This window comes from Microcaecilia unicolor, chromosome 5 (genome assembly GCF_901765095.1).
Source record: "Microcaecilia unicolor chromosome 5, aMicUni1.1, whole genome shotgun sequence".
Taxonomy (NCBI): Eukaryota; Metazoa; Chordata; class Amphibia; order Gymnophiona; family Siphonopidae; genus Microcaecilia; species Microcaecilia unicolor.
The window spans coordinates 260,152,097-261,208,839 of record NC_044035.1 but is presented as its reverse complement, the minus strand read 5'-3'; the positions used below and the strand labels follow the sequence as shown (position 1 = coordinate 261,208,839).

General features: G+C 43.4%; 8 protein-coding genes across 19 annotated transcripts; 4 read left to right on the top strand and 4 right to left on the bottom strand.

The window, feature by feature from the left end:
- Positions 1-46,593: 46,593 nt before the first annotated feature.
- NIT2 (nitrilase family member 2) lies at positions 46,594-117,896 on the bottom strand. Its single transcript, XM_030204071.1, has 10 exons — positions 117,850-117,896; positions 101,332-101,450; positions 89,707-89,827; positions 81,614-81,702; positions 81,058-81,151; positions 80,665-80,739; positions 71,041-71,119; positions 70,448-70,546; positions 48,100-48,155; positions 46,594-47,047 (listed from the first exon to the last, which is right to left on the bottom strand). Exons 1-10 carry the CDS (start codon positions 117,854-117,856, stop codon positions 46,935-46,937), a joined length of 852 nt encoding a protein of 283 aa, XP_030059931.1. The 5' UTR covers positions 117,857-117,896; the 3' UTR covers positions 46,594-46,934.
- An 11,568-nt stretch (positions 117,897-129,464) lies between these two features.
- LOC115471337 (histone H4) lies at positions 129,465-129,776 on the top strand. The gene has a single exon (XM_030205037.1). It carries the CDS (start codon positions 129,465-129,467, stop codon positions 129,774-129,776), a length of 312 nt encoding a protein of 103 aa, XP_030060897.1.
- Positions 129,777-142,415: 12,639 nt separating this feature from the next.
- Positions 142,416-253,416, bottom strand: TBC1D23 (TBC1 domain family member 23). 2 transcript variants are annotated; one of them, XM_030204069.1, is made up of 19 exons: positions 253,329-253,416; positions 247,319-247,430; positions 247,043-247,148; positions 245,005-245,209; positions 238,004-238,127; positions 217,336-217,460; positions 217,209-217,255; positions 201,768-201,871; positions 201,392-201,514; positions 200,487-200,579; positions 200,069-200,239; positions 198,708-198,750; positions 184,037-184,146; positions 173,983-174,125; positions 170,113-170,157; positions 166,777-166,865; positions 152,216-152,351; positions 151,340-151,534; positions 142,416-144,244 (listed from the first exon to the last, which is right to left on the bottom strand). In XM_030204069.1, exons 1-19 carry the CDS (start codon positions 253,367-253,369, stop codon positions 144,163-144,165), a joined length of 2,094 nt encoding a protein of 697 aa, XP_030059929.1. In that variant the 5' UTR covers positions 253,370-253,416; the 3' UTR covers positions 142,416-144,162. The 2 variants fall into 2 exon arrangements, with proteins under 2 accessions (XP_030059929.1, XP_030059930.1); XM_030204070.1 differs by lacking the exon at positions 170,113-170,157.
- A 7,503-nt stretch (positions 253,417-260,919) lies between these two features.
- CMSS1 (cms1 ribosomal small subunit homolog) lies at positions 260,920-749,555 on the top strand. 5 transcript variants are annotated; one of them, XM_030204065.1, is made up of 11 exons: positions 261,065-261,111; positions 405,900-406,013; positions 709,063-709,202; positions 731,216-731,287; positions 734,769-734,898; positions 740,529-740,588; positions 741,148-741,250; positions 742,244-742,304; positions 743,108-743,195; positions 745,265-745,353; positions 749,236-749,555. In XM_030204065.1, the coding sequence occupies exons 3-11, from the start codon at positions 709,083-709,085 to the stop codon at positions 749,317-749,319; spliced, it is 807 nt and encodes a 268-aa protein (XP_030059925.1). In that variant the 5' UTR covers positions 261,065-261,111; positions 405,900-406,013; positions 709,063-709,082; the 3' UTR covers positions 749,320-749,555. The 5 variants fall into 5 exon arrangements, with proteins under 5 accessions (XP_030059924.1, XP_030059923.1, XP_030059925.1 ...); XM_030204067.1 differs by lacking the exons at positions 261,065-261,111; positions 405,900-406,013 and adding exons at positions 689,958-689,968; positions 694,522-694,525; XM_030204064.1 differs by lacking the exon at positions 405,900-406,013 and having other exon boundaries at positions 260,920-261,115.
- FILIP1L (filamin A interacting protein 1 like) lies at positions 307,726-655,676 on the bottom strand. 4 transcript variants are annotated; one of them, XM_030204059.1, is made up of 7 exons: positions 655,418-655,676; positions 650,170-650,312; positions 513,110-513,382; positions 506,421-506,594; positions 474,289-474,467; positions 326,124-328,860; positions 307,727-307,862 (listed from the first exon to the last, which is right to left on the bottom strand). In XM_030204059.1, exons 3-7 carry the CDS (start codon positions 513,371-513,373, stop codon positions 307,764-307,766), a joined length of 3,453 nt encoding a protein of 1,150 aa, XP_030059919.1. In that variant the 5' UTR covers positions 513,374-513,382; positions 650,170-650,312; positions 655,418-655,676; the 3' UTR covers positions 307,727-307,763. The 4 variants fall into 4 exon arrangements, with proteins under 4 accessions (XP_030059921.1, XP_030059919.1, XP_030059920.1 ...); XM_030204061.1 differs by lacking the exon at positions 655,418-655,676 and having other exon boundaries at positions 307,726-307,862; positions 650,170-650,292; XM_030204060.1 differs by lacking the exon at positions 650,170-650,312.
- A 14,799-nt stretch (positions 749,556-764,354) lies between the features above and the next one.
- Positions 764,355-793,197, top strand: LOC115470677 (cell cycle control protein 50C-like). 2 transcript variants are annotated; one of them, XM_030204056.1, is made up of 7 exons: positions 764,355-764,702; positions 775,936-776,046; positions 776,872-776,976; positions 781,941-782,040; positions 783,509-783,652; positions 786,481-786,690; positions 792,851-793,197. In XM_030204056.1, the coding sequence occupies exons 1-7, from the start codon at positions 764,496-764,498 to the stop codon at positions 793,036-793,038; spliced, it is 1,065 nt and encodes a 354-aa protein (XP_030059916.1). In that variant the 5' UTR covers positions 764,355-764,495; the 3' UTR covers positions 793,039-793,197. The 2 variants fall into 2 exon arrangements, with proteins under 2 accessions (XP_030059916.1, XP_030059917.1); XM_030204057.1 differs by lacking the exon at positions 776,872-776,976.
- Positions 793,198-829,605: 36,408 nt separating this feature from the next.
- Positions 829,606-876,712, top strand: LOC115471403 (kinesin-like protein KIF20A). Of its 2 annotated transcripts, XM_030205106.1 has the most exons (9): positions 829,606-829,685; positions 832,377-832,443; positions 838,268-838,379; positions 838,643-838,761; positions 846,142-846,243; positions 861,604-861,833; positions 871,258-871,321; positions 874,912-874,974; positions 876,207-876,712. In XM_030205106.1, the coding sequence occupies exons 3-9, from the start codon at positions 838,310-838,312 to the stop codon at positions 876,393-876,395; spliced, it is 837 nt and encodes a 278-aa protein (XP_030060966.1). In that variant the 5' UTR covers positions 829,606-829,685; positions 832,377-832,443; positions 838,268-838,309; the 3' UTR covers positions 876,396-876,712. The 2 variants fall into 2 exon arrangements, with proteins under 2 accessions (XP_030060966.1, XP_030060965.1); XM_030205105.1 differs by lacking the exon at positions 832,377-832,443.
- An 11,350-nt stretch (positions 876,713-888,062) lies between these two features.
- On the bottom strand, positions 888,063-1,043,746 carry DCBLD2 (discoidin, CUB and LCCL domain containing 2). Of its 2 annotated transcripts, XM_030204054.1 has the most exons (16): positions 1,043,562-1,043,746; positions 975,431-975,658; positions 954,491-954,625; positions 942,767-942,818; positions 939,831-939,903; positions 929,633-929,689; positions 924,495-924,628; positions 920,913-920,953; positions 919,632-919,847; positions 914,725-914,849; positions 914,148-914,295; positions 911,372-911,515; positions 906,070-906,163; positions 893,766-893,815; positions 893,198-893,335; positions 888,063-889,728 (listed from the first exon to the last, which is right to left on the bottom strand). In XM_030204054.1, exons 1-16 carry the CDS (start codon positions 1,043,656-1,043,658, stop codon positions 889,286-889,288), a joined length of 2,175 nt encoding a protein of 724 aa, XP_030059914.1. In that variant the 5' UTR covers positions 1,043,659-1,043,746; the 3' UTR covers positions 888,063-889,285. The 2 variants fall into 2 exon arrangements, with proteins under 2 accessions (XP_030059914.1, XP_030059915.1); XM_030204055.1 differs by lacking the exon at positions 929,633-929,689.
- Between the last annotated feature and the right edge of the window lie 12,997 nt (positions 1,043,747-1,056,743).

Sequence of the window (1,056,743 nt, the reverse complement as noted above, 5' to 3'; positions counted from 1 at the left end):
CTATGGATGACCATTGTGCAAGATGTGGTATGGAAAGCAAAGCCAGTCATTGCCCTCAAAATCATTTAAAGGGCAGAAAAGTATGCAGCTTATACAAAGTTCCAAGATTTGAATTTGACCAGGTCATGCTGGGAGATAGTTAATTGCATGGCCTCATCCAGTTACACTAATAATTAAAAACAAATTACAACTACTTTCTTATCTCCTTAACCAAATGATTTAAAAATAAGCATGGACCCCCACCCCACCCATAATTCCATCCAGCATTCCGTATCATGGACTTTTACCTCTGTTCTTTAGATATTTGAAATTGCACTAAAAAGATAAGTTGTGTGTATTCTTCCTTTTTGTAAATGACCCATGTAAATTCACCAAATAAACATTACATTCAAATCTCCTTTTTCAATTCAGATCAATTCTTGTATACCGTTAATATCCCCTTTCCAGCATTCAGTGCGGTTTACATTCTAGGTTAGACACAAAAGCAAATAGTGTTAGCGTGAGGTATGAGAAACATTAGAGACCATTAGTGTAATGCATGAGACTAAAAACATTAAGGAAAGGATAGTGGATGATACTAGGAGGTAGAAGTCATGATGGATTGTTACGAAGCAGTCTTTGGGAAGAGAAAGGTTTTTAGCCTCTTCCTGAAGTTGAAGTAGCTGTTTTCTATTCTGATGGGAATAGGTAGAGTTCCATATTTTGACTCCAAGAACAGGGAATAGAGAGCTGAAAATCTTCTGATTTCGAATTGTCATTTGGAACGGTGATGCTAGCGTCAGTTGTTGTTTCAGTCTGTTAGACTGGAACAGCCATAGCAAAGCGGTCTTAGCAGTTCAGAGATGAAGCCCAATAGGATTTGAAAAACTAAACAAGCAGCTTTAAACCTGAGTCTTTCTGCTATGGGAAGCCAGTGCAGTTTGTTTAGATGAGTTGAAACACTAGTATATTCAATCTGTATATAAGTCTAGCAGCTGTATTCTGTATGATTTGCAATTTTTTCTGATATTGACACTTAATACCAAGAAATAGAACGTTATAGTAATCCAAGTGAAGTAGAACTAATATTTAGACTAGTAGTGCAAAGGCTTTTTGGTCAAAGAATGATTTGACTAGATGTAGCTATCTCATTTTGAATAGTGTTTTCGGCCGTAGTTTGGTTAATGTGGGAAGAGAAGGTGAATGAAGAATCAGGCAAGACCCCTAGTACTCTGGTTTCAGATTCGACTGTAAAGATTTGACCACTGGTCAAAGATATTGATGGGACCTCAACTCCCTGATTTCGGAACCACAGGAGCTTGTTTTTTTTGCACACTCAATTTCAGTTTATTGGTCGGGGCCTAGGTGCTAACAGCAGTCATACCATTCGCTACAGACCGAGTTGGATCTATGTTTGATGCTGTCACTGGTAAGAGAAGCAGGAAGTCATCCACATAGGATAATAGTAGTTCATTAAGTCCTAGGTGTATTGAGGCAAGGGATGACATAAAGAGATTGAATAGGATAGGTGAGAGGGGAGATCCCATGAGACCAGAAGTTGGAAAGTTGGTTGTTTTGCTTGACAGAATAGCTTTGATTTGAAAGGAATTCGCTGAACCGTTTGAACACAGTCCCTGTTATTCCTATCTGATCTAGGTGTTGGAGTAGCAATTTGTGATCAACCGCATCAAATGCTGCTGATATATCAAATTAGAATTAGCAGCATGCTTTCCGTCCTATGTAATGATCTGAAGCCAAATTGTGACCAGTGTAAAATAGAAATTTTTTCCAGATATAAAGAGAGATGTTTACTAATGTAGGTTTCTAATACGTCAGTAGAAAGGGGTATGCTTGCCTCTGGAGGGTGGTTTGCAGGCAATGTTAAACGTCTAGCCCAGATCCCTTCATAGTGGAGTGAGAACAATTTTGCCCATATCAGGAAGAAGAGACAGTTTTTAATAGCTCATTGAGATTATCGAATAACCAGTTTACTGCTTCCATAGGGATGGATTTGAGTAGGTAACGTGGATGGGCGTCCATCTTTCATTTCGATAATAAGGTCGGGGACGCCCAAATCAGAAAATTTAGGTCGACCTTAGAGATGGCCGCCCTTACAGATGGCCGACTTTGGTTTTCGCTGATAATGGAAACCAAAGACGTCCATCTCAAAACCAGCCAAATCCAAGCCATTTGGTCATGGGAGGAGCCAGCATTTGTAGTGCACTGGTCCCCCTCATATGCCAGGGCACCCTAGGGGGCACTGCAGTGGACTTCACAAATTGCTCCCAGGTGCATAGCTCCCTTACCTTGGGTGCTGAGCCCCCCCAACCCCCCCCCCCCAAGGTCCGCCTGCCTGAAGTACACTGCACCCACTACAACTTCTCCATGGACCTGTATACTGCTGCGATGGACCTGAGTATGACATTTGAGGCTGGCAAAAAAGTGTTTTTAACCTGTTTTTTTATGGTGGGAGGGGTTAGTGACCACTGGGGGAGTAAGGGGAGGTCATCCCCGATTCCCTCTGGTGGTCATCTGGTCAGTTCAGGCATCTTTTCACGGCTCGGTTGCAAGAAAAAAATGGACCAAGTAAAGTCGGCCAAGTGCTCGTCAGGGATGCCCTTCTTTTTTCCATTATCGGCCGAGGACGCCCATCTCCTAATCACGCCCCAGTCCCGCCTTCGCTACTCTGCTGACATGCCCCCATGAACTTTGCGAGGAGGACGCCCATCTCCCGATTTGTGTCGGAAGATGGGCACCCTTCTCTTTCGAAAATAAGCTGGATAGTAGCATAGTAGATGACGGCAGAGAAAGACCTGCACGGTCCATCCAGTCTGCCCAACAAGATAAATTCATATGTGCTACATTATGTGTAGAATGGAAGGACAAAAAAAGCAGATCAAAAAAATATAGGAAACAGGAAATGAGGGCGGGACCAGAGCTGAGAGAGAGAGAAGGGAAAACTGAAGTAAGCACCGAGCCTGCACGCTTTTTACCGCTGTTGCCAGCCGCCGTAACCCCCGACGAGGTAAGTCAAGATGACTTTTAAAATTCGGAGGGAGGGGGCCTGGAACTCGAAGGGAGGAAGGGGAGGGATGACAACCCTGGAACTCGGAGGGAGGGAGGGAACGAACTTCCGGTGGGTGAAATATTGGGGGTGCTCGAGCACCCACAGCACCCACGGAGTCGGCACCTATGTATTGAACAGAATCGGCCCCAGTACCGATCCCTGAGGCACTCCATTACTCACCTTTCCCTCATCCGAGCGAATTCCATTAACCACCACCCTCTGGCATCTGTCCATCAGTTCCTAATCCAGTTCAACACGTCAGGTCCTATCTTCAGCCTGTCAAGTTTATTCAAGAGCCTCCTGTAGGGAACTGTGTCAAAGGCTTTGCTGAAATCTGAGTAGATTACGTCTATAGCACATCCCTGATTCAATTCTCCGGTCACCCAGTCAAAGAATTCAATGAGATTCGTTTGGCACAATTTACCTTTGGTAAAACCATGTTGTCTCGTATCTTGCAACTTATTGGCTTCCAGGAAATTCACTATCTTTTCCTTCAGCATCGCTTCCATTACTTTTCCAATAACTGAAGTGAGGCTTACCTGCCTGTAGTTTCCAGCTTCTTCCCTATCACCACTTTTGTGAAGAGGGACCATGTCCGCTCTTCTCCAATCCCACGGAACCTCTCCCGTCTGCAAGGATTTATTAAACAAATCTTTAAGAGGACCCGCCAGAACCTCTCTGAGCTCCCTCAATATCCTGGGGTGGATCCCATCTGGGCCCACGGCTTTGTCCACCTTTAGATTTTCAAGTTGTTCATATACATTCTCTTCCTTGAACGATGCTATATCCACTTCATTCTCATATGTACTTTTGCCAGTCAATCGTGATCCTTCTCCAGGATTTTCTTCTGTGAAAACAGAACAAAAGTGTTTAGCAAATTTGCTTTTTCTTCATCATTATCTAAATAGCGGTTCGCAGCATCTTTCAGTCTCACAATTCCCTTTTTAGTCCTCCTCCTCCTTTCACTAATATACCTGAAGAAATTTTTGTCACCCCTCTTTACATTTCTAGCCATTTGTTCTTGCGCTTTTGCCAGACGTATCGCTCTCTTGGCTTCTTTCAGTTTCATCCGGTATTCGTTTTTGGCATTGATCCAGGGAGCAGTTAGCTCGGGAGCATTTCAACAGCATTGATCTTACCTTCTCAACTGTTAGTGGTTGAAAAGATTCCCAGTTTTGGTCATTTTTGAGTCCTTTGGTTGTAGGATTTCCAGCGATTAAGGATGAGCTACGGGTTGGACTGTTTTCCTCTGTTGGTGTAGCTTTAGATAGTTCAGACCTAATTTGGAGGATCTTGTTGGCGAAGTGATAGCTAGGTCTTGGGCCGAGAGACATATTTTGTGTGAATGTTCATCCTTGTTAGTGGAAGCTAGTGTTTTGGCAAAGGAGAAAAGTTTTTTGTTGTCAAGATCATCTTGACCTATTTAGCTACTATAGTATTGGCATTTTGAGTCACCTACCTTCTTTTTTTATCAGAAGGCTTGCTTCCATTTGGATTTATCAGTAGTATCTTTGTTCTTTCTCCATTGCTTTTCAAGGCATTGACATTCCTTTTTTAGGATGGATAGTTCCTCTGTAAACCATGGCGGGTTTCTGGATGTCTTGATCTTTTTAGTGGTAAATGGAGCAATTATGTCTAGTATGGCTTTCACCTTGGTGTCCCAGCAGGATTTGATCGAACCATGTGTAGGAGATGCAGTAGTGAGGGAATCTGTTAGCTCAGACCAGAATGTGTCCTCATTGATTTTACCTCTGATGGAGATGAGTTTGGATGACTTGTGTCTGGTTAAGCTTGATATAGAGATATCAATGGTGAAATCCAGTTGGAAGTGGTTCCATTTGAATGAACTAATCAAGCTATTAGGATAGGAAGTCATGAAATCTAACATACTAGCTGTTGAGCCCGTTAAAACGGGCTGGTATTGGGGTTTTCGGAGGTTGACGCTGGCCCCCCCCGCCCGCGTGGTCGCTACCACTCCCCCCCCCCCCACAAGGTCGCCGCTACCGTTCCCCCACCCCCCACCCGGTGTCGCCGCTGCCAGCCCTCCACCCAGCCCAGGCCCTCTCTCCGCTACTGAACTTACATCCATTCGCCGGAACGCAGCAGGGCAGATCAGCTGAGCTGCCGTCGGCCTTCCTTCTCTGCCTGTGTCCTGCCCTCGTGTGACATAACGTCAGCGAGGGTGGGGCACAGGCAGGGAAGGAAAGCGGACGGCAGCTCAGCTGATGTGTGTGCTGCATTCCGGCGAATGGATGCAAGTTCAGTAGCGGAGAGAGGGCCTGGGCTGGGTGGAGGGCTGGCGGCGGCGACACCGGGTGGGGGGAGCGGTAGCGGCAACCTCGGGCGGGAGGAGCGGTAGCGACCTCGGCGGCTTTGCGCAGTTTCCCTCTCTGTCCCGCCCCCGTCATCACGTATTGACGCGGGGGTGGGACAGAGAGGGAAGTCTACTGCGCATTTGCGAGTGAGTCGGTCACTCACCGTTTATATGTTTGATGTCCTTTTTCATGAGTTGCATCCTCAGAGAATGTAGTTAGTTTGCAGTCCTTCAGGAGTGATTTGATATTGTGGACATCGGTGTCTGCATCGTTTTCCTAGTGTAGGTTTAACTTTCCCAGGAAAATAATCCTTGAATATTGTGACATGGCAGATGACGTAATCTCTTCAAGTAGAGGTTCTGCCTTGGACCAGGCTTCTGGAGGATGGTAAATGAGGAGTAGGGCGATTTGATTTGCCTCTCTTGAATCATCACAGAATTTGCACAGCATGTATTCTAGTTCAGAGAAAACCCCAGAACTAACTAAAGACACATGGAAAATAACTTAAAGATAAGAACAAGTCCACCTCCTTTTTTTTTTTTTTTACCTTGTCATGAAGAATACCATAGCCAGGTGGATAGATGTGGGGCAGTATCAGACTATCAACTTCTGTGAGCCATGTTTCTGAGATAAACAGAAAACCCAGATCTGAAGATTCCAGCAGATCCCTGAGTAAGAGAGTCTTGTTCCCCACAGACCTGGCGTTGATATAAATGGCGGGGACAGGAGTAAATTGAGACTTGTGTTCCAAAGGGGATAATTGTTTGGATAAGTTTTCCAAAAAGCACTGTGGTCTCGATATATGTCCTAGTTATCTGCTGAAATCAGCCCCTGCTTGCTTCATTGCTGACCTCACATCCTATTTGAATTTCGTGCTTCAGAAAGGTCTCTTCCCATCCGTTCACGGCAGCATTCTCCTCACACCTATTCCTAAGGACCTGAAAGTAAAAGTTGATGTCATTTCAAACTATCACCCAGTGGCATCTATCCCATTGCTCATCAAAACAATGGAAAGTATGGTCAACAGTCAATTAACCGATTACCTGAATAACTTCTGCATCATGCTTAGCTCGCATTCGGGCTTCCGCCCACAGTATAGTACCAAAACTGTTTTAGTTACCCTCCTGACAAACTTTAAACAATATCTACTGGGAATGAAGTGTTACTATTTCAATTTGACATGTCCAGTGCGTTTGACATGGTGGATCATAATCTCCTCATTCACCTGTTGGATACTTTTGGAGTAGGCGGTAACGTACTTTTCTCCGAGGACAAGCAGGCTGCTTGTTCTCACGACGGGTGACGTCCGCGGCAGCCCCCACCAACCGGAAAGAAGCTTCGCGGGACGGTCGGCACGCAGGGCACGCCCACCGCGCATGCGCGGCCGTCTTCCCGCCCGTGCGTGACCGCTCCCGCCAGTTCCTTTTTTTCCGCGCCTGGAGAGAGTCGTGTTTTGCGCTCTCTCTGTTCAGCCGCCGGATCGTCGATCGCGTTTACGCGGATCGTGCTTGTTTATAACTTTGGGTTTTTTTTCGGTTCTCGTTACCGCCTGGTTTCTTTAAAAAAAAAAAAAAAAAAAAAAAAAGAGAAACCCTGCGCGTGTGGGACACGCGCTCCCTTTTTTCCCTCGCTTCCAGCGGGGACGCCACATTGCGGCCTAGTGGCCGCTCGGTCGTTTGTTTTTCGTGGTGTGATTTTAGCCACCATTGACGACTTTGACTTCGCCGACGCGATTTTTCCGTCGATGTCCTCGAAGGTCCCGAGTGGATTTAAAAAGTGTGGTCGCTGCGGCCGGCCGATCTCGCAGACCGACACCCACGCTTGGTGCCTCCAGTGCCTCGGGCCGGAGCACAATCTCAAGTCGTGTTCTTTGTGTCTCGGTCTCCGGAAACGGACTCAGGTTGCGAGGCAAGTTCTGCGGGACCGTCTTTTTGGAACTTGCGCCGGCCCCTCGACGTCGACCTCGACGGCATCGGTATCGACGCCCGGCCCTTCGGTACCGGTATCGATGCCCGAGACATCGGCACCGATGGCAGCGACCCCAGGAGAACAGGTCCCGTCGGCCCGCCGGTCCGCCGGTGAGAGTGGGGGTGAGAGGCCGCGTGGGCAGTCGGCCCCGGTCACGCCCTCAGCTCGTGGCCCACGGGACCGAACCCTGTCTGACCTGGTACCTCGAGACCGAGGGGGATCGACCTCTTCCTCCTCCATGCCCTCCGGCGCCGGTGACGTGCATCGGAAGAAAGATAAGAAGCGTCGTCACCGGTCGCCTTCGGTGCATCCCGAAGAGGAGGCGACGCCGAAGCGTCATCATCGTGAGGAGAGGTCTCCGTCGGTGGTGGAGGTACCGACGCGTCGGGGTTCCGGCACCTCGGTGCCGTCTCCTGGCCCCCAGCAGCTTCCGGCACCGACACCCTTACCGGCCCCACCGCCTTTCCCGGCAGCGGGCCTGGACGAGTGCCTCAGAGCCATCCTTCCGGGGATCCTGGAAGGGCTGATGCGCCAGGCTGTGCCGGCGCCGGGGGTGCTTGCGCCCTCGGCGCCGATGACTGTGGCGCCGGCGAGCTCTAGCCCGGCGCCGGGGCTATCGACACCGCCGCCGCTTGCGGTGCCGGTCTCGACCGCCACGCAGGTGGAGTCCCCGTCGACGTCGATAGAGGGAGCTCCGTCCCCGCCGGCGCGGGAGTCCACCGCTCGACGACACCGAGACCTTGGTGCCTCGACGTCGAGCCGGGCCCGGTTCAGGACTCAGCTACATGAGCTAATGTCCGATACCGAGGATGAGGACTCGTGGGGGGAAGAGGAGGACCCTAGATATTTCTCCTCAGAGGAGTCTACGGGCCTTCCCTCGGACCCCACGCCTTCACCGGAGAGGAAGCTCTCACCTCCTGAGAGTCTCTCCTTTGCCTCCTTTGTGCGGGATATGTCTATTAGCATTCCCTTTCCCGTGGTCTCTGTGGAAGAGCCGAGGGCCGAGATGCTCGAGGTCCTCGACTATCCATCACCACCTAGAGAGTCCTCCACGGTGCCGCTGCACAATGTCCTGAAGGAGACGCTGCTCCGGAACTGGGTGAGACCATTAACTAACCCCACCATTCCCAAGAAAGCAGAGTCCCAGTACAGGATCCACTCTGACCCAGAGCTCATGCGGCCCCAATTGCCCCATGACTCAGCGGTCGTGGATTCTGCTCTCAAGAGGGCACGGAGTTCGAGGGATACCGCCTCGGCGCCCCCGGGGCGGGAGTCTCGCACTCTGGACTCGTTTGGGAGGAAGGCCTACCAATCCTCCATGCTCGTGACCCGCATCCAGTCGTACCTGCTCTATATGAGCATCCACATGCAGACCAATGTGCAACAGCTGGCGGACCTGGTCGATAAGCTCCCGCCGGAGCAGTCCAGGCCTTATCAGGAGGTGGTCAGGCAGCTGAAGGCGTGCAGAAAGTTCCTGTCCAGGGGTATTTTTGACACCTGTGACGTGGCATCTCGTGCTGCGGCCCAAGGTATAGTGATGCGCAGGCTCTCATGGCTGTGTGCCTCTGACCTGGACAACCGCACCCAGCAGAGACTGGCTGACGTCCCTTGCCGGGGGGATAACATTTTCGGTGAGAAGGTCGAGCAGATGGTGGACCAACTGCATCAGCGGGAAACCGCTCTCGACAAGCTCTCCCACCGGGCGCCTTCAGCATCCACCTCCACAGGTGGACGTTTTTCCCGGGCCCGGCAGGCTGCACCCTATTCTTTTGCGAAGCGTAGGTACAACCAGCCGGCCCGAAGGCCTCGCCAGGCACAGGGACAGCCCCAGCGCGCTCGTTCTCGTCAACAGCGTGCGCCTAAGCAGCCCCCTGCGCCTCCACAGCAAAAGCCGGGGACGGGCTTTTGACTGGATCCACGGGAACATAGCCGCCCTACAAGTGTCCGTACCGGACGATCTGCCGGTCGGAGGGAGGTTAAAATTTTTTCACCAAAGGTGGCCTCTCATAACCTCCGACCAGTGGGTTCTCCAAATTGTGCGGTGCGGATACGCCCTGAATTTGGCCTCCCTGCCTCCAAATTGTCCTCCGGGAGCTCAATCCTTCAGCTCCCCCCACAAGCAGGTACTTGCAGAGGAACTCTCCGCCCTTCTCAGCGCCAATGCGGTCGAGCCCGTACCACCCGGGCAGGAAGGGCAGGGATTCTATTCCAGGTACTTCCTTGTGGAAAAGAAAACAGGGGGGATGCGTCCCATCCTAGACCTGAGAGGCCTGAACAAATTCCTGGTCAAAGAAAAGTTCAGGATGCTTTCCTTGGGCACCCTTCTGCCAATGATTCAGAAAAACGATTGGCTATGTTCCCTGGATTTAAAGGACGCATATACTCACATACCGATACTGCCAGCTCACAGACAGTATCTCAGATTCCGCCTGGGCGCACGGCACTTTCAGTATTGTGTGCTGCCCTTTGGGCTCGCCTCTGCCCCACGAGTGTTTACCAAGTGCCTCGTGGTGGTAGCGGCCTACCTACGCAAGCTGGGAGTGCACGTGTTCCCATATCTCGACGATTGGCAGGTCAAGAACACCTCGGAGGCAGGAGCCCTCCGGTCCATGCAGTGCACTATTCAACTTCTGGAGCTGCTGGGGTTTGTGATAAATTACCCAAAGTCCCATCTCCAGCCATCCCAGTCTCTGGAATTCATAGGAGCGCTGCTGAATACCCAGACGGCTCAGGCCTACCTTCCCGAAGCGAGGGCCAACAATCTCCTGGCCCTGGCTTCGCAGACCAGAGCGTCTCAGCAGTTCACAGCTCGGCAGATGTTGAGACTTCTGGGTCATATGGCCTCCACAGTTCATGTGACTCCCATGGCTCGTCTTCACATGAGATCTGCTCAATGGACCCTAGCTTCCCAGTGGTTCCAAGCCACCGGGAATCTAGAAGATGTCATCCGCCTCTCCACCAGTTGCCGCACTTCACTGCTCTGGTGGACCATCCGGACCAATTTGACCCTGGGACGTCCGTTCCAAATTCCACAGCCCACGAAAGTGCTGACGACGGATGCATCTCGCCTGGAGTGGGGAGCTCATGTCGATGGGCTCCACACCCAGGGTCTGTGGTCCCTCCAGGAAAAGGATCTGCAGATCAACCTCCTGGAGCTCCGAGCGATCTGGAACGCACTGAAGGCTTTCAGAGATCGGCTGTCCTGCCAAATTATCCAAATTCGGACAGACAATCAGGTTGCAATGTATTACGTCAACAAGCAGGGGGGCACCGGATCTCGCCCCCTGTGTCAGGAAGCCGTCGGGATGTGGCGCTGGGCATGCCAGCACAGCATGCTTCTCCAAGCCACATACCTGGCAGGCGTAAACAACAGTCTGGCCGACAGACTGAGCAGAGTCATGCAACCGCACGAGTGGTCGCTCCATTCCAGAGTGGTACGCAAGATCTTCCGAGAGTGGGGCACCCCCTCGGTGGATCTTTTCGCCTCTCAGACCAACCACAAGCTGCCTCTGTTCTGTTCCAGTCTTCAGACACACGGCAGGCTAGCGTCAGATGCCTTTCTCCTTCATTGGGGGACCGGCCTCCTGTATGCTTATCCTCCCATACCTTTGGTGGGGAAGACCTTACTGAAGCTCAAGCAAGACCGCGGCACCATGATTCTGATAGCGCCCTTTTGGCCCCGTCAGATCTGGTTCCCTCTTCTTCTGGAGTTGTCCTCCGAAGAACCGTGGAGATTGGAGTGTTTTCCGACTCTCATTTCGCAGAACGACGGAGCGTTGCTGCACCCCAACCTTCAATCCCTGGCTCTCACGGCCTGGATGTTGAGGGCGTAGACTTCGCTGCGTTGGGTCTGTCTGAGGGTGTCTCCCGGGTCTTGCTTGCCTCTAGGAAGGATTCCACTAAAAGAGTTACTTTTTCAAGTGGAGGAGGTTTGTCGTTTGGTGTGAGAGCAAGGCCCTAGAACCTCGTTCTTGCCCTGCACAGAACCTGCTTGAATACCTTCTGCACTTATCGGAGTCTGGCCTCAAGACCAACTCAGTAAGGAATCACCTTAGTGCGATTAGTGCTTACCATTATCGTGTGGAAGGTAAAGCCATCTCTGGAGAGCCTTTAGTCGTTCGATTCATGAGAGGTTTGCTTTTGTCAAAGCCCCCTATCAAGCCTCCTACTGTATCATGGGATCTCAACGTCGTCCTCACCCAGCTGATGAAACCTCCTTTTGAGCCACTGAATACCTGCCATCTGAAGTACTTGACCTGGAAGGTCATTTTCTTGGTGGCAGTTACTTCCGCTCGTAGGGTCAGTGAGCTTCAAGCCCTAGTAGCTCATGCTCCATATACTAAATTTCATCACAACAGAGTAGTGCTCCGCACCCACCCAAAGTTCCTGCCGAAGGTGGTGTCGGAGTTCCATCTTAACCAGTCAATTGTCTTGCCAACATTCTTCCCCAGGCCGCATACCCGCCCTGCTGAACGTCAGTTGCACACATTGGACTGCAAGAGAGCATTGGCCTTCTACTTGGAGCGGACACAGCCCAAGAGACAGTCCGCCCAATTGTTTATTTCTTTCGACCCTAACAGGCTAGGGGTCGCTGTCGGGAAACGCACCATCTCCAATTGGCTAGCAGATTGCATTTCCTTCACTTACGCCCAGGCTGGGCTGACTCTTGAGGGTCATGTCACGGCTCATAGTGTCAGAGCCATGGCAGTGTCGGTGGCCCACTTGAAGTCAGCCACTATTGAAGAGATCTGCAAGGCTGCGACGTGGTCATCTGTCCACACATTCACATCTCATTACTGCCTCCAGCAGGATACCCGACGCGACAGTCGGTGCGGGCAGTCGGTGCTGCAGAATCTGTTTGGGGTGTAAATCCAACTCCACCCTCCAGGACCCGAATTTATTCTGGTCAGGCTGCACTCTCAGTTAGTTGTTCTTCGTAGGTCAATTTCTGTTGTACCCTCGCCGTTGCGAGGTTCAATTGACCTGGGTTATTGTTTTGAGTGAGCCTGAGAGCTAGGGATACCCCAGTCGTGAGAACAAGCAGCCTGCTTGTCCTCGGAGAAAGGGTATGATACATACCTGTAGCAGGTGTTCTCCGAGGACAGCAGGCTGATTGTTCTCACCTACCCTCCCTCCTCCCCTTTGGAGTTGTGTGTTTCATCTTTTGCTAGTCATTCAACTGGTGGGAGCGGTCGCGCACGGGCGGGAAGACGGCCGCGCATGCGCGGTGGGCGTGCCCTGCGTGCCGACCGTCCCATGAAGCTTCTTTCCGGTTGGTGGGGGCTGCCACGGACGTCACCCAGTCGTGAGAACAATCAGCCTGCTGTCCTCGGAGAACACCTGCTACAGGTATGTATCATACCCTAACTGGATTAAGGGCTTTCTGTCTCTGAGATCGTACCACGTCAAAGCCAAATCTATTATTTCAACACCGTGGAAAGCTTATTGTGGAGTACCTCAGGGCTAACCCCTTTCCCCTACTCTTTTCAACATCATGCTGATTCCACTTGCGAAAAGCTTATCAAAACTGGGTCTAAATCCATTCATCTATGCGGATGATGTGACCATCTATATCCCTTTCAAATCCTCACTAGTTGAAATCTCCGACACACTAGCTACTAGTTTTTCCATCTTGGATTCTTGGGCTGCTGCATTTCACTTCAAACTCAATAAAGACAAAACGCAGTGTCTAATCCTTTCATTCCAGCATAATAAGGTCATCCTGACTTCACTCATCACAAAGGATTATACTCTCCCGATCTCAAAAAGTCTAAAAATCCTTGGAGTCTTGTTGGATAACCACTTGCTACTAGACAGCCAAGCTAAACTCATCACTAAAAGAATGTTCCATTCCATGTGGAGATTGAGGCGTCTCAGGCAATTCCTCATAATGGAGCTCTTCCGCACCCTTACTCACTGGTTGGTCCTATCGCATATTGACTACTGCAGTGGAATTTATGCTGAATGCCGCAATTCCATTCTGAAAAAAATCCAGACTGCACAAAACATGGCTGCAAGGCTAATACTAGGTAAATCACGCTTTGATCATGCTCAACCTCTTCGTTTTAACCTACTCTGGCTCCCCATTACAGACCGTATTACCTTCAAAATCTGCTCTTTGACTCACAAGATACTACATGGGGAGGCCCCTGCCTACATGTCAGATTTGATAGATCTACCTTCAAGAAATGCATCGGTGACCGCTCGATCCTACCTTAATCTACATTATCCAAGCTGCAAGTCTGTAAAATGTAAACTGCTCTTTTCATCTTCTTTCCCCTACGTCAGCCCAAAATCTTGGAACGCTCTAGCTAGGCATCTAAAAATGATTGATGACCACCAGCTATTCAAGAAATCCTTGAAAACATTTTTATTCAAGAATGCTCATCCCCCACTTAATGCTAAGCCTTCCCCTTCCTCATATTGACTATACCTGTTTAGCCACCGACTACTTCCACCTAGTAAAGCATCCTTGTATTATCCTCTTGTTTTTTTCCAGACCTTCTAACTTTTGTGTCACTACCCTCCATGCATTGTAATCCTTTGTAATTTTGTAAGCCACATTGTGCTCGCTATAGTGGAAAAATGTGGGGTATGATGTACCATAAATAAATAAATAATTGCAAAAGGTAGCAAGGGGGTTTTTTTTTTAGGCCGTCGAATGTTAACTATTTGGTTCTGGTCTTTAACCATAGCAGTGTTTTGAAGGTATATATTGGCATTGTCTAGCAGATATCTGGCATTACAATTAGGGTGTTTCTTAGTACAAAGGTTTTCTAGACTGGTTATAGATTACAGGGATAGGATTAGGCACTAAGTTATCTGGTAGGTTGCCACCCTACTTGCTCAAAAGGGTTAAGCAGATGTATGAGAGCCACTTCATGGTGATAGCTTTTGGAGCTAGTTTGTCAATCGGGTTTGGTGCTCTTTATCAGTCGTAAATGTACACTGTTAAAGACTTCAGAACGGAGACCTCCTTGAAGGTAGATGCCACCGATGGTGAGGACAGGTCATGGTGTTTCAGGTAGTCATAAGATGGGGAGGTGTGGATGTGCTGATGTGGCAGGCTTCAAAATGACACTAATACTTGCTATAATTAGGGTTCCTCATTTAAGCTGCTGTTCTGCCATAGTTTGTCATGCAGCAATAGGGGAGTTTACATAGGGTGAGAGGCCACAGTATAGCTCTCTTGTTATAGAGTTGTTAATTTTCTTTGTTTTTTGTTTGAGGTATGGTTATAAGTATGGAGAGGGGGGGGGGTGATCTGAGCTGTTTAGGTATTTGTAAGACAAAGGGGCGTCATTGACCTTAAGCACACCTTGGAATGTAGCCAGGGAAAATGCTAATACAGTACTGTTTTTAAATCTCTTGGTTATCTTTATTCAGTACAAAATGTTGAGTCAGTTTACTGTTTAACTCTTTTTCTAAATTCACTTAAACAGGGCAAGATGCATCAACAAAACGTAAAACAACTGAAAACGTAAAAGTCATTACCATTTTAGAAAAACCAAAGGATGCACTAAAAAAAAGACGCACATGTTCAGCGCGGTATTCAAATGGATGTATGAAAGTATGATTAATCTGGTGTAATCTCCGCCAGCGGTATAGGAAACGCATGCTCACAATCGCCAAACCTATATCACCTTGCCGGAAGACGCCCCCGCTCACCCCTGTTTCAATCAGCTAATATTAGCGAGTGCAGTTGAAAGCGTGCATCACAAAAATAGCCTTCCATTTTGGCTATTATTCACACCCAAATAATAAAAATGTCTTTTTTGGCCGTGCTTCACAGTCAGCTAAGAGATCTGGAAGTCTCTGAGCCAATCACAGCGTGTTTAGCTCAGCTGAGTGAAGCACAGCCAAAAAGGAAGTTTTTATTATTTGGCCAAAATGGAAGGCTTTCAACTGCAATCTCCGATATCAGCTGATTGAACCCCCCCCCCCCCCCCCCCCCGGCCAAACTGGAAGGCTATTTTTGTGCTGCAGCTTTCAACTGCACTCTCCGATATCAGCTGATTGAAAACTCAACCAAAATGGAAGGCTATTTTTCTGATGGACACTTTCAACTGCACTCTCCGATATCAACTGATTGAAAAACGGGGAGGTGAGCGGCACGGCGTCTTCAGGCGGTGTATATGACATACGTTTTTGACAATTTTTCGATCTAGCGCAGCCCAAACGAGAGGTACAAACTCTCGTTAAATTTCCAGCGATTTCCACCGTTAAGGCAATCGGAAAAGGTTAGTACATCTCATTACAATAGGGTTTCTGCACAATTTGCTTATCTGCATTCTGTTTTCGTTAGCTGCTACCACCGTCGGAAAAATGCCTTTAGTGTTTAAAACTTGTTCGTTAAAGGCTCGTTTAGTTTAGTGCATCTTGCCCTAAAAGTCAGAAATACTGGTTTTCTTGGTTAGGAATTCACTGCATGTAGACTTGTAGTATTTCAGAATATAGCAGATGGTTTGTCTTTGGGAGTAGTTAACAATAGAGTTAATTATGTAGACAGTGCTTGCTGAGGGTCTGAGACCATTTGAAGTATCAGCTTACTAGGAAGATGAGCTCTGTTGTTACTTCAATAAAGATTTCTTATTTGGAATGAGATATGAAGTCAGTCAGCTAATTCTATCTATATTTTGTACTTTTAAAACTTCAAGCAAGGTAATTTGGTTTTTAAAATCCAGTATCTAATATTTAACAGGCACTTCTGATCATTAGAAACATGCATCAATCAGATGGCTGTGTTTCTTCATAATGCTCTGGTAGACTGGAGGAGCAGCACTTGAACTTAGCTTGAAACTTAGATTCCCTCCGCTTCTCCCTATGAAATGTGTTGAGATTGTATGTGTAGGTTCCACTAATCAAGCAAGTTGTAAATAACTATAATGGAGATGTGCAGTGAAAGGCTTTAGCAACTGCTGGCCAGTTGGTGAAATGGTCAGTGGTATTAGCTGTTGACCATTTTCTTCCAATTCTAGATTTGGTCTCTTGCAGAGGAAATATATTTTGTATCTACACATTTTTATTAAAAAAAAAAAAAGCAAAAATCCATTTATTGGTAGTTTATATAAAAGCTTCCCATCATGGGTCTTTAACAATCTTTAATAACATTGCATTGCAATTACCATATGAACACTCCCCCCCCCCCCCCCCCCCATGTAATCCCTCCTTCCCCTTCAATATCCCTCTTCAACAAGTTGTAAAATATTCAATATATCCAAAATTCTCCCACATGCAGTGTACACTGCTATTTCTTCACTGTACCCTCTATTCAGTCTCTTCTAGAATTACCCCCTCCATCACCTCCCCTTAGTATGATTGTTAATCAGTCTCCTTATGTACTTCATTATTATCCCCCCCCCCCCAAACACCTAGTTTAACTTGTAACCATTCTTCACTGCCTTATCTCCCCTTTTATCTGTACGTTTTTCTAATTCACTGAGTATCCTCAAACTCTTCTAGTCATGTTCAGCGGGTCCAGCTACTTGTTTCTGTTTTGCTACTACATCGCACTTGGCAACAGCCACCTCCATTCTTCGCAGTCTTCTCTGCCAGTTAGCTCCCTGTCTGTTTCACAGTACCAACAAGCACATTTTTGGCCCTGTGGGGCATAAACAGATTACACCCCTTTTGGGTGTGATTGGGGAATGTGACTCTTATATGACTAATGAAAAAATATGAAACAGGAACAACTTTGGTATTAGTACTGTTTAGAAAGTAACTATGTTCCCTTTATCTAGATCCAAATCCTCATGCCCAACTATACTAACAAATACTGACATGGCACCCCAAGCAGCAAGAACAAATGAAAAGGTAAGAATAAAGACAAAAATATCATGAAAATAGCTCGGAGCAAACACACAAATCCCTAAGTTTGGCTTATAGTACAGCCAGCTGTCAGCCCCATAGCAATGACACAGCAATTACATGGCTATACAACCTGGACAGATGTCCAGCAGGTGTCAGTGTTCCTTAGCATAAAACTTTATAGGAATAGATATTCTTTTAGATTTTAAATCTTATCAAATTACTCTTTATTAACACAATTATTCCATCATTATTTAAAAGAATAATGATGTACAAAGAATAATATTGTACAAAGAATTTATGGACAATAAACTGAAACAGTAATAAAGTATGTTATGAACTTTGGAAGATCTTGAACACAACTGAAATGGACTATAAAAGTGTGGATTTTAAATAATGATGGAATAATTGTATTAATAAAGAGTAATTTGATAAGATTTAAAATCTAAAAGAATATCTATTCCTATAAAGTTTTATGCTATATAATTGGTGGGATAGTTATAGAATTGTTCCCTTGAGGTAGTTTATATCTGTCAGTGTTCCTTAGAAAGATAAGCCAGGCAGAGCAGGGGTGGAACTTCATATCAGCTGTAAAGCAAACAGCCATTTGCTTCAGATATGAGCCTCTTTATGCAGAAATTGCAGGCTGCAACAGGGTTTGTGATGGGCATTCTGGCTTTGTTGTTGATGCACAACCTCTGATGTTTATCATAACAACTTTGTCTCAGATGTTGTGACTTGGAAAGCTACAGTAGTGTCCTATTTGTGTCACACTGAAGGAGCACCTCGAGCATGAAGTCGTTGTTCCAGTAAACAATGTGCATTCCTTGGGTGATGGAACAACAGGTTGGTTGATTCCCAATGTTGTAATGTGGGGAACCTAACATTGTTGCACATGCATGATGAAGCAGGGTCATTCTGACCATGAAGTCCTAGTTTTACAAACAATGTGCAGTTGTTAATGCTACTTGTCTACCTGCAATGTCTGGCAGTGTGTTTCCTGACTGCACGCAAGTCTGAGGCCTAAAAATCAACAGGCCTTTATATGAAAGTTGAAGTGAGCCAGAGTCTGTATGGAAGGCTTTATCCTACATGTATCAGGATGTTTGAATTAGCCTAATTCTGACTTGTGGTACCACATAATGAAATAGTACAGTGTTTCCCAAGTTGGTCCTGGAGTACCCCCTTGCCAATCAGGTTTTCAGGATATCCACAATGCATATGCATGAGATTGATTTGTATATATGCCTCCATTGTATGCAAATCTTTCATGCATATGCATTGTGGATATCCTGAAAACCTGGCAAGGGGGTACTCCAGGACCAACTTGGGAAACACTGAAATTGTATATAGCTATGCCATGTAGTGCCACATATCTAGTACCTTTCGCTCCCACAGCTCTCAACCTACGTATCCCCATCCTCTTTCCTTTAATATATCCAACCAGAACTTTTGTGTCCTAGGATAGGACCACCAAATGTGCAAGAATGTGCCTTGGTCTCCACCACATTTCCAGTATACATTGAAAACCCCAGTGTGAAGAAACAGTATGTTTTAAGCTTGTAAAATGTATTGGATATTTTGCTGTCTTAAATATGTCTGGTGTATTTCTCCTGTTTGGCCAGCAGATGGTGCATGTTTATGCTTAAAGCTGTTAAAGAGAACTAACCTCTTTCTTTTAGTTGGCACACAGATAACAGGAAGTGCCTTGTAGTGCTGTATTTATTTTATTTATTAGGATTTATTTACCACCTTTTTGAAGGAATTCACTCAAGGTAGTGTACAGTAAGAATAGATCAAACATGAGCTACAGGCAATTATAGCAGTAAAAATATTCAAATAATACAAAGTATGGCATAGTATACTAACAATGCCAACACAATATGTAACAGAACATTTTAATTGATAGTGAAGGATAAAGAAAAAAATGTAACATATAGATAGGTAAGAAGAGTTAGAAAGTAAGGTGACTGATTTAAAAGAAAGTTGTATGTGAGGTCAGAGAGATGGTCAAATATTATCTTAGCTAGGGTAGGAGTGGATAAACACGTCCTGCTGCAGTATGTGCAGCCCGAGTCACTCCTTGTGTGTGTGAATGAGACTAACAAGTTAGTTCTTCTATTAAAGGCCTGGTTGAAGAGCCAAGCTTTCACCTGCTTCCTGAAGTAGAGATAACCTTGTGCTAAGCAGAGCCTTTGAGGCAGTGCATGTAACCAGTTTTTACTTGAAATTTGACTGTTCTGGGCTCTGATAGGCCTGGAATTTGAAATTACCGAGAAGATGTTGGCTGTTGCTTCAGTTTCAGCCTGGGAGAAGAGAGAGAGAGAGAGAGCTCCTTGCTGAAGCCCTGTTAAAAAAAAAAAACTGTTATATTTGATTACTGGTGAACAGCTCTATATGTCCTGATCAGTTAGTTTTCTAATTGATCCATTTTTCAGTTTGCACAATTTTTTTTGTCCACTGTTCCAACTTCTGAGAATAAACACATTTGTTTGTTCGTTCTGCCTGTCTGGACTGATAAAGAATCCTGGTGGTTTGTGCGTTGGGTCTGTGAGTGCTTTCTGGGAATTGTGGGACCATTAGGAGTGTGGCCCCAGTAACCTAGAAATCACTAGGGATAATTTGAGAATGGGAGACTCGCCCAGAGGCGGTTGTGACCCAGTCGGTGGAAGAAGTGTGCTAGTGTAGAGCACAAACAGCAGGTGCAGGCGGACCTGAGCTATGCTGGGGATAAACCCTCTAAGTGGCTGTGGAGTAACCCCAGGCAGGTGGCTAGGCATTTCGTGACAGACCATTGTCCTTTTTTGGTGGCAGCATGATGGGATTGTCTGACTCAATGTGTTGCGTGAGGGTCACTATCCACTGACTGGTTCAGAGTCTGTTTATCTGTAACCTACAGACACAGAGCACAGTGACAAGTGCAGCAGTAACAGGGTCCCTTCCTGTTCAGAGTTTTTTTTTTTGGGGGGGGGGGGTTTGTAGTATTAGGAGTTAGCAGTGTGCTTATGGTAACTGGCAGCGGCCAGCAGACACTGGAGATGTTTCTAACACAAGAACTGGATGGCTCAGTGAAGAGGAGTCACAGGACCAGCCTGTGCCCATCCTCTTCAACCTAAATGAAGGTTCCACTCACCAAGTCCCTTTCCAAATTAGAACTCAACCCATTTTTATATGCCGATGATGTTACAATCTTCATCCCTTTCAAACACAGCCTGTCAGAAATTGAATCTGAAATCACAACTAGTATGAACATCATGGAAGCTTGGGTGGCAGCCTTCAAACTAAAACAACAGGGGGAAAAAACTACACTGCCCCGCACTCTCATCCCCATACAACACTGATCAATTCACATCAATGCATTGGGCTCATCCCTCCCAATCTCGGATAACCTAAAAATCCTAGGCATCATCATAGACCATGAATTATCATTTGAATGACAAGCCAAGGTCACCACAAAGAAAATGTTCAACTCAATGTGGAAACTGAAACGCATAAAACATTACTTCCCAAGAGATGTATTTTGCAACCTGGTTCAGACCTTGATCTTGGCTCATGTGGACTACTGCAATGAAATTTACACAGGGTGCAAAGAACATATCAAAAAACTTCAAACAGCACAAAATACAGCAGTGAGACTCATATACGGAAAAAGAAGATTCAAGAGTGCCAAACCCCTTCTCCTAACGCTACATTGGCTACCGATTAAGGACTGCATAGCTTTTTTTTTTTTTTATATTTGTTTATTGGTTTTTCAAAGATAAACAACCTCTACTGATACAAGCTTCTGGTAAAATTATTACATCAACTACACACAAACAATGCAGATTGTACAGCTCATATGCTCATTTCTTTTCCCCTTCAATTCTTCCCCCCTCCCTCCCCTCCCCCCCCCCTCGGGTGTACATCATCCTGCCTCATCCCATCCCTTTCCATTGTTCATATGCATCCCATACTTTTTGAAACTTTTGAAGCTGACCTTTTCGCAATGCCGTCAACTTTGACATTTGATACAGGTGATGTAACCTGCCCATCACCACCTGCATGGCTGGGGTCTCCTGCTGCTTCCAAGCCCGAGCGAGCGCCAATTTTGCTGCTCCTAAGACATGGATAACCAGCTTGTGACTATGTATGGGGCTCTTACTAGGTCTTACATGCAGAAGACAATTCTCTGCCGTTTTCGGATAGCTAATCTCAGTCATTTCCTTCACCCTGTCCATGATCTCCGTCCAGTACTTTTGAACCTTTGGGCATTCCCACCATATATGCCAAAATGTGCCTTTCCCTCCACAGTCCCTCCAACAATTTGTCGACATTTGTGGGCAGAACTTCTGTAGTCTAACTGGGGTATAGTACCACCAGTATAAGATCTTATACCCATTCTCTGCCAGAGGCTGGGCAATGGAGGGCTTCAATAGGTGTCTATAGCTATGTGTCCACCACTCTTCCGTATAGTTACCCTGGAGTTCCTCCTCCCATTTTCTAGTATAGAAACCCAGTGGGGACGAGAGCAGAAGCAGAGCTCTATATATCCTCGTTATGCCACCCCTACCCCCTCCTTGTCTCATTGCCTTTTCCACCTCCGTCTCTGCCAACTCCAATTCATCCCTAGCTCTTTTGAGTATATAATTTCTGATGCAATTATAATAAACTAAGTCCCTCTCCTCCAATCCATACTCATCTTGCAACTCCTCAAATGACCGCATCTCCCCGTTGACCAAAATTTGCCCCAGTTGGTAAAGACCCCTCTTGGCCCAGATCTGAAATACCCTCTCCTCCCTCCCCAAGGGGAACCCTGGTGCATCCTGTATTGCCATCTGTTGGAAATATTCTCTTTCTGGGAAAGCCCGCTTTCTTAATTGAAGCCAAGTATGTAAGATGTGGCTCAAGCCCAACGGAACCCTCTCAATTATCTTTAAGAGTTCCTTTCTCGGTTTCCAGAGTGCGTCCCCTGTGTATCTAGTCCCCATCCATGCTCGCTCCCAGTGAAGCCACTTTTTAGTATTGGTCGGGTACCACTCAGTGCACACCCGCAGTTGCGCTGCCTGGTAGTAGAGAAAAAAATTTGGGACCATGCCGCCTTTGTTCGGCCTTTGGTACATTACACTTCTACGCACCCTGGGTGGCCGCTTCCTCCAAATATATGCAAAAAAACCTTTTTAGTCAACTGTTGGAAAAAGGTACGCGGTATGGGAACTGGAAGCGCCATAAATAGATAAAGCAGCTTCGGCAGGAGCATCATTTTTACCGCATGTATTCTACCCAACCACGAAATCGTGAGGCCCTCCCACCTATCCAGTTCTTCAAAAAGCTCCCTGACCTTCTTAGGGAAGTTTTCTTGATATAAAAGCTCTATTCTTGGGGTAATCATAGCCCCAAGATACCTTATTGCCCTCGCTGCCCATTTAAATGGGTATAATTTTCTGCAATTCCTGGGCCTCCCTCTGCCCGGTACCGTAAGATTAAGTATTTCGGACTTAGTGGTATTATTTTAAAGCCCGAGAAGCTCCCATACTGCAAGATCACTTCTGTAACCTGCTGTAGCGATTGTTTAGGCTGTGCCAAGGTCAGCAATACATCATCCCGCAAACAGCATAATCTTGTGCTCCTCTTACCTCTAACCACCCCCCATATACTCTTGTGTTCTCTAATCCTCTGAGCTAATGGCTCAATGGATAGTGCGAACAACAAGGGCGATTACCGCACACCCCTGCCTCGTCCCCCTACCCAGCCCTATCGGCTCCGAATAGGCCCCATTTATCTTTATGATTGCCAGGGGATTAGTATAGAGCAAGCTGAACCATTTTAAGATTCTTCCCTCCAGTCCCATCTGCTTTAGGACCCCAAACAGAAAAGGCCATTCCACCCGGTCGAACACTTTTTCAGCATCCACCGAGAGGAGTAGAACCGTTCTGGTTCTTCATTAGCTTGCTGAATCACATGAAGCAGGCACCTAATATTATCGAACGTCTGCCGGCCCTCTATGAAGCCCGCCTGATCCTCATGAACCACTCTCGGGAGTACCCTTTGCAGCCTCGCAGCCAGAATTTTAGTGAAAATTTTATAGTCCACATTTAATAGGGAAATGGGTCTATATGATCCACAACTTAGGGGATCCTTGTCCGGCTTCTGTATCAAGACTACCTCTGCCACCCTCCACGAGTAAGGCATTTCCCCCATATTGTCAAATGCTGTGATTGCTTTTAACAGCAATGGTGCTAACCACTTGGAGAACTGCTTATAGAAGCTCGCTGGGAATCCGTCAGGTCCAGGCGCCTTATTGTTAGGCAAACTCGCGATTGCCCTTTCTATCTCCTCAAGCGTTATGGGGGAGGACAACTCCTCCACCTCCTTCTCCGAAAGGCCTGGCATTTGTATCCCCTGTAGATATTGTGCAATCTCTTCCCTCGTGCCCCTCAGGTCCGACTTATATAGTTGGCCATAATAATCCCGAAACACTTCCTGTATCTCTTCTGTGCGGTTTACTAACTGACCTGATGCATTATATACCCCTGCAATATAATTTCTTTGAGTTTGCTTTTTCAATTTATTTGCTAGTAACCGGCCAGCCCTATTTCCAAATTCAAAATGCTCCTGCCGAACCCGCTGAAGCTGCCCTGCTATCTCCGTCATCTGGAGATCATTAAGCTGTGCTCGGAGTTGCTGCACCTCCTGCAATTTTTGCGTGTCGGTCGGATCCTCTTTATGTTTTCTTTCACTGGCCTCCATATTATTTCTAACTGTGTCCTCCTTCCCCCTATGATCCCTGACGATGTGTGCCTGCCATGCTATAATCTGACCCCTTAATACCGCTTTCATTCCCTCCCAAATACTGGTCGGATGTGCTTCTTCATTATCATTAAGCTCTATATATTCCTCTATGTACTTTTCCAATTCAGCTATATTCTGTGGCTCTAGTAGTAAAGCTTCGTTTAGCCTCCAATGGGGACGGCCTATAGGCCTTCTTCCCATCCTCAGCGTTAGCACTACCAGAGAGTGATCCGACCAACTACAGGGCTCAATAGTCACCCTTTCAACCTGCCTCCTCACCATCGCATCGCCCAGCCAATAGTCAATTCTCGAGTAGGTTTTGTGGAGGGGGGCATAATGGGTAAAATCCTTTTCAGTCCCATGCGTGTCTCTCCATAAGTCAGTCAGCCCCCACCTTGCCAGCCAGGACTGGAAGGCTACTCTATCTCCCTGTGCGTATTTTGCCACCCCCCCCCCTGAGTTATCTAGCTTCGGGTCCAGTGTCAAGTTCATGTCGCCCCCTATCACCAAATGACCTTTAGCATGCTTTTGTAAAATCCTCTCCAGTTCCTGCATAAATATCCTCTGATTCTCATTGGGTGCATATGCACATATCAGTGTGTAATATTCCTTATCAAGGGAGACCACCATCAATATATATCTGCCCGCTGTATCCCTGACCGTTGTATGCACCTGCCAGGGTAGGGACCGGGATAGAGCTATCAAAACTCCCCTCTTTTTCTGAACCTCTGTGGCTGATGCACACCTTATATATGGGTACTGCTTATTATTCATTAAGTATTCATGGACTTTTCTAAGGTGGGTCTCCTGGAGAAACATTACATCGGCTTGCTGGCGTTGCATTTCCCTAAATACCTGCTTCCGTTTTTGCGGAGTATTCAAGCCCCGCACATTTATAGTCACACATTTAAGCATTGTATAGGTAGTCAACTTCTTCAGTTATAAGCATCATTATAGCATATCTCAATATTAGCCACCCATCTCTCCCACCCTTCTTCCCTCCCCCACCCCTTCCCTCCTCCGCTCCTTTCCTTCTCCCTCCCCCCCTAGTCTCCCCTTCCCTTCCCCAAAACCTTAGCACCTTTACCATATTCTGGATGGTGCAAAACGGAGGTGTTGTAACTCACTAGTACCCCTTCACATTTTTAGCTATTAATATCTTTAACTTAACTCTTATCCTGCTCCCTGTTTAAACCAATGTTCTAAATTACCCTACTGCACCTTATAACCAACAATAACTTTCGACCAGGCCAGCTTGCTGCTCTCCAGGTCCACGACACCTGGTAAACTCGCCACAAGGGCGCATCCTGTTAAACAAGTGGGATCTTAGCTCCCATTGTTGCCATGCAAAGTCAGGTGAGACGTCCCGCTGACTTCTGGCGCTGGAGTCGACTCTGACCCACTCTTTGCCATCTGGGGTGGGTCCTGGGACCCGCTGTCATCGATGGGCGCTCCGCTGCAGAGGGTATATCCATCTGACAGTCTCCCTGCAGTATTCTCTGCGCCTCTGCCAAGGTTTTGACCATGTGCTGTTTCCCATCCTTGTAGAATGCTAGTCCAAACGGATATCTCCAGCGATAGCGAATATCCAGTTCTCGCAACTTCGCCGTTACTGGCTTCAACTCAGCCCGTCTCTTCAGGGTGGCAGCCGCCAAGTCCTGATATATTTCCACCCTATTGGTGTCCCATTTATAATCCTTTATTTGTCTTGCCGCTGCCATGACACGCTCTTTCACTTTGAAGTCCTGGAAGCATGCTATGATATCTTTTGGTAAGTTCTTTCTATTAGCCCCCAGGGCCGATGTGCTCTGTCCAAGTTTATTTTTCTGGTGGGATCGGATCCTCCGTGTTCGCTAGAATATCGCTGGCAATTTGCTGGACCACTTGCTCGCTATTTTGATACTTTGAAACCTCCGGCAGGCCCTGAATGCGGATGTTATGGCGCCTGCTCCTATTTTCCAGGTCCTCCAGTTTTTCAGAAAGAAGCTGCTGACCTATTCGCTCATCCGCGATCTGCCTCTCAAGGGAGCCCAGGGACTCCGAATGGTCATCTATTCGGCCTTCCGCCTCCTCCATCCGGTGTCCGAGCTCCGCTATCTCCCCTCTCAAGTCAGCCCCCAGCATCGCCAGCTCTGACCTCATGGCCTTTAGATCCGATCGGATTTCCTGGATCCAAGCGCATAGCTCCGGCAGTCCGGCCCCCTCAGGCTCTCCCTGGGTCTGCGATGCGAACATGTCTCCCGATGGTTGCAATTCCGCATCCGTTCGCTCCGCCATTTCTTCGTTCGCTCTGGCCGCCATGTTGGATTTCGTCGCGCCTTTCTTATACGCGAATTTTGACAGGTTTAGCGGCGTAGATCGCCTTTGCATGGACGTCTCTGGCTTCCTCCGCTCCTCGTTCTTAAGTGGCGCCGTTTTCTTTGCCCTCCTTGCTTATTGTGAGTGCCGGGTAACGCTCTTTTCACCTCGGGTACTCGGGAGCACAGAAGTTAGACAGCCATGCTCTCCGGTGACGTCACTTCCCCCAAGGACTGCATAGCTTTAAAGATTTGTTCACTAGTGTACAGAATAATCTATGGCCTCTCACCAAGCTATATGACTAACCTAATAGACTTAGCAACCCGGAACACCAATAAAGCAGCATGATCCTAGCTTACCCTCTACTTCCCAACATGCAAAGACATCAAATATAAATCTCGCATCCAGTTTCTCCTATATCTGCACCAAAACCTGGAATACACTTCCCAAAGTCATAAAACTGAGAGAAAACTGTCTAACCTTCCAAAAACACTTGAAGGCTCACCTCTTCAGAACACACACACACACACAAAACTGACCAACCATTTCCACCCATAAACTTGACAGCGGAACGGAAAAGGAACAAGATCTCAGCAACCAATACGAATCCAAACACCTAATACTCCTCCCGATTCCCACAACTATACCCATCCTAACCCTTCCTAAACATGCTCTAGCAGGACTCACCCCAAGCCCACCGACTCGCATACTCATCCCTTATCTTCTGTACAGTCTCAACAACTTACCCACTTCTCCCCGAGTTGTAACCCTGTTTGACCTATGTTTCTAACCTTATCTGATTATTGTAATCTTTACTCCCGCACTCTGAACTACCTCCTAAAGAATCATGCAAACCCCTCTGAACTTCCTAAGGCCTTACCTGGCCCAACACGTCCACCACATTGAACCTACCGCTAGGTGGGAAAATGCGGGATACAAATGCAATAAATAAAATTCAGGAAACTGTATACATGCACTGAATGTAGAAAAAAATGTATTCATACGTCACAGGTAACAAAGCACCAGAGAATACACATAGGAGTAAAACCATTCACATGTGCTGAGTGTGGTAAAAGCTTCCGTCAGAAGATACTTCAGAAATTGAAGTATACAAGGTTAAAACTGTTAGCATCTACTGAGTGTGGTAAAAACTTGTTATAAGCACCAGAAAGGCATTGAACATGGCAAGGCTCTTCTTCTCCAGGAAGTAAGAGCCAGAACCACCCTGACATTCAACTATTGAGACCTGATCAGCACTCTCTGGAGGCCGCAGTCCAGGGGCTCTCTCCTAAGGGGGGGGGGGGGGGGAGGTGTGAAGAAAACAGTTTTTATTTGAAACTTGACTGTTCTGGGCTCTGATTGGCCTGGAATTTGAAATTACCCAGCAGTTGCTGGCTGTTGCTTTAGTCTTAGCCTGGAAGGAAACAGAAACAGATCTCTTTGCTGAGGCTCTGTGAACAGTTCTATATCCTGACCTTCCCAGGTACTGTTTAGACAGTAATTGTTTAGTTAATTTTCTAATTGAAAAATAAAAAAGGTGGGTCTGTGAGTTCTTTCTGGGAACTGTGGGACCACTGGGAGTGTGGCCCCAGTAACCTAGAAATCACTGGGGATAATTTGAGAGTGGGAGACTCGCCCAGAGGAGGTTGTGACCCAGTCAGTGGGAGGATGGTGCTAGTGTAGAGCATGAGCGGTAAGTGCAGGCCCTGCCTGCCTGCCTGCCTGCCCTCTAAGTGGCTGCGGGGTAACCCAAGGTGGGTGGCTAGGCATTTCATGACACCCAGGATACATTGCCTTCAGTTTAACATTAGATACCACTGTGTTGCTACTTAATATGTATTCTCTTGTATCAACACATATTGAAGATTTACCTATTTCTTCAAAGATTATCTTCTACTGCTGGAGTTAAAAATGCCATGGTCTGTGTGACTACCCACTTTTGCATGTTTATCTCCACAGGTGTTTTATCATTTTAAGTTGTTTTTCACTTCTAATTCATATTTTTGGATCCACTGATATTAGTGCCTGTGAAATTTTAGCAAAAAGAAAATTAAGATAAGGGTTTTTTATGCCGATGAAGAAAATTGACCCACGGTTTTTCCTCCTTACCCTATAAATTTATATATTGGGTGGAGGTGTGGGCGCAGAGGCTTTTTCCTTTTCTCATTATCATATTTCTTTGCACTGTACAGGAATTTAGTACTGTTAAGTACCTTGCAGTTTCTATAACAAGAGGTTGTTCTGGTTTGTTTGTGACTTTATGTTGCTTCTCCACATTTTCCAATTATTCTCTTAACAGTTATCACCCTTAAGCCCTCCTTTTCTTTCTCATTCCCCATTTTACTAGAAACCTGCCCTCCCCCCCACACACATACACACTTAAGGTATCCCAAAATATCCCAACCTGCACTTCTCAATTATCATTCTTTGTTAATTTTGAATAGTAGCTTTCACCTTCTTACATACCTCTTTGTCCCCCAATAAACTTTAATCTAGTCTTCAAAAGCCCCTTAATCTTCCCCCTTCCAATCCCTCAAAGTGTCATCCAGACTGATGCTTGATCTGAGACTTGAAATGTACCAATTCCTGAATTTTGCAGTATTCCCTACGTATCTCTATGGACTAGATCATATTAGTTCTAGTGTAAATCTCTTTAGCTTTGGAATGAAATATATGAAGGTTAAATAAAAAGTAATGCCTCCACCTTCATTATTCATCAACAGATGCCAGCACCGACATGCTACATATGTAATCTCTTGATTTACCTTAGTTGGCGAGAAGTGGCAGTGTGAGGAGGCTGTTTTGCTATTGCTTGTGAAATGGAAGCATGCAGTGAGCACTTGGTGCAATCTAAGCAATGATATAATTTTTGACTATTGAAGGAGTCCCTCCAATTGAACTTCAGAACCACATACAGGTTGTTGAAGTGAGTAGTATGTGTCACTGGGCCAAAAAATGTAAAGATTATGTCATCAAAAAATGAAGTGGACAACCCATGACAGCAGTGGATGAGTCTCACACAAGAAAGGTGAAATTCTCTAAGGTCAACCAGAGAATCAGTGTTACATTACAACCCTGACAACTCTGAAAGAACAATTGAGAAGAGTTTGGAAGCATAAGGACATTGTGTTGCAACATGACAAAGCTAGACCTCACACAACACAAAACACCATAGAGGCAATTGCAAAGATGGGTCTGGTCTGTCTTACCCCATCTGCCCTACAGTGCAGGCTTAATGCTGTGCAATGTCCTTATTTTTCCAAAATCGAAGGAATAACTTTGAGGGCATCTGTTTGACCCAGAGGTGGAAAGGAATATGAGCAACTGCTTAAAGAGACAAGATGTGCAGTTGTTTTGGGACAGATTTCAAAAACTTGTCCATTGTTGCCAGAAATGTGTGGCAACTATGCAGAGAAGTAAATATATGTAATAAAATATAAAGTTTCAAGCATTTAAAAAAATTATTCACAACAGTATCTGGGCTTTGGCAAATAAACTACAACTGAATGTGCAAAAGACTAAGATCCTATGGTTCTGTAATCAAGGAGTTGAGGTCCCAACTTAAATAACACAATCCAATGATTACAGTTGAATCAAAAGCTAGAGTGATTGGAGTCTTTCTTGATTCCTCCCATATTAACCAATTATGGAAGAAAACACTGTTTAAAATGAGACAATTATAGGTCATTCTTTAATCAAAAAGCCGTTGTGCTGCTGGTCCAAATGCCGATCCTACCGCATCTAGACTACTGTAATGTCTTATTATTTTATATAAATACCCAGTATCAGAAAAAAATGCAGATCATACAAAACACAGCGGCAAGACTAATTTTCAAACTGAATAGATGTACTAGTGTTTCATCATATTTTGTTAAACTACATTGGCTACCCATAACTGAATTAGGTTTAAAGCTGCCTGTCTAGTTTTTCAAATTCTACAAGGTGTCACATCTGAATTGTTGAGTAATATCTCATCTGTATCATTCATTCCAGCAGACTGGTCTCATTATAGAATTCGCTCCCTCTCGCCATTAGATCAGAGATTAACTACCTCAGCTTCTGGAAGAGGTTAAAAGCTTTTCTGTTCCCAAAGGCTTCTACATAACAACCACTATTTCTTTATGTTCCTTAACTGTCTATAGGACATATGAAACACCTTTACTACTCTCGTACTGTCTAGTGTTATAAAAGATTTTATTCAACCAATGTTTTACCTATAATATTGTATCCAACCTATGTCCCGCTTATGTTGTAAACCACACTGAACCCTGAACAGGGGATATTAGTGATTTATAAGATCTGAATTGAATTATTTAAACAAAAGTTATGGAGATGGAGGCATTACTTTTCATTTTACCCTCGTATCATTCCTCTGCTTGCAGTATTGGAGTTTCCCCGAGTGTGGGGGTACCACAGCATGCTCCAATATCACCAACACTGTTTAATGTAATGATGGCACCACTTGGGAAAAAACGGGAGTTAATGGGCTTTAACCCGTTCATTTACACAGATGATGTCACCATCTACACACCTTACAAATCTATCTACATAGCTGGATTAAATTACCTGGGTTCAAAATGGTGGAACACAATACCAAAGGTCACAAGAATAATCACGACATATCTCCATTTCAGAAAAGAACTGAAAACACACCTCTTTAGAAAATGATACTGTAAGAGGCAAGATGGCGTCTGAATAGGACGTGTGTGAAACAGCTCCTCACTCAACTCCCTCTTGCTGTTTTTTTTTTTCCTTAAAAAATACATTTCCATGCCCAAGAGACGGGGCAAACAGAGGGCTTACCCTGCTCCCTCTGCAAGACAGGAATTGGGACCGATGGACCGTTTCACTGTTCCCAGAGTAGAATTGACTGGGCAACAACCCTTGCTGCAGGAGGGATCGATGAGAGGAGAACCAACCTACCTGCCTGAGGGAGAGACCACTCTGAGCCCAGAGGAACGGAGTCCTCCTTCGATGCCGGCAATGCTGGCAGACCAGAGCCCTGGATTGACTAGACCCGATGAGGAGATGTGTGATCTGGGAGCAGGGGCAGACTCTGCTAGCAGAACGCCGAGTGCAGCAGTGCTGGTGGTTACTGCTGAGAATACCAAAGGAGCAGGAGTTGAATCACAAGAGAGCAAGACTGGCTCTAAGAAAGGAGCTCAGGAAGAGGTAACATTGAAATTATTTCCTAAAAAACCGGAGAAAATAACCCTAGAAAAAATTTGGGATGCTTTGGAATGTTTAGAAGATTCTTTAACCCAGAAACTATCTCCAATAGTTAAAGTTACTCAATCAAATCAAGCTAAAATAGCAGACTTGGAAAAACAGTTGGAACAATCTAAAACTTTTGAACAAACAATTATACTTGAAACAAATCAAATTAAAGAGAGTCAAATAACTTTAATAAAAGAAAATGTATACTTACAGAGGAAAATAGAAACTTTAGAAAATTTACAAAGGATGAAAACATTGAGATTTATAAATTTTCCTAAAGTTCCAGCAGTGGCTCCTTTAATAACATTCAAAAGATATCTTTCTGAAGTATTAAAAATTACTGAACAATTGTTTCCACCTGTAGCAAGGATTTATTATTTGGCTCCCTATGTTAAGAAACCAAGTGAGCACATAATACCATCTATGGAAACCCCATTTGAGGAGCTAAATTTGAATTTATCACAAACAATTGAAGATGAACTATGTGGAGTACAACCTGCTACATTAATTATAGACTTTGTTCTACAGCCGGATCGGGACTGGATCTTGAAAACTTTCTTTAAACATAGACATGAAGTCTTTCTGAATTGCAAAGTCAAAGTATTTCCTGATATTGCTAGACAAACTCAGAAAAGACGTCAGTCTTTTTTGAAACTTCGTGATCATGTATTGTCACGGGGGAATTTTCTGGCTTAATTTTCCTTGCAAATGTGTTGTTAAATTCCAATCAATTAAATATGTTTTCTTTGCGAGTGATCAGTTAGCAAAATTCCTGGACTCCAGACAAGAACCAGCCGTAAACTCTCTTGTGCTTCCTCCATTAGTATCTACTACTACTACTACTACTTATCACTTCTATAGCGCTACAAGGCACTCCGTGATAGGATAAGTGGGAACATGTTCTACTCATTTTTTCCTATGTTAACCAATTTTTGAATTGTGCCTTGCCTACAATTGTGGACTTTAGCAGTAATTATCATTTAATAGATTTTCTTTATAAAATATTTTCTTGTATGGTATGGTAATACTCCTTTTCTGTACAAGTGTATCTTGTAAAATTCATTAAAATTACAAATAAATAAAAAAAAAGAAAATGATACCGTAAATAATATAACCCTACCTTCATTATAAGTCCCTAACCAAAATGTAAACTAATTTGTAAACCAGCACCATAAGGCTCAACTGTAAAATGCAAACCAATACTGTAACTGTTAACCAGAATGCAATTTGTAAGCTACTTTGAACCGAAACTTGTTTGTGGATAAGTGGGATACAAGAATGCATAAATAAAATAAATAAACCAATCCCAGATTTCTTCATAATGCATGCGGTGCTTTTCTGTGCTTCCCACTATAGTCTCTCCTTCCCTTCCTCCCCTAAAATAATCCAATTAGATTGTGAGCCCTCCAGGGATAGAGAAATACCCAGTGTACCTGAATGTAACTCACCTTGAGCTACTACTGAAAAAGGTGTGAGCAAAATCCAAATAAATAAATATGTGCATTGGAAATCAAGGTTGAAATGTCCCCACCCCCTTCCCCAAATAACTGCTTCTCCAGCCTGCAGAAAAAAAAATCTTCACATACTATTCAATGGATATATATTTGTTAATTAATTCCCTCTCCTGTGCTTCTCCTTTTACTGCTACACATCTCCCTTCAGAGTCTGGGAATCCATTTGTGGGCATAAATTGAAATCTTTCATGTACAGATTGTCCCTCTCCCCCCCTCACATACACACCCCTTTATGTCCCTTCCAACTAGTACAATGTTTCCTCAAATGTGTCTCCTGAAGTCCTATTGTAATTGCTTCAATTCATTGAACACAATGCTTCTTTTTGCTGGATTATTTAAACTATTAACATTCCAGGATCCCATCACAATATCCTCTCCCCCACCCCCCCTAAAAATATATATTTATTTCAGGTCATTCCTTTCTGATTGGCTCACCCACTGAGAAAGTTACTCATCATCTGCATTCCCTTCCCCTTTCCTCCCCTCAGTGCACCCCATTTCCTCTCTCCTGCCCATAACTACATTATGTGCTCATGCACTCGTTTTGTTTTCTACCTTAATGTTCCCTTCTTTCCAGTCTATTTCTCAGTCTCTGAAACTCTCTAACCACTTCCTTCCCCCATATGCTGTCTTCCCTTTCTCAATGGAAGTTATTGCAGCCCAGTTCTTCCAGCACTTTCCAAGCCTCTGGTGCTGTTTACACCTTCTTGGATTTACCCCCTAGTTTTAGCCAAAGTGCAAAGGGGTAAAGCCATTTTATGTCTCAAACTCTCTTTTTGCAGGAAATTAGTCACTTCCATCTGGAGCACTGACCAAGCCTGGTCTTTGTATGTTGTCATGTTAGTCTCTCCATAGTATTTTTCTGCTGCCTGCACCACTTCCTCTTTAACATTAAAATCATGGATATCTTGGGTCTATTTTTTTTCACATCACAGCCTCAGACTCCTATAGGCTCTGTCGGTTTTTAATTGCAGATGAGCGCACTTCTCATTCATTGTCCTCTGGAGCAGAGTGGCACAACTGTCTTTAATCACCTCCTCACAGTCTTTAGTTTAATAATTTTTTATTGATGAAGATAAAGGCAACCCCATTCCATAATAAACATAATAACTCAGACATTCAACATTGCCATTTTATACTAATACAGCAAAACTACTATCATCAATTTTTCCAGTTTTCCCCCCCCCCCCTTCCCCCCCCCCCCCCCTTTCCCTCTCAATATTACTATATGGATTAACCATGGCATGTTCATGCGTTAGAGCTCCCTCTAGCTGTGGTCAAGAACTCTTCCTGTAATTTTGAATTGTATCGAACAATGACCTAAACCTTATGTAACAATATTTCAAAAATAAATGTAAATCTTTGATGTCTTTCTGCGTACTTTGTTTTATTTATCTCCTATACAAACCACAGTTCTTTAGCTTAACTCTGTTGTTATCTGCTACATGAAAAACACTACTCATATCCACCTCTATCCCTCCCTCCTCCCCCTCCCTCCCATCTCCTTACCCACCCTCCTCCCTCCCATTAGATCCTTCCTACCAACTCTTCTTTTAACACAAGCTATATTGTGAGTGAGTTCACTAGTAAGCTGCGGGCTCTACCTGACAGGGCCTGTACATAGGGCTCCCATATCTCCCAGAATCGTTGTTTACTTCTAGGGCTGTGGTGCACCTCACGCGCCTCACAAAGCACCAGGGCATGAAGCGAATTCCTCCATTGCCAGAAAGAGGGTCCAATATCCTGAGTCCAAAATTGCATAATGCACTGCTTCCCTATAATTATTGCTTTATATATGAATATACCTTCTGTATGCTTCAGATTGGACCCGCTCCCCCCTGGCCCCAATATTAAATTTTTAGGTTTCCAACTGATTGTCTTATGCAGTAGTGTCTCACAGAATTTCCTAACATTATCCCAGAATCTCTTAATGTCCGGACACTCCCACAGCATATGATATAGTGATGCTCTCTGAAAATTACACTTGCTGCAATGTGGTGCTTGTAGTCTACCAGCATAATATGCCTGCACAGGGGAGAAGTATGCTCTCATAATGATTCTAAATTGGATCTCTCTATGTCGTGCACTAGTCACTTTATGTACTATCTCCTTCAGGGCCTGGGCTATATCTCCACTTCTAATCCCCACTCTCATATCCGCGGACCACCTTCGAGCAATATCCTCATATTCACGGGGCGGGGAAATCATTCGCAGTTGTTTATAAAGTGTCGAAATCGAGGTCTGTTCTCTACCCTGAGGTAGAAATATATTCACCAGTAAGTCATATATCCCTCTCTCGCATCCATCATAATTTAACTGCTTAATATAACTATGTAATTGATAATAATCAAACCATGTCACATTCTCAGCTCCCACTATAACCTCTAAGGCCTCTCTCGATATAATCTTTCCCGAATCCTGTAAAACATCGGCCACCAATACTACCCCTTCCCTTGCCCAGTTTCTGATCCTCGGTTGTGAATTCCCAGGATCAAAGTCGCTGTTCCCCACCAGAGGAAGCAGATCCGTACAGTATGGATTCTTATTTAATCCCTTTAATATATATTGCCAAACTCGCCTCATTGGATGTAATAAGATATGCTGGCTCCATCCCTTAGGTAGCCACTTCCCCTGTACATGCAGCATATAGTATGGGTGGTAAGGCTCAAACATTACACATTCCGTACTCCACGCCGTATGTTCCTCTGTGTCTAGTATCCAATCAGCTAAATGTCTGGCCAAACATGCCCAATTATATTGTTTGATATCAGGCATCCCTAGGCCTCCCTCTTTCCTACTCCCAAACATATATTCCATTTTAACTTTGGCCTTCTTTCCACCCCAGCAAAATCTGGTCACCATTCTCCTAAGTTTCTTTAAATCCTTAATCTGTAACACAATCGGCAGTTGTCTTATAACATACAGCCACCTCGGAAACAGTATCATGGCATACATACCAATTCGGCCACTCAATGTTAACGGCAGACCTTCCCATAGATCCAATTGATTCCTTGTATGGTTTAATAACTCATCCACATTTCTTCTATATAATCTTCTCAAATCCCCCGTCAATTTTATACCCAGGTACTTGAATTCCTGATCCGCCCATTTCAAAGGAAATGGTCCCTTCCACTTCTCTCTAACCCTGCTGCTAGTGGGTAATCCTTCTGATTTTTCAAAATTTAACCTAAAGCCCGAGAAGGCCCCATATTCTGCAAATACTTCCATTAACACCGGCAGCGTTTCCTCCGGTCTCGCCAGATGGACTAAAATGTCATCCGCAAATGCCGATACTTTGAATTCTTGATGGCCCAATTTTATCCCCTCTATCTCCACATTTCCCAGGATTTCCCTAATCAGGGGATCCAAGGTGATGGCAAATAATAAGGGGGACAGAGGGCATCCCTGTCTGGTTCCCCGGTTTATTGGGAAACCTCGAGAGTACGTGCCATTTACTAATACTCTCGCTGCCGGATTCTTATACAAAATAGATATCGCTTGTGTAAAGTATCCTTCCAGGCCATAAGCTTTTAGTGATGCAAAAAGAAACTCCCACTCAACCCGATCAAACGCCTTCTCGGCGTCGAAGCTTATCAAGAGGGAGCTCTCACCCTCTCCATCGTGGCCAAGATTAACCTGATATTCTTCCCACTCTGTCTTCCCTGTATAAAACCCACCTGCTGAGGCGCCACTATATGTGTCAGCACTTTTGCCAGCCTAGAGGCCAATATTTGAGCCAATAATTTAGCCTCATAACTAATGAGTGATATAGGCCTGTATGAATCTGGCAAAGTCGAGTTCCTCCCTGGTTTCAAGAAAACCATAATATCTGCCATGCACAGCGATTGCTGTAACTCCCCTAATTCGACTGACTTGTTAAAGGCTTCTGTCAAAGGCTCTCCTATATCCTGCATTAAAATTTTATACAATTCTGCCCTAAATCCATCTGGCCCCGCTGCTTTATGTAATGCACTACCTCTAATTTCCTTCAGGACCTCATCTAATTCTATCGGCTTGTTTAACTCTTCCTGCTGCTGCGCTGTTATCTTCGGCAACTTTGCATTCTCTAGATAGATATCTGGATCTAAGTCATCCATCTCATTTTTAGTATACAACTTAGCATAATAGTCATGAAAAACTTCTTGTATCTCTGTATCAGTATGTACCAATCTCCCAGTCTGTGTCCGAATCGCAAGCACTCTCCGCTGTCCCTTCGCCCTTCTCACTAAACCCGCCATCATCCTCCCTGGCTTATTACCATACTTATACAATTGATATTTATAGTATTCTGCTGATTTATTAGCACGCTGATGTAATAACTCGTTCAGAGCTGTCTGCGTAGCTAATAGTTGCTCGCGAATGTGGTCCGCGGACTGTTGCCCATAAGCTCTTCTCAACCTTATCAGGTTATCCCCTAATCGTATAATCTCCTTATCTCTGCGTCTCTTCTTCCTAATGCTACAGTGGGGGAAATAAGTATTTGATCCCTTGCTGATTTTGTAAGTTTGCCCACTGACAAAGACATGAGCAGCCCATAATTGAAGGGTAGGTTATTGGTAACAGTGAGAGATAGCACATCACAAATTAAATCCGGAAAATCACATTGTGGAAAGTATATGAATTTATTTGCATTCTGCAGAGGGAAATAAGTATTTGATCCCCCACCAACCAGTAAGAGATCTGGCCCCTACAGACCAGGTAGATGCTCCAAATCAACTCGTTACCTGCATGACAGACAGCTGTCGGCAATGGTCACCTGTATGAAAGACACCTGTCCACAGACTCAGTGAATCAGTCAGACTCTAACCTCTACAAAATGGCCAAGAGCAAGGAGCTGTCTAAGGATGTCAGGGACAAGATCATACACCTGCACAAGGCTGGAATGGGCTACAAAACCATCAGTAAGACGCTGGGCGAGAAGGAGACAACTGTTGGTGCCATAGTAAGAAAATGGAAGAAGTACAAAATGACTGTCAATCGACAAAGATCTGGGGCTCCACGCAAAATCTCACCTCGTGGGGTATCCTTGATCATGAGGAAGGTTAGAAATCAGCCTACAACTACAAGGGGGAACTTGTCAATGATCTCAAGGCAGCTGGGACCACTGTCACCACGAAAACCATTGGTAACACATTACGACATAACGGATTGCAATCCTGCAGTGCCCGCAAGGTCCCCCTGCTCCGGAAGGCACATGTGACGGCCCGTCTGAAGTTTGCCAGTGAACACCTGGATGATGCCGAGAGTGATTGGGAGAAGGTGCTGTGGTCAGATGAGACAAAAATTGAGCTCTTTGGCATGAACTCAACTCGCCGTGTTTGGAGGAAGAGAAATGCTGCCTATGACCCAAAGAACACCGTCCCCACTGTCAAGCATGGAGGTGGAAATGTTATGTTTTGGGGGTGTTTCTCTGCTAAGGGCACAGGACTACTTCACCGCATCAATGGGAGAATGGATGGGGCCATGTACCGTACAATTCTGAGTGACAACCTCCTTCCCTCCGCCAGGGCCTTAAAAATGGGTCGTGGCTGGGTCTTCCAGCACGACAATGACCCAAAACATACAGCCAAGGCAACAAAGGAGTGGCTCAGGAAGAAGCACATTAGGGTCATGGAGTGGCCTAGCCAGTCACCAGACCTTAATCCCATTGAAAACTTATGGAGGGAGCTGAAGCTGCGAGTTGCCAAGCGACAGCCCAGAACTCTTAATGATTTAGAGATGATCTGCAAAGAGGAGTGGACCAAAATTCCTCCTGACATGTGTGCAAACCTCATCATCAACTACAGAAGACGTCTGACCGCTGTGCTTGCCAACAAGGGTTTTGCCACCAAGTATTAGGTCTTGTTTGCCAGAGGGATTAAATACTTATTTCCCTCTGCAGAATGCAAATAAATTCATATACTTTCCACAATGTGATTTTCCGGATTTAATTTGTGATGTGCTATCTCTCACTGTTACCAATAACCTACCCTTCAATTATGGGCTGCTCATGTCTTTGTCAGTGGGCAAACTTACAAAATCAGCAAGGGATCAAATACTTATTTCCCCCACTGTATATGCTATGATCTCTCCCCTTAATACAGCCTTTCCAGCCTCCCAAAACAATATCGGGTTATGCCTGTGAGATGCATTGTGTTCTGAATATTCTTTCCATTTTTCTCTAATGTATGTCCAAAACTCTGTGTCCTTATACAGATCCATAGGGAATGTCCACCTATACTGTCTATTATGTGAGGTTTGATCTCGAAATTTGATATATATCGCCGCATGATCCGATATAATCGTTGGATCAATATCCGCCTCGGCTATATGTGTGAAGCTCTCTTCATCTATCAATAAGTAATCAATCCTTGATTGGGTGTGATGGGCTCTTGAGTAGTGTGTAAAATCTTTAGTATTTGGATGTAACACCCTCCATACATCAACCACTCCCAGTGCTCCACATAACAGTCTTATGCCCTTCCCTGCCCCAACCACAGAGTTTGCTGTCCCGTGGGATTTATCCAGCATTGAGTCAGCCACCACATTAAAATCCCCTCCTATTATCTTCTGTTGGATGTTAAATTGCTGTATCTTACTTATTATTGTATGAAAAAATTGCTTACAATACACATTGGGGGCATAAATATTACTGATGAGGCATGTATTGCCATTCACCTTTACCTGTGCCAGTATATACCTCCCTTCCGAATCCGCACACACCTGACCCACCTCCACCTGCAAGGACTTATGAAATAAAATAGCAACGCCCGCTTTTTTCCCCACTGCCGGGGCCTCCACCACAGTCCCCACCCACCAAGTTCTCAACTTCTCATGTTCCTGCTTTGATAAATGTGTCTCCTGAAGGAGCGCTACATCTGCCCTTTTCTTTTTAAGATTTTGCAGTATTTTCTTTCTTTTTATGGGGGAGGAAATTCCCCCCACATTCCAGGAGTATACTTTAAGGCCCTTCAGGCTCCATCATCTTTTGCATACGCCAGCACACAATTCTTATCTAATGGTAAGTAGGTGTGGTGTCCCAGCAGCACCACCCCCACCATTCTATCTCGCAGCCATTCAACATTCCCCTTACTCACGTAACTTCTTCTGCCCTCTTTTGGTAGTCGTTCCTCTGCTTCCCATCCCCTGATTACTCCCCCCTCCCCCCCCTGTATGTCCCGCCTCTTCCCTATTCCCTTATCCTCCCTCCCCGTCCCTTCTGTTCCCAGAACTGGTCACGCTATAACACCAGCACTCCCCCTACAACATATCACGCATCCCCCCTTTCCCCAAGCTTCTTTCCCCACTTCCCCAACATACATAACTTAACATGTCTTATCTCTAATGTCAGTTCTTAATTGTCTCACACTTCCATTCCTGTGGAAATCCTCCGGTGTTCAAACTTGCATTGTTCTTATACTTCCGCTCCTGCAGACTTCTGACTTCCACTCCATATCTTATAATTACATACTAATCATTTGGGCTTTGCCACGTCATCAGCAACTGAAGCCACAAGTCACCAGAACAATCCAGGTGGGCCCTGAATACTGTCTTGGTCACATTCCCAAAATATATCATCACAATCTGTCATGTGTCACCCTCCATGTGCTCAGTCCAGAGGTTCACGTTATCACACCCCAGATCTGCACTCCACTTTAGAGCTATATTATAATGTTCAATGTCCTCTTTTGAGCCTCTGTATCATCCTTCACACTTTCTCCACTTCATCCAGACTCTGATGTCCCTCCGTGTTGTTGCAAATATTCTTTAGCTGCCTCCACCCTTTCAAAGAACTGAGTTGTACCATTTACAGTAAGTCTAAGTTTAGCAGGGTAGAGGAGTGCAAATTTTATCTTCTTGTTATATAACTCCGTGCATAATGACGCGAAGGATTTCCTCTTCAATTGTACCTGATGTGAGTAATCTTGAAAACAAAGGATTCTGTTCCCTTGATAGGTAAGTGATTGTCCCGCTCGGATGGCATCCAATATATATTGCTTATGTCTGAAATTAAGAGTCTTAAAGATCACCACTCTTGTTCTGTTCCCTGGCTGCCGCATGGGTCCCACCCGATGGGCTCGCTCCACGCAGAATTGTTGTAATTTATCCTCTATTTGCAAGGTCTTTGGCAGCCATTCCTCCAAGAAGTTGGTCAATTCTCTATCCGATAGTGACTCTGGCAGTCCTATCAAACGCAGATTATTGCGTCTACTCCGATTCTCCAAATCATCCAATTTGGTCTCCAGATCCTGCACTCTCTTTTCCAGTTTCATATTTAGCTCTCTCTGCGCCTCCACACTCCCCTCCACCTCCGAGACGCGCTGCAGGCCTTCATCCAGCTCTATACTCATACTATCGATGCGTTCATGAGCTTCCTCCGTGCGGTCGTATAGTTGTTGGAGCTTCTTATCTAGCGCTGTCTCCACCGCTGCAGTTACCTCGGCGGTAATTTCTGCTAACCACGCGGAGCCCACAGCGAGCTCCCCGTGCTCACGCTGGTCGGCCATCTTGGCATCAGCCGCCTTAGTCTTGTCTTTCTCTCGGCGAACTGTTTTCGCAGCCATATCGTATCTCTGCACAGTTTCGGCGAGCGCTAACGATTTCCACTTCTTTAGCTCACCAGCCAGCGTCGTTTCCCTCCTCGGGGCCGTTAAATTTGCTGATTTTTGGGCGAATGAGCGCGGAGCCTAGCTATCCAGCGTCAGCCCTGCAACATGGCGTCACGTGACCTCTCCTCACAGTCTTTATATACTGCTATCCTTTGGGGATCCCCCTGAAGCAGAGGGTGCAGCACCTACATATGTTCTCAAGATCTTCCACTATGCCTCTAATCTCTTGCTGTAGCTGTGTGTACAGCTTTCATGGCCTTCAATTCACCTGTCTGTTCTCCTAGAGCTCAGCTCTGCCAACATGAAGTTCACATCGGTTCTCACCGCCTGCATCTGCTCTTTCAGTTAATTTAGCCACTGCTTTATGTTGTTCTTTGTCACACCTTCCTTGTCTTCATTTCTGACCATGTTCTTCTCTGAATCTAACTGGAAGGAAAACCTGGCTGGCTCAATCTGTCCTCCTTTTTCTGGAGCCATATGGTAACCCTAGCTTAGGGCCCACTTGCTCTCCTACACCACTGCCAGGGCCGGTCTTAGCAAGTGCGGGGCCCTATGCAGACCAATTTGGTGGGGCCCCATCCTAGCCCCGCCCCAGCCTGGCTCCGCCCCACCCCATTGATAAGATTATTCCATTTTTAGAACATTTTTTTATTTATGAAATTTCAAATAAAGACAAATGACGCTAAACTTGTACAAAAAAACTGATTGAAATAATAAGCAAAATGCTATCATCTACTATAATAAAACTCACCCTCAACGTTCTGAAGTCACTCAGTCACTCCCTGAAGGGTTCATGGATTCATGGTGGTGAAGCCACAACACTGACCATGTCTCTCTGCCCCGCCCTCGCATGACGAACCAATCAGAAAAAACACCCTCAACATTCTGAAACACAAAGGACCATCACAACACCGTTCCCAGGCAACACTAGGCAACGTAAGACGGACCAATCAGAGGAAACTACGTGACAATAAGGGAGGAGCATTCCCCAGCAGAATGGCTCATTATCTGTGCAGCACGGAGAGCACAGAACCACCGCTGGAACGAGAGATGAATATTCCTGCTGTGGGTATGTGCAAAAATAGACCGGGGGGGGGGGGGATTTTTATATGCATAATGCCAGTACTTAAGAGTGCTAGAGGGCCTATAACACAGACTATATTTGGGATTGCTTGACATGGAGTCAGAGGAGCCGGAAAACAATGTGCCCGTCACCATCTGGGACATGGGCGAACAGGACAAGCTGCGGCCCAGCTGGAAGGATTACCCACGACCCAGCCAGCAGCAAACAGCGACCAAGGACAGCACAGCACATCCCCCAACCCCCAAGCAAAAAACAAAACAAACCACACATCAACAACCTGCACACACACCGCACCCTCACACACACACAAAATAACTGTGACGCATACACACACACAAAAAAAAAGCCACATGCTAGCGCCCGTTTCATTGGTTTCGGAAACGGGCCTTTTCTACTAGTGAAACCATAAACAGCATTAATTCCAAGGACAAGACGAGCTACAACCTTATGCGTGGCATGGAAAGCCAACTGTAATTACACCGGGCTCTAAAACACCAGTGCACAACCTAGTGAAAAAAAAAACCAAAAATGGCTGCAAACTATACACTAGCAGAATACTGCACCTTCCTTGATCACACCTGAAAAACACATGAAGGCAAAATACTGAACTGGAAAGTTACCTCAAGAAGTCAGAATCAGCATGCAGCAATACTACAAAAATTGAAACGTACATGAAAAATATCACAGATGCACATTTCCAAAAACTGACATATTCCAATTAATAAATCCTGAATAAAATAGTTTTTTCTACCTTTGTTGTCTGGTGATTTTGTTTTTCTGATCATGCTGGCTCAGTATCCAATTGTGCTGCTATCTGTCCTCTTAACTCCGTTTCCAGGGCTTCCTTTCCATTTATTTCTTTACTTTCTGCCTTTCTTCTTCATTTCTTGCCCTACATCCGTAAGTAAAAGCTGGGTCCTCCGCAGACTTGACTGTCCAGTGGATCCAGCTTCTGCCTATTTTCTATATCCATGTGCACTTTTTCTCCTCTCTTCCTTTTCCCTCATCTCATCTCCTTCCTCACTCTTCCCTCGCCTCCATCCATGTCCACCATTTCTTCTCTCTCCTCCATCCACCCATGTCCAGCGACCCCCCTGCCATCCATCTATGTCCAGCAACCCCCCGTCCCCTCTGCCCTCCCCTGCCATCCACCTATGTCCAGAAAACCCTCTCCCCTGCCATCCACCCATGTCCAGCAACCCTCCTGTCCCCCCTGCCATCCACCTATGTGCAGAAACCCCCCCGTCCCGTTTGCCCTCCCCTGCCATCCACCTATGTCCAGAAACCCCCCTCCCCTGCCATCCACCCATGTCTAGCGACCCTCCTGTCCCCTCTGCCCTCCCCTGCCATCCACCTATGTCCAGAAACCCTCCTGTCCTCCCTGCCTGCCCCTGCCATCCTGTCCAGAAACCCCCCTCCCCTGCCACCATGTCCAGCGACCCTCCTGTCCTCCCTGCCATCCACCTATGTCCAGAAACCCCCCTCCCCTGCCATCCACCCATGTCCAGCGACCCTCCTATCCCCCCTGCCATCCACCTATGTGCAGAAACCCCCCCCCCGTCCCCTTTGCCCTCCCCTGCCATCCACCTATGTCCAGAAACCCCCTCCCCTGCCATCCACCCATGTCCAGCGACCCTCCTGTCCCCTCTGCCCTCCCCTGCCATCCACCTATGTCCAGAAACCCTCCTGTCCTCCCTGCCTGCCCCTGCCATCCTGTCCAGAAAACCCCCTCCACTGCCATCCACCCATGTTTAGCGACCCTCCTGTCCCCCCTGCCCTCCACCTATGTGCAGAAACCCCCCATCCCCTCTGCCCTCCCCCTATGTCCAGAAACCCTCCTGTCCTCCCTGCCTGCCCCTGCCATCCTGTCCAGAAACCCCCCTCCCCTGCTACCATGTCCCGCGACCCTCCTGTTCCCCCTGCCCTCTCCTGCCATCCTCTTCTCCCCCCCCCCAACCAAGGAAGGTTAACTTTTCTTTTAAATTTACCCTCCATCGCCGGAATCCAGCACAGCAGCGTCAGTGAAAGCGCTCCTCCCCTCCCGAGTTCCCCCGACGTCTGTAGCAGAACAGAAGCTCTTCCTGATTCGTTTATTCTCATTGTCCCGCCCAATGGACCTGACAAATGCATTTGACCCCCCCCCCCCCCCACACACACACACACACACACAAACACACTTTTTAAAATTTTTCCCCAGTGGTCCAGTGGCCCCTGACGCCTCTCCTGAATCTTTTTGTTTTTTTTGGTGGTCCAGTGGCCCCTGACCCCCCCCCCCCAATCTTTTTTTCTTAAATTTTCTCTGATGGTCCAATGTATTGGACCCCTCCCTTCCACGCACACACATACCTTCCCCTCCCGGTCCCACCCGCACCCCTCCCTGTACCTTTATATGATAGAAGGAGGAGGGCAGGAGCAACAGCTCCTCCCCCCCGGGATCGACTGGAACAAAATGCCCAGGCCCTGCCCAGTGCATCCCAGAATGAACAGGGCAGGGCCTGAGTGCTGCCATTTTGTTCCAGTTGATCCCGAGGGGAGGAGCTGTTGCTCCTGCCTTCCTGCCTCCACCTTGTAAAGGTACGAGTGATGGGGTCAGGACCGGCGGGAGGGGGGGTGGGGGGGGAGTGTATGTGCATGCACAGGGGAAGGGGGTCCAGTTCACTGGACCACCAGCGAAAACTTTTTTAAAAACATTTGAGGGAGGGGGAGTAGGGTCTCCTACACTACCATGGAAAACATTTTTTTTTTTAATTCAAGGGGTGGAGAGGTAGGAAGCAGAAGCAGGCAGCCTTTGCAGCTTGCCTGCTTGTGCTTCTCTCCTCTCCAACAGCTCCAGAGTAGACATAAAATTTGCTTGTTAAATTATGGCTGTGCTGAAGCTGGGCATCCCCCGGAATACACATTAGAATACATTTGCATGGGGTTCTCAATGGCTGCTAATGGCACACATAAGAGCCAGGGAAAACCCCTTTGTGCATTACTAGCTACATAATTGCTTGCTTTAGACTGACTAGAACCAGTATAAAGCAAATGTTAATAGATGGGTAAGCATTGTGTATCTGGTCCTTAATCAGCTTTTGTTCTGTTTTCTGCAATGTATTTGTAGTTATTGAGCCTTTTCTGAGCTATCATCTCCTTGACCTTTCACTACTAACACCTGTGCACTTAATTTTGAAAAGGAAGATTGGGGGTGGGGAGAGGAGATTCTGTTCAGCCCTGATGGAACTTTGCTGTCAATCTTCCACCTTGAGGAAGGTCACTTCCTCTGCAGAAGAAATATTTTGTCTCTGGTATCTACAAGTCACAGTGAGTCCGGTTTTGCTACATTGTTTTTAAAGGTGGGGGACTTTTAAGAATAATATTCAAATAATAAACACTAAGACTGAATATCCATCCTCAAGTTTTCAAAAGACAAAAGAGGGAGCCTGTCACAGCTCTGCTGTAATGTTAATAACTGACTAACTTTTCTTTGCATGCTTCTTGTCTGTCTTTACAACTTTCCCTATGAGGTGGGGTTTCTAATAATAATAATAATAATGTAAAAGATTTAATGGCAGTGAATTTTATATAGATGTTGAGGGCCATAGCAGAAATGTATTTTACGCTAGCATATTTACATAGTACCCTATATCTATGCACTGAATTTCCACATCAGCTGAAGCGATCCTTAAAGTGAGGGATGACCAAAATTACTCATCTAAGGGACCCCAATAAATGCAGGACTTGAATTTCCATGGATTTTTTTCTTTTCTAACTACAGCACTAGTTTCAACATAGGAGCAGAATCACATACCTTATGAATGTCTGTCAATTCTGATCTTAAGTATTATTTATATACAGCTTTGAGATTTTCCTAACATGCAATGAACTACCACCGAATCAGGTCAGTTCTGCTAATTTGCACCCTTGAAAGTCAATGGATAGAGGTAGGGGGGTGTCTTCATATCAACCAATGATCTTGGTATTGCTCAAAATCACATATAACAGCAGATTAGGTAAAAGAAAATCTCTTTACTAAAACTCTCAAGTGGGCCAAATACTGAGATTCAGGAGGCAGCATTTGGTTCATGGCCTCCATGCTGGATGCACCTGGGATAGACACACAACAAGAAGCAGTGTTAGTTTTGCTTTAAAAATGATATGGGAGACAACAGTTTTATACTGATTATTTTTAGAAAATTGATTTTTTTTTTTTTGCTGACAGGATATAGAAAAACATTGTTGTAATATAATTACATCCACTTTGGAGAAAATATAATTTGGTAGAATGAATTGATTTTAATTATAGTTTTCTTTTTCTGAAATGTGGATGCTGAAGATTGAAGAAATTCCTCAGTGGAGTGGTTGCTCTGTATCTTGATCCTTTGCTTCAATGCTGTACAGGTCAGAGCGCCTCTGACTATGGATAGGGATTTGCTGTCGAATTTCTGCAAGATACTGGAGGTCTAAAAACAAAAGAAAAAGCCACAGAAGAGCCCTGGGTGAAGATACTGAGCAATTGACAGAGAAAAGCAAGAAACAGCTACAATGAACTATGAGAGGCCTAAAGCTGGCTGAAAAGGAGAACTCCTGCATTCCGACTGTCTCTTTATACTAATCTGTACAGGATCTAGGAAGGGACAAAGGACAAAACCTATAGCAATGAACCACAAGCTTAAAAAAACGCCATCACTGAGTGACAAAAGACATGGAAAGAAAAATGTAATGACTGCTCCATTACTTTAACTAATGTGGTCTTGCTTGCTAACAATTACAGATATATGGTAAAAATTAGGGGTGTGTAACAAAAACATTTGTTTTGCGGGTAGGGAATATCACATTAGCAGTGTGCACAGCTGGCAAATAATATGCACTATGTATGAAACAAGGAAAAAAAACATTTCATTTTTTTTCTTGTTTCAGGCAAAAAGGGACAGCACCGGAAATGTCTTTTCAAACAAATCCCTATTCCTAGTGTAATCTCTCTTGGCAACACCTAACATCCTCCCCCTTCACCTTTTTGCTCACAGATGGCAACAGCTTGCAGAGCTCAGACCTACCATTGCCTCTCTCACTGCAAATGACAGCACCATCCTAGAGTCATATTTCCTAATGAAATGAGCAATGTATCCCTATTCTCATAATTCACACATTTGATTTAGCAGCAGACACTTTAGCATGTTTCTTCTCCCACCCTAACCTAAGAAGGTAATGCAAAATTCCGTCCCAACTTCCTTTAGTCTGGTTACTGCAGTAAAAGTCAACCATCCAGCCATACACCAAATTCCTGCTGGAATCATTTAGTGCTCCACCAGCCAATATGGGAGCACTAAATCCAGCCAGTAGGTGTCACCACTGTACAATAACTGATCATTTACTTCTTCTCTTCCCCAACAGGGACTGTGGACTCTGCCTCCAGTGCAGCAGCAGTCCAGTGAAAGTTCTTAGCACGGAGTTAAACTCTGGTCCATAGAACTGCCATGGAGACAGTAGACTAGTCTATAATTTACTTTCTTACCTATATCTGAATAAGTGACAGTCTCCTCAGAGCCAGCTTTGGCAATGACTTCCCCCCTGCAAAATCACACATGAAACATCAGTTAATGGATAGAGGCCTGGAAAACAGACATTTGCTGCACACACAAATGTGAAAATTGGTCTTACCTGTTAATTTCATTTCCTTAAGTCCTGCCAGCCTAATCCAGATAAGTGGGTTATGTCCCCCTTCCAACAGATGAAGCCAAAGATTTAAAAAAGGAAAAAGTTCAGATCTAAATTCTCCCTTATAGGGGGTTGGTGCTTGCTTCACCACTTCAGTATCCTATATCTAAGGTAAGGCAACTGTTACATTTTGGGTTTCTTATTCACCAACAAAGCCAAACACTTCATGGTCACTAAACCAGGAAAATGATACCATACACCATGGGTATGACTACCTTCACAGTGGACTACAACATACTCACCATTAGCTTTCTAAATTTGGCAGGCCCCTGATCACCATTACTTCCATGGGTGAATTCTGGACTGGTCTGGCAGAACTCAAGGAAAGGAAATTAACAGACACGTCCAAATGTTGTCTTCCTTATTATCCATGCTAGACCATATCAGAGCAGAATAGGATGAACCCAAGCTCTAGCCAGAGCAAGTGGGATGATAGCTCTCAGGATTCCTCCATCCCAGGTGCAGTCCCTCCAGACCTACAAATGATGCTGAGGCGCTTAAAAAAAGGGGGGTAGAGGCATGGAAAAACAGATCTTAACTTCAAGGGCTCCAGTGCTCTAGCAGAGTACTGGCTAACGAACTGGGACTTGATCACCTTGGACCACACCAGCAAGAGTTAGCATCTCCTTGACTCCTTCTGAAATGGATACCTTAAGAACACTGTGCCTTATTAGATACATCCACAGACCAAGAAATTACAAACATCTCAAAAGGGATAGAACTGATTTGAGAATGGCCACCACTGCTCTGGACTACATCACCTGATTTCTTTACTATTAGAAGAGAAAAGGTCTGATTCTACCAGATGTAATACATTACCCTCAAGGGCAGAATATTGAGCACAGAGATACTTTTTTGTTTATAATTACTCATGACGGCCAACCTTTGCTCCAAGACCTAAAGAAAAGCTTGGGAGGAGGGAACCCTTAGAATTAAACTCAGGATCCAAACAGGGGTCTTGTATGCTCAACTCCCCAGAAGAGATTATTTCATTCCTGGGAGTAATGAGGAAGCTTCCATAACTGTGCCCTAGACCCAGACTCTTGACCTTTTGTGATAGTGGTGAGTATGTTTTACCCAATCTTTTGTGGAGGAAGAATATTGAGGAAATAGATACATCAGAGAAAATAGTATTGTCCCAAAAACTGAACTTAGATGCTTCAAAGTCCCCAAGTCCTCTTTAAAACTACCAAAAGTTGTATCACCTAATACTAAGTATCCTTGCTATATTGCCTGATTCTCTCAACAGCCAAGAACAGCCAAGAATATAAAAGAGAATGGAAGTGATCTTCCAGGAAAGAATCATCTAACTGGGGAAAAAGTGAAACTGCCCAAGTAATACTTCTCATAGCTTCTGAAATTGGATTGACCAGGACCACTATGTGTGGATGGGGGGCTGAAGTGAGCAAGAGCTTTCTAAAAATGCTTCCAGTCAGTGGCTGAATTTTGGTTCCTAAAGTTGAAGACTTCTCCAAAACGGAGATGGTGAAACTGCACCAGAAGTTTGAAATTGCTGTGTCTGCCATTCTATATGCGAGCAACCAAGAAGCATGGTTGAAACATTGTGGCCCTGTATTGAATTAGCCCTAACCAGCCAATATGGAATATCCAGCCAAAGGAGCTCCTAGCATCACTTATCTCTATCATACAAGACTCACTTGCCATTAATCCATTTAGGAGCCATTAGCTCTTGCGTAGGCATGTTTAAGACCTCCCACCTATTGTTAATTGCAGGAAGGTCACCATGGCCCCCGCAAGAGGATGTTGAACTATGCTCAGAAGGACTCAGATCATGAAGCCACTGCATATAATCGCCTGACAAGAGACAGAGAAATAGCAAAATCAGACTTTCTAATTTTGGGGGTCCCTGTGTGCTGCACTTCCATCTGATTGTGCTTTTAGAAGATAAGGGGCCAACACTGTATAATTTTCACTGGGCAGGGAATTGAAATCCCTTAGTCTTGGCCACTCTAGTCTAGAATCAAGTGTATCTTCCTGAGGTGATCCCATCTCCCACTATCAGATATAGCAGGAAGCACTTGGGGAGGGGAAGACTACCACCACCCAGAAACATAGGATCCCCCTTCCAATGTTTTTTTTAATTTCTTTCTTTAGAGCAGGGATATTTGGCTATTGTTTATTGAATGTTTCTTTTAATATAGCTCTCTATGGAGCTTTACACACAGCTGACAGTTTTAAATCATTCCCTGGGAGCAAGGATAGCAGTTTAGCCTTTGCTTATCGAGCTTTTCTTCTGAAAGTGCTCTGCGTTGGAGAACAAGATTTTCCTTCCTCCCTGTGTATTCAGACGTGCCTTTTTGCTTTGCATATAAGTCTGCAAATTTATGTTCAATATTTTTTATTGATGACATTCAAGAATAAATTACATCCTGTGTTCAGCAAAAACAGCCATGCCAGCTCCAAAACATTCAATACAAAACTACAATGTTAACTTTCAAATTTAAAAGACTTTGGGAGGAGGGGGGCTCAAGCAGCAGGGTTGCAGTTGTTTGGCATAACAACCTGAAACAATGTTTAAAAACAGATTATTGATTCCAACAGAGATCTGTGGATCAGGGGATCTCGGTGCTAATCCCAGCATGCCTCATTGTATTCATGAACATAGGTCTTCTGTCTACTGATTTTGATTCAAACTCAGTTTGTGGACCTCCTGGAAGGAGCACTTTCCTTATCAGAACTGGAAAGGAAAAATTGCTGGCTAAGGCATCCTTTCAGTCAGTGGCGTACCGACGGGGGTGTTGGGGGCGGACCGCCCCGGGTGCTAACCAATGGGAGGGTGTTCTAAACTTCTACCTTCTCTCCTCCGGCGCTCCGCTACTCCGGCCGTCAGTTTGGACTTCTCCTGGGCCCTAACGCTGCACCGGCGCGTGCCTTACACCTCTGCGGCTCGGGCTCAGGCTGACTTGTCTCCTCCCAGCGGCTCCTCTCTCTCCCTCCCTCTCTCAGTTTCGTCCAAGTCCGAGTCCCGCCCATCTGACGTCATGATGCCAGATGCCTTCCTCGTTCGCGTACCTCCCCCTGCGGCACCCTGCGCGTCAGTGCGCCTTGGCCTTCCGCCTTCCCTCTCGGTCTCCTCGTGTTTGGCTCCCGAGTGACTCCTCTCGCTCCGAGTCCGTCGCAGAGAGTTGCACAGCTGCACTGAGTTTTATTTTCGTTTTCTCACACCAGGTATCCATTTTTCTCTTATTTTGGCTACTGTTCTCATTTTAAATCTCTCTCTCTTTTTTTGTTGGTGAACTACTACACAGAGATTCTGAGACTCAAATCTCAGATCATCACCACTTCTGCTGCTGCTAGCCATAGGTCTCTTTGAAGGATAAGCTACCTTTCCTCTTGCCTTTCCTATGTCTATGCCTTCCCTTTGGAACCATTAGAATGACTTAATAAGAGATAAGCAGTTCATTCTCTCATGTAATTCATGAAAATGTCTGTAAAATTTAAATATGAGATGCAAATGAGCTAGAGTTCATGTGAGATTTCTCATGTATTACCACAGCTTTTCCCTTATTTGGCCTGTTTGTCCTGATTAGATTGTAAGCTCTGTCGAGCAGGGACTGTCTCTTCATGTTCAAGTGTACAGCACTACGTATATCTAGTAGCGCTAAAAATAATTTTTTCATCGGGGGGGGGGGGGGGGGGGGGGGGTTAAAAAAAGGTCAGCCCTGGGTGTCAAGTATGCTAGGTACGCCACTGCTTTCAGTAAAGGGTTAGATTCTCCAGTCATGTCTAAAACACTGAGATGGAGTTTCAGAAGCACAAGAGAAGGATTCTTGCTACTGGGAGCTAGAAAGTCTCTAATACGTTTTCAGTCCATTAATCTCCTGTTTGACATCTGGTTGCCTAACAGTGACAGAAACTGAACCTCGTGGCATGCCTGCTTGAAGAAAAGGAAGAACTACTGCTATTCAGGGTAGATGCTGTTCTATTGGTAGTTACCAAGAAAGCTAAGGTTCCAGAGCTAGAGGTACAGTAGGGAGCGGCAGCACCGTATTACAATTTAACAGTACAACTTATACAGAGGTTTCAGTCTTGTATGAACCTTCAACAGCAGTTGACAGTATCTATATGCAAGAATTTTTACTCACTGTATACAGCAAAATAACAGCAGGCTTGAGAAGACGTAAGGGCAATCCCTCCTCTGTTTCCCAGATGCACAGCATTTGGTATTTCAATTATAACCTGGACAGCTTGAAGTCTAAGCAACTGGTTCAGGACTCCACTCAAAAGTCCTATTGCTAGAATCAGCCTTTTAGAGGAAGGGAGTTTGGTGGGAACCAAATAAAACTGGTTAATAAATTCAGAGTTTTAAACTCCTAACATTATTTGTGCTTATCCAAAGACTTTTCAGCCATCAAGCCATCGCCTACAGGCCTGGAGGGTCACTATGGTAGATGCTGACATGTCAAACTTTCTTGCTTAAAGGTGCTAATGGCAGTCTCTTGGCTTCTCAAGCTTCTAGATTCTCCCACACAGCAGCTACTAGGCAGATGATAGTCTGTTTAGTGTGCTCCTGAGTGTCACAAGTGCACTGGCAAGTGGGAATTTGTCCATGTTTTCTTACCTCCTCACTAGTGTTCCCTGTAGCATTCGAACCAACTAGGTATCAGCCCAAGATCTTTGACCCTCCTAATTCGAGACTATTAGTCCCAGTTCTGCAGGTAAAAACTTCCAAAGGGAAGAGTGTCTCAAAAGTTTCTAAACTCTGGAAAAAAAACTTCCTAGAAGGAAGACTCCACCAGCCAAAGGCAGTAAGCCTACTTTCATTGGACTGCAGTAGCAATCTTCCACTTTGAACAATATCCTGGGCTTCATATCGGTATCCAGGCAGTATTCCAGGAGGAAGGTGGCTGGGTCACCTTTTTACTGATGGGAAAAGATCCCTCTCTGCCCCTACCTTCAGCAACCACCTTAATTTTGACAGTTCTCAACAAGCAGAAGTGAGGAGATAATGGCCGATCTTGGAGGAAGCATTCTTCTTTCTCCCAGTACATAGTGTGTGGAAACTGCAGTTTTATTTTCAAGTTGCTTCCAGGGCACGTGCCTTGGCATGGACAGCGACATTCCCAGTCTGTTCCAAACACTTGACCTTTCATTGGGCTGAACATTTTTTCTGTTCACTCACTGGTCTCCCCACTTCGGATGGCTGTAGAAGGAATCTGCTTTGTGGTGTTTCTAACCTAGATCTATGCCTTAGGAGTCTACTTGTCATTGGTCACTATAGGAACTGCTATCTCGGTCTACATTTAAGTATATACGGTAAGTCTCTCATCTACTAAGGGTTCACCTTCATCAGTGCAGTTGTTCAGTGATGCAAGTTGTTTGAGCTTCTCTTGCTCCTAGTAGGTGGTATAACAAGACAAGCAACTTTCTCAGGTTTTTTTAGGACCATAGAGTTCATGAATATCAATCTTTAGCCTCCATCCAGACTATCAAATAAGGGAAAAATTCTATTTTGACAGACCAACCCAACTCGGTGCATCTTAAGATGAACCGCGTGGGGTCAGGCATTGCATATTTAAAGAAGTCAGTGCCAGAGGCAGAAGCAATAGACATTGCTCCTGCCTCTCTTAAGGTACACTTTGGGAGGGTGAGTGGGGTGCCGCTAGATACTGAGGATTAGATTTAAACATCATGGGATGGGGATGCCACTATACTACCAGGGATTATTATTGAAAGTCAGAGTGGGGGACCACAAGACTACCAGGCATTTTCAAGTTGGGGGAGGGAACTAGACCCAGAGAGAGAGAGAGTGGGGTCCGTGCAGAAAGCTACTGGGGGTTCAGATCAGGCACTTGGCACTAGACTTCTCGCATTGGGACATCAGTGCATAGGTTTGCATTGCTGTAGATTAGCTAATAGCTTCTTTATCTCTCTCTGCATCAGCTCCAAGATGCTTCTAGTTTGCAGTACCTTTTATTTATTTATTGCAATATATTTTGATCCTTGAATTGCTAGCAACAAAAGCAAAATTACAATTTAAATGTAACAGCTCCAAGCAAAATAAATCAAATGATAAACCAAAAAAAAAGTCTCTCAAGTATTAGCATTCAATAGACATTTTAAACCACCACCACCTCCCTCTCCCCAAAGTTACATATATTAAGCATTCACTATACAACTATGAACTAAAGGTGTTAAAGAGTTCCCAAATTGTACAAAGATGTTGTCCAGGAGTGCAGTCCATATCCGTAACTTCACAACGTTCCAGAGAAGCTTGTGTGATCATCAAAGATCTCAACTGGGAAAATGTGTGTGACTCTGGTTGAAGCCAGCATTGTAATATACACTTTTTCCCAGCAAGGCACTGAATGAATTGCAAAAAACAGCCAAATAATGCTGTAGGTCTGAGTCCAACAAGCTTTCCATATCAACAAAACACGGTCACCAATTGCTTGCCAAAAACACTGAATACTCCAATAATGCCAAAATAAATGACCAAGGGATGCTGCTGGGCGTACGCATTTGATGCAGCAATCGGTGTTACTAAAATGGGCTTTATGTGCCTGGACTGGCAAAATGTATAGCCGCAAAATCAACTAATATTGCTGTTCCCAGTATATTTTTAATAAAGACAGCATATGATTGGAGACTATGCTGCAAGAATAATGCAGTACTTTCCATCTGTAGGTCTTCCATCCACCTCTGTGCAAAGGCATCTAAAGAGAACTCCAGTAATAATTCCTTTAAGGCCACATGATAAAAACATAATGGTACACAATCTTGGGCCTCTAGTGTAAAGCAGAGAATCGCACAGGGCCAAAAATCTAACCCATCCCTACTGGAATCTAATTTGTCCCCATCCGTCTCTGCTAGAATCTTACCTGTCCCCACCCATCCCTGTAAGAATTTAATTGTACCTAAAGAAAAATTGTGGTTGGCTCTCTGTCTCTGTCTGGGTTCGAGTCGCAGCACTGCAGGAAAGGAAGGAATGGAATTGGAGATTGGAACACTCTGGTGTGCCCATGTAAGACTTGCCTCTGATTTGCTGGCACTGTGTGCTGAGAGGTCGCCACATGCATGCGCCAGTAGGTCAGGTGACCTATGATGCTTGTGCCTGTGTCAGAGCTGAGGCCTGCACATAGCCTGGGAGCAGAAAGGATTAATGGAAGACTTTCCACATCTGTGTTGTTAAAGCAAGGAGGAGGAGGTAGCACTCAAAGAACTTGGTATTTAGTAGGTGAGAGGCTGGCTCAGGTGCAGCTTACACTTCCACGGGAACTCCACAAGAACTGCTTCCGTCCCCACGGGAACCTCATAGAACTGCTTCCGTCCCTGCAGAAACCCCGCAGATTCCAGGGGGATTCCTGTGAACCCCATTCCCACGCAGATCTCTTGTGTAAAGGTCTCCGTTCATTTTTCATGAAGTTCTGCCATCAGGGAAGACTGGCAGAGAGTGGACATAATGTTGTAATTGTAAATAGGAAAACACATCTTGGTCCAGCATTTGAAATACTGTTTTAAAGGTATCAAAAAATTTCAAAGTCCCATCTTCTGCAATCACCTGAAAAAGAAAATTTAAACCACACTGCTCACAGATTTTAAAGTGACTAGAGGAGAGGCCTGGGAGAAGGTCTCCATTACCTTGCAGAGACAAAAGTGGAGCTATCAAAGGGGCGATTCCCAACGCCTTATACACCTACTACCAAGTGAGACGAGCAGAATGGAAAATCGGAAAAATCTGCCATGACTGTCCCAAACTTTTAGCAGGAGCATGAAGGACATAACTAAAATGAAATGGCCATGATAAAAGTGTCTCAAGTGGGGAGTATGAAAAATGAGACAAATATCGAAACCCAATCGTTGACGTGTCTCATATTGCACGCCAAAGAAAAAAGTCAAATATACAACAATCCCAATCCACCTCTATCTCAAGTCAGGTAGGCCTGCACGATCGGCAACCATGCACATTTTCCATTCCATAAATAAATATTAAGGAGTTTAGCTAGGTGCCAATCATGTTCGACCTTCAGAACTAAAGGGAGCATCTGAAATACATAAAGCCGTTGAGGCAACAACATTATGTTAAATAAAGCTACTTTGCCCATCAACGACAATAGATAAGTCTGCCATGTTTGCAGTTTGCCTTTGGTGGAAAGCAACAAAGGTTCTATGTTACAAACATATAATTGGGATAAATCCTGCGGAATCAGAATCCCCAAATATTTAATAAGTCCATCTGCCCAGATAGGAAAATTGGCCCACCCAGTCACGTTTCACCATAATTTGTAAAGGTAGTGCATAGATTTTTGCAAATTTAAGGTGAAACCTGAAAAGTATTGAAATTCCTCTACTATATACTAAGCAGCCATTGTAACGATTTCTGGGGTTGGATCAAAGTCAAAAGAAGATCATCTGCGAAAGCTAGAATTCTAATTTCAAGACTCCGTATCTGAATACCTGTGATCTCCATTTCTTTAAGAATGGTGTGCAAAGAATGTGACATGGTATGAATATAGTGAATGATACATACCTGTAGCAGGTGTTCTCCGAGGACAGCAGGCTGATTGTTCTCACGACTGGGTGACGTCCGCCCCCATCAACCGGAAGAAGCTTCGCGGGCGGTCCGCACGCAGGGCACGCCCACCGCGCATGCGCGGCCGTCTTCCCGCCCGTGCGCGACCGTTCCCGCCAGTTGAATGACAAGCAAAAAAATGAAAAACGCAACTCCAAAGGGGAGGAGGGAGGGTAGGTGAGAACAATCAGCCTGCTGTCCTCGGAGAACACCTGCTACAGGTATGTATCATTCACTTTCTCCGAGGACAAGCAGGCTGCTTGTTCTCACGACTGGGGTATCCCTAGCTCTCAGGCTCACTCAAAACAAGAACCCAGGTCAATTGAACCTCGCAACAGCGAGGGTATAACAGAAAATTGACCTACGAAGAACAACTAACTGAGAGTGCAGCCTGACCAGAATAAATTCGGGTCCTGGAGGGTGGAGTTGGATTTACACCCCAAACAGATTCTGCAGCACCGACTGCCCGAACCGACTGTCGCGTCGGGTATCCTGCTGGAGGCAGTAATGTGATGTGAATGTGTGGACAGATGACCACGTCGCAGCCTTGCAAATCTCTTCAATAGTGGCTGACTTCAAGTGGGCCACTGACGCTGCCATGGCTCTAACACTATGAGCCGTGACATGACCCTCAAGAGCCAGCCCAGCCTGGGCGTAAGTGAAGGAAATGCAATCTGCTAGCCAATTGGAGATGGTGCGTTTCCCGACAGCGACCCCTAGCCTGTTAGGGTCGAAAGAAATAAACAATTGGGCGGACTGTCTGTGGGGCTGTGTCCGCTCCAAGTAGAAGGCCAATGCTCTCTTGCAGTCCAATGTGTGCAACTGACGTTCCGCAGAGCGGGTATGCGGCCTTGGGAAGAATGTTGGCAAGACAATTGACTGGTTAAGATGGAACTCCGACACCACCTTCGGCAGGAACTTTGGGTGGGTGCGGAGCACTACTCTGTTGTGATGAAATTTGGTATATGGAGCATGAGCTACCAGGGCCTGAAGCTCACTGACCCTACGAGCTGAAGTAACTGCCACCAAGAAAATGACCTTCCAGGTCAAGTACTTCAGATGGCAGGTATTCAGTGGCTCAAAAGGAGGTTTCATCAGCTGGGTGAGGACGACGTTGAGATCCCATGACACTGTGGGAGGCTTGATAGGGGGCTTTGACAAAAGCAAGCCTCTCATGAATCGAACGACTAAAAGCTCTCCAGAGATGGCTTTACCTTCCACACGATAATGGTAAGCACTAATCGCACTAAGGTGATTCCTTACTGAGTTGGTCTTGAGGCCAGACTCTGATAAGTGCAGAAGGTATTCAAGCAGGTTCTGTGCAGGGTAAGAACGAGGTTCTAGGGCCTTGCTCTCACACCAAACGACAAACCTCCTCCACTTGAAAAAGTAACTCTTTTTAGTGGAATCCTTCCTAGAGGCAAGCAAGACACGGGAGACACCCTCAGACAGACCCAACGAAGCGAAGTCTACGCCCTCAACATCCAGGCCGTGAGAGCCAGGGACTGAAGGTTGGGGTGCAGCAACGCTCCGTCGTTCTGCGAAATGAGAGTCGGAAAACACTCCAATCTCCATGGTTCTTCTGAGGACAACTCCAGAAGAAGAGGGAACCAGATCTGACGGGGCCAGAAGGGCGCTATCAGAATCATGGTGCCGTGGTCTTGCTTGAGCTTCAGTAAGGTCTTCCCCACCAAAGGTATGGGAGGATAAGCATACAGGAGGCCGGTTCCCCAATGAAGGAGAAAGGCATCCGACGCTAGCCTGCCGTGTGTCTGAAGTCTGGAACAGAACAGAGGCAGCTTGTGGTTGGTCTGAGAGGCGAAAAGGTCCACCGAGGGGGTGCCCCACTCTCGGAAGATCTTGCGTACCACTCTGGAATGGAGTGACCACTCGTGCGGTTGCATGACTCTGCTCAGTCTGTCGGCCAGACTGTTGTTTACGCCTGCCAGGTATGTGGCTTGGAGGAGCATGCCGAACTGGCAAGCCCAACGCCACATCCCGACGGCTTCCTGACACAGGGGGCGAGATCCGGTGCCCCCCTGCTTGTTGACGTAATACATTGCAACCTGATTGTCTGTCCGAATTTGGATAATTTGGCAGGACAGCCGATCTCTGAAAGCCTTCAGTGCGTTCCAGATCGCTCGGAGCTCCAGGAGGTTGATCTGCAGATCCTTTTCCTGGAGGGACCACAGACCCTGGGTGTGGAGTCCGACGACATGAGCTCCCCACCCCAGGCGAGATGCATCCGTCGTCAGCACTTTCATGGGCTGCGGAATTTGGAATGGGCGTCCCAGGGTCAAATTGGTCCGAATGGTCCACCAGAGCAGTGAAGTGCGGCAACTGGTGGAGAGGCGGATGGCATCTTCTAGATTCCCGGTGGCTTGGAACCACTGGGAAGCTAGGGTCCATTGAGCAGATCTCATGTGAAGACGAGCCATGGGAATCACATGAACTGTGGAGGCCATATGACCCAGAAGTCTCAACATCTGCCGAGCTGTGACCTGCTGAGACGCTCTGGTCCGCGAAGCCAGGGACAGGAGGTTGTTGGCCCTCGCTTCGGGAAGGAAGGCCTGAGCCGTCTGGGTATTCAGCAGAGCTCCTTTGAATTCCAGAGACTGGGTTGGCTGGAGATGGGACTTTGGGTAATTTATCACAAACCCCAGCAGCTCCAGGAGTTGAATAGTGCACTGCATGGACCGGAGGGCTCCTACCTCCGAGGTGTTCTTGACCAGCCAATCGTCGAGATATGGGAACACGTGCACTCCCAGCTTGCGTAGATACGCCGCCACCACCACGAGGCACTTTGTAAACACTCGTGGGGCAGAGGCGAGCCCAAAGGGCAGCACACAATACTGAAAGTGCCGTGCGCCCAGGCGGAATCTGAGATACTGTCTGTGAGCTGGCAGTATCGGGATGTGAGTGTATGCGTCCTTTAAATCCAGGGAACATAGCCAATCGTTTTTCTGAATCATTGGCAGAAGGGTGCCCAAGGAAAGCATCCTGAACTTTTCTTTGACCAGGAATTTGTTCAGGCCTCTCAGGTCTAGGATGGGACGCATCCCCCCCTGTTTTCTTTTCCACAAGGAAGTACCTGGAATAGAATCCCTGCCCTTCCTGCCCGGGTGGTACGGGCTCGACCGCATTGGCGCTGAGAAGGGCGGAGAGTTCCTCTGCAAGTACCTGCTTGTGATGGGAGCTGAAGGATTGAGCTCCCGGAGGACAATTTGGTGGCAGGGAGGCCAAATTCAGGGCGTATCTGCACCGCACTATTTGGAGAACCCACTGGTCGGAGGTTATGAGAGGCCACCTTTGGTGAAAAAATTTTAACCTCCCCCCGACCGGCAGATCGTCCAGTACGGACACTTTGAGGGCGGCTATGTTCCCGTGGATCCAGTCAAAAGCCCGTCCCCGGCTTTTGCTGTGGAGGCGCAGGGGGCTGCTTGGGCGCACGCTGTTGACGAGAACGAGTGCGCTGGGGCTGTCCCTGTGCCTGACGAGGCCTTCAGGCTGGCTGGGTGTACCTACGCTTTGCAAAAGAATAGGGTGCAGCCTGCCGGGCCCGGGAAAAACGTCCACCTGCTGAGGTGGATGCTGAAGGCGCCCGGTGGGAGAGCTTGTCGAGGGCGGTTTCCCGCTGATGCAGTTGGTCCACCAGCTGCTCGACCTTCTCACCAAAAATATTATCCCCCCGGCAAGGGACGTCGGCCAGTCTCTGCTGGGTGCGGTTGTCCAGGTCAGAGGCACGCAGCCATGAGAGCCTGCGCATCACTATACCTTGGGCCGCAGCACGAGATGCCACGTCACAGGTGTCATAGATACCCCTGGACAGGAACTTTCTGCACGCCTTCAGCTGCCTGACCACCTCCTGATAAGGCCTGGACTGCTCCGGCGGGAGCTTATCGACCAGGTCCGCCAGTTGCTTCACATTGTTCCGCATGTGGATGCTCGTATAGAGCTGGTATGACTGGATGCGGGTCACGAGCATGGAGGATTGGTAGGCCTTCCTCCCAAACGAGTCCAGAGTGCGAGACTCCCGCCCCGGGGGCGCCGAGGCGGTATCCCTCGAACTCCGTGCCCTCTTGAGAGCAGAATCCACGACCGCCGAGTCATGGGGCAATTGGGGCCGCATTAACTCTGGGTCAGAGTGGATTCTGTACTGGGATTCCGCTTTCTTGGGGATGATGGGATTAGATAGCGGTCTCATCCAGTTCCGCAGCAGTGTCTCTTTGAGGACATTGTGCAACGGCACCGTGGAGGACTCTCTAGGTGGTGATGGATGGTCGAGGACCTCGAGCATCTCAGCCCTCGGCTCATCCACAGAGACCACGGGGAAGGGAATGCAGATAGACATATCCCTGACAAAAGAGGCAAAAGAGAGGCTCTCCGGGGGTGAGAGTTTCCTCTCCGGTGAAGGCGTGGGGTCAGAGGGGAGGCCCGCAGACTCCTCTGAGGAGAAATATCTGGGGTCCTCCTCTTCCCCCCACGAGGCCTCTTCCTCGGTATCGGACATAAGCTCATGTAGCTGAGTCCTTAACCGGGCCCGGCTCGACGTCGAGGCACCGAGGCCTCGGTGTCGTCGAGTGGTGGACTCCCGCGCCGGCGGGGACGAAGCTCCCTCCATCGACGTCGACGGGGACTCCACCTGCGTGGCGGTCGAGACCGGCGCCGCAAGCGGCGGCGGTGGTGACGGCCTCGGCACCGGGCTAGAGCTCGCGAGGGCGCAAGCACCCCCGGCGCCAGCACAGCCTGGCGCATCAGCCCTTCCAGGATCCCCGGAAGGATGGCTCGGAGGCACTCGTCCAGGCCCGCTGCCGGGAAAGACGGTGGGGCCGGTAGAGGTGTCGGTGCCAGAAGCTGCTCGGGTCCAGGAGACGGCACCGAAGTGCTGGGACCCTGACGCGGTGGTACCTCCACAACCGAAGGGGATCTCTCCTCTCGACGAGGACGCTTCGGCGTCAACTCCTTGCCGGCACCGGAACCCTGGTGCATCGAGGGCGACCGATGACGGTGCTTTTTTGATTTTTTCCGATGCCCGTCATCGGCGCCAGGTGGAGCAGAGGAGGAGGAGGTCGATCCCCCTCGGTCACGAGGAACCGGGTCCGACAGGGTTCGGTCCCGAGGGCCATGGGCCGAGGGAGTGACCGGGGCCGTTTGCCCACGCGGCCTCTCACCCCTACCTTCACCGGAAGACCGGCGGGCCGACGGGACCTGTGCTCCTGGGGTCGATGCCATCGGTGCCGATTTCTCGGGCATCGATACCGGTACCGAAGAACCGGCCGTCGATACCGATGCTGTCGAGGTCGACGTCGAGGGGCCGGCGCAAGTTGCAAAAAGACAGTCCCGAAGAACTTGCCTCGCAACCTGAGTCCGTTTCCGGAGACCGAGACACAGAGAACACGACTTGATATTGTGCTCCGGCCCGAGGCACTGGAGGCACCAAGTGTGGGTGTCGGTCTGCGAGATCGGCCGGCCGCACCGACCACACTTTTTAAATCCACTCGGGACCTTCGAGGACATCGACGGAAAAATCGCGTCGGCGAAGTTAAAGTCGTCGATGGTGGCGGTAATCACACCTCGAAAAAGGAAATCGACCATGCGGCCACTAGGCCGCAACGCGACGCCCCCGCTAGAAACGAGGGAAAATGGGAGCGCGTGCTCCTTTTTTTTTTTTTTTGAAAAGAAAGAAAAGTGGAGCGCGCGGCAACTAAATAAACTAAAATAAAGAAGTTCGCGTAAACACGACGGTTTTTCCGGGGCTGAAACAGAGAGAGCGGCGAAGGCACGACTCTCTCCAGTCGCGGAAAAAAAGGAACTGGCGGGAACGGTCGCGCACGGGCGGGAAGACGGCCGCGCATGCGCGGTGGGCGTGCCCTGCGTGCGGACCGCCCGCGAAGCTTCTTCCGGTTGATGGGGGCTGACGCGGACGTCACCCAGTCGTGAGAACAAGCAGCCTGCTTGTCCTCGGAGAACATCAGCTACATAGCTACATTATGCAATTATTTAGAAGCAAGTGTGATAGAGGGATTTATGACTTATTGGTGAACTTATTTTTACCACAAGGTAGGGAACAGACTTCGGTATCTATACTTTATAAACAGTTAAGAATGATTGCTCCACCCCGAAGTTATGAGGTAGTGGCTCAGAAATGGTCTACTGACATGCGAGTGGAGATAAGAAGTGGGGACATAGTTAAATACCTGAAGGAGATAACACATAAAGTAACCAGTGCTCGACATCGGGAGATACAATTTAGAATCATATTGAGAGCATATTTTTCCCCAGTGCAGGCCTATTATGCTGGAAGAATTCAGGAGCCAAACTGTAGTAAATGCAACTTTCAGAGAGCGTCTGTATTTCACATGCTATGGGAATGCTCAGTGATTAGGCAGTTTTGGGGTAAAATCATGGAATATTGTGAAATATTACTAAAAAAGAAGATACGTCTGCCACCCAAGAGTATGGTGCTGGGACTGGATGGGAGTGGGCTAGTTATTCGGCAAGGGGAGCGACTATTAATATATAAGGCTTTAATCATTGGGAAACAATGTATATTGCAATTTTGGACTCAGGAAACAGGGCCATCCTACTGGCTGTGGAGGAATATGCTTCACTCACTGGTGATGATGGAGGCATATAGAGCGAGTCGTGGCCCTAAAAGTAAACAACGATTCTGGGAGGTCTGGGAACCATATGTGCAGGCCCTGTCTAGCAGAGCTCGTAGTTTATTGATGAATACTCTCACATTGTAGTCTGGGGATTTGGGGAGGGGGTGAAGGGATATAAGATCATTCTGTGGGGGAGGATTATATGGAATGGGAGGGGGGGGGAGGGGGAAGAGTGCTCCAAGTTGGAACGATTTGTGTTAGGTGGCTTAATTTGTATGGGTGAGGCTAGCCTCATATTGAAGTGCTGATGTATACGTGCTAACTATACATGAGTGTCATTTTCAGTGGACAAAGGAAGGGAATTGTTAATAATCGGAGGGGGGGGAGGGAATTAAAAGGTATTGACGTTATGGAACTATTAAAAGATTGTTATGGTTTTATGATGACAATGTAATGTGCCTTCTTATTGGCTGTATTATTATTATCATCAATAAAATAGATTTAAAATAAGAATGGTGTGCAAAAAAGGCTCCAGATATATTAAAAATAACAATGGGGAAAGGGGGCATCCCTGTCTAGTTCCTTGTAAACTGGAAAATGCCTCTATCTTAGTACCACTGCTGCTCCCTGTGATCTTGGGCAAGTCACTTAAGCCTCCATTGCCTCAGGTACAAACTTAGATTGTGAACCCGCCTGGGACAGAGAAATATCCAGAGTACCTGAATGTAACTCACCTTGAGCTACTACTGAAAAAGGTGTAAACAAAATCTAAATAAATAAAAATAAATAAATAATATAGCTGCCTCCGGCATGTTATAAAGAGTTCATATAGCCTGGAAAAACCAGCCTGATGGGCCAACATATTGTAAAGTCTTAAAAAGGTAATCCCAGCAAACTTTATCAAAGGCTTTTTAAACGTCTAAACTGACTGGCATACTGGGAAGTCCAGACATCTACTATAATAAAACTCACCCTCAACGTTCTGAGGACACTGACGTCACTGAAGCCAAGCCCTGACTTCCTTCAAAAAGGTTTGAAGGTTCGTGGTGGTGAAGCCACCAAAATCGCTCTGGGCCCCGCCCTCGAGGACGGAGCAATGGCAGAAAAATGAAGGGGTTGGCAGGCAGGGAGGGAGGCGGGGGGGGGGGGGGAATCGCTCCGGGCCCCGCCCTCGCGTCAAACGTCATGATGTTGGGGGCGGAGCAATGGCAGAACAACGAAGGGGTTGGCCAGGGAGGGAGTGGGGGGGCGGTTGGCGACGAAAACCTTGCTAGCGCCCGTTTCATTTGCTCTGAAACGGGCCTCTTTTACTAGTAAGTACATAAGTAATGCCATACTGGGAAAAGACCAAGGGTCCATCAAGCCCAGCATCCTGTCCCCGACAGCGGCCAATCCAGGCCAAGGGCACCTGGCAAGCTTCCCAAACGTACAAACATTCTATACATGTTATTCCTGGAATTGTGGATTTTTCCCAAGTCCATTTAGTAGCGGTTTATGGACTTGTCCTTTAGGAAACCGTCCAACCCCTTTTTAAACTCTGCTAAGCTAACCGCCTTCACCACTTTCTCCGGCAACGAATTCCAGAGTTTAATTACACGTTGGGTGAAGAAAAATTTTCTCCGATTTGTTTTAAATTTACTACACTGTAGTTTCATCGCATGCCCCCTAGTCCTAGTATTTTTGGAAAGCGTGAACAGACGCTTCACATCCACCTGTTCCACTCCACTCATTATTTTATATACCTCTATCATGTCTCCCCTCAGCCGTCTCTTCTCCAAGCTGAATAGCCCTAGCCTCCTTAATCTTTCTTCATAGGGAAGTCGTCCCATCCCCGCTATCATTTTAGTCGCCCTTCTCTGCAGCTTTTCCAATTCTACTATATCTTTCTTGAGATGCGGCGACCAGAATTGAACACAATACTCAAGGTGCGGTCGCACCATGGAGCGATACAACGGCATTATAACATCCTCACACCTGTTTTCCATACCTTTCCTAATAATACCCAACATTCTATTCGCTTTCCTAGCCGCAGCAGCACACTGAGCAGAAGGTTTCAGTGTGTTATCGACGACGACACCCAGATCCCTTTCTTGGTCCGTAACTCCTAACGTGGAACCTTGCATGACGTAGCTATAATTCGGGTTCTTTTTTCCCACATGCATCACCTTGCACTTGCTCACATTAAACGTCATCTGCCATTTAGCTGCCCAGTCTCCCAGTCTCGTAAGGTCCTCTTGTAATTTTTCACAATCCTGTCGCGAGTTAACAACTTTGGAATAACTTTGTGTCATCAGCAAATTTAATTACCTTGCTAGTTACTCCCATCTCTAAATCATTTATAAATATATTAAAAAGCAGCGGTCCTAGCACAGACCCCTGAGGAACCCCACTAACTACCCTTCTCCATTGTGAATACTGCCCATTTAACCCCACTCTCTGTTTCCTATCCTTCAACCAGTTTTTAATCCACAATAGGACATTTCCTCCTATCCCATGGCCCACCAATTTCCTCTGTAGCCTTTCATGAGGTACCTTGTCAAACGCCTTTTGGAAATCCAAATAGACAATATCAACTGGTTCCCCTTTGTCCACATGTTTGTTTACTCCTTCAAAGAATTGAAGTAAATTGGTCAGGCAAGATTTCCCCACACAAAAGCCGTGCTGACTCGGTCTCAGTAATCCATGTCCTCGGATGTACTCTGTAATTTTGTTTTTAATAATAGTCTCTACCATTTTCCCCGGCACTGACGTCAGACTCACCGGTCTATAATTTCCCGGATCTCCCCTGGAGCCTTTTTTAAAAATCGGTGTTACATTGGCCACCCTCCAATCTTCCGGTACCACGCTTGATTTTAAGGATAAGTTGCATATCACTAGCAGTAGTTCCGCAAGCTCATTTTTCAGTTCTATCAGTACTCTAGGATGAATACCATCCGGTCCAGGAGATTTGCTACTCTTCAGTTTGCTGAACTGCCCCATTATGTCCTCCAGGTTTACCGTGAAGTCAGTAAGTTTCTCCGACTCGTCCGCTTGAAATACCATTTCTGACACCGGTATCCCACCCAAATCTTCCTCGGTGAAGACAATTGTGCATGCGCCATAGCCAAAAGCACAAGACGTACATTAAGAACCAACTGTCAGCCCTTGACAAAACCCACTTCAGCTTCCCCAATTAATTCTGGTAAATATACCGCCAGTCTAGCCACCAAAATGCGCGCTAAGAGCTTAATATCAACATTTAACAATGATATCGGACGGTAAGAGGAATGGACATAGGCCCGATTTGCCGGGTTTAAGCAAAACAGTTATAAGTGCCCTATTTGCCCTAGGTGGAAAAGCACCCACATCAACTGCCTACACATAATAGGCCAGTAAGGGACCACAAAGTTCCACCACTAGCAGTTTATAAAACTCCAGGGTATATCCATCCGGACCTGGTGCTGTACAAGTTTTTAACTTCTTAATGGCAGATTGAAGTTCTTTTGCCAAAATGGGTTCATCTGAGCGCTCACAAGCCTCTGGAGAAAGGCGTGGTAAACCTGCATCTTCAAGGTAATCAACTAAGTCTGGGCCCTCCACTGGCGGACGACCTTGATAAAATATCTTGTAATAATTATAAAATATTTGGGCTATGGCCTGTGTGGTAGTGTGACATTGGCCAGTATTGTCACGTAGACAGGGAATATATCTGGAACCTCCCCCAACATTTAGTGACATGTGCCAATAATTTTCCTGCCTTATTTTCGTATCTATAATAGTGGAATTTAGTTTGCAGTATCTTTAATCTATCTGATTTGCTCCTGAGGCAGCTCCTATCTCAGTTGAAGAACTATGTGTCACAGCAGAAAAGTGCCCTGTTTCTTAAAAGTAATGGATGGATACAACAGTTGAACACAAGTAAGAACATGAACGCCATTGCTTTGTCAATTGAAATACTGAACACCTGAGGCTGCACAGTGCACTTAGAGGGGAGAGCCCAGAATTCTAGAATCTCTCTCGCCACAGCTGCTGGCTGACAGGCACAGACCACATGTTTTGGACTGGTCTGGTAGGACTAAAAGGAAATAAAATTATCAGGTAAGACATAATTTTTTCCAAGGTCAAGGGGAGAGTATGCTGTTGGACCCACCAAGGGTGAAAGGTCAACAGGCACCAACTAAATCAATTTTCATGAGGAAAGAAAAATCAGCTCAAAAGGGTTGTTGTCCTGAATGGCTTAAAGCCTTCCTGGGAGTGGCTTACTCAGCTTCTGTACCACACCACATCTGCATCATCTGAAGAAAGCAGAGAAATATTGAGGAGCTGAAAGCAGCACCTGCCCCCTATAAGGAGTGTGAAGTTAACTCAGCTTTTTTTTTGCTCTGGCTCCATCTGCTGGGGGGGGGGACACATAACCCACTCAAGGCATAGATAATAAGGAAATGGTATTTAGATGGCAGTGTTTATGCTTTAAAGTAAAGGCTACCAAACCTGTCCTGGGCCTCCCGAGCAAGTCAGGTTTTCAGGATATCCATAAGGAATATTCATGAGAGAGATCTATTCTGCATGCAGTGGAGGCATTAGCAGTGACCAAGAAAAAGACAAGGATATTACCTTATGGATACTACAGATGTGGGGGCTGTTCAGACTGTGGGGTAAACATGCAATACAAATCATTTGTGGACTCACAATTTGGATATGAGTTTATATTGAGACAGTTTTCAAATTGTAAAAGTGCTGGGGTAATTTATGCAGGCATCTGTCCATGTGGACTTGTGCGTATTGGGAAAACTATAAGACAATTCAACAAAAGATGAATTGAACACAAAAATGTAATCAAATGCAAAGCAGTAGAAAAACCTCTAGTGCAACACTTGTTATCCAAGAACCACTCTTCTGAGGACTTCAAGTTTCTGATTCTAGCTAAACCTCCTACACTGGAGAGGTGGCAATTTAAATTATGTCCTACAAAAGATTGAACAGAGGTTGATTTTCAGATTCCGTACTGTCCACCCATGGGGTCTCTATCAGGAATTAGACTTGTCAGTGTTTGTATAACGACCACTTGATTTTAAGGATATCCTGCATCTATATGTAATAATGGTAATAATTTTTGATATCTTTGTTTTAGGAACTGCTCTCACATATACTGATTTATGCAGTACCTCCCTCCCCTTATTGCTTTCAATTCACTTTTATTCCACTGCAATTTTAATAAGTGCCAAATCTGATCCATTTTATCATGCACTAGAAGGCCTCACTGCACTTTTAATTTCAATTTTTTTATCAATTTTTTTTACAAGTTTAACTATCAGATTTTTCATAAAATGAAAATTTTTAGCAAAGTTATTTATGTTTTTAATGGCAGCAGCCATCTTCCTTTTAGCAATTTTAATTGCAATTTTTTAATTGTTTAAAAAAGTTGTTCCACTTATATAGTTCACACAAACAACATGTGCCCTTCAGGTTAATACTTTTATTTTCCAAAAATGAAGGTTTTTTAAGGGTTCATTTGCTTTGAAGTTGCGGCGGTCATGTTCCCTATGATGTTATTGGAACGCATAGGTGGAACACATGGAGGTCTTTTTTAGCATTTTAAAGTGGTTTACATTTTTAAGTGTTTTTTTTAAAGTAATTAATTTATTTTACCCGCTTTTGGTTAGTTTTGGGATATCCTCTTACAACAATGGCTTTTTCAAAGGATAATGGAATATTGAGCTACTCTTTAGCTATTGCAAAGCTGTGTGTATATACTGTAACATAGCACTGTTTTAAGGAGAGACTCCAGTCACACACCAGATGCTGCCTGAACAATGACCCCCCTCTGAAGGTTCTGATAAGTGGGTTCTCTTAGCTCATTTTTAAAGAAAGTTTAATGCATATTTTTTAGGACGTTTCTTATATATATATTTTAGGAAGTTTCTTAAGTTTGTTCACTTTATTAATGGATGAGACTGAACAATTGTTTTAATACATATACATGAAAGGCTCACACCCTAAAGGTATGTAATAAGCTTTGGTTCTCACACATACTTTTGAGTTTATCAGTGTAGTATGTGAATTTGCATGTCTAAGACATGTTGCTTTTTGACACCATTACTTAATGGCTTATTCAGTTATTTATTACTCATGATTTATTATGATGTCTATATATGTGTTAAGTTGTAGTATTACTTAATGCATAATGACATTTTTATATTATGTATTCATATTATGATTTTATGTCTGGATATGTACTCATGTACTATGTTTTATTTAACAGTATATTTTTGCCTCTGAATCACCCTTGCTGTGTGAAACACCACCGTGTCAGGCACACTTTTTATTTACTACTAAGTCTCCTGTTTCTTTTAACAAACTATCTCATGTAGGATGGATTGTATTATTTTGTGGGGTTAGGGGTGGGAGGTTACATATGTAATGTCATAACCAATATACACCAATCAGATTCAGTTAATATTAAAATATGGGATTATCTTGCTAATATGGCTGTTTTGGGTGTATGCAGGAGAACAACTGAAATTGTTGGGTGTATGCAGGAGAACAACTGAAATTGAAGTAGCCTAGTGGTTAGTGCAGTGGACTTTGATCCTGGGGAACTAAATTCAATTCCCAGTGCAGCTCCTTGTGACTCTGGGCAAGTCACTTAACCCTCCATTGCCCCTGGTACAAAATAAGTACCTGAATATATGTAAACCGCTTTGAATGTAGTTGCAAAAACCTCAGAAAGGTGGTATATCAAGTCCCATTTTCCTTCCCTTTCCCTTAAATTAACAAACGTATTTCCACACACTATATTTACTTTTCAAAAACTGCATTAGCCAGTGGAGAAGGTTAAGGTTTTCTTTTCAGAAATAAGTTATATGAATAGCATGAAAAACAAACAGTGTAGCATAAAGATTACAGTGAGGCATATTTTCAAAGCACTTAGCCTTCCATAGGTTTCTATGGAACTTTGGAAGGCTAAGTGCTTTGAAAATATGCCTTAGTGTGAACAATGAGCAACTGATATAAAATTGAGCACCTACCATGGATTCACTACACTACTGTGTCCCCATGCAATGTAAGATGTTTTATCATCTCTGGCAGGTGATGCAGTCGCCACATATACCTGGTTATCCACAGCCCTGTATCAGAAGCACAGCCAAGAGAAATGTTAGCATTTTGATAGACCAAAATACGGCCACAGTAAAATCTGGTCCACCTAAACATGAGTGCACAAAACACCCTAGCCAGGAACCTTTTCAACCCAGTCTCATTAACATACGCCAGTTCTTTTTACTAAGAAAATGATATTGATTATAATAAAGGCAGGAAATTATCCAAAGCCGATTTCACACAAGGCTTTGTGATATGAGCTGAGAAAAAGCCTTCAGAGGTTGCAAGCTTTCATACTCGACATCTCCTGCTGATTCAATGAAAGGTTATCCGCCTGCCAGGTATCCAGTCTTCTCAAGTTTTTCACTCTAAATGTAGAGTTTGCCAATGAAACAGCTTGAAAATGTTGTTAATAATAATACGAAGCTTAACCGAGTTTGAGTACTTGCACCCTTACAAAGTATTGCTCATATAAGATTAAGCAGACATTTATTTTGATATGCTTGTTGCCTTCACTTCTTACCGACTCCTCTGCAGCAGCTCCCAGTGGGCAGGTCCAGTTGTCATATTGAAAGCCCCAGGATACACCAACAGCTGGCAGCCTATTTTGAAAAAAAAAATGGTTTTATTGAATAACAACACATTTTGTGGCCCTTTTCCTAAGCCACGTAGGCGCCAACGCACATCAATTTGGAGCTACCGTGTGGCTCGAGTGATAATTCCATTTTTTTACATGAATCCAAAAATATTTTTTTATTTTCGAACGCGCGGTGCTAACCAGGCGGTAATCAGTGGTGTATGCATTGATTACCGCCCAGTTAACACACGAGACCTTACTGCTAAGTGAATGGGTGGCGATAAGGTCTCAGACCTAAAATGAATGTGCGCCAATTTTTATTTTGCCGCACATCCATTTTGGGCCGCCCCCCCCCCCCCCCCCCCAAAAGGCATTTTTTTACAAGCGTGCTGAAAAATGTATCTGCGTGCCGTTCAAAACACATGCCTACACTAGCGCAGGCCATTTTTCAGCACACCTTACTAAAAGGACCCCTTTGTTGTTTTCCAAAGCCTTTATTCTCAATACAGACACAGCTACACATTTTCCAAAATACCAATCATATTACCTTTCTAATTAGTTTACAAAATCAGGTACTTGTTACATAGGGCCCCGTTTACTAAGCCACTCTGTAGGCTTGCTTATGTTTTTAGCGCGTGCTAATTACACTAGAGAGACAGCCATAGGAATATATGGGTGTCTCTAGCATTAGCGCATGCTAATTACGCCAGTGCGCCTTAGTAAACAGGGCCCATAGACTTGCCACTGTTGGAAACAGAATAATGGGCAAGATGGACTCAGCAGATCTTTCAGCTGTCTCCTCCTTATGACCACCTCTCCTTCTACATCTTTTTATGGCTCAGTCATGACTGCTTCTCCAATATCTGAAGAACACTGAAGCTCTATGAACCAGCTTGTTCTCCGAGGTTAACAAGAACTCCGCTATTGGTACAGCTTTCTTTAGTGAAGGTTCAATACATAGATACTTGTGATGGTGTTTTCTCCTTGGCTGGTCCAGGCCTATGGAATAAACTCCCTAGAATTATTCAGATGTTAACATCTGTTTCTGAATTTAAGAGAAGGCTTTAAACCCTTTTGTTTGTTCGTTAAGCTTTTATGAAAGAAGAAGGCCCGAGACTGGTTCTATGGTGTTATATCAAAATCTTGAAAAAAGATATGTTATTTTGGTTTTAAATTTAATATATGATTTGTAACATGTTTATTTATTATGTTTTATGTGTTTTCTTGTTCCTCGCCTAGTTAATAGATGGGTTATAAATGACAAAGTAAAATAAATATCCTTACCCCCTTCTATAACCAACTGTGCCTCTTCAGCCCCCTGGTTGCCCGATAGATCCTGGTCTATTCAATCTTGTTACAATTGTTTCTGTCACCAAGCTTGTCTTCTCTACAGGCAAATAATTTGCCCTTTATACCCTGTTCCCTCTGCGTGGTTCAAGACAACTACTCATTGGCTGATTCCCCTCACAATGTCCATTATTACCAGTTCTGGTTTAGTCCCTTCTAAATGGAAAAAGACTCTTACTCACCCTATTTTGAAAAAGCCCACTCTTTACCCTTCTGTTCCTTTCAGTTATAGACCAGTATCTAATCCAATTTACACCTCTCAAAGCTTGCTGAGAAACTGGTATTTTCCCAACTTCAACTACACATTGAGCATTCTCACATCTTCCACCCTCACCAGTCTGATTTTAGACAAGGTCACAGTACAGCAATGTTACTGGCAGCCTTAATAAGTGATATTTACAGTGCATCTGACAATGGAAGTTAGAGCTAGTAGTATCTCTTGACCTGTCATCAGCTTTCGAGTTGGTTGATCGTGATCTACTTTTAACCAGATTGTCTAGAACAGGGATGTCTGGAACTGTCCTTTCTTTTGTCCAAATGTACCTACACTGGCACCATGCCTACCTCCGATTAATCTGCACATTCTCTACCATGAGGAGCGCCTCAGGGTTTGGTTCTGGTTCCTCTCCTCTTTAATATCTACCTTGTCCCTTGGCTGTTATCCAAGATCTAGCAGTTTCTGCCTATTATTATACTGACTATATTTTGTTTTTTACTTTTTATTTGTAAATGTTTAAACATTATTTCACACTGCAAAAGCCAGGATATAAGAAACCTATTTCAGATACATTTTCACAAAATTGCCATAAAGCATATTTGGAAAAAAATGTATAAAATATTTTATTTAGAGCACCCTCAGATAATCCCACTATATGAAGCACACAGAAGTTCTCTGATGCTTAGTGGTGTAGCACTTCTTTCATCGGGTTGCTCGTTTTTTTTTAAGTGATAAACCACCAAATAAGTGCTAACAGGCTGGTATGCTTTTTTTTTTTTTTTTAAACACTGTGTGCCTAACCAGCCTTATATATACCAATTGTGAAGGTGCAACATGCCCTAATCCTCATAAATGGCAATCTGTGTCCATCGATATCAAAAAATCAATAATTGAACACTTATCTTTGTTGTTCTTTCATACTATCTTCTCAACAGCTTTAAATGTCTTAAGAATGTCCGGCCTTTCGTCTTCCCCTGAATATGCCCGACTCTGTGGGTTTCAGAATACTTTCCCAGGGACTAGGGTTAAGGTGGCCTCCTGCTCATAATGTTGTCAAGAAGCAAACTGCAAGGCTCTTAAAAAGTCTTACATCCAGGTGAGCGTGATTACACACACCACACACGGGCCCATGCATCCCAGGCTAGAATCGACTATATACTCACCTCAGAAGTTCTGTTTGGGACAGTAAAGATAGTGAACATAGGGCTGTACATGATTTCAGATCATGCATGGGTGTACCTTGAATGGGAATCCGGGAGACAGAGGTGCAAGGGCGGATCCTGGAAGTTTCCACTAGAATTATCAGGAGATGAGGTTTTTAAAGAGAAACTGAAAGACTGCTGGAAAGATTACGAGGTATTAAACAAGCAACATGCAGGAGACCCACTTTTATTTTGGGAGGCAGCAAAAGCAGTGCTTCAGGGTGAGATAATTAGCTACTATCATCATATGAAGAAGACTAGGAACAGGGAAGTTCTGAGACTTAGTGAATTGGTATGCAAAGCCAGAAGAGCATATGGACAGACACATACAGACGCCCATCGTACTAGGTTATTAGAGACGCAGGCGGCACTAAATATGCTACTACATCAGCGAGCCTCAAAGTCACAAATGTATTATAAATACCAACTCCATAGGTTCGGAAATAAGGATTGGCCAATCCTCAAGGACATAAAAGGCAGGTGCTACAAATTCGGGGGGAAAAGGGGTTGGTAGAGCGGAGGGAGGAAAAGATCTGCGAGGAGTTTGCTAGATTCTATAGCAAATTATAAGCGAAATCAGGAGAAGAGGGCTTACCGGAGTCCTTGTATCTTGACAATATAGACCTGCCGTCGCTATGTCAAAGAGACAAAAATAAACTGAATCAACCCATCCAGGTAGATGAGGTGCGACTGGGAATAGCACAGGGGAAGCTGCTTAAGGCACCAGGCCCAGACGGCATGCGAAAAGAATTTTACAAAATATTAGAAGACATAGCGCTGACCTTAACTAAATATTTTAATAGAATAGTGGATACAGAACAGCTGCCAGACGGTTTTCTTTCGCACAGATAGTGGTGCTACACAAATCAGGGAGGGACCCCCTGATGCCGGAGTCGTACCGCCCAATTTTGCTCTTAAATATGGATGTCAAACTCCTAGCAAAAATAATGGCTAATCGGATGAAGAAAGTATTGCCACAGTTAATACATGAGGCGCAAGTAGGATTTGTAGAGGGTAGAGTAATAGCCAAAAACCTAAGGAAAATCATAGGGGCCCTACAGACGAGGAGGCACAGAAATATGTCCTCATTACTTATCAGTTTCGATGCAGAAAAAGCATTTGATAAGGTACATTGGGCATTTCTGTTTGCAATGCTAGAAAAATATGGGTTTGATGGGCGATTTCTGTCAGCTGTCCGGGCCCTCTACTATAATCCCAAAGCGAGAGTATGGGTAAATGGGGTGGAGTCAGAAGAGTTTCTGATACAACGGGGAACCGGTCAAGGGTGTCCATTGTCCCCGTTGTTGTTTGTACTATCACTTGATCCGCTGATCCGAGATATAATAGATAGCCCGACGATAAGGGGGATGCAGATGGGATAATGGGAATTCAAAATAGCAGCTTTTGCAGACGATCTCTTAGTGCTAGTGACAGAACCATGGGACTCATTTAGGGTGCTAATGGAAACCCTGAAGGAGTATGGAGATTATGCGGGATTTGGACTGAACTTGACTAAATCAGAGGCATTAGCTTCCTCCGAGGAGGTAAAACGGCTGTGGGACTGAGATTTCCCTTTGAGCTGGGTGGATGGATCTTTTAGATATTTAGGGATCAAACTAACCCTGGAATTAGATAAACTATATGCCCTGAATGTACCCTACTTACTTGTAGGGACAAAGAATCAGTTAAGACAATGGGAAGGCCTTCCAATATCTCTGATAGGTAGGGTGAATCTAGTAAAAATGGTAATATTTCCCATATGGCTCTATCTGCTGCAGACGCTTCCTAAACGTTTCTTGCAAAGAGACCTGGCGCAGATTCGAAGGGCCTTCAGTAGATTTTGCTGGGCAAATAAGAAACCTAAAATACTACTACTACTACTTAGCATTTCTATAGCGCTGCCAGGGTTACGCAGCGCTGTACAAGTTTAAACATGGGGAAGGACAGTCCCTGCTCAAGAGAGCTTACAATCTAAAGGCTAAGATGATGATGGGGGGTTGGAGCCAGGGAGGGCTGGGACTTCCAGATCTAGCCCTATACAATCAGGCCTGCTTATTGAGGCACGTAGGAGATTAGGTAGGTCAAACCAGTACATTTACACCTTTGGAGACAGAACATGCCTATTTTGCCCCCTATGATGCTCTCACTCTGATGCACCTAGAAAGAGGTCAGGTCCCCGCTCAATTTAGACACTGTAGGTTGTTGCAGCCAATGCGTATGGCATGGAGGGGATAGCCAACGGTGTCAGAACTGCTGGCCATCAGAGGTAATCCGAACTTTGAACCCGGACAGAATAATATTGCAGGAATTACCAGAGTGGAACATTTAATGTGAAGGGCAGGGGGTCTAATAAACTTTGAAGAGCTACAAGATAAGATAGGGAGCACATGGGGAAATTGTTTCACGTATGCCCAGATCAAACATTACATTTTACAGTTGGACCAGCCTAGTCTGCAAAAGAAATTGGGACATAAAATAATTACCTTTTTCCAAAGTCTAGAAACTATAGGAATGACAATATCCACCATATATAAAGCACTGGTGAAGCATCACCCTCCTAAAAATTTCAGAGGTATTAAACAAAAGTGGGAAAAAGAATCGGGGAGGACATTAGAGGGTTGGGACGTAGGGGCAACACTGAAGTGTATTCTGACTCTCTCCATAGACGAGAGACTGCGAGAATGTGGTTATCGGGTGATTCTGTGGGTGTACATGTCAAGATAACAATGGGGGCACATAAACGCAACACGGGAGATGAAATGTGTTAAATGCGATCACACACCCCACACTCTATACCATGCCTTCTGGGGATGCCCGAGGGTGCGAGCTTTTTGGGGTCCGATTCAGAAGTTTATGTCCAAAACAATACAGGCACCGGTAGGGGGGAGTAGGGACCACTTTGTATTAGATACGCAGACAACATTCAGGGCAGGGGATGCTGGACCTAGGATATGGTGCCGCAAGGTATGCCTAGTGGCCCGCAAAAACATTTTACAATGGTGGATATCTCCAGAACCACCCACATATTGGCAATGGAGGAATCAAGTACATGAATTGGCTACTTGGGAAGCAAGGGAGGCGAAAGGGATCCCAAAAAGGAAAAAGTATTTTCTGTCAGTCTGGAACCAATTCATACAAGAGTTAAGCTCACGAGGACGTAGTTTGCTTCTGAACCTGCTGTAGACCTGAATTAAGGGCTAAAGGAACATTATGTCTTTTCTCTGCGGCGAAGGTTGGCATTAGGGGAGGGGTGTACCTGAACTATAAGAGACCAAGTTCAGGAAGACAGGGCGGCAGTGGACAATAGTAAGGGGTGGGAAGGGGACAGGGATGGAGGATGGGGGGAGGGGGGAAATGGTTAAAAGCTTGATGACTGCTTTTCTTATTCTATGGTCATTGTGTGTATCGTGATATTTGAATTCTGTACATTTACATTGTTGGAAGTGTTTATTTAAGACTGTCATCAATAAAAACGTTGAAACATAAAAAAAACGTAGTCCCCCAACTGAATAATAGCAGGACACATCAGTAAGAACAGACGTCTCCTTTTTTGTCTCTCCTGCAAATGATATTTTTAGTATCATACCATGACCTTAACTTGACTTCATTTCAACACTATCTGGACTCCACTGCAACCAATTAGCCAACCATCATCTTGCCCTTAAGCCCTCTAAAGATATCATTAGATGACCTTCATGTCCCTCTTTTGCCCCCACACTTCTTGGTACACCAATTATGCTGATTGATTCATTCAAATATCTGTGCATACACATTTTCTGTCATTTGATTTACAGGTGGTAAATGCTAGGGTTATGAATCATCCTTCATAACCCTACCATACTTCTGCGCAGTCCGCAGATAAATCGACTCAGTTGACTTCTCTATGTATTCATAACATTGCGACTTGAGTATTTATAACATTGCGACTTGACTACTGTAATGTCATCTATGCTTGTATCAGTTCTTTTCTGCTCAAAAAGAAATTACACAATGTGATACCAGGGGCGTAGCTACGGGTGGGCCTGGATGGGCCCAGGCCCACCCAATTTAGCCTCAGGCCCACCCACCCAGAGTCCGAGTCCATCCCCGTCCGTATCTTCGAATCCTCGCCCGCAGCGGTGAACTGGCGGGCAGGCGCTATGCTCCAGTAGTAAAGCAGCAAGCCGGCAGGTTTGAGTTCGTCCTTCGCTTCCCTGCCTTCTCTGCGTCCCGCCTTCCTGTGATGTCATTTCCTTTCAGGCGGGCGGGACGCAGAGAAGGCAGGGAAGCGAAGGACGAACTCAAACCTGCCGGCTTGCTGCTTTTACTACTGGAGCATAGCGCCTGCCCGCCAGTTCACCGCTGCAATCTCAGGAGTGGAGTGCAAGTGAGCCAGCCCACGGAAGCCATTTGGTAAATTTCTGTTTCCACTCCCCCGCGCAGCCGTCGCATCGCCGTTCATTCAAAACACAGCAAGCAAACCTGTGAGCTGCTGCATCCACATTGTTGTTCTTTGCCAAGAGATGAGAGATGCTGCGAAGGGGGAAAGAGGGGGGTGGAAAGAAACAGGATGGATGGGGGAAATTCTGGCCACAGGAGAGGGGGGCAAGACAAAAGAGAGAAGTGACAGGAAGATGTTGGGAGAGGGTGAAGGGTTGGGAGAAGAGAGGGAGCAGATGCTGAGCTAGAAGGGTGGAGGGAGAGAGACATTGGGAAATGTGGAACCATGTGGGAGAGGCCAAGGGGGTGGCAAGGAAATGAACGCGTGGAAGATGGTGATTAAAGGGGAAAGAAATATGGTAAGGGGGAATAGATTGAAGATGGAAGGGAATGCTGGAGAAGTAGAGAGATGGGGAATAGGAGAACTAGTGGGTGAAAAGGAATCTGAGAGGTAACTGAAAAGTAAAACAAAAGAAAAGGGGTTAGACAGGATAAAATTTGGGTGGACAGAGCAGAAAAGAAAAAAAAGAGAGGAAAGAGCTAAAATGGAAAGGTCAATATGTCAGAGGCAAGTGAAGTGAGGGAATGGAACAAGAAAGGAGAAAAAGACAAATGGACAGCAGCTGCTTGAAGGAGAAATAGCAGAAAGATTGGAAAGTTCAAAAGGGAAACTGGATCAACATGATGGAAAAAGAAAATGACCAGACAACAAAGGTAGAAAAGGCATTTTATTTTGAATCTTAAATGAAATATGATAGCTTGAGAAATGTGAATAGTGGATGTCACTTTCCTCATGAGCTAAAGTGTTTCTGTTTCTATTTTGAGTTGGGAGGTGCTGGGGGAGAGGTGGAGAATAGGGGGTGGAAGGGGGCGGGGCAGAGAAAATTTTGTGCCCACCCACTTCAGGCTCTGGCCCACCCAAAATTGGCTGTCTGGCTACGCCACTGTGTGATACCCACCAGTGAGTTTTCTCAAGAGTAGCCCCCACACTCTGGAATTCCTTACCAGAGGGGGTACACTGAACTTAAGACCACCTCTATTTTAGGAAGCAGATGAAAGCCTGGCTCTTCTCCCAAGCCTTTATTTATGTGGTAATCAACTATCCATTCACTACACATCTGGACTAACATGCTGCACACCCTCTAAGACCAGTTCCTCACACCTTATTCAACTGTACGTATAATTTGTCTTCAATTTAAGTTTCAAGTTTATTCATGCTTGACAAACCGCCAAACTGCAGAAACTTTTAAGCGATTTACAACAAAAATCAATATAATAATAGTGAAGTTATAGATAAAAGGTGAACGGGGAGAGTTTGAGACTACATTCTGTTTGACATACGTTTGCTACATGCTTTCAGTATCGGGCAGCCCTAGCACTGGGTATTCTTAATAGTTAGCAATGAGATTGCGGAATATATGACCTTTGGTGGTGAGCAGTGGATTCATATGCATCTGTTTCTCCCTATGACTTTATCCTACCCAGCTTGTTCATCTATATGTTTCAACTGCACTTGCTCTTTTGACTGCCTATTTGACATTGTGAGTATCATATTATTCCATGCTGCCTATTACGATGTATCATTTGTACTTTTCTGATATTTATTATATTTCTATTATATAATTGTTTTACTGTGCTGTTTAATGTATATATTTCTGATGTGCGGTCATAAGAGTCCAGACCTCAAACCAAAGTTTGTCTTTCCTTGATCTGTCTTTGCTATTTCAGGGGTTAGGGGGTGTGAGGGGTATTTTTGTGAGAACAGTTAATGTATTTCCTTTGTTATGTGATATTTGATGGTTATGTTGTTCATAATTTTATTAATAAACAGATGCTTTAATAATAAAGTATATATTTCTGATACTCATGTTGCAAGTGCTGGGCAGACTTATACGGTCTGTGCCCTGAGGAGCACAGGTACAAATCAAAGTAGGGTATACACAAAAAGTAGCACATATGAGTTATCTTGTTGGGCAGACTGGATGGACCGTGCAGGTCTTTTTCTGCCGTCATCTACTATGTTACTATGTTGCAAATCTCTTCATAAAGGTGATTAATACATTCCAATACAAATAAAAAAATATTACTTCCCTATCTAGGATTCAGTTTGCTATTTCCAAGTTTCTCATTGATTGTATTTATCCTTATGGCTGATCATTTCACTACTGTTATGCTGTTAACAAAATTGTAAGTTTTATTCCAAGCTGTACACTTCTTTGAGTGAATCTCTTTATAAAGACAGTTAATAAATTCCAGTTAATAGACAAACATGTTGAAGCTCTTAGAATAAAGTTAAACTATCCAGAATGTGTCTGCACAGGCCAGAGATATAAGGTTAGACAACTGTACAATGGTGGTTCAAGCTCTGTAGCTTTGCGGTCTCACCTCTCCTGGTGTAGATCTGAGCAAGTTCAGCAAATCGAATGTCATAACAGATCCCCACACCCACTCTGCAGTATGCTAAAAATTAAAAAATCAAAATTAAAGATCACAGATATGGATCACAGAATGAAGAATGGTGTCTCTTACTGTGAAAGAGACAGCAGTTATACAGCCTGGTGACTTACATATGATACAAATACGTTTTCTATAAGCGAAATGAAAGTGTTCTGACTCTTTCTATAAGATTGGGTAAATTAGTATTGTACAAAAGCTAGTCAAGTGAGATGAGGTGAGGTGGGCTGGTTTATACAAAGCACTTTATATGAAACATATTTACATTCAGAACACACAACACTGAAGAAGGTTCCCCCTCTCAACACACAACAACACACTTACGAGTATCAAAGACAGAGAAACTGTTCCCAGGGCTGAGGGTCTCAGATTCCTGGAAGCGAATCTTTCCAGGCACATCAATGTCAAATAAATGAATCTGGTAAGAAACAAACAAGGAACATTACAAACACTGACAACATATGACCCTACAAGCACTTACAAACACAGTCTACTCTTTATCATGCCTAATATGCCATCCTCTATAAATTTTAACATTAGCAGCTTTACATAATACCAGCATCTGAACAAAAATTTCACAATGCAATTACGGCCAGTGCCACTCAAATGCCCTTTCAATATATATACTGTTTTTATGTGAAGTTTTCCACGTTCAAATGTTTCCCCTGTATCAGCTCATTTATTACAGTTGTATGCAAAGGATTTTGGACATATGCCCAAAATCTGCTGAACACCAGATTACAACATGCCCCCACAATATTGCACTCTACTACCAAAAGCTGTACACAATGTTCTTGTGGCATCAGTTTAAAAGCTGGCTGCATCCTCAGAAGGCCCGCCCTACCCTGTCCCAAGTAAAAATGAAATCTTCTTTAATTACCTTTCTGTGCTTTACCAAGAGTGATCCGTCTGGCCCAAAGACAGCACAGGTATTATACAGCCTCTCACCATCCTTTTCTGGAATGGAACCTTTGAACAAAACACAGATTCCGCTGTTGTCTCCAGTTATATCAACAGCATTTTTGTTGGGCAGACTGGATGGACCGTTCAGGTCTTTATCTGCCATCATTTACTATGTTACTATATGTTACTATATAGAGCCCCTAGAAGTCCCAATCATCATGCAATGGTGACACCTAGTAGCCAGATTTAGGGTCATGGATGCAAGGTTCCAGAAGTAGATCTGGTGCATGAACCCTGTCCAAGGGCTAACAGAGTTAAAAGGATAAAAGAGAGGTAAGAAATCACCACGTAATTGTGACTGAAGGCTTAAAGGCAGTGATTCCCAAACTCGTCCTGGGGGAACCCCAGTCAGTCAGGTTTTCAGGATATCCCCAATGAATATTAATTGTTCTTTATTAAATTGTTTATTTATTTATTTGTTACATTTGTATCCCACATTTTCCCACCTATTTGTAGGCTCAATGTGGCTTACATGGTACCGTAAAGGCGATCGCCAAGTCCGGTAGGGGAAACAAATATAATTTGATAATAGGGTGGGTAAGGTTGGTATCTCCAACTTCATTATCCGTCTTGCCGGGGTGTCAAATACAAGCTTCTTTTTGCCTCTACTTTTCACTACTCCAGCCCGAAGACTTGGAATGCTTTACCTCTGAACCTAAAATCTCAATCTGATCATCACCTTTTCAAGAAGATGTTGAAAACGTTCCTTTTTGAAAAAACTTACTCCATTAGTAATTCTGCTTATTAGTCACCCTAATTGTTGTTAGTGTTCTCTCTCCTTATTCTGCTGTAAAATTCATGTGTTGTACTTCTCTACTTTTGTAATTCATGTAAGCCACATTGTGCCTGCAATTGTGGGAAACTGTGGGGTATAAATGAACCATAAATAAATAAATATTCAGGTACATTAGGGTCAAACATAGGAAGGAATATATAGTGTCCAATACAGTGACGATCCTAGGTTGGCTGCCACCTGGGGCGCAGCGCCGATGCGCACCCCCCCCCCCCCCCCCCGGGTGCAGCATGACCCCCCTCCCTGGTGCATTTTTAGCTGCTGGGAGCAGCCGTGCGGCTCTCGGCTCCGCTGGCCCCCTGCTCCCTCTGCCCCTGCCCCGGAACAGGAAGTAACTTGTTCCGGGGCAGAGGGAGCAGGGAACCAGCAAAGCCAACAATATCAAATAAGCTTCTAGCAATCTAAGTGCAAAGATGACTTTTTCCTGTGTGGTCATTATCTAAGGACTTATCCTGCTTGTCCTCAAATGACCTTTCCGCCCCATATATAAAGCTGTAAAAGGCATGCAATGACAGTCACTCCATTCAAATTGATTCATTTCTCCATGTGCTTACTTTTACCATGGTCTCAATAAACTCCATTTCCTAGACTTCTCTTTACGATCGAAGCCAACCCATGTCCTAATGCTTTAATGACACCCAAGTGACCTTGCTCAAGATACATGCTCTTTTATACTGTCGAACACAATAGCCACAAAAATAGAATGCTGCCTCCTCTACATCCCCTCTTTGTATGCCATCCTTAGCCCTTGGATGTGATGAATGGGTATCCAGTTTCACAACTGAACTTATCATAAAGAACCGTCATACTGTGTCAGACCAACAGTCTATCGTGCTCAGTATCCTGTTTCCAACAGCAGCAAAAGCATCCCAAAAAAGATTGCAGATTTCATGCTGCTTGTTCCCAGGGATATGCAGTGGTTTTTCTCAAGTTTATCTAGTTAATAATGGTTTACGAACTTTTCTTCCAGGAACTTATTCAAATGTTTGTTTAAATCCAGCTATGCTATCATGTTTACTACATCATATGGAAATTAATTTCAGAGCTTAATTATGCATTGAATAAAACAAATATTTTCTAATATTTTTTAAAATGTGCTACTTAACTTCATGGTTTTGTACTTTTTTTTAACATGTAAAGAACTGATTCACAATTATCTATTCCACTATACACATGACTCTATTGTATCTCCCACTCAGCCATCCGTTCACCAAGCTTAAGAGCCCTACCCTCTTTAGTCTTCTCTCAGGGAACCCATTCCATCATCCTTATCATTTTAGCCATCCTTCTCTGTACCTGTTCTAATTCCACTACATCTATGCAACCGGAGTTGCATTTCTTTTCTGCAGTGGCGTACCAAGGGGGGGGCGGTCCTCCCCGGGTGCACGCCGCGCACGCCTGCTCTGAGTTCGCTGACTTCACGCGTTCGCTGCAGCTCCCTCTGCCCTGGAACAGGTTACTTCCTGTTCCGGGTCAGAGGGAGCTGCAGCGAACGCGCAAAGTCAGGGAACTCTGAGCAGGCACGCGCTGCGGCACCCCCCTCCAGCAGCGTGCACCCAGGGGAGGGGGTCCACGCTGCATCGGGGGGGGGGGGGGGGTGCTGCACCCCAGGGGGGCGAGGCGCCGCCCCGGGTGTCCGCCCCCCTAGGAACGCCACTGCTTTTCTGTGCATTCCCCTAAACCTGACAGAGAACCTGGTGAGCAGCCTAGCCTACCCTCCTGCCAAATCTTCTTTCATGCCTAACTTTCAAATCTCAGTCACCATTAGCAGAATATTTTAACTTCTTGTCTCCTGCTATGTTCACAAATGTTAGACAGCCTTAGGGGCCCTTTTACAGCGCGGCGGTAAGATCAACACGGGCTTACCACTCGCTCTTCCGGGATTACAGCCGGCCCAACGTGGTCGCCAATGGTAGTCCCGCCCCGAGCAGGCACCATTTCCAAGGGAAAAGAAAACCCATGGAAATGGCTTGCGCGGCAATAACCCGTAAGGGCTCCCTGCCGCATGTCCATGTGAATCTCAAACTTTAAAAAAACATTAAGTCAACCATAATTCAGATACACACACCTCTCTCTCACACTTCACATTCATCTAAGCCTTGTGCCAGATCTTGCTAGTACATCATGTATCTGACTACCACAGTGACCCCACTCAGCACTTTTTCAGTTGATTCTTATAGACCAGTATTTTGGTCAGATCATTATTTAGCAGAGTTTAAAATTAGATGGTGGGAGATTAAGAAAAAGAGAGAAAAAATAGAACAATCAGTTGAAAAACACCAGAGGTAGGATTGGTCAAGTTAGTTTCTGGCAAAGGCAGTAGCTTAGCGGAGTTTAAAAAAGGTTTGGACAGCTTCCTGAAGAAAAAGTCCATAGACCATTATTAAATGGACTTGGGGAAAATCCACTATTTCTGGGATAAGCAGTATTAAATGGTTTGTACTTTTTTGGGATCTTGCCAGGTATTTGTGACCTGGATTGGCCACTGTTGGAAACAGGATGCTGGGCTTGATGGACCTTTGGTCTTTCCCAGTATGGCAATACTTATGCACTTATTCTTTAGGGAGTTTGAATGAGACAACTTCTTATCTGATTGGAACGATAATAGTGAATTTGTGTTGGATGAAATTGCCCCATTGAAAATTAGGAGAATTAGAATGAGGTAATCAGCTAAATGGTTTGATGAGGAATTAACTTTCTGGAAGCCTGAACAGATTTCAAGAAAAAAGCCTACAGATAAGAACAAGAAAATCTGGAGACAGGCAATTTATAAATATAAGTACACTATTTCATCTAAAAGAAAATAATATTTTTCAAAGCTTATAGCAGAAGAAAGATTAGATACTAAACAAAATTTTAATTTGGTTAGTAAACTATTTGCTGATACCAGATCTGATAGTTTTTCTTTATCCATCGTCCAATACATTAGCTGCCTTTTTTTAGGGAAAAGATATTATCTTTAAGAACACAGGTCTCTGTTTCACATATTCCTGAACCAGCTAGAAGCTCTGAAGTTGCTGTTGATAGAAGCTGGAGTATCTTTGTTAATATAGGTTATAATACAGCTAAATATTTGTTGAAACACTACTAAATCTTTCTGCTCCCTTGACGTCTATCCATTTAATTTAATGAGGAGTGCTTCTACCGCATTTTTGTGTTCTTTTATTAGATTGGTTAAATCATTGCTTAAGTAAAGGTCTGTTTCTAGAATTAGGCGGTAGTATAGTACTAATACCCATTCCCCAAAATCCTAAGGATAACTTGCAGGAAGTTGGGAATTACAGATCTGTTGCATCTATTTCTTTACTGATAAAGATCATGAAAGGTTGGGTGGCAATGTAGCTGAAGGATTACTTGTTTAAATCTGATCTTTTGCATTACTCACAATCCGAGTTTCAAGAAGGTCAGAGACCATTTTGGGTGCCCTGATTACCCAAGGGAAACATTTAAGTAAAGGCCAAAATTCAGTGGCTATTCAGTTTGATCTGTCAAGTGCCTTGACCTTGTAGATCATTCTATTTCGATAGCTTTGTTAGACAGTTTTGGGATATCCAGTGCAGTAAAGACTGAGCAGGAATTATATAGTTAAAATGCAGGGTGTCCTTATGGATAGTTGGTTACCTGTCTGTTGGGTGCCACAGGGCTCACCCCTCTCGCCCATGTTATTTAATGTCTTGTTACAACCAATAGGGAGTCGGAGCAACTTGTCCAGGAATCGACAAGAGGGGGTAACATTTTTGATCTGGTCCTTGGTGGTGTGCAGGGCACAGTGCAAGAGGTGGCTGTGTTGGGTCCCCTGGGAAACAGTGATCATAACATGATCAAGTTTGAGCTACTATCTGGGATGAACCCACAAAGGAAATCTATTGTAGCTGAATTTAGTTTTCAAAAGGATGACTATAATACAATGTGGAAAATGGTTAAAAAGATGCTAAAAGGATCAGTTAAGACACTAAATCATGCATGGACATTATTCAAAAATATCATCTTGGAAGCCCAGACCAGATGCATTCCACATATTTGCAAAGGTAGAAAGAAGAGAAAACGACAGCCAGAATGGTTAAAAGGTGAAGTGAAAGAGCTATTACAGTAAAAAGAATGTCCTTCAAAGAATGGAAAAAGGATCCAAATGAAGAAAAGGAGGAGTGGCCTAGTGGTTAGAGCACCGGTCTTGAAATCCAGAGGTGGCCGGTTCAAATCCCACTGCTGCTCCTTGTGATCTTGGGCAAGTTACTTAACCCTCCATTGCCTCAGGTACAAACTTAGATTGTGAGCCCTTCTGGGACAGAGAAATATCCAGTGTACCTGAATGTAACTCACCTTGAGCTACTACTGAAAAAAGGTGTGAGCAAAATCCAAATAAATAAACAAACATAAGCACTGGCAAGTCAGATGCAAAGCATTAATAAAGAAGGCTACAAGAGAATATGAAGAGAAACTTGCCAAACAGGCTAAAACTTATAGTACATCAGAAGCAGAAAACCTGCAAGGCAATCCATGGGACCGTTAGATCACGAAGGAGTAAAAGGGGCACTCAGGACGGACAAGGCCATAGCGTAGAAACTGAATGAGTTCTTTGCTTCGGTCTTTATGTAAGATGTAAGTGATCTGCCTGTACCAGAAATGGTTTTCAAGGGTGATGATATGGAGGAACTGAAAGAAATCTTGGTGAACCTGGAAAATGTACTGAGCCAAATCAACAAATTAAAGAGTAGTAAATCACCTGGACCCGATAGCATACATCCAAGGGTACTCAAAGAACTCAAGCATGAAATTGCTGATCTGCTGTTAGTAATATGTCGTTAAAATCATCCATAGTACCTGAAGATTGTAGGGTGGCCAATGTGACGCTGATTTTTAAAAAGGGTTCCAGGGGTGATTTGGGAAATTATAGACCAGTAAGCCAGTCAGTGCCAGGCAAAATAGTAGAAACTATTATAAAGAATAAAATTACAGAACACACAGACAAACATGATTTAATGGGACAGAGTCAGCACGGGTTCAGAAAAGGGAAGTCTTGCCTCACCAATTTAATTCATTTCTTGAAGGTGTAAATAAATATGTGGATAAAGGTGAGCCAGTTGATGTAGTGTATCTAGATTTTCAGAAAGCTTTTGATAAAGTTCCTCATGAGAGACTCCTGAGAAAATTAGAGTCATGGGATAGGAGGCAATGTTCTGGTGTGGATTAGGAATTGGTTACTGGACAGAAAATAGAGGGTAGGGTTAAACGGTCATTTCTCTCAATGGAGGAAGGTGAACAGTGGGGTGCGCAGTGATCAGTACTGGGACCGGTGCTATTTAACACATTTATAAATGATATGGAAATCGGAACAATGAGTGAGGTGATTAAATTTGCAGATGACACAAAATTATTCAAGGTTGTTAAAACATGTGTGGACTGAGAAATATTGCAGGAAGACCTTAGGAAAATGGAAGGCTGGGCAACCAAATGGCAGATGAAATTTAATGTGGACAAATGCAAGGTGATGCACATTGGAAAGAATAATCCAAATCATAGTTACCTGATGCTAGGGTCCATCTTGGGGGGTCAGCAACCAAGAAAAAGATCCAGCTGTCATCGTAAATAATATGCTGAAAATCTTCTGCTCAATATTTGGCGGCAGCAAAAAAAGCAAACAGGATGCTAGGAATTACTAGGAAAGGGATGGTGAATAAAACCAAAAATACTATAATGCCTCTATATCGTTCCATGGTGCAACTTCACCTTGAGTACTGCGTTCAGTTCTAGTCACCGTATCTCAAAAAAGATATAGCGGAATTTGAAAAGGTTCACAGAAGAGCGACCAAAATGATAAAGGTTATAGAACTCCTCTCATATGAGGAAAGGCTAAAGAGGTAGGGCTTTTCAGCTTGGAAAAGAGACGGATGAGAGGAGATATGATTGAGGTCTACAAAATCCTGAGTGGTGTAGAATAAGTAGAAGCAAATCGATTTTTTACTCGTTCCAAAAGTACAAAGACTAGGGGACACTCAAGGAAGTTACACGGAAATACTTTTAAAACAAATAGGAGGAAATATTTTTTCACTCAACGAAAAGTTAAGCTCTGGAACTCTTTGCCGGAGGATGTAGTAACAGCGGTTAGTGTATCTGGGTTTTAAATGGTTTGGACAAGTTCCTGGAGGAAACGTCCAGAGTCTGCTATTGGGGAAGCAACTGCTTGCCCTGGGATTGGCAGCATGGAGTGTTGCCATGATTTGGATTTCTGCCAGGTACTTGTGACCTGGCTTGGCCACTGTTGGAAACAGGATACTGGGCTAGACGGACCATTGGTCTGACCCAGTATGGCTACTCTTATGCTCTTATGTATATGCTGATATCATTATTCTTCTGCCAGCTCCCAAAGCATATACAGGCATCCTAAGTGAAATTCAAAAATGTGTTAACATCATTGAAAACTGGACAATGGAATTCTGCCTAAAACTTAATCAAGAAAAGAAAAAACGTATTTGGCTTGGTCCCGCAAAAGAGATTGAGGGCAGAGAAAATTCTAGTATTGGCAAGACTCAATTTAAATTTTCTTCCCAGATCTTAGGAGTAGAAGTTGATAGCCATTTGACCATGCAAATCAGGTTAATAAGATAATAAAATTATTTTTGCTATTAAAAAAGTTAAGATTGGTTGAACTGTTTCCTTTTACTTTCAAAAATGGATTGTACATATGGTGTGCACTAACATTTTACTGAAAAGGTTGCAGATGATGCAGAATCTGGTGATGAGTGACTTTTTCCTTACGATTGGATATTTCTAGCACTCATTATTATACATTACATTGGTTTCCAGTCACAGCGCAATCTTATTTTAACTTGTGCACAATGGTCTATCAGTCTTTCAAAGGAAATATCCCTTTTTATTAGGTAGCATTTTTTTTTCTGTATTAAGGAGACAGCTTTCCAGAGGGCAAATATCTCTTTTATTCCCCTCAGTGAAGTAAGTTAAATATTTTAAACAGTTTTCAGCATTAATTCCTTATCAAGCTGCGACAATATGGAATTCCCTTCCCTTTATTTCATAAACAAGACCATTCTGTTCAAAAAATGTGTGAAATAATTATTAATTTAGGTTTTGTTTCATATTATGTAAATTCCCAGATGTTTTTTTTCTGGTTTTCTTTCTGTGATTCACATGGATCTGAGAAGGGTATTGTGGAACATAAGCCCTTAATGTAATGTAGAACATGTGCTGAATAAATCTACCTCCAATGAGGTATATCCCGCACTCCTTCGCTACTTCTGCCAGCGCTTGTGTGGATTCTCCTGGAATCGGCTCTGCGTATTCCGAAAAATATTTGGTACCATAGGGAGAATTGAAGCATTCCTGCAACCAAGCAACAAAAACACTTTTTAAGGAAATGTAAAAAACAAGCTTTTATAGCACAGTTTCCCAAACTGTGAGTAGACACCTCACATGAGGTTACGAAAGAGAAATTAAGGCTTACCTGCTAAATTTTCTTTCCTTTATTCCCTCCGCACCAGTCCAGATGCTTGGGTTTATGTACTCCTACCAGAAGATATAGACTGAGAACTACTGACTTCAGAGGGAGCCTTTAAGCATCCCGTGCAGTCCATTGCCAGCCAGTATTTATGTACCAAATCAGATGAAACCCAATAATTTACAAAGGCATTAAACAGTCTACTAATCCCCTCAAGGATTAAGGAACAAGCAGCAGCAGACAAACAACATTTAGATTTCAGATGCTGCATCTCTAAAATCTCTGTCAACTCTCTTCACTGTATCTCCATCATTCTTCACCTCTCCTTCAACTTACTAAAGTTAAACATACACTAAGACGGTCTGGAGAGACTAAAGGAAAAAAATAATTAGTAGGTAAACCTTAATTTTTCCTTCCTTTGCACCCCTCTAGACCAAACAGACTCTTAGGAAATTCCACAGTAGTATTCCTTATGAATGGGATCCTGTTAAGTCCATTGTTGAAACACTCACCCCAAAGGCTGCATCTTGACACACCTGAACATCTATTCAATAATGCTTCACCAATGAATGCAAAGATGACCAGATTGCCACCTTGCAAATGTCCTGTGGAGGAATAAGATTAATCTCTACCCAAAAGGCCGCTTACCCCCTGGTTGAATGAGCCTTGAGAATCTCTGGCACCAGTCGTCCCTTGAGGTTTTATGCTGAAACAATAGCCTCCTTAAGACACCAGGATATTGATACCTTTGAGGTCACTTCTTTCTTCTGTCCCCCAAACAGGGACATACAACCGATCAGAACAGTGAAATTCCTCTATTCTCCTTACTCTCGCCATGCTCTACAAGCATCCAGGCGATGCAACTGTCTTTGTTCCTCATTCCCACCTATCTCCCCCAATACCAGTAGCAAGATACTCTGGTTAACATGAAATGAGGAAACTACCTTCAGAAAAAAAGGAGGGAACAGGCCACAAAAGCATTTTCTCCTTTTTAAATACCAGAAAAGGTTTTCTGCATGATAGAGCTTGAAACTCCAAGATCCTCGTTCCAGAGCAGACAGCCACGGAAAAAACTGTCTTCAAGGTGATGTCTTTCAAATGTACTTTTTTCAGCAGCTCAAAGGCCATCAACATTAGATTCAAATCCCAGAGCACAGGATGATGAGTTGGCTGGATCAACTTAATCCTTCTCAAAAAATGCACAATGTCCGGATGAAAAGCCAACAGCTTACCACAAACCAATCCTTGATAGCATGCTAACACCATCACTTATGGTGAGGCTAATGCCATTTCCCTACCTAAACCTTTCTGTAACAACTCCAAAATCTCTGCCAACAAAGCTTTCAGTGGCATGCCACCCCTCAAAAATGTGCCATACTCTGACATATACCGTGTCAGTAGACCTCTTCCTCAACCACAACATGGTGGAGACTATGCTCCCAGAATCTTTTCTTCTGCAAGTGTGCCCTCTCAAGAGCCAGGCTATGAGACAATACAGAGACAGGTCTGGCATCCACATCACTAGGTCCCTGAAAACCAAAAACTTTAACGGTTGCTCTACTGACAGCCAAATCAAATCCCTGTACCAGGGTCTCCAACAGCCACCAACACTACCAGTCAACCACACTTTTCTATCCTTTGGATGACCTGACCCAGCAAGGGCCACAGCAGACCAATGGGAGGCCAGAGATGCACTAACATGTGAATTCCCTCTAAATACACATTCTCTGCGACTAGAGAATCTGGCTATTTCTGTGTTGGCTGTCATCATCATTAGGTCTATGACTGGCTGTCCCCAGAGCTGTACATTCCCATCAAAGGCTGCCTGCCCCTGATTCCATTCTCCTGGGTCCAAGACATTTCTGCTCAAAAAATCTACCTGAATGTTCTCCATTCCAGCCACAGGCAGACACAATAGATGACTTTCTGCCCATACCAAGGGGTTTGCCACCTCTGCCCCCCCCCCCGCCGTGTTTTTATGCCCCCCTTGATGATTCACATAAGCCACTGAAAAAATGTATACCACTTTGTTCTGAAAAGGCCTGGCGAGCCAATCACACTGGCCTAGTCGCCAGTCTTTTGACCATGGTCCCCGTGTCACCTGACCCAGGCAGTGAGCTTCTTTTTAAAAACATTTTATTTGCATTTAGTTTACATTTACAAGTACCAACTTGAAAAGAAAATCACAAATAAGCAATAATACAATTAACAATACTTTCAGGAAATGTCCATCAATCAGGAAAATAACAGTGTTCTACATAGTCCATAAATAGGGGGGGAGAAACCAAATAGAAAAGACTCCTGAAGCCACCGAATTCCAGGCATCTCAGCCCTTGAGGCTGGTATCTGTCATTACAATTATGCATTCCAGGGGCTCTAGGCTCATGCCCTTTTCCAGACTGGTACTCTGAAGCCATCACGTCATGCTGTTTCTTGCCTTCAACTCCTGCGTCTGAGGAGACCATCAAGAAAGAAGAGCATTTTAGAGCAGCTGAATGTGAGCTCTGGCCCACTGAACAACTTCCAGCATCACTGTCAAGGATCCCGATACCTGCAGGTAATCTTGAGCTTGCAAGTTCCTACAGTTGAGAAGGTGACACATCTGTGCCTGTAATTTATGGGATCTGGCATTTGGCAAGAACTCACCAATTATGAGTGTTGAAGCAATGTCCTGTTCAGCTGTGATTAGCTTGATGCATGGGGAATGACATGGCCAACTTCCTTATACCTTCCAAGGATTTTCCTCATGCTCCTCAAACAAATTAATGTCCGAAGAGACCTGAGCAATGAGCTCCTGAAGCTCATCCCTACTGAATATGAAGGAATCCTCTCCTGGAAGTAGCTCCTCAGTCCAACCTTACTCTGGTTGTTCTTCCAACCTATCCTGATGATCCTCGGCAGGATCCAGATCCTCCCCTGACTACAAGGACATACCCCTTCTCTGCCTCCTGGTCCCAAATCCAATCTCTGTCTCCTTGGTGCCCCTGTGCCACCTAACAGTTCTGCCTGTGAGGGACTCACTTGTCCACCTTACTTACACCACAAAAAAGCCTTGTACATAGACAAAATTAATTCAGGGGAGAAACTCTACCCCTCCAGAGGACTCCCTTTCTGTATACTCTCCTAGAAATGGTTCTGCCAGGTCCAGGCACATTTCCTGCCACTTTCATAGCCATTTCCACCTCCATGGGCCAACATGCCCATGCTCTCTCCTGTACAATGGGCTCCTTTACCGCCGCAGTGTTGGAAGATGTGGCTCTACCCCCATGCTGCGCACCTCTATTGGGCTCTTCAACTCCCCACTGGTGACATAACTATTAGCGAAGAAGCCTCTCTGTGACTGCCTCTAGCAGTACTATTCATAAGTACATAAGTATTGCCATACTGGGACAGACTGAAGGTCCATCAAGCCCAGTACTCTGTTTCCAACAGTGGCCAATCCAGGTCACAAGTATCTGGCAAGATTTCCCTCCCTCAACTCCAGCAATGCAGGATCAGAAGTGAAAAGCAAGTTAAAGACAACTGGAGGATACAGAGAGCCTAATCAGCATGCAGCCCCTAAATCCTTGGTTTTTTTTTTAAATTTAAGGTCATTTGCCACTGTTTGTCTCAAATTAGGGACTCTTAAGTCCCCCACCCTGGATACTGGGGAGGGGAAGCCAACACATAAGACCACTCCTCAGGCTGGACCCCACTCAAGGGGGAAACAATGAGGGATGAGATGAAAGAGGAAGGGACCCTTGGATATCCCGAAATATAGTAACATAGTAAATGATGGCAGATAAAGACCTGTACGGTCCATCCAGTCTGCCCAACAAGATAAACTCATTTTACATGGTATGTGTTACTTTATATGTATACCTGAGTTTGATTTGTCCTTGCCTTTTTCAGGGCACAGACCGTAGAAGTCTGCTCAGTACTGTTCTTGTACTAAGTTCTAAAGATAATGTCGAAGCCCCTTAAAATTTACACTCCAGCCCATCCCTATCTATTCAATCATGATCAGGGTGTAGACCGAAACAACTTTACTTTCTCTCTTTTTTTTTTTTAAAGATGAATCGAGCTGGAACCCCACCCACTAAACAGCCCACCTTTTCAAGCTCTAGACTACATAAGGCTTACTAATGTCTACAATCTGGCTGGCTATGGACTGCACAGGACACATATAAGCTCACTCTGAAGTCAGTAGTTCTCAATCTCCATCTGCTGGTAGGAGTGTGTAAACCCAAGTGTCTGGACTGGTCTGGAGGGATGCTAAGAAAACCTATGTTTGGGGTCACAACTTGGATGGGTCCTCCATAGGACTTCACTGGCCTGTGCAATGGGGGGGGGGGGGGTCACAAGCTTTCTGTGGCTACATGAATGGGGTCACAACCACTGAAAGATTGATAAGAATTGATTTATGATCTGACAGAGTTTAACATAATCAAGGCATCACCCCATCATGATTCTATATTTGGGGGATTAGCTCAGAAATGTAGATGTTTTTACAATGTGCTCTGAAAACCCTCAACCAGCTCTGGATTCTCTCCTGTTCATGCTCAGTTAAAGCCTAGAACTGGCAAAGCTAGGGGGAGAATGCTTGCAAAATAGCTGGTGCCCAGGCTCAATTTTTCAGGAACACCAGATCTCCCAAGTTGGAAGAACAAATGTGCAAGCACTGGCATTTCCTCTCTACAGAACTTTGCACTGATGAGTTACTTATTACACAGTTTGGGGTGAATGCCTAGGGATTGCAGCTGAACACAGTAATATTGTCCTCTAGACACTACAGAAAACCATTTCAGACTGAAAGCAAAAGAAGATGAGTACTAAAACCAAATAAGTAAAAGGAATATGTGTACTATCAAAGGGACACTCAATGGAAGAGATTTAACCAAAAGTTAATTCACTTCAAGGTAATGGAAAATGGACCTTTTTGGGATCTTGCCAGGTATTTGTGATCTAGATTGGCCACTGTTGGAAACAGGATGCTGGGTTTGATGGACCTTTGGTCTTTCCCAGTATGGCAATACTTATGTATTTATTCTTCCTCAGCTGTCATGGGATTCCTAAAATATCCTGAAAAAGTTAATAATATAGAAAGATTTCACTGAGGTGATGATTAGCTTTCAAGTGCTCTGCAACTGAAAACACAAACATTTACAATGGTGAACTTGGTGAAAGATCAACTGCTTGGTGAAGTGGATCAGACTGCAGAGAGATCAACCTCACTGTCAGCTGCTGCAAACTGAAACTTGAGAGAGATTTCACTGCAAAACTTTACAAAGCAGCACTGGTGCGCTGGCCCGGTAGTCCACTTGCAGTACTGTCACACAGGAAACCTGGGTTCCATTCCCCGTACCACCATCTGCTCTTTTGGTCCTGCAAAATCAGCTGTGATGCTAACACATGAAGACAGGCAACTACAGCTGTAACTTAGCAGCAAAATGAAGCATCCTTAAGTGGGTTCAGGACTGGAAAAGGGACCTAAAAGGGTGAAAATCCTAGCAGAGTGGAAAATCACAACCAGGGGAAATAAACCCAAGTTCCAAATGCCCTCCTGACCCCATCCCTCTTCATCACAAACAGAGGCACAGAATAATGACTGGGGGCCGCCCCACACTTCTCCAAGGGCCACCATTTGCCCCAGACCTTGCATTGAAGAACACTGTCTTATAAGATCCACGAACACCTACCAGCCACCTGATCTGCCTCTGTTGCCTAATGTCACTGCCTTCCTCTACAGTAAGACAATATTATCAGTCTCAGCCTGAATATCATTTTTAAAAACACCTGAATACCAGCTCATCATAAAAGATGGACAATCAGGCTCACACTAATGATGCTGGCTAGCAGTAAGGAAAATGGATGTGGTAACAGAAACAGCAGATCAAGAAGGATTTTTTTCTGAATTGTGTTGACTCTGTTGGAATGTATTGTATTTTACATGCATTGCCTGTCACAAATGTTTGTCTCTGTGATTACTCTGTGACCTCTGATGTGAATTACTTAGAGAGGTCACACCCATGCAACTTCCTGTGGGGGTCAGACACAGTACATGGAGCTCATGATCTCTCCTAAGCTGTGAGAATCTATGGTGGTGTGAGCATCCATTACCATCTAAGCACATGGAAAGAGCTGATAATCCAAATGTATAGTATTATGTATATATAAGCCTGTCTGAATATAATCTAACTACAAACTGTGAGTAAACAGATGTTTTGTTACTTCAACTTTAAAGTGACTCAGCAGTGAATTATTCTGGGGTGTATGAGAGAGATGAAGAAAAGAAATTAACATTTCTAAAGCTGAAGCTGTGTGTATAAAATCTGCTAATTATTTACTACAAATAATCCAACAAAAGGGTTATGGGCCCAGGGCCCAGGAATTGAAAAAGGGAGAAATATTACCAGGCAGTAAAAAAGCCACATTTTTCTCTTAAGTTTTAAAAGAAAGATTCAGTCTGTCTCTCTCTCCCCCCACACACCAGACAGAAGGCTAAGAAAATGGCTGAGGGAGGAAATTCACCATTTTTCCACTCTCTCAAGGTGCCTAAATTAACTGAATTTAATTATCAGCAGTGGGAACTAAGATTCATATGTCTCCTTCAAGCAAAGAAATTAAATATATGCTTAGACCAAAACAGAACAGCTGAAAATATGGCTGAATGGGACAATGCAAACTATTATGTGAAGTGCATGTTTTTGGAAGCTCTCTCAGAGAAACAAGCCATATTAGTGGAGGGAAAAGATACACCAAAGGACATCTTATATAAACTGAGAACTATGTATGCAACTACATATGCAAAACAGCAACCAATTTGGTTGGCAGAGTTGAATGAAACCAAATTAAGGGATAAAAGTAAATGTAATGATCACATTATGCATCTTATGTCTTCATTTCAAAAGTTAGAACTTTCTGGAATTCCCATGTGTGATGCATTGAAAAGAGCATTTCTTTTTACCTCACTATCAAAGAAGTTTGATGTTTTTAGGTCTGTAAATGAAGCCATTGAAGGGCAATCTTTTGAACAGGCAGCATCAAAACTGAGGCAGGAATGCATAATTAATGATTCTGAGGAGAAGTGTTCTCAAAGTCAGTCAGAGAGAAATGAAACAAATTTCTTGGCAAAGAACAGAGGAAGGCGGAGCTATGGGAAAACTCCACCCAAGGGCAAGCTGATTTGCTACTCATGTGGAAAGGAGGGACATGTATCTAAATGGTGTAAGGAAACACAAAACACTCCCTCTAGCTCACCTAAGCCAATGGAACAAAAGAATTCTCTAACCAGGAAATGTATGAAAGACAATGATAAACATAAGGGCTTTCTAATGGCAGAAAAATCTTTGACTATGGTAAATAATAATTCAAATGAAAGTACTTGGATTTTGGATTCGGGGAGCACATGCCATTTAACCAATTGTAAGGATTTCTTTCAGGAAATGTGTCCAGAAGAAGGTATTCTTAAAACTGCAAACGCAGGGACTGCTAAGATCCAAGCAAAAGGCATTGGATTCTTAAAATGCAAAGTGTCTAATGAAGTTAAAGAAATTCCTGTAAGTGATGTCTTGTATATTCCCCAAGCAGTTTGCAATATGCTTAGTGTATCTACATTAGATAAGAAGGGATTTGTGATTCATTTTGAAAACAGTAAGTGCACAATCTCTAAAAATGATGAAGTGTATGCTGAAGCTTTTATGCATAATGATATTTATAAACTGAGCATTTCAGGTGAAGCCTCACATCTGGCGCAAGTAAGGAAGAATGATGGTAAATGTAGTCTGGAAATCTGGCATCGCCGCCTGGGACATCGTGATTTTAAGGTGATCCAGGATCTTCACAATGGGCAACTAGCCACAGGCATTCAGATAAGTGCAGATGCTGGTAAAATGGAGAAATGCATAGACTGTGTTACTCAAAAAGGTGTGAGACCCTCATTTCCTGCATACACAGGAAATAAGAGTAATAAAGTACTGGACTTAATACACAGTGACTTATGTGGACCGTTTAATATCCCATCATTGGGAAATAACAGATTTGTGCTAATATTCTTGGATGATTTCTCTAGATACTGTGTGGCCTATTTGCTGAAAGAAAAAAGTCAAGTCACAGACATGCTGAAGAAATACGTAGCCATGGTGAGCAATAAATTTGAAAGAAAACCAAAGGTTCTTCAGACCGACAATGGTGGTGAGTTCACTTCACAAAGCATGCGCACATTTCTAGAACAAGAAGGCATTCAGCATATCACAACAGTAGCTTATACACCAGAGCAAAATTCTGTTGCAGAGAGAAAATTTAGGTCACTTGTGGAAATGACCAGATGTATGCTGTCAGATAGCAATCTCCCTAAAAGACTATGGGGGGAAGCCATTCTCACAGCAGTGTACCTACAAAACAGAATGCCAACTAAAGGCGCTGAGCGCACACCACATGAGACATGGCATGGTAGGAAGCCAAACCTGTCACACATAAGAACATTTGGAAGTACAGCATATGCTCATGTACCAAAGCAAAGAAGGCATAAGCTGGATTCCACAACAGAAAGGGGCATTCTAGTTGGCTATGCTCCAGGACACAAAGGATATAGAATTTTGAATCTGAAAACTGGCATTGTTGGCATAAGACATGTTACATATTTTGATGAAAACAAAAGGGTTGATAAAGGCTGGATTATCCCAGATGAGCCTTATCATCCAGAATATGAAACTAGAACCATAATAGACATGCCAGTGTATATAAATGCCATACCAAGGCAGATGTCTGAAAGCAACTCATCTGTATCTAACGAGGAACAGGCAGAGGAAGCAGACACAGAAAGGATCATTGAAGAAGACAGTACAGTTGGAGAAGGGGAATCAATTGGAGAAGGACTCTCAGATTTAGAGGATGCGGAAAGGTCAGATCAACCTGTTGTCAGACGCTCATCCAGGGAAAACAAAGGTGTTCCACCCCCAAGACTGTCTTACCTAACAAAGTCAGCAGAAGCTCAAGAGCCCTTAACATGGGATGAGATTGAGAAAATGCCAGCAGAAGAAGCTGCTGAATGGCATAAAGCAGCACAAGAAGAAATTGATGCATTGGATAAAAATAATACTTGGATTCTTACAAAATTACCTCCTGGCAAGAAAGCTATAGGATGCAAATGGGTATTCAAGTTAAAAAGGAATGCACAAGGAAAAGTGGAAAGGTATAAAGCCAGATTAGTCGCAAAGGGATATCTTCAAAAATATGGAGAAGATTTTGATGAAGTGTTTGCACCTGTAGTGAAACACACGACAATTAGAACACTTCTGAGCATTGCAGTCTCAAAAGGCATGCAAGTCAACCACATTGATGTGAAAACAGCATTTCTTCATGGAGATATAACTGAAGACTTGTACATGGAACAGCCAACAGGTTTCATAAATACAAAACAAAGACAGCTAGTGTGTAAATTAAACAAAGGTCTTTATGGATTAAAGCAAAGTGCAAAATGTTGGAATGACAAATTGCATGAAATATTGACAAATTTAGGATTTAAGCAAGGTGAAGCAGATAAATGCTTGTACACTAGGTGCAGAAATGGACAATATGCATACATTTTAGCTTATGTTGATGATCTGCTCATTGCAAGCGAAAGTGAGCAAGAGTACAAGGACATTGTAAAATATTTAAACCTGAATGTTGAGATAAAAGAACTTGGTAATGTGTCATACTATCTTGGTATAGAAATTGAGAAACAAAATGATGGTTCTTATCTTCTAAGCCAGAAGCAGAAAATAAATGAGCTTATTGAAAGTTTAGGTATGCAAGATGCCCAAGTTGTAAGCACTCCCATGATCACTGATTTTCTGAAGGATGAAACAGTAAGAGAACCTTTACCAGATAACATCCAATATAGATCAGCCATAGGTAAGCTTTTATATCTGACTACCACATACAGGGCTGATATAGCAAATGCAGTAGGAATTTTGAGCAGAAGGGTCAGCTCACCTACCAAATCAGATTGGACTGCAGTTAAAAGGATGGTAAGGTATTTAAAAGGTACCATTGATTGTAAATTAAAGATTTCAGCCAATAGTAATCCAAAACTAATATGTTACTGTGATTCAGATTGGGCAGGGGATCATTCTGATTATAAATCCACAAGTGGATATGTGTTTATGTATGGAAATGTACAAATTTCATGGGCCAGTCATAAACAAAGTATTGTGAGTCTGTCTTCTACAGAAGCTGAATATGTGGCTGTATCAGAAGCATGCAGAGAACTGATGTGGATTGAAAAACTTTTGCTGGATTTTGGAATAGCTGAACAGAGACCAATCCAGTTAATGGAAGATAATCAGAGCTGCATCCGACTGTCACAGAATGACAAGGTTCAGTCACGCACCAAGCACATCGCAACGAAATACCACAACGTGCGAGAGCTGGCGAAAGAAGGGGTCATCAGTCTACACTATTGTCACACCAGTGAGATGACAGCTGACATCATGACCAAACCGTTACCCAGAGAACGTTTTGAGAATCTGCGTATAAAGCTTGGACTTTGTATGAATTAATAATTGCATGACAGTTATGCATGAGAAGGGGTTTGTTGGAATGTATTGTATTTTACATGCATTGCCTGTCACAAATGTTTGTCTCTGTGATTACTCTGTGACCTCTGATGTGAATTACTTAGAGAGGTCACACCCATGCAACTTCCTGTGGGGGTCAGACACAGTACATGGAGCTCATGATCTCTCCTAAGCTGTGAGAATCTATGGTGGTGTGAGCATCCATTACCATCTAAGCACATGGAAAGAGCTGATAATCCAAATGTATAGTATTATGTATATATAAGCCTGTCTGAATATAATCTAACTACAAACTGTGAGTAAACAGATGTTTTGTTACTTCAACTTTAAAGTGACTCAGCAGTGAATTATTCTGGGGTGTATGAGAGAGATGAAGAAAAGAAATTAACATTTCTAAAGCTGAAGCTGTGTGTATAAAATCTGCTAATTATTTACTACAAATAATCCAACAGACTCGAGGGGGCCCCTAACTCAATGTAGCCCCTGGGTTAGAGCACCATATTGTGATTCAGAAGATATGCTTGGACATAAGTTCAGGCTTCCCTCTCCCACTAACTCTCCTATAACCCTGGGCAAGTCATGTAGGCCTTCTTTCCACAGACACATAATGGGATAAACTCTTTAGTACACCAAGTCCTCAATCGTCCAGTGCATCTCGGAAACAGCTGAGAAGATCACATCTGTCTTAATCAGGTTTTTTTTTTGTCAGTTCCTAAGAACAAATTAGAGAGAAAATCTAAAACAGTTCAAAGACTATTTGATGGGCCCACAAAACACAACATGGATAAGTAACATGATGTGACACTCTGAGAATGGTGCTTTTTCTTTGTGCATGTTTTCATACTCACTGGCAGGGCCACAATCTTTGCACCTTGCTGTGCTGCTTCCTTTATAAATCCGCAGGCACGCCTAAGGTTATCCAACTTAACAGGGGACACCAAAAGCTGGATGAGGGCCAGACGGAATGCTAAGCATAAAAAAAAAATTTCATCTGTATAATTAGTCAAAACTAAAAATATAGAGAAAGCACATTACTATGAGCATTAAAAGAAGTCTCTACAATTCAATCTATCTAGGTATTTTTAGTGCTTGTGGCTTCTTTATAATTACTAAGCCAGGGGATCACTGAATCTTGCACTGCCAACAAGTTAACATATTGCCTTTTACTGCTTCTTTAAAAATAATTGAATCCAGGTCCTCTATTCCCCAGAATTCAAAGCCCTAGGCTGGAGGGATGAAGCCTCAGCCATTTTTCATCAGCACCACCTAGTGGCCACACATGTAGTCTAAATTACCCTTGTTAAGAATGGTCAAAGGCCACAAGCCTCTGCTCTAACGACTCACTTCAACAACCAGACTCAAATGGGAAGATGCTATAAAACAGGTGAACCCCCTGTCTAATTGCGAATAAAGGCTCATTGCAGCATAGCTCAGCAAAAGCTAGTTCCAAATAAGCTGCAAGCCAATAAGGAGTAGAATACAAAAAACCAAATCTATCAAAATCAATTTTCAGCTTTAATTATATAACAGTTAATACACCAGAGTTTTTTTTTCTTATTCTGTATCCATGGCCTTAATCTTCACTCTCAATCCTTGAGGGCCACCAATGGGTTTGGTTTCTAGGATATCCCTAATGAATATGCATATATTTTTCCAAAATTGAAATAGTCAAATCTCAATTAACATTCTATTTTATTTTATTTGTTAGGATTTATTTACCACCTTTTTGAAGGAATTCACTCAAGGCGGTGTACAGTAAGAATAGATCAAACATGAGCGATAAATTACAGAAGTAAAAATATTGAAATAACAATATAAAGTATGGCATAGAGGCATATTTTCAAAGCACTTTGGGAGGCTAAGTTCCATAGGTTTCTATGGAACTTTGGGAGGCTAAGTGCTTTGAAAATGAGCCTCATAGTATACTACTTACAATGTCAACACAATATGTAATAGAACATTATAATTAATAGTGAAGGGTAAAGCAAAGATGTAACATACAGATAGGTAAGAGTTAGAAAGTAAGGTTACTGATTTAAAGAAAGTTGCACATGAGGTCAGAGAGATGGTTAAATATTATCTCAGTTAGGGTACGACTGGGTAAACATGTCTTGCTAAAGTATTTGCAGCCCGAGTCACTCCTTGTGTCTGTGAGTAAGACTAACACGTTAGTTACTTCTTCCAATAAAGGCCTGGTTTAACAGCCAAGCTTTCACCTGCTTCCTGAAGTAGAGATAGTCTTGTGTTAAGTGGAGCCTTTCAGGCAGTGTATTCCAGAGTGTGGGGGCTACTCCAGAGAAGGCTCACTTGTGTGGTATTGCATCGTGTTATGTCTTTTGGAGTGGGTGTGGTTAGTGATAGTCCTTGAGAGGGCCTTAGTGTCCTTGGTGGTGTGTGGAGAATCATCCTAGTCTTCAGGTACTCAGGGTCATTTCCTTTGAGGGCCTTGAAGATCAGGCTCCAAGGTGTCCTTTTACTAAGCTGTGGTAAAAATGTTTTCAGGGACTGTTTTTGCCGTGCACGGAGAACCTTTTTACCGCAGCAGGTAAAAAGGCTGAAAAAAGAAATGGCCATGCAGTAAGACTGCATTTACCGTGTGGCCATGTGGTGAGGAGCACATCGCCACCCATTGAGATGGAAGTAAGGGCTCCAACACAAACCCAGTGGTAACCAGCCAGCATGCAAGCGCTACCCGAATACCACCGTGTAACCACCTGCTGAAAAAGTTTTCAAATATTTCCACTAGCACCAGAAATGCCATGCGCTGGGAGTGGACCGCCGGCACCTGCGTTGGGCCAGCAGTTGTTCTGGCTTACTGCTGCCTTATAAAAGGGCCCCTAAACCTTTTGACTATTGTAATAGTTAATTACTTCAAACAAAAAATAAAATATATCAACTTAATATAAACTGTGATAAAGGTGCTCAGTACATCCCCACTATTTCCCTCTGGGACATTATGACCGCTCGATGAAAATCACTGCACCGTGAGTTCATGTGTCAATAGTAAAAGCTCTATGTATATGATGATAATACTTAAATTAAAATACCTTTGTTGATATCACTCACGGCTGCTGAATCCTTTGCATTCCAACATGTATTAAAGGAGGATCATGGATGGAGAAAAAGTGGATATGGACTGTTTATAAAATTAGGAGGAGCTGAAATCGTCAGTACCATTGTTTGTAGAGAGTGTGGATTATTTTTGGACTTTGATTGAAAAGACTGAGTGGATTTATCATCACCGAGTCTCCTTTTGATATACAGAAGCCTTATTATCCGTGGACTGTCTTCATTTTAAATATCACACAAAGGAATCTACACATCGGTGAAGTAGTTTGTACCTCTGGGATCAATATATCTTAGAAAGCAAAGGAAAGCATTATCTGCACTGATGACAGCAAATTGTGGAGGTCTTTTACTAAAGCTTAGCTCGAGTTATCTGCAGCAAGGCCCATTTTATTCCTATGAGAACTGCTGCAGATAAATCAAGCTTAGTAACAGATCCCCTGTATGTTTCTGTGCGCTAACCACAAGATGTAATCCATAGTCATTTCATCCACTTTGGACATGTGCGCTAACGGTACACACTAATTCATTGAGTAGCTGCTTATACAATTAAGAACTCTACTATAATCTAACTAGGAGAGGATTATAGGAAAGAAATGGTTTCTCTGCCTGCCACGGGCCCTTTAAGTGGGGTCCTTTTACTAAGACGCTGTAGCATTTTTAGTTTGCAGTAGAAATCATCATGTGGTAAACGCTGAGATGCCCATAGGAATATAATGGGTGTCTCAGCGTTTTGAGTTATCTATCACGGCCACGGCAAGCGTCATCACAATGAAGAACTCTACTATAATCTAAGTACAAAACCTGTTCAAACAAATCGGCACACGAGCGGTGAACTCGAACGCCCCACGGGAGAATACAGGCATAGGAGAAAGTGGGATGTTTGACCAAGGTAAACCAAATCCTGGATACATAGATGTTAAAAACACTTGTTTATTGATGAAAAAACCGAAGCTTCATGCTGGCATTTATACTTATTAGATGGTTTCCTAAAGGACAAGTTCATAAACCACTACTAAATGGACTTGGGAAAAATCCACAATTCCAGGAATAACATGTATAGAATGTTTGTATGTTTGGGAAGCTCGCCAGGTGCCCTTGGCCTGGATTGGCCGCTGTCGTGGAAAGGATGCTGGGCTCGATGGACCTTTGGTCTTTTCCCAGTGTGACATTACTTATGTACTTACTTATTTGTCAACGAGCAAGTTTATTTGAAAAAGGTCTTCTTAAAGACCCACCTCATAGATCAACACATTACGTGTTTTTCAACGTCTGCATCAGCTGTTCTCCGGTGACTGAGCTACAGACCCACTATACGGATCACCTCACCGCGCACTTTTAAACGTGTTTATCAGATGTTCGCCTATCAACCGAGACTCCTGATGCAGGCCTAACGGCCGAAACACAACTGTTGGGTCGAGTCTTTTTTTCATCAATAAACAAGTGTTTTTAACATCTATTTATCCAGGATTTGGTTTACCTTGGTCAAACATACTAATAAGTACAAAACCTAAAATTTACATTAATATTTGTTTATACTGAGATTCCATGATTCTTACTTAATCTAATAGTTAACATTTAGAGAAACAGTTTTCAACTTTTTATGTTTCAAAGTTTTTATTGATGATGCCACAGATTAATACAGTTCTTTGATTAAATACATAACAGTTTTAACTTTGTCAGTCATATGTACATTAATCCGCGGTCATTATCATCAAATTGATTTACAGTTTTCTTCCCAATTCCCCCCCTCCTCCCCTTAATACTGTCTTTAACCTATTCCTTATATCAAAATAGAGTAATAAACATCAATAAACATTGTCCACTATCTGCACTTTCCAAGAATAATAACTTGTATTTGCGTTGCGGTTAACCCCTTATCTAATATCTCCCTCCCTTCCATCCCCTTCCCCCCTCCCCCCTTTATCATGAAATATTCCACCTTCACTTCATGAGACAGTTTTCAACTTTTTAATAGGAAAATTAATGAACAAAGTTTGGTTTGTATTCTTAATACAGTCAACTCTTTTGGAAAAACCAAAAATATTAGCATCAGTTAGTACATAAGTACATAAGTAGTGCCATACTGGGAAAGACCAAAGGTCCATCTAGCCCAGCATCCTGTCACCGACAGTGGCCAATCCAGGTCAAGGGCACCTGGCACGCTCCCCAAACGTAAAAACATTCCAGACAAGTTATACCTAAAAATGCGGAATTTTTCCAAGTCCATTTAATAGCGGTCTATGGACTTGTCCTTTAGGAATCTATCTAACCCCTTTTTAAACTCCGTCAAGCTAACCGCCCGTACCACGTTCTCCGGCAACGAATTCCAGAGTCTAATTACACGTTGGGTGAAGAAAAATTTTCTCCGATTCGTTTTAAATTTACCACACTGTAGCTTCAACTCATGCCCTCTAGTCCTAGTATTTTTGGATAGCGTGAACAGTCGCTTCACATCCACCCGATCCATTCCACTCATTATTTTATACACTTCTATCATATCTCCCCTCAGCCGTCTCTTCTCCAAGCTGAAAAGCCCTAGCCTTCTCAGCCTCTCTTCATAGGAAAGTCGTCCCATCCCCACTATCATTTTCGTCGCCCTTCGCTGTACCTTTTCCAATTCTACTATATCTTTTTTGAGATACGGAGACCAGTACTGAACACAATACTCCAGGTGCGGTCGCACCATGGAGCGATACAACGGCATTATAACATCCGCACACCTGGACTCCATACCCTTCCTAATAACACCCAACATTCTATTCGCTTTCCTAGCCGCAGCAGCACACTGAGCAGAAGGTTTCAGCGTATCATCGACGACGACACCCAGATCCCTTTCTTGATCCGTAACTCCTAACGCGGAACCTTGCAAGACGTAGCTATAATTCGGGTTCCTCTTACCCACATGCATCACTTTGCACTTGTCAACATCTACAGAATAAACATCAACACACCAATTACTAACTGTGAAGAAAAGTGTGTTTGTGTATATGTTTTGTATAGTCTATATGATTATTGAGGGGGTAGTTATTAAGGTGCATTACAAGCATTAAAGGGCAATATCAAGTATTATATTACTGTAATGCAGGTTAATTTAAGTTACCACGGGAGATATATTAATGAGACGCAAAGCAAGCAAATGCATGCAAAACACCTCTTTAATAAGTAAAATTAATAAGGCAGCTTGCAGTGAACACCATAAACTGTTACTCCTAGAAAAATAATACCTGCTATTTTTCCTGGCTGGGAACATCTGGCCATTAAGCTGCAGCCTGATACTCCAAGGCCACTTCTTAAAGGAGCTGGTGTTTGAAAACAGGAGCTGCCCCCTCCCCCTATGCCCCCATATCACATTCCCCCTCCCAAAGCCATCCTGCACATAACCCCCGCAAAGCCCCTGCTTAGTTCTAAAGCCCCCCACCCTCCTATAGCTTCCCCCCAAGGCTACCTTGTGACATTTCCTGGGGTCTAATGGGGTCAGGGCAGGAGCAATCTCCAGTCATCCCTGCCCCTGCCAACACCAGGTTCATGCTGTAGAAATTTTGCCGTTATACTGCAGCTTTTCCCGTACACAGTCACTTGACTCCTAGCAGTAAGTACTATGAGACTACCACTAGGAGTCGCTGGTGCCACTTTGAGCCCAGTGCCAGGAGGGGCAGGAGTGACTGGGTATTGCTCCTGCCCCAATACCAATAGACCCCAGGGAATTTCACAAACTAGGCCTGGGGGAGGACCAATGGAGTTATTAGTAGGGGCTATGTGGAAGGGGGGCACATCAGGAAGGGGGTTATGTGCTGGAAAGGCATGGGGGTGGCCATCAGAGGTGGAAGGCAAACTAATGCATAGTCTCTCTTTTTTTTTAATGTTATATTTATTCATGAGAGGTCACGTGGTGCCATGATCGGAGCTAGACGCGGGTAAGAGCTGCTCCGTTCCTCGAGGTTCCCCGCTCCCTGCATATCGCACCTCCGCGGATATTTTTCAAACTCAGAAGCAGCGCTGAAGCAGGAGAGTGTTAAAAAGTTGTTAATATTTCCCGGAGGGGGAAGATGGCAACGAAATCCGCCCAAAAAGAAAAGACACGAGGGAAAGACAAAATGGCGGCGCCGTCCAGCCCGGCAGAATCCTCGATATCATCTGCTTGGGTAGCAGAAATAACAGCTGAAATGTCGGCAGTATTTGAAACATCGTTGGAACGACGATTAGCGCTTATAGACATGAAACTGGAGACCCTAAGTGGCCAATTTGGTGAGTTTACCAAGGACTTAGTGAGCTGTCAGGAACGAGTGAATGCGGTGGAAGATCGCGCTACAAAATTGGAAGGCGGCCACGAACAGCTGAGGAAAACAGTAGCAGCCTTGGAAGCGAAGGTGGACGACCTCGAGAATCGCTCGAGGAGGAACAACTTGCGGTTGATTGGGCTGCCTGAAGAGCTGGAAGATAAAGATTTAATATCATTTCTAGAAAGGTGGATTCCTAAAGAACTGGCCCTGGATGGGAACTTCAAGTCTCTGCAGATTGAGAGGGCTCATAGAGTGGGTCCACGTGGTACGAGGATAGAGGCACGGCCCAGAGTGGTTATTCTCCGGCTGTTGTATTTTCGCCAGAAACAGGAGATTTTACAAGCGCTGAGGTCGGGGAAAACACTGATGTATCAGTCAAAAAAAATCCTTTGTTTTCAAGATTACTCGGCCGGGGTGGCGGCACAACGTAAGATGTTTGCACCGATATGTTCACAACTATTCCAGCGGAAAGTGAGGTTTGCTTTAGTATACCCGGCTGTGCTGAGAGTGACCTGGAATGGGACAACACGTATTATGCATTCGGTGGAAGAAGCAAAACTTTTTTTGGAGCAACTGAACAGCAGTGGACAAGCTACATGAATAGAGCATGAGGATTGGTATGACCGGGGACTATCGGGTGCAAAGTCAAAAGTCAGCGGTAGAGGCCGGGGAGAACATGTTTGTGATGGGGATATTGAGGGTGGTGTGGGAGAGTTTGATGACACCCTGTAGTGGTTAATAATGGGTGCGGGGAATTGGTTTATTGTTTGGGGTTCATTTGAGGGGAGAGGGAACCTGGAGAGGCACTAGATGTGACGTTCCAGATGTGTGTTCTGGAACAAGGGAAAGGGAGGATTAAGAGGGGGGGGAGGGAGATGGGGGGGAGGGACGGGGGGGGATTATTTGATATGTTTGCAAATGGAGTGTGTCGAGTGGAGAATCCGGAGGGGAGTTGGAAAGAGTTGGAGTCTGTATGGGGGGGGGTGGAGGCTGGGCTATCTCCTCCCAAATTCACAGAAAAGATTTTTTGATATGTTACTTTGGGGTTATAGGCTCATAAAGTGAAGGTGGTAACATGGAATGTGGGTGGCATAAATTCACCCATTAAGCGGACAAAAATATTACAACACTTACACAGGAACCACATAGATATTGCATTTTTACAGGAGACCCATTTGGACGCTGGAGAACATGGTAAGCTTAAAACCTGGTGGGTAGGCGATTGCTGGGCCGCAGATGCCATCCATAAAAAAGGAGGAGTAGCCATTTTATGTAAGAAGGGTACTATTGATAGTCATCGGGTGTTATATGTAGACTCAGGGGGGAGATATATAATGGTAGAAGTAACAATAAAAGGTCGCCCCTATCTGTTATGCAACATTTATGCCCCGAATCAGTATGACAAGCAGTTCTACAATCGTATAATACAGTTATTATTACAACAAAGGAATTTGGATAAGGTGGTGGGGGGAGATTTCAACGCAGTGTGGGACCCAGAGATGGATAGTACGGGGCGGAGGGCTTCAGAGGCATATAGAGGGAATAGAGGTCTTAGGCAGCTGGTTCATTTGTTTGATTTGGTGGATAGCTGGAGAGCGTTGCACCCCACTGAGAGAGACTATACTCACCTTTCGAGAGCACACTCCTCTCAGGCAAGGATAGATTATCTTCTAATTTCTAGGGGGGTATTTGGGAAGGTGGAGAAAGGGGAGTTGGGACCATATGTGATATCAGATCACGCTTGGGTGCTAATGGAGTGGTCGGTGGGATTGGCAGATAGTAGACCCAAGAGCTGGCAATTCCCAATTGAATTATACAAAGATGAAAAATTTAGAGCACATATCATTGACTGCTGGCATCGGTATGCAAGGCATAATGAGGAACATACAAATGACCCGATTCTGTATTGGGAGGCCGCAAAGGCAGTTCTTAGGGGGGAAATAATTAGCTACACGTGTAGGAGTAGGAAGATTCGAGATAGGGAGATACTGAGATTGGGGGAGCAGTTGCGTAGGGCTAGGAAGAGATTTGGGAAGGAACAATCGGGGAAGACCAGGCAATTAGTACTAGAGACACAGGTGGCGTTGAACTCATTGCTCCATCAACGAGCAGTAAAGTCACAAACATATTATAAATACCAGCTATATAAGCATGGTAATAAAACGGGGAGAATGTTGGCCAACTTGTTGAGACCTAGAGTCCGCCCTCAGGGGATACTGCAAATCCAGGAGTCAAGGGGCCATTTAGTCCGTACCGATCGGGAGATTTCCCAGGTATTTCACCGGTATTATACAGAACTATATAAAAGCCCACCGGACTTAGGTTTGAGGGGGGACGTATATTTGGAGTCCAAGCTACTGCCCTTGATAGATGAGGGAACTAGAGGACAGTTGAATGAACAAATAAGTGTGGAAGAAGTGGAGGGGGCGATAGGGAAAAGTGCGTTGAACAAGACACCTGGAGCTGACGGGTATAGAGCCGAGTTTTACAAACTAATGGGTACGGAGATCACAACCCCGTTGGCTGCTATGTTTAATAAAATTATAGAATTAGAATCTATGCCGCAGTCCTTAACGGTAGCACAAATAATTGTACTGCCAAAACCTGGTAGGGACCCGTTGTTGCCAGAATCTTATAGGCCGATCTCTTTGCTTAATTTTGAAGCGAAGTTGATGGCAAAAGTTTTAGCTAATAGAATGGCTAAGGTACTTCCAGAAATTATACATGAAGCACAGGTAGGATTCGTGAAGGGAAGATCAATCACCAAGAATGTAAGGAGAATTTTGACTTCTTTGGAGCAGAGATCAAAGAGAGGGATACCATCTATTCTAGTAAGTTTTGATGCGGAGAAAGCATTTGATAAAGTGAGATGGGACTTTATGTTTGAAGTATTGAGGGCATATGGCTTTGAGGGTCTCTTTGTTTCAGGAATAAGAGCATTGTATGCGGAACCACAGGCCACAGTGTTGGTGAATGGAATGTCGTCAGCGATGTTTCCAGTCCTACGGGGTACCCGGCAGGGATGCCCTCTATCGCCGCTTCTTTTTGTGTTGACTTTAGATCCCTTAATTAGAGAGATACTGACAACAGATGATATTCAGGGGGTTCGAGTTGGGGAGGGATGTTTCAAAGTAGCGGCATTTGCTGATGACATACTGGTACATCTGGAGAGTCCTCGAAGTTCCTTGGTGGCTCTTTTGGAAATTTTTGGTGAGTATGGAGACTTTGCAGGTCTCCAATTGAATTTGGGGAAATCGGAGGCTTTACCTTCCTCAGTCCAAGTGAAGGATGAATGGAGAGAGGGTTTCCCTTTGAGGTGGGCATCAGATTCATTTCGTTATTTGGGGATTAATTTAAGCATGGATGTGACAAACTTATATCAGCTTAATGTGGGGAAACTGATTGAAGATACTAAGGAAAAGTTGGAGCGGTGGCGTTTATTGCCAATTTCTTTAATGGGTAGAATTAATCTGATAAAGATGGTTCAGTTTCCAAAGTGGTTATATGTTCTTCAAATATTGCCTATACGCCTTCTTCAGAAAGATTTGAGATTATTTTATAAATGGGTGAGTGCTTTTTGTTGGGGAGGGAAAAAGCCGAGGCTGAGAATGGCACTATTGACAGGTCATTGGAGGCAGGGGGGTCTGGGACTGCCAGACTTGAAGTTATATAACCAAGCTTGTATGCTTCGGCATGTGGGAGATTGGATTGAGGGGACAACTGTTTACACACCATTATATCTAGAACAGGAACATTTTGCGCCTTATCATCTTTATTTTCTGTTGCACTGCAAAAAAAGTCAGTTGCCTGAGGGTATAAAGGGGAGTGTGCTCTTGGATTCACTGAGGGAGGGGTGGAAGGTTTTAGTGAGGCGGTTAGGTGGGGACCCTGAGGTGTCGGATCAGTTGCCTATTAGAGGAAATGGAAGGTTTAGATCAGGATGGGACAATGTTTGGTTTAAGAAATGGGAGCAAAAAGGGATATATCTTCTGGAGCACGTAATGGGAGCCACAGGGGAGGTGGAACCGTTAGGAACTTGGGAGGAAGAGTCTTCTGAGGGGTGGGGTGCACAGTTCGCCTACGCACAGCTAATACATTACGTAAGGACCTTGGACAGGAATAAGTTGCAATTCAAGCTAGGAGTGGAGCTCAGGTCATTTTTTTCAAAGATTTCTGATAGGGGGTTGTCTATCTCTGGGTTAGTGCAGGCCCTTGTTCAGCTATGCCCAGCTAGAAGGTTTGAGGGGATCAAGGCAAAATGGGAGGAGGAATCGGGGGTGGGGCTAGGTACTTGGGAAGTTTTGCAATCCTTAAAAGGAGTTTATACTTTAACATCTGATATGCGGTTGAGGGAATGTGGGGCTCGGGTGATCCTACGGGCATATATGACTAAGGCGATGTTAGCACATGTGGAAGGGGGCCAAGATTCGCAGTGTTCCAAATGTGGTCATCCTAGACATACATACTATCATGCATTTTGGGCTTGCCAGAAAGTGAGAGGATTTTGGAACCAGGTGGTGCGTTTTTTGGAACGCCTGGTGGATAGATCTCTTCACGGTTCAATGGAACAATTACTTTTGGATGTGCCTGGAGCATTTCGAAGTTTAAAGGGGCCTGGGCGACTGCTTTGTAGGAAATTATGCTTGGTGGCTCGGAAAACAATTTTACAATACTGGGTGGGGTCGGAGACTCCAGCTTTGGGGCATTGGAGGAATCAGATACACCAATTGATGGCATGGGAAGCTCGAGATGCGAAAGGCACTTTAAGACGCAAGAAACAGTTTTTGACAATTTGGGACCCTTATTTACAAATAATGAGCCCAAGAGGTAGGAGTTTCATTATTAACAATTTGTAAAACTCCTGGGGTAAAGTCCATAAGAGGTGAAGGAGGTTAAGATGCTCACACTCGAGACAATTGTAAGATGGCTGGGGAAGGGAGGGTGGGGAGGGGGCGTGGGGAATTGCTGTTCAGTATCTCAAGATAAGGGTTGGTTAAGGAGTGGGGGGAACAGGGGGAGGGAGCAAAAGTTTTGTGGAAACACTGTATTCTGATTCACTGATGGAGTTCTATGTCCTTTCTGGGGTAGATGGAGGGTATGTAGCATGTTCAATAACAGTGGAAGATACTGGAGTTTTCAGAGGGAAGGGGCAGTTACGTGTGTATTGGAACGGATTGATAGATATAATGTTAAAAGTGAGTTTTGGGGATTCCGATAACAAAAGGTTTACAAGTAAAAGGAGGAGAGGGTGGGGGGAGGGGGGGTTGTTTGGGGAGAAAAAGAAGAAAATGTTTTGATATATGTGGACGGATGGATAGTTGTCTGTTGTATTAGGAAGGTTAAACGTTGAACATTGTGTATCGATGTTTTATATAATACTTCAATAAAAAGATTTAAACATAATGTTATATTTATTCATTTTTCAAAATTTAAATACAAGATTACCCTTGATCCAGAAACACAGATATCAATTACATAAAGAAACATAATTTTTCAAATTCAAGAAACTAAAAAAATCTTCGTTAGACTACTAGAGCTTGTCTACTGTGCACCAAAATGAAGTTCGACGATCGCCATGCACCAACCCTGCACTAAAAAACATGCCCCCACACTAAAAAATAGGTTTTATTTTTTAGTGTGGGGGCATGTTTTTTGGGTGAAGAGTAGGTGTTCCCTGCGCTAACTGGTTAGCACGGGGGGGGGCATTGCTGAATGCCAACTGATTAGTGCAGGAGCCCCTACCACCTACAAAGTAGATGGCTGTAAGGGATCCTGCATTAATGGCCACGAACTAATTGAGAAATTAACGCATGGCCATCAAGGAAAAAAAGAAAAATGCAGCCATTTTACTACTATCATGCTAAAAGTGGCCTCGGCACGCGGGAAAGCTACAAGCTAAATCTACCGCAGGCCAAGGGCCCCTAAATCTGAAAACTAAGAAAGGCTTAACCAGATCACAAAACGTCCATCATATAATCAATCCTATTTCCAAGTTCACCAATGCTACAAGTTATTCTTCATTTCTAGAAAAGCAAGAAATTTGCTTTGGGGCAAAAAATACATACTTAGACCCCACAATCTAATCATACATTTGAACGAATATGCCAAAAGAAACAAGGCTCCAAGATTTCTCATCTCCTGTCTCAGTAGTACTAGAAAAGCTTTCCTTCTGTCTTGACTAACTTTTGTTACAAAAGAATAGAGCCAAACCTTTTGCCCAAAGGTTTCTTGAGAGTGACTAAAATAAAGTCTCAGAGTTGCATTTAGATCTTGCTTGAATACATAGACCAACAAAGTAGCCCTCTGAGTAGATTCTGTAATAGATTTCTCCAAAATAAATAAATCCTAATAAATAAACAAACAAACAAACATGCAGTTGGGCCTCTTGACCCACATCTCCTTCCAGCTCCCCCTGAGATTTTCTCGCGAAAATAGGCAAATAGTATACCTAATTAAGCGGAGGAATATTGTCAGAGGAAAACTTTAAAATTTCAGTATCTCGTAAAGTGGTCTATTGGAGGTATTCCAGGAGGTTTCGGGAAGTTCAATACACAGAGCTTAAGTCTTCTGTTGAAATTCTCTATCTGCTCAATTCCTCTATGCAAAGCCAGTTTATCATGTACTACGGTACTTTTAAATTCCTGAAGATCTTTCACATAGTAACATAGTAGATGACGGCAGAAAAAGACCTGCACGGTCCATCCAGTCTGCCCAACAAGATAACTCATATGTGCTACTTTTTGTGTATACCCTACTTTGATTTGTACCTGTGCTCCTCAGGGTACAGACCGTATAAGTCTGCCCAGCACTATCCACGCCTCCCAACCACCAGCCCCACCCTCCCACCACCGGCTCTGGCACAGATCATATAAGTCTGCCCAGCACTATCCCTGCCGCCCAACCACCAGCCCCGCCTCCCGATCTTGACTAAGCTCCTGAGGATCCATTTCTTCTGCACAGGATTCCTTTATGCTTATCCCACGCATGTTTGAATTCCGTTACCGTTTTCATTTCCACCACCTCCCGCGGGAGGGCATTCCAAGCATCCACTACTCTCTCTGTGAAAAAATACTTCCTAACATTATTCTTGAGTCTGCCCCCTTCAATTTCATTTCATGTCCTCTCGTTCTACCACCTTCCCATCTCCGGAAAAGGTTCGTTTGCGGATTAATATCTTTCAAATATTTGAACGTCTGTATCATATCACCCCTGTTTCTCCTTTCCTCCAGAGTATACATGTTTAGTTCAGCAAGTCTCTCCTCATACGTCTTGTAACGCAAATCCCATACCATTCTCGTAGCTTTTCTTTGCACCGCTTCAATTCTTTTTACATTCTTAACAAGATACGGCCTCCAAAACTGAACACAATACTCCAGGTGGGGCCTCACCAACAACTTATACAGGGGCATCAACACCCCCTTTCTTCTACTGGTCACACCTCTCTCTATACAGCCTAACAACCTCCTAGCTACGGCCACCACTTTGTCACACTGTTTCGTCGCCTTCAAATCCTCAGATACTATCACCCCAAGATCCCTCTCTCCATCCGTACCTATCAGACTCTCCCCGCCTAACACATACATCTCCTGTGGATTTCTATTCCCTAAGTGTAATATCACAAATCTGATCCTTGTGAATAGACAAGTCCATTTTTACCAAATCCATCACTTTAGCTATCTGATCAACTTTAGTTACAAGAGTTATCTCATTTGAGATCAGCAGACTGTTGCTTAAAGCTGCTGCAAAATTCTCTGATAACATCAAGGCTGTATCGTCCTGCACACGCCAACCTTCACTTGGGCTGACATCCTCCACGGAGCCCACCAACGTCGGCAGCATATGACTTTCGGTTAAGCTCCAACAAAGTTGCCACTCTCCCCAACTACATTCAATGGAAGTCCAGCAGTGAAGCGGTCAATTCACTGCTGACCTCGGAGTACACCATGAGCCACGGAGGGAAAGCCTTGATGGTCCCCTTTCTCTTAGTATGAGGCATAGTCTGAGAGAAACGTAGCAAGAACAATACAAAAGCAGAGATCCATCTTACAACCGGAATCCTGCCACCATCTAGGCTACTCCCATGCCTAGTCCCTTTAAAGATGCAGCCCAGGAGCATTGGGTCATGGCTTAGTGCCTGAAGCTCCTGGGTACTATGAATAGTGCAACTTGCGATGTTGATCGCAAGTTGCGTTATTCATATACTGTGGGAGTGAATAACCTGCAATACTAACACCACTAGTTACGCACTCCTGTGGAAAATGAAGGTGCAGTACATGCCTGACTTTCACTATGCCTTAATAACTACCCCTCCTCCTAAATATTTTAAATAATGCTGCAGCTTTCAGCGATCCCCCCTCCACTTTCTCCAGGAAAAGAACAGAAACATGTAGAAAGGTTTATAGTAACATACAGAAAGGTTATAAAACTGCTGCGAAGACACATAAGGTGAAAAAAGGAGCCCTAAACAAACTGAAATAACTGATTTGACAGAAAATGACAGAAGCGTAAGGAATCAAAATACAAGGCGAAACAAGTGTGCGGCGGCAGCCAAAAAAGCAAACAGGGTGCTAGGAATTATTAGGAAAGGGATGGTGAATAAGACCGAAAATACTATAATGCCTTTGTATTGCTCCATGGTGCGCCTACACCTTGAGTATTGCGTTCAGTTCTGGTCGCCGTATCTCAAAAAAGATATAGCAGAATTAGAAAAGATTCAAAGAAGAGCAACCAAAATGATAAAGGGGATGGAAGTCCTATCGTATGAGGAAAAGCTAAAGTGGTTAGGGATCTTCAGCTTGGAAAACAGATGGATGAGGGGAGATATGATTGAGGAGTACAAAATTCTGAGTGGTGTAGAACAAGCAGAAGTAAATCGATTTTTACTCGTTCCAAAAGTACAAAGGCTAGGGGTATACTTAAGGAAGTTACATGGAAATACTTTTAAAACAAATAGGAGGAAATATTTTTCACTCAACGAATAGTTAAGCTCTGGAACTCTTTGCTGGAGGATGTGGTAACAGCAGTTAGTTTATCTGGGTTTTAAAAAGGTTTGGACAAATTCCTGGAGGAAAAGTCCATAGTCTGCTATTGAGAAAGACATTGGAAGCAACTGCTTGCCCTGGGATTTGTAGTATAGAGTGTTGCCACAATTTGGGTTTCTACCAGGTACTTGTGACCTGGCTTGGCCACTGTTTTGAAAATAGGATACTGGGCTAGAGGGACCATTGGTCTGACCCTGTATGACTTACTCTTATGTTCTTATGACTCTCTTTCCAGAACTGATTCTACTTTCCAGGATTATAGGAATTGTGCACATGTATGCATTCATGCATACAATATATATGGCTTTCCCCTCTCCTCTTCCCCCCCCCCCCCAAAAAAAAATCCCCAGTCTACTACTACTACTAGTCTCCTTAATATGTTCTGAAAATCTGATGTGGCATGGACAGACCACCAAATAAAGAACTTATTGTGAGGGGCACATGGACAAATATTTAAATAACCTTACTTTTGTTCCTTCACTAATCGGAAAAAAAATATTTAAAAAAAAACCCTGCACGTGTTAAAGATAGGGAACATCTTCTTTGGAAACCATGTTCACATGTATAACTCGACATACAATCGCAATGAATTTTGAGATTAAATTAAGATCGCCAATAAAACCAGCCCTCAACAATATGGTGAAAACTTTTTGCTCCCTAACTTCTTTGCACCCCACCCCTCCCCCCTTTTTCACGAAACTAAAGAGTGGATACTTAGCTATTAATCAAGGGTAATAAACGGTTACATAAAACCTGCAAAAAGCAGAAACGAAGCAAAAAGAACTAAGAAAAGTATTTCAGTACTGGAGACTGCAGTTATTTCCTGCCAAGTAAAGCTAAAAAATTCATAAGTATGACAAACACAAAAAAAAAAGGTGCATATGCAAAAGATACTCTGAAATGTACTGATGATTTATTCCACAAACAGAAGCATAACAAACTTACACGTTCACGAGCTATATTCTGCAACACTTACTTGTCATGGCTGCACCAGCAAGAATGAGCGACCAGCACGCGCTGTCACGTCAGATGCAGATAGTATCCCGTCACGCCTCTCAGCTGAAGCATGCTGGGAAGTATAGTGCTATGCTGAACTTATGCGCTATCATGGAAACTGGTGGGAAGACTGGGGTTTAGGGAGGTAGTAGGGCGAATGAAGAAAGCGCCTGTTTTGAATATGACTCTAAGCAGAGAGAGCATTATAAATGCGTCCAATATTCTGTTGGTTGCGTTACATAGTACTTGTGGCCAGATTGCCACTGGACCAAATGCATGCAGACAGCTGAAGAATTAATAATATAATTTTTCCAGCAACGGTCCTCTGGAAAAGCGAAGGAAGTGATTACCAGTTTTCTCATGGACCTCATAAAGGCAGTATTCTTCAGTAGTGGCCCTTGGAGCACTCTGGGGCAGCACCCAGTCTTTATTGTGTGTGTGTGTGTGGGGGGGGGGGGGGGGGGGGGGGATATGGTTACCCTTCTTCTCTACCCAGGATGCTCAATCAGGTCAGTCGACCAGAAATAGAAGTTGCTTACATGTAACGGTAGTTCTCCGTGGACAGACTCTACAAGCTTTTAACAAGCCTGTTGTGCATGTCCCTAAAATCCCGCTCAACTATGAACAGTAGAAATAGAAAGAAACCACGCCCCACTGTCAATTTCATGAATAGCAATCGACAAATTTGGGAGGGTAGGGGGTGTGGCTAGAAGATCTTCTGTCCACGGAGAACTACCGTTACAGGTAAGCAACTTCTATTTGTCCATGGACAGAGATCTTGTAGTCACACAGATGAAGACTCCCAAGATGAACACAGATAAAAGACAGTAAAACACATCATGTACAGAGGCAATACAAAGAAAGATATAAAGTACCTGTGTCTGGAGGAGGAGGCAAGTAGTCAATTCACAGACTGCTATCATTTTAGTCGCCCTTCGCTGCACCTTTTCCAATTCTACTATATCTTTCTTGAGATGTGGTGACCAGAATTTAACACAATACTCAAGGTGTGGTCGCACCATGGAGCGATACAACGGCATTATAACATCCTCACACCTGTTTTCCATACCTTTCCTAATAATACTGTTGGTGGAGGTGTACATTGTACTTATGAAGGCCTGAACCAAGCAGTTTCAGTGCTGCTAAGTATCTAATATCTTACCCAAAATCACTTTGTATTTGTTCACACCGGAGTCGGCAAACGCCCTCTCCAGTACTATGTAAACCACATTGAGCCTACAAATAGGTGGGAAAATGTGGGATACAAATGTAACAAATAAATAAATAAATAACCTGAAGAAGGAAATGTTGGCATGGGAAGACATAGGTGAAGTGGAAAATCAGTGGTCAAAGCTAAAGGCCGCTATAAATATGGCAACTGATCTTTCTCCGAGGACAGCAGGCTGATTGTTCTCACATGTGGGTCAGCATCCACGGTGGCCCAAGAAACAGCAAACTTTTTCAGAGCAAAAATAAAAGTTTTGCCAGAGCCTTCTGGCGCACGAACTGCGTGCACCGCGCATGCGCGGACGACTTCTCGCCCATCGCGTGAGCGTTCATGCTCAGTTTAATCAAAAAGCAAATAATAAACAAACAACAAGTCCAAAGGGGAGGTGGGCGGGTTTGTGAGAACAATCAGCCTGCTGTCCTCGGAGAATACCTGCTACAAGTATGTATCTTCACTTTATGCGAGGAAAGTAAAAAAAAAAACCAAGAGAAGCAGGAAGCCTATATGGTTCTCCAAACAAGTAGCTGAAAAAAATAAGAGCAAAAGAGGCTTTGTTCAAGGAATACAAAAGAACGCAAGGAGAGGATCACAGAAAACATTATCAGATTAAACTCAAACAAGCAAAGAGGGAAATATGGCTAGCAAAAGCATAAGTGGAAGAAAAAATGGCTAAAGATGTAAAGAGAGGTGACAAGACCTTTTTCAGATATATTAGAGAAAGGATAGGAATGGAATTGCAAGACTGAAAGATAATGAGAATGGCTATGTGGAGAGTGATGAAGACAAAAGAGAACATGCTAAACAATTACTTCTGTTCAGTGTTCACGGAGGAAAATCCTGGAGGACCGCGGTTGGCTGCCGAGGGAACATCTGGGAATGGAGTGGATACTGCGCCATTTACAGAAGAAAGAGTTTATAAACAGCTTGAGAATCTGAAGGTGGACAAAGCTATGGGCCCGGATGGAATACATCCTAGGATACTGAAGGAGCTCAGAAAGGTCCTGGCGGGACCTCAAAGATCTATTTAATAGATCTTTAGAGATGGGAGAGGTTCCGTGGGATTGGAGACAAGGGGATGTAGTCCCTCTTCGTAAAAGTGGAGACAGGGAAGAAGTGGGAAACTACAGACTGGTAAGCAGTGGTGTGCTGGTAAATTTTTAACAACAGGCTCTCTCCCCAGTCCACCTCAGCGCCCCCCCCCCCCATCCACCTTGGTGCCGCCCCATCCACCTCTGCGCCCCCCCCCCGTCCACCACTGCACCCCCCACCCACCTCTGCGCCCCCCCCCCAAAAAAATTGCGGAGCTGGCTATACCCGGGGGGGGGGGGGGGTGGCGGCCAACACATTACTCTCTCCAGGAAAACAAAATTAAATGATCCCAGGTTCCAATCTAATTCATGTTGAATATGGGATAAAATGCCATAAATAAGTAAATAAACATAAACTTTTAACATTCAGCACCTGATTCTCAAAGTGGACATATTCCAAACACTATAATGAAAATAAAATTATTTTTTTTCTACTTTTGTTGTCTGGTGACTTTGTTTCTCTGATCATACTGGTCCAGTATCTGATCCTGCTGCTCTCTATCTGTTCCCTTGACTCCGTTTCCAGGGCTTCCTTTCCATTTATTTATTTTCTTTCCTCCTTTCTTCTTCATTTCTGGTCCTCCGCATACTTGACTGTACAGTAGATCCAGCTTCTGCCTATTTTCTCCATCCATGTGCAGTTTCTCTCCTCACTTCCTTTTCCCTCATCTAATCTCCTTCCTCTATCTTCCCTCCATGTCCAGCATTTCTTCTCTCTCCCTTCCCTCCATCCATGTCCAGAATTTCTCTTGCTCTCCCCTCCATTCATGTCCTGAAACTCTCCTCTCTCCCCATCCATACCCAGCAATTCTCTTCTCTCCCCTGCCCCCCTCTACCCATCCATGCCCAGCAATTCTCTCCCCTGCCTCCCTCTGCCCATCCATGCCCAGCAGTTCTCTCTCCTGCCTCCCTCTGCCCATCCATGCCCAGTAATTTTCTCCCCTGCCCCCCTCTGCCCATCCATGCCCAGCAATTCTCTCCCCTGCCCATCCATGCCCAGCAGTTCTCTCCCCTGCCCATCCATGCCCAGCAATTCTCTCCTCTGCCCATCCATGCCCAGCAGTTCTCCCTCCGCTGCCCTCCCACTCCCATCCAGGTCTAGCGATGTCCTTCGCCTCCCCACCCTCCCCAGCAATTCTCCTCCCTCCCCTGCCCTCCCGCTCCCATCCAGGTCTAGCGATGTCCTTCGCCCCCCCACCCTCCCCAGCAATTCTCCTCCCTCCCGCTCCCATCCATGTGTAGCGATGTCCTTCGCCCCCCCATCCTCCCCTGCCGCTCCCATCTGTCAGTTTCAATTACCTGCCTTGAAGCGCCGCATTATTTAAGGCCTGCCTGCTGCCCATCTCCAGCTGCCTTCCCTGCTTGCTTCTCAGGAGTTCAGTTCGCGCCCTTAGTCCCGCCGCGGGAAAAGGAAATTACATCAGAATGACGTCAGAAGGCGGGACTAAGGGCGCGAACCAAACTCCTGAGAAGCAAGCAGGGAAGGCAGCTGGAGACGGGCAGCAGGGCTTTAAATAAGGCGGCGCTTCGAGGCAGGTAATTGAAACTGACGGATGGGAGCGGCAGGGGAGGATGGGGGGGCGAAGGACATCTCTACACATGGATGGGAGCGGGAGGGAGGAGAATTGCTGGGGAGGGTGGGGGGGCGAAGGACATCGCTAGACCTGGATGGGAGCGGGAGGGCAGGGGAGGGAAGAGAATTGCTGGGGAGGGTGGGGAGGCGAAACTGACGGATGGGAGCGGCAGGGGAGGATGGGGGGGCGAAGGACATCATTAGACATGGATGGGAGTGGGAGGGGAGGTAAGCATGGCGCCCTCCTGCCATTCTTACCTTGTGCAATGGAGCCAGCTCGCCCCGTACAACAACCGGCTTGCAAGAGCTGTCAAAATTTAACAAGCAGCTCTTGCGAGCCGGTGCGAGCCGGCTCCAGCACACCACTGCTGGTAAGTCTTACATCGGTGGTAGGAAAAATAATGGAGTTGCTGCTGAAAGAAAGGATAGTTAACGTTCTAGAGACCAACGGGTTACAGGACCAACATGGCTTTACAAAAGGAAAATCCTGCCAAACGATGAAGGACATGCGCTAGATGTAATCTACTTGGATTTCAGCAAATCCTTTGATACGGTCCCCCACAGAAGACTCGTGAATAAGCTGAAAGGGTTGAACTTAGGACTGAAAGTGGTGAACTGGATAGGAAACTGGTTGACCGACAGGTGGCAGAGTGTGGTGGTAAATGGAATCCGTACGGAGGAAAGGAAGGTAAGCAGTGGAGTTCCTCAGGGGTCAGTGCTGGGGCTTGTTCTGTTTAACATATTTGTGGGAGATATTTCTGAAGGGTTGAAAGGAAATGTTTGCCTTTTTGTGGATGACACGAAAATAGCCAATCGAGTGGATACCCTGGAGGGAGTAGAAACAATGAGAAGGGATCTCCAAACGTTAGAAGAATGGTCGAGGGTCTGGCAGTTAAAATTTAATCTGTATATATCTGGAAACCCAATACACAATGGTGTGCTAATTTATATGGTACACTAACAAGGCACACTAACCTAATAACTATAAATCTAAGTATATATTGAACATTAGTAACAAACTTTTGGTTAAAAAGAACCAACTTAATTTGAAGCTATGAACCTAGTTGATTATTTATTGCCATAACTGTGATGACTAGCACATGCAATATCTATTCACATACATGCAAATCCTAGGTAAGTTCATATACTTAATTTGGTCTTCAACACTATCTGTGGTTAGCAATTGTCAACCATACAAAATCATGTGTGCAAATATAAGCACAAAAGACCTTTTTCCTAGGTATAATACACAGTCACTGCTGCACTCCCCAAAGTCCATATGGGATTCACAACTTATCTCAAATCACGTCTTCAACAGTGTGTGTTCAAAAAAGAGAAAACAGTCCTCGATGTATCATAGTCTCACGATTTGACAGCCTTCCGGAAGTCACTGAAAACTAACTTATTCAACGAGACTTATAAAAATAATCCTTCATAAAAGACTTACCATCAAATCTGTATTAGAACTAATCAACATTGAACTCCTTAATTTGGTTACTTTAATCACACTGTTATTATTCAATGCTATACTTTATCCTACATCTTATATATCTGATATGAATTACTTACTTATTTATTTACTTCTAATTTTCTTGATATCTTATGTACCTTAATTGTAATAATACTCTGATTGCCATTGCGGCATAATGTAAGCCACATTGAGCCTGTAAATAGGTGGGAAAATGTGGGATACAAATGTAGCAAATAAATAAATATGTGTGTGTGGGGGGGGGGGGGGGGACATCAGATGTTGAGGGTAAATTAATGCCTGGTCCCTTTAAAATGCAGCTTAGTTCTCGATGCTCTCAGGCACTATGAATAGAACAACTTTTAAGATTGCTAGGCTAATCGTAAGCTGGGTTTATTCAAATATTATAGTACTTTTTATTTATTTACTAGTAAAAAAGGCCCGTTTCCAAAACCAATGAAACGGGCGCTAGCATGTGTTTTTGTGTGTGTATGTGTGTGTGTATGTGTCACAGAGTTATTTTGTGTGTGTGTGTGTGTGTGAGTGTGTGAGGGTGCGGTGTGTGTGCAGGTTGTTGATGTGTTTCTTTTTTTGTTTTTTGCTTGGGGGTTGGGGGATGTGCTGTGCTGTGCTGTGCTAGCAAAGTGGGTTGGATTGGTGTGTGGCTTTGAGGGTGTGTTTCTGTTGTATTGTGTGTGTGTGGTTTTGTCTGTAAAGGAGGTTTGTGGAGGGGGGTCTTTCTGTTGGTGAAATGTAAATGTAAATTTTTGCACATACCCACAGCAGGAATATTCTTCTCTCGTTCCAGCGGTGGTTCTGTGCTCTCCGTGCTGCACAGATAATGAGCCATTCTGCTGGGGAATGCTCCTCCCTTATTGTCACGTAGTTTCCTCTGATTGGTCCGTCTTACGTTGCCTAGTGTTGCTCTGGGAACGGTGTTGTGATGGTCCTTTGTGTTTCAGAATGTTGAGGGTGTTTTTTCTGATTGGTCCGTCATGTGAGGGCAGGGCAGTGAGACATGGTCAGTGTTGAGGCTTCACCACCATGAATCCATGAACACTTCAGTGACTGACTGAGTGACTTCAGAATGTTGTCTTCAGAACGTTGAGGGTGAGTTTTATTATAGTAGATTGTATTTGTACCCCACATTTTCCCACCTTTTTGCAGGCTCAATGTGGCTTACAGCGTATGGAAATGAGACCGTCATTACATGATTTAAGAAAACAGTCGATCATAAGCTGGGTTGAGAGAGGAATTTAGGTAGAAGGTGTTAGGTAAGGTCATGTGAGAGGTGTTTTGGTGTACTTGGGTGGTTTAAGGAATGATTTGTTTCATTGAGGGTGACTTTTGTAGGCTCTGTTGAAGAGATGTGTTTTCAAAGCTTTGTGAAAGCTGGTTAGATTGGTCATGGTTTTTAGGGACATGGGTAGTGCGTTCCAAAACTGTGTACTTTTGTACGCAAAGGTAGTAACATAAGCCTGTTTGTATTTCATTCCTTTACAGCTGGGGAAATTCAGGTTGAGGAATTTGCGGGCTGATCTTCTGGCATTCCTGGGCGGTAAGTCACAGGTTAGTGACTTCAACAGAAAATTAAGGTGCAACAAAAGCCCAACTTTTGCCCCATCTTAATAACTAGCTAAATACTTTAAGCAATGCTGCGGCTTTCAGAGATCCCACACTCTTATCCCCACTCAGTAAAGAAACAGAAACATGTAGAAAGGTTCATAGTAACATACAGAGAGGTTATGAGTCTGCTGAGATGAAATAAGTGGACCTACAAAAACTGAAACCATTTATCTGACAGAAGGTATCAGGAATCAAAATATAAGGAGAAATAAGAAGGTCCTTGCAGAACTGAGTCTACTTTCCAGAATTGTATTTATTTGGATTTTGCTCACATCTTTTCAATAGTAGTGGAGTAGCCTAGTGGTTAGTGCAGTGGACTTTGATCCTGGTGAACTGAGTTTGATTCCCACTGCAGCTCCTTGTGACTCTGGGCAAGTCACTTAACTCTCCATTGCCCCTGGTACAAAATAAGTACCAGAATATACAGTATGTAACCTACTTTGAATGCAGATGCAAAAACCTCAGAAAGGCGGTATATCAAGTCCCATTTCCCCTTTCCCTAACTTAAAGTGAGTTACATGCAGGTACAGTAGGTATTTCCCTGTCCTTGGAGGACTCACAGTCTAATTTTCTACCTGAGGCAATAACTTGCCCAAGATCACAAAAAAACAGCAGTGGAATTTGAACCAAGCACTCCTGGAGGTCAAGCTCAGTGCACTAACCACTAAGCTACTCCTCTACTCAGGATAAATTTGTGCATAAAGTATATATGAATCCCCCTCCCCATAAAAAAAAATGCCCAACGAATCCTCTTGATCTCCCTAACATGTTCTGAAAAGCTGATGTGCTCACATACTCGACTTGACACAAAATTGAATTCTTAGATTAATAAACAACAAATTAAGGGATCATTTTACTAAGCTGTGTTAAGCACTAACTTGCATTTACCGCAGCTTAAAATGGCTTGCCACAGGATGTGCTCAGGCATCCTGTAGTAATTTAAAGATCTGCACATGCAAAACGCATGCTAAAAATATATATTTTATTTCATTGTGGAGGGGCATATATTACCGGGCACTGATTAGTGCAAGATTAACATGTGAGACCTTACCACCTACAAAATAAGTGTCAGTAAGTGCTCACGCACTAATATTTTTTAATGGCTGCATGCTAATGGCAACATTAACGCATGGCCACTAGTAGGAAAATTAGAAAACTGGCCATTTTACTGGTGCGGTAAAAATGGCCTTAGCATGCAGGAAAACCCTCATAAGGGTGTGCTAAGACTACTTTGTACTGCATTTTAGTAAAGGACCCCTATGACTGGCATCAAATCCAACCCTCAAAAATATAGTGGAAACTTTTGTTCCCTAACTTCCCTAAAGAGACTGGGTGCAATAAGAAAACTGCAACAAGCAGAAACCAAGCAAAAAGAAGAAAGTATTTCAGTACTGGAGACTGTAGTTACTTTCTGCCATGTAAAGCTAAGATATTCATAAAGTATGAAGGGCATAAAGAAAGATGCATATGTGAAAAAAACTCTGAAATGTACTGTCATTCCACAAAGAGAAGCATAACATCAATGAGCAGCAGTCTCCAACTCTTACTTGCCATGGCTGCACCATGATAATCAGACTGCAGGAGTTAGCCAAGCTGTCTCCCGCCTCAGTCCATGCTGAACCCGGATATTCAATGTGGGGCCGTTTCCAGTGACCAGCATTGAATATCTGGGTTTTTTTCGGCTGGTTTGAAGATAACTGGCTTTGTCGATATTCAGACCACAGATATACCAGGGTTTGACGCTGCCAAATATGACTGCTAAAAATCAACGGATAGCCAGTTATATCATGTGATATAACCAGTTATCCTCCAGCCACTAACCACGGATATTCAGCGAAGGATAGCCGGTTATACCCCCCTCCCCCCGCTGAATATCGGCGGCTAGCCAGTTAAGCACTATTTAACTGGTCAACATCTGTTCTGACCGGTTAAATAGCGCTAGAGATTGGGCGGTATAGAACTACCGGCATATGTAGTACTCTTTAGTCTTAGCGCCTCACCACGCCTCTCAGCTGAGGCATGCTAGGAAATAAAATTCTATCCTGAATTCATGCACCATGAAAACTGGCAGAAGAGAGAGTTTAAGGAGGGAGCAAATGAAGAATATGCCTGCTTTGAATGTCAAACATATTTCTGTATAGGCTTTGATCAGTTACATGCATAAATTCCAAAGCAGTGACTGTAAGCCAAGACAGCATAATAAATGTGCCCAACATTCTGTTGTTCACACTGCAAAGTGCAACCCAGGTCATCTGCTGTCTGCTGAGTTTCCTTCAGTTCTAGTTCCAAATACAGTTTACAGATCCTGGGAACTGTTCTTGATATAATTTTTTTCCATTCATTATTATGAATAATTTGTAAAAAAAAATTTTAAAGAAAAGAAAAAAAAAAAAAAAAAAACACCAACAACAAAAGAACCCCCCTTTTTAAGCACTTTATGTAAACATTTGTTATGACAATGAGCTGCCAAGTTACCCATTCCAGGAGGGAGACTTTTTGGCCAGTCCTGGATTTCTGCCAACTTCATCCTGGTGCATTATGGGACTTGCAGCACTGATTTCAAGGGAAATGGGACTTGATATACTGCCTTTCTGAGGTTTTTGCAACGACATTCAAAGTGGTTTACATATATTCAGGTACTTATTTTGTACCAGGGGCAATGGAGGGTTAATTGACTTGCCCAGAGTCACAAGGAGCTGCAGTGGGAATTAAACTCAGCTCCCCAGGATCAAAGTTCACTGCACTAACCACTAGGCTACTCCTCCACTCCATGGATAGAATCATGGACTTCAAATACTACAATGCTTTAGGATGCAAGTTTAAAATCAGGACTGGCCAAAAAGTCTTCCTCCTGGAATGGGTAACTTGGCAGCTCTAAATTAAAATTGTTGTAGTAAGTCAGACATTTCTGCAGCATTGCATCCCTATGGACCAAATGCACATAGAAAGCAGAAAATGTCATAATTTCTCCAACAACTCTCCTTTGTTCAAACAAAGGAGGTTTGATAATAGGAGATGGAATGAGCCTATCTTACCCATTACCTGAGCTGAAGACAGTAGGCGGAGCCTATCAATTTTATTGTTTTGGATAGAGAGGTATGGTAGCTGTGTTAGTCCACTTTTAAAGGTAATCAATAGAAATAAAACAAAATAAAACATGGAAAAGAAAATAAGATGATACCTTTTTTATTGGACATAACTTAATACATTTCTTGATTAGCTTTCGAAGGTTGCCCTTCTTCGTCAGATCGGAAATAAGCAAATGTTAGTAGATGACAGTATATATAAGTGAAACAGAGACCTACACCTTGAAATCCTGACTGCATCCTTCGAACAGAAAGGCTACAACCCCAATATAATCTCCAAAAATATTGCCTCCTCCCTCAAAACACCCAGGGAAAATCTGCTACAGAACAAAGAAAAAAAAAAACCACAGACAGAATCCCCCTTATAGTGACATACAACCCAGAGCTGGAAAAATTAAGAAAAATCATTAAAGATCTACAGCCTCTACTCCAGGAGGATGAATTACTGAAAGAGATACTCCCATCCCCACCAGTGCTGGCCTTCCGACAGCCACCCAACTTAAAACACAAGCTAATTAGAAGTAAGCTCCCAACACAGACTTAAAAAAAAAAAGAAGAGAATGGCACACATCCTTGCAATATATCCAGCTGCAAACTATGCGAAAACATTTCACAGGAGCCCACGGTCATTCACAAAGGAAAAATATTCAACATTAAGGAATCTTTCACGTGCTCATCTTCCAATGTGGTATATATCATTCAGTGTAAAAAATGCAATGAAGGCTGCTACATTGGAGAAACAAGTCAGATGCTAGTACCAGTCAGGATGTCACCTCTGTGGGGCAGCACTTTACAAAACCAGAACACTGTACCAGTGATTTCATGGTAAGAAATGAATCCTGAAAGGGAACTTTAAAACAATACAGGAACCTACGACCATTGAAGTCAGAATGATTAAATATTTTGATACCCACCAGACAGGACTTAACAAAGATCTGGGTTTTCTAACCCATTATAAACCTGTACTGCTTTGTCACCCTCCTATCTCCATGTATATCTCCCTGTCCCTCGCCTATCCACCCCCATCCTGTTAGACTGTCACTAAAATGCTTTGATGTTTCACATATATATACTGTCAACTACCAACATTTGCTTATTTCCGATCTGACGAAGAAGGGCAACCTTTGACAGCTAATCAAGAATTGTTTTGGATGTAAGATGGCAGCAGCTGCATTGGGGAGAATTAAACCTCCTTGGGTAGAGTGGGTGGAGACCGGCTTCAGCTTTGTAAAAACATCAGGCCCTCCAGTGTTATCAAACCTGCTTGGTTCAAACCAAGCCTAGGTTACATGGACGCACGAGCAGCACAACCTTCCCAAGACCCAGGCCAGAAGGCGGAGAAAGTGAGGCCAATCATCACGTGGTGCGGAGATGTTCAATCAGGACGGCGTTGGCAGTACGTACGTACGCACGCATGCACGCACGCCAGAAGCCTTAATCGGTGGTGACGCGAGAAGACGGAGTATATAGTCGGAAAGAAGTCTATCTTCCTTTGGTAGCTGATTTCTGCTTTTATCTGCAGCATCATGTCTGGACGTGGTAAAGGAGGCAAAGGGTTGGGCAAAGGGGGTGCCAAGCGCCACCGGAAGGTGCTGCGAGATAATATCCAGGGCATTACTAAACCAGCCATTCGCCGCCTGGCTCGCCGCGGTGGCGTGAAGCGCATCTCCGGCCTCATCTACGAGGAGACTCGTGGGGTGCTGAAGGTCTTCCTGGAGAATGTGATCCGCGATGCTGTTACCTACACCGAGCACGCCAAGAGGAAGACGGTCACCGCCATGGACGTGGTCTACGCCTTAAAACGCCAGGGCCGCACCCTTTATGGCTTTGGTGGTTAAAAAAAAAAAACAGAGTTCCCGGATAAACAGAGGGAAACGGAGGAAAAACGTACATCTAAAAACATTCGCTTGGTTTATAACTTGCTGCTCTCGCCTTGCTTTGCGGCCTTGGTGGCGGCCATATTGGGAAGACCTTGTTCAGCTTCCACGCCACACAAGCCAGGGGGAAGCGCTTTAGTTCATTTTCACGTATTGTCCAGTGAGGAGCTTCGCTTTTCTTCATCATTTGCAAACGGAAACTTTTTGTTCGAGCTAAATAATTGCGTTTCGCATTCGAAGTGTTAAGCCCGGAAAAAGGGGCCATCGAGGGAGAACCGCCAGAATGGAACGGAGATAACCATGGATTCCTATTCCTGGGTTGCGCCAGGACCCTTCGAATCGCCAAGTGCGTGTGCATCACGGAAGTTTTTTGGTCTTATGCAGTGACACACTTGGCACAGTGGAGAGCAGCCCAAGTAATGTGTGGGAAACAAGATACAACGCCCGCTGTATCCATCTTTTACCTTTTGCCCATCTCCTGCAAAGTTACGGCTTACGGTATCTGCACCGTCTGTTTAGAATCTGGACTGGATGAATACATGTTTCGAGTTAGATACCTAAGTCTGTGCTCTGCTTCAAATCTTGCATTATTTTAATCGAACACAATCGTTTCTGTTTGGAAATTAACATTTTATTATAGCATTTTGCTCGCAGTATAAACAGCTGATTGCATTCCCTTTTCTGTTTATTTTCAGCATAGATGCATGACCCCCACCCCCCCCCAAAAAAAGTCTCCTAAACATTTATGTAATCATGATTTTCGAATATGAATGGATGCTTTTTTTTAGTATGGCATAAGTACTTGATTGGTGTTACATTTGATAATAAAATTTCTTAAACGAAAATATCTTGTCTGGTGATGCAACTGTAAAACATAACATTCTCCAAGCGGTAATTAGTAGTCGTAGGCTCAGTTTAAAATAAGTAAATGACCATACAAATGCGAGGGTCCCCCCCCCTTTTTTTTTTTATTTTACTATTGGTATGGCAGGGTGGTGGGAGTTGTGTCCAATTTGAATCAAAATAAGGTAATTCGAAGACAGAGGCTTGAAAATTGCACCAGGGCCTTGAAACAAATTATGGAATTTAAAATATGTGCTAACATTACAATGTACTAAAGAAGGGTGGGATTTACAGGTGGGGTTCCTTTAGCTGCGTGATTTGGTTACGAATAACCAAATTGCACGCTTTGCATCTGCTGTTGGGTGTAATAGGTGATTTTATAGAGGGGAACTTGGTGTCTGCTCTAGCTTCTGCAGTCTGAAAGCAAAGCAACACATGGGGAAAATTCACAGGCATGTGTTTGCAGCAGGTAGTGTAGTACCTTGAGGAGCTGTGAGGACCCTGTAGGGGAAGGGAGATGGGCATGAAGAAACCTTTGTGCTTACATCTTGCTATAGGGTGTAAATGGGCTGAATTAGTTTTTTCTCCTTTTAATCATGGGCTGATGCAGAACGCCAGGACCAGGCCTCTAGATTTGCTCACACCTTTTTTTTCAGTAGTAGCTCAAGGTGAGTTATGTTCAGGTACACTGGGGTATTTCTCTGTCCCAAGGGGGTTCACAATTTAAATTTGTACCTGAGGTGAGGGTTAAGTGACTTGCCCAAGATCACATGGAGCAGCAGTGGGATTTGAACTGGCCACCTCTAGATGTCAAGACCTGTGCTCTAACCACTAGGCCACTACCTGAAATTGATGGATCAAAAATACTATGCTATGCTTTTAGCAATGCAAAAGGGAAAGATCCCTACAAGGTAATTCAAATCTATAAAAATTATAAATGGAGGGATACTCGATGGAGATCAGACTCACAAGTGATAAAGAGGGTTATGATTTTTACTGGCGGAAAAAGGCTCAAGAAGCACCCAGCTGTATTTAGCAACAGGAGCAAGACTGCTTCATCATAAGCACAAAAAAACCTCCTGGTATTTTTTTTAAACACTCCTTAGAAATATAAGCATGTTTTTCTTTTGTTGTTTTCACACTTTGATAAAACTGCTGTTTGTTCTTATTCACATTTTGATAGAGCTACTGTTTATTCTTAGATTTCATACAATGTCATCAAATGCAGGAGAAATTAATTTGTCTTGCGCTTAGTTTTGAGGTGCCTCCTTTTCAAAGTCCAAACTGTGACCAGCGGTGGCCAGCGTTTTGTACCACCTGCTTCAGGGTCAGTCGGTTGGAAAATCTGTGTGAAAAAGGATAAGCACAACAGTAAAGCAAAACCTGCGCTCAAAAAATTCTCAAACTTCTCACGCACAGCATGAAACCTCTGTCCACAACTTCGCAGAGTAGGAGGACAGTGAGTCTAAAAATGGCTGCCTCTTAAGAGGTTGACGTCAGATGCTCACGGAACCTGACAACCAATTGCTGTGATTTTCTTAAAACTGACACTGCAGACCCTCTGACAATGGACAGTCATGCTTCAAAAAGATTCTCATAATTTTATAATTTTACAATCTTCTAAAAGAAATGGCACCACTCAACCTTTGCATTTAAACCATTGGGAATCAAGGTGTTTAGTCTGAAGATCCACTGCTGCTCCTTCTGAAGTAGTAAGCGTCTCCTGTCACTTTCTAATTAGATGGTGGTGTTATCTGTTGTAACACAAAACATTTCAGAGTGAAAATGAATGCTGGAGGGTATTACAGTGGTGTGCTAATGGTGAAGTGAGTTTCAAAGTTCTAATGACACTTCTGTGTTCAACTAAACGTGTGTAGAGTGAACGTGAAGTCTGACCGACATAAAGCATATTACATGGGCACATGATGCAGTAGACAAGTCTGATTTGCGTGTGGTGTTTACTCTCAAATAGTATTCATGTGATGTGGTAGGGTGCACAAATCTGTCTCAACCATCATAGGGCACATAGTGTAATCATTGCATTTTCTATGTCCTTCAAAAACCGGCATTACCTGATTCTGAACTGGTAGTAAGGATGAGCTCAGAAGTTCTTTTAAAACTTTTGAGCAACTGTAAGCAAATCTTAGTCTCATCTGAAAAAAATGGGGAGAGTCCTCAAAATGTTCGTGGTTCTTAATAATCCTGGAGACTGTATTGGTTTCAGTAGTAAATCTTAACACAGGTCATCACATCCTCTTCAGCTTATGGTGGTGATCTACGGGATTGTAATAATAGGTCCCTGTAGTTATATTTAGCGTGTCGATAGGCACCAGAAACTACCCTTTTAGGGTAACCATGAGATAACAGCCTTTTGCACAAGTTCTTTGCTTGACAGTGGAAATCCTCCTCCTCTGAACATAGCTGTCCAATACCTTAGCATTTGGGAAAAGGGGAGGGTGGCTACTTCAAAGTGTGAAAACAACAAAAGAAAAACTTAAAGGAGTGGTTAAAAATTACGAGGAGGTTTGCTAAATACAGTTTCTTGAGACTTTTTCCTCTGGTAAAAATCCTAACCCTCTTTATCACTTGTGAGTCTGATCTCTATCGCGTATCCCTACCGTTTATCATTTTTATGCTTTTAGCAATGAACATGCAAATTACTGCTGTGTTGAAATTCTGGCAGTAATCTACAGCTCATTAAAAAAAAAAAAGGTTGCCCTTCTGTTACGTGAATAGTTTGGTTCATGGGTGACATCCTAACCTTTGTGACCAATTTCCTTATTTTGTTGCTGGCTCCTGGCATGTCTCTTGGACTAGTAGAGCTTGGTGCCAAGTCCTTCCTTCCCCACCACCCCACACTGTTTGGCTGGCTGGCCTTGTTTGTGGAATAAGGTGATGATTTCCTGTCTCTTTATTAAAAAAAGCAAAAAGGAGAACAAGCAGTGCTACTTGTGCTGTGCCTCTTGCCTGAGAGCTCCAGATCTGTGCTTATTTCCTCTCTGACTGGCAACTGAAACGGTTACATGCTGCTCCCAGTGTGAGTGCTGGGAGTAGTGTTGGTCTGTGCAATTGCATGCATTCTCTCAAGTTCCTATGTGAGAGGGAGCGCTGGGAACATCAGAGGTGTGAATAGCCTGAAAACACAACTGGCAAAGTGGTCCCTGGGGATTGGTTTGAAAACCACTGCCCTAAGATGCCCACTTGTTGCTGCCTCTGGCGCTGCCATTATAAAAATGGCAGCGCTTAACCTTGTGTGGCATGTTCTGTGTAGGGCTGGTCTACCAAATAATGGATTTTATTTCCCTTTATTTGGTTGTCTCTACTCAGTATGTCCTAGGATGCACTTTGGAGGTCAGGTGCCACCACCATGATAGTGGTGCTTGGGGGTAGGAAGAGACCTTTATCAACATACGCCATGGGGGGGGGGGGGGGGGGGGGGATACACGAGCTTTTCTTTACTTTGGGAGAGGAGGGTGCCAGATGCAGAAAGCTTTCAGGGCATGGGGTCCAATCAGGCTACACTCCCCTGGATGTTGTGGAACTTCATTTTGTGCCTGTCAAAAGACCCTATTTGTTTCTGTGCAGTGCAGCAGCATGCTTAATGACCTTAGCATCTTTTTAATTGTTGCGTGTGGCCACATTGTCCTTGCAATTTAACACCCATCTCTGCATTGCTTGACAGGTAGTGTCCTGTAGTAGCTTTCTCCATCAGCGCCTCAGTTTTTTTTTTTTTTTAAGTTTGGGCTGGATCTTATCAGTGTTTTTCATGGATGTGCCATTGCACTCAGTGCCATCACTTGACCTGGGCCTATACTGTGAACTATGCCCAGTTGTGGCACTCAGCATGGGGTCAGAGTCAAATTTTCACAAGCCCTGCTCTTCCTCCTGTGTAGGTTTCCTGTTAATTATAAACACACAAGTAACAAGTAGGGAAAGCATGCACACTCTTCTTATTTGTAATGCATTGCCTATGTGGGTCTTGTATCTTTTTTTCCGGGAGGTAGTGTTGTGGGGTGAAAGTAGAAAATGTGGAAAGGTGGATTTCCTTGAATGTTTCACTTTTACTAAGCTGCATTAGGCGCTAATATGTATGTAATGGTGTACTATGGTGTCAAATGTGTGTGCTAACTGCATGCTAAAAAATAATTACCTTTTTAGGGGGTGTGTCTCAGGGGATGGAGTGGGCATTCCTTCACTAATCAGCGCAGCTATATTGCTGTATGCTAACCAGTTAAATATATTTAATATAATAACCTGTTACTGCAGGAATAGAGCATGAGCCCTTACCCTCTACAAAACTAGTGCACATCCACTTTTTTTTTTTATGGCCATTGTTAATGGTAGCATTGATGCATAGCCATAGATATAGCTATGTATATGGATTTATTTACTGCCTTTTTGAAGGAATTCACTCAAGGTGGTGTACAGTAAGAATAGATCAAACATGAGCAATTAGGCAGTTACAGCAGTAAAAATATTAAACAATACAAAGTATGGCATGGTATACTACTTACAATGACAACACAATACGTAATAGAACATTTTAATTGATAGTGAAGGGTAAAGCAATGATGGAATATATAGATAGGTAAGAGTAAGAAGAGTTAGAAAGTAAGGTGATTAATTTAAAGAAAGTTGCACATGAGATCAGAGATGGTTTAATATTAGCTATGGTAGAAGTGCATAAACAGGTTCTGCTGGGGGGGGGGGGGGGGGGGGGGGTATTAAAGGCCTGGTTGAAGACCCAAGCTTTCATCTGCTTCCAGAAGTAGAGATAGTCTTGTGTTAAACAGAGCCTTGCAGGCAGTGCATTCCAGAGTATGGGGGCTACTCCAACGAAGGCTCACTTGCAGTATCACATTACGTAATGTATTTTGGAGAAGGTGTGGTTAGTGGTAGTCCTTGAGAAGACCTTAGTTTCCTTGGCGGTGTGTAGAGGATCATCCTATTGTTCAGGTACTCGGGGCCATTTCCTTTGAAGGCCTTGAAGATCAGACAGTGTATAAAGTTTAGCCCTATATTGTACTGGTAGCCAATGACGTTTTTGCAAAAATGGTGTGATGTAGTCACGTCGTTTGCGACCTGAGTCTTGCTGCTGCATTGTGGATCAACTGGAGCTGGTGCAGGCCCTTTGTAGGCAGACCATTGTATAGCGCATTGCAGTAATCCAATCTTGATGATATCATGGCATGCACAACTGGGATAAGATTTACCTTCTCGATGTAAGGAGAGAGGCAACATAGCTGTCGCAAATAGTAGAAGCAGTTCTTGAAGGTTGCTTGGATTTGGGGAATCAGAGCAAGTGTTCAATCTAACTGAATACTAAGGTTTCTGACTTGTGATTTGAGGGGATGATTGTACTTCCCCAAAAGGGATTTTGATGTCTGGTGTGTATCCATTTGTGTTAGGGACCAAGAGAAGCTCGGTTTTACTTGGGTTCAGGCAAAGTTTGTTGTGTTTAACCCATTCTTGAATTGATGTTAGACAGGTAATCAGTTTATTCAAGACCGTAGGTAAGTCAGGCTGAATGGGTATGAGTAGCTGCACATCATCCGTATAGATGTAGAACTGAGTGTCCATTGAATAAGCACAGCTAGTGGCTGAGGTAGATACTGAACAGACTAGGTGACAGTATTGATCTTTGTGGTACCCCTGAGGTCAGGGTCCATGGTTCTGATGAGTTGCTGCCAAATAGTATGGATTGTTGCCTGTCAGATAAGATCTGATCCAGGTAAGTACTGTTCCATTGATACCTAGTCGTGCTAGCATGATATGATCCACGGTGTCAAGCTACTGAGAAATTTAGCAGTACTAACACTGAGGCGAATCCCATGTCGGTTTCTGTTAAGATCATCTAGTAGGGATACGAGGACTTTTTGTTCCATAACGGAGTCTGAATCCAGATTGACATGGATCTAGCCAGTTTCTCTCTTCTAACCAATCGTTAAGTTGAATACAGACAGTTTTTCTCTATGAGTTTCCCTAGAAATTGTATGTTGGATACTGGCCGGTAACTGTCAAGGTTGTTTTTCTTTAGCAAAGGGCAAACCACTGCCCTTTTAATGCTGTTAGTAGTTGCCAATTAGAAAGATAGGTGTTCACAATTTTTGTGGCACTTTCTATGAGGCCTACACTATCTTTGGTCAGGGATTGAGGTAGCAGGTAGTTGGTCGAAAGTCTCCTAGGACCTTGTCAAGGCTCTCCTCTGTCATTGGGTTAAGTGTCCCATCTGTCTGTGGCAGGAGGGGGTGCATTTGTGCACACCTGGTTAACTGGTTGGGGTCTAGGTGGGATTGCCTATAAATCCCGGTGGAGACTTTTAATTTTGTTGGCAAAGAATGCAGCAAAATCATTGCAGTTCAGTTTAGACTGGGTGGCTGGTTCTGTTATGGGGGTTGCAGTAGGCTGTTGACTATATTGAACAACTGCTTGGTTGAATTGGCAGTCTGCGTAATGCACTTAGAAATACTGTTTTTTGGTTGCAGTTAAGGCTTGGCGGTACTTTGTCATGTGTTTCCTACAGTTTAGGCTGTTTTCATCCAGGCGAGATTTACACCATCTCCTTTCCAGTTTCCGTCCTTCACGTTTAAGGATCCGAAGTTCTGGAGAAAACCAAGGTGAGCGTTTTTGAGTGGGACATAAGACCTTTTTTAGTGGTGGCATTTTCTCTAAGGTCTTGGCTAAGTGTGTATGCCAGATGTCATCCTGTTCTGACACTGTAGTTGTCTTTTCATCCAAATGTAGCTAGTCGAAGGCCTCTAGCAAATTCTCCGCGGTCAGCTTTATTTTGTCTCTGATCTCCTTCCAAACTCTGGGAGGTGCCATTTGTTTCACGTTGTCACTTCTGGAAATTTTAATTAGAAAATGGTCTGACCATGATAGGTGTTATTTCAATAGAATTCTGGGATATCCACCCCTTTGTAGAATACCAGGTCTAGTGTGTGACCCTTTTCGTGGGTTGGAGAATTGATCACCTGTGTAAATCCTAGTGCTGTTGTTGTGTCCAGAAAGGCAGCTGTGGTTGTATTTGGGTTTTGATGTGTAAATTAATCTCCCATGATCACCAGCCTAGGGTAATTCAGGTCACTTGAGTAGTCAGGTCTAGGAGTTCTTGCACAGATAATGTGGTGGTAAGATGTGCTTGTTATACCATGAACAGCCAGATTGGTTTCTTCTTCAAGTTGGATTAAAAGAAATTCTGATCATGTAGCTGGGGAATGGATACTCTACACAGTTTGATTGTATCCTGAATTAAGACTGCTACCCCTCCAGCATGTTTTCCTGGTCTTGGTTGATGTTGAAACCTGTTGGGCAAAGTTCAGCCAGTGGTAAACCCCCACTTTCATCTAACCAGCTTTCACTTGTTCCTAGGATCTCAAGTTGCTGTTCTTGTATGGCATCGTGGATCACAGAAGATTTCTTTGCAACTGATCTGGCATTCACCAGTCCTGTAGGTCCCAAAGGTGATCTGGGGGTAGCGTTGGTGTGGCAAAGAGGTGATCTTTTAAGTGCTGTTATGTAGGTGTTTGACCTCTTGCACTTTTGCCTTGTCTTTGGTTGGTGGGGATTATGGTTTCCTCTCACGCACACCACTGGGAGGCTTGAAGTCTCATGCTGGATTGCAGTTATGAACTTTATAGTTTCTGGTTCTGATATCCTTGGATGGTCCAATTGATGCAGGTTGCTGTAGGTTCTTTCTTTGTCCAGGAGGAGGGTTAGATGTGAATATAGAGCCAGCTCCGATCAAAGGCCATGAGTAGAGTTATTTGTAATGTGAAGGGAAGATAAATTTCCTTTCTCCAGGCAAAATAAAGATGTTCAAAGTAAAATTGAGGACTGGTGCCTCAACACAGACTGAGCATAAGTCAGTAGAAGTTTGGGTTGTAAATAAGTAGAAAGTGTATGATTTAATCTCAGATGCAGAGCCAGAGGTATGTGTGTGTGTGTGTATATGTGTATATATAATTTTGATCCCCACCAGGAAATATTGACCCTCAGTTTGGAGTGTTGACCCCTGGCCTGGAATTTTGACTTGTCTAGAAGTTTTGACCCCTTCACAGAAGTTTTGATATATAAATACATAAGTATTGCCATACTGGGATAGACCAAAGGTCCATCAAGCCCAGCATCCTGTTTCTAACAGTGGCCAATCCAGGTCATATATACCTAGCAAGATCCCAAAAACGTACAATACATTTTATGCTTCTTATCCTAGAAATTAGCAGTGGATTTTCCCCAATTTAAATTTAATAATGGTCTATGGACTTTTTCTTTTTCCAAACCATTTTTATATCCCACTAAGTTAATCACTTTTACTACATTTTCTGGCAACTAATTCCAGAGTTTAATTACACATTGAGTGAAGAAATATTTTCTCAGATTCATTTTAAATTTACTACTTTGTAGCTTCATTGCGTGCTCCCCCCCCCGTCCTACTATTTTTGGAAAGAGTAAACAAGCTTGATGGACCTTCAGTCTATCCCAGTATGGCAATAATTATGTACTTGTGCAATATTTTGAAGATTTCATGAGCTAACCTCCAGTCTTTCCAATGCACCGTTTTCCAGCACACCACAACTTAGTATGTTTTTCAACATCCTGAGTTCTCAAGGTCATTTTATACCACCTTTTTTGCCAGTTTATTTCTTTGTGCTCATCTAGTTTAGCTTCTGACTCCTCTACTCTCTTACTTCTCTTCTTTACTGTTTCTCAAACTCGTTAATTTTGTACCAATATTTGCCCTCTCAGCTCTTACTCCCCCTTTTGAGTTTGTACAGGCTTCTTCTTTCCCTAATAGTCAGCCCCTGCCCCTTACATATTTCTTATCACTCAAGAGTCCATATGCTTATGGTTTGACTTTGACCTATACACCACTTAGACAACAAAATAAACTTAAACTCCCCTTTCAATACCCTTCTTTGGTTCTCTCTCATATACACTTTCCCCTAGCAACTCCTCAGGCTCTCACACACCTGCTGTCTCTCAAACTTTCCCACTCCCAATCACTCTCTCCCATGATCAGCTCTGTCTGTCATCCTTTCTCCATCCTTATACCTCTAGATCTCTCAGCAGCATTCTTTATTGCCACCTCTGCCCGACATTTCTCTGGTTTTCTTTCATGTATACTCTGTCTCTAGTTCCCACCACATATTGATCCATCTTACCACTATAAATTCCTCTTTTCCCATCTCTCCACATTTCTTACCTATTACCTGCACCAAATCTTACTTTCTCCCTCCTGCATCTACTTTTCTCTCTCCTCACCTGCCCCTTATTGACCTCCTCTTTACAGTATGAGTTGGCCTATCACTAAGCAGACTAGGCATCTGCATTTGGTTGGGGGGGGGGGGGGGGAGAGATGGGACGCAGTGTGGCTCAAATGGGTTTGTGTGGCATAGGACCTTTAAGAAAAAAAAAATGTGTGTGTGTCCTGTTCTTCTCCAGCAGGCACTCTGCAGCTGAGGGAGGTGGTTTGAGTATGGGCCTGTAGTTTAGGTCATATGCTGCACAGAGTTTCTTCTCTACTCTTGGCCTGGGTACTGACATGAGCTGGGGCATAGAAGACGAGGGAGATTCTGCATACAGCAGGGCCTGAAGAAAAGGAGATGGACTTTTGGGAGAAGCCTTGACCTGCCCGGGAGGATGTTTGTCCAGGGTATCAGATACCCTTAGGCTGGCCTCTTCACAAGTGTATATTTAAATAAAGATGAGTCGAGTGTATATTTAAATAAAGAGATTGTTCCTACCTACGTCGCCTACTGCTGTTGTTCAAGAGCCTACTCCCCCTTTCCTCACATTTTACTTTTCGTAGGAATTTGTGTACCTCCACCCTTGTGGTGGTTTGGCTTGCTGCTCTTCACAAGTGTGCCAGCAGGTCTATCTCCACCTTTGCATTTCCACCCTACCTCCCTTCTCCATTTGCCACTCCCCCTTTTTATAGCATACTAGCTGTTAAGCCCGTTAAAACGGGTATTAGTCTGTTCTATTTTCACGTCTAATTCCCCCCCTCCCTCCGTCTTTGTTGGGTTACAGCGGCAGGTAGCAGCAGTGAAAAGTGTGTGAGCTGTGCGCTGCAGGAGCCTTCATTTCTCTCAGCTGTGGTCCCGCCCTCATTTCCTGTTTCCGCAAGGGCGGGAGGACGGGACCATAGCTGAGAGAGGGAAGGGAAGGCGAACATCGCTTCTCTCCCAGCTCCGCCCAGGAACATTGGGCATGATGTGCTGCGCACTCCTGTTTCTGTGAGCCACTGCTGAGGACTGCTTGGCCTCCCCCTCTCCTCTTCATGCAGTTATTTTATTCCCGCCACGCAACAGCTGTTAAGTGACTGCAACGCATGCGCAGAACGTTGATGGCAGCTACTCTCTACTGCGCATTTGCAGGTGAGTCAGTCATTTATATAGTTAGAGATATTTCTCCCCCTCATTTACCTTGCACTTCTTCCTTTTCCTTAACATCTGCCCCTGCCTTATCCCATTCCCAAGATCAACTGATACAGCAACTCCCACAGTATGGCAGCAGAGACCAGAAGGCTCAAATCTCAGGGGTGGGCTGCTCTCTTGCATATTGAACTGGACACCAGGATGTGGCTACAGCAGTCTGCACTTGGTAGTTGCTTTACCAAGATAGAGCACACAACTGCAGTGGCACCTGGGCTCCTGTAATTTCTATTACTGTCTTGTGTACAGTGCCACAGCCATGCATGTGGGTATCAGTCTCAGCATTTTGGCTGCATCTAAGTTGGTTTATAGTGCAGCAGTTAGCCTTTCACATCCTGCCACGCCACAATGAATGAAGCTTGGCTGTAGACATATTAGGGTATTCCCCTCCACCTTTCTGGTGATCTAATCTGCCACTGGAGTCAGTTGAGAGGAGAATGACAGCAGTGGGACACATGTGGTAAGGAAGTGTGTAAAATAGTACCCACCTAATTTTTCAACCCCTTTGCATGCATACATTTGTATGTGTTCATCTGGAACAGGAGATGACTGGGAAGGGGCAATATGAAAGTAGCAAATTCTTAACTGCTGTACCTCTATGTATCAGTGTTTCTATGCTGGAATTGTCTCACATGGCAATGCACTTTTTTTTTTTTTTTTGGGGGGGGGGGGGGGGAGGAAGACACTTGCTCTGGAACCCTGGGCCCATCTGCCCCATTATTAAGCTCAGTCCTCTGGATTAATATGTCATCCAATGTTGGGCAGGCAAATTTGCGCACGGATCACAGATCTGCACACTAATTAATTGTTAATAACTGGTGTTAACTGGCACTCATTTGGAGTTACACACAGATCTGCCTTGCACCCTATTCTAGAACATGCACCTAAATCTTATGCCATGCAAATTATAAAGGGGGGAGGTGGCCATATGACGGGGATGGTTGTCTTGGGGCATTCCCAGTATAATGCATGATGTTATAGAATAGTATCATTTACACACTAACTGCCATTAATTAGGCTCCAGCATAAATGCTTGTGTTCAAAGTTAGGCACGAGATCGGTGCTAAGCTAGTATTCTGTAAAGAGGACTTTTCAGAGTGCCTTTTGTAGAATACTAGATTAGCGCAGATCTTCATAGGCCTAACTTTGGACACCATCTACTGAATTCCCCCCCCCCCCCCCCCCATATTTTTTTTCTCTGTTTTAACTCTATGCCAAATACTGTCCCATTCCACTCCATTTTCAAGACTTATTTTGTCCCTATGCAGGCTACCGAACATTCCTGACCCCTTTAAGTATAATTAAAAAAAAAAAAGAATAGTTATGATCAAACTTGTATTGGTTTATTTACATAGTTGTAATTTATAAACAGTAAAGCAAACATTTTTACATTAGTATTCTGCAAAATACAATTACTGAAGGAGGCATCCGATCAAGACTCATCAGAAACTGTGCTAGGTCATGACCATATACAACCATTGCAAACCACAGTGATAGAGGTTTACCTCAAATGCCATTTCATGCAATATCTTAAAATGTTAAGAATGAGAGGTAATTATTTTCATATTAAAAAGGGAAATATGTGCAGCAGTAAAGTGACTTAGCTCGTGACCTACACCAACCTGATTATTATACATATACAACCAATGAGCCAGAGTTGTTTACTACTGCCAAAAAAACTATTAAATGGTCAAAAACGCAATGTGGAGGTTTTCTGCAGCCAGTACTCAAAATGACTACATTGGATATTTTTTACACACACACAGGTATGTAAGAGGAGTAGAAGTCTCCTTTGTAATGTTTGTTGACAAAACTGACCCGCAGCACACAAAAGTTGGACCATTAATGGGATGGTAGAATGATTTTTAAAGAAACTAATGAACATACAGAGGAGGATTTCTCTCTCTCTACCACTTACTTGCATAAAAGACTATCCCTATATAATAGGAGAGCCTCACAAGTTGACGATTCCTTACTGGTTTTTCACTGTCTCATTGTGCTCTTTCCTCTGGGTCCTAGACACCAAACAGGAGACCCTCAGGATAACCCTGTGAAAGTAATTCTTGCTCTGTGAGGATAGTCTATCTTCTGAATTTAAGAGGAAGCCACAGTGCTAACACCAAAGTGGAAGCACAAATTTTAGAATCCCATGTCATTTAAAGAAAAGAAAAAAGCTACAGCAGAAACCGGTAACCTGAATAAAGTCAGCTGATAGGGCATGAAGAACTTAATTTTCAGCTCTCAAGGTCTTGACTTTAAATTTACAGCTGCTCTGCAAATAGACCAATACAATATTAATCTAAACAAAGTGATGAGGCAGAGGCTTTGGAAAGCTACTTCACAGTGCATCAAGTTGTGAAGCCTTTTATATTCTCTAAACTTTTTGTTTTCATGGCACATTCTGCCACATCCTAGAGCAGCAGTAAATAGAACTAATCCATAGACTATGTATTCTGTTTGTACAGTTGTATCCCTGCAGTCACTCAGAAAGTGCCATCATGGTTCTTGCACATGCTGTGCAAAAATGTAAAGGATAATTCACCTTTTCCTTATTAGAACAAGTTTTGCTTTTGTAAATTACAGCACACTATACACTGGAATAATTTAAATAGGCTGGGTCTCATTCAACAATCAGTTTTCAGTCCTTGAGACTGCCAGCATGTAAATCCAGTTGTACACAAATTGGGACCCTTAAACCATTTCTACATAATATTTCCAAAGGTAATTTTAAGTAATGCTTTAGTCTTTTTCCTTTTCAAAAGGTTACATTTCCCTAGTACACAAGCAAACTGCATTGTATCTTTTTAATAAAAGTCAAAGTACAACAATGCTGCTTAAAACTGACTTTTATAATATACACCTTTTGTAAAAAAAAAAAAAAAAGTTTCTTCCAGGAATTTACATATTTAATAAATCTATTTACTCTATTTCAGGCCCTGCTACTCGGACACTCTCAGCCAAGTGGAAAGGCCTTTTGGGTTACTGTCACAAGAAGGAGGTTATCGCAGATCTCTGCCATTTGCGTTTCTTTCAGCTTTTAAGTAAACGCTTTCATATGTTTCTTCTCGTTAGCTCTCCAAGGCATCAAGAACTTTCATGATTTGTTGTTTTATGGCTTTGGTAGCATCACCTGCATTTGGAATCAAATATCTAGGAGAAAAAAATAAATTTTTGAAAGCCAACAGTAATGCATAGTATTGTTATTATTCTACATATAGAAAATGTGATATTTTACTTTGGCTGATCTAGTCAGCAGCTAATTTAAAATACTTTAATATCCCACAAAAACCATATGCCACAATCCACAACAAAAATATCCTACAGGAAGGCTTATACAGATAGCAAGATCAACTACACTGTAGACTGTCTCCATCTCAAACAAAACCACATCAGCTAAAAGCTTGAGTACATTGTCTTAGGTACAAACCTAGCTTGTAAGCTGGGAATAGGAAAAAATACCTACTATGCCAGAACTGAATTTACCTTGAACTTCTGAGAAAGGTGTGAGCTAAATACACATCCAGTCAATCAAGCCACCTTTCTGTCTAAGGCATGCAGACAGAATTTTCTAATAGCTAAATAATAGAACACAAGCTGTCTCTTGTAAGTTAGGGTGCCATATTTCCACCATGTGTGGAGTAAAAAAATCTACTTACATACCAAATTTCATATTTGAACAGAAACATGGAATGATCATATATCCTTTATCCAAGATGAAAGATATCATATACAGCCACATAATAAAACAAATGAGCAAACTGACCTACAAGGAAACAAAACTGAACAGCTTCTTTTACTTTCCTTTTTTTATATACAGCAAGAACACCATCATCCCCAGACAACTTCATATGAAATATCTTTTGGCTACTACATACAATTCTGGCTATGCAGAAAAACTCTGCAAACTACTAGTCACAAACTGCAAAATGAACTTATCCATCAGCCCTAAAAGAAGAAAAATGATAAAATTGTGAGGACCATGCAGGAGCAGAACCTCTACTTTACGAACAAGCTGAAAAAGAGAACTGCATTAAATAAAATAAAATTAAATAAAACACATTGCTATGGGAAAGAAGCAAGAAAGCTGGATTCTCTTCTCCACAGAGTCAGAGTAACATCTTATCCTGGATCACCAGAGCAACACCTGACAGAGCAGACCTAAATAACTTGGACACACGTTTTGATCCATCTAAGAAATGTGAAAATCAAAATTGAAACATACCAGAGCATCAGTCAGCAGATCTGCAAATTCCAACTGACCACTCTGATGGAAGTGTAAATCAAATGGGAACAATAAATCTCTCTAACTAGTCTAGGCTTGCTTTTTTGAAGTAGGATGTGAAAACTAAAGCAGTTTACAGCTATTCTGCATGCTGTTTTAAGATTTGTTTATTTTATAAGTTTTCAATTTGTATTTTTTTTTTATTTTTATTTACATAAGTAATGCCACACTGGGAAAAGACCAAGGGTCCATCGAGCCCAGCATCCTGTCCACAACAGCGGCCAATCCAGGCCAAGGGCACCTGGCAAGCTTCCCAAACGTACAAACATTCTGTACATGTTATTCCTGGAAATGTGGATTTTTCCCAAGTCCATTTAGTAGCGGTTTATGGACTTGTCCTTTAGGAAACCATCTAACCCCTTTTTAAACTCTGCTAAGCTAACTGCCTTCACCACGTTCTCTGGCAACGAATTCCAGAGTTTAATTATGCGTTGGGTGAAGAAAACCTTTCTACAATTTGTTTTAAATTTACTACACTGTAGTTTCATCGCATGCCCCCTAGTCCTAGTACTTTTGGAAAGCGTGAACAGACGCTTCACATCCACCTGTTCTACACCACTCATTATTTTATATACCTCTATCATGTCTCCCCTCAGCTGTCTCTTCTCCAAGTTGAAAAGCCCTAGCCTCCTTAGTCTTTCTTCATAGGGAAGTTGTCCCATCCCCGCTATCATTTTAGTCGCCCTTCGCTGCACCTTTTCCAATTCTACTATATGTTTCTCGAAATGCGGCGACCAGAATTGAACACAGTACTCAAGGTGCAATCGCACCATGGAGTGATACAACAGCATTATAACATCCTCACACCTGTTTTCCATACCTTTCCTAATAATACCCAACATTCTATTCGCTTTCCTAGCCGCAGCAGCAGCACACTAAGCAGAAGGTTTGTGTATTATCGAAGACGACACCCAGATCCCTTTCTTGGTCTGTAACTCCTAACGTGGAACCTTGCATGACGTAGCTATAATTCGGGTTCTTTTTTCCCACATGCATCACCTTGCACTTGCTCACATTAAACGTCATCTGCCATTTAGCCGCCCAGTCTCCTCAGGTCCTTCTGTAATTTTTCACAATCCTGTCACGAGTTAACGACTTTTAATAACTTTGTGTCATCAGCAAATTTAATTACCTCGCTAGTTACTCCCATCTCTAAATCATTGATAAATATATTAAAAAGCAACGGTCCTAGCACAGACCCCTGAGGAACCCTACTAACTACTGTTCTCCATTGTGAATACTGCCCATTTAACCCCACTCTCTGTTTCCTATCCTTCAACCAGTTTTTAATCCACAATAGGACATTTCCTCCTATCCCATGATCCTCCAATTTCCTCTGTAGCCTTTCATGAGGTACCTTGTCAAATGCGTTTTGAAAATCCAGGTACACAATATCAACCGGCTCCCCTTTGTCCACGTTTGTTTACTCCTTCAAAGAATTGAAGTAAATTGGTCAGGCAAGATTTCCCCCCACAAAAGCCGTGCTGACTTGGTCTCAGTAATCCATGTCCTTGGATGTGCTCTGCAATTTTGTTTTTGATAATAGCCTCTACCATTTTCCCCGGCACCAACGTCAGACTCACTGCTCTATAATTTTCCGGATCTCCCCTGGAATCTTTAAAAAAAAAAAAAAAAAATCGGCGTTACACTGGCCACCCTCCAATCAAGGATAAATTGCATATCACTAACAGTAGCTCCGCAAGCTCATTTTTCATTTCTATCAGTACTCTAGGATGAATACCATCCGGTCCAGGAGATTTGCTACTCTTCAGTTTGCTGAACTGCCCCGGTACGTCCTCCAGGTTTACCGTGAAGTCGGTAAGTTTCTCCGACTTGTCCGCTTGAAATACCATTTCCGACACCGGTATCCCACCCAAATCTTCCTCGGTGAAGACCGAAGCAAAGAATTTATTAAATCTCTCCGCTACATCTTTATCTTCCTTGATCACCCCTTTTACCCCTCGGTCATCCAGCAGCCCAACCGATTTTTTTTTTTGCCGGCTTCCTGCTTTTAATATACTGAAAAAAAATTTGCTATGTTTTTTTGCCTCTAATGCTATCTTTTTTTTCGTAATCCCTCTTGGCCTTCTTTATCTGCGCCTTGCATTTGCTTTGACACTCCTTATGCTGCTTCTTGTTATTTTCAGACGGTTCCTTCTTCCATTTTCTGAAGGCATTTCTTTTAGCCCTAATAGCTTCCTTCACCTCACTTTTCAACCATGCCAGTTGTCTTTTGGACTTCCGTCTTTCTTTTCTAATTCACGGAATATGTTTGGCCTGGGCCTCCAGGATGGTATTTTTGAACAGCATCCATGCCTGTTGTACAGTTTTTACCCTCTCAGTTGGCCCCCTAAGTTTTTTTTTTTTTTTAAACTGTTCTTCTCATTTTATCATAGTCTCCTTTTTCAAAGCACTTTCCTGATCACAATAGATGTAGAATCATCAACAATTCCCCATGCAGATGGCATAACTGCATGACAAATTTCTAAAGTCATCTACCCTCGACCACCAGTACACATTGAAAACTGTTACCAAACTAAATCAAATTCAACCTATCCCACAACTACTTCCACTTACATTTTTAATTGGGATTAATTGCACAATCAAAGGCGGGGCACAGCCAGCAGTCCATGTGTGTGTGTGTGTGGCACAGGGATGGACTGAGGGAGGGGGGGGGCATGCATTTCCTCTCCCTTCCTTCCCCCACATTGGATATCATACCTTTGCTGGTGGGGATACAGAAGCCCCACTAGTCGAAAAAATCCACTGCCAAAGTGGCCCTCTTCCTCCTTGTGCTACCTCAGGTGCGAGCAAGTAAGTAGGGTGCCTCCAGCCGCCGATGCCAGCACGTCCTGAGCATGCTCAGTTCATGCACAAACTGAGCATACTTGGGGAGTACAAGTGTTCCTGGCTGGAGGTACCCTGCTGTCTTCCTCGCTCCTGAGGCACTACGAGGAGGAAGGGGGGTAACCTCAGGCAGCGGATTTCTTCAGCTGGGGGGGGGGGGGCTTCAGCTACCCCACCAGCCACTAAACAGATACTGCAGCTTTGGAGTTTACCATTTTTGTTTTTCAGAAAGTCTTCAGCCCTGCAGTGCCAGCAGCAGCACTGAAAGACTGCCTGCACCATGCACTAGGCCTTTTCCTCTGACCCACCACAAACAGGAAGTTGTATCAGAAGGGGGTGGGGCAGGTCAGAGGGAACGGCCCAATGCATGGCACAGGCAGCCTTTCAGTGCTGACACTTACACTGCAGGGCCAAAAACTTTCTGAAAACCGAAGGTGGTAAACCAGGTTGGAAGGAGAGAGGAGAGAGAGAGCCACTAATGGTGGTCCAGGAAGGGAGGGAGAGCCGCCGGACCACATTCCGCGGGGAGAGGTGCAGGAGGGAATCAGAAGGTTAATTATGAATTCAATTACATATTTTTTTAATCGCAATTAACGTGCAGCCCTAATAATATCATCTATCTACAAATCATGGGAACTAGGATGGCACTACAATATGCCAACCTTTTAAGGCAGAACTGGAAGAGACATTTTTGAATAAATGTCAGACCAGACCCTTTAAATATTATCACTACATTGATGACACTTATGATTTGGACTGAGGGAGAAGAGACTCTCAAACAATATTACAATTCTTAATCCATCCCATCCTTCAATCAGATTCCAAATTGAGTACTCCACAGAAAAAGTTAACTTTATAGACACCACAATGTCCATCAACAATGGCTATATACAAATATCTACATACAGGAAACAACCTGACAGATGCAGTTACCTCCACAATTCCAGCTTCCACCCTTCACATATAAAAAAATAAAGTCGATTATACACAGCTAAGTCACATGATACCACTGCATATGCTCTGATACAACTGATAGAATTAAGAATTAAGAATTAAGCATCTCACAATACACACCGAATCCTTCAAACAAAAAGGCTGCAACATCAAAATAATCTCCAGGAAGACTGCCTCTTCATTTAAAACACCCAAGGAAAAACTACTGCAGTACACAGAAAAGAAAAGCTCAGAGAGCCCCACTTGTAATAACATGCAATCCAGAGATAGAAAAAGCATGAAAAATATATAGCCACCATTCCAGTAGGATGATTTACTGAAAGAAATATCCCCAGCTCCACCAATGCTGGTCTTTTACAACCACTGAATCTGAAGCAAAATTTAGTGAAAAGCAAACTCTCAACAGACACTCAAATAGAACAGAATGGCACATGTCCCTACAATATACCAAGTTGCAAACTGTGCCAGAACGTATCCTAAGCATGTTCTTCCTCAAATGTACAACATACTATACAATGCTAAAAATGAGAACAAGGATGCAATATTGGGAAGACAGGCCAAATGCTAAAAACAAGATCAACTCAAACAAGAACCACATCAAAGGAAACCAAACTGACAACTCTGTGGGTGAGTATTTTTCTAGACCAGAGCATTGCATCAATGACTTTATGGTCGGAATACTAAGAGGAAACTTTACAACAATTCAATAATGTATAACCTTTGAAGTTAAGATGATAAAATGTCTTGTCTTAACACTAACATGACATGCTACGGGTTTCCTATCACATTATAAACCATAAAATTATACTACTTTGTCACCTGATTACCCATCCAACTCTCCCTATTTTCATCCCCCACCACCGCCTTTCCCCATGAGACTGTCATTGGAATGCTTTTGTGTTTTACATTTATTACCATATTTTAACTCAATTTCCTGACCTCAGAAAGAAGGTTCTGGCTTTGAAAGCTAGTCAAAAAAATGTATTTAATCCAATAAAAAAGTATCATCTTATTTTCTTCTTTTGTTTTATTTTTATATATCGTCTTTCAAAATAGTAATAAGACTAGGACAGACTCCATGAAACTACTAGTTAGCACACTTAAAACAAATTGAAGAATTAAGCTGTGGAACTTGTTGACAGTGGATACGGTCAAGGCGGTAAGCCTAAATGGATTTAAAAGGGTTCAGAAAAGTTCCTGGAGGAAAAATCTATTAGTCTTGGGTGAATCTCTTCATAAAGGTGGTTAATAGGTCCCAATAAATAAATTAAATAAATAAATAAATATGCTGGGGAAAGCTATAAGTTTTTGACCAAAATCAAACTGAAACCTAAACCTCAAGTTTGTGTAAATGTGAACCAGTGAGAGATGCTGAGGACTGTCTGAGCTTGCAGTCTGCATCCCTCTGCTAAACAGTGGCATCGATATGGGTAGGCACAGGCTCACCCAGCGGCGACACCCCACATCAACATCTCTCCTCCTCCACTGTGTCCTGGCAGCTACCCTCCCGTTGCTGAACCCCGTCCCTTCCTGATGTACCTTAAAGGTGTCCCTGGCGTCTGAACTGATTCAATTATTGCTGCCTGCGCTGACCCTGCAGGCTTCCATCAGCCGGGTCCCACCCTCGCTTTCATCATTTCCTCTCTGTAGGGACCTAGCCGATAAGTCTGCAGGGCCGGCACAGGCAGCAATAATTGAATCACTACAGGCGCCAGGGATGCCTGTAACATACACCAGCGAGGGACGAGGTTCAGCGACGGGCGTCCAGATGCCAGGACACCGCAGATGAGGAGATAGGGTGCAGTACAGGCTTACAGGGGGGGCCTGAGCCCAATGGTTAGACCACTGAGATCCACTATCCATCAGGGCCATGGAGATGGTATGCAGGGAAGAAGACAGCTGCCACTACTGTGGTGACCCCTGTAAATAGTGAGCCTCATTGAGGGTGCATTTCTCTGGCCCTTAGACTGGCAAGGGTGCCCTAAGCTACTTGGGCATGCTATTTGGGAACAGGGCGGCAGAGCTGCTGGGGGAAAAAAATTCTATGTCCAATCACAGAAAGATTATTTGACAATGAAATACAGGACCCACTGGTAAGACAACTTTAGTCTGATGTGGAAAACATTTAACTATAGTAATTGTGAGATCAAAGATTAGCTTACCTTTCTACTGCTAGAATCTCCATGCCTGAGGAACTACTATTTCCATACTTGAAGGTAATCAGTTCAGGATGTTTTTTCTTTGAAGTGATCTTTATTACCGAGTTAAGTGCTTGACGGGACTGTATATAAGCAAATCCCTTTCTTGATCCGATCTCCCTCAAGCAGTACATATGGGTGGCCGTTACTAAGAGGTGACTTTCAAAAAAAAATTGAACACACACTTGTAATTTTTCTTTTTAAATAAGATATGCATGCCTATTCAGAATATTTCTAACACTTCTGTTGTGCTGATATACAAAACAGGCATAAAGACTAGATCCACCTTATCCTTCACTAAGCCAGCACAGTACCCACTACTTAAACCAAAACACATCCCATGAAGAAATGGGGGATATCATGAGGACTGGACACAATTTACAGAAAAATATAGTTTGGTTGATATCATTATAAAGAATAAAACAGAAAATCATTTTTTTAAATAATGATATTCAATGAAAAAAAGATTTAAAATACATAAATAAGCATGCATGGCCAGCAGGATGTGTCACTTTTTTCAGTGGTGCAGTAGCGAACCAAGGGCAGGGCAGACAGCTGCATGACTGCTCCGTGCACCCCCATGTGGTGAGGATGATGCACTTTAGGGGAGGGGGGGCCAACCTAGCTACACCACTGAAGTGGTGCATCCTGAAGAGCCTGCAACATGGAAAGGGTCAGCTTTTCTATGGTAGTATAAAACCATCCAAATACTGAGGAAGTACCACATAATAAGAGATGGTTCTTAAAGACCATATAAGCTTAAAAAACAATAGCTCAAACTCGCTCACCATGATATAATTTATAGGAAAATGCTTAAAAACTATTGCACAGCGAGACTACCTGGGTAGCATGTGACCATTCTCTTTCACTTCATTACAGGGGAAATGGTGTTTGACATCTGGTTTATTTATCCACGTTTGGATGTTGACTATTTCTTTTCGGTCATCATCTGACATGGAGGAGTTATCAATTTCATCTGCAAGAAGGCACAACAGCAATTGGATGAAATGGTTTGAAGGCATCAAGAACAGCAAGTAAACCAGCAGCAAGGATTTTTTTTAATCTGTTTTATTTATTAAGTTTTTAGAGAAGTAATAACAGCAATAGCCAAACAATGAAGACAGTTTAAACTTCTTGTTTCAATTAGTCTATCTAATACATAACCCATTCCTGTTCTGAACAGGAAAGAAGGTCATTTTCGAAAAAGATAGACGTTTAATCTTGTGTGTTCGAAAATACTATGGACGTTTTGCGATTTGGACGGGTTTTGTTTGAAAATGGACCAAAAAAACAAAAAACGTCCAAATGCAAAACGTCCAAAACAGAGGAGGAGTGGCTTAATGGTTAGTGCAGAGGGCTTTGATCCTGGCAGCATGGGTTTAATTCCCACTGCTGCTCCTTGTGACTTTGGGCAAGTCAAATGCACAAGGGGCATTTTTGGATATGACATCTAAGTCTGAATTTGGACATGTTTTGTAAAACGTCCAAAATCAGAACAGGAAAGGTCATTTTCTACAAAAAGTCTAAAAAGTCTATCTTTTCCTTTTGAAAATGCTGTTTGGAAAAACATTTTGTGATGTGGATGTTTTATTGTTTGGTCCATTTTCAAACAAAAAAAAAATGTCCAAAATACACAAGAAAATCTACAATACAGTGAAACCATTCACATGTTCTAAGTGTGGTAAAAGCTTTGGTTGTAATGTAACTCTCAAAGTGCATCAGAAAGTCCACACGGGAAAGAAACCATTTGCATGTATAGAGTCTGGTAAAAACTTTGGTCAGAAGGTAAACCTCACAATGCACCAGAGAATACACACAGGAGTGAAACCATTTACATAAGTACATAAGCACTGCCACGCTGGGAAAAGACCAAAGGTCCATCAAGTCCAGCACTCTGTCTCCGACAGCGGCCAATCCAGGCCCCAAGAACCTGGCAAAAACCCAAAATGTAATAATGATCAATGGACTTTTCCTTCAGGAATCTGTCCAGACCCCCTTTAAACTCAGCAAGTCCAGTTGCCGTCACTACCTTCTCCAGCAATGAGTTCCAGAGTCTAACTAAGCGCTGAGTAAAGAAAAACTCTCCGATTTGTTTTAAACCTACCACATTCTAATTTCACCTTGTGTCCCCTGGTTCTATTATTGTTAGAACGTGTAAACAAACGCTTCACATCTGTCCACTCTACCCCACTCATTATTTTGTAGACCTCTATCATATCGCCCCTCAGCTGCCTTTTCTCCAGGCTAAAGAGTCCTAGCCGTCTTAACCTCTCCTCATAGGGTAGTTGTCCCATCCCTTCTATCATTTTTGTCGCCCTTCTCTGCACCTTCTCCAATTCCTTTATATCTTTTTTGAGATAAGGCGACCAGAACTGAACACAATACTCCAGGTGCGGTCGCACCATGGAGCGATATAACGGCATTATAACATCCTCATGCTTGTTTTCCATCCCTTTTCTAATACTCAATATTCTGTTCGCCTTCTTAGCTGCCGCAGCACATTGAGCTGAAGATTTCAACGTCCTATCTACGATGACTCCCAGATCCCTTTCTTGGTCCGTAACTCCTAAAGCGGAACCTTGCATGACATAGCTGTAATTTGGATTCCTCTTTCCCACATTCATCACTTTGCACTTGTCAATGTTGAACTTCATCTGCCATTTGGACGCCCAATCCCCCAGTCTCATGAGGTCTTCTTGTAATCTTTCACACTCCTCCTGCAACGAGACGACCCTGGATAACTTTGTGTCATCTGCTAATTTAATTGCCTCACTAGTTACTCCCATCGCAAGGTCATTTATAAATATGTTAAAAAGCAGCGGTCCCAGCACAGACCCCTGAGGGACCCCACTAATTACCCTTCCCCATCGAGAATAATGACCATTCAACCCTACTCTCTGCTTCCTATCTTTTAACCAGCTCTTAATCCATAATAATACACTACCTCCAATCCAATGACTCTCCAGTTTCCTTTGGAGTCTTTCATGAGGCACTTTCTCAAACGCCTTCTGAAAATCTAGATATACAATATCCACCGGCTCTCCTTTGTCCACATGTTTGTTCACCCCCTCGAAAAAATGCAGTAGATTTGTGAGGCAAGACTTCCCTTCACTAAATCCGTGCTTTGTCTCAGTAGCCCATGCTTTTGTATGTGCTCTGTAATTTTATTCTTAATAGCCTCCACCATTTTTCCTGGCACCGACGTCAGACTCACCGGTCTATAATTTCCCGGATCTCCTCTGGAACCCTTTAAAAAATCGGCATTACATTGGCCACCCTCCAATCTTCCGGTACCACACCTGTTTTTAGGGATAAATTGTATATTACTATCAGTAGCTCCACAAGTTCATTTTTCAGCTCTATTAATACTCTGGGATGAATACCATCCGGTCCTGGTGATTTACTACTTTTCAGTTTGCAGAACTGCCCCATTACATCCTCCAAGTTTACAGAGAAATCATTTAGTCTTTCTGACTCGTCTGCTGCAAATACCTTTTCTGGCACTGGTATCCCTCCCAAATCCTCCTCGGTGAAGAATTCATTTAATTTCTCCACTATGGCTTTGTCTTCCCTGATCGCCCCTTTAACACCAGTGTCGTCCAGTGGTCCTACCAACTCTTTAGCCGGCTTCCTGCTTTTAATATACCTAAAAAAAATTTTGATATGTGTTTTTGCTTCTAATGCTAACTTTTTTTCAAAGTCCTTCTTAGCTCTCCTTATCTCCTTTTTGCATTTGGCTTGACATTCCTTATGTTTTATCTTATTGTCTTCAGTCGGTTCCCTTCTCCATTTTCTGAAGGATTGTTTTTTTGGCTCTAATAGTTTCCTTTACCTTACTGTTTAGCCACGCCGACAGACGTTTGGTCTTTTTGCCACTTTTTCTAATACACAGAATATATTTATCCTGAGTGTGGTAAAAGTTTTGGTTGGCAAGAAAGCCTCACACAGCATCAGAGAATCCACAAAGGGATGAAACCATTTACATACACTGAGGAGGTAAAAGCTTCAGTTGTATTGGGACAGGTAATTAGGGAATGTACACTCTTGCTATGAAGTATGGAAAAATAGCACTCTGGTATTTAGATATCTATAATGAGACCTTCTTTTTATCTACAGATCTGAATTCAAAGCCCAAATCTACTGATAAACAATAGACACAAGGCTCAGATGTTCTAAAAAAAAAATAGAAAGCTTGGCATAGGTAGAATAGTGGAAAGTTGACATCCCAGGAAAGCAATAGGGCATCCTTGGGGGCACTGCAGTGGACTTTATAAAATGCCCCCAGGCACACTTCTCACCATTGCTCCCTTACCTTATCTGCTGAGCCACCTAAAACCCACTACCCCCAACTGTACACCACTACCATAGCCCTTACAGGTGAAGGGAGCACCAATATGTGTGTACAGTAGGTTTCTGGTGGGTTTTGGAGGACTCACAGTTTCCTCCACAAGTGTAACAGGTAGGGGAAGGTAGAAGCCTGGGTCCACCTGTCTGCAGTGCACTGCACCACTACTAGACTACTCCAGGGACCTGCATGTTATTCTAATGGACCTGAGTATAATATCAGAGTCTGGCAAGTAATATTCTTAATCATATTTTTTGGGGGTGGGAGGGGGTTAGTGACCACTGGGGGCGTAAGGGCATCTTTTTGTGTGGAGTGATGAGTAGCCTAGTGGTTAGTGCAGTGGACTTTGATCCTGGGGTACTGGGTCTAGCTCAAAATGTCTGTTTTAGTCCTGGACGTTTTTGTTTTGTTCCATTATGGCTGAAAGATATCCAAGTCTTAGGAACGTCCAAGCCCTGCCTTGAACACGCCCCTGGCATGCCCCCTTGAGATTTAAATGTCCTTCTGACAGACGTCAGAGAAAAATGTCTAAAAAGGTTTCAAAAATATTGATTTGGACATTTTTGTGAGATAAATGTCCAAATTCAGACTTATGTCACTTTTTGGACGTTTTTCTCTTTTGAAAATGAGCCCCGTGGAGGTGCATAATCGAAAGGGGCACCCATGTTTTCCTGAGGACGTTCTCGCAAGACGCCCCAGCGAAGGGGTGGGGATACCCATATTACTGAAACAAGATGGGTGTCCACCTTTCGTTTCGATAATACGGTTGGGGACGGCCAAATCTTGAAATTTAGGTCGTCCTTAGACTTGGTCATTTCTGATTTTCTGCTATAATGGAAACTAAGGACACCCATCTCAGAAACGACCAAATGCAAGCCCTTTGGTCGTGAGAGGAGTCAGCATTCGTACTGCACTGATCCCCCTCACATGCCAGGTCACCAACAGGGCACCCTAGGGGGCACTGCAGTAGAATTCAGAAAAAGCTCCCAGGTACATACTACTACTACTACTTATTTCTATAGCGCTACTAGATGTACGCAGCGCTGTACACTTAGCTCCCTTATCTTGTGTGCTGAGCCACCCAAAACCCACTCCCCACTCCAACTGTACACCACTACCATAGCCCTTACAGGTGAAGGGGGGCACCTAGATGTGGGTACAGTGGACTGGTGGTGGGGTTTGAAGGGCTCACATTTACCACCACAAGTGTAACAGGTGGGGGGGGCCTGGGTCCACCTGCCTGAAGTGCACTGCACCCACTAAAACTGCTCCAGGGTGGGGAAAATAGGGGGGGATAGAAGGGTTATAAGCATAATGTTAAAATAAAAATTAAATTGTTGCATTGTCATGTGCTGGAGCCAATGGCTCATTGTTATGTTTGAGATGTTATTTCAATAAAAATTCAAAGTTAAAAACAAAAACTGCTCCAGGGACCTGCATACTGTTGTCATGGAGCTGGGTATGATATTTGAGGCTGCCATAGAGGCTGGCACAAAATATTTAAAAAAAAAAATTTTGAGGGTAGAAGGGGGTTAGTGACTGGGGGAGTAAGGGGAGGTCATCCCCGATTCCCTCTGGTGGTCATCTGGTCAGTTCGGGCACCTTTTTGTGGCTTGGTCGTAAGAAAAAAAAAAAAGGACCAAGTAGAGTCATCCAAGTGTTCGTCAGGGACGCCCTTTTTTTTCCATTATGGGTCGAGGATGCCATGTGTTAGGCACGTCCAAGTCCCACCTTCGCTACGCCTCCGATACGCCCCCGGGAACTTTGGTCTTCCCCACGATGGAAAGCAGCTGTGGACGCCCAAAATCGGCTTTCGATTATGCCGATTTGGGCGACACTTGGAGAAGGGTGCCCATCTTCCGATTTGTGTCGAAAGATGGGCGTCCTTCTCTTTCGAAAATAAGCCTGATAGTGTCTCCCACCGATGGTCTGGTCTCTTAAGATTATTAGAGCGAAATGGTGGATCATTCCGGAAATGTAACAGCAAAAAAACAATGAGCTTCCCTTACATCAGAAAAAGTGATTTGTTTTCCCTTCCACCAGATCTTAAGAATGGCTGGATACAGCATTGCCATTTGTATTTTGTGTGAATGTAAACAGCGTTTTACTTCTCTATACGCTTCTTCTCCAACTCCGCACTATAATCCTGAAACATCCAAATAGGAGTGTCCTTAAATTTTAAAGGGCCTTCCCTTTGAGCCTGCTGCAGTATTAGCTCCTTGTGTCTGAAATTGAGCAGCTTAGGTCTCGGCCTTGCCCCTGGCGAAAGCAGCTGCCTAGGTACTCTATATGCATGTTCCACAACGATGTCTTCCTGGAGGACCAGGGAGGCAAATAGGTCCTTCAACAGTTTCTGAACAAATTCCACTGTATTATTTCCCTCCTACCCTTCAGGGATTCTCATTACTCTCAGATCTGACTGTCTGGACCGGTTTTTGAGATCATCAATTTTAGTGAGCAACTTTTGAATAATAAGATCATGTGTACCCGGTTCCTGTTTTACGACCTGTAGGTCCCTCCTTAGTCGAGGAAATGCACTGCTCGGAGTGCTCCACGTTTCACCAGACCTCTAAGCTCCAAACACACGCTGCCCAAGTCTGTCTGAATCTGGGTTAGTATGAATAGGCGCACTGCCTTCTTTAATTGTGGCTAAAATCACCTCCATATCAGTTGAGGGTTGCGGCACCTCATTGCTGTCTGGGGTTCTCAGAGAAACACAAACCGAATCCACCAACCCACTCAAACAGGATGGGGAACGAAAGCCCGCACATGCCATGCGCCATCTTGCGACTGTATGCAATCCGTCAAGTCTGTTGCTGGGTCGGTTTCTGAGATTTAGGCAAATGCTGAGTCACTCTTGTGAATCTCCTGATATCTCTACGCATCTGGAACCCCCTCGTATTTCTAGAGACACTTATGGAGCTTTGGGTAAGCAGTTTATTAGCAGTAATAACAAGCTTTGTGGGAGTGCAGGAGAAGCACCTCTGCTTTCAACCGGCCATCATATGACCTCAGCAGCAAGGATTTAACCACGTGCTAGAATTACCATGAATGGCTGATAGCAAAAAAAACCCAGATAGCAGCATTTTAGACAGGACGTTCATTATTTTAGAACAGCCTGTTCTAAAATACATGTGAGATGGCCATTAGAGGCTGACCGAATTTCACATTCAGATTCAGCACCAAAACCGGCCTGAAATCTAGGTTCGGGTTTCATCTGAAATAGAAATGTTCTCCCTCCCCCTGCCCCCCACAATCACTCTGCCCCCTCCCCCTTGGGCATCCCCAAGCCTACCTTTCAATGCCCTGCTCGTCTAGTGGCCTGTTCCGGGCAAGAGTGAACCCCAGTCGCTCTTGCCCCTGCTGGTTCTTCAGCCAAAATGGCTGCCAGGACTTCCCACTGTAGTCTACAGCAGGACGTCAACAGCCATTCTGGCTGAGGAACCAGCAGGGGCAAGAGTGACTGGAGTTCACTCTTGCCTGGAAGAGGCCCACTAGACCACCAGGGCATTTAAAGGAAGGCCTTCAGGTGGTGGGAGAGCGGAGGGGTTGTGGTCTGGGGTGCAGATGGCCAGTCAGTCCTGGATCTGCCCTCTACTGGGGGGTGGGGCCAGCTGGTGGCTGGCCCTGGAGGACCTGCTGTCTGCAAAAGTGGGAAGCACTATTGGCGATTTTGTTTTCGGCCAAAATTTCAGCTGCCGATTCGGTTTTGGTCGACACCAAAAACCATTTAATGGACAAAATCCAGCACGATCATCCATTTTACAAACTGAAATGCCCAAAATTATGAACGGGTAAAACATAGGACATGAACGTCTATTTAGCAACATAGGAACATCCATCTTATAAAACGGCCACATACAGCAGAGGGGTAGTCTAAGCAGTGGTTGAGACTCAAGGAACCCAGGTTCAAATCCTACATCAGCTGTTTACGATTCCTTTGTTAAATTGTGAGCCCTCTAGGAATAGAAAGATACCTTCTGTACCTGAATGTACACCACTTCAACAGCCTTCAGGCTTGCAGGTATCTTCTATATTCAGGTACAGGGCTACCCCTCAGATCTGCATGCTGCTCTGTTAAGAATATCCTTAGTGTCTGAAGCTGTCATAGAGCTTGGTATCTCTTGTTGGTTTCACTTTTAGGGGAGAGGAATGGGATTAGCAACCTCTGGGGAATTAAGGAAGTGTCATGCCTTAATTTCTCCAGTGCACAGCTGCTCAAATTGGAGCACTTTTCTGTAACCTGAACATGCTAAGTATCAGGTCTAACAATATCATCCACCTTTTTTAGACATGGACGTCCCTTACCCTTCTGTGATTGGAGCTGGACATCCATATTTTGGCCCCTCCTTAGTCCTGCCCAAAACATACCCAAACCACAGCCCCTTGCCATATGGACGTACTGTAGTGTTATACATCTATATCCTGGCTTTATATAATTAGAATTTGGATGTCCATGCAATATGGCCATCTAAATGCAAGTTTTCAGACATTCAAACCAAGAATAGAGCTTTTATGTTTCAACTTTTTTATTGATGGTATAGCAAAATAACTCGTCAACACGTTCCAAATACAAGTGCCAAATCACAATATCTGAGTAAGAACAGCATAATAGTCATATCTTCAACCTTTTAACATTGTGCTCCTAACCTGTCTCTTCCCAGAACCCACCCTCTCCCAAGATTGTAATCAGCAAATCTATTTATTTAAAATAACGGTGCATAAAGCATATGCAATCATCTTTCAAGGAAATCTTATAAACAAGGGACACGTAAATCGCAGGTCAGTGTCACCCTCCTTGTCATACAGTATTTGGCAGTCCAGATAAGAGACCAGGCCGGAGGCTTTGTTCCTTATAGTCACCCATCTCCTGGCTAGACTGTTTTTATATATTTCAACATTTTATTGAAGGTTCAGCGTATCAATCGTAATCGTCTATTGAACTAATTGAGTTGCTGCCTGTACCCAATAAAATAAAATCAACCCCCTACTTCCACTATGCAAACCCAAAAAAATTCAACCCAAATCCCACAATCCCCTACACCCCCTCCTACTCCACCCCCCAAATGCTACGTCCCCCCCTCCCTGCTAAAACCCATCCCCCCCCCCCTTTCAGAAGCTATCAAGATGCAGCACACCACCTTCCTGGTGCAAGAGTGACATACCATCAACTTATCTCATGCTATTAAGCAGGAGACTACGCCCCCGGGGACTCAAAATTTGTAGGTAAGGGTTCCAAATCGCCAAGTAGGACTTGCACCTTTTGGGTGACCCTCTTGCATCTTTCGCTTCCCAAGATGCCAATAAGTGAATCTGATTTCTCCAATGCCAATAAGCCGTATCTGCTACTGTGCAATATAACTTTTTTTGCTACAAGAGCAAATTTATGACATAGGAGCACAGCAAATCTATTCATATTAACAAATGCCTTAGGAACATCTAGAAGCAGCTGTTCCACCAAGCCACCTACGTCTCGAGCCAAAAGCCGACTCAAAAATCTTTTAATTTGTTCCCAAAAGAATTTGACTTGCGGGCATCCCCAAAAAGCATGTGCAAGAGTCTGAGTAGATTGTATACATTTAGAATATTTATATGCTCCCCGTGCCCCCACATCAGTGGCGTAGCCAGACAGCCAGTTTTGGGTGGGCCTGAGCCCAAAGTGGATGGGCACAAAAGTTTCTCTGCTCCGCCCTACCTCCACCTCAAAATATAAATACTTTAGCTAATGAGGATCCTCAAGCTCAGTCAGCTGAAGACTTTCTCTGAAGGTGGCCAGAACTCTCTTTTATCAAGCTTGGCAGGCAGCAGCAATGACCCTAAGCCACTGATGCCAGCACCCCACACATGCTTAGCTGTCGACAGCTCAAGGATGCTGTTGCCAGAGCTTGGCAGAAGGGAGTTCTGGCTGCCTTTGGAGGAGGTCCTTAGCTGGGGATGTCTGGGAATCCTCACCAGCTATACAGCAAGGGTTAGGACTGCAGTTAGACCTGCTTGGGCCCAGGTCAGAAAATAAAGGAGGGCTCCCCTCTCCTCTTTGCCTCCCCTCCAATTTCCCACCTGCCATTACTATCACACCCTCACCAAATACAGAACAAGGGATCACAAAATATTTAGACAAAAATTGAAAAGGAACCCCAAGAAGTTAAACATAGCATTACTGCAACACTGAAGACATAAAACAGAGATGCATTTCCTTTTCTACAGAACACAATACAAAGACATTTGCTATGCACATTTCCAAAAGCTAACATATTCCATTCAAAATAAAATGCTTTGTTTCTACCTTTGTCTGGACATTTTATTTTTCCACCTTGCTGGTTCCAATTTCTCTTTCCTCTCTGTTGTCTGCTAATTCTTCTTCAAGCGGCTGCAGTCCATTTGTCTTTTCTCCTCTCTCCTGTCTGTTCCCTCACTATTCCTGCCTCTGACATATTGATCATTCCTTTGTAGCTCTTTTCTGTCTCTCTCTCCCTTCTTCGTCTCCTTTTTACTTTTCAACTACCTATCAAACTTCCATCTTCTTCTTTCACCCACTAGCTCTCCCATTCCCCATCTTACTCCTCCCCATCTCTTTCTTTTTTATCTTTAATCTACTTCCCATTACCATATTTCTACCCTCTGTAATCACTATCTCTCATTCATTTCCTTGCCACCCCCTCCTCCTCCTTTTGGCCTCTCCCACAGGGTTCCACCATTCCCATTATCTTTTCTTTTTGTTACATTTGTACCCCGCACTTTCCCACTCATGGCAGGCTCAATGCGGCTTACATGGGGCAATGGAGGGTTAAGTGACTTGCCCAGAGTCACAAGGAGCTGCCTGTGCCTGAAGTGGGAATCGAACTCAGTTCCTCAGTTCCCCAGGACCAAAGTCCACCACCCTAACCACTAGGCCACTCCTCCACTCCACCCTTCTAACCAGCATCTGATCCCCTCCCCACCCCGGTAGCCTTATATTTTCCTGCCCCTTCTCTCTTCATTCCTGTCCTCTCCCCCATGGCCCAGCATTCCCCCCCCCTCACCACCTACTGTGTACCTCTCCCTCCCTCTCATCCACCCCCATGTCTGTCTATCTCCCCCTCTCATTCCCACTGTCCACCATCTCTCTCTCTCCCTCTCCTTTGTGTTCTGGGTCCAACATCTCTCTCTCCTTCCCATACAGCATCTCTATCTTCCTCCCCTCTACCATCATTTCTAACATTTCTCCCTTCCCTCCACCCCTATGCCCACCATTTCTCCTGCACAGCGATTCCGGTCGCAGGCTTGGCTCGCAGCGATTCCCACACGCCGGCTGGCGCTCAACAATCTCAACAGAGGAGAGGCTTCCGGGTTAGCACTTAGTAGCTGCAAGGAGATTGTTGAGCGGCAGCCGGCGTGTGGGAATCGCTGTGAGCCGAGTCTGCGACCGGAATCGCTGTGCAGGAAGGAACACTGCTGCTGGGCAGGCCTGACCCCAAATTGGGTGGGCCCAGGCCCACCCGTGGCTACACCCCTGCCCCACAAGCGCCAGTTGTGCCCCAGCCATATATGCCCTAAGCACTCCTCGATACCCACACTCCCTTAGTCTTGCATCTTTAGTCAACAAAAGAATACTCCTGATGGTGGCAGCCACATCCTAGGTCCCTAAAGCCACACCTAATTCCTCTGCCCAATTAGTTTTCAAGGAAGAGAAGTCCCTCTCCGGTCCCCCCCTTTAGCAAGGCCGTACGTAAATTTGATACTGAAAATCCTAAATCTGAAACTCCTTAAAAAAAATCCCAAATTCAAGAACCCAAGGGAACCCGTACTCCCGACTGGTCTAGGGCGGCCATATAATGTCTAATTTGTGCAAATGCAAATCAATTACTCCACGCAGCCCCCACTCTTTCCTGGAGCTGCAGGAAGCTTATCACTTGTCCCTCTTTCAACAAGAGGTGTTCCAGCCTAACTATGCCCTTCTGTTCCCATAATTGGAAGGTAGGGTTATCCATCCCCGGTTGAAAAGCTACATTGCCCCTCAATGACAGCTGGTCCGAGACCCCTGAGCTGCCTCCTAATTTATTTACCAACACTCTCCAAACATCTTGCATAGAGTACAACAATACATTGTCCTTCAGAAGCTTCGGTGTTTGGGCTCTCCCTAGATGCAGCAATTTGAGTGCTCTTTCCATTTCTATCGGTGTGTACACTTGCATATGTCCAAACCAATCACCCAAGTGTCTCAATAAACAGGCCCAGTTGTATTGTCATAGCTCCGGAAGCCCCCCCATGCCTTGGTTCCCAGGCCCGCATAACCTATCCACTCTAAGTTTCGACTTTTTACCAGCCCAGCAGAATGTGTTAAATAACCTGTACATTTTTCTCAGATCTTTCAGCAATAATCTCAATGGTAGACTATGGAGGACATATAACCATCTTCCAATAGTACCATTATATTTAATCTATATAGGACTCTGACCTCCATGGACAAATAGATTCCTATGTACTTCAGAGGCCAACCGTAATGGAAACTCTGAGACCCATAAGGCTTTTATTTGTGGCGACGACGGCAAGGCCTCTGATTTGTCCAAATTAAGCCGGAATCCCGCAAAATCCCCATACCCCTTAAAAGAGTCCAGCAAGGCCTATAAAGAGGTCTGCGGACTTCTTAAATGGACCAGCAGATCGTTGGCAAAAGCTACCACTTTAAAACAGTGAGGGCCTATCTGAACACCCTGAATATCAGGATTCTCCATTATATCTCTTATCAAAGGATCCAAGGATAATACAAAGAGGAGCGGAGTGAGAGAGGGCAGCCCTGTCACATTCCCCGAAGCACTCTAAAAGGCTCAGATTCCTGCCCATTAATCAAGACTCTCGCCTGAGGATTAGCATATAAAACCTTAATAACAGAGACAAATCGGCCTGTGAATCCATAAGTCCTCAAAGAGGCAAACAAACTCCCAGTGTACTCAATCGAAGGCTTTCTCAGCGTCAAAGCTGATAAGCAATGACTGGAAGTCTTCTTGACCCCTTTACTCCAAAGTTGACAAAATGGTGCGCAAGTTCTTAGCTACCGTTCAACCTCCCACAAAGCCCACTTGTGCCTCATGTATCAGATTAGGCAGAACCTGAGCCAGGCAGTTCACCATTATTTTAGCAAAGAGCTTAGCTTCATAGTTCAGAAGCGATATAGGACGATAAGATTCTGGCTTAGTAGGGTCTTTACCCGGCTTAGATAATGCAACGATCTGAGCCATGGCCAAAGAGGGGGGTAACAATTCCTCATCCACACATTTATTAAAGAGATTAGTAAGTGGGGGAACAATCTCCATGCCCAACAGTTTATAAAATTCTGCCTGAAAACCATCCACTCCAGGTGCCTTCAGTAAAGGGCTTGGTTTATCGTCACTGCCACTTCATCCTCTGAAATTAGAGTGTTCAAACCTTCCCCCTCATTCTGACTGAGGGTAAACTGATGTTACTTAAGTACAAGTCTCCTGTGAGGCCTTCATCTACAGGTTTCCTATAAAGGTTACCATAGTACTTATAAAAGGCCTCACAAGTATCCTTATCTGTATGTACTACTTGCCCTTTACTATTCCGAATGGAAGTAATGTTCTGCATTCCTTTTCGCGGGCCTACCAGCCGTGCCAGCAACCAGCCTGCCTTATTACCATGTCTATATACCTGATATCAGTAATATGTTTGTGATTTAACTGCTCTCTGGTGTAAAAGCGAATTCAGTGCTGTTTGTATTTCTATCAGTCTTTGTTGGTCCGCTCCTGCATGAAATTGCCCGTACCGCACCAAGAATAGAGCTTTTAAAATAACCTCCACTGCTTACCTCTTGCTGGAATGGATGTTCTTGTTAATGCTATTTTTTTAAAGGTACAACTCTGTATTCCCCTTCATACATAAGCAATGTACCAACCTTTGAAATCTAACCCTGAATTTTTCTTTATTGCAATACTAATGGTTAAAGGGATTTTATTTATTTTAGAATATATCTAGAATAATTTAAAATTCTATATGGTTTTCCTCCCCAGTACATGTTTTCACTGTTATCTTGTCCCACCACGGAGATGATGAAAAGTTGAGAGATCCCATGATATTACATTTTCTGTTGTCCAAAGGTGTTAAGTATCTGAAAATTTTCAAATGTTCCTTCATTTATTTAACAGCAAGGATCTGGAACAACTTATCTAGAGACCTCAGACATTTGAATGCCTACTTATTTTTTTAGGTTACAATTGAAAACTTGGCTATTTAAACAACAACATCTTGGCTAAGAAACCTGTATTTTGTTGTTATTATGGAGAAAGTCTATATTTTAAGGTAATTCCCTGGGCTATTCCCAGCACTTTTTACTTTGTAATCCGCGTTGAACTTAATAGGTATATGCAGAATATAAGTAAGCAATGTAATGTAATATCTGAAGTTTATTGATAGCATTATTGGATTATGTGAGGAATCTCATACAGGATATGGTGCTCTTGTTATGCAACTGGATTTGTCCAGTGCATTCGACTTGGTGGATCATAAAATACTGCTAGATATCCTGGATTAATATGGTGCTTTAGTGGGATAATTTTATAATATCTGTAATTCCTTCTCATTAGGTTATCCAAATTTTCAAGGCATTAGCTCTAGGAAACCCTTTTATGTGTTTATTTGCGTCCCAGACTGTTTAATTTTGGGAATACACACCATCTAACAAGATTTATACCTAGTTAAAATATGTTTAAAAAGGGTCACAAGTATGTGATTAAGAAATAACTATTTGTAGTTTAAATGATAGCTAGCATCTTCATTTAGGATTATTTTTGTTAAATTGTTACATCCTAGATGTTTTGTGTTCTAGAGTCTTGCTGTAACCTGCTCTGAACTATGCAAATGGTATTAGCGGGCTATAAGTGAACTAACTGTAACTGTTTATCTCTTACCTCTTAGATACAAAACATACAATCCATCTAAAGCATTCTTCTAGCCCTAGTCACCTGCATGGTTTGCAACAGCTTACATACAATTAGGAGAATAGAATACTGGAATACATTTTGCCCAGTAAATGGAAAAACCTCTTTTTAACTGCATACTATACCAGTGTCATATTCTTCTTCATCAGCAATGCTGAATACTGGCTTTACACCACGGTAGGGCTTTCCTAGTCTGTCACTGCTGCTCACATGCCTAGAAGTGTAATATTGCCCCATCAAAAAAATAATGAAAAAGAAAAACATAAAAGTATTTTGTTACATAGTGACAATGCCCTTAAAATGATCAGTAGCAACATGCAAAATAGGAAAGATACCTGTAGAGTTAATGAGCATATTAGTGGCAGCAGATGAGGTTACTGGTCAGGTTGAACGCATTCACAAGTGTTAAGAGTTGTTCATAAAGCAGATAGGTTTTTACTATTTCACAACCTAGAATATCCCAGCAAAAAGTCAAAATGAGCAACTCATTTTTTGGTCTAAATTGCATAACAGCACACCTGTTCCTGTTTGGCTGAGTGGCTTTGGCAGCCTGGGAGAAAAGGAGAGTAGGAGAAGGGCAAGACAGGGTATTCCTCCCTGCAGGATTCTAGCTGGGTGTCTGGATCAAGCAGCAACCTTTGGTGCAAAGTGGTTTTTGGAAGACTTAAAAACTCACCTGAATAATGAAGAAAAACATGTTGTTTTTACTTGCTAAGAGGGTAAAATACTAAAATAACATCGCCCAGGCAACTAAGCATTTCAACAAAGCAGAATTTTTGTGAACTATGCTGAAATGCATATTTAAAAATAAAAAGTTATCTTTGGATTAATTCCATTTAAACTGATTTAAATTGTCATAAGGTTAAGTGGCAAAGTAGGACATTAGAAAAAGTGTTTCCCATTCAAATCCTACTTGTTCCTATATCTATATATACACACATATAGTAAGCACAGGACAGCTTGGAAACAGGTGGCAGAAAAGAAAAAAATAGTGAGAAGATGCTCAAAAAAAGGGAAGATGCTCAAAATAAATAGCACCCTGTACAGCAAAGCAGTGTCACAGAAATTGCTCTCCACTTCTCACCGTATCCCTCCACTAGCTTTTATAGCAAAAGGAGGAAAACAGACAAACTATATTAGATAGCATCACATACTAGAAAGTTAGCTCATTCCAAGTCAGGAAGACACTGTCAAAAAAGTTGCAAAGATGTGAGAATGAGTGCATCTGGGTAGCAGTGATTTTGCTAAGGCAGTAACAGTAACACTGACAGGCCAAGGGAAAGCGATTCCATTACACTAGTTCCATCTTTGAATGTATTCTCTTTTCTTTGAACAGTAATTCACACTAAAATGCTGCTTGTGCAGGGCAGACACATTGAACACACATTGAGGTGGAAAGCAAAATTAGAGATTTCATGGACAATTCACGGCAAGAAGCTAAAGTGGACTTCTTTCTCTCCATAACACAAGATGCCATACCATTTTTGGACAACTCCCTAGTCCTTGCCTAGGGAGATGGTGTCTAGGCTCAGGTCATGCTTGTTATTGAGTGACCCACACCAGACTGAGTGGGCATACGATGAAGTTAAAAGGGAATAGGCTTAGGAGTAATCTAAGAAAGTATTATTTCAAGGAAAGGGTGGCGGAGGAATGGAATGGCCTCCTGGTGGAGGTTGTGGAGTCGAGGACTGTGTCAGAATTTAAAAAGGCATGGAATAAGCATGTGGGATTGCTTAGGAAAAGAAAGAGTTAGGGGTTACAGAGGATGAGCCATATGACCTTTATCTGACATCATGTTTCTATGACACTGCATTAACAAGTTAATTAACACAAGGATTTTACTCTCATTGACCCTATAGCTGACTTGCTGTGATCAGATTCCTTTCTAATTTAATGCATTTCAACCCTCTCCTGGAGACACACCTAGACAGTTGGGATTTCAGGATTACTACATTGAATATGCATGAGATAAGAGTTTGGGTATACTAGATTTACAAACCATGGGTCTCCAATATATGGAAAATTTTTCTCACACATATTGTGGTAATCCTGAAAATCCAATCGACTAGGTATGCCTTCTGGAAAGGGTTAAGAGGCAGAGTCCTAATTTATGGGACGTCACACCATGCAGAGGGCCTGTGTTGGGTTCCCAGTCAGATTATACCTTGCGCTTGCTGGCTAGTGCTGGGAATGATGTAAATTAGTGTTCACAAATCCAGTGTGTGGGAGAGAGTTATGATCATTACTCAAATATGGCACATAAGTGGCCAGATTTAAAGCCCAAGATTGCATAGTTATGGCAGGAGCACTGGTACACAGTCCCTAGTCGAGAGCTGTCATTGCAATGACTGCAAAGTCAGAAGGGAGGGTACACAAACCAGAGGATAAAAGTCTACTCCTAGGGGAAAATCTATGCCACTATGCATTGCACAATTTGCAAGAATTTCTCTCCTGTGCACAATTCACACTTACCAAGCAGAATACTACACAGAGTCCAAGGAGGCAGCTGTGTAGCCCCACCACTTTGATATCCTCCAAGCTTAAACCCTCTTTCTCTATGCCTCTCTCCACCCCCACCCCCCTCCCACCAGCCAATTGTAATATTTTCTCTCACTCCTGGAGTATAATTGACAGAGGAGGAGGAAAGCAGCTGCATGTCAGGCTGCTGCATCCTTCTCCTTCTCCTCCACCACTCAGGGCCCGACTACAATATTGAACTACATGGCTCACCTACAATCTTTCTAAAGTGGTGGAAGACATGGCCTGATATGCAGACACTTTCATCATCATCCATTTGTTCAGATTATACTGCAGGGGTGAGGGTGAGGGGGGGGGGGGGAAGAAGCCAGGCTTGGGGATTGTGCAAAGGGATGGGGGTAAGAGCTGGGGAATGCAACAGTAGAATTCAGGAGCAGCAATGGGATGGGTTTGAGAGAGAGCGCTATGGTGGGGAACATGCATGGATAGTGAAAGACAGCAATGGGGGTGGTTGTGCAGGAGGAGAGTGGTGTAGGGCTTGAAAAAGAGATGAGGAATGTGTCTGAGAAACTGATTATGCTGGGGTGAGTGCCTTGGGAGTTGAGAGACTGCTATAGGTGTGATGGGTGTGTGCTAGATAGGGTCTGAAGAGTGCAATGGGTGTGTGTGTTGGGGTGGGGTGGGGGGGGGGGGAGAATCTAAGAGACTGGCTTAAAGTTCAGAGCTCCACTTCTGTCTCCTCCCTCTTAACTCTGTGCAGCTGGAGTTTATTGTTTTTGAGCAGGATTAACATACAACAGAATCAAAAGAATACTGATTTTATTTGGTGTAAGCTTTTTACATAAAATCAGGTGTCAGTTTGTCAAAGGAAGCAGGATGGAAATCGCAGACATTCTGCCAGTGTGACTAATACTTAATGGATGGCAACCTGGTTCTGAAATATGTGAGATGGTGAGTTTCAGATGCTCCACACATTGGCTTACCGCTCCATACTGGATCTGTCTGGCCATGGAAGATTGAAAGACATTCTACGGCAAATTAAGGCAGAGGACAGAATATGAAAATCAATTTCAAATAAAATGGAAAAGAGAAAAAAGGTTAAGGGGGCCATGGGAAGAAATAAGCATGTTGATTCCAGAATGTTCCAAGTACTTAAAAAGAAAAGGTACTTCAAAACATCAAGGTGTGCATAAAAGTTTATAACTAAACATCTACCGAACTAAGAAATTAACAATACCCCTTCCACATAATCCTATTACTTCAAACTGTATGAATTTTACCACTCCAGTTATATTTAAGTGTACTTCTACCCTTATCCTACTCTCTGTATTGCTCATTAGAAGCTGTAGCCCCATCCCCGGAGACTTATCAGCCTCATTGGGATTATGTCTCTCTATGTGCTACTATATATTCATCCCAGAGTTGTATTCTTTTTTCCGGAACCTTATCAGCTTCCTTGCACCTACTGTTACTCTATTTTCCACTCTGTAAATATTCCCGGAGTTGGTACTCTCCTCTCCGGAACCTGTAAGCCACATTGAGCCTGCTGCTATGCGGGAAAATGTGGGATACAAATGTAATAAATAAATAAAATGAAATGAAATTTTAATTGCTTGTAAAACACATACATTATACAGATCCTTTTATTATTATTTATTATGTGCAGCAGACCTTCGAGGAAGTGTGACTTACTACTGCTACTACTCATTTCCATATCTATAGACAGTGGGGTTTTTTCTTTACTCCCCATTATTAGCTAGAGATGTGTTCTTATCCAGAGTCTGCTAAAGTTCTAGTCCCAAGGCAGTGTGTCTAGGAGAGTGACATCCAGCAAACAATGGGCAAAAAATGTGGCTTTGAGGACACTTATGTTGACTTTAAATAGCCTATCACACTTTTTAAAATAAATGTAGTACTAAAAGGTGTCATGACCACAGAGGCAGCTTTCAGGACTGGTCTTAGGCAAGGATGGCTGGGGTGGTTGCACAGGGCCTCACGCTGGCCTCAGCACGTCCCTCTCTCTCCTTCGCACCACCTGAAATTCAGCATCTCTCACTCCCTCCCGGATCTGCTAAAGTTGCTTCATCTCCTTTCCCCGATGCTGGCTGCGATTTAGAACAGAATGCTGTGGCTGGTGTTGGGGCCTTCCCTCTGCTGGTCCTGCCCCTGTGGAAACAGGAAGTACCTCAACCGGAAAGTGCCAAGGTGGAACCAGCAGAGGGAAGGCCCCGACGCTAGCCATAGCAGCATGTCTTACACCGCAGCCGGTGTAGGGGAAGGGGATGAAGCAACCTTAGCAGATCTTGGAGAGAGGAAGAGACGCTGGATTTTAAGTGAGAAGCAAGGGAGAAAAATGATGGACCCGTGGTGGGGAGGCAACTATATTATGGACTATGTGGGGGGGGGGGGGGGGGGGGGGGGAGGACTGCTAGAAGGAAATGTGCTAAACCGGAGGGGGGCAGGAAGGGGGAGCCGTTGGAGGGAGATAGAGATGTGCTGGACCAGGAGGGGGGGCACTGGAGGAAGATGGAGATGTGCTGGACTAGGAGGGAGTTGGAGGGACATAGAGATGTGCTAGACCAGAGGGAGGGAGGGAGGGAGGGAGGGAAGAGATGTGCTAGACCAGAAGGGAGTTGGAGGGACAAGAAGTGCTGGGCAGATGGTGTTGGGGAGGGGGGGGAGGGGGGTTGGTTGGACCTGAAAGAAAGGGATGCACAAGAGGGGAAGAGAGAGACCTGACTGGGGGAGGGAAGAGACAGAGACCACATCAGGGGACAGATGAGGAGAGGTGCTGGACCCACAGAGAGAAGGAGTTATGCCAGACCATGAGGGGGGGGGGGCAGGGGATAGAAAGAGAGAAATGCTACATCTGTGGGGTATGGGAGGAAGGGAAGAGAGAGGAGATGAACAGAGCAAACACAAGAAATGCTGGGCATGGAATAAAAATAAGGGACACAGAGCAATGCTGGAAAAGGGGTGGATAGGGACGCTAAGAAGGCAGATGCTGAACAGGAACACAGAGGAGAGATACTAGATAAGACAAATCAGATGCAGACAGAAGATGGATGGCAAACATGGAGAGAAAAGAAATTTGAAATGGACAGGAGATCCAGGAAAAACAGAAGAGACACAGACCGAATCAAATGTAAAAATAAAAATGCTCAGACTACAAAGGTAAAAATATATATTATATATATATATACTTATTTTTTAATTTATTGGTTGGAACATGTCAACTTTGGAAACTATGCATCTCTGATATTTTGTATTTCCATTTCTTTCTCTCTAATATTGCTGTATATGCAGAGTCTGACTCCTTTTGTTTTCCAGTTCAAATGTTTGCCTTTGTATCTCTATTACTGGTCTATGATTCCTTGTTTCATATTTGTTGATAGTCTATCTGTGTTTCACATGTGTGAGCATGGTGCGTTATTCTGCTAGGCTAGCATGTAATTTTTGTGTAGAGACCTATAGCAGTCCCATTTGTTCTTTTTTTTCTCACTATATAGTGTATTGGGGTTTTAGGGTATCAAACATATAAATGGCAAGTGACCGTACTCACTTGCAAATGCGCAGTACAGACTTCCCTCTCTGTCCCACCCTCGCGTCAAGACGTCATGACGTCAGAGGGCGGAACAGAGAGGGAAACGGAGACGAATTGTCGGACGCCGCCACTGCCGCCTGGAAAGGAACATCGCACGAAACAACCTCCACCCTCCCCCCATCCCCGCCACCGCTCCCGCCCCCCTCCGCATCGGGCCCCCTGCACTGACCTGACAGCGCCTCTCACCTCCGTGTGGAAGCGCTGCAGGCAGCAGCTGTAGCGCTTTCACACAGAGGTGAGAGGCGCTGTCAGGTCAGTGCAGGGGGCCCGGCACAGAGGGGGGAGGGAGCAGTGGCGATGAGGGTAGCTGGACTTGGGGTGAGAGCAGGGCACAGAGGAGGGTTGCTGGACATGGGGGGAAAAAGGATCGGTGGACGGGGTGAGGCCAGGGGAGAGAGGAGGGCTGCAATACTCGCCCGTTTTTACAGGCTTAACGGCTAGTTATGTAATATTTACAGTGCTGCCTTTTCACACATAAGGCTGTTTCTCTTTGCATCTTGGGAGTTAGTGCTGTTATGGTACAGTAAGGTTCTGAGTGTGTTTCTGCACGAATCTGTGCTTAGTGTTTTGCAGTGGAGGGACTGTGAGTTGGCCTTACTGAAGTGACTTCAAAACTTTAATTTAATTTTAGTTTGTCATATCATCAGACAGGGTTTGTGAAACTATCATCAAATGTATATACACATCAATTTTTACAGTAATGGGACAATTTTGAAGTACTTTGCCCACATACCTGGATCTTTTCTTAATTAATATTTTTCTTCAAATTCTCTTCTATGTTATGAGAATTTGAACTCCTAATTGTAGTGGACTTGAACTATTTGAATTAGTTTTTCTCTACAAGTTTTGCTCGATTTGTCTTTATTTTAAAACACACCTTGTCAACAAGGGGCGTCCCACCAAACTTGTCTCCACAGGGTCCCACAGTTGCTAAGACCAGCCCTGGCAGCTTTACACTACAGTACATGGCACCATTCACAGACTCCTACAAAAATTTGCACCACATTGTCAGTCCTAGAACAAAGGGAACACAGATCTTCTCTGTACCTAGAAACTAACAGGCTCAGAAAATAATCTCTCTGCCTCATCAGCATGTAGGTTCCTAACTGGTCAATCACCACAGGGTTTATGAAAGTATATTTCTGTATGATGCCAGCCCTGGGGGTTTCTTGTTCTTTTATGTAGAAAGGTTTACAAACTAAAAACTTATATAAAGAATATGCTGACATCAAAGAAGAACATCTCTCACCTATCGACAGGGGCTGATGTATTCTCAATAAAGCTGATCACTTTGTCTTTCACATTCACAGATTTGGTCTTTAGGGCGACAGTCATTTTATTTACAAGGGACTTAACTCCTTTTCCATCACCTGAGCCGTTAGAAGAATCACCCTTAAAAAAAACAAAAAAAAAACACCTTACTAGTTAAGATGCACACAAACACACAGAACAATTTTCAACACTGTTTCTGTAGGCAAAAAGTGATTTACCCCTGTAAATCAGCTGCCTGAAAACTGCCCAGCCTGTATACAGGTAAAAGTATGTATGTAGTTCCACAACATGAATACTTTTAGCTGCACTGCAATGGAAACATTCCTAAGATACAGATCAGGGGAGGGGAGTAAACAACAAGTGTAGTTTTGCATTATCAAAATGACAGATTGGGTTGAAAAAGCACCCGCAGAGAAAGCGAAGATACTTACCTGTAGAAAGTATTCTCCGAGGACAGCAGGCTGATCATTCTCACAAGTGGATTGACGATCTGCGTTGGCCTGGGAACCGGCATATTGCATAGCAAAAAGGAAAAAAAATTTACTAGAGCTTTCTGGCATGTGTGCTGTGCTGCACCGCGCTTGCACAGAGTGCCTTCCTGCCCACCGCATGACCGCGCTTCTCAGTTCAATCCAAAAAAGCAGAAATAATAGAATAAGAGAAAAGAAACAACTCCAAGGGGAGGTGGGTGGGATTGTGCGAATGATCTGCCTGCTGTCCTTGGAGAATACCTGCTACAGGTAAGTTCACTTTCTCCGATCGTTCTCACAAGTGGGGTATCCCTAGCATCCAGGCTCACCCAAAACAAAAGACATTGGTCAATTGGGCCTGCAACGGTGAGGACGTAACTCAGAATAACCTGAAAACTATATACAAACTAGCTGAGTGCAGCCTGGAACAGAAGAAAATGGGCCTAGGAAGATGGAGTCAGATTCTAAACACCAAACAAATTCTGCAACACTCACTGCCCAAACCAACCATTGCTTTGGGTATCCTGCTCAAGGCAGTAGTAAGATGTTAATGTGTGGACTGAAGACCACGTCACAGCTTTGCAAATCTCTTCGATGGAGGCTAAGTGAGCCACTGACCAGCCATGGCTCTGAAATTATGAGCCGTGACATGACCCACCAGAATCACCCAGCTTGGCATAAGTGAAGGAAATACAATCTGCTAGCCTGGAAATGGTGCATTTACCAATGGACACTCCCCTCCTGTTGGGGTCAAAAGAAACAAACAACTAGGCGGACTGTCTGAAGAGCTTTGTCCGCTCTATGTAAAAGGCCAACGCTCTCTTGCAGTCCAAGGTGTGCAAGCTCCTTTCGCCAGGGTGGGCATGAGGACGGGGAAAAAATTGTTGGCAAGACAATTGATTGGTTCAGATGGAACTCAGACACCACCTTCGGCAGGAACTTAAGGTGCGTGCGGAGGACTACTCTGTTGTGATGAAACTTAGTATAAGGTACATCCACTACTAAGGCCTGAAGCTCACCGACCCTACGAGCTGAAGTAACAGCCACCAAGAAAACGTCCTTCCCGGTCAAATACTTCAGATGGCAGAAAATCAGTGGCTTAAAAGGAGCTTTCATCAGCTGGGTGAAAATGACATGGAGATCCCATGACACAGGTGGAGATTTGACAGGGGACTTTGACAAAAGCAAACCTCTCATAAAGCGAACAACTAAAGGCTGTCCAAAGATAGGCTTACCCTCTACACACTGGTGATAAGCACTAACTGCACTAAGGTGAACCTTTACAGAGTTGATCTTGAGACCAGACTCTAATAGGTGTAGAAGGTATTCAAGCAGGTAGGTCAGGAAAAGGGATCTATGGCCTTGCTGTCACACCAGACAGCAAACCTCCTCCATTTAAAGGAATAACACCTCTTAGTGGAATCTTTCTTGGAAGCCAGCAAAACTAGGGAGACACCCTCCGAAAGACCCAAGGAAGCGAATTCTAGGCCCTCAACTTCCAGGCCGTGAGTGCCAGAGACTGGGATGTAGAAGTGAACCCTCGTTCTGTGTGATGAGGGTCGGAAAACACTCCACGGTTCTTCGGAGGACAATTCCAGAAGAAGAGGGAACCAAATCTGGTGTAGCCAGTAGGGCGCAATCAGAATCATGGTTCCGCGGTCTTGCTTAAGCGTCAACAAAGTCTTTCCCATTAGAGGTATGGGAAGAAACACATACAGAAGGCCCGTTCCCCACTGAAGGAGAAAGGTATCTGATGCTAGCCTGTTATGGGCCTGAAGCCTGGAACAGAACTAAGGGACCTTGTGATTCAGTTGAGTGGCAAAAAGATAAACCGAGGGGGTGTCCCATGCTTGGAAGATCTTGCGGGCTATGCCCATGTTCAGAGATCACCCATGAGGTTGCATTATCTTGCTCAGTCTGTCGGCCAGGCTGTTGTTTAGGCCTGCCAGATAAGTGGCTTGGAGAAACATGTTGTGACGGCGAGCCCAGAGCCACATCTGGACGGCTTCCTGACACAGTGGGCGAGATTCAGCGACCTCCTGCTTGTTGGTGTAATACATCGCAACCTGATTGTCTGTTTGAATTAAGATACAGCAGGTCTCTGAAATTCTTTAGAGCGTTCCAGATTGCTCGGAGTTTCAGGAGGTTGATCTGTTTTCGGGGGGGGGGGGGGGGGGGGGGGGGAGAACCAGGCTCCTTGAGTGTGAAGCCCATCTACATGAATCCCCCACCCCAGGAGTGATGCATTGATCGTCAGAACTTTTTGCAGCTGAGGAATTTGGAACAGTAGTCCCAAGGTCAGATTGGACCAAATTGTCCATCACTGAAGAGAGTGTACAAGTTCGGGGGGGACACAGAAGACATCTTCTAGACTCCCCATGGCTTGATACCACTGAGAAGCCAGGGACCATTGAGCAGATCTCATGTGGAGATGTGCCTATGGATCCGATATTGAGAATCAATCTTAGGGATCATAGGGACAGACAGAAGGGACGTCCAGTTCCACATGAGGACTTCCTTGAGTACCTCATGCAGAGAAGCCATCACAGCCTCCCTAGGTGTAGTACAGGACCTCAAGCTTCTTGGCCCTGGGCTCATCCTCCACTTCTACGTGGAATGAAATTGCATTAGCCATTTCCAGTGGAGAGGCTCTCAGGTGAAGACAGTCTCTTCAGAGGTGGAGGGGAAGGCTCAGAGGGGATCCCATAGGACTCATCGGAGAAGTACCTGGGATCCATTCCCATGAGCGTTCCTCATCAGTGTTGGACAGCACTTCCCTCAGTGACTCCCGAGACCTAACCCGCCTGAACAACAGAGACCTATGGTCTCAATGTGGGTGTCGAGGAGCCAACTCCCTCATCAACTGCGGTGAAGCTTCCTCCACCGATGTCGAAACAGAACTGGCCTGGGTGGCGGTCGACATCAGAGCCACAAGTGGCGTCAGTGTTGGATGCCTCACCGCAGGTTAGGGGCCAGGTGGAGCTGCAGCAGAATGCATGGTAGGTGCAAGCACCTCCGATGCACTTCGACACAGCAAGCCTTCTAGCAGCTCTGGAAGAAAGGCCCGGATCCGCTCATCAAGAGTCGCCATCGGTAAAAGGCTGTGGGGCTGGTTGGTCATCAGGCTGTGGAAGTGGCTGGGGTGCATGAGCAGGTACTTGGTTGCTAGGAGACTCACGCATCAGCGCCTCTTGAATGGAGGGGGAGCGATCCTCCCGGCACCAATGATTCTCGGGTGCTGAATCCCTCAGCGCCCCGGAGCTCCCGGCAGCGTGTGTCGAAGAAGAATGGTGTCAGTGCTTCTTGGCCTTCACCCAATGCACCTTGCTGAGACTCCTTGGTGCTGAAGAGGACGATGTTGAATCCTCCTGTCATTGTGGGGTCGGGTCTGACAAAGGGTGGTCCCAGGGGTAGAGATCCACTCGATGCCTCACTATTCCCAGTGTGTCAGGGTCTCTGAGCAGCCATCCCTACTGCCACTCCCGATGTTGAGGCATTCCTCGATGCCAACGCCAATGACCTCGATGTCGATGGACCAGACCGGGCTCCAAAAAGTTTCTCTCTCTGTGCCTCTCGGGCAAGTTGCGTCCTTTTCTTCATATGAAGACAAAGGGCACCAAGTTGCCGGGCTAAGGTCAGGCCCAAGGCACTGAATACACCAAGAATGAGTATCTGTGCCTGAGACAGTGCGGTTGTACCGAGTACAACATTTGAAGCCACTGGGAGTCTTTGATGACATGGAAGGGAAGACAGCTCTGGTTAAATCAAAAAACATGATTGTGCCAAAATAAAATAGGCACAAAAGGAAGGGAAGGACCCCGGCCAAGCAGGCCTAAAAGCGTCCATGACGAAAAATAAAGAAAACTTGATGTGGGGAAAAAATAAATAAAGAAAACATAAGTTAAAAAAAATAATAAAATGAAAGAAGAAGCTGAAAGGCACTGAAAAGAAGGCACATCAGGCTCTTTCCCAGGCACACAGAGGAGTCACAGAAAACACTGCTGCTCCTCACGCGGAAGAAAAAGAACTGAGGAGCGCGGTCGCACGGCAGACAGGAAGGCACTCCACGCATGTGCGGTGCAGCACGCACTCCAGAAGGCTCTACCAAAATTTTTTCCTTTTTGCTATGCATTATACCAGTTCCCGGGCCAACACGGAGTGTCGACTCACTTGTGTGAACGATTCAGCCTGCTTGTCCTCGGTCATCTCTACAGGTACTTTTTCCTTTCCAATTTTCTAGGTGAAAGGAAACGCATACTCTCGCTTTAAAAATCTGTGGAAGAAATTGTGGGTTAAAACTGCTGACAGACTCTGTAACAATGTAGACAATTTGTAGCCAATGGTTAAAACAGGAAATAAATCTTGGGTCTCTCTTGGGGGGGGGGGGGGGGGGGGGCAATGTCTCCACTCCTAAGCTAGGGTATGTGGAGTATGATCGTAGTTTCTCAAATTTACTCATAAGGTTTACTGTCCAGTGAGAATAACCCAAGTTCTGATTTGTTGAGCCCGTTTTTATTTTAGAATTCTGAATACATTGAGTAAATGGATTAATAAATTAGTAACAATAGGAAATTCACAGTATCTAGATTTAACAGACCTGTCTGCTTTCAATGATTAAAAAAAAAAAAAAAGTTGTCTTACCTGCAAATTTCCTTTCCTTCAGTCCAATCAGACCAGTCCAGAATGCATTAGTAACATTTCCAAACATTTTAGGTTGAATAAGGAAGGAGTGGAAAAAAGACCAAGTGATGGTCTTACAGATGTCAGCAGGACAAACTGACTGCCACTCTACTCAAGATACTGCCATATAGGGCTGGTTTTAGAGTGTGAGTGTGTGTGTGAGTGTGTGTGTGTGTGTGTAAGCCATAAAACTGCAGGCTTTGGGACCTCCCTCTCAAATTTCTGCCCTGGGCCCCAGCATTTCTAACACTGTCTTGTTGCCATGACCCTGGTTAAATTACCTCTAAGGCCCTTGACCTTTAAGAATATAAGCTGAAATGACTACCTCCTTCAGCCATAGGCGCCGACTCCATGGGTGCTCGAGCACCCCCAATATTTTGCGACCCGTCACCTGACCCAACCAGAACGTGCCGTCGGAAGTTCCGGTTCCAAGCCCAGCCCGAACTGCCAGCCCTCTTCTCCCACAACAGCCTTCCTCGTCTTCCTGCCGCCCAGCGTTTTAAACTCATTTTACCTGAAGTCACGGCAGCAGTGAAAAGAGCAAACAGGCACGCCTTCAGCATTCCCTTCCCTCTCAGCGTCCCGCCCTCATTTCCTGTTTCAAGGACCGCGAGGGCGGGACGCTGAGAAGGGAAGGCTGAAGGCGAGCCTGCCTGCTCCTTTCACTGCCGCTGCGACTTCAGGTAAAAAACGCTGGGCGGCAGGAAGGCTGCTGTGGGAGAAGAGGTCGGGCTGGGGTTGGAATTGGGGGGGGGGGCTGAAAAGAGGGGGCAGGTGGGGTTTGGGGCGAGTCACTGGACATGGATGAGAGGGGATGGCAGAGGAGCATCACTAGACATGGAGTGGAGGGGAGGGCAGGGGAAAATCACTAGACATGGAGGGGAGGGGAGGGCAGGGGAGAGAGGAGAAATTGCTGGACATGGATGGAAGGGTAGGGGAGAGAGGAGAGTTGCTGGACATGGATGGATGGATGGATGGATGGATGGATGGAGGAGAGGGCAGGAGAAATGCTGGACATGGATGGAGGAAAGGGAAGAGAGAGAAAGGAGATGCATACTGACGGAGATGAGGGAATGGGAAAAGAGGAGAAAAACTACACATGGATGGAGAAAATAGATGCTGGATGGAAAGGGGGGGAGAGAGAGGGGGCAGATGCTGGATGGAAAAGGGGAAAGAGAGGGGGCAGACACTAGATGGAAAAGGGGGGGGGGGGGGAGTTAAGATCGAGGAAAGAAGAAACAAGAGACTGAGACCAATACAATTAGAAACCGTAAACAGCCAGACAACAAAGGTAGGAAAAAATTAATTTTATTTTTAGTTTAAGATAAGGTAGTGTGGTAGCTGTGTTAATAAATACAGAAAATGGAAATAAGGTAATACCTTTATTGGACTAATTTTAATACATTTTTGACTAATGTTTGGAGGCCAAACCCTTCTTTCTCAAGTCAGAACAGAATACCATAACAGCAGTATACTGTCCTGACTTGAGGAAAGATGTTTTTGGCCTCTGAAAGCTAATTGAAAAATGTATTTAGTCTAATAAAATTATATCATATTTTCCATTTTTTGTTTTATTTGTATTTGTTAACCTATACTATAGTATAGTGATTAAAATATGTCAGTTTTTGAAATTTGCATCTCTTTATATTTGCACAATGCAGGGGGACTGAGGGGTGGGACTGTTCAGGGAAGAAGTCCTGGTGCAGGTTGCAGGCAGTCTATGAGTGGCGCTCCCACTGCAGCAGACAGAATTTTATGGTACTGGAGGGGGGGGGGGGGGGGGGGGAACACCTCCTGTTTAAACAAAAAACAAAAAAAAACTTTTCAGCACCCCCAATCACTTTGAAAACTTAGATCCTATGTCTTCAGCCAATGTGAAATATTCAATTTGTCTCTGATTTACCTTCTTAGCACTTCTAAACACCACAAACAAGCGGTCTTATCTGCAAAAATCAGTTGTTACAATAGTGCTCTATGGACATCAAGAGCTGTAGAAATCTAAACTCATTCCTTCAAGCCTCCCAATAGGAGGGCAGCACCATCACTTAATTCATGTGGACCATTTCCTAGACTAAAAGAGAGTTGTAATCGCCCTGTCTGTGTCACCCTTATGCCTCAGTTGCACCATCTCAAGGGCCAAGCTGTAAGACAAAAGTGAGATGGGCTGTCCTTGAACACTATGCCTTGTATGAGAAGCCTCTTCTCCTAAGAGAATTTCATGCTGTCTTCTATTTGTAACCAAACCAGATCTATGTGCCACAGGCATTTGGGCTAAGCTGACACCATCAGAATCCCCAATCCCAGATGAGATATCGCCTTCTGCAATACTCGGCCCAGCAGAGGTCATGGGAGAAAAGCATACAACATGTCTGATCAAGGCCACTTCTGCAGGAGGGCGTTCATGTACCTTCTGCATTCTGAGTCAGCATTGCAAACAGCTGACCAGCTATCTACACTGTAAAAGGTGTAGATATCAAACATATTGCGCTCTCCTGGTGGTTCCCATGGGCTTCCAAACCTGGAAACAGTGCTTTGCTTGGACAGTAACAACCTGTCTCTGCATCTAGCTCTTTCAGGCAGAGAACAAGAATTCTGCAGCTTATTATTTGGAAGTCTCTGGGGCCTCACCTCTCCCAAATCTTTTACTATATTGTCTGAGTCTTCTCCAAATAGCAGCTTTCCCCAAAAGGGAAGCCTGCTAAGATGTACCTTCAAGGTTGTATCTGTGGACCTATTCCATAGCCAAAAAAGCCTCCTAGCCAAGACAGACATTGTCATAGACCTGGCTGAAGTCCTAATGAGCTAGTACAAGCCATCTGCTACATAAACCTTGCCCAATTCCAGTCGAGCAGCCTCCTCCAGATTCCAGTCATCCTCTGAGCCTCCTCTGTGTACTGGATCAAGCAGAAACAAGCCCTAGACATATAGGCACTATACACAGATATCGAAAGGCCCAAGGCTGCCACCTCAAAGGCCTGCAAAAGTGAATGAGCAAGGGGTGTTTGTGTAGCTCTAGTCCAGTGCCACCTTCTGATAGGAACGTCTGGGAACATTTTATGTCTTAGCTGAGAACCTTCAGCTTACCTCTGGGAAAAATTCTGCTCCTAACTGCATTTTAAAAGCCAGAAGTAAGTTTAGGTCCTGGCTTGCAACTTTTGCCCTGTTGGACAGACTGGATGGACCATACAGGTTTTTAATCTGCTGTCATCTACTATGTTACTTGGGCAGTGGAGGAGTAGCCTAGTAGTTAGTGCAGTGGACTTTGATCCTGGGGAACTGAGTTTGATTCCCACTGCAGCTCCTTATGACTCTGGGCAAGTCAATTAACCCTCCATTGCCCCTGGTACAAAATAAGTACCTGAATATATATACACTTTGAATGTAGTTGAAAAACCTCAGAAAGGCGGTATATCAAGTCCCATTTCCCTTATGATCCTGCATGTCCTTCAGCACAGTACTTTCTTCAGCTAGAATGGCTGTCTTCTTTGTGACTACCACCACCACAGCTTCAACCTTCTCCTTCTCTTCAGGAATTAGAGTACAGCCTACCTATGGCTCTTCCAATCTGAACACTGGCCTCCAGAGCATCCCATGTCACCAAGATAAGGGCTTGTATAGTCTGATGCATCAGCAAGGCCTTAGTGGGCTTACAGATACCTTCTAGAATGGGATCCCCTGCAGCCCTTGCTTCTTGCACTGTAGGCTCTCACATACTTAACGTTTCCAGTGCTTGCAATATCACACCTGCAAGCTCTTCCCTTTGGAAGAAGCAGACTACCCTAGTGTCATCTCCATCTGTCAGAACCCACTTCAGTGGACATGGCCAAATATGATTCCAGTCCTCAATCCCCCCCACTCATGGTCTTCTTGCTTAGAAAGGGGTCTCAAACTGTGGGCCACTCACAGCTCTTTAACCTGCAACAGGACTCCATGCCTTATGTAAAAGTATAACAAATTCAATTCAAGAAAGTTTTGAAAACTCAATTGTTCTTACAGGCTAAGGAATTCCCCATTCAGACTTTTCATATGTTGGTATTTTGTTTGTGGCTTTGAATTTTATATATGTTTTTATTGTAAGCTGCTTAATGTTAAGTGGGGTATAAGTTTTTATAATAAATAAATTCAGATGAAAAACCACTCTCCCACAATCGCAAGACAAACTTACTTTCCATCCCCTACAGAGGCTGAACCTGGGCTAAAAAGGCCAGCTTTGAGGCCAGAAAGGCAAAGAGGAAGTTATTTGCACTGCTGCACTGGCAGGAGACAAAATGGCTGCCTCTCCCTTGTTTTTCTCTGAAACTCCCCCCCCCCCCCCCCCCCCAGCTCTCTTTAGTAGTGGCATAACAAGCAGTGATCCATAGTAACACTGTGCTTCCAAATGCTTTGCCAATGCTGGGCTGGATCATGGAAGTCTATCCTGGCATTACCCTTCCTCCCTGCCCTCCTGAGGTAATGCCCTTGGCAAGGGAGTTTCCGGAGCCCACACTACTTGCGCTCTTTCAAGCATGAGTTGAACTCTATGTGAGGCAGGAAATGCTTGTTACCATTTGCTGGAGACAGATAATACTGGTGAGCTGGTATCTTTTGTGGGGCACTGATCACAGCTTTTAGTCTCTGTCTCCATCTGCTGGTTAAGGGACATAATCCATGCATTTTGGATTGGTTGACAAAAAAAAAAAAAAAAAACAAGTTTGTGACATATGCTTCTTTCAAACTCTGAAGGTCAAACATTACAGCTCTTGCTACTTTTTGTTGTTATATACTTGTCTTACAAAGTTGGTATATTGACATTGCATTTAAAAATAAAAATAACCCCAAAGCAATTGCTGAATGTTTCAAACAGCTTTACAATCAAACAAAAAATGGTCTTTATATACATACATCAACCAAAGAATTGATGCTGCTTCTTGATCCTGAGGTACTAACGATCCAGTGACAGTATCCAGTGTCAGGCCCATCCACATTAATATCTGCTAAATGCTGTTGGAGGGCTAGTGGAAAAAAGCAGTTAGAGAAAGTAAACCAACTTTAGCCACATACAATATAAGCTACATGAGGGAAGGGAATCCAAGTTGCAAAGGGTGACAATTTTTTGTAGACTGCCTAAGTGAATGACAGCTACATGAAAGTAAGCACTTCCCAGTTACTCAGATTTCACTAAGTAGACTAATACATGCTAGACAACTTTAAAAATTAGAAGTGTACAAATAACAGTCACATCACGTGCAACAGGACCAAAAGCTGATTTCTAACATCCCAATTTACTTACAAGTTTTTCAGTTTCTTAACTGTCAAATTTCTGGGTTCTCAGGGTTGATGCCTTGGCAATTGATGCTACTTATGAGACTCTTATGACTGTCACCATGTGCCCAATATGTGTGCACATATTTCTCTGTGGCTTCCCAAACAGATATCTATAACTCAACTACTTAAAATAATGTAAGCACACAGAAATTTCTGACACCCATTATTTATCACATGCCATCCATTTAAATCTAAACAAATGCACAGGCAAGTAAAACATTCAGAAATCAAGTAATGAAAATCAAACATGTACAACAACAGGTGGTCATTTAGTGCCCGATATTCAGACTGCAGCAGTTAGCACGGCTAACTCCCATAGTCAGTGATCAGCCCGGATATTCAATGCCAGGCCGTTTCCAGTGACCGGCACTGGATATCCAGTTTATTTTTGGCCAGTTTGAACTTAATTGGCCAAACCAATATTCAGTGCTGGCCAGTTAAGTTGGAACCAGCCAAAGATATGGCTGCGTCAACAGGTGAAATATTTGGCTGCCAAACAGAGCTGGCTAGACCGGCTATGTCACACGACATAGCCAGTCATCCAGCTAGCTGCTAAGCGCTAATATTCAGTAAGAGATAGCTGGCTATCTCACGCTGAATATTAGTGCTTAGCCAGCTAAGTACAATTTAACCAGCCAGGTGCCATTCCTAGCAGGTTAAATGGTTTTGAATATCTGGGGGAGGGGTTTACCGTATATGCTGTTTAGGGAGGAGACTTATACAGAAAAACTATTGCTGTAAAATAAAGCTGTCCTGAACATCATTTGGAAATGCAGCCTAAAATTCCAAGAGTAAACCACTTTGTCCTATAAAATACAATGTAATCTTTTCCTAATGGGACCTCTGCTGTCTTAATGTTAAAACTGAATCCTTACGAAAGAGGAACTCTTGGAAAAACCCTCTCTCTATTCTTTAAAATAAGCTCACATATGTACATTTTTAACTACAATAGCCAAGCAATATAATAAAAGCTATTTGCCTGAGGAAATTTGCAGGGGGGGGGGGGGAATGAAAGCCATAAAAGTACTCCTGTGGCTGCCAGCCAGCCTGCCTGTGATGTCATCATTTGCTACCTACAGCTGTCCTCCATTCTCAGATCCCTCCTAACAAAGCTGCAGAAGGCCATTACCGTAAAAGATGTTGGGACAGATATGGAGCGAAGTGGCAGGAAAACAGTTGAGAGGTTAGGTAGAAGACATAGGAGAGGGAGCTGATGTTAGGTCACATAAGGGAATTTAAAAGCTTTTTTCTAATATAAAGTCTGTTTCATACATATAAAAAGGCTTTTATAAATTTGTGACTACATATGTGTAAACAGTACATGCATGGAAAAGTGTTTGCCCCTTTTTATGTGATCTGTCTGTGTGGGTGTTCCTGGAGGTGTAGTTTGGGCAGAACAAAAGTGGCATTAATATACATATGGGCTCCACAACTATTTTTTTTTCTCTGTTCTCTGGCTCTTCCTAACTTCCCTTTATTTATTTACTATAAGTTTTTATTACAAATATGAGAAAACGTACCAAATGTATCTGTATAAACCAGTATATTAGATAAATTTGGTATCGGTGGCAAAGTTCTCAATTGGTTCCAGGGATTCCTATCTTACAGGTCTTATCAAGTCAAAGTGAACTCCACTCTTTCACCACCTTGGAAACCTGTCTGTGGAGTACCGCAAGGTTCTCCTTTAAGTCCGACACTCTTCAACATTATGATGATTCCTCTCGCTACTGCATTATCCAAACATGGCCTCAATCCTTTTATTTATGCTGATGATATAACCATATCCATCCCTTTTAAGACCTCATTGACTGAAATTTCTGGCATAATCCAAACCAGTTTTTCAATTATGGAATCCTGGGCTAATGCGTTTCAATTTAAACTCAACAAGGATAAAACACAATGTATTGTTTTTTCTTCACAACATAACAAATCAATTCCCAAGGCATTGGTTACTCCTGCTTATACCCTCCCAATCTTGAGCAGTTTGAAAATTCTTGGGGTCACGTTGGACAGCCATCTGTCGCTTGATAGTCATGTTAAGCTGATTTAAAAAAAATGTTTTTATCATTGTGGAAGCTTAAACGCATCAAACAACTCCTGCCGAGAGATATTTTTCGAACCCTGATACATTCATTGGTCCTAAGCCACATCGATTACTGCAGTGGATTATTCGCTGGCTGTACACACTGTATCCTGAGGAAGCTCCAGACGGTTCAAAACACCGCGGCCAGGCTAAACTTTGGAAAAACTCACTTCGACAGTGCGCCTCTCCGTGACAGTCTTCACTGGCTGCCCATTAAAGACTGTACTGAATTCAAAATCTGCGCCTTACCACATAAAATCATTTACGGAGAAGCACCAGTTTACATGTGTGATTTGATAGATTTACCTCCCAGAAATTCATCGGTGTCATCTCGTACTTATCTTATTCTGCACTATCCTTCCTGCAGGAATCTAAAGTACAAGTCAATCTATGCTTCATCCTTTTCATACATCAGCCCACAATCCTGGAATGCCTTTCCGAGACAACAGAGAGACATCGGATCACCTAACATTTAAAAAATTACTAAAAACTTATTTGTTTAGTAAAGCCTATCCCAAAGCCCCCAGTGCTCTTTAAACCCCTATTTCCATTTGTCAGATTTCCCGCTTTTTTGCCGTTGTCTGCTTCCTTTTTGTTGCTCCCAATTTCCCATCTGTATTCTCTTATTTAGCTGCTTATATTCTGTATTTGTTACTTTTTATTTTACTATTATATCCTGTTGTATTATGTAATTTTATTGTAACTTTGTTAGCCACATTGAGCCTGCACATGCTGGGAAAATGTGGGATACAAGTGAACCAAATAAATAAATAAAACCAAGTACAACAGAAAAAACCATGAAAATCAGAGGAATCTTTTTAGTTTACGTTTCTTTTTCTATTATTTTGTGCTTTTTATAATTTTATTATGAACAGTTTTGATTGTATGAAAGGCAGAATATTAAGAAATAATAAACTAAACTTACTTTATAAAATATGAATGTACATACACACACACACACACACTTTTTCACCTGTTTCAGAACAAGTGTAAAGTGTATGTGCTGGCATTTGTGTGTTATTGAAGCTGGATCTGGGAGCATGTTTTATGTTTCAACGGTTTTTATTGATGACAAGTCAAAAAGTACAAATCCACCTTAACATGGCGGCATCAATGCAGTTTTACAGAACTCAACGAAGTAACATTTCAAGAATACAGCATTGCGTACAGTCATCAAATTTTTTATATATAACTTTTATCCCCTCCCCCTTTTTACTGTACTCTATATTTAACTTTTAATATTTTAACAATTATTATTGATGAGATCACATGGTAGACAATTCTGTATCCATCAGCATAAATCTAATAACAAATAATTCCGTCATATATTAATGAACCTAAAACTTCTATCATCCAATTCCCCCCCAAGCTTCCCCCCCTTCCTTTCTTTCTTAAGTATTCATGAATGTGGTCCTGTACTATTACCAGACAATTGCATAACCAATAAACTTTTTATATTAATCTCCAATAATTATGTCTCTTGTTTTACTCTGTGTATTATTGATTTGTTTATATATAAACGGTTTTTATTGATGGACATACTCCAGTTCAAGCATATGAAATGTTTACATTTTATATCTTTTCCAATATTTCTATATTAACAACATAACTTACAACATGCCTATCCCATCATTTTTTTAAAAACATTTACTGCCTCCCCCCTCCCCCCCCCTCCCTCCCCCCCTTCCAAGAAATGAGAAGCAACAACCTCTGAGTTTGAGCTTCATGATTCCTACTAACATTCTCGTCAAACCTTGCCTAGTCCTTAATTGCTTACACGTGGGCTTCTGGCTTCATTATATCGACCCCAGCCTGTTAAGTACAGCACTTCTGGCTTTGTGGGATATATTTTGTAAATAATGATTCCAAACGTTAAGAAATTTCTTTCTTCTCCTCAAGTTGTCATATGCTTCTCTTGCCTCCCACAACATTAGCTCATGTAGCTTATTCCTCCATAACCATACAGATGGTGGTTCTTCCTGCATCCAATGTCTCAATATACATTTTTTGCCCACTGCAAATGCTTTACATAAAAATACCTCCAAATTTTTATCCGATATCCCATATGCATTAGTTTTGTTCAAAAGTACTCCTCTCCAAGAGGGGTGTAACCTTTGTCCCAATAGTTGTTCTAAGTACTCCTGTATCGCTCTCCAGAATGTTTTTATTTTATCACACCACCAAAATGCATGCAAAAATGTGTTCTTCTCTCTGTGGCATTTAAGGCATTGAGAATCAGAGCTCCATCCCGCCCTTACAGCCTGAGATTGTGTTATATAGCCTCGGTGAATAACCCTGAATTGACTCTCTTGTAATTCTGCCCCCCCCATCTGCCCAGGTATGCTTCCAATTAGTTTTGCAAAATTTATTCCCTTCAGCTCATATCCCAAGTCTTTGCTCCATTTGTCTTTGAGCTTCTCATATGTTCTGGGTGGTCCAAGTGGGACCAGGGCTTTATGTAGGCTCGATATTGATACCTGTCCATGTGCGTCCCCTTCCAGGAATTCCCGCACCCTCTGACCCAGTTTTGTGTGGGAGCATGTTTTATAAAAAGGCACATATGCACCTATAAAACAGGTGCCTTTTTGGACTTCTCACACAGAAAGCGAATGCTACATACCTGTAGAAGGTATTCTCCGAGGACAGCAGGCTGATTGTTCTCACTGATGGGTGACGTCCACGGCAGCCCCTCCAATCGGAATCTTCACTAGCAAAGGCCTTTGCTAGTCCTCACGCGCCCATGCGCACCGCGCATGCGCGGCCGTCTTCCCGCCTGAAACCGGCTTGTGCCGGCCAGTCTCATATGTAGCAAGACAAAGACTAGGGAAGACACAACTCCAAAGGGGAGGCGGGCGGGTTTGTGAGAACAATCAGCCTGCTGTCCTCGGAGAATACCTTCTACAGGTATGTAGCATTCGCTTTCTCCGAGGACAAGCAGGCTGCTTGTTCTCACTGATGGGGTATCCCTAGCCCCCAGGCTCACTCAAAACAACAACCATGGTCAATTGGGCCTCGCAACGGCGAGGACATAACTGAGATTGACCTAAAAAATTTACCAACTAACTGAGAGTGCAGCCTGGAACAGAACAAACAGGGCCCTCGGGGGGTGGAGTTGGATCCTAAAGCCCAAACAGGTTCTGAAGAACTGACTGCCCGAACCGACTGTCGCGTCGGGTATCCTGCTGTAGGCAGTAATGAGATGTGAATGTGTGGACAGATGACCATGTCGCAGCTTTGCAGATCTCTTCAATGGTGGCTGACTTCAAGTGGGCTACCGACACAGCCATGGCTCTAACATTATGAGCCATGACATGACCCTCAAGAGCCAGCCCAGCCTGGGCGTAAGTGAAGGAAATGCAATCTGCTAGCCAATTGGATATGGTGCGTTTCCCCACAGCCACTCCCCTCCTATTGGGATCAAAAGAAACAAACAATTGGGCGGACTGTCTGTTGGGCTGTGTCCGCTCCAGGTAGAAGGCCAATGCTCTCTTGCAGTCCAATGTGTGCAGCTGACGTTCAGCAGGGCAGGAATGAGGACGGGGAAAGAATGTTGGCAAGACAATTGACTGGTTCAGATGGAACTCCGACACAACCTTTGGCAAGAACTTAGGGTGAGTGCGGAGGACTACTCTGTTATGATGAAATTTGGTGTAAGGGGCCTGGGCTACCAGGGCCTGAAGCTCACTGACTCTACGAGCTGAAGTAACTGCCACCAAGAAAATGACCTTCCAGGTCAAGTACTTCAGATGGCAGGAATTCAGTGGCTCAAAAGGAGGTTTCATCAGCTGAGTGAGAACGACATTGAGATCCCATGACACTGTAGGAGGCTTGACAGGGGGCTTTGACAAAAGCAAACCTCTCATGAAGCAAACAACTAAAGGCTGTCCTGAGATCGGCTTACCTTCCACACGGTAATGGTATGCACTGATTGCACTAAGGTGAACCCTTACAGAGTTGGTCTTAAGACCAGACTCAGACAGGTGCAGAAGGTATTCAAGCAGGGACTGTGTAGGACAAGAGCGAGGATCTAGGGCCTTGCTGTCACACCAGACGGCAAACCTCCTCCATAGAAAGAAGTAACTCCTCTTAGTGGAATCTTTCCTGGAAGCAAGCAAGATACGGGAGACACCCTCTGACAGACCCAAAGAGGCAAAGTCTACGCTCTCAACATCCAGGCCGTGAGAGCCAGGGACCGGAGGCTGGGATGCAGAAGCGCCCCTTCGTCCTGCGTGATGAGGGTCGGAAAACACTCCAATCTCCACGGTTCTTCGGAGGACAACTCCAGAAGAAGAGGGAACCAGATCTGACGCGGCCAAAAAGGAGCAATCAGAATCATGGTGCCTCGGTCTTGCTTGAGTTTCAACAAAGTCTTCCCCACCAGAGGTATGGGAGGATAAGCATACAGCAGACCCTCCCCCCAATCCAGGAGGAAGGCATCCGATGCCAGTCTGCCGTGGGCCTGAAGCCTGGAACAGAACTGAGGGACTTTGTGGTTGGCTCGAGATGCGAAGAGGTCTACCAAGGGGGTGCCCCACGCCTGGAAGATCTGTCGCACTACACGGGAATTGAGCGACCACTCGTGAGGTTGCATAATCCTGCTCAACCTGTCGGCCAGACTGTTGTTTACGCCTGCCAGATATGTGGCTTGGAGCACCATGCCATGACGGCGAGCCCAGAGCCACATGCTGACGGCTTCCTGACACAGGGGGCGAGATCCGGTGCCCCCCTGCTTGTTGACGTAGTACATGGCAACCTGGTTGTCTGTTTGAATTTGGATAATTTGGTGGGACAGCCGATCTCTGAAAGCCTTCAGAGCGTTCCAGATCGCTCGCAACTCCAGAATATTGATCTGCAGATCGCGTTCCTGGAGGGACCAGCTTCCTTGGGTGTGAAGCCCATCGACATGAGCTCCCCACCCCAGGAGAGACGCATCCGTGGTCCGCACTTTTTGTGGCTGAGGAATTTGGAAAGGACGTCCCAGAGTCAAATTGGACCAAATCGTCCACCAATACAGGGATTCGAGAAAACTCGTGGACAGGTGGACTACGTCTTCTAGATCCCCAGCAGCCTGGAACCACTGGGAAGCTAGGGTCCATTGAGCAGATCTCATGTGAAGGCGGGCCATGGGAGTCACATGGACTGTGGAGGCCATGTGGCCTAGCAATCTCAACATCTGCCGAGCTGTGATCTGTTGGGACGCTCGCACCCGCGAGACGAGGGACAACAAGTTGTTGGCTCTCGTCTCTGGGAGATAGGCGCGAGCCGTCCGAGAATCCAGCAGAGCTCCTATGAATTCGAGTCTCTGTACTGGGAGAAGATGGGACTTTGGATAATTTATCACAAACCCCAGTAGCTCCAGGAGGCGAATAGTCATCTGCATGGACTGCAGGGCTCCTGCCTCGGATGTGTTCTTCACCAGCCAATCGTCGAGATATGGGAACACGTGCACCCCCAGCCTGCGAAGTGCCGCTGCTACTACAGCCAAGCACTTTGTGAACACTCTGGGCGCAGAGGCGAGCCCAAAGGGTAGCACACAGTACTGGAAGTGACGTGTGCCCAGCTGAAATCGCAGATACTGTCTGTGAGCTGGCAGTATCGGGATGTGTGTGTAGGCATCCTTCAAGTCCAGAGAGCATAGCCAATCGTTTTCCTGAATCATGGGAAGGAGGGTGCCCAGGGAAAGCATCCTGAACTTTTCTTTGACCAGATAATTGTTCAGGGCCCTTAGGTCTAGGATGGGACTCATCCCCCCTGTTTTCTTTTCCACAAGGAAGTACCTGGAATAGAATCCCAGCCCTTCTTGCCCGGATGGCACGGGCTCGACCGCATTGGCGCTGAGAAGGGCGGAGAGTTCCTCTGCAAGTACCTGCTTGTGCTGGAAGCTGTAAGACTGAGCTCCTGGTGGACAATTTGGAGGTTTTGAGGCCAAATTGAGGGTGTATCCTTGCCGGACTATTTGGAGAACCCACTGATCGGAGGTTATGAGAGGCCACCTTTGGTGAAAAGCTTTCAACCTCCCTCCGACTGGCAGGTCGCCCGGCACTGACACTTGGATGTGGGCTATGCTCTGCTGGAGCCAGTCAAAAGCCCGTCCCTTGCTTTTGCTGGGGAGCCGAGGGGCCTTGCTGAGGCGCACGCTGCTGACGAGAGCGAGCGCGCTGGGGCTTAGCCTGGGCCGCAGGCTGTCGAGAAGGAGGATTGTACCTACGCTTGCCAGAAGAGTAGGGAACAGTCTTCCTTCCCCCCAAAAATCTTCTACCTGTAGAGGTAGAGGCTGAAGGCTGCCGGCGGGAGAACTTGTCGAATGCGGTATCCCGCTGGTGGAGCTGCTCTACCACCTGTTCGACTTTCTCTCCAAAAATGTTATCCGCACGGCAAGGCGAGTCCGCAATCCGCTGCTGGATTCTATTCTCCAGGTCGGAGGCACGCAGCCATGAGAGCCTGCGCATCACCACACCTTGAGCAGCGGCCCTGGACGCAACATCAAAGGTGTCATACACCCCTCTGGCCAGGAATTTTCTGCACGCCTTCAGCTGCCTGACCACCTCCTGAAATGGCTTGGCTTGCTCAGGGGGAAGCGCATCAACCAAGCCCGCCAACTGCCGCACATTGTTCCGCATGTGTATGCTCGTGTAGAGCTGGTAAGACTGGATTTTGGCCACGAGCATAGAAGAATGGTAGGCCTTCCTCCCAAAGGAGTCTAAGGTTCTAGAGTCCTTGCCCGGGGGCGCCAAAGCATGCTCCCTAGAACTCTTAGCCTTCTTTAGGGCCAGATCCACAACTCCAGAATCATGAGGCAACTGAATGCGCATCAGATCTGGGTCCCCATGGATCCGGTACTGGGACTCGATCTTCTTGGGGATGTGGGGATTAGTTAAAGGCTTGGTCCAGTTCGCAAGCAATGTCTTTTTTAGGACATGGTGCAAGGGAACAGTGGACGCTTCCTTAGGTGGAGAAGGATAGTCCAGGAGCTCAAACATTTCAGCCCTGGGCTCGTCCTCCACAACCACCGGGAAGGGGATGGCCGTAGACATCTCCCGGACAAAGGAAGCGAAAGACAGACTCTCAGGAGGGGAAAGCTGTCTTTCAGGAGAGGGAGTGGGATCGGAAGGAAGACCCTCAGACTCCTCGTCAGAGAAATATCTGGGGTCTTCTTCCTCTTCCCACGAGGCCTCACCCTCGGTGTCAGACACAAGTTCACGGACCTGTGTCTGCAACCGTGCCCGACTCGACTCCGTGGAGCCACGTCCACGATGGGGGCGTCGAGAGGTAGACTCCCTCGCCCGCATCGGCGAAGCTCCCTCCGCCGACGTAGTCGGGGAGCCTTCCTGGGAGGCGACGGCAGCCGGTACCGCACGCGGCACCGACGCCGGAGACCTCACCTCGGGCGATGGGCCAGCCGGCGCCACGCTCAACGGTACCGGTGGCGCAAGCACCGCCGGTACCGGAGGGGTAGGGCGCAGCAGCTCTCCCAGAATCTCTGGGAGAACGGCCCGGAGGCTCTCGTTCAGAGCGGCTGCAGAGAAAGGCATGGAGGTCGATGCAGGCGTCGACGCCAGAACCTGTTCCGGGCGTGGAGGCTGTTCCGGGCTGTCCAGAGTGGAGCGCATCGACACCTCCTTAACAGAGGGTGAGCGGTCCTCTCGGTGCCGATGCCTGCTGGGTGCCGACTCCTTCGGCGACCCAGAGCTCTCGGTACCGACATGGGAAGGGGACCGGTGACGATGCTTCTTCGACTTCTTGGGGCGAAGCATGTCACCGGAGCTTCCCGGTACCGACGAGGAGGACGTAGAATCCAGCCGTCGCTTCCTCGGGGCCGAGATCGAAGAAGGTCGGTCTCGGGGGGGCTGTACCGCAGGAGCCCTCAGGGTAGGGGGAGACCCACCCGAAGGCTCACCGCCACCAGCAGGGGAATGGACAGCCCTCACCTGCACTCCAGACGAAGCACCACCGTCCGATGACATCAGCAGACGAGGTCCCGGTACCACCGACGTCGATGCAGCTGTCCGATGTCTCGGCGCCGATGCAGAGGGCCGATGCCTCGATGCACTCGATGTACTGGCCGCCGAGGTTGAAGGTCTGGACGCTGAAGACGTCGATGCACTCGATACCCCCGGTGCCGATGCCGACGAAGAGCCCGAGAACAAAATGTTCCACTGGGCTAACCTCGCTACCTGAGTCCGCCTTTGCAAAAGGGAACACAGACTACAGGCCTGAGGGCGGTGCCCAGCCCCCAGACACTGAAGACACGACGCGTGCCTGTCAGTGAGCGAGATTACCCGGGCGCACTGGGTGCACTTCTTGAAGCCGCTGGAAGGCTTCGATGTCATGGGCGGAAAAATCACGCCGGCGAAATCGAAAGACGAAATGGCGAAATTTGGCACAGAAAAAAGGGAAATTTCGACCGGGGCCTAAGTAAGGCCTACCCCGACGATGAAAGAAAACTTAACGGGGCGAAAAAACTCGAAGTAGAGGAAGGGAAAAACCAAAAATGGTTAATCCAAACACTTTCTGGATTTCTCACAGAAAATAGTCGAAAAACGACGCGCGAGGCCAACTTTTCGGGGCACGAACGGTAAAGCACAACCGTACCGAGCGCGGAGAAAAGAAGACTGGCCGGCACAAGCCGGTTTCGGGCGGGAAGACGGCCGCGCATGCGCGGTGCGCATTGGCGCGCGAGGACTAGCAAAGGCCTTTGCTAGTGAAGATTCCGATTGGAGGGGCTGCCATGGACGTCACCCATCAGTGAGAACAAGCAGCCTGCTTGTCCTCGGAGAAGTCCTGTTATAGAGTTACCCAATAAGGGGTCCTAGGATTAGAAGGTAAGAAGGTGCCAGCTTAGGTACTACTTTAAAAAGAAAGAAAGGTAGGTACTTTTCTTTATAAAATGCCAGTATAAGTGGCAGGTGGCAGGCAAGGATATTTGCATCAGCCCTAGGGTGAGCATAAATGTCCACACCAATATTTGTCATGTTCACGCATAAATTTATAGTATTTTATAATCTGCAAGCATACTTGTGTGCTCTACCCAAGGTCCACTCCTGTGCACACCTACCAAAAAGCTATGCACCATCATGTCATGGCTTGGGGGTGATAGTGTCTGATGACCTTAAGGTGGCCAAACTGGTAGAAAAAGCAACACTCAAAGCCAGAAGGGTGCTCGGGTGCATAAGGAAAGGGATAAACAGCAAGAAAAAAAAAAAAAAAAAAAAGAGGCAATAGTGCTCTTGTACAAGTCTCTGATGAGGCCCCATTTAGAATACTGTGTGCAATTCTGGAGACCGCACCGATATAAACAGGATGGAGTCGGTCCAGAGGGTGGCTACAAAACTGGTCAGCGGTCTTGGTCATAAAACATATAGGGACAGGCTCATGAACCTCAACCTGTACATGCTGGAAGACAGGCGGGAGAGAAGGGATATGATAGAGACATTTAAATACCTCAGTGGCAATGTACAGAAGGTGAGCCTTTTTCAAATGAAGGAAACCTCTGGAACGAGAGGGCATAAGATGAAGTTAAGAGAAAATAGGCTTAGGACAAATCTGAGGAAATACTCTTTTACGGAAAGGGTGGTGGATGCATGGCATGGCCTCCCGGTGGAGGTCACAGAGATGAAGACTGTCAGAGTTTAAAAAGGCGTGGGACAGACACATGGGATCTCTTAGTAAAAGGAGGAGTTAGTGGTTACTGAGGACGGGCAGACTAGATGGGCTATACATGATCTGCCATCATGTTTCTTTATATTTTTCAAGTACTTGGTACTGTGTAAGGAGTCATTTAACATGGAGGTTGCCCAAGCCACACATAAAATTATTAAAATATCCCAAAATGGGTGCAAACCACTTAAATCATGTGTCCCCTTGTAGAATCACTCTCTAATGTGTATAGATGATTGGATCTCAAACAGGCAGATTTGACTTTGTCTACTGTCACTGAGTAAAATGGGACCCTGTGCTAAAATAGCACAACTTGTGGTCAAAATAAAATCTTAACAGTAGCCCACATTGATAACTTCCCCCCTTACTGTGCTCCTTAAAAATCTGTCTATAACTTTCTGGCTATCACTGATACAGCCTGTCCCCATCAACTTTCTTAAAGAGACAAGTTTATTAAAAAAAGAAAAAAAAAACTACAAAAAGTAAAATAAATGAAAAGTATAACAACTGGTTACTGTGTTTGTCTTTCGTAGACAAAAAGGAAGTGGAACAGTGGAGTCGGTGGAAGGGGCAGGAGCGCCAGGAGTAGAGAGGCTGAATTAGGAAAAGACTGTTCTCTGCTTCATTCCAGGCTCAGCCCCTCCTCCCCTGTTCCTTGTAGGCTGCCCAGAAAGGAAAGGCTGAAGCAGAATCTCCCTGATGCTCTCGAGCCTGAAAAGAATGTAGAATTGAATTCCAGGCCATTCCCCCGGAAATTAAACCCTGTACTAAGTACCTGTGGACTTTACAGCTGCTTTTTCTGTGGGCAGAGCAAAATGGTGAAAAATGTAGTATGCAGATCTGAAAACATCAATCCTCTAATGCCTCCAGGAAACACCTCATATGAACCCTACATGCAATTTTTAGCAGTTCTGAAGGCAATTTTCTGTCAGGCCAATGTGTCCAGATAATGGTTTTGAAAATTATTTTCTGATTAAGCAATTAGTAGAACTAGTAAAGAAACCTTTCCCTGTATACTGTATGACCTCCTGCCACACCCACTCCCCTCCAGAAGTACTTGAACCAAAGGATGTTTATATTCCTAACAGCCAATTTCTCAGATATTATTACGTTTTGTTAGAACTGACTTGTTTAAAGCTCATTTAGATCTTAAAACATTGTATAGCAGTAATTCCTAAACCTGTCTCAGAGGAACCCCAACCAGTCAGGTTTACAGGATATCCACAATGAATTTTAATGGGATCGATTTGCATACACTGTCTCTTTGTTATGCAAATCTCTCATGCATATTCATTGTAGACATTCTGAAAACCTGACTGGCTAGGATTTCCCCAGTTCAGGTTTTGGAACCTCTGCTATAAAGAAAGGAAAGAAATCAGATATATTTTTCTTTTCAACAGAACTAATTTGAAGTGGTAGTGTTAAACTAGCAAAATGCCATTAACCTATAAAAAGCAGATCAAGAAAGAGGCTGGAGATGGATTTAATTGCTGTAGTTAATTTTGGGTTAGAACTACTGTCAGATGTGTAGGACTCAATCCACAGTTATATGTCTACAAATGCTATTAAAATGAATTTACCCACACTGAAGGGAGGCAGCTTGTTTTGGTTTTGCAATTTCTTCAGCACATCAGAATGGTCTCTCCTTTGAGCAGCCCTCTGCCCTTTATTCAGCTTGGTCCCTGCTGGTTAGTATTTGATCACAAGAACAACCCAAGTAGGGAGCTGAGAAATTAAAAAAGGGATGAGGCCCCACAAATTCAATTTGCACTGTGAACCTCACCTCATGTCATGGATTCCATCAACCAAGTATAAAGACATCAAGGGCCAGATTCAGTAAATGGTGCTAAAAAATTGGTGCTTAGCGCTACTCTATAAAAGATGCTCCTGGCTGAGTGCCCTTTACAGAACAGCGTGCAGCACTGATCCCTGCGCCCAATTTTGGGTGCGAGGACTTTTCCTGCCAAAACTAGGTGTAAATCCTGGAGTGCAAGTTTGCATCTCCAGAATTTTTGCATCCCGAGAATTCTATAAACACTGAGCTCAAATTTTCAAAATGCCCTAGACACACCCATGCCCCTCTTCTAGGTTGCATGCTATGGATTTGGGCATCCAGTGTTAGAGAATAGCACCCAGGTAGATATGCGCACAACTCCTAATTAGTGCAAATTAATGTTAATTGATTGTTAGCATCCAATTATTGCTTGTTAATGGTTTAAGTTACATGCACATCTCTGGATCATGCCCATATTTCAGCTACCTTTCTAGAATCTGGGGGCAAATCATTATATTCATTGTTTAAACTGTATCCGCCACCTACCACACAAAGGGTTAAAAATAGTTCTCCGAAAGGCAGAGAACAATTTTTTGGAAAGAGGCTTAGAAGGGTATTTCCAAAGCACTTAGACTTACAAAAAGTTACATGGAACTTTGTGTAAGTGCTTTGAAAATGAGCCCTTTATTATCCAAAGGACAACAGGGAAGCAGATGATTAAGTTTAAAGCTTACCCATAAATCCTCCGTTGGCAATGCTGATATATTCTTTGTTTTTCTGTAACAAGAATACATTTGAAAACATAACTGAGTGCTCAAAGGTATGTTTTAAAGAAATATTAAAATAAAAATCTAAGAAATGCATCTGCTGCTTTGAGATTCTTGCTGCTGCCATCCCTTGTTTTAAGATATAAGTATCTTAAGACTTGAGATGAAAGTCCATTCCTCGGGTCAGTAGCGCAGCCAGGAACATTTTACAGGTGGTGTGTCTCCTCCCGCCTTCCTGCGCTGCCGCTCTCCCCCACCACTGCCACCCCCACCTTAAAATCCTCTCTGTGTCTTAACCCGGCAGTGGCACTCATAGGCTGCCTGTGTCCTGCTCCGGGATTTCCTCCCTGAAGAGTCCTGCCCCTGAGGGGAAGGATGGCTCAAGGAGGAGTCCCAGAGCAGGCCGCAGGCAACCTATGAATGCCACTGCCAGGTGAAGACACTGAGAGGATTTTAAGGCGGGTGGACCGGGTCTGACAGGAGGTGCGTACATCTTGACTCACCAACCCTAAATATGCCACTGCCTCAGGCAGCACAGAAGCGTGACTGCTGGAGTAGTTCCCATAGAGTTGTTCTAAAGCACGTTAACACATCAATTTGACTTGACCTCAAAGTTCATCTTGAAACTCATACATTAACTATGTAGAAAGTATTGTTTCCTAAGCTTTTCTGTGAAGTACTGTGCCATGAACAAATCTTTAAAATTACTATATCATATTTAAAAGTGGATATGCCTAACAGCCAGAATCATTATTCTTGATTCACAGGACAATGGTGCCTGTGTTATCTGTTTCTCCCTCAGCATTACTGTAGGTGATAACAGTGACACAATCTTCTCTCTAATGAGAGGTAGGGCCCCTGGTTTTGTTATTCCACATGCTGCTGCCACGGCTGAAGAACTGACCCATTCCTGCAAAATCCCAGAAAATATGGGCCACCACTTAATGGGCACTCAATGCCCTAATTACCCTGCCACTCCCCACTGAACCCTCTCCCCCTGTGCTTTCTCTTCCACTACCTCTTGCTGTCTCCACAGCCATCCTGACACTTCTGCTTGCTGTTTGTTTGGGTTTCTTTTTAGCTGCTGCTACTGTCTAAAGTTAATAGAGTTTTATTCATTCTAATCTATATGCTTAGCACTGGCAAAGTCAAAGAGGGAAGGGAGATCTGAGGAAGGCTTTTACCTACAGACAGGCTGATTATTGGAAGGAAGGAAGGGTTGGAGACTGGCATGAGGAGGGAGTGGAGACTTGAAAATCATTGTAACTCCTGCTGCAGAATCCATGTGGGAGCAGCCACAGAAAACTGGAGACCACAATCTTAGTTACCTGTAAAAAGTGTGCCAGGACCATATTCATGTACATGTCTTCCTCCTCTCGACCACTCCCCATAAAGCACAGGTGCTCCCCACCTGCTATGGAACCAGACTCTATGGATTGCTTCTGTGCTTCCAACAGGGATTTCACAGAGAGAGCAAACTCCCCAGGATTCTGGAGCATCTATGCCAAAAACAAGACAAAACACACACTGATGGGTAGGGTGGCAGGAGAGAGGGACAGGACTAGCGAAGCTTCTCTATAAAGTTGTACATTAGGAAGCAAATTCAAAATAACTATTTCATACCTAAAAGTGTATATGCCCCTAACAGCTAGCATCATTATTTTTGATTGACAGGACAATAGTACCTGTGTTGTCTATTTCTCGTTCAGTTCTCTTGTCATTAGGTACTTGTTGGCTTATACTAACCAGATCTGAATCCAAATGAAATGCTGTTGACAGGTGTCCAGAATTGTATTGTTCAGCAGGGCGACAATCCACTACAAAAAAGCGCACTCCTTCCTGAAAAGAAAAACAGAATACTTGATATTTTACATAGGTGCTGAACCTGTCAGCTTGCACCAATGCAAGCTGCAGTTAGCTGTTTTCAAAAAGTGGTTTTTTTTTAACTGAAAAAAAAGTGGAACAGATGGAATTTTGAAATGCAGAACTTAGCTGCTACTTAAAAAAAAAAAAAAAAACAGTACATATATGGAGACTTAATTTCCTTGTACTATCAAAGAAGCGAGTACCATACCGGCCTATTGGGAGTTACACTATATCTGACGTACACATGTTCAGCTATTTCCCATTGAAGGAGTAGGGACTAGATTCAGTAAATTGCACTCAAAAATTGGCGCTCAATGCCATCCTATAATGGGCACTCAAAGTAAGTGTCCTTATAGAACAGCATTAAGTGCCGATTTTAGCACCCAAATTTGGGTGAAAACCATGTGTAATTCCCGGTGCCCAATTTGGGTATACCTCCCCGGTATTCTGTAGCACTATGTGCAAATCTAAGAAAAATCCCTGATCCACCCATGCACCTCCTACGGCCACACCCTCTTTTGAGTTGCGCACTATGGGATTTGAGTGCACATTGCTAAAGAATAGTGCATAGCAAGATGTGCGTTCAAGTTCAAATTGGTGCCAGTTAGCACCCAATTATTGGCACTAATTGGCTCATTAGCCAATTTAGTTGGGTGCATATCTTGGATCAGCGCCCAAATATGGGCACCACATATAGGATCTAGGGGTAGCCATGTAATATAATATTTAATCTACTAAAGACTATTAAGTGTTTCGGAGGTTCCCACTTCTATTACTTTACTTACCCCTTGTTGCTGATTTGCTTGAAGAATCTCGGATACCGAAATTGGCATACAAAGGGCCTGGCTCAGATCTGTGTCATCGTCTTTGAGTCCTAGCAAGCTACTGCCAAACAAACTGTGATTGCCCTGTTGGTAGAGTAGAAGAGCAACCCATCATTTACTCTCAGTTGTCAGATCATTTTTGGAAAGTAAAGAAAAACAGAGAAGCATGCCACATCTCAAAAGGAGACTCTTGACTAAAGAAAAACAAGCATATCTGAGAATGTTCTAGTGGAGTTGAAGTAAGGTGAAAATACACCTGCCTCTATCGTTTGGCACAAACAATCACCAACATGAGAAGGCAGAAGTTCCTGGAGTGAAAAGCTCCTTCTTTCAATACCTTCCTGAAAGATGCTGGAGTTCTACTGCAATAATACTGAGTCAGAGAAAAAAGGTCTTCCATATCCTCAACTTGTAAACTGGATGGAGAACTTTCCAGGGACTCTGAAACCGAAAAAAGGATCATAATGAAATCCTAGGAAGTTAAAAGCAATATTAATACAGTAAACACTCTTTGCTGAAAACCATAAAAACCATCACCAACCATCTAACTTTCAGGAAATCACTAAAGACCATGTTATTCGGAAATGCTTATCCCACAGCCTCTGCATGTGTCTCCACTGTTGGATGCGCATTGATCTAGAGACATTTTGTACACATTCCAACTTCCCTCTTGGTTTCCCTACTCCTTCTGTCAATTACTACTCTTCCCTATTATCTCTTGTAGATTTTCCTGCTGTATTAGCTTCATTTTACTGCACTGGCGTTTGCCTCCATGGTGCGCTGTAAGCCACATTGGGCCTGACACTATTGGGAAACTGTGGGGTACAAATGAGATAATAAATAAATAAATCACAATAAATCATGATCAAAATGGCCCATCCAGGCAGACCTGTTGAGATTCATCCAATTTGGGGAGGCAATACAATCCAACAACCAACCCAAAACCAAAAGACAGCCAGCATGGTTAAAAAGTGAGGTAACGGAAGCTATTAGAGCTAAAAGAAAAGCCTTCAGAACATGGAAGGAACCAACTGAAAATAATAAGCAGCAGCATAAGGAATGTCAAGTCAAATGCAAAATCCTGATAAGGAAGGCAAAGAGGGACTTTGAAAAAAAAGATTGCGTTGAGGCAAAAATACATAATAAAAACTTTTTTAGGTATATTAAAGATGACCGAGGGGTAAAAGGGGAACTCAGGGTAGACAAGGCCACAGCGGAGAGATTAAACATTTTTTGCTTCAGTCTTCACCAAAGAAGATGTGGGAGAGATACTGGTGCCAGAAATGGTATTAAATGCTGACAAGTCAGAGAAACTGAATCAAATCTCTGTAAACCTGGAAGATGTAATGGTGCAATTTGACAAACTGAAGAGTAGCAAATCGCCAGGACTGGAAGGTATACATTCCAGAGTATTGATAGAAATTAAAAATTAACTTGCAGAACTATTGTTAGTAATATGTAATTTATCTTTAAAATCAAGCATGGTACCGGAAGATTGAAAGGTGGTCAATGTAACGCCGATTTTTTTAAAGGGTTCCAGAGGTGATCCGGAAAATTACAGACCAGTGAGCCTGACGTCAGTGCCAGGCAAAATGGTAGAGACTTTTGTAAAGAACAAAATTATAAAGCATATTCAAAAGCATGGATTAATGAGACAAAGCAAACATGGATTTAGTGAAGGGAAATCTTGCCTTGCTGATCTACTACATTTCTTTGAAGGGATGAACGAACATGTGCATGAAGGTGAGCTGGTTGATATTGTGTATCTGGATTTTCAAAAGGCATTTGACAAAGTATTTCATGAAAGTCTCCAGAGGAAACTGGAAAGTCATGGGATAAGAGGTAGTGTTCTACTGTGGATTAAAAACTTGTTAAAGGATAGAAAACCAAGTGTAGGGTTAGATGGTCAGTATTCTCAATAGAGAAGGGTAGATAGTGGAGTTCCACAGGGATCTCTGTTGGGACCACTGCTTTTTAACATATTTATAAATGATCTAGATATGGGAATAACTAGTGAGGTAATTAAATTTGCCGATGACACAAAGTTATTCAAAGTAGTTAAATCGCAAGAGAATTGTGAAAAATTGCAAGATGACCTTACAAGACTGGGAGAATGGACATTCAAATGGCAGATGTTTAATGTCTGCAAGTGCAAAGTGATGCAAGTGGGAAAGAGGATCCCGAACTATAGCTACATGATGCAAAGTTCCACATTAGGAATCACCGACCAGGAAAAGGATCTAGGAGTCATCGTTGACGATACTTTGAAATCCTCTGCTCAGTGTGCTGCGGCGGCAAACAAAGCAAATAGAATGTTAGGTATTATTAGGAAAAGAATGGAAAATAAGAACTAGGATGTTATAATGCCTTTGTATTGCTCCATGGTGCGACCACACCTTGAATACCATGTGCAATTCTGGTCACCACATCTCAAAAAAGATATCGTGGAATTAGAAAGGTACACAGAAAGGCGACGAAAATGATAAAGGGAATGGTACGACTTCCCTATGAGGAAAGGCTGAAATGGCTTGGGCTCTTCAGCTTGGAGAAAAGATGGCTAAGGGGAGATATGATAAGAGGTATATAAAATACTAAGTGGAGTGGAACGGGTAGACGTGAATCGCTTGTTTACTCTTTCCAAAAAATACTAGAACTAGGGGGGAACGCAATGAAGCTACAAAGTAGTAAATTTAAAATGAATCAGAGAAAGTCTTCCTTCACTCAGCGTGTAAACAAACTCTGGAATCTGTTGCCAGAGAATGTAGTAAAAGCGGTTAGCTTAGTGGGATTTAAAAAAAAGGTTTGGATAGCTTCCTAAAATAAAAGTCCATAAGCCATTATTAAAATGGACTTGGGAAAATCCACTGCTTATTTCTTGGATAAGCAGCTTAAAATGTATTGTACTGTTTTGGGATCTTGCCAGGTATTTGTGACCTGGACTAGCCACTGTTGGAAACAGGATACTGGGCTTGATGGACCTTCGGTCTGTCCCAGTATGGCAACACTTATGTACTTATTCCTACCCATGTCTTTTACCAGACTTCTCAAACCCTCATTCTGCTCTGTCCTCTGTATCTACCAAAATTCTATTACAGCGCTAACTCCTCTAACAGACCATTTCAGGCCTGATCATCTTCAACATTGCTTCGTTATGCTATATACACCCAGACCCCCTTCTATATCTCCTAAGTTAGGTGTTATAAAGCAGCACAGAGAAACTGAACTATTTGCATTTGCCCGATCTTGGTAGCTGATGTTTTCTTTTTTTTTTCTTCCATATTTTATTTAGAATACCAACAAGAAGCATGTTATACAACTTAAGCAATGATACAATTGTTTGTTTTTTCATAGTTCCAATCCCCCAAATAAAATCCCCTCCCCCTCCACAACCCAACTTGAACTGCAATGCAAGGATTTCAACAGTGGTGACTAACCAAAAAAAGTAAACTATTATAATAACAAAGTCTTTCATATCGAAATATCTCGCCATTGCATATAGGGTGTCCATATTTTTGAGAACTGCAATAGATATCCATGTTTTTTTAGTTATGAACTTAGACATAAGACAACAATAATCCACTTTGTTGAAAACCTGAGCTACTGAGGGTACTATAGTTTGTTTCCAATGCTTTGCCACTAATATCCAAGCAGCTGTGTAAACATGAGATTAAAAACTGGTGAAGCTGCCTCTTGATTCCCAACTGCCGTACATTCAATAGGTAGGTATCTGGTTTAATAGAGGGAAGCCCTGGAGAGCACTGAAGTTGAGAATGAAGAGCAGTCCAAAAGTTTTGGATTTTAGGACATGCCCACCATATGTGCCAAAAAATACCTAGACTCCCGCACATTGACGCCAGCAAGCTGTTGATCCCGTCTTAAATATTTGTGACAGTCTATGAGATGATACCACTGATACAACATATTATATCCATTTTCCACTAAAAGTGTGGCAACTGAGATTCTCAACAAGTATTTAAATATTTTTGCCCATTGTGATGGTTCATATATACATGATAACATTGATTCCCACTTTTTTTGATAGGGAAGTAGTGGTTGAGAACTATGTAACAAAGCTTGATAAATTCTGGAGATCCCTCCTCTGGCAATACTTGATTGCAGTGCACATTCAAGTTCTGTTTCTACCAACATTAACTCAGATTTAGTTCTGTGATGAATAAAGTCTTATTTGCTAATAATAATGAAAATCTCTAATAAACCATATTCCTCTTTCAGTACTTCAAAAGGTAATGCATTCCCCATCCTCCCAGAACTGAAGGATAGATGATGTTTTCTAATTAATTAAAAACAAATGGTTTACGGTTACACTATAACTACTTTCATTAAAACAATTACTTATATAAAACTTTTGAAATCCCAATATTATTTGCATTATGATTGCGGAGGCACACTGCTCACAATGCACAAATTTTAATTCAGTGTATAAGAAGTTGCACAAAAGAAATTATTTGTGCACACAGTCTATCAAAAATTAAAGGAACAGACTTATTGGAAGACTGAACCTGTTGTATAGCTGTCATCAATGACTAACTGCCATTCCATGCAAATTAACCCAATGCCTTCTTGGAAGTACACTGCAATTGCACCACTGCTGATATGAGCTGAACTGCTATTCTGTGCAGCTTACCCAGTACATCAGTACCATTTTCTTGCCACCCAGCATCCTCTACATTTATGTTTCAACGTTTTTATTGATGATGAATCAACATAGTTAATCAACATGTCCATTATACTTAGGCTTAATAACAGCACACACCAAGTAAACATCTTAAGAGCATAATAATTAATTTAGCATCATATTTTGTTTCCCCCCACATTTCCCTCCCCATCCTAGCGTCTCTCTTACACCCTCCCCACCCTCCAGATTCTGAATGAAACAATCACTAGTAATGCTTCAAACTGGTGTAATCACTATCACAAAAGAATTAGTACATCAAATACAGTAGATCTTTACCCTGACCTAAGTACCCAATCCCCCTCCTTTCCCCTACCCTATCACTAACCCCCCTTCCCTCCCCTACTCAATCCAATAACATACACAGTGTGCAACTACAATTATCCTTTTTATTGTTATAAAGTATTGAGAATAAGACTTCTCCCTCTCTGGGTCATTCCATCCAAAATACACCCCCAAATTTTGAGAAAGCGCACTTTTCGTTTGCAAGAGCCCTTCACTTCTCTCGCCTCCCAGGCCAATAATTGATGCACTTGATTACGCCAGTGCCAAAATGTCGGTGGATTGGCAGAGGTCCAGTGCTGCATTATACATTTTCTCGCAACCAAACACACTTTATGACATAACATTATCCTGTCTGCTTTAAGTCTTGAGTATGTTCCTTGTATGTCTAATATTAACTGCAACGGATTAAATTCAATTCTGCTATTCATTATGCAAGACAGGAATTAGATTTGCCTCCAGTATCTCTGTATTAATGCACAGTCCCAAAGCGCGTGATATAATGTATTATCAAACCTGTTGCATTTCAAACAGGTAGCTGACCGGATTCCCCCCGACCTATACAATTGAACCTGGGTGAAGTAGGCTCTATGTATCACTCTATACGCACATTCTCTAAGGCCTGCTCCTCCTATGACACGGGGGATACCTTTTATATGCGCTGCTATATCCCATGATTCCAATTCCCTTCCCACATCTCTCTCCCATCGTTGTCGAAGCTGAGCCAGCTCCTTCCCAGGCACCAATCCCCACAGTTTCAAGTGTTTAAGAAGGAGATAGAGCAGCTTTTAAACTAGAAATGGGGGGAAGGCCGACAGTCGCTCAAAAGAGCATGGTTCGGGATAAGGTATCTTTCAAAGATATCACCATAACAGGGAAGATAGAGTATCCTGATAGTGAGGTTGCAAAAGAGATTGTAGTAGATCGGGTATCTTTAAATAACAATAAAAATCAGACAAAAGATTGCCAATTAATACTGTCAAGTACTAAGCATGATGTACTTAGGAACAACAAACATAGTTTGAAATGTCTATATGCGAATGCCAGGAGCCTAAGAAATAAGATGGGGGAGTTGGAATATATTGCACTAAATGAAAAATTAGATATAATAGGCATCTCTGAGACCTGGTGAAAGGAGGATAACCAGTGGGACACTGTCATACCGGGGTACAAATTATATCGTAGTGATAGGGTGAATCGGATTGGTGGAGGGGTAGCATTGTATATTAACGAGAGCCTTGAATCAAATAGATTGAAAATTCTGCAGGAAACAAAACAATCCTTGGAATCACTGTGGATTGAAATTCCATGTGCAAAGGGGAAAAGGATAGTGATAGGAGTGTACTACCGTCCGCCTGGCCAGGACGAACAGACGGGTGCGGAAATGTTAAAGGAAATCAGGGACGCAAACAAACTGGGCAACACAATAATAATGGGGGATTTCAATTACCCGCATATAGACTGGGTTAATGTAACATCTGTACACGCAAGGGACATAGGATTTCTTGATGAAATCAAGGACAGCTTCATGGAACAGCTAGTTCAGGAGCCGACAAGAGAAGGAAAAATACTAGACTTAGTCCTTAGTGGTGCTCATGATCTAGTGCAGGGGGTAACGATACGAGGGCCGCTTGATAACAGTGATCATATGATCGGTTTTGATATTGGCATTGAAGGAAGTGAAACTAGGAAATCAAGTACGCTAGCGTTTAACTATAGAAAAGGTGATTACGACAAAATGAGAAAAATGGTGAAAAAAAGACTGAAAGGAGCAGCTCGCAGAGTAAAAAACTTGCATCAGGCGTGGATGCTGTTTAAAAACACCATCCTGGAGGTTCAGGACAAATATATTCCACGTATTAGAAAAAAGGGAAAAAAGACTAAACGTCAGCCGGCGTGGCTAAACAGTAAGATAAAGGAAATCATTAGAGCCAAAAAACAATCCTTCAGAAAGTGGAGAAGAGAACCAACTGAAAGTAACAGGATAGATCATAAGGAATGCCAAGCCAAATGCAAAGCGGAGATAAGGAGGGCAAAAAAGGACTTTGAGAAGAAATTAGCGTTGGAAGCAAAAATACATAGTAAAAATTTTTTTAGATACATTAAAAGCAGGAAACCGGCCAAAGAGTCGGTTGGGCCGCTGGACGAAAATGGTGTTAAAGGGGCGATCAAGGAGGACAAAGCCGTAGCGGAGAAATTAAATGAATTCTTTGCTTCGGTCTTCACCGAGGAGGATTTGGGGGGGACACCGGTGCCAGAAAGAATATTTGAAGCGGGGGAGTCGGAGAAACTAAACAAATTCTCTGTAACCTTGGAGGATGTAATGGGTCAGTTCAGCAAGCTGAAGAGTAGTAAATCACCGGGACCTGATGGTATTCATCCCAGAGTATTAATAGAACTAAAAAATGAACTTGCGGAGCTACTGTTAGAAATATGCAATCTGTCCCTAAAATCGAGTGTAGTACCGGAAGACTGGAGGGTAGCCAATGTTACTCCGATTTTTAAGAAGGGTTCCAGAGGAGATCCGGGAAATTATAGACCGGTGAGTCTGACGTCGGTGCCGGGCAAGATGGTGGAGGCTATTATTAAGAATAAAATTGCAGAGCATATACAAAAACATGGACTGATGAGACAAAGTCAGCACGGATTTAGTGAAGGGAAGTCTTGCCTCACCAATCTAATGCATTTTTTTGAGGGGGTAAGCAAACATGTGGACAATGGGGAGCCGGTTGATATTGTATATCTGGATTTTCAGAAGGCGTTTGACAAAGTGCCGCACGAAAGACTCCTGAAGAAATTGCAGAGTCATGGAATCGGAGGTAGGGTATTATTATGGATTAAGAACTGGTTGAAAGATAGGAAGCAGAGAGTAGGATTGCGTGGCCAGTATTCTCAGTGGAGGAGGGTAGTTAGTGGGGTCCCGCAGGGGTCTGTGCTGGGTCCGTTGCTTTTTAATGTATTTATAAATGACCTAGAGATTGGAATAACTAGTGAGGTAATTAAATTCGCCGATGACACAAAATTATTCAGGGTCGTCAAGTCGCAGGAGGAATGTGAACGATTACAGGAGGACCTTGCGAGACTGGGAGAATGGGCGTGCAAGTGGCAGATGAAGTTCAATGTTGACAAGTGCAAAGTGATGCATGTGGGTAAGAGGAACCCGAATTATAGCTACGTCTTGCAAGGTTCCGCGTTAGGAGTTACGGATCAAGAAAGGGATCTGGGTGTCGTCGTCGATGATACGCTGAAACCTTCTGCTCAGTGTGCTGCTGCGGCTAGGAAAGCGAATAGAATGTTGGGTGTTATTAGGAAGGGTATGGAGTCCAGGTGTGCGGATGTTATAATGCCGTTGTATCGCTCCATGGTGCGACCGCACCTGGAGTATTGTGTTCAGTACTGGTCTCCGTATCTCAAAAAAGATATAGTAGAATTGGAAAAGGTACAGCGAAGGGCGACGAAAATGATAGTGGGGATGGGACGACTTTCCTATGAAGAGAGGCTGAGAAGGCTAGGGCTTTTCAGCTTGGAGAAGAGACGGCTGAGGGGAGATATGATAGAAGTGTATAAAATAATGAGTGGAATGGATCGAGTGGATGTGAAGCGACTGTTCACGCTATCCAAAAATACTAGGACTAGAGGGCATGAGTTGAAGCTACAGTGTGGTAAATTTAAAACGAATCGGAGAAAATTTTTCTTCACCCAACGTGTAATTAGACTCTGGAATTCGTTGCCGGAGAACGTGGTACGGGCAGTTAGCTTGACGGAGTTTAAAAAGGGGTTAGATAGATTCCTAAATGGACTTGGAAAAATTCCGCATTTTTAGGTATAACTTGTCTGGAATGTTTTTACGTTTGGGGAGCGTGCCAGGTGCCCTTGACCTGGATTGGCCACTGTCGGTGACAGGATGCTGGGCTAGATGGACCTTTGGTCTTTCCCAGTATGGCACTACTTATGTACTTATGTACTTATGGATGGGGCATTTTTGGAGATCTCCTCAAAAAACCTTTTGAACTGTTCTCCCAACTTCATTTTTAAGGCTTTTTTATCTAAAGTGTTAAGCTGGCAGTACACAAATTTATCGCCTCAGCTCTCAGTCCCCAATGTCAGTAATTGTGACAACGCTTTTATATCCCTCGTCTTCTCCCAAAACATCCTCCAATCGAGCTACTCCCATTCATCCCCAATTAACAAAGGTTTTATTCTCTGACCCTGGCAGGAACATCGGATTGCCATTAATTGCAAGGAGCTCAGTTACCAATGGGTTCCCTCCCAATAGCCTTCCTAAAAATCTCCACGATTCTCTGATGGGCATTAACAAAACACTGTGTCGAAATCTATTTGGGATCATGTTTTTCTGGGTGTGTAATAGTGTTATAAGGTTATATGGAGTGAAAAACGCTTCCTCCAATTCAAGAGGTGTGTGTACATGGGTGGAAAATATCCAATCTCTCACTTGTCGCAATAGACAAGCCATATTATCATATTTGATATTAGGGATCCCCATTCTCCCTTGTCTCCATCCTCCCAGCAGAAAATTCTGCTGGACTTTGGCTCGTTTCTTAGCCCAACAAAACCTCATCACAAGGCGATAAAAATGCTTTATGTCTTTTTGCAGAATCTTTATTGGTAATGTCTGCAAAGCATATACCCATTTTGGCAAGATCACCATTCTAATAAGACAGATCTTCCCCGCTAGCAATAACATCAGAGTATTCCAGGAATCCAATTGTTGAGCCGTATGTTCCAGTAGTTTTTTAACATTTAAACTATATAGTTCCCTCGTGCTAGCCAGAAGCAGCATCCTCTACATTTATCGCATGCCTTTTGTTTTCCCCGTTACTGCTTTTGTATCCACCAACTCCCTTGGGAGACCGTTCCAAGCATCGAATACTCTTTTTGAAAAAATACGACTCAATATTGTTTCCGAGTCCTTGGAACTTTATATAACGACTCTAGTTATACAACTTCATTTCCACTTAAATAATCTGTATCATATCCCTCCCGTTTCTCCTCTCCTCTAGGGTATACATACTTAAAGCATTAAAAATGTAACCTAAATGAGAGGAAGTGACGTCACCAGATAGAATGGACGTCTGAGAGCGGAGCTCCCGCTACCCCGCAAGAAATCTGCTAATAAACTCGAGCGAACAGCGGCAAACGAAGCCCAGCGGGTCTGAATACCCCCTCCTTCAGTCAGCAATCGAGTTAAGATGACTCAGAAAGCGGCGGGGTTGGACCTAGCGCGATTTGCCTACCCGAACGGAGACGGTGCGCCAAGCTCCAAGATGGCGGCGGCCCGCGAAGAGCAAGAAAAACAAGAGGAGAGGAGTCAACGCCGAGGCGAAGGATCGCCTGAGCGCCCCGCTCTGGAAGCGGCAGATGGAGAGATCGCTCCAGCGCTAAAAAACTGGCTACAGGAAATCAGCTCAAACCTGAAAGCGCTACGTACAGAAGTAGCCACGCTTGGAGCTGACCTTAGAGGTGAAATTCGGGAGCTTGGGACGCGCTTGGAGGAAACAGAAAACCAGGTGGAAGGCCACAGTGAAGCTCTGGGGCAGATGGAACAACATATGACAGGATTGCATAAAGAGCAACAGCAACTATGGGCCAAGGTTGAAGACCTAGAAAATAGAGGCCGACGGAACAACCTGCGCTTTCGTGGGCTACCGGAGACGCCCACATATCAAGATATCACAACGGTGGTTCAAAAAATGGTGGTCGAATTGATGGCAGCAAACAATACGGCTATTGAGGCAGAAGCAGTTCAGATTGAAAGGGCCCATAGAGTGCTGGGCCCGAGCCGCAACAACATATCAAAGGATATAATAGCCTGCTTTACGAGTTTTAAGCTCAAAGAACAAATCTTAACAGCAGCACGCCAAGCCTCAGAATTTAAATGGGACTCATATAGAATTGAAATCTACCAAGATGTGGCAGCAGCGACGTTGAAAAGAAGAAGTGAATTGAAGCCTTTTACAAAAAGACTGCGTGACCTCAACATACAGTACAGATGGCGATATCCCTTTGCCTTGGCATTTTATAAAGACGGCAAGTTGCACCAAATAAGATCACTTGAAGAGGCCAGAACAATTTGCCCAGAACTAGAAGTGGAAACGGACTTGGTTGCTCCTAACGGGGATAAGAGAAGTACCACACAGTCAGCACCAACAAAATGGAAAAGAGCGGGAAAAGGTCCACGGAGACTTCAGCGACAACAATCTGCTGCTAAAGTTACATGAAGCCACGGGACGAGAAGATCCAGAATTAATAGAAGGTGAAAAGCTGCTAGACACCAAAGTAGCGATTCGGGACCAAGACGAAGGACATGTTTAAGTAATGTTAGTTTGCTTATGTTACGTTAACTGATATTCAAGGGGTATGCGGTAAATGTTTGGTGAGTCACTTTCTCTTTGCTTGGGTGCCTGTCAATATTGAGAGACACCCAAATTACAAAGATGGGGGGAAGGGTGGGAATTGGGAGGGGGAGGGGAGTAGGGAGGGGAACAAAGATGACACAGTACATGAGGCATATCAGGCTTATCAGGGTAGAGATACACTGCAGAGGCGAAGAATGACATCTCGAGATAATTATGGCTGATATAATAGGGCTATCATTAAACGTAAAGGGGCTAAACATACCCAGAAAGCGACAATTATTATTTAGGGAACTTTGCCGCCTACAAGTGGATGTGGCTTTGATCCAGGAAACCCACCTTAAACCCAGATACGAGAGACTCTGTTCGCATAGACAATACCCTCATATATATTTCGCCTCTTCCCATGCAAACACAAAAAGTAAGGGAGTTCTGATAGCACTAAGCAATTCCAAGCCCTGGGTGGTACGGAAGGTAATACGGGACAAAGATGGGCGATATTTGATTGTGAATCTGCAACTAGCGGGAAAAGCTTACACGATACTAAACATTTATGGTCCCAATGCCAATCAGGAGCAATTTTTCCTAGAACTAGACCGACAAATCACACAACACATTGAGGGATCCCTATTAGTAGGAGGAGACTTTAACATTACTCTACATCCACATTTAGACAACTCCGCAGTAGGAGTCACTTATGGCCAACAGGGTAGACGCCAGCTTAAAGAACTACTCACAAGGTGGCAATTAATAGACTTGTGGCGCAGGGATAACCCCTCCACACGTAGCTATACATTTTACTCTTCAGTGCATCATAGCTTTTCCCGGATAGACATGTGGCTGGGAGACGTAATGATATCGAGTATGGGGGCCACATCCCAAATACTACCACGTACATGGTCAGATCACTCCCCAGTGCTGCTACGACTCGCAAACATGGGGATGCCAAGAAAAGAGCGCATATGGAATCTAGATGACACACTATTAGTGAGCCCAGATAACCTAATCTCCATTGAACAATATATTAAAGAATATCTCACTTATAATGACAATGGGGAGGTATCCCCGGCCACACTCTGGGAGGGACTTAAGGCAGTGCTGCAGGGCCAATTGATTGCGCTGCGCTCACACTGTTGGAAAAAGAGAATTGCAGAGGAACAGAAATTGCGGGAGGAGTTGTTGCGAGTGGAGGGGGAGTTGCAACAAGGGGATGCGCAGCCCAGTCCAACATTGCTGAGACGGGCACAGGAGATAAGACACCAGATTCTGGACTTGGAATTGGCAGACTTGACTGTACAATTGCAAAGAGTAGGTCAAACACATTTTGAATTTGGCAATAAGCCCAGTCGATTATTAGCGTATAAATTAAAACAAAGAGCTGCTAGGAATGGAGTAGGAAGCTTAAAAGATGAACAAGGTGAGCTCCATACAGATCAGGAGTCAATAAAGTCCATATTTAGATCCTTTTATCAACAACTATATACTCCAGAAACGGCCCCAAATCTAGAAAATATAGAGGAGTTTCTGGCGGGAATTGAGCTCCCTCAATTATCTGAGGAGGCCCAGCAAATATTATCGAAGCCCATCACGTTAGAGGAGGTCAAGTCCACCATTAAAAATCTGGCTCCCCACAAGGCGCCGGGCCCCGATGGATATACAAACCGATTTTACAAAATCTTTGGAGAGTTGCTGGCCCCCATTTTGGTGAGAGTCTTCAACTCCATAGATATGGCCACGGGGTTGCCGCCAACTTGGGATCTTGCTACTATAACTGTGATCCCCAAAGCAGGCAAGGACCCGCAGAAATGTGGGTCATACAGGCCCATCTCCCTACTGGGGGTGGACTACAAAATATTTACTAAAATTCTGGCAACTAGATTACAAAGATATCTCCCGAATTTAGTCCATGAAGATCAGGCAGGGTTTGTGGAAGGTCGGCAAACTTTTGACAATGTCAGGAGAGCCATTTTTATGGTCCAGAATGCACAAATTCATAATACCACCTTGTGTATCTTATCTCTGGATGCCGAAAAAGCGTTTGACAGGGTGAGCTGGGCTTTTTTATTTGAGGTGTTAAGACAAATAGGCATTGGAGGGCGATTTGGGGCCTGGTTACACACAATATACAAATCCCCAAAAGCGGCTGTGCGGGTTAATGGCCATCTCTCTCAAGCGTTCCAGCTGAACAGGGGCACCAGACAGGGCTGTGCGCTATCCCCGCTTTTATTTGCCCTAGTAATGGAACCGCTGGCTATTCAAATTAGAACCCAGAGAGAGATCAGGGGCCCAAGATGGGGAGGAATAGAGACTAAAGTTCTTATGTTCGCGGACGATATATTGCTCACGTTGGTGGAGCCCCTGGTCTCCTTCCCAAAAATAAATGAAGTTATACAAAAATATGGGGAAGTGTCAGGGTTTAAAATTAACTTTGACAAGTCTGAAGCATTAGACGTGGGGATACCTGATATACAGATGACACAGCTCCAACAGCAATTTCAATACAGGTGGGCGACCAAATACATTCGATACTTAGGGGTCAATATTCCACGTAAAATAGAAGACATTTTCAAATACAACTTCCCAGACAAAGTGCGAGAACTCTTTTTGGAAATGGAGCGATGGGAGGGCTTGACTTTGTCATGGATGGGAAGAATCAGTGCATTAAAAATGATAGTTCTCCCCAAACTTTTATATCTTTTTATGGCATTACCAATCAATCTCCCAAAGGGCTTTCTGAGGAATTTGCAGAGAAAGGCATTTGCGTTCATTTGGAAGAAAAAACCCCCGAGAGTGCGGAGAGAGGTGCTATATCAATCGCGTAAGCGGGGCGGGATGGGGGTCCCATCTTTTAAGACCTATTATCAGGCGGCGCATTTAAAAATAATAGCTGCGTGGCAGCAGAACCCGGTAAAGATAGGCATTAAAATGGAGCAAAGATGGGTAGATCCCATTCCCTTGAGAGCGGTGCCATGGCTACCGACACAACAATTAGATGAAGTAATTAAGAGAAGCCCTCCCGTGCTGCGGTGGCCTCTTATGACCTGGAGACAAATAAGGAAGCAGCATTTCCCAGAAAGGACATACTTTACGCACATGTTTCTCAGATTTGCTCCGCAGTTTGGGCCGGGTCAATTAGACGGGGCGTACCTAGAATGGGAAGAGCGAGGCTTGTGTGAACTGGGACAAATGTGGGAACAAGGGGTAAGGACCTCATACACAGAATTATGCCGAGAACATGGACTTTCCCCCCTGCAAGCTTTTCAATTTTACCAGGTTCGTGACTTTATAAAGAGGAGAGTGGTAGAAGAGCTTAGTCTGACAGAGACAATACTGGAGAAAAGTCTGACGAAAGGGGGTAGTAAAGGGGGGATAACTAAACTTTATGGGGCCCTCTTATCTAGGGAGAACCCAATAGAACACTACACTACAAAATGGGAGACAGTAATGGGTTCCACCTATGACCCCTCTCAATGGGCACAAGCCTTTCGGTCACTACTAAGGGTATCAGTCTCTAGTACCCTGATAGAAAACGGGCACAAGATGCTGTATTGGTGGTACTACACTCCCCACCGATTAGCCACAATGTATAAAAAGGGCATGGGCAACTGTTGGAGGCAATGTGAGATAAAAGGGGATATGTTTCACATGTGGTGGACCTGTAGCCATGCCCAGAAGTTTTGGATGGAGGTGATAGGCTTCCTATGTAAGGTGACGAGCCAGACGTATCCCATGAAGGCAGAGAGCTGTCTGCTTCACTTTAAACCCACAGGGATTAAAAAAATCACACACAGCTTTGCCACCCAGTTATTTGTGGCAGGCAAACTCATCATTGCTTCAGCCTGGAAGAAGCCTATGATTCCGGGAATACACGTAGTCCGGGAAAAATTGGATAGAATACAATTGATGTCAAAACTTACAGCTATGAGAAATGGTCGGATTATACATTACCATAAAATCTGGGACCCGTATATTAAATGGAAAGCAACCTCTGCACCATAAAACTTGTGGCGCACATACTTATATAGGGGGTGGGAAGGCTTAAGAGGAGGGGAATATAGGTAACCTACATAGAGGTGTATAACTGTTTAGCTGAAATTATTAGATAATGTTTGAAACTCTTATGCTACTATGTGAAGACATGTATCTACAGAATCAATATATGGATATGTACTGTGTTTTAAAATGTTAAAATTATAAATAAATGCTTAAAAAAAAAAAAAAAAATGTAACCTAAATAATAGATGTTTATATATGTGAAAAGACATCCTTGTGATGACAAATATTGAAAATAAAAGATAAGAAGATGCCACAACTATGTATCACCACAACCTGTCACATGTATTCATTTACCTACTGATCTTATATCATAGTTTAATGTCAGATCTGTGTAAATGTAGATCTGCCAGCTTATCTATACCATGTTACCTACTTATAATTTCTTCTTTGTTGTCCGATTCTTGTGTCAAAATAATATCTCTGGAAAAGAAGACCAAGACAATGAGTAGAACTAAAACTACAGCACATAAAAGGTAAAAATCAATTTGAAAAGAACTCACTTGGCATTAACGAGGATGATCAGCATTAGGAAATAAATAAAGAAGGGGTCTGCTTGCTGTAAGTAATTGTCCCACATCGCCAGGGTGACGTCAACAGAGCAGTAATAAGCAAAGAGACTTGTGAGCTAAGGAGAAGTCAGAGAAAGAAAAAAAAAAAAAACAACTTAGGAAACTTTTATAATCACGCAAAACTAATGAAACCTACTTTATAGGGCATGCACATACATGAACTCCCCTCTCCCCTCCCCCCCCCCAACCACATCAAATTACCAGCCAAGTTCTTCTTGGAAAACCCTGACATGTCTAAAATGTTTGGTGTGATAAGGACACCATACTTGAGAGTTATTTTTAGGGAGAGGGGGAAGATACACAGAATGATTTTTTTATTCCTTTAGAACCCCCCACCCCACACACACACAAAAACTTAAACAACTCAAAGGGCCATATTTGGCACACTGTAAAAATATGACAAGTCACCAGAAACAAAAAAAAAATAGGTTTTAAGAGCAAATAACTGTAATACAACAGTGCAAACACCATCCTTTTATGTGAAAAATTAAATTACAGAAGTTCAGATGGTAAAATTATGTATCATACCTGATAATTTTCTTTCCATTAATCATAGCTGATCAATCCATAGACTGGTGGGTTGTGTCCATCTACCAGCAGGTGGAGATAGAGAGCAAACTTTTGCCTCCCTATATGTGGTCATGTGCTGCCGGAAACTCCTCAGTATGTCGATATCAAAGCTCCATCCGCAGGACTCAGCACTTAGAGAATTACACCCACAAAGGGACACTCTGCCCAGCTCACCACCGCCGAAACAGGGGAGGGGAATTAACCCAGCTCATCCCCACACAAGTGGGGGAGGGGAATCCGTCCAGCTCATCCCCGCGGAGCGGGGGAGGGACACCACACCCGCCGATGCGGAGGGATCTGGCTTATCCTGCAACCGCAACCGCGGGAGAAGCTGACTGACCCTAACACTGCCGAAGCGGGAAGGGTACAAAGCTGCCCTACAGCCGCACGAAGCGGGAGGGAGTGCCGGCAGAATTTAAGTCTCAATCCAGCCCCGTAAAACGGAGGGGAGAGGAATGCAGCAGCTCACTGTAACACAAATTCGTCTCAACTCTTGAAGAATCCATTGAAAAACTTGAACACGAAGTCCTCCTGAACAGGAACTGAAGACTAAACTTGAACCTGAAATGCAACCAGAATATAAACAGTACAGATATCTGGGAGGGACTATGGATTGATCAGCTATGATTAATGGAAAGAAAATTATCAGGTATGATACATAATTTTACCTTCCATATCATCATGCTGATCAATCCATAGACTGGTGGGATGTACCGAAGCAGTACTCACCCAGGGCGGGACATTGAAATCCCTGACCTCAACACTGAAGCTCCAAACCGGGCCTCCGCCCGTGCCGCCACAGTCAAGCGGTAATGCTTGGAGAATGTATGGGCCGATGCCCAAGTTGCCGCCTTGCATATCTCTTCCAAGGAGACGGAGCCGGCCTCTGCCATCGAGGCCGCCTGAGCTCTAGTGGAGTGAACCTTCAGCTGGATAGGCGGCACCTTCCCCGCGGCCACATAAGCCGCTGCAATGGCTTCCTTGACCCATCTTGCCACTGTAGGCTTAGCAGCCTGCAGACCCTTACGAGGACCTGCAAACAGGACAAACAGATGATCCGACTTCCGGAAATCATTGGTCACTTCCAAATATCTGATGATGACTCGTCTCACATCCAGATATTTAAGAGCAGAGTATTCCTCTGGGTAGTCCTCCCTACGAAAGGAAGGGAGACAGAGCTGCTGATTCACATGGAAGCGAGAAACAATCTTGGGCAGGAAGGAAGGCACTGTGCGAATAGTCACTCCTGCCTCAGTGAACTGCAGAAAAGGCTCTCGACATGAGAGTGCCTGGAGCTCGGAAACTCTTCTGGCTGAAGTGATAGCCACCAAAAAGACTGCTTTCAACATCAGGTCTTTCAGAGATGCCCTCGACAAGGCCTGCTGAGATAGAGAACATACTGAGGAGTTTCCGGCAGCACATGACCACATATAGGGAGGCAAAAGTTTGCTCTCTATCTCCACCTGCTGGTAGATGGACACAACCCACCAGTCTATGGATTGATCAGCATGATGATATGGAAGGGTTAGGACTGCAGTTAGACCTGCTTGGGCCCAGGTCAGAAAATAAAGGAGGGCTCCCCTCTCCTCTTTGCCTCCCATCCAATTTCCCACCTGCCATTACTATCACACCAACAGACCCTCACCAACTACAGAACAAGGGATCACAAATTAGAAAAAAAATATTTAGACAAAAATTGAAAAGGAACCCCAAGAAGTTAAACATAGCATTACTGCAACACTGAAGACATAAAACAGAGATGCATTTCCTTTTCTACAGAACACAATACAAAGACATTTGCTATGCACATTTCCAAAAGCTAACATATTCCATTCAAAATAAAATGCTTTGTTTCTACCTTTGTCTGGACATTTTATTTTTCCACCTTGCTGGTTCCAATTTCTCTTTCCTCTCTGTTGTCTGCTAATTCTTCTTCAAGCGGCTGCAGTCCATTTGTCTTTTCTCCTCTCTCCTGTCTGTTCCCTCACTATTCCTGCCTCTGACATATTGATCATTCCTTTGTAGCTCTTTTCTGTCTCTCTCTCCCTTCTTCGTCTCCTTTTTACTTTTCAACTACCTATCAAACTTCCATCTTCTTCTTTCACCCACTAGCTCTCCCATTCCCCATCTTACTCCTCCCCATCTCTTTCTTTTTTATCTTTAATCTACTTCCCATTACCATATTTCTACCCTCTGTAATCACTATCTCTCATTCATTTCCTTGCCACCCCCTCCTCCTCCTTTTGGCCTCTCCCACAGGGTTCCACTATTCCCATTATCTTTTCTTTTTGTTACATTTGTACCCCGCACTTTCCCACTCATGGCAGGCTCAATGCGGCTTACATGGGGCAATGGAGGGTTAAGTGACTTGCCCAGAGTCACAAGGAGCTGCCTGTGCCTGAAGTGGGAATCGAACTCAGTTCCTCAGTTCCCCAGGACCAAAGTCCACCACCCTAACCACTAGGCCACTCCTCCACTCCTCCCCTCCACCCTTCTAACCAGCATCTGATCCCCTCCCCACCCCGGTAGCCTTATATTTTCCTGCCCCTTCTCTCTTCATTCCTGTCCTCTCCCCCATGGCCCAGCATTCCCCCCCCTCACCACCTACTGTGTACCTCTCCCTCCCTCTCATCCACCCCCATGTCTGTCTATCTCCCCCTCTCATTCCCACTGTCCACCATCTCTCTCTCTCCCTCTCCTTTGTGTTCTGGGTCCAACATCTCTCTCCCCTTCCCATACAGCATCTCTATCTTCCTCCCCTCTACCATCATTTCTAACATTTCTCCCTTCCCTCCACCCCTATGCCCACCATTTCTCCTGCACAGCGATTCCGGTCGCAGGCTTGGCTCGCAGCGATTCCCACACGCCGGCTGGCGCTCAACAATCTCAACAGAGGAGAGGCTTCCGGGTTAGCACTTAGTAGCTGCAAGGAGATTGTTGAGCGGCAGCCGGCATGTGGGAATCGCTGTGAGCCGAGTCTGCAAACAGGACAAACAGATGATCCGACTTCCGGAAATCATTGGTCACTTCCAAATATCTGATGATGACTCGTCTCACATCCAGATATTTAAGAGCAGAGTATTCCTCTGGGTAGTCCTCCCTACGAAAGGAAGGGAGACAGAGCTGCTGATTCACATGGAAGCGAGAAACAATCTTGGGCAGAAAGGAAGGCACTGTGCGAATAGGCACTCCTGCCTCAGTGAACTGCAGAAAAGGCTCTCGACATGAGAGTGCCTGGAGCTCGGAAACTCTTCTGGCTGAAGTGATAGCCACCAAAAAGACTGCTTTCAACATCAGGTCTTTCAGAGATGCCCTCGACAAGGGTTCAAAAGGCGGCTTCTGTAATGCTCTTAGCACCAGGTTGAGATTCCACGCAGGCACCACCGAGTGCAGAGGAGAGCGCAGGTGATTAACTCCCTTGAGAAAACGCACCACATCTGGCTGCGAAGCCAGGGAAGCACCCTTCAGGCGGCCCCTGAAGCAAGCCAGGGCCGCTACCTGGACTTTAAGGGAACTGAGCGACAGGCCTTTCTCCAGACCTTCTTGCAGGAATGCCAACACTGAAGAAATTGGAGCAGTGAATGGAGAACATGAGCCTGCTTCACACCACGCTGCAAAGGTACGCCAAACCCTGGCGTAAGCAGTAGAAGTAGAGCGCTTCCTCGCTCTCAGCATAGTGGCGATGACCTTGTCTGAGAAGCCCTTCTTCCTCAGACGCTGCCGCTCAATAGCCAGGCCGTAAGACCAAAGGGGGAGGGATCCTCCATCACCATGGGACCCTGATGTAACAGACCCTGCTCCACTGGCAGCCGCAGAGGATCGTCGACTGAGAGCCTGATCAAGTCCGCATACCAGGGACGTCTGGGCCAATCCGGACCCACCAGGATTACCCGGCCCGGATGCTTTGCCACCCGGTCTAGCACCCTGCCCAACATGGGCCAGGGCGGGAACACATAGAGGAGCTCTTGTGTCGGCCACTGTTGGAGAAGAGCATCTACTCCCAGGGATCGAGGGTCCCGTCCTCTGCTGAAAAAGCGCGGCACTTGGCAATTGGCCGATGACGCCATCAGATCTAGGCTCGGCTGGCCCCAGCGCTTCGTGATGCCCAAGAACGCCTGAGCCGATAGCTGCCACTCTCCGGGCTCCAAGGTATGGCGACTGAGAAAGTCCGCCTTGACATTCATGACTCCGGCAATGTGGGCCGCTGACAGCTGTTCCAGGTTCGCTTCCGCCCACTGGCATAGATTCATGGCCTCCTTGGCTAGAGGGGCGCTCTTGGTACCTCCCTGGCGGTTGACATAGGCCACAGCCGTGGCATTGTCCGACAGGACCCGTACTGGCTTCAACGCCAGTACTGGGATGAACTCCAAAAGCGCCAACCGAATGGCTCTGAGTTCCAGGAGGTTGATAGACCACTTTACCTCTGCAGGAGACCAGAGCCCCTGCGCTGTCCTTCCCAAGCAGTGGGCTCCCCAGCCCGACAAAGAGGCGTCTGTCGTGACGACAATCCACTCCGGGGTCACCAGAGGCATTCCTGCAGACAACTTGTCTGTCTGCGTCCACCAGCTCAGCGCCTTGCGCCCTGCTGGGTCCAAGGGAAGGCGCACAGCATAATCCTCCGACATCGGAGTCCAGCGCTGCAGCAGAGAGTGTTGTAGTGGTCTCATATGAGCCCTGGCCCAGGGCACTACTTCCATCGTGGCCGTCATAGAGCCCAACAGCTGCACATAGTCCCAAGCCCGAAGAGGAGAGGCTACTAGGAACTGGTCCACCTGAGCCTGAAGCTTGACAATCCGATTGTCTGGCAGGAACACTCTGCCCACTTGGGTGTCGAATCGAACTCCCAGATACTCCAGGGACTGAGTTGGGCGCAGCTGGCTTTTCTCCCAGTTGATGATCCACCCCAGGGAGCTCAAAAGAGCAACCACCCGGTTCACAGCTTTGCCGCACTCTGCATAAGAGGGGGCTCGGATCAACCAGTCGTCCAGATAAGGATGGACTTGTACTCCTTCCTTCCTCAGGAAGGCCGCGATGACCACCATTACTTTGGAGAAGGTCCGCGGAGCAGTAGCCAACCCGAACGGGAGGGCTCTGAACTGGAAGTGTCGGCCCAGGACTGCAAAACGCAGAAAGCGTTGATGAGGAGGCCAGATGGGAATATGCAAGTACGCTTCCTTGATGTCCAAGGATGCCAGGTACTCCCCTGCCTTCACTGCCGCTATAACAGAGCGGAGACCCTCCATGCGAAAGTGCCGAACTTTCAAGGCCCGATTGACCCCTTTGAGGTCGAGGATAGGCCGTACAGAACCTCCTTTCTTTGGTACCACAAAGTAAATGGAGTAAGGTCCCTTGCCAAGCTGATTTTCTGGCACCGGAACGACCGCACCCAGGCGGATCAGATTGTCCAAGGTCTGCTGCACTGCCACAGCTTTGACCGGAGACTTGCAGGGAGAGAGTACAAACCCGTCTCTTAAGGGTCGGCAGAACTCTAGCTTGTAGCCGTCTCTGATGACTTCCAGCACCCAAGCGTCTGAAGTTATTGTGGTCCACTCGCCCAGAAACGAGGACAGCCGTCCTCCAATCTGCACTGGGGGGTGGACCAAGGCCCCGTCATTGGGTACGAGACCCTGGGGGAGGACCGGAGGGAGCACCTCCGGGACGGCGGTCTCTGCGAAAGGAATGCTGCTTGGGGGAGAAGTTCCTCTTGAAGGAAGAGGAGGCAGAAGAGCCCGACCTGCCCGGGCGGTACCGACGGGCTTCCTGAAACCGTCCTCTGGAGGTACCGGGGCGAGTACTAGCCCGAGCCCTGACCTCTGGTAACTTCTTGCCCTTAGACGTGCCGAGATCGGTCACGATTTTGTCCAGCTCGACCCCAAAGAGCAGCTTGCCTTTAAAAGGCAATTTAGCCAGGCGGGATTTAGAGGCGTGGTCAGCAGACCAATGCTTCAGCCAAAGCCACCGCCGCGCAGAGATTGCCTGAGCCATGTCTTTAGCTGAGGCCCTCAAGACATCATACAGCAAGTCTGCCAAATAGGCCAAGCCCGATTCCAGGGCCGGCCAATCAGCCCTCAAGGAATGATCCGAGGGGGAAGCCCGCTGCACCATAGTCAGGCACGCCCTGGCCACATAGGAGCCGCAAACTGAGGCCTGCAAACTTAAAGCAGCCGCCTCAAAGGACGACCTTAAGGCCGCCTCCAATCTTCTGTCTTGGGCGTCCTTTAGGGCCGTGCCACCTTCCACCGGCAACGCCGTTTTCTTAGTCACCGCAGTGATTAAAGAATCCACGGTAGGCCACAGATAGGCCTCACGTTCACTTTCAGGCAAAGGATAGAGGCGGGACATAGCCCTAGCCACTTTAAGGCTCGCTTCCGGGACATCCCACTGAGCCGAAATTAAGGTGTGCATAGCATCATGCACGTGGAAGGTTCTAGGCGGGCGCTTCGTCCCCAGCATAATGGCAGAACCAACAGGGGCTGAGGGAGAGACGTCCTCCGGAGAGGAAATCTTCAAAATGCCCATGGCCTGCACTAACAGGTTGGGCAAATCCTCTGAGCTAAAGAGCCGCGCTGCAGAGGGGTCATCCGCTCCATCCGAGCGGGGATCCGTCTCCTCCAAGGAATCCGCAAAGGACCGTTGGGAGAACTCAGAAACGCTGTCCTCATCTACATCGGAGGAGACAAAGTCCTCCAAGGCCTGGGAAGCAACCCGAGGGCGTTTACCTCCGGGGGCCTCAACCTCTTTACCAGACGAGGGAGCAGGGGTAGCGTTTTGCATAAGGAAGGCCTGATGCAGCAGCAAAACAAACTCGGGGGAGAAACCCCCCAGACTGTGCATTTCCGCAGCCTGGGCTACAGCCCTAGACGCACTCTCAACCGGCGCTCGCAAGAGCGGGGGAGAGACATGCTGTGCATCCAAAATGGCGTCCGGCGCGATACTCCGCGAAGGAGCCGCGCGGGAAGAACGGCGCTTAAGTTTAGCCGCTTTTGTGCCGTAGCCCAAATTAAGGGCGTTCATGGCATTAACGTCTCCCACCTCAAGGGCGGCCCAAGAAGAAGCCGTCCGAGCCGCGTGGCCGGCCAAGATGGCGGAGGCGAGCAGCGGGGGATGGGCATTTATGGCGGGAAAAACCGCCACACCGGAGGAAGGACCGGGACACTCATCGGTCACGAAACTGTCACCCAACAAGGGCGAATCAGACTTTAAGACCCCCGCATCCCCTCTAGAAGCGCACAAGCGATCCGGGGAGCGACTCTTTGCGCCCTCGCCCTCCGACGCCATAGGCCACGTGGAGATCAATCGGGGAACCCCCTGCCCGCTATAAAAAGGTAAAAATTACCTGCTTTCCGCTCCGAGCTGTAACGACCTGGTGTCCCAGTGAGTAGCTGCAATAAACGTTTAAATAAACGTCGAAATAAACGCCTTTAAGGACGTTCAAAATTTTTTTTTTAACGGAGCCAGCGGGAGGGGGGAGAAAAGGAGGGACCTGGCGCCACCAGGTTTGCACTTGCTCAAGAAGAGCCCTCAACCCCAGGCACTCAACAAAACCTAAAAATTAGGCTTGGAGGCCTAGCCAGAGCTGCTGCTGTGTGTGACCACCACCTGCTGAGATAGAGAACATACTGAGGAGTTTCCGGCAGCACATGACCACATATAGGGAGGCAAAAGTTTGCTCTCTATCTCCACCTGCTGGTAGATGGACACAACCCACCAGTCTATGGATTGATCAGCATGATGATATGGAAATGTAATTTTTTCAGACTGCATACAGACCCATGACATGAAAAATCAGCTATTCTCAACACTGTGGATCTGCGACTTTAGTCATGATTTCCCAGAGATAGTCACATATTAGGTCACACTGCTATTCAGATACAATACCTGTAGATATAAACCATGTGAAATTTGCCCTACCCTCATGGATCATTTATTTTTCCAAGATAGAAAAGTACAAAAGATCACGAGACTGCTTGTTCAATAAAGATCAGACCAGGATGCTGTGAAATGGCAGGTGTGGCCAAATACTTATACTGTAGACATATAAGCAATCAATGGAAAAATGTCAGATAAAACCTTTGCCAATCAAAATTAGCAATTTCCTAGATATAATGCTACTATGTTGGTCTCTAAAGTGTGTGTGGGGGGGGAGGGGATAGAGTTACTATGCTGCAGTAAACATTGCAAACTATTATTCCTGGAAAATAATGCCAACTTGAAGCTGGTATTATTTTTCCTGACTGGGAGTATCATCAGGACACTAATATGTAGCCTGATGCTACTAGACACCATCTTAAAGAGGTCATGACATTTCTAACTAAGTGCAAACCCCTAACCCCAGTCCCCCTCCCCCTATCAGCAACACCACCTTTCCCCCCAATGGGCCCCTATGGGCCTACCTGAAGAGCTCCAGGAAAAAAACAGAGCTTGCAAAGTTTGATACAAACTACGCTATTCGATTTATGTAATAACTAGCCGTTAAGCCCGTTAAAACGAGCGCGTATTGGAATGTTTTTTTTCCCAAGGCCCCCCTCCCGTTGCAGCTGCAAGGCCCCCTGCCATCCTCCTTCCCTGCCAGCTCCAAGGACCCCTCTGTCCCTCCATCCCAGCTCCAAGGCTCCAGTCCTCCCCCCTTCCCAGCTGCAAGGCCCCCTGCCCGCCCTCCCTCCCTCCCAGTTCCAAGGCCCCAGGCCCTCCCCCCCAGCTCCCAAGGCCCCCTTCCCTCCCTCCCAGTTCCAAGGCCCCCTGCTCTCCCTCACAACTGTAAGGGGCCCCATTCCCTCACAACTGTAAGGGGCCCCCTGCCCGCCCGCCCTCCCTCCCAGTTCCAAGGCCCCCCCCCGTGCCTTCTTCCCAGCCAGCTGGAAGGCCCCCTTCAGTCCAGCCCTCCCAGCTCCAAGGCCCTCCCTCCTTCTGAGACCTCCCATGTCCCCCCCCCCCCAAGGTAGCCGCTACCGCCCCCCACCCCGGAGTCGCCCCCGCCCCCCCTTCACCCGGCCCGGGCCCTCTCTTCGTTATTCAAACTTACAGCAGCGCCAAAACAGCAGCAAGCTGCAGCTCCCGTTGGCCTTCCTTCACTGCCTGTGCCTCGCCCTCGTGTGACGTCACGTCGGCGAGGGCGGGGCACAGGCAGGGAAGGAAGGCCGACGGGAGCTGAAGCTGAGCTGCTTGCTGCTGTTTTCGGCGCTGCTGTAAGTTGAATAACGAAGAGAGGGCCCGGGCCGGGTGAAGGGGGGGTGGTGGCGACTCCGGGGGGGGGGGGGGTGGGGGCGGTAGCGGCTACCTTGGGGGGGGGGGGGAGCGGTAGCGACGTCAGCGGTTCCCTCTCTCCACTTCCGCGCAGTTTCCCTCTCTGTCCCGCCCCCCTCCCCTCGTCATCACGTCTTGACGCGGGGGCGGGACAGAGAGGGAAGTCTCTACTGCGCATTTGCAAGTGAGTACGGTCACTTGCCTTTTATATGTTTGATGTGAGGTGCTTTGCATCTCATTATTTCCTGATGTATGTCGGCAATAACATTTTTTTTTTAATTTCCAAAAGATAATGGAACAGCACAGACTGGCACTGAATACAGATGCTGTGCACTGCACAGCTCATCCCAGGCCCTGGCATATGCAGCTCCCGCACCATCTTTGGCATCTATACGACTGAGGCTTGGGTTTTCAGTGTTGTTTTCTACAATGTAAGATGGACTGTAAGCGCCCTTCCTGAGGCAGCCACAAGGTTGGCGAAACAAGGCACTCTTGTTGGAGGGCTGGCGTTTGTCGTCGGCCGAAGATTTAGAGGGCTGGCGTTTTCTTCAGTTGAAGATTTTTTGAAAGGGTCCAGAGACCTCTGAGGGGTATTTTTTCAATGAAATAGCCCTGTTTGGACTAAGCTAAGTAACTTTCAGACATATCATTGGCTGGCATGTTTCTAGCAAGTTAGGTCTTTAGGGGGATTACATTTAAGGTTTAAGGGGGTAGTTAGATTGCTGCCCCTTAGTTTTTCCTCCTATTTTATTAGGGCTTAGGTATTTCTCCCAGGAGTGTTCTTTGGGTAGTTCTTTGAGACAGGGAACAGCCTAGGTTGGGTTGGTTTGGGATAGGTGTTCATTTAATTGGTAGACACAAGAAGGAAAGAGAGTTTTTCATCCCATTTGTTTTTTTTCTCATGTAGTTTGAGTTTTTACGTCTGGGGTTTTTTTTCTCCTTTTCCTTCTTGGGAGGAACCTATGATAGTAATGGACTCCGTATTATACAAGACTAGTAAAAAAGGCCCGTTTCTGTTTGAAAGGAAACGGGCGCTAGCAATGTTTTTTTTTTGTTTTTGTTTTTGGTAACTACAGAGTTGTTAGAAAAGTATTATAATGAGAAGGAATATTTGTTAAATTTGTAAATCATCTGTTGCTGTGTTGTTCCATCATGTGAAGCAACTGTCTTCCCAGGTGCAGTATATGTTTGAGAGAGTGTTTGAGAGTGTCTGTGTGAGAGAGAGGAGTGAATGTGAGAGTGTGTGTGTGTTACAGTGAGATATTTTGTAAGGTCTGTGTTTGTAAGACATGAAACTTGTGTAAGTAAGATTAGATGACAAATTGTTTTTTGTTAATCAAACAGGTTTAATGTTTTTTTTTACATTTTTAAAATGTCTTTATATACAATGTTTTTTGTGTAAACTTTTGTACAGTTTTTGAAAAGGTGTCCTTGTTCTGGTCCATTAATGACTTTCACAATTGCATCTGCAGATGTTTTAACTCTTCAGAATGCTACATATAGTTGCCCATGGGTAAACACAGGTTCTGGTAGATAAATTCCGACTTTGTCAAAAAGTTTGTCCTTGTGCTTTGTTTATAGTCATGGCAAAAGCTAGTTTAACTGGAAACTGTTTTCTTAGTAATGTGAAAGGCAGGTCAGTGTTGGATGGTGCTAGTTGTATGCGTGGTATAAAGACAATTGTTCCTGCTGTTGATCCTGTGATTATTTGGCTAATTATTAGATTTTTTTTCAAGTCTTTTACTATCAAGCGAGTCCCATTGCATAAACCTTGTTTTGTGTTTAAGTTTCGTAGCAGGATAATGATTGCTCCAATTTTTAACTGCAGTTTATGGGTAGGCATGCCACTTGGTGTTTGCTGATGTAGGAACTCTATAGGATATAATTGATGTTCTTCATTATTGGAATCTTGAATAGAGTCTGAACTTAAGTAAGTGATTGTTTTTCCGTCTAAAATATTTAGTACAGACTCATTTATGGTGTCTACTTGTGAATTCTTTGGGCATAGAATTGCCTTTTTTGCAAAGTTTGCAACAGAATCTGGTGTAAGTTTATGTCCATAAATGGCGTTAACTATACTGTCCTCACAAAGATGTTTTTGTGGTATTTTAATAACATCTTTGTAACCGTTTGGACATGGTAGCTTTCCTTGTGCTAACGTAATAAGCCATCTGTTATATTCGGGGTCTACTGAGCGTACATTTTTTTCTAGTTTAAGTATTTTAAAATTTTTCCAAAGTTTGTTAAATTTAATGCTTGCTTCAATAATGCTTGCAGGGTGCCCATGAGGTACTACTGGTAAAGTTTGTTGGAAGTCTCCACCAAGTAGTACTACTTTTCCCCCAAATGGTCTTTGGTTCTTCATTATTTCTTTCAGTAGTCTATCTACAGCATCGAGAGCCATACTGGGTGCCATTGTTGATTCATCCCAGATAATTATTTTTGCATCTCTAATGACGGAGGCATCATGGGATGTTAACCGCATAGTTGATGTTTCCAGGAGAGGTACTGGTAATTTGAATTGTGAATGATACGTTCGTCCTCCTGGAAGTAAATTTGCTGCAATTCCTGTGGATGCAACAGGTAGTGCAATTCCTCCTTCCCCTCTTATCATGCTGATGATTGATTTGTATGTAAATGTTTTCCCACTTCCACCTGGACCATCAAGGAAGAAGCACGTGTGTGAATTATTGTTTGTGTTGCATGCCAAAAGTATTGTTTTAAATGCTTCTCTTTGTTCATTATTTAGTTTTTTTTGCATTTCTTCTGCTTTTCTTTTTTCATGTGCAGCATTGTAGGCAACGTGTTGATCTTCCAATTTGTGCGTGATGTTTGGTAACCCAAATTGTTGTAGGTGTTTTGCATGTGTAATGAGTACTGCTTGTATTTTATGAAGGCACACTTCTTCACATAGCAGGCAATCACCTTGACAGCCATGCTGTTGTTTAAGATCTTCTTCCATATAATTTTTGTATTTTGAATAAAGTTGAAAAGCATTTGTTATTTCTGCAAAAACACAAATGTATGCAAATAGCTCTCTAATTTGCTGAGGCATGTTGCTCGTGATTGCATCTTCTAATGTGTTGTCCCATAGTGCCTCATCTTGAATGAGCCCTAGTTTTTTAGCTGTTTCTTGAAAGGTTGGATAAATTACATTATCCACAGTTTTTAGGTCTTGAAAGGACTGTGCACCTGGTTTGTGTAGAAGTATCATTCGTAAACAGTAACGTTCTGGCTCGTTTGCAAAATGTACTGTATACATTCTTCCAATGGTTTTGTTATGTCCAGCTTTTCTAGTTTTCCATTTCCTTTCTGTTTTATCAAAAGTATAGTATACAGGTATATCTGTATACAAAATGTGTTTTGCATTATTATCTTCTGCATTTAGTTTGAACCAGGCTGTTAAAGTTGTGTCCCTTGTTTTGGCTGTTTCTACTGCTGTTACAACTTTGTGTGGTTGGAAAACAATGTTCTGTTCATTTTCTAAGTGTACTTCTAATCTTTGTATGCTATGTGATTGATGATGCATTTCGAAGCTGTTTAATCGCCATGCAGCCTCTGGTGCACTAATATATCTTGAGTCTGTGAATGTTTTTATTTCATCATGTTGTACATTGTTGTGCTCTGTAATAAGTACATTTGCACAATCATGTCCTTTGTAGACATATTTAAAAAGGTATTTTACACTTTTTATAGATGCACATATTTCTACATTTATATGGCAGTTGTATTTTAAAAGTAAATAAGGGTTGTAAGGGACTACCCAACTGTTATTAATCAATTGTCCATGTAACACTGTACCAATCCCATTGTCCCGTCGTCGTTATTTGGGATATCCATCACAGTTTTCTATGGTTTCATCTTGGAATGCTTTTGGGAATTGTTTAGAACACTTACCATTTAGCATGCATGGTAAATGTACATTTTTTTGATTGCATGGGCCATGTATCATATGTTTGATAACTGTTGCATGCAGTCTTGGGCAGTTTTGTTCAGAAGGTATTTCTGCACATACTATTTTGTCAATTATTTCCTTTGTTTTTGGTTTGTTTTCCTCCTTGAGGATAAGTAATATGTGGGCATGGGGTAAACCTCTTTTCTGAAATTCAATGACATAAATGATAGCAAGAGGAACACCAAATATATGCTGTTTGCATATATCATGTACTAATTCTTTTAATTTTAAATGAAACACCCTTGCCACTAAGTCAGGTCTAAATTGTGGTGCCTCTCCTTTTTGTAGATTGTTATTAATTTCTTCCCATCTTGGGTTGCAGGTCATAGTGATAAACAGGTCTGGCTTGCCATATTTTCTAACTATAGCCATTGCATCTTGATAGTTTTGATGCATATTTCTAGGACTTCCAGCAAATGATGATGGCAAAATAAATGCCTGTCCTGGTGTATTTCCTCTGTTTGTAGCTTCACTTGCTAGGTGGTCCAGTAAGCCTGAGTATTTTTCAATTCTTAATTGTTTTTGATTGTTTCGAATATAATTTAGGTTGTTTGCCTCTGTTTTAATGTATGCATCTACAAAATATTGTTGTGTTAATTTACCTGCACTTAGGAAAGGGTTAAATTCGTCTCTAATTGCAAAACGGTACCCATAGTACTGCATTTGTGTTACTCGTATTCTAGGTGTTGTTCAGGTTGCGTATAGATGTTGGTTGTTTGCATAAAGGAATATCTATCCCCCAACTCTGATCTCCATATGGGAATAATATTGGATATACCATAGGTTCCAGATTTGGATCTAAGACACTGATAATCTCATGTTTTTGTTCCTCGTTTTCCTTGTTTCTGCAATGTATGATTAGTTCTCTGTGTAATGGAGGTTCTCCATCTGTATTTTGGAAGATGAATGCGACTTCATTTGCTCTAGGAGCATTGTATCGTCTTTGATCATTTTTACGGTCTTTAACAATGACCATTGATACTGTTGTTGGTTCTATTTTTTGTTGTTTAGCTTCATATATGCACTCATTTTCCACTTCAAACAACATTTTACATGCATGTGCAAATGGATTTTCTTGTGCCATAATTTTACTTAATTGTTTCATTAATATATCATTTATTTTTTCATTTGTTGAGTTTTGTAGTCTTTGACTCGCTGCTTCTTCAGGATCTAGAATATATAACTGTGCAAATTGTCTTTTTTTGTCTTTTGAAGGATGTAGTGTTCCTGTTCTATGATAAATGTTTCCATGAATTCTGAAACAGTAAGGGCCATATCCTGGTGGTGCTGCAATGTTTGCTCCCATGGATGCGAAAGCTAAAGAACTGTTAATGGACCTAATGTTTTGTTTGAAATTGTTTGCATATTCATGTTCTCCACAAAGAAGCTTTTCTATGATTTCATGTGTTCTAATTTTTGGTAGTTGAACTTTTCCTTTACTACAGCATTGTTTGAAAAGGTTGTCAGATGGTGTTTCATGTTTGAAAAATTTTGCTTTGCAAAATATACAGACTGTGTTTAGCTGTCCACAACTGTAGTACTGAATGTCATTCTCATTGACACAGTCTATTATGGCAATTCCTGTGGTCTGAGTTGTGCACTGTACTGTCATTGTGTTATTCCTTGTGTCATTGTTGTCTGCAGTTTGTGTTGTTGTCCTTTGTTTTTGTCTTTGTTGTAGTAAATGTGCTCTTCTCTTTTGATCTCTTATTGGTTGTAATCTATTTCTTTGTGTAGCAGCATGCCTAGTTTTGTGTGTTTCTCTTTCTTGGTCCGTCATTTCTGCAATTCGCTTTTTTTCTGTTTTTCTTTTCCTGTTACTCATTCTTTCCTCAGGAGTCATATGTTGTATCTTAGCTCTTTTCCTCGCAGTTGCTTTTTCACGTTCTTCTGCTTTTTCATGTTCAGTGCGTGCATTACGTCTTTTTTTTTCGGCTTCTGCTTTACGCCTCTTTTTTTCCATTTGTGCTATTTGTCGTTGACTATGTATCTGTTCATCATCAAGTAGTGTAGTTGTTTGTTTTTGTTGTTTGTCTGCTTTTTTTTCTTTGTTTCTCTCTATTATTTCTGTGTTGTTTCTTTTGAGTGTTTGTATATGTTCATCTGCCATATCATTGTTGAGTTTTTGTGTCTTTTCTTCTTCCATCATAGGTGTTTTTCTTTTGTGTTTTTTTTCTGTTTTTTTTCTCTTATTTGGTACATTGTCCTCATCAGAGTTGGTATTCTGTTTTCTTTTGTTTGGTTTAATTTGTATAGTCATTTGCAGTTCTGTGTCTTGCATATTTTTCCCTGTGTTTTCTTTGTTTTTTTCTGCTCGTAAATATGATCTTCTTTTGTTTTTCTTTTCCCGTTCTTCATCTGTCATGTGTTGTAATTTTTCCCTTTGTCTTAAAGTGGTTTTTTTTCTGTGGAGTTGTCTTTGTTCATTTGTCATTTCATTGATTCTTTTCCTTTGTAATTCAGTTTTTCTTTGTCTTCTATTTGCTTTTTGCTCTTCTGTCATGTGTTTGGTGTGGTTCCTTTTCCTTGCAGTATTTCTTTGTCTTTCTTGTGCCCTTTCATCTTCATTCATTGCATGGTGCCATTTTATTTTTGCCTCTTTTTTTTAAATTTTATTTTCTGTTTTTTCTTCCTCATTTTGTGTATTACCGTGTTTCCCCGAAAATAGGGCATCCCCATAAAATAAGACCTACCGAGGTTTTTGGTGCCCTTAGAAAATATAAGGCCTCCCCCGAAAGTAAGGCCTAGCAAAGTTTTGTTTTTCCCGGTAAGTAGGGTCCCCCCCCCCTGAGATCGCCGGGCCCCCCTCCGTCGTTCTGAAACTAACCCCCCACCCGAGGTCGTCCCCCCCCACCCACCCGAGATGGCGCCCCCACCCGAAGTCGCCGGACCCCAACCCCCTCTGTCGCTCCGAAACTAACCTGCACTTAAGCCTCCTTTCACTTTCCTTCCAGTTCGCAGCAAGCAGCAGCAGTAGGAGGGCAGGCCACTCCTTCCTTCCGTGTCCCGCCCTCGCCTGACGTAACGTAACGTCAGGCGAGGGTGGGGCTCGGAAGGAAGGAGAGGCCTGCCCTGCCCTGCTGCTCCTGCGAACTGGAAGGAAAGTGAAAGGAGGCTTAAGTTCAGGTTAGTTTCTGAGCGACGGAGGGGGGTGGGGTCCGGCGACTTCGGGTGGGAGCGCCATCTCGGGTGGGGGGGGGGGCGACCTCGGGTGGGGGGTTACCGGTAGTTGCAGGAGCGACGGAGGGAAGGTGGGCGGGCCAACCGTGTTTCCCCGAAATATTAAGACATCCCCTGAAAATAAGACCTAGCGCCTTTTTGGGCGCAAAAATTAATATAAGGCAGTGTCTTATATTCGGGGAAACACGGTAGTTGCTTGTTGGTTGTCTGTCATTATGACTGTGTGTGAGAGAGAGCCACAGGCTGTGAAAGATAAAGAGAGAGACTGTGTTTGGAATACAGTAATAAAATGATTAATCAACAGTATCTGTGAGAGACAGAGATAGTGTGTATGCTAGAGAGAGTGTGTGAGACGCCCCTCCCCATTTCACCCCTTCCGTCTGAAGTGCTGGCTGTTGTCCCTTCTTTCCGAGGTGCATGCCCCCTCCCCCAGTTTTTGGAATTTCAGCGTCCGTTTTTTGTTCCTTGGAGTGTGCATGTTTGAGAGAGAGAGAGAGAGAGAGAGAGAGAGAGAGAGAGAGAGGGTGTTTGTGTGTGTGTATGAGAGGCAGTGTGTCAGAGTTGTGAGAGTGGCAATGTACAGGTGCTGTGCATTGCTCCTTTCTTCTAGTAATATCCACATTCATTGCCCTTGCAGGACCACAGGGGCGGGCAGTGAGACAGAGTGTATGTGTATGTGTGAGGGTCGGTGTGACAGAGAAACAGTGTGCATGTGTGTGTGAGAGAGCGTGTGTGTGTCAGTGAGTCACAGAGATTGGAAGACTGGTTGTGTGTGTGAGAGAGCATGTGTGTGTCAGTGAGTCACAGAGATTGGAAGACTGGTTGTGTGTGAGAGAGAGCGTGTGTGTGTGTGAGACACAGAGATAGTGTGTGACAGAGTATATGTGTGTGTGTCTCCATATTCTTCTCCTTCCAGCAAGCCCTTGCAGGAGTACGGGGGTGGGCAGTGAATCAAAGTGTATATGTGTGTGAGAGTGTGGGTGTGACAGAGAGACTGATTGTGTGTGTGTGTTTGAGTGTGTGTCACAGTGACACACAGAGAGTGGAAAAGTGTGAGTTTGTGTGTGAGAGAGAGAGAGAGAGTCTGTGTGTGACACTGAGCTACAGTGTGCCATAGTATGTGTGTGCATGACCCCCTAATACTGTCAGAAGTGCAGGTACCCCCACCCTTTGTGTTTTAAGTTCTGGGACCATAGCAGCGAGCAGTGAGTCTGAGTGTATGAGTGAGAGAGTGTGTGTGACAGTGAGACACAGAGAGTGAAAGACTGGTTGCAAGTGAGAGAGAGCGGTTATGTGTGTGTGAGACTGTGTGTGTGTGTGTGTGTGTGCATGACCCCATTCTTCTGTCCGAGGTGCAGGGTCGTTTTCCCCCCCCACCCCGTGTTTGGTTTTTCAGTTCCTTTTCCTTTTTTTAATCCAGCAATTGTGTGTGTGTTTGAAAGAGTGTGTGTCACAGTCAGACACAGAGAGTGAAAGAGTGCATGTGAGACAGAGATTGTGTCTGTGTGTGACACTGTGCTACAGTGTGCCAGAGTATATGTGTCTGTGTGTGTTCATGACTCCCTCATTCCTTCGAAAGTGCAGGTACCCGCACCCTTTGTGTCTGAAGTTCTGTGACCAGAAGGGCGAGAGTGAGACAGAGCGTATGTGTATGTGTGAGACATGGTGTGTGTGACAGTGAGAAACAGAGATTTGTAGACTGGTTGTGTGTGAGAGAGAGCGTGAGTGTGTGTCTCCATATCCTTCCTTTAAGCTGTTGCAGGACCACAGGGGTGGGCATTGAAACAGTGTATGCCTGTGTGAGAATGTGGGTGTGACAGTGAGACAGTGTGTGTGTGTATGTGTGTGTGTGTCACAGTGACACAGAGAGTGAAAGACTGTGTGTATGTGTGCATGGCCTCCTCCTTCTGTGTGAAGTGCAGTCCCCCCCCCTTTCTGTTAGTTTCCCCCCTTCCCTCCTGTGAGTGACAATGTAAGGGTGCCCCCCCCCTCCAGTGTTTCTGTTTTGAATTCTTTCTTTTATCCAGGGATTGTGCTCTCTTTACCATGCCCTCCATCTGCATAATTTTTCCTCTCCCCTTCCCTCCCATTCTGTTCTCTCACCCCCTCTCCATGTGTTTGTCTGTCTCCCCTTCAAGTTCCATGCCCCCTCCCTTAAAGTTTCTGCCCCCTTAATTGTACCTGTTCGTTTACACGTTGCACTGCTGTCTGCAGGATCGGTTCAGGGCGGCTGTGAACCTCGTCCAGAGAAGACTGCAGTTGGTTTTATCTTCTTGCTTTGCTTTTTGTGAAGTCCCCTGTTGAGGCGGCTGGAGGCTGTTTCTTCACCTTTTTTTTTTGTTTGTTTTGTTAATGTGGGTCCGGAGGGCTGCTGGAGGCTTTCTTCACAGTTTTGTTTTTTTTTTGGTTAGTGTGTGTCCCGAAGGCTGCTGGAGGCTGTTTCTTCACCTTTTTTTTTTTTTTGTTTTGTTAATGTGGGTCCGGGGGGGGGGGGGGGGGGGGGGGGGGGGGCTGCTGGAGGCTTTCTTCACGGTTTTTTTTTTTTTTTTGGTTAGTGTGTGTCCCGAAGGCTGCTGGAGGCTGTTTCTTCACCTTTTTTTTTGTTTTGTTTTGTTAATGTGGGTCCCGAGGGCTGCTGGAGGCTGTTTCTTCACGGTTTTTTTTTTTTTTTTTGGTTAGTGTGTGTCCGGAAGGCTGCTGGAGGCTGTCTCTTCACTTTTTTTGTTTGTTGGTGCGGGTTTGGATGGCAGTTTGGAGCGGCAGGTTCTGCAGGATAGCACTGTCAGGGCAGCAGTATTCTCCTCAGCTGGGCGGCAGTCTCGTGCTGTGCGCGCGTTCTGATGGCAGTTGTGGATTTCATTAGAGCAGGGCAGGTTCGGGAGTGCTCCTCGAGCCTTTTTTTGTTTCACTTCTTTTTTTTTTTTTTTTTTTTGCGCGTGCCAGCAGCCAGTTCCTGCGATCAGCTGGGTCTGGTGACGTCATTGAGTTCGATGCTGCCTAACAGACCACCTCCGTGCTGAGGGAGCCACGGTCCGAAGCACTTTAGAACTTTGGAGGTGAGTTTTATTATATAGGATGTGTTAAATTCCGTTGGAATGGTCCCTTGTATGGAGGTTTGAGGTTCCATTTGATATATATGTTATACACAAGGTGGAAGTTTTTTTCCCTTGTAATTGATTGGGACACCTTCAAACCAACTTTATAACACAATGTCCTCTTATTAGGTTGGAATTATTTCTATAGAGTTTGTGTTCTCCTTTAGTTGTTAAGAGTTTTACTATATGCAGCTGTATTAAATGTTAGCCTGTGGTTCTTCTCCCAGTGCTCTAAGGGGACAATTCTCAAAGGAATTCTTTGTGGATGAGTGTTTACCCATGGAGAAAGCCCCTTGGAAATGCGGTCCCCTCAAATACAGGGAAAAGAGGCAGGGTTGGGGTCAGTCCCAATAAAGATCAAATGAGTTTACGTATTTATTTTTCACCATGTACATACTTTTCCAGCAGAGAGAGAGTTTGTATTTGCAAAACCTAGATGAGGAATTTTCAACGAGGAGGATTTCCATTGAAAACTAGCTTGCAGACCCATGGGTACAAACAACATAGGGAATTTCAGATAGTAACAGGAAAACAAGGGGAGGCCAGTTTCACTTACCCACTTGAGTGCATAGCAGTCTGGTGTCACCTTCTTAGTGTCCAGGAATGAACAAAGTTCAGGTTCATGGTATTGAAGTAGAAGCCTGAACAGGTGAAATGGCCTTCCCTTCAGGACACACTCTCTTAAATAAATACATACATATAATTTGTACTTAAAAGAGAAGGAAATGTACTTTCATATTGCATGTACTCAAAGTTCATCTATAAACATTTGCCTCTTCCCATCCCCACTGATGGCATGTACTGTTTATACCTGAATTATATATACAGCATTAAAAGACACAGGGGATCCCAAACCTGGTCCTGGAGGCACCCCAGCAAGTCAGGTTTTCCGGATATCCACAATGTGGAGGCAGTGCATACAAATCTCTCACATGAATATTCATTGTAGATATCCTGGAAATCTGATTGGCTGGGTGCCTCCAGGACCAGGTTGGGAATTACTGAAATTAAATATACAATGCTATTATGAAAACTATGTATAACAATCTCTTTTAGTGGTCAGAGAATTCAACTGAAGAATAAAACAATGTATGCTTCCTCCTTTGCCTATGTCGGCGCCCACTTGTGGAATGCCCTACCAAAATCAGTGAAAGAGATTCAGGATCATCTGGCTTTTAGGAAGTCACTTAAGACTTGCTTATTTGAGCAAGCATACCCCAAAGATCCGGGCCAACCTCACTAACCTCAGGATGCTGCCATTGCGCTCTGGCACCGTTATTATGGACCCATTTCTTTATCCTTACCTCTCTGCCCTACTTACTCCTTTCCATTTACTGTACCCTGTCAATTTTTTATTCAAATGTTGTAAGCCACATTGAGCCTACCAGAGGTGGGAAATTGTGGGATATAAGCACTGTAAAATAAAATAAATAAACTTTTCCCAGATGTCCCTACACCTCAACTGTGTTGAATGAGCAACATTTGGGTTCTGAAACCTCAAGTGGCGACGACAGAAGCTTCTTTTTACTTTAGGTTTTCATGTAAATATTTAATTTTGTATTCTGGGAATCAGTGTCTTCTTTGAACCTTCACAACTGGAAGGATTTATAGCTAATAAGGGGGTGCTGGAACCTAGTACCTGATTTGGGGGAGGTGTGCTAAATGCTGCACATCTTATTTTATACCTATGGGCCACATAGCACTTAGCACATACTAATGTTTGTTAGTGTGTAATAAGCTTTAATAAAAGGGCCCCTTGGTTTGCTGTTTTATTTGTCCTACGATTTCATGGGTTATAGCTGGGTTTAAAGTAGTTTAGGTGGGGTTATTTACCCTGGTAATTATACTTTATACTGTTTTTTTCTGTACTTTTTTTTTCTCTTCATCAAATTATGTAGGCTGTTACCTAGATGGCTGTTTTTCTGTATAAGAGAGCTTTTGTTTTAACTTTTCCTTTTTTTGTATGATAAAATCCTTAATAAAAAAATAAGTTAAATGAAAATGACAAATATAAATCACAAACTGACACAGATATATTGTATCTAGGGGTTTCCCATTAATTTAGGGGAATTTTATGGAGAAATTAAGTCTTACCTGAATCTTCTTTCCATTAGTCCTTTACACTATTCTAAAACCTGCAGGTTAGTCATGTCCATCAACCAGCAGATGGAGATATAGAATATAGCAGTGAGCTAAAGAATATAACCCTAGCCATTCAGTATTTATCTAGACAAGCAGTGTGAACAACAGATAAGACTCAAGCAACAAGTAAAATCCCATATCCTAAAAATATGTTTTTTCCACACTTTTTTGTAAACGAACATCCTGCAAAGAACGCTGAGCCTGGTGTCTCAGCAGGACAAAAGAGAAGCTCTTTGAGCAGGGACTGTCTTTCTTCTATGTTTGTGCAGCGCTGCGTACGCCTTGTAGCGCTATAGAAATGCTAAATAGTAGTAGTAGTAGTAGTAGAAAGCACAGCAGAAGAAGGCCTAGACCTTCACATAGAAACAGAGTCATATGTACCAGGCAGGCTTCTAGAATTGTGTAAAGGACTAATGGAAAAAAAATTATTAGGTAAGACCTAATTTCTCCTTCTATATCATCCTTACACTATTCCAGAACTTGCGGGATGCTCAAAACAGTCCCTAATGAGGGTGGGTTCCTGATGCTGCTGCCTGCAGAACTGAAGCCCCAAATGTGACTTCTGACCTGGCCCGCCACATCTACCCTATAATGTTTCACAAACAAATGCAGAGACGAACAAGTCACAGCCTTGCAAATCTCAAATTGGCGAGAGTAAGGATGCCTCCGTTCAGGAAGTAGCCACTCTCCTTGTAGAGTGCATCTTCAGATCAGCCAGTGGCTGAATTCCTGCAAGAATGTAAGCCAAAGAAATGGCTTCCTGTACCCACTGTGCAATTGTGGGCCTAGATGCTGCCAACCCTGTTTCTGCTTGCTGAAGAGCACAAAGAGGCAATCAGACCCCCTAAACTCATTTGTTTCATCCAAAATAGATAATGGAAGAGAGAATGTTACAGATCTAAAAGTCTGAAGGACAAATACTGCAGCCCACACACCTCCGTCTGAAAAGAAGGGAGGTCCATCAAACTGATTAGCATGGAATGCCGGGACTACTTTAGGCAGGAATGATGGAATGGCCCACAGTGAAACCCCTTCCTCCGTAAAACAGAGAAAGAGATCCTGGCAAGAGAGGTCTTGAAGTTCCAAAACAAAGCACGCTGATGTAGTAGCCACTAGGAAAATAATCTGTCAGGTCCTTCAGCAAAGCTTTCTTTACAGGTACAAAGGGACACTTCTGTAAGGCTTGAAGAACCAGGCTGAGATTTCAATCCTGACAGATTGGACAGAAGGAAGGACAAAACCAACATACCCTTTTCAAAAACCTAATATCAGGGAGAGATGCCCTGGAAGAATGCTCTAATCTGCCCCCCCCAAACAAACCAATGCTGTCAACCAAGTGCCAAACCTTTCTCCAATCCTGACTGAAGAAAGGACAAAATGTGAGACAGGGAGGAAGAGAAAGAGGAAATAACCCTCTCCGCACACTAACTCTCAAAAGTTCCCCACACCCTCACGTAGGCTGAAGTAGAGCACTTCCTAGCCTGCAGAAGTGCAGTGATCACAAGGTCCGCATAACCCATGCGCCCCAACTTTGACCTCTCAATGGCCAAGCTGTAAGACCAAAGGGAGACAGATCCACCATTAGGAGCAGACCCTGCTGCAGCAATCCTTGAACGTGAGGGAAGCGGCTGCCCATCCTCCAGAAGAACCAGGTCCACATATCACTAGAATGAAACAGCTGGGATGGGAGATGATTCTCATGAGCACTCTGTCTACCACTGGCCATGAAGGAAAGACAAAGCAGGTCACCAACTGGCCATGGGAGGAGAATAGCATCGAGGCGCAGAGAACCCAACTCCCTCCTGCGGCTGAACACCTTGGCACTGTTCCTGGAGGCCATCAAATCAACTCACTACGAGTAGGAAGGCTTCCTCCGACAACTCCCATTCCCCTGGATCCAAGGAGTTTCTGCTGAGGAAATCCGCTTGCACATTCATTGACAAATGTGCCAAAAGACACAGCAAGTACTTCTCTGCCCAGTACATCAGTAGAGCTGCCTCCATCGCCAGTTGCTTGTTGCAACTACCCCCTTGCTTACTGACATCAGCCACTGCCATAGCGTTTTTCAGAGAACATCTAATGGGGGAAGACTTCAGAAATAGAGCAAACACTTCCAGGGCCAAGTGACTCACCTGAGGTAATGAGCTCTCCATCCAGAAAGGCTGGAATCCATTGTCACAATTTCCAAATGAATTAGTGGAAAGAGACCCCCTCCCCCCAAGTTCCACTCTAACAGCCATCAGCATATGCTCTGCCAGGTTGACAGTGTTCACAGGAGTTGCACACTGTAGTCCTCAGAGACTAGAAACCAGCAGCCGAGGAAGGACTATAGAAGAGGCCACATGTCATCTTGTGCTCACGGCACCATCTCTCCATCACTGCAGTCATGGATGAAAGGCACAGCGATGGGCTCCTCTATGGTGCCTGACATTTCTAGTTTGTATATTAATTAGTCTGTTTAAGCATGAGTAGCTGCACCATGCCCCATTTGCAGCTAACACTGTCTTCTGACAAAAACAGTATACTGATAATATGCTGTTATGGTTGAGTACTCGGGCACACCTTGAGGATTTTTTTGAGTGGTTGAATGGTTGCAATCATATCCTAAGAGGGTTTTCTTTTTTTTTTTTTAAAGGCAAGATCCTGGTCTACTGCGTTTTGGAATATCAGGGTCTATCAAAGAAACAGTGTACCAGTATGGCAAAACAAAAAGCTTTATTGATGACTGAAAGGAGCAATAACCAGTCTTCAATAAACCTTTTTGTTTTGCCATACTCGTAACACTACTTCTTTGATTGGATCTGAGTTTCCTATCCTGGATTTTGTTCTAGTCACCTCCAGTGTTTTTCTGCTTCTCTGGGTTGCCACTCTTATTTTGGACACTGATTACATGGAATGGGGCAGATGAGTAGCCTAATGGTTTTTGCAGCTGGCTGGGAATCAGAGAGTCCAGACACAAAGCCCAAGGCTGTTCCTTGTAGCTTTAGGTAAGCCATTTAACACTTCATTGCCCTTGGATAGCCAGGGGTGGCACTGGTAACCTCACCCCACTTAGGGCCTGCAATTGAAACCATCACACTTGTAGGCAGCAGAGACGAGAGAGAGAGACACATTACATGAAATAGGGATCATTTTGATTTCTCTATTCATTGCAAGGTAAATGATTACAATACATTGCTACATTTTTAAAGTACTCATCCTGTCCATTTGAAACAAAGCCTGCTAATTAGTCAATATTTTGGCTAAGATGTTTGTGTTCTTTAGTTCATGAATTTAAACGGCAGTCTTGTGTGACGGCCAAGATTTTTTTTTTTTTTTTTAGATTATCCCTTCAGATGTGTGAAACTGGCCTTTTTAAGAGCTTGTATGATAATCTTTTGAAAGCTATTTTTGTGGGGTGGAGATCTTCCTGCCTTATGTACTTTCTTTTGGTGAGCATGTATACATAGTACAATATATTCAGAAATACTGGCATGTGTTATGTTTTCATTCTTTCTTTCAGGAACTACTGACAACTTGTGCAGTTTTTATTTGGTTGACCAGAAATACCTATGGGCAGTCATACATCTCCTGGGGTTATATTCTTTGCTCACAATGTTCTGCATGTCCCCAGGTGATCAATGTTATTCTATGCGATTACCTGGACATTAGCCTATTTTTATATGCCATTTTGTGCCCTTGTGGCCTTTATATGGGAAGACCAGGTGGAAGTTCCAAACATGCTCTGCTTATGGCCCACTGTGTGCAGAAATCCCATTGATTTTCAAGAGATAAAGTTTACTAAATTGATTAGATGCTCATTTTGTTATAGAGGGATGATGTTCATAATAACTATTGAAACATAAAATATATATATATTTCTTTTATATATCTCTGAAGCATGGCTCCCTTTGGTTAGAACTTAGACAATGAGGAGTAAATTCAACATAGGTTGCTATAAAGTTCAGTGCCAAAAAACTTGATGCCAAGCTACTATTCTATAACGGTAGAGTTGCTTGCCAAATCCGTTATAGAATACTAGTGTAAGCCAACAGTTATGCATCAGACTTTAGGCATAACCACTTATAACATGTCTATGGCTGGCATAAATACCACCAACAGAAAGCGAATTTACAATATCAATGTCTCTGGTAACATTCAACAACTTGTGTACACAAACCAGGACTCTTAGCCACCAACTTCAAGAAAGTGCTAGAAACAGTTCACACCAGTATAATATAACAAACATATAATTTATGTGTATAGAGTACCCTCAGATATGAACCACTGTAACTGCAGTCAATGAATGCTGCTAAAAAGTGGCATAGCACTTCTTTCATTAGGTAACTCTAACAATTTTTTGGGAGAGCAAATTATGCTCATTTTTTTATGCATCCCAATCACCACAGTGCTATAAAATCACTTATTACTTTTAAAATAGTATATACTAGGTGAAAACTGTGCACTTATCTTATAGGTTCTTGCCTCCCAGGCAGAACTGTCTTGCCTTGCTGAAACATTTATCAGTTGCCTTCCCCTGGAACTGCCCGGGGTTTCAATTGCTTTCCTCAGGGACAAGGGTTAAGGCTGCATAGATCTTATCTTCCTCCTTCTTTATTGCTTCTTTTCTTTGTTCAAGCAATCCACAAAACAAGGCAAAGCCTGCTTGTCTCTTGTGGCTTATAAGGCATCCGCATTCATGTAAATACGGCAGTTAAGTACGTAAATACAACTATGCTATAAAGTGCACACAAGACTAGCGAAAATGCCCTTGAAATGCACATGCCTCTTCCATGTGAACACCCCCTTTCAATTAACATGTGAAAGAAGTTAGGCAAGCTGGTTACAGAATAGAGGCATAAGTCTGTTACAAGCAATTAGTGCTTATTAACGCCTATTAGTATTTAGCACCAATTGTACAGAGTGGCGGCCTAATGGTTAGTGTAGCAGGTTGAAGACCTGGGGAACTGAGTTTGATTCCCGCTGCTGCCTGATTGTCAGCAGTGGGGTGAAATCCTGGGGAACCAGATTCAATTCCCACTGCAGCTCTGTATAACCCTAGGCAAGTCACTTAACCCTCCGTTGCCCCAGGTGCAACAGTAGTACAATGTACTACTTAGTGAGCCGATTAGGGACAGAATCAGTACCTGTAAAATGAAACTGTGAACTACTTAGGTCTAGGCAGTATATAAATACTTAAATGAATGAATGATTTGCCAATTTCGTGCCAATTAGTTAATTATGTTATGCATGTAACTGGCCATATTCTATAACTGCGCAGCCTGCAGTTCAACCTCTTAGCACTGCAAAACAGGTTCACAGACACTTATGATACTAAAATATACACATGCTACTCCACATCTATGCCATCTGCATCAATTATTTATTTTTTAATCTACTCCTCCATGCCTCCAACCCCCCCAAAAAAATTCTTACCTGGGGATGTATTTATTCATTATCGCGTAGAAGCAGTTGTACAAGTCACTGCGTGGTATCTGAAGCTCTGCCAGGGGTTTGAGCAGATATAGCCAGCCCAAGTCTAGCTGGTATTTAACATTGCGGGACTTACAATAAAAGGTAACAACAGATTCAATATCCAAAAGCAGTCCTGGTTTCTCCTCTTCTGATACTGAGAGTTGGTCTGCAAACAGCACAGATAATTGCATACTGTATATAGGTCTAATGACTATGTTAGCCTTTTTTGGAGAACTAAGTTCTGTTTCACACATGCCAATTAAGCTAGTACATCTGAAATTAAAACATTTTTTTCTTGTAGTAAAGACAAGAAAGCAGTATCATGCTTACTTCTGCTCCATTTCTGTCCTACAAATGTGAAGGCCAAGTGTTACCAGCCTCCATTCTTTTACAGAGTGTAAAAAATTCCTTTCTAGAGCTAGTTAACTCTGCCACTGACCAAGTGTCATTACCTGAATACTAGTCCACTGACAGTTCAAAGTAGATGTGCCATTAACTCACAGTTAAGGTGAGTAATGAAAGGGAACACAGGAAACAAAAATGACAGTGTGTAGTTCTTGCTACTTATTCTGGACAGTTTTTCAGCAGTCAGTGAACAGGAATCAGGCATTAGCACAATCATTTGCTGAAGTGCTATGTGGCTGGGGTAAAAAAAAAAAAAAAACTTGACTGTAGCCTTAGACAAATTTGTCTGCCTGACAGAGATCAAAGATTTGTTTTACACATTGTTTTATGTGTGAACACCATTCCTCACCCAGCAGAGGTCTCCTTGCCCACAGTAAATTATAAAGCATCAATAGCCTCCTATTGTTTCCGTCTGTAGGTTCTTGTGTACAGACACAGAGAAGTTGCTCTGTGACTGTGGGAAAGAAGGGAAGCTGGTTTAACCAAACCTCTTTTAAAAAGTAATAAAACACTGTTACCCAATTAAGAACATTCAATTCATAGGTGCAACAAAAATTAGATTTATAACCCGCCCTCCCAGCCCCATAAAGGGCAACCCAGAGTGGTGTACATGATAAAACAGCACAGTACAGCAACAGTACTAAAATAAAAAACAAAACAATGATCCATCTTATGTTTTAAGCCATCTCAGGTCTACAGGATAGGGTATGCCTCAGATGGCCTATCACACATATGGAGCAGATGTACTATGAATTTTTTTTCTATAGACATAATGGGCCGAATTCAGTAAATGGCACTCAAAAATTGACATTCTGGGTTGAGTGCCCTTTATAGAATAGTGAATAATTCCTGGTATCCAATTTTGGTGCACATTCCTGGTATTCCTTCTCCACCACCGCCAACTCCAGGCTCCGCCCTTTCTGCCTCACCTCACCCTATGCTTGGAATAAACTCCCTGAGCCCATACGTCAAGCCCCCTCCCTGCCCATCTTCAAATCCTTACTCAAAGCCCACCTCTTCGATGTCGCCTTCGGCACATAACCATTACACCTCCATTGAGGAAATCTAGACTACCCCAACTTGACATTTCGTCCTTTAGATTGTAAGCTCCTTTGAGCAGGGACTGTCCTTCTTAGTTAAACTGTACAGCGCTGCGTAACCCTAGTAGCGCTATAGAAATGTTAAGTAATAGTAGTAGTAGTATTTTATAACACTGTGCATAAACCTTTGGAATGCCCCAACCTGCCCATGCCCCTCCTATTGGCCATATACCTTTTTGGGTTGTGCACTATAGATTTGGGTGCCCAGTGTTACAGAATAGCGTACAGCCAGATGTGTATGCAAGTCCTAATTGATGCTAATTAGCATTCATGATTGGTAGCACCAATTAAGTTGCACACACATCTCAGGACTGCGCCTACATTTTGGTGCAAAATGTGGGCAACCTTTATAGAATCCTGGAGAAAATGGGAACTAATATGTTTCTGACCTTTTTCTAACAACTGCTACCTTCTCATAGAAGCCAATTTCTTGAGTAGGACTCTGAAGTGATCAAACGTTATATAGGTATCATTAAACAGGTTATTCAACCTACCAATTAGTGTTTGGCAGTCCTTGTGAATTGCAGTCTGTTCTGGCAGGTCTAAACAACCATCCCAAGATGCTAAGCTGTCCCCTTTCCCAGCAACATTCAGTGCAATCTTTAAAAAAAAATACAAAATTAAATTTGTAAAAGCCTGGGCCCAAGTAGAAATTTAAGAGTGCCAAGTTTGATGTTAAAAAAAAAAAAAAAAAGATCTTAAACTTCCAAGCTACTGACATAAGCCCTTGTTATATGCTCAGGTTTTATAAATGCCTTGATAAGGTTTACCTTCCAGACTTTAGCCCTGAGATTGGCAGGCAGTTCTCGTCCTTGAATTATGTTTCTTACTGTTTCAAGATCACAACCTCCTGCCTCCAGAGCTTCTGTGAGGTCTTTTTCCCTGTAGAAAAAGACAGAACCCCATAAATATTCATTCTGTTTCAGCACTGATCTATCCAAGTTATTGATCTGTTCATTTACAAACTATTACTCGGAAACTAAGATTGCTCTGCTTTAGTTAAAAACTTCCTGTACACTGGTTCTACAGTTCATGCTGGGGTTCAGATCTCTCAGGCCTGGGCATGTCAGAGATAATGTGTCCATGCCCAGAGAGGGAAAGAGGATTGTTGGTTCTACTGTGTTAGCCCTTGATGGTCAACATGTGCTGCTGAGGTTTCACCTCACAGGAGGCCCCATCTTCAGTCCTCTGGTTGATCAGGGTCCAAAAAGCTACCTGTGCATGCTGTCAAATTAGTTTCAAAAAGAACGTCAAAACAAAGTGGAAAAAAATGTACATTCATATACCATGCTACAGATTATTCAGGCAAAGCATACTGCATAATCATGACACACATTTCAAGAAACACTAAAAGCATAACAACAAAATCAGAATATAAATGTTCATATTAAATTAAAACTAAAAGTTTGACAAAATAAAAACAAATATACATAGTGGTATTCAAACTATCAACAAACCAAATTATTATAAAAATTAAAAGTGTCAATTTAACATGAAGATAGGAATGAAGAATGTTGCCTGAGGACCCCTTGTCCTTCATTTATTTATTTTTAATGGAAACTACGTTCTACTTTATTGAAGTCTAAAGAATATTTGGGAGTTATTTCTTCCCCCTTTCCTTTTTGCAACCACACTCAGTTTCTGTAGTACTTGTATTACAAGCCCTGTACCTTTCTAGTAACTCTTCTCTGAATTACTTCCATCCTCTCAATATCCTTCAGAATGGAATACAATACATGAGATAGATCACTACTGATATCCCTCTGTCACCTGTCGGTCAACCAACTTCCATTCCATTTCACCACTTTGAATCCTAAGTTCAGTCCTCTCAGCTTATTCATGAGTCTTCTGTGAGGATCCATATCAAGGAGTCTGTGTTGGAGCCGATTTTAACATTTGTGAGGGACATCTGTGTATCGGAAGCCAGTTGAGAGGAATACTTTTTTGCAATTTGGGAGCTTCCATCCCTATGCCTTTAAATTTAATTTACCGGTCAGTCAATTCTTAAGCCTGAGGAGGTTGTGCACTGACCTTTCAGAATTTTAAGTCAAAGGCTAAGGATTTGACTACCAGATTTCAATTATGGGGTTATCCCCGTAGGGCATTACGTCAGGCTTACCTCAGAGCGTGTTTTGCAAATAGAAAACTTTTGCTTCAAGATAAGTACTCGATTTCTGAGGATACTTTGACTTATGTTATGCCATTTACTCCTTTATCTTCAAAATTTGTTCAAATTTTACAATCTCACTGGCATGTATTACAGGTTCTCCCGGTGTTTGACAGTTTTCCATTAATTGCATATAGCCGAGGAAAAAATATAGGGGAGATGTTATCCAAAGCCAGATATGTTCAAGGGAGGGCTAATGTAGACATGCGTACTCATAGTATATGCGGTAGATGTCAATGGTGCCCACTTAGTATGACGGGACCAGTTTGGAGGGATGACTAGATGGGGTTAGAACTTCAGGCCAGAGGTGACACTTCTTGTATACATTCTAATGTAGTTTATATAATACAGTGTCCTTGTAAATTGGTCTACGTGGGCCATAGTAGTAGGTCCATAAAAAATTGTCTCAATGAACATAAATCATTAATAAGTACTAGGACTGAACAGGCTCCTTTAGTTACACATTGGATATTAACAAATCATTTACTGTCAGACCTCCATTGGAGAATTATTGATCAGGTTAATATGGGGTGGGAGGGTGGCAATCTGGATAATTTACTGAATTTTAAGGAACAGCAATGGATTTTCACGTTAAGCACTGTTGCCCCTGGGAGTTTAAATGCTGAAATCGAGTGGATGACTAATATAGATGTCCCTTTAAATTCAAGCTGTCCTGTGATTGGTGGGATCCTATATTTGTCAGTATATAAGTTCCATTGTTAAAACGCCGCCGCCATCTTGTCTAAGGCATGAAGTTGGCAGGCTATCACATGTTGATCGTTAGGTAAGATTTAGACTGGTTTTCAAAACTATAGCTACTTTAACGCAGTAAGGGTTGGTTTAATACTTTTACCCTTAATTTTCAGGGGACCTCCTTGAAAAAGCTTTTGCGAAACACATGCCGTGTCTGAGCACTGTGTCCCTAATGCCAACAAACTTTTAATTTTCCATCTCAAGATGAGTGTACTGATTATTAAAAACTAGTAAAAAAGGCCTGTTTCTGTGAGAAATGAAACGGGCGCTAGCAAAGGTTTGCTGTCCAGTGACCCTCCTCTCCCCCGGCCCCCCCTGCAGCCACCCATGGCCAGTGACCCTGCTGTCCCCCTACCCCCTCCAGCTACCCTGCTTTCCTCCTGCCCCCTTGCAGCCACCCATGTCCTGCAACCCTCCTATCCCCCTGCCCCCTTGCAGGCACCTATGTGTAGTGTGGAGGCTCCTGTCCCCCTGCCCCGTTGCAGCCACCTATGTGCAGCAGCGACCCTCCTGTCCCCCTGCCCCCCCCTGCAGCCACCCATGCCAGCGACCCTGGTTTCACCCTGCCCCCCCTGCAGACACCCATGTCTGGTGACCCTGCAGTCTCACATGCCCCTCCTTCATGCAGTGCGGTTGTTTTTGACAAAATGTTCGTGGCAGGCAGGAAAGATCCACATTCCTGTCTGGGCGCTGCTGTCGCTGGCGCTCTGTGATGCTAATTGCCTGTTGAAAATGGCCGCCAAGGGGCAGGGGGAGATTGCGTTTCGTCGAGTGTCAATGCTCCGCCCTCAACGTCATCATGTTGTGACGCGAGGGTGGGGCAGACACTCATGCACAATCCGGATATCTAGACCGCTTCAAACTTCCGGCTTGAGGCTTCATTAGAACATTGGAGGTGCCTTTTACATATAGAGACAGTAAAAATTTAAGGTATTTACAAACATAGATTGAAGTTAAGGGTGGTGAATGCTGATGAGCCGATGACGATGTGAGCGCACTTAAGACTCTGCTTAAAGTATGAAAGCAGTGTGGCGCAGCTGTGGTTCATTGCCTATCACTTTAAATTTATAAAGGTTATGCTGAAGCTGATTGTGCTTGATATTCAGTAAAGGAGCATTGGATTCTAGTGGACATGATTATACAATATGCTTTGCCTGAAAATCTGTACCAAATGGTATATGAATGTACATTTTTCCCACTTTGTTTTGGTTTATAAAAAGTCTTTTCGAAACTAGACAGCATGCACAGGTAGCTTATTGGACCTATAAACAGGCCCATTAATAGGGAATGTTTTTATAATGGTGATTTCCAAAGTACACTATTCACAGATCATTTACTTTGTTAGGAACAAGCAGATATATTAGCTAGAGCACCGAGAAGGCAGCTACATGCAAAAAAAACAAAAACATCTTTATTCAGTCTAAATGAGCAATACTCAAAACATTAAATGTCACTAGACTTTAAATATGTGCAAAATGGAAAAAAAGTAACACAGCTGACTTTATATACCAATCATGTTGTACATAAAAACAATACTGTTAACCTTAATCTGTTAATGAAACTGGTTGAAGTTTCTCCTTGTATCAAGTTGGTCCTTGTACATTTTTTTTTTAATCCTGGAGCATATTTACTGGGCTCAATATGTTTCTGTTCAGTACACTCCTATTTGTCAGGAATTAGTGTTTAGTAATTTTCCTATTTGTCTGTAATTTGCATGGTCATTAGCACCAGTTTCTGTTGCTTAGTTCCTGTAATAATCTGTCCTACTATTATGGAAACAACTCAACAGGATGATTGATTCAAGTCTCATTTTCAAAAACTACACACATTTTAATTAAATTAAAAATGTTAATAAAACTACATGTTAAAATAGCCAAAACTTTGTTCAGAGAATGCAAAATAAGCAAGCACTTAGAAATAACAGTACCTGGAGATATGTTATCCTATATGCTAACATAAGACTTGTGGGCAAAACAAATATTTCCTCACCTAAACTGTGGAGCAAAGTCATGTGGTTTTACTTCTGAAGGTCCCAGATTAACAATTATCTGATAGTAACATAATAGATTATGGCAGGTAAAGACCTGTATGGTCCACCAAGTCTGCCCAACAAGAAAAACTCATAGCATAAGGTAGGATATGCATACTTGATTTTGATTTGTTCTTGCCATTTTCAGACCACAGACCATAGAAGTCTGCCCAGCACTAGCATTATTCTCCAACTACTGAAGCTGTCATTGAAGCCCACGCCAGCCAATCCAAATCTCTCCAGCCAAGATCAGGGCAGACCACAGAAGTCTGCCCAGCATTGGCCTTGTTCTCCAACTACTGAAGTGAAACTGTCCAGCCATGATCAGGACACAGACTAAAGAAGCCAACCCAGAACTGCCTTTGCTCCTCAAATACTGGTGCTGGAACCACACAAGCTTAGAGGTGATTAGATGGCATGTCTTCCATACATAATTCCTTTGTTTTTATCCCAACCAAAATCCCAAAGATGGACACGTCAACCTCTCAAAAATCACCAATACAATCAAATATAACTGCACATGTGGGTTGTTCAATGTGTATCTATATGGAAAGTACGTAAGTACCGCCATACTGGGAAAAGACCAAGGGTCCATCAAGCCCAGCATCCCGTCTCCGACAGCGGACAATCCAGGCTTCAAGAACCCGGCAACTCCCCCCCCCCAAAAAAAAAAAATAATGTTCAATGGACTTTTCCCTCAGGAATCTGTCCAAACCCCCTTTAAATTCCGTAAGGCCAGCTGCTGTCACTACATTCTCCGGCAACGAGTTCCAGAGTCTAACTACACACTGAGTAAAGAAAAACTTTCTCCTGTTTGTTTTACATCTACCATACTCTAGCTTCATCTTGTGTCCCCTGGTTTTGTTGTTGTTTGAAAGTGTAAACAAACTTCAAGTACAGAGGGGTGCATTTGTTAATATTGTCCCTACCTTACTTTCACCTTTAGACATGATCCAGACAGGCAAATATCAGATTTTCTAGACAAGTCACATTACCCTACTTGGATGGCTGTAAATTTATAAACGACTTGTTAATGATGCAAGGGACACCGATTCAATCTTAATGAAACACATTACAAAAATCCTATATTGTATTTATGTTTATTGGACGCTTAATATACCACCACTTTAAAACAAGGTCACAGCGGTTTACAAGATAAAAATAAAACTAGGAAAACAGAAAGGAACTCCAATACGAATAGGAAAATAAACTATCAATCAGTAGTCACAACCATACTATAATGCTAAGCACATCCTCGCTGGAAATGTTTTTATCTGTCAAGCTGTATGATCAGTGGCGCTCCAGCTTATGACAGCACCAGTTTTACGTCCACTTTAGGAAAAAGACCCGCGATGGATATACTGAAATTAAATATTAGGCTCAATCTGAGAATTCATGTGAAAAGGAGTCCAAATAACCCAAGAAGGAGAGGATAAAATTCATAATAAGTATGCATGATGTTTTAAATAAATCATTTCCAACGCCTTCCATTGATAAAACGAATTAAAGTGAACAAGAAGAATTCACCAGGTCTCGCCTGTGTGTCTGGACCAGACTAGGTCATAAGACACCCAGAGCAGGGCCTGTTTCGCGCATATCTTGTGGTGTTATTATAAAGATATGTAACCAGTATGAAGAGAACGAGGAAGCAGGGAGTGATTAACACTACGCGAGAACTGGAAAAGACTTCTTAGCCAGGGCCTTGAGGCTCTGGAACCCCGGCCCAGTCGGTGTGGGCAAACTGTACGGCACCCGCTCGATCTCTGAAACCGCCGGGGGCGCCTCCTCGTCCTCCGTTTTCCCCGCTCATCGGCTCCCTCAGCTCACTCACCAGCATCCCTCCACTGGCAGAACCTCAGCCGCCTCGGCCATCACTCTGTGTTGACGTCCACGTCATTCGGCCGTAAAAGCAAGCTATGATTGAGGGCGGCTCGCGGGCTAGTGTCGCAAAAGATAAGTAGAGGGGGTGGGGCCTCTGTAAAGGATAAGGTAGGTTGCTGCTGTTCACGGTCGGTCTCGCTGTTTGGACACGGGTGTGTGGTTTCGATTGTGAGTACCATGGGACCTTGGTACCCCAGCTTCACCCTCCCCCCCAAAGTATAAGCGCCTAGAGCTGACGTGACATAACGAGAGGGCTGAGCTTTGCTCTTGGACGACCAGATTTTGTTGTTTACCCTTCTTTCTCTGTTCATCAGCACAGGTGTACGCATAGTGCAAGTCTAGAAACGCCCTTTGTGAGCTTCTGTACTTGGTCTTATTTCTCAATCTACTTATAATATGCTGATTTCAATAAAAAATTTCCTCCTTTTGGCTGATGTCTTGTTATATGATTCAGCAACGATATGTAACAGGGACTTTGACCATTGCTTAGCAAGCTGGAGACAAGAGGCAAATTCCATTCTTACCTGGTTAACGCCTATTGAGAACTAAACGTTTCCTGCCTAGGCATTCTTAGTGGGCTGTATTTATTATAGGCACAAAATAGGAGAAATTCTTTAGTGAATCTGTTTAAGCTGAATTTTAATGTTTTATGTTTATTTCTTGATATACCTCTATTGTTGAACACAGGTCACCGTGGTTAACATCAATCCAATAAAATATAATAAAAGTCATAAATATTGAAGGAGTGGCCTAGTGTTTAGAGCAGTGGTTCCCAAACCTGGTCATGGAGGCTGTCAGCCCAGCCAGTCAGGTTTCAGGATATCCATCATGAATATTCATGAGAGAGATTTGCATTAACTGCCTCCACCTCATGCATATCTTTCTCATTAGTATTGATTATGGATATTCTGAAAATATGACTGGCTGGGGTGCTTCCAGGATCAGGTTTGGGACCCACTGGTTTAGAGCAATGGTCTGAAAATCAGGGAAACTAGTATTTGGATCCCACTCGTTATCTGCAGCAGGGCCTATTTTATTCCTATGTGCCCTACTGCTAATAACTCGTGCTAACCTTTAGTAAAAGACCCCCTTATAGTGGTTTACAGTGAAAGCGGATCTCAGCAATAGAGGGATGTTAACATTTTTGAACAATAAGCATTATGATGAGCAGAGGATGGATTACCATGAGTAAGTAGAGTAATTAATACAGACCTAACTATTGGTTAGTGTGTTTCAGTTGTAAAAATGCTGGAAACTAACATTGCAAATGACAGCAGAAAAAAAACCCAAAACAATACAGCTTGTCCAGCTGCCAGTTAAAACATCAGCTGTCCAGTCTCTATAAGCCCCTTCTCTTAGAAATCTGCTGTGCTTTCTTACATTCAGATACTGTCCTTATCTCCACCACCACCTTCAAGTGTCATTTGGAAAGATGGGCTTAAAATCCAAATAAATAAAGAAAAAAAAATAACCTTTCAAGTAGTGTTGAGGAAACAGTTGATTTGGTTCTAAATCAGCATGTTGTCTCCTCTCTTTGGAGACAGACTCAGCCATGGAATTAAAATGGAAATGGGACTTGATATATTGCCTGTCTGAGATTTTTGCAACTACATTCAAAGCAGTTTACTTATATTCAGGTACTTATTTTGTATTAGGGGCAATGGAGGGTTAAGTGACTTGCCCAGAGTCACAAGGAGCTGCAGTAAGAATTGAACTCAGTTCCCCAGGATCAAAGTCCACTGCACTAACCACTAGACTACTCCTCCACTCATTACCAGGGGTGGATTGACCATTTGGGCAAGCTAGCAGTGCCCGAGGGCCCAGAGGCTCAGCACAGATGCCTGCGGCTTTCCCCACTCCCACACAATACCCTCCTGCCGCGACCACTGCTGCCACTGTTACAGCGGTGGCGGCAAAAATAGAAAAAAAATGCAAAGCTACACTGTGCCTGCTCGTGGCTGCCAGTCCCGCCTTCCTCTGACAATTTCCTGTTCCAGGGCAGAGGCAGTCAGCCACGAACGGGAACAGTGCAGCCCTGCAATCTTTTTTTTTTTCTTTTTTTGCTGCCACTGCTGAAACATCAGCAGCAGGGCAGTAGCAGTGGTGGCTGCAGCAGTGGGATATTGGGGGGGATAGAGGATTTGGGTGTTGGGGGCTGAAAAAAAGGCTGAAACACTGGATGAGGGGGGAGGGGGCAGACGCTGGATGGAAGAATGGAATGGGGAGGGGGAACAGATGCCAGATGGAAGGGAGAAGAGATGGTTACAGATGCGATGTTGGATGAGGAGAGAGGGGACATGTCAGATGGAAAGAGGGAGACGAGGGACAGATACTGGATGAGAGGGAGAGAAGGGACATGCCAGATGGAAATAGGGAGAAGAGGGACAGACACTGGATGAAGGGGAGAGAGGGGCAGGGCCGCCGAGAGGGGGGGACAAAAGTCCCCGGGCCCGGCCCTCCGGGGGGGGGGGGCCCGATGCCGCTGCAGTGTGGCCTGCCCGCCCTCCTCGCTCCGGAACTAACCTTAAGTCTCTTCCTTTCACTTCGCGCAAGAAGCAGCAGCAGGGCAGGCCACTCCTTTCGTGTCCCGCCTTCGCCTGACGTAATGTCCGCGAGGGCGGGGCATGGAAGGAAGGAGGAGAGGTCTGCCCTGCTGCTGCTTCTTGCACGAAGTGAAAGGAGGAGACTTAAGGTTAGTTACGGGTGGGTGGAGGGGGGGCCTGGCGACTTCAGGTGGGCGGCGACCTCGGGTGGGGTGGGGGGCCCGGGGGTGACCTTGTCCCTGGCCCGGCCCCTGCTCTCGGCGGCCCTGGAGAGGGGATAGAAGCCAGAGGGAGAGAGGATGCAGATGTTGAATGGAACTGGGGAGAGAGGAGAGGCCTGAGTGGATGGAAGTGAGGAGAGAGAGGGGACAGATTCTGGATGGAAAGGGGGAGAGAGGGGGCAGGTACTGGATGGAAAGGAGAGAGAGAGAGGGGCAGACACTGGAAGGAAAGGGGAGAGAGAGAAAGAGCAGATGCTGGATGGAAAGGGGGGAGAGAGAGGGGTAGATGCAAGAGTTAAGAAGAGCTCGAGGAAAGCAGAAACACAATCAGAAAAAGTAAACGGACAGACAACAAAGGTATTAAACATTTAATTTAATTTTTAGTTTAGGATAAAGTAGTGTGGTAGCTGTGTTAATACAGAAAATGGAAATAAGGTGATAATTTTTATTGGACTAATTTTAATACATGTTTAGAGACCCAACCCTCCTTTCTCATGTCAGAACAAAATACCTTAACAGCAGTATACTGTCCTGACCTGAGTAAATAGGGTTTTGGCCTCTGAAAGACACTTGGAAAATATATTTAGTCCAATAAAATTGTATCATATTTTCCATGTTTTATTTTATTTGTATTTGCTAACCTATAGTATAGTGATTGAAATATGTCAGTTTTTGACATTTTCATCTGCGGGCGGGGGAATAGCAACGCAGTGGGCAGATGGCAGGGGTGTCGGATGTGGCAGTCGGGTGGGGGGCATTGGATCAGGCAGCGGCCAGGCAGGGGGCCCAGACCACCCTCAGTGCCCAGGGGCCCTGACCACTCTCAGTCCACCCCTGGACATTACTAGTGTGCAGGAGAGTTGCTGGGAAACCTGAGAAAGGGTGTAGAATTTGCAGCTAAGATGTGATGATAGAAAAAAAAACAGGATTATAAATTTGAGTTGTAAACAAACCCAAAGGAGCTGTACAGTACAGGGGTGAAGTTGAAGTCTTGCAAACAGAAGAGTACGACCTGGGGTGATTGTATCAGATGATAAGGTGGTTAAACAGGTAACTAAGGTAATAGGAAAGGCCAGAAGAATGCTGGGGTGCATTAAGAGAAAAAATGGACATCAGGAAAATGGAGGTGATGGGGATGGATTACCACTATATTGGACCCTAGGCAAACATACATTTGTGGGCCCCTCTCTATGGCATCCCATTCACTTTTTTCACTCCCCTCCCCCCCCCCCCCCCCCCCCCCCCCCGTCCTCACATTGAATTTCTTCAGAAAAAGCAAAAAAAGGGCAGAGACTGTTACGGAATTTGTCATGCAACTATGCTTCTTTGTGCTTTGTGCGTGTTTGTTCTGGGACCTGTTACTGCACACTTCAGCACATCCTGTTCACTGCAGCCAGAGGCCTTATAACGGTTTTATTTGCAAACTAGTACAAACCAGTTTTGTTGCAGGAATTACCACTATTGTTAGCAGAATCTGTGGTACTTCAGGAGTCAAACAGCACACACCAGAATGAGGGAGAAATCTTCTTTATTTGCCAGCAAACAAAGTAGAACATCAGCACTAAGTCTCTTCTTCTCTTTCTCAGCTCTCTGGATCTTATGGCTTCTGTCTCAGCTCCTTCTCTTCTTCTTAGCTCTCTCCTTCTAACGTAAGCTGCTTCTGCTCCCAGTTATATACAGTTTTAAACCCCTCTAGCCCCCCTTACTTTCCAGATGGTAAAGAATAGATTGATTACCCTGCCTGAACCAATCATCTCTACACATATGTTCAAAATATCAGTTACATAGGTTCCAGACATTTCCTAACTGACCTATGACCTGGGGCCTCTCACACTAGACATTGTGGCACCTATCTCTTGGCATTTTATTATGATTAAATTCCCAGCTAACTTCATAACTTAGGTTCATTGAGGGGCTAAGGGGCCAATCTTACTTAATAGCACACAGATATAGTTTGTCATTACTTTCAGGACCAGTCCTTCACTTAGCTATTCATCAAGGAACAAAGTTGACTTTTCCTGACCTCTTTCACCTAGCTAGGACTGTGGATAATTCAAACCAGATGATCTATTTAAACTTGCAGAAATATCACTTGAAAGGTCAGACAAAGTTGAATTGAAAAGATATTCTACATAGAAATAGAACTTATTAATTACACAGAATAAAACATATTCTAAAATAAGCAGAAATCAGAATTCCTTATAAGACAAAATCTAGCTCATCTAGAATTATTTAAATCTACTCTTTTTTCTTCTAACCAACATTAGCCTAATCTTTTTAAAACTATCTTCTAACACTGTTTGCTTGTTGATCCCTCGAGATTATCCACTATGCCCAATGGCCTCCAGATGTGGTAAATAATTACTTCTCCCTGACCTTTCTAACCTCTTAGTCTAGCAAAAGCTAGACTTCTTGAGCAATTAAAATCAGATGGCTTAACAAATATAATTTCTCTGCCCAAGCTGCCTCAGTTTTAGCTGGACATATAAGAATAACGGTTGGTAAAACATAAGGTAATGACCAGACACATGGGCAGAGCCCTGTGTATGTGCAGGATTCCTCACTGCAGTGGTGTGCTGGAGCCGGCTCACACCGGCTCGCAAGAGCCGCTTGTTAAATTTTGACAGCTCTTGCGAGCCAGTTGTTGTAAGGGGTGAGCCGGCTCCATTGCACAAGGTAAGCATGGCAGGAGGGCGCCATGCTTACCTCCCCTCCCATCCATTTGTAGCGATGTCCTTCGCTCCCCTATCCTCCCCTCCGCTCCCATCTGTCAGTTTCAAATACCTGCCTTGAAGCGCCGCCTTATTTAAAGCCCTGCTGCCTGTCTCCAGCTGCCTTTCCTGATTGCTTCTCAAGAGTTCGGTTCGCGCCCTTAGTCCCGCCTTCTGACGTCATTCTGACGTCATTTCCTTTTCCCGCGGCGGGACTAACGGCGCGAAGAACCGAACTCCTGAGAAGCAAGCAGGAAAGGCAGCTGGAGACGGGTAGCAGGGCTTTAAATAAGGCGGCGCTTCGAGGCAGGTATTTGAAACTAACGGATGGGAGCGGCAGGGGAGGATGGGGGGGCGAAGGACATCGCTACACATGGATGGGAGCGGGAGGGCAGGGGAGGGAGGAGAACTGCTGGGCATGGATGGGCAGAGGGGGGCAGGGCAGAGAATTGCTGGGCATGGATGGGCAGAGGGAGGCAGGGGAGAGAATTGCTGGGCATGGATGGGCAGGGGAGAGAATTGCTGGGCATGGACGGGCAGAGGGGGGCAGGGTAGAGAATTACCCTGTAGAAATTCTTGTAGAAATTCTTGTAGAAATTCTTTAGTATATCAATGTTAGCATGCTACTAATGATACACCTAATAAGTATGCATAGAACATTGAACTAACATAGATATACTAAAGAATTTCTACAAGACGGCTTACTATATAGCTGAGGGACCAAGAGCAGATACATAATGGGAACAAGATGCGTGGTACAGAGTCATTTGGGATAATTTGATGGTTAGCAACTCAAGGCAAGTTTATTGTATAGTTAAGCAAGAGTGCGGAGACCTCAAGGAATCCTTTGTACATGACAACAGTCTACAAGGGTGGCTGAATGTAGCTTCAATTGTATTAATGCCTTCTTAAGTTTTTGAATCTCAGACCAAAGGGTTATCAATAGGGGATCTGTCTAGCAATCTAGAAGATGACAATTCAGCAATATGTGCCACCATTCCTAAATACACACTTATATTGCAAAAAATAAATAGGAAATTTTTGACTATTAACCCTATACCTCTTATTACAAACACATTAATATAAGGTATAAAAGCAACTAGGAAAACTGCTGTTAAAATTATATGAATATGTTTTGATCTGCCATTTATTATTGGAACATCATTTAGGGCTCCTTTTACAAAGAGATGCTACTGATTAGTGTGCGTGGAATGTGACGAAGCCCATTAAGGGGGTCTTTTACTAAAGCTTAGCTTGAGTTATTGGCAGCAGGGCCCACAGGAATAACATCCCTGCTGCCAATAACTCAAGCTAAGCTTTAGTAAAATACCCCCTCAATTCCCACAGGTTTTGTTGAATTTAGCCTATTCTAATCAGCTGCTTGGTAAAAAGAACTCTTAATGAGGAGGTCACGTCTTTGATCAGAAATCTGTGTGATAATTATATGGATCTAGAATGAAATGCACAGTTCATACAGTGAGGTTTAATCTTTGAAAATGTTGACATTTGTTATCCATAGTTGTAACATTAGTTTTATTATAGAGCAATTGTCACACTTTGTGGTCAACCAAATTAATTATTTATCCCAAGCATAGAAAAACACTATTTCATAAATCAGACTTGAGACATATATTTTTTCTTTTAAAATAAAACCTCTGGTTGAACATCACACTCCTCCCCTTGATAAACTATGTACGTGTAATTAAACTTTTCAAAAATGTTTTTAAACCATGATGGTATTGCATAAAGGATGACCAGCAAAGGTTATATTCGGGTTTATTTTAAAGTGTTACCATCACAGGTTAAAATTGAGTGTCTTAATTATAGTTTTTAATCTCACAGTGTCAAAGGTCTAATGGGGGTCTCTTACTAAAGCTGATCTCGAGTTATTTGCAGCAGGGGCCATTTTATTCCTATGGATTCTGCTGCAGCTAAGTCGAGCTAAGCTAAGCTTTAGTAAAAGATCCCCTAGGTATTCATCTTGCAGCTTGGTTTCTGAAGATTGCGTTTAAAGCCTCTTTTTGGTTTGTCCACAGTATCCCGGGTGACAGTTCAGAGCGAGGTTTGGAACACACATTTCTCTCCTCCCCCTGTAGTTTCGCTTAGTGTGAGGTTGGTCTGTTGTCGCTGGTTGTGACGTATGAAGTCCTCCCGCGGCCCCGCGCAGTTTGGAATTCGGAGTATTGTGTAGGACATGGGCGACGATTTAGGAGAGGAATGGTGGCATGAGCCCGAGCAGCAAGGAGGAAACAGCGGAGGTAGGTAATTTTCTCCTTCCCGTTCCTGCTTATCTTCATATCTTGTAGGGAATGTTTTAAGGCTCCCGTTGTATTGCTGTGTGCATCAGTCTAGCTAATCCCTGAAGTTTACTTAGCCGTACCTGAGGGATTTTGTGTTGGAGTAGTAATAAACTGAGGTTTTCCTCATCTGTGTAGTGAGGCACGTGATCACGGTGGTCTTGTGGTACAGTATTGCATACTGATATATGTTAGTTGTGGTCCTGGGGTCTTTTCCATCTTCAGCATGTGAACAGCACCCACAGGTGTAAGTAACAATGTTTGTGAGTTTCTAGCCAAATTTGCAGCTCTGGTATAATGTGTGAAATGTCTAGCAAAGTGCTGTGAATATTTGGGGAGTTTGACGTTTATTTGGGGGAAATATAAAATGAGGGTTTTATTTACTTGTAACACTGCTTTTGTTAATGCGCAGGGGCATAGCCAGACCTCAAGGTTTGGGGAGGTCCGGAGCCCAAAGAGTATGTATGTATGTATGTATGTATGTGTGTGTGGGGGGGAGCACAGTTTGGTTCGCCTCCCTGCTGTAACCCACATACCTTGGCTGGTGGGGGTCCCCAATCCCCTGCCAGCTGAAGCACTATTCTCTGCACATTACCTGCCGTGCTTCCCCTCATGTTGCGTGCATGCGCAGTTTTAGGTCCCCAACCACCGCCAGCCAAACCAGAGGCCCTGGATCCAATTTGGGGGGCCCAGGCCTCCAAAGCTCCCCCTGTAGCTAAGTCACTGTGCAGTGGGCGCTGTTTACAAAGCGACTTGCTGAATGCGAAGAAGCCCTAATCGGTTGCGCTGCTTTGTAAAAGGAGCCCAATGTGTTTTCTTTAGATTAGTGGTCTGTACTTTATTATTATGATTACAAACCATTGTTATTTATAGGACGTGTTTTAATTCAAACAGTTTTGCAATGTACTGTTTGTTTATTGGGATTAATTAACCACATTTATGAAGAGATTTACCCAAGGCGGTATACAGAAGGTACAATTTAACACAAAATGTAAAATTTTGTTAACAGCATAAAAATAGTAAAATGACCAAATGTAAGCACAAATACAATCGATGAGGTAAATGTGGAGATGCAAATTTAAAATCTAGTTATGGGACTAATATGATATAGTATCAGAAATACATATATCTAACAGGATTGCCTAATCTTGTAACAAATATAGTAAATGTCAGTACAATACAAATGATACCATAATAGACAGCATGGAAGAACATTGAAATAAAATATGATACAATATCAGCACAATACCAATGAAAAACCTAATAGGCACACACGAACATACAAATAACATAGATATATGATGCTAATGCTATTTGTACAATACAATGAAACACCTTACTATGTAGTCAAGGAAGCAAGTGCAATTGAAATGTATAGACGGGGACAAGATGGGCAGTACAAAGTCAGTTGGATAAACAGATGGGTAACTAAACTGAAAGCAAATTATATGCAGATACAGTTGAAAAAGTATGTGGAACCGGTCTAAGTTACAGAGTTTGAAGAAAGTTAGTTTAGGTGTGTAGTGAGTGGATAGTCACCACATGTATTAAAGACTTGGAGAAAAGCCAGGCTTTCACCCATTTCCTGAAGTTAAGGTACTCTTAAGTTAGATGTAACCCTCTGTGAGTAAGTTCCAGAGTGGGCTAATCATGAGAAGGCTCACCGGTAGATGTTGCACTTGTGCAGTTTCTTTTGATGAGGATACAGATAGTGATGCTCCTTGAGAGGGTTTTTGGTTTTGGTCAATACTGAATCTGTGGTCAAAATGTGCTGCACAGGTTTGGACGAAACTGGGTAGTACACTCCTGATCAAAAGCAGGTTGCACAGGTGCCCAGCCCACTGACAGAAAGCCAGCCCCCCCACCCCCCCCAAAGCCACAGCTACCCATCAACAGAAAGCTGCTCCCCATGAAAGCCATTGCTGCCCCCCCAACCGAAAGCTACCACCCTTCCACCACCCATAGCCCCCCCCCCCCAGACTACCTTAGAAGTGCTAGTGGCTTTGTCAGAGCAGCAGTGATCCCCAGACGCTTCTGTCCATGCAGGCTCCATATTCAAAATGGCTGCGTCTCGTGAGACTGCTGCAGGAGGTCACATCAGCCATTTTGAGATTGCTCCTGGCCATGCCAGTTCCAATCTCCAACTATGTTGACTGCAGAGCCAGCGTGGGCTGGAGCGAATAAGGATTGGTCCTGCCCTGTCGAGGCCAGTAGACTGCTAGGGCTTCTAAGGTAGTCCTGGGGAGGGCCTATGGGTGGTGACCTTCGGTTGTGGTGGGGAAGACAATAGTCACTTTTTGTCAGGGGGGTGGGTTTTGTTTTCTGCTGAAAATGAAAAATGGCAAACCAGATTTGGGCCAGTTTCAGTGCCGAAGCTTAAACCAAACAGGACCTTACAAGTCTCTACGGTGTGTCGAGGGCTAACTTATTCTTTAAGTACTCTAGCCCATTTTGCCTGAAGATTTTGAAAATCAAACATAAGAGTTTTAAATTTAGCCCTTTAAGGTACTGATAGCCAGTGAAGATGTGATGTGGTCATACTATTTGAAGTTTGAGACGAGCTGTCTCAGATATGGGGGACTACTTCTTCCAGATACACTAGCTGGTCTTGATCCAGGTAGGAAATATACTTTATAGAGGGAATAGTCTGTGCTGAGATATTAAGAATCTCCAACAGATATCTCTTAAACAATTTGTTTGCTTTCAAAAATATATATATTTTTAGAAAATCCTTTATATAATTATTTCCAATACAGTTTCCCCCTACTGCTTTTATCAAATACACTCATACACACTCTCACAACCATTCACCCTCTACCCAAACTAAAATCCTGTCCCACTCTTTCCCTTAAAGTGATGATATGGGCACACTTGTATACTGCATTCACTATACATCAAAATAAATTTTTGTAGCTACATGCCATAACATCCAGCTCTCATAAATGTCTCACAATAATAATCCGTCCATAGACTACTTGAACAAAACTTGCTGGCAGTAACCGCAAATCAAATAAACTTCACAGACGACTAGCTTATTCCAGTATCAGATTTCTTGCACTGTGTCAGTCCAACTCAAAGTCCAAAGTCTTTGCTTGGTCATTGTATCAGTGGGGCCCGGAGAATATTTGATGGCCCTAGACCGTGAGGTCTGGAGAATATTTGACGGCCCTAGACCTTACCGAAGCCTATCTTCGTGTCCTGATTCGTCAGCTGCACCAGACCTTAATCTGACTCTCTAGGCCCTTTCTCAGTCGCCTTTTGAAGCTCTGACGTCCTGTACTTTGAAAGATTTGACTCTCAAAGTGATTTTTCTAGTGGCCATTGCGTCAGCTAGGAGGATCTCTGAGTTACAGGCTCTATCGTGTTGGTTGCCATTTGTGGAATTTGCAAAGGACCTCATAGTGTTGCGGCCAGTTCCTTCCTTTCTTCCCAAGGTCTTGTTGCGTTTTCATGTGTCTCATTTTGTGATTTTGCCTGTCCTTAGGTCTTCTTCAGGGTCGGAGGAGCAATTTCGCCTCAAGTGTCTTGATGTCAGAAGGGTGCTCAAATATTATTTGAAGGTTACAGAAGAATTTCAGCAGACGGATCGCTTGTTTGTGCTCATCGGGGGAGCTTGGAAGGGGCTGGCATCTTCAAAGCCCACTCTTTCTCGGTGGCTTAGAGATGATTACTTCCGCTTACCTTCTGGAGGGCAAACCAGTTCCCAAGGGAGTGAAAGCTCACTCTACCAGAGGGCAGGCAGCTTCTTGGGCTGAGTGTTGTCTGGTCCCGCCTTTGGAAATCTGCAGGGCAGCGACTTGGTCCTCTTTGCATTCCTTTTCGAAGCATTACAGATTGGATGTGCAGAGTCAACATCTAACAACTAAACAGTCTAGACAAAAGCATCAATTGATTACATAACTTCAATCAAATATAACAGAATATTAAGCAAAAACATCATAAAGCAAAAAGCTGAATAACACATGATCCCAATTTTGTTTTGTAAGAAAACTCCCGCACCCCCCCTCATTACCCTAGTTTCCTTTCAAATTTAATGGTTGTATGTAAGATCACCCCCTCCCTTCAACCCTTCTTTAACTCACTGAGATGACCCGGTGTCTGGACTCTTAAGACCCCAGGCCATCTATGAAGAGAGTCGGGATGCAGTTTTTGGGCGCATGGTCTCACAGCGGGGTTGCTGGGGTCCCGCCCATGAATTTACTGCTCTGTTACTTCCTATCAGTCACTCACTGGGCCGGTTTGGAGGGACACTAAGGAAGGAGAAATTAGACTTTACCTTCTAATTTGCTTTCCTTTAGTCCCTCCGGACTGGCCCAGACCCCTCCCGTGTATTTTCTGTCTGTTTGAATCATGGAGAGCTGTGTTGTCCGTTTACTGTTCCTTGATGGTTGTTTAAAAAAACAACAACCAACCAACCCCCCCCCTCCCCAAATACTTTATAGCATTCTCATGCTATTTCTTAGTGCCTAATAGGTGGAAGACACATTAAGCATGATGCACAGGCTTGGTATTAGTCTGGTGTCAGTGGCTTCTCAGGTTCCCAGGTGCACAGAACACTGTTTCTTTCTTCTCCTGCTTTGTTATGATATACTGGATCTTTCTCAACCTAGCAAGGGCTCTTATTGTCTCTCTCTGGAGAGTCAGAATTCTCAGTTTCCACCTGCTGGAAGAAGGCGTGCACAACCCATCAGCCACTCGCTGGGCCAGTCCAGAGGGAGTAAAGAAAAGCAAATTAGAAGGTAAAATCTAATTTCTCCATAGATTTGCAAATAAAAAAAAGATGTCAAGACTGATAGAAAAGCTGGGCCATCAGTGGGGAAATAATATTTCAGCTGAACATATCAGCTGAGAAGACTTAAGGGGGTCTTTTACTAAGGCACCCTAGTGTTTTTAGCGCATGCTAATTAGGGTGTTTTAAAAACGCTAGCGCGCCTTAGTAAAAGAGGCCCTTAGTGAATTATCATTTCTATGGAGAGGGTTCTTGTTCTCAAGTGATAAAGGAAAACGTGTTTAAAATTTTTAACAAAGGACGGCAAGATGGCCGCTCAGAGCAGACGCAGGTGACTGAGCTCCTGACTTACCAGATTGTTATTCGATAGGAGGTTCTGTTCTCCGTGCAAGACATGGGGAAACTGTTTAAATTAGTTTTTCCTTGTCGATGTATAATAACTTTGAATTCAGTTATATATATGTTTATGGAACCCAAGAAATTGAAGGAATTTTTGATTTCTAAAGAAAGCATTGGACATTCAACCCAGGTAGTCGAATAGAGAGAGAAAACGCTGAGATGTCTGGCTACGGGTTTTCTTCATGATCCTGCTCTTTAATTTCTTTATATTACCTATTAGGTTATTATTATCCTTGTATCTTGCCATTAAGTTGTGGTCTAAATGAAATGTAATTTTTTTCCATAGAACCTAGGCAGTATGCCGTTCTTAATTTTTATTTTCCTTTTTATTTTATTTCTGTATTCAACATTTATTGCAAATAGATGGATGTTAAATTAAAATGCATAAATTAAAAAAAATACAATTTTTAACAAAGGAATATTTTCACAGCTCAAATTATGAAGATATATCACTTAAAACCAACTGCATGTTTGTAATGCAGCCGTAGGTCAGCCAGTTTTGTGCACTGATTTTGGTGTCAAGGATAGGGGCTTAGATGCATGTGAGTGAACGATTACTGGGAACCTTCATGTGGGGCAGAAGTCACATTTGGTCCTTCAGAGTGAATTATATTAAGACAAAAGGAAGAAGGTGTCATTTTTCTAGTACAAAGAGAAGATTGTTTTATATTTCTTGTCTGAGCCTGACATTTTTTTCTTTGTTTTGAACTGGGTGAGTCTTCCCCATGGTTTGACTAGATCATGAAAATGCGTGGTGTCAGGGGACAGAATTTTTGCAAGAATGAGGGACTACAAATCTTTTCACACACCTTTTTTATTTTTTCCAACCCAATACATTATACAAAGGGGATCTAAAATTTCTGTCTTTGGGCAAAATAACTCTCTAAAATCTAATAGAATAGGATGAAATTTGCCATAAGGGAAAAGCCAGTAAAAAAAAACACCATGAGTTAGGAAATGGGCCAAATTGGGCTGGGGGTTCCAGAGAAGTAAGCCCTCCAATAAAATGCATTTCCCAATGCATTTCTATGGAAGAAGGAGTTCCAGCTTCTGTAGCATAATCAGTTACATGCAATGAAATATAGTAATTAGGGAATACCTCATTTGAGACTGCCTTTCCCTATTCTCTACTTCTCCATCCCCTGAAACTACCTTTCACAACTGACCCACCACCCTGCAAACAGTCCCACCCTCAAAATCTACTCTCCACAGCTGCCTCTCCACTTTACAGTCTATGTCCGTTCTACTGCCCCTACACACCTTAAACTGCACTACTTCCCAAAAATTGTCCTTCCTCATACTGCACTACTAGTGCTCAAAACTGCTACACCCATAAAATTACCCCCAGAAGATTCAGAATGGGAAAGACCCTTCTAAAATTAAGTCCCAGTGGTAAATGTACTGTTACTACCATTTATCATTTTTATAGCATTACTACTTGTATGCAGCACTGAACACAAACACATAAGAGACGGTCCCAGCTTAACAGAAGTTACGATTGATTCAGGGCAGACAAATGGTGCAAGTATAAGAAGTGGAACCTGTGCAGAGTGCCAGATTTAACTCTGGCCACCTTGTTGGGCAGACTGGATGGACCATACAGGTCTTTATCTTCCAACATTTACTATGGTTCTAAGTTAAACAGACAAATAAGGGTTAAGATTTAAAAACAGTCTCAAATAGGTGGGGTTTTAGCCTGGATTTGAATAGAACTAGAGACAGAGCATTATAGTAACATAGTAAATGACAGCAGATAAAGACCTGTACGGTCCATCCAGTCTGCCCAACAAGATAAACTCATTTACATGGTATGTGTTACTTTATGTTTCAACATTTTTATTGACAAACCAATACAGAAATAAAGTTTTCACAAATGAATCTACAAAAGCAATTGTCATCTGTGTGTTCATTATCATAATCTAACATTGCTTTCTTTTCACCCCCTCCCCTCTTGTTTCCAGTGATGATATCCGATAGTTTGACTCTTCATCCCTCCTTCCCCTCCCCCTGTCCCTCCCTCCCCTATCCCCCTCCAGGCTTGTGTTCAGATAGCCCGGGGAGATCCCTCCTCCCCCCCCCCCCCCCCGCTGTCTGTTAACTACAAAATTTATATATGTTCAGGGCTATCCTTAACCTTTAAGTTAGGGTGTCGCATTATGCCAGTTGAGAAGTAAACTGCGTCCTCTAGGGCTTAATGCCTCCAAATAAGGGTCCCATATCTGTTTAAAATGCACATATCTCTTTGGGGAGCCCCTTGCCTCCCGTGCTTCCCATGTTGCTAAAAGATGTACCTGATTTCTCCAGTGCCAGTAAACCGGCGGCTCTGGAGCCATCCAATACTGCAGAACAGTCTTCCGAGCCACCAAGCTCAGCTTACGGCATAAAGTGCGTGCCCCCGCTGAATGTGTCCTGAAGGCCCTTTTCGTGTCCAATACAAAGTGATCCCAAGTTCCTGTTACTGATGATCCTAGTATCCGGGACAAGAATCTGTCGACCCGTGTCCAGAAGGCCTTTACACCTGGACATGCTCAAAATGCATGGAACAATGTATGTGGGGTTTGACTGCATTTAACGCAACTCGCTCCTTGTGGGAGGCCTATATGTGACAACTGTTGCCCTGACATATAGGCACGCATGATTGTCCGATAGCCACATCATCTGACGTAAGGGTTGCTATTCCCCTCAGCATAGTTCCCCCTTCCCAACCAACCAGGGGTCTCCTTGCTTCTTGTTCCAGTATGTGTTACTTTATATGTATACCCGAGTTTGATTTGTCCTTGTCTTTCTCAGGGCACAGACTGTAGAAGTCTGCCCAGTACTGTTCTTGTACTAAGTTCTGAAGCTAACGTCGAAGCCCCTTAAAATTTACACTCCAGCCCATCCCTATCTCTTCAGTCACGATCAGGGCGTAGACCGTAGAAGTCTGCCTAGCTCCCGTTTTGTTTCCCAATTGCTGGCGTCACCACCCAATCTCTGCTAAGATTTTGCGGAACTATTCCTTCTAAACAGGAGTATGTATGTAACGACTCAGGAAGTTTGTTCCACATGTATGGTGCAGCAAGATGGAAGGAGCGGAGTCTGGTGTTAGCAGTAGAAGAGAAGGGCACAGATAAGTGACTTATCCACTGAATTGAGTTCCCAAGGAGGGTTTTAGGGAGAGAGATAACAAAATATTTCTTACTATGGTCATGCCTGAAGAAGGGACCAATGTGGCCTCTGAAATTCATATCCTTGGATAATTCCTCTGTTAGTCCAATCAAATAATCCGTTAAGAAGTGGAGAAGGAAACATTAAAGGGATTCTCAATTCAGTCCTCAGGGCACACCTAAGCAGTAAAGTTTTCAAGATACCCACAATGAATATGCAGGAGATAAAATTGCATGTACTATTTCCATTGCATGCAGATCTATCTCATGCATATTCCTTGTGGGTATCCTGAAAACCTGACTGGTTAGGTGTGTCATGAGGACTGGTTTGAGAACCCCTGCATTAATAAAATGGCAAAAAGATGAAAGGGAAGATCAGTGTTCAATGTAGAGAAGGAAGGGAGGAAAGAAGACAGGAGGAGAAAGAAGAAATGGCAAGGAGATGCTGAAAAAAAAAAAAGAATTAAGACTGACACAAGGAAAATGGAAAAGAGACTGGGACCAGCCCAAGAAAATTAAAATGCCCAGACAAAAATATAAGTAGAAAAGAGAGATTTAATACTTGTTTAAAGACTGAAATGTGTTCACTTTGGGAAATGTACAAAATACAAAAATAGAAAAAATGTGCATTTTCCAAGGTGGACATATTTCAGTCCTTAAAAGAGTCTGTCTATCTGTGTTATGCATGGGTGACTGAGATGAAGAATTCTTCTAGTATATAAAGGCAATTATTTACTTAGGCACTAACATTTACGTATGTGCATGTAAATGTTTAAAATACTAGTATTACACTCATGTGTGCAAATGCTAGTATGGCATCTAAATGTTATTCTGCAAATACCTGCTTAAGTTACGTGGCATGTACTTGCAAGGGTGGAGCATGAGGGGGAAGTAGGCGGGGCTCCCACATACTGTTATGGAAGGCAATAGCAGAAATGGAAAAAAAAAACAAACAATATAAGAAGAACCAGAGCCTAAAGGATACAAGAGGCAGAAGAATTTTGTTTACTTGACCTGAGGGCTGTAGATTATTGTGGGTCTGGGGAAATTTGCCATTTGCACAAACTGTTCCAGTTCACCTTTTTGCTTGACCATTTCTTGTAAATCACCTGATCTTTGCTAATGGGTGGGGTCTCAGAGAATGGGACCTTCTAGTCCGGGTCAGAGAAGATTTAGCAAGGGGCAGTCACGTACACACAGGATATATATGTGTGTGTGTGTATATATACATATATATATATATAATATGTGTGTGTGTATGCATATGTATCTGATGCAGTTGCCAACTTGAAGTTTAGAGAAGGTGCATCTGGCTAAGAAATCAACCCGTTTCTTCCTCTCCAGCTCCTAACCTCGCCCTTTTGTAATTACAGTAGCTGTTTTCTGTTTCTCTGCTAGCTAAATAAACCTGAGAATTGTGAGGAAATCTCCAGAGTGTTAATGTATTATTGCAAGGTTATCCCCCCACATAGGTGAGTGTGGGGGAGGGTTATCCTCCACCAGATTTAGTATGGGTGAGGTTAGGGACAACCCCTGCTGGATGAAATCTTTCACAATACACATCAATTTTATGCCCTTTCCTGCCACACCTGGGTGTGCGCTTGTAAATGATCTCTATCTGGTTTAAATGCGAACATGTAAATTTTAGCTGCACTGTCCTGAGAAGAACCCAAGCTTTAGTCAGGGACCCTCCACTACAAGGACCAACCCAGGGTATATTTGGCCCTTAATCATGTGTAAGCCATAAGTGAAGGTATTCTTGTAGTAGATCTTTAAGCCATCCAATTAAGGACCCCTTTTACTAAATCACAAAAGTGATTCCAGTGGCATACCAAGGGGGGGCGGGGGGGGGGGGTGCGGTCCGCCCCGGGTGCACGCTTCTGGGGGGGGGGGGGGGTGCTGCGCGCCTGTCATCTCCGTGGTTCCCTGCTCTCTCTCTGCCCTGGAACAGGTTACTTCCTGTTCCGGGGCAGAGGGAGCAGGGCCAATGGAGATGACAGACGCGCAGCACCCCCCCCAGCAGCCAAGAAGGCACCCGGGGGGGGGTGTTTGTGTGCCGAGGGGGTGAGTTGATGCGCTGGAGGGGGGGGGGTTGATTCACTAGGGGGGGTGTTGATGCTCCGAGGGGGGGAGTTCATGCGCCGGAAGGGGGAGGGTTGATTCGCCAGGGGGGGGTGTTGATGCGCTGAGGGGGGGGAATTCATGCGCTGGAAGGGGGGGTTGATTCACCGGGGGGGGGGGGTGTTGTGCTACACCCGGGGGGGGGGGGGGTGCACAGCGGCGATCCGCCCCAGGTGTCAGCCGACCTAGGATCGCCACTGAGTGATTAACAGCTTGGCAAATGTGATGCAGCCCATTCATGGGCTTCATTGCATTTGTTGCATGGAAATCACTACTGCGGTTTAGTAAAAGGGTCCCTTAATTGGATGACAAGTCAAGATGTATCGGTGTGCACATGTATGAACTTCAGTGTGCAAAAGAATGTTGCAAAGCCACTATAGTTTTTTTTTGTTTTTGTACTAAAAAAAAAGGGAAAAGTTCCAATACTATAAATGAATTAATTCTAAAACAGAAGAGAGTTTATTTTAAAATGTTATTTTTTTTGAAAATTGACGTCCATTCAATTAATATTCAAAACATTAAAACAATATTTTGCTATTCTGTGCTTTGCTAACATGCATAATTTTTGTAATCCTTTGCAGCTAGCTATTGACATATGTAATTTCTCACTTTTTTTGATGTTAAGATCAAGGGCTCTGTTTACTAAGGTTTGCTAGTGTTTGTAGCACATGCTAAAAATGATTGCACGCTAACCGTGTAGCCGCCCATAGGAGTATTAATGGCATCTATATGGTTGGCACCTGCAAAAAATGCTAACGTGCCTCTAGAGTGGCTTAGTAAACAGGTCTTTAAACTCCAGTTTATCGCTTTAGACAGTTTTGAACAGTTGTTCTTACTGGTTCTACTGGCTAGGCTTTTTGTCATTTGTTGAGTTGGTTGGCTTGGTGGGTACTTTGATAATTTTTGTTGCACATGCCTTTTTTGGCTTGGGGATCTTAGATGGAGCTGTACGATGACCAGTCATCTGTAAAAGGAAAAAAAAGGCAGTTTTTACAATGCACATTAACTCTTTGTTGCCCAGTATTCCATGACCCTTATTTCCACATTTGGCTTTGCGTAATTTTCATAGCTCATTAATCATCACCTAATGTGAGGTTTACCCACTGATATCTCTGAAGTAATTTAGCACTTCTGCATTAATAGCTCACTCTTTCACATATAAAGTTTTTTTCCCCACTTTTTAGAATATTTTTAAAGCTTTTACAGTTGTTTTTAGTAGGCTTTAGTGATAGACTGAGAGATCACATTTATTTATTTACAGAGATTTGATATACCACAAGGGGCCAAAATGGCATCCATCTGGTTTACAATAAAAGCAAATTACAATTAACTGCCATAGCTAAGGGAGAGAGAAAAAAAACTCACCCAACTAAAACATACAATACTGTTAGTTTGAACCATAAGCTGTCTCCCTCTGGATTTGCTATTTATTTATTTGAAATTCTTATGTACTGCCTTCTTGGGATGGGTTCTGAAGTGTGATTAATTATTTAGTTTTTTTTCCCACCATTTCTAATCTGTTTTATTTTAGGGTTCATGGAAGGAGCCAGATTGGAATCACTATGTTGATACATGAATTTGTAAATTGCTACAAAATGATGGTAGTAGAAATCATCAATAAATGTAAATATCCCCTGGAAAAGCTTTAATTCATTAATGGAACTGTGTGGAAGTAGCAATCGAAGGCTCAGCATATTGTTCTGATAATATGACCCAGTCCATTTCTGGTTGAGTCAGGTTTTGGGGTTATAGGACTTTAAGGGATTGCCAAAGACAACATCAACTCTTTTGGAGTTATAGAATAACTTAGGACCCAATGCACAAAGCTTACCATTCTGTTAATGTTTGCTTTAGACTAGTTGTAGCCAGTCTAAAGCAAAAGTTATTTAGCGAGTAATACACAATACGGTTTTCTGTGGCTCTAATGTGTGCCATTAGCAGCCACTGAGAACCCCATGCAAACATATTACAATCAGCTCATTAGTATTCTAATGAGCATTCCGGGCGAGTGGGCTGGCTGCTGAATTACCTGAAGAGTCACCTGCTCCCAAATCAGGCATTGGAGTATCTGGGAGTTTGCTTCGACACGGCTTGGAGGATGGTTTTCCTTTCAGAGAATTGGGCGGTGAAGCTACAAGTCCTGAAATGCAGACTCTGCGAGCTGCTGACTCCCAAGGTTTGGGACTACCAGCAACTCTTGGGCTTCATGGTGACGACCTTGGAGGTGGTGCCTTGGGTGCACACACATATGTGGCTTCTTCAGTCAGCCCTATTGTCCATGTGGGCTCCAGTTTTACAGGATTTTGAGTGCCTTTTGCCTTTCTTTGCCAGGGCACAAGTCAGTCTGGACTGGTGGAACAGTCCATACTACCTTGCTGGATTTTCAGTGGTGGTGGTTTCCAGTGATGCAGATCTCTTTGGCTTGGGGAGCACAATGCTTGGACCAAATGACCCTGGTGACCTGGTCCTGACTGAAGTTGTCATGGTCAGTCAATCGCCTGGAGACTCTGGTGGTTCACCTGGCCTTAATAGAATTTCTTCCTCTGCTTTGGAGAAAGACATTTCTGGTGATGATGGACAGTGCTACGGTGGTGGCTTACATAAACAAGCAAGGTGGCACCCGGAGCCAGGCGTGGTGTTGGAAGCTATGAGTCTTTGCCATTGGGAGGAGAGGCATCTGCAGGCCTTGTCAGTGGTGCATATAGCGGGCTTGGACAGTGGCCAAGTGGACTTCCTCAGCCACTCCTAGTTGGATCCTGGGGAGTGAGAACTGGGGCCAGTCCTTTCAGCTCATTCAGAATGGATGGGGACTGCCGGTGTTTGACCTGATTGCCATGCACTCCAATGGCAAGTTGGAATGCTTCTTCAGCTGTCATAGGGAGGCAGCTTCACAAGGGATAGATGCCTTGTTTCAGCAGTAGCTGGCAGAGGAGCCACCTGCATGTCTTCCCTCTGTGGCCTCTGATAGGCTAACTTTTGCACAGGATAGCATGCCATCCTTATCTTGTCCTCCTGGTGGCTCCAGATTGGCCTCATCAGCCATGGTGTGTGGACCTGGTGCAGCTGTTAGTGGATAAGTCGCTTCCTCTAACCAGAGGATGAGGTCGTCTTCATTGAGCTCCGGTGGAGACGGAGGGTCTTGATCCCTTCTGGCTTACGGTTTGACCCTTGAAAGGAGGCGTTTAGTGAGGTATGGTTTTTCACCTGTGGTTGTCCCTATCTTGCTGAAATCTCGGAAGTCTTCCATGTCACTAGCTTTTGTGCTGGTCTGGAAGGTTTTCAAAAGTGGTGTGCTGAACGGGTGCTTTCTCCCTGTCAGCCACAGGTTCTCAATATTTTGAGTTTTTTGCAGCAGGGTCTGGATCAGAGCCTGGCGCTGAGTTCCTTTAAAGGTCCAGGATGCTGCCTTTTCCAATTTTTGAGGCAGGGTTAGAAGTCTTTCTCTGGCAGTGCATGGGGAAGTGACTGATTTTCTGAAGGAGGTTGCTCATTTTTGATTCCTGGTGTGCCCTTCTTTTTCTTCCTAGGGCCTGAATTTTGTCCTCTATAAGCTCTCGGGGTGCCCTTTGAACCCTTATGGTGTGCCTCAATCAAGGACCTTATGCTCAAGGCAGTTTTCCTTGTAGCAATCATTTAGACTCGGAATTGCAGATGTTGTCGTGTCAAGATTCATACTTCTCTTTTTCAGAGGACTCGGTGTCCATTTGCACAGCACCATCCTTTCTTCCCAAGGTGGTTTCTCTGTTCCATGTAAACCAGGAATCTGCTCGCCCTCCTTGCAGGAGAAGGTTCTGATCCTTCAGATTGGAAGCTAAATAAGCTGGACATCCTGAGGACATTGCTCCACTTCTTACAGCAGACAAATTATTTTCATTTGTCCGATCATCTCTTCATGCTGTTCCATAACCCCTGTAAGGGCCAGGCAGACTTCAAGGCCATTATTATGAGGTGGATCTAGACAGCTATAGAGTCAGCCCATGTTTGTAGGAATTGGCTGATGCCCCCGGATTTCATAGCCCACTCAATGAGGGCTAACATGACCTCATGGGCAGAGGTCCAGAAGGTTGCCTTGGAAGAGATCTGTAGGGTGGTGACATGTTCGTCGCTTCATTCTTTTGTGAAGCATTACAGGTTGGACATGCTTGCTAGGGCTCACTTGGACTTTGGCAGGGCCATCCTCAGGAGTGCCTTGTCTTGCCCCATTCAGTAGTTCTGCTTGAGTATATCCGCTTGTTTAGAACAGTGCAGCCAGATGACAAGGAATGTGAACTTATATCTTATCTGATAATTTCCTTTCCTTTAGTCATCTGCACCATTCTGAAACCTGCTCTCAATGTGCTGTGCTCTTTCCCTTACAGTAAAATAAATAAATAAAAATGATATGAACCATTGAGGCAATCCTTGGATATGCAAGGTAGTTATTGCCACTCTGTGGTGTTATGCTAACTTGAGGGATCTTCTGCTGCTTTGGCAGATGCATACTGGAAACTTCTATGAGCACCAGTAGGTTATACCGGTGAGTTAACTGGAAGAGACCAATTTTTTTTCTGCACCTCCATCTGCTGGTAAGAGGGGAGAACATCTGCTTGTTCAGAACAGTGCAGCAGACTAAGTAACATTGAGGCATATTTTCAAAGCACTTAGCCTTCCAAAGTTCCATAGAAACCTATGGAACTTTGGAAGGCTAAGTGCTTTGAAAATACGCCTCATAGTAATGTAGTACATCACAGCAGATAAAGACTTGTATGGTCATCCAGTATGATATGATACTACATATGCATACTTGATCTTAATTTGTCCTTGCAATTTTGAGGGCACAGACCATAGAAGTCTGTCTTGCACTGGCCTATGTGTCCAACCATATTAGGGCACAGACTGTAGAAGTCTGCTGAGTACTGGCCTTATTCTCCAACTACTGAAGCTGAATCTGTCCAGCCATGATCAGGGCATAGACTGTAAAAATCTGCTCAGCACTGGCTTTTGCTTACCAATTACTGATGTTTGACATCTAATCACCGCTACGCTTCTCAGTTAATGGTGGTGCCATCTAATCATCTCTAAGCTTGTTTGGTTCCATGCCTTCCATACAGGATTTCTTTGTGTTTATCCCACACATTTTTGAATTCTGTTAGTTCTCATCTCCACCACCTTCCATGGGAGGGCATTCCAGGCATCTACCATCCTCGAGTGTTAGGTGTGGTGTGTTTACATTTTAGCAAAGCCTTTGACACTGTTTCACATAGATGAATAATAAATAAACTGAGTGCCCTCGATAAGGATGTTACCAGTGGTGTTCGGTTATTGGGCTGGTTCTTTATAAAATTTTTGTAAACTATATTGCTGAAGGGTTGTCTTTTAAGGGTTGCCTCTTTGGGGATAATACCAAAATCTGCAATAGGGTAGACACCCCTGATGGTGTGGATAGCATGAGGAAGGACTTAGCAAAACTAGAGGAATGGTCTTGAATTCGGCAGCTTAGATTTAATGCTAAAAAATGCAGGGTCATGCATTTGGTCTGCCAAAACCCGAGGAAACGGTATAGTTTAAGGGGTGAAGAATGTTTGTGCATGAAAGAGGAACGGGACTTGGGTGTGATCATATGTGACGATGTTAAGGTGGCCAAACAGGTAGAAAAGGTGATGGCAAAAGCTAGAAGGATGCTTGGGTGCATAGGGAGAGGAATAGCCAGTATGAAAAAGGAGGTGATGCCCCTGTATAAGACTGTGGTGAAACCTTATATAGAATATTGTGTACAATTCTGGAGATCACACCTTCAAAAAGATATAAAGAGGATGGAGTCGGTCCAGAGGGCAGCTACTAAAATGGTTAGTGGTCTTGGTCATAAAGCATATGGGGGCAGACTTAAAAATCTCAATATGTGTGCTTTGGAAGAAAGGCAGGAGAGGGGAGATATAGAAACATTTAAATACTTATGTGGCATAAATGCACAGGAAGCAAGTCTCAGTTGAAAGGAAGCTCGGAAATGAGGGGGCATAGGATGGAAGTGAAAGGGGATAGACTTGGACGTAACTTGAGGAAATACTTCTTCACGGAAAGAATGGTGAATTCATGGAACAGCTTCCTGGTGGAAGTGGTGGAGACAAAAACCGTATCTGAATTCGAGAGCTATGAACAAGTGCATAGAATCTCTAAGAGAATGATAGGGAGAATAGATAGCAGGATGGCAGACTGGATAGGTCATATGGCCTTTATCTGTCTACATTTTTCTATCTTTCTATGTTATTTCTGAGTCATTCTCCCTTCAATCTACGTTCTACCATCTTACCTCCTCTAGAAAAGGTTTGTTTGTATATTAATACCTTTCAAATATTTGAATGTATCATATCACCCCGTGTCTACTTTCCTCCAGGGTGTACATCTTCAGGTCGTCAAGTTTCTCATAATACGTCGTGTGGCGCAAATCCCCTACAATTTTCGTCGCTTTTCTTTGAACCTCTTTGTCTTTTTATGTCCTTAGCAAAATGTGGCCACCAAAACTGAACACAATACTCCAAGTGGGGCCTCACCAAAGACTTGTGCAGGGGCATCAACATCTCTCTGTTTTTTTTTTTTCTGCTGGTTATACCCATCTCTATGCAGTCTATCATCCTTCTGGCCTTAGCCATTGCCTTGTCGCCTTGTTTTGTTACCTTGAGATCCTCAGACACCTTCACCCCAAGATCCCTCTTCTAAGCTGTGCTTATTGATCTCTCGCCTCCTATCTGGTACATCTCCTTTGGATTTCTGTGCCCCAAGTGCATCACTCTGCACATCTTGCATTAAATTTTAACTGGCAGACCTTTGACCATTCTTCTAATTTTTGGAGATCTCTTCTCATGGTTTGTGCTCCCTCCAGGCTGTCTACTCTATTGGTTATATATAGAAGTAGAGAGATCGTGGATGCTTTCCAAAGTGCTCTGCTCAGACAGATGGTGACGGAGCCCACGAGGGAGGGAGCGATGCTGGATCTGGTGTTCACAAATGGGGATAGTGTGTCAAATGTGCGAGTGTGTGCACACCTGGGAAGCAGTGACCATCAAACGGTTTGGTTTGATATAATGGCTGAAGTGGAGGGCGGCCACTCTAAACTCAAAGTCCTGGATTTCAAGCATGCTGACTTTAGTAAAATGGGGGAATACCTGAGGAAGGAGATGATGGGCTGGGAGGACGAACATGAAGTGGAAGGGCAGTGGTCCAGGCTGAAAGAAGTAATAAATAGGGCCACAGACCTTTATGTAAGGAGAGTAAATAAAAGCAAGAGGAAAAGGAAACCGATATGGTTCTCCAAGCAAGCGGCTGAGAAAATAAAGGCTAAAGAGTTGGCGTTTCAGAAATATAGAAAATCTCAAGAAGAGGAACACGGGGAGGAATACCGGATGAAACTGAAAGAAGTCAAGAGAGGGTACGTCTGGCGAAGGCGCAAGCGGAAGAACAAATGGCTAGAAATGTAAGGAGGGGCGACAAAACTTTCTTCAGGTATATTAGTGAAAGAAGAATGACTAAAAAGGGAATTGTGAGACTAAAAGATACAGCGAACCGCTATGTAGATAATGATGAAGAAAAAGTCAATTTGCTAAATAGATACTTTTGTTCTGTTTTCACTGAAGAAAATCCTGGTGAAGGACCGCGATGGACTGGCAAAAGTACACCTGAGAATGGAATGGATATAGCATCGTTCACGGAAGAGAGTGTGTATCAACAACTTGGAAAGCTAAAGGTGGACAAAGCCATGGGACCGGACGGGATCCACCCCAGAATATTGAGGGAGCTCAGAGAGGTCTTGGCGGGTCCTCTTAAAGATTTGTTTAATAAATCCTTGGAGACGGGAGAGGTTCCGAGGGACTGGAGAACGGCAGAGGTGGTACCTCTTCACAAAAGTGGTGATAGGGAAGAAGCTGGAAACTACAGGCCGGTAAGCCTCACTTCGGTTATTGGAAAAGTAATGGAAGCCATGCTGAAGGAAAGGATAGTGAATTTTCTAGAAGCCAACAAGCTGCAAGATCCGAGACAACATGGTTTTACCAAAGGGAAATCGTGCCAAACGAATCTCATTGAATTCTTTGATTGGGTAACTGGAGAATTGAATCATCGACGTGCTATAGACGTAATCTACTTAGATTTTAGCAAAGCTTTTGACACGGTTCCTCACAGGAGGCTCTTAAATAAACTAGATGGGCTGAAGATAGGTCCCGAAGTGGTGAACTGGATTAGGAACTGGTTGACGGAGAGACGACAGAGGGTGGAGTTCGCTCGGAGGAAGGAAAGGTGAGTAGTGGAGTGCCTCAGGGATCAGTGCTGGGGCCGATTCTGTTCAATATATTTGTGAGTGACATTGCCGAAGGGTTAGAAGGTAAAGTTTGCCTATTTGCGGATGATACTAAGATTTGCAACAGAGTGGACACCCGGGAGGGAGTGGAAAGCATGAAAAGGGATCTGAGGAAGCTAGAAGAATGGTCTAAGGTTTGGCAATTAAAATTCAATGTGAAGAAATGCAAAGTGATGCATTTAGGAAGTAGAAACCCACGAGAGACTTATGTGTTAGGCGGTGAGAGTCTGATAGGTACTGAGGGGGAGAGGGATCTTGGGGTGATAGTATCCGAGGATCTGAAGGCGACGAAACAGTGTGACAAGGCGGTGGCAGTAGCGAGAAGGTTGCTAGGCTGTATAGAGAGAGGTGTGATCAGCAGAAGAAAGGAAGTGTTGATGCCCCTGTACAAGTCGTTGGTGAGGCCCCACCTGGAGTATTGTGTTCAGTTTTGGAGGCTGTACCTTGCGAAGGATGTTAAAAAAATGGAAGCGGTGCAAAGAAAAGCTACGAGAATGGTATGGGATTTGCGTTCCAAGACGTATGAACAAAGACTTGCTGACCTGAACATGTATACCCTGGAGGAAAGGAGGAACAGTCCTTCTGTGACTGTTCTCTTGTGCTTGACTGCTTAAATATTAAATGCTTTACTTTTTGTCTATTTAGATTGTAAGCTCTTTGAGCAGGGACTGTCTTTCTTCTGTGTTTGTACAGCGCTACGTACACTTTGTAGCGCTCTAGAAATGTTAAATAGTAGTAGTAGTAGTAGGGTGATATGATACAGACGTTCAAATACTTGAAAGGTATTAATCCGCAAAAAAATCTTTTCCGGAGATGGGAAGGCGGTAGAACGAGAGGACATGAAATGAGATTGAAGGGGGGCAGACTCAAAAAAGATGTCAGGAAGTATTTTTTAACGGAGAGGGTGGTGGATGCTTGGAATGCCCTCCCGTGGGAGGTGGTGGAGATGAAAACGGTAACGGAATTCAAACATGCGTGGGATATGCATAAAAGAATCCTGTGCAGTAGGAATGGATCCTCAGAAGCTTAGCCGAAATTGGGTGGCGGAGCAGGTGGGGGAAGAGAGGTTGGTGGTTGGGAGGCGAGGATAGTGGAGGGCAGACTTATACGGTCCGTGCCAGAGCTGGTGATGGGAGGCGGGAAATACTGCTGGGCAGACTTGTACGGTCTGTGCCCTGAAAAAGGCAGGTACAAATCAAGGTAAGGTATACACATATGAGTTTATTTTGTTGGGCAGACTGGATGGACCATGCAGGTCTTTTTCTGCCGTCATCTACTATGTTACTGTGTGTCCTTTCAATCCTTCAACAATGTCTCTCACACTAATATATTAAACAGAATGAGCCCCAGTACCTCTCAGCTTATTCAAGTCTTCTGTGAGGATCTGTATCAAAAGCTTTGCTGAAATCCAAGTAGATTATATCTATTGCATGTCCTTTATCCAGTTCTTTGGTCACCCAGTCGAAGAAATCAGATTTGTTTAGCAGGGTTTTCCTCTGCCAAAGCCATGTTGCCTCAGATCCTGCAACCCATTGGAGTCTAGAAAAGTAACTATTTTCCTTCAGTGGAAACTCCATTATTTTTCCTACCACCAACTTGAGACTTACTGGCCTGTAGTTTCCCACTTCTTCCCTGTCCCTGCTTTTGTGAAGAGGGACCACATCTGCTTGTCTCTGATCCTGCAGGATCTCTTCCATCTCAGAAGATCTATTAAATAAATCCTTTAGAGGTCTTGCCAGGATTTCTCTTATCTCTCTCAGTATCCCAGGATGAATCCCATTCGGCCCTATAGCTTTGTTCACTTTCATATGTTTTTTTCCGGAGGGCTGTCTGACTGGTTTGGTATGACTAGTGAGTTGTGCTCTTTTGGTTAGAGCAACTGTTTGGGCACTCCTGCAAATTGTCCCTCTTTTTGGCCCTTACTGGGAACCCCGGTTCTGAGCCGGGTCTTGATCTGTGGGGTTTTAAGATTTGGAAGTCACGTGGGTATGCTCAGTTAGGCGACCTTCTCCAGTTAGATTCCCCTCTTTTGCTCAAATTAGTTAGAAATGGCATCTTCCAAAGATACATTTTTTTTTTCTTATATTTGCAGGTGTATCACTTCTTTTTTTTTTTACCTTGCAGGGTAAGCAGGAGAAGGTGGACAACCTCTGAGTCATGGAGGAGGACGAGACATTTTAACACACTTTTTCGGTGGTATGGGGAGGGGCAATTGTATAAGTTGGACACTCTTCTGGATAGGGTGGTTTGGGAGTGGTCTGAGGACCTGGCTTTGAACATTACATGGATTGAATTGGTTAAAGTGTGGGTGATGGGCTCTAAACTGCTTGCTAATGCTTACTTTCAGGATACATTCTTTAAAATTATTCATAGAGCTTATATTACCAGAGTTCGTGGATGTCGACTTGAATTGTGTAGTCTGTAGTGTAAGGTGGGGAGGGGAACTTGGATCCATACCTTCTTGGAGTACCCTAATCTTTATGAACTTTGGCAGAAGGTTCTTATTCTTTTGGGGCAATTGGTAGGTGCCTGTATGGACTGGACTTATAATTTGTTGATGCTGGGTAGTTGGGAGGCTCATTCTTGGGTGCCCACCAACAAAAAAAAATGCATTATGTGTGCCATTTTTATATTGCATAAACCTATTCTGCAACATTGGATCGATGAACTGCCCCCAACTTATGAACACTGGCAGCGTCAATTACATCGGGTGGCCCAATTTGAACTCTGGTATCTTTTTCATCATAGCAGGCTGTCTATGGTGTCCAAGAGGTGGTTGTGGGAATAAACTGTTGTCCCTTACATCATCTGGTGTACTGAATCATGTTGACAATCCTGAGGTGTTTTTTAGCCATGGTATATATGGCCGTATGTGGCATATTGCTCTTACTTTGTGTATCCTTTATTTATTTTCTTCCCTTGGGTTTTGCTCACCTGGGAGGGGGAGGTGCATCTGTTTGTTTCTTGGGGATGAAAATGGGGGTAAAATTGGATGGCAAGAGGCCTAGGCCTGGTCTCTCTCTCTCGGATAAGAACCAACTGAATAGGAGTGGAGTTGAGGTTTTATGTTAATTTGTGCCCTGGAGTATTGTTGTTTTGCTTGTGCCTGTTACTGATAACTTTTTTCTCTCTACTGTTTGGCCTTTTGCTGTTGGTATAAATAAAGAAAAAAAAAAAGAAAGAAAACAGTGTGACTTATATACAATAACAGAGAATATTGTGTGGGTGGGGGGGGGGGGGGGTAAAAACCTTTTCACGCTACTGTATAAGCATTTTTCTAAATTCCATCCATCCTAAAAGTTCTGCCATATGATTGTCTTAGTTCAGACCTACTGATAGATCTCATTGTGTTTGGTTTTAAAAATGCAGATGGCCTGAAAACTAAATCAGGACTAGCTGCTCATTACTCGTATTTTCTTCTAGACTTTATCTCCTTTGTCCTCAAATGATCTAATCCAGATTTCATCCAGTTACCTAAATGTGGAAAATCATGCTTCTCCTTACTTGAGTTTCCTGCAATGTATTTTTATATATGTTTCAAGACTCTAGGTGGCAGTGTTGTTTGTGTTTGACTGACCTGTAACTTAAAAAGTACATAAATGTGTGTTTAAACTTAAATTGTGTTCACATAATTTGATAGTCATTTAAATATACATTTCTTATTTTTTCTATGCAAACTGGAAAACAATATTGTTATAACTAGGGAATCGCAGTCAGTTTTTACAAACTAGGCACATATATGGTCTGTAAGACATCTCTCTATATAAAACGCACCTCCAGCGTTCTAATGAAGCCTCAAGTCTCCAAACGTTCTAAATTTGTAGTTGTGTAGATCGCTGTTCCTCCATGATTGTCTGCCCCGCCCTCGCGTCACAACGTGATGACGTGGAGGGCAGAGCACTGACACTCAACGAATCGCATCACCCACCCGTTGTTACACGACGAAACGTGACGTCACACGCATTGCGAACCTATGCAAATGACCTGCAAGAAAGGAGGACTACCATTGCCCCGCCCTTGCGTCACAACGCGATGACGTCAAGGGTGGAGCACTGACACTCAACAATTTACATCGCTCATCCAAACAGTGGCGTTCCTAGCCTGGATGACACCCGGGGCGGATCGCCGATGCACCCCCCTCCTGCGAAATGACACCCCCGGGTGCACACCGCTGGGGGGGGTGCCGCGGCGCGCACCTGTCAGCTCTGAGTTCGCTAACTTCGCTCGTTCGCTGCAGCTGCCTGTGCCCCGGAACAGGAAATAATCTGTTCCGGGGCAGAGGGAGCTCTAGCGAACGAGCTAAGTTAGCGAACTCGGAGCCCACAAGCGTGCGCCGCGGCACCCCCCAGCGGCGTGCACCCAGGGTGGACCGCCCCCACCGCCCCTCCTTGGTACGCCACTGCATCCAAAACACGCTTCTCGGCTACTGTAAAAGCAAGAAGGGCTCCTTCTCCCTCCCTGCCTGAGTCTTTCTCTTCTCATCCTCATGGACAGACCAGTGTGAGCTTTTGCAAAAAGCAGCAGACCACAAACAAAGGCAGGCAGGCAGCCTGAACGTTGTCGGAGGGTGGGAGGGAGGGAGGGAGGGAGGGAGCCAGCCAGCCAGCCTGAACATGGGAGGGAGGGAGGGAGCCAGCCTGAACGTGTGAGTGGGAGGCAGGGACCCTGAACATGGGAGGGAGGGAGGGAGGGGGGCCACGACCCTGAAAGGTGGAGGGAGGGGGGCCACGACCCTGAAGCTGGGGGGGGGGGGGAGGAAGAGGGGGAGGGAGGACAGGGGGGAGGGGGAAGGAGAGCGGGAGACGGAGGGGGGCCCCTGCCGCACACTCTCATTCTTTCTCACACACACACACTCTCACACAGACAGACTCATTCTATGTCACACACACTCGCACATTCACTCTGTCTCTCTCTCTCACACACACACTCTCTCAAACATACACACTCCGAGGAAAACCTTGCTAGCGCCCGGTTCATTTGTCTCAGAAACAGGCCTTTTTTACTAGTATGTTAATAAATCCCATTATTTCGAGACATTCACCAGGAGGTGTCTTTATGCTATAAGTGCCTTTGATAAAATTAGTTTTTGAGCACTGTGATAATAGCTTATATTTTTTCACTATTTGGGAAGGTTTTAGCCTATGATGGATCAAGGATCTGTTTAGATCGCCCTCGCTCTATAAACCTTGTTGGGTCCGAGCGACTTTGAGGCTTTTCCTTCCTTTTACGTTATTAATGTATGAGTGTTTCATAGTGTTACCTGTGGATTAATTCTGAGTTATAGCAATAAATCCCATTAAATCCAATAAACAAATGAATGTGTGTGTGAGGGAGAGAAAGAGAGAAACTCATTTGTATTGAGGTAAAGCCACTTTTAATCATTTAGTATTTGCAATTGTCTGTTAAAGCACCCTGAGTTGGGGATGCTATATACAAACTGATATTGAATAGACAAGCCGCATGTTAGCTAAGCAAGTTGTGATTACAGGATTGACTCAAGAACAGGAGAAGCCTCATTCCTTCCTCGGTCCCTGCAGACCCCATCACTCCAAGTCAGCCCTGTGGAAAAGCAGAGAGTTGCCATCTGCATACCACCTAGAAGCAACCCTGCAATCACAAAGAAAATAAAACTTTTCTTCATTTAAAAGTTCGTAGCAATATGCAGCTTAAGGGAACATTTCAGCCTATCCTTTTTTTTTTCAAAGCCCTTTCAATATATTAACAGTAACAATTTTCTACTTGTTTATTGATGTGCTTCACATCAAGACTAGCTGTCACCTGTTGAACATTCAACAGATATTTGCTCTGAACACAGCACTTACATCCCTCTCTGACCTAAGTGCTCTTAGTCCTTCTTCCAGCCTGATTTGAGCATGGTTTTCTTTTTCTTCTTTCCTCTCTTTCGGGTTCCAGCATCCTCTATCGCTGGCAAGCCCTGCATCTTTGCAAGATTGGGTGTCTGCTACTTGTAGGTCCAGCCTACCACTTCTTCTGCATCCCTATGACAATGTAGAAGTAGATATGGTTGATGGCAAACAGCATGTTGTTGTGGCCATAGCTTTTTTTTTTGTAATTTTTATAATTTTATTATTTTGCAGTTAGAATAAAAGTTACAACAGACCAATTTTACAAAGGTGTAAATAACATGCTATAATAAATGTCCTCTTTTTATACCAGTAAGGTTTACTTTGAAGAAAAGAGAAGGTTCTCCTACCTTGTCCTTTTCATCTCCAGATCATTTAACATTCAAAACCAGTCTCACCAAAGCTACATAAACCTCCACCATAGCATGCAATTAAGAATCAGACCTCCATCTGGTATACATGTCCCATGTTTTGTGCAAGCTAATTATGATGCCATTTTTTGTGCTGTTAATTTTGACATAAGACAAATAAAATCCAGTTTCCGCAAACCTGAGTCTACTGTTGGTGCATTGTTCTGTTTCCAGAACTGAGCTAATAAAAGCTTGCTAACTGTAAATAGTGGGTAGCCAGTCGGATGGATTGCATTGCTGTAGGTGCCTTGAATTGCAGCAAGGAACTTTCTGTTGTAAGGGGATATATCTGTAATCTGGTATAAAGTGTCCAGTACAGTCTTCAAAAAACCCAGTGTTTTGAGACATGTCCAAAAAATATGAAATAGAGTAGTTGCCTCAAAACAGCGCTGTTCCTATTTTATATATTTTATGTAGTCTTGCTAGGGTGTAATACCAATGGTATAATATTTTATATCCATTTTCTATCATAGCACTTGATATCAACACCTTAAGAAGGTATTTGAAGATCTTCTGCCAGCGAGTGTATTCATAATTATTGTCCAGATCTCTTTCCCATATACTCATACAGTGTGATATAGGTGTATGTTGACCTAGTAAGGCTCTATAGAGTCTGGTAATTCTACCTCTTCCACATCCAATTTTTAGTACACTTTCTATCATGGTTTCTGCTAGACAGAGTTCTCTGCTGGCTTTGTGTTTGATATAGTCCTTTATTTGCAGATAATAAAAATCACTGCTAGTGAGTCCATATTTCTTCATAAGTTCTGCAGAGGGAAGTATTGCCCCTTCTTCCCACACTTGACCCAAAGTATGCTGTGATAGAGATGCCTGTCTTTTATAGGTACTTGTCCGTCTTTCCAGATACGAAGCAAGGTGCATACATTATTGTGGTAGAAATGGAGAGCCATCCGTACCTGAAATGGAGCTTGCATGTAGAAGTTCATCTGCTGAATATATTTCAGCATTTCTTGTTTTGGCAATCAGGGTTAAGCTCAGAGTGGCATGTCTCTCACGATTGATTGTTCAATTTTTAGCTAAGATTTTATAGAGGGTTGGAGCCATTCAATGGTAATTTATATTGAGCTGTTCTATGATAATCCTCAAAGTGAGGAACTCTCATGGCCATAGTTCAAAGCTTTTAGTATATTATATATTTACATAGGTTGCATAATTTTATTTTTGTTATCCTTATAGATAATACAGGCGAGTGGGTTATACTTCCCAGACAGCTGATGCAGGCAGAGAACACTGACATTTCAGTGATGTCATCCTCAGTATAAGTGGTGCATCTCTGTAATTTGTCAATATTTATGCGCCTCCATCAGATGGTGCAGATTGGATTAGTGCAGCAGGATTTCGAGGAAGGCCTGTCAGTTCATGCTCTATAGCCTTGTAGTTGAGTGCATTGGCTGGTGTTGGCTCCCAGAGATTGGTCCACAGACCTTTCCCTGGTGGAGGATCCTGGGCTCTCCATAGCACCAAACTTCAGCCTATAGGCTTTTGTTTGGCATGGCTGGCTGGCAGGGGTCTCTTGAATCCTCTGCTAGCAGGTGTGAGTGCTTTTTACCCTCCTCCACCCTCTCGCATTGGGGATACCTCTGCAAGTTGGCTTGTATCTTGGCTCCAGGGCTGGGGGTTCTTGGTAGGGCTCTCAAGTGATCTTTGCCAAAAGAGGGGTAGGTTGCCCAGATGTTCCCTTTTCTTCAACTTCAGAAAGGAGTTTAGCTCAGCTGGTATCAATGCACTTGTGCAGCCTTTACTGCAAAAGTAGCCTGTCTACATATTTCCTGCTTGGCCCCTCATTGGCAGAGTCCTTTGGAGAGTGGCCAAGCAACAAGATTCTCATGATCATCATAGCTCTGGAATGGCTCTGTCCCTGGAATGTGGACCTGGTTTGTTTCTGGTAGGCTCCCCCCCCAACCTCCCTGCTTCCTCTTCTTCAGGGACAGAGAATCCTGAGGTAGGGTCCAGTGGTTATGGAGGACCCAGATCCATTTTAGCTTATGGCTTGGCCTTTGAGAGGTATCTCCTGAGAAACAAGAGTCACCTTGAATGCGGTCTGCGTTTCTGGCATACATCCAGGTGTGGTGAGTCTTCGAAAGTTGGTGCACTGAGTGCAATCTTTCCCTGTGATGAACATAATTGGATTCCATCCTGAAGTTTCTGCAAAGGGGATTATAGCAGGGACCAGCTCTCAATTCTCTCTCTGAAGATTCATGTGACAACCATTTCTTGTTTCAGGAGCAAGGTGTGAAGCTTATCTCTTGCATTGTGCACTGATGTGCAGTTTTTGCATGGTATAAAGCACATTTGGGTGGTTTTGGCACTATGGGACCTCAATTTGATACTCACTCCTTGGCAGGACCATCCTTTAAACTCTTGAAAAAAAGCCTCTCTGAAGGACTTTACCCTTAAAGCAGTATTTCTAGTTGCCATTTGCTCTTTTTGGTGGGTTTTTCAAGTTGAAGGCTTTGTCCTGCAGGGATCCATACTTGTGTTCTGTACAGTCCTTTCTTTCTTGCTGAAAATGGTTTCTCCCTTTCATTTTTCCATCAGTCAGGTTACAGATCAATATTGAAACAAACTAAGGGAACTACAACCAAAACTCTGACACAGTAGAACAAAGTATCTCCTATTTAAAGCAATACAAACAGCTTCCTCCTTTATTTACAGACACTTGCAGTCCCATCCCCCCCCCCCCAGTGGACCCTTGTTCATAAGGCTTTCCCAATGTGATCTGTATCCCCCACTGTTTCTCCCCCCCCCCCATTTATCCACCAAATACAGCAGTACTGCTTCTCCCCATCCCTCTATCTGACACATACAATGACCTCCTGCCCCTATAGTTCCTCTATTTCCCCCTCCCCAACAGGACCTTCATCTTCAGGGGATGGCACATAATTGCGCCTAAAGTTATGTCTTAACCTTGTATACTCCATGTATTTTCCTTTATTACCAGTTCTGTTGTTGACTTTTCAAGGAAGGCGGTTCTCTCCATCCTGTGTAGCTGCACCCAGTACACTGGTGCTTCTTTGGCCTACCATTTCAAAATTACTTTTTTTTTTTTTTTTTTTAAAGACAAGATCAGGGCATGAAATATGAATTTCCTCATCACTTTAAAATTGATCCCCCTCTTTTCCACAGTTGAAAGTATAATTCAGCTGCTCTCCAACCACATCCTCAATGTCTCCCATAGTCTTCACCCATAGTTCTCACAATGTAGGGCATTCCAAAAAAAGAAAGAAGCCATGTTTCCTATCCCCTTTCACACATGACACAAGTAGGATCTTCCCACAACTTTGACACCCCTGTTACCTTGTAATAAACTGTATTGGAAATTCTAAATAATGATTCCTGGAGATCTGCATTGGAAGTTAACTTTTAACCTTCTACCCATAGCCCTTTCTTCTTGCATTTTGTGAGGTTGATACTCAACTCCACTGACCATCCTTACCAAATGTTTAACCATTAAACCTAAGTGGAAGAGTATCAAAATCCTCGTCTTTTTCCTGCGACCATATATTGGTTATACCCTCCTTTTTAAGCAGCTCATGACACCTCATTTGTAAGTAATGATTTAAGTGTTCAATAGACAACTCCCGCTTCCTGTTCAGCTGCTCAAATGTCAGAAAAACCTTCTTTGCCTCCAGTGTACCCCTTAGCGTTCTATAACTTTTATTAACCCATGATTTTAATCTAGTATCCCCCAAACCTGGCATAAACTCTGGGTTGCCCTTCTGTGCTAAGAAAGGGGATCTCTCAGGGGACACCTTCCTTGCCCTTCTCCACCAGTGCTGGGCTTTAAGTGGGATTCCCAAGCTCTGCATCCCCCTGCTCCAAAACAATCCGTTTGTCCCCTCATATGAAATAACGTGAGACAATTGTGGGCCTTTACCAGCAATTCACCGGTGGTGCGTAATTCCCGTCTTTTCTATGTATTTCACAAATTCACCTCATCAGTATTGCCACATTATAGAGCTCAGATCTGTGGCCCCCACCCCTCCCCCAAAGTCAACTTCTGATACGCAATTCTAGGTTTTTTCTGCCTCCATAGGAACTGCTATAACAATTTTATACAGTCCCGCCTCTCTTAGTGCTTTTCAAATTGGAACCCTCTGAAGTAGGTAGAGAAGTTTTGGGAGGGCCACCATTTTTGAAAAGTGTTTCTCCCAAACAAAGAGTGGGATAGATCTTTCCATCGCCTATATAACTTCCTAATACTTTCTAGCTTATCCTTGATATTAAGCCTGTACATTGTACCAGTTTCTGTGCTGAGGTGGATCCCCAGATATTTCAGATTCCCTTTGGCCCTCTTTAAGGGAAAATATATAGCTCCCACAGTACTAACCTCCCATGAGTTCAAACCTTCTGATTTATCAAAGTTATTTCCCAACTTGTTTTATGTTATTAATAAGTCTGCCAACATCCCTCTCTGGTTTACCTAGAAACAGAAGCGGATCATCTGCTCCTTGGTAGAGCTGTGAGACACAGGGGTCCTTGTGTTTTCCCACCCCATGAGGTATTGCTTTTGTATGTCCCATTTGTTTGGACTGGTCTATCAAGATGAAAAAGGTGAAACGTATTCATATCTCTTGGTTTCCTTTCCTTGAATCATGCTAGACCACTCCAGGAACCGACCTGGAAAACTTTGGCGCTGGGGAATCTCTCTGGGTTTTGTTTGCTCTCTCCCTCTTTGCCCTGCATTGTAAATAGTGTCTTACTGTGGGGTTTTGTTAGTTTACAGTTTATTTAGAATTTGATATACCGTTAATACAACAAAGGTTGGTTGAATTGGTTAACAAAATTAAAATCAAACATTTAAAGAAAGGAGCACCATGGTCAATAGGTCAGAAAACAGTCAAACAAGAAAATTACACAAAATTTTAGGGAGGGGTACATAGTGAACCAAACTTTGTGGTAGCGGAACCCAGAACTACAAATTTGCAAAACATTAGACTAACTAAGATGCCAGGATTGCTAGATCAAAAGCTAGTTGGAAAAAAAGAGTCCTAAGTAGGGTTTTGAATTTGGAAAAGGGAGTCTCAGTTCTAATTGAAGGAGGAAGGTCATTCCAGGATTTGGGAGCAAGGAAAAAGAAGGCAGAGGATCATGTAGATTCATAATGGGCTGCGTGGATGAAGGTAGAACAAGACGATAAGCATGCAGGGACATGAGAGAACGACTGGGAGTATATGGAATAACCAGAGATGAAAGATATGAAGGTGTTCCAAGGTTTAGAGCTTTAGGTGCCAGGCAGAGTGATTTGAATAGGTTGATAATAAATTGGAATCCAGTGAAGCTTGATCATAAGATGGGTGACATGATCGTACCGGCAAACTCCACAGAGCAGTCATGCTCCTGAGTTCTGAAGAGTCTTTAATCTTCATAGTAAAGATTTGGATATGCCATAATAGATCACATTACAGTAGTCTATGTGTGAGACCAGAAAAGCATGAGTTAATATATGTAAAGAATTAACATCAATGTAGCTTTTAGTAGATCTAAGCCGTCGGAGAGTATAGAAGCCAAATTTCATCAACTGAGCAATTTGAGGAGCAAAAGTTAGAGTCTAATATAATACTGAGATAATGAAAACAGATGGAATGGACCTATTGAATAGAATAGGTATAACAGAAGGAGTAGGATGAAAACCAGTATTCCAAGATGCTATAGCCTTGGCTTGGTTTATCACAAGTTTGTGTCCCACCAGCCTGTCTGCAAGTAAATCTACTCAGACTTGTAACTGAGTAAGATCTGGGGAGATGTGTGACGACGGAAAAATTAGCGAAATATCATCCTCATAGAAGAAAACCTTGATATTGTGATCCTGTATGAGAGTGGCCAGTGGGCTGAGATAGATATAAAGAGTAAAGGAGACAGTATGGAGTCCTGAGGAACTTCACAATTTAATGAATGTGGAGAAGTTGAGAAAGGAGTACGAACCATAAAGGAACAATCAGTGAAATAAGAAGTAAACCAACTTAATACATTACCCGAAAGAGCAGTAGCACGGAGACGGGAAAAGTAGAATGGAATGACAGATCAATTCGAAGGCTGTGGATAAATCTAAGGACATACTAAGGGTGGTTCTACCTTGATCGAGGATAGAATGAAGCTTTCTCAAGAGAGCTGTAACTGTAGTTTCTGTACTGTGGAGGGAATGAAAACCTGTTTGACCGAGGGTGAAGTATGGAAAGCTGATCACAGTGGGAAAGTAACTGTTCAAAACCAACTTTTTTGCAAAGTTTAGACATAAATGAAATATTGGAAACCGGACAATAGTTTGTAGGATTAGAGGTGTGAGAAGCTGGCTTTCTTCAGAAAAGGAGTGTCAACAGTCTGTTTCCAAGGAAGAGGGACAGAGCCCAAGGATAAGCTTTCCTCCGGAGCGGAGGAGTAGCCTAGTGGTTAGTGCAGTGGACTGATCCTGGGGAACTGAGTTTGATTCCCACTGTAGCTCCTTGTGACTCTGGGCAAGTCACTTAGCCCTCCATTGCCCCTGGTACAAAATAAGTACACGAATATATGTAAACCGCTTTGAATGTAGTTGCAAAAACCTCAGAAAGGCAGTATATCAAGTCCCATTGCCCTTTCCCTTAATCAGTGAATGTGAAAGCGCTAATAAACCATGAACAGGAGAAGTAAACCACTTAGATGGAACAGAGTCTAGGAAACAAGTTGTAATATGTATTGAATGAAGTATCTTGGTAAACCGAGATACTGACGGAAGATTAAAAGAATCCTAAACAGCAGAACCAGAGTGGGTGTCTAAAGAAGGTGCCTTGAATCTAGTGACTGAAGGAACAGAGGGATCTAAAATGGTCAAAGAGCTAACTAATGTAGACACTTTTGAGGTGAAAAAATCTGCAAGATCTGTTGCAGATGGAAGTGAGGAATCCAACTTGGGGGGGGGGGGGGGGGTGCTGCATTAAACAAGAAACAATTGCATATAGTGATTTAATTGAGTTAGAAGATGTGGAAATAAGCGATGAATAATAAGTCTTTTTAGCTTGTTTAACTTTAGAATTATAAAATCTCTGGCAAGATCTGAGCTTAAGAGTGGTGCTTGTTGGATGTTTACGCCAGTTGTGTTCTGCTTTCCGCAGTTGGCGGTGAAGTAGCAAGAGTGGACCGGGGATTTCTACTGTAAGAAGATATTTTGGCCAAATCAGTGGTGTTGGTAAAGAAAGCTGAAAGAGTAGCGTTCCAGCAAGTTGCTTTATCTTCCAGTGGGAGTGCAGTAAAATTGGGGGGGGGGGGGGGGGGGGAGAGTAAATGTAAAGGAGAGGTAGTCTCGGGATCATGATAACAGAAACAAGAAGATTTGCAGGGGGGTGGGGGTAAAGGATTGGTAGGCGGAGTAAACTGGACAAAGGTAGATGTGAGACTACATGAAAACAAAAAGTGGTCAGACCAGAGAGGGAGTTGGGTAGCAAGGAGGTCAACGGTAAATTGAGAGGATGAAAAATGAAGAATTATCTAGAGTATGACCCTTGAGTGGTGGGTTTCTTTGTCGCCTTGTGCTGCTTTGGCATTGCCATACTGAAGAGTTCAAATTGCACAAGCCCTTATACTGATGATGTCAATGAAAGATTTCAGTTTAATTGGTCTGGACTAGTCTAGCAGGACTCAGGAGGAGGTATGAATAAATTTCACTATTCTTGTTGGTGAAATACTGGTCAATTTTCTAGGATTATTTAGTGTTCATCCTTTTAATAATGCATGATGTGCTGAGATGTGAAACTAATGTTCATTTTCTAAAACAATCCAGCTGTTCTGACTTCATCTTTGGCTTCTGCTTTAGTTCAAATTGTCAGGGTTCCCACTACAGCAAAGATTTATTTGGTTCCTAAATGTGATGTAATTTGCCTCAGTGGTTACTCATTGCTTAGTGCTAATGATTCAGGTACAGTAAAATTAAACTCACAAAAAGAATGTTGCAATACAATTTCAGTCTCCAAGTATACAATATGGCATATTTCATAACATGGTTACTTAGAAATGTTAATTGTGGCAGATAAGGACCGTAAAGCCAGCCTGCTCTATCTATTTTCTCTTCGAATTACAGATTTTGCTTGATCTCTTGCTTTACCCTCATTTCCCATCTGCTAAGAATCTTCTTTGCTTATCCTGGGCTCTTTTCCTTCTTTATGTTTGTCTCTGCCGGGAGCTTTTTCTGTGCATCCCATTCTCTTTCTGTGTAGAATAATTTCCTGATGCAACATCTCAGTCTACCACCCCTCCAAACTCATGTCATGAAGCCTTGTTCTAGAACTTTCTGCTGTTTTATTTTCAGTTCAAATAATACAGTATTATACATGCGACTACTATTGGAATCTTCTGGCTCTGCTCATTTCTGACACTTCAACTTATGCAGCAGTAGTCAAAAGGGTAAATAGAATTGACTTTGAGTACTGTGTGACATTTTGCTTGCCCCGTATCAGAAAAGATATAATGGAACCAGAACAGGTTCAGAAAAGTCAATCACAATGATAAAGGGGTTGGAACAACTTCCCCAAAGAGGTTAGAGTTCTTCATGCTTGGAAAAGAGACAGCTGAGAGGAGATACAGTGTGGTAGAAGTCTTTAAAATTATGAATGGGGTGGAATGGGTGAATGAGACACTTGTTTATCCTTTCGAATAATAATTATGTATTCTTTCGAATAGTAAGGAATGCAGTATATAATCATACTATAACTTAAAGCAGGTGCCAAACTTCAATCCTGGGGGTCCACAAATCAGTCAGATGTTCAGGATATTCCTAATGATAGTTTCTAAATTTGGTTACATTGAGCAAGTGGTGTATTATTATAGGAATAATGAATATTCATGAGATATATTTGTATACAGGCTTGGATTTTGCCTCTGTTTAACTCTGGGTATGACTCTTAAGGAATGAATTTCGGAGATGCTAAGTCACATATATTAGGTGTACAACCCATTCATTTGCTGTCCTAAAAGACCAAGAACCTCATCACATGTGTTCTGGGCTCTCTCCTGCCACCTCCCTCACAGCACTGGCAATCTGGCATCTCTTTCTGCACTCCTCCCTCTCCCCCTCCCAAGTATATCTTAACAGAAATTAAGTAGGAAAGCTGGTGCTGGCCAGACTTCTATAGTCCGTGCCTTGATCGAGGCTGAATAGATTTGGATGGGCTGGAGTAGAGCTATTTAGGGACTTTGACAAAAAGTTCAGAAATTTTAGAACAAGGCCAGTGCCAGGCAGACTTTTATGATCTATGTCCTAAAAAATAGCAAGGATAAATCAAGATCAGGTATACATATGGTGTATCCCTTCATACCTTATGCAATGAGTTTATCTTATTGGGCAGACTGGATGGACCATACAGGTCTTTATCTGCCATCATCTACTATGTTACTATGTTAAGCTTGTCTTTTACCAGCAGTGATGCACATTGACCACTTGTGGCTAGCCTTGGAGCATTTCCTCTGATTGTCCCATCCACACAAAAACAGGGAGTTGTAGGAGGAGGGCAGGAGGTGTCAGAAAGAAGGTCCTGAGGCCAGACACAGGCAGCCTATGCTTATTGCTGCTGGTGAAAGATGAGTTTAAGTTAACTGCCTCCCCCCAGTATGATAGAGAGAGGGCGATGCCAGACCATTGATGGGGGGAAGGGGAGTGGAGGGAGAGATGCTGGATCCATTGGCAGAGGGGAGGGAGGGAAGAGAAGAGAAGAGGGATAGATGGACCCAAGGGTGGAGGAGAGGAAAGGCAGAAAGGAAGGGAGACATGTAGGACAAAGAGAGGGAGAGATGCTGGTCAATGGTAGGAAAGGAGGGAAGAGAGGGTTGAATTATTGGGGTAGAGAGTTGGACATGGTGGACCATGAGGGGGGTGGAAGGAAAGAGAGATGGATGCTAGACCATGGGGGGACCGGACAGAGAAAAGGAGCGCAATGCTGGACCAAGTGTAGGATTTGAAAGGGAGAGATGGGGTGGAGGCAAAAAGACAGGGGCTATAAGGGTGGACAGGGAGGGGAGATGCTGGGAATTGTGGAACCATTTTGGAGAGGGCGGGGGGGGGGTAATCAAGGAGATGAGTGAGTGAGCACGGAGGGTAGAAATGTCATAATGGGGAGTAGATAAGAGAAAGAAGGGAATAGGAGACTGAGGAAGGAGTGAGATAGGAAATAGGAGAGATGAGGTTGAGGGAAGAAGTTGGAAAGTTGCTAGGTGAAAATTTAAAAAAAAAAAAAAGAAGGGAGAGAGAGTGAAATTTGAGTGGACAGAGGCAGAAAAGGGGAGGAAAGAGCTAACAGGGAAAGATAAATGTGTTTGAGAAAGGTGTTGTGACCGAACAGAACAAGACAGGAGGAGAGAAGAGAAAAGACAAATGGACAGCAGCCACTGGAAAGAAAGTTAGTAGAAGACAGGAAAGCAGAATAGAAAAACTGGGACCAATATGATGTAAAAATAAAATGTCCAGACAACAAAGTAGAAAAAAAGGTTTCATTTGAATTTATTAACTGGAATATGTTAATTTTGGGGAAAGCATGCATCATGGTTGCCTTTGTAATGTGTTCAGTACAAGGGAATGCATTTCTGTTTTTACTTTTCCAGTGTTGCAGTGCATGCTTTAACTTATTGGGTTCCCAATTCAATTTTTGTCTTCATACTTCTATTTCTAAATTGTGATCCCTTGTTCTGTATTTGGTGAGAGCCAGTGTGTGACTGAGGTGTGGTATTCTGTTTGCATGTAATTTCTGTGTAGAGATCTGTAGCAATCCCATTTATGCTGCTTTACATGTAATTGGTTTATTGGTGTTCTAGAGCCCAGTGTAATATTTGTAGTGCTGCCTATTCATAGGTAGAGTTCTTGCTGTTTGAATCATAGGATTAGTGTCACTGTTGTATGACATGTTTGATACATGTATGTTGAGTTAAGATCTTGTTTAGGCTTTGTATTTTCACAATGTGCATTGTAGTGGAGAGATTTATGTTGCTAATACTTGGATTTAATTCTCTCAAAAGAGGAAGAAAGAGATAAAATATATGTAACTTCACTCAACTCTTTCTATAAAAAAAACTAGCAAGACTTAACAGACCTCTTAAATACATTAGAGTACAAAAAACTTGTAGCGGAAAAAGCTTCAGAACCCTTCCTCCACTTATTATTTATAGAAGAAGATGTGGTAGGAATATCTCTGGTGCATTTACTTCATCGGCATAAAAAAACCCCATGAGAATGTAATTGTTAAAACTCAAATATAATCAGTTTTCCTGGATCCAAATACAAATGACGTTATAAATAAAGTTCAAATGTGATTTGAACATTCATGCAATTCAGCTCCCAATGCAGCACACACCGACTGTGGCCACAGTTTCACCAATCAGGCTGTTTCAATGTGTATATAATGTGTCTGTAAAAAAATTAAAAAAATGTTTATTCATAAGCAAACTAAACAAAAAAAATATGACTTAACATAGTAACATAGTAGATGACGGCAGAAAAAGACCTGCATGGTCCATCCAGTTTGCCCAACAAGATAAACTCATATGTACTACTTTTTGTGTATACCTTACCTTCAAGTATGTCTCCTTGAGTTGAGGGTGGTGAAAAATGATCCCGCTTGAACCAAGGCTGTGACTAGTATTTGTTTCCATGAGAAAGTGGGACACTCTGAGGCAGCAGTTTAGATCTCTGACATCTAAGATTGGACAAAAGATGCTTTCCTTATTTGTGACAATGAAGTGGATGGAGTATCTTAGTAAGTTAACTGCACAGATGAGAGGCCAGTTGGTTTCTTTTCAGCGATGCTGGATGCCCTTTCTCGAGTGGTACCAGACTCTGCCCTCCAGAGGCTATCTTCTTGGGAGCTCATATCTGATGCCTTTTTTAATGCCATGCTCATTCGTTGTCTTTGTTTCTGCTTTCTATAGGAAACGTATAAAACTTTCTTAATACAAAAGAGTACTTGCCAGCTTAAGACTGCGTTGCTTGCTCACAGTGTCATCGGATCCCAAAAACATAGCCATAGAATGCCTTCTTTTAAACTCTCCAGAAATTACATCATACCCAGAAGTTACGTAGCTTACAGCTGTCATTAGAAGACAGTTTGAGAAAATTTAAAAAGATATGCACTAGAATTTGAGTTTTAACAATTAAATTCTCATGGGGTTTTTTATGCCGATGAAGTAAATGCACCCAAGATATTCCTACCTATGTTCCTCTATAAATAAGAAGTGGAGGAATGGTTCTGAGGCTTTTTCCCCTATTAGCTTTTGTACTCTAATGTATTTAAGAGGTCTGTAAGTCTTGCTAGTTTCCTCCAACTCAATTGTTCGCACTACTCATCGGTTGTTGTCATCCTTTGACAAGTCCTTAGGTATCCCATGGTCTGCAACTTTATCTATGACCATTTGGAATAATCCCAGGTTTAAAATTGCTGCTAAGCAAGTCTCTTGGGCTCAGTGGCAGCGCATAGGGATATGGGCCCTTAAAGATTTTGTTAACCTTCAGCGCTGCGCGTGGAAATCCTTTTCGGACATGAGATTGGACTTTCCATTAGCAGATTCCCAGTTTTATTGGTGGTTGCAGCTTAGTTCTATGCTTAGAAAGAGTGCACTTCACATTCGGCAGATGCCACAAACACCTGACATCGTCACCATCAGCCATCGGTTTCACCACGCAGGGCATGTTGCCTCCTACATATACCAGCTGCTGTTGGCAAGCTCCCTCCACTAGATGCGCCGGCCTGCGCAAGTGTTGGGAGGAAGATATTCAGGAGTCTGTCTCCGACAGTTTATGGGAATGGGCCTGGGAGTCCTTGTTTAAATGCTCCAAATCCTCATCTGTGTTGCAATCTATGCACTTTTTCATGCATAGGGCATTGTGGACGCCTCTTAGATTGCATATGATTGATTCCTCAAATTCCACCCTTTGCTGGTCTTGCCAGTCTCAGCAAGGCACTCTTAAGAACCTTATGTTTGACTGTATATGTGTTCAGACTTACTGGAAAGATATTTGGTCGTTGCTAATAGATGTTTTCCATCTTCCGGGTTCAATATCTTACAAATACATGATACTTAAGGGCCAATGTTTTCAGAACCGCTTGCCACCTAATGAATGCGTACTCCTTAATACTCTGCTTTCATTGGCCTTGAAGGTAATTCTTTCGCATTGGAAGTCCTTGGGTCAGGTCACATATCAAGAATGGTGGAATCTGTTGTACCAAACTTATAAATATGAAACATACCTAGCAAAAAAATCATTTGTTTGCCATGCACGAGGAGAAATGGTCTTCATTGGTATCTTATTTTAAAAGTCAACAGGCAACATGTTGTGCTTAATATCACTAGCTGTTGCTTCTCTTTGACTGTGTATGGCATTTGCATGTAAGTAGTTTTTTTTCCCCTTCCTTTCTCTCTCTTCTCCTCTTTTTATTATTGGCTTGGTCCACCAGTTCATGATTCATGTTGCACAGTTGTTGCTCATTGTTTGTACTGTATTGAAAACTAATAAAAAATATGAACCCCCCCCCCCCCCCAAAAAAAAAAAAAAAAAAGTTAGGACATGTGATAGATTGGGAACTTGTTGACTGACAGACGGCAGAGGGTGGTAGTAAATGAAGTATATTCAGAGGGTAGAAGTGTAAGTAGTGGAGTGTCTCGGGGATTGGTAGTGGGGCTGATTCTATTCAACATATTTGTGAGCGACATTGCTGAAGGGATAGAAGGAAAAGTTTGCATTTTTGTGGATGACACCAAGATTTGCAACAGAGTGGACTCCCTGGAGGGAACGGACAACATGAGAAAGGATCTACAAAAATTAGAAGAATGGTTGAATGGCAGTTAAAATTTAGTGCAAGGAAGTGCAAATGATGCACTTGAGGTGTACAAATCCAAAAGAGTAGTATGTGCTAGGTGGTGAGAGACTAATATGTACGGATGAGAAGAGAGACCTTGAGGTGATAGTGTCTGAGGATCTCAAGGTGGCAAAATTTGTGTAAACAACTCCAATCCACTAATACTAGGCAACATAAACCTTCACTTAGAAGACCCCAACTCAGCCAATGCACGCGAATGCAAAGACTTCTTAGAGTCTTGGGATCTCACATGGCCTCACATTCAAGCTACCCACATCAAGGGACACACACTGGACCTCTTATCATACAAACTGTCCACAAATCATAACCTATCAATAACAGATATCAAATGGTCAGAAGCACATTGGACCGATCATTACAAACTGAACCTATCCCTAAATTGGCGAAAGAAGGGCTCAAATCATACACCAGAACAAACAACTTACACTACAAGAGGGCAAATAGATCCACAAATATTCTGGCAACAGATATATGACAACGAATGGACAACACAAACTGACTCCATACACTATCTCAACCACTGGGAGGCTAGATGCAGAAACGTACTAAAAGAAATAGCACCCTTAAAGACAAGAATATCAAAAAGACAAAACTCGATACCATGGTTCAATGATGAATTAAAAAAACTCAAAACACAATCCAGAAAACTTGAATGAGCATGGAAAAAAAACAAAAAAACGAACATACACTCAATGCATGGAAACAAATACACAGAAAATACAAATATGCAATTAGACAAACAAAAGGTTCCCTTTACAAGACTAAACTAGGACCGGTTATCAAAGATCTTAAGAAACTATTTCAACTCGTAAATAAGTTACTAGACACCACCCCTGTCACTACATCCAACACAGACATCCCATCCGCAGACAAACTGGCTACCTACTTCAAGGACAAAATAACAAAATTACGCAGCACTCTTCCTCATCACAACACCGACATTGAAAACTTCTTTGACGACTTAGACCTAATCCCGGGCAGATACCCAGCTGATCATATCTGGTCTACATTCAATCTACTCACCATTGAATCAGTTACACAAGTGACTCATAGTTTCGCCAACACCCACTGCAAACTGGACATATGTCCCAGTCATCTACTTAAATCCGCCCCCAGCCGGTTCATAGAAGACCTCACATCCCACCTAAACTTCACGCTACAACAAGGTTTCTTCCCCGAAGAATATGGTAACATCCTACTTACCCCAATACCAAAAGACACTAAGAAAAAAAAAACAAACGATCTCACCAACTACCGCTCAGTTGCGTCCATCCCTCTAGTAGTAAAATTGATGGAGAGCTTGGTGACCAAACAGCTTACGGAATATCTGGACAAGTACTCAATACTACATGACTCACATTCAGGATTCCGCTCCCACCATAGTAGCGAAACTGTCCTAGTCACTCTCCTGGCCAAATTCAAACAGGAAATAGCCATAGGTAAAAGCATACTTCTCCAATTCGACATGTCGAGCGCATTCGACATGGTACACCATAATATACTACTAGGACTCCTTGGCCACTTCGAGATTGTTGGAAACGTACTCAAGTGGATCAAGGGCTTTCTAACCACCAGAATATACCAAGTAAAATTAAATTCAAATATATCACCACCGTGGAAAGCAGCCTGTGGAGTACCTCAAGGATCACCATTATTACCAGTACTCTTCAACATGATGACGATCCCACTGGCAAAGTCCTTATCCAATCGAGGCCTTAACCCATTCATCTATACAGATGATGTTACAATCTACATTCCCTTCAGACATACCTTGACTGAAATAACCAATGAAATCAATGATGGCCTGAACATCATGGACTCTTGGGCAAACTCATTCCAACTGAAACTGAACATTGAAAAAACACACTGCCTTATCCTCTCATCTGAACACAACAACTACAAACCCGCAACCATAAATACCCCAGGACACACACTCCCTATTTCAGACAACCTAAAAATACTCTGAGTCACAATCGACCGCAACCTCACTCTCGAGAGCCAAGTAAAATCCGCAATAAAGAAAATGTTCTACTCAATGTGGAAACTCAAACGAATAAAACCTTTCTTCCCGAGGGATACCTTTCGCAAACTAATACAATTAATGGTCCTAAGCCATGCAGATTACTGCAACGGAATGTATGCGGGATGTAAAGAACAACTCACAAAAAAACCCCAGACCGCCCAAAACACAGCAGCCAGACTGATATATGGCAAAACACGATTCAAAAGCGCTAAACCCCTACGAGAAAAGTTGCACTGGCTCCCAATCAAAGAACGAATCATCTTCACAATCTGCACTTTGGTCCACAAAATCATCTACGGTGTAGTCCCAGGAAATATGACAGACCTGATAGATCTACCAACTAGAAACAGACTCGGATCAGCACGATCATACCTAAACCTACATTACCCAAACTGCAAAGGGCTAAAATACAAAACAACTTATGCATCCAGCTTCTCCTACATAAGCACACAATTATGGAATGGACTCCCATATGCAGTGAAAACAATACATGACCACCTAAACTTCAGGAAATCATTAAAAACCCACCTGTTCAAAAAAATCTTATCCCACCGATCCAACATAGATCCTCACACCCAGCAACACACCAAAATCAATGATTGTACTGGACAATTTACTTTCCCTTTCCCCTCGACCTCATGACGCTTGATTCACTTCTATCTAATTTGACCACAACACAAACGCCTTTATGGTACTTTGTAAGCCACATTGAGCCTGCAAATAGGTGGGAAAATGTGGGGTATAAATGTAACAAACAAATAAATAAAACAATGTGACAAGGTGGTGGCTGTTGCCAGAAGAATGGTAGGCTTCATAGAGAGAAGCATAGCCAGCAGAAGAAAGGAGGTATTGATGGCTCTGTACAAGTCGTTGGTGAGGCCCCACTTGCAGTACTGTGTCCAGTTTTGCAGGCCATGTCTCTTCAAGAACACAAAAGGACAAGGTGGTTCAGAGGAAGGCAACAAAAATGGTGCAGAATTTGTGCTATGAAATGTATAAGAAGAGACTGGAAGACTTGAATATGGATGTACTAGAGAAGTGGAAAGAGAGAGGTGTTATGATACAGACATTTAAGTACTTGAAAGGTATTAATATTCAAACAAACCTCTTTCAGAGATGTAGGGGAGGTAGAACTAGAGTACATGAATGGAGGTTGCAGGGAGGTAGATTAACATTGGGGAATACTTTTTCAAAGAGCAGGGTAGTAGATGTCTGGAATGCCCTTCCAAGAGAGGTGGTCGAGTCAAAAACGATGAGCAAATTAAAAAAATGCGTGGGATAAACATAGGGAATTCCTAAATAGGAGGATGGAAACACAATATGACTATTAAGGTGTTATCTTGGGCAAGAGTAGTGGAAACTGAGGCTGATGCTGTACAGACATCTATGGTTTGTGTCCTGCAAATAGCAAAAGACTGAAAGAAGATTAACCGAATCCAGCATGGGGGAACTGGGGCTGATGCTGGACAGACTTCTATGGTCTGTGTCTTTCAAATGGCAAGAGACGGGTGAAGCTTCAGCAACTCCAGGGTTGTAGATCACTTTATCACATGCGGCAAGTGAGAATAATGTGCAGCTGGGGGGGGGGGGGGGGGGGGGGGGGGGAGGAGACATCTAGACTGTAAGTTGAATACTGTCAGCAATACTTTACAATACTTGGAGTTTTAGTTACATAGTAACATAGTAGATGATGGCAGAAAAAGACCTGCACGGTCCATCCAGTCTGCCCAACAAGATAAACTCACATGTGCTACTTTTTGTGTATACCTTACCTTGATTTGTACCTGTCCTTTTCAGGGCACAGACCGTATAAGTCTGCCCAGCACCATCCCCGCCTCCCGCCACCAGCTCTGCCACCCAATCTCGGCTAAGCTCCTTAGGATCCATTCCTTCTGAACATGATTCCTTTATGTTTATCCCACGCATGTTTGAATTCCGTTACTGTTTTCGTTTCCACCACCTCCCGCGGGAGGGCATTCCAAGCATCCACTACTCTCTCCGTAAAAATATACTTCCTGACATTTTTCTTGAGTTTGCCCCCTTCAATCTCATTTTATGTCCTCTCGTTCTACCGCCTTCGCATCTCCAGAAAAGGTTTGTTTGCAGATTAATACCTTTCAAATATTTGAACGTCTGTATCACCCCTGTTTCTCCTTTCCTCCAGAGTATACATGTTCAGGTCCGCAAGTCTCTCCTCATACGTCTTGTAACGCAAATCCCATACCATTCTCGTAGCTTTTCTTTGCACCGCTTCAATTCTTTTTACATCCTTAACAAGATACGGCCTCCAAAATTGAACACAATACTCCAGGTGGGGCCTCACCAATGACTTATACAGGGGCATCAACACCCCCTTTCTTCTGCTGGTCACACCTCTCTCTATACAGCCTAACAACCTTCTAGCTAGGGCCACCGCCTGGTCACACTGTTTCGTCGCCTTCAAATCCTCAGATACTATCACCTCAAGATCCCTCTCCCCCTCAGTACCTATCAGACTCTCCCCGCCTAACACATATGTCTCCAGTGGATTTCTACTCCCTAAGTGCATCACTTTGCATTTCTTCGCATTGAATTTTAATTGCCAAACCTTAGACCATTCTTCTAGCTTCCGTAGGTCCTTTTTCATGTTTTCCACTCCCTCCGGGGTGTCCACTCTGTTACAGATCTTAGTATCATCTGCAAATAGGCAAACTTTACCTTCTAACCCTTCGGCAATGTCACTCACAAATATATTGAACAGAATTGGCCCCAGCACTGATCCTTGAGGCACTCCACTACTCACCTTTCCCTCCTCCGAGCGAATTCCATTCACCACCACCCTCTGGCGTCTGTCCGTCAACCAGTTCCTAATCCAGTTCACCACTTCGGGTCCTATCTTCAGCCCATCCAGTTTATTTAAGAGCCTCCTGTGGGGAACCGTGTCAAAAGCTTTGCTGAAATCTAAGTAGATTACGTCCATAGCTTGTCCCTGATTCAATTCTCCTGTCACCCAATCAAAGAACTCAATGAGATTCGTTTGGCACGATTTCCCTTTGGTAAAACCATGTTGTCTCGGATCTTGCAACTTATTGGCTTCCAGGAAATTCACTATCCTTTCCTTCAGCATGGCTTCCATTACTTTTCCAATAACCGAAGTGAGGCTTACCGGCCTGTAGTTTCCAGCTTCTTCCCTATCACCACTTTTATGAAGAGGGACCACATCCGCCGTTCTCCAATCCCTCGGAACCTCTCCCGTCTGCAAGGATATATTAAACAAATCTTTAAGAGGACCCGCCAGAACCTCTCTGAGCTCCCTCAATATCCTAGGGTGGATCCCATCCGGTCCCATGGCTTTGTCCACCTTTAGCTTTTCAAGTTGTTGATACACACTCTCTTCCGTGAACGGTGCTCTATCCACTTCAATCTCATTTGTACTTTTTCCAGTCCATTGCGGTCCTTCTCCAGGATTTTCTTCTGTGAAAACAGAACAGAAGTATCTATTTAGCAAATTGACTTTTTCTTCATCATTATCTACATAGCGGTTTGCAGTATCTTTTAGTCTCACAATTCCCTTTTTAGTCATTCTCCTTTCACTAATATACCTGAAGAAAATTTTGCCACCCCTCCTTACATTTCTAGCCATTTGTTCTTCCATTTGCGCTTTCGCCAGACGTATCTATCTCTCTCTTGGCTTCTTTCAGTTTCATCCAGTATTCCTCCTCGTGTTCTTTTTCTTGAGTTTTTTTGTATTTCTGGAATGCCAACTCTTTAGCCTTTATTTTCTCAGCCACTTGCTTGGAGAACCATATCAGTTTCCTTTTTCTCTTGCTTTTATTTACTTTCCTTACATAAAGGTTCGTGGCCCTATTTATAGCTTCTTTCAACCTGGACCACTGTCCTTCCACTTCTTGTATCTCCTTCCATCCCATCAGCTCCTTCCTCAGGTATTCCCCCATTTTACTAAAGTCAGCATGCTTGAAATCCAGGACTTTGCTGTAACCTATCTCTAGAACAGCATTGAAATGCCCAGAGCCACAACTGTAAGGTAGGGGTAATCAGAAAATAATCCCAAATCCATCCAGCTTCTGTGCAGAGACAAAAACCACGTGGAGAGAAGCTCCACCTGTGCTATGCAAATACCTTACAACAAAAGCAGATGGGGGAGGGGAGGGGCTCCACACACTATGGAAGCAGAAGAAAAAAAAAACACAAGAGAAACTACTACCGATTTTAAAGCACTTGTTAAATCCAGTTCTCAGATTATCAACTATCAAATACAAATAGCCAATAAGCAGTTTTAAAATCTGTTACATAGAATAGTTATAAGCAGATATCATCCCCATCATGTTTGGCTGCCTATATGGTTGGCATGATGGAGACCTGACAACCAACATTTAAACATGGGTGACTGGGGCCCGTACACTGGCAGGCATGGCACTGGCCAACTTGTTGGGCAGACTGGATGGAACGTGCGAGTCTTCATCTGCTGTCATTTATTTTGTTATTGTGTTACCTTGCCTCTTAAATATGTGTCCCACTATTGAATGTGTGAACTGCTAGAATGAGCTGCCTTTGAGGATTGCATGTTAAGTCTTACAAATAATCATTTATATTCAGCATCCCTGCAGATCGTGTTAACACATGAACATCAGTATTACACCACTGAGGCTACTGAAAGATTTCTCACTTGTTTTGCATTATTATGGATGCTTAGGGAAGGGAAAGGGAAATGGGACTTGATATACCGCCTTTCTGAGGTTTTTTGCAACTACATTCAAAGCGGTTTACATATATTCAGGTACTTATTTTGTACCAGGGGCAATGGAGGGTTAAGTGACTTGCCCAGAGTCACAAGGAGCTGCAGTGGGAATCGAACTCAGTTCCCCAGGATCAAAGTCCACTGCACTAACCACTAGGCTACTCCTCCACCTAATCTTACATTTTGGTATTTTACCAAAATTAACTTTTTTCACTCCATCAAAGACTCTTTAGATTTGGTAGCTCTGAGACTATTTAAGGAGGAACATTTTATAGCCTATTCAGTTTTTATGGTTGCCCCCTAGCCACTGGATTGCTGACAGAAACCTAGTAATGCATTGTATATTTCTAATGCCTATACATTGAAATTATCTTGTTCTTTTCTTATATATGCTTATTATAAATGAGATGGGGACATTAGATATTTTTAAAAATAGTCAATTTTAAAATATCTTTTCTTACTTTGAGGTAAGAACTACAAAACTGAGTAATTGTACTTGCCTCAGATTGGCCAAGAAACACTTTCTGTTGCCATTATAGATACACAGGACCCTTGAGTTCAGATGCCTTATGATTGAAAGAGGGTAGGAGTGTGTACAGGGAGCGTGTCCTTTATTTTTCACCATAGTTTCTCGTATTTTCAATAGTTTAGCCAGATCCCTGTGCTGTTAGATAGGAAACTTGAAGAAGATGATAAAGCGTACAGAGTTAGAAACTGTGTATCTCCTTACCCACTGTGGCCTAGAGTGTTTTCCCGGTAGATATGCCTAAGGAGTGGCGTTAGCTGCTTATTGTGCACCTATCTATATTACCATTTCTTGTGTTTTATATTAAACTCACAGTAGTGAAAGGCTAGACCATCTTTTTTGTAAATTGTAAACAGAGCAGGATATAAATCTTTTTTTTAAATAAATGTTTATTGCCATATCAAAATGGTCTTTGCTTGTCTATAAAGTGTACATGCAGAATAAGAGATGTTTAAACCACTTGAGATGTTCAGCCACTTGACTAGTCTGGTTGACCTGGCATCCAGATGTATGATTTCAAGGTTACTTTTGATGTACTGTGGGACCCATCTCCTGCGCTCATCTGGTTTAATGCATTTTCCTGTTTGTGAAAAATAAAATTGATTCTGGACATCAAATGGTTAATAGTTTGCTGAAAAACAGAAGTGATTGATTGGTTAACATGATTTAAAACCATCTTGCAGGGTTTCCACCTAACTGAAAAGCTGGTATTAGAGAAGATATTAAATGAAGACACTGGAAATAAATTGTCTGTCCTTGAGGGAGTAGTGTGAGGGCTGCCCCCTGCTCAACATCCAGACAACCTGAGCAGTGCATAGTGCTGTGCCAGTGCAGTCTGCTTATTGCAGAAGAAAAATGATAACCAAAACAGAAATAAGAGAACAGTGATAATAATGTAAAAATGTATATGAGGATAGAAGCCAGCAAATGTTTTCATAAAGCCAAAGAAAGATGCTTTGCACCTTTCCCCCTTGATTTATAAAGAATGGTACCAGCTTCCAGGAGAAACACTTAGTTGCAGAAAAGTTGCATCCTGTTCCCAGAAAGAGCTATGCCACAGACAACAGAGTACATTCAGTGGGCAATCTTCTAATTGTCTCCATGCATAAAAAAGTATGTGCCTGGTTTTCTCTGTGTGGACTTAACTGGATTTTTTGAACAAAAGTATGCGTGTCCCTCTACTTTGAAAATTCAGTAAATGGCATTCAAATATAGGTGCCGGGAAATATCCGCGCAAAGTGCAATTCTATAAAGGGCTCTCTGGGCTGAGTGGATTCCTGCACCTAACTTTGGGCATGAGGACTTACACCAGTTGAACCCTGGTGTAAATCCTGGTGCTCAAGTTGGGCACGTAACCCTGGCATTCTATAACAATGCACCTAAATATATGGAATGCCCTGACCTGCCCATGCCCCTCTCATGGCTATGCTCCTTTTGGGTTTTGCACGAGACAGTTGGGGCACATAGTTTTATAGAACCAAGCATAGGCAGATATGCGGGCAAGTCCAAATTAGTGCCAGTTAGCGCCAATTAACCTCAATAATTGGTTGTTAGCACCCAATTGACTAGTTTACACACACACATTTTGGTACCCTATGTAGAATCTGGAGGTATGTGCGTATGTGTACATCTGCTGTTTGGCATACCCAACGTTTCAGTTAATGTGCACGCATCAATTTGCATTTTAAAAATATGCACATAAATGCAAAAGTATCTCCACCCACGGGAATACCTCTGCTTTAATCCAAGTAAGGTTATGCATATATGGACACTACACTCCTAAATTTACATGCATAGTCGGTGAACAATTTTTAAAAATCCCATTTCCATGGATAAAAAAACACTGTTGGATGTTTTAATTTTTCTTAGTAGATAGAAGCACAGTATGTCAGTACACTATAAATTCCTGGTCATATATGTAAAAAGATGATCTTATAAATCCTCCTATAGGATTAATTGTGTGGTATATAAGCTTCATTGGTAAAATGTGGTGGTTGGAGGAACTGATAGCACAGCAGTCCAGTTGTGGGGTTACTTTTAACCAGCTGGACAATGAACTGTGTCAAATATTTAGCATCAAAGTTTTTCTTGAATGTGCTGGAGCTAGGGGGTTTCCACCATCAACTTTGTTCTTGCCTAGGAATTTGTCCAAAAGAGCGTGCTAAGCAGAATCCGGAATTCATTTGCTTTCTATCATCTGCAGCTGGTGGTATGGAATCTGCAACCTCTTGTATTTTAATTAAAAGCTTTAACTAACGTTTGGTGAGTGTACAAGAAAAAAGGGACTACAGAACTCCTTGTCGATGCCCTAGGCCATGGCTAGCACCCTTCATGGAACAGCTAGTTCAGGAGCCGACAAGAGAAGGAAAAATACTAGACTTAGTCCTTAGTGGTGCTCATGATCTAGTGCAGGGGGTAACGATACGAGGGCCGCTTGATAACAGTGATCATAATATGATCGGTTTTGATATTGGCATTGAAGGAAGTGAAACTAGGAAATCAAGTACGCTAGCGTTTAACTATAGAAAAGGTGATTACGACAAAATGAGAAAAATGGTGAAAAAAAGACTGAAAGGAGCAGCTCGCAGAGTAAAAAACTTGCATCAGGCGTGGATGCTGTTTAAAAACACCATCCTGGAGGTTCAGGACAAATATATTCCACGTATTAGAAAAAAGGGAAAAAAGACTAAACGTCAGCCGGCGTGGCTAAACAGTAAGATAAAGGAAATCATTAGAGCCAAAAAACAATCCTTCAGAAAGTGGAGAAGAGAACCAACTGAAAGTAACAGGATAGATCATAAGGAATGCCAAGCCAAATGCAAAGCGGAGATAAGGAGGGCAAAAAAGGACTTTGAGAAGAAATTAGCGTTGGAAGCAAAAATACATAGTAAAAACTTTTTTAGATACATTAAAAGCAGGAAACCGGCCAAAGAGTCGGTTGGGCCGCTGGACGAAAATGGTGTTAAAGGGGCGATCAAGGAGGACAAAGCCGTAGCGGAGAAATTAAATGAATTCTTTGCTTCGGTCTTCACCGAGGAGGATTTGGGGGGGACACCGGTGCCGGAAAGAATATTTGAAGCGGGGGAGTCGGAGAAACTAAACAAATTCTCTGTAACCTTGGAGGATGTAATGGGTCAGTTCAGCAAGCTGAAGAGTAGTAAATCACCGGGACCTGATGGTATTCATCCCAGAGTATTAATAGAACTAAAAAATGAACTTGCGGAGCTACTGTTAGAAATATGCAATCTGTCCCTAAAATCGAGTGTAATACCGGAAGACTGGAGGGTAGCCAATGTTACTCCGATTTTTAAGAAAGGTTCCAGAGGAGATCCGGGAAATTATAGACCGGTGAGTCTGACGTCGGTGCCGGGCAAGATGGTGGAGGCTATTATTAAGAATAAAATTGCAGAGCATATACAAAAACATGGACTGATGAGACAAAGTCAGCACGGATTTAGTGAAGGGAAGTCTTGCCTCACCAATCTAATGCATTTTTTTGAGGGGGTAAGCAAACATGTGGACAATGGGGAGCCGGTTGATATTGTATATCTGGATTTTCAGAAGGCGTTTGACAAAGTGCCGCACGAAAGACTCCTGAAGAAATTGCAGAGTCATGGAATCGGAGGTAGGGTATTATTATGGATTAAGAACTGGTTGAAAGATAGGAAGCAGAGAGTAGGATTGCGTGGCCAGTATTCTCAGTGGAGGAGGGTAGTTAGTGGGGTCCCGCAGGGGTCTGTGCTGGGTCCGTTGCTTTTTAATGTATTTATAAATGACCTAGAGATGGGAATAACTAGTGAGGTAATTAAATTCGCCGATGACACAAAATTATTCAGGGTCGTCAAGTCGCAGGAGGAATGTGAACGATTACAGGAGGACCTTGCGAGACTGGGAGAATGGGCGTGCAAGTGGCAGATGAAGTTCAATGTTGACAAGTGCAAAGTGATGCATGTGGGTAAGAGGAACCCGAATTATAGCTACGTCTTGCAAGGTTCCGCGTTAGGAGTTACGGATCAAGAAAGGGATCTGGGTGTCGTCGTCGATGATACGCTGAAACCTTCTGCTCAGTGTGCTGCTGCAGCTAGGAAAGCGAATAGAATGTTGGGTGTTATTAAGAAGGGTATGGAGTCCAGGTGTGCGGATGTTATAATGCCGTTGTATCGCTCCATGGTGCGACCGCACCTGGAGTATTGTGTTCAGTACTGGTCTCCGTATCTCAAAAAAGATATAGTAGAATTGGAAAAGATACAGCGAAGGGCGACGAAAATGATAGTGGGGATGGGACGACTTTCCTATGAAGAGAGGCTGAGAAGGCTAGGGCTTTTCAGCTTGGAGAAGAGACGGCTGAGGGGAGATATGATAGAAGTGTATAAAATAATGAGTGGAATGGATCGGGTGGATGTGAAGCGACTGTTCACGCTATCCAAAAATACTAGGACTAGAGGGCATGAGTTGAAGCTACAGTGTGGTAAATTTAAAACGAATCGGAGAAAATTTTTCTTCACCCAACGTGTAATTAGACTCTGGAATTCATTGCCGGAGAACGTGGTACGGGCGGTTAGCTTGACGGAGTTTAAAAAGGGGTTAGATAGATTCCTAAAGGACAAGTCCATAGACCGCTATTAAATGGACTGGAAAAATTCCTCATTTTTAGGTATAACTTGTCTGGAATGTTTTTACGTTTGGGGAGCGTGCCAGGTGCCCTTGACCTGGATTGGCCACTGTCGGTGACAGGATGCTGGGCTAGATGGACCTTTGGTCTTTCCCAGTATGGCACTACTTATGTACTTATGTACTTATGATATATTTCCCCATGACTTTCTGAAATAAGTAAGTCTCTTGATAGAAGTAGAGTAGGAGGCAAGCAGCATTTTTGTACTAATTATATTTTAATAATGATATATCTGCTTTATATGTGCTTTTTGCCCTAACATTGACCTGAATTCCCTTACTGTAAGAACTGGGCAGCTGTCCAAAGGCTGAAACCCTGTGTATTGTAAGTGACTGAACCTGATGTCTGGCATTAATTGAGCATTTGAAACCTAGAAGACTTCTAAGCTGGTTATGTCACAATAAGGACCCCGTTTACTAAGCCGCACTAAAGGCATGTTAGTGCTTTTAGCACGCGCTGTGTAGGCGCCCACAATATTCCTATGGGCGCCTACACAGCGCATACTAATTTTATGCATGCGCTAAAAACACTAGCGCATCTTAGTAAACAGAGCCCTCAGTTTTACTTATTGAACATAAAATGTTTGATTGAAATAACTAGTATTTCTGCATAAATATAAAGTACCAAAACCAAAATCTTTTGAGAAATGGTATGCTATCTTAAAGGGAGAGTACTCCACAAGCCCCAGCATACCTGCTTAGGTTGCTGTAAAACGTTTATCTGTTAATCATAACATAGTAAATGATGGCAGATAAAGACCGATGCAAACACAGCAAAGGGGACTAAAGTAATCACCAGGCAGTGTTTTAAAAATCAAATGTTTATTAACATCCAAGACTTGACATGAGTTGTGTTTCGGCCACTAGGCCTGCATCAAGAGTCTAAAAACAATAAAAAAAAACATACATAGCTATCAATCAACTAATATGATAAAATACAAAATGGAAAATACATTAAAAATACAATAAAATGTATAAAATAAACCATAGGGCAAAAGAGAAAAAGATACAATAACTAAAAACCCACATTGTGTCTTTTTCTTGTTTTCCTTATGGTTTACTTTATGCATCATTCATCTTAATTGATTGTTTTTAGATTCCTGATTCAGGCCTAGTGGCCGAAACATAACTCATGTCTTGGATGTTAATAAACATTTCATTTTTAGAGCATCATCTGGTGATTACTTTAGTCCGCTTTTCTGTGTTTGCGTTTGTCTTTGAACTGCAGAGGTTTGTTCTTCCATATTTTTGTCAGCAAATAAAGACCTGCATGGTTCATCCAGTTTACCCAGAAAGGTGCCCAGGGTTAAGTCTGCTGCTCTGTGCAGGCTAACCTCCCCTGCTCAGCTTTTCTGCTGCAGAAGCAAAAAAAAAAAATGTTTTAATGGTGCTCTGTGCTACTTTTGTGTAGGTTCCAGTATGCCCTGGATGCAGTGTCATTTTTATGACATTTAAGTGCCAACCAGTAGCAATTTCAATTTTGGGTGGTAAAAATGAAGACCTCAGCAATAGCAGAGGTAGAAAGAGGAATGCTGTCTTTGGTCAGTGCCTCTCTGTCCTTTGTCCTGGAGGTGTTCCTCTCCCCCCACCCCATGTGACTCTGTTGGCTTCCTAGGTTTGTCTCCCTGATGCCAATGTGAGTCTTCCTGTTCTCCTTCCCTGCCCTCTATTCTTCTTTCTCATATGATCTCCACCTAAGTAGCATTTCTTTTCACATCCTGGCTATTATAGTGGGCTGCAGCTTCAAATCTGGAATGAACACTATTGCTTTACCACCTAGTGTATCATGAAAATGATGTGATGCCTGGTGTCTGCTGGGATCTCTAAGAAAGTAGTGCAGAGCGCCATTGAAAAAAATCTGCATTTTTGAAATTATATAACCAATGACTGGAGTGGAGAAGTGGCCTAGTGGTTAGGGTGGTGGACTTTGGTCCTGGGGAACTGAGGAACTGAGTTCGATTCCCGGCACAGGCAGCTCCTTGTGACTCTGGGCAAGTCACTTAACCCTCCATTGCCTGCCGCATTGAGCCTGCCATGAGTGGGAAAGCGCGGGGTACAAATGTAACAAAAATAAAATAAATAAAAATAATACCAAAACCTTTAAAAGTATAATTGAGCAGAGATGACCTGGTGGCTTAGTGGCAAGTGGTGCCATATAGGTGCCTTGTATTTTATTCCAAGCCTAGGCTTCTGCTCCTTGTCCTGGAGGTACTGTGGGGGCAGTGTTCACAGCCCCTGGGAGGGGGGAGGAGTCTGAGTCATCACTCAATGGTGACACCCCAGGCTCATGTTAGCTGTGGTTCGGAAAGGGGTGTAGTTTAAGACCTCTAGCTGAGGACAGTCACTGTGATGGCTAAACTGAGTTGGGAGGGGGATATTAAAATTGTAAAAATAATACAAAAACATTCTGGATACTTACAAATGCAGGTTCCAATTGAACCTGAAATCCAAAGGAGCGCTCCCTCCCTCCCAACAGTCAGTTTTATTGGGGCTTGGGGGCTATGTTAGGAAATAATGTACTGTATTTTGGCCTGTAATAAAATTCCAACCATCATGAAAAGTATATGTTGATTGTGAAGTGGAGTTGGGGCGGGGGGGGGGAGGGGGGTTTGAGGAATTTATCCTGTTGATCAATGTTGTTCATTTTATGTTTGTACCCTGCACTATCTGGCCTTTTGGCTGAAAGTTGTGGGTTATAAGATTTGTATTAAATTAAATGATGGATGTGTACTTTGCCGGTAGGTGTGTTCATGGTGGAGTTTGCAAGTACACGTGGTTTTATGAAATCCACAAACTTACTGGAGTACTTAATCAAGGTGTAAAATGTCTGTGCTGCCTTGAAGGCACGATTTCTGCCACTTACCTATGCATCTTTATAAATTCGAACCTAAATAGGTTTACTTACCCTCTTAGAGTAGATGCCTTCTTATAAAATTACCCTCTTAAAGGGTGCTTCCCCATCTACACATAAGCCTCTTAAAGTAAGCCCTTAGCAATAGTCATTTTATGAAATTGTGATTTTTGTATGTCTTCATGAGGCTGTCCTATATTTGGGTCTGCTGAGTTCAGGTGCTTAAAGATCACCTTTTCTGTGTTCAGTTGCTGTATGGTAAAAATGCTGCAGGAAGCCGAATGATCTCTCAGGAGCACACATTATAGGCAGTGCTTTTCTGTGATGAGCTCTGGAAAATACCCTCAGCTTAGCTTTCTATAGCAGTTGCCCTTTATATATATAAAAAAAATTCATGAGTGATCTGCATTTAAAGAGAGAGTTGTGGCTTACTTTTATACTTTTGCCCTATTGTCTCTAAAAAAAATAAAAAAGGATGCTAATGCAAGCCTCAGACATCAGGGGTGCAGCTAGCAATTTTGGCTTTGAACAGTGAAGCCAAAAGAGAGAGATTTGGTGTGCTGCAGAAAACCTATCAAAATTGTGAGTGGTATGTACTCAAATGTCATCATGGAACTAGGAATGCAGGCTGGTCAATATTTAGTTTCTGTGTTCAGTGGGTTTTTATAAGCATTGGCTTCTGTGCTATATGTATAGACAGTGGTGCTGAATGTGTAGGTTCATCATTGACTATCAAACTCTATGGATAGTGATGATATTCAGCCCAGTCCTTGGGACACACTTGTGGGCTGGAGCTAGAGGCAATTAGCACCAAACTAGCGCTGGCATTGGTGTGCCCCAAATGCTCAAAAGGTTTCAGCACCGGCGGTGAAACCATTGGTTAAATGTATTTAAATTTAAATGCGGTCATTATAATGCTCGCATTAATGTAAAAAAAAAAAAAGGCTGTCCAGCATGTCTCAACGGCACCCCTTCTCTCCCACCAACCCAACCACCCTGCCCCAGATGGGCTTCCTCAAAAATGCACACCTGAGCTTCCTTCCCCTCAACCTAAAAAAAAATTCCCAGAGGTCCAGTGGACCCCTCCCAGACCCCTCATAAAAGAATAGCCTGGCAGTCCAGTGGATCCCCGGCCTGGCCATGCTTGGCCATGCTGGGTTGAGCCCGACCCCCTGGTCACCACTATCCCTAATGGTCTAGTAGAATCTCACCCCAAGACCCTTCCACATGCCTCATTTTAGGAGGCAGGAGGGATTCCATTACGTTCATTCCCACTATTCCAGGATGTGTGGGTAGTTATGTCCATCGACCAGCAGGTGGAGATAGAAAATACAGAACCTGAGCACCCACTACATAGTTCCCTAATAGCAGCTCAGCTCCTCAGTATCTTCTATCTCCAGCAGGTGGATGGACAGAATTCCTCTGTCTCTGGTTATGAGGCCTTGCTCCTGGTCCAGTTGGTCAACTGGTTCCCAGTTGAGCAGACATACCTGGTGGTGCTGGTTCCCTGTCATGCCTTCCCCCTGGGATGTTCTGCGCCTTTTCCCTGTTTTTCCTCTGTGTGAGAGCCTGCTCAGCAACCAGTCTGCTCAGAAGATGAGGAGTCGCAGGCAACACAGTAAGTCTGGCAGGCCGTTGCTGCTGCTGTGCCCTGCTGTGGCGGGTGACTGTGTCCCCTGGTAGCTGTGCTTCAAGCCTTGGGACATCGATGGGAGCACTGCGTGTTGGTGCTACAAAAAAAAAAACCATGGAGGAAGTGGAGGAGCAGTTTTAGTGATTGGATTAGTGGAGTGAGAACCAGGGGAGCTTGGTGCAAATCTCACTACTGCTCCTTGAGGTCTTTGGCCGATACAATCAGACTGTGATTCTTCCTAAAACAGAAACTGCCTAATCTCCTGATTCTATAAAATAAAATAAAGCGGGTGGGTAGCGCGGTGCGCCATATGTTTTCCCGCGCAGCAGCAGTCCCTGGCCATGGCAGCCCCCGCTTAGAATGCAACTTGCTGCCCGTCATCCAGGATATAGGAGCAGTGGCCAGTGTTCTCGAACCACAGCATGATGTGCAGTCTGGTTTCCGAGTGGAGGAGCTGATTCAGGGCTTGCACGTACAGGGCGCGCTCGGTCACAGCAGTGCTTTTCTTTCGACTCCGGTCTCTGATGCAGGGCCTCGGCAATTTGCCTCAGAAGGAGGCGGGAATGGCGATCATTTTGTTTTTCAGCAGAAGTGAAGCCCCCACGCAGCCAGCTGTGTCGGTTGGGGTCCCTTCGGGGGGGGGGGGGCCCTGGGTCAGGGCCATCCCTTTGTCTGCTCCACCAAGCCTTGGGCTGGGGCTAGGAGCCTCTTCTCCAGTGGGCCTGCCAGCTCCAGCGAGAGAGAGAGGAGATGGGGATCTCCCTGCCTGTTCCCAGGGGATTGCGACTGCTGCCCCGTGGAGGCTTAATCTCGGGTTTTGCTGCTAGGAGGCGGCCCCCCTGATTTCAGAGGCAATTGCCGCGCTCCCTTGGGGAGTTTCTGGAAGGTAGTCAGGCGGCTAGCCTTATGAAGGGCCTCAGGGGCCTGTTCAGGGTGTTCCCCCATTCACCTGGGCATTCGAGTTTTGCATGCCACAGGGTGGAGTGCGTCTGACACAGGCCTACATTTTGGGAAGACCGTGGCTCATTCTTTTTTTCTCTGGTGCCAGAAGGAGGAGATGTTCCCTTACCTAAGTTGGGCTCTGTGTCTACAGTCACCTACAGTACTTCCCTCCCAGTGTTTTGCGGCCTTGCCTTGAGGGATCTGCTAGATAAGAAGCTGAAACGGGCTTTGCAGTGCACCTTGAGGAGACTTTTGGAGCTGCAGGCTTTTATTTGTGGCTCTTTGGTGGCACAGGCCTGTTTACAGTGGCACCAGCAGCCCCTTTTCCCAGGGCAGTCCACGGGCTACCTGGATGGAGGCAGCCTTAGCCTGTCTGATGACCACTGTGTATGTCATTCTTAGTGGTTCAGCCACAGGCATGTCATTGATGCTCTCTGCTAGGCGTCAGTTCTGGCTGCGGGCGTGGGTGGTGGTTGCCACTTCCAAGGCCTGTGTGTTCGGGTTACCCCTTTGAGGCACATTTCTCTTTGGTAATGGCCTCAGCAGTTTGGTTCAGGAGCTGGGTGAACAGGCCCCAGCATCTTCCAGAAGACACTCCTTGGCCCTCTGCTCACCTTACAGACTCTGCAGGTGCCCTGTTTTTTGTGACGGCTGCATGTGTAGATCTGGTCGTCAGACCTTTGACCACAGGGCTCAGTCTCGGGCCCGGCAATCTTTCTGCCGGGGGATGGAGAGTTGGCAGGGCACTCAGAGTATGTGGCTGCTGTTTCCCGGCAATCCCAATGTAGCCAGGCCGGCTGGTCCATCTGGGCCTATAGGGGGCCGCTTCAGGCCTTTTGGGACTTGTGGTCTATCTTTTCCACAGCTCTGGCGCTGGTTATTCTGGGTGATGGCTTCCAGTTGGAGTTCTCCCAGCCGGTAACTCCTGTCTTCTTACAGTCTCCTTGTCGGGGGGGGGGGGGGGGGCCTCTGGCAGCTCAGGGCAGAAGTTCAGTTGAGGTGCTTCTGGCCCTTCGGGCCATTGTTCCCGTCCCTCCCGCCTAGTGCAATCTGGTCGGTTCCCCTCCTATTTTGGAGTTTCCAGGAAGACGGGAGCAGTGCAATCCAATCTGGATCTCAAGGGGGTCCACCGGTGTCTGTTTTTGGATGGTGACCCTAAGGTCTGTGCTCCTGTCCGTTCGGAGCGAGAGTTCTCTCTGCTCGAGACCAAGGAGGCGTAATTACCTTCCCCTATGTGGGCTGCTTCTGCAGTTCTTTTTCAGTTCCGGTCCTGGCCATTTGGCCTCCCCTCGGGCCCGGGGACATTTTTCCTAGGTCGTGCGCATACCAGTCTTGCTGCGGAGACGGAGGTTTCGTTTCCTCTTGCATTTGGACAGCTGGCTAATCTGGTCCTCCTCTTGTCAAGCCTGTGTGGAGGCCCCTTCAACAATGGTTCGCCTTCTGTTTTGTTTTCCTTTCTGGTTTAGGTGTTCTTTTGGTTTCCCTGTTAGCTTGAGTGTTTCTCACAGAGGGCAGCACTTTAAGTTACCGCATTGGATTCTTTGCTCCTGCTTCGTTCCCAGCTTCCAGCCTGGGATTTCGTGCAGCTCTGATGCAGCCAATTCATAGGGCCATGTTCAGCCACTCGTCTCTGGTTTCAGAGGGTTACAGCTTCCGGCTTCCTTGCCCCTGACGGTCAGACAGAGCTGAGGTGGTTGCGGCTTCTCCAGTCGTTGACCTTAGGGAGGCCCTCCCCACTCCTGCCTTGGGAAGTGGGGTCTACGGAGGACAGTTTCTTGGGCTTGGGGCCCTTTGCTGGGGTCCCCTGGCACAAGACTCTTGGTCTCCAGTAGCGGCACATTGGCCCTTTCCTCTGGAACTGTGAGTGGTGCGCTAAGCTCTGGAGGCTTTTGCCCCATTGTTGGGAATGCTTTGATGTGGGCCTTTTCAGACATTGCTATGGCACGGGCCTCTTCTACTAGCTAAGGGGGGGACTCCTAGCAGTCGGCTGGCTCGGGAGCCCAGTTGGTTTTTAGCTGTTTTTCAGCTGTTTGAGGGTTCCACACTTGGGGACCGACCTTCTTAGCAGGCACGTTCCGACTTCCAGTGAGTGGGAGCTGTCGGTCAAGCCGTTACAGCTGGTGATTTGTTGATGGGGCTTAGTTCTCTTGGCCTATTCCTATGTCACGCTTCCTCGGTTCTTCAGCCGTCACAGGGAAGAGGACTCTCGGGGGCTAGACGCCCTGCTGCGTTTCTGTCTGAGCGAGGGACTCCTGTACGCCTTCCCCTGTGCCGAAGTTAGGCCGGGAGTGGGGGAGAGTGGCAGTCCCTCGGGATACAGTGCTCCTGTTTTCCAGCCTGGACATGGCTCCAGTGCTATGCAGATCTCGTGAAGCTCCTAGTTGGGGAGCTACTTCGATTCCCTCAGTTTCGAGGTTTCTTCTGTCAGGGCCTGGTGGTCATGGAGGATTCTTCTCCCTTTGGTCTTTCGGCCTGGCCCTTGAGAGGGCACGGCTGAGGAAGAAGGATTAGTGGATTCAGTCGTGGCTTCTCTGCTGCAGGCTCTTCTTCCTTGGTGCCGGCCAGTTATTTGCTTCCTCCTTGGGCCATTTCCTGGCATTTTTGGGGGAGGGAGTATCGAGGGCTAGCGCTGGGATCCTTGTGGGTTCCAATGGCAGCCCTGGCTTGCTTTCAGGGTCGTTGGTAGACCTCTTCTTTAGCGGCTCGTCCAGTTGTGATTCGTTTTCAGAGAGGTGTGGGTCACTTACGCTGCCCTTCGAGTGCCTTTTCCGAATGGGATTTTATGTTGGTCCTTCGGGTGCTGTAGCACTCTCCGTTTGTGTCCTGTCGCTAGGTTATCCTGACAGTTCTCGCGTAGAAATCGATGCTATTGGGACGCTTGAGGCGGGGGTCTTGTTTTGGGCTGTTTTGTCCTTCCTGCCCGAGTGCTTGTTGGTTTTTATGTAGTCGGCTATATTTTTTATTTTTTTTATTTTTGTTACATTTGTACCCCGCGCTTTCCCACTCATGGCAAGCTCAATGCGGCTTACATATTATATACAGGTACTTATTTGTACCTGGGGCAATGGAGGGTTAAGTGACTTGCCCAGAGTCACAAGGAGCTGCCTGTGCCTGAAGTGGGAATCGAACTCAGTTCCTCAGTTCCCCAGGACCAGAGTCCACCACCCTAACCACTAGGCCACTCCTCTACTCCCTCTCGTAGGGCTCTCTTGCATTTTGTTTTCGAGGTTCTTGATGTCTTCCGCCTTTTGTATAGACCTTTTGGGCAGTTAGGTAAACAGCAGTTGGGTCTCTTGGCATCCAAGACTTCCTTTGCCCAGTGGGTGAAGGTGGCCGTGGTCTCGGCCTGTATTCTGGGAGGCTGTTCTCCTTGGGTTGGAAGGCACATTGTCCTGGGCGTGTGTCTACATCTTGGGCAGAGGCTTCGTTGTCTTCCCTGATGGATTTTTGTAGGGCAGAGGCGTGGGCTTCTCTGCTTGCCTTCAGTAAGCATGATGGTATAGCGGGGGCCACGCAGGCAGCGGCTACATTTGGGGCGTCGGTCCTGCGTGTGGCAGGTTTGGCTTCCCACCCTCGTAGGGATAGCTTTTGAACATCCCATTGGTCCTGGAATAGTGGGAATGAACGTAATGGAAGGAGAAATGAGGACTTAACTGATAATTTTCTTTCCATTAGTTCTTCACACTATTCTAGGAGCCCTTCTGTGGTTCAACGCCCTCATTGGTGGCTCTATGCACTGTCTTGTATCCTGTTTTCCAGGGGCCTTGTCTTCGAATTCTTCTTGGGGCTGGATGTGTTGGTTGCTGACCATGCTCCTGATTGGGCGTTCTTCTTCCTTGCTTTTGAGGACTGATACTGAGGAGCTGAGCTGCTAGCAGGGAGCTATGTAGTGGTGCTCAGTTCTGTATTTCTCTCTCCACCTGCTGCTCGATGGACATAGCTACCCACTTGTCCTGGAATAGTGTGAAGAACTAATGGAATGAAAATTATCAGTTAAGTCCTAATTTCTCCTTCCTGGGCCCACCCTCTTCAAAATGGCAGTGCCCTGTCCCTACCTGGTTTATTCTGGGATGCACTGGGCGGGGCCTAAGTACCATATAAAGGAAAAACTCCTTATCTGGTACTTTGGCCTGCCCAGTGTAACCCAGGATGCACTGGGCAGGGCAGGGCACCACCATTTTGAAGAGGGCAGGCCCAGAGGCAGGAGGGAGTAGTCATCCTTCCTGCCTCCTACCACAAGGCATATGAAAGGGTCTGTGGGTGGGATTGTACTAGACCACCAGGGCCAGTAGTGACCTGTCAGTGCCTCAGCCAATCAGTGCGCAGGCACTAACAGGAAAATTAGCTTAGAGTATTGAGCAGTAAATTACTGCCGTGATTGTAACATTGAGCATGCCATGCTGATTTTTCTGTGCTGGATTTGCAGTAGAGGTCCTTCTACCGCAAATCTTTTGAGCATCCAGGCCTTAGCCAGTGAGGTTTTCAGGATATCCACAATGAATATGTATGTGAGAGATTTGCATACAATGGAAGTAGTACATGTAGATTATCTCGGGCATGTACATTGTGCATATCGTGAAAACCTAATGGCTGGGTGTGTTCCGAAGACTGGGCTGAGAACCCCTGGGTAAAGTAAACCACATAGCTATCACATAGCTATATATGTATTGGCTGAACATCAAAGCTATTCACACAGCTTGTCTTTCTGCCCTGGCACTGTGGCAGAGGGATTTTCAGCAGAAAGTTTATTAAAAATGCTAGGCTAACACTTATACGTTTACCAGCTGCCAGTACAAGTCATTTTGAATATTGACCCACGAGTGTTTGTTTAATAAAGGATTAAAAAAAAAAAATTCTTATATAGCTCCTGTGGTGAAAGTGTCTTGGAATAAAGCCAGCTCTGCTTGCACCATGATGTAGAGACAGCAGATGAAACCAAGCTGGAAGGTAGATTTCTGAATAATGATGTAATGCATCCCAGGATGGTAAACTTCATCTTCTGAGGCATATAACATGACTACCAATCATAGGTGGATCAAAGTAATTTGGATTTAGCTCATGCTAAAATATGATCACACCAAACAAAGGTGAATAGATTTAAAAAAGAAAATAAAACAAACATTGTATTATAGTGGCACTTTACATTGAATATAAATTTGGTTTGGTTTGATTTTTGAGGTGATTTTTGGTCACTATTTTGTTTCAGCTTTTTTAAAATACATACATAAGCATATAAAAATAAAGCCACAAGCTGTTCATGCCAAAAGATAGGTATAAATGTGTGACTAACTGTTAAAGGTGAAAATATACTCTCTGTTTTAATATTGATGTAGCTTTTGTTCATTTTTGTCGCACACGTTAAATGGCCTGTTATCTTTGTACATTTTGCCGGTTAGCAAACAAGGTGTCTTTTTAAAGCCTGACTTTTGGAACCAGTCCCAATAGCGCACAAATGCTGACGCACATATTTATACCTTCTCCAAAATTGGTATGTGTACTGAATGAATTCACATATTTTATAAAATACTAGTAAAAAAGCCCCGTTTCTGATGCAAATGAAACGGGGGCTAGCAATGTTTTCTTCTGTGTGCATGTGGGAGTGTGTGTGTCCCTGCCCTCTGGCCTCTCTCCCCTCCCCCCTCTGAGTCCTTCACTGTTACAGAGCCAGCGATTTGATTTCGTGCTCTGCTGTTTTCCTTCGCTGACTGTGTTACAGAGAGGGCGGGGCAGACACTCGTAGGGAAACCGGATATCTCGCCCCCTTCACACTTCCGGCTGGAGGCTTCATAGAACGTTGGTGTTGCCTTTTATATAGAGAGATGTATGTTCATCACAACTCCGCCTTCACCCAAAGTATGCTGCTGAGAACACTGACGCGTGGCACACATATCAGTTTGTTCATGTTCATATACATACATAACTGGCCATGCAGTTTTATAAAAGGCCTTTTCCATGTGTAAAACTGGCTTTACTGAAGAAAAGAGTGGAAAGAGAGTTCCAAGAACTACCAGAAGTCCAATATAGTCAAATAAAAGTTTATTCTCTAATAAAAGTAACATACACTGCCCAGACCCTACATGGGCCGTGTTTCGGTTGTTTGCCTTCTTCAGGAGTCACAACTTGACGGATTAATGAAAGCAATAAGGAGAATAACTGCAATATCAGCAATAAACATAATAGCTACTGCAGTGTAGCGTGTCTGTCCCAACAGACCCGTGTAGGGTCTGGGCGGTGTATGTTACTTTTATTTGAAGATATTGGCCTTCTGGTAGTTCTTGGAACTATCTCTTCCACTCTTTTTTTCAGCTTTGATTATTATTGAAGCACTTTCCTGCTTTGTTTTGGTAAAACTGGCTTTGTACATGGAAAATCCTTTATAAAACTACCTCCTACATTTGTAGCAGAAAGTGAAGTGACTTATGCAAAGGTCACAAGGTGCGTCAGCAGAATTTGATCTTCCATCTTCCCTGTTCTCAGCCTGTTGCACTAACCACTAGGTGACTTCGCTGCTCTTCCAGTGGGTATGTGAAGTGTTTTTGTTTTTTGTCAAAAAGGCATTCCATATATGCTCTGACATTTAGCTAACAGGGTATTTCTTACCATGTGAAGCATATCTATTTCATCTTTGTCATTAGTGGGCAATAGTGTTATTGCCAATGTAGAACAAGTTAGTGTGTCCCAAGTGCTCTAATGGTTTCAGCACCGGCTGCATTTTAGAGAATCTAGGGGCCTATTTATCAAAAAAATGGGCCCCCATATCCATTAAAAGCTTCTATTCATTCCCTGCCCAAAGGTGCAGTATATGAGCAAATAAGCTATTGTATACAGTAAGAGTTGTGTACTGCTGAAGAGCTTGCTGCCTATCATATCAGTTACCTCAGTGGATTATTTTGACCTGTTTCATATAAAATGTAATATAATGCTGTTTGAAAGGTTTTATAAAAATTTTGCTTCAATAAATGTTTCTGTATGGCAGTTTACTGAGAGCTTGTGTATGTTGTGTATGTACATGAATATTTATAGAAACACACGTGTATATTTTTCTTCTCTTCAATCTCATTTGGTGGTCATGTTTGTCTAACCAAAGGCTGGATGGGCGACTTTGCTCATGCTTGAGATCTTTACTGTTTATCTTGCCAGAAGATGTTATAGCAGAAAATGGATATCTTTCCTGTCTCTGGACCAGTGCACAGTACACCCCTCCACAGTGTGCTTGAATTGCACCAGCTCTGGAGATCTGAAGACTCAGACAGACCACCCAGTAATGGACCCAAGACCACATGTTTTTATCTGACGTATCTCATGTTTGCAGAAGCCTTCAGGGATTCAGCATTTATTATTAAATTCTGTTAGTATATATCTAGTTAAAACTGAACTAGGAGCTCTTTACTTGATGATGTCTGAGGTGCATTCTAAGGCTTTGAGAAGAGCTGGCAGAAGAAGATACTTGTTTTGTATGATGGAGCTTCATGAGGCCTTTGTCCCCCTGGGAATGCTCATATCAACATGAAATAGTATAGAAATAGTGCAGAGGAGTGGCCTAGTGTAAGGCCAAATGAAGGCAAGGTTCGCCTGATTCTTTCACTCACGTTCCATGTGATTTGGGGCAAGTTGCATCACTCCTCTCCCCTCAGAAAATAACTTAAACTGTAAGCCCTTTTGAGCAGGGACCTACCTGTAATACCTAAAATGTAACTTGCCTTGAAGAGGAGTTTGGAAAGACAAATACTTAAATCCAAATAGCAAAATCTAGCAAGCATGTAGAAAATCAATCATTTTATCCTCTGACATAATCTTACCAATTTATGAATGGGTCACCTTAATAAAATAAGAGGGGTTTGTATGTCTGGGGATTAGGTTGTGATTACTGATACCTTCATTATCTGTAATAACCAGAAAAGCACTCCAAGTAGAAATGTAGGACCTCTTTTATAGAGTAACACTAGCAGCTCCCGGTGCGGTAATGCCAAGAAAGCCCATTCGCTTTGAATGGGCTCTGTCGGCATTGCCGCTCAGGAACCACTAGCACGGCTTGGTAAGAGACCCTTAGTGCTGTATTTTTGAATATGGAGCATAAAGTGAACCAATTTGGGTGAAAGATCATAATCTGCGAATAATTTGTGGTAAACACAAATTAAGGATACAGGTCTTTTTGACCAATTGAATATTTAAGCGAACATCTTGTTCCTTTTTAGCTTCAAGTCAATTACAAAGAACAAAAAAAGCTAAACTGGGACCTAAGATGGTATCATTTGCTGAATTTGAGCAGATGTAACATTTTTAGATTGATCTTACAGCAGTATTCTAAATCAAAAACAACTAACCCTTTACCTGAATGATGCACGTTCAATGCCAGGTATAAAGAAATAAAAGAAAATTCTGCAGGTACCAGTCACTAATCAAGTTTACTGCTTTGCAATGTTAAAATATTTCACCAGGTCAAGTTGCAGTCAAAAATAATGTCGGCTATGGGAAATGAAATTAACATAAAAATAAATTTAATAGAGGTGCTCACTAAAGGGTTTCATAGATAAACGCAAAAAAAAAAAGGAATTCCGTAAGTGCACGCTTTATGACTAAACAGGCAAAAAGTAAGTGTTCTGTGTACTGTTGCCCAGATCATGCACAGATTTGTTTCAGAATAAAAGGAGTACTCCAGTAAATCTTGCAGGGATGGAAAAAGGGATGGGTCGTTGGTGAAAAGATGCCAACCATGATGTGGATCACTTATAAGCATTACTTACTGTAATTTGTGATTGTCGTGAGGGTGCTGTACCTGATGGGGTAATTCTGATACTGCTTGTGATTTTATTTGCAGGTCTACTTGGTGTTCCGTTTGTTAGTGCTGCAGTTCTGTTCTCTTGCCCTGAAGTGTAAGGGCTGATAGATCTTCCTAAGTGAATATGGATTTTATTATCCTCAGTAGTTATGATGCTAGAAGTTGAACCAGTACTGTTTGATCTTTGAATCTGCCACCCAGTTTGTCTGTCAGGGGACACTCTGAAAACTGCATGTGTGCTGCTGATTTCTGAGGCTTCGGGGGAAAGCATGTGATCTGGAGAGTTTGATGAACCTGTAACAGCCAGTACCTGAATAGGGGACATTGTCCTTTCAGGTGTTAGTGAGCCATGTGAATCTGAAGTTTTAGCTCTTACAAAGGATGTCATGGTAAGGGGAGACATGGCTTGCTCTGGATTGATGTACCCATCCACTATTTTTGATTTTACAGGTGTTAAAGAGGCATTTTGAAAAATGGTTATTCTTTGCTTTGGGGTACCACAGTTTGGTATTACTGCTGTACTTGTATAAGAGTGTGGATTTTCTGAAGTTGGACTTGTAATTTCAAGAGTGGCTGTATTTTGACCATGGTCCGGAGTGACTTTTATGTGCAGTGGTTGGCCAGGTGTGTGAGTTAGAACCAGATCACCTGGCTCTACACAATTTCCATTCTGTTTTCTGTGAACATTTCCATTTTGAGGAAGGTTTTCTTTAGACTTCATCCATGGAATCCACAATTTTCTATTTTTAGAATTTCCAATGGATGAATTAGAGTTGAAAGCCATGGTTTGTTCCTCATCGTTTGATTCCTCATCACTATCCTCATATATCTGTCCATTTATAACTGCTCGTTCTAAAGGAAGAAGACTTTTGTAATCAGGCGGTTCATTGTCTGTTGAATCTGTTTGAACTTCCTTAGAAAATACCTGAAGGTCTGAAATTCTTCTTCCATTGAGACTTGGTCTAAGGCTTTTACTGAAATGTCTGTACCTTTCCAGTTCTCTTGAAATATTTTCAATTTCTTTGTTTAGCTCTCTGTTTTTGTTTTCTTGTTGAGTAAGCCTCCTTTGAAGAACCGAATGGTCTCCCTTTAACCGACAGATTGTATCTTCTGTTTCCATGTACTCGTGAATTTTTTCTTTTAATGCATCTACCTCTCTTGTAAGATGTCCTGATTTTGCTTCCTCCTCCTTCAGTTTTTTGTAGAGCAAATGTTCCTGGCTAGAGTCCATCTTTTCTGCCAGTTTATACTTCGCCAGTTCCTGTTTCACAACCTCAAGTTCTTCAGAAAGAAATGTAGCTTTATGTTGTTCATTAAGATATCTTTGTTCTAGGGATTCAAATTCATCTTCAGTTTTCATGAGATCATCTTCCACAGCTTTCATTTCTTTCAGGGTGTGTTTGAGCCTCTCAACTTCTTGAGTGAGTTCTTTAATTTTGATGTTTTCCATGTGAAATGCAGCAGTGGTCTTGGGATTCTCCTGTTTATGTTTGTTTTTGAGAAACTCCTTTTCAATTGCTTCCAAGGATTGTAGTCTTTTCTTCAGGATGTTAACTTTAGACAAGAGATCGTTTCCCTTCTCCTCTTCTGCATTTAGTTTGCTTTTCAAGTCGTCCTTCTCTTTTGTTGCACAGTATATTTTTTCTTGCAGTTCTGCCTTTGATTTCAGTGCTTTTTTACTTTCCTCAATCAGTTTTTCTGTGATTGATGTAACTTTGTTTTGTTCTGCTTGAAGTTGTACAGTAGTAGCTTGTAATTTTTCTTCTGTTTGGTTTATCTTTTCACTCATGCTTTTTCTTTCATCGACAAGCATCACTGTTAGTGTTTTCAGCTTGGCTAAATCCTCTTTAAGTGTGAGTTCGGTTTTTTCTAATTTGATTTCAATGACCTCTAACTCTCGGATTCTAACTTTTAAGCTGTCGAGCTCATTAGATAGTTGCTTTGTGTTGGTTCTCTCTTTTTCTAAGTTGCATTTCAAAGCATAACATTCTTGTTTGCTTCTACTAAAAGCATCCTCCAATTTTTCCAGTTCCATAATTCTTTTATTCAGCTTATCGACCTCTGCTTTCAGGGTCTTTGTCTGTGCTGCTTCCTTTTCTAATTTTTTATTCAGATCTCTGCATTGGTCCTCCATCTTTATAAGCTCTTCATCTTTGCCTTCCATTTCTAATACTCGCTTTCGTAGCTCTTCCATTTCAGCTATGAGGTTAGAGTTTCCACATTCCCCTTTATTCATTTTCTCTCTTAAGTCCTGCAGTTCCTCCTCAGTTTTTCGTAAAGATTTGTTTGTCTCTTCAAGCTCATCGATTTGCCGACTGACTGCTGCCAATTTTAAGCGGAGCTGGCGGTTCTGGCTGTCTTCATTGGTTAGTTTTGCCATCATAGCTTCCTGGTCTTCGTGTAGTTTGTCTGTTTGTGCTTGAAGTTCTGTCTCTAGGCCGATCACTTTCTGTTCCTCTTCTTGAACCCTTGCTTCTGCTATGGCAAGCTTCTCATGAGTCTGTTCTGCAGTGTGTGTTAAATCTTGGATTTTCTGACCTTGCTGATATAGCTGTTCTGTAAGCCTTTGTTGTTCATCTACCAGCATTAATGCAAATGACTTCAATTTAATCAGCTCTTCCTTTAGTTTTGTTGTTTTCTTATTGTTTTCTTTTTCCTTTTTTGCCTGATATGTTGTTTCCTGATCAATCAGATTTTTTAGCCTGAAAAAGAAAATAAATCCTTAGTTGATAATTATTACAGTTATTTTGTTTCTGTTACAATTTCAGTCCTAGTGTTTTTGACTAGAATATTCAGATAATATATTTTAGTAGCGTTCTTTCCAAAGAAAATGTTTTTATGTTTCTTAATGCAGTTACAGGGATACCTAATTGGAGGATATCATTACAAAATAATGTTCTGTACTTAGCCCTACATAACAGACTAATGGTTCTGAAAATGTAAACTTTTGCCTATGTTAATGCTAGTCAAAGCAAAGTACTTTCAGTTCTCAAGCAGGGACCGCTGGTTTTAAAAGCTAATGTAGAAATATCCTTTTTTCTTGTTCTAAGAGGCATTGCTGCCTATAAGAAGTCCAGTTCACTCTACAATGAACAACTTCTGCAACTCTATGTAGAGTGGAGGAATAGCCTAATGGTTAGTGCAAAAGCCTGAGAACCAGGGGAACTGGGTTCAATTCCCACTACAGCTCCTTGTGACTCTGGGCTCTAGGTACAAAATAAGTACCTATATATAATATGTAAACCGCTTTGATTGTAACTACAGAAGGTGATATATCAAATCCCATCAAAGGCCCTTTCTCTTTTGCATTGAGAATGGCTGAGAAAGTAGTTTGATGTGTGTGTGGTTTTTTTTAAAAACAACAAAGTCCTATAAAAGATAAATGCAATAATATCACAGCCCCTTGAAGGGGGGGGGGGGGAGGGACTTGGCCATTGTCTTCCAATGGCGATACCTAGGAGCCAGATGTAGGTCTCATGATTGCAGGGTTTTGGAAGGAGTGGTTCTCAGTTGAGGACTGTCTTGCAGTAGAAAGAGAGAAAGAATGCCCAGGTAGCTGTGATGGATGGCTGATGGTGCCAGATCCCAGCCCAGGTCCCCACTGGGCTGAAAGCCCAAAGAATCAGGAGAAAGCACAAATAAACGTGCATGTGTACAGCAGAAAGTAGCTCAAGACACGATCCTTATTTTAACAATTGGAAAATGTTCTGTACGGTAGTGCTACATTATCTTCCCATTTCAGAGAAGCTGTGCTATGCATTCATGTGCTATGAATATGATGAGCTTTACTAGGAACCATTGGAAACTTTTTATCTAAACACTTTTCCTGGTTTTTGCACTGAATAAAAATATTGTCCATCTGATTTATATGCTAGACACTCATTTGTTCTGTCCTTCCAACCAACCAACCAACCACCTGAATGCCTCCCAGTTCCAAGTGCCATGGGTAATAATTGATGGCTGGGAGATTGCTGAATGGGGAGAAAAAGACCCTAAGAGTTTTTTTTTATTCTTCCTGAAAAATGTCACTTTTTGTAAAGTGACCCTGGTACTCCCTACCTCCTTCACCCCTCTTTTACATTTTTTTTTTTACCAAGATTTGTCTTCTGAATGGCAGGTTTAAAATTTTTAAATAATTCATTAAAAGAGGTTTGCTAAATGTTTGCTACTGCACCTCTGCTTGAAAAAGTCTGCTCATCCCAGTAGGCCCTAATACATTAATAAGTTGGCATGAGCTGTTTTATACGATGACTTGACTTTGTTGCAGGTCAATCAAGAAAAATCTAGCAGTTGTTTACGTATAATTACCATTACCACCACTGTCACAATGTATGGATGTAACCAATAAAAATGTTATTTGTGGTGCCTTAACCAGTGCTATTGTTTTATGAAAATGACACCTGCTGGGGTGCAGTTGCTTTTCATGTGACTGCGTTTTGCCTTGCCTCTGTTCAGGTGACGTGAGTCTAGAATGTTGCTCTGTTCCAGTATCTTGAAGGCAGTCTGTACCAATAACACTGATATTTCTAACCCAGGAGAAATTCAATGATACTGATAAACCAAGCTGTATTTTACAATAAAGACCATTAGCTGAGCCCCATATGCTGTCTACATATGGGGTTCAGTTAATGGCTCTTTATAAAATACAGCTTGGTTTAGCAGTATCATTGAAGTTCTCCTGGGTTCAATCTATTAACAAAAAAGCCAACATTACAATCATTTTTTAAACTTGTTCTTCTACTACTACTACTATAAATCACTTCTATAGCGCTACCAGTCGTACGCAGCGCTTTACAATTGAACATGAAGAAGACAGTCCCTGCTCAAAGGTCTTAATATGTCACTTAACACTTTTCTGGTTTTGCCTGCTTGTACTCAAAAATGCTGCAGGTCTGTCTAAAGAGGAAGAACATGCCCATTGATGGAAATTTGTATTCCCATTAATTTTGGGTTTAATTCACCCATAATCTTTTTGACCTCTGGAAAGGGGACAGGGGTGGCAGTCAAATAGCTATTGTAATCTTACAAGTAATTTGGGTGGTAAAGAAGCAGCATGTGATAAATTATGGGAAACTTATTGGAACTGGAGACGAATTCTGGTGTAGTCTGCTGTACACTAAATGGTGGACTGTAGACTGATTGGGAATCTATTTTCAGTATGATGGCTGGGATACTGAGTTCTGTTTGGGTTGTGTGTTTCAGATGGATCTCTTTGTAAAAGCTGTTTCAGTGGTTTTGACTTGTATGTATGCCACATGGATGTTTTTGTTTTGCTCATTTCTGTCTGCCATGTTTAAACAGAGTCAAATAGGTATTGTAAAAGCAGATATTCAACTGATATCTAGCAAAAGAAATTACAAAATTACAAAAAATATAAAATCATAGTATGAAAAAAATCTATTGGGAACATGCAGAAGTAGGAAACCCCATAAAAGCTCCATCAATGCTCTCCATCAGGGGCAGCAGGATATATTTGGAGGGGCCACATCAGGCAATCTTCAGTCCTTCACTCAGGCTCGCTAGTTACTGATGCTATGCTGTTTAAAATATTGGTGGAGCCATGGCCTCTGTGGCCTACCACATTCTGCTGCCTAGGCTCTTAATGATGCCCACTGACACCTGTTACCTCAAATACTCCTGCGCCTTTTAATTGCCTTTGGCCGTGCTTGTGCCAGATACATTTAGTAATGCTGGAGACTGGTGTAAATCATCTGTGCCAGAATACAGTTGCAACCACACAGCTCTCATTCATTCCTGTGGTGTAATCTTGATGCCTTTAAATATATAATTTTAATGCTTGAGGGAAAATTAATAAGAAATCTAACTTCTCCAACAAATCTTCTTTTCCTCTATTGTAGGCCGTCTGCAAAATGAAATTAATCTCTTGTTAAAAACTGGTTTATGTTTCTCATGTTGAAGAAAGGATTATGCTTCCTGGATCTATTAAGTTAGTCCTAGGGCTTTGGAGTCAGTACACCAAACCTTCAACTTGGACAGTAGAAAAATAGAGGAGTCAAACTCAGACTCCTACTGAAATTAGGCTTTACATTTTTGTGTTGGATCTTTTTTGAACTTATAGTTACTAGTAGATCCAAGACAAATATATACAAAATGATTAATTTACCATATATTATAATGCTATTAGTTTTTATTTGGAAGCTGGAGTCAGTCAATACATTTTTACTGATTCCGACTCCATCCAAAATTGCTTCCATCAACTCCACAGCTTGTTCTGTTAACCCTTATTTTCTCCTCTCCAAGTGGCTAACACAACTGCATTGATTTCCTCATGAAAAATATTTTTTTTCAAAGCTTATCTCTTTTTTCTGCCACGGATTGCACCTCTAGTCTTCAAAAAATGCTTTGGCCTACTGTAATGTCTGGCATTAGCCTATATGGCACGCATTCTGTCTATTTTACTTACATTCACAATTTTACTTTCACTCTTTTATCACATACTCATTAGGGGACCCCTTTCATTCAAGTGTGTTGAGTAGTTAAAATGGGAATTAATGTGTGTTCTTAGGGGCCATTTTATAAAGCGGCATGTACCAAATTGACCCTACCGCCCAGTTAACACTCGAAGTTGGTGTACGCTGTTTCCCACAGTAAGAAATGTTTTTCTATTTTCTATGGTGGGGTTTCCCGGCAGTAATTGGCAGCGTGGCCACATTGGTGCTTGCTGCATGAGCCTGTGAGCCCTTACTGCTAGGCCAGTGGGTTGTGGTAAGGGCTCAGACATTAAATAGCCGCATGCTACTTTGAATTCTAGTGTACAGTCATTTACTGCCCCCATTAAAAAAAAAAAGTCTTTTTCCCCAGCTGTGGTAAAAATAAAACGGCTCAGTGGACGCGAAAAACATGCACCCACACTATAGTAGGCCACTTTTTACTGCGGCTTAGTAAAAGGACCCCTTAGTGATGGCCATACTAACAGTTTGACACTTAACGTCCTAATTCCCACATTTATATAGTGTGAAATGGGGCATGGAATGGTTGCAAACTGTGCCGTGGATTTTACGCATAGTATCTTACCCACATGTTAAGGGTTAATGCAGCTGATTCCGCAGAGCAGCTAATGCTATCTCAATAGGTGGTACTAAGTTCCTCAATGTTATATGTGCTGCAGGTAACATATGGTAAGTGTTAACTATGAGAAGATGCTGGGCACATCCTCAACAGTTCATACAGAGTCTTTGCAGTTACCACGCAATAATTTGTCCTACTAATGCAAGGTAACTGCAAAATTTTAACACACTTCAGAAAAGCCCCTTAATCATAAGTACATAAGTACATAAGTAGTGCCATACTGGGAAAGACCAAAGGTCCATCTAGCCCAGCATCCTGTCACCGACAGTGGCCAATCCAGGTCAAGGGCACCTGGCACGCTCCCCAAACGTAAAAACATTCCAGACAAGTTATACCTAAAAATGCGGAATTTTTCCAAGTCCATTTAATAGCGGTCTATGGACTTGTCCTTTAGGAATCTATCTAACCCCTTTTTAAACTCCGTCAAGCTAACCGCCCGTACCACGTTCTCCGGCAACGAATTCCAGAGTCTAATTACACGTTGGGTGAAGAAAAATTTTCTCCGATTCGTTTTAAATTTACCACACTGTAGCTTCAACTCATGCCCTCTAGTCCTAGTATTTTTGGATAGCGTGAACAGTCGCTTCACATCCACCCGATCCATTCCACTCATTATTTTATACACTTCTATCATATCTCCCCTCAGCCGTCTCTTCTCCAAGCTAAAAAGCCCTAGCCTTCTCAGCCTCTCTTCATAGGAAAGTCGTCCCATCCCCACTATCATTTTCGTCGCCCTTCGCTGTACCTTTTCCAATTCTACTATATCTTTTTTGAGATACGGAGACCAGTACTGAACACAATACTCCAGGTGCGGTCGCACCATGGAGCGATACAACGGCATTATAACATCCGCACACCTGGACTCCATACCCTTCCTAATAACACCCAACATTCTATTCGCTTTCCTAGCCGCAGCAGCACACTGAGCAGAAGGTTTCAGCGTATCATCGACGACACCCAGATCCCTTTCTTGATCCGTAACTCCTAACGCGGAACCTTGCAAGACGTAGCTATAATTCGGGTTCCTCTTACCCACATGCATCACTTTGCACTTGTCAACATTGAACTTCATCTGCCACTTGCACGCCCATTCTCCCAGTCTCGCAAGGTCCTCCTGTAATCGTTCACATTCCTCCTGCGACTTGACGACCCTGAATAATTTTGTGTCATCGGCGAATTTAATTACCTCACTAGTTATTCCCATCTCTAGGTCATTTATAAATACATTAAAAAGCAACGGACCCAGCACAGACCCCTGCGGGACCCCACTAACTACCCTCCTCCACTGAGAATACTGGCCAAGCAAACCTACTCTCTGCTTCCTATCTTTCAACCAGTTCTTAATCCATAATACTACTACTACTACTACTATTTAGCATTTCTATAGCGCTACAAGGCGTACGCAGCGCTGCACAAACATAGAAGAAAGACAGTCCCTGCTCAAAGAGCTTACAATCTAATAGACAAAAAATAAAGTAAGCAAATCAAATCAATTAATGTGTACAGGAAGGAGGAGAGGAGGGTAGGTGGAGGCGAGTGGTTACAAGTGGTTACGAGTCAAAAGCAATGTTAAAGAGGTGGGCTTTCAGTCTAGATTTAAAGGTGGCCAAGGATGGGGCAAGACGTAGGGGCTCAACAGCCTTCAGTAAGGCAGCTCATTGCATAATGAACAGCATGGCAAAAATCCATCTACACAAAAGGACCTTACAGAGACCTTGAGAATCTTTGGAGATGAAGTGCCTGGACTAAACATGCAAGCTGTAGAACAATAATAATACCCTACCTCCGATTCCATGACTCTGCAATTTCTTCAGGAGTCTTTCGTGCGGCACTTTGTCAAACGCCTTCTGAAAATCCAGATATACAATATCAACCGGCTCCCCATTGTCCACATGTTTGCTTACCCCCTCAAAAAAATGCATTAGATTGGTGAGGCAAGACTTCCCTTCACTAAATCCGTGCTGACTTTGTCTCATCAGTCCATGTTTTTGTATATGCTCTGCAATTTTATTCTTAATAATAGCCTCCACCATCTTGCCCGGCACCGACGTCAGACTCACCGGTCTATAATTTCCCGGATCTCCTCTGGAACCCTTCTTAAAAATCGGAGTAACATTGGCTACCCTCCAGTCTTCCGGTACTACACTCGATTTTAGGGACAGATTGCATATTTCTAACAGTAGCTCCGCAAGTTCATTTTTTAGTTCTATTAATACTCTGGGATGAATACCATCAGGTCCCGGTGATTTACTACTCTTCAGCTTGCTGAACTGACCCATTACATCCTCCAAGGTTACAGAGAATTCGTTTAGTTTCTCCGACTCCCCCGCTTCAAATATTCTTTCCGGCAGACTCCTCTCAGACTTCGACTCTTTTCACTTTCAACAAACCCTTTTCCACCTATCAACCTCTCATCTACTCAAGACACACAGTGCATATACAGGGGGTAGTGAAGTCTGTAGGATATTAAGATGTACAGTATATTGATAAGCAGAAGCATTCGTGGAACTATCTGGCACTACTAGATGTAGTTATTTCTCAACCATGGAAGCCGATTTACAAATATACATGGTAATTTTATAGTCTTTTTCCTGCATGTAAACAGTATTTTATAAAACTACCCTACAAGATGTAAGCATAAAGTAGGCTTGGTGAATGTTCATGCAACCCACACTTAGCTGTAAATGTACACAAATGCATTTAGCCATATAGGCATTTATGTGTCTTTAAAAATAGCCCCAAAATAAGCACCGCTTGCTTGGATTTCCAAACTAGGCAGCCTGTTACAAAATTACTCTTATAGGAGTAATTTTATAAAAGAATACCTATGTGAGAAGTCTAAAAAGGTAATATAGGCACATATGTACCTTTTATAAAAAAGGCTTCTAGAACCAACTCCAATAACATGCCGATGTCTTCACACAAATTTACATGTGCTCTAAAAAAGGTCTAAATGAGTACAAGTAGTTGTGTATTTTATAAAATACACACAATACAACTCTCTCTGGTCTGTCCAAACTATACCCCTAGGAACACCCTATGTTCAGAATGCAGTGTGCCTAATTTAGATGCATATATGCTCATGCAGTTTTATAAAAGCCCTTTTCTGCATGTAAAACGGGCTTTTCACGTGGAAAAAACTTTGTAAAATTACCCCCATTTTGCTTGTATCCTTTTTTCACACCACACACACACACAATAATTGGTAATGGATACGGTGGCCAAGTTTTTGGGTCCTGTTATGACACTCATATTAAAAACTCTTATCTAAATAGGTGTTTTATCATTGTCCTCAGGAGTTCTGCTAGGTAGTTATTGTAAAACCATGCTGTGTCCTCCTCAGGTTTTGTAATAACTAGTAGCTCTTTTGTCCAGGCTATTAACTTAATTCTTACTTCCATAGCATCCCACAGATCAATCCAGAGACAAATGGGTTATGTTCCTCTACCAGCAGGTGGAGATAGAGAGAACGCTAGAGCTCTGCCATAAGGGATACTGTGCAGCAGCCTCACTTCCAGTATTCTATCTCAGCAGGTGGATGGACATATCCTGTGCAGCTCTGTGGATTGAGACTTGCTCCTTACCTGTTCCCTCAGATGTAGTTCAGTGTGGAGGTCGTGGCTGTGCTTAGCCAGTGTGGGGTACACCTGGTGGTGCCAGGTCCCCCCCTCCCTTTACCTGCCTTCCGCACTTTGTGGCATTTAGGCACTCTAATCCTGCTACCTGGAACTCCTGCCTCTCAAAAAAAAACCCACCTAAAAATGGGTCCAAACACTTCTGGATACTCCCAGGAGCTGGGTGGAGATTTGTACCTCTGTGCACTCTGCATTTCTGGCACGGTGAGTATTTGGCCTTCTCTAGTGCAAATGGTTTGTGCGGCTACATGCCAGCTGTGTGGCTCCTTCGACTACAGCCAGGGAACCTAACGCTATGGTAGGTCTGTTCTCTGAGGACAAGCAGGCTGCTTATTCTCGCATGTGGGTTGATGTCCACGTGCGCCAGAAGACTCTGGAAAAACTTTTTTGTTTTGCTTTTGCAAAATGCTGATTCCCGGGCTTGCTTGGACGCCTGGGTGTATGCTGTTGTCTCTTCTCCGGTAACAGTTTCTGGCCAACGCTATTGGATCCTGGTGCCACCTGTTCATTGGTCTCTAACAAATTTCTTGCCTTTCCGGAGTGCCTTGCCAACCCAACTGTGGGGGGACTTCGATGCTGCTTTTGGCGGGCTCTGGGTCATTCTTTGCCCTCATCTGCCATCTTGGCTTGCTTTGTTAGCCCGAGATATCAAACGCCGATATACAGGCAGCGATTACTTTACCAGCTCAGCTGGGCTCTGCATAGTTGGTTGGCTCTCCAGACCGATTTCCTGTGGTACTTTTTATAGCCGTAATGCCTGGGTTTCAAGGCACTATGCCCCTCACTCTCGGGGTTCAGTTTTGTTGCACTTTGGGTTGCGCTTTCAAAAAGAAAAAAGGCTGCAAACTATTATTTATTCACGGAATTTTGCCACACTCAATGGCATTCTTTACACTTCTGGAAGGACTGTGCTTAAAATTAAAAAAAAAAAAAAAAAAAAAGCTTAATTACAGAAAGAAGCTGGGATGTTATGCCACATGCAACAATGTTCTAGGCACTTCGCAGAGTCCGGTTTTGCAATACCTACCTTTTTTGATTTTTTTGTTTCTGTCCCTAGCTGCACGCTATGTATCAGCAGAGCTAAGTATTTGTCTTCAAATTGCTTTTTTTCACATAGATATGGCAGGTTTCACAATGCAGTCTGGGTGACTTCATGTCTCTGTTACTTTACTAGAACTGCGTACAAACAGAGTTTCATACAATAAAACAGAGACCCTAGGAGGCTCCACCTAATTGTGGCACTGAACAGTTTATTGCTGCACTGGTAAATTCTCTGGTCTTTTGGACTCTGTTTGGTCCACAAACACTGGCAGCTGCCTTATATTCTAAACAGCAGCACATGTGGGAGGAAATCTTTTCCCATCCTTTCTTTGTACATGGCATTGGATAGTCAACACCACTGCACAAGGTGCAGAAAATATCTAGACACTAGGGAAAATAGTATTTCCAGCAGAACACAGATTGGGTTGGAATAGACTGAACCAGTTCTGCCCTTGGCTTCATGGCTGTTTTTTGCTTCTCTGGGTGGACAGCCCAGGGCCGAGGTGTTTCCAAGGCTCCCTGAATGGGAGGTGGTATTTCTCTCTGTCTCTGAGGCTTTTGGACTGGTTCTGTTCCTTAGACTGGTTCTTCAGTTGTGTTGCTCCTGGGGCGGGGGGAGGGCACTGGAATTTGCCTTGCTGCTCCTCTGGTGGTTGCCTTGGTCTGCATTCAGCTCTGTATTCTATGGGGGTTTCTGCCGTCTACGAAGACAGTTTACCTGCATCCCGGGAATTGCTATCTCCTTAAACCCCTGGCGCTGTCATTGGAGATCAAGCCTGGCTTCCTTCCTGAGGTTGGACCATGGTCCGTCTCTGGTTGTTGAGCATGACTGCTTTTCTGGAGACCGGATCTATCAGCCCTGGACTCCGGCTTGGTCTGTGTCCCCTTGCACCGTTTATGGAATTTGGAGCAAGCTGGGATCCAACTCTGCTGGTTGGTCCTGGTCCCATGTCTGCCAGTTGAACTGAGCTTGGCCTCCTTGCTGGAGTTCATGCTACGAGCCATCTTGGCTATCGAGCCTGGCTCAGTCTCTGATTTCCGAGCTTTGGCCTCCTTGATTTGGTCAGAGAGCTGGTTTTAGCTTTCAGTCTTATTCAGTCTCTGACTGTCAGATCTTGCACTGTCTCTGGTGGATGAGCCGGATCTTCTCGCTCATCTTCTCAGCTCTGGCTGCTGTGCCTTGCCTGGTCACAGGCTGATGTGGTACGTACCAGCTCAGGCTATCAGGGTTTGCTCAGTCGCTGACTCTTAAGCCTTATTGAGCATTGTCAGTTTGTTATCTAGGGCGGTTTGTCCCACTGCTGGATGTGTGACTTGCCTTTGTTTCGCCCTGGGTCACAGCATTCCTCATACGGAGATTCGCTCCCTTTGTGATTGAGCTGTCATCTTCCTTCCAGGGGTTGAGACTTGTTGCTTGCCTGATTGGGCCTTGTTTTCTTTTGTCTCAGAACTGTGCTGTTTTCCTGGTCTCGGGGGCTTTCTGGCACTGTCTCGGGTTGGCCCGTGCTCTTGAGGTCTTGGCCCTAGTCCTGCATCTGCATCTGGACTCTGGAGTCAGCACTGCCTTTTGAGGCTTGTTCTGTCTTTGTGGACCCACCTTACTTGAGGACTGCTTTGGTACATCCCACTCATCTCTGGATTGATCTGTGGGACGCTATGGAAGGTAAAATTAGTCCCAACAGACCAATCCAGAGGTCCGCCCTTGTTTGTCTTTGTCTGAGACTTAGTATGAGGGGTGTCTGTTGTTCTCTTAATGCTATTCTTTTCAGATCTGGGTTTGGATTGCCTGCGGATGTTTCGTGGGTGGAAGTCGCTCCCGTAGTTGGATGATACAGGAGGACGACCACAGTCACTTGACCACAGGACCGCTAATTATCTACTGCTTTCTGTCAGGGGCAGGAGTTTGATGCCGGGACTTATGGCTGTTTGCTGCTTTGGTATCAATCATGCTGGAAGTGAGGCTACTGCACAGTGTCCCTTATGGCAGAGCTTTGACGTTCTCGCTATCTCAACCTGCTGTTAGAGGGACATAACCCACTCATCTCTGGATTGATTTGTTAGGACTAGTGGAAAGAAAATTATCAGGTAAGGACTAATTGTACATTTCTGCATCAAGCTGTTGACTTGAAAGAGTGCTACAGTGATACCCATTAGTGTGGCAGGGCAGTTATTGAGCACACATTTAGCCTTCCTAAAATCCCTTTTATGGTGTCACCTCCACTGATGACCTTTCTGATGCTGAGAACTGCCAAAGTGTGCGATATTTGACAGCTTGTTTTATTCTTGTTCTGACTTAAACATGAAAGATTTTCGTAGCTGCTGTACATTTATGCTGTTTCTGTTTTGTTACTTTTATAAGAACGTAGTTGACAGACCATTCCATTCAGTCTACCCAGTTATTCCTGTCCAGAGAGGAGGAATGTATCCTAGTTGTCCTCTGTGTAAGTTATCTCCCCTTATCCAGCATAATTTTTATGAAAGTGTTGTTTATCCATTTCCCCCATTGAATCTAAGTGAGACTGGTTGCTGGCTGAAGCATGAATAGGCGTTTGCAAGCTTCTGCTCTTGTGCTGGAACTGATTTCACAGGCAGATTCTGCTCAGACTACATCTTCCACCCGTTGCCTGATGTTACAGTTGCTCATCTGGAGTCACTATCAGGAAAGGGACTATACCACTAATGCCTTGAGTCAGGCCTTTTTGGCCAAAACACGAGTCGTGTAAGGTCTTGGTCTTTGTGAGTGAAGATTTAATAAAGTTCTTTTTGGACACCATCTGTGAGAGGCATTTTTTGTCTTCTCTGCTGTTGGGTGCCTGATTTACTTTGTCTGTAGAGACTGTTTCTTCAGTTTGTGACTGAGAAAAAGAGATCACACTATGAGGCTCAGGAGATAGGAGCAGCATCAGAATATTTCTTCATGGTAGTGGTTGCATGGATTGGCCTCCCAAGAGAGGTGGTGGAGAAAGATTGTAACAGCGTTCAAGAAAACTTGGGATAAGCACACAGGATCTCTAAATATAAAGAAGTGAAAGGAAAGCTACAGGTAATTGGTGTCTATGACCAGGAATGAAATTGAACAGGCTAGGCTAGATGGACCTTGAAGTCCAAATCTACCGTCATTTTCTCTGTTTCTATGTCAACACTAAGCTCCAGTAGGAAAACCATAGGTATAAAATAGCCCAGCTTAAAACTTAAGAATACTTTATCATCCTAGTTGACCATTCACTGCCCACCATGCTTGTCTTTGGCAACAAGGCCTTTGTCTTTTCTAGTTTTTCTTCCTTTTAGCTGTGGATTGTTGTGAGCCTGCAGCTTATAACAGATTTTAAGTTCCTCTGATTGTCTTTGTTAATGCTTTTTTCCCCTTTCATAATCAAACTGAGATATTTTAGAAATTATAGGGGCATACCAGAGCTCAACTGTAATATGTTGGCCTAATCTGACTTTAACCTAACAGAATTGTGTCTAATCTATTTACTTTTTTCATTGGTTTCATTATTGAGTTAATAGCATAGGAACAGAAAACTGATTGCTGTTTTGTTTTAAAAATGGAATATAGTTTTAGGCAATGTCCAGTGCACATGTGACAGATTATAAATGAAATGGGGATGGTGGAGGGAAGATTAAGGTGCATTTTGCAAAATAGCTGGTTCTCCAGGCTGAATTTGTATGTAGTTCTGTATATGTCACCCATTACTTCCCTCACCCGTAACTGTCTTGTTTGTCTGTATTACTTAGATTGTAAGCTCTTTTGAGCAGGGGACTGTCTCTTTGTATCAGGTGTTCAGCGCTGCGTGCGTCTGGTAGCGCTATACAAATGCTAATAATAATAATAAATACAGAGACATAGCTAGAAAAGATTGTCAGGAATGTTTGGTGATGAAGAGCCCAGTTTCCACCACTCAAATAATGGGAGGAATAGCAGCGATGGTGATGAGCCCAGTCCATACCACCCTTAGAATGCAAAGACGGTGGATGAAGCTACAGGGTAGTGGGGACCAAAGGGTACATCTTGAAGAATGGAATGATTGGTGACATCAGGGCACCAGGTTTGGATGGGGAGCAAATAGAAGAGGGAAAGGGAGGGAGGAAGTGGAGAGTTCAGGGGATGGAAAAGGTGGGTATTGAAGGGGAGATCACTTGAGGTGCATAAGAGAAGACAAAAATTGTGCACTCTACCCCTACACAAATTTATACACAAACACCACATACAAATCTGTGTGCCTCACAGACACCAGTACATTCTCAAACACAGCCCACCTACTTTTCACATACATATACTGCCCGTCTACCACAAAGACATACACATCTATCCAACTTGCTGAGGCACACTTCACTATGCACCTCCCCACCAAATCCTCCATACAGACATGCCCAAGTCTGCCTGGAAGGGGAAATGTGCCATTGTGTCACACTGTGTATAGTTGCCACTCTTTTTTGTGGTGGTAGTAAGGGGGACAAAAAGATGATACATAGAGAAGGCTTGAAGCAAATATTTGAAAAGCTGTGGTGCTAAATATATCTTGTTCGTGTTTTAAAATGTGGCTTTGATATCATAGAGGAAAGGATTTTTCAGATCAATTAGTAGTATGGATAGGGAGACTGGAAAGGCTATATGGTCATTTATTTTCTGTCTTCATCTGTGTGTTTCTGTCAAGATTTGGAAGTAAAGACCTTCAGCCAGGTTACTGGTAAAACTTCCTGCATTCCTTCTTGCACATGGATCTAATATTCTCATGTTTGCTGTTACAGGTGTGGACTTAACAGGAAAAAGTAGTAAATTGCCAAAGGGCATCTGTTCTGCCATGTCATTCACTTATTTTACATTATCAACTATGGCACCACACCATCTTGTAGAATGAGGGGCAGCCAGGGGCATAAATCTACTGCTGGTTATCTAAGGGGCAATTATGTCACAGGTTGGATACATTTACCAGCTGTTTAGTGCTTAGCTTACATTATTTTCAAAGGAAATGTAAGCAAGTAAATTTGCTTTGAATATGACCTCAGCAAAGTTAGCTGTACAAATTTACACCCGTTACTTTATGTAGGGGCTATTGCCAAGAAAATATATGGACATAGTTTTCAAAATCATAAAGTGTGCTTGTAAACCCTAACCTTTCTCAGGTTTCTTTCCCCAGAATGCCTCTCTGTTACTCACATAAAAATGTGCACATACAAAATGTATTCACATAACTTTATGCCTTATAGGAGGCATCAATATTTAGGATCCATTCAAAAATTAACTGAATACAAATATATAGACAGTATGCATGTACACATGTAAACACCAATATTTCATCTACGTACCAGTGTCTAAATGTGATGGTGTGCACTTTGAGGGTAGGTAGGTGTACACATGGGCGGAGTCTTATAGAATAATATAATTTATGTGTGTGTTTAGCAGTCTAACTATGAGCATTTGTGCTGGCTCCATGGCTTATATAAGTGGTTACATCTAAAATATAGGTATGTATTTGCCCTGCTACACTAGTATTCTATAAAGGAAAGTAGGCAACTGTTTCCCTTTAGAGAATAGGTTCCAAAGCACCGTATTAGGTGCAGAAGTTCCTTTGAAAATCTTCTTTGTATATTAAAGGTAGAGAGGAAGGAGCACCAGACCTGACCTGTGCAAAGGTGTTCCCAGGAGCAGGGTTTGCACCTATACATGTCTTTTGCAAATACATGCATAAGCAATGGAAATTTGTGTGTGCCTCAGAGTAAATGTAAATGCATGCATGCAAAGTACTTCCCATGTGATAATTTTAAAAAGTATGTACATACTTTCCTTTTTGACAGTTGATATAATTTATGTGCATACCTGCTGTACATGGAAATCAAGGTAGTGTGTTGTACTTAATAATCATGTAACAAAACAAAATTCCTTGAAGAACAGATGCATGGGGTTATCAGTCCTATGCTATCCCCTTTATTCTATAAACTTGCATGCACGATTTTGCACTTAGTGTGCAAAGTTGCATGTGCAAGTTATAGAATAGTGTCAGTTGTGTACATAGCTTGTTAATAGTTGGCGGCTAATTGACATTAACCAGTAATTGGCATTAGTGCTAATTGGCATTAATCTGCAGTTATGCACGTAACTGCCCTTAGTATGCTAAAAATTGTGCGTTCAAAATCCAAAGCACACAACTGCAAGGGTGCATGGACCTGGGCAGGTCAGTGGTGTGCCTAGTACTGACACGGGTGGGTTCTAGAATACTAGCAGTTATACACTACCAACAGTTAAGCACAAGCATCTACACCAGCCATTGAGTTGGTGTAAGTACTCGCATCTAAAGTTAGACGCGTAAATGCGGACTTATTTTAGTATGTTATAATCAATATCAATGTATTGTTTATGTACCATTATATCCCCAGAAGTGTTCACCACAGTTTACAACATTTAATACAGAACATCCATATATTATTATTATTAGCATTTGTATAGCGCTACCAGACGCACGCAGCGCTGAACACCTGACACAGAGAGACAGTCCCTTCTCAATAGAGCTTACAATCTAAAAATACAGACAAGACAATTAAGGGCGAGGTAAGTACTGGGTGAGAAGGAACAAGGGGAGGGCAATTGAGTAGTGGCTAGGAGCCAAAAGCAGTGGTGAAAAGGTGGGTTGTCAGCATAGATTTGAAAACAGGTAGAGATGGAGCTTAGACGTACAGGCTCAGGAAGTCTATTCCAGGCATAAGGTGCCGTGAGGGAAAAGGAACAAAGTCTGGAGTTAGCAGTGGAGGAGAAGGGGAACGACAAGAGAGATTTGTCCAGTGAGCGGAGTTCACGGGGAGGAATGTAGGGAGAGATGAGAGTGGAGAGGTAATGGGGGGCTGCAGAATGGATGCATTTAAAGGTCAGTAAGAGAAGTTTGAACTGTATGCGGAAGCGGACAGGGAGCCAGTGAAGTGATATACTAGAATAAGGCAACATTTAATAACACAAATTTACAATCTCATCTTAAAAAATATCCCAAATATAATGTAGGAAGAAAGACATTCCAAATCATTAATTATCAAATAAAAAAAAGTTTTTAATCTCTTCCTAAAAATAATATAAAATGTCTCTAAACATAATATCGAAGGTAAAGAATTCTAAACTGGAACAACCAAAAACAAAAGTTTAAAATATTTTAAAAAATGGACACCCTTAGCACTTGGAGACTCAAAGATCAAATGTTGCTGTAATCGGATTGAATGACAAAATAGAAAATCTTTAAAAAATTAGTTGTCATTTCTAAACTGAACCCATATATTACTTGAAATAACATACAAGCTGCTTTGAATAATACCCTTTTATTTATAGGAAGCCAATGTAATACCTGTAAACAGGGAGTAACCCTATCAAATTTCTTTACCCTAAAGATCAGATGGGGCAGCTGTGTTTGTATAAGCTGAAACTTGATCATTAACTTACCCTGTAATGGCAATTACACGTGTAATTGCCAATATAGAATTCACGTATAGTGCAGATCATCCTGGTGCCTGACTTTAGGCAACCTGTAGAGAATTATCCCCCCCCCCCAATATGTTCACACATCAGACAAAACATGTTAACCAGACCCAATTTCACTGGAATGTATTAACAGGAAAACTGCCCACATTGTTGCAAATTCTATGGATACTTCTTACCCGCAGTTCCCCCCCACCCCACCAAACTGGTTTTCAAAGGCAAACTATTCACATACTTTTACTTTCAAATTGCTGAAGGAAAAAAGTACCAGAAAGGCCTCCACTTGCTTTTTTTTCTGTGCAACTCAGAACTACATTTGGGGCAAGATGCATCAACAAAACATAAAACAACCGAAAACGTAAAAGTCATTATCGTTTTAGAAAAAAACGAAGGATGCACTAAAAATAAAAGACACACATGTTCGGCGCGGTATTCAAACGTCGGATGCATGAAAGTATCGTTAATCTGGTGTAATCTCCGCCAGCGGTATAGGAAACGCATGCACACAATCGCCAAGCCTATGATATCACCTTGCTCGAAGATGCCGCGCCGCTCACCCCCGTTTCAATCAGCTGATATTGGAGAGTGCAGTTGAAAGCGTGCATCACAAAAATAGCCTTCCATTTTGGCCATTATTCACTCCCAAATAATAAAAACGTCTTTTTTGGCTGTGCTTCACAGCTAAGAGATCTGGAAGTCTTTGAGCCAATCACAGTGCGTTTAGCTCAGCTAAACGTGCTGTGATTGGCTCAGAGACTTTCAGGTCTCTCAGCTGAGTGAAGCACGGCCAAAAAGGAAGTTTTTATTATTTGGCCAAAATGAAAGGCTATTTTTGTGATGCACGCTTTCTCAACTGCACTCTCCGATATCAGCTGATTGAAAAATGGGGAGGTGAGCGGCATGGCGTCTTCGGGCGGCGTATATGACATGCATTTTTGACAATTTTTCGATCTAGCGCAGCCCCAACGAGAGGTACAACCTCTCGTTAAATTTTCTGGCGATTTCCACCGTTAAGGCAATTGGAAAAGGTTAGTGCATCTCATCACAATAGGGTTTCTGCACAATTTGCTCATCTGCATTCCGTTTTTGTTAGCTGCTACCGCCGTCGGAAAATGGCCTTTAGTGCATGACACGGTTTAAAACTTGCTCGTTAAAGGCTCGTTTAGTGCATCTTGCCCTTGGTGTTTTCTCCTGTGACCTAACCCCACTCTAGGAACACTTCTGTTGTACGCTGGTGAAAGTATTCACCTTGTAGATTTAGGCATGTGCTTTTATCTGTGTTAGAGTTGCATGGGGACAGAAATTTCATCCATCCCTGCCCATCTCCATTAGAATCTAACCCATACCCGCTAAGATCCATTCCATCCCCACCTGTACCCATACCCGCAGATGTCAACACTATTACTTACTCTTGCACAGCCTCCCATTTCCTCGTGATCTCAACAGCTTCCTCTGTTTTTCTGGGTGATATTCACTAGTCAACCAATGAGTATTCCAAGCCTTAGTCTGGTGTTCTGGCTGCCTCTCTGGGCATTCCGGTCTCATTCGGGTGCTCCAGTTACCTCGCTCAGTGCATTCCAAGCCTCATTCTAGCTTTGCCAGAAATGTTGACTACACTCCCGGGGGAATCCTGTGACAGTTTCTTCCACCCCTGTGGGAATCTTGTGCCAATCCCATGATCTCCATTCCCATGCAGTTCTCTATTCCACATATGGGTTGAAAAGTTGTCAGCCAGCTGATTTACACAGATAAAATGCCTTTTACCCACAGAAATTACTATAGATATTGAATTAAAAGAAGTTTCTGTGGGAAAAGCAGTGTTTACCGTACTAAAATAGCCCATTATAAAGTTGCCCACTCAATATGCAGTTACAGTGGGGGAAATAAGTATTTGATCCCTTGCTGATTTTGTAAGTTTGCCCACTGACAAAGACATGAGCAGCCCATAATTGAAGGGTAGGTTATTGGTAACAGTGAGAGATAGCACATCACAAATTAAATCCGGAAAATCACATTGTGGAAAGTATATGAATTTATTTGCATTCTGCAGAGGGAAATAAGTATTTGATCCCCCACCAACCAGTAAGAGATCTGGCCCCTACAGACCAGGTAGATGCTCCAAATCAACTCGTTACCTGCATGACAGACAGCTGTCGGCAATGGTCACCTGTATGAAAGACACCTGTCCACAGACTCAGTGAATCAGTCAGACTCTAACCTCTACAAAATGGCCAAGAGCAAGGAGCTGTCTAAGGATGTCAGGGACAAGATCATACACCTGCACAAGGCTGGAATGGGCTACAAAACCATCAGTAAGATGCTGGGCGAGAAGGAGACAACTGTTGGTGCCATAGTAAGAAAATGGAAGAAGTACAAAATGACTGTCAATCGACAAAGATCTGGGGCTCCACGCAAAATCTCACCTCGTGGGGTATCCTTGATCATGAGGAAGGTTAGAAATCAGCCTACAACTACAAGGGGGGAACTTGTCAATGATCTCAAGGCAGCTGGGACCACTGTCACCACGAAAACCATTGGTAACACATTACGACATAACGGATTGCAATCCTGCAGTGCCCGCAAGGTCCCCCTGCTCCGGAAGGCACATGTGACGGCCCGTCTGAAGTTTGCCAGTGAACACCTGGATGATGCCGAGAGTGATTGGGAGAAGGTGCTGTGGTCAGATGAGACAAAAATTGAGCTCTTTGGCATGAACTCAACTCGCCGTGTTTGGAGGAAGAGAAATGCTGCCTATGACCCAAAGAACACCGTCCCCACTGTCAAGCATGGAGGTGGAAATGTTATGTTTTGGGGGTGTTTCTCTGCTAAGGGCACAGGACTACTTCACCGCATCAATGGGAGAATGGATGGGGCCATGTACCGTACAATTCTGAGTGACAACCTCCTTCCCTCCGCCAGGGCCTTAAAAATGGGTCGTGGCTGGGTCTTCCAGCACGACAATGACCCAAAACATACAGCCAAGGCAACAAAGGAGTGGCTCAGGAAGAAGCACATTAGGGTCATGGAGTGGCCTAGCCAGTCACCAGACCTTAATCCCATTGAAAACTTATGGAGGGAGCTGAAGCTGCGAGTTGCCAAGCGACAGCCCAGAACTCTTAATGATTTAGAGATGATCTGCAAAGAGGAGTGGACCAAAATTCCTCCTGACATGTGTGCAAACCTCATCATCAACTACAGAAGACGTCTGACCGCTGTGCTTGCCAACAAGGGTTTTGCCACCAAGTATTAGGTCTTGTTTGCCAGAGGGATTAAATACTTATTTCCCTCTGCAGAATGCAAATAAATTCATATACTTTCCACAATGTGATTTTCCGGATTTAATTTGTGATGTGCTATCTCTCACTGTTACCAATAACCTACCCTTCAATTATGGGCTGCTCATGTCTTTGTCAGTGGGCAAACTTACAAAATCAGCAAGGGATCAAATACTTATTTCCCCCACTGTATATTTATGGATGTACAGCCTGTATCGCGTATGTTTGGACAAACATGACAAAAGTGTAAGCCACCAAAAAACAAATGTTCAAGACTGTGAATAAGCATAAACAGTCCAATAATAATAATGTCCAGCGAGTTTTATTCATCCATATTCAGTAAAACTTGAGTTACAGAAATAACACCCAACATGGGCCTTGTTTCGGCATGCATGTGTTCATCAGGGGCCCTTTTGTAATTGTTGGACTTATGGGTAGAATGAGGTTTAAACCAAAATTGAGGACAAACTATATCACCTATTTCTACGCTGAGAGCAAGTGCACCGTGCTCGTTCAGCACTACTTGAATGCAAACACTATGCATATGTTTGTCCACTGTTTAAGGAGATTTTCTAAGGGGAGGGGCTTTAGAAACCTGAAATTTGTGTGCTTCGAACATCAGGTGTAAATGTAAGTTCATAATTTTCACGAGGAAATTTTCAGAGGGAAAGTACATACCTACTTTCAATTTGAAAATCCAGCGCAGTGTGCAGGGTCAAAAGTTTACTAATGCACACAGTTATAAAATTACCTTCTTTCCCCCTAAATTTATTCAAGGGATGTTTTACAGGCATTGTTACACAAAAAAAATGTAGAAACAATTTGTTAACCTGTCAAAATAGAAAGTGGAGGATTATCTTCTGTTATAGCTCTCTTACGATATAATTTACAACTTGGTAAGATGAATCCTATGGTTATAACTACACAGTAACACAGTAAGTAACGGCAGATAAAGACCTGCATGGTCCATCCAGTTTGCCCAACATGGCGGCAGCCAGAGCCGCATCCACCACTCTGTGCAGGTTACAGTATTATAATATATCTTGAAATAAGTACTGGCCAATAGATTTGATTTAAAGTTTGTAAAAAATCTATTAACTGTATAATGCATGTCAGACATCAAATTAGTCCCATAGCCTGCTGCTCTTTTATAGTTTAAGTGACAGGATTTGTATTCTTATTTTCAGTTTATGTTTATTAAAAAGCATGAGAGAAGATGGCCCCTAACTCAGATCCCCCAGTCTGTGCAGGAGAGGGGGAGAGAGGACTTTTATATGCCACCTGTTTGGGTGACCAAAAGTCCTGCACCAATACAACAGCACCCAAAGGTCATGGTGCCCAAACTGTGATGGTGCCCAAAAGTCATGCTTCTGGCAATTCTATAAGTGGTTGCCCCATTTTAGGTGACGCGATGCCATGGGATGAGAGACCCTGTTTTATAATGGCATCTGAGCACTATAGTAACCCAGCATTGGCATAACTGTGATCACATAAATGCAGCAGTGGTGTGCCTGACGTCCATGTCCCTCCCAAGGATGCCCCTTTGCATTTATACGCCAGCTATGCCACTTACATGCGCTTTTTCAGAATAGCACTTAGTAGCCCTACTGTGTAAGTTACCTTCAAAAGTGTTAGTATTCTGTACATTTACACATTCAAGTGGTGCATAAATGCAGGTGCTCTGTTATAGAATTGCCCTTCATATGACTAAACAAATTAATTTGAATGAAGCAAACAGATATATAGCGCAAGGCACGATTAGCGACTTTGCCATTTATGTATATTCCTCACTTGATATACCACCTTTCTGTAAATCAGGCAGTCTATAGAAGTAGTTCTCTCAAGACCTTCTAGAAATATCTAGAATAGCACTTAAAGAAGAATTGGACTTAGGATGTTTAGTTTTGCCATTTCATTCTCTAGAACTTTCCATTTTCTAACATTGCATATACTGAAAACCTAATGGTATGCAGACATCTCCTGCATGCTTATTGTGGACATCCAGAAAATTTCATGGGCTATGGTTATCCAGTGCTTTTTTTTTTTGTAGGAAAAAAGGTACCAGTACTCATTATGGGCGGGGTCACCATCTATGGCTCTGCCCCTATGGTAGACACACCCACAGTAGCCACACCCCTTATACCAGCCATGGCGCATATAAACAGGTGTCATTGAAAATACTATACCAGTATAGGAGAAAAAAAAAACTTGTGATTTTTTTTTTCATTATAAATAATTTCTGTAAGCTGTTACAGCTCCAGTATACCCAATGCAAAATAAGACAGCAGATGTAAGTTCTCAAATTGGACATATTCCAAACACTAAAATGAAAATAAAATGATTTTTCTACCTTTGTTGTCTGGTGACTTAGTTTTTCTGATCATGTTGGTCCCAGTCTCTGATTCTGCTGCTCTCTATCTGTTCCCTTAACTTCGTTTCCAGGGCTTTCCTTTCCATTTATTTCTTTACTTTCCTCCTTTCTTCTTCATTTCTTGCCCTACATCCATAGGTAAAAGCTGGGTCCTCCGCAGACATGACTGGAGGAGGTATAGAGTGGATGCAGTTTTTCTCCTCTTTTCCCTTTCTCTCATCTCTGTCAGTATGCATCTCCTTCCTATTCTTCCCTTCCCTCCATCCATATGCATCTCATTCCTCTCATCCATCCATGTCCAGCATTTTCCTCTCCCTCTCCATCTATGTCCAGCATTTCTCCTCACTCCTCCTCCCCTCCATCCATGTTCATCTCACTTCCTCTCTTCCGTCTCCCCTCCATCCATGTCCAGCATTTCAACTCTCTCTCCTCCCCTCCATCCGTGTCCAGAATTTCTCATCTCCCCTAAATCCATGTGCATCTCCTCCTCTGTCTTCTCTCTCCCCTCCATCAATGTCCAGCATTTCTCCTCTCCTCTCCTCCCTCCCCTCCCTTCCATCCATGTTCATCTCACTTCCTTTCTTTCCTTCTCTCTATCCATGTCTAGAATTTCTCCTCTCTCCCTTTCCCTCCATCCGTGTGCATCACCTTCCTCTGACTTTCCTTCCCTCCAACATTTCTCTTCCCTGCCTTTCCCTCCATCCATGTCCAGCATTTCTCCTTTCTCCCTTCCCCTCCATCCATTCGCATCTCTATCCTGTCTTCCCTCTTCTCCAGCCATGTCCAGCATTTCTTCTTCCCTCCCATCCATCCATCCATCCATGTCCAGCAGTTCTCCTCTCTCCCCTGCCCTCCCCTCCCATCTATGTCCATCGATTCTCCTTTGCCCCTATCCTTCCCTCCCATCCATGTCCAGCGATTCTCCTCTCTCCCCTTGCCTCCCCTCCCATCCATGTCCAGTGATTCTCCTCTCTCCCTTGCCCTCCCCTCCCATCCATGTCCACTGACTCGCCCCAGCGTCCACCTGCCCCCGTGTTCGTTCCAACCCCAGCCCCACCTGCCTGACCTCAGCTCCCCGACTTTCCATTCGTGCCCCCTGCATTGAAAACTTTTATTTTACCTGAAGTCGCAGCGGCGAATCGGCAGTGAAAGCATCAGGCAGGCTCGCCTCCTCGCTTCCCTTCTCTCTGTGTCCCGCCCTCGTGGAAAGGAAATTACATCAGAGGAAGGCGGGGTGCTGAGAGGGAAGGGAATCGAAGAGGCGAGCCTGCATGCTGCTTTCACTGCTGGTTCACCGCTGCGACTTCAGGTAAAATAAAAGATTTCAATGCAGGGGGCATGAATGGAAAGTTGGGGAGATGAAAGCGGGCAGGTGAACCGGCCTGAGAAAAAAGGTGCCAGTACGCCGTACTGGTGCGTACCAACACAAAAAAAAGCACTGATATCATTAGTACAGTTTTAGGACATGCTGTTGTAAGCTGTGGAGGTGATTTTGGAAGAACTGTGCACTGTTTACATGTGTGAATAGGCAGGCATATATATACGATTTCAGAACAACACTACTCCAGTGTTGGATTCGTCTTTTGGTCAGCCTCTACTCCTTGTTTGGACTTCTTGACAAGAGATTCTTCCCTGCCTTTGTGTTTTTGTTCAAAGCAAGAGTCACCTGATTCCTTCCTAGGCCCTGGAGTACCTGGGAGTTCACTTTAATAGTGCCCAGGGGAGGATGATCCACCCAGAGGACTGGCCAGTGAAGATTCAAGTGCAGGTGCAGACTGTGCAAGCTTCCAATTGCCATGGTGCCCAGGAGTTGCGATGCTGGAGGTGGTGCCTTATGCCAGGGCTCACATGTGGCCCCTGTATAAGGCCCTGTTTTCTCTCAGGATTTCCACCATCCTCTGCCTCTTTTGCCCAAGGTAAGAATAATTCTGTCCTAGTCGGATAGCACAATTCACCTCCTGAGGGGGGTGCCTATGACCAAAGATGCGAGTCTTCTCGGCTGGGAAGCTCATTGCCTGGGCCGTATGGCTCAGGGTACCTGGACCCCATAGGAAGCAGCCTAGTCCATCAAACATCTGGCGACCCAGGCGTTTCGCCTGGTCTTGTTGGAATTCCTGCTGCTTCTTCGAGGGAAGACAATCAGGGTGATGTTGGACAGTGCCATTAGAGTGGTTTATATAAACAAACAGGGAGGTAACTGGAGTCAGGCGGTAGCATGACTTTGTTGGTGGGTGGACAGACACCTGCAGGCCCTCACTGGTCCCTATTGCGGGCAAGGACAATGTACAAGCGGACTTTCTCAGTCACACTCTTCTGGATCTGGGGGATTGGGAGGTGGGGCAACAGCCCTTTCAGCTCATCCTGAACCACTGGGGCCCTCCACAGTTTGATCTAATGGCTTCTGCAGCCAATACAAAATTGGAGCGTTTCTTCAGTCATCAGAGAGAACCAGCCTCTCTGGAAGAGATGCCCTAGTTCAACCTTTGCCAGTGGAGGAACCCCTCTGTCTTCCCTCCTTGGCTTCTGATAGGCCATTTGTCACGCAGGATTGCACATCATCCTTGTCTGGTCTTGCTCGTAGCTCTAGATTGGCCTTGCCAGCTGTGGTATGCAGACCTTGTGCACCTCTTGAAGGGCGACCCTCTCCCCTTGCCCAGAGGCCAGGGCCTTCTCAGGCAAGGGCTGGTAGAAATGGAAGATTTGGATCCGTTCTGGTTTACAAACTGACCATTGAGAGGAGGCACTTAAAGAAGTTTGTTTTTTGCCCTGCTCCATTCTTGGAAGTCCTTCATGTCTGTGGCTTAAGTAAGGATATGGAAGGTTTTTGGAACCTGGTGTGCTGGACTGTCTCTATCCCCTTTGAAGACTGAAGTCCCTGATATTCTAGGATTCTTGCAGGAGGGATATTTAATATTTATTTAAATATTTTAAAGGCTGTAACAATAGTTTCTGACTTGTGTGCTTTCTGTATCAGTGCCTGCCTGATTTTGGCCAATAAAACTCTGGTTGTTTTGGAGCTGCATTTTACAAGTGATGTGGATGAAGATGGCGAAGATGGTTTGTATCCTTCCAGAGGACATTACAATTAAATTATTAGTTACTGATTTGTCTGCTACTCTTAGTTACATTTGTCTGTGTGCCTGATTCATTCAGGCATTTCTTCCATTCTGCTTTGAATAGCTTTGCACACTGCTCTAGTTAAGGGAACCATATAAATGCCAAAATTAATGGTGACAGCATAAGAAAAAACAGTTCCACTTATAAATGTCCTTGTATTTATTTATTTAAGTCCTTTAAGCAGTGTCCTGACTCCTAAAATGCTTTGACTGTTTTTTTTTCTTTGTCTAAGTAGATCGGCTTACACTTACTTTTCTCTACTTTAAACATTTCATTCTCTTTTCACACTCTATCATTCATTCTGTCAGGAACCACTCACTGCTTTTTTGCTTCTTATGTAGGAAGACCAAGAGGAAAGCTAAAACAGCACAGTATATGCTTATCAACTGATGTATAGAGAGAAACATCCCAAAATGAGAGACATACAGAGCTGGGTTTGCAGACAAAAGCTAAGTTGCCCTTCAAAGGTCCAAAACAGGAGGGTGTTTCAAATGAGAACTCTTTTTCCTATTGCCTTTAAGCATATAATTTAATCTCATGTTGTTCAGCACTATCTGATTGTACATTCCCTATTTTTCCACTGCAATATGGCACTAGGAATGAACCATGTGACTTTTAGAACACTTTGCGATATAATAATGTGTATTTATTAATGAATTCCTGTTAACTGTTAAGAGGAGGCCATGCATGGGGCTGTGAGAGGGGAGTGTCACAAAAACTAAATTCTGATTTTCATAAAACACAAGTGAAATAGTTGGGGCTTCATTGCTTCAGTGAGATTTACATTACTGGACTGGGTGTAGCTACTTGTGAAATGGATGCTTTTGGAATAAGCCTTGATTGGTTATTCAGAAATTAGTGAGGTTTAAGCCTCTAGAGAGGTTGCTGTGATGTTAGTTCCAGTACTGTATTACAAGCTCTGTTGAAAATCTGGAGTTTGGTATACCTATCATAGTGGGGTTAAAAAAAGCACTGATTATCAAATAGTTGGCAGTTGAAAGAAATGTAAGTTTTGTCTTAACGGAGATTTAGTATTTAAGGAGAGCTTTCAGAAACTGTAGCCTCTCCCCCTTTAAGCAGGAAAATAACTTGGAGTGCCAATGCATTTAGGTCTCAATTTTATAACAGGATGCCTATATGAGAAGTCCAGAAAGGTGCCTATTTTATAATAGACAACTAGAAAATAGGCTTCCAAATCCAGCTCCTATGGCACATAAATGTATACCTGCTTCATAAAAGGTGTAAACCCTGTGCATCTGTGTATTTTATAAAACACATGCATATATTGCAACTCTGCTTCCGTTTCACCCAAACTGTGCCCCCAGTAACGCCTACATATAGATTATGTAGGCACACATTTCTGTGCATGTACTTAATTTGCACATATGCAGTCATGCAATTTTATGATAGCCCTTTTCTGTAAGTAAAACTGGCTTTACATATGGAGAAAGCTTTATAAAACCTAGCCCTTCATGAGTGTAGATACAGCATGAAAAGTGGATGCAGAGAAGGACTTAACCCCCCCCCCCCCCACACACAAAAGACTCATTGTAATATACAGTATACACCTTATTCAAAAAGTGTAAAACCTAAAACATTAAAATATTAAGGAAAGGACAAGCTCTATCTAGGTATATGGCCAACAGGAGAAGCAGTTAAGCCAAGAAAGAGGCAGGAAGTCTGGTAGGTATTGTAACTCTCATGTCATCTGTAGCTGGCAAAGAGCTGGGATGTTAACAGGGCGGTGCCATTCATCTGATATATCTTTTTTTGGCAGCTGTGTACAATTTAAAAGAAATGTAAAACTCATGGACCTAGATTGAGAGCTATTTAAATGATTAAATGGAAAACAGTTTATGAACTGCAAGCTAACAGTTTTGAATTGAATTTAAATTGTTTGGCCTTTAGAAAAATAAATAGTTTCCAGACTATGGGAAGTATAGCTGTTAGGGCTTAATTGATGTCAGGATCTGAAACAGACTGGCTGTAGTTTGAACTGAAACAATAATTAACAGTTTGTTCCTCTCTTCCCTCATTTGATTCAAAATGCAGAATATCCTGTTGTGTAAAAAAAGCACAAAATGTTTTTGCTCAGTGAACAGCTTTGGCCTGACTTTGTGTTCAGCAGTTTGCATATCATTAAACGTTTTATTCAAACTCTTGACAAATTCGTGTTTGTTTTGTATATTTATCGCGAGTTTTCATGGGTAACTCAGATAGGTAGGCATTAATTTTGTTCAATTCCTAGCTAAGCATTTGGTGTTTCACTCTGCATTAAAGTGAGGTGATCCCTGGTAAATCTTTGCTTCAATTACCCCAAAGCAAAGATCAAGTTAACAGACAGAGTAACACAAGCCACAAGCATAAAAATCTCTGCGGACTGAAGACATCCTGTGTACTTCGATTTATACCATAGTCTGAGCCTTTCCTTGTTAAAATTGTGCCTCAATGAGCCTTCACTAAATGAATCAGTGCAATGTGAGCTCGTTGGGTTGCAGTTAGGCTCACTGAAACAGCTGCAACGGAAAGACATGTGAATGTACACAATTCATTATAATGGAATGTTCTCTTAAACACGTAAGTGTGATCTTTTAAGTACTAGTGGAAGTTACAGATTGCGAACACTCAAAAGTCAGGAGAATACTCCCGTACTGTGCTCATGGATTTCCATACAAAATGAACTTTGGAAATAGGAGGTTTGCTAGTCAAGCAACATGAATACTCGGCAGCCAGTTCTGAGAGAGGCTCAGAAATGTTTAATTTTATATATTTATTCATCAAACTTCCTGTCTTTACTCAAGGCCAGTTGCAAAAAAAGGGTGTAACGTAATGAAAACATTAACACAACATTTCTATATCCCCATCGTTTACCAAGTAAGCTTAAGAACCGAAGCTCTCTAGATATTATTATTCCTTTCCTGAGCATTGCAGGTATTACCTCTGTTGCTACTATAAAATGATGTAACTATGTAATTGGTTTTTATATAAGCCTTGTGTTTTGAACAAATCATTCTTCCGCATCTTATCAGTTAAAGCAGCTTAGCTATGTAATAACAACGCGTTCTTGCTTGGCTAGACAGCACGGATATGTGAACTTAAACATCGATCATGTAGAATTCTCCATGCTGGGAAACCCCGGCATGCCAGAGCGACGGGTAAACTTTCTGAATGGCAATCTGTGACTTGAAACGGCATCTGATGCTATAGCGCAGAAATACAAATCACAGATGATGATTCTTACAAATCTTGGGACACATCCAGTTCTTTGCATATGCAGAATATTCCTGAATCAGGAATTTTACTTCCAGAGGAAGGAACTCCAGTGAAACTTTGACAGATGCTTATTGTATAGGAGGAGTACTCCTACAGTGAGAGTCTGTTATTGCATCGTCAAATGATAAAGCAGTAGCTTAAATAGGTAATAATTAACCACTTAAGTGGAAGTATCCTTTATCTTGTGTATTTCAGTTTGCCTGTTGACATTAGAAGAACGAAAAGTAACAGTGAAATGCGCGTTAATTCACGCCTGCTTTTAGTTTCATTTGTCAGCCCTCGTTATACATTCCAAATTCTTGTACAGGGGTGATCTAAAGATGTTTTACAAAGCTTACGTGCCAAGGATGTTTGGTTTCAATTAAAGATTTTGCAAAATGTGCCTGATTCCAAATCTGTATCAAAGTGCATTGCAAGTTGATTGATGACTTCGCATGCGAACGGTGTGCCTCTGTGTATATCCTCTTCATTTCCACTTTTTTTTTTTGTTCCTACAGTACACTGTAGTCTCTCTCCACCCCTCCTCGCCAGAATGTCAAATAACCAGGATACCATTCAGTCTAGTTGGAAAGAGCGCACCTGTGTGTGCAATGCACGACCTACCAATGTGTCATACTGTCCACTATTGTTTTAAGCTTCCTTTCTACTTACTGAACAGTATTAGATTCTCGTAGTTATGCAAGTTTGTAAATACTTCTGAAATGAAGCTGACGTCTGGGAAACGAAACAAACCCTCTTTTTTTTTTTTTTTTCTTTGCTTTGACAGAGTTTATAGCTTGTCCACTTACCTTAACAACAGGGATATTAGAAGAGTTCTGGTGTTCTGGCTGTTGCTCCATTAAAGAGATTTTGATGTGAGCATTCCAGCAGTAGCACCAAACAATGAAAGACAGGCAGGGAGCATGCAAAGAGCCTGTGGAACATTACGTCATGGAATTGCCTTATAAGGAACCCAGCGTTGTGCAGACTCGTCCGGGTCTGACTAGTGCACTTCAGCCATAGCCATAACTTATTAACGGGTTCTGGCTCCGGCTGGCGTTCAGCGCTCTGTGAAATCTTTAATTTGCCTGCCCCGGTTCGTGGCCGAAAAGAAGGTCTAGGCTACAGCAGTTCCTTCTTGCTATTGATGATAAAGTAGTTTAGAATTATTAGCTGTCCAACTTGCAAACATTTTTTCCCGTGCGAATTCTTAGCATGGCAATACAGCATTTGATGGATGTATTTTTCTTAAAGTAAAATGGCTATTTTGTGGCAAACTTGGTTTTTAAAAATTGCTAATATTTGGGAAGGTGGTATAGCAGAGCACTAAGAATGAGCTTTTTTGTTTGTTTTTAACGTCAAACTCTTATCCCATTTACTTTTGTATATGTGAAGGGGGGGGGGGGGGGGGAGAGCCTCAGGGGATAGTGTTTTATTTCCTAGTGATGTAACTGTAAAACAATTCTTCAAGTGATGATGGGAAGGCCAGATGAAACCAGATTTTTTTTCTGCCTTTTTTTTTTTTAAATTTTCTTCAACGGAATTCTTTTCTTTCTGCTAGTTGTGTTGTTTGAACTAAGGATTGAAGAAATTGTGCAATTATTTTACTGGAAATCCAAGCAATTGTTATCCCGTGTTTGTTAAACCGGGAAAATGAACAACAAAAATCCAAACCAGAACCAAAAATACTTTGTTTTTACCTAAATAAAATCATCTTTTAACCATAATTGCCACTCTGGTTATGGTTTTGCTTGGTTTACAGTATTTTCATCCGTTAGATTTTTTATGGCTTTAAAATAGCTTTGTGGGTACTCTAAAAGGTCTTACAAAATGCCTGTGTAGCACAAGACAAAGCTGAGGTTTAGCATTTTTATAAGTATATAGCTGCCTTGAATACTCCTATTAATGGCTGAATCAAGAATATAGCTCATGTCCTGGCAGTGAGGGATTTTGACTTTGTGAGCCCCTGCCCCAACATCTGACTCAATTTCCACCTCTCACCAGGTCTCCAGATCCAATTTATTTTATTTGTGCAGATTACCAAGGACTGCTTAGAGCATCTTACAAAATGTATTTTCCTCCTTTCCCTGGACTTTTTTTTACCTGAATTCTAATAATATTTTAAAATACCTTGAGACAGGGTAAAAATCCAAGGGGTTGATATCCAAAAAGATTTATGCAGTTGGCATCAGATGCTAATTGATAAATTATTAAAAAAAAACCAAAACCCCTCCGAAGGGACACCACCTTGTAGAGGTGGAGGGGCTTGTGTGTTTCAATGACTTAGAGGGCTATGCTGAAGGGTTACCCATATCAGACAGGCCTCTGAGGAGAAACCAGACAAAGAGTGTCCCAAACTGGGAGAGTGGTAAGATGGTGACCTGAAGTTCGTATGCCCAACGGCCCAGCTGCCCTCTGAAGTTTCGTCGTCTTTATGTAAATTTCCTCTCTGCAATTGCAGTTATCTTAACTGAGAGGAAGGGGACAACCAGTGGTCAGCTGCCGATGGCCAGCGTTTTATCCCCTGAGCAGTAAGTGCGGGACCGCTTGATGAAAGGGTTGGCGAGTCCTTTGATTAGCGCCAGTGAAGGAGCGTCGATGCTCTTGGACCTGGAAAAAACAACTCCATCGCTCCCGAATTATTCAACTACCGTGTCCAAAGGAGTGGAGGAGTGAGTTAGAGGTATATGCTGAGACAGAGGACGTTTACAGCAGAACCCGAATCAGCGGAACCACTCCTAAACACCTATGAGCAATCAACTTGGAGTTTTTGGCTCCCGTGGAGGTTACATTGAATACCATCTGGAAGGCGCTTCGGGACCTAACGGTGGCAGTAAATAATTTTGTTTCAGATATAATGTTATTAGAGAGTTACATGGACAATTCAACTGAACCCATTGAGAGTAAAAAATTGATATAACAAATGATTCTACATGAGCAAGAAGTGGTTATAATAATAGACCAGAAAGTTTGAATAATAAAATGAATATTATTATAGATGATTAATATCGAGATTATTGTTTTTCCCAGAGTTCCGGGTATGACTCCTAAAGTTTTCCTCAGAAATATTTCCTCAATTATTACTTTAAAAGGAGTGAAGCCTGTGAAAACTGGGATTACTTTAATCAGTGGGATTTGAATTAGAGACTTAAGTATATGTATTGTTAAATAATTTCTGGTTTTTAAAAGAGAATGTAATCAGATGTATTATTTCTAACTAATATTGGACAATAAGTATGTTTTTCAATGAAATGATTTGACTATACACCATATTGGCCTTGAAGAAGGCCAACCAGATGATCAATGTGGATTAATGAATTAGACAAGTAATATCTGGGGATAATCAGGTTAACACCATGTTTTTTTTTCTGTTTACTGTTTAATCAATCTCCTTATCTTGTTTCACTCTCCCTATTTAGTGGTCTAAGGAAGAGAATAGAATTACCTGACTGAAATAATTCCTACATATTATTTTCTCTGTATTTCCAGCAAGTTGTTTTATCGCTTGTAAAAATTTAAATGGTTATAAATAAAAAATTTTAAAAAACAAAACAAACCTGCTGGCTAATATATAACTTTGGCTGGACAACACAATGTCTGGCCGAAAATTCTCCGTATAAGTATAGAAGGGGTGGTCTGGAAACTTGCCAGAAACTTACCTTGGTAGTGGCAATATTTAGGCACTATCCAGGTAACTTTATGCAGATATCTCAGCCACAGATGTTTATGTTTCATAACATTTGCTAAAATCACTTTTTTAAAAAGCATAAATCAAAGCAATATACAATTCACGGTGGTAAAAGGGGCCTCAGCACAAAGCAAATCCACGCACTGATGCCACCGCAGGGCCCCTTTTTACTGCAGCTTGGAAAAAGGAGCCCTTAATTTGAGAACGAGCCAATGAGCACCGATAATTGAATGCTAATAAGCAATTATCAGCACTAATTGGCAATAATTAGAATTTACATGCATTACTCGCTAAGCATAATCTGCGTAAATTTTACCATGTTGATCCCAAAATAGGGTATGGGCTATGGGAGGAGCATGGGCAGGTTGTGGGCATTCCAAAAATTTATGCACAGTGTTATAGAATAACCCGCTCCGCACCTAAAGTTAGGTGTGGGAATTTAGACAAGGTTTTCATTGATGTAAGTGGCTGCACCTAAATTCTAATTGCATGAATGGGGGCGTGTCAGAGGCGTAGCGAAGGCGGGACTTGGTAGTGCCTAACACATGGGCCATAATGGAAAAAAGAGGACGTCCCTGACGAGCACTTGGACGACTTTACTTGGTCCTTTTTTTGTTACAACCAAGCCACAAAAAGGTGCCCGAACTGACCAGATGACCACTGGAGGGAATCGGGCATGACCTCCCCTTACTCCCCCAGTGGTCACTAACCCCCTCCCACCCTCAAAAAAATAGTTTAAAAATCTTTTGTGCCAGCCTCTATGCCAGCCTCAAATGTCATACTCAGGTCCATCGCAACAGTATGCAGGTCCCTGGAGCAGTTTTAGTGGGTGCAGTGCACTTCAGGCAGGAAGACCCAGGCCTTTCTCCCCCCTGTTACATTTGTGGTGGTAAATGTAAGCCCTCCAAAACCCACCACAAACCTACTGTACCCACATCTGGGTGCCCCCCTTCATCCGTAAGGGCTATGGTAGTGGTGTACAGTTGTGGGTAGTGGGTTTTGGGGGGCTCAACACACAAGGTAAGGGAACTATGTACCTGGGAGCTTTTTCTGAAGTACACTGCAGTGCCCCCTAGGGTGCCCGGTTGGTGTCCTGGCATGTCAGGGGGACCAGTGCACTATGAATACTGGCTCCTCCCATGACCAAAGGGCTTGCAGTTGGTCGTTTCTGAGATGGGGGCGTCCTTAGTTTCCATTATCTCCAAAAATCAGAAACAACCAAGTCTAAGGACGACCATCTCTAGGGTTGACCCAAATGTCAAGATTTGGGCTTCCCTGATTGTATTATCGAAACAAAAGATGGACGCCTATCTTGTTTCGATAATACGGGTTTCCCCGCCCCTTTGCTTGGGACATCCTGCGAGGATGTCCTCAGGAAACTTGGGTGCCCCTTTCGATTTGCCCCTCTACGTCACCAGAGACCCTTTTCTCCTCACTATGTGGTACAATGGCTGGGGAAGCTAGAACCAAATCAAGGATTTCAAACTTGGCTTGGTATTTTTATTAGCACAGTTTCCTTCCTACCGCTGTCACTCTAGTAGAAGAGCCAACTGCATGTTCCAGAAGCTGTGGTGTTATTCTAAAGTCAAGAAGCAATTATCAGGTAGAACCACTAGAGGTCTCTGCAAGCCCTTAAGGAAACAGAACCTTAATGTCTTTACACTAGTTTGATTTCCTTCGTTATGTCTCTCTTTGGTTGCCTTTCACCTTTTAGTTCATTTCACTGCCTGAGACAGAGTTCCCAAAGTGGCAACAATTCTCATTTATTGCATTTTCAGTTCCAAAATATTAGAATTAATCCTAAGGTTCTGAAAGTGCTAATAGGACTTCAGATCTACAAGTTATATTCATAGATTCTGATAAAGCAGCAATAACACATCTCCTGTTTGATTTCCTTGAAGTGACTGACATCTTTAGGTAGCAATCTTGGTTTTAGCATCAGTAGCAATTCATTAATTGGCATCTGTAATATCAGGTAGTGTTGAACCATAACTACCTATCAGGAATGAAATGCACTAAATAGCAACAGGGCAAACTCATTCTTTAAGGTTTTGAAATCCTGCTGTAACAGGACAGGAAAGCGAGAAGCATGTTATTAAAGTATGTTTATTTTACTAACCAAAACTGTTTCCTTAGCAACTGATGATGGTTTTGAGGAACTGATGTCCTTATGAGACTTAGCAGCAGGATAAAGCAACGGGATTAACTTGAATTAGAAATTGAAAACCTAGATACACAGACTAAAGGTACATGAGCCTGGTGAAGTGGAGCTTGGATTTTTGTGAGTCTGGCTTTGGTGGTATTGGCATTATATATGGGAGCTGAGCAAAATAGTGAGGTTGCCATGTTAAATCATGCAGATGCATAGAAATAAAGGTCACATGATCTGATGAAGAGAGCACAGTGCATAAAAACTAGACATAGATGTATTGAGATCAGTGAAAAGACATTCCTCATAACTGATTTTAGACCTTAATTTCTATGTATGTCACATAATGATTTTCCATTAAATAAAATTATAACGTTAAAAAAGAGCAAATTATAAAACAAAACAAAAGGTGAAAGTGACTAGCTAATTCAGCATCTGGTAAGTTTGTCCCACAAGAACTAAGGATCTAATTTCTTGAGTCTTAAGATGAGAGGAGTTCAGAGAAATCACTGCCTGCCTGGGAATCCCTTTCTTCTCGCCTAGAGAAGAGGGGAAAAAGAAGCAGCTGTAGTGGTTTGAGATGACCTTTTCTGGGTCTGAAGCAGGGGCATAGGCAGAAGACCATTTTTGGGGGCCTGGAGGTGGACAGAAGAGGACCATTCATTTCTCAGAGAACAAGCAGTCTTCCTGTTCTCAGAAGCGGGTAGACGATCCATGTCGCCCAGGACCCATGAAGAAAAAAACAAAGAAATCTTAAACGTGGGAACAAAAAGTAAGAAGATAAGAGGAAAGGATTTTATTTCTTTTTTAAATATTAAAAGAAAATAATGAGAAGAAAAAAGCGTGGTAAGGGCTTTTCCCGGACGTGTGAGGAGCAACAGAGAGTGCAGCTGCTTCCTCTCGCAGAAAAGAACAAAGTGAAGTGGATGTGCTGTGGGTGGGAAGGTGCTCTGCGCATGCACGGTGGGATGTGGCTCGTACCCCAGAAGGCTCTTGAAGTTTTTTCTATGCTGGCTAACGTGCTGAATCCTGGGCGACGCGGATCGTCTACCCACTTGTGAGAATGTGAAGCCTGCTGTCCTCGGAGAATACCTGCTACAGGTAAGAATCTTCGTTTTACTCTCATCTCTTTCCCCCTGCCTCCCTTCCCTCAGCATCATTAAATTCTACCTTTGCTGGCAGGGACGCCAAAGTCCTGCCAGCCAAAGCAGTTTGCTGCTTGTGCTGCCTGAGCAGGAAAGAAGTTGGTAGTGTGCTTCAGCTCTGATGACGGCACTCCCATGCATGCTCAGTTCATAATACTGAATTGAGTATGCATGGAGTGATGGCGTCACAGGCTGAGGCACACTGCTTACTTTGCTGCTCAGGCAGCACAGGAGGGAACTTAACCAGTAGACTACTTTGGGCATCTCCACCAGCCATTCCATGGGTGTCACAATTTTGGAGGGGTCCTGAGCCCAAAGTGATGGGACCCAGGCCCCATAGGTCCCCCCTGGCTACACCAATGGTTTGGAGGAAAGAGTAGTTGTCATTGACTCAGACATTCCTGGCCCTCTGGGACTAGAGGACAGATTTGGAGGAGAGAGAGTATCAGAAATCTGTCACTAGTAACTAGGGATCCATTCTTTCTTATGTGTTTTTTCAAGTTTATCAAGTACATATGCTCTGCTCAGACAAATTGTGACGGAACCCACGAGGGAGGGAGCGATGCTCTATCTGGTGCTCACAAATGGGGATAGTGTGTCAAATGTCCGAGTGGGTGTAGTATCTCTGTCCATATACTTATGAAAGAGGTCCAAGGGAGTAGAGAGGCTGATAAGGGATTTTAGAAAATTCTGACTGTTCTCCAGCTGAGGACTTACTTCTAATTTATATTGTAAGAGCACAAACTGTACAGACTGAAGCTTGGGCTGAAGACTGCTCTGGTTTCCTAATTTTCTCTCCCTAATGGCTATCCACAAGATATCCTGACGTAAATATCCATTGTTAAAGCAGCTACTGAAAAAAAACAACTGCTTCACAGAGGCCATACAGTTCCACTGTGTTAGCTACTAGTTTGACTAAGGCTGACTGTTCTTTAAACTAGTTATAATAGTTGTTACTTCCAAGGAGAGGATAATTCTTCATTCTCCCACCACAGCACATGCAAAACTCCTCAAAGCTGAAATCCCTACAGCAGCAGTCTCAATTCCTCCATTCTCAGGCTCAGTATTATTGGTCAGTCCTTCCTACAGTTTCTGCATTTGGGACATCTCACCAGTCATGAGGCTCGTGGCAAGAGTGCCTTTACCTCTCCCTTACACATATCTTTGTTTGAATCACCTGATTTTGGGGGAGGGGGGCTGTTCTGATACCAATGATTTTTGAAATGGAGGCAACATCAGGATGGAGCCTTCTGTAGAAAGAGAAACCTCCAGCTCAAACCTGACAGCTGTTCCTATGCTGCTGGGCATGAGCAATTTTCCAGAATCAGCTTACTACAAGGTATGGGGAGGGGGGTGGGGGGTCGCTAGACCACTAGGGCAGGTGGGGGTATGTAGCCCATTGGGTCATGAGGGAATTACTTTTTGTGTTGGGGGAGTTAAGGGGCCTAGAGGTCCACTGGATCTCCAGCCTCCTGTACCCTCATGTCGGGGGAGGGTCAGGGGCTTGGGGGGGGGGCACTAGGCTACCATGGCCTTGCCTTTGGGTGGGGTCCGGGGGGACCTCCAGCTCCTGTATTTGACAGGTCTGGGCTTTTGACAGCCTGAACCTGTCAAAAAAAAGTGTGGGAGGATTGTGCCTGAGTGCGTACCCAGGCACAATCCTCCCGCACTTTCCCCCGATGATCAACGCTAATAACGCACCTAAATTTGCATGTTATTAGCATTGATCATTGGGGAGTTAATTCATTGTGCTGTTCTGGTGCTATTTTTAGGGCGCTGTTTCAGAACTCTGGGGGGGGAATTGATCATCGGGGCCTGAATTTGCAAAACAGGAGAAAAAAACTCTTTGAGGAATTGGATCAGTAAATAAGGAAAAACAAGTGGCAAATACATACGTACAGTGAGAACTTCAAAGTGTTAATCCAGGAACCACTCATTGATCAAAAGCAGACAATGAATTTAAGGAGAGGTGAATTGAAACCTAAAGGTGTGAAACTAATAGTTGTAGCCCAAAGCAGCAGATTATGGATCACAGAAAGCATAGAAAAAACTGGTAGAATAGATATTTGTAGATTCTATATGAAAGACTCGTAAACAATTCCTCATCTCATAGATGGCCGAACAGTTCTGATAGCAGAAATTTCTGTACAGAAATGAGGTAATTCTATAACTGGAGGCCTCCATTTTGGCATACTAAGGGATGTGGTAGGAGCCTATTCCATTACAGTCCATAGCAGCCACCGGTTCTGGCCACCAGAGGATGAGGTGAGCCTTGAAAACCTGACAAATGGTTAAATCGACTAGGTTTAACCTCTTCAGATTGGAGAAGAGATGGCTAAGGGGAGATATGATAAAATATTGACTGGAGTTGGATGTGTAGACATGAATCACTTGTTTACTCTTTCCAACAATACTAGGACTAGGGGGCACGCAATGAAGCTACTGAATAGTAAATTTAAAACAAATCACAGAAAGTATTTCTGCACTCAATGTGTAATTAAACTCTGAAATTACTCGCCAGAGAATGTGGTAAAAGCAGTTAGCTTAGTAGGGTTTAAAAAGGTTTGGATAATTTCCTAAAAGAAAAGTCCATAAGCCATTATTAAGATGGGCTTGGGAAAATCCACTGCTTATTCCTATGATAAGCAGCACAAAATCTGTTTTACTGTTCTGGGATCTTGCCAGGTACTTGTGACCTGGATTGGCCACTGTTGGAAACAGGATACTGTGCATGATAGACCTTCGGTCTGTCCTAGTATGGCAACGCTTATGTTTTTCTTATGTAACTCTACAACATCAGCTAAGAGCATAAATCCAACAGTAACAAAATCACAGACCATCACATTTAATAAAAATCAATAAAACATAACAAACCTTAAAAATTATTGCTATACACAGTTCCAAATTGACTTTCTGCTGTCATATCTAAAAGATTTCTTTTTTACAAGTTCCTAGTACCATTAGTACCATTCCACATTGTGCTAATTGGCAAGAGACTGTGTTCAGAGCTTTATTTTTTTCCTATAATAATAACAAAAATAACTTCCGCTGTGTATTTTTTTTTTTTTTACATGCTTGGTCCTGTTCTCTCATACAGATTCCTTTCACATCTGCCCAGCAGCCTTCAACATTACAGACGATTCTGGTTTTACTTTTCTGATAGCTTGATATTTTTAGAGCATTCTTTGGACATCCTATTCATGTCGTGCTCCTGATTTACTGGGCACTGTAAATTTGAATTTGTTGATGCAAAACCAGCCATAACCACGCTCTGACAAGAAAACGGATTATATGTCCTCCAGCAGAAACTAACATCTGTATTTGACCAAAAATTCAGAGTGATGTTTGACTCAGCTATTCAGCAATGCATAGGAAAACAGTGGCCATGCTTTATAGCTGCGCTTGTGCCAGATGTGAAAAAAACAGTTTTATCCTGCTGTAATCCTATTGTCATAACTTATTGTACAGACCTTGATGAAAGAAACAAGAATGGTTAACAATGAACTCAAACAACTGTATTCATCTGTCCTGTTCCATTACAAGCTGTGGTGGTAAAGATTCTGTTTGTTATGCTCTAGTTGGTATTTCCTGCGTTTTCTTAGAGTCCAGTCCCATCTTTTTCATTACTTGACAGTAAGAAAACTTAATTGAAAAGTCAGCTGTATTGAAACTCTCCCTTAGGGTGCACAGTCTAACAGCACAGCACTACTCACCTTGTAAAAAGAAAACAGTACCTCTAAGATAAAAGGAAGTGATTTTACTTTGCAACCAAAAGCTTGTTTCCAGCTCCCTCTCACACCCATTCCCACATGGCCTTAATCCTCTTGCAGTGTCTGGCCTGCAACCACTGACTGAGCCTATAGTTCACCAGTGGGCTCTTCAGAGACTTGGAGAGATGGCCGGCTTCGGCTAATAATGGAAAAAAAGAGGCCGGCTCGAACGAGCATTTCGCCGGCTGGACTTGGTCCATTTATTTTTAGGACCAAGTCTGGAAAAAGTGCCCCAACTGACCAGATGACCACCGGAGGGAAGCGGGGATCACCTCCCCTTACTCCCCCAGTGGTCACCAACCTCCTCCCACCAAAAAAAAACCCAAACATTAAAACTTTTTTTTGCCAGCCTGTATGCCAGCCTGAAATGTCAAACACAGCTCCTTGACAGCAGTATGCAGGTCCCTGAAGCAGTTTTTAGTGGGTGCAGTGCACTTTAGGCAGGTGGACCCAGGCCCATCCCCCCCCCACCTGTTACACTTGTGGTGGTTAATGTAGAGCCCTCCAAAACCCACTGTACCCACATGTAGGTGCCCCCTTCACCCCTTAGGGCTATGGTAATGGTGTAGAGCTGTAGCGAGTGGGTTTTGGGGGGATTTTTTTTGGGAGGGCTAAGCACACAAGATAAGGGTGCTATGCACCTGGAAGCTATTTTTGTTTTTTTGTTTTTTAATTTTTGTAAGTGCCCTCTAGGGTGCCCGGTTGGTGTCCTGGCATGCCAGGGGGGCCAGTGAACTACAAATGCTGGCTCCTCCCACACCCAAATGCCTTGCATTTCACCGGGTTTGAGATGGCCGGGCTCGGTTTTCATTATGGCTGAAAACCGAAGCCGGCCATCTCATATAAATTCGGTGATCCGCCGGCGATCCTGTTGTAAACCTGGCAAGCGATTTGGCCAGCACCAAGCATATTTCGAAAATACGCTTGGCTCTGCCTGCTTACGGCGCTGGCCCCGAACATGGCCGGCCATTGATTTGGTAGGTGCCGTTCGATTATGCCCCTCCAGATGACCACCGGAGGGAATCGGGGATGACCTCCCCTTACTCCCCCAGTGGTCACTAACCCCCTCCCACCCTAAAAAAATATTTTGTTCAGCCTCTATGCCAGCCTCAAATATCATACCCAGCCCCATGACAGCAGTATGCAGGTCCTTTCAGCAGTTTTAGTAGGTACTGCAGTGCACTTCAAGCAGGCGGAACCAGGTCCATCCCCCCCTACCTGTTATACTTGTTGTAAATGTGAGCCCTCCAAAACCCACCAGAAACCCACTGTACCCACATCTAGGTGCCCCCCTTCACCCCTAAGGGCTATGGTAGTGGTGTACAGTTGTGGGTAGTGGATTTGGGGGGGGGGGCTTGGGGGGGCTCAGCACACAAGGTAAGGGAGCTATGTACCTGAGAGCAATTTATGAAGACCACTGCTGTGCTGTTCACCGCCGCTGCCTTGATTTTCTCTCCTCACATGCTATTCTTGACCCACTACAATCTGGTTTTCGCCCTCTCCACTCAACCGAAACTACTCTTACTAAAGTCTCCAATGACCTATTACTGGCTAAATCCAGAGGTCTCTATTCCATCCTCATTCTTCTTGATATTTCCGCTGCTTTTGACACTGTAGATCACAGCATACTCCTTGATATCCTGTCCTCACTTGGATTCCAGGGCTCTGTCCTTTCCTGGTTCTCTTCCTACCTCTCCCTCCGCACCTTTAGTGTTCACTCTGGTGGATCCTCTTCTACTTCTATCCCTCTGCCTGTCGGCGTACCTCAGGGTTCTGTTTTTGGTCCCCTCCTCTTTTCTATCTACACTTCTTCCCTTGGTTCATTAATCTCATCCCATGGCTTTTCCTACCATCTCTATGCTGATGACTCCCAAATCTACCTTTCTACCCCTGATATCTCACCTTGCATCCAAACCAAAGTTTCAGTGTGCTTGTCTGACATTGCTATCTGGATGTCTCAACGCCACCTGAAATTAAACATGACCAAAACCGAACTTCTCATTTTTCCCCCCAAACCCACCTCCCCACTCCCCCCATTTTCTATTTCTGTTGATGGCTCTCTCATTCTCCCTGTCTCCTCGGCTCGAAACCTTGGGGTCATCTTTTACTCTTCTCTTTCCTTCTCTGCTCACATCCAGCAGACCGCCAAGACCTGTCGTTTCTTTCTTTACAACATCCGTAAAATCCGCCCCTTTCTTTCCGAGCACTCTACCAAAACCCTCATCCACACCCTTGTCACCTCTCGTTTAGACTACTGCAATCTGCTTCTTGCTGGCCTCCCACTTAGTAACCTCTCCCCTCTCCAATCAGTTCAGAACTCTGCTGCCCGTCTCGTCTTCCGCCAGGGTCGCTTTACTCATACTACCCCTCTCCTCAAGTCGCTTCACTGGCTCCCTATCCGTTTTCGCATCCTGTTCAAACTTCTTGTACTAACCTATAAATGTACTCACTCTGCTGCTCCCCAGTATCTCTCCACACTCGTCCTTCCCTACACCTCTTCCCGTGCACTCCGCTCCATGGATAAATCCTTCTTATCTGTTCCCTTCTCCACTACTACCAACTCCAGACTTCGCGCCTTCTGTCTCGCTGCACCCTACGCCTGGAATAAACTTCCTGAGCCCCTACTTCTTGCCCCTTCCTTGGCCACCTTTAAATCTAGACTGAAAGCCCACCTCTTTATCATTGCTTTTGACTCGTAACCACTTGTAACCACCTGCCTCCACCTACCCTCCTCCTTCCTGTACACATTAATTGATTTGATTTGCTTACTTTATTTTTTGTCTATTAGATTGTAAGCTCTTTGAGCAGGGACTGTCTTTCTTCTATGTTTGTGCAGCGCTGCGTATGCCTTGTAGTGCTATAGAAATGCTAAATAGTAGTAGTACTGTCTACCCTCCTCCTTCCTGTACACATTAATTGATTTGATTTGCTTACTTTATTTTTTGTCTATTAGATTGTAAGCTCTTTGAGCAGGGACTGTCTTTCTTCTATGTTTGTGCAGCGCTGCGTATGCCTTGTAGTGCTATAGAAATGCTAAATAGTAGTAGCGCTGCGTATGCCTTGTAGTGCTATAGAAATGCTAAATAGTAGTAGTACTGTCTTTCTTCTATGTTTGTGCAGCGCTGCGTACGCTTTGTAGCGCTATAGAAATGCTAAATAGTAGTAGTAGTAGTAGTAGTAGAGTGTAACCAGGGTAAGGTAAGGGTTCTTAGTCCACACCAGTCTCTGACTAGAGAGAAAAATAACAAGTGTAAGCACTGTTATCTCCTTTTATTTGTAAAACTTTCAAATACTGTATACAGATAGTACTCTTGTGGATGGAATTTTCTTGCATGAGTTTGCTATGAATGTAAGAGAAATCCATGGTAAATTTGTGAACATAACTGTGATGTGAGGCCCAGTTACATGTAATGGCCCAGTTACATGTAATGAAATGTAATCGATAGTTACATTTCATTGAGATGTAGGTATCTTTTTTTGCAAAAAAAGAAAAAAAGGTCAGCTATGTGTTTTGTATGCTGGTTTTTTTTTTTTTTGCTGAATTCTGTATTAATGAGCCACTTTGCATGATATTTCATCGTAGCAGCTCATTAATGCGGAATATTAGTAAATATGCTTAGTGGACTGTGTTCTAAAATCTACTATTTGCAAAGATAAAATCTGTGCAGCTATTTCACAAAAGGGGTCTTACTGCAAAGAAAGTGAAGAAAGCTGGAAATTTGGCGTTTTGTGTGTTTAAGGTCAACTTTTGTGTGCTTCTTTTTTTTGGCAAAGAGATGCCTTTCACAAAGTAACTTCCTTTTTTTCAGTACATCAGCCTCTAAGCAGTCAGTGTTCAAGGTCAGCAGTCAGTGTACTTTTTAAGCACCAGCTGCAATGTTAAAAAAAAATAATGCATATTCCACACCACAATATACATACATAGTGCTGACCTCTGGCCATTTATAGCGGTGGAATGCATCAAATATACAGGTAACCTATGTATTTTCTTTACTTTAGGCCTGCATATTGCCACTATATGGATAATTTATTATTTCTAGCCTTACTCCATCCCAATTCCACCCAAGCCCTATATGGATATTGGTGGGTGTGGTTAGACAGGCAGCTCACCACTATCAATATACAGGCTGAATATCTATGGATATTTGATTTATGCAGATACTGGCTACCCAAATCTAATGATTATTCATATCCATACAGTAAACAAGACAGCATCTTGGTTGAGTTGTGGTTTTTATTACTAAACTGTTCTGCTAAAGTAGATTCAGCTATAATATGCAATTTTGATATTGTAATGTGTTATTGCAGCGTTGTCCACATTTAGAGAGTATTTCACCATTACTGACTGTTGGATTAGATTGAAATACTGCTTTAACACATTATTAATTTCAAGGCCTATACAGGTTTTGCTTTCAGATACAGGACGTTGTGCATTTTCCATTAGGAAAGACATGACACAGGAGATCCAAGTTATCCTCACAATGGGTATTCAGATTACAAGAGAGCACATTTGGTATGGCAGATATTGACATTAATATGAATCTTCTACTTTGCTGGTAGCATACAGGGAGACTGTGGTTATGTTGTAAGCTTACGTTAATTTCCTTGGATTGTACTGTTTAGAAGACAGAGTTTTCATGGGAAGTTTGCTGTTTTTGAGATGCAGACCCATCTTTTTTCAGCCAATTTTTAGTTCTGTCCTGTTTTGCTCCCCTAACAGTTGATTCTCAGCATTGGACTGAGCACAATGGAGGTAATTCTATAATGAACCACCTAAAGCTAGGCAGGAAGTAAGTGCATACATGCCAGTATTCTGGTTATTTATAAGCATATGTTGACACATATGTAAATGACTAGTATACTGGCTAGGTGCAAATCTGTAAACATACATGTATGCACCATAGCATGTAGTTTGAAGGTGGATGTACACATGTACAGGGCACAGACTACGTGAATTTCTTGGCAATCTAGGTGCAAGTATTAATACCAGCTCAATGGCTATTTTAAATGGTTGCACCTAAATTATGCATGAATATTAGTGCTGCTACAATTACTGTTCTATAAAGGAAAATAGATGCTTGCTTTCCTTTCTAGAATAGGTTCCAGATAGGTGCCTCCTTGGCACCTAAATATATGTGCTCCTTTTTTAGAATTATCCTTCACAATCTTTGCCTTTTATGTTTCAACTTTTTTTATTGATGGTTCCAAACAACCAACTTAACCATTGCATTAAGTATACAACAATGCTAGTTACAAACTGCGCTCCCCAAACAATGGAAAGCGTTTTTACAATAAAGAAAAAACAAAAAGGGGTCCACATTTCTCCCATCAATAGTTTTCTCCCCTTCCCCCCCTCCCTCCCTCCCTTACTAACACCCACCTCCCTGCCCCTCTCCCAATCTCTCTTGCTTAACTCCCCTCACAATCATTGCCTTTTATATTGAAATAATTTCTAATTCACTTCATTGGCCTAATGTTTATATGCTAGGCTGATTTAATTCCTTGCTTTTTGTGATGGTTCTTGTTTGGTACTTTTTTCCCCTAAATAAAAAAAAATTGCTTATCTGTCTCTGAGCACATTATTTCCTAAACCATTGAACTTGCAGCATCCAGATCTTCAGGACAGGTAGATCTATATAAAATCTAGTTACCAGAATAACATTTTCAAGAAAACTTAGAATGGGGGGAGGGGGTGGAACTTTTTCGGCTGCAGTGCCAAAACTGGTCCAAAGGTAGCATTATTCAATTATTATAATAGATGATACTGACACCTTGTGGTCACAATTTCCTAAGAAATGACAGTGTTATGAAAAAAGCACTTCATAAGAACTGCTCTGTAGTTCTTTCCTTACTTGTTTTTGTTTAATATGATTTAAACAAATAATTCATCTAAAAAAATTCTTCAGAATGAAGGAGGGTTTTTTTTTTAAGTAGTAAAAGACTGGAACTGTAGTTTAGGAGAACCCTTTAGACTGGTTCATTTATTATGGATGTTAACTTGTTCACTGCCAAGTACTATGGGATTGTGCGGCTAATAAATATTTTAAATAAATAAATAAGACCTACATTTTAGAACTTTTGTCTTGATGCATCTTTTCTATAGCAGAAGCTGGCATGCGGTGCCAGTTATAAAATGACTACACACATGACTCATAAGTGCTATTGTTGGAGTACATATAGAAGTCTATTTGTTTCAAAGAAGGGTCTGAATTCGTGCTCCTGATGCTTTGTTTCCATTTAGATATTTAACACAGGGAAAGAGATTCATTCTACTTCTGAATTATTGAAACCTCCATCCTCCATTTGCAGGATAAGTAGATGTACAACTAATTTCAGAAGGTGTTTGTGACAGTTGCCTCCCTCTCTCCATCTGATTTCATGTAGTTCATCATGTCAAAATATGCTTAAAATAATGAACTGGTCCCTGAAGAAGCTAATTTATTTGGAGTCAATAAGTGCCATGCAAAGTCCCTTGCAAAGAATAGTCCAGAAGGGCACACTCCAGTGATTTCATTGATCTAAAGCAAAAAAAAAAAAAAGTACGTTTCAAAAACCATGCAAGGTATAAGTACTTCAGAATAGTCTCTCTAGACTGAAACATTTTAGTACTTAAGCCAAGTCTATTTTCAGTAGACCTGAAAGAAGCTTTCCTTCATATTTCAACAAATGTGTCAGAAGAAATTTGTAAGGTCGGTTTGCATTAAATACCCACTATTAGTAGACCTCCCTTTCATTTTGATTGATGATCACCATTGTGTTTTTGTAGTTTCTGGGGTTGCATAGCTGTGTGCAAAAAGGCTTATTGTGCAGATTTGTTTGGATAGCATTCTCATCTGGGTCATGTTCAGTAAAGCAAGTTGTGAGCAAAATCAGACTGGTACTATATGAGTTAGAATGGCTAACCAATAAGGAAAATAATCAGTTTGAGTTCTCACAAGATATAGCAACATCTGGGAGGCAGGTTATCAATAGGGCAAACCAGAGTTGTTTACCCTACGAGAAATAGCCAGCATTAGTAACCCAGACAAAGCCGATGATAAAACATCCTATGACTGTGAGTTTAATATGTGCACATTTCTGGAATGATGTAAGCATCTGCAGAAATGATGCCCAGGGCAAAACTGCATGTTAAACCTGTATACATTTTTTTTTTTTTTTTGGTAAGAAACTGGTCTTTTCTTTTGGAAGGTTTAAAATTTTGGCTCTGTTATGAGGACCTTTTATAACACTGTGTTAAGCAACAGCTACTGTGCATAAAACCATTCAGCATAGGCAAGCCCCCTGTCTAGTTGCTTAATGCAGGTAGGGGCAGATCACAGGTGTGACAGGAGCAGAACAGAGGACTAGCTGGCTGTAATGACTGCCAGTAGCACAGCTGCACAACACCATCTCTTGAGGTGGCATTAAGTGCAGCTGTGCTACCAGAAGTACTGTAGTGCGACTACCCCCACCCCCAAAAAAGGAAGCCACAGTGACAGTCATTTGCCCCTTCTACTCCCCTCAGAAGCCTCCCCATCTGATCCCCCCAAGCCCCTCTCTTTAAGTACAAATCTGTGGTGAAGCCCTCCACCCCAAAGCAAAGCTCCTCCCCTTCACTGCAACCTGCCCCCCCCCCCATCTGCACTTTGGCAATCTACAGGGATGAGGTGGGAGCAATGCCCCCTCCACTCCTGCCCTATCTATCTCTGGGTGTCAAAATGGCACCAGTGATCCCTAGCAGCAATCTTTGCAGCAGTACCACTAGGGGTCAGCCTTCCTTTAGATTGGGCAGGCTTGGAGCCCCCTGTGACATGAGGAATTACAGCAATTGCCGTGGCTACATCCCCCCCCCCCTCAAACCCTGGCCCTGTAATCACACAAACAAAAGCTTATCAGAAAGAACTTTCTAGTAAATGACTAACAATCTGTTCATGCTAGTAAACAAAATCCCTAAAAGATATTAATGAATTTTGTGGTTATATAGCTATCTCAGGATAATGATTGAATGAACTGGATTGTTGCTTCCTCTGCATTTTAAGTAATGATAAGTATTAATTTGTTTTTGAGATTTTTTGGAGAGAGCTCTAATAAAAGTTAAGTATAATTGTCTTTGTTTTACTATGGGCATTTTCTAGCAAATTGTCATATTTTGTTACGGACATGAATCCTTTAGGGTTCTAGCATTACCAGACCATAGATCCTCCATTATTTATTCATGGTTCAAAGCTTTCATCCTGTTTCACTAGGATGAGAACGTTCTATTGTTGGTCTCCATAATCCTCCTGGGAGCTAGAGCTTCAACAGGAGTAAAGTGGTTTTTGTTTGTTTTCAATATCGACTAAGCTTCTACTCTCTCAATATTTAGCTTCTGAATGCTCATAATATCCCTCTGTGGTATACTTCTACCAGAGCCCTAAAACTCAGGAGTTCCCCTTTCTCTGGAACATTCTAATTATTTATCCAGAGACTCCATGATTATTTAGTTTTGCAGAATAAGTTGGTATGGGCCATAACAACAGTCTTAGTATGTAAATTTTGTTTGATGGTTTGGATAGAGGTTTGGGCTTTAGCCATCATGTATGTTTCTGAAGGCCATCTATGCCGTTAGAGGTGTCCTAATAAGGAAAAGAGAATCTTTCAAGCACCTGGATGTCATGTGTATAGAAGACTAAAGCCAAAATATGTTAAATCTGCTTCTTCCTGGAATCCGAATGTGGTGTTTAAACTATCTAATCCTCCATTTGAACCTCTGGAGTTTGTCTTCCTGGTTTTTTTGGTCCTGGAAAGCTGCATTTCTAGTTGCTGTTAGCTTGGCAAGAAATAGCAACCTACAAATGTTGTCACATTTGTCTCTGCTTTTCCCACAGAAAATTGCATTGGCAGTCGGTCCTGGGTTTATTCCAAAAATAAGCAAAGATGTGCATGTGAATAACACATCACTTTCTCAGCCTCTGTCCGAAGCATCATAATGCTGAAAATAAAAATATGTGGTTTGTTTTGTTGAGACCTCAGAAAGGCATTAGAATTCAGTCTTAAATTATAACGGACCCAAAATTATGCATTCTGTATGGAACAGTAAAAAGAGCTATATCCATCATATTGTGCATCATTAAATGTTTTTTTCTAATAGCTAGAAAAAAATGGGTTTCCGCCCTTCACGGTGGAGCAAAAGACATTCAATTTAAGCAGAACTGACATCTACAAAAAGTGGTAATCCTTATGAAGTGTATTCCAAGAACATTATGATTAAATCACTAATAGTTTTAAGTCTTAAACAGGCTTTCATGGAAGAAACTGTTTTTATGAGAAGGTAGGTTAATTGCAAGTCATTGTTTTAAAATGTTTATTTATTTTTATTCTTAACATTTGTTTCCAGTAGGGCATAGATTTCCAAAAGAGACAGAGATGACAGTGTACATTTTTTTGCTTTTAACTTTATGGCTAAACAATATAGAATCAATATTGAGCTGGCACGGTGACTGGATTAAGTAAAGGGCCAGTGATTAACTTAATCCATATGGTCAACACTGCTATTTGTGTAGGCAGTAGGGCTGAATACAGGATAGTGATGTGATGGCTCTGTCGGCTTAGTTTAGGCCTGCTGTATTGCAGATTGAAACTAACAGGAGGCAACTCTATAACTTGGTGCCATGATGGCGCACGCTTAGCCCCAAGTTTGTAACAGTTTCAGGGTGCACCTAAACTGTTATAGAATACTAACACAAAACTGCATTGGTGCACCAAAATTTAGGCACAAGAGTTTACAACAGATCAATGGCTGGTGTAAGTTGGCACACCTAAGTGCACCATGTGACGTGAACAACTGATAGTGTTCTATGTTGTGTGTACTGCTTGGTGACACACCCATCTGTATGCCCCCCCCCCCCCCCCAGTTGCATGCTAAGTGACTTTGGTGCAAATATTATAGAATAGCGCCTGACTGAAATTATTGGTGCTTCTGATACCTGTAAGTTCTATTATGCTATAACATACACGTTCACTTGGTGCCTCACATTAGATGCTAAGTTATAGAATGAGGAGATAAATGTATAAATGATTTGTTTAGCGGCTGAGTATCGCTGCTTAAATAATAATTATTTATCCCATCGACACCCTGCCCCAAACTTGTCCCATTCTTACATAGATTAATATCGGATGGAGTGGGACTTGATATACCACCTTTCTGTGGTTTTTACAACTACATTCAAAGCGGTTTACATAGTATATATAGGTACTTATTTGTATCTGAGGCAACAGAGGGTTAAGTGACATGCCCAGAGTCACAAGGAGCTTCAGTGGGAATCGAACCCAGTTCCCTAGGATCAAAGTCTCTGCCCTAACCACTAGGCTACTCCACTCCTATAAACAGCCCAATGCTAGCCATATATGTTTTGAAAATATCTAACTAAAGTTATTTTTTTTATTTGATTTCAAAAAGAATCAACAAGAAAAGATAGAAAATGCTGCAACACCTTACAAGAAAGTAACATTTTCTTCTATCTCAAGCCTACATCAATGGGTAGAAAAGCGTTCCAGAGTGTTGTTAACGCCGAAACATGGCCTGTGTCGGGTCTTTAAGAATAAAGGATTCCTGTTTGCCACAGTCTTGAAGGCTGAGCTGTGCTTTTTTTCTTGTGCTAATCAGCATAGTTATATTACCACACGCTAACTGGTTAGTGCAGGAATAGTGCCTGAGCCTTTACCGCATAGAAAATGAGTGGTGGTAAGTGCACACGCTCTAATTTTTTAAAAAAATGGCTGCATGCTAATGTCCATTAATAGAAAAAATAGAAAAAAAATTTATGGCTGTGGTAAAAATGCCTTAGTTCATGGGAAAAATCCTATCAAGGCCCTTTTATACAACAGCTTAGTAAATCACAAGTTTCTTAGCCTTTTGTATTTCTAATCATAAGTCCCGTTAATATTCTTCTCTAAAAAATACCATTTTGTTGTTTAATCTGTAGAAAAAAATATTTTCAATAAGTGCAGTTTTATAATGGCAACATAGGCACCTGTATGTGTTTGTAAAATAGGTTCTTGGAATTATGGAAGGTCTTCAATTTTGTCTTGAAGGGTCTAGCCCTTGGAAATAGTTCCTGGGAACCTTGAGACTATTGGAGATCAGGTAAAATTTTCCTTGTCGGTGCAGGTTCAGCCCTGAAAATGTGTGCATGTGCTCTTGGCATGTGTATGCGTATTTTATAAAATATATAAATATATAGCAGTTTCCCCCCCCCTGGGACTGCCTACATGCAGATTATGTAACTGTACATGTGTTCTTGTTAGTAAGCATTTTTTTACATATGCATTTCTGCACAATTTTATAGTAGCCATTTCCTACATGTTAAACCTGCTTTATGTGTGAAAAATGTTTTGTAATATTATCCCTTTTGGGTGTAATTTCATAAAGGGCTTTCTGTCTGTAAAGACTGTTTTTCATGTGGAAATTGCATGGCGATATACACATGTATAAGTACATGTGGCAATGAGACAGCATGTACCTATATGTGTGCCGCAAGTAGGAGCTCCCAGGGATGTAATTTGGGTGCAGCAGGAGTGGCATTACTATGTACATGTGTATTTTATAAAACACGCTACCTTGGAGCAGGGCATTTTTGTGTTGAAGAAGTTAGTTCTGGGCACCTATGTTACCTTTATAAGCTAATTTTAAATAGGTGCCTTTTTTAGACTTCCCACCTAAGCATGCTGTTATAAAATCAGACCCATACTCTTAAGAGGAAAACACTGATTAGTTTGGCTTTTCAACTGTTCATTGTGAAGAGAAAAGAAATTGTCAGCCTGGGTTGCCTTGGTGATGATTTCTTTCTAACATAAGTTTTTAATAGTTCAACTTCCTATGTCTTTATTATTTTATGTTGGCAGCCAAGTGTCTAGTCAAACATAAGTGTCCAACTGCATTAGATCACTTCCTTTTTTGCAAGAACAGTTAACAGCTGACTGACTCATTTTTCTTTTTACATTCTGTTTTAGAAATGCACCAGGGGCCTGGTTTTACTAAAGCTTTATTTCCCATTCTGTGTCAATTGGGAAAGAAAAAGTTTAGGGGTTGGTATTTAGTGTTGTTTAAGCAGGCAAAAGAAGCTCCTGCTTGGTTAAATAAAGCTGTGTAGCTCAGGTGCCGATATTCGGGGTCAGTTGTCAGTGCTGGTGCCTATGTAACTAACTGGGCAAATAAGACCTCATTTCATTTTTCATTCTTTTATAACTTATATTCCACTCTATTCTAGAGCAGAGTACAAACAAAGATATATAATAAAAAACATATACTAAATCTAACCAACTGTGTACATACCAGATAGACCAACAAAACAACACACTCGCATCAATCGCTATGTTCACTCAAAGAATATACAAAAACTTACAATCACTGCAACCTATCGAACTGTCTGTATTAGCAAATACTGCTGCTTCGGTAATAGACACTACAACATTTTTGTGCTTCCTATTGAACTGCCTGTGTTGACAGATGCTGCTTTCAGTAGCCTTTTAAACATTGCAATGTTCTTCTGCTTCCTAATAAAAGCCAAACACATGAACCAGTCCAACACACCATCACAAATTCAAAATCTATCAAAATATAGATCTATTGTTTTCATATAATGACAGAGGACACATATCCCTAAAAAACATAATGCACAAAGAAAATTTTTGAATATTTTATGATATCCCATATCGCGCAGCTAGCGCTCTCAAACTTCTATTGTTCAAGTGATCATTGTCTTTCTCTTTCATCGGGCAACTCTCCTCGCACACCATTACCCAATGTGCTCAATTTTCATGCCTTTTATATCAATAACTGCAAAAAAAAAATCTTAAACCTTCTAATATAGTCCTTATTGTAAATATTTGATAAACTTCAATCAAAAATGTTTTTAGAAATGTACTTATCTGAAGTCCATAAAAGTGTCATGCTTAATTTAAACAGGCTTCCTTGAAAAACACAGAGCCACTCGTCTGATGCCCGACACCCAATTCTTGCTCCAAAACATCAAGAACTGGAGTCTTGATCAAAAGTTGACAGCTAATGCTGGACATGATTTCTCTATTTGAGCTCACCCACAACCCTGAGGCAGTCTGTTGATGAAACCTGCATGTACTCTGTCATTATATGAAAACAATAGATGTATATTTTGATATATTTTGAATTTGTGATGGTGTGTTGGACTGGATCTTGTGTTTGGTATACCAGTTCTTTTTGGATTTTTTTTGTTTATCATAATAAAAGCCGGCAGCTTATTCTATTCTGCAGGTCCAGTCACTGAATAGATCCACCTTGTATATTCCCATAAAAAAAAAATATCTACTATAATAAAATTCACCCTCAACGTTCTGAAGACAACGTTCTGAAGTCACTCAGTCACTCACTGAAGGGTTCATGGATTCATGGTGGTGAAGCCACAGCACTGACCATGTCTCTCTGCCCCGCCCTCGCATGACGGACCAATCAGAAAAAACACCCTCAACATTCTGAAACACAAAGGACCATCACAACACCGTTCCCAGGCAACACTAGGCAACGTAAGACGGACCAATCAGAGGAAACTACGTGACAATAAGGGAGGAGCATTCCCCAGCAGAATGCCTCATCTGTGCAGCACGGAGAGCACAGAACCACCGCTGGAACGAGAGAAGAATATTCCTGCTGTGTGTATGTGCAAAAATAGACCGGGGGGGGGGGAGAAATTTTAAAATTACTAATGCCAGTACTGAAGAGTGCCAGAGGGCCTATAGCACAGACTATATTTGGGATCGCTTGACATGGAGTCAGAGGAGCCGGAAAACAACGTGCCCGTCACCATCTGGGACGTGGGTGAACAGGACAAGCTGCGGCCCAGCTGGAAGGATTACCCGCGACCCAGCCAGCAGCAAACAGCGACCAAGGAAGGGGGAGGAGTACTCCTTCCCTGCCTAGGAATCGCTGGAGACTGGCTGCCAAACTAACAAAACAACCGCACACTGACGCACCACCTCCATCATTCGAAAGGCGTCCACTCTTTCTTCAACAGAAATGCAAACTAATAATACAAAACAAACAAAGAATACATGGTTTCTTAGGCGGCTGCAGGTAACTCCCCACCCCCTTCCTCTTCCCCTTTTGCCGAAGCGGCCAAGGACGTGCCCAACCATCCCCAGCCTCAAGCAAGCTATCTCCCACCTCGGGGATTCCCCGAGCACCCGGAAAAAGACGGCGCTGATTCCTGCAGCGCATAAATGTTCCAGCATTCCCCTGCAGCCGGCCTGAAATGGACCAAACATACCGGATCACCCCCCGTCGGCCCGAGACCGTGCTCTTCTCCCGCCAACTTAAAACAACTATCCCCGTCCTCAGGCAAGCCGTCACCCACCTCCAGGATGCCCAGAACCCCAGCCCAATGGAAAAAGATGGCGCTGCTTCCAACAGCACATTTCTCTTCCAGCATTCCCCTACAGCAGCCCTGAAACGGCCAAAAAATACCGACAGACAAAGAACGTGCTCCTCTACTTTCCGCCCATCTAAAACAACACTGCTGCCTCAGCACAACACAAAAAAAAAATGGAAAAAAAAAAAAAACACTCAACAAAGGCTGACCCCCCTACAACCACATTTACATTTCACCAACAGAAAGACCCCCCTCCACAAACCTCCTTGACAGACAAAACCACACACACACAATACAACAGAAACACACCCTCAAAGCCACACACCAATCCAACCCACTTTGCCAGCACAGCACAGCACACCCTCCAACCCCCAAGCAAAAAACAAAACAAAACAAAGACACACATCAACAACCTGCACACACACCGCACCCTCACACCCTCACACACACACACACACACACACACACACACACACACACACAATAACTCTGTGACACATACACACACAAAAAAAAAACCCACATGCTAGCGCCCGTATCATTGGTTTCGGAAACGGGCCTTTTTTACTAGTATATATATATATATGGAAATCTGGCAGTTCAGCATACCGGAAGTTTTGGAGCAAAGTGTTCGTGTTGGTTGGTACCAATGCAAACAGACAATCGAATGTTGAGATGACTTAATGGTGTCCTAACCAAGCCTGGGTAGTTATCTGGGTACTAGACCTGGATAACTTCTGGTAGCATGCAAAGTCTCTGACATTCAGTTCTGGTAACCAAGCTTAGGCCTGGAACTGACTTTCCAGGCCTACTTCAGCCTGTGGCAGTCAGCATGAAAAAAAATGGGCATTGTTAAAAAACAAAATGCTGACTGCCATGTGTTGAATATTGTCCCCCTAGGAAATAAGTCCCTAGATCAGAGATATTTGGGTAGCTTCATTTCTTTTATTTTGTGCTGCTTATATGGGGCTTGTGTTGGATATGCTGAGGCTCAATGAAGAAATTTGGGAGATTTCCTAAAGCAAAACAGTAGGATGTTGCTTCCTTCAGCTTTGGCCAGGTTTGGGACCCCCTGTGGCATGAGGGACCAGGGCAATTAATGTGGTGGCAATTCATTCTCCCCCCACCCCGAATAATGGCCCTCTACTGTCACAAAAGCTTGTCAAGCAGAACTTTCTAGTAGGACTGTTCATTTCACTAATTAAAACTCCCAAAAGATATTACTAGATTTTGTAAGATAACTATCTCAGGATAATGATTAAGTGAGTATTTATTTCCAATTAAAAACTGGATTGCTGATTTAGCTGTGTGGTTCATGGAGATAATATTCTACAGTACCATTACTTAGGAGTTACAACCTCCAGTTATTGGAAATCACAATCTGCTTCTATAACACTGGTCTGTAACAGCTACACCACTGAAAGCTGAAAAACAATAGACTGAGCTTGTGTATATAGCTTACAAAGTCTCGGATGTAGGCATTCAGAATGCGCAGGTGTACCTGTGTGCATCTGAACTTTTCTCTATAGCCATTTGGCTGGAAGGATTTGTAGGTATTTTGGCAGAGGGCAGTGAGCTTGGGTGTTGTGGGAACTGCTGTGTGTGTGTCAGACTGGGCTGTGAAGGAACACTGATGCCCCAATAATTAAAGGTAAATGTGGGCGCTAGAGGCCACTAGCGCCGGACTAGCACCTGCATTTACCAGCACGGCATGATCAGAGGGGTCTTTTGTGAGCATGCCAGTGAATACCACAGAGCTCATTTAAATTATATTTCAATGTAGCTCGTCAGTATTCTGCCCATATGATCAGAGCACTGTGCTCTGTTCTTATGAGTGAAATAGAGTCTTAGTCCTACGCCAACTCGGAGCTGACATTAGGGTTAAGGTGCTATTCCTCCCCCCATCCGTGCCAGGCAGCCCGGGCTGCTACTTTCAGTCCTGGACATCTAGTGGACCTCTGGATCCCCCAAAGTTGAGGCCCTGGTGGCCTAGTGTCCTTCCAAGCCTCCAAACCACCTCCGAACACTGACAGGGGGCTGGACCCCCCCAACAGAAGAGAGGGCTCCAGCCCATATCTGGTGGTCTAGCGCACCACCCCGGTAGTTTAGCGACCCCCAAACCCTCCCCCATTACCTTTAGATGCTGGCCTGATATGGTATAGAAGCCCTGCCCAGTGCATCCCAGGATGCACTGGGCAGGGCGCCACTATTTTGGATGCAGTGCTGGGAGGAGGAGTGAGTGCTACTCTCTCCTCCAGCATCTAAAGTTATGGGTGGAGGTTTCGGGGCCACTAGACTATAGGGGGGGGGGGCACTAGACCACCAGGTGTGGGCTGGAGATCCAGTGACTTCCAGTCCTCTCTTCTGTTGGGGGGCTGTTAGAGTGCCTGGAGGTCCAGTGGACTTCCAGGCCCCCCCTGTGTTGGTTCCAGGGTGTGTAGGGGGGCACTAGGCCTCCACGGCCTTGCCGTGGAGTAGCCTAGTGGTTAGTGCGGCAGACTTTGATCATGGGGAACTGGGTTCGATTTCCGCTGCAGCTCCTTGTAACTCTGGGCAAGTTACTTAACCCTCTATCGCCCCATGTACAAATAAATACCTGTATATACTATGTAAACTGCTTCGAATGTAGTTGCAAAATACCACAGAAAGGTGGTATATCAATCCCATTCCCTTTCCTTTGTGGGTGGGGGTGTGTCCAGGGATCTACCGTACCTCCAGCCCCTTGGAATGTTTGACAGATCTGGTCTTTTTTTTTTTTTTTTTTTAAATAGCCCAGACCTGTCAAACAAATATGGGAAGCACAGGCGCAATCTTCCCGCGCTTTCACCCAGCTAATAATGTGCCTAAATTTGCATGTTATTAGTGTTGATCATGGGGATCTTGTCAAATACTTGTGACCTGGATTGACCACTGTTGGAAACAGGATAGCGGGCTTGATGGACCTTCAGCCTGCCCCAGTATGGCAATGCTCATGTTCTTATGTAACTGGGTATCGGCGTGCTTAACATTTATATGCCTACCTTTAACCAGCCATAGACCCAGCATAACTGCTGGTGTGTAAATGTGGCAGAGACTTACATTATTCTGTAAGTTGTGTGTTACTGGGAAGCTCACCTTGACCTGCCCATATATATGGCTCCCTTGCATTTACACACTATGTCACTTATGTGCAGTGTTACAGAATAGTACTTGGGCACCCTGCTGGCGTTTTTGTGGGTAAGTGTGCATTTATCTGCATAAGTGCTGCTATTCTCTACATTTATGCATTCAAGAGGTGTGTAAATTTGGATGCCTAGATAATAGCAAGTATAACTTGTTATCTAATTTAGATGGTTCAAATGGATATTCAGCAGTGCTACCTAACTAGATAGCCTTACTGAATATATGTATGATATGACACCATTTGTTAGATGTTTCAAATTATGCTTTGACTGCACATCTGACTATTGACCTCAAAATGTTTAATGCCAAAAAATAAGTGCTTAAGTTCTTCTGAACAGTTGGCTGAGCTAGCTTACTGATTGACTAAACACAGCTTAACCAATAAGGACAAGGCTGACGTATTGCAGAAGAGTGATGGAAGACACATGGCTTAAATTGAACATCTTTGTTCCGGTCAACTACAAAGCAACTTGAGCATAGTAAATCAGCCCAATCATCAGGCAACCCACGTATTTAATGATGACTTTGGGGAGATGAAAAGGTAGGAGGGAATAACAGCAAGTGGGGGCTTCTTTAAAAACAAAGCTGGAGCTATATTGTGTACTTTGTTGCCTACCTTGTTCAGAAAAAGGAATATACAAATATTACCTCCTTTCTCCCCCTGAATTGTCTTAGGTTTCCTGAAAATAGAACTCTTCCGACAAATCTACTTGCCTATGCAATGGATCTCCTTTGTCATATGCACATAATTATTGTGGAATTCTTCAGACATTTTACAGAAATCCCAAATGACATATCCCACATGACTAAAGCCTGCATACAGTTGTGCTTCCATAGTGTCCCACAGATCAATCCAAAGACGAGTGGGTTATGTTTTTCTACCAGCAGGTGGAGATAGAGAGAACCTCAGAGGTTTGCCATATATGGACCTATGCCTCCATCTTAGCCTCAGTATTCTCTCTATCTCAGCCGGTGGATGGACATATCCTGTGCTGCTCTCTGGTTTTGCCTGCTCCTAACCTGTTCCCTCAGGTTTAGTTCAGCTGGGGGTCTTAGGCTGGATTCTGCCTGTTCGGGGTACACCTGTTGGTGCCAGGTCCCTCCGCCCCCTCCTTCCCCACCCTCTGTTCTTGCCAGCATGTGCTACTGGCTCTCCTGCTTAAAAAAAAAAAAAAGCAGGCAGTTTATTTTTCCTTATAGACGACGAGAAAGCATCAGCTGTGAGTATTCGGTCATTTTTTATTTGTTACCGAGTGTTTGGTTCTCCTTCGGTGAGATCTCTTGTGCTTAGGGGGCATAGCAGTCTTGGCGGGCTTGGCTGTTTTGAATGCCGCTGCCATCTTGTGGACTTGCCTCAGCAGTGGCAGCAGAGCCCGGGATATTTCTTTTTTCAGCCAGGTGACGCTGCCCTCCGGTTTGTGTTTAGAGGCGCTATATTGGCACTGGTGTCCCGGAGCGCTGGCGGTTTTTGCTTGCCCATGTCTTTCTGTTTTCCTCAGCATTGTGGCTCTAGATGGCTTTGCGAGGGAGGGGATCTTGATTTTTAGTTTCGGGCTTTGCGCTAGCCCGCTTCTGGCGGGTTTTTTCTTGGCTAGTGCCGCTGGTCAGTTTTAGGAGCCTTTCTTGCTGTTTGGTCTTGCGGCCTTGGTTTCTTGTCTCCCTCAGGTCGGTGTATGCACTGGCTCAGCAGTTTTAGTGGCTGCTTCGGCCAGCGATAGCCTCTTCAGCTGCGCCCTGCATTTGTTTTTGCTCTTGGCCTGAGGGGGTTCAGTTTTCTCCTTGCTAGTCAAACTGTGGGGGTGGCCCTGTTCTGAGCTCTGCCAAGGCATCGAGTTGTTCAGAGTTCTTGGTAGATGATGGCAGATACGACCAGTATGGTCCATTGAGTTTGCTCTACAGATTAGCTACTGGTTTAGCTTTGCCTGTTCCAGGGCCTAGACTATAATCTGTTCAGCTCTACTTGCTTCCCCTTTTTGGGTCAGCAGCATTTCTCTGCTAGCTTCTATGGTTCCCTTCTGCTTTGTGTGATTTGTGGTGGCCTAGCGCAATGCTGATGGCTCTGGTATTTGGTTGGGTTTTTTGGGGTCCTTTTTGGGTGCCTCTCTTACTTTTGGTGCAATCCAGTTTTTGCCTTTCTGGGTTGGCGGTCTCTTATGGGGCCCTTTGCTCTCTGCCTTCCTTCCTGGAGCAATTATTGTTGGCATCGTGGCATGCAGGACTTTGGTGTCCGCTAGGGGGCCCTTGGCTTGGTAAGGCTCCTTGGATTTCGGGCTAGATCCTCTGCCTTCCTCCCTGGGACATTGAAGGTTGGCGGGACAGACTCACTGAGTCGGTCCAGGAGCTGCTGCCCTGGTTTTCAGGCCGGTTTAGGGGGGCCTTCTGTTCTCAGTAGAGGCAGTTGATCCTGCTCGTTCTGTCGGCTCTGTACTGCTCTCTGTTTTTTCTTAACCTGGTTCGCGCTTGTTGGGAAGAGTGCTTTCCCAGTAGGGCTATCATTAGGTTTTTATTGGCTTGGTCTGTCCGGGCCATTCGGCTGCACGTCACCTCTCCTTCCCCCCTGAGGGGTTGAGCTAGTGACTCGGCATTCCTTTCTGCTAGTTTGGGTGTTTCTACAACTAGTTTCCCTTAGGGACGTGGTGACCAGACCAGTCCTTTATTACGGGATGGCGACCCCGGTGGGTGAGCACTGTCTCGGGAGATGTATCTTGCCTCTCCGTTTCCATCATATTTTTCCTCAGGGCTGGTCGTTGAGGTTTTTCCTGTCAGGCTTCTGGCCTTCCTCTTTCACCGGGGGTAGAGACTGCCCCATATTAAGTGGTGAGCCTTTCTGCATCTCCTCATCGCTCCTTTGAGCCACTTCTGGAAGTCGAGCCCTGCTCCGTCTCCGGACGTCGGGCCCGGCTCTGTCCCTGGACGTCCCCGGACGTCGGGCCCGGCTCAGTCTCTGGGTGTGGGCGCAATTGTATCTCCAGACGTCGGACCCTGCTCCGTCGCAGAGCGTCGAGCCCTACTCTGCCTCCAGGTGTCGGGCCCTGCTCCGCCTCCGGACGTTAGGCACTGTTGCGTCTATGGACATTGAGCACTGCTCCGTCTCCGGACGTTGAGTCTTGCTCCGTATCTGGACGTCGGGCCCTGCTCCGCCTCCGGATGTCTGGCACTGCATCACTCAATGTCAAACTCTGCGCCACAGCTGGGAATCGACCCTTCTCAACCTCCGGGAGTTGAGCCCGGCTCCGCCTCTGGGCATCAGGCCCTCTTCTGCTTCTGGACATTGGGCACTTCTCCATGTGTGGACGTCGGGTCCTGCTCTCCGGCTGCGGGCACTGCTCCGTCTTTGGACGTTGGAATCTTCTCCGGCTCTGGAAGTCAAACCTTCCTACTGAAATTGAGTTTTGCTCCGTTTTGGATGCTGAGCCCTGGTATGTCTATGGGCGACATGATGGGTGTCATCTATGGAAGGCGAGATCTGTTCCACCTTCGGGTGCTGAGCCTTGCTCTGTTCTGGGCGCCAAGCATTGCCTTTTTTTTCAGGGCGCCAGGCTTTACTCTTTTTCCAGACATCGAGCCTTGCTCCATGATTGAGTGCCAGGCTTGGCTCCATTCCTGGGTGGAATGCCTTGCCTTGCTCTGTCTCCGGGGAACGAGCCTTGCTCTTTCTTTGGAAACTGAGTCTTGCTCTTTCTTCGGGAGCTGAGCCTTGTTCTGAGCATGGGGCTTCACTCCGTCTCCGGGTGCCGAGTATTGCTCCGCCTTCTGGATGTCCTCCTGGCCGAGTCTTGACAGGGGTGGTTTTATACCTGCCTGACCTCGTCCGGACGTAGGTCCTGGCCCAGCCTGCCCGCTGGCGGTGACGTCATTGAAGGCCTTGGCTCTTGCTGTACATGTTTGAAATTTTTTTGGTTTGTCGATGCGTGGTGCCGATTTTGGAGCCTGACTGGTTCCGAATCCTCTGGTACAGTCTAGTCTGTTCTCAGTTACAACCTTAGAATCTTGCCTGGCTTCGTCCTTTTCTAGATCGGGACTAGGGCTCTCCTGGGGTGCTTTGCAACAGTGGAGTTTATTTCTTCTGCGCTTTTCCCAATGGTCCAGGCGGAGTACGCCTTAACTGGCTGATAGCTTACGTTTTGCTCTCTCTCTGGTAGGTTCTTTCTCATTATCCGGGTCTATGACTGGATACTTGCCCGGTACCTTTGCGGTTAAGTCTTATGCATTGGTTTTGGTCCAGGGGCCTTTCTTGTGATGGTTGTGTGTGGTAGGAGTTTCCACACAAGCCATAGACCTAGGCTTAGGTGTATTTTGTTTCGGCGCCGATTTTTTAGGCATCATATATAGTCCTTTATGTCCTTAGTGAGATACAGCCTCCAAAACTAAACACAGTACTCCAAGGGTTTTTTTTTCTAAGCTGCAGTAGCGTTTTTAGCTTGTGGTAGAAATCAGCTGGCGATAAATGCCAAGACTTCCATTATATTTCTATGGGCGTCAGGCATTTACCGCCAGCTAATTTCTACTGTGAGCTAAAAATGCTTCTGCTGCTTAGTAAAAGACCCCCCCCCCCCCTGCCAGTGAAGCATTATGACCTTCTGCTTCCTACTGACCAGGAAGGTTGATACAGGTACCCCTCCTCTCCTTGCTACCTGATCACCCCTAAATAGTGGCCATTTTCTTAAACAAACAAGCAAAAAGGTACTACACTGGGGCCAGCGGTAGCATTCCTATTCCATTCAAGCAATAAGTAAGCAAGAAAGGTTCAGGTTGACAAGTAGGCATGACCTGGCAGAAAATCCCAGCTGCTGCTGATCCAGTACCATTGAAATCACTCTTGATTGTGGGGTCTCTAATCCACTTTACATTTTCAAATCTTCTGTTGGTGTGGGTGCTATCACAGTACTGTGTGTCATTAGTGCTGGAGGTGATTTTGTTGTATCAGTACGTACAATGGTGCAACACCATTAATACACTGGATTGATTTAGCTAGCATATCTTCTATATCATCGCGGATTTCAATTAGACATTTATTCATTGATTCTGGCTGTGATTTCATAGTAGCCAGTACCATTTCCACATGGCCTGCAGTTACATTTATTAGGGAAATGATTAATTAAAAAAACACTGAAGAGAAAAGCCTGTTGTATCCTGGGATATAGGACTTGTTCTGCTAAGTGCATCAGAACTCCTGTGGTGATGCTTATTTTTGATTCTCAAATAACACATATGGAAAGCTAATTAACGGGTAGCAGTAACTCCAGGTCTCCTGTGCTTCAGTGACTGAATATTTTATAGGGAAATACTGTTGATGTCTGCCGATGCACTGCTGGGTCTTTTACTGATACCCAAATGGCATTTCAAATAGTAGTTGACTTGCCAGTATTTTCTCTGCTCTCTTTCTGTCACCACATCCCAGAAAAACTTACTAAGTGCCAAATATTTTCCTTCACAATTATTTGTATTTTATGTCTTAACTTATAAACTGCTTTAGGTTGCATCTTTTTGTTTCTGTTTATTAAGGACTTATATATCGCCTTTCAGATGAGAGTCAAAGCGGTTCACAATATAATAAGAAACTGAAAGGAACTACAGTAACAAAGAGGACAGAGGAGAAAGAGAAGAAAAGAAAAATAAAACCCTTAAAATTAAAAGCCATTACTGCCAAGTCCGAACCCAACTGAGAATTGCACACCACCCAAAAAAAAAAAAACTTAGGGAAGGCTTGCCCAAACAAATGAGTGTTCAAAAGTGCTTGGAATGAACCTCCAAAGGGTGGGAGCCAAAGCAAAGAAGGCTGAGTGACATGCGGCTTTGAGTCTAGTCATATGTAGTGGAGTGATGTCTCAGAGAAGACCGAAGGGTCTGAATGGGATTATAGGTCATAAGAGCAGCCAGGTAAAGGGGAGTACCCAGGTTGAGAGTCTTGTGAATAAGGGGGCTAATATGTAATATCTTTATTTGTATTTGATATGAATTTTATTGTTTTTACTTTGTGTGTGATATTGTAATATGCTTAGTTGTTGGTGGAATATACATTTTTAAATAAATAAAGGTGTTTTATGAATGTACTAGTGAAATATATTTAATTAGAGCAGTGCTTCTCAACCCAGTTCTCGACACACACTCAAGCAGTCAGGTTTTCAGGGTACCCACAATGATTATATATGAAATAAATTTGCATGTACTGCCTCTATTATAAGCATGAGATAAATTTGAATGCACTATCTCCATTATATGCAACTCTATCTAATGCATATATATTGTGGGTATCCTGAAAATGTGACTGTTAAAAATGTATCCAAAGGACTGGGTTGAGAACCCCCTGAGTTAGAGGCTTCCAGTCCAAGATTTGGAGGTGTGTGAAAAATTCATTAAGAAAATTAAATCTCTACAGTAACCATTCACCCAGACTTGTCACTTGGAAAATTTTCCAGCAGAGCATTATTTTCCAGCTTAGGTGAATACAAATGATCACATTCTGTGCTGGAAAAACTGAGTGAACCTTCTTAATGTAGATGTTTAGGCAGAATCCCACTATGAGTCATGTAGTACATTATCAGCTTCACTGCAATATGCATAAAACCCATATTATCACCTTATCCCAATCTTCTGGCATCACCAGCCCAAGAACTGGATAAAAAAAACAGCATTGTGTTTCCTCCCAGTATGATGTCAGCTTGTGCTAAGGGCAAGAAGTCAAAGCACTTGGCCTTACTTAAGCCGCGCTGTCTCCTTTAGATAAGCACTTGCAGAAGGTCATTTTGTGCACCATTTTTTTGCATAAATCCCCTCATTCTATAACAGGTTGCTTAAATTTAAGTGCCATTTCCATGCTTACATTTTTGGAATACTGCCATTCACACGTTTAGGCACATAAGTCGCATTACCATATCTAACAGCTGTTGTATAATTACATGCTAAAATGGCGTAGTGCATAATTGTTAGGAAGGAGGGGCTTGAGTGTGTTATAGACAGGTCCGACAGTTACGTGGGCTGCTTACAGAAGAAGACTATAAGTTACACATGTAAATGCCGTAAGTGTGCGCATCTATATTTAAGCATGCCAATGCCGGTTTATGCTATTATTCTATAAGAACATTTATGAGTGTAAGTGTTCTTACAAAATAGGCTCACTGGCTGGGTACATGTGGCACCTAAATGTTGACATTCTCTTATGGAATTGCCTCCAAAATGCTCTTATGAATTTTGGACTTGCCTAAAAGTAAATGCGCAGTGCAAGCTGGTACATATTTGTTACGGTAGGTATGCTCAGAAGCAGAGCCTGGACAAAGTTGTGATTTATGCATATACCCCCGGATTCTATGTAATGCGACTTGCGTTGCACGCGCAAATCTGGTCATATTCAATTAGCACTGCTAATTGAACATAACAAGCAGTTATTGACACTAATTGGCTTTAATTGGAATTTTCGCACACCAGTGTCTAAGCGTATTCTATAAAATGATGCATGTAAATTTTAAGGCGCGGATCTGAAAAAGGGATGTGGCCATGTGAGGATTGTGGGCGTTCTGAGAATTTGTGTGCAGTGTTATAGAATATGCCTGTTCCGTGCATAATTTAGACATCTGCATTAATACCAGGTTTCCATTGGTGTAAATGGCTGCAACTAACTATAGTCGCAGAAAATAGATGTTGGGCGAATTCTATAAACTACATCTAGATTTAGACATATTTTATAAACCGTGCCTAAATGTATTTTTTTTTCGGCACCAATTTTTTAGGTGTGATATATAGAATCTAGCCCATACTTTATAAAATATGCATGGGCATGTGAGGGACAGTGATTTTGTTTTCATAGTTCTATAACTGTGCACAGTTGTATTACCTTCAGACATAGGCTTGGGGGGTGGAGGGGAGAAGGGGTATGAGCAGAGCAATCTTTGCAGTGCCTGGTCTTATGCTAAAGAGTGTTGGTATGACTTATTCTGAGATTGGCACGTTTGTGTGTGGTTTGTTTCAACTTTTGTATGCTCAGTTCCTTGAATAAAATTACAATTAAAAAAAAATGCATATGCATTTACCCTTGCTCTCACGCTGGCACATACTGTAATGTCTGCACCTTCAATCTAGGTGTGATTTCTGCAGGGTTTGTGCTAGTATTTTATAAAGACACATAGCTGCCTATGTGCCTTTTTAAAATACATGCTCTCCTGTCCTATTACTCCAGGTGTCCTCTTACAGTACAATTGTGTAGAAAGTAATGGGGGAAAAGAAAAATACAGAAACTTACTATTCTTGGTCATGAAAAATACTGCTGCAATTAGAAAGAAGTGAAAGACAATTATGAACAAGGTTTAGGGCAGGTTCCTAGGCAAGCAGAATGTAAATGCAGGTTATAAAAACTGTCATCCAATTTGCACATATTAGTTTGTTTTTATCTTGGAAAGACACCCACCAAAGTGGGAAAACAGAAACACTACAGTTGTGAAGATAAGTCAAAAGGAGTAGTATATGCAATAGGACACTTCCATGCACAATGAAGGACAATGATGTAGTCAAGCTGTTTGCAGAAGAATAAAGATTATTTCCTTGTCCTTCATCGTGCATAGAAGCGTCCTATTGCACACACTACTCTTTTTGATTTGTTTTTATCTTATCAGGAGTACTGTACAGGAGGAAGGAATAATCCTTTTACTAATTCAGCTTAACTCAGGGACTGATGCAGAAAGCTTTGTGGTAGAGTTCTACTACTACTACTTAACATTTCTAGAGCGCTACAAGGGTTACACAGCGCTGTACAGTTTAACAAAGAAGGACAGTCCCTGCTCAAAGGAGCTTACAATCTAAAGGATGAAATGTCAAGTTGGGGCAGACTAGATTTCCTGAAGAGAGGTATAGTGGTTAGGGCCGAAGGCGACATTGAAGAGGTGGGCTTTGAGTAAGGATTTGAAGATGGGCAAGGAGGGGGCCTGGTGTATGGGCTCAGGGAGTTTATTCCAAGCATGGGGTGAGGCGAGGCAGAAAGGGCGGAGCCTAGAGTTGGCAGTGGTGGAGAAGGGTACTGAAAGGAGGGATTTGTCTTGAGAGGAGGGATGAGGGTAGAGAGGTAAGGAGGGGCTGTAGATCGAGTTGTAGGTTAGTAGGAGAAGCTTGAACTGTATGCGGTACCTGATCGGAAGCCAGTGAAGTGACTTGAGGAGAGGGGTGATATGAGTATATCGGTCCAGGCGGAAGATAAGACGTGCAGCAGAGTTCTGAATGGACTGAAGGGGGGATAGATGGCTAAGTGGGAGGCCAGTGAGGAGTAGGTTGCAGTAGTCAAGGCGAGAGGTAATGAGAGAGTGGATGAGAGTTCGGGTGGTGTGCTCTGAGAGGAAAGGGCGAATCTTGCTAATGTTATAGAGGAAGAAGCGACAGGTCTTGGCTATCTGCTGGATATGCGCAGAGAAGGAGAGGGAGGAGTCAAAGATGACTCCGAGGTTGCGGGCAAATGAGACGGGGATGATGAGGGTGTTATCAACTGAGATAGAGAGTGGAGGGAGAGGAGAAGTGGGTTTGGGTGGGAAGACAATAAGCTCGGTCTTGGCCATGTTCAGTTTCAGGTGGCAGTTGGACATCCAGGCAGCAATGTCTGATAAGCAGGCCGATACTTTGGCCTTGGTTTCCGCAGTGATGTCTGGTGTGGAGAGAGAAAGCTGGGTGTCGTCAGCATAAAGATGATATTGGAAACCATGATATGAGATCAGGGAGCCCAGGGAAGAGGTGTAGATTGAAAAGAGCCCACATTCTACCACAAAATACCACTCCCCATCTGGAATAGCTCTCCAATAAAGACCTGTTTCATCTGCATTGAAGATGTCACATGGTTGGTAATCTTTCATTATGCCTGGTAGAATATTTGATATCTGCATCTTGTTTTTCACCATGCTGTTTCTTACTGTCCATCGCTCCAGCCATCCAACAGTTAAAAGATAAAAAAAGATAAAACAGTCTTGTATCCCGCTAATACCACAAACAGTTCTAAGTGGGTAATATTATATCAAGAGGCCAGGGACAGATTGAAACCGTCCAAAGGTTTTTTGCCAAATGATTGGCTTTCTCCATCAGTAGAGGACCACTGAAAGGCAGCTAACGGCTTCTTGCTTGTGAAAACCAGCAAAGAGGAGCTTCTTCCACATTTGCGTTTCCAGTTCTCTTGTGTTTCCTTTCAGGATTGGCGTTGTTCTGCCAATCCTCAAGAAGCTTGTTTTTCTGCTTGTAGATGCATGTGATTTGGCTTGGATGCACCCTATACTATTTTGCCGTGAAAGCCTGATATTCCTTATTGTCTAGTCTTTTTGTAACATTGATCCTATCTGCGAGTGATAGCACTTCACAATGCTTGGTGACATGGCCATTTACTGTACAGGCAGAGCGTTTAGGTGCTCAGGTCAAGTTTAGAGGCCACACTTTTGGTACTTCGCTGCCACTACAACCCACAGTTTTGGGAAAGACGCAGAATCAAACTTGCAATTAGGTGCTTGGTTCAGATTTACAGGCCACACTTTTGGTACTCCGCCGCCACTACAGCCCACAGTTTTAAGACAGACACGCTTTATATATGTGTGGTGACACAGCCATTACTATACAGGCAGAGCATTTAGGTGCTCAGTTCAACTTTATAGGCCATACGTTTGGTACTCCACCGCCACTACAGCCCACGGTTTTGGGACAGATGCAGAATCAAACTTGTGTTTACGGTTATTGGAACAAAATGGTGGGCACCCTTCTCCTTCACTCGGTGAGCAGGCAAGAAAGAATATGGTAGTCACACAACCTCTTCACTCTGCACATCACAAGCTACTAGCTAATAAAGGAGAGAGAGGAACGAGTGAGGACCGCCCATCCAACCTCATTGGTTCAGGCCTTATGATACAGTATTCAACTGCTGTGCCGCACAGTGATTGGACTTCACAAACCGGGGAGCCAATGAGGTTGGATGGATCCATCAAGCAGCATTAGGACTTTACAAGCCCTGGCGCGAATGAGGAAAATTGCAATTAAAAGGAGTGAAGTTGTGAAAAATGTGGTTCAAGGCATTGCACTTGAGCGGAGTGTGCACTTACCGCTGGTGTGCCAAACCAGAGCAAGTTAACATTGAAATGAATGAGAAAAATTTGGGATTGTAAGTTTCCATTGTAGATAAGCAGTGTGCGCACTTATCTGACATTCACTTAAGTGGAGTGCACTGTATGTGCAAAATGTATTCATTTGGAGACACAGTCCCCAAAAGCAAACTTCAGTCATCTCACCAATATTTTCTCTGACATAGGAATGAGGATTATTCCTCAAGAAATGCACATTGCCTTTTCTGTATGCTTTGATACTGGATATATTGATATATTGGGTGATTGTATAGGGTGTGATAGAGTCACATTCAGGATTGTTGGGTTAAGGCAGTTTCAGCGTGAAATACAGGTTCCAGAAGGCATTGCAGGCAAGGAGCCAGGGGGTGAGATGAAGAACCCGGGCTGGACTCCTAGCTGCAATAGGAGAAGACATGGGTGTAAGCTGACAGGATGTGTAGATTGGTTGCCACTAGGGGGGAAAGAGAGATAGGAAACCCTGTGTGCAGGAGCTCATCATTAGTCTAATGCTCAACTCAGCTGGTATGGGTGTGGGGGAAGCTAATGGAAGGAGTCCCAGGGAAGAGAGAAGCAGAAGGAGAGAAGAGGGTAGAGTGAAGCAGATGCAGGGTGAAATCCCTTGGGTGTGAGAGAGTCCCAAAAGTATTTGCAGGCTGAAAACCCTTGGGTAATAGAGGTCCCTAAAGTATTGAATCTACCAGTGAAGCCGATGTAAAGGGGAATCCCTTGGGGTATGAGAAATCCTTAAAGTATGGAACCCCTCCTGAAGGTAAAGAGAGTAGAAGATAGAAACTGCTGCTTTGTGATTTAACTGTGATGATGAACTGAATGAACTGCTTCTATTTGGAATTGAACTACTGTTTATTGTGCACTGGATAAAGAGCCCAGACTGGAGCTGACTGTGAGCCTGTATTGAATCCTGGTATGTACTGATAGCCTACTGCTTAAAGGGGACTATTTGCCACACACTTTCAGGTGGCTTATATGTGCTTAAGATTGAAGGTGAATTCTGCTGTTGGAACTGTGTATCAGGTCTACTAGAAACCTGCATGGAATAAAGTCCTTAAGATTGAAGTTGCTGGTGGACATTTATTTCTTGACTGTACCGGGAGCCTGTGGCTGGAGGAGATTGTTCTATCCTTGGCTGCACCTACAGGTACCTGGTTACAAGGGTCATGACATCCACATAGGAAAGCATAGGATATTCTAATGACACTCATGCCTCATGGCACTTTTGGGAAGGGGCCTTAGTAAAGCATTATTTTGGAAGCAGTTGTTCCAGATGTGATATGCCTCCAACCAATCTCCTGATTAGGGCTACAAACGTGGGTACAAAACAGGAATGTGACTACTTCAGTTGCGCACTTGTATGTGAATTATGAATCTGCCTCTTGTAGGCCAAAGGAAGTAAATCCTATCACATATTCTATCCTTGTATTGGCAGCCCTTTCATGTGCTGTCTGTAACATGTACTATATATTTAAAAAATTTTTGTCTGTGCACTAGCTTATGCTTCGTTTACTGATCAATATAGTAGTATTACATTCCATCTGTGTTTCTTGTTATATGGTGATTGAGTGATGAAATGTCCAAAGTTCCTACAGGCACGGAGAGTTAAAAATGCAGACGATGTTTTGAAAAAATAACTGGCTAGGTTACAAAATGAAAAGTACAATGTGAAATATAACCTCTTAAAAGCTGGATTCTCTCTTTAACAGCAGGTTATCGAATCCCAGAAGTGCACTGGCCACTCATTCAGCTCTCAAACATACATTTTTTTTAGGTTGAAAATCTCTTAAAAGTTTATAGATAAAACAGGAGTGGGATAAAGAAGTTGTTTGCATCAGGAACAGAAAAGTCTTCAACTTAGAGAATCATAAAATATTAGACTATCTAGATAAATGATACTAAAACTAAACTAAACCCTGAGCTAAAATATGAACTAGTGTTAAATTATCATATATTATGAGTCAGACAGTAGTGCCTATTTCAACTTCATTATAGATCACCATCATGCCATCTTTTTCCAGCTCTGCTGAATGTCATCACCATCTGTCCTAGGCTAAGGAGCAGAGCCTGTTCTGGTTTTGTTATATATCACTGTCTATCCATTTTTTCCAAGGTGTTTAAGGGCTTATGTGTCCTGGTTGGCCTTGAGCTCTGCTTGAGTTGCAAAGCAAGTGTTTTGCCTTTGAGCCACAAGGTTGTTTGTAGCACTGTTTCTCAATCCATTCTAGGAGTTTTCCTTATCTAGCCTAATCTCGCTGAGCCTGTAACTTTCCCATTTGGCCTGGCCATCCGTGCCTAACTCTTTCTCTGCAGTACTGCATTGGTGCCAGCTGAACTGACTGGCTTCTGGTTCTGATAATATTAGTGGGGGCTTCCTGCCCCTCAATTGCTCCGCCTCCACACTGACATCAGTGTCAGCCAGCAGAGGACCATAGAGGTATGCTGAGGAGCAGGGCCGCCGAGGGACTGAGCCGGGCCCGGGGCAAGGCTGCCGCTCCCCCAATCGCTACTCAGGCCTCCGGCACCGCAATCCCCAGTCTTCACCTGCCCACCCCCATCGACAGCCCCCCTCTGTCCGCCACCGGGCCCCCAGCATTCAAATCGGCAGCACCTTAACTCCGTGTGAAAGCGCAGCGGCAGATCGCCTCCCTTTGGGCCGTCCCTCCCTGTGTCCCGCCCTTGTGGAAACAGGAAGTTACATAAGACAAGGGTGGGACACAGGGAGGGAAGGCCCGAAGGGAGGCAATCTGCCACTGCGCTTTCAAACAGAAGTGAGGCGCTGCCAATTTGAATGCAGGGGGGCACGGTGGTGGACGGAGAGGGGCTGTCGACGGAGCCGAGAGTGGATGGGTGAGACCAGGGACTGTGGTGCCGAGCCCGGGGAATTTTGTCCCCCCTGCCCCCCCCCCCCCCCCGGCAGCCCTGCTGAGGAGACAGCAGGCACATGGGGCCACTGCCTGATGTTCATTGGCTGCTGTTGCCTGCCTCTCAATTTCTCTGCCTCCACGCTAACATCAGTATCAGCTAGCAGAGGACCATAGAAGTATACTGAGGAGACAGCAGGCACATGGGGGCTAGCAAAGCACATGGACTAAACAGGTCATGGTGGACCTCAGAGCTCTGGCCAGGCCAGTAACAGGTCCAGGTAAAGGGTGGCCCCAGAAGCCTTCAAAGTTCAGTTCAGTTGGTCAGTATACTGTGGGGGTGGGGAGGGGGAGGAAGGGGGACAGAGTTGAAGCTGGATGGAGAAAGGGGTGAACAGAGAAGATGGATGGGACTTGGGGGAGTAGGGAGAAGGGAATAGAGAGGAAGATGGATAGGACTCGGGGACAGGGGAAGAGAGTGGTTGGAGGGCAGTAGGGGGGGGGGATAGGAGAGAGGTTGTGGGGCATGGCTGGAGAGGGAGATTGGAAGAGAGTGAGAGAAACTGGTAGGGGCTGGCTAGGGGGGAGATACTGGTGAAGAGTGGAAAAGGAAGGAAGATTACAGAGCTAATGTGAATTGGGCCTGGTCCTGAAGGAAGGAGGTTGAGGAAGAATGGTAGGTATATTTAGGGGGTCCCTGAACTTTGTAGAGGTTAATAAGGGGTCCATACATCCTAAATGTTTGAGAGCTTCAGAGCTAAATTACTTGGCTAATTGCTCAATCTTGTTTTCATATTTGTTTATGAAGTTATATATTAGTTCTCATGCTCTCATCTTGTATCTCATATCTCATTTTGTGTTTCATTTTCTACAGTACATGCATATGGAGTGTTTTCTGTTTCTCTAATGTTGCACTTGCACTGAGAAAAAAAGCAAAAAAACAACAGGGGTGAAAGTGAGGAAAGTTCCAAGTGACCAAGGCAAACAAGGAGTAAGAGCATCCAAAAAGTTTATTTGCCTAAGTAAACTGACCCAAAAGACCCTTCACGGGCCGTGTTTCGGCACAAAGCCTTCCTTAGGGGTTAAGATGGTTCAGATAAATTAGAATCGCAGAGAATGTAAAAACCATTAAAATAATGGAGCACAATACACAGCGTGCCATGGAAAGACTTGTTTCCCTTGGTCATTTGGAACTTTCCTCACTTTTACCCTTGTTTTTTTTTTTGCTTGCTTCTCTTGTGGAAGTTGTGAGGACCCTCCTCTTTCCTTTTCTTCGCCTGCATTTGCACTGAGTAAATACATGTAGAGTCTGGCTTCTCAGGATCTCCATTTCAGTTTTGTCTGCACATTTTCTAATTTGTAGTCACTTATTCTACATTTAATGAACACCATTGACTCTCTATTTGTGTTCTACTTTGGGACTTGAGGGATTCTATTAGTGTGTAGCTTTCATGTAGGAATCTTTAGCAATCTAGCCTTTGTTTACCAGTAGGGGATGCATTGATGTCCTGCTACTGTTCCATTACTGTTCTTGAGTTGGATTGTTGTACAGTTCTAGCAGGGGAGATATGATAGAGATTTATACTACTTGAGCACTGCTCTGCATCCATTGCTGGGGAGCTTCTATGATTATGGAGTATATATTTATAGAACTGGATATAAAGGGTTTCTAATCAATGATTATTCAGGTATATAATGCATGTTGCTTTAAAATGAATCTTTTGATAGCAAAATAGTATACCATTTCCCTGTTCCTTACACGGGGCAAGAGTTACTTTAGGAAAAATAAAAAGGGCCCAACCTCAGAAGTTTGCCTAGGGGCCCCATAAGTGGTTAAAGCGGCCTGGTATCCACCATGAATATGGATGAAAAGTTTGCATGCAGAGGAAATAAAGCATGCAGATCTGTCTCTTGTGTATTCACTAGGGGGTATTCTAGGACTAGCTTGAGAAACACTGAATTAGGAAAAATACAGGCTAGGAGAGTCTGCATGGAACCTAAATGCAAATCTAGTGATCCTCAGGACTTCAAAAGAGAGTTCTGGGTACACCTTCATGTTCCAGACAATTTGAGGGTTGAGGGCCAAGCCACGAGGACCATAAAAGACCCTAGCCTAACAGTGATAACACAGCTGTTAAAGGTTGATAGAAAGTATGATCTTGCTTGCCTTCAAAGTAATGGAGTTAAGCACCCTGGGGTCCTTTTACTAAGCCGCAGTAAAAAGTGGCCTGTGGTAGCGCGAGCTCATCTTTTGTGTGTGCGCTGAGCCATTTTTTTACCATGCCATGGAAAAAGGGCCTTTTTTTAAAGGGCTAGAAACTGGACGTTCCCTAAAATTGAAACCAGCCTGCATTCATTTTTGGCCTGAGACCTTACCGCCATCCATTGACCTAGCAGTAAGGTCTCACATGCTACCTGTGTGGTAAGCATGCAATGTGCGCCAACTGCCGTTTACCGACTGGTAAGCGGCACGCGGTAGAAAATTATTTTCTACCGTGGGATTCAGCGCTTGCCAAATTAAGAATTACTGCCCAGCTCACGTGCTAGCTCAGTGGTAGTGCCAATTTGGCACACGCTGTACACGCGTAGGCCCTTAGGCAGCGTAGTAAAAGGACCCCTCTGTGTAAAGCTTGCAGTGGAAACCAGGACACTTGCTGTGTGTTAGAAAGATAGTATCTGAATAAAATGCAATTATAAAATCCTGAACTGGCTTATTTGCAGGGGCTCTTAACTAATGTTTCTGTGAAACAGCTTCAATCTGCACAGGAGTCCTCTGCTATCATTGCCAGTGGTGGGTCTGTGCAATGACCAGGTGAGGGCATGTTCTTAGAATGCTCCTATCCTATTCTTCATGATATTTGAGTTTATTGTTCACAGAATAGATATGTAGTGTATGTGTGTGTGTGTGTGTATATATATATATCTTCATTCCTAATTCTGTCTTGTCTATTACATCCTTTAAGTGATCTTAAATCTTTAACTTCTGTTGCCTAGTTTCTCCTAACATCAGTGTAATATACAAACCCATGTTTCTGATCTATAAAAAGTAGAGGTAATGGGTCATGGATTTAATGTACTGTCTTTCTGTGGTACAAAGTAGTTTACATATTAAATACATTTACTTTATCTGTCCTTAGTGGGCTCTCAATCTATGTTTTGTACCAGGGGCACTGGAGGGTTAAGTGATCTCCTTGTGACCCAGGGTCACAAGGAGCTGCAGTGAGAATCGAAGTTTTATAAAATTTAAGTTGTGTTTCCCTTTTAGTTTTCCTTTTTAATGTTCTGTGGATAGTACCACTGACTGAGATCAATATAACTTATTGATTCAGTCATTGTTATCACCAAAATTTATTTTGTGGCCAAGGTAATGCAAATGCAGAACTGATTGATGAACATAGATGGCAATGACTGTCTTAGTCCTGATGGGCCCTTTCCTTTAAAACAAAACAAAGCAGAAAGGGCCTTCAGGAGCAGGACAAATTTTTTATTGAAAGGACCTGATATGGACCGTCTTTCGGCGACTATTTGTCTGCATCAGGGATCTAGTGAGATCAAGGTCTTATAATTCTCCTTCATCACCTCCCTGTAAAGCTCCTTCTGGCCTTCATCCAAATAGCCCCATTGCTCCTGGGAGAAATAGATAGTGATATCCTCAAACGTCCCTTGCACACAGACCCAACAGGAGAAAATCAGTCCCAACACTGGCAATTCTAAGCATAGCACTGAAGTTCCAGGTCTTTAAAATCACACAGGACAAGCCATTCCAGCAGCAAAAAGCTATTCTCTTTGTTGAATTAGAGTCACTTCACTGGCTTTCGATCAGATACCGCATACAATTCAAGCTTCTACTCCTTACCTACAAATGCACCCGGTCTGCGGCGCCTCACTACCTCTCTACCCTAATCTCCCCCTATGTTCCCGCCCGTAACCTCTGCTCGCAGGACAAATCCCTCCTTTCAGTACCCTTCTCCACCACTGCCAACTCCAGGCTCCGCTCATTCTGCCTTGCCTCACCCTATGCCTGGAACAATCTTCCTCAACCCCTACGCCAAGCCCCCTCCCTACCCATCTTCAAATCTCTGCTTAAAACTCACCTCTTCAATACTGCCTTCGGCACCTAACCTTTCGAGAAATATAGTATGCCCTATCAGATTGACCCTACACTTGTCTTTTAGATTGTACACTTGTCTTTAGATTGAACACCAGTCTTTTAGATTGTACACCAGTCTTTTAGATTGTACACTTGTCTTTAGATTGAACACCAGTCTTTTAGATTGTACACTTGTCTTTAGATTGAACACCAGTCTTTTAGATTGTACACTTGTCTTTAGATTGAACACCAGTCTTTTAGATTGTACACTTGTCTTTAGATTGAACACCAGTCTTTTAGATTGTACACTTGTCTTTAGATTGAACACCAGTCTTTTAGATTGTACACTTGTCTTTAGATTGAACACCAGTCTTTTAGATTGTACACTTGTCTTTAGATTGAACACCAGTCTTTTAGATTGTACACTTGTCTTTAGATTGAACACCAGTCTTTTAGATTGTACACTTGTCTTTAGATTGAACACCAGTCTTTTAGATTGTACACTTGTCTTTAGATTGAACACCAGTCTTTTAGATTGTACACTTGTCTTTAGATTGAACACCAGTCTTTTAGATTGTACACTTGTCTTTAGATTGAACACCAGTCTTTTAGATTGTACACTTGTCTTTAGATTGAACACCAGTCTTTTAGATTGTACACTTGTCTTTAGATTGAACACCAGTCTTTTAGATTGTACACTTGTCTTTAGATTGAACACCAGTCTTTTAGATTGTACACTTGTCTTTAGATTGAACACCAGTCTTTTAGATTGTACACTTGTCTTTAGATTGAACACCAGTCTTTTAGATTGTACACTTGTCTTTAGATTGAACACCAGTCTTTTAGATTGTACACTTGTCTTTAGATTGAACACCAGTCTTTTAGATTGTACACTTGTCTTTAGATTGAACACCAGTCTTTTAGATTGTACACTTGTCTTTAGATTGAACACCAGTCTTTTAGATTGTACACTTGTCTTTAGATTGAACACCAGTCTTTTAGATTGTACACTTGTCTTTAGATTGAACACCAGTCTTTTAGATTGTACACTTGTCTTTAGATTGAACACCAGTCTTTTAGATTGTACACTTGTCTTTAGATTGAACACCAGTCTTTTAGATTGTACACTTGTCTTTAGATTGAACACCAGTCTTTTAGATTGTACACTTGTCTTTAGATTGAACACCAGTCTTTTAGATTGTACACTTGTCTTTAGATTGAACACCAGTCTTTTAGATTGTACACTTGTCTTTAGATTGAACACCAGTCTTTTAGATTGTACACTTGTCTTTAGATTGAACACCAGTCTTTTAGATTGTACACTTGTCTTTAGATTGAACACCAGTCTTTTAGATTGTACACTTGTCTTTAGATTGAACACCAGTCTTTTAGATTGTACACTTGTCTTTAGATTGAACACCAGTCTTTTAGATTGTACACTTGTCTTTAGATTGAACACCTGTCTTTTAGATTGTACACTTGTCTTTAGATTGAACACCAGTCTTTTAGATTGTACACTTGTCTTTAGATTGAACACCTGTCTTTTAGATTGTAAGCTGCTTGAGCAGGGACTGTCCTTCCATGTTGAATTGTACAGCACTGCGTAACCCTAGTAGCGCTTTAGAAATGTTAAGTAGTAGTAGTTGCAGAAATGGACCACTGGTTGCAGACATGGGATAAGTATATGAGTTTACAGAAAAACTGTTTTATATATTCATCATCCCAATGTGTTTATAAACACGCCAAAAATCTCATATTTTCTTACATATTTGAGTGTGTATAACTATACCCAGGATTTATTTTACTTATTTGACTGCATTTAATATACTGCCCCGTTACACATTGTGCCATGGAGCAGTTTACATTAAAATAAAATAATAATAAGTAGAAGAAGAAAAGTTACAATTAAATAATAAGTGAAGAAGCACAAGAAAATAAAAGGAAGAAGTGGGGAAGGAAGAAGTGAGGATGGGAGTAAGGAAGAGGAAAGGAGGAAAAGGATAGGGGAAGAGTCCTTGAATTAGGAAAGAAGAGATGAAATGTATTCAGAGGCTGTGTGGTAGAGCCAGGTTTTCAGGAGGATTTTGAATTTTTTAAATGAGGGTTCTGCAGTTGTGCTCTGGGAGGGAATTCTAGTGATAAGGTCAAAGGTAACAAAAAGCAGTGAAGCGTTTCATATCTATTCAAATTTAGATGGAGGAGGAACAGCAAGGAGAGAGACTTGAGTGGAGCGTGTGTGAGGGAGCACAAGGCATAATAGAAGTCAGATAGGCCAGAGCGGAAGGAAGGCAACTCTTGAAAGCAGCGGTAAGTCATTTGAACTTGATTCTTGAAGAAACTGGTAGCCAATGTTTGGCAGAAAGGAGGGGAATAACATGGTCTGGCATTATGAAGCAACTTAGCTGTAGTCTATTCTAGAAACTAGAGCAAGCAGTATATGATTGTTCTTGATTATTCTTCATTTGCTTCTTAATAAAATGCATGAATGCTGTTTTGATTTAGCTGTTATGGTCTGAGGCAGTTCAACTCATTTGCAAAATCCAAGCCCTTATGTAAATCATTTAAGATGTGGACTTATTACCATTTTAGTATGATTTAATTATTGTATTGGTGCTATCTGAAGGCAGTTCTATCCAGAATGTTTGTGTTCTTGACATTCACAGACACCAAAATGTGAACCTATTCTAAATAAAAGTATTTGTATATGAGAGTTGCCTTGTGTTCTAACATCCAGCTGAGCTGATCGTTGTTTTTGCCATCAGATATGGGAACAATTGAAGACAGCTACAACTGGTCCAACATTTAACTGGTCCAACATTTATACAGGAGAGTGCACATATATGGAATTATAATCTGATGGCCCATGTTCTAATCCAGTAGAGAAACAGGAATTACATACCCTTTGGAAACTCCTACTTTAACCTTCCTATAAAACTGTCCATATACCATTTCATTCCCATCACAATCCTTAGAAGACTTAGGGCTCCCTTTACAAAGCCGTGCTAGCAATTAGTGGTGCACCAAATACGACAAAGCCCAATCAATTCCTATGAGCTTTGTCACATTTGGTGTGTGGGAATCACTACCGCGACTTTGTAAAAGGAGCCCTTAATGATATAAATGTAGGAATCGAAACCCTGAAGATAAATGTTTGAATTCTTTATATTCTTGCTGAGTTTTGGGGATTTTTTTTTCCACTCTAGTTATTTGTTACATCCTAATAGCACAGGGCCTAGAGAATAAATACATTTTTAATGATACCAAACATTTGTGCTGGATAGAAAGAAGTGTCTTGGAAGGAACCAATGGATCGGTTGTTAAATAGTGGCAAATGCATTAATGTTACATTGGATTTTCACAAAGAGACTTTCATGTTTAATAGAGACTTTCTACCCCGCCCAACAGACTAGCCATCTGAGTGGCTTACGATCTAAAGTTAGGCAAGAAAGATTAGAACACACACGAAGACAAGACATGACTTTGTTCTGCCTATTTACCCATGCAAAACAGCAAGAGAGACAAAATCTGACTACTGTATTTAAAGGACTGTTTGGATTGGCATTTTTGGAGTTGCATGCTTTGAGTCAGAGATGTGTTTGCACATCCTTATGTATAAGAAATATACTTGAAGAAAGATGCAACAAAAAAAGTGTGAATAAGTGTTAATGGTGTTCTCCCTGGCTCCATTCAGTCTGCCGTTATATTCTGTATAAAGGAGGCAGTTCACAGAGGCTTTTCCTGGCACATAAGTGGCAACACATGTTTGAAACACTCAATCGAAACTCCAGGAAAAAGTGACAACCATACGGCAGCAGGAAGGCCAGATAAAATTTGTTGTGCTAATGCTTACCACATAATTGGTATACTTAACTACTTAGGAAATGATTTATTCAAAATAATCTGCCCCATTTCATTAGTTTCTCTACATAAGGGGGGCAATTTCCAAAGCCATTTCTGTGTGTAAAATATTGCTGTATGCATAGAAATTGGGCGCCTCATATTCAAGTGAAAGTACTGCTTAGGTTCAATGTATGCAGTTTGAACTGCAGTAGGGTGAGGAGCTTCTCCGAGGACAAGCCCATTATCCTGTTTCTAAGAGTGGCCAATCATGGTCACAAGTACCTGGCAAGACCCCAAAAGAGTAAACCAGATTTTATGCAAATATTAGGGAGGGGCCCCCAGAGCCCACTAACAGACCCTGTTTGCACCCCCTATAGGTCTATTTCCTTGGTCACCTTTGTGGGCCTGAGGCCTAACTTATGCTCTAAACCATGCTCAGAGCCATCCTGTGATGGCTTCTGCAAAATTCATTGCTTTGCAGTTTTGTGGAAGATGTTCTGTGCTATTATGGACACTGCTTGCCTGAATACCATAATTGTCTATTGTTCTACCCGGGGCGAGTGAGTTTCCCAGCCATGGAAAGCTTGAACATTATGTCTGGACCAGTTAGAACCAGTTCTGCCCAGAAGAAAGAAGCAGCTGGACCAATGAGGCAAGATGAATGGACTTGGACTCTGGATCTGGGCACTGAAGACCAAGATTCACAGCTAGCCATGGATGCTGTTCCTATCGTGTTTGTCATCAGACAGGTACTCTGAAGAGTTGTAAGAAGGAATTAGTGGATTTGCACCTAACTGACTCTGTGCCACATGAAGTTAGTTATGTCCTGATCCTTTCTATAAAAGATTGTTGTACAGTTGCAGAGAAGACACTGCAGGCACAAGCAAAGGAGATTTATAGTGCCTAGGACCCCATATACTCTGATCTTCCTGGCTGAGAGGAGAAGCATTCCTTGCATTCTAGACCAACTAGCTTAGGTAGATTTGGTTTGAAAACCAGCTAGAGCCAAGGGAAGATCAAATTCCATCTTACCTGGGACTCAGTTACCCACCAGGTGAGTTTGGCCATTCCTATAGTTTGGGGTAGCTTGAAATCCTTCTATGAAAGGCAAAATGGGAGTTAGGGCTAATTGGCATGAGTTGGGCTGCATATTGTAACTTGTGCAGAAATGTTGTGAATAATTCTGTCTTAGGAGCAACAATCATGATAACTTTCAGGAATTATTAGTGTATTTTACCAGATCAGATCTATTTTGTGATTTATTTGTTGCCAGAGAAATGTTTTTGTTATGCTGGCATTATTTTGTGCTTGTTACTATTTATGTACAATATACAGATGTATTATGTGTCAGAGTTTGTATAGTCCAGTCATTTCATCCTGAATCCAATGGGAGTAGTGATAACACACCCCTAGACGTTATGGTGTGCTGGTTGCTCCTGCTGAGTAATTGTGCCACTCTGTTATTCCTACACCCCCTAACACCAGCTCTGTTTAGCCCTGACTAGGTACTCCTTTTGTTTGAAGAAAATCACCACTGATACATCTGCATGATGTTTTCTGTGCAGGTGCAAACCAGTAACTCTATGAGGAGGGGTCATGTTTGTCCACTTGCACCCATTCTTACATTTTTGAGTCAGCCAAGCAAATGATTTATTTATTGAGATTTATTAACCACCTTTATGAGGAGATTCACCCAATTGGCCTTTGGATTGGCCATACAGACAATAGAATTAAGTTTACTTCTTTTTAATATGAGTGAACCCTAAAAAAGAAAATACACAAAAAAATAGTGAAAAGTATTTTTCCACAAAGACAAGAAATATCACAAGTCCTCACAACTAAGTGACATCATCCAATGGAGCTTGCATAGGAAAAGCCTCTTCAGCTTATGGAAGACTTCTAAAGCCACCCACATCCATAATTAAGTAGGTTCAGCTTCAGGTCTATTCTGAATTCTGTTATCTGAAATTGAATTGTTCTTACCGATATTGAATTTCCATGGCTAAGTCACAGGTCTGAAAATTTATTTTATCAGCTTTGTAGTTTATACATAAACCAGGACTGGTTAACCTCAGTCCCCAAGGGCCACAACCCAGTCAGGTTTTCAGGATTTCCCCAATGAATATACATGGAGGCATTGCATGCAAATAGATCTCATGCATATTAATTGGAGAAATCCTGAAAACCTGGCTGGGTTGTGGCCCTTGAGGACCAAGGTTGTTCACCCCTGCTATAGAAACCTTACTACTATTCCTATTGCTATTTATCATTTCATACACTGCACTGTGTACATACACATAAGAGAGAGTTCCTGCTCTATGGAGCTTACTTTCTATTCAAGACAGACAAAAAGGACAAATTATAGAATTAGGGAGTTTCATTTTATGGGAATGGTTTTAAAAACATGAATATGAGCAGTAGAGTAAGGGATTAAGATTTACAAACAGCCTGGAAAAGTCTTTTGTTAAACTGCTTTAAAACCACGATCTCATCTTAAACTTCATGGTCTGCATCTATCACCTCATACGCCACAAATCATTTTTAACAACTGTAGTTATATAGTATGTGCTTAAGCACCATTACAGTCTGAATGTCTTTCAGCAAGTTACCAAAAGAATGAACCCAAGATATCTCTCACACATATATTCCGAAAGTCAAAGGCATAAGTAGCCCAGATAGTTCAAAATTAATCAGAGCTGTTGTGACCACAGAACTTGGTGTAAAAAGAAAATTGATAATTTATGGATTTTATATGTATAAGGCACCCTTATTGGAGTATGAATTTTGTCTAAAATTGAACAGTGTTCATTTCTCTAAATATTGTGAATTGCATTTGAAGTCGGATATCTGCAGATATCAGAGTTTGTGTTGGCTCGTCTCATATTATTGCTGCTGCAAAAAGGATGTTCATGTGAGCTTGGGGGACATTCAGCTCTGTCCTGCAGAGTTCTACACCATGGAGAATTTTGTATATGTCTCAAATTGTGCAGATTGGACACCGTATTCATTAGTTCCTTGCTGTTGTGTTTTCTATGAAAGGTCAGTACTAATAGAAGAACACCAAAAAAGTAGTGAGATCAACACGACACTCCCAAGACACTGTGGGTACGAGTAATAAAATGTTTTATTAAATGAAAATTAAAAAAGACTCTACACAGAGCCGTATTTCAGCGAAAAACGCCTGCCTTAGGAGTCTACAAGTCAAGAGAGGTATACAATTATAATACATTCAAATAAATAGAACCTAGAACAGTCATATAAATAGCAGTACACAAAAATGTATAAAACTTAGAACAATCATATAAATGGTAATGACTGATAAAACAAGGTTTAAACCACCCCCCCCCAGAGACATAAAAACCATGTATTGAAAAGATAAACATCCAAAGAAACTGTAAATCGCATGAGACTAATAAGATGAAATTAAAGAAACTCTAAAATGGACCATGAAATAAATAACAGTATAAAATTGTAAAAAAACGGAATGAAACTACAGTTCTGTTCATCCTTTTTCCGGATTAAGGCTAATAATTATAGGAGATATCAGGTATGTATAATATATGAAAATAAATGCAGACCTGTTTGTTGTGTAAACCAATGAATGGAACACCATAAATAAGGTAGTCAAATCAAGCCTGAAACAGTGAAGAGTACCAGAACATGAAAAATGCATTTAGTTGGAATAAAACAGCATAGGGTAAGGGGAAAAACAAAAAGGAACAAAACAAAAGGGATAATACGTACCTTTAAAAAGGCTAATGACAGATGAATGCGCTTAAAAAAAAACAATCATTCAAAACCATGGGGATGACAAACAGAAAAAGAGTGTTTGTAAACATAATGTACTGAGGATTGCGATTTACAAATGAATAACAAATACATGTGCTTGAAAGACCGACAAAACCATGGTGATGGCAAACAGAAAAGGAGTACTTGTGAGCAAAAAAGGCTGGGGAGAGGAAGGACACAAGGGGCAGGGAATGTGGAAAAGGGTATGATGAGTGAAAAATCAGGTAATTGAACCAATAGTAATTGATATGCCCTAAATGATATATGATACTGATTGTGGAGTGGAGACCTGTTGTAATAAACAGTTTGGATGCAGCCACTTTATAACTAGTGAATGCACATATCAGTTATGTGCTTCTGTAGGACCATGCCATGAGAAGGGGGAAACTATGTAGATATTGTAATATGTGAATGGCAACTGATTATAGAAAAGGTGTGTAATCAATGGCTAGGTTGAGGCCGAAAGGGGCCTGGCTCAAAGTGAAAAATAAGTCTCTGTTCTTCTTGTAATAGAATTTTATCTAAATTGTTTCTCCTCCAGTTCTGTTGGGATACTTTAAAAACGAAGAATTTCAAGTCTTCTATAGTGTGGTCAGTCTCTTGCCAATGCTGAACAAGTGGAGCCTTAATATTGTTGTGTTTGATATTACTGTGATGCTCTATAATTCGTGTTTTGACCATCCGGACGGTCTTGCCGATGTAAAGCAAGTTGCTGGGACAAACAATGAAGTACAGTGAAACCTCAGGTTTCGTCGATAATTCGTCCGAAAACTATCGACGAAAACCGAAACTGACGAAAACCGAGGCAACAAGCAATTTTTCTTTTTTTTTTTGTTTCAATCATTTTTATTCAAAACTTAAGAAAAGTTAACATCATCATGTATGAACGTCTGATATTTTCCCCCCATGTGGCTAAACTAACACATAGTACTTCTACCCCAACAAATAGGACTTAACCTTCCCTCCCATTCCCTTCCCCTCCCCCCCTTTGTTTCCCTTGCTGTGGCATCAAATGAACATAATAACGCAGGGTACAGGGCAATATCTAGAAGTTTAATAGTCTACTCCTGGCAGTTGGAGTCAGAGTATTCCAAAAGGGAGTCCAAGTGAATTGGAAACGCACTCCAGTCTTCGTTCTAAAGTCTGTAATTCTCACCCTCTCTACCCGCAGTAACGTTATCATATGCACATGCCACTGCGATACTGTAGGGTAGTTGTATGTAAGCCATTCTGAGAGTATTGCTTGTTTAGCCAGTACAATAGCTTTGCGTACAAAAGCGGTAAATCCTGATGGGACAGGGTGTATGAGAACAGGATGGCCCAGGAGCAGTGCCGAGTCATACTTCCAGCCCGCCTTCCACATCTCAGAAACATATTGTTCTAGCTCCTTCCAAAATTGGACTATGCCCATGCAGGACCAACACAGCAATTTTTCTTTTAAATGAATAAAAAAGACTAATGTATAGAATAAATGAACATTTAACATTGCATTTACCTTTCTGAAGATTCTTCTAGGTGTATGGAAGATGGAGAGAGAGGAGCAGAGATTATTGTTTGGAAGGGGGATCCCCCTCCATAAGGACACTATCTGGGGGGGGTCACTTCCCTTCTTGTTCTTTTATACAGGCACTCAACCAGCAGCAGCAGTAGTGTGGCAAAACGACGAGAATTTGGTCAAAAACCAGCAAGGACTTTTATACAGGCACTCAACCAGCAGCAGCAGTAGTGTGGCAAAACAACGAAAATTCGGTCAAAAACCAGCAGGGACTTTTATACTGGCACTCAACCAGCAGCAGTAGTGTGGCAAAACGACAACATTTTGGTCATAAAAGAGCAGCAGTGTGATCCCACAACCGGAAACAACGCCCCAGAAGAACGACACGTGAGAACGCAAGATTAGCTGTGTGGGCACGCCGACGAAAACCGAGACGAAAATTTCACGAAAGAAATCGACGATAACCGAAACCGACGAAATGCGAAGTCAACAAAAACCGAGGTTTCACTGTATATGACATTGGTGGTGGTACAGTTGGAATCATGTTGGAGAGCATATGATCTCTGACTCTGTGAGTGGACAAAGGTCAATATCTTCAAAGAATGCTTGCAGATACTGCATGTGCCACAGCCAGTGGCGTAGCTAGGGTAGTTGACACCCGGGGCCGGTCATTTTTTAACACCCCCCCCCCCCCCAAATCCAGTACTAGGCATACCGAGAATACAAAACACTCAGGACCTTTAGCGCAATTCTACCATACCATAAGCAGTCATTTCTACAAGTCACACAAGCATCTTAAACGCTACAGTGAGCACTAGAACATCAATTCACCTATTGTAAAACGAAAACAGACAGATTAGTACAGATCGTCGATCCTGCACAGTCAGTGCCAACCGAAAGCCATGTCTTTTTCACAAACACAGATACACCCTAATCCACTATAGAATAAGTAATCATAAACTTTCTATTTAGACAAAAATTAAACTGAACCCCCGATGCCAGACTCTGCATACAATGCAACACCACAGAAACAGAAAATGTCCCCTAGTACTGTGCAAAATATAAAGACAGTGGATGTAAATTTGAAAAAACTAACAAACCCAATCACCACTTTACAAATTAACAAATAGAAATAAAACAAATATAGAAAATAAAATACCATTTTATTGGACTAATACATTTAGCTTTCAGAGGCCAAAACCCCCTTCCTCAGGTCAATACAGTATAGTGCTGTTATAGTATCCTATCCTGACCTGAGGAAGGGGGTTTTGTTCTCTGAAAGTTAAGTCAAAATGTATTAAAAATTAGTCCAATAAAATGATTACCTTATTTATATGTTCTATTTATAAACATTTATTAACACATAAACACAGATACAATACTATACCCTAAAGCAAAAAAATAAAAAAATATATATTTTATTTACAGTTTGTTGTCTCTGGTTTCTGCTTTCCTCATCTTCTTTTCACTGTCTTCCTTCCATCCAGCATCTGTCTTAGCTCTTTCTCTGAAATCCAGTGTCTGCCCTCTCTCTCTCTGCCCCATCCATCCACCATCTGCCCTCTTTCTCTCTCCCCCTTCCACCCACCATCTGTCCTTTCTCTCTGCCCCTTTGGTCCGTCTGCCCTCCCTCTCTCATCCATCCAGGGTCTGCCCTCCCTCACGCGCCCCCTCCTTCCATCCGGGGTCTGTCCCCTCTCTCTGCCCCCTCTTTTCAGCCCCCTCTTTCCACCTGCACCTAGTTCCAGCCCACATCTCCCACTTGCCACCCTTTTCAGCCCCACTATCCCTCCAGTCCCCAGCCCTTTTCTCCCATCAGTCTTGGGCTTCAGCCCCCAGCCACTTCTTCCTGTCCCCTTTTCAGCCCTAGTTTTGAACCCCAGCCCTTTTCTCTCACCAGTCCCGAGCTTTAGCCCCAGCCAGTTCTCCCTGTCCCCTTTAAAGCCCCCAGTCCCCACAGTTTCAGCCCCTGCCCCTTTTCAGCCCCCAGTTCCAGACCCCTTCTCCCATGAGCACTTCCCTCCCAAGTCCCCTTAACCCCTCTGAGCACCCCCACCCCTCCCCAATCTCCCCTCTAAGCACCCCCACCCTCCCCAATCCCCTTCTCACCTCTGAGCATCCCTCCTCTGAACTCCCCCACCCTCCCCAATCCCCTTCTCACCTCTGAGCATCCCTCCTCTGAACTCCCCCACCCCTCCCCAATCCCCTTCTCACCTCTGAGTACCCTTCTGAGCTCCCCCACTCCTCCCCAATCCCCATTCTCCCCTCTGAGCACCCCTCCCTAATCCCCTTCTCCCCTCTGAGTACCCTTCTGAGCACCCCACCCCTCCCCAATCCCCATTCTCCCCTCTGAGCACCCCTCCTCTGAACTCCCCCACCTCCTCTCCAATCCCCTTCTCCCCTCTGAGCTCCCCCCTTGACCCAGTCCCGTTCCCCCTCCATTGAGAGCCACAGAGCCCTCTTCTCCTGCCACCGCCTGCCTTTTTCTTTTTTTTTAAATCCGTGCAGCCACGCAGGCAGCGCTTCACGTCTGCCCTGCGTGTGCTGTGAAAGAAGTAAATCGCCAGCGCTGGCTTCGGGCCTTCCCTCGATGTCCCGCCCTCGAGGAAATAGGAAGTTACCTCACAAGAGGGCGGGACATCGAGGGAAGGCCCGAAGCCAGCGTTGGCGATTTACTTCTTTCACAGCACATGCAGGGCAGATGCGAAGCGCTGCCTGCGTGGCTGCTCGGATTTAAAAAAAAAGAAAAAGGCAGGCGGTGGCAGGAGAAGCGACGCGATGGAGCACCCCCCCACCTGCGGACACCCGGGGCGGACCGCCCCCACCGCCCCGCCCTTGCTACGCCACTGGCCACAGCTAGAGTGACCAGAGAAGTGAGAATTGTGACTCGACGCGGGCTCAGTAGGCAGGACGGCACCAGTTTTTCTTTTAGGTTCCGGTCTCTGGAGTGATCTATGATTAGGCGTTTATCTTTAAAACAGGTGTGGCTTTCATGTATATGCCAGTGTATGCAGTGTATGCAGAGTCGTATACTTTTCTGTATATTTTTGGACAGGTGTGAGTATCGGAGAGTACAGACTACAGCAGGTTGCACTTTGGGTGTTTGGGGCTGGAGGAGTGCTTCTCTGCTAGTCATGATGGCTCTGTGGAAAACATGTCAACAGAAATTTCAGATGAGATGTGGGAACTGCGGAAAGGGATGGCTCTAGAAAATTACATAAAAGCAAAGACTTTCCAGTTCAGTGCACCCAGGAAACAAATCTAGGCTGCCTCCAGAAGAAATATTTAGGAAAATGGAAAGAACTTTTTAAAAGAAAAATGTTTATAAGTATATTGTCTCAGAAGATTAATGCCAAATCCTCAAAAATGCAGTGGTGGGCGATGACTCATTTTAAGCCATGTCAAAACAATGCAGTTTTGTAGTTTTGCCTTCCCTAAAGAAGCCACTGCAAGTTAAACAAAATGCCAAGGAACTATACTGATAGACTGCCTCAAATGATGTGCTTTCACTTGGCTTTGTGCCATCTCTTCCTTGCACAGGGATTACTGCAGAACAAAATCCATAATTTATACCAACAGTGATCATCCAGCGTTTACTTCGTTGGTATCTTAGCTCTATCACTTAAAAGAAAAAAATATAGTCAAACAAGTCTGGTAGGTTCAAAAATCTAATGCAACCATATAGCTTATACCAAGCTTGTGGGGAGTGGTGTTTGGATGTCTTTTAAAGGTTAGGTTGCATTTATCTACTCATGCACTCTCACTTCCTGAGTGCATTTGATAGTTTGAAGTCACTGGTCAATGAGACTTTGAAGACAAAAGGCTGTTGTGTTAAACAGGTGGTGTTAAATTTTGACTCTCACCATGAAGCTTGCATAAAATGGGACTTTGTGGTAAAATAACTCATTTCAACAGTAGCCCAAGTTGATATCTCCCCCTCCCCCTTAATTCTTTGCAAGCTTTGTAGCTATACCACCAAGATTTGGTTATTTAATACTTTACTGCTAAAAATTAATTCTTTATTTGTAATGTGTACATAAGTACATAAGTATTGCCATACTGGGAAAGACCAAAGGTTCATCAAGCCCAGCATCCTGTTTCCAACAGTGGCCAATCCAGGTCACAAATACCTGGCAAGATCCCAAAAAAGTACAAAGCATTTTATACTGCTTATCTCAGAAATAGTGGATTTTCCCCAAGTCCATTTAATAATGGTCTATGGACTTTTCCTGTAGGAACCTGTTGGGCTTATTGTTCCCGCTTTCCATTGCCAGCAAATGTCATATGTAAGTTCTTGTGTTCACATGGCTCCTAACTTTTTCTTTTCTAGGTCTGTTTTCCAAAGTGTTTACCATATGCCATATCTACTGGAATAATTGTTTCAGGCTTATTTTCGAAAGAGAACGGCGCCCATCTTTCGACACAAATCGGGAGATGGGCGTCCTTCTCCCAGGGTCGTCCAAATCGGCATAATCGAAAGCCGATTTTGGGTGTCCTCAACTGCTTTCCGTTGCAGGGACGACAAAAGTTCATGGGGGTGTATCGGAAGCGTAGCGAAGTTGGGACTGGGGTGTGCCTAACACATGGGCATCCTGGACTGATAATAGAAAAAAGAAGGGAGTCCCTGACGATCACTTGGGCGACTTTACTTGGTCTATTTTTTGTTACAACCAAGCTTCAAAAGGTGTCCAAAATGACCAGATGACACCGGAGGGGATCAGGGATGACCTCCTCTTACTCCCCCAGTGGTCACTAACCCCCTCCCACCCTCAAAAAACCTTTTTAAATATTTTTTGCCAGCCTCAAATGTCATACCCAGCTCTATCACAGCATTATGCAGGTCCCTGGAGCAGTTTTAGTGGATGCAGTGCACTTCAGGCAGGCGGACCCAGGCCCATCCCCCCCTACCTGTTATACTTGTATTGGTAAATGGGAGCCCTTCGATACCCACCAGAAACCCACTGTACCAACATGTAGGTGCCCCCCTTCACCCCTTAGGGCTATGGTAGTGGTGTACAGTTGTGGGGAGTGGGTTTTGTGGGGGTTTGGGGGGCTCAGCACACAAGGTAAGGGAGCTATGCACCTGGGAGCAATTTCTGAAGTCCACTGCAGTGCTCCCTAGGGTGTCCGGTTGGTGGCATGTCAGGGGTCCAGTGCACTATGAATGCTGGCTCCTCCCATGACCAAACGGCTTGGATTTGGTCGTTTCTGAGATGGGCGTCCTCAGTTTCCATTATCGCCAAAAACCGGGGACGCCTATCTCTAAGGTTGACCTAAATTTCGTGATTTGGGCGTCCCTGACCATATTATCGAAACAAAAGATGGGCGCCTATCTTGTTTTGATAATACGGGTTTCCCCGCCCCTTCACTGGGACGTCCTGCGAGGATGTCCTCAGGAAAACTTGGGCACCCCTTTCGATTATGCCCCTCTTAGTGACTGTTTTTATGCTTAGGCTACTCTTGGCTGTTGCCCCTTTTCCAAAAGACCTGGGTATTTCTGTTTACATAATTAATTGCTTTTGACATTATGTTCCTGTTTGTGGTGATTACATTACTAACTCTGAGCAGTCTGTAGAGCAAATAAATATTATCCTCAACCAAGGCCTGAATATAAGACAGCAACAACTATGGCCATCTTAGCAGCAGTATGGAAAGTTTCATTTTATAGTCTATGCTATTGTCGGTGACAGTTCAAACTTGTTCACCTAATCTAGCTAATTAGTATCCTTGTTTTAAAACAATAGTGTGTGTTCAAGATGATGATGATGTTGGTCCTTCAACGTTCACTTGATCATGACATCACTGGTTGATTGGTTGTTATGAGCATGTGAGTACCTGAGTAGGCCAAATTGTGCTTTGAGCTATTCAAGACATACTGGACAAGAGATTCTGTGTAGGAGTGCTTGCTCAGCAACAGGCATCCTGCTGTTGCAAAGTTTACATTGCTTGTGCTACTGCTCTATTTCAACCCTTTTCTCACTCACAGATAGCTTCAGTGTGGATGAAACTTTTCAGGTGTGAGTGAACCTGAAGCAAGATTTATTAAAGATCTTCAGGCCAGTATTTAAATATTTTAGAGATGATTTGAGGAAGTTGTTGAAATTGTTTTGGAGTGAGATGCTTGAGAGTGCTTCCCTTATGTTAGGTCATCATAGATGATTTTCTTTGACAGTCACTTATTTGATATCTTGGCTAGAGAAGCACATGGTCTATCTTTGATAGATTGCCTATAATATTACAACATACGAACTCCAGAAGGAAGCTCTCTTTGGCACAATGCAAGCCCAATAGTGAGCTTTAGCTTATAAGTGAGGTTCATTTGGAGACAAGCCTCTCAAGAAACAAATGTACCAAGCAAGGGTCTTCTGAGGACTTTATGAGGTGTGCATCTGGCTGGTTTAGTTGTTCCATCTTCTTGGTGTTCCTGCCATGCTCCTGATCTTTCCTTCTTTCTTTCTGTAATCTGGCCTTCTTCCTGACCTGGTCTTCTGGTTATTCATAAGTGTTCTGCAGCTCCTTTTCTTACTGTTATGCTGTTTTGTTCAGCTGCATGAAGCTAAGGCCTGGTTACCAGCACCAGAGGACTTAAGCTAAAGGAGGAAGGCTTCTAGTTCTGGCACCAGAGAGTTCTCTGTCCTTTGGTCTAACCTGCTGTGTTCAGGACCTTATCTCCTACCTCCTACAAAGGCTCACTATGTCAGTACCAGGAATTCTGCATTTTTCCTTTTGGCCCCTAAATTGTGGAACGATCTCCCCCCACCTATTCATTCAGAGCTCAGCTTTGTAAAATTTAAAACTATTTTAAAAACTTGTTTTTTTCAGATTGACTTTTGGCCACAATGAATGACAGGCATTTAGGGACAGTCTAGCCTATTTAAAATTTTCATGTGTCTTATTATGTTTAAACAATTTTATTGTTATTAATGACAAACAATATAACAATTGAACAATTGAACCAGTATTCCACATTATCTCTCGCTCTCCCATCACAGATATCGATATGTTCTTATAACAGATTCAATGACTTCCTGTCTTAATACTCCCCTTGTAGAGGGATCGCATAATGTCTTCAAACACAATCTATACTCTCTAGAAACACGCTTCCGTAGATAAACAACAATAAGGTACCTACTACATAATCCTCCTTCCCTCCCCAACCCCCCTCCCCGACTGTAACTTCCCCCCTCCCTCCCCACCCTAGCCCTCCCGTCCCCCCCCCCCCTCATCCCCCCAGCCACCCCCCCTCCCCTCTTCCCCTACTCAGTCTGGCCGATCTTTATCGAATCAATAATAGGAAGTTCACTTTGCATTAAGAAGCAGGCTCCGGCCTCTTGGGCTTAGAATACGTAAGTAAGGGCCCCAAAGAGCCAAAAATGCGATCCTCTTTTTCTGTGAGAATCTAATCTCATTAGCCTCCCAGGAAATCAGCTGATGCAACTGATTTCTCCAGTGCCAGTAAGCCGGAGGGTCTTTGACCGTCCAGTATTGTAGTATGCATTTCCTTGCCAACAAACACATCTTGCGAATTAACAATACTTCAAAGCGATTCTGTCCTCTAAAGGACTCTGGCAGATCTAAAATTAATTGTTCAACTGTTCCCCGGGTCCTGATGCCCAGTCTCCTTTCCCAAAAGTCTCTAACCTGAGTCCAAAATCTTTTCACTCTAGGGCAACTCCAAAACATATGTAAAAATGTACCTGGGCTCGTTTCACATTTAATACAATTTGAGCCACGACCTCCTCCCATGTGTGTTAATTGTGTCATTGCTACATACCCTCTATGGATGCATCGATATGCACATTCTCTCAAACGAGCATCCGTGACTAAAGCAGGAATGCGCGCTACTATTCTCGGCACGTCCCATGCCCCTAGTTCAAAGCCCAATTCTTTTTCCCATGCTTTTTTCAGCGATCCATACTCCCTAGGGGGTTGCCATCTTTGTAATGCTTTACAGAGTAAGGAGACCGTAGCTTCTCCCTCGCCCATTGAATGAAAAAACTCTCGTAACTTACCCCCCACCTGTCTGGACAAGGAAGACTCCGGTAATGATGCCATATAATGTTGTATTTGTCTTATGGCAAACCTGTTACCCCAGGAATCTCCCACTCTACGTAATATTTCTTCAGTTAGCAGGGGCCGCCCATCTCCATCTAGCAGATCTCCCAAGCATATAAGTCCTTGTTTCTCCCAATCTACAAAATACCGACTCGACATCCCGGGTATAAATTCGCAATTCCCACAGATTGTAAGTTGATCTGATACTGTGGGATCTCCCCCAAGCTGCCGCACCAGTTTCCTCCATGCCTCCCTTAGTGGGCGTACCAACACACTTCTACGCAATCCCTCCGGCAGGTTACTTATTTTGTGGTGTAGCAATGAAAAAGTCTATAAGATCCCAAATATGCCCTCTCCATCGTTGTAGGAGTATAGCGTTGTGCTCCTAGAAACCAATCTCTTAAATGGCGTAACTGACATGCCTGATTATATAATGCTAAATTCGGCATTCCCACTCCACCTAACCTCCAGTTACCGACCAAGCAAGAAAATCGGACTCTTGGTTTCTTTCCTTTCCAGCAAAACTTAGAAGCCAGTGAATAAAACTTTTGCAAATCCTTCTTACACAACCAAATTGGCAGTGTCTGCAAAACATACAGCCACCTAGGGAACAGTACCATTTTAATCAGATTGATTCTTCCCAACAGCGATAACGGTAAATCCATCCAGCCTTGTAAAACGTTTCGTGTCTCCTGCAACAACCAAGTAGTATTAAGAGCATATAAACGAGAGGTGTCCATGGGCAGCAGAATCCCCAAATACTTAAAAGACTCTTGCGCCTGCCTCAGAGGGAACTCCCCTCTCCATTCTCTCCATATCTCCCCCGAAGAGGCCAGGGCTTCTGATTTCTCACGATTCAACCGAAAACCCGCATAGTCTCCATACTCTGAGAAGACCTCCAACAATGCATCCAAAGATTCCTGCGGGTTCGTCAAATGAACTAAAATATCATCAGCAAATGCTGCCACCTTAAACACCTCTCCTCCTATCTGCATGCCAGCTATATCCGGTTGCTCCATTATGTCTCTCAATAAAGGATCTAACGTGAGTACAAACAAAAGAGGTGATAGGGGGCAGCCCTGCCGTGTTCCTCTAGCTATGTCAAAATCAGATGTCACAAGCCCATTCACCGAGATTCGGGCTCTCGGATTCGAATACAAAGCTTTTATCCCTGACACAAATCTACCTGAAAATCCATATTTCCGAAGGACCGCATACAAGAATTCCCAATGGACCCGATCAAAAGCTTTTTCCGCGTCAAAGCTTATTAAAAGTGATTTTTTGTTCTCTCTATTGCTGGCTTCCAAAGATGTCAGGATTTTACGGATATTTTTAGCAATTGTTCTGTCCTTTACAAATCCTACTTGGGTATCTTGAATTAAGTTGGGTAGTATGTTTGCTAGTCTATTCGCCATGATCTTAGCTAGTAATTTAATCTCAAAATTTAAGAGTGAGATCGGCCGGTATGATGTCGCCAATTCCGGATCTTTCCCTTTCTTAGGAATTACAACAATACATGCAGTGTTCAGTTCTGGGGGCACCTGTTCTCGCTCCACCAACGCATTAAACATTAAGGTTAAAGGCTCTATTATCTCCTCTCCCATTAGTTTGTAAAATTCCGCCCTATAACCATCTATTCCAGGGGCTTTCATCAACTGACTTTGTTTAATGGCCCATGATACCTCGTCTGTCGTAATTAGGCTATTAAGCCTCTGTTCATCTTGCGAGGTGAGACTCGGCAACTCCATCTGTTCTAAATAAGCGTCCCCCGATAGGCCTTTATCCATTGGGTTCTCATACAGCTTCCTATAATAGTCATAAAAAACCTCGCTAATGCCTTGGTCTGTGGAGATTCTCCTATTTAGCTCATTTTTCATGGTCAGTATCCTAGTTTTCCCCTGTTTATTCGCAATTAAACGCGCCATTAATCTCCCTCCTTTATTGCCATATTTATATAACTGATATTTATAATAATTTTGCGTTTTCACGGTTTTTTGATGAAGAAGTTCATTTAATGCCGTCTGTACGGATAATAAATGTTGTTTATTATCCAGAGAGGGTTGTCGACCATAACTTCTCCTCGCCTTACATACTAATTGGCTCAATCTCAGTATTTCTTGTATCCTGGCCTTACGCTTATGGGCCATATAGCTGATTATTTCCCCTCTAAACACCGCTTTAGCCGCTTCCCAATAGAGGATCGGGCGATTCGCATATGGCTCATTATGTAGCTTATATTCGTTCCAACTACGAATCATAGATGCCTTAAACACTGGGTCTCGATAGAGTTCCACAGGAAATGTCCATCTATTCCTTCTTGCCCTCTCCTCTTTGGGTAACCAGCACATTTCCACCCAAGCATGGTCTGAAATTACTGTGGCTCCTATAACTGCACTTGGCACTGAACCAAAAAGCTGTTCCGAAACTAATAGATAGTCGATTCGTGCTTGCGTATCGTGTGCTCGTGAAAGATGCGTGTAGTCCCTCCCTTGTGGTTCGAGAGTCCGCCAAACATCTACCAGCCCCATCTGTCGACAGAGATTGGGCAGCCCCCGATTTTCCTGTCTAGGTATCTGTCTCCGTGGCCCAGTACAATCTATCTGTGGGTCCATTACTGTGTTAAAATCTCCACCAAGTATTATGGGTAGAGAGCTCTGTTGTAGTAATTTCAGTGTTATCATCTTATAAAACCTCTTGTCATAGTGATTCGGGGCATATATATTCCCAAACAGCACTGTCTGTCTATTTATAGTAGCTGCACAGATCAGAAATCTCCCCCCCGGATCTGTATATCGGGTCTCCAATTTATCTACAATCCCTTTTCTGAACAAGATGGCAACCCCTCCTTTCTTTCCCTTGGCTGCTGCTGAGATGCAATCTCCCACCCACCAAGTGCGCAACTTCGCATGTTCCACATCTGATAAGTGGGTTTCTTGCAATAAAGCTATATCTACTTTGTGTCGCTGTAGATGCTGCAAGATTTTAGAACGTTTAATGGGGGAGGAGATTCCTCCCACATTCCATGTAACAACTTTCAGTGGGCCCTCTTCCTGTTAGACTCCTTTCTTTGTGATCTATATCTTCTTTGTTTAAAAGAGGGGTGTCCCAGCCACCACCCCCCTCCCAGTTCCAAAATGTGCCATTTACTTCCCTTCCAAATCTTCATACGCTGTGTCTTCCAGACCTTTACATTTCCCCCCCCTGAACCCCCCCTCCCTCCACCCTACTACCCCTGCCCCCCTTAGCTAACCCTAGTCCCTCTTGTGACTTCCCCCAGCCCCAGTACAGGACCATGACGTATAACGTCCCTTACCCCTTCCCTCATGTAAATCAAACCCCCCTCATCCTTATATCAACAACATAAAATTATTAACAATAGTATTGAAAATCAAAACTCTGTATATGTTCAGCTTCATGTGTCTTATTATTGGTTTGCTAACTGCTGTGCCTGGTATAATTGCTTCTTTCCTATTTTTAATTGGCATTCCTTAGCCTCAGCAGCAGATGAATCCAGAAACTGGTGGGAGGTATCCACCTACCAGCAGATGGAAATAGAGAACACTGAAATGAAGGCAGTGACCCTGATCATTCAGCTCCTCATCCCATCAGTATATCTCTACCTCCAGCAGGTGGTAGACGGATTCTCTCCAGCTCCTGGATTCTGCTTTGGAGGCTCCTGGGCTTTTTTGGGCCAGTTGAGCGAGGGTGTGTGTGGCTGATGGTGCCACCCTTGAAGGCATACTTGGCTTCCAGGACCCTGCCTTACCCCACCTTTCCCTGCTCTCAGATTGCTCCCATGGGTTCCTTCCCTGAGTTGCAATAGCCTTCCTCACAGTTTAAAAAAAATAAATAAATAGTGCTCTAGTTCTCCAGCTGGTACTTAAAAAAAAAAAATAAAAAAAACAACTTCAGAGAAACCCTGTTCCTGTTGCTGCCTGGCTGTTGGGAGCGGGGAGTGCCGCTTGGGCTCCTCCTGAGAGTCACTGTCAGATTCAGGGAAACAGTTTTCTTCCTTGTTTTTTTTTTATTGTTTTGGGGGGGGGGGGGGGGGACTTCGCTCCAGGCATTGCAGGATGCGATAATAGTGACAGAGTCGGTTAAAAGGTGTTCCCACTGCGGGTTGCAACATTCTGCTGTGGGAATGTGCACTGCCAAATGCACTGAGGGGCCTGAGCAGTGATGGCATGGTGCTTGGTTCCGAAGGAGGACTTTCCCATGCCTCTGTTCCACGAGGCTTGCTGGTATTGTCCTGGTCTGGCTTCTGCAAACTTTCAGCACTCCAGATTCCAGCAGCAGTCGTTCTTTCAGAATGAGAAATGGGCATCCAGAGTGGCGGCCAGGTTCTTTGGTGATTCAAATAGGGGGTTGGCTGACCCTTTTCTACTAAGAGTGGGCCAAGATTACTTCAGATCAGGGGGTCCTCATCAGAGAGGGTTACAGACTTGAATTTTCCTTGCCTATTGGAGACTCCTTTTTAGAGTTTGTGTGCCACGGCTGCCAAACGGGCAGCCGTGAAGGCCACGTTCCAGACTTTGCTAGACATTGGGACATTGATTCCCGTACCAAGGTATCCACCGGTTGCTATTCAATTTATTTTGTGGTGCGCCGAAATGGAGGTTCTTTCAGGCCAGTCTGCGATCTCTGGAAAGTGAGTCAGTTTCTGTGCATGCGGTATTTCCACATGGAGGCTCTGCGTTCGGTGGTGGCGTCTTGACAGCGCTGGATCTGAAAGAGGCTTATTTGCACATCCTGATTTGGCCCCCCGCATCAGCAGTATCTTTGGCTTGCGGTCCTAGGGTTCCATTTTCAATTTTGTGCCCTTCCCTTTGTGCTCGTCGCGGCTCCCCGTTCATTTTCCAGTGATGATGGTGGCAGCAGCATTCCTGCAGAAGGAGGGGATCAAGGTGCACCCTTGATGATTAGTTGATCCAAGTGGAGTTGGAGCAGGGAAGCTGGTTGGCCACTGATCGAGTCTTGGCGCTCTTGCAGTCTCTGGGTTGGGTGATCAACTTTCCCAAGAGTCACCTGGTTTTCTCCCAGACCCTGGATTATCGGGGAGTGCATTTCAGCGCAGCGCAGGGTGCATTTTCTTGCCAGAGAGCAGGAGGTCCAAGCTCCTATCTCAGGTTCATGGTCTGTTGAGGTTGCTGCGTCCTTGGGCTTGGGATTATGTGCAGGTGCTGGGATTGATGACAGCCACTCTGAAGGTTGGTGCCATGGGCACAAGCATATATGCGCCCACTCCAGCATGCGCTTTTGTTCCACTGGTCGCCAGTGTCCCAGGACTAGGCTTAGCGACACCAACCTCCGGCAGGGAATGCTGTTGGCATCTCTGCAGTGGGTGGTGGTGGACACGGATGCCAGCCTTGCAGGGTGGGGAGCTCACTGTCTCCACTGGTTTGCACAGGGGCATTGGTCCGAGATGGAGGCAGCGTGGTCCATCAGTTGACTAGAGCTGTGGGTGGTAGTGAAGGCCTTGAGAGCCTTTCAGGATCTGCTGGAAGGTTGGGCAGTGCGAGTTCTCTTGGACAACACAACAGCTGTGGCCTACATCAACCATCAGGGCGGTACACAGAGCTTGGCATTGTCTATAGAAGTGACTAGGCGGAGAGCCACAATCTCTGCTTGTTTGTGTCTCCCACAGCAGGTCAGACCAATGTTCAGGTGGATTTTTTTCAGACATTATCTCCTCGATTTGGCAGAATGGGAATTGGTGGTGGATACATTTCGTCTGATTTGTCAAAAGTAGGGCTGCACATTAATCACGATTAACATGGTAATCATGAAGAGTGATTTAAAAAATTAATCGTGATTGATGATTAGTCACCCTCTCAGTCTGGCATCTCTTGCTTCCCTTTCGCACCGCCAGCACTCTCTAATATGCCTCCCCTTCTGCATTCTCCCTTGCTCTCCCACCCACCATCTCACCCAGGGTAGCTGAAGCCTCGCCAGCTGATGAAATTCACTTCCTGAGTCATCCCCTTCCTCCTCATACTACCTCAGGAGTGAGGAAGTCAGCGGGGTGCCTCCAGCCACCAACTCTTGCGCTCCCCAAGCATACTCAGTCTGTGCATGAACTGAGCATGCTCGAGGAGTGCTGGTATCAGCGGCTAGAGGCACCCTGCCAACTTCCTCGCTGCTGAGGCAGCACAAGGAGGAAGGGGGACACTTTGGCAGTGGATTTCTTTGGCTTCGGCATCCCCACCAGCAAAGGTAAGATATCTAGGGGGGGGGGGGGGGGAGAGAAAATGTGTCCCCTGCCCATCCCTGTGCCTCCCCCATGAACAGCCAGCTATGGGCCAACATTAATCGCGATTAAAAATTTTAAGCGGTATGCAGCCCTAGTCAAAAGTGGGGAATGCCTGAGATAGATCTGATGGAGACAAGGGAGATCAAGCTCTTCAGCAGAAGAAAGGAGTTTGAGTCCGCAGGGTTGGATGTTCTGCTTCAGCCCTGGCCATAAGTACATAAGTATTGCCATACTGGGACAGACTGAAAGTCCATCAAACCCAGCATCCTGTTTCCAACAAGGGCCAGTCCAGGTCGCAAGTACCTGGCAAGATCCCAAAAAAGTACAATACTGGTTATCCCAGAAATAAGCAATGGATTTTCCCCAAGTCCATTTTAATAATGCTCTATGGACTTTTCCTTTAGGAAGCCATCCAAACCTTTTCTAAAACCCGCTAAGCTAACTACTTTTACTACATTCTCTGGCAACGAATTCCAGAGTTTAATTACACGTTGAGTGAAGAAAAATTTCCTCTGATTCGTTTTAAATTTACTACTTTTCAGGTTCATTGAGGCATATTTTCAAAGCACTTTGGGAGGCTAAGTTCCATAGGTTTCTATGGAACTTTGGGAGGCTAAGTGCTTTGAAAATATGCCTCATTGCGTGCCACCTAGCCCTAGTAGTTTTTGAAAGAGTAAACAAGTGATTCATGTCTATCCATTCTACTCCACTCATTATTTTATAGACCTCTATCGTATCTCCCCTCAGCTGTCTTTTCTTCAAACTGAAGAGCCCTAGCCACTTTAGTCTTTCCTCATAGGGAAGTCGTCCTATCCCCTTTATCAATTTTGTCGCCTTCTCTGTACCTTTTCTAATTCCACCATATCTTTTTAAAGATATCGTGACTAGAATTGAACACAATATTAGAGGTGCGGTCGCACCATGGAGCGATACAAAGGCATTATAATGTCCTCATTTTTGTTTTCCATTCCTTTTCTAATAATACATAACATTCTGTTTGCTTTCTTAGCTGCCGCCGCACACTGAGCAGAGGATTTCAACGTATTCTCAACGCCGCCGCCTAGGTCCTTTTCCTGGTCGGTGACTCCTAATGTGGAACCTTGCATGACGTAGCTATTATTCGGGTTCCTCTTTCCCACATGCGTCACTTTGCACTTGCTCACATTAAACGTCATCTGCCGTTTAGTAGTGTTTATTGGCTTAGATAAATAGACCCCAATGTGCATGAAATTCAAAATAAAATAGCCCCACCCACCTTAAAGGATATAAGATATTAAAGCTTAAGTACCTTCCTCATGGGGCATTTATGTCTTTCAACATCTTAGTTTTCTTTGGCAGAAAACTAGTATAGGATACAGATTATAGAGTAAGTAAGCATTTCAAAAGCAAGATGCATCAAAGCCATACCCTACATAAGAACATAAGATAAGCCATGCTGAGTCAGACCAATGTTCACTGAGCCCAGCATTCTGTCTTGAAAAGTACTCAGTCCAGGTCAGACCCAGCAAATCCCAAAAACTTTAATATGTTTTTGCTGTCTGGTGTTTTGGCTATTAATGTCTTTTTAATGGTCATTGACAATGTAGTGATTTGCTTTTCTAGTTATCCCAGTCACTTGGCTTGATAACCCTTGCATCTTCTACAACAGAATATTCATTTTTCTTTCTCACCCCAGAGGCAGATTTCAACATGCTCTGCACCTGCTGAGACTCTAAACTAGGTGTGTGCATGGAAAAAAAATGTTTTGTCATTTTGAATTAATATTTCTATTGTCAGTTTTTTTTCTTTGTGAAGCATTTCATCTGTTTTGTTTTAGCATGTGCTATATTTTTACAGTGTTTATAGTTTACTAACTATGTGCCCCATAACAGTTTCATTAGCTTTTTTTTTACTATTTTTGATGTGAAACACAAAACAGTACAACTAATAACATTGATGTTTTCATGTCATTTTAAAATGGTGCTCTAACAGAGGAAGTACAAACCAACAGTATACAGAAGTTTGTAGGTTCAAATCTTGTGTCGCTACTAGAATATTTTTTAAAAAAGAGGATCCCAATCCCAAGTTAATGGCAAGAGAAGGAAACCAAACACTACATTAAATTAATTGGATTTGCTACCACCTATATGTTGGAAGTGCTAGACAAGTTACATTCGGATACAGTAAGGTGGTATATCAAGTCCCATTCCCTTTCCCTTCCCTTAAAATGACATCCTTAGAGAGTAGGCAGCATGGGGGCATTGCTTTTCCTGCCTTCCAGGCTGGCCACCCCACACTGGAGCCAGGAGGTTGGGATGGCTATGCAGGGAAGGGCTTATGGAGAGAGAGGAATGCTAAAAAAAATGGAGAGTAGAAACGGGAAGAAGAATGTGAAAAGTAGGGAGACTGGAAGGGTAGAAAAGAGAGTGAAGAGTAAAGGAAGGAAGATAGGGGAGAAAAATAGAAGAGTGATTGTATGAGCGTAGTTGGAGGGGGTGCAAGGGAGGAACTGCAAACTCTACTCTGCCTCTCGCTCACTTTTTCCACTACCCCTCCCCATGCTCCACCATGGCTGCAAAACAAAATGAAACTATGTGCAGGGCCGTAGTCCTGTGTGCAGTACTGCTGGCTTCCCTCCCCCCCTCAATGATGCAACTTCCTGTTTTAGGGAGGAGAAAGGAAGCCAGCAGCAGTGCGCATATGACTACGGCCCTGTACATGGTTTCATTTTGTTTTGCAGCTGTGGCGAGATGCAGGGGGGAGGAAGTAGAGAGAGTGAGCAAGAGAGAGGGCAGGGAAGCTCGTGGTTCATCCAGGCCACTGTAGACTTCAGCAGGAACTGGCCTAAGGAGATTTCAATGAGTGACCAGGAGGGCCGGGACAGAAAGATAGTGAGACGAGATGGGACAAGGGACAAAGCTGCATGTTGAAGGAATGGAAAAAATAGAGATGATTATTGGGGGAGAGACAGGCAATGCTGTGGAGGGGGGAGAAGCGAGAAATAGGGTAATGATGGGGATGATAGACAAAAGGGGTGATAGGTATAAAATGGTTTTCTTAGCATTTAGCGTGCGCTAAATTTATTATTGCACCTTAGTAAAGGGACCCCTTAATTTGTAATGTAGTATATGGAATATGTCAGGTTTTGAAATTTACACCTGCTATCTTTATATTTTGCACTGTATAAGAGGACACTACTGTTTCTCTGGTGTTGTATTGTGTGCAAAGTCTGGCTTCTTGGGAGTTCAGTTTAATTTTGTCTACATATTTCTATTTTTAGTTTGTAGTTATTCTATATTTGATGACCATCTTCTGCATTCTGCATGTGTGGAAGAGATCAGGTATTCTACTAGCATTGAATGTCTGTGCAGGATCAATCTGTACTAATTTGGCTAGTTTAGTTTTCCAGTAGGTTGTATTGATGTTCTAGTTCTCGCCACAGTGTTTATGGTGGTAGCAAGTCTTGCGATGTCACTTTGCAAGTGAGAGTTAACTAATACTGTAAATCAGAAGGGTGTACATCATTGAAACAATTTAGTGCATGCAGGACGGATCACGTAGAATTGTCTATTATATGTCCATGTCCAAAGATATATGTAGGAAAAACAATTAGGTCATTCAATTGAAGGCTAGCTGAACATCACTCAACATTCAGTGCTCTTATAGAATTACCCTTTATATGTGTATGTGTATGTGGGGGGTAGAAGTGATAGGATCCCCAAGCCCCTCTTGTGGTGGTGCGGTAAGATGGAAGGTCATATGGTGGGGATGCTGAGCTCCCTTTGTGGTGTGATATTCTGCTAGGGTATATTTTCTGCCTAGGGATTTTTAACAGTCCAGCTTATTCTATTTTCCTAGTATGTCAAATGTACAGCGCTGCATGCGTCTGGTAGCGCTATTAGTAGTAGTAGTAGGAGGAAGTGTTTTGTAATTAGTGATCATGGTAAACTGGTATACTGATAATTTTCATCTCAGCTCTTTCATTGTGTTTAAAACCGCTACCTTCAGAAATTTCCCACTGCATTTTTTTAATGGTTCTCCCAATTTCATTTTCTACCTGTTTCTTCTCTGTCTAAACTCCATCTGGAATCCACTTGCTGCTCGGCATTTAGCTACTGTGCCTTATATCTGGAATTCCATTACCTTCTCACCTGACAATCAACCTAGGGATTCCAGTCTACTATGTCCTGTTTTTTATATTTTCTTTGGAAACTATTGGCTGATCTGATATGAATGCTTTCTGTCCTTTCATGAATTGTTGTTCTTTTTCTATGTAATTTTAGATTGTAAACTGCTTTTTCTTGCCTTGTCAGTTAAAGGCAGTATAGCAAGTTAGAAAATAAATAAAAAAAGTTTTTTTTTTAAGAAAACATTGAAAAGCAACATATCAAAGTGTTTATGTTGCTGGTCAATGTTACACCCTACAAACTTCTGAAGAAGGGTGTTTTTTTGACACAATGAAAAGTGTTGAGATGAGCAGTACATCTGAGAGTCTGAGATAATCTCTGGGCAACACACTCTGATTTAAGAGTGAGATTCATTCTTGTAACTGTTATGGAATACACTATAACCCATCTGAAAATGTTATTCTGGAAAATAAGAAACTACTTGCTGTCACTGACAGCCATTTTGCCAACCCAAATACAGCATTTCTGCATCTAGAGCTTGTATATTTTTAAGGTTCATACTGGCATGGTATGGAGAAAATATTGGTGTGCTGGGGAAGAGAGAGTGCTGGCTAAAGGGGGGAGGGAGGAAGAGAGAAAGAGCAGAGCTTTGGAAAGGGAGAAAGAGAGAACAGGCCACAGTAGTGAGGGGAAGGAGAGAGTGATAGTGTGCACTGCCCTTGATAATTCATGGGGATGTGAGTAGGGCCACCATGAGACAAATGTCCGTCCCTTGATGCTGGCTCATTTCAGTGAAAAACAAATCTTCACTGTCCAATAAGCTGGGTTCCTATCCAGTCTATTTCTTGAGATAACCGTAATGAATATTATGAGATGCATATATGCAAATGAATATGCTAATGTGTCACAGCCTATACTTTGCCCCCCCCCCCCCCCTCAATGGAACAAACTATGCCTATGAACTTTACTGTAAGACATATTTACAAAAGAAATGAATCTTCTGTTGTTTATGAAACTGCAGGTAAGAAGTTGTTGATTGAATTTTCTGCAGTAAGGAGTTGCATATCATTGCCAATTGACAGAAAGAAGTTCTCATGAAAACTTTTAAATCGTAAACTTTTCACAGGAGGAAAACCCAAAAGCTTAGCTGATGATAACTATTACGATGGGAAGAACCAAAATTAAATAGAGAGAAGAGAATAAACTAGCAGAAGAGTATCCTCCTAGAATTTAAAAATCAGACAACAGATCTTGAACAAGAAGCGAACCTGTCAGTTTCAATTAGATACCAGAATAGAGAGAATTACAATAGTCTAGTTGTGAAAGAATCAGGAACTGGACAACTAAAATGATCACTTGAAAAATATGAGTGAACTAACCAAAGTTGTTTACGTTAAAAAAAAAGTTTTCTTAATCAGATTATTAATCTGGAGTTCTATATTTAAAGAAGAATCAAGTATTATCCCCAAAACTCCTCCATACATAGAAAAACATCTGTCTTACACTATTCTCTCTCTTTCTCTCTGATCAACAGATTGAATTTTGGGATGTTACCATATCATTAGGATTCTCTCCTATTCCAAGGCACTGTGATCTACCAGTACATAAATATTAGACACATCATTTTTCAACACTTCAAACAGTTTACTAATGTTAATCAAATAAACCTTTATTAATTGTTAGAATATATATGTAGCTCTTGAAACCTTCTGTATGTATTTGTTCTGGATTTCTTTTTATAGAGTCGAGTACCATTTTGTTCTTGAACCACGTATATAGACCAAATGCAGATTTATTCCTAGTTCTTTCTTCTGCATGTTAAGCATGGACAGAAACTATCTGTTGAATCATTTTTGGGCAAATATGAAATTACTGCAGTGTTTGGTGCAGGGCTGTGGAGTTGGAGCTTGTAGTTGAACTCCATATTTCAAAATTTAAAAAAAATGATATAAATGTATTATTTTATAGTTGTGTATCTTTGTCCTGGATCTTCTAAAGTTATATTTACCAGTACGTTTAGATCGAGAATAAAAATTTTTAAACCCAAAATCAAAGTTGAAGTTGAAGGTTTGGTGTACCGACTCCACAGCCCTGGTTTGGAGGCACCTGAGGAAATTATATCAAAGTTCAACTGACTTATTTAGCTCCGAGACACAAACCTCAACCAAGGTACTCAGAATGGATTAGTAAGATAGTAGCAAAGGTTTCTTTCATGAAAAGACCAGCTTGCTAAAGGCATTATTTCTTCCCACAGTAGGGGAGCTGTTTTGTATTTAGGGCAGTGATTTTGGGGAAATATTTCATGCCAAGCTGTAGTACCAGCAATCACTGGCTGCTATTGAGAGAGGATTTGTAATCCAATTTTCTAGGAAAATCTTTTTTCCCCCTTTTATGCTGCAAGCCTTGTGTTCTTGCTTTGATTCATACCCAGTATTCTGACAGCATTTTCATATCAGCTTTATCTCTGTGAAAATGCATATCTTTTCATTTTGTGATTTTCCTGCTATTGTTGAAAGTTCTGAGTTTCAAGATGTGGAGTTGCACCATTGTTTCCTGGTGGGTCTCTTGATTAGGATGGTTTGGCTATTATGCTGGTCTGCTCTCTCTCTAAATAATTTCAGCATGATTGAAGTACAGATTATTACAGTTTGGCAAGGCCATCTGCTGCTTTTTGCCAACTCTTTCTAAAACTATGTAAGACAATACAAAACATTTCCTTCAAATCACTGAAAATTATCCAGTGACCTTTATTCTTGTTGCTAGGTAAGAGCCCAATTTCTTTTAGAAGTACAGGCAGCAGATGAGGGAACTAAGAGGACTATCAATCACGAAGCCCCCCCTTTACTAAAATGTGTTTTTACAGTAAACGTTTTACTAAAAATTAGCGTGCACTAACAGTGTAGACGCCCATAGGAATATTATAGGTATCTGCACGGTTAGCACGAGCTAAAAACGCTAAAGTGCCTCTAGCATGCCTTAGTAAATGTGACCCCAAAAGTTCCAGAATTAAATGCTCATTAATTACAAATCCTCCGTGTTAAATATTGGGGTTGTCCCCAGCATCTTCTCATACAGTTAATGCAGAAACAATACACTTATCGCATGTTAACTGCAGCACAGATAACCCAGATTCACCTAGCACCACCTACTGAGATGGGACATCATTAGTTTCCTACTGCATTTCACTTTGCGATATTATCCAGTCAGTTAAACCATCCGCAACAGCCAGAAGAGGAGATTCAAAACTCATTTCCAACAGTTTGTAGATATTTTTATAGGTGGTATATCAGATAAACTAACCCATAACAGTTATTAATGCATGTAGGGGCCAATACGGCCGGTGGCGGCAGTCCTGCCCCGAGCACGTGCCATTTCCGTGGGGGGAAGAAAACCTCCAGAAATGGCTTGCGTGGCAGTAATTGGGCATCGCTGCCTGCTGCCCGCTTACCACTGGGTTAGCGCGGGAGCCCTTATCACCACCTCAGTGGGTGATGGTAAAGGCTCCCCATCACATGACCATGCGGTAAGAGTTCTCTTACCGCATGGCCATGTGGGCTGGGGGCTTTTTTACCTGCTGTTGTAAAAAGGGCCCTGGCACGCAGGAGAAATGGCCCCCGCTGCCAGCACAGGGCCATTTTTCCCGCAGCTTGGTAAAAGGGCCCCATAATAAAACCATATTGTATCAAGCATAATTGAAACAAGGAAGTTCTGCCCAAGTACATGAAGAACCTGTCTGATACTGCTCCAATTCAACCCTCGGACTACAGGCTGTTGAAGTAACTGCTTAACAGTGGCAAATGATGAATGTTGGAAGAACATGGTAAAAAAGCAATGGAATTACAAGGGGGAAGGAGAGAAGCATAAAGCTTGAACTGTTTGCAGGGCTGGAGCAAGGGGAAGGCTTTTTCTTTTCTTTCACAGGATGGGATGGGGAGAAAGACAACCCAGAAAACAAACAGAGCAGAGGCCATGGCCAATGAAAAAAGGAGCATGTGAGAGTGGAATGAGACAGACTAGGAAAAGTCTCTGTCAGAGAAAAGGAGTCGCATGCAGGGGAATGACCAACAACATTCAGATCTGTAACTATAGCTTACTTACTGGAACTACGAATCCAACTATGCAAGGCGCACACATTTTTGGGGGTCAGAATAAGGTGCTAATGCAACAGATGATATAGAACATTTACCCCTGGATTCTATATAGTGTGCTTAGATTTAGGCACCGAAATAGGCATGTATTCTATAACACCATGCGTAACAATAACAAGCACTAATTAACAATTAGCAGAATTTATGCGCAGAAATCTCTTTGCTTATGGTATAAAGAACTGCGCCTAAATTGAAAAATGCACAGTTCAAAATAAATGCACGTAGTTTAAAAGGGGCATGGTTATGAGGCATATTTTCAAAGCACTTTGGGAGGCTAAGTTCCATAGGTTTCTATGGAACTTTGGGAGGCTAAGTGCTTTGAAAATGAGCCCCTATGGGTGTTAAATGGGCGTGTCAACATTTCCACATGTAACTACAGAATACGGATCAGTGCGCCTAAATATACGCGCATGGACTTACACCAGGTTTTTATTGGCTTAAATTGGCACATGTAGATTTAGGCACTATGGTATTGACTAAGTGTATTCTATAAACCACGCCTAAATAATATAGAATATGCTTAAATCTGCGCAGATTTTTTTAGGAGCGATATATAGAATCAGGCCCTTAACGTGCAGTAGTATACTGTGCACTAAGTGTAAGGTGCAATCCCTGTCCCATTTTTTTGCCAGCTAGCAATGGAATTATGTGGACTAAGGGGATCTTTTATTAAAAGATGTTAAGTACCTGATGTGAAGCTCCACCTGTAAAGTACTCATCATCCATGACTGACCCATATGTAGCATGTAGCCAGGTTATTGCCATTTATATATGTGTGTTCACATTCATGCATATATGACTAGAATACTGGCATTTACACACATATTTGTTGCCTACATTTAGGTGGTTCCTTATAGAATTACTTCCATAACCAAGAAAACCCAATTGTCTGGTGCCCAATAGTGGAACACAAAAAATAAGAAAAGAAAACCGTTTCATATGTGACTTGACAGAGGGCAGCTTTCTGGATTTGCAGTCTCGCCAAGGATGGCTTCAAAGGCATAGATCCTCCACAGAGAAAATACACTAACAGCTTGAAAATTAGTAAGTGCTGGTGAAGACACTGGCTGACTGTTTTGCTGCTTGATCTAAACAGTAGCATCCAAAGTAGGTATGAGAGAAGCAATAATGTAATCATTCAGTTACTGCTGAATAAACTTAAGGCACAGGGAGCAAAAGTGGCTAACTCAAGATCACAGTCTAAGCAAAGCAGGGAATGAACTTGCGTCTTCACAGAGATTTAAAGATCTTTGTTTCTTGATTGGACCTAGAAGAGTTTTAGAGCTTCACTAAATTATTTCTGCCACAGTTCAAACTTGGAAAATGCACAGAGAAAAATACCTTTCTTTTTTTTTTTTTTTTAATTTTGACTCTGAAGCTTCCTCCTACACCTTGGTACTTTCATCCCAATCGGAACCATAGCTGAGATCCGGTGCCATGAATCTTCATTAACAACTATCTGGAAAGTTTATCCCTATTTTATTTCACCAGCAACATCTATTGCCCTGTTTATCACAATATTAAGAAAGTGTTTGCAGAGCCCTTTCAAGAGAATGGTCACTTTGCAAAAAGTCAGAATATTGCCTTTGTATAACTACTTCATAATATGATAGTTCTGTCTGCTTGATTTGAAAGCCAAGGTTCATTTGTCCCAGCACAATAAAACATCTGATGAAAGCTCTGGATGATTTTTGAAGGGAATAACTGCTATTTTATGATGATCTTGGACAAATCACCACAAGTTTTGTGTTCTATTGCAGTAACTTGTTGATTGAGAGACACTGATTCCAGGTTACGTTAAGGCACATACTGGATAGGGCTAGGTTTTACTGAGGGTTCACCCCCCCCCCCCCCCCAATAGAACCTTCCTGCCTTAGGAGATCCTGGAGGGGATGGGATACCTATTTTCCCCAGTTCTGATCCCATTCTAAGATCAAACAGTTCCTTCTTTCAATGACAATTAAGCTAATGTTAAATTTTAAAGACAAGCTCAGAGCTGGTTACGTTTTACCAGGTTGCAGTTTCTAGGTACATGGCTTTTGCTAGTAGCAGCTATGCACACACAAAGAATTCATGATATCATATGTTTTCCATTCCCTAATTGAATCAAATGTGGTCAAATCACAAGTTTCCCAGTGCACTGTGTATTATCTGAGCTGTACAAATATGATTATATATGCATGGCACACCATGCCACAACAATCTTCAGAATGCCTAGAACAAGCAAAACATGTTGCGTACTGCTATTGAAAATTTTAATGACTAAACATTAGTTCATCTGGCAGGATAGTCTTGTAGGCCAGTTTCTCCTGACTGAGAAGGTAATTTTGTAACATGTTGCCTATATGTGAAAGCCAAGAAGGCACCCATTGTAAGTCAATTTTCTAAAGACACATGGGTACCTACATGTTTATGGAAGGCACTACTGGAAGAGGCACTTCGATTTCTTAGAGAGATTGTATGCAGATCAGTTCAGGAAGAGCAGGTCCCAACTCGGTTCTTAAAACATGTCATTAGTATTCCTGTACTAAAGATGACTGGTCTAGATGCAACAGGCTGCAAAAAATTATAGACTGATAACGGAATTTAACATTTTCGACCAAGGTCCTGGAACTACAGGATTTTGTAGATGAAACAAGAGCCCTAGAGGATATACAGTCAACGGAAATATAGCACAGAGACAGTACTTGTGGCCTTGCAGGATGGGATCTGCCACTGTTTCGCTCAGGAGAGATGTGATAATTTTACTTGATCTAGCCGGTGGACCCCTCCATTTTGATGTTGCATTGTAGGGAAATAAGTGTAACTGGTTTAGCTTTGGATTGGTTAAGGGTAAGAGTAATGCATTTTATATATCGCCTTTCTGACCTTTTATCACTTTCTCTTTACTGTGGTGATGTGAGGGATTTGGAATGGAGGTGGGATCAAGCCTTTCTGGATGAGGCACAAGCTTCTCACACAGTCGGGTCTGAATATTATAAACTAAAAAAAAACTCTTCACTGGTTAAAGCTCAATCTATGTACCTATTTAGGTTAGTAGTGCAGCTATCAGTCCTTCCCATTTTGTATTATTGTAATGCTCTGGGATTGACCAGATGCCTACTATGCCATTTGCAGGAAGCCCAGAATGTGGCTGCTAGATTAATCTTCTCGGTACCACTCTGGGCTTCAGTATGTCCACTACTGGATTTGTTACACTGGCTTATTATACAAGCCCGATCACAGTTCAAGATACTGTGCATGACATTGAGAGCTATTCATGATTATGCCCCTAGACATCTGCTCTATGCTCCGAAATGCAATCTGCACTCTAGCCGGAGGGTCTTACTGGATGTCCTATCATTACAAATTTTGTGGTGCACTCGATGGAGTTCTAAAGCATTCTCAATAGAGGTGCCCATGCTGTGGAACAAAGTGCCTTTTGAATTATGCCTATTGGACCATTGCAGGCCTTTTTGTGAGGGACTAAAAACTTGGCTTTACCCATAATGTCAGAATAATGGATATAATGGGGTAGGTATGCAGGTTTCATTTTTTTTTTTAATTCGATAATAATAAGGGGTTAGGTAGAGAGAGGTCAGGAATTAGGGAAAATATAACCAGAAAAGGTTAAAGGTTTTATTAAGGAGGGTGGGAAAGGGAATGTTTTGAATTGTGATTTCATTTGTGAACCACTTTGATTGTTTTCTTTAAAATGTAGATGGTATACAAAAACTTGTATGTATAAATAAAATAAAATACTAGCACAAATCCTGCAGAAACAATAGTTAGATTGAAGCCACAATTATGCCTGCTCGGGAGCAGGCATAAATGTTAGTGCATATAGCACATGCCTATGTGTGTATTCTATAAAATATGTTTGTAAATTGGGACTCCACCCAAATTTACCTCTGAACAAGCCTACTCTAAAGTCGCATACAGATGAATACTGAATTGTACCACACATATTTTTACACCTAGATTGGGGAGTTTCACGCACATACTGGCATATGCGTATGAAAAATCCTTTATAAAATTGCCTCCTGAATATCTATATGTTAATTACAACATGTGCATCTCTTGGGCCAGTACAGTGGCTGAATGGCAGTACTGTGCATTGTTATATGGAGGACTCAGGTTGGTTTTCCAGTTTGGGTCTTCCTTTCCCTAGGGGTCATTCCATGCCTAGTGGTCTAAAATTTAAAAAAAAGTTCCCACCATCATGTTCTCCAATTTTGTTCAAGTTTTATCTGTTGTGCGAGTCGGGTGTTAAACGAAGTTTCCCAAAATTTGAGGTCTCTAACTACAATAGTTGCAGATCTAGACCCCCTTTTCTGACATTTTTGGGGTCTAATAAAATCCAAACACATTTATAAGAGTGGTTAAAAAATCCAAACACATTTATAAGAATGGCTAAAAAAATTCAAATCCTGTACAGTTTTTGATGCTAATTCTGATGAAATACATTTTAACATTATGGATGCAAAATCCAGTCAAACAAGTTGACTCAAAGTGTGCATCAAAATTGGTTGCGACTCATCGGAACATATTTGGACCAATATTCAGACCGCAACAACTTCCATGCAAACAAAGATACGGACTTGAAATTTTGAGCAAGCATTATGCTTGTGCTGGACATAATACTGCCAGATTTGCAACTAACCAGCATCTATAATCGCCCTGCAGGATCTCTTCAAAGTTGGCACTGTCAGCGCAAATTGTAAAATATTCCAAAGCTCAAAGCCAATTATTAAAAAAGAGTCTGCCTGAATCAGCTTGTGAACAGTATCATCTGAAAGAGAAAATTGTGCTCTACTACACTGATATGTTTTTGTTTTGCAATGCCACCATTAAGTAGATAAGACAGTTCCATCTTTACTTACACTTTATGCTGTCTATTGTGATATTGTGTTGACATTGTAATGTAGCATACTATGCCGTACTTTGTATTGTTGAATATTTTTACTGCTGTAATTGTCTATTGCTTATGTTTGACTTATTCTTGCTGTAGTATCGGCCTGCTTATCTGACATTGCTGCCTGGATGTCCAACCGCCACCTGAAACTGAACATGGCCAAGACTGAACTTATTGTTTTCCCACCCAAACCCACTTCTCCTCTCCCTTCACTCTCTATCTCAGTTGATAACACCCTCATCATCCCCGTCTCATCTGCCCGCAACCTCGGTGTCATCTTCGACTCTGTCCTCTCCTTTTCTGCGCATATCCAGCAGATAGCCAAGACCTGTCGCTTCTTCCTCTACAACATTAGCAAAATTCGCCCCTTCCTCTCTGACCACACCACCCGAACTCTCATCCACTCTCTCATTACCTCTCGCCTTGACTACTGCAACCTACTCCTCACCGGCCTCCCACTTAGCCACCTATCCCCCCTTCAGTCCATCCAGAACTCTGCCGCACGTCTTATCTTCCGCCTTGACCGATATACTCATATCACCCCTCTCCTCAAGTCACTTCACTGGCTTCCGATCAGATACTGCATACAGTTCAAGCTTCTCCTACTAACCTACAAATTCACTCGATCTGCAGCCCCTCCTTACCTCTCTACCCTCATCTCCCATTACGTCCCTACCCGTAACCTCCGCTGTCAAGACAAATCCCTCCTTTCAGTACCCTTCTCCACCACCGCCAACTCTAGGCTCCGCCCTTTCTGCCTCGCCTCACCCCATGCTTGGAACAAACTCCCTGAGCCCATACGCCAGGCCCCCTCCCTACCCATCTTCAAATCATTGCTCAAAGCCCACCTCTTCAATGTCGCTTTCGGCACCTAATCACAACACCTCTACTCAGGAAATCTAGACTACCCCAACTTGACATTTCGTCCTTTAGATTGTAAGCTCTTCTGAGCAGGGACCGTCCTTAGTAATTTGTATAGCGCTGCGTAACCCTAGTAGCGCTCTAGAAATGTTAAGTAGTAGTAGTAGTAGCTTCACAAAAGCACAAAAGGGCCTCCAGAACTGGAACAATGGTACAGCATTGAGTGAGTTCCTTCAAAAAGGCAGTAAATAAATCCAAATAAATAAATATACACATGAAAGAAGTGAAGGCAAGCAGTCAGCTGTGTATACTCAAGTTTACGACACAAAGCACAGATGATGGTTCCTCAGACTCAAGGAGCATCTATTTACAGGTGCTGTTAGTCAACCAGAATTCAAAAACCAACAGACTTCTAGTACTTCTAGACACCACTCCCACCTTATACATATTTTTTGTTTCAACCTTAACCTGCACCATAAATTGATGCCATTCCAACTCATTTTAAACCAAGTTCCATAAAAGATCTGTCTATAATCAGGGATCCATTGTTATCTCTGAGCCCTGCCCTTGCTAATCTTCATTACTGAGGATTTTTGTGGTGTTTTCTTTATTCAAATTAGAATCAGTAAGGTACTAAGTGCAGCTTATGCAAGGCTAGTCTTGTGAAATTGCTATTTAACTTGTTTAGTTTTTCACACGAAAGAAACATCTCATAGCAATTATGGCATTATATTGATTCTTAAATTGAGCTAGATGATTATTTGGAAAATAGTAAGCAAAAACTGTCTGAGCTGAGATTCAAGGCTCTGAATCACTGATGCAACAGCTTTCATAACAGACTGCCTGATTAGAAGGATTGAAAAGGATTGTAGCTGAAATAATGCAGAGCAGCTCATGTTTTAAGCAAAAATACATACATAGTTTTACCACAAATATTTGTATTAGAACAGGAGTTAGTTGGCATTTGGGCTCACCATATAGAATTAGGGGGATAGAGCTTAATTCTGTGTGTTTAAATCATACTTATTAAAAGCCGAGAGTCAACAATAGAACAGATACATAATCCAATAATCCAACTGGATCCAAAGCAAGGCTTAGCCACTAGTTAGAAACCCCATCAACCCTGCCCTCCCCCCTCCCATCCTGATCCCCAAATGTGCAACAATTAAAGATTCAAAAGGGAGCTACTGGCTCTCGGTGTAAAAGTGTCCCACAATGTTTCCCATTTAGCCTGGAATTGTTGTCCATTGGCATGCAAAAGGTCTCTAATCAACATACATTCCATTCTCAGCTGAGTTATCATTAAGGTGCACCCCTGTTGGTGAGTGGGGCCATGAGCAACCAACCAGGAGATAAGAATTGCTTTAAGAGCAGAGAGGAGTGCTTTCCACAAATAGTCCAGGAACCTCTTAGGAAGGGGAATCTCCAAGACCGGTGCTCCAAACAACAAAGTACTCTGAGGAATTATGGAAGTCCAAAGTTTGCGGAGAACGGAGAAATTGAGTCCAGAAGGATGCCACCACCAGACAGTGCCAAAACATGTGACCAAGCGTGGCCTCAGGTGCTGCACATTTAGGACAAACTGCAATAGAAGATAGGCCAGCATGCTAGGCCCAACGTGGTGAAATACAGCTGCAAAACGTGAACTTGTACAGCATTTCTCTGTGTTTACTGTATATTTAGGAAGATTCAAAAGGAAGGTTCATATGTGTGCCACTGTAATCTGTACCTGTAAATCAGCAGACCACTGTTTGGCCACCTGAGCATAGTCAATCTCCTCTAGTATCCTTGAGAAAATGATGAGGATAGGTCAGGGGCACCCACAATTGGGACCCCAAAGTGAGGGCCTCTGCCAGTGTCTCTTGCACATCTTCCGTTAAATATGTCCAAGTTAGGGAATGCACATAGTACCTGAGTTGCAAATAAGCAAAATAGTCCTGAGCAGGAAGTGAGAACTCTCATTGCAAGTCCTCAAAGGGCTTCATTTTGCCCTCGTCCGTGATGAAATGTAGAAGATAAATCACTCCTTGCTTCACCCACTACTTAAAAACACTGTGTTCACAACCTGGGGGAAAAGTAGGATTGTCGCAAATACATAAGTAGAGTGTGGTAGTTGCAGAAAAATGGTGGCATTTTCACAACCAGCGCCAGACTGTCCTGCATAGCCAGAAGAGAGGAAAACTCTTTAATATTCCCATGGGCAATCCAAATGTAGAATGCAATACAATGCTACAGTGAGTCTGAGGTATTGGGCATGTTTCCAAAGAGGGGATAGAAAAACATTGCATGTTATAGAATCAGTCATTAAGATGACGCATGCCACTGGCTACATTAAGCTAGCGTAAACTCAAGAGCCCCATGCCACTGAGAGCCCGTGGAGTCTGCAGAACACCCAATGGCAACTGGGTTTCTTCCCCCACCACAGATATTTCTGTAGACTCCTGCGTAGTACATAAGAACGTAAGAGTAGCCATACTGGGTCAGACCAATCGTCCATCTAGCCCAGTATTCTGTTTTCTAAACAGTGGCCAACCAAGTGTTTCTCTCCAGAAGAGAAACACTGGCAACATCTGAAACAAGTATAACCACTTCGGTGCAATAATCATATTGAACAAATGAATTTGCCCGCAAAGAGACAAAGGGAAAGCTTCCCACAGCAACAACTTCACCAACGTATCTTCCAACATAAAACGAACATGCATAGTATATAAATCTGACAAAGAAACAGGCAAGTAGATCCCTAAGAATTTCAAGACTCCCTCTGCCAAGGTGAAAGGAAAGGGCCCTTGCCACTGAGTATGAACCTCAGGGAGAAGAGGGAGGGCTATGAACTTAGTGAAATTCCAGATGAACCCCTAAATCAAACCAGAAACAGTCATCACCCACATCAGAGAAGGCAGAGCGTCAGGCTGTCTGGCAAGAAGAAGCATCAGATCATCAGCAAAAACCAAGGTTTTAATGTGATGATCAAAAAGGGCAACCCCAGGGATATCATGGTTTTGTTTGAAACCCGGATCAGAGGCTCAAGTGGTAAAACAGAACATAGAGGTGATAGGAGGCACTCTTGTCATGTACCTCTATGAATATGAAAGCAGGAGTGCACTTTCCATTGACTAAGAGCTGTGCCATAGGCTTCCAGTCAAGAAACCTAATAGCCTGTAAGAACCAGCCCTGTATCCCCACTCAGTCCAAGACTCGAAAGAGATGTGGCCAAAGCACTTTGTCAAAGACTTTTTCTGCGTTGAGATTAAGGGCCAAAGGTGGGATGCCATGAGCCTGACAATGACCCATAGCTAGCAAAATTTTCTGTACCACAGATTGGTGAACTCGGACAAAACCCACTTGCTCCACCCCCACCAAAACAGGCAAAAACTCAACCAATTTGCCAGGATTTTAGCCAGAATCTTAATATCTATATTAATGAGCGAGATGGGGTGATAAGAGTACATCAGTTCCCGGGGCTTATGGGGTTTGGGGATTAACGTGATTAAAGCTGTGTTGGCATGTCGCGGGAATGAACTGGTGGCCAAAATGTCTTTGAAGTATGCAAAAGGGCTTCACCAGAGACAACTGCAAAGCCTTGTAAAATTCTCCCAAATAGCCATCTTCCCCTGGGGCTGAATAAGGCTTCAAGGACATAAGAACCACCTGAAGCTCTTTAGCCTGAATAGGTTTGTTCAAAGCTGCCAAGGCATCAGGTGATAAACGGGGAATCTGGGCTTGTTGTAGAAAGGACTGTCCCACTGTACCAAGAGGCAAGGGTTCCTCAGTGTATAGATTCTAAAAATGGGTAACTAAGAGTCGGGCGATCTGATCACTACAAGAAGTAAGTGTCCCATTGTGGTCTCTCAACATAGGAATCACCCTAGAACCCCCTCAAGATTTAACCACATGTGCTAGGAGGTGTCCTGCTTTGTTCTCATATTTGTAAAACTTTAACTTCCTATAGAGCAGTCTATGGGTTGTTTGTTGGGGAATCAAGATATTTAAGACACCTGAAGGGAGTGCATAGTTTCCCGATGAAATCGTAAGGGAACCTACGCATAACAGTGCATTGCCTTTTTTAACTGTCTCTCTAACTATGCTATGCCTGCTGTAAGTTGTTTATTCCAGTGGCTGACATAAGCTGTGATGTCTCCCTCAAGCACTACCTCTGCCGTGCTTCAGACTAACAGGCTGAGATTTGTCTTGCGCATTATGGGAGGCAAAAAGACTCCAGTGCTCAGATTAGTACTTAAGGAAGTCTTGATTATGTGCAAGATATGCTGGAAACAGATCTGTACTTGGACACCGCCTCAAGGTCAACCCACACCGTAATGGTCCAATATCTCTCCAGGACTCACTTCTGCCGACCGAAACGGGGATTGTTGCACCAAGATATAATCAAGGCGGGAAAGGGTTCCATGAGCCCTGGAGAGATGCATGTAATCCCACTCTGCAGGATTTAGGAGACACCAGGGGTCCACCAAAGCTAAAGCCATGGCAAAATGGGAAAGTACCCCGCCACCTGGAGTCCCGAGGAATGGTCCAAACTAGGGTCCAGAACTAAATCCATGTCAACCACCACTATGAATGACTACGTCCTATAAGGCAGAAGCTTTTAAGAAGCTCTGGGTAAAACCTGTTATAAGGGGTGGAGCCATATATCATCAATAAGTAGAATTCCCTTCCTTGAACCCATATTTTCAACAACAGATACCTGCCTCTAGTATCTTTGAATATACAAGTGGAGTGGTAATGCAGGGATTTGTGAAACAATACCGCTACTCCTCTGTGTTGGCCAGCAGAGGAGGAATGATAGATATCCCCAACCCAATGCCTCTTCAATTTCAAATGTTCACTGGCTGTGAACTGGGTTTCCTGTAAACAAGCAATATCAGTGTGTGTTTAACAGGGAAAGTAAAGCCTCCCATGTTCCAAGATTCTATACAACAAACAGGGGCCACCATAATACAGGATCTGGTAAATGCCCATTACACATCTCGTTAGCAACACACTTGCGGCACCCAGCCTTCTCCTGAGGACTACACCGTAAACAGAAACCCACAGAGATAACCAGTAAACATCTTGTAACACACATAAGTTGTGCTTCTATAAAATTACAGTAGGATCAGGAATCCTGACCATCCCTTCATCTCCCTTGCTCCCCCTAAAGTCCTCACCCCAACCCCACAACCCACCTCCTCTCCTTGCAACATTAATTTTCCATACCAAATTCGCATTCCATCCCCACCACACCATGATGAAGGGGAGAGGAGACCCTCACTATTGCATGGGCCCCCACCAGCACCCCGTCACACCAAACCAGATCCATGTCAATAGATCACCCCCACCGCCCTCAACATGCAGACAAGGTATCAATAAAGCCATGGAGGCCAAACCAGTCAGGCAGCACGCTGTAGTAGCTATGAAAGGCTGGGACACTGAAGTAGGTCTATTAATCAAGAAGGCATCAGCGCTGGGTTCTGCAGCCTATTCAGACAATCCTGAGCTGCTTTGAAGGGTGTTAAAGGTCTGCCATTTACTATCCAAATAAAGTTTTGGCAGCGCAGGATAGAGAAGCATGAAATGATGCTGTTTGTCATGGAGAGCTGCACAAATAGGGGATGTTCCATCTTTGCTTATACCCTACACTGTCAATTAAAATGTTCTATTACATATTGTGTTGACATCATACGTGGTATACTGTGCCATACTTTGTACTGTTATTTGGATATTTTTACTGTTGTAATTGTCTATTGCTCATGTTTGATTTATTCTTATTGTACACCACCTTGAGTGAATTCCTTCAAAAAGGCGGTAAATAAATTCTAATAAGTAAATAAAATATTAGTGTAACCCTCAGCACTTATTGCAGCTATAGAGTTCGTGGAAATCCTGGTGCCTAGAGTGGAGAAATACATGTGTAAATTACAGCATTCTATAATTTTGCATGCATTTTTGTGCACTCCAGACTTCTCCCCTGTGAACTTCTACCTGCAAAGTACACATCATCCAAGACTGGCCCATGCCTATAGAATAGCATGTAGCCAGTTTATTGTTATTTATATATGTATGTGTTCACATTCATGCATATATGACTAGAATACTGGCATTTATATACATACTTGCTGCCTAAATATAGGTGGCTTCTTACAGAGTTACCCCCATAATCTCAAACATGATAAAGAACCAAGAAATTAAATGAATTCTTTGCTTCGGTCTTCACCGAGGAGGATTTGGGGGGGACACCGGTGCCGGAAAGAATATTTGAAGCGGGGGAGTCGGAGAAACTAAACGAATTCTCTGTAACCTTGGAGGATGTAATGGGTCAGTTCAGCAAGCTGAAGAGTAGTAAATCACCGGGACCTGATGGTATTCATCCCAGAGTATTAATAGAACTAAAAAATGAACTTGCGGAGCTACTGTTAGAAATATGCAATCTGTCCCTAAAATCGAGTGTAGTACCGGAAGACTGGAGGGTAGCCAATGTTACTCCGATTTTTAAGAAGGGTTCCAGAGGAGATCCGGGAAATTATAGACCGGTGAGTCTGACGTCGGTGCCGGGCAAGATGGTGGAGGCTATTATTAAGAATAAAATTGCAGAGCATATACAAAAACATGGACTGATGAGACAAAGTCAGCACGGATTTAGTGAAGGGAAGTCTTGCCTCACCAATCTAATGCATTTTTTTGAGGGGGTAAGCAAACATGTGGACAATGGGGAGCCGGTTGATATTGTATATCTGGATTTTCAGAAGGCGTTTGACAAAGTGCCGCACGAAAGACTCCTGAAGAAATTGCAGAGTCATGGAATCGGAGGTAGGGTATTATTATGGATTAAGAACTGGTTGAAAGATAGGAAGCAGAGAGTAGGATTGCGTGGCCAGTATTCTCAGTGGAGGAGGGTAGTTAGTGGGGTCCCGCAGGGGTCTGTGCTGGGTCCGTTGCTTTTTAATGTATTTATAAATGACCTAGAGATGGGAATAACTAGTGAGGTAATTAAATTCGCCGATGACACAAAATTATTCAGGGTCGTCAAGTCGCAGGAGGAATGTGAACGATTACAGGAGGACCTTGCGAGACTGGGAGATTGGGCGTGCAAGTGGCAGATGAAGTTCAATGTTGACAAGTGCAAAGTGATGCATGTGGGTAAGAGGAACCCGAATTATAGCTACGTCTTGCAAGGTTCCGCGTTAGGAGTTACGGATCAAGAAAGGGATCTGGGTGTCGTCGTCGATGATACGCTGAAACCTTCTGCTCAGTGTGCTGCTGCGGCTAGGAAAGCGAATAGAATGTTGGGTGTTATTAGGAAGGGTATGGAGTCCAGGTGTGCGGATGTTATAATGCCGTTGTATCGCTCCATGGTGCGACCGCACCTGGAGTATTGTGTTCAGTACTGGTCTCCGTATCTCAAAAAAGATATAGTAGAATTGGAAAAGGTACAGCGAAGGGCGACGAAAATGATAGTGGGGATGGGACGACTTTCCTATGAAGAGAGGCTGAGAAGGCTAGGGCTTTTTAGCTTGGAGAAGAGACGGCTGAGGGGAGATATGATAGAAGTGTATAAAATAATGAGTGGAATGGATCGGGTGGATATGAAGCGACTGTTCACGCTATCCAAAAATACTAGGACTAGAGGGCATGAGTTGAAGCTACAGTGTGGTAAATTTAAAACGAATCGGAGAAAATTTTTCTTCACCCAACGTGTAATTAGACTCTGGAATTCGTTGCCGGAGAACGTGGTACGGGCGGTTAGCTTGACGGAGTTTAAAAAGGGGTTAGATAGATTCCTAAAGGACAAGTCCATAGACCGCTATTAAATGGACTTGGAAAAATTCCGCATTTTTAGGTATAACTTGTCTGGAATGTTTTTACGTTTGGGGAGCGTGCCAGGTGCCCTTGACCTGGATTGGCCACTGTCGGTGACAGGATGCTGGGCTAGATGGACCTTTGGTCTTTCCCAGTATGGCACTACTTATGTACTTATGTACTTATGTAAAGCCCAACTGTCTAGTGTTTAATAGTGAAACACAACACATAGGTAGAAAACACAGTTTCAGCTGTGACTTGATGGACAGCAGCTTTCCTTATTTGCGTTCTCACCAAGAATGGCTTCAGAAGTGTAGATCCTCCACAGAGAAAGTCTTCCAAATGTATGAAATCACCTCAGTGCGTTGTGGGAAGATGATTAGGCAAAACAAAATATAACCAACAATAAGGCAAATGTGCTGCGTCTGATTTCCCTGCAGGGATAAAGCAAACCGCCAACAACTGCAATTTTGGTGGTTTACTTTATCCTCGCAGGGAATCAGATGCGGCACAGTTGCCTTATTGTTGGTCATATTTTGTTTTGCCTTAATCAAATTGCCACAACGCGTTGAGGTGATTTCATACATTTGAAAGACTTTAGCTTTTTTCTAATATTTGCATATATTAATCAAGAGTTCCTTTCTTCATCGACCCCTGACACAGGCGTAGTTATGTCAAAACATGGCCCGTGTCGGGTCTGTTAAAGAACTCTTAGTTGTTCCAATCGTGAAGGCCCCTTTGTGCTTTTCTTTTGTTGCTGCTTTTTGTGTAAGTATGACTCTCTCTTCTGCTACTAATTAATGTATTAGAAATATATTAGGTCTTACACTTCTCTCCTATAGAGCCATGTGAATTTGCCAAGAAATTTTAAGTGAATACTCTTTTATGGATGATTAGATAGTAACAACACTTGTCGGGGGAAATGGTAGAGGCTATTATTAAAAACAAAATTACAGAGCACATCCGAGGACATGGATTACTGAGACCGAGTCAGCACGCCTTTTGTGTGGGGAAATCTTGCCTGACCAATTTACTTCAATTCTTTGAAGGAGTAAACAAACATGTGGACAAAGGGGAGCCGGTTGATATTGTGTATCTGGATTTTCAAAAGGCGTTTGACAAGGTACCTCATGAAAGGCTACAGAGGAAATTGGAGGGTCATGGGATAGGAGGAAATGTCCTATTGTGGATTAAAAACTGGTTGAAGGATAGGAAACAGAGAGTGGGGTTAAATGGGCAGTATTCACAATGGAGAAGGGTAGTTAGTGAGGTTCCTCAGGGGTCTGTGCTAGGACCGCTGCTTTTTAATATATTTATAAATGATTTAGAGATGGGAGTAACTAGCGAGGTAATTAAATTTGCTGATGACACAAAGTTATTCAAAGTCGTTAACTCGCGACAGGATTGTGAAAAATTACAAAAGGACCTTACGAGACTGGGAGACTGGGCGGCTAAATGGCAGATGACGTTTAATGTGAGCAAGTGCAAGGTGATGCATGTGGGGAAAAAAGAACCCGAATTATAGCTACGTCATGCAAGGTTCCACGTTAGGAGTTACGGACCAAGAAAGGGATCTGGGTGTCGTCATCGATAACACACTGAAACCTTCTGCTCAGTGTGCTGCTGCGGCTAGGAAAGCGAATAGAATGTTGGGTATTATTAGGAAAGGTATGGAAAACAGGTGTGAGGATGTTATAATGCAGTTGTATCGCTCCATGGTGCGACCGCACCTTGAGTATTGTGTTCAATTCTGGTCGCCGCATCTCAAGAAAGATATAGTAGAATTGGAAAAGGTGCAGCGAAGGGCGACTAAAATGATAGCGGGGATGGGACGACTTCCCTATGAAGAAAGACTAAGGAGGCTAGGGCTATTCAGCTTGGAGAAGAGATGGCTGAGGGGAGACATGATAGAGGTATATAAAATAATGAGTGGAGTGGAACAGGTGAATGTGAAGCGTCTGTTCACGCTTTCCAAAAATACTAGGACTAGGGGGCATGCGATTAAACTACAGTGTAGTAAATTTAAAACAAATCGGAGAAAATTTTTCTTCACCCAACGTGTAATTAAACTCTGGAATTCATTGCCGGAAAATGTGGTGAAGGCGGTTAGCTTAGCAGAGTTTAAAAAGGAATTGGACGGTTTCCTAAAGGACAAGTCCATAAACCGCTACTAAACGGACTTGGAAAAATTCAAAATCCCAGGAATAACATGTATAGAATGTTTGTACGTTTGGGAAGCTTGCCAGGTGCCCTTGGCCTGGATTGGGGGCTGTCGTGGACAAGATGCTGGGCTCGATGGACCCTTGGTTTTTTCCCAGTATGGCATTACTTATGTACTTATGTACTTATATAATACAATGTGTATGTACAGAAACAAGGAATGTTAATACAATATCGTAGAGCTCGTCATCAAAAGTTTTTTTAGTTGTACCCCAGTTCCCCCCTCCCATCTCCCTCTTCCCCATCCTTCTTCCAGGATAACAGGATCGATGGCATTCCCATCCCCTAAATCACTCCACCAAATATTACAAAGGAAGTATGTCAAACAGTGGAAAGTTCTAACTCTTCCAACTTTCTCCTCTGCATAAAAGAAAAAGAGAAACTCCAAATCAATCTCTCTAGCCCATCCCGAAATCCCAGTACTCCATCCCCCCCTTCCCACCCAAAAATATACAAAAGTGATAAAACGGGGACAAAGAAACAAAAAATGAATTTCCACAGTAAGAGCTATAAGGGTAGAGTATTAAGGAGGCTGTTTGCCCGAGGAGAGAGGCATTGTACATAGGACTCCCAAACCAGCCAGAACCATTTTTTCCACTTTGCTGTGAGACAGACAGAGCGGGCTTCCCAGGTGCATAACAATTGCATCACATTACGCCAATGCCACTGATTAGGGGCATCTCTCAAGCACCAAGTCTGCAAGATGACCAAGACATTTTAAAAGAGGGCATTACTTATTGTGTCATGAGCTGCATTTCTTGAGGGCCACCTGATAATGAATAACACTTGAGTATGTACTTGTCTTTATTTAACAACAGCAACAACAACAACAACAAAAAAGAGCCAGTTCAATGGCTCAATGGCACGCTGCCTTTCAGTGGACCAAGTTTGATTTTTCTTCCTGTTCTTCTACTCTAAGAAAACAATTTTATAACAAGATGCCTAGGCAGGGAAAGTGTCTAGATGCATATGCTGCATTTATCATCTCTCTAACAAACCAGATAGAGAGAACTTACTGTGGGAAGTTTAGGCCTAGCATTCTCCACAGCAGCTTTGCTTTTCTTCCTAAGAGGAATGAAGAAATCTTTGCTGGTGGGTAGCCTATATTTTGGCACCATTAAGATTTCATACAAACAAGACTTACTGGAGAGGCGAAAGGAACATTTGGAAAGTTCAGGACCTGCAGATCCAAATATTTCAGACTGTTCTACAAATTTTCCATTCTTTGGAACATTATGTCCCTCTCTCGAACCAGCAACTTGCACAGATAATACCTGTGGCAAAGATTGTGCCAGCTTCTTAATCCTGCCCTGCTGGGGATGCAGCTGAGTTTCTTGTACTTGTATCTGTGCGCGGATAGCAGTAATAATTAAAGCTACTGAAGCAATGGATCCCTCCCTTCACAAATTCTATAGCATTGTAAATACTTCCCAGGGTAATATGCTGGGACATAACCATGGGACGGTCTGGAGAATAAGCTGGAAATTCCAGATTCGGCAGCTCCTACACCTGCTACAACTGGGCCCCCTTCCACCTCCGTAAGCACAGGGGACACAATCAATTCCCACACCAATGACTCACTGCTCACAGTCCCCATTGAGGATAGCAACCTCAACTGCATAACTGCATTCCTTATTGATGTCACTTCCAGCACAGGCCCAGCTGACACATCCTCCATCACCCCAGTCCCAGTGAAGGCCATTGGCGAGAGACCATCTCTGAAGTAAAAGATGAAAAAGGAAGGAGCATGAGAACAGAATGATTATCAGGGCTCTATATAATCTCATCCTTCAGATGGGCTGCCACTTCTGTCATTAGCCATGGTAAGCAAAGAAACTGTTCTAGTATAGTCACCTCCTTTCATCTCCTTAAGCTCGAGGTTTGCTAGGCAAGCTCCCAGGACTTTACCCTTCCTTTATGCCACAGGAAATGCACAAAGGAAAGCTACTATATGCAAGTTTAAAGCATCCAGATGAGACTCACACCAGGTCTTCATCAGACGGTGCCATTTTGATCCCCTTCAGGGCAGTTTTCAAACTGCCTGCATTGCTGCACTCCACACACACTTTACTGTAGTCTTTTTACCAGTTTTCAAAGTGAAAGTATGCATATACATTTGCATTGTAGTCTTATATATGCTGACATATGCATCTGCTTTATCTGCAGGCACTTTTTGCCAGGAAAATAGTGTGCATAGTGTTGAAAAAGTCATCCATATGCATTATTTCCATCCAAATAATCACTTTCCGAAGAACATCTCCCCGCAGATGTGGCTAAAAATGTGCCACGCTCTTTTAACCCACGGCTTTCTCTGTGATAACTTATCACCTCCCCTCTCTTCCTTTTCCTCCTCAGTTATTTCTTTCTCCCTCTTGTGACCTTGCATTTTATACTATTGTTTGCTTATTAACTATTGTACACCACATTGAGCCTGCCCTGGGTGGGAATACTGTGGGATATAAATGTCATAAATAAATAAAAATATGTATGTTGTGGAACCCTGCCATTGGCCATGTTCAAATCTAGGCTTGGCTGTCTTGAAATGTAGGCTAAAAGCCCACCTTTTTGTTGCTGCTTTTAACGCCTATCCCCTATTCACTTGTTCAGTACCCATATCAGTTTTATCATTCCCACTTTAGTAATTTCCTTATCCCTTATTTGTGCTGTTTATCTGTCCTGATTAGATTGTAAGCTTTGTTGAGCAGGGACTGTCTCTTCATATTCAAGTGCACAGAGCTGTGTACGTCTAGTAGCGCTATAGAAATGATAAGTAGTAGTAGTTTTTATATTAAGTCAAGTTAAATGTTGACAGCTTTCAGAAAGCTCTTTGACTCAGATAAATCAGTAAATATCCTGGTACGTGGTGTTTAAAAATTGCACTCTTCAAGCTCCATTTTATGTAGGACGTCTAGTCCAGAAACGGAATTTAAGATTTTAGTACTGCTACTGCATAAGGTAAATCATGAACAGCTTCCTGCTATGCTTGCAACACTGGTTGGTTATTATACTCCGGGAAGGAACCTGAGTTCTGAGGACATGCAATTGTTGCAGGTTCCAAGTGTGAAAGAGGCCCTTTTAAATAGAACTAGGGGGCATGCCTTTTTTTATTGTAGACCCTGTATTCTGAAATAATTTCCCAATAGTATTGAGGGGGGAGGTTTCCTTACCCTGTTTTCAACGTTTGTTGAAAGCACATTTATTTTTTGCTTTGGCATTTCCTGTTTCTATGGGGGCTTTGTAGAGGCCATGGCCTGGAGTGTTTGAATATGTCCGCTCTTCCTTCTTTTTTCTGTTTTTTTTTTACTGTATTTCTATTGCTGTTGTGGTGGGTGATTTTTTAAATTGTAAACTTCTTTGAAATTTTATTATTTATTGTGGTATATTAAATTTAATAAGCTAACTGTAAATAGAGAGTTCATCATTTCAAGCTTATTTTACAAAAGGCCTACTCAATGTGAAGCCTTCTGTAAAATACTTTTAGATTTGAGGGAAATTCACATGCCATTAAACTAAATGGTCAGCAAGAGCAAGTATTTTATGAAAATATATATTTAAAAAAAAAGCAGCATCACTCAGTGCCATGTACGTGCAAACACTGGCATTTAAACATGCAAATCAAGGTAAGGTATACACAAAAAGTAGCACATATGAGTTTATCTTGTTGGGCAGACTGGATGGACCATGCAGGTCGTTTTCTGCTGTCATCTACTATGTTACTATGTTTATCCACCACTTGCAAGTAGAAGAGCTGTATTCCATGAAATTACTCATATAACAGCAACCAGCTAAGCAGACAAGCTTCTAGGGGCAAATTTTAACATTTTAAAGGTCATTTAGAATTATTGCTCCCTCATCAGTCTTCTAGAACTCTGGTTTTATTTATATGTATAGCTCTGGCTGAAACCAGCATTTTGCTGTCAATTGTTATTTTTTCATTTTTATAATGTACATTGCTTTGATTTACTTGTTTAAAAAAAGTGATAAAGCAAATCCTGATGGGGGACTTTTGAAACATATATGTGTATCCCCATTCAGGATCAGAAATGGAGTGGAGGAATAGCCTGATGGTTAATGCAGTGGCCTGAGAACCAGGAGAACTGGGTTTGATTCCCACTGCATCTCCTTGTGCCTCTGGGCAAGTTACTTAACCCTCTATTGCCCCAGGTAATAATACTTAGATTGTGAGCCCAGTAGGAACAGAGAGAGTATCTGTATATAATAATTATAGAACCATTTTGGTTGTACACACAGAAAGGCAATACATCAAATCCATGAAAAAATAACATAATTATTTGAGCACCCGAAAAACACCTAGAATACCCCCCCACACACACACACTCTTTGAATCTGTGTGTCCTGTGGCAATTATATATGTAAACAGAGAAGTTGAAAAATCAGCATTTGCGTGTGTATTCCACCTAGATGTGTAGATGTTGCTATTTACATGTGTAATTGATGTGCAAGAATTCTAAAATGACTTCCTTGGTCCAAAACCAGCTGAAGCAAACATTTTCTAGTGTATGAGACAACCCTTTCTATAGAATGCTTACAAAATAAACACCACCTGCATATTTACTATATATACACAGTCAAGCAGCCGGTTTTAATTTAACGCACACTATGCTATTGTCACATGGTGCATTGTATCTGAATGCAATCATTTCCTTTTGGTTTTCTGGCATTCTGTATATATATTACATATGCTTTTGAATGTGTCTTGGAGGTACTGAAATGGATACCAGACCTTTGTGTATTTGACCTCTTCCATGGCTATCCAGTGTTTTGTAAGTACATAAAGAAGATCCCACTGTGAAAAACAACCTTAATAATGTAATTCTATACAATAGACCAATGAGATCAGCCCCAAATCAGTACAACTCAAGGCAGAAGTGATGCACACCAACTCATGACCTCTTGCATGAAAACGTCTGGGACCATTGCATACTGTAATCCTCAACAGATGCTGCAAAACTAGTTTTCATTAATTTCTTTATAATTTTAAATTGTTTTTATATAGCATTCGCTACAGCTGCCCACAGGGCACTACTGAACATGCAGTTATGTGTAACCTTGCAAGGCTTCATTGACAGTCCCTAATATAAAGACCACCCTCCCAGCATTCTGCTCCTTCTACAATACCAGCACTGCCCTCAGCTTCAAAAATTACAGGCTGGCTGTGCCGGCCCATGGGTTTTGAAAATGCAAGACAGCATCATGTTGGGTGGTTGAAATAGCCACAATATAAATAAAGGGATTCCCCTTTCCCTGAGCATGCTGAATTTTGTCAGTCTCTTCCCTTCTATCCCCTCAGCAATTTGGCCAGGGGACTCTGCTGCTGCCCACAATTGAAGGCACAGGATTTCTTTCCCTCCAGGGTGCAGGGTTTCAGAGAGAGAGATCCTTCCCACTTCCCACCCCCAAGGCAAAGATTGGCAAGCCAAATAGATAATTAGAGAAAATCTCTTGTATACCTTTTGCAGGCCACCAAAAGAGTCCATGTGAAAAACCCACAAAGTTCATTTATAAGTTTAAATGCCCTGTATGGATCCATTAATCCTGTGTTTAAAAAAAAAAAGACCACAAAATTGCCAGTCTCTAGGAAACAGGCAGAGCATAATAAAAACTGAACCGGAGTCATTAAAGAAGATCTTAACTCCAGCTGAAACCCTACATTCAAATGTGATTTACAGCAAGAGACATATGACCCCTGATTGTACAGCATGCTTGAAAGGTTATCACATTTATGCCAATGAGTCAGCTCCCAAAAGGAAGCAGCCTGGGTGAATGACAGCTATCTGTACTGTCCTTTTGACAAGAGAAGGAGCTTTGCTGTGCAAGTACAGCAGTGTCAAACAACACATGCATCAAACCACATGTGGGATGTAAATCATAATATCCTCTGCCCTTTCCACTTCCTTGACAGAATTTAAAAGTGTGGAGGAGACCAGCAAATCCTATTGCCTTACAAAAAGAGAGAAAACGGGTACACAAAATATGGCTTATTTTTCTTGCTGTAACAATACAAAAGGGACCTATTTATTAAGCTGCATTCTTAGTGGCCCTTTTACAAGGGCACTAATGCTAACACATGCCTAACGCAGCAAAAATGGCTTAACGTGAGATGCGCTAGAGTGTTCTCAGTTAGTTTTGCTATGTGCATGCACTAAATGCTTAGCAATTATTTTTTTAATTTCTGGGGGGGGGGGGGGGGGGGTCAGGGACAGAGAATGGGCATGGGTGCGCTAATCAGCTGGTGCACTGACATTATCACCATGCTAACTAGTTAGTGCATCCATAATGCCGGAGCCCTTAGCACCTCCTAAACAGGAGGCAGTACAGGCTCCTACAATACTTTTTTAAACGGCTGCGTTCTAATGCTGACATTTGTATTCGGCCATATATTCAAAAAGTGGAAAAAAAAGTCCTTTTTGATGGGCACACTAAAAGTGGGCTTAGCACATGAGAAAGTCCCATGTAAGGGAAATGGAACTTGATATACCGCCTTTCTGTGGTTTTGTAACTACATTCAAAGCGGTTTACAAAGTATATTCAGGTACTTATTTGTACCAGGGGCAATGGAGGGTTAAGTGACTTGCCCAGAGTCACAAGGAGCTGCAGTGGGAATTGAACTCAGTTCGCCAGGATCAAAGTCCACTGCACTAGCCACTAGGCTACTCTAAACCCATTTCTTAGTGCAGCTTAGTAAAAGGGGCCCTTAGGTGTATAGGACTAAATTCAGTAAATGGCACCCAAATTTGGGCAAAAAAAAAAATCCACGCGGAGCGATATTCTATAAATGACACTTCCATTGGGTGCAAAGATTTACACCAACTGAAACCTGATGTAAATCCTAGCACGTAAGTCAGGCGCAGATCCCCAGTACTGTTCACATCTTTAGTAAATGTCCCTGACTCGTCCATGACCGTCCCATGGCCATACCCCAGCACCGAAACAGAACTCATTACTCTCCTAACCAAATTCAAACAAGAAATTGCAACTGGCAAAAGCATACTTCTACAATTCGACATGTCTAGTGTGTTCGACATGGTAAACCATAAAATACTACTAAACATCCTAGAATAGTTCGGGATCGGTGGTAGTCTACTTAGTTGGATCAAGGGCTTCCTAACTACAAGAACATACCAAGTGATATCAGACTCAAACATATCATCACCATAGAAACCAGAATGTGGAGTACCCCAAGGATCACCATTATCACCGACCCTTTTCAACCTAATGATGACCCCACTAGCCAAATCCCTATCCAATCAACGCCTTAACCCATACATCTATGCAGATGATGTCACGATATACATCCCGTTCAAATGCGACCTAACAGAAATCACAAACTAAATCAAACTCAGCCTCCAAATCACGAACTCATGGGCGGATGCTTTTCAACTAAAACTCAACGCAGAAAAAACACATTCCCTCATCCTCTCATCCCAATACAACGCGAACAAACCCACCAATATAAACATCCCAAATTACACCCTTCTAGTTTCAGATAGCCTGAAAATTCTCGGAATAACAATTGACCGAAATCTCACGCTAGAAAGCCAAGCAAAAACTACAACAAAGAAAATGTTTCACTCAATGTGGAAACTCAAACCTTTCTTCCCGAGGGAAATATTCCGCAGCCTGGTACAATCAATGGTACTAAGTCACCTAGACTACTGCAATGCAATCTACGCCGGATGCAATGAACAAATCACTAAGAAACTCCAAACTGCCCAAAACACCGCAGCCAGACTCATATTTGGAAAAACGAGATTTGAAAACGCCAAACCCTTACGAGAACAACTGCATTGGCTCCCAATCAAAGAATGAATTGCGCTCAAAATCTGCACCCTGGTTCATAAAATCATTCACGGTACATGACAGACCACATAGACTTACCAATCGGAAACACAAAAAGGTCATCACGCACATACCTAAATCTCCACTACCCAAACTGCAAAGGACTAAAATATAAATCAATCTATGCATCCAGCTTCTCCTACATAAGCATGCAACTATGGAATGCAATACCAAACGTCATCAAAACAATGCACGACCTAACAAACTTCTGGAAATCATTAAAAACCAACTTGTTCAAAAAGGCATACCACAACGATCCAACTTAAACATCCTGAACCCTGCAACACAAAGAAACCTAAACCAGAACTGGACAAAACTTAACTCTTCCTCCCTGTTTTCCTAATTTACTATGTCACTCATGAACTGTAACGCAATACCACTCTGTATTTCTCACACCGGAATTGGCGCTTGCCATCACGATACTATGTAAGCCACATTGAGCCTGCAAATAGGTGGGAAAATGTGGGATACAAATGCAACAAATAAATAACAGATAGCACCCAATTATTGGTGCTAATTAGCTCAGCCAATTTAGTTGCGCACGCATCTCCAAATAGCATGCCATTTATAGTATTTGATGGTTAACGTAGCTTTTAACAGGCACCAATAGTGTGGTGTCGTATTCATTTTATTTTATTTATTTATTTGGATTTTGCTCACAGCTTTTTCAGTAGTAGCTCAATGTGAGTTACATTCAGGTATACTGGGTATTTCTCTGTCCCTGGAGGGCTCACAATCTAAGTTTGTACCTGAGGTAATGGAGGGTTAAGTGACTTGCCCAAGACCACAAGGAGCAGCAGTGGGATTTGAACTGGCCACCTCTAGATGTTAAGACTGGTGCTCTTACCTGCCAGGCATACTCCCTCCACTCCCCCCTTCAGTCCATTCAGAACTCTGCTGCACGTCTTATCTTGCGCCTGAACCGATATACTCATATCACCCCTCTCCTCAAGTCACTTCACTGGCTTCTGATCAGGTACCACATACAGTTCAAGCTTCTCCTACTAACCTACAAATGCACTCAATCTGCAGCCCCTCACTACCTCTCTACCCTCATCTCCCCGTACGTTCCTACCCGTAACCTCCGCTCTCAAGACAAATCCCTCCTTTCAGTACCCTTCTCCACCACCGCCAACTCCAGGCTCCGCCCTTTCTGCCTCGCCTTACCCCACGCCTGGAATAAACTCCCTGAGCCCATACGCCAGGCCCCCTCCCTGCCCATCTTCAAATCCTTGCTCAAAGCCCACCTCTTCAATGTCGCCTTCGGCACCTAACCATTATACTCTATTCAGTAAATCTAGACTGCCCCAACGTGACATTTCATCCTTTAGATTGTAAGCTCCTTTGAGCAGGGACTGTCCTTCTTTGTTAAACTGTACAGCGCTGCGTAACCCTAGTAGTGCTCTAGAAATGTTTAGTAGTAGTAGCATTCCATTCACTGTTAACACACACTAATTACTGCATTAAACATCTACCCCCTAATTCTATAGAAGTAGCCAAAAATTGCTCTTGCAATTAGGTGTGCACATTAGGTGCTATCTTCTGGCTTTGCCTTCAAAATTGTAAAGCTTTATCAAAATTTGATGTCTTCCAGGTACGTAGGAGACAACGTTTGAATACAATACTTTCAAATACACATTATACCCTTGCAATTAAAAAAAAAAGCAGAAAAAAAAGCACATGTTATGAGCAGATATTATGGGCATGGGGAAAGCCTCATCTCTATATATAAAATGCACCTCCAACGTTCTAATGAGGCCTCAAGCTGGAAACTTGAAGTGGCATAGATATCCGGTTTTCCCATGAGTGTCTGCCCTGCCCTCACGTCAAACGTGATGACGTCGAGGGCGGAGCACTGACACTCAACGAATCAAGAAAGCCCATTGGTTAATCTCTGTTTCCACTCCACAATGCTGCCATCATTCCCAAACACTCAAAACCAAACAAAATCGCCGCTGCACCCCCTATCCTCTCCGACTTTGGCCATGCAGCAGGACGATTACTACACACGAGTGAAAGTGACCCAATCAAATACACTGTAAGCAAGGAAGCCCATTGGTTAATCTCTGTTTCCACTCCCCAACACAGCCGTCATTCCCATACACTCAAAACCAAGCACACCTAGGAGCTGCTGATCCACATTGTCGTTTTTTTTTCTTCTTCCATCTGAAACACGTCTAAATCTGTTTCTACTGGATAAACTGCACCTTAAAAGGTAAAGGACAAAAGGTTTTTGTTTTCTTACTGCACATCTTTTTAATTTATTTGAAAGCTACCCATCTCTACATATGAATATCATGAAATCTAAATTAAATATCACTAAAACAGCTTTAAAAATATTCTACCTGGTAGAAACAGCAATTTTCAACTCTGTATTGTCAGATCATTTGTCAACAATACAAACTTTATCCAGGTAAGTGCCCGTGGCTGCATCAGCCCCGCCGTTGCCTGTCAGTGTGTGTCAGAGTATGAGGGAGCTCCAGCTGCCTGTGGGTCACAACAGGACTTAGCTGCTGGACGCCAGAAGCAGTCTCTCCTTAGGTTGACAGCAAATAGCAACCCCCCCCAAGCACCTCGGAGGGAGGAAGGGAGGGGACAGGACTGTTGAACTGGGAGGGAGGGGGAGGGACCCTTGAACTGGTGACCCTGGAACTGGGAGGGTGGGGACCCTCAAACTATGAGGGAGGGTGTGGGGGACCCTGGAACTGGGAGGGAGGGGGGGGATGACCCTGGAACTCGGAGGGAAGGATGGAGGGGGGACCCTGGAACTGGGAGGGAGGAGGGAGGGGCCCCTGGCACACACTGTGATTCTCACACACACACTCTCCCTCTCACGAACACACTCACACCCAGTCTCACTCTTTCTCTGTCACACACACACACTCGCACATTCACTCTCTCTTACACAGTCAATCTCACACACACTCTCAAACATACACACTCCGAGGAAAGCCTTGCTAGTGCCCATATCATTTCTGTCAGAAATGGGCCGTTTTACTAGTATGCCAATAAAGCTATCTGACTCATCTGTGCAAGTCAGAAGCCTCACCAATCATTCGCTTCCCCTGCTCAAGTACATACCAGGCTATCCATACCATACTTTTCCTCTCATGTGCAGCCCATAGACACTGCACTTACCCTGCCCTCCAGTCAGTTCTCACAAGCTTTGTCTCCTCTCCTCAGTGCATCCACACCACACTTTATTTCCCAACACTTTAAACTCTCAATTTTTCCTCATCTCTGCTTCCTCCTCTCACTTCCTCCTTTTCTCCTCCTCTCCTTACTCCCGCTGCACATTTAAATTTCTCCCCTCCGGTATAGGCAGGGTTTGACTTTTTATATCTGGAGGGGTGTAATTTAATAAGGTCTCTCCCTGCTTCACTACCTACCAGGGTCAATGTTGGGGATAGAGGAAGCAACCAGGGCAAAGGGCAATTGCCCTGGGCCCCCATGTCACAGGGTGCCCCAAGCCTAAACATACCTAAAAAGTGAAACAGCCTACCGGCAGGTTTTAGAACATCCTGCCAATCTTCTGCCGTAGGCCCCAGTAAGCTTTAGCACTGACCCTGCTCTATACATCCCCTTAGCCTGCTTTTCTCCTCACTTCTCCTTCACCTACTCTCTGTTTACATTTACTCCCTAGCAGGTTACTCTTCACATCTTCCCAGCTAGTTTCATTTATTTATTTATTGCATTTGTATCCCACATTTTCCCACCTATTTGCAGGCTCAATGTGGCTTACAGAGTTTTGTTATGACATAGTCATTACTTGATGTCAGATACAATTAGTAATGTACAGAGAATAAGTAAGGGAAGAGAGAAGGAAGGTGTTATGCAGGATGCTATTGTAGGTGGACTTTGGTAACTGGGTGGGTTGGTGAGGTAGTCTTGTAAGACTATGGGTTCTCTTTGTAGGCCTTGTTGAAGAGGTGTGTCTTCAAAGATTTGCGGAAGTTAGTTATTTCGTCAATAGCTTTCAGGGATGTGGGTAGTGCATTCCACAGCTGCGTGCTCATGTAAGAGAAGGTGGTGGCGTGTATCAGCTTGTATTTTAGTCCTTTACAGCTGGGGAACTGCAGATTGAGAAATTTGCGTGATGATCTTATGGCGTTTCTGGGGGGCAGGTCCACGAGGTTTAGCATGTAGATTGGGGCGTCTGCGTGAATGATTTTATGTACAATTGTGCAGATCTTGAACGCAATGCGTTCCTTAAGTGGGAGCCAGTGAAGTTTCTCTCTTAGGGGTGTTCCACTTTCATATTTAGTTTTTCCAAATATGAGTCTGTTGGCAGTATTCTGGGCTGTTTGGAGTTTTTTGATAGTCTGATCTTTGCAGCCAGCGTATAGTGCGTTGCAGTAGTCCAGATGACTTATTACCAGTGACTGTACCAGGGTACAGAAGTGGAGTGGAGTGGAGTGGAGTGTGTGGCCTAGTGGTTAGGGTGGTGGACTTTGGTCCTGAGGAACTGAGTTCGATTCCCGGCACAGGCAGCTCCTTGTGACTCTGGGCAAGTCACTTAACCCTCCATTGCCCCATGTAAGCCGCATTGAGCCTGCCATGAGTGGGAAAGCGCGGGGTACAAATGTAACAAAAAAATAAAAATAAAAAAATATCTCGGAAAGAAAGGTTTTACTCTTCTGAGTTTCCACATGGAGTGGAACATCTTTTTCGTTGTGTTCTTCATATGATCATCTAGTGTGAGGTTTCGATCAATGGTAACTCCAAGAATCTTCAGATTTTTCCCTCCTCTGTAGGCTTTGTTTACCCATCCCTTCACTGCTACTCACCCCTCACCTCCCACCTTTCCTCAGCAAGTGATAGGTTCCTTCATTAGCAGACTTAACTTACGTCTCAATTTGTGATTGCCTATATCTGTCTTCCCTGAGCCTAGGCACCTCTCTATTTTCTGAAACTGCTCCTGCCCCCTTCCCTATTCTCTGCTACACTTTTCCCAGTACTCACAGATTCGAGGCCAGGGGCAGTTCCATGCTTGCAGGGTTCAATGTGAGAAGCTCTGCCACCTGCCTGTCCTGAGCACTGGCAACTCAGCAAGGGCTACAGCTCTACCTGGTTCTTCCTGTTTATCTAGAGGCCATTTCTCATTCCTTCTGCTGCTTCTATTCCTTTTTTCACTCCTTCAAGCCTTATCTAGTCCTCTTCTCATAATCCTTTATAAGGGTAGTTTTATAACATGGTGCCTAGGTTTGGAGGTGGAGAAAATTCCTATTTGCACATAGACACCTATGTGTCATTAAAAATTAGCACAAATCCTGCAGAAATCTTAGCTAAAACACACCCTTGTACATGTTCACCTGCACAAGCTGAGAAAAGGGAATCAAACATAACACCAGTGTCTATAGGTTTTGCATAAGTGTGTTCTAAAGTGGAGTGTGGATGGAGGCACATTTTCATGAAGGTTTTTGGCTATGAACAGGGAGGCACTTTCTTCAGGTGCATCTTTTGGGGTGCGATTTCCTTGAAAATGTGTCAAGCCATCTGTTGTGAAATATTTTTAAACTGTCTGAACAAAGATTCTGTTTGGACTCTTTAAGAAATGAGTGTCTGATACTCTGGTGTATGTTTGGGTGTGATTTAAGAGTGTTAAAAGGTGTAGGGCTTGTTTTTCTGGGATTATTTTTTCTTATTTTCATGGTGTTTTATGTATCTTGTACTGTTTTTCCCCCTCTTTCTTTTGGACTTTAATTGGTGTATCCTCATGTTTTAAACTTGATTGTCTATGTTGAATATGATGTTGTTTTTAAAAAATGAGACTCTTGATTAATGGCAAATGTTCTGATATGATGGTTAATTTTTCTTCAGAAGACAATTTAGTTGTTATTTTAGTTTATGCTGTGAAGCAAGTAAAAATCATCACCCTAGTACGGGGAGCCAGAAACAGCCATCAGAAGCTTGTAAGAAAATGCACAAGTGTTTGTATGTTTTTTTTTAAGCTAATTAGGGAGAAACATGTCTTGTTTTGACCACAAGTTCAGTATAGTAGATGTGCTTTCACAAGCTTCCATAGATTGCCATATTCTGCAGACAAGTTATAGGTCATTTGGATCTCTGTTATGCCATACAGATTTTGTGCATCGCAGGACTAGCCAGGCCTTGTTCTTGGGGGAAAGGAAGGGCATACCAGGTCTAGTCTGTATGCAAATTAAACATCATCTTATTTGAATTGCTGGAGAGCCATTCTATATAATATTGTCTCCTGTGCTTTTAATCCCCACGTTTAAACGAATGGAACATTTCCATCAATCACCCACAAGACTGAGGGAGCTTTCAGTTTCCTTCCTGTTCCACTCTCCCTTTCCTGCAGGATACTGGCAGCTGCATAACTTATTAACCTCCTAAAGTGTAGGTGCCAGAATTGCGTGTCAACACACTCTCAAATCATCTGGAATACTGGCCTGATCACACTAAGAACAAATGGAAGGTTAATTTTTATCCGTAAGCCTGTGTCAGCACAGCCAAGACCGTGGTTCAACAACTAACACATTTTTTCATTAGGAATTTGTTTTTGTGTTCATGAAGGTGAAGCATTACACAGTGCATACAGCCATCCCGAAGCTTCTCTCTCCAGTGCATCTCGGCCCTCACCTACCTTTCCCTTCAATGTTTCTGTGCTCTGTGTTTCTATGTCAGTCCTCAAGCAGATTGGATGGCATCATTTTAAGAGAACTGTGCCTTTATATGGTGTCTTTGTTATTGGGATGTTAGAACTTGTCATAGAAGTCATAGTTGAATCACTTGAGAAACACTTTGGAACTGAGACCAACCCCTTCAAGGGGTATACTTCGAGTAGTCACAGTTCTTCCAGCTGAAATCTAGCATATCACATTCCCTTGCCACAAGAAGACCTCCATTTCTACCTGATGTAAGATCTGATATATAAAAGAACTAGCCTACACAATAAAGCTTAACATGCTGTAGTATGGACAAATGGTAAGCAATCATGCTAAAACAGTCTGAAAACAGACTAGTTGGGCTAATATTCAGTTTATAAGCTGCTGATGACAGTGGGCAGATTTAAGCTTGTATGATCAATGCCAGGCTATATCTGGGCAGCGACATTGAATGTTCAGGTCAGCTGCCGACCTGGAAGTTATGCGGGTGACGGCTGATATTCAGTGCCAGCACCTGCAAAGCTGAGTGGGCAAAGATAGGACTTTTTTTTATGCAGTCCTGTCTGCCTACTTAGCTATGCGGGTACCAGCACTGAAAATGACCAGTGCTCGCATAGCTGCTGGCTCCTCCCAGACTCTGTCCACAGACCACCCCAGCCAGGGCTGGTATTAGACATTAAGGGGCCTAGGGCAGAAACTGGGTCGGGGGCCCTAAAGCTGGCCTTCAACCTATACAGGCTTGGGGCAACCTGTAGTATGGGGGCCCAGGGCAATTGCCCTGTTTGCCACCCCCTAAAGCTGACCCTGACCCCAGCACTAAGGCAGTGCTGTGGCAGTCATAACAGATATTAAGTGGCACTGAACAGCAGCTGGCTCACTCAGTGCGGTTTAAGCAGACAGAAGCCTCTCCTGCCCGTTTAAACCACACTGAATATCGACCCCTCTGTGTACGTGCGTATAAATAAATGGACATCATATACAAATGAGACTTAAGAGGGTGTACTGTAAGTAATGTGATATGCTCTTATCCACTTACCTTTTAGAGAATCGTTTTATCAAAGGACACCTGTGTAGGAAGTCCAAAAAGATAACTATTTAATGAAAGCAACATAGGCACCTAGGCTCCCAGATCTAGCCCAAATGCCAGTGTTCAAATTTACACCTGCTCTGAAAAAGTTATAAATGTGCATATACTCTATAGGGGTAATTTTAAAAATGACTTTTTTTGCGTGTATAGGTCTTGGTATACGTGTAAAAGATCTCTTTTAAATTCCTCCCCCCCCCCCCATGTATATGCATGCACTGTGACAAATAGTTGCTTATGTGTAAGCAAGCTGGGTGTAAGCGTGTTCAAGATCATAGTCTGGAGTGCAGATGCAGTCATGAAGTACATGTTTAGGTTATAAAATACATGCACATGTTAGTGCAGTGGGCTGAGAACCAGGGGGAACTGGGTTTCGATTCCCATTGCAGTTCCTTGTGACCCTGGACAAGTCACTTAGCCCTCCATTGCCCCAGGTACAAAAACTTAGATTGTGAGCCCGTAGGGACAGAGAAAGTACCTGCATATAATATATGAAAACTGCTTTGGTTGTACCCACAATATCAAATCCATGACCCTTTACCCTTTATATAAGCCAAATGCATTACACTGGCTCCTGAGCTCTATGATTTTGGCTTCTTTTGTGGGGTAATTTTATATAGTAACATAGACACCTACTTGACCTCCCAGCCTAGGCAGCCTGTTATAAAGTTTCTCTCTATAAGGATCATTCTATAACTATGTGTGTGTAGGTACCAAGATAGACACTATTCTGTAAAATAACAGATAAGTGCATTATCACATAACTGCAAGGAGGGAATACACCAGAGTGGTGAATGGGTGGGACATATAATAAATCAAATACACCAGTCCAGCTTAAATAAATTCAGTAATGGAGGTTCATTCATATATGTACCATGTAACACCCAACACTAATCAAAAATGATCAAACCACCATATCATATACCAGACCTCGGGGGCAACTTTTTTTATATGGACCACGCAATCCATGGTTTGCCTGCCTCCTCATTGGTCACTATTTTATTCATCATTATAATCCCTTTATTATCAATATTAAATCCTCTTTAAAAAAAAACCTCTTACAAATTTCATATATAAGCTCAACACAGTTTATCTTAATTTTATAATGGATCCGCTTCCAACATGGGCCATGTTTCACCTTTGGCTGCATCAGGGTGCGTTCCTCAACTTCTTATTGGGGCTGTTTTGAATGTATAGAATACTAGCATGGTGCACAAGTGCTATTCTACTTTACTTACATTGTGCTTGCAAGGGAGGGAATATATAAAAGGGTGGAGCACGGGCGGGACGTATGCAGGGCTCGTACTTATGCATATAACATGCATAATACTGTAGGTTACATGTATTCCTGCCACACTTAGCTTACACCAGCTGTATGGCTGGAGTAGGTGCAAGTGCCTAAAGTTAGATGCATCAGTACCCAGTTACGCTAGTGTTCTATAACGGAAAGTAGATACCTACTTTCTGTATAATATGGTCTCCTGCCGTGCACCATCCCAACACCTGTAGGCATCCAGATATAGAATTGCTCTCATGGTGTCTGCTTGCCTTGAACCAGGTACTGATGTGTTAGCATGCATACTTTTTTTCTACATATCGTAATATGTAAGGCACAATGGTTCTTCTACCTGTAAAAATGGACTGGGCCACAAGTTGTTAGCTGTCTTAGATAGCATTTGGCTTTGAAATGAAAAAAAATTATATATAGCAGCAAGGGCCGTCAAGTATGGGATAGTCAAGAGGACCCAGACCCAGGCCCACATCCCACTCTAACTGGTACACTTGTGGTGGGATGTGTAAGTCCTCCAAAACCCACCAAAAGCCCACTGTATCTACATATAGATTGCACCTGCAGGCATAAGGGCTATTGTGGTGTACAGTTGGGTACAGTAGGTTTTCGGTGGGTTTTGGAAGACTCATCATACAATATAAGGGGGTTATGGTGAGATGCCCCACTGCTGTGCTGGGATATCTGTGTGGCTAGTCTACTAAGAATTCTAGCCCCCTATACATCCCAATGGCTTGCTTTTGTGCCTTTTTTAACTTGGACTTTTTTTTTTGTGCTAAAATGGTCCAAAAAGATAGACGCACTGAGCACAAAAACATCTAGGAAATGGCCATTTTCAAAAAACAAAAAGTTGGACGTTTTTCTGGTTTTAAAATGGCCTTGTTTGCTACTGGATTTTTGGGCATTTTTCACAAAACGTCCAAAATCAGATTTAGACATCATATTGAAAATGCCCCTCCATGTGTCCTACCCTGGTGCTTTTTAGCTGTGTCCTGGAGGCACACCTAGCCGGTCAGGTCTTCAGGATCACCACAATGAATATGCATGCTGTAAATCTGCATATATTAGAGACTTAAATCTGTCTCATGCATATTCATTGTTAGCACCCTTGAAAACCTTACAGGCTAAGTACGTCTCCCAGATAGAGTTGGGAAACACTGTGCTACAAAAACTGAATGCAGGCACATGTATCTGTGCAGCATTTAGCTCTGGAATCCGTTCAGCATTCTCACACCCAAACTTTTCCATCTGTCAGCTGTTCCTATCCAGAAGGAAGTACTGCAGATAGAGCGTGCCTTTTGTGCCATCTGGAGCAGACCAGATAGTCATGTTTCCTTTCGCTTTAAGTTGAGAAATTGTCATTTTCTCATCCATGGGAATAAGAAAGGGATAGTTCAATTTACACAGAGTGAATATGGAGCTACTGTTCATTTTGTGCCGTTCATATATTTTGTACTAGTTCTTCAGTTATCTCTGCTTGAGACAAGCCAGATACATTACCACAATCCCCATGAAAATCCCAATTAAACAGGAGGAAAAATGGGAGCTGCATTTATCAAATGAAGGAAAAAAATACAACCAATAGGTGTCATGCAATTATATCTGGAATTAACCAACATTGCTTTTATACTGTAACATAGTAGATGATTGCAGAGAAAGACCCAGAAGCAGCAGAGGATGGTTTTGATCCATAAATTTATAAGCCCAGATCATTTTGGCTGCATCACTCAGCTTAGCTACTGAGTGGATGGGATGCCACCAGCATATTCCTCTCCAGGTACTTGCAAATCTCTCTAGGGCCTCTGCAGAAAATGACCATGGGATGTAGTGTGCAGTTAATGAGCAGTTTACCTGCTTGTTAATGGCTGCTGTATGTAAAAAGGGTTTCTGTGCTAAAGTTTATTCCTGTGGTAGACACCAGCACACAGCATTTTAAAATGTATAATAAAGAGCCTATTAATTAACCTGCAGCAATACAGAGCTGTGCGTTGATGTCTTTTGCGGGGGCACAATGCCAGACACTTACTTACAGGTCTGCATGGGCCCCATTCTCCCCCCTCCAGCTGACCCAACCCAATCCAACCCCCTTCCCCCAACTTACTTAACATAAACATGTGTCTAGTGCATCCCTTACCTCTCCCCCAGGCCCCCTGAGGTGTACCTATAAAAAGGCAGGAGTGATGCTCACTCACTCCTGCCTCTGATGCTGCCATCTTGAAAAATGATGGCGCCCAGACCAGCATGGTGAATCCTAGGATGCACCAGGCAGGGTCAGTATGTCGTATAAGGGATTTTTTTCTCCTTATTTGGTAGCTGGGCTGACTGTGACCCTACCTGGGATGGGGGTTGTTAGCTTCTGTGCCTGCCCCTTGATTGAGACCCCCAGGCTTGCGGATGTCTCAGAGCAGGTGCAAATGCTGATGGGAATATTTTTTGTTACAGACGTGGTTATACAAGTGTGAGAGAGAGAATAAAATGCCTTTCAGGAGACTAAACAATTGAGGAGATGTAGTTTCTTATGTAGAACAAACCAGAAAATAGAAGACCTAGGGGATGGGAGGTGTTGAACCAGAGGTTGAATCTCAGTTCATTTGTACCTGGAAATGAATACTGGCTAATATTGACTCAGCAAATGATAGAGGCTAGTGCTTTAGTGAAATGGCTCTGCCTCTTGTGGCTAAGAACAGATGTAAGGTTTGAGCCATGAACCGAGAATGGTTCCAGATTAGCTTGACACTTAAAATCTGTACGATATGAGAGTGTTAATAACCTGCTGCCAGACCCAAAGGACACCATTATGTTACAAGTATGGTCAAAGCAGGAGCTTTAAAGCAATACCCAAGTTACTTGCAGAGCATAAGTCCTCCTTGGGTAGGTGAGGAATTTAGAGGGTATTGTAAATGCATAAGCAGAGCTGGAGAAAGAAGCATGGGGCGCTACTGACATTACTGAGACCAACAGGAGAAAATAATCAAGTGTATCAAATATAAACTACCCCTAGCAGTGGGAGAATAAATATTTAGGCCTCTCAGATCTATGCCTATCTTTTAAATTCTATAATAATTTAAAAGTAGGGCCTTTTGTGATTATTATTACTACTTTGTAAAGATAAATTTGGTTATATAAACCTAAACACAATACAGCAAAGCATCTAAGTGGGAAGAGAAAGTTGGGTAGACAAGCATAGGGTGACACATCCAAACTTCTACTAGGCCAGTGGAACAGCAGCAGCCTTAGTCTTACACTGATCTCTAACCTCTCCTTAATAACCAGCCCTCCTCCTCCCAATCAGACCATGTTGAAGAGAGTTAAAGAATTTTGCAATAGATTGCTTCATCCCAGGCTTTATTTTAATTACACATGCTGAACTGAAATGTAATCCCAGTGTTGGGAAATATAAAACTGGCAATATCAAATCAAGTAATCTGCAAACTGTACTTTACAAAGCATACCACGCATACAAGGACCAGTTAACACTGGAGAGAGAGTGTGACTGTAAATTCTGCATTGTTACCATGTTTCTTGTTACACAGACCCTTCCTAATTCTCCATGAAAAACCAAAAGGTCTTTGTCAACAAAAAATAAAACCTCTCCAAAGTTCACAGCTGTAGAGATTTTGCAGGCAAGAAGACTAATTCTGAGTCATGAGACTGTGAATGTCTTTCTGCTGTGGCCACGTAATACCTCTCTGGCTTTCAACACCACTTCCCCAACTAGCAGCCTTTATGCATATGGTAACTGCCAGGTCATGTAAGGACTGCCTGACCACTGCCAGCAATTAAGGCTGGACATTTGCTGTAAGAGGGGGAGGTTAGGAGAGTAGAGGTTACATCCATATTGACAGGGAGCTATGCTGAGTTAAGAGTATTCCTGTGCAGTCATAGTGATTGCAGAATTCTCCTTCCCTTACCGCCCCCCCCCCCCCCCAACACACACACACATCCCTTCCACCAGTGCCAGATTCCAACATGTTCTGTGCAAGCTGTTTGGAAACCTGCCCTCACAAAATGCTACAAGTACTCTACAGCAAACTTTTATGATGCTTTAATTAAAGATCTACCCCTAAAGATAAATGGGGTCAATTTTAGACATTCATGCATATATAGGACCACACATACATGTAAATGTCTTCTTACAAAATACTGACTGATGTAAAAGTACATGCCATGACATGATGGTGTGTACTTTGCAAGTAGAGTTTGGTCAGAGTGTGGGTAGACCTAGCACATATGTGCATACTTCATGAAATATTTATTTATTAGGATTTATTTACTGCCTTTTTGAAGGAATTCACTCAAGGCAGTGTACAATAAGAATAAATCAAACGTGAGCAATAGACAATTACAAAGTATGGCATAGTATGCTACTTACAATGTGTACGTATGTAAAGTATGCTTCTTCATTTACACCAGCTCTTGAGTAGGTGTAAGTGATTGCATCGATATTTAAGGTATGTTATAAAATTATCCTCTTAAGAGGGCAGTTCTACAGCAGGGCATCTGGTAGGGACCTATTCTATAAAGGAACAAAGGTGCTTACTATCTTTTATAGAATACTAACATAGCTGCATATCTACATGCTTAATATTTAGGTGCAAGCACTTATGCCAGCCATAGAGCTGGTATAAGTGTGAGTGCCTAAGTCAACCATTCCCAGCCTAGTTCTCGGGGCACACCTAGTCCCATTGGATTGTCAGGATATCCACAATGAATTTTCATTGATGCAGTGCATGCAAATGTATCTCATGCATAATGTTCATTGAGGATATTCTGACAACCCGATGAGACTAACAGGCTCATTTTCGAAAGAGGACACCCTCGACACAAATTGGAAGATGGGCGTCCTTCTCACAGGGTCGCCCAAATCAGGACGTCCTCAGCAAAACTGGGGCATCCCTTTTGATTATGCCCCTCCACGTGTGCCCCGAGGACTGGGTTGGGAATGGCTGGCCTAAGTGCTGCAGATATCCACGTGACTTGCTACTACTACTATATGTCATTTCTATAGTGCTACTAGAAATACACAGCACTATATACAAAACGTGAGAAACAGGCTCAACTCAACAGAGCTTACAATCTATGAACAGGACAAATAAGGGATTAAGGAGCTAATGTTTCCGTTTAATCAGCATTTGATATACCGCTCGTTTCACGACCACTCTGAGTGGTTTATAAAGCTATATAACATTCAGAGAAACATAAAAAGGAAAAGGAAATAAATCATCAACAGGAGAGCAAAAAGAAGTGATCAATGGCATGGCACTCCTGTCCACCCCAAGAGGTATATGATTAAAGCAAACATGGGTACTGCAGGTGAATAAGAGGTTAAGAGTTAAAAGCAGCTCCAAAAAGTTGGACTTTTAGCCTGGATTTGACTAGGGCTAGAGACGGAGCATGACGTACCGACTCAGGAAGTCTATTCCAGGCATACAGCACAACAAGATGAATGGAGACTGGAGTTGGTAGTGGAGAAAGGTAAAGATAAGAATGACTTGCCAGATGAACGGAGTTCCCGGGAATGGGAGTAGGGAGAAATAAGAGAGGAGAGATGCTGAGGAGCCACCATGCTCTGTCCATATGTACATCACCCTTGCGAATAAGTGTAATGTAAGTTGAGTAGGTATTTAAAAAATGGCACTTACATAGAAATTTGGCAGTTATGTGTGTATGTGCACATGCAGGCATAAATGCCATTATTCTAAACTACACGAGTAATCAGCACCTATGTTATAGAATTACCCCTTAATGACCTCAAAATCAAACTTGAAACATGATGCTTTTCATGTATTTAGTGTTAATACTGTGGAATATAAACTGCTGCTTTGGATGTACCACAGTGACACATTTCCTTATGACCCAAATGCAGGTGTTCTGGGACTTGCCAGACAATTGGAAGCTTAGGGGTGTTCACATAGTCTTGCAATAAAACTACCCATGCACATGCTCAATCCAGTCCTCACTACTACTACTACTAATTATAGGCTGTAAGTACCTCAAATCAGGAAAGATGATGAGTTCTGTATTTCTAAGCAATTATATCATACCCAGAGATTAAGAATCATTTCCTGTGAGCAGCTGTTTGGAGAAATCTATGAACCGCAGCCTTAAAAAATGACCTTGCTTTTATGAAAATAAAGCCTTGAATACAGATGTACTCATTCTCAATACATTAGTAGTATAGCACTATATGATAATATAGTCCACAGAATATCCTGTTGTCCAGCGTGAACAGTATTTATAGAAGAATGTATTTGGTATTAGTGTAGTCTTACCTCTCACGTTCTTGCTCTAGTAAATTTGTGAATTCATCACTCTTCTCCATATATTCTGTGTGCTTCCTTTTCTCTTCCTCCAACTCATACAAAGTTTTCCTCTGTGATTTTTCTACCATTAAGAGTTGCTCCAACATCCTCTTGTGACTGTCTTTGTGTTTCTGAATGACTTTGTCCAGCTATAAAAAAAATTATAGTTAGGTTTTAATTGATTTTATATTTCTTTATATGTGTTTTGCCAGTGTGAAAGGTCCTGTTGTCAAGGGTGCTTCCATTTGTCTATCCATCGATTCATCATTAGTGCATAGATTTCCCAGAAAGTTGGCACAGGACCTTTAGCATAAAAGTTGTTGTTAGAGAGCTGTTAGTTTGGTTTGAATCAGTGCAAATCACAATTCATAAGTATTGCCATACTGCTTATCCCAGAAATAGTGGATTTTCCACAAGTCCATTTAATAATGGTCTATGGACTTTTCCTTTAGGAAGCCGTCCAAACCTTTTTTAAACTCCGCTAAGCTAACCGCCTTTACCACATTCTCTGGCAACGAATTCCAGATTTTAGTTACACGTTGAGTGAAGAAAGATTTTCTCCAATTCGTTTTAAATTTTCTACATTGTAGCTTCATTGCATGCCCCCTAGTCCTAGTATTTTTGGAAAGCGTAAACAGAAGCTTCACATCTACCCGTTCAACTCCACTCATTATTTTATAGACCTCTAATCATGTCTCCTGTCAGCCACCTTTTCTCCAAGCTGAAGAGCCCTAGCCACTTTAGCCTTTCCTCATAGGGAAGTCGTCCCATCCCCTTTATCATTTTCATCGCCCTTCTCTGTACCTTTTCTAATTCTACTATATTTTTATTGAGATGCTGAGACCAAAATTGAACACAGTATTCGAGGTGCAGTTGCAACATGGAGCGATACAAAGGCATTATAACATCCTCATTTTTGTTTTCCATTCCTTTCCTAATAATACCTAACATTCTATTTGCTTTCTTAGCCGCGGCAGCACACTGAACAGAAGGTTTCAAGGTATCATCATCAACGACGACACCTAGATCCCTTTCTTGGTCCGTGACTCCTAACGTGGAACCTTGCATGACGTAGCTATAATTCGGGTTCCTCTTTCCCACATGCATCACTTTGCACTTGCTCACATTAAACATCATCTGCCAATTCCTTATTGTCTATACCAGAACAGTCCAGGTGAGTGGGTTATAGCCCCCTGCCAGCAGAGCTAACTTCACTCCCCTTATAGGTGTCTGGTGCTGCCTTCAGTTCCTTGGTATTTCTCTGGTTTGAACATATCCTCCCACAACAGGTCACCCAAATTTGGGTGTGGATTCCAGATCTACGTGTAAATTAATTAGTCAATTAAGTGCTAACAGTTGTTGGAGTTAACAAGACTTTAATTGGCAGGAATTAGGGGTTACATGTGGATCTACCCTATGGGCCTCATTCTATAACATGCGTGCCTAAATTTCATAGCTCGTACCTTAAAAGGGGGCATGGCCATGGGAGGGGCATGGGTGGGTCAAGGGTGTTCCCATAATTTAGGCATGATGTTATAGAATATTTGGATTTGCATGTCCTACTGCCATCAGTTGGGTGCGAACATTTACATCAGCTTTTGGCAGGTGTAAGTGCTTGTGCCCAAAGTTAGGCATGAGCAGGCACTAAGCTAGTACATAAGAACATAAGCACCGCCATACTGGGAAAAAACCAAGGGTCCATCAAGCCCAGTATTCTGTAAAGGACGTTCTGCACAGAGTGACCTTACAGAAAGCTAGTTTAGCATGGATCATAACAACACCTAACTTTGTGCTCTTAGATTTGGGTTAGACAGGGGATCTGAAGTAATCACATTTCTCTCTCTCTCTCTCTCTCTTCCTCCACTGGCTTTCAGTATGTCTGTGTATTAAAAAAAAAAAAAGAGTTGTTGATACACTGTTGGTAAGTCATAGCAGTTCAGGGTGTCATTGAGTGCATTTGGCCTGGCTTGGGAGCAGACAGGCAAGTGGGCACCAGGTAGGTAAGTGCAATCTGTTGAGAGTAAGCATCTACAGGGTGAGGCAAAAAAAAAAAAAAGTAACCCTCTAGAGTTTTGTGCTGTTTTCTCAGCACCCACTTTGAATTTCAACAAGAAATTGTATATACTTCTTTAGTCATCGTACTTACGTATCACTATTAAACAACATTTAATTATCTTAAGCTATGTTGATGTTACTGACATTTTAGCATTACTACCTAGCGATTTTTGCACATTAAAACTGTTGGAGCTAAAGTACAGTCTACGTTAGTGTGACATCATTAACAGTAAGCTGATACCCTGTTTTTTTTCTTTCAAATAATGGTATTTTTACAGTGCAAACATTTTGAACACGTAAAAATCACTGAGTGGTCACTCTAAAAAGTCTGTAACTTCGCAGTGTTTAAAGATAATCTCATTCCACTCAGCAAATAAATGTAGATAGTTATAACAAATAAAGCTGTAACATATCACAGTGAAATTCCAAGTGGTTGCTGAGAAAACCGTAAAAAACTCTAGGAGGTTATTTTTTTTATATTTTTTTTGCCTCATCCCGTAGACAAGCACGAAGGTGGAGGGGTTCCCTAGTTTGAGTTGTGGCCTGTGCAGTGTGCATGAAATAAGATCTGGTCAGGCCTCCCTAGTCTTAATCTGTTTCCCTGTATGAAAGAAACCACAGGTTAAACTTCGCAGTGGGGTGCTAGAAAATTCCATGCTTACAAGCCTAGATGCGGCTAAGGCTTTTGATCAGGTCAGTTGTCCTTATCTTTTCCAGGGCTAGTATCATGTAGGGATTACGGGTTGGTTTGGCCAAGCCATGCAGTCTTTATATTATCTTCCTCAAGCAAGCCTTTTGGTACATGGGGGGAGATCCCCGATATTTCCAATTCAGCGAGGGACGAGACAGGGCTGTCCCCTGTCTCCCCTCCTGTTTGTGTTATCCTTAGAACTGCTCTTGCGAGTGTTGAATGTCTCCCTCTCAATCACGGGCATAGAAGTACATAATAATCCTATTGAAGCACTAGCCTATGTAGACAATTTAATAGTAGTCCTCACAGCCCCTCAGAAGTCTCTACCAGGTCTACTCTTCTAGTTGGGGACATTTGGCACCTTCTCAGGCTTTTCCTTGTTATGATTAGTCCAAAGCACTTTCCCTGATGCCTCACATAAAACAAAACTAGCAGGGGCCTTTTACACTCTCGTGGGAAGATACAATGCTGTGATATCTGGGCATATTACTACCTGCAGATTTCGATACTCATTACAAGTTTAATATTATCCCCTTTTTGAGGGATGGTGCAGTATGTGGGGTGGTGGAGCAGCTACAGCGATTCTTTTGGGTACCGGCGGTTTGTAGAGAGCAGTGCAATTGTGGGAAGTATTTATGGGGTATGGGGCAAATTATGGAATGATGGGGTAGCTGCAGGGGTATTTTTTGGGTATGGAGAAATTGAGAGTCATAGATATTGGGGATGGGGCAGTTTGCAAAGTGAGTCACCTTTAGTGGGGGTAGTTTTTGGTGGTAGGACAGTTTGCAAAGCGATGCACCATTGTTGGGGTAGTTTTTAGGGTTGGGACAGTTTTCAGGATAGTAGTAAAGTTGCAGAGAGCAATTTGTGAACTTTTGGGTAAGTTTCAGGGGATAGTTTTTGGGGGTGTAGGTAATTTGTAAGGAAGAATTCCTTAAGTGCTATGTTTCACTGTATGTAAGGTTTTCTACAGAAGCTAGTGCTTCTTCCGTAGAAATACATTGAGCAAACTTTTGGAGGGACCTTCTCTGGAACCTTTGGTCCGATTTGGCCCTTTTTTGAATTTGTTGTATCTTTTTATCAGTTTTTCTCACATGCGAGGTTTCATTGAATTCTGTTAAATTTCTGGAAAGTTATTTTGCTTGACAGACTATCAGACATTCTCATCCTCTTTTGTATAATTCTTTCCAATTTCCATTGAGTTACAGGAATAAAAAGTAATTCTTTTAAGGCAATGACAATCATATACTTTGAAAAGTAACTACAGCATGAGGAGAGAAAGTTGTTTGTTAAAATGAGCTGTATTTTCGTGATATGACTTGATAGACCACATGATTGTGGCATATATTGCTGGCATAATCACTGTGATATAATAATTCTAAGGATCAGGTATCTGATGCTATAAACCACAGATATTTCTAAGTGCTTCTCATGGGAATATAGAACTGTTACTGATCTGGATAAACAGATTGTGATGGAAAATATTATGAGGGCAATTTTGTAGTAAGCCACATAAATGTATAACTGGAATGCACGTATCTGTCCTATGTTAAGTTGCACCACTTTTTAAAGGGAAAGTATGCACATACTTTCCCTTTTTAAAATTACTTCATTTATATCTGCTTTCAGGCATGCACAAGTTTGCCAGTTTATTTTAAGTGCTTATGTGCATATCTAGTACATATACTTATAGCTGATAAGCTAAACTTTAACCTTTGAACACCAGTTCAATAATAATCACTTCAATGGCAATACTGGAGTTGAAAAAATATAGCATAGAATAACTTAGCAAAAACCTCAGCAGTGCTACTCAATGAGTATGTCTGATCTCATCTAGATTGACGGGCCCTTTTACAGAATGACAGTAAGCCCAATGCAGGCTTACCACTCGCTCTTCTGGGACTACCTCCGACCCAACTCGGCAGCCGGCGGTAATCCCGCCCCGAGTGCGCACCATTTCTGGGGGGAAAAGAAACCTCCAGAAATGGCTTGCGCAGCAGTAACCGGACATCGCCGCGCACTGCCCGGTTACCACCAGGTTAGCATGGGAACCTTTATCGCCACCTCAGTTGGTGGCGGTAAGGTCTCCCCGTTGCATGGCCACGCAGTAAGAGTTCTCTTACCGTGTGGCCATGTGTGTCTGGGAGCCTTTCACCTACTGTGGTAAAAAGGGCCCTGGTGTGTGGGAAAAGTGGCCCTGGCGGCTACTGCAGGGCCCTTTTCCCCGCAGCTTGGTAAAGGGATCCCTTAGGCACCATCATCGTCATTGGTCTTTTTCATTTTCAAAATATTTTATGTTTTTATAATTTTATACGTTTTATATCCACTCTAATGAGACTAAGAAATGTGCTTATCTTATGTAATTTACCCCTGAGCCAACCTAAGATAAGCGCATTTCTGTAGTCTCAGAGTGGATAAAAAAATGTATAAAATTATAAAAATATAAAATATTTTGAAAATGGAAATGACCAGTGACGATGATGGTGCATAAATCTTGATGAGATTAGACATTTAGCGACACTGCTGAGGTCTTTGTTATTCTATGTTTAGTACATATACACGTAAGTACAAAGTCTGCCCCCACAATGTCTCTGATCAAGTTAAACAAACTTCTGTAACAGAACGCCTCCATTTAGGAACTATAATAACACGGGAAGTGAGCCACTCACATGCATAAATATCCTTCTAGAATACTAACACAATGTAGCATTGGCATACCTAAATGTAGATTAGATATGCCAATGTGGCTCACATAAATATTAGCATCTAAATGTGACTTGTACATGCATAACTTACAGTATTTTGTTGGTCCTGCTTGTGCCTCATCCATGCCCCTCCCCTGTGACTGCTCCTCTAATTAATTGTGAAATTACAGACTAGCACTTAGGAGTGTTACTGCTGTTTAAGTGTACTCTTAACTGCGTGGGTGACAGTATTCTGTAAATTTAAGTGTGCAAAAGGTGCTTAAATGTAAGGTCGCCTGTTATATAATGAGGGGTAAATGTATATAGGGTATGTGTACATAACTTTAGGTGCCTGTAGTGCAGGCAGTTTTATTAAAGGAGATTTTTACATCTAGAACCCTTGTTCTATGTGCACAAATGCCTTTCAAATGACTGCATGTGGTAATTACCTACCTGGTTGGTACAATTTATATATGATTTAAAATAAATGCTTTTATGTTTTCATAATTTCACTTTGATCAGCCATTAGTTTCATAGGTTCCTACAGTACTAATGACTGTTGAAATAGCCTCTGTTTCCACACATTTCATGGTGGTCGGGTCGGATGATCTCCATGTTAAAATAAGGTTCTTTTGCATGAACTAAATACCCCATTTGGCTGAAAGAGAGCAGAGTATTTTATTGTAATTTACTATTTGTGGACAAATTATGAATCAAATAAATTTTGTCGCCTGTGCTCATAAGGAGGTTTTACCTCTGAGTTGTTGCCGCCTTTAAATTAAACCACTGTACTAAAACATTGTCCAGCTTGTATGCTTTGGAAGCTGCTGGGAACAGATGCCCTGTGGTTAGCACCTCTGGCCAGATGCTTATAGATTTTAGCTGCAAGAAAGACTGAAGTCAGTATTTCTCTTGCGTGAAGAGGAAGAATAAGAGCACAATAATTTCCAGAATAAGGCAGAAGTACAACTGATTAAATATACGTTGCATATGTTGTGCCTCACGTTTTTATTGTTGGAAAGAAATTACAGATGACAGGCTTAATTTACACAGATTTTTTAAAAAAATTCTGCCAAATTTTTATTTTGGCAATAGGAAGGCAATCTGTAGCCTTTTCCCAGAAAGAGCAAAGGACATACCAGTCTTGTTGCTTTTACAGCTGTTTAGTTCTTGCACTAAAATAAATTCCTTTTTAAGCTCAGGGTAGTAGAACCTCCTGGAGAGAGCCTGATAAGACAGAGTAGGTGGTCTGTGTACTCCAAGCATGGTTAGAAACAATGAAAACAGCACAATAGCTGGTACCATTTTTGGAAAAATGTTCACACACAGTTTGTGCAGAAAGGGAATAATGCCTTGGTCATCTCCCAAAAAAAGAGAAAAGGCAGCACACTGTCAGGCATGAAAAACTATAAAATAATATATGATAAAGCCTCCAAATAAGTAAATAAATGTTTTGTTTAGAAAGTAGATTCTGATACTGAGCACACAGTGTTCAGGTAATCTTCTCTGATTTTTTTTTCTGGATGCCCATAGGAGAGTGGAGTGACTTACTGGTAAGGGATGAAATTAAATTGCCCACATTACTGCAAATTGTATGGGTAGTTTTCACCTGCCTGATTTATCAAGGAAATCAAAGGGAAAGTATGTGTGAAGGAGTGGAGTAACCTATGGGGCCGATGATCAGAAGCAAACCCAGGTGCTAGAGGCTGTTAGCACCATACTTGCACCTGCGTTTGCTACCGCTCCATGATCACAGCCCCCGAGCGCGTGAAACAAGGCACTTGCGGGCTCTGAACCCAACTAGCATGCAAATGCATGCTAAACCTATTCATCCCCAATGATCAGCGACCAGCATGCCAAAGATTGGTTCACTGGCCGCGGCAAACCCTATGTCAGCTTGGAGCTGGCGTTAGGGTTTGCAGACCATTGGGGAGGAATGGTGAGCCCTGTCCAGCATGCATTTACATGCTAGCAGGCCCCTATTCACCCCAAAGCAGCCACCCCCCCCGCAGGTACCAAGGATCCAATGACCCCCTCTGTGACGGGGCTGGAGGTCCAGCGGACCTCCTGTCCCCCCAATCCCCTCCCTGACACAGGTTCAGGGGGGCTGGAGATCTGGTGGGCCTTCAAACCCCCTAACCACCCCCCCCCCAGCATTGTAAGAAGTCCATGGTGGCCCAATGGGCCGTGGTCAATCCCCCCACCCCCTAACTTGAGTTTGAGGAGGGAGCTGACTTCCCTCCTCTTCCTTCGGCGCCGCCTCAAAATGGCGGTGCCCAACTCTGCCCAGTGTATCTTGGGATGCGCTGGGTGGGGCTTCACACCATATAAGGGGGGGATTGACCATGGCCCACTGGTCCACCAGGGACTTCTTACAATGCTGGGGGGGGGGTTAGGTGAGGCTGGAGACCCACTGGATCTCCAGTCCCCCCCCCCGAACCTGTGTCAGAGGGGTCGGGGGGACCGGAGATACGCCGGACCTCCAGCCCCCTGTCGGTGGGGGGAGGGGTCGTCGCCCACTGGGCCACCAACGACTTCTTACAAATGCTGGGGGGGGGGGGGGCCAGGGGGGCTGGAGACCCACCGGATCTCCAGCCCTCCCTGAACCTGTGTTGGGGGGATTCGGGGGACTGGAGGTCCGCCGGAACTCCAGCCCCCTTCGCCTTGCGAGGAGTAGAGGTAGTTGGGGTCTGGTGGTCCCATGGACCTCCAGGCCCCGTGTTTGACAGGTCTGGGATTCTGACAGCCCAGACCTGTCAAACAAGTCCTCCCGCACTTCTACCCCATGATTAAAGAGAATTGCATGCTTAAATTTGCATGAAATTATCTCTGATCATAGGTTCGGTAAAGCCCCGTGCTGTTCCAGTGCTATTTTTAGAGCGCTGTTTGGAACAGCGCAGGGCTTTTGATTATCTACCTAGTGGTTAGATCTGTAGGCTGAAAACCAGGAAAGCCTTGAGGTTAAAATCCCACTAGCACTGCTTGTGAGATCTTGAGAAGGTCACCTATGAAAAGATATGAACAGTGTGGAGTCGGTCCAGGGGGCGGCTACAAAATTGTTCAGTAGTCTCTTTCGTAAAGTGTATGGGGATAGATTTAAGGCTCTCAGTATGAATGCTCAGGGCCGCCGAGAGACTGGGCCCGGCCCGGGACAAGGCCGCCCCTGCTCCCCCCTCCACCCGCTTCCCTCTGTCCGCCGCCGGGCCCCTGCACTATATGTAGATTCTTCAAGAGGTAGTGTGTCATGATTTAGGCTCTACACCTTTTCTGATGTTTTGGTGCCACCTCAGTAAGGCCAAAACACAATCTCTTCATTGCAAACACTATACACAAACTTGTGCAAAAACACACTCGTAACCTTACCAAACCATAACAGCACTAATTCCAAGGACAGGATGAGCTACAACCTTATGCGTGGAAAGGCAGCATTGTAATTACACCGGGCTCTAAAACACCAGTACACTACCTAATGAAAAACAAAACAAAAAGGGCTGCAAATACTACACACTAGCAGAATACTGCACCTTGATCACACATGAAAAACACATGACAACAGATGTGACACAAGGAACTAGAAATAAAAAAAATGTGAAGGCAAAATACTGAACTGGAAAGTTACCTCAAGAAGTCAGACTCAGCATGCAGCAATACTAGAAAAATTGAAACTTACATGAAAAATATCACAGATACACATTTCCAAAAGCTGAAATATTCCAATTAATAAATTCTGAATAAAATACTTTTTTCTACCTTTGTTGACTGATCATTTAGTTTTTCTGTTCGCTTTGGTTCCAGTGTCTTCTGTTTTATGCAGTGTCTTCTTTCCATTTGATATTTTTTCTTTCACCATGTCCACCATCCTCCTGTGTCCTTATGTGTCCTGTCTACCATCTGTAGCCCTGTTCCTATCCTTCATCCAGTTTCAGCATCTGCCCTGAAAGTGTTCCGATCCAGCCCTTAAATTCAGCATTTTTCCCTCCATCCATATCCAGCATTTCTCCTCACTCCCCTCCCCTCCCCTCCATCCATGTGCATGTACTTCTTGTCTTCCCTCCCCTCCATCCATGTCCAGCATTTCTCCTCTCTCCCTTCCCCTCCGTCCTTGTGCATTTCCTTCCTTTGTCTTAGTACATAAGTAAGTACATAAGTAATGCCACACTGGGAAAAGACCAAGGGTCCATCGAGCCCAGCATCCTGTCCCCGACAGCAGCCAATCCAGGCCAAGGGCACCTGGCAAGCTTCCCAAATGTACAAACATTCTATACATGTTATTCCTGGAATTGTGGATTTTTCCCAAGTCCATTTAGTAGTGGTTTATGGACTTGTCCTTTAGGAAACCGTCTAACCCCTTTTTAAACTCTGTCAAGCTAACCGCCTTCACCACGTTCTCCGGCAACGAATTCTAGAGTTTAATTATGCGTTGGGTGAAGTAATATTTTCTCCGATTTGTTTTAAATTTACTACACTGTAGTTTCATCGCATGCCTCCTAGTCCTAGTATTTTTGGAAAGCGTGACCAGATGCTTCACATCCACCTGTTCCACTCCACTCATTATTTTATATACCTCTATCATGTCTCCCCTCAGCCGTCTCTTCTCCAAGCTGAAAAGCTCTAGCCTCCTTAGTCTTTCTTCATAGGGAAGTCGTCCCATCCCCGCTATCATTTTAGTCGCCCTTCGCTGCACCTGTTCCAATTCTGCTATATCTTCTCTTCATCGTCCAACATTTCTCCTCTCTTCCCTGCCCTCCACTCCATCCATCCATGTCCAGCATTTCTCCTCTCTTTCCTCCCCTCCATCCATGTGCATCTCCTTCCTGACTTCCCACCCCTCCATCCATGTCCAGCAACTCTCCATTCTCCCCTGGCCTCTCTTCCATCCACCCATATCCAGTAAATTTCCTCTCTCCCCTGCCCCCTCCATTCATCCATCCATGTTCAGCAATTCTCCTCTCTCCCCTGCCCTCCCCCCTCTCCAGCGATCTCTTCTCCCCCTTGCCCTGTCTCCCCTCCTGTCCAGCGATCTCTTCTCTCCCCCCTGCCCTGCCCTCCCCTCCTGTCCAGCGATCTCTTTTCTCCCCCCTGCCCTCCCCTCCTCTCCTGTCGAGTGATCTCTTCTCTCCCCCCTGCCCTCCCCTCCTCTCCATGTCCAGCGATTTCCTCACCCCCTGCCCTCCCATCCATTGTCCAGCGATTCTCCCTGCCCTCCCTCAGCTCCCCGACAGCCCTCCTCACTCGCCATTCCTTCCTGCCCCCCCTGCCATTCCTTCCTACCCCCCTGTGCGTGTTTAACCATTTTACGTTTCTTCCTCCATCGCCGGCAGCTCCGCTCCCCTCTGCCACATCCATCTGGTCCTACGTAAACATGAAGTGCATCAGAGAGGGCCGGATAGATGCGGCAGAGGGGAGCGGAGCTCCTGTGAGAATGAATGGCAGTGCTGCCGGCGACGGAGGAAGAAACGTAAAATGGTTAAGTGCATGCGTGCGTGCGCGGGGGGTGGGGGAGGGTAGATCTCAATAGATAACACCCTCATCCTCCCCGTCTCATCCGCCCGCAACCTCGGAGTCATCTTCGACTCCTCCCTCTCTTTCTCTGCGCATATCCAGCAGACAGCCAAGACTTGTCGCTTCTTCCTCTTTAACATCAGCAAAATTCGCCCTTTCCTCTCTGAGCACACCACCCGAACTCTCATCCACGCTCTTATTACCTCTCGCCTTGACTACTGCAACCTACTCCTCACTGGCCTCCCACTTAACCATCTATCCCCCCTTCAATCTGTTCAGAACTCTGCTGCACGTCTTATATTCCGCCTGAACCGATATACTCATATCACCCCTCTCCTCAGGTCACTTCACTGGCTTCCGATCAGATACCGCATACAGTTCAAGCTTCTCCTTCTTACCTACAAATGCACTCAGTCTGCAGCCCCTCATTACCTCTCTACCCTCATCTCCCCTTACGTTCCCGCCCGAAACCTCCGCTCACAGGACAAATCCCTCCTCTCATTACCCTTCTCCACCACCGCCAATTCCAGGCTCCGCCCATTCTGCCTCGCCTCACCCTATGTTTGGAATAAACTTCCTGAGCCCTTACGCCAAGCCCCCTCCCTACCCATCTTCAAATCCTTACTCAAAACCCACCTCTTCAATGTTGCTTTCGGCACCTAACCTTTATACCGTTCAGGAAATCTAGACTGCCCCAGTTTGACGACCCCTACTTGTTTGACTGTACATTTGTCCTTTAGATTGTAAGCTCTTTGAGCAGGGACTGTCCTTCTATGTTAAATTGTACAGCGCTGCGTAACCCTAGTAGTGCTTTAGAAATGTTAAGTAGTAGTAGTAGGAAGGAATGGCAGGGGGGCCCGGAAGGAATGGCGAGCGAGGAGGGCTGTCGGGGAGCTGAGGGAGGGCAGGGAGAATCGCTGGACAATGGATGGGAGGGCGGGGGGGGGTGAGGAAATCACTGGATGCAAGGGACGTGTGGTGCCGGGCCCCCCTGGAGGCCCAGGCCCGGGGAAATTTGTCACCCCTGTCGCCCCCCCCCCCCCTCTCGGCGGCCCTCTATGCTTTGGAAGAAAGATGGGAGAGAGGGGATGTGATAAAAACATTTAAATACCTCTGTGGCATTAATGTATAGGAGGTGGACCTCTTTCAAGTGAAAGAAAACTCTGAAATGAGAGGGCATAGAATGAAGTTACTACTACTACTACTTAACATTTCTAGAGTGCTACTAGGGTTCCGCAGCGCTGTTAAGAGGCATTAGGCTCAAGAGTAATCTAAGGAAATACTTTTTCATGTAAAGGGTTGTGGATGTGTGGAATCGCTTCTTGGTGGAGGTGGTGGACTATGTTTGAAGTTAAGAAAGTGTAGGACAGGCTTGTGGGCCGATGATCAGAAGCAAACATAGGTGCTAGAGGCTATTAGCACCATACTAGCTCCTGTGTTTGTTATTGCCCCATGATCAGAGCCCCCGAGCTTGTGAAACAACGTGCTCGCAAGCTCTGACCGCAACTAGCATGCAAATGCATGTTAAACAGGGCTCTTACCGCAAGTAGCATGCAAATGCTTGGTAAACATATACCTCCCCAATGATCAGTGGGAAGCCTGCCAAACATTGGTGCACTGTCCATAGCAAACCCTATGCCGGCTCGGAGCTGGTGTTAGGGTTTGCAGACCATGGGGGAGGAATGGTGAGCCTTGTCCAGCATGCATTTGCATGCTAGAAGGCCCCCCATTTCCCCAAACAGAACCCCCCATTTCCCCAAATAGAAACCCCCCCACAGGAGCAGAAACCTGGACTCCCCACCCCAAGCGAGTAACACGGGGGTTGAAGGTCCGGCGGACCTCCAGTGCCCCCGACCCCCCCCCCCCGACACAAGTTCGCATCCCCAAAAGAAAGCCCTGGTGGCCCAGTGGGCCGCAAACCAAGCCCCCCCCACAACGGTGGTCTAGTGGCCCTCTTCCCTGCCCCCATACCTTTAGTGTTTCTCCTTTATATGGTATTAAGCCCCACCCAGTGCATCACAGGATGCACTGGGCAGGGCTGGGCACTGCCATTTTCAAGGCGGCGCTGTAAGAGGATGGAGTCTACTACACCCTCCTCCAACAAAGGTACGTGAGGGTGTGGGGAAGAGGGTCACTAGACCACCAGGTTGGGGGCGCACCAGGGCTTTTTTTGAGGGGGTGTGAGGGGGTTAGGGGGCTGGAGATCCACTGGATCTCGAGCCCCCTATGAACTTGTGTTGGAGGGACTGAAGGTCCACCGGACCTCCAGCCCCTGTGTTGCTGGCTTGGGGTGGGGGTTCAGTGGGGCACTAGGTCACCAGGGCCTTCCTGTTTCAGGGGATCTGGTGGTCCCACGGACCTCCAGCCCCTGAGTTAGGCAGGTCTAGGCTCTTAACGGCCTGGACCTGTCTCAAACAAGTACGGGCACTTAGGCACAATCCTCATACTTTACCCTATGATCAGAGATAATAGCGTGCATAAATTTGCATACTATTATCTCTGATCATAGGGGTGGTAAAGCCCTGCGCTGTTCTAGCACTATTTTTAGAGCTCTGTTTAGAACAGCGCAGGTCTTTCAATCATCTGGGCATTAGGAAGAGGAGGTGATAGTGGTTGCTCTGAGTGGGAAGAATGGATGGGCCATTTGGCTCTTATCTGCTGTCATGGTTCTATGTTTCTATGTATCTATTTATCTGTCTATATATCTTCACTGTTTTGATATAGTGGCTTCCTATTCAGTTTGATTTTTTTGGAATAACCATAATGAAAATGTATGAGATGTATACATGCAATTGAATATGCTAATGTGCCACCCCCCCCTTCCCCCCCCCCCCCCCCCCCCCCCCCAAATGAAACAAACCAAATATGCCCATGGTTAACATGGAACAGAGATATATTGTGAAAGTACAGTAAATTCTCCAGACAAGGTCTCAGGCTCTTCTTTTGGTTGCAAGAAGTCATATATAAAAAGGTGAAAAAATTATTTATTTTTGGCACATAGATTTCGGTGGCCATATTGGAGGTATTTGTCTGATGATTACTGTTTTATCTGAGGTCTTTACCTCCATTTTTTAAGTTAAACAGTGTGGAGTGCCAATATTAAAATCATTCTTTCACAGACTGGTGTTAGTAGTTTCTACTCTTTTGATGTTTCTGTGAAGTAGATCCAGTTTTGTGTATTAATGTGACCCTATTTAGGGTACCATGCAGACATCAACATTCTAGTATTGTCTTTCTGTAGCAGATTATTGGCACAAACTTGTGCAACTCTGAGGAGTCTGGCTTATTTGGCCAGACGGAAAAGAACAGAAAAAAAAAAGACGATAGAGTAGAAGAGGATGAAATGCCAGGGGTGATGGGCCTACGTATGAGTCTTTTCCTCCCCCACATGATGCTGGATCAAGCAGGGGACATCAGGGGCATTACTGGTTCTAGTCTAGAGGCCTTTCAGTTAGTTCAGGTCTCCCTTTCCCCGTCTGCCTCCTTAGCTAGGGAGTTTCCTCATTAGAGGTGTTAAGGAAGGCTCCACTGGCTGAAGTCTTAAAGGGGATTTTTGCCTACCCAAAAACAAAAGAGGGCAATAAAGAACAGAGAAAAATAACACAGAGTAGTACAGTGGTGAGCCATGCAGATGGAGGTATTGCTACAATGGCCAAAATGTAGGCAACTGGAAATGCTATCTCAGGCTCATTGGAGCATAGGAAGCTCTGTGGGGCCCGTGGCACTCCCTCAACATGAACGGTTATGAGGAGCCATGAAATATGGGTTGTTAAGGCTGGGACTACAGCAGGACAGGTAATGAGGACAGTGCTTGTATAGGGACATACCTTGGCAGAAGAGTTGACCATAGTGCTAACACTCCCTCTTAATTATTTCTGCAGAAACTCTAGAAAATAGAGCAGTCATGGCACTACTAGGGCCTGTTCTGTCTGGAGAAAGATCAATCCCTGCATTTTCCTTTTGTGGAGCTCCTCATTCTCCTCAGTGTTTGTCCTGTTACTTCACTAGGCCTATTGTTTGAGTGAGAGAACTGCAACAGCAAACCTCCTTTCAGCTTCCTCCTTTCTAAGAGGATATTTGATCATGGGACCAGGTCCCAAGCACCCTAGGGTTTCTACATTATTAGCTTGTTAGAGTGTGATAGATTTTTGATGCCTTTCAAAGTGTCAGTTCTCCTAATTTTGTCTTTTTTTTATAAGATGAGCTTGAAAAGGGATTGCACTGAATTTTGTTAAGGTTCAAGTTCCTGCACTCTTCTGCTACAGAGGATGTCTCTCTTTCCAGTTAGATATCTCATGTGTTTATTTTATTTTTACAAGGATTGAAATCTTTTTGGGCCCCCTTGAGGCAGATAATTTCCGTCTGGAACTTCAATTTTGTCATGGGGACTCTGGTTTCCTCAACATTTGATCCTCTTAGAAAGGCTTAACTTTAGAGGTACCTTTTTTGGTGGCATGTTCTGTGAGGCATATATCGGAATTGCAGGCTCTTTCCTGCAGGAAGCCCATTCTGATGATCTTAGAGGGTGTATCCTTTTGTACAGTACCATCTTTCCTTCCTAAGGTGGTTTCACAGTTTACCTGTATCAATCAATCTCTACTGGCCTCGGGGCAAATCCTTTCTTGAGGGTGGCAGAGAGCTTGGATATATACAGGATGTTGCTGCATTATTTATAGATGACTAACCCCATTCAAAAATGGACTGCGATTCATTCTCTTTAGTAGTAGCAGGAAAGGGGAGACTGTATCATGAAGATTCTCAGTTTGAAGATACCTAATTTAATTTAAAATGGCATTTTAAATCAATTCAACCAGTAACTTGGCTTCAAGGTGAGTCACAATAACATAAACATCAAGCAAATTTATCATTTTCTGAAGGGCATTTTCGACATATCTAAAGCCAACTTTGGATGTTTTGCTGAAAATATCTAAAAATCAAGTGGTGAACATGGTCATTTTCAAACCTGAAAAACGTCTATCTTTTTGTTTCGAAATGGCCATTTCCTAGACGTTTTCTGGATGTTTTGTGCTTTGTGCACCCATCTTTTTGGCCCATTTAAAAAAAAACAAAACAAAAAACAGCCCTTGTGAAAAACACACAAAATCAAGCCATTGGGATGTAGGAGGAACCAGCATTCTTAGTAGACTGGCCACACAGACATCTCAGCACAGCACAGCAGTATGGCACCCTAGGGTGCACTGCAGTGGACTTCACATAAAAGGTCTCAGGTGCACATCTCATTGTTACCCCCTTATATTGTATGGTGAGCCCTCCAAATCCCACCAAAAACTTACTGTACCCAACTATATACCACTACAATAGCCCTTATGGCTGCAGGTGTCATCTTTTATTTATTTACTGCCTTTTTGAAGGAATTCACTCAAGGCAGTGTACAATAATAATAAATCAAACATGAGCAATAGACAATTACAGCAGTAAAAATATTCAAATAGCAATATAAAGTATGGCATAGTATACTCCTTACAATGTTCAACACAATATGTAATAGAACATTGTATAAATCATTGGTGAGGCCCCACCTGAAGTACTGTGTTCAGTTTTGGAGGCCCTATCTTGCTAAGAATGTAAAAAGAATTGAAGCGGTGCAAAGAAAAGCTACGAGAATGGTATGGGATTTGCGTTACAAGACGTATGAGGAGAGACTTGCTGACCTGAACATATGTATACTCTGGAGGAAAGGAGAAACAGGGGTGATATGATACAGACGTTCAAATATTTGAAAGGTATTAATGAAAAGTGGAAATGAAAACGGTAATGGAATTCAAACATGCGTGGGATAAACATAAAGGAATCCTGTTCAGAAGGAATGGATCCTAAGGAGCTTAGCCGAGATTGGGTGGCAGAGCCAGAGGCGGGGATGGTGCTGGGCAGACTTATACGGTCTGTGCCAGAGCCGGTGGTGGGAGGCGGGACTGGTGGTTGGGAGGTGGGGATGGTGCTGGGCAGACTTATACGGTCTGTGCCAGAACCGGTGATGGGAGGTGGGGCTGGTGGTTGGGAGGCAGGGATAGTGCTGGGCAGACTTATACGGTCTGTGCCCTGAAAAGGACAGGTACAAATCAAGGTAAGGTATACACAAAAAGTAGCACATATGAGTTTATCTTGTTGGGCAGACTGGATGGACCGTGCAGGTCTTTTTCTGCCGTCATCTACTATGTTACTATGTATTTTAACTGACAGTGTAGGGTATAAGCAAAGATGTGGGTACAGTAGGTTTTTGGTGGTTTTTAGGGGGCTGACACTTTCCACCACAAGTGTAATAGTTAGAGTGGATTATGGGCCTGGGTTCCTTTCTTCACAGTGCACTGCACTGACCATTAGGCTACTCCAGGGGTCAGTGACCAGTAGAGAAGTAATGGTGTGTCATTCCTTTATTCCTCCAGTGGTCACCTGGTCATTTAGGGCACTTTTTTGTGGCTTAGTTGTTATTAAAACATGTCTAGACCAAAACATCCAACTTTTAGCCCTGGAGGTTTTTGCAACAAAAACGTTCATCTACTGATTTATGCCACTTTCTGTATATTTTTCTCTTTCAAAAATGAGCCCCTCTGTCTCCCAACATTACAAACGTTTAAGAAAAAAAGGAGGCAAAATACCCTAAGTAAAAATGCACAAGAACCTACTAGAGAAGGGATGGTCCATGAATTTCCACAGAAAAAGAGGAGACATAACAGGCGATAACACCAATAATGTTTTAATAAAAGTTCACAAAGAAAAACACTTCCACTTAAATGATAGTCAGATGATATCAGTCCAATTCCTGTAAGAATCCACAAAGGATAATACATGCACATGCAGGAGACCCAGCATAGATCTGTGTTTTGGCTCAGATGCCTGATTCAGGAGTCAAAGAATCTGAATTGTCTAAGGTTTAATGTTCAATGTGCAGCTGAATAATAGTAGCAATTGGTGGTACGAGCAAACTGATCTTCACGTATAGGATCAGTTTTTTCGTACCGCCAATTGCTACTACTATTCAGCTGCACATTGAACATTAGACCTTGGACAATATAATGCAGATTCATTGACCCCTGAATCAGCCATTTGTGCCAAAACACAGATCTGTGTTGGGTCTCCTGCATGTGCATGTATTATCCTTTTGTGGATTCTTACAGGAATTGATATCGTCTGCCTATCATTTAGCGGAAGTGCTTCTCTTTGTGAACTTTTATTAAAACATTATTGGTGTTATTACGTCTAGTGTCTCCTCTTTTTCTGTGGAAACATACTGACCACCTCTAGTAGGTTCTTTCACAACATTACAAAGCAGAAAGTAAATGTTTTTTTAATAAAATTGCATTATGTACTGATATCGTTCACCATTAAGACTAAGAGTATCCAGGCACATTCTATCAGAGAGATGGCTTTATCATGGGCAGAAATTAGAGTGGTCCTACCAGCTGAGATCTGTAACGTAGCCTCCTGGACTTTGTTGCAGTCCTTCACGAAGCACTATTGCCTGAATTATCAGGCCACAGAGACAATAGCCTTTGAAGCTAGTATCTTGAGAGCAGGATTATCAATATTTATGCATTTTATAATGCCTATCAACTGCACATCTAGTCAAAACTGATCTATGAAGTGAACAACAGTACATTCACACCAAACGTACAAACATATAAAACAGCCCTTCTCACTGTAATTGTTTCTTCAGGCTCCAGATCTCTGGAAGACCCAGTCTGAAGGATTTGTAGGGGTATGTTTATGTTTATCCCAAGAGTCTCATCTGGTCTGGTTAAAGATGAATAGGAAGGAAAAAATTTACTCTTGGCTATTAATTTTCTTTTCTTGAGTCTTACCACAACAGTCTGGACTGAATTTTCTGCCTATCTGCTTATTGTTGTGCCATTCCACACATTTCAAAAAGTGGGTGTTAGTCGTGTTTATGGTTTCCATATTCAGTTGGTTGGCTAAATCTCAGGGCAAGAGAACTAGCAAAATTTGATCCCTTTGGAAACTGCCTGCTTTGAGAGGATGTGAGTTTTGGGAAGATAAATTTTTTTAGCTTGGTTTCAAGAATATTGAATGGTGATATCTGCATTGGATCCTATATAGGATAACATCAACAAACAAGTTGTTTTCTGTCTCCATCTGCTGATGGAGGAGAATAAACCCAGGAGTCTAGACCAGTCTGGTAGTACTAAAAGAAAAGAAAATTAGCAGATAAAACCACATTTCTCCAGTTATTAATTTTTAATGGAAAAAAATTGCTCGAGAAAGATAAAATGAAAACTGCCTCAGGAAACTAATTGTAGCAGATACAAGGTTATATTTAAAATTTTTAAAATAGTTATTTGATTTATGATTACATAGTTTTCAACAAAAACTTAAATAAAAAGAGAAACATTTATTAATATTTTCATAGAGAGGTATAGTAAATTTATTCAGTCTGAATTAGATAGCAACTCTGAAGTCCAGTATAGGGTTGATTCCTTAAAGAAGGCAGCAAGAATGCATGTAAATGATCAGAATACTAACATTTACGTGCGCATGTGCACATATATGCATATAAATACTAATATTCTGGCTATAAAGTATTCTGTAAAATGGAGCATAAATGTGAGGTGCATAGTTTAAAGGTGGGTGTACACATGAGCGGGGCACATAGTGATCTAGATTGTACCTTGTGAGTTCTTTTGCATTTTCAGATGACAACCTCACACATTCACCCAGGAAATAGGATATGATAAATACCTTTAATATGATGATATTGAATAATCAGCTTACACAGCTTCTGGTTAGAGCTGGACTGTATTCATGTCAGTCGCTACCCTCCCTTGCATGGGGAGGGGACAGTAAAGGGTCTGGCCTCAGAGACTTGTGGCTATATCTCCACAGTACACAAAGATGGAATATCAGAGCAAAAAGCCAAAGAAAAGAAAGAAAATCTCCAAAGAAGTTCCCCTAACAAATACCAGTGGATAATGCAGTTATACTCCTGCTCTGCCCAGTCCAGGTGAGGCAGGACCTGACAAGGATGGCCAATCAAATATGTATACGTGAATTGAGCCTGGCCAGGGTAACATATATGCACATACACAGAAAAAAGAATGTTTCTCCTCCTTAGTTACTGGTAAAGGGGTGGATGAAGGTCTCTGGCTGCTGCAGAGGGATTCAGAGACAAAGCAGTGTAAACATGAGCATGTCAGATAATGAGGCCAAGGTAAGCCTTATTCATAGCTATGTGGGCCCAATTTCCACTGCCAAAAGTTGGTTTGTTCCATTCTGTATCACATAGTTGCACACAAATTATAAAATACTATAATTTAAATGTGGTTTTTAAGCAATCTAGGCATGAGCATTTATACCAGCTCCATGGCTGGTGTAAGTAAGGTCTAGTACCTAACCACATACATTCATATACCTGGTTATTCTAGTATAGCCAAGGTATATATGCATAATACCTTGTATATGTATATAATTCTATACTTGTTGCATGCATAAATTATAGAATAGTATAATCTTTGTGCATTTTTTTAAACAATCTAGACTCTATGGCTGGAATAAGTGCCTACTTTCCTTTATAGAATGGACTCCAGATCGGCATCCCTTTATGGGAAGATTTGATTTTCCATTTTTTTCCTCTTTGTCTCGTAGTATAGCTGGCTATTTTATTTAAGATGTCACGTTATTAAATAGTACAGATAATGAATCAATACAAGAACAGTTAGAATGTATGGTCAATCAACAAATAAGTATAATGATACAAGGAACAAGAAATCATAAATTGTTTATTAAAAAGTATCATAAATTGCCTTTTATTGCCTAGGATATACCTCCACATATATTCCTTTTTTTTTGGTGATGAGACAAAACAAAAATAACCCCCCACACACAGTAGTTCATGATAGCCACTGGACAGTTAAAATCAAACAGTATTATTTTTATTATTTTGGATTTTGCTCACACCTTTTTCAGTAGTAGCTCAAGGTGAGTTACATTCAGATGCTCTGGATATTTCTCTGTCCCAGGAGGGCTCACAATCTAAGTTTGTACCTGAGGCAATGGAGGGTTAAGTGAGTTGCCCAAGATCACAAGGAGCAGCAGTGGGATTTGAACCAGCCACCTCAGGATTTCAAGACTGGTGCTCTAACCACTAGGCCACTCCTCCACTCCATGTAAATCCCAGATCCCTGCCCCCCCCCCCCCCCCCCCCCACCAAATCTCCTTCCATATATTGCTCAATTCCTACATTAGAAACAATGAAAAGTCATCTCAAGGGGAGAATTTCACAAATGCACCACAGCTTCATTAGCCTTCTCAAGGAGCAATATAGCTGGCTCTTTTGGCTTTTAGCTCACTTGGAACCAGTCCTCTGACACGCTCATTCCAGATCTTCCTTTCCATTGAAAGAGGTCCATCTCCTATACATTTATTTTTTTGAAGTATTTAAATATCTCTAACATCTCCCATGTCCCATCTTCCTTCCAAAATAAATTTATTAGGTCTTTGTCCCCATAAGCTTTATGATGACCACTTGATCATTTTAGTAGCCAGCCTCCAGCCTGATTCTATCCAATTTATATCCTTTTCAAGGTGCGGCATGCAGAACTGCACACAGTACTCCAAATGAGGTCTCATCAGAGACTAATACAGAGACACTATCACCTCTTTTCTTGCTTCCCTTTCCTCTCCTAAGCACCCAAGCATCCTCCTGGATTTTGTTGTCGCTTTATCTACCTTAAAAACACCAAATACAATCGCCTCCAAATCCTGCTCTTCTTTTATCCTGGATTGCTCCCTTTAGTTTTTGCTACCCAAAAGGAGACCATGCATTTTTTTATTGTTGAATCTTAGCTGCTAAACACTAGACCGTTCCTCAGATTTCTCTAGATCTCTCTCCACCTTCCAGGGGGTCTACAGTATTGCAAATTTTGGTATCATTCATACCTTCCAGGGGGTCTACAGTGTTGCAAAGTTTGGTATCATCCTCAAATAGGCAGCACTTTCCAAATAGCCCCTTCTGCAATATCACTTACAAAAATGTTGAAAAGAATTGGAGCAAGGGCTGAGCCCTGCAGCAAATTAATAGTATCATCCATTTACCTTTTGTCACCTCCTACTCAACCAGTTTCTAACCCACTCAATCACTTTAAGGCCCATACCAAGGGTGCTGAATTGTATTTATAAGTCATCTTGGCCTACTTGTCTCTGTATGAGTAAGTATGTGTCATTTCAGATCAAGACCCCAAAGATGAGATTTGTTACTATATTAGCTGGAAAGATTTTGTTGTTTTGGTAGCAATTTTTTTCCCAGCTCTAAGAATAAATTGTGTCATATGTAGAATCCCCTCCCACTGTTACCCCCCCCCCCCCCCAAAAAAAAAAATAAAAAATAAAAAACACTTTTAGTAACAGAAAAGTTTTTTAAATTAAAAGTCAAAGAAATTTAATCACTGAAAAAAACATTTTGCCACCCACTGGTGTCTAAATAGGAATCAAATAACCTGCTTCATATCCGTTTAGCCTGGGTTGGACCCTGAAGCCTTCTCTGGCTATCTTTCACCACAAGGACATTTTTTGTGTTTCCTGGCCACGTCCCAGCATAAAAACAGAGCTGCTTCCCATAACTGTACAGATAAAGTGCACTGATCAGGCCAACATTTTCATTAATGCTGCAATTGTGATATATTTATACAGTAATCTTGGATTTAAGATGCTGTCTGTAACTTTAAAATGCACATTTGGGTATTCCAGAAGATTTCCAAGCAGTGGACATGACTTGACCTAAATCATTTTTAACTGGCTTTTTGTGTGTGTGTGTTTAAAGAAGCAGTAGGGTGTACTCTGCGTATGCATGCAATATGAATTCTTTTTGATGGTCATTATTTTGTATCTATTGGATTAGGATTGCAGGGAACTGTATTAACCTAGCTTTTAGAACTGATGAATCTAAGCTTGATGTCAGTTTAGGTTGTTGGAGTATAATATTGCTCAGTCTTTTAGATAGGGACTTAGAGTTATTGGGTAAAATTTCTGCCATTGTGATCACTGTACTAATTTAAGCACCACTACCACTGTCTAACTTAATACATGCACTCAACACCGCTATCCCTATAGGTAGTGACACTGAATATACATGTAGTGTGGTGACCATACCTACACTATCTGTTTAGTTTAAGCCTACTATTTGCCATACTATTTAGCAGATCTAAACTAAACAGAAAGCTTAGCAGCTGAATATTGCCACTAAATAGTACATTTTAGGGTCACCTCTGCGTCTTCCCTACCTTGGCCCATAATTATATGGATAGTTCTTGGCCATCACTATTAGTGATTTAAACAGCTAATAGTATTTGTATAATTTAAACAAACATATGGATAGGGGAGTCATTTGTTGGCCATCCAGCATAACTCCCTTTGAATATTGGCCCAATTGTGATTTGTGACATCCTTAAGCTCAAAACTAGCAAAGTAAACCTCAGCAGTTGGGAAGACACATGCTTGGACAGGTTCAGATGGAAGAAATTATCAGGCATATTTTCGAAAGAGAAGGACGCCCATCTTTCGACACAAATCGGGAGATGGGCTTAAGGGCATTCTTCTCCCAGGGTCATCTAAATCGGCATAATTGAAAGCTGATTTTGGGCGTCCCCAATGGCTTTCCGTTGTGGGGACGACCAAAGTTCCCGGGGCGTGCCAGAAGTGTAGCGAAGGTGGGTCTTGGGCGTGCCTAACACATGGGCGTCCTCGACCCATAATGAGAAAAAAAAGAGAGTCCCTGACAAGCACTTGGACGACTTTACTTGGTCCTTTTTATCTTATGACCAAGCCACGAAAAGGTGCCTGAACTGACCAGATGACCACTGGAGGGAATCGGGGATGATCTCCCCTTACTCCTCCAGTGGTCACTAACCCCCTCCCATGCTCAAAATTCTTTTTTTAAATATTTATTACCAGCCTCTATGCCAGCCTCAAATATCATACCCAGCTTCATGACAGCATATGCAGGTCCCTGGAGCAGTTTTAGTGGGTGCAGTGCACTTCAGGCAGGCAGACCCAGGCCCATCCCCCCCCCACCTGTTACACTTGTGGTGGTAAATGTGAGCCCTCCAGAACCCACCACAAACCCACTGTACCCACATCTAGATGCCCCCTTCACCTGTAAGGGCTATGGTAGTGGTGTACAGTGATGGGTAGTGGGTTTTAGGGGGGGTTGGGGGGGGCTAAGCACACAAGGTAAGGGAGTTATGTACCTGGGAGCAATTTCTGTAGTCCACTGCAGTGCCCCCTAGGGTGCCCGGCTGCTGTCCTGGCATGTCAGGGGGACCAGTGCACTACGAATGCTGGCTCCTCCCATGACCAAAGGGCTTGCATTTGGTCGTTTCTGAGATGGGTGTCCTTAGTTTCCATTATCGCATAAAATCAGAAACGACCAAGTCTAAGGATCACCTAAATTTCAAGATTTGGGCGTCCCCGACTGTATTACCGAAACGAAAGATGGATGCCTATCTTGTTTTGATAATACTTCCCGGGACGTCCTGCGAGGATGTCCTCAGGAAAACTTGGGCGCCCCTTTCGATTATGCCCCTCTTTGTCACTTGGCTGTCAAAGGCCTGCAAATCAAGTGAACACAAACAAAAGGAAAAGAAAGGGCAACTCCACAAGTTCATAAACTGCACATTTTTTCACCTGCATCACCTGTGGTCTCACTTGTGGATGTGAATCAAAGACTTAATCTTGTATCACATGAGTGAGCTCACTTAACTGAGGAATCTTATAATTATCAATCATTACACGGGTAACTGCTTTGAGTTAGAACAGCAAAGATAAGGCTGAAGATGTAAGGAATGAGTATTATCAAATGTAATATTTGGATTGGAAATGTTAACAAGGAGAGCTCTAGTTATGTAAAGTTTCATTAATCTTCCTTATTTATATAGCCTGAGGTAGGTATGAGCTATGAGCCCTAATTTTGTCTAAGAGACTAAGACATATACTTACCAGTGTGGTACCCAGATTTATGAATCTGTTCCATGAGAAGAAAATCTAGCCTACAATTTCACCTTAAAGATGTGATTGTAGGTTAGATTTGAACCTTGTAAAAGAGGGAGCTTGATAGATGTGATCAGGAAAGCCATTCTAAGAGTTTAGGGGGTAATTCTATAAAATGAGCACTATCATTTACATACCAATTATACATGTAAATGATTAGACTAATGGCATATATGCACATATGTGTACATATGTATGTAAATGTGAAAATTCTGCCTAAGCACTATTCTATAAATATGCACATATTTTATATAGTACATATATTACAGGCAGGCATAGGTGGAATCTGGGCGGAGCATAGACAGGACTCAGACTTATATGCATACCTGATATCTCCAGGATTTAGGTGCAAACACTTATACCAGATCTATCTAGTATTCTATAAATGTTTCCTTTATAGAATAGGTGCCTAAATATAGGTGCAGTGCTATAGAATTACCCCCTTTGTGCAGCAAAGTGGAAAGTGCAACATCAACATTTGGTGTCCATCCACTCTATCCCAACACCTAACCCACCGGTTGTTTTTCTTCAGAGGGCCCACTGTTTCCAACCTTTTCCTCAGTTAATCCCAACCATAAGTCATTTATGGTGGGGGGCGTTATCAATGTAGGCTACTGTTAAGATCTTATTTTACTGTTAACCTCAATTATTAGTAACTGGGTCTGATTGCATAAAATAGGACCGGTGCTAAAATAGCACGAGTTAACCCATGTTGATAACTTCCCCTCATTTAGTTTAATTCTTCCTTATCCTGAATTCAAAGCCTCTATTTATTTTGATTTGCATCTCGTTTATCTTGACTAGTTCGTAAGCTTCAGGAACAAGGGACTGTCTCTTATGCATGTCTGTATACTGCTGCACTTCCATGATATTATTATTATTACTATTTTTATATAGTGCTATTAATAGTCACACTAGTTTGCCAATGTCAGGAAGATGGTATTCTTGCAAGAATGTTCACATATAAGACCAAGCAAAAGTAAAACATGAATTTCTGGCCATGACACGTTTCCTTATCCTAGTGCTTGTCTGTCTCACATGAGACCATTTTACAACATGCATAGTTCTGCAGAGTCAAATTTTCCATGTTCAGTTTGGCATCCTTCTATTGCTTCTCTGCAATTTGGATGTAATGTGCTGTCAGTGACTTTTGGTCTGTTATTTCATTTTAAAACTATTTGTACCAGATAAGCTCATTGGACTAAAACAAAAAAATATATACACCACAACCCAAATCTGGTTTAGCAGCCCCATGGCATTGGCTTGTGCAAACCTCACTGCTATGAGGAGCAAATAATTAGCCAAGGCCCAATGCATTCAGAAATAAAGAAAGGAGCCAAAACACTGGAAAAATAGAATTCTTCCAGTTAACTTTTTCCAGTCTTTACTCTTAGACATGGAAAAAGTGGAAACTTTTATTTTGCTAAACCTAATGTGAGCAAAAGCAGTAGGTCTTCTGTGAGGTCCTTGTAAGTTTAAATCCCCAACCATAATCCGCTACAGGCAGGGTTCACTTGTAGAACTGATTTAGGAAGATAGTATAAGCCATCAAGGGATGGAATGTAATCTGACTGCTTCTAAAGTGGAAAAAGATAGTTTGCTTGGAAATTACTTTCTGTTTAATTTTTTTCTTCAGTTGATTTCAGGTTTATTTGTTTTTACAGAGCTATGCATCCAGAGTGAGAGATCTGGGTTTAGATTTCTGAGTCATAAAACCAGATGCAGTACAAAAGTAACATAGTAAAAATGTCGGCAGATAAAGACTTACACGGTCCATCCAGTCCACCCAACAAAGTGGCTAGAGTTGAATCTGGAACTCAGCACAGGTTCTACTTCATTATGACTAAACACTGGTACACTTAATCTCTATCTCTCCCTGCCAATTTTGGGGCACAGACCGTAGAAATCTGCCTGGCCCTGGTCCTACTTCCCAACTACTGGAGTTGCCATCAAAATCCAGTCCAGCCTTGATCCTGATCTGTTTATGCCATTTACAGGATCCAGACTGTAGAAGTCTGCCAAGGATTGGTCTAACTTCCTAACCTCTGATGAGATCTTTTATGTTTGTTTAATTAGATTCCATCCTTTTTCTATATAGTGATCCTCTGTGTGTGTTTATTTATTTATTTATTTTATACTTTCTATACCACTTTAACTGGTAAGCAGGGCAAAGCAGTTTACACTTCTAAACACAAAAATCATACACAATAAAATAAGAAGAAATAAAAAAAGAACTGCAATGTGAGATAGGAAAGAATACATACCATTCATAATAAGCGCAACAAACAGACAGAGCACGTACTTCCAGGATAACTGGGTTCCAAACCAATCATTCCAAGCACTCAGGACTTTGTAATTGAGTATGCTTGTTCAAATAGCCAAGTCTTCAGTAGACATTTATAATTTTTCAAAGAGGTCTCACTATGCAAAGATAGGGGCATAGATTTGCATACACTGCCTCCATGGTATGCAAATCTGTCTCCTGCATATTCATTGTGGATATCCTGAAAACCTGACCTGCCTGCGGCTATGAGGACCGGAGTTGCCTACCCCTGCACTAATAGCAGCCACAGTGTTGGAATAGTCAATATTTAGTGGCTGCTATCGATGTTATGCAAAGGGACACCATATAATTGTATACACTTGTGGTCTTCCTCTTATATATATGAGATATACTTCCCCATGGGTTTTTAATATTGAGGGAGTGTGTTTTTTAAGTTTATGTTACTGTTTCTACTCCTGTTTGGTGGTTTTCTTAGTTCGAGGGTTCAGTAACTTAGCCAACAATAGGGCCTTGTTTACTAAGCTGCGTTATAGGCGCATTAGCATATAGGCATGTACACGCCTACAATATCCCTATAAGCACCTACACGGTTTGCACATACGCTAATTGTAGGTGTGTTAAAAATGCTAACACGCCTTAGTAAACAGGGCCCTCCTGCTTCCTGTATTGTTGGTGCAGTGGCTTAGACTGCCAAAGACAAAAGTCTGCCTTTTTGTTTAATATTTATACAATTCAGTTTTCCCTCTAAGATGAGGTTTCATCCTACCATTATCTCTGTGGTAAGGAGAGCCTTTCCAAATTTTAGAAGGACTGGGTGGCATAAACAGTTATATTACATTAATTGGTATGGACCATTAGAGGTCTCTGCTGTCCTACATGGCATAATCTTGGGGTCTCTATTCAAGAGAAGGAAAAAGAGGAGGAGGCATAACAATAATCTATAAATCTCAATTCACAGTCACAACAACAGCAGAATCTATGCTTCCTCAACTTGAAATAGCTTAAGTAAGAATCAACCACCCCAACCTATGTGATAACTAAACCTAAACCTATTTTACAGACCCCCGGGCAACTGGCAAGAGTCACAAACGCACTTCATGGATTTCATATCAAATACCTGCGTTTCCACCCAGGACCTTCTCATAGCAGGAGACATCAATCTTCACCTTGAAGATAACAACTCAAGCAATGTACGTGAATGTAAGGACTTCCTCCAACTATGGGAACTCAACTGGCCAAATATGCAACCCACCCATAACAAAGGTCACTCACTAGATATTATCACCCACAAATTCTCAACAGAACCCACTCTCACACTTATAGATACAAAATGGACACCCACACCATGGTCCGATCACTACAAAGCAAACCTTTCCCTCTGCTGGAGAACAAAAAAGGCACAACAAAAACAAGAGAAAAAAACCTACACTACAAGAGGCAAAATAGACCCACTAACATTCTGGCAACAATTCTACACCGACGAATGGACAACACCTACAAATTCGCCCCAGTTTCTCCAAGAATGGGACAACAGATGCAGAACAGTACTAGACAACATAGCACCTCTTCAAACCAGAATCTCACATAGAAAAAACTCAATACCATGGTTCAATGACGAACTGAAAGAACTAAAAACACAGGTCAGAAGACTTGAAAGAGCATGTAGCAAAAAAAAGACAAACACACATTCAAAGAATGGAAACAACTACAAAGAAAATACAAATACACTATCAGACAAACTAAAAGAACGTACTACAAAACCAAAATAGGACCACACTACAAGGATACACACAAACTCTTCTCACTCGTAAACAAACTCCTAAATATTACACCGGTTACCTCTAATAATACAGACACCCCATCCGCAACCAACCTCGCGAAATACTTCAAGGAAAAAATTATAAAGCTCCGACTCAAGATACCTACCAACAGCACTGAGTACACAAACATCCTTGAATGTCTAGACCCAAAACCCGGGGAATGCCCAGCAGAACGATCATGGACCAACTTTGATACGCTATCGTCAAAGGAAATCTCACATTGGCTCGGAAAGTACGCTAAGTCACAATGCAAATTAGACATCTGCCCCACTAGCCTAATAAGATCCGCCCCAAACAATTTAAAAAAGATCTCACGAATCATGTAAACCACAGGCTTCAAAATGGTCTCTTTCCCACGGACAAAGGGAACATCCTACTTCGCTGCCAAAAGATGCTAAGAAAAGCACAATGGACCTAACTAATTATCGCCCAGTAGCATCGATTCCACTCATAACCAAACTCATGGAGGGCATAGTAACGAAACAACTCACTGAATACCTAAATAAACACTCAATTCTGCATGAGTCTCAATCAGGATTTCGGTCAAATCACAGCACCGAAACTGTACTAGTATCCACAATGAACTCATTCAAACAAGCAATAGCAACTGGCAGCACATACTCCTACTACAATTTGACATGTCCAGCGCCATCGACATGGTTAGTCATGAAATACTATTACATATACTAGAATACTTCGGAATAGGAGGCACAGTTCTCAAATGGCTCAAAGGATTCCTAACCACAAGATCATACCAAGTAACAACAAACGCGGACATATTACTCCCATGGACACCTGCATGTGGAGTTCCCCAAGGATCCCCCCCTCTCTCCAACTCTCTTCAACCTAATGATGACACCTATAGCCAGACTGCTAGCTAATCAAAACCTCAACCCCTACATATACGCAGATGATGTCACGATCTACATACCATTCAAACAAGATCTAAACGAAATCACCAACGAGATCAACCAAAGCCTTCAAATCATGCACTCTTGGGCTGATGCATTCCAGCTAAAACTCAATGCAGAAAAAAACACAATGCCTTGTACTCACAACACAACAAAAAACAAATACTCCACCATAACCACACCATACTGCTCACTTCCCGTCTCACAAAATCTGAAAATTCTTGGAGTTACCATTGATCGAAACCTCACACTCAATGCCCATGTGAAGAATACAATGAAAAAGATGTTTCACTCCATGTGGAAACTCAAAAGAGTAAAACCTTTCTTCCAGAGATACATCTTCCGTACCCTGGTACAATCAATGGTAATAAGTCATCTGGACTACTGCAACGCACTATACGCGGGTTGCAAAGAACAAACTATCAAAAAACTCCAAACAGCCCAGAACACCGCCGCCAGACTCATATTTGGAAAAACTAAATATGAAAGTGCAAAACCACTGAGAGAGAAACTTCACTGGCTCCCACTCAAGGAATGCATTGCGTTCAAGATCTGCACAATGGTACACAAAATCATTCACGCAGACACACCAATCTACAAGCTAAACCTCGTGGACCTTCCTCCCAGAAATGCCAAAAGATCATCCCGCAAATTTCTGGACCTACACTTTCCCAGCTGTAAAGGACTAAAATACAAGCTGATACACTCCACCACCTTCTCTTACATGAGCACGCAGCTGTGGAATGCATTACCAACTGCCTTGAAAACTACTGCCGAAATAACGAAGTTTCGCAAATCTCTGAAGACACATCTCTTCAACAAGGCATACAAAGAGAACCCATAACCCACAAAATACCTACGAATCCACCAGCTTTGACAGTCCACCTTCTATACTATCCTTCCTAAAACCTTCCTTATCTTTTCCCTTACTTAACCCCAACTTAACCTTTGTATACTACCAATTGTATTTGGTATCCTATAATGAATATGCCACAACAAAACTCTGTACACTACCAATTATATCTGACATCTTGTAATGAGTATGACATAACAAAACTCTGTAAGCCACATTGAGCTTGCAAATAGGTGGGAAAATGTGGGATACAAATGCAATAAATAAATAAATAAATATTTTGTGACAAACTGGTGCAGGAAGAGGGCCTGTTAATGTATGTGGCTTTAGACCATGGCCCTCTCAGGAATTTCTGATCAAACAGGAAGTCTAGATAAAAGGTGGAGATAGGGAGAGTTGCCTTGCTTCTGTGACACTGATCCCCTTCCGTTAATGTTATAACACAATTTAGGGGTCACAACCCCCAGTTTGGGAACTGCAACATTAACCACTTCCCCTATATTTGGGAACACACTGGTGATTTTGTAAAGAGAAATAAGAAAGCAAAAAAATATATTAAATAGTCTTTTGATTTATTGGATTAACCTAATTCCTGTTTGTATTTTCCTATACCACCCAGAGCACTGAGTTGACTAGGCAGTACATAAAATGAACCTTAATAAATAAATAGGTGTTTATTTAAAAAATAATTATCACTTGCTCTGTCCACGGATCTAGGCAGGTTACAATTAAAAAAATTCATAAAAGCAACAAATAAAACCTATATTAAAATAAATAAAACATACATTTGCAACAACAAAATATAGACACCATAATCTACCAGCTTAAAGTAAGCTCACAAATATGTACTGAGACAATGCACCAGAAAACTATGAAATGCTTTAGTAAATAAGATCTTGAACAGTTTTCGAAAGCGATGATAATTTGTCAAATTCCTAACCTCAAAAGGCAAATTGTTCCACTCAAATTATCTACCAATTGTAAATGAATGATTACACATTTCCAAAAAATTACATGATTTAGCAGAAGTCTGTAACAACATATCTCTTCCAGAGTGAAGAGCCTTCTTAGCAACATGGGGTGTAGCAGCTTCCATAAAATAAATAGACGCTTCATTTGCCAATGCACAAAACAATCATACATAACACTTTAAATCTAGCCCACCACAGGACCAGCTGCCAATGCAAGGCTATCAAAATGAGGTACAAATCCAGCAATAACCGGGCTGCAGAGTGTAAAACACACTGAAGAGTGTTGCGTGTTTATATCATAGCACATAGACTTACCTCACTCAAGGGCTTCTCATAAATGTCTTCCTGCCACTGAGGTGCTTTTGCTTGCATAGCATCTCGTTGTAGTGCCTCCAGCACCTTCTTTGGTGTGACAAAACCATATTGTGCTTCCAGCAAAGCCAAATCAATTTTCTCAGCCTTTAAGATGGATATGACTTCATCTCGAGCCTGCAAGAACACAGGGTGTTAACAAGTTGAACAAGTGGGTTTTTCAACAGAAGATTTATTTTTTAGAATATAATCATTAAAGCTAGAAAATTTATTTATTGCATTTTTTTTGTTACATTTGTACCCTGTGCTTTCCCACTCATGGCAGGCTCAATGCGGCTTACGTGGGGCAATGGAGGGTTAAGTGACTTGCCCAGAGTCACAAGGAGCTGCTTGTGCCTGAAGTGGGAATCAAACTCAGTTCCTCAGCTCCCCAGGACCAAAGTCCACCACCCTAACCACTAGGCCACTCCTCCTCCAAAATCTGTATTTTGTTTTTGTTTTTTAAGTTTATTTAAATGAGGCATATATTTTTATGTAGCCTTTTTATTGTACTACATCATTTTATTGTAATTTATTTTCCCATATTTCATTTTATTGTCAATAGGTATTTATATATCATGTTTTTATTTGATCTAAAAAGTGATGTTTACCATTTGTTCTTGTTTCATGATGTCACATTTTATTATCTTTGGTCCAGTTTGTTCATGTTTATTTATCAACAATCATTGTAAAGGCTTTTTATGAATGGATTTTTCAGTATTTATATATTGCCTAAAATTTTCATTTTATTCACCCTTTCCATCTTTTATAATTCATGTATCATTCATTTAGGGCTTCTTTTACAAAGCCGGGCTAGCAATTCCTGCACGGCAAATGTGAGGAAGCCCATCGGCTTCCTCTCATTTGCCGCACAGGAATCGCTAGCATGGCTTTCTAAAAGAAGCCCTTAATCTTTTATTCGCTGTTTTTCATATCACAGGATGTTTCTCAGTTTATTCATTTTTAATCCTTGTTGTCACTGTTGGAAGAATATATCTCTCATTTAGTATGTTTGTATCTCATATTTGCAATATGCATGCATATTACTCATTGTTTTCCCAGTTTACCTTGCTTATTATATTTGCTTATACTTGCTATTTTGCTATTGTTCTGCTGTTAGCAAAATTGTAAGTTCTATGTACCATCTTGGGTGAATCTCTTCATAAAGGCAGTTAATAAATCTGAATAAACAAACAATAAACAAACATTTGGTTCTTATATACGTTCTTTCGTTGCGGTTACTATGAGTCTCATCCAGTATTTGTTTTGCACCACGTTTGTTCATATATATAGTTTTACACGTGCACATATTGATCAGATTGTAAAGCACTATATACATTTCATCACACTTTCCACACTTATGATAATTTATTTATATTGGACACGGTTCGTTTTCTACATATTTACTTTTTACTTTGGCACCACCATTAGGTGTTATGAGATGTAATACATATGCATGAGCAACATGTACAGCTCCACAAACATGAGGTTCCATGTCACGGGTCACACACTATATTAGGCTTTTAACTATGAATTGTGCTTCTTCACACCTTGTTTGATAGAGGATACCACATAGCTTCATTGCTTTTTTCAAGTTAGTGGTACGTATCTTTTTGATTTTCATTTTAAAATGCTGCTGTATCAGCGAAGCTCGTGCAGTATGCTGATGTTTTTATTTCACTTTATTTATCACTGCATTTGTTGTACTGTTTTAGTTTTGTTTATATCTTCCATTTAATTCTGTCCTACTTGGTTCACAAATCAATTTTTTAACCTCTGTTTTTATTAATATCTAATTTTTCATTTTTTGTTTACTTTAGCTGCAAATTTGTCTCACAATTGTTTAATATTGTTCCTCATTATTAGTAGTCCATTTTATGTTTTTGATTCTTTCATCTTTAACATTCGCATTTGCGGTGTGGTACTGTCATGACTGTGGTCATGATTCCTCTCTGACTCACCTTATGTGCTGATGATCAGCTGCTGAGCTGGCTACTGTCTGCCTTGTTTCTTTCCTGTGTGTTTCAAGCCTCACTTTGGCGTTCAGTGTGTTTCCTGCCTCTGTCCTGTAGGGTTTCCACTTCCTGCGTGTTTCAAGCCTCACTTTGGTGTTCAGTGTATTTCCTGCCTCTGTCCTGTTTATAAGGAAGTGGTGGACTTTCATTCAGGGCCTTTGCAATGCCAAAAGTCTCCAGGTTAGTCTGTGTGCAGTGTAGCACTTCTGCCTTGTTCTAGTCTGTGTGCCCGTGGGCACTTCTGTCTTGATTTCTTGTTGCCTTGTTCATAGTCTGTATGCCTGTGGGCACTTCTATCTTGATTTCTTGTTGCCTTGTTCATAGTCTGTGTGCCCGTGGGCACTTCTGTCTTGATTCCTTGTTTAGGGTGCCTGTGTGCACTTCTGCTTCTGTTCTTCTCCGTCTGTTTGTGTGCTAGGTTCAGCCTTCAGCCATAGTTCTGTTGGTTGTTTGTCTGTGTGGGTCAGCTTTGTGTCCTGCTTGTGTCTGCCCTGTCTGTCTTTAGCTTCAGTTCCCATCCTGCTTGTGTCTGCCCTGCAAGCCTGCAGCATTAGTTTTGACCCTGCTTGTGTCCGCCAAGCCTGTTTGAGAATCCTGAATCCTGTTCCAGTCAAGCTTGTTTGAGAATCCTGAATCCTGTTCCATTGTTCGAGTATCCTGAGTCCTGTTCCATTGTTCGAGTATCCTGAGTCCTGTTTTAGAATCCTGAATCCTGTTCCAGTCAAGCTTGTTTAAGAATACTGAATCCTGTTCCCGCCAAGCTTGTTCCAGAATCCGGTTCCAGTCCAGCCAAGCCAAGTCTGTTCCAGAATCTGGTTCCAGTCCAGCCAAGTCCGTTCCAGAATTCGGTTCCAATCTAGCCAAGCCAAGTCCGTTCCAGCCAAGTCCATTTCAGAATTCAGCTTCATCCTTGTTAGTCCAGTCCTGGTTGGGGGGTTTGCTTCCTGCTGCCGCTCGAGAACAGTAGGCCAAGGGCTCATGTTGTTCCAGAGTCTGTGACTGTTTGTTTAAAGCCTGGGACCGTGACAGGTTTATTGCTCACCAAATTTCTATTGTCTCAGATTTCTGCGGTTCACTGTCTTTCAAGTCTGTTGCATCATTGACATGTATTTTTCCTTTGCACACTTCTCTTCTCAACTTTATAGGTTTTGGCAGGTTTTTAAACTTATACATTATTCACTTGTTCACTAATTTTATTTGTCTCAGATTTCTGCGGTTTACTGGCTTTTAAGTCTGTTCTGTCATTTAGAGGTATTTCCCCCTTGCACACTTCTCAACTTCATGGCGTTTTGGCAGGCTTTTGAATTCATATTTTATGCACTTTTGTTTTTGCACTTTACATAAGTACATAAGTAATGCCATACTGGGAAAAGACCAAGGGTCCATCGAGCCCAGCATCTTGTCCACGACAGCCCCCAATCCAGGCCAAGGGCACCTGGCAAGCTTCCCAAACGTACAAATATTCTATACATGTTATTCCTGGGATTTTGGATATTTCCAAGTCCGTTTAGTAGCGGTTTATGGACTTGTCCTTTAGGAAACCGTCCAACCCCTTTTTAAACTCTGCTAAGCTAACCACCTTCACCACATTTTCCGGCAATGAATTCCAGAGTTTAAATACACGTTGGGTGAAGGAAACTTTTCTCCGATTTGTTTTAAATTTACTACACTGTAGTTTAATCGCATGCCCCCTAGTCCTAGTATTTTTGGAAAGCGTGAACAGACGCTTCACATCCACCTGTTCCACTCCACTCATTATTTTATATACCTCTATCATGTCTCCCCTCAGCCATCTCTTCTCCAAGCTGAATAGCCCTAGCCTCCTTAGTTTTTCTTCATAGGGAAGTCGTCCCATCCCCGCTATCATTTTAGTCGCCCTTCGCTGCACCTTTTCCAATTGTACTATATCTTTCTTGAGATGCGGCGACCATAATTGAACACAATACTTAAGGTGTGGTCACACCATGGAGCGATACAACGGCATTATAACATCCTCACACCTGTTTTCCATACCTTTTCTAATAATACCCAACATTCTATTCGCTTTCCTAGCTGCAGCAGCACACTGAGCAGAAGGTTTCAGTGTGTTATCGACGACGACACCCAGATCCCTTTCTTGGTCCGTAACTCCTAACGTGGAACCTTGCATGACATAGCTATAATTCGGGTTCTTTTTTCCCCACATGCATCACCTTGCACTTGCTCACATTAAACGTCATCTGCCATTTAGCCGCCCAGTCTCCCAGTCTCGTAAGGTCCTCTTGTAATTTTTCACAATCCTGTCGCGAGTTAACGACTTTGAATAACTTTGTGTCATCAGCAAATTTAATTACCTCGCTAGTTACTCCCATCTCTAAATCATTTATAAATATATTAAAAAGCAGCGGTCCTAGCACAGACCCCTGAGGAACCCCACTAACTACCCTTCTCCATTGTGAATCCTGCCCATTTAACCCCACTCTCTGTTTCCTATCCTTCAACCAGTTTTTAATCCACAATAGGACATTTCCTCCTATCCCATGACCCTCCAATTTCCTCTGTAGCCTTTCATGAGGTACCTTGTCAAACGCCTTTTGAAAATCCAGATACACAATATCAACCGGCTCCCCTTGTTTGTCCACATGTTTGTTTACTTCTTCAAAGAATTGAAGTAAATTGGTCAGGCAAGATTTCCCCACACAAAAGCCATGCTGACTCGGTCTCAGTAATCCATGTCCTCGGATGTGCTCTGTAATTTTGTTTTTAATAATAGCCTCTACCATTTTCCCCGGCACCGACGTCAGACTCACCGGTCTATAATTTCCCGGATCTCCCCTGGAGCCTTTTTTAAAAATGGGCATTACATTGGCCACCCTCCAATCTTCCGGTACCACGCTCGATTTTAAGGATAAGTTGCATATCACTTATTCACAATTTGCATTGGGTCATTTACACTTTAGAACAAAATTTTTTTGCACTTTTCATTAGACCACTGATTTACAATATGTTTTTTGGTCATTCACATTTTAGAACAATTTATCTTTGCACTTTGATGATACTATGCCATATATTTTCTTTCTTGTACCCTTTTGTCTTTTTTGTTTCTGTCACCACACACTATTTTGCTTCTATATTGACTCTATTACTACACATCTCCCTATTTCCCTATTTTTATTTATGTTTTCATATCACGTGTTGTTTTATGTTTTTTATCTTTATATGTTTTATTATTATTATTATGAGGCCCCTGATGAAGGCAGAAGTGCCAAAACACAGCCTGTGCTGGGTGGTGGTGTCAAGCAAGTCCTGTATATTGGACTTGGTCTATTTTGGGTGTTGTTGTCAAGTACATTGGATTTGAAGAGTGTATTCTGGACATACGTTTTGGATCTTGTGAATAAATTTAGCCTTTTGGACAACCTGGAACTTTGTCTTGGTGCCTTCCACTCTTTTTGTTTGATTGTGGAAGTGCTCATGTCCTTCCTTCTGTTTACGTGTACTTCTTAACCACAATCGTTGCACTGATCTTCAAAGAGAAAGTATACACCTATTTTCATTTTCGAACATAAGCATTTGCCCTGGTTTAATTTTTTGGTTCCTGTTCCTGCAGGTATTTTTTTCCTTGAAAATAAAATTAGTAGGTTGGAAAAAGCAAGCTAAGGGGGTCTTTTACTAAAGCTTAGCCCGAGTTATCTGCAGCAGGGCCCATTTTATTCCTATGGGCCCTGCTGCAGAGAACTCCAGCTAAGCTTTATAAAAGACCCCCTAAATGCATTATTTTCTTTGCCTGGCCTAAGCCTGCCCCCACAAATGCCACCTTCTAGTATGTGTAACTCCATATGTACTTTTAGCTGGATTAAGGCTAGGCAATTTTCAGAAAGCCCATGACTTTTGAAAATTGCCCTGCATGGCATTTAGGTATATTTGTCTTGTTCTGGACTTTGGGGCAGTTTTCATGACATTACCAAGTTTGGAAATCTGTGGAGCCTCGCAGGGTGAGTATGCACCCGGGGGCAATTCTGTAAAGAGGAAAGTAGGCATCTTATTTCCTTTACAGAATACTAGTGTAACTGAGTATATGTACACATATATGTTAGGCAATTACAACATTCTAGAATTTAGTCAAGTAAGGGATAAGGGGATGGGAGTTGATATACTGCTTTTCTCTGGTTACAATCAAAGCGGTTTACATACTATATACAGTAACTGTGCACACCACCCAGATCCACCCATGTATATGGCCACCTTTAAACTACACATCGTATTTAGGCGCCAGATTATAGAATAGCATATAGCCAGAATATTATTATTTATTGGTATATGTGCACACGTACAAGGGTATATGCCAGTATTCTGGTCATTTATGTGTGTTCCTGGTGCCTAAATGTTGGCGCTGCCTTTACAGAATTACTCCCCCTTCCCACTGTGTCTGTAGTTTCTATATATCTATGCTGCTATTGTATGTATATCTTCTCATGGAAACAGATGAAATGCATTGGTTGTGGACAGGACATACCACTAGCATGTGGTAATGACAGGCCTATTAAACATGATTCATAGCCCAAATCACAGCTGACTGGAGATTCCCACACTTTTTTTTAATGTTCTATTTACATTGTAAAATTAACAGCAACAGCACTTAATATAAAGTCAGCCAACCTGGAGTTCTCCTTCAAGCACACTAAGAAGGAACAGCAGATCATCTCTTGAGAGGTCCTTTCCCCTTTCAGAATAGGTCCTTGATGTTTTTCCAGCTTTGTGGCTTTTTAGAATGGTGTCGCTTTCTGCCACATACTCTTTATCCTTGGAGCTCTTCATCATTCTCCCTGATTCAGGCTCTTCCATTTCAGAACTTCTGTGCTGGTGTCTTAGCCTTTGCTGTCTCTGCTTTGGCCTTTCTGTGCTGTTGCTCCTGGAACGCATTTCTATATTCTGTGCAATGACAAAATGAAAAAATGAACAGACAAAACTAGTGCTGATAGATGACCCAGACTAGAAAACATTCTTTTAAAATTAGGAAGAATCCAGCCCTGTGCTATCTTTGACAGAAGTTTGATCAGAAAGTTTAAAAACGTGAAGCTTGGGATTGCTATTTGAAGCAGCTACCTAGTTTATTAATAAAAATATTACATTTCCTTATTTTTTAATGTTTTTTTTTTTTTTTTACTACTAGAGGGTCCCTTTTACCAAGCTGCGGCAAAAGGGGGCCTGTGCTGGCGTCGGTGTGTGTTTTGTTGCACGCCGAGGCCCCCTTTTACCGCAGCTGCTGAAAAGGTAGTCTTTCTTTTCTGCAGGAAATGGCTGTGCGGCAAGTAAAGCACTTGCTGCCTGGCCATTTTGGGGGGAGCTCTTACCGCTAGTGTGTGTTTTTTATGCATACCGAGGCCCCCTTTTACTGTAGCTGGTAAAAGGGTAGTCTTTCTTTTCTGCATGAAATGGCCACGTGGCAAGTAAAGCACTTGCTGCGTGGCCATTTTGGGGGGAGCCTTTATCGCCTCCCATTGAGGTGGCAGTAAGGGCTCCCACGCTAACCTGATGGTAATTGGGCAGCTCATGGCACTGCCCAATTACTGCCAGGTACACCCCGGCACTACAAAAGTAAATAGTTTTATTTTGTAAATTCTTTCCAAACCAACATAATATTTGATTACTGCTTCATTCAAATAATCTCATCCTTTTCCCTTCCATGCTAGACACACAAACATGCATGCCGTCCCCACTTGTTAATGCTTAAAATGATTAGTGTTTACTATTGTAAATTTGCCACAAATTATAAGTGGAGCCCATTAAAACTTCTGCTAAGGATTGCATAAGCAGCTGCACACTTACAGGAGTGTTCCTTGGACACATTTTCATATCTGTAGGTAATAGGTTTTGGATGGGCAGCAAAGGAATGGTCTGCTTTGGCTTTCCTGTTTGGCCCTGCCTTGCAGGCTGATTCTGAGTGCTCTAAAAGCCCTATTTTGCATAGAACATAGAGACTGGGTTTGAGATGTCCAGATTCGGACTTGCACAATTCTGGAACTATTTTAGAAAAGGATCTGTCAAAGTAGAGACTTTTCTAAAATACCAGCAGGAGTACGCCTTTGTTTGCCAACACGTACTGTGGGAGCAGCAATTGTATAAATATTCACATTGGAAAAAATGATTGGCACAGACCCAGAAGCTTCCATGTGGAGGTCACCTCACTTACCGTCATGGCACTTACACATGGAAGTGACAAGTTTACTCCTCCACTTGTAGGTGCCCCATTTTACAAACCTATATGTGTAAGTGCAACCAATTGGCTGCAGTTTTAATGTGGTTTATTTTATTTCATTTCTGAGGTGGTCAAAATCTACATGGGATTAAGGAGAATGACTCTCAATTCCTCATGTAAAGCCCTGGTTGAAACGAATACTTTTCTAAAACCTATACATGTCGTGGTACAGGTATAAAAGCTGACATGGCCATTTTCCATGTACTCATGTTTTCCTTTTGTGAAACAGAGAATACACGTGTCTATTTTAGTTCTACCCAAGCCCTGTCCGAACCATGTCCTCTTGAAACCTCTACATAGTATAGATTTCCACATGTAAATAGCAGCTTTCTGAAATTGGCTTGTATCTGTAGATTCCGGTCTTTCCACATAGAAATAGCGGAAAGAACTTCTCCGATAACCTCCTAAATGTGTCTGTTGTTATAAATCCTGAAGATCAGAGTGTGTAAGAACTTGTCTCATATGTCTCTTCTAAGCCTCTCTTTTTTTTTTTTTTTTTAACTGTCTACCCATTCAGCAGCCTCTGGTGGAATGTAGTGTTAGAGAATGACCTCATATGAGTTCACTGTGTGTTTTCCCATTCCTGAGTTCTGTCATCTTTCAGTATTAACTTTATTACCATCCAGTTCCCATGACTGTGTTCTCTTTGCTTTAATTAAAAGTAGTTAATTATCTGTCCATGTAGAGAGTTCAGCTTTTCCATAAGGACAGTCACATAGTAGTTTGTGTATGTATGTTTGTATATGAGTGAAGATCAGTGAACAAACCTTTGGTAAATATCATTCCATGTCTGGTAGAACTAGAATCACGGTTTTGTTAAAACCTTTTGTTTTTTCTCCTCTTAGCGTTTTTCTGTACATAGCCCAAACCACGCAGTTTTTTTTCAAAGGAACTTCAGAGAAATTTACTAACATATGATGCATCCATAGGCATGATATTTCCATGAGCTCACATCCATAGGAATGTATTAGAACTTTTATCTGCATATCCTGCTTATTTTCGAAAGAGAAAAACGCCTATATTTCGACCCAAATCGGGAGATGGGCGTTTTTCTCGCAAAGGCGCCCAAATTGGTATAATCGAAAGCCGATTTTGGGCGTTTCCAACTGCACTCCATTGCGGAAACGAATAAAGTTGACGGGGGCGTGTTGGAGGCGTGGTGAAGGCGGGACTGGGGCGTGGTTATCAGCCGAGGAGAGATGGGCGTCTTTAGCTGATAATCGAAAAAAAAAGGCGTTTTTGCCGCGATTTTGGGTCACTTTTTTGGACCCTTTTTTTTTCACGAACAAGTCCCAAAAAAGTGCCCCAACTGCCCAGATGACCACTGGAGGGAATCGGGGATGACCTCCCCGGACTCCCCCAGTGTCAGTAAACCCCTCCCACCAAAAAAAACCCCACTTTAAAAACTTTTTTTCCAGCCTCTATGCCAGCCTCAAATGCCCGTACCCACCTCCATGACAGCAGAATGTGTTCTATCCTGTGACAGTCTTTCCCTGGGTCAGATGTGGCTCTCGGGTGCACTACAAGGTCACATCAGCATTGCATTGTGGTGGGTGTAGGGTATTGGGCTCCGTGATTTCATTAGATTGTGTTACAGTCTCACGATGTTGGTAGTTGGTAGGCTCTTCTCCCATGGTGCTTTTCCCCCTGCCTACTGGGTCAGAGTGTGTCCAGTTTTGTTTCCGGTAGTCCATGAGGTAGTGGCCATTTTTGTAAGCAAGTTTTAGATCCCTTCCATGTGTTAGCCACGTTAGAGAACTTAGTTCTTACCTTGAATGTGGCTGAAAGAGGGCATTGTACAGCATTCTGCCAGCTCTGACCTACTGCTAATCTCAGTACCAGGGAGACTCGTTGCCAGTGGGGCACAACCTCTGATCTGCAGTTAACTATGAGTAAATGTGCTTATTCCAACAAAGGACGTTTTCGGAGAGACTAGTCTTCAGGTGTAAACTGGTGTGCCAAAGTTATACAGCAGCAACAAGTCCTAGAGGCCTGCGAGTATGCAGGTCCCTGGAGCACTTTTAGTGGGTACCGCAGTGCACTTCAGCCAGGTGGACCCAGGCCCATCCCCCCCTACCTGTAACACTTGTACTTGTAAATGGGAGGCCTCCAAAACCCACTGTACCCACATGTAGGTGCCCCCTTCACCCCTATGAGCTATGGTAGTGTTGTACATTTGTGGGTAGTGGGTTTTGAGGGAGGGGGGTTGGGAGCTCAGCACCTGTGGTAAGGGAGCTATGCATGTGGGAGCTTTTTCTGAAGTCCACCGCACTGACCTAGGGTGCCCAGTTGGTGTCCTGGCATATCAGGGGGGCGAGTGTACTACGAATCCTGGCCCCTCCCATGACCAAATGGCTCGGATTAGGACGTTTTTAGTTTCCATTATCGCTAAAAAAACCAAACGCCCAGCACAAAAACGTCCATTTTTTCGAAAATATGCTTCGGCCCTCCCCTTCACGGACCCGTTCTCGGAGATAAACGCCCATGGAGATAGGCGTTTCCGTTCGATTATGCCCCTCCATGTTTACTAAATTTATCACTTTCAATGAAAATATATGTAGTCTGTTGAGGAAATCCACCAATGTGTTTTGACTTATCAAGGCACAAATAATACAGTTGTAGTGTTCATTGTTTATTGTGGACTTATTATACCGCCTATTCCAAATATCTAAAACACACAAAAAAAGAATGCCAAAAATATATGGAAAAGATAACCTCTCACATACCAGGGAACAAATAACATCATGCACACTCAGGCAGACATAGCCGGTCCTTCTGACTGTCTAGCCACCACCAATGGCCAAATTAAAGAAGTAGATTTTAAGGGCCTTTTTAAAATTTGGGGGGTGTTTTGGTCCTACTGAGGATACCACAAGGAATTTACAGCCAAGACTTTGACAATATTCTTTTTTGTTGAGCATTTCTACCATAACATCGGAGATCTATAAGACCCCTGAGGCAGGCCTTTGGGCCGAAACATGGCAGTGTCGGGTCATCTTCTAGCTGTTTACCATAAAGACTACTAGATATCCTCCTCAAATCCACCTCGCTGTTTTGTTTGTTGTTCACGGTCACGTGAGGTTTGCACCTTCTTTTGTTTGTCTGTTTCTTAGTAAGCTTACTGCACATTCCCCCGGATTCTACATAGGTCGCCTAAATTTGGATGTGGATCCTAGAACCGCATGTAAATTAATAGTCAATTAGGTATTAACCAATTATTGGAGTTAACACTTAATTGGCAGTAATTACGTGTTAACAAACAAAGCAGATCAATCAGTGATATGGTTCAAAACTTTATTTTCAGAGAATCTCTGAAAATAAAGTTTTGAACCATATCACTGATTGATCTGCTTTGTTTGTCTCCACGTTGGAGTTTGCGGATCGCTTGCCATCTTGTTTCTTAGTAATTACGTGTTATGCATAAATCTGTCCTATGCTCTATTCTATAACATGTACCTAAATTTCATAGCACCGAACTCAAAAGTAGGCGTGGCCATGGGAGGGACATGGGCAGGTCAGAGGCATTCCCAGAATTTAGGCATGATGTTATAGAATAGTGCTCATTTATGCACCCAACTGCCATTAGTTAGGCGCCAGTATTTATACCAGCTTTTGGCAGGCGTACGTGCTCGCAATCAAAGTTAGGAGCAAGATTCATGCCAAGCTAGAATTCTGTAAAGGTTGCTCTGTGTAATGCGCCCTTTAGAGAATACTGTCTTAACATGGAACATAATAGCGCCTAACTTTGTGCACCATTTACTGGATCTGGCCCAAAACCGGAATTGTCACAAATAGCCACCAAAGAACTGAATAACACCACTGACTCTTTATCACACTAAGGATGTAGATCAGTATTTTGAATGGTTATTTTTTTTAATTGGGCTTTATGGAAGGACAGATGTTCCAATAAAAAGACAAATCCCAGAGTGAAAGCTGGAAGTGTAAAAGCAGCCTCATAAAGTAAAATTTGCCATTTGAGAGTTCAGCTTCCAGCTTTGATAGGTCATTATGTTTATAATTATTTATGGCCAGAAGCCATTCTCAGCTTAGACCTGGGAATCCTGTGGGGAGTGCCCTGAGGTCCACTGACATCACTATGGAAAATGCAGTAAATCTCCATTTGAAGACATGTTGTACAATAGGAAGTTTCTAGTGGTAGAGTTAAATTGCCTCCATGGGGATAGAGTAAGCAGATTAGATAGTTGTAGACAAGTCAGGAACGCATTTGCCTTTGTCTTATATTCTCTGTCTTAGTGCATTATTTTTAGACGTTCTCATTCTTTCTCGAATCTTAAATAAATTTCTCAGTTGGACAATTGATGTCACAGTTTCTTTAATTAAGCTGCGATTCTGTACTATTGTAGCTATTAAGAGGTTTTTTTTAGTGAGCAGTGAATTGTTGTCTTTGTTTGCTGCTTCTTTAAGATATATTCATTTTTTATACCAAAAACACACATTTTTAACTTGGCAGTTTACTCCAGTTCTTCTGGATTTCTGGTTAGGAACTGACCAGGGCTAGGAACTGATTATGAGCCTTCATTTCCAACTACCCAGTTATTTCCCCCCCCCCCCCCCCCCCCCATTTGGATATCTTTCCCCTCTACCCCCAACATACCTAGTCTGAACATTTTAGTGACAGTCCTAGGCTAAGGGCCATGCACCAGGACTTTTTCCAGAGCCTTGCAATCCTGGGCCCTGAATCTGACCACCTTATACAGTATAACCTTAAGAAGTGTCCACACTCCTTGCCCCCTCAGGGACTATGTGGAGCTACCTTCACTGCATTTGGGAAGAGGAACCACTGGGCCAGTCAAAAAAAGAAAGATTTTCAACCATATATATATATATTTTTGTTTTGTTTTGTTTTTTGTTTTTTTGTTGTTGCTGTAATTCAAGCTTTTAGGTTTTGTGTTGGGGGAAGAGATTTGAACTTAGCTCATGTCTTATTAGCAGTAAGTTATATTTATATTTAGTAGGTATTTCTGTCTCTCAAGGACTCAGTCTAACTTGTTCCTGAAGCAATGGAAGGTAAAGTGATTTGCCTAAGAAGCAGCAGTGGGATTTGAACTCAGGCTTCCCTGGTTCTTGGCTCACTGCTGTAACCATCAGGCTATGGTTCCACTTTGGTGCTCTTTTTTTATAGGCTTTTTCTAATCAGATAAAGAAATTTACTAAAATATTTATTTTTATTTATTTTATCCATTTATATATTGTCTTCCCCATCTATAATGTCCAAAATGGTGTACAACAGCAAAATACAAAATGCCCAATAAAGAGGGGGTAATAACTAGCTTCTGCTTTTATCTTTCCTCATACGAGAGGAGTTTCATCCCCTTTATCATTTTCGTCGCTCTTCTTAGACCCTTTTCTAATTCTGCTTTATCTTTTTTGAGGTATGGTGACCAGAACTGAACTCAATACTCAAGGTGCAGTCGCACCATGGAGCGATACAGAGGCATTATAGTATTTTTGGTCTTATTTACCATCTCTTTCCTAACAATTCCTAGCGTCCTGTTTGCTTTTTGGCCACTACACACTGAGCAGAAGATTTCAACTTATTATCTACAACAACACCTAGATCTTTTTCTTGAGTGCTGACCCCCAAGGTGGACCCTAGCATCAGGTAACTATGATTCAAATTATTCTTTCCAATATGCATCACCTTACATTTGTCAACATTAAATTTCACCTTCCATTTGAATACCCAGTCTTCCAATTTCCTAAGGTCGTCCTGCAATATTTCACAGTCCGCATGTGTTTTATCAATCTTGAATAGTTTTGTGCCATCTGCAAATTTAATCACCTCACTTGTCGTCCCAATTTCCATATCATTTATAAATGTTAAATAGCACCGGTTCCAGTACTGATTCCTGTGCACCACTGTTCACCCTCCTTCATTGAGAGAAGTGACCATTTAATCCTACCCTCTGTTTTCTGCATATAAATGGTCCTTGGCTAAATCAAAAAGCTTCCCCAGGGTTGTCATTAAAACATTAAAAAGTATTGGGGATAAGGGAGATCGCTGGGGGACTCCAACCTGAGAAATCAAGGGATCTGATTCTTGCCCTCCCTTCTGAACCCAATAAACCCTCTTTCTAAGAAAACCATCAAACCATTGTATTGTATAAATACTGAACTTGAAACCAATGGCTCTACTGCCCAGTAGGCATAATTAGTTCTCAGGATCAATGCTGGTTTAACAAAAAATGCTCATTAGCCAGCAGGTTTTATAGCTAGGTTCTGGATCAGTGGAGCTCATGCTTTTAGTGGCCTGCAGCTGGGATGCCAGAATTACAGGCAATGATAACGAAAAGTTTAAGTAGTGGCGTAGTGCCTGATGTTTGGAAGAGAACTTTTATTTGTCCTAAATTTAAAAATTCCAAACTGAAAGTCTTTGGGACTACTGCTTTTTGTCCAATATCCAAGCACTCTTTTATATCTAAACTTACATCGTCCTCTAGATGAACAAGTAAGTAACCAGAGGAAGTCTTCACAGAAAGGGTGCTGAATTTGTGGAACAGTCTCCTGGTGGAGGTGGGGGAGATAGACTATATCTAAATTCAAGCAAGCTTGGGACAAGTACATAGGATCTCCAAGGGAGAGGAAGAGATAGTAGTAGTAGATGGCATGAATGGCTACTCTTACGTTCTTATCATATGGTCTTTATCTACCCTCATTTTTCTATGTTCCTATGTATCATCATCAGAGGAGGTAACTATCATAAAAGAGTCTTCCTCTCTTTCCAAAGGCAGCCTCAGCAAATACAGCAACCTACTTTCACTAAGCTTCATCAGCAAGATAAAGGGCAAACAAAGCAGACCACACCTACCCAACCAAAACAACCATCTTCTTTTTCACTGTCTCCTACAGTCATAGTTGGTACCCTTTATTATTTAATTTCTTTATTAATTTTTCAAATTTACAAGACATACTCATAAATGGAAATACAGCAGAATTTACAGAGATTACATTTAAGTTTGAAACATTTCCAGTTATTGGTATTTAATCTCTTTTAAACACCAAGAAAATTATATATATTAAAGAAAAAGAAAATTGCTTTCTTAGACCACATACAAATTGAACTAGGGGGTGGATAAAGAAGATGAGAAGATCAAATTAAGCATTCTAAATCGGGGTATATGGCCTGGTCCAAAAGCCCAGCATAATCTTCCTTTTTTCCTTAATTCCTTTACACACATTATCTAGACAGTTTTTTACTTTCTATAAATACTTTAAGCTGATCTGGTTCATAAAACATATATTTATTCCCCAAGTATTTTATGCTGCATTTGCAGGGGTATGCCAACAAAAAATTTGCTCCCATAGATTTAACCTCTTCTCTATATGCAAGAAAAATTTTTCTACGATCTTGTGTAGCTCTTGTCACATCGGGGAAAATCCACATCTTTTGTCCACAAAATAACTTTTGAGAATTTTTAAAGTAAAATTTCATCAGTGCATTTAAGTCTTGCTCAAAAACAAAAGATTTCAAAAGTGTCCTTCGAGTAGAAACCTCTGATAGGGAATCCTCCAATAATGCCGAGATATCCTGAAGATTCAGGTCTGAGATTTGATTGTTTTCTATTGGGTTCACCTTGGATTGCTTGGATTCAGGGAGGTAATAAATTTTGTTAATCGGTGGTATTGCCGATTGAGGATAAGCCAGTACTTCAATCAGGTATTTCTTAAAGAAATCCAATGGTGAAATCCCAGTAGCTATTGGAAAATTTAGTATCCTCAGATTTAAACGTCTATTATAATTCTCTATCTGTTCCAATTTTGATGCCATTTTGATTTTATCAACCATTAATGTTTCTGTAACCTTTTTAAGAGATTCAATTTCCGTTTGCGTCTGTGAGTTTTGAACCAACGATTCTCGTTTTACAGTTTCAAGAGCTTGAGTTAAGGAGTCTATTTTATTCACCATTTTAGCAGTGTCTTGGGATGTTTTGTTAACTGCTTTAGTTAAATTTTGAATAGCTGCCCAGATAGTGTGTAATGTTACCGCTTGGGGAGCAGCGAGCTCCAAGTTCGTCTCCACTGAATCCTGGGGCGTGGCACCGCCGTCTGAGGCCCTCCGGTCACCGCATTCCGATTCCGATAAGTCCTCATCGCCAGCCCGAAGGAGTGCAGGGCAAAGCGGCGGATTAAGTTCCGGTGGAGACAGAGATATTTCAGTCCCTCGAGGAAACGCCGCTCCTCCGGTCGCTCCAGTCATGGGATCCCTCACACCGGTATCGGCTGGGGTGCTCGAAAGAAATCGCAAGAGGGTTTGCTGAGTGGGGGCAGGAACGAGGGCTGGCTGCGGTAAGCCCTTTACCACCCCCTTTTTCTTTGTATGCGGCATTAGGCTAAATTCTCTCAAGAAAATCTAAAGAGAACAGCAGACGATCCGCAACACCTCAAGCTTGGGCCGCCATCTTGACTCCACCGAGACAAGTCATAGTTGGTACCCTTTAAAGAAAAAAATAAAGGCCAACAATGAAGTTGTATGTGATATCTAGTTATTAGGCTAGCTTAATGCATTTGTGATCAGCAGCATTCTCTTCAACAGGTTAATACAAAGGTTTGACTATTGTACCACAGTTGGGAAGTTTTTAAGCTTCCTGTTGCATAGCTGTTTTACTGTGACTTTTATTGGACCTCCCTCACAAGCAAGACTTCCTGACCTGCACTTTGTATAGGCAGGAAACTTGAATTAATCCCAGAGTAAAAGCAGAAATAATTGAAATGAAATGGGAGTCTTAAAATATTCCCTTTAAACTTTATAGCTAATCTCTCCCCTCTCCCACTTCTCACCTAGCAGAAGCATTAATTCACAACAAGGGTTGCAGGAGGTATGTGAAATTATTATTGACCAATCTGTGGCTTGATGTTGAAAGAACGTTAGTATAGTCTTGACTACTGAGAAGACATTTTATATTTCTCACTGGTCTTATAACCATATTAACACTTTTTCAGCTTTGAATTTGAAAGGTAAATATAGCCCCTTAGATATTATGTAATTATTGTTCCTGATGGTGAAATAATATTTGTATTGGATATTCTGTAGATAAATTCTCATTGGAGGATCTGCATCTTTCAGCACTACCAATTTGATGCCAATATACACACACACTGATCTCCAGCCAAGACTCCTTTGTGTCATTTTAAACCTGTAGGAACAGCACAGTCTTGCAAACATTTTGCAGAATGGAATTCTTTTGGATTCTCTCTATTGAAGCAGTTGCTGATCTGTCTTATTCTCTTTGATGTCTGAATAATAGATGTATTACAGGTTAGCTATAGGCTGGGTTAGGAATTGGCTTCAAAATATTGGTTCAATGGCAAGCCAATTTCTGGCCTTAATAAATTGGGTGGGATGTTTTGTAGGGCGTGGGGCCAGTCAACTGTGTGAGTTCTCCCCAGGTGCAGTCAGCCAAATGTTGTTCTACAGATTTTCTGATGCATGGCTCATCCAGCAATGGGAGCCAGATTGGCTCATCAGTTGCTGAAAGACAGAGTAGTTTTCTGTTCACTACAGCCTAAACATGTTGCTAACACTTCCAGGGCTCGCTTAAGCCATAAGCCAGCTGAGGCACTGGCTCATGGTGCCCAAGAGAAAGGGCGCCAAAATCCACTGCCTCTGATGTTACTGGCTTACCCCAAGATTGGGAGGTTAGGGGGAGGGACACAAAAACAAAAGTTGACTCAGAGCACTGCAACCTCTTGAACTGGTCCTGAACACTTCAGTGAATGTTATCTAGATTCTGCAAGTGTAAAATGGTTTGAACATTCAGGGTTTTCTCCTAGTTTCAGGCCACTTTCCAAAAGAACGTGCCTGTGTGCCTTTCCCCAAATAGCTTGTGTTTGGTGAACTATCCACACCAAATTTTTGAGGACTTGCCATGGGGTCCATGAGCATCCTGAAAGAGGTATTTTTTAGGGATCCATGCATATGCCTGGGCTGGCACACTTCCTAAGAAGTAGGTTCCATTAGTTTCATATTTTTTGGTACTATAAAAAGAGAAGAGAAGGCCCTAAAATAAGCTAGGCCACTGATGCTAAAAATCATGGAAGAGATTAAAACTGACAGTGCAAGGATTGTAAACGACTCGATCATCGTATAATGGCGACACCTGGTGGCCAGATATAGAGCCCTTGATTGCAAGGTGCTGATTGAGGGTTTTCACTGCTAATACTGGGCTGAATTGGGAGTGGTGGATATAAAATAGGGATTAGATAAGAATAGTGGCTTCTGGAGCAAGATCCCAGCCCTAGTTCTGATTAAGATGGAAGCCAAAAGGTGCAGAATGCAGCTGCCAAGCCCCCCAAAATCCCCTTCACATTTATATTGCAGGACAAATTTCTGCTAATAGCCATTTAGCAATGAAAATCTGATTGCAACAATGATTAAAGATCAGAGGAGAAACCTGGTATTCTTATCACTGTTACATTATTTTACATCCTCAGCTCAATAGAGCAGAGGTGGCTGTTATGAGACACCAAATGTCTGTGAAGGTTGTAGTTTGTTTTTGTGTTTTCTCTCCCCCTATAACTTTGGAATGACTAGAATTAGCTGTACTAGACTTTGTATAGAGAAAGGTTTACACTTTCAAAAAGAAGTGTATAGAACGTTGAACTAAGGCGGTTTAGAATGTTACATTCTTAACAAATCCAGAGTTTTGCTCTGTGTTGTTGCAGCAAAGGTGTGGTATATAGTTTTAATATGCAATTTCAGTTATTTCATAGCTTTTCACTGCTTTTTGTCTTAAGTACAGTGGGCCCCATGGCTATTTTATAAATTCAGAACAGAAACATTTCATCAGGGATGGAAAGTGACATTCTGATTTCGCTTTTGAATTACTTTTAAGGGTCTTGGGTTTGAGGTTTAACCTTCCAGGATAGGAAGAGTTTGACAGCATGGGGAAGAGGAGTTTCATACAGTTTCAAAGAGATGTCTGGCAGCTGCTGTAATAAACTCTACAGTCCTCAATGACTTCATCCTCATTGTATGACAGCAATAATATAAAAAGTAAGGGGCGGGCAGGGTGCCAAAAAGATGCTCTGAGTGAGTGTGTGTGTGCATTTGTTTTTAAGAGTTATGTTTTGTGTACAAGCAAACCAGAAATTTGTTACCCTCTTAGGAAATATTTTACAATATCTGAACTATTTGTCACTGAATGATAAAATTACAAAATATATCTATCCTACTACTACTACTACTATTTAGCATTTCTATAGCGCTACAAGGCATACGCAGCGCTGTTTCCAGTGAGTGTTAATATTTAAATTGCCAGTCTAAACCTATGCTTTCTGACAAAGCTCATGCCTCAATAAATTGGTTGCCTCTGTCACTTGTGTTACACCAGACTAACACAGCTACCCCTTTTAATGTTTTTAACTTTACTGTTTAGGAAAAAAAATTTAAGGCTTTATTTTGTTTACTAACTCAGATAGTGATGTCAAAATGGAAACACGAGACCTTTAAGGGCAGGGGTTGGCTATGCATAACTATTACATGAAGTTCAGATCACTTTTTAAACTTTGTTAACTCGGCCCACACAGATTAAAAAGAAGAAAATTTACAATCTTATATACATCTGTATAAGGTAAAAATCAAAAACTGATATTTGCTATACAGCGGAAAAATAGTAGAATTGAACTGTTCACTAGGTGTCGGAAAAGTTCCCACACTTTCTGATATATAGTGGGGGATCAAGAGGGTTTGCAGTAAGTCTCTTCACAAAACAACATCCGAACCTCATTCTACTAATTGTCCATCGAGAAAGAGCCCGTACATAGGAAAGAAATGGTATATCTCATAGCACTTGAAATTTGACTAATCAACAATGCATGCTTGCTAAAGATCTGGAAGCACCCCGGTGGCTTTTAAAATGTACCTAAGGAGAATGGGTATGGCATACTGATGAAAAAGAGAAATCTTCCTGAACCATAGGTTAGGTGTTCCTATACCGGTTGAGAAGTTTGAAAATTTGAAACCTAGGATTTGCAAATTTACCTCATACATATTCATAGTGAATATAAGCTTGTGAAGCCCTGTCATAGGATGGAAGTTGTTGAAAGAGTCTACCACTTGTTGCTTGGATATCCTCACTGGGATCTACCAGGTACCTCCAAGTGACCCTGATTGGCCACTGTCAGAGACAGGGTGCTGGGCTCAACAGACCGTTATCTAACCCAACATGGCACTTCTTATGTTCTGCTTACTTAAGAAGCTTTTAAGTTGCCTCTGCAGAAGAGATCTATTTGATATCTTTTAAGTATTACTATTTTGATCCAAGAAAAGTATTTGCAACCTCCAAAATATTTAGTTTTTTTCCACAAGCCACAGCATATGCCTGGGCTGGCACACTTCCCAAGAAATAGGTTCCATTAGGTTCATATTTTTTGGTACTTTAAAAAGAGAAGAGAAGGCCCTAAGATAAGCTAGGCCACTGATGCTAAAAATCATGGAAGAGATTAAAACTGACAGTGCAAGGATTGTAAATGACTCGATCATCGTATAATGGCGACACCTGGTGGCCAGATGTAGAGCCCTTGATTGCAAGGTGCTGATTGAAGGTTTTCACTGCTAATATCTGGGCTGAATTGGGAGTGGTGGATATAAAATAGGGATTAGATAAGAATAGTGGCTTCTGGAGCAAGATCCCAGCCCTAGTTCTGATTAAGGTGGAAGCCAAAAAGTGCAGAGTTTGGTACGTTTTCAGATTATTGCGGAACGACACATGATCACTTTGGGGCTTATTTTCGAAGGAGAAAACTGTCCAAAAAGTGTCCTAAATCTGCATTTGGATGAATTTGTTCTCAAAATATCTAAATAGGTATTTTCGTAACCTATTTTGCAGATGTTTTTCTAGGCAATTCATCTACAGTGCATCCAAATCACAAAGGGCATGTCGGGCATTTCATGCCTAACACTTGGAAATTTTACAGCCATAATGGAACAAAACGAAAACGTCTAGGGCTGAAACTTCAACGTTTTGATCTAGATCTATTCTTAGAATGAATAAGGCACAAAAAGGTGACCAGATGACCATTAGAGGGAATCGGGGATGACCACTCTCCCAGTGGTCACTGACTCCCTCCCACCCCACATAAATATGAATTAAAAATGCCTCTATGACATCCCCAGATGTTATAGTCAGGTCTATTGGAGCAGCATGCAGGTTTCTAGAGTAGTCTAGAGGTCAGTGCAGTTTACTGTAGACAGGTAGTCTCTGTCCCATACCTCCCCTAACCTGTTACACTTGTGGTGGAAACTGTGAGCCCTCCAAAACTCACGAGAAACCCACTTTGCCCACATATAGGTGCCCCTTCACACATAAGGTCTATTTTAGTGGTGTACAGTTGGGAGTGGTGGGTTTTGGAGGGCTCAGCAGACAAAATAAAGGAGCAACAGTGAGATGTGTACCTGGGAGCATTGCTCCCTAGGGTGCCCCATTGCTCTCCTGGAATGTCTGGGGGACCAGTCTACTAAAAATGCTAGCCCCCTCCTAAATCCCAATGGCTTGGTTTTCTACATTTTTCACTTGTACGTTTTTTTTAATCAAAAATGGCCTGAAAAGATAAATCCACAGAGCACAAAAACTTGTTACAAACAGTATTTTTGAAAAGAAAAATTGATGTTTTGTGGTTTCAAAAATGGTCATGTTAACAATTTACATAAGTACATAAGTATTGCCATACTGGGAAAGACCAAAGGTCCATCAAACCCAGCATCCTGTTTCCAACAGTGGCCAATCCAGGTCACAAATACCTGCCAAGATCCCAAAAAAGTACAAAACATTTTATTTTGCTTATCCCAGAAATAGTGGATTTTCCCCAAGTCCATTTAATAATGGTCTATGGACTTTTTCATTAGGAAGCTGTCAAAACCTTTCTTAAACTCCACTAAGCTAACCAGAGCCTTAGGGTAGTATACATAGCTGTTACTCCCATATCTTACATTGTTCAGAGATCAATCTACCCAACGAAATGGTAGAGAAACTCCTTTAATATGTAGATTTAAAAAAAAACAAAACATAAGTTGTTGAGCAAATTCCAGAAACTTATAACTGTCCAATTCATTAACAATAGGCTTCAATGGAGGCATTGTTTCATAAAAGTCGCTTATAAAACTGCTAATATCCATTTTAATTCTTTTGGAGACTTGAGCCTTCCATAAATACATAAGTATTGCCATACTGGGAAAGACCAAAGGTCCATCAAGCCCAGCATCCTGTTTCCAACAGTGGCCAATCCAGGTCACAAATACCTGGCAAGATCCCCCAAAAAGTACAAAACATTTTATACTGCTTACCCCAGAAATAGTGGATTTTTCCCAAGTCCATTTAATAATGGTCTATGGACTTTTCCTTTAGGAAGCCGTCCAAACCTTTTTTAAACTCCGCTAAGCTAACCGCCTTTACCACATTCAGATTAGATTTAATGCCTTTAACATTTGGGAAGTATGAAACTAACTGCTCTCAAATACATAATGACCTGAACATAAGCAAGTGTAAGAAGGTAGCTGATCATATAAAATAAAGAGGGTAAGCATATCAATGATGGAAAGTGGATCAACATTCCATAGAAAAGGATAGAATGAGGAAAAGAAGAATAAAAAGTCAAAAAGAAATACCCCGAGACTCTACTTGGATTGGAATAAACCCATTCCCTGTGAAGTACTTCACTCCTTTCAGAACCCTAAAACTAGACATGTCTGATGAAATAAAGAGGACCCTCAAAACCTACCAAAAAAATAGGTGAACTGGTGAGAAACCAGAGCAGAATTTCTCATGCTTTCAGAATGTAAAGTCAGTTTTCTTATGGTCTACCTACTAGATCAAGCAAATGCTCCAATGGGTATGAGGAACAAATAGCTATAGTATGAACATTGCAGCAAATCATCAAACTGTTCTGTTCTTCTGCTGGACAGTACTTTTCAGCTCTGATCAAGCTTTGTTCACTGCAATTTTTTTTTCTGTTATCCATGTCTAAATGGTTCTCATCAGTTTCCATGGTAATACTGATAATACTGCACTGTGTCTGTGATGGCTTTAACAGTAAGTTCCTTGCTGCAGTTCTTGCCAAATGTTTGAGAAATGTACTGTATCTTGTTTCTGGGACTTCTAGTGCTCCTATTTTTGGAATGCAGATGCCAAGAATGAAGCATTCATCTTAGATTGAACCATAGCATCAAGCCATAAAATCACCAGCTCCAGAAACTGTTATCACCACTAGTTTGCTGGCCATTGAGTATCACTCAACTGTATCATGATTTTGGAGAAGAAACACATATCCGCAAGAAAGCTGTAGGTGATTAGCTTCATACATTTCCGACTAACTGCATTCTCTTCATTAGGTAAATACAAAGGATAATGTCACCAAAATAAACAGGGAAATCTTAATGAAAGGGGAAAGGGAAGAGTGGGAGAGAATTTTAAAGATAATTTAGAATTAATAAAGTTTGTTGAAAAATCTAAGATAAAATCTCCAGTGACTTTGTTTGATAATTAAGTGGAAAGTGGTTGCAGAACCTGAGAAGTATAGCTCATACATTGATCTAGTAATGTTTATGCCAGTCATATATACTAGTACAGAGAAGCTTCAACAAACAAGAATACAGGTCATGATGTCTCAGTAGAGCTGATGATTTAAAAGCAGAAAGACTACAGGGATTCTGTACAACTAAAACAGGATTCATTTTCCATAACTTGAAATTCAGCAAATCTCTGCTGTTGGTTTTCTTTCTGATTTATTGCTAACTTGAGAATGTGATTTGCAAATCATTATCGAGAGTTTTGTTTGAAATTAGTACTATAAGTATGCTGGTACAAAATAAGTACCTGAATATATGTAAACCGCTTTGAATGTAGTTGCAAAAACCTCAGAAAGGCGGTATATCAAGTCCCATTTCCCTTTCCCTTTTATGGTGAAATCTTTAATAGCTGTGTTATAGACCAACAACAAAAGTTGTCCACCTTGCCTCTATAAAAGGCAGAGATTAATACACAGCATGTGTTGTACCTCCCTAGTAATTCCATAGCAGACTTCAAAGGTAACTTAATCATAGGAATTCAAGTATGCATGCTTTACACTAACCTTTGACTTCTGATTGGTTGCATCTTGGAATTCTTAGCCCATTACCTCACAGGTAACACTGCCATCACAGATTCCCCAGCTGGAATTCTCCCCTTCCCCCCCCCCCTCCCCCTTCAAACTGTTTTGTTCCAGAACATGAACGTAATTTGAAAAAAAATAATAAGTTGACACTACTAAATCTCTGCAACACAACCAAACTAAAGCACATAATGGACATAACACAACTCTTCCTTTCTCCGGTTCTCTAATGTGGCTGTGCCACATGAACTTGATCTTACCATAACATCACACTGTATTTGTTCACATCAGAGCCTCCAAAGGCCTCTCCGGTACTATGTAAGCCACACTGAGCCTACAAATAGTTGGGAAAATGTGGGATACAAATGTAACAAATAATAAAAAAATAAAATCATGGGGTTGCTTGAGTTGTTATAGTAAACACCTACTAGTGTCTGGTTAATCTGAAACAGTACATTTCCTGCTGCAAGAACCGATGGAGAGATTTATTCTTCGGTGCAGTGGCAGTAGTCTTTAGGGGTAGGCATGGGAAAAACTTCTACTGTATTTTGTTTTGTTTTGTTTATTCTTGTGTTTTACCATGCACTAAAATTCAAAATGAAACAAAGACTCAATTTGTTGTTTTTGTGTTTTGGATTGGAAATGGAATGAATCAACAAATGTCTGGTATTTTCAATGTCGTCTGAACTGACTGCACATGCCTACTAGTCAGAAGTCATTGCTGAAATAACATTTTGATCTTAGCATGAACTTGGAATGGACCACAGTTATTACCTTGTAAGCTGCATACACCTGCAATGTATGAATGAGAAGTATGATTCAGCATTACTGCCCTCTGCCCATCACTTCTGTGGCCCTACCAGAAACTCTGGAGTTGTATGATTCGTTTCATCAAACAGAATTTAGTTGCTGTGCAAAATCATCATGAGCTATGAACTTCATTGCGGTCTGTTTTGTGCAACAGTTTGAGAGACACTAATAATGACCCTAAATAAAACAGGATTCTTGTTTTGTTAGATGGCTGAGATGGTTGTTCCTCATTTTTGAATTTTTCTTATATTGGTTCCATAAACAAGGTTATAGGCAATCCAACTTTCTGAAGCTGAAGATAGATTCTTCAGCTTAGCAGCTGATGAGTTTTGGCGTAAAATAAATATTATAGAAGACAGCAAAAGGGAGCAGAAAAGTAACTACCTGTATATTGAGCACAGTACCAAATAGAAAATTATTTTCTTTGGATGAAAGCCCTAAGGCCAGAAAATAGTGAAGAGGGAACACCAATTGTTGAACACAGAATGACATACAAAAAGAACATATGACTAGATTCTATATATCATGTCTAAAAATTTGGCGCCAAAATGAAATTTGCCTAAGCACATTCTAAGCATGCACCACTTCTGGGGGAAAAGGAAAACCCCCAGAAATGGCTTGCGCAGCAATAACCTGGCGGTAATTGGGCATTACCGCTGGGTTAGCGCAGGAGCCCTTATCACCACCTCAGTGGGTGGTGGTAAGGGCTCCCTGCTGCATGGCTATGAGGTAAGAGTTCTCTCACCGCATGGTCATGTGTACTGGGGACTTTTTTACCCACTGCAGTAAAAAGGGCCCTGGCGTGTGAGAAAAACAGCCCCCACTGCTAGCGCAGGGCCCTTTTTCCCGCAGAGCAAGAACGTAGTTTTCCGGAACGCTGAAGACCCGCCCATTCCATGCCCTCTTTTCAGCAGCAGAATAGTTTTAGCAGATAGTGTGCATAAATTCTAATTAATGCTTATTGGTACAAATAATTGCTTGTTAACATTCCGTTATCAGCACTGATTAACTTGTTAACTAATTAAGTTATGTGCATTGTTATGGACTATGCTTCGATTTCCACATGGAAATCTCAGCACAATATATAGAATCCGTGGGATAATACTTGATGCAAACAAATTTCCCAGTTCACAAACTCATTTAGAGGGTAATTCTATAACAGGTGCCCACTATAGTTGCTGGTTATGGTGCCTATTCTATAAAGAGAAGTAGCTGTGTATTTTTCTTCATAGAATACTACCAAATAACCAATAAGTATACATCAAGGTGTGATCTCTTACAGCAGCCCTATAGCTGTTATGAATGCTCAGGTCTAGATGGAAGCATGGACATGCATAAATGATAACAACCTGTAATTTAGACATGCACCCACACTCCATCCATGCACACCCACCAGCAAAGTACACATCATTTGGAGGGGTCCCGGACCCATTGTGCTCAAAGTGTGGGCAGGGGGAGGGTACGTGGTTTCACTCCCTTTGGGAATGTCACAAGATAAAAATTTTCTGGGGGCAAATTATAAATTATTTAGAGTCTGTGGTACATGGCAAGATTCATCCTTCGCCCCTGGGTTTTCTGCTGGACAAGTATGAAGTATTTGTGCTGCAAACAAGGGGGGCCCGACAGTTCATTCGTAAAGCTGGTATTATAGGGAAGAAACTTATTTTAACTACTTGGATACACAAAGAGCCGCCGGATTATTGGCACTGGCGAAATCGTCTGCATGAGCTTTTATTGCAGGAGTGGAGGGTGGTGGGGTCCTCCCCAAGGAGAAGGAAAGCATTTTGGGGAATTTGGGAGCCTTACATACAAACACTATCACCTAAAGCACGCAGTTTCATATTGAATCGTCTTTGATTTTTTGTGGGGAGGGAGGAGTGGTTAAAAGATCGGAATGTAGTTTCTGGGGGGGTATTGATGGTTAGGGTAATGCTATACTATGAAATTTGTCAGCAGACAAGACTGTAGATGTACAAACAAGAGGGATAAGGGAGGGTGGGGGGAGGAGGGGGAGGGTCGATTGGGGATAAAAGAGGAAAAACTATTTGATGACTGATGAAGAACTGGCAGTTGTTTGTTGCCTGGTTATTGTTTTCTTGTTGCAACATTATGTATGCATTTTGATGAACCTTATGTCAATAAACAGATTTAAACATCAAAGTACACACTATCAAATCAGAGTGCGTAATTTTTCACTCATTGGTGTTCTATAGAAGGCCATTTATATATGTAAGTGACCAGAACACTGCCATGTACACACCTTCCTACCACCTAAAACTAGGTGGCTTCTGATGGAATTATCCCCTTAGCTGTACATGGACTTATCAAACATATTTCAGATTTTGTACGCAAACCTCATAAAGTTTTACGATGAAACCATCTATTATTGATAAATAATGATAGAGCAAAAAAGGAAGGCACCAGCTAGTCTGCATTAGCTTGTGTGTTCCTGGATAGCTCTAAAGTGAACTGTAGGATTTGTGAAATTCTAGCACTGCATGTGCACTTCTCACTGTCTTTCAGATATGATGAATTGCCCACCTTTCCAAATCATTTCATAGGTCTTTCCACAAAGAACTGAAATTTCCTCTCCCCTCTGCCCTTTCCCTACCATTCTTTGAGGCATTCTTCCCTTTGGTGATAATAAATGGGTTAGCATTTTATTATCCTTTATAATAGTCTTTGTTGAATAAATGTGGATATTTTGAAAAACCTGTAAACGATTACCAGATGCCAGCGATTTGCCACATTAGAACATATAGCGTTGTCCTAGTTTCTGTTTCGGATTAAAACGTTGCTGGTAGTACACTGCTGTTTGCCCTACCATACATTTTTATAAAAAAAAAAACAAAACCACTAAGCCATGACAGGGAGTGCTCAAATGATTATACTGATATGCCAAAGCATTAGGGAAGTATTTGTTTTGTTACATTTGTACCCCGTGCTTTCCCACTCATGGCAAGCTCAATGTGGCATACATGGGGCAATGGAGGGTTAAGTGACTTGCCCAGAGTCACAAGGAGCTGCCTGTGCCTGAAGTGGGAATTGAACTCAGTTCCTCAGGACCAAAGTCCACCACCCTAACCACTAGGCCACTCCTCCACTCTTCTAATAGCAAGATAAACGGTGAGCTAGGGTGAGGTGGTATTAATGCAGTTTGGGTAGTCATATTGTTTCTGGAGAAAATGGGAATATAAACTACTGGTACACGGTATATCAAATAGAGTGGACTTGAACTTTGTAGGTTCCAGTGCCTTTTGTTTTTTGGAGCAACAAATTAGTTAAGGTTGTACAATTTTCAAGATCACACAAAAATGTGGCTGGTGGAATCAAAGAAGGATGTTGACATCTCCCATAAGATTTCTCATACCATCATTTCTCTGTCTTTAAATGATTTGTTTAAAAGTCCATTTTAGGTTAAAAAAAAGCCTACTACCTTTAAAAGGGGCTAGTGGGGGGTTCAAGGTATACATTAACAAAGCCACCGCCAAGAAAAACAAGGGCACATGTCAAAGCCAACACCACCTCTCCTCCCCACAATGATATCCTGCCAACCAAGCCATACCCCCCTCCTGGACCCCCAGAACCAAGCTATACCTCTTCCTCCTCACCCTCTACACTAAACAAAACCCCTGACCACCCCCTGGCACTTACTGAGGGCTCTCCCTTGTGTCTAGTGGGGGACAGGAGTAATCCCCATTTGCTCCTGCCCCCTTGAGCACCTGGGATCAAAATAGTAGTCTTTCAATACTACTAGGCTTCCTGTGCCACACCAAAACCACATTCCCTTGGAATCTCTGCATGGTATAGATCTCCACATATAAAAATTGGCTTTCTGAAATGTCCTTATAAATGTTGTTTACATGTGGAGATGCTTCTAAACTAACCTCTTTAGTCTTGCAGTCTCATCTGAAGAAGAAGGTACTGGTTTCATCTCATTAAACTAATGAAGTATGCTAACCTTAGAGCAGAGGAGAGATGCAGGTAGGGGATGATAGAAACATTTGGATACCCCAAAGTTATAGATGAAACACATGAAGCAGACTTCTTTTTTCTTTTTTTTTTTTTTACAGTCTAGAATGTTCAAAAACAATGGCTTTCAAATCTGTCCTGGGGATTCCCCCTGACCCCCCCCCCCCCAACCCATGTCAGTCACATTTTCATGATATCCACAGTGAATATGCATGAGATCAATCCACATGTGGTAGAAACAGTGCATGCAAATTTAAGAGGTAGTAGATGAACAGAATAATCTGGAGTTGAAGTGGTGAAAGTAGAAACTAACAGAAATCAGGATAGCATTAGATTATCTCAAGAGATTTCTAGTTATGAAGTGAAGGGCTAGCCAAAAATCAGCTGGGGCCTGTGATTTTGCAATGGGAATGAAATTGGGTAGACTAGATGTTTTTTTTAGTGTATTTACAAGTGCGTGATATACCACAATTAAAAAAAAAACAAACAATAAGAAGCAAAGGAGAAGGATTTTTTTAAAAGCTAGAGAGAAGTGTTGATATGCAGTTGTGAGGTTATGAACCATCATAAGTACATAAGTATTGCCATACTGGGTCAGACCAAAGGTCCATCAAGCCCAGCATCCTGTTTACAACAGTGGCCAATCCAGGTCACAAATACCTGGCAAGATCCCCCCAAAAGTATAAAACCTTTTATGCTGCTTATCCCAGAAATAGTGGATTTTTCCCCAAGTCCAATTTAATAATGGTCTATGGACTTTTCCTTTAGGAAGCCGTCCAAACCTTTTTAAAACTCTGCTAAGCTAACCGCCTTTACCACATTTTCCGGCAACGAATCTCACAGTTGAATTACACGTTGAGTGACAAGTGCAAAGTGATGCATGTGGGTAAGAGGAACCCGAATTACAGCTATGTCATGCACAGACCTAGAAAGGCATCTGGAAGTCATCGTGGATAAGACGTTAAAAACTTCTGCTCAGTGTGCTGCGGCGGCTAAGAAATTTATTTATTTATTATATTTGTATCCCGCACTTTCCCACTAAAAGCAGGCTCAATAAGAAAGTGCACAGATTGTTGGGTATTATTAGGAAAGGGATGGAAAACAAACACAAGGATGTTATAATGCTGTTGTATCGCTCCATGGTGCGACCGCACCTCAAATATTGTGTCCAATTCTGGTCGCCCCATCTCAAAAAAGATATAAAGGAATTGGAGAAGGTGCAGAGAAGGGCGACGAAAATGATAAAAGGGATGGAACGACTTCCCTATGGGGAAAAGCTGAGAAGGTTAGGGCTCTTCAGCTTGGAGAAAAGGCGGCTGAGGGGTGATATGATAGAAGGCTACAAGATAATGAGCGGAGTAGAGGGGACAGATGTGAAGCGTTTGTTTATACTTTCAAACAACAATAGAACCAGGGGACACAAGATGAAGCTAGAATATGGTAGATTTAAAACAAACAAGAGAAAGTTTTTCTTTACTCAGCATGTAGTTGGACTCTGGAACTCGTTGCCGGAAAATGTAGTGACAGCAGCTGGCCTTACGGAGTTTAAAGGGGGTTTGGACAGATTCCTGAGGGAAAAGTCCATTGAACATTATTAAAAATAAGTTTTTTTTTTTTGGGGGGGGGGGGGTGGCGAGTTGCCGGGTTCTTGAAGCCTGGATTGGCCGCTGTCGGAGACGGGATGCTGGGCTTGATGGACCCTTGGTCTTTTCCTAGTATGGCGGTGCTTATGTGCTTATGCTTTTGTGCTTATGCATGAAATACACTATACAGAAGAGCAATACATCATGCATAAATTCATCGAGTATAGAAATAATCCTGTTTTTTGGAGATGTATGATGGCTCTAGTCCTCTCTGCTTAGATGATGAAGGATGAAGAGTATATTAATACAAAAATGATTCAAGGTATCAAAGCAGAAAGGGTAAAGAACAGTAAACCTGGTGGTTAGTTGCAGCTGGTGTCTTTTATGTTCACAGCATTCTGGACATTTGCATCAACACTACCTCTTCCATAATGAACACATTATAAAATTGCTATGCCAGAAAAATATTGAGATCGTGACCCTAAGAGAATCAAGGAGATTGAAGACTACTACTACTATTTAGCATTTCTATAGTGCTACAAGGCAAACGCAGCGCTGCACAAACATAGAAGAAAGACAGTCCCTGCTCAAAGAGCTTACAATCTAATAGACAAAAAATAAAGTAAGCAAATCAAATCAATTAATGAGGTTATGTTCTCCTGGGACATCTCCATTCCAACGGATAAAACGTTGAGTGCCTAGAAACTGGGCATAGTGGTAAAAGAGAAAAACACCAGAACAGGTATGGGTCCCAAGTGGCTACTTGGTGAATTGTGTAGAGAAAGAAAAGATCTTGAAATATCAAGAAATGCAGTCTAAAACCAAGAAAATGTGACAGACAGATACAGAAATATTTACTGTTGTTTTGGGTGCCACAGGTCTCATTAAAAAGAATTTCCAAGTACACCTGGATAAATTGGCTATACACATAACATCTTATACAGAAGGAGGCTGTCTTTGGCACAATGTGAGTAATGCAGTGAGTATTAGCACTAAATTTGAGACCAGGGGCTACTAAAGTTAAAGCCTTATAAAGGTTAGAAATGGAAACCCGATAGTGGTTCACCGGTCGAAAAAAACGTCTCCAGCAGATGAAACACACCTCGGGAACATGTCGACAATAAAGGCTTGATATAATGGGAGACTTGGAGATATGCAAAATAGTTTAGTGGGTGTGGTCTCAGGGTTCGTAGTAGTATGTCAAAAGATTTCAATGTACCGTCCTCCTGCAATGGGTCAACTACATAAAATACCCCCTGCTGCACCCATTTATGGAATATCCCTCTAGTCTGGCCCAGACCAAAATCAAAAGCAGTGTGAGAGTTTGGGTCTGCTGGACCTGTTCCAAAGTAGCCAGGATAGTATGAATATGCTTAACAGCTTGCCTCCCACATATAAATCCTACCTGAGGATCCGCTGTAACTGATGGTAATATATGTGCTAAGCGTTTGGCCAGGATGGTTGCCAACAATTTTGCCTCATCCAATCAATAAAATAGGTCTGTAGGATTCAGGAAAATTAGGATAATCCCCCGGCTTGGGGAACACCACTATCTTTGCCGTTCACAGGGAAGCTGGTAGGATTTGATCCTATCCTCTTTCTACCCTTTAAAAAGAGGTATTACTGAATAAATTGAAAGCTCTTGTATCTCTCACTGAAGTTGAGAAGACAAAATGAATAACAACATATAAGGGAGCTAGACCAAACACTACCTTATAAGTCAAACACAGAAATGTGAACTTCTGTCTAAAATACTGGAATTTAAAAATGAAGTACAGCCTGCACCTGGGTTCAACAATATACAAGTATCACTTAGCCATGAAAAAAGCAGAGTTATTTTCTACATCGCTTACATACCCCACTAGATCAAAGACTTGTAGATCACCTAGGTAAATCGATATTTCAGGGATCTATGCTTTCTGCAGACATAGCTTCTCATCAGCTTTATATGGTTCTCAGGCCACTGCACTAATCATTAGATTATTCTTCCACTCCACACAGCGATTTGTTGTCATGGGGTACTTCTGGACACAAGTCAATGCTGTCTTTCCATCAGAAAAGCTTCAGCGCCTTTTATTGCTCATTGTGGGTTCCAGGTAGAGCTTGATTAGAAATTCTGGGGCATAGTCTTTCACGATACATATTTCAGATAGAATACTTCATTAAGGCACTTAAGTGCATGCATTGCCTTTATAAAATATCGGTAGGTGTAACCTATGTGCCTGTGTGCTTTCTTGCCTAGACATCCCCCATAAGATTTGCATGACATATGATGATAGGCAATTGGTAAACTGACAAAGTATATAGGTTTCACCAGTGAGTGGAGGAAAAAAAAAGTTTCATTTTTGTCACCATGGATCATTTTATAACAGTAATGTAGAAGACAATTTTCAAAGCCATTTATGTGGATAAAATGGCTATTTGAAATTTGTCTTTCTTCAATACGGCTAAAAGTATGCATCCATATTTAGGAAGGCACAGTGTTACCATTGACATGTTTTGATGAGTATTGCAATTGCACACACAGATTGTCAGCTCAGTATTTAACCTCTGCAGTTGGCATTTAGTTTAAATACCTTGACTGGTGATTAAAACAATCATGGATATTCGGCAGTGCTAGATCTGAATAGTTAGCAATGCTGAATATCCAGGCGCAATGGGCTAAACCCCCACCATCTGGACTGCATCGATGTTGCTTTCCAGATAATTTCCTAATAAAGTTAGAACAGTGTGTTTTGAGAGTTTGCTGTCCTAACCTTTTCTGGATAGTTACCCAGACAGCGGGCTGAATATCGCTGCTTTCCAGATAATTTGCCATTCTACCCATGCACCTCTTTGCACTATATGGATAGTGCCACTAAATATCTACAAATAGGGAGAGATTCTATATATGGGGCCTAAAATATCAGCATGAAAACAGTGCTAAGTGTATTCTATATAAATGGCACCTAGATATAGGCGCGGTATATAGAATATGCATGGTTGATATTACAGTGCCTAAAACTATGCACATCCATTTACACTAGTGAAAACTTGGTGTAAATCATGGCACATAGATTTGCATGCACTGGGCCATATTGTATATCTACGTGTGTAAATTTTGGAATGACCATTTCTCCACCTATAACCATACCCCTTTTTGCTTGTGCGCATTAGAATATAGGTGCAGTGCAATATAGAATACGATTAGGGAGTTGTGCGTGTAAATTCTAATTATTGCCAATTAGTGCTCATTATTGCTTAAGTGCTGTTAACAATGCTGTTACAGAATACGCTTGGATTTCAGTGTGGATCTCTAGGCACACTATATAGAATCCAGGGGGGGGGGGGGGAATAGTGCTTGCCAGGGTATTCTCTGATAATGGCTACCATTATCTGGGTAGTTCCCTTTCAGTATCAGGCCTTGTATTTTTAGGCATAGGTGCATTGTTTTCCGTAGAAGATCTACATTTGCATTTGCTTTTCGACTGGGTAGATCTACCCAGTCATAAGATCTACCCAGTCAAAATGTAAATGTTGGTGAGTATTTTATACTCATGACAAGTTTTGAAGGGAAATTATGTAGGGGTTCACAGATTTTGTCCCAAAGCCTTGGAGGGCATGACATGTATTGCTTCCTTACCAAACAATATTTGTAAAGATATTAAAGTTAATTGCACTCCACTCTGTTCAATGCCCATGAAGCAGTAAATGCCCTGTTGTACCATATTGCTATAAAAGGGAATCTACTGGACACATAACAGATCTTGTTTCTATGTTATGAGGTTTTTAATTTTAACATCTGAAGATCAGATCTGTATCCATCCTGTCTCGCCACTGATTTATTTGATGAAACAAGAAGAAAAGATAGACAACATTAAGATTTATGCAAGCTGATTAGAAAAACGTTGGAGGCAGAGCTCTCAAATTCTGAACCCTGACAGCAGATAGTTTTGTTGTACATTTAAATAGTTGTCATTGGAGCCATGACTATAAAGCTTCCAATAAATAAACTTGAACTTCTTAAAATGCATTGCTTTCTCAGGAAGGAATGTGCACCCTCTGACCCCATTTTGTCTCTCTGCATAACTTGTTTTCTTAAGTGTGATCATTATCAGGGTATAAGATAGGCTTGAGCTGAAGGTTCTCTGCGTAATGAAATTTTGTATGTTCTTGGGGAAAATTAGATTCAGATTGTTCACATTTTTCCCTCCTTTTTCTGACACAGTGGTCTGCTTGTTCTGTTAGCTTTATCCTGCTCCCTGTAAATCAGACATTCTTGCTGGGTTGCATCAGGGTACATGTGACATGATTAATGCAGGACACATTCAGGGGATGACGTAGTGGCTCCTGCAGCGTTTACCTGAGAATTATCTCTAATTCTGTACTGTTTAATGTCTGTGTGAGTCATGACCTGAAGTGCTGCCATTCTCTGTTCTTCAGTAGGGTAGTATCACGCTTACCTCATCCTATGCATTTCTCTCTCCAGTGCCAGACTCAAAAGTGTTTTGTCTTATGTCCTCATATGTATTAAGTAGATGTTAATGTGTCTATTCTAGACACTGTGCAGCTACTGGCTACAGTAAAGGGGGGAAAAGGGTGCTGTGTAGAAAATTCTCTTTTTATCAGAAGGTCCTAGTGATGATCTATCAACTACATAGAGTTTTGTTATTATATGGTGCTAAACTGAGCTAATGGCTCACCATTGATGCCAAAACTCAGTGACGCATTTAAGTGGCAATTTGGGGCTCGGCTGACGTAGTGTGCAGAAACAGTTAACAACATCATTGTTTCTATAACTATAATTCCTTGATGAAATTATGCATTTTGTAATGCATGTTAACGTTGGCGGCTCCCCTTTGCATAAGGTCTCTCCCCTCTCTCAGCTCTTCCCTTTTTTACATGAAATTCCATTATCCATTAATGGGTGTTAAATCCTATATTGAAGTGTTTATGTATTTTGATAAATAGGCCCCTAAACAAATATAAGATCCTGTATATATTTTTTAGATTTCAATGCTGGGAAAGGAAACTTATGTTTTCACCCAGTTTAGGCCATTGGGAGTAGGTGCAAGAATAACAACTGAAAATATTTCTTCATGGAAAGTGTGGAACATCCTGCCATTGAAGGTGATGTGAACAAAGATAGTAACGGGGTCAAGTGATTTTAAAGCCAGAGATCTACTGGGTCATGGGGCAGTGTGAATGTAAAGGGGGCAATTCTATAACTTGGTGCCATGATATAGGCACCACAGTGTAGGGTGTGTATAGTACCAATTCTGCAAAGGCACTTAAGCACTCCTAAGCTGTTATAGAATACTAGTGCAAAGCAGCATTGCTGTGCCAAAATGTAGGCAATGCCCACTTACAAAAAATGTGGAGATGGCCGAGGGATCACTGGATCCACACTCAGGTTAAAAATTTATTGCTGAGCCAAAATTATTCATCTGAGTGTGGCTCCAGTGATGGCATTGTCCTCCTGGCCATCTCCACTTTTTGCTGTTTCTGTTTTCTGCAGAACATTTTTGTTCTCTTTCTGTTCTGGACATGTCCGCTTACAGCAGCTCAGTGGCTGTTGTAAATTGATGCACCATGCAATGCATGCAACTGGTGTTATTCTGTAAGTTGCATGCATTGCTTGACAACATGCCAGTTGGCCAGCCCATGCTCTGCCCACATGTACCTGTCCCAACCCCATGCAGTTATGTGCTAAGTGACTTTGGTGCATACTTTATAGAACAGCGTCTAGCACTTGTGTGTGCAAAAGCCAATTATTGGTGCCTCTGGCATCTCTAAGTGCTGCTACTGTATAAATTACGGACTCAATATTCAGCCCATGGTTGTAAGCAACTGGTAAGCCGTTTCCATCCACAGACTAAACTAACTCCAGACAGTCAGTGGCAGGGCACACGCAGCTTCCAGCATTGAATATCCGGATATGTTTGCCGATTTGGAAGTTAACTGGGCATTTAGGAGGAATTCTATAAATGGCAATGAAAATTTGGTGCCCAAAAAAATCGGAGCTAAGCGTGTTTCTATAAAGCACATGCGCCTTTATAGAATTGCACTTAGCACCAATTTCTGCACATAGCTGTAGGTTCCAGATTTATACCTGCTGAAACCTGGTATAAATGCTGGTGCCTAAGTTGGGCATGCTTAGGTAGTATTCTGTAACAACATGCATAACTTTTTGGAATGCCCCTGACACGCCCATACCCCTCCCTTGGCCATGTCACCTTTTGAGTTACGTGCTATTGGAATTAGGCGCCCTGCCGTATAGAATAGCATGTAGTCAGATGTGCACGCAATATCTAATGGGTGTCAATATCAATAATTGGTTATTAGCACCCAATTATTGATGGTTATGAGCTCGTTATTCAATTAATTTGTACACACATCCCAGGGAGACACAAATCTGGGTGCCATATATGTTTTGCTGTCTTAACTTTATGCAGTTACTTAGCTGGTTTGCAGTGATTTTCAGTCTGCAGAATTGACACTCCCCTGGTACAAAATAAGTACCTGAATATATGTAAACCTCTTTGAATGTAGTTGCAAAAACCTCAGAAAGGCGGTATATCATCTCCCTTTCCCTTTATTTATTTATTAGGATTTATTTACTGTCTTTTTGAAGAAATTCACTCTAGGCGGTGTACAGCAAGATAAATCAAACATAAGCAATAGACAATTCCAGAAGTAAAAATATTCAAATAACAATACAAGGTATGACATAGTATGTAACATTCCAATGTCAACACAATACGCAATAAAACATTTTAATAGGGTGTAAGCAAAGATGGAATATATAGATAAGATAGAGTAACAGGAGTAAGAAAATAGGATGTTAATTTAAAGAAAGTTACAAGTGAAGTCAGAAGGTGCTTGGATATCATCTTAGCTAGGGAAGGAGTAGATGTCATTCCTTGTGTGTGTGTGACTAGTAAGTTAGTTTCTTCTTCCATTGAAGGCCTGGTTGAAGAGCCAACTTTCACCTGCTTCCTGAAGTAGAGGTAGTCTTGTGTTAAGCGGAGCCTTTCAGGGATTGCATTCAAGAGTGTGGGGGCTACTCCGGAGAAGGCTCGCTTGCAGGTGTCACATTCTGTGATGTCCTTTGGAGAGGGTGTGGTTAGGGATACTCCTTTGGAGGACCTTAGTGACCTTGGAGGTGTGTAGAGGGAGATCCTATTCTTTAAGTACTCTGGGCCATTTCCTTTAAGGGCCTTGAAGATTAAAGATAGAGTTTTAAATTTGGCCCTGTGTTGTTCTGGTAGCCAGTGAAGTTTTTGCAAAAATGGTGTGATGTCACGTTGCTTACAACCGTCTATTTGTCTTGCTGTGGCATTCTGAATCAGTTGGAGCTGGTGCAGACCCTTTGTAGTTAAACCAGTGTAGAGTGCATTACAGTAATCTTGATGTTATCAAGGCATGCACAACTAAGACAAGACTTCCCTTCTCAATGTAAGAAGACAGGTAGCATAGTTGTCACAAGTGATAAAAGCTGCTCTTGAAGGTTGCTTGGATTTGGGGGATCAGAGTAAGCGTTGAATCTAGCAGTATTCCAAGGTTCCTGCCTTGTGATTTGAGGGGGGAGTTCATATTTCCCAAAAGAGATTTTGATGTCATAGGTACGTGCCCACTTGTGTTAGGGAGCCATACAAGCTCGGTTTTACTTGGTTTCAGGTAAAGTTTGTTGTTTTTAGCCCATTCTTGAATTGATTTTAGTCAGTTTATTCAGGGGCTGTGGGTAAGTCAGGTTCAACGGGTATGAGTAGCTGCACGTCACATAGAACTAAGTGTCCATCAACTGAATTGGCTTGGCTAGTGGCTTGAGATAGATATTTCATATTTACTCATTTCTCAGTTTGGATTTAGGCCAGGTCATAGCACAGAAATGTCTAGTATTAACATCTTATATTAAGAAACAGCTATTTTGTTGCTTGATATTTTGGCAGCTCTTGATGCTATAGATCATGATTTGCCTCTGGAAAGACTCAGTGAGATTGTCCTAGCAGGACCAGTTTTTAAATGGTTTCATGAATTTTTAATTAACAGAAGTTATTGTGTTCATAAAAATAATGCCAGTTCTCAGTTATGGTCACCAGGCTGTGGTGTCCCACAGGGATCCTCTTTATCTCCTTTACTTTTTAATCTATTCATGTCATTTTTAGGCGCTATTAAACTGAATGCAGATGAGTTGCTACTGTCCTTTGCGGAAGATATTCTTATGCTGATCCCTGCATTTGATGATCTAGGAGACACAATTGCTAAATTAGCCTTATGTATGGACAAGATTCAGCAGTGGGCCATGATTTTTGTAGACTGAAGTTGACTACAAGCAAAACAAACATTTTGTGGATTAAGAACCCTGGAACCAATATTCCTAAAAGTATAGTTCTTTCATTTGGGAAATCGTTTCCAATTGAGTTATCGACTCATCTTTATCCATGGAATTTCAAGTAAATCGTCTTTGGAAAAAGACAAGCTTAGACAATTACGCTTGATAAGATCATATTTCAGTCAAGCTTCATTCGCGATCTTGGTTCAGATGCTGATCTTGTCTCACATAGATTATTGCAATGTGTTGTAGTTGGGCCTATCTTCAAAGCTGTTGAATAAGTTACAACTAATTCAGGATTCCGCAGCGTATCTGATTTATAAGATCAAAAAGTTTGAAAGCATTTCTCCATGCCTAATTGTCTTCCAGTTTTTATTGTTTCAAACGATTTACGGTCTCACCTCTGAACTACTATTTAGTCTGTTTAGCACATCACTTTTTGGTCATTCTTCTCGCCTATGGGCCGTGCTAATTTTTCAACTTCCAAGTTCTAGGGGTGTTCATTTTTAAAGAATTTTTGGTTCATCATTCTCTTTTGTGACAACTTCCTTTTGGAATGTGTTACCTTCATGGGTTAGATTGGAAACTATCTTTTCGTAAGAAACTGAAGACATTTTTATTTGATTAATGATTTGACTTGATGGGTTTCATTTTATATTTTGTTGATTATTCTTTATTTTAATGCTTGTATTATAAACCTGTCTGTACACCACAGTGAACCCATAAGGGGATATAGCGATATATAAGAGATACATTGACTTTCATTTAACTGGGGAATGGCAATTAGCTGCCAATCCAATGACTTTTTTCCCATATAATTTGGGGTAAAGAGTTTAAGAGCATTCGGGAGGAATGTTTTATTGATTTTATTTATGTAGTTTGTTACTTCTTTGTGTCATTCGATTTTGTTTATGTTAGTGAGCAAAATAAAAAGGCCCACCCTTAGAAGATCTTGAAGAATGAAAAGTGGTTCTGAATCAGTTGCATAGTTCTGTTGCTGTCCACTTTTGATTAAGGAAATGCACTTTTGCTTTGTAGCATGTTATTGTTGGGTATGGAAGCATGCTTGGCAATGTACAGCTCAGATCCCTCTTATTAATCTCACTTTTCAACACTGAGGGTAAGGTTGATATTGTGCCATCTCACGAGTAATATTTTATGCCTTCTGAAGCATTTTTGTCTAAGAATTCAATCTTTTACTATAGCCCAAAGTCATTTAATCAGAGAAAGAGACGGTTTGTCTACTAACAGCCCCACTTTACTGTGAATCAGGGAAAAGGAGGGGTTTCTGGCATCACTTTAAATTAAATGGAAATTCTTTTGTGCTGTCATTAAAGAGAAAGTTCCTGCAACCTACAATTTCTGGCAAGAATAGTCTGTGTCTTCAGGTTAACTCTTTTAGGAATTGTAAAATCCAAACGTTTTGTGAAGGAGTTATTTTAAATAGCCTATTGCAGAATTATAATTTGATGATTTTTTCTTGTGACTTGTGTACAGGCATGTGCATTCCACTAAAAGATTCTAACGAAGAGCATCCTTTGTAGCTAGAAATGGAAGTAGCCATTGAAGAGGTTTTTATTTCCAGATCTGCCATTTTTTTTTATGCATCAACTGTGTCAAGCAGGAAAATATCATGCATCAGATCTTATTTCATGAGCATTTTATAAGGAATGAGATTTGAAGCCTTGTCTACAGAAACCATAATAGACAACAAGCATGGTTTGAATTTCCTTCACTGTATTCTGCAGTCTTCAAGTTAACAAACCCTGAAGTGCCTCATTAAAAGGAATGTTATGTGCTCGAGTTCCCATTCACTGGAACCAAACCGCAATGGGAAAACTGGCCAAGGTGGACAATGGAAATGATTTCAAAGCTAGCTTCCTTTACAGTCCACTGGCCAGGATTTTCAAATTTTTAAAGAGTACTTTTACATTAATATTTTTTTAATTCTTAAAGTAACTGCTATGTTACTTCTACATGGTCTTCTTAGGAGAAGCCCTGTACAGACATTTGTCACTGAGCCCATCACACACAATGTCAGCTGATTGATTTATACAATGTGTGAAGTAATTTCTGGCATTCTAGCAATTATAAACAGTAGAACCTTGTCTGCATAATGGGGTTAGTGACACTTTGAGACCCAGTTCTCCTAGGGAAAATGTACATGGGAGCTGCATAGTATCTGTATGCAAGATGTAAATTGCTTTGGTTGTGCCACAGAAAGGCGGTATATCGAGAATCTAATAAACATAGGAAATTTCAGGAGTTAATGGCAGCCAGTAATATGCCCAGTTTTCTATAAAGGGAGTACTTCTAACTGCAGCAGAATGGTAGAGTATAAGAGGTTTATTTGTTTCAATGATTTCAGCCTGCTATTCTTTTCACAATCAGCCTTGCATACTCATCAAGGTTCAACAACTGTGGAGTGAAGGGATATCCATACCTAGGAATGCAGTTGAGTGAGCTCCACAGCACTGCTGAAGTGATTGGGAAGACCAGCTTTCCCCGGCATGGAAGAGCACGTTTGTTCTCCCTGTGGCATGTCATGCAGACCCAAAACTGAATTAGAGCCCTTATTAAACCCATGCTCTTTAAATCTAAGGGGATAATTGTATAAATGATTTTCACATGCAAAGGTGTTTCATAAAATTACCCCAGGGATTGTACATATGAAAGTATGCACATTGCCAAGAAGGTGCACACTTTTACTTGACCCTCATGTAGGAGTGTTTAGGGATGGAGCTGTCATTTATGCATGTGGTTATAAATTGAGTGTACATGCAAATATTTATGCCTGCTCCCAAGCAAGTATAAATGTCTGCACCTTCAGATTAGGCATGATTTCTGCCACTTTGACCTTAGTATTTTATAATGACATATGGGCACCTATGTGCCTTTATGAAATAGGGTTGAAATAGGCACCTACTTGGCTTTCATGCATATGTGAGCTGTTATAATATTACTTTCCACAAGTACAGTGCCATCTGGATACATGGGAGTCAGCTCTTCAGAACAATTGAGGGGGGGGGGGTTAATATTGAGTGTGCGGAAGCAGCTATTGCATCAAAGTGTTGGCACCTGCGTCTGGGTATATATACGTAGGCTGCTGCTGGTTATTGGTACTTATGTTACGACCATGCTTAGGTTCCTGTCACTTATAAGTGTCAACCATTTAGAATGGAAACATACTGTATTCAGGAATTCAGCAAGTGGAGTGTGACTCTCATTTATTTACATTCCAGCACCCTAAACATTTCTTAGCTCTCACATTTATATTGGACAAACTAAAAAGTTTTTCTATGAACAAGCAGGATGCATCAGCCATACATGGTGACATCATCTGGCGGCGCCATGAATGGAAGCCCCTCTCCATGTCTGCACATTTATGAATTCAGCAAGTGGAGTGTGACTCTCATCTGTTTACATGCCAACACCCCAAATGTTTCTTGGCACTCTCACTTACTGTGGACAAACTGAAAAGTTTATCTGTGAGAGCATCCACAAGTCTGCATAGTAATTTCACACCATACAGAGGGGCCTGTTCTCACTTCCTTAGCGGGTTTTTATGTTCAGACAATTACAGAAAAAGTCAAAATGCCAGCTTCTCACACTCCAACCATCTGGATCCCAAATGACATGGTGTTTCTGTGTAGTAGGCAGTTGTGAAAATATTAATTGACAAGTACAAAGCTCTCTGCCAGGTGTTGGGACTTGGGAGCCTTAGAAAGGAGGCTTTTTGTGTGAAGAAAGTCTGCAGTATCACTTACAGAAAATGAGCCCATCCTGTCATTGAGGGCAGTGAAGCATTTTGGATGCCACACTTTTGGTATATTGATGCACTCTAATCAAATTTTATTTTAAAGGAAAATAAGTTCAGCATTCAGAGGAATAGAAATGAAGTCATGCCGCAGAGAAATTTTTAAACGCTATAATTTAAATTCATGTTACAGAAGTACAGATACATTAGTGCTGCTGACTAAACATAGCATTTAGATAACACACGTGTCTTCTTCTTCTGAAACAATTTGTTGGAGAAAGTTTACTGTTCTCTATATACCTCTGCCAGCACCCCTCAAATGTTTTTACACTGTATGTGGTTACAAATTGAGGATATTTAATTTAGTTTAATTTAAAATGGCATTTATAGCCTGCTTCACTGAGTTAGGTTTGAGGTGGATTTATTGAAAAGTATTTCATATACTACCTTGAGCACCATGGGCATCAGAGTGATCCAATACACACAATATACAATAAATATTCAATAAATGCATCCGATAGAATTCATCAGAGGATATTCTTACCAACCTAGTATTCCTTCTACATCTACACCCTTTCTCCATCCTACTACTACTACTACTATTTAGCATTTCTATAGCGCTACAAGGCGTACGCAGCGCTGCACAAACATAGAAGAAAGACAGTCCCTGCTCAAAGAGCTTACAATCTAATAGACAAAAAATAAATAAAGTAAGCAAATCAAATCAATTAATGTGAACGGGAAGGAAGAGAGGAGGACCCCATCACTACTCTCACATGCAGATCCATTCTGCTCCCACAGCTGCTTCTACTCCACTCCAGGCAACACAGAATGCAGCCTTCCCATCTATCTGCACAGCCCCTTCCTTCACCTTATTTCAGCCACCAGGACCTAATACCAGCTTCCAGGTTTTTCTTTTTTAAGAGCCTAACCTGCCACAACATAGTAACTCAGCATCTGATGGACTAGGTGCAAGTAATCAGATATTTAGTTTGAGGTCCTAAAATAGGGACTGACCACAAAACAATAAACACATCTGCCACCAACTAGCCCCAACTAGATTGAATCAATACTGGCATATATTGCGGTTCAATATGAAAGCACAAGTCCCAAAAGTTGGCAGTTATGGTATCTAGTTTCAATGGAAAATAAATATTTAGCAACTAAGTTTGGCGTGAGAACCTTTCCAAAGAAATGTTGATGTTGTCTTTAAGAACATGAAAGGTCATTTCTATGCCATGTAACCCAAATATCTCCATTATCACATGGAGAATCAGTACATTCAGGGATTTTTATTGTGTCTTTGTCTCTTTTGTTCTATTTTAGTTCTGTTTTATATTACTGTGATGGGCTATATGTCCCACACAGTCTAAGTGGCAAAGAGAATTAAATCAGTGTAAATAAGAAACAAGTACACAGAGATGTATGCTCCCCCAGAAGTAGAAAGAATAATGAAAAATTAGTGAGTCAGGACATTTGGCAGTAAGGATTCCTGAGAGGAAGTGTCAGGATTTTTTCTCTGCCCTTGGTGGTGACATTAAAACCTGGAGATGGCGAAGAGAGGTTGCTGAAAGGACATAAAGGTTTTTCATACACAGCAGCCAAAGCAGCATGGTTGAATGAGAAGCTGGAGGAGCTACCCTAAGCGGTGGTTCCAAGCTTTTAAATATATGATCCCATCAAAAATATTTGAAACTGTATAGATTGCTGGGAACTGGCGATGGAAGGTGGCCAAGAACTCTAGCTGTAGAGCATGTATGGGACAGTTATCCAGGAGAAGAGTGCAGCCTAGGCTTATGTATTTTCTGAAGGGAAGAGAAATCTTACAGGGGATATGTAGCAGGGTATGCCTTGGAAACAAAGGAAGGACTTCCTAACATCCATACTGGATGGGATACAGATTAGGAAGCTAGAGCTGATGGCTGCATTACAGTTGTAAAGCATTCTCAGATTTATAATCTTAATTTTCATCTCCCCAAAAAAAAGAGAGAGAGAGAGAGATGGACTTGCAGTGCTTTCAGGCATTAAGAAATATGGACTACAAGCTTATCTGATGGCTTGTGGGAAACACAGGACTTTGCTGTATGGGTTCAGTTCCTAATTGGGCTTCTGTCCTTGTGCCAGCTGAGGAATGCAGGAGTGGTAGCACTCACAGCCCTCAGAGAAAGAGAATACTAGATGTTGCACAACAGTGAAATCTTTAGATGGGATTTAGGGTTTTGAAGGGAACCGAGTGCTGTCCTTTCAGTGCCTAGGCTGTGGAAATATGAGTGTGAGATTTAATCCTGTGAAAATACCGTACCTAGTGGCTATGAACTAAAAGCCCATGTCACTTCCATTTTGTATGTGTCTCCTTTTCCCCTTTTTCTGAATACCTGCTTCCTATTATAAACCACAGTGAGGTGGACTGGGGCAGGTTCTAAGGAGAGTAGAAACCATGTGGTCTTCTATCACCACTGTGTATTATCTGTGCATGTTGTTTTAGAAGTGGAAGTGACAGGAACTTTGTTAGTTGCCCTCCTTAACCATCCATCCTAAGATCAGAGGACATTCTCTTCAGGTGAGAACACTGACTCCAGAGGCAGTTAGTCCATGAAATCTATGGCTGGAGGGAAAAACAGACTTGCACTGCACATAAACTACACCCACATACAAAATATTAGACTTACTTTAGCTGCTATAGCAACAGATGAAATTGAAAACTTCAATCAGTGTGTGCAATAGAAATGCACAAGTGCAAAAACAAAGCAGATAATCTCCTGGCTTAGCCTGTCAAACCCAAGAAACTGGAAAGTGGGAACATGGAAAAACAAAGGAAAACTAACAACCAAAGCTCAGGGTGTCCTGTGATCTGTATCCGAGGCCTGTACTTATTCACTTGACAGGGGTAGATTTAGTTCAAGTAAAAATTTAATGTTGTGAAAACTAATCCAAGAATAGCGTTAAAAAACATTTTTAAAGCTTCATTTTATAAGACCTCATTGTGAAGGGTTAAAAATACAGGGCCCAATATTCAGTGGGACTTATCTGGGTAGGAGCAGCTCTTACTTGGATGTCCCCCTTATTGGGTCCATATTTGGATTTCAGTGGTATTATCTGGACAATGTTACTAAAAATCCAGACAGACTGCTTCAGTATTGTCTGGGTAGTGCGGGGGGGGGGGGGGGGGGGGGGGCACAGCCTGGTTAGAGTTTCCACTTACCTAGATAGCTTACATTTTCAGTCTGCTAACCTGGTAACTGCTCAGATACAATAAGAATAAGTTTGCCCTAACTTTATCCAGTTACTTACCCAGGTACCATTCTGAAGATCGCTGGAACCTGGATAAGTGCTGGTAGTTATGTTATAAATATTCAGCACTGGACGGTATCTGGATAGCAGTGCTGAATATCTGGATATAAAATAACCACAGTGGCCGGTGTTTAAATCAAGCGCTGACCGCCATGGCCTACTTTCCTTTATAGAATATGTGACAATCAATCATCCAGTTATAGAATTATCCTCAGGATGTATTAATAGGATATAAAAAATAAGGCCTCCCTTTTCCCCTTCCATGATTATCTATTGCAAGACACAACTGCTGACTTTAATGCTTGTCAGAAAATGCAGCCCAGCTAATAAAGAAAAAACACCGTGCCAGCAACATGTCCATAGATGGCAGTCATCGACACTGTAAGTACTTGGAAACCACACATTATGTTTCGTTGGATACAGAGCTTGAAATAACGTGAAGTTAATTGAAGAATTCCTTGAAAGTGAAGTCAGACTAAAATCTAAACTGGAGTCTGTAATTTCTCTAAACTAAGATCTGCATGCCTTAAAGAATGGGAAAGCAATTTTTTTTGTAAACAGATCTGGCTTGTATAATAGACTAGGCTGCTTTAATTATTTGTCCTAATGGTACAGACTTGTGGAAGAATCTTTTAATTAGGTAAGGTTTGATTTATTGAATTGGCTTCCTTGTAGAATGATGTCATAGCATACTGTAGAAAATTATGGGTCTGATTATATTGTTTAAACTGGTATTATTTTTAACCTGGAATACTTTAATTTAGTAAGTGTAGCTTTGAGATTGTAAGAGAACGTGTATTTCCTTTGCTCCATGGTTCTTTAATAGTCCAGCTTAATAGGTTAAGACTTATAGGTATATGCAATCAGGTCATAAGAGCATAAGAACATAAGAATAGCAATACTGGGTCAGACCAATGGTCAGTGGCCAAGCCAGGTCACAAGTACCTGGCAGAAACCTAAATCGTGGCAACACTCCTTACTACAAATACCATACTACATACTCATTACATTCTTCCCATGTCTGTCTCAATAGTAGATTATGGACTTTTCCTCCAGGAATTTGTCCAAACCTCTTTAAAACCCAGATATGCTAACTGCTTTTACTACCTCCTCTGGCAAAGAGTTCCAGAGCTTAACTATTCGTTCAGTGAAAAAAATATTTCCTCGTATTTGTTTTAAAAGTATTTCCATGTAACTTCCTTGAGTATCCCCTAGTTTTAGTACTTTTGGAACGAGCAAAAAATCAATTTACTTCTACTCGTTCTACACCACTCAGGATTTTGTAGACCTCAATCATATCTCCCCTCATCCGTCTTTTTTTCCAAGCTGAAGAGCCCTAACCTCTTTAGCCTTTCCTCATACGAGAGGAGTTCCATCCCCTTTATCATTTTAGTCACTCTTCTTTGAACCTTTTCTAATTCCGCAATATCTTTTTTGAGATATGGCGACCAGAACCATGGGCGTAGTATGGGGGGGGGGGGGGGTGAGGGGGGGCATTGCCCCCCCCCCCAAACACAGAGCCAGCAAAACACTGCAGGCAGCTCTGGTATCTCCTTCCCACCCTCAGCTCCCTGACAGCCCTCCTCTTCGTTCCTTCCTGCCCCCCCCCCGTGTTTAAACCTTTTATTTTCAGTTGCAGCGATGACAGTGAAGAAAACAGCACAGCGAGCTCGCCTCCAGTGTTTCCCTTCCCTCACAGACAGTGTCCCGCCTTCCTATGATGACGTATTTCTTGTTTCCACAAGGGCGGGACACTGTGAGGAAAGGGAAGGGAAAGGCTGGAGGTGAAACCTGCTGTACTGTTTTCTTCACTGTCATCGCTGCAACTGAAAATAAAAGATTTAAACGTGCAGGGGGGCAGGAAGGAACGAAGAGGAGGGCTGTCGGGGAGCAGAGGGAGAGCAAGTGGGGCTGGGTTGGAACTGAAAAGGGGGAACTGGGAAAGTTACTGGGCATGGATGGGAAGGGAGGGTGGGGGTCAAAGGAGAATCGGACGTGGATAGGAGGAGGGCAGAGGAGAATCACTGGACATGGATGGGAGGGCAGGGCAGGGGAGAGAGGTGAAATCACTGGACATGGAGGGGAGGGCAGGGGTAGAGAAGAATCGCTGAACATGGAGGGAAGGGGCAGAGGAGAATCGCTGGAAATGGAGGGGATGGCAGGGGAGAGAAGAGAAATCGCTGGACATGGAGGGGAGGGCAGAGGAGTGAAGAGAATTGCTGGACATGGATGGATGGAGGAGGCAAGGGAGAGAGAGGACATTTGCTGGATATGGATGGAGGAGAGGGCAGGGGAGAATAGAGAATTGCTGGACATGGATGGAGAGAAGGGAACTAGAACTCGGGGACTGAAAAGGGGGAGCTGGAGAAGTCACTGGACATGGATGAGAGGGGAGGGTGGGGGTCAAAGGAGAATTGTTGGACCTAGGGGGGAGGGCAGAGGAGAATCACTGGACATGGATGGGAGGGGAGGGCAGGGGAGAGAAGAGAAATCGCTGGACATGGAGAGGAGGAGAGGGCAGGGGAGAGAGGATATTTGCTAGACATGGATGGAGGGGGCAGGAGAGAGAGGAAGTTTGCTGGATATGGATGGATGGATGGAGGAGAGGGCAGGGGAGAATGGAGAGTTGCTGGACATGGATGGATGGATGGAGGGGAGGAGAGGAGAGTTGCTGGACATGGATGGAGGGGAGGAAAGACAGGAAGGAGATTCACATGGATGGAGGGGAGGGCAGGGGGAGAGAAGAGAAATCGCTGGATATGGAGGGGGAGGACAGGGGAGAGAGGAGAATTGCTGGACATGGATGGATGGATGGATGGAGGGGAGAGAGGAAATTTGCTGGATATGGATGGATGGAGGAGAGGGAAGGGGAGAATGGAGAGTTGCTGGCCATGGATGGATGGAGGGAGGGGGGGAAGTTAGGAAGGAGAGCACATGAATGGAGGGGAGAGAAGAGAAGAAATGTTGGACATGGATGGATGGAGTGGAGGGCAGGGAAGACAGGAGAAATGTTGGACAAGGATGGAGGGGAGGAAAGACAAAGAAAGGAGATGCACACGGATGGAGGGGAAGGGGGAGAGGAGAAATGCTGGACATTGATGGGGGAGGAAAGACAGAGGAAGTAGATGTACATGGATGGAGGGGAGGGGAGTGAGGAGAAATGCTGGATATGGATGGAGGGAAAACTGCTAAGTTTAAGGGCTGGATCGGAACACTTTGAGGGCAAATACTGAAACTGAAGGAAGGATAGGGACAGAGCTACAGATGGTAGACAGGACGCATAAGGACACAGGAGGATGGTGGACTTGGTGAGTGAAAAAATATAAAATGGAAAGAAGACACTGCATGAAACAGAAGACACTAGGACCAAAGCGAATTGAAAAACTAAATGATCAGACAACAAAGCTAGAAAAAAGTATTTTATTCAAAATTTATTAATTGGAATATGTCAGCTTTTGGAAATGGTCAGTAGGCACCAAATTATTTATGTGGAAGGGAGCTCACAATCAACCTGTTTAATAAATGCTCTACTTCACTCTACTATTCCATCAATATACTCATTCAAGAAACAGTCCACTGGATTCAGGAACCATAGTGTTCTTAAAAGGATCTATCAGATCAGCGCACCTTCCCCTAATAAGGCTAAATGAGCCTAGCATATATCTGAAAAGGGGCGTAACGCAATCCTCATCAATCCTTAAATCCTTAAATGTATTTACTCCAATTTTTTCCGTTTTTAATTTTAAACAACTTTTATATTTTTTCTTTCAGTTATTTCACACAGCATTTTCTTAATAAATTAAAGTACTTAGCTTTCAACTTTCAATTTAGCAGTTTTAGCTTTTCATTATATTCATTAAATTTCATCTGCTTTTGGCCGCCCAGTCTTCCAATTTCCTAAGGTCTTCCTGTAATATTTCACAGAAGCTCTGGGCGATCTGGAATGCTCTAAAGGCTTTCAGAGATCGGTTGTCTCACCAAAGTGTGCTCATTCAAATGAACAATCAGGGTGCCATGTATTACACCACCGAGCAGAGAGGCACCGGATCACACTCTCTGTGTCAGGAAGCTGTCCAGATGTGACATTGGGCTCGCCAGCACGTCATGTTACTTTGGACCAAAGCAAAAACAAGAGCAGGATTATGCAACCGCATGAGTGATCTCTCCAAATGGGCATTGCCTGTGAGATATTCTGGGGCACCCCCTGGTGGATCTCTTTGCCACTCACATGAATCACAAATTCCCTCAGTTCTGTTCCAGACTTCAGACCCACAAAAGAATAGCATCGGATGCCTTCCTCCTGCATTTGGGGGACAGGTCTTCTGTATACATATCCTCCCATTCCTCTTGTGGGAAAGACTTTGCTGAAACTCAAGCAAGACCACGGGACCATGATCTTATTGCACCTTACTGGCCATGGCAGATCTGGCTCCCTCTTCTTCTAGGGTTATCCTCTGAAGAACCATGGAGATTGGAGTGCTTTCTGGCCCTCATCACATAGAACGAGGGATCTCTTCTGCATCCCAATCTTCAGACTCTGGCCCTCACAACCTGGATGTTGAGAGCCTAGAATTTGCTTCCTTCGGTCTTTTGTAGGGTGTCTCCTGGGTCTTGCTGGCTTCCAGGAAAGGTTCCACTTAGAGATGTTACTCTTTTAAATGGAGGAGGTTTGCCATCTGGTGTGAGGGCAGGGCCCTAGATCCTATTGCCTATGCTACACAGATCCTGCTTGAATACTTTCTACACCTCTCCAAGTCTGCTGTCAAGACCAACTCCGTAAGGTTCCACCTAAGTGCAATTAATGCTTATCATCAACATGTAGAGGGTAAGCCCATCTCTGGACAGCCTATAGTTGTTCAGTTCATGAGAGGTTTGCTTTTGTCAAAGCCCCCTGTCAAATCTCAACCTGTGTTATGGGATCTCAACGTCATTCTTACTCAGCTGATAAGAGCTTCTTTTGAGCCACTGAATTCCTGCCATCAGAAATACTTGATTCGGAAAGTCATCTTTTTGGTGGCTGTTACTTCAGCTCATAGAATCAGTGAGCTTTAGGCCTTAGTGGTGGATGCACTTTATACTAAGTTTCTTCACGACAGAGTAGTCCTCCGCACTCACCCTAAGTTCCTGCCGAAGGTCGAGTCAGAGTTTCATCTGAACCAATTGATTGTCTTCCCAACATTCTTTCCCTGACCTCATGCCCATCCTGTTGAGAGCACCTTCTACACCTTGGACTGCAAGCGAGCATTGACCTATTATGTGGAACAGACAAGGCTCCACAGACAGTCCTCCCAACTTTTTGTTTCTTTTGATCCCATCAGGATGGGGGGGGGGGGGGGTCACCATTGGGAAATGTATAATCTCTAATTGGCTGGTAGATTGCATTTCTGGAGGGTCATGTCAAGGGTCATAATGTCAGAACCATGGCTATGTCAGTAGCCCACAGGCGGTCCGCCTCCATTGAAGAAATTTGCAAGGCTACGACATGGTCTTCAGTCCACACATTCACATCTCATTATTGCCTTGAGCAGGATACCTGACACGACAGTCAATTTGGGCAGACAGTGTTTCAGAATCTGTTTGGGGTCTAGAATCCAACTCCACCCCCCTAGGCCTGTTTTATTGTGTTCCAGGCTGTACTCTCACTCAGTTTGTATATAGTTTCAGGTCAATCTGAGTTATGTCTGCGCTATTGTGAGGCCAAATTAACCAATGTTTGTTGTTTTTGGATGCTAGGGATACCCTAGTTGTGAGATTGCAGTTACAAAAAAAACAGGAGACAACTCCTAGGGGAGGTGGGATGGTTTGTGAGAATATAAGGCCTGTTTGTCCTCGGAGAAAGTGAACATACTTACCTGTAGCAGGTATTCTCCGAGGACAGCAGGCCTTATATTCTCATAAACAATCCCACCTCCCCTAGGAGTTGTCTCCTGCTTTTTTCGGTAACTGCGATCTCATGGCGGGCGGGAAGGCATCCACGCATGTGTGCTGAAGCGTGTCTCTTGCTCCACAAAGCTCTGTTAAGCTTGTCATGAGCGGCGCCATGTTACCCAGTTGTTAGAATATAAGGCCTGCTCTCCTCAGAGAATACCTGCTCACAGGTAAGTATCTTCACTCTCTGCCCCCAGATTGCCCTGGCACTAACCAGGGAGTGTCGTAGCGGTCAGAAGATATATTCAGTGGCACTGTCTGGGTAAGTACTTTGTAGTTAACTACATTGTTAAACTACTTTTCAGTAGTTAATCCAAAAAGTTTAACTACTCAAAAATAGTTGATAATTGCCCAGTAGTTTAACTACATTTTAAGTAGTTAAACACAACAAAAAATCTCAGTTGTACTTTTAAGTTCTTCTGCATTGTCTGCTTACTGACTTACTAACACCCTGCTAGTGCAGTTCTCTTGTGATTAGAGAATGGGATGGGGACCCGCAGTGGGGATGGGGACGGGGACAGAGCTTGTGGGGATGGGGTGGGGACATCCCACTGGGATAGGGACAGAGCCCACTGGGATGGGGCGAGGACGGGGACAAATTTTGTCCTTGTGTCATTTTTTACTTTGAAGCCTGATAATGAACTGGATTGTTATTTATATTTGAGTGATGCAGACAATGATATTTTGATTTTTTGGAAAAACAAGCAAATATGCTGGCCACAGCTAGCAAAATTTGCATGGAGGGATCCTGTACATCCTGTTCTCCGAGGACAAGCAGGCTGCTTGTTCTCACAAATGGGTGACGTCCACGGCAGCCCCTCCGATCGGAGATCTTCCTAGCAACAGAGTTTGCTAGTTCTCGCGCGCGCCCGCGATGCGCACATGTGCAGCTGTCTTACCGCCCGAAATCGCTCGTGTTCGCTAGTCTCCTTTTTTCCGCGGCTCGGGACGGCTGTTTTTTTACGGTCGCTCCATGCCCCTTGGAGATCCCTCGCGATTCGCGGTCTTTTTCTAACTTTTTTACCTGTATTTCTAGTATTGGCCTGTAAGTTTTCTTTCGTGGTCGAGTGCGGCTTTTTTCGCCGCCCGTTCGTTTTTTGGTGAGTTTTTGGTGCCCCTTTTTTCACCATCGCGGACTTCGATTTTGCCGGCGAGATTTTTCCGCCCATGTCATCGAAGCCTTCCAGCGGCTTCAAACCGTGCACCCAGTGCGGCCGGATAATCTCTCTCACTGATAGGCACGCTTCTTGCCTTCAGTGTCTGGGGGCTGGGCACCGTCCTCAGGCCTGTAATCTCTGTCTTCTTTTGAAGAGGAGAACTCAGGCGGCGAGATTAGCCCAGTGGAACAGTTTGTTCGGGGCTTCATCCGGCGCGTCGGCATCCTCAGTTCCGCGGTCCTCGGCATCGGAGCCTTCGGTACCGCGCCCATCATCGACTTTGGTACCGCGTTCATCGGTACCGGCATCGACATCGAGGCCTTCGGTATCGAGGTCATCATCGAGTGCAGCTGCGAGACCGGGATCGTTTCTCCTGAGGATGTCGTCGGAGGGTGCTTCGATGTCTGGAGTGCAGGTGAGGGCTGTCCATTCCCCTGCTGGTGGCGGTGAGCCCATGAGCAGGTCTCCGCCTGTCTCGAGGGCTCCCGCGGTACAGCACCCCCGAGATCGATCCTCTTCGGACCCAGACCTGAGGAAGTGTTTGGATTCGACACCTTCCTCTTCGGTACCGGGGGGGTACCGATGCCGTGCGTTGTGCGAAGGCAAAGAAGCACCGGCATCGGTCACCCTCCAAGCGTGGTACCGAGAGCTCTGGGTTGCCGGTACCACCGGCACCCAAGCGTCGACATCGGGAGGACCGCTCACCCTCCATTCAGGTGTCGTCGATGCGTTCCCCTGTGGACAGCCCGGTACCGCCTCATCCCCGGAATAGGTTCGCAGCTCGACGCCGGTACCGGCCCCACCGCCTTTCTTCACAGCCTCTCTGAATGAGAGCCTCAGGGCCGTCCTTCCGGGGATCCTGGAGGAGCTGTTTCGCCCTTCTCCGGTACCGGGGGTGCTTGCACCGCCGGTGCCGTCGAGTGAGGCGACGGCTGGGCCCTCGTCTGCGGTGAGGACGCCCACCCCAGTACCGCTTGCGGTGCCGGCCGCCTCCCAGGAGGACTCCCCGACGACGTCGATGGAGGGAGCTCCATCGTCTCCGCTATGGGAGCCCTCTTCTCGACGCTCCCACCGTGGCCGTGTTTCCACGGAGTCGAGGCGGGCGCAGCTTCGGACCGAAGTCCACCAGCTGGTGTCCGACATTGATGAGGAGGCCTCGTGGGAAGCAGAGGAAGACGTCAGATATTTCTCTGACGAGGAGTCTGACGGTCTTCCTTCTGATCCTACTCCCTCGCCTGAAAGACAGCTTTCTCCTCTGGAGAGTCTCTCTTTCGCGGCCTTTGTCCGGGAAATGTCTACGGCAATTCCCTTTCCCGTGGTCACGGAGGATGAGCCGAGAGCTGAGATGCTGGAGCTCTTGGACTATCCTTCGCCACCTAAAGAATCGTCCACAGTACCCATGCATCATGTCTTCAAAAAGACGTTGCTGGCGAACTGGGCGAAACCTTTAACTACGCCCCACATCCCCAAGAAGATCGAATCTCAATATCGGATCCATGGGGACCCGGAGTTGATGCGGACTCAGTTGCCACACGAATCTGGTGTGGTAGATCTGGCCCTCAAGAAGGCCAAGAGCTCTAGAGAGTATGCTTCGGCACCCCCGGGCAAAGACTCTAGAACCTTGGACTCTTTTGGGCGGAAGGCCTACCATTCTGCAATGCTCATCGCCAAGATCCAGTCCTACCAGCTCTACACGAGCATACAAATGCAGAACAATGTGCGGCAGTTGGCGGACTTGGTGGACAAGCTCCCTTCTGAGCAGGCCAAGCCTTTTCAGCAGGTGGTCAGGCAGCTGAAGGCATGTAGGAAATTCCTTGCCAGGGGGGTCTTTGACTCTTTTGATGTTGCATCCAGGGCCGCTGCGCAGGGTGTGGTGATGCGCAGGCTCTCATGACTGCGCGCTTCCGACCTGGAAAATCGAATCCAGCAGCGGATTGCGGATGCCCCTTGCCGGGGGGGGGGCAATGTTTTTGGGGACAAGGTCGAACAGGTGGTTGAATAGCTCCACCAGCGGGATACCGCTTTCGACAAGTTCTCCCGCCGGCCACCTTCAGCCTCTACCTCTTCGGGTAGACGTTTTTATGGGGGAAGGAGGACGGTTCCCTATTCTTCCAGTAAGCGTAGGTACAATCCTCCTTCCCGCCAGCCTGCTGCTCAGGCTAAACCCCAGCGCGCTCGCTCTCGTCAGCAGCGCACGCCTCAGGCCCCTGCGGCTCCCCAGCAAAAGTCAGGGGCGGGCTTTTGACTGGCTCCTGCAGAGCATAGCCGACGTTCCAGTGTCTGTGCCGGACGGCCTACCGGTCGGGGGGAGGTTAACATTTTTTCACCAAAGATGGCCTCTTGTAACTTCCGATCAGTGGGTTCTCCAAATAGTCCAGCTAGGGTACTCTCTGAATTTGACCTCAAAGCCTCCAAATTGCCCACCGGGAGCTCAATCCTTCAGCTTCCAGCACAGGCAGGTACTTGCAGAGGAAATCTCCGCCCTTCTCAGCGCCAATGCGGTCGAGCCCGTGCCACCGGGGCAAGAAGGGCTGGGATTCTATTCCAGGTACTTCCTTGTGGAAAAGAAAACAGGGGGGGATGCGTCCCATCCTAGACCTAAGGGCCCTGAACAAATATCTGGTCCGAGAAAAGTTCAGGATGCTTTCCCTGGGCACCCTTCTTCCCATGATTCAACAGGACGATTGGCTATGCTCTCTGGACTTAAAGGATGCCTATACGCACAACCCGATTCTGCCAGCTCACAGGCAGTATCTTCGATTTCGTCTGGGAACACGGCATTTTCAGTACTGTGTGCTACCCTTTGGGCTCGCCTCCGCGCCCAGGGTATTCACCAAATGCCTAGCTGTAGTAGCGGCTTCTCTACACAGGCTGGGAGTGCATGTGTTCCCTTACCTCGACGATTGGCTGGTAAAGAACACCTCCGAGGCAGGAGCTCAGCAGTCCATGCAGGTGACTATTCGACTCCTGGAGCTGCTAGGGTTTGTTATAAATTATCCAAAGTCCCACCTTCTTCCAGTTCAGAAACTTGAATTCATAGGAGCTCTGCTGGATTCCCAGAAGGCCCGTGCCTACCTCCCAGAGACCAGGGCCGACAATCTGCTGACCCTTGTCTCCTCGGTGCGGGCGTCGCAGCAGATCACAGCTCGGAAGATGTTGAGATTGCTCGGCCACATGGCCTCCACGGTTCACGTGACTCCCATGGCCCGCCTTTTTATGAGATCTGCTCAATGGACCCTAGCCTCCCAGTGGTGCCAGGCTGCTGGGAGCCTAGAGGACGTGGTCCGTCTGTCCACGAGGTTTCTCCTCTCCCTTCATTGGTGCACAATTCGATCCAATTTGACCCTGGGACGTCCCTTCCAGATTCCTCAGCCGCAAAAGGTGCTGACCACGGATGCGTCACTCCTGGGGTGGGGAGCGCATGTCAATGGGCTCCACACCCAGGGGACTTGGTCCGTCCAGGAACAAGGTCTACAGATCAACCTCCTGGAGTTGCGAGGGGTCTGGAACGCTCTGAAGGCTTTCAGAGATCGGCTGTCCCATCAAATTATCCAAATTCAGACAGACAACCAGGTTGCTATGTATTACATCAACAAGCAGGGGGGCACCGGATCTCGCCCCCTGTGTCGGGAAGCCGTCAGCTTGTGGCACTGGGCACGCCGGTTCGGCATGTGGCTCCAGGCCACGTATCTGGCAGGCATAAACAACAGTCTGGCCGACAGATTGAGTAGGATCATGCAGCCACACGAGTGGTCGCTCAGTTCCAGAGTGGTTTGTGAGATCTTCCAAGTGTGGGGCACCCCCTTGGTGGACCTCTTTGCCACTCAGACCAATCACAAGGTCCCTCAGTTCTGTTCCAGGCTGCAGGCCCACGGCAGACTAGCGTCGGATGCTTTCCTTGTGTTTTGGGGGGAAGGTCTCCTGTACGCGTATCCTCCCATTCCTTTGATAGGGAGGACTTTGCTGAAACTCAAGCAAGACAGGGGAACCATGATTTTGATTGCTCCTTTTTGGTCTCTTCTTCTGGAGTTGTCTTCCGAAGAACCGTGGAGATTGGACTGCTTTCCAACCCTCATCACGCAGAACGAGGGGGCGCTCCTCCATCCCAACCTTCGGTCTCTGGCCCTCACAGCCTGGATGTTGAGAGCGTAGACTTCGCCTCCTTGAGTCTGTCAGAGGGTGTCTCCCGAGTCTTGCTTGCTTCCAGGAAAGATTCTACCAAGAGGAGTTATTTTTGACTCTGGCGACGGTTTGCTGTGTGGTTTAATGGCAAGGCCTTAGATCCTCGTTCTTGTCCTACACAGACCCTGCTTGAATACCTTCTACATTTATTGGAGTCTGGTCTTAAAACCAACTCTGTAAGGGTTCATCTTAGTGCAATTAGTGCATACCAGTACCATGTGGAAGGTAAGCCGATCTCGGGACAGCCTTTAGTTGTTCGCTTCATGAGAGGTTTGCTTTTGTCAAAGCCCCCAGTCAAACCTCCTACAGTGTCATGGGATCTCAATGTCGTTCTCACCCAGCTGATGAAACCTCCTTTTGAGCCACTGGATTCCTGTCATCTGAAGTACTTGACCTGGAAGGTCATTTTCTTGGTGGCAGTTACTTCAGCTCGCAGAGTCAGTGAGCTGCAAGCCTTGGTAGCTCATGCTCCTTATACCAAATTTCATCATAACAGAGTAGCCCTCCGCACTCACCCTAAGTTCTTGCCGAAGGTGGTGTCGAAGTTCTATCTGAACCAGTCAATTGTCTTGCCAACATTCTTCCCCCGTCCTCATACCCGCCCTGCTGAACGTCAGCTGCACACATTGGACTGCAAGCGAGCATTGGCCTTCTATCTGGAGCAGACAAGCCCCCACAGACAGTCCGCCCAACTTTTTGTTTCTTTTGATCCCAACAGGAGGGGAGTGGCTGTCGGGAAACGCACCATATCCAATTGGCTAGCAGATTGCATTTCCTTCACTTACGCCCAGGCTGGGCTGACTCTTGAGGGTCATGTCACGGCTCATAGTGTTCGAGCCATGGCGGCGTCAGTGGCCCACTTGAAGTCAGCCACTATTGAAGAGATTTGCAAGGCTGCGACGTGGTCATCTGTCCACACATTCACATCTCACTACTGCCTTCAGCAGGATTCCCGACGCGACAGTCGGTTCGGGCAGTCGGTGCTGCAGAATCTGTTTGGGGTTTAGAATCCAACTCCACCCCCCTAGGCCCATTTTTATTCTGTTCCAGGCTGCACTCTCAGTTAGTTGAAAAAGTTTAGGTCAATCTCAGATATGTCCTCGCCGTTGCGAGGCCCAATTGACCAATGTTTGTTGTTTTGAGTGAGCCTGGGGTCTAGGGATTCCCCATTTGTGAGAACAAGCAGCCTGCTTGTCCTCGGAGAAAGCGAATGCTACATACCTGTAGAAGGTATTCTCCGAGGACAGCAGGCTGATTGTTCTCACAAACCCGCCCGCCTCCCCTTTGGAGTTGTGTCTTCCCTTCTCTTGTTTTTGCTTGGTACGGGACTAGCGAACACGAGCGATTTCGGGCGGGAAGATGGCCGCGCATGCGCGCATCGCGGGCGTGCGCGAGAACTAGCAAACTCTGTTGCTAGGAAGATCTCCGATCGGAGGGGCTGCCGTGGACGTCACCCATTTGTGAGAACAATCAGCCTGCTGTCCTCGGAGAATACCTTCTACAGGTATGTAGCATTCGCTTTACCAGCATATCTTATAAGAAGACATATTTTATTGCAGGATGGACTGTGGAAGACAGGAGAGCTAGACTGAATCCTGAGATTGTTGATGACTAGCAGGCTCATTTTCAAAAGAGAAGGATGCCCATCTTTCGACACAAATCGGAAGATGGGCGTCCTTCTCACTGGGTCGCCCAAATCGGTAGATTCGAAAGCCGATTTTGGGCATCCTCAACTGCTTTTCGTTGCGCGGATGACCAAAATTCACGGGGGCGTGTCGGAGGTATATGCAGGTCCCTGGAGCAGTTTTAGTGGGTGCAGTGCACTTCAGGCAGTCAGACCCAGGCCCACCCCCTTACCTCTGTTACACTTGTGGTGGTAAATGTGGGCCCTCCAAAACCCACCACAAACCCACTGTACCCACATCTAGGTGCCCCCCTTCACCCGTAAGGGCTATGGTAATGGTGTACTGTTGTGGGTAGTAGGTTTTGGGGGGGATTTGGGGGGCTCAACACACAAAGTAAGGGAGCTATGTACCTGGGAGCAATTTATGAATTCCACTGCAGTGCCCCCTAGGGTGCCCGGTTGGTTTCTTGGCATGTCAGGGGGACCACTGCACTACGAATGCTGGCTTCTCCCATGACCAAAGGGCTTGCATTTGGTCGTTTCTGAAATGTGTGTCCTTGGTTTCCATTATCGCTGAAAATCAGAAACGACCAAGTCTAGGGATGACCATCTCTTAGGACGACCTAAATATCAGGATTTGGTCGTCCCCGACAGTATTATCGAAACGAAAAATGGACGTCCATCTTGTTTCGATAATACGGGTTTCCCTGCCCCTCCATCGGGACGTTTTGCGAGGACTTACGCAACAAAATTTGGGCGTCCTTTTCGATTATGCCCCTTTTATTCATCCACAGATTAAAAAATCATAACAGTGCTTCATAGGGCATATTTCTCCCCTCTAGGGCATACAGAACAGTTTGTATTTTGTACCCCTGGACATTTTAACAGGGTGGATTAGGATTCCTTGGGGTAGTAGAAATCAGCTATTGTTGGGGCTGGAAGGGTAGAGGGTGGTGGTGAGGAGGGTTGTTATAGCTGCTCACTGTTATTATTGCTTTCTATTTGTAATTTATAAACAGTAGTTGCACAGCATATTGTTCCTTTTTATACTTTAGTAAAAAGATTTAAATATAAAATCATAATTGTTCGAGGCTTCTGCAGATGAGGACAGAGCCTATGGGGATGGAGCGTGGACGGGGATAGAACCTGCGGGGACAGGGTGAGGACGGGGACAAACTTTGTCCCCATGTCATTCTGTACTTGTGATATAATATCTGGCCACTGCAAAGAACTTCTAGCAGCCGAATCTGGAGCAAAGGAAAAGGTTGAGTGTTAACTGGAATGTTCATACACTTCCACGAATAGTTTCCTTGCATTTCCAAAAGTGGCAAAAGCTTTTATCAAGTTCAATACTGCACTTCCCAGTAGTGTAGCAGTACAATGGTTATTTACTTGTTCATGACAAATTTTAGTGCCGAGATAACTTTAAGAAACTGTTTCTTCTGCGGTTTAAACTGAAGTGAAATATTGAAAATTCTGTAAACATAAAGCAGAGTAATCATAAAGTATTTAGCATTGAGTTACAAGAATCCAAGGGCATGGTACCATCTCTGTGGTGAAGTGCTTCTGTGTACAAAAGAAGAGCGGGACTTGGGGGTGTTTGTGTCTTATAACCTTAAGGTGGCCAAGCAGATAGAAAAGGTGACGGTCAAAGCCAGAAGGATGCTTGGGTGCATAAGGAGAGGGATGACCAGCAGGAAAAAAGAGGTGATAGTGTCCCTGTATAAGTCTCTGGTGAGGCCCCATTTAGAGTATTGCGTTCAATTCTGGAAACTGCACCTACGGAAAGATATAAACAGGATGGAGCCGGTCAGGAGGACAGCTACAAAATTGGTAAGCAGTTTCCATCATAAAACATATAGGGACAGCTTATAAACCTCAACATGTATATGCTGGAAGAGAGGTGGGAGAGAGGGGATATGATAAGAGTTGAGAGGATTTAAGCTTAGGAGGAATCTAAGAAAAGATGAAAACATCAAGAACTCTACCAAACCGAACTAGATGCTAGAAAAAACAAAAGAGCCTCCTTGAACATACAAAATGAAGCCTCCAAACAGATGTCCATGAGAAGAGAGTTCCACAAGGAAGGGCGAGGAAACTAAATGCTGCTTTACAGGTGACATCTTGATGGAGAAGGAATGATCAGGAGTGTATACAGATTTTGAATATAAATTTAGGCACTCAGCCCTAGTAAATTTTTAAAAGCCAATTTAAGAGTGTAACTCAAGTTAGGAGCATAAATCCTTTGAATATTGGGCCTCACCTTTATAACAATTAACTTAAAAATATAAAATTGCAGGAGAGGAAGTGACGTCACGAGCTCTGATGGCTGCCTAATTCCGGACCTCCGTCGCGTCCCTGCTTTATTTAGCTTAAAATTGCATTTCACGCCCTTAAACTGATATCTGCTGCAGCGGGAAATTATCCGGACTCCACTGGGATCATTTGTAGCTGTTCGGGAAAGATGTCCGCGGTCCAAAAGGAGAGCAAGCAGCAGTCCGCGCAGCAAGCTGGTAAGGTCGCGAGCCACCACGTGCAAGCATCAGCGCGAGTTTCCCACTCTGATTCAGATTCTGCGATGTCCACAGTAGAGACAGGCAGTGTGCCTGCTAAACGCGGCATCACTAAAGATTTAGCGAAGTGCCTACAGGCGAGCCGAGAAGAGGTTAAATCCTCTAAGGAGGAAATATTGGATCGAATGGACGCCCTGTGCGTTGATATGTGTGAGTTGGGAGGCCGAGTTGAGAACTTAGAGGCGCGCACTGAAGAACAAGCAGAACACCTAACTGGGGCCGACTCAAAAATCACCAAATTATTCGAGTATTTTGAGGAGTTGCAATATAAGGTGGACGACCGGGAAAATCGTGGGAGAAGGAACAACCTCCGTTTCCGCAGGATTCCAGAAGTTGGAGACAACGAGGATGTCGTTGCGGTGGTCAAGCTGCTCTGTAGTAAGCTGATTGACTCGGAGGACATTTTGGTGGAACGAGCTCACAGAGCATTGGGAAAGAGGCTGGATAATAAGCCTCGGGACATTGTTGTCTGTTTTTCTTCATATGCTATAAAAGAGCGCTTGATGTGGGCTCGTCAGGTCTCCCATATTGACTATAATGAAGCTCAAGTGCAGGTGTTCCAAGATCTGTCTGAATTGACTCTGGCAAAGAAACGCGCAATGAAACCTGCTCTGGATATCTTACTTACAAACAAAATTCCATACAGATGGACCTTTCCCTTTGCACTGTGCTTTACAGTGGGAGGAAGGATGCACCGTCTTCGACTTTTATCCAAAGTTTGAAAGGTTCTGCATGAGGAAGGCCTGATGGCTGCAGAACACCCGCCGGTGGATATAGCCCCTGTAGCCCGGGCCAAACTCCAGTAGTGGAAGCGAGTTTCCAACAAATCCAAAAGTCCTTTGAAGGCTACTTGAGGAGACTTTCTGTTATGATTTATATGCTGTTATGAGGTTTATAGCTGGACTTTAACGTTTAAATCCTGGGATATACAAATTCTAGACAGACTTTGTCCTAGTACTGTTAGTAAGGGATGGGGGGGGGGGGGGGGTGAGGCGAAGAATTGGAGTTCATGTTGTAGTCTGTGTGTTGTGTTTTAGGGGGGTGGAGTTGGGTTTGGATTAGTGGGGATGTGTGCCAGTCTTGGGTTTTGGGCGGTAATTTGGGTTAGTGGATCACTTTCTTCGGTTAGCCTAGTAAGGGGGCCTTGTTGGTTCCTGTCTAGGGGTTCATGACTAGGGGGTGGGGAGGAGGTGGAGCTGGGGTTGTAGGGTGGGGGGCAATGGATATGGGAACAGGGGAGTAAGGTGGTGTATTTGCAAGGGAGATGGGCTCAGTGGGTGAGGGTTTTTTTCTTCTCTCTCTTTCTCCTCCCATTCTGGGTATATGCTATTTCAAGGTTGGTGTCATGTCAGGCCCTCTCTTCATGTGCTATGTGTTATAAATGAGTGTGGATCTTAAGATTTTAACTTATAATGTTAAGGGTCTTAACTCTCCTCAAAAGCGCCACAAGTTATTTCGAGAATTGTTGTTATGCACTCCTCATGTGGTATTTTTACAGGAGACCCACTTTAGGAGGGATCACGAAAAATTTCTCACTCATCGTCAGTACCAAAATGTTTTCTGTGCTTCCGATGCCAGCGCCTTGAAGAAGAGGGGTGTTGCGATTTTACTTCATTCTTCCCTGCAGGTGCAGAAAGTTAAGTGTGACCCAGGAGGTCGGTATTTGCTTTTGCAGGTGCTTTTGAATAACTTTGCTTTTTCTTTAGTTGCGGTTTATACACCTAATGAAGCTCAGGGAGAATTTTTTTACTCAGATTGGACAGGTGGTATGGGCTGACCCGTTTGGAAAGTTGGTGGTAGGGGGCGACCTTACAATCATGTTAGATCCAATTATTGATAAGCTCTGATGTTAAAAATTCCAAGGCTTTGAGGACCTTAGCCCAAACTTTAGCTGTTTGTGATATGTGGCATTGGCATCACCCCGGGGAAAGGGATTATTCTTTTTACTCGCATTCCCATGATTCTTATTCTCGCATTGATTATATTCTCCTTGATATATCTTTGTCTCAGAGTGAAAGTACCTCTGGTATAGGATCTATTACTATTTTTGATCACTCCCCAACTTGGTTACATCTTTCATCGTTTTGTGAGGCAGATAAGAATATTAGGTGGACCCTCAATGTTTCTTTGTTAAGAGATGAGAAGTTATTAGCTGCATACCGTACTCACTTGAAGGAATATCTTGAGATTAACTTGGATTCCGGTCCTTCCATGAGTATTGTTTGGGACGCTTTGAAGGTTGTAACAAGGGGTTTTTTCTTGAAGCATGCTAGTCTTAGGGCTAAGGCAAGGAGACAAGAGATCGCAGATTGTATATCGCAGTTATCTTGTTTGGAGGAAAGGCACAAGTCTGTGCAATAGGTGTCTATCTTGCGGGAGATCCAGGCTCTTTGCCTTAAATTGGACAACATCTGTTCTGAACAATTACAGTTTGTCAGAGGTCAGCAACAGTTGCATCATTATTTTACTCAGAAGAAACCTGGCCGCTCTTTAGCTCTTAGGTTGAAACAGCGGCAGTTTGACCGGACAATTTTGCGTATTGGAGATGGTAAGAGTAAAGTCTCCTCTCGCCTATGCTTTTTGCGCTGGTCATGGAAACTCTTGCTACTGCTATCCGGGCTAATCCTAATATTATGGGGCTTCAGGTTGCAGGTCAGGAATACAAGATGGCACTTTTTGCAGATGATATATTGCTTTCCTTGACTAAACCCCTTATTTCTTTGCCTAATCTGATTCAGCTTTTAGAGTCCTATTCTTCCGTCTCTGGATTTAAGCTTAACATGTCTAAGTCTGAGGCAATGGCTGTGGAAATCCCTGGTCCAGTTTTGGTGTCCTTACAAGAAGCCTTTCCTTTTCGTTGGGTGAAGCGTGGTATTAAGTATCTAGGGGGTTATTCTTACTAGTAAATTCTCAGATTTATTTGTTCTTAATTACCCTCCTCTTTTAAAGGATCTATACAAAGATTTAGAGGCCTGGGGATCGATTGAATTATCGTGGTTTGGAAGGATTGCTACGGTAAAAATGAATGTGCTACCACAATTGATGGTATCTATTCCAGGTTCTTCCATTGATTTTGTCTCGTTCCTTTTTCTTAGGTATTCAGAATCGCCTTCTTCACTTTATCTGGTCCAACAAAAGGCCGCTTCTTCCTCGAGTCTTATTGTATAAGGACCAAAATAAGGGAGGGTTGAGTGTTCCAAATGTATACTGGTATTATAAAGCTGCTCAGGTGCTTGTCGTTATTGAGTGATATCATGCCAGCCCTCATAAGAGGTGGATAAGTTTGGAACAGGACTCGGTTGGAGCATGTCTGTTGCGCCATTTGATTTGGCTTCTGTGGTGGTACCGAAATATGGGTAAAGGGTTATGTCCCTCAATTTCGACAACTTTCCATTACTGGGATAGCTTATTCGCTAAGCAGGATTTGATATTGTCTAAGCTAACACCTATAACTAATAACCCACTCTTTCCCCCGGGTCTTGTATCAGGAATTTTTTCAAGTTGGGCTGCAGCTGGTTTAGAATCATGGGGTCAGTTTTTGATGAGGGTACTTTCATTCCGTTTCAAAGCTTGACTGAAAATTATGCTATTTCATCAAAGGACATTTTTGCTTACTTGCAGGTGAAGCACTTTCTTTCTGGTCGAGAGATAAAGGCAAAAGTTTTGCGAGATGATTCTTTTTTGGAAGACTTGTGTGAGGACTCTAAGGGGACAAAGGGCTTGATCACTTGCTTATATTCCTTTCAACGTCGGTGGGTTCGGACCTCTGGTGATTATCGGGATCGCTGACATCAGGAGCTAGGGGTGACATTGACAGATGATGATTGGAATTCTATGGAATGTGTTTTGTCTAGGATTTCTATTTTTATTCCTTTTAAAGAGAATGCAGTAAAAGCTTTTTTATAGATGGTATCTGATGCCTGTTCGCCTTCATCATATGTTTCAGCAGGTGTCCTCATTGTGCTGGAGAGGTTGTGGGCAAGAAGGCACTATGGGGCATCTTTGGTGGACGTGTGTTAAAATTCGTGCCTTCTGGAAATCTGTGCAGTACAGACTCAGGAGGTGGCTCTCCAAGCCAATAAAGTGGTCTCCTGAGTTTTTTCTTGAGAGGTGTGGTAGCCGTGTTAGTCCACTCTTAAAGGTTATCAATGGAAATCAAACAAAATAAAACATGGAAAAGAAAATAAGATGATACCTTTTTTATTGGACATAACTTAATACATTTCTTGATTAGCTTTCGAAGGTTGCCCTTCTTTGTCAGATCGGAAATAAGTAAATGTGTTAGCAGATAGTATATATAAGAGAAACATCAAAGCATTACTTTGACAGTCTGATAGAGTAGGAGGGTGGGGGTATGCATGGGGACATCAAAGCATTTCATTGATATTCTAACAGGATGGGTGTTGGTAGGTGAGAGGAGGGTAATAGAGAAATAAACAGAGAAATGCAGCTTTATGGTTTATAATGGGTTAGAAAACCCAGATCCTTATTAAGTCCTGTTTGTTGGGTGTCAAAATATTCAATCATTCTTATTTCAAAGGTCTTATGTTCCTGTATTGTTTTAAAATTACCTTTCATTATTCTTACTGTGAAATCACTGGTGCAGTGTTCTGGTCTTGTAAAGTGTTGGCCCACAGGGGTGGGGGCTTGACTGGCACCAGCTATTTTCATGTGATGTCTGTGCAGATTGAATCTTGTCTTAAGCATCTGGCCTGTTTCTCCAATATAGCATCCTTCGTTACATTTTTTACACTGAATGATATATTCTTTTTCCAAAGAGGCTCCCTGGTCTGACCACTTGTCAGTCTTTGTTTGTAAGGCATGCTATGTTAGCTGCTAGAGTTACTTTGGCAGCTTCATGGAAGTCTTCGCAGGTCCCTTCAATTATTAAGTGGCTTAATAAGCTTTGGTATGTGTGCGACATGGAGAGATTGTGGGCTCAACGTAATAAGACGTTAACTAAATGGGAGGCTATTTGGCACCCTTTTTTAGACAATTGTTCTTGTCGAGGAAAATAATTTGTCATCAAATGTTGATGGTGGGGTGGGTGGGGTTTGGAGGGTTTTGTTTAGTTTTTTTTTAGGGCGGGTTGGGTAGGGCGGGATACTTGGGTTCTTGGGTTTGGAAAATTAATAAATAATTGAAGTACATTGTGTTATAACATGTATGGAGAATTTTATTTGTATGGGCGTTTTGTGAGTTAGCCCTACTTACTTGGATCGTTGTCTAGCTATAGTTGTGCTAGCTAGGTTTGTAAAGTGTTTTTTTCTCCAAATTAGTAATAAAGACTTCTTTAAACTTAAAAAAAAAAAATATATATATATATATATATATAAAATTGCAGTATAATGTTAGCTTCCATAACAACAAATCTAATGAAGTAGTCTGAATAAAAACTAGGCAGTATTTATAACCTTCATTTGTATATGTTTATTTATATTATATATGTGAATTTGTCAAGTTTGTTATGTTTATGGTTTACCTATGTATGATTTTTATTATATATGTGAATTTCTACCCTGTCTAGAATTGTATATAGAGCAGGTAATAGATATTTCAAGTAAATAAAATAACTCATGGTACATTAATTATATAGTGTAGTGGCATCAGCTATAATAGCATCATTGCAGAACTTTATATCATACCATACTATTACAGTGAAAATATTGGTGGAGGAGACTGCATAGACATGTAATGGTGGTTTGCATTTTTATGTGCTGCTGATGTGCGCAGCTGGAAATGCTTTTACCTGTTGATAGGCTGGACTTGCAGAATTATTTATAAGGAGCTAACTCCAGCACAATTTTGTTAACATTTAGAGTCTGTCGCCATGTGTGGGAGGATTTGCAGGATTGCTAAATGCACTGTGCAAAGAATAGCAGTTATGTTTCATGGAAGTGGGCGTAATTTGTTGGAAAATATTTGTCGGTTTAACAGTAAATGTTGTACAGCATGGATGAAGAGAGGTTTTTGTTCAGTTTAGGAAAGTGTTTGTAATGATTGCTCTCTAACACTTTTATAGGGCCTTTATATCTCACACAATTTATGCTTGGGGTTCACTGAACAGAGGGTACAGGCCCTGCTCAAGTTTGTACAGTGCGTGGAAATTGTTCCCAGACCTAATACTGAAGTGCTATTTCTCTGTATGTTGTCACATGTAAATGGGAACATACCAAACATAATAAACATCCTGTGAGGAGTGCACACATGTGCCCTGACTGTCTTGGAACAAATTCTCAGTTATAGTCCCAGGACCAGCACTATTAGGCAAGCTGCACAATCGCCTAAGGCTCCAGCTTGGGGGGGGGGGGGGGGGGGGGGAGACAAGGTCCAGCAAAGAATACCAGAAAAGACAGCCACATGAACTCAAAGAATCATCAGAACAGTATTACTTTTCAAACATTAACCCCTGGATTCTATTAACGGCGACTAAATTTACGCACGCAAATCAGCATACGTAGCCAATTTACACGTGCAACTTCAGTGCTTAACAAGCTAATCGGCGCCAGTAGTTGGCCACTAACAAGCAATTATTGGCACTGGTTGGTACTAATTAGAATTTACATGCACAACTTTCTAAGTGTATTCTGTAAAGTGGTGCACATAAACTCTAATGCACGGCTTACAAAAGGGGGTGTGGCCAAGGGAGGGTCATGGGCATTCCTAAAAATTACACGCACTGTTATAGAATACACCCGCTCTGGCCCTAAATTAGGTACGGGCATTTACACCAGGTTGTAGTTGGTGGGCATCACACCTGCCCGGTATGGTAGCCTGTTCAAAATGGGTGCCCTGATCTCCAGTAGCAGCCTTGTGGTACTTGGGTAGTTCCACAAGGCTGCTACTAGAGGTCACAGCAGCCATTTTGAACAGGCTGCCAGACAGGAATAAATAGGTATTGCTTCTGCCTATTTGCCCTGCTAGAGCACCAGGGATCATCCATGTGGGCCACGGGGGGGGGGGGGGGGGGGGGGAGGCTTGGGCCTTCTGTCTTCTTTTATTGGGGGTGGGAAGGGGGGATACTATGGTTCCTGTGGGGTGAGAGGGGGATCAGAAAGGGGGGGGTGCTGTGGTTTCTGGGCAGAAACCCTTATCCAGGTCCTGGCTGAATTAGCTGGGATCCACATAAGCTCCAGTGGCTACTGCTGTAACAATTAGCCCCAGATATTCAGTGCACATTGCCGTATTGAATATCTGGGGCGATTATCTGAGGCTAACTTAGCCGGCAACTGTCAACATTTAAAACAACACTGACCACCACTGGCTGAATATTGGCCGGAAAAGTTAGAACCAAAGTGTTGAGCTATAGTACTTTGCTGTAATAATCTTCTGGTTCAAGGAGAATTATGGATAAAGTGGACAAAAAAAAACAGATTAAGGAATAAAAGACAATTTCTCCTTCTCTGTGGATTAAGTTCAGGAAATATTGCATGTGGCAGGATGTCTTGTGGTTCAGACAGTGTTTCACAGAAGATAAAAGGGCAGGGTCTCAGGCTGTCAGCCAGGTGATTTGGGCCCCACCCTCTCTTTTTTGTGCTCTCCATGAAGTGCTGCCATCTGTGGCTTCGTCTTCTCTGGCATGAGCTGTGCCACTCAACTGTTTCAGCAGAAGGGTGTGAACCTTATGGCACAGAGACATGTGATATGCAATAAGGGGAAATTCTCAAAAGGTCGCTGAAAGTAGAGTGCCAGGATGATGCGCAGTAAACACAAATTCTATAATGGTGTATGTCCACAGCTTCAGGCACAAACACTTATGCCAATCAAATGGTTGATGTAAAAGCTCACACCTAACAGTAGGAAGTTAGGTGCGTAACTTCAAGTATTCTAGTACCCGCCCATGACCCCTCCAGGTCTACATCCCTTGCAGTTGAACATACTGAATTTTGGGCCCCCAGCTTATAGAATACCAGCTAAGGTTAGTTGCACACGTAACTGATAATTGGTGCCAATTACATAGAAACATAGAAATACATTGGCAGATAAAGACCATATGGCCTATCCAATCTGCCCATCCATGCCATCTACTCTCCCTTTCACTCCCTTAGAGAGCCTATATACTTGTCCCAAGCTTTCTTGAATTCAAATGTTTTTGTCTGTACCACTTCCACCAGGAGGCTGTTCCACAAATTCACCACTCTTTCCATTAATAAGTATTTCCTCAGGTTATTTCTGAGTCTATCCCCTTTCACCTTTATCCTATGCCTCCTCATTCTAGAGCTTTCTTTCAATTGAGACTTGCCTCCTGAGCATTTATGCCACATAGGTATTTAAATGTCTCTATCACATCTCCCCTCTTCCACCTTTCTTCCAAAGTATACATATTGAGATCTTTAAGTCTGTCCCCATATGCTTTATGACGAAGACCACTGACCATTTTAGTGGCTGCCCTCTGGACTGACTCCATCTTGTTTATATCTTTTTCAAGGTGTGGTCTCCAGAATGGTACACAACATTCTAAATGAGTCTTATACAGGGACATCATCTCCTTTTTCCTACTGGCCATTCCTCTCCTTGTGCACCCAAGCATCCTTCTAGCTTTTTTCTTCTAGCTTTAGCACCAACGAATACCAGTCAGTGCCAACTAGTTAACATAAATTATCAGTTAATCATCATGTTAAGTTATGTTCACAACTAACCTTATTCTGTAACTTTCATGCACAACTTTGCGCACTAAGCCCAAAGTTTGGCGTGCAAGTTCATAGAATTTGGGGGTAATTAGTGACAAGGAACTTATAGCTCTTGTATCAGTGTGCCCCAGGGTCCTATCAGTTTGTGGCCATTAACTTTGCAGATTGGCCTGCCAGAATAGCCAAACTTTGGACAGAGAAATCAAGCAGTGGGTAGAGTTGGGAAGGTAAATCATACTGAGGATGTATTCTAAGGGGTAAAAGCGGGTTCCACCTTGTAATATAGGTTGAATGAAACTGCCTTTAAGAATATTATTCTTGTTTGGAATGGTAGACTTGATGTTGATTTTCTGGTCAGTCATTGACCCAGAAACTTTTAAACTTCTGATAACTTTTAAATCAGCACAAGAATTTTTAAAACTCATGGATCGGCACCTCCTGGCTGCACAAGAATAGCAGCTGGGACATGCCAGCTAGAGGGTTTTAAAAATACTCATGGATGGTACAGCTGGTGGAACTTATCCAACCAGCTAGCAAAAATGCAGCTGTCTATGGCGGTTGACAATACTTGTCCCACCAGCTGCTGAAGAAATACGGCAGCCCAGATCATTAGCTAGTTAGGAAGGAAGGAGGACAGAGAGAAGGATGAAACAGACCCCCTCTAGCTCTACATCACCCTACTGGAAACAGACCCCCTCTAGCTCTACATCACCCTACTGAAAACCTTCTTAAAGAAAACCATCCTGTGTTTCATTGTTAAATTTACAAGAATTATATGGACATATGGAAAAAAAAAGTCTGTGTAAGCCAATGTTTTTAGTCTGGATTCAATATAACATAGGAGAATGACTTTTAAAGAACACAATGTTTACTTGTTATTTTTAGTTCATCTTTGTTCTTTGTGTCTAGAGATGCTCCCAGCACATCTCTTTACTGACCAGTTGGTCTTCTTAGCTTCGCAATCTTTGTATTTTTGTGGTTACTAAAACTAAACCATGCAAGATTGAACTTTCTGTTGCATAGCCTAGAAAGAATTCAAAGGAAGATTGCTCAAGTGATTTAAATTTGCAAAGAAGGATGATTCACTACACATAAATGCTATTTCTAGCTTATAGAATAAGTTTTATGCTGTATACTTTAGTTTCCAGTTGGATGTACAAATAAGGAAAACAGACTATTCATTTATAAATGGCATGAAATGTACTGGCTGGGCCAGTGTTAGGGAAGTGCAAAGAGGGTAGTTGCCCTAGGTCAGAGGTAGGCAATTCCAGTCCTCGAGAGCCGCAGGCAGGTCAGGTTTTCAGGATATCCACAATGAATATGCAGGAGATAGATTTGCATACCATGGAGGCAGTGCTTGCAAATCTATCTCCTGCATATTCATTGTGGATATCCTGAAAACCTGACCTGCCTGCGGCTCTCGAGGACCGGAGTTGCCTACCCCTGCCCTAGGTCCCCATGCTACAGGGGACCCCATGTCTGCCATAAGCTGAAGAAGGCACAGTCTTCTGGTAGGCTTTGGGACTCCCTTCCAAATTTCTGCCCTGGGTCCCAGCTTCTCTAATATTGGTCCTTTGGACTGGAGTGATTTCTAACTATTAACAAATATATCATTCTTTGTTGTTATTTTTTGTAACCTGATGCAATGGAACGTTATCTATAGCTTTCATAGTAACAGTAAATGTCAGCAGATAAAGACCTTCACGGTCCATCCATTCTGCCTAACTGGTGGCCAGAGTTGAATCTGGCACTCTGCACAGGTTCCACTTCTTTATGATTAAATACTGTTATACTGAATCTCTGTCTCTCCCTGCCAGCTTTGGGACACAGAAGTCTGCCCAGCACCGATCCTACTTCCCAACTACTTGGTTGCCATTGAAGCCCACGCCAGCCTTGGTCCTGATCTGCTTTTGCCATTTACGGGACTGCTCGGCATTGTTCTTATTTTCCAATCTCTGAGACTTTTCTTTCATTTAGAAACAAGAAGTTCCATGCAAAACTAATGAAGCCTACTTTCTGGTCCTTTTACACAAGTTCATGGACAGTATATATGGGGATCCCCAAAATAAATATCCTGTCAGGATCCTCTTGCAGTCCATGACATTTTGAGGGGAATTTCATAAAGTCCTCTTCTAGTTAACTCACATTTTTACGTGCCTGTTTTACAAAGTCAAGTATGTGCCCACTTGACTTTATAAACATAAGAATAGCCGTACTGGGTCAGACCAATGGTCCATCTAGCCCTGTATCTTGCTTCTAGCAGTGGCCAATCAGGTACCTGGCAGAAACCCATTTAGTAGCAACATTCCATGCTATCACTCCTGGGGCAAGCAGTGGCTTCCCCCATGTCTATCTCAATAACAGACTATGGACTTTTCCTCCAGGAACGTGTCTAAACCTTTTTAAAACCCAGATACATTAACTGCTGTCACTACATCCTCTGGCAGTGTGTTCCAGAGCTTAACTATTCTTTGGTGAAAAAATATTTACTCCTATTTGTTTTAAATGTATTTCCACGTAATTTTGAGTGTCCTCTAGTCTTCGTACATTTTGAAAGAGCGAAAAATCAATTCACTTCTACACTACTCAGGATTTTGTAAAACTTATTCATATTCCCCCTCAGCCGTCTCTTTTCCAGGCTGAGGAGCCCTAACCTCTTTAGCCTTTCTTCATATGGGAGGAGTTCTGGTACTAGTGTAGATGTGAAAGAATACACATACACCAGCTCCAGATCTGATGTAAATGTTAGCGTGTACTTTCTATACGTATGCATGTAAATTTAAGGAATTTTATAATTTACATACATGAGTGTGGACTGTGCCCATGCTTTGCTCATACTTCACCCCTTTGCAGGCATGCAGTGAGCATATGTACCATAAAACGTTCACAGTGTTATGAGGTTATTTCTACGCTTTGAAACTAGGCAGCTTCTTATGAAATTACCCCCATAGTGTCAGTCTGAATAGGACACTCAACACAAAAGCAGTTAGAGAAGAACATCCAGCACTTTTCACCCAATTTACTGTGAAAATAATAAAATGTAAAATATTGTAAGAGGTCATCCAACCCATTGGTTCCGCAAAGGCTGCCATGGTCTGGAGGAGGGATCATGAAAGTAGCATAAAAATAGCATAATGCAGAATGTAGTGTTCTGCACCTCCAGACAGCTGAGTTTCTCATCTCCATCCTGCTTTCCATGTACTGGAGACTTTCCTGAATTTGCTTAAGGGCTTCTGCAAACTCAGGCTACACACAAGCTATAAACATGCTGAATGCACTTGATAACAGCAGAAAACAGAAGACAAAGTTCATTCTCCTGGGAATTCAGAGTTCACCTCTCTAGTGAACATGAGATTCAAGAGGTCAATATTCAGCTGGTAGTGGTGAGCATTTTTTTTTCTTAATTACTGACCATTGCCAGCAAAGTCATATCCAGATATTCTATGCCAGGCCATATCCAGGCACTGGCATTGAATATCCAGGTTAGCTATTATACCCAGAAATTATGTGGGTATGGCTAATATTCTGAACTATAACTACATAGCTAAGCAGATAAAGTTAAGACTGCTATTTACATGGTCCTGCTTACCCCTGTTAGCTTTGAGGACACAGGCACTGAGTATCGCTGATGCCCACATAACTTCTGGGACTGCCCCAACTCCACTCCTGGACCGTTCCTTAACTAGCCAGTTTCACTATGCCTGGTTAGAGCCAATATTCAATGGCACTGCCTATTTAAATCAACACAAAAAGGAGAGGGTCAAAGTACATAGCACAAACCGTGAAGAAAACAGCACAAAGGGCCTTCAAGACTGGAGTAGACAAGTGTTCTTTATTCAAAGACCTGACACGTGCCGTATTTTGGCATCGCAGCACCTGCGTCAGGGGTCTATTATGTATGCAAGGCAGAATTCTAAAAGATACCATTAGAACACAATCCTGGTCTACTTAACTCGAGTGACCTTCTAGTTGAGTTGATCATGATTGTGTTTTTTTTGGCATCTTTTAGAATTCTGCCATGCATATGTGATAGACCCCTGACGCAGGCACTGTGACACCAAAACACAGCCTGTGTTGGGTCTTTGAATAAAGAGTCATTGTCTACTCCAATCTTTGAAGGCCCCTTAAACTGCCCATTTAAGTGCCACTGAATATCAATAGACAGCAAGTTCAACGAGGTTTAACTGGGCAGGAGCATTTCCCTTCCAGTTAAACATTTTTGAATATTGACCCTAGAGTGTCCATTGTGCACAGGGAGAAGGTGGGGGGGAAAGTAAGTCACATTGGCCCTGGAATACAACTAGGGGAGAGATGTTTTTATAGTAGTCATTCCAAAATCTGTCCTGAAGGTTCCCCCCCCCCCCCCAAGCCAGTCAGGCTTTCAGGATATGCACAGTGAATAGCTAAGCATGCATGTGTCTCCTCAACTCATAAATATTCATTTTGGATATCCAGAAAATCTGACTGGCTTCGGGTCCCCAGGGCAGTTTGGGAGCCATTGTTTTAATGGTCTTTGCTCATACTTGATACACAGATAATTGCCTTCAGAGTTTATTTAAAAATATTTCAATAAGCAACATAACTCCCACAGAAAGCAACATTGACTTTCCCTAAATGTTAGTATTTCAAAGGTCAGTGCATAATTATAGAGCAGTTTTCAGATGTAAATTTACATTTTTCTCTTTTTATTTTAAATACCGGGATCCTGTTATGAGTTGTTGTTGCCATACCAATAGAATGATACTGCAGTTTAGCAGGAGTTTCTGGTGTCAATTTTTATTATGTCGGAACCCACTGAAACCCACCGAAATAGGATACTTTGGCCTATTATTTATAAATATGTTAAATAGTACCGGTCCCAGTACAGATCCATGCGGCACTCCACTGTTCACTCTCCTCCATTGAGAGAAATGATCATTTAACCCTACCCTCTGTTTTCTTTCCAATAACCAATTCCTAATCCACACCAGAACCTTGCCTCCTATCCCAGGACTCTTTAATTTTTTCAGGAGTCTCTCATGACGAACTTTATCAAAAGCTTTCTGGAAATCTAGATACACTATCAGCCTAGTGTGGTCTTGTGGCAACTTCTGTTATGGAAATTGATGAGAAATGTCCTCTTTCCCCCCCCCCCCCTTGTTTTTTCCTTCATCTGAAAAGCAAAGCCAGAAAGCACTGCACTATATGTATCATTCAGAATTGGGAGCAGCTGGTTTCACTCTGCTTCCATCACAAAGCTCAAACTCCGCTGTTGACCCTTTAAACAAACAAGCTGGGAACAGGGAGCAAGACAGCAGGAGTTCAATATTATCAGCAAAAAATGTTTCTGATAATTCAATTAGGAGTTAAGAATCTGAATAAAGAGGAGAAGATTTTATTCCATTCAGAGGCCATGGTAGGCCTGCAGCACATGATGAATTTAATTAAATTGGGGCATGTCTGTACTGTGACCCTCACCCAAACCCCATGCAGCCATCACTAATAATGTTTGTATAATATTGAATATAGGAGAGACAACTGAGGAACGAATTTGAGGGCAGGTCATTTATAAGATGTAATAAATTATGTGTACCATATGTTCCAAAAAGAATTTTTTAAAATGTTTAAAAAAACAAACAAGCAAAAACAAAAGGATTGCTGGGAATTAGTTCTAAAGAAAAAACATTAGAGATGAGGACAGGGCAAGGTGATATTGTCGAGTAGTCAGGCTTCATGGAATATTTTGTCAGTATTTCCTGTATATAGTACTCAATCGATTGTCTAATTGATAGAGATATGTCAAATGTTAGCTGTATAACTAAAGTGACTAGGGAGAAATTTCACAATGTCCTAATAAATATATTAGCAGTTTTCTTAACCCTTGGGTTGGACCCAAGTGGAGGTCATGGGAAAATTTACAAGTACTTTTTGAAAGTGTGAAAAATCGATTCACTTTTACCCTTTCTACTCCACTCAGGATTTAGTAGGCCTCTATCATATTCCTCCTTAGCTGTCTCTTTTCCAAGCTGAAGAGGCCTAACCTCTTTAGCCTTTCCTCAAGACAGCTCTGCTGGTGTCTGCTAATGCTTTACTCATTCTTACAGTAAGAATTTGAAGGTGTGAATAAACATGTGGATAATGGTGAGCCGGTTGGCTGGCATACAGGCTGGAAAAAAAAAAGTTGTTAAAGTTATTTTTTTTTATGGTGGGTGGGGGTTAGTGACCACTGGGGGAGTCAGGGGTGGCACTTTTTTGGGACTTGTTCGTGAAAAAAAAAAAAGACCCAAATTTGCACTAAAAACGCCTTTCTTTTTTCGATTATCGGCCGAAGGCGCCCATCTCTCCTTGGCCGATAAACACGCCCCAGTCCCGCCTTCACCACGCCTCCGACACTCCCCTGTCAACTTTGCCCGTTTCCGCGACAGATTGCAGTTGCAGATGCCCAAAATCGGCTTTCGATTATACTGATTTGGGTGCCTTTGCGAGATGGGCGCCCACTCCCAATTTGGGTTGAAATATGGGCGCCCATCACTTTTGAAAATAAGGCTGATAGTGTATCTAGATTTCCAGAAAGCTTTTGATAAAGTTCGTCATGAGAGACTCCTGAAAAAATTAAAGAGTCCTGGGATAGGAGGCAAGGTTCTGGTGTGGATTAGGAATTGGTTATTGGAAAGAAAACAGAGGGTAGGGTTAAATGATCATTTCTCTCAATGGAGGAGAGTGAACAGTGGAGTGCCGCATGGATCTGTACTGGGACCGGTACTATTTAACATATTTATAAATTATATGGAAATTGGAATGACGAGTGAGGTGATCACATTTGCAGATGATACAAAATATTCAAGGTTGTTAAAACACTTGCGGACTGTGAAATATTGCAGGAAGACCTTAGGAAATTGGAAGACTGGACGTCCAAATGGCAGATGAAATTTAATGTGGACAAATGCAAGATGATGCACATTGGAAAGAATAATCTGAATCACAGTTACCTGATGCTATGGTCTACCTTGGGGGCCAGCGCGCAAGAAAAAGGTCTGGGTGTCGTTGTAGATAATACGCTGAAATCTTCTGCTCAGTGTGTGGCGGCAGCCAAAAAAGCAAACAGAATGCTAGAAATTATTAGGAAAGAGATTTTGAATAAGACCAAAAATACTATAATGCCTTTGTATTGCTCCACGGTGCATCCGCACCTTGAGTATTACGGTCAGTTCTGGTCGCCGAATCTCAAAAAAGATATAACAGAATTAGAAAAGCTTCAAAGAAGAGCAACTAAAATGATAAAGGGGATGGAACTCCTCTCATATGAGGAAAGGCTAACGCGGTTAGAGCTCTTCAACTTGGAAAAGAGACGGATTAGGGGAGATATGATTGAGGTCTACAAAATCCTGAGTGGTGTAGAATGAGTAGAAGTAAATCGATTTTTTACTCATTCCAAAAGTACAAAGACTAGGGGACACTCAAGGAAGTTACATGGAATACTTTTAAAACAAATAGGAAGAAATATTTTTTCACTCAATGAATAGTTAAGCTCTGGAACGCTTTGCCGGAGGAAGTGATAACAGCGGTTAGCGTACCTGGTTTAAAAAAAGTTTTGGACAAATTCCTGGAGGAAAAGTCCATAGCCTGCTATTGAGACAGACATGGGAAGCTTGTAGTGAATATGTAGTATGGGATTTGTAGTATGGAGTGTCGCCATGATTTGGGTTTCTGTCAGGTATTTATTTATTGCATTTGTATCCCACATTTTCCCACCTCTTTGCAGGCTCAATGTGGCTTACAATACATCATGAATAGTAGAGACTTATAAGAAAATGTACATTGTTACCTTTCTTGGCCACTATTTGGAAAACAGAATGCTGGGCTAGATGGACCATTGGTCTGACCCAGTATGGCTACTCTTACGTTCTTATGTTCTAATTTCAGCTCAAGTTCTCATGTCACTTGTGGGTTCAGGGAGTGGTTTAGGTTGATAGCACTTTCAGCATTTTCTGTGCAGTTTTGCACTGTGATTTTTCTTGTCAAAAGTCTTGAACTGATCATAAACAGAATGAGAGCAATTTTCAAACCCATTTCACAAGTAAGACTGTGTTTAAGCATGGAAATGGGCTTTTTGAAAATTGCCAATCCTCTATCCAAGTAAAAGTCCATGCAGAGTGCAGTAATATGTATACTTTTACCTGCATTTGGGGCACGCATTTCTGGAGGCAGGATGTGGGGAGACAGAGACAACGCTCAAACGTTTCCAAAAGTATGTACTTTCTTACTCAAAAGGAGGTGCAAGTATGTGCAGATAATTTTTTTGTAGGCAATTTTCAAAGTAAAAGGACACATGCAATTTTTAATTATTATTATAACTTTTACTGTTAATCGCCAACCATACATTTGTACATTCTAAGAACTACATAACTCCCATCATAACATTGAAACAAAAACTATGTACCTTTCCTCCCATCATCCGCCCCCTCTGAATTTGATAAAGAGCACAACAAATTAAAGGAGACTTTGAGGTCTTTCCGTGAGATGATTAGGAAAATGCTCAAAACATTTGGTAGCGATGAGAAGGATTATCTTGAGAATCAGTATACCCGTGGATGGCTAAAGTGGGTCTTCTGACTTTGGTTTGGGAGACAGTTCCTCCACTAGTAGTGACAGTAATAAAGATTTTTTAGAACATCGAAGGACCACCCTGTTTTACTAATAAATGTGCTCGTGACTGCACTACACTGCCTTGCCAAGATAACTGCTTCAATTATTCACAGTGTATGGCAAAGAGTTTTTTAAGTGAATTATCGAGTGTGAGAAGAATGCACTTTATATTTTGAGCACTTTCATTTTGAACATGGAAGTTTTTAATCTATGATTACTTTTTATCTGTCGGTTTGGATTTGTTAAAGAAATATTGAATTCCACAGATTTATGAAGCCTTTTCCTCCATATATAATAAGAAATTTCCTTGGCGGGTGGGTTTTCAAGACTATTAGCATTCACGTTGTGTGGTAGTATTTCAATATTGGTAACAGATGAATACAAAACAAATCATCTGTAATGTGGTGCTTGTAGAACCATTATGCACTCCTTATTAAAAGAATTGCATTATGAAGTAATGAATTATTTAAGACTTATATTTGCTTCTAAAACATGTCATTTACATTTATTATTTCTAATGTGTAAGCCTTCTCCCAAGCCTTTAAAGCAGGTGTGTCCAACCTCAGCCCTCACCAGGTTGGGTTTTCAGGATTTTCCCAATGAATAAGCATGAGATCTATTTTGCATACAGTAGAGACCATGCATACAAATAGATCTTCTGCAAATTCATTGAGAAAATCCAACTGGATTGTGGCCCTGAAGGACTGAGGTTGGACAACCCTGCTTTAAAGGAAGAAGCAACTAACTTGTTGAGCCCAATATTCAAAATTATTTAAATACCCAGGAGAGACTCCTAACTATTTAAATAGTTTGTTCCCTCCATTGTAATGCTGGTTCCTATTTGTAATGTGTGCATGGTCTGTTTGGCTCTTTTCTGTCCACCATTGTAGTCTTCCTCACTTTGATTACTGTGTTTTTATGAGAATTGTAGACCGCTTTGAACTGCTCGTTAGTGAAAGCGATATAGTAAGTATAAATAAATAAATAACTGGCTATGTTCATCAACACATAATCAGACAGTGTTGCTGAATGTTGCCATTAAATGGACAACCCCTATCCGGTGAGATTAGGGGTGGACTGGGGGCAGAGAGGGGGTGTGGCATTGCTCTAGTCGGTTAGTTGCGGTATTCAGACTGCTAACTGGCTAGGTAAGTGCATAATGGTAGGACAGAAAAAAAAAGCTGTCGTAACTTTAAGCACCAAGTTCAACTGGGCTTGGTCTGAATATTGGCTAATGCCTGGTTAAATTGAAATAGTGTCAGGTGGGCCCCCCCTCGTGATCCCTCCTCCTACCCCCTGAAGAAAATATAAGACTGACTCAGCACCCCCCCCCCCCCCCCCGTAGGCCTCCCTCAGGCCTACCTGGAGAAGTCCTTTGTACGCTAGGGGAAATTGGGCAGGAATGATGCCCACTCCTCTAGTGGCAGCCTCACAGTACCTCAGGTACTGCGGTACTTGATGCACTGCAAGGCTGCTGCTAGAGGTTATGGCAGCCATTTTGAACTGCAGGAAGGCGCCAGGCAGGAGTGAGAGGGCATCTGTGGCTTCTGTAGGTAAGACCGAGGGAGCCTACAGAGGTGAGTGGGGCTAGGTAGCTCCCTATTTCTTTGGGGGGGAGGGATTGGGATGGGGGGGCCACCTGACATGGGTTTTTATAAAACACTAGTAAAAAAGCCCCGTTTCTGATGCAAATGAAATGGGGGCTAGCAAGGTTTTCTTCAGAGTGTGCATGTGGGAGTGTCCCTGCCCTCTGCCGTCTCTCCCTCCCCCTCCCCCTCGGAGTCCAGTCCTTCAGTTAAGTTTCCTGCTGTACTGTGTTTGTGTTACAGAGAGAGTGAGGGCGTCTCTCTCCCCTCCCCCCTCTGAGTCCTTCACTGTTACAGAGAGAGGGATTTCGTTCTGTGCTGTTTTCCTTCACTCATGGGGAAACCGGATATCTCTGGCGCTTCACACTTCCGGCTGGAGGCTTCATAGAACGTTGGGGTTGCCTTTTATATATATAGATTTATATGGGTCATGGCCGATATTCAGCCAGGACCCACATAAGCTCCAGTGGCCAGAACATCCATAATTAGCCCCAAACATTCAGTGCTGGTGTCTGGACATGGCCTTTCACTGAATATCCTGGTCTAATTTAGCTGATGACAGTATTTTTAAAACATGCTGACTGCCACCAGCTGAATATCAACCGGGTTAGTTGCATATACACAAGAACTACTACTGGCTGCACATACTCTAGCAGGACTTGCTTATCCACTCCTACCCTAGCTGAGATCATATTCATGCACATTTCTGACTTCACTGTAACTTTCTTTGAGTTAGTTCTCTTATTTTCTATCTAACTCCTGTTATTCTATCTTATCTGTCTATGTGCTCCACCTCCACTTATACCCTATAGCAGGGGTTCTTAACCTGTTTTGGTACCTGCAGCCCTTTAACTGATCAACAAATGATACATACTAGATTTCAAGACCCTTCTCTGCACCTTGTTTGACCTCTTCTTGCATCCCTTGGGTGTGCGAATACCACTGGTTAAGAACACCTGCCCTATGCTGTCTATTAAGATGTTTTGTTTTGTATTCTGTTGACATTGTAAATAGCATATGCTATAAATAAGTAATGTTATTTTTTTAAATTCTTTATTTATATTTCAAATTATCAATTCCAAGAACATCTCTTGTACAGAAAAAAGAAGATTATATTCACATTATCAATAAGGAAAACAGTAAACTATTATTAATAACAGTTTATAATCCTCTTATATGAGTCCACTAATAGGAGAGAGAGAGACAAGGCACAATATATAAGTAATAACAATACTTAAATTCTCAACCAGAGACCTGAAAGGGAGATACACAGGAGTACTAATCTTAACTAAGGAGTCGATGTCGGCACCATTTCTGAACTTGGGAGTGGAGTAATTACTTTCTTGGATTCTAAGAAAGAGTTCAGATGTAAAGGGTCAAAGAAAATATATTTTACTGAATTCAGTTTCACTACACATTTACAGGAGAAATTCAACCAAAATAATCCTCCCATCTGAAACACAATAGGACGTAATTTAAGAAATGTTTGACGCCTCTTTTGTGTTACTTTGGAAACATCTGGATATATTCTTATTTGAAATTCAGAAAGGTTTCTTTTCTATGTCTAAAAAATTGTTTTAATATCCAATCCCTATCTGGCTGTAAAACAAATGAAACAATAAGAGTTCGTGGTTCCAAACCCAAATTGTCAGTCTCTATTATTTGTGAAAGATTCAAAGTCTCAAATACTGGTTCAGTTCCTTCAGATTCAGGTTGTCCAGCCTCAATTGATCTTTTATATGTTTGTAGGTAATAGATATTTGATATTGTTGGACAAGCTTGTTCTGGTATCTTTAAAATATCAAACATTTATTTTTTAAATGTCAGTAAAGGTGCCACCATTTCTTGCCTAGGAAAATTTATTATTTGAAGAGTCTTTGATCTTTGTTGATTTTCTAAATTTTCCACTTTAGTCTGTAATCATTTATTTTCTTTTATAATATCTACTTCTATCTGCTGAGATATTTTAATATCCTTAGCATTTTCTTCAGTTTTATCCTCCATAACTTTAATTTGTTTCTCAATTTTTAGAATAGCTTCATTTGGGGATTGTACTTTCTGGGATAAGAATATCAGTTTTTGAGAAAAAGACGATTCCAAAGTCAAAAGTGCTTCCCAAATTGTTTCGAGAGTAATGATTGAAAGTTTTGGCAAAAGAGAAGACTTACTTAGCGTTGCTGAAGCATTCTCAGAATCTTCGATAGCTTTCCTCTCCAACTCACAAGATTTTCTTACAGAAACGCCGTCGCCATGCTGGTTACTGCCTTTCTCCATCGAGGCAGTCTGCAATCGATTGCAGGAGTCTGACCCGGCTGCAGGAACTACTTCCACCACTTCAGGGGGTATAGAAACCTGTACAGATACTTCGTGCTTGATAGCTGGCATTGGCGGCGGATACCTTAGTTCGGGGCTGAATGAGATGTTTACTTCTTGTTGTGGAGGCGTTTCTCCTTTCTCCGCCTCCACAATCAGTGAAGATTCACAGCTTCCCTGAATTCCTGGTACAACGAAGCGGTCCATTGTCCCGATTAAAGGTGAGGGAGATGCCGCAGGGCCTGGCCTTTGCCTTCCTCTTCGCTTAGGCATTTCTTTTAGCAAGAATAAGAAAGAAAGCAACAGGGGCTTAGGAGCTGCTTCGGCGTACTCCCTTCAGGTCGCCATCTTGAATCTCCTATATGTAATGTTATTTGAATATTTTTATTGCTCCTGTCCAGGTTATGCTTACTCTACACTGCCTTGGGTGAATTTCTTCAAAAAGGCATTAAGTAAATCATAAATACATAGATAAAATTCCTATATTTAGACCAAAGCTAGCATAATTTTGTGGCTTTTTCCAGTCTCTCAACTATTGTGACAGACATGGGGAAGTGACCGCTTGGCCTGGGATTGGTAGCATGGAATGTTGCCATGATTTGGGTTTCTGCCTGTACTTGTGATCTGGATTGGCCACTGTTGGAAACAGGATACTGGGCTAGATGGACCATTGGTCTGACCCAGTATGGCTATTGTTATGTTCATGTTCCTACCCCACTGCCCTTTGTAATTTGTCCTGACATGCTCATTGGTGGTACACTTGTAACTATGGTCTCTCTAGCAGTTTCCCCCAGCCATCTTGGAAGCCCTATAGCATGGCTGTTAGGAATATTACTGGGCTGTGCCTTGCAAGTTGTCTGATCATTCTTGGAAGCCTGATGCAGTCATGTTACTGATGTTAGGGTCATTTTAGCATGGCTGGAATCATTTTAGGCACTAGTTCACTCCTGAAATTAGGGATATGGAGACCAACAAAATAGTTGTTGCTATGGCTTGGACCAAACCCAAGCCAGTGAGAGGGAATTATGGTGGCTGGCAGAAGGCCCAGGCCATGGAGAAATAGAATCACAGTGGCTACTTCTAGCAGGGCTTTGGAAGATTCACAATGGCAGCTGCTGCCAGGAGAGAAATGAGATTGAGGGAGAGTTTAGCAGGAGGGAGAAGGAAGGGTATTGAACAGCAAAATGTTTAAAATAAAGGAAATTAATCAAAAATTATCAAAATTATTCAGTCATTAAAACAACTGCGGATTGCGAGGTTTTGCAGAAGGAACATGTGAGATTAGGAGACTAGATATCTAAATACTTAAATGAAAGATGAAATTTGCTGTGAAAAAAATGCAAAATGATACACATACAGGCATAAAGTGCTGCAGGGGTCAATGCAGAAAGCTTTCAGCATGGTTACCACGGATTTAACTCAGTTTTACCATGGGATAGCAATGCAGAAAGGGTTTCATCACCATTGTTAACTCTGGTGGAAAACCTTACCGCAATTGCGTTTAAATGTATGCAAATGCAGTGTATTTGCTATCCCACAGCATGTAAAAAAAAAAAAAGCTTTGCCTGCACAACTACCATGGGAAAAATAACGCCAGGGTTCAGGGCAGCATAGAAGGGTTGGCTGAGAGCAGCAGGTGTATACCAGCACCCCCTCTCCCCCCCCCCCCCCAACTCAAGCACCCTGCCCTGTATGCCCCCCTGATGGTCTTGTGGTCCCACCCACACACACACACACACAAATTTCTCTGGTAGTCTAGTGGGCCTCCCCCCAGACACAAACTGCTTTCCTCCAGTTAAAAAAAAATTAAATCCATGGTGTCTAGTGGCACCCTTCCACCCCCGATCCGTCCCCCAGCCTACCTGATGGACCTACCAGGAAAGGCAGGAGCAATTCCCACTTGCTCCTGCCTCCGGCACCACCAACTTACAAAATGGCAGCGTCTAGCCCTGCACATGCATCCTGTTGGCTCACGCAGGTCAAGGTGCCGCCATTTTTCAAGATAGCACAACTAGAAAAGGTTCAGATAAGAGCAGCAAAAATGATAAAGGTGATGGAATACCTCTCTTATGAAGATAGTCTAAACAGATTGAGCTTTTCAGCTTGGAGAAAAGAGAAATGAGGGGGAATATGATAGAAGCTGATGAAATTACGAGTATGGTAAAACAGTTAAATAGGGAATGATTGTTTTCTGTCAACAGGCTGGAATGAATTAGACAAACAAGTGAATGATGTCATCTGATGGCACCAGGATAGATCTCCTTTTCCACAGCTTAGTGTCAAGTTGTGAGCATGCACAGCTTTTTCTGCACACACGGGTCTCCTCAGTTCATCAGTTTAGTCTCTTCCACTCTGTTGAATGGACATGTAACAAAGGTCTCTGAAAAAATGTTCTTCTGATATTTTAAAAACTCTGTTTATCAATGCCATTCACAGGAAATACAATAACATCCTTGCTTCATCATAACAAGGAAACCAGGCATATTTAAGACAAGCCAAATTCTTAACTCTCTTTCTTCAGACCCCCCACCCCCACCTCCTCAGAGCAGCCTAAATAACTAACATTCCCAAGGTGATATCATTCTGACCCACAAATCCAAGTATGAGGTTTTCTTTTGTATACTGTCAAAATTCTTTGATGTTATCTGTGACTAAGTTTTTATATTTTTTAAATTACATTACATTACTGCATATTTCTATACCGCAACTACCCCCAGGTTCTAAGCAGTTTACAATTAAAAAAAAGGCCAAGACAGTCTCTTGGGAATCAACTAAATAATATTCTACAGTATGCAAGTCTTAAAAGGTTTTACAAATCTACATCACTCAAATCTCTTAAAGAGCAGGATTTTCAGATTCCTTTTAAATTTGAAAACAAGAATTAGAACAAAAAGAGAGACTTTTCCATATCCTTGGAGTTTGTACAACGAGCAAATTACCGTGTAGTCTAAATAGGGCAAAAATGAATTATGACAAGATTATCTTTCCCTAATATTAGATGTAAATTCTAAATTGTCCTATATATAAGCTGGACATTCACCATTTAGAATCATATATAATTTAAGGAGAATTTAAACAAAATCCTTGCCTCTATAGATAACCAGTGAAGTTTGAGAAAGCACAGGAAAATTCGGGCCTTCTGCAGAGAGATCAGTATAGCTACAGTGTTAAATTTACAAATAATTTGTTTGGATGCACCCAGGTATATCAGATTACAATAGTCAGTTTAGCTAAAAGCAGTGCCTGCACTATTAACCTAAACTGTTCAAAATAAAATTTAAAAATACTTTTTTTTTGTCAGGCGCCTTCTACCTTGAATACCTACACCCATTATGTTTCAGCTGCAGGAATCCCAATCATGATCTGCAAAACTGCATGTTCTCTGTGGTCATGCCAATAGCCCGACTAAGTAACAGGCTTTAACATCTCTGATTCTTTCAAGACCACTTTCATGACTTTGCCTATGGTGGTAGTATACCAGACTACCTGAGTCATAAGTGGAATCCCTCCATCTTTTATTTGGTTCACAATGCCACCTCATGTGAATTCTTTCCACTTGCGCAGAGACCCAAGAAGTGTGGATGCAAAGGACGATTATATGGAGTCTTCTCCTCTTCACTTTAAGAATGTAAGTGTTGCCATACTGTGACAGTCCAAAGGTCCATCAAGCTCGGTAGCAAATCCAGGTCATAAGTACCTTGCAAAATCCTAAAACAGTAAAATTAATTTTATGCCGCTTATCCTAGACATAAGCAGTGGATTTTCCCATCTTAATAATGGCTTATGGACTTTTCTTTTAGGAAAAGGTCCGAACCTTTTTTAAACTCTGTTGAGCTATCTGGTTTTACCACATTCTCTGGCAACAAATTCTAGAGTTTAATTACACATTGAGTGAAGAAATATTTTTTCTGATTTGTTTTAAATTTACTACTCGTAGCTTCATCGCATACCCCCTAGTCCTTGTATTTTTGGAAAGAATAAAAAGTGATTTGCATCTACCTGTTCCACTCCACTCAATATTTTATAGAACTCTATCGTATCTCCCCTCAGCTGTCTGTTCTCCAAGTTGAAGAGCCCTATCCTTTTTAGCCTGCCCTCATATGAGAGGAGTTCTGTATCCTTTAAAATTTCGGTCACCCTTCTTTGAACTTTTTCTAATTCTGATATATCTTTTTTGAGATACAGCGACCAGAATTGCATGCTATACTCAAGGTTAGGACATCCCATGGAGCGATAGAGGCATTATAATGATCTTCATCTTATTTTCCACCCCTTTCCTAATAATTCCTAGCATCCTGTTTACTTTTTTGGCTGCTGGCACACACTGGCAGAAGATTTCAGCGTATTGTCTGCAATGACACTTAGATCTTTTTTTTGGGTGCTGATGCCTAAGGTGGACCCTAGCATCAACTAACTATGATTTGGATTATTCTTCCCAATGTGCATTACTTTGCATTTGTCCACATTAAATTCCATCTGCATTGTTTCTTAAGGTCTTCCTGCTCATGTGTTTTGTCAACTTTAAATTTGAAGATGACACAAAACTATTCAATCATCTCACTTGTTCCAATTTCCAAATCATTTATAAATATGTTATATAGCACGGATCCCAGTACAGAGCCCTGTAGCACTCCACCATTCATCCTCCTCCACTGAGTAAAATGGCCATTTAACCCTCCCCTCTGTTTTTTAACCCTCTGTTCCTAATTCACAACAGAGCATAGCCCCCCTATCCCATGACTTTTTAATTTTCTCATGAGGGACTTTGTCAAAAGCTTTCTGAAAATCTAGATACACTACATCAATTGGTTCACTTTTAGCCACATGTTTATTTACTCATTCAAAGAAATGAAGCAAATTAGTGAGGCAAGACTACCCTTGGTGAATCCATGCTGAGTCTGTCCCATTAAACCATGTTTGTCCATGTGTTCAGTAATTGTATTCTTTATAATAGGTTCCAGTATTTTGCCCAGCACTGAAGTCAGCTTACCAGTCTGTTATTTCCCGGATCACCCCTGGAACCCTTTAAAAAAAATTGGCATTGAATTTTCCACCTTCCAATCTTCAGGTGCTATGGTCTATTTTAACGATAGGTTACAGGTAACTAACAACAGATCAGCAATTTAATGTTTGAATTCTTTCAGTAGCCTAGGGTGCATATTATTTGGTCCAGGTGATATACTACTCTTTAATTTATCGATTAGGCTCAGTATTTCTTCCAGGTTCACTGAGATTTCTTTCAGTTCCTCCGCATCATCACCTTTTTCCTTTTTTTTTTTTATTGAATTAAGAATAATCCAAGTAAACCCTTGAAAACCATTTCTGGTATAGGTAGATCTTTTTACCTGTTTAGTAAAGGCAATATAGTAATTTCCTAATAAATATAAACATTCAGTAAAAACTGAAATAAAGAATTCATTCAGTCTCTCCACTATGGCCTTATCCTCTCTGAGAGCTCCTTGCTGATCTATTAGTCCCACGGATTCTCTCACAGGCTTTCTGCTTCTGATGTAACTGAAAAAGTTATTACTGTGAGTTTTTGCTTCTGTGGCAAGTTTCTCTTTATATACCCTTTTAGCTTGCTTTATTAATGCTTTGCATCTAACTTGCCAATGCTTATATTGCTTCTTCTTTTCTTCATTTGGATCCATTTTCTATTTTTTGAAAGGAATTCTTCTGGCTCTAATAGCCTCTTTCACTTCACAGTATAACCATGCTGGCTGTCATTTGCCCTTCTTTCCATCTTTATTAATACATGGAATTATTTCTGGTCTAGGCTTCCGAGATGATACTTTTAAACAATGTCCATGAGTGGTTTAAAGTCCTAACCTTTGTGGCTGATCCTTTTAGCTTCTTTTTAACCATTTTCCTCATTTTATCATAGTCACCCTTTCAAAAATTAAATGCAACTACTGTAGATTTCCTTAGTGATATCACGCCAGATATTAGCTCATTTGATCATGTTATGATCACTGTTTCCCAGCTGACCCAACACTGTTACCTCTCGTCTTAAGCCCTGCATTTCATATTGACATTCTTCTCCACAGAAGTCCAGACCCACACTGAAATTCTGCAAAGTTCCACTGTGCAGTAGTTGGGCCAAACCATTCGTTCCTTCTCTGTGCAGCACCAGTAGTTTCAATGCACCTGTTCTGTAGAGATGCTGCCAGCTTATCTCTTCTTACAGGACTTGCTTCATTACTATGGAAAGGATCCCTTTGAAGAAAGACTTCCTTTTTAGTTGTGAGTTGGATCGTTACTCATTGCATAGTAATAGCAAGTGCTGCCCTGGTTTGCTTGTTCATTTCACCTTATTGTTGCGCACAGGTAGTCAAATGGTGGTTTCTCTACCTGATTTGTTTTTCACTTGATATAAGAGTTCCTTATGTTGTTTGAGTAGCACTCTTCATCTCAGATGCACTTTCTTCCTTTGTATTGTATTGGCAGATTTATATTCCGCTCTTTAACATAACGCTTCTAGGCGAATTACAATTAATATGAACTTCTCATTCATGAAGGATTTTAGATCAAAAAAGTAAAAACTTTCTAATACAATAACGTCACAGTCTAATAACTAATGAAACAATTACAATCTCAATTAAAGTTAATCCAACCTTTCATATTCTTTGAAGTGATTTATGATGCGGATGAGCTCCATTTCTGTTAGAATTTTACAGTTGACTGAGCACAGCTTAAATTGTGTGTACTCAATGACTATGTTGACTGTATTCTTTTTGGTTTTATTCTGAGCAATCTGCAAGAAGAGCAATTACCATTAACAAAAATCCCTCTACACAGTGGAATTCATTGATTAACATTTTTTTCCTCTCAATAAACTGTACACTTTGTATGAGCATCCTTGTGTCCATACATACTTGATCTTTGATATCTGGATTGTTCCAAAATACTGTAGTTTCTGAGGGTGTATTGGGCAAGAATCATTGTGTAGCTTTGCCCAAGTGACCCCTCCAATTTTTCTGCAGTTGAGTTCTTCCCAGAGAGAGATGTCTCTTTGATGGCTATTCCTGCAGTTTCTTTGTACTGGTGAAACTCTGGTTCTATCTTCAAGTTTCACCAAAGTCATTGGTAAATATCCTTCTTAATTCATATAATGGGGATCCAGGTCATATGTTCCTCTTTGGGATGACTATATTTCCGTCCTGGACATGGCAAAGATGATCCATTTCTTTTTCTATTTCACTGTGAAAGGGAATCAAGCTCTGATGTAGAGAATGGCATAGGGATAGGGACACGCAGTTAATCACAAGGATGGTACTGAACCTGTGGGGACAAACTTTGTCCCCATGTCATTCTCTAAAAGCTTGAAACTACACTTAAACAGGCTGTTCCAACTAGATGGAACAGCATCTATAAAATGCTGGTATCAATATATAAAAACTTAACACATCTTAGAAAACTGGCAACTGAATTCAATGATTAAAAACGGCAGAAGCTTCTTTTAGATTTAAATGAAGCACTGTTAAATGACACTATTTGTGACTTCTCTGCCTTTGATGTGGCAACAAGTCTTGTCTGCTAAGCAGACACCTACCATCTGCAACATCCTTCCATCACAGTGCCCAGTTGTTCAAGCATCTTACTGTTACTGCAACAGGTATTGTTGCTGGCATCAAGGAGCATTTCTAACACTTAATCAACACTTATTTTCCTGTTTATCCACTACACTGTGTTGGTTCTCTTCTACACCCATGTCTGAAAGGCAATCCAATTATCTTCCCAGATGATGTAAAAACACAGGCAACCGAATCTTTGAGAAGGTTGTACCAAAACCAGATCGAAGTGGAAGAGGACATTATGAGACTGGGAGACTGGGCATCTAAATGGTAGATGACGTTTAATGTGAGCAAGTGCAAAGTGATGCATGTAGGAAAGAGGAACCCGAATTATAGCTATGTCATGCAAGGTTCTACGTTAGGAGTCACGACCAAGAAAGGGAGCTAGGTGTCGTCGTTGATAATACGTTAAAACCTTCTGCTTAGTGTGCTGCGGCAGCTAAGAAAGCAAATAGAATGTTAGGTATTATTAGGAAAGAAATGGAAAAACAAACATGAGGACATTATAATGTTTTTGTATCGCTTCATGGTGCAACCGCACCTCGAATATTGTGTTCAATTCTGGTCATCGCATCTCAAAAAAGATATATTGGAATTAGAAAAGGTGCAGAGAAGGGTGACAAAATGATAAAGGGGATGGGATGACTTCCCTATGAGGAAAGGCTAAAGCGGCTAGGGCTCTTCAGCTTGAAGAAAAGACGACTGAGGGGAGATATGATAGAGGTCTATAAAATAATGAGTGGAGTTGAACGGGTAGACGTGAAGCGTCTGTTTACGCTTTCCAAAAATACTAGGACTAGGGGGCATGCGATGAAGCTACAATGTAGTAAATTTAAAACGAATCTGAGAAACTTTTTCTTCACTCAACGTGTAATTCAACTCTGGAATTAGTTGCCAGAAAATGTGGTAAAGGTGGTTAGCTTAGCAGAGTTTAAAAAAGGTTTGGTCATCTTCCTAAAGAAAAAGTCCAAAGACCATTATTAAATTGGACTTGGGGAAAATATTTCTGGGATAAGGAGCATAAAATGTTTTGTACTTTTTTGGGGATCTTGCCAGGTATTTGTGACCTGGATTGGCCACTGTTGGAAACAGGATGCTGGGCTTGATGGACCTTTGGTCTTTCCCAGTACGGCAATACTTATGTACTTATGGAAGGCTCAAGTCTCCAAAAGAATTAAAATGGATATTAGCAGTTTTATAAGCGACTTTTATGGAACAATGCCTCCTTTGAAGCCTATTGTTAATGAATTGGACAGATAAATGTCCAATTCATTAACAATAGGCTTCAAAGGAGGCATTGTTCCATAAAAGTCGCTTATAAAAGCATAATAAGTTGAGCAAATTCCAGAAACTTATGTTTCTGGAATTTGCTCAACTTATTATGCTTTTTTTTTAATCTACATATTAAAGGAGTTTCTCTACCATTCCTTTGGGTAGATTGATCTCTGAACAATGTAAGATATGGGAGTAACAGCTATGTATACTACCCTAAGGCTACATATCACTTCCATTTTTCTACTTAACCATATATCTCAGCCATATGTGACCCTAGAAAGACTACCTTTTCACAACCAGTAATAAGTAATTAGTTCCTACAAGTCCTCCAGGCACTTGGGCCTTGTTATAAACTACTGCTTTCCATGACAGTTTCCTCTCCAAGTGGACACAGAGTTAGGGAATTTCTCGGCCAAAGTGAGGGCTGATCTGAGAAGGGAGAGATCTAAATTAGGAACTTTAGATGCTAGTTGGGATTCTAGGAAGGTAATACATGCTGATAGAACGAAAATTATTCCATGTCCTATTACTATAGGAGAAGTAAAAGTACTTCTAAAGAAAGCTTCCCATTCTCAATGCATATTTGATGTTGCTTCCAGACAACTGTTCTCAATGAATCCTTTAGCTTTTTTGCAGTGACTCACATCGGGAATTAGGCAGCAATCTACCCAAGCTGTCAACTTCAATCAGAAAGTCAAACAAAACGCAAAAATCTGCAGTTATATTGATACAGGCGCTGGTACCTTGGCAGAGAACCACAGTATAGCACTCAAAAAAAGTGGAGAAAAAAAGCCTCGGTAGCGCCACCCAGCCAGCTTGAAATATTAAGCTATAAAGCATGGGCCCGGCTCACCATCATATGGCTCAAGAAAACCTCCACTACTACAACGTACTTAAATGTTCAAAAAATCTGGCAAGGTAGCAAATGTGTGTATATACTGTAGAACACAGAATAGTTCAATTCAGTTCGGCCAAGTTGATGCCAAAACCAAAAGTCACTTATTTCTCTTATCTTCCGCGTCTTAATTTTAATATGTTGCTCCACTGCGTCCGGTCCGCTAATTCAAAACACCCAACAGGGAATCCACGTTTCGCAAAAGCTGCATCAGGGGCCATCTATTTTTTGTTTGGTTGTGAGTATTCCCCTCTTTACCAAACTTGTGGCATCTTATGTTGGCCAATTATTTGCAGATTATTTGGATAAATTTAACTATATATTTATTTCTCGATTTGATTTTAGACCAGATCACAGCACAGAAACTCTTCTGATAGTTTTGATGTCTTTTGTTAAGAAGCAACTGAGTCAAGGGAAACAAATTATACTTCTTCAATTTGACATAACCGCTACATTTGATGCAGTGGATCATGGTTTGCTTATAGAAAGACTGAGTGTGACAAAACAGTGGGTTTTCAGGCCTGTGAATTGTAATAAATAATTTCACGAAAAGGTATTTCTTCTAAATGGCCAGCAGATGGCGATTGTTTTCAGTTTTAAAGCTGTTGCCAAAAAGATTACTTTCTCTTTTCTAGCTTAAGCTTGTGGAAAGGCAGTTTGCAGTACCATTGGCCAGATGCTTTCAAAGTTGGTGCCCTGGGCTCTGATTGGCCCTGGAGTTAGGGAATTTCTCGGCCAAAGTGAGGGCTGATCTGAGAAGGGAGAGATCTAAATTAGGAACTTTAGATGCTAGTTGGGATTCTAGGAAGGTAATACATGCTGATAGGAACTGTGTTACGAACCCAGGCATCCAGGCAGAGGTGCAAATTATTATATAGGATATATTGGAAATTAAAAAAAAGAGGAATTAAAATTAAACTATAAGCACACATTATTCTACATGTCAATATCTATAAGTAGCTCTAGCTTCTTGCATGCTGTGCTGTGAGTGTTGCCTTAACCACTGTTAAAATCACAGTTGTTGCTATAGAATTTTTCTCACTATTAATAACAGCTGATTCAGCATCAATGACCACTTTCCTTTAAACAAAGTTAAGAAGAAACAAGTCAACTTAAACCAGTGGTTCCTGCTCAACTTAAAAAGCAATTTTCTTCTTCACTATGTTCCAAGTCTCTGGTCCCAGTGTGGGGTTGACTTAAAAATTCCCTTTCAGTAAGTGCATATCAGACTGCATTGGATGCATGGATCCTCTCCATCAACCTAAATGACTTCCCCTTTTAATTCATCATTTAAGGGTAAGTTTTCAGCCAGTAGCAGTCAGCAAGGCTGGTTTTAGACATGCTGAGGCCCCGGGCAGAAATTAAGGAGGGAGCCCCCAATCCCCTCTCCTCCCTGCCCCCTTCCCCGATTTCCCCACCCACCATTACTACCACACATAAAACAACTTTAAATGATTTCATCACACACTAAGCACAGACAGACCTTCACCAAATACAGAATAAGGGATCACAAATTAGAAATATGAACACAAAAACGGAACTGGGAAGTGGAACCCAAGAAGTTAAACTCGGCAAGTACTGCAACACTGAAGAAGTAAAAATATAAATGTACTTCATTTTGTACTGAACACAATCGGAGGCATAACAACAAAAGGGGGGGGGGGAGTCTTAGGACCCCCCCTCCCAAATTAACATCTTCCTTGCTGTGGCTGGTGGGGCTCTTCAAGCTTCACTAGCTGATGACCATAGGTATTGCCACACTGGGACAGACCAAAGGTCCATCAAGCCCAGCATCCTGTTTTCAACAGTGGCCAATCCAGGTCACAAATACCTGGCAAGATCCCCAAAAAGCTCAATACATTTTATGCTGCTTATCCCAGAAATAAGCAGTGGATTTTCCCCAAGTCAATTTAATAATGGTGTATGGACTTTTCCTTTAGGAAGCTGTCCAGACCTTTTTTAAACCCCACTAAGCTAATCGCCTTTACCACATTCTCTGGCAATTAATTCCAGAGTTTAATTAAATGTTGAGTGAAGAAAAAGTTTCTCCAATTCGTATTATATATACTTCTTTGTAGCTTCATCGCATGCCCCCTAGTCCTAGTATTCTTGGAAAGAGTAAACAAACAATTCACGTCTACCCATTCCAATCCACTCATTATTTTATAGACCTCTATCATATCTCCCCTCAGCCGTCTCTTCTCCAAGCTGAAGATCCCTAGATGCTTCAGCCTTTCCTCATAAGGAAGTCATCCCATCCCCTTTATCATTTCGTCGCCCTTCTCTGTACCTTTTCTAATTCCACTATATATTTTTGAGATGCGGTGACCAGAATTGAACACATAAACCGATACAAAGGCGTTATAACATCCTCACTTTTGTTTTGCATTCCTTTCCTAATAATACCTAACATTCTATTTGCTTTCTTAGCCGCTGCAGCACACTGAGCAGAGGATTTCAACGTATCATGAACGACGCTGAGATTCCTTTCTTGGTCGGTGACTCCTAACATGGAACCTTGCGTTACTTGGCTATAGTTCGGGTTCCTCGTTCCCACATGCATCACTTTGCACTTGCTCACATTAAACGTCATCTGCCATTTAGACGCCCAGTCGCCCAGTCTCGTAATGTCCTCTTGTAATTTTTCACAATCCTCTTGCAATTTAATAACTTTGTGTCGTCAGCAAATTTAATTATCTCACTAGTTACTCCCATCTCTAGATCCTCCCATCCAGCAACTGGAACTCTCCAAGTTCTGCAACCAGCAGCAGTATTTCAGAGCTACTGCTGTCACCCCCCCCCCCCCCACACACACACACACCTGCTCGGCTTTCACGCGTGCATGAAAACCGAACATTTGTGGTGGGGGGGGGGGGGGGGGCGACAGTTGCAACTCAGGGATACTTTTATTTATTTATCTATTTATTGCATTTGTATCCCACATTTTCCCACCTATTTGCAGGCTCAATGTGGCTTACACAGTAGTGGTGGTGGCGATCGCCAGTTCCGGTATAACAGATACAGAGTGATATTGTAGTAAGGTTCGTGTGTGACAGACACATTAGGGAATAAGTAGGAAGGGTTGAGTTATGTCCAGTTTGAGTATTAGTTTCATTGTGTTGCAGGATCGAGGCATTAAGTTGGGTCATTAGGGTATGCCTTTTTGAATAAGTTAGTTTTTAGTGATTTCCGAAAGTTTGATAGGTCATGCGTTGTTTTCATGGCGTTTGGTAGTGCATTCTATAGTTGCGTGCTTATAAAGGAGAAGCTGGATGCATAGGTTGATTTATATTTGAGTCCTTTGCAGCTTGGGTGATGGAGGTTTAAGTATGTGCGTGTTGATCTTGTAGTGTTTCTGGCTGGTAGGTGAATGAGGTCTGTCATGTATCCCAGGGTCTCGCCGTAGATGATTTTATGAACTAGAGTGCAGATTTTAAAGTCAATACGTTCTTTGATCGGGGGCCAGTGTAGTTTTTCGTGTAGGGGTTTGGCGCTTTCCTATCTCGTTTTTCCAAAAATAAGTCTGGCTGCGGTGTTTTCAGCAGTTTGGAGTTTCTTTATTATTTGTTCTTTGCATCCCGCATAGATTGCATTGCAATAGTCTAGGTGGCTTAGTACCATTGATTGTACCAAGTCATGGAATATTGCCCTTGGGAAGAAAGGTTTTATTCTTTTGAGTTTCCACATTGATTGGAACATTTTCCTGATACTGCCACCAGCTGCAGAGCTTGGAGATTTCTGGCTGCTGGACTGGAGGAGGAGGTCTTCAATTAGCAAGGCTTGGGGATCCCCCACCAGCTCAAGCATTTATATTTTGTATTTGGGTGGGGAGAAAATATGGTTTCCACTCATTTGGGCTTAAGCCCCCTCTCCCCCAAATCAGCCATCTGGCTATGCCATTGAATACAATACAAAAACCATCTGTGATGCACATATCCCAAAGCTAACATATTCCAGTTAGTAAATTCAAAATAAAACATTTTTCTACCTTTGTTGTCTGGACATTTTGTTGTTTTTTTTTCCATCATCCTGGTCCCAGTTTTTTCTCTTTCTGCTTTCTTGTCTGTCTTCTGCTAATTCTCTTTCCAGTTTCTGCTGTCCATTTTTCTTTTCTCTTCTCTCCATTCCTCACTACACCTGTCTCTAACATATTGATTTTTCCCTTTTAGTAATTTCCTCCCTTTTTTCCCTTTTCTGCCTCTGTCCACTGAAATTCATTCTCTCACACCCTTCTCCTTTTTAATTGTCAGCTACATATCAGCTTTCCAGCTTTTCTCAGTCTCTAGCGCTCCCATTTCCCATTCCACTCCTTTCCCAGCCTCCTTCCATCTGTGCCTCATTACGACATTTCTACCTCTATACTAACTATTCTCCTCTCACTCATCTTCTTGCCACCTCACTTTTACATAGTAGATGACGTCAGAAAAAGACCTGCATGGTCCATCCAGTCTGCCCAACAAGATAAACTCATATGTGCTACTTTTTGTGTATACCTTACCTTGATTTGTATGTCATTTTCAGGGCACAGACCATATAAGTCTGCCCAGCACTATCCCTGCCTCCCAAGCACTGGCTCTGGCACAGACCGTATAAGTCTGCCCAGCACTATCCTCACCTCCCAACCAGCACCCCCCCCCCCCCCCCCGGCTCTGCCACCCAATCTCGGCTAAGCTTCTGGGGATCCATTCCCTCGGAACAGGATTCTTTTGACCTTTCCCACATGGTTCCATCATTTCTAGAATCTCCTCTCCCTCTCTCCATTCTTGTAGCCCACCCCAGTCTCACTGCCTGATATCTCCCTGTCTCTTTCCCTCTATGCCTAGCTGTTTCACCTCTCTTCCCTTCCCCTCCATTGGTCCATCCCTCTTCCTTTCTCGCCCCACCCCCATAGTCCAACATTACTTCCTCTCTTTTCTGTTCTTCTTTCCTTCCTCCATCAGATTGTTCAGCATTTCTCCTTCCCTTCCACCCCCAGACCCTACATTTCTCCCTCTCTCTTCCTTCTCTCCCTCTCATCCCCACGGCCAACTTCTTTCTCTTGCTTCCAGACTGCCCTCCTATCCAGCATCTCTCCCTCCCTACCCACCACCCCGTCCACCATCTTTCCCTTTCTCCTCCCAACTTCTCTCCCTCCGTCCCTCCCTCCACACCACCCCTGAGAACACTACTTCTCTCTTTCTCTTTGCAATTGCCCTCCCATTCAGTATGTCTCTCCCTCCCTCTGAACCAACCCCTAATCCGTCTGTCCCTTTCTCTTCCCTCCCTCCATCCTATTGTCCACCATCTCTGTCCCTCTCCTTTGTTTCCAGGCCCATTATTTCTTCCCCCACCCAGCATTCTCCCCCTTCTCTGCCTCGGTCCAGCATTCTATCCCCCCCACCTCCGCCGTCTTCCTCACTATTACTGTAAATGCATTTTTCATTGCAGAGGGTTGCCAGTGCAGCAGCGATTCAGATATGCTGCTTTTAGCCTCCTCTGTGCTCTCCTTCTGCCGTGGTCCACCCCACCTCTGATGCAACTTCCTCTTTCTGCCTATTCAGTACTTAACTGCCTAAGTGAAACAGATAAAGATATGACTGTGTTATGTGTGCTCTAATTTATCTGGTTAACTTAGGCAGTTAAGTGCTTAATATCAGCACTTAGCCACATAAATGCCAACTCCACCCTGGCCCTCCCAGAAATAGCTGGTTTTCAGTATATCTGTTAGTGCTGATATTCAGTGGCACTAACCGGTTAAGTGCCACTGAATATCAGCAGATAGCCCCATACAAGCAACTTAACCAGCCAGGAGCCTCTCCTGCCTGGTTATTCTTCAGCTGTACCTTATCATAGTCCAAACCTACCTCCCTCTACCTCAGTTTCTCTGAAGAAGAAACCCACCTTCTTCTTCCGGTCAGGATCACAAGATCTCCATACAACAGATAAACCAAGGATTCTACTCAAGATTCGTTTCCCCTTCATGAAAGACAGGAAGCATATGCTTTATACTAGATTGCAATCATTTCCTTCACAATGGAAAATATAGAATAACCACTATCCCCTCTATTCTGCTTCTTCTGTTCAGAGAGTTGAATTCCATGCCTGCTGTTGAGCTATGGGGTATAGCTACAGGAACACCACTGCATCCTCGTTACTAGGAGTATCCTAGGTTTACCCTCAATCCAGCCATTCTAGTATTGTTCTCCTTGGCTTCATCATTGAATCTATCACTGAATCCTGCAGTACTTTTACTCCTGCAGCTCCCCACTTTCACAATCAAGGGCATCTAATATTTCCATATCTGTGTGACTGGATTCTCTTAACAAAGTGACAGTCAAACGTCCGAACTCCACTAAGTAATCACATTTCTTCAGTATCTGCATTTCTCATCAATTTTCCAGCTCCACCCTACCTTAACCAACAGCTGTCCTTTATAGAAATAATCTTAAGCACTTTTCAGTCCAAAGCCTTTGATCCTGTAGGCAGAACGCAAGCTCCCACATCACACTTTTGTGCCATTCACTCAGTGCTTCCTGTCGCAGCCACAGCGCAGTGGCTATTCATACTCCACACGATATTCAAAGTGATTTAAGTGGGCAAGAGAGCCTCCTGCCCGCTTAAATCGCTCATGGCCACCCAACCACTACTATTCAGCGGCACTTAACAGCTGAATAGTGGCTCTGACCAGCCATTACAAACGTAGGCAGGTCAGGGGCGTGGTACAATGGGGATGGTTGAGAAGGAGCCGGCAGTTATGTGGGTGCTGGAGTTATTTAGTGCCAGCACCCACACAGCTAAGGATTCACAAGATTCCGAGAAATGGGAAATATTCAACACTGCAACACAAATAAATCTTAATGAGTTAAGATAATGCAAAAACCAACACCACCAAAGCAGACCAAGGAACAGATCATCTAATAAACAGCCCAAGAAATAAATTGTGGTCAGTAAAGAGTCCAAAGAGACAGTAGAATATCTGTGGAAACAGAAAGCTGCTAAGAAAGTCCTGCAAATGTTTGCAAGAGAAACAGAGCCCCATAATCCAGGACATCTGAAATGTAAGTTCCAGTCTGGTTTAAAGCGATAGCAGCTATGATTGATGTTGTCCTGGAAGTAACACTTCTGCCCAGACTGTAAGCTGGGGCCAACACTTACACGGCACCTCCCTAAAGGGAATGCTCAGCCCAGGCTCTGGAAACAAATGTATACTGCGGCCCAAACTAAACAAGCTCTTTCAAGGAAGTAAGTGGAAATGAGATATGGCTTAATACTATCGCTTAAAACTCTTACAGAAAATGATTTCTAAGAGATGCAGGGGTACTTGTTACCATTTTTGGATATCTCAGTCACCCAAAACTTACTTAACAATAACTCAGTTGGGGAGGTTTGTGCATGTTTTTGGAGCTTGAGGTGGCGGTGTACAACGAATAGGATATGTGTGATTTACAATTGATTGAAGTTTATCCCGGCCAAGCTGGGACGGATCTCCATTAATGAGTCTGGCATCCAAGAAGGCTGAAAGAGCCAGCACTATTGTTTCAGTAGATCTGCTTCTTCAATGGTACTGAAACCTGTTCTGAAAAGGGCAAATAACTTGCATGCCCGCACTGGGCTGATTTGCAGCAAGATCAGACTAGGATGCAGCAAGCCAAAGTTTCAGTGACTGAGGTCATGGTGTATATAAATCCTGAGTATGTCTGTCTGGGCTTCTGTTAGGCAGACTTCTATAGTCCCAAAAATGGCAACAACAAGTATTATACCACATTCATATCATAAGCTATGAGTGCAAGTGCTTGCATCTCAGTGGGGGAGGGGAAGACATTTTAAAGATGAATTTAGCAAGTAAAATGTTGTTAGCAATATTGTTGGATTAATCATGAACTGATAATGACTATGACCGTTGGGCAAACTAGATGGACCGTGCGGGTATTTGTCATCATGTACTAGATTACTGTGTATTTTGTTCAAGGAAAATACCATTGAGGCAACAATTCACCTATACAGTTTGATTAAAGTCGTAAGGAAAAGTCAGCCCAGGATCTGAAGAAATAGCGAGACATAGCTTGTCTACCTATGACTTCCCTCAGATACCAAGGGGAGGGGAGCTGAGCTGGGAGCGGCTGAGTGTAGAGCTGGGATGCTTTTCCAAGTCTGGTTATGAACATTGGGCATCCTGGTTTTATCATGCTTTTTCTGTGGTACTGTTTCTTTCACTGGTATTTGAACAGCTGAGAAACCTATTCTTCTTAGTAATAGTCACTTAAAGAAACTATTGTTCTTTCTGTGAAGGAGAAGCCTTTTAATCACTGGACTTGCATACTGAGTGAACTTACCACAGTTTATAGTTCACAAGGGATAAGACATAAAGCACAGGGCAGTGGAGGCTGCACTTTAATAACCACATGACTTGGGATGGTGACGTTCTTCTACAAGCCACAAATTGGAGAGTGAATTTTACCACTTAAATACTTTGAAATGAAAAAAAAAAGGGAGACAGAAATAGAGTAGCAAATTTGTTTTGCTTGGAGCCTGTTTTCTTAGTACTTAACTTTTACATTTTGGCTGTTTCTGAAGAAACGTTAATTGTTGTATCATTGAGCATCACCAAAGAAGATCCTCCTTGTGCTAATCCTAGGAAAGATGTCCATTTAGCAGCGATAATACTGACATATTGATGTGGGTCCTTTATTTGAGAGATGGGGTTTTCTAGAATGATTTTATACAAGTATACATGGTTCTTGGGTAAACTGTTGCAACTCCAGGGCCCTACAAATAAGTGTGAAGCGAGAAAACTGTCTTTACCTCCTCTGGAGGGTGCTGGGAGTGGGGGAAAATATTACTCTTTAAGACCCTTGTTCGCTCCACATACACTCCACACTCCCAGCAGGGCTAGCTTAACCATTAGGCAAACTAGGTGTTCACCTAGGGTGGCAACTTGTGGGGGGGGGGGGGGGGGGGGGGGGGGGGGGGGGGGGGAGGGCTGCAGTCAAAGTAAAATAATGGATTCTGAAAGCCAAACCACTCAAAAAATTATCAGCTTGTCCTTTTACCTGTGGGAAAGGTGGGTAATTTTCAAATAGCCCATGTATTTTTTTTATTATGGGTTCTGTTTTCAATACTTTATATATAACTGTATCTTTTATTGCATTTTTATTTGGTTGTTTCTGTTTTGTGTTATCTCTTAAATGTTGTGGCCCGCTTAAGTAAATAACCATTTACTCAGGTCAATGGCTTTTGGAAATTGCCCTCATTGTGTACATGCATTGAAAACAAAGATTAATATTTAAAAATGTGATGTCCATCTATGCATTTTTACAGGATTGTTCTGGGGTGGGTGGTGATGGGATAATCATGGTGGTTGAGTTTAATTATGAAAATCTCAGGGTGGGAGCTAAAGGCATGAAAGGTAACTGGTGGGGGTAGTGGTGAAGTGCGTCCATGGGGCTGCTACCTCTTATCCCCTACAAAGAGTCAGCTTGGAATGAAGGGGCCATCGTTATAACTTAGAAATCGCGGTAGTGGGAAGATCCCCTTATGAGTTGGTATTAGGTCGGGACTGGATGGGATTAACCGAGGCCTTGGGGGCCAAGATAGTTTTGGTTAATACCAGAGCACAGGCCAAAGGAGAGGGTGACCCAGGTTCTAAAGAGAAAGACCTCAGGGAAATATTCCCTTTTGAGGAACCTGGGGTGATAGAAGAACCAGGGACAAGCCGAAAGGTGAGGGCCAAGAGAAGGAGGGAAAGAAAAGAGAGGGCTAGGGCCTTGCGGGATATCCAACACAGTAGAGAAATGCCCTGGATCCCAGAGGAGGTGATAAAATTCCACAATTTTGCTGTGGAACAAAGGCAAGATCCTACCCTCAAATATGCTTTCGAGAGGTTAGCAGAAAATCAAGGAGAATGTTTTCCCCGGTTTAAAGAACAGAAAGGATTACTTTTTAGGGAATCAGGAGGATAGTTAGTGTAGAAAATTCAGTGCAATTAAGGGTTCCCCCAGTAGAGGGCACTGGGACTTACTGAAGCTGAGAGGGTTGACAGAATGGGGAAATATAATTCAGAAAAACCCTGGTGGTACTGCCCAGTGGGGGAGAGGCATCCTGGAGAGGAGCAGGGGTGTGTAAAAGCTCACATTGAAGCAAAGGAGGAGGGAGGAATGAGTGAGCCCATGGAGGTCAAGGAGTATCCCAGAGCAGAAGAGATTCCAGGCTATGAAGAAGGTGCACCAGAAGTCCAAACCCCAGAGGAGGAGATGGAGGTTCAATACATTTAACCTAAGCATTGTGTCAGAGAAAGGAACTGAATGAATAACCTATGAAGACATATTACACTTTTGTCTTTTCAAGTTTTGGTTTGCTGGTAGAATGGGGTGGGACCCAATGCAGAATAAGCCTGCTGGATTGGGAGTAGAAGGTTTTGGGTCTGCCAGTGTTTGATCCCTAGGCTTAGTAAGGGAAAGGGCTCAAACTCTCTTTCTTGTGAAGATTTTTGTTAAGAGTAAACAAAACTGAGAAGGCTTGCTACCTAATGTGTTTTCTTTGTACTGAAAATCTTTGGACTGTTGTGAATATATTGGGGGAAAGCACAAGAAGAGTTTCTTTTGTTTTTTTCTCCAAAACTGTTGAATGACTCTGCTTAAAAACCTGCAAGGAATCAGATGTGAAATGTTAGACTGACTTTGGTGGGGGAGGGAAGTGAATACAGGAACTTGAACAATTTGCATATGGTTTTCCCCAGTCTTTAATGAAGGGCCATTTTTCTTCCTTCCCAGGAGGGAGAAGGAAGGGTGATGAGCTAGAAAGTAAGACCTCTTATAACACTGTCCAGAAAAAAGGACTAAAGCATTATTTAGGAAACTACTCACCCTAACGGAACAAGGGACTGTCTAGCTTGACTATGGGAGTGAAAAGAAGGCCTTGTAGTCTATGGATAATTTCCCAGAGGATTTCTTTTTATAGTGAAAGGTTTCTAATTCTCTAGCATCTGCTGTTGGAAGGAGAAGGAGAAGGAGTTGGCCAGTTATTTATTAGAGCAAAGAAATAGTTGGTGTGGTGACAGTTCCCCCATCTGGAGACCTAGGGTAGTAGGAAGAGTCCCTGGAGGAAACCAGATGTCATTTCCTGATCAGGAGAGATTATGCCACTCTCAGGCTAGCGGGGAACACGTTACAGGGCATCTGATACCCCTTGCTCCATTCCTGACTCCCTGTGTCTCTTATCCATTCTCTCAGAGTTGACTATCAGTTCAGCGAAAGCCAATATATCTTTGTTGGGGACTTCAAAATCATGAATAAAGTTTGTTTTCACAGATAATAGGCAGAAACAAAAAGAGCAAAAATAACAATAAGATTCTGGTTATTCTTTTGTTTCTTTCACTGCCCTCCTCTGTTTGGACTCATGCTTACATAAGTACATAAGTAGTGCCATACTGGGAAAGACCAAAGGTCCATCTAGCCCAGCATCCTGTCACCGACAGTGGCCAATCCAGGTCAAGGGCACCTGGCACGCTCCCCAAACGTAAAAACATTCCAGACAAGTTATACCTAAAAATGCGGAATTTTTCCAAGTCCATTTAATAGCGGTCTATGGACTTGTCCTTTAGGAATCTATCTAACCCCTTTTTAAACTCCGTCAAGCTAACCGCCCGTACCACGTTCTCCGGCAACGAATTCCAGAGTCTAATTACACGTTGGGTGAAGAAAAATTTTCTCCGATTCGTTTTAAATTTACCACACTGTAGCTTCAACTCATGCCCTCTAGTCCTAGTATTTTTGGATAGCGTGAACAGTCGCTTCACATCCACCCGATCCATTCCACTCATTATTTTATACACTTCTATCATATCTCCCCTCAGCCGTCTCTTCTCCAAGCTGAAAAGCCCTAGCCTTCTCAGCCTCTCTTCATAGGAAAGTCGTCCCATCCCCACTATCATTTTCGTCGCCCTTCGCTGTACCTTTTCCAATTCTACTATATCTTTTTTGAGATACGGAGACCAGTACTGAACACAATACTCCAGGTGCGGTCGCACCATGGAGCGATACAACGGCATTATAACATCCGCACACCTGGACTCCATACCCTTCCTAATAACACCCAACATTCTATTCGCTTTCCTAGCCGCAGCAGCACACTGAGCAGAAGGTTTCAGCGTATCATCGACGACGACACCCAGATCCCTTTCTTGATCCGTAACTCCTAACGCGGAACCTTGCAAGACGTAGCTATAATTCGGGTTCCTCTTACCCACATGCATCACTTTGCACTTGTCAACATTGAACTTCATCTGCCACTTGCACGCCCATTCTCCCAGTCTCGCAAGGTCCTCCTGTAATCGTTCACATTCCTCCTGCGACTTGACGACCCTGAATAATTTTGTGTCATCGGCGAATTTAATTGCCTCACTAGTTATTCCCATCTCTAGGTCATTTATAAATACATTAAAAAGCAACGGACCCAGCACAGACCCCTGCGGGACCCCACTAACTACCCTCCTCCACTGAGAATACTGGCCACGCAATCCTACTCTCTGCTTCCTATCTTTCAACCAGTTCTTAATCCATAATAATACCCTACCTCCGATTCCATGGCTCTGCAATTTCTTCAGGAGTCTTTCGTGCGGCACTTTGTCAAACGCCTTCTGAAAATCTAGATATACAATATCAACCGGCTCCCCATTGTCCACATGTTTGCTTACCCCCTCAAAAAAATGCATTAGATTGGTGAGGCAAGACTTCCCTTCACTAAATCCGTGCTGACTTTGTCTCATCAGTCCATGTTTTTGTATATGCTCTGCAATTTTATTCTTAATAATAGCCTCCACCATCTTGCCCGGCACCGACGTCAGACTCACCGGTCTATAATTTCCCGGATCTCCTCTGGAACCCTTCTTAAAAATCGGAGTAACATTGGCTACCCTCCAGTCTTCCGGTACTACACTCGATTTTAGGGACAGATTGCATATTTCTAACAGTAGCTCCGCAAGTTCATTTTTTAGTTCTATTAATACTCTGGGATGAATACCATCAGGTCCCGGTGATTTACTACTCTTCAGCTTGCTGAACTGACCCATTACATCCTCCAAGGTTACAGAGAATTTGTTTAGTTTCTCCGACTCCCCCGCTTCAAATATTCTTTCCGGCACCGGTGTCCCGCCCAAATCCTCCTCGGTGAAGACCGAAGCAAAGAATTCATTTAATTTCTCCGCTACGGCTTTGTCCTCCTTGATCGCCCCTTTAACACCATTTTCGTCCAGCGGCCCAACCGACTCTTTGGCCGGTTTCCTGCTTTTAATGTATCTAAAAAAATTTTTACTATGTATTTTTGCTTCCAACGCTAATTTCTTCTCAAAGTCCTTTTTTGCCCTCCTTATCTCCGCTTTGCATTTGGCTTGGCATTCCTTATGATCTATCCTGTTACTTTCAGTTGGTTCTCTTCTCCACTTTCTGAAGGATTGTTTTTTGGCTCTAATGATTTCCTTTATCTTACTGTTTAGCCACGCCGGCTGACGTTTAGTCTTTTTTCAATTTTTTCTAATACGTGGAATATATTTGTCCTGAACCTCCAGGATGGTGTTTTTAAACAGCATCCACGCCTGATGCAAGTTTTTTACTCTGCGAGCTGCTCCTTTCAGTCTTTTTTTCACCATTTTTCTCATTTTGTCGTAATCACCTTTTCTATAGTTAAACGCTAGCGTACTTGATTTCCTAGTTTCACTTCCTTCAATGCCAATATCAAAACCGATCATATTATGATCACTGTTATCAAGCGGCCCTCGTATCGTTACCCCCTGCACTAGATCATGAGCACCACTAAGGACTAAGTCTAGTATTTTTCCTTCTCTTGTCGGCTCCTGAACTAGCTGTTCCATGAAGCTGTCCTTGATTTCATCAAGAAATCTTATGTCCCTTGCGTGTACAGATGTTACATTAACCCAGTCTATATGCGGGTAATTGAAATCCCCCATTATTATTGTGTTGCCCAGTTTGTTTGCGTCCCTGATTTCCTTTAACATTTCCGCATCCGTCTGTTCGTCCTGGCCAGGCGGACGGTAGTACACTCCTATCACTATCCTTTTCCCCTTTGCACATGGAATTTCAATCCACAGTGATTCCAAGGAGTGTTTTGTTTCCTGCAGAATTTTCAATCTATTTGATTCAAGGCTCTCGTTAATATACAATGCTACCCCTCCACCAATCCGATTCACCCTATCACTACGATATAATTTGTACCCCGGTATGACAGTGTCCCACTGGTTATCCTCCTTCCACCAGGTCTCAGAGATGCCTATTATATCTAATTTTTCATTTAGTGCAATATATTCCAACTCCCCCATCTTATTTCTTAGGCTCCTGGCATTCGCATATAGACATTTCAAACTATGTTTGTTGTTCCTAAGTACATCATTTTCTGATTACTCACCCCCATTCAGAATTCCTTTCCAGGAACTCCCTTCCTCTTCTATCCACCATTCTTTGGACCACAACCCCTCAGGACCCTGAAATATTCTTCAACATACATCCCCCACCACCACCGTTATGGGTTCCCTGACCCTAGGGGAATCCAGCCTGGCAATTCCCCCCTCCCCCAAACTTCCACCTTTGGCCTAAGCACCAAGCTCTTCTGTAAGCTTTCACACTACAAGTCCACCTTTTGCCCTCCCTTCAGTTCTTCCACCCATGGCCATCCACTGCCTGCAGATACCAATCAACTTTTCTTTTCATGGCTAGCAAGTAGATAAGACCTAAATGTGCTTCCATTTACTTTACTCGGAGCATTTTCAGTGGCACGATCACTGGTGAGCAGTAAAGTTATGCAGAGAACTTTTCACGGGCATGTTCAGGAGGCACATTTACTAGTGTGCAGTAAAGTTATCCAGAGAATTTTACCCAGGCATGTTCAGCAGCATACTTTCTGGTGAGCAGTAAAGTTATCCAGAGAACTTTTCTGGAGCAACTGTATTATTAGAGAAATCCTTTGAGTCCATCCTTTTTTATATGTGTTTCATTTTGTCTGTGCAACAGTGTGCCTCCTGCTGGTGTAAGACAATAAATGGACCTTCAGAGATGGCATACATGCAGTGGTGTGCTGGAGCCGGCTCGCACTGGCTCTGCAGAGCCGATTGTTAGGTTTTGAAGAATTTTGCGAGCCAGTTGTTCAGCTGTCTCTGTCCGAGTCCCGCCCATCTGTCGACATCACGATGCCTTCCTTCCTTCCTCCCCCTATGGCTCCTCTCGCTCTCCGGTCTTCCAGTCCCGCCCATGAACGTCACGACGCCTTCCTCTGCTGCACCCTGCGAAGTCGAACCAGTGACTGCGCCCTTCCGGCTTCTGTAACGGCTCCTGCAGGTGTTTGGCTCCTGCTTTGTCCGTCCCAGCTTACGGCCGACCGCAGTGCACGGCACTCTTGCAGCCACGGGCTAGTAGCACCTTCTGCTTTCTGCTAGCGCACTCCTCCACACCCCTGCCGCCGCCTCCTCGTCGGCAGAAGAATCTTCGATCTTCAGTTCCATTCCAGCCAGTGTCAGGTAATTAGGCCCCGTGGCGATGTAATATTTAGCCGGGGGGGGGGGGGGGAAATGGGGGATCAATGATCATAAAGTGTGAAAAGGAAGGGGGGGGCAAGATAGAACACTGGATGGGAGAGAAAGAGGGCAATGGCAATGGTGAATGGCCAAATTTCAGTGAGGATATCCTGTGTTTCCTGATGGGTTCGTGTCTTAACTGGGGGGGGGGGGGGGGGGATGGGGGATCAATGATCATAAAATGTGAAATGGAAGTGAGGGGCAAAATAGAACACTGGATGGGAGAGAAAGAGGGCAATGGCAATGGGCATGAATGGCCAAATTTCAATGAGGATATCCTGTGTTTTCTGATGGGTTCGTGTCTTAGTTGTTGTTGTAATCTACCATGGGAAGCCTGTTGTTATAAAGTTGATGGAATACATTGAAATTAAATGGAAGTAGAATTAAACTCTCCTTTCATTGGGGCACACATGGAATCAGGTCTTCATCTGTTTTGTAGAACTTTACCTTTTAGATAGACAAATGGATTATTCTCTTTTGAACATGTTTCAGGGGGAAGTGGTTTTATTAGTCAAAATAAATATTTTGTTTCATGCAGATTTCTTTTGTTTATACATAAATGGGCTATATATAAGCCCCTAATGCAGCCCATATTGGTTTTCTTGTATTTTGTTCTTGTGATAACTTATACTGTGGCAACTGAAAACTCTTATTTCTGGTCGGTAATAAATGGAGCTCATTGTGAGCACTATCTACCCTAAAAGGTTGTTTTGTGGCTGTATGAAGAATTGTGATATTGAATAAATAAGCATATGTGTGTGTCCCCAATCATGATGCATCCTAAGTTTATATAATCCTTTCAAGAAATCCAGTTAATCTTTTAATTTATTAGTGGAGCATTACCACAGAGGCTTGTTGGTATGGTCGCATTTTCAATATGGTAATACTACGGCCCAGCTAAGGAACAGCCAGGTTATTTTAAGTTAGTCTTCACTGGACCAAACTTGCTTTCCTTGTGCCATCACTATCCAGCAGGTAGGTAGTGTCTTAAAAAATGGAGGACAAAGGATTTTTTTTTTTTTACATTAAAAGAAGGTAAATTTGGATGTAAGGATTGTTTGAAAGCACGCTCTCTCCCCGGGTATAGCCAGCGCTGCAAATGTTTTATTTTGGGGGGGGGGGGGGTGCAGAGGTGGACAGGGGGGGGGCACAGAGGTGGTTCAGAGAGAGAGCCTGTTGTTAAAAATTTACCAGCACACCACTGCATACATGTAATTTGTTCATTTCACTTTGAGGTTCAGGGCTGAACACAGCTATGGCGTCAGCCCCTCAGAAGGAAGTGCAAAAAGAAAGGCACGTAAAGAGGCTGATACAAGCAGCTTAGATTATCGCTGCAAGCCTATGTTTAAAGCGCTTTGTCATTCCGTTCAATATAGAAGAATCTTTGGGCAGTTGACATGGCTAGGTTTTTTTTTATTTCACTCTTTTCCTCCTTATTTCTCAGTGGCATTGAGGGGTGATGAGCACACCATGCATTCATTTCTTAGGCTTCCAGTCCTGGAGCATATGCTGATCTGGACATCTGATGGCAGTTGCATAGGTTGTCCAGTACCTTCCACTCCATCGCTCTGTGAATCTTTTACATCTGATGACGGACTGGTTATACTTCTAGCACTAAGGTTTTATATTAACATAGAACCAGCAAATGCTGATTTGGGGTTGCAGGTCCTGCAGATGGCACTGTGCAACTACAACAATCAGACTTGCCAATCTCCACTTATAGAATACTTTATAATGTACAGTAATACTGATTACTTTCTTGATATCCTTCCTTACATAAAAACCTTAGTGCAGTTGATTTAATGGAGGTAATTTCATATCAGGATGCCTATTTTATCTAGGTTTAAAAAAGGTTTGGACAAGTTCCTGGAGGAAATGTCCATAGTCTGTTATTGAGATGGACATGGGGGAAGCCACTGTTACGTTCCTCACCTCAGTGAGGGACGCTTCCCGTTCCTTCTGACGCAGGCGAGTCGGGGAGCTCGTTCCTGCGGCTATCTTGGGATTTCTGTGGCACTCCTGCTCCATGGCCTACCTACGACACAGAGCACCGGCCATCTTGGCGGGCCCAGCGCTCCGGGAGTCCTCTCTGCCTGTTCCAATCCTTGCGGGACGCCGAGATCGGGGCGCCGCCCCCTACTCTTTGGATTGGAGCCTCGTGTCTAGGCTCCGCCCCCTCTTTCAGCGGGCCATCCAATCGTAGGCTCCCCTGGCCAGCTGATTCCAATTTCCCCTGATGGTGGGGGCTATTTCTGGAGCAGCTTCCCTCCTCCTAGTTGCTTTGGCTTCTACTTTGATAGATACCAGTGGGATTCTGTTTGCGTTTGACTGTCTTCTTGTTCCTGACTCAGCCTGACTTTGGATTCTTCTTTGCCTGCCGCCTGCCTTGACCACAGCCTGACTTTGGATTCTTCTTTGCCTGCCACCTGCCTTGACCACAGCCTGACTTCGGACACTGCTGTGTTTGCTGCCTGTCTCGACCATTGTCAGTTCCCTGACCAGTTTGTGGTTCACTGCCAAGCTCCGTTTCCAACCGCGTCTGGAAGTCCTGCCGGCCGCCCGCACCTGGGGGCTCAACCCTCGGGGAATGGCAGCTGTCACAGGTGAAGCTTGGGAATTGTTCTGCTGCCTACTGAGCACAGGCCTCTCGTTGGTGCTTTGGCATGACACAAGAACAGCCACTATTTGCTTTGAGATTGGTAGCGTGGAATTTTGCTACTATTTGGGTTTCTGCCAGGTACTTGTGACCTGGATTGGCCACTGTTTAAAGCAGGATACTGGGCTAGATGGACCATTGGTCTGACCCACTATTGCTATTCTTATGTTCTTAACAGCAATTATAGTCACCTTTGTGTATTTATAAACTAGGCAACCAAAATCAGTTCCAATGTCACGCAAATGCCCACTTGCACCTGCTCAAAGATATATCATAAAAATAAGCATTTTGTTTTCTGGTGGGTTGTGGTTTTTTTTTTTTCCAGTATATGATTACATTTGAATAATCTGCTTTTTTTGTTTGTTTGTTTGTTTGTTTGTTTGTTTTGCATTATTGTTATTCTTATGAACACAATTTTTCCACCTTTATTTAGCTCTTTGGGGTTTTGGTGTGGGGGTTGTTAATAATTCTTTATTTGTTTATTTACCATTTGTTTAGCTTGAGTTTTGGTATAGTTTTGAGACTTGAGGATTTTTCATTCTTTCATATATCTTTTCTTTCCTTTAGGCTGTTAAAAGTGGTGGCACTTACTTCATGACAGCTGACTAGAAAACAGTTGAGTTAGGCCAGTTACAGTACCATATTATTTGGTTAGTTTATAAAAGTAGGTTAATTTGTTTCACTTCTTGACTCTTCCCTTTACACGCCATGCACTTGATTTGCTCTGGCTGCTGCTATTTCAGGTTACTGTGTGTGTTTTTGCCCACAGTTACCAAGAGACGGCTGAAACAGATACATCCTGTAAATCTGGTAAAACTATAATAAGACCAGAAACCATTCTACATATTTACCTCCAGCACTGTATTAATAGTGGTGCTGAATGCAGCCTGTAATAGAACTGCACACTCCTCATTTGGAGGTATGCTGAGCTTCTCTGGCATAATTCATGTGTGCTGAATAGTCCAGAAATAATTCTGGGAGTTCGTAATCAGGGATATATTGTAAAATCTTGCTGTAGAGGTCCAATAAAACAAACAGGCAGACGATACGCAATATCCAGAACAGCGGAAATAGAGCAGACTAGAATAGATTGTCTGTATTCAAATTTAATCACCACAAGCAATCTTTAAGTTCAGGTACATGTGGAACACAAATTAATGGTAGTGAAGAAAAATCCACCAAGGTGGAAGAATGCTGTATTCCCATGAGAGATATCCAAGGCATTTTGCTAATTTTGGTGCTACGACACTACGTTGACTTATCAGTACTTAATAAAAGGTCGTTTTCAAGAGCAGTATTCCCAACCATCACTCAAGCACAAATACATATTGAAGCTTTTGTACTTCAAATCAAGCTCAGAAGACTCATGAAGCAGGCCTGTAGCCAAAACACAGTACTGTGTCGAGTCTTCGATCAATAAAACCAACTTGAGAAGTTGAAGATCAAGTCCCTGTCTCTTCAGTTCATGGTCTCTTTCCCACTGTCCTTTTTATCTAACACAAATTAATGCCACTTAAGAGCTATTATTAGTACTGAAGGACAATTGGTGCCTAATTTAACAATTAAGTTGGGCATGTAACTGGCAATAGTCTATAAACTGCGCATACAAATTTGTGTATTAGTCATGACCAGTTTTCTTAACCCATGTCTACTGACTTTGAAGAGATGGCCTGATTTATTTATTTATTTATTTGCTGCATTTGTATCCCCACATTTTCCCACCTCTTTGCAGGTTCAATGTGGCTTACATTATGCAGTAATGGTGATCGCCATTACCGGAATGAAAAATACAGAGTATTATGCATTTAAAGTACAGAAAATATAATATAAGTTAGACATGAATAGTTATTCAATTCGTTAAAATATTCAATAATGTCAATGAGATTAAAGTAAACAAATAAAAAGAGTTCAACGTTAACTTGTTCTTGTAAAGTTGTGAAGTCAGTTCATTTAAGAAGGGTCCAAGTGATAAGTCTCTTTCCACTTTATGGTGATGGATCTGGCATTCAAACATCAGGGCAGTGTATGATGATCTAAGAATCAACTCTTTCCCCTGATCCCCAGTCCCCACCCCCCCCTTCTTTTTATTTCACAACTCTTTACAAATTTGAAACAAAGCTCCACCACATCAACATGGTAATGCAGCCTGCAATTTGCTTGTAGATTCTGGCAACATCTCTAGCTCATGCTGCATTTACATGATGAAGGGAGCCCAGCTCTCAAAAGCCATAAAGTAAGTTCCATAAACAATTCTCACCAACAGCTGGTTTGTTGATCTTTATTCCCACATGTTTGAGTAGGCTAACATGGCAACCACCCAAGTGAATTAAAGATGCCACAGAACTCGTAGTTTAATGTCTAAGAATCATGCTTTCTGTAGTGGGGTCCCAGAGCATGGCAGAGAAGAAAGGCTGAAGGTTGTGCATTAAGTTTTAGGACTGAATTTGTAGATAGGGGCCAGTATAATGACTCTGAAACACAAACTTTAACTATAGTAAGAATGAATCTTACGTGGCTCTGAATGTCCCATGCTGATGTCACTGTGGTCACACATGTGAATGATTAGAATTTCTGGCCTTGTTTGGGCTTTTTGTTTTTTTAATGTTGCTGGCAGGGTATCCAAAACCAACATGGTTTGGAAGCGTCCCATTGGTCTGTAGTTGTGTTTTTGTGACAGCTTGTTTGCAAGGTCGTATACGTCACCCTAAAGCAGGGGTTCTCAACCTAGTCCTCTGGACACACTCAGGATATCTATAATCTCATTCATATTCATTGTGGATATCTTGAAAACCAGACTGGCTGGATGTGTCCTGAAGACTGGGTTGAGAACCCCTGCCCTAAAGAATGGGGGGGGGGGGGGTTATTTTTTGTTTATACAGTTCTATCTCAAGTGGTTTTCATTCCTACACAGCTTTATTTTGCCAAGAATAAGCATGAAGGAGTTTGAACCAGCCTAACTTATCTTCTTAATACTAGCCTAATAGAAGATGCTGAATTATACCATAAGAATGTTCTCAATAAGGGATGGACTGAATTTGCAGAAACTAGTTGGAGTAATTTAGGGGTAATTTTTAATTGGCCAACTAAGTGTAGCACTGTGTCGGTACCTTGCAGCTAATTGTCAAAAGAGACTATCTGCAGGCACAAAAATAAAGGGTCCAAGAAAGCAAAAGAGCAGATGGTCTGCAAACTCCAAGACGGAAAATCAACAAAGCAGATCATAATGAGAAAAAAGATAATTTATTAATGAATATTAAAAATTATATACAAAACAGCCCGACACAGGCCGTGTTTCGCCCAGCAGGGCTGCTTCAGGGGCTACACAACAATCCTCTACTGTCTAAGTATATCAGATTTGATGAAACCAAATGTACTAAAGACCGCAATCGTGAATCTTCTAGTATATATTGAAAAAAACAGCTCACCGAATAAACCAAAAAAATGTGCTGACATAAAATACGTTGGACACTCTCTTGATTCTGGTAACGCTGAAAAAAAGATTCACGATTGTGGTCTTCAGTACATTTGGTTTCATCAAATCTAATATACTTTGACAGAAGAGGATCGTTGTGTAGCCCCTGAAGCAGCCCTACTGGGCGAAACATGGCCTGTGTCGGGCTGTTTTGTATATCATTTTTAATATTCATTAATAAATTATCTTTTTCTCATTACGATCTGCTTTGTTGATTTTCCAGCACAAAAATAAAGTCACGTAGTCATTTAAGCAGTAATCTGAGAAGCCAGGGGTCAAATTCATTTATTGATTTTATTTATTTATAAATGATCCACTTGACAGCACCACTGAAAGATAGTGTACAAAATATACCCATTTTTATGTGATATTTTTAATGACCTTGGGCTTGCCACTGCACTGTCCATTATCTCAGGTAAGAAGTTAGATTGTAAGACCTCTGTAGAACAGGAATCTACCTGAATTCTAACTCACCTTGATTGGAGGTTTGGAAAGGCCAAAGTGCCCATGTACCTTGCACGTGCTTTAGCAGAGACGTAGGGGAATGTATTAAGGATGTGCAAGCAAGAATCACTTTTTTTTTAAAAAACATTTCCCATGTCATTTGTATGTTTTTTTTTCACTTTGATTTTTTTTTTACTTTCATTTCCAATGCATTTTCATTAACAGTGTGCATAACCGAGCACACTGTTGATAATGCATTTAGTTTATCAATAGCATGTGCTACCGAACAGTTGTGTACATTACAATATGTGATAATGTATGACACTGAGCAATGATTTGCACTAATAATGATATAAGAAAAAACCCCACAATTTCAGGTTTTCTCTCATTTCATTCAGAAAACGTTATGAAACAACATGGGAAATTTCCCATATTTCAAATGAATGCACATCTCTAGCATATGCAGATTCATATAATTGAAAATACAATGAAGTGTGTGTACATCTTGCCCCACCATGAAAATGCTTGCTCTGTCCTGCATTGAGGGAAGAGCAATTTTCAACTTATGGCTTTGAAAAATGACCTTCCAGTTGTTTGTCAGACTGATGTAATTCCATCCAGTTTGTGCACTTTTATCTTAAACTGCTACAAAGGTGATTCAGTACATTTGTCCATCTGTCTTGAAAGTATGCTGTTATTAAAAAAACAACTGATGGGCCAAGACTTGGAGGGAAAATGGAGCATGGGTCTGGTGCCTATCATGTTGAAAAGGTGATGAGGTTGAAGTCATTTTTCAATAAGGCCACATCAAAAACCTTTAGAAAATTCATACCTAAGGTGGTTTTCATTTCTTTCAGTAATTTTTAAAATAATATATTGAAATAATATATTGACTCTTCTGGCAGCAAAGTACCCTACCAACAGTATTTCATGTATTGGATGAAGAAAGGCTATCTTTTCCTTCAGATTAATGGGAAGTGCATTTGTCCCTGGTAAATCTTGTAGGAATATTTTAACCCCCAGACAATAGAAGTCAGCAGACCAATTAAAACCATGCTTGGCAATAGTTCTGCCTCTTGGCTTTATTCATCTGAAAAGACCAAAACTATCAGTCTGCTTGACCAAATTTAGCCCTTTCTGGGTTATAGTTCATTTGGGGTTCTGCACAACTAGTTGTAACAAGCTATGAAATATTTACAATTTTGAGAGAGAGTAGCAGACATGAAGCTGCGCTGAAGAACTGATGCTTTGCAAAGAAACCAATGTATGAACAAGAAAGTAGAAGTGGCTGACCAAAAGTTAAAATTACTTTTTCCGTTTCCATCTCCCTCTCTTTCTCCTCCTCTTTCCCTCCCCCTTGGTAAATCTCCAGCACCTCATTTGAAATCTTAAATCCTGGGCTGGTAGGAAGGGGGCACCAAACAGGTCTGCATAGGGCCTCGCAATTTTAAGGCCAGCCCTGTTCTGAAGAATTAATATGATTTCTTGCCTTTGATTTATGTACCATCTTGACCTTGTTAAAAGCTGTTATCTTACATTGTACTATACAATTTAATCATACATTTTCACATGAACTTCAGTCAATAGCAAGAATTTGAATAAAGGCCTTTATTGTCATTTGGACTGAAAAATGACTTGTAACTTTTAGGTCATTAGAAAAACAGGGTTGAGGGGACAGTGCATTGAGTGATTATGTTTTTTTAAGCATTTGATATACCACATTGCTAGGGTCTGATCTAAGTGGTTTACAATAACAAAGAATTTCACAAAAGTTTTAAAAGGAACGATATTTCATATATAGGAAAGTTGACGCAATCAAACTAGGAAGACTAGAAAAGAGAAATTAATGGAATAGGGTACAAGAAAAAACATAGGGTGCTCACTAATCTTTCAGACCTACCAATTTGAGGGCAACTCATAGATTCATGGATCCATAATCCAGTTCACAGTAGTACGTTTTTAAACAGGATTTGAATTTTAAAAAGAGGGTTCTGATCTGATTATTCCTGCGGAGGCTGTGAGGAGACCACACAGTTCGTGCAGCATAGGTCCCTAGAGCAGTTTGTTTCTTGCACGGCAGGATTCTGTAGATTTCTTGCACATATCTAGAGTGTTATAATGGGGATGAGACAGTATGTTCAAGCTGCATCCCACAGTTAGTGCTGTGTTTTTGTTTTAAGTAGATTGAATAGATTCAATTATTATTGAAAACACTGCTAAAGGATGTCTTTTCTTCTTTTTTAGCATAGTTAAAATCTGTCTTTTCATTTTTGACCATGCTACTAAAATGCTTATGTGCTCTCTCATTTCCTCTTTTTAGGCTGTTGCAACCTGTGTCTTGTGGGTCTTACATGCAACCATTTTTCTCCACTGCTATCTGTTCAAAATGCAGCTGCATGGCTTATTTCAACCATGCAGCCCCTCTCTTGGAGTCGTCATATTGGCTTGCCATCTGCTTTAACATAAAGGTGAAATTTCTGTTGTTCGCCTACAGATACATTATGTAGCTTCTCACCACTGATCTTCTCCTTTAGTCTCCCTATACTCCATTCATCTGGCAGGTCACTCTTATTTGTGCTCTTCACCTCATTACAAACTCTCATCGCCGCTGTTCCAGCCTTGCTGTGTGATTTGCCTGCCTTTCGGAGTGCGTGCATCATGCTCCCTCTCTAGCCATAGCCAAATCCAGACTAAAATCCCTCCTTTTTGAGGTTGCTTTTTACATCTTCACCATGAATCTCTTGTTTCTCGTATATGTTTGTCTTGACTAGACTGTAAGCTCTATAGAGCAAGAAATCTCTCATATTCATCTGTACAGCACTGTGCTATCGCTTGAGAGTTATTGCTTTCGTACGTTCCCCGATAATTTTCATATTTGAACTTTCATTTTAGTCATTTTACCATTGCAGAAAACTTGCTAACCAGTCCACATGGAATGTTGAACAATGTCTGAGCTCCTTTTAGCTGACAAGAGTAAAAATCCCATTTCCTGTAGCATGACTCAGAAAGTCACTTTCCAAGAAAGAAAAAAAAAACCAACCCTCTGACCCATAAACAATGGATGCATTGTTTTCTGGTTAGTGACAGTCAGAGTGGTTCTGAGGAATCTTTCTCTCCCTGCCATTGTGAAATGGAAGTTCTTTTCTCAGTTGTGTTCTGCACCGGGGATCCATAGTACTTTGATTCCTGCACGATTGTATGCTGCAGGCCAATCAAGCTGCTGGGTTAGAGATCATTTTTGTTACATCCAGCTCTGGTTATAACCTCTGCTCTTGCCCTGCTTAAATTGTTTGGATAAAATAGGCAGTTTGCTTAACTATTATCTACATTGTGCTGCAAGTAAAGACAGAGCAGTCAAGGCTTAAATGAACAGAGTGCAATGAGAGCTTCTGTCACCAAAACAAATAACATTGGCTTCTGTAAAACATAAATTTGATTGTTTTTCTTTAAAACTGCTGGCGGAACTTGAAGCGTGTACAGGCTGTATGGAGACAGTCCTCGCCACTTTCTCTGTAGCAAGACCAAACTTGGCTTAGGATGACTTGTTTGTAGCCTGAAGGGATTTTCTATGCAACTGAGATCAAAATCTAAATGGCCACTAAAAAAAAAGAGAAAACTGTGGACCCTCATAGGAACTCATTCAGAACACTTGATTATATGGGTCTTGGATTCTTCATGAGTTTCTTCTTAATGAATACTAGAAATATGATTTTTGTGGACATTATATGATGCTTAGTTTCCTTCTATAGTATAAAATTTTTCATATGGTTATGGCATTTCTTATATGAACTTTTTTGTTAGGAGGAATTTTCACACACAAGCAGTTGACTATAGCATGAAATTTTAAGATGAATAAGATACTGTAAAATATGCTGTGATGTTGGAAAAATAACAGTAGAAATGGTATTGGTAATTATGTGATGATGATGCATAAAACAGAACAGATCTGGGAGATCAGTCCATTTGAATGTTGGAGTATGGATGATGACGGAGTGAGTGATTGTTGAGGTATTATGTAGTGTTTTAAATTTGTATAATAAAATAATAATAAAGTGGAGTAAAATAAAAATGTTTTGATACATAGAAAAAACTTGTGGAATAGTTACTTAAGATAGAAATCATAGAAGTAATGAATATACATGAGATAGATTTGCATACAATAGAAGTAGTGTCCATGCAGCTCTATCTAATGCATATTCATTAAGGATATCCTGAAAACCTGGCGTTTTTTGCAGTATTTGAGGCTGAACTCCTGCATTCCTGCCCTATAGGAAACGACTGAAAAGACTCCCAGCTGCAACAGTATAATAATTAAACAATAAATGTATCTGTTTTAGACCATGTGCCAATTTCTTCCCCTTCTCTTGCTCAGATGTCTTCTATGCTTATCCCTTGAATTCAGATACTGGTCATAAATCCACTCATTCCACTAGGAGGCTGTGCATCTCCACCCCTTTCAGTAAAGAAATATTTCTTTAGATTACTCCTGAGTTTACCATTGAAAGAGACTGACCTTTTGTGAGTTCATACCTTGGAGATATATTCAAGTGCCTCTATTGCATTTTCCCCTCCTCCCTTTCCTGCAGGGCATACATGTTTAGATCTTTAAGTCTGGCCCCACATGCATTATGATGATGACCACTGAGCATTTAAGTAGGCACCTTCAGGACCGATTCCGTCCAATTTATATCCTTCAGTGCTGCACACAAAAATGTTTTATCAGAGACTTATAGAGAATCACTATTACTTCCTTTTTCCTATTGGCCATTCATCTCTCTAAGCAGCCAGTCTTCCTTCTGGCTTTTGCCCTTGCCTGTCTACCTGTTTGGTCAACTTAAGATCATCAGATATAATCATCCCCTCATTCTGCTCTTATTTTTTACACAAAAGAACTTCACATCATATTCTGTACCACTTCTTGGATTTTTCAGTATTACATTTTAGCGGCTGAACTCTAGACTTTTCCTCAAGCTTTGCTAGATCCCTCTGCATGTTTTCCACATCTACCTTGTTGCAGATTTTAGTATCATCTGCAAACAGGAATCCTTTCTGGCAGCAGTCCCACAATATCACTTATAAAATACTGAAGAACTGGAACAAGAAGAAATCCCTGGAGCACACTAATAGGAATGACCCTGTCCTCAGAGTGATCCTCATTTATCACTACCTTTGTCACCTTCACTCAATTAACTTGAAAACCAGTTAATCACTTTAGGGCTCATCTTAAGAGTGTTGAGTTTACTTATAAGTTGTCTATTTAGAACCATGTCAAGGGCATGGTTTTGGTAAGGCAAGTCTGTGGATGGAGTTGAGAATACATTGGCTTGCCGATAGTGGCTATTCCTTATTTTTCTGCTATTTAAATTATTTTTATTAGCTGATATATATATATATATATATATATATATATATATATATATATATATATATATATATATAAATTTTTTTTAATTGTTGAAGTTTGTCAGAAACCAAGTAACTCTCATTGTTGGCCTCTTTCCAGGCCAGAAAGGATTTGTCTGAATTGGTTCTTTAGTCGCAGGTCAGGTATAGGTCAGTTGATAGGACTATGGCTGAATAGTCTTCAATTATAGCACAGAGGGTTAGAATAGCAAATAGGTATTTCACATCTAGCCAATGTAAAAGGGAGAATGAGCCAAGTTTACAGATGGGAATCTTGGAACTGTGTCAGAACATAAATAGAATTGAATTTTAGGCATCTTATTAAGAGAGGATACATGTATTGAACAAGTAAGGGGTTAGGTTTGATCATGCTTACCTACAGGGTGGATTCAGGTTTCACAGCAGATGCAAACTTAGGACAGCTCTGTAAAAAAGAGTAGGCTTAGACTTTTTTTGGAGTTTTGTCGTAATTCCACTCCTTAAAAAAAAAAAAATCTTGTCTGATGATATTGTGATTAACCAGCCTTGAATAGCATTTTAATATTTGCATTTCTAAACAACACTGAAAGTATATCCAGGATTGTGCAGGAATTATGTTGAATTTAAAGTCCAAGTGGCTATTTGAGACACCATATAACAATCTGACCTGTCCCTTTATCACTAAGAGTGCCTGGGGCAGAAACAGGGCTTGAATTTGTGCCCCAACCTAAATGGAGGTATCCAATTATAGAATTACCCAAAAATGAGCGATAGCATTTTACATTCTTTGTAATTTCTTTCAAAACCTTACCAGGGAGGCTGAAGGGGGGCAGACTCGGGACTAATGTCAGGAAGTATTTTTTCACGGAGAGGGTGGTGGATATGTTGAATGCCCTCCCGTGGGAGGTGGTGGAGATGAAAACAGTAATGGAATTCAAACATGCATGGGATAAACACAAAGGAATCATGTTTAGAAGGAATGCTTCCGTGGAATCTTAGCGGAATTTGGGTGGCGATGCTGGTAATTGGAAACAAAACGGGAGCTGGGCAGACTTCTACGGTCTACACCCTGATCGTGACTGAATAGATAGGGATGGGCTGGAGTGTAAATTTTAAGGGGCGTCGATGTTAGCTTCAGAACTTAGTACAAGAACAGTACTAGGCAGACGTCTGTGCCCTGAGAAAGGCAAGGACAAATCAAACTCGGGTATACATATAAAGTATCACATACCATGTAAAATGAGTTTATCTTGTTGGACAGACTGGATGGGCCATACAGGTCTTTATCTGCTGTCATTTACTATGTTACAGTATTTTATCATACTAATTACCCACAATTGGGTCAAAATATGAATGGCAGACATATGTAAACAAAATTGCGCAATTGCCATTCCATTTTAAGTTGAAAGCACTGTTTATCAGTGTTTGAACCTATAGGTCTAATGTCACATTACCATCAGTCAGCACTCCTAAGTCTCGCACTTGTGATGTTAAGTCCTAGTAGTCTAAATCATAGGGTGTAGTTGAATCCCACCCCTGTCCATGTCCCTCAAACAAATAATCTATTCAAGACTAAAATGTCATAAAGTCTGGGGAGTTAGGATAAGGAAAGTATGACTTCTACTCTAGAAAAAGAAAGAAAGAAAGAAATGTTATTCTGTCTTAAAATAGTTTGCTTTGGTGCAAAGGTAGTTACAGCCCTCAGGCAGCTATTATTTTGGATTCAACTTTTTCACATTCTAGGCAGTAACCAATGGAAGAGAGACAGAGCGGTGGCATCGATAACAGACACTTCCATTGTTCTGCAATTGATTTTTAAATGCAGGGCTGGTAGAAGAAGGGTGCTGGGGGCTGAAAAGGGAGCGGACAGGTGGGAAAAAAGGTAGCAGCAGCATGGCCCCTTCCCTTCCAGCAGCCATGCTTCACAGGGTCAGCCTACAGGTAAGTGCAGCAGCTTTTGGCACCCCCTGCTGTGCTTACCATGCTAACTATTTAGCGCTGGCCTTGGTTAGGTGATCCCAGACACTTGATGTCAACCACTTTTACTGCAGAGATGCCAAGGATGAGATTTTACCACCCCAAAGAGTGAGATTTTCCAGATACTACATCCAAAGTTGGAATCTAGAAAGATTTTAAGAGTAGTATTCCTTTGTGAAGACCCTTTTCATTGTCATCAAGCAGATGCAGCCATTACAGATGGGTTGTGTCCATCAACCAGCAGAGGGAGATAGAGAGCACACTTTTTTCAGTGCCTCATACCAGCTTGCTCCTCTGCCTCTCTTCAGTATTCTCTATCTCCCCTAGCAGAGTGGCTGCAGCTTCTTCGAGCTCCATCTAAAATCTGCCTGGAGGTTGCTCCTGTGCTTTTGCCAGTTGTTAGCAGGGGTGTTGGAGGCTATAGCAGCTTCACTTTAAAGGCACATAGGTTCGCCCTTTCCCTGCCTTACCCATACCTCCGTGGATGTTGACACATTGCTTAGCTTTCCCTGTCCTTCCCCACCAACAGTGGATGCAGGCACATAGGTTCGCCCTTTCCCTGCCTTTCCCACTCACCTGAGCCTCCGGAGTTCTATTTACCTCTGCTTTCCTCACAGCGTTTATAAAAAAAAAAAAAAAAGTTGCGTCGAACTTTGGCGCTTAGACGCTGGAACAGAGGTTTTTCCTTGCCTTTTTCTGTGGGACCGGAGCTGTGATACTCGGTCCAGTGAGGTAAGAGTGTTTTCTGACTCCTCTGGGGTGGGCCCACGATCGGGGCGATTTTGGCGCGAACCGCCATTTTGAATTTTACCGCCGTTTTTGGCGATGGCTGCGGAGACAGTAAAGCGCTGTTCCAAGTGTGGCAAGCGCAGATCAGCATCGGGGCTCTGTAAATCATGCAGTACAGGCGTTAGAGCCGGCCCGAGCATGGCGAGCGACAATTCTTTGCGCTCTGAGCTGGCAGCAGGCGCTATTTTGAATTTACCACATGGCACGACCTCCGCTGTCTTGCCCTCCTTTGTAGAGGAGGAGTTTCCAGAATCTTTTGGGCAATTGCACCTGTTGGACATGCGCAGGACTCTGCTGCAGTATCTGCGAGTTACTAACTCTTTCAGGACCTCTGATCATCTGTTTGTTTTGCTATCAGGCCCTCGCAGAGGGTCTCCAGCGTCTAAAGCTACTATTGCCCGCTGGCTTAAAGAATCTATCTTTTCAGCTTATTTGCTTGCCGGCCGGCCTCCGCCTGATGCCTTTAAGGCGCATTCCACTAGAGGAATTTCCTCTTCTTGGGCTGAAACTGGAGCACTCTCTCTTCAAGAGATTTGTAGTGCAGCAACATGGGCTTCTAAGCTCTCTTTTGCCTGACATTACAGGCTGGATGTGGCTGCCAGGAGGGACACACATTTTGGAGCGCAAGTGCTGGCGCGTGGTGTGGCTTGTTCCCACCCTATGTAGGGATTTCTTTGATACATCCCATCTGTAATGGCTGCATCTGCTTGATGACAAGGAAGGGAAAATTAGGTTCTTACCGTGATAATTTTCTTTCCTTTAGTCATAGCAGATGCAGCCTTGATCCCTCCCTGTCTGATGCTATCTGCTGTAAACCTATTTCAGGTTCTGTTCGTGTTTCCAGGAGATTCCGTCCTTGGGAGAAAGTCGGAAAACAGTCTTCAGGATTCTTGTTCAATTAAAGGAGGATGACTTAATTCCCTCCAGTTTCATGTTTTGGAGGATGAGTTTATTCCCTCCGGGAGGATGTTTCATTCCCTCCATTCTGAGTTAATGCCCTTTGTTGTAGGGTCATCGTTCGCTGTGAGGAAAGCTTATGTTATTCCCATTGCAGTTTGCCATACTGCTTTGGAAGCTTCAAATACTGAAGAGAGGCAGTGGAGCAAGCTGGTATGAGGCACTGAAAAAAAGTGTGCTCTCTATCTCCCTCTGCTGGTTGATGGACACAACCCATCTGTAATGGCTGCATCTGCTATGACTAAAGGAAAGAAAATTATCACGGTAAGAACCTAATTTTCCCTTACAAAGGTTTGCTAACATTTTTAACGTGCATTAAAAATTAGTGTGTGGTAACTGTGTAGATGCCCTTAGGAATATTATGGGTGAAAACATGGTTAGTGTGTGCTAATTTTTAGCACATTAAAAGTGCTATTGCACCTTTGTAAAAGATCTCCTATGTGTGGCTTGGCGTGGACCAATTGCTTGCTTTGCTTTCAGTGTATCAAGATGGTGGCTACGGCTTCAGCCTTGTTATGTGACAGGATCAGGTGACCCTCAGGGGGAGGAATGCTGGCTTCGGCCTAACCCCTGGTAAGCCTTTTCTTGGTTGAGAGGTGCCCAGCTCTCCCACCGGTTGCCTTCTCAGGTGCCGTGGAGGACTTGCAGCTCATCTGCATATCCTCGGAGCCTTCGCCGGAGTGACTCCCAGGTCCGTTCCGATCCACTCGGGGCCTCTGCTCAAGGTGCACAGTGCTCCTACCAGGTGCTGTGGAGGACTTGCAGCGTTCTGCATATCCTCACAGCTGCATCCGGGGTGACTCCCAAATCCACCCCGACCTTCCCAGGGCCTTCGCCACAGTTACCCAGGGCTTTCGCTCCACCTACCCAGAGCTACCAGGTACTTCTTAGCCAGGATCAGGTGACCCTCAGGGGGAGGAATGCAGGCTTCGGCCTAACCCCTGGTAAGCCTTTTCTTGGTTGAGAGGTGCCCAGCTCTCCCACCGGTTGCCTTCTCAGGTGCCATGGAGGACTTGCAGCTCATCTGCATATCCTCGGAGCCTTCGCCGGAGTGACTCCCAGGTCCGTTCCAATCCACTCGGGGCCTCTGCTCAAGGTGCCGCGCGCCATTAGGCGCGCGAAAGCTTTCCTTCTAATAAGTTCTGGGAGAAGAGGATATTTCTCTGGTAAGTGAACAAATTTGCTTGTGCTTTCGGAACTTGAAGATTGGGGTTTAAAGGAGGAACTGTAAGTTAGTGATAGGCTGATATCCTTAATACTTTAGCAAGTTTTAAATTACGGAAAAACTCAAAAAAACACTAAGATGGAGTCAGCAGTCCAGCAGCGAGAGGGGTGCTATCCAGTCTTTTGCATTGAGTGTCACATGTATGATTATCTCCCAATTGGTGAGGTGTCATATGTGTGTGCCCGATGCAAAGAGCTCCTAGCTCTCAGAGAACGTGTCCGTTCTCTTGAGGCTAGAGTAGCAGACTTGATGGAGCTGAGGGAGACAGAGAGGTACATAGAGGAGACCTACAGGGATGTTGTAGAGAAGTCCCACCTCCAGTCAGGTAGCCCCTGTGCTACCTTGGAGGAGGGAGGTCTCCTAGAAGGAGAGCATCACCCTGGTGAAGTAGGAAGTACTCCTGTAGCCAGGACCTGCCCACCAGGGGATGTATCATCCTTTCGCACCGAGGATATATCTCCAAATGTTGCCCGGGAGGGAAAGGTTAGGACAGCTGTTGTACTTGGTGATTCGATCATTAGGCATATAGATAGCTGGGTGGCTGGTGGACGTGAGGATCGCCTGGTGACTTGCCTGCCTGGTGCGAAGGTGGCGGACCTCACGCGTCACCTAGATAGGATTTTATATAGTGCTGGGGAGGAGACGGCTGTCTTGGTACATGTGGGTACTAATGACATAGGAAAATGTGGGAGAGAGGTTCTGGAAGCAAAATTTAGGCTCTTAGGTAGAAAGCTGAAATCCAGATCCTCCAGGGTAGCATTTTCTGAAATGCTACCTGTGCCACGCGCAGGGCCCAAGAGACAGGCAGAGCTCCAGAGTCTCAATGCGTGGATGAGACGATGGTGCAGGGAGGAGGGCTTTAGATTTGTTAGGAACTGGGCAACATTCTGGGGAAGGGGGAGCCTATTCCGAAAGGATTGGCTCCATCTTAACCAGAGTGGGACCAGGCTGCTGGCATCGGCGTTTAAGAAGGAGATAGAGCAGCTTTTAAACTAGAAATGGGGGGAAGGCCGACAGTCGCTCAAAAGAGCATGGTTCGGGATAAGGTATCTTTCAAAGATATCACCATAACAGGGAAGATAGAGTATCCTGATAGTGAGGTTGCAAAAGAGATTGTAGTAGATCGGGTATCTTTAAATAACAATAAAAATCAGACAAAAGATTGCCAATTAATACTGTCAAGTACTAAGCATGATGTACTTAGGAACAACAAACATAGTTTGAAATGTCTATATGCGAATGCCAGGAGCCTAAGAAATAAGATGGGGGAGTTGGAATATATTGCACTAAATGAAAAATTAGATATAATAGGCATCTCTGAGACCTGGTGGAAGGAGGATAACCAGTGGGACACTGTCATACCGGGGTACAAATTATATCGTAGTGATAGGGTGAATCGGATTGGTGGAGGGGTAGCATTGTATATTAACGAGAGCCTTGAATCAAATAGATTGAAAATTCTGCAGGAAACAAAACACTCCTTGGAATCACTGTGGATTGAAATTCCATGTGCAAAGGGGAAAAGGATAGTGATAGGAGTGTACTACCGTCCGCCTGGCCAGGACGAACAGACGGATGCGGAAATGTTAAAGGAAATCAGGGACGCAAACAAACTGGGCAACACAATAATAATGGGGGATTTCAATTACCCGCATATAGACTGGGTTAATGTAACATCTGTACACGCAAGGGACATAAGATTTCTTGATGAAATCAAGGACAGCTTCATGGAACAGCTAGTTCAGGAGCCGACAAGAGAAGGAAAAATACTAGACTTAGTCCTTAGTGGTGCTCATGATCTAGTGCAGGGGGTAACGATACGAGGGCCGCTTGATAACAGTGATCATAATATGATCGGTTTTGATATTGGCATTGAAGGAAGTGAAACTAGGAAATCAAGTACGCTAGCGTTTAACTATAGAAAAGGTGATTACGACAAAATGAGAAAAATGGTGAAAAAAAGACTGAAAGGAGCAGCTCGCAGAGTAAAAAACTTGCATCAGGCGTGGATGCTGTTTAAAAACACCATCCTGGAGGTTCAGGACAAATATATTCCACGTATTAGAAAAAATTGAAAAAAGACTAAACGTCAGCCGGCGTGGCTAAACAGTAAGATAAAGGAAATCATTAGAGCCAAAAAACAATCCTTCAGAAAGTGGAGAAGAGAACCAACTGAAAGTAACAGGATAGATCATAAGGAATGCCAAGCCAAATGCAAAGCGGAGATAAGGAGGGCAAAAAAGGACTTTGAGAAGAAATTAGCGTTGGAAGCAAAAATACATAGTAAAATTTTTTTAGATACATTAAAAGCAGGAAACCGGCCAAAGAGTCGGTTGGGCCGCTGGACGAAAATGGTGTTAAAGGGGCGATCAAGGAGGACAAAGCCGTAGCGGAGAAATTAAATGAATTCTTTGCTTCGGTCTTCACCGAGGAGGATTTGGGCGGGACACCGGTGCCGGAAAGAATATTTGAAGCGGGGGAGTCGGAGAAACTAAACAAATTCTCTGTAACCTTGGAGGATGTAATGGGTCAGTTCAGCAAGCTGAAGAGTAGTAAATCACCGGGACCTGATGGTATTCATCCCAGAGTATTAATAGAACTAAAAAATGAACTTGCGGAGCTACTGTTAGAAATATGCAATCTGTCCCTAAAATCGAGTGTAGTACCGGAAGACTGGAGGGTAGCCAATGTTACTCCGATTTTTAAGAAGGGTTCCAGAGGAGATCCGGGAAATTATAGACCGGTGAGTCTGACGTCGGTGCCGGGCAAGATGGTGGAGGCTATTATTAAGAATAAAATTGCAGAGCATATACAAAAACATGGACTGATGAGACAAAGTCAGCACGGATTTAGTGAAGGGAAGTCTTGCCTCACCAATCTAATGCATTTTTTTGAGGGGGTAAGCAAACATGTGGACAATGGGGAGCCGGTTGATATTGTATATCTAGATTTTCAGAAGGCGTTTGACAAAGTGCCGCACGAAAGACTCCTGAAGAAATTGCAGAGCCATGGAATCGGAGGTAGGGTATTATTATGGATTAAGAACTGGTTGAAAGATAGGAAGCAGAGAGTAGGATTGCGTGGCCAGTATTCTCAGTGGAGGAGGGTAGTTAGTGGGGTCCCGCAGGGGTCTGTGCTGGGTCCGTTGCTTTTTAATGTATTTATAAATGACCTAGAGATGGGAATAACTAGTGAGGCAATTAAATTCGCCGATGACACAAAATTATTCAGGGTCGTCAAGTCGCAGGAGGAATGTGAACGATTACAGGAGGACCTTGCGAGACTGGGAGAATGGGCGTGCAAGTGGCAGATGAAGTTCAATGTTGACAAGTGCAAAGTGATGCATGTGGGTAAGAGGAACCCGAATTATAGCTACGTCTTGCAAGGTTCCGCGTTAGGAGTTACGGATCAAGAAAGGGATCTGGGTGTCGTCGTCGATGATACGCTGAAACCTTCTGCTCAGTGTGCTGCTGCGGCTAGGAAAGCGAATAGAATGTTGGGTGTTATTAGGAAGGGTATGGAGTCCAGGTGTGCGGATGTTATAATGCCGTTGTATCGCTCCATGGTGTGACCGCACCTGGAGTATTGTGTTCAGTACTGGTCTCCGTATCTCAAAAAAGATATAGTAGAATTGGAAAAGGTACAGCGAAGGGCGACGAAAATGATAGTGGGGATGGGACGACTTTCCTATGAAGAGAGGCTGAGAAGGCTAGGGCTTTTCAGCTTGGAGAAGAGACGGCTGAGGGGAGATATGATAGAAGTGTATAAAATAATGAGTGGAATGGATCGGGTGGATGTGAAGCGACTGTTCACGCTATCCAAAAATACTAGGACTAGAGGGCATGAGTTGAAGCTACAGTGTGGTAAATTTAAAACGAATCGGAGAAACTTTTTCTTCACCCAACGTGTAATTAGACTCTGGAATTCGTTGCCGGAGAACGTGGTACGGGCGGTTAGCTTGACGGAGTTTAAAAAGGGGTTAGATAGATTCCTAAAGGACAAGTCCATAGACCGCTATTAAATGGACTTGGAAAAATTCCGCATTTTTAGGTATAACTTGTCTGGAATGTTTTTACGTTTGGGGAGCGTGCCAGGTGCCCTTGACCTGGATTGGCCACTGTCGGTGACAGGATGCTGGGCTAGATGGACCTTTGGTCTTTCCCAGTATGGCACTACTTATGTACTTATGTCAATGAAACCTCCTTGATCGGCATTAACCAGGCCATTTTGCAAGGGTGGAGTTGTGGAGGAGCCAGCAGCTATGTGGGTACCGGTGCCTGCAGAGTTAAGCAGCCAAATAGCACCGCATAAATAGCAACTCCTACTTTGATTGCTTAGCTATGTGGGTGCTGGCACCGTATATCGGTTGACACCTGCATAACTTCTGGGTAGTGACTGAAGTTATGGATGCACTCCCCTCCCTTCTGCCCCTCTAAACACATGCTCTGAGTCCCTTCTCGACACTTCCCAAAGACAACCCCCCGTCTTGAACCTCCACTCATCTGTCTACCCACCTTTAGGTCCCTCACAGAGCCTACCTTACATCCCTGGTGGTCCAGCGGGGTAGGTCAGACAGGAGCGATCCCCATTTACTCCTGTCCCTAGTTGATCCATCAGGTAAATGGCTGCCCCAAGTTCTAGCAGTTGTTTTGCAGTACTACCACTAGAGGTCAGCCTTCCCCCATGTTTATCCTTTTCTTTACTGTTTCTCCATATTTTTGTTATTGTAATCTGTAATCCTCATGTAGAATTATTGTAAATCACCTAGGTAGTTAGACTGATAATAAGGGTATATCAGACTTTAGTAAACTCGAACTTGACCATGGCATGTTCATTAATGGTTTTATAGACCTCTATCATATCTTCCCTCAGCCATCTCTTTTCCAAACCTCTTTTACCTTTTCTCACAGTGGAGTCATTCAATCCATTTTATCATTTTGGTTGCCCTTCTCTGTAATACTTATAATTCTGCAATTTTTTTTTGTAGATGCAAACAGAATTGCACACAATACTCAAGGTGCAGTCACATCATTCACTAATACAGCGGCTTTATAATTTTCTCTATTTTGCACTCCATTCCTTTCCTAATAATTCCTAACATGCATTTGCTTATAGGTCACTGCCACACACTAAGTGGAAAATTTCAACCCATTGTCCATGAAGATGCCTGTATCTGTTTCCTGGGTGGTGACTCCTAAAGTGGAGCCTAGCATCATGCAGCTATATTTTGAGTTTCTTGTCTATATTCATCAGCTTATACTTGTCCACATTAAGTTTCATCTGCCATTTGGATGCCCAGTCTCTCAGTCTTGCAAAATACTCAAGCAATTTCTCACGATTTGCTTGTGATGTCACAAGTTTGAGTAATTTTGTGTCATCTGCAGATTTGTCTACCTCATTTGTTGTTCCCATTTCCAAATTATTTATAAATTTGTTAAAAAAGCACTGACCCCAGTACCAATCCCAGTGGCATTCCACTATTCATCTTCCCTCACTTAGGCCTATTCTCAATTTTCCATCTTTTAACTAGTTCCCAGTCTGCAATAAGATATTGCCTTTAATTCCATCACTTTTTAATTTCCTCAGAAGTCTTTCATGAAGGACTTTGTGACATGCGTTCTGAAAATCCAGATACATTATATAAGTTGGCTTACTATTTGCCACATATTTATTCACAGATTTGTGAGGGAAGACTTCCCTTTGAATAAATCCATATTGACTTTGTCTTATTAAATCATGACTATTTATATGCTCAAGCATTTTTTTATAATAGTTTATATCATTTTACCAGCACTGATATCAGTTGTTGTTTTGTGGGTTGCCTCTGGAACCTTTGAAAAATTGGTGTTATTTTTGCCATCTTTCAATCTTCAGGTAGCATAGCTGATTTTAACAGTAGGTTACAAATTACTAATAGGAGGTCTGAAATTTCATGAGTGAGTTTGATTTATGATTTTTTTAAAATTTACTATATCAGTCTACATGGATTACAGTACAGTGCTTTATAAAGCAGTAAATCAACCCAATGAGTTAGAAAAGAACTCCAGTAACTAGATAGGAAAGATCTGACAATCGTTCAAGAAACCATAAATTCAAGCATCCAGAATTACTATTAAATAAAATGTAATAAAATAAACCAGATTACAGGTAAGACTATAAAGAGCACGCAATTTCTATATCACAGTAGTTTGCAGCACAAAAGCAACAAAATCTTCAATAAAGACTTAAAATCTATTTAGGGAACATACTTGGGAGTGTATTCCACAGTATAAGCATCAAATATAAGGCATTTGCCTACATAACTCCCAAGCAAAACCTATGATAACTCAGGAACTACCAATCTGTGGTCTGACATAGATCTTAGCTCCCATCCAGGAGCATTAAGATATTACCAACTCAACAAGATACCCTGGTGCCTTTTCATGGTACACTTTATGGGTCCAAAACCAATAGCTAACCAATGATAATGAACAAATAGAGGTGTCAAATGGGTCAGTACAAAGAGCATGCCCCAACAAAAGTATAGCAGTGTTCTGCAGAGTTTGTAGATGCTTCATACTAGTTTTTGTAATTCTTGCATATACCACATTCCCATAATGCAAGTGAGCCATCAAGAATGTATGAAGCACCGTCTCATTAAAAAAAATATCTCAAAGCTTATAGCTGTCTGAATACAAAAAAAAAAGCACCACTGAAATCTGAGCTGAGAAAGTAAGTCGATAGTCAATAAGGGTACCTAGATACTTAAATGTATCCTTTATCACCACTGGTGTACCGAACAGCACTGGAAATAAAGATGGATAATCTACATGTCCAGTAAACCAGCAGAAACTTCAACACCAGCCTTTGAGCTGTAAGCCAATCAGAATCAGTCGACATACAGTTTTGCAAAGGCCCTAGATATAATGTAAGGGCAGAAAGCTTAGCTATCAATGGAACAGTACTTGCCTGGTTCAGATCCTATCTATCAGACAGGCAACAATCCATAATAATTGGCAGCAACTCATCACCACCATGAACACTGACCTGCGGGGTACCATAGGATCAATACTGCCACCTATTCTGTTCAATATCTACCTCAAGCCACTAGCTGAGCTGATTCGGTCAATGGACACTCAGTTCTACATCTATGCGGATTATGTGCAGCTACTCGTACCCATTGACCCTGACTTACCTACAGCCTTGAATAAACTGATCACTTGTCTAACATCAATTCAAGAATGGGCTAAACACAACAAATGTTGCCTGAACCCAAGTAAAACCGAGCTTCTCTGGGTCCCTAACACAAGTGGATACATACCTGACATCAAAATCCCTTTGGGGAAGTATGAACTCTCCTTCAAATCACAAGTCAGGAACCTTGGAATACAGTTAGATTCAACACTTACTCTGATTCCCCAAATCCAACAACCTTCAAGAGCTGCTTCTAGTATTTGCGATAGCTACTCTGCCTCTCTCCTTACATCGAGAAGGTAAATCTTATCCCAGTTGTGCATGCCATGGTAACATCAAGACTGGATTACTGCAATGCACTATACAATGGTCTGACTACAAAGGGCCTGCACCAGCTCCAGTTGATTCAGAATGCAGCAGCAAGACTCATAGAAGGTTGCAAGCGACGTGACCACATCACATCATTTTTTGCAAAAACTTCATTGGCTACCAGTACAATGCAGGGCTACATTTAAAACTCTATGTCTGATCTTCAAGGCCCTGAAAGGAAATGGCCCCGAGTATCTGAAGAATAGGATGATCCTCCACACACTGCCAAGGACACTAAGGTTCTCCCAAGGACTTTCACTAACTACACCGTCTCCAAAAGACATTACACGATGTGATACCCATAAGCGAGCCTTCTCCGGAGTAGCCCCCACACTCTGGAATGCTTTGCCTGAAAGGCTCCGCTTAACACAAGACTACCTCTACTTCAGGAAGCAGGTGAAAGCTTGGCTCTTCAACCAAGCCTTTAACGGAAGAAGCAATTAACTTGTTAGTCTCACTCACACACACAAGGATTGACTCAGACTGCACATACTGCAGCAGGACATGTTTATCCACTCCTACCCTAGCTGAGATAATATTTAACCATCTCTCTGACCTCTCGTGCAACTTTCTTCAAATCAATCACCTTACTTTCTAATTCTTCCTACTTTCTTACTCATCATGTTACAACTTTGCCTTACCCTTCACTACCAATTATAATGTTCTAGTACATATTATGTTGTCATTGCAAGTAGTATACCATGCCATACTTTGTATTGTTCGAATATTTTTACTGCTCTAATTGCCTTCCTGCTCATGTTTGATCTATTCTTACTGTACACCGCCTTGAGTGAATTCCTTCAAAAAGGCGGTAAATAAATACTAACAAAATATCATCAGCATAAGCATACACACAACTCCCATACTCTTGAATCATAAACAGCAAACGACTGAAAAAATATTAAACAGAATAGGTGACAAGGCTGAACCCTGAGGGACCCGACCTTCATTTTTTTTTGATCGGTTTCTCTCCATGAAACCATAAACGATCAATCCATTAAAAAGAATGTAAACCATTTCAAGACTATATCTTCCATTTCCACTGATCTCAAACAAGTTAACATAGATTATGGTCCACCAAATCAAGTGGGGATGCAAGATCCAAAGGCACTACCAAAACCAGGTTACCACTATCTAAAGCAACACGCATCTCACCTAAAAGTGCTGTAAGAGTTCTTACTGTGCTATATTCTTATCAGAACTTTGATTGCCTAACATGTAATACATTAGGGGGTGAATTCTATATATGACACCAAAAAAAGCACTATTCTATAAGCTGCGCTTAAAGTTAGGCGCAGTTCGTAGAATAGTGCTTACACCTGGTACTCATGCTTAACTTTAAGTGCAGTCATTTGCACCAACTGAAATGTGGTTCAAATGTATTCACCTAAATTGGGCACATATCCCGCATATTCTATAACAAACACATGTAAATGCTAGGAATGGCCAGGTGCCTAAATTTACATGTGTAAATTACATTGCTTGTTAAAAAGCCAATTATTAGCACAAATGATCTCATTCAATTAAATTGCGCATACAATTTTCGGCAGCTTTTATAGAATTAAGGGGTAGATGCCAGCACAAAGTCACACAATTGTCTTACCACCACCTTTTCAACCAATTTTCACAGGAAAGATAAATTAGAAATGGAACGAACATTTGCAGGGCTTAAAGCATCCTCAGAAGCATTCTTAAGTGCTAGGTGAATGGTCACACTTTTCCAACCAAGTGGAGCCAATCCAGATGAGATTCTCTAATTTACCATCAATAACAGGCTTGGTAAGAGACCTTGAGCCACTAATTTTATCCATCCTGAAGGCAAGGGGTCCATTGGATACCAAGTGACATTCATTGCTGAAAAAAAGTTTTGTATGTTACAGCAGTGTAGTTAAAGTAATAGACTGCCAGCTAAAGAGAACATTAATCATGGGAAGAGTCATTCTGTACTCCTGGGTTGTATACCATCCAGTCTAGACAATTTTCTTAGCTTCCCTAATTTTGCATCACCTTTGTGTTCTTCTGGCCCTAATTTCTATTCTTTTTCCTTTTCACACATGGAATGACCCCTCCCCCCCCCCCCCCCCCAGTTTGTGGAGAACAGTTATTTACCAGATTTCTTAAGAATAAGACCCATTTCTTCACTCTCATAGTCAGCATTTGTTTATGGGACTGCTGAGTAACCAGATGCTCTGATAGCCCAGTTAGCAATTGTTTATATGTGCTCTTATCTGCTTATTTTATCTCTTTCCTGTTTTAACTATAAAGTTTTTTTTTCTTTGCTATAAATTTTTAGACAGTACACTGCTTAGTATATGTGGTATAGAAAGTTTTAATAAACAATTTCTATCCACCAGGCTTAGCAGGTGACATGGATAATTTGGATAATCTGTCAACTCTCTCAACTGTTTACTTAAATGATTTAATTTCAACCTCTTTATCAGGTTCACTTGTCTCTTAGATTGTAAGCTCCTTGAGCAGGGACCGTCCCTCTATGTTAAATTGTACAGCGCTGCGTAACCCTAGTAGCGCTTTAGAAATGTTAAGTAGTAGTAGGATGCCCTAAGGTCCCTGTTTCCTTAATATCTTTCAAAAATGCATCATACTGAGCCTGTACTCCTGAGTGACTGTCAGCTTTTCCCTGTGTCTCATTCCTAAGGTACAGTTACAGCACCTTCTACTCTGCAGTGAGCAGACCCTGCACAAGGGCTCAGGCCGATGCTCAAAAGTCCCCATTAAAAACTGTGTCCATTTAGATCCACGGTAGATGTTACTGATTTTGAAATAGTGAGCGATGCTCAAAGAAAATTGCATGCAAATGAGATTCATATAAATTTAGCAAGCAGCTCAGTAGGGAAAGTGCCTAGCACATATGCAGAACAGTCTTTCTGTAAGTGTCCATGTTCTGTGCATACCCAGGAATTCCACTGCTGTACTCTCTTCTTTCCCCTGCAGAGTTCTTATTCTGGCTCCACCTTCCTCCTGCAACTTACTTGCCTTCTCTCAGGCTGCCCCCCCCCCCCCGATAATTTTCACTTGGGAATCTCCTCCTTGCAGAAAGCCCCCCTCCCAGCTGACATCATAGGGGCTTCCCCTAACCAATTGGCTGTCTGCTTGTTTCTCTGCCCCCCCTCCCAGCTGACATCATAGGACCTTTCCCCCAGCCGATTGACTGTCTGCCCCTATGATGACAGCAGGGAGGGGGCAGAGAAACAAGGAGACAGCCAGTTGGCTGGGGGAAAGCCCCTATGATGTCAGTTCAGGGGGGCTTTCAGCAAGGAGGAGATTCCCAAGCGAAATCACTGAGGGAAGGCAAGCAAGCTGCAGGAGGAAGGTACAGCCAGGATCAGAGCAATTTGCTATTGAAAAAAAATCTCCTCCTTGCTGAAATCCCCCCCCCCCTGCTTTTTTCTCTGCCCTTATAAACTGTTCTCTGCTCTTGCATAAGTTTTGCAATTGAAAAATGTAAGCAGAGTGCTTCTCCCAGAAGTCACCCTCACACAACAGCTCCATTTTAATATTAATCAGCTCACTGTAATATATTTGCATAGGATTATCGTTGCCTGATACCGTGATCCGTAAGGTGGACACAGAACCCCTTTGTGCATTACTCATTAAATAATATGCACACTAAACTGGACAGAATGAGTCAAAATCGGATGTTCCTAGCTCGGTAAGTTTTGTGCATCATTTTTATTAAACGCTGAGCGCTACAGGTAGAATTAGGCTCCAACATTCAATGCTGGACCACCAGCATTGAATAGTCAAGGCTCATCGGACTGCTGCTTTGGGCTGATTTGCAGGTCCGGGCTGATATTGAGTTGGGACCCGCACAAGATATTTTTGTGGGTCCTGGCTGAATATTAGCTGGAATGTGCATAAGGGGCTGCACTATGTCCTTTCCTCCCCCTCCCTCTGAAGAGCAAGGCTCCCCCATATTCCCTCCCCACATCGAACAAACAAGACCACCCTGGTAGCCCTCCATGCCTCCCTCCCCCATTAGGCTCCCTTTGGCCTACTGTTGCAGTCATTGGTTGTGAAGTGGTCTTCGGGGCAGAAGTGATTGCCACTCGTTCTATTGTCAAAATGACTGCCGTGACCTTTAGCAGCAGTCTCACAGCAGTACAGTAGTACCACAAGACTGCCACTAGAGGTCGTGGCAGTCATTTTGATGATAGAGCCTTCCTACGCAGGGACTGGAACAGTAGGCCTTTGGGGATCTACCAGAGATGAGGAGGTGGGTGGCTGGCTTACCAGGGGGACCTTGTTCGTAGGATGGAGAGAAAGAGGGGGTCTTTCTCTTTGGGAAGAGGGAGGGAAGACAGGGTCTTATTCTTCAGGGGGAGGGAGGGGAGAGCACAGGCAGCTTCAAGCCGATACCCAGAAGTTATATGGGGGTCTTTTTCTTCAGGGGGGAGGGAAAGGAGAGCACAAGCAGCTTTGGGCTGATACCCTGAAGTTATACGGGTGATGGCCGATATTCAGTGCTGGCACATACATAACTAACAAGGCAAAGTTAGGACTGCTATTTATGTGATCCTATGTGCCTGGTTAGCTATGTGGGCACATTGGCACTGAATATTGCCAACATCTACATAACTCCCGGCTCTTCTCCAACTCTGCCCCTGCCCCCCCCCCCCCCCCCCCCCCAGTCTCTGCCCAGACTGCTCATCTGCGTTGCCCAGGAATATTCAGTGGCGCTGCCTGGTTACGTGTTGCTAAATATCTACGGATAACCTGCAGAGTACAATTTAAGTAGGCAGAAGCCTGTCCTGTCCACTTAAATCATTTCAAATGTTGATCCCTATATTTTACTAGGCTTCCCACATTACACCCAGAACATTACTCTTTGAAATCTTTGTATGCTGTGAATATAATATGTAAATAGCAGCTTTTCTAAAATCACTACTCACATGTATGGTCACTTGCAAGTGTAAATTTGCTTTTTACATGTGTAAATGTGGCCTATCTCTTCTAACACTGATCTCCCAAAGATACAGTTTTTTCACTACTAAATAATTATTTGTTTTGTATAATGTTTACTATATGCATTTGATGGGTTTCCTTTTTTTTTTGTTAATTGTCTTTATTGCAAAACAAGTGAGGCACACAAGAAGAAATAGAAACCGTGCTTCTAATGGTGTTCAGATTATTACGTATAGAATCACTGTACATAATGAAGTCATACAGTAGATGAAGTTTGTCCACATCTGACTGATTATGGGAGGAATCCAGAAATGACATTGCTTTAGAGACAGCAATGTTCTATCCTTTCCTGATGAATGTTTCATACATAAAAATAAAAAAAAACTTATGTCAGTTCTTTGCTTTAATACTACAAAGTTTGCTCTACTCAAATTTCATCAGGATTAATTTGGCTCATTTTATTCTTTAGAGATCAAAAGTACTGCATTCTTCCAAATCTGAACACAGTGTCAATTTTGTTGAAAGTCAAAATAATAATAATAATAATATAGCACCAAATTTTATTTAAAAAAAACCCAAAGTTTCTCATAGCCACTTAGAATGGAATTGTATATTTTTTTTAACAAATGAAGTCATAATGAGATGATCTGTGGCAGTCATCAGTGGTTGGCATGTACAGTATTCTCTTTCCTCAGATGTTCTGAGTGACAGTTTTAATCCTGCAAATATACTGTTCTTAGAAAGGACTCTTCATAGAAATGGGTGTGTAGCACCTTTATTTATCTTGTTGGCTGTCCATGGCATGCCAACAGCTCTTGAGAGGTCAGACAGGGGCATTCTGAGCTCATGCCAAGCCAGATGGCAGACTTCAGCGCACAGACTTCACTTTCCGAGAGGTACAGTTTCTCTCCTCATCCCTTAGTTGTCTGGAAGAACGTGTACTGCATCTGACAGTAGGGCTGGTACTGGACAGGAGTAGCTATTGGATGGAGGATAAACTAGAGGAAGACTCAGCTGGGGCAATTCTGCAATAGGGCACCTACAGTTAAGTGTCCTGATAATGCGTGATAGGAGTGTATTCTATAAAGACATGTGGGCACCCAGATGTCATGTTAGAATACTAGTGTAACTTAGTATCGGTGTGCCTAATGTTTACACCAGCCATAGAGCTGACATAACTGTGGGTGCCTAAATGCAGCAAAGGTGTACACCCCCTTGCAGTTATGCCCTATGGGGCTCATTTTCGGAACAGAAAAACATCCAAAAAGTGATACAAAGCAGCAGATGGACTATGTTTTTTTTTTTTGCCAAAATGTCCAAATCCCTTTTTTCAAAAGACATTTTCAAGACAGTTTTGTTATATTAATAAGGATTTATTACTCGCCAACTCTCTTAAGTAAGATTCAAGGCGAGTTACAATTACTCAGAAAGTAAAAGACTGATAACTATCAGGAATTACAAATAAAAACAAGTTCAAACTTATATAACCCCCAGGGCCTAGTGAACAAATATGTTTTCAGGGCTTTATGCAATATAAAGTAATTATTTATGTGAAAACAATCTACAACCACCTACAATTCAGAAAATCACTAAAGACCCACTTGTTCGGAAAGGCATACCCTAACGACCCAACAAAAATGCCTCAACACTGCAACATATCAATACCAAAGATCGTATTGGACATTATCTTACCCCTCCTATCCTCTACCCCCCTAAGTTGCCTGAATCTTGTCTACCCTATTCCATCCTAACATCTAATTGTATTTGTTCCCTACCGGACTTGGGCGATGCAATTGCCTTTACGGTACTATGTAAGCCACATTGAGCCTGCAAATAGGTGGGCAAATGTGGGATACAAATTTAACAAACCAATGAATAAATAAATTTAATGAGCAAAGCTCAAAAAGAAGTTTATTCTGGTACTGAACTGCAGCTAAAAAGAAAGATTTAGAAAAAAACAGTTTTAAACTGTACACCCTTAGCAGAAGGACGAGCTAACAACAAATAATTGCAACTACTAGAAGTTGTCGTAAACTTTAATAGGTTCAGCAACTGAGAACCATCTTCAGGGCATGCATCATCCACAAATTTGAACACTAAACAAAGTGCTTTACAAACAACCCGAGCCTGCACTGGCAACCAGTACAGGGCATCCAACAAAGGGGTTATGTGATTCCCAACAAGATTTCTGAAATACCAGCCACAGTTTTCTATGCAGTTCATCTGCAGTGCATCCAAATCACAAGGTGGTGTATTGGGAGTGGGATTTGGGCGTTCCCAAAACTTAGACATTTTTCTGCCATAATAGAATAACACAAAAACATCCAGGGCTAAAAAGTTAAGACACTTTGGTCTAGACCTGTTTCAATCACGACTAAGTCACAAAAAGGTGCCCTAAATGACCACATGACTACTGGAGGGATTAAAACATGACCCCTTCACTCCTCCAGTGATCACCGACTCCCCTCTCACCCACCAAAGATGTGAAAGAAACAGTATATACCAGCCTCTATGACAGCTTCAGATGTTATGGCCAGTCCTATTAGAGCAGCAAGCAGGTCTCTGGAATAGTCTAGTGGCTGGTGCAGTGCTTTGTAGAGAAGGGGACCCAGGCCCATATCCTACTCTATCTGTTACACTTGTAGTGGAAAGTGTGAGCTGCCCAAAACTCACCACAAACCTGCTGTACCCATGTATAGGTGACAGACATAAGGGCTATTGTAGTGGTGTACAGTTGGGTACAGTAGGTTTGTGGTGGGTTTTGGAGGGTCCCCATACAATACAAGGGGGTAAAAGTGAAAATGTGTACCTGGGACCTTTTATGTGAAATCCACTGCAGTGCCTCCTAGGGCAGTCTACTAAGAATGCTGGCTCCTCCTACATCCCATTGGCTTGTTTTTGTTTGTTTTTCTCTTGGACTTTTTTTTTTCCAAAAATAGTCCAAAAAGAGAGACTCACTGAGCACAAAAATATATGGCAAATGCTTAGAGGGAGAAGGGGAGGGGGGGAATTATACATATTTGCATAAGTAATGGGGGGATTATATGGGGGGCATTAATGGAGGGGGGAAGGTACAAGGAGTAGGGGGGGACTATAGAGTTGAACACGTGGAGACACATCGTAGCTAAGAGATAGTCTGCCTGATACAACAAAGTTAAGCCTTCAAGAACTGGGGAGGGGAGTATGTTATGGGTCGTTGATTGTAAATGTAACTGCGGGGAAAAGAAGCAACCCAACATAGCTGATCAGAGTGTGTATGGAGGCACAGAGGAGAGATAGCTATCACAATTGATGTTTATTCAAAGTTATATGGTTAAGATGGTATATAGAAGATAAAATACAATACTGTATGCAACTGATTAAGGTAAATATTGAGGCACACATGTGAGATAGTTATAATAATAGATGTTTATTCAAGGTTGCATGGTGATGTATGTACATTTATGACAAAATGCAATAAAATTTTTCAAAGTTAAAAAAAAATATATATATATGGCAAATGGCCATTTTCAAAACAAAAAGTTGGACATTTTTCCGTTTTGAAAATGGCCATGTTCACTACTGGATTTTTGGACGTTTTTTGCAAAACGCTTATCTGCCTTCCCAGCATAGACACCTTGTTATAAATTTACCCTCCATGAACTTTTTAAGCGAGGAATGGCATAGTGTTTATGATGGTGAACTTATTTATTTATTTGTTACATTTGTACCCCACATTTTCCCACCTATTTGCAGGCTCAATGTGGCTTACATAGTACAGTGAGGCGTTAGCCACCTCCGGTGATGAAAACAAATACAGAGTGATGTGATTATTGAAAGAGATTATGTTACAAAATTAGGAGAATCGTAGAGAAGAAGAGTTATAGTGTTCATTACGGGCTTTGGTTTCGTTGTGTTGCTGGGTTCAGGCACTTAAGTTGGGTCAGTGAGGTATGCCTTTTCGAACAGGTTGGTCTTTAGTGATTTCCGGAAGTTAAGGTGGTTGTACGTTGTTTTTATGGCTTTCTGTATTTTGCAAGCAAAATATTTTTTAAAAACCCTCCAGAGTCCCCTGGTGTGCGAGGAGTGCGCACCGCCCATGCGTGGCCATCCCCACTCAGTTTAATCAAAAAGCAAATAAACAACAACTCCAAAGGGGAGGTGGGCGGGTTTGTGAAAACAATCAGCCTGCTGTCCTCGGAGAATACCTGCTACAGGTATGTATCTTCGCTTTCTCTGAGGACAAGCAGGCTGCTTGTTCTCACATGTGGAATATCCCTAGTAACAGGCTCACTCAAAACAATGAACATTGGTCAACTGGGCCTCAAAAAAGATATAGTAGATATAGTAGTAGAATTGGAAAAGGTACAGCGAAGGGCGACGAAAATGATAGTGGGGATGGGACGACTTTCCTATGAAGAGAGGCTGAGAAGGCTAGGGCTTTTCAGCTTGGAGAAGAGACGGCTGAGGGGAGATATGATAGAAGTGTATAAAATAATGAGTGGAATGGATCGGGTGGATGTGAAGCGACTGTTCACGCTATCCAAAAATACTAGGACTAGAGGGCATGAGTTGAAGCTACAGTGTGGTAAATTTAAAACGAATCGGAGAAAATTTTTCTTCACCCAACGTGTAATTAGACTCTGGAATTCATTGCCGGAGAATGTGGTACGGGCGGTTAGCTTGACGGAGTTTAAAAAGGGGTTAGATAGATTCCTAAAGGACAAGTCCATAGACCGCTATTAAATGGACTTGGAAAAATTCCGCATTTTTAGGTATAACTTGTCTGGAATGTTTTTACGTTTGGGGAGCGTGCCAGGTGCCCTTGACCTGGATTGGCCACTGTCGGTGACAGGATGCTGGGCTAGATGGACCTTTGGTCTTTCCCAGTATGGCACTACTTATGTACTTATGTACTTATGACATAACAGAGATTGACCTGAAACCATAAACAACTAACTTAGAAGATACGAAGGACTTACCAGCCCCACTCTGCCAGCCACCGTTGTGTATGTAACCTCATTTGAATACTGGCCCCAAGAATCCCTTTCCCTACCCTCCATGTAAAGCTGCAATTCATATTAGGCACCAGAATTAAAGCTAAACCTTTCATCCTAGAAGTAATTGCATATTTTGTTAAATATTAAAGCTTCTTTCAATCTTATTTACAAGAAAAGTAATATCAAAATACAGTACAGTCGCAATTATCAGATCTTCCCTAATCCAACCATCCGGCATATCCAACAGATCCCGTGGTGATCTCATCACATTTATTTCTATTAAAAATCCTTGTTTTAGAACAGTTTTTGAAAATTGGGAACTCTATGCCTTTGTTTACGCATTGTTTGTGAGATTTATGCAGTGTTTTCCATATTATCTGAGTTTTAATTTATCCAACGGGTCAGTCCCTTTTATGTCAGATAATTGAGACTGTACTGTACAAATTATTAATGTTAATGCACTTTTTGAGTGGATGGGACAAACCTGTCCCTAAGCTGGGGCCATAACCTTAGTGGTCCTCCCCATTCTGCAGCCTATGATATAGGTGATTATAACCACCAGGCAAGAGTTTGTAAACGGAAGGTGCTAGAACACATGCATAGATTGTTCTGGCTGGTGATGTAAGAGCTAATTCTAATTTTGTTTTTGAAAATTGCATCCAATTTATTAACAGGCTCTCATAAAACCATTAAGGAGAGAATTTTCACTTGTACAACTACATATTTTTGTACTTATTTGTTGAAGGGAGATCACCCAGAGCAAGAAAACACATGTGGAGGGGCATTTTCAATATGACATCCAAACAGATTTTGGACGTTTTGCAGAAAACATCCAAAAATCCAGTGCCAAACATGGTCATTTTTGAACTAGAGAAACACCTTTATCTTTTTGGTTTGAAAATTGCCTATTTTATTCTGTTATATCTATGTTTTGTATACTGCCCACATTCCCAATAGGATTCATAGTGGTTAACACTCAAAAAAGGACCTCAACATCTATAATCAGCAGCATAAACAATCACTTTAGTTTTCAGACAAATATATTTTCCAAGCCTTTCTAAAGATTTCCAGTGATGTCATGAATAAGATGGCGGCTTCAGCCTGAAGCTCTGTCTAAGCCCCAAGTATTAAAGTGTAATTTTTGCTTTCCCTTCATGCTAACAACAACCAACTGGTGCTACTGCTATGTCAGAGGCTCACCTTCATTGGCAGTGATGTCTCGCAAATGCCCTGGCAAAATTAAACAATATTTCCAGGCACCAGGATGTAATGACTCAGGTGGACCATGTGGTCAGGCAGACACAGATGCAGCTTTGCTGAAATTGGGTGACTTGGCATTCTCAGTGACTATGGAGGATTCCTTACCTTGAGATGGGCACGCTCCTTTAACGAAAAAGAGACCTCCAGGTGTTGTGAGAATTCGATTTGCAGAAGAATGTGGCCCAACACATAACAGAGCTCAAGTCTCTGATTCAAGACCTCCTTGGAAGACTGGAGGACTTAGGAACCTGTGTGGAGGAAACAGAGCAGCAGTTGGAGACCTATAATGAGAAGTGTATAGACGCAGATGGTTGGATGACTACGAATGCTACCTTATTGGAGACTTTAAGTGAGAAGATTGATGATATGGAAAATAGAGCCCAGCACCATAATATTTGTTTGCGTGGGGTTCCTGAGGCTGACAGAGAAGAAAATTGTGCGCAGATTGTGCGAGACATATGCTGTCTGCTCCTTCAGACTGAATCAGCACATGCCGCTGAATGTGAGGACTTTGTTCATGTGATATAGTGGCTTGTTTTAATGCCTATAATTTCTAAAGCCTTTCTAAAACATAGGTAGGATGGAATTTGTCTTAACTCACAGGGCAAAGTATTCCAGATTCTTGCACCTTGAAACAGGAATGAATGATTTTTAAAATGGACATTTCTAAGTGAAGAGTATCCTATTTCTATCCTTTTTTAGACGTTTTTGTGTGCATTGCATCTTTCATTAAGGGCCATTTTCAAACAAAAAAAAATGTCCAAGGGAAAAACACACAAAAAAACAAGCCATTGGGATGTCTGGGGGCCAGCAGTCATACTAGATTGGCCACACAGACATCCCAGCAGAGTAGTAGGGCAGCCTAAGGATCACTGCAGTGAACTTCATATAAGAGGTCCCAGGTACACATCATAACCCCCTTATATTGTATTGTGAGCCCTCCAGGAATAATAAAAAATGTACTGTACCCAGCTGTACGCCACACTACATTAGCCCTTATGCCTACAGGTATCGCCTATATGTTGGTTCAGTAGATATTGTTTTTTTGGGGTGCTCACACTTTCCACCACAAGTGTATCAGTTAGATGGGATACGGGCCTGGGTCTCCTTCCCTAACAGTCTACTGCACTGACCACTAGACTACTGCAGGAATCTGCTTGCTGCTCTAAGAGGAATGGCCATTATATCTGCAGCTGTCATAGAGCCTGGTACATACTGTCACTTTCACCTCTTCAGGGTTTGGAGGGGGTCAGTGACCACTGGGGGATTAAGGGGAGGTCATGCCTTTATCCCTCCTGTGGTCATCTGGTCAGTGTAGGCACTTTTTGGATGTTTTTACAACATCCCGTTATCACAGAAAAACACCCAAATCGTAAGCCCACCCTAGTCCCTCCCAAGACACACTTCCAACACACCCCTTAAGATTTAGATGAACTGCATAGAAAAACATTTTGATAGTGAGTTTTGAAAATAGTGATTTGGGCATTTGTGCAAAAAAAGTCCATCTGCCACTTTCTGCCATTTTTATTTATTTATTTATTTATTTATTTTATTTATTTTGCACATTTATTCCCCACGTTTTTCCCACAGTTTTGCAGGCTCAAAGTGGCTTACAATGTACTGATAGGCTATCGCCAGATCAGAAGAGATACGGTTACAATTAAATTCAGAGGTGATACAGTTACAATTAAATTACTTTTTTCTGTTTTGAAAATGAGCCCCATATAATGTGTTTGAAATAAAATATATATTTGAATTTGATCTCACCAAGCCTTTTGTGCCCTGGGATGACTAATTTCTCTCATTTCATTCTGGAGGGTACATTGTTTATCCCATGGATTTAGCCAGGAACCTTCTTAAATTGCCCAGCTCTATCTATCGGAAAATTGACATTTATGCTATTTTCTCTTTGGGTTCTTTTCTCTTGTCATCCAAATTCTTACTTTAGCAGAGCCAGCCATAACTGAACAAAGGACTGACCCAATTTACTAAGCCTTTTCCCAATAGAGAGAAAATGGGAGAACCCTTTAGTAAATAGGTTACACGGACTATTGTGGATTGATGTTGTCACTAAATTATATATTACTGTATGTTCAATTATTTCAGCTACAAAGTGCATCAAGATTTTGATATATTCACTCTTATCAGCTGCATAAGGCATCTTTTCTCAAGTAGAGAGAAAAAATAAGAAGCACCAGAAATAACTGGGCCAATATTCAAAGAGGTTTAACCATGCAGGAGAGGCTCCTATCTAGTTAAAACCCACTGAGCTGGCTGGCCGCTGATATTCAGCAACATTTAACTGGGTGGTGCTTCTGAATATCTCCACTAACTAGCCAATCCCTAACCATTCGGTGGTCTGGGGACAGAATTTGGGTGGATCCACAACTTAGCCAGTTACCAGCGATATTCGATCTGCTAACTGACAAAGTAGGCTGTCCTAACTTTATGTGCTAAGTTAACCTTCGAAAGCTATTATGAACTTTAATGCAATACCACTTTGTAATCTACTCTATCATTCATGAATTTTATTGCAATACCACTTTGTATTTCTCAGTTCCGGAAATGGTGATTGCCATTACGGCATAATATAAGCCACATTGAGCCTGCAAATAGGTGGGAAAATGTGGGATACAAATGCAACAAATTAATAAACCAGGCACTGGTCTGAATATTGGCTGATGCCAACTAACTTCCAGGTCAGCACACATACCCAGATATTCAATTCTGGGAGCTTTGCGTGCCCCAGTATCTGGAGTTAGGTCAGCCTGCGGTTGTGGGTGCCTTATAAGCTACTTATCACCGCAGGCTGAATATTACCCTCAAGATCAAAAATTAAACCAATATTATAGCTGGGTAGAGATGGTAGCCTTACTAGGCCAGCATATGTTTAAGGATGCCCATTTTGGGGATGATAAACTAGGTCTCTTCTTCAGGCAAAGTCTTTCCATCCAAGTCTAACAGCATTTGATAGACCCAAGCCTGCCAAGTCAGTCATAACCCAAGAAATCAGAAACAGGCTGTGAGCCACAGCATCAAAGTAAGAGCTTGTCATAGCTAAGTTTATTTAAAATGTACTATTCTGCCCTATGGGAAGCCTTCAGGGCGGTTTACAGTCTAAACAATAAATTTTAAAACAGAAAGAACAAATACACATAGAACAGAGGATGGGGTGGAGAGGGGAGTTCTAGTGGCCCAAGCAGTGGACTGTGAATCTGAAGAACTCAAATCCTGCTCTTCAGCTGATTTTCTATATGAACTGAGTGTTAGTAATATTGTTGTTCTGTCTCCCTTCAGTGCCTTGAGAACTGTCAAGGAGAATAGGAACTAAAGTCCAGATGCTCAGAACCTCCAGCGCTGTAGGGAACAGCGCCGAAAAACACTGAAGAAAAATGACCACACAGTGTTCAACACTAACAATATGCAAATTATATATACAGTAGTACCTCGGTTTTCGTTGACTTCGGTTATCGTCGGTTTCGGGTTTGGTCGATTTTTTTCTGCAAAAAATTTGTCTCAGATTTCGTCGGTTGCCTTGGATTTCGTTGGCATGCCCACGTGACCTCGCTGCTAATTTTGCGAAAACAAAGGGCGACTCACACTTCTCCTGCTCAGTGTGGCGTTGTTTCTCGTTGTGTGAGCATCACCCTGCGCATCTAGCCAAAGAATTCCATTGCTTTCCAGTGTTGATTCATATGGAAATAATTGCCTTGGTTTTCGTCGGTTTTGGATTTCACTGATTGTTTTCGGACGGATTATCAACGAAAACCGAGGTATCACTGTACGCTGTTAGTGCTGAGCATTGGAAGTTAAAGGGAGAGGAAAGTGCCTGGCGCATGCCCACGAGCTGTGTGTTAGGCACAGCTGTTATGCGCATGCACATAATGGCTGTGGTCTCCGGAGCCGAAACCCTAGGCAGAAAGTACTGCACTAACAGATTTAAAATGCTAAGAAGCCCATAGGAATAAAATGGGCCGCTTAGCATTTAGTGCGTGCTAAGTTCCCCCTCCCCCCAGCCAGTCAGGTTTTCAGGATATCCACAATGAATATTCATGAGAGAGATTTGCATACCAAGGAGGCAGTGCATGCAAATCTCTCTTGTGAATATTCATTGTGGATATCCTGAAACCCTGACTGTCTGGGGTGCCTCCAGGACCAGGTTTGGGAACCACTGGTCTATGGCGTACCAAAAATGTAAACTGGGCAGAGACTAGATCGGCTTTATGGTCCTTATCTACCATTATAGGTCTAGATTTACTAACAGGCATTACCATATTACTGCACATTAACACATATTAACATGCGCTATTTACTACTGGTCCCATTTTATGTAATGGGACCTAGTTAGTAATAACATGCGTCAACAGCAGTGGCATAGCCATGGGTGAGTGGCACACCCTTATTGCAGCTGGTGGATATCCCCAAGCCCCGGCTGCCGAGAACATCTGTGAAGACACCCCAACTCCCTCCAGCGCAGCTCAGTTGACAACAGTTTCAATGAGATCACTCCCCATCCTGATGCGGGCACCCGGTGCATGCTCATCCATCTGCAGCTGGTGGAGCTTGGGGATTCCTGCCAGCTTAGGTATTCGAGGATGCCTTTTAGTAAATCTAGCTCATAGTCTGCAAATTTAAAAGCCTGGATGAAAAGCAGTTTACCAATAATAATTGCTTAGAGGAGTAGCCTAGTGGTTAGTGCAGCGGACTTTGATCCTGGGGAACTGGGTTTGATTCCCACTGCAGCTCCTTGTGACTATGGGCAAGTCACTTAACCCTCCATTGCCCCAGGTACAAATAAGTACCTGTATATACTATGTAAACTGCAAATTGAATGTAGTTGCAAAAAACCACAGAAAGGCGTACATCAAGTCCCATTCCCCTTTCCCTAAATGTTATCATCAAATAATGACACTTTGTCAGGTCCTGTTTTAATTTACATACTTTGGCAGGGAACCCTTTGATACAGGGAAGCTTTCCTAAAGTGTTTTTTCACTACAAGGCATTTGAGTGGAAGCAAAACTTTACTTGTAATACAGAATTCAAAGTGCTTGGCCTCACGTGCTATTTTAATTTTTTTTTAATACTCTCTGAAATTAAGCTCCCAAATCTGAAAGCTCAAGGGGAAAGGAAAAAGACTTATGTCACAGTTCTCTGGTAAAAAGACAGTAGCCAAAGGAGTCAGAATCAATGTAGTTTGCATTTGATCCGGTTTCTCCCTGTTTCAGAAGTGTGATACACTGATTATTTTTCTTTCTTAATATTGTCAACCAACCAGTTTAATTATACAGTGCAGGGAGCCTTGTGGCTGCTGATTGCAGCAATACCTGATAGGTAGAAAACATGCTAGGCTTACCTGGCTGTAACGGACTGTCAGTTATTAAAATGCAACCACTGGGTTCACTCCAGGGACAAATCCAAGTACAGCAGAAATCGTAATGTCTCTATACAAATCCAAAAAGCAGAGATTCCTTTTTGAAGCTATTTTGACAGAAGAGCTTCGGGTCCTCTATTCTGTTCTGTTAATCAAAGGAAATTTAATTTTATATTCTATTCTTTTTATTTTATTTTTTATTTTTTTATCCTCTGACAAACAAGAGAGCTGCAGTCACAGACCAGTGACGGCTGCTAAGGGAAGTCAATAAGACCTTGGCACTGCCTTGGACCAACCTCTAAATATAACCCAACCTCCTTTTAGTGCTGTTCCCTTTGCTGTACACTCTGAAAGCAGATGGTCTTGTCAAAAAGCTGACCTCGGAGCTTGTCATATCTACAATATCAAACTGGACAAGGGTGTAGCATGATAGCCAGCCATCTTCTCCTGTGAACATTTAGGCATTTTGTGCTAGGTAGGAATATTGAGCCTGCATTATGTGGGAAAGCGCGGGGTACAAATGTAATTATAATAATAATATACCTATCATGTGGTTCATACTGTTTTGGAAACTGAGAATATTTGAAGAACAGAAAGGTTATGTGTAGTACAATTTTGAATCGGACTGTTTGAGGAAGATGCTTAGAATAGGTAGTAGTAATCACATATGAGCCTTTTTGTCTTCAGCTGGAATTAGTGCTGCTAGAAAGGTGATAGTGACCTGATTGTGGAAATATGTACTATATATAGTGGTTCCATACACTATAAGGACCACCACCTCATGATATTCAGCCATTCTCACAGCGAGTCATGTCTATGGTAGCTGTTCATATTCCAATAGTCCCAAATTAATATCTTTTTTCCATTAAATAATGTAACCCCCAGATTCTGGTGAGTGCTTAGGTGGCTGCCTAGTGCATGCCCTGAGTGATGGTGAACTGGGTACACAAACACATTTATTGGTTGATGGTGCAAAGGCTGAATACGTTCAGACTTTTTTAGCACCTCCAATTAATAACCATAAGAATATAAGCATTGCCATACTGGGGCAGACCTAAGATCCATCAAGCCCAATATCCTATTTCCAACAGTGGCCAATCCAGGTCACAAGTACCTAGAAAGATCCCAAAACAGTAAAACAGATTTTGTGCTGCTTAGTCTAGAAATAAGCAGTGGATTTTTCAAAGTTCATCTTTTTAATAGCTTATGGCATTTTTTAAAAGGAAATTATCCAAACCTTTTTTAAACCCTACTAAGCTAACTGCTTTTACCACATTCTCGGGCAATGAATTCCAGAGTTAAATTACACACTGAGTGAAGAAATATTTTCTACGGTTTGTTTTAAATTTACTACTTAGTAGCTTCATTATATGCCTTCTAGTCATAGTATTTCTGGAAAGAGTAAACAAGTAAATCACATCTACTTGTTCCATCTCACTCAGTATTTTATAGACCTCTATCATATCTCCCTTCAGCTGTCTCTTCACCAAGCTGTAGAGCCCTAGCTGCTTTAGCCTTTCCTTATAAGGAAGTTGTCCCATCCCCTTTAACATTTCCATTGCCTTCTCTGTACCTTTTCTAATTCTGTTATACCTTTTTTGAGATGCAGTGACTAGAATTGTACACAGTATCCGAGATGTGGTCGCACCATGGAGCGATACAAAGGCATTATGACATTCTCATTTTTGTTTTTCATTCCTTTCCTAATAATTCCTAACCTATTTGCTTTCTTAGCTGCCGCTGCTGCATACTGAGCAGCGGGTTTCAACATATCAACAATGACTCTTGACATTCAAACACATATACAACCCTTTAAGTTTTGTTTTTTGTATCATTCATTTTCTAATTAGAGATCCTCTGTGTTCATCCCACTCCTTCTTGAATTCCACCACAGTTATTTTTCTACCAGCTCCCTCAGGAGGTCATTCCAGGCATTGACCACCCTCTCCGTGAAAAAGAATTTTCTGACATTACTCCTAAGTCTACCACCCCGCTACCTCAATTCATGTCCTTACCACTTTCCCTTTTCTGGAAAATATTGTTTCTATATTAATACATTTCAAGTATTGTAAATGTCCCTCCTTTCCTCTAGGGTATATATATATTCAGGTCTTCCAGTCACTTCTCATATGTCCTTTGATGCAAGCTCTATATCATTCTTGTTGCCTTCTTCTTGACCACTTCATATTTTTACATCTTTAGCAAGATATGGCCTCCAAAACTTAACACAATACTCCAGGTAGGGCCTCACCAATGACTTGTACAGAGGCATCAACACCTCATTTCTTCTGCTGGTTACACCTCTCGCTATATAGCCTAGCATCCTTCTGGCTATGGCCACTGCCTTATCACACTGTTTCGTCACCTTCAGATCTTCATTTTTCAATTCTATCAGTACTCTGGGATGTGTACCATCTGGTCCAGGCGATTTGCTACTCTTCAGTTTGTCAAATTACCTATTACGTCTTCCAGGTTTACAGAGATATGTTTTAGTCTCACTCATAAGCATTGAATACCATTTCTGGCTCTGGTATCTCTCCCACATCTTCCTCAGTGAAGACTAAAGCAAATAATTCATTTAAGCTCTCTGCTATTGCCTTGTCTGCCCTGAGTGCCCCTTTTACCCCTAGGTCATCTAGCGGTCCAACTGATTCTTTTACCAGCTTCTTGCTTCTATATACTTACAAAAAAAGACGTTGTTTTTGCCTCCAACACAATCTTCTTTTCAAAGTTTCGCTTTGCCTTTCTTATGAGCCCTTTGCATTTGACTTACCATTCCTTATGCTATTTCCTATTATTTTCAGTCAGATCTTTCTTCCATTTTCTGAAGGATTTTCTTTTAGCTCTAATAATTTCCTTCACCTCACTTTTTAACCATGTCGGCTGTTTTTTTTGGCCTTCCTTCCTCTTTTGGTACATGGAATATATCTGGTCAGGGCTTTCAGGATGGTATTTTGGAATAACATCTATGCCTGATGTAAACTTTTGACCTTTGCAGCTGCTCCTCTAAGTGTGTGTATGTGTGGGGGTTTTTTTACCATTCTCATTTTAACTTTTTAAAAGTTAAATGCTAACCTATTGGATTTCCTGTGTGTACTTACTCCAGAAATTATATCAGATCTGATCATGTTATGATCACTGTTGTCAAGTGGCCCCAGCACCATTACCTCCTGCACCAGATCATGTGCTCCACTAACAACTAGGTCTAGAATTGTTCCCCCTCTTGTTGGTTTCTGGACCAACTGCACCATAAAGCAGTCCTTGATATCAACAAGGAATTTTACCTCCATAGCATACCATGATGTTAAATTTACCCAGTCAAGATCGGGGTAATTGATTATTATTGTGTTACCCAGTTTGTTAGCCTCCCTAATTTCTGATATTTCTGCATCCGTCTGTTCAGCCTGGCCAAGTGGATGGCAGTACACTCCTATCACTATCCTTTTCCCCTTTACACATGGAATTTCTATCCATAGGGATCCCAAGATGTGTTTTGTGTCCTGCAGAATTTTTAGTCTATTCGATTCAAGGCCTTCATTAATGTATAATGCTACCCCTCCACCAATTCCATCCACTCTGTCACTGCGATATAATTTGTACCACTAGTTATCTTCCTTCCACCAAATCTCAGAGATGCCTATTATATCTATCCTTTCATCTAGTGCAATATATTCTAACTCTGTTCCTATTTACAGCTTGCTCAGCAGTTGACAGTGATAATTGGCAATCTTGAAAATCTGTCTGCTGTTTATTTAAAGACGCCTGGGGGCTCATTTTCAAAGCATTTAGACTTACAAAGTTCCATACTAACCTATGGAATTATGTAAATCTAAGTGTTTTGAAAATACACCTCCTGAGCTACTATGGTCTCTATTGCAATCTTGCTATCTGGCTTTATTTATTTTATTTTTTATTTTTGTTACATTTGTACCCTGCGCTTTCCCACTCATGGCAGGCTCAATGCGGCTTACATGGGGCAATGGAGGGTTAAGTGACTTGCCCAGAGTCACAAGGAGCTGCCTGTGCCTGAGGTGGGAATCAAACTCAGTTCCTCACTTCCCCAGGACCAAAGTCCACCACCCTAACCACTAGGCCACTCCTCCACTACACTATAGGATGCCCTATATTCCCTGTTTTAGTGATATCTTTTAAAGATATTTTGTTTCAAACCATGCGCTTTTGAGCAACTGTTGGCCTGCCCCCAGTTTTTAGTTTAAAAGCTGCTCTGTCTCCTTTTTTAAATGTTGATTCCATCACCCTGGTTAAGGTGGAGCCCATCTTTCTGGAATAGGCTTCACCTTCCCCAGAATGTTGCTCAGTTCCTAAGTAAGGGGAGTGACGCTACAGCACTTGAATTATATTGATTTAGTCTTTATCAAGACTATCCGATATTACATACAAGCTTCAAGGATTGATCGAGACTTCTGAGGCAGGCCTGTGGCCGAAACACAGTACTGTGTCGAGTCTGTGAATAAAGTTGTTTCTTCTATCACCATAGTCCTGTTTCCCTGGAGTCATTGGTCCACTTCCCACTTCCTATTGTATAGTTTTGTTTTTCGTGGGAGTTTGTGTTCATCCACTTAGTGGATTGCCTCCTACTGTACCCTCTGTGGAGCAGCATTTCCTTGCATTGGTGCTAGAGATTGACACGGGGACAAAGTTTGTCTCCGTCCCCGCCCCGTCCCCGTGGGTTCTGTCCCAATCTGCAGAAGCCTTGAACATTTATGATTTTATATTTAAATCTTTTTATTAAAGTATAAAAAGGAACAATATGCTGTGCAACTGTTGTGTTTAAATTACAAATATAGAACAATAATAACAATGAGCAGCTATAATAACCCTCCTTCCCACTACCACCCTCTACCCTTCCAACCCCAACAATAGGTGATTTCTACTACACCAAGGAATCCTAATTCACACTGTTAAAATGTCCATGGGTATAAAATACAACCCATATGCCCTAGAGGGGGAAATATGCCCTATAAAGCACAGTTATGTTTTTTTAATCTGTGGATAAATAAGAAGTTATCAACAATCTCAGGATTCAATCTAGCTCTCCTGTCTTCCACAGTCCTTCCTGGAATAGAAGTTGTCTTCTTAGAAGATGTGCTGGTAGCAGGATGTACAGGATCCCCCATGCAAATTTTGCTAGTTGTGGCCAGTATGTTTGCTTGTTTTTCCAAAAAATCAAAATATCTTTGTAGGCATCACTTAAACATAAATAACAGTCCAGCTCATTAACAGGTTTCAAAGTAGAAAATGACACGGGGACAAAGTTTGTCCCCGTTCCTGTGGACTCTCTCCCCGGCCCCGTGGGATCATTCCCCGCCCTGTCCCCGCGAGCTCTGTCCCCGTCCCCATCCCTGTGGTTACTGCGGTTCCCCGTCCCCGTGTCATTCTCTAGTTGGTGCTGAGTTTGCTTCCCTTCACTTTAGTGGCTTTTATACCAGTCACTTAGCCCCCCTCCTTGCTTTTTACTGCATGTTTTATTGCATCTTGATGCTTATAAATGTACAGTAGATACGAAAAAAATAAAAACTATACTGAGCACTTTGGTGGCATCACTCAATGGTGATAACTTTGAAGATACAAAGTTCCCTGTATGTGGTTGTGCTGACTTGGGTATAATGAATAATCCATGTCTTCTAAGTGGCTTCTAGTATACTACTCTCAACATATTTATATATCTGCAACTCCCCATCTCATTTAAATTCCAAAAAAGCTCCTGGTTTTCAGCCTTTGTAGACTCATCGTGATCAATAAAACATTCTCTGCAGAATTGTAAAGCATTGGCAAACATAATGTCAGACAGTAGCAAATCCCTACTTGGTTCTGCCAGAACATGTATCTTCTGAAGTGGAACAGATGTGAATTGTCTCACAGTTTTGTCAGGAATTGTTTTAATACAATAGTTATAAAATGCATCTGAATTTAAAAATCTAGCTACCATATGGAAATAAATCCCCCACCTCCTACCCTTAGATAAAGGGCAGTCACTGGACAAAAAGGCACCCATGGCAAACTTTGCTTTTAGCATCCTCCCTCCTTCCCTCCCAGGCTCATGTGCTTGCAGGGTCACTGACTGAAAAGGGTAATTTAATTTTCTCCTTTGGCTTATCACTTCCGATAGTTGCCCTGCTTGTCCACATGACATCCCTGCTCAGATACCTCAGTATGTTGCAAGAGCAGAGCCAGTGCAAAGGAATGGAGAACAAAACCTTCAGCCTTATACTTCTCCTAAATAAACTTGTAGGGTCCTAGCCACCCCCTCCCCTCTGAAATTTTGAAACATGCAACAAGTATGATTACCGCAAATTCATCACTCCCAGGACAATCCTTAAAAAAACATATACTTGAACATCCACCTCTTTTGAATCCCACTATGTTACTCACCTTGATCACATCCTCCAGCAACAGGTTCCACATATTAATGATGCACTGCATGAAAAATACTTTCTACAATTTGGTTTCAGTTTGCTGGTCATTAATTTCATGAATTGTCCTCTTGTATTTGTGTCTGAAAGATTAAGCAGCAGTTCCCTAGTTAACTGTTCCATCCCTCTCAGGATTGTATAAGCTTCTATCCTATTCCTTCTCACTTGTCTTTTCTCGAAGCTGAAGAACCCTAACCTGTTTAGCCTGTTTCATAATGGAGGTATTCCATCACCTTTATCATTTTTGTCACCCTTCTCTGAACTTTTTCTAGTTCTGCTATATTCTTTTTGAGATGGGGTGAACAGAACGGCACATGGAACTCATGGTGCAGTAACACCAGGAACCTATACAGAGGCATAATAATATTCTCAATTGTGTTCTCCATTCCATTTTGAAAAAACCCTTACATAAGGAAGTGATATCACAGCTCAGTATGGATGCTTAAGTTAGGTGCTCCGTGTGTTTGGGCACATATTTCACTAGTAGAGCACTCACCAGAGGGAACAGTGAGCACAAAAGGGCCAAGTCAGCAGAGGAGTCCTTCAGGATTTGGTAGGAATGGCAACAAAACTCAAGTCTGCAAAGTTGCAGGAGTTTGTATACAAGAGGTGGAAGTTGGCCTGGCATGTAGCAGGCAAGATGGCTTTGGGCAGCGCAACACGCAAGGAGAGCAACCATGAGGACTGCAGGACAAGCACACAGGGTCCAGTGCCTCAAAGAGAGCTAAAGATGTATTTTGCAGAGCTCTGGAGGGATGTTGGAGAAATGAGGCATGGGCTTCTAGCAAGTATACAGGACCTCTGAGCACAGACTTGGTGATTTGGGCTAGCGAGTGGGGAAAAACAGGTACTAAATAGAAGGAGTACAGGGAGGAGATCTCCGACATACAACAGTTCCTGGAAAATTTGTGGCAATCTCAATAGAGTTTTCTAGATAAAACTAAGAAACTGAAAAATAGATCCAGAAGGCACAATTTGCACATTAGGGGAATGTTGGAGCAAGCAGAATACAAAGGCTGCATGGGTATCACTGAAAGAATATGTAGAGCCATGCTGGAGCTATGCCAGGGGGGTTCCCAGGGGACCAAGGAGTGAGATTGAATAGAACTTACAGGGCTCTCCACCCAAATTTCCTAAGGGATGTAGTGATATATATGCAGGACTAACTGATGGCTATAATGAGAGACCTGGTGATAGATTGTGAGGACCACAAACTGTTAGTTTTCTCAGATGTGACACTACAGAAATAGATGGACCTAAAAGCAATAACAATAGACAGAGGGGATAGACCATCAAACACAAATGGATTTTCCCTTCAGCCTTGCCTTCATAATTAACAACAAAATATATAAAGTTCACAATCAGAAGGAAGCAGTGAGGCCCATGGTGGAGGCAAAATTCAAGGGAATGACCAGCTTTCTGCAGGACAAGAAGCAAGAAAGTTCAGAAGATGGAGGTGAGCTTTGAAGGAGAGCAAGAAGTGGCAGAGGATGTCAGAGAGCTGGAGCAGAGGAATTGATGGGGCAGAGCTGAAGATGTCCAACACAGTATAGAGTGACTAAAGCTAAAAGGGAGACGTCTAATGGATTGGGGGGGGGGGGGGGTAAGGGTTATGGGCTGAAGGACAGACACTGAAGGGAGGAAGCAAGGGAGTGTTTGGATAAATGTGGGGTATGAGTGTGAGGGGGAGGGAGTATCCATTAACAATTATTAGACAAGTAGGTGCAGGGGTCATCACCTCATGCTTCTAGGCATGAGCAACAGAAAGATGGATTTCTCCATTAAGATCTGCTGGTCATTTCAAAATGATCAGGATTGGTCACAGTTCATGACTGGATACCAGGCTGTATTTATTTATTTGTTACTTATTTTCCACATGATCTGAATGCTATTATTCAGTTCCATGTGGCTTACATAAGTTATAAATCAGTACAAGTTAATGCTGAATGCATTTTAGATGAAGAAATTGTGAGTAATTAAGGAACAACTTAGAGAAGCGATGGTGGAGAAGGAGGATTATAGCTGTATCAGACATATAACGTTAATGAAGGAATTTATTAAGAATTGACCAGTGGTCTAACCCAATATAGCACTTCTCATGTTCTTATGACCTGGGGGACATTCTGGGCATCTGTTTTTATATCAAAAGTTGGTGCTCCTTCACATTACTTTTCTTTTTCACACAACAGAACCCGGATTTTCTATTTCCCATGTTTTAAATATGTCCAGTAATGAGCAGCTTGAATTGTACTTAAACTGTAACCTGAACCTAATCTGCAGCATCATGGACTTAACCTGGCTTGTCACATCACAGCATGTTATTTAAAAGTGCAGGGTCAGCCGTTTCCAGCCATCTATCACTCAGAGATGAATGCTTTCTTCTATTCCTGTCCCTGCTTCCACTTGATGAATCAAGGTGATCCCAGATTAGTAATGGGTATGGAAGAGTGAAGCGCTATCAGGGAGAAGGTTTCACATTCATCGAAATTCCGTAAAGGGCAAGTCTTCGATATTTGATACATTTATATCCAAGTAGCATATATGAAAGGCCTCTAACCTTAGCATGAACTAGGTGAAAGGAAACCTTTCCTGCCTGCTTGTATGCACTGTTTCTTATCCACACTCCAATAACTATACAAAAGATTTAGCCTATGTGTCAATAGGAGTATAACTATTATGGCTCAGACCAGTATGTCTAGTAGCCGCCCATGGTAACCTTGTGTTGTCCTGACTTCCCCCCCCCCCCCCCCCCCCCGAAAAATATATTCAGTTCTATAATTAGGCTCCTCTGATTAGGTGCCCAGAAAGCACATGGTAAGAGCCTAGTCTATAAAGGAACCTACCAGACAATATTCAACGCTATTTAACCAGCCAGGAATGGCTCCTGGCCAGTTAAATAGCATCTGGCCGGCTAACCAGTAATATTCAGCATGAAATAGCTGATTATCTCTGGCATGATATAACCTGCTATCCACGAATATTCAGGTGTTGGCCGGTGCACGCACACATAAATGCTAGGGAGAGAAAGAATAGAGAATAAGAACTCAAACTACTTCCAGACGATTTATGAAGTAACAAAAATCTCCACCACACCATAACAGCACTAACTCCCAAGATTTCAACAACTATGCTTAGGAAAAGGCAACATTGTAAATTTACACCATGCCCTAGAACATAGGTTCTCAACACGTGATATGGGTAACTCCAAGGGGTGTGCAAGACCTCAGCAGGAGGGTATGCAACACACAGTATAAGACCTTCCTTATCTTCCTCCCTCTGCCACCCCACTGCTTCTGCTGCTAAAGCAGTCACAGGGCTGCACTCTTCATGTACACAGTGTTGGCTCTGCCATTCTGCTGCCCCAGAACAGGAAGTTGACATCAGAGGAGGCAGGGGATCGGCAGAGCTGGCAGCACATGCATGAAAACTGCAGCCCTGTGAATGCTTTATGTTGTTTTGCTTCTGCTGGTGGTGGTCTGAAGAAGCAGTAGGGTAGATGAAACACTGAATGGAGGGTGGGAAGAGAAAGAGGTGAGATGCTGGATGGAAGGATGGAGAGAAAAAGAGGGAGAGACTGGATGGAAATGATGGGGCGAGAAAGAGGAAGATGCGGGATGGAAGGGGAAGAGGATAGAGTTAGAGAAAGATGGGGGAATAAGAGGAATAGGAAAGCTGGGGTAAGGAAAGAGATGGAAAACTGTAGTTAGAAATTAAAGACTGGATAAAAGAAGAAATTAAATCTAGACAGAGGGGAAGAAAAAGTTGAATAAAGCTGAAAGGAAAAGAAGGAGAAGAAAGAGAAACATGATGAGAGACAAGAGAAGATGGAGGAAACCAGAAACCAGAGCTCAGACAAACACAACTAGAAAAATAAAATGACCAGGCAACAAAGTTAGAAAAAATAGTTTTATTTTCCATTCTATTCTGTTCTATTCATTAGTCTTGTATACCACTTCTACTCTTAGAATATGTCAGTTCGTGGAAAGCTCATTTTAAATCTCTGCTGATCAAAGTTCAAGGATATTATTGTTCGACATAGGAGGTACTTGAATTTAAAAAGATGAGAAACACCACCCTAGAACACAACACCTGCAGTTGAAAAAATAGAACAAAGTGGATTGCTAAAGATCCCCATATAAAATTATGAGGGTAATTCTATAAAAGGGCACCTAGTTTTAGGTACATGCAGTGTGTCTTCTTGGTGCCAATAGTTGCTTTCTTTTCCTCTTTCACTACTTTCCTGTCTTAAATTCCTCCCATTTTTTCACTTCTCTTAAGTTCCTCATTTTTACTCATGGTATTCATCCCCAACTCTTTCCATGTCAGTCATCCCATTCCCTGCCTTTAGCCAGTTACTTCTCTTTCTTATCTCCTACTCGTCCTCCTGCCCCCCCCTTTCATTTGTTCCATTTCTACTTCTCTCACTTCTTTGAAGACGTATCAGCTTTGTCTGTCTTTCAATTTCTCCACAGTCTTCTGTCCCTTTCTACTAACTCCTAAACCCACTTCAGCCCCACCAGGTCTCTTCACCTTTCTTTGCCCCATGGTACTTCCACAGCTTATCCACTATACCACTGTTCATACATCTTAGTATCAACTCTTCCTAAACCTAATCCTCAATTTCCTACCTTCCCTTCCTACTCAGTCACCAAGATCCCACTCTCCTCCCAATCCCCAGCTACTTTCTGAATCTGTCTTCTGCTGTCCTGTCCTGCCCAGTTTCAGAGTCCACACTTCATTCTAAGCAGAGCAAATAGAGGGTCAATAGGTCATGGGTCAGTGGGTCAAATGGGTTGCAAAAATTGAGTGAGTTAGATGGCTCATGGGTCTTTATATGCAAAACATGGTCCATCTTTTTAAAGTAGGAGCTTACCTATTCAAGCTCTTTTCAAAATATTACTTCAGTCATCTATTACAGGTCATTTTGAGGGGGAATGTATGGGAATGACGTTCCTAGAGTTAACAAGGTGACAGAATGCTTGGGAATGGCATTCTTCTTGTTAAACAGTTACAAAATTGCCATTGATTATATTCAATATATTGTGGGTGGATCATAGATAATTGGTTATATAGTCGATGGGTCTGGGGTCAGTAGTCGCACAGGTCATGAGTCAGCTTACTTGACCCATTTTTTGCTCTGATTCTGAGTCCTTGCTCTACTCTCCTCAATATTTACTCTCCTACTTGCTTCCTCCATTCCCCTTCATCCACCATCCTACTTTCTTGCCCTCTCCTGTCACTAGTTTCCTCTGCCTCTCAACTCCTCTTCCCCTAGCACCCATTTCCTGTACCTCTTCCTTCCCTCCGCCAGAATCCTTCCTCCTGCCTTTCTTGATGTTATCTAGGCAGTACCCATTTCTCCTACTTTTCCCCCTTCTTTCTCCAGCATTTTCTCCCCTTTTCCAGCACAACAGTGAGTACTCATGTGCTCTGCTTCTTCATCTCCTAGCACCGGCCATCTGCTTTCCCTTTCTGATTCCCTTCCCTCTTGTCTTCCACCAAAGTTCACATTAACTATATTTTATCTGGTTGGAATCCCCAAGTCCCACCAGCTTAAGAAACCTGCAGTCCTAGTAAGCAGGGAAAAGTGTGGTTTTCAGCAGCTGCCAGTGGCAGCACATGGAGCCTTTAATACCAGCACTGCAAGCACATTGAATATTGGCGGACTAGCATCCGGGTGTGCTCCCATGGGAATTCAGCATGCTTGAAGTGCCAACGTTAGCGGCTTAAAGTGGTGCTGAAAGCCATGCTTTTTCTCTGCTTATGTACACTCTGGGTTACTTCAGCTGGCAGGGCTTGGAGATCCCCACCAACTATGGCAAAGGTGTGGTCTAGCCACTGGGTGGGGAGGGGGGGTGCTGAGGCTAAACTAGAAGGGCCCAGTCACCCTAAGGCTCCCCCTCTACCCCCCCCCCCAATTGTGGCAACTCTCTGATACACATGTACTATCAATTATCTGGTGAAAGAAAGATTTAAGCCAATTCTGGTCTGTAAACTTTCTTCATTCTACACTAGTCTTACATCATCAGTTTAGTCTATTAATTTAATCTTCATACTCTTTTTAAATAAAATAAAAAACTTTCATTCATGTTTTACAAATCTGGAAAAAATAATAAATCCTTCGATCTGTACACCACTTCAGATGGCTTAGGTTAGAGAGGCAGTCTGTAAATATTTTAAATTAAATCTTTAGTAAATGATATTAAGATTTTGTTATTTTGCATATAATTTCAAATTGATTTATGCCCTTGTCATTTCATTTCTTTCCTGGCAGAAGTTATTTTTCTTTGCCGCTCCCCAGTTACCTGAGTCAACAGGGGTTTCTGAAGGGCTGTTATTAGTTAATCTACAACACTGATAATCTTTTTATCTTAAACTGCTCTCCCAACAATAGAGAGCCAGGTTGGCAAATATCACTCCTGTTTACATAGAGCTGTGCTGTTGTGACTGAAAATGAATAGACAACTGGGATAATTCATTATGAAAAGGTTGAAGACGTCTTTAGTTTGGAACTAAGGAATTTTTTTATTATTATTATTATTCTGCCAAGAAATTGCTTAGGAGCTAATGATTCTTTTTTATTTTAAACTAATAGCATGTTCTGTTTTGGAAACCTACTAGAGATATTTCTTCCAGAGAACAGTAGTTGCAAGATGTTCATTGCAGAACTGTGTTTTGTTTTCTAATGATGAATCCTGAAATACTACCTTTTCCTTTTCCTATTTAACTCTGTAGTAACATGTAGACCTGTACAATCCATGTGCTGAGATACCACAAAAATGACAGAGACAGGTGGCACCTTATAGACTAAACCAAGTTATTGACACATGAGCTGTTGAGGTCTAGAGTGCACTTCATCAAATGCATGAAATTCAGCAAGGGAGTAAATATACATGAAGATGCATGGGAAGGTCATGGGATACAAAGTAAAGAGAAAATATTGAAAAGTGCAGGGCAGGGTGTGAAAAGGGAATGATAATGCATAATATTTAATGTATTATCCCTATTTTGGCCTACGGTGATGGTGTTTACTCTGTATCTCACTCCCTCCCCATCTTCATGTATTACGCACCTCCTGAATTTCATGCATCTGACAAAGTGGGCTTGAAAGCTCCTGTGTCAATATATTAGTTAGTCTATAAGGTGCCACCTGTTTCTGTCATTTTTGTTACACCAGCCTCAGGGCCAGATGCACAAAACCTAACGAGCCAGCAACATGGTTTTTACACTGGTTCTAGTGGGTTTAGCGAGCAAGGAATATAGCGAGACGTGCTCAAAAGGGTTTTCCGAGCTCTTTTCCTGGTACGGTAGCAGCTAACAAAAATTTTATGCAAAGCTATTATAATGAGCTAATTAGTATCCAAACGTGCATGCAAAGCAATGCACAGCCATTTTCCAAACAATGCACCGAAGCAGCTCATACCTTTTACCATGGAAAATTTAACAGGTGGTCAGGAGCTGCCAGTGCTACCTAGAATGACAGCTGAAGTGGAGGGAAGGGGTGGAGGGAAGAAACAGCCTATCAGAGCTGTGAAAATTATTATAGTTTTCCATTTGATATATTATTAGACTATTTTTGTGCTTTTTCCTGGAAGATATCTGCAAGATATGATTACAAACTAGACAGCCGCCTCCTTATCCAAAGTTTCTAATTTTCACCTGTACTGGTGGTTGCCCATCAAATGTGATCAGGAAACAGGGAATGGAAACTTATATGAACAAACAAACAGTGTAGGCTCAGCAGGACTCCATCGGCATGGAGCAGGTGGCCGGCCACCGCTGCTGTCTACACACTGCCTCCCATATAAAAAAAAAAAAACAGCGCTTGTGCTTGCAAACCCCCCCCCCCCCCCAATAAAACAAACAAGGCTACCTCTATTGCTTTCATACATCCAGCTTGTCTGTGTGTATGAAAGTTGTCTGTGGTATGCACAGAGCAGCCACACTTAGTGATTGGTTGCTCAGCACACACCAGGGGCGTAGCCAGACAACAGATTTTGGGTGGGCCTAGGCAAGAAGTGGGTGGGCACCAAGTGTTCTCTCCCCCTCCCCTCAACCACCACCCAAAAAATATCTCAGCTGGTGAGAAAACGCTTCTTTCCATCTTGGCAGTCTGCAGCAGGCATGCACTGAAAACTGAGCATGCGCAGGTGCCGTTATTGTGGAGAGTAGCATTTTCATTACCATCAGGGGGAAGTCTTCAGCTGGCGGAGCTGGGGATCCCCACCAGCTACTACTAAACATGTGCTACTGTTGGGTGGGCCTGAGCCCTAAGTGGGTGGGCCCCGGCCCACCTGTGGCTACGCCACTGGCACACACTGGCCTCCCCCCTATTGCATGCAAATGAGCCTGTTTGCAAAAGCAACTAGCAGCTCATTCGCATGCGATTAATTTTGCGAATCCTGTATTTCCAAATTGGTAATTTTTACCAAGGTAGAAATACAGATAGATTCTTTACAGGGACCTTTGTGCATCTGGGCCTAACACAGCTACCCCCTTTTAAGTTGAGATGTCACATCAGGGTACAGTAACCGGACATGCACTTTTCAAAGTGATTAATGGTGTCTGACTGAGTTGGAATGTGTCACATGGTGTTAACACTGCCCTCATATTTCATGACAAACAGATCTTGTTTAATAGCACCCCTTGCCTTTTGGCTTGTGTACTTAAAGATTTGCAGGCTCTAAACGGTGATTTTGTGCCCTAGTCCTCATTCCCAGCTTGATGTCACCTTTCCCATTGTTTGTGGGGGATCCTCAAGCCCTGCCAGCTGAAGAAACTCAGTGTATGTAAGCAGAGAAAAAGCATGGATATATAAATAGGATAAAACATTGGTCTAATAGATTTAAATTGAAACTTAATGCTAATGGACCAAGATTTTGTGGTTTGTTATGGATTTAACCAAAATTGCTCAGACTATCATGGATATTAATGGATTTCAATTTAAGATAGAAAGAACTTCTAAAGTTTTGGGAATGATACTAAATTTGTCTTATCAATTGAGCCACAAATTAATAGTCTGATCAGGCCTATTTTAAACTAAAGCAATTATGTTTGTTAAGATCTTATTTCTTAAAAAAACATTTTAAGATTATTGTACAGTTAACAATTTTACCATTATTGGATTACGGTAATTCATTCAATTTGGGTCTTTCTGCTAAACAACTTTTTAGGATTCAGCTAGTTCAGAATTCAGCTGCTAGACTAATGTCGAAAAACTAGGCTAAGTCATGTGAGTCCTTTATTGGGTGAAGTACATTGGTTACCTGTGTAGTCCCAGGTCATATTTAAAATACTTTGTTTAGTATTCAAGTTTTTGGAAGGTATGTATGCTGAAGACAGTCCTCAGTTGGTGACTGTGTTAAAGTCTAAGACGACCTCTAGGAGGTGCAATTATTTATTGCTAGCTTTTCCTTCAGTTAAATATTTACATTCTAGGGCTGTCTTCTCTCAATCGGGGAGGGAAAGGTTAGGACAGCTGTTGTACTTGGTGATTCGATCATTAGGCATATAGATAGCTGGGTGGCTGGTGGACGTGAGGATCGCCTGGTGACTTGCCTGCCTGGTGCGAAGGTGGCGGACCTCACGTGTCACCTAGATAGGATTCTAGATAGTGCTGGGGAGGAGTCCGCTGTCTTGGTACATGTGGGTACCAATGACATAGGAAAATGTGGGAGAGAGGTTCTGGAAGCAAAATTTAGGCTCTTAGGTAGAAAGCTGAAATCCAGATCCTCCAGGGTAGCATTTTCTGAAATGCTACCTGTGCCACGCGCAGGGCCCAAGAGACAGGCAGAGCTCCAGAGTCTCAATGCGTGGATGAGACGATGGTGCAGGGAGGAGGGCTTTAGATTTGTTAGGAACTGGGCAACATTCTGGGGAAGGGGGAGCCTATTCCGAAAGGATGGGCTCCATCTTAACAAGAGTGGGACCAGGCTGCTGGCATCGGCGTTTAAGAAGGAGATAGAGCAGCTTTTAAACTAGAAATGGGGGGAAGGCCGACAGTCGCTCAAAAGAGCATGGTTCGGGATAAGGTATCTTTCAAAGATATCACCATTTCTCCGAGGACAAGCAGGCTGCTTGTTCTCACGACTGGGTTGACGTCCGCGGCAGCCCCCACCAACCGGAAGAAGCTTCGCGGGACGGTCGGCACGCAGGGCACGCCCACCGCGCATGCGCGGCCGTCTTCCCGCCCGTGCGCGACCGCTCCCGCCAGTTACTTTTTTTCCGCGACTGGAGAGAGTTGTGCAATTGCCTCTCTCTCCGTTCAGCCGCCGGATTTTTCGACCGCGTTTACGCGGATCGTTGCTTTGGATTCCCGTTCGGTTCCTCTTTCTTTTCTTTCTTTGTATTGTTAAAAAAAAAAAAAAAAAAAAAAAAAAAAAAAGATTTTCGCGCGTGTGGAGCACGCGCTCCCCTTTTCCCTCGCTTCCAGCGGGGACGCCTCGTTGCGGCCTAGTGGCCGCTCGGTCGGCTAGTTTTTTCGTGGTGTGATTTTAGCCACCATTGCCGACTTTGACTTCGCCGACGCGATTTTTCCGTCGATGTCCTCGAAGGTCCCGAGTGGATTTAAAAAGTGTGGTCGCTGCGGCCGGCCGATCTCGCAGACCGACACCCACGCTTGGTGCCTCCAGTGCCTCGGGCCGGAGCACAATCTCAAGTCGTGCGCGCTGTGTCTCGGTCTCCGGAAACGGACTCAGGTTGCGAGGCAAGTTCTGCGGGACCGTCTTTTTGGAACTTGCGCCGGCCCCTCGACGTCGACCTCGACGGCATCGGTATCGAAGGCCGGGTCTTCGGTACCGGTATCGATGCCCGAGACATCGGCACCGATGGCAGCGACCCCAGGAGAACAGGTCCCGTCGGCCCGCCGGTCCGCCGGTGAGAGTGGGGTTGAGAGGCCGCGTGGGCAGTCGGCCCCGGTCACTCCCTCAGCTCGTGAGCCACGGGACCGAACCCTGTCGGACCCGGTACCTCGAGACCGAGGGGGATCGACCTCCTCCTCCTCCATGCCCTCCGGCGCCGGTGACGTGCACCGGAAAAAAGATAAGAAGCGCCGTCACCGGGAGCCCTCGGTGCACCCTGAAGAGGAGTCGACGCCGAAGCGTCATCGCAGAGAGGAGAGATCTCCGTCGGTGGTGGAGGTACCGACGCGTCGGGGTTCCGGCACCTCGGTGCCGTCTCCTGGCCCCCAGCAGCTTCTGGCACCGACACCCTTACCGGCCCCACCGCCTTTCCCGGCAGCGGGCCTGGACGAGTGCCTCAGAGCCATCCTTCCGGGGATCCTGGAAGGGCTGATGCGCCAGGCTGTGCCGGCGTCGGGGGTGCTTGCGCCCCCGGCGCCGATGACTGTGGCGCCGGCGAGCTCTAGCCCGGCGCCGGAGCTGTCGACACCGCCGCCGCTTGCGGTGCCGGTCTCGACCGCCACGCAGGTGGAGTCCCCGTCGACGTCGATGGAGGGAGCTCCGTCCCCGCCGGCGCGGGAGTCCACCGCTCGACGACACCGAGACCTCGGTGCCTCGACGTCGAGCCGGGCCCGGTACCGGACTCAGCTACATGAGCTAATGTCCGATACCGAGGATGAGGACTCGTGGGGGGAAGAGGAGGACCCGAGATATTTCTCCTCAGAGGAGTCTACGGGCCTTCCCTCGGACCCCAAGCCGTCACCGGAGAGGAAGCTCTCACCTCCTGAGAGTCTCTCCTTTGCCTCCTTTGTGCGGGATATGTCTATAAGCATTCCCTTTCCCGTGGTCTCTGTGGAAGAGCCGAGGGCCGAGATGCTCGAGGTCCTCGACTATCCATCACCACCTAGAGAGTCCTCCACGGTACCGCTGCACAATGTCCTGAAGGAGACGCTGCTTCGGAACTGGGTGCGACCACTAACTAACCCCACCATTCCCAAGAAAGCAGAGTCCCAGTACAGGATCCACTCTGACCCAGAGCTCATGCGGCCCCAGTTGCCCCATGACTCAGCGGTCGTGGATTCTGCTCTCAAGAGGGCACGGAGTTCGAGGGATACCGCCTCGGCGCCCCCGGGGCGGGAGTCTCGCACTCTGGACTCATTTGGGAGGAAGGCCTACCAATCCTCCATGCTCGTGACCCGCATCCAATCTTACCTGCTCTATATGAGCATCCACATGCGGACCAATGTGCAACAGCTGGCGGACCTGGTCGATAAGCTCCCGCCGGAGCAGTCCAGGCCATATCAGGAGGTGGTCAGGCAGCTGAAGGCGTGCAGAAAGTTCCTGTCCAGGGGGATTTTTGACACCTGTGACGTGGCATCTCGTGCTGCGGCCCAAGGTATAGTGATGCGCAGGCTCTCATGGCTGCGTGCCTCTGACCTGGACAACCGCACCCAGCAGAGACTGGCTGACGTCCCTTGCCGGGGGGATAATATTTTCGGCGAGAAGGTCGAGCAGATGGTTGACCAACTGCATCAGCGGGAAACCGCTCTCGACAAGCTCTCCCACCGGGCGCCTTCAGCACCCGCCCCCGCGGGCGGGCGTTTTTCCCGGGCTCGGCAGGCTGCACCCTATTCTTTTGCGAAGCGTAGGTACAACCAGCCGGCCCGAAGGCCTCGTCAGGCACAGGGACAGCCCCAGCGCGCTCGTTCCCGTCAACAGCGTGTGCCTAAGCAGCCCCCTGCGCCTCCACAGCAAAAGCCGGGGACGGGCTTTTGACTGGATCCACGGGAACATAGCCGCCCTACAAGTGTCCGTACCGGACGACCTGCCGGTCGGAGGGAGGTTAAAATTCTTTCACCAAAGGTGGCCTCTCATAACCTCCGACCAGTGGGTTCTCCAAATAGTGCGGTGCGGATACGCCCTGAATTTGGCCTCCCTGCCTCCAAATTGTCCTCCGGGAGCTCAGTCTTTCAGCTCCCATCACAAGCAGGTACTTGCAGAGGAACTCTCCGCCCTTCTCAGCGCCAATGCGGTCGAGCCCGTACCACCCGGGCAGGAAGGGCAGGGATTCTATTCCAGGTACTTCCTTGTGGAAAAGAAAACAGGGGGGATGCGTCCCATCCTAGACCTGAGAGGCCTGAACAAATTCCTGGTCAAAGAAAAGTTCAGGATGCTTTCCTTGGGCACCCTTCTGCCAATGATTCAGAAAAACGATTGGCTATGTTCCCTGGATTTAAAGGACGCATACACTCACATCCCGATACTGCCAGCTCACAGACAGTATCTCAGATTCCGCCTGGGCGCACGGCACTTTCAGTATTGTGTGCTGCCCTTTGGGCTCGCCTCTGCCCCACGAGTGTTTACAAAGTGCCTCGTGGTGGTAGCGGCCTACCTACGCAAGCTGGGAGTGCACGTGTTCCCATATCTCGACGATTGGCTGGTCAAGAACACCTCGGAGGCAGGAGCCCTCCGGTCCATGCAGTGCACTATTCAACTTCTGGAGCTGCTAGGGTTTGTGATAAATTACCCAAAGTCCCATCTCCAGCCAACTCAGTCTCTGGAATTCATAGGAGCGCTGCTGAATTCCCAGACGGTTCAGGCCTACCTTCCCGAAGCGAGGGCCACCAATCTCTTGGCCCTGGCTTCGCAGACCAGAGCGTCTCAGCAGATCACAGCTCGGCAGATGTTGAGACTTCTGGGTCATATGGCCTCCACAGTTCATGTGACTCCCATGGCTCGTCTTCACATGAGATCTGCTCAATGGACCCTAGCTTCCCAGTGGTTCCAAGCCACCGGGAATCTAGAGGATGTCATCCGCCTCTCCACCAGTTGCCGCACTTCACTGCTCTGGTGGACCATACGGACCAATTTGACCCTGGGACGTCCATTCCAAATTCCGCAGCCCACGAAAGTGCTGACGACGGATGCATCCCGCCTGGGGTGGGGAGCCCATGTCGATGGGCTTCACACCCAGGGTCTGTGGTCCCTCCAGGAAAAGGATCTGCAGATCAACCTCCTGGAGCTCCGAGCGATCTGGAACGCACTGAAGGCTTTCAGAGATCGGCTGTCCTGCCAAATTATCCAAATTCGGACAGACAATCAGGTTGCAATGTATTACGTCAACAAGCAGGGGGGCACCGGATCTCGCCCCCTGTGTCAGGAAGCCGTCGGTATGTGGCGTTGGGCGTGTCGGTTCGGCATGCTTCTCCAAGCCACGTACCTGGCAGGCGTAAACAACAGTCTGGCCGACAGACTGAGCAGAGTCATGCAACCGCACGAGTGGTCGCTCCATTCCAGAGTGGTACGCAAGATCTTCCGAGAGTGGGGCACCCCCTCGGTGGATCTTTTCGCCTCTCAGACCAACCACAAGCTGCCTCTGTTCTGTTCCAGGCTTCAGACACACGGCAGGCTAGCGTCAGATGCCTTTCTCCTTCATTGGGGGACCGGCCTCCTGTATGCTTATCCTCCCATACCTTTGGTGGGGAAGACCTTACTGAAGCTCAAGCAAGACCGCGGCACCATGATTCTGATAGCGCCCTTTTGGCCCCGTCAGATCTGGTTCCCTCTTCTTCTGGAGTTGTCCTCCGAAGAACCGTGGAGATTGGAGTGTTTTCCGACTCTCATTTCGCAGAACGACGGAGCGTTGCTGCACCCCAACCTTCAATCCCTGGCTCTCACGGCCTGGATGTTGAGGGCGTAGACTTCGCTGCGTTGGGTCTGTCTGAGGGTGTCTCCCGGGTCTTGCTTGCCTCTAGGAAGGATTCCACTAAAAAGAGTTACTTTTTCAAGTGGAGGAGGTTTGTCGTTTGGTGTGAGAGCAAGGCCCTAGAACCTCGTTCTTGCCCTGCACAGAACCTGCTTGAATACCTTCTGCACTTATCAGAGTCTGGCCTCAAGACCAACTCAGTAAGGAATCACCTTAGTGCGATTAGTGCTTACCATTATCGTGTGGAAGGTAAAGCCATCTCTGGAGAGCCTTTAGTCGTTCGATTCATGAGAGGTTTGCTTTTGTCAAAGCCCCCTATCAAGCCTCCTACTGTGTCATGGGATCTCAACGTCGTCCTCACCCAGCTGATGAAACCTCCTTTTGAGCCACTGAATACCTGCCATCTGAAGTACTTGACCTGGAAGGTCATTTTCTTGGTGGCAGTTACTTCAGCTCGTAGGGTCAGTGAGCTTCAAGCCCTGGTAGCTCATGCTCCATATACCAAATTTCATCACAACAGAGTAGTGCTCCGCACCCACCCAAAGTTCCTGCCGAAGGTGGTGTCGGAGTTCCATCTTAACCAGTCAATTGTCTTGCCAACATTCTTCCCCAGGCCGCATACCCGCCCTGCTGAACGTCAGTTGCACACATTGGACTGCAAGAGAGCATTGGCCTTCTACTTGGAGCGGACACAGCCCCACAGACAGTCCGCCCAATTGTTTATTTCTTTCGACCCTAACAGGCTAGGGGTCGCTGTCGGGAAACGCACCATCTCCAATTGGCTAGCAGACTGCATTTCCTTCACTTACGCCCAGGCTGGGCTGACTCTTGAGGGTCATGTCACGGCTCATAGTGTCAGAGCCATGGCAGCGTCGGTGGCCCACTTGAAGTCAGCCACTATTGAAGAGATCTGCAAGGCTGCGACGTGGTCATCTGTCCACACATTCACATCTCATTACTGCCTCCAGCAGGATACCCGACGCGACAGTCGGTTCGGGCAGTCGGTGCTGCAGAATCTGTTTGGGGTGTAAATCCAACTCCACCCTCCAGGACCCGAATTTATTCTGGTCAGGCTGCACTCTCAGTTAGTTGTTCTTCGTAGGTCAATTTCTGTTGTTCCCTCGCCGTTGCGAGGTTCAATTGACCTGGGTTCTTGTTTTGAGTGAGCCTGAGAGCTAGGGATGCCCCAGTCGTGAGAACAAGCAGCCTGCTTGTCCTCGGAGAAAGGGTATGATACATACCTGTAGCAGTTGTTCTCCGAGGACAGCAGGCTGATTGTTCTCACCTACCCTCCCTCCTCCCCTTTGGAGTTGTGTGTTTCATCTTTTGCTAGTCATTCAACTGGCGGGAGGGGTCGCGCACGGGCGGGAAGACGGCCGCGCATGCGCGGTGGGCGTGCCCTGTGTGCCGACCGTCCTGCGAAGCTTCTTCCGGTTGGTGGGGGCTGCCGCGGACGTCAACCCAGTCGTGAGAACAATCAGCCTGCTGTCCTCGGAGAACAACTGCTACAGGTATGTATCATACCCTAACAGGGAAGATAGAGTATCCTGATAGTGAGGTTGCAAAAGAGATTGTAGTAGATCGGGTATCTTTAAATAACAATAAAAATCAGACAAAAGATTGCCAATTAATACTGTCAAGTACTAAGCATGATGTACTTAGGAACAACAAACATAGTTTGAAATGTCTATATGCGAATGCCAGGAGCCTAAGAAATAAGATGGGGGAGTTAGAATATATTGCACTAAGTGAAAAATTAGATATAATAGGCATCTCTGAGACCTGGTGGAAGGAGGATAACCAGTGGGACACTGTCATACCGGGGTACAAATTATATCGTAGTGATAGGGTGAATCGGATTGGTGGAGGGGTAGCATTGTATATTAACGAGAGCCTTGAATCAAATAGATTGAAAATTCTGCAGGAAGCAAAACACTCCTTGGAATCACTGTGGATTGAAATTCCATGTGCAAAGGGGAAAAGGATAGTGATAGGAGTGTACTACCGTCCGCCTGGCCAGGACGAACAGACGGATGCGGAAATGTTAAAGGAAATCAGGGACGCAAACAAACTGGGCAACACAATAATAATGGGGGATTTCAATTACCCGCATATAGACTGGGGTAATGTAACATCTGTACACGCAAGGGACATAAGATTTCTTGATGAAATCAAGGACAGCTTCATGGAACAGCTAGTTCAGGAGCCGACAAGAGAAGGAAAAATACTAGACTTAGTCCTTAGTGGTGCTCATGATCTAGTGCAGGGGGTAACGATACGAGGGCCGCTTGATAACAGTGATCATAATATGATCGGTTTTGATATTGGCATTGAAGGAAGTGAAACTAGGAAATCAAGTACGCTAGCGTTTAACTATAGAAAAGGTGATTACGACAAAATGAGAAAAATGGTGAAAAAAAGACTGAAAGGAGCAGCTCGCAGAGTAAAAAACTTGCATCAGGCGTGGATGCTGTTTAAAAACACCATCCTGGAGGTTCAGGACAAATATATTCCACGTATTAGAAAAAAGGGAAAAAAGACTAAACGTCAGCCGGCGTGGCTAAACAGTAAGATAAAGGAAATCATTAGAGCCAAAAAACAATCCTTCAGAAAGTGGAGAAGAGAACCAACTGAAAGTAACAGGATAGATCATAAGGAATGCCAAGCCAAATGCAAAGCGGAGATAAGGAGGGCAAAAAAGGACTTTGAGAAGAAATTAGCGTTGGAAGCAAAAATACATAGTAAAAACTTTTTTAGATACATTAAAAGCAGGAAACCGGCCAAAGAGTCGGTTGGGCCGCTGGACGAAAATGGTGTTAAAGGGGCGATCAAGGAGGACAAAGCCGTAGCGGAGAAATTAAATGAATTCTTTGCTTCGGTCTTCACCGAGGAGGATTTGGGGGGGACACCGGTGCCGGAAAGAATATTTGAAGCGGGGGAGTCGGAGAAACTAAACAAATTCTCTGTAACCTTGGAGGATGTAATGGGTCAGTTCAGCAAGCTGAAGAGTAGTAAATCACCGGGACCTGATGGTATTCATCCCAGAGTATTAATAGAACTAAAAAATGAACTTGCGGAGCTACTGTTAGAAATATGCAATCTGTCCCTAAAATCGAGTGTAATACCGGAAGACTGGAGGGTAGCCAATGTTACTCCGATTTTTAAGAAAGGTTCCAGAGGAGATCCGGGAAATTATAGACCGGTGAGTCTGACGTCGGTGCCGGGCAAGATGGTGGAGGCTATTATTAAGAATAAAATTGCAGAGCATATACAAAAACATGGACTGATGAGACAAAGTCAGCACGGATTTAGTGAAGGGAAGTCTTGCCTCACCAATCTAATGCATTTTTTTGAGGGGGTAAGCAAACATGTGGACAATGGGGAGCCGGTTGATATTGTATATCTGGATTTTCAGAAGGCGTTTGACAAAGTGCCGCACGAAAGACTCCTGAAGAAATTGCAGAGTCATGGAATCGGAGGTAGGGTATTATTATGGATTAAGAACTGGTTGAAAGATAGGAAGCAGAGAGTAGGATTGCGTGGCCAGTATTCTCAGTGGAGGAGGGTAGTTAGTGGGGTCCCGCAGGGGTCTGTGCTGGGTCCGTTGCTTTTTAATGTATTTATAAATGACCTAGAGATGGGAATAACTAGTGAGGTAATTAAATTCGCCGATGACACAAAATTATTCAGGGTCGTCAAGTCGCAGGAGGAATGTGAACGATTACAGGAGGACCTTGCGAGACTGGGAGAATGGGCGTGCAAGTGGCAGATGAAGTTCAATGTTGACAAGTGCAAAGTGATGCATGTGGGTAAGAGGAACCCGAATTATAGCTACGTCTTGCAAGGTTCCGCGTTAGGAGTTACGGATCAAGAAAGGGATCTGGGTGTCGTCGTCGATGATACGCTGAAACCTTCTGCTCAGTGTGCTGCTGCAGCTAGGAAAGCGAATAGAATGTTGGGTGTTATTAAGAAGGGTATGGAGTCCAGGTGTGCGGATGTTATAATGCCGTTGTATCGCTCCATGGTGCGACCGCACCTGGAGTATTGTGTTCAGTACTGGTCTCCGTATCTCAAAAAAGATATAGTAGAATTGGAAAAGGTACAGCGAAGGGCGACGAAAATGATAGTGGGGATGGGACGACTTTCCTATGAAGAGAGGCTGAGAAGGCTAGGGCTTTTCAGCTTGGAGAAGAGACGGCTGAGGGGAGATATGATAGAAGTGTATAAAATAATGAGTGGAATGGATCGGGTGGATGTGAAGCGACTGTTCACGCTATCCAAAAATACTAGGACTAGAGGGCATGAGTTGAAGCTACAGTGTGGTAAATTTAAAACGAATCGGAGAAAATTTTTCTTCACCCAACGTGTAATTAGACTCTGGAATTCATTGCCGGAGAACGTGGTACGGGCGGTTAGCTTGACGGAGTTTAAAAAGGGGTTAGATAGATTCCTAAAGGACAAGTCCATAGACCGCTATTAAATGGACTGGAAAAATTCCTCATTTTTAGGTATAACTTGTCTGGAATGTTTTTACGTTTGGGGAGCGTGCCAGGTGCCCTTGACCTGGATTGGCCACTGTCGGTGACAGGATGCTGGGCTAGATGGACCTTTGGTCTTTCCCAGTATGGCACTACTTATGTACTTATGTACTTATCATTTTTCTCCTTAGCGGCTCATATTTGGAATGGTCTTCCAATTGAATTACGCCTGATGAAAAATTGCTTTTTATTTCATAAAGCTTTGAAAGCTTGTTTACGAGACTGGATGGGCCTTAATTTAACTTTCAAATTTAAATTTTTAACATGTTTTCTTTTTTTCTTCTAGGTTTTATTGTATTTTCCTGATGTTTTGTTGTCAGCTTGTTCACTGTATTGTAACTCGCCTTGAATCTAATACATGAGAGCTGGCGAGAGGTAAACATGTCTTTGCCCACCCTTTGCAGTGGTCTTGATGATACCTCTTCTGTTGGATGTCGCTTAGGGCCCTGTTTACTTAGCAGTGCTAAGGGCACACTAGCATTTTTAGTGCATGCGCTAAATGCTAAAGTTGCCTGTAGAAACATATGGGCAACTCTAGCATTTAGTGCACATGCTAAAAAACGCTAGCACACCTTAGTAAACAGAGCCTGTAGAGTGCAGTACCTGTGCTCTCTCAGAAGAGCTTTTTTTTTCTCTTTTCCTGTCTCTGTAGTGTTTGCTAAGTTCAGTTATATCAGTTTGAGTCAAGTTACAGATTGGAGCAGAGAACAGGGTATTAAGAACTACCAACGGGGAAAGAGTGGGAGACAGAGGGAAAATTATCCTTTACTTTCCATTAAACATGCATTGGGGTACCATGCTATTTCATGTAAAAGTATGAGCTACTGTAAGAAGAAATGTAAATTTAATATTACGTTGGTGGAAGGCAGGTTTCAAAATTTTATGCAGCTAATTCTCTGAGGATGTCAGGTCATTATAAGTGAGGTGATGTCATCTGATGGAACCTAGCATGGGAAAAAGCTTCCACAGTTTAGAACAACTTTTTTTACATGCGGGGCCTCCTGAGTCTTCATTTTTCTACAGAGCTGGTCAGAATTCCTTCCCTTTGTGGTATATTTTCTTCAAAATGAAATTTTGTTGCACATATGAGCCTCTTTTCATCCTAGTACTCTTAGAACTATTTTTCAAGTTTTTTTTCTGTGTTCACCTTTTTGTCATCTCTTTATTGGTGCCGGGAGGTTTAGCCAGACCTCTGTGTTTTAAAATAGATGTTGAGAGCACCCAGAAATTGACAACTGCGCTACCTGCCAAGGGCACCCAAACGGAGAACTTTGCATCTTCCTCTGTGTCAGATGGGGTGTGCCGAGTATCACATCTTACACTGACTGAGACGTGTGCTGCCTGAGCTCATGCCACCTTATTTATATATATTTACATATATTATGCATGAGCCACCTATACCATATTCTTGTGATATGTTTAAAAAAAAAAAAAACTAAGGAAGTGGCCTAAAAGTTTGGACAAAAATGAGGAAAGCCCACGTCTGTTTGAAGTAGCGATGGAACCAAATGAAGAAGCATGGCCCAGCATTTCTCTCTTTCTATGGACTGCATGGAGGAGACTAAGCACACTATAGAAAGCTTGGCCACTAAAATTTCTAAGCAGTAGGATTCTAAGCTGGGCATGATGGACAAGGTCATTCAGCTCATTTTTGCTGTCTCAAAGCATGTAGTAAACATGGATAACTTAAAAAACTGGTTGGCGATTCTCAAGGATTCTAACTGCAACTGTGCGTAAAATCAAAAGGCTGGAGAGAGATCAGAAGTTGCTCCAGGCCAAACAAGACAAAATTGAAAACCACTTATGGTGGAATAACATTTGAATGGTTGGATTATGTTTGTTTGTTTGTTTGTTTGTTTAATCATCACTTGATATACTGCATTATGAGCAATCGCACAAAGCAGTTTACTGACTACCTGAAAAAAGATTACCTGAAAATATTGAAAGCATTGACCCAATGGGGTTCTTTTCCATGAGGCTTATCACCTAGCTGAAGCTTTCTGCTAAAATGATCCCATGCATTGAACATTGGCCTGGGGCTGTTATAATTCATTTCTACAGTTTGGAAACAAACACAGTATCCTAGATGCTGCTTAAAGTTTGGACGAGGTGAAAATTCAAGACCAATGTCGCTACGTCTTACAGGACTTTTCTGCAGACTTGCAATAGCATCAGCAGAGTTTTCCAGTAAAGAAAGAGCTATATGCACTGGAAGTACAGTATGCCACTTTTTATCTGGCACACTTGAAGGTCAGGCAAGGAGGCTGTATTTGATTCGGTTAATTTGGTTGAGCACTTTGTTTGTCATGACCTGAGGGAAGACAGGCTTTAGAGAAAGATGGAGAGTGTGTATGTGTATTTGGCCTTCATTTTCCTTCTCCAGTTTTGGACTGTTGAAGGACTGTTTGGGTGATGTGGAAGGGATGAGTTGGTTAATTTAGTTTGGGGAAAGTGGTGGGCCCCATGCTTAGTTGGGAGGTACAGTTGGCAGGGCCTATTCTTTCTCTTATTTGTGTTTGGCTTGTGTTTGTTGATTTTGGAAGTGGGGTTGGGTACTGAGGTTCTGGGGAAGGGAGGTAGAGGAGTGGATGGTTATAGGGCAGGGGTGGGCAACCTTGGTCCTCAAGGGCTACAACCTAGTTGGGTTTTCAGGATTTCCCCAATGATTATGCCCAAGATCTATTTGTATACACCTAGGTTTCAAAATCTGTGTCTCTTCTGCTGACATCTTATCTTTTCAAGACTCTCTTATAATCAATGTCTTAATAATGCTAAATAATGTAGAAGTAGTCCTCTCTGAATTAATGTAGAATAATGCTTTTTAGTTTGTAAAACTGAAAATCAATACATACATGTGGTGTCTTTGTACGAGTTGTATGCTCAGCTTCCCTGCTTTTACACGGTAGGCATTCTTTGTCGCAATTCTTTTTTAGTGTCTGAAGTCCAAGGTGGTACCATGATGTTCTGTATTTAAAATTCAAAATCTGTTCTTTCCAAAGAGCCATTTTATCCAACATTTTGTTTAAGAATTCATTCCATAAGATTAGAGTCTCAAAAGGAAGATTAGCAAAGTTCTCTCACTGGTAGTAAGAAAAGTCTATCTATTCAGAGTGCACAAATTCCAGGTAGATTCAGTCATACCAGAGCTAGATTTACTACAGGATAGACCTATCATAGAGTATAAAGATTTGTGTAACGGGTAAACTGGGCAATGTGTTTTAAGGCATTGGCCAAATGGGAAAAGCTATTGGACCATCTTGCAGCCTTGTGTTCTGATCGAGGCAGTATTTTCTTTGTTCCCCCCCCCCCCCCATTTCTTTATTGTTCCTCTTTAACTTGTTGTCCTTCCTAGGGTGGGGTGTAGGTAATTTGTTAGCTCTTGTGCTGTGTCTTGCCTGTGTTGTTCGTGTATCTTTGAATAGCCCCCTTTTTTTCCAAAGACATAGGGAAGATGACTAGGTTAAGAGTTGGGGGTGAGTGGGGATGGGTTTTAGTACATAAGTACATAAGTATTGCCATACTGGGAAAGAGCAAAGGTCCATCAAGCCCAGTATCCTGTTTCCAACAGTGGCCAATCCAGGTTACAAATACCTGGCAAGATCCCAAAAAAGTACAAAAACATTCTATACTGCTTATCCCAGAAATAGTGGATTTTCCCTAAGTCCATTTAATAATGGTCTCTGGACTTTTTCTTTAGGAAGCCGTCCAAACCTTTTTAAAACTCCGCTAAGCTAACCACCTTTACCACATTCTCTGGCAACGAATTCCAGAGTTTAATTATACGTTGAAAAACTTTCTCTGATTCGTTTTAAATATACTACATTGTAGCTTCATCGCATGCCCCCTAGTCCTAGTATTTTTGGAAAGCGTAAACCGACGCTTCACATCTACCCGTTCCACTCCACTCATTATTTTATAGACCTCTATCATATCTCCCCTCAGCCTCCTTTTCTCCAAGCTGAAGAGCCCTAGCCGCTTTAGCCTTTCCTCATAGGGAAGTCGTCCCATCTCCTTTATCATTTGTCACCCTTCTCTGTACCTTTTCTAATTCCACTATATCTTTTTTGAGATGTGGCGACCAGAATTGAACACAATATTCGAGGTGCGGTCGCACCATGTTGCGATACAAAGGCATTATAACATCCTCATTTTTGTTTTCCATTCCTTTCCTAATAATACCTAACATTCTATTTGGTTTCTTAGCCACAGCAGCACACTGAGCAGAAGGTTTCAACGTATCATCAACGACGACACCTAGATCCCTTTCTTGGTCCGTGACTCCTAATGTGGAACCTTGCATGATGTAGCTATAATTCGGGTTCCTCTTTCCCACATGCATCACTTTGCATTTGCTCACATTAAACGTCATCTGCCATTTAGACGCCCAGTCTCGTAAGGTCCTCTTGTAATTTTTCACAATCCTCCCGCAATTTAACGACTTTGAATAACTTTGTGTCATCAGTAAATGTAATTACCTCACTAGTTACTCCCATCTCTAGGTCATTTATAAATATGTTAAAAAGCAGCAGTCCCAGCACAGACCCCTGGGGAACCCCACTAACTACCCTTCTCCATTGAGAATACTGACCATTTAACCCTACTCTCTGCTTTCTATTTTTTAACCAGTTTTTAATCCACAGTAGAACACTACCTCCTCTCCCACGACTCTCCAATTTCCTCTGGAGTCTTTCATGAGGTACTTTGTCAAACGCCTTCTGAAAATCCAGATACACAATATCAACCGGCTCACCTTTATCCACATGTTTGTTCACCCCTTCAAAGAAATGTAGTAGATTGGTGAGGCAAGATTTCCCTTCACTAAATCCGTGTTGAGTTTGTCTCATTAATCCATGCTTTTGAATATGCTCTGTAATTTTGTTCTTTATAATATTCTCTACCATTTTGCCCGGCACCGACATCAGACTCACCAGTCTATAATTTCCCGGATCTCCTCTGGAACCTTTTTTAAAAATCGGTGTTACATTGGCCACCCTCCAATCTTCTGGTACCACGCTCAATTTTAAGGATAAATTACATATTACTAACAATAACTCCACAAGTTAATTTTTCAGTGTATCATTCTCTGGGATGAATACCATCCGGTCCAGGAGATTTGCTACTCTTCAGTTTGTAGAACTGCCCCATTACATCCTCCAGGTTTACAGAGAATTCATTAAGTTTCTCCGACTTGTCAGGTTCGAATACCATTTCTGGCACTGGTATCCCACCCAGTTCTTCTTTGGTGAAGACCAAAGCAAAGAATCTCTCTGCTACAGCTTTGTCTTCCCTGATCGCCCCTTTTACTCCTCGGTCATCTAGCGGTCCAACCAATTCTTTTGCCGGCTTCCTGCTTTTAATATACCTAAAAATAATTTTGCTATGTGTTTTTACCTCCAACGCAATCTTCTTTTCGAAGTCCCTCTTAGCCTTCCTTATCAGTGCTTTGCATTTGACTTGCCATTCCTTATGCTGTTTCTTATTATTTTCAGTCGGTTCCTTCTTCCATTTTCTGAGGGATTTACTTTTAGCTCTAATAGCTTCCTTCACTTCACTTTTAACCATACCAGCTGTCGTTTGGTCTTCCTCCCATGCTGAAACAAAAGAGGAAGCTTTTCCCTTTGAAGCCAGAGGCCCCTTCATTTGGGCAAGTCTCTATAACAGCATGCGCAAGTCCTTCAATACAGTTTGGTACTTCTGCATTGTCAAGGCAGAGAAGAGGCTCCAATAGGAGAGCATTTTTTCATTCATCCTGACTGAGCATGTGACACCTCTTAACCCGTCAGCTGGTAGAGGATCCTGAGCAGACTCCCTCAGGGGCTCTTTTACAAAGGTGCGCTAGCGTTTTTAGCATACGCTATAAATTCATGGGCGCTAAACACTAAGATGCCCATTGGAATATAATTGGCATTTTAGCGTTTAGCGCACACTAATTTTCAGTGCACATTAAAAATGCTAGTGTGCTTTTGTAAAAGGGGCCCTCAATGAAAAACACCATTATTAGCGCTGTAGAGGAGAAGCAGTTCCTCATACCAATTGAGTTGGGGTGACTGAGGCTATAGACGGAGCCCCGCAGCCACATGTGGAGGAAAGCCAGCGTTCTTTGTCTCTAAATTGGATTCACAGGTTAAGATAAAAATCTGAAGGACACCTTACTTTAATATTTACTTTTTTTTCCAGCTTCCTATGGAAAAGAAAAAAAAAAGAGAAACAGGTGGAACAGATTCAATAAAAAGAAAGTCTACTCAAATAGAGGCCTTGAATTTAAACACTAGACATTCTATCAAGTTGGTACAGGATAAGTTTGAGGAGCTAATATCCAATTTATTTGCATAAACAATGGCAAATCTATCTGTCTCTGTTCCAAGATCAATTGACTAGATAAAATACAAGTAATAGGTCTCACCCTTGGAGAGCTATGTTTCAGTCAAACACAGAACATCTAAATTATGATCCAAGAAGATATCACAAATCAAATGATACTTTGTTTTTAATGGACTAATATTTAATAATCTCAAGTTTAAGGAGAAAAGCCAAATCAACTTCTGAGCAAATAAGGGGTTTTCTGCAAGGAGTACAAGGAATAGGAGTAAGACATTGAGCATGCCTTACCTTAGGAAGCCCTTGGAGGGGGGTGCCTATACAGCCCAAATTACCAGACTCTGACTACAGGAATACATAAGGACAATAAAGAGGGGTGACCAAATCAATGGCATAATATGGTGCTCTCCAGAGGTGCACCAACGAGCATGTTTTGCTCATTTATACATGCTCTTGCAGCATGTGCCACAAAGGCTGTTAAAATTTAAAGTTTAGGGAGGATAACATCATCTCCAGGGGTGAGAGGGGGTGTGGCAAGTCATAGTGAGACAAATGGTGGAAAAACCATAGTTGAAGGTAAAGGTGGAGATTAAGTGGAATCTGCAGTACACAAAAGAAAAGGAAAATGGACAGACCAGGTGGTCTTTGCAGTCTCTATCTTTTATCAGATTGCATGCTTATATATGTTTATTTCTATTCCTAGTTTTGGAGATCATAGATGCTGAAATATCTCCACTCCCTCACACCTAAGAAGCATAAATAGTATCAGTGAATAAGTGTAATACAATGCTTCCTTGTGTGTGTTAATGCTTTATAACTGTGCGTTTGGCAGGTCAATGAAACAAAATTAGATCATTGCAATAGAGTGAGTTACAAGTTTGGACAAGAGAACAAGAAGTGATGAGAGATTCTGGCAGCTCGACCTTGCAACAGATATATTTATCTCATAGGCATTGCAAGTGAGAGTTCTAACTAAAATCCCTATTAGGTAACCTATGGTGACTTTGAAGTAGAGATCTGCATGGGAACGGGGTTTGCAGGAATCCCACGGAACCCGCGGGGACGAAAGCAGTTCTGCAGGGATCCCAAGGGGATGGAAGTAGTTCCTGCGGAGTTCCTGTGGGGTTCTCGTGGAAGTGTATGCTGCACTTGCACCAGCCTCTCACCTACCAAGTACCAAGTTCTTTGAATGCTGTCTCCTCCTCCTCTTCCTCCTCCTTGCTTTAGCAGCACAGATGCAGAAAGTCTCCATTAAGGAGACGGTATACAGGACTTCCGGTTGGGCTATGGAGGAGTAAGGAGGGGAAGAGTTGCTGCTCCGGAGCGCCCGATTAAACAGCGTACTAGCCGGCATCCAAATCCCGCAGCAAAAGTAAACGCAGAGCATTAAAAAGACTTCAGCAGCAGAGAGGAGGTGTAGAAGGCTGGAGAAGTGTGGATGGCAATGAAAGTAACGCAAAAAGAGAGCCGTGAAAAAGGGCGGCTCGCAGAATCTAAAATGGCGGAGAAAAGCTTACCGCCATCTCCCACGCCGAGCTCTCAATGGGCTGCAGAAATAACTGAAGTGCGAGCGGCAGTAGAGCATGCCATAGACACTAAGCTCCAGAGAATTATGGACAAATTAGATGGAATGGAGGAGAGGCACGTGTCCATTATGGTGGAGATCCAAGCAGTGCAGCAGCGGATGGGAGAGGTGGAGGCAGAGCTCCACACATTATCTACAGAGCAGCCAAAGCTCCTTAAAAATGTACAGGAGCTGGAGGAGAAAATTGAAGACCTGGAGAACCAATCCAGGTGGAATAATTTGCGTCTGGTCGGTCTCCCAGAGATCCTACCCGAGAAAGACCTGCAGAAATTCCTGGAGACCTGGATCCCAACAGCAGCGGCATTACCAGAACTGGTAGGTGAATTCCGAGTGGAAAGGGCTCATCGCCTGGGGCAGCGGGCAGTGGGAGGAGAACGCCCCAGAGTAATCATTTTTAAAGTGCTTAATTATGCCCATAAAATGAAAATTTTACAAGCCCTGAGAGGAGGAAACCACTTACAATACCAAAATCAGCGAATCCTCTGTTTCCAGGACTACTCAGCAAAGGTTTCAACTGCTCGGAGAGCATTTGTTCCAATATGCTCGAGATTATTTGAATTGAAATCCCACTTTAGCCTCCTTTACCCAGCGTGCCTGAGAGTTCAAGATGGAGGCCAAGTGCATTATTTTGACTGCGTGGAGGAGGCTAAGACTTATGTGGACAAAATGCAGGACACCAGAATGCAGCAAGTGTAATCGGCGATGAGGGCATGGACAGGTGTGCTCCAATGGAGATAGTTAAGACTGTTTTACAACAGCACACAAGACTTTTGTAGCTTCTCCCCAAGACTATCGTTCCAAGCGTGTGCCTGTCCAGTTGGAAGTTACAGCGGGCTGGAGATTGGTGGGTTTTGAGTGTTTTCTACTATCTTGGAGACAGAAGATGGCTTAGGACGTTCTAATTGCTAAGATGCAGTGGCGCTGGCTGAAACCCACAAAGACTGACAAAGGATGTAAAGATAGCTGTGATCAGGGCAGAAGTGACTGCGAAATCACAGACTGACCGTAAGAATATTGAATGAGTGGATTTTGGAGTGCATGCACTGCAGAAACTGTTCTTTGGAGTACCATGTTTGCTAAAGCAGTGGATGCGGAAGGAACGGGAGGTGGATGGTAGGATGCATGGTTGAGGGAGGGAAAGAGAAGAGAGAAAGATACTTTTTTTCCCCTTTTTCTCTCTCTTTCTTTTTTTTTGGGGTAATGTTTTATGTTCAGGGGAGTGGAGGTATAAGACGAAAAGCGTCTACAGGAGGAGGGATTGGATGATATACCTAGTAGAAGGGAGGGCGGCTCTAAGTCCAGAATGGAATGGATTCGGGTGACCGAAAGGGAGGGTTGGGGGAAGAAGAGGGGGGAGGGTTGGGGGAGAGGGAGGGAGAAGGGAGATATGGGGGGGGGGGCTACAGAGGGGGGGGGGAGCACTGCTCAAGGCACGTTGGGAAAATGGAACAGGGGAGAAGGGGTGGAAAGGGAAGTGTAAAATATTGGGGGGGGGGGGGGGGGTGGCAGCTGGGACGCTCCCTCATAAACCAAACTCGGAGATTGGTATTAGTTTGGGATGTTTAATAGTAGTAGTAGTAGTATAGGCTACAAGGAGCGACTGGGGATAGGATAACATGTCCAAGCTAACCTTTACTACTTGGAATGTTGGAGGGTTTCAGTCGCCAATTAAGAGGCATAAAATCTTGAAAGTACTTAGAGACAGGGGGACCTCCGTTGCCTTTCTACAGGAATCGCATCTTTCCACGACGGAACATGCCAAGCTCAAAAGATGGTGGGTGGGAGATCTTGTAGAAGCTCCAGCAGTGGGACGGAAAAGAGGTGTGGTCATCTTGTTCAAGAAGGGATTGCATTTAGAGATTAAGAAAGTTATCGCAGATCCAGAGGGCAGATATGTACTGGCATCGGTGACACTTGAACGCCAGCCTCTCCTGTTGTGTAACCTGTATGCCCCAAATATTTTTGATAGAGAATTTTACACAAAGGTAATTAGACAGATACTAGAGCTAGGTGATATTCCGATAGTATTGGGGGGCGATCTAAACGATGTGGCAGACCCCATGCTAGACAGATCCCAGCCAACAGACAGAGAACTAGCAAGAACAGTGAGAGGGGTGAACTTATTAGGGTCATCTTTGGGACTAGTGGATATGTGGCGGACTCTTAATCCTTTGGAGAAGGATTTCACACACATGTCAAGGGCCCACTCCACGCTGTCACGGATAGACTATTTGTTAATCTCCAGAGAACTTTTTACACAGGTAGATAGTACAAAGATAGGCCCTATTATGATCTCTAATCATGCGTGGGTAGAGTTGGGTTTTCAGGGATGTCGCAATCAACAGTCTGAGAGTGGCTGGAGATTTCCCTCTCACCTATATAGGGATAGTAAATTTCTGCCGTTCTTGCTTTCTAAGTGGCAGCAATATAAAGCAGACAATGACCAGCACCAGTCGGAAGTTACATTGTTTTGTGAAACAGCTAAAGTGGTTCTCCGGGGAGAAATTATCTCTCATGTGAGCTTCCAAAGGAAGGTGAGAAAACAAGAAATTTTTAGGTTAGAAAAACAAGTAACTTCCCTAAGACAGCAGTATGGTGTAAGCCATTCCCTGCGAGTAAAAACACAACTGTTGGCCAGTTACATAGGTTTCAGCAAATTTGGCAACCTTATGAACAGATGAGAGAAGTATATAAATCATCACATTAAGAAAAGGGGGGGGGGAGAGGAATGGGGGAGGGATTGTTAAGAGTTTATTTGCAAATATTGATATGGAAGAAGAGGTTAATATGTTGCACATATGTTGAGCATTGCAAATATGTAGAGATGTACTTATTATGTTAAAATATAATAAAGACATTTTAAAAAAGAAAAAAAAAAACCCCACAACTGTTGGAAACCCAACAAGCTTTAAATGAGCTATTACATACAGAGGCGAAGAAATCCTGGGCCTTTTATAAATTTCAACTTTATAAATATGCAAATAAGAGCAGTGCCCTGTTGGCCCGGTTAGCAAAGGGAGGTATGGGCCATGGCAAGATAACCACATTGGTGGATCCTAAAGGGGTAAGGGTGAACGAAGATAGGGCAATAAAGTGCTTCGGAACTTTTTTACTAAATTATATGAGTCTCAGCATTCACAGTTGGTGGATAGTGAGGTTTACCTAAATAGTATGGACTTGCCAAAGGTATCGCTGAAAGAGTTGTCACAGCTGAGCGCCCCAATTGATAAAGAGGAAGTGGAATGGGTAATCAAGCAAAGTGCTCTGGGAAAGGCACCGGGCCCGGATGGTCTATGGAACAAGTTTTATAAACTGCTACAAGATGACATAAGCCCAGTACTGACAGAAGTCTTTCAGAGGTCTGTTCAGCAAGGCAAGCTTCCAGCACATTTAAACACAGCACAGATAATAGTACTTCCAAAACCTGGTAAACCAGAGGATCAACCAGAATCATATCGCCCCATCTCACTGCTCAATACTGAGGTCAAGCTGTTGGCCAAGATATTGGCCAACAGGATGGCGAGAGTTCTGCCATCATTGGTAGCAGAGCCTCAGGTAGGGTTTACACGGGGGAGAGTAATAGCCAAAAATATCAGACGGATCTTGGCAGCTTTAGAGACGATTAGATTGGAAGGGCATCCAGCCCTACTTATCAGTTTCGACGCTGAAAAAGCCTTTGATAGAGTGGACTGGGGCTTTTTGTTTGGGATATTGAAGGCTTATGGGATAGAAGGCTGGTTTAACAGGGCAGTACGGACGCTATATGAGGACCCGGAAGCATGTGTGTGCGCTAATGGAATTGTATCAGACAGATTTCAGATCCGAAGAGGGACCCGGCAGGAATGCCCGCTCTCCCCTTTATTATTTGTTTTAACCTTAGATCCGTTGTTGAGGGAGTTACAGCTTAACTCTGATGTGAAAGGGGTGCATATAGGAGACTTTCTCTTTAAGACAGCTGCTTTTGCAGATGATTTATTGGTATTAATAACTGATCCTCGGGATTCCCTAGGTTATCTTATGGAGAGCTTGGAGGAATATGGAGATTTTTCGGGCTTCCGATTGAATCTATCTAAATCGGAAGCATTGGCAAGCTCAGACGACCTGCGGCGATTGTGGGGAGAGGGGTTCCCATTACGCTGGGCGAAAGACTCGTTTAAATATTTAGGGATACAATTGACAATGGATCCATCAAAATTATATGAAATTAACGTTTCACGGTTCCTTAGGGAGACAAGGGAGCAATTGATGAAATGGACTGCATTGCCATTAAACCTTTTGGGTCGATTACATCTGTTTCGAATGATGGTCTTTCCTAGATGGCTTTATGTATTACAGACGCTTCCTCTGTGGTTGCTAAAAAAGGACTTAGAGGCACTCCGGAAATTAGTGGTGAAATTTTGCTGGGGGGGAGGGAAATCTAAGGTGAGGTGGAAGTATTTACTAGGGTCACAAAAGATGGGAGGTTTAGGGTTCCCTGATATAAGGAGATATAATCAGGCGTGTCTGTTAAGACACTTGAGAGACTGGTTGCTGGATTTAGATGGTTATACGCATGTGGAACTAGAACGCACTTATCTCCGGCCTTGGCATTTGATTTCTTTGCTGCACTCGCCAAAAAGCGATTGGCCAGAGAAAGTACGGGGCAGTGTTTTGTTGAAGTCCTTGTGGTCTTTGTGGAAAGCGGTGCTCCCACTCTGTGGGCATGATAGTAGGGGTAGTGTATGGTTACCATTAAGGGGGAATGTTTCCTTTAGGCCTGGAGATGAAAATGTGGTTTTTCGATCACTGGTGGACAAGGGAATACATTCTTTGGAAAATTTGGTAACAGAGACTGGAGCATTACTTCCGTATACAGACTTCTTGGTGAAATGTGGGCAGGGGACAGCCACCTGGTTGGCGTATAGGCAGTTATCTCATTATGTGAGCACATTACCAAAGGATAGTCTGCGTCCACAATTTGGGAGACAACTAAGAGAATTGTTAGAAGGAGACGCAGCGGGGCAAATTTCAGTGTCCTGGTTCTATGATAGGTTGAGCAGGTTGTCAATGTCCAGGGACTTGATAGAGGTTGCAACTAGCTGGAGCATAGAGTCGGGCAAAAACATCTCCTCCCAATTGATATTGGCAGCCCTTCAGAGTGGGGTGTCCATAGTACATAGTGCAGAACTACAGGAGTGTCACTTTCGCACGATACATCGAGCCTATTTTTCTCAGAGGCAAGCTTTTTGAGCGGGAGTATCGGATACACAACACTGCAAGAAGTGTCACCGGTTAGAGGCAAATGTTTATCATGGTATCTGGCAATGTAGATCGATTTTGCTATTCTGGTCAGTGATTGGCCGCTACCTGAATAGAGTGCTGGGGAGAGCAATAACTCTGACTTTTGAAAGAGCGATATTCAGCGCACCTAGACTATGGATGGGAGGTACAAGAGGGGAGAAATTGTTCCTTGGCAAGGCTTGTATACTGGGGAAAAATGCATTCTCCTTTATTGGATACGAGATTGCCCGCCCAACTTTTGGCACTGGAGAAATAAACTTCACGAATTGTTGGTTTGGGAATCAAGGGGGGCAGGTCTGTCACCGGGAAGGCAGCGGAGATTCCTAGCAGTGTGGGGAGCTTTTATAAATACCATCTCATCGAGGGCGAGGAGTCATATTTTGAATAGGCTCCCATGGGATAAATGAAGGGAATTTGGAGTATTGAGCAGTGCTGGAGGGGCGGGGGGAGGATTTGGAGAAGAGGGAAGAAGATTCGGGGAAGGAGATTAGGGACAAGTTATGGTTCTATCTGTTATGGTTGGCTTGTTTGCTAGGTTAAATATGTATCAATGCACCTCAGGTTGTTCAGTTGGCATTGTGGAAGAATTGTAATACTGTTGTATGCTGATGGTTCTCTATGAGTGTCGAAGTGCAAGCATACCTGGGGAGGGGTGGGATTGGGGGGATGGGAGAAAATGGATAAAATACAAAATTGATGACAGGTGTCTTCCAGGTCGTATATTGGCGAAAGGCAGGATGTTGGCAAAACACACATATCAGTGGCAGTTCATATAACAGACTATAGAGAAGGTGGGAGAAGGAGGATAAAACTGCTAAAAGCTTGATGTCTACCACTATCAATCTATATCTTTTACATATGCTCTGATATGAATTGCTGTATACTCACACCGTTGGAAGTGTTATTTTGACATGTCATCAATAAAACTGATTATACATTAAAAAAAAAAGGAGGTGGTATACAAATGGTGATGAAATTCAAAAAGGCATGGGATGAACATAGAGAATCTCTAATTAGAAAATGGAAGTTATAAAAATCCTAAACTTAAATGACTGCTTGTGTGTGGATGTGTCGAGTGACACTTAGATGGCGACTCTGGCTGTGATGAACTAGGGTTGATACCAGGAGACGTGTACGGTCTGTGTCTCATATATGGCAATCTGGTTTAGGATGGGCTGGAAAGGGTTTAGACAGCAACTTTAGTGGCTGGAACATGAGGACAGTGCTGGACAGACTTTTACAGTCTGTGTCCTACAAATGAGAAGATGAACAGGCTGGAGTGGGCTTCGAGGCAACTCCAGCAGTTGGAACATAAGGATAGGGCCAAGCGGACTTCTATGGTCTATGTCCCAGAAACGCCACAGAAAGACCATAATCAAGTATATAGTATCACATTCATTGTTGATTTAATCATGAACTGATAATGATTGTGACTATTGGGCAGACTGGATGGACCGATACGGTTTTTATCTGCTGTCATTTACTATGTTACTTTTAATCCTCTCTGCTCCTGGGCTGATGCGCAGACCTCAGCTCCGACATAGGCACAAGCATCAGATGTCACCTGAGCTACTGCCGCGTGCATGTGGCAATCTCTTAGCACACAGTGCCAGTGAATCAGAGAAGTCTTACATGTGCGCACCAGAGTGTTCCAACTTCTGCTCCTTCCTTGCCTGGAGTGCTGTGGCTTGAACCCAGAGAGACAGAGAGTCGACAGCAATTTTTTAATGTACCATTAAAGTCTTGCAGGACTGGGTGAGGACAGGTTAAATTCTTATGGGGACGGGTTAGATTCCCCACGGGGACGAATGAGAACGGGTTGGATTCCAGTGGGGACGGGCGGGGATGGGTTGGATTTCTGTCCCTGTGCAACTCTTCTACTTGGAAGTACAGTACAGTCTCGATTATCCAACCTTCGTTAATCTGATCATCTAGCATATCTGACAGACCCCCTGGTGACATCATCTTGTTGCCGTTAAGAAGTGCGCAGGTTCTCTTTCTGTTTTCAGGCTTCACACGCTGCTGGTCAGTGTTAATAAACAATACTGCATTTTAAATACAGATATCTGATACCTGTTCTTTATGCGTAAGGTATGTTTTTCATGTGTTTCTAAGGGGTTACCGTTGTTTCCGTATTATCCAACTTTTCACTTATCTGACCTCAGCTCAGTTCTGTTTACATCGGATAATCAAGACTGTACTGTAATCATTACCTGGCACATATGTAATAATTTTTGTAAGATGTAAATGCATACTCTTGATAGATACATCTTGACAATATATACCTTCAACCTTTGTGTTGCCCCTGGATTGCTTCCATGTGGTCCTTTTACAAAGATGTGTTAAAAATTGACCTTGGTGTGCCCTTCGCACGTGCTAAAGCCATTTTTACCATGGCTGTAAAACCCCTAATTTTTTCATTAATAGTCATGTGCTAATGATGTCAGTGCGCAGCCATTTTTAAAATCACTGCAGGAGCACCGTGCATTAAGCAGTGAGTTTGCGGTAATGTAGACACGCTAACTGGCTAGTGCAGGAATGCTCCCTCAGAAAAAAATGCAAAAAGTTACTTAGGTGTGATTAGCATGCAAAAATGTTTTAAAAATTACTGCGTAACGTTTTAGCACAGTCTACGATAATCCAGTTTTTGCTGTGTTAGCTTCTAATGCAACTTAGTAAAACGGACCTTTATATTTGCAATACTGGCAAATGAATCAGATATTTTTTTTGATGCTTTACCCCTGATGGCTGGTTGATCATTTCCTTGAAAACAAAAATATAGGCATGCTTTGTTGTGATTATAGAAAATCAATTAACCCTTAAAAATGTTTCTTACATCACATACAGTAAGTAAATATTTTAGGCATGGAGTTTCTTAAGCAGTTCTGCTAACCCAACAGAATGGAAACTGAAATAACAGAGTTGTCAGATCATTTTATTTCACTGGCTGTTACTGCTGTAGTCACATGCTTTACAGGCTGATGTCTAGTGAGTGTGGTCAGTGTAGAAGTTAGAGATGTGATCTTATCTCATGGGTCATGATTTAGTATGCTTAATTCCAATAGACTCAGTATTGGAGAAAGGCCTTTATAAATCAGGCCCATGCTATGCAAAATGATCCTAGGATTTATTGTAAACAGTTTTGTAGATGTGGTTTAAATATTGACAATTGGCAATGTCATCTCTAGTATGTGCTGAGGTTATGTGAATATTATGAACCTTAAATGTTCCTTCAGAATCCAGGATTAAAGATATCTTTGTGTGCATCGCTTAACTAGCATAACTTGACTAATCAAACTGGATCAAGAGTTCTCATTATCTGCTTGCCGTTAACAAGGAGAGAGAGAGTTTTTCCTTAGACATGCGTGTCACATTTTCTGCTCTTATAAATCTCACATTTGTGGCAGGAACACAGAGGACATAAACTAGATTTCTCCTCTGACTTTTCATATTGGACACAGCTGGCTTTTCTCTCCAGAACACCCTCTGTATATGATATCACCACTGGTTGTTTGATGATATATTACTATCTTTTTTTTTTTTTCTTTCCAGGGGCCTGCTATAATAAGAGTGCACAAAAGCTCTTGAATTAAACTTTTAATACATATTTTTTAACTTTACTTTGGCTGTAATAAAGTAGTGAGATGCATAGCACTCAGTAGTTAAAAATGTGTGCTATATCCAAACTAAAGTTACAAAAAGCGAACTAAAATGGAAGTAAAAGTTGAAGTTTGTTTGTGTTCCATTTTAACCTCAGTGGTTTGTGTTAGAAGTTAAGAGTAACTAATACTTCCAGCAATTGACTCGGAGTCTCTCAATTTTGAATGATCCAGGACCTCCCAAGGCATGGAGATTCTGCTCCAGGACCAGAAAATTCACACAGACCCTACACTAAAGCTCCTATCTACCAAACCTCATCCCTGTTCTAAAATATTCCTCATCCACTTATAAACCCACATAGGATGCAGTAGGTAGGTAGGGAGCAGTGGGTTAGTAGATGAGGAGCTAGGGTTGATGGGTAGAGGTGAGTGAGGAAGTAGGTTGGTTGATTTGATTGAGTTGGGTGAGTAGATGGATAGAGGTTGGTAGGTGGGTTGAGGAGCAGGTTAATGGATGGATGAGGGGATAAGTTGGTGACAGAGTAGATTAACAGGTGGGTGGGGATTAGCTGAGTTGGTGGTGAGGTGCAGGACTAGGTCGGGAGTGACGGCTATCCTTAAATTAAGGAATCGGAGTTCTGGGTTTGTGGGTTCCCAGCTTGAGAATCTTAGATGGCTAATATTTAAGTTTCAGCACTAAACAAAGAAAAAAGTTGTAACAAACCCCTGGGGCTCAGCACTTCTCAGAACTCTGGGATGTTGTAAGTGCTCCCAGCATAGCAATTCCCTTTAACTCCAGGTCAAGGCCACAAACTGATCCAGCCTGGTTTTCCTCTTTTATTCATGCCTATAAGCACATAACCAATTTCAGCAAACAAAAGGTTAATACCACCATGGCTCAAATAAACAAAAGTCCATAACCAGGGCCTTGACCCTTCCCTCAAAGAATATACAACTCAGGTTTCATAATTCAGAACAGTCTTTGCTTATGTTGACTGCCCCACTACTGAGGTACAGGCAGCTTACCTCCCGTTGTACAGCCATATTTACTTTAGAGAGGCATCTCACAGCTGCCTTTCCTGTACCTCAGAGTTCTCATTTAGTAAACTTCCCCTTCGATATCTCCTTCAGCTCCAGCAGGGCTGAGTGCTTCTCCTTCCTTAGTCTATGGCCACAGGCTCAGGGATGAGCTCCCTATTAGACTTCTCTCTGGTTCTTCCTGTTTGCTAGCTGGTTTTCAGCTGTGCTGGGATCCCTGGTTGCTAGCTTGCTTTCAGCTGTGCTGGGAATGGCAAAGCCCCACATTTCTTCAGTGAGGAGGCCTCCCGTATGGCTCTTATACCTAAGGAAACTGGGCTTCATCCCTTGGACTCCCCCTGGCTTGCCAAATGGGGTAGCTTCACCACTAGCTCAGAGAGAATATCCCTAACTCCTGAAGGTGTTCCGGTACTTCATTCTCTCCTTTTAGTTCCACGGTGGGGAGTCTTGTTCCTAGAGGCTATTCTACTGGGTTCCTGCCCTCTACAGGAATTCTTTGGAACTGCTTCATCCACATTCCATTTCTTCACCAAAGGGCAGCTGCAAATCCCTTCCAATAAGGCAGCACCACCCAAGGTTTTCCTCAACCCCTTATTCTGAGCTGATTATCCCAATGCCTTCTGGGACCTGTAATTGGCTTTTTCCCACTACCGTGACAAGCCCTGGCTACTGCCTTGTCACAAAGCATACTAATTTTTCTTTAGTACACTTTCCTCATTATTGGAAGTAATTCAATGTAAAGTCATTATTTATTTATTAGGATTTATTTACTGCCTTTGTGAAGGAATTCACTCAAGGCAGTATATAGTAAGAATAAATCAAACAAACATAAGCAATAGACAATTACAGCAATAAAAATATTCAAATAACAATACAAAATATGGCATAGTATACTACTTAAATTGTCAACAAAATACTTGATAGAACATTTTAATTGACAGTGCAGGGTATAAGCAAAGATGAACCATATAGACAGGTAAGAGGAGTTAGAAAACTTGCCCAGAAACCTGTAACAACGTTCTGAGATATCATTCAAGAATCAACCCAATGCCATCAGTAAGGCTTCCACAAGAATGACCAGAAATTCTGAGCAAATGTTTTAAATGTAAAAGTAGGTGGATTATGCTTAGTGCCATATGCTTATTTCAGCCTTTCACACTCTAGAATACACAAACTAGATGGGCCTTATGTTTCCATTAATATATTATGTTGAGATGCCTCCTTATAAATTAATGTAAATCTAATAATGTTGACAGTTTTATAATACCATTTACTACACAGAGAAACTCAGCATGTCAGGTTGAACAGAAACCAAAAGTTCATCAGCTTGTATTAGCTAGCTCTCTGGCATGTCATTAGCAGGAAAGACAAAATCTATTGTGAGAGGGGTTCTTTGGGTCTCTCAATGAAAGAATCAAATATGACCCAAAAATTGTCTAGGATTGACATCTAAAATCTAAGCATTTTATTTTGTTACATTTGTTCTCCGAGGACAAGCAGGCTGCTTGTTCTCACGACTGGGTGACGTCCGCGGCAGCCCCCACCAACCGGAAAAAAGCTTCGCGGGACGGTCGGCACGCAGGGCACGCCCACCGCGCATGCGCGGCCGTCTTCCCGCCCGTGCGCGACCGCTCCCGCCAGTTCCTTTTTTTCCGCGCCTGGAGAGAGTCGTGCTTTGCCGCTCTCTCTACTTCAGCCGCCGGATTCTTGCGATCGCGTATACGCGGATCGCGCTTCGTTAATTTAATTTAATTTCCTTTTATTATCTTTTCTTTTTATAAAAAAAAAAAAAAAGACTGCGCGTGTGGAGCACGCGCTCCCCTTTTCCCTCGCTTCCAGCGGGGACGCTACGTTGCGGCCTAGTGGTCGCTCGGTCGTTTATTTTTTCGTGGTGTGATTTTAGCCACCATTGACGACTTTGACTTCGCCGACGCGAGTTTTCCGTCGATGTCCTCGAAGGTCCCGAGTGGATTTAAAAAGTGTGGTCGCTGCGGCCGGCCGATCTCGCAGACCGACACCCACGCTTGGTGCCTCCAGTGCCTCGGGCCGGAGCACAATCTCAAGTCGTGTGCTTTGTGTCTCGGTCTCCGGAAACGGACTCAGGTTGCGAGGCAAGTTCTGCGGGACCGTCTTTTTGGAACTTGCGCCGGCCCCTCGACGTCGACCTCGACGGCATCGGTATCGAAGGCCGGTTCTTCGGTACCGGTATCGATGCCCGAGACATCGGCACCGATGGCAGCGACCCCAGGAGAACAGGTCCCGTCGGCCCGCCGGTCCGCCGGTGAGAGTGGGGTTGAGAGGCCGCGTGGGCAGTCGGCCCCGGTCACTCCCTCAGCTCGTGAGCCACGGGACCGAACCCTGTCTGACCCGGTGCCTCGAGACCGAGGGGGATCGACCTCCTCCTCTTCCATGCCCTCCGGCGCCGGTGACGTGCATCGAAAGAAGGACAAAAAGCGTCGTCACCGGACGCCCTCGGTGCATCCTGAAGAGGAGTCGACGCCGAAGCGTCATCGTCGAGAGGAGAGGTCCCCGTCGGTTGTGGAGGTACCGACGCGTCGGGGTTCCGGCACCTTGGTGCCGTCTCCTGGCTCCCAGCAGCTTCCGGCACCGACACCCTTACCGGCCCCACCGCCTTTCCCGGCAGCGGGCCTGGACGAGTGCCTCAGAGCCATCCTTCCGGGGATCCTGGAAGGGCTGATGCGCCAGGCTGTGCCGGCGCCGGGGGTGCTTGCGCCCTCGGCGCCGATGACTGTGGCGCCGGCGAGCTCTAGCCCGGCGCCGGAGCTGTCGACACCGCCGCCGCTTGCGGTGCCGGTCTCGACTGCTACGCAGGTGGAGTCCCCATCGACGTCGATGGAGGGAGCTCCGTCCCCGCCGGCGCGGGAGTCCACCGCTCGACGACACCGAGACCTCGGTGCCTCGACGTCGAGCCGGGCCCGGTACAGGACTCAGCTACATGAGCTAATGTCCGATACCGAGGATGAGGACTCGTGGGGGGAAGAGGAGGACCCTAGATATTTCTCCTCAGAGGAGTCTACGGGCCTTCCCTCGGACCCCACGCCTTCACCGGAGAGGAAGCTCTCACCTCCTGAGAGCCTCTCCTTTGCCTCCTTTGTGCGGGATATGTCGATCACCATTCCCTTCCCCGTGGTCTCTGTGGAAGAGCCGAGGGCCGAGATGCTCGAGGTCCTCGACTATCCATCACCACCTAGAGAGTCCTCCACGGTGCCGCTGCACAATGTCCTGAAGGAGACGCTGCTCCGGAACTGGGTGAGACCGTTAACTAACCCCACCATTCCCAAGAAAGCAGAGTCCCAGTACAGGATCCACTCCGACCCAGAGCTCATGCGGCCCCAATTGCCCCATGACTCAGCGGTCGTGGATTCTGCTCTCAAGAGGGCACGGAGTTCGAGGGATACCGCCTCGGCGCCCCCGGGGCGGGAGTCTCGCACTCTGGACTCGTTTGGGAGGAAGGCCTACCAATCCTCCATGCTCGTGACCCGCATCCAGTCATACCTGCTCTATATGAGCATCCACATGCGGACCAATGTGCAACAGCTGGCGGACCTGGTCAAGAAGCTCCCGCCGGAGCAGTCCAGGCCTTATCAGGAGGTGGTCAGGCAGCTGAAGGCATGCAGAAAGTTCCTGTCCAGGGGTATTTTTGACACCTGTGACGTGGCATCTCGTGCTGCGGCCCAAGGTATAGTGATGCGCAGGCTCTCATGGCTGCGCGCCTCTGACCTGGACAACCACACCCAGCAGAGACTGGCCGACGTCCCTTGCCGGGGGGATAACATTTTCGGTGAGAAGGTCGAGCAGATGGTGGACCAACTGCATCAGCGGGAAACCGCTCTCGACAAGCTCTCCCACCGGGCGCCTTCAGCATCCGCCCCCACTGGTGGGCGTTTTTCCCGGGCACGGCAGGCTGCACCCTATTCTTTTGCAAAGCGTAGGTACAACCAGCCGGCCCGAAGGCCTCGTCAGGCACAGGGACAGCCCCAGCGCGCTCGTTCCCGTCAACAGCGTGCGCCTAAGCAGCCCCCTGCGCCTCCACAGCAAAAGCCGGGGACGGGCTTTTGACTGGATCCACGGGAACATAGCCGCCCTACAAGTGTCCGTACCAGACGATCTGCCGGTCGGAGGGAGGTTAAAATTTTTTCACCAAAGGTGGCCTCTCATAACCTCCGACCAGTGGGTTCTCCAAATAGTGCGGTGCGGATACGCCCTGAATTTGGCCTCCCTGCCTCCAAATTGTCCTCCGGGAGCTCAGTCTTTCAGCTCCCATCACAAGCAGGTACTTGCAGAGGAACTCTCCGCCCTTCTCAGCGCCAATGCGGTCGAGCCCGTACCACCCGGGCAGGAAGGGCAGGGATTCTATTCCAGGTACTTCCTTGTGGAAAAGAAAACAGGGGGGATGCGTCCCATCCTAGACCTGAGAGGCCTGAACAAATTCCTGGTCAAAGAAAAGTTCAGGATGCTTTCCTTGGGCACCCTTCTGCCAATGATTCAGAAAAACGATTGGCTATGTTCCCTGGATTTAAAGGACGCATATACTCACATACCGATACTGCCAGCTCACAGACAGTATCTCAGATTCCGCCTGGGCGCATGCCACTTTCAGTATTGTGTGCTGCCATTTGGGCTCGCCTCTGCCCCATGAGTGTTTACCAAGTGCCTCGTGGTGGTAGCGGCCTACCTACGCAAGCTGGGAGTGCACGTGTTCCCATATCTCGACGATTGGCTGGTCAAGAACACCTCGGAGGCAGGAGCCCTCCGGTCCATGCAGTGCACTATTCAACTTCTGGAGCTGCTGGGGTTTGTGATAAATTACCCAAAGTCCCATCTCCAACCGTCCCAGTCTCTGGAATTCATAGGAGCGCTGCTGAATACCCAGACGGCTCGGGCCTTTCTTCCCGAAGCGAGGGCCGCCAATCTCCTGGCCCTGGCTTCGCAGACCAGAGCGTCCCAGCAGATCACAGCTCGGCAGACGTTGAGACTTCTGGGTCATATGGCCTCCACAGTTCATGTGACTCCCATGGCTCGTCTTCACATGAGATCTGCTCAATGGACCCTAGCTTCCCAGTGGTTCCAAGCCACCGGGAATCTAGAAGATGTCATCCGCCTCTCCACCAGCTGCCGCACTTCACTGCTCTGGTGGACCATTCGGACCAATTTGACACTGGGACGTCCATTTCAAATTCCACAGCCCACGAAAGTGCTGACGACGGATGCCTCTCGCCTGGGGTGGGGAGCTCATGTCGATGGGCTGCACACCCAGGGTATGTGGTCCCTCCAGGAAAAGGATCTGCAGATCAACCTCCTGGAGCTCCGAGCGATCTGGAACGCACTGAAGGCTTTCAGAGATCGGCTGTCCTACCAAATTATCCAAATTCGGACAGACAATCAGGTTGCAATGTTTTACGTCAACAAGCAGGGGGGCACCGGATCTCGCCCCCTGTGTCAGGAAGCCGTCGGGATGTGGCGCTGGGCATGCCAGCACAGCATGCTTCTCCAAGCCACATACCTGGCAGGCGTAAACAACAGTCTGGCCGACAGACTGAGCAGAGTCATGCAACCGCACGAGTGGTCGCTCCATTCCAGAGTGGTACGCAAGATCTTCCGAGAGTGGGGCACCCCCTCGGTGGATCTTTTCGCCTCTCAGACCAACCACAAGCTGCCTCTGTTCTGTTCCAGACTTCAGACGCACGGCAGGCTAGCGTCAGATGCCTTTCTCCTTCATTGGGGGACCGGCCTCCTGTATGCTTATCCTCCCATACCTTTGGTGGGGAAGACCTTACTGAAGCTCAAGCAAGACCGCGGCACCATGATTCTGATAGCGCCCTTTTGGCCCCGTCAGATCTGGTTCCCTCTTCTTCTGGAGTTGTCCTCCGAAGAACCGTGGAGATTGGAGTGTTTTCCGACTCTCATTTCGCAGAACGACGGAGCGTTGCTGCACCCCAACCTTCAATCCCTGGCTCTCACGGCCTGGATGTTGAGGGCGTAGACTTCGCTGCGTTGGGTCTGTCTGAGGGTGTCTCCCGGGTCTTGCTTGCCTCTAGGAAGGATTCCACTAAGAAGAGTTACTTTTTCAAGTGGAGGAGGTTTGTCGTTTGGTGTGAGAGCAAGGCCCTAGAACCTCGTTCTTGCCCTGCACAGAACCTGCTTGAATACCTTCTACACTTATCAGAGTCTGGCCTCAAGACCAACTCAGTAAGGAATCACCTCAGTGCGATTAGTGCTTACCATTATCGTGTGGAAGGTAAAGCCATCTCTGGAGAGCCTTTGGTCGTTCGATTCATGAGAGGCTTGCTTTTGTCAAAGCCCCCTATCAAGCCTCCTACAGTGTCATGGGATCTCAACGTCGTCCTCACCCAGCTGATGAAACCTCCTTTTGAGCCACTGAATACCTGCCATCTGAAGTACTTGACCTGGAAGGTCATTTTCTTGGTGGCAGTTACTTCAGCTCGTAGGGTCAGTGAGCTTCAAGCCCTAGTAGCTCATGCTCCATATACCAAATTTCATCACAACAGAGTAGTGCTCCGCACCCACCCAAAGTTCCTGCCGAAGGTGGTGTCGGAGTTCCATCTTAACCAGTCAATTGTCTTGCCAACATTCTTCCCCAGGCCGCATACCCGCCCTGCTGAATGTCAGTTGCACACATTGGACTGCAAGAGAGCATTGGCCTTCTACTTGGAGCGGACACAGCCCCACAGACAGTCCGCCCAATTGTTTGTTTCTTTCGACCCTAACAGGCTAGGGGTCGCTGTCGGGAAACGCACCATCTCCAATTGGCTAGCAGATTGCATTTCCTTCACTTACGCCCAGGCTGGGCTGACTCTTGAGGGTCATGTCACGGCTCATAGTGTTAGAGCCATGGCAGCGTCAGTGGCCCACTTGAAGTCAGCCACTATTGAAGAGATTTGCAAGGCTGCGACGTGGTCATCTGTCCACACATTCACATCACATTACTGCCTCCAGCAGGATACCCGACGCGACAGTCGGTTCGGGCAGTCGGTGCTGCAGAATCTGTTTGGGGTGTAAATCCAACTCCACCCTCCAGGACCCGAATTTATTCTGGTCAGGCTGCACTCTCAGTTAGTTGTTCTTCGTAGGTCAATTTCTGTTGTAAACTCGCCGTTGCGAGGTTCAATTGACCTGGGTTCTTGTTTTGAGTGAGCCTGAGAGCTAGGGATACCCCAGTCGTGAGAACAAGCAGCCTGCTTGTCCTCGGAGAAAGGGTATGATACATACCTGTAGCAGTTGTTCTCCGAGGACAGCAGGCTGATTGTTCTCACCTACCCTCCCTCCTCCCCTTTGGAGTTGTGTGTTTCATCTTTTGCTAGTTATTCAACTGGCGGGAGCGGTCGCGCACGGGCGGGAAGACGGCCGCGCATGCGCGGTGGGCGTGCCCTGTGTGCCGACCGTCCCGCGAAGCTTTTTTCCGGTTGGTGGGGGCTGCCGCGGACGTCACCCAGTCGTGAGAACAATCAGCCTGCTGTCCTCGGAGAACAACTGCTACAGGTATGTATCATACCCTTACCCCGTGCTTTCCCACTCATGGCAGGCTCAATGCGGCTTACATATTATATACAGGTACTTATACCTGGGGCAATGGAGGGTTAAGTGACTCGCCCAGAGTCACAAGGAGCTGTGCCTGAAGTGGGAATCGAACTCAGTTCCTCAGTTCCCCACGACCAGAGTTCACCACCCTAACCACTAGGCTACTCCTCCACTCCATCATACCTTCTGATTTATGTGTCCTCCCTGGATTTATTATAGAATTTTTGTTTGGAGTCAGAGAAAGGACTGCCAGACAAGTGGAAATCAGGGATATGCAGTCATTTGAAAGGACAGAGAAAAGGTCAATGACATTTCCCATGTCATTTCATGTCATTGACAAATGAAAACTAGCAGGAAAAACACAGAATCTTGTAGGATTTTTTTTATGTGCCATCAATGGTATGCATTCCTTCAAAAGTGCACTGTTCACAGAGTTGCCAATAGTGCATGAATGTGGGAACCATCACACATGTGTGCACTTTAGTGTGTACACTTTTTCCAAAAGAGCAAGCACTCTTCTTTTTAAATTCTTTTTTTAATCATCCTTCCAATGTCATAGCAATATCACATACTACATGATCAAAGAAAAAAAAGGTTATACATTCAAAATTATAACCACAACGATAACATTACATTATGTTGTTGCTCTGTTGTGGTTCCGACGCATCGAGGGTCCAGGCCTCGATTTTGGGTTCCCAAGTACTGGTCTGCTCTAAAACTCTGGAGCAACTTCTCCCCCAACATTGAGAGCATCACTGCATTGGTTGGTGCTGGCCCCAATGCCTGGTTAGGCGTCGACTATCTCTACAGATAGGTTGTGGGTCTCCAATTCAGGCTGCAGTGGTGCTATGGCTGGCACAAGCACCCTCGATGTCCAAGTACTCTGCAAGTGCAGCAAACTCGCTAGCTTCTTCTTGAGCATGGTCCAGAACTGTTCAAGGGCAGGCATTGGTAAAGGCCGGGCCAGGGCAGGGATGGAGACAGACTGTGAATCTGTTAGTGCCAAATTGAAAGCGGAGTTTCGGATGCATGGAGTCTGCTGCGTCGGAACCACAACAGAGGGGGAGTAGTAATCTTGGAACCACTTCTCAGGCACCGGTGATGCAATTCAATGTAACCAGGCTGGAGCTAAGGCCTAAGAGGGCCAATAAAATCAAAGAAACAAAGACCAAAAACTCTATGGATGTACAAAACGGGATAAGGGAAGGGAAAACATAATCCCGCAGGGGAAGGCACTAAAATGAAAAGATTTTGATGCGCTGAGAAAGCAACAAATATGGCCTCTCTGCTCTGTGGAGAACAAGAGACTGATGGTCCTGCGAGTCAATGTCGGGCAGGAAGGCACTTGCGCATGTGCAGTGCAACACTGCCAAAAGTCAAGGGTATGAAGGCTAGCTAATAAAAGTTTGCTTTTTTTTAATTATTCTGTGTTTATCAATATCCTACAATTCCTCTTTTAAACCCAATCTTTAAGTTACCAACAACAAAGCAAAATAATGTTACTTACCAGAGAAGTGTCCTCTTCTCTCAGAACTTCTCTGAAAGAAAGTTAAGTGGGACTGTTCCTCTCTATATAGTTTGGTTTCTAAGGAGACTGCTTGTAATAAACCATTTGAAGCTACCCCAGTAATCAGATTGCCCTTAGTAACCTTTGCAAATATTCTACCTCCTCGCACCTTAACACCTAATTCAGGTCAGTAGCAGTGCTACCTCTCCAGCAGGCAAAGAACAGAAAATAGCTTTCTTTTAGGACAGTTTTTTCTAAGAGTGAGCTAGGCCCTACTGTGCCTTCTAGAGGCTATCTCTGTTAATGCTATGGCAGAAAATTAAAGTTTTAAAACTATGTGGAAAAGGGTATGGAGACCAGCTAATAAAGTTTGCTTTTATTATTTTTTTTAATTCTAACTGTGTTTATCAATATCTTACAGTTCATCTTTTAAACCCAATCTTTAAAGTTACCAAGCACAGAGCAAAATAATGTCACCAAAAGAATGCCCTCTTTTCTCAGAACTTCTCAGAAAGAAAGCTAAGTGGGACCTTTCCTCTCTATATAGTTTGGATTCTAAGGAGACTGCTCCAAACAAACCCTTTGAAGCTACCCCAGTAATCAGATTGCCCTTAGTAACCTTTGCAAATATTCTACCTCCTCGCACCTTAACACCTAATTCAGGTCAGTAGCAGTGCTACCTCTCCAGCAGGCAAAGAACAGAAAATAGCTTTCTTTTGGGATAGTTTGAGCCTTGCTACTATTCTTTTTAATACTCTTGGCTGTTAAGTTTCTACCTCTAGAGAAAGTTTCATTTTAAAACTATGGGGGAAAGGGTTGTACACTATGGAAGCTAGTTAATAATGCTTGCTTCTTTCTCTTTCAGGGATCTCAAAATAAAATCCCTCTCGCAGGGTCATCTGACTCCACATTCTCCTTGCCTCCATCCCTGCCCTTTTTTCAGCAAATGTAAAAGCAACCATGATATGAAACATATATAACAGCATGGATGCTTTTACCTGCAAAGGGAAGGGTTTGACTTTTAGTTCTTGATTTTATGATTTTACCAAGGTCACTTCTTTGATACACAAATAATATGTTAAGAAAACTGTCTTCCTTGTTTTTTTATGTGAAAAGAACTAAAAAAAAAAAAAATCTCTAAATGCAACTAATTTTGTTTCTTAGAGTCATCTGAAAATGAAGATATGATTAAAGAAAGCAGTGCAAGAAAGAGAAAGCAGCAAGATTCAAGTGAAAAGTCAACCAAACAGAAGAGTAAAGGACAATCAAACAGGAGGCCTAGCAGTGTCGAGAAGAAAAACCAGGTAATCTCATATTAGAGAGTTATACAGGGACAGAAATCCAACCCATCCCCGCTGGAATCTAACCCATCCCCATCCATCCCCATAGGGAATATAACCGTCCCCGTCCGTCCCCATGACGTTCGAAGTTGGAACTCTCTGGTGCGCACGTGTAAGACTTCTCTGATTGACTCGCACTGTGTGCTAAGAGATCGCCACATGAACACGCAAGTAGGTCAGGTGACATTTGATGCTTGTGCCTAAGTCAGAGCTGAGGTCTGCGCATCAGTCCAGGAGCAGAGAGGATTAATAGTAACATAGTAAATGACAGCAGATAAAAATCGGAATGGTCCAGTCTGCCCAATAGTCATAATCATTATCAATTAATGATTAAATCAACAATGAATGTGATATTATATACTTGATTATGGTCTTTCTGTGGTGTTTCTGAGACATAGACCATAGAAGTCCGCGGAGGGACAGGCAAGTTCTGCGGACTCCAGGGAATCTGCCTGTCCCTAGAGATTGAAAAGACAACATTGAAGAACCACCGCTTACTGGTAACAATGTAATTGGAGGACATCCACTCAACTTAGAGGGAACAGTGGGCCTAACCATTAAGCAGTCACATAGGGCATCAGCATCTGGGGGGAGCAACGAGCTGCAGTCAAAGCAAAACAATAAATCCTGACATCCACACAGACTCAAAGAATCATCAGCCCTGCAGGGATAGTTCAAAGTAATTTCTCTGTTTTTTTGGCTTCAGCGTTTTTTTCTCCCTTTGAGGAGTTGTCTTCCGCTGAGGTTTGTTTCCAGAGAATTGACTGAAACGAGCGATAAGAGCCCTTCTTAGGGGTAGACCATCTATGTAGACTCCCTGGGCTATTGAGGTTACTTTTCTTTAATACATTATTTAGTTTGTAATCTCTGGGATTACTGTTGGATTCGACAGCAAAATTTTATATTATTTTGTTTTGTGTTTTTTTTTTGCTCTTGAGTATTGGATTTTTAAGTAGTATACTATGCCATGCTTTGTATTGTTATTTGAATATTTTTACTGCTGTAATTATCTATTGCTTATGTTTGATTTATTCTTACTGTACTCCGCCTTGAGTAAATTCTTTTAAAAAGGCGGTAAGTAAATAAATAGGTCCACATAAGCCAGTCCTGTCTTCATGCAGTGCCCCATAGCCGATTAAGGGCTGAATATTGCAGTTAACTGGCTATGGTGTTGCTGGTTCCAGAAACCCGCAACCTGGATATGGCCTGGCATGAATTTATAGGCATAACGCCAGAAGTGGACTTCAAAACGCTGAGTACCGCCAACTGAATATCAACCCCATGATAATAATGTTTTTACAGCATTGTTCTAGGAAGGGTAATATTGGGAATGATCATGATTGTTGAGTTTAAATATCAAGGCCTAGAGACCTGAAAGGTAATGGGGAGGGGGAAGGGGGGCAAAAGGCTGAAGGTTCTCCTAGGGCACCTAATATTCTTGTGCTGGCCCTGCACTTATTTTACAAAGGCAACATATATGCCTACATGCCTTTATAAAATTGCCCTAAGAAAAGTAGGCAAACCCATTTACTACTGCTCTGTTTGTGAGAAAAAAACATTCGCATGGACATGTATTTTATAATGTGTGTGCATAAGTACCCATCTCATCCCATTCTTCTTCTTAGACCTGAGGACACCTCCGTATATATCACATAAAAGGAGGTGTGATGTTTTTATGTTCCGGCTAGAGCTGCCGAGAGACTAGGCCGGGCCCGGGGCTAGGCCGCCCTGCCTCCGCTCCCCCTGCCGCTCTGCCTCTGCTCCCCCCACTGCTGTCGGTCTCCCCACCGCAGCCACCCCCCCGTCACTCCCCCCGCCGCTGCAGTCTGCGGTCTCACCTGCCTGCCTCCACATCTCCGGGCCCCCTTCATTCAAAGCGGCAGTCGCAGATTGCGTCTCTTCTGGCCTTCCCTCCCTGTGTCCCGCCCTCGTCTGATGTAACTTCCAGTTTCCGTGAGGGCGGGACACAGGGAGGGAAGGCCAGAAGAGAGGCGATCTGCGACTGCCACTTTGAATGAAGGGGGCCCGGAGCTGTGGAGGCAGTCAGGTGAGACTGGGGACTGCAGCGCCAGCGGCCTAACCCCGGCACCGGGCCCCCCTTGGAGGCCCGAGCCCGGGGAATTTTGCCACCCCTGTCCCCCCTCTCGGCGGCCCTGGTTCCTGCACTTTACATGTGTAAGGGTAAAGGGTCAAGGATTTGATATACAGCTTTTCTGTGCTACAACCAAAACTGTTCACATATATTATATGCATATAATTTCTCTTCACCTCCCCCCCCCCCCCAATCTAAATTTTCTACCTGGGGCAATAGAGGGTTAAGTGACTTGCCCAGTTTCACAAGGAGATGATGTGGGAATCAAACCCAGTTCCTCCATGTTGTCAACCCACTGCACTTACCATTAGGCTACTCCTCCACTCCAGATGCTCACATTTGCTGATTTTTGTATGTGCATATACAGATAAGCATACTTTATAAAATAAAAGTCCAAACCCACTCCATGCAAATGCCTCTACTGCCATTGGATAAAACCTGTTTTACCTGTGGAAATGCCTTTTAAAATGAACTCTGAATATGTGTAATAAAATTGAAGCAAATGTGTATTTTGTTCCACCGCTGGCAGATTCTATATACTTCTTTGAATGACTGTTGGCCCATGAAGCAATTTATAAAGTTTGTATGTAAATATATAAATAAAATACATGTATACTTAGAGTTGAACTGGGTCTGACAAGTCTGGATAAATTCTCTGTTGTAAAAGCATCAGCCAGTGCAGCACTCCAAATGCCACATGTTTATTTTCATGAGAGCACCTCACACCTGTGATAATGATCACACAATCCTATTAAATGTGTGAATGCCAAAAGAATTACATATAAGCTGGTGAGATTACAGTCACATTTCACTGGAAACTTTCAGTTTGTCTCCTTCCTCATCACTTTTTTCCTCCTTTGATGCCTTGGTTTGGCTTATTTAAAACATTCTGTTTTGTGGTTTTGTGAACTTCCATCTTTTAAACATATTAAAAAGTGCAGTGTGGTAATGTTTTATAGACGCACGCACAGAGCAAATGTCTTAAAAGTGAACAGAACTGGGCCTTTAGCTGGTTAGGATGAGCTGCTCATTATGTTTATGTATTAATAACAAAAAACGTGATGGCTTTGAAGGGCACGGACAGACATATTTCTTCTAGGAGATGGACCATGAACTGACCGAAAGACTGTGGGTGGTATTTTTTCTTGCTTGACTTGACTTTATAAATCCTCAAGGGCAGTGAGTACTTGAATAACAAAACAGGACTGGCAGTAATCCATAGATTCTGACATGAAAATGCAATAATTAACTGGAATCCTTGGTTAAAAAGCAGGTCAGAATTTTCCAGTTCATAAAAGCAAAGATGGCATAAGCCTGGGACTGAGAGAGCAGTTTAGTCAGCAGAGCGTAGAATACAAAGCTACAGACATGGAAATCTTGGTTGTAGTCATGCTCTCTCTCTCTCTCTCCACTTACCTTAAGCATGTCACTTAACCTCCTTCTGCTCCAACCTAAGATTATGAAACTCTTTGGGGATAGGGTGTTATAATCATCTAGATTAATCCCATATAGCATGGTCACTCTATTAATAGCACATATTATTATTGCTTTGGATTCCTTCAAACCTCAGCTAGTTAAGAGAAAGATAGAATGTTAACCTCCTTACTCCAGAGACACCATAGTTAGAGCATTGAGCCTGCATTGTGTGGGAAAGCGCGGGGTACAAATGTAATAAATAAATATTAGAGTGTAGCACTCGTCATCAAATATCAGAACTGGGAGAAAGACACAATGATCTAAATCATAGGAACCAACGTTTCAAAATGATTGGGGGTGCTGAACTCAGTGTACAAATCACCTCTTTTAGAATACCAACTAGCAGAAAGGTATGCACCATGTTTTGATGGTGTGTACTTTCACCTGTAGGCTGCATATACATGCATAAATTGTAGTGGTCTATAATTTACATGTGCTTTGGCTAATATCTAGGTCTGAGCATTTAAACTAGCCATAGGGCTGGTGTAAGTGACTGCGCCTTAAATGTAGGCATATTTTTTGCCACTCGTTCTAGCATTCTATAAAGAAAAGCAGGTGCAGGATAGGCTTTAAATAGGTACCTTCTTACCCTCTTATGTTAGGGGCCCTGTTATAGAATTTCGCTCATGATTTAGAATGATATGGGATGGGGGTACTTTCTACAGCAATACTCCCTTATTCATGGTGCCCTGTGCGGCCACATAGATCACACACTCCTGACGCTAGCTTGAGCAGAGTCAGGAGCTGATCTGCAGAGCAGTGCTAAAAGGAAGCCAGGGCTGAAGCCAAGAGGGAAACCAAACCAAGAAACACATATACTTTTGAGGCAGTGTACTCAACCCTTCTCTCCTGTCACCTCTTCCTGCTGCTGCTATGCTATTTTTTTTGGGCCAATGCAGCTTAATGAGAGCACTTGGGCCATCTCCATGGGATGGAATTTTTAGGGAGGGGGGACAATTTTTATTTTTGTGAAAAAAAGGAAATGATGTTCCTCTCCATTCTTCTTTCAATTTAAGACTTGACAATAGGTCCTCTCTATTACAGAGCTGCCAAAGAGGAGCAGTTTTTAAGAGATTTTTCAGAATATGGCAGGCCATAAGCCACAAATCCCTCCTGCTCCCCTATGTCCCTCCAGTAAATTAACATCCTGGTGACTGAAGAGCTGGAGGAGAATGGCAAAATACCAGTTACTCCTCACCCTTGATCCAGCACAGCTAGCACAGAAATCTTTACTAAATTTAAACAATTTCCCTACCTTTGTGTGTAGCCTCTGTCTCTGCTTATTCTTGGTCTTCTATTATGTTTCCTCTCTGCCTTCACATTTCTTCTCTTTTATTAATTGTTTTCCAGTCTTCCTTTCATTTTCTTTCATTTCTATTTCCTCCATGTGCTTTTCTTTCCATAGCCTTCTCTTTACCTTCTTCCATCTCACTTCTTTCTAGTCTCACCCTCCTCAGGAAACTTCTCACCCATTTCTTACTTTCTTTTCTTTTCCCAGTCCCACACACACCTATTCTACATCTCTTCTAGCTTATCTTCCCTCTGCAGCTTGTTCCCTCTGCCTGCTTTTCTTCTTCACTCCCAGATTGTCTCCTTCTCATAGTTCCTTTCCCCTATCAGAGCCCATGCGCCCTCCCTGAGTTCCTCTCATCTTCACAGCCTGTTTCTATTCCTCTCACAGCTCTACTCCCAGTTCCTGCCCAATCGCCCAGTCTCTTCCCTTTACAGCTGCTTTCTGCTACCTCCAGCTCTTCACAACATCATTCTGTCTCCCAGCTAGTAACCCCTTTCAGTTCCCTTCACCCCTTCCCAGCCCCACATTCCTCTCTCCATAGCTCAACTCCCAGCCTCTAACCCCTTCACCCAGCCTCTCTTACCCTTATAGCTGCCTTCTGCCACCTCCAGCTCTTCACACCTGCATTCTCCCTCCCAGCTTTTTCAATCTCCTTTATCCTTCCTAGCCTTTCTGTTCCTTTTCCAGTACTTCTCTGTCCTTTTTTTTTTTTTACCTTACTGAATGCATTGCTTTGGTAGCACACGTAAAATTGGCATGTCAATAAACTTATACAACTCAGTTTTCTTTCTTTTTGTCTGTGTCTATCTACTGCTCTTCCACATTGGCAACTGTAGGTAGGAAGTGCATCTATCCTAGGCTACACAGATTCTGCTTCCCCCTGTAGCCCATCAGTGGGGACACTTCTTTCCTGTTTTTCCCTGCTGCTTTGCAGCATGGAGCTTTGTGCTCCAAATTTAATAAAACACATTATAAAATAATGAAGGTGCCATAGGCACCTATAGCACTCACAGAGTTGGCGCTTGTGATCTAAATTAACCTAGGGTTATTTGCGTTTAGAAACAAAATTACAGGATTATACTTTTTTTTTTAATAAATTTTCAATAAATTTCAAAAAAATACAGCATCAACTGGCTACAAGCCAACAATAGGCATATTACATCAAAATAACCACAACAAACCGCACAATTATTGTTTGCATCTTGTATTCTTCTCCTTCCCTCCCCACCTCCCTTTATTCTACCTCCCTCCCTCATTCAATATATGTTATCCTGCCTCTTTACAATCCTTTCCACTTTTCATAGTATTCCCATATTTTTTGAAATTTTTGAAGCTGCCCCTTTCGCAAAGCTGTCAACTTCGACATTTGGTATAGGTAATGTAGTCTAATCTCCACCACCTGCATAGCGGGGGTCTCCTTCTGTTTCCATGCCCTTACCAGCGCCAATTTCGCTGAGCCAAGGACATGTATGACTAACTTATGACAATGTATGGGGCTCATTCGAAGCCGTATATGTAATAAACAGTTTTCAGCCCGTTTTGGATAGGTGATCTCAGTCATATCTCTCACTCTGCCCAGGACTTCTGCCCAATACACTTGTACTTTTGGGCACTCCCACCAGATATGCCAAAATGTTCCTCTCCCCCCACATTCCCTCCAACAATTTGTTGATAAGTGCGGACAGAACTTCTGTAAACGAACCGGGGTATAATACCACCAGTAGAAGATCTTATATCCATTTTCAACCAGTGGCTGGGCGATGGAGGGCTTCAATAGGTGCCTATAGCTACTTGCCCACCAGTCTTCTAGATAATTGGTCTGTAACTCCGTCTCCCACTTTCCGGTATAAAAGTCCTGTGGGGAGGAGAGCAATAGCAATGCTCTATACAGCTTAGTAATGCCACCTTTCCCCCCTCCCCTTCCCATAGCCTTTTCCAGTTGAGTTTCGGCCAACTCCAGTTCATCCCTTGCTCGTCTCAGTATATAATTCCTAAGGCAGTTATAATAGATAAGGTCTCTCTCCTCGAGCCCATATTCATCCTGCAGCTCCTCAAAAGCCCGAATTTTCCCATTGTCCCATAACTGGCCCAGTTTATAGAGGCCTCTCTTAGTTACAGGATTATACTTGATTTAAGACAATCTGCTAGTGAGAAACGGTCATGAAACAGTTGTTAATATGTCACTTAATGGCATCATCATAGGAAATAGGACATCCATGTGCAGAAATATGTGTTTCAGTGAAGAACAATGGCAACAGGAGAGAGGAAATCCAAAGCACAGGAAACAAAACCATTGTTCTCTTTATGCTTGACTTTTGTCAATGAAGAATGAAACAGGTGAGATCTGGAAGGCACAAAATTTCATTTCTACAAAATCTCTTCTACTACTGGAGGATCACTATCCATTGTAGATTACTCTTTGTTATGACTGGCTGTCTTCCGCAGGCTACAGAGCTTCCATGCTTGTTTCCTGCTCTCTACCATGTCTGATTTCCAGAAGGCTTTATCTACAGCAGTTTGGGGTACTCTTCCCAATGCCCTCAGTAGCCTGGCTACCACCACATCAGCCATGCTGCAGAGAGATGTATGCAGACTGCAGCTTGCGTTAGTCTGGTACAGGTGTTCTTGTGAGTTGAACAGCAGGTGTGTTTTGCAATGACCGTGACTCCTTCCCAAGAGCTAGGAAGGCTATGTTGGTATAATGTTCAGGGCTTAGGTCTTCTGCATAGCAACACACAGCTGGAACTAAGTCAGTGGGCCAGCCCTAAAGCTAGAATTTTTCCATGATGCATAAGAAAGTATGGTTTCAATCTTCTTTTTCTTTTAACCAAATACATTTGTCAAAATTTTGTGGTTAGGCGCTAACCCAGAGAAAAATCTGTACAATGGATAGCTTACTTTTCAGCTCATAGAAAATCTTGAGTATCACTTAATTATTGTTTTAGTATTAAAAACATAATCTATTGCCGCTTTCTATGAAAAACACATGTCGCAGTTCGACAGCCTTGGGCATTCACTGTCTGAACTGCTTTCCCAGAATGTGAACTTTAAACACTTGTTTTCATTTTGGTTCTACAACTAGTTTGGCAGTATGGTGTAATACATTGTACTAGGACTGTAAGAAGAAACATTGATGTCCTCCTGTCTGTGATTAATAAATAGGACTCCCTTGGCACTTTAGCTTGTAAGCCAAGACTGCCTTGCAAATGTTCCCATTTTTTTCTGTGTTCTTTGCATCCCTAAGCTCTGTTCAAATGTATGGAGTGGTATAAATGTATTGTCAAAAGACAGAATATTTGGATCAGCCAATCAGATTCTATAAGGGTGATTTTCTGCCAGTTCAAGTCAATTTCTGACGGTCGTGCCAATTTCTGACTTGATGCTGGAGTGGTACCCTTTTATTTTAGAAGATTACCAGTGGAATTCTACATTCAGCGGTTAGTGATGGGAGAATGCAGAGATGTCAGCAGAAAGGGCACTTGAGATGGGTATTGTCTAATTTCTGTCTTTCAATGGTAGTAGTTTCCTTAGTAGTGAGCATTATTGTGAGAGAATTTCACTTACTTACCTCACAATGATGCCTGTTGTCATGGGGCACTATTAGTTGTATTTTTTTTTTTATATATAGCACTGCCAGTATGCAGAGCATTTTATAGGATCCAACTGCCACACATGTGGAGATATCATCACACATGTATGGTGGTTGTGGTCCTGCTTGTCCCTGGAGAACATAGGTTCTTAGGCTCTCTTCTGTAAAGGTAAAGGCAGCACTTCAAGATTAATTAACTCAGAAAATCCAACTGCTTTGGAATAAATCTTAGTTTCCTAGTTTATTATTGATATATCACCCATTGGAAATACCATCTGGGTGATTTAAAATTAGCATAAGTTAAACAAAGAAAGAGAAGAAAATACAATAATATAGTAAAAGATGATCTAAAAACAAGGCACTCATTTTCAAAAGAGGAAAACATCTCAAAAGTGGCACAAAGCAGCAGATGGATGGTTTTTCTCACCAAAATGTCTAAAATTGTGATTTTTTTTTTTTGAAAAGGCAGCATTGGGACATTTTTTGCTGAGTTCAACCAAATAGCAAGGGGGCGTGTTGGAGGCATGTTTTAGGTGGAACTTGGGTGGGCTTAAAATCTGGACGTTTTTCTGCAACTATGGAACAGAAAAAAAAGGTCCAGGGCAGGAAAGCAGTATGTTTTTATTTAGACATGTTTCAGTCATGTCTAAGTCAGAAAAAAGGTTCTCTAACTGATCAGCTGACCACTGCAGGGATTAAGGAATGACCCCCCCCTTAACCCCCCAGTGGTCACTGACCCCCCCCCCCCCCCAAAGATGTGACAGTGACAGTAGATACCAAGCTTTATGAGAGCTCCAGATATTATGACCATATCTAGAAAGTAGCAAGTAAATGGAGTAGCCTAGTGGTCAGTGAACAATGGGATCCAGGTTCTTCCCACTTTAACTCTGTCATTTCAGGTTAAATATGTGAGCCCTCCTGGAACGTAGACATACCTCCTGTACCTAAATATATAAGTGACCTACAAGCCTGAGAGCTATTATAGTGGTGGGCCTTTAGGTACAGTAGTTTTTTCTCTGTTTCTGGAGGGCTCACAATACAATATGAAGGGGTTTAGGTGGTATTTGTACCTACATCCCTTTATGTGACGTCCACTGCACTGACCACTAGGCTGCCCATCTGCACTGCTGGGGGATGTGTGTGTGACCAATTCACTATGAATGGTGCCAGACAGATCTACTACTACTACTTAACATTTCTAAAGCGCTACCCAGGTTACGCAGCGCTGTACAATTTAACAAAGAAGGACAGTCCCTGCTCAAAGGAGCTTACAATCTAAAGGACAAAAGTGCGGTCAATCAAATTGGGCAGTCTAGATTTCATGAATGGAGGTATAATGGTTAGGTGCCGAAGGCGACATTGAAGAGGTGGGCTTTGAGCAAGGATTTGAAGATGGGCAGGGAGGGGGGCTTGGCGTATGGGCTCAGGGAGTTTATTCCAAGCATAGGGTGAGGCGAGGCAGAAAGGGCGGAGCCTGGAGTTGGCGGTAGTGGAGAAGGGTACTGAGAGGAGAGATTTGTCCTGTGAGCGGAGGTTACGGGTAGGAGTGTAGGGGGAGATGAGGGTAGAGAGGTATTGAGGGGCTGCAGATTGCGTGCATTTGTAGGTTAGAAGCTTGAACTGTATGCGGTACCTGATCGGGAGCTAATGAAGAGACTTGAGGAGAGGGGTGATATGAGCAAATCAGGCTGCAGAGTTCTGAATGGATTGAAGGGGGGGATAGATGGTTAAGTGGGAGGCCGGTGAGGTAATGAGAGAGTGGATGAGAGTTCGGGTGGTGTGCTCAGAGAGGATGGGACGAATTTTGCTGATGTTGTAGCTGTGTGCTAGATGTTGGTTTGAGACGTTTTCAGCAAAACATCTCAGTGCAGATTTAGACATCATATCGAAAATTCCCTCTCTGTGTCCACTGAACCCCACTCATACCCCACCACGGAAGGGCCATGGCATTCAGCATCAGTCAGGGCCAAAAAAGTTTCTAAAAAACGGGTCTTCAGGTCAGCTTTACATTTTTGATAATATGGTTATAGACTTAAGCAAAGTGGAAGATCATTCCACAGGGAGGGTCCTATCCCACTGAAAATGGAAGAACGAATGGTATCAAAGTATATTTGATGGAAGGAAGGAACTACAAGAAGATATTGTTGAGATGAGCACAGAACACAGAGCATGAGTAGGTGTGTAAGGTATCAATAAAAAGGATAAAAAGAGGAAGGCCTGAATTATATACTTTGTATACCAATGTTAGAATTTTATAGCATATTCTGACTGAGTTTGGTAGCCAGTACTTATTTTAAAGTACCGGTGTACTGTTCTAGGCAAGGTATACTGTTGTAGGCAAAGTATTGTATAGCTTAAACAGCCAGCATAAACCACCCCCAAGTAGAAGCTTCACCAATAGACTCTCATTTCTAAAAAGCAAATCTTCTTTACTGTAGAACTCAGAATAAACAAAGAAAATCCAATTTATAGTTCAGTTGCTTATTAAAGAATTGTGGCCTTCTGCCTATAAAGTCTGTATCTAGCCACCTCAGAAGTAAGGAGATGGCCAGAACCTCAGCCCAGCTGAGAGGAAAAGCTGTAACACTTAAGGGTGAGAACTCAGAAAAAATAAATAGGAAATGACTTGGGGAAAGAATCTTAGGGTTACCATATGGCTCCAGAAAAAGGAGGACGGATTGAGCCAGCCGGGTTTTACTTCCATTGCTTTAAGCAATGGAAGTAAAACCCGGCTGGCTCAAGAATGTCCTGGGGAATGACTTGAGGAGAATACCTTGAGGAGATGCTTTGGGGAAAGGTGAAAAATCTTGATGGAATTACAGTAGATTAAGGAGGGATCAGCCCCTAGAACAGCTGCTGATCACAAAGGCATGCTAGGAAGACTGGACTCTCGCACACAGCCCATGGGGGGTGGGGGAGAGGCAGAGAGGGAGTGCTCAGAGCTAACAGCCAATAGGGAAAGCTCAAAATGAGTCAATCACAGGAACTGCAAACTGTAGGAAAAGCAGTCCTAATACACAGTGTTATTACACAAGCAATGCAAATACTGTGATAGAACAGTATGTTTTAAGCCTGTAAAACTGCCTTTAATTCTTGAAGTGCATTTCTGTAGTTTGGCCAGCAGGTGATGCATGTTATATTTTAAGCTCACAGATAAAGGAAATGCCTATAGTGATGTAACCAGTTTTCTTTTCAAACTTGTTGACTGGGCTCTGATTGGCCCAGGAGCTTTTTTCATTTGGATTGTACTGGTTTTTATCCCAATTTCAGCCCGGGAAAAGAGAGAGAAAGCTCTTTGCTGAAGCCCTGTAAAACAGTTATGCTAATGTATCTCACTTCTGACTTCTCAATGGCTTCCTTACACCTCGAGCACTCTGACATGACAGTTGGCAGTTTTTATGGCTTCATCACCATGTACTTCACACATTTGTATCTGCAAGCTTGGTGAACCAATTCATTCTGTGCTCTGTTAGTGACTTTGTTCTACTTTGAATAGTGTGTAAGTTGTATGTTGTCTGGAATAGTATGGATGGTTGTTTAAGGGTGGAGGATGATGCCCTATATTGCGTTGGTTTGATGACTTCTTCTATCATCAGAATATGCTGGGGGTAAGAGTGATAGGTTGTATGCCTGGCTTGTTTAAGGTTTGAAGGGCACTGGCTGGGCTGGTCCCTCTCTCCTTTCCATTTCTGCAACTACTATATCCTGTTTTTTGACCCCCCCCCCCCCCCTATCTATGACTTCGCTTAAAATTATCTCTTGGAATGTGGGCGGCGTTACCTCACCTATAAAAAGGGAGAAGATACTTCAGTCCCTTCATAGGCAGAAAGCAAATGTGATGCTACAGGAGACTCATTTAGCCACTGCGGAACATAAAAATGTTTTAAAATGGTGGGGGGGGGGGGGGCTAGTAGACTCTCCTGCAGTCATTAGGAAAGCAGGGGTACTTATTTTATTTAGAAAAGGCTTGAATGTTCAGATCAATCAGCTTGGAGGAGGCGGACAAGTGGTCTTCACCACAGTTAATCTTTCCACTGAAGACGCTTAGTAGCGAAACATGCGAGCATGTAGGGAACGTGTGTGTCTATGTATATGACCATCTCTGGGAAAATGTGATTAAAGTCTCCAGAAATAAAAAGTGTGGGTCTAATGAATCATGTTACAGCAAACAATTTATAATACAGCAGTCTAAACTCCATCATTTTATGTGGTAGGGGAGAGGGAGTTACAGAAGTTCAAATTTATGGACCCATGAAATGAAAAATCAGCCACTCTCAACATTTTGGATCCAATACTTTAGTCACCTTTTCCTAGAGACAGTCACAAATGTCTCTGTGTGTACATGCACACCAAGAAAGTTTGTGTGTGTGTGTATATATGTGTGTGTGTATATATATATATATATATATATATATATATATATATACACACACACACACATATACTAGGGTTGAATACAAAGTAATGTCTCCACTTCCTTAACTTTTGTTTAAATGAAGCTATTGTAATGAATAAAAAATGAAAATAAAATAAGCTTGAGACTTGCTCTTTTATTGCATGTATTTACTTTCTACATAGTTGCTGCCATTACCACATATTTCTTGAGAATTTTCCCCCAACGCAGCCAATGGTGAAACAAGTGGCCCTTGCTGGGATTGAGACTGTTGTCTTTAATGTTCTACAATTTTAAATTTGGAGACTTGTAATTTTTGGAAGCTATGAGGTGGTATAAGATGTTGAGGAAAGGCAACTAGGAAGCACCGCCACTAAGTATTGAGTGTCAGATACAGCTAAGTTGTTTTTTCTTTGTGAATTTATTACACTTGTTGATTTTTTTTTACTCCATTTTTTGAACTGTTGCAGATTGGCAGTGTTGCACGTATAGAAACCTGCCCTTAGAGAGGAATATCATTTTGTATTTTAAGGGATTTTTCCCCCCCTTCCTGGGTAGCTAGTACTATATACCCAGGATTCATTACATCTGGTTTTTGGGCTTTATTGTATTGAAGTGCTGTCCAGGGTGGTAAAGGCGGGACTCAAGCCTGACTCTGCAGATATTCTCTGTGCTGTTAGACTAATTAGTTAGACTAATTATTACAGCACAAATAATTAGTCTAACTTCAACAAGGGAGAACAGTTCAAAAAAAGTAGTAAATACAATAATTCAAAAGAGAATCCTGTAGGACAACTGTCATGGAAGTCTGCAGGTCTCCTTGGGATTCTGCATGTGTGTTATATGTGGAACAAAAAAGCCAGATGTGCTGTTTCTCAGTGAGGAAAAGAAATCTCTTCATCTCTTTTTTAGGCTTGAGTAATAAAGCAATCCTTGTTGTGCTGATCTTTTCTGTACTTTGCACAATTTTTACCATCTCCTTTGCCCTGTTGGTGGCTATGGTATGGTTTCAAGTACTAGAAGCTTTTACATGGATATTTGTTACGCATAGCAAAGTCATTAATGAGTCGTTATTTATTTATTTGTTACATTTGTATCCCACATTTTCCCACCTATTTGTAGGCTCAATGTGGCTTACATAGTACTGGAGAGGTGTTTGCTGACTCCGGTGTGAACAAATACAAAGTGATGTTGTGGTAAGATAAAGTTCATGTGGCGTAGCCACATTAGGGAATCGTACAATGGAAGAGTTGTGTTATGTCCATTCCGTACTTTAGTTTTGTTGTGTTGCAGAAATCAGGTATTTAAGTTGGATCAGTAGGGTATGCCTTTTTAAACAGGGTAGTTTTTAATGTTTTCCGGAAGTTTAGGTGGTCGTATGTCGTTTTTCAAGGCTTTTGGTAATGCGTTCCACAGTTGTGTGCTTATGTAGGAAAAACTGGATGCGTAAGTTGATTTGTATTTAATTCCTTTGCAGCTTGGGTAGTGCAGATTCAGATATGTTCGTGTTGATTCGGATGTGTTTCTAGTTGGTAGGTCGATCAAGTCTGTCATGTATCCCGGGGCTTCACCGTAGATAATTTTGTGATTCTCTAACAAGTGAAAACCAAATTGAAAACTAAAACCTTCTTCCAATTCTATTGCATATTGTCAGGGTTGGCTTAGCCATTAAGCAGAGTAGCATAATCATACAGGGAGATAGCCTCTGGAGAGCAGCAAAGCAGTACTGTAATCGAAGCAAAATAATATGTCCTGACAGGGGCAGTAACTCTAAGAACCATCAGCATCCTGCAGGGAGGGTGGACAGTTTTCAAAAAATCTTTGTTGGCAAACTGATTAAGAAGGCAGTAATTTGCCACTGGCTTGTCTGGGTTCCTTCCTAATTGCAGCAAGGAATCAACATTATTATCTTTGATGGATGATTTGCATAGAAGTTTGGATGCTAACAATGACTCTTGTTATTTCTTATTGGATCTGTCTGAGGTTGACAATGTAGATCAAGATGTTTTGCTGTCTCCTTGGTTGGATTGTATTGCCAAGGACATAGTTTTATGATTGGTTCTCCTCCTTTCTGAAGGGCCAGTTCTTGTTGGTTCCTTGTGGAGTAGCTTATTCTGCTTCTTGGAGTTTGGTATCAGGAGTGCCCCAGGGATTGTTGCTTTATCTCACTTTATTCTATATGCACTCACTGGCACAGTTTTTATTAAGAAACTAGAATTAAATATATTTTATGGGTCCGATGTAGAAACTACTTTGGGTAGCAGCGCGCTTTTACCACAAGGACTATGCAGACCTATGACCCAGGAATGGGGGTAAGTAGGATATTAACTATTCCATCCCAATGAAGAGAAATTTTGAAGGGAGCAGAATGCTAGCACAACAAGAGAAAATTACTGCCAGGTCTGAGGCTTTGTAGAAAAGTTGGCTCCTCCTCTTCATGGGGCAGAAAATCTAAAATCCTGATCCCCCCCCCCCCCCCCAAAAAAAAAAAACCAAAAGAAAATTTCTGGTAGTCTAGTGGTCCCTCCCTCCCTCGAACCCCTGATATTAAAAAAAAATCCATGGTGTCTAGTGGCATTCCCCCCCTCCTTCCGTTCAACTTAAAACATAATCCTCTAGTGTCTAGAGTCACTCAGCCCTCCCCCAACCCCTGACTGTTAAAAAAAATTCTGTGATGTCTAGTGGTAACTCCCCACCCCCATCTTCTTCTCCAGACCCCAGATCTGGCAAACCCTGTACCTTTGAAACAGGCAGGAGCAATGCCCCCTCACTCCTGCCTCACTGCCACCATCTTTAAAAATGGTGGCTCCTGACCACACATTTCATCCTGAGAAGCACCAAACGGGGATCAGTCTGCCAAATAAGAGCATATTTCCCTTATTTGTTAATGTGGTTGAAGATACCAAATAATGGAAAAATTCCCTTATGGCAGACTGACCTCCCAGGATTCACCATGCAAAGTCAAGCACTTCCATTTTTCAAGATGGTAGCATGGAGACAGGAGCAAGTGAGCATCAATAAAAGCTTAATGATTTTTAAGATTGTCAGTTCTATGGCCTCTGGAGACTCATCTCATTTTGTAGCCCAGGCCATGTATCACGGTCCTCTCAACAAGCTTTGCTTCAGCTTCTAAGGGATATTAGATTAGCTATGACTATGAAAAGAGCCTTTTCTTGTATTAGACGAGGTTTATGGCATGATCCTCAACTTGATTTAAAGTTGTTGGTGAATTTATTGTCCTTTCATAAACCCTTTAAAGCCTGTCTATATGAATAAGCTTTTTAACTTTATATTGTATTTTTGTGTTAACACTGTTATGTGTTTATATTTTAGGGTTTTATAACCCATATTTCAACTGGTTTTGGAAAAGGCGGCAAAAGTCTTTTTTTTTAAATTCATTTTATTTATTTATTTACTTACCCACCCACCCACATACATAGATGGTTTTTAGAAATTGTCCTTAATGGGGGCAATCTGATAAATAAGTTTCCACATATAGAGCTACATTCTATATACCAAGCCTAAAATATCATCACTGAAATGAAAAAAGCCTAAGCGTATTCTATAAAGTATGCCTTAGAATAAGCCTAAATTTCCACGCGGTTTATAGAATGCACTGAGGGGGTCTTTTACTAAAGTTTAGCTCGAGTTATCTGCAGCAGGGCCCATTTTATTCCTGTGGACCCTGCTGCAGATAACTCGAGCTAAGCTTTAGTTTAAAAAAAAACCTAAGTGTCCATCGACGCAACTAAGTTTAGTTGTGACCATTTATGCCACATTTTACTTGGCGTAAATGCCGACGCCTAAATTATGCGTGGACCAGGTGTTTCCTATAACAATGTGCATAGATTTTAGAAATGCTCTTGACTCGCCCATTCCACGCCCATGGCCATGCCCCCTTTTTTAACTATGCGACTTAGAATTTAGGTGCATCACGTTATAGAATACGCTTAGTCAGATGTGCATGAAAATTCTAATTATTCCCAATTAGTGTCAATAATTGCTTGTTGGCAATTATCAGCGCTGATTGGCCTGTTAACTAATTAAGTTCTGCATGCAAATACAGAATAGAACTGTATTTGCGTGCGCAGCTTAAATTGCACTCCGTTCACTGGGTAAATCTCTCTTATCTGCACCCTTCTTCTCCACTGCTAACTCCAGACTCCGTTCCTTTTATCTTGCTGCACCATATGCCTGGAATAGACTTCCTGAGCCAGTACGTCAAGCTCCATCTCTGGCCGTCCAAATCTAAGCTAAAAGCCCACCTTTTTGATGCTGCTTTTAACTACTAACCCTTATTTTATCATCCTCACCTTAATATTCCCTTATCTCTTGTTTGTCCTGTTTGTCTGTCCTAATTAGATTGTAAGCTCTGTCGAGCAGGGACTGTCTCTTCATGTTCAAGTGTACAGCGCTGCGTACGTCTAGTAGCACTATAGAAATGATAAGTAGTAGTAGTAGTAGTACTATATAGAATCTGATGGATAAAGCATGTTTTACACACAAAACATCACTTATAAAGTTGCCCAGACAAGTATATGCAGAAATAAGATCTTGCATACCTAGGGCTCTTTTTTACTAAGGTTCACTAATGGATTTAGTGCACACTAAAGAATTAGTGTGTATTAAGTGCCGTGTAGCCATAGGTATACAGTAAGCTGCGAAGCATTTAGCGCACACTAATCATTAGCACACAGTAAATCTATTAGGGCACCATAATAAAAGGAGCCCTAAATCAGGCAATTATGCATAGGCATTCCCAGAGCCATAGTTTGAGCGATGCAGGGATGAAGTTGCATTGTATATGTGCATTTTATAAAGTATATGCATAGAGTACAATAGGATTTCTCAGGAGGGATAGTATTGGGGTGATCACGACTGTGGAGTTTAATAATCAAAATCCAAGAGTGGCTTGGGGGCTTGAAATTTAATCAAGGGAGAGTGAGGAGCAAAGCTGAAGGTGTGTCTAGGGCATTTAATACCTTTGCACCTACCCTACATATTGTAAGGGTAGTTTTCAAAAAGTACATCTAAGTGCAAAGTCGGGCTTTGTACCTAATTCTAACAGGTACAGACGAGCCACAGACTGTGAACCTGCTTTTGCTGTAGGCAGATTTTTGCTTCAAAACAGCACATGTAGATGGAAGGCATAGTGACGAAACAACTCACGGAATACCTAACCAAACACTCAATTCTACATGAGTCTCAATCAGGATTTAGATCAAATCATAGTACTGAAACTGTACTAGTGTATGCAATGAATTCATTCAAAAAAACAATTGCAACCGGCAAGAACATACTCGTACTACAACTCGACATGTCTAGTGCTTTCGACATGGTAGATCACGGAATATTACTACACCTGTTAGAATACTTTGGAATCGGAGGCCCAGTTCTCAAATGGTTCAAAGGATTCCTCTCCACCAGATCCTACCAAGTAACAACGAATAATGACAGATCACCACCTTGGACACCGGAATGTGGAGTTCCTCAGGGATCCCCCCTTTTGCCAACTATTTTCAACCTTATGATGATACCACTAGCCAAACTTCTAGCCAATCAGAACCTTAACCCCTACATATATGCGGATGATGTCACGATCCACATCCCGTTCAAAAGGAACTTAAATGAAATAACCAACGAGATCAACCAGAGCCTCCAAATTATGCACTCTTGGGCGGACTCATTCCAGTTAAAACTGAACGCAGAAAAAACCCAATGTCTAGTTCTCACTTCCCAATACAACACAAATAATTACCCTACCATAACCACACCATACTGCACACTCCTTATCTCAGAAAATCTGAAAATTCTTGGAGTCACTATTGATCGATACCTCACACTTGATACCCACATGAAGAATACAACGAAAAAATGTTCTACTCGATGTGGAAACTCAAGAGGATAAAACCTTTTTTCCCAAGAAACATCTTCCGTACCCTAGTACAGTCATTAGTAATAAGTCATCTGGACTACTGTAACACTTTGTACACAGGTTGTAAAGAACAGACCATTAAAAAAACTCCAAACAGCCAAGAACTCCGCAGCCAGACTCATCTTTGGAAAAACTAAATACGAAAGGGCGAAACCTCTAAGAGAGAAACTACATTGACTACCACTCAAGGAATGAATTGAGTTCAAGATCTGCACAACCGTCCACAAAATCATCCACGCAGACGCCCCACTCTATATGTTAAACCTAGTGGACCTACCATTTAGAAACGCCAAAAGATCGGCCCGCAAATTCCTCAATCTGAACTTCCCCAGCTGTAAAGGAATTAAATACAAACAGTCATAAGCTACTACTTTTGCGTATAAAAGCACACAGATCTGGAACGCATTACCCATGGCCCTGAAAAATATGGACAATCTAACCAGTTTTCGCAAATCTTTGAAGACATATTTCTTCAACAAAGCCTACTAAAGACATCATTAATAAATCATTCCTCAAACTACTCAGGTGCATCAAAAACACCTCTCACAACACCTACCTTCAGCCTATTATCGACTGTATTTAAAATCATGTAATGATTGCATCATAACAACACTCTGTAAGCCACATTGAGCCTGCAAAAAGGTGGGATAATGTGGGGTACAAATGCAATAAATAATAATAATAATTTTATTTCCAAACCTAGCTCTAAACATCCCCAGGAATGTTCATCCATGATCTGGTTTAATGTATGCACAGGTGATTCATTCAAGTTAGTGTGACTATTTGTACAGGCCCCCATAAATGGATAAATTTATCAGGGTAACAACTGAAAATAGCCACTACCTGGTTACATTTTGGCACCACCCTAAGAACATCCCTGGCCCCTCCTAAATCTAAATGGATAAATTTTGGCTGAATACCATGAGGGGCATAATCGAACAGGGTGCCCAGATTTTCCTGAGGACGTCCTCGCAGGACCCGTATTATTGAAACAAGATGGGCATCCATCTTTCATTTCGATAATACGGTCGGGGACACCCAAATCTCAACATTTAGGTTGACCTTAGAGATGGTCGTCCCCGGTTTTCGGCGATAATGGAAACCGAGGACGCCCATCTCAAAAACGACCAAGTGCAAGCCCTTTGGTCATGGGAGGAGCCAGCATTCGTAGTGCACTGGTCCCCTTCACATGCCAGGACACCAACCGGACACCCTAGGGGGCACTGCAGTGGACTTCAGAAATTGCTCCCAGGTGCATAGCTCCCTTACCTTGGGTGCTGAACCCCCCCCCCAAAACCACTCCCCACAACTGTACAACACTACCATAGCCCTTACAGGTGAAGGGGGGCACCTACATGTGGGTACAGTGGGTTTCTGGTGGGTTTTGAAGGGCTCACATTTACCACCACAAGTGTAACAGGTGGGGGGGATGGGCCTGGGTCCGCCTGCCTGAAGTGCACTGCACCCACTAAAACTGTTCCAGGGACCTGCATACTGCTGTCAGGGAGCTGGCTATGACATTTGGGGCTGGCATAGAGACTGGCAAAAAATATTTTTAAAGTTTTTTTTTAGGGTGGGAGGGGGTTAGTGACCACTGGTGGAGTAAGGGGAGGTCATCCCTGATTCCCTCCGGTGGTCATCTGGTCAGTTTGGGCACCTTTTTGAGGCTTGGTTGCAAGAAAAAAATGGACCAAGTAGTCGGCTAAGTGCTCGTCAGGGACGACCTTCTTTTTTTCAATTATCGGCCAAGGAAGCCCATGTGTTAGGCACGCCCCAGTCCCGCCTTCGCTATGCTTCCGACACACCCCCGGGAACTTTGGTCGTCCCTGCGACGGAAAGCAGTTGGGGACGCCCAAAATCGGCTTTCGATTATACCGATTTGGGCGACCCTTTGGAGAAGAACGCCCATCTCTCGATTTGTGTCGAAAGATGGACGCCCTTCTCTTTCGAAAATAAACCTGCATGTTTTCCAACAAAAATGTATCTGTTAGCACAAAATCTTTTTTAAGAAAGAACTTACATATTAGCTGTATATGATTTGATTTTTGGAAACTTATTAAATATAAAGTTAAAATAAAAAGCACTTTTGTATATCCTTTTTTTTATACATTTATAAGTGATTGCTCTCTCAATGAACGGTAAACCTGATAGCAAAGTAGATAGTGATCATCCATAATAAATGAAAACAACCTCTTTATTACACCCTGGCCTTTCCTGTGTTCTGTCTGTTACCTGCAGTGTTCCTTCTAAACTATATGAGAGTTCTTTGATGTATTCCTGCCAGTGGGGGCTGGTCTTTCAATGTTGTGTTTTCAGTCACAAGGGACAGGCAGGTTCTTATGGACTCCTAGGACACTTGCCTTGAAAGCGCAATATTGAAGCACAATCTCTCGCCATCAGGAACGCAGCCAGAGGACTCCCACACAACTTAGAAGGAATATTGGTTACCTACATGATCCATGTCTAGAAAACCAAAAAGCAAAGATCAGTGCATATAACTCAGTGAGATGTCCTGAGGAGTACTGACTGTTGTACAGCTAACAACCAAGAACGGGTTAGGTTTTTACCATGTTGTTTGTCAAGCACTCACATTATGAACAACCTCCATAAATAAAGTAATAAAGCTGGATCTGGTATGTACAGCATCAGCATGAACCTGAGATGCACAGGTTCAGATCCCAGCATGGTTGGCCTGCCTTTCGTGTTGTGGAAGCAGATCCAATTTTAGTTCAGTAATTCTAGTTGAACTGTCTTTCTGAAAGTGTTTTAGGTATAGGGATGTTTTTATTTAGACTAGATTGAAGGACTCTGCAGGGCGGAGTCAGCTGTAGACTTTACGTCATTTACGTTTGGTATTTTACCTTATCTGACTTCAATTCTGATCTGGTTCTTGAAGTAATTCTAAAAGAAGTGTTACTTCTACCTATTAAACTGGTAACATCAGCGTTACCAAGTTTTTGGAAGGGCTTCTCTCATCATGTTTACTCTATCAGGCCATGCTCAGTGGGGTGAAGCCCCAAGCATACCAGTCTCAGGGACCATTCACACCAATGTTTTGATTGACAACTGTTCACCACTATGTTCCATTAATCATTAGGCATTGCTGCGTTTTTTAAGTGTTTCTTGGGTTATGACCATAATGTGTATGTTGTCTTCATTCAAAATAACAACTATTCCTTGACCAATCTTGTTTTGCAGCCTTCCAAAGGTTTTTTGACACCTCCAGAAGGGGAAAAGGAAAACACAAAGAAAAAAAGAAAAAGAAAGAAGGTAAAAGTATATCTGTTAAAGAGCTTACTAGAAAAACAGTATTTATATTGATATTTGTCATACAAAGGGTAGGCATACTGTATTTGTTTTACCTAGTTCTGTAGATTGGAGAGAGAGAGAGAGGAATTGCTACTACTGTGAGTTACAAGAAAAGAAGGCTTGGCTGCCAGGCAGAGGCCAATCATGCCTCCTTTTGCATTTTCATTTGGGTCATTTTATTCAGGTGTTTCTTCCATTGCTTAAAAGAAGCTTTCAAGATGTGATTCCAGATTCTCATGTCTGTGGTACAAGTTGTCATTAATCTAGTGCATTTTAGTTACAGCATTAGAGCCATTTTAGCACCCCAGAAGAGGTTTGCTTGCTAAACTGATTTTTGAGCAGTATACATCATCAAAACAATTAGACTTACAGGAAAGAGGGAAAGAATAGCAGAGACAAAGTTAAAATTGAGGAAAAATCATGAGAGGAGAAAAATAAAGAAGCAGCTAGATAGCAACTAAATAACACCTTCCTTTACTGCTCTAACCATGCTGATGGAAGGCCAAGTCAACATGTGAGTTTATTGCCCAGGTCCTTCTGTCAGATCAAACACCTGTTCAAAGAGCCAGGTTTTTAGTCCAGAAATGAAAGCTAAAAATATTAAGATTTGCTCTTATGTAGGTCAGATGGAGTTTCAAAGATTAGGTACCATGTAACTGAAGACCAAAAATGGTTGGAAACTAGCCAAATCCCAGTGGGAGAAGAAATGGCTAATAGATTGAGTTGTGAAGATCTTAGAGAGAATACTGGGAAATGCATTCATTGTTGTTTTACATCTTGAATTGATAATGAATGTGACTGTTGGGCAGACTGGATGGACCAATCAGGTCTTTATCTGTTGTCACTTACTATGTTACATAATGAGGAGATCTTCTAAGTGCCTGGAGTGTTCAGTGAGGAAGACATTGAAAGTCAACACTAGGATTTTAAATTTAGTCCTGAAGATGACAAGAAGCTCCATGAGGAGAGGTATATTTATTTCTTTAGATTAACTTACACTTTTTCAGTAGTATCTCAAGGTGAGTTACATTCAGGTACAGTAGGTATATCATTGTCCCCAGAGAGCTTGCAATCTAAGTTTGTACCTGAGACAATAGAGGGTTAACTGATTTGCCCAAGATAAACAAGGAGAAGTAGTGGGATTTGAACCGGGCTTCTGTGTTTGTTAGCCCAGTGCTGTAACCGCTAGGCTACTCCTCCACACAGCTGTGCTTGTGAGCCTTTATAGAAGTTTGGCTGTAGTGTTTTGTTTGAGTTGAAAGTGCTTCGTTACCACTCCTGAAACACCAGCAAAGAGTGCATTGTCATAGTCAAGCACTAGTGCAGTGCTTTTCAACCCAGTCCTCAAGGACCACATGGCCAGTCTGGTTTTCAGGATTTCCACAATGAATATGCATGAGAGAGTTTTGTATACCAAGAAGCAGTGCTTGCAAACCCGTCTCTTGCATATTCATTGCGGATATCCTGAAAACCTGACTGGCCAGGTGGTCCCTGAGGACTGGGTTGAAAACCATTGCACTAGGGCATTTAACAGAGTCAGAAGGGCTTTCCTTTCTAAATACAAATGGGGAAGGTGGATTTTATTATTGTTTTGGGTTTTTTTTTGTTTTACTACAAATGAGACATGAGGGGCAGTGGTCATTTGGGAAGCTAGAGTAATCCTGAGGTAGTGGGTTACTGTCTCTTTTAAGGGGATAGGTGTTGCAAGAGTAGATGGAGATGTGATAAATTAGCTTTTTTAAAAATTTCCTGCTAATCAGTATAGCCTCAGACTTGAGTGGATTCACTGAGCAGTAACATTTAGGCATGCATTTCAGTTGGTGAGGTCTGAGGTATTGTGTCAATGCAGCCCATAAGCTGTGTCCCTAGAAGTAACAGCTAATATTGAAATGCTGAATTAACAAAACAAGGGGGAGGGCAAGAAGATGTTAAAAACACTGGCTTCCTCTTAAAGAATGTATAACTTTCAAAATATGCATTCTGGTGCATAAAATAATTCACGGTGATGCCATGTTAGACCTCATTGACCTACCACCCAGGAATGCTAAAAGATCAGCACGCACATTCCTAAATCTTCGTTTCCCCAGCTGTAAAGGTCTAAAATATAGAGTAATACATGCATCCAGCTTTTCATACTTCAGTTCGCAAATGTGGAATGCTTTACCACTTGACCTGAAAATAATTCACAACCTAATTAACTTCCGTAAAGCACTGAAAACACATCTCTTTAACATGCCATACCATAATGATGGATAATTGGAACCGTAATTCTTCATCATCTACTTAACAATCGGATTATTTTCTCCCTATATAGTACTGCCTAATTTATCATGTAATTCATGTTCAATATGTGATACTAATTGCATATTCTCCCCTTTTTTACCTGATTGTTCATTATATCATCCATGTTTCTATATATATTACCAATTGTATCTGTACTCTGACATGGCATAAGTCATGATGGAAATTGTAAGCCACATTGAGCCTGCAAATAGGTGGGAAAATGTGGGATACCAATGCAACAAATAAATAAATAAAATAAAAAGAGTAGGTACCAGAATGGAGACTTAGAGGACTTTGCATGTCAGGGGTAAAGAGTGGGACAGTGGGGAGTTCTACTCTACTTTAAAGAAGTGGTGAGGCTGGAAAAACAATTAAGTAATCCAAGGTTAGGGCTTCAGTGCCGAGGTCTTGGTTAGTAACAGAAAGCAGGACTCTTTGGGCAAGTCAAATGCTTGTTCTATATTCTATCTCCCAGGACACTTCTCCACTAGCTATAGGCTTTTAGCTCACCACTCACAAGCTGCACATTCTCTTCCCCAGGGTAACTCTGCCATTGGTCATAGGCTGCCAGGAAAAAGTTGCAGCTTGTACAATCCTACATGAATCATAGCTTTACACCCTAACCGCTTGATGTTCTTCAGGCAAAAAGGAGGCAAAACTCTCTTTTTGTTTTTGGTCCAGAGCTTGGTCAGCACCTAGGACCCTAGCAACCTCAGAAGTGCTGTGCTCCCTCTTGGAAGCTTGGCAGAAAGGAGACAAAGACCACTTTCCCTCCAAAACACCTCAAATTATATACTCTTTCAACTCACCAGTTGCTTCCCTTGCCATTCCCAGTGGGGAGAACTGGCTACAGCAATCAGTCCCACTTATATTTCAATGCAGATGCAAGTGGCACCCTTGTATTACCTTAGTACATAGTAGACCATTAGCAATAATTTAACACTGAGGCTGTAATCAAGTACTTGATTATTTCATGACAATGCAATGTATATGTAAATCAGACACAGTAAACTCGCACTAATTACCAATGTACTAGTACTAAGTACAATGTTCTGCTTAAGGAATGTACTGCTTTACCCCATATTGGGTCATTTTTCATTATGACATTTTCTCACTAATCTTTTACTCCTTATCATTTTCTTTTTCTTTTTATGTTTAGAAGAAGATATCTGAAATTCTGGCACAATCAGATCCTAAACCTGGGGTCCCCTCAGACCTACAAAGAATGCTTGTTCAGCACTTTGAGAACAAACGAACAGTGATTGAAATGGAAGAACTGATGCTGCCAGGTACAGTGACGTATTCAGATGTGTGGGAAGTTAATTTGTACCACAGAGAGTTCAAAGGTGCCCTTGGTTCTCTTTCCATTTCAGATGTGATGTTCACCTTCCAGTTCTAAAGCGAATTAGCTCCTTATCTGCATTTCTACAAAGACAGTGGTTTTTTTTTTTTTTGTAAGGTTCAACATTTTTTATTGATGTCAGTATAAAGAATATGAGTACACAAAGATTCAAATAGGAAAAAGTACTCAGTAAGGACAAAATGATACATTCAGTCATCAAACTTTTAACATTTTATCTCCACCCGCCCCTCTAATTTATGTTCAGCATTTTAAACACATTTCCTTTAATAACTTTTCAACTGTAATTATCTTGCTGAATAAACTGCAATCCTTTCTTCCTTAGCATCCCTCCGGACCGGACCAGGATTGGACAGTATTTTCTCGGTTCTTGGATCGTCAAGCTTTGGCTTCGTATTCATCCTAGTTTGGGTGTCTTCAGGGACTCTACCACATTCTCAATGTCTGTCCCTCCCGTAAGATTACTGCTTTGGTACTTCCCAACAGTCCAATCCTGGTCCGGTCCGGAGGGATGCTAAGGAAGGAGAAATTAGATCTTACCTGCTAATTTGCTTTCCTTTAGTCCCTCCGGACCGGACCAGGCCCCTCCCATGTTCTATCAACTCTTTAGGATGAATACGAAGCCAAAGCTTGACGATCCAAGAACCGAGAAAATACTGTCCAATCCTGGTCCGGTCCGGAGGGACTAAAGGAAAGCAAATTAGCAGGTAAGATCTAATTTCTCCTTAATCTCCTGCTACTTGATGCTTCTTTCTTTATATTTATATTCTTTATGTTGAACTTGAGTCAATTTTGATTGAGGACTACTCATAATCAAACATTACAATCTTACATAGGCTCTGGAAACAAATACTAACGATCCCAGCAGAATAACCTCAACTGTCTCCAGAAGGTCCATTATACCTCCTCGTCATCGCGTTCCTCCCTATTTTTTCTTTCCCCCCCCCCCCCCAACCCACTCCCCAATGCCCTCCCCCCACCAAGTGAAGAGAAAAAATAAATAACGCTCAAGGTATTGATCCCTGGTGTGTAGGCCTGACCTTTACCCTTCAAGTCCGACCTACCCATAAATGTTCTCTATCCCCAAATCCCAAACACCCTAGCCCTTCCCTGTGATGCCTGGTCCCCCCTGTTCGGCCATCCTCAATGACCCAGCGAGAATCTATTCAAAATTCTCTGAGCTGCAGGTGAGACTTTGTTCAAATAAGCCCCCCCCCCCCCCCAGATCGCAAGAAACCTCTGCTGCCTCTTCGGTGACAAGGGTATTTTTTTTTATGCTCATGAATCCTCATTGTCTACTTTTATCTCAATGAGGAAACTCTGGAGTTGTATGCTGACCTAAGTCTGAATGGATTATGTTTGTAAAACTGGAGGAAAACACATCTCCTGCAGCCCCTGATAGATATTCTCCCAGTATGCAGGGAAAACACAAGATATTAACCACTTCCATTGAAGAAGCTTTTGTCAGAAGGATGCTGCAAACTGATAGTTTACACACCTCAGTGTTACTGGGTTGATATCTGTATTTAGCCATTTATGAAAATGAGAGAGAGTGTGTGAGTGTCTGTGTGTGAGGGAAGGAAGGAGAGTGCGATGAAGTGATCCCATAGCAGGAGAGAGAACATGTATCATTAACAGCAAAGACGCCTTTCTGGTCCACAGGAAAAATGCCACACTGGTTTTGAGCAAAAATCCACCAAGCCCAGCATCTTTTCTCTATTTATTTGTTACATTTGTATCCCACATTTTCCCACCTATTTGCAGGCTCAATGTGGCTTACGTAGTACCTTAAAGGCATTCGCCAAGTCTGGTAGAGAAACAAATACAAGGTGATATAGTGGTTGAATAATGGTACATGTGTTTCAGGTACAATGGGGATCGAGGAGAGAAAAGGTTATATAGTGTCCATTGTGAGCTTTGGTTTCGCTGTGTTGCAGGGTGTAAGTATTTATGTTGGGTCGGAAGGGTATGCCTTTTTGAACAGGTTGGTTTTTAGTGATTTCCTGAAGGTCGCAGGTTGTTTTTACAGCTTTTGGCAGTGCGTTCCGTAGTTGCGTGCTTATATAGGAGAAGCTGGATGCATAGGTTGCTTTGTATTTAAGTCCTTTGCAGTTTGGGTAGTGGAGGTTTAGGTATGTTCGAGATAATCTGGTTATGTTTCTGTTTGGTAGGTCTATGAGGTCTGTCATGTATCCTGGGGCTTGGCCGTAGATAAGTTTGTGGACCAGGGTGCAGATTTTAAAGGTAATACGTTCTTTGATCGGAAGCCAGTGCAGTTTTTCTCGGACAGTCTGGGTCTCTTGGAGGAGGTATTTAACCCTGCTAGAATGTAGTCATTAATGAATAGGTATGGTAACTATTGACTAGAAATTGTTCAGAAATACAGCATGTACCCAAAAAAGCACTCAGACCAGATCAGCTTATTCCACTTGAAGATAATATGTTTGTTACTAAACATGCCAACAAGTAATCCTTATATTATCTCATCCCCATCTTCCACCAAACACTTATATTATGTAATACCCTCCTGCCACCAAGTCTCCTACATCATTTTATCCCCATCTTCCACGAAGCCCGTACATTAGAGCGTCCCAAACTGTGGGTTGGGACTCTAAATAGAGTCACAAAACCTGCGTTTGAGTCACAGCCTAGATGGACTTCCCATAGGTGCATCATTTCTCTACACCTTCCTGGGGGGGGGGGGGGTGTCACACAATTTTATTTGACCGTGATCATGGGGTCACAGCCAAAAAAGTTTGATAAGCAGCGTCATACATCATATTATCCCCGTCTTCCACCAAACTCATCTGTGTTACCGAATTCTCAGATATCATCAGCCCCACCTGTACTATCACCTCCTTCGTATAGCATATAGAAAACAAAATCTAGGGTGCAACAAGCAGTTATTGTTTACTTCCACCTGTTTTTAATTGATTTCTCTTAATCAATCTGCATGTTTGTCAATTAATTTAATTTGTAAAAATATCATTTTGATTCACTAAGTTGTAGATTGGTTATTATCAATTTTTAAACTAACAACAGAGCTCTTTAAAAATCTCATTGGGTATGAATAGTTGGTACAGTGCACCTGTGTACATTTGTATCTGTGGAATGTACACATGGACTTTCAAAATGGAAGCACCACATATACTTTCCCTTCACCTAGCCGTCCTCTGCACCAATTCTGTTAGGTACAGGTTGTTGCACTGGGATTAGCATGGACACTTTTACCCACAGAGAGGTGAAGGCAATTTTCATTTTTTTTTTACATAAGTAAACAGCTGCTTATCTGTGTAAAAGGCTTTGGAAAATTCTTTCCTTGGCTATACCAAAATATATGATTAAACTGTTTGAAAATTATTTGTTAAGACCTGGGAATGCTTTCGAGACACTGTTTTTGGGATCAAAAGTACGAATTTTTCCTGATTTATCAAAAGAGACACAGATGAGACACAAGGCCTTCCTGGCCTACTGGTCTAGGGTGCAGGCTTTGGGTGCTACTTTTGTGCTTAAGGGCCCTGTTTCCTAAGGTGCGTTAGTGTTTTTAACGCGCCTACAGGGATATTGTAGGCATGTACATGGTTAACGCGCGTTAAAACATTAACACGCCTATAATACTGCATAGTAAACATGGCCCTAAGTTTCCCTGTTTATGTTTTATAATTTGTCAAGGTAAACAATTTCAATTTTTTGATCCCAAACAGTTGAAAGATTTTCTTTTGGCTAAAAAGGATATTGATATTGTTGTATAGTCCTATATACACGCTGAGGCAGGCTAGGGTGGATTATTTTGGATAACAGAATGTTATAGATGTTTTCTTTTTTTAAATTTCCTTTCCATCTTGATCTATTTTCCTTTTTTCTTGGGGATGAAGATTGTAACTGTTAGTTCTTTCCTTCTTTATTGTTTATGTATTGTAAATTTATTTCTTTAATTTCTTGTTATTGAATGGAGATATAGAATTGTACATTTTGATAAAGTAAATAAATAAATAAAAGTTCTGGGAATGCAGATTAGCAAAGGGACTACAAGGCTATGCCACCCACCTATCTCTTTCATTCTTCCTTTCTCATTCTCAACAAATGATCACTGTACTTTCAGTCCCTCTTTTTTTTTTCTCTCTGTTTTTCTGAATTCTTCTCGACTTATGATGATGTCCTTAATATTCATGAATACATTCACATATTTTTATATGACCAGCATTTAAACACCACTGTCTCAGGTTTTCCAAAGTACAGAAGAGACCAGCCATCTTATTTTCGAAAGAGATCGCTGGCCATCTTCCGATACAAACCGGGAGATGGCCGGCGAACTCTTGATCCCGGCCAAATCGGTATAATCGAAAGCCGATTTTGGCCGGCCCCAACTGCTTTTTCGTCGCGGCGCCGGCCAGCCTTCAAGGGGGCGTGTTGGTAGGGTAGCGAAGACGGGGGTGGGGTGGGGCATGGTTACGAGATGGCCGGCTTCACCTTATAATGGAAAAAAGATGGCCGGCTCAGACAAGCATTTCGCCAGCTGGACTTGGTCCATTTATTTTTAGGACCAAGTCACCAAAAAGTGCCCCAATTGACCAGATGACCACCGAAAGGCAGCGGGGATCACCTCCCCTTACTCCCCCAGTGGTCACCAACCCCCCTCCCACCCAAAAGAAATTTTAAAAAAAAGTTTTTTGCCAGCCTGTATGCCAGCCTGAAATGTCATACCCAGCTCCATGACAGCAGTATGCAGGCCCCTGGAGCAGTTTTTAGTGGGTGCAGTGCATTTCAGGCAGGTGGACCCAGGCCCATCCCCCCCCCCCCACCTGTTCCACTTGTGGTGGTTAATGTTGAGCCCTCCAAACCCCCCCCCCCCAAAACCCACTGTACCCACATGTAGGTGCCCCCCTTTAGGGCTATGGTAATGGTGTAGAGTTGTGGGGAGTGGGATTTGGGGGGCTCAGCACCCAAGGTAAGGGAGCTATGCACCTGGGATCTATTTTGTTTTTTTTTTTAATGTTTAGAAGTGCCCCCTAGGGTGCCCGGTTGGTGTTCTGGCATGTCAGGGGGGCCAGTGCACTAGAAATGCTGGCTTCTCCCAAGCCCAAATGCCTTGCATTTTGCTGGGTTTGAGATGGCCGGGTCCGGTTTCCATTATGGCTGAAAACCGAAGCCGGCCATCTGCTCTACACCTGGCAATCTCAATATTTGACCTAAACGTTGATTTAGCCGGCCCCAACCGTATTTCGAAAATACGGTTTCCACCCCTTTGCGGAGCCGGCCCCGAAGATGGTTGGCCATTGATTTGGCTGGTGCCGTTCGATTATGCCCCTCCAGATGTACTAAACGATTTTCCCCAATGTGAGCTTTTGGAAAAAGAGCTTGATAAATCTGGTCCCTTGCATGAAAACATGTTTTATTCACCGCTTAAAAGGACAGTGCTGTAAAGTGGGCCGTCTAAGGAAAGGCTACTTTTATTGGTTGTAGGCAGCACTTTGACCAAGGTACAGACATGTCAATTTATGGAAGACAGTTTCACACTTACAACTGAAGTATTGTCTGTCTTTTTAAAATCATTTTTAGATGCGTGCTTTCTCCCATCTAATGACCTCACACACACGTTGTCTTCGTACTTAAAAGAAAGTAAGTACAACATTTACTGTGTCAATATTTTTTCCATTCTTTTTGCTTTTGCACTTTTTCATATTCAGCAATACTGCTGACCCTGGCAGACCTGGAACTTTGGAACGCAATTTAAAATTTAGACTGTGGCTCTCCCTGAGCAGAGTTGTTTTCAGTACCACTGGGATTTTATGATGCCAACAACAACACCCATGTCCTAGGGTTCTTAGGGGACAATTTTGTTGCAGTGTATTGTAACTATATTTATGCACCTAGAAGACACCTACATGACCCCTGTTCTATAAAGGAAAGTAGATGCTTCATAGAATACTAGCGTAACAGGTGACATACTTTTGTATAATTTTAAGCCTGAGCAGATATGCCAGCCATAGAGGTGATGTAAATACTCGAATATACACATACAATTTATAGTATTCTATAACTTACATGCATACATGAGTCCTACCATTTGTAGGCCTATCTGTGTAAGATGTACATGTATTTACAGACTAGTGCTTAGGCAAATTTTACATGTCTGTGTAGCTTATTTAAGGGATTTCTTTGATGCATTTTATTTCAGTCTGTCCCAAGTGGACAAAGCTGTGTAAGAACCACCAGGCGAAGAAGTCCCCATTGCTGCTGCTGGTCTGCAGCTCGGCCCACCGGGCCCTGGAGCTCATTAAGTAAGTCCCTGTCCTCCATTATACATCTACTCATGAGTTTTGTCCTTGCAGATCCTTGGTATTTGTGTTACTAGCATAACATGATGATATCAACAGTTTAGTTGTTGTGTTAGTCCACTTGGATATGTAGACATGTAGAGCAACAATGTGGTTGTAGGTGAGGCTTTTTAACTGGTCTAAATAGGTTTCCAACCAGCTTTTATGAGCTCTACTCTCTTCATCCTATATATATATGTTCAGTGCCATCACTTCTGTGGATGGTAGAGCTGAATATACCCAAAAACTTTAAATGCCATAACAGGCATTTGAAAGAAAAAATGTTGAGCATGGGGCTTAGATATTGGCCTACCAGATTTTATCCATATAATAAGGGACTGGCACTGGGGAGGAATGAAGGCTGAGCTGCATTTAACCATTAACAGCAATATTAATCGCCTAACTTTCCTACTTTCCTCTTTACTTTAGTAGCAGGCCTAAATTAAATGCATAGCTGCTGGCACAGCCACCCCTTATTGGATATATTCCGTAGCACTATCTAAATGGATAGTGACACAAAATATACATATTACATTAGCCAGCGCTTAACTTAAACAGTAGCTGCCCCAGCTAAATAATGGTTAGTGGTAATGGGATTTGATATGCTGCCTTTCTTTGGTAGAATCAAGGCAGTTTATATTTATTATACGCAGGTACTTTTTCTGTCCCTAGTGGGCTCACAATCTAAGTATTGTAACTGGGGCAATGGAGGGTTAAGTGACTTGCCCAGAGTCACAAGGAACTGCAGTGGGAATCTAAACCAGTTCCCTAGGTTCTCAGCCCACTGCACTAACCACTAGGCTCAGTATGTTCATTGAATGACTGTCGCGCCTATGTTAATTAATAACGGTAATGTGAACCGTGATTTAGCTGAATGTCAAAACTATAACATTGTATGCTCTTGTCACCAGTCCTCTAGTATACTAAAGCCTTCTTTCCTGTCCCCTGTTCCTTCAGGTTACTGACTGCCTTTAACGGAAATAGCAAAGTTCTCAAGTTATTTGCCAAGCACATAAAGGTAAGTTGAAGATCCAGGTAATAGGGATATCCATGTTAGACCCAGGGATCAGATAATCAGTTCAGGTAACGCTGTCCTCCTATTCAGACCAGAAGGCAGGGTTGCAGAGGATCAGGTCAGATTCAGGTAGGCCCAAAATCCACTCTCTATATGTGCCCCCTTGAATCTTCTTTGACCCAGTTTGGATGTGAATATTTACAGAATAAGTTCAAAGATTCTCATTGTCTCAGAATACTTCAAACCTGCAAATATTTGCATATGATCGAACCAATCATCAGTGAGTTTTTGTAAAGGAATCTGAGCCAGATTAAAACTGAGTAGAAGCAAAGTTTGAACACCTGAATAAACCAGAATCCAGTATTGGCAGGTGCGTGCCTAGGATGGAGTAGAGCTGTAGAAGATTCGTCTCGCACTTTTCTACCACCTTCATCATCCAGCATCTGTCAAATAGTGGCCCTGCCATTCTCTGTATCTTTCTCAATTTTCTGCCAAAAGAAAAAGCACAGATATGCTTTAATTTCATACACAAGATAAGCATAGTTTGTCATGTTTTGTGATGTTGTTGCTGCTTGTCAAACCTTACAGTTCTTACGCTATAGCAAGGATCTTCTTCAAATATATGTGGTATTCACAGTCTTTGTTTAACATTTTATCAATGAAAGTTTTTAGATGGGTTTACTGTGAATTTAGAGAATATCAGTGGGAGATGGTTTTGTAGTACAGAATTCTACTGAAAATCACAAATATTTTTATATGTGTAAATCACACCTTATTCGTTGTAACTTTTCTTCCAACTGGACTAGATAAAAGAGCAAATGAAATCATTGGAGAAGGGTGTCATTCACCTGGGCGTGGGGACACCAGCGAGGATAAAAGCACTCATAGAACAAGGTAGGAAACTAGGGTAAGCCAGAATGAAAGTACTAGCTCACTGTGGTGATATTCATTGCCGTGGTCCTGAAGGAGAAATACTTTGCTTTTCTTCTGATTTCATATTTTGAATTTTCAAAATGTGTATAAAGACAGGTTTTTTTTTCTAGCTGTGAACAAAGCAGATATAGCCTGGAAGCCATACTGCAGTCATCCATAAGCAACTCAAGTCCCGTATTCTTGAAGTGACTCATCACAAAGACATGCTTTCATTGTTAACAATGAAATATAAATAGAACACTGACTCACATAGTTCATTAAACCATGAGCTCTGATACATTGCTTTGGATTGGAGAAGATAAGTTTTCTCTGGCACCACATCTCACATCAATGGAATAAGTTGATTAAGAGGCTTCTGTGCTCTGAGGCTATAGAGGATGAATGAGACGCGAAGGTATGACAGGAATATTAATTCCCAGAATTCCTGACCACATGGCAGACAGGCGCAATTGGGCAGACTGGGTGGACCAAATGGTGCTTTTCGCTGACATCTGTTGTGTTTCTGGGACTATCATGATATATAAAGAACAAGAGATGAATGAGTGAAGGTGACCAAAAGCACAAAGCATGCCTTTGCTGTAATGACAAAATATTCCCAGGACAGGCCTTGATCTTCCTGAATAAATGGCAAGAAATTACAGAACTTCTAGCTAGATATCAACATTTTTGTGAGATGCTTTGGGTTTAGCAGCTAAAGCAGGAGCTAGGCATGACTATTATTTGACTTGACTCCTCTTCTGTCTTCCGTCTTCCCTCTACCCACTCCATCTTTCATCATGGAGTGGCCCACCAGACTAGTACTTATACTTGCTTCCACAGCAGGATAATCACCATGCATGAAATAAATTTTCATATGATGAGCCTCCAGTGTATGCAAATTTATCTTGTGCATATTCATTGTTGATTTCCTGAAATCCTACCTGCCTGTGGGGACCCTGGGTTTGAAGCTTCCTGTTCTGGATTATTACCAAATGTATATAGCACTGTGCAGATACATAAGGAAGTGCCTCTGTTCCTAGTTGTCATGGGCTGATTCATTGGTGAATGAGATTTGAGAACCTGTGATGACAGAAGGGGTTGAGGTCTGGTACCAGGGCTTTACTCAGTGACATTCCTAGGGTGGCTGACACCCGGGGCGGATCGCCGATGCGCCCCCCCCCCCCCCTGGGTGCAGTGTGACCCCACCCCCGGCGAAAGGACACCCCCTCCCCCCTGGCAAAAGGACACCCCCCCCCCCCGGGTGCATTTTTACCTGCTGGGGGGGTGCCACGCGCCTGTCGGCTTCGCTCATTTCATGCTCCCTCTGCCCCGGAACAGGAAGTAACCTGTTCCGGGGCAGAGGGAGCACGGAATGAGCGGAGCTGACAGGCGCGCGGCACCCCCCCAGTGGCGTGCACCCGGGGCGGACCGCACCCACCGCCACTGGCTTTACTCTCACTTTTAGAGGTTTATGCATTACTCCTTTCTAGCTCCATCAGAACTAGTGACTGAGAGGGCTGACAGCTTCCTTAAAACTTGTAGACTACTCTTATTTAGTCACCAGGGAGTCTTCTGAGATTGCTCCAGAAGTTTTCTAAGCTGTAAGAGTTCCAAACTTGATTCTTTGAAGTAATCTAATTCTTATCATCTCTATAGTACTACAACACATACATATAGCATGTATGATACATCTAAGGGAGCGTCCCTGCCCCATGGAGCTTACAGACAAGTAGAAGGCTTCAAGAAATATATTTTTATACTAGTTATGTTTCAAATTAGGAAGACTATGATCAAGTAGTAGGGCTAAGAGTCCTGGACCCATTTACAAAATGGGGTGTTTTGATGTGGCTATGTATCCCATGGGTTGCACTGAAGCCATCAGAGTTGAGTTTAGGGTCTTGCATACATTTTCACACTAATTTACTGAAGTAAACATTTTGTGTACTAAAATTTAAGGCCTTTTGTCCACTGTAGTTTTAGATAGCAAAGGTATTGAAAATTGACAATTAAATCCTGAGGCCTCCTGTAATTGTTGCTTCTGGTGTCCTCAGATGGCCTCACTCTAGATTCTCTGAAGTGTCTCATCTTTGATTGGAACTGGAGAGATCAGAAGTTGAGGAGAATGATGGAGATCCCTGAGGTAAAATGCTGTCGTTTTTGTTTTGGCACTTCTCAACATGTGGAGCTGATTTCTTTCATTTGTCTTTCTGTCAAACTTCCAGACAACTCACTGGCTGGGTCCAGATTTGATGTGGACAGGGTGGAGCATGGTTTGGGCATTCTATCCTATTCAAAATTACCTCAAGCCAATATAATTGAAATAATTTTGAATAGGGCAAAAGTTGAAAAATACAATACAGTCCATGCATAGATGCGGTTTCACTTCCTCCTTTGATTTTTTTTTTTTTAATTACTGTTAAAAGTCTTAAGTTCTTCAGTTAATCAGAGCAGCAGTGTTAGCTCAGGCCCTGGAATTCTGGATCCTCTCAAACAGGTTGCTTCTAGCTGCAATGTTTACATAAATGAGTTTTCTTTGTTCTACTTGCTGTTGGAAGCATTTAAGGGCCTGATAGTCATATTGAATTAATTGAGCCGAATATCCACTGATATTCTGCAGCACCTAACTGGACAGTGCCACTGAATATCAACACTAATCGTCCCTGCAGTGTCCAGTTAATGCTGGAGTAGTCTGTGGGCAAAGCCTGGGTGGAGTTAGTATTTAATCGGTTAGCAACAAAAAGACTGTTCTAACTTTAGCTGCTGAGCTAACTGGTCTGAAAATCATCCAGTGCACGGTTAACTTCCAGATGGCAGTTTGAGGGATTCCTAGTGCCTCCTCCCCACCCCCCACCCCCAAGACAAAGAAGTACCTGACCAGGCCCACAACCTCCTATAGGCCCTCCCAAACCTACCTTTGCTAGCTCTGGTGGTCTAGGGTCCTAGGGGCAGGAGCAAATGCTCACTCATTCCTGCCCATTGCAGCTCTGGCCCATTGGGCCTGCAGCCTCAAAATGGCTGCTGCAACCTCTAGTGGTTACAGCCATTTTGAAGCTGGAGCCGCAATAGGGAGAAGCAAGTGGGCATTGCTCCTGCCTTTAGGACCCCCTAGACCATTAGGGCTGGCATAGGTAGGCCTGGAGCAGCCTAAGGGGGGTGCGGCAGTGGCGTAGCTAAGGGTGGGCCTGGGTGGGCACATGCCCACCCATTCTTGCCTCAGGCCCACCCAATCAGCAGCACATGAGGCCTCACTACTCTCTTTTCCTCTTCTCCACTCGTGGCCTGGCATCTGTCCATCTCTCTCTAGAACGCCCCCCCCCCCCCAGGTCTACCTCAGAGCTACTGCCGGCAGCAATTCCTATAGGCATCCCTTGCCAGCCCTGCAGGCATCTCTCTGTCATGTCCTGCCCTCAATGATGTCACTTCTTGTTTCTTTGCTGGGGACATGGTAGAAGAAGCCTGCAGAGCTGGCGTAGGTTGCCTATAGGAATTGCGATGGGCAACAGCTCTGAGGTAGAACCGGGGGAGGAGGTTCAGAGAGAAATGGGCAGATGCTGAGTCATTAAAAAAAACACTATATTGTATGTATGTACAGGGGTAAGGGTAGGGGGTCGGAAGGGCCCACCCAAGTTAACTTTGGGCCCACCCAAAATGCCAGGTCTGCCTACGCCCCTGGGGTGCGGACCTAGTCGGGGGCATTTTGTCTTCAGGGAAAGGGTGGAAGGGCACCTTTGGCACCTTCTTCCCCTTATTTGGGTCCTGGTTGAATATCAGCTGAGACCTGCATAAACGGCCCTGGAAATTCAGTGCTGATGCCCAGACATAGCCTGCTATCGAATATTAGTGTCTAATTCTGCTTGTGGTGGTCAGCATTCCAAAAAAAAAAAAAACACTGACTGCTGCCAACTGAATATTGACCAGTAAGACTTCAGTGTTGCTGCCTCTTTAAGGCTGAACCTTGGTACCTGTGCATCACAACGGAGATGGGGGAAAATGAAAATTAAAGTCAATTTTTTTTCTAATTTTCACTTTTCAAATGTATATTCCAAAAGAATATAAAGGAAAAGCAAGAAACATATAGTAAAGTGACTTTCCTTATGTGCAGTATCTAACCCACCATGGCTACCATGTAACTGAACTCAGTAGCCACAATGCACAAATAAATTTGCCTTGGTTTTGAAATGGTTTCCAATGCAACAAAAGGAATGGCAATGGGAAATTTGAAAGAGATGCCGGAGAAGATGACATGATTTTCTCAGAGGGGAATTACAGTGGTGGAAATAAGTATTTGATCCCTTGCTGATTTTGTAAGTTTGCCCACTGACAAAGACATGAGCAGCCCATAATTGAAGGGTAGGTTATTGGTAACAGTGAGAGATAGCACATCACAAATTAAATCCGGAAAATCACATTGTGGAAAGTATATGAATTTATTTGCATTCTGCAGAGGGAAATAAGTATTTGATCCCCCACCAACCAGTAAGAGATCTGGCCCCTACAGACCAGGTAGATGCTCCAAATCAACTCGTTACCTGCATGACAGACAGCTGTCGGCAATGGTCACCTGTATGAAAGACACCTGTCCACAGACTCAGTGAATCAGTCAGACTCTAACCTCTACAAAATGGCCAAGAGCAAGGAGCTGTCTAAGGATGTCAGGGACAAGATCATACACCTGCACAAGGCTGGAATGGGCTACAAAACCATCAGTAAGACGCTGGGCGAGAAGGAGACAACTGTTGGTGCCATAGTAAGAAAATGGAAGAAGTACAAAATGACTGTCAATCGACAAAGATCTGGGGCTCCACGCAAAATCTCACCTCGTGGGGTATCCTTGATCATGAGGAAGGTTAGAAATCAGCCTACAACTACAAGGGGGGAACTTGTCAATGATCTCAAGGCAGCTGGGACCACTGTCACCACGAAAACCATTGGTAACACATTACGACATAACGGATTGCAATCCTGCAGTGCCCGCAAGGTCCCCCTGCTCCGGAAGGCACATGTGACGGCCCGTCTGAAGTTTGCCAGTGAACACCTGGATGATGCCGAGAGTGATTGGGAGAAGGTGCTGTGGTCAGATGAGACAAAAATTGAGCTCTTTGGCATGAACTCAACTCGCCGTGTTTGGAGGAAGAGAAATGCTGCCTATGACCCAAAGAACACCGTCCCCACTGTCAAGCATGGAGGTGGAAATGTTATGTTTTGGGGGTGTTTCTCTGCTAAGGGCACAGGACTACTTCACCGCATCAATGGGAGAATGGATGGGGCCATGTACCGTACAATTCTGAGTGACAACCTCCTTCCCTCCGCCAGGGCCTTAAAAATGGGTCGTGGCTGGGTCTTCCAGCACGACAATGACCCAAAACATACAGCCAAGGCAACAAAGGAGTGGCTCAGGAAGAAGCACATTAGGGTCATGGAGTGGCCTAGCCAGTCACCAGACCTTAATCCCATTGAAAACTTATGGAGGGAGCTGAAGCTGCGAGTTGCCAAGCGACAGCCCAGAACTCTTAATGATTTAGAGATGATCTGCAAAGAGGAGTGGACCAAAATTCCTCCTGACATGTGTGCAAACCTCATCATCAACTACAGAAGACGTCTGACCGCTGTGCTTGCCAACAAGGGTTTTGCCACCAAGTATTAGGTCTTGTTTGCCAGAGGGATTAAATACTTATTTCCCTCTGCAGAATGCAAATAAATTCATATACTTTCCACAATGTGATTTTCCGGATTTAATTTGTGATGTGCTATCTCTCACTGTTACCAATAACCTACCCTTCAATTATGGGCTGCTCATGTCTTTGTCAGTGGGCAAACTTACAAAATCAGCAAGGGATCAAATACTTATTTCCACCACTGTAGGTGTTATAGGTGGGTCTGATGGAATACAGAGATTAAGGTGAGGGAGGTAGGACCAAAACTCCTTTCTCCTGGTCTTTCTCAGCTGCATGTTGCCTGCCTTCATAATGGGGATAGTACTGATTTTCCGTGATCTTTGTGCTTCTTGTTTTGTTCTGCCTAGGTGAAGAAGGAAACGATGGAACTTTTGAAAACAGGGATGATAGCAGCATGCAGAGCCGGCACCCTAAAATTGGGCCTCTTCTAAACTTCTGATATGAATGGGATATCTCTGTCAGAAAAGCACATTGTGCTTATATATCATACAGCTCGCACTACCCAGGCTGCAGAGCTCGCAGTACAAAGCTGTGTTCACTTCATATTGTCAGTCTTTAATCTGCAAACTCCAAATTGCTTCTTTCATGGAATATTTTTACCTTCCTGCTATTTAGTACTCTTTGCATCACAGTTTGTTTGTCAGTTGTTGCTTTTTTAAAATAAAATCTCTACAAACAGCTTTTTCTATGCCTGTCTTTTTCTTGCATTCAGTGCTTGTAGAACTTTTTTAAATAAATTGCATTATTTAACAAGAGGATAATAATATTTAAATAAACAAGTGTTGGAGCTGAGGTGTGCATTTTAGGAGCCCTTATGTCAGGAAATGATCAGTCCTATTAAATTCCAGGCCAAAAATATGACTCTTATGTTCCCAAATGTATGTTACTTTCTGTTTTTTGGATTTACAGTACACTGCCCCACCTGTATAACGCGGAGGTTAAAAAGTCAACAGGTGAGCACAAACGTTGCTTGAATCATAAGCGTCTTGAGGCTCCATGGTTGAGCATTAATGGCACTGAATTACATTGTATTGTAGTTACTTTCTTAGGTTTGTGACGTTTCATTCACTGCTGGTCATCTTCTGCTGCCTTCTACTGTAACTTGACTTGATTTATTTCTGGTCAAAACAATTGGAAATATACAGAAATCAATCAGACTTTTCATTTAAATCAAATTGGATTTAAATTCAGTAAATCTTTTGTCTTATGAATATACTAGAAATGGGTGCAAGAATTTCTGCTGTTTCCCTGCAGTTAATTTCATATAAGGAGTCATTTTCAAAACAGCACATCCAGGTGTAACATTTATGGGCATGTTCCCTTTGAAAATTGCTCACAGGTTGAACAGACCTACAGATTTTTCACCTCCTTTTTTACAGGCCAGCTTTGACTGGGAAATAGCATGCCTGCATTTGAAAATATAATCTGTGTGCATTGTTGCCTAAGTACTCTCTCAGGAATGCATCCCCTTAACCCACCAGGTACTTTTAGCACCATTAGAGGTAGACAGTTTTCAAGAAGCCTTTTAAGCTAGATTAATTAATTGGTATTTACTTGGGTAAATCAATTGAAAATTCTCCACAGATAGGATAGTATCATTACAGCTGCCTAACTGGTGCCTTTATAAACCAGGCAGAAAATACATGCTTGTGTGCCTTGTTATAAAATTACCCTCATGGGGCCTGATTTTATAACAGTGCACCTGTGTGAGGAGTCCAAAAAGGTGCCCGTTTCAAGCCTTTTTATAAAGGCAGTCTAGGCACCTCTGTGCCTTTATCAGATCCAGCCCCAACAGTGCAGAAACGATGATAAAATTTACACCTGCTCCAAAGGTGTAAATATATGTATATAATCTGTGCATATACATGCATATTTTATAAAATACACATGTATATCACAGCATTGCAAAACACTGTGGCTAGATTAATAACTGGAAGTAGATATTATGCTGGTTTTGCACCAATTGCATTGGCTGCCAGTAATGGCTCGAGTTACATTCAAATTATTGTGTTTGGTTTATAAATCAGTTCACTTGGAACTTCCAAGTTAACTTTTGGACAAGTTAAAAAGATACATCCCTCAATGGTTATTTATCTCAAAAAGGCTTGTTACAGCTTCCTGCTCTTGATGTGATGTGATAAGGCTCTCAATTAGAAGGAACAGAGTGTTTTCTTATTCAGGGCCTGTATTCTGGAATTCTTTACTGAATGAGATTTGTGATGTTGCTTCTTATTTGGGTTTTTGTAAACTTGTAAAACCTTGGCTATGTCAACAAAGTTTTATGTAATGTAGCATTAATTTATTTCTGTTTTTTATGGGATGTTTTGTTTTGCAGCTGGAAATTATACATTATGCTATGTTTGTAAACTGCTTTAACACTTTGGTAAGACGCGGTATATAAAATTAATTAATCCAGTCCACCCAATTTTATGTGCCTGGACGTGTCTGCATGCAGATTATGTGAATGCCAGCGCACTTCCTGTGCATGTACATTTACACAGATATGCAGTTGTGCTATTTTATGAAAATATTTTCTGCATATAAAGCACTCTTTATAAACAGATCAAGCTTTTTGAAATTACCTGCATAAAGTCCAGGCAATTTAATAACAAACCATTTCCATGTATAAATCCATACAAGTAAATGGCTCTGAAAATAGAAACTAAAAATGTTCTTTTTATCTCTTATTACTACATGATGATATGAACTGTAGAGAAATTAATTGAGTTTTATATTTGACATGTAGAGAAAGTACGTGAGCATGGTCTCTGGAATTCTTATACCCCATTGTTTGTGCGTTTGTATCTGTGTTAACTCTGTGTGTGTCTCTGGAGGGGAGAGGGTGGGGATGGTTTGGAGGGACTTCTTCCCAAACATATTGGTTCAGAAAGAATATAATGAAACAAAGTGTTATAATATATATAACCATTAGCTGTCACTGTCAAGAGATTTCAAAGGACAGATTCTAAAGTTTAACCAGGGTGGGACCATGCTTCTCCACCACTAGTTGGCAGTACTCAAAGCAACCAGCAGCAAACTACACAGTTCAGTCATTAGGTGTCACCATACATAGCAGCCATTAAGAAAGCTATAAGGTTCATTATTCAAGTCAGGTCAATGCTCCAGCACCAGTAGGGTGGACCCCTGGGTGCTTAGGGGCATCAGTAGTGAGTCTTTTCCAATGCAGTCAGTCCTGAGCAGCTGCAGTAACATCATCCATGGAAAGGTGGAGCCATTTTGCTTCAGCCTCGATTTGCCTGTGCCAGGTGATTCTTGGAGCACTTTATTTATTTAATTGTTTATTTATTTATGTTCAGCATTTATATCCCACATTATTTCAAATTCTAAGCAACTAACAAATTACATTTATAATAATAAAAAATATCACAACATAAGCAACAAGAATGAGACAAATAAAATAAGACATACACTTCTGACTGCATTTAAAATCACTGCAATTAGCATAGCTCAAATGTATTTATTTATTTAGATTTTGCTCACACCTTTTTCAGTGGTAGCTCAAGGTGAGTTACATTCAGGTACACTGGGTATTTCTCTGTCCCAGGAGGGCTCACAATCTAAGTTTGTACCTGAGGCAATGGAGGGTTAAGTAACTTGCCCAAGATCACAAGGAGCAGCAGTGGGATTTGAACTGGCCACCTCTGGATTGCAAGACTGGTGCTCTAACCACTAGGCCACTCCTCCACTCCTTTGCAGGGGGGGATTGCAGTACCTCATTAAGGTAAAACGTGCCATACTTTTGGCGGTTTACGCAGCTGAAGGCGTTCTACAAACGAGCTGGTCAAACAGTGGGAAATATATCCTGATTGTTCATTCCACATCCTTGTTTACTAGTAAATTAGCTGACCTATAGGAGTCCTTTGACCCCTGATGCAGGCGTTTATACGCCGAAACACGGCCCGTGTCAAATAAAGGACTACATTTTTCTCAATCCTGAAGGCCCAGTGTTTGCTTTATTTGTTTGTATAGTTTCACAAAAAGAATAACTGTGATGTGATTTCCCTTAACGCTTGAGGAAGTGAATTCCATAGTTCTGACCTCACAACAGAGAAACTCCTCACACGTAGGTCTGCATATTCGATCTATTGAAGGGACATCAAGAAGGCTTTTATTCATTAATTGTAACTGACAAGGTGGTCTATAAATGTGTAAAGTAAAGGTGCTTCGTTACTCAGGATCCTTTGAATCAACACCAAGATCTTAATAGCCAGTATAAGCTTTTTAACAGGAGTAATGTGCTCAAATCATGCAACACTTGATAATTTACATGCCATGTTATTCTGGGCCATCTGTAAAGCAAAGCATTACAATAATCAAATTAGCAAAAAGAAGCAGAAAAAGGGCCTTCAATAGAGGAACAATGGAAAGTCCTTTATTTCAATGGACACATCATGGGCTGCCCTTTCTGACAGTTTGTTGGAAGCCCTGGATGCGTAAGAACGAGTTTTGTTTTGCTGCTAATTACAATGCAGTACAATTTTGAATGGTCCTTTTTGGATTTTATTGGCCCTTGCTGAGAGTATTTACTTGACCCCTGAAGCAGGCGCAGTTTGTGCTGAAACACGGCCTGTGTCGGGTTTATTGAATTAAAGGACTCTCCATTATTCCACTATTGAAGGCCCTTTTGTGCGTCTTTTTGCTGTTTTGTTCGTGTACTTTTGGATACTGTCTTTTGCTACTTAAATAGTCAAAGTAGGGTATGAAGATTTGGTTCACTCAGCAGTCCTTTCAGTTTAGAAAGCATTCCCAACTACTGAAATACTGTCTTTATCTATTTCAACTGTTGTTTAAAAGAAAACAGAGTCTAAAAAAAAAAAAAAAAGAAATTATGAATTTCAGAGAGAATTGGGATAGCAATCCCATCAAAGAGTATTGATGGATGAGTGCAGTTAGAATGAATCTGGTATCTTTTAAACATTTAATACAAGCTGATTAAGTCCCATCCATGAACAAACTGTACTCATGCACAATACAATAAAACCAATGGTGTCATCAAGGAATATTTGGGTAGGAACAAAAAATTGAAGATCTGCATACAAGTCGGTATTGGACTCTAAGGGTGGCCAATACCTTGCAAATTGGAAGCTTATAAAGGTTAACATATGTAGCAGAAATGCTGATCCTTGGAGAACACCAGAAGTCATGGAACTTGAACTGGATAAACTGGTAATTGGACAAATATGACTGAAACCATTCTAATGGGCTAATGCTCAAAAGGTAATGCAGGTGCTAGAGGTGATTAGCGAGCACAGAATGCTCAGAGGGCTCTAGCACGGTAGACAATGTGCATGGCCAAAGAAAAGCACAATTAGCATGCAAATGTAGTCAAATGGATGTTAATGAGGTCATTTCCTATTCCTTTCCAGTGCTCAGAAAACCGCACAAAATAAAGCTGCCCTTAATTCTGAAAACCTAACGCCAGCTCAGAGTAGGCATTAGGGTGTTTGAAGAGAGGATTTCTTAGTTCTTTCTTTCTTTGAAATCTTCTGGGTTTTATTTAATTTGGAAGCAGAAGGAAACCTGTGCAAGCCCCTAAGTGCTGGTAGTGAGAGACGAATGTGTGCGAGTCAGAATAAACCCAAAAGTGAAAGCATACATTGGCACCTGCTTCCTGCGCTTAAATTTAAGCATTCTAAGTAAAAAAAAAATAAAATAAAAAATGGCAACGTTCTTATTTAAAAGCATAGAAAACAGATGCTAATGTGTGCTTCACTTTTGGGTTTGCCTGACGCATGCATACTACTTAACATTTCTAGAGCACTACTAGGATTACGCAGCGCTGTACAGTTTAACAAAAAAGGACAGTCCCTGCTCAAAAGAGCTTACAATCTAATGGGCGAAATGTCAAGTTACAAAACTTTTCTGCACATGCGCCAAGCACATTCCCCCCCTTGCTTTCACTTTTACAGCATGCTAATTGGAATACAATTTCCTTTGAGCATTGGTGAGCTAGTTTTCTGCATTGTTCCAGCGGTATGGGTTCTTTGCTGTTGGCTTTACTCTGGGAGTTCTGAGCATCAGCCCATAAAACTTTACTGCCAATTCCAAAGTGATTTTAATGGTCAATCAATATCATACAGTGAACCGTATCAAAGGCCGCTGTGACATCTGATGAAGCAAGAAAAAATTTGCTCTTATCTAAACCTAATCTAATTCTATCACACATAGAACGGTTTTATTTTTGCAGAGAGTCTCACTCCTAATGAAGGCAAATTAAACACAGACTCTGTAGAGTGATGACTGAATTTTTACACGTCTGTGGTGGCAGCTAGCCCTTGGTCCTTTGGGATTATGGCATTTCCCTGGATACTGATGATATATACACGGATTATTGCTAGTATATGGATTGTGAGCATCTGTTTGAGGAACCCGTTTGATTTCTCCACTTATTGAATCTACCCTTGAATGAAGGAACTGTGTCCTTTCCTATTTGGAACGTGGTTCTGACTATCTATGGTGCATCTTATGGACTACTTAATGAGTTCCTCAGGGACAACTGTGATGAGATATTGCTAATTGGGTAGTATGCTCCTTTAAGCATGATTTATTGAGTTTAGAATAGGTAGGTATTTTACTTGGCTATTTCGTTTTCAGTATCTTTCTGAGAAGTTCCGAGAGAAGAGAACATTTCTCTGGTAAGTGAACGCTATTTTGCTTTGGGAACTTAAAGATTGGGGTTTAAAGGAGGAATTGTAGGTTAGTGATAGGCAAAATAAAAATATAAAAAGCAAATTTTATCAACTAATCTCCATAGTCTTTTCCACTTAGTTTTAAAAACTTTGTACCATAGCATTAACAGATAGAATCTAGCAGGCACTGCAGGATCTAGTTTAGTATTAAGGGGGAATAAAAAGAAAGAGAGGGAAAAGCAAGCAGGACCTAGTTTAGTATTGAAGGGAGAATAAAAAGAGAGAGAGAAAAGCAAGCATCATTAGTTGCCATAGAGAGGAATAATCGAACGGTGCCGGTGAAATACATGGCTGGCGATGTATTTTGGCGGTGCCGCAAACAGCTGGCCAGACCCATATTTTCGAAAAAGATGGCTGGCCATCTTTTGTTTCGATAATATGGTTCCGGCCAGCCAAATGCCTTGGATTTGGCCGGGGTTTGAGATGGGTGGCTTCGTTTTTTAGCAATAATGGAAAGTTATGTCGGCCATCTCAAACCCCGGCCAAATCCAAGGCATTTGGCCATGGGAGGAGCCAGCATTTTTAGTGCACTGGCCCCCCTGACATGGCAGGACACCAACCGGGCTCCCTAGGGGTCACTGCGGTGGACTTCAGAAAAGCTCCCACGTGCATAGCTCCCTTACTTTGGGAGCTGAGCCCCCAACCCCCCCCCAAAAAAAAAACCCACTACCCACAAATACTGCACCCACTAAAACTGCTCCAGGCCTCTAGGACTTATTGCTGCTGTATAATTTTGGCAAACCAGTTCACACCTGAAGACTAATCTCTTTGAAAAAGTCCTTTATTTGAATAAGCACATTTACTCACAGTTAACTGCAAATCAGAGGTTGTGTTCCACTGGCAAAGAGTCCCCTGGTACTAAGATTAGCAGTAGGTCAGAGCTGGCACAATGGTGTACAATGCCCTCTTTCAGCACCATTCACGGTAAGAACTACGTTCTCTAACGTGGGTAACACAGGAAAGGGAACTAAAATTGGCTTACAAAAATGGCCACTACCGCATGGACTACAACAGGAAACAAAACAGGGCACACTCTGACCCAGTAAGCAGGGGGAAAGCACCAGGGGAGTAGAGCCTACCAACTACCAAAACCTACACCCACCACAATGCATTGCTGATGTGACTCTGCAGTGCAAATAACAGAAAAGGTGTCACACTCACCCCAGAACCACATCACAAGCAGGAAAAGGCTGTCGGAAGACAGAACACATTCTGCTGTCATGGAGGTGGGTATGGCATTTGAGGCTGGCATACAGGCTGAAAAAAAAGTGTTTAAAGTGGGGGTTTTTTGGTGGGTGGGGGTTAGTGACCACTGCGGGAGTACGGGGAGGTCATCTCCGCTTCCCTCCGGTGGTCATGTGGTCAGTTTGGGCACCTTTTGAGGCTTGGTCGTGAAAATAAAAGGACCAAGTAAACCCGGCGAAATACTGCTTAACGCCGTATTTTTTTTCCATTATCAGCGAAAGCCGGCTATCTGGTAGCCACGCCCATACCTGCCCATGTCCTGCCTTCGCTTCGCCGCCGACATGCCCCTTTGAACTTTTGCCAGCAAGGCGACGGGAAAGCGGCAATGCTGTCAAAAAAAGCAGCTTTCGATTATACCGATTTCGCCACTTTTCCGAGATCACAGGCCATCTCCCGATTTGTGTCGGGGAAATGGCCGGCGATCACTTTCAATTATGAGCTGGATAGTGTACAAACCCTTTTCCCATAGTTTTAAACTGAAATTTTCTCTAGAAATAGGCATTTTCCCCATAGTTTTAAACTGAAACCTTTTCTAGAGGTAGAAACTAAACAGCCAAAAACTCTTGTTCTGAAAGGCAGTTATTTTCTGTTCCTTGGCTGCTGGAGAGGTCGCTCATCCAGCAACCTCAATTAAGTGTTAATTAAGGTATGGGGAAGTAGAATACTTGCATAGTTGCTGAGTCAGCTTCAAAGAGCCTGTTTAAAAAAGGCCCCTTAGATTCAAAACTATATAAAGAAGAAAGGTCCCACTGAACTTTCTGAGAAGTTCCGAGAGAAGAGGACATTTCTCTGGTAAGTGAACGCTATTTTGCTTTGTGCTGGTGTTTAAAGGAGCAATTGTAGGTTAGTGTTAGGCAAAATATAAATATATACAAAGCTAATTTTATCAACTAATCTCCATAGTCTTTTTCACTTAGTTTTAAAAACTCTGTACCACAGCATTAACAGAATCTAGCAGGCACTGCAGGATCTAGTTTAGTCTTCCCACCCACCCCTAGGACAACTCATAGTCAGTTATTGTAATTAGGGTAACAAGCAAGGAGTGCTCTTAGAGTTTTAAATACATTTCATTACTATCTAAGAAGGAATCACTAAATAAATCATACAATATACTATATAAACTAAAAGACACTTTTATATTAGGCTAATATCCTTAATACTATAGCAAGTTTTAAATTATTGAAAACTCAAAAACACTAAGATGGAGTCAGCAGTCCAGCAGCAAGAGGGGTGCTATCTAGTCTTTTGCATTGAGTGTTACATGTATGATTATCTCCCAGTTGGTGAGATGTCATATGTGTGTGCTCGATGCAAAGAGCTCCTAGCTCTCAGAGAACATGTCCGTTCTCTTAAGGCTAGAGTAGCAGACTTTGTGGAGGTGAGGGAGACAGAGAGGTACATAGAGGAGACCTACAGGGATGTTGTAGAGAAGTCCCACCTCCAGTCTGGTAGCCCCTGTGCTACCTTGGAGGAGGGAGGACTCCTAGGAGAGCATCACCCTGGTGAAGTAGGAAGTACTCCTGTAGCCAGGACCTGCCCACCAGGGGATGTACTATCCTCTCGCACTGAGGATATGTCTCCAAGTGCTTACCAGGAGGGAAAGGTCAGGACAGCTGCTGTAGTTGGTGATTTGATAATTAAGCATATAGATAGCTGGGTGGCTGGTGGACGTGAGGATCGCCTGGTGACTTGCCTGCCCGGTGCGAAGGTGGTGGACCTCACGCTTCACCTAGATAGTGCAGGGGTGGAGCCAGCTGTCTTGGTACATGTGGGTACCAATGATATAGGAAAATGTGGAAAAGAGGTTCTGGAAGCCAAATTTAGGCTCTTAGGTAGAAAGCTCAAATCCAGATCTTCTAGGGTAGCATTTTCTGGAATGCTACCCATTCCATACGCAGGGCCCAAGAGACAGGCAGAGCTCCAGATTCTCAATGCGTGGATGAGAAGATGGTGCAGGGAGGAGGGTTTTAGATTTGTTAGGAACTGGGCAACATTCTGGGAAGGGGGAACCTATTCCGAAAGGATGGGCTCCTCCTTAACCAGGGTGGAACCAGGCTGCTGATGTCAGCATTTAAAAAGGAGATAGAGCAGCTTTTAACCTAGAAATGGGGGGAAGGCCGACAGTCGCTCAAAAGCGCATGGTTCGGGATAAGGTATCTTTCAAAGATATCACCAAAACAGGGAAGGTAGGGTATCCTGATAGAGAGGTTGCAAAAGAGACCGTAGTAGATCAGGTGTCCTTAAATAAAATTAAAATTAAAGAAAACATTGCAAATTAATACTGTCAAGTACTAAGCATGATGTAATTAGGAACAACAAACATACTTTGATATGTCTATATGTGAATGCCAGGAACCTAAGAAATAAGATGGGAGAGTTAGAATATATTGCACTAAATGAAAAATTAGATATAATAGGCATCTCTGAGACCTGGTGGAAGGAGGATAACCAGTGGGACACTGTCATACCGGGGTACAAATTATATCGTAGTGACAGGGTGGATCGAATAGGTGGAGGGGTAGCATTGTATATTAGCGAGAGCCTTGAATCAAATAGATTGAAAATTCTGCAGGAAAAAAAACACACATCGCTTCTCGGCCTTTTGGCTAAGATCAAGTGTAGGAAAAAAAACACTTCTTGGAATCACTGTGGATTGAAATTCCATGTGTAAAGGGGAAAAGGATAGTGATAGGAGTGTACTGCTGTCCGCCTGGCTAGGATGAACAGACGGATGCAGAAATGTTAAAGGAAATTAGGGACACAAACAAACTGGGCAACACAATAATAATGGGTGATTTCAATTACCCCGATATTGACTGTGTAAATGTAACATCAGGGCACGCTAGGGAGGTAAAATTCCTTGTTGAAATCAAGCACAGCTTTATGAAGCAGCTGGTACAGGAGCCGACGAGAGAAGGAAAAATTCTAGACCTAGTCCTTAGTGGAGTGCATGATGTGCTGGGGCCACTTGATAACAGTGATCATAATATGATCGGATTTGAAATTAGCTTTGAAGTAAGTATACATAGGAAATCAAATATGTTAGCGTTTAACTTTAAAAAAGGAGACTATAATAAAATGAGAAGAACAATGAAAAAAAACTTAGAGGAGCAACTGCAAGGGTCAAATATTTACATCAGGCGTGGATGTTGTTCAAAAACACCATCCTGGAAGCCCAGGCCAAATATATTCCGCGTATTAAAAAAAGAGGCCAGAAGACCAAACGACAGCCGGCGTGGTTAAAAAGTGAAGTGAAGGAAGCTATTAGAGCTAAAAGAAAATCCTTCAGAAAATGGAAGAAGGAACAGACTGAAAATAATAAGAAACAACATAAGGAATGTCAAGTCAAATGCAAAGCGCTGATAAGGAAGGCTAAGAGGGACTTCGAAAAAAAATTGCGTTGGAGGCAAAAACACACAGTAAAATTTTTTTTTAGGTATATTAAAAGCAGGAAGCCGGTAAAAGAATCGGTTGGACCGCTAGATGACCGAGGAGTAAAAGGGGCGATCAGGGAAGACAAAGCCATAGCAGAGAGATAAAATTAATTCTTTGCTTTGGTCTTCACTGAGGAAGATTTGGGTGGGATACCGGTGCCGGAAATGGTATTCGAACAGTATGGCAATACTTATGTACTAATGTATTATGCTGTGCTCAAAAGATTTTTAGTTGTATTTATATTTTTTGTATAATTGAATAAAAAGATTATATTCATTTTTAAGCTTGAATTTTTGGTGTATCCCAGTTGTATTGATTACACATAGAAAGCAGTAATGTTTCAGTTCCTTGTTGAGCTGCAACTCAAACTAAAGTGTCCAGAAGATTTTGCGACTTTTTCAATCAGCTAATGTAAAACTAATTTCTCAACTACTTTACTGAAAATTTTTAATAAGGAAATAGGTTGATAGATCTTGCACTTCCAGAGAATTAACTTATTATTCTTCAATAGATGATGATCAACAGTTCTTTTCAGGGAGGGTAGCAAAACACTTCCTCAAAAGATTTGATTTTCCAGCAGTGCAATGAGCCTAACAACTTCCTCTCCAATTGACTTGAATACAGATGTAGAGCATAAATGCAATGAACAGGAGGATTCATTCATAGTTGTAACATCAAGTATCTGCTGTTCTGTCACCTCATTAAATTCAGCCCATATTGCCTCTTCTTTCCTCTCAGCCTCTGATTTTAGAAAGGTAAGCAAACAAAGGTCTGAATAATCCTAACAATCCTTTCTTGACTAACAATTACACAAAGTTCACTATCAATTTAAAAGCCCAATGTTGTTTCACTATAGCTTGTACTCTGTCACAAATGAAACAGCATAATTAGAAGCTGCTAATGGAAAATTTTTTTTTATCAAACTGAGAGACTTTCATCGTCTGTACAAAAGCCTGGTAATTAATGCTGCATGATATTCCTTCATAGGATATGCATCCGGGTACTTTTGTCAAATTCTTTCTAACTTCCTTGCTTTGTACTATCTTCCAGCCAGGAGGAATGGCATAGGAATAGCTGTCTTGGTTGTCAGGATGCCTCTGTTCTACACAGATGACCAAACCAGTGGAGGCGAGATTATCTTATCTTTTCTTCCACTATAGAGTGTTGCAAATTTCTCAATTGGTTTCATTGTATCAGCGGTGAAGCATTTCATCTTGAATAGTTCCAGCTTTTGCAAGTCCTCAGATAGCAATGTCCATGTTTCCGAAGTATAGAGGAGGACTAGCATGGCTGTAGCATTAAAAACTCTCATCTTAATCATAAGTACATAAGTAATGCCATACTGGGAAAAGACCAAAGACCCATCAAGCCCAGCATCCTGTCCCCGACAGTGGCCAATCCAGGTCAAGGGCATCTGGCAGCTTCCCAAACGTACAAACATTCTATACATGTTAGTCCCGAAATTGTGGATTTTTCCCAAGTCCATTTAGTAGCGATCTATGGACTTGTCCTTTAGGAAACCGTCCAAACCCTTTTTAAACTCTGCCAAGCTAACCGCCTTCACCATGTTCTCTGGCAACGAATTCCAGAGTTTAATTACACGTTGGGTGAAGAAAAATTTTCTCCTGTTTGTTTTAAATTTACTACACTGTAGTTTCATCGCATGCCCCCTAGTCCTAGTATTTTTGGAAAGCGTGAACAGACGCTTCACATCCACCTGTTCCACTCCACTCATTATTTTATATACCTCTATCATGTCTTCTCTCAGCCGTCTCTTCTCCAAGCTGAAAAACCCTAGCCTCCTTAGTCTTTCTTCAGTGTAATACTGTGCTTCTTTCACAGGCAACATTTTACACTAGTGAAGGCTTCTTGGACGCTCTAGTTCTGGCAGCAATATCAGCATTTGCAGCAACTTTCAACACTGAGCTCACTGATTCTAGATATTTAAATTCCTTCACCTGGTGTATTGGCTCATCACAGACTAGCAGGTCAACTTTTGAAATGTCTGATGTCATGCACTTGGTTTTCTTTGAATTGATCTGTAACCCTAATTTTCCTGTTGTATCTGTGATTATATCTAGCAGCTCTTGCCTTGGATTCTGATTCTTCCATGAATGAAATATCATCAGCATATCTTGCATCAGTAAATGTCAGGCTGTCTGCTCAACATTCCATTTCCATCCAAGCTTTGTTTCATGATCCAATCACTGACTACTTTGAATAGCAGTGGCGACAACTCACATCCTTGTCTTATACCCATCCTATAGAATAATTATTACCTCCAACGTTCTGAAGCTGCCTGGGACCGTGGCTTCCGCCGGAGGTGGTCTGCTTCATGCAGTAGATAACACTGGAGTAACTGGCCTGGAAGCATTGAAGAGCGAGCAGGCTCAGCGAGTCTGCTGCCTTCCCTTCTCTTCGCTCTGAGCTTTGACTGTGGTCCCGCCCTTGTGGAAACAGGAAATGAGGGCGGGACCACAGTCACAGCGAAGAGAAGGGAAGGCAGCAGACTCGCTGAGCCTGCTCGCTCTTCAATGCTGCCGCTGGGACCCCGGTAAGAGAGGGGGAGAGGGGGGTTGGTGATTTTGGAGGGGGGTGACATGCACGTTGGGGGATGGGGGGAGGGAGGGGGGACTGGAACTCAGAGGGAGGACAGAGTGAAGGACAGTGACAGAGGGAGGGAGGAAACCATGGAAATCGAAGGGGAGGAAAGGGGGCCATAGGACTTGGAGGGGACACAGGGAGAGAGTGAGGGGGGGGGGGAGGAAAACCTTGCTAGCGTCTGTTTCCTTTCATACAGAAACAGGCCTTTTTTACTAGTTTAGATAATAAAACTGTTGGATGTTTTGCCATTCATCCTTTGGGGTGGCCCAGCATGTGTTACCACCTCCCTGGCACTCCGAGTTGACTATGGAAAGGGAAAGGGGTCACTCACAGTAGAATTTATTACACAAGAAAATGAAATACATATCTGAATCGCTTATGAGCCATTCCAGCAGGAATAGGGTATGGCTGCAAGTGGGGGAGGGTAGAATTGAATGATGAGGAAAGGATTGGGAGCAAGCCTCTAAATTATTTCCAGCCCCTCTGTGGATGACTATATCTGTGTATGCATAAGCTTGTGGCTATATCTGTGTGTCTATTTATGCATGTTGTATGTTTGTGTGTCTCTTTGTATGGGCCATGCAAAGGGGAGTATAGGCTGACCATAGACTAAACCAACTCAGGATATGATGTTGATAAAAACACTTTAATGAATATTCAAGAGACCCTAGGGCTAGTTCAAAGGATCACCTTATGTGTTAATGATTCCTATAAATAGTTGGGATAATAATGTATGTTTGAAAAGAAGCAGTGCATATACATTACATGGAAGCTAATGTTTAGAAAAGCGCATTGAAATCAACTATAAACACGGGGATTTCTTTAAATAAAACAACATGGATCCAATGGAACAAAAAAGTAAATACACTAAAGAAGTGACCCATGGGGGTCAACAAGGTATACTCCAGCCCTTTTCTCATTTTCCTCTGTTCTAGGTTTACACCATTTTTGTACTCCTGGTACCTGAGGAGAAGCAGAGTTCAAAAGATGCCAACTCCAGTTGGATGCAGCAGATAAGAAAGGGGAAGTGAAACAGGGACAAAGAGGTTAGGCTAGGGAAGAGTGGCAGAAAAGCAGCAGCAGCAAAGGACAAGGCAGGAAGTGACAGGGAACGAGAGTTAAAGCATGTCTAGGTTGAGAATACACACTCCTTGCAGTTGTAGAGTGCCCTCTTCAGAATAACCCAGATCACACAGCCTGCTGTAAAATCGATTAATCAGCCAAGGGCCTACTTTCTTCCGGCTACACAGCAATCTGCCTGGGCTCATTCAGCGTGCCTTTGATCATAGCTCAGGCAGTTGACTTCAGACCTACAGGTGTGTATGAAATATCTAGATTATGTCCTGTATCTGAGCAAAGTACGCTCACTGGCAGTAGGCGATGGCACAATTTCATTGTATTGACCTGTGAAACCCAGATGTGAGATTAGAGAAGAGCTGAAGCTAGTTAATGAATAACCCTAGGAAGTAACAAAGGTTTTGAGCTCTTCAGGGCTTAAAATGCAAAGAAGCATTGTGTAATTATTAAACTTCCCTTCCTTTATATACAGTCAAAAATATGTATATATATTTGTATTCTAACAAAAAAAAAGTTAACAGCGTATTTGCAGCAGCATGAAGAACAAGAACACCAGCAAGGCCCAGCAACCACCTCCTTCGAAATGTCCAGATAATTCAGCCTTTAAGCAGCAGCGTGTGCCTGCCTGGAGACCCATCCTCTCTGCTCAGTCCGTTCTGCTTAGCTTCTTTGGCATTGGAATTTTCTGTCTCATTGTTGGGATCTGTGTGATCATATTTACCACAAATGTTCAAGAGATAAAGGTAAGGTTTGGGTTTAAAAAAAAATATATTACATAGTTTATGGTGTAAAAAAATTTGGCTCAAGAAATAAGAGGTGTATAGCACAGGCTAAATGCAATAGAAAGGAAATTCCTGTATATGATAATGAGATAAGTGGCATATCATCTTCTCAATTGGGAAAACATGTACAGTAGAAATGGTGCATTGAAGAAGTAATTAGACAATAGTTAATAGTATGGTAAACGTAATAGAGGTCTACAAAATCCTGAGTGAAGTGAAGTTGAACTGGTAAATGTGAATTGATTGTTTACTCTTTCCAAAAGATACAAAGACTAGGGGACACTCCATGAAGTTACATGGTAATACCTTTAAAATAAATAGGAGAAAATAGTTTTTCATTCAATGAATAGTTAAGCTCTGGAACTTACCAGAGGTTGTGGTAAAAATAAGTTAGCATATCTGGATTTTAAAAAAGGTTTAGAAAAATTCCTGGAGGAAAAGTCCATAAAATTAAGGTAGCCCCGGAAAAGGCCACTATTTATCCCTGGGGTTATCAGCATGGAATCTTGCTACTCTTCAGGATTCTGACAGATACTTGTGACCTGGCTTGGCCACTGTTGGAAGCAGGATACAGGGCTAGATGGACCATCGGTGTGACCAAGTATAGCAATTCTTATGTTCTTTCTTTATTAGGATTTATTAATTGCCTTTAATGAAGAGATTCACCCAGTGAAATGAACTTCATTACAGCATTATTTCATTATTGTGGAGAAGTGGGGCAATTAGTGATACCTTAGTTTCTGTTTCTCCCTAGAGCCTGCATGTCTGTGTATGCATATGTTTGTTGCTGTATCTGTGTATGCATGTTATATGTTTCTGTGTGTCTGTATGTATCTATGTTAGAATCAGGCTCTGCATTTAGGTGCATTTCACTACAGTAAGCGTGCCTATTATCAGGGGTATGTCCATCCATCTTGAACACATGACAAAAGTCAGAAATCATGCACAGATCTGGATGAAGTTTAGTCATCTCCACCTAGATGTTATGACTCTGCCCCGGTGTCATGCTCTCATTCATCTCAGCCCCTGGTGGTCAGACCTGGTGATCGCAATGGACTGTCTGTTTGTGGTTTTCCCGATTCCAGAAGTCATGCCGGTCCGGTCCGGATTTTCTAGCCTGCCAGTTGGTATTGAGATTTTTTGGAACTAAGCTGTTTCCGTACCTGGTAACCTCCTTGGCTGTTGGCCGTTATTAACCACCTGGCGGCTTCCCTAGATTGCCTTGCAACAGAGCTCTTCAGAGGTGTGTCTTCTGCAATTGTTTGTTGCTGTGCTTCCTTACTACTTTCAGTTTCTGCCTAATCTCTGCCTTTGAACCTTTGCCTGGACCTGGACTTTGACTTTGCTTGCCACCTGCCTGTGAACCTTTGCCTGGACCTGGACTTTGACTTTGCTTGCCGCTTGCCTTTGAAACCTTTGCTTGGACCTGGACTTTGACTTTGCTTGCTTGCCTGCCTTTGAAACCTTTGCCTGGACCTGGACTTTGACTTTGCTTGCCGCCTGCCTTTGAACCTTGGCCTGGATCTGGACCTTGCTTTATTTGCCTGCTCACGGTTCTGCTGGGTTTGTGGACTATCTTCCTGCTCTCTGCTGTGACTTCTGTTCCGGTCCCGCTGCTCCAGTCCAGAGGGTACCAGTCTGTCTGGGTTCCGCCTTGTTCCCGGTGGGTGTTCCTCCTGCCACTGCCGCCCCTCGGCAGTAGCCCAAGGGCTCACTATCCAGTGTTTCGTGTGAAGCGTGACACTAGAAGACCCAAACTATACCAACGCACGAGAATGCAAGGAATTCCTCCACTCATGGGATCTTAAATGGCCACACATGCAACCAACCCATGTCAAAGGGCACACACTCGAGCTCATCTCACACAGTCTGTCCACAGACCAGAACCTAATAATAACAGAAATTAAATGGAAAGAAACACCATGGACCGACCACTACAAATTAAACCTATCCCTAAAATGGCGGAAAAAGGGTTCACACCGTATACAAGAACACACAACCTACAGCACAAGAGGCCAAATAGACTCGGAAACATTCTGGCAACAGATATACAAAAATGAATAGACAGCACAAATGGACTCTATATACTACCTCTCAGAATGGGATAAAAGATGCAGAAGCATAGTGGACGAAATAGCACCCTTACAAACAAGAACCTCATGTAGGCATAACTCGATACCATGGTTCAACGAAGAACTGAAAAAAATAAAAACACAATCCAGGAAACTCGAACAAGCTTGGAAAAAAATAAAAGACGAACACACACTCAACACATGGAAACAAATGCAAAGAAAATACAAACACGCAATAAGACAGACCAAAAGGTCACACTATAAAACTAAAATAGGGCCAGATTACAAAGACATGAAGAAATTATACCAACTCGTGAACAAACTACTAGACATCACCTTGGTCACCACAACCAATACAGACATCCCATCTGCAGACAACCTTGCTTAATACTTCAATGAAAAAATTGCAAACCTACGTAACACACTACCTTAGGACAACAACAATATCAAAAATGTCATCACTGGCTTGGACCCAACCCCTGGTGAATACCCAGCAGACTGAACCTGGTCAAACTTCGCTCTCCTCACTGTGGAAACAGTCACCCAGGCGATTAATACGTTCTCCAATTCTCACTGTAAATTGGATACCTGCCCCAGCTACCTAATAAAATCCGCCCCCCACTGCCTCATAGCAGATCTTACATCCCACTTAAACTACATGCTTCAACAAGGTCTCTACCCTAAGGAAAATGGCAACATCCTACTCACCCCAATACCAAAAGATCCCAAGAAAAAATCAAACAAAATCACTAACTACCGCCCAGTAGCATCAATTCCACTGGTGGTCAAATTGATGGAAAGCATGGTAACCAAACAACTTACTGATTATATAAACAAATTCACAATATTACATGAATCACAATCAGGATTTCGCCCCCTTCATAGCACTGAAACAGTACTAATTACCCTCCTAGCCAAATTCAAGCAGGAAATAGCATCTGGCAAAAGCATACTTCTCCTCCAATTCAACATGTCCAGTGCGTTCACCATGGTAAACCATAAAATACTACTAAGACTCCTAGATTACTTCGGGATTGGCGGACATATACTTAGTTGGATCAAGGGTTTCCTAACCACTAGAACATATCAAGTGAAATCAAGCTCAAACATATCACCACCGTGGAGAGCAGAATGCGAAGTACCTCAAGGATCACCACTATCACCGATCTGTTTTAACCTAATGATGACCCCTCTAGCCAAATCCTTATCCAGCCAAGGCCTTAACCCTTTCATCTATGCAGACAATGTCACAATATACAGTGGGGGAAATAAGTATTTGATCCCTTGCTGATTTTGTAAGTTTGCCCACTGACAAAGACATGAGCAGCCCATAATTGAAGGGTAGGTTATTGGTAACAGTGAGAGATAGCACATCACAAATTAAATCCGGAAAATTACATTGTGGAAAGTATATGAATTTATTTGCATTCTGCAGAGGGAAATAAGTATTTAATCCCTCTGGCAAACAAGACCTAATACTTGGTGGCAAAACCCTTGTTGGCAAGCACAGCGGTCAGACGTCTTCTGTAGTTGATGATGAGGTTTGCACACATGTCAGGAGGAATTTTGGTCCACTCCTCTTTGCAGATCATCTCTAAATCATTAAGAGTTCTGGGCTGTCGCTTGGCAACTCGCATCTTCAGCTCCCTCCATAAGTTTTCAATGGGATTAAGGTCTGGTGACTGGCTAGGCCACTCCATGACCCTAATGTGCTTCTTCCTGAGTCACTCCTTTGTTGCCTTGGCTGTATGTTTTGGGTCATTGTCGTGCTGGAAGACCCAGCCACGACCCATTTTTAAGGCCCTGGCGGAGGGAAGGAGGTTGTCACTCAGAATTGTACGGTACATGGCCCCATCCATTCTCCCATTGATGCGGTGAAGTAGTCCTGTGCCCTTAGCAGAGAAACACCCCCAAAACATAACATTTCCACCTCCATGCTTGACAGTGGGGACGGTGTTCTTTGGGTCATAGGCAGCATTTCTCTTCCTCCAAACACGGCGAGTTGAGTTCATGCCAAAGAGCTCAATTTTTGTCTCATCTGACCACAGCACCTTCTCCCAATCACTCTCGGCATCATCCAGGTGTTCACTGGCAAACTTCAGACGGGCCGTCACATGTGCCTTCCGGAGCAGGGGGACCTTGCGGGCACTGCAGGATTGCAATCCGTTATGTCGTAATGTGTTACCAATGGTTTTCGTGGTGACAGTGGTCCCAGCTGCCTTGAGATCATTGACAAGTTCCCCCCTTGTAGTTGTAGGCTGATTTCTAACCTTCCTCATGATCAAGGATACCCCACGAGGTGAGATTTTGCGTGGAGCCCCAGATCTTTGTCGATTGACAGTCATTTTGTACTTCTTCCATTTTCTTACTATGGCACCAACAGTTGTCTCCTTCTCGCCCAGCGTCTTACTGATGGTTTTGTAGCCCATTCCAGCCTTGTGCAGGTGTATGATCTTGTCCCTGACATCCTTAGACAGCTCCTTGCTCTTGGCCATTTTGTAGAGGTTAGAGTCTGACTGATTCACTGAGTCTGTGGACAGGTGTCTTTCATACAGGTGACCATTGCCGACAGCTGTCTGTCATGCAGGTAACGAGTTGATTTGGAGCATCTACCTGGTCTGTAGGGGCCAGATCTCTTACTGGTTGGTGGGGGATCAAATACTTATTTCCCTCTGCAGAATGCAAATAAATTCATATACTTTCCACAATGTGATTTTCCGGATTTAATTTGTGATGTGCTATCTCTCACTGTTACCAATAACCTACCCTTCAATTATGGGCTGCTCATGTCTTTGTCAGTGGGCAAACTTACAAAATCAGCAAGGGATCAAATACTTATTTCCCCCACTGTACATTCCTTACAAACGTGATCTGACAGAAATCACCAATGAAATCAAGCTCAGCTTTTGAATATCATGGACACATGGACAAACGCATTTCAACTAAAACTCAACACAGAAAAAACACACTGTCTCATCCTCTCATCCCAATACAATACGAACAAACCCACAAACATAAACACCCCCAGATTATACCCTCCCTATCTCAGACAGCCTGAAAATTCTCGGTGTTACAATCAACCGTAACCTCACACTAGAGACCCAAATGAAATCTACAACAAAGAAAATGTTCCACTCAATGTGGAAACTCAAATGTGTGAAACCATTCTTCCCGAGGGAAACATTTCGCAACTTCATACAATCAATGGTACTAAGCCATGTAGACTACTGCAATGGAATTTATGCGGGATGCAAAGAACAAATTATAAAGAAACTTCAGACTGCTCAAAACATGGCAGCCAGGCTTATATTTGGAAAAACGTGATTTGAAAGCACCAAACCCCTCCGAGAAAAACTGCACTGGCTCCCAATCAAAGAACGTACTGCTTTCAAAATCTGTACCCTGGTTCATAAAATTATCTACGGCGAAGCCCCGGGATACATGACAGACCTCATAGACCTACCAACCAGAAACACAACAGGATCAACACGAACATACCTAAATCTCCCCTACCCAAGCTGCAAAGGACTCAAATACAAATCAACCTATGCATCCAGCTTTTCCTACATAAGCACACAACTATGGAACGCATTACCAAAAGCCGTGAAAACAACTTATGATCACCTAAACTTCTGGAAATCATTAAAAACTAACCTGTTCAAAAAGGCATACCCTACCAACCCAACTTAAATGCCTGTACCCTGCAACACAATGAACCCAAAGCTCGTAATGGACATATAATAACTCTTCCTCTCTACGATTCTCTTCCTCTCTATGATTCCCTAATGTGTCTGTACACATGAACCTTATTGTACCACAACATTACTGTATTTTTTCATACCAGAATTGGCAAATGCCTTTACGGTACTATGCAAGCCATATTGAGCCTGCAAATAGGTGGGAAAATGTGGGATACAAATGTAACAAACAAATAAATAAATATATGTAATGACCTTGTTCTTTCTGCTTATTGCTGTGGCCATTTGGCTTTTTTCTCCACTGTTTTTGAATAGTTAACATTGTGAAGTTACTTTTGACCGTGGTGTTATTTTATACTTGTAAGCTTTTTCCAACAAAAAAAAGAGTAGAAGTAAACCCCTAACAGTCCACAAAACAAAAACAAAAAGAAGAAAGGGGTAGACCAATATGATTCCAAAGCAAGTGGTTTATTGATGAGTAATGGTGAAAAGTGACTCGACATAGTCCTGTGTTTCGGCACCTGACACGCCTGCCTCAGGAGTCAAGCATATATTTTTCAGCCACAAATGATAACCAAGAGACAATAAGAGCAAATGTGTCCACTAAAACAGCATAAAAGGTACTGACAGATTGAACTTAGCATTGAGTCACTTTTACTCATTGCTCTTGCCTTTGGAATCACATTGGTCTACCCCTTTCTTCTTTTTGTCTCTGTAAGCATTTTCCTCCACTTTATAGAGTTGACCAATGATGATTTTGCTGTAGCCCTTGGTTTGGGTCTTGTATCCTATGGAGAGGTTTGACACTGAGGTCAATTCTCTGTGGATTAAGTATAGTGTGACATTTAGCTGTAAGTAGTAAAAAGTGGGATTGACTTTTTTAGCCTGTGTTGTATGGTTTATTGTCCTGCTGCTTCTGGTGTGATATTATGTGAAGTCAGAAAACAACCCAAAAGAACATCTTAAGAATTGCAGGTCTCTCTAGCCTCAGCCAAGGTCAGGGTTCATGACTGCACAATAAGAAAGACTGGGCAAAAATGGGATTTATAGGAGAGTAGCAAGGGTGAAACCACCACCATCCAAGAGTAACATCAATGATCGTCTAATTTGCAAAAACACATCTGGATGATCCCCAAGCCTTTTGGGATAATGTTCTGTAGACAGACAAGTCAAAAGTGGAATGCTTTGGATAACACTGGTCCCATTATGTCTGGTGTAAAGCAAATACAGCTTTCCACAATAAGAACATGAAATCAACAGTCAAACATAGTGATGGTGTGGGGATGCTTTGCTGCCTCAGGATCTGGAAAACATGCTATTATTGAAGGAAATATGAATTCTGCACTGTACCAGAAAATTCTGAAGGAGAATGTCCAGTCATATCTCTGTGAGCTGAAGCCAAAAAGTAATTGGGTTATGTTACAAGACAATGAGCCATATCCAGTGGCATAGCTAGGAGGGGCGCCAGGGGAGCGGCCGCTCTCCCAAATGGACTTCCACCGGCACCAGCGCCTATTTTGAACTCAATGTGTTACATTTAAAATGCACACCAGTACCGGTGGAAGTCCGTTCTCGCTCCCCCCGCACCTTCAACCTGGCTCTGCTTCTGTCCATAACACAAAATCAAATCTACATCTGAATGGTTGAGGCCTAGTCACAGTCCTAATGAACCTAATAGAGATGCTGTGGTAGAATCTGAAATGAGCAGTTCATGCATGAAAACCTAGGAATGAGTCCGAATTAAAGCAGTTCCTTAGCAGTGGGCTAAGGTTCCTCAACAGCAATATGAAAGACATATCAAATTATAGGAAGTGTTTGGATGCAATTATTGCTGCTAAAGGTGGTGCAACCACTTATTACATTTAGGGGGCAGTTACTTTTTCACGCGGCGGGAGATATGAGTGTTGGATAACTTTGCTGCTTAAACAACTGGCATAATAGTATATAAACTGTGATGTGTTTACCAAAGTTCCCTTTGTCTCATATTACATTTTGTTTAAAGATCAGAAAACATTCAGTGTGACATACACAATAATAGGGGAAATCAGAAAGGGGGCACAAACTTTTCATATCAATGTATTATTAAAAGAATCCTTCATCTTGGTTACACAAGAAAACACTGATCACCTAGTAAAGAATAAGATATTGAAAATTAAAAACAGATATACAGACAAAATATCAAATGGAAGATCCAGACTCCGTGAGAAGCGAAACACTGAAGAAAGAAACATAAATGCATTTCATGCTCCTTACCTGTTCTCTGTGGTCTGCAGTAGCATTCTGTACTTAGAAGGATCTATTTACTTCCTGGAAACCCAGCACCCAGTACTTTATAGCTCTGCAAGAAGGTGCTGGCTGATGTCATCACTTCCTGTTTGGTAGTATTTAAGGAGGTTCCTGTCTTCCAGCCGATGCCCTTACAACAGGTCTCCTAGAGATGTCTAGTGTGTGTTTCTGCCTTGTTCCAGTTTGTCTCCTGTTCCTGCCTGTGTCTTATTGTAGCCCTGCTCCATGTTACAGCTTTGTTCCTGCCCTGCTTCCTGTCTTCCAGCTCCAGCCTTGCCCAGGTGTCTCGCCTGCCGCCAGTCGGGGCTTAGCCAGCCTTCAGGTTGACTAGATAGCGTCAACTCGGCTGCGGCCCAAAGGCTCACCATCGGTTGTGTCAGATTGTAAAGGCCATGAGTTCGGGCGAGTCACCTACCTTACAGCTGCTCCAGCAGCTGGTCCTCCAGCTCCAGCAATTTTCTGACTCCATTCAGGACCTGATCAGTCATATAGACCAGCTCCAAGAGGTCCAGCAGCAACAGACTCAACTTTGGTAGATTATGGAAACCCTTCAGGAGATCTGTGCTCAGCTTGTGGCGATGCAAACCCTAGGTCCTCTGGGTCTCAACCTACCTCCAGGATCTGCTTCAGCGGTGCCAGCTCCTGCTTACTTGGTGTCTCAGCCTCAATTCTCAGAACCACCGTGCTTTGATGGGAACCCCAAGGATTTATTAACCAGTGTTTGATGAACTTTGAACTATAGACTTCTAGCTTTCCTTCAGATAGAGTCAAGATTACCTTTATTGTCTCTCTCCTTTCTGGGCAAGCAATGGCTCGGGACTGTCTCCCATGAGAGCAGAATGACCCACTTATGTCCAACTTGACTGCCTTCCTCACATGCTTCTGGCAGGTATTTGATGAGCCAAGGTGTCTTTCCTCTGTAGTTTCCCAGCTCCTGCATCTACGACAAGGGGCCCTAACTATGTGCTAGTATGCAATTCAGTTCTGGACCTTGGTTTCTGAACTGCAATGGACTCAAGAGTCCCAGGTGGTAGTCTTTTGGCAGGGCCTGGCATTGCACATTAAAGATGAACTGGTGGGACTGAATCTCCCCACCAGTTTGGATGACCTGGTTTCCCTTTGCATCAAGGTGGACATCCGCTTTCAAGAGAGGGCTAACATATAAATACTAATAAATAAATAAATAAATGTGAAGGTAAATGCTGCTCTTCACGGTCGATGCCCCAGTAGCAGGATTTCATAGACACCAGCTTCTTCTGCCCTCTGGAGGAAGAAGTCCCCATGAAAATAGGACATTCTTGACTTTTGAATGAAGAGAAAGGACGTCAGACAGCATAGAACCTCTGTCTATAATGTGCAGACCTAGGACGTTATGCTAAACGATTCCCCAGGAAACTGGGAACGCTTCCAGACCTAGGAGTTCTGGGGGGAGATGTCCCTAGGTCCTTTCCACGTTTTTCCGACCTTCCTCTGTACTATCCCTATCACCCTTCTATGGGACAATAAACGGATTATAGTCCAAGCTCTCCTTGATTCTGGTGCTGCCAGGAACTTTGTGGATGAATGGCTGATATGCCAATGTGACATTTCTGTGAATCCCCTCAGAGAACCTCTTTGCATTTCCTTGGTCTCCAGAGACCCACTGCCAGGGCATCTGCAGGCTATTACTCAATCTATTTCCCTTAAAATGGGTTCTTAGCATTAAGGGAGGGGGTACTGTCGACCACTCACCTATTCTCTGTGGTCTCCAGTAGCATTCTGTGCCAAGAAGGATCTATATACTTTCTAGAAATCCAGCACTTCCTTTATAGCTCTGCAAGAGGGTGCTGGCTGATGATATCACTTCCTATTTGGTAGTATTAAGTTCCTGTCTCCCATCCAGTGCCTTTGCAACAGGTCTCCTAGAGTTGTCTAGTGTGTGTTGCAACCTTGTTCCAGTTTGTCTCCTGTTCCTGCCTTTGGTTCTAACCCTGCTCAGTGTTCCAGCCTTGTTCCAGCCCTGTTTTCAAGCTCCAGCCTTGCCCAGGTGTCTCGCCCACTGCCAGGTTGGCTATGTAGCGTCAACTTGTCTGCAGCCCAAGAGCTCACCCCAGGTCATGATATACATATATATATACACTCTCTCTCTTTTCTCCCCCTCCCCAACATGGTCTAGCATCTTAGCATCTCCCCATCTCTCTACCCTTCCCCTATATCCAGAATATCCCTCTTGCTCTCCCAGTATTTTTCCTCTCCTCTCCTCTTCTCCACTCCACCTCCCTACTCTCATATGGTCCAGCATCTGCTCTTCTGGCTCTCCCCTCAATATGGTTCAGTTCCTTCCATCTCCTCTCCTGCCCTACCCATACCTGCCTCCACATGGTCCAGCATCTCTCTCTCCTCTTCCTCCATGAAGCATCTTCACCTCTTGCACCCACCCCTAAGTGATTCACCCACCTTTTCTCAAAGCTCTCTTCTCCCTGCCATAAGCAAGGCACTTCAAGTCTTTGTGCCAAAGTGCTCTATATGTCTCTGCTGGGTCCTGTCTAATACACACTTCCTGTTGCTGTGGGGCGGGACCTGGCGGAGACTTAAAGAGCATTTTGGCATGAAGGCGTGTGGCGCCTTGCTTTTCTTTTTACTGCTGTACTGGCAGGTCTGAGGGGAGGGAGGTACTCTGCTCCAATGCCTATAAACCCTACATCATTTGGGGGTAATGCTCCTCTGATCACCTCAAACTATGCCCATGGATCTTCCCAAACACACTGGTTCCTATGTCCCCCTCCTCAGGGCTGTGAGCAATCCCCAGTTCTTGCCAGATTTCAAAGCAATAATAGCCATCACATGAAAGTACTCAGAAACATCACTATGATATTGGGCTGTATTGACATTCAAAATCCAGCACTGTTCAGTGTAACACCAAAACCAGAAATGGAAAGGACTCCAAGTATCTAGATTTATCACCTGAAACTGCCAGTTCCCTCCCCTCCCCCCTCTAATTTCTATTCACTGATGTCCCAAGGGTTATAGATTACCAGGAGCACAAAGCAGCCTATGTTTGTTAGGTATGGCCTAGATTCAAAGCAGTAACTAACTTTAAACACGTTCCCCTTTTAAGTTTCTCTGACCTCTGACAATCTCTTTCTCTTTGCCTGGCAGATTACGTATTCAGATTCTTGCTCAAATTGCTCAAAGCTGCGTGAAAATTCATCAAATTCAGAAAAAGGCTGTCCTTGTGCCGTCCACTTCTCACTGAGGGAAAGCATTCAGGTGGGTGTGTATGGGGAGCAGTAGATGAATTAAGTTACCAAGCACACTACAGGTGATAGCCATGTTATTAGATTAACAGTAAGTCAGGACTGATCCTAGAGCTGTAATATTTATATAACGTCATTGGTTACAGAATTGCTGCCATGAGGATGATGTAATCAGCTGTGCTATCCTTTGTCATGGAGGTTTACTTTTGATTTTCCTATAATAACCTTATTCCTGATGCAGTAAAGTTTTTTGTGTTGAAAAATCAGCAGTAAAACCATTGTGCAGCCAAGCCAGCTGATGTGCCTGTTTGAAGAAGAAATTTTCAGGGATTTGGCTCTAAGCACCATAGGCCTAGTTGTGTGTTCGTAACTGGGACACACATTTGAATTTTACAGCTATTAGCTTCCAGATTTCCTTTGAAGTGATGCTGAAAGGCAGAAATTTGACATTTGCACCCAAATAGCATAATTATCAAGATGAAGAAAACCAGAATGCCACAGAAACTGAGCAATGCAATCCTAAACCAAGAGATAAAACTTTCCTAATAATTGTCACTAGCATTTTATGTTTAGGCAGCTGGTATTGATGCATCTCCAGTATCAGCTGGAGGCAGAAAAATGGACAGAGAAAGGGCAGAGGGAAGTTCTAGGTACTTTTCTGTAGGTACAGTCTCTATAACCCCCTGATATTTCTCTACTTTGTTGTTTATCTTAGAACGGTAAGTTTTCTTTCCACATTGAATTCTCCACTAGAGGATCTTTCCCTACATTGAAATGCTTTGCCCCAGTGTACTTTGTTTGACATGTTTATCTAATCTCTTCTATTCTTCTTTTCCAGGGAGATGTGTTCATGTATTACAGTCTCATCAACTTTTATCAAAACCATCGACGATACGTCATCTCTAGAGACGATCAACAGCTACTGGGTCAAAACATAACAAATGTAAAGTCATTTATTGTTATTTATTCTCTCCAACTCAATGGATTGCTAGAAAGAAATTATAAATAAGGACTAAATGTCGGTCCATCAGTCTGTCAATCTGGGATCAAAGTAACTTAAATTTAACGGAATGACACCACATTTGGTATTAGGGAAAAAAAACAGGTGCGAACACAAAGAGCGTTTGAAAATGGGCCAAAGAAATAGAGTACCCTCATAAATAGCCCAATGCATTTCTATAGGACAAGGAGTTCAATTTCTGCAGCATATCAACATTGATACATTGAAATGTAACAGTTAAGGAATTGCTTCTTTCAGATTGTCTCTGCCCTCTTCTGGTCACAGGTATACCCACACAGATGCATACAAAATGCAGACACACAAATACACGCATACAGTCATAGAGTGATTGGAAATAATTCCATGAGAGATGGGCCGCATATTTTCCTCACCTCACACTCACCTCCCTCCAACAAACTTCTATTTCTACTGTGCTGCCTCATAGTGATTCAGATGTATAATTCATTTTCTTTGTTTAAGTTCTGTGAAACCTAGAAGCTGACCCATATAGCTTTCTTAATGATTGCTATGTATAATCACAGCTAGTGACCGGCCTGTGCAGATTATTAGTTGCTAAGTATACTGCCTACTAGTGGTGGAAAAGCATGGCAATAGTTGTTGTCATGGAACAGTGGCATCTTGTGATCAAACTGTAAAAGACATTCTTTTAAAATCTGTTGACAGTGAAATCTACTGGTTAGCTATATTACACGTGGTTACATTTTATTATTCTTTGCAAACAAATTCAGTGTTTGAGTATTACTCTGGTCAAACCATCCCACCCCATTCTCTCCACACCTATACACACAAATACATAAGCTATAGGGCTTGGAAAGAATTCCACGAGCCATGTTCTTCATGCTTTCCTCACTTGTTTTTGTTTACCGTAATTCCATTCAGCCTGTTGGTGCATGTACACAGGGTGAGGTTCTCTAGGTGGTTAGTTGCAGGGCCGCCAAGAGGAGGGGGGACAAAATTTCCCAGGCGTGGGCCTCCAAGGGGGGCCCGGTGCCACAGTCCCCAGTCTCACCCGCCCGCCCTCGGCTCTGTCAACAGCCCCTCTCTATCTGCCACCGGGCCCCCTGCATTCAAATAGATTTGGCGGTGCCTTACCTCCGTGTGAAAGCGCAGCAGCAGATCACCTCCCTTCGGGCCTTCCCTCCCTGTGTCCCGCTCTCGTCTGATGTAACTTCCTGTTTCCGCGAGGGCGAGACACAGGGAGGGAAGGCCCGAAGGGAGGCAATCTTCCACTGCGCTTTCACACGGAAATGAGTGCTGCCAATTTGAATGCAGGGGGCCCGGTGGTGGACGGAGAGGGGCTGTCGATGGGGGTGGGCGGGTGGAGACCGGGGACTGCGGCGCCGGCAGCCTGAGTAGTGATTGGGGGGGGGGGGGGGGCGGCGGCGGGGCCCCAGGCCCGGCTCAGTCTCTCGGCGGCCCTGGTTAGTTCTAATGCATATTGATGTCAGATCTCCAGAAGAAGGCTTATTTATTCATGTTAACTTCCAGTTCACACGGTTCATATAATGGGTATTGTCCGGAGTTCACCATACTGTATGCACTGGTCCTTGTTCTATGTGTTATGCCAAGGCAAAATGTTTAGGTCTATTCAGACTACATACCGTATCTCTCTTATATTTCCCAGAAGGGTTCTAAGGTTCCCGGCTCTGTTTTCTAATTACCAGCTGCCATAATCTTATCGGACATTTTAAGTGTTTACAGAAAGAATGGGAAACTAGCATTTTACAGGCAAGAAATGTTGGATAGAAAACAAATCTAAATTTTCATCTTAAATCTATTATAAATATATTCTGAAATTCCCTGTTAAGTTTGAGACATGAATATTTCTCTGAGGGCAAGCAGGGTATAATATGCTTATTATTGGGTGACATCAGCTGACGGAGCCTGTTATAGTGCTGAAACTGTTTTTCTACACGGACGCCCTGTTCCTTATGAATTTTTTCTGATCCAGAGGTAAGATTAAGGGGACCTTCTATTAAGCTACACTAAGAAATGGGCTTAGTGCGTCCGTACATGGGACTTTCCCCTGAGCTAAGTCCATTTCTAGTGCAGCCGTAAATCTGGCCTCTTTCTATTTCTTGAATAGTATTATAAGGGCTTCTTATTGAGCCATGCAGCAATGGTGATGGAGCCTTTTCAGAGTGAATGGGCTTTGTCAGCATTACTTCATCGGGAGCTGCTAGCACCAGTGGCATAGCTACATGGGGCCATGGGGGCCTGGGCCCCCGTAGATTTGGTCCTGGATCCCCCCTGCCGACGACCCTCTTGACCCCCCTCCCGCCGCCAACCCTCCCCCGCCGCCGCCGTGGGCTACCTTTGCTGGCGGGGAACCCCAACGTGCAGGATGTCAGACTCAGAAACAGAACAAAGCCTTGTGCCAGAAGAAGAGGACCTCGGCTGGTGGGGATTGGGGTCCCCCACCAGCAAAGGTAGCGCACGGCGGTGGCGGAGGAGGGTTGGTGGTGGGGGGAGTCAGCAATGGCGGGGGGGGGGGGGGTCAGCAGTGCCAGGGGGGCTAAAATGTGCCCCCTCACCTCAGGCTCTAGACCCCCCTCCCGCTGAAGTCTGGCTACGCCCCTGGCTAGTACGGCTTGATAAAAGAGGCCCTAAAAAAGTTAACATGGGAGCACTTACCATCTCCTATTTAGGGGGCAGGAAGGGCACTCGCGATAGTTATGGATGCATTAACCAGTTAGCACGGCAGCAATGTCGGCACACTAGCTGATTAGAGCATCCACGCCCATTCTCCACCTCTGACATGTCCCGTAAAAAATACAAAAAAATGAAGACCACAAACTTAGCATGCACAGACGTTCGCAACTAACACAGAACGTTTTTGTGTACTGCGTGCATTAGGCCATTTTTGCTATGTTAGGAACACGTTAGTGCCTAATGCAGCTTAGTAAAAGGGCCCCTAAGTGTAGGTACTGAACTGCTTCAAAAACAATTTTATTGTTTTCTAAAATGTAATTTTCTGTTTAATGCTAGTTTATATCCCTGATACATATTTTATCTTTCATCTTTTATTTCTTTTTTCTGTGGTTAAAAAGTTGTTTTAAATTACTCATATGTGTCTAACACAGCAAAAAAAAAAAAAAAAAGCCTAACGTTGGACACACACATGAATTCTGAGTTGGTTTTGGAGTGTGTGCTTGTTAACCATGCACTAAAATTTTTTTTTTGAGGGGGCATGTCAGGGGAAGAGTGGGCATTCTTGTGCTAACCAGTTAGTGCATCTATATTACTGCGTGATAACTGGTTAGCGCACAGATAACGCGAGAGCCTTTACCACCTACAAAATAGGCAGCGGTAAGTGCTCCTAAGGTAATTTTTCAAAACGGCGATTAATCCTATATAATAATTTACACCTCCGTGTGGATGCCTGAGTTTGTAAAACAGTTCCCATTGGTCTGCCCTGGGGATGACGTCACAGGGCGGACCAATGGGAAGTGAGAGGGAAGGGAACCCAGCAGCAGCCACCGGAGGTGAGTAAACAATCACCCCACCCCAAGTTCCATGACCCCCTACCTCCCTCCCTCCCTCCTTCCACTCCCGTCCACCCGAGTTCCATGGGCCCACCCCAGTCCAACGGCCCCACTCCCGTCCGAATTCCATGCCCCCCCTCTCCTCCGATTTCTGCCGCCCCTCCCTCCCTCTCGCTCTGTGGCCTCTGAGTGCAAGCAGGACGTGTGCGGGTGCCCCAGCCCTTCGTAAGTGCCAGCTGTTGTTTAAAACGTTTTACTTCCTGCTCTGCCGGCAACAGTGAAGTGCAGCATGCATGGATGCCGCTTCAGACTGCCTTTGCTTTCGCTTCTGTTTCAGCTGTTCCTCTGGTCCCGCCCTCATTTCCTGTTTGCGGAAGGGCGGGACCAGAGGAACAGCTGAAACAGAAGCAAAAGCGAAGGCAGTCTGAAGCGGCATCCGTGCATGCTGCACTTCACTGTTGCCAGTGGAGCAGGAGGTAAAAAGTTTTAAACAACAGCTGGCACTTACGAAGAGGCTGCAGCACACGTCCTGCTTGCACTCGGAGACCACAGAGAGAGAGGGAGGGAGCCGCGGGGTTGTGGAACTCAGACGACAGTGGGTGCATGGAACTTGGAGGGCACGGAACGAGAGAGGGAGGGGAGGGGGTCCTGAGACGAGAAAGGGGGGATGAGGAGGAGGAGGGGCGGGTCCTGGAACTCAAAGAGGAGAGGTGCCTGGAACTCGGAGGAGAGGGAGGGAGTCAGGTAGAGGGCATGGAACTTGGAAGGGAGGGGGCCTAGAACTCGGAGGACGGAGGGAGGGAGGGAGGGAGGGAGGAAGGTACCTGGAACCTTGCTAGCACCCGTTTCCTTTCTGTTGGAAACAGGCCTCTTTTACTAGTGAAATAAATAAAAAAATTAGGGTTTTTTTGGCCATGGTAAAAATGGCCTTAATGTGCAGGAAAGACCCACGTAAGGGCTCACTAAGGCCAATTTTTACTACATGGCACCATTTTCAACACTATTATTCTAGTGCAAGCACAAGTAATCCCCATAAAGTGCTTGTCCTGTTTTGTGTTACTCATGTGATGCTATTCAATTTGCTTATGCTTGCTTAGTGTTTATGCAATAGGACTCCTGATAAAGACTTGTTAGTCGAAACATTGCTTGTGTTGGGTCCGCCTCCAATCAAGCTTTTGTATTTTAACCTACATTGGAAACAGCACTTATCAATAGAAGTATTTGCCATCTATCATCTTGTTTCATCTGGTTGGTCATTCTCACTGGTTTTTAGTTTCTGCTTGTTTGTTGTGGGAGTGTCTTTTTTGGACTATATATCCTTAGGAGTGCAGGCTAAGTGAGCAGACACCATGCACCAGATGCCATCATATAGCTACTACTGCTATGTCTGTTTTGTTCCAGAATCACCAAGCTCTTGAAAGCAAGTGTGCACCCTTCTCCACGTACAGCAATGGAAGTATAATGGCCCCATGTGGAGCCATTGCCAACAGCATGTTCAACGGTAGGCACTCTATGCAGGCTTTTTGATCTCGCTTTCTTTTGCGCGTCACTGCAGCCTTTAAGATAAAGGAAGACTTGTGGGCTCCATGTTTTTTCTTTAGTTCTCCTGAAAGTCAGCCTTCATATGAGCCCAGTGAACCGAAATAACGCCCATCTCATAAACAGTTTCAACGGGGAAAGATTTTCTTGTGGATTATTTCCCCATCCACAACCCTTGTCCAAGCATCTTACAGAGGTTTATAGCCCTGAAGACGATGCCTTTCTTCTTCCAGTGAATAAATTAATCCTTCTCAAGTTATCTTGATAAAAATTAAATCCCCCAGCTAGGCTCCGTCTGAAATCATCATATCTGAGAACGGTATGATTTCTTCCCATTTTCCTTTTAAAGCAATGATTCCTTTGAGACACACCCAGCCTGAATCGGGTTTTTCAGGCTATCCACAATGAAAATACATGAGATTAGAATGCATTGCCTCCATTGTACACAAAAATCTATTTCATGCATATTTATTGTAAATATCTTGAAAACCTGACAGGCTAAGTGTGTCCTGAGGACTAGGTTGAGAACCATTGTTATTATAATGTTGTCCATGTTATATTTTTCTTTCTTTTGTACTTTGCTTTCTTAAAATTTTTTTTTACTTTTTTCACCATAGTGGTCTTCTGAGCATTTTTTTTCCATCACCACTTAATCACTTCTACAAAATAGCCTGAAACTGTCCAGTTGATGAGTATGAAATGTGGTAATGTCTCTGGAAAAGGACATTTATTGCCTTACTAATAGTTACCACCTCAGTTCCCAGACTGTAAGTGAGCATTCCTCAAAAGTCTCTCTGATTGTTAAAATTGAGCTGTGTCTCCTCTCCACTTTTCACATTTAGGTCCAAATTCATTCAGGCTCCCCCCTTCCCCCCTGTCCTGCATCAACAGAAGACCTTGATGAGTCAAGTTCTTGCAGTACTTAAAAATATTCTTTTGAAGAAATTAAATGGAACATTTTTTTTTAGCTTTTCCATTTGCTCTATCATTAAAAAGAGAATACATTCTCATTGCCCAAGATCAAAACAGGTTCTTATTTTGGGGAGAGAATGAAAGATCCACCCACTACATGGTCATAGTTCTCCTGCATTCCTGAAGTTAGGAATCTTTCCTCCTACCAACTGTCTTTCTGCTGAAGAAATCTGACGATGCCAGGAAACTCACTGGGAAGCTATGGGGTTGCTTTTGTGCTTTCTTAGATTTGGCCTCATTAAGGGGTATGTTTACTAAGGTGTGTTAGCATTTTTAACGCGCCTTTAAAGTTAAGGTGCGTTAAACGCTAACGCGCCTATACATTTCTATGGGTGTATTAGCATTTAACATACGTTAACCATTAACACATGTTAACAACACTAATGCACCTATAGCGCACCTTAGTAAACATAGGTGTAAATATCCAGGATTTAAAAATAACTTTTACTTTTTTTCAGACACCATTCAGCTTTATTACCACCCTAATGCATTCACACCTATTGAGGTCCCTCTGCTGAAGACTGGAAACAGCTGGTGGACAGATAAAAATGTAAAGTTTAGAAATCCAAAATCGGATGGCAATCTCCCCCAGGCATTTGCAGGTACAAAAACTTCAGCTAACCCAGAAAAGGGATTTTGGTTTTCACATTGTTCAGTTACTTAGTTAAAAGCTTAGGTTGCCAAGTGTTTAATCGCTCTATCAAATTATAGTATCAACTGGCTGACATGACAACGGGCACCAGAGGAAGCATGTCCAGGCATGGCTGTCCTATGATTTTGTATCTGCAGTTGTCTCAGGTTTTATCTTTCAGAACAAGACCAATACAAAACTGCAAAGCAGGTGGTAATTCTAATTTAGATTACAAAATTCTAATACATTAAAACTGGGATAGAAAATATCTCCTATATAACAATTGGTAACTCTGCTTCCCTGGATGGCTGGCTGTTTGGGTTCGTAACCGTATGCTAATGAGAGGACGTCAGCTCACCTCCAGCGTGCCCTTCCCTCTCAATGTCCTGCCCTTGTGGAAAGACGAAATGATGTCAGAGGAGGGTGGGACACTGAGAGGGAAGGCAAGGGAAGGCTGGAGGCGACATGAGCCCAGCCTGCCGCCACTGCAACCTCAGGTAAGATGAACGGCTTAAAGGCAGGGCGGCAGGAAGGACAGAGTCACTGGTCATGGAGGGGAGGGCAGGGGAGAGAAGAATCGCTGGACATGGAGGGGAGGCCAGAATCACGAGACATGGAGGGGAGGGCAGGGAAGATAGGAGAAATCGCTTAGAAGAGAGCCTTCCTATGGCCCGTTTCATTTTTCACGAAATGGGCTTTGTTGCTTGTATTGAAATAAAACTGCAGAACATGTCAGATTTTACTGCAATTGTAAGTTCAGAGCTAGCTTAGGCTGGCACATAGACCAAACTGAGATAGAAATAAGGCGAAATGTACTGGTTCAGGTAATCCCCCCCCCCCCCCCCCCCCCCAGTTTCTAAATATAGGAGCTTGTCACTAAATATACCTATGGATGGTAAGGATGGTCATTAATGTCATGCAAGAACCCGAAACCTACTGATAATGATAATAATAATAATCTTTCTTTTTATATACCGGTCTAACCATCTCATAGCAGTTTAGAATAAGATGATTCCAAACTAGGAATCTGAAATATGTCACAATCTTGACATTTAACAAAATCAGGGCCCTGTTTACTAAGGTGTGCTAGCGTTTTTGGCGTGCATTAAATGCTAGACACACCCATATATTCCTATGGGCGACTCTAGCGTTTAGCGTGCACTAAAAATGCTAGCGTGGCTTAGTAAACAGGGCCCTCAATGTTTCCATAACCTTTATAAATTACAGAAGCAGTATGTATAAAATATAAAAACAATAATACTCTTTAAGTAAAAAAAAAAAATTCTTAAAAAGCCAAGTTTTAAGCTGTTTCTAAAACACAATCATTCTCATTCCGCATTTCTAGTATGTACAGATAGTACAGGAAACAGTTGCCTGTGTTACCCCTTTTTTCTAATATTTCAAACTGATGACAACTGTACTTGATTAATGTAAACAGAATGTGAAGAATGGATTCTTAATTGAAGCACTACATAAGAAGTTAGAAACCCTGGAGCAAGCCCATATAAAAATCTTAAATAGTAAACAGTATAATTTAAACTCAATTCAAGCATGGGTAGGGAGCCAATGTAAGGACTGCAGAACAGGTGTAAACACTGTCTGTTCTCCTCTTATGTACAATTATTTTTAGAGCTGTATTTTGCAAAAGCTGAATTCTCATTAACAACCTTTTTGAAAGCCCTAAATATAAAATATCACATTATTCTAAGCATGAAGACATTATAGCTTGGGCTATCAACTGAAGATCATCGAGGGAAAACAGTCTCAAATTTTCTTTAACAGTCTTAGGAGCCCTTTTACTAAGCCACATAGGCGCCAATGCGCGCCCAACATGTGCCAAATTAGAGTTACTGCCCGGTTACTGCATGGCCCTTGCGGTAATTTCAATTTTGGCGTACATCCGCTACATGCGTCCGGAAAAATATTTTTTTATTTTGTGACATGCGGCACCTACACGCGTCAAGTGGCATTTGACGCATGTAGACCATTACTGTATGATTACCATGTGAGACCTTACCGCTAGGTCAATGACTTGCGGTAAGGTCTCAGACCCAAAATGGACGTGCAGCAATTTTCATTTTGCCACGCGTCCATTTTTGGCAAAAATTTTAAAAATGCATTTTTTGTAGGTGCGCTGAAAAATAATTCTGCATGCGCCCAAAACTCGCGTCTACAGTACCGCAGGCCATTTTTCAGTGCCCCTTAGTAAAAGGACCCCTTACATCCTTATCAAGCTGCGCTAGTGGTTCCCGCACAGCAATGCCAATGGACCCCATTCAAAGTGAATAGGCTTTGTCAGCATTAGCTCACCAGGAGCCGCTAGCACAGCTTGATAAGAGGCCCTTAATTTAATGAAGCGAGTTTTGACAAGCTGACTAATCTGTTGTTCAAATGACAGAAAAGAATCCATTAGAATCCCTAAGCTACACATCACAAATTGTAATAATACTCCTTGCCATCCAAAACTGATGTCACTCCCTCATTTCAGGTCAGCCAAATGAGTTAATGCAATCTAACCTCAGCTCAGGAAGGAATATATGCCGACAGTGTTCATTGTGCAAGGTGCGTCTGTGTGTTTGGATAAGGCAAAGGTTAAAACGCTAATGAGCTAATTTTGATCCACACACAGCTCTTTTAAATATGCTAAAATTTCATTGTTAGTGACTGACTTACAGAACGTTAATGCAGTAAAAAAAAATTGTTAGGGGCTTATATTGGTATTGAAATAATAATAAGAGTTGAAGCATGCGGGAGGACGGAATGGGAAACATATCACAGTGCAGACTCTCGCCTTCACAGGCACATCAAGGCCTCCCTACTGGCAGAAGCCCGTGTATGCACTCGACACCACCGATGAGCACAACAACGGCTATGTGAACGATGACTTTCTGGTGTGGATGCGTGTGGCAGCCTTCCCCACATTCCGAAAGCTCTACCGCCGCCTCAGCCGCATTGCGGAGTTCACCGAGGGCCTCCCACAAGGGAATTACAGCTTAAATATCTCCTACAGTATCCTTTCACCCTGTGGCCACCATGAGACGATAGGGGGCTTGATGTAGTCAAGCAACTTCATCATCCTCAGTATGCACAAAGAGGACAATTCTTTAACATAGGTATTATCATTTACACGTGTTACATGCAAAAATATTTAGAACACTGGTATATAGGCACACATGTGCACACACATGCATGTATATGCTAATATTCTGCCTAAGCACTATTCTGTAAATACATACTTATCTTATATATTCATCACAGATGACAACATCAGTTATGTGGATATTTCCCTTTGAATATTTGAATATTTAGTCCATTGTTCTTAATAGGAGTGGAGGAGTGGCCTAGTGGTTAGGGTGGTGGACTTTGGTCCTGGGGAACTGAGGAACTGAGTTCGATTCCTGGTACAGGTAGCTCCTTGTGACTCTGGGCAAGTCACTTAACCCTCCATTGCCCACCGCATTGAGCCTGCCATGAGTGGGAAAGCACAGGGTACAAATGTAACAAAAAAAAAAATTCAAGATGAGGTACGAATGCTTACCTAACTTCTAGGAGTGTGTATACCCGGTTACATTACCATTCTATAACAGAAAGCAGGTGCCTACCGGGCCCAGTCATAGAACTGTGTTTGTACTGTGTTGCTTCCCAGTGAACACTGCCCATAGGAATCTAATGATGGTGGGTCTACAAGCATGATCCTAGGATTCACTAGGTCGGATACTTTTTAGACAAAAAAGTAGAGAGGCGTGGTAGCTGTGTTAGTCCACTCTTAAGGTTATCAATAGAAATCAAACAAAATAAAACATGGAAAAGAAAATAAGATGATACTTTTTTTATTGCACATAACTTAATACATTTCTTGATTAGCTTTCGAAGGTTGCCCTTCTTCGTCAGTATAGTCAAAAAAGAAAATCCTTTACGTTCCCTCTTACATTTTGATTTGTATTTCATTCCTCATAGCAATATCAGTGTTTCAAGGTGCCCCTGTACCAGTGGTTCTCAACCTTCCTTCTGTTATAACACACCTGACAGATAATGTTCATGTGTACAACACTGAACACTAAAATTCAAGGTTCAAAAAAAGAAGTCCTACATTTAATTGTTAAAAATGATGCAAGATAAATAACAGAATCTACTTGTTTTATAAACTGTTGTTGAAATTATTTTTTCTCAGGGAAGTTTTATGTTCACTTTATCAGAGAGAAATCTGGGACCGGATGCGTTGCATTAACTCCCCTGTTTACAAAGCCACGCAGCCCATTCAGAATGAATGGGCTGTGTCGGCATTACCGCACCAACAGCTGCTAGCGCGGTTTTGTAAACGGGGGGGGGGGGGGGGGGGGTAAGTTTTTTGATGAGGGGTTGAATGGTAGGCAAATTCACATTAAGCTTATTGTCAACATCAAGGAACTTTTACCCAGTGTAGAGTCTATAGAAAACACAAAGCTAGAATGTTTCCTCTTACAGCTTATCACGCAAAGCAAATATATATTCAAACTCTGGTGACACCTCAGTTACAGCAACACAAAATTCCTGCCCTGCCAGATACTGTGAAACTTTCGCTTTTAAGCACACGAGAGGGCTCTCCATAGAGCTGCGTTTTCACGATTGCTGCAAACGGCAATTTACTTTATATCATATGCTGGGGCATTGAATTTGACTTCAAGTACATCTTACTGTGTCCCTTTTTGACCCCTGAAGCAGGCGCTGTTTAGCGCCGAAACACGGCCCATGTCGGGTCATCAATAAAGAACTTTAATTGTCCCAGTCTTGAAGGCCCAGTGTTGCTCTTTTTGTTTGTATACTTTCTGTGTGTCACGTTCCATGTCCCTACCTGTGCTCCCGCTGGGGGGAGTGATAGTCGTCGGGCCTCGCGGCATCCAGGGCGGCAGAGACGGACCTCCGGTGGAGCCAGCGCTGCCACGGGTCGGGCCGAGGCCGGCGACCCGCTGGAGCGAACGCCGGCCTCGGAGAAGGGAGCACGCTGGCCAAAATGGCGGCGCCGGCATCGATGCCTCCCTTGCCCGGAGCGGACCAATGCGGAAGCTCCGCCTACTTCACGCCGGATTGGTGCGCCGGAACTGAGACTCCGCCTGGCGGGCAGGCCGGCCAATCCAGGTGCTCCATTGCCTGCCGGGGCCGGGTGGGTTGGCTCCTCTTCCGGGGAAGGGGCGGATTGGCGCGATATTTAAACGGAGGAACTGGAGAATCCAATTGCTTCCGTTTTAAATGTCAGAAGCTGGCGCAGTGGATCTCGGAGTGCTAGCCGTCCTTGCTAGCTGTCCCTCAGAGACTGTGTTCCTCTTCAGCTAGGAGTGCTAGCCGTCCTTGCTAGCTGTCCCTCGGAGACTGTGTTCCTCTTCAGCTCAGCGTGCTAGCCGTCCTTGCTAGCTGCCCTCAGAGACTGTGTTACTCTTCAGCTCGGAGTGCTAGCCGTCCTTGCTAGCTGTCCCTCAGAGACTGTGTTACTCTTCAGCTCGGAGTGCTAGCCGTCCTTGCTAGCTGTCCCTCGGAGACTGTGTTCCTCTTCAGCTCGGAGTGCTAGCCGTCCTTGCTAGCTGCCCTCAGAGACTGTGTTACTCTTCAGCTCGGAGTGCTAGCCGTCCTTGCTAGCTGTCCCTCAGAGACTGTGTTCCTCTTCAGCTCAGCATGCTAGCCGTCCTTGCTAGCTGCCCTCAGAGACTGTGTTCCTCTTCAGCTCGGAGTGCTAGCCGTCCTTGCTAGCTGTCCCTCGGAGACTGTGTTCCTCTTCAGCTCAGCGTGCTAGCCGTCCTTGCTAGCTGCCCTCAGAGACTGTGTTACTCTTCAGCTCGGAGTGCTAGCCGTCCTTGCTAGCTGCCCCCGGAGACTGTGTTCCTCTTCAGCTCAGAGTGCTAGCCGTCCTTGCTAGCTGCCCTCAGAGACTGTGTTCCTCTTCAGCACAGAGTGCTAGCCGTCCTTGCTAGCTGTCCCTCAAAGACTGTGTTACTTTTCATCACAGCGTGCTAGCCACCCTTGCTAGCTGCCCTTCAGAGACTGTGCTACCATAGACTGTGTTGCTGACTACCAGCCAGGCCAGCCGTCACCCCGCGGTTCCAGCAGTCCTGCTGGCCGCCTGCAGCTGGGGGCTCAACCCTTGGTGAACGGCAGCCGCCGCGGGTGAAGATTCGGGGTGCACGGCTGTCCTCTGAGGTCTTGCGGGGCCTCAGGGAACCTAAGGGCTCACCCATAGCAGAAACAGGACACTGTGTATGCGGATTAACCCTCTCTATCTGTGTTACAGATACTGTGAAACAACATAAAACCTTGCAAATATTCTACTCAAAACTATGTAGCACACAGAAATCATGAACAGCAGACCAGCAACATTTCCAGTTGGAGCTGGTGAGGAAGAAGAACTAGAGACCGGTTATAAAGATTTCTAGTACCTAGATCTCTGCTCTACCCAGCTTGCAGGCACAAATCACACAATTCCCACCTCTTGTTGACACATCAATATGTCCTGACGCACAGGTTGAGAACCGCTGCCCCATACTAATGAATTTTTGTAAATCAGAAGCACTCTGTTGGGAATCATCACAGCCTTCATGTAGATTTCATACTGATAAATGTAAAATATGAACAGATAAGAGTCAGTGGTGTGCTGGAGCTGTTTGTTATTTTTGTAAAGAATTTTGGGAGCCGGTTGTTAAACTTTAATAACCGGCTCCCAAAATTTGGGCTGGGGTGGCTCAGGTCCCTTCCTGGCAGCATCAGCTCCAGCTACCTGTGGCTTGGACGTCTCACTTAGTTGTTCTCCTCCTCTCTGCAGCGGCAAAACAAAAAAAACCAGCTGATTAAAAACCATGCGTGGGGGTGTAGCCCTGCGTGTGCCCCTGCCGGCTCCCTTCTTCCTCCCTCTCCAAAACAGGAAGTTACATGCTGAGGGGAGGGAGGAGGAAGGAAGCCAGCAGCGGCGTGCAGAGGGCTATGGCCCTGCGCATGGTTTCATGCTGTTTTCTGTTTTGCCCACTGCCAGCGTGAGGATCGCAGCTCGTGGTTCCATTCAGCCCACCGCAGTACCTGCCTGGGAGCAGAAAGGAAGCCAGCAGCAGCGGGTGCAGAACTGCAGCTCAAGGTTAGTTTGAGAACAGCAGGCGCATGAAGTTAAGTTCATTCCACAGAGGTTTGTCTCTTTCCCCTACCCTGCGCAGCCGTCATCCCTGTACGTTCAAAACAAAGCAAACAGTCCTTTGAGCTGCTGTATCCATATTGTCATTCTTTGCGTTGGTAGCATTTTTATTTCTCACTTATATATTCAAACATGCCAGCTTCTGCAGCATACAGATGTACACAGAGGAAGTACAATAGTGGAATAACTTTTCCTAGGTAGAGTAGTAATTTGTTATAAATCATAATTAGTGTGTCATTTGGAGGAAGGGCTGGTTATAGGCACACTCTAGCACGTGTTGTATTCATGCAGAGATTTTTTTCTCCTGGTAAAGGGCCACTAAAACAGGCATCATGTTATGAGAATCAGGTGCTCAACATCCAGAGTTTCTATTTATTTACTTACTTTACGTTATTTATGATATTTATATTATTCCACATTAAACATGAATTAGGTTGAAACCTGGGAGCATTGAAAATCTTTTTTTTTTTCCTGTGCCTAGATTAAAAGAGAAAGATAGTTGGCATCCCTGCCAGCAAAGGTATGCCTAGCATGCCTGCATGGGGTGGGAGGGAAGAGTGAGGAATATGTTGGCCCCCCAATCCACCTTGCTCCCCACCCCAAATTGTACGGCTGGCTATGCCTGGAGAGAGAGCCTGTTAAAAATTTTCCAGCACACCACTGGATAGAGTGGTTCTTCATCCAAGCCCCAAGCAGGCCTCACACTAATGTATGTGAAGCATGATCACTTCTCGGTGTTGTGGCTAAGATCCAAGCACAGGTCCCGAGCCATGAGCTGAGCATAGTTCCTTCTTGCTTTTTGGCAGAGATTCAGACAACATAAAATCTGGGTGGTTAATGCTCTTCCATCTGACCCTGGTGGGGAGAAGATGACTTTGACTGTTGTCAAAACAAAGGATTATACTTCTGTTTAAAGCGAACTGACAAATAATACAGTATGGACAGACACAGAGCAAAGTCTTGAAAGATTTTTAAAACCCAAGAGTGCAATCATAGTAAAGTACATACTCTGTTTAAGAAAGAAATGTAACAAAATAAAATAGGCAGGAAGCAGAAAGAAAACAGAGAGTAGAACCCAAAGAATGAAAAAAATGGATGTAAAATTAGACAAGTTGAATATTTTGAGAAATGTAGCAAACCCTTTCTGCCTAGGGCTTTTTATGGAGTCCACTGTTAGAAGTAAGGCTGACACCTCACTCCAGGTCAGCTAAATGAGTTCATGTAATGCAGCTTTTCTTAGGGAAAGAGATGGAACATTCCAAACCCATGCATACAACAGGGCAAAACCAGGACTGGATCAGCCTGTGAGACTGACTTGGTATGAGAGATGGCACCCTGGTTAGAAGCAGCTCCGCTCATGAAATATAGAAATGAGTGTTACTGTTCATAGTAACACAGTAAATGTCAGCAGATAAAGACCTGTATGGTCCATCCAGTCTGCCCATCAAGGTGGCCAGTGTTGTATCTGGCACTCTGTGCAGCCTTCACTTCTTCATGATAAAGCATTGGCATCATAAACAGGGCCAACCTCATACAGTTACTTTCAATCCTAAGAATGTCTTCCCCTCCCCCACTACTAACTAGTATCATTTATTCGCTGATATCAACTTTATGATTCTAACCCTCTCCCCCATACAGATATGCAGCACCTGCAATCATAGCATACGTTTTCAATGTTAAATGATACGTGCATACTTAATCTCCATTTCTCCCTGTCAATTTTGGGGCACAAACTCTAGAAGTCTGCCCAGCACTGGTTCCATTTCTCAACTACTGGCGTTGCCATCAAAGCCCCACTCCAGCCTTTATCCTGGTCTGTCTTTACTATTTATGGGACCCAGACCGTAGAAGTCTGCCTGGCATTGGTCTATCTTAAGTTCTCAACCACTGAAGTAGCCACCAAAGATCACTCCAGCTATGAGGTCATTTTAGTTTTATTTTAATTTGATTCTATTGTTCATTATACTTCCTCATCCATAGGCTACAAAGCTGCTTATTAGATCTTAACTAAACGCCAAACAGATTTTCCTGTCTCAAAGTTCAGGGGGAAGAAGCAGGTGATCCTTTCGACAGTGACATGGTGTGGAGGAAGTAACCTGTTCCTGGGCATTGCTTACACCGTGTCAGGTGCTGTGACCATACTAGCAACATTTGTCATGTTGGCTGTTCACTTAAAGTTCAGAAAAAAGTTGACATACTCTGAACACTAGACTGACTGTGACTTTAAAATAAAACCTCACTTAGCATTTTCTCATTGGTTGAATGGTTGGCCACAGTTGATGTGGATACACAGTTCCCATGTATTTCTTCATTACACACAGCTCCTTGTAAAAGTTTAAGTAGTAATGTGAATAAACAAATAATATGCCTCACAACTATTTTGCATTACTCTAGATTGAAAGCACTGGAGGTCATGTGTTTATGTTTATTAAAATTTGATGAATCCCTTTTTTTAACGCATAAATCAAAGCGATGTACAATATATATATATATATATATATATATATAAAACCATGATAGAAAAGGAATGCAAAAAAATGTTAAAGGAAAGAACGCAGACATACCTGCATATCGAACTGAACAAGCCATCTGCCAACCCAAGTAATACACTAAGAAAATGCTTTGGTAAAGAGGTAAGTCTTCAAATTAACTCAAATGTTATTAACGAAGGCTCAGACCTAACAATGAAGACTATTCCAAAGAAAAGGTGCCATAAAATAGAAGGCGCTCTTTCATGTTACCTCCCAATAAGCTTGTCTTGGACTTTGTAAAATGTTGTAGATGATTATGGTGCTCATTTTCAAAGCACATATATTGGCACAGTTACTTGGAAGTGTATTTTCAAAGCACTAGACTTACAAAGTTGCATAGTAACCTATGGAACTTAGTAAGTCTAAATGCTTTGAAAATGAGCCCCTATGTAACATACATAACTTTGTAAGTCTATGAGCTTTGAAAATACTACTCTAAATCTTCCAAGTCCTCCATCTATTTGCATACAATGGAGGCAGTACATGCAAATAGCTCTCATGCATATTCATTGGGGAAATCCTGAAGACCCGACTGGGTTGTGGCCCTCGGGGACCGACATTAAGCACCCCCTGATCTAGCCTGACAATGTGGGTGCGTGAACAGTTCAGTTTCTTTCCTTTGTGATGTATCAATGATTGTGATTAAAAATGTATGGGTCAGTATTCAGCTGTCATGGTCAGCACTGCTAGATTGCAGCTGGCACTGAATATCTGTGCAGTGTGGTGAGGGCTGGCTCTATCCAGATAGCTGGCTGCATCAAGTTAGGATAGCAACCTAGACATTATCTAGACAGTGGACTCAGTGTATTTTAGGTCTTCTAGAGTTGTTCAATGTGTGTTGCTGCCTTGTTCCAGTTTATCTCCTGTTCCTGCCTGTGTCTTGTTCTAGCCCTGCTCCTGCTCCATGTTTCAACCAAGTTTCTGCCCTGCTCTTGCTCTGTGTTCCAGCCTTGTTCCTGCCCTGCTTCCTGCCTTCCTCCAGCCCTGTCTTTCAGCTCCAGCTCTGACCTCAGTCCAGACTTGCTTGGGTGTTTCGCCTACTGCCAGTTGGGGCCTAGCCAGCCCTTGGATTGGCTGTGTGAACTTGGCTGTGGGCCAGGCTCACCCCGAGTCATGACATTCATTTTGGTGTTTTGCATCTGGATCTTAGGTGGAATTCTAGCATTTATGAATGTATGTTCTTAATGCTTCTGCAAGATACCAAGCGGGTTTTGGGCGTGACTGGAGTAATAATATATCCAGACAGGAGGTATAAGTGCAACATAAGAGGTGTCTATTTACAGAACAAATAGTCTTGCTCTTGTTGCCTCACAGGGCTGGGTCATAGCAAGGATAATCCTCTGTGGTTCAGCAGCTGCTGTAAGCCAGCCTCTAGTGACGGCTTAAACACAGTCTGCAGCTGCGGGGTTGCCACGCACCAAGCTCAGTCCTTTACTTCTAATCCAGGGGTCAGCTCTAACTCCAGCCTGACCTCTAACACTCTAACCATCAGTCAAGCAACACCAGCGGTTCAGTACTCTTGCACAGCTTAGTAAAAGAGTACTAATGTTCCCATACTTTTATATAGTACAGTTCCTCAGTTTCCACACGCCCACTGGCTTACCCCAGCTTTACAGCATTCACATGCACTCATGGCTTTATCCCAGCCACACAACATGACTTGTACTCACTCTTACAGTAATTCTCAGCCAGATCACTGCAGGTCACACTCTGAGATCCTACCCTTCCACTTCTGGGTCTCTATAGTGGGATCTTCTTCCTCGCAAGACTTCTCTTGCCAAGGTCTCTGTATCAGGACCTTGCTGCTCCCGGAGTCTCTCTCCTCTTGCTCTGTCCTGAGGCTTTTAACTTCCTGTATTCTGAAGCCAGCCTCACTTCCCCATAATGCACTGGATCCTGCCATAGTAGTTCTGCAGTTCAGCCAGGGAACACAGCAGGTCCAGCGCCCCCTGCTGTCAGATGGCTGAGCTGCCACTCCTCACAGGGAAAAGTACCAGGGACACCTGCATCAAGTCCCTCACTGCCTCACAGCTTCTTTGATGCTGCTGAATAGTGCTACGCCACTGAGTCATTTTCTGTCCTTGTGTTGGAATTTTGTGTTTCAGTGCTGAAAATTGTAACCCACTTGTTTGACCCCTGATGCAGATATTTTGTGCTGAAACAAGGCCTGTGTTGGGTCTATAAATAAAGGACCAAGTGTTTGTTCCAACCTTGAAGACCCTTGGTGCTTTTTTTTCTTTATGCTTGTGTGTTGTGTACTTTGATCCCTCTACTTGCTGCTGTGCATATATATATAATTATTCTAATGAACTACATGTGTAAGTTATAGAAATACTGCTGCTACTACTACTACTTATCATTTCTAAAGCGCTACTAGATGTACGTAGCCCTACGTTACCCATTCCTCAGTTTAGTGAATGTTAAAGATCATCAATGGCATGCCTTGTATCAGCTTATTAAAATGTACAGTAGAAAATTATTTAAAAAATCAGAAGTACATAAAGTTTGAAAGCAAGGAAAGAAAACTGATTTGATACCACTGGAGTTTAAAACAATGAATTTTCTGGTAAGACAGAATTAACTGTTGGTGTTGCCTTTAGCTCAGTCTTGTGCATGTGTTGTAGATAAAACAAGGTAAAAACGTAACCATTGCATTGCAGAACAAGAGATTAATTTTAGATTGTAGAACGATAGTAGTATGCCACAAGGGATGAGGGCTGCACAGCATAAGGGGATAACACTATTTGAATTGTGTTGCAACATGTGGAGAGAATCTTGATCTGTTGGTCATATCTTTTACGAGCTAAAAGCCCAGTTGCTGATCTCACTGCATTGAATGGCAAGCTATGAGTCTAAGTGCCCTTGGTTAGGAATTGAACTCAGCCGAGATAATGAGCCTTCCTGGAGAAAGATGGACACAGCTGTTCAAAGGCATCATCAGCAATCGTCACTGATCTGACTATTAATACAGAGCCTCAGTTTATTGCTGAGCTCAAACATAGGGGGGGGGGGGGGGCTTAAGATGAGATTTCATTGGTACAAGAATTATTCTTGAAACCAGATATTAGAAGACAACAAAAACAATTTTAATATCCAAAACAGAAGTTTCTTATTTAAAATGCTTCCATTCACTTAAAAAAGAAAATCTGCCATCTGCTGAAAGCAGCATCAACCACAACATTTGCATTCAAAGATTTGACCCACAAGTCCCAGCATTATCATGGTAAAACCCTTGTAACTAGGGGAGTGGCCAAGATGGTGGCCAGACACTAGGCCGTGTTTGTAGCTCGATCTGAGCTGGAGTTGGAATTTACTATTTTTCTTCGTTTCTCACCATGCTTCATTCTAAAAGGAAGGGGACAGTGAAGGTCTTACCCCCACCAGCCAGAACATCATCCCCGGTCCAGCAGGAGCTGAAGTGATATGCAGCGAAGCCTCAGCCTGATAATCTGTGAGGAAGCCCTGCTTTGAGGCCAGATAAAGGAGCATCAGACCTCATAGGGCAAGACACATCGTTGTCCCCCCTCCCCCCCTCGGTGACTAACACTCCTCTGTGACCAGCTGCAATGTAGACTGGGATAGTGGAAGCCCAGTCAGTGGAAGGCTCTGAAATTGGAGCCTGTGACAGTGCAATTCATTCTGGCGTTGGTAGCAGCTGAGTTGAGGAACATTGGAGAATCCAAAGTTTTTGCAGCCACCCACAGCGGTGACACTGGAAACACTTTAGATGGCTATCAAGCAAATGGATGAAACGATTAAGAGATCTATTGAAGAAACTGTGAATCTTGTGAGTAAAGTAGAGCCTTTATCTCAAAATCTTGATAAAGTGTGACAAGAAAGTGCTATACAACTTTCACAAACACAAGGTGAAATTAAAATTCTTAAAGACACTGTATCAACAATTATAAAAGATCAAAAGTTTATGCATAGAAAATTTGAGCAGCTAGAAAAATTTTAATTGGAGACTGAAGAGTGCTAAAATTTCCTAAAGTGGTGGGAGTGACTCCTGTAGTCTTGTTTAAAAGGTTTCTTATTGAATGTTTGAAGATCCCACTTGAAGCTATTCCCTTTTTACCAAAGTTTTTTTTTCTTCTGTACCAAAAGATCCTAGAGGATTATCACGCTCTAAGCATCAATCATTAGATCTACAAGCACAGTCTTAACTTAGTGTTAATGATTTCAAAGATCTTTCAGCATTTCTGGAAGGTTCTTTTTCGGAAAATATGGAGTGTGGATGTGGAACATTACTAGTTGCTTTTGAGTTTGAGCAGGATTTGATCTCAGTTATTTTGGGAATTCCAGTCTTCTTTTCTATGGTCAACAGGTATGGTTGTACCCAGATATGACAAAACATACACAAGAAAGACAGAAGGAATGCCTAGTAACGAGGGAAGAAATTAAGAACTTGGGTGCTACGTTCTTATTAGCATATCCTTGTAAATGTGTTCTGAGATATTTAGGTATGAAATATGTTTCTTGCTCAGGAACATCTTAGATCTTTTCTTAATATGAAGAAGGTGACCAGCAGTGTTGTGTTATCTTATTTAGCTATAATATATGGACTGTGTGTAGTCAGGCTAATTTTGCCTTGTGTTTATTTCCTAATAATGATCTCCTTATCTGTGTTGCCACTTTTCCTACTTATGGTGGTCTAAGGAAGGGTGTTAGTGTAGCTATAGAAATTGAGAAACCTGTTTATATTTTGTTTCTTCTTTCTATATATTTAATGGAAACAATCCCTGTATTTCTTGTGCAACTTGTAAAATTTTGTTTTGAAATTATAAATAAATAAATAATAATAAACAGAGTTGACCCACAGCCCAAGTTCCTTCCAGATAATTTCTCATTCTCATTTCTAATACACACCCTTACAGTCTCTGAGACGGAGAAATCTTGTAGTAAGGTTGTCTCTTTATCTTCGGGAGTGCCCCCTCATGGATCTTGTTTATTGATTAGTCAGTGGGGTTTGAAAGGTTTTGTTTATGCAGATGATGTACAGATATTTTTCCGCTGGGGAGGAAAATCTGAGACGATACTGGCGACCTGAAATATATGCTTTCAGTCCATTGATCACTGGTTGTGTTGTAACGGCTGAGTAATTTAGAACACGATGGAAATCTTGCTGGTAGAAGGGACTTCTTTTACAATTTTGGCAATTGTACTTTATTGGTGAGTATCTGAGGTGTCTTCTGAGGTTAGAGATTTAGGTTGGATGTTAGAGCATACTTTTTCTGGAGAAGCACAGGTAACAAAGACAGTAAGAGTGTTTTTTTTTGTAATTTACAAACATTACGCAAGTTTCACCCTTACCTTACTATTGATCTGTTTCAATTAGCAATCCAACTGTCAGTACTACCCATTCTGAACAACTGCAAAGGCTTGCATTCCCAGTGGCGTTGCCAACTCTGTGGAACAACTTGCCACTTGAAGTAAGGTTGTTGGATAATTATGCTCACTTCTATAAGGCCTTAAAGACACAATCCTTCCACTACAATACACAATGCACAAACTTGTGCAAAAACACATTCACAACCTTACCATATTTAACAGCACTAACTACCAAGACTCAAACAGCACCAACTTTATGCCTGAAAGGGCAGCACTAACTATTACACCATGCCCTAAAAAAACAACAAACATGTCTGCAACAAGATCTCTAGTCTACACAGGCACTACATGCTAGCAGAATGCCACACCTTAGTCCAATGATTCCCAAACTGGGTTCCTCAAACTCTCTTCAGAGGTTCCTCAATCTGTTTCTATGAACATATATATGTTTACATAAATTGAGGATTTCTCCGTGTACGAAAAAATATTTTAGAAGTTCTGCTATATTAAACAAATTTGAGAATCACTGCCTTAGTCACACACACAAAATCCAACGAATTCCTCAACAAATAGGAAGAAAGGGACCACACATCTGTAATAGAGGTATGAAGGCAAGAAACTGAACTGGAAACCTTAGGAAGTCAGGATCTGCACGTAACAATAACAGAGAAATAGAAACTGAAATGCAAAATACCAGAGATGTGCACTTCCAAAAGCTGAAACAATTCACAACGCAAAAATGTGGTGACACCACTCGTGCTCAATAATAAGTCAAACACTACACATTACCAATAAGCCAAGTGCACTTAAATGATGTTAACTTATGGTATTAACTGCATGGGAGTAGGATTTTAAGATATCTGGGCAAGTCACTTAGGGGTCCTTTTACTAAGCTGCGGCAAAAAGTGGCTTGTGATAGTGTAGGCGCGGGTTTTGGGTGCGCGCAGAAATATTTTTCAGCGCACGTACCAAAAATGCCTTTTTAAAATTTTTGCCGAAAATGGATGTGCGTCAAAATCAAAATTGCCGCGCGTCCATTTTGGGTGTCTGACCTTACTTCCAGCCATAGACCTAGCGGTAAGGAATCTGCATGGTAACGACCTATGCACGTCATATGCCACTTGGCGTGTGTCTGAAAATAAAACATATTCTCCAGACACACGTAGCGGACACGCACCAAATTTGAAATTTCCGCAAGAGGCATTTGGTAGTCGGGTGGTAAGTTCATTTTGGTGTGCGTTGGGCACACGTAGAGCCTTATGTTGCTTAGTAAAAGGCTTAACCCTCCAGTGCCCCAGGTACAAATAAGTACCTGTATATACTAAGTAAACTGCTTTGAATGTAGTTGCAAAAACCATAGAAAGGTGGTATATCAAGTTCCTTTCCCTTTTCATAATAATTACAAGATGTCTTTATTGGTTAAACTCAAAGAGCATAATTATAAAGTGTTATTGTGTTAGTATCTTACTCCCTCTTGTCTTCATGCTGTTTGGAGCTTTATCTACCCCGTGCTAGAGGAAATGTGGACTGTTTGGAATTTATTTTCATATGTGGTGGGAATGCCCCATTATCCATCCATTCTGGCTTGTAGTGCATAAGGAGACTGTTCGCTTTATAGGTTTTGATACTTGGCCCTTCGCTTCCACAGTGATGTGGATGACGCTTCCCGATGGATTATTATTGTTTATTGCTTCACTGCAGCTCGATGTGAGATTGCCAGATTATGGAAAACTGCTCAACTCCCAGCCATAATAGATTAGCAAAATAGACTCAGATATTTTTTGCTTTTGAAAAAGACTGACAGCTATACAGCGTGATAGAGAGCAGAAATGTATACACTTGGGCCTATTTACAAGCTTCTTTGGATTCCTATTCATAACTGGTCCTTCATATCCTAATGTCTGGTGACTGAGGTTCTGAGTATTGTAAAATGAAGGACTGGGGGGAGGGATAGGGGGAGGGGGGATTTTAGGCTTGAAGACCTTGCTTGTCTATTAGTTGGCTTGTTGAATGTAAGCTTATATTGTTTGTTTGTTTTTCTTGGCTATGTATTTCCACCGTTGGTGTCTTTATCTTGTTTGAGGTGCTTCTTGCTCTGTAAATGTTTTAATAAAAGTTTACATTGTAAAAACAAAACTTATGGTATTAAAAACATACAAGGAATAAGACCTCAAACACCCAGACGCTTGGGATACCCAACATCTTTGCTGGGGCTATGAATTATATCATAGATCAAAAAAAACCTTGTTGCTTTTGTTTACAATTAATCACCATATACAATTAAAATTTTTGATTTTTTTTTTTGTGCACCAATTTAAAACTACAACTAGATTCCTATAGCAAACAAATATTCAAAGTTTAGAAAGAAACACTTAGCTTTTACCCATTGGTGGAAATAAATGTCTCTGAGAATTACGAGGCTTTTTGTGTTCAGCACTGCAACATCATTATTTAGAGAAACACAACTCCTGATGAAGTCATTACAGTGAAACGGCTGGGCCACCGTTCGCTGAAAGCTAAGTGTTTCTTTCTAAAGTATGATTAGGGGATATAGATTTTAAGGACAGAAGAAAGGCAGTAAGTCAGTTCTCATCTTAGAGCTTTATATATTAAAAGAATAATTTTAAAGTTATTTCTTTCAATGACTGGTAGCCAATATAGCTGTATAAGAAATTGAGTCACAGGTTGACAGCAAAGGCAGCCTGTAACTAAGGGGGGCCTTTTACTAAGATGCGCTAACGTTTTTAGCGTGTGCTAAATGTTAGAGACGCCCATAGGAATGCATTGGCATCTCTAATGTTTTGCGAGCGCCCAATTTTAGCGTGCACTAAAAATGTGAACGCACCTTAATAACAGGGGGTCTAAATGTGGCATTTTGAACTATCTACAAGGATTTCAGTCTTGCCGTTGGAAATCCTAGGTACAAAGAATTACAGTAGCCTCTCATATTTTGCAAAACTGAACTAAAGTCATCAGGTGGAATGATATTTTTCAACGTACTCGGCAACCGCAACTCTAAAAAAAAGCAAATCTAAATCACTGCACGAATTTGAGCATTGAAATATAGACTGAAATCTAAAATAAATCCCAAACTGCAGATTTGTTGAACCACTGGAATCTCCTGACCATATAAACTAATATTATTGAAGTACTTGCTGCTCAAAAACATGCCCTATTATTATAACTTCTATCTTGGCAACATATAAGGCCAATTTATTTTCCTTCAGCCATACTACTAGAATAGAAAAAAATTATTCTAAACAGCCAACTGCCACATCGAGGGGTTATAGGCAAAAAAAACAAACTGGGCGTTCTCAGCATAATGTACATTTAGAATCAAATTCTGAAAATAGCACCAAAAAATCTGTGCAGGAACTGGTGGTGGGATCTGCTTGGTGACAAATGATTATAATAAAATCAAACTTGACGTGGTCAATAAAAGGAGGACACTAAGGATGACTCCTGAAGCAGCATTTAACTTTAAAAAGGGAGACTATGATAAAATGAGGAAATCAAGGGGGGAAAAAACCCTGAAAGGAGTGGTTTCAAAGGTTATAAGTTTGCATGCAGTACAATGCTTGAAAAAATACCACCTTAGAACCCAGACCAACTCTATTTCATGCATGTTAAAAAGTTCAAAGAAGTTCAAACAATTGCCACCATGGTTAAGTGGTAAGGTGAAAGAGGCTCCTACAGCCAAAAGGGCTACTTAAAAAGAAATCCAAAAGAAGAAAATAGTAGCGCATATACACTAGCATGTTAGATTTAAAGCTGTAATAAGAAAGGCTAAAAGAAAATTTGAAAGGGAGCTTGCCATAGAAGCAAAAACTTATAATAAATCCTTTCTCAGGTACATTTGAAGCAAGAAGCCTGTGAAAGAGTCACAGACCACTAGATCAGGAATTCTCAACCCAGTCCTTAGTACACAGCCAGCCAGTTAAGTTTTCAGGAGATCCATAAATATGCATGAAAGAGATTTGCATTCACTGCCTCCTTGGTATGTAAATACATCTTATGCATATTAATTCTGGATATCCTGACTGGCTCGGTGTGCCCTGAGGACTGGGTTGAGAAACGCTGCACTAAGGGCCCTGTTTACTAAGCCGCGTTATTGGCACGTTTATTTATTTAGATTTGCTCACACCTTTTTCAGTAGTAGCTCAAGGTGAGTTACATTCAGGTACACTGGATATTTCTCTGTCCCAGGAGGGCTCACAATCTAAGTTTGTACCTGAGGCAATGGAGAGTTAAGTGACTTGCCCAAGATCACAAGGAGCAGCAGCGGGATTTGAACCGGCTACCTCTGGATTGCAAGACCGGTGCTCTTTAACGCGCGTTATCCATGTACGCGCATTAACCGTGTACGTGCCTACAATATCCCTATGGGTGCCTACATGGTTAGCACATGTGCTAAATGTAGGCTTGTTAAAAATGCTAACGCGCCTTAGTAAACAGGGTCCCGGGGGGCCCTTTTACTAAGCTGCCTAGTCGCCTATGTGCACCCAATGTGTGGCCCTTGTGGTAATTTCAATTTTGGTGCACGTCTGCTATGTGCGTCTGAAAAATATTTTTTATTTTCTTGACGCGCGGCAGCTACGTGCGTCAAGTGGAATTTGATGCGCATAGACCATTACTATCTGGTTATCGCGTGAGACCTTACTGCTAGCTAGGTCAATGGCTTGCGGTAGTAGGTCTCAGACCCAAAATGGTTGTGCAGCAATTTTCATTTTGATGCACGTCCATTTTCGGCAAAAATGTTAAAAAAGCATTTTTTGCAGGTGCGCTAAAAAATAATTCTGCTCGCGCCCAAAACACACATCTACACTACTGCAGGCCATCTTTCAGCGCATCTTAGTAAAAGGACCCCTAAGTAACCAAAGGATAAAAGGGACACTCTGGGAAGACATGGACATACCAGAAAAACTAAATGCATTCTTTGCTTTGGTCTTAATGAGATAGTTATAATTTTCTTAACCTCTTTCAATTGGAAATAACATCAAAGCAGTTAACAATTTAGACACACAAAGAAACAAAGTCCAATAATGCATTACAATCCAAAGTTCATAGACCAAAGGCTTTGGTCTAGATGCTATGTGTGCTTGTGTTTCCCCACAAAGATCGTGAACCTCACATTCTAGAATGTATACTGCATCAACATTCTGGGGATGACAAAAAGACAGCAACAGCATTATCTTGGCAGCTCAGTCCCTGCCCCATGTCTAACAGGGTAAAAGACCTTTAAGAACTTGTCAGTTTCCTCTGTAGCACAAGGTCAATCAGGTGGGATGATCAATGAGACCCTCAGGCTGAAAGTCATCTGTGAAGATATAATCATTTATAACAGAGCTGCTCTGGCAAGTAAGGTATAATGGGCCAAGTGATATGCTAAAATAACAATGCAGACTTCCATTAAAACAATTACTTAACACTTTTTGACATCCCAATATTATTTTTGTTATACTTAGGGCCCTATTTACTAAGGTGCATTAGCATTTTCCCCCCCCATTACCTCTCCACTCTCATCTCTCCCTACATTCCTCCCCGTGAATTCCGCTCACTGGACAAATCTCTCTTGTCGTCCCCCTTCTCCTCCACTGCTAACTCCAGGTTTTGTTCCTTTTCTCTCGCGGCACCTTATGCCTGGAATAGACTTCCTGGACCTATACGTCTAGCTCCATCTCTACCTGTGTTTTTTTTTTTTTGTTACATTTGTACCCCGCGCTTTCCCACTCATGGCAGGCTCAATGCGGCTTACATATACAGGTACTTATTTGTACCTGGGGCAATGGAGGGTTAAGTGACTTGCCCAGAGTCACAAGGAGCTGCCCGTGCCTGAAGTGGGAATCAAACTTAGCTCCCCAGTTCCCCAGGACCAGAGTCCACCACCCTAACCACTAGGCCACTCCGCCTTCAAATCTATGCTGAAAACCCACCTTTTCACTGCTGCTTTTAGTTCCTAGCCACTACTCAATTGCCCTCCCCTTGTCCCTTCCTTCCTTCTCACCCATTACTTCCCTCACCCATAACTGTCTTGTCTGTCTGTATTATTTAGATTGTAAGCTCTTTTGAGCAGAGACTGTCTCTTTGTATCAGGTGTTCAGCGCTACGTGCATCTGGTAGCGCTATACAAATAATAATAATAATAACATGTCTACAATTAGCATGCACGCTAACCATGTACGCGCCTATAGGGATATTGTAGACACGTACACAGTTAACACGCGTTAAAGACGCTAACATGCCGGGGGGTCACGTGATGCACTAGAGGGCTCAGGACGTGTTTTCTGTGCTCTCTGAGGCTCCTCCGTTAATCTTCACCAACTACCTGATTAAAACTCAGAATTTCGGTCTTAAATTGAAAGCGGACCAACAAGAACTCCTAATGGATAAATTTGTGGAACCGCAAACCAAAAGCCTACCCGCTAGAGGCGCGAAGAGGGAAAAAGAAAAAACCAAAGCGCTGAACGGCGATGACGAACACGCCAAGAGCGATAATGCTACTTTTACCCCGAAGCAATTAAAACAACTTACGGAGGCGGTGGGGTTAGCACTGGCTCCAAAGTTTGAACAATTGGCGTCCCAGATCGCTACGCTGACGGCCTCGCAGGCGGACACCACGGGCCGCACAGGAGAACTCGAGCGCCGGGTCTCGGAGTTGGAGGACACGTGCATATCTAATGCGGCGCAGGTGAAAAAACAAAATGGCACGATCGAACAACTACTAGTGAAAATTGATGATCTAGAGAATAGATCGCGCCGAGCAAACCTACGAATCGTAGGGCTCCCAGAATCAATTGGAGACAGATTCCTAGCCACGGAGTTAGAGCAGTGGCTGAAGAGAGAGTTTGCGCTCTCAGACAGCATGGGCCCACTATGCCTCGAACGGGCTCATCGTGTGGGGCGCCTTCAAGATGGCCGCCAGGCCCCACGAGTAGTCCTTGTTAAAATCCATAACTACATACATAAGGAGGAAATCCTGCGTGGATATCGACAGAGGAGGGACTCAACTAAATATGATGGAAAGCTGATCCGCATATTCCAGGATTACTCCATGGCATTGCAGGAACGAAGGAAGCTATTTAACCCTATATGCCAGAAGTTACATGGGCAGAAAATCAAATTTATGCTTCTTTACCCCGCAGTGTTGAAAATCAAACAAGGTAATGGGTGGAAAGCATTTAATAATGCGGATGAAGCGCACACCTTTGTCCAAAACCTAGACACTGCATCAGATAATGGTTTGGAGGCCGCGACTGAGACCTGAAAGCCATATCATGAATGCAATTGGAGTAAAGCGAAGGTACTGGTAGAGGGTGAGAGCTGAGACTTTATAAAGACTGAGACATTGTGATTGTTGGTGTGGAGGGACGGGGGGGCCTCTAGCATGGAAGTGACCCTTATTCAACTGCTAGGCAGGAGAATATGATTCTTGGATGGATAAAAGAGAAGGGGGAGAAGGGAAGAAAGAGGGAGGGGGGTGGGGAACATGGGAGGGAGGGAGGGGCGGGATTCTTGTCAGGAAGTACACAAAGGATAATAAAAGGGCAGGCTGTAGTCAACATTTCTAACTATTGGAGTACAATATTCCCCGGGGGGAGGGGCTGGGCCTCCTGGGGTTCCCTTACGGTGAAACGCCAACAAAATTCACAGACTAACTTAACCCCATAGGGTCCCAGTGAGGCTGATGTCTTGGAATGTATCTGGGATTTCTTCCCCGATTAAACGGACCAAGATATTAGCCCAGTTGAAGCGTCACAAGGTCTCAATTGCATGTCTCCAGGAGACGAAGTTGAGTGACAAAGAACATGAGAAGCTAAAACAGCAATGGGTGGGAGAGTGCTTTTACTCATCATCGGGAGCAAAAAGAAGTGGTGTAGCGATCTTGATTAGAAGGGGAGTCCTGTGCCAGCCCAAACTGATATATAAAGATCGGGAGGGTAGAGTGGTCCTGATCCGCTTGACAATGTTCGGACAACAGTTGTATTTGTGTGCGGTGTATGGACCAAATGTATATTCACCCCTGTTTTTTCAATCTCTGGTTTCCCTGGGCCTGCGATACTCTGATGCACCCTGGGTGTGGGCAGGAGATTTCAATCAGGTATTGGACCCAGAGGTGGATAGATCCAGGGGAACCCTGCGAAGTGAGAGAAGGGGAGAGAGGGGGCTTTCGGCTCTGTGCCAGTCCCTAAATTTAGTAGATCCATGGAGACTGTTTCATCCCTCCACAATAGATTTTACTCACCAGTCTAGGGTTCACCATTCGTGGTCTAGGCTGGATTACATTCTGGTGCAACGCTCCTTGTTCTCTCAAATTACTCAGGCTGAGATAGGCCCTATGGAAATCACTGACCACTCCCTGATATGGACAGAATTGCAGTTTAATGCTCCCGGGGAACAATCATACTATTGGAGATATCCCGCTTATTTACATAAAGATAAAACATTCAATGAATATGTAAAGGCTCAGTGGGAACAATACATTCTAAACAATCAAGACTCCTGTGACTCCCCAATAATTCTATGGGAAGCCTCGAAAGCAGTTTTGCGGGGGGCCATCATTGCCTATATGAGTGCTAGAGCAAAAAGATTAGCTGCGGGAATAATTAGACTAGAACGCACCCTACGTTCAGTAAAGGCACAATACTTACAGAACCCCTCTTCGGAAGCGAGTGATCTACTGTCCTCCACTAGAGTTGCTCTGAATTCCTTAATCCATGAGCAAACTCAAAGGAGACTAACAGTAAGGGGATTTAATTACCGTAGATATGGGAATAGACCCGGAAAACTGTTAGCACAAATGGCGAGGGCACGTAGTCAGAGAAAATTGGTAGCATCAATATTGACCCCCCAGGGAGACAAGATCTATTCTACAGAAGGGATTGCTCAGGTGTTCCATGACTATTTTTCTAGATTATACTCAGGCGAGGGAGACTTTACAGATATGGCAGTGGAGGACTACCTAGTAGATGCAGGGTTACCCCGCCTTTCCCCTTTGGCCCAGAGAGTCCTCATGGAACCGTTGCGGGCACAGGAGGTCCAGAAGGTGCTGAAGTCTCTCCCCCTGGGCTCTGCCCCGGGCCCAGATGGGTTTTCAGCTGAATACTATAAAACTTTGCCCCCTCAGTTTATAAGCACTTTCATTGACTACTTGGAAGAAGTGATAGAACGAGGAGAGCTACCCTTGGGGAGCAACGAAGCTTTAATTACTTTAATTCCAAAACCGGGCAAACCGAGTGATAGAGTGGAATCATACAGACCCATCTCCCTTATTAATGTGGACCTTAAAATCTTGGCCCGGATCTTAGCTGATCGGTTAGCCCCCTGTATGAATGCACTGATTGGGGAACATCAAGTGGGATTTATGAGGGATAGAAACTCAGTGCTCAATGTACGTAAAGTACTTTTGACAATTGCGCATTGCCATGCCGCAGACATTGACCTGTTGCTAGTCAGCTTGGATGCCGAGAAGGCGTTCGACAGAGTGCGGTGGGACTATTTATTCCAGGTACTAGCATACGTGGGAATAGGAGGCTGGTTTCTAGAAGCAATTAAAGTACTGTATAGAGAGCCTGTAGCCAGACTTCTAATTAACGAAACAAGGTCCCCTCCACTGCAGATCAAAGCTGGTACCAGACAGGGATGCCCCCTCTCTCCTCTATTATTTTTACTATATGTAGAGCCATTGCTACGTACTTTAGAGAAAGACCCAGATATATGTGGGGTGCCTCTACCGGGTCAACGGGTAAAGGTCTTATCCTTTGCGGACGATATTCTGTTAACTTTGACCCATCCCCAGCGGTCTCTCCCCAGAGTCCTGGCTGCCATTGACGAGTTTGGATTATATTCAGGTCTTAGTTTGAATTTGCAGAAATCCACAGCACTCCCATCCAAAGCAGAGATTCAGTTGAATTGGGAGGGCCCTTTCCCCTTACAGTGGGCACAGGAAGAGGTGACTTACTTGGGGGTAAGGATCCCCATGGACTTGCACTCACTATACTCACGAAATATGGTACACCTGAAGAGGCGGGTGGCCCGGTCCCTCCAGGGCTGGCAGGACCTCCCAGTTTCATTGATGGGTAGAGTAGCACTCTATAACATGGTCCTTTTCCCTGTGTGGCTATATGCCTTCCAAACCCTACCTATGTTTTTGTCCGTTAGGGATGAAAAATGGTTGAAGGCAAAGTTAAACTTATTTTTGTGGCAAGGGAAACGGGCGCGCATGACCATAAACAGAGCCATCCTTCCAAGAATTAAAGGGGGACTGGGATTGTTGGATCTTCGCTTGTTCTCTGTGGCAAGTAACATGCGCCACATATCGGACTGGTTTAGGTCCACTAACCACTTCTCCCTCGCAGCGACAGAGACTAGCTGGTTGGGTTCTCTACACTTTTCAAATTGGCTACACCAGGGTCAGAGACCACCCTCGAGTTTGGGAATGGCAGGCCCTGTGCTCTGTCCACTACGCCAGGCTTGGAGATGGTTATGTAAGTTCTTTAGTCTTAACAAATCGATCTCTCCTTTACTATCATTACGGGGTAATCCGGAATTCCCAGTGGGAGACACCTCTAGAACATTCCGTGAATGGGAGGCCAAGGGAATCTCCTTTCTGCATCAGGTGATAACAGATAAGGGCGAGATAAAAAGGCTTCCTGAAATCACCAGAGAGTTTCATTTACACAGAACTGATACATTTGCATTTTTACAACTTCAACACTACGTGCACTCTCTGCCCAAGAAAGACTTATCCATGGAAGTGTATGAATGTTTTAATTCAATGTTTGGTCTTGATGCACGACTACGGATCCCCTTAAAGTACTTTCATGCACATTTGAGAGACCATCTGCACTCTTCAGATTTCGACCGGGTGGCACAGCAATGGACAGTGGAATTGTCTACACAAATAACCCCGGAGACCATTAAGACTATCTTGGCTGGAACCTATAAATTGACTGAAAATGTTAGCTGGTGGGAAATTCAGTACAAGTTTGTTTTTCGCCTACACATCTCTCCCAGGAGGGCATTCCGGGCCACATTGTGTGAATCAGACCGCTGTCGCAGATGTGGGAAGGAAAATGCCCATTTGAGTCACATGTTCTGGTCTTGCCCCGCCATTCAACAATTCTGGATAGCCTTGGCGTCACACATCTCGACTATGTGGCAGGTGAGATGGCGACATACTCCTCCTCAATTATTTGGAGTCTATACTATACACGGACAATCTAAGCCAGGCTTACGTGCCTTCTTACATAGATCTGTATTGATGGGGAAAAAAACAATCTTACAACAATGGATGACATCGGACACCCCCACCATAGCCCAATGGCGTTCATTCATGATCTATATGTGCTCATTTGAACGCAGCGGGATTGCAGACTTGGCAGGGACTAAGGGAAACCTATTTTGTACAGCCTGGGCACCCTTTTGGGACACATTGACTTCAGTAGCCCGCAGCAGAATCTTAAATTCCTGACGAGGGAGAGGGGGGAGGGTGGGGTAGAAATGGGAGGGGGGGGGGGAGGGGAGAAAATGTTGAAAATGTTGAAATCTTGGAACTTGTATAAGATAAGACGGGTCAATTTTGTACTTGTTATATTTCTTTTTCCATGATCTGTGCCCGGCTTTTGTACTTTATGTTAATAAAGATGAGTTTAAAAAAAAAAAAAAAAAGACGCTAACATGCCTATAATGTGTCTTAGTAAACAGGGCCCTTAGGCAGTAATGTAGCACACTCACTTTGAACTCAGGCCCACCCAGCAGTGGTGCCCTCACCATGCTGTCTGCCCCCCCCCCAGGACCCCAAACTCAAAATATATTTTAGCTGGCAAGGATCCCCAAGCCCCCCATCACCTGAAGACATCCTCTGAAGGTGGCCAGAGCTCCCTTCTACTAAGCTTGACAGTAACAACACCGTTCCTGAGAATATGTGGGGTGCTGGTATCAGTGGCTCTATTGAATACAAATCTCTCATGCATATTCATTACTATATAAAACAGGGCTGTATTTTCTTATATTAGTCAAAACCTTTAGTAGTATTATTCACATGACTAATTATTTTACCTTACAAATTTTATGAACACTCATTTCACATATCTAATACAATAATTATCTTGAATTCTCCTTACTTAAGGGGTCTTTTACTAAAGCTTAGCTTGAGTTATCTGCAGCAGGGCCCATAGGAAATGTAGGAAGCATTTTCTCCATCAGAGAAACATTTGGGGATGGTATTGAATCTTAGGGATCCTTTTACTATCTGGCGATAGGGCTACCACTGGGTTGTGCACAGGAAATCGGCCCGGCGGTAGTTCCAGCTTCTGGCGCGCGCTGCTTCGGGCGCTAGGAAATTGTTTTTATTTTCTAGTGCTGGAGTGTGCCTGGTGGTAATTGGGCAGTGGTGTGCAGTGGTAAGGGCTCCTACAGCAAATGACCTCATGCCAATGTGTTTTGTTAGCGCATAGTGGGCCTTTAAAGCAAATTACCTTTTACTCACAGCAGTAAAAGGTGGCTTTGGGCACATGGGCCACCTTTTACTGCCAATTGGTAAAGGGACCCCTTGGTGTACCTCTAGTACCCTGTACTAAAAATTGCAGCATGATGAATTCACATGCATTTTCTTAGCATTCAAACAGTGGCTTGTTTGCAAACGAGGTAATAGTGCCACCCAGTGGTGTAATATAGATATAGATATAAAAATCGGCATTAAACTCACCAAAGTCATTCTTTCAACAACTAAATCACCACTTCCATTGTAGGAAGTGTCATGGGGTGGGCCACTAGGACAATGACCCTACCAATATGGCATGATCAAATAGAAAGCTGGGGGCGGGGGTGCAGAGATCTTCATTTATTTCCTTATGCCAAGCAAAGAGATGTAACAGATGTTCTGCTGACCCTGGGCTCCGTTATACATCTCTTTCCAAATACACAACTTCTCACCAATGATGAAAGTTTTAATGTAGAATTCCTGGACTTCACAAAGGTAGAGGCAACCCACTCACACATCATACCAAGCGGTAAAACAAAGTGAGAGATGGACCAAAGAATATCTATGTACCCTAGAAGGATTAATAGTACTCAACAATAAATATATAGTTAAATAAACAGGTAAATTAATACATAAATGTCCAATGTCATACCAGAGCAATTAACATACTTAGGGGTCCTTTTACTAAGCCGCGTAGGCACCTACGTGCGCCCAACACCCGCCAAATTGGAGTTACCGCCTGGATACCGTGTGGCCCTTGTGGTAATTTCAATTTTGGCGCATGACCGCTATGCATGTCTGAAAAATATTTTTTATTTTCAGACGCACACCAAGTGGCATCTGACACGCATAGGTCATTACCGCCCAAAGTCTTTACTGCTAGGTCTATGGCTGGTGGTAAGGTCTCAGACCCAAAATGGACACGCGGCAATTTTGATTTTGCTGCATGTCCATTTTCAGCAAAAAAAAAGGCCTTTTTTACAAGTTCGCAGAAAAATGATTCTGCGCATGCCCAAAATCCACACCTACACTACCGCAGTCCATTTTTCAGCTCGCCTTTGTAAAAGGACCCCTTTATTAGCACATTAAACATAGAAAACTAAGAATTAAAACCCAACATGGCCTCATTTCAGTGACTGCCTGCATGAGGAGTGCTTCTAAAATAGGAGATGAAAAACATGATTAATTCAGTGTAAATGCTTAGGTCTTTTTACTACCTCTCCAAATCTTCATATAACAGTTACCCACAATTTGTAGAGATAAAAGACCGAGGCTGCCGCTTATGAGAAAAGTAATTTATTTACTTACCAAGTATAGATACAATTAATATTTTTTAATGGGAGGATAGAACTATTGCATACATATGCTCTCTGTATCTATCACTCCAACATACTGAACTGAAACAGCTATTTTTATACACTTGTGTTTAACAATGATTTACAAGGCTTCAGCAATTTATCTTACTAAGGATCATCTGGTCTTTTTTCAAAACTATCTGGTTTCCCTCACCTGCTAGACCACATTCTCATGTTTGTTTATGCTTCCTCCTTTCCCAGGCCTGTTTGCACTTAAGGATATCATATCAGATCATAAGTTCCTAGGCCTCACGATTTATGGCCTTTGCCCTTTGACTCTACTCCAGGGTGCATAACTGTGTTTATTATCTACACTACATGCGCAGTGACCAGTTGGCATGTGCCAACTGCTGATTAATGCCGGAAACATATGTCCCGGCGGTATGGGCATGCATCAAAATCTGAAATTACCATGGGGGAGGGCACTAGCCTGCAAGTAATCTCGTTTTGGCACATGCTCCATACACATAGAGCCTACCGCGTCTTTGTAAAAGGCCCCCCAAGTTATGCACACAAATTGGATCTGTGTGGAAATTTCAGCGCAGGTCTTTCAGAGCAATATATAAAATCCAGGGGTTATTGTGGATCTCTGGGAATGTGCAGCAATGGACTAGGTGGATAAATAACCTTTTTATGAAGCATCTCTTGGAAATTTGGGAACCAGTAAATGGCAAATTTGGAGGCACCAATAAAATTTCTACATTAGCACCAATTAGACATGAACCATATTTTGTTGCTGGATGGGAGGGGGTATTTGCACGATGGGAAAGGAAAGGGTTGATTAGATTATGGCAGTTACTGAATGTTGGGGAAATGTCTTAATTTGCTGAGTTAAAGGATGCATATGCCTTATCCTTGAGTGACATCTTTCTGCATTTACAGATCAAACATTTTCTTGCCACACAGGAATGGCTTAGGGAAAACCCAGAAGATAGAAAACACTTAGAAAATATATGATTAGCAATTGGGACATTAAAGGGGCCTATTTCATTTTTATATACATTTTTTTGTGGGAAAGAATTTAAGAAGTATAATTATATGGTTCAATGGGAGTGGAACTTACTGAATGGGAATGGAAACGAGTTTATCTGGAGGCTAAAAAGGCCTCTCTCTTTGTGCACTACTTAAGGAAAGTGCTTATAAATTTGTTACACGTTTGTATTATATGCCAATGAAGTTAAACATGATGTATTCCACAAGTGCATCAGATACATGTTGGCAAAATGTCAAGATTATGTCACCTTTTACTACATTTGGTGATCTTGTGGACTTATACAGATTTTCTGGACTGAGGTTATTGGTAAAATGGAGCGGGGTCTGGTTACTACCTTTAGACCCAAAGGCCTGTTTGCTTGGTCTTAAAAATTAACAGGGTTCTAAATGGCAAACCAGGCTTAAAGGAATGTGCTTAGCAGTGGCTAAGTGTGAGAAAGCAGCTACATGGAAACAAACTATTAGATCCACCATACTGGATTGGAAACAGAAACTCAGGGGCTCTTTTAGTAAGCCCTGTAGGTCCCTACGCGCCCAACATGTGCCAAATTGGAGTTACCGCCCGGTTACTGCATGGCCCTTGTGGTAATTTCAATTTTGCTGCGCATCCACAAAATATTTTTTATTTTCTGATGCGCGGCAGCTAAGTGCGTCAAGTGACATTTGACACGCGAAGACCATTACCGCCCAGTTACCGTGTGAGACCTTACTGCTAGGTCAATGGCTTGCAGTAAGGCCTCAGACCCAAAATGGACATACCGCAATTTTCATTTTGCCGCATGTCCATTTTCGGCAAAAATTTTAAAAAGGCATTTTTTGTAGGTGCGCTGAAAAATAATTCTGCATGCACCCAAAACACGCATCTACACTACCGCAGGCCATTTTTCTGTGCACCTTAGTAAGAAGACCCCTGAAAGTGGTAAGTGATTTGAAGTAATTGACTGATTAATAATAATTAAGCTTGAATAAATAATAACAATGCTGTGGATTAAAGTGACCCTTGTGTCGTTGACTGATCGACACAAGGGTCACTTTAATCCACAGCATTGTTATTATTTATTCAAGCTTAATATACTGCCTAGTATGCAGGAATGTCAAGGCAGTAAAATAAATTTAAAAGAATGGAAGGAATTCCATAAATGAATAGGAACGATCGTAATATACACAAGAGTGCAGCAATCAGTTCAGACACTCCAAGTTTATGCTCTGGGACTAAGATCCTGGGCTCAGCTAGTCAACAACAGGTCTAAGCGCTTTAACCATTCTTCTTCTGAATTAATTGGGAAACGCTAGTTGAAAAAAATGGGTCTTTAAAGCTGATCTAAATAGTGTAGAAGAGGACTCAGAACATATGGAAAGTGGAAGTATGAGGAATGGACTCACCTAGATGTTCTTTCAGATTGGGGAGGGTTAGGATTTTGGGGGGGGGGGGGGGGGGTGAATATGCTGTCAGTATCTATTTAAGAAACAACAATGGATGCTGCTGGTGCAATGTCTTCAAAGGTGGGATAGGGTAGTGGGGGGCGGGGTGTTTGGGGTTTGTTCTCTTCTAGGTAGATGATCAAAAGCAAACGTGGGTGCTACTACTACTATTTAGGATTTCTATAGCGCTACAAGGCGTACGCTGCGCTGCACAAACATAGAAGAAAGACAGTCCCTGCTCAAAGAGCTTACAATCTAGGCAATTAGTGCCGTACTAGTGCCCGCGTTTGTTGCCGCCCAATGATCAGAGCCAGTGAGTACGTGTAACATCAAGCTCACCGGCTCTGAACGCAATGAGCATGCTAAACAGGTCATTACCTATTCCTCCCCAATACTCAGCGAGCAGCGTACCAAATGAGGGTGCTGCTCCCACAGCAACTATGCCAGCTCAGAGCTGGCGTTAGGGTTTGCTAGGGCAATGGAGGGGGGGGGGGGAATGGGGACTCCCTGACCAGCATGCAATTGCATGCTTACAGTCCACTCACCCCCCCCTCCTGACACAAAGGGGATGGAGGTCCGGTGGATCTCCAGACCCCCCAACACCACCTGACACCCCCTGAACCAAAGGACTGGAGGTCCAGTGAACCTTGAGACCCCCCCCCCCACAGAAGACCCCCAGCCACAACTTCCCTCCCACTCTAGCCTGGTGGTCTTGTTCCCCCCAAACCCCCCCTCATACCTGGAAGCACGGCACTACCATTTTGAGGTTTACAAAATAATGAGCGGGATAGAACGGACAGATGTGAAGTGTTTGTTTATGCTTTTCTAACAATAATAGAACCAGGGGACACAAAATGAAATTAGAATGTGGTAGGTTTAAAACAAATCAGAGAAAGTTTTTCTTTACTCAGCGCGTAGTTTGACTTTGGAACTCATTGCCAGAGAAGGTAGTGACGGCAGCTGGCCTTGTTGAGTTTAAAGGGGGTCTGGACAGATTTCTGAAGGAAAAGTCCATTGATCATTATTAAATTTTAGGGTTTTTGCCAGGTTCTTGGGGCCTGGATTGGCTGCTGTCGGAGACAGAGTGCTGGGCTTGATGGACCTTTGGTCTTTTCCCAGCGTGGCGGTGCTTATATGCTTGCAGGAGGGAGTGCTTACTCCCTCCTTCTACTTCCAGGTATGAGGGGGGTTGGGGGCCTAGGGAGGCACTAGACCATCAGGCTAGGGTGGGAGGGAGAGCTTCTGTGGAGGGGGCCTTTGGGGGGAACTCCAGTCCCTTGTATCGGGATGTGTCGGGTGGTGTTGGGGGGGGGGGGGGGGGTGTAGAGGTCCACCAGACCTCCAGTCTCTTTGTGTTGGGGTTTGACAGGTCAGGCTGGCAGGCACAATCCTCCCATAGAAGTATCCCAATGATTGAAGCTAATAGCTTGTATAAATTTGCATGCTATTAATTTTGCATCATTTTCCCGTGCTGTTCCAGCGTTGCTCGGAACAGCACAGGGAAATTGATCATCAGCCCATTAGTCACTGTAGTTGGAGGCCTTGTTTTCTTGCTATTGCTTGATGGGATCATGTTTTTGATAGTTGCAATGTAGTCAAGACTTTTTCACAGTTGGTTTTGTTATGTAAAATATTCAGTTAAACTCTATTGATACAAAAAAGGAGAGACCACCTTGGGTAAAAAGGATGGAACAATCCTTATTGAATAGAATGCTTCAAGAAAGACAAGTAGGGATCCCTACAGGATAAAGCCTGCAACTTGGAGACCCATCTGGCCAAACAAATTGCCACATGGTAACACCATATTCAGAGTAAGATCCTTCAGGGTAGCATGCTTCAAAGGCTCAGAGATGGGGAGGGGGTCCCACTGGGAAACAGCAGCCTCAAATTAGGGCTGAGATGTTTGACCCTCTGCAAGAACATCACCACATCTGGGTGGGCTGCCAAGAAGGAGCCCTGGACTTTGCCCCGGAAGCACGAGAGAGCCGCCACCTGGACTTTCAAGGAGTTAAGGGCTGATCTACTATTAGTGATCTGTAACCTGTCATTAACATCATCTCTGGTACATGAAGATTGGAAGGTTGCCAGTATATAATGCCAATTTTTTAAATGGGTTCTGGGAGGTCTGGGAAATTGCAGACCAGTAAACTTGATCTCAGTGTCAGGCAAAATGATAGAAACTATTATAAAGAATAAAAATACTGAACAAACATGGCTTAATGGGACAGTTGACATGGATTTAGCCAAGGGAAATCTTGCCTTACCAAATTGCTGCATTTCTTTGAAGGCGTGAACAAACATGTAGATGAAGAGAAGCTGGCTGATGATATATGTATATCTAGATTTTCAGAAAGCTTTTGAAAAAGTCTCTCGAGAGACTCCTGAGAAAATTAAAAAGCCATGGGGTAGGAGGCAATATTCTATTGTGGAATGGGAACTGGTTAAAGGAAAGCAGAGTAGGGTTAAATGTCCATTTCTCTCAATGGAGGATGGTGAACAGTGGAGTACTCCAGGGATCTATATTAGGACCAGTGCTTTTTAACATATTTATAAATGACCTGGAAATAGGAATAATGAGTGACATGATCACAGTTGCTGAAGACACAATTATTCTAAGAAGATTTTGAGAAATTGCAAGAAGACCTTACAAAACTGGGCATCCAATGGCAGATGAAATTTTATGTGGACAAATGCAAAGTGATGCACATTGGTAGGAATAATCCAAATCGTAGTTAATTGACCACCCAAGAAAAAGACCTAGGTGTCTTTGTGCACAATATATTGAAATCTTCTGATGTGTGTTGTGGTGGTAGCCTGAAAAGCAAACAGAATGCTAGGAATTATTAGGAAAGGGAGAGAAAATAAGACACAATTTTATAATGTCTCTGTATCACTCCATGGTGCGACATCTCCTTGAGTATTGCGTGCAATTCTGGTCACCATATCTCAATAAAGATATAGCGGAATTAGAAAAGGTTCAAAGAAGGGTAATCAAAATGATTAAGGGGCTGGAACTCCTCTCATGAGAAAAGGCTTAAGAGATTAGGGCTCTTCAGCTTGGAAGAGACAGCTGAGGGGAGGATATGATAAGAGGTCTACAAAACACTTAGTGGAATAGAATGGGTAAATGTGAATCGATTGTTTACTCTTTCAAAAAGCACTGAAATATTCCTCCACAGATTTAAAACTGCTATAAAAACTTGGCTGTTTAGGCAGGCCTTCAGCTGATGGTTAGTGCTAGGTTCCGGCACGATTATTTACTAGTAAAAGTGGCCCCTTTCTGGACCAAATGAAACGGGCGCTAGCAAGGTTTTCCTCCCCAACACCCTCCCCTTCTCCCTCCCTCCCTACGTACCTACCGACCCCTTGGTCATTCAGACGCGATTGCTCCACACACCGTACGCCATTGCTCCACCCTCGACGACATCACGTTTGATGCGAGGGCGTGGCCCGGCGACTTGGCGATTTTGGTGGCTTCACCACCACGAACCCTTCGAACCTGTGTTGAAGGAAGTGACAACAGTGGCTTGGCTTCACTGACGTCAGTGTCTTCAGAACGTTGAGGGTGAGTTTTATTATATAGGATTTCCCTCCCTTGGTCCTTTCTTTTCCCCTCTTTCTGTTCCTTTTGTTTTTTCCTTGTTTTTGTTGCTGGTTTATGAATGTGTATTTTTTCTCTCCCCATCTGCCCTATCAAACATTGGAGTTCTTTGTCATGTATTCCTTTTTTTTTAATTAGAATGTAAACCGTTTTGTTCTGTTTGCCAGCGAAAGTGGTATAGTAAATATAAAATACAAAGACAAGGGGACACTCCATGAAGTTCCACGGTTAATACTGTTAAACAAATAGGAGAGAATATTTTTTTTTAGTTAACAAATAATTAAACTCTGGAACTCATTGCCAGATGATGTGGTAAAAGGAATTAGCATATCAGCATTAAAAAAAAGATTTGAACAAGTTCCTGGAGGTAAAGTCCATAAACTGCTATTAAGGTAGAAATGGGGGAAACTACTATTTATCCCTGGGGTCGGTAGTATGGAATCTTGCAACTCTGAGATTCTGCCAGGTGCCTGTGACCTAGTTTGGCCACTAGTGGAAGCAGGATTCTGGGCTATATGGACCATTGGTCTCACCCAGTATGGCAATTCTTATGTTCTTAAAGGCTAAACCATGCTTCAAACTCTGTTGTAGGAAGGCCAAACTAGCGGGCATGGTGCTTTCCACAGTGAAACACGTCTCACAGCACTAGCTCTCAAAAAGTCTCCACATGTGCACATAAGCCATCATCTAGTACACTCAAAACAAAGCAAGTAAACCTATGAGTTGCTGCATCCTCATTGTCATTATTGTTGGTAGCATTTCCTTCCAACTGGCCACATGTAGCTGACCACGCTACATGTAGCTGACCACCTTCTAACCAGCCACACATGTAGCCGACTGCCTTTTACCCAGCTATATGTAGCCGGTCAGAAGGTAGCCGGCTAGATTCTGACCAGCCACATGTAGCCGGCAAGATTCTAACTGCCTACCTTCTGGCCGGCTACATGTAACCGATTAAAAGGCAGCCGGTTAAATTTGGCTGGTTAGAAGGAAATTCTACCAACAATAGATAATGACCATGAGGATGCAGCAGCTCATAGGTTTGATTGCTTCTTTGTTTTGAGTGTACGGAATGATGGCTGCACGGTTGGGGGGGGGGGGGGGGGGGAGTGGAAACAGAGATTAACCTAATTGGTTTCAACAAGGAGGTAGATAAGAGACCAAGAGGGGCATAATCGAAAGGGACGTCCAAGATTTGCTGAGAACGTCCTCGCAAAACATCCTGGTGGAGAGGCGGGGAAACCCGTATTATCGAAACAAGATGGACGTCCATCTTTCGTTTCGATAATACGGTCGGGGATGCCCAAATATTAGGTCGTCCTTAGAGATGGTCGTCTCTAGACTTGGTTGTTTCTGATTTTGGGCAATAATGGAAACCAAGGACACCCATCTCAGAAACGACCAAATGCAAGCCCTTTGGTCATGGGAGGAGCCAGCATTCGTAGTGCACTGGTCCTCCTGACATACCAGGACACCAACCGGGCACCCTAGGGGGCACTGCAGTGGACTTCATAAATTGCTCCCAGGTACATAGCTCCCTTACCTTGTGTGCTGAGCCCCCTAAACCCCCCCAAAACCCACTACCCACAACTATACACCACTACCATAGCCCTTAAGGGTGAAGGGGGGCACCTAGATGTGGGTACAGTGGGTTTGTGGTGAGTTTTGGAGGGCTTGCTGTTTCCTTCTCAAACATAACAAGTAGGGTGAGGATGGGTCTGGGTCCGCCTGCCTGAAGTGCACTGCACCCACTAAAACTGCTCCAGGGATCTGCATACTGCTGTGATGGACCTGAGTATGACATTTGAGGCTGGCACAAAATATTTTTAAAGAGTTTTTTTGAGGGTGGGAGCGGGTTAGTGACCACTGGGGGGGAGTAAGGGGAGGTGATCCTCGATTCTCTCCGGTGGTCATCTGGTCAGTTCGGGCACCTTTTTGTGGCTTGATTGTAAGACTACTACTACTACTACTTATCATTTCTATAGCGCTACTAGATGTATGCAGCGCTGTACACTTGAACATGAAGAGCCAGTCCCTGCTCAACAGAGCTTACAATCTAATTAGAAAAACAGGACAAGGTAAAGTCGTCCAAGTGCTCGTCAGGGACGCCCTTTTTTTTTCCATTATGAGTCAAGGATCCTCATGTGTTAGGCACACCCAAGTCCCGCCTTCGCTACGCCTCCAACACACCCCCGTGAACTCTGGTTGTCCCCACAACAGAAAGCAGTTGGGGACGCCCAAAATCGGTTTTCGATTATGCCAATTTGGGCGACCCTGTGAGAAGGACGCCCATCTTCCGATTTGTGTCTGAAAGATGGGCGTCCTTCTCGTTTGAAAATGAGCCTGCAAGTGACATCAACACTTTGAAACCAATTAGGTTAATCTCTGTTTCCACTCCCCAGCACAGCCGTCATCTGTAGTAGACTCAAAACAAACCTGTGAGCTGCAGCATCTATGTTGTCATTCTTTATTGTTGGTAGTATTTTTTATTTAATCTCACTTATATTTTCAAACATGTCAGCTTGTGTAGCATACAGATGTACACAAAGAAAATTAATAAAGGAATAACTTTTCATAGGTAGAGTAGTAATTTGTTATAAATTGTAATCAATGAATCATTTTGAGGGGTTGGTCATAGGGACACCCCAGCATGTGCTATATTTGTGCAAAGATTTTTTTTCTTCTAGTAAAGGACCACTAAAACAGACATCATGCTATGAGAATTGGGTGCTGAACATTCAGAGTTTCTATTTATTTATTTTGCTCACACCTTTTTCAGTAACATTCTAACATAAATGATGGTAGTAGCTCAAGGTGAGTAACACTGGATATTTCAGTGTCCCAGGAGGGCTCACAATCTAAGTTTGCACCTGAGGCAATGGAGGGTTAAGATCATGGGGAGCAGCAGTGGGATTTGAACTGGCCACCTCTGGATTTCAAGACTGGTGCTATAACCACTAGGCCACTCCTCCACTGCTTATTTACTTATTTATGGCAGTTATATCCCACATTTAACATGAATTAGGTTGAAACCTGGGAGCATTTCAAATCTTTTTTTTTCCTGTGGGAACTTGCTCCTTTTGTTTTGTGGATTGCAATGGTATATTAGAAAAATGCACTTAATATTGTTTATTACTACTATTTAAAAGAAAGATATTAAATAATGAGGGCAGAGCTACCTTCATGCAGAAGTCCAGAGTCAGTCTAAATGTGCCAGCATTGTCCAGTTCTGCACAATATTAGCAGCCAACTTCATACAAAGTTAATTATGTTCAGTGGAAAATGGTAAAATTATGTATAATCATACCTGATAATTTTCTTTCCATTAATCATAGCTGATCAATCCATAGACTGGTGGGTTGTGTCCATCTACCAGCAGGTGGAGATAGAGAGCAAACTTTTGCCTCCCTATATGTGGTCATGTGCTGCCGGAAACTCCTCAGTATGTCGATATCAAAGCTCCATCCGCAGGACTCAGCACTTAGAGAATTACACCCACGAAGGGACACTCTGCCCAGCTCACCACCGCCGAAACGGGGGAGGGGAATTAACCCAGCTCATCCCCACACAAGTGGGGGAGGGGAATCCGTCCAGCTCATCCCCGCGGAGCGGGGGAGGGACACCACACCCGCCGATGCGGGGGGATCTGGCTTATCCTGCAACCGCGGGAGGAGCTGACTGACCCTAACACCGCCGAAGCGGGAGGGGTACAAAGCTGCCCTACAGCCGCACGAAGCGGGAGGGAGTGCCGGCAGAATTTAAATCTCAATCCAGCCCCGTAAAACGGAGGGGAGAGGAATGCAGCAGCTCACTGTAACACAAACTCGTCTCAACTCTTGAAGAATCCAAGTGAAGGAAGAACTTGAACACGAAGTCTTTCTGAAGTAACTGAAGACTAAACTTGAACCTGAAATGCAACCAGAATAAAAACAGTACAGATATCTGGGAGGGGCTATGGATTGATCAGCTATGATTAATGGAAAGAAAATTATCAGGTATGATTATACATAATTTTACCTTCCATATCATCAAGCTGATCAATCCATAGACTGGTGGGATGTACCGAAGCAGTACTCACCCAGGGCGGGACATAGAAATCCCTGACCTCAACACTGAAGCTCCAAACCGGGCCTCCGCCCGTGCAGCCACAGTCAACCGGTAATGCTTGGAGAATGTATGAGCCGAAGCCCAAGTTGCCGCCTTGCATATCTCTTCCAAGGAGACGGATCCGGCCTCTGCCATCGAGGCCGCCTGAGCTCTCGTGGAGTGAGCCTTCAGCTGGATAGGCGGCACCTTCCCCGCGGCCACATAAGCCGCTGCAATGGCTTCCTTGACCCATCTTGCCACTGTAGGCTTAGCAGCCTGCAGACCCTTACGAGGACCTGCAAACAGGACAAACAGATGATCCGATTTCCGGAAATCATTGATCACTTCCAAGTATCTGAAGATGACTCGTCTCACATCCAGATATTTAAGAGCAGAGTACTCCTCTGGGTAGTCCTCCCTACGAAAGGAAGGGAGACAGAGCTGCTGATTCACATGGAAGCGAGAAACAATCTTGGGCAGGAAGGAAGGCACTGTGCGAATAGTCACTCCTGCCTCAGTGAACTGCAGAAAAGGCTCTCGACATGAGAGCGCCTGGAGCTCGGAAACTCTTCTGGCTGAAGTGATAGCTACCAAAAAGACTGCTTTCAACGTCAGGTCTTTCAGAGATGCCCTCGACAAGGGTTCAAAAGGCGGCTTCTGCAATGCTCTTAGCACCAGGTTGAGATTCCACGCAGGCACCACTGAGTGCAGAGGAGGGCGCAGGTGATTAACTCCCTTGAGAAAGCGCACCACATCTGGCTGCGAAGCCAGGGAAGCACCCTTCAGGCGGCCCCTGAAGCAAGCCAGAGCCGCTACCTGGACTTTAAGGGAACTGAGCGACAGGCCTTTCTCCAGACCTTCTTGCAGGAACGCCAACACTGAAGAAATTGGAGCAGTGAAGGGAGAAAGTGAGCCTGCTTCACACCATGCTGCAAAGATACGCCAAACCCTGGCGTAAGCAGTAGAAGTAGAGCGTTTCCTCGCTCTCAGCATAGTGGCGATGACCTTGTCTGAGAAGCCCTTCTTCCTCAGACGCTGCCGCTCAATAGCCAGGCCGTAAGACCAAAGGGAGAGGGATCCTCCATCACCACGGGACCCTGATGTAACCGGCCCTGCTCCACTGACAGCCGCAGAGGATCGTCGACTGAGAGCCTGATCAAGTCCGCATACCAGGGACGTCTGGGCCAATCCGGACCCACCAGGATTACCCTGCCGGGATGCTTTGCCACCCGGTCTAGCACCCTGCCCAACATGGGCCAGGGCGGGAACACATAGAGGAGCTCTTGTATCGGCCACTGTTGGAGAAGAGCAACTACTCCCAGGGATCGAGGGTCCCGTCCTCTGCTGAAAAAGCGCGGCACTTGGCAATTGGCCGATGACGCCATCAGATCTAGGCTCGGCTGGCCCCAGCGCTTCGTGATGTCCAAGAACGCCTGAGCAGATAGTTGCCACTCTCCGGGCTCCAAGGTATGGCGACTGAGAAAGTCCGCCTTGACATTCATGACTCCGGCAATGTGGGCCGCTGAAAGCTGCTCCAGGTTCGCTTCCGCCCACTGGCAAAGACTCATAGCCTCCTTGGCTAGAGGGGCGCTCTTGGTACCTCCCTGGCGGTTGATATAGGCCACAGCCGTGGCATTGTCCGACAGGACCCGTACAGGCTACAACACCAGTACCGGGATGAACTCCAATAACACCAACCGAATGGCTCTGAGTTCCAGGAGGTTGATAGACCACTTGCCTCTGCAGGAGACTAGAGCCCCTGCGCTGTCCTTCCCAAGCAGTGGGCTCCCCAGCCCATCAAAGAGGCGTCTGTCGTGACGACAATCCACTCCGGGGTCACCAGAGGCAATCCTGCAGACAACTTGTCTGTCTGCGTCCACCAGCTCAGCGCCTTGCGCACTGCTGGGTCCACGGGAAGGCGCACAGCATAATCCTCCGACATCGGAGTCCAGCGCAGCAGCAGAGATAGCTGTAGTGGTCTCATATGAGCCCTGGCCCAGGGCACTACTTCCATCGTGGCCGTCATAGAGCCCAACAGCTGCACGTAGTCCCAAGCCCGAATAGGAGAGGCTACTAGGAACTAGTCCACCTGAGCCTGAAGCTTGACAATCCGATTGTCTGGCAGGAACACTCTGCCCACTTGGGTGTCGAATCGAACTCCCAGATACTCCAGGGACTGAGTCGGGCGCAGCTGGCTCTTCTTCCAGTTGATGATCCATCCCAGGGAGCTCACAAGAGCAACTACCCGGCCCATAGCTTTGCCGCACTCTGCATAAGAGGGGGCTCGGATCAACCAGTCGTCCAGATAAGGATGGACTTGTACTCCTTCCTTTAGCAGGAAGGCCGCTATGACCCCCATTACTTTGGAAAAGGTCCGCGGAGCAGTAGCCAACCCGAAAGGGAGGGCTCTGAACTGGAAGTGTCGTCTCAGGACTGTAAAACGCAGAAAGCGTTGGAGAGGAGGCCAGATGGGAATATGCAGGTACGCTTCCTTGATGTCCAAGGAAGCCAAGAACTCTCCTGCCTTCACTGCCGCTATAACAGAGCGGAGAGTCTCTATGCGAAAGTGCCTCACTTTCCAGGCCCGATTGACCCCTTTGAGGTCGAGGATAGGCCGGACAGAACCTCCTTTCTTTGGAACCACAAAGTAAATGGAGTAACGTCCCTTGCCAATCTGATTTTTTGGCACCGGAACGACCGCACCCAGGCGGATCAGGTTGTCCAAGGTCTGCTGCACTGCCACAGCTTGACCGGAGATTTGCAGGGAGAGAGTACAAACCCGTCTCTTAAGGGTTGGCAGAACTCTAGCTTGTAGCCGTCTCTGATGACTTCCAGCACCCACGCGTCTGAAGTTATAGTGGTCCACTCGCCCAGAAACGAGGACAGCCGTCCTCCAATCTGCACTGGGGCGTGGACCAAGGCCCCGTCATTGGGTACGAAACCCTGGGGGAGGACCGGAGGGAGCACCTCCGGGACGGCGGTCTCTGCGAAAGGAATGCTGCTTGGGGGAGAAATTCCTCTTGAAGGAAGAGGGGGCAGAGGAACCCGACTTGCCCGGGCGGTACCGACGGGCTTCCAGCCACCGTCCTCTGGAGGTACCGGGACGAGTACTAGCCCGAGCCCTGACCTCTGGTAATTTCTTGCCCTTAGACGTGCCGAGATCGGTCACGATTTTGTCCAGCTCGACCCCAAAGAGCAGCTTGCCTTTAAAAGGCAATCTAGCCAGGCGGGATTTAGAGGCGTGGTCAGCAGACCAATGTTTCAGCCAAAGCCACCGCCGCGCAGAGACTGTCTGAGCCATGCCTTTAGCTGAGGCTCTCAAGACATCATACAGCAAGTCTGCCAAATAGGCTAAGCCCGATTCCAGGGCCGGCCAATCAGCCCTCAAGGAAAGATCCGAGGGGGAAGCCCGCTGCACCATAGTCAGGCACGCCCTGGCCACATAGGAGCCGCAAACTGAGGCCTGCAAACTTAAAGCAGCTGCCTCAAAGGACGACCTTAAGGCCGCCTCCAATCTTCTGTCTTGGGCGTCCTTTAGGGCCGTGCCACCTTCCACCGGCAACGCCGTTTTCTTAGTCACCGCAGTGATTAAAGAATCCATGGTAGGCCACAGATAGGCCTCCCGTTCACTCACAGCCAAAGGATAGAGGCGGGACATAGCCCTAGCCACTTTAAGGCTCGTTTCCGGGACATCCCATTGAGCCGCAATTAAGGTGTGCATGGCATCATGCACGTGGAAGGATCTAGGCGGGCGCTTCGTCCCCAGCATAATGGCAGAGCCAACAGGGGCTGAGGGAGAGACGTCCTCCGGAGAGGAAATCTTCAAAGTGTCCATGGCCTGTAAAAACAGGTTGGGCAAATCCTCTGGGCTAAAAAGCCGCGCTGCAGAGGGGTCATCCGCTCCATCCGAGCGGGGATCTATCTCCTCCAAGGAATCCGCAAAGGACCGTTGGGAGACCTCAGACACGCTGCCCTCATCTACATCGGAGGAGACAAAGTCCTCCAAGGCCTGGAAATCAACCCGAGGGCGTTTACCTCTGGGAACCTCAACCTCTTTATCAGAAGAGGGAGCAGGGGCAGCGTTTTGCATGAGGAAAGCCTGATGCAGCAGCAAAACAAACTCGGGGGAGAAACCCCCCAGACTGTGCACTTCCGCAGCCTGGGCAACAGCCCTAGACGCACTCTCAACCGGCGCTCGCAATAGCGGGGGAGAGACATGCTGCGCATCCAAAATGGCGTCCGGCGCGAAACTCCGCGAAGGAGCCACGCGGGAAGAACGGCGCTTAACTTTAGCCGCTTGTGCCGTCGCCCAAATTAAGGGCGTTCATGGCATTAATGTCTCCAACCTCAAGGGCGGCCCACGAAGAAGCCGTCCGAGCCGCGTGGCCGGCCAAGATGGCGGAGGCGAGGAGCGGGGGATGGGCGTTTATGGCGGGAAAAAACCGCCACGCCGGAGGAACGACCGGGACATTCATCGGTCACTAAACTGTCACCCATCAAGGGCGAATCAGGTTGTAAAACCCCCGCATCCCCTCTAGAAGCGCTCCAGCGATCCGGGGAGCGACCCTTTGCGCCCTCGCCCTCCGACGCCATATGCCACGAGGAGAAGAATCGGGGAACCCCCTGCCCGCTATAAAAAGGTAAAATTACCTGCTTGCCGCTCCGAGCTGTAACGAACTGGTGTCCCAGTGAGTAGCTGCAATGAACGTTTAAAGAAACGTCGAATTAAACGCCTTTAAAGACGTTTAAAATTTTTTTTTTTTTAAACGGAGCCAGCGGGTGGGGGGAGAAAAGGAGGGACCTGGCACCACCAGGTTTGCACTTGCTCAAAAGAGCCCTCAACCCCAGGCCTCAACAAAACCTAAGGATTAGGCTTGGAGGCCTAGCCAGAGCTGCTGCTGTGTGTGACCACCACCTGCTGAGATAGAGAACATACTGAGGAGTTTCCGGCAGCACATGACCACATATAGGGAGGCAAAAGTTTGCTCTCTATCTCCACCTGCTGGTAGATGGACACAACCCACCAGTCTATGGATTGATCAGCTTGATGATATGGAAAAATCTGTTTTCTCAGACTGTTTGCTATGTGAATATTCCATCATTGTTTCATTATTGCTACCACATATTACATATCATGGGCATTTGCTTTAAACTTTGTTTTAATTTGTTTATCCAGACCTTACATGTACATGGTTTTGCTTTTTAAACTCCTAAGGGTAGTAGAATAATTATGTATAAACTGTGCTGTTTCTGACTTTACTTGTTTTGGAGTGCTTTGGGTCCTGCTGATCTGTGCATCTGCTGTCTGGAATTTTGGAAGATGGAAATAAAAATTAAATTTTGGATGTACTCTGTAGAAGTTGTTGTTTACTTTTGCAATGTGATGGATGCCTGTTCTGGTGTGTGCATGTGATAATCTTTGAATAACTGCCTATACTTGTGGCTATGATTTCTGAATATTAAAGGACAAACTTTTAAATGCCTAGTTGGGTATATATTCAAATCTCAACTTTAAATAGTAGTAGTAGTAGTTGTTAGATGTTTCAGACATATCCATCTATTTGCTCCCATGATATAACTGAATTCTATTATTCTGTCTCACTGTATTTTCAAATGTAAGCCACATTGAACCTGGCTTTGCTTGGGATAATGTGTGATTTAAATGTTTTTAAAAAATCCTTTATCTTCCCCTTTTAAGACACTGCCTACCCACTGGATAGTGATGGCACAAGGAAAACAAATTTGGTCCAATGAAGACTAACTCAAAATAACCTGCTTCTTAGCTGGACCATAGTATTACCGTATTGAAAATGTGACCACACCATGCCTCTGTGGTTATGTTCCACTAAAAGGTTAAATGATTATCTTTCTTGAAAGGCTTATATAAACTTTGGATGCATGACTAGGGACACAAACATACCCTTATTTATTCAATATCACAATTCCTCATGCACAGCCACAAAACAACTTTTTAGGGTGGATAGTGTTCACAATGAGCTCCTTTTATTATTGACTATTTAGAAGAGGTAAGAGTCTTTGCACAGTATGAGTCATCACACCAACAAAGTATAAGAAAACCAATCGACTGCATTAGAGGCTTATAGCCCATTTAGTTATGTTTAAACAAAAGAAATCTGCATAAAACAAAATATTTATTTTTGACTTATAAAACCACTTGCCCATCAAACATGTTAAAAAAATAGAATAATCCATTTGTGTATCTAAAAGGTAAACTTCTACAAAAGAGATGAAGATGTGATTCCATGTGCCCCAATGACAGTTTAATTTTATTTCCATTTAATTTCAATATGCACCATCATCTTTATAACACCAGGCTTCCCAAGGCAGATTACAACAGTTAAGGTGAACCCATCAGGAAACAGGATATCCTCACTGCCATTCGGACAGCTACTGAATACAGAGTATTTATTTATTTAGATTTTAGTGTGGGAAAATGAGCACAAAATACAGAGTTTAAAATTGCTGTTTCTACCAGGTATAATACTTTTTTAGCTGTTGATATTCAATTTTATATTTATATCTACATATGTGAAGCTTTCAAATAAATTAAAAAGCTGTCCAATAAGTAAAAAAAACCAAAAGAAAAAAATAACATTTGTCCTCCACCTTTTAAGGCAATACTTGTCCAACTGAAACAGCTTAGACTTGGTACAGATGGACCAACAATAAGAACCACAACGGGGAAGCAGCAGCTCATAGGTTTGCTTGCTTTGTTTGAGTCAGTACTAGAGATGACGACAGCAAGGGTGAATAGAAACAGAAATTAACCTAATTGGTTTCCTTGCTTACAGTGAACTAGGTAGGCTCACTTCCACTCCAGTCTATTAAACATCCTTGGGCTAGATAGCCTCGGCTCGTACCATCTCCTGTTCTCAATCTAACTTCCTTGGTTCCCCGACTCCACCCCCTTCCCCGATACAATTTCCTGTTTCCGGTAGGGAGGGAGGAGTTGTGGTTGTGTTAAATTTAGAGGAAGGCGGGAGTCGATACGCCAGAGAAGGAAATTGACGGGAGTCTTATTTCAGGCATGAGTTTGCAGGTAGGATGTAGGAAGGAGTGTGAGGGGAATTGTGCCAGATCGCGGACGGGGGGGAGGAGAAGGGCGGTGTTCGGCGTATGAAATTGTCAGGGCAGTCAAATGGTATCTCTGTGCCACAGTTACCTGTTAGTTCTTGTTAAGATGCACTGTGTGCTGAAATATTAACTGTTTAAGAAGACACATCCCCCTTCCTGATCCCACAGCCACTTTTGTGTTTGTTATAGTGCTTCCCTTCTTGTTGATGTTTTTAGTGTAATAAGTCAGAGACAGACGAGATACATAGGGTCTTTGAGAGGGCTGACTGCAAGCAGTGAACTCTGAGAGCTCATTTAAAGGGGAAAGAGGCGATATATGGTAGACCGATTGTAAGGTTATATTTTCAGAACATTCTCAAAGGTGTTTTCAGGCTGCATTTGAATCTTAACTCCCCCCCCACGCCTTTCCTGAGAGTTAAAATGTTCACAGAGGGTATCCCTCCTACAAAGCTTCTGTGTTCAATTTCTGTCTGTTGACTTGAATAAGTTCTACAGAGAAGACACTATCATTTTTATTCATCTGTATATTGCTATGTAAATGTTTTGTAGTAGAGAAGTAAAAATAGAAATGTTACCTGTCCCCACAAGAATTTAATGGTACGTAAAAAAAATTCAGGTTGGATCTCTGCCTGGGTTCGAGCTGCAGCATTGCAGGCAAGGAAGGAATGGAAGTTGGAACAATTAAAAAGATGTTCTACTGCATGTGGAAATTGAAAAGGATAAGACCATTCTTCCCAAGATTCGTCTTTCGCAGCCTAGTGCAATCCCTCGTCCTCAGCCATCTGGATTACTGTAACTCACTATATGCAGGTTGCAAAGAGCAAATACTGAAGAAACTTCAGACAGCCCAGAACACAGCAGCCAGACTCATCTTCGGAAAACCAAAATATGAAAGGGCAAAACCACTACGAAAGAAACTACACTGGCTTCCATTTAAGGAACGCGTCACTTTTAAAGTATGCACCTTAGTCCACAAGATCATTCACGGTGAAGCCCCAGCCTACATGTCCGAGTTAATAGACCTGCCACCCAGAAACGCTAGAAGATCATCCCGAACGTACCTCAACCTCCACTTCCCTAACTGCAAGGGCTTGAAATACAAGACGCTACACGCATCAACCTTTTCCTACATGAGCGCAACTTGAGAACAATTCACGAGCAAGCTTCCTTCCGCAAATTACTGAAGACCCATCTTTTTGAAAAAATTTACGGAAAGAGCCAAAACACATAGAGTCCACACTCACTGTTCTTCAATACACCATACATCCACTTCTAATCTCTCATCCCCCGTAATCTCACATCACTCACACACTTACTCATAGAAATATGTACACCATACGTCATTGTGTCTTAACTCTGCCCTTTAAGCTTCCCACTGTCTCCTTCCAATGTTTTAATGTTTATGTCCCATTGTTATATTCCTAATGATACTTCGATTGTCTCTCATAACTCTGCACAATGTAATCCATAACCAAATTGTAACATATTGTATTTCCATTATTCATATCTTATTGTAAGCCACACTGAGCCCGCAAAGAGGTGGGAAAATGTGGGATACAAATTCAATAAATAAATAAAATAAATAAAAACTTGAAACACTGTGCTGAGAGATCCCACATGCCGTTAGGTCAGGTGACCTCTGATGCTCTTGCCTGTGTCAGAGCTGAAGCCTGCACATCAGCCCTGGAGCACAAAGGGTTAATGGAAGACTTTCTGTATCTGTGCTGTTAAAGCAAGCAGGCGACGGTGGTACTCAAAGAAGTTGAGGCTGGTGCAGGTCACCCACAGTTGCAGCTTTCACTGCACTGGGAACCCCATAGGAACTGCTTCCATCGCATGTCTTTTAGCACAAGCCCCATTCTGTTTTTGTTGCCATCCTCTGAACTGCTTCATTTTATTTTTTTACATCCGTAGCAAGATACGGCTTCCAAAACAACAGAATATTCCCAAGTGAGGTCTCACCAATTACTTGTACAGGGACATCAACACCTGCTTTCTTCTGCTGGTTATGCCTCTCTCTGTGTAGTCTAGCATATTTCTGTCCACTTCCATGAGATCTATTTGCACTGCCTCCATTATATGCAAATAGATCACATGAGGGCTGGACACCCCTGCTCAAAATGGAGCTGATTTACTCTGTCCTCTTTGACTCAACTAATCACTGCTCTGAACTCGATGAGATTCACCATTTGTTTGACCCGCTACCCACTAATTGGTTGAAGCTGTCTGCATGTGGACTTTTACCCTTAAACTCTTTTTATAAATGATCTGCCAAGCTTTCCATACTTTTGCTCTGGAAGAAAGCTGTTTTTAGACCTCTGCTGAAAAAATCTTTTGATCCTTCTGCTCCTGAGAATTATTGGCTAATATCAAACCTTTGTTTTACTTCTAAATTCATGGAAAATTGTCTTTGATCAGCTTCTTTCTCATATTAATGCTCTTTCATTTCTGCACCCATGCAAATTAGGTTTTCAGGCACATAATAGTTCTGAAACCACTATTTCAGCTTTTCTTAGTGAATTCTATACTTCTCTTGATGCTTGAGGTGTAATTTTAGCAGTTTCACTTGATCTTTCTGCAGCATTTGACCTGGTTATCGCTCATTCTTGTCTTCAGGCTGTTGGCCTCATTGACACCGTGTTCTCCTCTCTCTCAGATGGGTCCTTGACAGCTATCACCTCCACCTCTCTGTCAGCTGAATTGTCCCTCAGTAGTAGTTCAAGGTGAGTTACATGTAGGTATTTCCCTGGCCAGCTCACGGTCTAAGTTTGTACCTGAGGCAATGGAGGGTTACATGATTTGCCCAAGATCACAAGCAGCAGCAGTGGGATTTGAACCAGGCACCTCTGGATATGAAGACCAGTGTTTTAACCACTAGGCCACTCTCTCCCACTCCAGTATAGTTTGTCCTAGTTTCTCAGTAGTAGGTATATTGGAACTCTAGAGTCCAGTATAATATTTACAGTGGTGGAAATAAGTATTTGATCCCTTGCTGATTTTGTAAGTTTGCCCACTGACAAAGACATGAGCAGCCCATAATTGAAGGGTAGGTTATTGGTAACAGTGAGAGATAGCACATCACAAATTAAATCCGGAAAATCACATTGTGGAAAGTATATGAATTTATTTGCATTCTGCAGAGGGAAATAAGTATTTAATCCCTCTGGCAAACAAGACCTAATACTTGGTGGCAAAACCCTTGTTGGCAAGCACAGCGGTCAGACGTCTTCTGTAGTTGATGATGAGGTTTGCACACATGTCAGGAGGAATTTTGGTCCACTCCTCTTTGCAGATCATCTCTAAATCATTAAGAGTTCTGGGCTGTCGCTTGGCAACTCGCAGCTTCAGCTCCCTCTATAAGTTTTCAATGGGATTAAGGTCTGGTGACTGGCTAGGCCACTCCATGACCCTAATGTGCTTCTTCCTGAGCCACTCCTTTGTTGCCTTGGCTGTATGTTTTGGGTCATTGTCGTGCTGGAAGACCCAGCCACGACCCATTTTTAAGGCCCTGGCGGAGGGAAGGAGGTTGTCACTCAGAATTGTACGGTACATGGCCCCATCCATTCTCCCATTGATGCGGTGAAGTAGTCCTGTGCCCTTAGCAGAGAAACACCCCCAAAACATAACATTTCCACCTCCATGCTTGACAGTGGGGACGGTGTTCTTTGGGTCATAGGCAGCATTTCTCTTCCTCCAAACACGGCGAGTTGAGTTCATGCCAAAGAGCTCAATTTTTGTCTCATCTGACCACAGCACCTTCTCCCAATCACTCTCGGCATCATCCAGGTGTTCACTGGCAAACTTCAGACGGGCCGTCACATGTGCCTTCCGGAGCAGGGGGACCTTGCGGGCACTGCAGGATTGCAATCCGTTATGTCGTAATGTGTTACCAATGGTTTTCGTGGTGACAGTGGTCCCAGCTGCCTTGAGATCATTGACAAGTTCCCCCCTTGTAGTTGTAGGCTGATTTCTAACCTTCCTCATGATCAAGGATACCCCACGAGGTGAGATTTTGCGTGGAGCCCCAGATCTTTGTCGATTGACAGTCATTTTGTACTTCTTCCATTTTCTTACTATGGCACCAACAGTTGTCTCCTTCTCGCCCAGCGTCTTACTGATGGTTTTGTAGCCCATTCCAGCCTTGTGCAGGTGTATGATCTTGTCCCTGACATCCTTAGACAGCTCCTTGCTCTTGGCCATTTTGTAGAGGTTAGAGTCTGACTGATTCACTGAGTCTGTGGACAGGTGTCTTTCATACAGGTGACCATTGCCGACAGCTGTCTGTCATGCAGGTAACGAGTTGATTTGGAGCATCTACCTGGTCTGTAGGGGCCAGATCTCTTACTGGTTGGTGGGGGATCAAATACTTATTTCCCTCTGCAGAATGCAAATAAATTCATATACTTTCCACAATGTGATTTTCCGGATTTAATTTGTGATGTGCTATCTCTCACTGTTACCAATAACCTACCCTTCAATTATGGGCTGCTCATGTCTTTGTCAGTGGGCAAACTTACAAAATCAGCAAGGGATCAAATACTTATTTCCACCACTGTATAGCACTGCCTTTTCATAGGTGGGCTAGGGCTGCTATGGTTCGGTAAGTTTGCTATATAGGTTTTGAATGTGTCTTTGCAAGATTTTGTGTTAGTTTGCTAAGGGGCCTGCTTTCTAAAGTGCGCTAGCGTTTTTAATGTGCGCACAGGAATATTGTGAGTGCCTACACAGCGTGCGTTAAAAACGCTAATGTGAAAGAAGGGGGGGGGGGGAGGTGTGGGGGAGGGGGGATGTTGGGGAGTTGTAGTTGGGTGAGGGTAGGTAGGCTATCACTGTTAAGACAGATCCCGTTGTCGCACAAACAAAAGTCCATCTAATTTAATCAAAGTGTCTGGCAGTGGAAGGAGTGTGTGCTGCTCCTGAGGAGGTAAGTACAATTTTAATATTTTTTGTATGATGTGTTATAAGAGGGATAGCTCTGTCGTTGGGGAAATATGGAGTTTGTGATACAGAACTGGAGCTTCAGGGTTTATGTTTAAATCTTTTTATTGACTGAAAGATCAATACAAACAAGCATAAAACTTCAACATGAACACTGTTCAAGTACAAGAAAATCATTCAGCATTCCGCAGTCAATGAAGTTTTCTTTGTATCCCCAAACACCCCAACCCCGTCCCTAATCCCTCTACTTTAAATCTGTTTATTAAAGTATTCCATTTATGAAGAGTAGTCAACAGCATAACGGAGGAGAACGTAATACAGATAACGTATTGCATTATCGAATAATATCTCAAAGGGCCTTGTTTCTTATAGCCCGACTTTGAGAGACATCCTCTCTGGTAAAACCATATGTATGGTCTGCCCGTGCTGTAAACTCTTATCAAATTTTCTCCATTCAGCTAACAAGAATATTGTAGTGTTTTGCCTAACCATGCTTGCTGGCAGATAATGACAACTTCTAATTTCCGTTTGATCAAGTAATGGTACAAAAGTATTTTAAACATCATAATGTCTCGGCCTACATTTCAATGCAACCATTAACTTTATTCCCCGTGCCTCCACCCCTCCTCCCTTCTCAATCTATCCCCCCTTCTTCCCCCCTCCTTCCCTCCCCTCCCTCCCTTAGTAAACCAAGCCTAGTTAGGAGTATCCTCGGGAGCCACTGAGAAAATACTTCAGGACTTAGCAGGTGTTAATGAGCAGGCTTCGTCCCCTTGGGCTAAGCATTTGTAGATATGGGGCCCATACTTGAAGGAATTGTTTTCTGCGTTTAGCAGACTTTTTTGCATCTGGAGCTTCCCATGAGGCCAGGAGGTGAACCTGGTTTCTCCAGTGCCAGTAAGCAGGCTCCTCCGTAGATGTCCAATATTGCATAATGCATTTGTGACCTACCAAACTCAGCTTTCTACACAAAAGGGCTGCGGGTGTCTTTAGGGGGGCAAAGGCCCTAGGGTAGTCTAGCAGGAATTGCTTTTCATTTCCTTGAATTTTGTTACCCAATCTTATCAAAAATCCTCGAACTTGCTGCCAAAATGCGCGCACCTTAGGACATTGTCAAGTTGCGTGGTAAAAAGAGCCTGGGCCCCCGTCACATTTAGAACAATTAGCGCTCTCCTTATCCAGTATGTGAGCCAGCTGTGCTTTGGTCATATACCCCCGTAAGATTATCCTATATCCACATTCTCTGTCTCTCATCTGTGACTAAGTGCCTGATACCCCTCAGCGTCGCCGCTATGTCCCAAGATGCTAGTGAAGTACCAAGGTCTTGCTCCCATCTGAGCTTGATAGCCTTATATTGCCTGGTCGGCCTACATCGGACTAGAGCTCCATATAGATCAGAGATCGCGTGTCTCTCTAGTGCTAGGTCATTGAAACCCCCCCGTAGCCTTACACCCAGACGATCTCCTAAGGGTTTAAATTGTGATTCTGTTCAATCCTTTAGAGAATCCAGAACACACCACACAGCAGAATTTATTGAATGGTGCTATCAATTATAATGGCGGTTTCACCTGGTAGCTAAAGCTATAGCTGGAGGAGAAGGGTTTGTTTATTCATAGAAGTTCATGCTGTCTTATGTTGCTAATTTAAAAGGGGGTTGAGGAAGGAGTGTGTGGTGTGGTGGTGGACATGATGTGTGGAAATGTCGCTTTGGCTTGCCCCTCTGCTGCCACCCCAAATATTTCTATCTAGAGATGCCACTAATTCCAGCTTCAGTTTTCTACCATTGTATTTCGCTCCTCTATTACTACACTCCAGGATGTTCTCTCTCTTGCTGGTGGGTATAAAGAATTTTCTTGTGGTTGTTTTCCATGTCCTCTTTATTGAAGGGGAAATCTTGAACAGAAAGGGTGTGGTATGCATGAGACAGCCACTTACTGAAGGGGGGGGGGGGGGGGGGTCAGTATTAAGATTCTCTGTTCTTGAATTCTAACTAGTAAAAAAGCGAGGCTGAACCTGGAGATCTGACAAGTCTGTTATCGCAATATACCTTGGGGTCATCTTTGACTCTTCTCTCTCCTTCTCTGCTCATATCCAGCAGATCGCCAAGACCTGTCGTTTCTTTCTTTACAACATCCGTAAAATCTGCCCCTTTCTTTCCGAGCACTCTACCAAAACCCTCATCTACACCCTTGTCACTTCTCGTTTAGACTACTGCAATCTGCTTCTTGCTGACCTCCCACTTAGTCACCTCTCCCCTCTCCAATCGGTTCAAAACTCTGCTGCCCGTCTCGTCTTCCGCCAGGGTCGCTTTACTCGTACTACCCCTCTCCTCAAGTCGCTTCGCTGGCTCCCTATCCGTTTTCGCATCCTGTTCAAACTTCTTCTACTAACCTATAAATGTACTCACTCTGCTGCTCCCCAGTATCTCTCCACACACGTCTTTCCCTACACCCCTTCCCGTGCACTCCGCTCCATGGATAAATCCGTCTTATCTGTTCCCTTCTCCACTACTGCCAACTCCAGACTTCGCACCTTCTGTCTCGCTGCACCCTACGCCTGGAATAAACTTCCTGAGCCCTTACGTCTTGCCCCATCCTTGGCCACCTTTAAATCTAGACTGAAAGCCCACCTCTTTAACATTGCTTTTGACTCGTAACCACTTGTAACCACTCGCCTCCACCCACCCTCCTCTCCTCCTTCCTGTACACATTAATTGATTTGATTTGCTTACTTTATTTTTGTCTATTAGATTGTAAGCTCTTTGAGCAGGGACTGTCTTTCTTCTATGTTTGTGCAGCGCTGCGTACGCCGTGTAGTGCCATAAAAATGCTAAATAGTAGTAGTAGTAGTAGCAGTCCAGAAGGTGCCTAATAACTGGTCCCATCTGTTTCTATGCAAATCTGGGGAAAAAACAAACAAACAAAACAAAATGCTACTGACTGTTAACACCTCTTGGGGGCTGTCATTTGGACGCATGAAAACCAAGACGACAAAACTATCATTATTGTAGAATTCCTATTGAATTGCTGTAGGGACTTGTTGTCCCCTCTTATCCTATAACAGAACTGAGAGAGCAGGGGTGGGTGGCCACTGGAGCAATGTTTCCCAAGTTGGTCCTGGGGCATCCCTTTGCTAATCAAGTTTTTGGGATATCCACAATGAACATGCGTAAGATTGATTTGCATACACCTCCACTGTATTCAAATCTCTTTCATTCATATTCATTGTGGATATCCTGAAACCCTAACTGGCAAGGGGTACTCCAGGACTGACTTGGGAAACTCTGCACTAAAAAACGTTCAGGTTTTTGTACTACTCTTCAGTGCAGGAGAATTCAGAGAGCAAACCTACAAGGATGGAAAAAATCCAGACTCAGTAGAGTAAATGCTACACAATTGTAGTTTGGTCTGTGACATGGACACCTTGAATAGCTGTTATTTTTTGGGTTGCTAATATTCTTGCTTAGAGAATGAAGGAAGATAGTAATAATCACAGAACAATAACATTTGATCTACCTTAGGGTTCCACTGGTCAACATTGACAGCAAACATGGCACTATACTTATTGCCCCCTCCCTTACGCTGGGGTTTTTTTAAATGTCTTTCCCAGAAAGAACAAATTGAAGAATCTGATGGTTCATCTGTTACATCCATGCCTGAAAATGACAGTTCAACAAAAGACAATGAAATGAACAGGAGAATAAGTCAGATACCTATCCGTAGTAAGTTCTGGTGTGCCTGGAGGTAAAGTCCAAAGAGATTTGTTGAGAGTATCAAACTTGTCCTTAGTTGAGAGGTGTTTAGATTTCATGATCTGTGTCTCTCTGTAGAGAGCTGTGGGTGCAATGCAGCTTGTGGCTATTTACAATTGGGAATGCTCCCAACTTGCTGCAGGCCACAGCACTGCTTCACCAAGTTGTGAGCTAGGAGAACATATCAATGGCTTATTCAAAAGTAAATAGTTTTCTCCCTTCCTTCTGATCAGGGCCAAGCAGCTTGAGCATCTCTGGAGTTTTGAAAGGAATGTTAGGATACCAGCAAAATGAGGAGGACTTGGAATTTCTGAAACACATGTGGACTCAAAAGAAAGCCATAAAATTAAAGGTAAGAGCTTTATGTATTGTAGAAGCAGGTGGAAGTTAGTCAATGAGTATGTACACAATTTTTGTAGATTTTTAAATTCTATTGGACTGGATAAATAACTACATAAGAGAGGCAGATTCCAGCTGCACAAATATCAGAGGCACAGTGACGTAAGCAGAGGAACATGCTCCTGACTAGCAGGTGAAAAAGAACTTTTATTCACAAACACATAATAATAAAGTGATCCTTATGCAGCACAGATAATACAAAACCCACATTGATATCCATTTAGTCCATTGTGCTACACGTTTCAATAGAACAATCCAGGGGAGAGAGACAGCCCTAACCCAAGTCCCTGAGGAAAGCTGTGAAACCCGCGGTGTCGGGCGCAATTTCATGACCAGGGTAGAGCAGCCGCAACCCCTGAGAGCCTACCCCAGGCAAGAAAAGTGCAGGAGAGCGCAGTTGAGGACGTCCATCGTCCATGTCTTCAACTCCCGTCCATCTTCTGCCCCTATGTCTCTCTCAGCCAATCTCAATGCATGTAGCTCTCCTGCACTTTTCTTGCCTGGGGTGGGCTCTCAGGGGTGGTGGCTGAGCCGGGATCACGGAAGGGAGGAACCACCGGAGCCTTCCTGCAGCAGGCCGTGGAGGGGGTGAGCAGCGTGGTGTCTTCCTTTTCCCGAGCGGCACAGGGACGACCACAGGCATAGCGAAGGTGCCATAACTTTAAAAAAAAAATTTTTTAAGTCCCTCATGAGCAGTTGGGGCGCACAGCTTTTTTTTTTTTTTAGATGGGTGTTAGGCGCTATCCCACTGGTCTCCGTGGGTCCCGTTCACAGCAGCCCCAGCCTAATGAGAGGTGCAGACCTCCTGTTAGGTTTTCCACAGTAAGGGGATCGTAATAACTTAGTGCATCTCATTAAAATAGCCTGCAACGGTAGTGCAGCTCATTATAATACCCTTTGGATCATTTGCTTTCCTTTTTTGTTAGCTGCTACCGTGACAGGAAAATGCCCTTTTGTGCATGGCACAGTTTACTACTTGCTCGTTGAACTGGCTTGAACCAGTTTAAAACCCACATTAATGGCTTGTTTATTTTAGTGCATCTACCCCTGAGCTCCCAATGAATGAAGTGCTATACTCCACCTATCAGTGGTTTAATTAGATTACCGCGTGGGTATTTGTTTTTTTCTGAGGGAGCTCCTTTTAATTTTATAGTTATTTCTAAATTATTCAGTGATTATTGTATTAGTACCTTTTCCTGGTTCTTGGTTTGGTTCAGTAGAAGCCCTGACATGTTTCAGCACCAGTGCCTATTTCAGGGACTAGTAGAATGGTAACTTGGCTTGAATATATGCTGTGGCTACAACTTAGGACAAGGTGACATTGCCAACAGAAAAGAAAAACCCCAAAAGTAAATAGCAAAAATGTATCATTTTAATATCAGTGTGGTGTTTTGATATAACTAAGAGCCCTTCTTTTTATCTATAGTATACCAAGGAAGGAAATAATTTTAGATCAAGCTGATAAATTGGAATAAACCTAACCCCATCCCCAAATCTAAATGAATATCTGTACGCATTTAAATTAGCTTAATAGAAAAGAAGACAAAGGGAAGAAAGAAATCAAAGAACCATTATTAAAGCTCACTGCAGGAGCCAAATGGTAGATTCAAAGAGGATAGTAAACCAGAAATAATAGAGATATAAATATATAGCTATAAAATGTTTGTGTGTGTGCATATATATTTATTGTAATGTAGTGTGATGACACACATGTACCCATTGCCAAAACAATTCTAGTTTTATAAACTAAGCAGTACCATCCTCTTGAAAAATCTAGCTTATGTAGAATTGGACCCATTATAAAAGACAATATGGTACTTTTCCTCCTGTTACAGTGAACTGGCAGTTCACTCCCATGTTATACTTTTCTAGAAAAGCCATAATGTTATGACTATACCAAACAATCTTAACAATGAAAGGGAAATAAAGAGAACAGTAAGTTAAAAGTAACTAAAGAAGCACCCTTCTGTAAATGACAACCTTAAAACATCCAATTGTACTACAAAAATGAGAACTCCAGTGACTCAAACCAAAACACTATTCAAAACATCAACAACATTAACAATCCAGTTAAAACTTAATGCAGAAAAAACACAATGCCTTATACTCGCCTCACAACACAACACAAGTAACTTCACCACCATATCCACACCTAACCTATCTCTTCCAATCTCAAACAATCTGAAAATTCTGGGAGTGACCATAGACCGAAATCTCACACTCGACACCCACGTGAAGAACACAGCGAAAAAGATGTTCCACTCCATGTGGAAACTCAAAATTTTTTCTTTCAAAGATCCATCTTCTGTACCCTGGTACAGTCAATGGTGCTAAGTCACCTGGACTACTGCAACGCACTATACGCTGGCTGCAAAGAAAAGACTATCAAGAAACTTCAAACAGCCCAGAATACTGCGGCCAGACTCATATTTGGCAAAACAAAATATGAAAGTGCGAAACCTCTACGAGAAAAACTTCACTGGTTCCCACTCAAAGAGCGTATCACGTTCAAGATCTGCACGATTGTTCACAAAATCATCCATGGAGAAGCCCCGAGCTACATGCTAAACCTCGTAGACCTGCCTCCCAGAAATGCTAAAAGATCGGCCGCAAATTCCTTAACCTGCACTTCCCCAACTGCAAAGGACTAAAATACAAGCTATCACACGCGACCAGCTTCTCCTACATGAGTACGCAGCTATGGAATGCACTACCAACTGACTTGAAAACGATTAACGATATAACGAACTTTCGTAAATCTTTGAAAACCTATTTCTTCAATAAGGCCTACAATGGGAATCCATAGCTAATTACAAAACTTCACCACTTCACCCTATTCCGATATTTATCTTTCTATAACTTTGCTTAGACCTTTTTTTTTTTTTCTTCATCCAGAATCTTTTTGTAACACCAATCGTATCTATCTCCTGGAATGGTGATGCTATAACAGGTACTTGTAAGCCACATTGAGCCTGCAAATAGGTGGGAAAATGTGGGGTACAAATGCAATAAATAAAAGCTCCCCCAAAATAATAAAGCCACCATTTCTTACCTCAGTAGGCAAATCACAGCTATTTACTGTATGTTTTCTATCAGAAACAGCAGAAGCTGTGTCTGGGCAGCTTAAAACGCTGTTTTCCTGGTGACTTGGTTTGACCTATTTGAGGTAAAACCAGGATTTAAAAATAACAAAAAACTTCAGTGTATAAAATCTGCCTACATTAAAAAAAAAAAAAAAGTTGTGGGGGGGGGGGGGGGGGGGTGATATTTTTTTTTCTAATTCAGGCTGATTTTATACATTTTGATTTTTTTGGTTGTTTACATAGGATTATACCAAACTGGGCATACCTTTGGGGTTGCAACCCAGTCCAGAAGTACTTTAAGAACATAAGTGTTACCATACTGGGACAGACTGAAGGACCATCAAGCCCAGTATCCTGTTTTCAATAGTGGCCAATCCAGGTCACAAGTACCTGGAAGAATCCAAAACAGTAAAACAGATGTTGTGCTGCTTATCAAGTCCATCTTAGTAATGGCTTATGGACTTTTTTTTTTTTTTTTAAGGAAAGTATCCCAACCTTTTTTTAAACCCCACTAAGCTAGCTGCTTTTACCACATTTTCTGGCAACAAATTCCAGAATTTAATTACATGTTGAGTGAAGAAATATTTACTACTTTGTAGCTTCATTGCATGCCCCCTAGTCCTAGTATTTTTTGGAAAGAGTAAACAAGCGATTCACATCTATCCGTTCCACTCCGCTCAGTATTTTATAGACCTCAGCCGTCTCTCTTCTCCAATCTGAAGAACCCTAGTCGTTTTAACCTTTCTTCATAGGGAAGTTGTCCCATCCCCTTTATCATTTTGTTACCCTCCTCTGTACCTTTTCTAATTCTGCTTTCTGTTTTGAGATGCGGTGACCAGAACTGCACACAATATTCGAGGTGTGGTCGCACCATGGAGTGATATAAAGGCATTATAACATTCTCATTTTTGGTTTCTATTCCTTTCCTATTAATTCCTAACACTCATACTCTCTTACCTATCTTTACGTTAACCATCTCTCAGACCTTATATGCAACTTTCTTTAAACTGGTCACCTTACCTTCTAACTCCTCTTACCTATCTATATGTTCCATCTTTGCTTATACCCTACACTGTCAATTAAAATATTCTTTTATGTATTGTGTTGGCATTGTAAGTAGTATATTATGCCATACTTTGTATTGTCATTTGAATATTTTTACTGCTGTAATTGTCTGTTCATGTTTGATTTATTCTTGTACACTGCCTTGAGTGAATTCCTTCAAAAAGGCGGTAAATAAATCCTAATAAATAAAATAAATTCTGTTTACTTTCTTAGCTGCCGCTGCACACTAAACAAAGGGTTTCAATGTAACATATTTCTTATATTGTTGTGTTAAATTCACATCACAGATCTGATACAGAAGAGAGACCGTCTACATGTATGGACAGTGGAAAAAATGTCAGTCAAAAGAGAGAACTACAGGGACAACAGAAAACAGTCATAAAAGAGAAACATTTTACAGGTTTTGAATGTAGGAAAGGTTTCAGTAGGAAGAAACAGCTAATGCAACCCAAGAAAACTAATAAAGAAACTAGAATGTGTACAAGTACAGAGCATGGGAAAATTTTAAAATATAAGAAAAACATCACTGATGAGAGAACATCTTCATGTCCTGGAAGTGAGAAAAACTCCAAGGAAGAAAATTTTACAAAAAATGCAAAATTCCACCAAGGACAGAGATCAGTTTCTAGTGCTGAACGTCAGAAGAGCTTTAGTCAAGAGGAAGCAGTCACAGATCATCAAAAAGCTCAAACTGGTGAGGAATCGGACACTTCTGCTAAATCTGAAAAAATATTTTGTAGGAAGGCAACACTCTCAGAATTCCAGGAAATCAAGAAAAATGAGAGATTATTTACTTGTACTAAAAGCGGTAAAAGTGCTTGTTGGGAAGGAAACCTCACAATGCTCAAGAGACTTCATTCAGTAGTGAAACCATTTACATCTACTGATTGTGGTGAAAGCTTCAATCAGAAGGGAGCATGCGCTAGACATTGGAGAATCCACACAGGAATGAAACTATTTACTTGTACTGAGTGTAATAAGAGTTTCAGGCAGAAGGTAGCTCTCACAGAACACCAGAGACTCCACACAAGAGGGAAGCCATTTACATGTAGTGAGTGTGGTAAAAGCTTTAGTGTAAAGACAACGCTCATCATACAGGAGAGAAGCCATTTACATGTAGTGAGTGTGGTAAAAGCTTTAGTGTAAAGACAACGCTCATCATACAGGAGAGAAGCCATTTACATGTAGTGAGTGTGGTAAAAGCTTTCATGACAAGAGAAAACTGACCAAACACCAGAGAATCCATACGGGAGAGAAGCCATTTACATGTAGTGAGTGTGGTAAAATCTTTAGCACAAAGGAAAAATTGACCAGACACCAGAGAATCCATACAGGAGAGAAGCCGTTTACATGTATTGAATGTGGTAAAAGCTTTAGTGTAAAGGCAACACTGATCACACACCAGAAAATCCATACGGGAGAGAAGCCATTTACATGTAGTGAGTGTGGTAAAATCTTTAGCACAAAGGAAAAATTGACCAGACACCAGAGAATCCACACAGGTGAGAAGCCATTTAAATGTACTGAGTGTGGTAAAAGCTTTAGTGTAAAGGCAACACTGATCACACACCAGAAAATCCATACGGGAGAGAAGCCGTTTACATGTAGTGAGTGTGGTAAAATCTTTAGCACAAAGGAAAAATTGACCAGACACCAGAGAATCCATACAGGAGAAAAGCCATTTACATGTAGTGAGTGTGGTAAAAGCTTTACTGAGAAGAATACACTGACCAAGCATCAGAAAATCCACACAGGAGAAAAGCTATTTAAATGTAGTTAGTTAAATCTAGATTGAAAGCCCACCTGTTTAACATTGCTTTTGACTTGTAACCACTCGCCTCTACCTACCCTCCTCTCCTCTTTCCTCTACACATTAATTGATTTGCTTGCTTTATTTTTGCCTATTAGATTGTAAGCTCTTTGAGCAGTGACTGTCTGTCTTCTATGTTTGTGCAGCGCTGCGTATGCTTTGTAGCGCTACAAAAATGCTAAATAATAGTAGTAGTAGTAATGTTGTGTTATATGTGAATAAAAGTTTCTTTGATAATCTATCCACATTGACTCCTGTAAGTTGGGAATGTGTTCTTCTTTTGGTTCATTGTGCCTAATTAAAATATATATAAATTCATGGCTGTTTCCCTTATGGGACCTTTATGTCTTGTCTAGTACTACTTTTTTCTAATTTAAAAATCTTTCCTGCAGATTGTGCTGATTTTTGAACTATTTTTTGACATCTACTAAATTACCACCCCTGGGATTTTGCTCGTTTGTTTTTTTTTTTTGAAGCTGTAAGGCAATCTTACATTTTGAAGCACAAGATTCTTAACTCAGTCCTCAAGGCACACACAGCCAGTTGGGTTTTCTGGATATCCTAGATGAATATGCATGCAATGGATTTGTATAGAAGAGGTACAACATGCAAATGTTTCAGCATATTCATTGTGGATATCAAAAAATCTTAACTGGCTGTTGCATCCCAAGGACTAGATTGGGAACCCCATATCAAGGCACAAAATAGATATCCACCCTTGGTTTTGTCTTGCACACCACATGCTCCCAGTTGCCTCTGAATTCTTTGCTGTCCTCATAGGGCCTGCTTCTCAGCTTTTTCCATCATGGTTGCCTTGTGCTGCAGTGACTAGGCAGAGCCTGTGCTCATGCTTTGGGCATGTGCAGATTGTATGAGACAGGCGACCACCACCTGTATAGACCTACTACCTTCTATATATAGGAGGGTCAGACTGCTCACAGCATTAATGAGATTAAAGAATGCAGTTAGGAAAATGTTTCCCACAATTAGGTAGCTTAGTTTCAGTCCCATACTCCAAAACTGAGCACCCCAACATGTGCGGTTAAGCATCACCATGATTGATCGGTCATTGCTACTGAAATTCATTGGTGACATGGGCTTAGTCTTGCTGGTGTGCTTTCATTGTACAGACATATGCATTAAAGCTGTAAATGAAGAGCCCTGGACATAGATTGCTGTTAAGCTAACCTTCTTTGGCTAATTCTCATTGCAATTGCATTTTACATGTTTTGTTTGTGGATTTAATTCCAAAGTGGGTGTTTATAGTGACTGTAATTTGTGTTGGTGTTTTTCTGATTTGAGAGCTCTGAGGCAGCAGTGAGGATTGAAGCAATATTTTTTGCAGAGAAAAAAGCCAATTGTATTTTTTTTACAGGCAGAAAGTTTGCAGCTGTGCAAGGAACTCAGTGCAGTGAATCAGGAGAGAGAGCTGCTTGTATCAAAATGGGAGAAAATTCAGAAAGAGGTTCTGGAAATGGTAATTTTGTTTAAAAATTCAGATTTCAGAATGTAAATAACTTAAAATGTTGATTTATTTGCAAGTGACAGTCCCTTTCTATTCTAGTTGGTAGCTTTGTTAATATCATAAACTGTTAGCATTTATCCCACCTGTAAAAGTGCTTGTGTGTGAAAGAAAAGCAGACCGCATGGCTCCGTCTGCATTACTTGCCATCACTGCCTACAGCCCTGTAAACATTTGTCGAAAGTGTGCTGGAGAACCAGGAAGCTTTTATCACGAATGCAGATCCTCAGAGCTCCAAGAGATAGTGTGTGAGAGCAATAGGTCCCCACCGCACTGCGAGCAGTTTTGAAATTGGATGAGAGCTAGGAGAGAAATTAGCTCATGTGGCTCCACTTTCATTACTCAGTGCCACTGCTAGAATTCCCCCTCCCCCCCCTCAGATTTCCTTTCTAATGTGCATTGGAGGAAGCAGGTCACCAAAGGACCATAACCCATGTGCGCCCCTTGGTGTGTCAGTGGGGGAACTTTGAGAGGGGCGGTACCTTCTCTTTCCAAGTTTCATCGAACAGTTGTAGCAATTTTGTTCCATTCCCTTGTCTGAATGAATTCTATAGTATTACTGTAATTTAGGGCCATAAGTATATATTGGGGCATTTCCTGCACTTTTCCTGAGTTGGTATATTTTCTTTTTAATTGTCTACCTTTTTCTAGATTTACCTATTCTTGTAGGCATATTTTCAAAGCACTTAGCCTTCCAAAGTTTCATAGGTTTCTATGGAATTTTGGAAGGCGAAGTGCTTTGAAAATATGCCCGTTGGTCTCCTAATATACTAATTTCCTAGGAAACATTTTGTTGTTCTTTTTTGAGGTTGATGTGCTTTCCTTCAAAGATTTGATTTCTTTATATTGTATGTTTTTGAAAAGCAATTAAAAGTAAGACTTATGGCTTTAAGGCACTAGTAGCATTTGTTGTCCTTTTTTGTTTGGGAGTTAAAAGAATAATTTATACCTCTATCAGTTACTCTTGTGTGTGTGTATATATATCTATATCTATATCTATATATGTATCTATTGTCAGCCGCTCCTCCCGCCCGCGTAGTTGTCTCCTTCACTTATCCGTGCTGTCCACTTCCGACTCCACACTCGTCCGTGCAGTTCGCTCTCACTGCCACACAGTTCCGCTAGCAAGGCGGTGCAACACAGTTCCGCTTGACAGTCTTTTAAACAAAGTTCAGCTAGTTAGACTTTAAACCCAGTTCTGCTAGCCAGGCTTCAAACACAGTTCGGCTAGCCCAGCCTTCCCACAAAGTTCAGCTAGTCAGGCTTTAAACACAGTTCTGCTAGCCAGGCTTCCCAACAACGCCCTCTTCAGCAAGGCCTCACAACCGTTCAGCCTAGCTAGGCTTTTTTCCCCAGCACAGCTTAGCCAGGCTTTTAAAGATCCACCACCCTCACTTGTCAACACTTTACCTCTTGACAACCACCCGCCGGATCTCTCCTGACTATTACTCTTTCCTGATACTTTTGGGCTCCTCCAGAAGTCACTCTTCTCCAGCCACTTCCTCTCCCACCTCCATTTCCTCTTCCACACCTCCTCCTCCTATCTGCTCCAACTCCTCCCATTCCATCCCCCCATTCTCCACCCCCTCCCTCAGGTGTTCCACCCTCTCCTCAGCTGATTCCATCTCCCAATCAGCCCCCTCTCCTTTCCTCTCATGTGGCTCAGGTACTCGTTTGTCCTCCTCTCTCCTATTCTTCCAAGCAGTCTGAAATCTGTGTTCTCTACGCTCCTGCCTCCGCCCCTCCTGCAATGCATTCTGGGATCTGTAGTTTTTCCACTCTGGCTTTTCTCTCTTCCCCCCTTCATTCTGGGCTCTGTGGCTTCTCTGATTCTCACATACCCCCCTGCTCAAAATATTGCTAGTTCTTTTCCTTTTACCATTTTCTCCATCCAGACTAGCAATCCTGGACAATACATCCACATGTTGCAATAACTTCCCCGCCCGATGCTCAATATAATACTGAAAGGGCTGTTATGCCAAATACCACCTCATGAGTCTCGCATTATTGTTCTTCATTTGCCCTAACCATTTTAAAGGAGCGTGGTCAGTAATCAGTTTAAAAGGGCGTCCCTCCAAATAATACTGACACTCTTGAATAGCCCACTTAATGGCCAGACACTCCCTCTCAATGGTGGCATACCGAGTTTCATGAGGCAGCAGCTTCCGGCTTAAATATAAAATTGGGTGTTCCTCCCCCTCATGTACCTGGGATAATACAGCACCTAACCCCACACCTGAAGCATCTGTATGCAACACAAAAGGTTTCTCAAAGTCTACCGTTCTAAGCAGGGGTTCCTCACACAATGCTAACCGTAAAGCCGAAAAGGCTTGCTTCTCTCTCTCTCCCCATCTAAGCTGATTAGGTCTATTCCCTTTCAACATGTCTGTCAATGGAGCTGCCAGAGAGGCAAAGTGAGGAATGAACCTTCTGTAGTATCCTATTAACCCCAGAAACCCTCTCAAACCTTTCTTGGTGGTGGGCAAGAGAAATTGACGGATACTCTTCACCTTGTCACACAAGGGTCTCACCTGTCCATTCCCCACTTTATATCCAAGATACTTAACCTCCCTTTTAGCAAAATGACATTTTTGTGGATTCAGAGTTAGTCCTGCTTCCCTAAAAGACTGTAATACCTTCCTCAGCTGTACTAGATGAGTTTCCCAAACAGTACTATGAATGATAACATCATCTAAGTATGCAGCCGCATACTCCTGATGCGGCCTCAAAACCCTATCCAGCAGACGCTGGCAGGATGCTGCCGCCGAATTCAATCCAAAAGGCATCCTCTTGAACTGAAACAGCCCAACCGGTGTACAAAATGCTGTCTTTTGTCGAGACTCCAATGAAAGGGGAATCTGCCAATATCCCTTTGTTAGATCTAAGGTAGACAAGAACTGCGCAGGCCCCAGCCTGTCTATCAGCTCCTCAATACGGGGCATAGGATAAGCATCAGGATGGGACAGGGCATTAACTTGGCGAAAGTCAATACAAAAGCGCCACGTCCCATCCGATTTCGGCACCAGCACCACCGGACTAGACCAGGGACTCCCTGACTCCTCTATCACCCCAAAATCCAGCATTTCCCTCACCTGCTTGATTATTTCCTGCTGTTTAACTGGTGATAACCTATACGGTTTCTGTCGCACCACCCTCCTTTTTTCTGTAATAACATTATGAGTTATCAGATGTGTCTCACCAGGGCAAGACGTAAGCACATCTTGAAATTCTCTCAAAAGAGTCTGAATCTGTTCCTTCTGTTGCTTCTCTAGCCCTTCCCCCACTACTGGCTCTTTGGGGCTAAAGATTTCCGAGATTTGAGGCCCTAAGTCTTCCTCCTCTTCCTCCCATACCTTCCCCACAAAGACCTTCCTCTCCATCCAAGGTTTCAACAAATTAACATGATAGGTTTGATTTTTCCCCTGTTCATTCCTCACTTCATATGTCACGGGCCCCAACTGCCTCTTCACTGTACAAGGTCCCCTCCATCTACTAGTAAATTTATGAGGACCATCCGGGATCCTGACCAGAACTTTATCCCCTTCTTCAAATGACCTTTCCTGAGTCCCTTTATCAAACCTCTCTTTCTGATACTCCTGGGCTCTCCTGAGATTCTCCCTAGATAACGCCCCTAATCTCTGTAACCGCCCCTTTAAGTCATACAGGTATGAGACCACTGTCTTATCTTCCTGCCCCGGTGGAACCCACTGTTCTTTTACCATGTCAAGCACCCCCCTCGGAGCTCGCCCATACATCAACTCAAAGGGCGAAACCCCAAGAGAGGACTGAACACATTCTCGGCTCACATATAGAGCAAACGGCAGTAGTTGGTCCCAATTTTCATAGTGAGAGCCTAATCCTTTCCTCAACAAGGTCTTCAAGGTTTTATTAAACCTTTCCACTAGCCCATTAGTTTGGGGATGGTATGCCGAGGTGTTAATATGAACAATACCAAAAGCTTCCCATACTTGGGTAAGCATGCCCGACCTGAAATTCGTTCCTCGGTCAGTCAATACCTCCCTAGGAAACCCCACCTCACAAAACAGCCTAATAAGCTCTGCTGCAATAACCTTGGCTGATAGGGTACGCAGAGGCACTGCCCACGGGAACCGCGTAGCCATATCCATGATCACCAGAATATACATAAACCCCCTTGTGGACCTAATAAGTGGGCCTATAATATCCATAGCAATTCGCCCTAATGGAACCCCAATCCGAGGAAGCGGATGTAAGGGTACTGGCCCTGGCCCTCTTTCCGCCACCTTCTGACATAACCCACAGGAATCACAGTAAGCCTCCACCTCCTTATACACCCCGGGCCAATAAAACCGACCTAGCAGTTGTTTTAAGGTGTTCTGTGTCCCTTTATGTCCTCCCAATGGGTGATCATGGGCTACTCGTATTATCACCTCCCGAAACCCACGAGGGACTAATAACTGCTTCACCAACGGCTCCCCTTCTCTGGCTTTTGTTACCCTAAACAATAAGCCCTTCTCAATAATAAAAGCTGGTCCCTGTGTCCTTCTCCCTTCCTCCCTGGCCCTCTCCCACGCATACTGCAGCGTATGGTCCGATTCCTGTTCCTTAAGAAAAGAAGGAAACTGCTCCAACAACTCCCCGGGCCTTTTAGGGAAGTCCTCCGTGTGCCTCATTCCTTCCAACATCTGCGCTCTCCCCCTACGCGCTAGTTTTTTTACCCTTCCTTCCCCCCGCGTCTTTCCGGGCCTCTCTAACACATCATCATGAAAGGGAAATATCTGTGCTAATGCCTTCCCTCTATCCTTCTGCTCCCTCTCCTGAGCCCTCGTAACCACCAACCCCTCCTTCTCCCTTAAACAGTGAGAAAAAGAAGGCCAATCTCTTCCTAAAATAAGCTCCTGAGGAAGACGGGGTAAGATAGCCACCCAGACCCAGTGTCTACCCAAAGGCCCTGTTATACTAACTCGCTGCAAAGGGTACTTAGTTACCGCTCCATGCACACACTGAATGCCTACCTCTTGCCTCTTCTTGTTCAAACACCCTTTCCCCTTTCCTTTTATTCTCTCCCACAACCCCTGGGACAGCATCGTTTGATCAGCTCCTGAATCTAACAAACCAGTGGCCTTGACCCCCAAGATCTCTACAGTCTGTTTAAGCTGCTCAGCCACTGAACCCTGAGAATAAGAGGTGAGCCCTAACTTCGAAGCACAGTCCCTTCTCAAGTGCCCTTTGCATCCACACCTATAACACACCCTCTCCTCACTAGATGAAGGCTTAAACCCCAAGCTTAACTGCCTCCTTTCACCTAACTGACCTCCCTTTTCACCACAATGCTGGGACTCTAAGAAATTCTCCATACTCCTGACTGCTTCATCCAGGGTCCCACATCCCTTCCTCACTAGATCCACCCTAAGAGCATTAGGCAAAGCTTCTAAAAATTGCTCCAATACTACATCCTGGAACACTTGATTAACAGATCTCTTCTCTGGTTCTAGCCACTTGCCCGCTAAATCTAAAAGTTTTTGCAGCAGTGCTCTAGGTGTCTCCCCCTCTGTCCACCTCCACTCCCGAAATCGCCTCCTATAAGTCTGACGATTTAGCCCATACCTATCCAGAATAGCTTCTTTCAGTTTTGCATAATTAGCTATTTCCAGGGTAGGGAGAGCCCGAAAAGCAGCCAAAGCCCTCCCAGATAGGGCTGGTGCCAAACGAATGGTCCATTGCTCTTGGGGCCAGCCGGCTGCCGTAGCCACCCTTTCAAACGCTCCCAAGTAATCCTCAATATTGTCTGAGTCAGTTAGCTTACCCCAAGGCAGCCAGTTTACCCCAGGAAGCACAGCAGTCCCCGCTCCTTCCTCCACACGGATGGGCCTCAAGTTCAAACCTGCTCCCTGCAGTCCGCCTCCACTACGCAGCAATTCTTGAAATAAATCCAAAAGTGGCTGTTGCTGGGCTCGGGAAGCAGCTAACGACTCCTCCAAAAGTTGATGAGCCATTTCCTGCTGCTTCTGAAATTGGTGTGTCATAAACGCAAACAGTTCTTTAGGATCCATCTTGTCCCCCGGCTCCACGGTATCTGAGGGGAAACAAAAAAAAAAACAGCCACCCAAGTGCGGACTTTCACAAAACCCTTATTCTAATTCACAGGCACTGTGCCTCCCCGTTTATTATATCCTCCCTCGCCTCCTCCCTAGGTACCCTTTACCTGGGTAGGCGAGTAATGCGCCTTTGTCAGCGTTGGCCCCCTCGACGGGCTTCAGGAATCTCCCGGCCACCACCACCTCGCTCTGGTTACTCGATGGGTCAGGTCTGGCACTCCCTCGGCCTTCCAGGGGCCTCTCCTCCTCCTCCGTGAAGGTTCACTGTAATCCCACCACTGCCACCATATGTCAGCCGCTCCTCCCGCCCGCGTAGTTGTCTCCTTCACTTATCCGTGCTGTCCACTTCCGACTCCACACTCGTCCGTGCAGTTCGCTCTCACTGCCACACAGTTCCGCTAGCAAGGCGGTGCAACACAGTTCCGCTTGACAGTCTTTTAAACAAAGTTCAGCTAGTTAGACTTTAAACCCAGTTCTGCTAGCCAGGCTTCAAACACAGTTCGGCTAGCCCAGCCTTCCCACAAAGTTCAGCTAGTCAGGCTTTAAACACAGTTCTGCTAGCCAGGCTTCCCAACAACGCCCTCTTCAGCAAGGCCTCACAACCGTTCAGCCTAGCTAGGCTTTTTTCCCCAGCACAGCTTAGCCAGGCTTTTAAAGATCCACCACCCTCACTTGTCAACACTTTACCTCTTGACAACCACCCGCCGGATCTCTCCTGACTATTACTCTTTCCTGATACTTTTGGGCTCCTCCAGAAGTCACTCTTCTCCAGCCACTTCCTCTCCCACCTCCATTTCCTCTTCCACACCTCCTCCTCCTATCTGCTCCAACTCCTCCCATTCCATCCCCCCATTCTCCACCCCCTCCCTCAGGTGTTCCACCCTCTCCTCAGCTGATTCCATCTCCCAATCAGCCCCCTCTCCTTTCCTCTCATGTGGCTCAGGTACTCGTTTGTCCTCCTCTCTCCTATTCTTCCAAGCAGTCTGAAATCTGTGTTCTCTACGCTCCTGCCTCCGCCCCTCCTGCAATGCATTCTGGGATCTGTAGTTTTTCCACTCTGGCTTTTCTCTCTTCCCCCCTTCATTCTGGGCTCTGTGGCTTCTCTGATTCTCACACTATATATATATATATATATATATATATATATATATATATATATATATATATATATATACACACACACATACAGTGCAATCCGCTTAAGTGCAAGGGTCTGGGACCAAAGAAATACATGGAGTTAACTGGATCGTGCACTTAACCGTTGTGACCCAAAGAAGCTTGATGTCTGATAAACATGTACAGTACTGTTTATTATACGTACAGTCTCCGTTAACTGACGTTAGGCTTACTTGAAGTAATCAGTCATAGTCCTCTGTACAGTCTTGTGTCTGTGAGTTCCATAGACTACGTCTGCCAGATGGTAAAAACTGACATCCAGTGGCCTCCAGATAGGCCCGCATGGTGTTGAGACTCTCCAGCGCTCTTGCAAAAGTGACAGGAGGTTGTTGAATTTTGTCAGCATGTGCCTTGCTCATTTCATCATCTGTTTCATCATCAGCCGTTGCCTGCGTATAGGCGCATTTTGACATCAGTGCTGTCGTCAGCAGTTTGTAGATCGTAATCAACAGCTATGTAGTGATGAAACTCCTCTTCAGTAACACCGGCTGGGATGTCAATAGCCTGTTCATCTGATACGTTTGCAACAGCTGCATCTGTTTCGTCCCTCTCCACGTCCTTAACAAAGCTTGCCTGCTTGTAGCAGTTCACAATGGTTTCCTGTGTAACATGATTCCAGACTTCTTTCTGCATATGTAGGGAAACCAACAGTGATAGATTACGAGCCAGTTCAACAGCACGTTTATCCTTGCCAGTCTGGTCATCCATAACGCTCATCAGACGACGTAGCACCTGATAATGTTGTTTGAAATTTGGCTATTATACCCTGATCCATAGGTTGGATGACTTTGGGTCATTTCAGTTCTTCAGGAAACTGTCTGCTCCTGACTTGAGAAAACCACCAAAGAAGAGCATCTTCTACATCCTCAGCTTTTCCCACCTGTTTTCATTTGGATTTGTATTGTTTGCCAGTCTTCCAGAAGCTGATCTTTCTGCTTCAAGATACATGAAATTTGACTGGGATTGACACCATATTCTTTAGCAATAGATGCTTGACTTTGTTTGTTTTCTAATTTTTTAAGAACTTCTATTCGTTCAGCCAGTGTTAGTCTTACAGTTGTGTGACGACGTCTCCAGTGTACACTGTAATAACATTCTTTTGCTTATTCTGCTTGTGGCAGTTAACCAACGAGATTTCAAATTTACCGCCCCTTTGTCACGTGCCAATCGGCTTCCATATTCCGTGCACGCGCTTATGTGGAGTCTTTCCTGCAGAGGAGCAGTCCTAAACCATGCATATAAGCGAATCTTGCACTTACCAGTGGTGTGTTAAACCGAAATTTATATCATTTATACCCCACAATTTCCCACCGCTGGCAGGCTCAATGTGGCTTACAACATTGAATTAACAAACAGGAAAGTACAATAAATGGAAAGTGATCCGAGGGGCGGAAAGGTACAGGGGCAGGGGAAATTAGTTAAGTCCACAAGATCTTTAGAGGAGTTGGGAGTCCAGGAATCACAGTGGCAGGACGGGATCTTTAGGGTAAGCTTGCCAAAATAAGTAGGTCTTGAGAGACTTCCTGAAAGTCAGATGATCATGAACCGTTTTTACAGATTTAGCTAATGTATTCCACAACTGAGTGCTGATATAGGAAAAGGTGGAAGCATATGCGGTTTTGTACTTGAGACCAGAACACGCAGAGTAATGGAGGTTTACGTATGAATGAGAAGATCTAAGCGAATTCCTTGGTGGTAAGTTGACAAGGGCATCTATATATGCTGGAGCTGCTCCATAGAGGATCTTATGGACTAGGGTGCAAATTTTAAAAGTTATTCGCTCCTGCACAGGAAGCCAGTTTAACTGCTCACGGAGTGGTGTGGAACTGGTGAACTTTGATGCTCCGAAGGCTGTGTTTTGGGCAGTTTGTAGTTTTTTGAGAAGTAGGTCTCTGCACCCTGCATATATGCCATTACAGTAATCGATTCAGCTTAAAACTAGTGATCGGACTAAATTACAAAATTCTCCTCTTGGGAAATAAGGCTTTAATCGTTTTAGCTTTAAGAGAGAGAAGAATATTTTCTTGGTGGTTGAGGTGGTATGATCCAACAGTGTTAAGTTCTGGTCCACAATAACTCCTAGTATTCGTAGACTCTCAGAGATGGGCAGGGTAAGGCCTGGTGCTTTTAAGGTAGCGGGTCTGAATCTGTTAAAGGGAGAGGAAAGAATCAGGCAATGAGTTTTTCCTGTATTAAGCTTTAATTTGAAGGAGTTAGCCCAAGTGAGCATGGTGCTTATCCCAGGGCTGATTTCATTAGTTATCTTGGTAAAATTTGTCTGAAAAGGGATGTAAATGGTGACGTCATCTGCATAGATAAATGGGTGAAGACCAAGCTTTGAAAGGGCTGTGGCTAGGGGAATCAGCATTACATTGAAGAGAGTAGGGGAAAGCGGCGAGCCTTGAGGCACACCACAAACCGGTTGCCATGGAGGGGATAACCTTGAGTTGGACTTTACTTGGTAGGTTCTGGTGGTTAAGAAACCTTTCAGCCATGGTAGAACATTTCTGCCGGCTCCGAAGTAGTCGAGGAGCCTTAACAGGATGGTGTGGTCCACCATGTCAAAAGCACTTGACAAGTCAAATTGTAGTATAAGAATGCTTTTCCCTAATGCTATTTCTTGCTTGAAGTTCGATAGAAGTGTGATGAGCACAGTTTCAGTGCTGTGAAGGGTACAAAATCCTGACTGCGATTCATGTAATATGGAGAACCTATCCAGATACTCAGTAAGTTGTTTATTCACCATGCTCTCCATTAACTTTACAAATAGCGGGATTGATGCAATTGGGCGATAGTTAGTTAGATCAGTACTATTTTTTGGCATCTTTTGGAACTGGGGTGAGCAATATGTTTCCATGGGTCTAATCTGGAACTGCACTGAGGTAGGGAACACGGCAACTTAAGTATTTTACCTTTAAAGAATACGGCAAGCTGATCATCAGATGGGATGGCAAGTGTAGTTGAGGTGAGCGCTGTAGTATCTAACAATTTGTTTAAGTCTTTGTAATCTGGCCCTACTTTGTTTTATAGTATATTGTTTTAGATTTTCTAATTGCATATTTGTATGCTCATTGAGATTTTTTCCAAGCAATGAGGTTAAGATCATCCTTCCGTTTTCTCCAGGCTCTTTCACGCCTCCTCGTAATGACTTTGAGCTCTTTTAGGTCCTCAGTAAACCACGGTGGAACTGTTTGTCGCCTAGATGTGCGTGTTTGAATTGGAGCTACTGCGTCTAACACACCTTGTGCATGTTTCATCCCATTCCGAGAAGAAGTCTATTGAATCTACGTGCACAGACCAATCCTTATCATAGATTAACGTCCAATTCCTTTGGGTCTATCTTACCCCTTGTTTGGTATGTCTGTGGAGCTCAGGTCTGCGCTGTGCCTTTTACCAGCCATGAAAGGGAGCAGCTCAACTTAAAGTGATCGGACCAAGGGACCTCTGTCCAACTAATGCAAGTTAATTGCAAATTGAGGGCATCAGCCGACTTACGCAAGAGCAGGTCTAGCGTGTGTCCTTTTGTGTGGGTAGCTTGCTGATTCCAACATGTAAAGTCCCAGGAGTGGCGGAAGTCTAAGCAATCACGAGTGCTGTGGGACGAGTAGTTTTCTAGGTGCAGATTGATGTCCCCTAAAATGAGAACATTAGGGCTGGCCTGCAGCCCTTTAGGTCCAGGGAATTACTTACCCCCTGCCATACAAGGTACCTGCTGGCCTCAAGTGAAGCCCATAGGCTGCAGCTTGGGACTGTGGAAGAACAGGGTCAACCAGAGGAAGGACCATGGACCAGTCCCCAGAGAGGAGTGGGTACGAGGAAGATACTCCATTTATTTCATGGGGCTGAAAAAAAAAGGTTTGTGTCCAATTATGGACTTTAAGCATAGCAACAAGGACTTGCTAGTTTTTCACTTGTGGACAGAGATGCTGGACAAAGTCATTGTGTTGGCTTTGGATCTCAAGGAGGCTTTCCTGCATATCCCTGGTAAGCATGAGTGTCAGAGGTATGTAGTGTTGGATTGGCAGTTCTCAGTTTCAGGTGTTTCCCTAGGGCCTTGCAGTGGTGCCATGTTCCTTCACCAAGATGATGATGGTAATGGCTACTGCACTTTACAGGGTGGGAATGTTGGTACATCCTTACTTGGATTATTAACTCATCAAAGCAAAGTCTGAGAAGGATAGCCAATTGACTGTGTCAAAGTGGTTCAGCTAGTGAAGGATCTTGTTTGGGTGGTCAGTTTTGCCAAAAGTAAATTAGAGTCTTCACAGTCCTTGGAATATCTTGGCACCTCTTTTGATACCAGACAGCCTGTCTGAGACAGGGGTGAGTGTTTTCTATGGAGAAGATGCGCAGGTTCCAAGTTTTTTTTTTTTTTTTTAGCAAGGATTGGGATTACCTGCAGGTACTGAGATTTGTGGTGGTTGCACTGGACTTGGTCCCATGCATCTAGGTGCACATGATAACTCCTGGGCAGAATTCCCCATCTCTGCCGACTGTGCACTCTGCTTTCCAGCTGCCCCCCCCCCTCCCTGCACACTCACCAGTTTCAGCGTGAAACGAGGAGGAGCTGCCCAGCAGCACATTGGGCTGCTTCTTGCTATCTTTGCCACCTTGGTCCCTGGCAGTTCCTGTCACGGCAGTGCAGAGATCATGAGGCTGTATGGAGGCCTACATGGCTCAAATGAACAGGAAGCAGCCTAACATGGTGCTGGGCAGCTTCTTGTGCCTCATGCTAAAGCCGGTGAGGTTATAGAAAAAAGGTGGATGAGGCATGTGTGTGTGCACTACTACTACTATTTAGCATTTCTATAGCGCTACAAGGCGTATGCAGCGCTGCACAAACATAGAAGAAAGACAGTCCCTGCTCAAAGAGCTTACAATCTAATAGACAAAAATAAAGTAAGCAAATCAAATCAATTAATGTGTACAGGAAGGAGGAGAGGAGGGTAGGTGGAGGCGAGGGGTTACAAATGGTTACGAGTCAAAAGCAATGTTAAAGAGGTGGGCTTTCAGTCTAGATTTAAAGGTGGCCAAGGATGGGGCAAGACGTAGGGGCTCAGGAAGTTTATTCCAGGCGTAGGATGCAGCGAGACAGAAGGCGCGAAGTCTGGAGTTGGCAGTAGTGGAGAAGGGAACAGATAAGAAGGATTTATCCATGGAGCGGAGTGTGCAAGGAGGAGACTGGAAAAGGGATGGAGTGAATGGGGGGGGGGCTGGAAAAAGGTGGCAGGTATGTGTGTGTGTGTAAGGATGAGACTGGAAAATATGGATGGCGTGGGTTGAGGGGGCTAGAAAAGGTGGGTAGAGTGAGTTAGGGGGCTGAAAAAGGTGGATGAAGTGTGTGCGCACGCCATGGGAATGGGGTGGAAGGTGCATGGGAAACTGCTGTGATTGGGGCTGTGGTGGGGAGGGTATTTCAAGCTTAGGGGGAGATGCCAGCCCTTATAATGGTCTCATGTTATTCCAGGGGGAATTCTGCACAAGAAAATTGCAAATGAAGTGTGCTGAATTTTCAAATTGTTTTTTTGCACAAATTCTCCCTGGAGTAACTTGAGACCATTGAAGAGATCTCTGCTAAAGGCACTGATTGGTGCAGATACAGGGTACAAGATTAGGCTCCTTCTGTCTCTAGATTCATAGAACCCTAGGAAGGGGGGGGAGTAGACATAGAAATATCCCAGTGGGTGATGGTCACTAGGAGTGCCAAATTGAGCTGCTGGGGAGTATAAGGTTTTATTTATTTATTGCATTTGTATCCCACATTTTCCCACCTCTTTGCAGACTCAATGTGGCTTACATAGTACCATAAACGGCGTTAACCGATTCCGGTGTGAACAATATCAAGGTGATATTATAGTAGAATGAGGTACATATATGGTAAAGACAATTGGGGAGAACTTAGAGAGGAAGAGTTAGGATATGTCCATTACGGTCTTTGGTTACGTTGTGTCGCAGATGACATAGGGACAGTGGAGTGTGTCTGAGGCCAGTTGATTGATCAGTTAGCTGGAAACAGACCCTCTAGGTGTTTGAACCCCTGATCACAAAATGTCAGTCAGGTTGTTCCCACTCCACCACAGCAATGGCATATGTCAGTTGGTAGGGTAGGGAAGTGGTGATGGACCAGAAGTGCTCCAGGCCAGGAGGCTGGTTTGATAATAATGGGCATCTTTGAGCACTCTCAGCAGCCCACATTGCAGGAGTGGAGAATGGTGATTCAGTCCATCTGCAAGTTGTGCAAGGAGGTTTTTTTTCTTTCATTGTAGCTCAGTGGGACAGGATGGTAATGGATCTTGTGACCATTCGGAGGAATGCCAAGTCTCCATGGCTTTTCATTTGGAGGAGGGAGTGGGTTCAGTCAGGCTGGATGCACAAATGCAGCAGTGGTTGTTTAGCAGAGTTCTCTGTTTCTGTAGTATATTGCAACCCAAATGAGTCTTGTCATCTTGGTTGCTCTCAACAAGCTCCAGAGTTCTTGGTTTACAGACCTGGTCAGGTTCAAGGCTTCCTCACCAGCAGAACTTTTTTTTTTCCCTACAAGTTTCAATTTTTTTGTCCCTGTGGAAAAAAAAGACCCTCCCGCTGTCTTATGGTCTGGATCTTGAGGTCTTGTTTGAGGTGAAATGATTACTTGGCTGATGTCATTGCAACACTTCTGCAAGTGTGTAAGACATCTACCTTCTTGGCATGTCAGAGTCTGGGAGTGGACAGTCTTTGAGTCCTGGTGTAAGGAACAGGTTGTCTGGTTCAGGCTTCCACTCCCTGCATTCTGGCCTTAGGCTCCTTGAAGGTACAGGTGGCAGCATCGGCTTGTTTTCAGGGGTGGTTGCAGGGCATTCCCCTTCTGGAGCATCCAAATGTAGCATAGGGTTTTTTTTGAAGGTTGTGACTATCTTTACCTTCCATTGAGACAAGTGCTCCAGTTTGGGACCTTAACAGTTCTGTGCTTTGCTGTCTTCTCCCTTTCAGCCTGAGTCGGGCACCCCTGAAGAATGTAACTCTTAAGGTAGCATTTCTGATGATGGATTTCAGAGTTTCAACCCTCTCCTGCACGGAGTCTTTTCTTTGTTTTTCAGAGGTGGGAGTTTCTTCTCACAGAGAACCATCCTTTTTGTGTAAAGTGGTGTTGGTGAGGAAACTTCCTTTTTTGTCCTTTAGTAGAGGAAAACGTGTGGAGTGTTTCCGGGACTTGCATTTGCTGGTCATTGTTCTTTGAAGTTATGGATTTGGCTCGGTTTGCATTTCTGATATGGAAAATCCTCTTAGTAGTTGTAACTTTAGCAAGACGTGTAAGTGAGCTTCAGGCACTGCTCTAACACCTTCAGTTCTTTCATACTTCATTTCGTGAAGTCATGCAGAATTCCTACCCAAAGTGATTCCTATTCAGCAGGCCTTATGTAACACTGGACTGTAAAGACAGCATGGGCCTGCTGCAAAGAGCACCACAACACTGATCTGTTTGGCTTTTATAGACTGTGAAAGGCAATAACCAAAAACTGTGTTATCTATTTAGCTAGAATATTGTGTCAGCATACCTTGCAGGAATATGGCTCAGTTTTGTACAAGAATCTGATCGGTTGCTTTATCTACATGCAGTTTCTATTGAAGAAATTTGCAAAGCCACAATATGGACTTACATTCATACTTTCACATCTCACTTCTACCTAGACAGCATGTCTTGAGAGATGATGCAATTGGCCAAGCAGTCCTTCAAAGCATTTTCTATTCATAATAAACTCCTCAAGTTTTAACCTATAAAGATAAAATTACTTCAAGGCAAACATTAGCTGTAGGATTCCAGATACTTGACACACATCCCCGTATCATTGTGAAGCATTGTCTCTTAAGCTCTACAGAGAACCCTTGTTAAAGGTAAGCAGTTCGCTAGCTCTGTCATGAGTAAGCAGCACCACAAATAGAATAAAGCTGCAGTCTCCAAAGTTTATATACAGTATTTTAATACTTTGCTTGTTTACATTATCCTTATTGTTCTAGCTTTGCCCTAGAGACAAATTGTCATGGTTTGTACAAAGTCTTAACCCCTTTCTTTTTCTGGTTGCAGCAAATATCCTATGATAGGACAGTACAGCTTGGCAGAGCATTTCTCTGTAGGCAGGATGTGGTCTCTGCTAAATCCTTACCTGCCCATGCTGTGCTTATGCAGTTAAAGCCATCAATGGTGCAACAGGTTCGGGAGCAGCAACTGGCTAAGCTTCAGACTCTGAAGAAAGAACTGAAACAGTACAAGATCCATGACACTGTACAATCAGTGAAGCAAACAGAGAACCTCAGGTACGGCTTATCCAAGGCATGAATAAAGAATCTGTTCAGTGGAGAGCTGTTTCTGTTCTTGCATGAGAGTTTGTCTTCTACTTTTTTCAGCTTAACTCTTATCACCTTGTGAATTTTATACTCCATATCTCTTCACTCCTCACTCTTTCCTTAAATTAGACAGACATTTGAGATTTACTGCCTAGTGTGCTTTTTAGCCTGAGAGTTATATGGGTTCCCATGGACAAAGAGCAATCTCCTTCACCCCAACTCACTGCTATAGATCAAAGAGCTCTGGTGGGCCCCATTGTTTCCTTGGACTACTGTAATTCTCTTTACCTGGGATTATCCTAAAGAAATTTTAGAATGATGAAACTTAATCAAAGCACTACTGTTAGGTTGATCTTTAAACTGAGTACATTTGACAGTGTCTCTTCTCATTTGGCTAAATTTCACTGGCTTCCAGTTAACACAAGTATTACTTTTAAAGTGGCCTGCTTGTTTTACCAAATTCTGTACAGTACTACTTCAGAATTTTTGGCAAATATGGTTTTCATTCCATTACATATATTTTCATCTCGATTATGGAACAAACTGATTCTTCGCCTGCCTTCTCTTAGGAACATATGTTTCTTAGTGTGGCCAAGACTTTATTCTGTCTTAGACATGTGTCTGTTTGGAATGTTTTTACTCTTTCCCTAAGATTAGAACATAAACTATCTTAAGTTTTGAAGGAAAGTTAAAACTTAGCTGTTTGAAGAAATATAATTACTTGATTTTTAAGTTGTTTTATTCTCCGAGGACAAGCAGGTCTATAATTCTCACGTGTGGATAAAGCGATCCGCATTGCCCGGTCTGGAGCTTGTAAGAAGCTTTTCAGAACTTTGTGCGCATGAGTTGTGTCCACCGTGCGTGCATGAGTGCCTTCCCACCTGCTTTGAGCATGCAGGACCAGCAGTTCTATTTTTAACATGGTGAGGAGAGGACGCGACTTTTCTCCACTCCTCACAGCTGCCAGTTTGGTTACCAGAGCTTGATTTTTCTCGTGCCTTCTCGGTTCTTTTTAGTTGCCCTGTTTTTTTTTTTTCAGGGTGTATTTCTTTTTCTTCCCTTACAGTTTTAGCTTATTTTTGCCCATTTTAAAAGGATCCTCCAATGACTCCAAGGTTAGGGATTATATTATCTAGGTCTCTAGAAAGCCCTCATCCTTCAGAGATCTGGAAAGCCCAACCAGTTGAAAATTCTTGCACCTAGAGCAGCCCTCCACATCATTGATTTTATGCTCCAACTGTTGCATATGAAGCCTGAGCTCATCCACATCCTGTGCTTGTACCCTGGGCCTTCTCCTCCAATGCCAGATCCCGATGTTATTGTGCATCCATCTCTTTTAAGGCCATATTGTCCAAGTGTTCATGGGTGACCTACATTCTATCATGTAATTGCTGCAATTTCTCATCTAGTGCAGCTGCCCTCACTTCAGTTACAATCTCCAAAGTCCAAGCAGAGCTAACCGAGGGACTTGGTGGGGCTGATTGAGTTGCCATCTTAGCACTGGTTCCCCTCTGCTTCTCTGTTTTCTTGCGTGCAAATCTCAATGTCATTTCAAAGTCAGGAGCCTTGAAACTCTCCCACCTGTGAACCAACAGCAGCACTCAGTAGCAGGTAAAATTTCAGCCCATTTCTTGATATAAAAAGCAGGATATGTGGCTATTTCGGTGGGAAGATAGAGGAGCTGAGCAATGCAGCCTCTGCTCCTGCTCTAGGTGTCACGTGATCTCCTCAGTTTGTATATAGTTTCAGGTTAATCTATGTTTGACCTCACCGTTGTGAGGTTCTGTAGACCACCGGTGGTTTTTTATGTTTAAACTGTTTTATTGACACCTCAATATGGTACATCACAATAATAATAGCGGTATTACAGAACGTTTCTAACGTACAGTGCATAGATCTCCCAACATTTAAACAGGGTCAAGCTTTTATTATTTATCCCTCCACTCTTCCCCCCTCCCGGCCTCCACCCCACCCCCTGTTATAGTTCGCAGTTGCGGGAGCATAGTGGTGATGTACAGGATAGGCTGAACCATGTATCCATTCATAACTCTCCATGTGTCTAAAAATCACCCATCTACTCAATATCCAAGCTCCATCAAAAGGGACTTCTCATTATCCTAGGATTGTCAGATCATGTTCATGGTTCCCTGCAAAAGTGACTTATTACCAGAGCCATACCTCCACCATAACACCCTAACCCCCAAGCCTTCCAGTCCCCTCCCAAGCCTACCCCCTAACTACTTCCTCTCCTACCCCCCTTCTGCCTCCCCCCCCCCCCCCCCCCCGGCAAGCAGCAAACGGTCCTGTCTCACTCTCCAGCTCCAGGCATCTTCCATTCCCCTACCGCTTCTCTTCGGCTTTATCAGGCATTGAGGAGCAAGCTACGCCCCCTTGGGCTAAGAGCTTGCAGATATGGCATCCAGATCTGGAGAAATTGTGCTCTACGTTTGGGCGATCGTTTTGTATCTCTAGTTTCCCAAGAGGCGAAAAGGTGCACTTGATTTCGCCAGTGCCAGTAGGCCAGCTCCTCTGGAGAGGTCCAATATTGCATAATGCACTTCTGAGCTACCAAACTCAGCTTCCTGCATAGTTTTATAGCGGGGGCATGTAGCGGGGCAAAAGCCCTTGGTTGATCAAGCAGAAACTGCCTGTCCGTCCCTTGAATCTTATTCCCCAGTCGAATTAAAAAACCTTTTACCCGCTGCCAAAACCCACGCACCTTGGGGCATTGCCATAGGGCATGATATAATGAGCCGGGACCCCTTCCAAATTTGGAGCAGGCTGAACTGTCCGGCCCCAACACATGAGCCAGCTGTGCTTTAGACATGTAGCCTCGGAGGACTACTCTATATCCGCATTCTCTCAGCCTTTCATCTTGTACTAGCATACGGATACCTTTCAATGTAGCTGCCACATCCCAAGACGCTAACGAGGACCCTATATCTTGCTCCCATTTGTGTTTAAGGCCTTCATATTGTCTTTTAGGTCGACGCCGGGCCAAGGCTGCGTACAGACCAGAGACCGAGTACCTCTCTGTCAACAACTCCTCAAAAAAACCTCGAATTGTTTCCCCCATCCGCCCCTTCAGAGTTGCCTGGTTTAAGGATTTCATATAGTGTGTAACCTATGCATAGGTGAACCTATTGCCCCATGCTGCCCCCATCTTATCCTGGAGAGCGTCGAATGTTAGCACCTCCCCACTTTCCATTAGCAAATGTTCCAGTTTCGTGATGCCCAGCCCTTGCCAACTACCAAAGACCGGGTTGTCTAGTCCCGCTTCAAATACTGGGTTGCCTATAATCGGTATTTGATCCGTGATGTGTGGGTGTCTCCCCATCTGCCTCATCCACCATTGCCACGTCTCTCTAAGAGGCTGAAGTAGAATGCTTGTTTTAAATTTAGACGGGATGAGGCTACGAGGTAAGTGGAAAAGTGCCAACACATCATAAGGCGCAAAAAAGGCTTGCTCAAAAGTTAGGGGTGTGTAATATTGCGTATCATGAAAGAAATCCCCCAAATGTCGTATCAAGCATGCCTGATTATATAGGAACAACCGAGGATATATCTCCAAATGTTGCCCGGGAGGGAAAGGTTAGGACAGCTGTTGTACTTGGTGATTCGATCATTAGGCATATAGATAGCTGGGTGGCTGGTGGACGTGAGGATCGCCTGGTGACTTGCCTGCCTGGTGCGAAGGTGGCGGACCTCACGTGTCACCTAGATAGGATTCTAGATAGTGCTGGGGAGGAGTCCGCTGTCTTGGTACATGTGGGTACCAATGACATAGGAAAATGTGGGAGAGAGGTTCTGGAAGCAAAATTTAGGCTCTTAGGTAGAAAGCTGAAATCCAGATCCTCCAGGGTAGCATTTTCTGAAATGCTACCTGTGCCACGCGCAGGGCCCAAGAGACAGGCAGAGCTCCAGAGTCTCAATGCGTGGATGAGACGATGGTGCAGGGAGGAGGGCTTTAGATTTGTTAGGAACTGGGCAACATTCTGGGGAAGGGGGAGCCTATTCCGAAAGGATGGGCTCCATCTTAACCAGAGTGGGACCAGGCTGCTGGCATCGGCGTTTAAGAAGGAGATAGAGCAGCTTTTAAACTAGAAATGGGGGGAAGGCCGACAGTCGCTCAAAAGAGCATGGTTCGGGATAAGGTATCTTTCAAAGATATCACCATAACAGGGAAGATAGAGTATCCTGATAGTGAGGTTGCAAAAGAGATTGTAGTAGATCGGGTATCTTTAAATAACAATAAAAATCAGACAAAAGATTGCCAATTAATACTGTCAAGTACTAAGCATGATGTACTTAGGAACAACAAACATAGTTTGAAATGTCTATATGCGAATGCCAGGAGCCTAAGAAATAAGATGGGGGAGTTAGAATATATTGCACTAAATGAAAAATTAGATATAATAGGCATCTCTGAGACCTGGTGGAAGGAGGATAACCAGTGGGACACTGTCATACCGGGGTACAAATTATATCGTAGTGATAGGGTGAATCGGATTGGTGGAGGGGTAGCATTGTATATTAACGAGAGCCTTGAATCAAATAGATTGAAAATTCTGCAGGAAGCAAAACACTCCTTGGAATCACTGTGGATTGAAATTCCATGTGCAAAGGGGAAAAGGATAGTGATAGGAGTGTACTACCGTCCGCCTGGCCAGGACGAACAGACGGATGCGGAAATGTTAAAGGAAATCAGGGACGCAAACAAACTGGGCAACACAATAATAATGGGGGATTTCAATTACCCGCATATAGACTGGGGTAATGTAACATCTGTACACGCAAGGGACATAAGATTTCTTGATGAAATCAAGGACAGCTTCATGGAACAGCTAGTTCAGGAGCCGACAAGAGAAGGAAAAATACTAGACTTAGTCCTTAGTGGTGCTCATGATCTAGTGCAGGGGGTAACGATACGAGGGCCGCTTGATAACAGTGATCATAATATGATCGGTTTTGATATTGGCATTGAAGGAAGTGAAACTAGGAAATCAAGTACGCTAGCGTTTAACTATAGAAAGGGTGATTACGACAAAATGAGAAAAATGGTGAAAAAAAGACTGAAAGGAGCAGCTCGCAGAGTAAAAAACTTGCATCAGGCGTGGATGCTGTTTAAAAACACCATCCTGGAGGTTCAGGACAAATATATTCCACGTATTAGAAAAAAGGGAAAAAAGACTAAACGTCAGCCGGCGTGGCTAAACAGTAAGATAAAGGAAATCATTAGAGCCAAAAAACAATCCTTCAGAAAGTGGAGAAGAGAACCAACTGAAAGTAACAGGATAGATCATAAGGAATGCCAAGCCAAATGCAAAGCGGAGATAAGGAGGGCAAAAAAGGACTTTGAGAAGAAATTAGCGTTGGAAGCAAAAATACATAGTAAAAACTTTTTTAGATACATTAAAAGCAGGAAACCGGCCAAAGAGTCGGTTGGGCCGCTGGACGAAAATGGTGTTAAAGGGGCGATCAAGGAGGACAAAGCCGTAGCGGAGAAATTAAATGAATTCTTTGCTTCGGTCTTCACCGAGGAGGATTTGGGGGGGACACCGGTGCCGGAAAGAATATTTGAAGCGGGGGAGTCGGAGAAACTAAACAAATTCTCTGTAACCTTGGAGGATGTAATGGGTCAGTTCAGCAAGCTGAAGAGTAGTAAATCACCGGGACCTGATGGTATTCATCCCAGAGTATTAATAGAACTAAAAAATGAACTTGCGGAGCTACTGTTAGAAATATGCAATCTGTCCCTAAAATCGAGTGTAATACCGGAAGACTGGAGGGTAGCCAATGTTACTCCGATTTTTAAGAAAGGTTCCAGAGGAGATCCGGGAAATTATAGACCGGTGAGTCTGACGTCGGTGCCGGGCAAGATGGTGGAGGCTATTATTAAGAATAAAATTGCAGAGCATATACAAAAACATGGACTGATGAGACAAAGTCAGCACGGATTTAGTGAAGGGAAGTCTTGCCTCACCAATCTAATGCATTTTTTTGAGGGGGTAAGCAAACATGTGGACAATGGGGAGCCGGTTGATATTGTATATCTGGATTTTCAGAAGGCGTTTGACAAAGTGCCGCACGAAAGACTCCTGAAGAAATTGCAGAGTCATGGAATCGGAGGTAGGGTATTATTATGGATTAAGAACTGGTTGAAAGATAGGAAGCAGAGAGTAGGATTGCGTGGCCAGTATTCTCAGTGGAGGAGGGTAGTTAGTGGGGTCCCGCAGGGGTCTGTGCTGGGTCCGTTGCTTTTTAATGTATTTATAAATGACCTAGAGATGGGAATAACTAGTGAGGTAATTAAATTCGCCGATGACACAAAATTATTCAGGGTCGTCAAGTCGCAGGAGGAATGTGAACGATTACAGGAGGACCTTGCGAGACTGGGAGAATGGGCGTGCAAGTGGCAGATGAAGTTCAATGTTGACAAGTGCAAAGTGATGCATGTGGGTAAGAGGAACCCGAATTATAGCTACGTCTTGCAAGGTTCCGCGTTAGGAGTTACGGATCAAGAAAGGGATCTGGGTGTCGTCGTCGATGATACGCTGAAACCTTCTGCTCAGTGTGCTGCTGCGGCTAGGAAAGCGAATAGAATGTTGGGTGTTATTAAGAAGGGTATGGAGTCCAGGTGTGCGGATGTTATAATGCCGTTGTATCGCTCCATGGTGCGACCGCACCTGGAGTATTGTGTTCAGTACTGGTCTCCGTATCTCAAAAAAGATATAGTAGAATTGGAAAAGGTACAGCGAAGGGCGACGAAAATGATAGTGGGGATGGGACGACTTTCCTATGAAGAGAGGCTGAGAAGGCTAGGGCTTTTCAGCTTGGAGAAGAGACGGCTGAGGGGAGATATGATAGAAGTGTATAAAATAATGAGTGGAATGGATCGGGTGGATGTGAAGCGACTGTTCACGCTATCCAAAAATACTAGGACTAGAGGGCATGAGTTGAAGCTACAGTGTGGTAAATTTAAAACGAATCGGAGAAAATTTTTCTTCACCCAACGTGTAATTAGACTCTGGAATTCATTGCCGGAGAACGTGGTACGGGCGGTTAGCTTGACGGAGTTTAAAAAGGGGTTAGATAGATTCCTAAAGGACAAGTCCATAGACCGCTATTAAATGGACTGGAAAAATTCCTCATTTTTAGGTATAACTTGTCTGGAATGTTTTTACGTTTGGGGAGCGTGCCAGGTGCCCTTGACCTGGATTGGCCACTGTCGGTGACAGGATGCTGGGCTAGATGGACCTTTGGTCTTTCCCAGTATGGCACTACTTATGTACTTATGTACTAAGCCTATGCCTCCTTGCTTCCAGCTCCCAACTAACATGTCCTGTCTGAATTTTGGCTTCTTCCCTGCCCAGCAGAATCGACTAAAAAGGCGGATCACTCGTTTCAAATCATTCGTCGTCAAGCGGATTGGCAATGTTTGTAAGACGTATAACCAGCGAGGGAACAACACCATCTGTATTAGGTGTACCCGCCCCATCAGAGACAAAGGGAGGCTCATCCAAGAGTCTAATTTGTTCCTAGTATGCTCTAGTAGGATCTTAACATTTAACTGGTATAAGTCCGAGGTATTCATTGTGAGTCGAATACCTAAGTATTTGAAAGAGACATTGGCCCACCTCAATGGGAACCCAGGTGGCCACCGGTGGTTTTTAGTGAGCCTGGTAGCTAGAGATTCCCACATTCCAGAATTGTAGACCGGCTTGTCCTCGGAGAAAACAAAAATATTTACCTGTAGCAGGTATTCTCTGAGGATAACAGGCCTTATATTCTCACATACCTTCCCAACTCCCCTTACAGTTGTCTCCTCTATGTTGTATTCTATAGAATTGTTCTGTTGGTCCTGCACTTTTGTGGTTGGCGGGAAGGCACTTGCTCATACATGGTGAAATGCGACTCGCGCTCAAAAAATTCTGAAAAGCTTGTTACAAGCTCTGGACAATGCAGATCGTGTTACTCACATGTGAGAATATAAGGCCTGTTGTCCTCGGAGAATACCTGCTATACAGGTAAGTATCTTCGCTTTTTTTGTGCTATTGAGACCACCTGTATCTGATCTGGACCAACTTTTGTATTTTAGTTTTATGTAAAGACTGTACACAGTGTTGAACCCATTTTGATGGAAACTACAGTATATTTCTGCATCTTGGCTGCCCAGTTGTGGAGTCCCTCAGAGGTCACCTCTTTTTTTTTTTTTTTTTTTTTCCTTACTATTTAATGTCTTTATGATGCACTAGGGGAGATGTTGACTTCTCTGGGTGTTTTGATTATGTGTTATGCTGATGAAATATTTCTTCTTTGTCCGGTGTTGAACTCTTGAAAATACTTGGGATATACTGATTAAGAATATTTCCTTAGTTGATTCATGGGCCCATAAAATTTTTTTTTAACTTAAGACAGAAAATCAATGTTGTGTGGTTTGGGGATTTTGATTCTTTACCACAGAAATTTTTGCAGCTTACCACTGGTGAGACCTTAAAAACTAGAATAAATCTAAGATTTGTGGCATAATATTAGATTCGAAACTTATCTTGGAGTATCAAATTAATGTTTTTGTTAAGAAATGTAATTTTTGTCTTTGACAATTAAGAGCTTGTATAAGTGTGCTATTTGTTCAGCTGAATGCTATCATATACATATGGTACAAGATATGAACATTTAGAAAATTCATAAAACGTTGAAGGTTGGCGGTTTTGGCCGATGATGAATTATAGCCAAAGAGGTAGCCTGGTGTAGAAGAAGCAACGACACATGACTTTCTTGAGGTCTTTTCTCCTCCATTGACAAAATATTTGCTTTACAACTTGATTATGTCCACTATCTGTTTTGAAATTGGTTTTGTTGTTTTAGTGGAAGGTTCAGTTTGCAATTTGTAGGTAAACCATTAGACTTGCACCCCTTCTGCTCTCAGTATGGTGCTTTCCTCCCTCTAATCCCCCCACCCCACTGCAATAGGCATGATTTGCTGATCCTTCTCAGCCAGCAAGAGTATTTTCAGGGCCTGTCTTATTGCGCTTCAACTTCTCTCTGCCCCTGTTGCTCTGACAGCTTCTCTCCCAGTGATATGCAGGAGAAGGGGCACTTAGAACACTACCTACTTCCTTCTGGCATGAGGCCAATCTAAGGGAGGAGTAGCATAGATTTTGGGGCTCATACAATGAGATTAGCCCCAAGGAAGCAGCTGTTTCATGCCAGAGGGAGGGATGTTGCCTGAGAGTGAGAAGAGTGGCATCAGTGTTGCAGGGCTGGTGGAAGCACTAGGTCCAGCAGCTGCCCCCTTCCCTATATTGTGACACTCAAGGCAGCCGCATAACGCTTTCAGTGGCCCTTTCATGATCATTTTATTTAAAAAAATTACATGTGACTTTTTTTATAGCATGAAGATGGACTCATATAAACAGCAGATTGAAGAAGCCAATTGTCAACTTCAAGAAGCTCAAGTAAGTTCTGTCAAACTGGTGAATTTCAGCCTCTCATTCTAACAGTGTGGTTTGTCTTGCTTTTACAGTTTTTATTAGCCAAAGAATCGGGGCATGATCATTTTCAATGAATTGTCTTAAATAAACAAAGCCCAAATCCAGGGATGGTCAGCCTTTATAACACAGAGAGTTGCATGAATGTCCAGGGCCGGTCTTAGGCAGGGGCAACAGGAGCGGTCGCACAGGGCCTCGCACCTCTAGGGGCCCCGCAGCGCTTCCTCCCGCTCCCTGCCATTTGATCCTCAGCTTTCCTTCCAGGCTAGCCGCCCTGCGTTTAAAAAGTCGTAGCGTCAGCGAAGAAGCAGGCTCACCTCTAGCCTTATTTATTTATTGCATTTGTATCCCACATTTTCCCACCTCTTTGCAGGCTCAATGTGGCTTACAGTACATCATGAATAGTGGAGATGTATAAGAAATAAACATTTAGAATTACAGAGGATTTTGGGTAACATGATAATGATAAAGCATGATTTTAGTATAACAAGCAAATATTCAAGACAGTGCTGGATACTGTATATGTGAAGTAGTTCACATTTGTTGGCCTTTGTGGTATGCCTTGTTAAAGAGATGGGTCTTCAATAGTTTGCGGAAGTCAGTTATAGCGTGCACTGTGCCGCCTTTCTCTGATGCAATTTCCTGTTTCCGGTTTCTGCGAAGGTGGCACGGTGCACGCTGAGAGAGAAGGGAAGGATAGAGGCGATCCTGCTTTTTTGCTGATGCTGTGGCGGCGATTTTTTTTAAACGCAGGGCAGCTGGAAGGAAAGGAGGGCTGTGGAAAACTGAGGGCACGGCTGGGGTTGGGAACTGTAGGTTGGGGGCTGGGGCGAGTCACTGGACATGGAGGGGAGGGCACAGGAGAATTGCTGGATATGGATGGGAGGGGAGGGCAGGGGACAGAGGTGAATCACTGGATGTGGATGAGAGGGGAGGACAGGGGGCAAAGGAGAATCGCTGGATATGGAGGGGAGGGCAGAGGAGAATTGCTGGACATGGATGGAGGGGAGGGAAGACAGGAAGGAGATGCACATGGATGGAGGAGAGGGGAGAGGAGAAATGCTGGACATGGATGGGAGGGGAGGGCAGTGGACAGAGGAAAATCACGATGTGAATGAGAGAGGAGGACGGGGCAGAGGAGAATTGCTGGACATGGATGGATGGATGTAACAGCTTACAGAAATTATAATGAAAATAGTTTTTTCTTCTCCTGTACTGGTGTAATATTTTCAATGATTACTGTTTATATGCGCCATGGCTGGTGATAGGGTGTGGCTAAATGTGCCAACATTGTCCAGTTCAGCACACTATTAGCAGCCGAGTTCCTACAAAGTTAATTATGTTCAGTGGAAAATTAATCTGTTGGCTCAGGCCACTTGCTATCTGAATATTCAATCACTGTTTCATTACTACTACCAAGTATTACATATTAAGGGGATTTGTTTTAATTCATTTATGCAGTCCTTACATGCACATGGATTTGCTTTTTCAACCCAAAGGTTTCCTAGTATAGCATTTTTCATGTTTTTGATTAGTTTTTGTATACAAGTTTTGCTTGATTTGTCTTTATTTGAAATAAAAGAAAATGTTTAACACATATCTTGTCAACAAGGGGTGAGGCTGGGTGGGGGGAGGGGCCCAGCGAACTGGTCAGCACAAGGCCCCGCAATTGCTAAGACCGGCCCTGTGAATGTCAGTACCGGAAATGAACAGTTCCATAGATCACCTGTGATAAATAAGTAAAAATGTAACTAAAAACAATGGAAACAAATTGCTAGAGTGGCTATTCTGAAAATATTTGCAAAATACAGTATTTAAAATTGCCAAAACTCAGCTTAATGATGCTTTCTGCTTATACTTCCTATGGGGTTTTGCAGGCTGCATAAAATTCAATTGTGGGCAACAGGTCATTGCTACAAATACTGTTAGTGAGCACAGGTCAATTGCAAATAGTTGGACAGGTTATATTGAATTAAACTTTCTTTGCAAAACCAGATAGGCTAAGATTTTAATTTTAAGGCCATAAGAGCTGCCCTACTGGATCAGACTCGAGTCCCTGTTTCTAACACTTGACAATTCAGGTCACAAGTACTTTGAAGAATCCCAGAAAGTAGCTAGATTCCACACTACTTACCCTTCCAGGAATTTGTTCAAACCTGTTTTCTTTTAAACACAGCTATGTTAACTGCTTCTACTGCTTGCTCCAATGAGTTCCAGAGCTTAACTATGAGTTGAGTGAAAAAATATTTTCTACTATGTGTCTTAAATGTACTATTATGTAACATCATGGAGTGGTCCCCTATAGTCTTTGTACTTTTTGAAAGAGTAAATAATCAGTTTGCCATTTACCCGTTCCACTCCACTCAGGATTTTATAGACCACAGTCATGTGTCCCCTCAGCCATCTATTCTCCAAGCCAAAGAGCCCTAACCTCATTAGCCTTTCGTCATATTAGTCCTTCCATCCCCTTAATCATGTTGGTTGCTCTTCTCCGTACTTTTTTTTTTTAATTCCACTATATCTCATTTTAAGATGCAGCAACCAAAATTGCACACAGTAATCAAGGTGCAGCCTCACTATGGAGAGGCATTATATTTTTGGTTTTCTGCTCTATTCTTTTCCTAATAATTCCTAACATGGTATACTTTTTTAGCCGTTGCCACACTCTGACAGAAGAATCCTTTTCCTCAGTGGTGACACCTAATGTGGCAGCTTACATCATCTAGCTATAATTCTTCCCAATGTGCTTTGTACTTGTCCACATTAAATTTCCTCTGCCATTTGGATGCCCAGTCTTCCAACCTCCCAAGGTCTTTGTGTAATTCAGTCTGCATGCAATTTAACTTTGAATAACTTTGTCATCTGCAAATTAGATCATTTGTCAATCCCATTTCTAGATCATTTATAAATATGTTAAAACATCGATCCCAGTACAGATACCTGTGGTACACCACTATTTACTCTTCTCCATTGAAAGAATTGGCAATTTAACCCTACTCTCTGTTTTCTTTTTAACCAGTTTTCAGTTCATAACAGGGCATTGCATTACCTCTTATCCCATGGCTTTTTAATTTCCACAGGAGTCTCTCATAAGGCTCTTTGTCAAAAGCTTTTTGAAAATCCTGATACGCTGTGGGTCTCATTTTCAAAGCACTTAGACTTACAAAGTTCCATACTACCCTATGGAACTTTGTAAGTCTAAGGGGTGCTTTTACTAAGGTGTGCTGAAAAATGGCCTGCGCTAGTGTAGACGTTGTATTGGACTTGCGTTGGGCGTGCATAGGTGCCTACTCCGCTTACTAAAAGAGCCCCTAAGTGTTTTGAAAATACACCTCTAGATCAACTGGCTCATCTATATCCATGTGTTTATTCACACTTTCAAAAAAAATGTAGCAGATTGGTAAGGCAAGACTTGTCTTGGCTAAATCCGTGATGAATCTGCCCCAGTAAACCATTGTCTGTGTTCCATAACTTTATAATAGTTTCCACTATGTGTATTTTACTTTGCTAGGTGACTATTTTTGGTTTTATTAAACTGGGAAATCCTTTTATTCTAGAAAGAAGTGGCAACACTAAAATGTGAAGCTGAAAAACTGAAGGAAGCATTAACAATAGCCACGGTTTGTTATATATTTTTGGTCTTTTAAATTTTTAAAAATATTTTTAAAGAGGGGAAGTTTATTTTAAAATGTTCTTTATTGCCATATTGAGGCATAGTGCTACAAGGCAGTTCAGAGAATGAAAACAAGAACCAATACAACATACAGACAATTGAGTTGTAGCCAGCCCTGCTGCTAAAGAAGAGGACACTACTGTAGTTAACCCTAAACTAGGGGTTCTCAACCCAGTCCTTGGCGTACGCCCAGCCAGTCAAGATTTTGGGATATCCACAATGAATATGCATGAGAGAGATCTGCATATATCGGAGACCATGCATGCAAATTTATCTTGGGTATAGTCATTGTAGATATCTTGAAAACCAGACTGGCTTGGTGTAGTACTTACCCAGCAGGAATGTCAAGGCAGTCCTGATTAGAGAACAGATTATGGGAAAATGTATACCATCTTAAATATCCAACCACATAGAGAGGTTTTTGAGATCTAATTACCTGAAATGTTAACTATTTTGAATTGAATGTGGGCTGTACTTTCTCTTAACTCTCCCAGGTTAGTCATAGTCTGCATCCAAAATAGTTCTAAATGCAGGACAGCATCAACTACAGTACCTTAAATATTGTAACTCTTATAAGGAGAACATTCTCTTGTTTTGCAGGCATAGGAGACAGCCAGGATTGTGAGATTAGAGGGGTAGATCTTTATCCTGTGGCGGGGTCAGTGGTTTGTAAGATGCTTACAGCTGTGGCCTGAATCCTGGATATTCAGTGCCAGACCATGTCCGGGCCCTGGTGTTTAATATCCATGCATCTTTGGGTAGCCAGAAGTTAACTGGGCACCAGCCAGTATTCAGACTGGTACCTGCTTAGCTTGGCAGATAGGACAGCCGTTTTGCTGCCCTGATTTTATCAGCTTTACTTAGCTGTTTAGTGGACTGAATGGTTGAGTTCCAGCTCTGCATAGGCTCCACCTCTGGACTGCCCTGGCTTTAGCTGGAAAGTGCCTGGGTGGTCATAGGCAATATTCAGCAGCACTAACCACTTAAGTGCCACTGAATAATGCTAGATGGCCAGCTCTCCTGCCCAGTTAAACTAGTTCATATATTGGGCCCATAGTTTTTAAAACTGTGCCTGATTGCTTTGGCTGGTCTGATTTACAAATCATAATGCAGTTCTTCTGATATAACACTATACAAGTGTCTTCCATCACTGGCTTAAGTGTATGCTTCTATTTCTAGGAATGCTTATACACCACAAGAGAGAAAATCCAACATCTCTTGTCCTCCAAAGAGGATGGTGCAGCTTCTTTGCCCATTACTGATGAAGAGAAACAACGTATGGATAGAAGACTGAAAAGAATTTTACGACGAAAGGACATCTTTTTAGAAAGGGAAAAATTACTACAAAGTTTTATTGAATTAGGTTAAATATTTTTTAGGTCATTGGAGAAAAAAAAAGCACCCTAGTATACTGCACCTAACTTCTTTTCTCCCACCCCAACATGGTCACAGCATGAGCTTTCTGTGTTATCCATGTTCTCATTGGTTATTATGCTTCTATGAAAATTTATAAATAAAAGGGTCAGTAGTTAAACCCTGTAGTCAACATTTAAATATGTCACGTATATTCAGTACCATTATCCACAGAAGTGGCAGCACTAAATGTGTATTTATATCCCTAACTGCTGTCCAGATAGTGGGATCTGTTTCTGTGTTTGGTTTGGGTTCTTTCATGGATCCTTGGTGCCTCTTTTTTTTTTTTTTGGACTGAATATTCAGCTTTGGCCATAGCTAAGCAGTTTGTTAGGACAGTAAAATGGGGGGGTCACAAGATGACTGTGCAGTGAACAGGCACCCAAAAGATAAGCTCCCACAAATCTCCCAAAAACTACAGAATAACTTTCCTTTAACGACTTCATTTATAGTCTACCTGCTTGAAGACAGTCTTTGGAACACTGTACAAGTACTTTTTTTTGGGCCTCACTTTCCAGCAGCAATGGCAGGAAACCTGCCGCAGAGCCTGAAGGACAAGTGATGCAAAGTGAAGGAAAAGATGGTGATCAAGCATGACTCTCCCTTTATGAAGGTAATGCTGCAAGAAGAGATGGTCCAGGAGCTGACTTGCAGTGTGGCATTGATGAGCTTGGAGGCTAAGTTATCGAAGCTGTAGTCAACAGTTGATGACATAAAAAGCTGCTTAGGAACGTGGAGTGTAGCTGCAGCAAGTGGAAGTCCACATGGCACACATGGAAGATTGGCTGGCCTCCACACAATATTACGCACTCTCACCAGGCCAAGAGAACAGGTCATGATGGAATAATATCTGCCTGGTTGGGATACTGGAATTTGTCAAAGATAATGAATTAGTGGACCTGGAGGAAACATGACTCAGAAGTTCTGAGAGCAGAGGACATTTCTCTGGTAAGAGACCATTGTTTTGCTCTGTGATTTGGGTTTAAAGGAGGAATTGTAGGTTATTGATAGGCAGAATATAAAAGAAAAGAAAACGCAAACTTTATCAACTAGTCTCTATACCCCTTCCCCCCTAGTTTTAAAACTTCAACTTTGTACCACAGCATTAACAGCCTCTAACAGGCACAGCAGGACCTAGTTCAGTCTTCATTCCCATCCCCAGCTCCCACCCACCGCTAGCAGTCGTCATTTGTAGTCCTTATTCTAATTAGGATAACAAGTTTTAATTATATTTTCATTAGTTTTAATTCCATTTAATTAGTTTCTGGGAAGCAAACAATAAATTACACATTGTACCATATAATCTGAAGGCTCTTTATATTCATGTAATATCCATAGTACCTGAAGAAGTTGTAATTAAACAACTCTATAATTCTAAGATACAGGCAGCAGTCCAGCAGCAAGAGGGGTACTATCCAGTGTTTTGCACTGAGTATCACATCTATGATTATCTCCCAGTTGGTGAGCAGTTATACGTGTGTGCTTGATGCAAAAAGCTCCTAGCTCTCAGAGAACAAGTCTGGTTGTGACAGAGAGGTACAAAGAGAAGGCCTACAGGGACACTGTAGAGAGGTCCCAGCTCCAGTCTGGCAGCCCCTATGCTGCCTTGGAGGAGAGAGGCCTCCTAAATGGAGAACATCACCCTGGTGAAGTTGGAAATAATCCTGTAGCCAGGACCAGCTCACCAGTGTATGCAATATCCTCTCGCACCAAGGAGTTTCTGCCCAGGAAGGAAGGGTTAGGACGTTTGTTGTAGCTGGTGGTTTGATTAGGTGGCATGTAGGTGGCTGGTGGATGTAGGTGGCTGGTGGCCGTGAGGATTGCCTGGTGAGAAGGTGACGGACTGCGCGTCACCTAGATAGGATTTTAGGTAGTGCTGGGGAGGAGCCGGCTGTCTTGGTACGTGTAGGTACCAATGACATAGGAAAATGTGGGAGGGAGGTTCTGGAAGCCAAATTTAGGGGCCCTTTTACTAAGCCATGGAGGTGCCTATGCATGCACCAATTCAGAACTACTGCATGGCCCGGATCATCCACTACACGTGCCAGAAAAGTTTTCAGTGCGTGATGCTAATCTGCATTGTATGCACACAGACGATTACTGCTCAGTTAACACGTGAAAACTAAGTGTAACACGCTAAGTCAGTGGGTGGCAGTAAGGTCTCGGGCCCAAAATGGACACGCGCCAACTTTAATTTCGCTGCATGTCCATTTTTTTTGGCCCCAAAAAAGCCTTTTTTTGTAGGCGCACTAAAAAATGGACCTGCGTGTGTCCAATACACATGTCTACAACAGCACAGGCCATTTTTCGGCGCACCTTAGTAAAAGGACCCCTTAGACACCTAGGTAAAAAGTTGACATCCAGATCCTCCAAGGTAGCTATTATAAAGAACAAAATTAAAGAACATATTCAAAAGCATGGATTAATGAGACAAAGCCAACATGGATTTAGCGATGGGAAATCTTGCCTTATCAATCTACTACATTTCTTTGACGGGGTGAACAAACATGTTGATAAAGGTGAGCCGGTCGATATTATGTATCTGGATTGTCAAAAGGCACTGGACAGAGTACTTCATGAAAGGCTTCAGAGGAAATTGGAAAGTCATGGGATAGGAGGTAGAAACTGGTTAAAGGATAGAAAACAGAGAGTAGGGTTAAATGGTCAGTATTCTCAATGGAGAAGGGTTGATAGTAGTGTTCCGCAGGGGTCTATGTTGGGACCGCTGCTTTTTAACATATTTATAAACAACTTAGATATGGTAATAACTAGTGAGGTAATTAAATTTGCTGATGACAAACAGTTATTCAAAGTTGTTAAATTGCAAGAGGATTGTGTAAAATTGCAAGACGACCTTACGAGACTGGGCATCAAAATGGCAGATGATTAATGTGAACAGATGCAATATGGTGCATGTGGGAAAGAGGAACCCAAACTACAGCTGCGTGATGCAAGTTTGAGTTAGGAGTTACCGACCAGGAAAAGGATCTAGGAGTCATAGTTGACGATACTGTGAAACCCTCTGCTCATGTGTTGCAGCGGCAAAGAAAGCAAGCAAATAGAATGTTAGGTATTATTGGGAAAGGAATGGGAAAATAAAAATGAGGATGTTATAATGCCTTGTATTGTTTCCATGGCGTGACTGCACCTTGAATACTGTGTGCAGTTCTGGTCACCACATCTCAAAAAAGATATAGTGGAATTAGTAAAGGTACAGAGAAGGGGCAATCAGGGAAGAAAAAGCCATAGCGGAGAGATTAAATGAATTCTTTGTTTCGGTCTTCATCAAGGAAGATTTGAGAGAGATACCGGTGCCAGAAATGGTATTCAAAGCTGATGAGTCAGAGAAACTTAATGAAATCTCTATAAACCTGGAGCATGTAGTGGGGCAGTTTGACAAATTGAAGAGTAGCATATCTCCTGGACCGTATGGTATTCATCCCAGAGTACTGATAGAATTGAAAAATGAGCTTGTGGAACTATTGTTAGTAATATGTAATTTTTAAAATCAAGCGTGGTACTGGAAGATTGGAGGGTGGCCAATGTAATGCCAATTTTTAAAAAAGGTTCCAGAAGAGATCCAGGAAATTATAGACCGGTGAGCCTGCTATAGGTGCCGGGCAAAATGGTAGAGACTATTATAAAGAATAAAATTACAGAACATAATCAAAAGCATGGATTAATGAGACAAAGCCAACATGGATTTAGTGAAGGGAAATCTTGCCTCACCACTCTTACATTTTTTTGAAGGGGTGAACAAACATGTGCATAAAGGTGAGCAGGTTGATAGTGTGTATTTGAATTTTCAAAAGGCGTTTGACAAAGTACCTGTTGAAAGACTCCAGAGGCAATTGGAGAGTTATGGGATAGGAGGTAATGTTCTATTGTGGATTAAAAAGTGGTTAAAAGATAGAAAACAGAGAATAGGGTTACATGGTCAGTATTCTCAATGGAGAAGGGTATAGTGGGGTTCCCCAGGGGTCTGTGCTGGGACCACTGCTTTTTTAACATATTTATAAATGATCTGGAGATGGGAGTAACTAGTGAGGTAATTAAATTTGCTGATGACACAAAGTTGTTAAATTGCAAGAGGGTTGTGAAAAATTAAAACAGGACCTTACGAGACTGGGTTTCTAAATGGCAGATGCTGTTTAATGTGAGCAAGTGCAAAGTGATGCATGTGGGAAAGAGGAACCCAAATTATAGCTATGTAATACAAGGTTCCACGTTAGGAGTCACCGACCAAGAAAAGGATCTATGCGTTGTCGATGATACATTGAAACCCTGTGCTCAGTGTGCTGCGGCGGTGGCTAAGAAAGCAAAATAGAATGTTAGGTATTATTAGGAATGGAAAACAAAAATGAGGATGTTATAATGCCTTTGCATCGCTCCATGGTGTGACCGCATCTCAAATATTGTGTTCCAGTTCTGCTCACTGCATCTCAAAGATATAGTAGAATTAGAAAAGGTACAGAGAAGGGCAATAAAAATGATAAAAGGGATGGGACAACTTCCCTATGAGGAAAGGCTGAAGCAGCTAAGGCTCTTCAGCTTGGAGAAAAGATGGCTGAAGGGAATGATAGAGGTCTATAAAATAATGAGGGAGGTAGACATGAATTGTTTGTTTACTTGATCCAAAAATACTAGGACTGGGGGGGGGGGGGGGGCCTGTGATGAAGCTACAAAGTAGCAAATTTAAAACAAATTGTAGAAAATTGTTCTTTACTCAATGTGTAATTAAACTTTGGAATGCGTTGCCAGAGAACGGTGGTAAAGGTGGTTAGCTTAGTGGGGTTTAAAAAAGGTTTGGATGGCTTCCTAACAGAAAAGTCCGTAGACCATTATTAAAAATGGAATTGGGGAAAATCCACTACTTATTTCTAGGATAAGCAGCATAAAATGTACTGTTTTGGGATCTTGCCAGGTACTTGTGAGCTGGATTGGGCACTGCTGGAAAGAAGATACTGGTCTTGATGGACCTTCGGTCTGTCCCAGTATGGCAACACTTATATACTTATGGAACAACAGGATTCCTCCTGACAGGGTTCCCCATTAAGGTGGAAAAGGCTCATCGGCTTGGGGGCACCGTGCAACAGAGTAACCCCCTGCTGAATGAGAAGGGGTTCCTGGTATTGCACACTTGGAAATCCCTTGCAATAGCCTTTCACAAGTTCATTAAAAAAAATCTGTTGTAGTTATGATTACGACTGCTCTGAAGGAGGTCATGAAACTGTGAGGATTTATCTGCTATCACTAGAATGATACAAAAAATCAGTATACAATTATGGAATTATGGAGCTGAAACGGATCTTAAACTGATCCTCTGTTCATCATTGGCTCTAAAAAAAACCTCCAAGAAAGCATATTCATCATTGCTCACTAACAGATTTAAGAAAATGACTGTAGTGACAAATGTAATAGTTCCACTGTAGTGACAAATTTAACAGTTCCATCGAATTGTTACTTCACAAGATATTGGAACTTAGTGCAAAATAAGCACTTATCTTTTAACACTAGAAGACTTCAGACACACTTCTTAAGACGCTCCAAGCCAACGTGGCCAGCGTTTCGTAAAAAACTGCTTCAGGGCTTAGGTAGCGCTAGTCTTATGAAAACCGCTGTAGCGATAGTCTCCTGCACTATCTTGTGAAGTAACAATTCGATGGAACTGTTAAATTTGTCACTACAGTGGAACTATTAAATTTGTCACTACAGTCATTTTCTTAAATCTGTTAGTGAGCAATGATTAATATGCTTTCTTGGAGGTTTTTTTTTAGAGCCAATGATGAACAGAGGATCAGTTTAAGATCCGTTTCAGCTCCAATAGACGGACATATTGTCTAGGAGCTCTGTGAGGCTCTTTTTTCCTCCAGATTATAATTCCATAATTGTATACTGATTTTTTTGTATCATTCTAGTGAAAGGAAAAAGTAGTATTTTGTTATTATTTATTGTAAGCAAATTTTTCCATACCTTATTGGTTGCTTTGTAGAGGATTTATCTGCTACCATGACCAGCACTGGTAAGAGAGGCTGTTGTGCTGAGGTCTGCACTGTGTCCTACATCTACCCATTCTGCACTGGAACCAGTGCACCTAGGAAAAGTCCAGCCTCTGGCACTTGAAAAAGAGAAGCATGTCAATGCTCTATCTCCTTATTTAAAGTGCTTTATTTTAGAAGGGGTTGAAGATGCTACCTTCCCTTCAGGTCTGTGCAGATGCTCAGAAAATGGCTATGAGGCCTGGAAGCTCCTGAGGAAGCAGGCAACTGTTCAAATATCTGAGCAATGGCAGCACCAAGCTGATATTTTTAAAATTTTTACTTGAAGTCATTGAGGGAAAAAAGAAATTTACTATAGCAATCTTGTAGTTGTTAACCCAGATTCAACAACGAAACTGTTAACTTGAAAAAAAAGTCAAATTTTATTTTTCTCTCTCTCTCTTGGGTAAGCAATAACCTTTTAACAAAAAAAAAAAAAAAAAAAAGGCTTCCTGCTGTATCTGCATGAAATGTGAAGCAAGGGGGCAGTGGGTGTGTTACTCCCAACACATCTTGGAGTAAACATAACGTTCTGGAAAAGTGTACATTTAAATAAAATCAGTGACATGTACAATTTATTTAAAACAGTTAATGTACATTAAATTTCTTATTCTTTATACAATCTTAAGTTCTACCATCATATACAAATACAGAATGGCTACAGTACATGCGAGGTAAGGCGTACATTCTGGGATACTCACAGATAATCAACATTATTTGACTTTCACCACCAATATGATTAGCTGACTTCCCTACGTCTCCCAAAACAGTAAAACATTCTATAATTTCCAAGCCACTGAGCCTACAGCCAGGGCAGTGGAGGTCAAATCACCATCGCCAAGGCTCAGCCATGCAAGGGAGAAGGGTCTTCACCACAGCCAATTCCAATTTAAGCAGCAGGTATATCACAGTAAAGAAGATGCTGCAGAAAGGTAAAGTGGGAAGCCAACTGCCACAGGACTTTTAAAAAACAATCTAGCACAGGGGTGCAACACCTCGGTCCTTGAGGGGTGCAACTCAGGTCAAGATTTTCCCCAGTGAATATGAACAAGATCTAATACATGCAATGGAGGCAGTGCACACAAATAGATCTTGTGCATATTCATTGTTAAAATCCTGAAAGCCTAACTGGGGTGTGGCCCTCAAGGACAGCACCCTTGATTTAACAGGAGAGGCACAAGTTTGTTATGTGAAGCTGGTCATCTCTGGTTCTACAGAACTCGGGATCCTCTGGGACCTTGCTGAAAAAATAAAAGTTGGCTTCTTTTACACAAGACATTACATAAAATGAGGCCAAAGGAATATAACTTTCATCTGACCTTTGGCTCTTCTAACTAGCCTTCCCATCAAGGGGAAGGGGGTGTTCTCTTTGTTTTAAATATGAGCTATCATTCTATTTTCTTTATATCACAATCCCTTATTCACACCTCATATAGGACTAGTTTTAAACTGTAGTCAACAAGGGCTCAGTCCCAACTCAAGTGTTAGAGATCTAATACCATTTTCCAAAAACAAACAATTTCCCAGCTGAGGTGCCAGTTTGCTGTAAAATCATGAATGCTATTGCAATCATTCCAACAAAGCACAACATTCTTCCCCGTACACCACATACACATCTCTCACGGTTTCCTCTGACCTGTACAGTGCAACACTAATCAGCACAGATGACATGCAAAGTGCAAACAGTGATACACCAACAACCACTGCAGCCTCCCAGTAAACTGAAAAGAAGCGTGGTCATCATCTTTAAAAATGTGGATGCTTCACCTTCCCTCTCCCCACAAAAACATGGATGGCTTCCCAACAGAAAAAGCAGCTTAGAGCAATCTTCACAAATTCTGATCAGTTTAAAAATCTCTTAGAATCATAAAACCTGATCACTTGCCTGCAATTTGAAACTTCAAAACAGCAGATTCAGAAATAGGCAGTAACCAGATTAAAAAAAAAAAATACTTGCAAGCCTGTAATTACCTGTTCTTTAATAAGAATGCATGTAAGAAAGAAAACAAAATAAAACTAAATTCATACTATATGTGCAATATTAATATTATACCACAGTGGTCACTTTTAGAGCATCCAAAATGCACAGCAGCTGTGCATTAGAGAAGCCCCTTCCTAAATCTGTAGCCTCTGACCCAGTTCCAAGGAGATGGGGGGGGGGGGGGGGGGGTCTTTGATTATAAACTAGTTTTCCCTATGTTTCTACTCAAACTTATAATTAACAGTTTTAATTATATTCAGTATTTTTTGGGAGTGATGTTAAAAGATAGCAATCAGCAAATGTTTACACCCTGAGGGCGTAGACAGAATGAAGTGTCACTGAAGAAAGCTTAGCATGGTCAAATGCTTGGCAGTGAAGATTCAGTGCAAAAAACAAAAGACTACAATCATATCTGGAATGCAGAAATGTGGAGTGGTGCACAGTTATGATATGCATTAACCAGAAGAGGTACTCTAAATCAATCGCATCTGATGGGTCTCAGAGCAACACAGTATGACAAGAAGAGGGTCTGGACTAGAGGATTCACGGATGCACAGGGAGAAGCATAACCAGCAGAAAAATAAAACAATGTTATAATGGTACAGCACAAGCCAGAATACTGTATTCTTTTCTGGAAGGCTGTACTTCACAGCGTGGTCCAGAGAAAGGCAACCAAAATGGTCTCTACCAAAAATTGTATACGAGGGGAAATGATAGAAAATATTACAGTACCTGGAAGGTATTAATCATGCGCTAGTAAACCTTTTTCAGCGTAACAGAAACTGTTAGAACTAGGGGCCATGATATTCTAACGTTCCAAGAGGGCAGATCCAGGAACAATGTTAGAACAGGTTTTCACGGAAGGGTAGAGGAAGCTGAACTGATGACTTCCAAAATTTATGGGATAAATGCAGAGGATCCTTAGCCAAAAACTGAATGGAATGCAGAAACATTTCTGACCTGCAATGGCAGGATGACATCTATTTATGCTCAGAAATAAGTGCCTATCTGTAATCTATGATGTATGTCCCATCATAATGTGTACTGGACTTTTGCATAGCCCCTTCAGGATGTCCAATATTTTGGAGACAAAGGGCAGTGAGTTCCTTCTAGAGATACCAAGAAAAACATGTTTATTTTCCCCATTTTCCCACAGATCAGCCAGAATAGGCTTACTTGCTTCAGCCACTGCAGGGGAGACTACCTAGTATCAGCCCAGGCCACGAGATAACCTGCACAGAGTGGCAGCTACCACCAGCAAAAAGGCATTTGAATTACTTTCAGGGAGTGGCCACAGTTAAAACCAAAACTTCAATGAGCATAAGGGGTTGATGCAGCTGTTCTGGATCATGGGTTTATTAGCTTTGGTAGCTTGTGGTTCATTAGAAACCCTGGTAGTAAGACATGGAAGGGGGTCGCTGTGTTGGTCTTGTAATAGTCACAAAGGAAGAGGACAAGGTCTGAAATGGTCTATCAGCAGTGGAAGTGGTCAAGGCCAGTATCAGATTACAGGCACGCTTTGGGATCAGTATGGAGAGCAGTGGTAGGAAAGGGGTGGAATGTTTAGGAAGACCACTTGGGAGTGGGGAGCTGGTATGGGATAAGTGCAAGAATTTACATGGAAGAGCTGCAACTGAGCACACTCTAAGTAATTTGTTCCTCTTCTGCCATCATTTACTATGTAAGGTTCAACTAGGCTAGAAACCCAAGGACTTGGACATTACTGTCAGATATTTAAAAAAAGCCTCACAAAACACATTTACTCTATTGAGGATCCAAAACTGAAATTTTAATGGGCTGCAGAACTGAATGACTCCTAATAGTGAGGGCTCAGATCCATTACAACAAAGCTATTACCAGTAATCAGCAATTTAACTGGTGGATACCAGCACTGTCTGTAATGAATTCTCCAATATCTTTGAGGGAGGGGAGATGGTGCGGCTTCTGGGAGAAGCTGCAGAGTAGACATCAAAGCTATCTTTGCCTCCTAGGGGCAAACACTTACATACCATCACATGTAGTGGATTCACATTAAAATATTACATAAGAGAGGCTGCAAGTGCTATACTTCAAATCCTTAATGGTGCCCTCTCACCTGCCCAAAATTACAAGCTTTGGTACAGTATTTCAGTGACAAGACAAGAACAAAAATAGAAACCAGCACTTAACATCATGAGGCAAAACTTTTCAGCAATCTGAAATGAATATGAAGCATAGAAATAAATTATCACATTAAAACCAAGGCACACTATGTCAGTCTTACATGATACAGTCAGACCTGGTTTGTTCACTTTGTTGAACACTTATGCAGAAAACAGACCACCTTCCAGATGCTCTTGTGTGCTGAAGGCAATTTTCAAAGGGATTTCCCACAGGTACAGTTTGTATTTCAGAACTGCGTCAGCCCTTTGTGGGGAAAGGTACATATTTCACTGCCAACGGGGCTTGTACTCTTCCCCAACGGGAAGAGGAACTGCCCTGGAGGTTGGACCAAAGCAAGCAAACAAGCACATGAATTTCAAAATGAAATCCTGATCCTGTCCTCCACCTGCAAAATATGCAGAGTAAACACGCCCAATGATGAAGTGGAAGAAAAGGAAAAAATCCTCACAAGAAAGATCAGAGAGAGCAAAAACATCTCAGTTTTTGCTCTCCCTGAGTAAACATGTCCTAGAGGCATTATCTGCCATCTGCGGGCATGCAACCTCCCCACACACACTCAAGTAGTCGTCTGCAAGGTACAAACCTAGATTCACCAGGTCTCAGAGCATGTCTGTTACACATGCAAAAGCAAGAAAAATGTTCATGCAGATTCCATTCTGAGTGGTAATAATGCTAAAAGGTGTTCCCTAAAACTGAGCTACTGTGTATGTAAGGCTGCAACATCTCTCTATTATGCCAAACAGCATCAGCAAGTGAGTGATTTAAAATTAATCAGATTAAATAATTTCCTGCTGGAGTAATAAGCAGAAATAAAAAAATCATGTACCTTTTTCGAATATGCTTATCTATGAGCAACAAAATGCTGCATATTTTTATTGCAGGGGTACCAATATTGTTAGTGATACTGCTCATAATTTCATGCCTACAGTGCCATACATCTGCAATGCACACTTTGGAATGCAATGAATAGAATCATTGGATGGCTTTCTCCTTCCAGGGGTGAAAACTCATTCCTGGTCTACAATTGTATTCAGCTTGGGTTTGCAAGCTAAATTGGGAAACCAAACTAAATTCATTGGGACATATCCTGAAACGCACACGAAACGTACACGAACAATTCTCCCTGCTATAAGTCGTACCGTAAGTATAGATTTGGAGAGGGGTGCCTCCAAAACGATCTGATGCTAGTACTGAATTGGCCCCCCTCTCCAATCGCTAGCATGACCTCCCTACCCTTTGGCTCCAAAACTAAGCTAGCAAACTACTCCTATGATTTGTACATTTTCTGGTGATCTCAGATGATCAACGGGCCCTCTGAATATGTGACTTGAAAGGAATGGAAATCACCAGTGATAAATTGACATGTCCAAAGACCACTGAGTCCCAGGAAAGAAACTTGTTGAGCTGGGGGGGGGGGGGGGGGGGGGGGGGGGGAAGAGAAGGAATTACTTTTTCCATCCAGTCACTGCATGTCCAGTGCTCTATTTCCATTACTCAAGTGCCCTGCTAATTGCAAAGGTGTAATCACATACAGGGCAAGTGTCCCCTACACAACACGACTCCAAGCCCCGAGGTCCCCTAGCTAGTCAGGATATCCCAAATCAATATGCTAGAGACAGATCTGCATACAGGTGAAGCAGTGTGCATGCAAATCTGTCTCATGGATATTCATCAGTGATAGCCTGAAAACCCAACCAATTAGGGATACCCCCAGGACCACAGTGCCCACCCCTAGCCCTATAGAGTTAAACTGGTGGAGTTCAGAAGACATTTACATTATCGATTTGGCAATCACTAATCTTGTACCATTTCAGCACAGAAAATGGAGAGAAAATTGGTGTCAAAAGCAGATGATTACTCATCCGCCATACCGGGACTCTCAAAATATGGATGAAAAAGCTATGACACTTAAAACTGCTAGTGTAACCCGAAAATGAAATGGGCCATTATTACAGTTTGAAGCTCTTGGATTTGGCTAAGAAACTTCACACTGTAACAGACTCAGTGGCCCCTGAAGCAGACTGGCACATAGCTTTTGCAAGTGAACTGCTACTCTCATTTCAACCTTAAGCATCACATTTGCCTCATTCTTTGCCATCATGGGGAAATAAACAGTACTGTGACAGAGCCACTCTGGTGGTCCTGAAGAAACTGTTACCCAGGCTTCAGAGGAGAGAATAGATGCTGGAGATACACTTAGCCAAGTCTGAAAATACTGCCCCTCCCATCCCACAGTTCAGCTGACTGAATGATGTTGGCTTAAGTTTCTCATAACTATTTAACTAGTCAAAGGAGTAACAGTTGCTTTTGCTCCACAACCAAAGTAATGTCTTTGAAATGGCAGCATACCTCTTTTGTTCCTTAGAGGTCAACAATACAGTATTCCACAGCAGTAATAAACCAAACATTCGTATCTTCACATGATGCACAGTCAGTAGGTGACATAACAGCAAATCACAGAAATAAGTGTCTTGGACCTCTATCACATTTCTTTTATCAACTACTTCCACAACAGGAACCAAGTGATTGTGTAAAATATGCTAACAGTATAAAAAAAGGTGGTTTCAAATGCGCTTTAAAAATGGTATTTGCTTTTAGGTCAAGCCACTTTCAAAGACTTTTCTACAACTGTTCAGTCTCTGTTCTTTTTAAATACACACATCCTAGGATGGCATATCTTTGTGTCCTGTAGGCAGTGGCACACCCTGTGGTACATGGTACACCATTTCATCTGTTGAGCCTGGCCCCGGCGTTCCCTTGGGAGTATCATACAATGCCTGTGTGGACGATGAGCTGTCAGTCCTGGCCAACACTTTATTATATGTCCCTGCCAGTGCAGGAGCCTGACCCCCAGCAGCCTTAAACGTAGAGGCAGAAGAAATACCCAAAGACCCAGCAGGATGGTTGGACACATCCATGATGATGGGCGTGGCATATTCTGGCCCACTTGTAGGCAGAGGTTCTGCATAGGCATGATAAACCTCTTGTTCTGGCGAGTTGTAGGGATCCAGGTCTGCATAGCCGGCTTCTTTACCCTCTTCTGGTTTAAAAGTTGATCTCTGATGGAGCGTAGGAACTACTCCTCCTACGAGTGGCTGTGCATACTCTAATGCAACACAATGAGAGAAGGAAAAAAACTAAGTTATGAAAAGTGACTTATAGCAATGACAATTCACAATGCCAGCTCACAACCGAACATCTTGGGATTTAAACCTGCAGCTCCAAACCAAGCACTCAACCCACCGAGCTACAGAAGCACTCCTGTAGCTGGGCTAGCAAGATGACTACTTGAACCCCAGGACACTGATAACCATCCACTTCTTAATCTGCTCTGTCATGTTTGTTCACAGAGGTGACTGGAAGCCTTGAAAGGTAGTTAAAATAGAATTCTGTACACACTGCATTACTGTTATGGAGTACCACAGACTAGAGTATGACCAAAACTGGTTTTTTTCCTGGCTTCGGTTGAAACTTGCCAAAAATGGTATAGATACAGCCTCTCATCTGAAGAAATGTGGGTTCCACTCCAGTCTCACTTTGCTCCCCTCCCCCAATTACAAACCCTGGTGGTGTAGTGGCCTCACTGGGGCAGGAGCGATCCACAATTGCTCGTGCCGGCTCTGCAGTCAAAATAGCTGCCACAACTTACGTTTTAAGATTAGAGCTGGAATGGGCAGGAGCAACTTGGATCACTCCTGCCTATGCTGGCTCCAAACTCAAAATGGCTGCTGTGACTTCTTGCAGGAAACTGTGGCATCCATTGTGACTGTGGAGCTGGCACAGGCAGAAGCGACTGGGGATTGCTCCTGCCCTGACAAGGCCACTAGACCACCAGTTTTGTAAGATAGGCATGTGGGGGATGGTGGTCCATTTTTGTGATGCCCACTTTTGGATGGGGGTGGGGTGGGGAGAGTTTTGGTTTTAGCAAAAAAAAACAAAAACAAAAAAAAATGTACCATCATTTTCAGTTGAAACCAAGACAATGCCTAATTTGAATTTTGGACTGATTTTGACACCAAAGCAAAAACTGAAATTTGGTTGACCACTACCACAGAACATAGCTAGCATTCTGCATGGCTTAAAAGCAATAAAAGGCATAAAAATATTCCTACAGTATCTGCTTATTGTCTACTATAGACTTTTAGGGGGTAATTTCATAAATCCATTTTCACATTCATGTGCTAATATATGCACATGCAAAAAATTAGCCCACACAATGCAAGGCCATATACTTGTATGCATGTTTTGTGTAGACATGTTGTGGGGTGAAGTGCAAGTAGAGGTGAGATTTATGCACATAGTTTATAAAATATATACAATCATACATGTTGTATGCACATACATTTACATCTACTCTCAAGCAGGTGTAAAAAAGTGCGGGTGTGTTTTACCTGCGATTTCTGCAGAATTTATTCTAATATTTGTACGTCCTACGTATCTTTAGGAAATAAGCACCTTTTTTGAATTTTTATTCTAGGTAATTTTTTTATAAAATTACCCTCTTAAAGGAGCAAGGCCAAATCCGGAGATTGAGGGGGCACGTTTTAAACATTTAGGGCCCTGTTTACTGAGCAACGCTAATGAGACTTTTCTCACATGGGAAACATTAGGAATCAAACGTTTAGAACATGTTTTAAGTGAGGATGGAAAGATTTTAAAGTTACCAGAAACAGGCTGAGGGGGTACTCACTCACTAGGAGATACATTTGCTTATAAGCAATTATGTCACTTAGAGGCATATTTTCAAAGCACTTTGGGAGGCTAAGTTCCATAGGTTTCTATGGAACTTTGGGAGGCTAAGTGCTTTGAAAATGAGCCTCTATGTGGTTTCTATAGACACAGAGGCTTCACGCGCTAGACATGGATACTGAGAATTTGTAGCGAAAGCTAGAAGTAACTCTGTCAGTATCTAAACTCCATTGGTTATGGGAAATTACACCTAAAGATGGAGATCACTTTGCATCCCAGTGGAACTCAGATTTAAACAGTCCACCTACCTATTGTTAAGTTGACCTTGCGCAACCAAAGTGCAGAATTGTGCAAATGTCAATTTTGAGTATTGAATTGGGCTTACCACCTTCCTCTGGCCCAAGGTTTTAAAATGGGAAAGATTGATACTAAACTGCCAAAAATGCAATTGAGATGTTAATTCATTTTCATGCTTTCTGGATGTGCCCCATGGTTAAAACATTTTGGAGATTGGTGGTTTCCTATTTGGAAAATCTGTTGGGTTGACTCTTTTTGGCAGTAGGATTACTTTTAGATCCTGGAGATTTTTGACATTAGATTGCACAATTTATGTTGATGGAAAGGAATGGAACTAAATCGTTTCACAACGCAACAAATGTTTTCTTCCGTGGGAGGTCTATATACAGTCCCTGTCACCCAGAGCTAGGAGTCTAGTGCTTAATTCTTTGAAATATCTAGGAAACACGGGTCTCAATTTCTGTAAACCAGATCATATTAAGGAGTGTACTTTTTTTTGTTCGTAATAAAAGATTTGAATAATAAGTGTAAGGGGAAGGAAGGGATGACTGTAAGTTAGGGAAGGGTAGGTAACTGATTATTTTTTTTAATATTTACAAACTAGGGGGCTATAAGAGACAAAGCCTGTTAGATTTTGTGTGTTTGGTTTACGGGGATTACTTTTTTTTTTTTTTGGGGGGGGGGGGGGGGGGGAGTGAAATTTGTTAAAAACATTGAACTACATATGTATTTGATTGTTTTACTATATCTTTATCAGGGCTGGTTCAAGGGAATGTGGTGCCCTGAGCCAATTTTTGGGTTTGGAGCCCTCCCATTAGCACACCTCCCACCCCCCCCCCGGTCTTACCGTTAAAGGTAACTTCCCCCTCCTGAATACTGACAGCATTTCACCTAATGCTACCCGCAGCCCCAGAATCTTTCCTTCACCATTCCCCTGTGGAAACAGGAAGTTATGTCAAAGGAGGGGCGAGGAGCGACAGAAGTCACACTCACTCGCACACCGGCTCACCTCCGACCAGGCTCCAGGCAGCTTTCCCGTTCAGTGACTCCCGCCCGCCAAACAGGAAATACCTCATCAGAAGGCGGGACATTGAGCGGGAAGTGAAACACTGGGGTGAGCCGTCGCTGCAATTCTCTGTCGGGAGCCGGGGCCGTCGTGCTGGCGCTGCAACTGTCTGTCGGGGCCGTCGGTGCAACTGTCGGGGTCCGGGGAGGCTGCTGACAGTGGGCTCAGCGGGGGGTGGGCACCGTGCCGCAACGTGGCGGGAGCGGAGCGGTGGCGGCCGAGCGGGATCATGATGCGGTCGTCCGAGCAGGGGTCGGTCGGAGTGAGGCAGAGTTGAGGCGCGCTGCGCGGGGCCCTATGCGGCCACCTTGGTCGCCTCTGCCTAAGACCGGCCATGAGGCCTATGACACTAAGGTGCTCATTTTCAAAGCACATAGACTTAAAAAGTTATATATGATTATGTGCTTTGAAAATGAGCCTCATCTACTAGGCTAAGCTTTATAACAAAAAGGTTACTGCACAATTCAAGGCAACTAAATTACTACAAACCGTGGGCCAGCCAGGCCACACCAGCAGTGTATACCTGCAGAATCAGTCTGCAGCATTGCTGCGACATCCCTGGGTCTCAGACGGCTCACTTCACAGCTGCTGTAGCGCACAGGAGTCTCCTCGTGATCCACTGACTTGGAAGGAAGAAACTGCTTCATTCCTTTCCACCAACCTTAGTGATAATCACAGTGGGGAGAGGGAAGGGAGGGAAGAGATGGAAGGGGGCATGAGAAGAAAAAAAGGCCATTATCAGGGAATGTATTTTATCCATGAGCCACATGGCACAGAAGTGTCATCAGGATGACAATATAAGATGCAGGACTATGCACGGTTATCTGCGGTATGATAGCTGCTAGTAGACTGCTACAAGTAAAGCATTCAACACCATGGCAAGAGAAGTGAAAAGATGAGAATAAGAGTGCATTATTTGTTAAAAGAGGGTTTGATAGGAATATTAGCAGCACTGACAGTTCATTCATTGCTGAAATGTGCTGCCATTAACAACAATTCAGAAGGCTGCCGGGGGAAAAGTGCCACTGGCGTTGAATGCTAGTAGTCCTGTGATAGTCTCAACTTGCTTTTTAGAAAATAAATGTTCTTACCTGCACGATCCCAGTATGGTGGTTCATAGGTACCTTCACTTTTTTTCTTTCTGAAGCAAAGAAGAGCAGTTTTATGAGAATCCATAGCAACAGAGGTAAGGATTATTATTTTAACTAACAAAGATCTGGGGCTTTCAACTTATTCTATAGCTAAGTTCACAGAACAAGTCTCTGGGGCCAGTGGGCTCTCAGCACTAGGTCTGTGCATCAGCTGCTTGTTCTGTCAGTGCTATCTCTTGAGCCAAAGAGACGAGAGAACACATGACAGCACTATTTAGATATAGTTGGAGGCACTGTCTATATTCATTCAGAGGGAGAAGCACTAGCATACTAGTTCTGTATTGATTGATTCAGAGGGAGAAGCAACCCTAACACCATAGTGGGGCATAAAAATGTAAGATATGCCATACTGAATCAGACCAAAGATATTGTATAGAGGCTGATCAAAATTTTTTTTTTTTTTTTGCCAAAACTGAAATGGAAAATAGTATCAGCATGCCCCCTCCTCTCAGACAAATACAGGCTCCACTCCACCTCCTGAACAAAAGCGGGCACCAATCTGTGCCCCAGGCCTACCTTACAAACCCTGGTGGTCTAGTAGCCTCATTGGAGGAGGAGTAATTTCCAATTGCTCCTGCCCATGCAGGCTACACAGTGGAGGAGTGGCCTAGTGGTTAGGGTGGTGGACTTTGGTCCTGGGGAACTGAGTTCAATTCCCACTTCAGGCACAGGCAGCTCCTTGTGACTCTGGGCAAGTCACTTAACCCTCCATTGCCCCATGTAAGTCGCATTGAGCCTGCCATGAGTGGGAAAGTGCGGGGTACAAATGAAACAAAAAAAATGGCTGCCACAACTTTCCGCAGGAGACTTCGGCAGCCATTTTGAGATTGGCGATGGCATAGGGAAGGGTTTGTAAGGTAGGCCTGGGGGCCATAGGTGGGGGCTCATTTTTCTTGGGGGGAGGGAGGAAGGTCACCAAAAGTTGGGCCTGTTTCAGCACCAAAGCCGAAACTGAAATTCAGTCAACCTCTAATATTTGTATATAGCTTCAAAAACAGCCCTTTCTTTGCCCTCTTACCCTTGTGTAGAGTAGTGTCTTGCAAAGTATAAAACACTGGTCAAGACTCAGTTTGGCAAGTTGAGGTGCAAGACAGTTATGATCAGTTTGGAGGGGGGGCTTCACACATCTAATTCCCCCCCACTTTCTTCTTTGTGCCTCGTGTGTGTGTGTTTCTTTCCTATTACTGATGGTATTCCTTTCTTTCTTGATTTTAGATTACCTCTGTCTACGTTTGTGAACTACTTTGTCCTCACATTCGAAAAAGGAGTATATTAAGTTCTAACAAACAATACTTCGAGGTATGTCACATCCTACCCCAGCTCTATCACCCGCTCTCCTGTGGACACATCAGCACAGCTGGAAGTAATTAAAATAGCCCCCCCAGGGTCTAACTCATACTGCTCCCTCAGGTCCTCAAATTTCCACAGTATCTGCCTCAGGATCTGCAAACTCCTTTGCTCCAGCTGCCGGAAGGCCACTGCTTCTAGCCCAGCTACAAATTCCTGGTTAAACTGTATGGAAAACGAACAGAAAAGTGGGCACAAAACCAGGAGTCCCAGAGACTGGATCACAGTAAAGCTAAAACCAAATTTTATTAATTAGTATATTTGACTCGACACAACCGTTGTGTTTCGGCCAAAAGGCCTGCATCAGGAGTCTAAATACTAAGGTAGACAGCTAATGATGATCCAGAATAAATGGTCTTAAAAAAGACCTTTGTATCGAATCGTGGAGGGTTCAGCAGTAAATTTGACTGCATCCCGGAACTCTACCATTTCTCTATTGACTGTATCCCGGAACTCTACCATTCTCTATAAACTGTATGGAAGCCATATAAAAAATACCTTCTTCCTTCCCCCAGGGTCTCTTTCTGTGTCTTCCATAACTGAACAGTATGATTACAAAAGGGTTCTCTGCCCCTTCCCCTGGGACACCTTACATGACATGAGAGATGCCTGCTATACTTCAGACTGCTCAGTCTGCACACCAGTGTTTCTCCGATGCCACTCTGTAACTGCGTTCACCTGATTAATAGTTACATAAATTTGGAACTCCTAACCCTCCTCCCTCATCCACTAAAAAAGCACCCGCAAATAAAATAAGTCCACTACTCTTGCCCAACAAAGGCCGATGCCGGACAGACTTCTATGGTCTGTGTCCCGCACATAGCAAAAGACAGGTGAAAATTCAGCAACTCCTATTTTCTTCATTTGGATCTTTGAAAGACATGCTTTGACTTCAATAGCATCTTTCACTTCATCATTTAACTAGGCTGGCAGTCATTTAGCCTAACTTCAAACTTTTTTAATGCCTGGAATACATTTAGGGGGTAATATTATAAAGTAATTTCCGTTTATTTTATTTATTTATTGGGATTTATTAACTGCCTTTAAGAGATTCACTCAAGGTGGTATACAGCAAGTACAGTTTACCATAACACTATTATTATGCTGTTAACCAAATTGTAAAAAAATGACCAAATATAAACAAATAAATAAATGAGGTAAACTTGAGAACAGAAAATTAAAACCTAATAGGACTACCATGAAACAGTATCAAAAATACACATTTAACAGCACTGAAATTCAAACAGATATATAACACAATGTCAGCGTAATACTAATGAAACATCTAATAAGCTGGCATTAGAACATTCATAGATATGCTGCTAATGCTTTTCTACAATATAGCTTACCATGTAGCCGAGGGGGGGGTGTCAAGTGTAGATATATAGACAAAGACAACATGGGTGGAGTGGATTGGGTAGACGTAAATAATTTGTTTACTCTTTCTAAAAATACTAGGACTAGGGGGCATGCGATGAAGCTACAAAGTAGTAAATTTAATACGAATTGGAGAAACTTTTTCTTCACTCAACATGTAATTAAACTCTGGAATTTGTTGCCAGAGAATGTGGTAAAGGCGGTTAGCTTAGCGGGGTTTTAAAAAGGTCTGGACGGCTTCCTAAAAGTCCACTGACCATTACTAAACTGACTTGGGGAAAATCCACTGCTTATTTCTAGGATAAGCAGCATAAAATGTATTGAACACTTTTGGGATCTTGCCAGGTATTTGTGACCTGGACTGGCCATGGTTGGAAACAGGATGCTGGGCTTGATGGACCTTTGGTCTGTCCCAGTGTGGCAATACTTATGTACTTATGTATAGAAACAGTTGGGATAAATAGATAGGAGGCTAAACTCAGGAAAGTTCTTTATACAGTTAAACAAGATATAAGGAACTGGTCTAAGTCACAGTGTGTGTAGCTAGCTAATCCAGGTGCACAGTGGCGTACAGTCAGTCACCCTATGTACTGAAGGCTTGGGAGAACAGCCAGGCTTTCAACTGCTTCCTGAAGTAGAGATAGTATAGAGTTAGATTTAGCCCCTCTGGGAGAAAATTCCAGAGTGTGGGGGCTACCTCAGTGTGTCTGAGGCAATATACATGTATGTAAAACGGCTTTTACAAAATTAGGTCACAAGTAAAAGTAAACGTGGTGGCAAAGTGTGTGTACTTTTACTGGAGGTGTTGTCAGAGTTGTGCTAATTAATGTGCTAATATTTATGTCTGTTTGAGAGGTGTAACATATGTGTCTTTATAAAACTGGGCCAAAGTAGGCAACTTCCTGCCCAATTAACCTAGGTGCCCTGTTATAAAATTACCCTCAGTGCAAACTTTGTTTTTTTCTTTGTTTATTAAACCAGTAGAACAAGTACAGAACAATCTAAAAAGCCGAGTAATAACAATCAAAGCTCACCCCCTACAACAAACCCTTACCCCCTCCCCACCACAGGTAAACCAGTGTTTATCCATTCGAGGTGCTGGGGGTTGGGCCAAATCACCAGATCTCACATGGCCGCCAAATTCTACAAAACACAGCTAAGCGTTCCTGTTCTAATGCAGTCAATTTAGACATCTGGTAAAGAAAGTCCAACTTGCAGAGAATTTGAGGCATGGGTGCCAAGGCTTGCTGTTGCCAAGCCTGGGCCAACTCAGTGCAAATTTTTAACCTTTGCAACCACTCTTGTTCCTAATTTCCTCATTTTATCATAGTCTTTTCAAAATTAAATGTTATAGCAGTAACTTTCCTTAAGGTCCTCCCTCCAATGATTATGTCATATTTGATTGCATTATGATCGTGATGGCTAAGTGACTGCTCTACCATTAGTCCTTGAGCCAGGTCCTATGTGCCAGGGAGGACTAGATCTACAATAGTTCCTTTTCTCATCGGTTCTGGAACCAGCAGATGAGATGATTTCCATTAGCAGGTCACTGTTTCTTTACCCTGGCCAGGTGGGTACTAGTATATGCCCACTTCTAAGCTCTTCCCCACCATTTCCTGAATGAATTTTCTGCTCCACTCTCTGCCATCCTAAATATATAGCCCCATTGCTCCACCAATTTGATTTGCCCTGTCATTCCAATATAAATGTGAACCCTGGTTTCACAGTATTCCATCTGTTATCATTCTTTCATCAAGTCTCTAATCTTTTTTTTAGATCTGTGGCATTTACACAGACAATCCAAAGTATGTTTTTTTTTTATTTGTATTCACAACCTGTTGAACAGTTGATAGATATAAATGCACCTTTATTTAAAATCTTTTATTGCTGCCTCCATGTTAAAATATTCTCTCTTCCTCATTTTCCTAGTACCTTTTGAAGATACTTGGCATTGAACCACAAACTCCTGAGTGGCTGGTGGCTTTCCCCTATGATTCGTTTAAATATAAGCTTCATGTCAGCAGCCGAGTTTCAACTTGGTTAAGGTAAAGCCAATCCTTCTGAAACAGGCTCATTTTCCAGTTTGTAACAAATTTAAATTCCTTTTCCCTGTACCACCACCTGATCTACACGTTGAGATTCTGGAGTTCTCCACCCTACAGTTTTTGGATTTCACATTTCTTATCTAAAAAGCCTAAAGTTTGGCTTTCAGAATCCCCCTCCCAGACCAACTGGCTCCTCCCTAGCACTCTTTAAAATCTTATCTAGATGATGTGTGAGATCCATCATCTCTACACCAGGCAGGCAAGTTATCAAGTAATCCTCACATTCATTTAACAGCCAGTTATCTACATTCCTGATGATCAAATCACCAACAGCAGCAGACTAACCCTTCCCACCTGGGTACAGATCTCTAGAAACACATTAGTGTCAGAAGATACTGCATCACCTGGAGGGCAAGTCTCAGCTATAGGATCACTTCCTGCCACATCAAGAGAATGCTCACCTTCCAGGTGACATTTAATTTAGTTTGATTTAATTTTGGCATTTATAGTCCGCTTAATCTTTAAGTTCTAGATGGAGAGCAAATCCCATTTGGGAAGAGGTTGAACAATGAAACTCAAGAAACTCTAAAAAAAAAAAAAAAAACATTACAATTGAAACAAGAGAAGAAACGTCAACAGGAGGAGAACACTGTTACATTTGTGTGTGTCAGATCTAAGTAGAACTTGGTGACCAAAAGGGATAACAAGTTAATGAATGGCCATGTCTCTTGGTTACACAGAATCTTCTGCATCTTTTGCTTGGTTTCCTTTGTAATCCCATGGTGTGTTTTGCTCCACATCCTTTGAAGCCCCTTGGAGCGTGTCAGGGAGTCGAGTGGTCACTAGGTTGGGTTTGATTGTGGGCCACAGTATTTGCAAAAAAGCCAGGTTTTCAATTTCCTGTGGAAGCTCAGATACTTTGGGATCCATCTAATCTGTATTGGTAATGAGTTCCATAGTTCTCCACATTGCCCCTCCAAGACAGCATAAGGGCTGCCAGACTAGAGGTGGGTCCTTACTACTACACAGCCTTCAGTAGGTTTCCTCTGTATATCTGTCTGCCTGCCTCCACATCTGCCACTAGCCTCTAGAGATCAGCAATTCTCGGAGCCAAAACTCTCTGCACCTCTCGACAACTGGTAGACCATGCCTGCGCCACTTGGTGCAAAAAGACTAGATAGCCCCCATCCTGCTGCTAGAACTGACTGATATCTGCATTTTAATAATGTTGCTAGTTATTTAGGGTTGTTGAAGATTTGGAGATGCTTAATCAAAATTTAAAAGTTTCTTAAATATATTTGGTGTATTTTATGTTAGTTCATTAATGCAAATTCCTAATTGAATCTTGCACTGAAGAATTTACATGCCAACCTCCACAGGGGTAAAGTGTCTGTATCAAAGAATGTGCCTGGGGTGGGTAAGAAGATGAAATTGCTGATTATCTTATAGGAGTAGCTCTCTTGAACCTTCAGGCAAACAAACACCCTTTTATAAACATGTTTCCATATCATCATGCTGATCAATCCATAGACTGGTGGTGTGATCAATCCATAGACTGGTGGGTTGTGTCCATCTACCAGCAGGTGGAGATAGAGAGCAATCCTTTTGCCTCCCTATATGTGGTCATGTGCTGCCGGAAACTCCTCAGTATGTTCTCTATCTCAGCAGGTGGTGGTCACACACAGCAGCAGCTCTGGCTAGGTCTCCAAGCCTAATCTTTAGGTTTTGTTGAGTACCTGGGGTTGAGGGCTCTTCTTGAGCAAGTGCAAACCTGGTGGCGCCAGGTCCCTCCTTTTCTCCCCCCTCCCGCTGGCTCCGTTAAAAAAAAAAATTTTTGGACGTCCTTAAGGGCGTTTATTTCGACGTTTATTTAAACGTTTATTGCAGCTACTCACTGGGACACCAGGTCGTTACAGCTCGGAGCGAGAAGCAGGTAACTTTTACCTTTTTATAGCGGGCAGGGGGTTCCCCGATCGATCTCCACGTGGCCTATGGCGTCGGAGGGTGAGGGCGTGAAGAATCGCTCCCCGGACCGCGTGTGCGCTTCTAGCGGGGATGCTGGGGTCTTAAAGTCTGATTCGCCCTTGTTGGGTGTCAGTTCGGAGGCCGGTCAGTGTCCCGGGTCTTCCTCCGGTGCGGCGGTTTTTCCCGCCATAAACGCCCATCCCCCGCTGCTCGCCTCCGCCATCTTGGCCGGCCACTCTGCTCGGACGGCTTCTTCTTGGGCCGCCCTTGAGCTGGGAGACGTTAATGCCATGGCCGCCCTTGATTTGGGCGACGGCAAAAAAGCGGCTAAAGTTAAGCGCCATTCTTCGCGGAGTGTCGCGCCGGACGCCATCTTGGATGCGCAGCCTGTTTCTCCCCCGCTCTTGCGAGCGCCGGTTGAGGGTGCGTCTAGGGCTGTGGCCCAGGCTGCTGAAGTGCACAGTCTGGGGGGTTTCTCCCCCGAGTTTATTTTGCTGCTGCATCAGGCCTTCCTTATGCAAAACGCTGCCCCTTCTCCCTTGTCCGATAAAGGGGTTGAGGCCCCCGGAAGTAAACGCCCTCGGGTGGATTCCCAGGCCTTAGAAGACTTTGTTTCCTCTGATGTAGATGAGGGCAGCGTATCTGAGTTCTCCCAACGGTCCTTTGGGGATTCCTTGGAGGAGACGGATTCCCGCTCGGATGGAGCGGATGACCCCTCTGCAGCGCGGATCTTTCGCTCAGAGGATTTGCCCAACCTGTTAGCGCAGGCCATGAGCATTTTGAAGATTTCCTCTCCAGAGGACGTCTCTCCCTCAGCCCCTGTTGGCTCCGCCATTATGCTGGGGACGAAGCGCCCGCCTAGAACCTTCCACGTGCATGATGCCATGCACACCTTAATTTCGGCTCAATGGGATGTCCCGGAAGCGAGCCTCAAAGTGGCTAGGGCTATGTCCCGCCTCTATCCTTTGCCTGCAAGTGAACGGGAGGCCTTTCTTTGGCCTACCGTGGATTCTGTAATCACTGCGGTGACTAAGAAAACGGCGTTGCCGGTGGAAGGTGGCACGGCCCTAAAGGACGCCCAAGACAGAAGATTGGAGGCGGCCTTAAGGTCGTCCTTCGAGGCGGCTGCCTTAAGTTTGCAGGCCTCAGTTTGCGGCTCCTATGTGGCCAGGGCGTGCCTGACGATTGTGCAGCGGGCTTCCCCCTCGGATCCTTCCTTGAGGGCTGATTGGCCGGCCCTGGAATCGGGCTTGGCTTATTTGGCAGACTTACTGTATGATGTCTTGAGAGCCTCGGCTAAAGGTATGGCTCAGACAGTCTCTGCGCGGCGGTGGCTTTGGCTGAAACATTGGTCTGCGGACCACGCCTCTAAGTCCCGCCTGGCTAAGTTGCCTTTTAAAGGCAAGCTGTTCTTTGGGGTCGAGCTGGACAAAATTGTGACCGATCTCGGCACGTCTAAGGGCAAGAGGTTACCAGAGGTCAGGGCTCGGGCCAGTGCTCGCCCCGGTATCTCCAGAAGACGGTTTCAGGAAGCCCGTCGGTACCGCCCGGGCAAGTCGGGCTCCTCTGCCCCCTCTTCCTTCAAGAGGAACTTCTCCCCCAAGCAGCATTCCTTTCGCAGAGACCGCCGTCCCGGAGGTGCGCCCTCCGGTCCTCCCCCAGGGTCTCGTGCCCAATGACGGGGTCCTGGTCCATGGCCCAGTGCAGATTGGAGGACGCCTGTCCTTGTTTCTGGGCGAGTGGACCAGGGTAACTTCAGACGCTTGGGTGCTGGAAGTCATCAGAGACGGCTACAAGCTAGAGTTCTGCCGACCCTTAAGAGACGGGTTTGTACTCTCTCCCTGCAAGTCTCCGGCCAAAGCTGTGGCAGTGCAGCAGACCTTGGACAATCTGATCCGCCTGGGTGCGGTCGTTCCGGTGCCAGAAAATCAGCTTGGCAAGGGACGTTACTCCATTTACTTTGTGGTGCCAAAGAAAGGAGGTTCTGTACGACCTATCCTCGACCTCAAAGGGGTCAATCGGGCCTTGAAAGTTCGGCACTTTCGCATGGAGACTCTCCGCTCTGTTATAGCGGCAGTGAAGGCAGGGGAGTTCCTCGCATCCTTGGACATCAAGGAAGCGTACTTGCATATTCCCATCTGGCCTCATCAACGCTTTCTGCGTTTTGCAGTCCTGGGCCGACACTTCCAGTTCAGAGCCCTCCCATTCGGGTTGGCTACTGCTCCGCGGACCTTCTCCAAAGTAATGGTGGTCATCGCGGCCTTCCTGCGAAAGGAAGGAGTACAAGTCCATCCTTATCTGGACGACTGGTTGATCCGAGCCCCCTCTTATGCAGAGTGCGGCAAAGCTGTGGACCGGGTGATTGCTCTTTTGAGCTCCCTGGGGTGGATCATCAACTGGGAGAAAAGCCAGCTGCGCCCGACTCAGTCCCTGGAGTATCTGGGAGTTCGATTCGACACCCAAGTGGGCAGAGTGTTCCTGCCGGACAATCGGATTGTCAAACTTCAGGATCAGGTGGACCAGTTCCTAGTAGCCTCTCCGCTTCGGGCTTGGGACTATGTGCAGCTGTTGGGCTCTATGACGGCCACGATGGAAGTAGTGCCCTGGGCCAGGGCTCATGTGAGACCACTACAACACTCTCTGCTGCAGCGCTGGACTCCGGTGTCGGAGGATTATGCTATGCGCCTTCCCTTGGACCCAGCAGTGCGCAAGGCGCTGAGCTGGTGGCTGAAGACAGACAAGTTGTCTGCAGGGATGCCTCTTGTGACCCCGGAGTGATTGTCGTCACGACGGACGCCTCTTTGACGGGCTGGGGAGCCCACTGCTTGGGAAGGACAGCGCAGGGGCTCTGGTCTCCTGCAGAGGCAAATTGGTCTATCAACCTCCTGGAACTCAGAGCCATTCGGTTGGCGCTTTTGGAGTTCCTCCCGGTACTGGCGTTCAAGCCAGTACGGGTCCTGTCGGACAATGCCATGGCTGTGGCCTATGTCAACCGCCAGGGAGATACCAAGAGCGCCCCTCTAGCCAAGGAAGCCATGAATCTATGCCAGTGGGCGGAAGCGAACCTGGAACAGCTATCAGCGGTCCACATTGCCGGAGTCATGAATGTCAAGGCGGACTTTCTCAGTCGCCATACCTTGGATCCCGGAGAGTGGCAGTTATCGGCTCAGGCGTTCTTGGACATCACGAAGCGCTGGGGCCAGCCGAGCCTAGATCTGATGGCGTCATCGGCCAATTGCCAAGTGCCGCGCTTTTTCAGCAGAGGACGGGACCCTCGATCTCTGGGAGTAGATGCTCTTCTCCAACATTGGCCGACACAGGAGCTTCTCTATGTGTTCCCGCCCTGGCCCATGCTGGGCAGGGTGCTAGACCGGGTGGCAAAGCATCCGGGCCGGATAATCCTGGTGGGTCCGGACTGGCCCAGACGTCCCTGGTATGCGGACTTGATCAGGCTCTCAGTGGACGACCCTCTGCGACTGCCAGTGGAGCAGGGTCTGTTGCATCAGGGTCCCATGGTGATGGAGGATCCCTCCCCCTTTGGTCTTACGGCCTGGCTATTGAGCGGCAGCATCTGAGGAAGAAGGGCTTCTCAGACAAGGTGATCGCCACTATGCTGAGAGCGAGGAAGCGCTCTACTTCTACTGCTTACGCCAGGGTTTGGCGTACCTTTGCAGTGTGGTGTGAAGCAGGCTCACTTTCTCCCTTCACTGCTCCAATCTCTTCAGTGTTGGCGTTCCTGCAAGAAGGTCTGGAGAAAGGCCTGTCGCTCAGTTCCCTTAAAGTCCAGGTAGCAGCTCTGGCTTGCTTCAGGGGCCGCCTGAAGGGTGCTTCCCTGGCTTCGCAGCCAGATGTGGTACGTTTTCTCAAGGGAGCTAATCACCTGCGCCCTCCTCTGCACTCAGTGGTGCCTGCGTGGAATCTCAACCTGGTGCTAAGAGCCTTGCAGAAGCCGCCTTTTGAACCCTTGTCGAGGGCATCTCTGAAAGACCTGATGTTGAGAGCAGTCTTTTTGGTGGCTATCACTTCAGCCAGAAGAGTTTCCGAGCTCCAGGCACTCTCATGTCGAGAGCCTTTTCTGCAGTTCACTGAGGCAGGAGTGACTATTCGCACAGTGCCTTCCTTCCTGCCCAAGATTGTTTCTCGCTTCCATGTGAATCAGCAGCTCTGTCTCCCTTCCTTTCGTAGGGAGGACTACCCAGAGGAATACTCTGCTCTCAAATTTCTGGATGTGAGACGAGTCATCATCAGATACTTGGAAGTGACCAATGATTTCCGGAAATCGGATCATCTGTTTGTCCTGTTTGCAGGTCCTCGTAAGGGTCTGCAGGCTGCTAAGCCTACAGTGGCAAGATGGGTCAAGGAAGCCATTGCAGCAGCTTATGTGGCCGCGGGGAAGGTGCCGCCTATTCAGCTGAAGGCTCACTCCACTAGAGCTCAGGCGGCCTCGATGGCAGAGGCCGGGTCCGTCTCCTTGGAAGAGATATGCAAGGCGGCAACTTAGGCATCGGCCCATACCTTCTCCAGGCATTACCGCTTGACTGTGGCTGCTCGGGCGGAGGCCCGGTTTGGAGCTTCAGTGTTGCGGTCAGGGATTTCAATGTCCCGCCCTGGGTGAGTACTGCTTCGGTACATCCCACCAGTCTATGGATTGATCAGCATGATGATATGGAAGGTAAAATTATGTATCATACCTGATAATTTTCTTTCCATTAATCATAGCTGATCAATCCATAGCCCCTCCCAGATATCTGTACTATTTATATTCTGGTTGCATTTCAGGTTCAAGTTTAGTCTTCAGTTCCTGTTCAGGAGGACTTCGTGTTCAAGTTTTTTCAATTGGATTCTTCAGGAGTTGAGACGAGTTTGTGTTACAGTGAGCTGCTGCATTCCTCTCCCCTCCGTTTTACGGGGCTGGATTGAGACATAAATTCTGCCGGCGCTCCCTCCCGCTTCGTGCGGCTGTAGGGCAGCTTTGTACCCCTCCCGCTTCGACGGTGTTAGGGTCAGTCAGCTCCTCCCGCGGTTGCAGGATAAGCCAGATCCCCCCGCATCGGCGGGGTGGTGTCCGTCCCCCGCTCCGCGGGGATGAGCTGGACGGATTCCCCTCCCCCACTTGTGTGGGGATGAGCTGGGTTAATTCCCCTCCCCCGTTTCGGCGGTGGTGAGCTGGGCAGAGTGTCCCTTTGTGGGTGTAATTCTCTAAGTGCTGAGTCCTGCGGATGGAGCTTGGATATCGACATACTGAGGAGTTTCCGGCAGCACATGACCACATATAGGGAGGCAAAAGGATTGCTCTCTATCTCCACCTGCTGGTAGATGGACACAACCCACCAGTCTATGGATTGATCAGCTATGATTAATGGAAAGAAAATTATCAGGTATGATACATAATTTTACCTTCTTCAAACACTATTATATTCAGCAAATACTTGCTTTCTTACTCTTCCAAACTAACACACACACTTGCCCAGCAAACCAATATTTACCCACCAGCAGAGGGTAGAAGTTACCTGTTTCTCCAGTGCCATGCACATACTAAAATCAGAATAAGGCTGGTCAGGACCATGACTAACACAGGAACCAGGACAGCTGCCAGTGTCACATCTGAAACACAATAGAGAAAGGACTGCAGGTTAACACAAAGCAGGAACCACAATCGTTCCACCTACAAAAAGTTAATATGGTTGGGGACAGATATCTCTTACCCTCTAACAGCACAGAATAAAGCAAGTTAACCAGAAGACCAAATGAATTTAGAACGAGACAAGAGGCAAGAGAATGCAAACTGCACAGATGAATTCAAACACATGAGAATTACAACACTGTGCTTTATCTTCTGGCACTGTAACAGAAGACCAGCTAAGGGGCCCTTTTACTGAGTGGTGGTAAGCCCGCTGCGAGCTTACCGTGTGCTAAACAGGAACTACCGCAGCAACCCAGTGGTAGTTCCCACCCCCACCGTGCCATTTCCAGTGATACAAAAATATTTTCTATTTTTGTAGCGCCAGTGTTTACCTGGCGGTAATCAGGCAGTGCTGCTCACTTACCGCACGGCCGTTTCTTTTCAGAAAAAAAAAGAGACCGCTTTTTACCCGCTGCTGTAAAAGGGGCCTCAGTGTGTGTAAAAAACACGCTCTGATGCTAGTGCAGGCCCCCTTTTACTACAGCTTAGTAAAAGGACCCTTGAATTAACACTGTACACACGCTTGCACCATTCCAAGATCTTCAGCAGGTTCTTATATACACAATAATCAGCCCGCAGTGGTATTGAGCCATTCAAAGCTATGGGCTTTGACCCCAGATATTCAATGCTGGGGTATGCATGACTCCCAGCATTAAATATCTGGGTGTCAGCAGTCACTTGAAAGTTAACCAGGCTGATATTCAGACTGGTGCTCGGTTAATTAACCTTATGCAGTTGCTTAGCCAGTTAATGAACTGAAAATTGCCGTTAACTGGCTAAGTAGGTGCTACACTCACACTCTGCTCCTAAAACTCCTGCCCAGTTAAATCCTTTTGAATATCAGGTGGATTGAAATTTTAAAACAATTATATATTTGAACTTAACTATAAAAATGAAGTCTAAGAAAAGGGCTGGCAATGCCAAAATCAATCTTATCAGCTCCACCATACTGTGATACCCTCTGCATTTCCTTTCAAACCACAACTTTTTAAATTTATTTTATTGCTGCCTCGTAAATCCCTGGTATACACACACTTTTTTGCAAAACCCAGTTACGTGGCAAAAAAACAGTCACAGATGACAAACAATACCAGACACTTCGATAACAGAATTTTCTAGAACATGAATCTCCAGCAGTTCCATTCTGATGAAACCACATTTACTTTGTTGTGGATAAATACACATACCCTGAACACTCTACCACACCCTCAGGCATCTGACACAAGACAGACTCCTCAGTGTTTAAAACCCTTTATAACCAAGCTTATTTTGGGCAACTTCAGACCTCTTGGAAAAGGCCAAACAAACTTTTTCTAAAATTTCTACACAGAATATAAAATAAGCCTTTATGTTTCTGGAGAGATTAAGAACTCTGAAGAGATTAATAACTCTGACTGGAAGCTCCTGCTCTTCTGGTCACGAAGGGAGTAGTAATCAGTCTTGCCATGGTCCTTCAAACTCCATGGGCAATTTTACCCTGCAAAGGGTTGGTGTTGAAAACAGTGCTCATCTTGATTATACAAAGCAGAAGCATAGCAAGGTTGAATGCGTGGGGGAGAGCGGACCATCAACGACAGATCATGTAAAAAATAGGCGCCGGCAGGTCCGTTTGGGGGAGTGGCTGCTCCCCTGACACCCCCCTCCCCCCCAAGCTATGCCTCTGATATAAAGCAATTAATCTGAGTTCCTGTATTTCAATCCAGTCACTACCAATGTTAAACTTTAAATCAAGCAACTGCATTTCAATTTTACTACATTTTATTTCTTCTTATGTGTACAACACTTTAGTTTTTGTATCTTATACAGTGTTCTTATATCTGCATTCACTCACTATCAAACCACATACATACCACTCACTTCGAACTAGAGAGTTGCACGGGGACAGAAATCTTACCCATCCCCACCCGTCCCCGCTGGAATCTTACCCGTCCCCACCCATCCCCACTGGAATCTTACCCATCCCCACCCATCCCCGCAAAAATTTAAACCATCCCAACCCGTCCCCACAAGAATTTAACCCATCCCCACCCATCCCCGTAAGAATTTAACCCATCCCCGTAAGAATTTAATAGTACATAAAAGAAAGTTCCAGTCAGCTCCCTCAGTCTCTCTCTGGATTTGAGCCACAGCACTGTAGGCAAGGAAGGAACGGAAGTTGGAACTTGGAACACTCTGGTGCGCACATGTAAGATTTGTCTCTGATTCACTGGCAGTGTGCTGAGAGGTCGCCACATGCACGCACCAGTAGGTCAGGTGACATCTGATTCTCGTGCCTGTGTCAGAGCTGAGGTCTGTGCACCAGCCTGGGAGCAAAGAGGATTAATAGTAACATAGTAAGTGACAGCAAATAGACCTGAACGGTCCATCCACTCTGCCCAATAGTCACACTCATGATCAATTCATCATTAAATCAACAAGTGTGATATTATATACTTGATTATGGTCTTTCTTTCCTGTTTCTGGAACAAAGACCACAGAAGTCTATCTGGCCCCATCCTTATGTTCCAACTGCTGGAGTTGCCATCGAAGCCCACTCCAGCCTATTCATGTTCTCATTTGTGGGACACAGACCATAAAAGTCTGTCCAGCACTGTCCTCATGTTCCAGCCACTGAAGTTGCTGTCTAAGCCCTTTCCAGCCCATCCTACACCAGATTGCCATGTATGAGAAACAGACCATACAAGTCTGCCAGGTATCAGCCCTAGTTCATCACTGCCAGAGTCGCCATCTAAGCGTCACTTGACACATCCACACACATGCAGCCATTTAAGGTTAGGTTTTTTATAACTTCCATTTTCTAATTAGAGATCCTCTGTGTTCATCCCATGCCTTTTTGAATTCCGTCATCATTTGTGACTCTACCACCTCCTTAATGGAAGACTTTCCACATTTATGCTGTTAAAGCAAGGAGGAAGAGGAGGAGGAGGAGGAGACAGCACTCAAAGAAATTGGTATTCGGTAGATGAGAGGCTGGTGCAGGTGGAGCTTACAATTCCACGGGAAGCCCACAGAATTGGTTCCATCCCCGCGGGAACCCCGCAGGAACTGACTCCGTCCCCGCGGGAACCCCGCAGAACAGCTTCCGTCCCCGCGGGAACCCCGCAGGAACTGCCTCCGTCCCTGCGGGAATCCCGCGGGTTCCGCGGGATTCCCGCGGGGACGGAAGCCGTGCAGCTCTCTACTTCGAACCTCATTTGGGTCTACTTTAGACTTAAGATGATCACATGATACTAGGATTTATCAATCCCCTTAAGTATGTTAACAAGTTGTATATTAATCCTTTCAAAATTATTATACAATTTACATAAATCTCTTTTATCAACTTGAGAAACCTCAGTTCATGATGATTTTTCACACAAGACTAGTAAAAGGTGAAGGGGCTTTTCTTCAAGCTTCCCAATTGATAATTAGTTGTTAGCTCTCCCTTCTAAATTTCACTCCAGGAGCACCACAAAACAATGCAAGTAAGAGAACAGTACACATACTGGTCAAATATCACACACGCTTTTCCCCCCACTCAGGTCTGGCAGTAATTAGAGGGACCATGTGCGTGAGAAACACCACTTTATCTGCAGAGATGGTTTTATTGCTCTTGGAGAGCAGGATGTTACAAAGTTACCCAGTATCAAAAGTCAGATGACAATGAGGGTTTGGGCTTTAACAATTTATACATTTTATTTTAGCATACAATCATATTACTTTCCTCTTGCTCCAAGGATATCCAGCTTATGATCAAATGGCACACGAGGGCTGGCATGCTCCTGACAAGAAGCTAACTTCACTAGGTAGGTACTTCTCAACCCAGTCTATCTTGAGCAAATACAAAAGAACTCCTCCTAAGAGGTTTCCAACAAAGCTGGTACATGTAAATTATCCTGAGACACTCTTAAGTCCTGATGATTCACCAAGAGGGCTATCCTGTTGATATCCTGGCTTAATTTCTACCATATTTGTTGTGAAGGGGGGATTGCCCCCTCCGGAACTTCAAATTTTCTCAAATACTAATGGAATAAATCCCTTGGGGTTCTAATTCTACTCTGGGGAAAGTTTAAAGTCCTTAAATTCAAATATTTCAGCTGATTATCCATATTCTTTATTTTCTTATGAACCAAAGTCTTATCCTGTAACAGATGGAAGTTCCTCAATCTTTGGTGAATGTCCAGCCAATTTGTTCTCACAAATCTGTATCTTATACGAGTTTCTGGAAGATACAACAGTATGACCCACATAGACCTGGTGAATCAAAAACCAAGAGAGTCTGGGGGGACGAGACGGTAACAAAGCCAATTGTTGAACTCACCCTGGCAGCTTCAATCTCAGAAATCAGAGCCTTCACCCCCCCAAGCCCCAAATCACTGAAGATTCCTCACCTCCTCTTCCTTGCAAGAGGGAAGTGCTATCTGGAACAACTGAAGGCGGAACTGCTTGAGTGTCCCCAAAGGAGCTCCCATGCTGAAGAAGCCAAGCACATATCCAGGACTGCTGATGCCAGGACCAAACAGCTCAATGGGGGAGTTTCAGGGCCAAGCAGGCTAAGCGAAACCTTGCTCTCCAAGTCAGTGCTCATTCCCTGCTCTGACTACTACTAATCATTTCTATAGTGCTACTAGACATACTGACACTTTGGGAGAACCTGAAGCAGATCCAGGGACCATGTATTGAGTTATCACCACTTGCTGTATAGCTCCAGAGCCCAAGGTAGTTGGTGGGGGAACTCCTAAGATGGCTTTTGCACTTAGGCATTGAAAAAGCGAAAGATAAATAACAGAGAGCTCTACATAGCACACACATATGTCCGCTATCTTGGATTTCCCCTGGTTAATTTTAGTGATTGTGAAAGGTGCTAGGTGGGCATCCCTGGAGATAGTCATTCATTTATATACAGTATAGGCACCTCCAGCAATGTACCTCAAAGCTTACTGTAGAAGAATCACCTCCCAAAAAGATGAGAAAAAGTAAACCACCCTATAGGTTCTCTGTTGACACTAGCATCAGCAGCACCAATTAATGTCAACCCTACTGGGGGATTTTAGTGTCATAGCCATCTATCTACTGAGCAGAGACAAACTAATTTCACAAAATTGTCCAACATTCTGAAAAAAAAATCATTTTTGTGGAAACACAAGTACCTTTGATTATATTTGGTGTAACTGTGGTATTTCTGATCTCAGGAGGGAAGGTTGTTTCATCAATCTGCAAAGGGGACTCAGAACTTTTGGTCTGAGGTTTTTCAGGTGGTGGAGGTGGTGTCACACTGAGTTTTGGAGCTCGACCTTGAAGGGCGTAAAGGGAGAAAAAAAAATTAGAGGCAGGTTTAGATACTGTACAGGTCACTAAGTATTTAGAAGATTTCTACTCTGGACAACAGAAATCTCCCAAAGTAATCAGGAACAAGAAATATACTTCAACTACTGAATTTCTATGTACCTAAGTGTGTTTAATGCAGTGTTTCTTTTTAAATTCACACTTAAGCTACATGAAAAAAATTATTCTTCCAGTTTGTTTTGCTTGCTAACCTGAGTACTTTACAGTAATGCATTCTCACAGCATGAAAAAACTTCAGCTACCCCTTACATTAGAGGCCTAAGACAGGGTGGGTTAAAAGTTAAATGCTAGGCAAAACATATAGGTTTAGATCTAAAAGATGAAAGAGGTAACATACCAAACACTGGAAGGAAGTTTATTCCAGAAAGTGTGATCCAAAAGTGACAAAACCAGAACACAAGATGTGGCTTGCTTAAGATATAGAAAAAAAAAGTTGGTGGGGAACGATAGAAGAAAAAACATAGCCAGGAGCAGGACCATGAACAAACTAGAAGGTAAACATTAACAGGTTCAATGTTATCCTGCGTCTAATGGGATGGGCATCTGTATTTAGCTCACATCTTTTCTCAGTAGCCCAGGGTGAGTTACACTCAGGTACTATAGATATTTTCCTGTCCCCAGAAGGCTTACAATCTTAGTTTGTACCCAAGACAATGGAGGGTTAAGCAACTTTCCCAAGATCACAAGCAATGGCAGTGGGATTTGAACCCTGGCTTTCCTGGTTCTCAGCCCTGCTGTTCTAACCATTAGGCCATTCTTCCACCCTAATGGAAAACCAGTGAAGTGTGTGAAACAAGGGAGTAGCAGGCAAACGATATCAAGTGTGGTAAGAGCTGATAGGTTTCCAAGCTGTATAAGAGCTGGGAGTGTGCAGAGAGACTTATCAAGCAAGTCAGAGAGAAAGCAGGTTTAGTGATCCAGTCTGGGAAAGAAGAGGGCTCAAGTCAGGCTTTAAGCAAATGAGAAGCAGAGAGGGAGAGACAAGAATTCACGAGGAAGCTGAGAATTAGAACACACCAGAATGAGTGGAATTTAATATACGGAAGAGTGACGTGCATCCTAGGAAACAGTTGATAAGAAACAACAGAAGAAGATCTGCATGTCATCAGAGCTGGTGAACAGGTGAAATAAAGGCAAACTGAGCACACCCATAAAAATGCAAAGTCTTGAGGAACATCATCTGAGCTACAGAATGGAGGAAAAGAATTAAGGACAGCAGAAACAGCCAAGGAAGGAAAAAAAAAAAAACAGTCAAGGGCAGCACCCAAGACAGCAACAGCAGATAAAAGAATATTGGGCCTGAAGGTTGCAGACACGTCAAGGAGACCAAAAACAGCAGAATAGTGGGAGGCAGTGGATAGGTGGAGGGATTAGAAAGGTGAAAATGCATCAATTTCTGTAGACTGGAATATGTACATGGCACTAAAGGAGAAAACAGAGATCTTGCTTTTGCCTATGCACTGCACTTTCCAGTGCTTCAGAAAGAAAATAGAGAAGGGAGAATAGCCAGCAGTTAGGTATGATGTTAGGATGGAGAAAAGGCAAACTACGGCAGCAATACTGAAGATTCCAGGGCTATAAAGGACAAGAGTGTTTATGAAGGCCCAGATAGAAGGCAAAAAAAAAAAAGAGCAGCAGTATAGCCAGGACAGACTAAGATCTAGATTTATAAGAATGTAGGCAACATCCTGAAGAGTGAAGCAATAAAGAGGAAGAACGTACACTGCAGGATGATGCTGGAGAGGGACCTGGGCAGAGAGAGAAAAAGAGCTGAGCAAATGACAGCCATCCGGTAAGCGAAGCAGCAAAGAGGAAAGAAAGAACAGGAAGAGTGGGACAGAAAAGCATGTTAAAGATACGGCCGGCCCATTGGTATCTGATGCCCTAGGTGAACCTTCAGCCTTCCCATGTCCCACACACAGCAAGGGGCAGTTCACAGCTCTCCCCTCCATGGTATCCAGCATCTTTCTCCTTCCTTTCTCTACCCTCTTGTCTAGTGTCCAGCATATCTCTCCTTCCCTTCCCTCCTCCTCCCTGAGGGGTGGGAGCCGGCAGGTCTTGACCATGCATAGATGCTCAAGCCCCTGTGCCAGCCATTATGCGTCTTTATAGATGCTGACCTACTGTATCACTTCCCTGGCAGAAGGGCAGTAAGATGCTGAACACCTCAGGGTGGAAGGAAGGAAGGGATGCTGTAGACCAAATGCTGGTGCCATCCCCTAAACTGTACCACCCTAGGCGTCCACCTAGTGGAGGGGCTGGTCCTGATTAAAGATGGAAAAGAGGCAGTGAGCCTTGAGAAACAGATGAGTAGATGAGATGGATAATACTATGCATCAGATCAAGCAATATTAAAATAATGATTAGGTAGCTGGGGAGGGGATGTAATTCATATTTTATTTTATTTCATAATTTCCATCCCTCAGCCCCATCACAAAAGGCTCCACGTCAAAGTTTTCACTTAGCCGTAAAGAGAAAGAACAACCCTGCATCAGCCCATAAAACCAGCTGTCTGACTTTTCCACAGCCCACCCAGGCCACTGACTTACTTAAGCTTTGGACATAGTCTTCCTCCCTTACCCATTCCAATCTGGCAGCCCAGCAGTTCCACCTTCATCGCGATCTTCTGATGCCACCGGAAAGGATTAATTTTGATGAAGCGGGCCACGATGGGAGGAATGAAGTTATTACGCACCTCCTGGTAGTAGTTTGTGTTTCCCTGAAATATCTGGAAAAAAAAAATTACTCACCCCAAATTTGTAATCTTGGTCTCAGACAGGCACAAGCTTTAGACCCAACAACACTCAATCATCTGCAAGAAGAGTTTTTAGCCCCTCTCAGTTCAAGCATACTCAACTGGAACCAACTCGTTTTCACTGGCAGGAGCCTTGACAGTGTGAACAAGTGATTGTCCTTCCACAGTCAAATGTGGAATAACAGGTCCAAGGACCCCAGGCACTGCAGAACTAGCCATGTTTCATTCAGAAACCAATAAGTTCATAATACAGGAGACCACAGAACCTTCTCTCATTCCCAAAGGGTTTTTACATTATTTTTAATTGTATAAAATTAAGTAAGGCTGTGCTCCCTTGTCAGATGAAAACAACAAGCTCAATCACATTAGATATGGGAAGACCGTGGACTGGTGCGATTGTACCTTGTACTGATCTGTGCCAGGCTCCCTGAATGCTGTCCACTTCTGCCCATCAGTACTGTGCAGAACTTTGTATTCGGATACATAGAAATAGTACTGGGCCAAGCTGGAACCAGCCGTTATAATACCTGTGAAAGATTCATATTTAAAACATAGAAATGCTGAATGTAACATTGCTAAATTTAAACACAGAAATATTAGACATAACTGGGATTTATATAAGCACTTTTCAAACAAACTGCAGATGGAAGCACAATGCAAGTGGAGAACAGGAGGCAGAACATTACTGGTATAGAAGAGGTACATGGGATCCAATACCTCTATCAGAGGTACTAAGAACTCACTAACTGTCCTTCATACAACATTTGAGATTGAGATATTAAGTGATGTGCTTGTAACTGAGCATATGATAATCATGCAGCAACAGTTGGTGCTTATACCAGTAGATTACTGCAATTTTGTGTACTTTGGTTTGTCAAAGTCATTCATCAAGGCTATGCAAAGTGTTCAGAACACAGCTACTTGTCTTAATGGGCACAAGGATACAGCAGTCTATTACAATGGCTCCGACAATGGCCTATAGAATGGCAGGCCAGGTTTAAAGTGATGTGGATGATGTTCTAAGTCCCTTAAATTAGCTGTTTTTCTTGAACCAAAATCCCCTTTGAAATGTTATCAGCCTGCAATGGTCTTACAGTCTCAAAATCTCGTATTATTGGAGGTCCCTTCATTAAAAGATGCTCGTCATACAACTTTTAATCAAGCCTGTTTTCCCTTCGGACCCAAATTATTGAATTTTGTGAACTGATTTAAGAAACTTGCAGGATACATTTGATTTTAGGAAAGAAGGAAAAGATTTTACTTGAGAAAAAAATATATGCATACTCCTTTTTAGATGATTTTATAAGATGTATGTTATATGGAAAAATTATGTCTTACCTGATAATTTTCTTTCCTTTAGTCACAGCAGATGAATCCAGAGACTTATGTGTTATGATCATCTACAAGCAGGTGGAGATAGAGAGTACCAAACTGAACTCTGTCACATAGGACGATATGCTCCTTGGTCAGTCAGTATTTCTCATAAAGCAGAAAGAATAAGGCAAACATTTCTCCCTCCTCACAGAAATGAGGCATAAATCTATCAACTAGCAGAAGTATGCACAGGCAACCACAGCAAGAAACCTAAACAGAGAAACAGACTGAACTGATAGCGTCAACCTCATGAAAGGGTGGGACTCTGGATTCATCTGCAGTGAGTAAAGGAAAGAAAATTATTATCAGGTAAGACATAATTTTTCCTTCATCATCAGCAGCAGATGAATCCAGAGACTTGTGGGATGTAGCAAAGCAGTCCACAAGTAGAGTAGGAATCAGATTCGGCTGCAGAAAGAATGACACCCTGAAGGATGCCTTAGACCTAGCTGAAACCATCAACCTGACAAAGTCTAGAAAATATGTGTCACAAGGAACCACACTGGGGGCCTTCATTGAAGATAATGGAAAGGTGATGTGCTCAGAGGACGTATGTCCAAGCAATAGGCGCCCAACTCCAGCGAGCTATGGCTGCATTGCCCCAACTGAGACTCACCAGAAGCAGGAAGGGAGACCACACCCACACATCCATTGGTGGCCTGAAGGTACCAGAAAGGTACAGCGAGCACGATATAAAGGAGCAGATAGAAACTTCATCCTCTGAAATAATGGAGGAAACAGCTGATTAATGGAAATGTGGAAACCACCACAGGCAACAATGGCGGGACTGTGCTCAGAGTCGCCCTTGACTCAGAGACACTAATAAGGGATCTACATAGAACACTGTCAGGATTTCAAATAAGTGATGGAATCAAGCAAAAAATGCTGAGCTGGAGTCACACTGACCATGCCAAGATGCAGCCAGTTCAAGCATGAAGGCACAAAGGAAAACTGCAAAGTAAGACGGGAAGGATCCCAGGACAGGGCGAGACTGCGCCCTAGGCTTGGACCAAGCAGAATCCTATAGACATAGGATGAGCTGAAATATGATGCCAGCTAGTAACATTCTGCACAGAAGTGGCTGAGCTATACACTACAGAACACCAGGGGCATGCTCCCCAGCTAGAACAGATTCCCCAGCAAAGTGGGAAAGTTACAGATAACAAGGACAAGACCAATCCAAGAATCAGATTAGGAACAGTGTCAAAGCTGTTGTGCACATTCAGAGATGGATGCACTTTCACCTCCATAAATGGCACAGTGCTCCTCATCCAGAGATGCAACTGCACCCAGATCCAGACACAGAGCTGCACCCCAGAGCCAGGCAAGGAGCAGCGTTCTGTAATCAGAGATGGAACTGAACTATGCATCCAAAGATGGAGCTTTGGACAATTCTAATGCTGAAATTATGAGGCATAACCAGAGGAAGGAGATTCACTTCCTACAAAGAAACCTCGCCTTGCACTCAAGAGATAGAGTCACACTCCATGTACAGAGAGAGCACTGTGCAGTAAATTCAAAGACAGAGCAAACACTAGACATGTAGAGATGGAGACGAGTTCATAGTTGTATCAGCACCCAACGGGCAGAGATGGAGCTGTGCCCCACAAAGAAGCTGCAACCACCAGGCACAGACGGTCATGTTCAGAGTCAGGCTGTGTTCCTCACACAAAAAAAGGAGGGGTTTGCTCCCCATTCAGACATGGAGCTGTTCCAACTGACAGAGAGGAAATGGAACAGCATCCCGAGACAGAACCGAACTGAAACTGGGACCAGCAAAGCATGAGTGGACCTCACTAGGTATGGTGATGTGGCCACCGGGAATAACCAGAACCATGCTCCAAATACCGAGCAATGCAGCATATGGAAAAGGGAAACTATACTGTACAGATAGTGATGGAGCCGTGCTCCACATGTGCCAAAGAAAGAAGCTCAACAGCCACGAAATAGCCAAATTCTGCTGATACTCTAAAGCCACGAGCTAGCCAAGCAGTCGTAGCAGTGTGCTGAGCTGAAGCCATCATTGTGAGGCAAAGGCCAACAATGGCCACAGGAACTGCTGGAGGTCGACACAGCTGGAGCTGCTAACAGTGGAATGCCTGTAGAAGCAAAAAGATACAACCACATTGTCTGCCCTGCGGAGAGAGGGCACTCGAGACGGCATGAACCTGACAGTATGCAGCAAGGCCAGGCAGCTTGCACAGCCCACAACAGGAGGGTCCCAGAACAGTAGACATGGAGAGGCCAGTGAAGGCACTACAAACTGTTTTCTGCTGCTGATCAGCAGCAAAAAAACAGAAGGCTGCAACCTGCCAGGCTCCCAGGGGCATCCCACCCAGCACCTAATCCAAGCTGCAACGCTACAGTGGCCCAAAGGCCAATAGTGCAAGCACTAAATAATCTGAAGGGAAATTGCCCATGCTGGAACGGCCTCAAGGTGGCTAAAGACGCAGAGACCTGTGAGGCAGAAATGCTACCGTATGCTGTCTGCGAATGCAATTGGGAGCTAAAGACTGACAATGCCACAAAGGACCAAAAAACAGGCCTGACAACTGAGAGTCTAAGGCTCCCTATGAGATTGCCTCCTTAAAGAGGTCATGCCGAGATGACCGACATGCCCCGAAGGCAGCCACTGCAGTAGTGTACCACTAGATGCTCATGCGGACACGGGCCACCAGCTGCCCTGCATCAAAGAGGAGAAAAACGGCCATGCCTCAGGAAGGAGAAAAAAACAACAAAAAACAGTCCAAACGGCATAAAGTTCCAGCTACCAAAACAAAGAACACTGCAATCCAGTACCAGGAGTAAACACAGCAGAGGGCAGCAAATGCCCCTGCAAGCATGGGCACAAGCCGAAGGCTGCCTATGCAGCCGGTTAAGAGCAGGCCAGGCACCCGTGAGGAGAGACTGCCCTGTAGCTTGAGGTGAGAATGAAATACACTCCCCTCACGAAAAGAGGACAGCCCACGACAGCATCGCCAAGGCCTCTGAAAGAGAAGTGAGCTTCAGACTGAAATGCAGTCGGGAGGAGTAGCCTGGAGAAGGTTGTCACCGAGAAGGCTGCAAGGGAAGCTGAGAAGCAGAGAGTGACCTGGGAGCAGCGAGGTCCAGGCTGTTTCTGTGCAGGAGTTTGCAAAGTGAGAAGGATCTGAGACCCGAAACCACAAAGGCAGACAAAAAATCCTCCGCCATTTAAGGGAGCTAGTGCCATCTGCACCACAATGGCCCGAAAGCTGCGAAGACAGAAAAGGAGAAGGAGCAATCCATTATTGCAGCCTGTGATCAAACGGCTGCCGCCAACTGAAAGAGTAGTGCTATAAAAAATACTATTAAAAAAAGGCAGGCCAAAATTGCTCCTGCTCTGGCCCAATGGTACAGTCCTGAAAACACTGGCAAACCCCTACACAGGCTGCTCAAAAAGAAATAGTGTACCACCGCAGGTGCACCAACCCGAACAGCACAAACCCGACAGAGGGAGAATGAAAGTTCATACTCACAATTTTGCTGGCCTTACAGGTACCTACAGGTCTTTTGAATCCGATCAGGTGGCTGAATCCAGACAGCTCCAGGAGCACAAAGACATAACCTCTGCTCCAGAACGCCAGATAAGCAGAAACCTGCTGTCTTCCAGCATCATTTTTTTCCTCAAAGTTCTGTGAGGAGGAGGAGGAGGAATGAAGAGGCAGGAGGAGGGACATGGCACCACCAGGTGTACTGAAGTCAGACACCTCTACAGGCCTAGACACCCCAAAGCTCAACTGAACCAAGGTACCAGGAACAGGAGACACAGAAGAAGGAGAAACCAGGAGTGTGTTGGAGACCGACCACCGCCTGCTGGAAATAGAGAATACTGACTGACCAAGAAGCATAACGTCCTCAAAAGAGAAGAGGAGCTAAAGAAATAAGCCATATGTTCAATTCTGTTGAAATGTTACCTGTGATTTTTTTAACTTTATTAAGATCTATCTGTAGCCATTGATGTTCATCAGTGAGAGAGGCAGCCCAAGGAGGACCAGCCTTTTTCAACCTGGCATTCTCAGCACTCCAGACGTTCTTGTTACCCGCAATGTCCGTCCACTCAAGGAAGGGTGATGATGTGATCTGAGAATCAGGGATCACTCCTGACTCCATTCCCAGGGTCCCGTAGCAACCTGGAGAAAAGCAAATTGTAAGCTGAAAACGTAGAAATGAAGACTTTCCCTTAAATCAGTGGCTAATCCAGTCCTTAGAAGCACCCTAGAACAGGGACTAATCAACTTCATTCCCCAGGGGCCCCAAACCAGTGAGGTTTTCATGATATCTCTAATTAATAAACAAGATAAATTTGCACGCACAAGGCCTCAATACCATTCAAATCAATTTCATGCACACTCGATAGGGATATCCTGAAAACCTGGGCCTCCGAAGTCCTTGCCCACCCCGCTCATGAATCTACATGATACCACTGCACAGTGCAAACTGGTTCTTAAACCCAGTGTACACAGATCTCTGTTATATGCATATTTATTATTCGAAAAACCTAAAAATCAGAACTGGCTGGACTGCTCCTGAGAACTGTGCTATAAACCACTTTCTAACTAATTCCTCTACGTTGCTTGAGAAAGGTAATTATAAGGTGAAAGCTTTCAGGATGACAACATTCATTAACTTCAGGAAGTATCATGCTCAACCATTTGACTGGATTTCAATTAAACTAATCTTGATTTTTGGTACGCAAACACAAAACTGATTTTGTGTGTGACTTTTCTTCAGTATTTTTTTTTTTTGCCCGATATGTTAGCTCTCTCTAGCCTGCAAACTGCATGCCTTTCAGAGCTCTCCTTTTTTTTCTCTTCCTAGCATTCCCCCCTAGTACCAGACTGTAGTATAATCAGTGACCTACTCCCTGGTATGTTATATAATTTTATATACTTATATAGTGCCCAGATATATAGTTCAAAGTTATTTTGTTTGTCTCTGCTGAAAATTGGGACAGCCAAAGACTGTCATTAAGTTTTATAAACTACTTGTACACAATGCAATTTCAACCCTGCTCTGCCCAAACTATGCCCCCAGAATACCCACAAGCGATCTTGTTAATGCATAGACTTAAAGGGGCACATTTGGTCACACAATTTATAAGAGCCATTCCCACATACAAAGCATATTTTATATACGTAAAATGTTTTGTAAAATTATCTCCTCAAAGTCAACAAAACCCAGAGAAGAGATCTTACCACTGGTCTTGAATGTAAACAGACTTGCTGATAAAGGTCCCCTAAAAAACCAAAAAAAACCGTAGTATTTTTAGTTTGTAAAGAACTTGTTATGCGAGATCCCAGTTTGGTTTTTGCTGCACAATATGCATTCCCCATAATGACTTCTCTAGTTACTGGGGTCTTTTACTAAGTTGCGTTAGCGTTTTTAGCTCATGCTAAAAATTAACTTGTGCTAAATGCTGAGACACCCATAGGAATATAATGGGAGACTCTAAAGCGGCTTTTAAAAGACCCCCCCTATACTTTTACAGCATTGAATACCCTAGCAGAATAGTATAAAAGACATTCAAAGGCCCCATGGTCAGAAAAATATATATATATATTTTTTAACCATTTATTTTATTATTTTCATGTACAAACATGGCAGCAAGGAAAACATTTCTAATACAACCAAATCGCTAACCAAAAAGTTTTTAGAAAAATATATTTTATTTCACCCCAGCGTATAAAAAATAATCACATATGTTCTCTCCTCTTAAGTCAGAGAGAACACTCAAACAAACCCAGACTTTTAAAAGGGCCTTCCTATGAAGAAGAAATCCTCTCTTGCACAGTTTAGCATAGAAAACCAAAGAGCATTGGAGCTGATCCTGACCAGGAGTTTATTTCAGAGATAGCAGAGTGACCCCCCTCCCCCCAGTGGCGTACCGAGGGAGGAGCAGTGGGGGCAGTCCGCCCCGGGTGCACGATGCAGGAGGGGTGCTGGGAGCAGCTGCGTGGCTGTCGGCTTCGTCGGTTCCCTGCTCCCTCTGCCCCGGAACAGGAAGTAACAGCAGAGGGAGCAAGGAACCGGCGGAGCCAACAGCCACGCAGCTGCTCCCTAGCAGAATGCACCCGGGGAGGGGGGGGCTTGGAGGTGATGCGCTTGGGGGGTGTCATGCTGCACCCGGGGAGAGGGAGGGAAGGACGACGCTGCACCTGGTGCACAGCGGCAACCTCCCCGGGTGGCAGCCGACCAAGGAATGTCACTGACCCTCCCCCACCCTCAACCACCCAGACATAAAGCAATCTTTACTTATTACATCTTTAACATTCGGGACTTCTACAGTGCAGACTCAGATTTTTTTTTTAACCTCCTGGGAACTGATGGGTCGATACTCAGAATTTCAGTGGTAAGCCAACACTGCAGAAACTTTACTTGCCAATGTTCAAAGGAAATGGTATTCAAATTTTATGCGCACTGTAAAAGCAAAAGCAAAGGGGAGGAATGTGCTTGGTGCATGCACAGAAGAGTTTCGCAGTAAGCTCAGCTCCTGTGAGCATGCACCTGGCAAACCTGAAAGTGAAGCACACATTGGTGTCTGTTTTCTGTGCCTTTAAATGTAAGCATTTCATTTTTATTTTTACTTGAAAGGCTTATATTTAAACCAGGTGTCTAGGCAGCCCTCCAATTTCTTTTTTTGGGGGGGGCAACAAAGGTGGACTGAGGGGGCAACATATTCTCCCCACTCCCCCCCCCCCAAGGTGCATTAAAAATAATACCTTTGCTGGCAGGGATATCGAAGCCAGGTACTGTAAACACAGCACTGGGTATTATAGTGTTCCTACTGGAAAAACTAAACAAACCTAATAACTATAGGTTGATCCTACACATTCAGTGCTAAAAGAATACCTGATCTTCACATAACCAGAACCTCACCAAGTCTAAGTAATCACAAATTAAAGACAGAAATATGTAGACAGGGAGTCAAGACGGCGATGACAGTAGAAGTGGTGGTGTGAACTCCATTGGTCCTGGTGATTTTCTGTGGAGCTGTACCCAATAGGGAAACGGAAAGGCAAGGCACATACCTTTCCTGCCGCGGATAGTGCTGGTGCCTCTCCACGACAGTTGACTTTAGACCAATTTGTAGTTCCCGCGGTGGAAGAAACCTCAGCTGTAGCAAGCTGCCCAGGAGAGCTTGCGCATGCTGAAGGAAGAGACTACTCCTTCAGCCTTGAAGAACGCTGTACACCCCCGATACCCAGAAGTGAAACAGCCACCAAGTTAGTCGGACTGCAGCCCCGTCAGAAGCTGACTGGGGAGCAGCCGGGGCCTTAGGCGCAAGCTGTTGACATGAACGAGCATGCTGGTGAGCTGAAGAGGTGTACCTATGCCTAGGATAGTAATAGGAACTCCTGCTTGGCCTGCTAAAAGTCCTCCTAGCTGAAGAGGTTGATGCAGAAGGCGACCGGCAGAGGAGAGAAAAGATTTTATCAGTGTGTTTCTTGATTTGGTCAGTGACCTATTCAACCTTCTTTCCAAAAAGGTTATCCCCCCAGCAAGGGGTATCCGCCAACCGCTGCTGAACAGAATGTTCCAAGTCAGAAACATGCAGCCATGAGAGTGAGCATTGCTATACTTTAGATCCTGGATGCCACATCAAAAGTGTCGAAAGTATCCCTGGCCAAGAACTTTCGACACACCTTCTGCTGTTTGACCAACTGGCGAAAAGGCTCGGTGCGCTCCGGAGGGAGCGTGTCAACAAAGTCTGACAGTTGTCGCAGACACTCGTGAAGAGCTAGTAGGATTGTATTCAGGAGATGAGCATTGAAGTCTGGTACATCTTCCTCCCAAAGGAATCCAGGGTTCTAGCTTCTCTGCCTGCTGGCACTGAGGCACAGTCCCTGGAACTACTGGCTCTTTTAAGAGCGGATTCCACCACAATGGAATTGTGAGGCAACTGAGGCCTATCAAAACCAGGTGCACCGTGTATCCGATACTGGGTGTCAATCTTCTTGGGCATGACAGGGAGTGACAGAGGGGATTCCTGGTTCCTGACGAGGACTTCTTGGAGTACCTCGTGGCGAGGTGCAGTCACAGCCTCCTTAGGAGATGTACAGTCCAGGACCTCGAGCATCTTGGCCCTGGGCTTATCCTCCACTTCTAAAGGAAAAGGAATGGCCTCAGCCTTTTCCTTCACAAAAGATGGAAATGAAAGGCTCTCCGGCAGAGACCTCCTTTCAGGTGGAGGGGAGGGTTCAGAGGGAATCCCATAAGACACATCTGAGGAAAAGTACCTGGGATCCTCCTCTGGGATCCTCCTCTGAATCCCATGAGTGCTCCTCTTCGGTGTTGCAGGATTGTCGCAACCTTACCTGCCTCAGTGCCGAGGAACCATATCCTCAAGAATGGCGTCAACAAGTCGACTCCCTTCTTGACTCTGGCGAAGCTTCCTCCACCGACATTGAGGGAGTGCCAGCTTGGGTGGCAGTCGACACAGGCAAGTGGCACCGGCGTCTGAGGCTGCACCACAGGCTGAGGGCCCAGCAACAGGAGGCAGGGTAGGCACAAGCACCCCCAATACCAATGCACACCACTACATGAGGCCATCCCACCCCCTTTTCTCTTCAGAAAGTGATTCACTGGCCACTATGGTCTTCAACCATGCTGCAAAGGGAAAATTATTTGATAAGTCTGACCCCAGGGTCATTTTTGATCAGGCTGGCAGACCAAAACTGACAGACGTGTTCTGTGGATGCTGAACTCTAATCTCTCAATATATGAAGTCTTTAAATTAAAACAAAATAAACATACACACACAAAAACAGTCTACTTACACCTTGGAAGTGACGTTGTTAGCCAGCGAACTTTCATAGTATGGGATGCCTTTGCTGATCACAACACTGATTTCACCACCAAGAACATTTGACACCACTCCAGCGTGTACACCGGCCATGCAGAGGGAGGAAGACTACAAAAGAAGAGAGAAAATAGGTCTGAAAAGTCCTGCATCTGAACTGCTTCCCAAAGAACCAAAATTTTTTCACAACCCACTATTTCCCCTATAACTTATTTTCAAAGGTTTTTTTTTTCTTGTAGAAACATTTGTCTCTACCTCCATTCTTAGCTCAGTGATCAAGTTGGATGCATTGATGACATATGCTGGCAGAGGGGATTTATGGAGAAATTATGACTTGCATGATAATCTTCTTTTGTTTAGTCCTACCACACCAATCCAGAACGAGTGGGTGTTACGTCCGCCCATCAGTGGATGGGGACAAAAAAACAAAAGTTGCCTGTGATTCGCCTCTTAAAGAGCTCTCATATGGATGATCAGAAGCAAACGTCAGCGCTAGAGGCTGTTAGCGCCATACTAGCGCCTGCGTTTGCTACCACCCTATGATCAGAGTCCCTGAGTGCGTGAAACAACACGCTTGCAGGCTCTGAACGCAACTAGAATGCAAATGCATGCAAAATAGGGCTCTTAGCGCAAATAGCATGCAAATGCATGTTAAACCTATTCATCCCCAATGATCAGTGACCAGCGCACCAAAGATTGGGTTGCTGGCTGTGGCAAACCCTACGCCAGCTCTGAGCTGGCGTTAGGGTTTGCAGACAATTGGGGAGGAATGGTGAGCCCAGTCCAGCATGTATTTGCATACTAGCAGGCCCCCATTCCCCCCAATGAAGCACCCCCCCCCCCAAGGAACTGATGACCCCCCCAGTGACAGGGGGCTGGAGGTCAGGAGGACCTCCGGTCCCCCAGACAACCCCCCCCCCCAGGTTCAGGAAGCACTGGAGGTCAGGAGGGTCTCCAGCCCCACCCTAACTCCCCTCAGTATTTCTAAAAAGTCCCTGGTGGCCCTGTGGGCTAACAACCTCCCCTTCCCCCATGACAGGGCGGCTGGAGGTCTGCTGGACCTCCAGTCCCCCCCGACACCCCCTCTGACACAGTTCAGGGAGGGCTGGAGATCCGGTGGGTCTCCAGCCCCCCCAACCCCCTAGCATTAGCAAGGGGTCCCTGGTGGTCCAGTGTCAATCCCCCTACCCCCCACCCCTACCTTGAGTTAGAGGAGGGAGGTAGCCTGCCTCCTTCGCTCCTCTTCCTTCTACGATGCCTGCAAAATGGCGGTGCCCAGCCCTGCCCAGTGTATCCTGGGATGTGCTGGGCAGGGCTACACACCATATAAGGGAGTGTGAAGCCCCGCCCAGCGCATCCCAGGATATATTGGGCAGGGCACCGCCATTTTGCAGGCGGAGTCTAAGAAAGAGGAAGGAAGCAGGTTACCTCCCTCCTCCAACTCAAGGTAGGGGGGTGGGGGGGGGGGGGTAGGGGGATTGACAATTGACCACCAGGGACCCCTTGCTAATGCTGGGGGGTTATGGGGGGCTGGAGACCCACCGGATCTCCAGCCCTCCCTGAACTGTGTCGGGGGGGGGGGGGGGGGGTCGGTCACCCACTGGGCCACCAGGGCCTTTTTAGAAATGCTGAGGAAAGTTAGGGGGGGCTGGAGAACCACTGGATTTCCAGCCCTCCTTGAACCTGGGGGGGGGGGGGGGTTGTCAGGGGGACCTCCAGCCCCCGTTTTGCCTTGCTCGGGGGCAGGGGTAGCTGGGGTCTGGTGGTCCCATACACCGCCAGCCCCTGCCTGTGTTTGACAGGTCTGGGCTTTTGACAGCCCAGACCTGTCAAACAAGTGCAGGAGGACTGTGCTGAGAGAGATAAGATGGCTTAATCAGAGGAGGTACTGGGAATAGGAGGAACCAGCCATGCCATAGAAAAGTGACACAAGAGCCCTGCTACATTTATCACCTCCAGGGATGAAGCCATATAGAATATACAGACAATGAGGCAAGGTGTCAGCATACAAGAAAGAAAGAAAGAAAGAGAGAGAGAGAGAGAGAGAGAGAGAGAGAGAGAGAGAGAGAGAGAGAGAGAGAGAGAGAGAGAGAGAGAGATGTGCTATATATTAAGATAGGTACTGGTCCAGATTGATGTGGCCATTTAGTAGACTGTATGCTAGAAACTGGATATGATGCCTTTTTGCAGAGCAGCCAAAGTGGTTTACACATCAAATACAGGTACTTTTAAGGAGAAAAACAACTGGCTTGCAAAGTGGACAAACCAGAAGTTGTCAATAGGAGATATCTAAATAATGGTACTGGGAAAAGGAAACAATTAATACTCATCACCAGGTCTGGCAAGAAAACCTGACAATATAAACTGAGCAAGCCCTGCTACATAGCGACAAAAACTTCCCTTCAGCTTAAGGGGCCTCTACCAGAAGCAGTACAGAGCAACAGTAAAGTGGGAGGTTTACAGCATCAGATTCACGAGGAATTGCTCTTTAGCCTGGAGAAAATGCAGCTGAGGGGTGATATGATAGAGGTCTATAAAATAATGAGTGGGGTTGGGGTAGAGCGGACGGATGTGAAGCGTTTGTTTACGCTTTCTAACAATAATAGAACCAGGGGACACAAGATGAAATTAGAATGTGGTAGGTTTAAAACAAATTGGAGAAAGTTTTTCTTTACTCAACGCGTGGTTAGACTATGGAACTCATTGCCAGAGAAGGTAGTAATGGCAGCTGGCCTTGCTGAGTTTAAAGGGGGTCTGGACAGATTCCTGAAGGAAAAGTCCATTGACTGTTATTAAATTTTGGGGTTTTGCCAGGTTTCTGGGGCCTGGATTGGCCGCTGTCGGAGACAAGTGCTGGGCTCGATGGACCTTTGGTCTTTTCCCAGCTTGGCAGTGCTTATGTACATAGAGGAGCAGCCTACCAGCATAGATAGGAAGGAGTTGACAATCTGGCTTAGTAACTGCTCTCTATTTAGGTACAGAACACTAAAAACCTTGGCAAGCAAATGAGATGGAAAGATGAGCATCAAAAATTGAATTCCCATATGAACTTGCCTCCTGCTTAAGCACCCTGTGCAAAATAATTTGGAGAATCGCAAAGATGGCGAACAGTAGGCAGAATGGAATTTCCGCAGGCAACCTGCTCCCCTACAGCAGGAATTGCTAAGGCAGCGGAAAATAACAAAAGAGATGACATTGATCAAAACTATAACCCCCAAATGAAAATTGTTGCGTATTTAAACAGCTATCAGCATAAGCAGTGGAGAACCACCAAGAACCACTTCCAGAACCGATTTTTCGCTTTGCGACTTCACACCTACTCAAATCAGCATTTCCTGAACTTTAGAAATTAGCAGAGGTGAAGACAACTGTCTGAGCCCTGCCGTAAATGGAAACTAACTCTCCCTGAAGCAACCATTGCCTAAGCACTGGAGAAAAGCAAAGGCGCAGTGCCCAACGGTGGACAGAGCAGACTATAACATGGTGCCGTGCCCCGACGGGCCTGCGCGCCAGTGTCAGCGGGGTGCGAGCGAGGCAGGGTGGGCAAGTTCCCGCCGCTCAAATGCACCCCGCTGGGAATGGGAGGAGAGCAGTAGGGGTTTAAAAACTCCAGGGAGAAGCCCGGACGACCTCTTCAAGCGTCCGGGCACCAGCGTGCAGTTTCCAGCGCGGTTCCAGCGCGAGACCATGAACAACAACCGATCCTCTTCGGGCAACGTGAGTTGTGAAAGTTGCCCGCTTGTTCCCAACGCGCCTCTGAGGGCGCGCGAGCGTCGGACATCGTCGATCGCGTCGCGATAAAGATCCAATTTAGCCCGTGACGCACGCATCGCGACGTGGTTCTCGTCGGGGGGGGGGGGGGGGGGGGGCGGCGCGGGGCAAGCTATGCTACCCCGGCTGAGTGGTGAGGTACCCAAGCCTGATGGTGTAAGATAGGCAGTTGGGGTAGCTGCGCTATCGGTTGAGCTCCCTTGCTGTGCGGCGGGGAGCTATGTTTACGATTGGTCAGTCTTGCTAATGATGGCGGACTGGGTTGGAGAATGAGCCAGAGGCTGGATTGGCTTGGGTATACCTAGGGTTTAAAATGTGTGTATATAAATAAAGCTGCGGCCGAGTTGTGCCATATTAAGAAAACACCTTGTGTAGTGTTATTATTGTGTTGTTATTGTAATATCAGAAAACCTTTAGGCCCGAGGGGTCTCGGCTGCCTATGTTATAGCAGAGATGGAGAACAGCTGTCAGATAAAAGGCTTTTTTTCTTTTAACTCAGCAGCTATCCTTACAGACAGAAGGAGCAAAAGTTAGCAGTTAGCAGCAGTGGAATTTCACATGGAAAGCATTTATACTAAAGTCAGTGAATCTGATGTTCTCTAGCTTTCTTATCTCTGCTGAAATCCTGGTGCATAACTGCATTTACAAATCCCTTGTTACAGGGACAGCCATCACCAAAAGCAATAGAAATCAATAAAAGAAAAGGACAGCAATTACAACTATAAATTGCTTTGTACTCTGGAAGACATAGCTACCAGCTTTGGAGAGCCTCAATAAGGGCAGTTTAAGAAACTGCATTTCCCTCAGAAAAAGCAATGCACTATAGGCAGGCAACACTAAAATGTTTGGAGAATAGAAGAGATGGAAAACAGTTGACCAACTGAATATCCAAAGGAACAAAGTACTCCTTAGGCATCCATTCCTCCAATCTTTTCTTCCTCTTCTTTTTTTTTTTTTTTTTTTTGGTACGTAGAAAACTTAAAAGAAATCCGGGAAGGTGGGCCACCAAGAGGAATACATCATGGCCACTGCTCCCATTCTTTCTTTTTAAAAGAGAAAGGCAGGCAGGCAAGTGTGCCCAATTGGAAGTCTCCACAGAAAAAGTGAAAACTGAGCCAAATTCTGCCCAGAGCCTAATAAAAACAAATTTCATAGATCTTTCAAAAGAAACAGTGCCTCGCAAAAAGGAAACAAATCACAAAAGAGAGTGCTGGGCTCACACCGCTGGAGGCTACATCAATACCGCAATAGCAAAGCTTCCAGGGTAATGTCATTTGCCTAGCTGCTGCTGAATTTCTGAGTCCTGCTTACTCAAAGAGCAGTCTACAAATCTGGCCAAGTTACCTCAGACTCAAATTCAGTACACAGAAAGCACTCCAATCCAAAGAGAAATAAACCAATCTAGAGTTAAATTTGTGAGGCAGAATCAGTGTTGATGTTACAATTTACAAATTTAATACTTTTTCAGAACAACAATATAACTCACTCTGATTACATAAATTGTAATTTATTATATAAATAATGTAAATTTAAAATATGTAGGCATTTAGGGCCTCTTTTATAAAGCCACACTAGCGATTTCTGCACGGTAAATGAGAGGAAGCCCATTTAATTCCTATGATTTTCCTCGTTTATCACGCAGGAATTGCTAGTGCAGCTTTGTAAAAGAGGTCCTTAAAATTTCAGTTAAAATGTTATTAACACATTCAAAATGTAATCTGTATAAGTTTTCCTAAGCCTATAAATACTGGTTCCAAATCTTTCCAATTAACCAAGTGCTACTACTTTATAACAGTACTACCAGCAGGAATTTCTTTTGTGTTCAGAACAAATATCAGATAAACAATTAAGAATTTACTTAAATTACTAATTTTCCTTACAGTATTTTAGGAGTTGGTTCTTTGTGAAAAACATTAGTTTTTCTTCTTCAGCCCTTTCACTGGCTGTGACAGACTGCAGCTTAAACCAGAGTACAGATCACCACGGTGAAGACTCAGAACTCTAGAACCAAAATCATCTTTAATGCAAATTCAAACAAAAGGAAATAACTTACATGAATAAGAGTCTCTTTCTTCCAGATGTGAGTCAGGTATATCAGAAGTGAGGGAATCTGTAGAACCGTTACATCAGGAAGGAGCAAAAGGTGCACTTAGGGAGGGCAAGACCATAAGCGGAGAGACTGAATGAATTTTTTTGCTTCAGTCTTTACTGAAGATGTAAGAGATCTACTTTCATGGAACACCTAACCACCCACCTGAGGCTACCCCGTGGCCACTTAGAGGGTCTATCCCCAGCACAGATCAGGTCCGCCTGCACCTGCCACTTGTGCTCTTTACACTAGCACCTCCTCCCACTGACTGGGTCCCAACCGCCTCTGGACGAGTCTCCTGCTCTCAAATTATCACCAGTGATTCCTGGGTTACTGGGGCCACACTCCCAGTAATCCCACAGTTCCTAGAAAGCACCCACAGACCCAACACACAAACCACCAGGATTCTTAGTCAGTCCAGACAATCAGAGGCAATAAACTAAAAATGTTTACTGTCATGAAAAATTAGAATAATGAACAGAAAAGGTGCAATCAGCAAACAATAACAGGTAACTGAAATATGGATCAATTATAACACTATCTAAACATTTGTTTACTATCTAAATAGTACCTGAGGAGTTCAAAACATATAGCTGCTCACAGGTTATCAATAACTGTTCACAGGGCCTCAGCAGAGAGATCTTTCTCTCTTCTCCCTGGCTAAGACTGGAGAAAAAGTCAGTATATCCTAGCTGAATTTGAACTCTTGGGCCAATCAGAGCCCAGAACAACATTTTTTAGAAGTAGCTGGCCACATCACTGCAGGTTAACTTCTTCTCTGTGTTAAACTAAAGAATGGACAGTCATTTCTCTGTAACAGCTTTAAACATAAACATGCTCCACCTGCTGGCTAAACTAGAGAAATACATTTCATGAAATATTCTTGTAATTCATATGCTGGAAAATTCACCATTCCGCCACATGTACCTATACCGGAAATGTTTTTCAGTGATGACAATGTGGAGGAACTGAAAGAAATTTTTGTGAACTTGGAAAATGTACAGAGCCCAACTGACAAGTTAAAGAGTGATAAATCACCTGGACCGGATGGGTATACACATTAATATGCGCAGAATGTTCCAAGGGCTGTAGCGCGGATGTCAATGTGTGCGCCAAAGATTTTCACAAATTGTATTTAAATGCATTCAAAAGGATGTTAATGAAGTCATTCGGTATTCCCTCCCACTGCTCAGAAGGCAGCACAGACAAATGCTGGCCTTAACGCTGAAAACCTACTGCTAGCTCGGGAGTGGTGTTGAAGGTTTTGAAGAAAGGATTTCTTCTGAATTTCTCTCATTAAACTGCCAGTTTTGTGTTGTATTGGAAGTGCACGGAAGCCCGTGCAGCCTCTAAGCACTGATACAGAGAAACAAATGTGTGCAAGTCTCAGCAAAACTGAACGTGAAAGCACACATTGGCGCCTGTTTTTCTGCACTTAAATATGAGCCCTTCAAAAAGTGCAAACTATTTTTGAAAAGCTAATATTTAAAGGTGCAGAAAGGGGGTGCCGATGTATGCTTGCATTTCCAGTTTTGCTTGGATATGTGCACAAGAGCTACGCTTACTGTGAAACTTTTGTGCACATGCACCAGGCACATTCCTCCTGTTGCTTTCTGTTTAATAGAGTGCATAAAATTTGAACGTCATTTGCTTTGAGCAATGGAGAGCTAGGTTTCTGTGCTGTTCTTGCGCTATGAGGTTTACACTGTTGGCTTTAGTGCTGGAGCTTTGAGTGCCGGGGCCTCAAATTGTGAGCTTTCCAGGACAGAAAAATATATCTATTTGTACCTGTACACTGGTTTGATAGCTTTCAGGCTTGCATAGCATAAGCCCTCTGGGGACAGGGATATACCTAGTGATCCAGAATGTAATCTCACCTCAAACTACTACTGAAAAAGGTGCAAGCTAAATCCAGAAAATGAAAGAAATATTTAGAACACTGAAGAGCCAGATAACTTGAGTTATTTTCAAATAGGCATGACAAAGACATAGTCCTATTTTCTGATGCGGTTTTCCCTGAGTTTTTCCTTGGTACAAACGCTGACTGTAAAAGGACCATTCAAGAAACTTTCTTTGGTGACTTGTCACTCAAAACGTAAGCATAAAACTCTCTGCAAAACTGCAATTACGAATACTTGTACTCTCTCCAAGTACCAAAAGCATGCTAATAAAACCTGGACTTGGAAGTCTTTGCACCAGCATTAGCCTTTATTTCTTGCAAGAGTAAAGTCTGATGACTCCCAAGCGACCTGGTATCAGCGCTTCAGTTCCCTAGGATTTGGGAACAGTATGTTTCTGACTTCTATATACAGTAGTTAGTGCCAGGACCCTGTGGCGTGTTTGGGCTGAAATGAATGCTCTCTGTCCAGCATCAAGATAATCTGATTTTATGTCAAGAAATAAATGTCCTCCTGTTTTAAACCTTTTGTCATCTAGGCCCCTCTTTTGTTTACATCAGCATGCTGCTCAGGAAAAAGTATGCCATTGTGAGTATTCTTAGGATAGAACAAAGCAATAACATTTTTTATTTAACTTCTTATATATCACCAGCAAGCACGAAAGCTATTGAAGTAGTGTGCATTCAGATACAGTAGGTATTTTTCTGTCCCTGGAAGCCTCACAATCTGAATTTATACCCGAGACTTGCCCAAGATCATAATGAGCTGCAGTGGGATTTGAACCAGGCTCCCCTGGCTCTCAGCATGTTGCTCTAACCATTAGGCTACTACTCCACATTGGATCTGTCAAATCACCGAACTGATTGGCATGCCCTTATTTTCTCTTTACCCTGGTATTTCCCCAGATTCTATATAGTGCACCCGAGATCCGCGCCAATTCTATAACAATGTGCATATCTTAACAACCATAACAAGCTAATGAGCACTGATAACTGCACTTAACAAGCAATAATGAGAACTAAGTGGCTCTGATTAGAATTAACGCACACAACTCGCTCAGCGTATTCTGTAACAAAGGCAAAAAGGGGAATGGTTATGAACGTTCCAAAATTTATGTGCGTAGTTATAGAATATGACCATGACCCAGTGCGACTAAATCTACATGAATGGATTTACGCCAGGTTTTCATTGGTGTAAATGGATACACATAGATTTAGGTGCTGATATATCAACTAAACGTATTCTAGATACTGAACCTAAATCTAGATGCCGATTATAGAATATGCTTAGTCAGCACTGATTTTTTAGGCGCCATATATAGAATCTCCCCCATAAATGTGAAAAAGGTAGGTGGAGGGTATTATAGGTCTCAAGGGCACAAACTTGAAAGCCAAAAGCAGCCATTACAGTAAAACACCTATGACTGAAAAATTTGAAGATGCCTTAGAAGCTAGCATGTGCTTGGATGTCTTGATTGTGCTTAGAAGCGAGCATGTGCTTGGATGAATATCTTGATTGTGTAAGAGTTTACACACCTATAGTAGCTCTGAGGAAGGGACATGGGCAAACTCCTTCTCACTTAAGCTCACCCCATGGGTGGGTAATGGTCATGTGAATAATGCACTATCAAGGCCCTATAAAGTTGGTTCTTCCACTGCTAGATGGGCTATGATGTTACACAGGTACCTCACCTGTTGATCATCCAAATCCTACCTCCCCCCACCTTAAGAACACTGGAAGCACCGAGACAGAACATCTGCATTACAGCCGTGCCCTGATGGCTTAGCTCATGGCTGCCTAATGCAAGAATAACACCCATTTTTGCTCACTGATGCAGAAACCTATATGTAAATTGGATCTGCACAAAACTTGTCTGCTAACTATGAATAGCATATTGGATGTATGTGCACAAAGTTGTGTGCTAAAGTGCAGCTAGTGCTGTGCGCATGTCTGAGCAGAAAAACATCCAGCACACCTCCGCACATGTGCTGAAAACGCTGCTCCGTGGAAACATTTTTGCAATGCTAATATTTATGCAAAGAGTAGCATTCCAGATCATGTGCAGATCTGTGCTCATACATTTTTTTCTGCTCAAACCTGTGTGCAGCTGTAGCTGTCTTTACTGTAGAACCATTGCCTCCCCCTCCTTTTGCTCTTTTTTTTTTTCTATTTCTAAACCCATGGAGGCCACAAAAAAAGTTGACAGGCGCTGTATACTCAAAGGAAAAAAGAAAAGCAGGCATTCGATGTTCACAGATGCTACTGTAGAAGATCGAATAACCCTTCGACAGATTGGCATTAAAGCTCAGCTGTAAGTCTTTCGTACACTTCTCTGCATTGGCACAGAATAGCTAATTAGCCTCATTACCATGGTTTTAAATATATTATGCGCTAGTCTAAGACAAGACTTTGCACAGGTTAACTTTTGCATAAAACCTCTTTCTGCATTATGTGCTCAAACCAGCTAAGCTTGTGCAAACCCCAAGGGCAACTATTAAGCCTATTTTATAAATAAGCAACAAAGGCATCTATGTGTCTTTATAAAATAGGCTTCCATGCACACATTTACATCTGTCTTGGGTTAAAAAAAAAAAAGAAGAGATATAAATGTATGCATGGATTCTACAAGTGTAAAATACATGTGTATATCGAAGTAACACCTCTGCTCTGCCCAAACTACGATCCTGAAAACAGTTAAGTTTAGATCACTTTAAAATAAGCACACTCCCCTGTGTTATATCAAAATCTGCACCCTAGTCCACAAGATCCTTTATGGAGAAGCCCCAGGAATACCCTAATCAATCTTCCAGCCAGGAATACATCAAGCAGGTCTCGTTCATGCCTAAATCTCCATTATCCTACCTGCAACGGCCTCAAATATAAATCCACTTACGCTTCCTCTTTTTCCTTTATCAGCACCCAATTATGGAAAGCATTGCCAAAAGCTGTCAAAACTACTCAGAACCATCTCAACTTTAGGAAATTACTCAAGACCAGCCTATTCCGGAAGGCCTACCCCCAGAATCCAACATAAAACCTAAAGTCCTTCAAAACAGCATATAAATGGACCGTTTTGGACTCTCTTACTTTTACCCTTTTTCCCTTTATACCCTGTTCCTTCTATCCTCTCTGACTACCACAATTTATTGTATCTGTATAACTACTGGACTGGTGATAGCCTTTTCAGTATATTGTAAGCCACATTGAGCCTGCAAACTTGGGAAAATGCAGGGTATAAATGTGATAAATAAATATGTAGAGAGATGCATACACAAATTAATTGGCTAACAAGCTGTTAACTACCAATTGGATGCTATCAACCAATTACTGAAGTTAATTAGCACACATTTAAACTTGCACACACATGTGGCATGGTGCCTAACTTAAAAGGGGGCATGGCAATGGGAAAGAGAAAGGAACGGGGATGGGACTTGATATACCATCTTTCTGTGGTTACAATCAAAGCAGTTTACATATTATATACAGATACTTATTTTGTACCTGGGACAATGAAGGGTTAAGTGACTTGCCCAGAGTCACAAGGAGCTGCAGTGGGAACCGAAGTCGGTTCCCCTGGTTCTCAGGCCACTGCACTAACCATTAGGCTACGCTTCATGTCAGGGCGTTCCAAAACGTTGTGCGTGTACTACTACTACTTAACATTTCTAGAGCGCTACTAGGGTTACGCAGCGCTGTACAATTTAACAAAGAGAGACAGTCCCTGCTCAAAGAGCTTACAATCTAATAGACAAGTGAACGGTCGGTCCGATAGGGGCAGTCAAATTGGGGCAGTCTGGATTCACTGAACGGTAAGGGTTAGGTGCCGAACGCAGCATTGAAGAGGTGGGCTTTAAGCAAAGACTTGAAGACGGGCAGGGAGGGGGCTTGGCGTAAGGGTTCAGGAAGGTTGTTCCAAGCATAGGGTGAGGTGAGGCAGAATGAGCGGAGCCTGGAGTTGGCGGTGGTGGAGAAGGGTACTGAGAGGAGGGATTTATCCTGTGAACGGAGGTTATGGGCGGGAACGTAAGGGGAGATGAGGGTAGAAAGATAGTGAGGGGCAGCAGACTGAGTACATTTGTAGGTAAGAAGGAGAAGCTTGAATTGAATGCGGTATCTGATCGGAAGCCAGTGAAGTGACCTGAGGAGAGGGGTGATATGAGTATATCGGTTCTGGCGGAATATGAGACGTGCAGCAGAGTTCTGAACAGACTGAAGGGGGGATAGATGGCTAAGTGGGAGGCTGGTGAGGAGTAAGTTGCAGTAGTCCAGGCGAGAGGTAATGAGAGCGTGGACGAGAGTTCGGGTGGTGTGTTCAGAGAGGAAAGGGCGAATTTTGCTGATGTTAAAGAGGAAGAAGCGACAGGTCTTGGCTATCTGCTGGATATGCGCAGAGAAGGAGAGAGAGGAGTCAAAGATGACTCCGAGGTTGCGGGCAGATGAGACGGGGAGGATGAGGGTGTTATCAACTGAGATAGAAAGTGGAGGAAGAGGAGAAGTGGGTTTTGGTGGAAAGACGATAAGCTCAGTCTTGGACATGTTCAGTTTCAGGTGGCGGTTGGACATCCAGGCAGCAATGTCGGATAAGCAGGCCGATACCTTTGCCTGGGTCTCCGTGGTCATGTCTGGTGTGGAGAGATACAGTTGGGTTGCAGAATACTGCCTTAGTGCACTTTACTTGGGCACCAGCATTTACACCAGGCTTCAGCCGGCCAAGTCTAGTGCCTAAAAGGTTAGGTGTGGGAATCGGCGCTAAGCGCAATTCTATAAAGGATGTGCAACACTTATAGAATCACATTTGGTTTGGAATTTTTTCCAGTGCCTAATTCTGAGCGACAGTTATAGAATTCCCCCCACTGTGCACTTGTTTGCTTACTTTATTATTTTTTTTTATTTATAATTCGCCTTAAGACGGCTAGGACTCTTTAACCTGGAGAAAAGGCGGCTGAGGGGTGATATGATAGAGGTCTACAAAATAATGAGTGGGGTAGAGCGGACAGATGTGAAGCGTTTGTTTACGCTTTCAAACAATAATAGAACCAGGGGACACAAGATGAAATTAGAATGTGGTAGGTTTAAAACAAATTGGAGAAAGTTTTTCTTTACTCAGCATGTGGTTAGACTTTGGAACTCATTGCCGGAGAAGGTAGTGACGACAGCTGGCCTTGCTGAGTTTAAAGGGGGTCTGGACAGATTCCTGAAGGAAAAGTCCATTGATCGTTATTAAATTCTGGGTTTTTGCCAGGTTCTTGGGGCCTGGATTGGCCGCTGTCGGAGACGGAGTGCTGGGCTTGATGGACCTTTGGTCTTTTCCCAGCATGGCAGTGCTTATGTACTTATGTACTTATATGCCTATATCTAGACAGAGTAGAACAAAATACAGTGGTGGAAATAAGTATTTGATCCCTTGCTGATTTTGTAAGTTTGCCCACTGACAAAGACATGAGCAGCCCATAATTGAAGGGTAGGTTATTGGTAACAGTGAGAGATAGCACATCACAAATTAAATCCGGAAACTCACATTGTGGAAAGTATATGAATTTATTTGCATTCTGCAGAGGGAAATAAGTATTTAATCCCTCTGGCAAACAAGACCTAATACTTGGTGGCAAAACCCTTGTTGGCAAGCACAGCGGTCAGACGTCTTCTGTAGTTGATGATGAGGTTTGCACACATGTCAGGAGGAATTTTGGTCCACTCCTCTTTGCAGATCATCTCTAAATCATTAAGAGTTCTGGGCTGTCGCTTGGCAACTCGCAGCTTCAGCTCCCTCCATAAGTTTTCAATGGGATTAAGGTCTGGTGACTGGCTAGGCCACTCCATGACCCTAATGTGCTTCTTCCTGAGCCACTCCTTTGTTGCCTTGGCTGTATGTTTTGGGTCATTGTCGTGCTGGAAGACCCAGCCACGACCCATTTTTAAGGCCCTGGCGGAGGGAAGGAGGTTGTCACTCAGAATTGTACGGTACATGGCCCCATCCATTCTCCCATTGATGCGGTGAAGTAGTCCTGTGCCCTTAGCAGAGAAACACCCCCAAAACATAACATTTCCACCTCCATGCTTGACAGTGGGGACGGTGTTCTTTGGGTCATAGGCAGCATTTCTCTTCCTCCAAACACGGCGAGTTGAGTTCATGCCAAAGAGCTCAATTTTTGTCTCATCTGACCACAGCACCTTCTCCCAATCACTCTCGGCATCATCCAGGTGTTCACTGGCAAACTTCAGACGGGCCGTCACATGTGCCTTCCGGAGCAGGGGGACCTTGCGGGCACTGCAGGATTGCAATCCGTTATGTCGTAATGTGTTACCAATGGTTTTCGTGGTGACAGTGGTCCCAGCTGCCTTGAGATCATTGACAAGTTCCCCCCTTGTAGTTGTAGGCTGATTTCTAACCTTCCTCATGATCAAGGATACCCCACGAGGTGAGATTTTGCGTGGAGCCCCAGATCTTTGTCGATTGACAGTCATTTTGTACTTCTTCCATTTTCTTACTATGGCACCAACAGTTGTCTCCTTCTCGCCCAGCGTCTTACTGATGGTTTTGTAGCCCATTCCAGCCTTGTGCAGGTGTATGATCTTGTCCCTGACATCCTTAGACAGCTCCTTGCTCTTGGCCATTTTGTAGAGGTTAGAGTCTGACTGATTCACTGAGTCTGTGGACAGGTGTCTTTCATACAGGTGACCATTGCCGACAGCTGTCTGTCATGCAGGTAACGAGTTGATTTGGAGCATCTACCTGGTCTGTAGGGGCCAGATCTCTTACTGGTTGGTGGGGGATCAAATACTTATTTCCCTCTGCAGAATGCAAATAAATTCATATACTTTCCACAATGTGATTTTCCGGATTTAATTTGTGATGTGCTATCTCTCACTGTTACCAATAACCTACCCTTCAATTATGGGCTGCTCATGTCTTTGTCAGTGGGCAAACTTACAAAATCAGCAAGGGATCAAATACTTATTTCCACCACTGTATATATCATCATAAAAACAAAGACATACACAGACATATGACATTAAATTACCCTCATCCTGACCAACGTCAAAATTCCTCAGTGCAACACATATTTATTTGCACAATTTAAAAAAAAGTTAATTTCTGCATGTAAAACAGACCTTTGCACATCATAAAATCTCTATAAAATTATCCCCTAAACCGGCAAATTTTATAATGCCCACCTTGCTGGAAAGTTTGTAGATACTTTTTACCCAGGCACTTTACGCCAATTTTCACAGGGAAAGTAGATATGTTGCTTTCTAAACTACTTGAGGGAAAGGTATCCTAGACACCTGCATCTTCTGTTTATCTGGACACTTTACCTGGTCAGAACTATACATATTGTTGCAATTCTGTCTCTAAACTCAACTTTGGGAAAGCTTCTGCTGTAACTCAATGCCCATGTGTTTTGGAACTGCAGGTGGACATGCCCACCTTTGAAAATTGCTCTCATCATAGAGTTATAACGTGATATACCAACAGAAGATACCTGTTGCTGTGATTCTAAAATGGTACAGATTATTCAAATTCTTCCCCTACCCAGCAGTGGGTTATACTCACATCTCTATACCCATGAGGAATGGTCCCCGAAACCTCCCCAAATGGCATCAGGCAACCAGCTGGACAATATTTGCTGAAAGGAATGAGAACATAACATTAAAAAAAATAGCCCATTATGTGCCTCACATTACTGCCCTCACCATCAGAGACAGGTAAGGAAAGCACTAGAATAACAATCTGTCAAACAGATGTTTCTTAAAACTTGATATACTGCCTTTACTCATTGAAGACCATATCACGTAACATACGAGAGCACTGCTAAAATGGACTGCAGGTCATTAATGTTGCTTAAAACAACTCTGTGCAATCAACAGAAGACTTAGCAGCCCTGGGCCTGCATACACACACAGAAGGGGTAATTCTCTAGGGAACTGCCTACTTTTAGCTGGCAGAAAGGCACATAAATGGCAGTGTTCTAGTCATATATGAATATAAGCGTCCTCTTATAGAGCACCAACGAGCAGAAAAGTGAACATGATTGCATGTACTTGCTGGCAGCCATATGCAATTGCAAGGGCAAAATTTGGACAGACTGCCCAGGTACACACACAGAATTTTATCATTTATATGTGTTTCTACTAACAATTAGGCATGTATAAATAGTCAATAATTTAAATTCAAATAAAGTAGTAAGAGCCCATTTTTAAAAGATTTTTTGTTGGATCATCAGAAACCACGCGTCTCAGAACTGCAGTTAATACTGCTAACGCCCCAAATCATCATCAGTCCCCAATTCATACTATATCTTCATGTGTAGTAATTTTAACGATAACAGGCCACAGCCATATACACTTGTGAAAACAACTTATCTTTAAAAAACGGCCTCACTGCAGGACAACAGCATTTACACCAGTCACAGGCCTAATATAAATGATTGCAATTTTATGTACATTTGTTTTAGATATTTGCACTAGTATTCTATAAAGAAAAGTAGGCATCTACTTTTTTTTATAGAATAGACTAAAAATAGTACCATAACCAGTACCTATATCGGGTGTCTTGTTATAGAATTACCCTAATAATTACAAAATAAGACATACAAGAGATCTTATATATTTATTCAGGCCTGAACACTGCCAAACCCTCTGCTTTGATGATATATGCTCACTCCTGAACAGATTTAAGGGGACTATGAAAACCGAATGGCTATGTTTCCGTTCAACCAGAAATTAATACAGGGCATGGGGAAGAAAGAGGTCAGGAAGGAAATCAATGTTTTAACAATGAGATTAAAGCAGTACAGTTTCAGAGGCACAAACATTCCAACCAACAGACAAGACTTTAGTTATCATTCACTAGGGCTAGTTGGGCCTAGGCCATAACATTAGAGCGATACATTTGAGCCTAATGGAGGAAGGCAGGCAGCTACCTCTACCATGGCAGCCATTACTGACCAACAAGTGGCACTGTGTTGGAGGAAGTGCCCCTCTAATTAGCAAGCACACTCAATCACCAAAGCACTATCAACTGAGGACTTGGTGGGGGGAGGGCACATAAAAGGTAGACTAAATGTATGTTTTTTGTGAAAGTTGGGGGGGGGGGGGGAGCCAAAAAAGGTAAAGGCTTATCATGAAGGAATGGATAAGAGTTTTGAATATACGTAGATAATATCCAATTTTTGGGAGCCGGGGGGGGGGGGGGGGGGGGGGGGGAGGATTCTTTGTAACAATTTTTGCAGGTTTTTTGCTTATTTTTCTCTCCATTTTTTGCATTTTTTGTTTAAATTTCCCTCCTTACCCAGCCTCTTTCTCTCTTCCTCTTCCCTTCAACCTATGGCAATTCCTCCTAGTCAAAGGGCCTGCTCTGACATGGCACATTTGCCTGACCTAGGTCCAATGACACACACTGGGCCCCAAATTTTGGGCACCTGATCCTTTAACAGCTTTGCTTATAATTGTATGTTACTGTATATACAGTTCAAAGCTCACAGCATCTTTATTTAGGTTAAAGTAAAGGACTCAATGACAGCTGCTGGCCACATCATCTGACAAACTGAAAACATTAAAAATGCCAAGGTACATGTATTCTCAAAGCAAACTAATTTATCAGAAAACATAACATTTCCTGTTATAAGATGAAACACAGCTATCTTAGGGGCCCTTCTACTAAACTGTGTTAGGTGCTAACACGTGCCTAACTTAAAATGGCATATCGTGGGATGAGCTTAGGCATCCTATGGTAAAAGCCAAGATGTGCGTGTGCTAGCCATGTGCCAAAAAATTAATTTAAAAAACGTTTTTGAGGGGGTGTGTCTGGGGGCAGAGACTGGGTGTTTCTGTTCTATTCAGTGCAGCTACATCTTACCACCTATAAAATGGGTTAAGGTACATACACGAACACTAAATTTTTTAATGGTCATGAGCTAATGGCAACATCAACGCACGGGTCTTCTAAGAACACAATACGGGCTTAAGAGGACATAAATATACTGAGCATTCTAACAAGATAACTTCTTGTTTTCAATTTAGAAGTTCAAATGGTTGGATATTCTTTGGACGTTTTTTGCCAATGATGACAGCCAGTGCTCCTATAAATTAAAGGCAGTGTGCCTATGAGAACAGAGTTTGTTGAGACTTTTTACTCTATTTTTTTGTCAACTGAATCTGAGATTGTATTTGCAGCTAGATACGTTATTACAGGTACATTCTTGATAAGAGGATTTTTTGGGTTTTGCTGAACATCAGCACATGGCCATTCATACAGAAAATAGAAAAAGGCCATTTTTACTGCTGCGGTAGATATGGTCTTAGCTTGTATGAAAAACCCGCACAAGGGCACGCTAAAGCCATTTTTTACCTTAGTAAAAGGGCCCCTTAGAGATGTAACAACATATACCAATCCTACAAATATTTGCCAAACCAACTAAATAAAACATTAAAAAACAAAACAAAATAAAACAAAAAAAACAGAGCCTTAAGCTGGTGAGAATTTCTTACCTGTATTCTGGCTCTGAGAAACGACTTGCTTTCTCTAAGCAGGTGATCAGGTCTAAAGAAGAAAGAAATAAATTAGAACTGCTAAGACAAAAAAAAACCTAACTGCCAAAAAAAAGGGGGGGGGCATTATGGGAAAATTAGGTTCTTACCTTGGTAATTTTCTTTCCTTTAGTCATAGCAGATGAAGCCATTACGTATGGGTTATGTCCATCAACCAGCAGGGGAGATAGAGAGCACTCAAACTTTCACAGTGCCCTCTTGGCCAGCTAGCTCCACTGCCTCTTCAGTATTTGAAGCTTCCAAAGCAGTATGGCAAACCGCAATGGGAATCACAAGAGCTTTCCTCACAGCGAACGATGGTCCATCACAAGGGCATGAACTCATAAAGGAGGGAATGCACATCCTCCTGGAGGGAATAAACTCATCCTCCTTATTGTATAAGTGGAGGGGAACACACACGCCTCCTGGAGGGAATCACACATCCTCCCAACACACTGGAGGGAATGAACTCATCCTCCTATTTATAGAACTGGAGGGGAACACACGCGCCTCCTGGAGGGAATGAACACATCCTCCTAAATTTAAACTGAACATGAATCCTGAAGATTGTTTTCCAACTTTCTCCCAAGGAAGGAACTTCAGGAAATTAGAACAGAACCTGAAAAACAGATTCACAGCATACAGACAATCATACAGGGAGGGCTCATGGCTTCATCTGCTATGACTAAAGGAAAGAAAATTACCAAGGTAAGAACCTAATTTTCCCTTCCTTGTCATCAAGCAGATGAAGCCATTACGTATGGGATGTAACAAAGCAATCCCAAGAAAGGGTGGGAACAAGCCACACCACGCGCTAGCACTTGTGCACCAAAACGCGCATCCCTCCTGGCAGCCACATCCAGCCTGTAATGTCGGGCAAAGGAGAGCTTAGAAGCCCATGTTGCTGCACTGCATATCTCTTGAAGAGAGAGTGCTCCAGTTTCAGCCCAAGAGGAAGAAATCGCTCTAGTAGAATGTGCCTTAAAGGCTACAGGCGGAACCCTGCCGGCCAGCAGATAAGCTGAAAAGATCGTTTCTTTGAGCCAGCGGGCAATAGTGGCTTTAGACGCTGGAGACCCTCTGCGAGAACCGGATAGCAAAACAAACAGATGATCAGAAGTCCTGAAAGAGTTAGTAACTCGCAGATACTGCAGCAGAGTCCTGCGCACATCCAAAAGGTGCAGCTGCCCAAAAGATTCTGGAAACTCTTCCTCTGAAAAAGAGGGCAAGAAAATAGGCTGGTTTAAGTGAAAGGCTGAAACCACCTTAGGTATAAAGGAAGGCACGGTCCGAACCGTGACTCCAGACTCTGAAAATTGCAGAAATGGGTCTCTAAAGAACAGCGCCTGGAGCTCTGACACCCGTCTCGCCGAGGTAATGGCCACCAGAAAAACGGCCTTCAGTGTCAAGTCTTTCTACGATGCTCGCCGAAGCGGCTCAAAAGGAGATGCCTGCAGGGTTTTCAAAACTAGCCCCAGGTTCCAAGCTGGACGGGGTGCTCGCACTGGAGGTCGGAGCCGAAGCACCCCTCTAAGAAACCGTGCCACATCTGGGTGAGCAGCCAAAGACACGCCTTCCACCTTACCACGAAGGGAGGCCAACGCTGCCACCTGCACCCGCAGGGAATTATAGGCCAAGCCTTTTTGTACACCTTCCTGCAAAAAGTCCAGAATCGGCGAGACAGGAGCCCGCATTGGAACAATGGCTCTGGAAGCACACCAAGACTCAAACAGGCACCAAATCCTGGCATAAGCCACGGAAGTGGACCGCTTGCGGGCTTGCAGGAGAGTGGAAATAACTTTATTGGAATAACCTTTATCCCTCAATTGCGCCCTCTCAATAGCCATGCCGTAAGACCAAAGCGGCCGGCGTCCTCCATGGCTACCGGTCCCTGAGTCAACAGGTTCGGTACCAGAGGTAACGGCAGAGGAGCCTCCAGGAGCATCTGTCGGAGGTCTGCATACCAAGGTCTCCTTGGCCAATCCGGGGCGATGAGGACCACTTCTCCTGGGTGCAGCCGAATCCGCAAGAGCAGGCGCCCTATCAAGGGCCATGGGGGAAACACATAAAGTAGACCCGGAGGCCAGGGTTGAGCCAAGGCATCCAACCCCGCCGAGCGAGGATCTCTCCGTCTGCTGAAGAAGCACGGGACTTTGGTATTGGCACTTATCACCATTAGATCCATCACGGGCTTGCCCCATTTGGCACAGATCTGCAGGAATACTTCGTCTGCCAGATTCCATTCTGCTGGATCGATCTGATGCCTGCTCAGTTAATCGGCCTGCACATTGCTCTGACCTGCAATATGAGCTGCCGACAGACACTGAAGATGCAGCTCGGCCCAGTGGCAAATCAGTTCAGCCTGCGCGGCTAGTGCTCTGCACCTTGTTTCGCCTTGTCGATTTATAAAGGCCACCGTTGTCGTGTTGTCCGACATCACTCTGACAGCCAATCCTTCCAGGGTCACTTGAAAGGCCAGAAGCGCCTGAAACACCGCATTCAACTCTAGGCGGTTGATGGACCACTCCGACTCCTCGGGTGTCCATAGACCCTGGGCATGCTTCCCCTTGCAGTGTGCGCCCCAGCCCTTCAGGCTGGCATCTGTTACCACTAGGCACCAAACGAGGAGCGTCAGCGGCATTCCTCGCCGCAGCATGCTGTCCGAGAGCCACCACTCCATGCTGAGACGGGCCGCAGGGAGCCAAGTAAGTCTGCATTGGTAATCCTGAGAAATAAGAGACCATCTCCGGAGTAGGGAATACTGTAGAGGTCTCAGGTGCGCTCTCGCCCAGGGTACCACTTCCATCGTGGCTGTCATCGATCCAGCAGCTGGACAATGTCCCAAGCTCGCGGGCGGGGCATCCTCAGGAGCAGACGGACCTGATTCTGAAGCTTGCACCGCCTTAGCTCGGGTAGGAACACATAGCCCGAGACTGTGTCGAACCTGGCCCCCCCAAAACTCTAGAGATTGTGAAGGGGACAGGTGACTTTTGGCCATATTGACGACCCAGCCTAGAGATTGCAGTACTGAGACCACTCTGGCTGTAGCTTGTAAGCTCTCTGTTGCAGAGTCTGCTCTGATGAGCCAGTCGTCTAGGTACGGGAGAACCCTGATACCTTCTCGCCTGAGAAAAGCAGCTACTACCACCATTACCTTCGAAAAGGTTCGGGGAGCTGTGGCGAGGCCAAAAGGCAAGGCCCTGAACTGGAAATGTTTTCCCAACACCGCAAACCTCAGAAACTTCTGGTGCGGGGGCCAAATCGGTATGTGCAAGTAAGCTTCTTTCAGGTCTAGAGACGTGAGAAACTCTCCTGGCTGAACCGCCGCAATGACGGAGCGCAGGGATTCCATGTGGAAATGCCGTACTCTCAGGGACTTGTTCACTTCTTTTAAGTCCAGAATAGGGCGAAAGGACCCACCTTTTCGCGGCACCACAAAGTAGATGGAGTATCGGCCGCAGCCTTGCTCGGCGGGAGGCACCGGGGTCACTGCCCCTAACTGAATCAGACCTTGTAAAGTCTCCTCCACCGCCGCCCGTTTGACGGCAGAACCGCATCGGGACTCCACAAACACGTCTCTTACTGGGGCGTTGAATTCTATTCTGTATCCATCTCTGATCAGGTCCAGAACCCACTGATCTGAGGAAATCTTGGCCCACTCCTCGACAAAGAGGGAAAGCCGTCCTCCGATGACAGGCATCCAGGAGAGGGCCGGCGCACCATCATTGAGAGGGTCGCCCCTGAACTCCTGGTCTTGAGCCACCGGCTGCGGAACGCTTGTCCGAGCGAAAGGAGTTCCTCTGCTGACCACGGGCACGTGAAGTGAACCCAGCAGAACGCCCCGGGCGGTACCTTCTAGCTTCACGGAAGCGAGGTCTGTACGAGGAGTGGACCGCCTGGCCCTTAGAGGAAGGCCTCTGCCTATCTTCGGGCAAGCGCTGGGGTTTTGGATCACCCAGGCCTTTCACAATTTTCTCTAACTCCTCACCAAATAGGAGAAGTCCTTGAAAAGGCAACTTCACCAACCTTTGCTTAGAGGCCATGTCCGCTGCCCAGTGTCGTAGCCACAGATGACGGCGAGCCGCCACTGCTACTGCCATTTGTTTAGCCGAAGCTCTGACAAGGTCATAAAGGGCATCAGCCTGAAAGGACAAGGCCACCTCCATCCGCGGAGCCACATCCAAGAAGGGCTCCCCTCCATCTCCGGGCTGAGCCACTGCCTGTTGCAGCCAAGCTAGGCAGGCTCTCACAGCATAACAGCTGCATGCAGACGCCCGAACAGTGAGACCTGCAATTTCAAAGGACCGTTTCAACGCTGTTTCCAGCCTACGGTCTTGAACATCCTTCAGGGCAACACCTCCTTCAACAGGGAGGGTAGTTCTCTTTGTCACCGCAGTGACTAGGGCATCCACTGTAGGCATTTGAAAACGAGCCATATGTCCCTCACGCAGAGGGTATAACTGCCCCATAGCCCTGGAAACTCTCAAAGGTCCCTCGGGGTCAGCCCACTGAGCCGAAACAAGCTCTAGGATGGAGTCATGCAAAGGGAAGGCCCGAGCAGCTTTCTTGGTACTAGCCATCCTGGGATTACCCGAGGAGGCCATGCCACTGTCAGGATCTTCAATCGAGAGGGCCTGCAGGATATCTGAAATAAGCGCTGGCAGCTCATCACGGTGGAAAATCCTCACCGCGGAGGGATCATCCAGATCCTGTGGTAAATCCGCACCTGACTCTGGTTCCTCAGACCAAGAACGTCTGTCAGAGTTCTCCGAATCCTCACACCCCGACCATGGGGGGGAAAAAAAGGTGCACCACAATCTGAAGGGGAATTAACCCTTCTGCGCTTATCTTTAGGCCAAGCATCCGGGAAAAAAGCCTCACTGGGCAGTCCCAGGCCAGAATCCATCGGGGGGGGGGGCAATCAGAGGAGCCTCAGGCGACCCTTGAGGAAGGGCTCTTTTCATCATGTATGCTTTATGCAGCAAAAGCACAAAATCCGGGGAGAAAATCTCACCCTGGGCACCCAAATCCTGTCCGGTGCTAGCCACTCCTGAAATAACCTCATCTCGAGGTGCCCCACCCGGCTCAGGTCTCTCCGTGTCCACGGAGGCCGCGCCATGCGGTGTAAGCAAAATGGCGCCCGCTGCCAGCTCAGAGCGGGAAGAAACATCGCTCGCCATGCTCGGGCTGGCTCCTACGCCAATACAGCACGATTTACAGAGCCCTGCTGCTGATTTGCGCTTGCCACAAGTGGAACAGCGCTTTACATTGTCCGCAGCCATCGCCGAAAAACGGCGGTAAAATCCAAAATGGCGGTTTCGCGCCAAAATCGCCCCGATCACTGGCCCACCCCGGAGGAGTTGGAAAACACTCTTACCTCAAAGGATCTAGTGTACAATTTTGATCCTGCTGAAAATCAGGTCAAAAACCTCTGTTCCAGCGTCTCTGCGTTTAAAAACGCGACGCAACTTTTTTTTTTTTTTTTAGCTGTGAGGAAAGCAGAGGTATTGAAGACTCCGGAGGCTCAGATGAGTGGGAAAGGCAGGGAAAGGGCGAACCTATATGCCTGCATCCACTGTTGGTGGGTAAGGACAGGGAAAGCAAGGCAACATTGTCCACATCCACAGAGGTATGGGTAAGGCAGGGAAAGGGCTAACCTATGTGCCTTTAAAGTGAAGCTGCTATAGCCTCCAACACCCCGGTTAACAACTGGCAAGCCAGGAACCACCTCCCAGCAGATTTTTCTGGAGCTCGAACAAGCTGCAGCCACCCTGCTAAGGGAGATAGAGAATACTGAAGAGGCAGTGGAGCTAGCTGGCCAAGAGGACACTGTGAAAGTTTGAGTGCTCTCTATCTCCCCTGCTGGTTGATGGACATAACCCATACGTAATGGCTTCATCTGCTTTATGACAAGGAAAAAGGCCTTTCAATGAGGTCAGTTGCTTTATGTGGACTCTCAAGATGCTCCATGACTTCTAAAAACACATGTTGAGTTTTAGTCACAGAAATCAGGTGGTGAAAGGGTCTGCTTTACATTTTCTATTTTGCAGATTTGCTGTGATCTATTTTTTTTTATTATTATTTGTAACTCACTGTTATATAACCCCCCCCCCCCTCAAAAACCGTCTGGCTGCAACAACTGCAGATTGTTGCTGCAGTGGTTTGAGAACCTTGCTCATGGTACCATCCTCCTGAATAAGGTTCTGCATACAACGATGGGTGATTAGGAAGCTCACTAGCAGGTAATATTTGGTGCAGACGAGCATCTGGTGAGGAGTTCAAATCATAAGAACGGCCACACAGGATAAAACTTGATGGGACCAGCACTTTCTAGTACCACAACAGGACAGGTACTTAGATGACAGAAGGAAACAAACAAGGCCTGAACCTTGTTCTTGCCAGAGTTTTATTCAACTTCCACGAGTGTCAAAAAGAAAAAAAAATTCCAGCAAAACATTTTCTTCAAGAATACTGTTTTTGGTATCTAAGATAAATTTGATCTACAGGTTATTTCATACAGTAATACATCATAGGGAAATTTTCAACCTGTTTGGAAATAGCTGCAGTGGGAACAAGACATGAAAGTGGTGCAAGACATGAAAGACTCATCTCTTGGTTCCTACTACCCCTCCCTTTTTTTTTAAGCATGTCAAGCTGAATCTCAATCACCAACTCACGAACAAGCAGGATATTTCATTTATCAGGGACACTCAATACAAAAGATGTTTGTCTCAGATGTTCCAGATTCTTAAACCCAGCCAAAGTCTCTCTTGTTCATGGGACTGCATGATTCAAACATACAATAAAGTAGATCCAAAAACCAACACTACCTTGAGGAGACATAATGACCCCTTCTCTGCCAGAACTAGTAGACTTATTCATATATGGTACTCAAATGGCTCACACGCATATCACTAGTTACTAAGTTATAATGCAATCCCATCCTCATCCCAGCCTATCATTAATCTAATGTTACTACCTTGGGTATGTGGAAGGAGGGATACCGTTCTAAAGACAATTTCACTTCCTCAAAACAGAGTGAGACTGTGTACATAGAGAACCTGAAATCTGCTCTTCTCTATGGATGAACTATTTGCTGTCTTCCATAGCTCACTCTATGCCACTTACACTGGTTACTAGGGGTAAATCCATAAAGTGGGTGCCAACCTTTAGGTGCCAAATATGCAAACACCAATATTCTGTTTATGCACTATTCAGTGACTATGCACATATCATCGATAGGAAATGCACACATGCAAACTATGGTAAAAATTATTTCTTACCTGATAATTTTCTTTCCTTTAGTTACTGCAAGCAGACAAATCCAGAGATTTGTGGATTATGACCATCTACTAAACTGAACTACTACTACTACTATAAATCATTTCTATAGCGCTACCAGTCGTACGCAGCGCTTCACAATTGAACATGAAGAAAAGACAGTCCCTGCTCAAAAGAGCTTACAATCTAAATCAGGACAGACAGACAGGACCAATAAGGATAAGGGTAGGACAGACACAGAAGGACACATAGGGAAAGGGACTATTGAAGAGAGGAAGACAAGATAAAGGTTACGAGCAAGTGACAAGTTAGGAGTCAAAAGCAGTATAAACAGGTAGGCCTTTAGCCCAGATTTGAAGGCGGTCAGGGATGGAGCTAGACGTACCGGCTCAGGAAGCCCATTCCAGGCATAAGGTGTGGCAAGACAAAAGGAAAGGAGTCTGGAGTTAGCTATGGAGGAGAAGGGTGAACTCAGCCATATAAGACGGTATATGCTCCTTGGTCAGTCAGTATTTCTCGTAACAAAGCAGAAGGAATAATAAACATTTCTCCCTCTTCACAGAAATGAGGCATAAACCTGTCAACTAGCAGAACTACGCACAGGCAACCACAGCAAAAAACCTAAGCAGAGAAACAGACTGAACTGATAATGTCAACCTTGTGACAGGGTGGAACTCTGGATTCATCTGCTGTGACTAAAGGAAAGAAAACTGTCAAGTAAGACATAATTTTTCCTTACATGTCATTAGCAGCAAACAGATCCAGAGACTCGTGGAATGTAGGAAAGCAATCTGTAAGTAGGGTAGGAACCAGACACAGCTGCGGAAAGAATTGATGCCCCAAAGGATGCCTTAGACCTAGCAGAAACCATCAATCAGACAAGGTCTGAAAAACATGTGTCACAAGCACCATGTTAGAAACCTTCATAGAAGTGAATGGAGAGAAGACGTGCCCAGAGGACATATGCCCAAGCAACAGACGCCCAACTCCAGTGAACTATGGTTACACATGAGGCTGCATTGCCCTGACTGGGGCCCACAAGTAGCAGGAAAGGAGACCATGCTCGGACATCCATTGGTGGCCTGAAGGTACAACAAAGGCCCACAGTGACTGTGATACTCCCAGGATGATTTTCCTCCTGAAGAATGGAGTAAACAACAGTTGATTAATAGAACTGGAAATGGAAATGTGGATACCACCACTTGCAACAATGGCGGGACCATCTTGATAGTCACCCTCAACTCTGAGAGACAAATAAGGGATCTGCACAGAATACAGTCAGGATTTCATATTAGCGATGGAACCACACAAAAAATGCCGAGCTGGAGTCACGCTGACCATACAGAGATGGAGCCAGTTCAAGCATGAAGGCACACATGAGAACTCAGACATAAGATGGGGAGGATCCTGTCGCACGATAGTGCAAAACTGCGCCCCAGGCTCGGAGCCAAGCAGAACACTATAGACATAGGGTGAGCTGAAATACAATACCATCTAGCGACATTTCACACACAAAGGGCTGAGTTGTGCACTACAAAACACCAGAGGCGCGCTCCCTGGCTAGAACAGATTCCTCAACAAAGTGGGAAAGTCATAGAATACAAGGACGAGACCAGTCCGAGAGTCAGATATAAAACAGCGTCAAAGATGTTGTACATGTTCAGACACAGGTGCACTTCCACCTCCATGAATAGCACAGTACTTCTCATCCAGAGATGCACCTGCACCCCAGAACCAGACAAGGAGCAGTACTCTGTAAACAGAGAAGAAACTGAACTATGCATCCAGAGACAGAGATTTGGAGAAATCCAAGGATGAAATTATGGGGTATAACCAGAGGAAGGCAGCGATCCACTTTGTACAATAAAACCTCACCTCACGCTCAGAGGTGGAGCTGGGCATACATGTAGAAATGGAGATGTGTCCCAAAACCCAGGAACAGGCCATGTCCCATAGACAGAGCCAAAACCAACTGTACTGGAGCGATGTGGAAAAAGCAGAGATGAAGTTATGCTCCGCACACTGAGATAACGTATTTAGAGATGGAGCCTTGCTGATTATCCCAGATGAAGCTATGCCTCACAGTCTGAAACAGAGCTTCCTCTACATGGAGAGAGAGAGAGCGAGCACTAACAAACAGAGATGAGACAGAGATAGGCTGCGATGGAGACGCACCTAGTCATCAGAAATGGAACTGTGCCCCACAAAGGAGATGTGGCCATCAGGCACAGGCAGGCATGTTCAGAGACAGGACTAGAGCTGTGTTATACACAGAAATAAAAGGAGGGGGTTTGCTCCCCATTCATATATGAAGCCACTCCAATCAACAGAGAGGAAACTGGGAATGGCATCCCAAGATGGAATTAAACTGAGACTGGGACCAGCGAAGCACGAGTGGACTACACTAGATACGGTGATGCGGTCACCAGGAGTAGGCAGAACCATGCTCCACAACTAAATACCAAGCAGTGCAGCATGTGGAGGAAAGGGGAAACTATGCTCAACAGCCATGAAAGAGCCGAATTCTGCAGATACTGTAGAGCCACAAGCTAACCAAGCAGCGGTAGCTGTGCACTGAGCTGAAACTGTCACAGTGAGACAAAAGCTAACTATGGCTACAGGAACTGCTGAAGGCCGACACAGCTGGAGCAAACAGTGAAGGGACTGCTTGTAGAAGCAAAAAGACACAACCACGCCGCCTGCCCAGCAGAGAGAAGGCTCTCGAGACAGCAAGAAGTTGACAGTATGCAATGGGCAGTGAGACCAGGCAGCCTGCATAGCCCACAACAGAAGGGGCCTAAAACAGCGGCCATGAAGAGGTCGGTGAAGGCGCCACAAACTGTCTTCCGCTGATCAGCAGCAAAAAACAGAAGGCTGCAACCTTTCAGGCATCTAGGGGCCATCCCACCTGGCATCTACTCTAAGCTGCAAGGCTACAGTGACACGAAGGCCAATAGTGCAAGTGCTAAATAATCCGAAGGGCAATTGCCCATGCCAGAATTGGCCCAAGGTGGATAAAAGTGCAGAGAGCTGTGAGGTGAAATGCCGCCATATGCTGAAATTAAAGTCCGTGAACAGAGTCAGGAGCTGAAGATTGACAATGCTGCAAGGGACAGAAAATCAGGTCAGACAACTGGGAGTCTAAGGCTCCTGACGCCACATGGGATCGTCACCTTAGGGAGGCCGCTGCCAGAATGACAGATGTGCCCCGAAGATGGTCGTTACAGCAACGCACCACTAGACACTCATGTGGACATGGGCCACCAGCTGCCCTTGCATCAGAGAGGAGAAAAATGGCCATGCCTCAGGAAGGAGAATAAACAGTCCAAGTGGCATACAGATGCAACTACCAAAACAAGGAACCTGCAATCCAGTACCTGAAGTAAATGCAGCAGAGTGTAACAAACATCCCTGCAAGCGTGGGCACAAACTGAAGGAATGCCAATGCAGCTGAGAAACAGCAGGCCAGGCAACCGTGAGGAGATGCTGGCCCTTAGCTTGAGGTGAGAAGGAAACACACTGCCCCCCCCCCCCCCCCCCCCCCCCCCCCCCCCCCCCAGGAAAAAGGACAATCCATGACAGCATACTAAGGCCTCAGAAACAGAAGTGAGCAGCAGACAAATATAGCCAGGAGGAGTAGCCTGAAGAAGGCCTCCGAAGAGAACGCTGCAAGGGCAGCTGAGAAGCAGCAAGGTCCAGGCTTCTGTGTGAAAATTTGCCATATGAGAAGGAACAGAGACCAAAAAGGCAGAGAAAAAAAACCCTTTGTCAATCAAGGGAACTGGCGCAGTCCACACCACAACGGCCTGAAAGCTGTGAAGACAGAAAAGGAGAAAGAGCAATCCATTATTGCAGCCTGTGACAAAAATGGCTGCCGCCGTCTGCAGAGCAGTAGTGTAAAAAAGCACGTCAAAAACTGCTCCTGCACTGGCCCAACAGTACTGTCCCAAAACCACAGGAACCCCCCCCCCCCCCACCCCACACACACATTTCTTTATTAAGTGAACTATAAAACAGAATACAGCAACAACCATCACCAACTAAGATGCCACTCAAATATTCTATCGGTCAGTAATTTTTTTGTATGCACTTTAAACCCATCCCCTCCAGTCTCACAAAAAGAAATATGCTTGAGCAATATAATCAGTGGAAGGCCTGTATTCTTATGATGGCAGCTGTGCTCTATAATTATCATCTTTAAAAAAAAAAAAAAAAAAAAAGTCTTCACCTTGGCCATATACTTACAGATACAACAACCAGCCAGCCATCAAGTCACTTCTTGTGGCATCTTTCCAAGTCACATGAAAAGACACGGTGCTGGAGTGTGTCTTATGCTGTATGTACTCTGCAGGTTTTATTTCCTTAACAACATATTTCACTGGACCTGTGTAAGAATAATGATACCTGATTTATCCGTGGTAGAATAGGACAGAAGAAATCCACGACCAGAAGTATGGATTCCACTCATGAATTGCACTGTAACTTCGTTACGGTCTGATTCAATCACATTTTCCCAGTGTGCTAGTCCACAGTATTTAACTAGGAAGCAAAAAGAACAAAAGCAGCACATTTATTTCTGGTGTTCATATATTGTCAATCTCTTATGCATAGTGTATTTTATGAAATTTATTTTTTTATTCTGTTACATTTGACATTGAGCAAGTCTGTTAAGTCTGATAAACAGGGTATAAATACAAGTCAACACAGAATATGCTCAGCAGACACCATCTAACACGTGGTAGGGGGCAATGGTTACCAGTGAAGATGATCTGAATTTCTTTTTAGTAAGAGACAGGGCTCCTGTGGGTCAGGCTTTCAAAATGTAATTTTTTTTCATTTGCTCTTCGTTTAAGCTCTTAACATTACCTCTGGAACCTTTTTTAAAAATTGGCGTTACATTTGCCACCCTCCAATCTTTCAGTACCATGCTTGATTTTAAAGATAAATTACATATTACTAACAATAGCTGTGCAAGTTCAGTACTCTGGGATGAATATCATCCAGTCCAAGTGATTTGCTACTCTTCAATTTGTCAAATTGTCCCATTAAATCCTCCAGGTACAGAGATTTGATTCAGTTTCTCTGACTCGTCAGCACTGAATACCACTTCTGGCACCGGTATCTCTCCCAAATCTTCCTTGGTGAAGATCAAAGCAAAGAATTCATTTAATCTCTCCTTTTACCCCTCGGTCATCTAGCAGTCCAACTGATTTTTTTGCTGACTTCTTGCTTCTAATATACTTTAAAAAAGTTTTTACTATGTGTTCTTGCCTCCAACACAACTTTTTTTCCAAAGTCCCTCTTTGCTTATCAGTCTTTTTGCATTTGACTTGCCATTCCTTATGCTGTTTCTTTTTATTTTCAGTAAGATCCTTCTTCCATTCTCTGAAGGACTTTCTTTTAGCTCTAACAGCTTCCTTCACCTCACTTTTTAACCATGCCGGCTGTCATTTCGCCTCCCTTCCTCCTTTTTTAACATATGGATACATGGAATATAACTGGCCTGGGCTTCCAGGATGGTATTTTTGAACAGCATCCATGCCCGATGCAAATTTTTGCCCTTTGCAGCTGCTCCTCTAATTTTTTTTTTTTCACCCTTCTTCTCATTTTTATCATAGTCTCCTTTTTGAAAGTTAAATGCCAGCATACTGGATTTCCTGTGTGTACTTACTCTAGAGTTTATATCAAATCTGATCATGTTATGGTCACTGTTATCAAAAGGCCCCAGCACCATTACCTCCTGCACCAGATTATTCGCTCCACTAAGGACTTGGTCTAGAATTGTTCCTCTTCTTGTTGGCTCCTGAACCAGCTGCTCCATAAAGCAGTCCAGGAATTTCACCTCTCTAATATGCACTGGTGTTACATTTATTTTTCATGATTCTACTGCTAAAATGAGAATTGGAGACTTGTGTTGCCCTTTCTAAAGTACATTAATGCTTAAAAGGGAAGAGTGTGCACACATGATCAGAACAAGGATTTTCTGCTCATTTTACTGCATGGTGAACAAGTGATATTATACGATAAATACACATACACACATGACTGCATGCATATTCATTATGGAAACCTTGAAAACTTGACTGGGCTGTGGCCCTTTTTCTTGAAAACCTGACTGGGCTATGGCCCCTTGAGGACCTTGGTTGCCCACCCGTGACCTAGTGAGAAGCTGACTACACTAGGAGTTTTAAACATAAGGCCCATGGGCCATTTTTGGCCTGAAGATCCTCTTCATCTGGCTTGCAAGACAGGCATGATGCTTCTACTCTCCAGTTCTGGTTGGATAGACACCTCTTCCCCAGTGGCATAACCACAGGTGGGCCCAAGTGGGCAGGGGGCCCACCCACTTTGGGTTGAGGCCCATCTTACAGTGTGTACCTTTGCAGCAGCTGGTAGGGATGCCTAAGCCCTGTCAGTTGAAGTCTCCTTACTATACTTAGAACATAGTAGATGACGGCAGAAAAAGACCTGCACGGTCCATCTAGTCTGCCCAACAAGATAAACTCATATGTGCTACTTCTTGTGTATACCTTACCTTGATTTGTATCTGCCATTTTCAGGACACAGACCGTAGAAGTCTTGCCCAGAACTAGCCCCACCACCCAAACACCAGCCTCGCCTCCCAATCTCGGCTAAGCTTCTGAGGATCCATTCCTTCTGAACAGGATTCCTTTATGTTTATCCCACGCATGCTTGAATTCCGCTACCGTTTTCATCTCCACCACCTCCCGCGGGAGGGCATTCCAAGTATCTACCACTCTCTCTGTGAAAAAATACTTCCTGACGTTTTTCTTGAGTCTGCCCCCCTTCACTCTCATATCATGTCCTCTCGTTCTACCGCCCTCCCATCTTCGGAAAAGGTTCGTTTGCGGATTAATACCTTTCAAATATTTGAACGTCTGTATCATATCACCCCTGTTTCTCCTTTCCTCCAGGGTATACATGGATACTTCTGCTTGTTTTGTGTGGAGAGATACCAGTGGCAGCAATGGTATTCATTGCTGATGAGTTAGAGAAAATGAAACAAATCTCTGTGAATATGTAACATAGTAACATAGTAGAAGACAGCAGATCCATCCACGCTGCCAACAAGATGGACTCATTACATATGATATGCGATACTTCATATGTATGCCTGGTCTTGATTTGTCCTTAACTCAACAAATAATAGACAATGTTCACTTGAATATAAATGGATAGGGGGAAAAAGTCCCATCCGTCACTGGGCCGCATCCACCCGGACCCCAAAACCGGGTATATAAATGAAACCCACTTGTGACTGGTGCAATTGTTGACAAAAAAAAACCCTTCCACCCATAACTATGCTTGCATCCTTTTAATCATTTTTCAAAAATTTTCTAAACTAAAAAAATACACTGAAAAACCCTACAAAGAGCGACCGGCTATTGGCACGAAGCCAACAGCATGCAGCACCACTTATCCCAAAGCTTGTTGAACCCCGACAGGCAATTGTTTCGCCGCCGCATTCTCAAGGAATCTGAGCCAATCGGCACCCACAAAAACCAACAACTGTCACTCCGTGCAAAACAAAAACAGCAAACAAGAACTCTCTCCAGAGAAGCTCCACTGCTAGTGGAGCTTTCCTGTGCCACCAGACCCTGGACCTTGCTTTTGCATGTGCATGAAAACCAAACTCAGGAAAGCTGTCGCTGACTGCCGAGCTGCGCTGGAGAGTTCTGAGTGCTCAGGTATTTAAAGTTTTAAGTTGGACTGGGAAGGGAAAGCGGGAAGGGGCAGAGAGTAGGGGGCAGTCTGTGGAGAAGACAATGTGCTTACCCAATTTTCCCACCCAAATTTGAGGTCTGGCTACACCATGACTCCTCTCCCTATTCTGGCTGCCGGCAGCCCACATGATTACAACATGCTCTATTTGAAACATGGGGCTCTTTTCTACAGAGCCACATCAGGCTCAAACATCAGCTGTTTCAACCACAGGGGCCTGATAACAGTTGAACAACATAAGGATCTGCAGAAACAGGGCCCCGCAGTTCAAACTAAGCACATTTCAAGTGTGCAGCTGGCAGTAATAGGAGGGGAGGGAGGGGACATTCATGGCCAGAACTGAAGCTCTAGCAGGCGGAGGGCTCCAACTCTTTCAATGGCTGTCCCTGCAGCAATCCCATAGTACTTCTCCCTGCTGTATCAACTGTTCCTGCGGTTCTACCAAAGTAGTTGTCCTCTTACTGCCTTAATTGCTGATCTAATTACAGCCTATACCGCTGTGGTCCTGTTGCTCTCTCCTCTCTGCAGCAGGCCTCCACCAGCTAGGTGTTGCCACTACAAAAATTGCTCTGTTCTTGTGGTGTTGACAATCTCCAGGGCTGCTTTGAGGTGCTAGCCCCCTCCTCCTTTGGGTACGCCGAAATCAAAATGTTTCTATTGTTTTACACTAAGGTTCTTTGAAAGGGGGAGGAACGGACTGGACAAGAAATCTAGTGCTGCATTCTAGGGAGCTTTTCTATTTAGTTTCTGATTTGCACTGTAAATTGTTTTAGTTTGGTTGATGTGATCTACTGTGGTTTGGTTATAAATGGATTAACATTTTTTTTTCATAATTCATATTTTAATGCCGAGTTGGACGTATTTTATTATGCTGTTAACTCCCTGAAAAGGCAAATGCCAGACCAGGGTGCTGGACCAAGGAAGTGACAGAGATTGAGAAAAGTAAAAGAAAAATTTACATGATGTAACATGCGAAATATATGCATATGTTCCCCTGGCATCTGCCTGCTTGATGTACTTTTTTTCCCTAATGTGGAATGACATCAAAATGAGTTTGACACCCCTGGACTACACAAATATTTGTGTCTATTAACTTATGTGTACGTTGTTTTGAGTTTAAGCTTAGGTATTCTATGCTTGGTTTCCATCCTCGCCATTTATGGATCCTCTGTGTATATTTCATTCAACAGAGTAAAAGTCATAGTAAGGTTTCAATAGGTGGAAACGTCTTTACCAGGTTTGACCTGGGCCGCCATCCTTCCCTTTGTAGGGCTAAATAGGTGACTTTGGTTAGAGTTTGTGATATATATATTATTAGTAGTATGGCAAAGCAATAAACAAAACTTAGCAACAAGCCCACATGCCAAAAGATTCTGAGTCACTTGAAACCTGGCAATGCTTTCTATCTCACCCCTGGGCCATAGGATAGTCTAAAACTGACCTTCGCCTGTAGTCTGCCTGGAAAAGTGCTTTGGCTCTCTCTATATGGTAGGTCTCTCCTTTCCCTCTCTGACTCCAAGCTGAAGTTTCATAGCTGGCTCCTGGACAAGGCTTGTAGATAGGCTGCCACTGCTCCACTGTTGGTCTGTGTTAGTTGTGGGAGGCCATCAGCAATGAAGCCGGACTGCACACAGCTCTTCTCTTGAATTAGTTGCAGCTAAGATGCTACCCAGTGTAGCACTTATTATAGTTCAGTTCCTTTATGAGTACTGAGGGCTTTATGAGTACTGAGGTATTAATGTGCAAACAAACTTTTTCCGGAGATGGGAAGGCGATAGAACGAGAGGGCATGAATTGAGATTGAAGGGGGGCAGACTCAAGAAGAATGTCAGGAAGTATTTTTTCATGGAGAGGGTAGTGGATGCTTGGAATGCCCTCCCGCGGGAGGTGGTGGAGATGAAAACGGTAACGGAATTCAAACATGCGTGGGTTAAACATAAAGGAATCCTGTGCAGAAGGAAGGGATCCTCAGGAGCTTAGCCTAGAATGGGTGGCAGAGCTGGTGGTTGGGAGGCGGGGCTAGTGCTGGGCAGACTTATAAGGTCTGTGCCGGGGCTGGTGGTTGGGCGGCGGGGATAGTGCTGGGCAAACTTATACGGTCTGTGCCAGAGTCGGTGGAGGGAGGCAGGGATAGTGCTGGGCAGACTTATACGGTCTGTGCCAGAGCTGGTGGTGGGAGGTGGGACTGGTAGTTGGGAGGCGAGGATAGTGCTGGGCAGACTTATACGGTCTGTGCCCTGAAGAGGACAGTACAAATAAAAAGTAGGACATATGAATTTATCTTCTTGGGCAGACTGGATGGACCGTGCAGGTCTTTTTCTGCCGTCATCTACTATGTTGCTATGTTATTGACTGGCCTATAGGATATATTTTATTAATTTAGTTATACCGTAATATAAACCCATCTGAATAAGCCGAGATAACATTTTTCTCTAAAAGAAGGGGGAACGCAGATGCTCAAGACCCCACACCGGCCCTGCTTGCAGTTATGTCTGTGTCAGTGGCAGCATCCAGGCCGTACCAACAAGGAGAAATGTCGGGCTACCTTGGGGGGGGGGGGGGGGGGGGTAAAGGAAGATGTGCTAGTCACCACAAGGGACAAGGGGAGGAAGGACAGAATACTGTATCGACTCGACTATAAGCCAAGATCCCAATTTTTGGGCCCCAAAATCCCTGCTTATAGTCGAGTAGGTACAGTAATTTATTGATCAAAATTTTTACACGTAAAAAAAGTAAATATTGAAGAGCTTTTCTCTTTGTTTCAACTTCTGCGATTACCCTGCCTCTTCTGATCAAGTAACTGCAAAAACTGATACAAGATCTAGGAGGAGCACCGACTGTTCCATACAGAACTCCCCGTTTTAGCTGGGAACTGAAACTGGGACAAGAAACAGCACCCAAGACAGAGAGGGAGAGCAAAACATTCAAGTTAATTAGCTTGTAAAAGTGAACACACACCTCTGTGGACCATGCACTCCTTCCCATATAAGGGATGAGTGTGGAGCTGCAGTAGAGCATGGCTAGTTCAAAAAGTAGTTATACACAGAAACTGCTGGGTCTTCTTTCCCCACAACCTTTGAATATCTAAAGGGGCTTTCAGACAGGCCACTGCTCTGTAGTACAAACAACCTTACAGGTTGGGGGGGGCGCTGTCAGAGGTGGAGTGGATACACTTTCCTCTGTGCAATGCTGATTCACTTCTCCTAGAATATGAGCTGTAAATTACAAGCGGTCCATATTTTTGAATTTTCTGCATTCTCAGGCAGAAGGGAGAAAACTCAGAAAGGGGCAGAAGGGAGAGAAAAGTGCAGAGAGCCACAGAAAGGAAGGAAAAGATGAAAGAGTCAAGTTTCCAAAGGAGGGTCCCAGGATTCTGGCATGCACTGTTCCTTTTCCAGTCCTGCCCATCCTGATACAACTTCCAGTCCCTAGAAGGCAGGACGGGCCAGAGGGGAAAGGCCCAGTGCATGCCAGAGGTAGCCAGTGACTTAGGGCCAGATGCACAAAGCTTACTATGTTTGCTTTAGACCGGTTCTAGCCAGTCTAAAGCAAATGTTTAGGTAGCTAGTAATGCACAAAGTGGTTTTCCGTGGCTCTAACATATGCCGAGAACCCCATGCAAATGTATTACAATGAGCTCATTAGTATGCTAATGAACTCATTCGTAGTGTAATATGTATTCCAGGCAGTGGCGTACCTAGGGTAGTTGACACCCGGGGCTGGTCATTTTTTAACACCCCCCTCTCCAAAATCTAGTACTAGGCATGCCGAGAATACAAAACACTCAGGACCTATAGAGCAATTCTAGCATACCATAAGCAGTAATTTCTACAAGTCACACAAGGAAAAGGAAAGCATCTTAAACACTACAGTGAGCACTAGAACATCAATTCACCTACTGTAAAACAAAACCAGGCAGAATAACACAGATTGTCCATCTTGCACAGTCAATGCCAACCGAAAGCCATGTCTTTTTCACAAACACAGATACACCCTAATCCACTATAGAATAAGCAATAATAAACTTTCTATTTAGACAAAAATTAAACTGAACCCCCAAGATGCCAGACTCTGCATACAATGCAACACCACAGAAACAGAAAATGTCCCCTAGTACTGTGCAAAACATAAAGACAGCAGATGTAAATTTGAAAAAACTAACAAGTACCAATCACCGCTTTACAAATTAACAAATAGAAATAAAACAAATCTAGAAAATAAAATAATACCATTTTATTGGACTAATACATTTAGCTTTTAGAGGCCAAAACATCCTTCCTCAGGTCAATACAGTATAGTGTTGTTACAATATCCTATCCGGACCTGAGGAAGGGGGTTTTGTTCTCCGAAAGTTAGCCAAAATGTATTAAAATTAGTCCAATAAAAAGATTACCTTGTTTACATGTTCTATTATAAACATTAACACAGCTACAATACTACTTTATCCTAAAGCAAAAAAAATAAAAATATATATTTTATTTACAGTTTGTTGTCTCTGGTTTCTGCTTTCCTCATCTTCTTTTCACTGTCTTCCTTCCATCCAGCATCTCTCTTTCTTCTCTCTCTGCCATCCAGTGTCTGCCCTCTCTGCTGTCCCCTCCATCCAATGTCTGCCCTCTCTCCCATCTACATCTGCCCTCTCTCTCTCCCCCTTCCATTCACTCTCTGCCCTTTCTATCGCTTCCATCCACTGTCTGCCCTTTCTCTCTGTCCGCTCAATCCACCATTTGCCCTCCCTCTCCCATCCATCTAGGGTCTGCCCTCCCTCTCACTCCTCCTTCCATCCAGGATCTGTCCCCTCTCTGCCCCTTTTTTCCAGCCCCTAGTTCCAGCCCCACTATCCCACCAGTCCCCAGTTTCAGCCCGTCCTTGTCTCCCACCAGTCCCGAGCTTTAGCCCCCAGCCACTTCTCCCTGTCCCCTTTTTAGCCCCCAGTTTCAACCCCAGCCCTTTTCTGTCACCAGTCCTGAGCTTCAGCCCCAGCCACTTCTCCCTGTCTCCTTTTCAGCCCCCAGTCCCCACAATTTCAGCCCCTGCTGCCTTTCAGCCCCCAGTCCCAGTACTAGCCCCCTTATCCCACCTACCCTCCTTCAGCCCTCAGTTTCAGCCACCTTCATCCACATGCCTTGCCCCCCTTTTCAGCCCGACCCATTCTCCCACCTGACCCAGGCATGCCCCATTTTCCATCATGACCCCTTCTCAGACCCCAGTTCCAGCCCCCTTCTCCCATTTGAGAGCCCCCTCCTCCCATCTGAGAACCCCTTCCCTCCTCCCATCTGAGAACCCCTCCCCACCCCTTCACCCATCTGAGAACCCCCAGAACACCCCTCTCCTCTCCCATTTGAGAACCTCCTCCCCACCCAAGTCCCCTTCTCCCCACCCCAGTCCCCTTCTCCCATCTGGAAACCCCCTCCCCACTCCAGTCCCCTTCTCCCATCTGAAAACCCCCTCCCCATCTAAGAACCCCCAGAACACCCCTCTCCCATCTGAGAACCCCCTCCCCACCCCAGTCCCCTTCTCCCATATAAAACCCCCTCCCCTCCCCATGTAAGAACCCCTACAACACCCCTCTCCCATCTGAGACCCCCCTCCCCACTCAGTCCCCTTCTCCCATATGAAAACCCCCACAATACCCCTCTCCCATCTGAGGACCCCGACCCGACTCTCCTGCTCCCACCCTACCTTTAAAAAAAATTATTTTGAAGCGTCGTTGCAGGCAGCGCCTCGCGTCTGCCCTGCAGAAGTAAATCTCTTCGCTTCGAAGTTCGTCGTCGTCGGGCCTCACTATGTCCCGCCCTCGTGGAAATAGGAAGTTTCCTCAGAGGAGGGCGGGACATAGTGAGGCCCGACGACGACGAACTTCGAAGCAAAGAGATTTACTTCTGCAGGGCAGACGCGAGGCGCTGCCTGCAACGACGCTTCAAAATAATTTTTTTTAAAGGTAGGGTGGGAGCAGCGGGAGTGAAGCGGATCACCCCCCCACCCACTGACACCCGGGGCGGACCGCCCCCACCGCCCCCCCCCCCCCCCTTGGTACGCCACTGATTCCAGGGGACGCACAGCTCCAGAGCAGTCCTAATTTAACGAGCAAATTTTATGGCTGCTCAAGAGCTGTACTTCCTACCTCTCGCCTCCCGGCGCCCCCCTCCCCAATTTAAAACAAATTTCCTTGACCAGAACACCCCCTTGCATCTTGTTTTCTTTATTTCCCTGGTGGTCCAGTGGACCAAACTCCTTCCCCTGCGTAGAGTCTGGATTCTAGGGCGGTCAAACGTAAATTTAAAATGACCGGATTGCCAGGCTTCTACTATACTTAAACTACTTTCCTGCAGAGGTCGCACCATGGAGCGATACAGAGGCATTATAATATTCTTGGTCTTATTTACCATCCCATTCCTAATAATTCCTAGCATCTTGTTTGATTTTTTGGCTACCACTACACACTGGGCAGAAGATTTCAGCGTACTGATTACAATGACACCTAAATCTTTTTCTTGGGTGATGCCTCCTAAGGTGGACTCTAGCATCAGGTAATTATGGTTCGGATTATTCTTTCCAATGTGCATCACCTTACATTTGTCATTTGGATGCCCCTACTTTCCTTCCTCAAATGTTTCACAGTCCACATGTGTTTTGACAGCTTTGAATAGTTTTGTGTCATCTGCAAATTTAATCACCTCACTTGTCGTTCCAATTTCCAGATCATTTATAAATATGCTAAATAGTACCGGTCCCTGTGGCACTCCACTATTCACCTTCCTCTACTAAGAACAATGGCCATTTAACACTACCCTCTGTTTTCTGTCCAATAACCAATTCCTAACCCACAAGAGGACAAAGCCTCCTATCTCATTTTAATTTTCTCAGGTGTCTCTTATAAGGAACTTTGTCAAAACTTTCTGATAATCTAGATACATTACATCAACTGGCTTACCTTTATCCACACGTTTATTCATGCCTTCAAAGAAATAAAGCACATTAGTGAGGCAAGCCTTCTCTGTTCCATTAAACCATGGGTGTCTGTGTGTTCTGTAATTTTATTTCTTAGTAATAGTTTCCAGCATTTTGCCCAGCATTGATGTTGGGCTTACCAGTCTATAATTTCCCAATCACCCCTGGAACCCTTTTAAAAAATAAAATCGGTGTTACATTGGCCACCCTCCAACCTACAGGTACAATGAATGATTTTAACGACAGATTAAAGATCAATAGCAGATTATCAGCAATTTCATGTTGAGTTCTTTCAGGACCCTGGTGTGTATACCATCTGGTCCAGGTGATTTATCACTCTAACTTGTAGATTTGGCATAGTACATCTTCCAGGTTCACCGAGATTGCTTTCAGTTTCCCCACATCTTCACCCTTGAAAATTATTTCTGGTACAGGTAGATCTCTTACATCTTCTTCCGAAGCAAAGAATTAATTCAATCTCTCCGCCATGGCCTTGTCTTCCCCGAGTGCCGCTTTTGTTTCTTCATGATCTAATGTTACCACAGATTCCCTCAGAGGCATTCTGCTTCTGATGTATCTGGAAAAAGTTGTTACTATTGAGTTTTTGCCTCTGTGGCAAGTTTTTCTTCATATTTTCTTTTAGCCTTATTTATCAATGCTTTGTATCTAGCTTGCCAGTGCTTATGTTGCTTCTTATTTTGTTCATTTGGATCCTTTTTCCATTCTTTGAAGGATGTTCTTTTGGCTCTTTCACATGGAGGAGCATAATCGAACGGGGCGCCCAAGTTTTCCTGAGGACGTCCTCGCAGGATGGCCCCGCGAAGGGGCGGGGAAACCCTATTATCGAAACAAGATGGGCGGCCATCTTTCGTTTCGATAATACGGTCAGGGACGCCCAAATCTCAACATTTAGATCAACCTTAGAGATGGTCGTCCCCAGTTTTCGGTGACAATGGAAACCGAGGATGCCCATCTCAGAAACAACCAAATCCAAGCCATTTGGTCGTGGAAGGAGCCAGCATTCGTAGTGCACTGGTCCCCCTGACATGCCAGGACAGCAATCGGGCACCCTAGGGGGCACTGCAGTGGACTTCAGAAAAAGCTCCCAGGTGCATAGCTCCCTTACCTTGTGTGTTGAGCCCCCCCAAAACCCACTCCTCACAACTGTACACCACTACCATAGTCCTTAGGGATGAAGGGGGCACCTAGATGTGGGTACAGTGGGTTTGTGGTGGGTTTTGGAGGGCTCACAGTTACCACCACAAGTATAACAGGTAGGTGGGGGGGACGGGCCTGGATCAGCCTGCCTGAAGTGCCCTGCAGTACCCACTAAAACTGCTCCAGGGACCTGCATACTGCTGTCATGGAGCTGGATATGATATTTGAGGCAGGCATAGAGGTTGGGGAAAAATATTTTTTAAAATTTTTTTTAGGGTGGGAGGGGGTTAGTGACCACTGGGGGAGTAAGGGGAGGCCATCCTCGATTCCCTCCAGTGGTCATCTGGTCATTTAGGGCAGATTTTTATGGCTTGGTCGTAAAAAAAAAGGACCAAGTAAAGTCGGCCAAGTGTTCGTCAGGGATGCCCTTCTTTTTTCCATTATCAGCTGAGGATACCCATGTGTTAAGCACGCCCCAGTCCCGCCTTCGCTATGCTTCCGACATGCCCTGTGAACTTTGGTCATCCCCGTGACGGAAAGCAGTTGAGGATGCCCAAAATCAGCTTTCGATTATGCTGATTTGGGCGACCCTGGGAGAAGGACGCTCATCTCCCGATTTGTGTCGAAAGATGGGTGCCCTTCTCTTTCGAAAATAAGCTTGTTAATCTTTTAACCATGCTGTTTGCTCTTCTTACCACTTTTGCTAATACATGGGATACATATAGTCTGGGCTTCCATGATTGTATTTTTAAACAATCTATGGCAGTTGATTGCAGAAATGGGGAAGTTTTTGTGCCCCCAGATGAGAAAAATAAGAAATGAAGTTGTGATATTAGATGGGAAGGTAACAGAAATTGAGAACGAGGTGAAAATAGTTAAAGCAGATTTGGCTAAACAGGAAAAGGATGTTTTAGAGTTGAAATCACAGCAAACAACAATGCTTAAAGACTTGGTTAATTTAAAGAGAAAATCAGAAATGCTGGAAAATACTTCAAAATCTAATAATCTGCGTTTTATAAATTTTCCGCAACAACCACTTATCTCCCCTCGGGAGATGCTAAAAAATTACCTCAGAGAAATTCTAGAGATAGAAGATAAAAATATGCCACCCTTTTCACAGGTTTTTTATATACCTGTGAAGGGTTTGGATCCTTTACAAAGGAATAATATTCAGAATGCGCAACCATTGGATGTTTCTGCCCTTCTTGAAATGTCGGATTCAGAACAGATAACACCAACTACTATGTTGGCCACAGTGGCGTTACCTTCGGACAAGATCTGGATTTTAAAGAAGTTTTTTCAGAATAAAGAAAAAACCTTTCGTGGTTTGCAAACTCGTGTTTTTCCAGATCTAGCGAGGGAAACGCAAAGGCGACGACAAACGTTTTTACAGATGAGACAGGAGACACTTCAACTTGGCGCAACTTTTTACCTTAAATATCCTTGCAAATGTTTAATCTCCTATCAAGCCGTGAAATATGTTTATTTTGATCCTGACCATTTGTCATCTTTTTTAACATCTAAGAGAGCTCCTAGTTAAGTAAAGTTGAATAGAAACTCGTCTGTATCTCAAAATTTGATTTATAAAGTTTATTACCTGTTTTCTCCTATTTAGGAATCTTGGACTCCTGTTGTGGACTTTAAATGAAGCTATATTTAATTTGTGTTATGAATAATATCTTTAGATTTAATTGTAACAGTGGATTTTTCTTTACAAGTTTATACTTGTTTACTATGTATAAAAACGATAAATAAAATATATAAAAAAAAAAACAATGCCCATGTCTGACAAAGTCCTAACCTTTGTGGTTGATCTTTTTAGCTTCATTTTAACCACTTTCCTCATTTTATCATAGCTGCCCTTTCAAAAATTAAATGCTGCTACAGTAGATTTCTTTAAGTTTTAACGATTTTTATTCAGGATCAAACATATCCAACATCTAACAACTAAATATCAAGTCTAAACAAGAACATCAAGTGATTACATGACAACAATCAAGCATAACAGAATAATAAGCAAAAACAGCAAAAAGCTGGATAACCTATGATCCCATTTTTGTTTTGTGAGAAGACTCCTGCTCCCTCCCCCCCTACCATTACCCCGGTTGTATACAAGTTCACCTTTCTCCACCCCCCCCCAACTGCACCCATAACTTAAACATACACTGAGATGACCCGGCATCTGGACTCTTATGACCCCAGGTCATCTTTGAAAGGATAACATCTAGTATTCCCAATCCACCCTCCCCTACCCAAGCACAGAACCCCAAAATAACCCCCAATATAACAGTACCAACTTAGGAAACACTCTGAAGTCTATTCAATACTGCACTTCTTGCTTTATGGGAGATAAGTTGCAAGTAACAATTCCAGATAGACATGAAAGCCCTTCTTCCCTTTGGAGAATTCCGAACAGCCCTTGCCTCCCACAACATAAGGGCATGCGGTCTATTTATCCAATACCAAAAAGAGGGAGGCTCCTCCTGCATCCAATGCTTAAGTATGCAATTCTTCCCCAATGCATAAGCTTTACAAAGTAATAAGCGTGAATTTTTGTCCGAGATCCCATATGCCTCCCATTTATTCAGCAAGACTCCCTTCCAGGAAAAGACTACACGATGACCAAAAGGAATCCCTAAGCATCAATGAAGCGCAGTACATTTCTTTAATGATTTCACTCCAGATATCAGCTCAAATTTGATTGTGTTATGATCACTTTTTCCCAGCAGACCCAACACAGTTACCTCTTGTACTATGTCCTGCATTCCACTAAGAACTATATCTAAAATAGCTTCCTCTTGTCGGTTCTTGGACTAGTTGTTCCAAGAAGCAGTCATTTATTATGTCTAGGAATTTTACCTTCCTTGAGCTACCTGATGTAACATTTATCCAGTCAATATTGGGGTAACTGAAATCACCCATTATTATACTGTTATCCAATTTGCCAGCTTTCCTAATTTCTTTAAACATTTCTTCATTTGTCTGTCTGTTCTGTCCTAGTGAACGGTAATACAGCCCTACCAGTGTACTCCTTCCCTTCACACATGGAATTTCTTTCCATAAGGATTCCACGCTGCTATCCATTTCATATAGAATGTTTATTTGGTTTGACTCAGTTCCCTCTAACATATAGCGCAACCCCCTCCCCTCTATCATTGCAACATAATTTGTACCTTGATAATACAGTGTTGTTGTTTTTTTTTGTTACATTTGTACCCCGCGCTTTCCCACTCATGGCAGGCTCAATGTGGGATTGATTGTCCTCCTTGCACCAGGTCTCTGAGATGTCTATTATATCTACCTCTTTATTTAGTGCTATATACTGTAACTCTCCCGTCTTATTTTTTTAGGTTTTTAGCATTTGTATATAGACATTTCAAACTGTTTTTTCCTTGCATCTACCAACTGCTTAGAAGTTGAAGGGGATAATTTGCATCCTTTACTCTGTTCTCCCATTAAAACATACCTGGCTTTCTTTCACCATTATATTGAAACCTCTCTTTTGGGATTTAAAAATCCTGTTTCAATAGTATCCTTCAAGGATACGCCACACACAACCATGTGCTCCTGGGTGACTGTCGGCTCCCCCCCCCCATTTTAGTTTTAAAAGCTGCTCTCCTTTTTAAATGTTAGCGCCAGCAGCCTGGTTTCATCTCGGTTAAGGTGGAGCCCATCATTTCAGAATAGGCTCCCCCTTTCCCAGAATGTTGCTTAGCTTTTAACAAATCTAAATTCCTCATCCCTGCACCATCGCCTCAACCATGCATTGAGACTTCAGAGTTCTGCCTGCCTCTTGGGTCCTGCTTGTGGAATGGGAAACATTTCTGAAAATGCTACCCTGGAAGAGTTAAATTTCAGCTTTCTACCTAAGATCCTAAATTTGGCTTCCAGAACCTCCCTCCCACATTTTCCAATGTCACTGGTACCCACATGTACTAAGACAGCTGGCTCCTCCTCCCCAGCACTATCAAAAATCTTATCTAGGTTACACATGAGGTCCACCATCATCATATCAGGCAGAAAAGTGACCAGGTGATCCTCATGTTCACAAGCCACTCAGCTATCTACATGCCCAATGATCGAATCATCAATTACAATAGCTGTCCTAACCCTTCCCTCTTGGGCAGGTGGTCCTGGACACACATCCTCAGTGCAAGAGGATATTGCATCTACTGGCAGGCAGGTCCTGGCTACAGGATTACCTCCAATTTCACCAGGGTGATGCCCTCCTTTTAGGAGACCTCCTTCCTCCTACGCAGTTTAAGGGCTGCCAGACTGGAGGTAAAACTTCTCTACAGTGCACCTGTAGGTCTCTATGTACCTCTCTGTCTCCCTCAGCTCCTCCAAGTCTGCTGCTCTAGCCTCAAGTGAACGGACCTGTTCTCCGATAGCTAGGAGCTCTTTGCATCGAGCACACAAATATAACCTCTCGCCAACTGAGAGACAATCACACATGTGACACAATGCAAAGACTGGTAGCATGTCTTGGTGCTGGACTACTCTGCATTTTAGTATTATTGAGTTTTTTTTTTTAATTGTTACAGTACTAGGGATATTAGATTAATATAAAAGAGCCTTAAGATTATATGGTATATTGTGAGTTTATTTGGCGTTTACTTTTCAGAAAGTAATTAAAACTCTGTAATAAAACTCTCCTCTTATTATCCTAATTAGAACAACTGACAAAGTAAGAATATAAATGAAGAGATATGCTAGGGGTGGGTATGAAGACTGAACTAGGCCCTGCTGTGCCTTCTAGAGGCTCTCTGTTAATGCTGCAGCCTGGTTCCATCCCAGTTATGGTGGAGTCCATCCTTTCAAACAAGCTCCCCCTTTCCCAGAATGTTGCCCAGTTCCAAACAAATCTAAATCTCTCATCCCTGCACTATTATCTCAACCACGCATTAAGACATCAGCTCTATCTACCTCTTGGGTTCTGTGTATGGAACGGGGAGCATTTCTGTGGCAGAAATTTCAAGTTTAAACTACGGGAAAATGAGTCTTATACTATGGAGGTATCAGGCGAGTTCCCACCCGGACAATTCCCACCCACCAATTCTCCCCCACCGAGACAATTCTCACCCCCCCCCCCCAGCCTTTTTTTTTTAACCGACCATAGCTTCTTTCTTGTATCGAGTCCCAAAAGTCCTGATGGTGCTTTTCTTTAACGGCGTCTGGAACAAGGATGTTAGACAGCATACGGATGTACACAGAGGATGTATAACAACAGAATAAGTTTTCATAGGTAGAGTAGTAATTTGTTATAAATCATAATCAGTGTGTCATTTTGAGGGGCTGAATTAGGTTGAAATCTAGTTTGGGGATGTGGGGGGCATAAATAGAGTAGTAATTTGTTATAAATTGTAATCAATGCATCATTTTGATGGACTGGATTAGGTTCTAAGCTAGTTTGGGGGTGTGTGTGGGGGGCATTGCCCCCTGCACATGAACTGCAGTATATATTTATCTATTTATTTCTTTCTTTATGTATGACATTTAGACTCAGGATTAAACATGAATTAGGTTGAAACCTAGTTTGGGGGTGGGTGGGGGGGCCACTGCCCCCCACACATGAACTGCATGTTTGGATGGGGCAAGGGATGAGTAAAAGATAATGTTTGGGGGGGGTAGGGGGTACTGCCCCCCTCCCCCCAAACGATCTGGAAGTGAAAAGGGAGGGAGATTACTTGCCTTGTGTGTTTTGTAATTTTGGGATTATGGGTGGGAATTGTCCTAGTTGGGAATTGGTGGGTAGGAACTGACCTAGAACCACTATGGAGACTAGCTAATAAAGTTTGACTTTTTATAGATTCAAATTTTCTTCATCAATAAACGTACAATTTCTCTTTTATCCCCAATCTTTAAATCACCAACACACAGAAATTTGCTCTCTTACCCAGAGAAATGTCCTCTTCTCTCAGAACTTTTCAGAAAGAAGGTTACCTGGGACCTTTCCTCTCTATATAGTTTTGATTGTAAGGGGCCTGTTACAAAACAGACCCTTTGAACTTAACACAGTAATCAGGTTACCCTAGTAACCTTTGCAGCTATACTAGCTTCCTCACAGTATCTTAATTAACATTTAATTCAGGTCAGTAGCACTGCTCTCTCTCTTTCTGGCCAAAAAACAGAAAATAACTTTTTCTTTTAAGACAGAAAAGCTTGAGCCCTGCTGTGCTACTATCATTTTTAATACTCTTGGCTGTTACAGTTAAGTTTCTACCTGGAAGAAGACTCCTCAATGGAAAGCACTGCCAGTGCCTCAGAAATAAGAGTACTGAGCTCCTCTTTATGAAACAACCTCAGTACTTTCTGTATCATCCCCTCCTCAGGAAGGAGTTTTCCCTCTTCTAACGGCTCTTTCAACGATGGTTCCTCTGAATATGAGGCCACATCAGATGAGGTGGGAGAAGCAGAGATAGCCTCATCTGCCCACTCTGGATGTCTAAACAAGATCTCTTTTGAGCTGAGGGGCAGCGGGGTGAGAAACCAAAGCACCTTGCAGCAACTGGTTGTCCCTGCTTCATTAAATAGGTTTGGTGTAAGAGCATTATAAACTCCGGAGAAAACAAAGTTCCCAATGCAGAAGAATGCTCCGTCGGGCCCTGAGGCTGTAAAGTGGTGGTTGTGCTCCATATGTGATCAGAGGCTGCTTCTCACTGCTAGCTGGCCCTGAAAAAATGGCGCCTGTTTCTGCAGTCTAAGAACATAAGAGTAGCCATATTGGGTCAGACCAATGGTCCATCTAGCCCAGTATCCTCTTTTCCAAACAGTAGCCAAGCCAGGTCACAAGTACCTGGAATAAAACCAATTAGCAGCAACATTCCATGCTACCAATCCTGGGGCAAGCAGTTGCTTCCTCATGTCTGTCTCAATAGCAGAGTATGGATTTTTCCTCCAGGAGTTTTGTCCTGTAGGAGTCGCCATTCAGCCCGACTGTCCCAAGCGCAGTGTCCCAAGCAGTGAGTCGGGATCCCTCCTCTGCACCAAATAGAACTTGCAGCCATCCAAGTGGTTCCGAGTCAAACTTTAGTCGGACTTGTCACTGCCGCTGCTCCCCTCAAGCTCACAGTCTCCACAAGTCTTACCACAGATAAAAAGATTCAGGGTTGATACTCTATCCCACGCTTTCCAGTAAACCTTTTTTTTTTAGGTTGTTGTGCTAGAAAAGGAGAGCTCCACAGAAACAGGGGAGAGGTGAAGGGAGGGAAGACGTAAACTTGCTGGGCACCAGAAACAGGAATCTGAAGACTTCCAGATATGACTCTACAGACTCAAGTCACCCTCACCCAGACACCAGGAGTAAAGTACTCAGAACCAGAGGCTGAAAAGTGTGTCCATCTGCCTGCTGGAAATGGAAAATACTGGGGAGCTGGACTGAAAGCCAAGACAGATATGTTTCAGCTTAGTTTTCAGTTCTCTATCTCCACCTGCTGATTGATAGACATAACTATCCCACAGGTTCTGGAATAGTGGCATATCAAACACTGTGAGTGAATAAATAAATAAATAAATAAATAAAATATTCCCAGTCTTGGGGGGAGTCATTGCTTAAAAGGCAACACCTGGTGGCCAGATTCAGGGCTCATGATTGCAGGATTCAAGGAGAAGCCTTGGTGCATGGTCCCTGGCTGAAAGTTGTTACCGCAATGGGTACAGGGATATACTGTGGGGAACAGAGGAAGACAGTAAAGAAAACACCCAGGTAATTGTGAATGAAGACTCAGGGGTTCAGATCCAAGCCCTGGTTACAACTGAGCTAGAAGATAAAAAAAACAAAACAACAAAAACACACCCAAAAACCAAACCAAACCAACAACAAAAAAAGTCTAACAGCAGAGGGGAAACTGCTGGGTCAAAGAAATCCAAGGACCTATTCCTTGCTATATGAGCCATGCACTATGATCATCTCAGGGCTTTGGTTTTGTTGATCTCATCCCTTTAAGGTGCATATCTGAATGCCACATTCACAGCATTTAGGTATATAGAACTAAATTACAGAATCAGATTCCTCTAGAAATTCAAAAGTGCACATGCATACTTGCTTTTGAAACCTGGCTATTTAGATCTATCTTTTGTTTTATCTGATTGGAATTAACTGTACTTATTATACATAAAATGTTATTTACTGCTGGAAAATTTGTTTTAGTTTATAAAATGTTTTGTGCATAGTAAATTGAAACTGCATCGGTTGTACCACATTACAGTGGTATATCAAATCCACAACCCTTTACCCATTTAGGTGTTTCAAAGCAGGCAATAATGCCTGTTGTGAAGGATATATCCATCTGTCAGTCCACATGCTCTTGTTTGGAAAGCTTGTGGGATGATGCAAGTTGTGCCTGTGTAAGTCAAGTTCCACATGCACAAGCGGAGAACATGGTAGAGGATCAGTCAATGGCGGGCAGGGAGCCAGGACCCCCTTCCTGCTAAAATAGAAATGAGCTGTAAGGCAGGTAGGGATCCTGGGTCCTTCCTGTCAAAGCTCAGAAGAGATACCTACAGAGGAGCTTGGGGTATAGATAAGGGAGGGAAAAAAGTGAGGGGCAGGATTGGGGGTGAGGGAGGGACAAGTGTGAGGAAGAGAATGATGCTTATAGGGAGCTAGACTGATGAGTAGACTATGCACACCCTCCTTTTGAATTTACCCCCCTGCACTCACACCTTGTCCACCTGGAAACACAGAATTTAGTCACTGTGTCCATAAGAAATACGCTTTTAAGCAAGCACTTTACAAACATGTTATGTTATTTCTATGCCTTAATTTTCTATTCCTCACTCACAGCACTATCGAGATAGAAGCCCTAGCTCACTCGGTTCTATTTTTAGGCATTTATAAATTTTAAATTTAAATGTTCAATTCCCAGTTAATTCGGGCTTTTCTTTGAGGGAAAAAAAGTTATAGAAGTTCAAATATATAACTTTTCCATACTGTTTATGGACCCATGACACGAAACATAGGCCATTCTCAACATTTTGGATCTGAGACTTTAGACATCTTTTCCCAGAAATGGTCACAAATATGCGAAGTGTCTATTCTGCTCATTCTCCACCCCTACAAATGCCTAGGTGTACTGTATAGCATACACACCCCTACTTTTGAGTGCCAAGTTTTATGCAGGTATACCCCCGGGGCAGTTTGTAAGCATCTAACTGAGCATACAAAATGCTGTTTACATGTTCAAATCACTTTAATACCCCCTAAATGAATAGCTATGTCTATGAAACTTCCCTCGAAAGCGTAAGCAGTTTTGAACAAGATATGCAAGGAGAATCAGACTACAGGAAGTAGGCATTACAAATAAAATAAATAACAGGCTGACATCTTGAAATAAATGTTTAAGTACAGCCTTATTTTCTGACCCAAAACAGCCATCATCCCCAATGGCTAATAAACATGGAACCCATGTCTTTCACAAAGAATAAGAAATGCATAAAAATCTTTCCAAAGGAAGAGACAGTTTTAAAAAAAATGTATTAAATTCCTCATACCTATCTCAGTCCTGCTGGATCCAATTCCATTGTATATCCTTAAGTAACTGAAGTGGCAGGAATCAAAGTCCTCTATATCAAAGTCTCCAAATCTGAGCTGAATCCTCTCCCCTGGCTTCACACGGATCTCCCACTCGCACACAGTGCTATTGGGGTAAGTTTGCGGGTAATTTTTAGAGGTAAGAGTTCCACTTTCAGGTCCCATGACAGTGTGTCCACATCCATCTCCTAAAGGGAAAAAAATGCTCAAATAAATTTTAAATAGCAAACGGTAAAACAGCAGTGGGATACAGAAATTTGCGGCAAAAATCACCTCTGAAAGAGAAGGATATCTGAGTTTGAAACAGGTTTTTTTCCCCTAAATAGCAGATTTGCTAAGTAGCCTGAGGCAGCTCTAACTGCACAGCCTAAGCCCATACAAGACCAGAAACAGAACCATCAGCTTACGACCAAGGCCAAAAGACAAATCTTGTGGACAACCAGAATGGAAAAACTATTCTATAAAAGCTTTCAGATGCCAACAATGGTATTTTTTTTTTATCTGATCCTGCAGTTAGCTCTCCATGTAACAGTGTTCTGCAATATAGAGAGTTGTGTTTCGTGGTATCAATTTCACAGAACATAGGATCTATGAAGAGAATAAGCTGGAACCAGTACAAATACAAGGCGCAGGACCTGGGGACACTCCATGAAGCTAACTGGTAGCAGATTTAAAACTAGCTGAGATATAAGACTAGTTGAGATATAACTATTATAGCTCTGAAATTTACTGTTATACCATGGGAGATCAATAATAAAGCTGGGTTTAAAAATGGGTTTGGACATGATGCTGGAGTACAGATCCATTAATAATTAGGCAGTTGTAAGGATTAACACCTACTATTTCAGTGAATGAGCAGCAGGAAATGGATCTCCTCATTAGAATCTGCTCAGTACTTCCAAGTGACCTACACAAATCCTAATGGGGAGAGACAAGGATGCTGGGCTTGATGGATGATTGGTCTGACCTAACATTCTTATGACAGTTCTTGAGGAAAGAGAGAAAAAGCAAAAACACAACAACAGTGACTGAAACGTTTAGGCATTCCTGATTTTAAAAGGGCACTAGCAACTATGATGACTAATTTCCTAACAATAAGCCAAACAAATGGCCCAGCTTCTTATCATTTATAACAAACTCTTTATTTTCCTCTGTTTCTTTAAAAAACATTTTTTTAATAAAATGTTTCTTACATAAATTCAACTTGACTTATACATATATATATACTAGTAAAAAAAAGCCCGTTTCTCATTGAAATGAAACGGGCGCTAGCAAGGTAATCACCTTCTGCCATTAATGTTTTTAAGGGAAGTTCCAGCGTCCCCCTCCCTCGCTCCCAATTCCAGGGTCCCCCCTCTCTCCCAGTTCCAGGGCCTCCCTTCCCTCCTCCCTCCCAGTTCCAGGGTCCTCCCTCCCAGTTCCAGGGTCCCCCTCCCTTATTCCCAGCTCCAGGGTCGTCGTCCCTCCCTTCCAGTTCCAGGCCCCCGCCCTCTGAATTTTAAAAGTCATCCTGACTTACCTCGTCGGGGTTACAGCAGCAGCGGTAAAAAGCGTGCAGGCACGGCACTTACTTCAGTTTTCCCTTCTCTGTCTCTCAGCTCTGGTCCCGCCCTCATTTCCTGTTTCCGCAAGGGCGGGACCAGCGCTGAGAGACAGAGAAGGGAAAACTGAAGTGCCGAGCCTGCACGCTTTTTACTGCGCGAGGTAAGTCAGGATGACTTTTAAAATTCAGAGGGAGGGAGGGGGGCCTGGAGCTGGAAGGGAGGGATGACGACCCTGGAACTGGAGGGAGGGGGAACCCTGGAATTGGGAGGAGAGGGGGGACACTGGAACAGGGAGGGAGGGGGGAAGGACGATGACCCTGGAACTTGGAGGGAAGGAACGAACTTCCGGTGGGTGAATATTATATGCAGCCTTCCCTTCTCTTCGAGGGCGGGGCACTGAGAGCGCGTGCGAGGCCTGTGGTCAGTCCCTTCTCCTTCTGACGTCGCGTTTCTTTCCCTGGGCGATTACGAACCCTACGAACACTACACGGCTTCACTGCCACGAAGTCAGCTTCAGAACGTTGGAGGTGCGAATTATTATATTGTATATATATATATATATATATATATATATACTCCGGAATCATGTCCAAACTCTTTTTTTATCTCAACGGGAGACTGGGGGCAAATATATAACTGATAATCCAAATAAATGGCCCAGCATCTTATCATTTATAGCAAATTCTTTATTTTCATCCCATTCTTTAAAAAATGTTTATAAAAATTTTTGTTATATAAATTCAACTTGATTCAATTTATAAATTCAACTTGACTTTATAAATCTAATCAAGTCAAATAAAGTTAAATCAAGTTGAATTTATATAAGAATTTTAATTTTTTTTAAAGAAACGGAGGAAAATAAAGAATTTATTATAAATGATGATAAGACGGTGGGCCATTTGTTTGGATTATCAGTTATATATTTGCCCCCATCTCTCAGTTGAGATAAATCATTAAGTGTGTCTGTCCAAAGTTCAATTTCCTAACAAGGCATCACCTATCTGCTGCCAGGAAGTCTCACAGAAGCAATAGAAGCACCGTAACTGCACACCTGCACTATCTGACGGGGACCTAGGAGACTAGTCTATGAATTATGTGAGATGCATACAGAAAATCAAAGATTAGAGAGAGGTAAGTCCAGAAAGATTATTTTCGCCCTAATAATTCAAGAATTCATTGTAAATCAAATGACAGTTGAGCTGTTAATGTAATTCATGCAATGGTCATGAATGACATCAAATGTTTTATCTATAACATCAATACACAATATTCTCTGCAGAAGAATAAAGAATGGAAGCACACCTCAGCTCAATGACAGCTATATTTCACATATAGCAAGTACCCATATTTCCCTGCACCACAAGGCTTAATCTTTACTAATTTTATACGATTATAAACATAATAACCAAGCATATTCCGTTTGTACAGAAAAGGGATTAAAGGAGAAGAAATAAACCTAAGAAAATATACAATTCTATGCCTCCCATTGTCCACTATAGTGGGGGGGGGGGGGGGGGGGGGAGGTCAACCACATAAGTTAAGGAATTTACATCAATCAACTCAGGAAAAAGAAAAGGCAGCTTGAGTGCACATAGTAATTATTATTTAAGCCAAACTAGATAACTAGTTTGAAACTCATAGAAGGACTAACATTCAGCTCCAACTTTATTAGCAACCAAAAAAGATGGCACTTGAGTAGGATGAAAATAAGCACATATTTAACCAACTTGTATTTCATCATACACTTACAAGGACATTTTAAAAAGAAAAGGGCTCTGAACTGGAGTACCCCAGGTCTCAACGTTTCTGAGTCTCTCTTGATACACTGGGATATACCATAATCTTACCGTTCATAAACAGGACTTCCTTGTACTTTAAGAAAAATCACAAAACAAGGTCTCTATCTGTTTTTAAGGCAAAAGTCGCTATCAATGTTGTGAATTCTTTTAACTCTGTGTCAGATGTCTCAAGGATCTCCGAAACATTTAAAGCTTCTACACCTTTTCCTTTATATTTATTAAGATTTTGAAATAAATTAGAAGTCTTCACTTGTTACAGAAACTTTGATGAACGGAACAACCAAAAATGAACATAATTGTTTTTTACACAGGAATAATAAATGAGTGGTAGAAACGTAAACAGTGGAGTAATTCAAACAAGGAAATGAAAATATCAAAATCAGTAGCTTAATGCAGAACACCTTCCTATTACTATATTTCGGAGTCCACATCAGTAACAGCGTAGCAGATGATAGACACTTTTTAAATCAAGAAAAGACCACAATTGGTCTAGGACAAAGACAAGATATTTAACCCCCAAGTCTAACATTTGCATTGGTACCAAAGGGAAAAAAAAACTTAGCCTCTAAGGACAAAGTCTCTTGCCTCATAGAAAGAAATAATTTTTTATGTTCCTGTGTGGTCCATGAAACATCAGGATAAATCCATATTCTCTGTCCCATGAAAGAATATTGGGTTTCTTAAAGTAAAGGTGGATAAGCTAATTAAGCCTTGCTCAAACACACAACCAGGGGTGGACTACCTATCAAGTGTGACTAAATTTGATAGGCGCTAAGGGAGATGGGGCTTCCTACCTCTGTGGGTCCTCAAGCACTGCTACTACTACTACTGCTTATCATTACTATAGCACTACTGCCCTGCTGTTTCAATGGTCCGTCCACCTCTGCACAAACAGGCCAATAATGTTTCTCTCTCTTGGACCTCTTCACTCAGCGGTCCTTTTACAAAGGCGTGCTGAAAAATGTCCTGCGGTAGTGTAGGCGCGAGTTTTGGGCGCACGCAGAATCATTTTTCAGTATACCTGTAAAAAAGGCCTTTTTAAAATTTTTTGCCGAAAAAGGATGCGAGTCAAAATCAAAATTGCCGCACGTCCATTTTGGGTCCGAGACCTTACTGCCAGCCACAGATCTAGTGGTAAAGAATCTGGGCGGTATTGACCTATGAGCGCCAGAAAATAAAAAAAATACTTTGCTGATGCGTGCCAACATTGAAATTACCGCAAGGGCGGTAACTCCAATATGGCACGCGTTCGGCGCACATAGGCACCTACGTGGCTTAGTAAAAGGGGTCCTCAGTGATTCCAGAATTGCTGACACATTAAGAACCTCAGTACTTTGAAGCCCTGGATGACTTTTTAGGAGAAAATATACCTTATTAAAAAGGTGGCACGTTAAAAGTAGGTATATTTAAAACTTTCGAAAACTATTTCTTTCGTGTTTCTAAGGGGGTTTGACCTAGAACTTTAGGAATGTTTAACACTCTCATGTTCAAATGCCTGGAATAAATAATCTGTTCCAGCTTTCTATGAAGAATAATCTTATCTTGAACAAGAGCATTTATTGATGATTTTACTTATTTAGTGTCTCTCTAAAGCCCGAATCCTCTGCAACTGATCTTTTTAATATTTCCGTGCTTATTCAACAATTCTGATGTTAGTTATTAAGGAACTTAAATCCGTCAAACACTTGTAAATAGAAGTTTCCATTTTCAAAAGCAATGACCATATACCTTGTAAGAGAACTTCAGGCATAGATCCAGTTGTTACAGCCGTCGTCTCTGAAGTTCTAGTCACACTCCCCTAGGCACCAGAGCTGTTGTTGCTGCAGGGGGTATACAGACACAAGACTCCCTGGCGGTGAATCTACAAAAGCCGAAGCACTGGCTGGAACATTCTGGCTCTACAAAGAGCCTCCTAGGGTAGACGTCGCCATTACGCCCATCGGACAGTCTACTCCACATGGGTGCAGCATCTCCTGGGATTTTCTGTGGGCCATGAGACACCTCACTCCCAAGCAGTACAGGATCTCCACCAGACACAGCAGCGGAAGATGAACCCACACCGTTGTTACGAGAAGCCTCTAAGCAAAGTTGTCAATCTGTGACTGAGATAGCCAGCGAAGAACGCCATAACAGAGGTAATACTGGTACTCAAGACATACTCAGAGCTGTATCGCCCCCTGCTTAGTCCTTTTTCAACCTGAGTCTTCCATTATTCTTCTTTTGGGAGGTGGCAGATAATACAGTTGTACCATAGGAGGTATTGACTCTTTAGACATTTTCAATATCTCTATTAAATATGTTATGAACACTTCAAATGGTGGTACTTTTGGAAAGTTAATTTCAAATTCAATGTCCTTGTTCGATTCTCAAGAAATTGGACTTTAAATCTTAAATTAGTGTTAATTTTAATCAAAATGTTATTCACTTCCTGTATAGAAACAATATGTACCTTAGAGCAGGGCTCAACTGCATGATTCAAATTTTACTTTCAGCACCGCGTGGCAGAAGATAAGGCCTGAATATGCAGTTGCTCTTTCTCAACCCAACCCCCTACTGTCTGTATGACGGGGTCAGGGATGGGGCAAGGGGAACAGTGGTGGGTGCTGTATTCTGGGGGAGGGGGTATGGTTACCAGATGCCTGGTTTTAAAGTAAAGACCCCAACTAAAATATCTGCTGTAACCACTTGTTCCCGATTCCAAAAGGGACAAAAGTGCAGACAGGAACAGAGTTCAGAGTCTAGCAGTGAGCAAAATGTGCAGAGGCAGAGATCAGAACTAACTGGAAGCAAATGCATATGCTAAAGTCACTGCTACATCCCCGCCCCCTCCTTGTACACAAGCTTCCTGGTAAGGTCAAAGGAGGGAGCAGGAACAAGTGCCTTCAGTGTGTGCATTTGCCGAGACCAAGGCATTGCCTGCTACACTCTTATTACTGCAGATCCAGCCCATGACAGAGTGCTAAATGCACCCACAAGATTGTGGATTATAGGCAGGGGTGGGGGAGAGAGAGAAAGAGAGTGGAGAGAGAAAGAGGGGGCAGTTGCTCAGTGGTAAAAGAAGAAAAGATAAGGCAAATGCAGGAGGAAGGAGAAGGGGAAAGAGAATGGGAAGGGGAACGGGAAAGAGGGAAAGTGGAGGATGGAGGAGAGAGTTGATGCTGGATAAGAGGCGAAGAGATGTACACCCAATAGAAAAGAGCTGGGGTCTGGGATTTTGCTGGTATAACCAGGAATTTAGATGTTTGGGAGTGTGAGGGGAGAAGGGGGACTGGAGAAATGAGGGAAGGGGGGAGAGTGGGTTATTTACTATTAGGTATCTGGGGAGGGGAGTGGAGCAGGGTCAACAGCTGAGGGAATGGGGAATTCAAGAACAGCTGTTGGGTAGAGGGTAGAGCACAGACTATACAAGTGAAGTAGGAATGCAACAAGTGGAGACTTATAATTGACTAGTAAGGGAAAATGAAGAAAGAGGGGGACGATGAACTGGGAAGGGTAAGAGTGGAAAATAGATAATAGGTAGACAAGGGGTTAAGAAAAAAAAAGAAAATGGGAGCGAAAATATGGTGGTAAGATATGAAGAGATTGCCTGGGAAAGTAAAATAAACGATGGGAATGGGTGAAGCATAGTGCAAGATGAAGTGAAGAAATTGAATGGAGGAAAAGGTAAATAAATGGTAACTGGGTATGAGAAGAGATGGCTGGAAAGGCAGGATAGTGAAATGGGGTGATTAGAAGGGGAGAATTAATATGGGGACGACTGAACCAATGAGTAGCTACAGAGGGTACAGAAAAAAAGACAGAAGAGAGAAATGGGGTAAAATAAGAAGGGAAAAGTTGATGTCCAGATGTAGGAGAGGACAAAAGAAAAATGGACAGTGGACTCTGCAAAAGGCAGAGTTAAAAATTAACCAACCAACCAAACAAAAAAAAAAAAAAGGGGGACCAGGATCAAGTTAGTTAGAAGAACAATGTCTAGATGGCAAAGGTAGAAAAAAGCATTGTATTTTCACTTTGGTATTTGGAATATGGAATATCTCTGGGTTCCTTTTACTAAACTGCGGAAAGTGCTAGCGTGCACTTACCACAGATTAAAAGGCTTACCGTAGGACATGCTCAGGCAGTTCCCAATCAGCGTGCACTAAAATTATTTTCAAATGTGGAGGTGGCATGTCTGGGGAGGTGAAGAATGGGCATTTCTGCGCTAATCAGTTAGCGCTGCTACATTACTGTGATTTATAAATGTGAATAAAAAATTCTGGTTGTTCTGAGTCTGGCTCCTAGATTCCAAGAAAATTTGTTAAGGCCTGTCTTAGAGTCTTCCACAGCTGTCTGCAAAACATTTATTTTACCTTCCAATTTTTTATTCTTTTCTTGTTCCTGAAGTTTAAGATTAAACTTATTAAACTAATCCACAACACACGAAAAAGGACACACACTGGACATCATCACACACAAATTCGACCAAAATTGAACTATCCGACTCACAGACACAAGATGGATACCCACACCATGGACAGACCACTATAAAGCACATATCTCCCTCCTCTGGAAAAAAACACACAGAAACGCAGTCAACAAAAACGAACGAACAACATACACTACGAGAGGAAAGATAGACCCTACATCATTCTGGCAACAGGTCTACCAAAATGAACGACCACTAAACACCGACACCGTACAATTCCTCCTAGAATGGGATAACATATGTAAAACAACATTAGACACAATTGCCCCAATCCAAATCAGAACATCGCACAGGAAAAAATCAAATCCATGGTTCACCGAAGAGCTGAAAGAACTGAAAACGCAAGTCAGAAAACTAGAACGCGCATGGAATAAAAAGAAAGATGAACACACACTGAATGCATGGAAATCACTTAGGAGGAAATACAAATACACCACAAAACAGACTAAAAGACTACACTACAAAACTATGATTGGACCAAACTACAAAGACACGCACAAACTCTTCCACCTTGTAAATAAGCTGCTAGACACTTCACCTGTCACAAACAATAACAAAGCAATACCAGGGGTCGATGACCTCGCGAAATACTTCAAAGAGAAAATCACACAACTACGACTTAGAATACCCACCAGCCCCACCGAATACTCAACACTCCTGAACTGTCTAGACCCTGAAGACGGAATATACCCAGCAGACAGGATCTGGACCGAATTCGAAGTACTGTCAGAAGACCTTACCGTTAGAACGCTTAAAAGATTCGCCAAATCCCAATGCAAACTAGACATCTGCCCAAGTAACCTCATGAAATCAGCTCCTCATCAATTCATATTAGACTTAACGAACCACCTGAATTTCATGCTACAAAACGGTCTTTTCCCAAAGGAAAAAGGAAAAATCTTACTCACCCCAATACCCAAAGACACAAAGAAAAACGCTAGTGAATTAACTAACTACAGACCAGTTGCATCCATACCACTAATAACTAAAATAACAGAAGGAGTGGTAACCAAGCAACTCACAAGTTATCTCGACAAGTTCTCAATACTGCATGATGCCCAATCAGGATTCCGCTCGAATCACAGCACAGAGACAGTACTAACTACCCTACTGACCAAATTTAAGCAACGGATAGCAACTGGCTCCAATATACTCCTCCTACAATTTGACATGTCAAGTGCCTTCGACATGGTTGACCACGGAATCCTATTACACATTCTTGAATACTTCGGCATCGGAGGCAATGTCCTAAATTGGTTCAAGGGATTCTTAACTTCACGCTCATACCAAGTCACATTGAATTCAACCACATCTGCTGCATGGACACCTGAGTGCGGAGTACCGCAGGGATCTCCCCTCTCACCAACAATTTTCAACCTACTGATGACCCCACTAGCAAAACTTCTATCAAACCACAACCTTAACCCTTACATATATGCCGATGATGTAACGATATCTATCCCTTTTAAACAAAACATCAGCGAAATCTCTAATGAAATCAACCAAAGTCTACACATTATGAACACCTGGGCAGATGCATTCCGACTGAAATTGAACGCAGAAAAAACTCAATGCCTTATACTAACCTCCCAATACAATACAACAAAATTTACTACTATCAACACACCTAAACTAAACTTGCCAATTTCAGAAAATTTAAAAATCCTCGGAGTAACAATCGACCGCCACCTTACACTGGAAACTCACGCGAACAACACAGTAAAAAAGATGTTCTTCTCCATGTGGAAGCTGAAAAGAATAAAACCATTCTTTCCAAGATTTGTCTTCCGCACCTTGGTACAATCACTCGTATTAAGCCATCTGGATTACTGCAACTCATTATACGCAGGCTGCAAAGAACAAATAATGAGAAAACTTCAGACAGCTCAGAATACAGCGGCCAGACTCATCTTCGGAAAACCAAAATACGAAAGTGCAGCACCACTACGCAAGAAACTACACTGGCTCCCACTTAAGGAACGTGTCACCTTTAAAATATGCACATTAGTGCATAAAATCATTCACGGTGAAGCCCCAGCATACATGTCCGACTTGGTAGACCTGCCACCCAGAAACGCCAAAAAATCATCCAGAACTTTCCTCAACCTCCACTTCCCTAAGTGCAAAGGCATAAAGTATAAAGGACTACACGCTTCAACCTTCTCCTACAAGAGCACGCAACTCTGGAACGCACTACCACGCGGCCTGAGAGCGGTCTACGAGTTGACAGACTTCCACAAACGATTGAAGACCCATCTCTTTGACAAAACATACCGCAAGGAGCAAAACATATAAATCCCATACATATCATAACAATGCCTCAAGATATTACCCCACGTACCCGTACTCTCCCACTCAATATCTACCCACAGATAAAAACTGTCTACCCCATCGCTCACTTGTTATTATTTGATCAGCGTAGCAACTCCCCCACACCACATCCTTTAGTTTCCACGCCCCTAAGGCGACTGATCTGATCTTGTCATCCTTAATTTGCTCACAATGTAACCCATAATCGAATTGTAATGTAATGTAAGAAACTGTACTCCCATCATTTACAATGTATTGTAAGCCACACTGAGCCCGCAAATAGGTGGGAAAATGTGGGATACAAATGCAACTAAATAAATTAAACAGTACTGTTTAATGCTTGGCTCAACTGTTACCACATTCCGAATTGCCTCCAAAGAAAAGTGTTTGGGGCATTGTGGTTGACAAACAGATTGATGAATAATGGCCAACTGGTTTGGTCTGTTCCTTGGTATAACATCAAGAGACCTTCCCTTAATGGAGAAGAAACAGGTGCCCCAGGGGATTCCCTTACCTGTCTCCATTTTTGGTCTGGTAAGTGCAATCTCCAGCACAAAGGGGCATAGTCCAGTCCCTACTCATTGGTCCCAAGTTACAGCAAGCTCTTTAGCCTGCAATTGATCAGGTCTCATGCTCACTCTAGGGGAGGTGCCTGGTTGCTGTGGTGGCATTCGGAGAACCGGGCCGATTGAACTCGGAAGCCAAGGTGTGTACAGAGGAGTCCTTCACAGTGCCAATGTCAAGTGGCTCAAAGTACCCGGTTCTTTCAGCTTGGAGTTCTCCGTGAGTCAAACATTTGTCCATAAGTCCAGGAAGGAAGGATGTGGAGGTCTCCGAGGGATTTGATCCTTGTTTTTTTTTCCTTTTGCTCATAAGAAATTAGATTTTTTTTTGTTACATTTGTACCCCGCACTTTCCCACTCATGGCAGGCTCAATGCCGCTTACATGGGTCAATGGAGGGTTAAGTGACTTGCCCAGAGTCACAAGGAGCTGCCTGTGCCTGAAGTGGGAATCGAACTCAGTTCCTCAGGACCAAAGTCCACCACCCTAACCACAAGAGACACAGAGTACTGCACTGAGGCTGCTCCCAATTTGCCCTCCACTCCCTCACCCCTGGCTTAATCTGAGTGGAGTAATAACCCAACGGTTACTCATTCAAGATCACATGGAAGCTTCCCTGGTTTTCAGCACACCACTATAACCACTAAGCTCCACTTTTACACCATGTCATAAGAATATAAGATATGTCATGGTAAGTCACACTAAAGGTCTATTAGCCCAGCATCTTATCTCCGACGGTGACCTAGTGGGATACCAAAGAACAGATCCACTGCTTGTTGTTCATTCCCAGAGACAAATGTACCTAGCTTCTCACAACTATCTCAAGCTCAAGTACTTCATATTTTCAAAGCACTTAGCCTTCCAAAGTTCCATAGGTTTCTATGGAACTTTGGAAGGCTAAGTGCTTTGAAAATGAGCCCCTATATATGTCTATTCAGTCCCCAAAACTGTCTCAGAGCAGGTAGCATAAAATATAAAAATCAATTTTAACAATCAGATATCAATAAAAGATCCAAAATTGTTGAGATATTTTGTAAAAGTCTAAAATCATAACACATAGGTGGGGTATACTGTTCCAAAATTTACTAGCTTGAAAAGAAAGAGAGCTCTCAAGCATGGTCTTAGAGCACACACTTTTACAGGTCAAAAAATTCAACAACAGACCTATAGAACAAGGTATCTTATTTGATGGAAAGAAAATCAATCCAATCAAATAACCTGGAGCTTCGCCATTAAAATATCATGTCTTGTATTTAAAATTCTTAAACATTATTTGTGCAGCCACTAGCAACCAATGAAGTCTTATAACTACAGGATTAACATGTTCTTATCTTTTTAATTAAAAAAAAAAAACTCCCACCCAGCAACTGTGCTCTGAAGTAGCTGAATTTTCCTAGGGATGCTCTAGGCTTATCTCAAGCTTTCTTGAAACCTGTTTTTTTTGCCTCCAACACTTCCCCTGGGAGTCCATTCCACTGATCCACAACCCTTTCCATGAAGAAATATTTTCCAGTGTGACGTACGAGTTCATCTGCTTCAAGCTTCATATCACAGTGTTCTTTCCACTGAGAAGGGGGGTTGCTTCTTGTGCAGTATTTTATACATTTGAGATTGCTCAAACAGGTCTATCATATCCCCCATATACCTCTCCTTTCTAGAATACAATTTAATCATTTTGTTAATTTGCAGCTGAATTTAAATTCTCTATCTCCACCCCAGCTCACAACACCCCTTTTTTTCTGATTGAGGTTTTTATTTCTGAAGAGCTGAGCCTGTTTACCCACTTCATAAGTAAATTTTGGAGCTGTCATTACTCCTCATCAGAACCCTATGCAGTCATCATGGACCAAACGAAGCATGCACCCCCAAAAAAAGGGTCATCAAAGAAAATGTTCAGACATTATAAAATGCACTGAAATTCAAAAGAGAAAGGAGAGCTAGGAACAAGACTCAAGAAAGTTGTATTTACATCCTGAGAAACTGTTAACATGCAAAGGCTGCTCACCCTGAACACAAAACCAGATGGCAATTCAACAAAATTACTGAAATTACTCCCGAGCTGAAAGCAGATTTTGCAAAGAAAACACTTTGCAAAGGTCAAAAGACATGTAACCTGAAGTCTGTAGGAGGAACCTAATAAAAATACTTAATACACACACGCACAGAGTCAGAATATCTAGGCCAAATATAACAAAGCAAATTCCATGCCAGAGCTTCCACTAGGCCACACTAAGGGTTGTTACGAACTTCCATGACTAAATCTGAGTTTAATAATGTGCAGCAGGCCAAAGGGTGAAATTCTAACTGTTTTAAGCCACATGGATTCTGTGAAACTTCCTAAAGCTTCTGCGAGTCCTCCCAGATCCCTGGAAATCTGACGACTCAGTAAGTACAGCTGTATATTACTCACAAAACAATGGCTAGAGAAATTACACAGGGACATGGGCTGTATTCCTTCACACAGACTCCACCTCCCCCACCTCCATGCATCCATTCGGAAAATGTCAACATTAATGGTACTTTCACTCACTTTTAATTTATTTTTTAGCATTTAGTTTGAGCTCTTGGCTTCATAAGATATTGCAACCATATTAGTTCGAGTATATTTTTCCATAAGATGCAGCATGGAAAGTGAAAGGGAAATGGGACTTGATATACCGCCTTTCTGAGGTTTTTGCAACTACATTCAAAGCAGTTTACATATATTCAGGTACTTATTTTGTACCAGGGGCAATGGAGGGTTAAGTGTCTTGCCCAGAGTCACAAGGAGCTGCAGTGGGAATCGAACTCAGTTCCTCAGGGTCAAAGTCCTCTGCACTAACCACTAGGCTACTCCTCCACTCTGTGTGTAAAAATGCCAAACTCCTATAGCATGAAACCAAGCACCTTATTTTCTTTGGCCTTCACCTGCATCTGAGCTTCCATTCCTAGTCCAAACTTGCTCACTATCAGTTATGAGTAGACAGCTGAGGTCCCACAGGACCCAATTTCTCTGATGACAGGGTCCTTCCCTACTTGAGCTCTATATTTTTCCCTCTATACAGCTCTGACACTGTAGTGATTTTCCTTGGAAGGTTTCACCAATCATGGCTTCCTTCAGTACCCAGGATCAATGTACCTCAAATCCCCCTGCAGGAACTGAGGCTAGGACCTCAATCCCTTGGATCCTTTGACTCTGCAGCTTCATCAGCTCCATGGAATTAAACTATAGGTCTACAGTCTAAACTCTGTAGTAGATGAATGAGTGTTTTCCAGATCAGAATCATTCCCAACATGGACCAAGAATGAGCTAGACACCAGCCCACTGGCAAAGAAAACATTTAGTAGTCTGTATATTTGAAAAGCAACCAGAAGTGGGTGCAGCTCCCAGACACAGCTTCTGCTCTTGGCTCTCCAGGACTAGGGATGCACAGAGTTAAACATTACTGAATAGGAGGGCATGTTAATCACTGCAAAATGGCAACACCTAGTGGCCAGATGAGTGCACGTACAGTGCACAAAAGCCTGTAGCTCCTGTTTAAGGAACATCACTGCAAAGTTGTGGGGGAGAGGGTTACAAAACACAGGAGGGGGGAACCATGGGTTGTTGGAAATGAAGGTTCAGGGCACTCTAACCCAAGAGAGAGGCTGCTTCTGAAGCCTAGAGGAGAAAAGAGAACTTCAGGATACCTCCCCCAACACTGGATACATCCCCACCTTGCAAACTGATTGTGTACCCTGGTATATTTGCCTTTCTCCAGACAAGTGCACAATATGCAAATTCAAACACACACATGCACCTAAACAAACTAGTTACAAGGGAAACAACTTAGAAGTGTGGTAGCTCCTGGCAACAAACATATCCCCTGAAAGAAGCTTGTGAGTCCTGTAACAATTTTGCAGGGGCTCAGCAAGGTGAAGGGACATGATCTGCACATGCCAAATCTGGACAGTTCAAAGACCCCCTACATGTACAACGTGGCCAGCTCCAAACCCCCTAGCCCTCCCTTGCTGTCTCACTGGACCTAAATGGCAGGGCTGGATGGGCATCACTAGAATTAACACACAATCTATTGCTATCTCTGGAAATGCACAGCCTAGCACAGAGGAAATAAAGCATGAAGCCATTTCTCAGATATGTGCTAAGTGAAACATCTGCCGATTTGGGGGGAAAAATGTCTGAAAGAGTTAACCCTCTATTAGTCTGTGCCATGTAGCAGAGCACACCCTAACACCTGCTGTAGGTACCAGGGTTGCCATGCCAGTCCACTCTTCACACCACTACTAATATTCCACAACTCATTTCAAGCAGTGTCATCTTTTTGCTCATTTTGATCAACCCTCAGAAAGCTAATCAAGAAATGTATTTAAATTTGGAGACAAATTTTCAACAGCATGATTTGAGGATTAGCCAAGTGGAACAAACTGTAGCAGATGTAAAAACTACAGTTGTTCAACAGGCAGCAGACAAACCATCTACTATAATAAAACTCACCCTCAACGTTCTGAAGACAACGTTCTGAAGTCACTCACTGAAGGGTTCATGGATTCATGGTGGTGAAGCCACAACACTGACCATGTCTCTCTGCCCCGCCCTCGCATGACGGACCAATCAGAAAAAACACCCTCAACATTCTGAAACACAAAGGACCATCACAACACCGTTCCCAGGCAACACTAGGCAACGTAAGACGGACCAATCAGAGGAAACTATGTGACAATAAGGGAGGGGCATTCCCCAGCAGAATGGCTCATTATCTGGGCAGCACGGAGAGCACAGAACCATCGCTGGAACGAGAGAAGAATATTCCTGCTGTGGGTATGTGCAAAAATAGACCGGGGGGGGGGGGGGGGGGGAGAATTTTTAAATGCCTAATGCCAGTACTGAGGATTTGGGATCGCTTGATATGGAGTCAGAGGAGCCGGAAAACAACGTGCCCGTCACCATCTGGGACGTGGGCAAACAGGACAAGCTGTGGCCCAGCTGGAAGGATTACCCGCGACCCAGCCAGCAGCAAACAGCAACCAAGGAAGGGGGAGGAGTTCTCCTTCCCTGCCTAGGAATCGCTGGAGACTGGCTGCCAAACTAACGAAACAACCGCACACCGACGCACCACCTCCATCATTCGAAAGGCATCCACTCTTTCTTCAACAGAAATGCAAACTAATAATACAAAACAAACAAAGAATACATGGTTTCTCAGGCGGCTGCAGGTAACTCCCCACCCCCTTCCTCTTCCCCTTTTGCCGAAGCGGCCAAGGACGTGCCCAACCATCCCCAGCCTCAGGCAAGCTGTCTCCCACCTCGGGGATTTCCCGAGCACCCGGAAAAAGACGGCGCTGATTCCTGCAGCGCATAAATGTTCCAGCATTCCCCTGCAGCCGGCCTGAAATGGACCAAACATACCGGATCACCCCCCGACGGCCCGAGACCATGCTCTTCTCCCTTCCGCCAACTTAAAACAACCATCCCCGTCCTCAGGCAAGCCGTCACCCACCTCCAGGATGCCCAGAATCCCAGCCCAATGGAAAAAGATGGCGCTGCTTCCAACAGCACATTTCTCTTCCAGCATTCCCCTACAGCAGCCCTGAAACGGCCAAAAAATACCGACAAAGAACGTGCTCCTCTACCTTCCGCCCATCTAAAACAACACTGCTGCCTCAGCACAACACAAAAAAAAAACATGGAAAAAAAAAACAACACTCAACAAAGGCTGACCCCTCTACAACCACATTTACATTTCACCAACAGAAAGACCCCCCTCCACAAACCTCCTTGACAGACAAAACCACACACACACACAATACAACAGAAACATACCCTCAAAGCCACACACCAATCCAACCCACTTTGCCAGCACAGCACAGCACATCCCCCAACCCCCAAGCAAAAAACAAAACAAAACAAAAAAAAAGACACACATCAACAACCTGCACACACACCGCACCCTCACACATTCACACACACACACACAAAATAACTCTGACACATACACACACACACAAAAAAAAAAACCACATGCTAGCGCCCGTTTCATTGGTTTCGGAAACGGGCCTTTTTTACTAGTTACTAATAAGAAAGATAGAGAATCTGGAAAATGCTAATAGGAATTTAAACCTAAGGTTTTTGAATTTTCCAATTTCCAGAGTGGTGGGACCAAAACATTTGTTTCATACTTTGACTTCAATATTGAAATATCCAGAGACTAGTATGCCTCCTGTTCAGAAAACGTCACTGAAGACCAGAATAGACAGTAAAGGACAAGGCTTTATATGTCTCAGAGTCGTTGGAGATGTCTCAAACTCAGATTTCAAATAGAGCTACATTATTAGTCCTTTTTGGGATTTTTTTTCCCAGCATAAAGAGGTTAACTTGAGATTGTATTATCAACATAAGAATGTCTCCTTTATGGAGACAAAATATACATATTTTCAGATCTCTCCAGATGGACACTGCTTAGGCATAAAAAGTTTTTTGCTTTACGTCAACCAGTTCTGGAGTTAGACGGTACCTTTCACTTACGTTTCCCTTACAAGTGTTTTGTTCTTTATCAAGGCAATAGGTACATATTTAACGAACTTTCCCAATTACAGTTTTTTTTGTAATGTAAAAATTTTTCCCGGCTGACCCCAATAGCTTCCAAGTCTTTAGGTCCTGTAATACAGATTAGCAGCATGTATTGTCTTCATTTTCCTGTAAACTTTAAAATTAACTATTCCAGCCTCCAATGGATTTTCTCCTTGGTTCTTTCTTTAATTGTTGACTCCATTATATGTTGTTTCCAAGTATTGAACAAATGAAAAAAATTTAAATTCTGTGTTATATTTCTGAATTGCCATTCAAGGTTTATTATTTGATTGTATTGTTATAAATATAAATAAAAATGTATTTAAATCAGCTCATTAAAAAAAAAGAGCAATCTCTTTGTACTTTTTTGTTATAAAGCCATTTCATTTGCCCCCTCCTCCTTTGCACACACACAAAACCACATGTACTCAAATGTGCATTCTTTAGAATACTAAAGAATGTACTAAATTTAAGGTGCAATAAATCATTTAATGTATATCAATCTTTTAACACATATTAAAAGATTATGAGTGCATGTCTTTGACTTTCAATGAAACAGAGCACCACTATCCTATTTACTCCAAAAATCTCGTTTGTAACATTACAAGACCATTTAAGAATAGCCCCAATAACTGAAGGCAGCCTTTCCACAGACTCAAAGGAAGACTGAAATGGGACCCTACAACTGAATGTAAAACACAACGTACACCTAGGTCAATTAAGACCCAACACAATGAACAAAAAAAAAAAAAGATTAAATAACAGAGACTGGGGTTCCTTAAGGCTCTACGAGCTAGGTCCCCCCTTACATACTATTCTTGTTGATACCACCCCGTTAAAAATGGGCAAATTCAAATTTTTCTGCTATTCCCAACTCCCACAGCTCACCCAACAGAACAGGATAGGAAAAAGCATCAAAATCGAACAAATATATCATCATAAGGTTCCCCCCTCCACCCTCACCAATTCAATTCAAGCTGAAATTAGCCCAGAACAGAGACTAACAGTCTCATTTCCATAACCTTCCTAAAATCTGCACAGATAAGGAAATCCTCATCACCATAATTCTGAAGTTGAATGAGCTCCGCTTTTTTCTAAGACCCTGAAGTCGGGCAATAGCTGTCTAAAAGTCTGATAAAGGCCTCTTCAGCCATGGAAGCACAACTGCCTTCTCAAGGGTGAAGGCGAGGGGGGGGGTGAACAACTCCTTCTTTCAAGGACCAGTTAACAATAGTGATCACACAACCACCATTACTGACTCCAAGGTTTCTATGTGGAACTTCAGATTCCTGAGGGAAACATCAACTTGCCTCAGGCGCAAGCTGGGCTGAAAGAAGCCATCTTTTTGGGTACCACAACATTTTGGAAATTTCTTTCCCCCCCCCCCTCCTTTCAGACTCTAGCACTACTAGTGCTGCAAACTGCATAGACAACAGAGGGTCATTTGTACTGCCACTGCCTTTTCTGCCGTATTGCAGCAGTAAACCAAAAACACCTTGCACTCTGGGGCCAGAAGCTTGGGGGCACATTTGTGTCTAACGACGAGAGAGACCCCTTGGACCCTGTGATGTGGGCTCAAACGTCTGAAGCCATCCTCTAACTGGGATGAACCTCATCTAGCCCCTCCATCATGTCACTGGATGGATCCAAGTCCACTGGGAGCTGGGATCATGCTCATTATTCACTTTTTGAGCCAGGTAAGGGATGGCCTCTATATAGGACCATATTTTAACTGTCTGGTGGCCTCAGCATCTCAAAAATGTTTTCTGTACCCTCCCCCCCCCCAACCTCATGGAGTGCCTAGGCAGTGCCTCTGAAAGACCTTGATGAATTTATACAGGTCATGCCTAAATAACTCCCCTTTAAAAGGACAGTCGATTGAAGCAAATTTGAAGCCCCTCTGACCAACATCTTAGTCAAAATGCTTTTGTCTCACAAACACTGAGGCCACAATTTTGTTCACTAACTGGATTTGGTCATACTGAACATCCGAGAAATGCTGCTGCCGATTCCAACATAGGCCCCTATGAAAAACCTTCAGTATATGCCTGCTGAGGCCAACCATCAGAGCCCAGGCAACACATACTCCACAAATAGCCAAGCAGAGGGCAAGCCATGCTTAAAAGCTGTCACCAGCCTTCTATCACAGAAGTCCTGAGGAATGTGCACTTCCCTTCCCCCACAGGAATAGTCGTGCACTTGGTAACAGCTAAAACCAGGGCATCTACTCAGAGGACGGCAAACAGCCTCCTGGGTCTCTTCCTGCTGGAGGGCAGTATTTCCACTGATCTGGACTACAAGGAAATTGGTTGCAGAGTACCCGTGGAGTGGAGGGGCACATTAGTCTTCAGAGGTTGTAACCCTACAAGATCAGATACCTACTGATTAACATTTAGTACTTTATCAGTCTTCTTTTGATAAAGCCTCAGCAGTGAAACCTCAGATATTACAATTTAATGAAGGATTTATATACTACTTTCGAAGGACCAATTCCCAGTACAATGTGGATTAGAACAGAACACATACATTTCAGTACATAGAGAATATGAACATTCCTTAAAAAATTTAATCCCGTAAAATTACCTTAACAACAAAAATAATCACATCTCTTCTCTTTAACCTTGTAAAGAACCAGTAATTAACCTCATAATAATATGTGATCAAGTCTCAAAATGTTAAACAAAGTTTCAGCTGTCTATGAAAAGTCTGGTAAGCCTGCAGACAGATGGGCATTACGGTGAAATTAGCCAAAGCTTCCCCCAGGTGGAAAACAAAAATCCTACACTACAAATACATCTCATAAAATAAGAATGCTTAATGTAGACATAACCTAGAAGAAAAGTGTTCCTCCATAGCATCCTGATAACATGCAACATTGCTGCTTGAACGTCAGTCCCTCATTTCCAAAGGGCATTTCTTCTCTGAGCTCTTAAAACCTTGCTGGCATGGTAGTGGGGGTGGGATTCCAACCTTACATGACACCAATTCAAAACGATTGGGGGTGCCAAAGACAATACAAACTAACCCTCCCTGGACACATTAAATTGAAGGAGCTTGCTCACTATTGGGCATGCTTAGCACCCACAGTGATAGCTCCTATGATAAAATTTTAGATATATAAATCTTTTTTTGACTCCAGACGTACGTGCTTGATGCCTAAACACAGCCCGTGTTAAGTCTATTAAGACTCTTGACTATCTCACGTTTAAACGGCCCTTGGTGCTTTTTTGTATTCCTACTGTTGTGTTTATGTTGACCCTCTCTTTCGTAGTTAATTCTGACGCATAAGTATTATAAAAGTAAGTGCTGTGTTTGTAAGTACATGTGTAAATGCTGCTGCAGCCCTTTCAGCCCTCTAGAAACTGGTGCCAAAGATACACAGCACTACACCACATACAAAGCTTGCCGTCAAAGTTCAGCCAAAGTACAGCTTCTGGATCTGAACAGCTTTCTAATTACCATGTGCAAAATGAACTGGGCAATGTCTGCAAACCCGAGTTAGGCCAAACAATTAAAATAATTACTGCAGATACAGCAGCACTGGAGGAAAAATACAGGTTGTACACAGTACTGTGTATTTTCAACCTTTGAAATGCTTTTAGGCTCTTCAATCTGTATTCCAGTTCTGCTGAACCAATGTTCTGGAAACTAATAGAGCAGATTTGTCACTGATGCATTGCTTTCCTGCACTTCTATAAAAAAGCAACCAAGAAGCACCCCCCCCCCCCCCACCCAGTCAATAATGGAATGTTCAGAACAAAACTGGGTGCGGGGTGTAAGGGGGGCCTAGTGGTTAAAGCAGTGGATGCCAAATCAGGGAAAGTTCAATTAATGTCCTGATAATTGTTTCTTGAGTCCTGCCAGTAGGATCAACTGTGCTGCCAGCAGGTGGAGACAGAGCAATTCTGCTTGCTTCCTTGTATATATGCTGGTGCAGCCGGAGCACTGATCAATATGCTATCTCCAAAGCGTCTGCTCCTGAAACACCTCTACAATACTGGAAATCATATAATCTGGTTTCTCTCCCTTTGGAAGCTTCAAATACTGAGAGGCAGATGGAGCTAGATGGCCAAGAGGCATTATGGTTTTTCAGTGCTCTCTATCTCCCCCTGCTGGTGGGTGGACGCAACCCATTCATGATGGATTCATCTGCTATGACTAAAGGAAAGAAAATTACCAAGGTAAGAACCTAATTTTCCTATCCAGGGGAAGCAACAACTGAATATCATCAGCATATACATATATAGTAAAGCCTAAAGATTGAGCCTAGTGGAGAAAAGTTGCTATAAAGATGTTAAACAGCATAGGAGGCAGGCACCCCACAAAGTAATGAAAATGAACAAGATTGAGAATCATCTACTTAACATCAACTGAGGATGAATTTGATTTTGAAAGATATCTGGATCAGAAGGAGCGTGCAAAGCATCTCTGCATAGGAGTGGAGGAGTGGCCTAGTGGTTAGGGTGGTGGACTTTGGTCCTGGGGAACTGAGGAACTGAGTTCCATTCCCACCTCAGGCACAGGCAGCTCCTTGTGACTCTGGGCAAGTCACTTAACCCTCCATTGCCCCAGGTACAAATAAGCACCTGTATACAATATGTAAGCCGCATTGAGCCTGCCATGAGTGGGAAAGCGCGGGGTACAAATGTAATAAAAAAAAATTCCCTCCTGATTACTCCTTTTCTACCCTCTCCCAAAGGCGAGAGAGGGCTAGAGAGAAACACACACACTTACCCAGGACCTGTGCAAGGATTTTAGGCGCCCTAGATGAATCCTTACCCTTAAGCCTCCTCACAATTAATTTCAAGGTCCACTAGCACTCCCCTTAGATTTTGATAAAATCATCATGACCATCTCAAGCCTGTAAAAATGTATAACTTACTAAACTTGCAAAAATGTGTGTAAACAAGAAGAATCTACTTTAAATAGAAGGAAAAAGCCTCAAAGAGCTCCAGATCTAAAGATCTATAGAGCTAAAGGCGATCAAATTGATCTGTACTTCATCATTGGCTTAATAAACCTTCAGAATGTATCAGGAATTGCTGTACGGAAAACATCAAACTGTTCAAAATGTCAAACAATCTGTGTGTATCAAAATTTCAATGTGCATCAAGAAAGCAAAATCCAATACTGCCTAAGGAACTCCAAAAAGGTACTTAGCTCAAGCAAACTTTAACCGTTCCTCCTGGAGCTCTTGTGGCTTTGTTCAGCACTAGAGAATGTCACGGAGATTGGGATCCTAGGTAACCATGGGGATGGGGATGGGAACAGAGCCCACGGGGACGGGGTGAAGACAGGAACAGAGCCCACGAGGATGGGGACAAACTTTGTCCCCATGTCACTTTCTATTTTGAAGCCTGTTAATGAACTGGACTGTTACTTATGTTTGATTGATGCAGACAAGGCTGGCCACAGCTAGCAAAATTTGCATGAGGGATCATGTGCATCCTGCTACAAGCACATCTTCTAAGAGAACATCTTTTATTGCAGGAGGGACTGTGGAAAACAGGAGAGCTAGACTCAGTCCGGAGATTGTTGATGACTTCTTATTCATCCACAGATTAAAAAATCATAACAGTGCTTCACAGGGCATATTTCTCCCCTCTAGGGCATACAGAACAGGTTGTATTTTGTACTCCTGGACATTTTAACAAGGTGGATTAGGATTCCTTGTAGCAGTAGAAGTAAGCTATTGTTGGGATTAGAAAGGTAGAGGGTAGTGGTGCTGGGAGGGGTTATTATAGCTGCTCATTGTTATTATTGTTTTCTATTTGTAATTTAAACACAACAGTTGCACAGCATATTGTTCCTTTTTATACTTCAATAAAAAGATTTAAATATAAAATCATAAGTGTTCAAGGCTTCTGCAGATAAAAACGGAGCCCACGGGGACTGGGACAGAACCTGTGGGGACGGGGCAAGAACGGAGACGGGTCCTGCGGGGACAGGAACAAATTTTATCCCTGTGTCATTCTCTATTCAGCACCCTAGACCAACGCTAGCAGCGTTTCGCTCGGCTCAAATTAGAACTGCTGCTTCAGGGTCTTGAGAATCGGGAAAGTACGTTGCTGTCTTGCTTTACCCTGATTCTGAAGACCCTGAAGCAGCAGTGTTAATTTGAGCTGAGTGAAACGCTGCCAACGTTTGAACAAAGCCACAAGAGCTGTATGAGCTCCAGGAGGGACGGTTAAAGTTTGCTTGAGCTAAGTACTTTTTTGGAGTTCCTTAGGCTGTATTGGATTTTGCTTTCTTGATGCACATTGAAATTTTGATAGACACAGATTTTGATGTTTTGAACAGTTTGATATTCTCCATACAGCAACTCCTGATACATTCGGAGGGTTTTTTAAAGCCATTGATTAAGTACAGATCAATTTGATCGCCTTTAGCTCTATAGATCTTTAGATCTGGAGCTCTTTGAGGCTTTTTCCTTCCATCTAAAGTAGATTCTTCTTGTTGTTTTCACACATTTTTACAAGTTTAGTGAATCATTGTTTTTTTTTTATTGAGAGTTTTGCTCAGATTGACTTCACATCCATTCAGTTTATGCTTTAGTTAAAATGTATAACTTGGCATCATGCATTTAAATAATAAACCTAGCGAGTGCAATTTCCAAAGGTCATTTACTCTGGTAATGAGCTATTTGAAATTCCCAGTCTCCCTGTGCCTAAAAGCACAGGTTGATGGCTCTTTTCGACTATGTGACTGTCAGGACTACTGCTGTCCTTTGATTGCAGCTGCTCTTTGCTGCTCCAGGCAACTGCTTGGTATTCCCTAATGGTTGGGCCAGCTCTGAAGAGACCAGCACTTTACTCAACCTGACACATTTATGGCAGGAATGACAGTTATCAGGTAAGATATTGTATTTTCCTCGTCATCCTTGCCAGACCAGTACAGACATGTGGGATGTGCCAAAGTAATCCATAAGAAGGGTGGGACTTAATTGTTAGTTTTCTCATCCATAGTGGCGATAGACTATTTTACTATCTACACCAATTAAGCAGGATTCCTACTTATTTTACAAAGTGATTTGCTCAGCAGGTTTATGCTTAAGTAATTTTACACAATGATTATTGCAATGCATTGTTTCTGGAGTTACCTGATAAGAGCTTAAAAAGACTCCAGCATGTTCGAAATACAGCTGTTCAACTTTTGAAGAATGTAGGTTTACGGGATCATCTCTCACCTAGTTTTTCTTTTTTGCATTGGCTTTCAACTAAAAAATGTTGCACTTTCAAAACGCTGTTTTTGGTCCAAGCATATGGGCTCACTCGATCCCCCTTCAGATCGAGTGAGCCCATACGTTTAGACCAAAAAGGCAAGGGGATCAATCGCCTAGAGTGGTTATAATGCGACTCTTGAACTTTGCTTGTAAGACTATGATTCTGCAGTGTCTCAGAGCAGGGACACAATTAGAATACATCAATTGGGGACTTCTTTGTTTTCAGGACTATTCTCCAAAGGTATTTGCTTAGAGATGGGTATTTGCTCTACTCTGCTCTAGACCATTTCAACAGAAAGTGCACTTTGCACTTCTCTATGTAGCTAAATTTTGAGTGATGGACCAGGGTCAGACTAAGAAATTCACCTTGGTGCAGGAAGTTAAGGCCCTTGTGGATTGTCATTCACTGTCCACTGTACAGCCTTAATTTCGCTGATTTCTGCTGTGGTGCTGGTGGGAGCCTTTTTTAAGACCTGAAGAGTTGGACTTTAAGAGCATCATTTTGCCAATTCTTCTCTGAATCACTCTTGCTTGCAATGTTTTCTTTTTGTGGTCGCTACTGCTGGTTGATGAGGGGGAGGGGAAAGGGGAGGCTAAGCTCCACTGGTTCATTTCCCCTAGTTGGGTATTAGGGAGTGGGTACAAAAGGAGGAGGGTGTGGGAAAATTGTTAATTGATGAATCCTGGGGGGGGGGGGGGGGGGGGGGGGGTGGATGGGTGGAGTGGGTTATTTGTTTGGTGGTGAGGTATGTTTTTTCTTTACCAACCCCAGATGGGATTGCACTATACATTACAAAAGTTCAGACAGTGCCTTTGTTTCCCTTCTACATGGTGTTTCCTTGCTAGGGTTGGAGGGAGGTGATGGGCTGAGACATCTTCCTCCTTATTTTGTATCTGTTCATCTCGTCTGGTCCCACAGTAAACTGATTGCATGAATATTAAAATGCACTGTGAAATGTGGGAGGGGTGTGCTCCCTGATTAAGCAAAGCAAAATTCTTTAAGTCTTGTATAGAAAACACATATCCAAAGCAATGGTGCAAGAAACGCATTTAACATGCTAAATTTAAAAAATGGAGGGTGGGAATTTATGTGGCCTCCCCTGCTACTAAGAAAAAGACAAGCTGTATCATTTTATTCCATAAAAATCGATGGATATCCAAATTCACAAGCAGATTGTTGGTTTGAATTGCCATTATGTAATAGTTCACATGACGGTAGACCAGTAACGGATGACTCTCTAATGCCTATGCTCCCAATATCAATGACAGATATTTCTTTGCTACTCTTATTAGGGAATTAGCCTCTCTGGTGGATTGCCCTTTGATACTGGGAGTCTCTGGATAAATCAAATCCTGGGAAGTTCCGATTGGACTATATCTGGAGGATCTTGCATCCTACGACCTGAGATTATATTTATCTCTCAAGAGCCCACGGTACTCAGCCCCACATAGATTACCTTATTGGTCTCCCAGTCTTTGTTTTCCCATATTAGTTCTGCAGACATTGATGCTTACCAAATCTCAAATTATGCTTTGGTATAGTTGCTTTGATGTCTCGTAAGGAGTGGGAGGACCCTCTGTGTGGCAGTCTCCCCCCCAGATCTTTATAATGATACCACCTTCCATGATATGTTGATAGCTAAGTGGAAGGAACATGAGGCCTTTAATGCCCAACATCAGAATACCCCAGTACTGTTTTGGGAACAGCGAAGAAGTCTTGAGGGGAGAGACACTTTCTTATGCGGTGCGAAAGCTCACGGCTCGAGATAGAGACATCTTATGGTTGGAATGATTACTCTAATCCCAGCATAGGTTATATGGGAGGGTCCCTACCACGCAACACAGAAAACAACTCTTGACATCCAGTCAAACACTTTACTTCACCAGAGGACAGTGAAATCCTGGTTATATTACAAATATAAATTGTACTATCATGGTAATAAATCAGGAAGTTTTTTGGCTAGAATGGCGAAGCAATGGGAGGGAAGTAAAAACAGTCCAGTCTTTGAGAAATTCCTCGGGTTCCTTGGTGTCCGATGATAAAGATATTGCTGCAATCTTTCATAGATATCATGCCTCTCTTTATCATTCGAATTCGGAACTGGACTTGGATGGTGCAACCTATTTAAATAGTATGATCTTCCATCTTTAGATGCAAAATTCAGTCCAAATCCTTCAAAGGTCCATTTCTGTGGATGAAGTTAAATTGATTATTAGTCATAGTCCCAACCATAAAGCCCCAGAGCCAGATGGATTCCGAGCAGAATTTTATAAGATACCCCAAAAATATGTCGCCTCCTCCTTGACAGAGATGTTTCATTCGTTTACAGCAGAGAAGAGTATGCTGGACTCCCTTTCCATGGCATGAACTGTGATCCTGGCAAAACTGGGTAAGGATCACTCTTTGCCCGAGTCCTACCACCCAATTTCCCTCCTTACCTTTGTGGTAAAGTTTCTAGCTAAGGTGATGGCTAACCATCAGGCCCATGTACTGCCTCAGCTGATTGCTGATCCACAAGTGGGTTTTGTCAGAGTGGCGGGTATCTAAAAATCTATGTAAAATTCAGGCCTTCCTAGAAGTGGTTCACCATAAACAGCTGTATTCCTTTTTAGCAAGCTTTGACGCAGAAAAGCCCTTTGATAGGGTCTCTTGGCAATTAATGCTAGCCACATTGCGAAAGTATAGCCTAGGAGATCACTTTGTCAGTATTGTTGAGACCTTGTACGATTCCCCTAAAGCTCGAATCTGGGTGAACGGGGTGTTCTCTGACTCAATTAGTACTGCTCGGGGGACTTGTCAAGGCTGCCTTCTTTCCCCCCTGATTGTTTTAATCTTGAATCCTCTTATCTGAGATAGAAGGCAATCCCATAGGTACTTATACTTTCAAGATAGCAGCTTTTGAAAACGATCTATTGGTCCACCTATTAAACCTAGTGAATTCTTTAAAGGCATTAATGGAATGTTTTTGAGAATATGGGGACTTTGCCGAGTTCAAATTAAATCTAGAGAAGTCTGAGGCTCTTCCTTCCCTTCAGTTTGTGCGGTGGCCTTGGCTTGGTCCCTTCTCCTCGTGCTGTGGTCAGAGGGTTTGTTCGTTTACCTGGGGGTTCTTTTGTCTGTGAACACCAGTCGATTATATAAACTCAACTTCCATAGGCTAATGACACAAATTTGGTGGGACCGTCTTCTCTTTCTTTCAGATAGGATAGCATTAATTCAAATAATTTTCCCCAAATTGATTACATACTATGCAAACTCTTCCTATAGCATTGGTAGGACGCAACTTGGTGTTTTTATGGAGGGAATTATGGAACTTTTTGCTGGGGGTGGGGGGGGGGGAGACCTAGGTTGGCAACTGGTCATGGAGAGGTCTGAGTATCCTTGATTTTAGACTTTATAACTGGGCATGCTTCCTGAGACATTTAGGTGATTGGCTTAGGGGAATGAAAGAGTTTACCTCCTATCAGATACAGAAGGAATATTTGCACCTTTACATCTCAGCTTGTTGCTCTGTGCGCCTTCGGCAGATTTGCCTCTTTACTAGCCCCACTTCGGAGACTATGGTTGGCTCTCACATAATTCTTAGGCCAAGACCCTCATAGCTCCCTCTTTTTATCCCTTCGTGTGAATTACATTTTAGTCCTGGTCAGGATAATGTAGTATTTTTTAGGTGGAATCATGTGGGGTTTCAATTACTAGAACATTGTGTGTGGGACACTGAACAACTTTGTTCATTGGAACAAGTTGTGGCAAAGGCTGGGAGACTATCCAGGAGATCAGTATGTATATTCCCAATTAAGCCACTATTTTGCTTCTCTAAATCCTCAGTTATCATCAACTGCTTTTCCGGCTAAACTGAAAGCGCTTTTTACAACTCAGAATGAAGGACTCCCATCTATTTCCATCTTATATAAAATTCTTAAGACGTGGGGACTCTTAAGACGTGGGGATCCTGACCTAAAAGCTATGAATGCCTTCGTAAGGCAATGGAAGGTAGAATTAAACAGGTCTGGGGATAATGTTGACTTTTCCATAAAAATCAAACAGATTACCCAGACTTTCTTTAATTTGGAATACAGAGAGAGAATGTTGGTATAGGGTTATTCATACAGCACACATTTCTTCTTACTATCTAAAATGGGGAATCCTACTCTCTCTCAATGTGTTGAATACGGACACTCTGGGGGGGGGGGGGGGGGGGGGGGTTTGGCCATGTGCTATGGTGCTGCCCATTAATTTGGTCCTATTGAGCCACTATTGTTTGCTATTTGTCCTCTATAACTGGTCAGGTGATCGTGTTTCACCCATGAGAGCTTGTCATTGGCTGGGACAGGGCATTAGCTATACAGGGGAGGGGCACCAAATTATTAATTTAAAAAATCTCAGGTGATAGCTTTGAAGTGTATTCTTCGACACTGGTTGTAAACTGAGGTGTGGGCTGCATGATCTTTGTGTTTTGCAATCTCAAGGGGCATTCCTAAAAGTAGAAAGTGCTTTCTGTCGGTTTGGGATCCCTATCTCTGCTCCCTTTCTCCGAGAGCAAGGAGTTACATTGTGAATATTTTGGGTGGGTTGTAATCTCAGACTTGGTTTGGATTGCTTTTTGAAGAATTATTGTTGTTTGGGTGTAGTTAGAATGGGAGGTGGGGCTCAGAATAAGTATCCAGGTGATGGAGGGGTTTGGCGATGGGAAAGAGGGGGATTTCATTGATTGTGTAACAGTGAGTGTTATAGGAGCATAGGTTTTTACAGTTTTTTTAAGTTTAAGGAGGATCAGTAGTTGGAGTGGTGGGATTTTCAGGTTCTGAGCTACTTTGTGCCTCTCTTGCTTTATCCATGTTTTGGCCCACCTTGTACTTACTGGGTTTTTTTTTGTTTTTGTTATGGTACTTTTACTTTGCCATTAATAACAACATATTACACTGTTAATCATCGAGGAGAACTATTTTTACCATTTCTTATATATCGTACATTGTTCAGTTCGGGGGTGCAGGTTCTTGGTTTTCTTTACCTTTGAACTAGTTATTAGTTTGAGTAGGGGGACATGTTGAACTTTATTACATTGTAAGTGTTCTGGAGGGCTATAAGAGTTCAAGCCCTTCAGTATCAGAGTTTAGATTGTATGGGGTATTCTTTTGAAGGTGAAGGGGAGGGAGTAGGGAAGGATTACGGGGTGAAAATATTGAACAACCTCTGTTTGTTGTTATATTGTACTTTTAATTTGTTCAATAAAAAATGTGTTTAACACTAAAGTGTTTCATGGCATGGCACCAAGATATGTTTCCAATAAGCTGCCAATTTATACTCCTAAGCGATCATTATATTCTCAGAGTAAGAGGCGTTTTGTTTTACCTCCTGTCAGATTCTTTCAGTTTGAGTGCGCTCGCTCTCGAGCTTACTCTCATTTTATGACCTGGTTGTGAAACAAGGTTCCTCCCTGTGTGAGATCTATTAATGATCTTTTGGAATTTCAGAAGGCTGTTTAAACTTGTTTTAATCTAGAGCTGAAATGGAAATTGTCAGATTGGAACTGTTTAATTTTATTTTTTGTTGTTATATGTTCTGTTTTATTATATTACAAATATAATTCTGTAAATCATTCTGGGTGCTGTCAGGAGGATGGGCTAAATAATGGAATAAATAAATAAATTTGACCTGTCCTCCTGCTGGAGATAGCATATATACAGGGAAGTGAGCAGAACTGATCTGTCTCCGTCTGGTGGCAGGAGGATATATCCTACTTGTCTGGACTGGTCTGGTGTGGACAAATAAACCAGGGATCAAACCCCTTTTCTCCCAGTGACACTCCTTATGATCTTGTGCAAGTGACCTACCTCCCATTGCCTCCTACCCAAGTAGATTGTAGGCTCTTTGGGGAAGGGTACTTTGTAGCGGAAAAGGTTTTGTAAACCACCTTGAGCTAAACTTGGAAAGGTAATCTATAAATAAAAAATATTTACCTTACATTTCTTAGAAACTGACCAGGAGCTGGAGCAAATAAGTCCTGTTATTAAAACATCAAGGGGGGGGGGGGGGGGGGGGGGGGAACACAGAGAATCATTTATCGTCACTGCAACTGTTCCCTTGCACAGCAGAACCTAGATGCCTGGCAGGTTATTTTCACTTTAAGGACATTTTAAGTCCATATGTGTATTCACAGTTGAAGGACTTGTCTGTTTTCGAACGCTATCTTCTAGCATCAGAACTGGAAAGTATCCAAAGAGGTGTGTCAACCTGCAAGCAAAACACTCCAGATGCCTCCAGAGCCAATCAGAAGTCAGGACCAGACCAACTGAGAGGGAGTGAATTACAGCATGTGGAACAGAGCACAGGACAGAGTGAATGCATGTTTAGTGTTATCAACCCTAGAACTCAATAAGTGCAAACTGCTGAGAACCAGAGAACAGGCTAATGCAGAATTATGTACTCTCCATGACCAAGTGCTGACAATTCCAGCTGCCCTTTTCATTTTTTAATTAAATCAGGCTTCTAATCCAGAGCAGTAATAAAAAAAATACACACACACACACAGATAATTCAGGCACTTTACAACAGACAAATGAACAATTTTCTGTGCTGTTATTGCAAAGGGTACTCCCTAGAGCTCTAAACAATTTGCAAACTAAAATGTCACCTACAGTTCAGAACAAATATTTTGATCTGAAGAAAAGTTGCAAGAAAAAAGTGAAAAAAACAGAACAGCAACTTCAGAGAAATACTGCAGTCCAGCCGTGACATTTACTCTGTATGTTAGGGGGCTTGAGGAGGAGGTGGGAAAACTTTGTGTGCAAGACATGGATTTTCAAGGTCAGAAAGTGATGCAAAACATGGCCCATAAATGACTCTTTTCTGGCATTCAGTACTGAGCAGCTGTTGCTTCTTACATCTGAGCTGTAAAAATACTCCAGAAAAACAGCAGAGCATCACCGGCATGGAATGTCAGCCATGTGCATTCCTTCAGATCGGTGAAGGAAAAAAGCGGACTACAGCAGAACGCTGATAAGTAGCCCTAAGAGTTCTTACTTCAAATCTCCAGAAACAGAGAATGATCCAGCTGTAGTTCTGAATACCAATAGCCCCTCCCATCCCACACTACCATCCAAAAGATGCTGACAGAGGCATGTGGCTATTGAGCTCACACAGGCCCCTACTTTAGATGGCCTCTTCAGAATGGATTCTAAACTTTATTTGGCAAGGAACAGTTTTGTCCTCACAGGCCTCTGACCCCTGCTGGACCCTCCCAAAGACCTAGCTCTCTTTCATACAGCCTAGCAAGGAGGTGGTAAGAGACTAGAATCATTCCAAAAAGGAAGAGTAATCACTCATTTAAAGCAGTATGCTACACTGGTCAGATGGAAAAGACAAGAATCAAATACACATCAACAGAAGACCAACCATCCCTTATTTGTCCTGTTTGTCTGTCTTGTAAGCTTTGTTGAGCAGGGACCGTCTTATGCGTTTTGTATAGCACTACAGAAAAGATAAGTAGTGGAAGTAGTAGTTGTAGACCAAGGGACACCTTTGTGCAGGGAAACGTTTAGGGACCAGATCACTGCAACAATCATCTTAGGATCCAGATACCATTAAGGAAATGCTCAAAACAAATCCAGGTATGTAAAACTTTTTAAAGTTAAAATGATCAGACATTTTGAAAAGAAGAAGAAACCTAGATCAGTCCTTACACACCAAAAATCAAATTTGCACTGCCTGTTACCTTCTGATCAGCCTGCCCTTGTTCAGTCCTGTTCCCACTGGAAGGCATATCATGATTCACCTGTATTTCCTGGTAGTCATCTTTTGCTCATTTTTATTTATTTATTTGTAGCATTTGTATCCCACATTTTCCCACCAATTTGCAGGCTCAATGGGGCTTACATTTGCCGTGGTGGCGGTTGCCCTTTCCAGGTAACAAAATTACAGATGGTATTGGATTAAGGTACATACATACATGGTAACATACATGGAACATAACATACATGGAATAGATCATGGTATATATATATATATATATATATATATATATATATATATATATATATATATATATATATATATATATATATATATATATATATATATATATCATGTGCATACATACATAGTAAAGAAAAATACATTATGGTAGTGCATGAAGGTTCCTGAGTAATGAATTGGATTGTAACATACATTAGGTCATCGAATATGGAGAGAACATATTCGACATAAGGATTAAAGTGGTAACGCGTGTTCATTAATAGCAAAGAGGTTAATCAGTCAAATGATAAGATTTCGGCTATGTCTAGGTCGTGTATAGTCTTATTATTTAGTATTTAAGATGGCTGTTTATGGTATACTTTCTTGAACAAACTTGTTTTCAGTAGCCTTCGGAAGATAGTTAGGTCTTGCGTTGTTTTTATGACCTTCGGTAGTGCGTGCAAATGTAGGAGAAACTGGTTGCATATGTGGATTTATATTTTAGCCCTTTGCAGTTAGGGTAGTGGTCTGTTCTGACCTGAGGAAATGGTGTCAAGCTTCTAAAAGCTAGTCAAAAAAATCTATTAAATTAGTTCAATAAAGAAGGTAGCACCTTATATTGGGGGCTCTGACAGCACTGGGAGCTCCCCTTTCTCTGCAGTATAAGCAGCTGCATTTCGCCTTCTCCTCTCTCTTTCCCCCTCCTACCCTCTTCCCTCTGGTCAAGCTTGGGGCGGTTAATGCTTTGCTCAAGGTGCACGTTTTGGCAGTCTGGTAGGCAGCGATTCTCATGAATGTGGCCAAGGGTGATGGTAAGAATGGAAGAGTGGCCAGCTGCTTGCTATCCTCTCGGAAAGAGAAAGCCAGGGGTGGGAGCCCTCCCCCCCCCCAAGCCTGTCCTCACTGCTGTCCTGCATGCTGCTCCAGTTCCTCCTCTTTTTGCCCTCGCTACTCCTTGGCTTCTGCCTTCCGCCTCGGCTGTTATGGGCATGCACATAGCAGCCACGCTTAGTGAGTGGCTGCTGTACCTATGCGCTGGTGTTTTCCCCTACCGAGTTGCTTGCTGTTTTTGCAAGCAGCTCATTTGCATGTGATTTCCTTTGGGAATCGCTCACTATTTCCACCTCGGTAATTTTTACCAAGGTGGAAATAGTGAGCAGTTCTTTCCTGGGACTTTTGTGCATCGGCCCCTTAGTTCTAAGTGGCTAATAATAAAAAGAGACTGGAATACAACGCAGGATAACATCTAGTATGAAATTAGAAACACAAGCAGTTATAAATTATCACACTTTCTACACTAGATTAGTTATTTGCCATTGTTCCCCCACCCCCAAATCATCTTTATCCTACTGAAGTTGATGTTAGGGGGGAGATTAAGAGTTCCCTCTTCCTCTCATAAGACTATTAAGTTTTAACGTTTCTTTGTACATGAAGAGGTTTTTCTTTCTTTCTTTCTTTTTTTAATACAGTGCTACAGAAATGGGGTGGGGGAGGAAGTCAAACAGGATGGGGATAGTAAAATAACAAAATTTAATATTCTATAGTTCTCTTTTGATGGTAAGATACTAACCTGCTCCTGTTGCTATTGTGTTTCTATATTGTTACTGTTTATGAAACTGTGGAGCTAGTTTGTACCGTGGTACTTGCCAAAATAGGACCAAACTACAAGGATACACACAAACTCTTCTTACTCAAACAAACTACTAAATACTACACCGGTTACTTCTAATAATATGGACACCCCATCTGCAACCAATCTTGCGAAATACTTTAAGGAAAAAATTATAAAGCTCTGACTCATGATACTTACCAACACAACTGATTACACAAACCTCCTTGAATGTCTAGACCCAATACCTGGGGAATACCCAGCAGATCGATCATGGACCAACTTTGACACGCTCTCGTCCGACGACATCTCACAATCGTTCGGCAGATACGCCAAGTTGCAATGCAAATTAGACATCAGCCCCACTAGCCTAATTAGATCTGCCCCTAAACAATTCCAAACAGACCTCATGAAACACATAAACTACAGGCTTCAAAATGGTCTCTTCCCCACAGATAAAGGAAACATCTTACTTACTCCTCTACCTAAAGATGCTAAGAAAAACACAATGGACCTAACCAACTATCGCCCAGTAGCATCTATCCTGCTCATAACCAAACTCATGGAGGGCATAGTGATGAAACAACTCACTGAACACCTAGATAAACACTCAATTCTGCACGAGTCCCAATTAGGATTTCGGTCGAATCACAGCACCGAAACTGTTCTAGTGTCTGCAATGAACTCATTGAAACATCCTCCTACAATTCGACAAGTCCAGTGCCTTCGACATGGTCAATCATGGAATACTATTACATATACTAGAATACTTTGGAATAGGAGGTACAGTTCTCAAATGGTTCAGAGGATTCCTGACCACAAGATCATACCAAGTAACAACGATCCCCCCTCTCACCAACCCTCTTTAACCTAATGATACCTCTAGCCAAATTACTAGCCAATCAAAACCTCAGCGCTTACATATATGCAGATGTCACGATTTATATCCCGTTTAAACACAATCTAATGAAATCACCAACGAGATCAACCAAAGCCTCCAAATCATGCACTCTTGGGCGGATGCATTCCAGCTAAAACTTAACGCAGAAAAAACACAATGTCTTGTACTCACCTCACAACATAACACAAACAACTTCACCACCATAACCACACCATACTGTTCTCTTCCCGTCTCACAAAATCTGAAAATTCTCGGAGTTACCATTGATCGAAACCTCACACTCAAAGCCCACGTGAAGAATACGACGAAAAAGATGTTCCACTCCATGTGGAAACTCAAAAGAGTAAAACCTTTCTTCCCGAGATACATCTTCTGTACCCTGGTACAGTCAATGGTACTGAGTCACCTGGACTACTGCAACGCACTGTACGCTGGATGCAAAGAACAGACTATCAAAAAACTCCAAACAGCCCAAAATACTGCCGCCAGACTCATATTTGGAAAAACTAAATATGAAAGTGCAAAACCCCTAAGAAAGAAACTTCACTGGCTCCCACTCAAGGAACGTATCGCGGTCAAGATCTGCACGATTGTTCACAAAATCATCCACGCAGACGCCCCAACCTATATGCTAAACCTCGTAGACCTGCTTCCCAGAAACGCCAAAAGATCATCCCACAAATTTCTGAATCTACACTTCCCCAGCTGTAAAGGACTAAAATACAAGCTGATGCATGCAACTACCTTCTCTTACATAAGCACGCAGTTGTGGAATGAATTACCTACTACCTTGAAAACTATTGATGAAATAACCAACTTTCATAAATCTCTGAAGACACATCTCTTCAACAAGGCCTACAAAGAGAATCCATAACCTTACTAAATCACCTCGCCAACCCACCCAGTTAAGAAAGTCTATTTTCTATACCTATCCACCTAAATCTTTTCTTCTTTCCCTTATTTAATATTTTTTTACATCTCTAATTGTATTTGACATCCTGGAATGACAAAGCCATAACAGGACTCTGTAAGCCACATTGAGCCTGCAAATAGGTGGGAAAATGTGGGATACAAATGCAATAAATAAATAAATAAAAGAATGTTTTAGAACAGGGGGTATCCAACCTCGGCCCTTGCCAGGGCGGGTTTTCAGGATTTTTGCAATGAATATCCATGACATCTATTTGCATATAATGGAGGCAGTGCACGCAAAGAGATCTCATGCATATTAATTGCAGAAATCTTGAAAACATGACTGGATTGTAGCACTCGAGGACCAAGGCTGGACACCTCTGGTTTAGCAGCTAAGACTTAATGCACACAAAAAAAAAAAAAAAAGCATGGTCAAGCACATTTGGACTTCAAAAACCCAATGGAGCAGTACAGCATAGGGAGGTGAAGTATTTCTGCATATGAAAGAACAGCAGACTTTGGGGGTGGGGTGGGTGTCCTGATCACATCTGACTGTCTTTAAAGTGGCCGGTAGAAAAAGTGATTGCAAAAACCAGAAGGGAGAGGAATGGCCTGCACGTGATAATGCCTCTGTATGTGTATCTGGTGAGGACCCATTTATTTACAAAAGTTTGATATACTGCCCACTGCAGAGTGGTGCAGCTAAGCAGTTTATAACCATTCAAGTTCTGGAGACCCTTAAAAGACTTAATCTAATCTAATTCACAGTTTATATATTGCACCTATCCCAACAGAATGTTCCAGTCGGTTTACAATTCAAGAGCTCACAAAAAAAGTGAGGAATAACAGAAATACATAGTATAAAATAAAAACATAACATTATCCGCACTTTCCTCAACCTTCATCCACCAAATTGCAAAGGCCTGAAATACAAATTAATGCACGCATCTACCTTCTCCTATATGAGCACGCAGCTCTGGAACGCGTTGCCACGCAACTTGAGAACTGTCTCTGAACTGATAAACTTCCGCAAACTATTGAAAACCTATCTCTTCGACAAGATATACAACAAAGAGCAACACATGTAACTGTATAACCTCTGACTTATCCAGAAATGTTTTATGCTATCTTTTGCTTTATTACTATCATTTAATCCAAAACTCTCTGTTATAACAAATGTATGCTCCCCTCTATTTCCCATATCCATGATGAATTGTATGCCACACTGAACCCGCAAAATGTTGGGATAATGTGGGATACAAATGCAATAAATAAAAAATAAATAAAAATTTATCAAATAAGAAAGGTTTCAGCTTCTTATGCAACTGCATATAATTTAATTCTAGGCAAATTAAACCTGGTGAAAACACAGAACCAAGCTGACACTTGAATCATAAGATAAAAAAATGAAATATAGACAGTCCAGATTGTGGCTACTGAATGGCCAGTGGTCATCATAAAATCAAATAAAATAATACCAGAGTACTACCAGGAGATAACTAAGTGCTAGGATTGACCTGATCCTGCTCTGGGTAACAAAATAATAAATGATAAATAAATTTCTGTTTAGTAGAGAAGGTCTCAGAGTGATGGACTCACCCAAAAACGAGGCGCCACACTAGGTAGCTCTATCATGGAACTTCTCACTATAGTGGGTTTTTTTTAAATGGCACCACCCGTGCTTAACTTAAGGTGCAAATATATCTCTCTATATAAAAAGCAACACCAACGTTCTATGAAGCCTCCAGCCGGAAGTGTGAAGGGGGCGAGATATCCGGTTTCCCTATGAGTGTCTGCCCCGCCCTCTCTGTAACACAGTCAGTGAAGGAAAACAGCAGAGCACGAAATCAAATCACTGGCTCTGTAACAGTGAAGGACTCAGAGGGGGGAGGGGAGAGAGGCCAGAGGGCACAGACACACACACTCCCACATGCACACAAAAGAAAACATTGCTAGCCCCCGTTTCATTTGCATCAGAAACGGGGCTTTTTTACTAGTATAATAATAAATGAACACTCACACTCACAAATCTCAGAACTGAACAAATAAATCCTTTCACTTACTCCTGTAAAACCTCATATATTTTACATACTTATCAAATATATCTTAAATACTATAACGGCACTTAACTTAGGAGATGATCAAACAGTCCTTTAAAACATCTGTCCACATTGATAACGTCAATCCTTCGTGAAATATAAATATAGACTTCTATCCAAGTCGATAACTTCTGTTTTGGCAAGATTGTAAAGGATAGTTATTACCGGGTTCCACAACGGGAATCCCTCCTCTCAGTTTGTCATCTCCAAAATTTCTTTCTCAATGAGACAAAACGAGTTTGATCAGTATGATTGAGTATGATCAGTGGTCATCATAAAGCATACAGAGGCAGACACTGAAGTACCTCTGTGCCATAAATTCACTGGAGGCAGGTCTCTTAATTAAAAGAAATGAGGGGGCAAAGGATGAAGGTGAGAGGGGACAGACTCAGGAGAAATCTATGGAAATATTTAGATATAGAAAGGGTATGGATGCATGGAACAACGTACCAGTGAAGGTGGTGAAGACAAGGATTATATCCCAATTTAGGAAAGAATAAGACAAGCACAGAGGATCGGTGTAGAACTTAAGAGTAGGTATGAATGGATAGACTGGATAGACCCTATGTCTGTGGTCATTTTCTCCATTATCTTTTGTGTCTTTATTAAATTTGACTTGTTATTGCTGGTTGGTTATTTCATATTGTTCTTCCCTTTTTAGCCCATTGCAGAAAGGCAGTTTATCCAACAAAAAAAACAGGCAAGTAAAAACAAAATTGTTACAAATGATGCTTCTTCACTTCTTCGCATTAAAACACTATATAAGACGACCCTGACTTACAGCAGCATCAATATATATAAATGGCGAGTGTCGTACTCACTCGCAAATGCGCAGTAGAGACCCTCTCTGCCCCACCCCCGCATCAATACGTGATGACGAGGGCGGAACAGAGAGGGTCTCTACTGCGCATTTGCGAGGGACACCACCGTCGCTAACGCTCCCCCCACCCGGAGTCGCCGCCGCTGCCACCCACCTTCCACCCGGTCGGGCCCTCGCTCTGCTATTGAAACAGCGAGGGCACGCAGCACACAGCTCTACTGCTGAGCTGCCGTCGGCCTTCCTTCTTCTTCTCTGCCTGTGTCCCGCCCTCGACGACGTTACGTCACACGAGGGCAGGACACAGGCAGAGAAGAAGGAAGGCCACGGCAGCTCAGCAGTAGAGCTGTGTGCTGTGTGCCCTCGCTGTTTCAATAGCGGAGCGAGGGCCCGACTAGGTGGAAGGTGGATGGCGACGGCTCCGGGGGGGGGGAGGGGGGGAACGAACTCAGAGGGGGAGCGGCAGCGGCGAACTCGGCGGCAGGGTGGGGGGCCTTTCAAACCCCCCCTCCTATACTAGCCCGTTTTTACGGGCTGAACGGCTAGTTACATCATAATTGACAGGCAATTTTAAGATAACGCAATGTGTCATTACAAGCACTATTAAGAAATGAGAATGACTGATTCAGTAGAGACTAATAATGTACCACAGGGAAACGTGATTGTATGATGAAAAACAGCAAACTGGAACATCATGGTACAGCTATAATCCAAACAACACTGGCTGAAACCTGATGCTACCTCATCCAGTGGTTTTACCTGCAAATACATTATATAAGACGTGATCTTGTGAGGAATGACCCCCAAAGAGCTTCATATTCAGTTGACCTAGCCCTTAAGTATTGAAAAGTGATAACAGGATTTACTGAGTGGAAGCAATCAACAGCTAAGGTGTAGCAATGATTACAACCCAACTACGCATCAGGCATTCAGGCACCAAGGCCCACGCATGCAGCGGCCGTGGTTAAAAGCAAGTATCAATGAGCATAGGGAAAACAAATATTTTTTCAAACAGCCTCAAAAATTTTAGTGGCTGTGTGGATTGTTATGAGACTGTTGGTTCAGGTATGATGTTGTTAAAAAAAAAATACAAAAAGGAAAACTGATGCCTGAAATAACCTACCACTGGACGTGGCAGATGCCCACACTACTACAGAATTTGGACTGATACGGAAAGCACTGGTAGAAGAGGACAGAGAGACTTGGTAAAAAAAACAAATTTCACATTGTCAGGAGAGCCAACACTGTTCTAAATGTAGAGATTTATACATAATCATTTGCCTGAACAGATATAAAACCAGAGAGGAGAATCTAGACTGGGGAGAATGGATGGACCAACTGGTCTTTATCAGCCTTCATTGACCATACTACCTACCCTTGATCTCACCAATGCAGTGAGCAGATACTGATGCATGTTCAGGTGCATGGCAGGATGTGCTGCTCAAAGTGAGAAACGGGTTAGTAATTCCTTAAGAATGGAAACTCCGAGATAACAGACAGGATTAAGGGGATAGATAGTTACACACCACACAAGTCAAGGATTCCTAAGATGTCACCAACCACAAAACCAGATATGTCAGAGAATCCATTCCACAAAATCACTTTTTACTGTCAGCCACATGTGTGTGAAATTTTTTCCTTCTTCTCCTTTGGCACAGATTGGCCTCTTCCTTCCCTATGCAGATGTGCCAGGCTGGCAGACTATCTGTGCAAGCTTTCCTAGTTTTACATTACAGGCCTCTGTCTGGTTACTGCTGATTTTATGCTCAGAATCTTACACAAGCATCTGCTTGCTGGAAGGGCAGCAGGGGCTGCTCCCATGGCTCTCAGTTTTGCAAGGAGGATCAATACAGTGCTTTCTCTGAATGTACTATATTCCCTGAGCTCCCCTTTCAACGATGATATCAGAAACGGAGACTGTAACCATTCGTGCAATAAATGGACCGGAATGAAGCTGCAATCGACTGCATTCCCTATGGAGATTACAACAGTCTGGAAAAATACACATTTGTATTTCACGTTAGGTTCTCTTTAAACTGTGAAGGTGGGAGGAGTTACGAGGTCATATGAAGGACATGGAGGGAAGGGCACTGGTCTGAATTTGTGAGCTCATCACTCAAAATGGTAGAAATGAGAGTAAGTTCTGTGTAGGCCTAAGGGTCTTATCTGTCATGATTTACTGTGGTATTCTGGTTGATATGGTTCAAAAGGTTCAATTTTATTCAGTACACCACCTTAGAGACAAGCCATCAAGGTGGTGTACAATAATTATTACAAGAGATTGAACTACAATTACATACAGGAAAGAGAGAAAAGAACATGTCATTCTGTACTGTGCTTCAAAGCCCTTGCATGTCTAATAGCAGCAGCCATAAACAGCAGGGGGAAGTAATCCGGCAAATGCTTTTTGGAACAGATGTGCCTTGAGATGCTTTAAATTTTTGCTCATTATATGGCTCACACTCTTCAGCCCCAGCCTCCAAAGAAATAAGCAGAATCAGCTTCCCAGAGATCATGTTTTCTTTGTCATGCTAGACACAAAACACAAGGACAGACAACATAACATGACTGCAGAAAGAGCACTGGGTCCTACCACATTAAAGGACCACACTCCACTGTAGGTGTAAAGCTGATAAAACATCCTCGGATAGCTGCAGCACATGGCATTCTATACCTTATGGAATCAATCTTTACTAAGAACAATATAAATTTATTGTACATTGTGCCATAAATGTAACTACCTATTACAACATAAGAACATAAGCATTTCCATACTGGAACAGACCAAAGGTCCATTGAGCCCAATATCCTATTTCCAACAGTGGCCAATCTAGGTCACAAGTACCTGGCAAGATCCCAAAACAGATTTTGTGCTGCTTACCCTAGAACATGCCGTGGATTTTCCCCAAGTCAATCTTAATAATGGCTTATGGATTTTTCTTTTAGGAAATTATCTACAGTGGTGGAAATAAGTATTTGATCCCTTGCTGATTTTGTAAGTTTGCCCACTGACAAAGACATGAGCAGCCCATAATTGAAGGGTAGGTTATTAGTAACAGTGAGAGATAGCACATCACAAATTAAATCCGGAAAATCACATTGTGGAAAGTATATGAATTTATTTGCATTCTGCAGAGGGAAATAAGTATTTAATCCCTCTGGCAAACAAGACCTAATACTTGGTGGCAAAACCCTTGTTGGCAAGCACAGCGGTCAGACGTCTTCTGTAGTTGATGATGAGGTTTGCACACATGTCAGGAGGAATTTTGGTCCACTCCTCTTTGCAGATCATCTCTAAATCATTAAGAGTTCTGGGCTGTCGCTTGGCAACTCGCAGCTTCAGCTCCCTCCATAAGTTTTCAATGGGATTAAGGTCTGGTGACTGGCTAGGCCACTCCATGACCCTAATGTGCTTCTTCCTGAGCCACTCCTTTGTTGCCTTGGCTGTATGTTTTGGGTCATTGTCGTGCTGGAAGACCCAGCCACGACCCATTTTTAAGGCCCTGGCGGAGGGAAGGAGGTTGTCACTCAGAATTGTACGGTACATGGCCCCATCCATTCTCCCATTGATGCGGTGAAGTAGTCCTGTGCCCTTAGCAGAGAAACACCCCCAAAACATAACATTTCCACCTCCATGCTTGACAGTGGGGACGGTGTTCTTTGGGTCATAGGCAGCATTTCTCTTCCTCCAAACACGGCGAGTTGAGTTCATGCCAAAGAGCTCAATTTTTGTCTCATCTGACCACAGCACCTTCTCCCAATCACTCTCGGCATCATCCAGGTGTTCACTGGCAAACTTCAGACGGGCCGTCACATGTGCCTTCCGGAGCAGGGGGACCTTGCGGGCACTGCAGGATTGCAATCCGTTATGTCGTAATGTGTTACCAATGGTTTTCGTGGTGACAGTGGTCCCAGCTGCCTTGAGATCATTGACAAGTTCCCCCCTTGTAGTTGTAGGCTGATTTCTTTTTTTTTATTATATCATTTTTATTGACGACCAAAATATACAAGTGACAATAGATGAAGAAAAAACATTGCATTACAAGTGTGTTCCAATAAACTGATGTACATCAACATAGTCCAACTGGCCATCTATAATTTTACTTTTCATAGTATACCCATCTAACCTCCCCCCATCCCACCTCCCACCCGCCCTCCTCCCCGCGAGCTTACCCATTCAAGATTCTACTACGAGCCATGGGGGTCAGGGTATCCCAAAACAGTAACCAACATTGTAACAGACGATCTCCCTTTGGGGATGCTAAGTCATTTATTTCCCTACGTTCTAAGGCACCTAGGGAAATCATGAGGGATCGCCATCGTGGTACCGAAGGTGGTTCCGATGAGATCCAATTCAATAGAATCGTTTTCTTTCCCATAGCAGTCGCCCTACGTAAGAATGGTAACATGCCCTTTCTTCGGTTCCCTCTCACCTTATATTTATCAAACAAGAGAGTAGGTAAGGGGCACCACTGCAACCCCCAGACAGTCGAGACAAATGCACAAAGCTGTGTCCAGAAGGCACGGACCGGAGGGCACAACCAGAACATGTGCCCCAAATGCGCCCCAGCTCCCGCACACTTAGGGCAGTCGTCCAAAGGTCTCAGGGCAGCTCTGAACGCTCTATGTGGTGAAATATATATTCTCATATTAAATTTATATTGAGATTCCTGTAGTGTCGCATCTTTAAAGGTCTTATATCCAATTGCCAAATTAGCCTGTACCATCACGCCAGTAATAGGACAGCCCAACTCTCTAGTCCAGGCCCCAGCGATCTGGTCATATGGTATCTCCGGGCAAAGCTCTTTGAGTTTGAAATGGTAAAATTTAAGAGGAACCGAAAGCTGCGCCTCCAAATCTAGCAAGTCTGTGATTTGTCTCCGTCTCTGTGAGGTCAGCGAAGTTCGGGGGAGGGAGGCAATGTAATGACTCAATTGTAAGTAGGAAAGGGCAGCCTGCGCAGGAAGTCCAACATTCTCACACAAGTCTGTGAAGGACTTACATTTGCCTTCTTTTGTTAATACTTGAAACAGGAATATTGTCCCCCCCTCCCTCCATGTCTGAAAAGTCTCAGTATCCGTGCCCACTGGAAAATCCGCATTGCCACCAATCGGTAGAAAGGGGGAAGAGTGGCACTCAAACCCTCCAGTTTTGCCCAGCCATCGCCATGTACGTCTCAGTGGCGCAAAAAGAGGGGCATATCCTTTGGCAGTAGGTGCTTTGCCCGTTGGTGCATGCAACCAATAGCTAAAATGATACTTGCTCACCAGTTTAGTTTCAGGAATAGGAAAAGAAAAATAGGATGTGCCCCTAAACCAATCTGTAAGGTGTCTCATGCAGCCCGCCACTGACATACGTTGAATACTGTGTACACCTAACCCTCCCTTATGTCTTGGAAGATACGTCTGTTTTAATGTAGCCCTGGGCCTTTTCCCGTTCCATAGATATCTAGCTAAGAGCCTATGTAGTTTCCGCTCATCTTTGTGTAAGAAGAAGAGAGACAGTACCTGGACCACGTATAACCATTTAGGAACCAAGACCATATTGTACAACGCTACGCGCCCCCACAAAGACAGGGGAAGGCGCTGCCACATTTCTAAGGTATGCTGTGTCTCTTTCCACAAGGGGGCCAAGTTGATTTTGTAAAGTTGCGTAAGTGATGCTGGCAATTTAATCCCCAAGTAAACCAGGTGATCAGTGGTCCACTTCAACGGGAACCTTCCCCCCCAGCGTTCCCGCACTGAGAGGGGTACCGGCAACGCCTCAGATTTCTGTGAGTTGAGTTGGAACCCCGAGTAGTATCCAAACTCTGCTATGTGGTCTAAAGCTATTTTCAGCGATGTCTGAGGATGTGTCAACACTAGGAGAATGTCGTCCGCATAAGCCAATACTTTAACATGAAGCTGTGGCAGCTGAACTCCCCCCACTTCTGGATCTTTTATGATGTTGCGCAACAGGGGCTCCAAATAAATCAAAAACAGGAGTGGGGATAGGGGACAACCCTGTCTTGTGCCCCGTCTTACCAAAAAACGTGGAGTACACACTCCATTCACTAGGACTCTGGCCCCAGGATCTGTATATAATGTATCTATGGCATGTAAATACCACCCTGACAACCCTATGTATTTAAGTGTCTGGAAGAGGTAGTCCCAATTTACTTGGTCAAATGCTTTAGTAGCGTCCAGGCCTGCCAACAATAATGGGTGACCCGTAGCTTCAGCGTGCGCCACCGCCATCAAGGCCCTACGGACGTTTAGACCTGGGTGCCTCCCTCGCACAAACCCCACCTGGTGGTCTCCCACTAAGGCCGGAAGATGTATGGCCAGCCTATCAGCAAGGACTTTAGCTAGAATTTTTACATCTACGTTGAGAAGGGATATTGGCCGGTAAGACCCTGGCAAGTCAGTTGGCTTACCCGGCTTCGGGATAAGAACAATTAAAGCGTCATTCGAGTCCCTGGGCAGCCTCCCCACTGCCACCGCCGTCTCAAGGTGAAGCGTCAGGGGGACACTCAGTTGGGTCGACAGTAATTTATAATATTCTGCAGAGAACCCATCCAGGCCCGGAGATTTTCCCAAAGATAAACCCTTGATCGTTTGTTGAATCTCCCGGGCCTGGAGGGGAGCATTCAACTGATCTCTAACTGCGGGGGGCAGCACCGGGAGGCCTGCATCTCTCAAATAATCATCTAATTGTGGTCCCCCCTGCTGCGCTTCCGGTTGGTACACTCGGGAAAAATAATCTCGAAATATGGTCAATATATCTTTAGGGCAAGATTTACGGGAGCCATCAGGTGCTAACACTGTAGAGATGAATGTCTTCTCTGACCAAGCCTTTGCGACTTTGGCTAGCAATTTCCCAGGTCTGTTACCCAATTTGAAATAGTGATATTTACGACTAAAAGCTTGCTTCTTAGCACGTTCGTGGAGTAGTGAGTCTAGAGCCACTTGTGCCGCAATCACACTATCGTAATTTGTCTGGGTTCTACAGCGTATGTGTGCACGTTTGGCTTGTTGGTATTTTCGCTCTAGTAAAAGTATACCTTGGGAGATCTTTTTATGTCTTGCACTTAAGTAACTAATAATTTCCCCTCTCATGACTGCTTTAGAGGTTTCCCAGAATAATGTCGGATTATCTTTATGGGCTACATTATCAGATTCAAACAAGTTCCATTTTTGTACTAGAAAATTGCCAAAGTCTCTATCCCCAGCTAAGTAGGATGGAAACCTCCAGGACTTAAATCTGTCCACATTGTGTCCCAGTGCTATGTCGGCCCAAACTGGAGTGTGATCTGAGATCGCCATAGGTGCCATGTCTGTATTAATTACCCGAGAAAAAAGCGATGTGGAAACCAAAAGGTAGTCTATACGGGACCAGGTTTTATGGGCCTTCGACAGGTGAGTATAATCCCGCCTCTGTGGGAATAGTAACCTCCAGGGGTCCACTAGGTCCATTAATTTGCAAAGATAAGGCAATCCTTTGCTGCGGGGTAGTGCACTCCATGCCCCAACCGTCGAGCGGTCAAGGTCCGGATCAAGCACCTGGTTAAAATCTCCCGCTACAATCCAAGGGGCCGTATCATATTTAAGACCTAGATTTATCAGAGTCTGGAAAAAGTCTGCGTCATAACCATTTGGCCCATAGACAGCACATAGGTAGTATTCCTGTCCCATAATGTTAAGATGGAGCAGGACATATCTTCCCTTTGGGTCTTGTCCTATTAATTTAGAAGTACATGGGAGCCCTCTCCTAATCAGTATGGCCACTCCTCCCCGCCTAGCTCCGGAAGAGGAGTAATAACACTCCCCCACCCATTGTTGGCGCAGCTTTCGGTGTTCCTCATCTGAGAGTTTAGTCTCTTGTAGGCAGACTATGGAAGCCTTTAGGCGCTTCAGGTGTGCTAAAATTTTGGATCTCTTAATTGGAGAAGTAATCCCAGCCACATTCCAGGTCACTAATCTTAAAGGTTCAGTCAGGATAATCCCCCAAAATTACCAAATTAACATATAACAAAGCGAACATAATGCCCCGGTTGCCCAGCCCCAACCAAAGGCACCTTATATCAAACAACACAGAGATATACCATGTTTTACCTAAACCCACAGCTCGTCTTTGTTCCCCATCATCATTCTGCTCGCCCCTACTTCTATTCCCTCCCACCCCACCCCTCTTTATCGCCCCCCCCTGCCCTCCCCCCATCTGCCCCCCACTAACCGTCTGGCCTATCTTACCCACTTCACTCCGTTCCAGTGAGTACAGAAGGCAGAGGTCTAGATGCCATAGGAACCCCGCCCTTCTTTCAATTTAAGAATGTTACATAGACAGTGTCTCACATATCCCAGAAAACCGCAAAGCTCACAGTACAGGATAGGTGGATATCTTCCTCGTCCGGCCCATTCCTGAACCGTTCTGCCATGTGTCTCCGGTCTGCCATCTTGTTCACCATTCAACTCAGTCTCACTCTTTTGTCACAGTCAATTGTCATCTTTAACAATCTAACAGAAACTTTCTGGAACTCAATCAAATTAGGAATCCAACCGGTAACCGCCAACCACGTACACCATCCACATACTGCATGGTCAAACCATCTAATGAATAGATTAGGGATTCCCCCAGGATCAGGTCTGATGATGATTTAACCACTCCGCTACAGCTTCTGGTGCAGTATAAGCTGTCCAGGTTCCGTTCTCCAGGATTTTCAGCGTTGCTGGATATTGCAGAGTGAATTTAAACTTTTTTCCCACCAGGCAGGTGCAAACCGTGGAAAAAGCTCGTCGTTGCGCTGCCAAGGCCGCAGAGTAATCCTGAAAGATACGAATTAAAGTCCCATCATACTTTGTAGTTTCCCTGCAGTTTTTATACTGTCGCAATATTGCCGCTTTTTGAGCATAACAGTGAAATTTTGCTATCACCACTCTGGGCCTCGATTCTCTTGTTGGTCTAGGTCCTACGCGATGTGCCCGTTCAATTCGGATCGCTCGGCCTTCTCCCGCCTCTGGGAAGTGCGCCTGCAGCCATGTCTCCAATGTACGTTTTAAATCCTTATCTGCCAAAGATTCTGCAAACCCCACAAATCTAAGATTATCGCGGCGCGAGCGATTTTCCAAATCTTCTACTCGCTGCACGTTCTCCTGGACCAGGCGTTGTAGTCTTTCTAGCTCCCCCGAGTTATTTTGTTGACCATCTTCTACCTCCGCAACCCGAGCCTCCAGCTCCCCGGCCCGACGTGAGAGTTCCGTCGTGAGCGCCGACAGACCCGTTATCTGGGCAGAGAGTTGATCGAATTGGGGGGCCAGTGCACCCACCACTGCTTCTGTGAGTTCTGGCAGCGTGAAATCAGAGGCCGGGCGGGAGGGTGAATTCGCCGGCGAGGCGGCCGCCATCTTGGATTCGCCAAGTCTAGGTTTCTCTTCTTTTTTCTTAGTGTTTCTTCCGGTTTGCGCCATCGCCAATCTTGTTAAATATTTGTCCATACACTGGGGGAGCGAATGTGCCCTAGATTATCAATCTTCTGGGGTCGGAGACACCTTTAAAGTTCAGTTTTCGGGCAAGGTTCCCAGCAGCAGAAAGTTCCACGTCCTTCCTAGCTCACAGCATCACGTGACCCCCCCCCCGTTGTAGGCTGATTTCTAACCTTCCTCATGATCAAGGATACCCCACGAGGTGAGATTTTGCGTGGAGCCCCAGATCTTTGTCGATTGACAGTCATTTTGTACTTCTTCCATTTTCTTACTATGGCACCAACAGTTGTCTCCTTCTCGCCCAGCGTCTTACTGATGGTTTTGTAGCCCATTCCAGCCTTGTGCAGGTGTATGATCTTGTCCCTGACATCCTTAGACAGCTCCTTGCTCTTGGCCATTTTGTAGAGGTTAGAGTCTGACTGATTCACTGAGTCTGTGGACAGGTGTCTTTCATACAGGTGACCATTGCCGACAGCTGTCTGTCATGCAGGTAACGAGTTGATTTGGAGCATCTACCTGGTCTGTAGGGGCCAGATCTCTTACTGGTTGGTGGGGGATCAAATACTTATTTCCCTCTGCAGAATGCAAATAAATTCATATACTTTCCACAATGTGATTTTCCGGATTTAATTTGTGATGTGCTATCTCTCACTGTTACCAATAACCTACCCTTCAATTATGGGCTGCTCATGTCTTTGTCAGTGGGCAAACTTACAAAATCAGCAAGGGATCAAATACTTATTTCCACCACTGTATACCTTTTTTAATCCTTTACCACATTCTCTGGCAACACATTCCAGAGTTCAATTACTCCTTGAGTGAAGAAATATTTTCTCTGATTCGTTTAAAATTTACTACTTTGTAGCTTCATTGCGTGCTCCCTAGTCCTTTTATTTTTGGAAAGGGTAAACAATTGATTCACTAACTACCTGTTCCACTCCACTCAGTATTTTATAGACCTCTATCATATCTCCCCTCAGCCGTCTCTTCTCCAAGTTGAAGAGCCCTAGTCACTTTAGCCTTTCCTTATAGGGAAGTTGTCCTATCCCCTTTATCATTTCCGTCACCCCTCTGTACCTTTTCTAATTCCACTATATCTTTTTTGAGATGCAGTGACCAGAACTGAACACAGTATTTGAGGTGCGGTCGCACTATGGAGTGATACAAAAGGCATTATAATGTCCTCATTTAACAAGGCAGAAAAACAAAATTCACACAGGCACAAAAGATTCTTTGGCTTAAGGTCTACAATCTGAAGGGGTACCTCAGGCAGCAGAAGATAGGGGACTTGCCCAAGTTCATAAAGCATATCTATAACAGAAAACAGATTTGAACCCAGGCCTCCTGGTTCCCAGCCTATAACTACAAGGCCATCAGCCTTCACCCTACCTCTCATGTTCCTCATACAATTAAATTTTAGAGCAGCAGTTACAAGGTTGACATTATCATCCATTTCAGAATTTAAGACAAGGGTGAAATCCATTTGTTTATTCAGGCTTTTATGGAATAAAAGGGCCTGGGATTGTTTTCTATGATGCTGCCCATATTAGAATTTCGAAAAAGGCGAGAATATTGCACCTGTTTGTATTTTTACACTTCATGTATGAATTGTAATATGTTATTATGTTGTCTGTTTTTTTTACATTTTGTCTTATGTATTTCATTGCGTGTGTTTAATTGTTCCCTGCCTAGTTATGGGCAGACTGGATGGATCGTACAGGTCTTTTTCTGCCGTCACCTACTATGTTACTATGTAATAAGCAGATTATGAATGAAATAAATGCTGCACAAAATCTATGCCTCAGAAACAGTACAGGCAGCTCAAGTGCAGCACTTTAAAAGCAGAAAGTTTATGCAAACAGTCTTTACAGGCCTTGCTGGGTCCCAGGGATATTTGGGCCAGTTTGCACTATTAGTTATGGGTAATTCAGCTAGAATGCACGAAGCAGTTACTCACACCCCCACCTCCCAGTCTGCTCGCTTTACTCTGCAGAAAAAAAATAATGCATCAAACCCAAAACCCGACTGCATCCTTCATTATAACAAAAGAAGCCACTGGATCAGCAAGAACTCAGCTAACAAAATTCCAGGATACGTGCAGCGGAGGACATGTTGACAGTGAAAGATAAGTCTTTATCTGTGCCAGATGGAAAGAGAAAACACTCATGGAAATATTTGACTAATCTCCCTCGAGTCCTTGGCGAAAAGAAGAAATGAAAATTGATGAAATGCATTTAAGAGTCCTTTTGTGTTTAAGCAGACCTGTCTTCTACGTGCAGAGCCAAGCCTCCCTTACTGTCAGAGTGAGGCATCCAGGGGCACATTTACTGCTATTATCCCCATTTTCTTTTGGGGGGGGGGAGGGGAACTTGAGTCCTACAAAATTAATAAGAATCCAATTGGGTTGGGCCCGGAAACCCAGTTGCAAGTGCTGGATTTGATTCTTAGAGTAAGTTTTCTGCTCCTGGAGATAACTGCAGAATTAGTGTTCACAACCCATGTGATGGGTTGGAACAGGATGGAGGGGGCGGGGGATTCCCAATCATCAAGCAGCACTGATACCTGTAACCTGACTGCAAGGTTTCAGGAAGGAGTCATTGTGCACGGACCCAGTCAAGGGCTAATGATCATTCAATTCAGTTGAGAGAGCATATAAAAAGGGGGAAATATCACCAGATAGTTATGAATGAAATGGATCTGCATCCAGGCCAGGTTCTAAGTGAGCAGAAAGCATACAGGGCTAGGATAAGATCCCCAAAACCTCAAGGATCCAATAAAATGGAGGGGGAACCCTGTGTCTCCCTTTTCTGTCATCTCCCCAGATGGCTGTCTGGATGCCACTAAATTTGCACCAGTGATGAGCAGAGACACAAGGATAAAATAAGGCTCCATCTTCTCCCAGCCCCCTGAATAAAGACAGAATTGAGTGAAACACCCCACCCACCAATCCTCAAAGTGGAAGTTCTTCACTTTTCCTCCAGCTCATAGAAAATCTCCCCTTTAGCAACAGAGATAAGGCACTCCGACGGAGTGCATGAGGAGGTATCACCGGTTAAAGATGTCCTGTGGGAAACATCTCTCACCAGATGCCAGCTTTGTCGAGTAGTCCAGCTGCTGTACAAGACACCTTGCAACAGAGAAAAACTCAATGGGGGGACAATTCTATAACTGGGCGCCATGATTTAGGTGTCTAGACTAGAGAGTTGCACGGGGACAGAAATCTTACCCGTCCCCACCCGTCCCCGCTGGAATCTTACCCATCCCCACAAACATTTAACCCATTCCAACCCGTCCCCACAAGAATTTAACCCATCCATCCCCGTAAGAATTTAATGGTACATAAAAGAAAATTCCAGTCAGCTCCTTCAGTCTCTCTCTGGATTTGAGCTACAGCACTGTAGGCAAGGAAGGAACGAAGTTGGAAGTTGGAACACTCTGGTGCGCACATGTAAGACTTGTCTCAGATTCACTTGCACTGTGTGCTGAGAGGTCACCACATGCACGCGCCAGTAGCTCAGGTGACATCTGATTCTTGTGCCTGTCAGAGCTGAGGTCTGTGCACCAGCCTGGTAGCATAGAGGATTAATAGTAACATAGTAAGTGACAGCAAATAGACCTGAACGGTCCATCCACTCTGCCAACAGTCACACTCATGATCAATTGATCATTAAATCAATGAGTGTGATATTATATACTTGATTATGGTCTTTCTTTCGTGTTTCTGGAACAAATACCACAGAAGTCTATCTGGCCATATCCTTATGTTCCAACTACTGGAGTTGCCGCTGAAGCCCACTCCAGTCTATTCGTCTTCTCATTTGTGGGACACAGACCGTAAAAGTCTGACCAGCACTGTCCTCATGTTCCAGCCACTAAAGTTGCTGTCTAAGCCCTTTCCAGCCCATCCTAAACCAGACTGCCATGTATGAGACACAGACCATACAAGTCTGCCAGGTATCAGTCCTAGTTCGTCACAGCCAGAGTCATCATCTAAGCATCACTTGACACATCCACACACATGCAGCCATTTATGGTTAGGTTTTATATAACTTCCATTTTCTAATTAGAGATCCTCTGTGTTCATCCTACGCCTTTTTGAATTCTGTCATCATTTGTGACTCTACCAGCTCCTTAATGGAAGACTTTCCACATTTGTGCTGTTAAAGCAAGGAAGAAGAAGAGGAGGAGAAGACAGCAGTCAAAGAAATTGGTATTCGGTAGATGAGAGGCTGGTGCAGGTGCAGCTTACACTTCTAAGAGAAGACCGCAGAACTGCTTCCATCCCCGCGGGAACTGCTTCCACCCCCGCGGGAACCCCGCAGGAACTGCCTCCGTCCCAGCGGGAATCCCGCGAACCCCGTTCCCATGCAGCTCTCTAGTCTAGACGCAGTGCCCTGTGTGCTAATTTTATAATGGCATCTGAGCACCAAGATTCCCTTACAGAATATTACTGTAAGTCGGCATCAATGCCCCATTCTGGTTCCCTGTCTTTCTTACACAGTTTTCCTCTCCCCTACCAACCGATACACACTTGCATTCTACTAATCAGCACCTTCTTGTTGATCCCTCTCACCTTCACATTCGTTCTGCTTTGGTGTCGTTCTGCTTGCTTTAGTGTTCTTGCTCCTACCTAATGGAATTCTTTACCTCCATATCATCGCTCTGAACTAACCTTTCTGAAATTCAAAACTCTGTTGAAAGCTTATTTTCACTGTGCTTTTCCCTCCACCATGCCTTGGGCCCTTCTTGTCCTGTAGTAGCTTTCTCTTCTTAGGCCATGCGGTAGCTGTTTCTCAACCCTGTTTCACTGTCAGGCTCATTTTCAAAAGAGACAGACAACCAAAAAGTGATATAAGACAACATTTGGACGTTTATCTCACAGAAACATCCAAATCAGTATTATTGAAACCTCTTTTTGGACGTCTTTCTCTGAAGTCCGTCAAAAGGACATCCAAATCTCAAAGGGGCATGCCAGGGGCGTGTTCAAGGCGGGACTTGGGCGTTCCTAAGACTTGGACGTCTTTCAGCCATAATGGAACAAAACAAAAACGTCCAAGACTAAAACTTAGATGTTTTGAGCTAGACCTGTTTTTACAACGAATAGCTGCAGTGGGAGTTTAACCCACTTCCCCAGGATCAAGGTCTGCTGCACTAACCACTAGGCTACTCCTCTACTCCACACAAGAGGTGCCCCAAATGACCAGATGACCACTGGAGGGACCAGGGGATCACCTTCCCTCACTCCCCCAAATCATAAAACATTTTTCCAAACTGCATTTTCAAAAAGAAAAGATAGCCTTTTTTTGTAGAAAATGACCTTTCCTGTTCTGATTTTGGACGTTTTACAAAAAAAGTCCAAATTCAGACTTAGATGTGATATCCAAAAATGCCCCTTGTGCATTTGGAACAGCAGTGGGAATTAAACCCATCTCATTAGCGTTGGGCATGAGCCGGGAGTTGTTTTTGTGCGCTGATCCAGTAGTAAAACTCCAACACTGTTTGGAACAGTGCTGGAGTTTTGAGAATCGAGGTATGAATGTATAAAATGTACACAATTTATTAATCAAATTACACTGGCTTCCCATCAAAGTGAGAATTGCCTTCAAATTATGTACCTTTATCTTTCAAATACTAAATGGCACAGCTCCAGACTATATGGTACCATTAATAAACTTACCTCAAAGAAACACTAAATATGAGGCAAGAAACTATCTCAGACTACACCTCCCAAATTGCAAAAAAAAAAAAAAAGATCTACAAAACTGTCCATGCTGCAGACTTCACTTACCTAGGAACCAAATGGTGGAACTCCTTACCACCCAAAATAAGAAATATAGAGGAATATACTACATTCCATAAAATCCTCAAATCGTTCCTATTCAAACGAACCCTCACAAAGAACAACCATATCTCAAACAATTAATTATTACCTGAATTGGTTCTTACTCTATTTACCATTAACTTTCGCTTTGCTTCATGTACAATTTCTCATTGATAATAGATTTTCTAAATGTTAAACATTCACAGTTATCCCAGCATGTTTATGATACTGTATTGTAAAACTGGATTCTTATAACAAATTACTTTCTTATGCATTATTTTTTGTTATGTATCCTATACTGTTTATTGTAAGCCACATTGAACTCAAACTTGTTTGGGATAATGTGGGATATAAATGTCACAAATAAATAAATAAAATTCCATTTATTTTTCAAGCAAAAGACAAAAGTACCCTCCTTCACTATGGATTAATCCTAAGGTCACAATGGGGCAAAAACATGATGAGCTACAATCAGGAGAGGTTTTCTGTCCCCCCCCCCCCCCCCCCAAGACCTCCATGCAAATCAACTCACACAGGCATCACATCAAAACTCACAAAGCAAATAAAGGGGGAGGGGGAAGGCAAAGACAAATGCTGTACCCATGAGGAAAGGAGGAAATTGTTTTATTTATTTATTTATGCAGAACATATCATCGTCTTGGTGTTTATTTATTGGGATTTATTAACCGCCTTTATGAAGAGATTCACCCAAGGCGGTATGTACAGCAGGTACAGTTTAACATTAAAAAAAACTTACAATTTTGTTAACAGCACAACAATAGTAAAATAACCAAGAACAAACTAAATATAATAAATGAGGTAAACTTGAAAACAGTAAATTGAAACCTAATAATAGAACTACTGTGAAACAGTATCAAAAATTTACACAATTAACAGCACTGGAATTCAAACACCAGAGATCTAATACAATATTAGCATAATACTAAAGATACACCTAATATTACTCCTTGATAGCCATGATGTCCTCTCTGTAGGTGGAGATACTGGCTTAGCCCTATCAGAGTTATAGGGCACCTCACTTTTATACATTAGAGTTTTGTTTTGGGGTTTTTTTTTTTTTTGGGGGGGTGGGAGGGCACATTGCAAGCGAACAAGAAGTTATACACAATATGAACCCTCCATTGCCCCATGTAAGCCGCAGTGAGCCTGGCCATGAGTGGGAAAGCGCGAGGTACAAATGTAACAAAAAAAAAAAAAAAGATAAGCAGGAGGGAGGGGGCATCAAAATTTTAGAATGAGTAGAGATGGGAGAGAGAGCTCACATAGCACTTGGTGTAGATGTTTTAATCACTGCTGCAGATCCCATTTAGCTTGCTTTAATAGTTTGAACTGTCAAACTATTTAAGGTGAAATGTCAGCTATCAGACAAAGCTGTGGGATCAGCAGCCTACACTTTGGTAGGTCTGAAGTACCTTTACAAAACAGAGTTTTGACTTAATAGCTTTTTAATGATTCACTGACTGGTTCTCTTCCTCTAGAACTAGTTTTTGAATTTAAGGTTGGCTGGTTTCTTACCACAAGGTTGCATGTGTAATACAGCCATGAAAATGCTGAAGTAAAGACACTGTATTAAAGATGGTTAAATGTCCTCTTTAATGTGAAACATTTAAACACGTGGGATGGATAAGTCCCTTATAGGTGGGCTCAGATTAGCCTCAGGTGAAAGAGGCAAGGAATACAGATAAAAACACAAAATGTACTCACTTAAGTGCCAACATGAGAGACACTGAAGAGACCACTGCTACTACAACTGCAGTTCTGAAGATGCACAGACTGAGTTAAAGTAATCTACCCCAGGGGAGATCAGGGGCATGTCTGTCTCAAGTTCCACGCCAGACAGGAAAAGCAATATGTATAAATATGTAAACAGATAATTGATATTGCTTCTCTGAACAGAACAACCCTGAAGTGTGTAAATTTAATTTGTAATCAAAATTGGAATTGATAACCGAGTACTCCCATCCACCCTGAAAACAATCAAAATACTGAATCTGGGAGTCATTTAACCCCTGTCATCAGTGGTAATCTTGTCCTTCCTGGCTAAGGCACTGATCATCTTTCTAGCATCCAGAGACCGGGTTAGTGTAAATACTAGGGAACCACCGCATCCCAAATACAGAAAAGCACAAAAAGGAAGCACATCTCATCCGCTGAAAGATACACAAACACGGCATCATGCTATACCAGAAAAACTACTGGGATCAGGACCGTGAAAGAACTGTAGAGAATTAAGTTGTGATCGGCTGGGATATTCCTATTCTCACAGATATGCTCAATGCAAAAAAAAAAAAGGACACCATGGTCTGAGAACAACTATTAATAGAAGTGACTGTGCCAATATTATGTACTACATCTGGAGAAAGAGAAGATCTTCAAGTATCACATGACATCAGAGGCCAACAACATGTGGGGGGGGGGGGGGGGGGGGGGCAGAAACGATCCAAACTGTATCAGGAACCACTGGCCTGCTCTTAAAATTTCCAAGTGCATTTTGATATGTTGTCCTCTCCGTGGGATACCCCTGTTCTTTCCACTTCCCGTGGTTTTTGCTGCATCATGTATTCCAGAGGAGGCTGTTCTCAGAACAAAGCAAGTGTGTGATTAGCATTAGCAGTGAAAGTGCTTTGAAAATATGAAGTGCTTGAGCTTGAGATAGTTGTGAGAAGCTAGGTACATTTGTCTCTGGGAATGAACAACAAGCAGTGGATCTGTTCTTTGGTATCCCACTAGGTCACCGTCGGAGATAAGATGCTGGGCTAATAGACCTTTAGTGTGACTTACCATGACATATCTTATATTCTTATGACATGGTGTAAAAGTGGAGCTTAGTGGTTATAGTGGTGTGCTGAAAACCAGGGAAGCTTCCATGTGATCTTGAATGAGTAATCGTTGGGTTATTACTCCACTCAGATTAAGCCAGGGGTGAGGGAGTGGAGGGCAAATTGGGAGCAGCCTCAGTGCAGTACTCTGTGTCTCTAGTGGTTAGGGTGGTGGACTTTGGTCCTGGAGAACTGAGGAACTGAGTTCGATTCCCACTTCAGGCACAGGCAGCTCCTTGTGACTCTGGGGAAGTCACTTAACCCTCCATTGACCCATGTAAGCCGCGTTGAGCCTGCCATGAGTGGGGAAAGTGCGGGGTACAAATGTAACAAAAAAAAAAAAATCAAGAGACTCGGATAATCTACAACATGGAACGGAAGTGAGTTTCATACCTGTCATGCTATGAGCAAAAATCAAGCCATTTCAAGATACCACCCCGAGTAAACACTTTTAGGAATTTTGGATTTAGCTCACACCTTTTTCAGTAGAAGCTCAAGGAAAGTTACATTCAGGGACAGTCAGTATTTTACTGTCCCTAGATGGCTTTCCAATCTAAAGTTTGTACCTGAGGAATTGGAGGGTTAAGTGACAAGGAGCAGCAGTGGAATTTGAACCAGGCTTTCCCCGAGTCTCAGCCCATTGCTCTAAACATTAGGATACTCCTCCAATTCTTTAGGTGACCTTACACATAAAAGTTGGATGGAATTGGCTTTAGCACCACCCTCTTCCCCCCCCTTACCCCTCCTCCCCCATCCCTAAAGGCACTCTACAATAAGTTCTGGGGAGAAAACAGCAAAATTGCACAAAATACAATATCAACACCCTTTCTCAATATATTGGACATTCATTAGCTCCCACTTTCATACAGTTCTTATGGAGGGAGATACTGTAATGATTTTATAAGAATAAACAAAAAATGTTCAGGAAAGGGCAGGGGTGTAAAAATAGGGATGTATAAAACAATCATAGAAATAGGTACAAAAATAAATCATCATGAAAATACAAGGTGAGAAGGGAGGCATATAAATCTTACTTTCCCTTCCTCTTGTGCACACCTACTGCAGAGAAAGATGCAAAGGAGACGTAATTTTTCCCCTTTGATGTTTTTGGAGTGAAGGAGTAGCCTAGTGTTAGTGCAGTGGACTTTGATCCTGGAGAACTGGGTTCAATTCCTACTGCAGCTCCTTGTGACTCTGGGCAAGTCACCTAACCCTCCATTGCCCCAGGAACAAATAAGTACCTGTACATACTATGTAAAATGTTTTGAATGTAGTTGCAAAACCCACAGAAAGACGGTATATCAAGTCTCATTCCCTTTCGATGTATAATGTACCCTATAGTTTTATATGGATCGCTTAAGTAGATGACAGCTTTATCAAAATTACCAGTGTTGGTTCACTAAACATGAACATCTTCCCCCCCCCCCCCCACACACACAAAAATAAAAAGCCCTACTAAACACAACCTTTTGCACAAATAAACTGTTTTGTACTATTTCCCTAAATTTGCACGCTTCTTAACTGCTCTCTTACAATATGGTCCACTCAAGCAAGATGATTACTCTAACAGGCAGGACTTCCCTCAATGGGTCAGGGTTGCTTTCTCTAGCCAGACCCCAGATATGAAGTCTCTAACACATTCGCACTGAAGAGACAGTATCACAAATCAACCTCTCACAGTCAATACAGTGCTTAGTATAGCTTGACATAAGCACCTAAGAGCTGCCCTGCTAGGTCAAATCAAGGATCCGCCTAGCTAGTACCCCATTTTCCAACAGTGGAAAGACCAGGCCACAGGTACCTGGAAGAGTGCCAAAAAGTAGCAAGAGTATATGCTACTTGACCTCAGGGGTAAGTACTGACTTTCTCCAGGTCTACCTTAACAGTTTATGGACTTTTCCTCCAGGAAAGTACATTAACTACTTTTAATTGCTCCAGCAATCAGTTCCACGGTTTAACTATATATTGAGTGACAAAAGTATTTTCTTCTGAAGTGACGTCAGCCCTAGAGATGGCAGCTTGATTTATGAGCTCTGCTGTCTCCGGAGCAAAAAAGAAGCTTCCCCTGCGTTTAACTAAGAACTTTACTCACCTAAACGGCGGAGAAACCATCGGAACGATGGCAGCGAAGAAAAAGTTGGCGAAGTTCAAATTCGGGGCTGATACGCCCAATGCGAGCGAAGGATCGCGCCTCCGGACACGCGGTGCAAAGATGGCCGCCGAGGAGAGCGAATCCGACCCAGATCCCGAAGAGCAAATGGAACGCGAAACGGAGCTGAGTAAACGGGATTTCGTACGTTGGTTTAAAGATCTTAAAACTGAATTGGTGGCGACTCGGCGAAGTATTCAAACCGCTGTAACGGAGTTACACGAAGAACTAAAAGAGATTGGCAATCGTGTGGCGGAGAATGAGGAAAAAACGGAGGCAGCAATGGCGGAAGTGAAAGAACTCCGGGGAGCGCTTCGAGCTGAAAAACAAGTAAGAGCAGACTTGGAAATAGCGCTGGAGGATCTGGAAAATCGCACAAGACGGTGCAATTTGAGATTTAGGGGCATCCCCGAAGAGGACCAGTATAAAGATCCAGAAAAGGTAGTGAAGGAAATTTGCGTTTTTTTACTACAGCAAGACTCTAATGGGCAGCAAGAATTAGAGCCCATAGAATTGGAAAGAGCCCACAGAAGCTTAGGGCCACCAAGAGGGGGATTGCCCAGAGACATAGTGGCATGCTTCCATAAATATACTGTTAAAGAGAGAATATGGAAGAAAGCAAGAGAAATGGGAGATGTAAACTGGCGGTCAGTTAAAGTTAAAATCTTCCAAGATTTAGCAAGGAAAACATTGCAGAAAAGAAGAGACTTTAAAGACATTACTGCTTATTTACAAAAGGCAGGACTGCGATATCGTTGGTTATTCCCATTTGGATTACAGATTACAGTGGGCAATAATACCAAACGCCTTCACACACATCAAGGAGCGTGGAAACTATTGAGAGAAATGGGATGTACGGATGTTCCCAGAGATGAAGAGGCGAACAGGCAATCTTCTAACAATTCGAGGAGGATGGAGCAGAATGGCTGGCAGAAGGTTGGGGAAAAGAAAAAGCAGACACCCCCAAGGGAGGACAGAGATGAAGATCAGTCAGTAGCAGTCACCTGAATGAGAGCGATATAGCTGCTGGATTTGAACTATTCATGTTTTGATTGGAGTTGGTGAGAGACATGGGGAAAGGAATGTTATATGTAGATGTTAAAGTAGAAGAGAACAAATGTTAATGATTAAGTTGGAAACGCAGGGGGTTAAGATTCTATGGATAAACATTAGAGTGGTCAGGCTCTGGGGAAGGCTAGCTTCCTAAAGGGTACGACTGGCACGAGACGAAGTTTGCCAGTTACAAGGGGGAATAAGGGGGGGGAAGGGGGGAGGGGGGTTGGGGTTGGGAAAGGGGGGAGTACGAATTGGATCATGGAATGTTAATGGATTAAATAACCCGGGAAAGAGAAGTATTATATTTAGGGAACTGCGGAAACTGAATTGGGATATAGTAATGTTGCAAGAGACACATATTAAACAAAGTGATGAATCCCTGATCAAGAACAAGGGCCTGGGTACGGGGTACGCCCTAGCAGACTCCAGGGGAAATAAGACGGGAGGATTGGTGATTTATGTGAAAGATCACTTGAAGTTTAACAAAGAAGCAGTTTACAAAGATAAAGAGGGAAGATGCTTAGCAATTAAAGGGAATTTGAATGGTCGACAGGTTACATTTATTAATGTATATGCTCCTAATGTGGGGCAGGGAAAATACTTTGATGGGCTACGGGAAGAATTGCTCCCTTTTGTGAGGGGGGGAGTGTGGATGGGGGGGGACTTTAACCATTCAGTGGGATCACTGGACCACTCCATTAGACAGAAGGGAGGGGGCGGATATAACGGGCGACAATTCCACAGATTAATGAGAGAATTGGATTTGATTGATATATGGAGACTGAAACATCCGGGCAGACGACAATTCACGCACTATGCTCACGTACAGGGAACATATGCGAGAATTGATGCTATTTGGGGGAGCAGGAATGAGTGGGGGGAAGTGCGAGACGCAGAAATTGAAAACATTCATGCTTCTGATCATGCACCGGTTTGGGTGAAGCTAGATGGGTTGGGGGAGAGGAGGGGAAGTCAAATTTGGAGATTAAATGAATCCCTCTTAGACAAGGTCGAAGACTGCCAAGAAATAAGATCCACCATTAAAGAGTATCTAGAATTAAACGATACAGGGGAAGTGTCAGAGGGGATACTCTGGGATGCACTTAAAGCGGTGGTGAGGGGGGTGTTTATATGTAAAGGAACATACCTGAAGAAGAAGAGGGCAGCTCACGAGATCGAAGTAAGGCATAATTTGGCGAGACTAGAAGCACTACACCAGAGGGAGGGTAAACATCAGCAGCTTCTGGAGCTTAAAAAGTGGAGGGGAGAGCTGCAACAAATTCAGCTGAGAGCAATGGAGTTCCAGAGGCAATTACTACAACAGAGATTCTTTGAATTCAGCAATAAAGCGGGTGCTATGCTGGCAAAAGGGCTAAGGGATAGAAGGATTCGAAACACGGTTACTAAAATAAAAGGGCCAAAAGATGCAATGCTTCACCAAGATGGGGAAATTAGAGAGCAATTTGTAAAATTCTATAAGACATTATATAGCAAAGAATCTAGAGCCTCCAAAGGTGAAATTAGAGAATTTCTACAGAGTCTGGGATTGAGGAGGGTTACGGCCCAACAAAGGGAGAAAATTGAAGCTACGGTGACCCTAGAGGAAGTAGTAAAAGTTATCAAAGGGCTGAAAGGGGGGAAATCCCCTGGGACGGATGGGTTCACGGCCAAATATTATAAGCTCTTTCATCAAGAGCTAGGGCCACTACTGGTAAGATTGGGCAATGCTTGTTTTGTAGAACAGGGTTTACCGCCAAGCATGCATGAAGCCGGAATATCGGTGCTCCTAAAACCTGGGAGAGATCCAACATTATGTGGCTCCTACCGCCCGATTTCTTTGCTGAATGTAGACGTAAAAATTCTGGCCAAGCTTATGGCAGATAGATTGAGTGAGATTTTGCCTTCTCTTATTCATGAAGATCAATCTGGCTTTATACGTCAAAGACAAGTGGCAAATAACATTAGAAGAACTCTTAATTTGATTTGGGGAGCGCAGACAAGGGGGGATCCCATGACACTTCTCACAATAGATGCGGAAAAGGCATTTGATAGAGTGGAATGGGATTACCTATGGGAAGTAATGCTGGAAATGGGACTAGGAAGACCTTTTGTGGGGTGGGTGAAAGGGCTATATGAGCAGCCAGTAGCAAGAATTAAGGTCAACGGGGGATGGTCAGACATATTTAATATACAAAGAGGAACTAGACAGGGGTGCCCCCTCTCCCCGTTATTATTTGCTATCTCTATTGAGCCTTTAGCTCAACAAATTCGGGAGCATAAAGAAGTGAAAGGAGTTCGGATGGGAGGGCAAGAACACAAGTTAGCCCTATTCGCAGATGATCTATTATTTTATATAGGCTCCCCGGGGAATACCCTACCAGTGCTTACTAGAGAGTTAAACATGTTTGGAAGAATGTCCGGGTTTAAAGTAAATTTTGACAAATCGGAACTTATGGGGATAATAGTAACAGAGCAAGAGGTGGAACAAATGAAAAGATCCGGGTTCCGTTGGACCGTCAGAAGTTTTCGGTACCTAGGTATACATATCCCAAGTGATCTAAATACACTATATCAGTTAAATTATGTACCACTAATAGCGGCAATCAGGAGAGATTTAGCTCACTGGAAGAAAGGATGGTTGTCGTGGTGGGGCCGCATAGCGGCGGTAAAGATGAATATATTACCAAGGTTGCTCTTCCTCTTTCAGACTTTACCAGTCGCGGTTCCTAAGAGGGAGTTACAGAAAATACAAGCAGAGGTGGGGGAATTTGTTTGGGGAGGGCGCCCAGCTCGACTATCAAAGAAAATAATGTGGAAGACGGTAGAACAGGGAGGAAGGGGCATGCCAAATATTAGCTGGTATTATTGGGCGGCACAACTCAGGCAAATTGGGGTATGGAGTAGTGTGGACTTGTCGCCCGTAACGAGATTTGAGCAGATTTTTGTCCAGGAGGGCAATCTGGATGCATTGCTATGGGGTTCGGCCCCGGATAACATGTATAGATCTTTGACCCTAAACCCATTTATTTCCCACTTACTTACAATATGGGGGAAACTCAAGAAGAACATGAGGGGTACGCAGGCCCGTTCCACCTATGCCTGGATAACTCAAGAACCAGGATTCCCTGGTGGGCGGGAGAATAAGACATTTACAAGGTGGTTCGATAAGGGGTTGATAAGATTTCGAGAACTAATGGAAGAGGGGAACCTTAAGAGCTTTGAAAAGTTGCAACAAGAATACAATCTCCCACAGACTGACCTATATGCATACTTACAAGTAAAGAATTACATGAGCAAGGAAAAGTGGTTTAAAGATAAAGGGTTGGAGGGCGAGAAGTTTGAAAATTTATGGGGAAGAATAGGAGAGGGTGGGAAAGGAATCACAAAGCTATATGAACATATAAGGGGCCCTGAGATGGTAAAGCTTCCCTATATGAAGGCTTGGGAACAAGATCTTAAAATGGAAATAAATGAGGGACAATGGAGGAAAATATGCAAAGAGGTGAAAAAGGCATCAGTGTGTGTCCTCATTAAAGAAAATGCCTATAAGGTCTTGAGTCGCTGGTATTTCACTCCAGACCGAATAAAAGCTATGTATCCAAATGCCTCGGATACCTGCTGGAGGTGTGAGGAGGGGAAAGGAACATATTTCCATATTTGGTGGGAATGCCCGAAGATACAGATATACTGGGAGTTAGTTACTGGTTATATATCACTAGCGGTAGGATTTCAATATTCCTGTGAACCCCTATGGTGTTTATTAGGCTTGGGAAAAAAAGGAGGGAAGAAATGGCAAAATAGAATTATACGAATGGGCCTGGCGGCAGCAAAAACAACCATAGCATTGAAATGGAAGCAGAAGCTGGGCCCTACAGGGCAAGATTGGAAGGGCAAACTTCAGTTAATGACGAGGTTGGGAAAATTAACGGATAGATGTAAGGGTCATTACAATCCGGAAGCAGAAGAGTGGTTGCACTTAGCAGAAATTTGGAAAGATGATTAAAGGAGCAATACACTTGGAGTACAAGATGAGGACGGGGAAGGGAGGGGGGAGGGAGAGTGGGGAGGTTGGAGGGAGGGGGATCGAGAGCTCAGGGGGGGTGGGAGGGGGGGGGACAAAGAAGAGGAGGGGTTTAATAAAAAAAAATAAAAAAAAAAATTGGATTGTGATATTGCATAAATGTTGTTTTTCTTTTTTGAAATTTTCAAGGAGTATTTTACTCCAGATGTTGTTACTCTGAAGTGTTAATAAAAAACTTTTATAAATAAAAAAAAAAAAAAGTATTTTCTTCTATTTGCTTTAAATGTGATACTATGGAGGTGTATTCTCAAAGTGCTGATACTTACAAAGTTCCATAAGTTACTTCACGTAACTTTGTTAGTCTAAGTGCTTTGAAAATGAGCCCCTTAGCAACCTATGGAACTTTGTAAGACTAAGTGCAAATAAGCCCCTATGTAACTTCATGGATCATCCTAGTCTCTGTACTTTTTGAAAAGGTAAACAATCGATTCACCCATTCCACTATGTTCAGGCTTTTATAGACCTCCATCATATCTCCCTTCAGTTGTCTCTTCTTCAAACTGAAGAAAGAACCCTAACCTCTTCAACCTTTCCTCATATGAGTCATTCAGATTGCTGCAAACTTGCTTTCTTCCCTAAATCATCGATTTGCCACCTGTGAAAATTTCAAGTTTTTGAAAGTTCTTTTGATGCTTTTACTCAAACAAAATGGGCACCAAAGTCAAAATGGGCATATGTTAAGGCGAACAAATACCAGTTTAGTTAATAAAGGAAGAAGTACAGTACAACTTTGTTATAAGGGACTTCTGGGGACTGATAAAAATCATCCCTTATATCTAAAACTGTACATTAATAAACTTGTTTAATCAAATCACAGCTCACAGCCTGTTACCAACGAAATATACCGTATATATATAAATGCAAAGAAGTTTAACACTTACATTTCAGTTAAAATAGTCCGATAGAGATGTTTAAGGCAGTCGGTCAGTTCACTTGCAGCACAATCTTGCCTCTTATATACATGGTTCAATGAAACCTTGGAACTGTGTAAAATGGTCTCTCATAACTGGAAGTCCACTATAACCGAACTGAAATACATGGATGTTCTATTCTCTCAGGTGGGGCTAAAAATTTAATCCACTATATCCAAGTATCCCATACGTCAGGGTCCCCTATAATGAAAGCATACTGCATTGGCTTAATGCAGCTGTTCCTAACAAACTCAACCTTTGCACATTTCAATGCAGAGGTACAACAATGTTACTCAAATGTACTTGAATTGTTATTTTTACTTCCTTCCTGAAGAGAAATTATAGTATTGAAAGTTTTGAAATGCACCCCTCCTACTCTCCGTATGTACTGTAAACCCTGCCACTGCCATACTGACTGGCCAGAAACTCATATGTCAAGCAAGAAGCTGAAAGAGCACTCCACTGAAAAATATATCCTATATAATAATTCTCACCTCCAACGTTCTAAAGTAGCTGCCTGTGTCCGTGGCTCCTGGAGTTGCTGAGATAGGCTCCGTAGCCAGGCTGACGTCACTCACAGCTGATTCCCAGGCAGGGGGAGGAGTAGGGAAACACGAACCAGCTGTGAGTGCGCTGCTCAAACACCCCCTCCGCGCATCACCCAAGCCCCCCCCCCCCCCGAAGCACATCAACCCCCTCGCCACCCGCAGCTGCCACTGGTAACACTGTCCGGCCGCTGCTGCTTCTCCTGTTGAGCAGCAGCGGCCACTACAAAAAGAAAAAAAGCCATAAATGTTTTAAAACCTGAAACGCGGCATCGTAGACAGCCATCAGTTATTGGTTGTCGGCTCTACAGCCACTCCTCCTCTTACCTTCACGTCACTGCCCCTGGAGTAAGATCCCGGAGGAGCGCAGCGACGTGAGAGGCGAGAGGAGGAGCGGCTGCAGCCTGATGGCTGTCCACAGTGCCGCGTTTCAGGCTTAAAAACATTTATTGCTTTTTTTCTTTTTGTAGCGGCCGCTGCTTCTCAACAGGAGAAGCAGCAGCGGCCAGACAGCATTACCAGTGGCAGTTGCGGGTGGCGAGGGCGTTTGATGCACCGGGGGGGGGGGAGGGTCGCTGGACATGGGTGGCTGGAGGGGGGGCAGGGGAGAGGGCGGTGGGGAGGGGGACCCTGCGAGAAGGGGGGTGGGGGCACACACACACATGGGTGGCTGGAGGGGGGCAGGGGAGAGGGCGGTGGGGAGGGGGACCCTGCGAGAAGGGGGGTGGGGGCACACACACGCACTGTCTCTCACATACACTCTCTGACACTCTCTGTCACACACACACACTCTCTCTCTCTCTCATTCTCTCTCTGACACAAATACTCCATCTCTCACATACACTCTCTCTCAAACATACAAACTCCGAGGAAAACCTTGCTAGCGCCCATTTCATTTGTGTCAGAAACGGGCCTTTTTTACTAGTAATACATAAACAATGAAAAGGGGTAGGGAGAGGCAGAGCAATGAAACTATGGTGCCTATATCACTCCAGAAACACTAATATTTTAAAACATAATACTTTAAAGAAATGCAGGCATAATTCTGATAAAAGCTAATTAGAAGTGAAAGAATTAAACATATTAAGTAGAACACAACAGCTAGCAGGGCATCATCTTTTCCAGAACATTGCTCACCCCATCCAAAATTAAGCACTTCTTGTCTCTGATTACCAAGAGACACACTGTTCCCAATTCCAGCATAAATTAACCCAAGACAAGAAGAGAGCTATTTAGATTAGTCTACAAATGAACTTTCATTCCGGTCTTATCATTGCAACAACTGCTCATGTACTGTTTTAGCTATAAGGGGAGAAGAATGAATTTTAGGACCATATGAACTGAGCATCCTCCTGCCTCCTCCCTCCACCCCCCCCCCCCCCCCCTCAAATGGGAAAAGCTCTTCAGTACAGCTGAGCTAGAACAGGGAACTCCATACAAAGGGCTTCCTAGAAATGACTAACATTCCAATGAAATGAAATGTGAAACACTGCTGGAATCTATGAATCCAACTTGCTGAAAATTTTAAAGGTCAACGTACTGTCCTTGACAGTCTTTCACACAGACTAAGAAATAAGGCTACTGAGAGGCAACAGAGGCAATGGAGGATATTTTGGGGTCAGGGTACAAAATCGCTTCAAAACATTAAATATTTGAAACAGCAAATAGACAAGTGTTCATGGGTCAAGGGAGGGGGTGTCAAAACATATATCACTGCAGAGTTTCTTTCATAGGTAAAGGTTTTAAAATAAACATAAAAATTGTACAACTTGGATACAGATTTTAACTAAGAAAACATGACCCATTTAATCTGGTAGCCACGAGTTTTGATGGACTTTGAACATTTGAAGGATGCGCTTATGCGGTTCCAAAAATGCCAGCACATTATTAGGAATTCATCGATAAAAGGTGTCCCAACCAGCTTTGTGCAAGCCCCTGCAACTTACCTGGAACCATCAAAACTCACCCAATCACTACTAAGCCTCCTGCTCTTGGATCACAACCAGCGAACCTTCCCCCAACCCCCTTCCCTGGCCGGGGTGGGGGGCTTCAGCTGATTAGTAGTACATGACACTAGGAAGATCAAAGTGTCGTCGATGGAGCAGAAACCTCCTCCCCCCCCCCCCCCCCCCCCCCAGCCGATTCCAGCTAATCCTCAAACTGAGCTCTCTCCGAAGCCAGTCACTCCCCTGACCCCGGCCAAAAAAGCAACAAGCAGGAGAAAAAAAGCCCCAAAAACCCAACAAGCAAGCAAGCAAAAGCTGCTTCTAGCGGGAAGTTTGGGAACCCCTCCGATCCGGGACAGAGGAAAAGCTTAAGTTCTCCCGGTATCCGAAGCGGTCACTTAGTTTCAGATTTCCAGATCGCACTGCAGCAGGAGAAAGGCATGCAACAAGCGATTCCCGGGGAAACTACAACACTCGGGCACGCAAATGATATACCAGTAACTACACTGTGGCGGCGGGGGAGAGGGAGGGAGGACGCACCTTTCTGAGCTCGGCTATACCCGGGCAGGAGCAGGAGGAGCGGCAGGAGGGCAGCTAGCCTCCGGCGGCTCCCATTCACCACGGCTCCGGTGCCCATGGCGGCCGGCAGTCCGCCCGCATGCTGGAGCGGCTCAGGTCCCCGGGCCCGAGAGCGCCGCCGGCTCCGCGTCCTCGGCGGCTGCACGTCCCCGCTCAATGACTTCCGCCACTTCCGCTCTGGCTGGCTGCAGGCGCGCTCGCGACCGGGGGAGGGGTGGCTGTGCTCGCGCCCCTTCTTTGCCCTGTAGAAGTCTGTGGGAGTTACTGCAGGCATGTACGTGCCGCTGTTCCTTTCGATATGGGCGAGTGCGATGGTGGCTTTTCTGTGTGTTAGACGTCCTAAAAGATGGAGTGGGGTTAACGCCTACCTACAGACTAGAGTAGTGGGCTGAAAAGCGGGCCAGTCGGGGGTTCAAATCCCCCTCTTGTGATTATGGGTAAAGTTAACTTAGACTGTAAGCCCTCAGTGAATTGGACTTACCTACCGTTGTTCCTGAATCTGTAATTCATTGTAAAACCTGTGCGTCGGGAGAGGGAATTTGAATATATCTCAGCTGCTAGGAAAGACGGTGCATGCATTTCTGATAGCGAAACTTCAAAAGGGATGGGTGCTCTATTGTTTTAGCGATACTTCTGATGGAATGTGTGTGTGGCTGGAAATTTGGGAGGGATAGAGGGGGTGGATCAGATGCACATTTCCTCTTAGGAGTATAGGTGACAAATGGTTGCTAAAAAGCTTGGACCCGATATTTAAGTGATTTATGCTTCTAATTCTGAGCGTTTTGCACTTAAATTGGCATCTTGTGAAACTTAGTAGGGCTAAGTACCTACCTACATGTATACTTAAAATTTTGAAGCATAAAAATCGAGCTTCCAAGTTACCTGGGGGGTTGTTTACTAAAGCTTAACTCGAGTTATCTGCAGCAGGGCCCATAGGAATAAAATGTGCCTTGCTGCAGATAACTTGCTTTAGTAAACAAGGGAGTTAGTTCCTAAAGGGAGACTGTAGACCAATCTTGGATTTCTGACAACCCAGATGGGTAGAATCAGGGACTACAAATCTCCCACTGTTTTGGAATGTAAACTTAAAACCAGGACAGGGCAAAAAGTCTTTCTCCTGGAACTGGGTAACTTGACAGCTCTGCAAGAAGTGGATGGAAACAGATTTATTTAAGAGCTTAGATTTTCAGCACTAAAAAATCATCCCGCACTTTCCTTAATTTTCACTTCCCCAATTGAGCACACAATTCTGGAACGCTTTACCACACAAATTAAAAATGATCTATGAACTGACTAAATTCCGCAAATTACTGAAGACCCACCTCTTTGACAAAACATACCACAATGATCAACACGTGTAAATTCTTCCACATGTAACCAGAACTATCCTACTCTATTATGTGTTATATGATCATGTTTTATTATTATCACGCTATCCAAGATTCTTTTGCAATACTAAATGCATACTTTCCTACAAATTTACACAATTCATGATGTATTGTAAGCCACATTGAGCCTGCAAAAAGGTGGGAAAATGTGGGATACAAATGCAATAAATAAAAATAAATAAATAAATGTAGACAAATGAAACACATGCACCTAGCTGACAGAATTGCCCTTCACACTCTTTAGGTTTTTTTTTTAATTCAAATGTTTTATATTAATTTTTTAAGTAATAAAAACATATACAAAATGATGTTCCCTTGGATAAATACATTACATGATCAACTGAATAGAACTATTAAAACAATTATGGAAAAAAACAATACTAAAATGCAAAAAAAAAAAAAAGGGAAGGGAGATGCTATATAGGAACATAATCAACTGGTCGTTTTCTGTGAATACTAAGGGTATGAGTAGATACAAGCCTTGAGGCTTTATATATCCATACATAGAATGTCAGTGTGATTACAAATCTTATTTTAAATACGTATCCAAAGGTTTCCATGTCTGAAGAATGGCGGTTATTTTTTTTTAGCAGATTTTAATTCAAATTTTGATGATATACATACTGTATTCCACTAGAATGTAGCATCTAACATGTTTCCATTTTTCCAGTTGCCTAGAATCATCTTTGAGGATGTGCCAAACGTAAAATTATTATATCAATTCAGAGTTTGGTTTGACAGTGAAATATAGATTGGATGTATTTCCAAATTTGCATCCAGAGCAACTTAATCATTAGACATAAATATATCATATGGACTAATGTACCTTCAGATTTGGTACAATGTACACTCCTTAAAGTTATAGTAATGCATGGAATGCCCCAACACCCTCCTCTGCAATCCTCAGATTATTCTGTATGAGATATGATCACACTCAGAATAAGAAAACGTGATTTTATAGATGTAAGCCATTGATTTTAAGTCCCCCTCCACACCATTATATGACCTGCACTTGGGCTCCCCCACCCAAACTCACGTCTCTAAAATTCAGTTTCTCAGGGGACGTTGCTCTGGTGGCATATATTTGGGGGCAGCAGCAGTCTTGTTTTGCTCAGAATTTTCTTCCCTCCCCCCAGATGTTTTCTGCTGCTTGCTTCTACAGGCTCCAAACTAGCTGCAGCCCAGCTAGTACTATGAAAGTGATATCAGAGGGTGGAACAGTCACTTCAAATGGCCCTCCTTTCCTGCCCTCTTCCCTACCTCCCTCAGCTTTTGAAGAGCTCTGCCTGCAATGAGACTGCTGGGAGCAGCATTGACTACAAAGGCAGGGTGTCTAATGGCTGCAACACTATCTGTTCCTCTGGTGGTGTCCTCCTTTGATTGGCATTCTTTCTGCTCAAAGGAAGTAGCTGTGGTGACATGCCCCAAGAAAACAAAAAGCAACATATTCCTGTGCAATGTTGTTTATGTGTAGCAAAACTTATAACAGTTTAATTATGTTACTTGGAGTTCTCATATAAAGCATACCAACTCCTTATATTGCACGCTGGACCAGCATGGTGTTAAATGTAAATATTGTATATATTCTGGAAGAAACAGAGATGCAAGGTGCTCACACAAACAACAAAAAAAACATAGCACAGTTTATAACACCAAAATAAAATTATAACTAATTTTTAATTTTGTGTTATAAATGGGTTCTCATCTTTTTTGTTTGAACATACATTTTGCATCCACAGCAACCTCTCCCCCAATGGTGGATGCTGAATACAACTAGGGTATTTCTCCAGTGGCCTCGATATTTAAAGAAAAAAAAAACCCCTGATTCTCAGTGATTCTGGTGTCATCTTAGTTACCGCAACATAACCCCTATTAGTACTAAGCACATTGTAAACTAATACAAACCCCTACAAAACTCACTGAGGACCTATACAGCAAATTTAGCATTTTAAAACAGCATCAACTTCCAAAACTCATATAATAAATAGCCTAGTCAGAGAAGGGCAGCACTGTAGATATTGCAGTGGACCCATGAGCATCCATTCACCTATTGGGAACACTGAATGAGCTGGATTACTACAGAACAGATCCCTACATAGAAAATCCATGTTAACAAGACGCATGCCCTTGTCACACAAGATAGACCCTCACCAAGAATTAGAGACCACAAACTAAACATAGAAATATGTAGACAAAAATTAAACAAACACCGAGACATCATATTCTGCATGTTGCACAACACCAGAGAAATAGAAACAGCAAGGTGATTTCCCCTGTACTGTGCAACATATAAAGAAAGTACATAAAGATTCCAAAAACTGATATATTAGGAATGTCCTCACTGTTCTTCCCCTCCTCCACTTCCCTTTCATGTCTCCACCCCAATTCACTTACTTCCCAATAAAGTTCTTCTTTTTACCTTTTTCTAGGATCTAGCTCCTGTTTTCAGTCCTTCAGCTACAGCAGACAGAGTCCCCACAAACAAACCTATATGGTCAGACTGACCCTCCCCAATAGGCACTATCACAAAATTGAAACATGCCTAGCAATTATCCATTTAACAATGATATTCAGCCACTAAAATATAGATTTTGCTTTAGGTGTGAACAATTTATTCAGATCACTTTATTCTGGTCACTGCACCCACTGAGAATTGGACCATTGAGAGTTAAAAATGCAAATAGAGCCCCCTTCTTGCAAAATCATTCCCTAGGTCATGAAGCCTCAGGTGGTTTTCTACTCTCTGAAACTGAGGTTAGTAAACACTGGACAAATGAGAGTATTTCAGACTCTAGTATATTCTTTGGTGTTTTTGGTTCACATTTTCTCATTTTGCAGTAATATATCACACATAATACATGGTGAACATTGATGTTGTCAATGGTGTACAGCTTAGGTAGTTGTAATGGTCTTGGAGAAAATTGGAGATTTTCTAGGTTGTAAGATGGCGGTATCGTGTTAGGGTCCAACCTGTCCAAGAAAAGGTAAGAAAACAATTTTAATTTTGGTTTAATGACTGTAATATGGCAGACTTCTCTCAATCCCAACAGGCAGTCCTACATATGAGTACTGAAAGAGGTATCACTAGGCTTTGAGTGCTGGTATTCTTCTTGTTTCCTCGTGGCTGGTAGCCTTGTATTTAACTCAGCAGTTCAAGTTATTCATTGTTACTGCTTTCCCTCCTCCTGTGCAGTTCAATGAGTTTTTGTTTGAACCACATGGGGCTTTGTGGTACAAGAAGCTTCTCAGGTAGAACCTTGCGGGGGGGGGGGGGGGGGGCACTGGTGGCTAGTGGGAACTCAGCTACTAGCTCCTGCCCCTGTTGGGTGCTTTGGAGAAGAGTGCCCTCTCATACCTCCCCTTATGTAGCAAATTGCCTTGAGTTGCCCTTGGCAAATTTGGGAACAAGACAGTTCTGGATAAACACAACAGCACTTCACGTTATCGACATCATGATTAATCAGCATGGAACCGGTAACACTTTGACACCAGACCCCCGACTTTAAGATAAGTGACTCATATCTTCACAACCTGTTTTGCTCAGAATTGAGATTTTTTAGACGGATTGCAGAGTTCATATAACAGCTCAGTATAGGGCTGGTAGGGAGGGTCCAGGTGCTATGATGTTACAATAGGAAGTGTTACTTCAATATAGTGTCACCATGCTGGATGGTTACTAAGAACATTTCATAATCACTGAGCATGAAAAATATTAAATAAAATGATAAATATTAAAATTCATTAAAAATTTCAGGACTGGTATACTAATCATATATAAACAGAAGTTTAACAGAAATTACCAGTATATAATTTTAGACCAGTAAATCCTAATAGAAATTTGAGATCTGACCAAACTCATATTCAGCAAAGCACATGCAGATAAAGCTCTAATTTTCATCATTCCCCTCTATTTCCATTATGGCTTGTTCAAAATTGTATGGATTCTGTGACCCAAGAGCCATTTTATTCACCCAGAAGCTGTAATCTGTGAATGGGATGGAGATAGAGGCGTATTTTCGAAGCACTTAGACTTACAAAGTTGCATAGTAACCTATGGAACTTTGTAGGTTTAAGGCACCCGATGAGCAAAGGTAAATGTGGACACTAGAGGCCACTAGTACCAGACTACCACCCCCATTTACCTCCTCACATATGATCAGAGGGGTCTGGTGCGGCAAACAGCGCCCATGCCAGGCAACAGCACAGAGCTCATTTAGATTTAAATGAGCTCTGCGGTATTCTGCCCCTATGATCAGAGAACAGCGCTCCAATCGTAGGGGCAGAATAGCGCCTTAACCCTACACCAGCTCAGAGCTGGTGTTAGGGTTAAAGCTCCCTCTGTTCCTGCCCTCGTCAGAATCGGGCTGCCACCGAGTCCTGAGGGGGGGGGGGGCACTGGACCAATTGATGAGGCTCTGGCCTAGTTCCTCCCCAAGTAGTGACACAGGAGCTGGAGGACTGGCAGACCTCCAGTACCCCTTCGACACAAGGGCACAAGAAGCTCCCTTATATGGTAGGGAAGCACTACCCAGCGCATTGCCATTTTGAAGGTGATGCTGGAAGAGGAGGGAGTCCCCTACTCCCTCCCTCACAGAGGGGGAGGGGGCCTCTAGCCCACCAGGGCAGGCGGGGGGATTGGGTTTGTAACCCCCTTGGCCACCAGGGATTTTGTTTTGGTGTGGGGGGTTAGGGGGGCCTCCATACCCTTGTGTCAGGGTGGCCGGGGGGATGACGACACTAGGCCACCATCTCCTGTGTTTGACAGTCCGGACCTGTCAATTGTAGGAGGCTTGCACTCAGGAACAATCCTCCTGCACTTTTACCTTATGATCAGAGCTAATAGTGTGCCTAAATTTGCATGCTATTATCTCTGATCATAGGGGCTTTATTGCCCCTCCTGTTCTGGCGCTAAATTTTAAAGCGCTGTTTAGAACAGCAGTGGGCTTCTGGTCATTGGGTCCTAAGTGCTTTGAAAATGAGCCCCAAAGTGATACAGTAGGAGAAAACAAATTCCAGTCCCCAGTTCACAAGATTTCTGTTATCACTGTCAAACTAATGCCTAGTACGAAGGGAGCAAATTTCTGACCAGACTCACCGCTTGCACAGCCTGCTAGCAAAAGGCACCCAAACTCCAAAATACCCTGTTAAATGAATATTAATAATCCCTATTCTTGATCTGATACCAACTCAGTAGTCATCATCCAGTGCTAGTTTCCTCAGAATCATACTGTCCAGTTTCATGCAATGGTATCTCTAGACAGAAATATTTGGGGTAAACAGGGAGGCAAGCCAGGTGTTTGGGAGGGGGGCAAAGTCACACTCTCATATATCATAATTATCCCCTACACCTTTAAATAAGCTATAAAATACACAATAAGGGCAATTCTATAAATTGAGGCATCAGTTGTGTGCTTAAGTTATAGAATACCACTTACGCGCTTGACTGGCACCACTAATTGGCAATTACGGACATAACTGCTAGGTGCTATTCTACAACATACATGTCAAAATTGCTTAACATGCAAGTGAAGAGAATATGGGCAGGTTACAGGTGTGTCTTTGAGATGCACATATAACTTATAGAACATTATAAGTTAACGTGCACTTGAGGGCACAATACTACTACTACTACTTAACATTTCTAGAGCGCTACTAGGGTTACGCAGCGCTGTACAATTTAACGAATAAGGACGGTCCCTGCTCAGAAGAGCTTACAATCTAAAGGCCGAAATGTCAAGTTGGGGTAGATGAGATTTCCTGAGAAGAGATGAAGTGATTAGGTGCCGAAGGCGACATTGAAGAGGTGGGCTTTGAGCAATGATTTGAAGATGGGTAGGGAGGGGGCCCGGCGTATGGGCTCAGGGAGTTTGTTCCAAGCATGGGGGTGAGGCGAGGCAGAAAGGGCATAACCGTTGGCACCTAATTTTAGGTGCACCAATGACAGCTTACGCTAGTATTCTATAACAGAAAGTCATTATATAATTGGTGCTAAGCACATGGCATTGGGGCACTTGACTCTTGGCACCAACACCTATAAGACCCAAGGGATTTCTATGCATAAAGAATCCCATTAGCTAGTTTCAGCCACTGAAAAAAAATACCAATTATAAGAATTAGCATTGTTTCTATATGAGTGAAATCTGGGTTCCATACAAGACAGACAATAATTCAGACATGTCAAGTTACCTAGTCCAGCAGGGAGACATGGCCAATCCTAGTTTTGAACTTACACCCCAAAGCAGTGTGGGAGTTATAGTCCCTGATTCTATTAACTGAAATCCGTGTTGCAGATCCCATAATGCATTGGTATAGGGTGTCAGAAAGCCTGAAATCACCTAAAATCTCCCTGTTGAAACTGGGCAACTCGGCAGCTCTGAGAATCTCTGTGTAAACCCCCTGACCTCCAATTTTGTAACATACATTACAGTTCCCAATAATGGATCTAAGGCCTTTCCTCATACCAGGGGCATAGCTTTGGGGGGGGGGGGGGGCTTGGGGGCTCAGCCTCCTCCTCCCGTCAGGTATACAGGCTTCCTGGACTCTGTCCCTTCCACCCCACCCCTTCACGGTCAGATATCAGACCTGCCAAGTCTACTGCATTCAGTGGGTCATCTGCCACCACCACTGTTGTTTCTCCTGATGAGCACCAGCGGCAGCAAAATAACAAAAATGAGTGTGGAGCCGCAGCCTTCAGGCATGCACTATTAGCTCTGGTGGTCTTCTGCCCTGGAATAGGAAGTTGATGTCATCAGGGGCAGAGGACCAGCAGAGCGGACAGCACATGCCTGAAGTGTATTTCTTCTCTTTGGCCAGCAAATGGTGCATGTTTATGCTTAAAGCTGTTACAGAGGACTGACTTCTCTTTCTTTTAGTTGGCACACAGATAATAGGAAGTGCCTGTAGTGATGTAACCAGTTTTTATTTGAAACTTGACTATTCTGGGCTCTGATTGGCTGGAGTTTGAAATTACTACTACTACTAATCATTTCTATAGCATTACTAGACATACACAGCATTGTACATATTATATGCAGGTAGTTTATCTGTCCCTAGAGGGCTCATTGATTCAGTTTCAGCCTGAGAGAGAGATCTCTTTGCTGAAGCTCTGTAAACAGATAAATGCCCTATGCTCTGATCTCCCCAGGTACTTTCTAGGAAGTATGCAAACATTTAGTTAGTTCTATAATTGATCCATATGTCACTTACCTGTTAATGTTTTGTTCAGTGCACATTTTTTGTTCATTGTTCAATTTTTAAGACAATAAATGTTTATTGCTGCTGCCTGTCTGGACTGATAAAGAATCCTGGTGGTTTGTGTGTTGGGTCTGTGAGTACTTTCTGGGAACTGTGGGACCACTGGGAGTGTGGCTCCAGTAACTTAGAAATCACTGGGGATAATTGGAGAGTGGGAGACTCACCCAGAGATGGTTGTGACCCAGTCGGTGAGAGGAGGGTGCTAATGTAGCGCACAAGTGGCTGGTGCAGGCAGACCTGAGCTGTGGTGGGGCTAGACCCTCTAAGTGGCCATGGGGTAACCCCAGGTGGGTGGCTAGGCGTTTTGTGACAGAAGGGTAGGGAAAGAAAGAGAAGAGATGCTGCATAGAAATATGCAGAGAATGAGGGGAAGCCACTGGAAGGGTAGGGAGAGAAAAAGGAGATGCTGGATGGAAGGATGCAGAGAAAAAGAGGGGGAGACATGAAGGATGGGGATTGAAAGAGGGAAGATGCTGGATGGAAGGGTAGGGAAAGAGGGGATACAGATGGAAAGGTAGGGATAGGAAGAGGAAGAGGAGATGCTGGATGGAAAGATGCAGAAAGAGGAGGAGGTAATAGAAGGATGGGGCGAGGAAGATAAAAACCGGCGGTAGGACTGAAAACTGAATAGTAAGAATGAATGAAATCTGAGCAAATAGAAAGACAAAAAGTAAATGAAGGAAAGCTGAAAGGAAAAGATCAAAATCCAAGATGGATATAGGAGAGGAAGTGAAGAAGACAGGAAGGAAGAGAAGAGGTGGCAGATGGGCTACAGAACTTGTAAAGAAAGTTAAGAAAAGACAGAGGAAAGCATAACCTGGAGACTGGGACAAACATGATTGGAAAAAAAACAAAACAACAAAGATAGAATTTTATTCTTAATTCAATAAACGGAAAATGTCAATTTCACAGCAAATTTACACTGCTTTCTTTATATTTTTCAGCGAACAGGGTGCTGTTTCTATTTCTCTTATGCTGCAGAGTATGGCTTCTTGGGTTTTTAAGTTAAACTTTTGTCTATGTGTTCATATTTTAACTTTGTGCTCACTTATTCTGTACCTGGCAAGGGTCTATTTGTGTTCAGTGTTTGTAACCAAGACCAGGTACTCTGTTTGCATGGAATTTCTGTTTACACGTCTGTAATATTTCAGCTTCTTCATTTTTCCAATAGGCATATTTCTAGGTCCCACTGTACATAAGTATTGCCATACTGGGAAAGACCAAAGGTCCATCAAGCCCAGCATCCTGTTTCCAACAGTGGCCAATCCAGGTCACAAATACCTGGCATGATTCCAAAAAAAGTACAAAACATTTTATACTGCTTACCCCCAAAATAGTGGATTTTCCCCAAGTCCATTTAATAATGGTCTATGGACTTTTCCTTTAGGAAGCCGTCCAAACCTTTTAAAAACTCCGCTAAGCTAACCGCCTTTACCACATTCTCTGGCAACGAATTCCAGCGTTTAATTACACGTTGAGTGAAGAAATATTTCTCTGATTCGTTTTAAATTTACTACATTGTAGCTTCATTGCATGCCCCCTAGTCCTAGTATTTTTGGAAAGCATAAACAGATGCTTCACATCTACCTGTTCAACTCCACTCATTATTTTATAGACCTCTATCATATCTCCCCTCAGCCGCCTTTTCTCCAAGCTGAAGAGCCCTAGCCGCTTTAGCCTTTCCTCATAGGGAAGTTGTCCCATCCCCTTTATCATTTTTGTCGCTCTTCTCTGCGCCTGTTCTAATTCCACTATATCTTTTTTGAGATGCGGCGACCAGAATTGAACACAATATTCGAGGTGCAGTCGCACCATGGAGCGATACAAAGGCATTATAACATCCTCATTTTTGTTTTCCATTCCTTTCCTAATAATACCTAACATTCTTAGCCACAGCAGCACACTAAGCAGAAGGTTTCAACGTATCATCAACGACGACACCTAGATCCCTTTCTTGGTCCGTGACTCCTAACGTGGAACCTTGCATGATGTAGCTATAATTCGTGTTCCTCTTTCCCATGTAGTATTTACTGTGTTGCATTTTCCTAGGTAGGGTCCTTGTTGTGTTACTTCTGTAAGTTAGTGGTGTTATGGTAAAGTAGATTAGCTCTATAGGTCCTGAGTGTTTTAGGCTTTGAATTACAAGTGCTTCACAATATGCTTAGGACTGTATAGTGAGTTCTTGGGGAAATGCCCTTTTTCTGCTTTGCAGTCATTCTTGAAGGAGGAGCTATGGGGGGGGGGGGGGTTTATATGGATGCAAAAACTATGTTTAAATAAGTAACAGCTTGATAGTCTAGTGTTAGAGGTTGGTATTTTTTATTTTAGATTTTTTAGGCTGCATATTTAAACTGCTACTCTAAAGGTATTTACCTATTGTATTAATACAGCTTAATAAGATGTTTATATTTGTTATACAGCAAGTTGAAGGATATGTACAATTGTAGAAATTATTTTGCAGGATACTGTGAGGGGTGTTGAGATGCTGACCAAACTCAAGTCTACTATAATGGCAGAGTTTAAGGTATGGGATTATGCGACTATATTTTAAAATGTCAGTTTTTCCAAAGTTTGCATAAGGTTTATGTTGATGCAGGCCAGCTGTTGGGCAGACTGTTTACTTAAAAATCTATCAAGTGCACTCTTAAGGCATTATTTAAGAGTATACCAAGCACTACTCACACCTATATGCCTAGTGCCCCCACCACCACTACCATGTTAAGCCTGGGCCCCACCAAAATGTCAGGGCTAGTTACATCACTACCTCATACAACTCACCATACAAAAATATTATTTAAATTGCAGATTATAAAGAAAATAAATGTAAATAAGTTTCCATTTGCAAATCTTACATTCTTTATTTTATTTGTGTTCTCTGGCTATTTTATTCATGTTCGTCAGTCTCCAGTTTCTGATTTCCTGTGCCTTTTCTTAGCTCTTTCCAGGGTCTCCAGACCATCTGCTATTTCTTCCCTCCCTTCCTGTCTTCTTCACCTCTTCTCTTACATTCATCTCCGATTCCAATATTTTCATTTCATCTTTCTTTTATTTCTCTGCCTCTAATTCTGCTCACATTTCATTTATTGTTACGATCCGGTCTTCCTTTTTTTCTGCATCTATATACAGCTTTCCATTTCCCTCACCCCAGCCCTCCCATTCCTCATCCTATGATTCCCCCAGTTTTTTTTTGTGCTAACACTTCCCTCTACATCACCCCTCTCTCTTTTCCTCTGCTGCCCAGGATCTCCTGCCTTCCCCATCCAGCTTCTCTCTTTCCACCTTCATCCAGTATTTCCCCATCACCCTACTTCCTGCTTGCCTGTGTTCAGCATATCCCCTTTCTCTCTATTGCTCTCCAATGCGCAGCAGCTTGTCTTTGTCTTCTGATTTCACCCATGTCTAGTGTTTCCCTTCTGCCTTCCAACTCACCTCATATCTAGCATTTCCTGTCACCCTACAACCCATGTCCAGCATTCCCTTTATGTCTCCCTTTCCTCTCTACCCAATTCATCTCCTCTCTCTTCCCCATCCTGTTTCGGTACCCTCCCTCTTTCGCCTATCCAAATCCAGCATCTCCCTTGTCACCCTGCTCTCCCCATGTCTACCATCTTTCCTTCTGCCCTTGAGCAAACATATTTCCTTTTTTTCCATCCTTCCCTGATCCAGCAACTCCTCTTTCCCCCTTCCCAAATTTTGTCGTGTTTAGGTCTCCCTTCTCACGTTCAGCAGTGTGCCCATCTCCTCTCTTTATGCTCCCCACAGGGTCCAGCATCCCCATCTGTGTCCCTGTTCCTGCCCTCTTCATACATCTCCTTTTTCTTTAAAGGTTCAAATTTATTTGATACACTGCAAAATTTTCAAGAAGAAATCTAAGCAGTTTACACAAAATCTGTTGGGGACACGGTAACAATTCTAAGATAAAAACAATGCAACATAAGAGACAAATCCAAGAGGGGCAGGAGAGATTACAATTTCAACAAAGTATCCAGCAGGGAAAGTACAGGTCTGTAACAAGATGATTGACTCTAGAGAGCCATGAGTAAATCACTAGCTGAAAAATAAAATTAGTTAAATTCCAGGGATGGTGGGGAAAGTCCAAAGTAATAGAAATGCTAAATAGTAGTAGTAGTAGTAATAGGATTTAAACGGAGACTTAAACCTAGTAAAAAAAAAACCTTAAAGCCTCTGATAAAGAGGGAAAGCATTCCAGAGATTTGGATCAGCCACACTGAAGCAAGAATTTCTGAGACAGTCCAAAAAAAGTCATACACCCCTCCCCCTTAAAGTTACTTCCTGTTTGACGGGCAGGACCAGAGCCAGCAGAGCATATAGCTGTGCACTTGAGATGAAAGGCCCCACTGCTTCATTCTCCTTTATTGCCACTGCTGCAAACCACAGTCAGCAGCCATGGCAGAGGAACTATATTCACTTGCATTGGGGTGGCAAGTAGCAACATTCATAATGCCTGATCATAGGTGTCCTTTAGAACAGAAACTAGACA

Bases quoted from the DNA above. Each gene is read 5' to 3' on its own strand.
- NIT2 (XM_030204071.1), bottom strand. The intron at 89,828-101,331 runs GTGAGTATGAAA...GCTTGGTTGCAG, and splicing joins CAAAGATTGTGGCCCTGCCA to GAATGCTTCAATTCTCCCTA. The intron at 47,048-48,099 runs GTAAGAAAGTAA...TTTTGTTTTTAG, and splicing joins TGTCACTTATTCAGATATAG to ACCTCCAGTATCTTGCAGAA.
- LOC115471337 (XM_030205037.1), top strand. From the start codon at position 129,465: ATGTCTGGACGTGGTAAAGGAGGCAAAGGGTTGGGCAAAGGGGGTGCC.
- TBC1D23 (XM_030204069.1), bottom strand. From the start codon at position 253,369: ATGGCCGAGGCGGCTGAGGTTCTGCCAGTGGAGGGATGCTG. The intron at 245,210-247,042 runs GTAGGTTGAATA...TGCTGTTTGCAG, and splicing joins GGACTGCCAAACACTAATTG to ACCAACTCTCAGTATCAGAA. The intron at 201,872-217,208 runs GTAGGTAACATG...TTTCGGTTTCAG, and splicing joins CAACAAAGAAGAAATTATAA to AGTCCCTGGAAAGTTCTCCA.
- CMSS1 (XM_030204063.1), top strand. From the start codon at position 261,048: ATGGGCGACGATTTAGGAGAGGAATGGTGGCATGAGCCCGAGCAGCAA. The intron at 709,203-731,215 runs GTAATCTCATAT...CTTGTTTTGCAG, and splicing joins GTGTCGAGAAGAAAAACCAG to CCTTCCAAAGGTTTTTTGAC. The intron at 741,251-742,243 runs GTAAGTCCCTGT...CTGTTCCTTCAG, and splicing joins CGGGCCCTGGAGCTCATTAA to GTTACTGACTGCCTTTAACG.
- FILIP1L (XM_030204059.1), bottom strand. From the start codon at position 513,373: ATGCGTTCCAGGAGCAACAGCACAGAAAGGCCAAAGCAGAGACAGCAA. The intron at 506,595-513,109 runs GTTGGCTGACTT...GTGTTCTTGCAG, and splicing joins TGCTTGAAGGAGAACTCCAG to GCTCGAGATGAAGTCATATC. The intron at 328,861-474,288 runs GTAAGACTACAC...TTTCTTTTTCAG, and splicing joins CTAGAGCAAGAACGTGAGAG to GCTAAAAAATCTGATTGATC.
- LOC115470677 (XM_030204056.1), top strand. From the start codon at position 764,496: ATGAAGAACAAGAACACCAGCAAGGCCCAGCAACCACCTCCTTCGAAA. The intron at 776,977-781,940 runs GTAAAGTCATTT...GTTTTGTTCCAG, and splicing joins TGGGTCAAAACATAACAAAT to AATCACCAAGCTCTTGAAAG. The intron at 782,041-783,508 runs GTAGGCACTCTA...ACTTTTTTTCAG, and splicing joins TGCCAACAGCATGTTCAACG to ACACCATTCAGCTTTATTAC.
- LOC115471403 (XM_030205105.1), top strand. The intron at 846,244-861,603 runs GTAATTTTGTTT...TTCTGGTTGCAG, and splicing joins AGAAAGAGGTTCTGGAAATG to CAAATATCCTATGATAGGAC. The intron at 871,322-874,911 runs GTAAGTTCTGTC...CTTTTATTCTAG, and splicing joins GTCAACTTCAAGAAGCTCAA to AAAGAAGTGGCAACACTAAA.
- DCBLD2 (XM_030204054.1), bottom strand. From the start codon at position 1,043,658: ATGGGCACCGGAGCCGTGGTGAATGGGAGCCGCCGGAGGCTAGCTGCC. The intron at 942,819-954,490 runs GTATCATTATTC...TTTCTTCTTTAG, and splicing joins TTCTACCACGGATAAATCAG to ACCTGATCACCTGCTTAGAG. The intron at 911,516-914,147 runs GTAAGGGAGGAA...ACGCCCTTCAAG, and splicing joins GGGCTGCCAGATTGGAATGG to GTCGAGCTCCAAAACTCAGT.